We start from the raw sequence: 1,153,433 nt of genomic DNA, 5'->3' as shown, positions 1-1,153,433 counted from the left end.
CACATTACCACACGCTTCGTTTCTTGCATTCCTTCTTGACATATTTTACAGTAAAAATTAATCACATTAGCCCCTAATCTAAGATATTGGATTCTATTTCCATTTTAAGGACTTACTGGGTAGTTGCAAGAAAACATGCAAGAAAAGAGAGAGGGAACAATTGATTTATTGATTAATGATTTGGAGGAACCACCGACTGACCCGGATCGTGTGCGGAGAATATAAATTGCTCTATCTTCCGCTGTTTAGTCACCTCTACGTGGTTTGAGTCGGAGAGGTCCCCGAGTGAGTGTCCAGTGAAACCTGGGTATATGACCGTAATGCACAAGTAGGTAGCTGAGGTCTGCGGGAAGGGTTCAAATTAGGATGATGGGGAGGATGGCTGACGTCAGGTGTGGGCAATCTAGAAAGTTTTCCCTATGGGCTGAAGCACACGGTGCTCAGAAGAAAAGAGAGGGAGAGAGAAAGTGATAAGGATTGCTTGGTGAAGATGATTCTGACAGCCTGTAAAGGGAGCAGGGAGAGGCGAGATTCAAAGTGACGTTAAAAGGAATTGCCTGAGTAAAGTCTTGAAACCAATAAGTAACCATTTGCATGTGACCCGGCAGCCGTGAGAAGTCAGGTGAGGGGCTTGAGAAAGAAAGAAGGGAAACGACAGGTGTAAAAGATTATCTGAGGTGCCAAAGATGGGGCCGTTTGGAGGATGGGAGGCCAAGGACCGAGGAAGGCCGGGGCGGGGACCTTGGCAATTACTGTGAGGAAGCAAAGCCAGGCAGGTTAAGTGACTAGTCCAAGTCCTCTTGCTGGTTTCTTTGCTTGCATATTCATCTTCTGTATATATTTATGTGTAAAATGTCTTACTCTTAACCTAAGATGTAATACAGTTCGTTTGTTATGTCTGTCTATGCCACCAACTTCCAAAAAAAAAAAAAATCTTACCAAATAAGACATAAGCCTAAGTCAATTAAATCAGAGTTTCATGGGGGTGGATCTCAGTATTTAAAAAAAAAAAAAAAAAAAAAAAAGGAAGCTCAGAAAATGCTAATGTGCAGCTAGGGTTGAAAAACACTTTTCCACAGGCAGCTGAGGAAGCAGATACTGTCACGTCTGTAGATGCTCAGCCCCGGTGACAGATTAGAGACAGTTTCCGGGTAGCTGAAGCCAAACAGGACACACATCAGGGAAATGTTTTTCCTTTGCTGCTAACAGAAGGGATAAACGCCAGTTTTCAGTGACAAAACTTCTGGAAACGAAACTCAAGTCAGAAAGTAGTTCATGGGTTTTTTTTTTCATCAGGTTTTTGTGAGGAAAAAAAAAGTTTCTGACGTCAACTACGGTTTTGAAAAATCAGGACACATGCTTTGTCCAAATGTCCCCTGCAGACTGATGAGTGCCTGGTTCACACAGGGAAACTATTTCTTTAGGAAGCCGGAAAAAATGGCCCAGCTCCTTAAAAAAAAATTTAAAAAAAAAATCTAACGCTCTAGATGAATATGAGATGTTTGAACAAACCTCTACCAGATGCTGAATTGCCAACATCTCATGAAATAATTCTCTAACGAGAACCTATAGTGAAGATATTTTATGATCTTATTTAAGCTAAGAACCGTATGCTTTAAACATCAGACATGAAGATGGAAAAGGTTATTAATCCTTTGCTTATGTTTTAAGTGTTTTTTCCCCCCTAAGCTCAGCAGGAAGCTATTCAAACAAAAACCAAAAGCTTTGTCTTCAGGGAGATCTGATATTTTCATCTAAACGTAGGAATAGTTCTTTCTGAGGAGCGGGACCCAAAGTCACGTCTTAGGTTGTAGAAAAACATCTCTTTTGCAATCCGGCCAGAGCTATCAGCAATTTCGTCTCCACGGGCACCTCCCCGCCTTCCACCCCATGTTCTCATATTAGATGTTAGGGTTGGTACAGCAACGTGATGGGCAAGGAGAAAAGAAAGATAAACAGATGACCAAATCTGATAACGGCGTGGAGGGAAAGAGAATGGAGACGAGGCAGCTGGAAATTTGGGTGGATTCGCTTAACGCCAAAACACCCGGGTGAAAAATAATATATATATTTTTTAAGTCGATGATCTGGATGATCTGCCTACGTAATACCGAACATCTGGCCATCTGGGACATCTGGAAGAGTGTCCAGATTCTTCATTTTCCATCACTGGGACCCCACAGAAGTCATTTGGTGGAGGGCGTGGCTGAGGTACCCAGGGAGGGGAGAGGGAAGGGGGTGACTTTGCCAGAATCGGATTCATCTTGTTAATACGGTAGAAAAGTTTAAATCCGAAGAGGGGGGGGGGTCTTGTCTGGTTAACTCTGGATCGATGGGAAATATGCCATGAAAAACCCTAAACAAAGAACAGCAGTAATTACGCCCACATGAAAGAAAAGTGTGAATTAACGCTTCAGGAGGAGACCAGAGAGCTCGCCTTGCAAAATGGCGAGATTGCTGTAGTTGTATTAAGACGTCTTAATTATATGATTGATGTGGGCTTCAAAAGGAAACTCAGAAGCCACAGTGGCTCCAAGGGCATGAGTATTATCAAAAGGATAAAGACGGCATCCAGAAAAAAAAAAAAATCACTCTGAGAGAGAGAGAGAGAGCCTGGGAGGTTTGTATGGCAGAACTAATCGATAATGTCTTAGTTTTATCTGTATTACGTTTAATAAAATTTGATGACATCGGTGATTGAAGATCACACACACAATTATGGCGACATCAAAGGTTTTCGGTGGCATATGATCAGGCTAAGAAATATATAGCAAATCAGAGCCTGGATGTATGTGTCACCCCGTGCCACGGGAAGACACAGACCCTCATAGGGGACAAGGACTTGAGTGCCTTCTCCTGCCATGTTTACGGAAAAGCAGTGTAAGCTTCCTTGCTGCCTTAAAACCAGCCCCCTTTCCTCTCCTTCTCCCAGCTTTCTGCTCTCAGGATTTTAAAAGAATAAGTCAACAGAGCTTGCCATCAAAGGAGATTAATCCTCAAATCTCCCGAATGAACAAAAGTCTACACTGATGGCTTGGCCTTCATCTCCTTCCGTGAAGCCAAGAGGAGGAACCAGAGAGTTTCTAAAAAGACACAGCGAAGAGGTAAGGAGGAAATAGGATGAACTTCCACCTAGTCCCTTGCAACAAAAGAAAAAAAAAAGGCGAGAAGGGGACTTTCTTGTCAAATTTCAAATACGGCCTTGCGGAACAAAAGAAGAAAGTGAGACCTGCAATTACCTCGGCTTTGAGAGCTCAGAGCAAATCGCTTTAATCCCCCAGACGTATACCACTGTCATACTTTCAACAGGTGTACAAACTGTTTGCACTGGAACTAGAGAACCCCATTCAGTCCCCAGGGGCTGAAGGCAAGCGGGTTATTTCATTAGCTTCGCGGTCATCCGGTATGTTCTGCAGACTGACAGCAGAGAATAGGACGCCTTCCCTCAGCAAAGCGATTCAACAGGTGAGCGAGCGATCCCCGAGTTTGTATATCAGACAGGTAACGCGACTCGTTCCTAGCTTTAAATGAACTCTAACCGTTCGGCTGAGGAAAATAACGAATTCGATTACCGCCTTGCTTAGGTCCGTGTTCGATGCCATTTTGTACCTGAGGGTCTCTTACGAGCCGAAGGCCTAAAACTGACATGACTGAATGACACATTGTGGGAGTCGAGTTTTTCTTTTTTAACTTTGCTTTAAAAAAAAAAAGAAAAATGTTGCTGGCCAAAAAAAGAAAGAAAGAAAGAAAGAAAGAAAGAAAGAAAGAAAGAAAGAAAGAAAGAAAGAAAGAAAGAAAGAAAAGCAATAAGGCCATGATAAGTTATTGACAAATTAAAAAGTAACTATTCCTCTGAAAATAATTATTTTCCTAAAATTCTGATTGGGGTCCATTTTCATCTCATAAATTAAAGCAGATGAGAATTTTCGAGACAAAAGCAAAGTGATCTATTTGTGCCAGACACATCCTCCTTTTCTTATCTGAGTGCGTGGACTGTTAAGAACTCTGAAAGTAGAGGCATTTTGACTCAAAAGCCCTGTTGCTTCTGCCCAAACACATAACCTTTAATTAATGAATCAACAGAAGCTCATGTGTGAAATACTTTTGCTAGGTTTAACCCACGGTATTTTCTATAGCTATTTAACAGAAACTTTCTGAGGTCACCAAGGATAAGGGGACATTCTCTCAGGACCACGACCCATGCCTATATTGAGAGCTAATATTCATGGAGATAAAAATAATAATAATAATAATAATAATAAAGCTAAAAGGTACTACATCAGTTCAGGTCCTATGAGGAAAAGAAGCTAAGATAGGATTGGCCATACGAGAGACTAAAAACGCTTAAATGTGTAAAAACAGAGTCCACTTTGACAGAAGCGAGTCAGATCCTGAGAAGATTGACCCCAAGTCGAACACCACTTTCACCAAGAAGATGTCACGGCGCTCTGTCCCCCCAAAAAAACAGGTCACACGTTGCATCTCCTCGCCGTGTGTGCTGGGACTCTATATATTGTGAACTCTCTGGAGCCTCCAACCCACTGCAGATGGATATTATTAGCTGCGATTGACCAGGTCTAACGGTGAGAGAGTGGGAGTAAAAGCTCCATGAATTACACAGCCCACGTGTCGTGATGAAAATCAAAGTAGCTATGTGCAGACAGGAGGGGTGAAGGGGTCCATTGAAAATCAGAGAGATTAGCAACTCATCACATTATTTGTGGGTTATCAGGAGACAGAAGTAATGAAAGTGAGACCTATATCCTTGATCGATAAGAGTTTGACTGCATTTTGAGTTCATTTTCCCCTGCCGAGAGAGAGACAGCAGGCTTACTATTGATCACTGTGTTAATCCATAACCAGACCGGGCCTTAGCCTGGCGGAGAAAGCAGGAAAAATAAGATAATAAGCAGGAACTCTTGATCTTTTATTATGGTGTGCTAGATAAAGCGAATGTGGGGGTTCGAGGTGGCATACTTTACACTTAACCCTTACTTCGCCTCTTAATTTGGAATGTACGAGAAAAAAATGGCATCCCACCTACCTCTGGCTTTCCTGTGACCTTATTTCGCCCGCTTCCGAGCCAAAGTGTACTAAGGACTCTTCTTAAATATCGGAGGCGGGTAGTTTCTGGGCCAAGGGACAGTTGCACCTCCAGATCCCACTCAGGAAAGTCAACAGAGATGCGATGTTAGTTGCATTTGTTTCTAGTGTGTTTCCTATTTTCTGTGTTCGTTGTGATCGTTCAGAGTCCCGAAATCTCAGAATTTTTATCAACACACACTGTCAATGGTTATTTTCCTAATAGATCCGATATCTCAAGAGTGAGCGTCATTTAATGTGTGTTTAAGCAAACAAGGGAAAATGAGATGTTTGCAGTTCTATTACGGCGACTCCACAGTCCCGTACCAAACCGTTGGGTCACTAAAGCTGGCATTATCACTGATCTAGGACGATCTTTGAGAGAGAGAGCAGTTCGTCTTTCCTCTCGAAACATCCAGCAATGCCTTCTCGATCTAGCCTACACCCCTCTATAATTTAGATTATTTCATGGCCTGCCTTAGCTACAAAAAAAAATCAACTCTTGGTCAATGGGTCAATATTTACTACAGTGGTTTTTGCTGAAATTTAGACTAGCTCTGCCACTAATCCATCTGACACCTTAATACCCATTAGAAAAGCATGGTCCCTCTGAGCAAACACAGTAAGTATGTATCGGACCCAGTCTCATCGGTGGACGTTAAATATGCTTCTAATTTTAAACAATGCTGCAATGAAAGTGTGTGTGTGTGTGTGTGCGTGTGCGTGCGCGCTTGTTTGTATATGTGGACCTTTACGTGTCAGTGAATTGGTCACGCCTTTTTTCCTCTCTTTGGAAAATACCCTAGAAATGGAACTGCTGGATTGAAGGGAATTCACTGTTTACGCCTGTTGATTATTCCTCGCGAAACTCTCTCGGGGAAGGCTGTACCAATCTATAATTCCACAGAAGTGTATTGGAGAACCAAGTTCTCCTCGCCCCAAGGATTAAAATGCCTTAAATATTTCATAGGAAATTTCGATTCTGAAATGGTCCACTAGATGATGTTGTTCTCATTATGCATCATGTACATCGAGTGAGGGCCTAAATTGAGAACCTGGTAAGAGAGTGTTAAGCTTAATAAGGAGTAATAATTCATTTCTAATCATTTAATAGGACATTTCGTGACAGGTGCAGTGGAAGGACTACCGAGTCACTCCACTCAACAGCCACTTCTGACAACAGCCAGCTGTGTGACATTAACAAATCACTCAGCCTCTCTGGGCTTCGATTTTTTGTGTTCACGAAATAAGGGACAGAGTTAATATTCTTACTTTCTTGTCTCATAGAATACCAGAGATATTAATAATAATAAATGTTACAATTTGCCTTTGAGTCAAAGACACCAGCCTAAAGCCTGAGCCCTGAATGATCGAAACAGAAAACTCGTAGCGTTTTATTCTGTGCTGTCATCAAAATAATCTCACGAGAATCCCCATTATTAATGACTGCTCTGTGCAAGTTAGCAACTGCTGGCCTAAATTCAGACGGATGGCTGTAGCTAATGTAAAATTTTCAGCATCATTTCACTTAAATTCGAAATTCCAATTCGACCAACATTTCTTGTGCCGGGAGCTATTCCATGTGAAGAATGTAAAAACAGTGACCCTGTCCTAAAGGAGGTGACAATACAGTTAAGTCATTTTCTCACAGTAGGTTTTCAACCTAGAATCCTTTCTGCTTAAATAATAGAAGAGAATACGAAGACCAAGAAATGCTAAATTTAAACTTAAAAATGTCCACTAATCCCAAGATGGAGGCTCAGTTTAGAAGTTCTTTGCAGATTTTTCTTAATACCTAATATATTTTGCACATATTGTAAATAAATGGTTTGAAGAGATTTGAGCTGTGTGTGTGTTGTGTGCATATCCGTATAATCTTACTAATAACCTATACTAATTTTAGCATTAAAATTAACTAATTATACAATTAACAATGCTTGAGTCAAAGTTTCAAAATTAACAGAGAAATATGATTGACATCAGAAGAATAACATGTTATAAAATACAATTACTTAAATTTTAAAATTAACTCCATATAATTAACTAATACGCCAATTAAGCAATATGTAATTAAGTTATAGTTCCTGCCATTTAGTCATTTAATCATAAAAACAAAGTTTATTTTTATAAACAAATGAAATGCATATGAAAATCTATTAGTTAAATGTGTGGTTGGAGCTAAGAATAAACATTAGGAATAAATATTATCTATTTCTATAATCCATGTAATCAGAAAACAGGTCTTATGATCCAATGCATAATTATTGTATTAGCGTAGAGCACTTGTTATTGAACGTGGGTTGGTATCTTAGTTTGCATGCTGGCTCTCATACATACCAGTGACCTTAATAAAATGTGGATAACAATAGTGCCTAATTTATCCTGTTGTTTTCAGCGTTAAATGAGATAATGCAGACACCAGTTCCCATAATGCTTTGTCACCTGGAAAAACTTAGACACGGTTATTATCTTACCATTTGGGGAAATAGCTTCATGCGTCATTCGAAATGAAGTTAGAATTCTGCGATACCCTGTATACATACGACTTAGTTCATCTTTTCGATTAGTAAAGAAACTATTATCATTTTGGGAAAAGTCCTAAAGTTTCCTCTCCTCCAATAAGTTACCGTCTTTCTGTTCAAAGAAATCAGGATATTTTTGTCACTGAAAATTTCTCTCAGGCGCATTTGCAAACTACTCCAGCAAACTAAGTCTGATGACTTAAGTTCCCAAAAGAGATTTACATAAATGGATCTTTTGAGGAGAAACAGTAAAAAAAAAAAAAAAAAAGAAAATGACTCTGGCTAATGTCAGGTGAAGAAAATCTGTTGGAAGGAGATTAGAAATGAAGGCTATTTTCAGGAGGACTGGAGAACCAGTCGGGGACAGGCAGGAACAGGTGGCCGGGGAGGCTGGAAGCAGGCCCACAAGGCCCACCCTCATGCTCACGCAGGAATCACCTGGCCTGAGGCAGCCTCTGGGGACAAAGAAGTCATACCCCTGTGTCCATCTGTATGTGAGGCCTGGGACGCTCGCCCAGGCCTGTCTGCACCGAGAGGGAGGAAAGAAAGATCTGTCCCTTTAGAATTCTCTAGCGTGATAACAGGCTCCAAAAGTGCGTCTGGATGTGGACAACCTCAGGATGCGGGGCGGTCACAGTCAAGTACAAGAAAAGTCCATGGAACTTCAGAAAGCTTCGGTATAATTGCACTCACGTTCCTGGTGGGGACAATCGGTCTCAGTTCTCACTAGGGGAACTTAGCAGTCACGATGCAGTTTTCAGGATTAGGACTAGAAATTTTAGGGTTCTGTGATACCATGTCCACGAAAATCCTTCCGAAAACACAGCCTGCCTCGTGAATGCTCAGTGGTATGTACCTCTCTCAAGAGACAGCCGGATAAAAGTCAAGACTCCATATTTCCTTATTTCCATCCATTTTTTCTCTACCTACCAGCTCTCTTCCCTTTTAACTACATCATGTTTTAAACACAGCACAAGTGGAAGTTTAATAAATTTTAAGATTTTTTTAAAAAGAATTTGAAGAAATTTTATTCAGAAAAATATATATATATCCTCAAGGTATGCTTAATACATAGACACACACAAAAACACAGACACACGCAGGCGCTATTTTACCAAGCTTTTCTTAAATTAGTTCTCTTACAGGTTGAATTGACAATGTGTAGGTATTGCAAAGAGAGAAACTAAGAATGGGAAATGTTTTCCAATGAGACCCGTCTTCTGAGCAGCAATCCAATAGGAATTCAGGAGACGGTCTGATGTTTTACTAGGAGGGCTGGTTGGTTTGCATTCGCGAGATTGACAGTGCTTAACTTTGTAACCTCGAGACCGTCAGGTTTCCTGGAAGCGTTTTATCCTCTCTGTTTCCTTTGCGTGCAGAATGAAGCTATCACTGAGCTATTTCTGAGGAAACCCCAGTGGAGATCTTTATAGACAAAAAAGTAATTGCTTAGATGGGATGAATCGCCTCTAAGTCTTCACGCACGTTGAAAGGCCAATGATATTTTGATGATGTTGGCGTTAGCAAATCTGGGATTTGAGAGGCAAAAGCTACCGAGAATATGCTTAAAAGAGAAGAAAGCAATGAAAATTTTAGGTTGAGAAAGTGAGTTAATCATACCTTTCCTAAGTGATGCTCAAAAAACTATAATTTGGCTAAATATTAGTGTCCGAATTAGACCAAAGTTTTGTAAAATGGAGACAAAAACAAATCCTGGACATTTTCTTAATAATGTCTTTTGATACTAAGACTTATATTTTGATGAATTTATCTTTTTTATATTTCATTTTTATCTTTTTAAAATGCCTTGGTATTCTGAGAAATATTTGCCTACCTCATATCCTTAAAGATAGTCTCTCTTTTTTTTTTTCTGGTACCTTATAATTTTTGCTTTACTTTAGGTCCATGGTCCATCTGGAATTATTGTTTGTATGTGGTGTTACGTAGCTATCATATTTTTCATTTGGCTATCCCATTGTTCCAGAATCATTTCTGAAAAAAAAAAATCTATTTTTCACTAAATCGTTTTGTATCCCCGTTGAAAATTAACTGACTCCAGGTGCATTGGACATTCCTGGACTCTATTTTGTTCCTCGGTCTATTTATTTTACCTCATACCTAAACACTACTTAATTATTGTTATTTTATAGTAAGCCTTGAAATCAAGTCGTATAAGTCCTTCGACTTCATTCTTTTCCTCCAACATATTCTTGGCTAGTCTCGGCTCTTTTGTATGCATTTTCGTATAAACTTTAGTATCACCATATCATTTTTTTTAAACTCTGGAATGGGGCTAGCATATCAGCCCTAAACAGGCTACCTCTGGACTTTCTCATGAAGGAAAAAGAAAATATATCTTTTCTGAGCCACTCTAATTTTGGATGTCTTTCACTGAAAACCAAAATTAATCCAAACTGATACAAGCTTCCTCTGGCTCTGACAGACCACTCGCTAAGCACTGGACCAGTTGCCATAGCCAGAAAGTTTGATGGAGGCAGGCCCACTGGAGCCCCAGGAACTCGTTGTGCAGAAGAGATGGCCCACCAGGAAAATTGGGGTAAAGTCTAGAACTAAAAGAAGCTGTGAGGATGAGGGGTAGATAAGCCAACTATCAAGGTATCCCACCACGAGAGCCCAAACCTGAACAGGCCGGAAGATTCATAGGCCTTGATGCATTTTGTGTTTGATCCTATCTCTTTTTGAAAAAAACAAAAAACAAAAAAACAAAAAAACTGTGCACTTCAGGGAAAACGGTTGGCCAAGGAAGCTGGCAAACCAACTCAGAGAAGCCGGAAGCCAATCTTAAGAAGATGACCCATTACACCTGCCAAATGAGGAAATCGCGAGAACTTTGTTTTGTTTTGTTTTTTCTTTCACTTGATTCACACTAACCAAACGAGAAGTTTAAACAGAACTAGGAAAGGACATATTTTCAGATTGGGAAGTCACTACTAGATACTTAATTTAAAAAGCAGGTGCTGATGGGGTGGCCTCTGCTCAATATTAACTGAAAACCCAGATGAAGTTGGGAAACATGGGTACGGCAGATGTTCAAAGCCCAAAGCAAAACCCCAGCTGGTCTCCCAATTAAGGCCTGACGACTCTGCACAAGCGTCCTAACGGAGATGTGATGTTAAGAGGTGACTCAGGTAATCCATTTGACGGACGATCTAGATGCCTTTGGAAACGCCTTCCAGCCCAGAGAGAACTGCTCCGAGCGAGCTGGCTGATCTTTGAGGCGTACAGCTAAAAGGAGAATGAGAGACATCCCCATCCTGGGAGCGACAGGGACCCTTCGGAAGCTGTGTGGCTGCATCAGGGATGGACACGTGGCTCCAGGGTCCCTCCCCGTGCTCCTCCGCCCGTCTCTGATTCCATTAAATCACAGCCCAGAGTTAGAACTAAGAAAGAAGCTTCTCGATCGGTACAACATCAGCCCTCTCGTTTGCAGATGAGGAGACTCGCAAGTAAGCCCTCTGACAATTGTTTTCAGCTGCGAGATAACCTCCTTGCCTTTGAACAGCAAATCTTGTTCTGTGTTTATCTCGTTTCTTGTTCCTTTCCTCTTTCTGTCTACTCTTCCACTGGGATCACCTACCCTAACGGTCCCCTATCTTTCAACCAACTACATTTACCGAACCTTAAAACAAATGAAATAAAAGACCGAAAAAGGGCTTCCGGTGTCGAAACAGTTGAAGGACACGATCGTACATTTAATTTAAAGCAATTAACCTGAAGCATTATCATCAGCCTGATGGTCCTGTTTGAACTCAAAATGCCATCTGCCCACGGCGCTGTGCAGGGCAGAGTACAAATGGAAAGAAACAGACAAAAGTCCCAGAGTTCAGCGTTCTAATACTGTGCGGTTGCATAGCAACACACGCTCTTCATTAGCGTCACCTGTCATTCCTCCATGGAGCGCAGGTGCGGCTAGACCTGGGAGCATTTCAGTGGTCTTCTCGGGTCGTCGCAAGCCTGAGAGGGTGTCCCGGACTGAGGACGGAGACCAGGTCCGGACCCCATCTGGGAAATGACACAGCTCCATCCACTTCGCTTCCTCCCTGCCCTCCCACGGGCCGCATCTCCCTGGATCCGGGTGCCCTTTCTTTACGAGCTCAGAGTCAAGTTCATGTCTCACTACTAACGGGGGAATAGGACTTGATGGAATGCCACTTTGGACTCCATCTTCCTTTTCTTCTTGTTTTATTTTATTTGTTTCTAGTTTATTTTATTTAGCAATATAATTTGCATTTTCGTTAATCGTTCTGAATTCTTTACGGAGCAATGTATGAATATATTATATTTTTTATTGTATTTTAATCTTACTACACTACATTACATTGCATTTTATGTTCTATATTATATTATTTATTGTATTATACCATACTATACTACATTACATTGTATTATACATTATATTATACTTATTGTATTTTATTATACTATGCTACATTACAGTGCATCATATATTATGTTATTATATTTCACATATTACATTATATCATTTTATGTTATGTTATACTATATTATGTCATATTAATGTGTATGTATATCAATTTGGGAGTATCACAGAAAGAGAATAGGAAACCTAACATCTCACTTTAAATTGCTGTGCCTGTGTGACCCAGGATGAGTTAATCTCTCCAAGACTGAGTTTCTTCGCTTGCGAGTTAAGAATATCTACCCCAGAAAAAGTTATCAGGCCCGAAGGTAGCATAGGTAAAAAACCTTGCACATTTCCTGGCACCAGGTAATAACCCATGTGTTATTAGATATACTTATTTAGGAAGCAAGCTAGCTTCAAAATATTTGGGGATGAGTCTGTCTCCTAAACAGGGTTGAGCATGAGCAAGAACAAGAAAAATCAACAGGTGGAATTTTATCAAACTAAAAGGCTTCTGCAAGGCAAAAGACATAGTCACTAAATAAAAAGACAACCTATAGAATAGCAGGAAATATTTGCAAATCATATTTCTGATAAATTTAAAATATTTTTAAAAATTTATACAACTCAATAACCAAAAAATACCTCCAAATGATTTGCTTTTGAAATGTGCAGAGGAATGGAATAGACTACTTTCCTAAGAAGACATCCAAACAGCCAACAGGTGCATGAAAAGATGCTCAGCATCGCTAATCATTAGGGAAAAACGAATTAAAACCTCTATGAGATAACACCTCACACCTATCAGAATGGTCATCATTAATCAATCAATGAACAACAAGTGTTGGCCAGGATGTGGAGAAAAGGGAATTCTCTTGGAGTCCGTGGGATTGCAAATTGGTGTAGCCACTATGGAAAACAGCATGAAAGTGCCTCAAAAAAAATTTAAAAATAAGGCTGTGATGCGACTCAGTATTTGGATATTTGTCCAAAGAAATCGAATACCCTAATTGAAAAGATATCCACAGCCCCGTGTTAATCACCACGTTAGCGTCATATGCTTGGAGATTCGTGTGTCTTTGTGCAAACAGCGCTGGGTTAATTTCAGAGACCTCACAGATTTTTGCTAGGATTTTATTTTGTGCCGCTGTACCTTTCAGGACAATGACTTTGTTGGAAATTCAAGGTACGACTTTTGGCTATTTGGAGAACTGAGTGGAGTATGTTAAACGTTGACCTTATGTTGTAGATACCGTTTTAAATTCTGTGGATGGCCGTTTCAAAAGAAAATTGAATGTGAACTCCGATTTGTGATTTTATTTTTAACTAGATTACACAAATTGATTCCTTTTTAATTGAAAATTACTCGGTTTGATTATGGAACCTCAATAACAATAAAGTCAGTTCGCGGTTATTTGATTTATTTCCTGTTTTGCCACTCTGCCATTATTAAATTAATTCACCTTCTAATAAAAATAATTCCTAATGTTGAGAAAATACAGATAAGTAGAGAGAACCGTTATTAAGATCATCAGTATTAAAACTAAATCCTTTATTTCTCATTAAAGATACAGTCAATTTAATTAATTCACATTAATCCCTCATTGACATTAAATTTATCTAAAAATCTACACTCGTATAGATTATTAACACTAAGGCACAAAAATATTTTAAATGATTAATATGTAGAAGAACTGCATTTATAGAGATTCAGATGATTATATTTTTAAATGTTCTATAAGTGAACTAATCTTTCGAAGCCATTTCTCCACTTTCTCAAATACTTGATTAAAAAAATAATAAATCAGAAAGTATTTTTTTCTAAAGAGAGAAAAATTAGAAAATCTTACTAAGTAAGATATCTAGAGTTGATATTTCCTGCTAAATGAACTTAAAGTGATCACAGTATTAAAAACCAAGTCCCCAATTCTCTTTACATGCAATTAAATTCTTGAGAGATGGCTCTATTTTGTGCAACTTTCTGATATTTTTTTCCTTTACTTTTTCTAGAAAAGAGAAGTTCTTATAAGACAATCCACGGTTCACCTCCAGCATTTTTTAATCGTTCTAGATTGCAAAGCTATTTTGTTTTAAAACATCTTTATTTAGGTAAGTACTTTAATTGGGCTTTAGAAGTAACCCCTAATTATAAGTAGATGCCAAATGGTATATTTTGATTCTGGCTTTAGGAGTCGGTTTGCAGGCTATAAATTACTTGGCAAAGAATGTCACAGTGTATGATAACCCTAATTTCAAACCGAGTTCTCATCTCTAGTCCATGCCTTATAAAAGTTTAACTTCACAAGCTCCTTTATAACGGGTTAAAAATCTGCCACCAGGACAAGACAAGCCGAACCAAATAACTGTCTTTCAAAAGTACAGAGACTTAAAGAACTTACCTTTTCGTGTCAAATAACAACAAGAAATTGACTTGTGTTTTGTCCAGCTTTTTGGTTTAATGATAAGCCGTAGAGCTAATTAAATTAATAGACTAAAAGATGCCAATTTTCTTTATTTACCTTTTTTGTCTTGATAAACATTAGTGTGCTTGAGTGGACACCTCTATTTTTCTTGGAGTTTTAAAGCTTCCTTTCATGTGGGTGAAAAATGGCTGGATACGTCAGGGTTTATCAAACAGAACCTTGCTTTTTTTTTTTTTTGGCTGGCACTTTTCGCCTTATCTAGCAAACACATTACTCTCTTCATCAAAATTGGGCAGAATAAACACAGCCCGGGCCCACACACAGAACTGGGGCTACCTTTAAACAGACTCTAGACCTTTTTAAAGTCAGCTAGCAAGCTGATTAGGTCCCAGATCTTGGACATTATCTTATTTTTGATAGCCGTGCTATGAAATGGCAATAAAGAAAAAACTGCAGAATAGGACTGCGAGTTAAAGTGTCTGCTTACTTAAAAGCAAAGGAAAAGAAAAGAATTGTGTAAAGCAGTCGGACTATTTACAAATCTCAAAGGGAGTGATGCTATAAAAAGAATTTGTGTGTGAGTTAAAGGCAAGCCGTCATGTCGCCTTCAACCTCGGCATTCATGCAGAGGAAGCCGCAGATCGCGATGGTGTGTACTTTCTTTTTTTAGGGGTATTTTAATATCTTTGTTTAGTACTTTTAGGCAACTTCGAAGCTATTATTGATCCGATCATGAGAAAGGAAAAGGTTCATTCCCGGCCTGGGAGACAATCACGAAAAGATGTATCGGAAGTGATACATATTTCACCGAAGTTCCCTTTCCCTGATGTCAAAAAGCAAATGGATTAAATAAAACGGGACCCACTATCAAACACCGAGGCCGAGTTTAAACATTCGAGATTCCCTTTTCTCACCAAATAGAGCAATGACATGCCATTTAGAAGGAGCTATTTTTAACAGATGAGCAAAATCTTGCCTGTTTGGGGAATCTTAACCTCACGAAAAGTCTAGCTTCTCGGAACCTCACAGATTTCTGGCCATATGTATGGAGTGGAAATGGACGGGGGGAAAAAAATGTAAGGATGTGGAATGCTGATTGAAAGAGATGAAGAATGTAGTGCCAAGTGGCAAGGTCAGAGTTAACACGTGTAAAGGAACACCAGCTCCTGCAGGGGCCTGTTTGCATGTGACATAAACTGAAAAGTATTCATGCCTCGGATAATGTAACGAGTGCAAGTCGTACACTGTACCTGTGTAGGATGAAGGCGGGGGAAGATGTTGTCAGCCACCTTTCAAGTACTCTGGTTTCACTTTATCTCTGATCTCAAGTCGCCATTTGAAGTGGCAATAGAACAGCTCAGAGACAAAGAAGATACTCCGTGGTCGAGAAAATGCTGCCCCTGTTCTCCATTGAAATTGGTTTTGCCTTAATTTCAGAACTCAACATGTGGGACACTTCAACACTCCCCCCCAAACACACACACACACCCCAAATAACTGTTGTTATTTAATCCCATTTATTTTCACGTCGAGATACTCGGATTTAATATGCTGCCATATATCAAGAAACATCTCTCTGTGTTACAAATAAATTTCAACTTGAACAGGCTCATAGGGGGCGATGGCTCATGTGAAAAGCACATCCCAAAACCCAGAAAATGTTAAAATAGGATAGGAAAGTTTAAGTGCATAAGGCAGAATGAGGGAGGGGCATGCCGGCATTCTCTTAAAACGATGGCTGGGGAGCGCGTCCCGTAGCTGTTCTCAAAATCGTTCTCAACAGTAACAGTAATAAGACACTAACGCACACTCTGGGCTCTCACAATAACAGATGCAAATCTCAAAAAAGGCACATGGCAGGTTTCACCTGTGTTAACTCATTTATTCCTGACAGCAGTCCCTGAGGCAGGTGCTATTGTAATCTCACTCTCAGGGAGACTGAGGCACGGGGAAGTGAAGTAACTTGCTCCAGGGCCGCATAGCCATCAAGTGGGCAAACTTCAGAGAAGTTCCTTTGCATACATGTCTGTGCGTGAGTGTTTACTTAACACGGTAAAACGCTCCCTTGCCCAGAAAGTGGACCCCACCCAATTAATTTTTCTCCCCGGAAGTCAACGTGTGAAACTATTTTCTTCATTTTTAGGGCGTCAGGCCCGTTAAAGAAAACCGGCGGTGAATGAATGGCTTTTGAAAGTCTGTTTTCAAGACAAACCGATGTTTGTCTTGAAAACAAATGTTTCTAAAACATTTTAGAAAATGGCTACAAATCAATTCCCACAGTATCTCAAAACTCCTTAGCTCAGTGATTAAAAAGTGTAATTTTGTCCACAAATTGGCCTTTATTTCACCTTGCTGGACATGCCTTAGTCCCTCCTGGCCGCCATTGAGTCAAAGGTAAATATTTCGTCTGTCAGCCTGCCCTGTCTTTCTCTCTGGATCTTGTGTCTTTTGATGATGGCCATTTTCTCAGCAGAAAGACGCATCTCCCGGAGTTTAGCAAATATTTTGGTTTTTGTCATTGAACACCATCTAAGGGTAAATAGCAACATCTAGGGATTTATTTAAAAAGTTGTGAATATGATATTACCAGAGAAGGAGATATACCATCAGAGTCTCCCAAGCTTGCCCCAAATATAAGGGACATTTGATAAAAGGAAATAGTAATGAATGGGAGGTGTGACCACACTTGGCCAGTTTCTTTAGCATCGGTATAAAGAATATATTCAAGATAAAATATGCACTTTTGTGCATAATAGTATTAAAGAATGAGATGAATGAATGAATGAGGAGGAAAGAGTTCATTATAAATGTTTCATTGTTACCATCGCGGGTATATATAGAATTTTTTTCCCCAACGTTAACCTAAGAGCCCAAGAAGGGAAAAACTACTTTAGATGTATTGATTTATTTCGGGGCTAATTATGCACTTAATGGTTTTTTTTTTTTTTTTTGAAATACTGTAAATCCCCATGCTTCAGGGCAGCGTTATGTTCGTATCCAATTAATCACTTTCCATCTGACCCAGGATGATCAAATGAAACCTTGACGGACCAAGAGATACCTAACAATGCCGAGATTGCCTTTCCAGGCTTCGAGAATCACCCCAAGAGTTTCTGAAGGACAAATGTAAAAAAAAAAAAAAAAAAGCAAGTGCGATAAACACATTTTTATTACTGAAAAATAGCACACAGTTTTGAAACTTCCCTTTTACATACACACACAAAACCATTGCTAACCAAAGTAATCATGCTCAAAAAAAAAAAAAGCACGCAAAAAGTCCCATGTTTATATAGGAAAAACATTAATATTTATCAAGCATGCATTAGTACACATACACGTATACTCTGCTGGTGTGGGAAAAAGAAAGTACTATACCAAGGAGAAGGCTCCTTCCTTCTAGAAACTTCTTAGGAAGTAATTACTCATTGGTCCTTCGGCAGGTGATGCTAATTTTAGGTCACACATTTCAGAACCTCTAGGATGTGCCCAGATCATTGGGTTGTTTACTTTAAAAGACACGAATATTATGGATGTTTATGGCCCACACTGGAGAGTTTGTCACTTGTAAAAAAAAAAAAAGAAAGAAATATATATATATATATATATATATATATATATATATATATATATATATATATATTCCCTCGCCCATGGGCATGGAGTTGGGGTTTGAGTGGCAATTATAAAACTTCGGTCTGCTTTCAAAGGCCTTTATGAACTAATTCTCAATGCAGCCTCAGGAGACGGGGGAAAAGAATCATTTTGCCTGTCTTTCTGCAGCTTCTACATCCTATGACCTGTCATCGAAAGAAAGAGAGTGTGGTGACCACAAAAAGCAACATACAGCTGATTTATATACTTGAAACCTATAGAATTTTATTAACGCCACCCCATCCTGGTGCTCCCCCCAACTCCCCTGCCTCAGTTCAGGGACTGTTGGGCCAACCACAAATTAAAATGAATAATCTGATCACACCCAGGGAACGAGGGTAAATAAAGGTTGTGCGCCCTGTAATTACACGAACTGAACCATCTCGGGAGGCGTTTAAAATATTTGGGGGTGGCAGGTAGGAGGTTTCTTGGTGGGCGCCGTTCATTGAAATCTCTTACAGGATTTTTTTCTTCTTCTTCTTCTTCTTCGTCTTGAAACCTAGTCTGTGCTATAAAACCCGCTGTGCTAAATTATGAACCGAAGGCTTTGGGGTGGGAACAATCAATCAAGATACCTGGGGTAGTGTGTAATGTGCCTGCTCTTGTCAGCATGAGCAGGGTCCCCTGAACACAGCTCCCCAGCAGGTTAAATAAATATGATACTATAGACGAACCGACTGGGTCGGCCGGCTGCGGCAGTCAGCTCTTGATAAAATACAATCTTCCTTTAATACACGCTGAGAAAGTTATTTAACGCTTGCAAAACCTATATCCATTTCTCGTCCCCTTTTATTTTGTAAGTCTTCCTCGAGAGGAACTCTTCTTGAGGATAAGAGGAAGATGTTGCATGATTCGGGGGAGTGGGGAGGAAGATTTGACAGCCCCGAAGAAGCGGGGAGGCTCAGGTGTTTGGGGGTGTACAAATGACAGCGGCTGCGGTGGGGGGCTGGGCAGAGAGGCGGCGAGGGCGCAAACCGCACCTGAAGCTTCCAGCGGACCCCAGGTCGGAACTTCCTGCCGCGAACCCCCTGTTGCAAGAAGAAACCCGGGTTATTTCAATTCTGTTCTCATTTCTGCACATTTCGGCCCTGCTGTCGGCGGGCATCTGGACCAGAGGGGGGAATTATTCTGGATTAATTGGGGCGAAGAATAACTGGACAGGAGAATCATTTAAAAGTGGGGGAGGGAGCCCTCAGTGATCTTAAGAGACAAGTGCCCCCGCATTGCTGGCGGCGAAGGGGAGACGAGGCGACCTCCCGCGGGCGGGCGAAGCCTGGGGGTCGGTAATAGGGGTTTGAACAGACGGTCGCCCTGAGTGTCGGCCCAGGGCGTCAGCCTCCGTGTGCGCTGTGGCTTCAAAAACGCCCCTCGCCACCATTTAGTCCCCCACTTGCAAACAGGCAAAAATGACAGGGTTGGTGGCTGGGCTGTCGCTTGAGTCGATTGGACTTTAACCCTCCGCCCGCGCGGGCGGGGTCTCTCCGCACGCTCGCCTTCCCGCGGTTTAACCGCGGTCCCTGTCCTTGTCGCGCGTGGACCCGCGACGCCGCGCGCCTGTGCCGGGGGCCAGCTGGGGAGTGGCCGAGGGCTGGCGACACGTCGTGCGCGCAGAGGCGCCGAGGGTGGGAAAGGCCCACCACTGGCAGGGTATCTCTTACCGAGTGCAGATTAATGTCCCCTCTAACACTAAGCTCTCCTAAGGGCGACGCGAACGCTGGGAGCGAGGGAAGGCGTCGCCTGCCACTCAGAATACCGGGGCCTCCCCGGCCTGTTGCAATAACTCGCGGGGCGGGGCGCGATGCCACCTGGGCGTGGGGGGCCGCGGGCCGCGCTGCTCCTCCCACAGTCCCCGCGCGTCGCGGTGGAGGCCGCGCCGGCCACCCAGGGCCTCGGGGTCCCGGCTGCAAACCGCGGCCCCCGCGCCCGGCGCGCCCCCACCGCGTCGCGCGCTCTCCCGGGTGGCGCGCGTGGGGACCGATCGAGACCCCAGCAGCGCTGGGACGGGCACCGCTCGGCCTGGCCGTCCCGGGCGGCGTCGCCAGCCCCCAGACCCGCTGGCGAGGCGGGCGCTCCGAGCAGCGCGCGCAAACGCATGGAAGTGCAGGTGGGGAGCGGCGATCCCCCGGATGGCCCCTTCGATTCCGGGTCCCCTCGTGCGGTGGCAGCGACCGGGGCTGCGGGGACCCCGGGAGGCGCTGGAATGAATCCTTGCAACCTTATTTTTTTAATTTTATTATTATTATTATTATTTTTTGGAGACTGTGCGCTTTCAAGGGCTCTTTCCCTGAAACTGACACCCGTAAGCACTCTCCAGGGGCCTGTCGCGCAGGTGGAGTGGCAGGGCCAGGCGGGGGCCCGTTGGCGAGACACGGGGACATTTGTCATGGGTGACCCCGCGCCTCGGCTTCTGAGCCCACGCCGGCGCGGGGAGGCCGGCGCTAATGTAATAAAGCGAGATCGACAAGAGGAAAAGGCCCCTCTCGCCCCGGGGCCGCCACATGCTCGCTGGGTTTTACTGTCAGGGCCGGTGGAGGCTGCGGCTTCATTTCATATCCATTAATATTTACAGCAGCTATTGAATTTCCCATTACAAAGTTCAGCATCCACACTGCTAATATGAAATTTTAATAGTGTTGTCCACATCATGAAAAGTCCCACCATTAAGAGGGGAGGCGGGAGAGGGCGCCCTAGAAGTTATTCCCCGCCGCACGCCTGAAGCGCATCGCCACCCCTCACCCCGTAGCCGTTAAACGTTTTCATTTGCAACTATTACCATCAAGAGAGGAGCCGGTGGGCATTTTAGCAAAGCTGAAATCAAACGTGAGGGAGGGAACGGAGCGGGCAGAGGGCCCGCTGGTTAAATCGAGTTTGCAAACTGATGGGTGTTGTGAGGGCCGCGTCCACGCCCACAGGTGTTTCAACTCGTGCACAGCTGAGCATCCTTGGGGGAGAGGGAGTGAGGGACCCGCAGAAGGTTCCAGGTTGTGCTGGGTTCTGGCTGCAGCCAGGTACAGCCTCCGCGGCCTGCATCCCCCTCCCCCGCCATCCGAAGCCCCAGAAGTTCCCAAAGCTGCCGTCCCCGGAGGTGGCCCCAGGAGGACAAACTGCGTCAGGAACTGTGAGAAAAAGTTTCGCGACTTTTCAGGATTGGCCCCCTGAGGTCGGCCTGTTTTCCTGGGAGAAAGGTTGTCCCAGACCTTTCTTGGTGGGGGGGGGGGCGGGGGGAAGGGGTCTCAGGGGTGACAGAGAGAGAGAGAGAGGGAGAGGAGAATTCGGCCTGGACAGTTGGAAGTGCTAGTGCCCCCAGGGACCCTAAAATCACGCCACCGAAAGTGTCCCCTCCCGGAGCGTGGAAGAACCCGGCTCTGAGCCAGGCCCCGCTGAACAGTGGGGTACACGTCCTCTCAAGGACTAGCAGCAGAGAAGTGGGGGCGGGCTTGTGACAGTGCCTCGTGACACAGCGAAGCCACCAGGGACAGTGCCCTCCTCTGTACCCACTCAGTGGGACACCAGCAGGTGTCCAAGACCTGCCCTCCACCCTGCGGCCACAAGTGCCGGGGTGCCCCTCGCTCTCCTCCCGCGGAGGCGCGTCCTGCCCCTCCCCACCTTATACAACCGTAAGGACGGTCAGGGTTCTAGAAGCTCCAGCTCATCCAAGCCTCTCTCATCGTTTGCACTTAACCTCATCCTAGCGTGGACGGTTAAAATGGGGGGGAAGGCACACTTTCTTGTGTTTTGGGGGGCACGGGACGTCATCTCTGCACCAAGCCTTCACAATCTCCCCCTCCACCCAGGCGCCCAACCCCACCCCACGCTTCTGGGCGGGGGGTGTAAATTAATGGCAATGCTTTGAGGACAACCGTGGTGTCTTAATAGACTTCTATTTCTGCCACGAAGAGGCAACTTCTGAATCTATAGGTAACTTTTTAGCTCAAGGAGAATGACAGTAGAATGGGTCACGGTTCCATAGCAAGATCTGCTGTTGACTTTTTTTTTTCCCCCCAGGTTTTCAAAATTGTGACTATTATTACTATTAAACCCTCCCCCCTCCCCGATTTCCGTCTGTTTTTTTTTTTACAGCCCCTAAATGTGTCATGCTTTGTCAGATCCCCTGTGTGTGTTTTTAGAGAACATTTGAATAAAAGGCTCGATGCCAGGTATTGGTGACACAGGGGGTGGAATTTTCAGCCGTTTCACAAAGAGTTGGCCGCCTCTATTTGCATAAGGTCAGAGAAGTGCTTCAGATAGAACTTTCCAGCATCTCTGTCTCTTAGCAACACTCTTGCACTCTTGGTCCCTGCATTAAATTGACTGGTCCCTTCCTTTTCTTCCTTTCATTGGGAGGCTTACAATAAAATGTCACCCTTCCAACCTGTGCCTGTCACCCAGTAGGTCATCTGTATCTCCCCCCTCCCCCTTCCCATCCCCTTCCCTCCCCTCCTCCTCTCCTTCTCCCTCTCCCTCTCTCTCTCCAATTAGACGATGAGATGATTCACTTGGTGGATTCCCCAAACTGTTTCCTTTGATTGTGTTAATTAATATTAATACCATTTCTCTCTTTGTTATTAATAAAAGCCCTCGTAAACAGAAGCGTGATAAGGAGCAAATTGCCAGCACCAGACAATGGGCCTGAAGAGGGGTAATAAGGCAAGTAGAGGGACAGGGAGCAAGGTGTGAGTGGACCTCCCTCCCCACCCATCTAGTTGACGTGGGACCGCGCGCAGCCTGCGAGCCCTCCCGAGTCCTCGGAATATGCCAGGCGGCCCCCTTGGCTCCGGGACGGGGCACAGTGACAGGATCCAGATGCTGATAGGTGGTGTTAATGGAGGGTCACGTTTGGACAATAGTATCCATCACTCGCCTCCTGGGTCTTCTGTCACGTAAAGTCATTTCTGTAAATGCGTCACTCAGATTTGGAAGAGATTCAATTCCTATCTTGTCTCTGGCAAAAGGATATACAAATCTACGCCCAAAGGACGAAATTATAAGAGTTATTATTATTGTTGTTGTTGTTGTTGTTGTTGTAGTTTTGGTGGTGGCGGTGTTGTTACACATCTCTTCTTCATTTTAAAAGAAAAAAAACCCGAGTGTTCAGAAATTCCTTCTCCTTTTAGGCTAATGACAGCTGCTGAGTTACTTAATCCCGCGGGATAATGGCTGCCTAATTAGCACAAAAGAAACTTTTGTCTGAATGCCTGAATGATTATTGCTGATTTTTTCTAATGTAATCAATGGCCCAAATTCAACAGTCTCTGGATGGTTTCTAAAGTTTTGGAACAGTCCGACTTGGAAAGATTCTATGGGTGTCTTTAAAAGTGCCTAGAAAATGTTTCTTCCCTTTTGAAGAGTGTTTGCGACTGAGTTCAAACAGGGAAGGAGGAAGAGGAGACGGAGATGGGGGAAAGTGCCCTTTCTATAATTATTGTTTATAAAGTTAAGAATTGGTTGAAATTGGGTCGAAGGTAAGAATAAAAACCCTCAGCAGTTCTGCCTGAAGAGACACGTCACAGGTAGAAATGAACATCCTTGAAATTCTGTCTCTGCTTTATTGGACTGAGAAATGGTCTGTTCTTAGATGGCTGGTTTGTTTCCGCCAGCATATTACACATCCCTTTGAGTGGCGTAAATAGGAAGGCGAAATATCCTGCTTCTTCGTGCTATTTTCACCAAACTCCAGCTTTGCTTTCTCCTCTCCTTCCTAGCTCGCTCACCCTGTAATTCCTGCAGTTTATTGCTAGATAAATGTGCAGGTAATGGGGTCTGAGAAAAGCAATCAGGGTTAAAAGTCAACTAGCTGTTCTTTAATAATTCACGTGTCATATTTCTTCCACTATGTCAAGTTTGCTAAGGAAGATAGACAGGGGCTGACGGCAGGCCACTTGAGTTTATTATTCCAAGCCTCAGAAGGCTGGGGAGTGGGGGGTGAGTTGGGAAACATAAAACTGTATCTCTTACTTACAAAGAGGCGATAAAGAAGCCCAAACCTTTCCCAGAGTTACGGGTCTCATCCTCCTCGAGTCGCCTTTCAACTCTCCTCTGAGCTGCCTGGAGGATTTGGAAAGATAGAGGTGCAAAAAAATATTCCTGGGGAATATTCCGAACGTGACCCCTTTCCTCCTCGCCGGTATCTTCATTATCATTCATTTCCAAGTGGCGATTCTGTTCATATTTTTGCCACAATACAGGGCAAAAAAACACCTCTTTGCAGATGACGGCCCTTGTTTTAACTTTCTTACAGATGACCTTTCTTATTTTTACAGCTGTGTGTGTGTGTGTGTGTGTGTGTGTGTGTGTGTGTGGCATTGCTGGTGATAGCTTTCTATATCTCAAATCTCTTTTCCACTTTTCTTTCTTTCTTTCTTTCTTTCTTTCTTTCTTTCTTTCTTCTTTCTTCTTTCTTCTTTCTCTCTCTCTCTCTCTCTCTCTCTCTCTCTCTCTCTTTCTCTCTCTCTCTCTCTCTTTCCTTCTTCAAGAGTGTGAGGAACAGTTTGAGATGTTCGATTTTCTTTCCTCTCAACAATTTGCTGTCTCCATTTCATATATAAAGAGACAGAAACATGAAATCAATGACGTTTTAAGCATATTTGAGTTTGATTCTGGAGGATGAATTGCTATATAACAGAGTCTAGAAAGGAAGAGAGAAGAAAAAGAGAAATAAAGATTGAGTCTTATCTGGTAAGACTTCGCCCAAATACAGAAGTGAACATTATGCTCAATATAACCTGAATTTTCCTATTTTCCCCGTTGCCTCGCCAGATTTTTAAGAATTCTAATATCCAAGGACCAAATCAGGGGAGTGATTTCGTTTACAATTTCCCTCTCTCGATCTTTTTCAAAAGCAAAAACATTAGAGGGAGGTTTTTCATCAAGAGGCTAAAACTTTTTAACGTCACTTCTGTAATAAAAATGATCTCGCAAACCTTTCAGCTGGTGAGTAGCCAATGAACAGTCATTGGAATATTTTGCATTTTTTTTTTTAGTTGTGAAGACTTTTAAAACAAAAATAACGCAAATAAATCAATCTTTGAGGAAATCCAGTTTTACCTTCCAGGTAGAATTATCACTAATGGTGCATTATGACCGAAGAATAAATAGCATTTCTCGTTCCATTTATTTTGTGACTGCAATGCCACAGAATTATCTGTTTTTCAGGAGCCTTTTCCGTTCACTTAGGCCCTGGGCTCTTTTACATTTAGCAGCACTCAGTGGACACCCGAGACTTGTTCTGTAGGCTCCGTTGTTTTAATAGGAACCTTCTCGAACTTCTGTTATGAATTCAAGATAAAGGTCGGTTTCTCTGACTGACAGGAGTTGTTGGGGGAGGGGAAGGTTAACTGAGTATTCAGAAAGTGGGTAAATAATTAAGGTTTATCAAAATCAGGCGTTCTCTGACATGAGGAGAATAAATAGTTCTGAAACAAAGCAGAAGTTTGGGTTGAGGAAACAAAGTTGGGGTTTTGATGCTCTGATAGCCAGTGAGGGAAAAGGAGTAAAAAAATGGCCAAAATGGCCACTCCAAGAATCTTTGAAGCCACTTTCTGAAACTTTGGGGGTTGTGACGCTTTATTGAATCCCTGCACCATACAAATTCCTTGTCCCCTCCTCAGACAAAGATAGGCAAGGGATGCTGCTTTTGCATAGATTAAAACAAACAAACAAACAAAAAAAAACAAAAACAAGAGGAGGAAGACTCTGTAGAGTGTGTGTGTGTGTGTGTGTGTGTGTGTGTGTAGCATTTTGCCACATTGTGCTAAACCGTCGCTGGTGAGAAGTTTATAGTCCCTTCAAAGAAACAAACGTGGAGAGGCTTGATTTCGAAACTGCTAACCGCGCCTGCTCTAGATTTGAGCCGTGGGAATGGCATTTGGGCGGACATGGCAGCCTTCTGCCCCCCACTTTCCTCCAGCGAGTCTCGCAGCTGCCCACCCTCAAAGCCATCAGCATTCTCGGCCCAGCCCAAATCTCGCAGGCTCCACTTCGAGTTGGAGGCTTGTCTGGGGTGGGGATAGGGGGTCCCCCACCCCACTCCGAGTTCAGGGAAGGACAAGGCTCTGCAGGTCTGAGCACTCGCGGGGACAAGACTATTTTCCCCTGGGTGTTGGGCGATGAAAAGCATTTGAAAGGCTGCCAGGGGGAAGGAGGACTCGCTCCCCAGAAGGAAACAGGCCGGGGAGGGTGGGACTTGCGACTTCCCGCCTGGAACCTCAGCAGGCGGCGGGCGCAGCGGGGTGGGCGCGAATCCCCGGGGACGGGGACCGTGGGGGTGCGGGTGGGGGGTGCGGCGGCGGCCTGACGCTCCAGGGGTGGCGGCCACCGCGTCCCCCCCACCCCCTCCCGCGACACCATCTCCGGTCCTGCTGAGACCTCTCGTTTGCAGCCACCCTCGCGCCGTCCCCCCAAACGTCTCGGGCATCGGCGAGTCGGCTCGCCGATCCCACTTATTGAGTCCTCCGCGTCGCTCGGCAACTTGTCATAACCTGTAATAAAGTGCCCTCTCCCGCGGGAGGTGGAGCCCGGAGGGCAGAGCTGCTAGCTGCGACTGACAGCTGAGCAGAGGACGCGCGGGCGCGCGGCCTCCCTTTTGTCTGCCTCGGGGTTTAACTCCTGCCGGACCGGCGGGGAGACCCGGCTGCAGGTGCAGGTGTGGGGGGCTCGGGGGACCCGCCACCCCGACAGCCCCGCGGGGACGCTGCCGCCGAGCAAGCTGGGGACCTCAGGGGCCGCGCGCGCACGTGCTGCTGAGCGCCCGTTCTCACCAGCAGAAGGACCTGTTTGCACTTTTTTTTTTTTTTTAATTGGATGGGTGGGAGGAGGCTGTTTGACCCAGAGGGACAGAATGGGATGGGGACAAACGGGAGAATGACACAGAGGCCACATCGGCTGGCATCCCATGCCGGGAGCTTCCCCCCCCCCGCCCCCACCCCTCCTGGCTGGTTATTTAACTGTTTCAAAGCATTTTCTTTAATTTTCAGTCCCGTCCCATAATTGCTTTCCTAAGCCTGGGATTAAAACGGGGTGGTTTATTCGAGGTTTTCTATTGCACGTTGAGTTCCCGCGGACTAAGATTTAATCTCACCAGAGGTAGGGGAGCGAACCGGGGTTCAACATTCTCCCCTCCCAAAGGGCCGGAGTTGGAGTGTCCCTCAGGCCACCACGCCAGGTGCACGCGAGCTCTGGCTTGGCCCCCTCCTGACAGAGGGGTACCACGCCCCTGGTTTTCTGGAACACCCCTCTTCCACCCCCATGACGTACTTAGACCCCACCCCTATCCCCTCTCACCTGAGTACCCTGCTAAGTCACCTTGGAGTACCCTAAGGCTGCCCATGCGAGCCAGGGACTCTCCCAGACCATTTGTATTCTTTTTTGACCTGTTTGTGACAAGGAGAAATCAATGGCTGTGATGACGCCGGATTGAAGAAGGGGGAAGGAAGCCAGGTGAGAGGAGCAGGTCACTGAGGAAGGGGGGCCTTACCCCCCACCCCGCGGCTGCCCGTCTGGAGCCTGATCCTGTCTGTTGCTTTGTTTATTTCGAGACAGAACTAGAAAGGCCCCTGGTGGAGATGGTGTTTGACCCCTGGGGGCCTGGGGGCAAGGGAACAGCTTGTATCCTAAGCTGTGATAAGAGACAGAAAGTAGCAAGATTTGATTTGAGAGAAGATTTTATTTGATATTCCTCCATATAAAAGTCCATTCTGTTCAGTTAAAGGGGAAAAAAAATGCATTTCAGTCTTCTGCAGCAGAACTTTAAAATAGTAGGAAAACTTTAGCAGTGGAGGCTTTTTATCCCCCAAAAGAAAAAAAAAATAGGAAGAATATAGAAAAATGCACTTGCGTTTTGAGTCATCATTGTAGGAACATTTCTATCGCACTGTTTATTGCAGTTCTGTGGGTCTCTGGTGTGGCCCTTGACACCTTAAAGTGCCAGTTGGCCATCAGTTCTGCAGGGGCCTTTATGAAGGTGGTTGTAACTGTCCCTTTTCATCTCTGAACAAAGCCAGAATCCTCCCCCCACCCCCTCCCCGTGTGTCCTCCTCTTGTAGAAGTTATGAGGCCGTAGAGCTAGAAAAATATATATTTTTATTTAAAACACTGCTCAGAAAGGCTCGGGGCGCATTGAGGATCCTGCGCATTCTTCTCCCGTGCTCCCCAGCCGGCTCATGGACTCTCTTCGAAATGAAGCGAGCCGGGGGCACGTTTAAGAGCCAGTGAATTTCCTGATGCACAAAAGCAAATCGTGCTTTCTGCCCACCGCCTATTTCCACTCGAAAGTAAATAATGCCCCAGTTACCACCAGGCCTGAACTCGATTTCTACTGGTTAATAAGATTAACGTGTCAGCCCCTCTCAAGAATTTCCAAATGCAGATCCAAAGTGTCACTGAGCTGCTGGTGTCTTTTTTATTTTTTTTATTTTTTCCCCTCTGATGGCCATAATGATGCATCTACAAGCAGAGGGGGCTTTTGTGTGCTGGGAGCCGGCAGATTATCTGTCTCCGGTGAAAATAAGGCGTGTCACAGCCACCTCTGCCAGGACTCAAAGCCAGAACCCAGTCACTATAAAATAATCGTGTCGCTACCTCACCGGGGCCCTGTTCGTGTTTCATTTATCTTCTGACTGTAATTGAACGGTTGAAAAGCAGAATCGCAGACAAATTCCAGCTGTATTCAGATGTTTCTTCCTCCCCTAACGTGGTCGTCATTAGGTACTTTCCCTGTCTGCGTAGGAGGTCAGAGTGTATAAATATAAATTGCGTTTTGCATTACTTCTAGATGAGTGAAGCTGTCAAAGCAATAATATGAGCTTTCAGTCCCACATTCTACCACTTCTTTCCCATTTTTGGGCAGGAGGTCATGTGCAAATTGAACGTGACAACCCAGAAGACATGTCCAACAGACTTGTATTGTTATACCGCTCGGCTGCCTAGCTCGTAACAAAATTAAACCCACGTTAATCGCCAGCCTCTGCCAGGCATGGGGCCCCTAAACACGGGACAGAGGCGTCCCCAAAAGTCTACTTCCACAGTCACACGTCTTATCTGAAAGTCGCAGGCAGGATAAACCTAAAGAGATTTTTCACTTAAGTTTTTCATGAGGGTGTTATGCTTAGAAAGACCAGGCCAGCGAGAATCACATAAAGAGCTAAATAGCCCTCTGACACACACACACACACACACACACACACACACACTCTTACACTCATACACACACACTCATACACACATGCACACACACAGGAGAATATACTTGCTTCTATTCTAAATTAAGCAAAATTTTCAGAATCCAATAGCAATGGGATTAGAAATCATTGCCGTTATTGTTTGAACAATGAGGATGTCATTCAAGAAGCCAGATGAAAATAAGGAGGGACCCCGGACTCTAATTAGTAAGTTTCTGGTTCACATTGCCTTCGAGACTCCACGGCGTAACAGGAACGAAAGTTTTAGCATGTTATTAGCACCGTCATTAAAAGATGGCCCTCTGGAACTGGATCGCAGCAAAAGAATCAGAAACTTTCATCAATCCGAAGGGAGCTGAGTGGCTGGAAGGATTGGTAATTGGCTATCGATGTGACCCTTTCTGGTCTCGCCCAGATTGCAGTTAACGGAGAGCTGTTGTTTGCTGACAGGGTGTTTGATGGTTCCTAGGAAATGAATGGCCGTTTCCGTTCCCGTTCCAAATGGACAGGTGTCTACATCAGAATTGGCAACCTGGTTGGCACTCGCCGAGAGTGGCTGGAGAGAGAACTGTTTCTGGAGAATCGACTTCCCTCCTCCCTGTGGTGGTCGGGCGCACGTGGCAGCGCCGGCGGTGGGCAGGGGACAGAGGAGGCGATGCCAGAGGTGGGAACCCTGGTAGCGGCCCCTGCGGCCAAGGCAGGCTGAAGCTCTTCGCTTCTGAGGGGTGCCGTAGGCGATCACGTCATCTTGCGCTTGACCGGGTTGTCCTCTAAGTGCGCGAGGAAAAGCCCAGGACAGGCACCTCGTCTTCCTTGGGATGCTCATCTGAGTCTCCACAAATGAAATAAAATAAAGTAAGATATAAAATAATAGAATAGAATAGAATAGAATTAAAAAGTAAAATATAAAATAAAAACCAAGATTTTTTTCCCCATTTTGTTAAATAAGCACTACTTTTATTCATCTTTTTTTTTTTCTTTTTCTCGAAGAAAGCATAGAATCCTTTCCTCTTAGGTGGGATGAGAATGGGGAGCTGGTACCTCTGAGTCAGACCTGGGTCAAGGGAGGGAGCATCTCTCTTGTCCTCAGTGGATGATGTCACCTTTTGTCACATTCAACCGAAGCGGTGACCATCAGATGTAGTACAGTATTTCTCTCTCCTTTCACTTTTACACGTAATCCTTACAATCCCAAGTTCTTATTCATACAAATGGTTTTGATGTTCTGGACTTGATTATAAAGTAATGTATGGGTCATACTTTTAAGGAAAAAAAAGTAATATCCCAGGGTCTGACATCTTTTTATTGTCTATCTTTCAGAAGTATCAAAGTTGTTTTAAGACTTAAAAAAGGTGAAAGAAAGAAAGAAAGAAAGAAAGAGAGAGAGAGAGAGAAAGAAAGAAAGAAAGAAGAAAGAAAGAAAGAAAAAGAAAGAAAGAAAGAAAGAAAGAAAGAAAGAAGGGAGAGGAAGGAAGGAAGGAAGGAAGGAAGGAAGGAAGGAAGGAAGGAAGGAAGGGAGGGAAGGAAGAGAGGGAAGGAGGGTGGGAGGGAAGGAGAAAGGAAGGGAAGGAGAGGAGAGAGAGAGAGAGAAAAGAAAAGGAAAAAAAGAAAAAAATGAACTGCCTTTGACTATGAAGCTGAAGCAGTCACTGTTGACAATAAAGAGATTAGCATTTAATTTGGGGTAACTTTTTCAGGATAGCTGCGGGTCGCGCGAATATTTTAGTGGTTTGAAATGTTAAATTCGAAGCTTCCAAGTAACAAGATATTACAGCTTCTCTCCTTCATGAAGGACTTTGGGGAGGAAATCCAGTCTCCGAGAGTTCCACTTGGAGGTTCTTTAATGTCTGGATCCGGAGGCTCAGGTGACATGGATGACAGATGCCCAGTTGATGTCCTCTGTCCTGTGACAGTAATTCACACCTCCTGTGACTTCCCCTCGCTGGGTAGAGATGAGGATCCCCAGCAAGCGTGGGTGCGGGTGTGTTTCTGGGATCAGAGAGCTGGAATATATTGTCTGCGTCCTGACATTATTCATTCATTTAGAAAAGGGATCACATTTTTCTGGAGTTTGCAATTAAGGATGAACCGCGGTGCCCTTTTAAGATTCATTCTGAACAAAGCAAAGGAACCGTGAAAACAGCAGCCTCTAACGCCTGCGGGAAGAGCCAGACACTTCTTGGAAAACTTAACACTCCCTGAGAAGATGCCATCACTTGGGAACTCTGTATCGAGCCAATACTTAAGTTTTATTGGTGACTCGTGGGAAGGCGAGGGGGGAGGTGGACAGAGCTGTCCATATAGTATGAATAACTTGTCATGTTGAAAATAATATTCTATGCCTTGGAAAATGTCCTTATATATCAGAGTTCAGGGGGTGGAGAAGAACTGAAGGTGTCCAACCGTAAGCCATTTATGTGTCACACGACTAAACAAAACGCTTGTCCTTGAAGGATTAGCTAGCAAATTAGAGTGTTGAGATCGTCTCTATTCCAGACTCGTTGTATCTAATTTGATGCACACGCGAGTGTGGCCACTGATATTTAAAACCTCTGCTGGGTTCGCTTCGGCGAGAAAGCCAAATGGAACCGTGTCCGCCGCCGCCTCTCTAAACATAACTTGCCTCGTTCCGTAAGAGGAAATTGACTATAGTGAAAATTCAAAGGCAGGCGAAGAGAAGTCCCTTCTCCACCCGGGCTTTGCCGAAGACCCGCGCAGCCAAGTAAGTGTTTGTCATTTGCCAGTCATCTGCTTTTCTGACCGTGGGGGGCTGCTCAGATGACAAGGACACAGCCGGACGATTGTATGATTAATGGCGTTTTTACTAGGCCCGGTGGTGAAGATGTGGGAAAAAGCGAGAGACACGAGCTGGCCCCCTTTTTGGCTTAACGCTTCTTCCAAGGTTGGAAGTAGAGACGGATCAGGAAACATTCCAGCCCCATTTTTTTTGGCTAGAAAATCTGAAGGCATCATTTTTCCCCATCTTTAGCATTGCCTGCCAAGACAGGTCCTTTAGCGGGAAGCCTCCTGATTGGTCCTTCCCCTCTCTCTCTCTCTCTCCTTTGTTTTTCCTGGCTTGCTTTTCCTCCTCTTTCTCCCAAGCATTGTCTCTCCTCAGCAAACTCAGAGTACGAGCTGGCCCTCAGGAGAGCTTCTCCTCACAGCGTCTGGGCAGGGGTAAGAGCACACGAACCTGGGAAGTGTCAGAGCGGGCACCAAGATGGCCTTTAGGGAGCCCTGACCTTGGAGTCCACCCCGGCCACTTTCTAACTGAGCCGGTCACTCCTGAGCAGGGCGCTTCCGATGCGTTAAAAATACAGCAGGCCAAGATTCCGCCATGAAAAATGAACCAAAGCCTCAGGATCATACCCAGAGTTGAAGATTCTTTTCTTCAATGGCTTTAAATTTTTTGTTACAGTATTTTCTCTTTTTTAAAAAATTTGTTTTAGTTTCAAGGCTTTTTTTACAGTATTTTTTTAAATTACAGGCTTTAAAATTTCTAATGTGCTCTGATTAGATGGCTGCGATATGCAAAAGGTAAGAAAAGATGGAAAGCATTTCTTCAGTCCTATGTCCGAGCCCCTTTTTTAAATTAATAGACTTCATTGTGTAATTTTAGGTTTATAGAAAAATCGAGTGGAATGTATAGACTCCATATCCTCACGTTAACCCCTATTACTAATACTTTGCTTGAGTGTGGCCCATTTGTTATAACTTAAGAGCCAATATTCACATATCATTTTGAACGAAAGCCCATAGTTTACACTGGGGTTTTTTCCTGTGCGTTGTACCTTCTGCGGGTTCGTCAAATGCATAAGGACACGTACCTACCGTATGGCATCACGTGGAACAATTTCACTGCCCTAAAACTCCCCTGCGTTTGATTTATTCATTTCTCCCTCCCCACAAAACCTCTGGCAACAGCTGATTTTTTTATCGTCTCCATAGTTTTGCCTTTTCCAGAATATCATAGAGTTGAAACTAAACGCTATGTAGCCTTTAAAGACTGGCTTCTTTCACTTAACAATATGCATGCAAGGCGCCTCCGTGTCTGTTTATATCTTGAGAACTCACTTCTTGTTTATTGCTGCGTAATATTCCAGTGTCTGGGCATATCGCCATTGATCTATCTACCCACCGAAGGACACCTTGATCAATTCTATGTTTTGGTAATTATAAATAAAGCTGCCATAAACGCTTGTGCAGGTTTTGGTACAGATATAAATGGTCGACTTGGGTAAATACCAAGGAACATGATTGCTAGATCACAAGAGTGTGCTTAGATCTGTAAGAAACTGTAATACTATCTTCCTAGCCAATGTGTTTTTTGCCGGTGTTAAAGTACATATCAGTTAAGCACAATAGGTACTTGAGAAAGACGGAGGCCCAGGGCCTCCGATGATGGCTCCCGAGGACACCGAGGCTGTCCCATTTGGAGGAAGACCGGACGGCCCCTAAAGCGTGAACTCAGCCAAGCTACGAGAGAGCGCGTCTTTGCTACTTACTTGTTTTGTGACATCAGCGAAGTTACTTGACCTTTCGTGTTTCAGTGTCCTGAACTGAAATTAGGCTTGATAATGGTACCCAGACACTAGGGCTCTGAGAATCACCTGAGGGAGTCTTCCCACCTCTCAGCATACCGCCTGGGACAAGTAGGTGCTCAGCAAAGCGTTAACGGTTTTTATATCTTATTCTAAAACCCAGCATCTTTCCACCTAAAATAGCCAGTCCATCTTTCAGTGATGAATTTCTGTAACAGTCCATTCAGGAGCACCAGTGGCAGAAGAATTGGATACATTATGAAATCTGATGAGAAAAGAAAAAAAAAATGTACAGGAGCTAAAACAGAAGAAAACCCGAGTTAGAAGGGCCCTGTCTTAAAGCTCAGAGGTTTCGGTCCACAGAACAAATTGCCTCTTTCCTCTCTCATACCAGGTCCTGTGAACGACTTGCTAGTTTGAAACCCTCTGGGCTACGTCCTAGGTTGTGAAATGTCCTCTCCCTGGTGGCCTGCCAACGCCTGCTCAGCAGACACCCAAGCTAACCTGGTGCCGATACGGAGACACCCTCTTCCCCCGAGGCCTGACTCACGCTCTAGCCTTTTCTTCCTGAGACATCTCCGCAGGCAGGCAGGGCAAGGCCATTAAGCAAACCTGTCTGCTAATTTTTTCAGATTTCTTCAGGCAATTCTTGTATAATGACATAATGATGTGTGCCAGCAATAAAAACCAAACACGCTGTAGCTGTAGCTCTTTGCGTCGGGTTTATTTTGAAAGTTGGCAAACAAACCAAAGAGAAATTTCTCTCGTGTGCATTCCTCATTAATAATCTAGGAAGCCTCGCGATGCCCACACGCCAGTGGGATCTGTGTGTCCATCAGCTGATTCGCCCTCACCATATCAGGTAACTAGTTTTCCTGTTTAAACTGCACGGGCAGGGTTCTTTGTCATGAGGTCAGAGCGAATGGAATTTTTTTTTTTTTTTAAACTCAGGGTAAACAATGAAACCCAATAACTTCTTCTTCGGGGCTTATGGCTCCAAAGCAGGCCCTCACTCACACGAGTCGTATCTCGTGAATAAAGCGTGACACTCAGAGCAAAATAGTTTTAAAGCACCATAAAGCCGAAACATGAAAGCAGAGCTCGAAATCCTGCATAGGAATTACAGACAAGGCAGCTTTGAGAAGGTGAACTGTAGGACATGTGCCTCTGCCAGTCATCTACAGGGATGGCCACGGCCAGGGGTTAAGACTGCTCAGCCCATCAGTCCTATGGGCAGAACAGAAAGAAGGCGGAAGGTCAGGAGGAGGAGGGTTTTTCCCGTTCACCTCTCCGACTCACGCAACTGCCTCACGGGTCCTGGTGCAGCTTAACAGAGTCATAAGAAAAGGAAACGAGGCCCAAAGGAAAGAAGGAGAGACTCAGTATCAAGGTGACGTTCCCTGCTCTCGATGAATGTGCTTTGCACGCAGGCCCAGGGAAATTTCTCTACTGTTCTAGAACCTTCCGTGCCCTCAAAGTTAGAGCCAGCCCCTCGAAATAAAAGCATGGCCTCTTTGAATCTGAATCAGTGCACACGTTCTCCTGGCCCATAGCCTCCCCAGATACACGTTGTATCGTAATAAAATAATTTTCTTTTTAAATCTTTTAAAAAATATATTATATGAAAATTGCTTTAAACTATGTCTATGCAAAGGAGTTTTGTCCCTTGAGGAAAAACACGGTTTCGAATGTTTAAGTGAAAAATCTGCCTGAAGCATAAAGACACTGGCTACAGGCCATTTGTCCCTTTGCGTCCAAAGCATTTTATCTGCCACCGTGTAGACACGTTTGAGTCATGGCTGTTTAATAATCTGACACGTGACCTCTGCTTTAACTTTAATTTTTCTGGTTATAAAAAGATGTCGAAACCAGACACTGAATGATGGATTAGGACCCTCCCTACGCTGGTTCCCCCAACGAAACTTCAAAATATAACATTACATTTACGAAAGGGAATCTGTCTCTGTATCTCTTCTAAGCACCTGTCTTTGTCAGGCCAGATAGAAATACACACGGGAGGGGCTTACCTATGTTGAAGAATAAGCGGTCTATGAAGCTGACCCTGCAAGAATGATCTGGAAGAGGGCGTGGACCCATGATGCATTCTTGGCATTCGCTAAGCGAGGACAAGGGAGGGCCCCATCAGGCGGAGCTATGCTGGGCCTTTTCCAGAAACTTGTCGTCCTCCGTTGAAAGCGAATGTCGCTTCATCTCTTGGCATGAAGACGCGGGTGGATGAGTGGAGGGAGACGGAGGCTTTTAGCTCCAGATACCGCCAGAACTTTGAAGTAAGAAGATGAACAGAGAACTTTACTTTGACCTTTAATTTCCTGTCCTTGTCAAGAGAGTGGCCCTTGGCCCGGGCAGGAACACTAAAAAGTTGCTTCATTTGTATGATTTTTATGGCTTTGACTGAAAAAAAAAAAAGAAGAAGAAAAATTTGGCAACTAGTATTAAAAGTATGAAGTACCCAAAAGAGTATTTTCTATGGTGTCTCTATATATGCACCTGATACTGATACTCTCAAGAAAAAGAATCTTTCTACACTAATTGAGACTCTTTTCCGGGTTACAGATAGAGTAACCTCCTGGGCTGTGTCCCTTATGCCATATTCTCGTCCCCACATAATGAAGGGGACATGGGGATACGGACGTCTGATACATTCTTGAATTTCTAATGTTCTCGTCTTTGAAGTTATACAGCTACTTCAAAGGACTGTAATGATTCCAACTCTATCTAATCTTTATTAGCTTTAAGGAGGGGGCACCTACTTTTCCCCAAATGGCTTTCCTTAGTTTGCTTTTCAAAGCAGCAGTGGGCACACCAAGCCCTGATGTCCTCACCCATGACTGTGCCCCTAGGACGCTGCCCTCCAGCTTGGCAGACAGACGCCCCTCAGCTCCTTGCCACAAGCTCTGTGTGTTTTGTGGGGGACTTCTTCTTCCCCTAACTCCCTCCTTCCCTGGCCAGCTGCCACCCATCCTCGCGTGACAGTTTGAACATAGCTTCCCCCGGGACAACTTCCTCAACAGCCCCCTGGACGAGGAGGCCAGCTCATGTCCTTGACATGGTTGCTTCTTGATTGTCCAGTGAGTCAGGGATCTCGTTTATGTCTTATCATTAAATCCCGGTACCATATTTACACACATAGGTGCTCAGTAATGTTTGATAAAAGTAAGAGGGAGGGAAGACGGAGCGAGACAGGGAGGAAACGAAGGAAGTGAGGGAAGGCGAAAAGGAAGAAAACGGTGAGAGGAAGCACAAAAAAAAGAGAGGTGACATCGCAGAGGCCGTTCCTACTTTGTCACACCTCTCCCCATGTGGCCTCGCCCTTCCTCTTTTTTCCTCCTCCCTCTATCTTCTCTTCATAGAAACATCGCAATGCAAACAAAATTAAAATCGTCCCTGCCTCAGGGCAGACCGCAATTTTACGTTTGCGTTTGCTTGTTTGTTTGTTTGTTTGTTTGTTCGTTCGTTTTGGTCCTTCTGGGCCCTGTCTCCAGTTCAAGCATATATCCAAGGCAGTTTACTCAACGAGCATGAAGCCCTATGCCACTCCGACACACATCTCCGTAAATAAATGACAAAATACGCTTCGTTAAAATACAATTTTTTTTTTAACTTAAGTTTTGAAAATCTGACAGGAATTTTCTTGTCATCAGATAATTCCGTCTCGATGGCGACATTGCAAAACTAATGAAAGGAAGGCACTAGAAATCACATCCTCGGAGGGTGTGGGTGGGGATGCACATTTGGGCAAAAATCTAGAGAAAAAATAAGAGAGGACGTTGTAGGACATTATGGAGGAGAATAATATCTGTTTCTCTGAAATATTATCTCCGTGTTTTGTTTGTTTCCCTACAGAATGTGGAACCCCAGAGCCAGGAGAGGAATTGCGTGCAGTGTAGAAAATCTTTCTCAGCCAGAGATCTCGAAAGTTAGAATTACGAAGTCTGGGCTGGAGAATAAGAGAGATTTACTTAAGCATTAAAGATACCTACTGGGCAGTAAAACTGATAGATCCTTATTACATTGTCCCATAAGAGACTGGGCCACGTGGAAAAGTTAACACTGAGGAAATTTAAGGAGAGTTATAGGAAATACTTCTTCACCCGGTAGAATTCATTCAATCACTGGGCTGGATTTTTCAAAGGGACGAGATAATGTATGACCCACTCTTCCGGCTAGTTTGGAAGGATTCTAGAAGCAATCAATTTGCCTGCTTCTAGAAGATTATGCTTGATTACAAGTGGGGTCAGCTGAAAGATGTCTCCCACACTTGATCAGGATAATTTAAAAATGTTTACCCATACTCACATATTCTATAAGAAAAGCAGAAATGATATAAAGATCAAATAACCTGATCTAACATGACAAACGTTTTCTGACAGGGACAAAAAATTAAACAATGCAAAAATCAATTCCAGGAACTAATTAAAGATGTCCCTGCAATTTTTATGCACAGAAGCATTATTTTTTTTTCCTGGTAATATAAATACTACACAATGTTTTGGGTTTTTAATCTGATTCTCTGAATGTCAGCAATGACCAATGTGGGGTAGTTTCTTGGACTTTATTTATGCCACTGCAGGTGCATCAGAAGCAATATGGCATCTTTGACATTCTAATTTATGAGCTTCTGAAAGAGACACTTTGTATTTTGTATGGTTGGAGTCCACATTTCTATGTGGGGACCAAAAAAAGTCACATTAAAATTAAAAAAAAAGAAAGAAGTTTTGCTTTAAAAATTACAAAACAAAATAAAATCAGAATTATCACAGTAAAAGGTAGCCTCTGCATTTTAATAAAACGTAGCAGTGCTGAAAACACCTGGTCACCTCCTGGGAACCAGGAACTATTACTCACTTTAACAGATATTGACCTGTCTGCTTTTATAACTCATGTTTAAGAAAAAGCAAAAATAGAGATAATCGTTGTCTGGAAGTTCTTCCGTAGTAAACCACTGTCGCTCACAATAGCAGTGATAATTTGGACCTCAAGAACCTCCTTATTTTCCTAAGCACGTTTTATTACAACATTGTCCTGCCCTCCTTTAAAAAACGACGAGTTAGTGCCACGAGAGTTTTGTATCTTTGCACGGCACTGTGCCACAAGGCACTCCTGAATCCGCTCATGGGACACCCCACTGCTATAAACATTCCCCGTGGAGGGGACAGTCTCGGAAGCCAGACCACCTGGGGTCTGGTCCTGGCTCTGCCTCCCATCAGCTGGGTCACCTTGCCTCAACGTCTCCATCTGCAGAATAGAACAATATTGCCTATATCACAGGATAGTGTTAAGTTTCAATCAATAGAAAGCAAGTTAAACTGTACCTGGCATATAGTAAGTGTTCAGACGTTTTTTTCTTTCATCCTCCAAAAAGTCCGGGTTTTAAGGAAAATCGCCTTTCCCCTGGGAAGAATCAAGCCAGTGGACGTCCTCTGCTTCTTCCTGAGGTTGTGGGGAGTAGCTAGACACGTTTCTATTGTCACCCATTCTGCTCATTCTGGCCCCTACTTTTTTTTCTGCCCCCCTCTCCTGCCAGGCTTCTCCTTAACTTCTGCACTCCACAATCCAGCTAAGGTTATTCGCTCCTCACCATCTTTCCATCCTCCTCTTCTCTCCTCCCTCCAAACCCTGACCTGGTTCGCACACGCTCACCCATCCGCCCTCTGCGTGGATGTCAACGCTTGTAAGAATGCCTGAAATCCGAGGCAGGTGTCCTCCATCCACGCACTCCCAGCCAATCCGAGTCAGCCATTCTCCATCCACGCACTCCCAGCCAATCCGAGGCAGGTGTCCTCCATCCACACAGTCCCAGCCAATCCGAGTCAGGCGTTCTCCATCCACGCACTCCCAGCCAATCCGAGTCAGCCGTTCTCCATCCACGCACTCCCAGCCAATCCGAGTCAGCCGTTCTCCATCCACGCACTCCCAGCCAATCCGAGTCAGGTGTTCTCCATCCACGCACTTCCAGCCAATCCGAGTCAGGTGTTCTCCATCCACGCACTCCCAGCCAATCCGAGTCAGGTGTCCTCCATCCACGCACTCCCAGCCAATCCGAGTCAGGTGTTCTCCATCCACGCACTCCCAGCCAATCCGAGTCAGGTGTTCTCCATCCACGCACTCCCAGCCAATCCGAGTCAGGCGTTCTCCATCCACGCACTCCCAGCCAATCCGAGTCAGGTGTTCTCCATCCACGCACTCCCAGCCCCCTCACGGCCGTAGCCATCATTCGGCATCTCTCACTTTTCTGCTCCCATATTTAGACCTTGATGTTGCTCATTCGGCACTGTTTGCCATCGCTGAGTCCCACTTCTGACACGCTATTAAGTGGTCATGAATGAAGAAAAGAAACGACCAACAGGAAAACCTGCGCGTTCTCAGAATGTGCTTGTTGTTTGCCTTAACTTCACAAAGCCACGTGCCTATAAGGTTCCGCTCAGAGGAAATGATTTTTTTGACCCATATATGTGAAGCCATTGTATATCACAGAAGAACCAGTGCTGGATGAAATAAATGGTTTACCTTTTATAAAACTAATAATGGAAAAATCCATGATGCAGTTTGAATTGGGAAAAGTTGGAAACAAAATGGGAGAAATACTTTCCTTGGGGACTTATTTAGCCTAAGAAGAAAGCCTCGAATGAATGTTTTTACATAAGTCTAAACTTGATTGTTTCATCACATTGCAAAGTTTCACTCACCTTCTAGAATATGTAAACCGGTATTAACCTTTTAATCTTTTGAGTACATTCAGCGTGTACTGGCTTTGTGAGGAGTGATCAAAATGGAAAAACGTCAATAGATCAATTGGAAAGTGAGCAGGGTGAGGTAAAGAACTGGCTAAGGCAATGTGTCCTCCCGCCTCTCCCACACCTGAGAAGGAGGCAGAACCACGAGCGACCCAGCTGAATGATTTTGTTCTTTATTTCCCTTCGTGAATGCTGGTTAAATCTACATTTAACGATATGTGATAATGGCTATGACGATAACACCTTCAAGTAGAGGCTAAATTCAGAACCTCTGCTAAATGCAGTTTATACATTCTTTCATTTAATCATCACAAGAATCCTGTGAGGTACGGCGTGATTATCACAATAAAGATGAATAATGTGAGTCTAAGTCAATAAGAAATTTGCCCAAGTTGCACAACTAACAATCAGTAGAACCAGTCTTCAAATCATTGATCGCTTGATTCCAGAATTTTTCCTTTCAGCTTCTGACCAACACGACTGCCTTCACTCAAATTCAGATAATGAGATAGAGTGAGGAAAACCTAAAATCCAGAAACCAAAGACTCATATTATCACTTCCTCTCTGATATGAGAATGATAATATTGTCGTCTGCCCTACCTGCCTCCCTAAGCTCCTGTGGTGATCGAGTGAGATGTTTCACATGCAAGAACTTAGGAAATAATGTGCTAAATAAATATCAACCGATAAGGTTTATTTACAAGCATAGTCTGTTGATGGATTTAGTTGGTATTTAGGGAGTGTTTTACGTGGGACAGTTGAGAAGGATTAAGTGCAAACGATGGACTTTTTCCCACACAGATAAATGAATGGATGATATTTAAAGAAGAAAGTGGCAGCCCCACTCTAGGAAATGGTAATTGGCACCTACAGACAAGTCAAACATTGAACACCAGGTTCTCCTTCTGAACACAGCTGTGAGAAAGAGAGAGAGATCTTAACTAAAGACTAAGCCAGCAATATCTTCATTGCATCTTCGTATTTACTTATTTGGAGAAGACTGATCACTAACGAGGGTTTAAAAATTTTGTTTTATAGTTTATATATTAGAATAGGGATCTGGAATTTTTCTCTGTCCAGCACTGTTCCTCTTTTATATAATGGCACTGTGATTTTCCTTTAGCTCTGCCCCCAGTTCTACGCTCAGCCCTTAAGAATTCAACGAGCCTGACTCTCCCCATTGTAGCCAGCTGACCCAAGCCTGACCAGTCGAGACAATGGTGATTTTTTTCAAAGCTGGACATGTGACCCAATCGAAACCTCCAGGTCTGTCAGATATAACTATTGACCAAAGTGCTAAACTAGTCAGATATGTTCTTTCAGGCACTAGTAGCCATCTTTGCTTCTCTTGCAAAGAAACTATCTGAGAATGAAGCCAACAGAAAGAAAAGCAGGTCCAAAATAGTCTCTTAGGGGCGCTATTTGCACATTTCACTCTCCCTGTCCTTTTCCATTATGTCCATAACACGCCCTCTTTTGAGTGAGCTGTTTTCTAGGGAGGTTTCATCACTTGTGACTGAAAGCAACCTCGCTAACCCAAGGAGACTCACTAGTTGGGCAAAATCTCTATGAATCACCTATATTGCCTGTTAAGGCTTTGATAGCTGCTCAAGGATAGAAAGTAGAGATACAAAGAAAATGTGTGGAGCTGGATTTTATTTCCTGTTCTTGATTATTCCAAAGGCTCACACGCATTTTATTGACGCACACGTAAGCCCCCAAGGGAGTCGATGAGTTATTTAAGTTATAAAAGGATGAGATTGGACTCTCAACCAGATTATGTGACTCAAAGGCCAGTTCCAACCACATGTCACACCACAGAGGGTGACATGGGTGAGCCACATTGCCTCAAGCTCCTTCCATTAACTGTGGAATGTCTTTGCGTTATTCATATCGTATTATTCAATGGTTGGTCCCATTGTTACGTGTGAAGATCTTGACTTTGTCGGTATAGACATAACTTCTGTCCCTCCACTGATCCTTCGCTTGTCTTTGTCAGTTGTGTCGTCCTAATCCCAAATCTGGGTTTTGACTTCTAGAAGCAGAGACACTGGCAGAGAGAGCTTCAATAAATACCTCTTTATGAAAGCTTGGCAGAAGCTCAGATGAGCTCACAAGTGTTTCACAGTGGAAAAGAGGTTCATTGACAAATAGCAACAGCAATAAATATTTGTTGAATGACTACGCTTTTAATAATTAAAGAGACTGTCTCTCAGAAACACTCGCCCATGAAGCTACTTAAAAAGAAGCTATAAAAACAGGGAAAGATGTGGAAGGTTATAAATTTAACTTTTCATTTACCCAATGTAATGAATTCACTCAACAAATATTTATTAGTTTTCTGGTCGATACCAGACACTGTGCGAGTTACTTCTTAGGGATGTACTAGTAGTTATAGTTGTGTAACAAATTAACCCCAAACTTGGCAAGTTCGAAGGATAAATATTTATGATCTCACAGTTTCTGAGGGTCATGAATCTCAGAACACCTAAGCGGGGTATTTTTGCAGTTTAAGGTCTCTAGTGTCTTTGTGACCAAGCTACGAGCTGGGGTCATCTTTAGGCAGCGGTCCTCAACCTGTTTGGCACCAGGGACCGGCACTTGTATGGCAGTCTCATACCTGATGATCTGAGGCGGAGCTGAGGCGGTGATGCTGGCGCTGGGGAGCGGCTGCAGATACCGATGAAGCTTTGCTGCCTCGTCTCCTGCTGTGAGGCCCAGTTCCTAACTGACCAGGGACCCAGGGGTGTGGGGCCCCCTGCTATAGGGTGAACCTATTCTCATCCTCTCTAAAGAAGATCCAGGAAGTGTCAACTCCTCATCAGGATATCCGGTGTCTTTAGATGAGAGATGCTATTTCCTATTCATGCCAAGGCTATCAAAAAGATCACCAGGGAACCTAGAAACTCCCACGCCAATGTATTTCCCAATGCTTTTCAATGTTCCAATGCATTTAACTTTTAACGGTCTGACTGTATTTTGACCTGTTGAACCGTTTAGCAGATTCAGATGTTCCCCGTCGTCCTTCACGTGAAATAATGAATTCTGGAGCAGGCTTTCCATCTGTCGGTTTAGAGAAGGCGGCATCTCATCTCTGCACTGATACGAAGTTCCCCTCACCTTTCGAAAGCCAAAGCACCACTTCATCGTGGGCAAGGAGGAAAGCCACAAATCAATTAAACTTAGCTTGCATTTCTGAGTTCCCGGAAATTGCACTTACGATGGCTTTACAGAAAAAGATGGTGGCAAAGGGGTTTTTGACAAAGGCACGCCAAGTCAGGTAATGGTACATTTGGGGTCGGTGACACCTTCCTTCTTTGTCCTGTCTGTGACTCAGGTGCAGGTCTTCATCCCCGCCCCCACCCCCTCGGGCCCCATGCCACATACACGTTGCAAAATTTCCTTGTCGCTTTACGTAAATCTGGGAAGAAAGCCACACGCTGGTTTCTGAAGAGCTAAGAAAGCCTCAGGTTGGAATGTGGTCCCCATAATCCACTCACAGATACATTCAGATGACAGCTCCAGAGAGAACTCCAAATATCACCAACGCCCCTTCGAGCTAAATTTCGCATTTCCTTCCTGCCTTAAAATCTCCATTGGCTGCACATCTGAGAAGGCTTAAGAAAATAATTTATTCCATATAGGTTCCCAGTAATTTATGCTCTCTAAATTGGCAACGTAGAAAGCATTTTTTCACTGGCGCCCACGGAAGGTTGTTAAACACAGCACGGGCAGCCATACTTATACAAAAGGAAATGTGCTAGCATCTCGAGTTGTAAATTAAAATTATTTTTCCCCTTTTGAATGTATAAATTTATAATTCCGGGTTTGGGATAATTGCCCCTTCACGCAAAATCTTTTTCTAGATAGTCCGATTACAAGACACACTTTATCTTTTTTCAGTTTATTTTTCCTCTCTCTCAAATCAGGTTAATTCAAGAAAAAAAAATAACCTTATTGCTATATAACTCACTCGACTTCCTTTTTTTTTTTTTTTTTCAGTTTCGGATTTATGCCAAGATAATAGCTCATTTCTCTGAAATACTTGCTTTTTTGACAGGTAAATATTAACTGTTTGTTCTCAGCTTTACCTTTCTCAGCGAGAGACAGAATCTAGTGCCTCTTTATTTGATTTATCCATGGATGGAAAAACAGATTGAATCTATGTGTGCAAAGCAAACTTATGGTTGCAAAGTAAGAAATGTGTTCTATGATTTCTATAAAAATGCCCCAGATAACTAGTGATGTAGTGTCTATCCGGTGATGAACGAATTTTTCATTTTCTTCCCAATATTTTTTATATATAATCATGAGTTGAAGAATGTTATTTGTGATTCTTCCATAATGATGTAATAGAGATTCCTTCTTTATTATTTCTGGGAAATGTTTGCACAGAGAATATTAAATTGATTCACTTGTAATGATTATTTAGATTCCTAAAAAATTAGATAATTAGATTCCTGCATGCGTGAAGGTAATTCTCCAAAATGACAACAAGTATCACATTGGCTTCATATCAGAACCTCGAAAGTGGAGTCGGCACTTTTTAGAGTGTTTCCAGAGTCACCGGAAGGTGGAAGGGTTGGCAATCGACCTAGAAATGAATTGCCTGTCTTTCGCGTGATTGGTGTCATCCAATTTCATATGAATCTCTTGTCACAAGCTCTCTGGAGTCTTATTTTAATACTGCCAGTAAATAAGAGAGTTTGAATTCAGCAATTCCACTTTGGGATGCTTATCTGAAAAAAAAAAAATGAAAACACTAACTGGAAAAGATATATGCGACCCCGTATTCATTACAGGATTATTCACAATTGCCTAGATGTGAAAAAAAAAAGAAAATTATATATCACGGAATATTATTCGGTCACAACAAGAAGGCAATCTGGCCGCTTATGACAACATGGATAAAACTTGAGGACATTATGCTGAGTGAAATACCTTCCGACCTCACCTATATGAAGAATTTTAAAAAACAACGACAATCAGGAAAATGAGTTTATAGATGCAAGGACGCATTGGTGGCCGCCAGTGATGGCATGGTTAGGGAGGCAGGACAAATTCGTGAAGGTGTTTGAAAAGTACAGACTTCAGTTATGAAATAAATAAGTCCTGGGGATGTAATATACAGCATAGTAACTACAGTTAATAATCATATTATGTTGTATATTTAAAAGTTGTTACTAGAACAGGTCTTACAGGTTCTCGTCACAAGAAAATTATTGTAATTACGTACGGTGACAGGTGTTAGGCAAACTTATTGTGGCGATCGTTTTGCAATATGTGGACACATAGAATCATTGTTTTGTATACCTGGAATGAATTTAATGTTATATGTCGATCGTACCTCGATATTAACTTAAAAAAAAATAGAGGTCCACCAGAGGGCCACAGCCTCAAAGGCTTTCTTTTCTCTGAGTCACGAGTCGTGACTGGATGGTATTTGTGCCACACCTCAGCTGTCCCCGTATGGAGACACCTGTATCTCCAAGGTGATTAGGTTAACAGGGCCTCCTCAAAGCAAAAGAAATAAAAGCTACAAACTACTTTACTGAGATTTCCTACTGCTCCCTAGAGCTGCGAATAACAGCAAACAAAGTCCTCCAAAATGTATTCTATTTTACTTGCAGATTCCTTTTCCATTTGAATTCTAAAAAGAGAAGTCACAAGGGAGATGGGGCGGTAAGGAGGGTTGTTTTTTTTTTTTTTTTTTTTTTTAACGGAGACTGTATTTAGCAAAGAAGGAGAGAAGATGTCTTGCCACTAAGCCAGTGGGAATTTGAAATTATTCCAAGCCAAGGAGCCAATAGACCGGCTAAAACATAAGGTAAAATTCAGAGGGAGCTGATCGTGTTTTGATCTCATTTTATGCTTTTCTTCATGCTCGTTTCCAAGATCTAATTGGTGCTTATGTTGGAAAATGTTAGCTCGGAGCAGTGGGGCAAATTAAAACGGCATCGAAACATCTTAGATTAATCCCTCTTCCTACACACGTCTTGCCCTCTCCCCAGGCAAGAAGTTATAAGATACCACCTTTTAGGAAGCCAGAATATTTCCATTCCTTAGGCATCCAAAAGTGACATGAGAGCCATAGGAAGAAAATGCTGTCTCCTTAACCTCACGTCAGTCTGGCTGAGAAAGTTATCTTGACTAACGTTTAGACTTATACATAAAACAACATCGACGAAGAACAGATGCACCAAGGTAGGCTCTGGTCAAATGAGATTTTACTTGTTGTCCATAAATGATGAAAAGACTAGTACAGAAAAGTGTGATCAAGGTTTACTGTCAGGCTAAGAATTGACGAAAGCAACAAATGAGTCAGCTTTGATTCGAATCCCCCAGGACCGCAGTTTTTAAACTTTGGAGTTCTTGAGTTTCTCGGAGGTGACTATTCGACATCGAGGCAGACAGAGGTCACAACTGAACGTCTCTTTCTGGTCCCGCCGTCAGTAAGGACGAGCTGACAGCGACGGTGCTATGTGGTCACGATTAAAAACTCAAAACGGCAAACCCAAAGAGACATGCGGACGCTCCAGACATCGTTAGCACACATCGAAAACCAACGTTTCTTAAACTCGCATGGGTCAATTCGCTCGGAGCGCCCCGAGGGCGCATGATGCGCTTGGCACTGTGCCAGGGGCTGGGGACATGGGTCACTCAGCTGTCCTCCCAGTCTCTGAGGATTTTCCAACCCTAAGGGAGAGAGCAAGGCGTAGAACTACCCAAAACAGCACGTTGCGTCTGTTCTTGATAGAAAGGCAAGCATCGAAGAGAAAGCCGGTGATACCAATACTTTTGGCTTACGTGCAAAATTAGGAAGACATGCTGGCGGGAATTGTTTTTTTTTTTTTGTGGTTTGTTTTTGTTTTTGTTTGTTTTGGGGTTTTTTTGGCCACGATGCTCCTTGTACTTATCTCCTGTGATATTCCTCTAATCTCGTCTACTTGTATGTGTCCTTCTTTCTGTCTTAAATCTTCAGGCAAATGCCCCAGGAGCCAGATCTACTCACACTAAAAGAAAATCTAAACGCGGCTCATCAATTGGACAAACCAAAAGTGGGAAAAAAAAAAGAAAAAAAAAAAACAAGAAACAAAAAAACAAAAAACCTCCATCCTCCTGGAAACAATTTCAAATCTACTCCTCTCGGATGACAAGGACAGGGACTCCAGTGTTCGGAGTGTATTATTTTGTGTTTTCTTGTCTTTCCCCGACAAACTTAAAAACTTCTTGAGGCCGGTGCCTATGACTTTCTTCATCTCTGTGTCCACGAGTGCCTTGTACCTTGCTGGGAGCATCCTACTCACTCGGTAAGTGGATGTTAAATAAATGCATAAATGAGAGCGTTTCCATGGAGAGTAGGAAAATAATCACTCTTCTCCCTTCTATTAGGACCTTCTATTCTCTGCGCTGCACACTCAGATCCAAGGCCTTTGACCACACACACATCCACCTCCCATACCATGACCCACTTCATAAGCCAGGAAGGTCTAAATGCAAAATAGGTCCCAGGGCGTAACCAGGGAGGCACAGCCGGTCCCCTAGGACAAGGTGACCACCTCCTGCCACATAATTAACACACACGGGGTGGCTCCTTCCTATAAGTTGAAGATTTGAATACTCTCTGTCACTCTGTTGTTTAACCTTGAAAGTATTAAATGTTTAGCTTCATGGACCTGTAACTTGACCTTGCACTTGGCCACCAAGCTTGACTCGGAAACACCGGTTCACCTTGCCTTGGATTCTCCCGTCTGTTTTGGGGCTGTCCTACCTCCGTGAACCACGGCTGGTGATTCTGAGTCAGGCACGGAGAGAGCCGGCCTGACCCGGTCTCCCAGGGGACAAGGCCCTGGTTCCTTAGCACCCCAGTGTCTGTGGAGGTCCCATTCACCAAGGCCCCTTTCCTGGCATGATCTGCCTGTTCGATCACACCCTGCCCAGTGGAGAACAAGCAAAGAACCTTGTCTCAGAGGAGAAAATTAGTCCTGGCAGGCAGCGAAAAAGGAAACCATCCGGGACAACTTCTGAATGTTTGTGGTAAAACCTACACCCGTGGGATTGCATTGGGGACAGAGAAAAACAATGGGATCTCATAAGGAAGTGATGATCCTTTTGAAAATGATGACGATATGAAAAATCGAGACAATTAGGGGGGAGGAGGAATTTTTTTGATCTGCCCATCCCCCCCGCCAGAATAAAAACATCCTTAAATTCAGATACTCGTTGCTTATAAGCCAAAATGGAAAATTCCGTGATATTGATTTTATGAGCAAAAAACTCTTGGGTGAAACAACCTTCATTCAGACCTTGCCCCTGTCGCTGACCAATCACGTACCACCTCTCCGTGCCTCAGTCTCCACGTGTATGATATGGGGATAATAAACTAATCGTATCCTATGCTTGTTGCAAGAGTTCATTTAAATGACATAAATAGATGAAGTACCAACGTGCCTGGACCACGCGGCTCAAAGCTCCTTCAGATACAAGTTAACGACCGAGATGCGACAGGTCTTAATAACAGAAGGGACAGGAAACAGATCGAATTGTCCTCATGGTCACTTCCACTTGCTTTGCCCGAGTCTGTGTCTGGGCAGACAAAGATTTGTTTGTGATTGTCTTGCTAGCTGTGAAAAAAGATATTCTATGAACATATACAGTTTCGAAGGAGGGGGTCCTCTTAAATTTGCTGAACGTGACGAGATTAAGAAATCACCTTCCCGAGAAACTTTTTAAAAGCAAAACTAAAAAAAAAGAAAAGAAAAGTGAAGTTAAACACTACCCACACCAATTTAGTGGACTATTTCTAGGTTCTCTGCTGTCACCGCTACGTGTAAGTTATAGTCAAGGCGTCACCTGCTTTTCTAGCTGGAAAAGAAAAATGGGTTCTAAAGTCTTGGCTTCCTGATTAAATTTGTGAAAGGAGAGCTGAAGTGGGAGAAAAGTAACGGTTGGGGAGAGGCCTTCCTTGCTAATTGGCCTCCATTACCACCTGCAGACAGGTACTTCCGGTGACAGCAGGGGACAGCTTTCTGCCCCATCCTGAGAACGTTCTTGGGGCCCGTGAGCGATCTGGACTTGGGAAAGGAAGTTCTTCTGTGGCGTTGATATCAATCTCTCTCTCTGTCTCTCTCTCTGTCTCTCTCTGTCTCTCTGTCTCTGTCTGTCTCTGTCTGTCTCTGTCTCTCTCTCTGTCTCTCTCTCTCTCTCTCTCTCTCTCTCTGTCTCTCTGTCTCTCTGTCTCTCTCCATCAAACAGGGAGCACGTTGGGGAGCATTGGAAATGAAACCGCTCGCTTCGCTGTTGCAACTTGTGCTGTTCCCCGAGGACCACCGACCTGTGTGCATCTCCAGCAGCACAGGTGCCTTTTATTTCTCCGTTTAATTCTTCCCAGCCCCCCTCACGAACGCAAGTGGCGGTTTAATGGGCTCTCAGAAAGGAACAGTTCTCCCTGCTGCGCTGCGTCCGCAGGTATGCGTGACACACACAGCAAACACCTGTGAAGCAGAAAGAGAAGGGGTGCGGTGACTTCCAGCTCTGAGGGCGGCCCGCCGAGCCACCCAGGGACTCGCTGGGCGCTCCGGGCGGCGCCTACGCTCATTTTCCTGGCTGTCTGCGGGCTGGGACAGACTTCCAGGGAAGGTCACCCCTCTGTCCCACGGAGAGGCTCCATGCAGTCCTCCAAGGGAACCGGTGTCCCTTCCAAGTCCCATCTGGGTGGGCCCTAAGCCTCGCCCCATTCAGGCCTTGCCTGCTCCTGGCTGGCAAGGTGGTCTTCCCTGAGCCTCAGTTTACCCAGCCGCAAAAAGGAGATAGTGATAGTATCTCTGTCTGGAGGGGGTTGTGAGACTAGAGAGAAGGCAGGGAAGGGGGGGCTTCTCTGGGTGCAGGATTCGGGGTGCATTTGAGTTCCTCTCTCTTCCTCCTTGTCCTTGCCAAAGGAATCTCTCTGGCTGGTGGCAATCAACGTTGCTGCGCAAAGGTTAAGATCCCGCGGACACAGCTTCTGAGCAAAGTCCAGAGACAGGAAGGTCATAGATACCGGGATGCGGGTTTCGTCAGGTTTGGGGGTGCACGGCGCAAGCAGAGCAGTGGTGTCCGGGCCCTGGGCTCATCACAAGCCCAGCCTTGGCAGCGGTCACGGGCAAAGAGGGTCTCGTGTCAGCCAGACCCACCCAGGCCTTGCTACTGACCCAGGGCCAGCAGACCGAGGCTTTGCCTTCGACTCCTGAAGTGCTTTGAAGCTCCTCCTCCCCTGGGCGCCCCCACGCCCTCACCAAGACGCGGAGTGAAACAGGTGCGGCCCTGTTGCATCTTGGGAAGCTTAGGTGCAAATCAGAGACCCAGGGAGAAACCTGGATCCGGATGAGGGCGGGTGGACCTGCTTTTCCCCTTCCCTCAGCCGGGCCTTAAAGCAACCGACCCCCAAAGGCTTTCCAGCAAAGCGGGAGGCTCGTTTTCCCGCGTTCCTGCAGATGCCACCCTCCACCCCAACCCCGCCCCAACCTGCCCGGCCCCGTGGGAGGCCACAGGAGGACCAGGCGTCCAGGAGTCCCGCCAGCTAGGCGCGCAGGAGAGAGAAGACCTCGATTTGGCAGAGAAGTCGATGTGGGCGCGGGGCTTGGGTGACTGCGCCCCAGCTCTGTGGGCCCCAAAGCACAGGCTGGCTCGGGTGGCTGGATGCCTCCGACAGCAATCAGCTTTTTGGGTCAGAAGACGACCTTCCGTCTAGCAAGCCTGGGAGGACGCTGAAGATCTCCCAGGAAAAGGAAAGATCAGTCGGAGTCACACTGATGCTCAGTGGGTGCGGAGCCCCCATCCTGTGTCTTCCGCTCGCCGCTCCACCTCATACGTGTGCGCGCACACGCTACGTAGGCGAACCCCAAACAAAGAGCGTAAAGTGGGGCCCCAGGCTGGTTCCTCCTGCCTGGGAGGCGTTTGCTCCTTCTGGCCCGTTCTGATCCCCTGATTACAGACAGCCCCACCAACCCCAAGGCGACAGTTCTGTCGAGGCTCTGGGATTTCTGCTCCACACGCTTAGGGCGCAGGGAGGAAGGAGCCTGCGTGGCCGCGGGGAAGTTCTCAGCCTGCTTGGCCGACCTGCATCGCGAGACTGAGGAACCCCAAGTGCGTGGGCATCCTGGGGACCAATGCGGAGGTCTCAGCCACAGTCTGGACACTGTCCTAGGGCCGGGGAAGCACTCGCCAGTCTCCAGGGCTGGCCTTTCCCTTGGGGCCTCTTTAAATGAGCCATGGGGATCTTATTGGGGCGGTGGGGAGAGGGACTGCTTTGCACCCCCCCCCCCAAACACAGGCACGGCTCTCAACCCGCTGCGCTCCTGGCGCGACTCTGCCAAAGGCTGAGCCGAGGGCCGGAGACGCTGGCTGTCCCGGGGCTGATGGGGGCCTATGACTCTAAAGTGTGTTCTGCCGAGAAAGTTGTGTGACGCAGGCGACAGGGGCCGGTGAGAAGTGAAAAGGAGAAAAGTTGGCTTTCGGGTCTCAGCGAGGCCACTGCTGGGGAGTGGGGGACAGGCGACCGAGAGTGAGAGGTGGAAACAAAGTTTCCAGGGGCGCAGGGAGGAGGCCGGAAGCCGTGGCTGGGCGTTCTGATGAAAGATGCTGCGGCGCGCAGGACGAAATCTGAGTCTGGGGTGGTTGGTTAGAGCCTATGAGGGGTTCAGGGGCGCGCACGACGGGGGATTCCCAGCGTGGGCCTCAACTTCTGGCTCCTGGGCACAGCGCAGGAAGCCCTGTGTCCTTGAGGCGAGCAGGGACCCAGCAAGGCCAGGCCAAGGCTGGGGGGGAGGGGGACGGGGAGGGAGAGCAGAGAGGAGGTGGCTCTGCCCAACCACCCCGGGCCTAGGGCGGCGCGGGAAAATGCAATTCCAGTAGCGAAAGAGAGGTCAGAGGGCGCACGCACAGTTTACTCCCGATCGCAAAGAGATTCCCCCAGTTTCTGCAATTCTAGGTCCTGTCCTCATTCCTTTCTCGGTCTCAGCTTCGGTTCCTGCCCACTCGGGTCCCCCGAGGTATCAGGGGCGTCCACTGTCCCGGATGGGTTCTCCAGGGGCCAAGATACTCCAGCTCCGCCCTGGGTGACGGGGTGGAGCCCTGTGTCCCCAACCCCGTTGGGGCAGCTCTTCCTGGCGGGTGGGGGGCCAGAGCAGGCGGAGAAGGACTGGCCGCCTCAGGCCGTGCCGGCCACTTTTCTGAAACGCATTGCTGGCCCCACGAAAGGTGTTAAAATAGCAAATCAGTTACAGTCAATGGCACGCACTGTCCTCGCGGCTGGACCGTGGGGAGCTAAGTGTGACAGACCCGGTGTAAAGGAATGCGACCAAACGCACGTGGCTTTTTTCATTGGCCTCTCTTTCTAATTCCTCCTCTTTCCCATCTTTTCTTCTCCGCTCTGTATTAATCGTAAGTGGACCACAGGTTAATTAACTCCACACATCTTAGCCCGTCTGGACAGACACACACTGAGAAATTGGCAAGAAATCCCAAACACCGGCCGTGGCGTCCAGAGCATCACCCCGAGTTCCTGGCGGTAGCCCTGGCCTCTCAGGCAGAGGGGGCTGGCTGCCAGTCCCAACATCGCCCGGAGTGTGGTCACCCTGGGGTGCGTGGCGCCCAAACACCCATATCTGGGCCTAGATCGTGGAGCCTTAGACCAGGAAATGACACCCACTAAATTTCACATGGCGTGGCCTGCAGGCACCCAAGGAAAGGTCAGGTCCCCCCACGGTGTGAGGCCACTTGCGAGTCCACTCGTGTTTTTGCACGCGCGTTTCAAGCTCAACTTTAACCAGCTGTCCACGAAATTAACAGCAGCGACAAAATCGAGGCAAGGTGCGGAGGGCAGGACCCCTTGCCTTCCAGGGGGCGCTAAATCATTAGTGTACCCCCCAGACTGACATCAAGACGGAGGGCTGGCTGGAGGAGGTGGAGAACCCCTCACGGGTCATTGACATAACGCGCCCCTGTGACGTTAGAGCGTAGATGATTTAACAGAGGGTTGTATCGGGTGAATAAAAGTTTCTAGCTGCACGATCCTTGTAAAATCATCTTTTTAGAAGAGGCCAAGATGGTAACGCGGGGGTCCGTGCGCGTTCTCGCCGCCCCGCGGTGCGGGCCTCGCGCGGCAGCCGCGGGAGGCGTCCCACGCTGCGACGCTCGGTTTTCCGCGCCGGTGGGAACCCTTGCGGTCGCTGGGCTTTTCTCTGCGCTGCGCTCGGCTGGGCCCGGGAGTGTGTCCGTGTTTGAGGACAGGGAGAGGACCGGGGGTGAGGATGGTGGCCCCTTGGGTGGCCGCCCAGCCTCCGGCGCCCCTCAGCTCCCAGCCTGCGCCCCGCACCTCCCCTACCCGGCTTGGCGCACCCCGCAGCCAGCCTGTCCCTAGGGGACCCGCGGAGGGGAAGAGATGGGCCCGCAGGGTCTCGCGACTCGAACGAAGCCAGCCAGCCAGGGGCGCGCGGGCGGCCAGCCCAGGCTTTGGCCTGGGTGTCCCCGCTGCACCGAGGCTTTGAGGTCGTTGTGGGCTTTCTCTGCTTTAAAACCTAGAGGCGCGATGGCTCTCGAGATCCGCGAAGCCTCCGACCTCTAGTTTGCAATTCTCGATGAGTCCTGACTTTTTCTCTTGTCTTTTTATTTTATTATTTTATTCGTAAAGAGATACCGGGGAGGCGGGAGGAAGGGAACTCGCGTGTCCTCAGCTCCCAGGGCTGGCGATGGCAGGAAACGGGGACCCGTTCACAGGATCGGAGGTCACCGGCAGCCTGCGATTTGGCGTCGTCGCCCTCGTCCCGGCCCTGCGGCTTCTGGTTAAGAGGTCGCGGGAGGCGCATTCCGCGCCGTGTCGCTGGCCTGGTCCCCTCCCGGCCCGAGAAGAGCCCTCGGTTTGGGGCAAAGCGGGTGGAACTCAAGATCGCTCGGTTCTGGGCTTTTCACGGAGCCTCGGGCCGGTCTGCAGTCTGCAGGGAGGGTTGCACAAGGCCTCCCACGTTCCGCCCGAGCGGCCTTGGCTCCCTCGCCGGCCTGGCCCAGAGGATGTCCCCCGCTCTCGGTGGCGCGGATCCCAGCCGAGCCCTCCCGGCTGGGGCCCGGGTGCGGCTCGGGCTCCCAGGCGGCGCGGTCCCTATCGGACAAGGGTCCCCTCCTGCCTCTCCCGGCTCCCTTCTGGTAATCCCCCATCCCCGGACCTCCTGCACTCCAAGCGCTTCTCCTGGGGGTCTGCACAGGCCCCAGCGTATTCACGGCGCGAACCCGCCCCCCTACCCCCACCCCCGCTTTGAAAGCCCAGTCGGGGGCCTTGCTTCTTCGTAGGAAAGAGAGAAAGAGCGGGTTTGAGGGCGCTGTGGGTGGCCCTTCTGTAAAGAAAAGCCCCCACCCCCTTCGTTTGCAACTCTGGTCAAGTTTTTTAAAGTTATACTTGGGACCTGCCCTCTGTTCCTTAAGTGGAGATCTGGGGGGAAATAATTATTTGGAGAAGCCAATCTGAGGGTAGGGGCTGCCCCGTGGGCACCGGCAGCTCTCCCCAAAACCTCCAGGACCCACAGGAAATTCTGCAGCCTGAATAGGCCACTTGGGTGTCTTGGAAGATTCTAGATGTGGGAATTGAGGGCTACACATAATTCACTTTACCCCCACCCCTTCCTCGCAGAATCACCAAATCTAGGACCCCAGGAGCCGAGTTCCCCTCCACCTGGGACACCAAAGTTGGGGCAGTTGGGGCCTGTCACACCAGCCTCCTAGTTTGTGGGGTCCTGTCTCGGCACCCCAAGTTTGGAGGGACTGTCCCAACTGGCAGACGCTAGAGTAGTCAAGGATTTGAACTTTGTAAAACCAGTGAGAGCGACTCTTACACTTTCCCATTCTTCACACCTGTTAAAGAACACACAATATTAATGTTTTCAGTTGACAATTCAGGAGACAGGAGACTTTTTTTTTTACGGTTGTTTCATTTGCGGCCTGCCCCTAATCTACGCGCTTTCTCACGCGACTCACTTCTGCTCACCTTGGTCGCAGAGTTCATGAAACTCGACTGTAATTATTGTCCCCCTTCTCCTCAACAAACACCTTGTTGTTTGTTTATCTGAGATAGCCGGGGACAAAATTAAAACTGGCAAAGTGAATGTAAATTTGTCCTTTTCCGGCTCTTCCTAAAGTTTGCCAAATCCATAGAAATTAATTTTAGATGGTTCCATTTTGGGCATGATTGGCATGGCTTCCGGCTGCTCGCATAGTGTTCTCCAGCCCTGGCTGTCTCGAAGCTGTTTTTGTTGTTGTTGTTGTTGTTGTTAGTTAGTTTTATTTTGTTTTGGTTTTTTTTTTTTTTTTTTTTTTTTTTTTTTTTTTTTTGCATCTCCTCAGCCTGGTTCCATTTCAGAGTTCCTTAGGTCGATCTGTTTTCACAGAACACCCCACCCCCCTCCAGCTCCTTTCATTTCTTTTCCCCTGGTGGATCAATCACAGGGACAATTGATTTTTCTGTGTCCTTTTTGAACCAGAATGTGCTGACATCTTGGTGGGGGGTGGATAAAATAAGAGTGAGTATTAACTCCCACGAAATCTGAGGCAGTCCGGCCTCCCAGATTAGTGATTAAAGTCATGCGTGCATACATATGTGTGGAAGTGTACGCTCGTGTTTATACTCCCCGAATTGCACACGATAGACAGTGCTAAGAAATGTCCGTGCAAGTGGTAAGAAGCAGGAACGCTAACTAAATGGAAAATCTTACTAATCTGGATACATGATGAAGAGAAGTAGGCTTGAATGTCGACTTGTCAATTTTGCAATGGGAAACCCTTTGAGCTATGGTCCCACGCTTGCTAGAAACGGATCATTTCCCCTCTTCTACTGGAAATAAGATCCTAAATTCCTTTTGACTGAAAGGAAGTTACGAGACAAGATGCAATTTTCTCTTTCTTTTCTGAGGACTGTGTGATCCGGGGGTGATCACAGCCATGTCAGGCTGTCTGTCTCGGAAAGGGGGTTAGAGGGAGGGGGGTGGAAAGGGAGAGCTCGAGCTAGTGAGAGAAAGTCAGCAGCCCGTGGCCATCCTCGCATCGAAATTTTCCAGAACTCTATTTTTTGATTGTGATCCCACTGATCCGAGTTGGAAATGTGAATGCAGCGAAGCCCCACTAAGCCTTCAATCGTGTGAAATTTTCAAAAGATCTCTAGAAGCAATCTCAGGCTGCCTGACCCCTGACAGGAGCGATCCCTTTATTCCTCTCGCTGCCGGCACTTCATTTGTTGGACTATCTTTCAGATTTGCACCTCCAGATGACAAACCTGAGTGTTTATTATGTGTACATGAATCGGAAATCTCCAAGCCCTCACCAAAAGCACCATCTTAAACATAATATTTAATTTCCCGGCTTAAGTGCCTGCTTCTTTATTTGGTTTTCATTAGCTTAAATATTTTTTTTTTTTTTGGCCAGGTCTCCCCGTGTATCACTTTGATATTTAGATGGTTCTCTCTTTTAATCATCGTTCCTCCCTTGAAGAATTCTGTCGCCTGCAACGTCACTGCAGCTGGCGGCAAGGCCGCAGAGCGGGGGTGCAAGGCGGTTCCACGTGGTGGGGGGGACTAGTCTCCAGTACAGGTGGGGGCCCCGTGGGGTGACAGAGAAAAGGCTTGCTTTGCGCCAGCGGCCAGAGTGCCATCGCATGCCACCTCTCCTCCTGCAGGCCCTTTTATATTTCTTATATGATTATTTTTTAAAACAGAAACAAACCCCCAGGTGGCTTGCCAAGGTGCTGGGGTAGCTTTAACTGCCGAGTCTGGCCGGCTACTGAGGTCTCTGAACTGGGCTCAGATTTTAGACAGCTCACCTAAACCACTCAGGGACTGCTTGCTGCCTGGGCACCTCCTCCCACAGGCCTTTCGGGGATCCCTAAATCCTGGGGCTTGAGGGCACTTCAAGGGAAAGAAAATGGGGGAGGGGCTTTGGAGAGAGGGCTCTTTTGTTAAAATGCCCCCTGCCGAATGGTTTCAGGGACAGGATTTTAGGGGTGGAGAGTAGCCTACGCCTCCCCTCATCTCGGCCTTCGACTGGGGCTTCCGATGCCGGCAGGCACCCAGGTGGGCCGCGTTGAGAGGAGTCGCTCACCATCCCTCGCTGAGTGGGATGTGACTCGCAGCTCTGGAGTACAGTGCCAGGTGGGGAGGTGGGGAGCTGAAGCCTGAAGCCCCCCTCTCCCTCCGTGTCTGGATGGGTCCATGTTGCTATGATTAACTTATTAAACCGCCTCGTAATTATTTTAATTTGACTCCAAAAATACTTTGGGCGGTGTCCCGATGTGTTTGTATTTATCACCCCCTACCCCACCCCGTAAAAACCTGTGTTAAAACAAATGTTACTTTTTCTCTCTTGCACATAGACCCTCCCTTTTTTGCAAAAGGCCGCGAGGACTGCCATTAGATCGAATGGCAAGTCTTTATGGAAAGTGTTTTGCATAATTACATACCAAAGCCAGAACAGTCACCTCCACATTTTATGGGTCACAAACCATCAACAATTGCCACATTATTGTCCACGAAACCTTAGTGCCTTCATTGACGGAGCGGACTCGGCGGCCTAATCTAGAACGGGGGAGGAGGAAAATTTCTCCTAATAAGAACCCGAGAAGATTACGTGCCCGCTGACAACGTGTTTACATATAGTTATAAAGTTCAGAGGGCCGACGGCGAGAGGAGAGGAAATCGCACGAGGCCTGATTAAGTGCGGCGCGTTGGTCTAACGCAGATAGCGCATCAAAAGGAGCGTCGGATGCCTCCCCTTTTCAGAGCCAACTCCCTTCTTACCTTTGTCGTGCAGTAATTAAGATATTCTTATTTAGACAGACAGCCTCTCTGGTAACTGAATAATATTAGCCCCTTTGATGTCAAACTTTTGACAGTTATCACACCAGCACTGGGCAATTTAGCACAAATGCCCTTCTTAAAAAAAAAAAAAAAAAGGAGGAGAAGGGAGAAAACCCCCATCGGCTTTGAAGAAATCTAATAAGTGTGATTCTTATCACCAACTGATCCGAATCGCCGCCGACAGGCCGCCGGGCTATATAAATTGCATTCGGTTATAATTATATAATGAAGCCGAATTTGGGTTAGCGCTCGCTGAGGAAGTGTTGGCGCAACCTGGGACGAGAGATACACCCCCCCCCAATTCCTGCGGCCCCCGCCCCCCATTTCCGACCCCCTCCCCTCCCTCCCCCCAGCGCCACTGCTCAGAGCCGGAGGAAAAACTCTCACAAAGTGTAGGGAGCCAGCGCGGGGATGGGGGACCCGGCCCCGGGGCGGGCCAGGTGCCTGCAAGAGCTCAGCGCCCTGGTGCGGGCTCCGGAGACCCGGGCGAGACCGGCCACCTACGCCCGGGATGACACGTCGCCGTTGCTTTCCGAGCTCGGTCGCCAAATTTGGGATTTGCCAGATGGCAGGATTATGTCGGCGTCTGCTGCACTGTGTGTGTGCGCGCGCGCGCGCGGGGCCGTGCGGAGCGAAGGCGGGAACGCCCCGAGCCCGCACCTTGGAAACACACGCCCGCGGGCCCCGGGCCGCCGCTCGCCGCGACCCCGAGCCGCCCCGCCGCAGGCGGCAGGCGGAGTCCCCGCCGCCCCTGCGCCCCGGCGCGAGGAGCCGGGGAGGGAGCTGAGAACTCAGAGGAGGGGGGAAATTAAAAGGGGGTGTGTGTGTAGGAGAGTACAGGGGGCACAGAGGGCGGGGTCGGAGGGACGAGGCTGTGACGGCGACACCTGGAAGGCATTGTCCTTGCGAGCGACACCTGTCAATCTCCGCCCCGGGGTCCCGGGCCGGGGGCGGGGAGGCCGCGGGTCTCCGCGGTGAGGTCATCGCAGAGTTCCCTCCCGGCGGCGGGCGGGGGGCCGGGGAGCCGGGGAGGGGCGCAGGGCCCCGCGGCCCGCGGAGGGTGGGGGAGGGGGGAGAGCGAACGCGCGGCGGCCGCGCGCGCTCCCGCGCCGCGCGCGCATTTTCACGGCCATCGGCACCCCGGCTGCGGTGTTATTTCTAATCTGGAATGACCCGTCTTGCCTTCTCCCGGCGGTAGGAGGCGGGGGGTGCCGGCCTCGCATCCCACCCAGCCCGCAGGCCTTGGGGTGGGGGGAACCCCGGCATGCCAAAGCCTGGAGGCGGCCGGCCCTCCCCTCCACACCCGGTCCCCCCCTCTTTCCTGGCGGGCGTTCCAGGCTTACGAGAAAACCCCCGGCCATGAGTTTTGAAAATCCTGTGATATCGCGGGGGGCGAGGGAGAGTTAATTAACGCCGGGCCCGCCCCGCCCGGGGGACGGGGGGCCTCGGCGTGGGTGGGCGCGCCGGGTCCAAGGTGGGGGTGCGCGCGATCAGGAGGCCCCAGCTTGGAGGCCGCGGCTGGAGGTGGGGTGCGGGGCGGGGGGAGTGACATCGGTGGCCTCCGCGGGGAGGGGGCGCCGAAGTGACTCCAGGGGCCTCCCGTGGGTCCCGGGGACATTCTCATCTCCCACCTACTGAGCTCCCACCCCCACCCTCCCGCGCACTCCTGGCCTCTCCCTCTCTCCATTCTGCTCGGCCTGAGCTAATTAGCAGCCTGCCAGCCGCCTGATTTATGGAAAGGCTCGCGCGGGCGGAGACGCGCCGGCGGCCCTGCCCCAGCGGCCTCCGGACGGGGGGAGGGAGGGGTCCCCCCCCGGCCCCCTCCGGCGGGTTTCCCTCCGCCCCGCTGGAAAGTTGCCGTCCCCTCTCCCCGCCCTCCACCCAGGCGGGTCCCCCGCGCCCTGGACGCCCCAACCTGGGACGCTGGGAACCCTGGCGCCAGCGGCGCGCCCGGGGGGCTGTGGCCACTCAGGCGACTACGGAGCTGACCCCGAGGGCGATCGGGGCGCGGATAGAGCGGGAGCCTGGTGCGTCCGGGGTGGACGCTCCCCTTCCTACGTCCCGGTCCCCAAAGCAGGGAGGGGCGCGCTGCACGGGGTCAGGACGTGAGGAGGCGTCGCAGGCCAGGGTGGGGTCGAGTGGAGTCAGCAGCTCAGTTGGTCCCCAGGACGCTAGCGAGAGTCCCAGGGGAGGGCGTGGTCCACTTCGCTCTCCCTGTCCCTCATTTTCTCTTGGCTCTCGTCCCCAGAGGGGTCCTCTAAGTCGGAGCCTGCAGCCAAGAGTCTGGAAATTTCCAGCTAAGTCAATTCGGGGCCACGGCCCATCTCTAGGGCCAGGCACGTGGGCTGCTCTGCATGGTCATTTGGGAGAGGGGGAGAGAGATGTATTCCCCTCTTGCCCGTTGACCTCAGAAACGAGGTCGGGAACGCGCCGGGGGAGCAGTCGGGGGAGGACCGGCGGCGGGACCTGTTGCTGGTTCTCCAGCAGCCCTGTGACCCCCAGCACTTAGGATGCTAGAGGTGGAGTCGAAGGCACTGGAGACAGGACGGTCCCCACCCCACGTCTGGCCACGACCTATATCGCTGTCGTGCAGAGCCGAGTTCTCCAGGGAAACGTATGAAGTTTACTTTAAAACACCCCCGTGTCACCTTGGGGCAGGTGCAGAATTAAGACAGTTCTCCTTCATCACAAGACCTCTGGATGCTGCCCCGGGGTCCCTTGTCGTCCCCCAATTTCCCTGGCAGACTAGGGCCATTTGATGTCACTGAGAACCCAACACCCGTCCAGCTGGCTCGTAGGACCCCCCACCCCGGCAAAATTAATTTTCTGCTCATCTTCCTCACCTACCTCCCCTGTTTCTGATGCCAGTGTTTTGAAAAGATCAGTAAGATCGGGGTGTCTGGCGGGCCTTGGCCGTTCCCCACCTGGCTGGAGAAAGAAATTGACGCCCTCAGCAGTGGGGCTGAGCATTCACCTTTCTCGTGGCCTAAGTGTCGGGCTGCTCTGAATTTCTAACTGTGTTGAGGGCTGCGGTCACCTGCCCAGACACGCTGTGGTGGCCCAAATCCTCAGCTGAATTTTAAGTGGAAATGGAGAGTCACCCTCATCAAAATGGCCTGCTGAGTCACCCTAGGGCCACGCTCCCTACCACGCGGGGCCTCCCTGGCCAGGGGCGCTGACAGCTTGCAGGCTGATATTTTAGCACCCACAGCCCGGCCAGCAGATGCTGCCTCATAGGCGCCGAAATAATATTCTTCATGCATCTTTTTCAAAGTTGATTTATAGCAATTGACGGGTTAAAGCCTCATCTGACTTCATTACTTTTAAAAGCTGTCTATTTCACAACTGTCACTTTTCATCACTTAACTCAAATAAATACTCGAAGAAATGAATTGGAAGAGACTTTTAGATCATGTTTATAATTCTTGGTTGCCACGTTAGCATTCCTAAATGACCTGACCCTTGGAGTTTCTGTAGACTTCTAAATTGGGCTGAAAAAAATTCCTGCATTTATACCAGGATACTTCGAGGAAGGTGAGGTGGCCGGAAATGCGGGCTAGAAAAAGTGCAGCAAAGCTTCCCAGCGGAGGTGGGGGCCCAGGAGGTTCAGGCAAGGCTGCCGGGGAGGGGGGTAGCGCACGTTTCTCAGGGCGTTCTGGTGGAATGAACTTTTAAAAGGAGGGCTCAGCCGAAAAGTGCACCGCTGGCCTCGCTCGGGCCCCACGGAGCCAGGCTGCAAAACCCACGAGGAAATCTATGCAAAACCGCAAGGCCGTGTGCTGTTACTGTTGTTATTATTATTATTATTATTTGTATTATTGTTTCAAAAATGATTTCGAAAGGCCCCCCGCGACCGCAGGTTTGCGGGTGGTGGGTGTGAGGCATTTTCTTCCCGTCGCCTAAGACTTAGAGCTTGTGAGATGCCCGAGGAAACGAAATCGCGTGGACGGAAATGCGTTCCGCAATGGAAAATAGTTTCTCCTTCGATTTTGCTGCCATTTGCCCATCGCTGGGTCTTCTAGGGCTGGCGCGTTAATCTCTCTCTTTCTCTCTCCCATCCGCCCATCCACGCAAAACCAGCTCTGGGAAGTAAGACCAAAATTTAAAAAAAAAAAAAAAGGAAATTTAAAAAAGAGAAAGAAAACTAGAAAAAGAGGGAAAAATGGGAAAAGAAAGAACGAGAAGGGAAAGGAAGATTAGAGCAAAGGGAAGGAGAAAGAAAATCCACTCAAAGAGGGAACCGGCCTAGTTTGGGGGACACAGCAATTTCCAGTGCGTACGATTTTCTTTCCTTTATTATTATTTAAAAATAATAATAATAATAATCAGGGAAGAAAGAAAGAAAAAGAAAAAAGACGCGCAGAGTCAGTCCGTAGCCAGGGTGAGGGGGTTGGGCGACTCCCTCCGTGCGTTTGGGCCGGGTCTTCCACGCCCGGGCGGAGGCCGATCCCCGCGTGCGGGTCCCCGAGCCCCTGGGGGTCCTGCGCCCCCGCACTGGGGTCCCACCGCGAACTCTTAACTTCGCAGATCCCCCCGAGAGCCGCCGCGCAGGCGGCGTGCCCCGCCTCGGCCCGGTCGCGCCCCGCGCCGCCGCCATCCTTCCCCGGCCGTAGCCTCGGGGCTTCGCCCGCCCGCCCAGCCGTCAGCTCCGCGGGTCCCAGCGCTCGCGGGTTTGGGGGAGCAGGCTTTGGGGAGCCGGCGTTCACCTCGCTGGGTGGCGGCGGCCTCGCGGCGAGAACTCGGCCGCCAGCCGCGCGCGCTGCCGTGCCCTGGAGCGCCACCTCGCTGCGGAAACTGGCATTACGCGGCCGTGCCTCGCGGCCGCCTGCAGCCTAACTTGACCGTGCGGGCCTTCCCCGCAGACCCCGGGAGCAGCTTAAACGCACAGGCCCGGCTTCCCACCGGCTCAAAGCCATCATCTGTGACCGACAGACATATCTCACAATGCCTGCGCTGGGTTAAAAGGAAAATAACAGGAGGAAGAGAAAATATATATATATATATATATATATATATATATATATATATATAGGCACAAATGCACCAAATCTAAAGAGTGACGCTATTTTGGTAGAAAGGGTAGAATCAATGAGAAGTAGTATCTTCTCTGAGATCGGAGGTTCGGCCATTGTGTTCCGTCCACACAGTTGTGACCAAGGCAAATATCTCCCGCGAGGCGGGTGCCTGTGAAGCCATCCTTCCCAGGTACGATTTCCACCGAAATCCACCCATTCTGCGGAAAATACACCCATTCCGTCAGAAACCGAGGGGCTCTGCCCGGCTGGTGGCCAGCCCATTGGAACCCCGCACTCGCCAGCCTTCTCCTCTGCTGACAAAATAACCACAAAAAGCGGCCCCACGACCTTGGACATCTACTGGCCAGCGAAGTCAACAACGATGACAAGGGTCACAAATCACACCGCATTTCTCTCCAAGGTGCAATTGGGCATTTGTCCCTATTTTAGCCACTTGGTAACTCGAGAGACTCATCTCCTCTTAAATCCTCACGACTGAAAAATATACAGAAAATTTAAAGCACTCGTATGGGGAGTCTTCGCTTCAATTCGTTTCAAAACACACTACCCCGGAGAGAGGTGTTATCAGTAAAAATAAATTAATTAATTAATAAAAATAAAACATAAAACATAACATTCGCAAAACAAGATTTTTTTTTCATGTGAAGATGCTAAACACTGTAAAGCTAGCGTGTGGGTCTTGTGGTCCTGTGAGGATTTGTGTGGCTTCTTTGTTTTATTATTTTTTGGGCGGGGGGGAAGGTGGAGAGGGTGTTACAGGATCTTTTTAAATGTAGTTTTTACTACAAGTGTGCTTTTATTTAAAGGAGCTAGGCGGATCCCACAGATAATGCTGGCTGAGCTGAAACTGGGGGTGGGCCGTGGAGAGCAATGTGATGGGGTTTAAGCCCCCTGCATTCCCCTGCCTGAGCGAACCCAACATAGAGACTCTTTCTTGAAACTTGGTCCTTCCTGAGTTGGCAGGATGAACTCCTAAGGGGCAGGCAGATGATGAAGGAAATGCCTTCTCCCGGGACCAACAGGGCTCGTTGCAGAAGAGAGAGAGTCTTTGCTCAGAAATTACAGGGCTGAACCAAGAAAATAGGCAGGTTGGATCTCTGAGTGGTTTGTCCCTTCTCCTTCGGGCTGGGAAAGATTTCTGAGACTCTCTCCCAATTTCCTAGCAGGAATCGAACGAGGACCCCCTCATCGCAGCAGCCAGCTGAGACTGGGCGGCCCGGCCCCTGGGGGTCCGGGGGCCTTCTCGCCTGCAGAGATGCTACCTTGAGGGAGAAGAGGGATGCTGAGAAATAAGAGGCAATTCCTGATGGGGTCTTGGGGTCCACCCAGGGACAGCAGAGGGAGCAGAGCACAGAAAAACCATATGCTTGAATCTTCACGCGTACAGCTTTGAGAAGTCTCGAAATTGGACAGATTTAGCTTCTCTCTCCTTCTCTTTCTCCCTCCCTCCCTCGCCTCTGTCCTTTCCTTTCTCCGCCCCCTCCTCTTCTCACATTCAGATTTCCTGTGTTTTTTTTTTTTTTTTCCTCCTCCTCCCCACTGAATAATGCCTGGAGATGAAAAATGATTTTTTATTGCTATTACACTTCCTACCACAAGATGCAGTGCAAGGCGGCGGAGTTTGTATTACAACTATGTCGCAATGTTTCATTGATGCAAAACATGTAGCCAGAGGGAGTTGGTAATGACTCCTGGATTAGAGGGAGCTCCAGATTAGAAGGAGTGAGAGAACAAGGGAGACAGAGGGAGGAGAGAGAGGAATTTCATTAGAGAATGGGGGGGGGGGGGGGAGGTTGTCACCATATAATCAGGTCTAATAATCTAATCAGGATATTTTCACATTTCAAGGTTCTTTCCATGCTTGAGAGTGCCAACCAGAGAGAAACCAATATCCTTTTAAACACCACAAATGTTGGTGGTTTTTTTTTTTTTTTTGCATGTTAATAACTATTAATTACGTTTACAGCCAGTTAACCGGAGAAACTGTCCTTTGGAAAGAATCAAAGTTCGGAAAACGCTTCATATCAGATTAAAAGCTTTTCCAGGAGCCCAGGCCGTTTGGAGGGAGGTGGGGACCCAGTAGGCACCCCAGGGTGTGCGGAGCGCGTCGCGGCCTGCAGAGGCTCCGGCCCACCCCCCGCGGGTGGTGGCGGTGCGCACACATGTACACACGCCTGTGACCGCCTGGCGGGGCCCAGGGTGCCAGCCGGGGCGGCCCGGGCCCGGCCTCCTCTCGGTCTGGGCGCAAATGTCCCTGCGGGCTCCGAAGTGCCCCGTGCCCTCCCTCGGGATGAGCCCTCCTTTAGGGGAGAGGGAGGTTTCGCGGTTCCTACCGTGGCCCAGGCGGGTCCCACCGCCCTGCAGTGTGCTTCTGCTCCCGAGGGCACAGCGAGGCGGGCATCCCCTGGGGAGGGGGCTGCGGCCCTTTGAACCCCGGGAGCCCTGGGGCTCCCGCCCGGACGTGCGGAGCTCGCTCGGGGCCCGGCTGCGGAGCGGAGTGCGGGTGGCGGGTGGGGTTGGAGGGGACTGGGGAGGGGCGGGGGGGAGGGGCGGGGGCCGGAGCCCGGCGTTAAGCCTGGAAGCTTGGCTGTTTACCCAAACGATTTTCCTTTCAGGCCCAGACGCCAATGAGACAAGATCAAACTCCCCTCTTCGCTTGTGTGTGTGTGTGTGTGTGTGTGTGTGTGTGTGTGTGTGTGTGTGTGTGTGTCGCCTCCACCGAACGGGGCTTTGAGAATGGGGGCTCCGGGACGCCGGCGGGGAGGGATCAGAGGCCGACCCGGGCGCCAGCGCCTCCTCCCGGGGGCCATAGGAGAAGCCAGGCGCGGCGCGAGGGGGCCGAGCGCAGAGACAGGCGCCCGAGACGCCCAGTGCAGTCAGCGACAGGGCCGCAGGCCGCAGGGAGCTAAGGGCCACGGCCCCAAAGGCCGAGCGGGGAGACGCATCGCCGTGCGCGCCAGGGGGCGGGGGAGGGGCGCGGGAATCATATGAATCGCATCCTTTTTCTAGTCCTTTAATTTTCGACCCCTCCATAGCTCCTTAGGCCACTGATTTCTTCCCGACGCCCTGGCTCGAGACCTATTAGCTGCAAATTAGGCCAAGGTTTTGGCGATTAGGTTACAATGGGGACGGCGTGACACGCGCCGCTGGGCCTGCGCCTGGGTCCCTCCTGGCACCAAAAAATAAATGATGAGAAAGCGAGAGGGGACGGACGGCCTGTACCGACGAGACATTTGTCATTTTTAAAGGGGTTCGCATCCGAGAATCTCCATCAGCCCGGGGAGGGAGGGGACGCGGTTGGGGGGCGAGTGTCAGTCACCACGCAGCAGGTGACGGCCCGTCCTGGGCGTGGCTCCTGCTGCTGCCCCCGGGGGAGGAGGGGCACAGGGACGGGCCGCTGGGACTGAAACGCCGTTTGCAAAATAACGGCAACGACAATATTATTAATACGGTTAACAGTAAGAGGAAGCACGGAGGCAGACTTATTTTTGATCTGAGGTCGTCGGAGAAATCCGGCTACCTGGCGTTTTCTGTGCGTTTAGCCGGCGCTGTCTCCGACAGCTCACTCGCCTCGGTCTAGGACGATTAAAGGCTTACCCAAACAATTGTTTCTAGAAGAAAAAGGTGTCATTCCGAGGCTTCTGACTCAGCCACCCCTGCGCCTCTTGCCTGGGCCTGCCTTGGTCCCCTACCCCCACTCCGACGCACCCGCTTTGTCTCTCTAGGGGTCCCCCTGTCTGATTGTTTTTAAACAACGAACCATTATCCCTTGTCCAGGATCACATTTAACCGAAGTGCCCCATCCCATGTCTCAGACCTGGGCGCATTAGGGACCCTGCTGATGCTTGCTGCAGGCCTCAGTGTCTTCTGCTCGGGGTGGCCCAGGCCTGGACTAACACCAGGAGAAGGGATGGGGGGGGAGACTGGGAGCTAATGGGCACCAGTGGGAGCTTGGGTGGTTGTTCTGGAGAGACTGGGCGCTCAGGGATGGCCTAAAAATAATAGTCTCAAAGCGAGCTGATATTTATTGAGTGCTTACTATGTGCCCATGGACGTGTGCATACCCCTGACAGTCTCCAAACCCGAGGACAAGCCGTCGTGGCCAAGGGTAGGGAGGCCTCGGAGTGGGAGGCCGAGGCGGGGGTCGGGGTGGGGGTTAGGTGCCCGGGTGGGAGGGAGGGCGGGGCTGGGGGAAGGGCTTTCTGCCCCATCACGCGTTCTCCTGGCCGGGGGAGGCAGGGAGCTGCGGGGCCGGCAGGAGCCGGGCCGGGCTGTCCTCCCTCCCCCGCGTGATCGTCCTCCACCGAGCGCCCTGCGCCGCGCTCCACGCTTCGTGCGGGCCCCAGGTGTCTGGCCCGAGGGAGGAAAGGCCAACAGGTTGCAGTGGCGTTCCCGTTTCTTGGCGCTGGAGTTCTGGATGGAGGGCAGCAGATTGGGCCGGGAGGGCCGGCAGGGCCAGGCCCAGCGCGCGGCGGCGACGGGTGCTCCAGGCGGGGCGCGTCTCCCTCGCGGTGCCAGGGGGCGCTTGACCGATCCCGGGGCCTCGGCCGGCCGAGGAGGGAGTCGTGGGCCTTTGCGACCTGGTGCGCAACCCCCTGGCAGGAGCGAGGCTCAGGCCGGGCCGCGCGCCCCACGCCCCACCGCGGCCGGGCTGCTCCGGCCGCCGTCCCAGGCGGGAGCCGGCTCCATTCGCCTCCTGTCCCTCCCATCCCCCTAAAGCTGGAGCTGAGACTCGCCGGTGACCCTGTGCCTTGCCCCGCGAGGGTGGAAAAAGAAAAAAAAAAAAAAAGCAGGCGCTGTCGGCCGCTCTGTCTGGAGACAAAAGGCCTCGGCGCTCGGGCTCCCCCAGGCTTAGCCGCTGTGCGTTCGCACCCGCCTACACCTGAGCAGAGAAGGGGGAGCAGGTGACAGTGTCATTGCGGGGGTGGCTCGGAGTGCAGGGCTTTGATTGATCCCGGAAACTGGACACCTCTGAGTGGAAGGACAGCGTCCCAGCCCGGATCTCTGCTCCGAAAATAACACTCTGCCCCCAGGCCTCTCCAAAGGCCCCCATCCAGCCGCTCTCCTATAAAGGGGTCTCCTGGTTGCTGGCTTTTTTCCTTCTATAATCTCTTTGCAAATCACCTGGCAGCTAGAAAACGTTCGCCCCTGCTGTCAACCTCTTTTCTTAAAAAAAAAAAAAAAAAAAAAAAAAAAAAAAAAAAAAAGATTCTGGTTTTCCTTCTACTAGATCCGAGGGAGAATTCACTGGTTTCAACATTTGAAAAAAAAATCTTTGAACTCTCTCTGGGGGTGAGATGTGGTTGGAAGCCCCCACCCCCAGCCTCCTGCGTCCCCACACAGACCCCCGCTGCACCTAGACAGCCAGTCCCGAGAAGAAGAAATGGTCTTTTCCTGCAGTCTGTCATTTAGGTCTTACAAATAACGACCGTGGAGCGAGAAATACCCCTGGCTTAAGAATATTGATAGATGATAGTAGCGATATTCGGAATCGATCCTTTAATAGGCAGACGTCATAAATCATGTTCAATTCTCCGACAGCACAGTACTTCACTTAATAATATAATTAAGATTAAAACTGGAGAGGCATTGGAGGCAGCGTCAAAAATTGCATCCTGGATGTGGTGGTAAACTATGACCCCCTTCCCACAAGGTGGGGTCTTCCGGGTGCCTCCGTGGAGAGGTACCCCTTTGGGCCCTGAGCCCCTCCCACTCTTACACACCTGCCTCCCCCCACCCCTCGTGATGATCCCCACCTGTCATAGGTGAGCAGAGAGTAAGCCGACTCCTTAGAAAAGGCATCCAGGAGGATGAGGAGAAATAGGGCCGGTGTGGGTGCATTTCCTGGGTTTAGGAATCTTTTAAAAATCCATTCCTTTAGCCTTGAATCTGAAGGGAAATATTGTTCAGGAGACCTAGAAACTGATGTGGTTTGGTTCTTCCAATACAATTAATTTGCTTGGCCATGTTTTCCAGATCACGGGGAAATCAGTGAAGACCTGAAGGTCTGCAAGCTCACTTCTCCCCTGCACTGGGACTGCCCTGTGAACCTTCCCTAGAACTGTTTTCCACGCAGGGGTGACGATCTGCTCTTTGCTTTGTGGGCAGAGCTGATTGTCAGAGTGGCTAAAATGATTTCAAAGAGTGGAATATTCATCGAATCAATCAGAGCTGACACATGAGAAATATTTGGAAGTCAGTGGTAATTTACAACTTTGTTATTAGTTAAGAATCGTCTGCCTTGTAACCGTAATTAATAACACTTAGAGAGGGACCATTTGGAAACGCTCCCCCCTCCACCATTCTTCCCCCCACCACCACCCCACGCCCCTGTGTCTTAAGGAAGGGGAGAGAGAGAGAGAGAGAGAGGAAGCAAGGGAGTGATCAGTAGAAATAGGAAAAACACTGAGTCGTCTGTGGGGAGAACAAAACTGGGAAATAGAAAAGAAAGGAGGGAAAAAAAGATTAGCCTCCTGGGAGGCCATCAGGAAATAAAGAAAATACAGGAGGAGGTATGGTAGTAAATCAGAAAATGAATTCGCTAACCATACCCCACGAGCGGGCTGGCTAAAGGTTGCATTTCAAATGGCCCAGAAACCTCATCCAAATGAACAGTGCCGCTGAACAAATCTCGAAAGTAGCTCAGCTCTGCATCGAGGCAGAGCTCGGGGCATTGTCTGTTTTGTTGCTGTTAACAATGTGTTTCTTTATTGCCCAGGAGCGGACGTGTGCAGTCTGTTTCCCAATTCCCTCCCCAGAGACCCGCCTGGCTTTCATGTGCCAGCCTTAAGTCTCCTCTTGGTCACAGACAATCCCCTCCCCCCCACTCCCCCAAGCCTCGCATTGATTATTAGATGGTCTCGGCCCCACCTAAACAACCCACCAAAATAATGACTTGTTGAAAAACTAGAAATCATTTGGGTGTCTCAGCTCAGAAAACCACTTCAGTCCACAGGCTAGCTGTGAAAAGGTAAAGAAAGCCCAACCTTTTTTTTTTTTTTTTTTTTCCCCCATGGAAGAAACGCTGTCACCTCTCTGAACTTTTATTTGTTGGATGGGGGATTTTTCAGGCTGGCAAAAACAAACAAACGGAAAAAAATAATAACTTTGGCCAACTTTATCTGGTCTTTCTGATAAGCCCCGGTCTTGGCTCGCTGAGCTCAGACTGGGTCTAGGAAAAGTAGCTAGAGACGGGGATTTATCGGTCCCTAAATTACAAGATTCATTTGATAGAAGAGGTTAACTCAAAGTCCCCATGCCGTGACCAGCTTCGCCAAACGCCCGGTGTCCTCAGCACAAAGGCAGTTCAAAGAAATCTTAAAAACACACACACAGATACACAAACACACTCGCCCACTTAAGCCGCAAATGCAATTCTTTTTTTCTTTGTTGTTTCTTCTGTCATTATGAACCTCCAATTTCTTCCTAGGTGCCTGGGATGGTCGGCTCGGCCCATGCTCAGGCAGGAGAACTTTGCCATTTTGCATCTTTGGGTTTTTTTTTTTTTTTTACGAGCAGTGAATGAAAGAATAAGGCGGGGGTGGGAGAAAGTTATAGTAAAAGGGGAGACGTGGACTCATGCGAACACAGCAGAATCCATTTGTAAATGAGGGGCGTGGATGGAGGAGAGAGAGAAGAGGGAGGAGAACAGGGCCTCCGGGGCAGAATCGACAGGACTGGGAACTGGTAAGTTTTCCATGATTATTAGTCTACGGATCCAGCAGGAACCTGGCAGAATGTAAACTTGTTAAGAGGGGACCAGGAGAGGGAGTAGGGCAGGGACAGGACCCGAGCTCCCTTGCAAGGACAGAGCTATGGAGATGCTAATGAGAGAAAATTAACCTTCGGGTTGTGTCTGTGACATGGGCCCTGGGCTGAATGGCTGACCCAGGAGTTGCAAGCGGCAATGAGATAATCGCTCCGAAACCCACCAGCCTTCGAGCCGACAAAGCTCTGAAACACGGTTGCGGGCTGTCAACAGTAAGAGCATCTTCTCTCTCCAAAAATAAAAAAGGAAAAAGAAAAAAAGAAAAAGGGAAAACAAATGAAAAGCAACCGGAACCAAGAGCAGGCACAGGGAGCCAGGCTGTAGACAGATGCTGGGCACCTTTGCTCAAACTCCGGAACCCCTGCAGGCTGGCGCGCTGAAGAAAAGGAGGAGCAGGGCCTGGGAAGTGGGGTGGTGTCTCTTCACATGTGTTGCTCCTGTCTGCCACCAAAGGCCTGGATAACTGGGCCTCCGTGAGGCGAGGTGAGGGATAAATGGATTAGATCTCCAGGAATGTGACCACTGGGCCAGTGGATCATTGCGTAGCCAGAGAAGGTGTATTCGTAAGGAACAGAGAGAAGTCCAAGAGGACATCGAAACGACCGAACTGATAAACAGATTCGAAGGGACATGTTAAAGGTAGAGTGGCTGTGGTTACACGTCACAGAGACCCACACACATACACATAAACAGGGGTTTTATTAAACAAACAGGCCAACAACTAAACACACGTCGAAAACACATTTGCTTCTGCTGGCATAGAGAAAAGGCGTCTGAAATGATTGTGGGGTTCTGGCTGGGACCCTTCTAGCCTTTATGACTGTATTACTCTGGTCTAGTCTCTCTCTCTCTCTCTCTCTCTCTCTCTCTCTCTCTCTCTCTCTCATTTTCACAGAAACTCTGAAGTCGCCAATGGAGAAGGGGCCTCCAGAGCCTGTCCAGGGAGGGCTCCCTGTTGGAGGCAAAAGGATCGAATTTCCAAGTAGAGACATCAACAAACCACAGTCTTAGTGACAGTGACAGCGCACAATTATGTTGAATGTTGCCAAGGGGAAAGGGGAAATATAAAATTAGTACAGAAAAAATGTTTCCCAGATCTTTCTTCAAATTAGGGCAATGGCGGACAGACGGGCAATAGCTCTGGGTGTAAGTTGAGGGGTCAACAGTGGGCAGGCGAAGCCCCCTCCCCGCCCCGGGAGTTCTCATTTCCTAGGACACAAAGGAAGCTTCTGGAGAGAAGTTATGGACACCCCACCCAATCGCTTGGCTTGCTTCAGAGTCTTTTATGGAGACCACAGGATGTTTCAGGCGGCCATCCTGGTAGAGATGACAGTTCACTGGCCTGCTGAGTCCCAAAGCCACAGTGTTTTTAAATTAATGATGAGGCGGTGAAGGGGTGGCTGGGCCTGGGAAGCAGAGAAGGAAATGGGGGGTGGGGGACACACGTGGAGCCCCTGACTTCTCCCGCCAGCCATCCTTTTAGGAATCTGGGGGACTTTAAGAAGATGCCGAGGTAAGTAGGAATTATTGACTACATTAGCAAGTCCATCTTTGGAACTTGCTATATCAGCTGTTGTACATACAGGTGGGCAGGACCCCACAGCATTCTCGGGGAGCCCCCTGTCTCCTCGGCACCCCGACCCCCAGCCCCAGCCAGGGCCAAGGGCAAGACAGGCTTCAGGCAGACTAGGGGATTGGCTCTGAGGCAGGGAGGTGGGGACAGTGGCATTTTCAAGGAGGAAGCAGTTTCTGTTCAGTGCAGGAGATTATTTCCTAAGGTGCTTATTTAAAGAGACAGAGATGAGAGAGAGAGAGAGAGAGAGAGAGAGAGAGAGAGAGAGAGAGAGAGAGAGAGAGAAAATGAGTGAACATATACGCTCTAACCCTGTCTTGTCACGGTTATAAAGAATATAGTTTCGCCTTTGTCTGGAAAACACTATATTGTGGTTTTTAAACAACACAGTTTTCCTTCTTAGTGTCAGGTGGGGGGGGGTGGAAAATTGATTTTCAAATAATACAGATTAAAAATAAATGTATTTTTTCAAACTACATCTGCCCGGGGAGAGGAGAGACGGCAGTGGGAGAGAGAACAGGGGAAAAACGGACAGCAGCTCGATTCTTTAAAGAAGAATCTGTGCAGAATAATCAGGAAAAGAAACGTGGAGGAGGGGGGAGCAATTGCCATTTCCTACGTGGTCTCTCCGTGCCTGTAGGAAAAACGGGGAAGCAGCCATATACATTGGGGCTCCAGATTTACACTTGGATTTTAGCGACAAGTATCAAAACATCTAAACTAATTGATTGTCGAGTTCCTTGGCGCTTCTCCAAAGAGCAATATAGATTTAATTGTATGTTGCTTAAAACTCCATTTCTGGAACAGTGTGAAACATGTAATAAAAGTCATAAACCCTATTGGGGATCCCCACCACCCCTCCAAATGTGAATACCCAGAGGATGCTTGCAAATTTTAGCTAATACTCCTAATGGGTTAAAAAACAAAAAGGCATCTGAGAAGGGTAGCCACATAATAAAATCTAAACTGTTAATCCATTTTAACTCATTCAAAAAGGACCTGCGGTTGTGGGTGGGATGTTTGGCGGGGAGGGGGGGCGGGAGGGAGACCCCACATCAGACGTCGGACTGGTTCAAACGCGGTCCAGCTAAACCACACTCCTTGAAAGGGAAGGACGGTCTGGGCTTCCGAGAGACACCAGAAACGTCTCCCCGGAAACGGTGGCTGTGGCTGGAAGTCGCAGCCGAGCTGCGCGGCCCCGGAGCTCCCCCTCTCTCGGGCCGGCTTCCCCCGGGGGAGAGAGGGGGCTGGCTGGAGGCGGGCAGAGCGCTCCAACTGGGCTCGGCGAAATCCCCCCCTCTGCCCCTCCCGGGCGCCCCCTCCCATTGTCCTCCATTCTCCGGGACCCCCAGTGGCTGCTGGCGTCTGGAACCAGCCCCCCCTGGCTCCCCTCCCCTGGCCTGGGGGCATCTCGGAGACGGGGCGAGCTCCAGCCCCGCCTACGATTGGGTCCCAGATCAGGCGATGCCGCCAAGTTCGCGGCCGTGGCCTGGCGTGGCCACGCGGGCCGGCTGCAGGCAGAGGTCTGTAAAACTCCACGTGAGCCGCCCCCTCCTCCCCCTGACACGGCAGCATTGAAGCCGGGCCCGGAGGTCCCCGAGGTCTCTGAGTGTGACAGTACTCAGCATAGCGGGTAGATGGCACAATTTTCTAACATTTAGAGAGAGGAACCCACGCTGGGAGCAATAAGTCCATTTAAAAGCCCTTTATTTAAAAGGGACAAAGATAAGTGACAGGCTGCGTACAGAGACATCTCAATGAAATTTCCAAAGAAGAAAGAGAAATCAGAGGCCAAAGCAAATGCGAACTGGGCTTGATGGAACAGGCCGGCACTTCTCTCCCCCTCGGAAAGGAAGATAAAAGACAGAAAGAAAGAGGGGTGGCCATTGAGGCCGGGCGCATTAACGATCACGGCCCGCACCGAATTCTACAGATCCGCAGCCACCGGGACTTTCAAAGGGCCGGGTGGGCCCTGCCGGGGCAGGTGGGGGCGACGTCCCAGCCCCGTCCGGGGGAAGAGTCGTGGAAGTTTTGCCTCTGTTTCGGGGTCACACCTTAACCCCGGGTAACAGCCGCCTCTGCCTTAGGTTGGCGGGGTTCGGGGAACCCAAGCGGACAAGGCGCCGGCTCTGGGTCCATCCGGGCCCATCTGAGGGTCTGGGGACCCAAGGCCTGTGTCCTCCGGCCGAGACTCCCCTAGAACCGCACCCAGGACTGGGCTGCAGGCCCAGCGAGGATCCCACGACCTAAGATTCTGTCAACGCCAGGGCACTCGAGAGTCAGCGCGCGGGCTCGGGGACAATTGTTACTCCCTTCGAAACCAAGAGGGGACACAAGGGTGGCCACCGAGGCCTCCCCGTGAAGCCAAGCCAGCCCACACGTCTAGCACGGCCGCCACCCACTCCCCACCTCCAGACCGACCAGGTCCCCCACCCCGCCAAGAGACAAGCCCCGCAGGAGGACAGAAGGGGCAGAAGACGGGGTGAGAGGCCAGGGGAGGGGCGGTGCCCCTGTGGTCCCCCAGCTCGGCGCAGGCCCATCAGGCGGCCGCTGGAAGGACTCAGGCGGCTGGCGCCCGCAGGGGACCAAATGATTGTATTTGGGTGGGTGCTCGGCGACATATTTGCTGAGTAAACCTCCCTTGCTGTGCTGAAGACGAATCCCCGTTGATAAATCCATCATTACCGTTCGGATTCAGGGAGGCAGCCGCGCCACTAAATTCATCTTAGATTTGTAGCGCTTTAATAGACATTTATTAAATGCTTTTAGAGAGAGGCATGGGGCGCGTGATTACATCCTAGTTATAGACAGAACATAAAGACCCACGTTAACACCCATTTGCAGGAAGGAAGGAAGAGGTGGGGAGGGGGCAGCGAGGCAGAGAGATGGAGCGAGGTGAGGCCGGGGGGACACGCGGCGGCGCGCGGGGGCGGGGCGCGGAGCACGGGCGACATTAGCGGGGGGCTGCCTAGCGGGGAGCCGGGGCGAGCGCCGCGGGAAGCCGAGGGCCGCCGAGCGGAGAAGTCCCGCTCTCCTCGCAGGTCCCTGGGCTTCCCCTTCTCCTGCACCCCGCTCCGCGTGGGGGGCCAGGGCACAAGCGACGTTGCGTGCTGCCTCTGGCGACCCTTTCTGCCCCCGCCCCATCTACCCCTGTACTTTACTCCAGGCCTCTCCAACTGCGCCTCCTTGGATCAGCCACGCTGGGAAGAGGGGAGGGAGCCCCCGCGCTTCAAACCCCAAGAGCTCCTTTAAAGCATCCTCTCCGCTCCCACCCACCCCCAAACCAGTTTGCGGGCGAGCTGGGCCAGGCCGCCCTCTGCACAAAGCGAGACAGACGCTGGGCCACCGGGCGGGATGGCCCCATGCGCTCCAAGGGTTCCTTGGCCTGACAGGCTCTGCTTGTGGATTCCTCCTCCTCCGCCCGGCGCCAGGAGCAAGACACGCCACCTTTGCACCTCTGAACGTGTCGTGCCTTGGGGACCTGCTCACGCGCGCCTCCACCTCCGCCTCACGGGGCTGGGCCTGCAGGAAGGTCTGGGCCTCCAAAGGACCTAATGCCTTCCTGATCACTCCCAGGGCCTCGCCTAAAGGCCGGCCCGCGGGCTCCCATCAGTTGTGCGCGTACCCTCGCTCCCGCGGGACGCAGCCACCGACCGCGGCCGGACAGTCGCGGGTCGGGACTCCCGGGCCCTCACTGGCTCGTGGTAAGGAACACTTCCGCTATCTCCAAGTTGCCATAAGAAAATAAATACAAGTGACACTGTGCTTGGCCAAAGCTCATTAGTTCGTTGTCCAGGCCTAATAAAGGAACAGAAGCGCAAATTATAGAGTTCAGCTTCAACACACGCTCTGTCACCCGAGATCAGCGTACCTCGCGCCTGATTCCAATTGCTCCTAACTTCTGCGCAGTTCGCCCCCACCCCCTCCTCGCGAGCAGGAGGTTGGGTGGAAAAATATAGTTCCAAAGGGGGTAATGATCAAGCTTTTCCTCTCGGAAGCCTGCGCCACCTCATTTCCCATTAGTAATCCCAATAAAATTAACGTCGTGGCTGCAATTGAAAAGGGGAGGGCCCGCGACACTCCTGAAATAACACACTCTCTCCCCCAGCAAAAGGTAAAAACCCAAACGGCCCTTTGTTCAGCTAATTAACGAAGGCCCAACTCCGAAAGCAGATGTGTTTGCTTAGCTAATCACAAGCATGTTTCTTTCAAGGAACGTCATTTCAAGGGGGCCCACCCCCCAGGCCCTCTCTGCCCCAGGGGTGTCTCCCCCCAGCCTAAATCCAGAGGCTGAACGCAGGAGGCCCATCGCCTCACACCTCTCTCCCCCTTGGCCCTACCTCAGCCGCCCAATAGGCACCTCGGCACTGGCCCCGGATGCCAGGCCTGAAAGACGCAGGGAAGGAAAAAAAAAATTAAATAAAAGTTTTAATGACACAGATGCCATATTAAATGAGGCAGTTTTACAATTCACTTTGAATAGGACGCTAACTTATTACAAGTGTGTTATCAGGAGGACGATAAGATTTATAACTCCGAGAGTCAGCTTTTCCCCCTTGATGACAATGGATGCAAAGGGGGAGGGAATCTGTTCTCTGTTACGAGAAGCTCTTCCTCGCTGTCCGCGTTTACAGATGCGTCCAGGAGGAGGGCAGATACCCAGCCCCTTTGTGTCTCCTTAGGAGAAACTGTCCCTTTTCCCTTTGGCTATGAAACTGGGTGTCCTTGCAGGGTTAGCAACTCGCTCAGCTTTTGAGAGTGAGTGAGAGAGAGAGAGAGAGAGAGAGAGAGAGAGAGAGAAGGAAAAGGAGATGGAATTAGGGATGGGGATGGAGGTGAGGGGGGCGGGACTGAGTCCTCTGGTTCACGCAGCAAAACTATTTCCCCGTCTTTCTTTGCCATACAAAAGATGGCTTTCCCCTAAACCAACACAGTAAGCAAACTTTAAAAAACTGGGGTCCTATTACAAACCAACGCCCAGCACTAACTGCTTTAAAATTACTGCATAATTAGATTTAGTTGAATTTCACCATTAATTAGGCAGCCGCACTGCAGGGAGCCTTTGAAATCTGAGAAAATGGGAAAAATCATCTGAAGCACGTTTTTTAAACCCAACTTCAATAAATCTTGATGAGGCCCGGAATTCAGAGCGGACCTCGCTCCCCTCCCAGGCGGCTGAGGGTCGGGGCTGGAGCTGAAAGTGGACGCGTGGGGTGTTCGGCCCGGGCCACTCCACTGTCACAGCGGAGGCCCTGGGGAGACCCTCTCTGGGAGGCCAGGTCTGTCCCACGGCCGCCCTCGCCGACTGTGACACCGCTTAGAGAAAGGGGACCCTCCGCAGCGGGCGCTCCCACGCGGGTTCACACATCTCTGGGGCCTGCGACCACCCGCCCGGAACCGGGCCTCGGCCCCCCGCGCGCCCCCAGCCCGCCCTGCGCCCCGAAAGCCACCGTCCCTAGAACTTTGACCTGCGAGCAGCAACTTGTGCCCACGTCCGGCGGGGTCCCCCAGCCCCAGCTGGGCCCGCGCGAAGCCCAGAGCAGCAACCCCTGCGTGACACGAGCGCGGGGACCCACCGAGGTCTGCACGCCCTGGTCACCCCCCGCCCCCCAACGTTCACACACTGAACATCCTTTGAGGGTCCAGACTGTTGCTTCCCCTGATTTGATTCTTGCTGGGGGGAGGGGGACATGAAATGAACTCTCCTGATTATTGGGGTGAGGGGGGTGCGCATGGAGAAGGGGATCCCTGCGTTACCACTGTCTCCCCCACCCATGCTGCTGCCTTAGTGGCAGAATCCTGGAGGACCCCGCTCCCTGGCCAACCGGCGTTTAAACGCGGGTTTTCCGCCTGCAGAAGGAATGGCCTTTGGCCTCCCCACCACCCCCCCCTTTTTTTTTTTTTTTTTTTTTTGCTTTTTTGGGAACCAATGTGTTTCCCATTACCCGGCCCGGCCTCGCCTGGCAGCCGGCGCTCGGCGAGCCATGGGCGACGCCATGTTGGCTCGGCTCGGAGCACCAAGTCAGACGCGAGCGCCGCGGCCGAGCGCCGCGCGCCGCGGCGCCCCCCGCCGGCCCCGGCCCGGCCCGGCCCGGCCCCCGCGCGCCGCCCGGCGCCCCGCGCCCCGGCCCGGCCGGGATCCCGCGGCCGCTGCCCGCGCCGCGCCCCGCGCCCCGCGCCGCGCGGCCGCCGGATGCTCCCGGCGCAGCCGGCCCCGGACGCCGCCGCCCGCGCCGCGCCTCGCAGCCCCGGCCCGCGGAGCCCTCCCGGGGGTGGGGGGGCCAGGGAGGGAGAGAGAGGGAGAGAGAGAGAGAGAGGGAGGCCGAGCGCCCGGGCTGGCATCCCCCCACCCCATCACCCCATCACCCCACCCCCAGACCCCCACCCCCGGCTCGGGCGTCCCCCCAGCTCTGCTAGAAAGTGGCGAGAAGCAGCGATCGCCCCTCTCTCCCTCTCCCTCTCCCGCTCTCCCTCTCTCTCTCTCCTCGGACTATTGTTGCCTTTCGCGTCTAACTGGGTTCTCTCACACCCCCGAGCGCCGAGAGGAGGAGGAGGAGGAGGAGGAGGAGGAGGAGGAGGAGGAGGAGGAGGTGGAGGAGGAGGGGGGGAGAGGGGCTGGGAAAAAGAAATAAAGCGAGCTCAGATCAGATGGGGGAGAGCGAAGAAGGGGGAAAGGGGAAAAAAAAAAAAAAAAAAAACCCAGCAAGGAAAAAGAGACACTTAAAGGGAAAGAGTCGCCATGTTTAGCAGCTTTTTTTTTTTTTTTTTTTAAAGATCTCGTCAATTTCACACAGAACGCACTCGCTGGGTCCCAGCCCTCGTCTTTTGTCCAATTCAGTCGCAGTAAAGATCTTTTGTTCTAACTCAGCGTGAAAAGAAAAACTTTCTTTAAATGCAATAAACTTAAACCAAGCTCAAGACTCTAAACAGATCCTCCTCCAGCCACTCTAAACACATACAAGGGGTTTTGTTTTAACCGTTTGAAAAATTTTGGGTCCTGTTTTCCTCCCTCGCAGACCCCAAGCTGATTGCCGAAACTTAGAGAGTGAGATTCCCAACGTTTACAACACATGCTTAAAGCATAATAAAACAGGGACTGTCTTTTGCTTTGAAAATCATAATTTATAATTTAATGCCAATAATAATTTACAACAAATGGCTGTTTACAATAAACTAACACAAAACAAATAAGGAAAAGGGCCTGTGTTTTACTTATTGGAGAAACTTCACACACTCGCATGGATAGCACTTGCAAAAGGAGAAAATAAAACAACCTACAGAACCTCCATCTAAAGGTCAGCGATATTCGGCCATAAGAACGTGCTTATATTTATGTACGTATGTATCTAGAGAAAGCAGCTGAGAGTCAGATGGAGAACTTTGCTCGAATGCACAAGTCAGAGATTTTTCTGGTCTAAGTGGATGGACCGGAACTCAGTATCAAAGTTTAACACACTTTACGAAATGACCCCTTTTTTTTTTACCTCCCCTACTCCCATCCCCTTCTGCAATTAAATCACAGCATAGTGAAATATGGAGGGGGGGGGTCGCTGAAAAGCCTCAATAAGAACAAAATTGCAAGCTCCCACGAACTGAGCTTTCTCCAAACCAGGAAAAGAGAAAGGGGATTGGGGGGGGGAGGGGGTTGGAGGAGACTCCAAAACAAAATAGTTCCTACTTTCAAATCAGCACACCCTGTCAAGTTTCCTTCCTTCTCTCTTTTCCTCTCCCTTCTTTTTCTTAATTTGGCTTCCGAGGACAAAGGATCTCAGAAGCAGTACAGATTGTATCTACACAATCCGAAATGTCAGAATGTCGATGTGTTTTTCTGTACGTAACGCCAATGGAAAAACTCTCACAGAATGCACAGAAAGGGGGAGGGGACAGGCAGGCCAACTGCGAGTTATCACATAGACGTTAAAAACAGACCCTTCAGCGCTGTGAGCTCTATCACTGAATCTGAGATCCTCTCAACAACCACGCTAGATGAGAAACCACAGAATATTTTTTAAAATCACACCTACTTCAGGAAAAACTCATTGCAAACCGCTGCCCTCTGTTTACAATGCTGTGATCAGCTCGCTTGAACCGTCTTCTGCGTTAACTGTCAGAAATGTACAAAACACTATTTTTTTCTGATCATAAAATAGATACTGATCTCAAGATTGCTAATACTTTTCACAATACCTTCCCTAAGCAGGCACTTAAGTGTGACAAATATAAGGGCCTTTTTTTTTTTCCCCTGGAAAATCCATTTTTAATTAAAAAGAGGATTAGGTGAATGGAGGTGGTTTACTATATCAGTATGGCACTTCCTAAACCATAGATAAACCATTAACTTCAGCTCCCCCCCACACGCACCCAAATTAAGCAGGCAAATACACTAGTCCACCTTTGAACAAACTGACTGAAGATCATAAACAAATGGACCGCCCAGCCCCGCTCTGCGAGAGCTCTGTTGGGGCGGGGGTCTCGCCTCGACAGAAGACATTCAGTGGGGACAGCCAAACAGGTTTCAGATATCAAATAATATTTTAATTTCTGAATACTTTCAATTTTCCTTGGAATATAACACACAAAGACTCGACCAAACAGTTCAGTTATTATAACTTTTACAGTATACAGAAATGTTGCACTTAAAAAAAAAAACCTTCAGTTTTTTTTAAAACACAAACTGTAAACTCTAAGATACTGAATCAATCACATTACCTATAAGTGCCAACAGTGTTATTTTGTCATGCTGATTTCAATGGTATTTTTTTTAAAAAGGGAAAATATCAACAATTATAATACAAAGGGTTTGCAAATATACAAACAGATATAGGATTTTCATAACAATTCAAGAACTAAGCGGGGACCCAATTCAAATTACAAAAGTTCACTTTTTATTCAAAACCTCAGCATGTGTCTTGGACACATTCCTTGGCTGCCAATAAATTCCACAGTTCATTCTCTTTCTTAAAATATTTTTAAAAAGCTAGGTTTGTCATGGTGTCTCTTTTTTTTGGGGGGGGGCAGGTAGGGAGAGTTAAATGTTGTATGTGGTTCCTTCAGCTCTCAAATCAGAGGGCTTGACTTCACCCAAAATTTTTGGTCACCACTTGTAAGTGCGTTTTCATCATCTTTGAGTTGCCTTCTAAAGTTTTATGTCTTCCTATGATATTTTCATGGACTCAAATTTTTTAATTCTTACAGAACATATATTTTTAAGGATATACAGTTTTTTTAAGAAGCCAAGATTATATCAAAACTTATTATAGAACCACAGAATAAACTGGTTTGGAACCAGGAAAGTACAAAAAAAAAGAACAGCGAGAGGTACATAGACACAGGACAATTAATAATTTGGAAAAAAGAAAAGACTCACTTTCTCCATTCTGCTAATTTTCTCCCAATCTCCTTAAATGCACTTTTAGCAATAGTTTTCAAAATTTTACCAAAAAAAAAAAAAAAGAAAAAGACTAATTTCCTTTTTATACAAAAATGATAAGTAGCAAGTTGTTCTGACCGACACAGGAGTTTTTTTTTTTTATGCATTCTGTAAAAGTTCATTTGACAGTCTTTTTATTTTATTTTTTTGAGATTCACAGTCCATTAAATTCTTCCCCTCTCTTCTTTTAGCAAACTTGTAACATCCTTTTATATCCTTTCTTAACAGAAGGAATTTAAGCAAACAAACCAGTCTTTTGCCTTTTTTTTTTTCTTTCTCTCTGTTTCACTCCCCCTTCTTATTTGGATTTATTTATTGGATTGCCATATAAGGCCAGTTAAAACTGCTACCGGACAGTAACATATCCCGGATGAGGGTTTCGATGGGGGTTTTACCTACCAAACGGACGAAAAACAATTGCTCTATCACTGAGGACGATACGGTGCGGAGGGACGGGAGGCGAAGCAAGAGCTTCCCGAATCGCGTTGGCTGGTTTGGGTACTGGCTCCTAACGTATTCTTCCAAAGCACACTGGGACTTTTCCTGCAAGCTTTCCACATGGGCTACATCAGAGAGACCACAGGCATCTGGAAGAAAGTTGGAAAAAAAAAAAAAAAGAGAGAGAGAGAGAGAGAGAAGAATTCAGTCATCAGATTAAGAGGTTTGAAATGGGTCACATGAGGTGTGTGTACAGTGCTCTGTCAAACTGCCCCAACAGGAGTTGGAGCAGATGCCTGGGTCCCGCAAAACGTGGGGGTGGGGGCGGGGGCGGGGAGAGCATGAGCTAGTCCTGGGGTATTTGCTGGAAAATAAAAAAATAAAATAAAATAAAAAAACACAGCTCGGTGCCTGGTGGCTCTTTCTCTGTCCCAGTCCTCAGGCTTGGTCACTGGGAGGCCCAAGCAAAGTGCGTTGGGTGAAATCTGGCTCAAGTCAGTAAACAGAGAGAGAAACAGAGGAAGCCCCAACTGCCAGCGCCCCTGCCCCTCCCCCTCCTCATCTGTAAATAATAGTTAGGCTTATAATTACATAGTGTGTGTGGGGGGGTGCGGGTGGGGGGCGACAACCTGGCCCAGCCCGGAGTAATGGCGCCCACGACCCAGCCTCAGATTCTCCCCAAAGAGGGCCACTCGTTTTTCTCCAGTCTTTGAAACTGATTTAAGTGGCCCTTTAAAGCTGATCTTGTCAGTTTAGCCTATTGAAGGGCAGCCATGCAAACTGTGATCTCTCTGTTCATTTGAGCTGTTTCTTTTCCCCCTTTTCTTCTCTCTCCCTTTTTCTCTTACCCCCCCCCCCCTTATTTTTTTTTTTAAACCCAGGTCCCTTCAAGAAGAACCACCACCCCCCCCCCCTTTCTCCCTGTTATCTTCAGGAAAACACTTTTCTTTTTTCGGATACGTGAAGATACAATACACGCCTTTGAAATGAGAGGCTTCTGTGGGGGGGGGGGTTGGGGGAGGCGGTGCAGGTTGTGACCTGACCTTTCGGGGCTCCCCAGACGAGACTGGGGCCGACGCATGCATAGTGTGAATCTTAAAACAGATCTGCGAAGACAGTAGTCGCAAACGGCCACCCCCAAAACCAGAACACACATGCGATCTTCCCGTGTGTGTCTGTGGGTCTGTGTGTGTCCACAGACTGAAGAGGTGTCTGTGGGCAGGAATGGAAAGATCTGTTTGCAGAGAAGTCCTTCCTTCTGCACTGGCGCTGTGTGTCCCCCACCCCGCCCCTGTGAATCGGATGCCAGAAACCTTTATCTCTTTGTGGGGCGATTTGCATTCCCCACATAGGCCTCTACGTTTTGCAAATAGTAATAAATTAAAGCCTTACGACAGTACTAGGCATTTCTTTCCTTGAAAGACCAAGGGCGAGGCTAAGAGCTAACAATGATATCAAGAAATTAACAGCCACCCCCTTCGTCTGGGAACGCGGGTTGGGCGCGGGGTTGGGGGACAGGGCTGAGGGTGGCCATGGGGCAGGGAAAGAGCCTGCTTGTACATTTGCATCGGGCAAACGTTCCAGTTATGACAGGTCCCCCGAGAAAAATAATCCAGATTTCAAGGCTCCGCACACAGCTCTTCCTGGCCCAGCCACTCTGCCCTCTCATTGATTACCTAAGGACTTTGGAAGGCAGACTTTGGGGTGGCCTGTGGGGGGTTTAGGTAAAAAGCAGCTGTGTAGAAAAGGCAGTGGGGTTAGGGACTCGCAACCCTCAGTAGAGTCAGCTAATGACTTGGGTCCCCAGATTTTTTGCGAACAATAAGGAAGGGACTTATTGTGGGTCTTTTTGTCTGCCACATGGACTGGAAAGCTTTCCTAGCACCCAATTTCCAGTTGGAAAAAAGTGGGGGTGTGGAGACAAACCAGTGGTGATTAGGTTCCCAGCCCTACCAACATCCGAATGGTCCTCAGGCTCAACTGGGAACCCTTTCCCTCCTCAGGCTTGACAAAGGGATCAGCTGACAATTTAGCACAAGAAGGTGGAGGGGGTGATTTCCACCCACCTGGGTTAGGCTCAACCTAGCCCTGAGGCAGCCAAAAGGCTCAGGTGTGGCCCAGAGTGAAAAGCCAGACACCTTCAAAAATCATTTGGCCTCAAGAGTTAATTAATATTAGATCTATTACTCACACAGGTTAAACTACATGCAAACTAATTAGATTTCATAATGCAGTCAATGATGGTTTTATATCTCCGGCAACATTCTCATGCAGCCCAAGCTGGCAGACACTTGGGTTTGTTTGAAAATCGTTTTAAGTGTTTGCCTGGGCATGGAAGCCAGAGGCCAGAGTCTTCAACCCCTCGCTGACATTCTGAGGAGTTCCGATGGCCCTGTCTCCCCCTCGCCCCTTCTGGGGACCCCGCCTCCCCTCTCCTGGCAGTCTGCATCGTTTTAATAAGAATATGACTTTGAAAATTGGCGCCTTCGGGTTGGATGTGCCTGGAGCCCCAGATCCTACTGCCTTAACAGGCAAACTTTTCCCCTGCAGGGGCAAACTTCCCTCTGCGGGATGCCAGCACTGCCCCAGGGCTCAGGGGCATCTCCTAGAGGCTCAGCCAGGGTGACAGAGAGGACCACGGGGGGGGGGGGTGGAGAAGATCCACAGGTTCAGCTGGCCCAGAGGGCCTGGGGCCCAGGGAGGCTGGCTGGAGGGGCAACAGGCCCAAGAGGCTTCCCCTTGGCCTATCTGGAGAGTCAGCGGTTGAAGCATCCTTTGCGGCCCGGATTCCTCTCCTTGCCCCAGAAGGCCTGCTGGGGCCCAGCGCACATTCAAAGTTCTCACTCCAAGTTGCACGCAACAGTTTGGCTTTTCAGTAGGGGGTGGGAGGGCGGGGTGTGGGGGGCTCAGGTTGTCTGGGCCCTAACTCCGGGCTAGGAGCCCCTGGGTGTCAGAAGGCGGGGTTCCTTCCTACCTGAGGTGAACAGGACTATGGCCTTGAGGCAGCTGTACTCGGCGGAGTCAACGTGTAGAGCCTTGAGCTTCTCCACTTGCTCTTGGAAGATCCGTATGTGGTCCATAAAGGCGACCACCCGGTCGGCGGACATGGGCGAGGCGTGTAGGCCGGCGGCGGCCAGGAGCGGGGCGACGTGGAGGGGCATGGAGCATTGCGCCGCGTTCAGCACGAACAGCTCGCTCCAGGTGAGGCGAAGCAGGGCCACCTGGTCGGTGATCTGCAGGTCGGGGAAGAAGGGGATGTTGCGGGCCCACTCGACGGCGCTGAAGAGCATCCGCGCGGCCAGTTCGCAAATGTTCTCGATGCCCATGATGTTGTTGGGCTGCATGCACTGGCTGCCGAAGCGCGACGTGGGGTAGGGCTCGGCGCGCAGCAGCAGAGAAATATATCCCGACAGGTACGAGTGGCAGTTGAGGGGGTCCCCGTTGGTCAGGGCAAACTGCCCGTGGGTCGGCTGGGTGGGCGGCATCCTGCCTCTCTGGACGGCTGTGGGGGAGGAAAGGAGACACTCCGCGGTTAGTGACCGGCCCGGGTCCCCAGCCCGACCCCCACCTGTCCCAGGGCGCGAGAACAGGGCCGCCCGCCCCTCCAGCGAGGCGCCAGGGCCAGCGCCCGGGGAGTCGCCGGGAGCCCGGCAGCTCGGCTCCGCCACCGCCCCCCGGGCCAGCTCTGGCGGCCACAACCGCACACTTGCCTCCGAGGCCCGCTCGGGGCTGGGTCGCCGAGGACCCGGAATTGGCCACTTTGCCTCGGGGTCCCCGGCGCGGTGGGCGGGATGGAGCATTTGGGGGCATCTTTCTTCTTTACTGCTAAACAGCTGATATTATTGATTGGAGGAGAGGGAGCGGGAGGGGCGAGTCTGAGGTTGGGGGGGGGGGGAGGGAGAGACGCTTTTGCAAAAGACACGGGGTTCACCCCCGACCGCCTGTGGCCGCCCCGGAACGACTGTCCCCCCCCCCCTCCCCGAACCTCGCAGCCCCAGCCGCAGCCGCAGCCCCAGCCCGGGCGGAGGACTCCCGGAGGGAGACGAGCAGAGAGAGCCGAGGTCTGGCGGCAGACTCGTCACTGTGATCGCAGACAGGGAGCCAGGGGGAGAGGGCGGAGAGGCAGAGGCCGGCGCCGCGAGAGGAAGCCGGGGAGAGGCGGGCAGCGAGTGGCCGGCGCAGCCCCGCGCAGGGCCCGGGAGGCCCGGGCGCAGCCGGCGAGGCTCGGCCCGGGGCTGTTATCTGACGCCGGACCGGGAGATCGGCTCTCCCAGAAACACAAAGGAAACCCGGGCGACCGCTCTCGCCCCAAGCCGGAGCCCGCGCCCGGCGCGCCATTGGCCGAGTCCGGCTCGCGGCGCTCGGCGAATTTTCTATCACAAAAGACCCAACTCGCGCAGAGCGAAAGCGGCGGCCCAGGGCCCGCGCCCACCCTCTCCCTACGCCCTATCCCGCTCTCCTCCTTTCAAAAGTGAAAGGAAAAAAAAAAAAAAAAAAAAAAAAAGAAAATAGAGGAATTTTTTTTTTTTTTTAGCAGAATGTTAATCCACGGAGGGTCACATGGGCGCTGCCCGGGCGTCAGCGTTAATACGGCGAAGAGCATAAAATTGCCATTTGTAATTTGAACCTCCTGTACAAAAAGTACAATCTCAGGTTGGTTTTTTTTTTTTTTTTTGAGAGGGTGGGGGCTGGGGAGAAGAGGGGTGGGGAGGAGGGCCATATGTTGAACATGCAGAAAAAACCAGGAGAGAGAGAGAGAGAGAGAGAGAGAGAGAGAGAGAGAGAGAGAGAGAGAAACTGAGAGGGAGAAGTAAACCAGGCTTTTACAACAACGGCAGCAGGAACCGCCACCCATCCCCTTGCAGAGAGGCGAAGTCGAATGAACTCGCAGTCCACGCAAAGAACACGAAAACGGCCCAGAGACAGAGAGACAGAGAGACAGAGAGTGGAGGAGAGATCGGTCGGCCGAAGCATGCGGATGGGGGGGGGGAATAGAGGGGGGCCCGGGCTCCAGTGCACGACTTGCCCCTCTGAGCTGCAGTGCAAGAGGAGAGACAGAACTTGGGGACTCCAGCGTCCTTACCCAGAGCAGGCTATAGCCAAACGCACCCAGGGCCCCGGGACCCCAGGCGAGGTGGGGGGGGGGGGTTTGGAGAAATGAGAGGCCGATACCTTCCCGTCTCATGCCCACTTTGAGGCACTTTTTGAGGCGGCAGTACTGGCACTGGTTGCGGTGGTGCTGGTCGATGGGACAGTTCCGGTTGGCGCGGCACGTGTAGCTGAGGTTCCTCCGCACGCTGCGCTTGAAGAAGCTCTTGCAGCCCTCGCACGTGAACTGGCCGTAGTGCTTGCCGCTCGACTTGTCCCCGCACACCACGCACTCGATGTGCTGCTGCTGCTGCTGCTTGTCGCCTCCCGGGCCGCCGGGGCCGCCCTGGCCTCCGGCCGCCGTCTGGGCCGGCGTGCTGGCCGGGCCCCCTTGGCCGGGCGTCTGTGGCGTGTGCGGGGCGCCGGGCGGCGGGCCGGGCACAGGCGGCGCCTGCGAGGCCTGGCTGCCCTGCGAGCCGGGCACCTCGTCCTGGGGGTCGCGCCACGTGCTGACTACCATTGCCATATCTATGGGGGCCGCGTCCGGACTTCCTGCTCCCCTGGCTGCGGGCGGCGGCGGCGGCTCCCGGGTCGCGGGCTCCGGCGCGCCGCCTTTTGTGTGCGCGAGGGTGCGAGAGGGCGCGGGAGGGCGCCCCGGGTGCTCGGAGGGGGGCTGGTGGGTCGAGGTCGGTTAGTTTTTCCTTTTTTGTTTCTGTTTTTGCAAAGTTTTGTCGATGGCTCGTCTGGCCCGGTGTGTTTGTTTTGTTTGTGTCGCTCGGCTCAGCTTTGTTGGTTTTCGGGGGGCTTGCCGCCGGGGAGGGGAGGGGAAGGGGGCCCGGGGAGAGCGAGTGGGAGCAGAACGTGGAGGGAGAGGGAGGGAGGGAGAGCTGCAAGTCGATTGTCTGGCTTCAAGACAGAAGTAGGAGGCAAAAAAAAAAAAGAAAGAAAAAAAGAAAAAAAAAAAAAAAGGAAAATCTCTCCAAAGACCTCGCTCGCTCCCACTCTCTCCCTCCCTCTCCGTTCACGCGCTCGCTCGCTCTCAGGGCTGGTGTGCCGCGGAGTCGCAGGAGGAGGAAGAGGAGGAGGACAGGCGACTGTCCGGGGGCCAAGTCCAGGGCAGCCCACAGTCAGCCATTCAGGAAAGCCATGGAGATCAGGAGGACCGGGAGAGCGGAGGCGCCGGTCGTGGGCGCGCCCAGGGAGCCGCGCAGGCCGGGGCGGAGGCCGGCGGCCCGCGGAGTGGCCGGAGCGCTGCCCGGGTCCGGGGGAATCAGCATGAAAGTGGTCCGCGTCCGGCGCTGCGCGGCGTGGTCCCGGCGCGGGGCCGCCGCCGCCGCCGCCTGCCCCGGGCGCCCGGCGCGCGCCTGGCTCGCTCCGGCCGCCGCCGCCCGCTCGCGCCGGATGGAGGCCGCTCGCCGCTCCCCGCGGGGCCGCCCGGGCCGCCGCCGCCGCCGCCGCCGCCGCCGAAGCCGCCGGGTCGGGCCCGGAGCCGCCGCGTCTAGCGCCGCCGCCGCCGCTGAAGCCGCTGCTGCCGCTGCTGCCGCCGCCGGAGCCGCCGCTGCTGCCGCTGCTGCTGCTGCTGCTGCCGCCGCCGCCTCACACACATAGGGAAAGAGTCAACTCGCCGGCGGCGGGGGAGAAAGGATAAGAGAGAGAGAGGAGCGCAGATCACCACCTAGAAGCACATCCTTCGTGCGCAGCGCGGAGAGGGAAAGACGGAGAGAAAGAATGAAAGAGGGGAAAAAAAAGGCAGCACGGCCCCCGGAGAAAGGAGGCAACTCGGGGAGAGGAGGAGGAGGAGAAGAAAACACACACGCGCGCACGCACACACACACCGCGGAGAGAAAAGAACAGAGAATCAAAGTGATCAAATATGCTAAAAAGGGGGGCGCGGGAGGGAATGCGATTTATAGGCGCCGGGGCTGGCAGAAGTGGCTTCTCCGCGATCAGCTCACTGAGCTCTCTATATAGTGAACTTTGACACGACTGCTGCAACTTAGCGCACGTTGCCATGGCGACGGCGCGCCTTATAAGGCAGCAGCCGGGGTTGGCCTGGCCAGGCGCGCGCGCGCCGCCCCCTCGCCGTCATTGGCCGGAGCGCGGCGGCCCCGCCATGGCGGCCGCGGCGCTCAGCTCGGTCCTAGCGCGAGTGGCGTCGCGGCTGCGGCGCGGGGCGCCCGGGGTGCTCGGGGGTGGGGGTGGGGGGCGGGGAGGGGCGGCCGCCGAGCGCGAGAGGGGGCCCCGGCCGACCCCCGGGCGCGCGGCCCCGGCGCCCTGCGCACCCCGCGCCCGAGGTTTCCGCCCCGGCGCGGAGAGGAGCGCGGCGCGCACACACAACGCCTCTTAAAGGCTCCGCGAGAGGCTTCGGATGCGATCGGGGACTTCGCCTCTCGCAACTTGGCGATGCCACGAAATCCGCCGCTCGCGCACCACCCGGGACTCCCGGCGCATCTTTGTGCCCGCGGTACCAGAGAGAAAAGGAAAAAAGTTCCCCGCTTTCTTTACAGAGGGCTAGTGAGTGGGGGCGGGACGGTGCCCCCGAACCGAGCTCGCAGGCGTGTTTCCAAACGAAAGAGTTGGCCAAATCCGGGTGATGGTGGACCCTTCTCTTAATCGACTCTGATCACATGCTCGGTTTGGTGGCTCGTTTATTTTTCGAAGAGGAAAAGAAAAGAAAAAAAAAAAAGCCGCTCAGAGTCTGTCTTTTTCCTCGTAGGGTTAACATGGCACAGGTATGTGGCCTGACATTTGAATTGCTCAAAGAAAGCATCTCGGATGCTGAGAAGTGGAAGTAGACTTCATCTCATTGGCATGATGCGATTACAATCAATTTTCCTCAACTTTATCCTCTGTCGTTGGTTTTGGCGAACTCGCAAGCCAGCGTCCTGCCACACACTCGGTCGTGGTGAGACGGGAAAAGACCGATCTGTCCACTGATGGACAAGCAGAGGCAGCCTCCCGGCCTCCCCCGTGCATACCCCCTGAACACGCATGTAAACGCACAAGTATCAGATGCATATTTGTCAATGTACACAGACAAAGACTTCAGCGACTGTGCTTCTAGGTCACAGAACAGTTGAGTGCGGACTTCATTGTCCCTCAAGTTTCTTGAAAGTATTCATATAGCCCTTAAAATACAGCCAGAGATTCTGCCCCAAATTGGGAATAATACCGGACAACTCGCAAGAACCACAGAGCAGCCATGTTCTACCTCAAGAAATTCACTGCAATCCGACCAACTTCATAGCCTCTGCCATTCTGCCCAATGCTCCAAAATCTTCCAGACCGTTGTGTCTCTGAATTCCAAAGCACTGGGTTTTAAACATCAAGCATCTAGAATTGCCCCCCACCAAATACACTGTATTCAAATGCAAGAACCTTTCTGTTTGATTAGGACAAGTTAGTGGGTTATGATTATTCCACATACATAGAAGAAAATTGTGACTCCGGCATACACACTTTGCACCAAGGGAAAAAAAAATTGTGAGCTGGTAAGCCAAGCAGGTTTGTGAACAACTAAAATATTTTGTACATAAAACACCCTGAGCTACAGGAAATATGAACACATTTAAACAGTAATTAACGACACAGGAAAGCGTTCTCGATGGTTCAAAAAATGGAGGAGATGAAGGATTTTTTTTTTTAAAAAAAACATAAACCATACGTTGCATTGACATGTGTAGATTGTATTTTGCATTCGGTATCCTTTACAGACACAGGCAGAGTACAAGGTAGGAACTAAGTGGACATGTAGGCAGACGGGGGCTAGTATTTAGGGATGGAGGAATCCTCATTTCTGCTTCATTTCTGAAACCTTAGCTCTCACCCTTTCTCCGCTAAAATCACATACTTCAGGAAAGCTGCAGGTACTGGGATTATTTGAAAGTTGTAAAGAAGAAACGTATAGTGGTCACTGAACTATCATAAACCTAGTGAGTAATGAGATCGCCACAGAGCCAAGCCAGGCTGAGAAATTCAGGTTGATTAGAGACACAATATAACTTTCTCCTAAAGAGAACAAGAAGGATGGAAAAGGAATTATTTCAGGGAGGGTTTTCAGCCTCTGTGATTCGAGAAATTGCCTAGTGCTACAAAAATACCAGTAGATTAGAGGCAAGCTCAGCAGAGATGTTGTGGGCTGGGTTGGAATAGGAAGTCTGATGTCAGTCCCCATCTCAATGGAATAGAAGATAGAATAATTGATTACAGGGAAATGTTGATCTCGCCTCTTGTACAGACACTTCCATGGCAAGATCACCTTTTACAAACATACAGTGGGAAGATTTTCAGGAGGAAGAGGGCTCCCCAGTCCACTTAGAGATATTTGGTATTTGAAGTCTGCTCTGGTGGCCTCAGATTTAAAATGAAGAATTTCCCAGCCACCTTCAGCGGAGAGAGTGGAGCCTGCTGGGCACACGACCACAGAGCTGCCGTGAAGTCAGAAGTGTCTCATTTTGTATGTTAGGGCTCATTCATAGTTTTGCAGATGCCATTAAAAAGTAAGTAAGTAAGTAAATAAATAAATACATAAATAAATAAATGTATCAATCGTGCTTAATTTTACTGTGTAGAAGGAGGCCTGCAGACTGAGAAAAAAAAGGAAAAATACTTTTTAAAGTCTTCTTTAGAGACACTCATTTTCCTTGAATAAAACAGCTCTAAGACGGATAAATATCAATATATTATTACCGGTAAAAAAAATAATAAAACCCCAAAAAACAAAAACAAAAAACAAACCAAAAAAAAAAAAAAAACACCAAACCATCCAACTCAGCCTTTTATTGCAGATGTAAATTTATTTTAATGAGAAGAATGGCAAGCTTTAATTTGGCCCGAGAAAGTTGGAAACATTTGTCTTACTCTGGGAATTAAAAAGAAAAGAAAACCCATGCAGGAATATGCGTTTCTTGCAGAGAGCGGCCTGAAGGTTATCATTCTTCACAGATTAAGCCACCATATGAATACAGAGCCCAGCAAATACCGAGTTTAACTCTGAACTCAGTAGAAACCAGTTCTGTCTCTCAGGAGTCAGTGAATTCCTCCTTTCCCTCGACTAGCCCGTGTGTGTATGTGTGTGTATGTGTGTGTGTGTGTGTGTGTGTGTGTGTGTGTGTGTGTGTGTGTGTGTGTCTTCTCGTGCAGCACACTGGTGTTCTTTCTCTGAATAGGAAAAAGGAGGCTTCTATTGTGCCCCATCGAACTTCCAAGTCAATGCAATTTTTAACCACTGGCTTGTGGTACTTTGAAAATCACCAGGGGCTGTCAGAGTTGGGTCCTCTGAAAAATTTACAGTGCTAAATCAGAGCATATGCTGGGAGGGGAAAAAAATTGCTTAAGATTGGAGCAAGTACAGTATCGGTCTGCCCCCTAGTGTAAGAGTCCTCGCTGCCTAAAATTCAACTTTAAAAGAAAGGAAGCCCTTAAAGGGAAAGGACTTAAGGCTCACGTAGGCATAGGAGAAGGAAACTTCTGTACATTTTAATCTGAATAATGCTCCGGGATTTCAAATTAATTGGCTCTGGCTTGGTTGGACCGGCCCGGATCTCCCCACCTCTTGCATTTCCCAAGTCACGGGCGGAGAGGTGATGCGTCCCCCCCCACCCCCACCCCCCCCTGAACTGGGTTTATGTGCGTCTCCCCTCACCCCCTCCTCTCTTTTTTCTTTCTCTGTCTCTGTCGTCTCTCTCGCTGGCTTTTTTTTTTTTAAATGAGGAACCGTGTTCCTTGAACGTTCTGGACAGAGCCCAGATTGCTTCTTAAGTCAGCCCGCCGCGGTTGCAATAGACAGCAAAAAGGTAAACGTTTGCCTGAAATCCGCGCGCCAGCTCCTCCACCCCGCCCGATGGTGAGTACCCTTCTCGTTGCGATTGTCCTCCTAGCTTAACCGGGCGCTCGGCTCCCGGAGCCGCGGGGCCGAGGGCTCCGGGAGCCGCTGGCGTCCCTTCCCTGGCTAGCTGGCTGGCCGGCTGGCTGGCTGTCAGTTGCACAAGGTTGCAAGACGCAGCTCGGGCGGCGAACCGAACAGTAAATTCTGAGACTTAGCGCGGAGCCTAGCGGCTCCTTTGCTAGGAGATCGAGTCGTCTATTGCTCGGAAAAAAAAAAAAAAAAAAAAAAAGACGCTTAGAGGACTGGTTTGCAGTTTGCTCTATCGGAGGCATGAGTTTGAGCAGACAGGACGATGAGAAGGGAGGCACCGCAGTCTTTATGCTCCAGTTTAATCATATTTTGGCAGCTTTGCGATTGTATTTTCCCCCTCTCCCCCCTCCGCCGCCTCTCCTTCCACACACATGTAATAAAATATGGCAATGCATTGAATTGACTCCCCCCGCCCCACGAACCCCTCAAACCACAGTCCTAGGCATTTCATACACGATAGCAACCCGATTCTTTTTTTTTTTTTTTTAAAAACCCCAAGTCATCCCCAACCCCACACAGCACAAGGAGAAAAGTGAGAAAAGAGAAAGAGAGAGAGAGAGAGAGAGGGAGAGAGAGAGAGAGAGAGGAAAAAATACCCCAAAATACTGTAAGTAAACATACCAAAACCATATTTGCCTTGTTCAAGGTCCCAAATCGCTTGCATCTTCTTCCTACACTGGAATAACTCTCCTTTAGTTTGGCGGGTGAAATAAGCGCTTTGTTGGACCCCGAAAAGATGTGTCTTTGATAATTAAAGAGACTCTCTTCCTCGGTGTTTATCTAAGCGATTGTGCAAACTGATAAAAAGTAGGCACTAGCCTGCAGGCGACAACAGGAAAGGTAAAGGGATAGTTCGTCCACCTCAAGGAAGTACTTCCCCATGAATCAGGAGCTCTCAGCCTAGGAAACCCTGCATACTAACTTTAGAGAGAGGAGGTTGTACATAGCTGCTGAGGAATGCAAGCCTCGCCTTTAAGAAAGAAAAAAAAAAAAAAAAAAAAAAAAGCCCAAACCGTAGGTAGGAGATGTCTGGAGTGATCCTTGTCTCTCATCTCATTCCTTACAAGGAAGAGTGCGTTGTTACACCTTGTTTGGGGCTGGAAAGACGAGACTTTAAAAACACCCGTCCAATGGAGGAAAAAAAAAAAAAAAAAAAAAAAAAAAACCTCCCAACTTAATGAGTTTAGTCGGAGGCTGGAGCAAACGGCTCAGCCTCAGCAGAAAACTGCCAACAACTCTAGGCGATATTGCAAAATAAGACGACCCGAGGCACAGCCAAATTCCACCGTTTGGGGTCGAGAGGGATGGAGGCTAATCCTAAAGCAAGTTGGAAAAAAATTTTAAAAAAAGGCAGAGGTGAGAGAGGAGGAGGGAGAAAGCAGCAGCCAGGCAGGCTGGTGGACAGGCTCCCCTCGCCCTGCATCCGAGACAGAACTAGAAACAGGAGGACGTTTTTCCTAGGAATCCGTTGGAATCCTCATTTTCTACTTTTAACTCAAGTTCCCCCAAGTGATTTTTTTCCCTCTCCCCCTGAAGATTCGTGCCCTCTCCTTTCCCAGTCCCCATTCTAGAACTTTCCTGAAGTGGAAACCTATTTCTTTTTTTTTTTTTGGGGGGGGGATCATTCATGATCATTCAGATCATGAATGCTTGATTTACCCCTCCCTCCCTCCAAACCCCAGGGTGGATAAAGGAAGCAGAAATACAGTAACTAGAGAAAATGAGAATAAAGTATGCAGCTTCTCTCAGTTTAATACAGTTTTAACTAATGGATTTTTTTTTGTTTTGTTTTGTTTTAAGAGAAGAATAATGGGGAAACACGGATCTTTTATTTTAGGAAACTGTTATGGTAAGATGTATGTCAGACTTGACAAATGGAACTAAAGCTCTTCGCTGCTTCTTGTCCTTGTCTTAAACAGGAATTAAGTTAAACACAGTGCTGAATGTTAATTACATGTTTACTGGCTAATGAAAATTACAAATGGTTTTGCCACCTCAAACAATGATGAAAACTCTGAAGACACTGTAATTATATACTTTGAGGGAAATAACTCAGAATATTGATCATAAGAAGTGTAAATCTTTTTTTAACTATTCATTAATACCATAAATATGGGCTCCAGAAGTTTTTCCTTGCGGTTTGTCTCATCGGTTACACGGATGATGGCGAGGCCCCTCCCGCGGGTATAACCAGGGGGCTGCCCCCCTGCCTTGCCACCTCCCCTCACCCCCTTTAACCCCAGCAGAAGGGCGAGGGATAGTTGAACAGGGGGGTTGGGCTCAGGGCAGGTGAAGGTGATCACAGCCCAGACTCTGCCCTCCCCTCCCCTGCCCTCCTGGCCACTCTCCCTCCTCCTCCCCCTTTCCTGCCAGGTCTGATGGATGACCCCTTTCCCTAGCCTGGACGCCTGTGGGATAACCTGGCCTTCGGGCTCCTGATGGAGGACCACTCAGAGCACCCCAGAGACGCGGCCCTGACCACTTCGGTTCCCTCCTTCAGAGGTGGCTAGGGCAGTTCATTGCAAAAGGAAGACAAACAAGTTGAGGGCAGAGGTGGTCACTGGGTAAGGTGGCTCTTGCGACACAGCCAGAGAGGGTTTCCCTGGGTTTGGGCGCAGAGACCTATTTTGGGTGTTGTTTTCTTTTCACTTCGGCCTGAGCGGCACCACTCCGATCCTGGGGGTCAAAGGTGAGGGCTGCCCTAACCCTAAAAGGCCGGTCTGGCCTGGCCCGAAGGAGGCTGGCTCCGTCAGGCGAGCCGCCTGGCATGACCGACCGAGGGCCTGCCTCTGAGCCCGGCTCTGGGGGCCCCGGCGCGGAGAGCGGGTTTTAAGTGAAATATTGAGGATTTTTAAAAAAGTGCCCTGGGCTTGTGGGACCGGAGTCCTCTTTTTCCCTGAGCATTCCCAAGGCGCTGGGCTTTGTCTCGGAAGGAATGGAGTTTCTGAATGGTGTGAAAGGGACAGAGAGGGTCGCTTCAAATCGATTTTACTTGTCCTTTCTGTCTTTTCGGATCAACGACCTTCAATGGCCACAGAGGTCCTCTTTCAACCAAAAACTTGTGCTACATTTTCTGCCTGTATTGGTGCTAAATACAATGAGGACCGGGCACATTTTTTTTTTCTTTGCTCTCCAAAGCAAGAAAGCACCCTAATTAAATTGTTTTATATGGACAGTCAAGGCGGACCAATTAAGTATGCATTAGTATAAAGATATAGTCTGCAGATAAGGCGGTTTAGAAAATCACGTGTAAGACAAAGGAGAGGTCAGTGGGCCCTGCGAGGTCGCTCACCTTCGTCGCTGGGGCCCGGGCGACATGGCGGAGGCCCGGGCCCCAGGTGAGAGGGGAGCAGGCCCGCCAACAGGTGGGCGACAGTGTCGGAGGGAGTTCAGGCCCGTGCCTCGGGTGGGTGGGTGGGGAGCAGTGGAGCCCAGGGGACAGCGTCGCTCATGTCTTCCGACTGGGACAGCGTGGCAGAGCCAGGTGGCCCGTTCTTGGGAGGCGGCCAGTGCCTGCCACCCCTCTGCTCTGGGTCCGGCCCTTCGCTGAGCGTCCAGGTGCGGGGCGAGGCCCTGCTGTGAGGGGAGAGTGTGACGGCCAGGGAAGCACGGACGCGGTCACTGTCGCGGTCACAGCCACCTTGGCGGCAAAGATGAGGGTGGGCGGCCTCCTCCCAACACCGCCCAACCCAGCGCTTTTTCCGCTTCTAAGGAAACGGGAGCTTCTCGGCGAGGGAAGCGAAGTTGTCACCCGACGCCACCCTTGTCGCAAAGGCGTCGAGGCCCAGCCGCACACACGGGGGCCTGATCCGAGGGCCGGGGAACAGGCGGCCAGGAGCGCGGCTCCGGCTTGGGCGAAGGCGGCCGGGGCTTCTCCGCCCCCTCTCCGCGCTCCGAGGTGTGGGCGGGCGGACTGCAGCTGGCCCGAAGGCGGCGACCCCCGGAGCAGGGGCCTGGGCCTCCCCGCGTCGCGGCGCAGGGCTGTGATAGGTGGTCCCCGGGCCTCGGGGGGCGCGAGCGCCGCGCGCGCTGCCGCACCGCACCGAGGGCGCGCGGGGCGCACAGGGCGCCCCGGGTCGGGGGGCTGCGGGGAGGAGGCTGGGGGGAGCAGGGGCGAGACTTAGAGCCCGGAGAGGTGGCCGAATGTCAAAAGTAAAAAGGTCGAAAAGCCAATTTTCCAGGCGCGCCTTCGCCCCCCTTGGCTGGTCGCGGAGGCCGTAAATCGGCGGCCAGCGGCGAGGGCGGGAGGAGCCCCCTCTGCGGGTCCCCCTCGCCCCGCCCGGGCCGTGCGCACCTCCCGGTGGGCCCCGAATCGATCCGAAGCCTAGCCGAGGATGTCACCGCACTAAATATTTACTGATCACACACAAATAGCCAGGGCTCGAACGATTTTCCTCTGTGCGGAGCGCGCGGAGAGAAGAGTAAATCATTTTATTAGTGTGGATAAAGCCCAGCGCGCACTCCGGCCTGGAGTGTTTTAAGATGTGTCTTCAACGGGATGAAAAGAGTTAGGGAAATCGATACCGAGTGATTAGAAGCCCCCGGGGTGAGGGAGGGGGCCGGGGCTTTCAGGGATTTGGCGAGGCCGAGAGCGGGGCGACCCCAGCGCCGCCGCCGGCGCGGCCCGGGGCGCGGGCCTGCGAAGCTCCCCCCTCGACGGGGCGCGGCGAGCGGCCACCACCCGCCGGCTGCGCGGGCCGCGGCGGGGCCGAAGGCTTGGAAGCCACGGGCTGCACTCTGCGAGTGGCAGTGGCCAAGTGGCCACGGGAGTGAGTCGCAGGCCCGGCGCGGGGGCACGGGCAGGTTCCCCCACCGCACGGTCCCTCCAGGCCGCCTCTTGGAGGGGCAGGTGTGGCCCAAACGCGGTGCATTTCTCCCCGGGCCGCGCGGGCCGCAGCATCCTGAACTTTCTCCTTTATACATCTCTGTGTCCTTCCTCCTCGATGTCGCTAAAGAGGATGCAGCGGCCCAGCCTGGGGAGCTGCTTCTGCGTCCCACCCACCCACCCAGGGTCCAGAGCGGCCGCCGGGTGGCGGAACCCGCTGGGGACCGCAGGGCGAGTGGCTTCCAGGGTCGGGGCTCCTGGGCAGGTGGGAGGAAGTCTGAGGCCGAGGAAGAAGGCGAGGGCAGTGTGCCACACACCAGCGAAGCCCCCGGGACGTCTCTGTGCTCTCCAGAAAACCAGCTTTGGGGGTTGGGGGGGGGGGTGGATCAGAGCTATCCCCCAGCGCTGGCCCTCGGCCTGGGGCCCCAAAGCTGGGCGCAGGAGCCCGAAAAGGCGGGTGTGTTGAAGGCTGCAGGGTTTGCCGAAGTTAGCAAGGCTTTGGGGGGAGGTAGCTGAAAGGGAGAGGAACAGCTTCTCCCAAACTCGAGCAGCGAAATCCTGGAGAGAAACCGGCTTAGCATTTCTTTCTGGAAGCTGGAGTATGGCTCGCTACTGTGGACACACCTCGAGGTCCGAGACAGCTGCAAAGAACCAAGAAGGCACTAATTTTGGGGAGGAAAGTGGGGCGCAAGGTGAGGAAAAGGAAGAATCTTTTTCGTTTCTTCTTTCTTTTCCCCGCTCCTGAGTTCTTTTTCTCCACCCCCCCCCCCCCAAATATCTGCTCTTCTTGGAGAAACTGATAGCTTGATCATTTATTTATTTATCTATCCCCTTATTTATGTCCCCACTGCCCCCAGTTGCTCAATTTTCTTGGCAGCTGAAGGAATTCAGTTCAGACTGCTGTGCTTGGCTCCTTGGTGCACCAGGAACTATAAACTGCAGATCCAATTAATCGTTTTCCAGAAGGGAAGATTTTTTTTTCTCCCCCTTTAAATATGAATCCCAATGGATTGGAGCGATATGTTCAGGTGTGAGGCGATTGATGTCTCGGATTCCAGCCTCAGTAATCTTTTAATTCCTGCCATAGAGGCTGGAGCATCCCTGACCTGGTGGCTGTCAGGAGCCGGGTCTCCATTAACCCTTGCTGGTCTTGGCCAGCGAAGGTTAACTACACTAATATACCAAAGGGGCTGTAGCAGGAAAAAAAAAAAGAAAAGAAAAAAAAGGAAGAAGGAAGGGAGGAAGGAAGGAAGAGAGGTTGGGAGGGAAAAAGAGGCACTGTGGTCGCGAGGATTTGAGAGCTCTCTGCCCTCCCCTGGTCCTCTCCCACCCCCTCCATCCCTATGAAAGCAGATTTTCATTCAGAAAGACTGCCTCATCCATCAAGGCGGCTAGCTCACTGCTTGGAGATGGACTTTGGGAAATAAGATAACAGAATGTAGTAAAATTTGCTTCCATTGAACTGACCACCCAGTTCACTTCAACAATATTTCTCACAATAGATTATTACAGGAGGGAGTTCAAACAAACAAACAAACAGACAAACCCAAACCTAATCCACATTTTACCTTCTTCCCTTTAAGCTAATTTAGAATCTCGTCAGTAGCCAAATTATAGCCATAAAATCTGGACGAGGGCAGGAAAAGCTGGTGGCATTTAAGTGGGTGGTTATGTAATGGTTACGCGCACGAGGGTGTGTGATATATCCTTATGGTATTGGAAGTTCCATGATGGATTAAAGGTTCATATACTCAGGCACTGGATAGAAGCTGTCACTCATGTGTGCGTGCCCAGGGGCTGGCAGAAAGCAGTGGTAAAAAAAGAGTTTTGAATGAGCTCCTTGGAATCACCCTTGTTGCAGTACAAGCTGGAGGAATTCAGTAATAGTAAAGATATTGTGCCTTGCAGACACTTCAAAGTAAAACAAAAGACAAAAAAAACAAAACAACCATTTGCAGTTTGGTAGCTCTGGCAGGACATTTCAACAAAAGGTGAGCATCTTTTGCCTAATATATTTACTTCGAAATTCAGCAATATGCTACTCTGTTTACTTCGCTTTCCAGTGAATGAAAGACTATAAAGAGAATGGGCTTTAGCTGAAGATGATACCGTGAGGGGCTTGTTGGCCATTTAACCAAGCCTGATGTGGGCTATCCAGGCTTTTACTATTAAACTGCAAGGCAACTCCCGCTGAGAAAGTTCTAAAGACATCTAGAGCATGTGGACATCAGTTCTTATTTTGAAGTGGACAGAGTGAGAAAAGATTATCTGCTTCTTTCTTTCTTTCTTTTCTTTTTTTTTTTCTCTTTCTCAAGAGCGTGGTAATGAAATCTTTAAAATGACAGTTCATTTCTGGTATGACAGACAAAAAAAAAAGAAAAAAGCATTAATCAAATGCTATCAAGTGCCAGTCATTGAAATGTGAAAGTGTTAGTAAGTCAAATATCCGGATAAATTAATATTGTTAATTAGCTGCATCCACGTCCATTAAAGAAAACAGAAACGGAAAAACAGAGGGGATTTACCTGCTTTAATTTCCTTTAACCACACACTCAAAGTGAATTTCGGAGGGAGAACAGTAATATAATAAGGACTATTGGTGTTGAGAAAGTTAAAAAAACCCAGTTTCAAAACAAAGCATGCGATGAGAGTAGTAAGTTGAGGGACAGAGACAGACACATTGCCTCCATAGAAAAAATTATGTGCGAATTAAGGATATATAACTGAATTCATTTCCAACTGCACTTCTAAAAGGCTCATTTCTTGAAATGTGGAAGGCACACATTAAAAATAAAGGGATTCTGAAAAATGAAGAGGAGGCTGTTGAGCATAATATTCAGCTTCCAGACCAAATGTTACAAAATATAACATTTAAATAAAATGTACATTATTTAAAAAGAATTCGAATACAGGATAGAGCAAGGTACTTTACCTATTTGCCCATCACAATTCATAATAAATCAATCGACCTTATTGAAGAGATTACAATGTGCTCGACTGAGGTAAACAGATTGAAATATCACTTAAGATAGTTTAAAGCAAAAGTAAAAACGTAAGAGGAAGGGAACATTGACCGTGAAAAATGTCACGTTGGGTATTTCTCGACAAGACAAGACCATGTCACCTCACATGTCAAGGAAAACTAGTTGACAAAATTAGGCAGATTATTTCTTTGCAGGATAGATATTAATACCTTATTTATTGATTCCCAAAGTTATGTTGCAAATTTTCATTTTGCATATATTTTTGATGCCATATTCCAAAGACATTTAGAAAGAAGCACTAATATTGTGCAATTTAAACAGAGAGCGGGGTGGAGGGGTGATTTAAAAAGACTTTTTTTTTTTTCCATAGTCTCCTTTGAGTGCTAAGTACTTATACTTATGTACTCATTGATTTTTTTTTAATATATGATTTTGGTTGATTTAATAGCTTTTAAAATGATATGCTATTTCACCGAAGTTGACATTGTTTATAAGTTAAAGACAATTTCAAAGGCATCAGATCTTTTTCAGAAAGTGTAATCGACTGTCCAGTTATTGATGAGCTACTATTTACATTTCCCAGGTTCTATTAAAAACAAACACACTCATAAACATCAAAACCTATTCTTCTTCCCTAACAACTCTTCAAATTGCACCTGGCATGGCCGTGGATGAATATTTTTATAAAAGAGCCTTTAACTCTTCCTATTTGCTCTCGAAATGTCTTTAATTTTATGCTTAGGAACTTTCCAAAGCACTAGCTAGTATGCAAGAATTATTCAGCCTCTTTTAAAAACCTGTGAAGAAAGATTCTGATCACAGAAAAGAGGCGTGACGTTTAAAGTTACAGGAACATATAAAGTTTTCTTAATAAACTAGAAAAAAGTCTCTCTTAGATAAACTTAAGTAAGGCAGCTGTTGGGTATAACTGGCTTCTTTTCCTGTCCCGCGTTCTTGCATTTGGGATTTTGTTAAGAGAGTAGATTTCTGAGATTAAAAATATTTTCAAATTGTCTGGCCTTTATACCTTAATGCATTATGAAATTGAAAAACAATATTCATTTCTGTGTTTGAATTTGTATGTCAGGCAATAATAAAGGTTTTTACCACCCCCTTACACACCCAGAAAAACAAAAACAAAAATAACATTATATATATATATATATATATATATATAAGCTAAAGAGAAAAAAATAAACAACTTAGGATTCAGCGATGCTCTTATAAGGGTTTTTTTGTTTTCGTTTTTGTTTTTGTTTTTTTTTTATCTTAACTATCTACCGTGGCGGAACACTTCGGTTTTATGTATAATCTCTGAATCTTAAGCAAGTTTTAACAACATATCATCACAGCCCATTTAAAGTGAAGGCAGATATGAAAAATAAGCCTCTAAAGACAACGACACAGGAAAGCGGGCATGATGGCATGCCTCTGTTTTTAGGAATGTTCCGAAAGTTTTACTTTAAGAAACTGCAATAACATGCTTTCTCAGGGAGTGCAAAACGAGATGATTAGAGGAGGCAAAAAAAAAAAAAAAAAAAAAAAAAAGAAGAAAAAGATTGCATCCCAACAACGACAAAAGCCAAAGCCAAGCCCCAAGCCTACGCTCCACGGCGGAAGCCCCTTACCACTTTAGAGAGATTCTGTGTAACTACGAGTCCCAGTTGGTCTACTTTTCAAACGCGGCGGGCAGTGGCTAGACTCAAGTCAGCAGCCTCTCTTGAGTCTGACCACAGAAGCCTTGCCACTTAGAGAAAAACTTTGGAAAGCAACTGTTGCAAGTTCACCTCTCTTTTCCAAAGGAGGTTTGCAGAGACAAAACAGTGAGAGCCGATCTAACCAATTTTATTATTTTCTAAGGCATTCCTAACTTTTATGATTACCACCCCCCTTTCCCACCACTACTTCCTTTACTATCTGTCTTTGTGCCTCTAGGGCCAGGGAAAGAGCAGGGTAGATTCTAGATTGCTTTCAGAGTTTGCCTTCTCTGATGATGGATTACCATGTCAATTTAAACGGCATAGGATTAATTTGTTTCAATGATTTCTCTTTAGGCTGAATGCCAGCCGTTTTTCTATCTCTCTCCTTGCTCTTCAGAACAACAACCAAAAAAAAAAAAAAAAAAAAAAAAAAGCCTTCTTTCCACATTTTAAGTTAGGAGACAATAATAGAAATGGACAAGTTAGGTGTAACGTTGCAATCCCGTTATAGGTCTGAGTGTTTTTATCTCTGCCTAAGAGGCTGAAACATACAGTCAGTCACATTAAAATGAAATTGGACTCAACGTTTATTCAATAAATACTTGTCTTGTAGATAATCCAGTGAGGAGTGCTTTTGACACATAAGGACTTAATTTGTCTTGGATAACAAGTTATTAATATGGCACGTTTAAACTTGCCACCGACAATATGGTTATCGAAACCTGTAACAAACTCCAATGATCATTGTGAGAGATCATTTGTATGAGGGAGAGAGACTTTTTTTTTTTTTGAGAGCAGCTACTTTTATCACGTACGTTTAGATACACACACACACATATACGAGTAATGCATATATATGTCAGATCACGCATGGACGAAAAAGTTCAGTGAAGTTAAAAAAAAATTTCCATTCATTAGGCAAACGTATCGAACCGTTATAAAAACAAGAATGCGTCAGAGAGTTTTCTCTTGAGAAAGATTTCTAAAATGCACAGGAAAAGTGCCGTCCAAATCCTATTTCTTTGCAAGACCAACCTCATTACGAGGTTGACAATGGCGTGAGAAAGCACTTAGGTACAATCCACAATCTAACACCCTATTCGTGTCCTTCACCTAGACGAACCTCGCAGCCGGACAGAGCATGCTGCTTGTAGAATAAAGGCGATTCGAGTCAAATAATCCATCCCTAAAATGATCGTCGTATTTCTTTATCTATCGGGAAGTCCCCCAGCCGATGCAAAGTTTCATCCTATGGTCAGAATATGTTGAGTGCGTGTGGATAGTTAAACATGTTTTTTTTTTGTTTGTTTATTTGTTTTGTTTTTTTACCACCTTCTTTTCCTAATCGCCTCTTCTTTTCCCCAGTATTCCCCGCACTGAAATTAAACATCATCGTCGAAGATAAGAAATTGCGTCCTGCGTACGAACGCAAATGGTGTTTATAGCCTCTTCCTTTCAATGCACAGATGGCCTTTCTTTGAGCAAGTTTTACTTTCTAGGGACACACATAATCAGAGGCCAGCGACGACGGTCAGAACGGAAATCTAAACCGTTTTAATTTGTAAAAAAAAGTTGTTGGAGGTTAACCTTGGTGGGGAGATCGCGCGTCTCCGAGAAACCAAATCTTTGAGAGCGCTCCCTTGGAAATGATGCTACGCGTGAGCAGAAAATCCAGGCAAGAAAGGCTAATTGAATAAAGAGAGAATTAGGTTAAAAAAAACTAGAGTACAATCCAGTATCGCGTTTTCACTAGTATAACTTGAAATGAAGGTGTCTTCGAGTCTCTGGTGGTGCCGTAGCGTTTAGATGTTGGCCACAGATGGGAACACCTATTGAAATGTGTCTGAAGAAGATTAATAGGGCTTGTCAGTGTTGAGAAAGCACTCTTTGCTGTAAATTTCTACCAGCACAAGATGAATTACCGATGAATGCTCACTTATCAACCCCATCACTATCGTTCGGCACTAAATCAAATTGAGAAGTTATCTGCGATCAGAAAATTTCTTTTTAAAACAGACATACACACCTTTAGGCCCCGACTCTTTAATAATCCAGCTCTGAAAACAATTCCCCATCCCATGATGTTTTTTTCTTCTTTTTTTTAGCTTAAAATGTTATCTCGATAATGAATATATTTTTAAGTTCGTGCCCAATGGGAAGCTGGACAATAGCAAAGTCTGACAGTATTTCAGCCAGGTATAATGGTTTCTTGGAAGCCACCGTTTAATATTGCGTGAAATGTATTTTCTTTACTTTGAGATATTTCTCTCCTTCCCTTAGAAGGCAAAGAGGAGAGAAGGCGTGGGGTGTCTTGTTCTAAACCCCGGTCTCTGCAACCTAATTGTTATCTCATCCTCTGGTAGGATGAAATTATGAGAGAAACAGCAAGTTTATGTAGAGAACAGGAGAATAGGATTAAACAGATGACAACGGCAACCAAGAAAATGCGTTTACTCTTTTATGATTTAATGGTGTTGCAGATATCTCATTTCTAGGTGATCTGTTTGAGAAACGAAACAGGTGTGTTATCTCTTCCATTATCTGGTAACTGATCACAGAAGCTTTCCAGTGTAGGAAGGACGGTGCTTTTTTTTTTTTTTTTTTTTTTTTTTTAAATAAAAACACTAACCCTTGTAGTTTGATAGGCCCTCACTTGTTTAAAACGTTATGTCCCATGCATGGCTCATTAGATTTTTTACCGAAATCCTGTACAGGCAGGTATTTTGAATTCCCATTTTGCTGGAGAGTAAACTGAGGCTCAGAGGGTTCCCTGAGGCCACGGAGCTGAGAGGAACACTATAAGCTAATAAAGCCAGCAGCCACGACCATTTACTACATCCCAGAAGCGTGGTGAACATTCCGTTCCTTCGGTTTTATTTTCCTTACGTCTGAAATGAAATGGTTGAGTCAGAGGAAACTACGAACATTGCTTTGGGTGCCCTGTCGTGGTGTCTGAGAGGAAAGAAGAGAGAGGAACAGAGAAGCAGTAGCCATCTCTGAGGACGGGAGCGGGGACAAGGGACAGGAGGGACCCGTGGAGAAGGCGTGGCCTCCATCGCTCAGCGACAGGCGTGGGGACTCTGGGCGTCGGACGAGGGCTCTGTTTTCTTTCTCTCTGCCTCCAGAGAGCACCGGATGCTCAACACAGTGACAGTTCTTTAAAAAAAAACAAAACTAGATTTAAAAAACCTACAGATACGTTTCTCTCTCGTATTTCCCAGATAAAAGCGAGAAGGAAACGCTGGTGCCTGGAGAGGTTAGGGGACTCGTGTAACGTCTCCCAGCAGCTTGGTGAGAGAGCTGAACCTAGACCCCTTTTCTCTTGGCCACCAAACTAGGAATCCACCCACACTCCCTCCAAACACCCCGACCTCGCCAATGTGATGCTCCTTATTTAACAAAGAAACATACTTTAGATCATCTGGTCACGTCCATATTATAACTACTTCTCTATTTTATGACATAATAACTTGTGTGGGTTGATTACTGGTTGTAATACGAACACTTCCTCAATCTCCCCCTCGATAATTTTTCGTAAAAGGTATTAAGCTAATTAGCTAAAGGTGCAACGAAGAATCACACACTAATAAGAATATTCCGTAATCTCCACTTGGTCACTCTAATGTTCCAATCCGTCTTTATTCCAACCCTCTTCTGATGCTTCCCTAACCAAAATTGCCAGATTTATATTGTCTAAAGCTTCTCCAATGGGAAAAACCTGTGTTTTTCAACTTCCTTTTCCTCTCTCCAATCGCCCTTCCGCAGACAGTGCCTGCTTTGGGAACCCTGGTCTGGGTTTAATCAGAAGTTGCAAGACAAAATGTCCGTTATTAAGAAATATAAATATTTTCAGAAGCAATCAAAGGGATGAAAGATTGATTTAGCCTGTAGATTGGGACTAATTCGAAGCAGCTTTGTTCTAATGAGGGTTACTGGGGTACAGAGTCAGGAATTGTGGTGGCCGCTGGTGGGAAATTCCGAATCGGGACAATAAAGCCAGGGTTTCTCTTGGTAGGTATGCTGAGATCATTGTTGCGAGGCGTGTTCTTTAGTCTCTGGAATGACCCACCTTTCTGCCACCCTGAGGGACTTGTAGTAGTTATCTTTGAGAAATTACGACTAATTCCTTCTCGAGGGTTTAGATGCGTGAGCATCTCTCCCCTTTGCTCAATTCTGGAAGCTGGCTTCTAGCATAGAGAACATTTCGGCCTGGAGGCATCTGTATTATAATTTCTTTCTTGGCTTAATCAGAGGTATCACATTATGTACCTGGTCAATCTCTATTGGCTTTCAAAATAGAGACATAGAAAAACCTAATAAGCCTCATTAGGATATCTGCTTTAAAAACAACAGGCTGCCTCATTTAGCGTTTCGCTTTGAAATGTCCCAACAGAGCTGGGTGGTCACTGCCTGAATATAGGTATTGCTAATTTGGTATCTTTGTCAGTCTGGTAGCTCAGGGAGGAAAAAAAATGCCTAACGTGTAGGTGGAATTTTAATACACAAGGGATCAAACCCTGATTGTTGTCTTTTGTTTTTTGTTTTTTGTTTTTTTTTTCTTTCTCTCTTTTAATCCCACTTTTTGTCCACAAGGCCGTGCGTGAGAGATGGCTTGATTTTCCTGGTATGGTTCACCCATCCACAGCTGGATTTCCAAAAGGGACTGAAAATGTCTTTTAAAATCAACACAACTCAGGGAGTCTGAGAGAGCAAGTTTTTCTTTGTTGTAGGGTATAGTATTATTTGCTGTAGGTTTTTTTTTTTGATATACATTCTAAATTAGGCCTGCAAAGGCATGCTTCATCTTTAATTCATCACTCTCAGCTGAAAGAGATTAGCAATGTCTAGCACGAACCCCTCGTATGGTGCTGACCTCATCAAGTATGGCCTGAAATTAATTAGCCTCATTCATTCCAAATGGAAAAGGATAATGGAGAAGCATTTTAGAGATGACCATCACAAATTGTATGCAGCATATTTAAAAGGTCCCTATTTTCAAACCATGTAGATTAAAATTCTTTCCAGGGCGTACGATATGCCAGAGTCATCCAGCCCAGCCTGGTCAGGTTTCGTGCGCGTGCGTTTGTGTGCGCGCATGCGCGTGTGAGCGTGCGTGCATGCCGAGTCGTCGCTCGTGGAGTGTCGCAGCCTGTATATGCCCGTATTTAGCTGGTTTGCTACCTAGGGTGACACCTAGAACACTTGATCAACAACGTTTAATACTGTTCCAAACGATCCAGTAAGAGAATACATTAGGCGGACTTTTGTTTTGTCTTGTTGTGTTACCACGAGTTGCACATGCCAGCACAGACTTCCCTATTTTCCAGGAAGATTTTGTTATCATCCTCTAATTTAGAAACAGAAAAAGCCTCCGAAAGCAATGCTCAATTCTTCTATTCTGAGTTATTTTTGAAACTCTCTCTGTTTTTTTTTTTTTTTCCCAGTCCCTACTGTTTGATCATATTTTAAAACATGATCGAGTACTAACTTGGATCACTTAAATTTATCATCTTTCTAAGATTAGCTGATTTTCCCCATCTGGGGATGGATTAGGGGTGGGGTGGGGGGGGGGGAGGGACATTTTTGAATATCAAAACTGCTTTCTTTTCCAGCCAAAAAAAAATCCTGACCAGGGGTCATTTGGCATTCTCAAAGATGTCATAAAGTTTATTTTTATGAGCAGTCATTTGGGGACTACAGATTAGAAGCCTGGACCCCTGACTTTTTGCGTGTGTGTTCTCAGATTTTAATTTTTTAACTAATACAGATTGTGGTCAATTTATGAAGAGCTATCGGAAGCATTTTGGAAGCATTTTATCTAGTCTACATTTCTTGAGAAAAAAAAAATTATCCCAGAATAACTATGTTTCATTAAATTAAAAAGTAGATAATCAAAGTACTATAATTACAAAGATTCTACTTAACCGTCGGAGTGAAAAATGCACTTTTAGGCAGTAATCTTTTTAGAGCTCGTTGATATATTAATCTCCATATGTAAGTTATTTAAGATTATTTTGTCTTATAATAAAACTGGAAGCATTTTGCTCATATCTCTGCAAATATAGGATTTAGAAATTTCTCTACGCTCACTTTTGCCTAATCTTCTCATCCCAGAAGGCCTGCTGATCTAATGGGCATTTATCACTTATATGTATGTATAAGATCATCAATCACAAACTGTGAACCTATCATTTTGGCATAAAAGATCTATCCTTAAATCTTCCCCAACTTCTAGCATATAATTTGAGAAAATTAGCTAGCAGAACGTCTGGGCTTCTGACTTTTGGGGGATGAAATGCAAAAAGGGAGAAAGCTTAAATTATCCAAATTTGATTTTAAAGTCACGGTTTAACTGAGCCAGGGATAAAAGGCGATGCGCTGTGGATCTTTAAATGTTGACAGAAATAAATACTTTTGTTCATTATCATCTGGTCAATTGGGAGTTTCCTGACTAGTAAAGAGGAACTATTTACAAAAATAGCTTGACTCATTAAAACACGTTACCGCGACAATATTGTCCTTATTTATCATCGAGACAAAAATATATACAGTCTATAACACTGGAATTTACTCAAATACTGAACAGCAAGTCTCAATTTTTATTTAATTATTATTATTTTTTTTATCACCTGAGGTGAAATGGCAGAAAAGCCATAAATATGGGGATTAAGGCTGCATGAAATTTAAGTTCATTCGAATGACAAACTCAGGTGAACTTTACCAAATTTCATTTGGTTTCCACCTGAAACTATAAATCCTCTTGTGGCACTTGAGAGTCGAAGCGGGTTCAACCTAAAATTCAAACCAGGTTTTCCCAAACCTGACCTAGTTGTGTTTTGGGTTTGTAATAAAGCTTTCAGCCCACTTTAGCTAATGATGAATAAGATGATGGGTCGGGGGAAGAGAATCTGAAGATGGTTTTTGGAATTGCCGTTTCGTCTTATTTTAGATATTTCTAGGTGTTTCTAGAAATATCTAGGACGTAAAGAAGAACAGTATATGAAACAAATTTCCAGGGGTATATGTGCAAAGGGGACCAAATGAGAAACTGATAGATAGATAGATATGAAGTTTTTTTAAAAAGCAGAACGGGTCCCAGGCAAACAATGTTAGTTCCATATTGCAGTCGAGAAAGACTAGGCCCAGGGAAGTTGCCCAAGGTCACACTGCCCCTAAAAGGGATTTGAACCCCAGGATGTCTCGTTCTGGAATTCTCTGTACTTCAGCCAACACCACAGTGCCTCTGAGGAAAACAAAACAAAACAAAACAAAAACACATACAATTACGGTATGGGAAAAGCAAACTGCTACAGACTACGGATGAGAGAAAGTTCCCCATTTTTTAACTATGAAGAATGGTAGTAAAAATGGAGATGCCAAAGACGAGAAAGCTCATTCTTGTCTAGTTTTCTTATCCCAGGAGCAGGAAGGCAGCTGATGCCCAGATCTCCCATAAGTCTTTGCTGGGCTTCCACTTAGAAAGCTACGTTAGGTAGGATAGAGATAAACCGGGTGCAATTCAAAGGAAAAAAGCAGAAGCATGACAGGATGAGAGACTGACTTGGGAGGGAGGACCAAAAAAAACTAAATATGTAGAACTTAGCAAAGCAATAGTTAATATAGAACCCAGTATCATTCCAGAAATATTTAGAAGAACAACGAAGGCCTAAAAAAATTACTGGGGAGATTGGAAAGAGGTAAAGAGAAAGTCTAAGAGAAAAACAAGCTATGGCAATTCAGATTTTGTCATTGTCTTATGAGACTCATAATTAAAGCTCTATTTTCTTGGAATACTACAGCCCGAGCCAGAGATTTTGCAGAATTTTTTTTTTTTTTTTTTGGTTCTCTGCCTGTGTAGGTTGAAGCAGAAAGATAGGCTTAACAATATGGTTTGAAAAAAGTGCTTTACCTCATCATAATATGTGGACTGTCCTCATCAGCTTTAGATTCATGTTCTCATTTAAGCCTCGTGATGAGTCTGCAAGGGACGTACTACTATCTCTACTTTCCAGATATGGAAACCGAGGAGGCTCGGGCGGTTCCGTTGCCTGCCCAGAGGCACCCAGCCTGCAGTCCCCTGCCTGCCCCGCCGGCCTGGTCTCTCCCAGCCCACCACACTGTGTCCCTCACACGACATCCCACGACTTTGTCCACAAAACAACTGGGCTTAAGCCAGATTCGTGACGGTCGCATTATTCTCAAGGAATGGACAGATAAGAACAGAGTATCCTGGAATGAGACAGGGGCTTCTGCAAGCTGGCTGGGACCCTGCAGGAGCGGGCCAGTCCACTCAGCTCTTACAGAAACGGTGCATGTCAGGTAAACACGTCAACGTTGCCTCAGACCTACGTGCAAACGCTAGATGGATGTGAACGCACAGAACCGAAACGAAACTCTCAGGGTCTCCCGTGCTCACGGGCTCCCAGATGAAATCACCTGGCTGTTTACAGGAGTCTTAGCACTGATGAAGAGACCAAGCTCTGCCCCAAACTTTCCCCTGCCGAAGGAGAGAAGTTCCAGGCCCTGTACAAGTCTGTAAAGCATCCGAGCTGGAAAGTGGCAGCAGAGTTTGGGACCGATCAACCGGGTTAAGAGGCAACAATGTTCTGTTTACACTTTGCAGCCAAAGATTGTTTGGTTTTGGCTCACAAACTAGAGAGATTGTCAATGACAGTAATTTCAGCCTTTACACTGACTTACTTCTCTTCCGACCTGCGTCTGCATGCAGAGAGAAGCGGGTGAAAAAGCCCTGAGGTTACTCGCCCCGAGATGTCAGTGGATAAGGAGCTGAATATGGTCCTCCAGGTGAGTATTTGATGCTTAGATGGCCTACAACGGACGCATGGGTTTCTCGCTCAGGGAAGAGCGTGACCGTGTACGATGCTGTGTCAGGATGTGGTTTTGTAGTCTGCCACTCTTCAGCAATGATTTTTTTTTTTTTTTTTTTTTTTTTGCGAAAGAAGTCAGAAAATGAAGGCTCTCCGACACTTTTTGCTGAGTTATCATAGCCTTTCAGTTTAAGTCCATTTTCTAACCTTCTGTGGATTAATCAGTAACAAGTGGCGGATAGTGAGGTTAGTCCCAGGAGACCACGCTGCTCAGAACGGTTAGACACAGATCGTGGCAAATACAACCCTTGTGGGCAAAAGAGAGACATCGTTTCGCTCAAACCCGGAGGCTGATCAGGGTTTGGAATCATTTAGGGTCTAAGATTTGGGTTCTCCCCTTTACAAAGAAGGACTAGACTCCGCTTTACGCCACCCTGATTGTTCCAGAGGTTCAGGGAACATATTCCTCATTCTTTTAACATAATCCTGACGTGAAGGGCTTGACCTTGCCAGGGGGGAAAAAAAATCCACACTGGTCAGACAGCAAGGGGCAGCTATGAGAGGCGCGTGTGCCGGAAGTCAGGCCTGCCGAATGCAGCCATGCGGGGCAGCCAAGTCCTGATTTCCCCAACGGGCTGATGCCTGTGTGTCCTGAGCTCCATTGTGTTACCCCTGTCAGCACGACACGTGGACCGTCGAATGGGAAATGCCCACAGGTCGGGACCGAGCTCTTCTTTTTAACGTCCTGTGGGCTGGAGAGTCATTTCGAGGAAAACGTGATGGAGTCTGTGATCGTGGCGTACTGCAGGAATCTTAATATTTTCCTCATCTGATAACCCAGTGGCCACTCGATGGCGGGCTGTCCTCCGAGGTGACTCCTATTCGATGGCATTCCAGGCCCTTCGCAGGTCAACATGTTTTTGTTTTTTTTTTTCCTCCCTGATAAAAACCGATCAAAAACCAACCTTATTCAATTTTGAAATTTTCTGACCCTGGTTTATCTCAATAATTGACATTTTCTGCAGTGTCAGAGCTCCCAGACATTTACAATTAACTCCCAAATTAACTTAGAAATGATAGTAAGCTCTCAGCTAAATGATCTAGTGGCCACTGGGGACCAGACCAATTTTCTAGAATAAGGTTAGGGCTAAGTTGCTCTGTAGCAACGCTGAGGTCGAGCGTATAGAAGTGGTTATTCAAGTGTAAGAAGGAATCTAGGTGTGAGAAGGGAGATGTTATCTGCCTCGAATTCTGTTGGTTACTCAGACTTTTGCCATCTCTTCATCTATAAAACAAGGATAACCGGTTTTCAAAATGTATTGGAATTCAAGGCTCCATGATGGAATCAAGAAATCATGGGATCTTCCCTTTGGAGGGAAGCTTAGGGGATGCTGGTCCAAGTTCCCAATGAACCCCGATGTCTGCAGGTGGGCACGGGGTGAGGCAGACAGTGAGTCAGCCGTTTCAGGAGCCGGGACAAGACTCACTCTCCCCAAGGTTACTGCTATTGGGAGCCTTGTTTCTAGAAAGATTTGTTCCTTCTTTGGGAGCCAAAGTCTGTCTCCGAAGCATCTTTCCACTGGCTCGGATTCTGTCCTCAGAAGGAAGACATCTGAACCTCAGTCCTTGACCACGGGACTTGACAGACTTTCAAGCATTTGAAGATAAGTTTTCCCATATGACATGGACACAGAGGTTCTGTTTCCCTGAGTTGGCCTTGGTTTGCCAGATTCTTTCAAAAAGTATCCAGAAACGATGAAATGTTCAGAAGTCCAGATGGGGATAATAATGTAACTCATGAAGACGGTTGTTTTTGATGATTAAATAAAATTATATAGTAAAGCACTTAGACTAGCGACGGGCACCTAGCATGCACTATTTGTTCTACAAAGAAAATAAATCAAGACAAGATTCCTAAAGACAGGGAAAATATCTCATTCATATTTGTATGTGAATGAATGAATTTCCACAGTATTTTAGACACTAAATGTAAAGAGATGATAGAATCGATGTTATAGTTTCTAATGCTAACAAGATTTTCAGTTTTATTATGAAAAAAACTCGACCGTGGAAAGAAGTTGCTGCACAGTCAACCTCAGACCATCCCTGGTGGTCATTTCGCTGCTGAGTTTTCTGTGAACGGTCCTCAGCGTCGCTTGTGCCTTTATTGATGCTAAAATCTACGACATCTCCATTTGGCATGGAAGACCAGGAAAATCACACGCTTACATCCGCTCCCAACTCCGAAAATGAGAAAGGGTCCTGCTTTGCTCACTTGTATCAGTCTGAGAGGGGATACGGTTTTTAGCACAGAAAGAAACTTAACCAAAGAACGCCAGTTTCCTTCATCAGATCTTCCTGTTCTCTAAACGTTTGTAGGTTCCTGGATGGAGGCAGACTCATTCAAAAAGACGAGCTGAAAACAAGAAATGTTTTAGACGTCGTCCACGGTGTGGAAGTCTCTGCATCTCCCTGCCTTCCCATTCACACCCAAAATGAAGTGCCTACTAGGCTAACGCTCCCCTGGGTGCAGCTTCAGTAGGTCGACTCAAGTTCTCATTGGATGGAAAATTCCAGTCTTTCAGAGATATCTTTTACGTGTCATTCCCTTTGAACCTCCGTCCGTGCTAATTTACAGACGCTCGCTGTTTTCCTCTTTCCATATTAATCCAGTCGAGCTCGAAGGAAAAAAAGTCACTGTTTTTGTTTTGTTTTGTTTTGTTTTCCCCTTTGTGTGTGTCCCCACGAAGCCACTGGGCTGTGTGGGCGGAGCCGCTCCGTGAGAGCAGGGGCCACGGGTCGTATGACAGGGGGTGGTGGCGGTTGTGTGTCAAGGGCTCATACTTTTGACAGCAGCCATGCTAAAGGGGAGTAGCCAGTCATTTGAAATTTGTACACAGACCACCCTCTCCATTACACACCGCCCATATCATACCCATAATCTCCCAAGGCTCATATGCTATTACACGCAGCGGGCCGAGGTCTGCGCGAGCTTAGGGACACACGACTCCCACTGTGTGCCACCGAGACGCCTCAATGGGACTTGCCAACGGCATCAATTTAGCCCGGTACAGTCACGGCCACAGCGGGCACAGCTAAACAGAGAGACCTGGCTGTGTGTTAGAAAGACTGAAGAAGAACAAAAAAAAAAAAAAAAAAAAAAAAGGCTGCCCGTTTTCATAAGAAATCTTATCCCTAGAGCATTGAGAACTGTAGCCTGACACTCGCCATGCCGGCCTCATCCTGCAACCCGCTGATCCCAGCCCGAGACTAGGAAAAATCGAGAAGGCATGAAAAGCAATAAGCCTGCTACAGGGCATAAAGCCGTGCCTTGCATCCAACCCTGTTATGTGAGGGAGAAATTCCCCACAGGTGATCCTCGGAATATTTATTTATCAAAACTTAAAGGGATAGCTTGGAACCAATGACCCTCTTTAAATACAGAATATTAAAAAAAAAAAAAAAAACCACACACACACACACACATGAAATAAAGGCACAAAGATGCCTGGCTTTTGAAAGTCCTTAGCCACAGAGCGTCGTGGGTGTTATAATATAGGACATATATATATTGTCATGCTAGTGTGAGAATCGCTGTATTGGTCCTTTTATAATGTTTTCTGTTATTTAATCTGATTCTTTGGGAGGCCTTTTTCGGCCTTTTAAATGTCTCCAAATCATGACTTATAAACGATGGGGTGTCACTGACCCTCGAGCCCAGCCTGCAGTAAACTCCAGGATTTAATCTCATTGCTGAGCCCTCGCCGTGGTCAAAAAAAAAAAAAAAAAAAAAAAAAAAAGAACGAAAAAAAGTCTATTCAGGACCATTGGAAACGCCACACTTGGGTGAACCGAGCCCGGGTTCGAATCCCGACTTCCTGCCACACAGATGGGGTGCCTTGGGCATGTCGCCACCATCGCTAAGCCCTGGGTTTCCCATCCGCATCGTGAGGTTCACCCCGCCTTCTGCACGGGACACCCCGCGGACGCCACTAGGAAGTCGTGCGAAAAGAAATTGAACGGCGTGTGCACAAAATTTGGGGGCATTTGGGGGCACGACACGAGGGCTCTCCCTGGAATACGAGGGCGCACACGTCATCACGGGTGGCCCCCGGCAGGCACGCCATTAAAGTCTGCTTCCCCTTCTGCCTTTCCTCTTCCCCACGGCCACCCGAATAAGCCTTAAAGAAAATAACTTAATTAAATCTTATCCACGCATGACGCACGACCACGCGCTTAAAGGATCGCCTTTAAAAAGTCCGCCGCAATTCTGTAAATGTTATAAAACTGGCGTGTTTCATGATAACGAAGTCAGATATAGAAAACGATTTATTAATTTATTTCTCCTGAATAAATTAAATTCCTCGTCATTTCTTCCCCTCCTTTTTTTCCCTTTTTTTTTTCATTTCTTCAATATGAAGGCTCTAGTTCAGGGTAGAATTAATCCTGCATTACGAAGTGACATCCCTCTAAATGACTTCCACTCATTCTGAAAGAGGTACTCTGGGTCACATTTAAAAAAGTAACGCGTTCTTGAATCAGAAAAAGTGCAATAGGTTAATTTGAAAAGTATGAATAATTCAGCATGGAATCATGCATTGCTTTCTACATAGTTTCCCATATTAAAAAAATGTTGTTTTATCATTGTTAAGTAAATTCCGTTTAACACTTGTAACTCCCCGAGAGAGCTCGGAGAGGAGATGCAATATCGTGTTTATTAAAAGAGGGTAACGACTGGAGTTTAATAAATTTGGAAAAAGCACAAGCAAATTTTATGTGTGTGTCTGTGCAGGAATTGACTCGCTCAGTTCTCCAAGTAATCTCTGCTCCGAAGTTGCAAACGTTGCAAGTGAAAAGAAATTGAACGGCGTGTGCACAAAATTTGGGGGCATTTGCTTAGCGGTGATCACAACGCGGCCACTTTTGTTGGTGTGTTAAAATCGGCAAAAATGAAACAAGATTTACTCTCAGTAGAAGTTGACTCTAAATCAAGCTCCAAACGGGAAGTATCACTGATCCACACACATCCACAGATACATAAGCATCTCTTTAAACTCTTTCCGTCTGAGCAAAGATAATAGAAAAATAATAAAACTTGAAACTAGTCTGCTGCCTTCCAGCCTCGCATCCAAATGTAGGACTAATCACAGTCACCTCTCACGATTTATGCCCTCCACCCCAGTGCGTGTCAGATTTTTGCATCGCATCAGCCTGCATCAAATCGATTTAGGACACGAAGCATAGTCCCCGAATTGAAATCCCCCATGAAAACTTCACAGGACCCATAACAACAGCAGAAGAGCGTGATGGGAGAAGCGCCGGCCGCCCAGTTGAGGCGCAGGCAGGATTTTTCTATCAGGAAGGAGGGGAAAAGGGTCAGACGGAGCGAGAAGCGAAAGGAAAAAAGCAGGACAGGAGGAGAGCCGCGAAGGAGAGAAGGGACCTAAATTAGGACAAGAGGCTATGTTTATTAATACCCTTGCTGACCCACAGGCCCCTGACACAAAATACATTAAGTATTGTTGGGACACTTTGCTCTGTCATTCAAAGGAGGAGTGAATAATAAAACGGTGTTGGGAGCTGCAAACTTGTTGAGAGCTGATTTTCTGGGGGTGTTGGTGGGGGGGAGAACAAAACTAGGCAGAACGAGGGGAAGGCAGAGACTCGCCCGTCTGAGAAGGCCCAGACCGTGAGTGTCCCTTTATTCTCTTGGGCAATCTCTCCCAGCGGCCTCCCTGATGCTTGCTTCCACACTTCCGGCAAACTAGGATTTAAAACACGGCAGAACATGTTTTATTTTTTTCTTGATTGCAAAGGTAATAATAATACATGCCCATGTGGCACATTCGGAAGTTCTAGAAAAGCACGAAGAAGTCGATAAAAATTGCCAGTAGTCCCATCCTGGGGTGTGATCATTGTCGATATTGTGACTTAAAGTTTCTAATATTTTTTTCTCTACTCTTTTACCCGTGTGTGTTTGTGTGTTTAAAAAACACGACGCGGGCCCTGCTGGAATTCACCGTTTTGTAATCTGGGTTTCCCATTTGATAAGTCCTAATAAATATCTTTTCGTGCTGTTAAAATACTGTAAAACATGAGTTTTAGGTCAACATCGTAATTCCTTATTTGCAGATACAGAATTAATTTGACCTCTAGTTAGCTATGTATGTTGTTTGTAACTTTTTTCTTTATAAAATCTTTGTGTGCATCTCTGCAAATTACTGGAAGTGAAATTCCTGGGTCGAAGGCATTTTTTGGGGGGCTACGATTTGCGGAATTGCCCTCCGAGGTACTTAAGGCCTGCAGTGAATGAGAATGCAGAATTCGCAAACTATCATTCCCTCTTTCCAAACCAAGATAAGAAACTTAGAATCCGTTATGATTTATATTTCTTTGCTTGTCTGTGATACTAACTTTCTTCACGGCTTTTGGCTATTTGTCTTCTTTCCTGTATATGTGAGCTACCTCTTATTTTTATTTATTAAAATGATTTTCTATTTATTTGCAAGTTATTTAGATACAAGTTTCAATCACCCTTTCACTATCACGTACTGCAAACATTTATTTTTCATTTTGTCATTTGATTTTTGTTAATAGATTGTTAATGTATATATTTATGAATTTAAGTACGTATACATTTTCTTCTTTCTTCCTCTGCTTTTATGTTTAGAAAGGCCTTGCACACCCAGGGTCAGATAAATATTCACCTTTATTTTCTACTATGGATTTTGTGGTTCTTTTTATTAAAAAAATATATATATATATAAATCTCTCATTTATTTGGAATTTATTTTGGTCCATGTGTTAAGAACTTATTTACTAAAACCTCTTTTCCTTATTGACCTAAATATTGTATGCTTTGGGCCTACTGTTATAAATTTTATATCAATCCCTTTTTTTCTCCATAATTTCTTTTGCCAAAACCCTCTCTTTTTCTTAGAATTTAAGAAGATGCTTTCATATCTAGTAATGCAAGTTCTTCCTCATTACAATTAATTTTCCGGATTATGCTCTCCTATTTATTTCATGGAGATTCATCAAGTTTAAAATGTAAGAGAACACAATTTATACATGTGGGGATTTGAAGTCTTTCAATATTGAGTTTTCTCATGTAAAAATAAAGCATGCCTTTTCATTTATCTTATAAACTTCTGTTAAGTTGTAGTTTCTTCGTGTGGATTCTCAATATCATCTCAAATTTATTCATTGCTATTGTGAATGGAATTTTTCCATTAAAATTTCTAACTATTTGCTGAGGAAAATTATTTACTTATGCATTTTTATTTTGTATCTGCCACTTTACTGGTTTCTTACTCGAATAGTTTGCCAGCTGATTCTTTTGAGCCATCTAGGTAAATATCGTCACGTGCAAATAATGATAATTTTGTCCCAGTCCTCCAAATTATATAATTTCTTCATCCCCCCCCTGCTTTATTGCAAAAGATTAGAGCTTGCAAATTATTTAAAAATATTCTTTATTCAGAATGCTTCCAATATTTCACTCCTAGGTAGCATGGCCTGACTACACTGTATTTCTGAAAAGTTCTGGCTTTCAGAATGTGTTTTGGATTCGAATTAAAATTTCCCTCTCTAAATCTTCTGCTCACCGGTCCCCTGGTGGGTCTCCCAGCCCTTCTGGCCAGTGCTGACATGTCCGACCCTTTTAAGACACGAGAGTGTTTTAGCTCTACACAGACAACCCCATCACGCACCGATTAATGCTTCTGTTTCAGTCAAAATATCGACATTTTACTGTACATGATCTCTCTTCCAATTCTCAGGCCAACATATTACAAATCTGAACCACTATTGTTTTATTTGTACGGCCCATGAACCACCGAGGAGGCCCTCCTCCGCCAACTCAAAACTTAGTGTCTTATGTAACATTTTTTTTTTTCGTATTTGCATTTTAAGAAAATGCTAAACTACTTTCTCGCATAGAAATTATCATTTCATTTGAGCTGGCTGACTTTTTGCCAGGGAAGAGTAAAAATAACCTGGGATTTTGCATACGCTGTGCCGAGAGGATGGGATCCACGGGTTAGACTGGTTACGACAATGTGCGAAAGTAGATTGGGGACAGGGACAGAGGTGACCGTTAGCGCTAGTGCCAGGCGACCTGCGGGCAGGAGGAGAGCGAGCGCCTCTGAGGTGGGCCGGACCCCATCAGGCGGGAACGTGACCGCATCTCTGCGTCGCGCGGAACCTGCGTTTCTTGCTCCCTGCCTAAATTGAGGATGCTCGCCGGCCTTGCGGGCACGATGGAAGAAGGAACGAAAGAGGACAGGTATGAGGCGTTTGGTCGGATGCTCGGCACCCAGCAAGCACTTGCAAAGAGAAATGGCTGGCTACTTCCTGGCTAGGTTTGAAGACAGGAGTGTTGCAGACAAAACCAATGGGAGGAATGAATCTCCATGAATCTCCAACCCCAAACATGCTCAAGGAGTTTAGCGTTTAGCCAAAGGGCAGTGCAGTTCTAAGGGAGCGCCTCCCAGCGCTCGTCCGGCTTGGCCTTGGCCGCGAATGCTGGGGGTCACTGGACTCCTGGCGGGACATGATTTCATCTTCCTCTGAGGGGGACAGGAAAGGCTCCTGATTCTGATAAAATAGTAAATCCATCAATTTGGCCATGTGCCTGGCATTTAAGAACTTCCCTGTCAGCACGCCTGAATTTTTCCAATTTGTTAGCCTGAAAAACACCGGTATGGGTATCAAACTTAGGTCATAACAAGGCGGGATACAAATTTTCTCCTAAAATTCTATCTTTCCCAAAGCAAAGATAGAAATTGAGATTTTTTTTTTTAACTTGGTGGGAGGTTTCTGTATTATTATTGTTTAATGTCAATTATCCCTTACCCCATATTCTTTTTGTGTTGTTTATTTTATCTGCCCTTCTTTCCCAGGGGGGCAGAATTAAGGCCCCCATTTGGGTTTTATTAGCATAATCAGTTAATAGCTGTTCTACAATGCTTTACTTATTGCGTTAATTTTCTGTAGTTATGTCCAGAGGCAGCCTTCCAGAATGCCACATTAAAAAACAAAAAAAATAGAAGACCTAGTCTCTTCTTTAATGGGTCCAGTTATCATTTATAGTTTCAGCTAAGATTGAACAATATTGATTTACAAGGTCATGGAAAATATATCTGAGCCGTGGCTACTATTTTAAATATATCCATGGTTAGCCTAAAAATTCCATTAACAGGAATTAGAAGCATGAAAATTAACCCGAGTGGCTTTGGTGACGTCGGCTTAGCACATCGATTCTTTGGATTTGCCTTGAATATGTCCGAAGCAGGGGGGGTACTGTGCCGGACAGGTGGCTAAAGTCTGGGTCCCGGGGACCACTCCAGTTGCTGTGGAGGATTTCAACGTCCTCATGTTAAAATGGGGTGGGGGGGGGCTGTCAGCTGGTGGTCAAATCTGGAGGCTCCCCATTCATTATCGAGTGTCTGGACATGGGCCTGGCACTCGGCACGGCATGGGAGTCCACCGATGCTTTTAAAATAAGCTAGTTCTTATCGTGAATCGTGAGTAAAGTTCTCTGCTGAGAACCGTCATTCGTACAGGACAGTGGCTCTGAGCGGAAGCAGAGACAGCGCTGGGCCGAAAGGCGCCAAAGGGCCAGCCAGCTGTGTCACCCTGGTCGAGTCACTTCTCCTTCATCGGACCCTTGTCCAATGGGGCTGTAGAAGAACCGCCCAGAGCAGCTTCTAACAGAGAAAGCCGGTGACCTTGGGGGGACTGGCCCGCCGCGTAAAGCGAACGCGAAGGTTCGTTTTTACCGTTCCCCAAAATGTCCCCCAACACCCAGCGGCCGGGGCAGTTAGAGCATGTTCGCCATGATTTAACGGCGGCTGAGGAGAAGAACAGGAGTTTGCTAAGGGGGTAGGGAGGAGAGGATGAAAGAGATCGGTAGTGAGGACGTGGCTTATTCCAAAGCCACTGGACCGGCTGCTCGAGGACGTAAGTGCCACTGTCGAATGAAATGTGTCTGTTCAGGTCTGTCAACCTAACAGTGTGATTGGAGAGCTTCTCACAGGTGACTCTGACTGCTGAGTATTTACATGGACCAGGGTGATAGCCCAAAGAAAAATGCTTTTATACTTATAGATTATTTCATCGAACTCTATAAAATGGGTACCAATAAATGTATTAACCCCCAAAACAAACAAACAAACAAACAAACAAATGGACAGAAGGAAATGGGACTGCCTGTAACGAACTGTCCGTTCGGAGGCACTTTGAAGACATTTCAAGGAGAAGCCTGAGAAATAATTACAACGCTTAAAAAGAAAGAATCTTAACTTCGATTTTTTTTTTTTTTTTTTTTTCCGATAAAGCAATCAGGTTCCTCGTTTTTCAAGCGCTAATCTGAAAATTCTCATGGCTGGACCCGAATGCTTTCCTTCGCGTCTTGGGACTTCCTAAGTTCCCCTCCCTCCCAAAACGTTTCAAAAATTAGCAAGGTGACGTCCCAGAGAGATGAACGCAGAAATCATTTAATGCTCGGCTTTCGTAAAAACCATAGCAGCACAGAATGAAGTCAGGCAAGAATCCAGTTCACTGAAACTGAAGCAAGAAATCTGGAAAGCTGATTTGGTGGGGGAAAAACTGTCGAGGAATTTTCCCTGACAACTGCAGTCGGGGGTTTTAATGGGACTGTGTCCTCTGTGGACTTCGGTATTCATGAGAGTGGCGACGAATTCCAACGGAGTTTCACAATAGAGCAAAGAGACAAACTAATGTATGTGCAGAAAAGCAAAGGAGATTAAAAATCAGTGTGAGGGCCGGAGCTTCAATGTTAGGTTATGTGTCTCCTTAATTTTCAAACCCGAAATCCTTCACAGTTCACATATATAAACGCTAGCTTGTCAGCTCCTTGCTGCCCGATGATGGTTGTCATTCTTTATTTTGTGTTCCCAATGCCTAGCACGTGGTTCTTAGCATACGATAGATTGTCATGAAACGTTTATGGACTGGCCAAATAAATACACGCTGTCCGTTAAAAAAAAAGTAGTGGGATCTAGCTTCCCTCCAATAACTGGATCAACTAGAATGTACGGGTGGCCTACGGGCTGGGTTTGGCCAGCGTTTGTCTAATCTTTAGAAGTCGAGAAACTTCAACTTCACGTAACGATATGGATTTCTGGATTCTTTTGAAAAAATCCGAAGGTGTATGGCCACTGGAGACAGGAGGCTGGGCCCCAAGAATAGCTGCCCACATCCCACGGGGTGCCTTTCCTATTGCCACCATCCCTGGGCATATATATGCCTCTAGGCTGACTTCACTCTCTTGGCCTCATCCGCGGGGCAGGCCCCCAGGTGGGGAGAGAATCTTCGACCTGTGTTTTATCGATGAGTTTGAATGAGTTAAGGCTCTAAGGGTGAGCTTAGCTGTCTTCCTCAGCCCCACAGAAGGGGAGATGCTACGTACAAAACTTGGGGGGGGGGGACATTCCCGCCTGTGTGAGGTGCTCTCGTGGGAACAGGTCACGCCGGGAACTCTAAATACCCTGACGACATGCGGTGGGGGTCAGTGAGGAGTCGTTCGAGTTAGACCGTGTTAAAATACGATAATTTTCGCACCGTCCAGAAAAAGTCCAGCTCCCCATCTGTCGGCACGTTCCTTTCTGATGTTAACTTTGGGGCCTTTTCGAAATGACATCACCTACCCACGCTCCCTTCCTGGGTGACTAAAACTGTGGACGGAATAGAGAACAAATTAGAATAATGCACATTGGTGAAAGCGCTATAATTGAAACCGTTATTGCTTAAGACACCATCATCGCTTTAATCAGTCCGATCATAAATCAACGCTTTTCACGAGCGAGGGTTTAAAATAAAGTGCTGTCAAACAGATCGGGCCTCTTAAAAGCCATGATGCAATCGGGAGGTGCCTGAAAATGGAGAAAAAAGTGGTTTCTGAATGGATATCAGTGGTCCTAGCATTTTATCTTCCACTTAATTAAAAAAAAATATTACCTGGTCCTTTCTTAAAAATGGCATATTGGAGGTCTATAATGGCCAAGCCTTTAACCCATTAAAAAAATTTACTCTCAGGAACAGTTAATATTTGACGTTTAATTGCTTTTTCTTGTTGGAGAGGAAAATACGTTCCTTTCCTTCCTTTCTCCGTGGACTTTTCAAAAATCACCTTGTGAGCTGTAAAGGTGGAGAGGAGTAACCGATTTTCAAAAACTCAGGTGCAAGCACAGGTATTGATGGATGTACACACACGTGCGTGTGTGAAAATAAAAATCTCCCGGGTACCAGGAGCTGGTGCTTTTCCCACAATGACTCTGCAAGGCACCTGTTACTACCTCCATATTAACAGCGGAAGGTGCAGAGGCCCAGGGAGGTTAATTGCTAGCAGAGGGTCGCACAGGTAATAAGGGACAGGAGGCCGAGTGCATTCCATCTTCCCTGTTACCTGCCTGCAGGTGTGCTACGTCCCCAGGTGGGCGGCTATCCATGGAGCCAGGACTAAACACCGTGGCCTACGATGGTCCCTGTCCTTGGAGTGATTCATCCTCTCAGATCTGGGAGTTTAGCATACAATGCCGCGCCATCCGCAGATGCTGAAAGAGCCCAAGCGTGATGTGGCCTGCCGTGTGACTACTCCTTCACGGTAACCGAGCCGGGAGGAGCCGGGGAACTAGCCTCAGAAGCGACAGCCACGCAGAAGAGATTTCCAGGATGAGCAGGGAGGGAGGTCAGACATGGTCTTCGTAAAACGACGCCCGTACAGATTCCAGATACATTTTTGGGGCTCTTCAGAACTTGTTTGAAGAGAAAGAAGACATCAGCGGGATATTGATGTAAAAAGGGTGGGGATAAAGAAAGCCTGTAATTGGTCACCATGTCAACATGGTCGATCCCTCACCTTTCATGTGTGGCGCATTCACGACCTGAGGCCAAGGTGTTCGCTTTCTTTTCTTTTCTTTCTTTCTTTTTTTTTCTTCTTCCCACAAAACCCGGTATTATTTAGGTCTCCTGCCAAGCCGCCCAAGCCAACTGTGATCCCTCGCAGAGATCAGGTGATAGGCCTCCTTGGGTTACACCTGCTGCGTTCTGCAGTCAGACGCGGGCTGTGTTGTCCTACATCACTCCACCTCGCAGGAAAATATTTACGTGCTGGCCTCCCCGGGTCCCGTGTCCTCTGGGAACTGTCCCGTGTGCGCTGTTCTCCGTGCCAGCGGCGGGTCTTCGTGGGGCCACTGGACGCCCGGCGGAAAACCAGGGAACTGCTCCTCGTGCCGCTGGGACTTCACTCCGCCAGGACACGACACAGCGCGGGGCCGTGGGACACGTTTCTGAGGTGCTGAATGCAATATTTTGAGAAAGGGTTTCGGAGAAAACTGGCCGACATTGAGGAAATAGAAATTTGCACCAAAGAATAGATATATATATTTTTCTAGGTCTAGAAACACAAAACATACGTGTACACCGTCTTTTTGTTATTTTTACATTTTTTTTCTTTCTTTTTATTCCTGGTAAATAGGAATTCCCATTGTTCGCCAGGTCACAGTGAATCCGATACCCTTGTCTTGAAGTGACAGGGGATGTTGGCAAAAACCTTTTGAAAACTCATTTGGTAGCGGTGTAGATGGAGAGTCATAACCGCTGGGCTTATATTTTTAACTTGGAATTCCTCATGATCTGTGGTTAATTTTAAGTAAAAACAAACTTCGACCACCCCAAATAATAATAATAATAATAATAATAATAATAATAATAATAATAAAACAAAGCACACCGCCAACCCAAAACAACCCAACACCAACAAATGCAAACCTGACAAGTTCTAGTCGTATGATAATCACATGAAGGAAATAAGAAAACTTAAACCGAGAGAAAATAGCGCACCCCGCCCCAAAAAAGGCCTTATCTTGACTAGATAAAATGACAGGTAGCTATCTGAAGCAACAGGGATGTTTGAATGTCTTTTCTGTGGATGAGAATTTGATACTATATGTACGATTTTATACTAAAAAAATCTAATTACCAATTTAAGGAAGCAAACCTTACGAGGGAAAAATCTTAGATGGAAGGACTTTGTCCAGAGTGACTTGAGAATTTTCTTGTGGACTGTGATCTAGACCAATAGTTTTTAACTTTGTGTGTGTGTGTGTGTGTGTGTGTGTGTGAGAACATATTTGAAATATTAATGGCATTTATGGTCTCTCTTTCTCCAGAAGAAAAAAAAACCATATCTATTAATATCATACGACATTTTTGTGGCATATCTATTTACTTTTATGTGGGGGACCTTGGAAATCTATTAGGTACACTGCCGGCTTGAGGATTTAAATTAAGTTTCCCTTTTCTGTTTTTGCTTGCAAAGAGAAGGTTTGCGAAGTAAGTCAGCATGAGGAATAATTCGGCGTCAGGGTTTTCTTTAATTTGACAACACGTTATTTTGCCTGCCTGTATTCCGATGCCCGGCTAACGAGTGCCTTTTGGGTTTTCCGTTTTAGGATTAAAAAAAACCAAAAAACAAACAAAAAACAACGCACGCCATACGACACCGAGGACCACAGGCTGTGGCTGGCAGCGTGACCGACTCCATGACAAAGGGGACCATCAGCTGTGCTGCTAAGTTTGCGACTAGAACCTCGCTTTCTTCCTGGAAGTGTTTTCATCATCAAGAAGAAGAAAATGACTTGTACTATGTCTGGGTTTTTTTCTTGTTTGTTTTTTTGTTTTTTGTTTTTTTTCTGAAATTGAAAGTATTTTCAGGCACAGATCCCAAAAGACTGGGTGCGTGTTCTCTGTCTCCCACTCCGGATGGTCCCCCAAGACGACGGGAGTGTCACGTGCAGAAGTCGCAGGTCTGTCTCCTGCAGACCTTGCCCCGGGCAGTGGTCTCCCCACACATGACTGCACAGTGACAGCGTGGGCCACCGTGCGTCTGGCCAATCACGCGACGCTCTGCCGTGGGGTGGCGGTGAGTGGGGGTCAGGGGGAGAATTCCTTCCTCGCCCCAGCTGGTGAACAGTTATGCCCCGGAGCCCAAGGCGGACGAGCCGTGTCACTTTTTAACCTAGTTAGAGCTACTGCCAATATTATTCCTATTCATACAAATGTCTAATCCTTTCTCGAATCTCGCTTAGACCGTTTGGCCTCGATAACACCCCGAGGCACTGAATTCCACAGGTAGCTCGCACGCCGTTTGAGAAAGTCCTCCATTCTCTTCATTTTCAATTTGTTACCTTTTAATATCACAAGGCGGCCATTAGTTCTGGCAGGAGGTGGCACGGGCATTTCCAATTGAGCTTTTGATTCTCCTGAATATTTTCTCTGCCATTATTATTATACTCCATCTGTTTCACATGCTTTTCTGTTTTGGCATTTATAACCTCGCCCAGGTGAGACGGTTCATGCAAAACACGGAGAAGGCACTGGAAACAAGGTTCAAGCAAGGGTCCTCGTTCTGTAGGACCTAATTTTCTAGAGCAGAAAGACGAGGAATAGAAGAGTGACTAATGTGGAATGGCATGGTTTCAGGTGGCCTTAAGAAACATAGGGAAATTAGACAAGAGTGGCTGCAAAAAGGTGGCAGAGTTCGGACTGCATGGCCAGGGAGTGGCCCTCCGAAAAGGTGACAGTTGAGATTGGCCATCCAGGGGTCATCTGCACAAAGTCCCCATGAAGGTGGCTCCAGCACTTGTGATAGCCTGCAGCGCTAGTCCAAACGCCATTGTTATTTGCCGAGTGAATGAATGGACCCAGGTTGAGAAGGGAAATCTCAGTCACAGGAATCGTGGAGTCAGTTAGGCAGAGAGCCGGGGCGAACGTTTCTCGAATGCCTAGGTTCTCTCGAACTCTGCCAACTGTCTGGGACTGAGATAAAAAAAAAAAAAACGGGGAATTTAGTCAGTTACACTCAGCTTCAAGACTTGCCTGTGTCCCCAGCTGTAGGACTTTGAGCAAGTCGCCTCATTCCTCGGCCAAACCAAAAGTTCCTTCTTTCATGGGGGCCGGAGGGTTGGAGGTACGGTCATGTAGCTATGTGGCAGTTTTTCCTAAACTGCCGAAAGGTGCAGAAACGTTGGTGAGTTTTGTGGAAATCAGGTCTCAGCGTTCAGCTTCCTCTTTCATACTTTCCCTTCTCCTTCCTGACTTTCTCCATTCCCTACTGCCTCTGTCTCAAGCTCATCACTGGTATCTGTGGTGCTTTCAACCCCTGCGGTGGCTTGAGCAGAGGGATGTGCCTCAATGAAATTTTTGTCTCTCTTTTTTTTTTTTAGGATTTTAACGGTGGGATCCATGGAGCTGTTGCTTGTTGAAATGGCGGGATCCACAAAGGTGAATTTCCAATGTGATCGTTTGCTTTTCTTCTGTTTGCTGCTAACATTATGGGGTCAGGTAAACCAAACTTCTATGTATAAGACAGAGGGACTGCCTGGATTCTGGGGTGACCTTCCCCCCCAGACATGGAGGCTGGTTGGAATGATCTGATCACCTGCCTGGAACTTCCGTGTGTCCCCCGGTGCGATCAGCAGATACCATAATTCCTCTTTTTGTTGTTTTTTTTCTAATTGCCCCTTAATTTACTTTTTTTTTTTTTTTTTCCCCGTGCAGGCAATTTGAAGTAGAAGCATGTGCGGCTCTGCATAATAATGTATTAGAAAGGCATTTCAAGGAATAAATTATTAGAATTGTTTACATGCATGGTTCAAATTTACTGGCAAATGGCTCAGGCCTCGGCTTTACGATGGAGCTGCCAGCCGGGCTCCTTCTGGAGAAAATTGAAACAGGAGAAGTTTCGTTTTCTCATCCCTCCCAGCGCTTCCTTTGTCTCGCTTCTCTCCTTTCGGCACCCCCCTTTCCTTCCCCGCCTCCCCCCCACCCCTTGCACATTCATACGAAGGCATTTCTGGGTCCCCTACCTCCCCAAACTGGCCCCTGATGACAGTGACTTGTGCAAAGAAATAAATCTTCGATGGTATAATTTTAGACCCTGTGGCAACTGGGAAGGAAGCTATTCTGGGCTGTGGGCTTTCTCCTTGACCTGAGATGATACCGCTCGGCCTGGCGCCGGTGCCAGCTGCCCGCGTGGTCCTCACGGCCCCGTGGCTGCCATCCCGGGGCGCCACCCTCCACCGCTCCGCCGAGCAGGCCTGCGCATCTGTGCCCGGCCACGAACCTGTCAGGGTGCGCCCACCTGGGGTGCCACAGGCGGCATTCTGAGGCGGAGGCTCAGGCGACTCCCGAGGGACGGCACAGATGGGGACAGGTTCTGGTCTAGAGTTTGCCTGTCCCTCATCTGCTGCTCGGTGACCGTTCCACACAACACGCCCTCTCTGACCACGGCCAGCCAGGCGGGTCTCCGGGCACCCCTCATCTAAGGCCCCACTGGGGGCTGCAGATCCCCTGGACCACCCTGCTTTCTGCCTGACGCAGCTGCCGCCTGCAGACCCCCTGGACTGTTGGGACTCAGATGGGTGGGACGGCTACGGGATCCGAAGGTGACTGACATAGCGGTACTGTCCAGATGAGAGCGACATTACAGCCAAGGTCGTCACCGGGGAGAGTAGCCCGTTCTTAGTTCTTACAACCTGAAAAGTACACGTGAGACTCAAAGATCATTCAGGAGGGAGGGGCAAAGTCAGTAAAGAACGGGAAAAGGAGAACCATTTAAAAACGATTTGCGTGTCTTATTTTTTAATGCCAAGAAAGGGGAGACTAAGGCCTTTTATAGGGATGCAGAGAGCCCTGGCTACCTGGATGATACGTCTGTCTGTCTGTCTGTCTTCTGCAACCTGTCAGGGCGCTAAAATGAAGGGGGAGAATTCTGCCTGCGCTGGCAGAAATAGAGAGAGAGAGAGAGAGAGAGAGAGAGAGAGAGAGAGAGAGAGAGAGAGAAGACTGGGGAGGAGGTCCCGACCATGGAACAAAAAATAATGGAAGGTAATAAGCAGAGGAAGACAATCAAGACACAAAGTTGCCTTCCTTTATCCCCTGTTGAATTTAAGGCCCCGCCAAGGCACATACTCCAGTCACTAGGTCCGCCGGTCACTAAGGTCAGCTCGGATTCGAGGGGACAGCACGTAGACCCCTCCCTTGGACCCGAGGAGCGTGAAAAGCCTTGCGGACGTGACCGAAAACTGCTACCGTGTGCGATCGTGAGGTCGGCCGCTCCCTGCCCCGCCCGGTCTCCAAGAGCTTCCTGTCTAGTCTGAGCTAGAAGTGAATTAAGTAATCAACGAAAAGCAGCGAAATATCTAGTCTTCAGGAGAGCACGGTGGAGAGGGACACGAGATGAACACGCAGAGGCCACCTGCCATTCGGGGGGACGCTGGAGGCACTCGGGGGTGGCTGTCGTGTTCACGCCCAAATGTTTGCCGTCAGTATCTGATCTTCCTGTTCCCTGTCTCCTCTCTCCCCTGCCCTGCCCTGGTCCTATTGACTGTCTTTTCTCTCAGTTACGTTAGTCTCTGATGCTCCTAAAATTCTCTCCATCTCTGTCTCCGTTGGGGCCGTCGCCTCATCCTTCCTGTGGCCGAAGAAGACTCATCTGCCACTCTCCTCGCTAGCCTCTTTGCCAGTCCGTCGCCATTTTTCGGACCAGTGAATTCTCCCTGCCTTTCCTTGTCCCGATCCTCACCCGACTGCTTGAAATACGTGGTTTCGTTTGCTTTAAAAAAACAATTTTTTTTTTATGCGTCTCTTGACATCTAAAACCGTATCTTCTATTCCGTGTGGCTCCTGGCTTTCTTCTCCGTTCTGACTTGTCTGACCTGCCACTCACCCAGCTCAGTGTCACAGGGCAAAGGGCCCTGGTGCACCCGAGGCCCCAGCATCTCCATGAGATACAGCTCGGACATCCTCCTGGATGCCCAAGGCCTCGCTTGGTGGTGTTCGCTGTTTAGCTGCTAATCTTTTATCTGAGATTTAATCTTTAATCTGAGGTTTTCCTATTTCCCATCAGCACTAAAGACACATTTCCTCTTCCTCGGGACCTTTAAGTCTTCAAATATACCCATTCTAGACATTCATTTTCTTCTTCTTTTTTTTTTAATCCTCAGGTAGGTTGGGCTCCTTCCCTGCCTTAGAATCGGCTGTTGGAGGACGCGAGCCTCTGGCTCCAGCTAACTGGACCACGGGTGGCCGTCACGCGCCAGCTAAGTCACTACCCGCTCTTTCCTTAGGATTCGATCCGATGGGATCGGGACCTGGAGCTACCATATCACGTGTCAGCCTCAGGACTTCAGGTTTTGTCCTGTAAGAACTGGATCTGGTGATTCATCTGAGAACAGCTGGAAGAGCTTCTGCCGACAGGGCCTCGCTTGGCTCAATGGCAGCACCTTGAGAAACATGCTACGGGCAGGATCTCATTAAATCCTCTCACCCGGCCCACGAGACATGCACTTAAAGCATCTTCACTTTACAGACAAGAACATGCAGGTAGGAGGAGGCTTGGGTCAGCGATGTCCTCAAGGCTGCACCCAGTCAACGGCAAAGCGGGAAGACGTCACCAGGCCTTGCAACTTCGTCACTGGGACGCTTCGCTCTCCAGGTGGCCTCGGGGATTCTGACTGAGCCGCCACCTGCAGCAAAGCCAGGGCTGCCCCAGGGTGGCTGTGGGGAGACCACGGAGCAGCCAGGCCAGAGGGCGGACGGCCTTCTCCAGGACAGCGTGGTGCGGTGCAGAGAACGGGATGCATGGGGGACCCCGAGAAGGACCTGCCAGCTGTGGGAATTCCCTCCTTCTCCCGTGAATTCTCAGAGCACTTTGTGCGTCTTTTCCAGGGCTTGCTTTAGCCGTGTCCCCAAACAGCTGCGTACATCTCATCGCATCTCATATATTTTAAGTTTCTAAAGGGCAGGAGGAGGCATGCTGTATTTGCCACACGCATGCACACACACACGCACACGCATGCACACACAAAAATATATTTTGCATCGCTGAGCACGGCGCTTTCGTAAACGAACGAATTCCATGATACCTTTTTCCCCGCTCTCCCTTCTCCCGACGCATGCGTTTGAGAACCTCGTGGCAAGCCACGCGCTTTTGCTTTCAAAACGGGAAAATCGTTTCTTACGCGATCCACTTCAACCGTGTGAAGATATGCGGAAAAGCGAGATGGGGAAGTTGTTTCGTGGGCGGTAAACCCTTCCAGAGTCAATGTCACATTTATTGCTGTGAAATATTTTTCTCTCTCTGTCCGACATCTGGTTCCCATTACGCACAGGGTACTTGACTTTACCAGCCATTTCGCATACCAAGCAGCGAGCTTGCGACACCCTTACCAGCACCCACCATGTGAGTTTGGATCCACGTGGCGGTTACACACGACCCGCCCACCGCCCACCCACCCACTGTCCACGTTACTTGGTCCATCTTTACCTTAATGACCAAATTGCCTGCATGTGACAAAGGAACTTCCAAACAGAGCAGTCTTTGCTTTTTATATATCACTGTCTGGTCCGACTACCTATAATCGGACCGAAGCCAACGAAGCATCTAAATCCGAAGTCTGTCTTTCCCACTAACGTTGGCCCAGAAATGAGAAACACAACGTGGAATGTTTGCTAATGAGTCATGAGTTTCATCATAATTGCTTCCACATTCGGGGGAGCTTCCTTAAACCATCTAATCTTGACGTATCCTACCCAAATCCCATGCGTTGTAAATGATTTTGTTTTATTTCTCAGGTTCCTGTTAAGGGCTTATTTTATGGTTCGTTTCATTTTCTTAAGGAAAACCACACACGTGTGCACACGCACGTGTGTGCACACACGCACACACATCGTCGGGGCCTTGGGCTCCATCTGTGTGTGTGTATGTGTGTGTGAGTGTGTGTGTTTTTAATAAAATAATTAAGAAACCAAAAGGAGCCCTCGTCATTTGGTCTGGAAATAAAAATAAACACCTTTAGGAAGAAAGTTGAACCATGGTGTATTCTAGAGTCCCGATGTACGTCTCTGAGGATAAACGTGGAACGGAGTGGCGAGCAGACATCTGTCCCCATTCCGGACCAAAGACTCTCTCCCTGAATGGATGGACACAGTGGCACTCAGTGCAGTCATAATGGAAAATTAAGGACGACTTTTAAAAACTGCTCACATTTTAAAGCGATCTGTTAGGCATTCCACGACTTCAGCACTTAAAGTGACTGATCCTAATTGTGCGATTTGGCCCACGGCAAGCATTCAACAGCACCAAATCTTGCGAATATTTGATCTCTTTTGGGATATTTTAAAGTGAATTTTCTTTGGAAGAAAGCTTTGTCTACCACACAAAAGGTGGTGTGAAAGAAATCTCTAGGTTCTGATAGAACCGGATGTAATTATAGTTTCTTTTTTTTTTTTGATTCATGAATCGATAAGCTAAATATTGAAAAAAAAAAAACCACCTTGCATATTTCCTCCCTTTCCTTTATTAAGTGAAACTCTGTCTTGATGGCTCGTGGATGTCTTCTTGAAGAAGTATAGATGGATGTCCCCGTCTAATGAGCTTTCCTTCTAATCGGGAGGCATTTTTTTCTTGCATCTGGTTATCATACCGTGTTCTTTGCTATGTTTTCTGGACAAGCCCATGCACTGCGGTGCCGTTCCTTGAGCTAAACTTAATTTAAACAGGTTTAAATTAAAACGAAACTACAGGGACTTCGGAGCAGGTGTGCTTCTTACATGTACCTACTAACGGCTGAGCAGTTTTCAGAAAAAAAGAGGAAGACTGTGGGGAATGTCACGCTTTTTTTTTTTTTTTGGAATTTGACCTTCTGTTTGTAAAATCTGCAGGCTCTTTCATAATTGTCATCATCTGGATTACAGAAAGCTTATTCATGGAGCAGGACTGGAAACGGCAGATTTTTATATTGAGGGAGTTGAACTATTATGTTTAAGCGGTTAAGATAAATTGAGATTTTAGCTAAATCTACACATATATGGATTTCTTGGTGGTGGTTTTCAGATCTCCCAATAGTAAAAAAATTGCCCACTATGCTTCATATTTTTGATGTAATGACCCACATCGTAACCCGTGTAACTGACAGTGGGCTCTCGAACGCGTAACCTAAAATCTCGATTGGATTTCGTTAATCAATGTTACCATAAAAAAACACTTAATTAATAATAATAATAATAAATCTCCAGTAACACTTTTGGAGTGTAAACACCAACCTTATTTATTTAAAACATCTCTTTCTAAAATTGACTTTTTTTTTTTTTAAATTGAAGGACAATGATTAAAGTATTTTTTTTTTTTTTTAAGAGAAGAAATTTAAAGGTGCTCTGGCCTCTTGTGAGCTGTTCACTATCAGTACTCTATAGCTCGTGATTGCTTTCTCTCCTCCAAAACCTGGCATCTGCAGAGGGGAGCAGAGATCTTCTTATCGACCTGAATTAGGACGAACAGGAAAGGGAGGTGAGATTATAGACCTCAGCGCTTTGTTTAAGGGACGATCACGTGGAGGAGATGCTTGAATCAGGCACAAATGATGCATGACCCTCCCCTGCCAGCGTATTTTAGACGCCGGCCTGGTCAGACCAAGAGGGCGTTATCCTTCCTGTCTGCTAGTGTGGTGTGCGATAGCATCGTTTAACCATTACTTGTTTTTCCTTCTAGGGAAATACTGCGAAATATATTCGAAAATAAAAATGGATGAATGTGAAAACGAAAAATTATAGAGATGTATTTAAATAGAAGGACAGAAATAATTTTGTTTTTCAATCAGAATAGTCTATTTCGAAAGAGCTGTAAGACTCATGAGAAGTTGTAAAAATAATTCGGAGAGATTCCTACTCCCTTCACTCGGTTTCCAACCCAAAATGAACATCTCACAGCATGTTGAGAAATAGGTTTAGGACTGTTAACCTGATAGGCTTTATTTGGACTTGAGCCGTTTGTCGTGTAATCTGTTTTCGGGTATTTAGTGATCTGTAGAGATGCACTGGCCATCAGTGTTAAGGGTGGATGTCTCCTCGATGCATGTCGATGGCATGTAAGATTCTCAGATGATCTTATTTTATTCGAGACTGAAGAGGAGGTGGATTGGTCACATTAGTAAAGATCCTTTATGTTAATCGCTTTATCCATACATAAATTAACGAAAATATCAATCGGTCCCATATCAAGTGCCAACCAGAGATCCAAAGATGGCGACATTGACTCTGCTGTCAGGGAAGTCACAGAAGGAGCTAGAAAACTATTGACGATTGCGACAGAGTGTTGTGTGCCGTGCGCACGTGAAACAAACCAACATCTAAGCTCCTGCAAGCGCCAGGCGCTGTACCAGGCATCTGAGGGCTCCTGGGGCTGTGGGGTTCAGAGAGAGTAGGTCCTGTCCAGGTCTGCAGGTGCAGGAGAGTGCTCCCGTTCTGTGGCTACCTCCCCAGTCCAAGCACGTGTTTGTGATCCAACACGGATGTTTATCTTTCAAATTAGGCAGGTAGGTAGGTAACATTGTACTGTGAATTCCATTACTTCCTTTGCAGGATTTTATCAAGGCGTGTGTGTGTGTGTGTGTGTGTGTGTGTGTGTGTGTGTGTGTGTGTGTTTACACTCACATGTCAATCTTGCCCAGGTATAAAGATCACAAGACTTGTTTATGGCAAGAACTGTGACATTCCGAAGAGCTGCTGAGTGTGTAGCTAGTAAAAAGGCAGTGTGGCCGGCCCGCAGGACTTCACCTTTTGGAGCCAAAGGCCCAGGGACAAGGTTCTATCTTGCGTTTACGGGATCGTGACTTTGGGCAAGTCCCTTCACCTCTCAGAACCTCAATCTCGTCCCTCTAACTTTAGGCCGATTATAAAATTATTTGCCTCATTAATCTCACGAACTTATTTATACGATGTGATTCGTATAAAGGAACTTCGAAAATGATGAAGCAGTGTGTAAATATGAGGCATTAATGGTATAGAATAAATGGACTCTTAAAAAAATGTGACAAGGAAGTACTGTAAGTGTGGAGGAGACCTCCCCAGGCTCGATGTCACTTGAAAGTTTACAATAGCGTATTTCAAATATGGCAGCGATGTAAGAGCCAGACATTCAAACATTTCTAAGAGCAATGAAAATTTACATTTATTATGTTGCAGGTTTCTAATTTACACGGTGGTTCAATATTGTAAAAATTAAGGGGGAAGTCGGCCCCCGAATGAAGGCTGCTAAAAACTTCTGATTTTTTAGTAAGAAAGGTATCAAGTGAATTTCCCTGAACTATTTCTGGGTAGCTCATTTTGCATTATTTTTGGAAATAATGTAACGTGAGAATCACTTTCCAGAATATAGTAATAAACTTTCCCTGAGGTTTTATTTAACCAGGAAATGGCTAGAGTAACTGGGAAGAAACACAAACATGTTTTATATGTAACAAAAGACTATCTTACACATTAATTTAAAAATATAACAAATCTAAAAATGTATATCCAATTCGGATTAAAAAGTCAGAGAGATCGTTTTGGTATAAAGGTGACCTTCTAGGAACTCAAATAGGGTTTACATTAAAGAGGGGAGGGATGAATTAATTTAGACACATTTATTTGGTGGGCGGTACGAACTGAGTTATTGATGAATGGAAGGAAATTTAAATATGGAATTGGCGTAATAATTAACATCTCGGGAAGTAGCCCACTGTAAACCATTGTAGACCAAGAAAGATTTTTTTTTCTTTTTCCTTCTTCTCTATTTCTATTTTGCCAGTTGGGACACTTCTCTCCTCTCCACCCTTTTACTCTTAAGACTCTCATAAATAAAACAAATATTAAAATATTGCCTAAGAAGAAAGCCAGTGATTGGGAGATGAGCCAACCTGGCTGGTCCACACCTCTGTCAGCGAGCGTATGGAGGAAGTGAACGAATGTCTCCTGTCGACTTATGAGATCAAAGTTTTGGATCTTGAAAAGATAAGATTTGGGGGGGGGGGGTGGCTGGCGGGCTCTCCGACCCACTTAAAGATGGCTGTGTCATACACTGTGAAGGCTAGCCTCAGCCACCCGAGACTGGAGACTGAATCGGGGTCCCACAACTAATAGGGGTGATGAAGAACGTGTCATGGTCAGCTGGGGTCTTACTGGGCACAGAGTCACCACAGGACTTCACCAATCCTGAGTGCTGCTGCTAGTCAGACTTTGTCACCTCATCCACCCCAGAGCAGCCCAGCAGCTGGATGGCTCTTGAAAGTCACAATCCTGCTCTCTCTGCTTCCCGAGAAATCTGTTGTTATTTATCTATTTTTTTCCTCCTCTGTAGCAGAACCCTTTGCCCGGAAGTTAACCTGCAGCGAGGGGTTGTTCAACTCACGGCTCAGAACAGAACGCACACACTGCATCTTTAAGAAATAGTTTCCTTGTGAATCAGTAAACGTACCAGACAAAGCGGCCATTATTTATGCATTCCTGCAGACCCGGCAAGGTGAAAATAATAGAATAAACATCATATACTTCATTATGATATCGGTTTACACTTCCAGGGTACACAAAAAGATGCCATTTCATCAAGCTAATTGCCTGAAAGTAAAAGAGAGAGAACTTTAGCTATTAGTCTATTATGGGGCTTTTTTCTTAATCACATGGGGGGGGGGTGGGGATGTGTATTCTAATTTACAATTGAACTACGGATCAGAGCAATCAGTCTTGGGTAGCACTTTTACAGTGTAATTGCTGCAACCTAACATAAAAAAAAATGAGGAAGAGGAAGAGGAAGAAGAGGCGGAAGAGGAGGGGGGAGGAGGAGGAGGAGGCCTAAGCCGAGCTTCGAGCTTCTTCTTCGGTGGTTTGAACTGGAGCTATTTCCAGGCCCCAGTTCCGGCCGGGAGAGAGAGAAGAATCCCCGCGCACATGAATATGCAATGAAGGCTCATTAGCGGCCCAGTGTTGCCATGACGAATGGCATTATCCCCGGCCTGGTGCTGCCTAAACATGAATTTTATAACGACCCATTTATCATGACTTGTCATGGGCTTCTGTACCGTACTTTCTTCCAACTCACACACCTTGCCCTGTTACGACGGTAGAAATCTTTCCTTTTATTATTACGGTTTCCTTTTGTATTGATTTCCGGCTCTTCAAAGCAAGCGTTCAAAGACAGCAACATGCTAACGAGCGATGTGTGACTTCGAAAAGTTGAAGAACTAAAACTCGATTATTCATCCCATCTTCTACAGTCATAGAAAAAAGTCAGACTCGACTTTTAAAGAAATTTCTTAATGTGAGTGCTTTTTTACTGTAGCATTCCCACATTGCAGGTTTTTAAAGAAAATTTAATGTTAACTAGGTTGCCTTCCTTTCATTCATTTAATTTCTTTTTACTTTTTTTATACTTCAAGAAACTTCCAATAGCTTAAAAGTAGAACTCACAAGTTTTGAGTTATTTTTCCCCCTGAATCTTGGAGTCATGACAAAAAAGTATAAGATTAAAATGCTTGGAAGATTTTTAGTGTTAGTCTTTTATAAGTACGTGAGTTGATTTCTCCCTAGAAACTCTGTTATATTTTGGAAGGAAGGTTAGCTTGTTTTTTGATGACAACTTCCCAGGATGGACATTTTACTAATAATAGAACAAACAAACAAATAAACAAACAAGAAAGAAATCTCCCTTGATAGAAACCATACGGTCTGTTTGAATATTTAGCAGTTAAAAAATCATTATATGCAAAGGCTTGGGTCTTTGACAGTTGGCCAGGAGAGTGTGTGAGTCCATCCAAGTCAAGTCTACCAGTCGGCCGGGAATACAGGTCTCGATTGGCAGAGGTGCCCAGTGGAATAGAGACCCCCCATCCTTGGGCTCTTTGATTGGTGTATTTTTTTTTTTCCATCACCACTTCAGGTTGTACCTCAGCTTTCTTGCACAGTCTCTGGCATATGTCATGCATCTGGTCCAGCCCATTTATGACCCACACCCTTCAATTCGCAGTTGGACTTAACCAAATGTAGCTGTCAACCATGATGGAATTTGCTTCCACTCCTGGGACTCTTTGTCTGCATTTAAATTAATAATACCCTTAATGATAAGAATATATATATATATAATATACATTATATATATATGTGTTATGTATGTGTGTGTATATATGTATATATGTATATATATACATATATACATATATGTATATATATACATATATATATATGTATAGCTGATGTGTAGCTTTCAAAATTAGTTTCCTTAAGATGATTGGTCTATTTAGTTACCAAGAAAAGAGGATCTCTAAGGTGATCTCTCCAGTCAGGTAGGTTACAAGTAGGAAGGGTAAAGGGGTGAAGGGGGTCGCCCGGTATCATTTTGCACACCCTAGGATGTAGTCAGTCATTCCTGCATGTAATTTGTAAATAGCCAATAGTTGACCAGATCTCTAATGCCCTCCTAGATTCCATATTAATGCTAATGATACTTTTACATAGTAATATTTACATATTAATAATGCTTACAATTATCGATAAAATATTTTCTGTATTAAGGGTGATTTTCTATCTTTGTCATTCCAAAAGTTCTTACCTCAGACTGTCAGGCTAACTAGGGGTACAATTATTACGACAATTTTAAAGAAGAGGAAATCAAGGCTCAGAGCTTAAGTGACTAGGTCAAGGTCACACAGGTAGAAAATGCAAGTGCAGGGCTTCCACATCAAGTCTTTAAATCCTCAGGTCAATGCTTGTATATACACAAGTCACCAGAGGAGAAATTGTCCCTAAAAGGTCAAGTCACCTCTTTTGGGATTTAGTAATAAGTGGTCAAGTTGGGAAAGGGAACCATTCGAAAGATGGCCTCCGTTTATACTCGAGAGCCTGTTATTCTCCTAAACTACTTACTAGAATTGAAATTAGCGCGTGCGGGTCAATTAAAATTAAGTTGCCATTGCAGCCGCTTAAGTTGAATTATTGTTCACGATTTAAAAACGCAGATACGAAGTGTTTTTCGACATCGTGCTGTGGGCACCATTCTGGTTGGTGTTTTCGGGTTATGCATACACTGGGCATTATATTTTTTGTTTCTGCAAAAAAAAAAAATTTTGTGTTTTCTCCGGTGCATGAATTAAACAGGATTTTTCGAGATAATTTGGTGAAGAAGGGATTCAAATATTGGCGAATGATGTTAAAAAACACTGTGATTACGGCAGAACAGATTAAGACTGTATCTATATGACACCAAACATCTGGACGGAAATGGAAGAAATTAGTAGAAATCCTTGATGTTTTGTTTACTTGACACCATACATCTGGATCTTTAAAAACATCTGGGTTTTTGAGCGTTTCTCTTCCAGGTTTTATCTGGGCATTTGGCATCAGGTACAGAAAGGTAGAGGAAAACTTTAATATCATTATCGCTGAATTAGATAAAATTATTGTATTCAGTTAATCTGCAAATATTAACTAATTATTCTATTGAACGTAACATTTAATGAATTAAATTCTCCACCAGGCAAATAAATACGGAAAGAAAGATGTAATTAGGTGATTTCGGAAGAAAACTGGGCTCCAAGCATATTTAAATTTGGTCATAGTTGATTGACAGCCATTTCCTTGGGCAAAAATCTTTTTTAGGTCCTCACACAACAATTTTTCTCTCCCGGGGAGCAGTTTTTCCATGTGTTACAAAGATCCGTTAATTTACAACGTGTTTTGACAATAGTAAAATTTCGTAAACAGTAACATGTGAGATACATCTAATAATAGATTTTTTTTTTTTTTTTGCCAAATGAATTATGCGGCCTGAGAAAGTCAGTAAAAACCCAGTGTCTAAATAGCTTTCTGAGGCGCCTGAGGCTGAACCCCCAAAATGAATCAACCAAAACGAGACTTCAAAGAGGTCACTGCCCCGAAAAGCACCTTATGTGACTGACATTTTTTTGTGATCTCATCTACAAAAAGTTGTCATAATTATTGAACATTTCCTCTGTAGCTTATTCTCAATCCAATCAGTTATAATGAAAATAGCCTGCTTGCTTTTTATATTCTCAAGTTTTCGAAATGATTAGTGCTTCCTTGAGATATCCCATTAATTGGACACACAACCCAGATGAAAAGCCGAAACCCAAGAGTACGTAAAAAACAGAAGGTTGTTGCAATTTAAGTGCCTTCAAAAGATCTAATTTGATTTTTAAAAGCAATTCTGCAGATGTGAAAATTAAAGGCAGGCAGAAACAAGATACGGTTTAATGAATGTGTAGGTTAAGAAACATTTAGAGGTTTCAGTAGCCTTACTCTGATTTTTTTAAAAAAATATTTAGCTCTTAGGTTAGAAAGATTGGGCCCACAACACTATAGGAATTGTCAAATTTTTATGGTTTGCTATTTCCTTATCAAATCACCCCGTTTTTCTTACCCAACATATTTCTGAAGCAACTTGGTATATCTCTCTGCAGGTTTTCAATCCCAGGACCTGTCAATCGGCTTTCTAATAAAAGAGAAGGGTCTCGCTCTTGGTTCGTCTTAGTCGCTTCATCAATGAGCTTAACCCCTCCCATCATGAGAGAATTGTACGTTATTCCCACTTAAGAAAAAAGAAAAAACAAAAAAACTTGTACTAGCTCTAATGACATCTTCAGTCATTAACGAGTTAATAAAAATCTCAAAGTCATCTGGGACTCGATAAAGAGGAAGAAAGAAAAGTATTGTACTGCAATGACAAGCCCCCTCGCTGCCCTCCGAGATGTCATGGGTCAGTCATGTTAAGAATGTGTGCGTCCAATGACCTGCTGATTTTTATCAGCCAGCCCTCCAGCAGAAACTGACAAGGGCCAGTTTGGGAGTCACGATGAATCAACAATGACTTTTTGGATTGTTGGGGGCTGTGCCACAGAGTGAGGGGTTTATATATACTAAAACATGATGACATTAGCAATCAATAGAGCAATTACCGGACAAGTTATTGGACGAGGCCTTCGCCGGGCTTCTGTCTTCTTGCACTTGGAAGGGGCCTCGGGTAGGGAGGCCCCCTAAGCGCAGAGACAGGCGGGGGCGGGGTTCGAGACACAAGGCCCTGATCTGAAAGGCAATCACTGCTTCTCTGGCTGAAGCAGTCCAGGCCTGGATGCTCCCAATCACTTGGGAGAGTTAATTAAAAATACAGATTCCTGAGTCTCTCTGCCAAAGAGTCCATCTCAGGTGTCGGGGGTGAGGCTGTGGCTTGGTGTTTGTACCAAACACTCTGGGTCACTTTGACAGGGTAGGTTTGGGAGCTGTAATTCCCTGAGTACGGTCCCAGAAAAGCGGCGGTCAGCACCACCTGGGAGCTTGTTAGACATGCAAATTCTCAGGTCCCATCCCCAGACCTGCCGAATCTGACACTCTGGGGGGTGTGGCTCGGGATCTGTGTTGTCACAGGGCTTCCAGGTGGTTCCGATGTCCCCGTACATCTGGGGAGCAAGGCTGGAGAGCAAAGATCCTTGCCAAGGGTTTGCAACAGGATGCTATCACCCGTCATCTCGGAACTTTCTGGTGGGTAATTTGCTACTCACACGAGCTGAGGGGCTGAAGTGTGCAAACGATTTACTTAAAAAAAAAAAAATCGAATGAGATGACAATAGTTCCAAACTAATCTTCGTAGTCACGACATTCTCATTCTCTCCCACAGAACTAGGCTTTCCTGAATGATCTCGATGCTTGAGAGACTTGGATTCTAGAAAGAGAAGAATAAGCGTGGCTTTTGTCTATTATTTCAAATAGAAAGGGAAAGTGGATTTGTTAGTGACAGTAAAAGATAAAAAAGAATCTGTAAGAAAAATCGATGTATGGGAAGCATTTATTTAGAACTGTAACTAGTATTCATCAATGCTCATAGGCTCTTGTATTGATTAATGAGATCTACTTAAAAGGAAAAATATAGTCACAGAACATGCAACTGACCCAGTTAGGACTGGCCAGGCCCAAGGAGAAGAATGGCCAAGGCCTTGCAGTGTGGTTAGGAATTTGTCTCATTCTGGTTGCAGGTCTTACTGAAAGGGCAGCTTTCAGTTTTTTTTTTTTGGAAAAAAACCACAACACTTTTTTTGAAGTTTTGCTTCACTTTCCAAAGAGTGGACAAGACTCCCAGACATGGAGTTTGAATCAGCGTTTCCCAGAGTAGGTTTCAAAGAACAATTCTAAGGTTCTAAGTCTTAATAATAACAACAACAAAAAATGTCTCGGGTCAGGTGAGAAACTCTGGGTTAAACCGCATTAAATCGGGTTGCTTGCGGTGGCGGTCACTCACTTGTGACTGACTACACACTGGGATAGTGCTGTTCATTGGATCAACAAAACCCTCTCAGAAAGAGTCATCGTGTAGAATTAGCGTTCCGAACGGTACACTTTCAGAAAGGTGGATTCAAATCTTTCGAGAGGGCGCAAGCCGGGGGGAAGAAGCTGCTTATTTTACATTTTGTATAACAAGGAACCTCTTTCTTTTGTTATAATTTGTAAAAACCTCTGTGTCTGGCGTCAACGTTAATTACGTGGTGGCTCGAAGCCAACGAGAAGGTTCACGTAATACCACCGAAGAGTAAAATAAGTGTCCAGTTGTTGATGGTCTGGTTAAGACATCCATGAATTGTTGGCATGTCTCCCAGAACAGGTACTTATTTAAAAACAAAACAAAACAGAAAAAACTGAATTTTACTAGTGAGGTTACATTGTGTTTTCGCAAGAGACTTCCATCACGACTCCTTGCATGTACCCAGAATGTCATGGAAACTTCACGTAATGATGGGAAACTCTTTCTCTCCCCACTAACAGTGATGCTTGGGTTACATCCACCTCACGGGGTTCCAGATGGCTGTGGCTGTGACAGCCTCTTGGTTCCCACACTGGTTATTCCTAAAGGTGACACGAGGTCGGGGGCATGTCCTAGGAAGGTAGGATCTGAAGGACACCCTTGGTTTTAAAACTTCTCTGGGAGTGTTTGCCAAAGCTGTGTGCTAACGCCAAATGTTAATTCTTGCTGGGGACGTGATGTCTTATAAAAGTTATGAAGGAAAATCATTTTTTTCCTGTCGAAGTAAAGGTATTTTTAAGGCCACATTAAGAAAAGGATTAGTTTCCCCAGTAACATCTGTAGGTCACATGCTTGCCTCTAAATCGCTTCTTTGCTAAAATTCCCCCGATCGTTGCATAAGAGTTGGAAGAAATTCTCACATGAAGAAGAAATAGGACTTAACTGACCTTTGAGAGATGTGTAAAGATTAAAAATAAACAAACAAAGCGACCTAAAAATAAAATAATCCCACCACTCGTGCTAATATTGTCATCTTTTCTGCGTAGTCCTGCAAGTCTACGCAAGCCTCAGCATTTAGTAGGATGCGACTGACTCTGAACTAAAAATAATAGAGCGAGCTCAACTTTGGGAGGTCTGAAAGCCCTTTTTTCCATCTCCTTTGTAAATATGTCCTTGTTGACACCACATGTGCGTCCCAGCTTTGGAGACACAGGCCGTCAGTAGGAGGGGACTCGCTCTGCACCCTACCCTGGCAAAAACCAGCAGAAGTTCTACGGAATAGAGCCTACCCACCACTCGTCTGGTCCGTTATGGAGTTGAATATTTCTCCCTTTTCTATTCCTTGAAATGTTTTGAATTAAAATAGCTTACTCAAGGTCACCGAAGGCATATGGTCCTGCTCAGAACTTTAAACAAAACATTAGTTTTTACAACCTTTTGTAATTTGGTATTGTATACAACATGATTCTATGTAGGGTTTCTGTAATCTTTTCAGTGGGTGACAGAAATATGAGAAGCAAATTTATAAGCCATTTAGTGAAGCATTTAATCAATTTCATGCATAGGAAATAACTCTGATTGCTTTCCTTTATCAATCTTTCTCTCCAGGAAAATTCTAGTCAACACGATCTCCAAATACTGGCTGTGGGGGGGAGGTGGGGGGTAGGGGGGACATGAGCTCAAACCCTTCTGAGCACTTGAAATGTCTGGGACTTCTGAAGTCTGCCTAACGGGGTCACCAGCATCTCTGAGCCTTCTGGACGCCGTTAATGGATTTCAGAGGGAAAGTGTGGGTCTAATGTTTAAAGGAAGTTTGCAAGGCCTTTTACTGCAGAGTTACTCATTAAACACCCTTTTCCCAGAGTCCACAGCCAGGCAGACTGCATTCAACTTCAGGCTCACAAAAATATGTGTATATTTTTCAAAACCCCTTTCGGTGGTTATTACTTGCAAAAACATGAAAAACCAGAACGACTTACATGAAAACTTGCTTTTGAATTAATTAAGGAGGCAAAGATATACGACCCAAATAACTAAAAATCCACCCACGTGGCCTGTTACGAGGAGAGAGATTTGAGCACTTTTTGGAATATTTGAACTGTCTTGCAGGGTTCATGCCCTGATTCTCTTTTGAATTGCTTGAAAGATTAATCCGGCTCTAGGCTACCCAGTGGGTTAATGTTTTTCTTTTCTGTCATGTGCTAGAGTCCGTCTTACAGCACTTTATCCCCCAGACCATCAAGTTCTTGTACGTGGAAGTCCTAAGGGAAAAACAGAAGGCCTTGCGATCATCGTTACCTGCTAAACTATATTAAACTTGTTCTCTCCTGTCCCCTAAAATTGGAGCTGATACGAAGGTGCTGCGGACATAGTTTCCAAGTCAGAAAACAATTCGCTTTCATTTAGTTCTGAGCCTAGAAAAAGATTTCAGTGAATAAATTCCAGGTGAGACGACATCATTCTGATTTTAAATCGTCTCCGTTCAAGGATGTCATCTCGAGGCGGATGTGATGTTTCACGTTTCGCCTTAAATACGACACAGGCAGGGATGTCCTTGCTGGCAGTTCAGTGGCATGCCATTTGATATTTATTTTGACACCTTATTAAGCTGTGAGAAACGCACAGGATTGTCTTGGTAATCTTGTATAAAATCGGTTGCTTTAAAGGCGATTAGCCAATGGGAGGTTTGCTTGTCTATTTATCTGCCTGCCTATCTATTGTCTGTCTGTCTCTCTGTCTACCTACCTACCTATCTACCTATATCTATCTATATCTATCTATCATCTATCATCCATCCATCTATCATCTATCAATCACCTATCTATCATCTATCTATGTATCATCTGTCTATCTACCTATCTGCCATCATCTATGTATCTATGTATCTACATATCTATCTATCTATCTATCTATCATCTCTCTCTCTCTCTTCTACCTATCTATCACTTATCTATCTATCATCTATTTACCTACCTACCTATCATCTAGCTATCTATCTATATCTATCTATCTATCTATCTATCTATCTATCTATCTATCTATCTATCTATCTCTATCAATCATCTATCTATCATCTATCTATATCTATCTATCTATCTATCTATCTATCTATCTATCTATCTATCTTCTACCTATCTATCGATTATCTATCTATCATCTATTTACCTACCTACCTATCATCTCTCTCTCTCTCTCTCTATCATCTATCTATCCATCCATCCATCCATCCATCCATCTATCATCTATCATCTATCTATCTATCTATCTATCTATCATCTATCTATCATCTCTCTCTCTCTCTCTCTCTCTATCATCTATCTACCTACCTATCTATCATCATCATCATCATCATCATCATCATCATCTATCTTTCTAACTATTTATCTATCTGTCTATCACTATTGAGGCATTAACTTCTGGATCAAAACTGTGCCTTACTTCTTTAAAAATGGATCATTTTAGAGGAAAGACATCTTCGATATAAAATCCAATATATCAAAAACGATTTGTTAGAACCAAAAAATTAAAAAAATTCAAAAAATTTCAAAACACTAAACAATGCCCGTACACTTACTCTCCTTAAAATAAATATTAACGTATCAGATGACAGGTCCGAAGCCCTCCTCACTGCGACCGCCAACCTCGGGCGCACTTTCTGCCTTCCTTGCTGTGACCTGTATCAGCAAAGCTGTGCAGCTTCCCGACCCCTTTCCAAACAAACGAACCTCTAAAGCAGGTATCACGTGGGACGGGTCACTGTGGGCTTGATGTTTCGCTCATCGGTGTCTCGGGGGTCTTACTTCTCAGGAGAAACAGATACACATCAGTTTTTCTAAATGCTTCGAGAGTTTCCCACGGTGTGGCTAGCCCAGAACTCACTGAGCCATTCCTGTACAATATGTGCGTAGGTTCCTTCCGGTTTTTTGTCATTATATTATACACAGCACTTCGGTGTATGCCCTGCAATACTCCCTTTACGTACTCGAATATTTCTCATATTCTCATGTGCATAATACTCATAATGCTCCCACGCTATGGATATTTTTTCTACTACGGGTCCATAAAGTGAAATTTCCAAGTGGGCATATTTTATGTTTTAATTGTCGCTGCCAGGTTTTCTAGTGAATTGAATTTTAGATGAAAGTCCTACCCGAATTTTTTCTCGACTCTACTCCAACCTACGAGCCACTTTTACTCTTTCTTAAAAAGTTGGCCCTTTGTTCTCTGAGGGGGTGGACGTCGTCCGAAGCGCCTTTCCCCTTGGAATGTTGAGAAGCGAGGGTGTGCAGTGAGGTGGCCACAAGTCAGGCGCTGGGAAGCATGACATTGAAAAACCAAAGCGATTTCGTCCTTTTGAAGCTGCGTCGATCAAGTCAGTGACGCGTTCGCATTTCGATCAGAACGCTGGCGTCCGAATTCGAACCACCGAGGTCTACAGGTCTCTACTATTTGAGAAAATAGCTTGTGACAAAGTGACGACTGCTTAGGACCGAGGGCCCAGGAAGGAGATTGTCCTGGGGACAAGTTGCCAAGAATGACTCTCCCTGTCCCCTTCACGCGGTGATTTCTGCTTGCTCTGATGATTTCTGTGGCCTCTTACACCCACGTCCTCCTTGTCATTGTGATGCTGTCTCTCTCTCCATCCAGACCGCCCTCTCTGGCTTTTCCCTATTCTGTCTCCTCCATTTTACTCCGCCTCGGCGGCCTCTCTCTCTTCCATCCATTTTCCCCAGCTCAGTATTTATGAAGCACAAATCTGGTTTTGATTTGCTCTTGCTGAAAATAATTCCCTATTATCCAGACGCTCTGTCCTGCCATTCAAAGTCCTCCATGATTTGTTTCCGAATCCTTTAAAACTCTCCTTTCTCTATCTTTTATGTAGCAAAACGAAACAGTTACACTTCCCCAATTGTTTCTTTTCTTTTTTTTTTTTTAAAACGCCTACAGCACCTGGCATTCCTAGATGGTCTCCCATGTCCTGTTTGTAACTCAGAAGACTTACGTGTGATAAAGCCAACTTCATATATCGATAAGATAATTAGTCTATATTTTGTATAGCAATTCATAGATGAAAATCATACTTTTGGGTCTTGAGTAAAACATGTACTTTCGGCTGATTTTTAAGATAAAAAGGAATAAGTTTTTATTGTTTTCTTTATACTTTTCCGCCTGTTTCCCCTTGTGATTAATGGTATACACTTATGATATTAAACTAATGGAAGTTAGCTAAAGAATCCTGGCCGTGGGCCAGCTTTTGATTTTCTTTAAGGATAACTGTCAAACATTGAAAAAGATAAATAAACCCAGGCACATTGAGATTGAATACCGGGATCGAATCTCTAAAATAGCTCAAGTTGGTCTTTTATTTCTGATCATGAAACGTTAGAAGCCAACTATACGTCCAAGAGTCAGATCGATTATATACACCTATCATATCAATATTGCAATATTATGCTGGCATTAAAATGCTAGGAAGTCTACGACAATACTGAAAAGTGTTTATGATGTCCTCTTCAGGAAAGTCAAAAGGCAAACGCATGTGTAAACTTAACGTTATATGTGTGTGGAGCATGAGCTTGTTGGGATGGCAGACTTGCGATCTTTTCTTCAAAGATCTTTAGAAGGTCTTTGCATGTTATAATAAGGGATGGATCTGCCAAGCTGAGCGTTACATCGGTTGTATTGCTTCGAGCTGACAGCTGAGAGTTGGACGCTCTCCTTTTTCCCAGAATGCCGCTGGAGGGGTTCCCCAAACAGAGAAGGGAAAACATTGTGTTTGCCAACAAGGGGGAGTGGTCCTGATCCCCAAGGAAGAAGCTTCCATGCAAAGGCAGAACTTGTTACAGCCTCCTGGCTACTGTGAACACACCCAGCTCTCTCGCTTTGGATGGGCTGAACATCTTATGAACACTCTATATCATGATGACCTATTTTTTTTTTTTTTCCTGGGAAGGTGAACGTGTAGTAGGAGAAGAACGCTGCAGACCAGGGTCCTTCCAATGGAAACGGGGAGAGAGAAATCACCTGGGCTATTCTGATTTGACATGGCCGAGAGTCTGCATTCCCAAGAAGCTCACAGGTGATGTTGCTAGTGCTGGTCCATGGACCGCGCTTGGAGTAGCAAGGTTCTGGCCCGTGAACTCCAAATGTGGCCTGCTCTAAACCAGATTCCTGAGCTCCGTGTCCAAGGTTTCTGATTCAGTCAGCGTAAGATTCTGTATTTTTTGTTTTTCAAGCTCTCCAGGTAATTCTGCTGAGCTGTCGCGCGGGAAACAACAGCCTTAGACACTGGGTAACCAGTCACGACAAGATTGTGGTTTTGATTCATCACGGTTTGGGTGTCCTTGTACCTTTATTCGATCCTAGGTGAAATCGATTACTTGTACCTCTACAATTTCTTCACCTGGTCCACCTTTCCATTCTTGCAGGCCTTAGGTTCTCCTGCCCGCGCCCGCCCTCCCTCTCACCAACATGCCCGTAATGGACTCTGTCCCTCACTCACTTCCTTCTGAGCTCATACAAAGCCTCGAGCTGTCATGCAGACACATGACACATTCTCCATCTATCCAGGGGGCCTGAGGCCAGCGCTCCTAAATGTGCCCGTCCCTGAGGGCTGCCTGGTACACCCCTGCAGAGTGGGGTACAGGGCATCTTCCCAGTCAGCCCAGCTGGCTGGTCACACCTCTCACTGGGTCCAGACCACTCTATCACCTCCATGTGGGCCTTGTCACCAGGGTCTTCCGCTGCTCCTCACGGGGCTTGGCTTCTGGACCTCTTACGTCTAAGCCCTCTAAGCCCTCGTAAGAAGATCCACTTTGGTGAAGACCCAACAAGAAGAAGCCTGAAAGAGTATTCAAAGTCTGATGGAAACCAGTCAACCTAGGCTCTAGGTTGTTCTTTGTCAAATTCGACATGACCTCAGACGGGTCATCTGACCTCTCTCTCTTTCATCGATAGCAAAAAGGTTTTAAAAAATATGACGTGCTAAATAAATCCGGGAGAGTTTTATTATCAGTGGTAGGGAAAGATGTTACTTTTTCATTTGGCGAAATTAACGTCCAAATTAATGGAACAGCGTTTAACTAATACGTCATTAATTTTAACGTGAATTTCCCCCCTTAGCAGTGATTCTGACGGAGGTCTGCCAGAGGGTCCAGTGTCTGAGCCGTGATCACCGGGACGAGTTTCGCCTGACAGATGTGCTAAATGGCTACCCTCGACGTGACTTGAGTTGGGGACCATATTTTTCCAGCCCTCGTCACACGGCGGTTGGTAGGAAGGACTGTGACCACGTGGTGCAAACGCACGGTGACCTCAGTGTGCCAAGAGCACACTATACTTGTCCCTCGCTGGAATTATATTTTCCCGAGATCGACCTGGCCTTGGCCAGAGAAGGAAGCCGATGATGGCCCGCTGACTTTGCCCGAGGCCTTCACGACCATGTTATCCCGCTGGGCTGTGAAACCGGCATTTTTGTGACGCCCGTGTCATTTGTCCAATTCGTTTTGCCTAACTGTCCTTTTTTTCCTCTAGTGAATTTTTGAGGGAAGTGATGTAGACTCTTCTTTTTTTTTTTTAAGGGGGACTCTGACTAACTGAGGACTTCTGCTGAAGAAAGTCCAGACACCACATTTAAGCATTAACTCCTAAAGGACCCATATTTCTAGGCCACCGGGCCAAGAAAAGGTGCGTTGGCCATAAGAGAGGCACGAGAGTGATGGAGAGAATGTGACATCCCACGGCCTGAGCTCCTGGATGCTCCATCTTAGGTGAGTTCTGTCCCCTGTCTGGCTCCAGCTTCTCTCTCTGTGCAAATACGATTAAAGGAGACAATCGATCCTGTTAGAATCCCTACCGGTAGGAGCAAAGGTCTGTTTTGTCGCCCAACGTGCTCCAAATGCCTAGAAAGTTCCCTGCGCACAGTAGGTGCTCAGCTGATATTTGTTAAACGAATATCTTCCTTCCAGAGTGACAGAAAACATGCGTCTTTCTCTAAGTTACCTGAAAGCGTTTATCTGCACTCTCTGGAAGTGTGACTTCGCCGGAAAGTTCTGGTCTGTGGTTGCGTGACAGCTAAGCGGCCCCAGCATTTTGTGTGCCATGCCAGAGGAGAAGTAGTGGCACCGTTAAAAGTCTAAATATTCTGAGCGCTTTCACACCATCTCAAGTGTTTATTGACTTGAACCGAAGTGGATGCAACCAATTGAGGCTTTAACCACGTTTAGTCTTTTGAAGAATTTTTTTACTTTTCACAAAACAAGATATTTTATGGATGTAATTTATACATCGAATAGAAGAGGGCTATTCCCAATATTATCTTTATCATCTAGATATAAATAACAAACAGCTCCAGTAATCAAAATTCACTACAATCATAATAGATTTGGGCAGAGTTTACGTATTATATGCAATGCTAACATAACACTGACTTCCAAAGACAGAGGCCAGGATTTCTAGGTTGGCTTTGTTAAATGGGGAAAAAACCAAAAATCTACTACTGTATTTATACTTTCTTTTACTACATTCAAGTGATTAAGTCTCGTAAATAAAATTGTTTAGACCAGGTTCTAATCAGAAAGTTGAAATTATCTGCGGCAATGTAACCGCTAAAAACTTGTAGACTATGAAAATATTTCAATAATTAATGCCTGCTCCATCTAGAGTAATTGACAGGTCATAAATGTAATGGGCCATCTGTATTTGATTTGTACATGAAAATGCTTAAAGGGCCAGGCAGGTAATTCAAGCTTCGCGGGCAAGAAAGATTTGTTCCAACTTTTCTAAGTAACAGAACCATTGACTAGGGTTTTTATTTTTTCTTAAAGGTTTTCCCCAGATTTCTACTTGAACTATCCCATTTCTCACTGCTCCTCACTCCAACGCAACAGCCCCTTCAGAGTTCCGAACGTGTGTGTGGTCACGGCCATCCTCGACGATCACGCTGGGCTCTCTCATTTCAGGGACAACTTGAAAGCCACGTCCTGATGAAAAGAGATCGGAGGCTCACTCTCGTGCTGCGACTTCATCATCCCTTCTGCTCAACCCGACCACTTCGGTAATTTATTTTGCAATATCTCCTCTTCTGCCAGTTAACAAAAACCTGGCTAATATCAGCTAACGAAGAGTGATGAGACCCTGGGAATCTTGGTAAGTTTTTGTTTTTTTTTTTGCAATTTGTTTCTTTCGGAGTAGACCAGAATCACCCCATTCCTGGAGGTGAAATGGTCTTGATGGACGTCAGAGGAGGTTCTAAGATATTTCTGTGCTAGGAACATCGAACATTGGCCTAGGACACTGTCCTGAGATCCGGTTCCACACGTTTATTTGGGAACATGCTGGACGTCACCGAGCATTCGTAGTCTGCCTGGCCTGGTCCTGAGCGGTAATTATATTCAAAGTCTCATGCTGATGGGTTGGACTAAACCAGCCGGGTCCCGCCTTCGTGGACCTATATCCTGGTAGACACCTCTCCTTCCTTAGATGTCTCATAGGTACCATGAACCCTACGCCTAGGAAACTAAATGGCTCTCTCTCCTGGCCACGCCCCTTCCCCCTTCCCACCATTCTGGATTTTTCCCCTGTGTTTTCTATTTGGGGAAAGTGTACCACCATCTACCCAGTTGCCAAGGAGAAACTCTGGGCTTATTCTACACTCCTCCCTTCCTCTTTTCCCTTCGCCAAAGTATTCACGATCTCGTAAGCACGAACTACGCCTCGCATGGCTGGATTCTCTCTGCACCTACGGTCACACCCCCGATTTAGTTCTTAATAATTATTTTTTGTCTGGAATATTGCAAAACCCTTCGGTAGTAGTTTCTTACCAATCTATTCTTCGTACTGTTGCCAGAATGATATTTTAGACACTAAAACGCTACTATCTTTATGCAATTCCCCAAATCCTTCGAGTAAGAGTTCCATGATCAACACCCAAGCTTCTTAACATGTCAACAGGAAGACTTGTGCTGAGATGGGGTGGGCCTGCTTCTCCAATGCCACCTCCTGACACATATTTTTCTCTCTTGTCACACGGACGTGTATTCTCTGAGCACAGCACGCTACTTTAGTGCCTTTGGACGTGGAGTTCCCTCTCTCTTGAGTCCTTACATTTTTTCTGGTATTCCCTTGGGCAATCTCAGCTCACGCGCCACACTCGACTCAGTCAGATGAGGCCTCTCTTCCCACACAGCTTCTCTCTTCCCTTCCTGGTGGCCTCTTTCTGGAACTTTCTGGGTTTGCCTCTTGGGCAGCATGGCGCAGATCTGTGTACCTGCCTCAGGTGGTCACACCGGGCTTCCATATGGGAGGTGTGTTGACAGATATCCACCAGGGGCCCATACTGAGCTGCGTCTGCTCCAAGACATGTCACGGTTTTAAAGCCAATTCCCATGAGACTTTAAGTGGGGTTGGCGACAAGTCAGTCACTCTCTTCTTCCTCCCGTCTCATTATTTATTTGGAATCAAGTATTAAATCACTCCTATTCTTCTCTTGTCTGGGCTAGTTTCTCTTGTACATTTTTTAGCTTTTAAATACTAATATTCAGATATGTCGGTTCTAACCACTGTTATTTACAAACATATGCCTTTTCATAGCTTTAACCTGTGATTTTCATGTTTTCCCAAAGCCTCTGAGAAAGGTATAAGAAGAAAGGTAAATTGATTTTATCCTAATTTCTGAAGCACAGTTTTTCAGTTCCGCGGTGACATTCCACGGTGACATAATGCCACGTGACTAAATCAAAATAAAAAAATAGAAAACGAGCAAACAAATACAAAAAAGGCCCCAACTCAATTCTTCATATTTTTGACTCTACGAAGATATAGTATTTGGATGTTTAACTAAAATTCTCCTTTTTCAGATATATTTTGATTTTCGAGCAGGCATAACCTCTGTCTTTCTCTCCTGTGAGGTACATGAAATACCAGCTACCCTTCTGATTTTACTTATTTACATATAAATACAAAATGTAAATTCAATTAAAAAAAAAAAAAAGAAATTCAACTCTTTACTATTTCCCGAACATGCGTTCACTATCTTTTAATACATAATGTGTATTTTCAGAGTGATCAGGAAAACGAGAACTTCGGAAATGGTTAAGGAACGTTACCGGTGCGGAGGGTAGTTTAAGAAACTCCTGTTAAACCAAGTAGAAAATGCGAGGCGGCGAAGGAACCGGAACTTAGGCTTGTTTTACACATGACGAGGGGTTGGGGGGGGGTTGGTGTGCCAGTTTCTGGAGGATGTCGCGAAAGGGGGCAGAGGACGGCGACACGGGTCGACCTTTGCTTCTCTCTTCGCGCGCCAAGCTTACGAGGTTGATCTTTGCCTTCGACGCATACGGCTAGTAATTCTTGATCCATCCGATGGTCAGAGGAATTTTCATGTGTCTTTCTGTGTATTCAGACACTAAAAAAGCCAATATCGGACAGCTACGGTCTTCGCCACTCAGATGTTCAGAGTTCAAAGCAAATAACGATATGACAGGCCAGAGGCAACTGAGCCATCTATCAAACAAACACACAGCCTGATGAGACAGCAGATTAAAAGGCTTAACTGGGGACATTTCAGCTGATGGAGATAAGTGCCCGACTGTGTTTTCCTCCAAAATGTACTTTTTTTCTTTTCTTTTCTTTTTTTTCTTTTTTTTCTTTTTTATTTTCTTTCTTTTCTTTTCTTTCCTTTCCTCTTCTTTTTTCTTTTCTCTCTCTGTCTCTCTCTCTGTCTGTCTCTCTCTGTCTCTCTGTCTGTCTCTCTCTCTCTGTCTCTCTCTCTGTCTGTCTCTCTCTGTCTCTGTCTCTCTCTTTCTCTGTCTCTCTGTCTCTCTCTCTATCCCTCCCTCCTTCCCTCTTCCTCTCTCAATATATCAAAGCGATGTCTATGTGTTACGGAGAAAAATTAGAATACACAAAGAACAAAACTAAGCCCACTCTAAAAACGACTTTTCCTTTTCACTACAAATCAGCCACTGCGATCACGCCGATGTGTAGACTTGCGGATACGTAATATTCCGTCCTCTGTGCATACATGTTGTAACCAGCCCTTTAAAAATTGCATATATTGTCGCATATCTCCTGACACTATTTATTTCTGGATTCAAACTATTCCATCGTCTGGATTTACCAATGTGTAGTTCAAAAAAAAATTCACATTTATTAAACGTTCAGATTGTTTCTCACTTTTCTCTATTTCAAAATCTTGCTTTAAAATATGTACAGTGAGACGCCTTGATTGGTGTAATTGTTTCAGAAGGTTTATGTGCTCATATTAGAAGATATTGTTTGTCAAGAAGGGATAGTCCGCGCTACAGATCAGTTCATATACGACGTTTTAAAAAAAATTTTATTTTTATTTTTTAAACATGATTCTTGAATAGTGTGGCGATTGCAGGAGTGAGGTGAGGGAGGAAGGTAGAAATTGAGGGGAAAAAGGGAAGAATCATGTGGCTTTAAGCAAATGCACGACTTGTCTGTGCTTATTTATTTAATTTGCATGATACGTAAGCTAAAGAGAATGAATGGATGTGAAGACTAGCTGTCATCTGAAACCTGCGGCTGGTGCTCTCCACGCCAATGTCATTTACTGGCTAAGTCAGGCCTGGGGTACACTACGGTGTGCACACACGCACACGCTCACGTCAACAGAATATCTGGTAGAAATGCTCATTAACTGAGGAACAAAACCCTACCTATCTTTTTTTTTTTTTAAATGACTTAGGAGAGGGGCTTCCACACTGAATATTGTAATCAAGATTGGCCACACACAGTTCAAACACATCACTGACAGATGTCATTCGCGAGGCAAGAGAGGCCGCAATTTTAACGGAGACGTTTTCATTTAAGCTCATTAGGGTGGTTTTGCCGGCCGTAAGCACAGAGGCACTGATTGCTGGGCTACTGGGACATCTCTGCTCACCCCGATTTCCCCGGGCTGTCTTAACAGAATAGGTGTCTGCTGGCTGTGCGTCTCTGAGTGGAGAATCGTGTCACCTCACAATGCCAGGGCAGACACGTGTCTTTCCATCTCGCACAGCTCAGTCCGGAGCCCCCTGGGATCCCAGGGAGGTGGGTGGGTCCCAGGAGGAGGGAGGAGACCTCTGGGCATATTTTCGTCACAAAGCCATCTCCCAGTACGTTCCTGAAAAGATGTTTTCTGCCTCGTTCGTCCTGACGTGGCCCTCAGAGCTGCTCGCTAGGTTTCCTCCTTCCTTTTGCCTTGAGAAAGGAGACTCTGTGCTACAGCGACCCGCCCTTGAAGACCTGGTGTCTCCTCTGGGAAGGGGAGCACGCTTTGTCACCACGTAGAAGAGCGACCGAGCGCAGCCGTGGCTGAAAGATGCGACTAAACAAATTTAAACAAAGCAAACCATGGACACCTCTGACGTGAGCCTTTGCAATTTAACAACTTGGAGTAAGAACTGTTAGGTCAGTGACTAGAAGTCTATCCTATAAACAAGGATTATAAGATTTAAGCAGGGCTTTGCCTCATGACAATTATGTCAGCGGCCAATGGTGAGCCGGGAGCCACACTGTCTTTCTGCGTCTTCACTTAAAGTGACAGTATCCAGCTTTCTACTCAGCATCTATCATAAAGACACTCTGATTTCCTCTCTGGAGAAACACATATTTCTTTCCCCCTGCTAAAAAGATAAACCTGACAGATTTTAATCAAATGTAGTTGTTCACAGCTACATGAAACGCATTTGACGCCACACAGGAAAACAAAAAATACACCAGCAACTAAGGAAAGGGATTTGTGGCCAAGTGTATGTGTGGAAGACACTTGAATTAATACACATGCACACACACACGCACACACACACATACACACACAAGCTAGTGAGGTCAGTAATTACCAGTGTCCATTAAAATTTCCAGTAAAACTATCCTGTCCAGTTTCTCCGTTTAACCTAAGATGCTGGAATATTGGGCTTTGGCCTTTAAATTAAGTCTTTCCTAAGATGAAACTTGGCTTCCATAGGAAACATCATTTGAGATACGATACAGAAAAAGGACGAATCTTTGTGTTTCTTAGCCAAAAGGCTCTCGTAACTGTATTTCTGTTCAGTATTTGGCTATGGTTTGGCTAAGTGTATGTGGAGCATTTGCATTCTTTCATAAATTTATGCACTGAGTATCCTGTTCTTTTCAATGTGTCTAAGAAAAGCCAAGATGCTTTCCTTAAAAAAAAAATTATATATATATAAATATATGTGTGCGCATGTGTCTTTTCCTCTTGAATTTCGATAGACATTTAAACAGATTTTTTCTTAATTTTTTTGATATAAAAAAGTCTGTGGAAGAGAAACTTAAAATCAACAAGGCTGGATGCTTTTTGCATCTTATTCATTGATTGTTCAGATCCCCTCATTATAAACTGGGCTGATTTTAAATGGTACTTTTCTAAATATTTGAGTCTTTGGCACATTTTGTCTTTTTTTTCCCCTCAGTTTAGATATGACTTATTATATTTTCATTAAAGTGAAGAGATTGGATGTATCTTGTTCACATCTAGTGGCAATTTCCTGCCCAGATATCTTGGCATAATATATCTTATTTCAGTTAATTTTCAGAAGTGAAAAAAAAAATGAAATCGCATCATGAATGGAAGTGTGAAGATATAGTTTTAATTGAGCATCAATCCAATCCTGCCTTAAATGGTCCATCTTTTCAATAAAGGTTTTGCATTCTATCCTCATAATTTTGAATATTATATTAAGATGTCTGATTCAAGAAGGACTGCATTTGGAAAGAAAAGTATTTAAAGAAATTCATTTTAATAACCCTACATAGCGATTCATAGTGTGTGTGTGTGTGTGTGTGTGTGTGTGCACGCGCGCACGCGCGCACTGCGTTTTAACGGGCAAAATCAAACTATTTTTCTTTTAAAATGTGAACTTAAAAATTTCTCCTTTAGTGTGCGTTCACTGTCATTTCTAAGTTTGTAAAAATTACAACGCATTATTATTTATGTGATAATGTGCCCTATAAGTGAATTGCCCTACGGTGCATTGTTGGATTAATTTTGACAACAGCTTTGATTTAAAAATGATCTCCCAACTCTGAACTTTGTCCTTGATGTACCATTAAGATTTTTTTTCCCCCTAAAAACCATAGGGTGATAAAAAAAAAAGAGGGAAGATAAAGAGTAGCCAAATCAGAAATTACCTTGCAAGAATAATATTAGAAAATGTTGGCATTTAAATTGTAAGAGGAATAAATTATCTTCTTAAGGTAAAAAATAAGGAAGCCAGTAAAAGTGGGTGAACTCATTCACTTGAAAATTATGATGTCCTCATTAAGCCTCGGCCAAGTGGTTAAAACTTTGTCCCAATTTCTGTCATTTGAAAGTTTAACCCAAAATGAAAGGCCTTTCTGAGATAGGAAATATATGATTCTTTCCCAAAAGAATATTTGTGATGCCCCAAACTACAGACACTCGAAGATATGGAGGCATGCACACAATGTGTCCGGGGTCACCATTTTTACATGCTGAACAGTCCACTCGTGACCCTCCGTGGGCTGTGGAGTGCGACCAGCTAACTAACATCTCCAGCACAGTACTTCAAAGTAATATTTCCTAAAGTTTTTTTTTTCCTTATTTACAAAAAGAAGCGATTCATTTTGTAAGACATTTCAAACTGGCAAATGGCCAACGACAATTTTGACCAAAGCTGGGTATAAAAGGGATTGCAAACACAAAGCAAAGGAAAATTTAAGAAAGATGGAAACAAAAAGGAACGATTATTCATCCTCCCATGCGGCTTTTTAAAGCCATTTACAATTATGGGCCGTTTTTGGTAGTTTCTATAAATTTTTTTTTTCCATCGAGAAGGCAGGAGACTGAATGAGTTTATGAATGCATCGCCAAAGAAAGAGATTCAGCGTGACAATGGAATTTAGCTGATTGTTTGAGGATCCGTGGCTGATAAAGACACTGTTAGGCAGGAGAATGGAGAGTGTGATCTCATTTGTGTTTCTAGGAAGGGTTTTCAAGGACTTCACCAAAAATTAAAGTCCTAGCAGCCGTGCGAAACGTAGGCGATCATATTCCAGCGTAATGGTGCCTCTGATTGAGAAGGTGGAGTGTGAGAGGCGGCCTTTGCTCACTTACTCCACGTGCATGGAAAAGCATTTCAAGAGCAAGGAGAAAGTCTGGGGCTTTCTCAAGATGTAGTTAGATAACTTGCTACGACGCGCAATTTCATGCAGGTGCCATGCCACCAATTCATGCCCTTGGCCTCTTCCGATCTGACTGTCAGGAAATTTCTAGATATTTGGGTCTAAGGAGCATGCTTGGCAGCTTCATTGTCCATTCCATAGTTGCCAGGCAAAGACTTTCTTAGGAAATTTTAGCTAAGTTACAAGATGTTTTAGTCGTCCAGTTATTCACAGCTCTTCACAAACAGCACCACCACCTGACAAGTCTCAACCTTATGCCTTACGGATGACATTTTCGAAGCCTCTCTACGGGAGCTGGCTTCCCATTTGTTTTGGAAATAATCTTCGGAAGCCACCCCGAATTCTCCGTAGCTCCCTCACACTGGGAAGGCGAACCCCGGCATTTCCTTAAGAGGACACTGACTCCGGACATGCAAAGACCCGTGGTTGGGTCTCGGCTGGTCGCTAACACTTTCAAGCCTTAAGTTTCTCATATGGAAAATCGAGATGACGATGCCTGACTCATAGACATTACATGCACATATGTAGATAGCGTGTTGAAACACAGGCGTAGGAGACTTTACTAGATACTAGTGAGCTGAAGACAGAAATGGAAAGAAAAGGGGAGACGGTGACTTCTGGCTCCGGGACACTCTTCTACATCATCCCCTTTAATTTCTGTGGTTGTCGTCAGTGATGCTATGTCCGTACACAAACGTTTGCCGGATTCTCAGGTCCTTATTTTTTCCCAGCATGCCCCCTCTCGTCTTGTTAACAGACCACTCTAAGTTGGGAGCCTCAGAACTTCGAGAAATGAAATCTTCTCTGTACCAGCATGACTTTTACAGAGGAAGCCGCTCTCGGTGTTCCTCAGCACAGGGTGACTCTGACGGAATAAAGGATGCCCGGAGGCTGCAAGCAGTGACTCCTCTGTCCCATGCTCCCAGGCTTCCCCTGGATTAAGTCACTTGGCTGTCTTGCTACGCAGCTAGTAATTCGGAGATAATCATGTTACCAAGATGCCATTTAATCTGAATTTGGCATATCTCGCGTTTTCCCTAATAGAGCCGTCAGGGTCGCACCGGGCCTGACTGGTGGGGCACACCGGTTTGCCTGGAGGGGCGGGGTGCAGTTTGCCTGGGGAGGCTCTGCTCGCCAGATGGCAGCTGTTAATCAGCCTGCATCGGGGTGCGGGGCGGGGGTTGAGCTCGCCTGGACTCTGGCCAACGGGGCTGTCCCTCACCTCTGCTGACGCATCGCTGCCGACCCCGGGCTAGGGATCCTGAGCTTTGAGGCAGGGGATGGATGCTGGGGGAAGGGAAGGGTTAGGTATTTTGTCCTTACTGCTGCCTGCAGCATAGGCCATGGGATCCAACGATCCCCGTGGCAGGCAGTGTGGCGCAGTGGAAGGCTGCAAACCTGGGGGTCGGAAAACCTGGCGTGGAATCCTGACTCTGCCTCTTAACGCGCTACATCAAATTAAGCATATCGCTTACCCTAGCTGAGACTCAGACTCTCTCACTAACGTGACAGGAATCTCAGAGTGTTGCCATGGTAGGTTTTCCGTAGGTTGTTTAGGATGGGGCCGGGTGGAGGCCACGCCTGGAGTCCCAGGCACTGGCTGCCCCACTCCTGGGGGTAGAGGCTAGAGGAGAGCTCACACAGGTCCCTGAGGGTGTCCCCCACAGTGTTGTTTGTGGCAGTAACCGCAGTGGCGACTAGTTCATCACTGGAGGGACAGGAGTCTTACCACGAGATGCCATGGGGCGCTCAGAAGCAGTGTAGATAAATCTGAAACACTTCGCTAAGTGCAAAAAACAGAAAACAAAAAACAAAATCCGTGGCTATCATGTGGATAAATTAAAGACATCTACATAGAGACCAAGGATGCGCTCTGTGTTTTGTGATGCTATATGCAAATTCTAGGAGATCACCAAACCTAATGGCGCCATTGCTTGGGGGAGGAAAATGGAAGGAAAGGTAATAGACCAGTGAGTGAAGGGCCTGGTACGAGATTCTAATGACGGCATGGTAGAAGGAGGGGGGGGGGATGATTTAATTAATGTTTTGCCCCTGGATCTAAAAAGATCTAAGAGACAAAGAAGAGAGCAAGGAAGAAGTGATGGCCTCGGTTCAAATAAAAGTCACGGCAGAGGCGGCACCTAGCAGGAGTCGGATTCTGTGGGGGACCACGGGTCAGGGCGTGAGGAACGGGTCCCCAGTGGGTACCTGTCTGTCTGCCTGTCTATCTATCTCCCTCTCTCATGGAAAGAAATCGAGAAATCTTAAGGAAAATGTGGGACTGGAACGAAGCAGAGTCACCTGACACTGATTTGGTCTTATCTGAACTCTGTCTCCACGGACCCTAGCTGCCTGAGGTGCTTCTCTTGTATTCCCCAATTTTTTTGTGTGACTTGTTCACTGTAGAACTGCACGACTGTGAGAAGGTGTGGTGCCCACTCTTGTTGAACCAGCTGAGACTTTCCGGGATCCCCAGCCCTTCGGCCCTGCTCGTCAGTGTTCCTGCTCGTCTAAGTCAATGAGCCCTTTGTCTGCAGCGGGTCAGAGGGCTGTCACTGTGTGAGAACGGGCCACGGGAACTTCCCGTGCTCTCTGGAGTCTGAGAGAGGAAAAAAAAAAAACATACATGTGCAATGGGGCTCACTCCGTAGTTTCTTTTTTTTTAGTTTCTGAACTGGAAGATGACTGTGGGTTTCTTAGGATGGCATCCTTCAATGTGTCCATGGTATAGATCATAAAGATCACCAAGGATAATGAAGTGGGGGAGGGAATGAATTTCTCTCCAAAATGGCACCGTCTAGGTAAACTTTGCCTTCTTTAGAGCTCTGTGTCCATTTCCTTCAAATACAACAAATGATCTGAAAAAAGGATAGCATGATCTATCATTCACTTCCTTTCTTGGGACCTAAATGTTTGAGATAATATCGAAGGTAAAGACACAATAGGGCTGAGAGATGCTACTTGTGCGTCACACTCCTATTTATCACCAGCATCTCCTTCTCCTGAGCCTCCTCCTCCTACTTCTCGGCTGGCCAATCGGATGCCTTATCCTGCCAAAGGCAGTGATTAGCTCGAGGATGGGTACAGGATCCGGGCTAAGGAAATTCGAGGCTTCCCTCGGGACTTTGGTTGGTGGTATCAAGAAAGATGTGTTCCCCTTTCTAGAATAGTTATATCTACTCCAACAAGGCTGGTGAAGAGAGCCTGACTGAGAAAGCCAGTGAAGAGATGCGGAGCAGAGCAGGGACGATAGTTAGATGGATGAGATGCTGTTGCCTGAGCATCTGCATTTATCCACGACCGAAGACGGAGCTTTCTGGGCTCTTCCCTTCTGTCGACTGATTGATTCTTCCTGCTTTTAGCTGATTCGACTTGACTTGCTGTCATTCATTTTTAGAAGATGGTTTGAGCATAGTGATGACTGGGTCTCGAAGGGTAAATAGACCCAGAAGTTTTATGAAAAGCGGCTTTGTGATTTTGTCGTTACGACTGTATTGGACTCTTTAAGAAATTTACTCCTGATAGATGATGCTTGTAGGTACAGAGACCATCACAGAAAGTGAATAGAAATGTAAAGAAATGTGTGAGAGTTCAAAACAACTAGCTTGCCATGGTGATTTTTTTGGCGCAGTTCAGATATTATGAGACATGGAGTATTTGGTTGTCAGTGACTTCTGCATGAGATTTGCATAGAGAGAACTTTAAAAAGGTTACATTTCTTTTCTACTTTCATATTTAATTTGTGTTAAGGTTATGGGATCTCGTTGGCAGAGTTGCCGACAGTATTTTTGTAAACTCCAACTCAGCATTCAAATGCAGTAGGATGGAAATTTTAAGCTACAGTGACGAAAAGGTGTAGTATGTCTGAGAGTCAGTGAAGGTTGCTTTTGGCCTTGAACTGTGAAGCAAAAAAAAAAAAAAAACAAAAAAACAAACAAACAAAAACCCTCCAAAAACCTTTTGTTTGTACATTTCAAAGATTTTTTCCTTACCACTAAGTTAAATGGAGATGTCATCTACTTTTAGCACTTTTGGCGGAATATCAAATATGTCTGTTTTTTTGATAAAGGAAAAAAAAAATAACTTTCATCAACATGAGCCCTCTGTGATGCCGTTTATGACTTCTCTCAGTCAAGTCACAATCTGGTGGATTTACTGAGCCATTCAGGAAGTAAGGGACAGAAATGTGATCGGGGACATCTTCCCGGTGCATTTTAGTTCTATCTGATTCCGAATGAATTTATGTAGAATTTCATATAAAAGAACCTATTGCTATAATCTTTACTCCTTTCTGAAAGGGAAAAATTGTACATCCTTATTTGAGTGAAATGGTCCAAGAATATTCAAAATCAAAGATGCTTTATTTTGTGCTTTCCTGTGTTCTGTGTTGGATTGCGTTACAAAGATATTTGCTCTCTGAGCAACTGTGCATGAATGTGTCCTTTTTTTCAACTCATGTGTTCAGACATATATACTGGACTATAGGCACCTTGAAAGGCAGAGAGATACTGTACCATTCATTTTGTTAATCCTTTAATAGCTAGTGGAAGAAGGTTCTTAAGAAACAACACATTGGTTTACGATTGTGTAAACGTTACATTCCTGAGCATGCTTGTCCGTGGTCTCTTCTGGCTCTTGGAACCATCTGGAGAGGTGGACTGGGCAAGGTTTCCGGTCCTCGGGTCACAGATGATGAATCTGAGCCTCGGGGAGTGCGAGAGGCTTGGGATGCCCTCCGTGTCTCTGCTCTGTGTGTTTATATGTCCCACAGCCGGTCACCTCACGTGTGAGCGTGGCGAGAAAATGGCTGATGACGAACGGTGTGTTGGAATCATGTGTCATGTTAGTGACGGTCGATAAACGTTTCCCGACGGCATCATGGGACTTCTCCGTTGCCACTGGCACCCCGTCCCCTGGACTGGAGGGAGTATCGAACTACATTCGCGACAGCCACGAGTGGGCCTCAGTGTAAGGGACAATGAAGTTTCCAGATGGATGGGACAGGACACGTGTCTCTGGCCCGGTCCTGAGGGTGCCTTGCGTGTGTAGTTATTTTCCCCTAAGCTTCGGAATGGGCCCTTGTGTTGGGCCATCTTTACCTAAGTTCTACCTGGTCTCGCTCAGTGTAGACTGAGTTATCACTCAGATAGACAGAAGTCGCATTAAGCCACAGTAAGCCTGACGCACAGAGCACGTGACGCCCTCTATCTTTGGGTTACAAAGGTTTACATAACAAAATGTTCGTAGCTGGTACTCAGTGAGTCTCCAGTGAATAAACGGAAAAAGAATAAATAACTTGATAAATAAAGGATGGGCTTATTTCAAAGATCCCCCATGACGTTTTTATTAAAAGAAGACCATGAGATGTGAGCCACAGAGACTTTGATCAAAGTCACAGGTGTTTTCCCAAACGCGTGTCCTTTTGACCTACGAGGAGAGAGCAAGACTTCCTCGGGGACGATTTGTCACCTGTGGCCCAGCCGCCAGCCCTGTGCACCCGGTGAGCTGCATCCTCTCTGACCGGAGGGATTCACTGGGTGATCAAAAGATGCCACCTCTCTGAAACAGATGCTTCGTTTTATGATGGAAACCGAGAAGCCGAGCCACGCAGGGGTGGGGTGGGCTGTCATGGGCTCTGCAGGGTCGTTACGGCCCCGTTGGAGGTGTGGGTTTCCTGTGTGTTTGATCAGCCACAGGCGGAAGAAAGGGCCTCATTCGAGCTCGGATCACAAAAGAAAGATAGATGGCCAATATGGTTCCAAACACGCTGTCATAATGTGAAGGAACAGTCTGGCGTCCGCGACAATCAGGGCGGAAGGTGACCATGGCTAGCAGGGAGGACCAGCTGAGTTAACTGTCAGCTGGTCCTCCCTGCGTTTGCTTGATTACAATTTTAAGGAAAGCGAGAACCATACGACACATTCCTCAATCACTTAAGATGTTCCTGGCTTGGAATTCAAAGTGCTGAAGGAAGGACTTTGCAAACCTCTCCAAAGGTACCACAGCCAATGAAGGAAACACTTAGGGAGGGGCAGCAATCATGTTGCCAGCCGCTTTTTAGACATGGTCACGTCTGCAGTTCATCTGGGGACAGCCACGCACAGAGACGGGGTCATGTCTTCTTGTGCCATGTGGAGGTCCTGGTTTGCAGCGGCTCCATCCTCTGCCCGCCTTCAGTCCTCCGGAATTCGCCTTGGTGGTGAATGAAAGATGGACGTTTGGGGTGGCCATCCATGGCTTCTCCATCACTTAGAAATGCCAGGTAAGCGATCTGAAACTTGGGTGCGAGGAGCAGCCCGTGCCCAGAGTTGGCGTCCTTGCTGAATCCCTCTCTTTCGAAGGAAAAGCCGATGCTTATAAACGAGCGGATGTCTTAGAATCATCTGGTATGTGTCACAGCCGTGGCTACATCATGTCTCCTGAGTCTTAAACACGGAGAGCTTCGACAGCCCCTCCCGCCCCCAATGATGACATTCCAGATGTTCCCAAACACCATTTCAGCCCCGAGAGGTCACGGAGGTGCACTGATGGAGAGACAGCCCAGGCGAGCCTGAGCTGAACGCTCAGTAGCTTAGTCCCGGATAATCCGCCATGAACCTGATATCGAATCTTCCTTTACCTAGGGCACATTGAGTGCGCGTCTTAGAAAGCGATATGCTCAACACTCCTGAAGTGAAGCAGAAAGTTAAGAAGCTTAACAGTGGACGTCGAAATACTATCATCAGCCATCGGGCTCACAGCAGCCGGGGACTCCCCACCTACAGGCACAGATTTAGGCTTAAGCAGACGACGCAGAGGTGTGTGGCCTCAGAGTGTTTCGGCGTCAGCCAATCAGGGGGAAGGAGTTGGTTAGCGTCAAACCTGAACGTTTTCATTTGCTTTCTGTGCTGAATTTGATTAAAACCAGAGCACAGTTGCAGAGCCCAGGACAAGAGCAGCCCGAGGCACGCTGGACGTGGGTGCAGATCTCTATGGGAGAGCGAGAACAGTGGGAGAAGAGAGGTCAGCGTTTGCGGATAATCGGAACCCAGGCTCTCGGCGTCCGTAGGGGAGGCGGGCCATTTCTCAAGGAGAAACGACATGTTGTCTCATGTTCAGCATGGTGCAAAGAGCCACCGAGTCCTTCCACACGTGGGCATCAGGCAACACGTCAAAATCCGGGATGATTCCTCCACAGCACCTCTGCTATGCGTAGACGCCATCCAAGGGGCATGGGCCGCCCCCCTAACCCCCAAAGTAAGCCACGTGCCAAAGTCTTGATGTGGCAAGTACGAAATGTTCTCCAGTGTGCCCGTCACCCAGCGGCTGCCAGTGCAAACGAACAACCTTCCTGATGTGACTTCCTTCGTCGCTGGCACTGAACTCGCTGCAGCAATCCCGGTAACGTCCTTTACACATGACAAGGACAGTGGGCCCGTGCGAGAGGCCCCCACGCTCTGCAGGCCCCAGAAGGCCTGCTGGTGGCCCGATGTTTAGCAACCCTTTTACAGAGCAGAGTCTGGAGCGGTACAACGCGTCACCAGGGAACGGATGACGGTCCTTTGGCCGAGTTCAGAAATTGGTGCCTCTTCATCGATTGGGAGGCTGGGAAGTCCTGGCCAGCGTTGACACGTCTGTCTAGCTCAGACTCTGAGAAAGAGGGGTCGATCCGACTTTCCTGGTGATGTGGATGCCCGCTGGAGAGCAAAGATGAACGACTCGTTGCTCTGAAAACGCGTGGTCTCGTGCATTTAAAAGCTGTTTTAAGTCAGTTGTCGTGACTGGTGCGTTTTTGATTCCTGCATCGTTAAAAACATGAGGTTCGCAGCCGTTATCTTAACGTGTTGTTCTTGGTCATCGAATTAGCTGCTTCCTCTCATTTCAGATCCACTGACAGTTTGGGGTGGTTTGAGTTGAGTGGGTTAGACAAGGGGAAATGGGCGATTTCCTCTTCTTTTGTAGAGTTAATCTCTCATCCAGATTCTTCTAAACCAACTCTTTCAACAGTAGTCTTTATTCCTGGGCTAGCAGCAGAACGATAAAGAAAAAGTCTCTTCTTTACGATATTCCGACTCAAAGTCCAAATGATAGACCATTTCCTGGTCCCGAAGAAGACACTTATGCACTAATATTTCTTTCAATTATTTCTCCCAGTCTCAGCGAGATGGTCTAGGTCTCATGTAAGCCTGGAGCGAGCAGGGTATGTGTGTGCCAACGAAAATGTCTTTAAGTGTTGGGTGAGAAAGACCTAAGAAAAATGTTACCAGCTGAAAATATTACTTTTTATGAGCACTCTTTGACTTCTGGGGGCTTCTCTTTTGTCTGCGTGAATTTCCTTAGTTCTTAGAAGTCCAGTTTTGGGTCGGCTGAGAGAATAAACTTTTTTCCTGTGGATCTTCAGATATTATCTTAGTCCACCCTGGAAGCCTCCAAAAGGACATTTCTAGTTTTTAATCTTTGTATCCCTCTGCTTGTATCACCCCGTCACCTTCCCTGACACCCTGCCCCATCTGTCCACCGACTGGCTTTGTGGGTGCTCGGGCGGTTGAGCTGGAATCTCGAATGTGCCCACAACTTCATCCATCCCAAGCTCCCCCGTCCTCTGAGTAAAACACCTGTCTCAAGTAACATGTCTCGTTCAGTGTGGTACATCTTAACTGCTAAAACGTCACTTCCGGGGCAATTTTACCACAAGGAAACATTTGCAAACATCTTTAAAACGTTGTCCTCTTTTTTTTTGTTTTTGCTTCTTCAACAAAAATACAGCTAAGTTACACACGTCTTTCTAAAATCCTATTCCTTTCTACAAGCATCCTTTTTCTTCCTTCCTGATCAGCAGGGAGAGGAAGACATGCCTACGTTCCCCACCTCAGGGTGGAGCATTGTATATTTTGTTCTATGACACCTTTAAGCAGAGTTATGATTTTCGTAATCTTGTGACAGGTTTTCCAACTGGCACCGGGCCTCTGGGGAGCTGAGAGCTGCTTCTTTCATGGGTGGGGTGGGGGGTGACTCTCAAGAAAGCAACAAGAATCACAAAAAACTGGCGATTCTCTACCACATTCGTAGTGTGTTGCAAGAGTCTAGGTGTCTGGAATTCTCTCCTATGTCTAATCTCCCTAGGAGGCTGATTCATCCTAAGTCTACAGAGGGATCCCTGCCGCTCAGAAAATGCCTATCCACCTCTTCTCTGTGCTGCATGGACACAAGACTCACCTCTGTAAAGCCTTAGGAGAAAACTCATGCCTCATCATAAGAAACAGCTGTGTACTGCCACAGTTGCTAACTTTTGAAAGATATTTTTTTTAAAAAGGTATTTATTCCATGCCAGTCACTTAATTGACAGATTCCCCTTCAAGTTTGAACATCCGGGTGTCCCCCGCTGGTCACGTGTTACCTCGTTTCTCCAATGTGAGCAGGGAAATGCAGGACCAGTGATTTATGGCTCCTTATGAAGAGGGTTGGCTGGACGTGTGGACGATATGTCGATAATTATTTCTGGTGGGGACCTAACCATAGGAGAAGACCCCCTGTGGAATGGCTTATTTTAACAGAAGACAGGTATGCCTGACCTGGTTTTATGACAGATGTCAAGTACATCGAAGCGTGCAGTGGAGCAGATCGCCTTATTGGCAAAGAAATGAAAGACTTCTGGCAAGATGGATGGGAAGCCATCCTCGAGGGTTTTCCTGTCTCTTTGTGAACTTGAAGAAGGGCCAACGGGCAGGCAAGAGTAGAGACTTGAGTGAGCAGTCTGGACTTCTGCCTATCTGTGAGGCTTGAGAATGAAAGTCCCCAAACCCTGAAGGATTAATTGGAGAGTAAGGGACGAGTTGGGGAGCAGGGTTGGGACTCGGGTGACATGAGCGAGGCCACCTGAGAGCCAGTGTCTCCTTACATGTGACACCCTAGGTGCCTCTCGGACCTGCTCAAAAAAATGTTGGCTCTCTAGACTTCCTTCCTGAGGTCAGTTCAACAAATACTTCTTGAGGGTTTGCCATGTGCCGACCATTTTTTTGGGCAAATGGAAATGGCTACCGACTACCACAGGGTCCTGCTCCAACCCCTCCCCACAGTCGTAGACCTTTCTGCCTTCCTCTGCTTAGTCCCTCTATCCTAGGACGTCATAGGGTCTGAGGGTCATTTACTAGCTGTTGGGTGTCCTGGGCTAAGTCGATTTACTTCTGGTCCATTTCTCTCAGCTAGAAAAAGGGGACTCAGACTTTTGCCTCACGGAGCCGAGAGGAGTGACTATAACAGCATCTTTATGCTTTTTGTCAAAGAGATGAGAATAGAAACCATAAGGAGAGAAGCGACGGCCACCCCACTATTCACCTTTTTGGATCATTTATATCAACCTCTATTATGTCTCCCATGAGGTCACAGCTCTTTGTATTTGCATACTCGGAGCTTCTTTTGTCAAATCTAGTTATCAGGAAACTGTGTCCCTTGGGCCACCCTTCCCGGAGGTGTAGCCAGCACTGGTGTTTGGCTTGGCGGAAGAACGAGCTGCTACTTCCGCTGGGCACTCTTGGGCTGAGCACACTCTACTCTATGGTGGCCTGCGGGCACTTCACACAGGGCTTGGCCCAATGTATATGCTCAGTAAATGTTTTCAAACTCAATTTATTACAGTCACTGTTGTGCCTAGAATGATGGCGTTATATTATCAAAGAGATTTCTTTTGTCGTTGAAAAGACTAAATGGATAAATTATGGATAAAATGTAAAAAGTCACCACGACAATATTCTTTGGTTCCCTTAAAGTGTTTCTTCCTCTGAGTCAACTAGGGAAAAGAAAATAGTATTTCATGCCTTCCGGGTTTGCTGGACATAAACCGTTAGCTTTTTTTTTTGTTTTGTTTTGTTCTTTTTTTGGTGACCACAAGCTATGAGAAATCAACATGGATTAGGAGAAAGGTGTGGAGCAACTGAGGGGACACAAATAATTAGAGAAGAATATGTGTGTCTTTCCACATTTGAAGCTCCCTCAGCTTAAGCTAAAGGGATGAAACAGCTTGAAGGAAAAGTTCGTTGTGACATAGGACAGTCGTTGGTCTAACTATTTTTCGTTTAGCTTCCATAAAGATGGTTCAGATGTTCCGAGTAAAATCCTTACTACACAAAAGGGGTACAGTTGTCAGTTTGGCATTTCTATTTTGTCCCATTTTGTAACAGTATCGCGAAAGAGCAATTTAAAGAATCCAGATCTTGCTTGCTTTCCTTTTTTTTTTTTTTTGACAACTCCCCAGAAATGGGAGAGTCTGCCACAAGGTAACTGAGATGTTAACTGTTCACAGATTCCCACCCCCCAAGCCAGCATTCGAGGTGGCTAAATGCTTTCTCTACAGGGCGGAGAACGCAGGTCTCCATAGTAGGGAAAAAGCAGAATCTAGTTTTATGTAAAAAACACAGGAATGGGGCAAAAATACAACTGAGAAAGGAATTGCTGTGTTTTGGGGAATGTAACTGTCTTTAGTGGGATCCTGAAAAAACAAAGTGAGTCACTTGTAGACGTCTATCTCTTAGGCGGGCTTGAACTATCGAAGGAGAAATGATACTTGGTTTGAATCTAGAAAATATAAATCTGTCACTAGGCCAAAGGAGGAGCAAATGGCTTTGCAACCACAAGAGGATTCCACAGATTCATATCCTTTTTTCTTCCTCATTCAATTTTTTTTTTTTTTTGGTCTCTCTGCTCCTTTCCCTTCGAATGCGTGTTAAATTCGTGACGTGCTCATAAGGGAGAGAGGTTCTCAAGGGTTTAATTGAGGTGTAAGATGCTATGAATAATAAAAAAAAAAAATGGCAGGGAGAGCCAGGAATTTGCCATCACTTCGCTGAACGGAACGGTGGCTCATCTCAACATGCCTGCCTCCTCTGGGAAGCTCCAGGTCTCCGAAGCCTTTATTAACTTGATCTTTGGGAATAGTGTTTTAATTTTTTCCGTAATCATCATGCAAATTGATCATGATATTCTCTGAAAAGGAAAATAAGTGAACTGACGGCCTCATTAACTCCAATGCTAGGGGGACCCATGTTCCTAAGAGCTGGTACCCTTACCCCGTGGTGGCCCGCGCCTCCTTCGTGTGTCACTCGATCCCGACCCCAGTGAGAGCTGTGGCTTGTTCCTTGCTTGGCCTCTCGAAATTGCCTCATGCGTTTTACTCCCTTGCAAAATGATTTGAAAGGTCTCAACCTTGCGAGGGAAACGTTTGTGTCCTGTTAGACCCTAACCGGCTTCCCTAACTCTCCTGGGACAGATACGTACTACTGACCGTGTGCTTTACCCAATCTTATTTTATAGACATTGAGTTCTCAGATTGCTAAACTCTGGACAATAAGTCAAGTCCATCAGGGTCGAAACGAATGGCTCAGATGCGTAATTTTGAATGGCGTTCTGCTGAATTAGAAAGTTCTTTTTTTTAAGAGTGTGTTTTAATTTTAATTTAACATAGAGAATGGCAGGGACAAATAGCTCTGTCCAAAATGTGCTCAGTAACAGACTTCTGAGTTGGTTATTAATTTCAGGTAAGCGGAGCCTCTTTTTATTTTTATAAACTGTAAAATTCAGGAAAAAGCAGAATCACGTGTAACACACCTTCCTTCCAGCTATGCGCCAAGCAAGGTGTTAAATGTTTTCAAACACTGCCCCGTTTGTCCTCATCTGTAAAGAGGTGACAGGGCTCAGCCGGCTGGCGAGTGGCAGAGTCATTTACAGACCTGCCTCATCATTGAAAGAGTTGATACAACTCCTTGATAATTATCTTTTTCGGAGCTACGCAGAGCTAGGGTGTTTCTCAGAGGGCCTCGTCATGTCAGTAAGCAGTGAGGAAGTTCCTGGAGCTCCCAGGGCCACAGAGTACCATACGGCTGTGGGTGAGGACAGTCACTCAGGGGGTGTCCATCGTCTTGCCTTATGCACATTGGTGCATTCTGCTAATTAACTATATCCGGGACTGAAAACTCCTCTTCCTCTTCCGGTTAAGAGTGACGTCTGCTAGAGAGGTACAGCTGCGGGAGGTACCCGAGAAGCTGGGATGGGGAGGGTCACCAACCTGTAGATGGACAAGGTGACCGAATCGTGCCTCTTAAAATAGAGCAGGGCCACACATAAGTTTTTCTCTGTGAAACATCTTTATCTCAACTGCAGTGAGAGTGGGTTCCATATTCTTTAAAGTCATTTTGACTTCTCTAGAGAAATTTTATAATAAATACGCACTGATGCCTACTGACTGTAAGGTATTGAATTCAAATACAATGAGATATACCTTTGATCAACAGTCGTTGAGTGTCAGCTACGTGCTGGGGATTGGACTAGGTGCTCCAGATCCTTCTACAAAGATGATCTTGTAGAGAAGATGGCCTTGTGCACAGATGTGGGCAGTCCTAGAAAGAGTCTTTAGGAAGTGAAAGGTTTTTATTTCAGAAAGGAACTTTGGACACCTGGGAAGGAGAATGCCAAGGGTAAGCGACTAACAAAAGGCGACCAGGTGGTTAAATTCTGGGCAGAAGAGAAGAAGGATCAAGATGAAGGGAGTGAACGTATAAAAAAAGAGATAGGATGGAAAGATATAGTTCGCAGGTGGGATGGATACTCCATGACCTTAGGGGGGATGAATGAGAAACAAGATTTGAGAATGAGTTCCTCATTTCTAGTTGGAAAACTTCACAACGAAGAGAAATCCTGGCTAGAAGATGAGAAAATTAATTTAATTTGGGATGTGACCTAATTGAGATATCTATAAGACCTATTATAGATGGAGCTGGTCAACTCAGCCAGCACTTAAAGATACATTGTCTCTTAGTCTTTTTTTTCCCTAGAAGTGTCTCAAAGGGTCATTGTCATTATCATTAAGAGTTGGCTTGACAAAACTGTAAAGCAATGCAGGTTATAGAGAGCTGTGTTAATAGAAAGTGGAATATTAATTATTCGTTACCTAGATTTGTTGAGATGCTAACATATACCTAGCATAGCAATAACACACGAGGAAAAAGCAAGCAAACACAAATACAAACAAACAAACAAACAAGTAAGAGAAGAGAGAACCCTTGCTCAGGGAGCTTATTATCTTAAGCCCGCAGCAGATACTATAAGTGGTTATATTACCTGTGGCCCTTCCACTTACTCGATGACCTTGGGCGAGCTATATAACTTTTGAAAGCTTGGGTTTTCTGGTTTGTCAAATGTTATTGGTAGAATAACTCCTCATTAAGGAATTGTGGGGATTAGCTAGGGTTAAACGAAAATGTATTTACTGTATTTTAAATATAAAATAAATTTCTTTAGGAAATAATGTATGCATTGTAAGCTACTTAATAAATTTTACCATTACTTTATTTGATTTCCCGTTAATACGAAATAATAACCTGTCTATTTGAATTGCAAAAATCAAGCTGGTTTGAATTAAAGAAGTGTGAAAAATATTTTTGGTTGGCAAAGTACATAACACTTTCATCAATTAAAAATAGGTAAAATGTGTTAAAAATAATGAAAAGTTCAGGCTTTAATTGAACTGGCTTTTTCATGAGCCTATATTTTTATGAAGCTTAATGAAAGAAAAACTGAAATAGCACCCATTATGAAATCTGTGTTAATTGTTATTATTCCCATAAAGTTCACATGATTACAGAAAGTTTGGCAATTATGCCAACTAGAAATGTACAGTACCTGCCTTTCATTTTCCCTGGATTTATTTTTAGTAATAAAGACCAATATTCACCTTGGCAAACAGAGCACTGGCTAAATTGAAAACTTCCTTCAAACACACCAGAAACGGTGACATTGGATCGCCAGAATGGTATTTTTGTCGATCTGACAAAACTTCCTTTGTTCCTTCTGGCTTCATCGAGGGCAGGACTGTTTCTCCACTGTTATTCCAACACTGTCATAATCTTAACTATCGTTGTGCTAGAAGGCATTGCAATATTAATTAAAAATATAGTCTAATTATTTACCCTAGTTGGTTCATACAAACCTCTACAGTATAATCAGTGGACCCCCTGAGGGGTTTCGCAGTATTTTGGAGTGAAATAGGAGAGTTTGTTACTGACGAGCTCGTGGCTCACAAGCGTATGAGGACTAACCTACGAGTCGCCTCTAGGTCACTAGATTAAATATAACTGATTTGGACAATGTCCAAAGGTATGTGTTGGAGTCACGCGGCTACTCTCAGACAGCATATACAGATGAGTCGACCTTTCAACTTCCCTCTGGGCATCGCGGAGAATATTCTGGGCGTTTCTGGAGACAGAGGGAAAGCAGAGGATGGCCAGATTGGTCATTCGGTGTAGACAGACCTCAAGATAAAGCACTGTAAACCAGACTTGAGAACAGCTCAGCTGGCCGAAGGTGTCTGCGGGATCTCTGTTCCACTTCTGGCCTTAGGCTAGCCCGGAGCTGCAGAGAAATATGTTCTAGACGTTGGAAGTGTGTCTGGGGCCAAATCAGTGCGGCCGATCGGCCTTTGGAAGTACAGCAGAGAAATGTCCCTAGGCCCTGCCTGTGGTCAGACCTGTCTTTAAATCCTTAAACCTTTGGGCTTATCTGGCATTTGCTAATAAGGAAGAAATTTCTTCCAGAAGGAGCCTCAAAGGGTCCATTGGTTTCCTCCACAGAGAGAGTGACGGTGACAAACCCGACTTAATGGCATGAAGTGAAGACGTCATCTCATCAACACCCTTAAGACCCAAATCAGTGTCTAAGAGCCCTACTCAGTTTGAAACATCAAATCGGCCGGCCTGAGAAAGAACCCTACATCAGAAGCACCCACATAAAGTGGGGAAAGAGTTTGGGCGACAGGGAACGGTAGTGAAAATAACGTACTATTTGATTCTAGATATTGAAGCTCGTTAGAACTCGGAGTGGCTTAACTATACACTCATTGACAGATATCGTGGAAGATGAGAAGAAAAAGGTAGTCCGGGCTACATATGGAAGGCTTTGAGTTTCTCGAATGCTCTTTTGACGCAGAGAAACGAATGGTGTAGTTTAAGCTACAGAAACAATCAGGAGGAAGATCTGAACTCCTCCGAAGTGGGCGCAGGCATTTGCAATGACTTTTCGGATTCAGTTCAACCTGAAATTTTGGCTGAGGAGCGTTAGGAATGCAGGGGAGAAATAGGCCAACTGTGTTTCATAATTCAATAGGTGTTGGCAGTCGGGAAGGTAAATCAAGATGCCGAAGGTGTACAAAGATAGAAGACAAAGATAGAAGATTTACCCCTCAGGGGTGATCTGTGACTAGGAAAAAGGATGAAGCAACCAGCGTTTGTGGTGTTTGGGTTTCTGCCTGCCGAGAAGTGACAAATAGGACCCTTGCCAGCTGGAGGCTCTGACTCACAGAAGCACGAGAGGTCATGTGAGGTATAAAGTCAAACAGGAAGAGTTATGTACGCACTCAGAAGGTTATATTTTATAAGGCGTTAATCTCGATACCAGGGGAGTGGTCTGGAAGTTGGTAGAATCCACTAGAAAGCATTCTCAAATGCAGCACGTCTGTTCAAGTGATCAGCTGTCCACAGTCCTGTTTGCTCGCCAAAATGGAATGGTGGTCCTACTATGTGCTGGTCTCGGGGGTTGGCCAGCGCAGACATGTCCCTGACTTCATGCACCTTACGGGCCAGGGAGGGTCAGGGAGGGGAGCCGCTTGCTGTCCCATTGGGAACATGAACAGTATGAGGCGGGCAGGAGAGGTGGGCAGGACCAGGTCACACAGTCTCGTGTGGGGCAAGGCATTGCTTAATTTTTAATATTAAGCAAGATGAAGAGCCATCGCAGGTTTTTATAAGTAGGGAAATGATATGGGCAGATGGGCTTCTGGGGGTTCCCTTTCAGCATCCTCCCTACGGCCCATGGCCATGAAGTTTTCTAACAACCTAGGAAAATTAGTGAGGGCGCAAGACCTGCTGTGGTGAGCAGCAAAAACAGATGAAGACACTCATTTTTCGGCCTGAGTTTTGGACCCTCATGACCTTACAGCCGGACCACATTGGCTGTCCTGGGTCTGACGCTTTCCTCCTCAGCTGGTCACATCCTGGCCTTGTCTAGACACCCTTCCCGGTTCTCTAGAGAGATCCTTAACAGAGCGAGATGGCCCCACCCGGCGCGGTCCCTGTCACCTTCCCTGAGCTCCTACCCATGGTTTTTACACAGCAGCACTTCCCAAACTGGTTTCACAGAATGCCAGTTTCAAGAGATGCTATCGCGTCCTCTGTAAAAAACTGAACAAACAAAAAAAATTCCAAATGGGGTGGGGGGTGGGCCACTAGTCAAACAAATTGGTGAAGCAAGCCGAGCCTACAATAACGTTTGCTGTTATTCTTATTATTATCACCGTCATCATCATCATCACCATCATCACCATCATCACCATTATATTACTTCTATTATTACTACTATGAAAAGCCTTCTATAAAAAACCTTCCTTTTATTGTTATGATGTCTGTATATATGTCCAAAATTCCAGGACATCAACATTGTGGAATATTCCGATATTTCGGCACCTGGAAAGGCTGCCTTGACCTTGCAAGGTGAAGAGCTGTACGTCAGCCACGCCCGCAGGCAGGGACGGTCTGTCCCCGTCTGTCCCCGGAGATGAAGGGCCTCCGGCAATTGTTGTGCTTTCTGAATTTTATGGTCCACTCAGATTTTCGTAGTGAATTCCATCAGCATACAAGGAATTACTCTAATGCATCCGGTTTCTGGTTCAATGTGGATGCTGTGAGTTACGCGAAAAGGTGCTTGGCCCCTGCTTGTGGCCCAGACGTCAGGGGACATGCAGCTGAGAGTCACTGGCTGGGCAGAATCAGCATGTTTTTCTTGTCCTCGGTTAGGTGTCACTTGAATCTTGACATGTGATCTATCATATGATCATTTAGCAAAATAAAATGCCAAGGGTCCTTTTATATTTTAAATAATAACTATGTGTGAATTAAGAAAAAGGAGCAATATATATGCTTATATATTTTTTCCTGTTACTATTCAGTCATCAAATGCGTACCGAGTACCTACTATGTGCTGAGCACAGTTAACACGTAGTTGTGATACAAGAGTAAACAAAAGACAGACTTCTCGATTGTCATGGAGCTTAATCTTGGCTGGAGAAGACAGAAAACAAATAAGTAAACAGATGACTGACTATATAATCCCCTGAGCGGTGGCAAGTGCCAGATGACGCTAGACTGACCAGGCTTCCTCTGCCTCAGCACTGGTGACATTTTGGACTGTGTCACCTTGGTCGTTGGGGGCTGTCCTGGGCACTGCAGGATGTTTAGCCGTGACCCTGGTCTGTATCGGCTGGGTGCCAGGACCTCCTCCCCGCATTGTGACGGCAGAAAGACATGTCCCGAGAGGTAACACTGCCCTGGTTAAGCATGATGTGGCTGTGCGGTCAGCATGCGTGGCCGCGAAGGGACCGATCTTAGGAGGCAGAGTCGGCGAGAGGTGGTATGATTGGGCTGACGATGAACAGAAGACGTAGAAAGCGGAGAGGCAGGAGGCTGGCCTGGGTGGGGGTTATGGGTGCTGGGCTAGGCAGTGTGCTACGGGAGAAGCAGGCTTTTTCCCGAAGATGCTCACTCGGGCCAGCTCCGAAGGGCAGTGCTGGGGGGCCTGGGAGCACCCCGCCTCCCCAAGTGGAGATGGGAAAAGCAAGTCAAATTTCCAGGCCTGGAGTTGCAGGAGAGAGATTGAGATTTTTAAGTGGGTAGCTGGTGGCTGGTACTTGGGGCCATCATAGGAAGGGAGGGGAATAATCAGAGAGGTACTTAGAGGGAGGAAGGAACGAAAAGGGCCAAGGATAGAGCTGCGAGAGACCCGAACAACTAAGGAAGAAGGAGAGGCCGGCGAGGAGGCTGGAGACGGCCTGGAGCCCGTGTTCAGCCGGCCGCCGCACGGAACACGGCGCGGAGGTCAAGGCCAGGGCTCTGGACTCCAACCGGCCGACCTGGCTTTGAATCCCGATTCCTCCTCTTCCACTGCCGTGACCTCACGTACGCTCCTTAGCCTCTCTACGCCTCACGGTACTGTCGGGAGGAACGGCATGCGATGCCGTATTTAAAATCTTCCACACAGCGCCTGGCTTGTCGTAGATGCTCTGGAAGTGGTAAATGTAAGGAAGAGGTATGGAGAAGCGCAGAGCTGTGGAAGGCAGATAAATCGAGACGGGGATAGAGATGGGGATGTTCTCTAAAGATGCTCCACTGGAATCCTTGGCAGCCTCACCAGGAGGAGCAGCAGCGACTCGGCCAGAGGCCAGCGGCCAGTGGCCATGAGCTGAATAGAATCCGCTGTAACCCTACACAGCCCGAAGCCGCCATGCCCGCAGGTAAGGTAATGAAAGGTGTTTTTCTTCCTTCTGGGCTGGTGTTCAACTGATACAATTCAGAGGCTCAAATTCCAGAGCGTAATTGTTTGTTCTATATACAAGTTAGCCCGGTTCAGAACACCTGTGGACTAAGTTCTTTTGATGCACTGAAAACCTGTCTTTTATTAAGCTCTTTGCAAGCCGTCAGAATAAGACCAACCGCCCATGTGCGGCAGGATATGCATGTGGCCGTGACATGAGCCAGCAGAGGACTGAACAGTAAGCACCCAAAACAGCAAATAGATGCTGGAGCTCTGAGGAATTACGTGCTTAACGCAACCAGAGCTGGATACAAAATAAAATTCAATGCTTTATATATATATAGAAACTCGCCTACACACGCATAAAATTCCCTATTAGTTGTACGTGAGGCTGAGCTGTGTTGAATCGATAAAAAATGATTTAGAACGGATGGTTTTCGGCAGCTGGTTACGCTTTCAGTCTTCCATAAAGAAGTTAAAATTAATTTTAATATGTTGATGGTGCTTATTGATGATAATATTCATAATAAATATCCATTGGAAAAACGCTCTGGCACATCGATGCGACAGAGAGGTCGCGAATGTTAATGACAATCAGAACTACAAAACGCAATTCAGTCAATTACTTTAATTAAATCTAAAACTATGTTATGTCTTCTCATTTATATAGTAAACCGATAGTGGGAAAAAGGGTTATCATCTTTATCTGGTGCATTTTAGAGTCCGCAGATACGGTCTTAAATTGTGCTTTAACATCTGTAGCTTTTAGACTTTGTGGGATATTTAAGGTAATTATGGGTCTCACAAGGAATGCTGCTGCCTCTTATAAGGGGGGAAAAAGAGATTTCCTTCTGAATGCAGTTTTATGGAGGAGCGTTTTTCCTTTACAGACGCTAATCTTGTATTTACAGACTGGGTTATATCGGATAGAGCCAACATTCCAGGGTAAATGGTAGAAATGTCTACATTTCAGTGAATCCTTTTTAATATTGTTTGGGATCAGGAGAGAAGGAACGCAGCTGTCTGAGCTTCTCACTGCCGCGCAAGTTCAAGTGCTTACAACTCAGTCACGAAATCGGCACAAAATGCTTTTGAAAATGAACTGTGGGAGTCGAAAATTTAAAATTACAACGAATAAATAAATTAATTAATTGCGGCGTCATACAGAAGTGTGCTCCTTATGCATTTACGGGTGTTGAACTAGGAGAATAGAGGTATTTTAAACGATGAGTATTTTAAACGATGAGCCAATCGATTAATTAACGGTTCATTCAGTCTTTCAATAAATAGCTGTTTAGTGCCTACTGTGTGCTAAGCAGTGTCATAGGCATCTGGACAGCGCTGTGAACCGCCTCGAGGGGATGATATTTTAGTTCAAAGGAAGCGAGAAAATAAACAACTGAATTATATGAGGCGGTGAGCGATAAAGCACTGTTCTGATTTTGGCACAGAAAGGCCCGTATCCCCCCAAAGCCCACAGTTCTAGGCCACCTGGGATGACTGGCCACTCTGCTGATGGTAAAGAGAGTGAGTGACTAGGAGGGGGTTTCTTTAGGCTGGGTGGTCGGGGAAGTCCTCCCCGAGGAGGTGACATTTGAGTTGAGACAAGAATGATACCAAAGAGATGTCTTCACAAATCTGTAGAACCTTTGGGAGGAGAGTCATTCCCTCCTGGATATGTTCCAAGATGAGATTTGTGCTTTGAGAACATGAATAAACATTTATAGAGTGTTTTCCATGGGCCAGACAATGCAAATATTTTATCGTATTGAATACTTATGACCCGTGTGATAGGCATTATTATTCCCATTTTGCAAGTCAGACATAAAGTGATGGATGTTGTCTGAAGTCTCGATGCTGATAAGAAGAGAGTAGGGATGAAACCTCGCTCTGCCCGAGTTCAAAGCCCGCACTGAGTAAGATGAGAGCGAGTCTGAACTATGTTTGGGAGGAAGAGGAGCTACAAACTGATCTTTCATTTCACGGAGCCCAGGCTCTGCCCATTGAACCTCCCCCAAGCAGGATCGGCCTGGGTTTTATTCTTAATCTACTCTAGAACTGACAGCTTTTTTGGTTAAGTGGATCTTAAAGGCTGGGATACCTCCTAGAGAACTGAGGATTTCTTGGGGGAATATGAAAATGTACAAAGGTGAGAAGCGGAGTTTAAATATATATAAATATTTCAATGAATTTGTAATCTTATTTTTTTTCTGGGTTAGTGTTGCCTATGGACAAATAGGAGACATAAATCTTTATCTATCTTGTTATGTAGCTTCTGACATGTCTCATCTCTGAAGTCTGTTTAAAGCAGACTTGTTTGGATCATGTCTTTTGAATTTCTACTGCAGTTAACATATAGGTCCTTGCATGCAGTATAAAATCCATTAATGTTTGCCGAAATTCAAATATTTAGAGGATAAGCATTGGCATCCTAATAAAGTTGAGATTATAGCTCTAAGTGATTTTTTACAAAAGCATTTCTGGGCTGACTCACTTCTGGGTTTGGCTAACAACTATTTTGGATCTCGAAAGGAACGATATCCTTCACTATAGTTATATTTTAACCCAGTTCAGGTCATGATAACAAACTTTAAAGATATAAGTTTATTTAGATTAAAATATAAACAGTTCTGAATTCTGAAACGGTAGAGCGAGGGAGTCAGAAAATGCACTCCTCCATAAAAGCGATGGGAAGAGTGGCAAAAAATGATCAATAGCGACTTTTTCAGAACTCTGGGAATTAGCCAGAGTCTTGCAATAACCTGAAGGGCGTGTTTATTCGAGAATGGTGAGGACCGTAGCATTTTAAGCTGCCTTAGTCCACTTCTGTAGTGGCTTGGCAAACCAGCGGCATGGTACTTGTAAACAGAGGCACACCAGCAGCCACCTAAGGGAGAAGCTTGGGTGTGACGGTGCCCAAAAGCTCCACCCCCAGAAAAATGTCACTGTTTGACCTGTCTTCGCAGATCGTCTTCATTTGCCTTGACCCAGAGCCCACTCTGTACGGATAGCCTGTTCACTAGGGTATTTGGTAAAAATACTTAGTGGCAATCGCTTAATGTGGCAGCTGTTTGAGGTGGTGGTAATAGCTGGAGACTGGTAATGCCAAGAGACTGAGCAAAACAGGAAAAAGGAAAAGCCAGGCAACAAAATATCTACAGAGGGCTGTGAAACGTTCCATCATGTTCCTGGGAGTCTGGAAACCCATGTGCAAGTGTGGGGTCATGCGTATGCCCGAAAGAGACCCGAGAAGGCTCTAATCTCTCACCTCTGGCTGACCTTGAGGCTCTGTGTAATCAGGAAGTACTCCCTGCCCTCCCTTTTTAGGGCTCCTTGGCAAAGGCAGGGAGATTTATTGATCAAACCATTTAAGAAAATCTCTTGTCTAATTATTAGTTGACGACTAAGTATTGGCAGTGGCTGCATATGACAGACTACAGACTTTGCAAAATTAGTTTACGAAAGTCACTAAACAAACGAGAGCAACGACAATAAAAAGTTTAACAACAAAACCTCAGGAGGAGGGGGAGTGTCTTATTTTATAGTAACCACATTAGCCACATTATATATATTTTCAATATCAAGTTGTCAAACAAAACAAAACAAAACAAAACAAAAAACAGGAATGTGTGGCCCATATCCAAAAAAAAAAAAAAGCAGTGAACAGAAACTGTCCCTTTAGACTTACTAGACAGAGACTTTACATCAACTACTATAACTAAGTTCAAAGAACTACAGGGAAGTATAGCTAAAGAATTAAAGGGACGTATGAGAATGATGCCTCACCAAATGGAGACTAGCAATACAGAGATATAAATTATAGAAAGAAACTAAATAGGAATTTTGGAGTTGAAAAGTACAAAAATTTAAATACAAATTTTGCTAGAAGTGTTCAATAGCAGATTTGAAATGACAGAGGAAGGAACCAGTGAATCACTGAAGAGTTAAATTGAGATTATCCAGTCTGAGGAAGGGCAAGAAAAAGAAGAAAAATGAGCGGAGCCTCAGAGACCTGTGAGACACCACTCACTGTACCAAAATAGTCATCCTGGAAGTCACAGAAGAAGAGAGAAAGAAAGCGGCTGAAAGAATATTGAAGAAATATTGGCCAAGTCTTCTCAAGTCTGATGAAAAACATTACTCTGCACATTCCGGAGTCTCAAGAAAATTCAAGTAGGAGAAACTTAAAGAGATCCACACCTAGATACGTCCCAAAGTTATTCCCAGCAACACCTGGGAGGCTGTCATTAGCTGATCTGCTATAATAAAATAATTAAGGGAGTTCTTCAGGCTGAAATGAAGTAATATTAGACAGTCACTGATAAATGTAACCACATACGTACATATAAAAGACAGTATAGTATAAATGTATTTTTACTTGTAAATATTCCCTTCTTTTATTTAAAAGTCCACTGCATATAGCAAGAATTATAAAAGTATGTTGATGGGTTCATAACGTGTAAAGATATAAATTATATGACAATAACTGCACAGTGAGGGGAGGAAATGGAGCTATATTGGAGCAAAATTTTTTATATACTATTGAAGTTAAATTGGCATTAATATGAACTAGATTATTGTAAGTTAGGATGCTGATTATAATACTCAAGACAACTATGAAAATGGAAAAAAAAAGTAAAATAAACGGCAAGGACATTAAAATACTGTACTACAAACTAGCTAATTAACACAAAAGAAGGCAATCATGGATGAATAATGGAACCAAAAAAAGACGTAATCTATATAGAGAACAAATAGGAAAATGGCGATGTTTTATTGAATTGGTAATTGCCTACTGTAAATGGATTAACCACTTCGATCAAAGGCGGAGATTGGCAAAATGACTAAAACATGATCCAACTATATGCCGTCAATAAGAGACACACTTTAGATCAAAGACACACATGAGTTAAGAGTAAAAAGAGACGAAAACATATACCAGGCAAACAGTAATCAAAAAACAGCTGGAATGGTTATGCTAATTCAGATGAAACAGGCTTTAAAAATTGTTACCAGACGCAAAGAAAAACACTTTATAATACAAAAGGTCAATCCATTAGGAAGATTTCAAAGTTATAAACATATACACACTCAAAAACAATGTCCCAAAATATATTGAACAAAAATGGACAGAATTGAGGGGAGAAATAGAGAATTTAATAATGACAACCAAAGACTCCACTTTCAAAAACAGAACAAGATAGAAGATCAATAAGGAAACAGAACACTTCAACTGCAGTATAAACCAAAGAGATCTATCTAAAAGACCTAAGAGAACCCGACAAGTGCAGAAGACAGATACTTCTCAAGTGCACATGGAAGCATCTCCAGGAAAGATCGTAACAAGTTATAAAAAAAAGTCCGGTAACTTTCAAAGGATTGCAATAACGCAGAATGTATAAGGAGATTTGGAGGAGTGGGTGGGCACTAGTTAGAAAAACCTTCTGAAAGCGGATGAAGGTAATATGATTTTTCATTCCATTTTATATGCCCTCACGTTCTATAACGTTAAGTATGATACTCATGGCTGAACTCTAGACTTTAACAGATTTCACATTTTTCATCTATTTTTTTTTTCGTTCCTATCCAGTTTCCCAAATTACATTTGGTCTTCAATGGTTGAAGTCCTCCTTAGCCAGATTTTTGATAACAGAGCATTCAGAGCATCTTCATGGTCTGGAATGGGACCTACAGAGCATCTGTCTGGGCCCTGGTTCTGTCCTTAATGAAACCCTGGGCCTGTCAAGTAGGGCACCAAATGGGAGAGCACTCTGAAAATGATAGAGAGCTCCCCCGCAGCCAGATCATTCATTCATTCATTCATTCATTCATTCATTCATTCATTCATCAATCATTCAGAAAAGATTTCCCGAGGGCCAGCCACATCTTAGATACCGGGATATGGACAAGCCACACAACAGGTGATTCTACTCATCGCTCGTTGGCATTTCCGGTCTCTTAAGTCCGATCGTCAGATATTTATTGGATGCCCACCAGGGTCTTTCCCTTTGCATTAGAGCCTACCTTGTGAAATCCCCATCGCAGGCATGAAAGAGTTAACGTACTGCCGACTGACCCCGCTTGCGCCCGGGGTGTCCTGCTCCCCGCCCTGGGTGAAGGCTGTGGATGCATTAGGCTCCAGGGATGTATTTTCTTTTCCCCTCTGTTTATGTCTCTGTTTTCTGTAAAATCTCCTAAATCGAAGCGGTGTCTCCCCGGCTCTCCGACAACGCTATAAATTTCATTACGAAGATGAAGCCTTATGGGGCAATTAACTCCCAAAGTGGTACAGACCAATAGCAAGGAGAGACCGGCCTGCAGTACTTAGCACTTAGCTCTGAAATTCAGATAAGCGCTATCAAGCCGGGGTTGTGTTTAATGTTCACTGCTGCTTCCACGCCATAGCTACAACCTCGCGGTCATCGTGTTAACACTCCCCAATATCTATTACAATTAGTTTTTGATTAAGAGGGCTAACATGGCTTTTGAAGCCTTTTATGTTGTGTCAAATGGCTCGTGATGGAGTAAGATGCATAGACACCTCCCGGTAACAAAGCATCTTGTAAAAGGTTTCAAGTGAACTATTTTATCATCCTAATGGAAACCAGATGACTCTAACTCCCCCCTTAATTTCGACTATTTACTGAAGAGTCCTTGTTTTGAATTACTTAAAGATTTATTCTTAAATGACTACCTCATGCATTAAGAATCGTTAATAACGGGGCCGTTTGGAATTTGGTAAAGCTTTTAAAGATGACTGAGGTGGTTTTCACAGAGGGCTGGTTTTATTTTATTATTATTTTTTCTTTCCATTTTGAAAAGAGCCAGTGCCTTTGCCCTTTCTTTGTACTTAATTATTATTTTAATTACAGTTTAGGAGGCCTTTCTCTGCTGGGGTTTAGTCAATAGTCTGGGCTTACTGCCTAAGAGAGAGGTCACTGGTGTTCTGTGAGGAAAAACAACTGTTTACTTATGTGAGATTTAATTTTGCGCAAATGGAAAATCTAGGTTATTTTTATAAAGGTACATTACACCGAGTGAAGTAGAATGATTTAAAAACTTTTATGAACTATAAAATATACCTGTAAATTTAATGAAAAGGGTATATAAATAAGACATAAGTCGTGGATGGGAACGTACTGCCTTTTTCCAGTTTCTGTCTTTCTCACTATCTTTGTTCGTGTCTCTGTGGTCGTGGTCACACACTTCCCTTTGAATTCCATTTCTGTCATCTACGACCTGGGGGTTGGACCAGAGGTGGCCTGGTTTCTGTTCACCTCTGGAAGCCGTCAGTTTTGTGACAACAGAATTGTGGGAGACTCCCAGCTCCTGACACAGAAGGGCCTCGTCCCGGGGGGGGGGGGGTGGCGCGGGGTACTGGGTCCACGCCCCGCGGGGGGTTGTGTCTTCTTCAGTGTGATGCCTGACTCTTTGGGACCGAGATTCCTTGCATGTAAAATAAGGACAGTGTTATCTGCTTTGCAAAGCGACGATTAACGGATAAAGTCAGGTAGACAGAGTTTGCGGTCAATAGTAATTTCTCAGTAATTTCTATTTCCCTTTTTCCTTTCACAGATTATCCCGTTTAACGTTGTCTAGTATGATTTGAATGAATGAAGTTACTACGACGTTTATCATGCACATTGTTCGATCCAGAGAATTTTAACAGCATCAGACAGAGTTGAGTGGAGGAGGGTCGAGTCCAACGCAGGCGGCAGCTGGGGCATTTGTAGGGTGACTCTGTGCGTATATGGTCACATACATCACTTTAGGTCATCTTCTCAGCCACCTCCTGTACCCAGCAGGGCAGGTGTTATCATCTCTACTTTACAGGTAAGGAAGGTGAAGAACTGAATTGTTGGACTGTAATCATTCTGATTCATAAGGTTCATAAGGTCCTTCCAAATCAACCTCGCTATCACAAATGTCATTGCAGCCAACACGTGCCAAGGTTTGGATCAAGACAAAATGCTCTAACAGATTCATTCATTAATATTTTACTCATCGGAGTCTCTTTTTCTAAGCATCGTTGCTCCGAGGTCCATTCATTAGTACGTTTGTTCGACACTAACGTGCTGATTTCCAAGTGTAGAGCTAGGTGGCGGAGGTTCGAAGGTGGGTGACAGTAGCCCTGGCCTTCAACAAAGAGAGAGTCACCTGTGCCCACGGCACCCACAACCGCAGTGCAGGGTGGCTGCCAGGTCGGGGGTTGGCAGATGTGTTCAGGAGCGGGGGCGAGGCCCTCTGGTCCCCTGGAGGGGGCTTACGTGAGGCTTTCGGGGAGGGGAGACTCTTGAACTTGGCTGGATTCTATGGGACGAATAAGGAATTCGCTTGCGTCAAAAGCGAGAGCGATGCGGAGACATGTTCGGAGGCTGGAAGGGGCGAGAAAGCACGGCTCACTGGGCCGGCTGTCGACGGTGACAAGAAACCACCGCACAGGGGGGACCAGACTCTGAGGCCATCAGCCTGACACCCATCCTTCCGTAATGCGCGTTCAGAAGCGGGTTCCCACACACCCGCTGCAGGTTACGGATGGAAACTCAATCCCACCTTTACCTCATAAACAAACCCTGTGCTGTATTTTCTACTTTTTCTCAAACCCACCCCGTTGGCTGCCTTTGGCTAGTCTGGCTTTACAGCCCACCTTAGCAGTTGGTTACAGACTGTTATTAGTATAACCAACCTTAAATAATTTGATTTTCAGGTTGGGTACGTCACAATGTCTCCTGTGGGCTTGAGAGTCAAACTCCACATTTATTTAAAAATTGGTTTCTTCACATTATATTTGAAAGCAGTGAGACCCACTCATCTGTAAACTATTAGGATATATATACATATATGTATATATGTGTATATATGTGTATGTGTGTGTGTGTGTGTGTGTGTATAAAAAAACCAGTATCTCGTCTGACTTTTAGTCATATAGTTCTGAGAATAAGGTTGAGATTCTTACAGATATTCCGGTTCTTTATTAAGTCTATTGTCTTATTTTATTAGTTTTCTTTTTTTAATATTTCTATAGGGAACTATGTATTTAGAGGAGAAGAGAAGAGAGTGTATAATCGATTTTAAAGATACACTCAGACTCTCTTCCTCCTCGGTATATTTGCAGGGTTTTTGTTTGTTTGTGTGCTTTTAATTCAGACAAGGGATTTAAACTGGGCTGATGTGGCTGGCAGTAAGTACGTATTATTTGGCCCAAGCATCGATAAGTTGTCAGTATTTAAAAGTCCAGAAATGCAGTTTTTGCATAAAATCTGGCTCCTTTAAAAAAAAAAATTAAAAGATGTCATCATATCGGTGGGTTCATAGGATGTCAATCTGTGGGGCTCAGGTACCTTCAAGTCTCTGTTCTCCGAGGTCCTGGGGGGCATCTCACTCACCAAAGTTCCCTTCGCCGCCCCCCCCCTCAGACCCCCCCCATCCAAAAGTTTGGCTTTGACTTTTCCCAATAAAATGCAGGAATGAAACTTACATCCACACAGAATCCATGTGCACATGGATGTTCACAGCAACTTAATCAGAACTGCGCAAACTTCCAAGCAACCGAGATGTCCTCCGGCAGGATAAAGAAATTGAGATGCATTTATTATTTTATCATATTATTCAGCACTCAAAAAGTAATGGGTCGTCAAGCCATGAGAAGACACGGAGGAGAAAACTCAAAGGTATATGATGAAGTGAAAGAAGCCACTCTGTAAAAGCTACACGCTGTACTATTCCGACTCTGTGACATGCTGGCAAAGGCAGATCTACGGAGACAGTGGAAAGGTCAGAGGTCGCCGCGGGCCGGGGGAGGGAGGGACGAGCCGGCGGAGCACAGAGGGTTTTCAGGGCAGAAAACATTCTGTGTGACTCAGTAACGGTGGACACATGTCACTATGCTGCAATCCAAACCCCGGAATACGCGACGCCCAGACTGAACGAGTGACAAGTGTAGACTCGCGGTGATCACGATGTATCGTCAGTGCCTGTTTATCAATTGTAATGAATGTACCACTCTGGGGCGGGGGTGGGGGGGGCCGCCGATGATGAGCGAGCCCGTGTGTGGGGACAGAAACTAAAACTGCTCAAAAAAGAAAAAGAAAAAAAAGGAAAGAAAAAGTCTCTCAACAACAACAACAACAACAAAAGCAAGGGTGACTGCCACCCGAAACACGCGAAATGTACCCGTCACCTCAGAAGTTTTCATATGGCTCATGGGCATGATACCGGAACGAGGGAGCTCATACTTTCAGAGAGACCTTGCGGGTCAGCGGTCAAACACATCTCTTGATGACTTTACACACATCGAAAACAAGAAACCAGTCAGTGTCAGGCTAAGATAACTCGTCAAATCGACGGTCCCACTTCGCGTGACCATCTCCACCCTTTTGTTTTTTGGTGAGAACATGAGAAACGCAACAATGGACCAGCAAACGTTTTTCACTCGTCCTGTCGAGGATGGGATGGGGCTCGCTCGGCACCTCTGTTCCTCAGCCTGGTTTTCCCGGGTGTTAATTATTAATGCGACCTGTTAGTGGACCAGTTATCCGGCTAACCATTAATATCTGTTTACTCATTGGTGACCTTTGCAATTCTGTACCTGTCTCCTGGCTGTAAACGGCCACCTTTCTCTCTCTCTCTCTCTCTCTCTCTCTCTTTTCTTTCCACAGGCACAGTATTTTCTTCGTATCTACGGGCTACCTGAAGCAACTCCTTCACAAAGTACAATAATAGCGGGCAACGTGAGTGTAATCTTTATGAATGTGAAAGAAGAGATTGATTAAAGGGAAGGAAGTCACAGAACTTTCTGTGTTGAAATGACCTAGACCTGGACACAAATGGAAAATGCGAGGATTTTGCATGAGGTGAATGGACGACAGTTGACCAAAAAAGCCTTTTTTTTTTTTTTTCCTGGAAGTGGACAGAAAGCCAAAGAGGGAACTCCGAACCAGTCGCGAGGAATGAAACTCCTTTCTCGTTTCAGCATTTGCACATTCGAGAAAGGCTGCAGGATTTATTTCCAGTTCCTCAGTTAGCCTACATTAACGCCAGCACTAGTAAGATATCACCATTCTGCTTCCTCGTAATGGCTAACGCTGAGATTAAGCAATGTAGCTGGATTAGGGCTACAACTGGTGACCTTAATTTTACCCATCATTGGAGCCTGTGTGTATTTGACTCGTCTTAATTGCATTTACTTAATTTAAACAGACAATGGCGGCCCAAGACGGTTTTTCACCCCCAAATAATAAGAAGAGGAAGCCGAGCTATTTCTTAGAAATTAAGAACAGAACAGTCTTGCTATGTTGGCTGCTCGTTTTTTTTTTTTTTTTTTTTCCTTGTCCCATTAACATACAGCACAGGGAAGGACCCATTGAAATATTATCTCTGCCTAACAATACGATTTTAACGTTTCAGGGCACTCCTTTAATGAAATGTTTTAAAATATTCATATCATCCCAGCCATAAATAACCATTATGGTGTTCATAGAGATGCAAGTTTTGAATTACGCCTCAGGTCTACATCCACGTTTTCTCGTTCGCTGAGTTCTAACTTCGGTGAAATTAGGTTGTGTTTTTTTTTTTTGTTTTGTTTTTTTTAGATAAGGCCCCTGAACACTTGCTGTGACTGTCACTTCGTGTTCAATTTATCATATAGCGTTTAAGGCGGAAGACCAGGGAGTGATCTGTCACAATCGATTGTATTTGTAATCTTTGAGGGTTGGGGTGAGGGGCTGGGGAGGAGAAGAGAATTCTAGAGCCCTGCTCTCATGCGGCTCCGGTCACCACGGTGGTGACGGGGTCTGCGTGGACGGTTTAACGCCTTTTCTTCAAGCCCGCCTCTGCGTCGGTGACTTCGCTATACTCTGTGCCCAGAGATGCCTCTCGGGTTTTCTCAGCGGAATGATAACTCAGCTTGTCTTTCCCAGAGAGTTCAGTAATAAACAGATATACGGGCAGACGTGGGGCATTCTGACTTCGATTCTCTGGCGTCCCAGAACAGACGAGTGGACTCTGGCATTGTGCCAGCAACAAAGGAGACTTCCCCAAGGAGACACGGGGGGCTGGGCTTTGGAGCCAAGTTCACGATGACACAAGCTGACAAGTAATGCAAAGTCGAGCTTAGGACTGCAGCTTCATGTCAGTCCAGAGCCTCTAGAAAAAGAATGGTCAAAAAGCACATCATTTTTTTTTTTCTTTTTTGAAAACGGAACGTTCATTAGGGACGTACACAGCTGCAGGTGAGCAGAACACAGTTCTAGATCTCACTGACGGTGCACGCTTTACTCTGGGAACTAGGGAGAGGATTTTCCCAAGCCTGCTATTCGTGCCATATATATATATTTTTTCCTCCCTCCAATGTGCCAAAAGCAGGCATTTCTTCACAACCTTGGCGTCTGGAGGCCGAGTGCTCCTAAGAGCTTGCAGATCTCTATCTGGGTATCGGAATCAGAGGCTTCGAACTTTGCCAATCAGAATCCCACGCCGACATTTCCTCTTTATGTCACGTGGTCAGAGAGTTTAATTGACACATGGGAAATTTCCTTTCCACCTCTTATTCCACGCAGTACTGGAGATTTGGGTTTCTGGAATGTGCCAGCAGCTCTGAGCTGTCTTGGCTTCTCCGTCGCTGGCTTGGTCTGTGGCCCAGTATGAGACAAGCCGTGTGTTGCTCAAAACTCTCAAATTAACTGCTGGAGTTGTATCAGAACTGTGCTCGGGTCCAGGAGGGGCGGGAAGGGAGTAGGGGGGCTCCCAGCTCCGTTCCCACTGGGAGGCAGAGGTCACTGTTGTTTGTCAAGACTCGGGGCATTAAATCCTCCCCTCCCCCCTTGCCCTGGGCCCCCAGTGGGTACTGGGGCGATCATTTTTTAGCATTTACCACATTACATTGAAAGGTCCCTCCCTCACGTCTTTTTTTCCATCTATATCATGATGCCTTCTTGGTAGGGACCCCTCAGCATCCAGCACAGTGTCTGACATGCAGAGATACTCAGTGAGGTCAGCCTGGGGTGCTGGGGAGCTGTAGGACTGAGTAGGACTGGCCGCTGGGATGATGAAGATGAAGATGAAGATGATGATGTTGATAATGATGAATATGATGATGATGTTGATGAAGATGATGATGATGAAGATGATGAAGACGAAGATGATGATGTTGATAATGATTAAGATGATGATGATGATGAAGATAAGATGAGGATGAAGATGATGAAGATGGTGATGTTGATGAAGATGATGATGATGAAGATGATGATGAAGATGAAGATGATGATGTTGATAATGATTAAGATGATGATGATGATGAAGATAAGAGGATGAAGATGATGAAGATGGTGATGTTGAAGAAGAAGATGATGATGATACTGATGAAGACGAAGATGATGAAGATGATGAAGATGAAGATGATGATGTTGATATGATAATGAAGATGAAGATGGTGATGTTGATGAAGATGATGATGTTGATGAAGATGGTGATGATGAAGATGATGTTGACGATGTAGATGATGTTGGTAATGATTAAGATGATGATGATGATGAAGATAAGATGAGGATGATGAAGATGATGAAGATGAAGATGATGACAAAGATGTTGATATGATATAGATGATGAAGATGATGATGAAGATGAAGATGACGATGTTGAAGATGATGATGATGTTGATGAAGACGACGATGATGATGATTACAATAATTCCTAACTACTGCATAGTCACTTGATGACGCTAACAGCTGAGCGAGGTGAGTTCTTAGTTCTGATTTGACAGATGAGAGAGCGGACTCGCACGTTGTGATGTGCATGGAGGAAGTCAGGGCGCGGGGACGATGAAAGGGAGGGGAGGGCGCTCCGAGCGGCCTCTGTGGACCCTTTAGAGTCTAATCATAGGCACCTCCGCTTCATCCGAATAAAGACAACATTTCCATCATCAAAGCACAGTTCGGCAGGGGAGGCAGAGCTGGTGGTGTCTGGGATGAAAAAGAAGCATGGCTGCCGTCCCGGGCCTTGCCGCGTCCCCTTCCGGTGGCACTCGGAGTGCCTTGTATTTTCGGTTTCGGTGTTGTTATTTTTTGGACTACGCAGCATTTACTTTCCAACAAATTGGTGGCCTCTTCTAATGTTTCTGCCTGCGGAGTCCGGGCTCCGCTGTGCCCTGGCTGTGTGGCCTGGGGCGGCTGCTCGGCCTCTCCGGGTGTGGCTCCCTCGCCTGCGGATGTGGGGACATGGGGTGGCCTTGGGGAGCAGCTGCGGTGATATTTGTAAAGATCCTAGAACCGTGCTTGGCACACTCTCGGCGGGTAGCAGATGCTGGATGCTATGGCTGATCGTGCTACTCTGTCCCGTTTCCCTTGGTTGCCACTGTCCCAGGATGCAGAAATGCCACGTCTGTGGCTCTGTCACCCATGGGCACATTGGGTACAGGGAACAGTGGTGAAACGTTCACCGAGCCTGGGGCCAGGGTCTAGTCATCCCGACGTGCCTTAAAGCCCACCTGCTCGTGGCCCTGCCCCTTCCCCAGGGGAGGCCCAGGGCCTTGCCAGGAGGCTGGCCCTCTGGCCTTCACCCCATCTCATCTGCGAGGCTGTCTCTCCTCTGCCTCCCTCCCCCTCGCTCTGCTCTCAAAGGCGCCCCCCACCCCTCACGCCCTCAGCTTGCCCTTCCTCCTCCAGGCAGGCATTATCTCCTCCCAGGGCTAGCCCTGTGGGGGGAAAAAAAGCCAGGTGTCTGTGCTTTGGCCCCTTGACACAAACCTCCCTTGGGGCGGGGACACAGAGGCCTGGCCTTTTTCGCAGGGCGGAGTGCGGCAAACGCTGCGATCTGAATGGAAAAGGCTGTATCAGTGAATTACTCTGCCATGCTGAGGTTCTCTCTAGTCGGGAGGGAGGGGAAGCATGGAGGGGGGGTGGGGAGGCATCAGAAAGGAATGCAGGGGAGGGGGGAGGAGCCCCGAGGATAAACCCTGGGAAGGAGCAGGGCCGCCCGAGGCGTCCAAGTCAGAACGGTCCCCCCAAGATTTCCCTGGGTGCGCGGGCAGCACCCGCTGTCGCGGAACGTGGGTGACAGGAGGAGAAGAATGACTCAGAGTGGACGGACCTACGGGGGAAAATGAGCGGGTGGCAACGGGTCACGAGGGACGCGCGCTCTCGAGAGCTTCCGCTGGCCAGGCACTGCTTGTGCCAAGACTGGACGGCCTGCGGCTGCTCCGAACCGTCACAACCACCTCTGCAGCGGCCATGCTGGCTAGAATCCCCGCGTTAGAGATGAGCGAACTGAGGAAATAAGGCCGGGTAAACGATTCCAATTTCCTACCCCTAGTAAGTGATGGAGCCAGGTTGTCGGCTGTAGGATTCGGGGTGCACTTTGCTCTCAGGCTACCCCCCTGACAACAAGTCCGTGCCCCGATCCGACAATGGTGCAGGAAATTGATTTATCCTCAGCTGGGGGGTGATAGGCGGAGAATCGGCAAAGACCTGTCAGAGTGAGAAGAAATTAAGAATATAAAAGAGAACGAAGTGTATTTATTCTAAGGATGTTGATTTGGATGAAGCTTTCAAAGCGAAGGAATAAGGCAGGGACATCTGGGGAACAGCTCGCATGAACATGGCCTTGCTGGCTTCACCGACCCTGTGAGATAGAACGGGCTCAGAGCATCGTCTCCATTTTATGGATGCAGAAGCTGAGGCTCAAGTGCATAAGAGGCCGAGTTCAAGACTGAACGCAGGCCTACTAGCTCGAAATCCGATGCTGATGGGATGGTGGCCATGACTGGGCAAGGTGGCTCCAGCCCCACACTCAGGAGAGCAAAGCAAAGCAATATCCTTTGGCCCTCCACGGGCTGGAGGGCTGACTCAGGAAAAAAAATGCACGTCGAAGGTCAGGTGCGGGGCTGTGCCGATGCGGAGGGCATGGGCATTTTCAGGTGGGTCTCGGCTCGAGTTTTCAAGTTGGCAGAAGAGGAGAGAGAGCTGGGATTCGAGATACAAATCCCAGGAGGGAGCGAGGGCGGAAAAACAGAGAACAAAAGTCTGAGATGGAGGGAAACGCGGAAGGGACTTAAAAGTGATGTCTGAGCACAGAATGCCTGGCATGGGATCTGGGGAGGAAAAAGATGTGGAAAGAATGTCGGAAATGTAAAAGGAGGGAAGTGGAGAAGAGAGTGAGCACGTGGACGAGTCGGAAGTTGTCCTCAGAAACTGGAAAGGTTGCCTAGAATCTGGGAAAAAACAGATCGCTGTGTAAAGGGGACGTAAAATTGAGGAGGGACAGAGAGGAAACACCTGTGGGAAGAAGGGTGTGGGAGAAGTCAGAGCCGCACCTCGACCAGGAGATGCGGGCAGATTGATGGCCAATATCACGATGAGAAAAGAAAATAACATCGATAAGTTTCAGCCAAAAAAAAAAAAAAAAAAAAAAAAAGAAGGAACGGGAAAAGGAAAGACAGAACACAACCCAAAAAACAACCAAAAAAAAAAAAATCCCACCCAATGTTCCTTTCAGAAGTTGCTAGAATCAGAAAAAAAAAAAAATGCTGAAGCATCAACTATCAGACGGATCCATCCTGAACATGTCTAATTCCAGCCACGCCTCTGTTTATTTTTAAGGACCATCTTTACTATTCTGCGGAACTATTTTGGCCCCTAAATTCTATCCTCCCAAATGAGAACGGGTTTTGAGTTTTGAATGGTGGGCGCTAATTCTTGCTGCTTGCACGCGCCTGCCCATGTGCGACCTCTTGTGAGGTCTGAGCTGGAATTCCAGGCTTTCTAGAATCTCCCCTAGGTGAGTATCACAGGATTTTGAATGTTGGCTTCAGAGATTCCTCCAGGAGTGAATACAGGAGCTCGGTGCACCTTGATGCTCTCACAGTTATTTTGACTGCCCGGGAGATTTTTTCTTGCTTACTTCCTTGGTTCTTAGCTTCCATTCAGAAAGCAGAATTTTCCAGCTAATCGACCTCCGAATAGTTGAAGCATGATTGTGTTATTGCTACTAATATTGGCATTGGATAAAAGCGACAGAATCGGCCTGTGGATTGCACGCCGCAGAGGTCCTTTAAAGAAACAGTTAATCCAGAGATTAGGCTGCATATTTTGAGGGCTGTTTTCAAATCTGTGTTGTGCGCACATGCTCATTTCATGTCGGTAACAGTAGCAAGCATATTGTCTGTCAAATGACAGTGAGCCATAGTATGAGAAGTACATGACAACCTACTGTTGAGGTCGAAAAGGCCAGGAATTCAGCCAGGATCAAACACACTCTTCTTTTCTTTCTACAACTCCGCGAGGCAAGAGTATAAACTCAGGGCGGAGTTTACACCGTTTTCCGCAAGTGAATTTGGTGGAGGCATCTCAATGGGGATGTTTTTGTGGCTTTCTCTTTATGCATCTTTTTATAATAAACCACAGACCCAGAATTTAAACAGCGCAGAAATTAAAGATGGCCTCTTGCTGTGAAGTTAGTGTCTATCATCAAATACATTCTTATCTGTAGTCTCAGTGGTTATACCTGAGCTGTCTCTTTGGGCGAGTCTAAGACAAGGGCCCCTTAGGGTCCAAATAGTTGCATCAAGGAAAATAAAAGTTAACACAAAAATGATTTCCAGGTGAAGGCAAATAATAGAGCCACTTCGTACTGCATTTAAGGTGGTTTGTCTCATACTGGGACATACTCTCCCATTTTATTATGGAAATTCTTATTTCGAAAAGTAAAAGTCACTATGAAGAATTTTAAATGCAAAAGTTGAAAGAATCAGGCAGTGAACATCCATACACTCACCATCTAGACTTCACAGCGAACACGGTACAATTTTTGCTCGATCCCGTATCTGTCTGTCCCTCTATCCGATCATCCAATCAGATTGCCTTTTCTGTTGTATTCCAAAATAACTTGCGGATATTCACCCCTAAATATTTGAGGCAGCTACAGTGTCCCGTGCAAATTGTAAGTGTGCTTTCTGATTTATTTTGGTAAATACATACAATTACGTAAGCCAAACAACTGCCAAAATCTGGACTATTTCCTCGCATCCATTTTAGCTAATCCCTGCCTCCTTCCCCCATAGACAATACCAATGCTGTTTTCTTTTCTTTTCTCTTTCTTTTCTTTCTCTTTTTCTTTCTTTCTTTCTGGGGGGGGAGGGGAGGGGCAGGGGAGGGGGGCGGGCGGGGGTCGGGAGGGAGGATGGGCGGGCGGCTGAGGGCGGGAGCGAGAGAGAAGGAAGGAGGACGGCAGGAGCGAAGGCGAGCCGGAGACGGAGGCAGGAGGAAACGGAAACGGAAGAAGGGAGCGAGGAGAAGGAAGGGAAGGAGGGGAAGGAGAAGGAGGCAGGAAGGAAGGAAGGATAGGCAAAGAGGACGAGAGTCGTTTTTCCTTCCTTTTCCTCCTCCTTCCTCTCCCTCTCTCCTTCCTTCCTTCCTTCCTCTCTCCTTCCTTCCTTCCTTCCTTCCTTCCTTCCTTCCTTCCTTCCTTCCTTCCTTCCTTTTTTAACTATAGATTAGTTTGCCTGTTCTAGAATTTCACCAATATACAATTATACTATAAAAAGTGCTTTGGGCAAGGCTTTTTCATTCAGCGTAATGGTTTGTAGAGTCGTCGTGTTGTGTGTCTGGGTAGTTTCTTACTGTTCATTGCTCAGTAGTATTCCAGCACACGAATATACCCCTGGGCACTATTTTAAGAGGCAAAGAGAAGAATTTCTAGGATGATGAGAGGTTGGTGGAGGGAGGGGACTTGAGATAGTCACCATAAGAGAAGCACATTTGGGGAAGGACATGAGAACTCCCTTCGAATATTTGCAGTAGGGGTAAATGAACTTTTTAGTCATGGGCCGGACAATAAATATTTTAGGCTTTGCTGGGCCTTACGGTCTTTGTCGCAAGTAAATTCTGACCCTGCAGTAGCGTGAAAGCTATAGTCTATAGAGCTAGTTTCTCCAGCTCCACTCTCCACCTCTCCTCTGTCTAGACTTCCTGCAACCTATTTAACCCTTTCCCATTTCTACTGACTCATGAATACAATTAGAGGCATTCTAAGGATTCAATAAGTTAGCGTATAAAAAAATCCCCCCGAAAATGTTTACGATCACTACTTGATCCACTTGGCACAGCGTCGGGCACATGGTAGGTTTGAAATAAGCATTTCTCATTCTCATTATAGTTATCATCGTTATTATTATCACTTAGAGGCTGGGCAGGCACGTGCGAGATTTTGCTGAAGGAATTTCTACTTTTCACGGTAGGCTGAACTCATAGATGCTTAGATGCTTTCTTGTTCTGAACTAACGATCAGTGTTTTCTTCAGTTTAGTGCCTGAGGCCTCGACCCTGAGACTCGACTGTTGTTGAAAGTTGAGATGAAATAGCAGAATATTTTAGAAACTGATGTTAGCTAGCCTACGCGACAAGGCAAAGCCGGTTCTCTCTCTCTCTCTCTTTCTCTCTCTCTCTCTCTCTCTCTCTCTCTCCCTCTCTCTCTCCCTCTCTCCAATGTAAGGCCTGGTGTAGGTGCCCAGTGGTAGGCGATGCTTTAAGTTTTTCTCCCTATGAGAACAGGGGAGGAGGGAGGATCTTCGCTTTACAATGGGACATGATTTTTCCTGTGAGTTCTGTTCACCTACGGGGCAACGCTGAGGAGCTGGAGAGCGGCACGGTCGGGTCTGAGTGCCACGTGACTGCACCCCACACCTGTCGTGATTGCTGCTGCCTGTGGGGAGGAGGGGAATGGACGCGGGGTGACCCCTCGGGTCTCTGTGTGCACCTCCTCATTCCCTAGTTATAACTGCTGTCCCGCACTGTCGCCACCGTTGGCTTGGTCTCTGACATTGGAGCTTGCGAGTCCATTTATCTTTATTGGGACCTGGTTACTTCACCTCGTTTTCCTTTGCTAGACGGCTGGAACAATGGCCCCTGTGTCTCGGAGTGGTCAGTACGATACGGCCTCACAAAAGAGCCCTGGAAGACGCCATGGGACCATTAATGGCAACTTCTTCCTACTCCAGATGAGGAAACCAAGACTCAGATCAGACAGAGTCTCGGGAATGCTCCTGGCTTTTAGTCTGGTGCTCTTTTCATGATCTTGCATTAATCTTTACCTCTAAGCAAGATCTGATATTGGGGTACATGGCTGGGGGTATATGGACTTGAGCCCCACATTCATCCCTGAAATGTAGAATGTTGCCATTATTTCCACAAAAAGCGAAGCCATGACTAGAAAAATATTCTCTATTATACTGAACGTTCTCAAGTGACATTAGCGAATATTAAATATTAAAACCTAATCCATTTTTTAAGCACTGTTTGGGGATGCCTTTGTTATTTCATGTCCTGGAATCTCAAACGGCGGCATTGGCCACAGTCTTTCGGTAACTCTGATAAGCCTTGCTGAAGAGAAAGTGAAGCCACAGCATTTCGATGGATGTGGACACGTGACCAGCACATCACAGGGCGCAGAGCTGGGAGAGGCGCAGAGTGATGTCGAGAGGCCTTGACCGACACGGGATGGTCGGCTGAAAAAGGAAGTCAACGTCGAAGAGGAGGAGGAATAATGGAAAGGAAGAAATGGCGAGTAGTGGGGAAAAGGGAGGGGATGGGCCCCAGCAAACCCCCCAAGAAATTGGGAGGGAGGGGCGAGTGTGGACCCGTGGGGGGCGGGGCTCCTACCTTGGACAACAACAGGAAGAGGGGGTTCTCCCTACGGCCTCCCCTACTCACGCATCACTTCACAAAAACTTGCCAGCCATCTCACGCATTGTTCAAAGCACGAAAGGATTCGCCTTGACCGCAAGGTGGTTTACAGCACAGGAAGTCCCCAGATTGCACGTACACAATGTCGTGACAGTTGTTAATTTTAGGGGTAAGGATTCTGGCCTTCTGGAAGACTTTCTGGACTGCGGGGATTTAGCAGCTATCGCTTTGAATGCGGGCACATTCTGCTTTTCACGGCATCGTGTGAAATGACACATTCACGTGAACCGAATGGGTGATTGACCCAAATTGCTTTTTAAAAAATACTGTATCTATAAAGTTGGAAAACCAAATCTTATTCCCTTGGATAAGATACCTAGCTAATGACGGATTCATTTTTTTTTTTTTAATCTTTTGAGGAGAATAAAGAATCCTGCTTTAAAAACGAGTTGAAGGTCTAAAATTTGTTTATCACGTAGAGACTCCAAGGTCACTCATGTCTGTTAGAGGTATTCAGTGCAGGGTCTCTGACGGGTCTGCAAGAGACAGCCAATTAGATGTCTGTTTTTCCTTTCAAAGTCCCGCCTGTTTCCTTCGCCCTCTTCGAAACACCCTAAGCAGACATATATATCAGCAGGTCAAAGTCAAACAAAAACTAAAACCAAAAAAAAAAATAAAAAAAGTAAGGAAAAGAAAAACTTAGAACAGTGAGAGTTTTCTTTCATTATCCAAGAGTCGTGTGCATTTTAAATACTCGTCATTATCAAGGAGGAAAGTAAAGCCAGGGGTCTGATGAGAGGAGCTACAGGGTAGAATAATAGTCCATCTTGCACTTAGGCGGCAAAAGTGACCGAATGGAATAATTGATTGCCCACTGTGGAAGAAAGATGGCTTCGAAGCTGCAGAAGAAGTATTTGTTTAGAGAGGGGAGGATCAAGACGTTCTGGTATTTACTGTGGAAAAGGCAACAGCATAGGGCCTAGCTTTGAGAGGAGGAATGCATGGTTAAATTGGCTCAGCTTGTCCTTAGCAACCTGAACTCAGAGGCCACATTTTTTCCTCTCTAAGAAGCAAGTGGGAACTTGAAAAGTATGTAGCATGCCTTGTAAAGGGAGCAGTGAACTTTGCCCACGTCTGCAGCCAGTGCTGAAATCTGAACCCGTCAGAAGCTTCAGGACTGGTGGAATTTTTTTCCCCCTCCTTCCTTTTAAATCTCTGTCCGTCCAGCGTCTTTACAAAGTACCTTGGTCTGGAAAGCGGGATCCTCCTAAGAGAATCCATTCTCTAAGTAGGTCTGACGCCTTAAAGAAGGAAGTTGTAAAAACACAAATAAAACGTTACCTCCAACTGTATGATTATGATATTTAACCTCGTTTTATGTATCTGGAAGACCCACTAGAAAGATTTTTTTTTTTGGGGGGGAGGGGAGCACTCGTCTTTAAAGCTCACTTTCAACATTTCTGAGATGATCACTGGTTGGGAACACTTTTCCCTTATATCATTAGGGAGAGAGAGAGAAAAAAAAAATCGCAAAATGTTCAGGCTGCTGGCAGTACGAGTCTTTTTACAACAGCAAGTTACTTGGTAACTTGAGCTGTGTTCGTTCCTGAAATTCTTTCACATAATTGAAGATTAATTTGATTCCCTAGATTGTTGAGGGTTGTTGACAGTGGGGACCCGGGTGGGTGGAAATAGATTATTCAAATCACAAAGAAGTAGGTGTGCCCTAAGTGACTGCTCCATTACTGCTCAGAAGTGTTTGCCATCACTACCAGAAGCGAGGTGAAGGTTCAGGGAGCAGGTGAACCTCAGAGAGAGCGAAATATTTTGTCAAGAGAGTTCTATGTATTAATGGCGCCTCTAGAATCCATTAACACCAAAACGAGCCACCTCACGGGCTCTGGCTTTCTCAAGTGTCTAATGTAAACAATACGAAAGTCAATAGTGGGGGACATTCCAAGACAGTATTAACACGATTGATTTATTGATGGTTGCACAACGGGAGGTTATCTTTTGTTAATTGACTCAGTAAATACGCTCACAGGCGGCAGGGGACGGGAGAAAGTAGCAGCTAGAGGGACAGGAGAGGCACCTGGATTGTAATTTTTTTCAACGCCCTGCCCCGTCTTGGTGAATTTCAAACACCACTTCCTCTGCCAAGCTCAAACACAGGTCAGCAAGGGATTCCGTCCCAGGACTTGGCATCTGTCCCCCGCGAGGGGAAGACTCGTAGGTCGCGTGGTCTTCTGAAACACTAAGTATTTTACCAAACTTCAGCTTCGGGAAGATTGAAAGCCTAGTGCAGGAGGTTGGGAGAAGAGAGAGACAGAGACGGAAGGAGAGAAAGAGAAGGTCTATCGGGCTTCTTTACAAATCTAGGCGCCGTGGGCAAGACGCATGTGCAGCGTGTGTGATACTTATAACTTCCGAGCAGTGAATGGATGGGTGACGGGAAGATACACCGTTTGCTGTTGTCAGTCATTTATGTCGCTAGCGCCTCTTCAGAAAGGCGACCATAATTTGGTAGCTCCTCCTGGGAGGGAAGGAGGAGGAAAAAAAAAAAAAAAAACTCACAACAAACAACCACTTTACAAATCCTGGGCTATTCCCAGGATCATATCGACGGGAGTGGGATCCCCCCGGACTATGGATAAGAACCATCTTGAACTTGTCTAGATGGAGTCATTGCTGGACTTTCAAATTTTCATTGGTTTAAAAATGTAACATTCAGTCTTCTGGAGCATTTAAAACACATCGAATTCTCACTGGCTTTCCCTGTTTCTTCTTAAGAATATATTTTTTGGTCTTTCTCTTCCCTCTGCCAGCTTCCTCCCATCTCGTCCAGATACTGGTTCGTACCTCCCTCCAGGGGAGTCCAGCGTAAATCAAGTATGTGGTAACACCTGTGCCAACGGGGCTTCCCTCTCGTCCCCTGAACCCGCCCCGGTCACCCTTTCGACCACCCGCCTTCCAGGCTTCTCTGTTTCTATACATAAACCCACCCCGGTCTCGCATTATCTTTGGCTCCAAAATATGGAGTCCACCATGTCTTGATCTCTACTTCCATCCTGTAAGTTTTCAAGTCTTAACAGATCTTGCTTCCTTTCTTTCTTCATCTGCTTCTTTTATTTACAGTTCATATACAACGGGCTTTGCCTCTCAACTATAAAAACTGGCCCGGGGGTTGGTGCATCTGCTCAGTTAGTGTCTGTTGAATGAACAATATCTTTGCCTACGACTGTATTTTTCTTCATTAGAATCATCTCTGATCGTATTATTTCCAGGTTCAGAAACTATCGGTAAGTAATGATCTCCTGAATTAAGTGTCAGCTATTTTTTTTTTTCGAAACACCCACAATTATTTTTTTGTTTGTTTCCTCTTCTACCAAACTCGGAAACATTCTATACTTATTCTACGATATTGCATAGTTTCCTGTAAATTCTTCATTTTTCCTTACCTCCATATCTTAGCTCATCCTTTCTTCAGCCAGAATGTTCAACCCTGGTTTCAAGTTCAATTTTTTTCCCCGTTCTTAAGGCTTGACTCGAGTGCCACCCCCTCCTCCAAGTAGCTATTTTTAGTTGTATCTGCCTATATTTCTTCACTTGACGTTTGGGAGACAGTGGCTAAATCTTACTTCTTTTTCTGTGCCTAGATTCTCGATGCCTCAAAAAACAGTAAGTGCATAGAATAGTATCATTGAAATGATACTGATTTTTATTTCTTTCTGAGTATTGCACAAGTTTTTTCTTTCGCTTTTGATTGCATGTTGCCGTTCAGCATCGTGTGTATGAGTGTGTGTGTGGTCTCACCGTTCGCAAACCCAATTAGCTACCTTAGTCTTGAAACGCGTATTTGCTAACCATTATTTTACAGCTATCTACCAGGTATGGGAGAAAAGCTCCTTCGGTGAGGACCCAGGCAGCCTGCTTTCCCTGCCCCTTTCAGTGCCTGAGAATTAGTTACACTTAAGTTCCACTGAGCCCAGAGTTAGCTGCCTGCAATTTGAGATGCAAACTCCAACACTGGGGGCCACGTTTTAGAAGCCCGTGGTCATCTGGGAGACAAAGGCACTCCTGTTTCCTTTTCTCGGTGGCAATTAAGACATCGGATTAATAGCATCTTTAAATTCTTGAACGATGCTTGCGTGGCTTGCGTTTGCGTTAACACAGAGAAAGACTCTCTGAGCCGTGAAGATCGCCCGAGAAATGAGAGAGACAGGCAGTGTGCGAATGGAGACCACTGGTGGGTTTTTCGGAGGGTGGCACGTGTCCTCTGCGGTGTGTTCTGGCTTTGGAGCTACTTAGCATGGAGCCTCGTGTGCTTTGCTGCAGAGAGGCCTCTGCTGGGTGAGGCGTCTCGTGTGTCGCAGGGCCTGGCAGTGTGGGAGGAGGGGCGACAGGGTGGGGGAGAGGGAGGTGTCTCGGTTCACGTGCTAGGTTCGCTTAATGAATGTCATGTTGTTGCTAATGGGTTTATCCACAATACCTATCCCTAACCTGGTCACCAAAATGGCATCCGTCCTACATGCCTCCTCCCGAATTCAATACCGTCTGCCTGGGATCCCGAGCAGAGGTCTGCTCTCCCAATTTTCTAAGTGGTAATCCTAGAATTATGTTGGCTCAGAAATAAATGAAGGCTTCGTGTACGGGACTCGAATTCCCCTACGAGGGTTGTAACTGAAACAAGGATTAAGTGCCGGGGCACAAAACCTCTCGAGCAACGGACGTGTCAATGGCTGAACGTTCTGTCACAGAAGGCCCTCGGTCTCTCTCTTTTCTAAAGCTCGAGATCAAGTCTGGGGAGGGAGTCAAAAGCGAGGCAATTTAGCTCCTTTAAAGGCTCGCGAGTTGGGAAGGATGAAGCTATATTTAGCTCTGTGACAGTCTCTCCAGGAAGCTGAAACAACCAGGCAATTAAATGGTAAATGGTGTGTGTGTGTGTGTGTGTGTGTGTGTGTGCGTGCGCGCTTGTGGGAGGCAGGCAAACTTGGGGAAATGATAATACAGGCCTTAAGAAAGAGTCTGTTCAGGAAAAAGTGACTAAACAGTTGCATAGTATCATGCGGATAAAACAGCCTACCTGTTACGCATTGCCAAGGTCTATTCTGAGTCGGTCTAGACAGGGCCTAAATTAGCGACTCACTTATGCCCCAGCCCTGCATGCCCCGCCCCCCATATAGTGCCAATAACATGAACCAATCTGTAACAGTATTACTACACGACCTGCCATTTATTGATCAACTACCATATACCAACACAATGCTTCCCTTCCGTTCCGTCATTTTGTCTTGACAACTGTGCTCTGAGAAGCAGGTGAGGGCAGGGTTTGACCCCCAGATCACACAGCCGCTGAGTGGTTAAGACAGATGTGAATCTCTTTCTCATTCCGATTCTATAGCCTGTACTGTTCCCTGCTGCCCTGCCACGTCACGGTTTTAAACTCACGTGTGAGAGCACTCTGACCTCCTTGGAGGAAGGCACGAAATACACACGTACGTACGCTATACAAATATATATATATAATTTACATCTACATCTACATTTTAAGTGGAGCGGTATCCTTAAAAAAGGAATAATGAGGGACTCTCATTTGCATTTTAATTTACATTCGGATCTCCTGGCACTGTTACTTGTACTCATTTTTTTAAAAAAATATCAGCTTCCTTTCTCTTATTCATGGCGCTCCCAGGACATTGTGCTATGGGCACAGGACTGCAGGGGTGGGACAGAGATTAGCGAGATGGAAACAAACCGGGAAAGCAAAGCTCTGGGGAGAACCGAGTGGCACCTAACTAGCTCTTGGTGGCCGTTTCTTCCCTTTCGTAGGGCAGACCCAAGGCCTGTTGAAGTTTCCATCTTTGAATCGAAACCCTGGGTTTATCAGGTAGAAGACGGTCAATAAGTCTAGGAGTAAATCATGGATGGACAGGGAAGTAAATAACAGGACTCAGTCTAAGCCAAGAGCTCTTCTAAGAGTCAAGTTTAAAATCCCAGGGCGTTTTAACCCAAGGCAATTTTCCTTTTTCACATCTGTCTTCTCATTGACATCGGATTGTATTCTGGAAGTTGGTCTGTAACTTTGGAAGATAAGTTCCTGTTCTTTCATAAACAAGCAGCCTACGAGTAAGAAGTCTATTTCCTTGAATGATATAGTTGTTAGTTCAACGCCATATATGAAGACGGAAGTCAATAATTGTTTGGAAAGTCAAAGTTAGAAATCAACATTTAGCTATGGAGGGCCTATCAAGGTTTTTCTCAAAGCGGACAGAGGAATGCTTTCAATCTTTGCGAACTTTTTTTTTTTTTTTTTTTTTTTGCCTACGTGGACAAGGTGACCTCTCTCTCAGGCCCTGTCGAGTTCTAAACATTTATGAATCTATAATTGCCAAACTTTCTTTCAGTTCTGGGCTGCTTCCTTGAGGGATGAAGATGGTCAAGGAAGCCGAAATCAGCAGTTGAGCCCAGATATTGTTGCAGATACCCCCAAAAGTGCCTTCTTCTTCCCGAATCAAAGACAAACGCCCTCGGATCTCCTTAAGTTTGAAGCGGATGAAGAAGGAAAAGATTATGAGCATCAAAAACGATGGTGGATGTAAAATCTAGGCTCAGGGGGATGGCCCTGCTGCCGCTCACCTGAAATTATTTAATTACCGGCAATTTCATGATTATCTGTGAAGGGGAGAGATGGAGAGGCAAACTCAGAGAGTAGAAGGGGAAAAATTGCATCGATTGGCCTGGGAATATTCCATATGATTCTCTCCCTGGAAATCTGCCTTCCTAATTATGTTTTGCTAAGCCCAATATTAAAAATGAGTTGTTTTCCCCAGAGGAACTCTGAAGTTCAACTACGGAGGGAGTTGGTTGAGAATCATGTCTATTGGAACATGGAAGATGAAACATCTTCTGGCATTAAGGTAGCAAAAAAAAAAAGGCCCCAAATTATTTTAATCTTAAAAAATAGCATAATTTTGAGCACCTTTCTAGCCTTCGCATATTGTCTGAAATGCCATAAACGTTGATAACAATTACGTACATTATTTTTACTTTGGTTTATGTGTTTTCACTGTGAGAATGTTACGTCTCTACTCCCAGCCCTTTTGGAAGCTAATATAGCAAATGGTGAACCAAATCTCTCAGACTCAAGCACATAATATGATCAGAAATATTTGTCGAATAAATAAATGTCCCTGCGTAAGAAGGCTCATGTGCTGTATCACTGAAGGAATAGGTTAGGCTAGATTTGAAATATTAGAATTAGGGGTGGCTTGGGAATCTATGGGACATTCATAGCGATTCTTAGGCTACATAGTTATTTGTCACAGGGGTTCCTTGACTTAGCTCCCTCCCTCCCTGCTCTAAATTTAAATTACTTCACATTCTGATGTTACTCGGGCATAGGCACACTCGAAAGTAGGCACAGTCCTCAAGTTGACAGCTCTGAAGCGACGCAAACCAAAAAGAAGTTCACCGATCGAGTTCGAATGAAATGACAAACACAACATTCAAATTAACGACATCGATTTTAACGTGATGGATGACGGTTTTGCTCATGGTAAGTTGTCACTTGTGGTATGCTGAAGATGGTCTGATCTTAGAATGCCTATGTTTCCATGGGACATTCATAGCGATTCTTCGAGTACTTTCCTCTACTTAAGCAACAGCAAAGCTTTAGTTCACACAACATACTGGGACATCCTTTGACCTTTGCTTGGCATAAATCCATAGTTTACTTACTGGGGCGTATCCAGGTTTCGTGGGGCCTGAATAGCATATGATTTTCAGGGACTTTTCTTTAAGGAAAACATAGTGAAAACAAATGCCTCTAGAGCTCCCCACCCCACCCCAAGGGCCTTGGAAGGGCCCCACAAACAAGAGACATCTTGAAGCTCAAGTTCAACTGCCATTATGTGAAACCCATTGCGTTCACAAATCGAGTCTTTCTCAATTGTTTCTTTTTTTCCCTTGTTGCCAGTAAAACTACACAACTGGGCAACAGTCAGAATCAGGAGTGACATTTTTTTTTTTTTTTAATTTTAAGGAGATCAACTTTAAATGAGACATTCGTGCTTTTAAGATTATTCTCAAAATAAAAACGGAATTACACAATTCTATTGATAACCCAGAGGCGGTTGAGAAATATATTTCTATTGACTCCTTTTCCCCTGATAAGTTCCTTGGAGGAGGGTTATGGGGAGAGAGTTTTAAGAGCCTTGCTGTACTTTTGCTGTGTTGGACTTAACAGTGGTTAACATTTGGGATGGAAATAGAGAGGCTAGCAGTCTCCCGGAATAACTTTTTCCGACCTGCTTGGCTTCTCAGAGCATGAGCTGTGAATACCACACCTGTGGGTTTATAGTCCCTGGGCTCCTTGTTTTGTCCAGCTTCTGGCCTGATGGCGAGGTTGGCTGCACCAGTGAACAGGCAGGGGCAAAGTGAACCTCAGGCCAGTATATGTCTGGGAGTCCGAGCGACAGAAACCAGACGTCAGGATCTGTCTCAGGGACAAGGGCTGTGACCAGGTTTGTTGTGAGTCGGAGCCTGGGAGCCATCAGACTGTAAACACAGGGGCTAAGGAGAGGCCACGCAAGAAATCGGGGTCAGGAAGAACCCAAGGCCAAGCCTTCGTCCAGCACGGAGGGCCGGGTATTAATATCATGACCAAGCAAGTCTCACGCTTTGCCCTGGAGCTCTTCCTGCCTCCCTTACCTGGCAGCACTCATGCCTACAGACTGTTCGAGGCTCACAGATGTTGGGTCTGAAACCCCCGGACGAGGAGAGGAAATGGGTGTGGCCCTTTCTGATTCGAGGGGATTCTGAAATTATTTTTACGAGGGCCGACAGGAGAATAAAATATAGCAGCCAAGAACATCTCCTGCCCCAAGGTCTCTTCTATTACCAGAGAATCTTCTGAGAAATCCTTACAGAAGAGAGGCGACAGGGTGTCGGTACCCAGAACACACATTCTGAAAGAGCCTAGTTCCAGTTGTCTTAGAAAATTTGGGGACTCGTCATAAATACCCCTAACTTTCTATCTCTTTACCCTATGTGCTTACTGTAGAGTTCGAGCGAAATTACACATGTCTATGAAGGTGTTTTGTGACTGTACCAGGCATTATAATCTCATTTCTTTCCAATGGAGATGCTGGTTTTTCTCACCTGATAATTGTTCTCAGGTGAGATTATCTCATGTGAGAAACACTTTCTGTTTGGTTTCATTTCTCTTTTGTTCCCTTTACGTTTTCGTTTCTCTTTCTGGTGAGGAAAAAAAAAAAAAAACGATTCCACTGGAAATTTCATGTTAGAAAAAAAATACTTTTGGAGAAAGGGTTCTCAGATTTAAAAGAGAGCTTTTCTATTTTTAATACTCAGAGCTGTTTGAACTATTAAATAAACCACTTTATCTAATCAATTAGGCCTTTCATACAATACGTTCAGCTGGTGCCTGGGTAGAGCACACACCACCAGTTGGGTCTTATCAGTTATGACACAGGGAACGAATTAGCCACCTTTTCATTGCAAGAGTAGAGCTGTGGGCTCTTTCCTTTTTTCTGGACTATTTGGGGATTCTGAAAGTGTATGAAGTGCCCAGATTGTTCTGTTCAGGGAAACTTCTCTGAAATAGTTAGCAGGGTTCATCTGATGACATGAGCCCCCGCCAGTAATTTCCATGATGTCAAGGGCACGTCTGAGATTGAGCGGGGATTAAAGCCTACTGGCAGGGTCGACGCATTACAGTAAATGGACTCGACTTGGCAGGGTGCTCCTTGAGTTGGCACCTTTTCGCCAGCTAGCCATATACAATCCAGGGTTGTGCTTAGTTCTGCTGCTTTCACAGGGGCCTGAAGATCAGAAAGAAACGAGGTGGGAGGTTTAAGATGCTGGGAGGCGTGGGCAGACCTCTGAGAGAATAAACTCAAGACCAGCTTGCCGTTAGGAGTCACCAGGAGTCACCGAAAGATTACAACAGTAAGGACAAAGTTTTTTTGTTCTGTGTTTTTTCTTTTCCTCCAGAATGTTTCAAAAACGAACTTAGTTTCTGTTTACCTTCCTTCTGTTCACTCCCAAGCTTTCCAGATACGCCTATCTTTTAAACCCGTTTTAATCCCTCATCTGATTATCCACTCTTCTGTGAAAGGAGTCAGGTTTGCCCAGGAAAGTCACCGAATAAAGATGAGTTTATATTTTTAAAAAGGAAACAGCTGGATGGCAAAAGCCAGGGAGAGAGGCGGCTCTGGTTTCATTAGCGAAGGGAAGTTCGAGGGCCCAGGGAGAACTGGGCCGGCAGCCACGGCGGGGAGAAGAAAAGGAAACACACGATCATAAAGAACTAATCATGAAAAATGGAAAGTGAAGACGGGCCAAGAACAACAAGCAATAAATAGATTTGGAAAGGAGAAAGCGACGAGGAATGCAAAGCCTTGCTCAGGAAAGGGGCGGCGGGAGCATGTGGTTTCATGCGAAAAAAAAAAAATTAATAATTCTGAAAATCATTAAAAAGTCCTATGGAAAAATGTTTTAAGATGACTTTTCAGACTCTGGTTTTATTTCTTTTGTGTCATTTCCTAGCCCGTTTCAGTACATGGGGAAAAACATAAAATTAGAGAAAGAAACTTAATGTATCATGTGCCAGAGTGGTTGGTTTCTTTCCTTCCTATCACCTATCTATCATCTGTCTGTCTGTCTGTCTGTCTGTCTGTCTGTCTATCTATCTATCTATCTATCTATCTATCTATCATCTATCTAGCAATCTAGCTATCTATCATCTATCTATCTATCTATCTATCTATCTATCTATCTATCATCTATCTAGCAATCTAGCTATCTATCATCTATCTATCTATCGATCTATCATCTAATTATATATCTATCATCTATTATCTATTTAGCTATCATCTATTATCTATCATACCTATCTTTCTATTATCTATCATCTATCCATCTATTTATCTATCATCATCCTCATCCTCATTCTATCTATTTATCTATCAATCATCTATCCTTATTTAAAATTTAATTTCATCCTCATGGTAGAAAGGGAAGCGATTAGTTTGCAGATATGAGGTCAAAGACTATGTCGAAACCGGTAAATGTGTGGTTTCTAAGAGTAAGTCATAAACATTTTAGCCTAAATTAGAAATATATATTGTTACCTGTGTGGCGATCACCTACGTCTGTGTAATGAGGGAGTGAAGGCGTAGGACTCACAGGTGCATCACTAAATATTTTCAGATGAAATCAGCATGGATTTAAGAAGGGCCTAAGAGGAAAACCAGATCCTAGTCTGTCTTTCATCTTGAAAACTGTTCGACACGCTAAAATATACAAACATGGCCAGCAGTCCTGACAATCTTGGAGAGAAAGCATTTAAAAAGAAAATCTGAAGTTTTTACATCAGCTCCAGACTACACCTTTCCAAGGAAATGGTGCTGGTCTTTCATTTGGGGGATGCTTATTAGCTTTTTTTTCTTTTTAATTTAATTTTTAATAGCAGCATTTGTTTTAGGAGCGAGTGTGCTCGGCAGTGAGTTCTGCAATTAATCTCGGTAATGACACCACAGTTCACGGCTGGCAAAACAGGAGACTTTTGAAGAAACCTTTTTTTTTTTTTTTGGTGGTAGCTCTACTTGAGAAATAAGGCCAGGAAACTGGAAATACATGAAAAGTGCATGAAGACAGGATACAGGATTTCCTATGATTTTATGTTGCTCTTAATTAGGAAGCATGTTGGCAACAAATGCTAACATGTGTTGGGATGTTTAGTTGTAGCCAAATAAATGTTTTCTATTACAGCTCTGAACTCCATGCCTCGTCGGGACCCATGCTGTTCTGCTCATGGCTTACAACATCCCTTTGCAAGTCACCGCCAAGGGCCGATTTTCTGTTGTTGGCTCGCAGGGCGAAACTACTCTCTACCACATGTTATCCTGAAGGGCCCATCTTCGACTCAGAGTGGAAGTCAGAGGTGACAGAGCGGTGGCCTCTGATCTTGGAATCGCTTTGCTAGATGGTGACCAGTGAGTAGTCCTTAGGAAGCATGCCTAGCGTGACCCCAGAGTGGGAACTGGGCGTCGTCAAGGACCCCAAGCAGAATCCTTTGCAGGAATGTTTGTTTTTGCTTCGGTGGAGGAGTAGGGGTAGGAAGAAGATGGTAAGGGTTAAGGTGACCCAGGTAAGGCGGCTCCATTAGAGAAACATTTGCTCGTGTATGCGAGGAAGCAGGAACGAGTACGTTCAGTAAAAGCGTTGTTTGCAGCAGTTGAAACTTAGAAACGATCTACCTGTCCGTCTGGAAGGAACGGATAAATGCATGGTGGGGTAGAACACTCGAGAGCGGTTAAAAGGAATGAGTTAAGACTATTTGCAGCCACCGGGCTAGCTCTCAACAAATGTTAAAGAGAAAACGATCAAGTTTCAGAATACGCCCTACATCATGGCATTTACGTACAACAACAACAACAATGTTTTTGTTGATTTCCATGGGTTCATTTAAATGCGTGTAAGACTGTCCCAGAAATTCTGCACGGAGGAGCATCCGCCGTGGTTCTACCTCAGAGAAGTAAGGGAAGGAGACACGAATGATAACAATAGTATAAGATTTTTTAAGGGAAAGTACTCATGTCCTCCTTCTAAAGTTGAAAAGTAATCAAAAAAGGACAAAAGTGAATGATTATGAAGCTGGTTCCTGCAATTCAATATTGAAGCATGTTCTCTACACTCAGATCTTAGGCTGCGATCCGTCATGTATTTGGAAGTGACTGATAGATACACAGATTAATCTACCTGAAGCCTAGAAATTAAAAAAATTTTTTTTTTTTTTAAATTCTAGTTTTCACTGCTGGGCCTGAGAATTTTCCACACACTTCTGTCCATAGCTAAAATGACATGGGAATTCTGTGACACTTGCTTAGAAACCAACCTCATTTTTAATGTCAACGAATGGATGAAGTCCGGGTTCCAAGGCGACCCTGAGGTAATTCACTCACGACGCTGCGAACACAAGGCCCGGGACTCGCCAGCTCTGTCTCAGATTAGTGTCTTTACCCATGCTAGTCCCTCTTTCTGGAACATTCTACCTCCCAAGTTTTGCATGATCTCTTATGTGTCCCCTCTCCCGAGGCTCTCTCTGACCTCTACGTCATTCTTCCTCCTCTCTCTGTAAGTACTTACTTCTCTTTGTTCATCCATTTATTTTCTCTTTCCTCCTCTAGAATGTACATTTTAAGACAGAAGGGACTTTATTTTGTCTTCTCGGGTATGCCGCAGTGCCTAGGGACATAGAAGGTGCTCAATACATATCTGTTCACTGAACTAACAGGCCCATGTGTGTATATGTGTATGTGTGTGTGTGTGTGTGTCGAGGGGAGGGTTGTTAACTTGTTACACACCCAGGCGTAACATTTTCAAAACCTTGGCGATTAGTAAATCATTTTTCTGCATTTTATATTTAAAATTCCTGTTATTCTTAAAAAGAGTTAGCCATATGTCTAAATTGCCTTTTCCTTTTTCTCATAAACAATCCCATACAGGATATGTTAAAAAAAAATTAACGAGAAAGTGAGAATGTACAAAACGGCATTCATTTGGTGAAAGAGAATTTTTTTCTATATTCTTAGATGAAGATCTTTTACCCAATATACCAGATCTTTCATAAACCATGAAATGAAATGACTGACCATCAGAACTAATTTTGAGGAAAAATACTGTCATCTCCAAAGCAGTAAAATTCTCCATAAAACTGTATAAACTAATTACTGGGTTAAGTAAAATCACTGGACTATATCAGGACCTTCACATGTCTCCAGGGCAGACATAATACCATAATTCTCGAATGGTCTCTCTGGGAAGATACCGTCATGGGCAGGATGAAATCGGTGTAATAGTATCACTTAGTTTTGGTCCTGAGACTTGTAAAGAGGCCATTGGTGGCAGATCACACGTACAGGAGAGATGCCTGTTAATGTACTATGACATGAGGTGGCCCTTTGAGGTCTGTGGGTCGGAAGCTCAGTGGAACTTAAAATGGAGATGACATGCACATTTATTCCGCTCTGCCTTTAAATCTGCTCTAATGTTTCTTTCCACCCTCTTCGTCAAAGGAAGTAGAAAATATTTTTTGTATAGAGTGCTTTCTTTATTTTAGCTTATTAGATTCTGTCTCTGCATGTGGCTAACAAGACAATTGGAAAACCCACCGGAAGATGTGGAAGACTTCCTGTCCCTTTGAATAGTAAAACGCTGAAGATTTTGGGAAGGTGTGTTGATAATCAAGGGTAAATTATGGGGAGTGGATAAACTCATTGGACTCTTGAATGATTATTAGATAATTTTTTATACATTGGTACTTATAAATATGTTATATATGCTGTTATGTATTTTATATAAATTGATGATGTCACTTAGTCAAACCCCAATTTTATACTCAACATGGCGGACCATCATTCTGGATTATTATCAACGGCTTCCAAATATGTCTTTCTCATACTTTCTGAAGATAAAGACTTGCACCTTATCTGCTTTATTCCCCTGTGTCCAGTTTGTGGAATGAATAACCCTATCTGTAATCCTTTCACGAAATCTTTTCCTGGATGTATGCATCCAGAAAAATATCGTTCAGAAATATCGTTTCATTAGACATAAAAGTTGACTTCCTCACACTCTGCCCTAGTGATTTCTACCCTGGCTCAAGGCAAAGGGCGATGGGAACCAGATCTCTTAAGAGTGATGAGCTTCAGATCACAAGCGCAGAGCATGGCAAACAGGAGTGAGATTGGGAAGACGCGTTAACATGCACCCAAATAGCTTCGTGTCAGAAAAGGCACAATCTCCCCCTGCTCCAATTAAATTGGAAGGTAGTCTTTGTGCTGACCCAGTTCTTTCCTGTGTCTGGACCTGCCATTGGCTGGCTGGTCTCGTGTCCTGTTGGAATTGATAATGAGGTTCAAGAGAGAGGTATAGCCCTCACTACGCATGTCACCTCTATTTAGCACCTTTTCCAGGATGGCAGCCACTATTGTTTTATTACGTCCCCGATCAGCTGTCACTATTCATAAAGTAATCACTGCTGTTAACACGTCACGCCTCGAGCCATCTGCCACTTCACGGCACACGCTGAGCTGTTGGTTGCAAGCTAAGCAGGTGTTGCATACGGTAAAGGTGGGAGGTCATAACAGTGAAAGGGCACACGCCATGTCAAACGATGCTGTTTTTCGACATTTGATAGTGCAATGGGCAATGAATGAATGGTCTTTCTTCCTCAACTTGCATGATGATAAAAAAATATCACTTGAGATACTTAACTTTCGATATTGGTAGCATGTAGATTGTGAAAGCACCATTGCATGAAATTTGCAGTCAAGTCTAAAACCTTCTTGAACAAACTTTCTAGTTCATTATTTTCATCTGACGAGCATTTGTTGAGCACTTACTATGTGACATTGACCTATGGCTGGCCCAGTCAAAGCGTAAATCTGTGACTACTGGTTACATAATTATTTGCCAGGGGCAGGGATCCCGATAGGGTTTTCTAATGACTTAATAATTCAACAGTTAAAAAATTAATTGTTTGATATTTAGTTTGCATCAAAATGTTGTGGCTCAAATCGTTTAGGAGACTGGCTCCTCCAAGAGTCACATGTCTCTGTCCTGGGCTCAGAAGGAAAACAAAGATGATCATTCTCAGGTCTTCCCTTCGAGGCATTTATTCTCCACTGACGGTTTTAGAATTTCAACATAGAAAATGGCTAATGGCTGGTAGACATTGTGCTGAATATTTTTCCACGCCTGTTAAAATAATATTTTGGTAAGGCATTGTAGACTCGAAATCAAATCAAAGACTACGTCATCATGCCCTCTTGCCAATGGGAAGGGGAGCCCTCAGGTTTCAAGGCGGCCAACAAGCTGAGTCGCGCCAGCCACAGGTTGGGAAGTTACAGAAACTGCAGGGGACACCTGGGGAAATGTCATCTAGAGGCTCGTGTCTATGCTCATGTTTTCGGCATCATGGTTGTGCTGTGCTGTGTGAGTCACTCGCGGGCAAGGGGGAGGCTGACCGGGTCAAGGCAGTTCAGTAGGTTATGGGCAACTGTGGTTGAAAACCCATTTTGATAAATAAGTAAACAAACAAACACATGCTTTTGAAAAGGAGGTATATATGCATATATAATATACACATATATATTTCCAAGAAGAAGATATATAATATACACATACATATGAACACATACACGTGTATGAATATATGCACATATACATATGTATAGGTGTCTGTTTTGAAGTCTTCAGGAGGAAAACCGGAAAATTCCTGGTCATTTTGCCATTTGACAACCGTCGGGACGAGTCACTGTTCTGTAGTACAAAAACCCTAAGCTTTCCTGTCACAATCCTTGGTTCCCCCCTGGGTCTCCCCCTGCCCCGACCCTTAAGCAAAGTCTTTTTTTCTCCACTCTTGGAGCCTCTGCTGACTCCTTGAAGCCTCAGGCAATGCAGCCAAGACTTAGTTGAACACTGAGGCCCCAATGTCTAATTTATCAAATGGAGGCAACCAGAAGACCTACCCCAAAGGGTTTGGGGGTGATCAGATAGCAGAGGACTTCCAATATTATAAAATAATGTAATTCTTATAATTATGTACAAATATAATATAGCAAAATCTAATATTTATACTTATTATAACATAATATTTTTAAGTATTGTAAAATAAATGATTACTTCCTGTTACCGAATGTCCAGTGGTAATATGGTTCCCATTTCCTGTCCTTTAACATCCTAAGTGTCCAACTTTTGGATTCTATGAGCGCTCTATGTTCTTCTAATAATTTTCCTCTTTTCGTTTGCTTCACTTAGTTAATCTAAGTTATAATAGTTAAGTTAGTTAGTCTAAGTGATAATAGCATAAAGATGCAAACTCAGGTGACTCATCCATAGATGACTGAGCTCAGCGTCCCAGGAGACATTTATTTGCTCATCAGGCACATATTTTTAAGGCACATACCAGGTGTCAGACACTGTTCTAGGCATGAGATTTGGTGACGAGCAAAAGTAAATACTGAGAAAAACAGATGTTCTAACGGTGGTTGTTGGACTCTCAGTAACTAACAGACTAAGGACATACGTTCGGCCTTTAAGATAATTTTATATATACGTGATCCTCTGTGACAGCTTTTAATAGATTTTTAAGATAAAAAGTGTAAGAGTATTAACAACAATCCAGGTATATCTTTTAGAAAAAAGATATTTTTCTGTAGAAAAACAAGTAGCGTGTTGATGTAAATTTCTCAACGATCCGAGTGCTAAAGGAATTTGTTTTGAATAGAGCCATCTATAAAACATATCCATGTCAACAACAAAACCTGTAAACATGTAACGGACGAAAAACAATAAAACTATTGAAATAATGCATTTTCTTTATACCAACTCTATCCATTAATTTTTTAGTTTTTTTTTTTTTTTTTACCATGTAACATTACCCTTCATAGAAAATGATATTTTAAAATGAGATGGGGTTGGCGAAAGAAATTACAGGTGGTTAATGGAGGACGATTGCAAAGCACGGGGCGAAGGGAAGAAACACCCCCATATAGGACTTTCTCTGTGCCAGAGGCCATGGTCCATAGCTTGTAAAAGGGTGAGTGAGGGATGCTCAGAGCTAGGGATTTTTATGTCTGTATTTTGATTATTTGTTTATTTTCTCTCAAAAACAAATCGAGCACAAGCGATTTGAAATGAGGCAGCTCGCTTTGATATAATACTTTAAAAGCAGAATCTCACGCACACGTTAAAAAAGTTCGCCATGGATTCTTGGAGGGCTGTGTAACCTTGACATTTGGTGTGATGATGCTCTTGTTTGTGGCAGCCTGCAGCAGAGGGGAGGGCGTGGTTTTTCGTTTGGAGGGACCTGAGTTCTAATCCTGACTCTGCTACACACTTGCAGCAGTGGGACCTTCAGCAAGTTATGTGACCTCCACGTGACTCGATTTCCTCACCTGCGAGGCTGAGACTGTACCCAGGGTATGACAATTTCCCTCTATCACCTCCATCCTCGATTTTGATAATCCTTCCAGTTAGGACAACTTACTGTAACTAGAGGTCATAACAATATTAAGAGTCCCGCTTAAAATACCATTTGATAATATGTGCCAATTAAGTAAAACAACAACACAACAACAATAACAACGAAAAAAATGCTTCAACTTTCCTCCATAAAGCTTCGCCTTCTCTTAACAAACTGCCCAGTCCAAACAGTGGGCCACTTCTGGAGTGGTGGCCTATAACCTGAAAAGGTGTATTATAAATAAAATGGTGTGGTTTTCAAATGAATACACATACCAAAAAATGTATTTACTTAGCACCTACTTAGTACTTAGTACTAAGAGCCACCAGGTTCAACTGGGTGAATATTTATGCATTACCAAAATATGCACAATGTACCCTAAAATAGGCGTTTGACTTGTAAATACACTAGCACGAGTCGATTACTCTTTGGGTTGTCCTTCACTCTTTTTTGCTAAGTAATTTTTTTTAGCTCATTTTAGAGCAAAGGGATGCATATTCCCAAGGTTTACCTGTTTGTGTGTTCTGTTCCAAAGCTCTAGGAGTACCTGAGAAAGGCATTGCTCTGTTGAGCGGCCTAAGTGAGGGGCTTTCTACCTGGTCAAGGCCTGGGAGACTCTCCTTCCTGACAGAGGCACCAGCAAAGCCTTCGAGGTCTTAGATGAACGGAAAATGGAAATGTCTACAGCACGGAACTGCTTTAGGAAAAACAATATAAACACCCCTCCGATCAATTCGAGTTCGAGGCACTACAATTTGACAAAGTCGGCATTTAAATCAGGAATCTGCCCAATTGCTATCTGTCAGCAGAGGAGGTTAATAATTGGTGACAACTTTTTAAAAATGAACAGTTTTATTGCAGAAACGGGAGCTGAACCGGAACAGTCACGAACAGAATGAAAAGGCAGGCACGCAGGTCCGGAAAAGTCACTTTTGTACGTGAAAAGGGAAAGTTTTCAAGGATTTTTAGACAGGCCAAAGAAAAGGGCTTATTTTATATTTGAGAACATAGTTTAATTTAGATTTTTAAGGACAAGTCACCCAACATTCAAAATGCCTGTATAGCCCTTGGGAGAAATGGAACAATACCTCCATTCGATAATGGAAGGAAAGCATTCATATCTAACAATACCTTCTACAGTGTTTATGAGATATATCTCCAGGTGGTCTCACGAGAAGCCGATGTGTAATTTAATGTATTTCTAAAGAATCATGTTGTTTACCGGGCTGTCTTAGAGGTCACCATTCCACCTTGAACCGTGACGGGGAAAGGGCACCGACGAGCTAGTGAGTCAGTCCCGCCTGACAATTTCCAGATTTTTACCTGGAGACAACCGGGAGCCGAGAATCACTCATGGGTGATGTTAGAGCAGAAGGAACACTGGACTTGGGAGTCAGAATGCAGAATTCAAAGTCTCAGCTCTTTCACTTAAAAATGGGCGATCGTGGCGAGAAAGCATCTTCCAGTGATTCTCAACTATTTCTGCATGATTAAACCATTCGCTGAAGTTTAAACACACACACACACACACACACACACACACACACACACACACACACATACACGGGGCCGTGAGGCTGAGATTCGGGCTCATCAGGTCATGGACTGGTCCACGCATTGTTTGGGAGCAGCTGGTGACCACTGATAGACCCGTCTAACTTAGTGTCCTCCTCTGTGACAGAGGAATACATTCTCTACCTGCGGAACAGGGCTGTTGTGAAAAATATACATGGTGATCTTTTAAAGACACCAGCTCTGTGCTCGGGTCTTTACCAGAAGCAAAACAACGGGGTAAGTCTGCTGAACACAGTGTTTCCAAAGTTGTTTAGCCACCTGATTCCTTTCTGAGTGGCGATTATTAATTGATCTTCAACAGAACGTGCTTCGGGGGCTCATTCCCCTCTGTGATCTCTAACTCACACTCTCCAGAAATTCACTGTGTGTTTTGGTCTAAGACCCAGACTTTCTGATCACCCTGCAGGTCGCCTGCTTTTTTCCCCCCTAACTACTGGTTTACATGGACTCTCTTATTAGAAACGGTTCTATTTGACTCTACTAGTTTCTCCTTGCACTGCCTGAGTTTATGAAGGTAGAGCACAAATACTCTAGAAAGGAATGAAACCATCAATTTAGAAATAAAATGAATAGCTAAACAGTAGAAGTTCACCAGCCGACAGTTGTTAAGGAAAGACAGTTACGTTTTGTAAGATCAGACCTTACCCTTAATACCAGTGGGATGGGATAAAATGAGAACAGTCGTTATGATTAGAGCTAAATTAATCCCACAGTCACAACTGAACGTGGTAGAAATTCATATAGGTGCACTAAGAAATAAATAAAATGGGTGTCGGAAGATAGCACTGTTTTCCTTTAGCCGACAATTTAAGAAGTTTTGGGGAAATGATAGAATAACCTAGGTTTTGGGGCAACATTATCTGGCTGGTCTATACTCTTAGCCTGCATGGAATCTTTGAATTCTAATATGTCCTCCCGAGAATGAAATGTGAAAGGTGGCAAAATGTATCTCTCTGGCTGAAGCGGATTTATAAAAGGGTCACCTCCTCATTCAGGCCTGAGGAGAGAGGACACACATACATGGACACGTGATCTTGGGATGCCTGGGTGTGTAAATGTCACTCGGGCTGAGAAGAGTTCACGGTAAGAATTTGCTTTAGATAACTACTTAAATTTCTTTTTTTTTTCTTTTCCTTTTCTTTTCTTTTTTTTTTTTTAGCAAGCATTTTGCTCTCGCAGGGTTGGTATGAAAATCTCAGAAGGCCAGCTTTGCTTGTGAGCCTTCCGATATTTCCACGCTGGTCCTAGCCAGCAACGCTGTGAGAACACCCTTTCATTGGTATTTGAGCCTTTATGCCTCTGTTTCTGGCTGCAGACCAAACGGAGAGAACACGACTGAACATTTCAGAACCTCAAAATAGTCAACTAGAAATGGTTTGCTCTGCTTTTGGTTCTAAAAATGATCGACCCCAGAGCCTTGTCTCAAACGGTCAGGTTGACCTATCATCGCTAATGTGGATTACTGGATTTTAGAAACCATTGGAGATTTTTTTTTTTTTTGATCGATAACTAAAAGCAAAACAAAAGCCACTCAAGCAAAATGGTTGTAATACAGGTATCTGGTCGCTCTAGCGGAGGCTGAATTTTATGAACATGCTTTACGTTCCTCTGTAAAGCAATGTGAAGAACCAGAAGATTGGCATTTTGAGCAGGACATCTGGGCTTGAATGCTAATGATCTATTACTAGCTGAGTGACGAGAGCACGTTTCTGAGGCTGCTTCCTGTGGGTAAGACAGATACGAATAGTGAAATTAACGACACCCATTTTACAAAGGTCATCATGAGGAGCCAAGTATTTAAAAAATACTTAAAAAATTGTAGTGTCCGTGATATTATCAAAGTCAGTGATTCAGTTAGTGGAAGTTTGAACTTCATGAGCAAATACAGTCTGGGTTCGAAACCCTATTCCTCTGCTCTCTAGGTCTGTGATCTGTGCGAGACAACCAGAAATCTTCGACCGTTGATTTTAGGATTATGAAATGGGGACAGTGTTGTTGGGAGAAGTAAATGAAATAATGTACATAAAATATTTGGCACATAGTTAATGCTAGAAAAATTAGTGGCCGTTAATAACTGTAATGATGAAGGTGATTTTATGTGGTCTTGATTCTAGGAGCCAGCCCAAATACAGACAGGAGAAAAGCTGGAGAGACTCTTGAGGACTCTCTGAACTCCTCTCCTATGAAGGCACATACTCTGCAGAATTTTACTGGGTGAGTAGTGGGTGCTAGTTTGAGTCGGGTTAGCAGTGTTTACATAATTGACTTGGTCAGACCCAACTCCGGGTTGGGCTGAGAGTAAGCATCTCAGGCAGGAAGGGAAAAACTCTACGGCCAAGTATGAAGCGATGCTGATCTCGGCAAGTTTAGCATCCAATTTTTATCAGTAAAGAGAGGAAGGAGAAAAAGTGTAATTATATGCAAAGGCCACAATAAAATCGTTGAGGAGTTAAAACATTTGTCCCGTGGTTTCTTAATTACAAAATGGCAGCATGCTGTTTTTAAAAGTTAATTTTCTGTTAAGACTTTCCGTAGGATGCCTGTGGCCTCAAAAATAAATTTAGGCAAAGGCCATAAACAGGACTGGTAGTTATTTACTTGGTATTTGTTATACACATTAAATGTAGGAACTTAGAAAATATTAGATTTGATTGAATATGATAAGGTTATATTCTTTAGCCAACGAAAATACTGCCTTTTTTTAATCCACTCTTGGGGAACAGCAAAACTGCTATTCCTTTCAGGTGTTGATCTCTTTCTTCCTTTGTAGTCGGAATTTTTGAAGGAATGCCCTCATGGACAATGCTTCCCTCTCGATCCCCAGTTCTCTTAAACCCCAAGTACTGAAACTGCGTTCTTCACAGACATGCTGACTTTCCAAGCGCCATATGCAACGACGGTTTGTGAATGACCCTTCTCTTTGGCCATTTCGGAAATACCCCTCACTTGCCTTCTGTCGCACACTTATTGTTCCCTTTGCAAATCTGATGACTCCTTTTCTGTGACTTTCAAGTGTGTCCTTTATTATCTGCCCTGTGCCCAAAACTCTACCTTAAGGTAACTCCCTCCATTCTTGCTACCCCAGTTATCTCTACCACCCCAGCGGCTGGACCACCATCATTTTGCCCTGAGGTTGTTATCTTTGTCTGGATTTCCTCAAACTCAGTATATAAAAGTCAAAACTCATCAATTTTCTCTGTGAATCACCTCTCCCATCCCTTACCTTTCGGTTTTGGCAATTTTCTTCGTACATAGAAAATAAACTTCTCCTGGTGTTAAAACCTCAAAGCTTCAGCATTATCTTTGTCTCTGCACTCTTGTTTGACCCCTAGACCCTAGGAAATTCTCGACTTTATTTGTAAGCTGTCAATTTTATCTCACGATGTCTGTTCACGCTTATAAGATAGAGAGCTGCAGGGTCTGTGGGATGCCCTGTGAAGGTTGTTCTTACGTTCTCAATGTAGGTGCTAGGACTTCAGCCATGACTTCTGCAAGCTAGGACGACCCAGAGGGAAAGGTCACTAGCATCGCACCTGTTCATCGACTCATTTGTTCCACATGTAGGCGTTGATGACAGGTATAGTGTTGCGTGCTAGGGATGAATAAAACTATGGTCTTTGGCTTTGGGGGCTCACAGTTCAGTTGGGGTGACTGACATGGTACCAGATAATTCTACTGCGACACTACAAAGAACTGTAGAAGCAGAGAGAAAAAACCATGACTAATTCAGTCTGGGAGTGGCTGAGAAGACGTCACAAACGGAGGTGCCGTCGTGAGCTGAGGTGTGTATTATAAGGAGTTTCTTGGAACAACGCAGAGAGAAATAATAATAAATGTTCTGTTTTTTTTTTTTTTTTGGAAACTAGTTTCCAGTGAAAAACAAAGCAGTTATAGACTTGACCTCACTCTGAATTTATTTTTTTTTTAAAAGTCATCATATGCAAAAGCAATTTTTAAATATAGCATTATAGGGCACAGTACTGATAAATGAGAGAAAAAGCAGCTCTTAAAGGTCCCTCTTACCATGCCCTGAAATTAACTGAGAACTCATTTGTCAAGAGTGCACCTACCCTACAGAGAATTCTTCCAATTAACATCAAAAGGGATCATTCTTAACCTCTCATGTATTAAGACAACCTTGTCTGTACCCAATGTTCTGTTCATAATCAATGGAGCCCTTTATGTATGTTATTTCAAATTTATCACACTGCATATTACTAAAACGAATGAATTAATAAATGAATTGGCTGGAGGTGCAGAAGCCAGATTTATTTGTTGTCTCCTGGTTCTCGTGGGATTTTCTTTGGTCTCTGAGACATTTCACTCTGCAGTTTCTCATAGTTTGGGATATTTATTGATAGCTACTGACAGCATGTGTTGGTATTTGGACTGACAGTGGCTGTATCAGAAAAGTGGTCTTTTGGGGGATTAGTTATGCTGAAAATGTCAGGCGAGTCACTGTCGGGCTCTGTTAAAAGGCAATGCAAGTGTTATCTCAGTCCTAACAGTATTATATTGTTATAAAAAGCCTAGATCAAGATACATTAAATGATAATACTCAGTGCAGGTGAGGCTATGGTACGATTAATACATTCCCAAACTTTGCAGAGTCAAACAGGGCAACATTCCCAGAGGCCAAGCTCATGATTTGTAATCCGATCCCTAAAATATCTATATTTTTTGGTTTTTAATTCTACTTGCAAGAATGCACCTATGGAGATGATTAGAAATTTAGATTTGGAAAAGCCTTGGTGTAGACGGATGGCTGTCAGAGCATTCAGTAAACCTCAGACAATCCATGAGCTAGCACACGATGTGGTCATCAAGGTCTGTGTCTTCGAGTTATTTCTGATCACCTGGAAAAGTGTCTACTATGTTCTATGAAGTGGAAAAGAAGAAAGACAGTAGAATTATGGTTTAAGCTATCATCTATCTATCTATCTATCATCTACACCTACCTACCTACCTACCTATCATTATCTATCTATCTATCTGTCTGTCTGTCTGTCTGTCTATCTTTCATCTATATTTATCTATTCATTCCTCCATCCATCCATCCATCCATCCATCCATCCATCCATCTCATCAAGTTAAGAGCACAGGGTTTAGAATCAGAGCTTTGGATCTGAATTCTAATTTGGCTCGAACAAGTTCTTAACCCCTCTGTATCTTCACTTTCTTGCCAGAAAAATGGAGGTATTATTACCTCTTACAAAGGGTTGATCTGAGACTTACACGAGATCACGAGTGGTCAATAAATGGTGGTTACTGTTACAATTAACCCATTTTTTTTCTATGCAATAACATTATGAAGCAGATTTTGCCCCCATTATACAGATGAAAACACTGAGGCACAAAGTCATCTACTTCAGGTAAAGAATTAAAAGGCAAGAGTGAGATGCTAACTTGAGTCATTTTGACACATTCTACTCCACCCCAACATGCATGCTACGTGTAATGCACACTCAAAACATTTGCTAAAATTCAATTTCCATATTCTTTGTGTGGAATTCTCTACTGGTATGACTCATCTTAAAACATCTTCCTAGACTTTTAGCTGAAGGATGTTTTCATTGTGATGGGCATACATGTAATTTCCATTTCATTTTGAGAGGCCGTGAGAAATAACAAATCGGGTAGGTAAAAGTCATCATTAAAAAAGAAACTAGCATTAAAAAAATTAAAACCAAGTTGACTAAGTAAAATGTTTTCTTACAACGCTTTGTTACGTCACAGCATCAATTGTTTTAGGAACATTTAAAACTATAGTTGAGTTTTTCTTTATTGTTGTTTTTCTTGGGGGAGTGGAGGTATTTTTTATTATAGATTTTATGATGAATAACTTGATTTCAACAGTGCTTTTGAATTTGCTAGACATTAAAACAATAGAGAAAGACCATTTTATAAATTGAAAATTCACATGTGTGAACACTAAATGCTAGGATTTGATTTCGTTGTTTCTATAGAAACAAAAGAAAATTGCGATTCAAATAAGCTAAAATGGAATCAAGTTTTATGAAACAGATAAAGGAGCCTATTTTACTTGTTCCTAGTGTAATGTAGTAAAATAAAATTCTTATTTAAAACCCAGGCTGTCTGTGGACGTTTCTGCATTCTGAAGAAAGGTTCGGTTGAGATGGGAGGAGGGGGAACTTCCTGAAAATATGAGGAAAGGTGAAATATGGGGTGGTCAGGAAGGAAAGGGGTCGCCCAGCCTGGTGAGAGAAAAGTTCTAGCCTGGGGAGATTGGGGGTGGGGAGGTCCCGGAGCTTCTCCACATTGTTATAAGGATGAGTGCCAGCGATGGGGTAGAATAACATCTCTCAACCTCCAGTCAAAAGACTTGGGTTGGAACGGACAGATCTGTAGAATATGGGTTGAGACCTGTCTCTCTGAACACGGATTCTCATACTGAAAATGAGACACTTCTACCCCAGCGGCACAGGCGAGGCGAGCACATGGTAGGTTCTTGGTAAATGTGAGTCGTTGATTGACACGCAAGCTACCTTGATAAACTTTATCGCTGAATGAATAAATAACCTGGTAAATGTTAATTATTTTTATTATCACAATATCTGGGTATTGTGGTGCATTCAATGCCATGTATTCTGAATACAGTTCGGGCTTCACCCTATAATGTCTGGGTTTTTTTTTCTGGAAAGTTTTTTAAAAGGAACCTCAATGTGGGGCATGTCATGATTATAAGGAAGTCCTCTTGAAGGTGCGTTTGCAGCGTTATCTACATTCCTGTGTCCAAGAAGTGCAAATCGGTACATCCAAAGTTGCGTTCTTGCCCATTTGGTTGGACTTATATTGAATGTCAGCAAGAAATTCAAGTTCTACTGTTTTACATAAAAAAATAAACCCTCAAACAAGCCTTCAATGGAAAGAAGCCACTTTCTAGTATGTCAATTGAAGGACCAAAGGCCTCACCTGACTTTTTGATCATTTCACTATTCCTTGGCGCCTTCATTGTGACTCAGTCAGACCCGAGGGCCAGCCAGAAATTCTGTTCTTTTTTTTGACAACGATTCTGGCAAAACTCCTTGTCCATTAAGATGTCGGTGTCTGGCAAGATGATGAAAAAGAGGCTTGAGGAAACCATCTCCTCCAGGGTCAGACAAGGATGGATGTATCTCGGGCGCTGGTTCCCAGGGGTCAGTGTATAACCGAGACACCGAGGACCATATTCGGTCTGCATTCCTAACGAGTGCAATGCACCGCCGATGGGGGTGGCCCCTGGAGCCCACAGAAACACTGGTGGCCTTGGTTCAAGGAGATGATTAAGCAAATAAGGCACGATTGTCTGGCTGAGCTGCAGGTGGGTAGTTCTATGGTATAAGATTGAGAGCCAGGGTGCTGGGTTTGAATCCCAGCTCTATTACTTAACCTGCATGACCTCCCCAGAAGGTTACCTCACCTCTCTCTGCCTCGGATTTTTCAACTGTTAAATAGGGCTGATAACCACCCCTACTTCTCAGGGTCTTGGGAGGATTAAATGTGTTAGTACATAGAAAGTGTGCGGAGCGATGTCTGTTATCCCATAAAGATTATGTCAGTGTGAGCTCTAATTCCACTGGGTTTGGATTTTCATAGTCAACGTCCTTTGGCTCTCTCCTGAGGTCACACTGCGTTTGGTCTGTTTCTTAGACAACGAAATGCTCATATATGTCCAGGAGTGTGGGTATGAGTGTTTAAAGACATTCATGGCTTTTGCTTTCTTACGAAAAGACTCTCCATTAAGAGAGATGGAAGGCTGCATTATGAATTTATACATTCATGTAACGACAGAGAAGGAGGCCACCCCAAAGGACAGATTATCAGAACTGGGCTCCAGATGGAGAATTTCTCCAATTTGGTCTAAGTTTAAATTTAGACTTGTTTTAGTGCGAAGCTTAAGAGAAAGGAAATTTGGGGGCTTGGCTAGTTAATTAAATGTAAAACGTCTTCCTTATTCTCAAAACTTAAATGCAGGTAACCGTTGGATTATTGACAGACCTGTCATTTATCCCAACCAGGTAAGGACTTCTCCACTTAACGTCTCTCTTTTAATATTTATTTTAAGAGTATTAAGGGATCCCTCTCTCTCTCTCTCTCTCTCTCTCTCTCTCTCTCTCTCTCTCTCTTTTTCAATATAGTATAAAAAAAAAAAAGAATTGGAGTTGGGGGGAGATCTGAACCCACAGAATGCCAGGTGTCCTGTGGATCTTGGTGACATGCCCTCCCCCTTAAACCAAACAAGAAAGAGATGCATCGAATTTCCATGATCGCCGTCAATGAGGCCGGAGCAGATGAGCAACTATAAATGTAATGAGAAACTTCTCCATCGGAGGCTCTATTTAATCTTATTTTGTTATTTCATCTTGCTGTGGCTTAAGAGTTTCATCCAAGAAACACATGCAAGGTTTAAAAATAACATGCTAAATCAAGAGCTATATATGATCTCGTCAGGGGTATAGAGGAAGGAGGATCAGGGCCGGGTGGCCTTAAATTCGCTTATTTAAACAGAAGATTCTTCATTTGGTTAGGAGCTTTCTAACTTCCGTGGCGTGCTGGAAATCATTTACGGCCAGCTCTTTGGGACACAGAGCCCTCACGGGTGGTAGTGGCTGCTTTTCACAGTATTCCCACCATAGCCAATGTTGAGCCACCGCTGTGAGGCCACGAAAAGGCCCCGTTGGTGCTGGAGCCACGTGGCGGCATCTGGGTTTGACAGATGTCCCGAGACATACTACTTCCTCGCACAGCGTGAGGCCTGCCCGACCTAGAAGTTCCCACAATCCTCCGTGGGGAGATGGGGTGTGTAGGGCTGGGCTGTGAGCTAGGAAAGGTCTAGGATTAGACTACAGATGCAGTAGGTGCAGAGGGACATCCTGCCTGTCCAGGCATGGGGCCAGACCTGCCAGTCCTCACGGGACTCCAGAGCGGCTCTGTGTCACGATGCGAACCTGGTCCCCTGCCTTTCCGTCGCCCGGCAGGAGACAGAGCCTAAAGCAGAAAGGACGGGAGACACCCAGAAGACTGAGCCTAGTCCCCAGAAAGCTACGACTTCAGCTTCAACTGTGAAACTTACTTAATGCGGTCACTTTTTTCCCCTTCTGTGACTCAGTTGGCTGGGTGTGTGTATGGGGTGGGGGTGGGCACGCGTGAGAAAAGGAAAGTTCTCGCGAAGGTTTGCATGAATTATGGCAGACAAAGAAGCCAATTTTTCATTGATCATCTGAGTTTACTGAGTGAATTTACATAATATTCTTGGGTATATACAGAACCCCGAACTTACTATGACAAATCACTTTCTTTTGAGTTTGTTTCCTAAGAGTGCAAAATGAATGAAAATGTAAATTTAAGTTATTTTGGATATTAGGTTTAGCACAGAAGTGTGGAATTTAGTGGCATATCAGTTGGCCTGAAGTCTTGACCTTAGATATATACCATTCATACAAAAGATCTTGTTCACAAGGGATAACCCTTAAAATTAAAACCAAGGAAGAGCGAGCATCTGCCGCGCACAAATCAGGTGCGTTCAGTTATTCAGGCATACGTCACTCAAGCGGATACCTCAGAACGGCCCATGAAGCTCTGGATGAGCATTCAACATGGGACATTAGATCTTTCAGCTACGCAAATGCCCCTGCCCTCAACCAGAGTGCTCACATGCGCTTCAGACACGGTGATGTCTGCAGGGACCGAAAAAATCTTGTTTTCTCCTCTCGGCGTTAAATCCAGACTCACCGACTCCAGACAGAGAGCAATTATCTGGGGGATGTTTTGTCACTATTGCCTGTCATTTAGATAAAGCTAGGTGCATATGCTGTGCGCACACACTCAGAGACACACAACTTGCGAAGCGCGCACACACACACACACACACACACACACACACACCGTGAAAACCTCTCTAAATCACGCGTGCCCCACGCAACCGGTCCAGCAACTTGCTTCCGTTTTCCGTAGGAATAAGGTCTATAAGAATAAGTCTCCTCTACAGAGCACTATGGCTAAAATAAATAGTCTGCTGATTGGGCAGAAAGTGGGGAATGCTTCCTCCAGGCACTCGTGGGGTTCAGGGTGACTACAGCTGACATCTCTGTGGTACTTAAATATTTGAAGCAATTGCTGCCACATTGTTGATTAACAGGTAGAGAAATGTATAAGGGAAGACGGCTTTCTTCTGCTTTGTGTGTTTTCTTGGAGTAAAAAAAAAAAAACAACCTGTAAAATGAATGAATGAATGAAGAAAAGGTGTGATCTTTAATTAGATAAGGATTTGTAGTCACCGCTCTTCATCTGGCCCTTGGCCTACTCGCCAGACCGGTTGTTCTGCACGGTGTTGACACAGGTTTGGCAGCGTGAACCTTCACCTGTGGTAAACACCTATAAACTGTGGCCTTCCTCACATGGTCAGCGATGAGGCCTAGACAGGGTGACACCTGTCATCTGATAAGCTAGGGTCAGGAGGCCCTCGATTGCTTTTTCTGTGGACGCCAAAGAGCCAAAAGCTTTCAATGTTTTTAATAAGTAAGTTACCCCAACATGCTCCGCCCTGTGGCACGTATTAACTCATCAGAGTCCTGGGCGGGCCCCCCCAAAAGGTCAGGGGGCGTGCACCTGGTGTGTTGTAACCACAAGGCCAAGATCTGGTGACAATCACCTCCATGTCTCAGACTGATTTTGGAGAGCTGGCACCGCGTGGGGGGCAAAGGATCACGGAGCATGATTTCAGGTGAGCGGCTGCTCATTTTCCCCATACTGACAATATCTATATTCCAAGGGAGAGAGTTATCAGTAGGATGTTGATTAAGGAAGAACATTTTCCTTTCAGCAAAATACATTTTAGTTTTAGAGGGCATTTTGGCTCAGCCTCTCGTGCGTGTGTGTGTGTGTGTGTGTGTGTGTGTGTGTGTGTGTGTGTGTGTGTGTGATGCCTGTTTTGTAATGTCCTGCAGATTGAAGTGACCACGTATTCTTTGTGCCACTGTTTGGACTTCAACGAATGTGAGACCGGGTGGCTAGGCTAAAGGGCAATCGGTTCTCACGAGAGTCCCCCGACAGTCACCATGTGGAACGTGGCTTATTCGATGAGTCATAACTCATGAACAGAAATGCCTGAGCAATGGAAAATTTTAATTGATAAATTAATTGTGAAATCTCTACTCTCTTCCAGGTCTTTTTGACGTAACTGAGGATGGGATGGGGGAAGGCTTGTGAAACAAATATTTCAATGCTTTGAATGAAGACCCGTGGGTAAGGAAAGGGATATAAGATACAGGAGATTTTTCTTTGGGTTCCTTTTCCAGTTTCTCCTTGTGTTTTAATCAGTGCTGAGAGGAGGTGAGAGAGCATCGACAAGGGCATTTTTTAGGGTTTTGGGGAATAGCTGTCTATTTACAGCCTTAAATTTCTACACTTCTATAGGCCACTTAAAGTATCGAACGCTACGAGCTTTCAGAAGGAATCACTGTACTTTCCATAGTGTTTCTGTCATTGACCTAATCATCCTCTTGATTCCAAATCTGGTGTTGCAGGAAGTCATGATGGCAGAAAACACTCAGACCGTGCAACTCGAAAGCCAGGATTTTCTTCCCATCCGCAGATCCAAATCCAACCATTTGTAATCCACGGCTACTTCTAGCTTGAGCCTGGCATAGAGTTCTCCAAAAAAAAAAAAAAAAAAAAAAAAAAATAGTGGCGAGACTAAAGGAAATGTGGAAATGTTAAGCTACGCACTAAGCAGTCCAAGCAAGCCCGGGCTCTCTCTACAGAAGAGAAATGAGTAGTTGCAAGTGAATTGAATATTAGGCAACTTTTTTTTTTTTCATCTACACTGTTTGATTCCATTCTGGGCCCCAAACAATTTATAACTAAGAACAGGCAAAAACAAAGCTGATTTCTAATCTACCCAGCACTGAGGGCTGTCACATTACCCAGAGGAGATATGAGTTTCTATCCTTTATTTAACCCTGAACTTCTGTTTTAACACCGGAGAGTGGCTATGGCTCTATTTCTATCACTGATTTCCTTTTGAAACCGTAGTTTCCTTCATTATTTACAAAATACTTTTCTCCCCTGGCCCCAATTCCGATCAATCCAGAGTTTTTCTGCTGTCAAAGCCACTCTCCACCTGACATACACATGAGTGTGACAATAAAATCCACCAGATAGACATTGTCAAAAAGATGGGTACAGTTTCCATACAGTTTCCACATGTACGTCCTATTCTTTCTGTCACAGAGTTAAGATTTTACACAATTCAGACATTCTTCTTCTTTTTTTGCTTACTTTTTTTAACATGCTGGATGTTAGCTGGCCAGAACGTATTCATATTATAGTTGAAAGCTTGAATCCTTAAACAACCTATCTTATTTTCCCTGCTCCCAGCCTCTAGCCATCACCATTCTACAAAGATTCATTTCTACAAATAATTTAGCTAACCAAAGGCCGAGATTCATGGAAATTGGGTATTATTACGAGGTGGAGCTACACATCTCATGTTTAACCTGGAGTTTCCTATCTCATGTGACTTTCCGAAATTGGCCTCACATAAATCCTCCTGAAAATATTTGTTTTTGAACTTTCTCCTCCCCCTAGACTTCTTCATCAAATATATTTTCCCCATAGGACTATCCAGTATCATTTAAGTGGAAAATGAACATTTGAGGTACTAAGAACACGTCCGCATGATGAAAAGTGTTTTGGAAAAGAATAAGTGAATGATTGACTAATGAAAGATTTTTTTCCTTAAAAAAAAAAAGTCGCTGAATTACGCCGCGCAGACAGCCCACTGTTCGATAAGGCGTTGATAGATGGAGGAATAGAAAATCATACGAAGAACATCAGGACGTCGTTTGCAATTCTCAAAGTCAGTCTTCAGAAGCAACAAACTATGAGCTTTCTCTCAAGTTTAAAGGTAATAACCCAGCAATAGCAGCAGCAGTTTGCTCAGTCGGAGACAGAAAAATGAAAGACACGCTCTGCCCTTAGTCCCAGCGAGGATTTTGCAAACTGGGTCAGCTGAGTCCCACCGTAATCCAGATGTTCCACACTGCCACACAGATGTGGACATGTACGACGAAAACCAGAGTTCCCAGTATAACGTTTACTTCCTGCAGTGCACACTGGTAGTTTCCGTTGAAACGCCAATGCTGGTTGCAAACCACAAAATTGATATCCATAACAGGAAGCTGTGACCCCCAGTTTGCAAATGAGTGATTTAATAGTTAATCTACATTTTTGATGAATGTAGCGGATGAATTAAGAAACTTTTGCAAAAATTTGCGTTCATAACCTACAAATACTACCCTAAGGATACAGTATGTGTGGCATATGATAGGGGCTCAATAAAAATTTGATGAAATAATTAATAGAACATAGTGGGGAAAAAAAAGATACAATGGATAAGCCATAGCAGAATAGCTAATTAGTCCTCCATTTCGGCACTGAGGTTATTGGTAAATTTTCATGGCTTTATATTCTCACAATGTGAAATTATTGTACTAAGACATATTTATTTCTTTGGGGGGAGAAATGTATCAGAATTTTAAGTTGTTTTGAATAGGATACTGAAGAGTAATCTGCACTCCTAGGTTTCCTGCAGTATTATTCACCAGAACCAGGACATGGGGACAACTCAAATGCTCTTTGATGAATGAAGATGTGATGAATGAAGATGTGGAATATTATACAGCCATGAGAAAGAAGGACAGTTTTATATAGACCCATCTGATTAGATGTCAGTGTATACATAGCACATATCTGTTCAGAGTGGCATCAAGGACCAAAAAAAGCAGGTTGAGCACCAGCTGTTTACTTTGTGGTAATCACTATTTTCACATTGACACCTGCTGAATGCAAGGTATGAACACAAGTTGATTTTGCTTGTGCGTCTACTTAGTAAAGAGTTCTTGAATGTGAACACAATAAGGTAAAGAGGCATACTAATGGATCTTGACACACACACACACACACACACACACATATAAATATAATAATGAAAAGTCGTCCTCACTACGATTTCAAATAAATAACTGAAACTAACTTGGGGGGGGGTGCCTCAAAGGACTTCGCAACAGCTTTAGGATGAATGCTTTGAGAAGTCATAATGAATTAAATTAACGGTCTGACTTCTGTAGCCAGAATTAGTCCTGGGTGCGATTTCAAGGTCAAGTAGGTGAACATAAAGAGAAAGCATTTCACTTGAAAAGCCTTTGTCATCTTCTTGCATTTAAAGCACAAAAACTCCAGAGAACTTAGCTCGCTTTTATTGGCTTAGATTGGAGTTTGTGGGGGTTTCTTAGTTATTGAAATTTGTACTTAAGAAGTTTAGAAAAGTTCTGATTATCACTTAGGTTCCCACAGCCAACACATTTATTGAGATGGTTATTTATAGATCAATAAAAATTAGAATATCATAAGATATAGGTAAGTATTGAATAAAGAGCTTAGAAATAATAAAGCTTATATTTTTTCTAAGCTATTTCCCTTAATTTCTGTTTCTTTATTAATAACATTAACACAACACTTTAGATCGAAATGCTTTTGGCTATCACTGACTTTGGTAGTCAGGAGAGCTGCAAAAAGCCAAACCAAACAGAAGAAGAACAACAACAAAACGAAACCATAAAACAAACAAAAAAATTTCCTTCTCAGATGGTTATTTTCCCTGTCCCTAATTAGACACTGTCTGAGGTTTTGGTAACATATGAATTTTAAAGTCATAAAATATAACGGCCACGATAGTCTTTGAAAGTCAAAACGATTTTGTTTAAGGTGGTATGTAAAATACTTCCAGGTAATGAAAATGTTCCTTGTTACAGGATGAGGAATTCAACCCCCTTTGTCACCCGTCTGTGGGGACGCGGCCTCACACTCGGTTTGAGTTTTCCACCCTGCTTCGGCTTCTTCGTTTAGAGCATCTTAGAAGCATCAGGAGGCATCACAACATGGTTCATCACACCCAGCTGGAGGGCTCGTTGGAGCACAGGTCACTGAGCACCCCCACGCTGCCCCCGCCCCAAGTTTCAGATTCAGTAGGTTTGGGCCGAGAAGCTGCATTTCTGATCAGATCTCGGGTGATGCTGAAACTGTCAGTCCTGGGACCACGGCTTTCGAAAGACTCAGCTTGGTTTCCTCTTCCACGCGTCACTTCATTCAAGATCACGCGTGGCAGACTTACGGGCTGAGCTGATGCAGCAGAGAGAGGAAATGACAGGCGGTCACGAGGGTCCCCCTTTTCTAAGTGAAGTTACAAGTTCCTAATCTGTATCACTCCTTATGCAGGGTTTGATTGATAACCATCATTCCCTTTGAAGCCTCAGAGAAAACACGAAACAGCAGAGGGAGATGGGTTTATTAAAAAATTAAAAATTATGTGTTTAAGATATTATGGAACAGGTACCTAACACGCACTTAATATAATGTGCTGAATAAATGCGCGAATAAAACAAGGATACCCCTTCGAATCGGTAAATGAATCATTTATCACCTCTCTTATCATCTGCATTTTGAGACGAAAATAAGGAGGGAAAACATTTCCTTGACGTGATCTTCTCCCCTGGCCATCCTGTGACATTTCCCTTTCTTAGATCTCAATGGGTCCTCGCAGCCTCAGAACGATTATGACGCACAGAAGAGAAGAAAGAAATCATTCTCGCTGCTGCTGCGCGGATGAAGCAGTGAGGCCCGGAGGAGGGGTTGTCCCAAGGCCACAGGACTGACACTGGGGGCTCCACAGAAGGGCGCCTTCGCCCCCGGGGCCAAGGCGAACAAAGGGTTACAAGCCGGGAGGAGCTGTCTGCTCGCCACTGACCCCGTGGGTAATGAGGCAGGCTCGGCTGTTAGGGCTGTGAGGCCTCCCCAAGGGGCCGGCTCTCGCTTGTGGCTGCAAACGAGAACTTTGAACATCTGTGGGCCTCGCCTCGCCCGGGGGCCGGCGCACCTGTTGGCAACTGTCTTCCCACACTCAGATCTGGCCAGAAAACCAGAGCAGAGAAGAGGCGGAGGTGGTCCGAGGGCCACCTGGGTGCCTGTCCCTGGGTTTCTGCTTTGTCACCTGGTCAGTACTCCTCTTTCTTAGCGGCTAACGGTCGCCATGTCTGCCTCTCCGCCTCCCAAAGCCGAGGCCACTACCTGACAGCCTGGACCTCCTGCTCCGCCACGATATCCTGGAACCAGTCTAGCCCACCTCATGGGGACTCACGGGCCATTTAGGCTACGCCCTGTCCCCCCCCCCCCCCCATCCCCAATGCTGGGCCTGGCGCACAGAGGGCAACTTAGCACACATTTGTGGAATGAATGGATACTCTCCAGAAGACAAAACCAGATCGCCGGTTGATGTATGCGATGCAAAACAATATTTCCTGTGCCTACGATACTGGGGATGTGTTGGTAAAGGGAGCCGTCCATTCTCTGGCCTTGGAAAAGTTTAGTAGGAAATACAGATGATCAAACGAGGGATTCTATGAGACGATACGAGAGCCAACAGATGGAAAACTCTTACGACCTCTACGCTCTGTTGTACACAGGACACCCCGGGGCCCTTGCGTCCAGCTGATATGACAATCTGGATTGTCGCCTCAAGCCCCAGTGCTCGATAAGAATTCACTGCGTCTCCTTGTTCCGAATGTACTTCGTTCCCTCCCTGGCCTCCTTTGGCCCTGAGTGTGGGGTTTACATGCCTCCAGGCATAATTTTGATCCTACGTGGTGACACCGGTCTCTCTGTGTAGCGACAGAAGCTGTCTAGACATGTCTACAAACCACGAGGCTAACCCTACGCTCGAAAAGACAAAAAAGAGGCCGTGGGCCATCCTTCCCTTCCCGACCCCTGCCGTCAAGGCATCCTGCCGAAGAAACTCAGATGTGTAGCCTCCCTTCACGCTTCTAGAACAGGAGGTGTGAGAGAGACAGAGTGGTCTAGGGTCCAGTTAAAACGGTCTCTAAGTGGAGGTGAGAATTTCAAAGGCCAATAAAAGCTGCTGCGTGCAGAAGCACGTTCAGGTCTGGATGGTCAGGCGATTATTCGTTTTATCAGTTAGGGAAGGAAAGCTGTCAGTCTCAAAAGCGCGGCGTTGAAGAGCATGCTAATGAACATGACTGTGTCTGGCAAACGGGGCAACATTACAGAGGGGCGTGTGTGTGTGTGTGTGTGTGTGTGTGTGTCTGTCCTAAGTAAAACCTCACTCTTTGGAGATGACTCAATCGTAGGAACATCTGGGGGGCGCTTTTTGGCATTAATACGAATTTTGGCGCTTGATGCCAGCTTCATTTTTTGGGGGATGAAGCCATAACTATCGACTTCCTATCACTCTCTAGAAAACCTGGGGTTCTCCAGGCTGAGGTCATTTATATCTTTATCTCTCTGCAGTCAGTTCCGAAATTCCAGTGGTCATGTTCAGACGTAACTTACCGGAAGTTATTTCATTCAAAAACATCTTAATTTTCAATGACATTTTTGAGTCTCCCGATCTGTGCTGCGGAGACGTCTCTATTTTAACGTGTTCATTCTGGCTGGGTAAACTTCATGTCTAAGAAACCAATTTGAAAGTTAAAAAACTTACGCATTTTTTCCCCCTTTTGCCTCCACTGGGTCTTCCTACTTTCTTCCCTCTGTCTGGTACACGGTTTTAATTTCTATTTTTAGAGTTTGTGAACTGCGATGGAAAATAGGTCTTCTGCTGAGCCTTGGTTGGAAAAGCTGAGATTTTTTGCAAGGTTTTAGGAACACCGGCCAGGACCCCACCGAGATGCACACTGAAGAGGGGGCCTGAGACAACGGCAAATATTTCCCTTGGGGGGGGGTTAGACGTGTGGGGGAAAAGCCCCACTTGTGGAGAAGATGCCCAGCTTGGCCACCGAGCCATTGCGTGATGTACCCTCCCCACGGAGCAGGGGGGCGTGGTTTGGTCTTCCTGCTCTGTAACTGAACTCAACTTAGGAGCCCCTACTTTTTCTCAGTAGCAAGAAGATGGGTTGGGATAGTTAGATGTTGAGAGAAAAGTCACAGGTATGAAGTAAGTTGAGGGATATTCCGTTCGAAGCCTCAGAGGGAGCAACAGCGCGAAACTTATCCTCATGAACTAACTAGCCGCGCTCTTCTGAATTTCAGAGCAAGACGAAACACAGTGCTTCCCCTCGGAAAGGATGCTATGGGCAAAGCATCATGGGACCACGATCGTGGACTTCCCCTGGCCCGCACCCCCAAGCCTTTCTTTCCGGGATGGTGACACGCACGTGCTGTGAGTGTTTGCACCCAGTCTGCCCACGTCACCGGGCCAGGAATCTCTCCCGCCGCCTCCGGGAAGTATGAATTTAACATTTGTGGGAAAAGCGCAAATGTTGCCTCTCCCTGGCTCGCTATGAATAGAAATGTCTCCGCTTGGGTAGCCGTTCCTGATGTAACAGCATCTTTATCCAAACTACGCTCCCCCTGCTCCCCGCCCCGTAGATGCAGAATGGCTAACATTCTTCCTTTTCCCTTTCAGAAGAAGGATTAGCAACACCTGTCTCAGCTAACATTCGTGGGATTCGGCAGGAAAAACAGTATTAGGAGGAAAAAGCTCCTTTGAATGTCGTACTGGGGATTATTTCTTTGGTTGCTAAACTGCTACCTTTGTATTCAAAGGTGATGAGACATTTTCTGGCTGAGAGACAGACGTCTCAGAAAGGTGTCAAGTTAAAAGAGGGCTCCTGGAAAGATCTGAGGCACAGGCTATGCAGGAGGGTGAGCTGTGTGGACTGCAGGGCGTGGCTCGCATTTTCTTCCCTCTGTTACAGTTGAGGGAGGGATTGTGGTCATCACCTTGGCGGCCCCCTCCCGCCCCTTCTTCTGTGGAAGGCATTAACCTGACCCCTTATTCCAGCTGGCTCCCTGCCATGGAGTCCCAGCTGCTCAGTGGTTTTCTGTGTGCAGCGACAAGGGTGGGAAGTTCCTGAGGCCGCAGGTTGGAAGGGCTGTGTCTCAGCTAGGCCCGAAACCTGCTCTCGAAACTGGCTTGCAGCAGGCTGGGCGTTTAACCTCTCGCTGTCTGCATGGAATTCCCTCTCAGGAGCACGGGGGAGATTAATGAGTTAATGTTTTGTGGCGTGCTTCGAGATTCTCGGATGAAAGGTGCTACATAATAATTATAATAACACTTTGTTCTTACATAGTGCCTTTCTTCCAGGGAGCTCGAACTGCTTTACAAAAGTTATTTCATTCATCCTCACGGCAACCCTCTATGGCAGGTACCAATTATTAGCCCCCTTTCTCACATGCGGATTTGGGCACAGAGAGGGTAAACGACCCGGCCAAGGTCACACAGCAGGTTATCGGTAAAACCCTCAGTTGAATTCAGGTCTCATTCACTCATTCATTTATTCACTCATTCAACAAATATTTCTCCACAATTATATGCCGGACATCTGAGCTATTCGACAAGGGAGGATATGATATCAAGTTAATAAAAATATATTCTTTGCCATTGAAAAGGTCAGGTTGGTCCACTCAGACAAGTAATTAAAAAAATTCTAACGAAATACAGCGAACGTATCGTATGATGTAGTCAGATAAACAAACATGCATTCAGAGCGTGTGTCGCAGAAGAAACAAGGGACATTGTCTTTACCAAAGAGATGTCATCTGAGCAAGCTTTGAGTGACGAGTTCACCCGTGAAGAGAGAGAAAACTGGAAGAAACATGTCTCAGATAAGAGAATGAAAGAGCCTGATAAATCTGGGGAGTGAGACTCACTTGACATGATCGGAGCAGAGCATATTTTGGACAGAGGAGTGGGCTAATAAATTTGAACTTCATATGCCAGGCAGTTGAGAAGCGTTGGCGGTCATCGAGTGGAAGAAATGAGTCGGCTTTACATCGAGAAGACGGGCTCAGTGTGCCCGAGTGGTAGGAGCTTTGGATGCAAAGAGAGACCCGAGTCCAGAGACTAAGCGAAAGCGTTCCCTGACTCCAAGTTCAAGGTCATTCTCAACAGTTTCAGGAGCTAGAGCTCCAGCGTTGTTTTTGAGATTCTGCACAAAGTACTTCAAGAAAACAGTCGTGACAATTCTCTTCCACGTCTAGCGTGTTTTCTCATGGAAAGCAGCACACGAATGTCTTTGAAGGAAATCAAATCATCTAGACTGTAGCTTTTCAACGGCGGTGCAGTGAGTGACTGTCACTCTTCGGCTCTGAAACCCGTCAGGCAAAATGGTGAAGTCTACATCAATTACTTACTATAATAGAAAGGAAGCCTTTGTTATGCTATTTGTTAAGTATCTCTCCAAATTAGACACAAGAGAATGATCTTCAAAGCAAAAGACCGTTCGTTTTTATTTCCCGTGATAAACTCTTCTGTGATTAGACATATTTATTTGTATTTTACCCATCATTATAACTATATCGTCAATTTTAACAACAGTTTCCTGATCACTTGTGTTTTTTTTTTTCCCTTGTCAAAATTTCTTTTGAAGTGTCTGACAGTGAAAACAGTAAAACTGATTTGCCTTCATAAGAGCATCTTAAAATGTGTTTTTCAGGTATGTCCGAATGCAGAGCTCCGGGCTCCCGTAGAGGGGGAAGGGGACGGTCCACTCAAAACCCAGCTACTCTACGGAGATCACTTTATTGCCACCAGTCATGAACAGTCGTGAGCTGGGAAAAGTCATAAATTCAAAATATTCTACAAAATGAAGACCCTGACACATGGCCGGTTAAACTATTCAGCACCTGTGGCCTTGCGATAACCATTGCTGGACTGGCCAACAATTAGCTCGTTTAGAATTAATGTATCCTTTTTGAGCAATGCTTGCTTTATAATGAAGACATCTTATCTGTCCTTCAGTTTAACGAGTACATCAGTTACGACAGGCAAAGTTAGGCTGCGGTCATCGACATCTCTAAGTATCAGTGACTTTCACACGAAGGTTTAATTCTGACTCCCGCAACGTTTACTGCAGATCTGAGTGACCTTGCAGAGTGCTCTCCTCCAGGTGACAGCTCTGAATTGCATCTTCTGCTCAACATGGACTTTGGTGACTGCCAGACCAGGGCAAGAGAGAATTCAGACGCTGGCAATTAGGAGCTGCCACTGGGTAGTTCCATTTGTCACTCACATTTCATTGGCCAAGTCATATGGCCACACCCGAGTTGACAAGGAACTACAATCCTTCCATGTGCCCAGAAGAAGGGAACTAAATATCGGTGAATAAAATTACATCTGACATAGGCTTTTCTGATAAGCTTTGAAAGTTAATATTTTGTTCTTTGGGAGAAAAAAATCACATAGTTCCACTTAATAAACCTATAACTTAATATTTGAACACCAAGTACTGTATTATTTGTGGCATTCCTGGGAGACCGACTGATGTTATTGCTTACATACAGCCTACAATATAAAACTCTTCATCGGTTAAGGTCTCTCATCTGAAGGCGAAATTTTTAAGAGCAGGGAGTAAGTCAGATTCTTTTTCTGCATTTCCGCCACCCAGAAGATGGGCAGGCACTAAACATCTTCCCATATGTCGTGACATGAACAATTTGTATTTGATATACGTGTGGAAGAAGGCGCAGACAGATAAGCCGAATTTATTTTTCTCCAAGGAGAAAAAAATGTCCTATGTTATCAAAATAGAAAGTATTCCAAAAATGTCTATAGTCAAACTTCTGATGTGTATTCTAATTATGCATTAAGTAAAGCTAAAAGATCTAAGAAAACTAAATGACTTTTTCAAAACATTTTTCTAACCAGTTGGGGTGGGGTGGAGGTCATCTGTGCTTTAACATAGTGGGGAGGTTACATGGAAATCTTCCTTTGTAAATGAACTTAGGTAAAGAACTAAAAGAAATCTTACTTTCACGTAGAGGACCTTTTTCTAATTCATTGTAATTGAGGAATCATTAATGAAACTTCCAGTAAGTAAGTATCTTTCATCTTCGTTAAATTCACCTTTAGGCACCTCGAGTCCACGAAAAGACTAAATTCTAATACAATTTTAAGATTTAGCCCGCTTGTTTTCACCTCAAATTTTGTTCCCATCAGGATATCCTGGGAAGGTTTTCGGCACCTCTGCCCCTATTAGCTGCAATCCTTCTTTGGTATTTATAATCTTCCCTCGGGGGCCACTACATCGTTCCTGTGACTGTCTGGACACCCGCTAACCCGCCTGGGTCATTCTGATACGGAGGCAGTGAACCCCACGGTTGTGCGGTGTGGGTTAGGTTCTCCGTGCGAGTCACGAATAGAACTATTTTTCCTACTGCGTTAGAGCCTCGGCATCGTCGATTCTTGGGATGCGCTCAGATCTGCATTTTGATGGTTTGCTACTAACGTCTTGCTGTTTAGAAGGAGCCAGTGCTCTGAGCTCCTAGCTAGGTCGGTGGTTTTCATTTTGGTGTGTCTGGGGCCACCAGCGAGTTTTCCTTCTCTGCGTCCCCTCCTGGTCCTCGAGGCAGGTAAAGACTCGTGGGAAGAATTAGAAGACAGGTGGAAACGACCTTTCATCGCGCGGGCACCAAAGGTAGAGAAGTCAAATATGGTTACGTAAGGGGCCCCTTTCCAGCTCCATGCTGTGCGCATGCAAACCCTTTGGGTACCTCAGCTAGGTCTGGTCCCCTAAGGAATTCTAAGGGATGAGGCAAAGGGCAGATGCTCTAAAATGCACACCATCCTTTCAGGGTCTTTTGTGTGTTGAAAATTTTTTCGTCACAATGACTAGGTGGCTAAGATGGCTGTATGGTTGTAGAAGATGAAAAAGACAAAGAGCTGTGATGAGAAGTCACAGGCAGTCAGGGGATATCTATCTACCTGAAGATGAAGAGGCCGTCGAATGCTGTCTCGAGGACATCTCATCCTAGTGACGGCTTTGGCGATGCTGTTTTCAGAGCTGCGGCAACTGTGGTTTAGGTGCGGAATGAGGATGGGGAAATAAATACACGCTAAAAGGTCGAGGCTTCTGAATTGTTGCGCTGTGGTTTTTTTTTTTTTTTTTTTAAAGACGTGTTGATTTGTTTTTCCAAATTAGCGTATACTTGCAAAGTGGTTCCTGGGCGGAGACCCCCGGAGATCGTTTCATGAGCACACGCCTGTTCTACGTCGGCTTGTGTCATATTTCATTCTCGTGTACATGCTTCGCGTTCTGCCTTTTTTCACGTCACGCTATTTCATGCATTCTGCACATTGTCCGCGCACTAGTCATTTTTAATAGCCGTGCGTGTCGTATTTAGCTAAGCTACCGCATTTGAGTTGGCTCGTATCTAAATTTTAGAGTTGGTGATCTTTCAGATTTTAAAGACTGTATAAATTTACATAATGTAATGCGAAGTGTTTACAGCGGTGTCGAAATTAGATCCTGGCGAAAGGCTGCCCTCTTTTCCTTCCTCTTAGATCCCTGTTGGATGCGGCCCCCAAACTTTGAGATTTCTGACTCCCAGTGCTCATCTCTAAAGCTATCAATCCCAGGAAGGTGATTTTCCTGTAATAATTTTCTGCTCGTAGTTTTAACCTCTTTTGGTGCATTTCTATTATTTCTTTGTCCTTACTGGTGGTTACACCAGCTCCCAGTTTAATATCATTTGCACATTTCATTAATATGTGCCTTACTCCCTCTTCGAGATCCTTAATAAAGATGTTAAATTAGATTGTATCTGACATTGACCCCTGGGGCACTGCCATGCTTTCACGATATTTCGTTTTCCTGTCTGCAGTCTACAGGATTCTTGCAGAATGCACGAGGCACAGTTTCAACCTGGGATAAATCTTCAATTTTAATTCTAAAGCAGAAGTCAAGTCATGTGGTTTGGGATAACTTGACATTGCCAGAACATACTTGTAGTTGCTAGGAAGTCATATTTTAGCAATTAAGGACAGGTTTGCCAGAATTATATGTCAGATTGCCAGTCTGCTGACAATTACAAGAGATGGTCTCTCTATCCTGTTTAATGTGTTTCAGTCAAACCGAGGAGGGTCTTGTTTTTTCAAATGAAACTCGGCTTTTTTATTTCAAAGCTAGCAATCACCTTTCACCAGCTTTTAAACAGCATGCCTCCTCTGTGTTTCAAAGCAGATTTATTCAAGAAGTGGTTATACCGATACGCCAATGCAGACAGGCTTCGGGGATATGTACCAGGTGCCCCGCTGAGCACCCGGAAGTTAAATGGGCTTTCAAATTTCAAAAATTTACCACGAGTGCTTCCAATTTGGAAACGTTTATTTTCTTAACGGAGAAGGTATAATACCTTGTGATGTCCTTGGCACAAAATGGAATTCTCTCTCATCGTATTTGGTTTAATGGGAGAAATCTATCTATTTATATCAGATGCAAAATTTCCTCAAATAAGATGTAGAATAATATCTTAAAAATTAGATTGCATTTACCAAGTAAGCCAAAATTCCTACACAAGGAAATTGAAAGTGGTTACATGAAATGTCGTCTTTATACATATCACCCTGAAGCTTTCTAAGTCACTCTGAATGACTAAATATTGTAAAAGTTTCGTTCTTTCAGACATTCGATTCGACTTCTCTAGTTATACCTTAATGGAGATTTTCTGAGCTTTGCAGAAATTCTGGTCTCACCCGGGGCGTGCATATTTCATTAGTCTCATGGGCTGTTGTGACAAAATGTCATAGACTGGGGGCTTCACCCACAGAGACTCATCTCTCATGGTCCCAGAGGCTGGGAATCTGAGATGAAGGTGCCAATCTGGTTTCTCAGCTCTTCCTGGCTTGGATACTGCTGCCTTCTCATTGTGTCTTTACATGGATGAGAGAGAGAGAGAGAGAGAGGGAGACAGAGAGAGAGAAAGAGAGACAGAGACAGAGAGACAGAGAGAGACAGAGAGAGAGACACAGAGAGAGACACAGAGAGAGAGATAGAGACAGAGAGACAGAGAGAGAGACACAGAGAGACAGAGACAGAGAGACAGAGACAGAGAGACAGAGAGACACAGAGAGAGAGAGAAATAGAGAGAGAGAAAGAGAGAGACAGAGAGAGAGACACAGAGAGAGACACACAGAGAGAGATAGAGACAGAGAGACAGAGAGAGAGACACAGAGAGACAGAGACAGAGAGACAGAGACAGAGAGACAGAGAGACACAGAGAGAGAGAGAAATAGAGAGAGAGAAAGAGAGAGACAGAGAGAGAAAAACAGAAACAGACAGAGAGAGAGAGAGAGAGAGAGAGAGAGAGAGAGAGAATGCCCTCCATGGTGTCTCTCCTTATAAGGGCACCAATCCCATGATGAGCACCCACCCGCATGACCTCATCTAAACCTAATTATCTCTCAAAGGCCTTATCTCCAAACACCATCGCATGGGGGAGAGGGCGGGTAAGATTTCAACATATAAATTTGGGTGGGGGAGACACTTCCGGTCTATAGCACATGTTAAGGTACTTCTTTAGATTCCAATAGAAAGAGGATGACTGAAAAAAAAAACCCAGACATAACCAGGACTTGAAACTGGCCTTATAAATACAATTTTTTTTTTTGTATTCATGAGCACAAATAAACGTTCATGTCAGCATTGATCCCGGAAGGCTGCATCCCCGTAGGAGGTGATGACAAGGAGAGGCTCTATTCTCGTGAGAGTTTGCCCTTCCAAAGGGAATTTCCAACACGTGGTGATCGCATCACGTCTTGGAAGGACAGTTTGGGAACCTGGATTCCAGATCACCCAAGAGAAGTTCTCACGTCACCTGTGGCCCCCTTGTCCTCCGTGAACCCCACGAGGAATCACTGACCTCTCCGATTTTAAGGAGTGACCAATAATTCACGCATTTCATCCAACAGAATGACACAAGTGGCAGACTTATTTAAGGGAAGACTTAAATCGATGCCGTGTGGCTTCTTGGGTTTTGGTGCTGGGTTTTAGGCAGTTCCCCCCATTCGTGGCTTCTATTTTGGGTAAAGGATGGGAGAGAAGAGCATCACGTTATACTCTCCTGACCTCGAGGATCTAACAGTTCAGCTGGCAAGGTAAGCGCTGTCTGGAAGAGGAGTTAGAATCATCCGAGATGATGTACCAGCGGATGCTAAATTATGGAGAACAAAATGGGGCCTTGCCTTTGGCCCTTGGCTTCTCTTACATACTCATTGCTGCATTCTCAACTTGTATATTTGTCTAGAGTTCTTTCCCTTGACCGCCATATTCTTTTATCCCGCTGCGTACCAAACAATGGCGCCTGACAACTCAGGATGCCAAGAGGACTTGAAGCTGGTGGAAGGTCTTTCCCTTTTACTCTGTGCTGTGAGACAGGACTTAGCGCACTCTTAGGGGCAACTTGGCCTTGGTGTAAGCAAATCGGTCTGTTACGAGCCAAATATGTCCCCCTTCCTATTCATACATTGAAAATCTCATCTCCTCTGTGATGGTGCTTGGAGGTGGGGCCTCATTATATCTTAACATTCCCTTCTAAGGAAGGGCCCCTGACATCCTGTGCTAAGTCAGGGGCCCCTGACATGTGCATTCAGAGACCCCTGCATCTTCCTTCACATGACTCACCTCTGTTGTAAATACCTCGATCCTTTAACTGATTAAATGGTAATCGGATTAAGATTGATCTTTCCTCCATTACTTTCATCTCCATCAGGCCATGGTACAAAAGTATGGATATTCTTTATAAAGACATCCTCGCAAGTCAAGACTAACGCACGGGCCACCTAGAAGACTCCCCCAAGCACTATGTAAAGGGACAACAGGGTGGTTTTCCACAATTTGGGAAACTGCTATCATTTTTAATCTAAGTGTTCTTTCTATTACCTAGGAAACTCATTGATCACAAGGGCCCGAAATGAAAATATATTAACGAAAATTAAATGCAAATAATATGTATATTTGCTTTCCAAGTAGTCACCTTTCTGATTTTGATTCTGACTTTGTATTTAACATTTAAAAATAATATTCATTTGTATTTTACATCTCAATAGCAGTTAACATCTAAAGGATTAGAGAGGAATTGTTCTGGCTGATAAGTATTGAATTCGACTTAGAGAAACATTTTTCTACTCGAGGACTTTCATCACGATGAATCTGGCTAGGTTTTAGCACAAATCTAATTTTCAAAGTACTGTAGAGAGAGGTAAGAAGATGGGGCTTTTTATCTCTGTAATAATTTTTTTTTTGCACTTATTTAAAACTTATTTGGCATAAATCAGTTTAAAACTCAGTCTTAAATTTTTCTTTAAAAATGAATATTCGGCAAACTATGATTCTAAAAGAGAATAAGATTTGTTTAAATTTATGGATGAAACTACTACTTTTATTAAACTGAAGCTTTTTCTTTGAAGGCTTTTATTATAAAGCTCTATCATTGGGAAATTGAGTTAAAAAATACCCCTTTTCCATCAAATCTACATACTTGCAAGACATCGTTTGCACAGCAGGACAATGGAAAGAGGAAGAATTCTGAGCTAGAAGTTTGGAAATATCACTCCGAGAGTTCACAGCTCACGTTTAGAGCTATTCTGAAGGGGAAAACTGAGTTTTACTGAAATGACTTCTTTCTTCTTAATAGGTGGTCAGTTCGTGCAACAAGTAAAACAGCCCAATTTCAGAAGTAAACAGAGAAGGATAGAAAGAGGGGGTGGCCATGTATTTTTTTTTTCTTTCTGTAAAGTTCAAATCATGCATCATCTCTAATGAGCTTGATAAAGCATAGCAAAGCAAATGTGCCATAATTCATCATGTTTCCCATTTCAAAAGTGACAGGCAACCTAAGGGGAGAAAAAAGTCTTTATTTTGTAACAATCCAAAAGAGGAGGCGAGATAATCACATTTAAAATAATATCTGCAGAGGAACCTTTATAATCCACGTCAGATATAGAAAATTGTCTTGTTCTTTTGGGAATTCATTCGGTTGAGGATGTACCACAACTCCCAGTTAGCGCCTGTAAGCAAAACACTCGATTTTTTTTATATTTAACGCAAATGTGGGAGGAAAAAAAATTTCTTTAGAAATCGTTTTAAATTTTGAAGAATAATGTGCTCTCATGGTGAGAAATAGAAGCAGTTTTGCAGTTGTTAGTGAGGCGCCGTTAGGTTTGATGCTACCATGAAACAGCGAAAGGTCTTAATGGAATCCATTCCGTCAAAAACCAGTATGCACTTCTTTTCATTTCCTGGGAACGTTTGCGTTTCTAGAAACGGTTCAACAAAATGCCATCTCCAAAAACGTGTCTCCTTTTGTTTCCACTAGTCCTTTTGGAAATTTTTGTCTTTTCTTATAGTATGGAACTGACTGAGCATTTTAGATCTCACCCAGAGAGGAGAAAATTTGGTAAGCCACTGAATACATTAGAAACAAGTACATCTTTAATGCCCAAAGTCATCTTGCCTTATCTGCAGGTAAGTAAGGGAGAAAGAAAAGCTACCGCTGAAAAGAAACTCTACGTGGTATGATCTTGTATTTATTTTTTAAACTAAATTTATTGGGGCGACATCGGTTAATAAGATTATATGTTTCCAGCGTACGTACAATATTATAATACATCATCTGTATATTGCATCGTGTGCCCGTCACCCCAAGTTTAGCCTCCTCCTGCCACTATGTATCTGACCCCCTTTCTCCTCCTCGGCCCCTCACCCCTTCCCTCCAGTGACCGCCATACTGTTTGTGTCCATGAGTTTTTTGTTTCTTTGAAGAAATGCTGTTTTATAGTTTTTCGAAACTACAAACCCACATCTGATGACAAAATTTGCCACTTTTTAAAATAGCCGAAGAAGGCAATTTGTCTTTATTAAGGCGTTTTAGGATCATGTTCATTTAAAGTTATTATCTGCACGGTAACGAATAAATAACAAGAATGCTATGCAGGGATAGTAACTATTTTTGCTTAGGACGTAGGAAATATATTCACACCGAGATTTAAAATATAGAAACACATTTCATTCTAATGAATTATAATTAATGAAGACCTGGACCCTTCACTCTGAGATGTTGAGAGTCAAGGGTTCCGGGATTAAGATGAAGATTGTTCTCTATTGCTTTCTTCGCACGTTAGGACATATTATATTTGGTAGATTTAGGGGAGACAAAGTCCTATGGGAATTATAGCAATTGATTTTATATGGTATGAATAGTTATAGACTCGCAGAGAAAATTTTGTCATCGTCATGTCCTTATCATTGGCCTTTTGCTTAAGAGCGTTTTAATAGTAAATAACCCAATCCAGTTGCTGCCGAATAATTAATATGTCAAAATATATCTTAAGCAAACTCTGCTTCTTTTCGTACTCAAGAAGAGCTTAACTTCTCTTTCCTGCCTTTGAGATTGTTAACAGGAGAGACAATGGTATGTACAATTATTTAAATATTTGGTCAACTCGAGTCTATTCTATATAATAAAATGAGTTGAGTTTTCCTGTCACGGGTTCATTCATCTATGTTATTGCTCCAAGTAGCATGTTTTAAAGACGACGACGTTTATTTTCCCGCTGTCCTCTCACGGAGAAGTTGAAACCAGCCCCCTCACCTGCCCTTCCTGACACCGGGGGTCAGTGCGGTGGATAAAGATGGGCACACTTCCTCAAAGCATGGACTCCTTGTTGAGGGTGACAATTTTTATCTGAAGGGACCGATCGGTAACACGCCACCCTTATATACAGACTGGGGACATTTTCCATTATTGCAAAACTGATGCCCGACAAGTTTTTCTGTACTCTACTAAAAAAAAAAAAAAAAAAGGCTTTTGGGTGACTGTAGCGTGTACGCGTGAATGTGCTATATTCCTGGGCATTTTTTCTTTTTCTTCTAACCCCCCTTCCTGCTTAGAGACGATTATGTTCTTTCTTTCAGGAAACGTCAATTCTAACCCATAGTTCATACTTGGATTATTAAATATTTCTTCTAATGTCCTAAACAATTACTTATATTTATTGATATTCCTATCCTTTCACAAATACTTATCTGGTTACCCTTCCTATTTATTCTTCAGTGATCAAAGACTAAATGGACTTATCTTTTACCATTTTTAAAGAATCGGTGATTTTCGCCATTACTTTCTATTTTCTCTCGAAGCTTTCTAAATTACGTGAAACTACAAAATGGTTTTTGATGCACAAATAACACTTCTAGGTCTTCACGGCAGTTTAGTTGACAATCCAGGGTTTCAACGAGAATGGCGGAAATAGTCTTTTCCCCCTCCATTAAATAATATTAAGATTAGAACTAATTTTAAGCGTGGAGAGTTTAACATTCAGTTGGGGTACATATTGTAAGTTCTCCTGGACATCGTCAGCTGTAGGGGTTAGTGCTTTATATATGTCTGTTATTGGGGCTAAATTGACAAAGCTGACAGGTTCTCCACAATTTCAGTAAAGACAAATTGGTACTTTTGGGGGGGGGGGGTTGTTGGAGAAGCAGACTTAACAATGGTGCATTCTACCAGTTAAAGATGTTATTATCTGTTTTTTTGTTTTGTTTTGTTTTGTTTTTTCCTCTTTAATCACAGGTGCTGGGCGTTTCTTCAGTGTTTCTGTCTTTTGTTTTTGGTTCATGTTTTCCCAGCCAGATCTGCCACAGGGTGATTGTGAAAAAGCAAAAGCCTATGCCCCATTAAGGGTGTCATCACTGATGAGGGCTTGGCCACGAGCACCTTGTGGACTTTGTCCCTGTCCAAGGGGCGGTGAGTGGAGAACACAGGGCCCTGTCGTTGGGCATGTTTCTTAAGCTGAGAATCAGGGGCCTTCGGGCGGAGACTGGGAGGTTTGGGGCATCGATTGGGGTTTCGCTGGAAATGAATCCACACAGTCTGCACGGTTAGTGCTCACTAATCTCGGGAGTGTTTTCTGAGTGAAACCTCCACGTGTCCCGTGCTTTGCTACGACCGTGGAAAGTGGAGAGCAAAGCATTGTGGTTTCGTCCATAATGTCACATCTAAGAAGAAGAGAAAAATACAACCAGCCTCCGCTTCTGGCTTTAGGATTGGGGAATTACCACATATTTGACCTTCGAGTAATTCAGACGCCGAGACTAAGAATCTAGCGACGTCCATCTCTGTTGTTTATCAGAAGACAAATGATCAAGGCTGTGACATCCTGTCAAGAATGTCCCGTTTACAGGCCAGGGAAGAGACGTCTTTTAAATGATCTTGGGAGGGAATGGAGGCTAGCCAAGGTGTTGTCAAATAAAAATTATTTTAAAGCTTCTTTTTGTATTAAAAAGTTAGGTTAAAATTCTTTAGCGTTTCTGGATGAAGCATGGGACGATCAAATGGCCTGGCCTTCCTGGGTGGGAATGTGAGCGCGATGGTCAAGTAACTGTTTAAAGATGCTCAGGGAGGTGTTTGTCTGTCAGGACAGAAGTTTCTGAGGAAGCCTTTTTCTTCCTCACTCGCTTTTGCTGCATGGTTGGGTATCACAAAGTGGGGTTTGGGTCTGGGCCCGCTGAGCAAGGGGAGTACTTGATCTCCCCATTTAAAAACGACTGGATTTTTGCTATTCCAATGTAGGAAACCTAATTATAGCCTGGTGAATTCTCTGCAGTCTACCAAACAGAGAAAAAAACAGTGACAGAATCTGAAAGGCCAGGAGACAGAAAAGAGTCTCTGAGACCTAATGAATCCAAACTAAACACCTCTCCACAGAAATGTCAAACATTTCTCTTAGCACAAAACAAGGCTTAAAGAATTCCCTGCTTTTGTCTCTGGCCTAATTCCTTGAGCAGAGAGGGGGATTTTCCTCTGGGAGTGTTATTTCACAAAGAACGAAACAGCAAATAAACAAAAGACTCTCAAAGACAGAGAGAGTATAAATAAAATTCATGACTCTTTAAAGAGTTTACATTGAAAGAATGTGGAGGATTATTTACAATTAAAGCGTAGCCTCTAGAATACAGTTATTATATATATTAAACAAAGAATAAGAGTTCATTTCATTTTGTTCACAAGAAAGTGCACCTGGATTCTCTGAGTTTCAAAAAAAGATGATGAAACTTCATTTTCTCAAGATCCTTTTGTTGTTTTTTGTTGTTGTTGTGTAGGTGTTTAAAGTTTTTGCACATTTAATAGGACATTGAACAATTTACTTACATGGTTTTTTTTTTTTTTTAAGCTGCCAGTAAGTGGTCTTGATATTTGATTTAAAAAAAAATAAAATAAATCTGCCTGAAAGACAAAGTCTCAAGAAAAAAAAGAAAATTACTCTCTATGTGTTTAAAAGGAATTTTCTACATTTAACGGACACCTTTAAAATGAGTGTCTTCAGTGTTGAAAATATTCTTTGTGTTGAACAAAGGAAAAGTGTAAGTTATTAAAGAAAAAAGTTTAAATGAACAGAAAAGTAGAAGAACAAATTTAGAACTATCTACTTTCCTAGTGAGTCGTACGATCATACAATGGGGTAGTTAATAACAGAAACGAGGTTAGGGAAAGGGTGAGACGAATATAAGAAAAAAAATGTTACAACTTCAGTGTTAATGTAATTGGCAGAAAGAAATAAATGGTTATTAAGATAGAGAAGCAAAGGCTAAAGAAACCACTTGATTATAAATTATAGAGCAATTAGCCCTCTTTTCAAGGTGTTTGTGTGTTTACTAGGCGTTTGAATTCTGCTTTGAGTATGACTTTAAAAAATGTGGATAATAATGTGAAAAGCCACAGAGCCACGGTCATATAGACAAACGGAGTTTACAGGTAGAGTCTTGGTAAAAAAAATATATATATATGGCTCTCTCGAAGGCTGAAGTCTTGGGCCTGAGAGATGGGCAAGGATTGGAGCGTTTGCAGCGTTTACAGCAAAGTTGAGATTGAGTCTTATCCTGACGTGCCTGTCACAGTAAAATTTCTGAAACATTTGGCCCCACAAGATTAAAAGAACAGCGTTTATATTTAAGCATCTGCTGCCCCCAACCCCAACTTTGCTACTAATAAAATTCAGCTCTATGGAAAAGAATTTGAATTCCAGCTGGGCAGTTTTCAAAATAAGATGAAAAGTTAAGCAGGCAATTGGTGTGTATTTAGGGCTCAAAACACCTTGCCCCCTAGAAGACTTGAAGGAGTTAATCCCTTCTCAAGATAATCCACTAAAAAGCATCCTTCATTATGATGTTAAAAGCGAGGATCAGTGCCGGGGAGTCTAACAATAGGACTGGGGGGGCTTTTCAGTCCCCACCACATTCTTCCCAGGTTAGAGACAGAATTGCTGTGAGTCCAGCTGAAAACTAGATCAGGACTCTCCTCCTCTGTGAAGTATTTAGATGGAAGGAAGGCGGGGTGGGGGGTGGGATGGGGGGGGTAGGGAGAAGCTACCACATTAACTATATCCCTCACTGGATAGGTTTGCCTGGTGAATAATCTTTCTGATTAAAAAAAAAAAAGTTTGTACTGTCTTGAGAGGTAAAGCTCTAGAAAGAAGTCAACGGTGACAGAGTTTGGAAACACTTTCGATTTTCTTCGAGATGTGAATTTTTGATTAAATGGTACTCAATTACCAACCCCCTTGATCCCTACCATAATACACTTCACGGACACAAAACTCGCCATAAACTTTTGCCAAAGCTGCATGCTAAAGTTGTTATTTGGTCAAAATTTGATCCTGTAAGGGAATATTTTTTAAATTGATGGTTACTTTTTTTTTTTCCCTTAAAGAATCTTAATCATTTTCCATAAGTAACGAGAAAAGTATTTAATGTTAATAAGTAAATGAATCTGAAATAGCTGATTTAAAATCTTGTTTTCTCCATTTTAGAGCATTTGGTAGTACTGGTGATTCAATTTACTGCCTGTTATTGCTTTCAATATATTGTATAAGAAGGTAGTTTAGAAAAAAGATTCCTATAAAAATCTTTAATGGAAGCCCATATCTTAGGTCTATCAGAGTGACAGAACCAGCCATCCTAGGCTATAGAAAATGCTTCCTTTTCCTTTTTACCCCTTTTTATTAAGCGTAAATCCATTTTTGAAAGAAAGATTTGTTTTTGAGGGACTTCATTTTAACCAAAATTGAAACAAGGCAGGGAAAACGTTTTTTAAAGGTGTGTGTCAAGTGGACTGTGACTCATGAAGATGTGTCAGTGTGAAGGGGAGAAAGAATATAATATATACATAGAAGCCCTCAAAACATGGTCAAAGACTTAATAATACTATATGGAGAAATGTTAGAAGCTGGTACTTTAAACGGAATTTTCTTAATATTTTATTTCCATGAGAAACACCATGGAAAGGAAAGAACTTTTGAGATCTGAATTTCAGCTCTTGTCAGTGATATGACTTGATTCTGTTTCTTATTTATGTCATGGGAGAGTAACGATACCTGAACTATATAGGTCAGTACGAAATTTCTCAGAGAAATTCCTATAAAAGCCTTTAATGTAAGCCCGTATCTTAGGCCTATCAGGATGACACAAGTGGCCACCCCGGGCTATAGGAAATGTTTTCTTTCCCTTTTTTCCCCCTTTTATTAAGTGTAAATACATTTTTAATACTGATGGTAATGAATGAGAACTGAGTTTAGCAGACCCATTACGTACTCACTCTGTGACTTTGGGTAAGGTCCCTTGTCTTTCTAAAACAGACTTTGTTCATCTGTGAAGTAACAATGAAGAGTTGCTTGAAAGATAAAGTAATACGGTCCACAAATGACTCAGTGCCTGGCTCACAATTATGTTGAGCCAAAATGTCAGACATATAGAAAATGCACAAGAGAAATCAGACTCTCTTTCTTGTTATGCTTCCTTATTTTAAAGGAAAGTAACGTGTATAAAGTTAATTCAGGGAATAAAATTACTAAATATTTTGATCATAGAGCCAAAATATTTTTCCCAGCTCATATCCCTGCAGCTGAATTTTATTTAGAAAATTCAAGAAATAATTATTGTGAACTCTTGATATGCTTATTGAGCTGCCAGGACTTTATCATGAATATGAAGCAGGATTTATATCTGATTTGCTTTTTTATCTATTGTTACCTCATTTAATCTTCTCGACATTCATGTAAAATATGAGTCCCAGCTTTTATTTTAAGAGATGAAGAAACAGATTAGAAACATGTTCAAGGGCACAGAGCTGGAGAATCAGTGACAAGGCCAGAATTTAAGTTCCAGACCCTGCTCTGGATGTGTTGGCCACAAGATGCTGAGGTGGCACTGGGGTGAGTCTTCACCTGGTACCTGACACCAGACGTACTAGGAGATGCTTGTGGACTTGGACCTCTTTATACGTGGAGAGGCCACCACTGTCCTATTTGACTTATTCTACACACGCTCTTTAGCCGGAAATAATACCTACTCCTTCACCTTCTGGAGGAAGATTGTTCTCCAGGTGGAGACTGGCCAAGCCATTCTGCTAAGAGCCTACACGTACCGCAGGTGCGTACGCCACGGGATGGGATGTTCTATCAGTGAATGACCTTGACCTCTGCCTCGAGGAGGAAGTGTGTGTGTTGGTTGGCAGAGTGCCTCGATGTTGCTTAGGAAACTCTGTTCTCTGGCACGCAGGCTAAAGATGGAATCTGAGTATTTTTCACCTTCATCGAGGACCGTGCGTCAGAGAAGTGTTCAAGGACTACTAATTGAATTCCTTTGACAAAATAAAAGGAAAAAAAAATATGGGTCAAAGAATCTGAGGTGAAGAAATGATCTTGAATTCACAGCTTAATCAATAATGATTTGTAGATTCCTTACTGCCACCCCCCCCCCCCAACTTTAAGTCGGTGCTGCTTGCTGGCTGCTAAGTTATTTTTAAACTTTACTAGGTACATAAATAGTTTCTTCTTTAATGAAAGAGAAGCTGGGTAGTCTGTGCTTTACCATTAAATTTCATTTTATTCAGAAGCGTTTTGGTTTCTGGTTAGCTCTTTTAAAAATTCATTTGTTTATTGCCCCCTTTTCTTATCTTCTAAAAGGAAGGAAAATTCAATGAGAAGAACTGAACTGGCCAGAAAAGAGAGGCCGTTTCTGTCAGTTGAACCGATACTTCGAGCTGCCGATTATGGCAGTTACAGGCCAGTTCTGGGAAGGTGGACAGTCCTGGGTGTCATGTGCCATCGAACCACAGATTACGGCCTCGCGTGGATGGACTTTCACTGCGGGAACCCGAAATCATTGGTGAAATGGGGTAAATATGGTAGATATTAGTAAAACGGGACATTGATAGTCATCGAAAAGCTTGTCACCTAATTTGTCTCGTCATCGGCTCCTCTTCCTTGTGATTCCGCATTTATTACATACATGCCTGGCAAATGTGTTCTTAAAAAAGGTGAACGGAGATATTTTTCGAGTCACTGCCATTTAGTACCGATGATAGAACATTTATATCCCATAATTACTATTGCTCACATCTATATCATGAGGCAAAAGTCGAAATGCAGTGAAAGCCATGTTTTCATAGATCACGTTTATATTAAAAAAAAATAAATAATGTGGTTAGTCAAAGTATATACACATCGGCTGCTACCTGTTAAGATATTTTTAATTCAATTAAATATTAAATTAAAAAAGCCACAAGGGGCAGTGTGAGGATTCTTTTCAACATCTAACCAATTTAAATGTGTTTTTTTTTGGATAATTACGGGAATAACCAGATCAGATCAATTTTTGTAACTAAAGAAATTAAATGATTTAAAACTGAGGGATGTTAAAATACAAATTATTTCCCCCCCCACGACTTTTCCAGCATAACTCAGATTATCTGAACACTTGCAAGCACAGACTCACGGTGGCAGGCAGACTCCATACAGTGACCCCCGTTAATGATCCACTTTTGGGTAGACCTTTGCCCTTGACTGTGGGCCTGGGACTCGCTTTTTAACCAATTAGGATGCAGCAAAAATGACAGGGCACCACTTCTGTGATCAGATCGCCTAAGATTATAGATTGCGTCTTACAAGCTGACTCACTTCCTTGCTGGCTTTCATAAAGCACGGCGCCTTATGAGACTCACATGGCAAAGAACCTTTGGCCAACAGCCAGGTAAGAACAAAGTCTTTCAGTGCAAAAACCTACAAGGAACTGAATGATGACAGCTAACAACCACGTGAGAAAGCCTGGAGGTAACTCCTTCCCCAGCTGAACCGTTAGATGAGATCTCAACCCAAGCCAGCAACTCGACTGCAGCTCGTAAGAGATTCTGGTACAGAGGACTCAGCTCAGTTGTGTCCTGATTCTCTATCCAAAGGCTGTGAGATTATGAAATGTGTTTTTAAGCTACTAAGTTTTGGGGAATTTGTTATGTAGCAACAGAAATACAGGTGTGTGTGCGCGCGCACACACACACACGCGCGCTCTTTAAAAAACTTCATGGTTTTTTTAACTTTATTTTTTACTTAGTTTTCTTGAAGAGTCACATGTGATCTGTGCCAAACCAAGTTTTATCCAGAACCCTTGGTTTTCTGCTCGGCAGAAACAAACGCCCACATCGCCAACACATGCATGTTCACTCCTTTATGAAACTGAAAGACTCACATGAAACAGACATGATTATGAATTTCCTCATAAAGTGTCTACCAAAACAAAGTCCACCTTTGCGAGCCTCACATTTTTCTACAAAGAAGAGCGTTGCATTGATCTCGTGGTCTAGCTGAGGTGGCCCGTGTTTCTCTAGCTGAGCATGCCATCCCCTCGCCCCCTGGATGGACCACACTTGTCCCCAGCCTCTTGTGTTCATTCCTTAGCATCATGGAGGCTTTCACACACATGGCCTCAAACACCATATCGGGCCACCAGGCTCCCCAGGGGGTTGTCATTCCCACAGCTTCCATTACGCACTCCTGGCCATGCACTGAACGTTTTGCCAAGGACAAGCACCTGGAACACTACGTCTGCACAAAGAAGGACTTCGCCAGTTCAGAAACGAGTCACAAGAACTTCATGAGTCAAGGAGATGCCTACCAAAGCAACGCAACAGCGATTTCATTGCCGCAAGGTGGGAAGCTTTATCCCGAAGGCACTTGTTTGCTTTAATCATCCTGTGGCGCTCGGATGGGTGGTATAGAAATGCAAAGATAAGTTTTCTTTTTGAAAAGTTCAAGTGAACACTTAGAAACATCAAGGAATAACACTTAATGAACGAAAATAAGTTTTACTTGTTATAGAGCCTATCTCGAAGAGCTTGGGCGCAATACGAGAACTTTTCTTATTAATTACTAATACCAATCATTGCTTATTGTACCCCTTAATCTGTGAGGGAAGACGAGGAACCTGACATACGGTGTGACCATTGCTTTCATTCATCTCAGTTTTCATAGACAAGGGGCATCGTGGATCTGGAAAGTTGTCTTATCTCACACGAATGTGTCATATTACTACATTTTTGGACACCAAGGAAGGTCATGGTACCTTCTTGCCTTCAGATTGTCACGGCGCGGTCCAGCGAGCCTTTTCCTTTCAAGCACTGTCCGAAATGACCAATTTCTTCCCCTTCCCCAAATCCGCAATACTTGTTAATCAACAACTTTTGAGGCATCTCATTTTACATCAATTATCTCTCGGTCTTAGCAGTGTCTCTTTGGTACCCAGCATAAAGGTGTCATTTCAAGTTTCAGTTCTCAAGTCTGATAAAACTAATAAACTCATACTGCCAGAGGTGGCACATTAAGCCGCTAAAATGGTTTTCATCTTAATTGGATATGAGCACTGTTATCACTAATAACCCCAGGATACTTCTAATTGGACTCTCTCTCTCTCTCTTTATTTTTGAAACACTAATCTCATTGACCAACCTTAATTTCTCCATTCCCCATTCCATGAACCCAAATCTAGAAATATTCCCATTTCACGAGGTTATTTCAGTATTATTTCTTTGTATTAAGTCAAAAAAGGGTAAATGGTTTTGTAAAAATAAATGCTCCCTTTTTAAATTTTCAGGAAAAAAAAAAAGAAATAGTAAGCTACGGTATTGACGTTGCAATTATGTCTTGAATGCAGTTTAGTGAGCTGCCAGCTTCACCTGAGGACACTAAATTCTTAATTTTCGGTCATTTTTTTTTTTTTGTGAAACAATGGTCTCCTCTATTGAATTATTTATTGTGATTTTAGTGCAAGTCATGTAGCAGAAGGAAATGCTATTTTAAAAGCTATCGCGTGCAACAGTACTAGATTTCTGTTTCATCTCGATTTTACAAATATTGGTGAATACACCTGAAAGCGACATGGTTGTCAACATAATTAAGACGTGAACCGACGCGACGAGACTCCTTCGACAGAACGATGCAGTTTGCTTTCTGGTAAACACACGCCGACAAACACACAGGGCTGTTAAGGATGTTGGTTCCACTGTCCTATGACACCAATTTTTAAGCTCGCTTTCATCATATGCAAAATCACCTCCAAGTTTTCTTTTTACTAGCCTTTTCGGATTCAATAGGCACAGATTTGGTGCCGAAAGAATAAGGAAATAAATAAAAGTTCCAGTGGGGATTAATCAAAAAAGAGGAAAAAAAATCTTTACGAGTCCACAAATCAGGAGTTTCCCAACCTCCCTCCCCCTGATAAGTGTAAAAACCGAAGGCTGCAAATGTTTTAATTGTTGAAAAAAGTCATGTGAGCCATTCGCTGGCAGAAATGATTCATTTTTAATAGACATCATAATTTTTTTCTGGAGCAATATATATTTTATCAACTAAATATAGGCCTCTGTAATTATTATCTCTATTCCCATATAATTAAAAGCCTCTATGTAGATATCATTAAATAATTACAGATGTGCAAAAGAAATGCTTATTGTGTCTCTAATTCATAAAGGGACAATTGGAAAACTATTCATTAATTTGTATTTACATTTGTGGCAATTAAATTAGCACTACCTGGAGCACAGAGGAGGGCAGGTCGGAGGGCTTCCATCGAAAGTCTGAGAGCAGAGCTACACTAAGACCACGTATGCCTTTCACGTTGACTTAGAAAATTATGTATTATCGTGACTCTAAAAAATAGCCAAACTGTCGATCTTGTGTGTGTTTATAATATATGCATATATCCTAAATTACATGTAAGAGATGTGTATGTTATATACACATATATGCATGTGTGCATATATATGATATATATGTATATACAGCAAAAAGGACATAATATAGTATAAAATGTACATTATATGTATCTATATACATGCACACACGTATCTCTACATAGGATGGTGATGCTGATGCTGATGCTGATTTTATAGCTTGCAAATGTTTTAGTTCCTTTGGGACCGACTCGTTCTTGGCTCTATTCAGTTCGAAAGACCAAAATTACACGATTTTTGAAGCAGTGGGGTATATTCAAGTCCCAGTTTAAGAAAGGGCATTCTTTTACCCTTTATAAATGCGCAGTTTTATATGTATATATCGCTTTGTATGTGTGCTTTATTTAGACATCACATCGTTCCATACGTCATTTGGGACGTGTGTTTTATTTACATATCATAGCATAGCACATCACCTGTCTTACACTGTGAGAGCCGAGCACAAGGCCCATTTGTGGGCTGCTGGCAATCCCTGGGCTCAGCGGGCAACCTTTGGGGCGTATGGTCTACAGACTGTTCCAGGGAGATCAGAACAGCCCAGAGCTGGGGGACATGGCATGTGACCGGGCATCTGGTTGTTCAGGTCCCTGTCCCTTGAGGTCCTGTGTTATCCCTCCTCTGGGCTCCATTGTGCATCCTTAGGGTTCACAGCAACATCGAGGTCTCATTAAAACAGAACGATAAGCTGGGCCTGCTGATGGGGGACGGACCACACACGGGGACACCTGACTCGGCGCAAGAACAAACTTTTTATGTCATATCCACAGGTTTGCCTATCTATGCCTTTATTCACGCCAGGAATAAATGCTTGGTTAGAATACAAATAGATGTCCTCGAGGGGACATCCTCTTAAAAAGGAGTCCTCCCGAGCCTGTTAGAGGGATGGGGAGGAGGCATCCTGTTCCTTCCACCAATCACCCCTCCATCAGCCTCCCAGACCGTCAATTTTCGCTATATATTGGGGCGATGCATAATATTTCCTTTGAAAAAGGATTTCTTTGGCACTGAGAAAAGTGATCTGAAAAAACTAAATTCCAACACTCAAGTTCTAAGCATCGATTATTTTTGGTCTTGATTTTCTGCATAAGTTGTGCTTTTTTTTTTTTTCCTGCTCATGAATAAATCCTAAAAAAGAAAAAAAAAAGAGGCAGAGTTGGCGTAGTCCTCCTTTTTCTTTGTTTTCCAGCATAGGGCTAGAGGATCCACAATTCTCAGCTGGAATTCTGGAACAGGAAGCACCGCGCCCCGCCCCCCCGCCCCGCATCCCTGACACGATGCGCATCCTGTTTCCTAGTGGGACAGTTTGTGCCCATCTGGTAGGGGAAGTGCCACACCCACCGATGTAGTCTTCACGGGACAGCCGGTGGCCCTGGGGGCGAGGCCCCGGTTCACGCTAAGTCCCTGACTCAGAGCACATGCTGATGACAAGGGACCACATTTGTTGATACCGTGGATGAAGAACCATGAGCAAGATGGCCCATTTCCCAATTCGTCTCTCCGCTGGGAATCAACACACTGAAATATACAGGTCCTGAGACATCCTCTCTACATCCAGCCCTCTTGAAAAAAAGAACCACTTGTTTCTTCTTCCTGCCCCTTTTGCCAGGTAGGGAAACCCCTTTCCCCAGCCCCATGCAAATCTCCTCACTTTACAACTGAACCTCGGCGCATTCTCAGGCTAGGTGAGCTGTCCTAAAGTTTCGAGAAGCAAGTGGGTGTCCGAATGATTCTTAGACCCTCCGCTCTTTCTCCCTTTGACTCTCCTTTGACCACTCCTCCCTTTCTTTTTAGCTTTGTCGAGGTCAGTTACGGAGACCTGAGCGCCCTTGGCTCAGCCGCGCGCATCCTTCTTCTGGAAGGGGGCTCCCGAGACGCTGGCGCACATGCGTGAGGACACGAATGACGACGGGCCCGCGGGCCTGTGCTCCCCACAGCTCGCCAGAGCACGCCACGTGCTCCGGGGAGGGGGGTCCCCAACTTTTATTTTTTTTTAAATCGAGGACCCCTTTCACCATCTGCTTCTGACTCCCCATGAATCTCATGAACCGAAAAACACCCCACTGCATTCATTAAGTACACCGTGTGGCTTAGTCGATGACAGATGTGAGGTTTCTTAGGCTTTTCAAAATGTAGGAAATGGTTATAGGGCTTCCATTTCTCCCTCTGGGAATTCTTGTGTTTTTTTTTTTTTTTAAATTTTTTTATTATTATTTATGCCTACAGCACCTGGGCTTCCTAGGTGGTCTCCCATCCAAGTACTAACCAGGCCTGACCCTGCTTAGCTCCCGAGACCAGACATCGGGCTTGTTCAGGATGGCATGGGCACAGACCACGGACCGTGGCTCCACTGGGGCGTGGACCCAGGGCCTTCTGCGTGTAAAGCAGACGTGCTGACCGCTACACTATGGAACCACATCCTAGGAACTCTTAAGAGCTAAGAGGACCCCAATGTGGGGGTCACTGTAATAAATGACGGCACACTGAATGAGAAGCCCAGAGATAGATATGGACTCTGTCCCCAGAGCCCCTGTTCCTTCATCCATAAGTCCAGGGGCATTTGCAGCCCATGGCTTCTCTTAGGCCCGCGCTTTCGCCTCTCCTGGATCTAAGCCCTCAGGGACAAGTGGGCAGACACCTCTCTGTCAGGTGGCCTTCGGTTCCCCAGCCTCCCAGAGCATCCTCGGATGTGGAAGCGCATAGTGCCTCCTTGTCCTCTGGGGGCGGGCAGGAGGGCCCTGGGAAGCCCTGGAGGAACTCCCAGGTGTGCGGCGGGCCCGGGGCCAGAAATTAGATCTGCCCGGGAAGTGTCGGTGACCAGCGACGCACACTTCTGAGCCCTCGGTGATTAAATGGCTTTAAAAATGGCGACATCAAAGACGAACAAATCAGAGCGTGGCTGTGCCGTGGGTCTGTGATACCTGTTATCGCGGCTTAAGTATTTCTTCAAACATGATGTCGAGTCCAAGAGTCTACTTAATTATTATTAGACTCAAACCGGGTTACATTCCGAAGCTATTTTGGAAACAGGAGATTCTAATATTTACTGGTGGCTTCCACCATTTCAACAAACGTGTATTTAGGGAGCAGCTGGTGTCTGCGAGCCTGAACCGTAAAGCTGGTGTTTAGAGATGGAACCGATAATTCTCCCACTCGTTTACAAGATCGCACTTAGGAAAGAGCTCACCTGAGCTTGCCTCATGCCAGAAGCCATGGAAACGCACAACTTGGAGGACCTCGTGATATACACACACCCTGGACCTAATGGATGGTATCATTTTTCTCCGGGGTAGAAATAGACAGACGTTGAGTGGATATGCACATGGAGAGAATCTGATTGCACATGGTAAGTTTGTGTGGATTTGAAGAATAATATCAATTATATAGATCATGATAAAAATCACCCCATTTAAATCTAGTGGGTAAAGAGAATAGTAAATTCTTAACCAGTTGGATCAATTCTACTGGAATTAACAGAGTGAATTCACTAGCTTTTTTTTTTTAACTCCAAATTCTGTGATTCTATGTAGACCAAATTAAAAAAAAAATGATAAATTGGATGTGGATGAGTGGTGTAATCCTTGTTGTGAATGAATCAGTTTTGGCCTTACAATATGATGTTTCATTGCAATTCATGTCTCAAAAAAGAAATTCTAATTCTAACCACCCAGCATGAAATGAATACGATTTTATCACCCGTGTATCTAATATTCCAAGAAAGATTTACTCGAATAGCAACACATTTCTAATTCTATCTCTGATGGACATGAACCAGACAAGCGGCAGTCCAGTGACCTGACCTCGTGATGGTGTGGGGTTAAGAGGGAAACTGAGGCTTTGCTCCAGGCTGCACCTGCCCCCCCCCCCCCACAGCAGCCCCGACGATAAGACCACAGCTCAGCACTTAAGGTTCAAGACATACGACCCGGATTCGAATCCTGACCATCTCTGTGTAATGTGATCTCATTACTGCAGCTCTCAAAATCTCAGCTCCTTCATCTGTAAGTAGATGATTAAAATTGCCTTTTTGAGGTGATTAAGTGAGATGGTGTACGTCAAGTGTCTGAGCATCGGGAATGCTTGAGAAACATGCTGATATTGTTATCATCTATTTATTTTACTTACTTATTTTGGGACTCAATGAAAAGTTATTTGAGCACTTTATGAAAAAAATGTCCCCGATGAACTTAAAATATCAGGGCTGATAAAGTTATTTTTCTTTCTCAAATTAAAACTTTTTCAAAATATCAACAAGCAGAGAAACAATCTGTAAAGGCTTGAAATCTTCAGTTTTTATTTTTGGCATGTCTTTGACATGCCTATTTTTTTTTTTTTTTGTATGCTATGACCAACGGGGAATTGGAGAAAAGATTAGAAACCCTAAATATAATGTAGGCTCTATAAATCCACTTAGCTTGAGAATGACTTTCTGGGGCAACTGCCCTTTCCAAAATAAATTTGCAAATAGCATCCTTATAAAAAATTAGGATTTGGCGAGGCAAAAGAATTTGGGCCATATCAGCTTGTCATTCAAAACCTTAAAATATTTTGTCTTGCTTCAAGATAAATGGCAACAAGTGAACTTAAGCAACTAAGAAAAAATAAATATACAACTTCTTGAGAGTACACAAATAACAAGACGTTACCAGAAATGTTTTTACTACTAGCGCGGTCTAATGATCGACGGCTATGGATGATGTCTGTGTTATGGCCACCTACGGCAAAGCCCGGGACCCTAGAGGAGCAGAGAGGACGAGGGGCGAGAGGGCCCCCCATGAAACCTGTCCACCTCCTGTCCCCTCCCTGCTCGCCCTCCTGCGTCCTTCCTGCAGTGCATGTGACAAGTGACCCGCCCAGGAATGGGACCGTGTCCAGTCGGGAGAGCTGAACGTCTCCTTCTCTGAGGCAGATGGTACACTCGGGAGCATAAGCAAAAGGGAAAAGGCTGTGGTCACAGCCCCGTGAGCGCGTCTGCAATACCATCTATGCTGGAAGTGATCGTCAAAAGGCACAGTCTGGCATCGTGCTTACATCCTGAGGGATGAAAATGGAGGGTCATTAAGCCTTTCGGGCAACAAGGTCATGTTCAAGTCCTGCTCTTCTGGGAGCGGGTGTCATTTAGGACCCGGCAGGGAGCTGATGCCGGCCACATCCTGGGAGCCTGAAAGCCTTGGTTCGCCTGTCATCTCTGGGGTGGGCTGGAAATGTGGGCTCCTCATTGTCCTAAGTTAAACAGCTAAGTTTCCTTGAGTCATTTGTGTTAGTGAGAAGCACATGGGCTCTGGGACCAGGTAGACTTGGTTTCAACATTCCTTCCTGGCCACGTGATCTCAGGTGAGTTGTTCAATGTCTCGTGATTTTCCCTTTCTTCACCTAAGTGATGGGGTTAGAAAACACCTCCTCCCTTCGGGTTTTGGGGGTTGATACAATGAAATAGCATATGGAAGACAACACGCAGGTCCAACGTGGATGGGCAAAAAGCATATATCCTGCCTCTCTCCAGCACAGTCTTAATTCTCCCCTGTACAAATCGCATGTGACTAAATTTACACGAGAGTTCTTTTCCACGAGCCTAGAGCTATGAGGCTTTGCTTTGCCCCGACTGGCCGAGGGAGGGAGAAAGCCAAGAAAAGCCAGCAATGGCGATAACCGATACCGCTCATACCTCCATGAGTCTCTCCTCATAACCAGGGAATTCCCTTCCCGCCTCACCTGTGAGCTGAAGGTACTGACTCGATGAGGAGCGCAGAAGGAAGTCTGACGGGAAGAAGGCCTGCCTCTGGGTATGGCAGCTCCCCATCCCCACCTGAGACAGTCTTAAAAGTTCAGAGCCAAAGTCTTCATTTGGAGGGATTCCGCCACAGTGTTAACGCTTCTATCAGTCACACGTCAAACAGTCTAGAAACTCTTAATCCGAAACGATTGCCCAACAACTCAATGAAAGAAACCACACGACGACCCCCTCCTTTTGATACGTGAGCGGCCCCACGACGATGAAAGGTTGATTCGAAGTAAAGAAGAGCAAGCCTTACCTGCCCCCTCCATTTCGTCGGTGTCCTGGTGTGAAGAACGATCATCTTTTGCCTACACTCGTAGGTTGGCTGTGTTCTCAGTTCACGGGGACGTCCCTCTGAGTGCTGCCTCGCCACCCGGGGCTGTGGGGGAAGAAGAACAGACGGGGGTTCGTTGTAGCTAAATCTGGATTCGAGTCATGGCCTTGACACTGAACAGGTGTGAGACACCGCCCACCTTCACTCCAGGTGTTCGGGAAACTGGGCCCCAAGCAAATTAACCCCATCCTTGCTAAAGGTCTGGAGGGGGTGAAAACCGACCATGTCTGCCGAAGGTCTGGGGTGTAGGAGGCACTGAATAAAGAGTGACTCCTATTGTCATTGTCATCATCATGTTCTCAAGCTTTCTACTCTCAGGAAAAGACTGGGGGGCGGGGGTGGGGGGCGGTCACCCTCTGCCTCTCCATTTATACTAAAGAAGCTAAACTGTGTGACCAGCCTCATTCTGGTGCGCTAGGTCAGGGGCTGAGGGTCCCATGAATGAAGACATTTTTCGTAACTTATTATTGTGTAAACATCATTGAGGGTGCGTCGATATATAGCGGCAGCTTGGTGAACAGGCTGGTGAACTCGTGTGATGCCCAGGTATTTATTTCTGGTTACCGCCTTCTCTTCTACCTCTGACTTTCAACTTGCCCTTGGCCACCCTCATCCTTTTATAGGTAGAATGTCTCCCTTCTCGGCAACCAATTCAGGTTCCTGATCTGCAGATGCTGACAGCTAACCTTCTCAAGACACCTGGCCATGGTTTGGTCATGGCTCCTGTACATACTCCTAAATTTTATGTAAATTTGAGCTAGAACAGCAGTTCTCAACTGGGGAGAAAGTGTCTGGAGAGACCTTTTGGGTCGTCAGGACTGGATGAAGGCGTTGCCAATGGCATCTGGTGAGTAGAGGCCCGGGATATGGCCAGACATCCTGTGATGCACAAGACAGCTCCCGGGCTAAAATGCTCACAGCGCTGAGGCTGAGAATCTCGGAGGCAGAGTGACTACAGACTTTTTCAATTAAATCAGGACATTCGGGGAGTGAAAGCACTCTTAACAATTAAGCCGAGGCGGCAAGTATACTGGGACCGGTACCGCAGCCAAAAGGGATCACGGTCTCTTATCTCGAGTTCGTTTTCTCTTGGACCGATGAGCTGTTGTTCGTAAGCATAATTTTAGTTGGCTTTCCTGACTCACTTACGGCCTTTTTCGCCAGTTAAACTCTTTTTCCCCTCGCCTTCTAGAACCTATATGAAGAGCCTACGTGATAAACCTTCTCTGCTTATTTATAATCTGTTCATAATCTTTGTCCTTGACAAAAGCTACTACGAACCTATCATGGAGACAAATTCACCAAGTATCACAGCTCACAGCGCAGAGAAGAGTCTATCTCCCGCTATGCGTAATTTAATGAAATATGCAAAGCAAGGCGCAGTTCCCTTGAGGGGCACTCCTTTAAGTTACTCGGGTTTACCGTAAATGTTCTTATGGCACAAAATGCATTTCTGTTGAGTTAGATAAAATTGTATAACTTAAGGTATGGTTGATACCTGTAAAAAATAGGTAAAAAATATGCAAGTTCCCTTGCCCAGGACATAGTAGCTGTTTAATAAGTATTAGTTCCCTTTGTCCTCAGATTCCATATAACACTTTGAGAATAATTTTAAGCCACTTAAGTTGATTCTATAAGTTTCTGAAGGACCGACTCTAGGGAATACTTAAAGTTTGTGTACTACGTTTCTAGGCCTTTGTAACACAGCGCCATGGAATGGGTGGCCCAGACCACAGAAATGTATTATCTCACAGCTCTGGAGGTGAGAAGTTCAAAATCGAGGCGTTGGCCACTCTGGTGCCTTCGGAGAGAAGGATCTGTTCGAGGCCTTTCTTCTTGGCCATTGGGAGAGAGCCCTCCCTACGTCTCTTCACATTTCTTTCCTCTCTCTGTGTCTGAATTTTCTCTTTGCGTAAGGACACCGGTCATGGTGGATTAGGGCCCACCCCAGGGAACTCGTTTCACCCCGATCATCTCCGTGAACACCCATTCTTCAAATAAGGTCCCCCTTCTGAGGTGCTGGCCGTTAGGACTTCAACACATGCATTTGGGGGAAGACAATTCAACCCGTTAACGCGATGCCATGGAGAGATTATAAGCTAGATTTAAATTTTGTAGAAAGAATATTTTCGTAATACCTTGCTATAGAGAGAAAATTCCGGAGCCTCTACAATTTGGAAATATGAGGGAAGGAGCCTTGGGTTATTGTAGGCCACTAGGAAATGCTTCATAGAACTTTATCGTACTTTCCTGAGGAAAGCCCGTGGGTCAAATGTTGCCCTCTGTCTTCTGAGCATCTTACGCTATTGCCATTCATTTATTTGTCTATCCTCTCCGAAATCTCTCGAGTCAGCTGTGAGACATCCTATAGGGGACAGTGCGAACGAACGAACGTGAGGTCATTTGTTTCACACCATCTGCTCTTTCTAAAAGCAGAAATAAATTTATTGTCTGCCTTCCCTTTATCGGATGCCTGACTGTTTGACTGTTTAGAGCATGACAAGGATTCTGGGATTCCAGGTGTGTTGATGTTTCGGTGGGTCCTGTTCATGAACTAATCAGGGCGGAGGTGGGCCTCAGGGAAGCCCAGGGACCTACCTGCCTGGGACCTGAGCCAGGGAAGGCTTTGCCTTCCTCTCAGCTTGGAACACGCTAGAAGGTTGCTGTCTGACAACGAGACCAGGCAAGGAAGAGGAAATTTAAAGATACATATCTTTAAATACACCCAAAGGGATATGCCACAGTGCATATCTGTAAATTTCCTCTTCCCATCCTGATGTGTGTATACATTAGACAGGTATATTGTAAAATATGTATAATATATATATTGTTTTCTCTCTCTCTCTGTTTGAAAAGAACTGTGGACAGGGAGCTGGTTCCGGCCCCCACCTGCCAGGGAACTTGCTGAGCGACTTGAGGTGACACCCTTAACCTCCTAGGCATCGACCTGCCTTCTCGGCTGCAAGGTCAGAATATTAGCCACACAAGGTCCCCTGCAACGTTACCATCTTATGACGGAGACTGCCCCAAGCATTAAAAGTGACCGTCACGTGGTGAACCCGAACGCTGACTCGGCCCCTCAGTAATTCTGCAACTGCGTTCCTGTCATTACTTACTGAGGCTCGTCAGGTGCAGGGAAGTGTCAGTGGGCGTTCAAACAAAAGGGAGAATTCTTCGAGTCACCTAGCGCTGACCTTCTCACCTGGTCAGTCCCCCAGCTGCCAGCCTTTCCCTGTCCCCGTCCCCACTCCTGGAGGGCTCGGTGAGCTGGCAGAGAGGGCTGGCTGGCATGTGCGCCGTCTGTATGCTGTGAACGCGAAAGGTGCCGAGTAAAAAAAACTTCTGCAGCCCAGGTTTGCCTCTTCTGATCAGTACCCCGCCCCCCGGTTACGAAAAGTGGGGAGTTCCCAGGACCCCGGTCCAGGCCTGGATTCTGTACACAGAGGCTCCTTTATCTGCTTCACGCGCCACAGCAGGGCAGCCTCCAGCTTATCAGAGTGTCGTTAACGGGGGCAGCTGCTGGTAAACAAGGAGGCTGTCCACACCAGGGCCTCCGTCAACAGGAATTTAACTTTAATCTGTCCCTTGCTTAAAGAAACACCAGTCTCTCTCTCTCTCTCTCTCTCTTTCTCTGCCGCGGATCATTTATTTATCTCCATCAGCGTTCAGATAGGCTGGCTTTGACTCAGGAAAGCCCGCTGGGATAGAAAATTAATAAGGTGCTGGGGACATTCACCGAGGGGACCTGCCTGCAGTCAGGCGGGGGCCGCTTAGCTGGGGAGCCACCGGACATATTTATAAAGGCGGCCGCCGCCCGAGCGCCTGCGTTTAAGCGATTAACAAATGTTTCCCTTTAAGTGGACACCTCTTGTTCTAAATATATTTGACAAGAATGCGTAGAGTCACGCGGAGGGCGCAGAGGGCAGGGCTCGGGGCCTCCCCTGCAGGCCTGGCCGGCCAGCTCCCTGTGCCAGGCGTGTTGTCCTCCTGCCGGTGGGCAGGCTGCCAGCCCCGGCGGCCACCCGCTGTTTAACGACAATGGATTTACTGCGTCTCTGCATATTGGCGTTATTTTGTATAAACAAGGTTAACACTCCTTTTAAATTAAATGCGCCACCTGTGCCCGGATGGGTGACCTTGCCGGCTTTCTTCGCCTGGCCCTGGGAAGCCCAGGCTCTCTCCCTCTCATTCCAACCTGTAGCTCTGGCTGGAAATCTCCTTTTTTTCTTTTCCTTTAAATAAGGCTCTTGGAGGGAGTGGCTGATCCCTCAGGCTGTGACCCCCGGACTGGGTGACTGAACCCAACCGACAGAGGTTCCGGGTCCGCCCCGCAGGTGAGACCGACCCACGACCTTGCTCCCTGCGCGGCACACAGCGGATCAAGGTCACGCCCAGGGCCTGCGTGGCCACCGCCAACACCGGAGCTCCGGGACCTCCCCGGTTGGGCGGTCACAGTCACAGCAAAGTGATAGCCTGCCTTGTGGGCCCTGCCAAGGCTGCCTCCAAAACAGCGATCTCCAGAGGGGTCCAACACCGTGAAAAAGGTTCTTTGTGTGTCTCTCTGGTGTGGCATTGATCTCCTACAAGCCTCCACACTCCCCCCGCCCTGCAGGAATGTGAACACCTGGAGGAATTCTCCTGGCTTTGCGTTTGAGGAAATTTAATGGTGTAAAGAGACTCAGCGGGGAGCCCCGTTTGATATGAGAAGCCAGCGATCTGCGAGGCTGAGCCGAACAGGGGCTGGAAACCACTTTGCCTGGGAAAAGTCTGCCCCGCAGACACTTTAAGTGTGGCTCGGAGTCGTTCAGGAAAATTCAGATCGATGGCACCGTTTTGGAAGCATCTAGAAGTTTCACTGAGAAGCTTCAAGCCAAACGAACCTCAGTCGACTCATTGAATTCAGAGTGTCACCTCACACCCTTTCCATCTGCCACCTCCTGAATGGGGCAGGACTATATTCAGGAGTCTGGCTCGAATTCTAGACCTTTGTCTATTCCATCGCTTTGTTAAAAAGGTCATCGGACCCGGAGAGGTGCAGCAACTTCCTCAGTATCACCTGGAGGTCCAATGTTGTCACCCAAAAAGTATCAGGGAGTTTAAATTGCTGGAAGTCTGTGTTTATTAGCACATCGAAGGAACTGATTAAATACCTTCTCCTTAAGGAGCTCAGACGAAAATGTCTCTATAAAAAGGCAAAGTAAAAATTCCAGTAAGTGATGCAATTTTAATTGCTAGATCCCAACGATTTTATGTATTTTTTTTATTATTAAAAAAAAGTCCGAACACAGATTTATGAATACCTTTCAATGCATGGGGTAACACGTATCCTTGCTTCTAAAATTTCCTTAAAGGTTATATTTTGTGTGGGTGACCTGGGGGGCCGGGCGGAATTAAAAAACCTAACATTAATAAAGTCCATCATTTACACTAAGTGTCGAAGCCTGTTTTTAATCATGTGAAACGGTGTGGACATACACTAGGTTTTGGGGACATCGTGATGGATACGGCGCAATCAGACACTTGGTTAGTTAAGGATCAAGAAAATGAGTAAGTACGTAGGACATCACTGGGTGACTAGAGCAGAGGTTGGGGCCACACAACTCTGGACGGCCAAGTGAACTTGACGTTGCCACGCCCTAGGCGATTTCATTTGTCTTACTGCGAAACAAGTCAGAACAGGGAGGCGTTGACCTTAGCTCCTAACGGTGAGCACCGTTTGCCAGGCGTGACGCTGGCCTCGTCGGGGTCCGGGGGCTTCGTGCTCACTTTGCCCTATGTGATCTTCTTCCTTTCCAATGCTGTGATTTATGTACTAGCCATCCTGCAGAACCCATGTGTTTAAAAATTACTCATTGCCAGACATCGTTATGGACTTTCTATGTACAATCATCTCACTGTCTTCTCTCTCCAAACCACGAGAGAGGAATGTTATTTCCTCATTTTACAGATAACGAAACTGGACCGTTTGTCATCACCATCGACATCATCGACTGCATCTTCGTCATATTAAATAAACTTATGGAAACTGAATCTGGAGACTACTTCGGGGTATCAGATTTTCTAGGATGGTAAAAACTCAAATATCCTTTGCACCGTAAGACCGAATTCCCAGACGAAATGTAAGGCTGTCATGAGGTGACACACGGCAAACAACTCAGGCCCAGAAAAAAAAAAAAGGACATCTTTACAGAACGAGGGGCTTTTGCACAGAGATTGGAGTAGAAATTGCTGGAAGGAAGAATGGCTGAGGACTACGGCTGTCGGGAATACAAGAGGTAATTTCTGGCTGATCCTAAAATAGCCCTTCCTTAGGACAGAGAGAAATCTGGTACCTTCTGGAAGCTTCTCTCAGACTATGAAGCAAATTCCTTCACAATAATTTTTTTTTTCTTAGACTACTCTCCACCGTGCCCCGCGGCTCCCCGTTTTGTCCCACTGCTGTAAGCGTGGTCCTCTTCCCTGTCCCTCAGTGAATGTACCTTGGGTCATAAGCTCAAACTATTCTTTTGGACCTCGAAGCAGGTTAAGAAAGAAGAGGTGTTGCCTGGACAGTGTTTAGTTTTGTCTTAGTGCCTATAAGTCACATCTATGGATTTTCCGATTCTCTCTCTCTCTCTCTCTCCATATATACATATATAATATTATATAATAATAAAGAAAATTGGGAAAACTAGGAAGGAAAAAAAGTCACCGAAAATTCTACTACTGCAAATATTTTGACATTGTTTTTTTCCAGTCTTTTTAACTAACATATATGAATTTTGTCATGAAAAAGCACACAATTCGGATCCCTGTCATGCTGTTTTGAATGCTGCTTTTTCACTTCATAAACGTTTCCTACTATCAAATGTACTTTCGGGTTTTCGTTTCAATAATTATATAATAGTCATTCTGATTATTTCTTATAGTTTTACATAATGCAGATTAATAATTCCCCTATTCCCGGACACGTAGGTTATTTCTAACTGTTGCTGTTATAAATAACCGTGCACATATATTTTGGCTGCCTGTCTAACGTATCCTCCCTTAGATATATTCCTTAGAAATGAAGTAACTGGACCGAAAAGAAAGTGTTTTTCCTGTTATATCAGAAATATGAACGCGAATAACATGAGTGAGTTTGAGTGGGATAGGAAAAGATCGAAAGGTTGAGGCATTTGCAAATTTTCTTGCTATGCTTACTAATTTCGGTAAAAAAAAATATATATATATTATATATATAATATATATAATATATATAAATATATAAATATAATATATTTATATAATATAATATAAATATATAATATATATAATATAATATATATATAATATATAATAGATAAAAGATAATATATTTATATATATTAATATATATTATATAATATATATAAACATATCATTCTATTATATATATTATATAATATTATAAAATATACTTATTTATTTATACTATAATATTAGATAAATTATATAATATATAATATATTATATATTATATATATAATATATAAATATAATATATATATTATATATATAATATATAATATATTATATTTATATATATTTATATATATTATATATTATATATTTTCTGCTGCCTCTGCTGCTAGCTGTGCTGGGAACACAATGTGGCCATCCGAAGCCAGAGGCTCACGTCACCACCCGCACCAACAAAACGGAAGCCCGGCGGGCGTCTGAACCGAATTCTCAGGCGGCTGTGCCTCGGGCGGGCGGTACCGTGGGAAATGCGAAGGAAGCTGGGAATTTGAGTCCTGATTTCTGCATTGGGGTTGGAGGGGGGGCGGGTCACAGCGCAGAGCCCCCCAGCTCTGCCTTCTAACGTAAGCATTTATTCAGCAGGAAGAGGTCTTCCCAATTCTAGACGTGAACTTGGGGCCTAGCAAAGTGGCTGAGAGCCTGGCCTTCGGAATGGGTCAGATGTGGGTTTGTACGCTGGGCTGCCTCTTACTCTCTGAGTGACTGTAGGCTGGTCATTTTCCCTCCCTCTCTTTCCCTCTGTGCTTTCTTTGTAAAACACACGTCATACCGCGTTCCTCAGAGGTCTGTGACAAGAATTTTGCCAACCACGTATGTAAAACCCTCAGTGAGCATTCAGTATATGGTGATTCTCAATCTCCTAATCGGTAATAAGGCCGAAAAGATATGGTGTGAAAAAGAAAAAAACAAAACTTATTACCCAAAGTCCTATGTTAACGACAACAAAAATCATAAGAATCCCACTAATCCCAATTCAAGATATTTTAGTTCATACAAAGAATGATACAGCGGTCGCTGAATAAGTTAGAACGTTAGAATCTTCCTCAACTGTTTCTATAATAAACAGTTCCAGGAACTCGCCCCCCAATGCATTTGAGCTGGGGCTGAGGAGAGGGGTGAAGGCTGTCGCTAAGTTCTCTACGGGGGACGCGGGGGCAGACCGATCCGCAGAGGAGTGTTCCGGCGGACTCTTATTACGCGGGGCAGCGGCGGCAATGCAGTGTGCGCTGGGGAGAATGACTAATGCCCACGCTCATCCGTCTCGCACACAGTGCTCCCGTGGTCCTCCCCAGCCTCCCGAGTGGAAGCCGGTCGCACCAAAAGCGTGCAGAGCGGGGGTTTGGCCCGGCGGGGGCCGACGGCATCCGTGGACTGCACATTTCCAGAATCAGAGTGGGGACTGTCACCACCCCACGTGGAAGGAACCAAAAAAAAATAAAATAAATAAAAAAGGCTGCAGCCGGTTCATCAGTGAATCGTCGATCCGCTGGGAAAGGCGTGGCCGGGTCGGGGACGTAGCCACGGCCTCTTGCCGCCAAACTTGTCTTTCCCCCATGTCGCCGGCAACGCTCACGGATGAAGGAGTCACAAAAAATAAACGAGCACATCCAGCGTCGACCGTAGGCGTACGTACATCAACGCCGGGCGGAACGTGTCTGGAAAACGCTCTCGCTCGAGCAACGTTTCATAAATCACGCGTAGATGCCACCCGGCTCTGCCTCGGCCACCGCGTCCCAGATGTTTCCACTCGGATCTGAGGCCCGGCAGGCCGCGGCCAGATGTTCCAGGGGGAGGGCAGAGGAAGTTCTTTCATTTGTGGCGAATTCGAGAAGTGAAGATTCATTGACTCATGTAATATTAATCCTCCTACACAAGGAATGCGGAGCCAGGCTGGTCGCCCGCTTTTCTCAGTCATGTGTGAGGTCACCGCACCGGGCGGGGTGGCGGGGGACCCGTTTGGCTGTGATTCCGTCCAGATGGCCCCGAATTCCAAAATACCCGCCACGGTTTCTGATGAGCCCCATGCGGCTCTTTCCGTTCTCCGAAGGACCGCTGAGCGGAGGGGGAGGGAGCTTCGGGGTTTTCTGGAAGTGCTGGGACCCTGGCCCATGTCACCGCTGCTGCCATCGCTCGCTCCGTCTCCTGCAACCTGCACCTAGGACCACGATGCGGCTCCACCGGAAACCCTCCGCTGGCTTCTCGTCTCGCCACCACCACGAATCTTCAGAAAACAGATCTTTTCAGGAACTTCGTCGTCTTCCGCCTGCTTGTCCCTTCCTTTGCCCCCTCCCTGGCCCTCCCACCTCGCTCGCTCAGCTCCGGTCCCTGCCCTCCTGGGACCCGAGCACGCTGTGCTCACTCCTGCCTGGGTGAGTGGGTGCATGGGTGGCGGAGGCTTTGCCTCTCTGTTTCCCTTTATTCTCAGATGTTTCCACGGTCCTGACATGTTTCATTCATTCAGGTCTCCGCCCAAGGGTTAACTTTCTGGCAAAGCCTTCCATCTCCACTCCGGCGACACACCCGCATCCCACGCCAGTTTCTGATTTACTTGTCCCCTACTCACCGTTTTGTATCACTGCCTGACATAAACGATGGTTTGCTCGCTTGATCCCGTCTGCCTTTCCTTCCAGGGATCCAAACCCTGCCAGGGCGAGATTTGTACCTGTTTTGCTTCCTGCTGGATGTCTGGGGTCTGGAGCTGGTACCTTGCCCTGCTGAGCACTCGCCCGATAAACGCTTGTTGGGTGAGTGAGCGCAATGATCATTATGCTCGTGTTTTTAAGTGGGTTAAGATCTGCTCACACTCTTAGGACCCTCTCTGTACTCTTCCACTCACGGTGCCTATTTTCCTGAAGAATTAGGTGAGAAGTGGCGTGAATTAGCTATTTCCCGAGGTCTGGGGAGCAAACAGTCAATGATCAGAATGGGATCAAGAATTTTGCTTTTTTTGATGCTTGCTTAGTAGGTCCTCAGGTAGCTGTCTCATTTAAAAAAAAAAAAAAGAATAAGTCCTGGGGATGTAATATACAGTATAGTGACTACAGTTAGTCATGAATACAGTACTGAGTATTTGAAGGCGGCTAAGAAAGTAGATCTTAAAAGTTCTCATCGCAAGAAAAAAAAATTGTAACTATGTGTGGTTAGCTTATTGTGGCGATCAGTTCCCCCCAAAAACACAAATATTGAATTATAAATTATGGGATTGTAGAGACGCTGGATCTCTGTTGCTTGAAGTGATTCTTTAACATACTTTGTTCAAGAGCCGAGTTTACGAGGAAGTATGAGGGCTTTTCTGTCTCTGCCCAACCACATTTATTTGTGTTTCTGGACCCAGATGACATCAGACGTATGGTCTCTACCTTGGAAATTTCTCATGAAAGTGTCATTTTTTTTTTAATCTGTAAGTATAATCTGATCTTTTTTGGATGTTTAATTTAAAAATATGTGACGAACGGGAATCTCTTTACTCTGTGGCCTCTCCTCTTCTGGGCCCTGCCCTGTTGGAGTCCCCTGAATTTCGTTTTTCGGAGTTGCTCCCTGAGGTCCTTCTCAGCTGACTTTGCCATGAGGCCACCACAACCTCAAAGGAAGTTCTCGGTCAAGACGCGTAAGCCAAGGAAATAATTATTTGGGCCCCGATTTTACAACACTGTACTAGAAACCCACTCAATTCCAGGCTTCAATCTGGAGGCTGGTATTATACTACTTTCTTGTACTCAGAATTTCCTAAATTTGCTATGCGATGTTTTTGAAGAGTGCGATCATTTTCATGTCTGACAAGATAACAAAGATGATCGGGTGTACGTACGTCCTAAAATGAACCATTTATTTTCAATGTTGAAATCTTCTTTGCCAAAACGGTTTCCCACCAAACGAGATGTATTTTTCAATGTAGGAAAAGGAGCAGGGATCTGTCAAAAACTACACACGGCGCCCTACAGAAACTCGGGGAAAATGAGTATTAGCTATGGATGAGCTTACTTGTCACGATGCAGGTGTCGAACTTAAACTCCCTATGATTATATTAAGGCCGACGAGGGCATTTTAGATCTGCAGTAGGTTCTTCAGTCTTTGACACAGAAACACACCAACTCGACGACACCTTCTCAAAGCTAGAGTTTCACATTTGACAATCGCCCTTCAAGAAAGAGGAAAATCTTGGCAGGTCACTGTCCTCGGTTGAATGGTGCCCAGAGAAAAGGAAGATAAATCCAATCTCCTTCTCATTTAAGCAGCTTTAATTCTCCAAGTTAAACAGAGAAAACGGAGACACGTAATTAGGAGTCCAAGGCCATCCGTGAGTTTTTCGGCTGAGTGTTGTCTCTATAAGCAACTGCTCAGATTCTGTGAGTTCTAGCATTTCAATAGTACAGTGTTGACCTCTTTTTCTAGTTGGACCTTGATAAAATTAATGGAGGTGTTATGTGGTCTATTAAAACAGGACAGATAGCGCACAGGTCATTTACGGTTTTTTAAATCTGTATATTTTTTTTGCTGTTAATAATTATTCTGGATCATAACATAGCTACTTCTTCCACCGAATGGTCTTCAGTGATGCTTCCGTTTGCTTAATTGTGCTTTTTGTAAATCGGTTGCAAAAAAAAAAAAATCTTTTGGTGGAATTTCAAAGATCTCTTTTGTCGAAACGCCGGGGTCTTGTAATTGGTTGAGTAGAACTATCCGGTCTGAGAGGATGACCTTTTGCCCTCTCCCCCAAAAAAGAGCACTCTGCAGAGAGAGGCGGCGTAATCTGGGTTTGAGTCTTCTCACCGAAATGTCGAGAGCCCTGTTCCCTGTGTCACACGCAAACGGTGGCTCTGGGGCCCGGCTGCGACATGCCACAGCCCTCCCTGAGTCGTTGAGAAAATCTACTCCGCAGAATGGAGAAAGGACCTCATCCCAGGCCCCCTGCGAGCACGTGGACCCTCATAGCAGCTGTGGGCGACTGTCACCACGAAGACAGGGAAGGAGAGGCTGGGACTGGCAGCCCAGCAGGTCAAGGCCAGGCTGGGGGCTGGTTTGCCACCGTTAAGTCGTTTGCAGTGCTGGGGTGGAGGCTGGATTCTAACTAAGGACGCCGAGAGGGCTCCTTTACGAACAGGTCGACAGAATTAAGAGCTTCTACCTGACTGAGTATAACTTGGAGAATTATGATTTGATGCCCATTTATATCTGGTTCCTTTTGAAAAAAAAATCTAGAATGTAAAGCAAAGGTTCGAAAAATTTCTTAATGTAAAGATGAATGGATAAAAATCCCCATTTGCAATGTTTAATGTAAACCCAGTCCTCATGCGAACCTCAAATAAATCCAGCTTTAACTCACCCACAGAATTAGATAAATATAATTTATATTTAGTCAGATCCAATCAGCATGTTTTTATCTAACGGTTTCTAAAGAGGAAAGAACCGTATTGCCCACTTTCTTTCCATATGGGCTAAGGTAGCAAAATAAAATTTCCGCTCAGGTGTCTGCTCCGACTCCCCAAACAATGATTTCTTTATTCTTGTTTGAAAGTGCAGACGATGTCCCCCTCCGGCCTTTGTGGGTGGAAACTGAGACCGTTCTACAGTCACTTGGGCCTGAATGCCCAGCCTAAGCCTCCGATTACAGATATATGTTCCTAACTTCCATCTTGACTTCACTAACCCTTTTGCCTATTTACTCTAATTGTCGTGTTATTTTGATGTTTTGTCACTGTACTTCACGTTAACTCCTTCTGAGACCAGAATAGAGTAAAACGAACCCATATCGTGATAGACACTCTGATAGGTGTCCGTCCGCCAGGGAGGGTCCTTGAGCCCTGATGCCGCTGTGTGTCACGTTTCCTGTGGTAGTTAAAAAGCCGGACGTGATTTTCATCTCACGAGAAAGGATGAGTGAGTCAAACTGCCTCATTGCTTGAACTTCTTATGCAATGATAGAGTTAAGAAAACTGCTCGAGCACGGATTGGGTTTTAAAAAAAGTCCCTCATTCGATCATCTGGCGAGTCCTCGTCATGCTCATTTCAAGCCACGTCAGAAATCGAGCTGATAGCAACACGGTTATAACTTTTCTTTCCGAGCGGACGGGAGTTTATTCGATCTTACAGGGCCCATCTGGATGTGCACAAGAGAGGTTTGCCTATCTGCAAACGAGCGTGCTGCTGTGTGTGGGCTGCTCCGGGAAGGGCCACCACGAGCACATGCAGCGACTGCAGCCACCTTCGGCTAAAGGTGCACAAGGAGCAGGTGCCGGGCAGCTGGGAGGCTCGGCGAAGTCCAATCGTTCATGCTGTGACTTCAGAGGATTCTACCCTGTGAGAGTCGACGAAAGGCCTCTGCTAGGAGATGTCAGAAACAGCCGTTCGCACATACTCGTGAAATCAAACCAATTTATACTCGGGCAGAGCGGCAGTGACTACAAAGGCCTAAGCAGACGGGGATTCGCACAGATACACACTTTGACAACGTTCAGCGGAATGTTCAGACAAATGATGAAGTTCAAACACAGCTCCTTATTTCTTGCGAACATGGCTTTCGGCTCTAAAGTCTCTGCGGGTTTTTGTCTACATAATGTCTACACCGCTTGTCCCCTTCGGAACCAGAGCGACGTGGGTGGCCCTGGGAACCGGCAGGGAAAATTCTCAGAGAAGGCATCAACGAAACAACAGATCACCCTGTGTATATCTCTCTGATTTTTTTTTTTTAAATGGCACAAGTTTTAAGTTCTTACTGGTGGCAGCTCCTGAATTCATTTGCTAAAGGCAGCCGTGAGATTGGAGGAAAAAAAAAAAAAAGCAGCTACTAACAGCCGTCAAACGCTTGCAAGAGAAACGAAGCCCAGTTCCCCAGCGTTTGCCATTTTTTCTTCCAGCGCGAATCTGTTTGGTTTTCTGTCGACTAACCTTTTTCTGACGTCATGGGCAATGTGAGGATGTATGGCTTGTGGAGAAGAAGGGGTGGGGGGCGGGATATGTTTTTGAAAAATGCAATGCAAAGAGTAGTTTTCGGCGGAGCTGTCATGTGTACTACCGACTCAGAATGGGTTTCTGATCCCAAACTATACAAGACCTGGCGTGTTGAGGAATTCGGGACGTTGCAGTCTAGAGGTGAGGTGTTTGATGTCTCCGACCATCCCTGTCACCTCCCAGTGCCAGCTGTAGTGACAAAGATGCTGTCACTGGGCAGTGAATGTCCACGGAAGGGGACACACACGTCTTCAAACACCAGTGAGAAGCAAACGTCTCTGTGACATCTGTCCAGCAACCGTCCACATAGGACGGCAGGAAGACAACAGCCAAGCGACGTAAAATGGAACAAACATCCATCATACGCTCGAGGGAAACAGACTCGGGGTGCCCCATACATCGTCTACTCAGAAACGGACGTATTTTTTTTTTTCCCCCTCAGATCAAATTAAGTTAAACTTAATTTCACCCTGCAGGGTTTTCCTTGCGTGCGTCTTTTTCAAAAGAGGAATATTTTCCCTGCCAACCTTTGCGTTCAAACGGGTGTTGTCGTGGCTTTGCGGCTTTTGTTTGCATCATTAGTCAGCAAATCCCTTTTAAAACGGATGAATTAATTTGGTGGAATTAGGTTAACAAGTCATATGTGAAGTGTACTGGTTTACGTTGTGGTTTGTGGCGAGTTTATTGAGGTTTGGAGGGAAAAATGCTCAGCGCTTGAAAGCAAACTCTCCTCAGGCCGTGGTGCCTTTATGTACTAAGCACCGAGTTTCCTTCTGTGGTCTGGGGTGACGTGGCTTTGGGTAATAAATATCTGTAAAAAGATTTCCCGAAGTGGCTAGAAGTCGTCATTGACACTTGAAGGGGGTGATTTCACAGCTTTCCACAGAAATATTAAAGTCCCATCACTTTGTAATCATCTAATAGACAATAATTATCTAATCCCCTGTTCGCTGTAAAGCTCATACTCCTTTTTGGTGTGTGGGCCAAGAAGCTATGTCTCATCCTTTGGTATTTCTGCCTTTACCCTTTCATGACTTTCTGCTTCCAGCTTTTGGACAAAGAAACTACAAACTCAGGACTCCCCAGTTGTCAAGGGCATTTGAGAAAAGACACACTACACACACACACACACACACACACACACACACACACACACACACGGAAGCCCGCAGTGCGCTCACATTAGCCATCGAAACTGTTTCCTACCGATGGGTGATCAAGAAGCAGGTAGAACATTTACTTTGAAAAATAAAATGAGAAACCCATCTCCCTCCCCCTCAGCCCTTCCTGAGGACTCCCCACGCTAACCTGTTTGTCAAACTTGGCTTTCTCAAAACAAAACAAAACAAAACAAAACAAAACAAAACAACAAAACATTCTCTCTGGTCACAGAACCAGGAACAAATCGGGAGAGGTGGGTTTTGGGTGACGAGTTCCAAGATTCCACAAGCCTAAGGCTTCGTTGCAGCTGACCTTTAAGGCATGTGGTCCCCTGAAAGTTAATTCACTTCACATATGATTCGGGGCCACAGGTGGCGGCCAACCACGGGGCTGCCTGCATTCTTCCCCTCCCAGCTCCTGGCCCCCACCCCCCCACCCCCGCCCCCCTGGTACTGGGGGATTTACACCCCCTCCCCCGGGCCCTGACTGACAAGCTAATCGGTGTGCTGGGAAGCGCCGAGCTATTGATTCCACTGTAACAGAACACCACCCCGTCAATGAAACTGCAATGAAATGCTTCAGCAGCGAAGAAAGGGAGCCATCGGGCTGTTGAGCAACTGGAAGAAATTTGCTTGTAGGTAGCGCGGCAGAAATGAAAAGGCTCTCAGGGGCAGGGCCTTGAAAAGCCAGGTTATTAAAAAAGCCACAAAGCTGGCGTCTGGCTGAGTGGAGAAAAATAGTTATGGCTCAGTTAGGCGGATCTAAAAGGAGATGCTAAGAGGGGGTGCAGCTTTCAAAATTGCCTTAATCCCCCGAGTACTTAATTTCTTTTCTTTTATGGCGGCTTGTAGGTTAGCAACAAGTATTCGAGCAGTTAATAATTTTAAACAGTTTAGCTTTCCTTAGGCGATATATCTTGAGCCTTAATTAAAATTTGATTTTAGTTGGAAAAATATTAAAATGACGTTAAGAGCCATTCTCTATGATGGGAAATATATGAGATGAATATTTTATTATGCAAACTAATATTGAACGGCTGCTGACGTGGTCTTGAGCTTCACTTCGGTTGCTTGAAACGAAGTCACTGTCTCTTAGTAATGTTCTGGTAGCTTCCTTCTGAGATCCGTGGAAGTTCCGTGTTCATTAGAAACAGGGGTCAAATGCTCGTAATCTTTTTTTTTTTTTTTTTTATACATTAAAAGGTGACCCATGAGGCAGATAGATCTAGGTGTTGGGGCACTGGATAATTTATTGACAGGGTTAGCCTTTTGACAGAACTGGTATGCATGTAATCCCAAGCATTCATCGCAAACTACCATGCAAATTGGTCTTGGTTATTCTGGTTAAATATTTTACATTGAAAAAAACAAAACAAAACAAAACAAAACAAAACAACCACACCCTGAGCAGCCACCAAGGCCAAAGAAGAAACACAGAAGCTAAAACTGACTTGTTCGCGACCTTTTATCTACCTGTCATGAAGTTGCGTGTGTGTGCTCATAAGGGTTTAACAAGTTAAGCAGTTGGGTCTCATCGGTGCATGAAATTCTAACGAGAAAACGAAACTCTAAAAATGATTTCCAACCTAAACCTAGACAGAAAATAACCCTCGATTTTCATTTGTGTTTCCAGTTTTCGTCTGCGCGTCTGGTGCTGATCGCTACGACAGTGAAGAGACCCTTCAAGTGAACTAGATTACCTGCGATTGCCACGAGCATCCGAAGGATATACATGTCATCATCTGCCGCCCTGCCGAAGCCAATACCCCACGGGAGAGTGACAGGTTGGTAGAATCCTCCTCGGGCTGAGGAGAGGGAAAACCTGAATCGAGAGGGTCGCGGACGGTTCGTTTCTGAAGCCGGAGTTGTTTGCTGTACTTGTGACTTTGAGTGCAGAGTCCTTTAGGCTTTGCCATCTTTGCTCTGTGAAGAATTGGCTGCACGGTGCCTTCTAAATATATCTGGCGTATGCCTGCGTCAGCAGGACACGGGGAGAGGGAGGGCAGGGCAGGGCAGGGCAGAGCAGAAGTGAGTGTGCCGGCCGGGGGCGGCTGGGCACCAACGGGAAGGCCCACTGACCTCGGAGAAGGAGATCCGGGCGGCGTCGGCCTAAGGAGGCCACTCGCCAGCCACGCACCTTGAGAGATTCGCCTGCCCTCCAAGGAACCCGCTTTTATGACCCATAAAATGGAGAGGGAAGATTTATCCGATTAGTATTTTATTGAACGTTTCCCCTACAGCGTGGCCCCTGGTAGGTTCTGAGGATTCGAAGGTGAGCAAATGGCGTTGGCATCTGCCCTTCGCCGGGCTCCGAGTCAACGGGGGCAAAGGACGACATTGATTCGAGAATGACGCTGACGCGGCCAGGTCGCAACAGCTGGAAACTAACGGCCATCGGAGTGCACGTGTGTGACTCACATTGTCCCCGCGTGTTCTTAGAAAGACAGTGTCCAGCAGCTAACGGTGGAGCCACACACACAAATCCCCCGTGCAAGAGCACGTGGCCCCGTGCAAATGGGAGGGAATTTGCTTCTGTTTGTGTGAGTGCATGCACACGTGTGTGTGTGTGTGTGTGTGCACGCGCGACCGCTCGAAGCCTTGGCACCTTTATGATTAGTTAAACATAACCTGGATCCCCTTCACGACAGACCAAAATCCACTGTGTCACTTTTTTAGTTAAGGTCATGCGGGCCACGTCTGTCCTGGCCCAGAGGCCGAGAACGAAGCTGCCGCAGAAGAGCAACGAGGCGAAGACCGAGATCTCATTTTTAAACTGCTTCGCGAAAAACAAAAACGAAAACAAAACAAACAAAAAACCAAAAAACCAAAAAACAAAAAACAAAACCAAAAAATCAAAAAAAAGCAAGAGAATTTCAAAAGGTTTTAAGACTCTTGGAAACTAATTTCCTCACCACTACACAAAGCTAGGACGTTTATTTCAGCACTTTGAAAGGCTTTTCGATTTTTTTAGTGTTTAATATAGAAAGGGGCCATGTACTCTGTAAACTCACTTATTTCCTCAAACATTCTAAACTACCTGCATTTCAATTCTAATTTCTTATTACATCTAAATGCCATACGTGCTTTGTTCATTTAAAAAGAAACTCTATTTTCTTTCAGGCACTTAAAAACTTATTACTTCTCTCCCCCCTTCCCTCTCCCTAAGTTTACTTACTTGTTAGCAAATTGAATTACTTTTCACCAATTAAAAGAGTTTTGGTCATGGGCTCAAACTGTTGTTATAAATACTCGCTGAACACTGCAAAACTAGCAAGGCTTCCTGCAAAAGTCGTTGTTGTTGTTGTTGTTGTTGTTAATTTAAATAGAAAGGAATTCATTTTTAGGGAGAATACATTTTTACATTTGCTTACAGGGCATGAACTCTGACCTGGAGTCATCCGTCCTTGGAAATGTTAGCAATGTAAAATATTTGAAAATTTGTGGGAAGATATAAACGGTGGCAGTTGGGGAAAGTGAGGAATGTTAGTTATTTCCCTGTCAGTTTAGCAACTAATTATTGAGCGCTTAAACGATCGATATACTGGATCTCTTAAGGTGACCCAATTCTGCCTTTAGGGAGCTTTGCGGGTTTTTTCCCCTGCTTTTCTGGTGAGGTCAGAATTTGCTTACAGAAAATAACAGGCAGCTGAAAGTATGCCAACTTCATTCAATGAGGAAAAATTAGATTTGGCATTGAATCGCAGTTATTGAATACATACAAATATGTTTTTTTAAAATATCTTTTAAATGATGTTGTCATGTCTATTACAGCCAATTCATGATTTTCTCTATTACTGGAAAACAGGGAGAGAGTGAATAAATAGCTTTGTTAGGCAAACATACTTTCCTGCCAAAAGTTTGGAAAGATCTGGCTGATGAGGTCTGATTTCTGCTTTTATCTGCCTGAAGAGTCGCTTATAAAGTGGTGACCATGACCAGCAATGCGGAAGGCAGTGGGGGACCATTGGAAATAAGGATGTCCCGGAAATTATTCCCCGAGTAATAACAGGACGTGCAGACACTGGCTGAGAGAGACGAAATCTAGCAACCAAGTCACGAAGCGTGTGAGCGTTCCTCTGTGATGGAGAAGCGAGGGCTCCTGTCACCACGTGGAAGTCTGCGCTACTTGTGGGGACAAATCCGCCCTTTGAGTCCTATTTGTGTACCAGAAAGCAAACGGGAATAGCCGAGAACATTCGTGTTTGCTACGTCCACAGACTTTCCTGCTGGAACCCTCTCTGGCCTCCTCTTGGCTAGGCTTGCCACTTTCTCGGTTTCTTAAACCGGGTCCCTGGCTTCTGGCTTCTGGGATGATTTCATCTCATCTACAGCTTTCGCTAACGTTGAACATGTGTTTGTTCTTGAGCGTGCCTCTCTGCTCTCTTCCTGTCCTAACTCGCCCCCTCGCCTACTCCGCCTAAGCTGGTGACCTCTCTGATCGTGCCTCAGCTACAGCCTTGTCTCAGGCAAGAATCTCTCTATGATGAGGGCAAAAACGAAAGGAAGGGTTTTCAACCAAAAGGGAGAAGATGGAGAAAGAGGACGGGAAAATAAATGGTGGAGAGGGATGGTAGATCTTGGGGAAAAGGTACTGACCCGGGAGCCGGGAAGGAGGGCAGGACCCAGGCAGCCTCTTTGCCCCCTTCTCTCTCACACAGGCTCATGTAATTGCTCGCTGCTAAGGACTACATCTGGGGATCCACCCGATTTTCAAATCTCTGGGAATCCTCCTCTCTGGGAACAAGATTTCTCTGTCTGTGTCTTTGAAAACATTTGAGTTTACCCCTCCTCACTTTGGATTTGTTGGATCCCAAATGTGAACCTTTCGATGGCTCCACCTGCCGTGGCCAGTGGAATGGTAATGACTGTGTCCCACGCACACCTGTTGGGGACAGCTTCCTTGTAGCAGAGGCGGGTCCTGACTGACCACGCATCCTAACACGCGTGTGACGAAGCTGGCCCTTTTACAAAGCAACGTTCTTGGCTTAAAATAGCATATCTGCCAAGGGTGATGTGTACCATCCAAGTACCTTCAACTGAGCGATCCTGTCTACCCTTCCCGTTTATACAAGAAGAAAAACAAAACCGGCAAGAAAACATTACGATCACCTTAGCTCTCAGGTTCAACATCTCAGTCAATTGTAACCCATATTGATCCATAATTCCTTATTGTGAATCACTACATCCCACAGTTCTTTTTAAAATGTCATAGAGATTTATCTCCCTCCCACCAATTTCCACACCTATATCCCAGCTACTTCGACCTGTCTCCATTTCTCCTCCAGGTAAGTCATTTGTTATGGACTGCATGGTTGCATCCTCCCAAAAATCATATGTGGGAGCCTGAACGTCCAATGTGGTGGTATTAGGACGGAAAGTCTGGGGGCGGTTCAGGCGAGGTCATGGGAGAAGAGCCCCCATGATGGGCTTGGGGCTCTAACAAGGTGAGGACGAGACACCAGAGAGCATTCTCTCTCTCTCTCCCTCTCTCTCTCTCTGTCTCTCTGTCTGTCTCTGTCTGTCTCTGTCTCTCTCTGTCTCTCTCTCTCCCTCCCTCCCTCCCCCTCCCTCCTTCCCTCTTTCTTTCTCTCTCTCTCTCTCTCTCTCTCTCTCTCCGCCATGAGAGGATACAGTGAGAAGGCTGCCTCTGCAAGCCAGAAAAAGAGACCTTGCCAGGGCCCTACTGGGCTAGCACCTTGACCTTGGACTTCCCAGCTTCCAGAACCATGATAAATAAATGTCAGTGGATTCAGCCACCCGATCCATTATACTCTGTTCTAATCACCTGAGCCGACCAAGAAGAATCAGCTGAAAATTCCGTGGCCACAATGGTAGGGAGCGTTTGGGAAAGTCCCTTTGGGGTACGCTGCATTAAATTCTCCTTCCCTACTCTGAAGTCCAAGAGAGTTCTCTGTCCACTGTCTGGTCTTCTGATCTTATCCCTACGAACAGGCCCGGCCCCTCCAAGCCCATCACCCTCACGGGTGTCGAGGTTTCATTAGGTCAAATCCTTTGCCTGGAACGATTTTCCCTAATGAAAATGTTTCCAATAATTTTGGTATTAATAAAAAAAAAAAATGCTTTCGTTTTTAGTAAACTAGTATCTTGGTCTCTATTTTACTGTGATTTCCCTTAAAAGGAACGTCGTTGGCTAAGCTCACTTTTTGTCTGACTGAAACCTTGTCTGACAATGGTCGTCTTCTGGCTCATCTTTCTAGAAGCCACCGGAAGTGACATCACCGTCCTTCCTTTGCAGGCGACAAGTCTTTCAGCATTATGCGTGAGAAGCTACAGGAGGGTAGAACTTAAATGGACCAGAACCTTTCGACTATCCCAGAGCGAGGGCAGAGACACCCTGCACTAAATCAAGCCGCCCGCGAACAACGGAGAAAAGCGACGACATTCATTTTAGGATGAAAATCCATTCCATTATTCGCTATTAATGGTGAAACGCGAACTCGACCGTTTCTTCTTTATTACAAACCACTTGAGGTTTCATTCGAACGGAGCCTACGGGCCCGTGGCTTACTGTAAGCTTTAGATTAGCCGTAATGTCGGAGCTGGTCCGGCGGATGGCAGCCGCTAATGCAACACATGCCTGTCATTTGCTGTTGACAGGCATTAATAAAAACCTAATTTGAGGAAATTATGAAAAACCTACTCATTATGCAATCTGGTTTATGTTTTGGCATGTGGCAATCATTGGCTCGATGGCCGAGAAACCTTCATTTCCAGGACTTTACGGCCTACATTTCAACTGCAGACGCGGCCCGGGGCTCCTCGCCTCTGCTGTGTGTTTGATCTTCTAATTGCCTCAAGACATACCCACAGGTTTGCTTTGTGCTGCTGGAGGCCTCAGGCCCGAGCTGAGGTGTGATGGGTACAGGAATCGAGCGTTGCTGTTAGAAACGGGTACTTGGCTATTACAAGAAACTTAATTCTGACCTGTCTATCAAGAACACGCACCCCACCCCCCTCCTCAACCCCCCACTTTAACTTGTTCCTTATGGCCTCTTTGGACTTTGTAGTCAGGTTAGGAGAACAGTTCCCAAGTGGAGGAGACCAAGTCCCCTAAGTCTCTAGTCTGCATAAAAACCGAGTGCTGAGTGCATGACCTGCAGGTACCGTTGGCCCTGACTGTTGCCGATGAATAATATGTAAAACGTGATTTTTTTTTTTTTTAATGAAAATAGACTTGCCTACCAAATTTTGAGAAGATATAAAAATGCGAGTCAGAAAGGCTTCAAGAAACCTCAAAATAATCTGACTTCAGATTCTGGGTTTCTAGTGTCTCTTAAATATTAAACTTTAAAGAAAATACTTGGTACTTTTGCATCTCCGAAGAGGAATTTGTTTTTCTCTCTGGCCTCTGACTGATGTCATCATAAAAGTTCCCAGATAAACGATGATAGCTAAGTGTAGCCTTAAGCTAGTCACACAGAACCGTCCTGGACAAAGCCTCTCCTCCTTTATCTGCTGTATCTCTTTCTGACTTATCGAATGATGTTTGCTCCTCCCCTCCTTCCCTCCTTCATTCCTACCCCCCCATTCTCCTTTCTTTCTCTTAGTATCTGATTCTACTCATTCTTTCTCTGTCATATATATTGGCTTTAATTTCAATCGGAAGTTTTTAAGTACCCATTTCAGTTGAAAGCAGCTAAGCTAGACGCAGAAAGTGGAAGGTGTTTCTCCGCTAACGCCACTAGGCGAGTGTGACTTGCTTGCGCTTTACCGTGACAGTAGAAGCCCCTCATTGGCAGTCTCTCAAGGAGAGGACAGGCTTGCGCCCCGTGCGACACCACAAGGCATTTCAGAGACAGGTGACATTTTTAACAACTTATTTTATCATAAATTATTGAACATATACCATAGAATGTTAGGGTCGAGCGAGCTGAGACCGTCTCAGTTGATCGTTTCGTTTTTTTTTTTTAAGTCCACTTTTTATAGGCCTAAACAACACATAGAAATGCGTTCGTTTTAAGCGTCAAGTTTGATGTGCTGTGAGCGATGCAAACGATCGGGATACATCCATCACACTTCGATTATCCCCTCCATTTCTCTCGCGAACCCCCCCAGAAGTGTCTGCCGGTCGTATCGTCTGGTATGTGTTCTTTGGCATCTGGCACCTCCGAGTTGGCACAGTGGTCCTGAGACTCATCCGTATTGCCGTACTTGTCAGTGGCTCATTCCTTCTGATTGCTGAGAATTTGCCGTGTGGTCAGGGAAACAAGCTATTTCTTTACGCCCCTTCTGCCGGACACTGGGCTGTTCTGCGTTATCATGAACAGAGCTGCCATGGACATTCCTATACGGGTCTGGCTGTGCCATAAGTTTTCATCCTCTTGGGTGAATATCTTGGAGTGGAACTTGGGGTCACATGGTGAACACATGTTTAACTTTACAAGAACCTGCCATTTCTTCTCCAAATTGCTTTTACCAGCCAGAAGGAGCTGAAGACATGTTTCTCTAACCTCCGATATCTTCCTGCCGACCAAGAAGATAGAATGAGCGTGTAGGAAGCAATCAGAGAACTTTTAAATACTAAGTACTCAATTACCGCTATAATTTTCAATGGTCATATTGAGAAGAAGTTCACATGGGTCGAAAGGTCCCAAGGAAACTTCGCAGAAGAAGCAGGTCTTGAGACACTTGAGCAATGTCGAAAGCACCTGTTTTACCCCAAACTGGACTTAAAACTGGGTCGACTTGTGGATGCATAAGCTGGACCGTGTTTCTGTCTCAAAATGAGACTGGCCATCCCCAAAGCATACGAACGTTATTTGTGTGCGATAGCCTCTCAAGTCTATATCCCTGTTCAATGCCATATCACTAAATGTACAAGAGAAAACGTGTAATTATGGTCTGTCACAAAGACGTTAATGAGTTAATAAAAAAAAATCTACAAATTCCTTGATGGGGGACGGTCAGCCTTTGCCACGGAGAGAGGTTGGGGGAGCGGACTTCAATAGCCCATTCAGCGCCAAGACGTGAACACTAGGGCCACTCTTTGGATAAATTCAAGCCAGATTTGGCCTGCAGCTCTCGCCGGACAGTTCCCGGATGAGAACAGACCCTTCAGCCTGTGGTGAGGAAGCGTAGAATAATGCCTCTTTGAATTACTTTCAAAATAGTACTGCAATGCGGACTGACAACTTCTGATGCCAAATTGCAAGTAGTACACATAACGGCAGCCTGTTTAAAAACCCATGGTAGCGCTAAGAGTTATGGTTATTAACATAAATGAAAAACCAAAAAAAAAAAAAGTAATAAGAAACCAAAATAAAGTGGCATCGGATGATTAGCCTAGCGGTGAGATATTTTATCGAGTTTCATCAGAGGTTTTATCAAGTCAAAGACATATAAAATTAAAAATGATAAAATTAAGTCAGTGGTTGCTTTGTAACTTGCAATTACATTTGTTTTCCTATGCAGAATTTAAGTAAATATAACATGTTTGCCATCAAATAAAAGAGATTTCTAACATGTACCCACTCTACTGTGTGTATAAAAGTAAATCTTGGCACAGTTGGACATAGCTTTTAAGATTACAATTAGTTCTGAGCAAATCAGAAGGATTTCTGTGGCACACAGAAATTGGAATTTTTACCGAGGCAAAAAATTTTGATCCAATACTACTCTGAATATGTATGGGAACCAGTTGTTTATGTAAGTTCGTCGTCTAATTGATGCACTGACATCTACCTCTCAACTTGGCTGCTCCGTGAAAACATGGCTACCAAAGGACAAAGAAATGGTATGTTGGAGGATGCGTACATAAGAAGTGTTTGCTAGTCCTCTGAGCAGCAGTGTCTGACCCAAGTCTACGCATGGTTCGCTCCTGCGTGGACTTCAAGTGACTACAAAAACGCCCCAAGAGAGACTGTCTCTGATGACCATCTTTAAGACTCTTTGTTTTAGCTTGCTAGGCCTGCCATAACCTAGTCCCATAGACTGGGTCCTTTAAGCAACAGAAATGTATGGTCTCCTAGTTCTGGAAGCTAGAAGTCCAAGTTCAAGGAGTTTGCAAGACTGGGTGAGGTCTCTCACCTTGGCTTGAGGCAGCTGCCTTTCTTCGTGAGCTTTCACATGGTCTTTTTTTCTGTGTGTCTGCATCCTGACCTCCTCTTCAAAAGTTTAAGCCTTAACTGGTCACTTCCCTTTGCATTTTAAAGGCTGCTTAATCATTTGAAGGTAGTTATGTTACTGCTATTAATATAAATTTCATGCTTTTCTCTTTGGTTTCTGTTCCAATGCACAAGATATCCCCTGTTTGCTCTCGGTCTGCCTGGCCTTGTGATCCAGTGATACTGGTTTTGACAGGAACTAGTATATTTTAACTATGCTGAACCCCAGAGTCTCATCTGTGAATATGGAGGTGGAGAATCATATCTTGCTCCCACTACTTACCCCCTGAGATTTCACGAAACAAGTACCTTAAGCCTCATGACTGACAAATGTGTGGGTCTTCAAAACACGAGTCGACATTGCATAAAGGAGTAGAAGACTGGAAAAGTTTCGATCCAATACCACTGTGAATATATATGCGAACTACTCAGACAATTTTGATTTTGAAGTACCCAGCCATATAAATATGCTCTTCCCCCCAAATTATTTGCTGAATCGGAAAAAATACATGCCTGTTGTTTCGCTTTGACAATCTGAGCGACTGCACCCAGATATAAACTACTAAGTAGCTAATGATGCAGATCTTGAAATCATGTCTATACCTACCAAATTAAAAAAAAAAAATCAGACTGAAAATCATGTTACTAAAAACTAAAATATGGGTGTCATTAATAGAGGGAAATCTATACAGCTGATGATCTGATCATTACATAGCTAATTGCTCCTTCTGGTCATCTTATCAATAGACACAGAATATCATCCAACTCTTTTGAGGGTAAAGATCAGTTTCGATCAATATATGGGTAAAAAATCATCTCGTCGACCCTGGTACATACTGCTGTTATGTACTATACATCCTCGATATTCATCCTCCACTTTCTACTTTAGCACAGAATCCCAAAATTTTCACTTAATTTTTTCCATCGGGAAAAATAAGAGTCCATTTTCAGTCTCCCGTGAAGCTGCGTGTGGCCATGTGACAAAGTTCTGGCCACCGAGATGAAAGCAGAAACGATACATGCAAGTCTTGAGCTGTGATTTTAAAGCAGAGACATTTCTCGTCCCTCTTCCCACGCTTCCGGTTAAAATGAAGACATCATCACTGTCATCTTGGACAGTGAAAATCATGTGTGAAAAAGCAGAAAGAAAGAAAGAATGTGAGTCCCCTGAGCTTTGCGGAAGAAGGCTGCCACAGATGCCTTGATCAGAGATCAACTTCTTGTTTTCACAACTGTTATTTGGAATTCCGCCTTGTGCACGGCGAAACCCCACCTTAGCATGTCAGTCTTACTGCAGAAGGATTTGGAGGTCAAGTACAGACATGGCCCTGTAGGACTTGTCACTGTTAGGAAAGTATGAATTTCTTAAAGAAGGGATATTTCTTTCTAACTTTAGGTGCTTATTATTTTGAATACAGACAAATAGTTACAGAGGTAGGAACAATCTACAAGTCATGTGTGCCTTAGTATTTCTACGGAAGGTGGTTTATCTGAAGACGACAACATTTATGAGCAATGTATATAAAAATCAGGGGCTTATGAAATCAGGTTATAAAGTTAAAAAAATAGAGCGTAATCCCCAAATTATTGTATTGACAAGCAGATGCATCTTGGCAAGGCGCCCCTGAGACCTTCGTGAAAGAGGCAGAGAGAAAAGCACACATCGACAGAAGAAAGATCTTTCTGGAAAGCAGTATTGATGCAGATTCTAACCGGTGCTGGCCAGATCACCGTGGAAATGTTCTTCATTAACTGATTGGGCTTTTGCGCGTGTGACGTTGGAGTTTCTGCAGCCACAAGAACGATGAGAACGAGTGAGCAAAACCTCCTCTCCTGCCTGTTCAGACCTTGTCTTTCCCTTGATCAGTGGTACCGGTTTAAATGTCAGCTTTGTGCAGGGGGCACCGGGCACCGGGCAGAGTACACTCTGAGACCACCGGGTCATCTCACGCAGACATCACGTGACCACTTTGGGCAACCTCAGGAAAACGTCTGTGTTCAAATGTTCAGAGTCAAGGAACCATTTATCTCTTGGCATGTATGTTTTAGGAAAATGAGCACATGAGAACTGATCTATTCTAAAACTTTAAATCCTTGATTAAAGGCATTTACATATTAGTATACAAAGCACTCATTTTATGGCGTAGGCTAAAAATGCACGTGTAACCATGATATAATTATATGAATATACATCCTGTTATTTGGCTAGGCCTGTAAAAAAAAAATTAATACTGAACAAAATGAAGAGAAATCTTACTTCTAATCAGTTTGTGATCCTGGGGAATTTTCAGCCAAACTTATTCTAAGAGTAATGCATGCAGAAAGATGGGGAGAAAAAAAAAAAGAAAGAAAGAAAAAAGGAAGAAAGGAAAATAAAAAAGAAAGTTGCTTAGATGGAATTTAAGTTGTCAGGCTACAGTGTAGAACTCCATTACCATATCTTTCTTTCTTTTTTTTTTTTTTTTAATAGTATTCTCTGAAAGGCACTAGATGTAATAAAGTCAATTTAAAATTTGTTCTACCAATCTTTTGCATCTGTAATTTTCCCATTAAACGTAAATGCCCATGAGGCAAGCTATTTGCATTACATTGCATTTGCAGTCTTTAAAACAAACTATAAATCCCCTCCTTGTTTCGTGTGATTGATGCTGTGTGTATAAATACCACCATAAACCTCAAAGGGGGCTAACGGTGACAGTAAATTAAAGTTTTCAAGTCTGGCAGCATCTCAGCACTCCAGCCCTTGATCTTAAGCAGCGTTGTTAACCCCCGTCTCATTGCCCTCCTGAACTCACCTTTTTTTCCCCCTTCTTTCCCGCTCTGCTCCCTATTCTGATTTCCTTGGGAAACACCTTCCTGGCCATGCGAGTCGCACCAGGGCAGGGAGAGGCAGTTAATTAAATCGAGGCTGTGGGGCTTGCTGGACAGCTGACGGCCCTGTCTGCAGCCCTCCGATGTCAGATCTAGAATCCTGGGGCCCCTTCTCTCTGCAAACGATGGCCGGCCACAGAGACACTGTTTAACTGGCAAACACCTCACGATTAGCCGCCTTTGTGGGTGACTGTCTTCTGCACGGTGGCCTTCAGATCGGCAGGACAAGGAGATGTCAGGAGTTCAGGTGGGGAAATGGGAGGAAAGAAAGGTTTCTAGCCATATTTTTCGGTTTCAACTAATCAAATTCCCTCTGCCCTCATTATTTTACTCTGTGTTGCAACCCTACATAACTGATAAAATTATTTCTTATGAGAACCTAGAGCGTCACAAAGAGCATCTTTACCTACACAGGAAGGCTTACTCGAAGTGTAAACAAAGCAAATCCCTCTCTGAAACTTCAGAGGACCTTTAGTCTCTGTAATTAATTGGTGGGTACAGCTAGTAAATTCTTGTCTCTCTCCTGTCGAAGTAAGGTTGGATTTGGGGAAGACTCAAAATGGTGATCTTGGAGAAACCATCAATACTGATTTCGCCGGCCCTAACTGCCCTCTGTCTCAGTGCGTGGTGAGTCTTCTCCCAACTTGACACAGTAAATTCCTTGACCGACCTCATGTGATCATTCCCCCAAATTGCACCAAGGCTAATTGATTTAGGGTGCATTGGGGTTTCTCACTGTTATCCCAAATGTTCCTCGTCATTTTTTTTCTTTTTGCATTTTCCCCCAGAATAAAAAGAACGTAATTGTAAAATCCCTCATCAATTTTTTTTTTCTAGCTGTATGTTTCATATATGACTTCAAAATAGAAATGTAAATTAGCAGAACCTCACAGCTCATATATGCAAAATTCTTGGGGGAAATGGCAAATCTTCAAGGATGAGTAAATTATTCCCCCAGAAGGGAAAGGAGAGACGCAGAGGAAAAGCAATCGGGAGGGGTTGGGGGGGGGGGGCGGAAGACGGACGAAGAAAAGCGAAGGCAATGAGAAAATAAAGCTAATTAATTAATTCAGGCTATTAATCTAGACCGAATGTCCTTTGACAATCTCAGAATCAGTGGAGTGTCCCAAGTGGATGTTGACAGGGATGTTGGAATACATTTGGAAAAGAATACCTATATGCTTTTTCCTTTCTTCTATGATCTTATAATCTGGGAAGAATCCAAGAAATATCAATGCTCTGAAGAAAATCTGCCCAAGGTAGATTTCTAGAGGCTTCTTTTGTCCTTTTTCTTCTGAATGACGTAGCTTCCTAACCACGGAACCTACTTATTCTATTGTCCAGATACCCTCTAAAAGAAAGTGGCTTGTGGCGATCCACGCATTCTCCTCGCTGAGCTTCTACTTTTACGAGTCTTTCATATGCCAGTTGTAACAAAAGTGAAAACTCATGTTGACTTAGTTAAAGATACGAATTTTATTAACACGTCTGCAAAGGACCCTTTGAACACATTTATAGCCAAGTAAAGGAATGCTGGGGAATTGGGAGGGAACAGCCATTGATCGAGACTCCAGTATGAGCCCATCGCCCTGTTTGCTGACTTCACATTTGCTCAGCAAAGAAAAATGTTCTTTGTCCATAAAATGGGAAAAACAATGTCTAAGAAACTTGTTCACGGTCCGCAAAATGATAGATGGGAGTGTTTTCTGGGATTGTCTGTCTTTATTTTTCTTTCCAAATTTTTAATGAAGTGTGTGTGGAAACACGAAATGTGACATCCTTAAGACTAACCCTAAGGACACAGATATAAAAGCAGTTATCTTTGAACACACAACTAGGTCTCCCCCGAATTTGGCATATATGAACTCTGAGGTTATTTTAATTTACATTCTTATTCTGAAGTCATACATGAAACATATAACTAGAAAAAAGTTGACAAAGGATTTTATCGTTTTCCTTTTATTCTAAGAAAGTACAAAAAAAGATTATGAAGTATGTCTGAGGTACCCCAATAAACCCTGAATCAATTCTCCTTGGCACGATTTTGGGAAGCCTTCAGGTTGGTTACTTTTAAGATCACATGACATCCCCTTACGAAAATAGACATCACCTCTCTGCACCTGTCTTGCCCTAATGTAAAGGTCCCCAACACAGCTACCCCACTGAGATTTGCCACTTCAGAACTCTTCTTCTCTTGTTCTCATTCCCAACTCAGAAATCGAAACTAACTGATCATGTGTCCCCTTTCCTTGAAAGACTATCCTAGGCTAGATACAGTGACATGCTGATTCCTACTCCAGTTCTATAAAGAAATAACCCTTGCAGATGTGTGTTTATTTCTACATTTAACTGTCTTCCTGTTAGAATTTAACATTTCCAGCAACGAAGGGATGAGGTGATGGGGGGGGGGGCGGATGATCTTAAAGGACACAGGGGCATTGTCCTGTGAATAAGTGGCTTGCATATTCGCTCCCTGCCCCCCAGGGCTCATCCTTTTGCTAAGTCTTTGTCCTGGAGAGCCTGCGGACTGCTCGAGCTGCGAGTGTGATTCTTGGATGGGATCCGAGATTGGTGACTTTACATGTTAATCTCAGGCCCTAGGAACTTAGGTTCTCGTGTCTATGGAATCTGTCGATATCCTTTGATGGGCGCTTACGTTTCATTCACTGAAACACACAGAAGGATGACGACCTTTAAGGAGAATAGAAAGTTGACCAAGGTGCATTGCCTGCCCTTCAAAGGAGTATAGTCTATTACTACTTAATATAAGGTAAAATGTGATAGGTGCATTACAAAACGTGATGTAAATTATGAGGCGAAAGCCATGGGTCCTCGAGCAGATGAGTTCCAGGATTTGAGTCTTTGTATCATGTCCTTTGGACTTAAAGGACACCAAGAACTGGAAGATTCTAGCCTTTACGGGACTCTCTATCTTATTTAGGGAGACTGGATACAGAGATAAGACTGAAATGTCAAACACTTCGAGGGGAACATAACCAACTATTATAAATATCGGACAGCAGGGGTCAAATTCTAGCTCAACACGGGGTTACGAGTGCTTGTTACATGCTTCCTAGAGTGTCGTTGTAGGAACCGATGAGAACTATGTCTTTGAAGATACATTTATTTGAGCCGCTATCATTTTTTCTTGGATACCGCAAGCTTTGGTTGAGTGGATCGTGTATCAAACTGCGGAGGGGATACGGAAGAGAATGGGGCCCGGGTAGAGCTGAGGGTGACTGAAAACCTTGCATGGAAGGGGGTTTTCGCTGCGTGGATTGGAGCAAGGTTCCTCCTGACCTGGGCAAATGATAAGGGCAGAACCCAGCCAGTGAAGGGTGGAGGATTGACGTAGTTTCTGAGAAAGAACAGAGAAGTGAGAGGACTTTGAGAGTGTGACTGTTCCCATCTTAAGCCTCAGATGGGCCGCCAACCAGAAGGCCACAGTGATCACTCTGAAAACTGTGAGTTGGGCGTGCCAGGTTGGGGATTTTGCAAACAATGGGACGAGAGTGTGCCTGGTCTGACTGGGTAGTCGCTTGAGACACAGCTTTTGCTTAGAGGTGGAAAGAAAAGTCTAGAGTTGCCAGATCTGCATTTTTAAGGAAAACTTTTTATTTTTATTCAAACCGTCTAAAATTTTAAATGTTGTCCACTACTAAAATGTAGAATCTTTCCTACAGATGCGTTAAAAAAAAGAAGATGCCCCCATCCTCTTCGGTGACATAGAGAGCTCTGAGTGGATTAATTTGCCTTATCTATTTTTTTTTTTTTCTGGCAGTATCAAGCGATTGAGAAAAATCTCTGTAGCTATTGTGGAAAACATGAACAAAAATCCCCAGTTTTCCACTTTGAAATATTTGCCAAGTTATCTGATCTGTTTCATCACCAATTTCCTATGGGAGGAAGATGTATGACATATTGGAAATATAAACTGCTAAACGGTGTACACGAAATAAATGTGCAGTTTTCGTTCTACCGTGATTCTGAATTTCTTGTTTTTTTTTTCTTTCTTTTTTTTTCAGTCCTGAATATATGTATCCCTGATGCTCACTTATTTACATATATTTGTATTATGCCTGTTATATCATCTATGGTAAAACAACTCTCTCTGTTTCCTTTTTTTACTTTTATGGAAAACCAGAAAAAAAATTGGTAACAGAATGACGAGCCCAGGATCTTTCTCACGAGTCCCATAATCTAACCTTGCTATTGACACAGACTTTGTAGAGAAAATAAACTCACACCGAAACAAAAACAAAACCAAAAGCAAAAACAAAAACAAAAGCAAAAACAGAGCATCGCAACAGATTCTCCCGGGTAGCAAGATGTCACACGATGGGACCCGGCTTCGTTTCGGCTGAGTCCCACCCTCTTCAGCCTGAGACTCTGCAAAAGTGCAGCCTTCCCACTGCCCAGTGTCAAATGCATCCTCCTATGATACTGTAAAGGCTCACGCCTTGGTCTGGTCATTACTGTTTTCCTAGAATCGATTGATCGTTAGGGATTAACCGGAGAAGGCAGAGAAGGAGCAGGTGCTCCAACCTGGCTATCACCGAGGCAGTAATCATCATAGTGATGGCTCGTGCTGCATTAAGAAATGTGGCACCAAGTACCCATTTCAGCCTGAACAGGTCGTAAATATATCCCTTCTCTTCAATGGCCCTATTAATTTGCAAGTGCTTAGATGTGAAATCCAGCATCGGAGTCTACGTACCCTACCAATTAGAAGAAGCCACCTTGTCCTCCTCAGACTCTCACGGTGCTGTTTGGTTGAACAGATAATGATAATTTAACTTCGGAAAACCTTGTCATTGTAAAAAGAATTAAAATGATAACTCTTCCACGATCTTGGTGTGCAGCTTTCTATAGACTCTGGTGTCCCGAATCTCAAGTAATATTCCTCTGTCGCCCCATATCCCCAGGTCCTGGATAAAAATGAAATGTGCATTTCATAAGGAGATCCCACTGGGCGGTAATAAGAAAAAGCATTCACTCATAGTCAATCGGTGAAAGCTTTGGGGATGGGCTGAAGTCACCATCTTCTTCTTCTTTTTATAAGGACATGGATAAAAAAAAAAATTAAAAATGAAAATATATCTCAACCTCCCACCAGATCCAGCTGGCTAGGGAAATAGATGGAGCTACATCCTTAATAATATGAAGATAATTTCCAATGGATTATTTTAGAATTAGTAGAAGCGTCATCAATCACCTCAGCTATAATAACTGAAAATTATAGTCAATGTAATATGAGTTCTTTTAAGCATAACCTGAGGTCGTAGGAAAACATAAACTTGATGCCATTATTTGTCTCTCTCAACCAATAAAAAAAGGAGTAAATATATATATTTTTTCTATTAAATTTATTAAATATCTGGCAACACTAGGCCTTTGAAGGATCAGGATTTCTGTTTTCAGAGTTGTCAATAATATTGAAAACAGAAATTGCCCAAAGGCTATTTTAAGTATTTTAAAAATGGAAAGAAATACTTAATTGCATATTTCTAATTTTTTAGATAGGCCTTTGAATTAGCTTTTTTTTTAAAAAGCATCTTGTTATAGGGAACTGACCTAGCAGTAGGTGTAAATAAATCAGTTTTCAAAATCGACAAATCGTCCCCAGAGTGGTCAAACATATTTCACACGGGCATACTTCTGTCTGCATAAAAGTGAACAGAACCGTCTCCCCAAAATTTGAAATCTAGGAAACACGATTCAGGTGCGTTTTTGTAAATATCTAGTACAAAGCTTTCTTTTCATTTTGCCCACCAGGAAACCAATTCTAGAGCCAATATTATAGCATATCTTATGCCACTCCAAAACATTTGGGGACTTTCATTCATTCCGATTCACTGCAAAAAGAATTTCATCCTGTCTCAGCTTATTATAAGCAGATGCCACTAAATATATTGGGGAAAAAAAAATTTCAATGGTCCCAGAAAAGTCCAACATCAAAAAATATCTACGCTTAAAACAATAGTTGTTTCTAGAGACCTTGGTGGATCCCAGTGCTCTGGAACCTTCTCCTGGGCTGTGAACAATTGAAGATTTATTCGAGCTCTCTGCACACTGGGAAATGAAGACCCAGAAGCTCATTATCATGTCTATTAAAAAGCAGAAACTGGGGTACATCTAAGAAAAGATGTATTACTTTTTAAACCTCACTGCAAACCGCAGTCCAATAGGGACTTGAACTATATAAAAATACTCTCAGTAGTAGGGGGTGGGAGGGGGGTGGGGTGGAGAGTCACTCTCCCAAACAGCGAGAAAATAGAAGCCACTGAGTTCCATTGTTGTCATGGCTTTGGAATGGTGGCTTTCTCTGAGTTTCTCGAAAAAGGCTTTTTGAAGCCAGACTTTTGGTTTGATCAGGGGACTGGATGCGACCTACTCTAATAACTTAGGGGACCACGCTCTCGGGGGGGGGGGGGGGTGAGGCAGGGTTTGATTGGCAATGACCAGTTAAATTCTAGTTAACCCCAATTATAAACCCTCACCTTTGCTAATTGGATTAATTTGTCAGCAGGCAATACACTCACCAAGTGTAGTGGAGCCAACTTTGTGCCACTTTATTATGAGATAAAAATCATTATTGTGGCATGGCTGATTTCTTAGGAGTGGATCTATAATCCATTCCTGCAAAGGTGGAACGAAGTTGAATTTCACTATAAAATTGGAAAAGCCATTCATTATAGCCGTCCTCTTCATAGCCCGAAACAGAAAAAAAAAAAAAAAAAATGCCCAGTAAGCAAATTCTCTCTCAATTAGAAGCTTTCCAAACTCGAGGTTTAATGAAACCTTAATTACAGTCAATGGAAACTCATGTTCAGAAAAAAAATTTAAAGGTGCTCAGACGTGTCCTTTTATTTCCCTCTTGACTGATCCAAGTGGATCGACGATTTCCAACTCTTCCAATTTTTTTTTTTTTTACTGCGTTTTGTGTACAGAAGAGACACAAAGCAGAAAAACCTGTCGCATGCACACGGCCATCTCGCCACCCCCGAAGGCGAGCAGTGGTGACTTTCTCGTTAAAATGGTAAACGTATCGCTACGCTGCTTCCAACGGTTCGTAAGGACTGAGCGAAATCCGCAGGCACAGTTTGTCAGACTCAGCATTAATATTAAAAATGTGATTTTATGTTTCTAACTCCGTTAGGGGACTTGTGAATGGGCGTAGTCTGAGCGAAACGGAAGAAAGAGGTCTATCGTGTGGTGGAAACAAGATTTTGCAAAAGAAATGCAAGGCGGGGTGAACAGAGAATCCGCTCGACTTGAGAATATGTTACGAAGGCCACAGGATAGAGTGTTCTAGAACTGACCAAAGAGCCAAGGGCTGTCGCCAGCGCTGTCTGCCAACGGAGTGAACCGGCGCCCCGTAAGCCTGGGTGGGTTCATGGTGCTGTGTGCATTATTGGAAGGACAGAAGAAATAATGTGGACTTTTCTGCTTTTATCTACTCCGCAAAAGGGGGCGTGGGAAATTAGCCATTCCATAGATATTCATGGAGACTACGGATTGTATTTAGGTAGTTCACCTTTTTTCTCCTCTTTTTTTTTTTTTCTTTTGTAAGAGGAATGCAAAGAACAGTGCATTATTTAGATTCTTTGCCTTTGCAAACAAAGCAATTCGGAGGCAGGAGATGGTAAAAAATGATCAGATTGTGGAAATTAATGACGAGATCCTATGCTTCGTGTGTGTGTGTGTGTGTGTGTGTGTGTGTGTGTGTGTGTGTGATCTACCTAGGACCAGGGCCTTGACTGTTCCTTCTCTATAACCCCAGCCAGACCTTGTCATCACCTGTTGACGATAGAGAAGCAAGGAAGCCAAGTGTCGGGATCAGGGTACAATAATGCCTGTTGACAATAAATTATCAAAACAATAATCATGTTTAGCCAATCCCTTTGTGTAAAACTGTTATTATGATTCCAGTGCCAGCTGTCTGAAACTTTAATTTAAGTGCTTGCTGGAGGCGAGACATTTGGAATGCTAGTTTAGAATGTTTTATAGCTCAAGCAATATGTTTTACCAACCTCAAATACTGTGATGATGGTTTCAATGGTGACTATAATTTGTACGTGGGGGGCTCCAGGGTGAGTCTTGCTTTCCCAGGAGAGCGTCTGCTGCATCAAAATTCAGACATTTCTGGGCTATCTGGAGCAGCCTCGCTTAAGGGGAGTCTTGGAGCTAAGTCTACCTGCCCACAGGTAAGCCCCGCAGGTGGGACATCACTTCAAGTTGCTGCCAATGAGAAGCTCCCTCAGAAACAGAAATGTCCCGTGGAAAGCATGGCGCCGGAGAGGTTGCGGTCTAGTGTTAGGCAGAGAAGGCGGAACTAGATCCTGACAGGTTGTTATCAGCACATATTTAGGTCACCCTAATAATGGGTGAGCGCCGTGGGGGCATACGAAGAACAAAGACACGACTCTACTTTCAAGATGTACCTATAGGAATGTTTGCAAGAGTCCTAGTCATATATAAATGACGCGCACTCTGAATTCGGAAATGATTATGGCAATTTCAGGTTAGGTATAACTTATCATTTGATATTGGACTATTAGCAAGGTAGTAGAATTGTGGAGCCATCTATAAAATAATATCAATAACATTATTCGTGTCATTTTAGAATTTACGAAGCATCTCCTATCATCTTATTATTATAACGGCATGTTCGTCATGATAAAACCTCAATTAATAGTAAAAAAAAAAGTCAGAGCTTTCGAGAGGTGAGATGACCGGCTAGGTCACATATTGCCAGCAGACCGAGGTCTGAAGCCGGGTGTCTTGAGTCTACCAGTCACACGTGCAAATTGCAGCTTTTGCAATTCCGTTTCTAGTCACTGAATCATCAAAAATATTTTCGAGTGATCCTTGGTAGACTTTGCCTTTCATTTACAGACACTAAGGCAAACAGTGAATATATATATATATTCAAAATTCAATCTCTACATTTCCAGGAAAAAGTACTTTTTAACTAGACACCTCTAATTTCTAATAACTATTTTGTGCATAGCATAGGTACTCGATGAATCTTGGGAATAGCTTGACACCTAAACTACAAACCCTGTTGGATCTCCCCTCCCCCCCATGGAAACAGTCTAATTTAAGTTCTAGAACTGTCTCCTGAAATTCTACAAGCTAAAACCTGCCGGTAGAAACAGGTAAGAGAGCATGCCAAAGCTACGACAATAAACGTTGTTCCGACGACAGTCATTGTCAAGTCGAATGACTCAGACAAAAGCAATTGTCTCATGAATTCTCCTAATATAAGGCCTTCACATATGCATTGGTCATATGTATGACAGACAAATTGCTGGGAAAAATTTATGTGTCCGTCACCCCAGTGTGGGGCACCGAGGAGAGGTTTAATAAATATTAGATTCACAAATCAATATCAACATGTTTTATTTTATTGGCACTGGGGAGGCTTGCGTCTTGAAGGAATTCCAGAGGAGATGTTATATAAAGCAATGACTCCTGCTCTCTCCTCTCAGTGTTGGTTTATGATTCTGGCTGCTTACGGTAGACCCCGTGACCAAGGTGCTCTTGGAGCTGTGGCTGGAAGGCTGATCAGAATCTGACTGACAGGTGAAGAGGGAGGGGGTGTGAGGCCTAGACTGGGACATACTCATCAGCCATGTCACGCCTGCGTGGCTGTCCTCATACTGCTCTTAGCCTGGAAGCCCATGGTGTCTCCCCACGTGGCCCCCTGCCGACCTTCCTAAGGGTACAGCTCCTGCTCGCAGAGAGCACTCAGGCCTTGTCAGGAGGCTTCCATCCTACCTGCTCCTCCTTTACTGACCTCTTTATATTATCACATCGCACTGAGAGGATACACCTGTGCATTGCCCCCTAGACTATTTGACCTGAGGTCAAGTTCTCTGTCTTTGCAGATCCAGCACCCAGTGCGTGGCCTGCCACAAAGCATACGCTCATGAAGTGCGTACAGATCTGAAGACCCCACAAGTCATCTGTCTGGTATCGCGGGGGAACGGTGGGCTATCGAGTCCATAACCAACAGCTCTGCGCCTTCCCCGGGCAAAGTCCGTTCACCAGGAGTGATAGGTGCTCTCTGTCCTAATCCCACTCTCAACTCGTTTGGCATTTTGAAAGAAAACTACCTTTCACCAGTGGATGGGGTTTCCTCTCTTTGAGGCGTTGTCAAATTTTAGCATCCTGAAATTTCTTCTACTGCCAAGGAAGGAACAGTCCAAGTTTTACCAAACTGAATTGGTCTCGAAAAGGACTCAGAAGCTCTAGGCAGGGGGGGGTGGAGGGCAGTTTTGTGAGAACTTTCTTCTCCAGGCAAGGGAAATGATGAAAGACATAATGCAAATGGATGCCCAGGTCACCATATGCCTCTCTGCCTGTATTAGTATACTGGTGAAACAAAGTAACTATTTTTAAAAACAATTTTTACTCAGAAACACACGCGCGCGCGCGCACACACACACACACACAGATACACACACCTCAAAAGGATAAAAGATTATTTTGAAATAAGAAATATTTCTGTCTCCATTGTGTTTTAGAACCAAATGGACTTCAAGTACATTTTTCATAGTTCCCTTACTTTCATATAATGCATTAAATAAGTACGCGACGCCTCTCAGACAGAGCCAGAAATTTCGCTCCTGTGACTGGGGTCAAAATCTCACTAAAGAGTTGTGATTCTTGGATTGATTTGTATCATTTCTTTATTCACTCCTTTTTTCAATTATTTCTTTTCTTCCTTGACCTAGAGAGGAGGCCACCGACTAACAAAAGCTCTGGTGCCATTGAAACTCTGGACGGATAATTCTGCCCCACACTGCCAAGTTGAGAACCTTATCTCTTTCTCCACTGTCGAGTAAAAACTTATAGGAAAAAAAGAGAGGTTATCAGTTCTACGCTTCATTGTCTCTTGTGATGCAGATTAAATGGTTATAACTTCACTGGACGCCAATCTACTTGACATCTGTCAAAAGGCTGGGGTCACCTTCTTCCATTAGCCGGGGTCTCCATTTCAACGGTCCCCTCCATGCCCATATTCATGTCAGATATAATTGTCTACTTCTTGTCAATCTTCCCGTTAATGGGAAATCAACAAGTGCTGAGAGGAAGCATCTTTCTCTTCTGTGTGTTGCAAAGATCGAATGCTGCCTCTTTTCGGGGACATAAAGAGCAAAGAGTGAAAAGGAAAGATAGAGCCTGGACTCCTTGTCATCTAACGACCCTTTCATTCAGTTTCCAACTCAGAGGCTTGCTATCGGGCTCACCTCTAAGACACGGAATAGCTTTGCAACGACAATGCGGCGAACGATCCGACTTCATTTCGGGGTGTGATCTATCTCGCCCCAAATCGCTATGGCGTTAGACAATACATAGAAATTCTGAATGGGCAAAACGAGGTTGGGCACCGCATAGACACGGTCTGTCTTTGGAAACCAGGTCTGGCATTTGGTTTCGGTGCGAAGAAGTGTCCGGTTATGACGTGCTGGACCTGGCACCCCAGCCTCAGATCCACGAAGATGCACGCGGATCTGGCGGCTTAAAACCTGTTTGTGACATATCCACAAATTATGCATCTCTTGTAGACTTTAGAATCTTGTGGAGAAGGGATGGAAATGCGAGTTCTTAACCCTACTTTCGACTCCTTGAAATTCTTGGGGATGCGTGGCTGATCCTGGGTCCCGTCAGAGGAGAGTGAGTGTCCTGTCCTTTGCTATGTGCGATCAAGCTCGTGAGTTTCTTCCAGATCACCACCCCCCCTTCCCCAAATGCGTTTTTGAATCTGAGAATCTCATTGGTTAGTTACAAAATCAAGAGGAGTTGATAAAGGGTGTGGTTCAAATAGGAACACCGCATGTCGAAGATGTATTCTGAGACAAAAACACCAATTTTAACAACTAAAGACCCTGGATACTCCTGATCCCGAAAAATCTCTCACTAAGTTCCGGTCACACTTTTGCTGAATGCTCTCTGTGGTCATCTTCTTCTAAACATAAAAACAACGTTCCTCATCTAAGCAGTTTTAGTACCTGTATAATTCAGGCATTGCAGATGATTTTATTCGTTTGATTTCTAGGTTCATTCCAACACGCTGACAATTGCATTTATATCTTCAATTCATAAAATCGGTAGTAAGAAAAGTATAGAATAGCTTGCTGGAAGCGAACTGCATGGCTAACCAGTGTGACAGCTTTTCCCGTTGGCTTAGAGGAAGTGACCTTGATGTGGACATGCTGTCTATCATTATTATATTTATTATTATGTAGTATTAAATAGTATGTATTTATTATGTATGCATATTATATGAGATACATATTACATGATATATACATATTACATGATATGTACATATTATATGATATATAAATATATGATATATAGATATTATATGATATATAGATATTATATGATATATACTATACTACGTGTACATAGTTATATGCATATGGATGCTATACACTAGTCTATTCAATGTGTCATATAATATATGTAAAGTTAATATGTTTATAAAATATAAATAAATATAAAATTTATATAAAATATAAATAAATATATGTTATGTATATATAAATATATAAATATATATTATAATGTATATGTATAATGTATAATTCATAAAATGGTGCATGGTATATATATATATCTAACGAACGAGATACCCCGAGTTAAACACGCTGATGCCAGGTCACGCTGTCTGACACGGGGCTGGTGTTTATGTAAGGGATGCACCACATGGTGCTACAAATGCCACATTTCCACAAGGCGGGGTCGCCTCGCCGCCACCTCCCTCTGTCCAGTCACACACGCCCTATTTTACGATCGTTCTGCCACTTGTGTGTGATCGAATCTGTTAACGGCCACAGCGTGGCCCCTCGTCCCTGCCCCGGAGTCGTGCCAGGTTCCATCGTGGAGGCTGAGCAGAAATAAACGCCGGCCACCGGCACGTCACTCCGGAGGTAAAAGGCGAGGGCACATCCTCTCTCACCGTTCGCAGAGCAGGCTCTGCAAACGCCCCTCTCCGGAGTTTCTGCTTTTCTCATTCTATTTCCTCCCAGAATCTGTTTGCAAAACATTTTATGGAATTGGCAAGTTATCTGCGCTGCTTTCGCAATGCAGTCTCCCTAATTCAATTGCAATTATTTGTAAACTGCCGCCATAACTCTTCCTTGGCTAATGTCTGCAAACTGTTTACTAAACAATAAACTTAATCATGCATTCATCGTGGCAAACGTCTCCAAATGGCTGCGGAGTCGAGCTGACTTGGCGTTTTCGCCTATTTGCAAATCCACGAAGGATGTTTTCTGAATAGACACCAAGTCCTATAACACTTAGTCATTCGATTTGCCGCACCTCTGCTGATCTGTCGCAAGCTGGGGCGGCCTCTTTCACGGGTCAGCCAATGTGTGGTGTCGGTACTGGGAGATTTAGAGCAAACTGGGCTGGCATGAAGCATCGGAAGTGGTGAATGAAGTCTGCCAGCACGGCTCACGCGGTAGTCAGGTCACATAACAACACATGCACATTCGCTTAGCACACCAAGCAAGCGCCTGCTATCCTTAAGACCCTGTGCGACACTCATTGAGAGGCACGGGCCGTGAAGACAATCAGTGATCGGATTGGATGCGAGAAAGAAGTAAGATCACAACAGCTTGGCATCGACAAACCTAGAGATTTGAAGAACTCGTAGAGATTTGAAGGACTCTTGGAGAGAGGGTACTTTTAGTGGAGAGTAGGATACGACAACTTAACGGAGGATATAGAAAAAATGGTGGAAAGAGGTCCCAGTTGTTACGAGCTCATGGAAATGAGGGGCAGCCTTTTAAGAAGCCTCAGGTGGTCCCTGGATGAAACGCCAGAAGGTCCGACTCCCCCAACACAATCCCGATTCAGATCATTTCGCCTTAAACATTAACACCTCTCCGCCATCCTCATTCTCTGCTCACGAACTTGATGGATAAATTAATGGGAAAGGAAACAAATAATCAGAGAACTTCCCCATATTTGGCCCCATGTCTGTACCCATATGGTCAGCCTGGTTTTCCTCCTGTGACTACGAATAATTGCTACGCTCCTAAGTCAAGCCGGCCTCTCGTGTGCTACATCTCACGCCTTCCTGTCTGCTCAAGGACACGGGTCCAGTGACTCCTTCCTCTCTCCTGCACGTCCAGTAGGCGGATACTTCACTTCCTCACGTCTTAAAAAACGTTCTCTCCTGACTCCGCATCTTTCGCAGGTCCTTTTCTTTGTCTGTTCCTGCTGCTTCCAACACCTTTCCTCCTGATCTTTCTTTTCCTCAACAATCAAATTATTATTTTCTTTTAATTGGGGTATGTTACGCTATTAACGTTTCGAACAAGCGTTTCTTTTAGAAGTCTGACATATTTTTGTTCATCTTGCTTTTTAAAAGTTTCTGGACAAAATTCATCAGAACTTTTGTTTAACTTTTTTAATCGAGATAAAATTGTCTCAATTCTCATTACATTCGTGTAAGATGTACGACATAATGATTCGATATTTGTATATATTACAAAATGATGATCAAAGTAAGTCTAGTTGACACCTGTCACCATACTTTGTTATGTATTTTATTTTTCTATGATGAAAACTTTTGACGACTACTCTTTTAGCAAATTTTGAATATATAATACAGTATTATTAACCACAGTCACCATGCTTGCCCGCCTCCAGCCTCTGCCTTTGGCAATCTGTACTCTATGTCTGTGAATTAGAGTTTTATTTCTTTTGTTTCTTTTCTTTTTTCTTTTTATTTAAGATTCTATATTCTCCCACTTTTTCTTGAATTCGGTCAAATCAGTCTCTCGCACATCACCTCTTTACTGAACTAGCTCTTATCAAGGTCGACGGTGACTTCCACAGGGCGAGATCCATGAGTCAGCTCATGGTTCTCTTACTACACACCTGATCGCTGCCTCGTCCCAAAACTCTTGCCACTTTTGGCGTTCAGAACACCACTTTCTCTGGGTTTTCCTCCCACGTCACCGAACTCCACTTCCGTTTTGTGGCTGGTACCTCCTCATCCTCCTGACTTCGAAAAGTTAGCACACCCCAGGAACTGGTGTTTAGACCTCTCCTCATCTCTACCCACAGGGACTTCCGGTGGAACCCCTTCCTGCTTTTGGCTTTAAAGATCGTCTAAAAGCCGATGACTCCAAAATCGTATCTCCAGCCTCGACTTTAACTCCAGGTATTATGTATTTACTTGTCACATCCACCTCAGCATCCGAAAGGTATCTCAACTTCACCATTCCTAGAAGCAAACTTATGACTCCTCCCTAAACAGCTCTCTCTCTCAAACCTCCCTGCTCCTCCTCCAGTCTCGTCTTAGTCAATGGCAGCTTCACCCAGTTTCCCAAGCAAAAACGGGGCAGATATTCTTGTCTGTTTTCTCTCTCTCACGCCTCTGAGGCAATCCACCAGAAAATGCTGCCAAGCCTCCATTCGAAATACATCTAGCAGCTCACAACCTCTCGCTACCATCGTGGTCCAGACAGTGATCATTTCCTGCCTACGCTATTACTGTAGCCTCCTACCAGGTCTCTCTGCCTCCAAGCCTGCCTCTCCCGAGTCTCTTCTCAACCCAGCAGCCAGGGTGACTCTTTGAAAATACAGTTTATGCCAGTCTTCTGCTCAGAGGCCTCTGATGGTTTTCTAGTCTTCGCCAAGAGTAAAAGCCAAAGTCCTCTCCATGGCGTAAAGGTCCTGCGTGATCTGGACCCTAGTAATGCTTCAATTTCTGCTTCTCGTTACTGACACAGGCCTTCTTCTAAATCTGTATGACTTGCTCCTTCAGTACTTTTAAGTTTCTGCTCAAATGTCACCTTTTTATGAGAAATGATATATAATATATAAAATAATAGCCCCTAACGTCAGCACTCTGTATCCTTACTCTGCTTTATTGCCTCCCGTATCATCATCTGATGATATTTACTTATTTATGCATTTATTGCATCCGCCTAATCAAGTGCTTAGGATCTGAGACTATTTTTGTCTCCGCTCTACATTCTAATGCCACCACTTCGAAAAGCCCCCGTCATGTGGTTCATGTTTAATAAATATTTAAATGAGTAAAACTCGACTGAATAAAAGTTAAATGGTGCCTAGCACACTACTGAGAATATCACGTTTGTTTAACAAACATTTGTTGAAAGAACGAATGAATAAATGAGTGAATGAATGAATGAATGAGCTTTGAGGACCAGGGAGACTAATCCCCACTGGTGGGCAGAAGACAAGAGCCAGTAGGGGAAAGACAGAAACAGGAAGTAGTTGGTGGGACACGTGTAAACACATGATCACAAGGAAGCCCTGGACGGCAGGACCTCAGGGTCTCACAGCATCAGCGACTCGCTGGGATGCTGATCACGTGATTCACCCGAGTGGGACAGGGCAGAGGAACTGGGCTCCTCAGGACCAGCTAATGAGAGGGGCTCTCAGGTCAGGGGTTATCAAGAAGCTGAATCCAGGAAATCAACCAGAGTTAGAAAATGGGTCACCAGAACCAAAGGTCCACAGTCGGATCGAGGAAGAACCGTGGCTGGCTCCGGACTCCTGAGAAGGCAGCTTGGAGCAGACAGAGCGACAGGTTCCGGGCGAGGAAGCCAGTCATGCACACGTGGAGATTTCCGATGGAATGGGGCGTGTATTCTAGGCCTAACACCCCAGCTCCACTCGAGAGAAACACAGAGCATGACCATGTCGTGTGTCCTGGCTCGAAATCCTATTCATTCAGCCCCAGACATAAACCTCTACGTGGTGTAACCAGCTCCCCCCCGGCGCGGGTGTCTGCCTGCAGGAGATGTGCTTACGTCAGGCCAGACTCGGCAAAGCTGGAGCCCCGATTGGCCAGCTCTGTGAGGGCCTCACCTGGGAACCCCACTGCATTCCGCTGGAATCAGACAGTTCCCCCTTGGAAAACCGGCCACAAAGTACAACTTGTAAAGCACCCCGAACCGCACCAGCAAACCAGCCAGGAAGCACAGCTCCCCCCGGCTTTCCAAAGTGAGGAACACAGAGCTCAGCATCCGCATGCGAGGTGCCCCTGGCCGGGCGCCGTCCTCCCCCTCGTCAGAGTCCCTGTCCCCCTGCCACTGTGCCCAGCGCCTCCTCACAGCCACACGACCACAGCTACAAACACCCTTCGGCTTCCCCAACCCAGAGTTCTGCTCTAAGGACAGCTCAAGTGACTCATCAAAGGTCATGGACGAATGTGACACTTACTTGAATCAACGCCTTCCCGAGGCTTCTGCAAGGTGCAGCAGGCATAAGATGTAATATTGACTGTCGGGGCACCTTCTGTCCCTCCTCCTTGCAGAGTCATTTCAGAACGACCCATAACGTGTCCTGATCCGCGGGGCCCGTCTGCCGGACGCTCACGCGTCCCGGCCCTCCGCGAAGCCGGGGCTTCTTTGCCGTGTCCACTCCTGATGGCCGTGCGTCCCCTCCTTCAATTTCCGAGTTCCTGCCGGCCCCTTCTGCTCGCTCCTCTTAGCTCCTGCTCTAATTTCAACTGTCATTTTCCCCCGCTCTCCCGAGTGCTCCGAGCGCCTGCTCTAATTTTGTGTGCCTTCTCCCAGAGCTGCCGTCCTGTCTCTGTGACCCCGTCCGGCTCGCCTTCCCTTTCTCTCTGACTCTGGCTCTCCTGTGGTCCCATAGGGGGGCTTTGCCTCGGCGTTCACTTCGGCTGTCCGTCCGCTGCACAATGTTCAGTGTGGCTCATGACAGGGTGTCCGATCTGCTAAAGGCAAAGCCCAGGCTCACAAAAATAAAACCGGGTTTTCTCTCACGTTTTTCTAAAGGTGAATTCGACTCTCACCTCCCCCAAGTCCCCCTCGCCCCCTTTGCAGTTGAAATAATCTAAGAAAACCTCTTTTTCTATTCCTTGATTGATAAGAGTGGGATAGAGAGAGCTGGACTGAGAACTCTCATTCTAATACGACTCGGGTCCAATTTCGCTTTCTAACAAACTTTAGATGGATTTCCAACAAGTACCCAGGAAAATATAAACACAGACCTGCCGGGAGGCAATTATTTGTCCCAACAGCACTTCGATGAATCACCGAGTTAAGGTCATGTTTTGTAAGTGACAGTTTTCCGGGGGTCTTTCTCCCTTCTCAGCTGCATACAGAAACCATCGCGTTCTCATTAATTACATGTGGGGTGATTTGCATTACTCTCAAACTGCTTTACCAAGTGTGCATATGGGCAGAGGGTCTTGGTGGAATTTTGAACACACTGGCCTGGCCTGGAATGAAAGAGATTCTCCAGAAATATGGCATTGGGATGTGGACAAGTATTCAGTTGCCTTGGATGTTCGAATTTCTTAAGACATTCATGGCGGGGTGTTCTTGTCCCCAAAGACAAGAAGGCTCCTCATATAAAGTTCTCCCAGCATTAGGGGTCTGTCTAGTCCACATTAAAGAACGCCTTCATGCCCATATTAAAGATGGCAGAGACCACTAGGTTACTGTCAAGGGCAAGGGCATCTTCCAGACCTATACAGAATTTTCCCATCCCTGCTTGGCAAATTCAAATAATGTCGTCAAACGCCTGACTGTTTGACTACTGTTTCTGTCCTCTGTAATTGGCTGGGTTTTTTTTTTGCATGATGCCGTCTCATCAAAAACATAGTGTTTCACATTTGCTGGGAATCTCTACATCTGTAAAGGAGGAGAAAGTCTGTACGAAAAGGTCAGAGTGGAAAACTGTATCTATTGCATCTTATTCTTTCAAGGAGTCACTGACAATCTTTCTGGAACTAATTTCGAAGGGCTTTAAGAAATTACAAGCGACATGATTTTCTTGGCTTTAGGTTCTCGTTATTATCTTTTCAGACGGCAAAGGAAAGTTTGGGGTTGCGACATTCCACCCCCATTGACTCGGTAAACTTTCTGAGCGTCCACTTTGTATCCAGCGCTATGAGGACGGGTGCAGGGGTCATAAAGATGAATGAGGCCATGTTCCTTCTCTGGAGCTGCTTCCAGCTAAAGGTCACGTCAGGGGTCAACCAAAAGGCCTGAGCCTCATCTGAAAATCTTAATCCCACATAGCCCTCTCCACACAAAAACCCCTAAAGCTAAACCTCTCCAGGGTATCTGCCGTCTAAAAAATGAGCAAAGAAACACACGAATAAAAGGCTAAACATATGTTACCTTTCTCACTCACTCCTTACAAAACGCACAGAATAGATACAAACTTCTCAAATCCATGCCAAGGAAAAAAAGAGGAAATGCGCATTCGGCCCCACGGACGTTTCTGATCATCCCCTGCTTCTAATTAAGTTATTTTCTTTTTCTTACGATCTCCAGGATTTTTTTTTTTTTGTACCATGAGAATGAGCAGAAAAACAACAACAACAAAAAAAAACAAAAAATACAGGGGTGGGGGGGAGAGGCAAGACCCACGGCTCGGCTGAGAAACAGGAAGTTATGCGAAACCTCACTTGCCCTTTCTTCTGTGACAAAGTTTGCCAAAGAGATGTAACCCTGCACTCTACTATGTAAACCACTTCTAGAAAAGGCAGAGGTCAGCGTGGGAAAAGAGGGGACGCCTTGGGCCCGGGGTGACAACAAAAGTCAGTGCTCGCAGGCATCTCGAGATGAAAAGTGAAACCACCGAGCGAGTTCGGAGTCGCTCGCTTTCTTCTTACTCTTTGCTTTTTTAACTTTCTTTCCTTTCTTTCCTTGTCTCGCTCTCTCTCTCTTTTTTTGTTTAACTCCAGATCACTTTGAACCTCCTTTTAAATGTGGATTTTTTTTTTTCAAACGTAGTTTAGTGACCTCGACGGAGTCAAAACTAAAACCAGCTTCTGTTTTGCTGCTATTAATGCTTCGGCTCTGGCTTTCTCTCTTCAGTTGTCTGTGCCTATGAGAGATCGGAAGGAATTCTCTAGAATGAGGAGTGTCCATGCCGCCTTTAACCATAACTGGGGGTAGAGTGGGGTTTGTAGAGATGCCATCGGGGACTCCGGACCCCCCGATGAAGGCTGTTGGGCTGGACTCTAGCAGTCTTTTTTCTGTTATATAAATTGGGGTTAAACTTCCCATACAATTGAAGAAAGGGCTCGAGATAAAAACAAATTTTGTTTTTCTACAATGACTAATACTGTGATCACTACACGGTGGCAGATGGCTACGGATTTCGTGTAGTGGTCACATCGTGTGATATACACATGTTGATTTGTTGTGTTTACACCGGAAACTGATATAATATTGCATATCGACTCTACTTAAAACATTTTTTTTGGAAACGATCGATCTAGGAAATTTTTGCTGCTGTTCCCTGAAATATCCAGATCTTTGAAAGTTTTGCTGTTGTTTTTGCCCTTCCCTAAGATTCTTGGATCTCGTTGCCCTTTTTAACTCATGGTGTATGTTGGGTCACAGGATGGGAATGTCTTTCTAGCTTCAGCGGTTCCAGATGCGATGTGACAGAAAGTTCTGGTCTGACGCCCAAGTGGCCTTCCTGAAATCTGTTTCTGTTGATCGGTTTAGCATTAGACACTCTATGGCAAAAAAAAAAAAAAAGGATGTCCTGATGGGGATGAGTTTATGCTTCCAGACGACCAAGGTGTCACTAAATTTATCAGGCCAACTATGAATTTTCACTCCTAGGGACTGAGCTGGAGCAGTGGGCGTCACACCTGAGCCAGCGAAGCTTCACCTGTATTCGCAGCTGCTCCCCAGCGCCAGCATCACCGCCTCAGCTCCGCCTCGGATCGTCAGGTATCAGATTCTTATGGGAGCACCGGTCCCTGGTGCCAAAAGATTGGAGACCACTGTTCCAGAGACAGAAATCTTGTCCACTGCAGTTCTGGAGGTCGAAGGCCGAGATCAGGATGCCACCTGGTCAGGTTCCGGCGAGAGCCCTGTTCCTGGTATGCAGGTGGCCATCGTCTCGATCTGTCCTCATGTGGCATTTGTTGAGAGTGCCGTGTGTTTCTGGCACCGTGAGGGGCACTTTACATGTGCCATCTCATGGACGTACCAGAAGCGTAGCAGGTTGACGTCAGTATGTCTGTCTTACCCGCGGCGATGCAGTGCTAACTTCTGTGAGTCGAGTAGCCCCGCAATACTCTCTGCACAGTGCCTTCCAAGGGGACTTTAACCTAGAGGAGTTGTTTTCCATGTGCGGTCCCCGGTCAGGCAGCATCATCATCAGCGGGGTCATCGTCAGGAGGTCCGGGAGCCTGGCTTTGAGACTCATCCACTCAGAATAACGTTTCTTAAAGCTCCCTGGAGTACTCGTTAACTAGATCAGTTGTCAGTAGCTTTCTCCAGGAAATTTTGATTTAGTCGGTCTGGGAATCGGTATTTTTGTTTTCTTTTGAAATGAACGCTCTAGATGAAACTTCGTTTCTGGGAAATTTATTTGGTCTGCAATATCAATTTGATGCATATTTGCAGGTTACTCGCCAAGTCAGGCAACTGGTGGTCGATCTTCTCCAGATGCCTAAATATCTGATGGAAGGCCAAGAAAGAAGGCTCTTGATGCTCTGTCTTCACTCTTACTATGCAGGACCATGATTATGTTTGCTCAACGCGTTCTCTCCAAGACTTTGGACTTCTTTCAAGGGCAGGGATTGAGTCTTAGCTCCCCGACTCAGAACGTGGTACTCTCTTATATAGGCTCGTAAATGAATAAGCAGAGGGCTTTCTCAACTTCTACTCCAACTTTCCTAAGATTCATTTTCCACACGAAAGCTGGAGGGAGAGGGATTCTTCCAAAAGTGGGTCATGTTAACAGTGACGCTGAAATCCTTTCAATGGCTTCCCACTGTCCTTGGAATAAAATCTCATCTCTTTAGCGTCACCTCTAAAGTCCCTCTGCTCTAGCCCTGGCCCGCAAGCCAGCGTCCACTCCTGCTTCTTTGCCCACGTCCCCTGCCCTGAGCACAGTCCTTGCTCAGTTCCTCACAGCTCACAGATCCATCTCTCCTCTCACGATCAAAATCACGACTACGGAGCGAGCGTCACTGGGAGCCACCTGAAGCCTAGCTGAACGTTAAGCCGAATAATGGGGGACACACAGGGGAAGCCACCCAGAGACTGAATATTGGGTGTCAACTCTAAATGAAAAATAAAAAAATTATCATTAAAAAAACGTTCTAGTGCCCACCTTGGGGGCTTTTCATGGGTGATTTCCTCTTTTGGTGCGTTTCCTTCAGAGGACTCTTATTCATGCCTCTCATCCTCTTTTCTGCAAGACCTTCTGTGACCCCCACGCCCAAAGCTGATCCTCTGATAATAGTCTCCTTACGACTCTAACGGTAAATAGGTTCACGGCGTCTCTAGTCATAGATGTGTTTCCATGGCTACCTATCTAATCCTTGCCTTTCATGAGACTGTATGTTACACAAGAATGAGACCATACGGTAATGAAGACGAGACCACGTGCTACGTGAAGACAGAGAGCAGGTAGCCTAAGTCTCTCGAATTTCCAGGGCTATAAGGTAATACCTGGAGTTCAGCTACGGCATCAGGAAGTTGAACCAGAGGATGAGCCATGCCACCTAGACCAAGGAAAAGCCAGGTGAGCTGGAATCCAAGAATCGTGGCCATAAAGCACCTGGAACTTTCAGATAAAAATGCTGGGTGAATACTTTCTTCTATTTCTCCCTCTAACTGCAGGCTTGTCCTAGGCAGGCGATACAAACAGATAGAAATGCACCAAGGTCAATGAAAGCACTATCCCATTCAGAGGGGATATTTTCCATTCGTTTTAAAATGAAAGTCTCATGCAAGTAGCAGAAAAATACAGCACAATTCTTTAGCGCGATTGTTTCAACTTTTAATAGTAAAGTCAGTATGCGCCTCCGACGAACGGCTGGGGATTGTTCTGTGATCGTCAGGTTGTTTTATGTACTCGAAGCAACAAAAACAATATAGGGTGACAAACAAAAGATGGAAAAATATATAAAAGGGGGGAAAAAAAGTTGGCTGTGTGCTACCTCGGGCTTTAAAACTCTTCTTATACACTTCACCGCGAAGTCTATTAAAGCAAAATATAGTGGAAATACAATATAGTGCAATGAATGTCTTCAAACCAGCAATTTAGCTCAAAAGCTGAGGGCAGTTCTTATGCACCGACTTTTAATACCAAGACGATTTGTGGTCTCACAAAGTCCCTGCCTTAGGCAAAAGTTGTGCTGAGTTCTAATAGGTCTGGTTTGTTGGCTGTCAGAATAATGGAGAAGTTGGGAGCGGAGGGGCTGGATGCTATAAACGGGGAGATAATTAGAAGGTCTGCCGGGAAGAGAGGAGGCCGGTTTATATGCGGTCGCAGGGGAAAGTGTTTTTCAGGAACCTCCTGGTTGACACGGCATCGTCTGGGGCCCAGAATGTTTGCTTGGGCAAATTGTGTGAGTCACCGGACAGGCTAGGTTTCTTTTTGAATTATAATGCTATGGCCGTCGTTAGCGATAGTATGTCAGCGTTTTCTGAACAACTGCTATGTGCTTGGTTGGCCCTGCTTGCCCAGTCTCCTGTATCCCCATTGTACGGAGATGGAAATTGGGGATCAAAAGGGTAAAAGCCTTATTCGGGGTCAGGCACCTGCCATCGGGAGAGTTTACAATCGCTTAGCAACCGCCGCATCTCGCCGTCTCCCTGTGGGGCAGGGTCGGTGTTGCCCATCGGTGTTTTACCTGACGACCTCTGCATCGATGACCCACCTAAACCTGCTGTAACCGTATAGGCAGTTGACATCACGGACAGGGGCTGGGATCGAGCGAGATCTCTCCTGATTATCAATGACAGTTCGAGGGATGGACTGTTTCTAGCGATCTACTTTTATTTTTTGGACATTAGTATGGACTCTGGACTGACGTTTAGAATACGGCTATTTTTACTCCTTGGGATAAAATCTGTCTTCCTGCCTGGGATGACCAGGAGGCCACATCACTACAGCCTTCGGGCATGGCCACCACCCCCTTCCCCCGCCTCCATGTGACACCTTGCCAGGTGACTCACAGCCAAGGAAGGTAAGAACCTGAAGGTGCTTTCCCCGGGAAGTGTGATTACGATTACCCTGCGGTCACTGCAGCTTGACTCCACTCACAGATTCAAGCTCAGAGGACCAGTCACCGCCCACCAGGGGACAGGGGCCAGAACGGGTGGGAACTTCTGCATTGGGGAGCTCAGTTACACATTTATACCGATCCTATTTTTTCTTAAATAATAGATAGCGATTAGCATGTTTAGCACATTGTGGGACATCCGCATTCTTGCTCAAGAAAAGTATATAAAAAAACAAACAAACAAACAAACCCCAAGGAACTGACATGGAACGAGAAACTGATGCTTCCATACGCACAGAGACCTAAGAGCCTGGGATTACTCAGGTTGGAAAAGCAGAAGTTGAGAGACGGCATTATTCTAAGTGTGTAAGATACTGAAGTGTGCGATTAAGGATTTGTTTACCAAACACTGGATCATTCCAACAAGATGGCTTCATCAAGAGGCCTTCCTGCATTGTTCCCTTCCGGGCAAAATCAGCTTTCTTCCCACTTACTTAGCCTTCGTGGCCGGGCGAATTTAGTTCTCTGTCTCAGCGGCCTTTTCTTCAGTGATTTGGGAAAAGCAGCAGGGTCAGTGTGAAGAGCGCTCGCTGAGAGGTAAGAAGCTAGAGTTCCGGTCCCGGCTCTGCCCTTTTCCCCACTGGACCTGAGGCTCGGTTTTCTCATCCACCTCAGAGGTCTTTATGAAGGTCAGACGGGAGCGTGTGTATCCGAGTGTTTCACAGCTCGTCAAGGCTTTTGATTGGACACCTTTGGGCCTGTCATTGAATGACTCAGACTCACTTTTGGGGCTGTGGTGGAGCACACAGCTCGATTAACTCTTTGCTGTAGCTCGACAGCCCTCACCTTAATGGCTCTCCCACGTAATTCAAGGTCCCTGGGCCAAAGCCTCTCTACGGCCTGGCTAGGGCTGTGTGTGCATGACTCAGAATGACCCACGGAGAAAGCCTTGAGCAGCCGGGCACAGGAGCCGGAAAAAGTCCAAGACGCATTGTAAATGCTCCCCAGAAGGTCCTAGACAGATCGAGCCCTGATGCCCCCAGCAGGGACCGCCCCAGGCATATTCCCTCGTATGGCCTTCTCGGCCAGTTCTGTCTGTGGAGCCCGTCAGCCCTGGCTCAGACTCTGGCTTCTGGGGCACCCCGAGGTCACACAGGACTGTATGACAGTGTGCAGCCACGCCTTTCCAGCTCTCTGTCTTTTAGGCTCTGTGCTAATCATGGTGATATCATCCGGACCAAGACTAACTAGCAAAGTATCCAGCTCATCTGTGGACAATAAAGTGAGACTCAGGATCTGACTGGCCGCAGAGATCCGGGGCTATGGGTATTTCTCTCGAGCCGCAAGGAAAATAACGAGCCGAGTATTCTTACCAGTCTTAGACCCACGTGCCTGCTGATGGAGAAACTGCCCGTGTGGAAGCCCACTGTGCGCCACGTGACCTGATTTTCCAATCCCAGTGCCACTGCACTGGCCAGGCCCTCACCTCATCAGCCCTCACCTGCAACGGGCCCGCCTCCCTAACACGTCCCCAGCATTTAGCTCCCACCTGTCCCGCTGTGACTGCTGACCAGAGGCCGGAGCAACCCTTTCCAGTGCCAAACAGATCGCCTCACTTGCTTACGTCATACCCTCCTGAGCTCTCCACTGCTTTCGAAACGCGACCGATCTGCTCCTCCCAAACAAAAGCGCTTCTTGAACCTGGCACCTGTCCACCTCCTCGACCCGGCCCTTCTACGATCCCGTCTCTGCTGAGTCACCCAGGTCTCCCTGGAGCAACGTGACCTCCTGGCTGTTTCTGGCCTTTCGCTCCTACAATGCCCTGACAGGAGGCGCTTCGTCGGTTGACTCCTGTGACTAATTCCTTCTCTTTCTGGCCTCTGGCTGAACGTCCTTTCTGCAAAGAGACGCTCCCTGACACTTCTGTTTATGGGGGATTTCTCCCAATTCCCATGTGACACCAGCTATTATTCTCCACCCCAGGGGTCAGCAAACCTTTTTCACCAGAGGGCCAGGGAGCGAGCATTTCCAGTTTTGCAGGCTGCAGTTCCCTGCTGTAACTCTGCCGTTTTATGGTTAAAGCGGCTGTAGACAACACATAAATGATTAGGTAGTGGTAGTGTTCCAATAAAACTTTATTTACAAACACAGGCAGCGAGTGGGCTGCATTGAGCCCATGGGCCATAGTTCGCTGACCCCCGCTCTATCACTCAAGCCCTTCAGAGTCCCCTCGGTGGCATTTATCGCCATTTAAAAATAGCTCAGCACTCACTTATTTTGTTAACTGTATATCCCAGGAGGCAGAAGCCATGTCCCTGGCACACAGTAGACAATACATACTTGGAGAACAAACAAATAAAAAAAATACGACTTTCCTGTTATTTCTCAACTCGGCACCTTCTACATTCATAATTTGCTTTACAGCACGGATCTCAATTTTCGATTCCTTAATTACGTTTTTTTTGCAAGTTCTGTAAGCATAGAAAGTATGCCTGCCTTGTTTAACTGATACATCCCTCAGCATGTAGCATAGTGCTCGGCACATAGACGTTCGAACACTGGAATGCATAAATAAATGAATTAATTTAGATTATTTCCACGAATAAAAGGCAGCGCTGACCTCAAATTTCGAGAAATATTTGTTTAAAAAATATATGAGAATGTGAGAATGTGAATGAATGAAATATGCCTGTTCGTTCTATATGGCCACGATCGAAAATTTCTAAAAAATCCTCCAAATTGATGAATCTGGTGAATCGTATGGGAAAATAAGATAGTGATTTGCCACTGTCTAGTTAAGTATCCTTTACCACTAATGGATTTATTTGGTAAACGGACAAATTCGCAGGCTTTTCCCAGGTAGCCTCTCAAAAAATGCAAATTCTCCGGGAGAGATTTACCCAGAGGCCTTGCGATGCTATCTCCACCCGAAGGCTCAGTGTGACCTGTGAGGATACTTCCTCTTTGCCTTGGGGCCCTGTCGTTATCTGCCACCGAGAAATGATTTTGTTGACTCGTGGCCATAACCATGTCTCCGTCTCCACGGCAAAACTCGAAGCCGAATGTGAGGCGGGCCGACGGGGAGAAAGACACAATGAATGCATCATCGCACAGGTCTGGAAAACAAACCGTGAACGGAGCGGTGACAACATGTCCCGCTCTGCACGGGACATTATTAATAGAGTCCCTTTCCCTTCTCAGAAGTGCCTGGTTCGGACAATAAATTATCTTGTCACTGGAAACATAAGAAATAAGTCACCTTTTCTTTCCCAAGGACAAGCTGAACGCACTCCGGGTGTGGAGCGAGTCACCGCACAGTGGAGCGGGCGGCCTCGCTGGGCCACGTGTGGGTACCATTCCCGTTCACGGCCGTCCGTGCAAGCAACTCCAGCAAAGCAAACTTAAATATCTGACTTATCCTAAAGCAAACGCTCTGCGCCTCGCGTAAAGGGTGGAAGCCCAGCGTCCTCCGCGGGTCTGAAAAGCCTGACTCAAATTTCTGGGGGTTGTGGATGCCACCACCTGGCCCATGTCCTCACAGAGGTGCCCAAGGCACTTCAGAGGAAGGTGTTCTCCTTCTCTCCCAGTGGTCTTCTCCAAGCCCTGATTTTCCAGCGGCCATTAGGACGGTCCGGCGTGAATTCCCTACTGACCGGTGAGTTTGGAATTTTCCAGACTGATGCCACGGGTGGTGGCTAGAACAATGACCCTGGAAGCTTCGACTCCTGGCTCAGACATTTATTGCCTAGACTGTCCTTTGCCTCCTTGCACCTCAGTCTCCCTACCTGCAAAATGGGGTGCTTATGGTCCCCATGATTTAATGAATTAATCCCTGGGCCAGACACACACAGTGCTTGGTAACTGTAAGTGATTTTACTATCTGTTTATACTTAACACTCTCTAGGGAGAAATTTCGATCTTTAGGTAAAAACTGTTATTAGAAAATTTGAGAAAATGCTCACCATTGTGTGGCATTTTGTGTACGGCTATATCATAAATCTCCCTATTGGCATGATCGCTTTGAAGTTTGTAAAAGGGTCCCAGTTTGCCTAACGTCTGCCTCATTGTATAACGTCCCCAAATATTTTGCAATTTATGTACCTCTCTGAACCCAGGGCACAATAAAATAAATTAAATTAATTAGAGCAGATAATTATTCTAGCTAACCATCGTCTTGAATAATGCATCAATTCAACACTGCTGCTTTGTTCCAAAAAATCCAGTTTGACTGACACATTGGAGTAAAGTAATATCAGTCTTGATTCTATTTAATAGTATCTGATTGTAAGTCAGATAATTAAGTAATTTCTCTGTAATTATTAGTATTAATTTTATATATCCATTTTGGTTACCGGAATTATTATTCCTTCTTTAAGAATGGCAGTTATTGTTAATTTAATTCCATATTCTACACTGACTCCCGGTAAATGATTCTGAATCTTGAAACTAGTGTGTTTGTTTAGGCCCTCGAAACATGCGCTCGTATGACTTCTCCATTTCTAAGCTCATTTAATTTGTGGTTTAGTTAGGCAGTTTACAAAGTTAATTCAGTCATATCCGAACTCTAGTCATTGTTGTTATTTGCTCTGCAGTACACGATTCGTTTTTTTTCATTGTTCTAGAATAACCTGTTGGTTAGTTTTGTGAGGGTTATCGGGCTTGTTAGAGGAGGTCTCGTATGATCCTTTTATTTTACAAACACGAGGCCAGGCCGGAAAAGGTTCTGCGAAGAGCCCAAGTTCACACCCGGCTCCGGCTAACATCTGCCTTCTTCTGTCTTCTAGAACTTTTTCGTCATCTTTACCCTGCACTGAAAAACGCCTCCCCGTTTTTTCAACTCTTGTCACCTCGAGCCTTATCATCCTTCATCATGGAGTCAAACGCGGTCGGTCGTCAGGTACAGGAGGGTGAGGGGCAGGTTCCAGAAGGTAGGGAGTGACATGCTCGTGGTAGTAAGGAAAGGGATTTGAACCTGGCCCGCTCCTGAGGATTCCGGGGTGGGCGAGCGGTGGAGAAGTATGAGAGAGAACAGCCTGGAAGTGGCACGAGGACCTTTTCAGGAAGGACTGCTGTCCACTCCAGAGAGACGGAGAGGGAAGGCGAAATAATTTTTGCAGAAGGGACCTGAGAGCAGGAGCACAGAACTCGAGGCGAGAGCCGTGAGCGAGCAGGTGACTCGGCCGTCGTCCTGACCGGCCCTGCTCGGCCTCTGCCATGTCCCGCCTGCTCGGAGCTGCCCCCGCCTCTCCAGTCTCGCTGTCACAGCTCCACTCAGGCCCCCACGATGGCTCTCGAGGCTAACGTGGCATGTCCTCAGCAGGTGCCCTGGCCCGGCCCCTCCCGACTCGGGTCCGGCCCGGGCACCGACTCCAGCGGGCCTTTAAGTCTCCGCAGACTCCTTATTGTCTGGCGAGGTGAAGTCTACACTGGATGCTCATATTCTGCTTCTCGTACATCTGTCTGTCCAGCTCGACCTCTGGTTCCCCTGGCCACGTGCCCTGTGACCGGCCAGGCCACCCCTCCAGGGCTCGGCGTGGAAGGTCCTCTTCCTCCTCGCCTTCCCCATGCCCCGCCCGGGGGATGCCTGGGCCCGGGCTCAGCCAGACGCCATGGCCACGGTGACGCCTCCGTCTCTCCCAAGCAGGATGACATGTCCTCTTTGGCGTCCCCATCTCGCCGTGTGCATGGCTTCAGGACAAGGTGACCTTGGAGTGAGTCACGTACGTACGTACCTCACTGAGCATGGAGCGTTCAGGGCCTGAAACCCGCCTGAGAACTTAGTCACGTCCCAATAAGTGGTTTTGGATGTTGCTGTTCATGGGCAAATGGTTCGGGGAGAGACAAAGGTACAGAAACAAAAAGACAGTGGCTTAAAAGACCGCAGAAGCCGGAAACGAGGGGTCCAGGCTGGCGGAGGAGCCGCTCTCCCAGAGTCACGCAGGGACTCAGCTCCCCTCCCGGGGCACTGTCAGGTTGAGACTTGGGCCACAACCCCTACTGCGTCCCGCGGGGGAGGCAATGACAGGAAGTGGCGTGCATCACTTCTCACATTCCTTCGGCCACGGGCCAGTCATGTGACCGCGTCGGAATGCGAAGACGACGAGGACACGTACTTCGTTCAGATGCCCAGCGGCAGAAGGGGACGGATGTTGGGGCGGGGGGACCCAGCATTCTCCACACGCTCGACCTCTCGACTTTCTCCGGAGCCACGTCGCTGACCTCTCCCGCCGGGCGCCCTCGGGGGTCCTGGCCGTAGATTCCGCGCTCTGCGCTGAGAACCATCAGTCCCTATGCGAATGGAGCGACCGTCTGATATATCAACCAAGCCTCCGCCGTGACTTTTTCTTTTGTTCTTTAAAAAATTACCATAAACTTTCCTCCTTAAATTGTCAGGCTTTATCTTCCGTCTGTATGAGGAAAAGTTCCTGTACGTTAATTTCGTCTTATTTCTTTGTTTAATTAGACAATCTCTATTTGGCATAACCCGGGCCTGATGTAAATTTCTTCCCCCCCTCCCCCGCCACCCCGCAATCTATTGTCTCTCTCATGGCATTTTCCAGGAACTGTACTAATTTAGTGGATCTTTTATTTCGATCAGCCTCATCAAGCAAAGAAGGTAATTTTTTTTTTTTTCTCTCTTTCTGGCAGTGTTTGTGAAAATCCTTTTGTATAGTTTGCTTCTTATGAGTTGTTCTTTTGTACTTCTTACTTAATGCCGTAGTGCTACGACCCAGTGCTGGTTGAAGAAACTGAAGCTCTGCTCCTTTGAGACAACTGAATGATCAAGGTCCCCGCGGGACGCCTGAGGCATCTTTGTGCCCCTTGTCACACTCGTAGGGAAGAAGTCGCTTTTATAGTTACGCGGATATGTCTTTCGACGGCCTCAGAGTTGGAGGAGGGCGGAGTCTGGGTTGTAAGCGAATTCGTGATGCGCGCTTTATCTTGCGGGCTTTTCCTTCACCTTATGTCTGGATTTCCGACATTAAAGGTGGTTCCGAGTGCCCCTTCGGCAGAGAGCAGCCTCAGCATGCCGTCCTCAGCATCATGCGTGGAAGGAAGAGGTCCTCTCCAATCGCCCGGCCTCAGGCAGGCGGTTTTCAGCACCTGAGTGGCCCTGGCTGTCATGAGTCAATTGTCATCTGGGCGGCACTGGAGGATTTTTGAAAACGCTCTCAGGACTCGGGAGCGGCGGCCAGCAGACAGTGCGTGATTGTGTTGGGACGTGAGAGCCACACTCAAGCTCCCCGGCCGTGGCCGTGAGCCAGGCCTCGGCGCTCGTGGAGACAGAGCAGCCTTTTGAAGGGCTGCGGATGTAAAAAGGAATCAGGGAACATCTCCCTGAGCAGCCGGCGGTGGGAACGAGGGGCGTGTTTGATAATGGAGAGGGATGCTGGGAGAATGGCCGGGCCCGTGCCTCCCTTGCGATAAAGCTTGCCGCGGAGCAGAAATTAGAAAGAGGGGACCGGGGAGCGGCGAAGCGTCTCCCATTAGCCGAGCAGCAGGACCAGGCGTTGTACATCAGCAGCTCAGGCGTGAGGCTGGAGGGCCCTGCCGGGCATTTCCTGGTGGGTGCTGGGGATGGCATCTGATTGCTCTCAGAGTCCTGATACCAAGCGCCTGTCCCCAGTCACCCCGAGCTGCACCCGCCGGTCCTGAGGGACGAGTGTCTCTCTGTCTGTGCACGCCGCATCTTCTCATGACTTCTGTTCATGGTCCCTGTATTATATATACATCTTTGTGGCCCCGCGTAGGTCGCAGCAGTGGAGACTTCGAGTTCGAATTCAAATCTGAGTTGAAATCCAATTCCTTCTCTTACACGTGACAATACACAAATCATTTCATTGATTGCTTTGAGCCTCGGTGTCCTAATATGTTAACTGGGGTTAAAAAATAATACCGAATTCACAGATTCAAAACGAGGATGAAGAAATAGACTTATGAACACAGCCGACTGCTTGTCAAGTTTGTCAGGTGTGAGTCATATGACATCCGTGTTCAGAGTGCTTGGAGATCCTTGAGCATCTTTTCGGCCCTCCATCTGAGACGCGGACACGTTTAAAAAGTGCTGTCGGATGCCCGCCATTCGCGGCCGTAAACATCACTATCGAGCTTTGCCGTATCAGCCCAAGGAAATCAAATGTAATGTTGTCATAGCGAAATAAATGTATAAACTTGCAGTGTAGCCCAGTAAGCTGTTAGAGAACGTTCCATGGATCTATTGGTTGCTTACTTCTAGAATTATTAATGAGCCGAAGAACGCACTGGTGTATAATTAGAAACTATTTTCCTCATTTTGGAGGGAGGATGTCACAAATAATCCTGCAGGGAGGTGGTCTATTGCTCTTCTGTCTTGGCCTAACTGACATGCCTCCTAAAAATGTAGCAATTTTCCCCAAGAATCCAGGTGTCGCTGCCTACACCGAAATTAATGATCGAGTGACAAATTGCAGCGGGTCCTGGTGGGCTAGGACCAAAGCCTAGAAATGTCAGGCTGCCATGAGTCACAGGGCCTTAAGGGGAAGACCCAAGACTGCCACCGAGAAGACACAGTGTGCTCCTGCAGACGACCGGAAACAGTGCATTCTAGACTGGTTAATTCCTCATTTCCATCACACAGTTGTGGTTGGTGTTCTGTGGGCTCTTGGTAATCTAATTTCACTCGAATTACTTTTTACAATCTGCTCGAAATGTGTTTACGACAGAGAATCATTACCGGAATAATTTCTTTTCCTCTGTCTCTTGCTTTCCCCGTCCCCTCCCCCCTTCCTTTTTGTCTCTACTTTGAAATGTGCTTTTTTTTTTTTCCCTCCGTTAAATAGATCGAATGAGCCAAACGGTCCAAATCTCTTCCTTGTTCATTTTATTATCTCCTAAATGCCTTTCCTTCGCCCATCCCTTCATCAAGAAAAGTAACTTCTTCGTTTTTGAGAGTTTTCCAAGTGGTCTAGAATCATGAGTTAGAGTCCTGCAGACTTGCTCTTAAATTACCTAGCCCGTGAATATCTCCTCAAGATTTTCCACACCAGACACCTTCCTAGGCACCTAGGATAGGGTAATATAACCCGTGAGGGTCACTACTCACGAGGAAATCAAATACACATTGCTAAAATTCGAAAAGAGGTCCGCCTTTCACTATAAATTCACGTACTCAATACTTGCTCCATGACTTCTTTCATTTTTAATAGCTTTAAAAAAAATGCTTAAAGACACATAAGAAACTGCCAAAATGTACCAACTTTCCCCAATAAAACATAATGCATATTTATATCACGTTTTCAAAATCAGAAAAATTCACGTCGTTACAATACTATTTACTCAAATATAGATCCTAGTTCCTTGACTATTTTGGAGTGTTGTGAGCCTCAAAAAGAGTATGTTTCAAGGTTCTCAACTGGGGATGATTTTTTTTTTTTTTTTTTTTTTTTTTTTTGCCCAGGGGCTCTCTCGCAAGGTCTGGAGAGATTTTTGTCACGACTGAGATTTCCACGTAGCGCTACTGGTATCTAGAAAGCAGAGGCCAAAGATGCTTCTTAACCTCCTACAGTACATGGCACAGCCCCACAACAAAGAGTCAACTAGCGCATAGTGAACCCTAGTTTAGAGGCATGTAGGCTCACGGTAAATCACATCTCACTTTATCATGTCGGTACCTTTTAAACCAGGGGCGTCAAACTCAAATGTCTAAGGTAGCCAGCCAGGTAATGACCAAGAGGGTAGCAGAGCAGGTGGTACTTCCCCAGGAGAACCGGGGAGCATGCGCCCTATCCAAAGGGAGTAGCTTCTATCAGCTCAAGGGGGAGGCTGCCACGCGGAAGCAAAGGCCAATGTCGCTCGCTCACTAGATCTTTCTTTAGAAGCCAAACACTTGGATTTCGAAACGGGGGCTCTCGATTTGAACTTTCAAAAGGTAACATCAGAGAGCCACCATGTTTGTGAGGAGGCTGGGGACAATCATTATCTTCAGGGCACACACTTGGGTCCCCTGGTAAAGGATCATCACGGGTGGGCAAGTAGCCAGGCTCTCAGCCTCAGTGTCGCCGAGAGTAAAATGGAAAGAGTATGTATGTCTTAGGATTGTTTTGAGAATTACATAGAATTGTGTGGAAAGAGCTCAGTCTTCTGCTTTGGGCAAGACGGCTATTAAACAGCTATGCCACAGTAGAAATAATTCTAGTCTGTAAAGATGTTGAGTTTCCCCCAGCATCTTCTTTCTTGCTTGTTGCTGAGGAATCTCCACCAACTTGCAATAGGCTGAGCCCTTCTCAGAGAAGGGACCCTCATAGCTTCTAATTTCAGCAAAAACTACCATTTTTGTAGCAGTTTTATTATTATTATTATTATTTGCTGTACCATGCAAGAGTCTCTTTTCTTTAGAATAGACTCTCCTGATGGTCATTTAGACAAACATCCCGTACTTCTTAGAGTTTGTCGAAAGGTGCATTCGGCTCGGTGCAAACATCACTAACCTGACCATTTTCGTTGAATTGGACAGCCGCGCAAGTGACTAGACTCTGTCAAAACTCTGCTGCGTTCATAGGTGTATTCGCTCAGAATGGATGTGCAGGCCTATTTCACTAGTGGGTCCCCTGGGTCACTTGTCACATCTGTAAGTATTGAATCTATTCTTGCTTTACTCTGGAGGTGAGCTGCCGGTGCTCTCTTGGGTATTGCGAGTTAACTCAATATTCCCTGGGCTTATATTTTGTTGACTCAAGTGTGGCATAGCGCCTGTCATTAGCCACATCCACTCTGCTCTATTTTCCACGAGTAAGACTTAGAAGCATAAGATTATTGCTTATCGCTCAGACCCGGAGGGACGCTCTGACCCACATTGTCTTGGAATAACCGGGCTCTGGGAATCGGGCAATTTTAGATCCAAAGTTATACCCTGTGCCCAATGCTGCCAGTGAGCTTGGGTAATTGAGGTATATTTCGTGTGCTTTAAATCGATTCAGAATTATTGAGATTTGTTTTATGCCTGAGCACGTGGTCTTTCGTGGTGAGTAATCCGAGGTGGAATTTTAAAAAGAGTGTGTATTCTGTTCTAATCAGATGTAGTTTTCCACGGATGTCAGTTCGGTCAAGTTAGCTGACTGCGTTGTTCGGGTCTTGTGTATCCTTAATGATTTGGGGTCTAGTTGGTCCATTGATTACTGTGAGTGTAGCGATGAAGTCTCTGTTATTGTTGAAATTGTCTATTTCATCCAGTTCTATCACTTATTTTTTAGGAAGAGGTTTTGGACTTCTCACACTGTCATTTTGAACTCCTGTCTCTGTATTGCTATTGTAAACGACATTTTGAAGACTTACAGAATAGTAGAAATTGTTTTTTTAAACAATAGCTGTTAACAGTTGGGGTAAGCAGGACTTCTTGAAGACACTTTGGAACACTGAGGTGGATGTAATGGGCAGAGGTTATTTCAGCCTAAATTGCCTGACGTATAGTCCACCGATCAAACCTCAACTCGTGCTGGTCGAGGCTGAGAGATGTGGGGAACAGAGAGTAAACACCCCGCATCAGACCGTCAACTGTAGACTAGAGCCACCCTGCAGGTGTGGGCTGCTTAAACCATACCGACCCCCAAAATTTTAGTAGGGAGATTACACATAGAAATCCATATTCGGGTTTTTCTTTACATAAAATCTCACACTACTATACCATTCTTACACGGCAAAAATAAGTTACTACTCGATTTTAAAAACCACACAATCGCTCACTGACTTGGCACGCTGCATTTGTTAACTGTGTAGACCCAGAAGTCACTTGAGACTATAGCATCGGCTCTCAGTGAAGCCGATTCAGATTAATGAAGGTTGTTTCCTCAGATTCTGATGTCTCTGATCATGCACAAGAATCGCCAGTGTCAGGATATTATTAGCTCATGGCTTTTTGTTCAAAACCAGGACTAGAGCGGTCACTTGCTCAAGCTTGATATTCATCAAGACCCCGGGCATGGATGTGCAAGGTGACTGGCCCCTGCTAACGGCACAGTCAGTGAAGCAACGTAGAGCCTCTGGCTCCCTCCCTGACAAACTGCCTCACCTCTTCAGCTCTGGGCTCTGAATCCATGGATACGCACGCACACTTCGTAGGTGAATTTAATGCAGGCAAACACATTTATAAATGAACGCAATGGGCTGGAAAAGGAGCCATGAGTCTCTGGAGGAAGCGGAACTTTGGGCAAGCACGCTAGTGGTCAGGGAGAGGTGACATTTCAGGAGTAGTGTTTAGACTTAGGAGAAAAAACTTGGAGGTATAAAGTGGGCAGAGGGCACGAGGCAGGTGGTACAAGTTTAGAGAAGGCCGAAGATGCCAAAGAAGTGAGAAGCAGAAAGTTACTGAGAAAATAGTGATGATAAAAATGAAGAGAATGAGCAGCAAGGAAAAAAAAAATTATTGAGTATTCCTTTCTTAATATTTTTGATTTGATTTTTTTTTTTTTTTTTGCGATAATGAATGCTTGCAGCCTACTAATCTTCATGCGGCGTTACAAAAACTCCTTCCCAATCCCCATCCCCACCTTTCTCCACCCTGGGGTCCCACACGGAGCCCCCACCCCTATTCCTGCCTTTAAGAGTCAAGAAATCCAAAGCTTTGGAACCGTCGGCAAAGATGGCTGGTTTTCATTGGGTCTATTAATTTCTTTTTTCCCCGTGAATCCCAAATTCACCTGCCTTTTAGTAATGTAGCAGAAACGAATTCATTTTTTTTTCCCCCAGGTTCACTGTGGAGTTGACTGCGAGACGCTCTCGCCTTGCGAAGTCACCGTTAAAGCGCCGAGATCAATATTAATCATATACAGCTTGATACTGTAATTGAATAGTTTTTACACAGATGATATTAACTGATAAAATATGGCATCCTCATGAAAAAACATTACCTTGAAATATTAGCGTTATGATATGTTAATTTCTTTGGAGGATATGACTGCAGATATATGAGCAGAGGTAAATTTTCCGGCACTTCGCCTGACAAATTCTGTGTCAACATAACTCTCAAGAATTTGTATTACTACTTGGAGATGACTTATATGATGATGTATAACAACTTAAGGGGTTTTAAAATGCAGTATTTTGACTAATGTGGTTTGGTAAATAGCATTTGTGATTAGTCCCTTTTCCTTCTCTCCCCCCAATTTCTGTAATACTGACAAAAGCCTGTAACAATAATAAAAATCACCTCTCCGCGTGGGAAATGCCCACTCCATCACCAACGACGCCTTGAGAACGCTCCGAGCGCTGTGCAGAACGGGTCTCGGGGCGCCGCGCCGCCAGACACAGGCTGTAGGAATCGCTACGTCAGCACCTCTCATTTCCACCAGGCCGCTCGACCTCAAGTGCCGGTTTCTAAGAACTGAGAACTCTTGCCGTGGTGACTCATGCGACAAGGGCCGTATGACTCTAAAGAGGCTCTCGGCTCTCTGTGCTGTCGCCGCGGATAGACTCAGGGGCACGGTTGTCATTCCGATGCCCTCAGCCCCAGGAACCGCGTGACCCTATCCCTTGAAAGCCTATATCCCTTAGCATTCCGCGTGGCTTCATAGACGGAGCTACATCCGTCACTTTGGGAAGACAGCTGTAAGCCAAGATGGTGGGCATTTATTGCCATTTTATATGATGTCCCAGCGACAAAAAGCCCCAGAATCCCTTTGTCCTGGTAACTGGGAACAGGAATGGCCTCTTGGGGTTTTTCTGGGTACCCGCCACCTGTTCTCAAGCCAGGCCGGCGTCCGTTTCCTCCTCACCTGCTGCCTGTATCATTCGGAAGCCATTAACTCCCCACTGAGAACTCTCCCGCGGGAACACCTCACCTTCCTCCCTCACGTCCGCCTCGGGAAAGCGGGGTCCTCCCGCACAGCACAGCCCTCGTAGGCCGGGCCGCCTTTCGTGGTTGGTCCAAGGCCGTCTCGACACGATCAACCCGGGCTCGCTGCCTGGAGGAGGAGGCGGCGGCGTCTCCCGGCCTCTCCCGTATGACCTGGCATGTTAACGGCGAGGGACACAGAGCGCGCGACAGGGCTCACTCGTGTCATCTGCGGAGGAGATTCCCGACCGGGGCCCCCGAACACCGCGCACGTGTTCGGCTCGAGCATCGCCATGTCCGCTTCTCGGTGTCAAGCGGGAGCGACAAGCTTGGGACAAGTCTGTCTTTAAAAGCAGCATCTGGAGGCTGACGCAGAAAACGCCGCCTGGATGGAGGAAAACGCTCTCGGGCAATGCCCGCCTACACGGGGCCTCCGGAACTCCTTCCCGCTGCCTGTCTTTGTCCCAGGGTCCCCAGACCTCTGTCCCTTTATGAAGGGAGTGAGCAGGCCTGCTTGCTGAGTGCTGAAAATTAGCACACACTCCTGATGACGGCCGGTGCTGCGTAAAATCCTGGATTTCGGCAAAATCTTGTCCTCTCCTCCCCATCTTCCCCATCCGCGTGGACCCTTCCCCATTCCCCCTTCCTCACGCTCACTTTACGCTTCCCATTCTCCGTCGGGCACTGGCCAGATGTTCGGCCCATCGCTGTGACATGAGACAGCCAACGCCCTTGATCTGGGCAGCTGGACGCTCCAGGGGCAGTTTCTAGAAAGCCTCTGACGTGGCCGGCTGAAGAGGCGTGGCAGCGTACATGCTAACTTGGGGGGCTCTGTTTAGGGGCTTACACGCCATTCCACGTCAAGGAACGAGGCCAGAAAGCAGAGGGGGTCTTAGGCGGCGGAAGGTTTTCCGTTCACCAAAGGTGGCTGGCTCTTTGCTTGTAGATTTAAAAAAAACCCAAAACAATAAAGCAAGCCTGCAATAGCATAGCCCAGGTGTGGACTTCATACCGTCCTTTCTTTTCTGTGGTGTAAAACTCTGTCTTCCCAAAGTAAAACTAATGTAATAAATAAATGATCGGGAAAATAGGACTGCCACCCATATCCAAACAGACAGAGTCTCGCCCTCCCCACCCCCGCCTCATCCTAAATACGTCGAGTAAAAGAAGAGATGAAGGAGGTAAAATTTGTGCAGTTGTGAGCACTGTGAAACTTTAGGGCATCCCTGGACCTAGATTAATTTAAAACACATGAACCTAAATATATGAATAAAAGTAACTACACACACACACACACGCAAGAGAATGGCCACTTCGAGATTTATACTATCTATCTAAAATTTTCTGTGCCGCACAGAAAACTAAGTATGGGAACCTAAACTATTTTATTTTTAGCACAAATGCTCCAAGCGGTACCAGTGTCCCAAGCCATCGCCCCTTCCCAGACTAATGCATGCAGAAGCGATTTCCTGTTTTATTTCTCTAAATCTATTAGCGTCAGTATGAAAGTCATAACTCTAAATGGAGCCTCAAAAATCAGCGCGGCCGGGCTGAAGGAAAGTTTTGCTTTCGGAAGCAAGGCAAGCCGGGTCCGTGTGTGTCTGTTCGTCCTGAGGAAGCTTGATGATCGCCGGGCAGCTCGGATGTTGCTGAGAAGTTGCTAAGTCTGAAAAAGCCCAGGACCACGCACACGTGGGCACGCGAGTGTGGTCAGAGTCAGAGTCGGCTTCACAACGATGCTCGTTACGAAATGCTACCCACTTTTTCCTAAGCTCTGTATTTCACAGCCCATTGTTTTCATATCTTTATATCTCTGAAAACGATGCATCTTACCGAGAGTGCATCAGAATTTAGTTGGTAGCATTTAGTTTTTCTTTTCAGTATAGAAATAACGGTGCATCTTAGAATCGAAATTCTGTTAGGCTCATTAAATATGTTTTTCATTCAGGTATTGGTAATATAGATATTAGGGAAAATAATCCCATTTTGGGTTTTCCCCCTCAAGATCCAGTTGTACTTTTCTCTACCTGAGACCAAGGACTTGAACGTTGACCATTGCAGTTGGTGTTTTCGGAGAAGATGACGATTTTACAAGCAAGATAAAAAGATTCACGACTTCACATTGAGCCATCGATCAAAGACGTTGGCCTCAGGAGCCCATCCTCGATTGTCCTCTGTGACTGCAGAGGGCGCTCTGTCTGGTTTGGCTACGCAGGTTTCTATAACCACATCCTACCTGCGTTTGTGAATCACCTGCCTTTCCCTTAACGGGCGGCTTGCCATTCAAGCCCTCTTTTCTGTCAAGTTCACTGCCTGCCTCATTGCGAACACAGCTCACCACGACCAGCTTAGAGATTTACAAAGCCCGACGGTGGGAGAGGTTAAGCACGTGGTCACGTGTGATGTATCCACTGACGGAGCTGTGTTTGAATCACATCCGCCTGCACCCGAAAACCCAGACCTGCCTTCGCTTTGCCGGTCTGTGTTTTGCCCCCTGATTTACTTGTCGGGTCGGCATCTTTGGGCCCTGGTTGCCCATTGCCTTTCCTCAAACCGACCCGCCTGTGATGGGCTCACCGGAGACTGTGCTGATCATGACCCCGCCATTCTGTCCCAGGTGTCCCCTGCTTTACGGGGACGCTGTACATTTCGTCTCGCTTGCTCGTTTATTTACTTATTTTTATTACAACAGCCTAATTGGACATCTATCGATCTCCTCTGTTGTGATCTATATACTGCGCTAGGAACACAGACAAAACATTCCGAGTTCTGAGCTGAGATTCCAAGAAATGAGAAATGAACAGACTTTCTGTTGTCTTTCTTAGCGCTGAGTTTTCAGAAACATTCATTCACTTAGAAAACAAAACAAAACAAACTTATGCAACATTTACTGGAGGCCGGGTTGTTTCAGACCCTGAGGGCGGGGGGCAGTAACAAATCAGCCATGGCCTCGGGTCTTCCAGAGCCAGTCTGGTGTGGACAATAAGTAGACAGACCCAGACGTGACGATCTTCAACCCCACGGCTGCCGGAGTTAGGAGAGACCAACCAGTGCATGGACTCTGATCGAGAAAGTTCTCCCCTCGGGAAAGCGTCTACGATCGTTCTGATCTAAGGGGGAAGAAAGTGGGTCTGGTGAATCTTCTCGAGCTACTTGCATCGTTTGTGGAGGGCCCAAATCTGAAACCCTGAGTAGGACTGACGCGGCCACCTTAACTGATTTGTGGCTTGATTTAGATTATGTGACCGTTCTGACGTCACACTGAACCATTCAGTCCCTTAAAGGAAGTGAATTGGGATCTAAGCGATCTGTGGACAAGGATAGAGTTAAGGCCCAGAAGGACCTGTGCTTTCCCAGACTCCCTGCCGGGATCAATCGACACAACGCACATTTATCTCTATCCACGAAGGAGGCGTCATCGTTCCTAGGCTGGAAAACTGGTCAGATTATGCTTCGAGTTTTGGACAAAACGTTTGGTTCCTTATTTCTAAACTCTATGCTTGACTTGGGAGAAACTGGGCTCATCTGTTATAGATTCTTCTCACTTTATTAAAAGCTCATCTAAAAAAAAAATCCTATTTTACGTACAAAAGAAATTTGGAGGCTAGACAAAGCCTTTTCAAACCAACAAAGAAATGTGCCGGAATAATATGCCAGAATAAGACACGTGCCAGATTCGTACTCTTAACCGCAAGAGTATAACTGGTTCAAGTTCAGAAATAGAAGGGCTTGTGCTTAAAATCGTGTAATATGGACGGTGCACAGTCACCTCTGGCCACGCCAGGCCATGACCGAGGTGGGAAGGGGACGGGGACATTATAGTGACTGTCCTTTTGACCGCCCTAAGTTCCAGACTGGCCATACTCTTCCTGGCTGCAGTAAGATGCCAGACGTGGCTATGTTTCAGGCTGAATCCATGTGAGGTTTCCAACTAAATCTCCCCTTTCTCCATGTAGTTAACTCACAGCTGAACTATTGTATCTATACCCTTGAGAAGGATATTAGAAGACTGGAAAATGTCCAGAGGAGACCTGCAGGAGGCAGGGACTACAAGATCCAGTCGAAGCAACTGGGGGGTGTTTAACCTGGCTAAACAGCCCACACCTGCCAATCCTGGATGTCACATGGAAAAGAGCCTCGTGCCAAAGATAAGGGTAGGACACACATTAGCATCGCGCGCATGTGTGCGTGTGTGTGTGTGTGTATTGGCTACTGTATATCCATTGCACATGCCGACCACACATAACTTATGTTCTCTCTCTTAATCCTTGTAACAACCTTGCAAAGCCTGTTTTACTGTCCACATTTTGCAGACGAAGAAACGGACAATCCAAGAGTTTAAGTCGGTCTGTTCAGGGTTGCTCGGGTGGATTTTGGACCCAGAGATATTTTCATTGAAACGTCATGCTCTTTTCATGATACCACACAGCTGGCCTTGAAGCCCTACAGAGACGTGTTTAGACAGTAAAATGAAGACTTTTTCTTTTCTTTTTTTTTTAAAATGAGCTGTTAAAACCAGGAAATAAGAAAGTAAGAATTATATTGGAAAGGGTAAGAAAAACACATGAAACGAGTTTGGTGGCTGCCCAGAAAGAAACTTGTGAGTCCCTTTCCGATGGAATCTTCTGGGCTGAGCCTGAACGAAGACGGCCCGGGTGACGCCGAAGGGCCTCGGGGTTCTGGAATGTCGCCCCGTCGTGGGCGACCTCCCCGGGAGACAGCAACACACACAGGAGGCGGGTGTTGATCCATCGGTTCACCCTGTCACACCTGGTCCTTCGGTTTCGTTGTTCCTTTCGAAGATGCTCTTCGTGAATAATTTCAGGGCCGATTTCCATAAGGCTACGCCTTTTAACCAATTTTTATTATTATTATTATTATTATTATTATTATTATTATTATTATTATTTCTAACAAATTGCTGCGAAAACCTCTTTTCCAGCATTCGCGCTTTCTACCTCTCACTCCGTCCATCTGGGCCGTTCCAGAGGTCCCATTTAGACGACGTAGATGATGTCGACTTTGGGTCCTTTCCTAACGCGCCCCTCGGCCGTCGTAACGGTGAGAGCATCACCTTCGAGCGCACTGCCCCGGGCTGGGGTTCCGGCAGCCCCAGGTTCGTCGCAGGAGGAGTGCGAAGTGTCGGAGCGCGATGACTCGGGGTCGGCACGGTGACGGAGGGGCGAGCCAACAGACAAGCTGGCAGCTCCATCTAGAAAGTGTGTAACGCCGTGCCGGGTGAGGGCGAAGGCTGAGTGCACAGCCGCTGTGGTCACCCGGTCCTTCCGCTATTTGACGGCTCTGAACACCGCGTCCCCGCCTCGGGACCTCGGTTTTCTTTGTTCTGTCACACGGAGGCCGTCCAGACCAGACAAACCCCAGGGCTGCTGCCTGCCAGGCCATTTCATGGGTTTACGGAACGCGCTCGACTTGTCAGGTCGGTATATTTTCAGATCGAGCCCTGAGGTTCCCTTTCTTTTTAAATTCATTGTATTTTCAGGTGCCACGATGCCGAACAGGCACGTAGAAGGGGAATAAAATTTCGGAAGTAGGGAAGAAAAGGGGCGGAAAAGCAACAAATGGAAGGGGAAAGTGTCCCGTGTGATGGGACCGGGGGACTCGGAAACTTGATGGGAAGAAAGGACTTGGAAGTTCTCATTCAAAGCCTCCCCGCCTCCCCCGTTCTGATACTTTTCCAAATCGGTCACGTTTCCTTTGGAGCCAAAGTCCGTGACAGTCACCTTTCCTAGAAGACCATGAAGACGTGGAGAATTGTGATGACGTCTTATTCGCGCCAGAGTCCCTCCCGTAGCCAGCACAAAGGAACGCCACGGAAAACAAATGTACGGCATCGAACGGGACTTCTCTGAGAATAAATGTGCCTCCTCTTGCTTCGCTCCGGGCGCCGCGTGGGGACCAGCAAAGGTGGTGGCAGGAAGAAGCCACAGTGCGCGGCATCTTCCTCCCCCATCCTATCCTGTTTGTCACACAGGTCATCTGCGACCCGCTCTGTCTTCCGAACTCACTCCCTCAGTCTTCTGCGGCCCTCAGAAGACAAGTGCATCAGACGCAGCGTTTTCCACGTCTGAGCTTCTCGACGCCACACGGACAATCCTGCAGGGAGAATTCTGACGCCACGGACGAGCGTCCTGGTCTCCAGAGTTCAAGTTGGGGCTGTTCTCAGGGGGACTCGGCAATCATTTTTCCACTCTGAATGGACATACAGCAGGTAGGGGTGAGGCCGCGGAGTCAAACCCAGGCCCGGCTCCACCGTTTGGAAAGAGGACGTGTTTGCTGCTCTTCCAGACGCCCTGGGGCTTGAAATCACCCTCTGTCTTTGGCGATCCGGAGTTGAATGGGATTGATACCTGTCGTATTGCTCTAGAGCATTCTGTCACTCGGCTGGTTAAAAAGGTGGGAGCGAAGGGTGCTGGGAGGGAGGTAGCTGCGCTTGATCCTTGTAGAAGCCAGTTAAAATTAATTGGAAAAAGCTTTTAAAGACCCAAGATGCCGACCAAATGTATCTCCAACCCGTGGCCTCTTCCCGTACAGAACACGGAGGTCACCGCGAAGCTGCAGATTTATGCGGCCGGCCCGGGTGATGGAAAATGAGACAAAAGCATTTGGATTTTATTATTCCATTTACTCTGACCCTGGGCCATAAAGGGTTTGGAGAGCCTGTTTTATGTATTCAGCTGGTTGCCACACTGACAGGCATTTGGAGTCACTTAAATAACCCTCGCTGGCCCCTGCAGCTGCAACAATACCACATCAAATGCCTGTGGCGGGCGGGGCGGGACCGGCGGCCCGGCATCTCCAGCAGGTGCACGGGAAGATGCTGTGTTTGTCCGGGCTGCGCGGAGCCCCCTCGCTTTCGGAGCAGCTTCCAGATCCGCCGACCGACGCCGATTTCCAGCGGACTCGACACGGAAACAGAACCGGGCTTTGCAGAGAGGGTGTGCGTGCCCGGGGGCGACCCCCTGCTTTCCCGGGGGGTGCTCTGTTTCCTCACGGAGTTTGAGCAGGGATGCGGGGAGGTTGTCTAGGGTAGTGGCAGAAAGCTGGTGAGTTTTCTTTTCTTTTCTTTTCTTTTTCTTTTCTTTTTTTTTTTTTTTTTAGATCTGTGCTAATCTATCTCTCTTTTTAGTTTTTTAAAGAAGTTGTTTTTCTGTAGTTTCCTGGGCTCTTTGAAACTGGTTTGTTTTGAAAGGTCCTGGTACTACTGAGAAAAAAAAAAAAAACAGAGGAGGGGGAGAATTCAACATGGAAGACAGTGAAATTGAATCTGCAAGTGCCTCCGTGATAGGCAAAACACCTGTCCTGGGTTTTCTGCTTAGGTGTGGCACGCGGGAACCCCACAGCATGGGGAGATTCTGGAAACCGGGCCAGATAGTTCCATCGCGCGGATAACGCCGCACAGGCTTCGACGCGTTTCGCATGGGGACCTCGTCCCGGACAAGATGCTTCCATCTTACAGATGTGAGAACTGAGGCCGGGGAGGTTAAAGGTCACATCCGAGAGTCACGTGACTAGAAAGGGTGTTCCTCCAGCTAAGTGGCATGGTCCACATACACCCTTCTTTATACCACAGGGAGAGGGACAGGTGTGATGGCCGAACAGGATCCAGGGGCTCTACTGCTGGAAACCAGAGACCCCCAAATTGTGGGGTGCGCTGGGCGCTTGGGGCTTGAAGTGCCCGTTCACGCTAAGGGCGTACGCCTTCAGAGCCCCAAAGAGAGTGTGGACAAGCTAATTGAGGATATCTGTTTTATTTCACACCGTTCCTCCGGGGTCTGTTCTTCATAGAAAAGCCATCAGGACTTTGAACTATTAATCACTTGTCACGAAGACTGAATTTGCCTCTCTTCCTCCCCTACTCCAACCCCAGACATTCACCCAAAACACACCCTGAGAGTTCCACAACTGTATTTTCATTCTTTGATGTTTCTTCCTATGTCAGAAAGTCGGGGAAATTGCCAACAGAAACCTCACAATTGTTCAAATTACATTTTTTTTTCAAATTTCAGATTTGTGAACGAGTGTTAAAACATAAATAGATCTCAGTTGGGTTTCCAAACACGGCTTTCTATAAAAAGATGCAAATATCTGGAGAAAAATAAGGAAGTCGCCTACTGAATTTCTTTTTCGAAATCATTTAAAAAACTTTGGTGCAAAAGATATATCCTCACGTTTATTTTCTGCTTAATTGGAAAATGTACACCTGAGTAAAATATAAATAATATTGTACTTTTTAGGGTATGATATTAAACCAAGAAAATTTCCTACTGTATTATTTCATTGTATTTTTTGTTGTTCATTGTATTAAAGGTGAGCATGAGATTCATCTTATCTTTGCAGATGAAAATGATAGAGTTGGGAACTTTGCTTCTTTAGAGTTTCCTCGAAACTCAACATAAATGGCACATGGCCTGATTTTCAGAAAAAAATTTTTGAGACACACCTACCCTTTCATCTTTTCCAGAATCAGCTCCAGTCTGAATTACGTGCAACCTACCCCATCCCCAATGCTGAGAGAATCAGAAATTAACGTCCTCGCATACTGGGGCGGGGGCGGGAGGATCTGTCAAGCTCTGACATGTCTGTAGTCCAGTGCTGAACTGAAACCATGACTATCTGTGCTAAATTCCGTGTGCACAGTTGAAAATCAAAATGTTAATACGTTGATCGGGTCTTTCATTTTCGTTTCAAATGAAGCAATGGGAAGAACGTACGGCTTAATCAACAAAATACCAGATAATTCTTGGTGCCGCCAAATCTTGAGCAAAATTACAGTCCAGAGGGAGGTGATCCTGGGCGTTTCCCTGCCCCTCGGCCATTTGAGTCATGCGAAGCCACCACTGTTACACCTCACCCAAGCGTCCTTTCTCCTGAAGCAGTCTTGCCCCCAAATTGACCCCTAACCATAACTCTCTTTTCTCCAGGGGGGCTAATCCCACTGGCTCTTCTGCAGCAAACTGTGTGCTAATGGTGTGAGTGTTGCTCATGCCAAAATGTGGACAAATGATGAGCTAGACTTAGGGCCAAAAGGAAGCCTTATCGATCAGGACAGGAACCGGCAACCACGTTTACTGCACGGCCCACTAACTGGTGGAGTATGTAAAGTGACATTTTCGACAGGGGAAGATGTCTAAAGGCCCCTGCTGGGGACCAGCACGTCCTCTCTTATCTCTCCCCAGAACCCAAGCTTTAGTGACCATGGCACAGACACCTGGCTTCCTCTCTGACTCTGGCTGTAACTCAGACCAGAAAAGGTCTGACAGAAGAGTTTTTGCTGGGGTGACCAGGTATCTTGTTATTATTGGCTGGTCACTTGGGTATTTTATGGTGATGTCCTATAACCTAGTTCAGAGCATTTATGATGACGCTGTATTGTTTTTCTTTATTTGAGGGAGATGGGGGTGGGTGCAAACTGACTCAGAAGAGAGTTCCAGAGTACTTGTGTGCACGAGTCTCTAAAATCAGGACGGAAACGTCAGCTCTTAGTCTGATTTTCGAAAATTCCGGGACTCTTCTCCTACACGGTTGGTTGTGCTCAGGGGCTGACTGCAAAGCCGTGTGAACCTGTGTGTGTGTGTGTGTGTGTGTGTGTGTGTGTGTGTGTGTTTAAATGCACGGATAGTATAATGAAAGCTAATGGTGACCTTTGAGGACTTTCGTGGAAATTGAGGCACCTGCATTTTAATGGACATTTCCCTCCCCGAAGCAGCATTTGAGAACGTCTCTGTAGCCCATTCATAGCAGGGTGGAAAATTGCTGGATTTGTGTTTAACTTCTCCAGCCTTCAGATGGTACTCGTTTGTGGTGGTAAGGAGGTGACTTAACTTCAGCATGGATTCTGAAATTCGGCTGAACTTCCATTCTGAAGGTGGAGATGTTAGACTGTGTAAAGTTGAAAACACTCTGAACTCGAGACATGGGCTTCTTTCGCCCCGTATTTTGGCATTCCTCGGAAATGCTACATAAAGAGAAACCAAAAACATAAAATTTGACTCGCTTATTACAACTCTGGCGAATATACCTGTCATTGTGGTGAAACTACATGGAAACTGTGAGCGGCACAAATTGCTACCATGTGAACGGAATTCTGATTGGCTCAGTACCTTCCCTGCGGACAAAGAGAGCCCCCAAAATGATGCGAATTTTAAGCAAAAACAACTTCACTCTTCTTAAAGCAGAAAAGCCTTCGTACGACTTGGAACAAGCGGCCTGCTTAAGTCGCGTTCTTATATGTAAGTGGAAATCCTTTTTGATATTTACATTACTGATTTCTTTAATCTCCACTTTGGAATTAAGAGACAATAACATTGAGTTGCTTCCTCGGCTGTCCTAGCTTGTGCATATTTACCCAAGTGTCTAGAGTAGGGATTGTACACATATCTCTAATCCACCTGCCTGTGTTAGTTAAAAGCGCAGATAAAATCAGCAGCCCTTAGATCTTAACCTTTTAAGTCTGAAATGTTTTTAGAGTCTGGCCATGGCAACAGAAGCAGGGTGTGCTCGGGAGGGGGGAGAGGCCAGGGAAGGGGAACAGTAGGGGAATTGTGTATAAATGTTTCTCAGCTTGAGCCACCGTTGCATTCGAATAAAGCAAATATGTTGTAATTATAGTGACAATACCCCTCCCCTCCGCCGACCCCGACCCCCAAAATTGGGAGGTTGAGCTTCAGTGGGTAGAAATAATCTACTTTATGATGCAATGATGTGGGGCAGAGCCTGGATACCGAACGACTTGAACTCGCTTTCAACTTTCTCTGCAGGTGTATGTCAGAGACAAGGTGGTGGGGACAGGCAGACAAAGTATATTCTAGATTCAGATATCTTAATGACAAACGCACCGACAGCAGTAAGAATACGGCACCCCTGTTTAAGCGTATGTATCTCTAGAGCAATCGCCGACCATGAATTTATATGCTGTGTGTTCCCAAATTTCACCTGTAGATCTAAAAGAAGAGACTGACATCAAACAAGAGCTAGTCGACAATTTCATTGATCTTAACTCACGTGCCAGCAAATGCTCTTTCTAACTCAGCAACTCTTAGGCTCAGACCCACCTAGCCCTCTAACTTAAAGAAATGGTGGTTGATGATGTTTCTAAACTGAGAAGTTGTATTTTTTTCTTTACCATTTACTTTCTATTTCTTAACTAAAGAAAACAGAAGCAATCAAACAGAAAAGCAATTATAGCGTCTCGATTCTTCTCTCATGATACGTCGAGTCAAAATACCATATGCTTTCTTAGCCACGGATCCAAAGCGAAACTGGCAATTTTTCATTAAGAAAATGATCAAAAAAATTGTTTTCTGCAACTGTTTGTTTAAACATATTGAGTTAAACAGGTTGTTCTGTTGCAGCGTTTCTGTGCTCAGAGAGTTGTTAATGGCCATTTAGACTCGGCCTGTCACCGGGCCTCTGCCTGCGGGGGCAGCCGGATGAGTGAGAGCTCCTCTCCCCACTGATCAGCTCATCTCCACTCCTCCCTGAGGGCGGGCACTAGTCCTCTTTATCTCTGTGCCTCTGGCATAGAATGATGCTCAGTGCATGTTTATCAGCTGACTGCTTGCATTTCTAAAGAGCGCCTGTAAACGGCTGTTTAAATGCTCCCCCCAAAATTCCACTTGTTCTTGTTGGGCATTTTATTTACTTTGTTTATGTCCTTCTGTCTTCCTTCCCTCCTTCCCTCCTTCCCTCCTTCTCTCCTCCCTCCTCCCTCCTCCCTCCCTCCCTCCCTTCCTTCCTTCCTTCCTTCCTTCCCTCCCTCCTTCCTCCTTCCTTCCTTCTCTCCTTCCTTCCTTCATCCCTCCCTCCTTCCTTCCTCCCTCCCTCCTCCCTCCCTCCATCTCTTCCTCCTTCCTTCCTCCATCTCTTCTTCCTTCCTTCCTTCCTTCCTTCCTTCCTTCCTTCCTTCCTTCCTTTCCTTCCTCCCTCCCTCCATCTCTTCCTCCTTCCTTCCTTCCATCTTTTCCTTTGAGCCAGCTCTTCCTGATGCTCCCTGGTCACATGGGGGTGGCAGAATTGTGTCTCCAGGTTCCTCTCCTGGGAAGGGGTCCAGAAAGTCATCGTATCTAGAATATTCTGGCCCTGCGAGTGCTGCACCCTTAGCATCAAATCCTAGGTTACTTCTCTTTCCCCTGCCAGCCATCATGGAGGGTTGACTGTCCAAGCCACATGTGTACTTGCATTTAAATTCTCTGTGCCAGGCATTGGACCAGTCGCTTTACGTACATTTTCTCATTTAATCTGCATATTGCCCTGGAAGAGCAGTCATATTACTGTCATTCTGCAGACGATGGCATGAAGACTTGGTGCTGCTGAGTGTGCCTAAACTCATACAGCCCCTGAATGACAGAGCGAGGGACCAGTCTAAGCTCGTGTGCCATGGCGGTTCACAATGAAAATGGTCTCATTTCGACTCCTTGCTACTTCTGTCCCGTAGCCTTGGTCTTCGGAAGTGTTTATCACCATTCTGTCAAAATGCATTAGCTGGACAACCGGACAAGAGGCAACGAGACCTAAAAAATGAGCAATGAATGTGAACGGATACGTCTACCGGAAAAAAACGCCAACGAATGGCCAACAAGCGCATGAAAAGATGCTCAGCATTACTGGCCACGAGGGAAACGCAAATCATGACCGCAAGGAGGGGCCCTTTTGCACCCACTAGGACGGCCATCGAAAATGTTAAGTGACAGGTCGGGGTGAGAACGTGGAGGGACAGGAACATGGACTGGCACAGCCACCGTGGAAAGCCGGTCGGTGGCTCCTCAAAGAAGTCAGACACAGAATCGCCGCACGCCCCAGCAATTCCTCTCCTCGTCGCGCACGCCTCCAAAAGGAAAACTTATGTTTCACCAAAAACTGGTACACGAATCCTCACGGCAGCCTTATTTATGATGGTTAACAAGGAAGCAACCCACGAGCCCGTCGGCGGATGGATGGATAAACCGTTCTGGTCTACCTGTACTATGGGATGGTAGTCAGCCAGCCATACAAAGAAACGGATCACTGTCTCTGGCCCAGGTACCAGTGGGCAGCTCTGCTGATTTAGTGAACTGAGCTAAGGTGGTTACTCTGAGAAACTGTTAGCAGCGGGATTCACGACCAAGGGCCCAGTTATTTCTCTCTGGTCTGAATCCCATGAGGCCCAGACACCTGTGTCTACGGGACTAGGCACCTGGGGTTGGCGGTGACCCACGTGAGCAGCTCTGCTTAGGGTCCTAGGATAAGCCATAAAGTGGAGAGAGAGTGCTGGGAGAACGGGGTTCACGGCACATCTAGAAAAACAAGGGCCCTAGGTGCTGATACAGATTTTTCTTTTCAACCAGAATCCTTGGCAAATTCCTTAGAAATCGTACGAGAAAGGGCGGGGTTTTGCATCTTATGGGTTTACTGACTTACTGCTAACAGAAGTTGTGAGACACAAAGCGCGTCCTACGTTTGTAAATATGTGCTTAGTCCCATTTGCCACGTCCCCAGATACGTCTCATCGTTGCCATTTGGTTGAGGGGAGTCGAGTCCGATAAACGTGGAAAAAAAAAAAATATCCTTTTGACCGTGCGTGAGCGCATCTTTCTTACCCTCTTCTTCTGACTTTCTCTCTCAATCTCGGCCCAACAAGGGTCCCCATAGACACAGAATAAAGCTGTATTGTTCGGCGGGGGATTTAATTTCACTTCATCACAAGTGACCATCGCGGCCCTGTCATTGCGATTTGTCACACTTTTTTTGTGTGCTCTATCTTTCTGAAGTCCCATCTCCTCCGCAGCCCGCTGCACAATCTCCTTCTCGGGGACAAAGCTCCCCCGCATAATGAAAGCCCTCGAAGTGGGGACGGAAAGTCAATGGACACAGGGCGGGCCCCACACCCCCCGACTCCTGGGGCTCTGCCCCGGCACCCCAGGCGCTAGCAGGGCCTGCTGTGTGGGAAGAAAAGGCACCACCGCCCCGTTTGCCGAGGCCAAAGGAAGAGCTGGTGGCCGCGGCGCGATGTAATCCAACGCCCTCCCGAAGAGACCCCCACACAGAGGAAGGCTGGCCGCCCCCCGCCCCCAGCCCTCTGGGGCCCGCAGTCCAGTTCGTTGGGACGAGGAGGATTCCACGGAGAGCCGCCTCTAAATTCATCCTGAATCGTCCAGCGAGCAGTGAACGGTGTCCCAACCCTTGGCTTGGGTTACCATACGGATCTAACGGCTGCTAACACAAACCGAAAGATTATTTGGAGGTGGTTTCTGGAGTAAGACCATATCTGAGCCAAACCACACCGGCTCTCGCTCGTGGAAGCTCCAGCTCCCATCTCGACTGTTCTGAACAGAATCTCCTGAGCAGTCGGTCGCTCCTTAGCCACGTAACAGGAGTTATTTCAAGCGTTTACAGGACGCCCACGTGACTTCTTCCTCTTCATTTCTTACCACCTTATCAGGGTGGGGGTTTCCTTTTGCTATTATTGTTTTTATTGCTGTTCTGGACATTTCTAAAAGGTCGCTGCTAAAGGTGTTAGACCCTAATTTTTAAAATGAAATGCCCCGCATTCCAAGGCGTTTGTTTCAAGGGGCCTGTTTTTCGTGACGTGGCGGGGAAAAAAAGTTGATATTTCAGGTAATAACACACATATAACATTTGTGACCAGAAATGTAACTGGGGTCGCTGTGAATACACTAACCCTCGATTCACCTGTGAACCTACTTGGTGATTCATAGTCAGTTGTGCTACTTTATTTTTTGGTGTAACCATTGGCTCTACTTAGACAATAAGAAAACTGCTATGTCCTGAAAAGAAAAAAAAAAGCTTCGCCCCCCCGCCCCCCTCTCTGATAATTTTAACAGACGTACGGGGTGGAAACAGATGTAGATTTGACACTTGTCTCTCATTAATTGTATGATCTTGGGGAAATTGCTTAATTTTTATGTTCAGGTAGTTTCCTTATTGGAAAAAAAAATGGTAATCCTCATCATTTAGGGGTATCTTGGGATTCAATGAGGTAAACCGAAAAGCCAGAACACTACAACTTATAATGCTATTATTTCCATAGGCATAAGATTATGATAATGATAATATATATAAGAAATACATATTGTGTGTGTGTGTGTGTGTGTGTGTGTGTGTAGCCTGGAGTCCTCGCTAGTTTCCTTTATACTACTATTTTAAGTTATTTATATCTAATACTTCCCTGGAGTGTTAGCCCAGATCTTAACATGGCTGAATCCTTCTTATGTATTAGGACCCAACTCAAAAGTCACCTCCATAAAGAGGCTTCCCTGGACCACCACGGCTAACCACTCTTCATCACCTTACCGTGATTTCCTCGTCATTATCGTCCTTACTGTGACCTGCAAATTATATTAAACATGCTTACTACCTGCCCCTTCCCCACTGAGACTAAGCATTAGCATGGCAGCGATCAATTTCTTAAAACATCGTCCTAGTCACAGCAGCTAGCTTAATGCCATGATATAATAGATGTTCAATAAATGTTTGTCGAATGAGTGAAAATTTTTTTCTTCTTTGCTTACGTAGACGGTTGCTTTCTTTTGAACCAGAGTTACCTCTGCTTCTCTTTCTTGTAAAGAACGCTCAGATCGAGCTTATTATTTGCAGGACAGGATGCCATTTCCCTGGGTCCCACAGTTCCTGCTCTCAGAGAAGGAGCTCATTTAGGGAAGACAGGTGGATTACAAGGACCAATCCAACAAGGGCTGGAGAAAACGAAGCTTTGGACACCGTGCAGGGAAAGCCTCGTTAGGCACAGCTCTCGAGCTCAGCCTCGGCGCCAGGGGCGACGGACCCCTTCGCAGCAGCCGAAGGGGGAGGGGAATCTTCCGCCTGGAGATGCCGTGTAGGTGACGAGTCGTCACATGGCTGCATGGAAAAGGAGGGTGAATTGTGGCGGTGGCGAGTTGGCAGGTGCGGCTGGACGCTGAGCTGTGGCGAGGGGTGACAATGAAAGATGAGTCGGACAGGTAGTTCGGGGCGAATCCCAGAACAGCCCGAAAGCCGGCCCGATGAGCTCCTGCCCTTTTGCCCTCTGCCACAGACCGCATGCTCTCTCTCACTGCGAATCCTCAGTCCTATTGATCACAACCGGAAGGGATCTTGCCTGTCGGGGGACACGAAGTAATGTCAAGAGACACTGGCATGTATCCTAGCCAGAGGGGTGGACCGGCATCTCGGGGAAGGCAGCAAACGGCTCAAGACGCGTAGCACGGTCCTCGCCACGGAACGGCGATCGGTTCACCGTGGCGACAGCGTTGCCGCTGAGAAACCCGGATCCGTGGGGACCACGCTCTTAATTCCGTCTGGACCGCTCCACTCGGCCTCGCCGGGTGTGACTGCTGAGGAGGGGACCCTTTGAGTCGTGGGTTTGGAAGAGCCGTCCCGACACCTGGGCCTGGATCAGCACTGACGGACCAGGCGGGCCCGGTGCGGCTTCTCTCTCAGTGGTGGCCTCCGCGGGTGCGACACCGTCCCCCATGGGTCTCATCACTGGCCCCCAGGAAGCTCTAGGGGAGCAGTGTGTGTATCTTAATGTTCTGTTAGAGACCCAGCCCCGGCGCCGGGCGCGGGGACCCTGTGAGCCTGGAGCAGCATTTTTTTTTAAATAATTAGGGAGCCGGCTCTCCCCATTGATGCTCATTTCACTCACCGTGATCGCCACGGATGAGGCACAGACCCCTGGTGGACTCCATGTCGCATTCGGTCTGGTTTGAACACGGAGTCGTGCAGTGGTGCTTGGCGGGTAGGTAGGCTGGCAGCTAAAGACAGCCGAGAAGGGACACTAGAAGTCGCCTACGGGGCCTCAGCGGGGGCTCACGCCCCCGAAGACGGCTGTGGAGGCAGCGAGCTCCCCACTGGGCCGGTTATGACAGCCTCATGGGACAGGGCTTAGGGAGGCAGTGACATGTCCTCCCATAACCACGGAAACCCACCCGAACAGCACCAAGATGAGACTGAGCTCTTTCCTTCCCGTGGAACACGCCCCGGGGGGTACAGGCACATGTCACCGGCAAAGGAAGCCGCAGACGCCATCCTGCTTACCGAGGAGGCGCCTGGACCACTGGTTAGGTTAGAGCTCTCGCACCTGGTCAGGTAAAGAGTTAGGCGGCGGAGCAGAGAAAGCCCATGGACGCCGTGGCTCACGGTGACAGGGGATGGGGACCAACGTGGAAAGCTCGGGGGGGGGGGGGACCGCTTCCCGCCCGAGGGGAGCTCTCCGCAAGTGTCTGTGCACAGACGTGAGCGCCGGCTGCCCTCGCGGAATCTCCTTCGGGGCCACAGAGGCGACGGTGTCCGCCGCTCAGTGAAAGGCTCACGAGGACGTACGCTGCACGCGGCATCCGAATGTCCGTGATGAGGGGAGACGGGCAAGGGCAACGGCTTGTTGACTCGACTCGGTAAAACTCGGCCTCGTCGTGGAGCGGGAGGGAGGTGGGTCCGGAGGGGGGTGGCGTTCCGCAGAAGGCGGGGGGCTGCGTCTCCGCCAGTCGCCTGTCCCCGGGCCTGTGGTCAGCTTCGCCGCGACGCCCAGGCTAGCGTCCGAAATGCAGGCCCGGGAGCTGGAGTGCTTTTTCTCCAGGTGACCCGCTGGGTGGTCTCGTCGTGTGCAGAGCAAAAAGCAGATAGCGGGAGGTTTTCCAGATTCCTCTTCCGAGCACCAGTCTTCAAAGGAAAACGACCCACCGGGGAGGACCAGACCTTTGCAAGAGGCAGAGGAGGAAGAAGCCCGAGGTCGGACGAGCCCAGAACGAGGCCTCGCCCTGGGACAGCTGCGCTTCCACTTTTGGCTGAAAAAAGTACTTCTTTTTGTATGATAATTCTTTTGCACTTTTTTTTAAACATGAAATATATCAATATAGCATGAGAAAAAATTATTGCGTCTAAGAGTCAAGCTACTTGGAGTTTGGAAGCCCTGAACCACATGAGGTTTCGTTTTTAAATAATTTTTTTTTTTTCCAAAAGTATTATGGGGTTGATGTCAGCTGAGAAGTGCTAATTTTGTGAGCTGTTTCGTCCAGAAAGAGATTTCAAAGTCTCTTTGGACGTTTGGAAGAGGGAGCCCCACACTGCTCATAATAAAACAATTACGATCACCTTCAAACTGAATAAATGATCGGTCCCTCTGCTTTGATAAATTCCTACGCTCACGTTTGAAATGTATAAAGTATTAACAGCGTTTTCCTCGGGTTCTGAGTCGGGCACGTGGGGAGAGTCAAATTTCTCCGCGCCTGTGTAGACAGACTCACAGTCCCGCGCTGTGGCTTTATCCGATCGGTCGCTGAGGACAGGCGGAGCACTGCTCACGCCAGGCGCGGTGGCACACGGGTTGTACCCGGAGTGGACGGACCTTGCACGGCTTGTCACGTAAAGACACACGAGGACAGACAGAGCGGGCGACAATGGCTCTGACGACAGAGCACGGCTGTCTGGTAACTTTGGTGCTCTTTTATAGATAATTCCCAAAATACAAGTCGACCTAAAAATCTTTTTGTTTAAAAGCGATCCGGAGGAGAGAGGCTCAGCGGCTTGCGCGAGGGCCTGTCCTCGGCGGAGAGAAGATGCGAATTCCTGACGCTGAGTCCCGAGTTCCACGCCCTGTCTCCAATGCTTTTTGAACCCAAGAGCAGGCTTTACCTGACTTTGACAAAAGGGAGGAAATGGCCCTGAATTTTTCCTGGCCGTTGGCCTCTGATGCCGACCATCGCCTGTACCCCGAGATTTCTACACCCACACAATCCCGCTTATGGTCGTGGGTGGTGATACTCATGCTGGAGGCAACGTGAGGAGTGAATTAAAAAAAAAATATATATATATATATGCTCCACCATCTTTTCTTATTATTTATTAACGCGGAGCAAAAGCTTTAGGTGCTTAAAAATCACTGTTTTCTAATCGCAGTGTGAGTCTAATCGCCTTGGGTGACTTGGGGACAGGTTTCTTGGAACAAACTGTGAACGGCGGTGATACCGGCTTGGGGCGGCCACTGGTAGAGAAAAAATGTAAGTGGACGGAGACCTTCTTGGGGCTCGAGATAATAATCGTGTTTCACCCCAGGAGGATCGTTTCCTTGGCTATAAATTGATGTTCAGTCCACGAGTCTCTCGCAATATCATTTAGCTCTTCAGAGGGATTTTATTCTTCAAGGAGAATGAGGGTGACGAACAGAGGCAGCTGGTCTGGGGGCGGGGGGTCCCCAGTTCATGAGAGGCGTCAAAGCGACCGTGTGAGTGTGTCCAGCTCTCTGTCCCTTGTCCAGGTGATTTGTGGGATGATGCCATCAGGCAGGTTGGAGGGAGGGGCCGGGGGAGACACGGCCCTTCTCTGGAAGAGGCGGAAGTAGTCGCCGCCGAAGGCTCGCGGTGAGGACCAGCGGGCGCCACACCCTTCCGCAGCGCTGTCCTTTGCTGGAGACGCGTTACATTCTAAAATCACATTTCGGCTTTTACTTGGGGAATGGGCGGCTGCACCGACGTACGCTTTGAAGAGCCTTTTGCCTTAATGTTAGCGAAAGATGCTAACTCGGGGTTCTAATCAAGACCGCCAGTGAATTAGAAAACACGCCTCATCTGTAATCATTCGGATATCATCTCCCTCGATCGAACTGAATCGCCCAGGATGATATATGTTATTTACTGAAGTTCATGCGGTTTTCTGATGGGCAGTGATCACGCACACTGAGTACTGCGGCTTCATTCTTAGGTTCTCAATTCCTCTCCCTGTCTCCTACCTGTCTGCCGTTTGCAAGGCCGGGTGGCCGTGTGGACGATCCTAGGGCACTATCCGTATTCTGAGAATTCTCAGTCTAGGGGGAAAAGGGTAAAACGTCATCACGATGCTCTGCAGAGCGGGCCAAGCAGGTCGAGGTGGGTTCAGAGGAAAGGACAGAAATTGTTGAAAAAAAGGGCAAGTCCCAGAACGGGCTTCCTCGACGTGGTCCGTTACAATGAACGGGCCTGATGCTCGGATCTCCGAGCGCCGTGGCCCGGGGGTCAGGACGTGACGTGCTGAGCACAGCTGTAAGCGTTTGGAAAGGTGTCGCGAAGGAAAACAGACAGGGACCGCTGGCCTCCCGGCTCCTGAGTGCCCGTGGGGGGTGGACGGTGAGGATGGGGAAGCGACCAGCTGACACCCATAACAAATTATTCCTGAGCTTGGTGAGTCCTCTGGGGGGAAAAACGATGAAAAGCATCATCCGAAAGCTACTCCATGTGGCCTGGGATCACACGCCCTGGGATCACGTGCCCTGGGATCACGTGCCCAGCCCGCCGAGCTATCCATGTCCTGTCCTCGTCACTCTCTCTGTGAATTTGGGGCTGGAAATGAAGAGTGTTGGTGGAATGAATCGATAGGTGATTATTCCCTTGGGAACTCTCGCTCCACGCTACGCTATGCCACTTGTGAATTGCGGACGCACGAACTGTTAATTGGCGGAGGTGCTCACGCATCTATGCATCTGTGAACACGTGTGTAGTCGTGGGGCTTCCGCCTCCGGTTTTACAAAAAAAAAAAAAAAAAATGAGAAAATGAGTGTGTACTTTGTAAGCGCGTGGAGGAGTTACTAACGAGGGTGTAAATTTTGGCTTTGTCCTAAAACGCTGGTTTGACGATGTCTGATGGTCTCGACCAGTGGGGTCTCAGTCAAACACCTGGTCAATTCCGTCAAAAATGTCAAAAATTCTTTGACTGAATTGACAGGTGCTAGACTGACCGACTGGTCGATTCTGTCAAAGCGATAGAACCATTTGTGCCTGTAGATGCATTTCAGACCCGATATAGAAAAAGAGAATTTGGGGAATTAGCCCGGAGTAATCTCCTTGAGGCCCGTTTCGACTCGGAGAATGGGTTGTACGTCCACACTCTGTAATGTCATTCCGTGTATCGGTGGTAAATTTAAGTCACGGCGCGCCCCGGAAAACAGCCCGTTAACCGTTACTATTTATTACTTGAAATAAACCAATGCCATTGATCGTGCCTGTCCTGATCGCCTGGCATGGTCGACGGCTGTGACTTAGCCTTCACTTTCCACTGAAATCCTCACAATGTGGGGGGCAGGTTCCAAGGTCTCTGCTTACCCGAGAATCCCTGTGAAGGCGCCATTGAGGAATATGGGGGGAGTGAATCTGTATATTTTTATCATCGTGACATAGCCATCTCACGGATTAAGTAGAAAACGTTCACTGTCGCTATTGTCAACTCGGCATTTTCTGTCCTCGCAGTGGTGATTTCTTAACGAGAGAAAGACGGCTCTCAGAATAAAAGCTGGAGACTGAGAGGGAGCTAGATGTGCTCAGGTCTGCTCTTTATTACACATTTACTATGAAGGCAGACAGATAGATGTAAAGGAACTTCCTCCCAATTTCGGGTCGATTACCCCAGTGCTTGGGATTTGGACTACGGGGACGAGTGTGAATTTTGAGAAAGCGCATCGCGATGATGCCCCGGAGAATCCTCCTGGGACCCCGTGTCCAGGAGGCCTGTGTGTCTGCATAAAGGCCACTACATTAGAGACCAAAGGACCGGCCGGCCTCTCCCACGGTCTTAAGTTAACACTTGTCTTTGTGTGGCCCACTCTTTGCTGGACTTGGAAATCCAATTGGCCAACAATTAAAGCCAATTAGCACATGAGGAAAATAAACCAGAGACTGTCCCCCTTGCGTTTTGCATGGCCGAGAGAAAGCTAGTTAGCTCAAGGCATTAGCATAGCTGTGGATCGGGCTGGTCCTATAACGGAGACTAGTTGGCTTAAAGTATTAGAAGCCTGGGGCAGCGGCTGGCGTAGCTGGACCTTGTTATTCTGAGCTAACAGCTGCTAAACATTCTTGACGGTAGATGAGGCAGATGTCCAAGGACAATCAAAGAGAGAAGAAAGTTTAAGCCAACGTTTGCCTATCTCATATTCTCCGCTTGATCCTCAGCCTCAAAGACAATGCACAGCTGCCGCACTTCAAGACCCGGAGGGCCGCCCCCCACCCGGCCCACCCCCACACCCCTGAGAGCTGGGCTCAGCTTTCTTGCCAAGTGCCCCTTGCGGGCCATCTCACTGGGAAAAAAAAAAAAAAAAAAAAGGGTCTTCTTGGTGACTCTTTGATTTCCTGAACACTCAAAAGGTTCAGGGTCAAAATTTCATAGCGTGTGATAATCATAGGATTTAGGACTAAAAGATTTCTCCAGGTCAACCCGCAACGGGCCAGCTTATCAGGAGACGGGATACGTTGGGGCCAGAGCGGTTATGTTTTTAGACGTAAGAAATCATTAGTTCAAATACAAAGTGAAGAAAAGACGAGCGATCCGTGTGAAATCTAGATGTCGAGGATTTATTCTGAGCTCTAGATGTTTTCGTCGTTCAGACAGCACAAGGAATGCGGGGGCGAGAACTGGGGTACGCAGACCCATTACGGATTAAGAGACGTAACGTGCACCTGGACCGAAGCGCTCCCTGAAACGCTGGCCTGTCGTCTCCCTCGGGGGGATGAGGAGTAGGGGGGGGGGGGCTTCAGTTTTCATCTCTGCTGAGAGGCGTTTCATGCTCTGCAGTATGGCCATAAGTTTATGTGCCGAAATCCGTCATCGCTCGCGTTTACGCGGCACGTCAAAAATAGATGCCTTCCTTGTCGTTAAGCTACAGCTGAGGGCGATTGAACAGTAGGATCTTTGCAAATGGGGAACCTGTGTCATGGTCACAATCGTGACGTGTACCACCCTTCCACCTGTTCCGCAGGTGAGGAAGAGCTCAAAGTGGTGTTGTTGTTGTTTTTTTGTCTTTGTTTTTAAATGTAAGGACCTCCCTTGGTACGTCTCTTTGGGGAGACTGAGTCTCGTGTGGTATCTCGTGTGATGCCACCACCTCTGGTAAGTGACATGCACTTGCCGTATTGAATTAAAAGGATTTCATAGAAACGCCGACCCCCCCCCCCCAGATCCACCCCGTGAGCACGCGCCCTGAGGAAGGTGTGCCCTCTGACACACGTCACTATCCCCAGGCGCGCTTCTGGGACGAACGAATGAAATGGAAAGAAATAAACGAAAGAGTGAATGAAAACAAAGTGAGCCGACTTGATCCCCTGCCAAACCCATCGAAACGCACGGAAATCGCACGGCCGCAGCGAAGTTACATGTAGAACCAGCAGAAAGCTCTATTTTCAGCGGGCTACCTGAAGAGAACGCAATACGTAAGAGTTTCTTGCAAAAGCACTAATTAGTTCGAAGTTCTTAACTATTGGAATTAGAGAGGGTTTTAAAAAGTACATCCATTTCTACCCGACAACTAATTACAGGGATAACGTTCACACATACTACCACTGCAGGTGCAAATATTTAATTGTGTGTGCAAGCCAGGTGGTCAGGTGGCTCCTTAACTATGTGTTCAATTGTGTCTGCTCTAGTCACCCCTTCAATTAGCTGTGGGCGCAAAAAACAGAGACTGAGCTGAGGCCCCATTAAAACGAGGCCTATATATTCCACGGCCTTTTATCTGTGAGGCGGGAGGGCTTGCGCGTTGTGTGTTTTATTTTCGTTGGTCCTAGCTGGGGCCCGGGGGAGTCACTTCGGTGAGCTAGTTAGCAGGCAACAGCTGGATTTTGCCTGATAAGAGCGGCTCGGAGTTGCACACAAAACGGTCACCTCCCCTCCACAAGTTTGGGCGTTAAAAGCAGGATGTCTACTAAAAGCGGCAGGCCTTGCTTATTCGGAAGGTACTTGAAACTCCCGTGGAGTCTTTTCCTGGGAGATCAGAAGAGAAATGTTGGATCAAAACGTTTGTAACAGGCATTGCTGATTGAATAGGCGGCTGAATGAGGGAAGAAGAACAATTTTTGAGCTCTTGATCCTTTTTTTTTTTTTTTTAACAGAAAGAATTCAAAAGCCTATCTTGGACAATAAAACAATTGTACATGATATTGTCTGAGAATCTCTGGGGTTAAATCTTGACCAAGGCTGAGATTATGAAAGGATCGGCTTGGTGTTGAGTCCTATACATTTGAGAAGGGATCAGAGTGGTAAAAACGGCAGAAATTTGGGGCCAAAGACTGACTCTGAGTTCTAGTTTTCCTCCTTAGCTGTGTGACTTCTGACATGTTGCTTAACTTCTCTGATTCTCAGTTTTCTCTACAGAACATGGGGCGCCAGAGTCTACCCCGTAGGGCTGTCTAGGGCTGAAGGTTTAAAGTGCCCTGTATAGTTCTGCAGGATGGTGATGAGTGATCCACAGACAACTCCCTCCCCTCTCTCCAGACCAAAAGAAGGATGAGAAGATTTCTATTCCACTGCAGCTCAGGCGGGGAAAGCTACTAGACATCTTGGACATAAATCCAATTTTATCCTTCGAGAGCTGATGACCATGTTCACATCTTCGGCAATGTATTATTGGATTTTTAGCTAGAGCAATAAATCACAGCTCTCTGAATCTTCATGTTCACATTTTTGGGGGAACTTAAATATGTTTCAACAATCCGCGTCATTCTACTTAAATTTTTTTTTTTTCCTCTAACACCTCTGGCTGCTCATTCTAGAAATACGGACTTCAGATTTTCGTTACCCATTCTTCTATTTCTGCCTAGTTTTGAATCTGATCATTTATTTACGGTTGTTGATTTTTTTACGGTGCTTATTGGGGGCCGTGCATCAAAGGCGATTTGAAGGGGTGTCTTCGAGTCCCGGGTCCCGAGGCATTTTATTACACACTTGCGCGCACACACGCTCCCGTGCACACACCGAGGTTTTCCCGGGCTTTTTAATAATCCGTCGTGATATCTTGCATGCGCGAACGTGGAGCCTGTTGGAGGTAGCGCGCTTGGTCTGGGCGCAGAGATCGTGGGATGCTCACGTGAGGTTACGCAAAGAACGCCGCGTCATTAACAGTGACACACGCCCTGTGATGTGTCGGGACACCCCCGGAAGCCAGCCTGCACCTGGGAAATGAGCAGCGGCTCCTCCGCGAGAGATCTGGGTGGTTGTTTCTGCTGCGTGGCTGGAGAAGGCTTCTGGATCTTCGCTTTTTCTCTGGATAGAGATGATCTCCATGAGGCTTTCAGATTCAGGTGGGGAAAAAAAAAAGTTTGCTTACATGATGCTTTTGAATTTGTGATAAGACTTGGAGCTGAAGTCATTTGAATGAACTTCGAAGTCTCTTAATCTCTCTGTCTTCTCTCTGGGGTTGGGGCCTGGGGTGGAGGGTGCGGATTCTCTGCTCTGACGAAGACGCAGACACACGGGCCTGGAGCAAGGCACCACCGAGAACCTTCCGCTCACTGGGAAGCATGAGAAGCAAGTGCTCCTCGCTGACACCTGGCCTTCGCCAGCGGCTCCCAGCCCACATCCCAACTGCCATCCTTCGGAGTTTGAGAACACGTTCTTCTGGGTTCTCAGAGGTGGCATGTGTCAGGTTCATTTAGAAAGCCTCTGAGATCTTGTGATGATGCTTACAGGTATAAAAAAAAAAAAAATGCCGTTGACGTCCGACAGTGCCATTTTGCTGTGATAATCCTGGGCAATGGCCAGAATTTCTTGATGACAAAGACGGAAAATAGAAAATTCGTCGTCATTTCAACTTGGCTCTAACTCTGGTAAGTCTGATCACCACCAGACATCGAGAGGGGCTGAGGAAGTTCGAGATGCTGCCTGGTGACGACATCGTTCCTTCTCCGTTCCCTGAGGGCCGGGCTCAGAATCAAGCGATGCCTGGGGGGCGGGCACCCCACCTGTCACAGCACTGCTGTTTGCTGCCGGCTTGGAGCAGCGGGAGTTTTCGGGAACTCTCGCGCTGCAAGGATGTTGCGGGACTTCAGACTTCATTCATCATGAGCCTAAGGGGCTCTTTCAAGCCCCGGGCTTGTCTAACACGTGAATTGCCAAAAATAAGGCCAGGGAGAAGTCTGGGCTGGGAGGGATGGTGACTTCTGCGCTCTAGTATTTCCTGAATGTCAGCAGAGGGTGGTGGAGAGAGACCATTTTATCTGCCTGTGTGTTTACACGTGTGTGTTATAGAATTTAAATGCAAGGGCTAATCAGGTCCCGAGTCATCTACCCTGGTTCTCAGAGCTACTGAGCATCCATCCCCTGCCTGGATCGCGAGGACTGTCCCAAGTCATTCGTTATTGATCAAAAAAGTGCTATGGTCTGTGGATGACTTCCTGATTGTAGAAATTAGATCACCTTTCCCTGCAACGACAACATTCACACCTGTTTGCTTTCTGATTTGCTTTGCAAAAAGTGCCTTCGCTCACACCAGTAAGTGTATCATGCATGAAGTTCATGTGCCACACATAAAAATTGGTTTGATAAAATTAACTTTGATAATTATACATGAATACTTATAAGTTATTAGACGTTTCCTAAAATTTGTAAATCACTGAGACTCTCCTTATTGTAAAAATCTGCATCCTAAGATGTCTTATGCAATGGTAATTTTTGTACATGGCTATAAATGTACCAAATGTATTTTGTGCATGTAACAGAGACTAGACAAATGGATTTTGAAGACTTTGTAGGTTAGGACTGCTCATTTTCTCGGGATTCAGAGCATCCAACACTGCATCAATCACGTAATGGGTACTCAATATATGTTTAGAAAAATAACTTTTTATTTCTACAAGTCCCAGTAGATCTTTTCACTTAGTATAACAGATATGCTCATAAGATAGGAGTAAACTAAGATTTTTTTTTTTTTTTAATCCCCTGAAGAAAGGTGACTGTTTAGAAAAACGTGGTTGTGGTCTGGAGCTGAGTTTCTTTTGCCGTCTAGTACATCTGCTCTCAAATTTATCTGCTTTGGGAACCCACACCCTTCTATCAAATATAATCCTCTATGCTGTTTGCCTTTCTAGAAAGCACTTTCTGGAATAATAACAGCGGGAATCGGCGAGAGGCAACTTTGGCTCCTTCCATTTTTCTAGAACTCACATTATTTAAATTGTTCGCCCAAGTTCTTGGGCAGAAGGCCAGAGTTGAGAAGCATAGTTCCCACTCCAGATGTCCAAGGCCGAGCCTCGGTTTCCCCAGTGGTCAAAGCTGTATTCATCACAGTCATGCAAGCGTTCGCTAAACCTCAAAGCTCTGCCAAGTGCCAGCGACGGCCCATATTGTGAGTGAGGTTTGCAGGTGGAACCCAAGCCACACACACATGTAGACAACACGTGTGCCCAGGCTGCAGGAAGGACCCAGGGATGGAATGTCACCTCGCTGGAGCCTGGAGTGACAGGCTATCAAGTTCGGGGCACACCCAAGTGAAGGCCATGCCTCTCTGTATAGGACTCAGCTGACTGGGGCATTTCTGCCCTGTGTATGTGGCCTTAACAGGCTGCCGATGTGATCGGTCGCATCTGGAAATTTGAGCTTTATTTCGGATGCAAGCTGAAATGCTGACCCAGCAGGGGTCCCCTGCCCTGAGGGCCCCCAGGGGACGTCCCCCACTGTGCCCTAGTTCTTGTTCTACTTGCACAGAGAGAGTTCTGGCTGGAAGCCAACGCCCCGGGTGTGAGTTCCGATCTTATCATCCCCGCCCCCCAACTCGACTTTGCTTCTCCATCTGCAAGATGACGGGTTGAGATGAGATGAATTCTAGGGGTTCGATGATACGTTAACATGACCCCAAATAAAACACAGCAGAAGACACATTGACGATACATAGGAAGGTCACGTTTATCCCAAAGTTAAATTAAAAAAAAATTTCTATTTGGAATTATGCACATCTTCATTTTCTTCTTGTAACTGCACAAATCCACAGTACATGGCCGACACGTAGAAAGACCTTACTTTTCTCTCTCTCCCACTTTAAGTCCCCTTTATCCTAATTTCCCTTCTCTACACTTTGTACCTTCAACTGTAAAATCACTTCTGCTTGAATTTAAAGGAAGATGGTGTCTTCTAAACAGATTTACAGAGTAAAACCAAAGACCAACATGAAACATTTAAATGAACAATCGCCACCGTTTCATTGCCTGGGCGGAGACTGGGTTAGCAGAGTTTGCTATTTCGACACTAGGCAGGCAACTCTATTCAAATTCAAGCTTATGGTCTGCAGAAAGCAGAATTACACAAAGAGAAGGTGAACGACTACAAAGAGAAAAAGTGAATGACTGCTTTCTGTAGCAGTGTGTTCTAACCCCAGTGAGGCTGGGCTTTCACGCTCTCCTTATCCAGAACGTCCTGGGGAGGAGGAAAGCAGGCAGATGTTGGCCTCCACGGCATGGCCTTATCTTGGAGAAGGAGGGTGTATGTTGGAGAGGAAGGTAGACCCTAAAAAGCTACAAATGGAGAGGGAGGGAGGAAGGAAGGGAGAGAGAGGAAGAGAGAGAGAGAGACAGAGACAGAGACAGAGAAACACACTGAAACCTGTTTTAAACGTGTAACAGGCCAGGAAGAAATAGTCCACTCACTTCATTATCCAGAATATGGACTGGAAACGTGGTTTGGAAAACCAAGATCATGGAGGATGGAAACACCCACCCCAACGAGATGCTGGCAGCCTTAACCCTGGTATTTATTGCACGTTTTAACTACAGCGCCTCGCAAGGACTTTCTCAGCCCACATCGCAAAAAAAATGTAATTCATATGCCTAATATGTTGCCCCAGCTCTCCTTGCATACTTTACAGTGTTTGAGACTGTTTGTGTGTTTGCTATATATCAGTTGACACCTCTGTAAAATCTTTATATCGAATGCCTTTGGCAACTATGTGCCAAGTAATAGCATTACCATTTGTAATTTCTGTAGATCTGGTTTTCCTGCGAGCTTTGCTCTGCGCATGACTAAGAGGGAGGCTTTCAAAAGCCTTATTGATACCTCCTCCGAAATGACCTTCCTCAGTGGTATGAGTCGCAATCACTACTCCACTCTAACTTTCCTGTTCTTCCCTTCCATTAGTCAAGTCAAGAAATGGCTTATTATTATTATCATTATTATTATTATTACTACTATTATTATTATTTTGGAAGATGCCATTGCCAACCACATAGTTCTTCTCCGGAATTCTCTTGGTAACTTACACTTAGTTCGAGGTCTCTTAGATACGTGTATTGCTCTCCCTCATGTCCAAAGTCATTATTTATTTTTATTTAAGATCCTCCCTAAAAAGGTCCTGAAAAGAATTTGAGGTTGTTTACAATGAAGATATTACATGATGAAATAGATAAAAATTACACAGAAAAAGGGATCCAAAGCCACATGGGAGATGAACACTAACTCGATCTCTCATATATATATAGAGAGAGATGTATTTCTCTGAATCATCTAGAACATAGGTCAATGAGAGCAGGAACTTTGGCCACTGTCAAATCCACAGCGCGGAGTTCAGTGCCTACACAGGTATCAGTATGTGCTAATGTATCATTGCTGTTTGTTGACTCAGCGTGAAATTCAGTTTGATTTTTTTCCCAGAAGCTAACACACGAAGAGAAATATGACGGGATATGCAAATCATTGCAGGGAACTGTACAAGTAAAGGGACTCAGAGTGTCGCCGGAAGTTGAAGACCTCATTTTACAGATGGGACAGCAGGCAGAGGGGAGAAAGGACTTTGCAAAGGTAGGTTCTATAGCTCATGCCTCCGGCCTCCCAGGCCAGGCGGCTTCCCGCCTCATACCTGACCAAGCACCTGGGCACGCCCACGCCGCACACAAGCATATTCGCGGGAGGAAACCCTTTGTTCCGACCACCTTCTTCCTAGTCCCTTTAGATGTGACTTCATTGCAGGGCTGTAATGGGGTACGGGACATCTCGCACATCTCACCTTTATCTACGCCCAGACACAAAGAAGTGGCTGGGCAGAGGCAGGCTGTGGCTTACGGTTAATAACCGATACCTGTTCTCCCTGAGGTATCGAGTTTGGAAAGATTCGAATTCCGCTACTTGGAAATACCAGTAACCGATTTATAAACAGAATTCCACCCCTTTCTTTTTTTGAAAAAAAAGTAATATGATTTGTGTAGCGGCATATCAAATTCCGAATCTAAATTTTATAGAAAAATATAAATAGATAATAAAATTCAATATTAGTTATTATATTAACGTGCTCTGTGTGCTCACATGTGCGTGCACATGCGTGCAGGTGCAAAATATGTCTTATCGTCTTCTTTGGAGGACGCTCTCTTTTACTTTTCAAAATTGACATTTCTCCACCCCCATGCCACATGGCGGTGGAAGGACAGCCCCCGCCCCCACCTCACTCAATACACACACACCGCAGCTGTGGGCTTGCGACCCGAGTCAGACCAAGACCGGTTCAATTCCGTCTCCTCCCTGTTGAGAGTCTAGCACTATGATCTTTAAATTTTGAGAATGATGATCTTTAGAACGATCATCAGGGGCATCATGAAAATTTTAAACGAGGGAAGAAAACTCAATCATGATCAGGAATGATCCATGATAAAATGCAGAACCATGCCCATACATTTAAGTAAAGCTTTCAATAATAAGTGAAACCAAAAAGGCATTTCTGTTTAACTAAAGTTTTTAATTAAGAGGAATTTCCAATTCCCTGAGGGTAGTAATTCATTTAGGTTTGACTGCAGAAATTTCTCAAGGATTATACCGTTTGGAGTCAAAATTAATAAAATTTACTTTGTAAAATTTTTTCCAATGAAAGAAGCTGCAAAATATTACTTTAAAAAGTGACATATAAATTAGGATGGTAGGTTCTTTGTAGCTTTAAAATTCCATAATGCTAATTAACTAATTAATTAAACAAAATAATTAAACATTTTTTTCCTCAACAGTTGTTCTAATAGTATACGTAGGCTACACTTTTATCTGTATAGTATTTTCCACTGTGTTATGCAAAAAATTAAAATTAAAAAAAAAAAACTAAGGCAGACTGCATGATCAGATAATTAAAAAAAAAACTCTGTTAATGCATTCAGTTTTAGCTTTAGAACTTCTCAATGTGAATGTACGTAGCAAATTTTCAACAATTACTACTATGTGCAAAGTTTTCTTTGATATGTATTTTTCTGAAGCACATCTTTCTAGGCTGCTATTGTAAGATATACATGTTAGAAAATTATTGTATGTTTATCTTAGTCTAAAAGTTAAAGAAGTTTTAACTCTTCCCACCATCTTATTACACATAAGCCTTGTATGTCGTATGCGATAAAACAACTCTTTGCATTAAAGGTCCTCTCCCCGCAAAAAGGTCTCGTAAATTAATGATGCAGTTTTGAGTAACGCACGCTACTCTGCAAAAAAAAGGAGTTTTATAAACCTCGGTCTCAGTGCAAAGCTTAGAAAGACACGGCCCCTCTTTTCATCCAGAGCCTCGTCATGTGCCTTCTGGAAGGCGTGAATTATCTTCTGCTTCTGAGGTCTTAAAATAGTGATGAGCCAAAGGGGAAAAGCGGCCAAACAATAGGAGAAGACAAATAACTAAGCATGTACTGTATTTGATCAAGAGGACCCAGGAAATCATGGAGTTAATGGAGTTACATGCAGTTATTGCTATTATTTTAGAAAATGTCCAATGGCCCCTGAGAAAAATTTCACAGTCTGGCCAACAGCATCATATTAAGTGACTAAACACCTATTCGGACCTCTGCTTTCAGATGGCAATTGTATGTTCCCGCACACGAGTGAGGCCTGGGGTGGGGGGGGGTGCTGGATGCAATATTATTATGCATCCAAATATAATCATTTCACCATTCGAACTCCAGATTAGGAATTTGACATTTTAAAAATTCCACTGAAATTGGACTACAAAATATAATAGGTTTAGGCACCTGCTCTAATAAGATTGCATAAAAATATCCCAACAGTCTTACCATAAACGTATTTTACAATATCAGAGTCAAATTTTATTACATCATTATGAGACTGCTCCACCGGGCTGCGTGATTGGCTGTTGAGAGAGCCGGATGCTGGTATCGTAGCTCGAACATGCCATCGCACTTCCCTAATAAAAGTTTTATCGTATCCCCACGCACGCTAAAAACAACACTAACTGCATTAATACATTGTAATTTACTTTTTTGTTATAGTACAAATAACAAACCTAATGAGATCATATTTTCCATCGTCCTAAAGCAACCTGTTAGTATATCCAGCCCTCTGAGATTTGGGCTAGAAAAAAAATGAAACTCTCTCTTGTTGTACGACGGTGCACACTGGCCTAGAATGTTTTTATTCCTACCCTACTCACAGACATCACATCATGTTCTAAACATCTGTGTGTGTTCGAATGACACGGTTATGAAATACATTATTTGATTTTCATGGTATTAAACTTTTCTTCAAAAGGGAATACACAAGATGCTTTTATTAAAATTGTCTTTTACTGTGATGGCTTTTTCATGTTCCAATAAACATAGGTGTGTGTGCAGCTAAAATACAGATTGGACCAGTCATTGCGATCACTTTTCCCCTTGGCTGTCATCTGAGCGGTTGCGAGTTTTTTAGTGCGGTTTCTATTTGGCGTTGTACGAAGTACCAGCGAGAAATCGATTTCTTATAAGACACGGATGATTGTTTTTGCAGCGTCTTCCGGTGTTGTTGCAATGGAGCTGTTAAATGATTAAGCTTTTTGCTTTCAGAAATTAAATCACTAACAAGAGACACGTGACTCTTCGTTTTGTTCGGCGTAGGGTGGGGTGACGTCGCCCACCTCTCGCCAGCACCATCGTTCTCCTGGGGGTTGGTCGGGGGTAGTGGTCATGGGGAGGTGGGCGGAAGGAGCCAAATGGAAATTATTCTTGAAGGGAGAGATTTCAGAAATCAGAGAAGAAAAACAGCAGTTCCCCGGGATAGGACGCCGCTCTGCTGTGGACCCCCACCGCGGTTATCTCGGGGTGCTGTTTGTGTGGGTGCCTCCTGCGCTTGCTGGCCGTGTGGGCTGCACCCCGAGCTGGTACGGGATGGGGGAGGGCGCTTCGGGCGCGCGATCACACACGTGCTCTCTGTGAAGTCTCCTGGCGCTTAGACACGGGGTGTTACACGCCTCTGCCGTAACACCTGCTTTTCCATTAGGCAGTTTAAGATTGTCTCTCTCTCTCTCTCTCTCTCTCTCTCTCTCATTCTCTCTCTCTCTCTCTCTCTCTCTCTCTCTCACACACACACACACACACACACACACACGCTCGCATACGTGACCTGTCAAACACTAAGGTTCAGAGGCTCATAAGATGTAGATACTGCCTAAGCCTATCGGACATATTCGTTATGAAATTGTTCCAGGTTCGAAATGAGATCATCCTTAAGACGAAATCTTAATATGTGACTTTTATACGCAAAGTATGCCAAGGCTAGTGAATTTAAGAAATTTAAGTGTAACGTCCATAACCTCAGAACAATCACGTGTCCCCCAAAAGACCGAATTCTGAAGGGTAATTACATGATTTACCCCACGTTCTTACATTTTTTTTTTCTAGGAGTACCTAGGGCAGCTACTGAACTAGGAAATCTCTGTGCAATTTTCCTACTGTATATGAAACAGTTACCCTTATAAATCACATACAATGTTACTAAGGGCAAAAATATTAATCATTAGTACTGACAATTTTTGAGTGTCAGTACGGTTTAGAGGAATTCATTAATTCATTGATCTGGGGGGTGGGGAACAGCCCTCTGGAACAGCAACTATTATCCCTGTGTTACAAATAGTGAAACTGAGGCACAGAGAGATGAAATAACTTACTTGCCTGATGTCACAGAGCCAAGAAGCTGAGATTAAACTCAGACAATCAGCCTTATGAGGCCTTCCTTGCCCTTAACCTCTACGAAGCAACCAACTGAAATGCACACACGGGGACCGGCTTTGGCACGAAAGGATGAACGGCTGGTCTCAGGAAGCATGAACTCACCCATCCACGCCGATTAATCTGGCCCGTGACTCTCTCAAGTCTCCCCATAATGAAATAACCTCAAGTGAAGACTGAGGGATTATGAAACAACTCTAGGCGAAACCAAACTAATGGTCTACCAAGCAGAGAAGGACATTTCGTGAGGCTGATAAATTGCCTTTTTAGACTATTAATTTGTCCGTCCATCCATCCGTCCGTCCATCCACCCACACTGCCAGACTTTCTTGAGCCACATACATCCTCCTATTTCTACCTAAGTCAAGACAGTAGACAATTTTGTGGTTTCAAGCCCTCAACTCAGCCAATTGATAATTCTTAGGCTCACAGGAAGTCTGTCATTTCACCTGGATATATACATACAGTTACTTTATTATTGCCTTTTGAGAATTAAATGAGATAATATATATATATGCTGCACCCCCAAGAAGAGAGTATTAGGTGACAGATAAACTCAAGTATCAGCAACCATTAATATAAAATCATAAAATGATTAGGAGAATATATAGATGAATATATTCTGTCTCTTTCTACATATAAATGCAAAGGAAGAAAGTATAAAAATAGACATACTTAGCTACATTAATATTAAAATTTGTGTATGATATACATATAATTAAAAGGCAATTAGATTGCAAAATTATAATTTATAATGAGTTCTTAAAACTCAAGTAGCTAAAGGAATAAAAGAAGAAAAAGACATATATTGATAATTTAGAAAATTTATGCAATTAGCCAGTGAAAATATGAAAAATTTTCACTGACACTGGCAATCAAAGAACTAAATATTATTTTCACTTGGAACAGGAAATTAAAGTATCAGAGACTTTTTTAACACATTAAATTGGCCATTTTTTATTGGCCAAAGCAAAATAAATTACTTTTCATGTTCTTTTTAGGGTATAAACGAGCATTTTTTTAGAAGAGCATTTAGCTGTGTTTACAGAAAACCTAGAAAATGTGCATACATTTCTACTCAATGATTTTGAGGGCAATTCTAAGAAAAAAATATAGATGATGCTCAATGATTCATGTGTGAGGGTTACCGTAAAGCATTATTGAAAACAGCAAAAACTTTGAAATGAACTGAATGCCTAACAATAAGAGAATCATTAAATTAAATTAATCGTGATGAAACTGCAAGGAAAAAAATTTGCTATTAAAGACTATTAGCTTAAATGGAAACTATTGAGAATTATTATGTTAAATTTTAAAATTTAACATAAAGAGTGAATGCTATTTAGAGTGTCATTCTACTTCTGCAATGTATGAATTTAGATAGTATATGTACCTGTGTCTGTGTGTAGCGAGTTCTCACACGCATTAGTTACTATGTTATTGTGCTGAGTAGTTTCTGGACATTGTTTAAAGTGAATCCTCACAAGCAGTGTGAGTTGAATGCTTTATCCTGCAGGAAGAAAGAGTAGACAAGGAGGGTACCTTACTCAGTGCTGTGGTCTGAATGTTTTTGCGCCCTCGAAATTCGCCCCGGAGGTGAGGCGTGAGGAGGTGGGCCCTTCGGGAGGTGACCGGGTCACCAGGGTGGTGCCTTCGTGAATGGGTGTTGGGTTCTTATGAAGAAGACTACAAGGCTCCCAGCCCCTTCCACCATATGGGGACACAAGGAGAAGCCGCCCACTAAGAAGAGAGTCTGTCTATCTGGCCACAGCGACACCTGATCATGGACGTCCAGGCCCCAGAGCGGTGAGCGAGAATCGTCTGCAACTTACAGGCACTGGTCTGTGGTCTTTGGTCACTGCGGCCTGAATGGACTAAGATACCAGTCCTGTCACTCATGCTGCCACCCAGCACGACTCGAAGACACACTTCGATAAACCGCACTTTAGAAAAAACGATCGCGATGAATTGAAGACGATGAATATTTGGTTTTCATTTTCCTTGTTGCTTAACTGCAGGCTTCTTGCTTCTCTCCCTAACCATCACAGATACTATCACAGCTGGAGATGAAGAGAATAAAACACATCCCCTTCAGAGAAAGCTTCACATTCACGTCTTGACTCTTTGACCTTATAGTTCTGTGGTCTTGGGTAAATTACTCATTTCACAAAGTTGCTGTAAAGATTAAGTGGAGTATGCCTACAAGGCACTAGGCTTTATAAGGGTCTTGCAAATAATAAGTGTTCGATAAATGGTAGGATATGTATGATGTTGTTCGGCCGAACTTTCTTTAACGAACATGCTGTTCTTATACTCCGAAAAAGTGCAATAAATATTATGGTCAAAAATGAAGTAAACCAATGACCTGATGTGAGCCTCCAAAGTTAAAAAAAAGGAAAAAAAAAAAAAAAGTAAAAAGAGGCAAAGCCACCGTTGTTTGGATGCTATATGCCAATTGTGGCTGCTAACCACAGGTGGGTATGAAAGCCCAGAGGGAAACCAATTACGTGCAAATCCTTTGACTTAATGAAAAATAAAATTAAGCAGACTAATACCCAGCAGGTACTTAAACATCACCTAGTATTATAAAAGCCAGCGTTTCTTAAAGAGGAAAAAAAAAGGTCTTTGGAGAAACTAGAGAAAGCAGCAGCCCCTGACCCAGGAAGAAAATGTCCTGTGTGCAGAACTATTTTTCACAGTCTGCCTGAAAATCACCAAGCAGGGCCCCCCATAAACTACTCCTCTGTGGTCGCTCAGACCTGAGAGCAAACGCTTTTATTCCGTGATGGAAAGTACTTCACTTCAGGTTCCGATGGGCTTTGAGGAAGGAGGTGGGCGTGAAAATAAACACTTATTGAAATAGCTTTATTTAATTTATTTTGAATGTGTAAAAATAAATAAAATAATTCAGCTTATTTTTGCAAAAGCTCAGGGGTTAGTATTTTCCCCATTTTGCAGATCCTCCGAGGTTATACAATTGAACCGGAATCCAAGACTTTTCTCCCTTAGGGAAAAAAAAAAAATGCTGGGACAAGGAAATTCACGTAAGTTTCCAAAAAAATGTCTTCAGAGGCCAAGCAAACGCAGGGCTTATCCGTCCTGCACCGAATCACCCCTTCGGTGATCAAAGTCCTCTGCTAATTGAAGAGAGAGAAAAAAAAAATCACCCTTTCAAATCGCATGGTCCTGTTTTTGTGACCAAATGAGCCAAGAAAGGGGTGGGAGTCACGGGACAGGAGAAGTCACAGAAGAAAGACCTGAAGGAGGAAGGGAGCATTTGAAAATGTCTGCTGGGTGGGCTGTGCTGGAGTCTGGGGGGTGGGGAGGTGTGGGGGCGTGGGGGGGGGCAAGGCCAGGGAGGAGAATCTTCACCCTCCTTCCCAAATGCCATCTCTAGCTGTCCATTCTCTTAGAATCTGTCCTGGGGGTCTGGGACACTCTCGGCTTGTCTCTTAACTGACTTCAAAACAAACAAGTCACAGCATTCATCTGGGGGCCCCTGAGCTGCGGGTCACTAGGTTTCTCATTAGTTATTGCTTCTTGCTCGTCGGTGTCTGGTGACGCCGACGACGTTTACAGAATGTCCCTTTCAGGGCCTGCAGGAACCTTCTCACACAGAAATCACACACTGATTATTTTTGAACCGGCCCGGGAGGTAATCTGATCCCTGCTCTTCCTGGAATGTTTTCACACATAAGCAAAGGGGAAGGAGAGCGAAGTGGCTTGTCACGTCTCTGGGGCGAATATTTCTCCAGCTGCCTCTACTGTGTCTCTTTCTCTCTCTTTTCTCTCTTCCGCCCCCTTTTTTTTTTCCCTTTTCCGGGGCTGCGCCTCGCTGTCTCTCCTTGAGTCCCTCTGTCTCTGAGTGTCTCTGCTCAGCTGTCCTTCTCCCAAACAGCCCCTCCCGCTCTGTGCCAAGGGGCAATCTGGTGGGGGCGGGGGTCAGTAGGGACAGAAGCATTTGTCACCCAGGCTGCTGGAACTCCACCTAGACAACACACACCGCTTTCAAAGGTTTCTGTGGAGCTTTTCATGTAAGATGTAGTTATTAACTCTCCTTCGGTGTTTAAAGACCCGGCCGGCAGGGCTGCCACGCGGCCTAAAACAGGCGGACTGAAGAGCTGATGAAATCTCGGCCTGATCTGTTATCTCCCCGAAGCTTTAAAGGTCTTCCACGGGGGAGATTAGAACAAGGTTACAGTGACAATTTGTTTACAGGCAGGGAGAGATTAAGATCTCGTTGAAAAGGAATAAAAATAACATCGTCGTGAGCTGTCACAGCGTGAGCCCCATTGTAATCAACACTGGTCTGATTTCAGGGATAATTTAAGACCAATTTATTATCTTAATTAAAAAAAAAAAAAGAAGGAGGGAGAATTCAATGCTTCCGATGCCAGTTAGACTGTGGGATGAGGATGCCTCTTCCGCAGGGAGCCTCCACGCACAAAATAGGACACTCACAAAATTCCAGGCTGGGATCTCCCCCGGTGGACAAAAATCACAAATTTTTCCTTCTATTTTTTTCCATTTTGTATTTTTTCAGTTCAAACATCAATGACAGATTAAAAGGCAAAACAATAACTTGTTTCTACTGAAACTTTGTAAAGAAAAATAGATGAAAGGATTAAAAAAAAAAAAAAAGTCATTCCAGGCCACCCTTTTGTATATAAAGTCTTTGGTATTTAAGGCAAAAGTCCTCTAACATCTTTTTTTTCTTTCTTAATGGAACCTGCTAAAAATCTTTACTTTTGGCAAGCCTCATTTTCCAGCTCCGCTTATAACTATTTTTTCCACTTCTGAAGGCAGAGAAACTAGGATCAACACAGCCCCCCCCCCCACCACCCCCAAACGAAGTCAGGGGAGAAACCCAGAGCAGCGTGGTCTGCGACCACACCCCCCCCCCCCACTGGCCTGCCCCTTTCAAAGTTCTCAGGAAAAGTGTAAACCTCGCCTCTGGCTTTCTCTACGAAAGGGACCAGATGAGAGACCCCCACACAAGGGCCACAAAGGACGCTTTGAGAGCGAGGAAGGAAATGCCCCACTGTGAAGCCAGGTGGACAGCAAAGTTCCCTACAAACGAGTCCGGGGGACCGAGGGGGAGCCCCGGGGACGCCCCGCTCCACCAAAGCCAAACCCAACCAGCCCGAATGTGTGTCCTACATACGGCCTTTCCTCCCTTCGGCCTCCCTCGCTGCCTGTTTACAAACACGTTCACAAGTGCTTGATAGGTGACCTTATTTACGTAGTAACCTGTGGATTCATTTATCTTGAAATTAGTAGGTAATGAAGTGGAAAACCTCAACAGCCCTCCCACTAATTAACATGATAATAAGATTGTTTTTGCTGCAGAGGTACAATTAGCATGTATGAGAGGAAGAGGGGGAAAGATGGATCACACGTCTGAAGGGGGACCACTCCCAGGTCTCCCCGAAAGAACAAAGAAAGACAGGCAGGTTTCGAAGATCTACCCCTCTCTCCGCATCGCCCGCTCCTCCAAGACCTGAGAGCCTCCTGGAGAAAGGGGTATGACGAGGACTGAAAGGGAACCGTGACACAGCACACAGTGTTGGGTGCTTGGAACTGTTCTGCAAAGGAAAGGAGGGAATTGTGGGAAGTCTCAAATGCTGCTCTTAGATATACAATGATGGGAGAGGGTGGGAGGCGCGGGGGGGGGGCAGGGGCAGGTGTAAGGAATGCGGGCAGGTAATCACACCCATAAAAATGGTTCCATTCCCTTTTTTTTTTTCTTCGACCCCCAAAGTCGAACGGCTTAGATATACAACTTCGGAGAGAGTCTTCTTGCCCATCTAGTATCCACATCCATTTTCATGAGGTGCTTTAACGCACGGAGCGCACAGCTCAAATATTTATTTATTCCACAGACAGAGGTGTGTCGAGAAAATAAATATGACTTTAAAAATTGCCTCAATATGTATTTACCCAGTAGACTCATTTCTTGGGTAAATTACATGGATTGGGTAACCTTCCGTGACATCGTTCCTTGATTTTAAACATACACAAACAAAGAATTTAAATGTCCGAAGTGTCTAAATAACCTGATTGGAGTCGTGACAGGAACCAGGAAGGGCCCGGAGACTGGACTGGGGGGGGGGGGGGAGGGGACACCCCGCGGGTGTCTGATGGATAAAATGGGAATGCGTAGAGAAGACCAGCAGCCACCCCCACAGGGCCGAGCATCTCCGGTACTTGGGAGAACATCCCTTCTACCTTGTGCGGTGCTGTTTGGAAACACGAAAGTGTTTTCTTTCTTTCTTTTCGCCGCGGACAGCATCTCGTCTTCTCCCAGCGATGGATTTTTCCTATGGAATTCCGCAGTCTACGGCCCGCCGGTCCCTTCCCTGGTGCTAGCCATGTGGTCTCGCGCTCGCTCTTGACAACGGTCTTTCTAAGACGCCTCGGGTGCCCAGGCCCGTTAAACACGGAGGGTCTGAACGCATCGGAAAGAAGTCCACCACCCACGAGGACACCGCGTTTTCAGTTGGGAAATCGCTCAGCTCTTGCCAGTCAGAAAAAGGATGATCCTTGGTAGGTATTTTTATTTTTTTTAAAAACCTAATCAAGTTAGTAATGTTTTCACTTTGGAAATCATTTAAAATGATGGAAGTCATTTTGCTTATGGCCTTAATGCAGACCTTTGGAGCAAAGTCGTTCTGTTTCTCGGTTTTTTCTTTTCTCTCCTGCCTTCTTTCCTCTCCCTCTCCCTTTCCTTCCCTCCCTCCTTCCCTCCTCTCCTCTCCTTTCCTTTTTCCTTCCTTCCTTCCTTCCTTCCTTCCTTCCTTCCTCTTCCTTCCTCCCTCCCTCCCTCCTTCCCCAGCATCTACGAGCTCTGAAAAAAACTTGCCAATACCTCTGTGCTGCACACTGATTTTAATTCGGGGTAGGTGATCATTGCCTTAAGTTCGCTTCTCTAGTGTAACGGGGGAGAATCCGCCCTCGCGTCCCTCGTACTTGGGGCGGTGAGAGTCGGGGGGCTGGGCAGGGGCTCAGCGGAGCTTGACGGAAGCTCCACGTCGCCGCCTCAGCAGCACCGGCCCGTGAGGACTCTGTGTTCGTAGGTTCCCGAGGAGAGAGTCGGACAAAGGACCCCAGGGAGGAGGACGGGGAACCAAGCTGTGCACACTGACCTCCTTGCTTCCCCCTCTGAACGTCTACATTTGGCGGAACCAATGTAGGAATCACCCTAAAGATTATCCACGAGGTGAGTGAGGAAAATCAACGTTTCCAGCTTTTAAATATGCGCACCGACAGCGGCACGGCACCTGGCTTTTTCTGATGTTTCTGTCCCATTGTGCATCCTAGTTTTGATGGCCCAGGTTGAAGAATATGGGAATCCTTACAGCGAGAATAAAAAAGCCATTAAGAGACATATACTAAGAGGATTCCCAATCTTTTGGGGCTTCGACACTCATTGTTTTCCCTACATTTCATAGCATTATCACCCGACTAAATAGTCAGGTCCATATAAGGCATATACTAATTCAAAAACCCAAGTAAATTTTTTTTTTTTTAATTTTTATTTGAGAGTAATCTGAGAATTTCTCAGTATCTCTGGAGATCCTCTGAGACACCCTGGGGTGTCAGGGAATACCACTTGGGTATAGCTGTTCAAGGAAAAAAAAAAAAAGAAGTATTTTTAATAACCACAGTCTATTCCTCCCAGGAAGAATTCCCTTTGGGTTCTGCAGCTTCGAACCCAGATTCCTCATCTGTGAACAGTAAAAACGATACGGCATAGTCCCAGAGAGTCAGAACTTGCATTCAGTTCAGATGAAAACTGACCTTCATTTGTACTGAGAAAATCTTCAGAGGGTAAAGTAGCCTCCACTGGTTAGGTGGCTCACAAACTCGCTCACTTTCATAGTCCTCGTTTTATAGATGGCAAAATTAAGGCTTAGAAAGCCATGTCACCATCTTACGGTCCAGGAGCTAGTAGGAGGAAGGCTGAGATTTAAACCTAAATTCTTTTGATTCTGGCAAATCTCTTACGAACATATCTCATCTTCTTTCCAGGGAAGAGACCCTGTCTTACTGGAGGCCCCCCCAAAACCAGGGTTAGAATCCGTCTGGAGGCCCTCTGATCTCTGCCTCCAGGAAGCATTTATTCTCTGGAGTACAAACCACCCGGGCAAATGTTTGTTAATAGTGTTTAAAACCACGATCTATTTGGGAGAGCTGAACATTCCTTCTTCCGGCTAAGACGTCTACAGTAAAAGTTCTCACAATTTAACAGCAAGGCTCCTTCGCCTGGTTTTAACGACTTTGTAAAATAAATACCTAAGATTGTTCCTAAAAAAAAATAATAAATTGTTTCAGTGGGAGAAAGTGGAAGATATAAATTTAACTGACTATAATTCCCTCATTCCTTGTTAAGGGCGAGCACGTGACTAGAGATTTTTAGGGCTCCGATGAGCTGGTTGTAATGAGTAGCCTTTTCTGGCCTAGATTTGTACCTTCCTTGAGAATAGTGGTAATTTTAGAGTTTCTTTCCAGACCTTTTTTCCTTCCTTCCATATCCACCGTACGACTGGGATCTCGTCTCAAGGTGCGAAGAAGCCCGTGCGAGTGTGTAAAGTCACGTCCTCTGCCTCATGTCGTTCCCTTGGAAAGTCCCGCACATGAACCAGAGTGACGTGCGGACAGCTCGCAGGGTCACGGCCGCGTCTCCCGTCCCTCGGCGGCGAGCGCTCGGGCTGCGCGGGCATCGCCCCGTTGGAACGCAGGCCGCTGGGCGTCGAACGTTGTCCACAGAGTTTCCCCGGATGCTGGGCGGGGTGGCCCTGGTCTCGCACTCCCCCAGCCGGGCTCCACCTCTCCCAGAGTGACCGGCCTGCTGCGCCTGTGTGGGGAGCAGCAGCAGACCTGGGGCTGGTGCGGCGGGGACCTGGCGCCGGCCACGACCTGGCCCCTGCCGCAGCCGGCCGGGACGGAGCGGACGCGGGGTGGGAGCAGCCAGCCCGTGCGTCGCCTTCCAGGCTCCACGCGATGCAGCTGCCTCGTCCTGGAGTTCAGAAGGCGCCCACGCGCACGCGGTCCTCACCCCGGCCGGTGGCTACGGTCACTCCGCCGGTATTCCCGGGTCGCTCGATCCCGGAGAGGAAGCGAAGGGGTCCACGAACCCACAGCATCCTGAGACTGGCCGCCTCGGGACGAAAGTGTCACGATTCCGGCCCACGGGGAGCCTCCGGCGAGACTTGGCTTGTGTTATTTTTTTTTTCTTTGCCGTCGGCGGAGTGAAGGGGAAGGACGTGTAAGAACAGACGTGCACGTCGTCACAGCTCTCCTGGGAGCGGGGGGAAGAGTCTCCGTCCACACCCATGCCCGCAGGACGCCCTGCGGGCGAGGCTCCTGAGGCCTCCTGCCACGGTCACCACGCCACGGGGTCCGCTGCAGCCGGAGCCGCCCCATCCTCGATACCCCCGCGAGCAAGGGAATGAAGGACTAGCCTCCGAAAATCCTATTTCGGGGCACGCGTTTCCCCGAAACCCCATCATTTGTTCACTCGTTCATTCTGTGCCAGACGCCGGGAGTGAGATAGTCCGCAAGCCGGAGGAGATGCGGCCCTCTGTGCAGGGCGCGGGATGGGCGAGGTGTTACACGGTGCCGCAGACCATTGTCTTTGGACTGCGTCGTGAACGAAACCTAACTCGGGGGCTGGATGGCTTCGCCGGGGAGGCCACGGGAGGCGTCTCTGAGGACAGGACACTCAGGTTGAAGCCTGAAGAACGCAAAGGTCCCAGCAGAGCTGCGCGAGAGGAAAGAACATTCCAGAGAGCAAGGGATAAGACCCCAAGGAGGAGACAAGCTTGCCCCTTCTTCGGGACAGGAAAAGGACCAGCAGGGTCACAGGAAAACGTTTCTAAGCGTGGTAACGATGCCACAATTCCGACTGAAGAAGGCCTTGTCGAGGCTTCTGGAAATGCGATCAGTCTTCGGAGACGTAAGAAATAGTGTGAGGACTATAATTAAAAGGATCATGCCTACCTGCTTTCCGCAGATGGACACCTGTGCAAACCCCACAAAGGTGCGCGCACTATGAGACAGGGCAAACTCTCCCTGCAGACAACCATAAAACTGCAAAAAATATTTAAAAATTAAAAAAAAAAAAGGCCTCTCTGGACTACAGCTAAAGCGTTCTCATGTCCGGGGGTCGCTTTTCCTACTCTCCGACTGCACGCGGAAGGATGGCTCGCAAACACCTGGCGGGCTGCAGGGCCTGAGAACGGGGTATTTAGAAGAAAGGTAAGTGGAAGCATACACCAGGAACATCTAATTGACCGCGCTTCCTGTGAGGGGCAGACGAGTTCCCCCACAAATCTTCCTTCTTCCTGTTCAATTTGATAAACCTCGGTTCTTTTGTCAGGTCAGACCCGAGTCTGGCCGACTTGCGACGGAAAAAAAAAAAAAAAGCCTTCCAAGTGGATTTTCAGTCACCACTCAGCGAAGCCGGGTTGACAGAGCCTCACGAAATCCTTCTGGAGGGAGGCAGGCTTTTAACTTGATTGATGAAATTATATCTAAATCTAGTAGATTTGGGACTTCAAAGGCATTTTTCCCTACTTAGGGCATCCCGGATGAAGGGCGTTTGCTATTTGTACCAAACTCCCAGGCTCAAGTGGTTCGCAAATTGACCCCTTTGTAATAGGTTAAAGGTTGCTTGCTAGATAAGGGTGGTTCATTTTGATTAATTGTGTCAGGGAATTAATGTATGATTACTAACTCTTAGCAGACCCTGCTCCTTCTGACCCCGAGCTGCTTGTTTGTGTGGCTGGTTGTAATTTTCGACCGATGGGTTAGGAGGGGTCACTGTGTGGTCAGCATATTTTAAACAAAAGTAGAAAAGGAGCAGCAGAGGCTTCCAACTGGAGTGGACATTGGGCTCTTTTCAGAGGAGATGTGTTTAGTGTTTTAACGCCGGGCTTTGGAGCGTTTACTCTTGCTGGCCGGAGATGGTCCACCGGAGGGGAGCGTGAGCTGGGAAGACGTGGGGAACCGTTTCACAGTGAAATGTTAGCCTGTAAATTTTACTTCGCACCTGGTTTCCGTGGCCCGAGGACCTTATTAAAGATTAAATGGCGGAGTGTCGAGTTTTGGCTTGAGCGTCGGGATGAAGGGGCCTGGTTAAAAAGGAGGTTTTCTAGGGGACAGCGTGCAGTGTGGACGGTTTCTCCTCAGATTAACCGCTCGCTAGAAGAACGGTGGCAGGGGGCAGGCTGACGACTTCACATCATCTGTTCATGTCGTTACGGGACGGGGCTCCTCCCACCCGGAAGGACCCCCGTTCTTTGGTGCGAACTGGGAATTGGGGCTCATGAATGCACCAGTCCAAGTGATCATTTCAAAGTGGCCTGTGACCGCCAACGTCTAGTTTCCGTGGCCTATTTGGCTCCCCGAAGCTGTGCGTGTTGATCACCGGAATTAGGTGCCTCGGATTTTGAAAAAGACGCTAAGGATTTTATTCTAAAAGGGAGGACTCTCTTTTTCCTCTCTCTGGCCATGACCCTTTGAGGGTTTCTGGCTACGAAATGCTGTAGATGTTACAACGTCAATGGTTTTTCAACTGGGATCTTGTTGGAACTCATTTATTATTGGGCTCAGAGGGAGAAAGGCAGGCCGAGGAGAAAAAGGAGAACATTAAAAAAAAAAAAAAAGCAGGAAAAAAAAGCAGAGAGAAACGACTGAGGAGACGTGGGGAAGGATAATGACAAAAAGGGAAGGAAATGGCGTTGGCATGAAGAAAGAGGACCAGTCCGGTTGGTTTGGGAGCAAATGCTACATATTGAAGACCGTGAGAGCAGAGATTGAAAAACAAAATCAACAAAAGAAAGAGAAATTGTTACAGGCGGAAGGTGTTCCTTAGATACTGTATCAAACTTTTAAACATTATAAAACTCTCTTTCTCTAAGGTCATTCCGAAATAGATTGCGCTTTAGCGTTCAGATTTAGTTAGCTCTGTGCAGAAGGATATCGGCGAGGCCCTGGAAATGCCTACAATTGCTCATCACCCGTAGCCTCTACGGACGACATCATCACAATTACTGTATTTCAAACAAGCCCCTTTCAAAAATTAGAGGTGTTGATGACTTTAATGGGGACATAGACCATTTGTCTGTTCCATTATTGCAATTACTGTCTGGCTTGGTATCTTCTCCTTGACAGTGGCTAATGCTGGATGCTTCAAAGGAAGATATAAACCCCCAATAATGCACTTATGGTCCAATTCACATCTAGCTCTTCATCTCTGCACGCCTTTGCCTCGCCATCCTGACGCATGCAAATGCTCGCCGCTCCGAGTGTGGGGTTGTAGCGAGGGACTAAGCCCGTGCACGAGCATCCCAGCTTAGAGGTATGGACCACGGCAGATGGGAAGGGGCCCGGGAGCAGAGCTGTGGGGCTGGGGATGTACCTCACTCATCCAGCTCCCCTGCTGAGGCAGGGTCGCCCCATATTATACAGAGATCACAGAAAAAAAAAAAAAAAAACATTCCTCGGGTGTAAACCTTGTGTTATTCATTTAGGAGTTCTGAAACTAGTTCAATAATTATCTCCTCTCAGCTCGACGTCTCACTTTCCAATTGTCACCGTTGCAAATGGATATGAAAATATTTATCACATATATTATGACATATCTATATCTCTAAATATCTCCAAATTTATATATATAAATTTTATAGACAGACGTATAGATATATATCTCCTAAAAGATATATATGTGTGTGTGTATATATATCCTGAATGTCCTAAAATTGCCAAATGATTTTCTTCCTGAGTCACAGGGCACCTGCCTTGAAACTAATTTGACTTTCATTGTACTGTGGAAGTGATAATTGTATGAGTCATATATTAATTTTTAAATAACAAGACATACGTGGAACCATTTAGCCATATGTGACTGAAAAGATAGCGTTATCCAAGGTCGGGACTCTATGGAAGGAGCGGTCGTGGAGCTGGGAACCGGCCTTCTTTCTTTCACGTTTTCTGGAGGACGTAAAGGATTTGGCCAACACCCTGACCTTCCCGGCTTCTGCCCACCCCGCAGGCTGCTCCCAGCAGCCTAGATTTTAATCGGATAAAACAAAGTGACGCTTCTGCCATGTTTTGAGGGTCCCGCAAAGCAGCCAGGGTTTCAAAACCAAACTCAAAAGGAAGACAGGACAAAAATTAAAAAAGAAAGAAAATGAACGATCGTAAACTGTTTAAGAGCCTATTTTTTTTTTTTTTTTTTTTTACCCACGGTAATCGATTTCATGATTTTGAAGTGGGTGTTTCCGCGATATGGGGTTTTCTATTTAAAAAACTGATCCTGGGCCAACCAGATCAAATCAAGTCACTGTAGATATGGGAGATACTCTCTAGCGGCCAGCTTCTAATGCTGTGAAATCTGGGTTCTCACCCCGGGAGGCCTGAGATGACTAGATGTACTCTATCTTCACAGGAGCTCCCCCAAATTAATGATGATGTGGAATGAGGCCCCCTAAGGACGATGTTCACTCGCTCTGCTGTCTTATAGCTTATTGTTTGGCAAACAAAAATTACACTTGCACACTAACCGAATTCTTGTCCAAGTCTCATTATAAACCGAAGATCGCCAAACGAATTTTAACAATCCTCACGACCGAAATCAAACTATCAAATGCCATCAACTATGTGCGAACCTATCATTTAACTTGGTTTTATAAGATTGTATTCATCTTTTAGGACAATCAGAAATAAGGCATCGGTCTCAAAAATAAAGCATAATAAAGGTCTACAATAACATTTAAAAGAGAATATGTTAAATATCCAATAGTTAAATTTTTTTTTTTTTTTAAGTCCAGAGGCGACTTTCAACAGAACTTCAAAACCAAATTGGGGAACAATGAGCATAGAACTGTTCCTTTTAATCACGAGCAAAATCTATCACACATGTTCTTTCAAGTAAGGTTTATTAGAAAGAATCTGCTACTACAGAACCACATGTTAACTCTGACTTGACAAGGTCAGGCCAGGGCAATAAACCCTTGAACCTGACAAATATGCAAAGCTGACATAAATAACAAATTAAAGCCAGCCAGGTAACACTTGGGCCAGTGGGATGCGAGGCGGACTCCGAGCCCGGGGAACAAGAGCCTGTTGATTTGTAAGGAAAACTGGTCTTACCCTCTTTGTTCGCTGCCCATTAGTCTTGCATTTGGGGGTCACCCTGTTCCTTCCTGCCGAGGCGAAGCCTAATAAAAATGATTCTGCTGCGATCTCTGCCAGCTGAAACCCCACGTTATGGCGCACGGGTTGTGGGTGCGGTACGTTGGGTTAATAACGCAGCACACGCTTTCACGACGGAACGGAGGGTCCTCGCGCGGGACCACCATAAGGCGCTTTGGGATTTTTAAAGCCGTTTCTAAATGACGGAGGCCGCGATGATCTCCGGGAAGGAGCAAGCTCTGGGGGCAGCGGCTGAATCGGCGCCATGGGAGAGCGGGGTGACATGTGACTGGACCCAGCAGAGGGAAGGGGCTTAGCAGCTGCGGAGCAGGAAGCAAGCGAAGGGAAGATATATAGCGTTTCAAAACAGGACATACTTATTTATTTTCTAATATGAGGGTTATCGAGAGAATTCAGAAGTTAGGGATCTAGAAGAGGTGCAGTGAAAATAGAATTGAATACTGTCCGTAATTCCCACTAGGAAGTATCAATGGTCCGACGATCGTTGGTGTGAGAGACACACGATTTTGTTTGTCGCGCATATGCTTTTGCTTAATAAGTAACGTAGGCGTTTTCAGGATCGCTATGAAGCATTGACCCTGCCACGGTGCTTAGGAAACACACGTTTCGACAGATCTAATCTGCAATGTATTTAATGAAGCAAACGCAGCCTGTCGAGCTCAACGAGTTGGATTCGAGGCTTTTAAATTTTCTTCGAGCCTTTTGTTGTAGGGTGTGACTGACTCTGTGTTCTCCACGGCCCTGGTTGGAGAGATGGCAAAGCCTGTTAGTCTAAAACAATCCTTTTGACTGTGATTCTTGTTGAAAGATAAAAATGTCCTCTGGCTGCCATGCTAGAAGTGGCCCATAACAGTGACTCTCTCCTGAGGCCAACTTAGTCTTTGTTGGCAGAGAAAAGTATAGAGTGACCCGGGACTTCCTCCTGGGGAAAAAATGTTTGACCACGTGGTAGAGAAGGAAGAACCGGATCAGTTTACGTGTCAATATCATATCGAATTTTTTAATTTCGAATTTTGAGAATTACCTATGGAATAGGAAATGGATTTTTAGGTTAGTGGCGGAAATTCTCGAAGTTCGATTATTTCTATTTATATATTTACAACTCAGATTTGGTACATTTTATCTAACTTACAGTTCGTTGCATTTGGATAATAATCTCTTTACTGTTTTGGATACGCGTATACTTAACATCACGGCTACCAGAATGAAATCATCTCCAACATTTGAGATCAATTCTAAAAAAGTGTTTTTCCCCAAGCAGCACAGAGGACTGCAAGGATTGTTGCGGAAACTCAGGAGAGGGACAGACCGAGTCCTTTCTCTGTGGTGCGAGCTTGGTCGTGAGGATGTGGGTACAGTCATTCTTTTAACTTTGAGAGAAGAAAAGGGTGTTTTGTTGTTGTTGTTTGTTTTTTGTTTTTGTTTTTTTGTTTTTGTAATACTATAACATTGAAATACCAATAACAAGAAAACAGTATGGAATAAAACCTACAGTGATTTTCAGAAGAGTGGATAACAACAAACAATATTGTGTTGCCATTTTCCTTTTATTTTTTTAAAAGTGTTGTGTCCCTCTTTGATGTCAGTGACATATGCGTGTGTGTGTGTGTGTGTGTGTGTGTACATAAACGTATTTCTATATATTTATAAATATATTTTTTTCATTGCAAAAGCAACTGTTACGTAGCTCAACTTTTGAACTGGACAGATATCTAAATTTGGCCTCTGCTCCATTTTTTGAATTCTGCATGAGTGTCTCCTTGAGAACACAGAAAAACAATGAGTCAACTGTCTGAACTTACGGCCCTTCCCGTTCTCCGAACGGCTCATTTTTTAACAGCGAGCGTGTTTCTCGGTGGGGCCGATGGATCTGCGTTTCGTAATCACCGGTCTGGTTCCTGTTCGTTGCGAATACCCGGGCCTCAGCCCGGCAGACCCGATTCTGTCATTCTCTTCTCTCTGACTGGTCACCACGGTTATTTTCAAATTGGACGCTGAACGCATTCAGAGGGTGGGAGTCCGGGCAGTCCGATTTGCCGTTAGCTTTTTCCCTTCCCTACCATCTCGCTCCGGGCCCAGCTCGCACGTGCCTGCGACCGCGCCAGCCTCAGTCATTTGAGATTTGACGACTTGACGTAAGCTGTCGAGGTGGCCTTCCGTCCCCAGGTCTGGTGCGGGCTAATTAGTTGATCCACCCCTCCAACCTTGACCCAGGTGGGATGCTGGCTTCCGGGGAAAAGCAGATAACCGACAGGTTTTTCATTTTCAATGTCAAGTTAATCTCCAGTTATTTTGGCAAAGGCCGAATAACCTTGCTCCTCGCATCTCTGTGGATTCTGTGTGTGGGAGCTGACTACAGAGAGCGGAGAGAGGCAGTTAAGGGGCTCTTGTACAGGAAGTTGAATCATAGCGTATATTACTACCTTATTTATTTTTGGATTCTTGTGGATCCAAGGCTGTTGCCTCTAAATCTCAAGGACTAAAGGATTAAGATGTGTAGAAATATATCATATATATGTTACTAAAGAGGCAGGCTTGTTACTCTTGTCTATTCATCTTTGGCCTCAGGGCATGTACCCTGGAATTGTATTAAATATTATACGAAAACGTTTATTTAAAGTCCTTTCAACTGACAGCTTATTAAATGCTAGATCAAATGACAAGAAAGTTCAACATCAAACTTGTTAGTGTGTCGAGTAAGGGTGGTATACGTTGATTCCTGTATAAACAAACAGACATGGAAATATCCTCAACTTCGTGTAACCTGTAGAACATGGGTTCCAAAGAGGAAAAAAATGAGGGAAGAGTTTTTTTTTTTTTTTAAGTCATCCAAGGGCAATTAGAGTTGGCAGACATTCACGTACTTGTGAACATACTGAGAAAGCGAAAATAAACTTAATTTTTACAACAGATGTTCGGCAACTAATTAGGAGTAGATGCTTTAGTACGTAATCCAAGTTAATCACCTCGGACCTCAGAACAGTTTGAGTATTAGCCTGGACATTTAAAACAAAATGGGAAGAAAAATGTAAATAGCAAGTAAGGAATAGAGAGCGATCCTTTCATTTGCTTTCCCTTACGGCACAGCTGGTAGACTGTTGACATTTGGGTTTCCAGCCTTACTTTTTGTGTAAGTAAAATAATTTGAGTTTTTGAAAAAGTCTGCCTTTAGTTCAATAATCGGTCAGCGGAAGGGTTATCCGTGCCACAAGGCAGTATCTCAGCAGAAGGTCGGTAGAGACATGTAGTCAGTTTAGAATTTGATGCTGTAAGTTACTTGAAAGACTTTTCTTAAAGTGACACTAAGATGAAATATTTAAGATAAACTGGAAGATTTGACTGGAAATGCACGATGGCTCTCTGAAATAGTCTGCCCTGATTTACAGATCCTCAATTTTCAATTTATGAGCTAAGACCAGAGTATACCACCAGAGGATGGGAATAGAGTAGTCATATTAGAGACAGCTCATATATCGTAAAGACAGACTTTGGAAGAATTAGAAAGTATAATAAAGTGCCTGTCCCTTTAAGACAGGACTTGGCTCGCCGCCCATTTCCAACCTAAAGCATTAGATATTTTTAAAGCCCTTAAAACTGTCGCTTTTCCCCCAGACTTTTTGTCATCTCCAAATGAAAAAACAGTGCCGGGGAGATTTGCCCATTTTGTTTCAAGCCTCCTCAGGATATTTTTTGAGAAGTAAATATTTATTGCTAACAATAATTTTTTTTTTTTGGTTCAGGTTAACTAGCCCTCCGAGGAAGAGTAGGATATCTGAAAGGCAGAGAAACTGCTCGGCCACTCTCCACTCAGGCATCCTCACAGCAGACTTGCAAGTAAGACTACGCGGCATGCGAATTATTAAAATTCGTTCATCTTTTCCCAAACGAGCCTAGAATTTATTTCATGGAGAGATCGGCTGGAATATGTCTGGGGCTCGAAAGAGGTAATACTGAGGCCGGAGGCCCAGAGGCATTACGCAGAAGGCCTGCTCTCAGCCTGGTCCTGGAGGTGGATTTTGACACCACGATCATCACCTTGAGGACCTTCTCTCCCTCCCTCCTTTGGCTTCTGTAGGGAAACTTCCAGAACACAACTGTTTGGGGACCACTCATGTGCTTTCCCCCCGAAACATTCAAAGAGGCCTAGTACTTCCTCTAGTTTGTGGCCAACTTACCCTAAGGAATGTTTGGGATTTCATGTGGGTGGGGGACAGGGCGGGAGGGGGAATGTGTTTTATCAGATAAGTCACAACAGGGCAAAGTTAAACAAGTTTGTCTAGTGCAGATTTTCTCAGAGATTTTAACAGATTCTGTGAGTCTCAGATCCTGGGGTCCTGTTTAGGTTCTGATGAACTTTCAGTAAGACTAGTAGTAATTGATGGATCATATTTTGTTATATGTTGGCTAAAGATATTAATAAAATAAAACCGCTAAGGCCCTTTTAGGTTACGGTGTTTCTATTAAGTGATTAAATTACTAGATAAGCATTGAATGATACTATACCATCCAATGGTGTCTACATTTTTTTTTTATAAATATAAAAGACAGTAAGAGACAGAATAGACTTTGAATACTATGACTCTATCTATGTATCTACCTGTCATCTAACTATGTATCTATTTATAAATATGTGCTATAGATATAAATTTACATGCGATGTCATACACGCGTATGAGGATTTCTACTTGGCTTCAAGTAACGGAGGCCTCGAAAACTCAGTTTTTTAAACAGTTTGAGTTTTCCCCCCTTACATCATGGTGCTTCCGTAAAGTTAGAAGGGGCTGGACTCTGTCTTTCTATTCCAGATCTTTTAGCACAGGATTGTCTCATGGTTGCGGAATGACTCACTTCAGCTACGGCCATCAGATCTGCGTTACGGGCTGAAAGAGTGGAAAGGAAGAAACAGAAAAAGGTACATATGCCCCTTGAGTTAGACCCCATCACCAAGCCCTACTGAACAATTCATGTTTACATTTTATTGGCAAGAACACGGGCCCCCTGGCTATCTGTTTGTAAGGAAGGCTGAGAAATGTAGTGTCTTTACCTGGGAACCCACCAGACACAGATTTAGGATTCTGCTAGTAAGGAACAATAGGAGAATGAATATAAGGTAGACAACTACGGCTGCCACTATATTTAGTTCTTTAGTTTGCCACAGGGCCTGCAGAAGTCTGTCTTGCATAAAGGTATTTAGATGAGCATCCAATTAACTACTTAGTGTCTGGAAGAAGCGGCTGAGGCCCCCGAGGTTTAGTAGGGATTGTCAAGGATCACAGAAGCATATTGCCAAATTCCAAATCCCCCCTACCCTGCGTTCTCCCCCGTAACCCCCCTTCCAAAAAAAAAAATTTAGGCTCAATTGTTGGGAAAGCTATATTAGGGGCGGGACAACAGTGTGTAGATCCCCAGATGCTTTTGATTCAGGGGAAGGAAGACAATAATCTGCCATGGCTGAAAGTATGATAGAGTTTCTTAGAAGGTATTAAATACTAGAAGAGGCACAAAATGGTTCAGTTTGGAATATGTTTCCATTTTATCGATTCCTACGTTACATTAGTTCTCTAAAATCCTTAGTATCTTTATAGTCGACAAAGCTCACCCGTACATAGGCTAATATTTTATTACATTAATTTTATTTACGAAAGCACTCTTGGCTTTTAAAAGATTTCCTCAGGAATCCCCATTAAATGAGTGCCAAAAGATACCTTTTACATACAGGAGGCCTCTGAAAACTGTCGTCCCATCTAGTGGTGGTTATCTTGACCTGTAGACACAAGATCCTTGGGATCTGGAAATAAGGTCAGGTGATCGAACCCATATTCCCATCAGCCAATGTCACCGTGGCGGTGATCACAGGCCATTCTGGTTTCTATTTCTTTTTCTCTCTCACTGGTCCCTTTTCTTCCTTGCGCTCCCGAATTATGAATTTTCTTAAGATCTATAGTCCTTTACTCTTCATTTGTTTTTGGCGACTGTATCTTTCCCTTATATTTGGTCCCTATAGAGATATATCATTTAGGAAATAAAGGAGTTGGGTGGGTACTTTCTTGGACCACTTTTGAAATTAAAGTCCCATAATTATTATTATTAGGACTCAAATCTACATATCTGGGCCTGTTATCATTAGTGAACTCTGACTGCAAGCTTCCAAATTCTCAGTAGCTACATCTGCTTTGGGGTTCTTTTGTTATACTCATCAGTTCTAAGAACTGCTAGACCCAAAGACTAATACAATTTATTCTCGATCTCTGTTAATAGTGTTCATTTCTCTCTGTATACCCATTTAAAATTAGTCTTCCAATTCTGATGATTCTTCTTTCATACTTCCTCTCAGTGATAACTGGGAAAAGCATGGGCTTTGCAGCCGGCTCGATGCATAGCATCTGAACACTGGCTTTGCCAACTACTGGATTGATGATCCTGGAGAAGGTACACTCTTGCTCGGAATAAGAAAACATATAAAAAGACAAAGATACAAGGAAGGGCATGATTCAATGTCTCATGAATAAAGCGAAGAATTCCTTGAGGATACAAAGGACAAGTTGCTCACTCGTAGACTTAGGTCATTGGCCTCACTGTTTTAGTTTAGAAGTCTGACAGGTTTAAAAGATGGGTACAGAACAGGAAGGTGGTCTACGGGGACGGGGGGCTCTCGTGTGTGAGGTTACGGAGGTGGGGCGCTTGCACGGCGCATTCAGGAGGTGACAAGGAGCCTTGCACGGCTCAGCTGGAAAACACGATTTTGAAATATGGTTGGCGACTCGAGTTGTCTTAGATTAAGAAGAGTCTCAAACCCCAGGTCCAGATATTTGAGTCTTGAGTTAAAGCAATTTGAGGATTCTGAGTAACAGAATAATACGATAAATGCTCTGCATTATTATACATACGTTGTAGCTAGGTAAAAAAAACAAAAACGACTTTGCGATGAACAAATTTAAAAAGAGAAATGAAAAGCAAATACGAGAGAGAGAATGAATGCAAAAAGAAGCAGAGAGTAAGAGAGCGGTGGGAAGTCAATAAAAAGCAGAAATAGGACAAGGAGTTGGAAAGAACTCTGAGAACGTGATGAAAGACTGAAATTGGGTCAAATCAGGTTAGTTTAGACTGGGAGTCACTAGCTTAACTAACATGCATCTATTTTATGCCCCGAGAAGTGTAATAACTCTAATTGGCTGTCTGACGTGTGAGCCGTGGTGACATTATGGTAAGAGTTCAATAAACCCTCGTTGAATAAATGAACGGGCCACTGAGACCACGATCAAATTCAATCAATCTGAACTCAGCAACGTGCTGAATGCACGTCCTCGGGCGTCGAAAAGGTAGTTAACGTGACACCTGAATAACAAAGAATTGGAGAGCGGGTTATCAGCAAAAGAAAGCGATCGCACCCACTGAGAAACGGTCTGCGAGTGGAAAATAAATGATGACAGAAAGATCTGTTTTATCAGGTTATGCGAATCATCGAAATCGGGACAGTTCGGAGGAATGCAACTTGCTTCTTCTTTGAGTTTTGGGAGTCTTAACTGTTTAAAGAAATACGAGGGGACCACCCATTTGGGAAATCCTTTAAACATTGCTATGGGACATCTGGAACTTCCTGGTCCTCCCCACTTTGTTCTTAAAATCAGGAGGGAATTGAACTAGACCCAGGATAGAACCTCGCACAATGTAGTTGCTCAGTAAATACTTAAAAGCACGTTTTCATGATACCCGGAAGGGAACTTGGAGATCAGCTTGTCCCACCTTTGGCCTTCCCAGTTTGACTGATGAGCTTGGGAGGCTCAGTGGCAGACTGGTAAAAGGACCTGTCCGCTAAGTGATGTTCTCTCTCTCGGACCTGCTGACCATTCGTCACAGAGCTGCACAGCCCAGAACAGTTATTGGCAGGTCATTATTTTCCCTACGACGCCTTCGATAAAGTTACAGCCCACATGGATATAAGGACCTTGCGTGTGGAAACCATGATTAGGAAACGCCAGTTTTCAATAAATTCCTGTTGAATGAACAGACATTGTTTTTTTTTTCTTTATAGATAAAAAGACGAAAGCGAAGCAAATGTAAGAATTAGGAGACCATTGAATCTTTGCTTTATGAAAACTATTCACACATGTAGTACATCCTCTTCTAAATGGCAAATCGCTTTTGCAATTGATTATTTAGTTTATTTTCTTAAATACCCGATTACTCAGATGATTAAACTAATTAGATTTAATTATTACAAGTACATTCCCCAAGCTCGTATCGGAAGCCATGTTCCTTCTTCATTGTTATTAAACCAAAAACATTCCCTTGCCTCTGGGATTCAAAATCCTCGATCGTTTTCCTTCTGGTAAAATGAATTCCATTTTTAATAACTCGAGGGTGAGTCATATTTAGGGTTACTATCAGTCTTTCCTTTGCAGGGTTTTAAGAATTTGAGAGGAATTCTGATTCCTGCCCTGACATGGGAGCTAGGTGAGCCTTTTCCTTCCCAGGCAGAGCAGGGATTAGACACGGCTGTTACTGATCTCGCGGGGAGGATCCTTCCACGCTCCTTCCCACCAGAAGAGACAGTTCCTGAAGATTAGGAGATAATACATCTGGAATAACATGAGCTCATCCAGGTTTGTGGTCTATCTGAAAATCAAACCCCAATAATCTCATGATCCGTCTGGCTGCCCATCCATTTGGGTAAACTTTAACTATCAGCCTCCACACAGGGCTAATAACTTTTAAAACAGGAGAGGAAGGGAGAGTTCCATTTTTTTCAGTGCAGACTAAACATTCCTTTGCCTTCGGGGGTGTGTTTTTCTTTCAGCAGCCCGGAGAGTGTTGTTGGCAGAACCCTCTTCAGCATGTTTGTTTCTTCTACGGTCATATGTACTCAGTGGGCCCTGGTAAGCGTGAACAGAACCCAGAGGTAGCCGTGCCTCGGCTGAGGCCAAAATTTAAAAGGTGTGAAAACACGAACCTAGAGATTGAGAAGATTAGCTTTTCGACATTCCTTTCAGGAAAAAGCGTCTTTATCCCGAGTTATGAGCCCGTCGGTCGAGAAGCCGAAGAGCGCGGCCGAGCAGAATGCTTCGTGCTTGGTCAATCGGCGGCTCTTCCAAGACAGAAGCAGGCAGTTGAGTACTAGTTAAGGGCCCGGAGTTTGAAATAAAACGGATCATGGCTCAAGGCCAGGCTTTGATACGTGATAGACGTGTTGTTTGCCCTCTCACATCGGAGGGCGCGGGGATGAGGAAAGCGTGTGTGTCACCGGATTCTGGTCAGCATCCCGCTGGACGATGTCAGTAAACGGTCCGCGTAAGTTTGCCGCAGAGTGGGCACACTATAAATACGAATCTCACAAAACTGACAGCCTGTCTCGTTGAGCAGATAGTTCTGAAACTTTTATAGGGTTCTTACCGAATATACAAAGTAAGGAAAAGAAAAGCCCCGTTGCGGGTCCAAATGCTCTTCTAGACATTGTCGATGAGCCTGAAGATTGGTGTGATATTTCTGGAGGGCAGTTTGTCAAAATGAATGAAAAGCCTTTTAAGCAAGCTTACACATATGCTTTACCTAAGAATTTAAATTTTGGTTCCCTGATGAATAATCGGAAGTATAAAGATTAAATGTAAAATATCCATTACAATGCATTTCCCCATTTTTTTTTGTATTATTTAAAATAGTGGAGGGAAAATAACAAAGTCCAACACAGTGTGATAGAATTTATAAATATACTGGAATAGCTTTATAGCTATTAGAAATCTTGCTTCAGAAAGTCTTTCGTGATAAGGGAAAATACTTTTAATGTACTGTTAAAAGAAGCAAACATTCTTATGTAGCAGCGTTTATACTCCATGAAAGCAATAGTTTTAAAATCTAGAAAAATATATATCGAAACGGCAGTCCTCTGGGTGGTGGGATTGCAAGTTATTTTTTATTTTCTTCTTAGAATTTGTCTTTTTAAAAAGTTAACAAATTCTATGTAGCGGCGCTTTAAAATGTAACAAAAAATATTATTATTATTTTTCAACTTTCCTTCTTCCTACTCCCCCACACTTTCCTGTGCCCAGAAACTTAAGTTACAGCCTGGACAGCTTCTGATACAACTAGTTAAAATGTAAAAATACGGAATTCCTAACAGCTGTTTACCTAATGCTAAGTACAACTGTTGAAATGACAAAGAAAATAATAATAATTACAATAAAGCTTTTGATTTTTTTGTAATAAACAGCTGATTTATAGTTAAGCTAAATGAAATATCATAAAGAGGCATCATGTTCAACATGGATAAAGTCTTGAGAAGTATTTTAAAGATGTTTCCAGAAATATGAATAATCAAAAAACTATTCTGCAGGATGTTCTAGGACTTTTCTTGGTGTCTAAAAGGAACTTTGGTGGCCTGATCATTCAATTAATATTAAGTGAAGTGGACATCTCATTCTTTTCTCAAGTTAATGGTATTCTTTGTGTCATTTATGGCAAGCAATAACCCCAAAATTCACTTTCTAGAATTTTTTTTTCAGGAAAAACCACAAACAATTTTATAGGCAAATATGAAAACCACAATGGTCTGATTCTTCCACCACGAGGTAGAAGTCGGATTTTCGTGAATTTATGAAAGGTTTCTTACTTTTATGTGATCAGAAATTATTTGTTTTTAGTATAGAAATGGAGAAACTAAAAAATGAATAAGTTAAAACCTTCTCTCTCACCCCAATATGACATAAAACAGCCGAACTGTAGAAAGTTATTCTGCACCTTCAATGACCTATCTAGACATGTGCTCACTATTGAGCCTGGGCTGTCTAGAGACAGGTGTCACCTTAGAAACAACTCAAACTGGACCCATCCGGTTTCTAACAAGACCTGGAGCCGCAGCCGAAACTGTGGATGTAGCACTTACAAGTGACGCTCGGGAGCCAGGACCCGCGCCCCGCATGGAACCGAAGGACCGAGCGGGGCGTGACCTGCGTGAGCTGGGCGTGGAAACCCTTCGGCGCGGAGTCCGCTGTCCAGAGGGTCCAGTGCTGAAACGGCGGAGGCCACGCGCCCACCCCTGGACCTGGGACGCAGGCCGGAGCTCTGCCTGCCCGTCTCTTTGCCAGTTGATGTCGCAACCGAAGCGTTTCTTGTTTTTGTTTTTGTTTTTGTTTTTTCTTTTTTTTCCCCCCCTCAAAAGCCGGAGCCATACTTTGGGCTTCTACACGCCTCGGGCAGGCAAACCCTTGCTCGGTAACACGGGGGGGTTAAAAATGGAGGTTCTGAGGTTTTGTCGCCCGGTAGAGGCTCTTGATTCGTTGTTTATGGTGGCTTTTGGCCAAGTACCAAGTAAATGAGTGCTGGATGGGTGTGAAGAGCAACCTATAATTAAGTTTCAACCACGGGATGGAATCCCAGGCAGCTAAAATATGAACAAACACAAGGGCTAAGAGTCTCCAGACACAGTCTTTGGCATCCTCCCCCGGGCACGGCAGAAAGATCAAAGAGAAGAGTAACGCCCACACGGCCAGGGCACACTTAGACGTCTGCAGGGCCCCGAAGGGCTGCCTTTCAGATACGACACGGACTATACGACTTGGTAAAAGGACGCTGCCAACTTTTCCCAAGGCTACGGCTAAGCCTAACCAGCGCTCTCAGCCAGGGGAGATGACAGCCCTGCGAACGTCAAGCCGCTTTCTACAGGGGTAGACGTTCTGTGACTCCAGAAGGATCCAGGTGTCCGATCTCGGCCAACTCTTTCCACTTAGCGTTCGAGAGACTTCGTGCAGGTCTCGCTTCTAACGCGTTAAAAACGCCGGGCTTTCATCCCAGAGTATACGCGGTCTAAACCGCTCTGGGCCTGTGTGGTCTGCTTTGCGGGGTACGTCATAATAATTCTGCCGCTCCCCTGGGACACGTGGCTGCCTCATCTGGAGGAGATGAGTGTGATGGGGGATGATTTCATTTAATTTCTCCCCTTGCTGACCTCGCTGAGGGACTCTGAGAAGAACGTGACCTCCTTGAACTCGCCACATTGCTTTCTCACCGCGTGTGCCAACATGTCACAGTAAAAACGTGTCCACTGTCTAGGTGCCACACATGAGGTGTGGAACACGGAAGTCGTAATCCCAAACCGGACCACGGACGCGGTGGAACTTCACGAAATCATTGATCGCACGTGCGTGAGTGACCTGCAAGCCTCGGTCTCGAAGAAAATTAGGTTAGACACCTTTATATAGGCGTGGATTGGAAAAGAACCCATCGCTGGACTGTGCAAAACGAATGACCCTCCCCGAGCGTCACACAGACATCTCCGGGCGCCCGGTTCCTGCTCGCACGACGCCCGGGCACCATGCGTCGTGACCGCGGGGGACGCGCATGCCCGGAGTCGGTTTCCCTGGGCGCATCTCCTGCCCAGAGACGATGTGATCGTCCCCAGTGTGCAGGGCTTACGTCCCACTTTGAATTGTGATAGCCCTTAAGAGCGGCGCGGCTCGGCATCTCCGCCATAAAGTGGGGGAGCTGGCATTCTTTAGGACCTGGGGGAGTTGTTGAGTTCCACTGGAATGTGTTGAATGGCTTGTAAATTAGAGTCCCTAATGAAAACTCGCTGGTGTCCAACTGCAACAATCATCTGGTTAAAATCAGGCAGTAATTCCACTAATTTTACTGCCCTTCTCCCAGCCCTCAACGCCTCATTTAGGAAAAAATGTTTATGTTCCCCTCAAAACACCTGCATTTTAACTTCGGTCCCCAAAGCAATTATAGTACTTTATTTTTAAATTTTATTTCATTTTATTTCGTTTCTTATTCTCTTTCTTTCTTTCTTTCTTTCTTTCTTTCTTTCTTTCTTTTTTTTTTTGGTCTCTCTGTTCTGAATGAAGCATTCCTTCCTTTTGTAAAATCTAAGTAAATAATAATAATAATAAAACCCTGAAATCTTTTACTGTGGGCTTTCTAAATAGTCATTTGTGTGTGTGTGTGTGTGTGTGTGTGTGTGTGTGTGTGTGTGTACAGGGAGCCTAGTTTTGCAGCTGTTGCCCAGAATCCTTTAGACATTTTTCAGAACACAATAGAGAAGTTTACATTGTGACTAAATGAGTTCAGGTTTTAAGACGACAATGGTGTGACTGCCACTTATCCAATTAGAAACCTTCCAAACAGACTGGCTTTCATCAAAATTTAGTCCTACCGAGACCCTCCACATTTTTATCAACTTAACATCACTTTTCAAAAAAAAAAAAAATAGTGTTTTCATCCCCAAGGAAAAGAAAGTTCTATGGCAAATGTTGAAAATAGAGTATGGGAGTCTGTTACTCTGTTTTATCTGCATACATTTGTTTAAATTTCCTGACGATAAGGTGATAATTTTCTCTCAAAACTAGGTAAAAATTCATAACTTTGTATTACATTTTGCTTCTTGATACAAAACAGAGGGAAGAGAACTTCGAGTCACATATACACGAATCTCTCTGTTTGTTTCCAAAGCATCACCTCCCCCCCCCCCCGCACCCCGCACCCCGCACCCCAAGTCTGGGAAACATCTGTGAGCCGCGGAGGCGTCCTGGGGAATGACATGCAAATGAGCCCACCGGTTAACAGAATTTCCTTGTCCCACAATGGAATTGGACCAACATGTAGGTTTTCAAATTGGAGCCAGGCTCGCCCAGGCCAGATGTGCAAGCGAGAGCACGTGCTCCTGGTTGTAGGGACCAGAGCGGCCATGGCCCGTGGGGAAGGGAGGAAGGAAGAGAAGACCATGTGATGGTCTGTCGAACGAAGAACAAAAAAGACATGGCTAGAAAGGCTCTGTCGGATTGCCGGCCTCTGGGTCATGCTCAGTTAACTGTAACCATCTGCTAACTGCGGAGAGTCACCGTGATGTCCCCCCGAGCCTGTCAGCTTGGCCGGCGGACGGTGGCTGCCCTGCTCCGGCTACGAGAGGGCTCACCCCAACCTCACGCTGTCCACGTCTGACCGATGCGCTCACTTTCAGACGCCACGTGAGGCACTCGGGACGTCGGGCAGCTGGCTAGGCTCCCCTTTTCCCTCATTTACCCCAAATCTTAGTCCTACCAAAATGCAGAGTGAGGAATGAAAGCCGGCGCCCTGAGCCCTGTGCTATCTGTCGGGCAGGGAGAGCTGGATGTGACAGGTGCGGTCCCTGCCACCTGAGCCAGTACCTGGCGATTCCCCCGGGGAAAACGGAATGGACGCCATTATCTCTGCAACAGGAAAAGGGAAACAAGGTGGCCGTGGACGCACCTGACAGATCTGAACGAGAGAAGTCAAACAAACTCAAACGAAAATGTAAAAAAAGAGCTTAAAGGAGCATTTCAAAGCTTTCCCTTTTAAAGCGAAAAAAAAAAAAAATTCCTTACCATTCTTTAAAAAAGTGAAAGCCAAGAAGTATTATATGATAGATGTCACAGTTAATGAGCATCATGTGACCAGGCTCATTGAGGATCAAAAAATGAGTGAACATTTGGATATACTCTTCAAGGATGATGGCTCTATTTAACTGATGGCTATTGAATTTATCAGGGTCAGTTAGCATAATGAAAACATATTTTATTAGGCTGTTAAAGGGATAAATTGTTTTCATATTTATTCGTCTGTTCCCAAGGTTAATTTTTTTTTTAAAAAAAACATGCTTTTCATGTTTCTAAAATGAACAGCTAAATAAATAAAGCATTAGTTTGAGAACAGTAGTAACCCTACAGATATAACATAGTGCTTCTCAGTAGAGGCCTCAGGAATAATTTCCTGAGTTAATGTTCATCAGTCAAAGAGTCACCAGAATTCCCCAGTTAATAACAAATAAATAAAAGCAGAAATACACATAAGCAAGAAAAACAAAAGTCAGGTCGGGTCGATGTTTGCTAAAGGAAACGCAACGTCACATACATTTGCTTCAATCCACTGCCGAGTGCATTCTCAAGGGCTGAATAACACGAATAATCTGGAAAATCCCCATTTTACTGTGCTCATTAAGGAGACGACAAGATTTCCAGTTGAAATGGGAACTTTTAGAGACTGCTTCCCAAAGAATGTTCTGGGTTGTAGTAGCTTTCAGACAGAAAAAAAAAAAAAAAAAAAAACTGTCAGAAGAGACAGGGCCCGTTTGCCACGTCCCGGGGGAATCTATACCCATTTGTCGCTTGTGTTTGGTGCCCCGGCTGCCAAGGTCGCTCTTTGGATGTTACAGAAAGAATCTTGCCCTGATTTTCTCTTCAACTAGTTTCTCCTCAGATCCAATCTTTGACTTTCCCCCGGTGCCTGTTCCTTACATGCTGGCACTTTGAATGGCTCCGTTCCCCGTTCCACCAGCCTTTGACTCCCGGGGCTCCATTTCCTGTCTTTCTCCTGCCCGGGCTCCGAGGTGCAGAACCTGTGCTCCCCACTATCCACAGGCGTCTGGTCTTGGAGGGTCCTTAAGTATCTCCGATTTGTCGCCACTACGATAAAAGGTAGATACTGTCTGGCGACATCTGCTCTTCCTGTCTACTTCCGGTGAACGGAGTCATTACGTGTCCACTGTCAACTTAATAGAACAGCAAGTACCATCTAGAAGTACTATCCACAGCTTTGCCTCAGAAACCTTACCCGAATCAGACCCCTCCCCTCCATCACACCCTCCCACTGCCTTAATCTAGGTCATAGCATCTCTTGGTTCTGATGGATGCAACAGCTTTTCTCGCTACCCCAGTTAATTCTCTGTTTTATTATCACCAGAACGTTTTTTTTTTTCTTTTAAAAAGTGAAGTGGGCACTGTCACTGGATATAAACGTCCATCCATTTCTGCTGCTTATGGGAAGAATCCAAATTCTCAGAGCTCAAGAGCCGCCATAATTGGGGCATAACCTTTCTCTTCAGCCCACCTCCCGCCCCTCCTTATCCGGCGTCGTCATGGCCCACGGGGACCTCCAGGCACACCCGTGTCCTGGCACGTGCTCCTCTCTCTCTCTTGACTCGACAGTGGCCTTCGAGCTCAGAATAACAAAACCACTTTTCTTCGATGACGAGCTCTTAGGGGGCAGGGATGGAAGTTAGCTCGGCATGTTACCGTGGTCGGTCGCACCTTAAGAATTTGGGGATGTCACGGTCAGAACAGATGATTACTGCTAAAGGGAAGTGTTGCCTAAATTATCCTTCAGGTTTTTATTGGGGGGGGCGGGGGAAGGGGGAAAAAAATCAATGCTAAGTCAGTGGGCGTGGAGGTCTCGAGTGTCGGGGTATTATTTTCTTCCATGCCATCAAAAACGCACGTAAATTAGCACGGGGCCAGATGGGGTAGGAAACCACAGAGGGGAATGCCGGATAAGAGCAGAGCCTGTCCACAGGCGGGGACGCAGAAGGCGCCCCACGACACACCTGGGCCGTCGCCGATCCCAGCAGCGGCAGCAGCAGCAGCAATCTAGGCCACGATTTACATTTTACATTTGCGTCCGCGCTCAGAAGCAGGTAGGGGAAGCGTTCGGGGCGGCAGACGAGAGAGAAACAGACCGAGCAGCAGTAGAGAAACAGGCAGGCATGCCAAATGTGCGGCAAAGGGCAGGCAGAAGTGGTTGCTTCGGCTTGAAACCAACGTGTGTGTAATTAACAGCTCCCATTCATGATTGAATTTCCCCCAACATCTTCCTCTTTATTGCAAACCCTTCATGGAACATTGTGAGTTGGCTGCGGAGCTTCGAGATGGGCCTGACATAGTTTCCTCAGGTTTCTGGGGACTAAGTTTGGTGCCGGTGACAGGTAGCAGCGCAGCAGGCAAGCTCACATCCCACTCTACCCCAGCGGCAGGTGGAGGAAGGCGGCCGAACAACGCAGCTCATCCCCGTGTCTGGGACAGTATTCAGGGGCCAGGCAGGTCTGCCTGGGCATCGCGACTTCTTGCCCGTTCAATCATTAGTCTCTCTACCAAGACCACCTACGAGTGCCGATTAGCACGAGTTACAGAGGGATTAATAAATGCTACAAGGATCTCTATTTGACTTCGCTTTCCCATGCCTAGTTCAAACTTTCCGATGGTAACAGCTTCCGGTCCCTAAGGAAACTGAAAGGTACAATGGAAATGGAAACTAAGTTCTCTGCTTTTCAAAGGGAAACCAAGAAACACACACACACACACACACACACACACACACACACACACACCCCCAGAGCAACCCGCCCCGAAACCTGAATTTCTTTAAATGTTGTCGCTTTGGGGGCCCTGACTGTGGTACGGGCTGAGGCAGAACAAACCTTGCTGAGGGATGGAAGAACAGAGATGTCGGGACATTATGAAACTCACTAACTGGTCCAATACTTTCATGAGAACGTGCTACGTCTCTAAAGTACACATGCGCACAGGAAGGCAATTCGGTCTTAAAGAAACATGAATTATTGAAAAGGTGACTTGACCCACACAAAAATGAAATTAACAGCACGCACGATTCTCTTAATAACTCAAACAGAACGCTCTACTTCCCCTTAAGCAATTATATGTTTTACATAAAGTAGTTTTTTTTTTTTTTTTTTTTGCCTGGAATATTCAAGCGATTTCTCCCGATGTCCATTTTGTGTACACACAGGGAGAGTGTACACATTTGAGTATGTTCCATAATTAATTTTGAAGTGAAAAAAAATAGAATATGCTGACAAGCAAAGTAGTGAGCCCATTATCGGAACAATGAGGACCTCGCTTACAGATGTGAGCAAACTCTTTTTTCCTCTTTTCAAACACACATATATTGTGTAAACAGAAAAAGATATTTCCATTTAGAAAAGGGCGCTTTCATTTGATACATCCGCAGACACAAAGGAAGCCACACTCAACCACAAATTAGATCAGGGAGCTGAAATGTGCACAGATTATAACAGGCCACGGGGCCGTGAAAAATATACTGTCGTTTGGGGTTCATTTTTTTTTTTTTTACAGTAAAGCAAAGGAAAAGTCATTTTATGATAAAATATCATACCATCTGTTCTTGTATGTAAGAAAATTTGGCTGAACTGATCCAATTTACAACAAGTTAAATCGAGTAGGACTGGAATCTCTGCGCCCTCGGCCTTTGCGGTGCAGTTGTGTATGAGAGAAAAACAGCCCCGGGAAGAGGAGGAAATGTACAATGCTCTTTGAAATTCCTGGTCCAACTCCTACCACTCTGTGGCGAGCACCTGGTATGTTTTTGGAGAACCTCCTATGTTTGCTTCCAAGAAGGCTCACCTTCCATCTCAAGACAAGATGCTCAGGCCTGGTTTTTATATAGATACCTTAAGTTTCATCTAGAAAGCAGAGCGAAAACTAGAAATCCTCAAAACCACGATTTTGAAATGGCAAATGTTGCTCGAAGTCCTAAGTTTCTGTGATTCTAAAATTTCCTAATGCTTTTAAGATTGTATGAGATCCCATTTTTATTTGGCGCAAGACATATGTTTACTGTTGTTTTCTCAGTTTTGATTATAGCCCTTCCTTCTATAATCAAAATTCTTGAAGGAGACCACATACATGAAGTCCCCATTGTATTTATCAATGTATTTTGATTCTTTGCCAATTGTCTTCAGAGTTTTAGGAAGCATTAATATTCATGCACATATTATTTTATATTGAATCCAGTATATATCAAGCAAGGATGGGTATCTAAACAGATAATTACAAGATTTGGTGGAGGAGAATAAAATAATGATCATGAGTCTATAGGGAATTCTTTCTATTTTTATAACTTTAATTCTACCTTTTTTTTTCTATCCTAGAATTGTATTTTGATATTTAGTTTTGCAAGATATTTCAACTTCACATAGTCAACTAAAACAGACAATTCCACTTATGTTTTCCTTTATCCTTAAGTTTTCAATTTTTTAGGACCCTGGAATAATCCTGTACTTAAACCTCCCCAGAGACCTTTGGCTCAAAGCCCTAAAATATTTGATATTGCCTATTATTCTCACAAGGCCACTGATCTAGTTTTTAAAATTAGAAACTCCGTTTTACCTCTTTCCAACCCCAAGATGGGACAAGGCGGGCAAGGCGGATGCTCACGGTTTTATGGCAGGTAGATTGTCCTGCTACAGAGGAAACGTCGCGCAAAAAAAGCAGAGAGAAGTGGGCATATTCTGTTAATGCTGAGATCATTTCAACGACAATGCAAATACTTTAGATCTGAATTATTGGTTGGGCCTTGGTGCTGACTAAGTTAACCAAGTAAATTATCCCAGGGCTGATAACTTACGGTGAACAAAGAAAAGCAGAGAGTTAAGATAAATACCTGAAGGATTCATTTAGCAACTTAGTTAATAATGTTTTCAGTCCTAATTGCTGAGTTTGGCTATACACAGAGTTGATCTATTTGCCGTATAATTATGTAATTGCTTAATGCTCCACTCCGGGTTGTTGAGTGTATGTATTTAAGGAACTCGGGAGTACTTATTCCCCGTAGTGACTCCCCACCCTGCTCTGGACCCTACCACAGCTCGCCAGTGGGTGGGCAGGGCTCTTCCAGGCAAAAACCACATCACAGCATGATCCAACTGCCTGCCATTATATTCCACGCAAATCACACCATGATTCATTTGGCCGAAGGACAGTTACACATGTCCAGCTACAGGCCAGGACTACATCTGCAGACCCAAAGCTTGTTTGAGCTCCCGAAGCATCAATGAGCTCAAATATTTGGAACAGAATTCAACAAAGGGGCTAACATTTCATGGATGCATTATACGTATGGCCTAATTTTACCCTCGCGAGAATCCTCTAAGGTTAAATGAACAGTTTTCTAGAAGACACCAGGTTTCAGTGAGGCGAAATAACGTGCCCAGAGTCACATAATTGTTAAATGGCAGAAATAAAATATTAACCCAGATTTTTCTTGTCCCAAAGCCGCTATTCTTTCTAGTGTAGTACACGGAACTTCCTTCAGACGCATTGCCATTTACCCGATAGGCACAGCATACATTTCAACAATACATAACGTTCAACTGATAAAATATATATCACGGAGGAAGATATACACTTGGCTGAATTTTCTAGATTGGCTAACTTGAGGAGTTCAACGATAGCAGCAAGTTTCCATCAGAATTTTTCACACTGATCTTTAAATGAGATGCTTTGCTTTTCTGTCTTAAGACAAATATTGATCAGCGAATTGAGAACTGCAGTTTCTATAAAACAGCGGGTCTAACCTGGTTTGCTGCAGCACGTCCAGCGAGGACCCTCGTCCTTCCAGCAGCATTCTTGGGGTGACGCACAGAATCCTGACGTGAGGTGGAGTAGCGAGGGGGGCCCTACAGAGAAGAGGGGAAAGAGAATGAGAAAGAGGATTGAGTATAGTGAGTTAGCTCCGCATCTGAATCTTGATGGAAAAGTCTTTGGTCTCAGGATCGGGAAAAGTGGTGTGTATATCGACGGTCATCTTTATTAACCCCGTGCCCTTGATCGAGTCCCCCCAGCTCCCTTCGCGGTCATTTCGTCGTCAGGAAAACGGAAGCAGCTTGGTCTGCCAGGCTTGCGAGGAGAAGCGAACGCAGGGACAGATAGGAAAGTTCCCTGAAACATAAAATAAGCAAGCACTGTACACACTTGAGGATTATTAGCAGGCTGTCTGTTCCACGGCTGTTGCCAGGCAAAAAAAAATCTTTGGCCACTTGCCCTGACCACAACATCCTCAAGGCAGGCATGGTGCATGGCAGAGACCGGAAACAGGCCACTTTCACATTATTTAAAAATTTGTTCTGAAATTTTGCCCAAACTTTATAAATACCAGCGAGGGCAACGGGGTGTTGTACCACATTCTTTCCACCTCATGAACCATTGTTTTTTGTTCTGAGCTCACCAGTGAAAATGCACCGAGCTGCAGATGCTCAGTTGGGTCAGCCTGCGAAATGCCTGCTATGTGATGCTTGATCCTGGCCAATTATCTTTAGTTCCTCTCTTTTATTAGTGTTAAATTTGAATTACAAGGGGAAGGGTGGGAGTGGAGTGTGGACTATGTTCTAAATCTTTAAGAGAGCGAATTCATTCGTATTATTTTATTGTCTCTCTTTAGAACTTTCATTGGTTTTAGACCACTGTTGACACTTTTGGCTTCCTCCAAACCCATCTTTCTCTTTCTTTTCTTTTTCTTTTTCTTTTTTCTTTAGATCTGTTGCCTAAAAGCAGCAGATGAACTTTGCCGTTGCAAAGTTTGAAAGAAAAGAAAAAAGAGAGAGAGAGAGAGAGAGAGAGAGAGAGAGAGAGAGAGAGAGAAACCTCACAACCATCTTAAACTTGTAGTTAACAAAATAAACTACAGATAAAGCCCCTGAAGGTCTTGGCTACAAATGTTTCCCACTAAAATGGAACTCTGCTCATAGTCTGAAACAAATTAGGAGGGAGGGGGAAAAAAAATCAACAGCTCTGGGGTGAAACTGGGGTTGGTGCTGCTTCATCATTTTTTAACCAAAAATAAAACAAGCAAATTTTGTTTAACTGCAGGTCAAATAAAAAAAAAAATTAAAAATCCCTCATCTGTTCAGTGTAATTACTAACAGACAGCAGTCTTACCAGCTGCAAGGTTCATGGATAAATGGAGAAAACCATAATTTTCTCTCCCTGGGGTTAAACCTCTAAACTCTGAGTCTGTGACTCTATGGTGTGCTTTTAATATACCATGAGAAGCCGAGTCAGAACGTTTTCAGAGTATGTCTCTATTTTTTTTTTTTTTAAGAGAATGAAATAATTGTATGGACATATAAGAGTTCAAGTTCTGAAAAGGAAAAAAAAAACAAAAGTATTTATTTCTCCAAGGTTCTCCATCACGACACTCTACCCTTTCCTTAATGACGACAGAATGTCCCAAAGATGGGTGAAACTGACTCTACTTTAGATTTGTCAAATGTCGCCAATCGCTTTCCAAATGTTCTTATTTCCGCGTAATCACAGAAAATTTTTTTCCCCTAGTACTTTGCCTTTAATTTTTAAGCCCAAGGGTATATTAAGGAAGATTTGACTCTCTGGTTTTGATTCTCATTTAAACTGAATTCATTGAACTTTTTTCTTTTTAATAAAACATTTTTGGTGTCCAAAACCTCCAACGAACATATTTAAAGTCATCTTAAAGCCCTTATTTTTTTTTTGCATAAAGATGTCAGGTTTGTGCCGAAAAGAACGTGAGCTTAATAGTCTAAATTTTGGTTCAAGATTGAACTCATCAGGTTCATAGAGGGTCTAAGATAGAAGTAGAAAAACTATACTTTTTTCACCTTTAGCTACGCTCTTCTTAGTGGGTAATTTCGCCTTGTCATCAGGATCTAATCAGAGGAATACAGATTAATTGAGGTGTAAGTATTCATTTCACCTCAATGAATGGTAGGCTAGGCTGAGACTGTGAAGTAACAGAAACTGTCAGAAACTCTTACGAGTGAGTATATTCTAGATCTGCTTAACCTCCTCATTATCTTTATCTTTGACCCAGACAGAAGGAATTTATGTTTAGGAAGAAAATGGCTTGCCAGAATTTGGGACAGAGGTGAATTAAACAATGGTGACTCTGAGGGCCTTCGGAGAACCCGACAGAAGAGCCACTACGTTCGTCCTTTCTGAAGATGGAGAACTACCGGGGACCGTGCTCCTGGAGTTTAGACCAAGGTCATCTTCTCAACGGCCACCAACAAGGTATTTCTAGTTCTCCAGTTTTGACATCATTCTTGCAATCTGTCACCCTGAGAAAAATCGACCACATTTCGCCTTGTCCATCTCTCCATTGGGGAAATGTTTAAAATCCATACCTGAGATGTAGGTGGAAATCACAAAGAAACACAGACCTGGGGCGCGTCTGCATTGACCAAGTGAAAAAATATTGAATAATTTTCCCAGTTTTGCCAATTAGAATAAGCAAAATCGCTCAATAGCTTTGGCTTTCGCCTTATCACCTATAAATAGCTTGTAATAATCTCTCCCCTCAGCTGTGTATTGTAATGCTTGAAGGCTAGACATATCAAGGTTCAGATCATAGTTTTGCACTGAGATCTATAATTTGGACGAAGTGTTAAATCATTTTTCCTCTTCCGTGAAGGCAAGATAGAAATAACACCTACCTGGGCATGTCACAGAGATCCCATGAATTAATAGATAGTGCTTACGTCAATACTATCAGGTACAAGTAAGGACTCAATGAACATTACTACCGTATTTATTTGATTTCAAGATTTTCCCATATTTTAACCTTCTTGAAATCAGACATGTCTCAACAACAGACAGTATCATATAATTGCTGTTGTCCAGGTGGCATTTGTGATGTGATTGCCACTATCTGCATATCTGTAAATATCAAAAAAAAAAAAAAAAACACGCCAGCATCAAAACTGGAAGAATGGTTATTAGTGCCTTGGAAAAAAAATTCCAGAAACTATAGTGAGTACTTCTTTAATCATTAGGAACCAAATAGGTACGGGGAGGGGCCTGGGGAGGTGACAAATCAGCCACGTTTAGTGACTTTCCTGGGTATCGAGAGCAGGATAACTCTTTGCGATGGCAGAGTTGATCTAGAGGTCCAGTTTTCAGTTATTCTCTTAAAGAGATTATTTTGCCACCTGTCTTGATGGCACAGAGGAAAACGCTAGAAATGAAAACGGAGACGTTGATATCAAGGGTTTGGAGTGAAACAGTGATTCTGCAGAGCCATGCCGGAATGTAAGGAAGCACTCGGCACTCCTCAACTCGGTTACTTGGCACATAGAAATGAACACAAGAACGGGGGACGGTAAGAGCTGGTATATGTCGGTCTAAAAACACCCGGTCGATAAGCATAAAACACTCTAAGCGACAAGAGAGCGTCGGGCCGGAGTTTCGTCGGTGGTGGTCTTTCCGTTTTTCTTTTGTGATGAGACACAAACTAAAGGTTTGGCTTCCACTGGAGGGTGTCTCAGATTTAATAAAATGTGGAATTCAGTTGTCAGGGGGTCGAGCGCTCTATGGGATGAAGTGACCATACTGGGACTTGGCACTCTCTGGATACTTACAGCTCAGGGACACTGCGTTTGGCTCCAGACCACCGCCACAAAGCAAATGGCGCGATAGAGCAACTTAAACGTTTTTGTTTTTTTGTTTTTTTGTTTCCCAGTGCATATAAAAGTTGTGTTTACGCTACCTTGTAGACTATTAAGTGTGCAACAGCGCTATGTTGAAATAATCTATGGACCTTAATTAAAAAATATGTTATTGCTAAAAAATGCTAACCATCATCCGAGACTTCATAATCTTTTTGCTGGTCTTGCCTCCACGCCGATGGCTGCTGAAGGCTGGGGTGGCTGTGGTGACTTCTTAAAATAAGACGGCGATGACGTTTCCCGCATCAATTGACCCTTCCTTTCACGAACGCTTTCTCTGCAGCGTGCGATGCTGGTCGACAGCACTCCACCCACGGGACTTCTTTCGCAGTTGAAGTCGTACCTCTCCAACCCTGCTGCTGCCGTATCAACTACACTCATGTCACTTTCCAAATCCTTCACTGTCATTTCGACGATCTTCACGGCCTCTTCGCCAGGCTTAGCTCTCAAGAGAGCACTTTCTCTGCTCACCCACAAGAAGCGACTCCTCATCTGTTAAAAGTCGTATCATGAGATCGCAAGCGCCAGGTTGGAAGAGGGATTTCTGAGAGAGATGGCAGATCTTGGAATGCCAAGCCACCAGGTGAGGGACAAGCCGTGCTAGCAAAGGGTCTGGACCTGCCAGCAATCCTTCCGGTGCAAAGCGCACAATGGTACTTGGGGGCTGCTCAGAAGCATAGCATAACCCTGCCTATCTGGGCTCAGTCCACTCAAAGCTCAGCCCTCAACCTGAGAGTGTGTTTTGGCTTCCCCATCTCTACAGCGGGAAGAATAATAGTATCCGTCTCAAATGTCTGAAGAAATAAAATATATATATATATACACACACACACATACATATATATATGTATGTATAAATATATATATGTATGTATGTATAAATATATATGTATGTATAAATATATATATTTTTTACATATATATACATATATATGTATGTATAAATATATATATGTATGTATATATATATATTTAAGTGCTTTGAACAATAGTTTATAGTGAGTCTGCAGTAAATTCTAGCTTTTACTATTTTTCAAGGACAAAGGTTTGAATTCCACAAAAACAGGCACCATATTCACTTTCACTCACGATTTTACTCCCAGGAGCACGTCCCGTGCCCACAGGTAGAAGCTGCTCAGGAAGTATTTATGGAGGAGGCGATATTGAAGAGCCAAACAGACCTTTCGATGGATTACTAGAGGGTTTTGAATCAGAATCAGCAGAAAATGGATCTGGGCTTGTCACAGAGATATTTGGGCAGATGTGGTAAAGGCGGCGTCTCTAATCACCAAAACGGCCCTTTCCACGGACTGAGGCGAAGTCAGAAAGAATTAAGGATCAGAACTGGGAATAAGAATTTTCTGCCGGTTAATAAATTCCTCTTGTTCTCTTTGATCGTTCTGAGGATAATGTATGCTGTTATGCCTTTTAGTTCAAATGACAACCTCTCTGGAACAACAACAACAACAAAAGCCGATGTGAAAGTCCCTATTTGTCACACCTCAAATACTTATATCCTATAAAACTGCTGACAGAAAGACGCGAAGATGCAAATCAAAACACCACCGCAAACAAGGACGAAAAACCCTCCCGGATTCTCCTCCCTCCTCCCCTCCAGCTCGTCCTTCTGCACGGAGCCGAGCTCTGCTGTGAACAGCCTTGCTGCGTCCTTTTAACAGTGATCTTAAACTTTTATGGTGCCTTATAGCTAAGCATCTCCAGACAGTTTGCAATAGCATTAAAATGAAAGTCTCGGTTCTCTCAGAATGGCCACAGGGCCCACGCTAAAAGCCAGCAGTTTGTGACTGTCTCCTGAAAACCGAAGACGATCCTTTTCTCTCTGGCACCCCAGGCTCCAAGGCACCCCTCACCTCCTGAGGGTGAAGACGGGAGGAGGAATGAGCAGTTTCCAGCCACGGAAGACCTGTGACCCCTGGGTAAGTGAGGGACATGGCAAGGGAATGACATCAGGGCTGTGGCTTCTCAGGGTTCACTGTCCTCGGCCTTGGTTTTTAATTGTTTTTATTTTTCGGAAAAAAAAAAAAAAAAACACCAAAACACACATACACACACTTTCATGGTGGAATGCCGGATTATCTATAAGCGTAATCGAATATGTACATGACAGAAAATTAAGTTCCTTATTTAAGTGATCTCGAAATCTGTGCTTGGAAATGTGAGAATACCTCTCCTTTGGAAATCGTTTCGCCGCATGCAATGACGGTACATATACGTAGTATATAATATATAATATTACATAAATTCTGCAGAACTATGTTTTATCGGTATTCATGATATATAGTCACACTATATATAGTCATACTCTATATGTGTATATATCTTCCCACTCTTCACAAATTGTTAAAAAGAAAAAAAAAAAAGCTGGTCTAGGATTCATCGAGTCATAACCCAGTTTTTTTCCCCCAATTACAATGATCTAATGGATGAACACAAGATTCAAAGCCGCGGTAGCATTAGCAAAGCGAAGAGAGAATTAAGGCAATTATCTAGGTAATTAAGGGGACCGGCCAAACCTTTTTTGGCCGAGATTTCTAAATAAGTTGAGGACAATGTGGGCCGGGGGAGGCGGGGACACTTACATTTTCTGAATAAAAGCCTCATTCCGCCAATTCGCTTTGGTTACCAGAGTCACAGATTTTGACTTTTTCCTCTTAGCCGCCTTGAGGTGGAGGCTTTTGGTCATTCATATTTGATTCTTTAGGCAAATCTCTCTCTTCGCAGCTGTAGGAGAGGGCAGGGGACAAAGCTGTCTCAAGACTGTTGGTTTTCTGGAACACTCCAGCACATCCCAGAAGGTCCGCCATCTGGAATAATGAAGTTTACCTTTCTGGGAGGCTGCAGCCAAGGCCAGGGCAGGGGGTTTTAGCAGCACTGCCTGTGTAAGGGGAGCCCTAGGGAATTATCCAGCGGGGTTTCTTAAATCCCTTTGATGACGCCTCTTTCCCCGAGGCCCCTCTGCAGGGACCCAGACTCTGCGGGCAATGCCACCAAGGACACCCAGAGAGCGGCCGGGCCCCGGGCATAAGTATCTCTTTGCCTCCCCTTTTTGCTACTGAGTTCTAGTTGTAGCCGCCTTTAAAAACAACAAATGTGTTCTAATTTTAGAGCATCATGGCAATAATTGTTTTTATTTCGGTGGTGAGGAGAAGTGAAGGAAAAACAGCTTGGGACTTAATAACCACCTTAGCCTGCAGCCTTCAACTTTATTCATGAGATTTTTTATCTTCCCTCTCTCTCTCTCTGCACGCCCTTAGCATCTTCTTTAAGGCACAGCCTTAAATTACCTTTGCAAAGGTTATATGTTTATTTACAAAGAGCTGGCTCTGAATGGGCCTCAAACGGCAGAAGGGTGGCTTCTGGCTATAAACATCTTCCGCTCTCTTAAGCGCTGAGGCCAACTGAATCCGTGATGTTTAGTGCTTCAGACATAGTATAGTTTATGGCTTCATTAACCGCCTGACCTGCATTGTGTGCAAATTTCATGAAAGTACTATGTGCATTTATCCCCTGAGGTACGCTGCTTGGTGGCGTTTTAGTCTCACAGGGAAACTGTAATAATTATCCTTCAAGGTAAGAGTTTCCATTTTCATACAAAGGATGGGGAATTCAGGCCAGTGTACGGGAAGGGTGTAAGTAGCATGCGTCTAATTATATATGTGAGAAGGTCAGGAATGGAACCCCACCCCAGCGCGCAGAGAGGTTTAAGTGAATTTACAACAGAACAACAAAAAACAAACAAACAATCTGAGGTTACGAGCTGGCTCACAAGACAGATTCCTACTGGGCCCTCAAATATCCATTTCGAAAAAACTTCACATATATTTTTAAATCCGAGATTTAAAATACTTGAGTTTATTTAGCTAAAAGAAGGGAGGCAATCAAGAAGGATCTGATTAGTTTTCTCATTAGAAATAGCCATCTGTGGAAAATGAAAAAGTCTTTTTTTTTTGTCAGAATTAATCAATAGGTCACTGAAAAAGAGTTTTATAGGGTTACTTTGTTGTGTGTCTGTGGAAAAATGGGAAAATGGGAAAAGTCGAAAGTTCCAGTCCGGGTTTTGGTTACGTAAATGAACATCACGTGGAACGTGGTATCGTACAGACGGATCCTCTCCCCTCCGCTCTGACTGCTCATGGCTGTCTGGGCGCTCTGAGAAGGCTCGCTTTCCCACTGGGCAGGCGACCTGTATCTCTTCCCATGTTCAGATGTGGAAGGCCCTCAAGGACTGGTCACCCCATCCTTCCAGATCGAAACAAATAAATAAATAAGACCCCCTCTGTCTCCTGTCAATCATTGTCACCTGATGACATATTAATTTGTATTTTTTTTTTTTTGATGTGTATGCTTGCACATCATTTCCTCGATTTTGCCGAAAAAGGATCTTCATCTCCTCCGAGCATTTCCTTTTCTCTGCCTCCCCTGTAGTAGATTCTCAATAACATTGTTCAACCGACTGCTATTAAATCAAATAACGACCATCGAGTGCTCGGCGCAGTGTCTGGCGCTTAGAAAGTGTTTAATAAAAGTAAGCAGCTTCGTCAGGTAGATATTAAAGCAGATGCTAAAACAAATACTCCGGTATCTTGCTTAAAACACATGTAAATGAGTTCGATGTAAAGCCGTGTTTGTCCTCTTCAGATAAAGTGATCACTCAATCCTCTCCCCGCTCACCTTTCCCTTGACGTTGAAACACCGAGGACCTCTCTACCTGGCATCCATCCTGTTCTCTCTAGTGCCCCACAAGGACAGACCACATGTTTTCCAGGTTGCTGGCGAGAGATCGGTCACTTTTGCGGTCCCCCGGGGGCCGAGCGTGGTGCCACTGAGCCCTGAAGCGCTTCTCGGCTGCAGGAGGCCCCTCCCTGTCTGACGATTCTTTCTGAGACGTAACGTGGTTCGTCCTCTCATTTAGTGGGGTTCTGTTTTAGGACACCTTCCCCATCACTTCCAAAAAAAAAAAAATCATTAGAATCTTTCCACTTTGTGTTGGAATGTGTAAAATGCTGGTTGGTGCAATGCCTAAAACAAAAAGCTACGCCGAGAGGTCTGATTTATTTGTTTCGAGGTAGGTGGATTTTTGCCTCCCCAACTCCCTTGATTATCAGTTCATGGCAGAGAAGTTTGCAATGGGGCGCAGCCACAGTGCCCTGAGGGTGATTACCACCGCTGGGCACATTTCCAGGAAGCCGTAATGGGCCGGGGCCTCCGGGGACATCCAGAAAGTCAGCTGTCCCAGCCCTGGAGGTGACGAAACAGGTAAATCATGTGACCCTCGGCTGGTTTATTTCCTTTTTTTTTTTTTTTTTAGAATAATTCAATGGAGACAAGTTTGCTTTGAAAAATTGCACTATGCTTTCTTCCTGCTTGCTCTGTAGTCTTTACCTGCGAGATAACAGATCATTATTAGATTCTATCCGAGGTATTAATAGACCCAGTCGTAAAATCTTTGCTTTAGAGAAACTGGAAATGATCTTTATGGTTGGGAAGACGGAAAACGCCACTTCCCAGGGAACCAACCACACGCAGAGCTGATCTGGCCACTGGGTGGTGAAGGTCCCTCTGCTCGGTGGGAAGGGGACAGTGTCTCCAAGCTGGATAAAGGACCGAAAACTTCCCAAGGAGTGAGCGATTGCAGGAAGGGGAAAAGGCAGCGAAGACTGACTTCCAGGGAGCCAAGGCTGAAAAGGCGTCTCGAGGGCAAAACCGACGTGTCCTTGATCCCTGTCCACGTTCGCTCGGGGTGCGCAGGGTGTGCGCTGAGCATGGCCCGGGGCGCCCCTGGCTGGGGGTCTGCGTAGCTCCCAGGGCGGGAAGCTGCAGCACACGGCCCCATTTCGCTGACCTTAAACGGAAAGTCACCAGGCTGCTGGGGGGACAGGCAAGTGCCTGGACCGGAGCAGGCGCTTGGGGACGGTTTTTCTCCGGGTGCGCCTGCTAAGTGGCCGGGGCGGAGCGTGCTCCAGGCGGGGCGCACGGTGCTGGGGGCCTTGCAGCGTCCGGCTCTTGGGCCCCAGACGCCCTGGGATTCGAGGCCTCTGGCAGTGTGGGGACAGACAGGGAGGGCTGGTGGCTGCTGTAAACATCCTCCCGCGGGTAACTCGTTTCCCGATCGCGTAGGGTCCAAGTGGGCATCTCCCCAAGGCGGCGGCCTCCGAGAAGGGACCCTGGGGCCTGGGCCCTGCCCATCTTCCAGACGTGGCTTGGTCCCAGGGGCCGCTGTGGCCAGGCCTGGCGGCGGCTCACACTGCCACACCGATGTCCCTTCACTGTCATCGCGTCGTCGTCCACGCCAAGGGCAGGGGCGGGAGAGGCATGTGGAGCAGCTCTGCGCCCAGGAGGAGGAAGATGCCATGTCCGCCAGGGTTGTATCCGAGGCCCCTGCAGGTCAGCTGTTCACACTGGCGGAAGACGACGCGGGCTTCACCCTGCGCTGGGTTTTCTGGATTCAGAAACCGAACTGCGTCCACGCAGGAGTGTCTGCTGCTTCTCCCACGACTGGAAGAATAGCTGTGAGAGGGGATCTCTCCCTCCTTCCTTCCTTCCTTCCCTTCTTCCTTCCTTCCTTCCTTCCTTCCTTCCTTCCTTCCCTTTTTCTTTCCTTCCTTCCTTCCCTTTTTCTTTCCTTCCTTCCCTTTTTCTTTCCTTCCTTCCTTCCCTTCTTCCTTCCTTCCTTCCTTCCTCCCTCCCTCCCTCTCTCCCTCCCTCCCCCCCCACTGGGCCGCCCGTGGTGCCTGCTTTCCTCCCCGGCCACCCGCTTTCCTCTCGGCTTGTCTTGCGCTCTGTCTCTCCCACTGTCAGTGTGGAATATTTTATTTAAATCCGACCTTTCCCCCTCACCCTCTTCGGGAACTACATTTGATCAAAGTTACAGAACTTCCCATAAGGGCCCCAGTTTCAATCCTTCCCACACCCCTTGGAAAGCCTCGCACCTTCCTAGCACTCAGATCTGTTACCCGCTCAATTCCACGTGGTGTCTGCTGTCATTTCTGTAAGTCACCGAGCGACAGGTCTTTGGACGGACACAGCGCCCCCTGTGACGACGCTGCCTCGATGGGAAAGTCAGACTCCCCTGCATCCGTTTGAATGACAAGGCCTTTTCCGGGGACGTAACTCATGGCGACTCGCAGGGCTGCTTGCAAACTCACAGGGCTGTTCCTTTGTTTTTCAGAACGGAGGTGAAAGCGCCGGGCAAGGCTCGGGGTGGGGGTGGGGGTGACTACTGAAGCCGCCCGCCCGCCGTCCCTCTCTCAGGCGGGTCCCGGGCCACCCCGAAGCGCTGTTGCCGGGCAGGCTGCGTTCTTCCTCGCCCTGTCCCTTTGTGGTCTGGTCCTGGGGTGGCTCACGTGCAAAGCTCTTCACCGATGCCACGTAGACGTGCTCTGGCTGCAGTGACAGCCCGCGAGGGTCAGCCAAGCACAAGCTGGGGACCGACGGGATCAGAATAACTGCGAATACAGACCCCCAAACCCGGGCTGTGCTCTGCGCCTGTTCCGTAAATATCCACGTGACCAGCTCCAGTCCGGAGTCATCCCAGATGGCCGAGCCGGTCATGAAGTCGTGGACTACTTCTTCTGGGCCATAGTTGATTAAAAACATGTGACTCGTCTCGCTAACACAGGCTAACATCCAAGGATCTAAAAACCGATACGACGGTTTCGGCTCCAAACCAGCTCATATCATCTAAACGGGACTTATTAGAGAGGAGAAAGACATAAACGAGAATGAAAATTATTTCATAAAATGAGAGAACAGAAGAGGAAACGATATGCAGAGTTTAACTCAGAAAGTTCCCTCGAAACCTGGACGCACTGGAGATGTCTCCCGGGTGAACAAGACAGACCCCGCCCTCATTGTCCTGTATCTCTAGGCCTCTAGGGTGGAGAGTAGGTGTCCTGCTATTACGGTGGATTTTGAAAATGCATCTAGTGGGTGGAAATGAACTCTCGGGAGGCGGGGGAGCCGCCACGGGCTGCCCTCGCTGTCAGCACAAGTAGTTAGAACCACTGATGAACTCATGATGTTCAAACCCGTGTGCGTACCAGCGAGGCCACGGCCGAACCTGGACGACCCCTCCCTACGCCCTTTTTTAACCCGGAGAGTGTTTGCTTAATTCTTCTTTACAGCCCGGTTTTATATAACTTAAGAAAGTAAAACTTTCTCTACACTCTAGGGTTCATTTCCATTCGACCACCTGAAATAAAACTGCTCTTTGCACACCTTCGCTCTCCAAGGGCTCTTTCATCAGCGGGTGTCACATTTTGTATCTGGCACACTGTGTCCTACACATTTGTGGGGTTCGCTCCGCAGCTGCGGGATGCAGGGGGAGGGGAATGGACTGGCCGAATGAATTCATCGGCCCCGAATCCCCACATTCTCATCTCTGCCAGAACCTATCAGCTCCCCGTTTCTCTGTTTAGTTTGTGGCTCCCTCATAATTTACTAGCTAGTTATTTTTTACTCAAAGTCATGGGCAGGCCGTCTAGTCACAGGAAACAGATCTGGCAGAGTTTTTTCTCCTTTGCGCCAAAATCTCGAGGAGGAAAAATAAAGGGAAAAGAAGAACTTAAATATGATGATAAAACTCTGCGTGTGTATCCCCGTGGTCGGCCTGGTTGATTTCCTTCTCCTTCTGAGTGGATATAGACACGTAAAGAATCACATTGGAAGGTTTTATGTGGATAAGTAACATCTGTTTTAACCTGAATGGTTCAATGTGTTTCTTAAGAATTATGTTTACAGAATTAATTTGGTTATAAATACGAGAACAAATTTACGGTACAAATCTAACTCTGTTTTTCCCTGAGGCAAGCTAATTCATAAAATCTGAAATATTGTTTTGGCCGCGAAGTAGTTTCCTCTCATTTACTAAGTAAATGGAAGGAGAAAACGTAATAAAGCTCAAAGCCCCGCTACAAAGTGTTAACACCTTAGTTAGCGGCGAAGAGAGAGAAGAGAGACGAAGGAGGAAAGACTTGGCTGTAGCCGGCAGGCTAAAGGTCTCAAACCTGTTAAACCTCTTTCTTGAGGCTGCGACACTTTCCTTTCAAGTGATTCAACCTTTCACCCAACAGGTCCCTTTCTCTGACCCTTCGCCTAGGGTTATTTGTTTAGCATTGTGGTAACAGAGTTTGGGGATCTGAAAAACATTAAGTTAAATGCTAGGGTGCTGAGAAGGTGAAATTCTTTATGTGAGCTGAAGAAATTCTATCTGGAAGATTTAAACTTTTTTTTTTTCCTTTTTCCCCTCTCCTAGGAGTAAGGGATAAGAAAAATGTGGCGAGTGTTCGAAAACACTCTCCAAGTCTCCTTTTAAGTAAAGGAAAAGAATGTTATCGATGACACGTACGTCTGAAGAGTGGAGATCAGGAATGGGTGTCGCGTTTCTAAACGTCAGAGAATTATTTTTTTAAGTTTTACGATCTAAATGTTACAAAAGTGAAATTTTCATTGGTCAGTCGAAAGTTTTTAATTGAAGCTAGATATATTGCCAGTGACGCCAAATCTGAAAACTGTGATTTGTTGATTCGTGTGATTATGATAATTTCTAATCTGGAAGATGCTATATGAGGAGGGCACAAGAGTCCTACAAAAACTTTTCTTTTTCTTTGCCGTGCTTAGTTTGATGAATTTGTTCTGATGTTCCTTCAGATGGAGTAAGTAGAAGAAAATGTGGACCTGATATTGTAACTCCTTTGAGACAACGTTAGAAGTATGTGAAACCTGTTCACATTTTTAATTTAATAATATTTAGAGCATGTGTCGACGACCGCAAAATATGATTAAACAGTGCAAAATGAGCCTTTTTACAAAATCTAGCAACTTTTTCTTTGTAATAATTATAATCATGCAAAATACGGCCCTTTCATTTACATTTTTAGCTTTATGTATCTCTGGCCAATAGGTTCTTCTGCCAAAAGATCCTGGTGTTTAAACTTTTTAGGATTATTCTTGATAACCTGGAAATTAATATCTAGATGAAAAGAGAGGAGCTCCTAAATTTTCAGTTGGGCAGTGGAGACTGGCAACAAGGGTCCAGCTTGACTAGAATATTATGATCTCGAGTGAAATAGAGGGAAATATCCCAATACCTTAGTAATATCAGCTTCAGAACTGGTTTTCTGGAATAGTTTGAGAAATATCAAAAAGCATTTCTGATATCTGTCTATCTATGCATCCATCCATCCATCATCCATCCATCCATCCATCATCCATCATCCATCCATCCATCCATCCATCATCCATCCATCCATCCATCATCCATCCGTTATTATTATTATTATTATTATCTATCTATCTAATCTCATCTATGTACCTACCTACCTACCTACCTAACTTCTCACAGCTTTGCTTTGTGCCTGCATTATGCGGTCCATTTGTTTATTTATTCATTTAATAAAAATGTATCGAGTGCATATTTTACGACGTGTACTATGCAAATCACTAGGGATAAAGATAAAAGGAAGCATCTCAAAGGATTTCGGATTAAGGCACCGCATACCTTGGTTAAATGCAGAAGCAGGCAGTTGAAACATTGAGCACTGGGCGTCATTGTGGACCTCTGTGGTTTAGTGGCCATCGCGCTGGACCTGAAGTCGGGGTATCTTGGTTTCAGGCCTCTGTTCTAGTCCATGTCTTGTCACTAAATATTTTGTGGAATACCTAGAAAGAGTCACTTCACGTCCCTGCCTCCCGCCCTCCGCCCCAGTCATTAAGCCTGTGTCCATAAAGTCTTAGCTGTAAAAGGACCCCTGGGAGCCTGAAGCGACCCTGCATTCTCAGAATGTCGGCTGTGAGCCTCCGACAGAGTGCATAGCATATTGCGTAGGCGTTTGTTTAGGTAACGTTTCCCCCCAGGTTCTTCTTGTCCCCACATCCCCAGCTCCCAATATAATGCCTGGAAGCTAATATGTACTAACCTATGCTTGAATAAATAAATGAAAATAATAATGATACTAGGAAGGACGTGCAGAAACAAACGATACGAATCGGGCGGCCATTACAACCTCAATTGAAGACGTGCATTTTCTATTTTGGCTATTTTAGTACATGACAGAAATAGTCTGTGTTGGTGGCATCTAGTACGGAAGGCAGCTTTCACCTGTCACGTGCGTGTGAGCCTGTTAGAGTATGTCGGACGAATGGCTGGAGAACACATCAAAACGGAAGAACTGATGAATGCCCGCCCAGCCGCCCACAGAACATTCAAGAGCAAACGCCTCCCGTCCAGGTCCCCACTCTCCCCTTGATTTAGTGACACATTCAGGACAACAAATAATCTGAACCTCGTTTGATCATCTGAATAAAACGTCCGGATTGTTTGTCCACTGACGGTAAACATCTGGGTCTTTTCAGGTATTGATCCCATTGGTGTCTCTACACACACAATTAGTTTAACCGTTTTGACAAATCCCTCCAGTGAGTTTGGTCAAACAACCAGGTAAGTCATCTAAGAGATTAATTTGTCTGATGTGCTTCATATAACGTGTGACCGATAAATATTTGGTGAGTTAGTATTTTTACTGAGCCAATGAATTTGAATAAACAAGTGAGTCTCTGAATATTAAAAATTTTATGAGAAGTGACTGGCTATAGAAGATACTCCTTAAAGAACAAGATCCATGCATAAGCATGAGACGTATGGTCATAAGCTGAATAAAAGCACATGTCAATTTAGTAATGTATTATTACAGACATTAACGAAAAATAAAGCAATGGAATCTACCTACATTTTTGAGGTATACGCATTAATTACGCAGATCTTTGTCTATTCTAGGAAGATATGGTTCTTGTTTTCAATTCTTTTATGAGCTTCTTTTTGAGGTGGATTCTGTAGGCTTGACAGAGTAGAGAAAGATATTTTTTTTTTCGAGCTTTCCACTACCTTCAGGAGTTCATGTTTTTGAAAGAAAGGCAATGCTATAAATTCTAATGCTGTCAGTCACCACAATCTGTACAAGGAAGCTTCTCAATTTATCATTTTGACTGACTGCAAAGTTTTTATGTATTTCTGTATATCTGCTTAAAAATATATATATATATCCCCAGACACAGAGAGTTATTGAGTAAACACTCTTTGTTATTATCGGGGAAAAAACTTCACTAACCAAGTTAATTTCTCATACTTTTTTTGTCCAAATCAATTAAAAAACAGCATCAGAAAGATTGATGTGTTTGTTGTATTAGGACGATAGTCAAGAAATGAAACTTTCAACATTGCCATGCTCCTTTAGCAAAGGCATGCATGATTCTATTTAAAGATTTATTGAGGGTAAATTAAGGGCAAGTGTAGTTTTTCTTAGATGAAAAAAAAAAATTCATCTTATGCTTTAAAGAACCATCTGTCTATCTCCCCCACCCCTTTCCTCCTGGGGTTTTAAAAATGTCGTACCAAGGAATTTCATTGATCCCATTCTGCATCCCCAAGGATTTACTTCTCGATGTCCTTTCTCAAGTATCTGCCATTTCCCATGAAGCTATATCCAACTCTTAAATACATAGTGTCTCTTTCTTGCCTAATCCCACCATAAACCCAGAACTATTCTTAGCCCCAGTTAGGTTTTCTGCTAATGACTGATGCTATATTTTCTCCCGTAAATCATCATTATAGAACATGGCCAAGACTATGGCAACAGGTTTGACAGCTCGCGGGTCCTTAGAAAGTTCTCGGTTATAATTTTGTAAAGTGCTCGATTCTAGCGCAAACGCTCTGCTGACTCCTCCCCGTTTCCTTCTCTCATAACATTTTCACCCACACGGCTGCTTCCCAGCTATGCGGCCTCACAGATGCCCTTTGTTCCCTGCTTATTCCTCTTACGACAACATTTGCTTTATCATTGATTCCTATCAATAACACACCTTGGTAACTTGTTTTCATTTGTCATATGCTTGGCTCGGGTTCAGATCTGCATGATTGCTCTACTATTCAGACTAATCTCTTAATTGAATTCTCAAATCTCCCTTTGCTTTAGGCAGTTCTCCGCACGGCTACCTAAAACGGGGCTCAGAAGTGCTTTTTTTTCTCCCAGGCACAATTCGAGGGGCCTTTCGGACCCGCGACGTGCACACTAAAAGCCACATTCTTAACTCTTAGCGCGGTTAGATCCACCTGCCTTCCTCCCGCTGTACACACCCCTCCCCTGGCCCCTCGCCCAGTGTCCAGCTCCCATTTGGACCCTAAAGTGACAATCTAACCATCTGTGCTCCATGTGCCGGGTCCTGTAGCCGTCGAGGCCAGGATAGCATTTTCCCCTCCCCGTTAGCAAAAGTCTTTTGCTTCTGGGTGTGAGGTTTCCATGCTCTGGAAATGCTTGCCACCGGCCAGTATTTTCTCATTAATTTCGACTTCTAAATAACATCTCGCTTCAGATTTGCTCAAAAGAGAGGATCAAAGAACGCATGTGAGCTTCGGTCAGGGTATGAGGCCAAAGGAGGAAAGACACTAACATTGAGAAACTCGGTTTTCCAAAGTGACTCTGTCAGGGCTGAAGACTTTTGCGAAAAGAGCTTGTGCATCCTTTGATTTCCCTCGAAATCAGTCTGCTGCGAGCTGAGAAGAAACTAATCAAAAACTGGGACAGGATAACGTTTTCTTTGAATGCTTCCTGTGAGTATAGAGACATCTCCTGGGATGAAGCGAAGTGAGGTGGGTAAGTGAATCAGAACACAACAGAACCTGTAAGTCCGACCGGTTAAGGACGCATGGGGAAGCATGTCCTTAGCCTCTCTGCCCCCAAAGAGTGTGTGTAACAATGATACCAGCATTTTTAAAACGATGGTATTTTCCCCGACAATCAGTCTCTCCATCGTGGATTGGCAAGTGATTTTTGATAATAGCAACTACATAGGAGAGTCCTAATTGGAAATAGTTACTTCCTTTTGAGCAAATGTGATTTTTAAAAGCCTAACGAATGGGATTTTTGGCCCTAGGCTTGTGAAAGATATTGGTCTGTAGTTTTTCTATGTTCGAATGTTTTTATCTGGTTTTGATAATAGGGTAATTCAGACATTCAGGTATGAAGCAATCCCTCTGCTTCTATTTTCTGCAAATATTTAAAAACATTTGCCAGAACTCACTAGTAAAACTATCTGGGTCCAGTGCCTTTTTCTAAGAGGGTTATTAATTTTTGATTCAATTTTTAAAGTAGATATAGGGAATATTCAGGTTATTTCTATTTATTTTTTCTTAAGAGTTTTAATATTTTGATTTGTGTCTCTTGATGAATCAGTATGTTTCATCTAGGTTGTAAAATTTATAGAAATAAGATTTCTCATCATTTTCCTTTCTTGTTCTTTTAATGCCCATAAATTAGTATTGATGACCTGTCTTTCCTTTCTGATATTGGTCATCTGTGTTATTTCCTCTTTTTATTCTTGGGTAGCCTGGCTAGATGTTTTTTGTTTTTTATTGAGCTTTTTCAAAGAAATATTTTTTTCCTCTATTGTTTTCCTGTTTTTGACTTCACCGATTTGTGTTCTAATTTCTTATTCCTTTTCTACTATCTGCTTAAATTGCTCTTCTTTCTCTAGGTTTCTAAAATAGAGGCTTAGGTTATTGATTGTAGATATTTCTCCTTTTTAAATATATACATTTAATACTCTAAATCTCCCTCTGTTCTTGCTTTGCTTTCACTATGTTCTACAAATTTTGACATTAAAAAAAAAAGTAAATGAGGAAGCAAGAGTATTTATGCACATTAACATCTTTCTAAGCTAAAATAGAAATGTAATTCCTATTTTTTATTTTGCATCTTAATGAAAACGATTTAGTGTGAGACATTTGAAGCTAGCATAGGCTAATATGAGGACTTTTTTTTTCAAAGCTTTGATAAAGACAAATCAAATCGAATTTTTTCCTAAACTCACATTATGTCGGTGGCATGGCTTCTTCCATAGGTGCTCTGAATTTATCGAAATGGTCAAAAAGAATCACAGGCGTTGATTCTTTGAAGACCTGTAAGTTGGTGGCCACCAAACTGAAAAGCCGGGTTCTAGTCCAAGTCGCGCTGTTTCCATAAAGCACCTTTGGGATGTCAAGGCTCATCTTGGGGTCCCTTCCATTCATGGGGCCTACGCAGTCGACTAGGCCAGCCCTATACCCCGCGTATTCTGGGGTTCTCGGTGACAGTTCTGAGCCCTCCTGGGAGGCTACTGAAGCCTTTCTGAATGGGCTCAGATAGAGTATAGTCATCCCTCAGTATCCACGGGGGACTGATTCCCGGAACTGTCCCCACACCAGAATGTCCCTTCTATAAAATGGCACAGTATTTGCATAGAACCAGTATCTGCACATAAGCTACGGCAAGTGCACGTACACCTCCCTTCATTAGTGTGGACTCGGCTCAGTGCTCAGTGCGCGGCAAACTCAAGCTTTGCTTTTTGGAATTTTCTGGCATTCTTTTTTTTTTTTTTTGATCCACATTTTGTTGAACCCATGGATGCAAAACCCTTGGAAACGGAGGCCCAACTCTATATACTGCTTACCAATTAAAGATGCCAACTGGAACTTTATAGGAAGAATACGGCAGTGAAAAACGAAATGCATTTTGGATATTTTAGCCACTTATCCATCCCTTCCCCTGAGTCTACTAATAGACGGTCGTCTCAAAGGACACATTATCTACAGCCTGTTTTTAAAAGGTAGGTCATTCGTATCTTTCTAAATGATCAACGGGAGAATTCTGAGTCATTCAACAAAAGTCCTCTTGCTCAAGATCTCATCGCGGTAGGGACAAGTACACACACATTCTCTTCTTTTTTCTACTGCGATAAAGTGGCATCTGGGTGAGGATTGGGTGTGCGTCGAATAGTGTCCACATTCTCTTGCTCTCGGTCTCTCTCTGTCTAACAGCCTCTCACTGCGCGATCCTGAAGACTGATCAGATTCTTGTCGTTTCCTTATTTCTTCTACCCCGGTCAGCGAGATCTTTCTGTCTCTCCTCCCGTCCCTTCTCTCTGTGGTTCCCAGAGAGGAACGTGAGTGTCGAAAGTGTCAGAACAGTGTAAATGCTGATGTATAGGCCACAGTTGTCCCTCTCAAAAAGCCTTCAGAGCCCCTGCCTGCTCTGTCCCCTTCAAGTTGGGAGTGATTCATCAGCTGGCCTTTAGCAAGAAAAGAGGCCGGCCCGAGGTCTCGGGCCTTTGACCTCGGTGAAGAGAAAGGTCACAGAGAGCCCAGCTCTGCAGGCCCGAGTTGGAGTCACAGACACAGCCTCCGGAGGACGGGCGCCTGGCGGAGCGGAGGGGGATGGTGGGAAAGAGTGGGAATTTAGAAAAGTTAAGAGTATATTTCTAAGGGACTCAGTGGATCAGCTGACAGCTGGGGCCAGGGGTCATGTTTATGCTCGATTCCCTGAGCGTGTTACAGTAACATCTGCTTGTTAGGAGTCTTTAGGGAGCAGGCGTGGGGACCAAACGCTCCTGACCTTCCACAAAAGGGGACAGGCTAAGAGATAAGGGGTTCCTATTAATGTTTGTGTTAGGCTTAACGGCCACCCCCCTCTTCTGGGCAGGATTGGTCAGCTTTACCCCATTCCTTTTCATCGTCTTGCTAAATATTTAAATGAGGCCCATGGTTGTCAGTGGCATAGCGTTTGAAATTGCAGAAAAGAAGGTTAGAAGTCGAGAGGGGAAATTTTTTGGTGGCGATAAAGAATGAGAAAGATTGAGAGAAACAAACAACATCTCAGGAAATTCTTCGCATGCTAGAATTGAATCGTTTCACAGAAACGTCTCCACTTTTGACATCATAAATAGAATAAAAAACCAGATGTAATTGTACTCTGTCACATTCTGCAATAAACTGATTTGGTCATTCGGTTACCAAGAAATTATAACTTCACATGGTGACTGCCTCAGAAATGTGTTTGCTAGACTCAGAATGAGGACAGAACTCACGATTGAGGGAAGGTTGGGGACCGAACACCGATTTCCCTTTTTTTTGTTAACCTTTTAGGTTTTGAGTCACTTTTATGCCTTTTCCACCAATTTTCCTTTAAATAATTCTAGTCTTTTTTACCCCCACTGTTACCAAAGGATTCGAGCTTTTATATGGTTATATTCCCCACCTCCGATTCCTCTGGGCGAATAAAGAAATCAACGGCAGCATAAAACAATTTCTGGAAAATGAGTCGAAGGAAGAAGAAAATGCACTAAACTCCTAATTCATTTTCTTAAAAAAACAAAACAAAACAAACAAAGCAAAAAACAAAAACAACTTGCTGAGTGTCTGCTGACTTCCAAAGTATACATTTTGCATTGCTTACAATTATCCAGACTTTTGTGTTGCCATTTCCCTTGATTTTTGCTTAGAAGTTTCTGGAAGGACTCATCTGCGTTTTGCAAAAGTCCTTCGGTACCACTGCAGGTACAAGCATGCGCAGTTGATAGATGTAAGAGTGTACACGCTGGATGTGTAGCTGATGCCTTAGCTACTTATGTGACACTTTGTTTTAGGCTAGAGCCGGTGGAAGAATAAAATTCGGGAGTAGAGCGGCGGAAGTTGGAGATAGAGATTCTTATTTTTAGCCAGAGAGAAAGCTAACAGAAGCGAGTGTGTGGTAACATGAAGGCAGCCTCCTTTGGGGTCCACGTCCCCAGCAAAGTTCACAGTCCGACCTTCCCAGAAAACTGTATGAAAACGACAAGTTTGCTATTTATAGGACTCGCCCTGGAGAAACCGCTCCAAGGAGGAGAGGAGATTGTTCCAAGGCAAACTGGACGAGAGAGGATGGGGCCTCTTTAAAGGTAAGGGCGTGCGTGTGTGTGTGTGTGTGTGTGTGTGTGTGTGACATTGGAGGTGGGATGGGTGATGGGAGCTGTTCAAAACCACTTTGCGATTATAAATAATAAAAAAATTCAATCGGAAGTGCGTTCTGCCAGACTGGACAATAAACCTCCTAGAAGGGCATTCAGATTTTCTTAATCAGGGTCAGACCCACAAGCATAAGGCCAATGAGTTCAGTGGGAAAAACGACTCTTCTTCCCGGTTTCTTTTTCCCCCCTTCCTTTTTCCTTTCATTTGGAAGGGACCCCCTCATAAACATGCAGAGCAATTTTCCAGTACATTAACCCAGGAGGGATCCTCTCTCGGTCGGCCCGAGACACAGAAAAGTTGAGAAACAGGGCCAAAGGAAGATGGATGGGCCTGAGATATAAGAGAAGGCCGTTTTTCCACTGCCCTGCCCTGTACACCTAGGACAAAGGCTTCATTGACTGCAATGCTTGACATCAGCCTCATAAACTAGTAGTCAGGCACAAAGGGTGTGACACTTGAAAGTGCCAGTCCCTGCCTTCTTTCTATTACAGCTGTGCAGGGGGGTGGGCCTGACGGTGGTGTCCCTTTGTCAGCCCAAGGGACAAGAGGTGAAGATAAATAGTGTTGACTTTAATGCAGTCGCCCGATTTGGCTGTTTCCCGAAAGACAACATTTTCTTCCAGGTGTCGTCTCATCGTGGCCTCGGGAGATGTAACGACGGGCCCTTCTGGCCCGGGAGGAAGGGGAGAGAGGTGGGCTGAGGACCGCCGTGAGGGTGCGGCGTGGACGTGTGCTGGGGGTGGTGCGGGGAGGCCGTGACGGGCGAGTGCGAGCTGTGGGTTCTGTACCTTGTCCTCGGCGAAGGCGCGGCGTGCTCGTCGGGCACCCCAGCTCGGTCGCGAGGATTTTCTTCCGTTTTCTCGAGCGCCTTGAACGTGGTCCTGGCAGGGAAAAACGAACGTGGTGAGCAAAACCGAAAACCACGTACGATGGTATGACGTAAAAGATTTCTTAAATAAATCGCCTTGCTATCTTTCTGGTCATTACAAGGCCAGACGTTAAAATATGTTCCTGGGGACGTACGACTTTCAAAGAAGCACTTAGGTCGAACGCGAGAATGAAGAATTCTACGTGTTGAAGGCAGGAACCCATCGGCTGTGTGTGTTGTATTTGGTGGTGGTTTTCATCAGTTTTTATTTGGCTGGGCATCGGCTTAGGGATGCCTTTATTATGATTATTTAACGTCTGTGTGAGGGGAGGATGAATGCGAAATACAGATCACGAAACCCATTTGGGCTTGATGGCAGAAGGCCAAGTTCAATTGGCCGGAGTGGATCTCCTTGCTTAATGTCATCTTAAACCTGTGTGGCGCAATTTTGGATGTCTCTCCACCCTGCAAAGCGGTTCATTGGAAGATGATGTCTGAGCCATCGCTAGTTATAAGTCAGAACTGTTGTCGGAGTGGATTCGAAGAGCCTTAGCACCTTCGAGCCCATAAGAGCTGCACCTTATGTGCAGAGAGAGAAATGTGTGGTAGCTCAGACACCCACAGGTGTCTGGTGCCCAAGCTGAAGAAAAGTTAACATCAGATGAGCCACGAGGAGTTTTACTTAAACACCGACAGCGGACCTCAGATCCGTCACACGTTAGCTGGTCTGCAACATTCAGCTGAGTTTCCCTCCCCATTCTCCCATCGACTTTCTGAGTTTAGAGCCTCCTTCTACTTATGACACCTCTTGGCCTCATTCGAGCATATATTTTAGAAATTACTCATCCAAGTTATTTCAAAAATTCTATTCTATTCAATTCCGCTGCAATCTCGTTTTGGAGAGCATTGCTTGAGGCTACGGTTTAGAGACATCTCCATTGATGGGAACATATTTGAATGCTATTTTTTCTTCCTCTCTTGCTCCTTAAGCTCTCGCAGTGAGCTGCATGATAAGTACTCATGGGGGAAAATAAGACAACATGTAAGAAAACAATTGAACATTGAAGGATTTAATCTTGGTTTGAGGTACTGTTGGTATCATATCTAGAAAGGTCAGTGAACTCGACGTGTGTACCGGACCCAGCCTACCTCGACTCTGTATCTAGGCCTGTGTCTCGGAATTGGAATCGATACGTCTTCGCATTTTTCTTGGTTCTACTTGAGGACACAGAGTTTTGTAAACACACCGTTAGAAGCCGACTTCCCAGACAGAGACATCTGCGTACGGATGCCCTCGTGGGAGTCAGGGACTGGCCTCGTTTTCCTAGTCTGAATCAGAGTTTAAAAATTCTTTTAAATAAACATTTGTGTTCTGGCTTATCGAAGGTCTTACTCGGTGACAAAACTCTCTTTTTATTTGCATGCTATAAAACCTTTCCTTTGGGTGAAACGAATATTTCAATCCATTTGTATTTATGCCAATACAGGCCACGGGCCACACTGCGTGCGACTCGTGTGTGTATTGGGAGCTAGACTGAGCCGGCAAGGTCTTCCTTTGTTCCTCACTCACTTTGTCGTGAGAGCCAGACTATTGCTGCAGATAAAAAGAAAATATTTTGTTTTTTGACCCAGAGACTGAAGAATTCTCTCTGTGCAAGCCACAGCAGGCGCGTCTGTGCCCTGGGTCCGCAGGGAACCAAGGCCACAAGACATTGATCGCGAAAAGAATAGATGTGTTGGCTTTGTCCCTCTTATTGATGTTGGGCACCAAGAAACTTCTGCTGAGGGCCTGAGCTCACTCATGCGCCTTGATGCCAAGTTTACAAGGATACAGATCAGTGGAATCAAGGAGTTAACTGTTGTTTCCAGTTCTCTAGCTTTGTTTCCCCCTCCGTGATTTAACCTCACATAATAATAACGTAGTGAACGTGTCCGATTTGGTAACCTGTGAACCTCGAACTTGACGTATCTCAAACTCGATTCCTGTTTCTCTTTAGCAAAAGGGCTCTGCCTTCCCTTTTGTTTTTCCATTTGCATTATCATCGTGTTCGGGGTCCAAACACACAAAATTCAGCCACATCTCAGCATTTTTTCCCCTCGTTTCTCCCCTGCTCTCTGTGCCAACAGTGACCGAGTCCTGCGGAATCTTTCTCGCTTCTGTTTCTGATTCTGCCCCCTCCGTTTCCGTTGGCCCATGTAGCCGAGGCACTCTGACCTTCGTGCCTGAACTAGTGAACCGTTCCCATGAGTCCCCTTTCTCATCACTTGCCTGATATAACTCTCTGCCCCAGGCCCCTCTCTTCTGCTTATGCGCCCATGACTTGTGCCTCAACGTCGTTCTCCCTTCCAGAGCGAGATACCTTTCACTCCCTCACACATTTGAACTCACGTCCTTCAGCAAGCCTGCCTTGACCCTTCTAGAACAGCCAGCGAATACTTTCCCTCTGGACACTGATTGCACCATGAGCATTGACCATACACTTCGTTATTCTCGTCTGGGAGAACACGAAAGGCGCTCGGTGCGGCGTTCCAGACACTGTGAGAATTAAGGAACGCGGTTGCGTCAAGTTTATAAATCTAGCCAGGAACTTGGCTATAAAGAGAGGCCGTGACAATGCTAATATGGAAACTAGTTACTACTGATCGAGTGCCTCTTTTGCGCCAGGCAGCGTTCTGAGCGTTTTACTGTCATCGACTCGTTTAACGCTGACGGTGACCCTATGAGACGGTTGGCATCCCATCTCGCAGATGTGGAGATGGAGCCGCAGACATGCTCAGTCCGGTCCAGCTCCAGTCTGAACAGGGGGCCGAAGGGTGGTGAAAAAGCTTTCAAAGGAAAGGGGAAAGTGACTTGGTGTTTCTCATTGAATTAATTAGAAATGCCGTGGGAGTCACTGAGGATGTTCACAGCACCAGTGCTGGTCCTTGGAGTGCCTTATCCTGGTCATGTGTCCTTGCTAAAGTCAGTGACTTCCTCACAGGGCTGTTGAGAGGATCGGACAGAATGGAAAAAGCGAAGCGACTAGAACAGAGCCTGGCACCTGGTAGTTTTATATGCGTCAAAAATATCACTATTGTCGTCATCATCATCATCATCCTCACCATCATCATCATCTTCACCATCATCATTGCCATCACCATCATCTTCACCATCATCATCATCTTTACCATCATCATTGCCATCACCATCATCTTCACCATCATCACCACCATCATCATCATCCTCACCATCATCATCATCTTTACCATCATCATTGCCATCACCATCATCTTCACCATCATCACCACCATCATCATCATCCTCACCATCATCCTCACCATCACCATCACCATCATCACCACCATCATCATCATCTTCACCATCACTGTCATCATCTCTAAATATCACTGGATACCAGTGACCAAAACGATGACCACAGTTCCAGTACTAATATCAATAATACCACATCCGGTTGTACAGTTTGGTAGATGATTGATAATACTAGGCTAGTTAATCGTCCCAGAGCAAAGACTCTGTTGTGTTTTATTAATAGGCGGCCAGAAATCATTACTTCCCGTGTATCATCCGTGAAACTCCTCTGGGGTTTGGGGGTGGCAGCGTCCTCTGCTTAGGGAAAGTCGCTGTGACTCCCCTCGCATACCCTCCTTCACCTTGCCCTTTAACTACTCGGCATCCTTAATCCAGAGTGGATTCCATCTGCATGCCATTCGATAAATCTATTTATTGTTAAGTTCCTTTGAAAGTTTACCAGCAACTAATAGCTCTGAAATGTCTGAACTAAAACTAAATTTATGGTTGACCAGTATCTTTTCTCACAATTATCTGTCCTTTAAATTAAATGCAATTAAAAACTTTAAAAAATATGAGTTATTTGTGATTTAACTCAAAAATAAGGTTAAGGTAAAACATTTTGCCTGTAATTCATTTCTTGTTTCCAAGGGCAAATGACACATATTTAAATAAAGAGAACTGATTATTTGAACAACAACTATTAAGACATCCTTGTCCAGAAAACTGTACATTTAGAAATATTAATTTGACTTAAAAAAACAGTATTCTGAAGTAAAAATAATGTAAAGAATTTTGAGTGTAGATTCTATTATCAAGGACATGATTGCTTTCAGTCTGACTTTCCTGAAACTCAATTCTTTTTTGTAAAATGTATTACTTCTCATAAAAATAAAATAATTTTCTAAAAAAATATGAGCAAACATTGGATTTTTTCATTTTTATATTTGATCAGTCTTAATGTTCTATTGTACAGATTTATCCAATGTATAATGTGCATTTAAAAGGTATGTCCACATGGCTAAATGAGAAAAAAAGGCAAAAAGAGATGATGTTTAACGAATTTTCTTTTTTACTTTCCAGAGATCCCCAACTTCTACTTCGAGCTAGTTTAAAAATTCCTAAGCACATTGTGAAGAGAAATAAAATTAAAATCAGTGTGAGAGGCAACATGACTTTTCCTAGTCTATCATTTATTATACATTTCTAATTAAAAATCGGAAAAAGGGAGAAAAAATGTAATCTCAGAATAAAGCTTAAAATATTAAATATACTTATTAAATATATTTTGCATTTTAATTCATTATCCTTCCGTTTCTCCTATTGCCACTAACTGATGGCTGGAAACTCCTGGAGTAAGGACACGTTCCTTTAGTACTGCTTTGGACAGAGGTGTCATTGATTGAAACACGACAAAATATTTAGGTGACTTGGAGGGGAATAGTAATTTTTTTTCTTTTTTTATAAATAAAGTCATTTATAAAATAATAATTTTTTTCTTTTTTTATAAATAAAGTCAATTTTAATCATGTAAGATCAAGGCTTAGTATGACAACACAAGGAAGTCATAAACAAGATTTCCACAAACTAACGTGGTCTCGTCAAAACATGAGTTCGACAGCAGGTCTGAAAATAGATTAGAATACCTCACCGCTCAAATGTGCTTCTGTTGGAGTTTGAAACTGTATGTTTTTCTGATTATTTAAAAAATGATAAGCAGTCACTACAGAAATTTTAGCATTCGGAAAACCATCCAAGAGGATTACTTTCTAATGATGTAACCACTCAAGGGTAACTTGGTTAGCATTACACTTGAATTCCTCGTAGATAGGACGAAGATATGACATGAAATATATTTAACGATCAGTTCTGCACGAGCATTGACCGATGGGAATGATTGCCACATGTAAAATCTGGATGAATCATATGTTTTGCTGAATCTTCTCTCTGTTGTGTGTATACAAATGTATGTCCATAAACAATATATTAGTTAAAACGCTTACAGATACAACATACGGTTTTATATATTCATACGTTTTGAATATAATCATTGTAATGCTGAGGTTTGGACTAGTCTAACTATTATTTATCTTTGATTAATCTGTGGAAAAATAGGAGAGTTGCTAGGCAAATTAGAAATGTAAATTTGATTGCTGGGGGGATGGGTTTTGAAACTACGTCACAGCCATCTTTAGCAATGACTTGGCGAGGTATAAGTGGTCCTTAGCAAGACCACAGAGAAGCTGAAGGAAGAACTTCAGTAGAGTGATATTTTCTTATCACTGACAGGGGTAAAGAATGACATTTTAAATAATCTGCGTGGCTTTTTAAGCTATTTTTTTTGGCACTCTTTATCAGTTAATTCGTTTTTTAGTACTATCCCCCAGCAGTTAACGCTATTAAAATTTCATTTACTATCCAACTCTATTGTTTGAAAACAAATTGTACGTACCTAAGACGAATTTTGTAAACTTTGTCTTTAAGAAGCAAGATCGTGTTCTGGGTACACTGTGACTGCGTCGGCCCTAGTAACCGGGGAGGTTTTACGGATTCTCAGTGAGACATTATGTTCACCTTGAAGCTCACCATTAAGACATCCTCCCCCAAATGAGTGATCATTAACTTGTAAATCCACAAGGGAGCCTTGAAGTATTTTTGAGACATTAGGGAAGGACAGCAAAGCGTTAGTCTTGGAAAAGGAGAAGGGATTCATACACGATTTACGTGGGTTGAGGCCAAGAAGTGCCTCTCTGATATGGGGCCAACCATGGTGCTCGCCTCCTTCTGAACAATTTCTTTGTCATCACACAGCTACCTACACTGTTTGGTTATTACCAAAGTACACTAACCCGAACAGGCATTGCGAGGCGAAAGCCTAATAAAGAGCCCACTGAAAATTCGATTTTAAACACAGACGTGCAGTCCACATCACAGAGTGTGCATTACGGAACGGCCCGGCCTCTCATGGGGCGTGAAGGTGCTGGGAGATCACCCGCTCTTAGCTTTATTCACACCCCAAAACGTCCTGCACCGGGGAGCTCACTCCACCAGAGAAGAGCCATTTCTACCCTCATTTGTGTTTGAAACATGAAAACCACGTAACAGCTGCATGCTGCATTGAATAAGGAAGATACACATGCATTTAAATCACTTATATCTTACTTTTTTATGATGCAATTGTGAATTATGTTCTTTTTGCATCTGTAATTAGAGGGCAGAACAGATGGTGAAGGCTTCGTTTAAAGTGATGTGTCCATTAAAATAACCTAGGCTGCCAAACGATTGTTCACTCCGGCGGGGCATTCATCCACTGTGGCAGGCACTTTGCGGTACTGAAATATGCTACAAAGGCCCCTGGACTACACATGACGCTTATTATTTTTAAGGGCTTTCCAATAAAAGGGTTCACTGTAGCACAGCTAGCTTTGTACCTCATTTATCTTCCGAGCATATGTTTTACTATATTGTTCTAATTAAAAAGTGACCTTGTATATAATGATCAGAACTCGGTGCTGAAAATGATTCATGGAAGAGCTGGGGATATGAGAAGATATTCCAAGCCATATTACCCTGGGCAGTGAGGCGGGGGTGGGCGCGGTGGCTTTGGGGGAGAAAGTCTTCTTCCAAGATCACAGTGTGAGGAGTTTAGAAGATTCCATTCATCTCTGGGATGCATTAGCCTCTGCCTGCACATTATTTGGAGGAGGTTTTCGAGGAGGAAAACAAAAACAATAAAAGGGTAAAATTCATAAAATTTGGTTTGAAGATGCTTGTATAAAATTTAGTTATCTTACCTATGGCCAAAGCATATTGACTCCTGCGTTTGTTTAAAGATGTTAGAGATACATCTCGGAATGTTTTGGCATATTAGACTGTCGGCTAAAACAATGTCATCAAATTTTTCCTTTTATCAACTTCTGAGGACAGAGGTCTTTCAAATATCTCACAGAATGCCTAGAACTCTGTACAATAGTTATAATTTTCACAGTATGAAGAAGAAAATACCTTTAGAAAGATTAGGAGGGTGGCCCTACTTATTCAGGTGCTAAAGGCATTAAAATAAACATGCAATCGAAGAAAACATAAATGACTTTTTGTGTAATTTCTGGAGAAAGGATTTTCGAAGTCGAAATGGAGGAACAAAAATTCAGAAGCACATGTTAAAAATTCCACAAATAAAATTAAAGTTCAAACACCTCACTAGAAAAAATAAACGTTTATAACTGATGTGAAAGGGAAAGTAAGATCCTTAATATGCAAAGAACACATACAAATCAATAAGTACTGAGATTCTCAATAGGAAAATGCTCCCATGACAGAAGCGGTTAGTTTATAGAGGGAAATAGGAGTCACTAATTAAAATAGAAAATGCGTTAAACTTTATTCACAATCAAGCTATTTTAAGGTATAACAAAAAATACTAATTTCAACTAAAAATTCAATAACTATTTTCACAATGTTCATATCCACTTCTGGCAAAGATTCAGTAAGAAAGCCATTGTGGTAAAAGAAAGTCATGTTAGAATTATCTTTCTAAACAGGATTGGAACAACTTATAATGGGAACATTAAAAAAAGTGTGTTTTTTTTCATTAATTCTACTTTTACAAGACAGTACTAAGGAATCAAGCAGAAATGTGAACAAAACTTTGTGCATTTAGGTAATAATAATAATTATTTATTGAATTAAAAAAAAAACACCTCAAAAATCGCCTAGATGCCAAATCTGGCTAATAGTTTGGCAAATCTTAAAATTTTCACATAATGTGAACATACTTCAGCATTAAAGATAATATTCTTAAAATTCAGGTTCTGTTTGCATTGAAGGAAGAAATCTTGCATGCACTGACATATTCCAAAATTCAGTATGAAAATCCATTTCTGGAAAATCGAATTCTACCTCTCAGGCATCCTTCTCTTAAATTTTGCCCGATCGATAGGAGATTCTCACACTTTGGCAATTTTTCTGCACCAGGCTTTTGGTGAGTAGTTAATGATCTGTAAACACTGTTTAGATGCAGCGGGGGGCTTAGACATTTAGAAGAATTCTGTAGGGAGCCCTTTCATGGGAGGAAAAGTCTAAGAATAATTCAAATATTCACCTTTAAACATTTTTTATTGCCTTTCAATTTTATTTTAAATCTTTTCAGTGGGGCTTCTAGTCATCGTAAGAGTTATTTTGTTTCTGAAAAAAAAATTGCTTTCATTTTACCAGAGTAAACGTTTCCCCACCTTTTTGAGTAAACTTTTCATTCCTCATTGTAACGAGAGAGCGTGCTGCAGATGCGGGCACATTCTGGATGGATGCCGGTGACTTGGTCTTCAGAGTCTCTGAATTGGTCCTTCTGGAATTCCATTCGCATTCTCTCAACCTTTCGACGGCCATGGCACAGGGCTCAAGGGAGAAGGAGCCACACGTGTTACATGAATCAGCTCTGTTTGGAATCTGCAGTGTCTCTGGAAAAACTTAGAAATATCCGTGGGCTCTAAACTCCAGTGGAGAAGCACTCCTCCCCGATGCCAGCAGGGCGACTGAGGTTCCATGCCTAGACAATCTCTCTATGTCTCCAAACGTCCCAGTGGGAACTAAGGTTATAATGTACAGCAGGTTCGTGGGAAAATCATGGCGATTAAGTAGATGGAGATACTGAAGTTTATTTCCAGCCTTACACAGGGAGATCAAGCACTTATCACATTATCTGTGTGTTGTGACTGCTTTCTTGTCCCATTCCATTCTGGATGGGAAAATTCTACAGAACAGGTACGAGGCCTCATTCACCTTTTCCTCCCCAGGGCTTAGTCCATACACTGGCAAAGAGTCCACACTTCTCTGTTCCATAAATACGCGTTTTCTTCCCTTTCACCGGACTACTCATCACGTTGCAGCTCCTGAGTGGAGCGTTATTGTATTTTAAACCCTTTGCAAGATGCCCGTGTGCTCCGAGGATCAATAGTTCTGCCCCTGGTTCTGTTAGGTTTATTTATCAGCATCTCCTCCATCATCATTAACTACTTCACACGAGGACCTGAAGAAATTTAAAGATATTTTACCTGTCCATAAACATCTTCAAATCTAGTTTCTTCACGGCACGACGTGATTAATCGGCAAAGAACAGATGAAGCGCTTGGCATTCAAGATTCGGACTTTTTGCAGGTGTGAAAATATTCCAGACATACTCTTCATCGATTTAAAATGGAATCAGGACAAACAAGGAGCGCAGGACTAATGCAGAATAAAGAATAGCTGAATATACAATAAAATACGGTTGCCAAACATACCGGGAGAAAATGGTTCTTTTGAGTGTGTTTTTTTTTTTTTTTTTTTTGTATTATGAAAACTCAATTTTAAAATATCAATATTTGATGCTCTAATTTTTGATCTCTGACCAAGCTATTTGTCATCGTTGGAATGGCGTTCTGCATTCCCTACTTGCATGCTTTTTCGTTGTGAAATGGGTCTTTGGTGATCATTCTTTTTCACCGTGTATATCTATCTTTCCAGGTTAAGACTTTGGGGTTTTTACTTCCCCAAAGGTTACATCTATAATAATCGTGTTAGCCTACCTGCCAGCGGCCATTTCTCAATTACTCTCACGCAAGTATTCGTGATTTCCAGAATGAGCGTGCTTCCCATTTCTGGCCGTCCACAGATGCTCGCTTCATGAATGCCCGAGGTTTATGTCCTCTGCCCCCAGAAAATGGAGAGGCCAGAGATCAGAGGAGAAAATGCTAACTCAAAGGCCAGGCATGATCTGGTTTGAAGCTTCTGTCAACCTGGGGACATGGTTTAGAATTCTCTGATTTGTTCGAGGAACTTTTTGAACCTATACAGGTTGCAATCTATTAAGGCCATTCAGGAGGCTTGGCAGCTTTACCCACCTGCTTGCCCAGGTTAGCTGTGTGTGTGTAGTGTGTGTGTGTGTGTGTGTGTGTGTGTGTGTATGCACACACACACACTCACTGAGACCCCGAGCGTTGTTCACTCTGATTGTGAGCGGAGGTGACGACTGACATGTTCTCACAGAGGACAGTTTGCAGGTCCCAAAGAGACCTGTTGGGATGAACGCAGTCGAGATAATAGCGTCGGAGCAGGACAAAAGCGACGTCACCGCGAAAATGCCTTCAACCTGAACCACGCCGACGGAACCACGCACGGACAATGCGCGCGAACTGCCTAATGCAGTATGGAAAGACGGCAATAACCCTTAATGGCAACTCCGGAATGAAGCATTATGTGAGCCGGCAGAAAGGGAAAATGCAGATTGGTTCTCTTTTTGTTTAGCTGTAAGTGCTTATCAAGGTTAGCAGGTATTCAAGGTCCGTGACACCAGGATAATTTGTTTTATTATAACACATGGGAAGAGGAGAGTGCTCGGGGCTTTCTGAGTGACTCAGGCGGCCGGATAAAATTCTACCATCTGAGCTCTTAACGATCTCATCTCGACACACCTCCGACACTATCTGATGGGGAGAGAGCAGGTTCGGAACCGGAATCTTTGCAAAAATGAGATGATAGGATTAATAGTTATAATGGATGAGAGCTGGTGATATTTTGTTTTCTTGGTGAGATTGTGGGATTGAAACTTGCATTTGCACTTGAACTGCTTTCCAGCTGTCCATTAGGCAAAGGCTTTCTAAGGTCTCCAGCTCGGGCTTCTGGACATACGAGCAAGATGTCCACTCGTTGACTCTTCTCCATCACAGAGGCTCATTGGGCAGCAGAGGTCAAGATATATGTGTATCGGTTCGGCTGGAATAAAGAACCACCTGCAGCCCAAATGCCTGGTCTCTGCCTACACTAAACCTAAAGTCCACGGGACCCTTTCATTCTGATGCTGACACCACCCTGAGGGAACGGCTTAATCTTTGGACGCTGTCACATAGTGACACCTATTGTTCAATAAAGCAATTTTTGGCAATGCCTTAATGCGTCTCTACCCAGATGGTGGCTCAGGACGAGGGAAGGTAGGAGGGCAGGAAAAAAAAATCGCACTGATGGGCAAACCTTTTCATTTGAAATACTGAGTCACAGTGTGAGCTACTGGAATGTCTCTCCCGAGTACAAGTTATCGCCAAGGACAAGGCCGATTTATGGAGAGCTTGGCGATGGTAAATATGGCTGCTCGCAATTTCTTTAAAGCCACGAAGTAGATGCAAGATGCAAGCGGTCATTCTAACACGCATTAACGAAACAAAGAAAGCAGTTCCTTGTAAGTGACCTTAAAAATACATATCTCTAATTTTTAAGCGGGATTTTGGAATTTGTATCTTTCTATAGGTTACTGGGTGATATACTCTTAATGTAAAAATTGAGCCTTTTATTCTGTGGGTTGTCGAATGATGGGAATAACTAGTTAGTTACTGCTAACTGGTAATTGTGTGAGTGCAATACCTAAACTATGCAGTACACACTCACTTTCCCAGCAAACTTACAACCGAATTTTCAACTGCATGTTGGCTGGCCTCCCATGCTATTTCTCTGAAAACAAATAGAGCATTTTTTATTGGTGATGGATCATTCTCTGTCAAGGGAAAACCATCAAGACAGTTTTTAGTAATTAAGAATGATAAAATATTAAAAACAAAATAAACCACATTAGTGGTTTCTTTGGTTTGCTGTCGGCGGAAAATAATTTGACCTCGTTTATTCAGAAAAGGCTCTTCACTGCAAGGTTGCTGATGTGGCCGTAAAAGGACCGAATCCAGTGGCCTCGGGAAGCATGAGAAAGCATCAGTGATGAGGTCCTGGGATCCTGAGACCTGTCATTAGTGAACTCAGCCTCTAGTCAGTAGTCTCCGTTCAAGTGAAGGAACTCATGTGAGGAAAAAAGCCAACTGGCCCAACATGGGCCAGGGGTCTGGAAGGTCACGAATGGTGGTCGCAGGGGGTCAAGGTTCTAGAACACACACACGGCCACTGAGGGGCCTTCTGCGCAGCGGGGGGAAGTTCGGCAGGAAGGAAAAAGTGTGAGCTGGATGAACACCCCACAATATGTCAATGGCGACGATAAGATAGAAAAGGTTCTTGTTTTCTGGAAATGCCCGGTCCCACTTAAGAGACTCTCACGCTGGTAGAGTGCAAGTTTCAGACTGGTGCAGGGTTTACCTTTGCAGAAATTAATGATTTGGAGCCGTGACGCAGAGTTTGGACGGTCATGGCATGGCTTTCTTTTCATTACGGTTTCCTCTCTCGGTCTGTTGTTCCTCCTTTGGCTGGTCAGGCTACCGATGCCTGTCTATGTGGCCGCACGGATCGGCAATGTTCTCGTGACTGAGGGATGCTGTGGGCCTCGCTCCCAACCCCATAGACAAAGATAAACTCTGAATCCCATAGCATCGTCGCTGAGCCTTTTATGGGCTGACTTTCTTCTGGATTTTTAGCCCCACCTCAGGCCACGCCATTCCTTTGATGTGTAGCACAGGTAAATTTCCAGTCACATATAGAACTGCTTGTAGCTCCATTATTCTTTACGCTACTGCTGCTTTGCTTATTGTGCTTTCGCGGGCCTGAAATGCGACCCTTCCCCTCTTCCTGGATCTTGGCCCTTGAGAGCAGCGAGTGGGGATCACATATCACCTCCTCCAGGAAGGCCGCTTTGTCCCCTGCGTGGATCAAGTGCTTAGCTCACAGTGGTCTCTCTCCAGTTCCAAGGGCGCAGGGTCCCAACGATGAGGAGTATATCTCTTTTCTACTATTGCATCCTGCACCGCATCTAGACCCAAGGTTGGCACAAGAAACGCTCCTCGAAAGGGCGAAGGAGGAGAGTCGCCGTGAACACGAACTTGACCTCCACACCGCCCCCTTTCTGCTGCTTCCCAGAGCGCTGTGGCTGTCACCTGGACCTTCGCCTCGCAGCCTATAGGTGGCAACGAGAGGTTTCTGTAGCTTTTCTTTCCTTCGGGTCTGATAGGAGTGACAGATCACTCTGCGGCACGCTGTGTTTGGAATGAGACCAGCACGGCGACAGTGTTAGGTACACTTCAGTCCCTATGCATCTCGACAGGGTTTTTAGATGGGGATTTTTATGACGAAAGGCTTCCTATCCCATCCCACCTTCCGTGAGCCATCCGCTCCCAGGGGAAGACTTGTCTCCAACTGCAGTGGGGGGAAAAAAAAGCCCAAAACCCTACAATGCATCATTGTTTTCCAATGTAGGCAGCCTCCGTTGTTCGTGTTACTGGGTACAGACCCGCGCGCTACTTGGGTGCATTAAGGAGACATAACATAAACGTTCTGTACAGCTACGTATTTACCGACGCAACTTATGCACGCATATGCGTGTATACAGCAACCTTTCCTGGCCATAGAGTGGTGAGTCACTCACACACACGCACACGAGAGGAAAGCAAAGAATATTACTGTTTCTCACTACTTTATAAATTAGCATCTTTGGTATGTTAGAAGTGGGGGGGGGGAGGGTGGGACAGAATTTTAAATATGGGTCTTTCTAAATTTTTTCATATCTTTCATCTTTTTCACTCTGTCTCTTTTGCTAAATCTGCTCAGAAACCATCAAGTCCAGTGTGCTAATTTGCCTAATTTGGAGCTGGGAGGGAATGTGGATTGATTTTCAACTTCTCTCAGAATCCAGGGGAAGGGCCATCTGTCAGGATTAACTGGGTGTGTAATCCCTTTTGACTCATCTTCCCTGACAACGGGGTGGAAGAGTAACTGGTCGACCACAGCGTTCTCGCGATGCACAGTAAGAAATATACTCTCCCTCTGAGAAGTCCATCAGTTAATATTAACAAGGAGAAAGAGAAGGCATAACTTGGCAGGAAGCTCTGAATGGCCCCCAGACTCGAGTCAAGAGATCACCGGGGAGGGGGGTCCAGCTTGTAACGTATCCCTCTCTTCCTCTGAGTGACGGCAATCAGAGGGTGGCCTGCTCTCCTCTGGCAAACAGACACCCACGCTGGCGAGTGCCTTTTAATGTGCATCAGGTCCACGTCTGGGGAAAGGATGCCCAGTCGGCAGGTACGGAGCCGTAAGGGGATAACTCAGACACGCTGATAAAGCCGCTCGGTTTACGTGGGACGCGACTTCGGCATCTACCGATGGTATTGTTAGTGCGGGGTGATACCTGTGCCCCGCCTGCCCAAACGAAAGCCGGTGAAATGTATACGCGCCCAAGGTCTGTCACGGAGACTCCTGCCTTGTTTGTTCGGTGACTTTGGGATCCTAATCGCGCAGCCTAACAGAGATAAGGCCTGAAGCAGAGAGAAAGAGCCCACCCAGGTCGGGGCCCCCAGGAAGATGAAGGAAAAGCCAGTGTGTTAAAAAAGGAAGCTCGTCCAACTCCGAGCGGTGTGTGAGGTTTTCCCGTCTTGCACGTTTGGTATCATAAAAATAGATTTGCTCTTTGAAGCCAGATGGCACGCGATACTTCTGAAGTTAAATCTGGCCTTACGACAGTGCCCATGGCCGGTGAGAAACCGCTTGGGCTGTGACGGCAAACTATTCAGGCCTCTGCGAGTCCTTTTCTGAACCTGAGTGTGAAGACGCGTTCGTGGCCCTTGACGATGATGTGACTACTGTTTAGCCAGGAACCTTTTCTTTTTTTTTTTTTTCTTTTCTTTCTTTTTTCTTTTTTTTGTCCTCCGCCTCATTCTTGTTTCAAAAAACTGGTAATTAAGAACACATAAATGACAGCCTTGGTACTGATCATCAATTAGCTGGTCGCTTTACAACAGGCTTTTGCTGCTCCTCATTTTCCGATAGTTTCATTGATCGATTGATTGCTGTGTCTATTCATTCAGAAGTCTACAGGTTCATAGAAGCAAGATCAGAGGATGTGCAGTCAAAAGACCCATGTCGGGCTCGTTGAGACAAGATTTTTAAAAGCCATGTCACCTTGGGAAACTCGGCCCTAGCTTCTACACCTTCTATGAGAGAGAATCGTAGTCACCGAACCTAAAATACCATTTGTAAAAGTGATGTATAAACAGTAAAACGGTAAATACATTTCATTTTCAGAAGCTAGAACTATCCCCGGAATATTGTATAAGCTACGTAAAGAAGTATGCTGTGAATATGTAGTCTATGCTCAGAAATGTATGAGAAATTTTATAGATAAAAAGACTAATCGGACAGAAATACTGTACTCGAGAACATTACAGTCTTTGAAAATAAAATAATTTAGCCGTGGAGAAGACACAAATTTAGTCATAGTGTTTCCTTAAAATTTTCTATAAAGTAACTTATTTACCAGACGAGGCCATCAACATTATTATGCCCTGTAATCCTCAGCCTGATTTTGCAATAACCCACATTTAAAGGTAATACCAGTTATTTTAAGGTATGCCCCTGGTAAACATAACACATTATTCAATTATATTTAACAAGCAGCACATACTCCTTATTAAATAATTTCCTAACTTATTATTAAATTATGAAATAATTTCCTAATTTATTATTATTATTATTATTAAATTATGAAATAATTTCCTAATTTAAGTTTGCCAACTTAACAGTGGACACTGAACCCAGGCTACTTCTGCATTTTTTAGAAACCAAATGATTTCCAATAGTAATTGGGAATATTTTTCAAATTAAGAACACATATTCAATTCTTGAAGCAAAATTTCCAAATGTAGACGTGTCGAAAAAGGGGTACTTCAACGTCGGCTGTTCTACTTAATAGGAATGTGATTTAAGAAAGTGATGTAACCTTATAAAATTCAGTTTTCTGATATGTAAATGAGATAATAATGTCCCATTTAAAGATGAAATATAGAATACGTACAGAACACCTGTTTTAAGTAGCTGCGGGTTAGGGTTTGGTCACAGAGACCGTGAAAGACAAGACCCTGAACAGACAGACATTTCCTCCTTCCTCACGGAGACACCTGAGTCATGGTCCACGGCTACTCAGACATGGAAGGGCCCAGCAAGTCTCATCGTGGGTTGTAATAAGTCCACTTCTGCCATGGATACCGGCAGGACAGGTATACCAGACAAAAGACGCTGCTTTCGTGACTGGAGGGGCTGGTTGAGGGCATCAGGGCGCCCAGGGGAGCCTGTCTGCCACAGAGAGCCCCGGAGGAATGACCACCTGCATCCCGGGTGCCGATGCACGGCCTCGTGGGGCTCCTCGCATCACGCCACTCGGGGGACCTAAAGCATTTTCCTATACGCCAATCATAATTTGGACGATTGTTATTTTCTTTCCATGAAGGCATACTCTATGTCAAAGGGGGCCTTATAATATCGTGGTGTTCAGAATTACAGATGTGGAAACATTGCACGTGGGTGTGTGTGTGTGTGTGTGTGTGTGTGTGTGTATGCCTGTGTTAGTGCTGATGTGGGTATGTGACTGAAGTAATTCGCTCAACCATGCAGAAGGGGGCAGCTATATAGGGACCTATTACAGTGGCATCGGGGTCACAGCCTGCTGGAGACGCCAAAGGGCATCTCTAGCCCGGTGGGATTTTATGAACCAGAAATCGCCACTGCCCTTCAGAGCCGGCATCCATCACCCCAGGGTCTGAGGGGCTGCAGCCGAGGGCTCTCATTTTCTCCGGAGGCCATGGGACTTCCTGGTTCCGAGGAGGTGTTACAGATGGTGCCGTAGGTAAGCGTCAGATGGGGAACCAGCATGTGTCCTTGTCACCTCCACTTCCCCAGAAGCTGCTTCCCCCCTGTCTCTCCATGCTGCCAATGGAGGCTCAGGTGCCTGGCTCTCTGCCCTGCTCCTGGAGCTCCCTTTGACTTTGCAGCTTGTGCACCCTGCCCCTTGGACAGTGAGAAATCACAGGCGACAGAGGCCTTTGAAAGCACCACCAAACAGGGACTCTGGCCCTGACTCTCATTTACATCTCTTCTCTCTTCTGCTTCTTTTGTAGCTCAGGAGCTGCAAAGTGTCACACTGGGATATCTTAGGCAGGTGCTGGACACAAAAGCAGTCACCTATCGTCCCTAGACATTCACGAGAGATGCACCTGTCTTAGGGGAGTTTGGTCTTCCTATATTAAAGTAGAGGAGACAGTGAACTGAGAATGCCTAGGTAGTTTAAACTGTACAGACAGAACCAGGGGCGAGGTCAAGGCTAGGGCCATAGACAGAGTCTCTCTGAGGCTCAAAGAGTTCTGCGGAACCTCCATGTTTTTGAGGTAATTGGTATAGTAAAAAAAATAAAGAAAGAAAGAAAACAGGCTTAGAAACTTTGTGGCATATTTAACATCTTTACACTTATCAAAATAACACTTTTGGTACCTGCAAACTATCCAACTGTATCTTTTTTCTTTTTCTTAAATCAGGATAGAGTTCTTAAAATACATTTATTTATGCATGGAGGATTAAACGGCATGGTTTTATAATGGGGTATATGGAAGGTGATCATTCCCTTCACTCTGCCTGGGGCAGTCTGTTCCACACCTACTGTTCTAGAATAATTATTAATAGCACCCAAAGACTGTCCTAGTTTGGATGATAAATTGTTTGGTCAACTTAGGAATATATTTAAACCTGTATACTAAATGCCTTCTCTCCATGTGACTCGGTAACTCTATGAAAAACCTATTTATAGAAATATCAAAAGTCTCGGTTGGAGGCATGTTGGGAATGGGCTTTGGGAATGACTCTGGGGGTCCCCTCCATGGAGGTGACCCTGGGAGTTGAGCTGGTGAATGGATGTCCCCAGGGATGGGTGATGAGACCCTCACGAGCCCTGTTCTGAACTTGGTTATTTTCCACACTGTGGCCCGATTTATTATCTCGGCCAACCCTTTGACACTACTATGAGGTAGGAAGTACTTGGGATGTTCCTGTTTTACCCTTGATGGAAAAAAAAAAAAAAAAGAAAGACAAATTAGAGGACCGTGAACTATGCAAGTATACCTCGACAGTCAGGGGCAGGCCCTGAACCCTCAAATTGGAATGCAGAGCATTTCCCCACTGCACTGCCTGACGGGAAACTTACCCAAAGGTGCGTTTGTCCAAGCCAGTAATGCGTCGAGACCCCGTGGCCTGTAGTGCCCTGTGCGACACCTGATATTACCAGAGACACGCTCGCACCGTGGGGCCCGATCGACCCGGGTTTCTGTCCCAACGGTCGCGTGCGACTCACGCGGTCTCTCTGCGTCTTTGTCACTCGCAGCGTGTGGAAGGATAAGATGGCCCGCTTCAGAGGTCTGGCTGTATTAAGTGAGATTTGGGTAACGTGCCTCAGGTGTCATACTCAGGAGGCCCCAAACAATCCCTGTCTTTTCATAAAGTATGTGTTAAATACTTAGGTTTTCAGTACGTCTTTAAGTTCCAGCTGAGACTTCTAGAACAGAGAGAAGACACTTGGGGCTATTTCATATTTTTGTGAGTTAAGTCCCTTCGAACCTTACGGACCCACTTAAACCAGCAGCTGAATTTGCCGGCAGATAATAAATGCGTGGGCTCCATCCTGGCTCCTTATAAACACTGAATACATCTGAAATTCCCCATCGCTGGGAAGAAATTTAATATTTAAAGGTAATTTGACCTGTACATGTGTGTACCATGAATATTTAATAAAACCTATAGCAAATGTATTTATATAGCATTAATCTGCGGATATTTATTTCCTATTCATTTTCTAGGATATTATTTCCTCAGCACATGTGAAGTTGACCTCTGTAAAAACGCTCAGTTCTAAAGGTGAGCTTAAAAATTGTGGAGGGGAGCTGTTTCTTCTCCTGCCGAAATGGCCGCGTCTCCCCCTGCACCCTTAAAAAGAAAAGCGATTCTAAGAGGACATTCTAAGCTGTGTCCTTGGTGACCCCACAGTACCCCTCTGTTGACTCTTTATTCTACTGTATGTAATGTTTACAAATAAAGAAAGCAAAATCTCACTTTTTCACTTTCTTTTGATATAAATAATTTCACTTCTTTATAATATTTTAACTTGTGAATCCTTTAAATGAAAAGGGTAGGCATGATCCAATTTAGTTGGTAGTTTATATAATAGCTAATTCAGATTTATATATATATAACATATATAACATACATATATTATATATATATTTTTTATATATATATATATATATATATACTTTTTTTTTCATTTATTTTTTGGATAGGTTAGGAGACCCACGTGGAATGAAGATCTTTTTCTCTAATGTAGCTTTAACTTTGGGATTAAGAGAAATCAAAACCGACCAACCAGATAACGTCGACCTGATGAGTAACTGTAAAAGTCAGAAAAAGCAGCCCAGCCCATTGGCCAAAGGTACTGTTCAGTCACGGTTCTGAGCAAGGTCGTGGCTGGCTCGCTAAGTCACAACTGGAAACCTCCCACGTTCTGAGTTGTTTTTACTTCCCAATCGTGTTCCTCTTTAAAACGCTACTCCAGCAGGGAAAACAAAACCCATATTTATAATCGGAATACTCTCTTAACATGTCAGGAGCCAGGTGTCATGTTTCGCAATGTAATGGAAAGAAAATAAAATCTGAGACGGAAACTTAAGCTACTGTAACTATTTAAAAGCGCAGAATGCCAGAGGAATTTTTTTTTCAGACTGCGCGTTGGGGCCAGGAGGAACTGGTAACGTGTTCACGCTGGAAGGGATGCTTGCAGTGAACGCGGACGCTCGGTCCGCATGTCGCCGGACTGTCATAGTCGCCGAGTGCCACCCTGACTTTCCTGAACTCCGCAGCCCGGTGGCGCTGAGCTGTTCAGCTCGGGGACGCAGCGCCTGCTGTGTAAGAATGTTCGAGACGTCATGTGCTCGCTTACTTGTTATAAAACTTTTTGTTCCCTTAACTAGAGCCCCCTGTTTCTTTTCCCATGGGATGGTCAGTGTTATGTATCAGTGGCTGTATGATCCTTGGCTTTGAGACCCTGTGGAAATGGATTTGTAAGAGAAGACTAACTCTTCGTTCTCTAAAATCTGGTGGCTGATTTTAGATTAATTTTCTGTTGTCAGCACTCAATGGGCCTAGCAAAATGCGATGCAGTAAATACACACACAAATATATAACGGAAACCAAATTTTCAGGAAGTATTTACCCTTACCGAATGTGAACATGTGATGATATTTTCTGTTGCAGTTTATCCTATTTCATTAAAAAAAAAAAATGCTAGTCACAATCCACTAAACTAATTTCACAGCCCACTGATGGATTATGACCCGCTCGTGAAAAACACTGGCTTAGCACCCAATAAGGCACCTTGAAACAGTATTTGATCAACGTATTTTTTGAATAATAGTTTTTGAAATGTATTTTTTATTTTAACAAAGACCATGCATAGCCTTTCTCTCCTGTAGCTTCTTTAGTGATTTCTCCGCTGTCGTCCAACACGAAAGCATCTTTTACTGTTAGTGCCCAACAGAAATTTATGATGCCCTCTGAGAATTTTGGAGCGGAAGCTTTAAATGTGAGGTGGCATTTGGGGTGGCCAGACAACAAGGACATGCAGTTAAATTGGAATTTCAGATAAATAATGAGTAATTTTGAAATATACGAGTTTGTTCCAAATATTGCATGGATATGCTTATACTGCAGAAATGATTTGTTACTAATCTGGAATGAAAATTTAACTGGGTGTTCTGTATTTTTTTTCTTTTAATATTTGCTAAATACAGAAACCTTCAATCCCGAGAACTGTCTTTTCCACTTCCAGTCAGCTAATTGAGCTGAATTTCATTTCTCTCATTTACGAAATGTGAAGGTTGACTTGACGAGCATGAAGGTCCCATCTAGGTGTGATTTTCTGTGATTTAAGACACAGAGATTTGGAATATATAGTAGCAAAGAACCCTAGGTGGTGATAATTTCAGGTTTTCTATTTATGCTGCAGTTGAATCAGGTAAGCATATGTTTAACTCTTGGGAAATTAAATGATGTATTCCTAGGAAAAGAGAGAGAGAGGGGGATGCATGATTCTGGCTATTTTGTTCACGTACTCTCCACGAGCATTCGCCCTGGCGTAGACAGTAGACGCTGCCCGTGAACTTGATTTTCCTAAGTTCTCATGGTGGGAGTATCTCACTGGTTCTAGCACCCACAGGCTGTGCCTCTGAGATCCTTCAGCAAAGACCTTTCCATTCAGAGGCAAGAACAGCAGTCACAGCCTACAGCTAGAGCGCCTCCAGGATCCACGCGGGGTTCCAGCTAGACCAGGCTCCCCCAAGAACCCCAGTCAATGCCTGCGTGTGCGGAAGGTACCAGAGCCCACGTTTCCTGCCCGATGCTGAGCAATCTTTGCACAGGAGCTGCTTGTTAGGTTAGCTTTGCTTCGTCAGTCTGCATGGCCGTGAGAGGCTCTCCTGCCAATCTCTGCCTTTCCTCCCCTTTACCTTTTCCTCTTTCTCCCCAAACCGTCAGAGCCTGAAGAGGTGGCCTGCTTCTTCCTATTAAAGAGCCTGCATTCCTCCCTGGGTGGAAGACTACTGAATTCTGACCCCTGCTAAGTCACAGGGCCCATCGCCATTTCTACTGGCTACCACGCGGAAAACTGATGGCAAGTCAGAGCGCACTCAGGACGGGCCGGGCTGATCATGACTTAACGCCCGAGGAGCTGCAGGATAACTAACATAAACAGGCAGATGCCACAGGAGTACCTATGGACTGGATTTTGAGGGCGCCTCACCAAGGTGGCAGAACACAGGACGGGGGAAGAAAAGGGGGGTAACTCTGTCAGAATATGAGATTTAACGCCATTCCAACATGGGACATTAATAGATGTTCTCAGACCCACAGGGTGTCAGAAAATAGACCACTCTGAAACTTTTATGCAAAAAAAAAAAAAAAAAAAAAAAAAAAAGGACATATTCCAAACCAAATGAACAATGAAGCAAATGGCAGAAACAAGTACTGAGAGAATACGACATAAAAGTAGAGAGTGGTAAGAAAATCAATGAGCCTTAGTTGTTTTTTAATAGTCATCGCAAAACATACTTAAGGAATATAATGAACATGTTGAAATTTTACTCTTGAAAGGGAAGATTAGTAAAATAAAGTTATCGATAATAATCTAGATGTCAAATCTGAAATTAGTGGGAGTACAAAAAAAGAGATAGTCGAGTCAACGTATTTTGGGTTTTAAATAAATCTTGTTCCATGTTAGATATTAATCAAGGAATAGCAGAGAATATATGTGACTTTCTAATCACTAAAGAGCAAAAAGAAAGACCAAAATATGTAAAATACTGACTTTTTAGACAACTTCGTTTCTATTAATGAATTATAATGATTTTTCTGTGTGTATAAATACTCTTTTTGATACCACAAAACATTCTACTGACTACCCCCACAGTATTTTAACCAACGTCCTGTATTTAATATGTTAAATGTGTTGCCAAATTATATTCCAATGAGTTTCTATCATTTTATAGCTACACGGGCATTGAATGAAAGTGCCTGTTACTACACACACTGGCCAACATGTTGTTAAAACAAAATACATCAGTACCGTCTCATTTTAGCTCAGCTCCTAAATATTTCATTCATGTAGATTCTTCCTGCCCTGAAATAAAATGATTAATTTTGCTTAAAATGGGTTAGTGATATATTTATATGCCAAGTGTATTTTTTTCCCCCACAAATAAATTAAAATCTGTCCTTAGAATAGGACCAACTGCTAAATGTTTTCTGGTTTTAACAAATATTTTGTTTTAGACCAGAAATTACAGTCAAGTACCTTCAAATTATTCGGTAAGAGTTATCATCATTCTATTCGATGTGACAAGAGTCCACTGGCGAAAATATCTACAAAAATTAATGGTGATTATGGTTAGGTTTGGATAACCCCTTTGCAAGCGATATTTCTGATTTTAACATGTAGTGGTCGGATGTCCATGTTTATTTGCATTCTTCCCATAGGGAGGAATATAATCATGATTTACTATGTTTTTAAGAGTTTTTTTTTCTTTTAACATGTTTGCTCCCATTCAACTACCATCTTCTATTTTTTTAACGAAAAGTGACATTAAATGAAATATGACACACCAAAGAATGTCAAGACAAATTTAAGAGTCTCACTTAGAAATGGATTTAACCTGTAGCATGCATGGGTGGTGAAATAAAATTTTAATTTTAAAGTCTTTAATATCACAATAGAATGACAAGTTGTAGATAACTTTTGACTGCCTGTAAGTTAACGCTCATGAACTGTAAAGTATACTTTTATTAGACATCAAAGATGGAGGAGTACTCTGGTGGGCAGTTTGACACTATCCACACAAACGAACAAACAAAAATATGTACCCATGACCTAGCAGCTCCACAAAGATCATTCCTTACATTACCACGCATAATAACAAACTCTAAAAAAAATCATCTCGGCAGTCATTAATTGCATACTGGTTAAATAAATTAAAGTGTATCTATACAATATGAATTATTTAATGAATTATTTAACCATTAAGGAGAATAAGGGATAATCGACTGAAAAGTATTATTACATTTTTATGGCGCACAGACTCAGTTAAGGTCAATGTTAAAAGGTAAAAACATGGAAAATGTGTACGGTAAAACTAAAATTAATAAAAGAAAATATGAGACGAACTTTCTGACTCAGGGCTATGGAATAATTTTAAAAAGTCCTATGACAAATCCACAAGAAAAAGAAGTGGATTTGATTCCAATCAAAAATAAGAATTTGATATTAATAATAAAAAAAAATAGCACGCCTAACATTAAGGGGTAGATAACAGCATGAGAGAACATATTTGCAGTATGGAAAACTGTCAAGAAACTAGGAGCTTGAATACACGAGGAGCTCCTGCAGATCAGCAAGGAAATGCTTCCACACCGAGAGGAAAACGAACACGTGGATAGTTAATGTACTTTAAGAGGAAATCCAAAAATTCACGAGTTAAAGAAACCCAAATTAAAACAGCAATTAAATATCCCTGTTACATCGCCTAAGTGTAGAAAGATGGGTGACATCAAGCATGACAAGCTCGGTAGGGACGCGGGAGCGGAGATTGGGGTGGCCATTCCCACGGGGGACGCGACCGGGCGGTTTGTAGATAAATTAAATATACGCCTGCCTGGTAAACCAGGTGTTGTGGTTTGAGGCATATGCGCTGAAAAACAATTCTCACTCAGGTCTCCATGCGGACATATGTGAACACGTTGTGGTTGTGGTTGTGGTGGTGGTTGATTCTTCCCAGCCTTAGCTGGGGTGTGGGAAGTCGATGGCCGTGCCCGGACGCCTGTCGCCGAGCGTTCTGCTCAAGCGTGGGGCTGTGCACCGCGTGGCAGAGAGGCGGAACCGAGGAGGTGACATGAAGAAACGCGGGTGCACAAGCGTTGAGGGGGGGCCGCCCGCGGAGGGGCAGCGCGGGTCAGAAAGGCCACCGCACGCACGGGCGGCTGTCACACAGTGCCGCGCCGCTGTATTTCGTCCATAATCGCGGTGTGCCAGGCACTGAGAAGGAGGTGTGGAGTCCCGCCACCACGGATAAATAAACAAACCAGGAGAAGTGGAAATCGAGAGGCTCTCGGGAAAGAATTTTATGCATAAGTGGAAAACTACAAGTTGCAGAAGAAAATAAGGCATGCTTTTGCACCATATGTATATCCATTTGTATTATGTGTCTATATGTACATACATATACTTCTACATATGTGTGTCTGTCCACACATACATATGCATGCATGTACACACCCATCACATGTATGTGGATACATATGCACATATACGAATACACAAACATATAATGTGTGTGCATATATACACATCCATGTTCTGCATACATACGAAATGTTGGATAACGTACATTATTTGCCATGATTATGTGTTGCATTTATTTAAAATGATAAAATGCAAATGTGGGAGTTTTTCCATATTTTGAAAGTACTGTTTTCTACAATTGTTATCGTAATGATTCTTTAGTTGGCATTAAGATCATACTTATAATGTTTAAAAATATTTGGAATGATGGTTTAGGGTGTGAATCAAAAGTAGAATTTTGCCAGATAGGTTTTGTATACTTTTTCTTATTTGTTACATCTTAAGTTGTCATTTTGCACTGTTAAAAGAGGGACAATAAGTAATTTGGACCTTTTCTCTTATTTAAATTGTTTTTTTGTTTGTTTGTTTAAGTATAGCATTCAGAAAAGTTCTCAAATCACAAGTGATCACATTGATAAATTTTCACGAAATACATTCTATTCTCTATATCTGTATCTATGATTTTCCAGAATTTTGGGTTCTTCTCATCAAGAGGGTTAGCCTGCTATAAACTATTTCCTTATATGCAAGAAGCATACTCTGGATCTTTTTAATGAGCATCACTTGGACACAGATTTTCACTGATAATTTCAAAAATTTTTTTATTTTTATCTATAATTAAAATTCCCTTTAACTTTGGAATTTTGAATATATGGGATTTGATAACTCGTATAGAGTACTCAGGCACTCTATTGCGTGGTTTGTTGTCTCTAGAAATATTTAGAGTCAATTTTTACTTTAAATTTCTAAATCATGACCCTGATGCCATATTCCTTTCTATAGGATACTACTAGCGAAATGCTGAGGAGTTCTACCTGTGGCAATAATATTGACAGGCAATAATTGTTGGTATTAAATATATATCAATAATTTTCAAAGGGTTTTACACATTTAATTCAACTATACTTCATTAAAACTCTAAGAGATATTTATTCAATGAATTTTACAGAGAAGGATACTAAAGTCCAGATAGGTATGGTGACTTTCTCAGTGTTATTCGCCTAAGTTAGGAATTCTAATTCACAATCAAGCAGTTTGGTTTTGACACACAAGCTCTTCACCCTTATATGGATCAAAGAAATCTTGGACTAGGTATATAGGCATTTTTTTGGTCTATTTTTCAATTGGCTCCATTTAAAAATCTAAATTTGAATTTTATGTCATGGACAGCTAAGTTGAAATATGGCTATTTCAATTTTTGAGGGCTACCTATAGTTTCAATTTTGCTCCACGAGAACATTCAAAATTATTTCTTTCAAAAATCTAATTGCCAAATTGAGAACTATTATTGAGAACTCAAAAAGATTTGAAAAAATTAATTTATATAAATATCTATACTGTAATGAATAATTAACTAAATAGCCTATTAAGCTGGAAATTAAGTAGCTGTTATTTATGTAATATTATAGTATGTCTATAAGATTATCAGTTGCAATTATTTTAAAACAGTATTTTCACTTAACTATTAACTTTTTTTTCAAATTTTAGAGAGATTTCCCCAATTCTGAGAACATTTTTGGTACACAGGTTTCCTAAATAAAAGATTGCTAAACCAAGCTGAGTTCTTAAAATGTCTATGCAGTCCAACTCTAAATTTATTATCACTCTTTTTGACTATAAAATTTTTAATCTTTGGGAGTTCATAAGAAAACAGCTTTACATCTGAACTTAACTGATTAAGTCTCAGGTTTGTTTATTTATTTATTTTTTTGAAAAGGTAATTTAAAAACAAATAGAAAGTAATCAGGCTTTCTAAAAATGCATTTTCTTTTTCTTACGATGTAGTTTTCTTGTTGGTAACGGTGGTATTTTCTTTGGCTGTGTTACAAAACTTAAATAGCAAGGAAAGTGAGCAGATAATTCAGACTTAAAAATAAAGTGTTTTAGCTATTGGCAGATGTCAAGACAACTTGAGACTTAATGATTACTGAGCTGCATACCTGCCATCCTTATCTGTCTCTAGCAAAGTTGACAAAACAAGGTAGTCTCATGTCAAAACAGATTGGGAAGGAAGGAAGGAAGACAGAAACTTGGGCAGAGTTAAGAAGAAGTCTTGCGTTTTCATTTCAAGTTTCTTCTTTATTCCAAATGATCTCCTAAACAGAGTCTTATGTGCACCCCCAAATAAAGCAATTTACTAAACCACAGAATATTAATCGGAAAGCGTTCTGCACCATTAAATTCAACAATCTGGAGGGTAAAATCTCCCTGACCCTCTCCCCACACCCTCAGTTAAAAGCATGGATCTCCACAGTCCTTATCTAAGAGACAAATGTTTGTGCATGGCTCTTTTCCTCTCCTTTCTAAAACTCGCTTGCACCGACTCGTGGCATGCCACTATTTTCTGGGGGAACACCACCATTCAGTCCATAACACTAGCGCGTTCCTGGCCATCCTTCAAGACTGCAACTGACTGTAATTTCCCTTTTGAAACCTCCCCTGAACCGCCTTCCCTCTCTTGTGCCCCTACAGTACTGCCTGCGTATTTCTATTCTACCATTTTACTGTACACCTCTGATTTGCACGTCTGTTCTTCCCGCTGGATCACTGTTGCCGAGTATCTGATACTTGAGTCTTCATTTCCATTAGAGCATCTCTGCCCGACAAGACTAATTGATCATGGTACTTTCTCCTGCTGAGTTAGGATTCTCCTGAAAACTGCCACAGCCTCTTCTAACCAGCTGGCACTGATACCTTTAAAAAATCTATTTGCCATATCTGCTCCGAACTGTGCTGTCCTTGGCATATCTTATTTGTCTGTATCAGGGACACAGAATGGATGTCATACATGCATCAAAACCTTTTCAGGATGATGCTTCCAGATGTATCTATACTTGATAAGCAAAGCGATGTATTCCTACCTATCATACTGTAGGCGATGGCTTCTAATTTTTACCTTCAGGAAACAAAAACTATGGCTGAATGTCATAATAATTTTCCATTTTTTTTTCTTCTAAATCCTGTATTTTGTTAAGTGTAGGCGTGGCCCACAGTTTTCCACCATAAACTCCCAACCTGCAGTCCAAAATGGGGCCTTCCACAATGGTCTTTATATTGTAGACATCATGCCTTTGAGAGCTAAAGCTTTGTAAGTCAGGCGTTAAGCTAATGATTTAGTTATTTATTCCTTTGAACCAGCTACTTTGGTGACTCATTTTTCTCCCTAACCCATGCTATTATACACTAATCCATACATTACTTCCCCTCAATACAGATGACACAGACTGTTTACTCAGGATGATTTTGCAATATGCCCATTAACAAAGACTTTGTGGGCAGGAAGAATACCGGTTATTCAACCAAGTTTAGGAACACAGCTGAGTGGTAGACCAGATTAGTAGGGTGTTAAGCATCCATTAATAATGGCAGGGTGACAAACTTGAAGGTTTTGATTTTAGTTCAGATAAGCCCTCTAAATTCAGGACTTGGCTAACCGTACTTGTAGATTTCTCTTACAGAAAACCTGGTCCGTCTCGGCAGGGGACTGGCTGCACGAATGTTAGTCAGAAGGCAAACAGAGTTTGTGATAATTATTATGATATGATACATTTAAAAATTATTATGTATGCTGGACTTCAGGATAGTCCGGATTTCAAATTTTGACACTATTTTTTCCCCATGTCAACGTTCCTCAGATTACGGGTATTGATTTGGGGTTCAGAAAATATCGTCCCTCTAGTAAAAAAGTGTTTATTCCTATTTAGAAACTTTAGCCCAACTAATTCCATTCTCAATTTTTAAAAAATCGCTTTTTCCCTTCAGTTTACTTTGATTTTCACAATTTACTGTGCACACATCTGCTTCCTCCACCAATCTGTAAGTTCTTTGAAACGGGGGGCCATGCTGTTTATTTTGATATTCTATTAACACGTCTACATTTTAGGTGCTCAACTAGTAACTAGTGTTACTAAGAATATTTTTTGCCATATATGTGTGTGTGTGTGTGTGTATACTCAAAGAGATTTTATATATATATATGGAAATATATATATATATGGAAATATATATATATATGGAAAATATATATATATATGGAAATATATATATATATACACACACACATATAATCTCTTCATGGTTTGTGGGAAATCTGATGACCATTGAAATGGCTGGTTATCTCTAATGTCACAAAAAATCAATGTGCTTTTCCAGTTCGTGTTGAGCGATGACTCTGAGTCACTAACGGATTTTCTCGATTAGTGCCCCAAACCCCTCTGTGAAGTGCGATTATTACAGCCTCTGTCTAGATGAGAACATGGAACGCAGTCGACTAACTCCTCCATGAGAGGGCAGTCCCCGTGGAGCGGCGAAGTCCAGAATCGGAACCAGACCCCAGGTCCCGAAGCTCAGCATCTCCATCTCACTGCACTGCGTGAAGAAGCCTCTTTTTGCCCTTACTCTCCAAGAAGAAAAAACAAAAAGTTTTCTTTTGTCTTGATTTGATTTGGATTCTAGGCCTCATTTTTTTTTTTTTTCTCAAGAAAAATGAAGTCTTTTGACCGGTTGCTGAGATAAAAAAAATCCCAGCGTTGTCTGTGTGTGTTTTGCTGACGTTCAGGATTCTAGTCCCTCAGCGAACCTTGTCGTGTGCACTTTCACAGTCTATCCAGAATCTTGCCACCTCTTACCATTCCCACTGCTACCGCCCTGACCCAGCCACCGGCCGCCGTCGCTGGGGCGTTGGGACACAGCTCCCCCTGACCATGACCTCCGCCACTGTTGCCCCTCCACAGATAACTGTCATAACAGCAGTCTGAGGGTTCTTTCAAAAACACAGGTCAGATTACATCACTCCCTGCCCCAATTCCAGTGACCTGCCAGCTCACTCAAGTAAGACCCCGAGCCTTTCCAACAGCTCCACGCGGTTTGCCAGACCCGTCTGCGCTCACTTCTCAGACTAACGTCACACCCTGCTCCTCCGCCCTGCGCTGACTCTGCCTCGGTCATGCCGGCTCCTCGCTGCCCCTCACCCCCGACTCACGATGCAAAGGCCCCTTGCCATCGCTTCTAACCGGAATATTCTTCCCCAGAAGAGCAGCATGGCTTTCCTGCTCGCTTTCTTCAGGTCTTTGGTTAAATCTCCCCTTTTCGGTGAGGGCTCCTCTGAATATGACATTTAAAATTATTATACATTTATTTCTTCTTCTCCATAGCATTTGCCGCCACCTAATGTGTTATAGATTTTGATTATTTACCTGTTAGACATCTGTTTCTAACCAGTAGAATATGAGTTGCCTGCCCAGGGAAGTGATTCAGGTCTCTTTCATTCACAGCAATGTCTCTAGGACTTATATCATTGCTTTGCACGTAGTAAGCATTTGATTTATATTTGTGGAATCTGAAAATCTTATATATCTTCACATTTAATAGCTTTCTACCTATGTCCTTGAAGTGAGAAGAAAAAGAAATTTTAGAGTATTTGGGGATTGTTAATTATAGTTTTAAGTAATCAAAATAGGGTAATTTTCTATGGCTGACTGGTGTTGGGTAACGTAAATTTTTATGTAATCCATGCCTAAGTCATTTTACAAGGATTTATGAAGTTTCCCCGTCCACCAATTGCTTCCAACCTTCCAAGCTACCAATCAGAGCTGACGCGAACTCTAGTCTAGCCTTAGACTCTAATTGTCTTTTTCAGAGACATTCACACTTGGTGTTAGGCAAGCTCAGTTTTACTTTTGCAAATAGAAACTGCACAGTAAGAAGAAGATCAACTTCAGTTTTTCATTAATTTCTACCAATGGCAGGATGCAAATATTTTTAAAAGAAGGTAAAAAAATTTGCATCTTTACAGTGTATTGCATTGTTATAACTGAGATGCTAAGTTATGTCCCTGTGAATTTCATATAGAATTTTTTAAACTTTCTATTAGATTTCAAAGTATGCATTTTAAAAGAATAAAATGGAAGATAACTTAGAATAATGTATTAAAATTATTAACAAAATACTTAATCCATATACTAAAGAAAACCATAAAAATTCCACCAAAAAAAAAAAAACTCTTAGAAAAAATAAACAAGTTGCAGGATACAAAATCAATGTACAAAAACCCATTGCATTACTATACAATAAAAATAAAATTTTATTAATTATTAAAAAAACTTGATTCCTTTTTCAATTGCAACAAAAAGAACAAAATACTTAGGAATAAACTTAACAAATCATGTAAAGGACCTATACACTGAAAATTATAAGACATTATTAAAATAAATTAAAGAAACACAAAGAAATGGAAAGATATTCTGTGTTCATGGGTTGGAAGAATCAACATAGTTAAAATGGCCATGCTACTGAAAGGAATATTCACATTTAATGCAATTTCCATTAAAATTTCAACAGTATTTTTTGAAGAAATAGAAAAAAAATCATCAGATTTGTATGAAATTACTAAAGATCTTGAAGAACCAAAACCAGCTTGAGAAAAAAGAATAAAGCCTGACTTCAAATAATGCTACAAAGCAACAATGATCAAAAAAGCGTGGTAATGGCAGAAAAAAGGACACATAAACCAATGGGAAAGATTTGAGAGCCCAGAAATAAACCTACATACATATGGCAAATAATTTTTGACAAAGGAGCCAAAAGTATATAATAGAGAAAAGAAAGCCTTTTCAATAAATGATGCTGGGAACATTGGAAAGCCACATGCAAAAGAATAAAACTAGACTGCTATCTGCCATCATTCAGCAAAAGCAACTTGAAATGGATCGAAGACCAAAATGTAAGACCTGAAACAATAAACTGCATAGAAGAAAACATAGAAACTAAACTCATGGATCTCAGATATAAAGAGAATTTTATGAATTTGACTTCAAGGCCAGGGACGTAAAAGCAAAAATAGATGAATGGGACTATATGAAACTAAAAACCTTCTGCACAGCAAAAGAAACCATCAACAAGACAAATTAACTGAAGGTATTTGCAAATAATGCCTCCAATAGCTGGTTAATATCTAAAACATATAAAGAACGCATACAACTCAACAAGAACAGCAACAACAAAAAACCCAAAAAATCTAATTAAGAAATGCGCAGAGGACCTGAGCAGATGTATAAAAAATGCTCAACTTTACTAGGGATTAGGGAAATGAAACTTAAAACCACAATGAGATACCGCCTCATACCCGTTACAATGTCTGTCATCAACAAAATAAGTAATTACGACTGTTGGAGAGGTTTTGGGGAATAAGGAACCCTCATATACTGCTGGTGGGAATGTAAATTGGTACAGCCACTATGGAAACGGTATGGCGGTTCTTCAAAAAATAAAGAATGGAATTACCACATAACTCAGCCATCCTTCTTCTGGGCATCTACTCTCAAAATTTGAAAACATTTATCTGTAAAGATATGTGCACCCTGATGTTCACTGCAGCATTATTTATGGTGGCCAAGACATATAACCAACCAAAGTGCCCTTCGATAGATGATTGGCTAAAGAAGATATGGTACATATATACAATGGAATATTACTCAGCCGTAAAAAAGATGAAATACTGCCACTTGTGACAACATCGATGGATCTTGAAATTTCCATGCTAAGCGAAATAAGGCAGACAGAAAAAGCCGAGAACCATATAATGTCCCTGATATGTGGGATACAAAACTGAAAACAACAAATGAGCAAGATAAACAAACAAAAACACATAGACACTGACAATAATTTCATGGTTACCTGGGAGAAAGGGGTCAAATGAATGTCGATGAAAGAAAATTTGACTTTGGGTGGTGAACACACAATGCGATATACAAATGATGTATTACTGAACTGCACACCTAAAAATGACATAATTTTATTAACCAATGTCACTCCAATAAATAAAAAAAAATAAAAGAGTAAAATGGGAGAGAACTTACAATAATCCACTAAAATGATTAATTAAACAGTTGAGCCAAATACTAAAGAAAGGCAAAAGATAAATCTGATATTCATGTTTCTCTAAGTTAAGCTGTAGTCTGGTTTTGTCTTTTTCTTACATTTTTGTTATTTTTAAATTCGTGTATTTATTTGTACATTTATTCGAGCCTCATAAATTTCCCAAATATGAATTCGGCACGTAACACGAACTAAGAGTAAACAAAGCATCGAAAGTGAGATGCAGAAATTCAAAGACCTTATTAGACACTAGATGGGAAGATAAACCACTTTCATAATTTTTTTCTCATTTCTTTCACTAGACATCAGGTACAGAAAAATTACTGGGGCGTACTATTTGGGAAGGCCAGGAACGAAGTGATGCCCTTAAGATAGAGGTCTCCCTGACTGAAACAAAAATCGAGTTTGGACACTTTAATGGGGTAAGCTTCATGCTCCCAGAAGACTGGCATTTTTCAGCAGCCTGTGCAGGTAGACAGCAACCCTTTCTCTGTCTTTCTTTCTCAAATATCTTTCGAAGTTCTCCAGGCCTCTCTCCATTAAGCACAGATGACCACACTGCAGGAGAGCGGTCTGCCCTTCCCCTATAACACACCGTAAGTCTTTTGCTTGCATTCGGGCATCATTTCCTGCAGGCTGGCTTCTGCTTCTCCGTGAACTGTCTAAGAGCTCAATCTCTGCACGGGACCCTGAGACGTCCCTTCCTCAGCCTCTTCCCTTCTCTTATTATGGGACGTTATCTTACAATATGAAAATTATGTGCTTATTTGTCCAATTTCCCCACTAAGATGGTAAACTCGGAGGAGGCAGGTGCTCTGGGCATGTCTTCTCCTCTGAGCCAACATGCTCAGCACAGTACCGGTATTTAAGTAGCTGTTTCATAAATATTAACTGAATAAATAAGCTGCTTTATACCAAATTGTACCTTAAATATTTGATCTAGAGTGTTCGTCTGCAATGATTAAGTAGTTAAAGAAGTTATTAATTTTTAATAACTCATCGATGCTTAGGTGAATAGGTTTAGACAGTTTCAAAGGATCTTGGTGGAGTGTAGGGGTAATGGGCAGGTTAAGGGCTGCCCAAGACGTGCAGGATTTCCAACGGACTTTGCATAAATAAGTAATTTTTTAAAATAATAATCGCTTGCGTTGTTGCATTCCGAATCTCCAACGAGGTGGGCCCAAAGACCTTAAAGAGAGTTCAGATTCAGAAGAATTAAAAGTACGATTCCTAAAAGACAGAATCAGGGAAGTACGTAAAAAATATACTTGTTCAGCCTCGCTACTATTTCTTGGAGTCAATCTTGGTTTAAAACATAATAAGCAGAGGCCGGCTTGTCATACCTACTTTCTCCCAGGGGTCTGAAACTGTAATAAAAGCATTTTAACTCAGTGGTAACTGGATTAGAGTAATGCAAGAACCTGCCACCCTGGGACCTCCTGCTTGAGTCTCGGCCTGAATAAATGTGCATGGAAATTGTTTGAAACTGATGGCTGCGCAAGATCACAAGTTATAGTAATGTTGACAGTCTCAGCTTGGAACCTGGCGGAAAAGCAGAAAAACGTGGAGCCGGGACTGAAAACAGCTCATTTGCAGCCGTGAAAGCGGCACTCGGGAGGTTTAGATGTACAACCTCTGCGGGTCAATGGTGACGGTATTTGCAAAGCGCCCCGACATCCCTCCTGCAGACGGAAGCGACTTAATAGGAATCCTTGCCGCAAATCTAAAGCAACTCGATTTTATCCCCAGCCTCCAGGACTCATAAGAAGCCAAAAGGAGGAGTTTCTCAGACTTACAGTGGGCGAAAGGATACTAAAGCTTCCATCTCCTGGAGGCCAGATGGGAAGTGAGAAGGTATAGTTGTCACATTCTGTCACAGCAGAATAGCGTGGAAATAATCCAATCAAGTGGTTCCCTTTGCAGTGGCATTTCGGGGTGAGTTCAGCCTTCACCGTGGCATGGGTTTATTGTGCCATGTCGCAGAGACAAACGTCTGTTGGCGGAGGCAAGTGGGGAGCAGGAGACTTGCCAGCGTCCTCACAGACATTCACGGGGAAGTTCTGGTGAATTCTAGCCAATGAAAAGTGGTGGCTTGTCAGCTTCCGAGGGCCCCGATTTGGGGAGGGGCACCAAGTGGCTCCTGACTTGGAGCGAACAAAGTCCTGATTTTCTGCAGTTGTGTAATTGCACCTTAGTGTCAAATTTGGCAAAGTGGAAACAGAAAGAATGCTTCAGAGGGGGCCTAAAAGGAGAGTATTTTATCCCCCATAATTCAGCACGGTCAGAGAATCCAACTTTGCTTCCTAGAAAGCTGAGTTTGCTTCCTTGAGGAGATTCGATCGGAGTCCACTTTACATAGAACATCATTTCGGTCCACGGAACAATTTCCTTACTTTATTATAATTATTTATTATAATTTACTATAATTATTTATTATAATTATAATTATAATAATTATTAGTAGTAGTATTTTTCATTTAAAGTATACAGTACCTTGGTTAGACATCTATATAGTTCATAAAGCTATTGCCCCAACTGTGCCCTTCCTCCCTGGCCCTCCACGTAGCCACCGTATTAAGCTGATCACATTCCCTATGGCGTGCTCCCCATGCCCGTGACCATCCATCAGCTACTAATTTGTATTTCTTTAGCCCTTCACCCCCATTCTCCCAGCCTCCCAACCCCCTCCCCTCTGTCGGACACCAAATTGCCCAGCATAGTTGTGAGTCTGCTTTCGATTAGCTTGTTCTTTTTATTCCTTAGATTCCGCGTTTAAGTGAAATCATACAGCGTTTACCTTTCCTTACTTTTTGAATTGGGATCAGAGTAAGTAGAGTGCTTACTATCGTATAAAGAAAGCCTGCCAAGCACTGTCCAGGTTTTTCTTCCGTTTTAAAAGAGTGAGAATGGCTCGGTTTGGACTGAAATAAAAGAACGAGAAGGAAACCCTCAGAGTATATGACTTCTATCTTCTTTTCATTGCTCTTTTGACATTTGGTTTTATGTCTTCCCTGTTTTGTACGCCTTGCACGCCACGCCCATCTTCTATTCTACAAAGAAGAGGCTGTGACTCTAGGCACCTCTAAATTGGATGCACGGAGTCCACTCTCCCGACTTCCCAAATATGCCGGGAAAAGGGACGGCTCCCTTTCAAAAAGTCACGTACTGGACACAGGCGACTGGTATATTTAGTATCTAAGAAATAGCTTTTCCTTTTTCTTTCTTCTTTTTTTTTCTCTGTTCCCTCAGAAGAAGGCAAAATTTTATTATAAAACCACAGATAAGTACATCAACGGCTAGGAGTCTGGCACGGCAGAACACAAAGAAATAAGAGATAAGGGAATTTGGTCAAATACAAAAAGTACTGTGGAATTTAAACCAAATGACAGCAGATAAGGCTTTTCCTGAGTTTCTATTAAAAATGTAATAAATAAGAAATCCAAAAATATATTTTTTTTCCGTTCCCAGTACTTCCGTTAGTGCATTACTCATCAGAAATGTAGAGAATCTTCATCAGCGCTAGGATTCTGTTCACAGCTACAAAAATACACTTGGCCGGAGTCGTGTTAAAGATATGACAGCCTCAGATTGATGCCTGTGAAACTTCCAGGCGAGTTTGTCATGTGAGTAAACAGACCTCATTTACATGCTGGAAAAAGCAACCCCATAAACCTGCGTGGATGCCTACTTGTGAGGGCAGGATCGACTCGGCAGAAATCACCAAGAATGAAACGCATTAAAAAACAGTGGTGGAAACTCGGCTGATGACGTTGTTAGGGAAAATTTATAGTGCTTTTTTTTGAAAATCATTTAATTTTATTATTATTATTTTAATTGTATGTAATTCTCCAAGGATCTCAAGGTTCTGTGAGTAACAGATATTTGCTGATATCTTACATTCTACTGTGGACCTTAAACTGATGAAAGCAGACAGGTTTTAATAAAGCTGATCCCCCTAAAAGTGAATTTGCATACATCCATGTACACCCTCTCAGTGCCTTTGGCCCTGTTGACCTCAGGGAAGGGAAGAAGATCAAAATCTGTACAAAGAGGGACTCTCATGGTTCCCCGGATGACAACGCCTCTGGGACCTGCAACTTGAGTGCGACCTGCGCTCTCAGGTGAAGTGGTCCATGGTGCCTGTTCCCTCTCTAGAGGACAATAGCCTTAAGTCATAAAATATCTCCTCGTGTAGTGTGGCACATCTGTCAGCCTTAGCATCCCACACGTTCTGTTTATATCTGTCCTGGGATGGTCCACGGGAGGAAACGATCACCCTATTTGAAAGCTATTTTATTTGATTCTATATTTCGTTCCTTTGTGATATGCATATATATGCAAATATATTCAACCAGGTAAGATACACACACACACACACACACACACTCGTGTGTGTGTGTGTGTGTGTGTGTGTGTGTGTGTGTGTGTTTTAAAGCATTTATTTACAGAAAATTTCAGAACATAATATCTGTGTGTCTCAACAGATTGAAAAACGATCGACCTCACTGATTTTCTTTACTGGGGTTCCTGTCACCTCAGAGGGGAGAAAACAGTATTCTCAACTTTCAGGAATAATTTCCCTTGAAGGTGGCAGCCGTCCTTCCTAGACACAGTCAGATCAGAGCCGTAAGTAGGTCACATTTTACTAATAGCTTTGGGGATTGAATCGCGAGTGAGTATAACTGTCAACAAACAATATCAGCATCCATCTGCGATCGGTCGTGTGGACAATCGTGACATTTACGGCTTCATAATCCTATACCTGTTTGTTAAATCATTCAAATTTTAAATCTCCAGCTATTTTAGATTTTCAAGCCCTAGGCTTTCTGGGCCACGGATGTGGTTGGTATCCAGAAGGCACTGAGGAGTCCAGACTTTGTGGAATGTGGATGGTGAAGATCATCCTCCCAAGTTCATTATTAAGATGTTTACAGAATCATCACAGCTACAAAATCTAACTCTGGCCACTTATTATTATTTTCTTTGCCACATTTTAAGCTATCCAGTTCCATTACTGAAAACAATTTAAGATTTTGTATCAAAAGAACATTTCCATTCACTTTTAAACAGAATTCTCATAAATCTTTGTGGCTTCTGTGCTATGACCCAGAATAAGAAATTAATGTGAGGTTGCATAAAGGTTGACACCTTGTTCTCCATGTTTCCTACTATTTATGTGAAAAATCTGCTTTAACATTACTTCTGAATAGTTGAATAGTCCTTCCTAACACGTGCAAAAATATTTGATTAATGAGCGACTAAAATTAAATGAATCGCTATGTGTAAGCCATTTGGAACAGTGTCTGGCACATAGTGTTATGTACGTGCTGATAATCACACTTATTATTACCTTTGTCAATGCAGATTTTTAGATTAGAACATGATTATTAGGGCAATCTAATTGGTCCGGGCCTTCTAGCAAAACAAAATGTATAAAACCTAGGACTCATGGCAGAATATGAACTAAGCGTGCATTCATTTCTTATTTTTCTGACCATGGATTTCAAATTTAAATTATTAACATGTTTTATGTGTTCATTGCTTTATATTAAATGAGAAATAATTTAAAAAATTCTTTAACTCTGAGGATTAATTTTAAAATAATTTCATTGAGTGTTTTGATGAATGAAGCTGTATACTATGACTTGGTGACATCTTGAGTTTCACTTTTGGCTATAAACCTCATTTGTGAGTGAGTTTATACGGGTGCATATGGGTGTAATTATCTGTCCGGCTTCTACGTGTGTGAATCTAGAATGCCCTGTGGGCAAGCTTGAGTTCCTCCTTTGTGCTTCATAAATTCTGAGCACTGCTCACATCTATGAGATGATCTGTGCCAAAAAAAACAAACAAGAGAGAGAGAATATTTTTCCCATAGATTTTTAGATTTTAAAAGGCATGTTTTCTAGAGGCCTTTCATATATATATGCGTGCATATATATATATGTATATATATACATATATATATATATATATGAATGTACTGACCCATTTAATCTTATTCTGTGGTTTCTTAAAGAGAATTTTTGACCTAGTTTTATTTGTGTTGGGTGAAACAAAAAAAATAAATTTTGTAATTCTTCAAAATGGAAATATGTTTTGAAATAATTTTGGGCTTTAGCATGCTCTTAACTAGCTACTCAGAATATGCAGTGATACCTCTGAAAATAATGGTGTGATTATTCATTTAATTATATAAAAGTACATTGAATGAACATTGCCTGTTCTAATTTTCAGATTTACCTACAATGACATCTGTACTAAAACAGTTAGAAATCTATTATGCAGTAAAATGATAATTGGGAAATGTATGGTCATGAGTACAATTGATTTTAAATCTAGGTAATTAACAAACAAAAATTAACTTAAAAAAATTTTTCTCAGTAGCAATGTCTTTGGTTTAATGTATAAACCGTAAACAAACTCTTGGTCATAATCTTATTAAATATAATAGACCACAGTTTTTTTGTATTAACCATTTAAGAGGCTTTAAAAAATTAAATGTTTATCTAAAACAAATCCATTTGCAAATTTTTGTTTGCTTTTATGCTATTAAATTATCTTAATTACATAGTGGAAAGGTCAGCATTTATCAAGCACTTGATCTACTATAAAATATTTAAAAAATATTTCTCAGAGGAGTTATGCCTTTAATTAGTTATAACTGATTATTGTTTCTTTTACCTTAATAGGTGCCATATTTATGAATTCTGCATTAATTTAATGAATAAACTCTATGTTTTAATTACACAGGAATACAGGTATATTTCTGGTTTCATAAGAATTCTTCCCAGTAAAAATTACAATAGCCTGTTTTACTGCTGTCATTTCATTAGAGCTAAAGACACACACACACACACACACACACACACACACACTCAGTTCATCAGGCTGTTACACTATCACTGTGCGTGTGTATATTTGTGTGTCTTTGCGTACGTCACACCCTTTAAATTCAGGTGGTCTCAAGCTGTGCCATATAATTCCGGCCTCAATTAAACTTTCCAAGGTCAGCAGCACTGTACCAGGTCAGACATAAATAAGGCATGGGACAGTCCTGGCGTACAGAAAAGCGTATTCATTCTTGTCCCACAGTTCACGGCTATCAAATGACGCCTAGCAGAGAGGAACGACAGAGGAAGAAAGGAGAACTCTCAAAAATGTACTTTACATCTAACTGTAACCTTTGTTGAAAAAAAAAAGTTATATGAATAATTCAAGGCATAATGAATTAGCAGTGTGTGTGTGTGTGTGTGTATTTTTTTCCTCTAGGAATATAACTTGAACCAGAACCCAATAGAAAATATATTGGTATGATTCCAAATCGCCCAGAAATAGACACCCAATTTCTAAATGTCTTAGTACCCCTAACCAGTAGGGCATCTTAGATATATATTTTATCACCCTCATTCCCTCTTCCATAAAATGAGAAGTTTAAAGCAGATAAATTTTCGAGCTCTAAATTCTACTTTAGTCTAAATTCTACTTTAGTCTAATTTCTACTTCAATAGTATTAGTCAATAAAGTCCAAAGTTAAAGATGAGAACTTGACCGAGAGAATATATTTGTTCATATATAATGTACCAGGACTAATCTTTAGAATATATAAAGAATTTCTATAACAAAAAAAAAAAAAAGCCAGACAAACTTCCAAAAAACGTACAAATAAAACTGAAAGGTAATTCACTAAGAAGGAAATCAGGTTGGCCAATAAACACTTGAAGGGATGTCTAGTCTCCTTACTAGGTTGGGAAATGTGAATGAAATGATGTCATACCATTTAACACCCACCGGATGGGCAAAATTAATAAACCTGACCATGTCGAGTTAAAGGTGAAATTCCCAAATCGCGCACAAGTTGTACCACACGGCATTAGAGCAAAATCACTAACGCCCTACGGGATATTTAAACGTTTGGAAGAAAATACAGGCACATCTGTGCCCTCTTACCTTGCAGGGGGCGACAGCTTCAACTCTGGAGAGTGGAAGTTCTTCAGGGATGTCAGAGCCGTTCAGAGCTACGTTTTCAGAGTTTGCTGGAATGAAAAGAAAAAAGAGCTGTGTAACTTGCGCTGTTGATTCTTCACCTGTGAGTGCGTTTCTATTTTTTTTCTTTTCTCCATCATAGTCAAATGGAGCTTATGTCAAAGAAATGTACGTCAAGAATGATTTTTTTCCCTCGTTTTTCAAAAAAAGTTCATGCAACTTGCTTCCCAGTGACTGTTTCTAAGTAAAATCACTTTGAAGATTTGCAATTATCCCACAGACAGTAAAGACACTGGTTAAGGGGTAGACACCCAATCTTTTGGCAAGTCCAAGTCACACCTTTATTGAGTTATTAATTCACTTAAAGATAAGTCGACGGCCTGTGCCTTGCCCCTCGCTTTGTGAGGTGTTTCCAGTTTGTGTGCATTTTCTGGCTCATCATTTTTATCCAGAATTTTGATTATATCTGGGAGAGAACTCAACAGCTGGTATGTCAAGGTTTCTTTTCCAAGGGCTGACCAGGAACTCCGCAGAACAAAAAGGTCGCAAAGTCTCCTCGGCAAGTACACTTGGAGGATGAAGACTGACATGAGGTTCGTGAGAGTCCTGGCATTCAGGGTACAGAAGCACAGAGACGCAAGGAAGGAAAAGGGGTAAATCCCCAATAATGGTCGCGTTATCATCAGTAATAGTCGGGACTTTGCCGTTACGTCAATTTGATTTTTATTACCACTCTGTGAATCCTGGGATAGGATGCCTAAAATTTCTTATGGATGTACCATCACCAGAAACCCTGACAAGCACTTTTTATGGCTTAACTCATCGCGAACTTTGTGCATTATCATTCTCACTTTCCAGGTCAAGGGACTGATCTCTGGAGATGGGAGCCGATCCGACCAAAGCCACAGAGTGACTACATCAGATCTCAAACCTGGAGCAAGGAGGCAGGGACAGTTTCACCATGCTAAAATCTGGCATGGGAATCATCAAAGGGAGAGAATTGTTAGGAAGATAATGTTTGGCTAAATGCTTGATGAACTAGGCTTGGGTCACATTAGAGGAGAATTTGGACGTTCTGGTGTCATGAAGTAGATGAGGTGATTGACAGTGAGGCAGAAGAGAGAATAAATGAGAAAGCCTGAAAAAACTATTCAATTTGTGATGGGCACCCTGACCCTAAATCGCTATAGCCTGTTAAACTGTTGAGTGTGGTTCCATGTTTGCTTTTTGGAGCAGACTCTAAAGGGCAAGTTATACGTCACAGTAAAAGTGCTATGGATAGAGGACAGCACTTAGAAAAGGCGCAGAGACTTAGGGTGGGGGATTATCATCCTGAAGCCAAGACGATGTGGAATGAGTTCTGCTATGAATCTGATTTGACAACAAAAGAAACTGAGTCACAGAAAGAATTTTTCCCGGGCCACTGAACCACTCAGTGTCCCAGTTGGGGTTTGAACCCGTGGATTCAGAGTTCGGAGCCCGTAAGGTAAATGGTTAGGAAATAGAGCCTCTCCAAAATACTGGGATTCTTTTGCTTTTAAGAATTTAAAGAATTAAAGTGTATAATAAAACAATCTTTGACCCAGTAATGAGAAGTCAGAGCTATGTCAAAAAGACTGTTTTCCTTGTGGCAACTGTTAATAACAGGAGGGACTTCAGAGAATTGGAATTAAAAATAAGGCAAGCAAAAAGTGATTCCAAGAGAGTCATTTTTATAAAAAAAAATTGTACCATATGGGAAAATTACCTAGTTGACATATTTTTTCCTATCATAGGAATTTCCAAAAAAATTTCATTAGTGAAGCCTACATCTGAGCAGCTGCTGCGTATGCTGATTATACTGGATAAAGCAGGAGAGAGATGGAGGGAAGTAGAATAATATTAGGCAGAATTCTTTGCATCTTGGATCTTGGCATTCAAAGGCACCCAGCCATCCAGGGAGATGGAATAAGGACTGGAGACTAAATCTGTTCTGGACCACGAGCTCAGCATCCCCTGGGAGAAGACCGTATCGCAACAACATCGCATGACTGTGACATTGATACGTTAATCAGAGACATTAGACACGTTGGGAAATTAACAGTGCCCTGAAGAAAGGCAGAAAGGAATTACTTCTAATCAACAGGTGGCGAAGCACATCTCGCTTTAGCAACGTGGGCAGCATCTGGGGATTTTCTGTCCTGCCCACGTGGCCCGGATGGATGCTTCCTGGGGCTCCGACCCCGAGGCGTGCCATCGCAGGGTGTCTGCGCCCGCCCTAGTCACAATTTAAACCCATTTATCCATGTTCAATAACAAGACAGAAGGAACAACTAGAAATGTTCATTCTTATGATAATTCTGCACATTCTTTGAGAACATTGTAAAACTACCCTTCGGTTTTTGGTTTTCTTTTCTGAAGAACAAATAATCTCGTCTCCTTTTATCTTTCCTCAGAGGTCCTATTTTCTCATCCTTTAATCATTTTTATTGTTTCCATATGTATCTACTTTAGTGTTTCTTATTCCTTTTAAAATGTATATCTGCAAATTAGATACAGTACTACCGAAATCAGATAGGTCTAAAATACCTACCGATCTATTATTGGAATAACCGTCTCTATTCGGATAAGGCAATATATAGAAAATGATAGTAAGGGGGAGGGAAGAAAACGGGAAAATTTAACTGCTACCACATAAGGATATTTTCAGATCCAGAAAGTAATTCTAAGTAGCGGGACTTGCCCTGAAGAGAAATGAGAACATGGAGAACAATATGAGAAAATGGCTATTATGGAAGCTAAATAAAAAATGAAGAACATGAAAATGATATCCATAAAGTGATCACAACTGCAAATGTATGCCTGCAAATAAACAGACAAACACGGGCGAGAATGTATACAGGGGAACACTTTTTCTGTTTGAGAAGCAGAACTTTCTGCATTTTTTTTTCAATTTTAAGTTTCCTGATTTTAGCAGTGCCGCTTGTACAATAAATAGAACAATTTTAGAGAAACTATCTGGAGAATATGAAAGAGAAGCCTAGGATACCTAATAATGCAGTAATACTTAGAAATAGTAAAAACAAAAACAAAAAAATGAACGAAAACCTACAGAACTCAAAGTGCTTACGGATATAGATCTGCACTTTTTAAATGCATTTAGTAAATCCTGCAGAGATTGTCTACTTTTGCTGTTCATGTTTATAACGGATAGAGAGGAAGAATAATGATAGAATCTGTAATCTGAAATTCTATGCCCTCAAATTAGAGCAACAAACAAAAAAATCAAAAGGACAAATTAAAAAGCAGATAAAGAACAGGCAGGCTCAGAATTTTAGGTCTAGAAGGTCCAGAGATTAGGACTGGATTTCTGGGAGTCACAAAGCCACAGGTACACAGACTATAGATATGTTCTGTTCCAAGGCACCTCCAGAGATATGCAAATCATATGCTATTAATTACTGCACATGATCCGAAAGTAATAGAATCCCATTAAATCGGAGTCAGGATTTTGTGATTTCTCTGTTGGTAGAGGCCATTTTCCTATCATTTGATGTCCTTCTACAAGTGTGGTCAATGCAGGGAATTAAAAGTGTTTGATCTTGCCTTGGCTCACAGAAAAAAAAGAGAATATTGAAAGTCATAATTTAAAGAAATTCCATAGGATTTTAGGCCGAAGACAAAATTGTGTTGTAGTTGATTGTTTGTTTCCTTTATGCTCCTATTAACATTTATATGATATATAAGATAATATAATATTAAATTAATATAGCTTCACTCGCTTAATTTTAATCATCTATGTTTTCATTTAATATTTAGTTCATAGCTCAAAATTCTGCTCGAAACTTTTCTGAAACATTACTGTCAAGTTTCTCATCTTCATCTTGATCTGTAGAATAATTTTTCACCTTAACTTTTGATATCTAACTTAAACTCAAGTATCATTTTTCTGATCTTATCTAAATTAATAATACCAGCCCATTGTTTCTGTCAACAAAGTAACTGTTCTGTGGAAGAGAAGAAAATTGTCCGAAGTCTTGAACATGGCAAAATAATTTTCCATACTTCTTATATCCAATGATGTGGAATTTCAAAAAGAGGCTACGCAAGTAAGAGTTTAAAATCTCCTCCTTCTTTCTACCTTATTCCAGGAGAGAGAGGGAGAGAGACAGAGAGACACAGAGAGAGAGAGACAGAGAGAGACAGAGACAGAGAGACAGAGACAGAGAGAGAGACAGAGAAAGAGAGACAGAGAGAGAGAGAAACAGAGAGGGAGGGAGCCAGTGTGTGTGTGTGTGAGTGTGTGTGTGTGTGTGTGTGTGTGAGTGTGTGTGTGTGTGTGTGTTAGAGAGAGAAAGAGAGAGAGAGAGAGAGAGAGAGAGAGAGAGAGAGAGAGAGAGAGAGAGAGATCAGAAGTATATTCTCAAGGATCTTTGGGTTAGAAAGGCAAGTTGACAAATCAGAACTTGGGATGATGTTGCCATGTAGCTTCCGGTTTAGTAACTATAACGACCTTGGAAGGGCTGGGTTAACACATACCAAGATACAAGATCATCAATCAGTTACCTAAAGAAAGTTTCGGGGCTTGCTGGAATTCAGGGAAATGAGGAAGATCAAGCAGTTGTGGACAATATATCTATTCTCTGATTTGAGAAAATCAGATTAAATGTTGGTGACATTCTCTAGTCAACATAGGATTTTTAGTTAGGGTTGGTTTTTAATCCTACTCGAGTGAATTTCCTAGTTTTGTTATTAAGGAAATTTTGGAAAGAAGTTTTTCAGTCCAAAGGTTTACATTTTTTTTTTTTTAATACAAAGTGTCCTTGTTCTGGACTATCAGCGTCTCATAGCCACGCTAACCGTGGTGACATGAGTGCTTCGGGAGAATGGTCTGGAAATAATGGGAAGGATTTTGCTCTTTTATGTGTGATGACTGACATTTTTATTGTAGTCTCTCAGTAATAGATTGCCCTTTATAAATGCTGAGTTTTAGTTTGAATGGACCTTTCCGATAGTGTTTTTAAAAATCCATCTTTTTAAAATGAGAAAAACATGCATTTTGGAGCAAAGGAGAGCATATGCTTTGGTATCTCTTCTTCTCTCAGGTATGATCGTTTACAGTGACACAATACGAAAATGAGTTTATTAAGTTTACTCAGAAATGATTCAAAGATATCTGTGTGAGTTCTACGAGCTATGTCAACCTTTTCTTGAAAGATACCTGCGATCATTTGATGTTTACTTTTTTAAGGATAGTATTTGTAAGTTAAAGTACACAGGAACATTTTATTACATTTTAAATGTAATTCCTGATCCCCAGATGCTGTCCATATAAATCTGAAGAAACCCAAGACATCTCTATCTATATTAGATCAACAAATCCTCTCGCTCCCTGGGCTGGTGTTAAGAATGAGCAGCAAAAGTGAAATTCCTTGGTAATAAAACTTCTGTTTTTTGACAAGTATGATGTAAGGACATTTTTTTTTTTTTTTTGCGACGCCGTCTATACCTTTCAAAGTAGGTTACACCACACGGAACGATTATGTCTTCCTATAACCTCTATTTCAAAAGTGTGTGGCGTATAAATAATACATTTTTCTAACAGCTGTTTTAACGGTCAGTGTTTTTAAGGTCATTGTCATGTGAAATTCAAAACTGTAAAATGCTGAAATCCAATTTTGATTCAAAGGAAGAGATGTTTTCGTTCACCTTTTTTTTTCTTTTAGGTTTTTATTCCCATTTCTTAAAATGGCAATCTCAATGAGAATTGGCATACTCATACATCAAACTTCATTTGTGCCAACATCAAGTTAAATAATTTTTCTAAACTTTAAAAAAGCACCATGAAATTGGGCATACACATGTGGGTGATTGCTATTGACTTCTTAAATTATTACATTACACTTTTCTTCTTGAAACCAGACAAATATGATCTTTTCAGGGCAAAAAGACACAAATTTATCTCTTCCTATTGTCCCCAAATGACATAAGATGCCCTGTCTCCTGGCTTCTGCAGACAAAAAATGCCACCCAATTACTGCCAGATAGAGCACCCCCAAAATGCTTTCTAGACCTAGCTCCTCTAAAAAATACAGGTCTGTGTAAGTGTTCTTATGTAACACTCATTAATTTTTTATTATGATAGGTTATTACAGACATTTGGAAAATTACATAAAATTACAGTGAGGAAAAATCATTTATAATTCTGCCCAGACAATCATGATTTGTATTTCGAGATGTCATATTCCTTTGGCGACCCCAGCTTTGCCAATTGAAGTTTTGAGATGACACTATTTTGGATCATTTTGCCAACATTTAAAATCCACAACCTATTTATGTATACTGGATTCAATTCAGGCTTCTTCAATAGAATGCCGAGATGTGTTTCAACTCCAACGCTTTAATATAAAACTAAAGGAAGAGACATGAAAAAATGTGACTTTTGTACAAAGATCAGGGGGATATTTCAACTGCTGATACCTTTTAAAAGAAATCGGAAGGGAATCAGAGTCAACAATGACACACTAAGAGAGGTTAACAATTTTGCAGAATAGCACGCACATAACGCGATTTGCGGAGCACAGTGCCTTTAGCAGATAAAGGGCACTAAAAAGAATATTTCACTGCGAGACTGAAGAAGGTAAATCAGTAGCATAATTACTAAAGCGGATATTTTAATGCCACAGATCACTTTTATTTTGTAGTAGATTACTTTCCACGCTTTAAATATAAGGCGTTTTATTGTTTTCCAGTAAAAAGCTTATTTGCCATTAACTCTTCATGTAATTGGGTTTTGTCTTTCATTAGTGGCCCAGAGATTTAACTTCCATATTGATAAGAACTCCCTAAATATATCCTTAGAGTCTTTTAAATTTACATATTTATACTTTTTTTTTTACGAAAATGAAATAATTGTATTTTGTGACTTGTTTTTTCTTTAACATCACAATATAACTTTCTCTTCCACGATGCTCTATTTTCTTCTAAATAATTTTGAATGGCTACATAGATTCCCATAAATGAATGAAACATAACTTCTTAGAGTTTCTATGAATGAACTTTTATAATACTGGATATTATCGTTAAAACATTTTGCCATTACTATAAATGAAATAGTAAGTACATCTTATTACTATATTATTTGCATTTTTGACTACTAGGCACTTTTCGACATTCTTTATGTACTTATTTTATATGTGCTTTTCTTCTGTGAAATGCCTTTTTTTTATATTTTCACATATTTTTTAATAGATGTATTATTTTCAAAGAACTTTCTATAGTTAATGGTTATTAACTTTTTCTTTTGCTTTTTCTTGAATTGATCACTGCCTTTAAGTTAATTTCAAAGTTTTAATTAAAACATATAAGTTTACATTTGCATTCAGTTAAATCCAATAACCCCTTCTTCAGTTTTTGTCATTATCACTATATAATTTAAAAAGGTCTAGTCTTATGAGTATACAAATACAAATATCACGTTCACAGTAATATTTTTATCAGCACTCATATTTAAATTTCTTAGAAACTTCCTTAGAGATTTTTCTTTTGTGAATTCATGAAAAAAACAAATCTATGACTTATGGTAATTATCTTTCCTTCTGGAAAGATTGAGGGAACAAGCTCCCTTATTGGCTAATGATTTTTGTACCTAGTTTTTATTTCTTCCAGGTGTATCATTCCTCAGGAAGCCTCCCATATCCTATGAAATATGTCTCTGTTGGGCACAGACCAACAGTCTTCCAGATATACTCTGCCACATTGGACATCTGTTCTATCCAGCTGACACCTCGGGGACACTTAGGTATTTGCCACCCGTCTTCCAAATGCCAGAAGGATTCCTACCTGCCTCGAAGGTGGGCATTTATCTTGGTGTCTGAAATATCACTAATATTCATTGTTTTGAGCTACGGTGAATTGGAGGATTTCTTTTGAGTTTTCATACGGAATGGACATGGAAAAATAGCCCACGTCATCTTTTTGTATTCCAAATTCAGAAGGTTTTCCCCGAAGAAATCTTAATATTTTTTAACTGAAATTAAGTCTCAAGCAATTGAAACATACAATATTAAGTTCTATAATGTTTGCTAAAATACATTATTTTAGTCAAAAGAAAAACATAGCAGCAAATGGAACTCAAGATCTTCTTCAAGAAAGACTGAATAATGCCAGAAGGGTAAGTATCTTGGTAAACATAAAAGACCTGCTTCTATAGAACATTCGTTTTCGATATACATATAGCTTTAAAAGACTAATGTCTGTTTAAAGCAGCAACAATAATAATAATATATCGTGAGATCTGTGACATATATAACAATAAAATAAAATAAAACAAGAGAATAAAGCTAACCAATGTAAGCTAACCGATGCTTAGTGAATACTATATCTAACGAATACACATAAAACATTTATTAAGTAGACTATAGACTAGGTTCTAAAACATGTCTTAATAAATATGGAAAGCTTGAAATCATTCAGTTTATATCATTTCACCACAATGGTATTTAATTAGAAATTAACAGTAATGATATATCTGAAAAAAATCTCTAAGCCTTCAGAAATTTATCAAGATACCTTTACATGAACCATGGATCCAAAAATAAACCACGAGTAAGAAGTAGAAAATATTTTGAATTGAATGGTAATAAAACCACAAAATTTGCTGAATAGAGCAAAAGCAGCATGTAGAAGAGAATTATAACTTTAAATGCTTATATTACAAATCGAAGAAGATGTGAAATCAATTATTTAGGCTTCCTTATTAAGAAACTTAAAAAATAAAAGCAAATTAAAGTAAGTGAAAAAGAAATAATCAAAATAAGAGCAGAAATCAATGATATGAAAAACAAATAATATAAAAAGTTAACAGCCAAACACTAGTTTTTTTGGAAAACATCAATAATATTGACATCAACTTTCCACAAACTGATTTATAGATTCAATATGATCCCAATCAAAGTTCCAGAAAATTGATGTGTAGAAACTGACAAGCTTATTCAAAACCGTATATGTTCTTTCGAAGGACACTAGGTAGCCAAAACATTTTTGTAAAAGAAGATCAAGCTAGAGAACTTCTACTACCTCGTTTGAACCTACAATAATCAAGCTATTATGATTCTGTCTTCGGGATGGACATGTAGATTATGGAAATGGAATGAGACACCCATCACTAGATTTAGACAGATAGATACAACTGATGCTTGACCCATATTAAAGAGGGAAGGGAAAATTTATGGCTAGCGAATGATGGATGTGGGGTTTTCATTCAGGTCTAACTCTAAAGTATGTTATCTTGACCACTATACTTTCCTGTCTCTTGTTAGATGGTTTAAAATTGAATCACACAGCCAGGCCCGAAGCCCTGTTGGGAGTTGGTCTCAGGACCCACACTGGGACCATCAAGTTAAGAGCCAATAAATCCGAGTCATAAAGTGACGAAGGCATTGAGCATAAATGCAATGTTTGAGTTGTTTTTGTTTTTAAGTACATTTTGGTGCACTTTTTTTTAATCTCCAAGAATCCCAGTGAAAGGAGAGCCAGGGGAAGATATCGAAAATTTATAGCAAGTAAGGGATGGCGAATGGAAGTTAAAATATACAGCGCTCATTATGAGTAATTTAAAATGTATAAAATGTCATTGATATTTTCTTTATTTCATGGGCTGCTTTTATGATTCTCTTTTATAGGACATAAAAATATTTTAAAGGCTTTCGGTTACAGGTTCATTTGCAACCTCTGTCCCTTAAACCTATGTTTTCCTGTGAGTCGGTAATTTCTCAGACAGAAGGGACCACCCCACAGTCACGAGGACTGGGTGTGTGGTGGCCATCTGGAGTAGTCGTGCTGACCCATGTCCCGAGGGACCCCCTGCTGCAGGGATTGCCGACCACACCACTACCCTGCTGCAATGTCACGCCATAGACCTCCTTGGCCTTGGCACTCATGATCACCCAGGATTGAAAAGAGGAGAGAAGGCAGACTTCTGGAAGGCAAGGCCAGCCGCCCACGGAGAACCACAGAACCAAAATATCCCAGAGTGCTTTGGGAAGGTTGGCATGGAAGAGACTTTACAAGACATTTTTAGTGTGTCTTTTCCTCCTACAACTTGAAACCAGATTTGTCTTCTCCCATTAGGAAAGCTACTGATTGTGAGATCTAAATTTGGGTGTGGCGCGCAGGCAACCAGAAAAGCCCTTAGCAGTGGTAGGCGAGTCTCTCTACTGAGAAGGCGGGGCCCAAAGAAATGGAGTTCCACCGACTCACAGTCAAGTGTGTGAAGGTTAGAAAACATCATAATGCATGTGATATATATAATTCTCAAGGCCCAAGATGTTACACCCTTGAAATGGTCCATTATCTCGCTGGCCACCATTGCTATGATTATATGTCTGTAGCTTGCGATTTGGGCTTGAGTCAACATTATTAATAAATATAGATGATTCAAAGACACTGTATTTTAAGTCTATTTACATCAGAAAGGTGAGAATATCACTCCTAGAAAGCCAGTGCTAAGAAGGTCCCCAGTGAAAATTCTTTTGCAACGTGAGATGTGGGTGTGGCTCAGGTCTGGAGGAGCAGCTGAGGAAAACGTTTCTGTCCTGGCCAGCGGATACTGAGAGATTTGTCTGCAGCTCTGTCGCACTTGGTAAAAGCAAATTTGCAAAAAATCTCACCTGAGGAGAGGCCCTTGTGGATGGTTTATGATCAGTTAATAATTATTCTTATTTTTAATAACATTTCCAAATAAGCCTGGAGCTTGGGACTGGCGCCAAAAGTAAAGAGGTGACTCTTCCGTAAGCCACACGTGATACTTGCTGTGTGCACTGGGTGGGGGGGGGGGTCTATACCCCAGCAGGAGACATCAGGGGGCGTCCAAGCTACGCAGAGGTGGGGGTGACTGGAGAATCGCCGAGTTTGTAACTCTGTCGTACCTGTAGATCTGTCTGAGCTGGAAAAGCACCTGTTACATAATCATATGGATTGGAATTTTGCTTTACCAGAGTTAAAGACTAAAATAGTCACATGGGAACTCTCCATTTTCTTATTTAGGAAAAGGGGGTGTGTGTGTGTGTGTGTGTGTGTGTGTGTATTTTTAATAGATGGGGTGTGGAGAAGGGGTTTGGATTTGGGGTGATGTAGCAGTCAAAGATCTTTATATAACGTATTCAGCAGGATATATGTCCTGTACCTACAAACTGGCAGGAATATTTTTTAGCTGCTTCCAACCAGTTAGTCCTGATTCGTTGGTGATATAAAATTTAAAAATAGCCTTATTGTTTAAAAATCTATAAAAAGGAAGGATCATTCACTGTAAAGATGAGAGACAGAGAAAAAATAACTCATCTGTAGTACAGATTTATTAATAGTCATTCACTGATTTTCAGTGGAACACTCTTTATGTGACCTTGACTTTATGAAGGAGTCCTTAAGGTGCATTTGGAAGACAGATAATGAGATCGGGGAATAGCCTTACTTACATCAAGCTAATCTTTAACAGCGTGGAAAAGGAACTGGCGTAAAGTTTTCCAATTTGAGTGACAGAGGCACGCTAAGATGAAACCATTTAAAAAGTCCTTTTAATATGAAGACTTTACGGTACGTGACAATGTTTTTACAAGCATGCTTCATGGAGCAGCGGAACATAAAATAAATACGAAATATAGGAAACTATAGAGCTTTAATACCATTCTTGAGGGTCAAATGCATTGCTAGTTAAGAGAAGAAAGAATTCTACTGTCTCGGCCTCTGAGTGGCACTTTGTATCTGGGTTAATAAAAGCAAGTCAGATGTCCCCAGGGGGATAAAAGTATTTCATTCACGTTGGCTGTCTCCTTTAAAGGGAGGGACAATCTGAAGGGAGGGATTTTGAGTGGCATGCCATTGTCCCGGCTGCACATGCCACATTGTCAGGACTTCTATGGAGAGAAATCGGCAGGAACCTTCTGACCCTTCGTGAGCGCAGCACTCCGTGTCTGTGTGGTGTGGCCGCAGAAACAGGAATGCAAAGAAAACCAATTGAGAAGTATCTTTCTAATGAGACAGCCCATATTTACCCATGTGCAGATTCCCAAGCTCGGATTTTTCCCCTTCGGTGAAAATGTGGGTTTCCTTCTTTTAGCATGAGAGTGGCCACGACATTCGTGTCCCCCTCGGCCTCCCTGCAAGAGATGTGACACACTCCAGGCTGACACAGGCTGCGGTTTTCAGAGCTCTGACTGTGTTCATTAGCCAAGCGCTCTGTTCGCGCTGTTCCTCAGAACTTTAAGGATTTTAGTGTGTTCGTCGATTGGTTTTGTATTTCTTTTCTCCCTGCTTTCCTCCACGTTCTCGGATTATTTCCCTCTTCTGCCTTTGGTCCTTAGAAATTGAGGATTTCATCAAAAATATCTCAGGCTCAAAGGTCATGACACAGGTTCGAACCGGGACATTTCGGCGCTTTCTGAGAATTCATTGTTCGCAGCAATAAGGCATATCCAAAACTCGCCCAAGAGATTTAAATACTTTCTGGCTATTTCAGCATTTAGCCGACATTTTTTTTTTTTTTTTCTGGCATAAAATCAGTTCTTTACCTTGATAAGACCCAAATGGATATTTGTGGACATTACTGAATCTAAAAAGTCCCATTACTGATTTATGTGCAGTTGGTAAGATGTGACTGTCGTGAGGAGAGCGAGAGGCAGCTCCCCCCACTCTCCTCAGGAAATTCAGTCTCGGGAGAAGAAGGCCGGGACTTAGTGATGGGACTGAGCTTCTTTCCCCCTTTGAGAAGCAAGTGATAATTCATCTGCAAACACACCTTTCTTTGCTCTGCTGTCAATAGAAAAGTTGTTTTGCTAATGGTGATTTGTCTATAAGTCCTTGACCTGCTTGTAAACGCATTTCGGCAGGAAAACCCTGGGCCGCGGCCTCGGGACTTTGCGTCAACAACAAGAGATAAAGTGACCACAACTTAACCTGATGTGGCCTGGAGTGCCCTCTGCTGCCCCATCGCCAAGAGCTCCCCTAATCTCTCTGCTGAGGGGACAGACTGTTTGTAGGGCCAGCCATTTCTGCGGCTTGACCTGCACTGCTACGTGGTTCCTGCCCTCACTCTGTTTGCCATGATTTTTCTACATCCCTGCTGGGGAGCCATTTTAAACCATCTTTCCATGAACGTGCACTGGGGCAGGTCTCCTGGCTGAGAAAAGTTGGTCAGTTTTATGATTCTAAAAGACCTGGTACGAGAGCGAGAAACAGAGGGTCAAGTTGACTTATTAGTGTCACATACGGGCCATACTTGCCCCCACTCTCGCCAAGGCATTTTGACTGACGAGAAGACAAACTTTAAAAAAACACCAAACATTAAAATCATTGTGTGTGTGTATGTGTGTAATGAGTTATGTTTAGCCCCAGGCGAAATAATTTTCTCTCTCAATTTCTATTCCTCTGTGTATCTGCCCCCTGCAGTGAAACTCACAAAAATAGTGTCCTTTCCTGGATTTCTCTCCATTTTCTTTTTTCATGCTCTTTTCCTGTCCGTTTTACTTTCTTTTCTTCTTTCGAACCACTCTATACTATTTTTTGTTGTTGTTGTTGTTGTTGTTGACTCCACACAGTGCGGAACGGCTTAAACATTCCTGAAAAGTTGTTTCTAGTTGTGCTCTATGCCAGTCCTCTTGCAGGTGAGTGTCTCGGGTTAGAGTTGCTCCAGGTCCCTTGAGGTTTCTCTCCTCTCTTCGCATTTTCCCAGAATGGATCCATCCTTCCTCCATGCCATCTTTTCCAACTGTGACTCTCCTAATATCTCTCGTCATTGCTGAAGTAGTCTTTCTTACCTGAGTCTTGCCTCAGATTTGGTCTGTTCGACACTAAGCGTACACCAAGTTAACAAGTATTTTTGATGGGTGCTTGGTAGCGATAAAAAAGAAAAATAACACCCAAGTTCTGTCTTTGAGAGACGTTTCAGTTTTGATAGATCTAAAGGGACATGCTCATTCATGAATGGAGTGCTTGGTAAAGTATTTGTACCTCGAAAGAGATTAAAAAGATGCATTCTGTGTGATTTTTTTTTTAATTAAATTGATAAACTCGTCCGTTCATTATAGTAATTTAACTGGAGATTCTCTGTTGTGGTTTTATGTTTATGCTTCACGTTTCAAGCACAATTCTTAGAGTTATAGCATGAGTCAAATCCTTTGGTATAATTTCAGTGGCTAAGGTCATTGTTTTTTAAATGTGAATGCTCAGAATTTCAACGTGATCTTAAATAAGAATTTTGCTTCATATGGGGCGCATGTTTTACTTTTTATATTTCCCTAAGGTGATTTAGTCCTTGATTGAGGCATAAATAAATCAAGATGGAAGGCCAAAAAGTGCTCTTTTGAATTTGTTAACATGAGTAACTGGAACGCTGATTCTTTAAATACGAGTTTTTCATATTTGTGATGTAGACCTTTGATACCATAATTGACATCTCTCCTTTGGGAGGGGAATATAATTGGTAAAGACTTTTTATAAAATATAGCCAAAATTATGCAGGAAAAATGAGCTAAAAACAAAGAGATATGCAGTTCAATGATTTATCACAAAATGAACAGCCATATAATCCTCAGCCATGTCAAGAAGCAGAAGATGATCAGCACCCCCAAAGCTGCCCCCTCTCAATTCCTACTTCCTATAGCTCTTTTCCTAAGTAATCGTTATCTATATCATCACCTCCTCGTTCCCTTATACCACCTAAGCGTGCATCCTAAACACTATGCTTCGATGTATTTCTTCACATTATATAAATGGAATCAAACAGGATCTGTTCTTTTGTGTCAGATTTCTTTTATCAACATTATCTTGGTGTGACTTATTCCTGTGTGTACGTAGCTACGGCTTCTTCATTGTAATTACTGAACAGTATTCTATTGTATTAACGTATCACAATGGACTCGCCATTGATACATATTTAAGTGGTTTCAAGATGCTTTGCATGCCTCTGTTGAGATGTTCATACAATTTTTCTCTTTCATTTCATTAACGTGGTGAATACAATGATTACTTTAAATATTAAGCCTACCTTGAATACCTGAATTAACCCAAATTAGTTGTCATGGATAATCATGCTTACATTTTGCTGCATTCTGTTTTCTATCATTTTTAGCATTTATGTACTGTAATCTTACTTTCTTGCAGTCAGATTTTGGGAATGAGGTTATAGTGTCTTCGAAAAAAGAGTTGGAGTCTATGGCCATGCTACCCTGAAGAAGCCTGATCTTGTCTGGCCATGCTACCCTGAACAAGCCTGATCTTGTCTGATCTCAGAAGCTAAGCAGGCTTGGGCCTTGTTAGTTCTTGGATGGGAGACCATGTAGGAAGACCAGGTGCTGTGTAGGCATAAAAAATAAAAAAATAATAAAAAAATAAGAGATTGTAAACTGACAAGGTCTTTGCAATCTGTGAGGTCAACCAAACGTTACCTCACTTAAAAAAAAAAAAAGAAAAAGAGTTGGAGAATAAGTTTTTCTTTTACTTCTCTGAAAAGAGTGAAGAAGAACTAGAAAAAAAAACGTTCCTAAAAGTTTGATGGAATTCAACAGTGAAGCCATTTGGACCTTGGCCCGTATTTCTTTCTTAATTTCTCCCCTTCGACCTGCCCCCAGGCTAATACAGCTGAAAAAAGCCATTTTGGACAATTGATCTACATAACTGGTACATCTGGATACCTTTTGGTATCCAAATCTAGCTCTTTATATACACACAGGTGACTGATGCTTGCAAGGAAAAAAGCTATTTCTACACATGGAATTAGACATAAATAGATAATTTTCAGATGAAGAAGCATGGTCTTATTTAATATGTCTACACGTACGTGTATTTACACACATTCATGTTGAAGTTACAGGTAACGTGCAGGCCTTTAAGTGCGGCTGTGTTTGTACTTGAACTGAGAAGAGCAAACATGCCGTTAGCTGTTCCGCTGTGTGACGACATGGTCTTAGCATGACTCATGGTGAAATACGACAGCTTGTACGAACGCTAGATAGTCACAGAAAGCAATACGTAAAAGACACTTTTCTGTAATTGGTCCCGGGGCAAAGGGCTGATTGCTTATATAAAAGCCTCCAGATATGCATTTGGTCTGACTTCTAATTAGTGAAGCAAAAAAGAGCTGAACTTTGGAAATTGTGATGAGTCCATGATCGTTTTTCCTTTAAGGAAATAATCACTTTGCCCTTGAACTCCAAAAGGCCCTGAAATCAACCGATTCTCCTCTTAAACTCCTTAATAAGCATGGGGATTAAAGGCAAGCAGTGCAGAATGGTTCATATTAGATAAAAATGATAATGGACAACAGAAATTCACCTATGAATAAGCAAATTCCTCTCACTGAGGTTCTTTTTGTTTTTTGTTTTTGTTTTTTACAAGATATCGTGATTCTCCTGTTGCAAAACCACGCACAATGCAGTTCAATGATAAGACCACTAGAGAGAGAGAGAGAAGCGGAATGCAGAGTTCTACCCTAAGAGCAGTTCTTTCTAAAACATTTTAAGTGGGACGAGTTCCAGTCAAGATGGCGGAGCAGGTAAATGCTGTGCTCGCCTCCTCCCAAGACCACATTGAAATCGCAATGAAATTACAGAACAGAGAGCCCAGAAATAAGCCGACACCTATACAGTCGATTAGTCTATGACATGGGAGACGAGAATATACCACAGGGTAAAAAGTCTACTCAATATGTGATGTTGAAAAAAACAGATACATGGAAGAAGAAGAAGAAGAAGAAGAAAAGGAAGAAGAAGAAGAAGAAGGAGGAGGAGGAGGAGGAGGAGGAGGAGAAGAAGAAGAAGAAGAAGAAGAAGAAGAAGAAGAAGAAGAAGAAGAAGAAGAAGAAGAAGAAAGTACCTTCTTATACCATATACAAGAATAAACTCAAAAAAGACTTAAACCATAAAATTCCTAGAAGAAAACATAGGCAGTAAACTCTCTGACATTGCTCTTAGTAATATATATATTTTTTCTGACATAGCTCCTCAGGCAAGGGAAACGAAAGAAAAAAAATAAATAGGACTACGTCAGACTAAAGGTTTTTTTTGCACAGCAAAGGAATCATCAACAAAATGGAAAGACAACCCACTAAATGGGAGAAGATATTCATCAATGATACATCCAATAACAGGTTCATATCCAAAATTTATAAAGCGCTCCTACGACTTAACCCCCCAAAACAAAAATCCAATTAAAAAATGTGGATCTGAATACACATTTCTCCAAAGAGGACATAGAGATGGCCAATAGACATAGGAAATGTCACTAACCATCAGAGAAATGCAAACTAAAACCACAATGAGGTATGGCCTCGCACCTGTCAGAATGGCCGTCATAGATGAATCAAAAAACAAGTGCTGAGAGGATGTGGAGAAGGGGGACCCCTCATGCATGGTTGTGAGGACTGCAAATTGGTGCAGCCACTACGGAAAACAGACCTACCTTATGGCCCGGCAATTCTACTTCTGAGTATTTATCCAAAGAACTCCGAAAACACCAATTCGAAAAGATACATGTTCATCACAGTGTTACTTACAATAGCCAAGGTGTGGATGTTCATCACAGTGTTATTTACAATAGCCAAAGTATGGATGCCCATCAACGGATGACTGAATAAAGAAGAGGTGGTACATACATACAATGGAATATTACTCGGCCGTCATAAAGATGTCTTATCATGTGCGAAAACACGATGGACCTAGAGGGTATTCTGCCAAGGGAAATAAGTCAGACAGAGAAAGACAAATATCATGTGCTCTCACTTACATGTGGCATCTCTAGAACAAACAAAACAGAAACAGATTCAAAGATACGGAGATGAAGCTGATGGTTGCCAGGTGACGGGGCTGGAGTCTGGGTGGAAAAGGTGAGGGGATGGAGAAGTACGAATTGGTAGCTACGAAACAGGCACAAGGTCGTAAGGTACGGCACAGGGCTATAGTCAATAATATTGTAATAACTACGCATAGTGCCAGGTGGGTACTAGACTAATTGGGGGGATCGCTTCGTAAATTACATAAATGTCTAACCACTATACTGTACAGCTGAAACTAATATAAAATAATATTAAATGTCAACTGTAATTGAAAAAAAAATAAATGCTTTAAGTGGCAATACTGTTAAATTAATTAAATCGAGTATATCGTAAAAGTAAAATATAATTAAAATTCCTTATATATTAATTTCTCTCTTATTAAAGGAAATCAGTGCAACTCTATCGCTTCTTTATTTTTGTAAAGAAATAAAATTGTGAATGAAAAATCGTCACCCACAGACTTCCCATTTCAAGTCCAGAATCTTGTATGTTTAAAACCTGTTCTCAACTATATGGGGAAGTAAACAAATGCTCCACCTAAATGATCTCTTCATACTTTACCCGTTTTGATCAAGATTCTGTTGATCTCTGTGTACAATTCTTTTGCTGACTGTTGATTCTACCCTCATCCCTTAAACAAAGAATGTGACTTACTGTCGCTCACCTTGAGGGGAGACGTTCTGCACACAGTCTGGAGATGTGGCATGAATTACCTCTCCCTCGGCCACCCACCCCCAAGAAGAGAATAAAATGTAACGGAGCAAGGAAGAGGGTCGGGGAGAAGGAAGGATGGGCAGAAGGAATACGGCAGCTTTGAGAAAACGGTACAGCCTTTGCGATTAACATCAAAGTTCTGAGCTCACACACATCCAATTTTATTCTCTCTTCCTGAGGTTTGGATGGACCTTAGCATTCTTGGCTTGGAGGCAAGAGTCTCACGTTAGGTGATACTAAACATCAGGGATAAAAAAACGTCCTTAAATGTTTTGCCTTTTGCAAAACCTTGGAAGCGCAACTTGGTACAGGAAAACACTCTGTAGGCTTCAGGACTTGTAACGCCGTGTGCCCCTTTGACTTGCCCAGCCTCTCTGTGCGTTTTCTCCCGCCTTGCCTACGTACTCTCTTTAACGTTTGTTTGGATTTCATTACTATTTAGACGGATTGATATTCTCATCACTTCAGAGTGAATCTGAAGCCTAGTTGGTTACGTTTTTAACTCTGCGGAAGCTTCTAGTACAGAAGTCCAATTGCTGTCATGTACTCAGCAATACGTGTTGAGCACATACTATATTCCGAGCGCTGTGCTCAAGGCCGAGGATGCAAAGACAAGTGAGGTACAGTCTTGGCCCCGAGATTCACTGACTGAGGGTCTAGACAGGGGTGTCAGGCAGGCACGAAGTCTGACACGGCGGATGGGAAGGGCAGGCTCAGGGAATTTGGTGAAGGGCAACCATATTTATTACAAGGCTGTGGGAAAGTGGAGAGTTAGAGCCATGTTTAAAGGGGGCGGTTGAAAATCAACTTCAGTCAATCACTGCCATGTAGGATTACCAGATGTGAGATTTTACAAGAAGTTGCAAAATAATTTCAGGTTGCTTTGATTTTCTTTTTAAACATATTTTCACAAACCATGTTGTAGAGCTTGTCTATCAATGCCATTTAACTTTACCGTGCTGCTGCTGACTATAATTAGGAACCTTCTCACATTAATGTAGCACATAGTTAATCCTCATCAACAGTGGCTTTTCCAACAATAATGGCTTATATCTGAATAGGGAGGTTTATAGGTTATTAGTCAGGGTAGGCTGGGATACAACGCAATAACAACTGACCCTGTAATTTGAATGGCTCGCACCAAAAAAACAGTGCCTCTCACTATTTATTATATAGCCTACAACTCTGCTCCAGATTGTCTTCTCTTTGGGAAGAGGAGCACAACCTGGTTTTTAGAATTTCTGCCAGAAATGGACATTCAATACTTCGAAACACATTGCATTGGCCACTTCGAGTGATTTGGCCATGGGTTGGGGAAGCATATTCCTCACCTACTGAGATGAGAAGTGAGAATCCATGAACAGGAACATTACTGAAAAAGTGTTTTCAATCAGTTTAGTATAATTGCGGAGCTGTCATTTCTGGGGGGTTGCTGCTAGTTTAGATTTTTGGAAGTAAAGACCTCTGTGCCCTCAATGCTGACTTCCTTTGTTTTAGGAAGCCACCAAGTATGGTCCTTAGTGAAGAGAGCTAAAGCAGACATGTAACTCTTGTTCTAGGGGAAAACTGTGAGATCATCTCAAATTAAACAAAAACAACTATTAGATAAATGGACATATTAAATATATACCATTTAGTAATGTGAACTGGAGAAATCTTTAACCCTTGTCAATGGCTGAAAATAAACGAAAAGAAGGAGGTAAATTCCCTTCACGTGGAGTTATTTAAAACTCAGTACCTCAGATCTCGGGTCAGCCAAAAGAGCCCTGAGTCAAATGAGCAGCCAGTCTCTTTAGAGAGAGGGATGCTGTCTCCCAGAAAGGTATGATTTTGAAAGAAATGTCAGCCAAGAAAAGATTTTTAAAAATTTTAAATCATAAAAGGCAAATGTCTACACAAGCAGTGTCTTTTTTTACGTAGGCTGAGGAAGGTAGAAATCGGTTTCAGTGTTTCTGCTGTAAAACAAAACTCGTTTGATTTGAATTCTTGTTCCGTGACTTTGACAACTTATTTAACCTTCATATCCAGGGAAGGAGCTGGATATTCTCAAGGAATATAATATTATCGTACTAGGTATAAGACATCATGTCCATTCCCTGTGTCAGAATCGGCATCGAGCAGGAATATCTCATGCTTTCGGAGAGTCAGTTTTTCTTGGAGAAAGGGATCGTGCTTCTCCTATCAAGTTGGGCTCATAGGGATTGGCGTGTTTTTAGCATATGCAACTGAGCCCCTAGTATGTTCGGTTCTACTTGGATTTTTCTGTCAGCAGCACATAAAAGACATCTATCGAATTGCCCGATCAATGTAAGTTTATTATTGCTTACCCGAGTGTTTAATAAACCCATCCCTGTCCTGGGTACGGCTTTAAATGCTTCATTGATTGTAACAAAGCTGTTCTTTTTTTTTTTTCTTGGGCAACGTGGCCATAGAAACTATAATTAAGCACTAATTATGGGTTCTACTGGTCAGATAGGAGAAAGCACTGTCCATTATGCAAACCCCAGAAACAACCCTTTGAAGGAAGTATTCGTTGTTGGAAAATATTATAAAATAAAATGAAACATGGGAATTAAAAAAAAGTGGAAGGTGAGTGTCTTTTTTCTCCACTTCTCCCCGCTAATTTCTACGATGTGGCCATCGACCTCATATATCACTTTTTTGTTTGATGAAAAGTGGCGATAACAGGAAAATAATTTCTGAAGCGAATGACTCAATTTTTCACAGTCAGTAAAATTATGATACCTTACGGATAGTGATATACCGTATGGATAATGATAGAATAGAATGATTTTTAAAGTACTTGTTACTTGAGAAAACTCCACGTTAAGAGAGTCCTGTGCGTGAAAATTTAGCCTGAAAATCACTTTGGTTTGAAGACAACCTTGAGACATACAATGTGCCCTTCTGTGAGATGCTTTCATGGCAGGGAACTATATGATTTGAGAAGCAGAGGAGCGTGGCTGATTTTGCACGTGCACACACATGCATGCACATGCACACACACACACGCACACGCACACACGCACACGGATGCGTGGGTGAATGCACCCTCAGCGGGGCCACCTGCACAGCCTTGCAGGCAGCTCGCAAACATCTCTGTGATCTCATCCTGCTACTTGTCAGGAAGGGTGTCCTGGCCATGTGCATACTTTACAGGAGCTTAGCTTAGAAAGGACATATTTAACACTTTATAACTGTCTCGGTGACAGCAAGTTCTAATTTAAAACTCCTGTGTAATACTTGTTAGGAAGTTTTAATATCAAAAGGCCAGCCAAGGTCTTCCATGAAAAATTTCTAGACAGTGAAAGAAACTAATCCTTTTTAGTGATGTTTGGCTTCCCTCGGCAGTAGGCGATCTTGATTTCATATTTTATATCTACGGTTTGTTAATGAAGTTTTCTCCTTTAAAGAACAACCGGAAAAAAGCAAAACGTAGCAATAGTCTACAAAAAATATTTGAAGTGAAATGTGCATAGAATGCCGAAACTACCAACTAAAATTTGAGAGCGTTTTAAAAAAACCGCTCTTTTGTAAGATGATGGGATGTCCGGTTGGCATAGGGACACTTTGTGACTTCGCATTCTTTGTTAAAGGATTAGCATGGTCCCATGCGCCCAGCTCCTCTCCCCGTAGCTGACAAGGGTAACCTTACCTTCATACCTTTTTCTGCAAGGAATCTCAGTGCTTGTTGTAATAACCTTGGGGGTAGAGTCACAGGTGGGGACAAGTAGCTGCCTCCCAGTGATCAAATCCTGCTTGGCAAAAGGCCATCCATCTAGTTGTCTGGGGGCAGTACTGGCTTGCACATCACAAGAACTATGAAATGTCATAGCCTCCTTCCACAGTTGCCTTCTGGGAATATCTTTGTCTCTCTACGCATAACAAGTGTTCATATATCTACACACACTAAAACCGAAGCATATGTATATGTGTGAATAAATTGTGAATATGTGTGAATAAAACTGGGTTGGCATGCACAGGCAATATTCCAGTGAGATTTTTCTTAGGAATTATTATTATGATTCTTACATGAACTTGTGAAAATGGCCTTAAAGATAGGAAACTATTTTCCTGAATATTTATTGTTTCTACAAAATCTCAAATTATGTGAAATGTTGTTGAATATGAATCTTCTCTAAAATAAATTACCTGGGCAAACATAACAGGACTATTAATAGGTTGATATCTATAGAGTACTTTTAGATTATAAGATGAAAAGTAACTGCTATTAAAGAATATAATATATTAATTGTTCCTTTTATCATTTATATGACACGCTATTTTTAATGTAATATCTGCCTCTCTGATTTCTATTGTGAATTGTATGCATTTTTAAATAAGTTATCTTAGATAATCTTTGGAAAGAATTGTGTGTGGGGGTGAAAAGCTTGCTGGGAAAGAAAGAGGAGTAGTAAATAAATAAATAATATCTAATTTGTATGGGACATTTTAACTTTTTAGACAATGTATTTGACATTACGTTAGTTCAATGGATGACATCCATTGATATGATTATCATTTTCTTTCTTTCTCAATATAATGAAAAATGGGAATAATTTTTAATACTAATGAGTTTGTGTTTAAAAGTATTATTGATTTCTTTTAGCTAAGACATTGCGTTTCTTTATAATTCATGCTTTACTAAGATTTATTAACAAATATAGTAGAAAATGGATTTTCCAGACACCTATTAGTACGTGGATGTCAGCCCAGGAGCATGCAGCCCCTTGAAATTTGTGTTAAGGGAAATGTTGATGATGTTTTTGATCTAGCGATGGGTAGGGTGCGTCTGAGAAATTAAACAAAAGCCTTTTGGCTAGTCTCTCACCATCGGCCAGTCATGAACATCAGCCATTTCTTTTATTGAAATCCACCGTACCGTCCTCACGGCTGAGCCCCCTCCATTGTGGGGGACCGAGCCTGAACTCTGGGGGTGGCGGCACCTTCTCCATCACAGACACGCTTTCTGCCTTTTCCCTCCCTAGCTGGCCCTGGCCACACAGCGCCCTGTATGTGACTCTATCGCGTGTACCTAGAAGACTTCAGAGACATGCGTGTTCAAGGACAGTTGTCACTAGTGATAGAATCCCCTCCCATACTGGCACCTGAGGGCACTCTGCACCTTCTCCTTATCTGGGCAAAATGCAGATCAGTTCCTGACTCGAGGTGTTGTTGTCCGTGGCTGGGAATTCTAGGCCACAGAGCGCAAAGACAGACCCCTGTCACCGGATCCCAGAGCCTCCACAGCCTGGACCCGCCGTGTTTTCCAACGCTATCTTCCTCCATTCCTCAGCTAGTACTGCCTTCCCCATAAATATCCTCCCGCCCCCCAGCCAGTAAGGGTCTTTATTTCTCCCCACGTGGGCTAAAGGCCACCCTCAGCAACCCCTTCCTCGCTTTCCGTTCTGGGGTCTCTGAAGCCGTTCCTGGGGACTCCAGCACGGTCACTCTGCAGAGCTCACTTTCGGCAGCCAGCAAGGACCGTGGTTCTGCCCTGCGGCCTTCTCATCCTACCCACCCCTGCTCTCCGCCTGCGGGGCTGCGACACCACGCACTGGGGGTGACCGAATCACCTAGCTGGTGGCGAAGGCCAACGAGGCTCAAGTAAAGAATGATGATTAAGCAAGAAGGAATGAACGTTTTGAACACTTATTCTTTTCCAGCTATACTGTTAACTATTTCACATATGCCCTTTATTACATTCCCAGAGAAGCCCCGTGGGTGAGTGGCCTTCCTCCCAATTAATGGATGAGAGCGTTGAGATTGAATGTTTGGTACGCTGACTAGTCAGCCTGCCAGTAAGGAGTGGCCGCACACGCAAATCTGTGTCCTTGTCAAGCTCTCCACGGAATCACCCTGCATGGATTACGTAACGCCTAAAACAGTCGTTTGTCCGCCACTGTTCAACTCATGGTCAACTCTATATGGAGCAGCCTGAATGACTTTGGGAAAATATAAGATAGATGACAGCATTCTCAAGGTCAACACCCATCGATGGCTTCATGTCGCACGCAGAATGAAATCCAAACTCCTTCACGCAGCCTGTAAGGATCGGCATCCCTGGCTCCTGATGCACGCGCTGCCTGGGTCACTCCCTCCTCCTGAACGCGCTCTCCCTGGCCCCAGCCACGGTGGGCTTTGCATTGTTCTAACGTGCTAGGTTGGCTCCTTCCGTCCTGAAATAGTCTTCTCTAAATCATTGCCTGGATTTCTCCTGCACTTCATTAAGATGCAGTACCTCTTCAAAGGAGACTTCGCTGGTCCTTCTTGTCTATAAACAGATGCTTCCTTCTTTACACCTCTACCCCATTACCCTGCCTTGATTTTCTCCTGGACAGTTCATTACTACCAGACACCACTTTCTGTATGTCTTTAATAGTTTGTTTGTCTCTATCACTGGCACATGAGCTCTGAAGTTCAGAGACTCTGTATATCTTGTTCTCGTCAAGAACAAAGCCTCTAGAACACTGTCTGGCCTGTACCAGGTTCTCGACAAGTCATTAAATTAGTATTCAGTAAGCTTCTGTCTCATTAGGGCCATGTGGCCAGTTGAGGGCTAACTTTGGCCTTGGTGCTGAATAGGATTGCTCATTGTCATATAGCTGAGGAAGAGAGTCAGGTAAGGTTCACACAGCCATATGGTTTGGACAATCAGTCAGAACATACGGTCTGTGGAAGTGAAGTTCTGCTTAATGGGAGACAAGTTCTGAAATGGATCCTCTATGGGAAACCCTAAGGTCTAACTAAGGTGGCTTTTATTGCGCGACCCTTTTCCATGGGAAATAGATGTCACGTCGTGATTTACCCCCGGGGTACTTGTCTCGGCATATAAGGTAAAAAGCCACATTATAAAAGGAAACTAGCATGTGCTGAGTGATGAACAGACGTTGCTCTATATACTTTAAGTACATTTCCTATTTGGCTACTTGGAGATATAAGTTCTCCTCCTTTTCTACAGATAATCCAAGTGCCTCAGGGCAGAAGAACTTATCTGAAGCTGGTAGAACTGCTGAGATGTTTGTGCTCAAGACTGTCAGGCCCAGCACAACGTTCAAGATCGGATCCAAACCCACACATCTCTATGTTGGATGTCCCTGCTCCACTAATTGTCCCTAAAGTTACACCCCCTTCCCAGGTCTTCTCTTCCGACCCCTAACACCAGCACACATAGGTACACACGCGACAAAGCAAACCTCAGAACTGTGGAGGACAGCCAAGGATTTGGGGCTGAGGTTTCCTGTGCCAAATGCTCCCCCGCTAAGCTGGGAATATAACACCTTCTTCTGGTTTCCGTAAAGCTTCGAGACAAATCTTAAACCAGATACACTCCTTTTAATCCTATTGTTACCGTCTCGTGTGCTGCCAAAGTAAAGAAAGGACGTGCTTTTAAAATGAGGACTCTAAGAAGATATAAGTCGGATACACAAAACACACACTTAGAGCGATTCCCAGCGGGGTTAATGCATGATCTTTGCTAACCACACTTCCTCCTCGCAGTTTCCCCTTCCTGTGCAGTAATAAGTAAATAAATGAACCAACAAGCAACATTCCACTCTGTTTTTGAGAGGATAATATAACCCAAAAATTTAGTTGTTTTTTCCTTTCTTTTCCTTCCCTTTCCCTTTCTCCTTCCTTCCTTCCTTCCTTCCTTCCTTCCTTCCTTCCTTCCTTCCTTCCTTCCTTCCTTCCCTCTTTCCTTTCTTTCTTTATCTTGAGAGGAGCAAGTGCATCTCCTGTAAGTCAGAACCAGGAGACAGTGCCCCTTTTAGTATATAATTTTATTTATCTTCCTCATAGCCCGTTCAAGGCTGACATTAATGGCAAAGGGACTGCAGTTAGAAGAGATGAGCTTATTTAAAATCAGACAGCTAGGAGGTAGCTCGCCTGGCACTTGGATTCGAGTTGGATGACTCCAATACCCTCCCTTTTTACTTCCTTCTCGTACACACTGGAGAAGTAAAGATGTGTACGTGCCCTGGGTGAAGAAAGTTTACTGCAATTGATGATTACTGTACTGAGAGCACAGACGAGGGTTAATAAAGATGGCTGCACTGGGCACACACGGTATTAACGTGACACGTGTTGAGGTGACATGCGCTTGTTGGAAGGTGGATATCATGCAGGTCAGCAACAGTTGACACAATCAAGCAATAAACTGCGTGACAGGAAGTGGCTTGTGTGCAGAGCTATGCTCTCTGGCTGGAAGAGGGGACTTCCTGGTGAGCAAAGCTCACGGCGGATGAGTTAGTGCTTTTTACCAGCGGGAGTTCTAGACCCCTTCTTTTCTGAGGTGACATCACCAGATTCCAGCTCAATCATGTCAGTGCTGTGACAACCCTTTGTCTACGCGCTGACATAAGGTTTCTAGGGAGAAAGCTGGAAAGAAGCGAATATGAAATAAACGTTTAGCAAAGCACATATGAGAATAAAAGAGTTGATTATTATTATTATTATTTTTTTTTTTTTTGCAAAACTCTCTGAGGTAAGTGCCAGGGACCTAAACCGTGACGAGAGTTGAGAACTTGGTTGACATTATTGCATGACTGCTAAAACCTACCACCTCCTTCCTCAGGACCAAGCGGCCATCCGCGACGCAATTTCTCTTCCTCATGACCATCGTGGACCATCACGCACATCGAAGACATGGAAAACCAGAGCCACAACGTCCAACCCCGAACGCACCCAGACTCAGACAGACGACTTGAGGATACAATCTTCAGATTCACTTCTATGAGGGCGATTGGAGGCATTTAACAAAAAACACCCATTTTCTGTTCCCATCTCTCTTATGAGATGAATAAGCTCATGCGTGAGCTTGATTCTCACCTCTGGGATAGAGAGCCCACGGCAAAGGTCCCATGGGGGTAAACTTTAGTCTTTTCCTCCCTCGTTTTCTTTCAATATGCTTTACTAGGCTAGAACTTCAGGCTGTGATCTGACACCATCATTTGCAGTGACTACCGAACCTGAGCGGTTTTTTGAAGTCTCACCCTTCCTAATGCCAAACGTAGAGATGCTAAACTGACAACCCTCAGGTCAGATATTAAAATGTACGACCTCTCCTACTCTTGTAATGCTTGGCTGATAAGCAGTTATTGTCCCGAAAGCCAGTCATTGGAGTTGAAAGATAAATATTATTCCATATCTTATTGAATAAAATATATTATATCACAGGTGATGGAGACAGATTGACTCAATAAATTCTAATAGTGTATGCTGAGAAATAGTGGCAATAAAAATGCTGATGACTTGACATGGGGAGAATATTGAATGTCATTAACATGCTATTTCTTCTGTACTGATTTTTCAGTCACGTTCTTCACGCTGTTATCATCTCTATCTGTGGATTTTTCTTTGCTTTACAGGAGTGAGAAAACGTGGCATTTTTTTTTAGAGATTTAAATTACCCACTACTCTACTGGTTGCGGATATGATGCAGGAGATTAATAGAAGATTTTATACTGAGCAGCATCCGGGGCCTGAATTTGAGTGCACGGCAAACACGTGAGATGCTGGTGTTTGACCCTACCGCCAAGTTGTGTCCAAACTCTCATGTTTTGGCGATCTCTACTGACTGAAGTGGTTTGGAATCATGAATTGGAATTTTACTATCTACTGTTTTATTTTAAAAGGGGTTGGGTACGTGGATCCTATTTCATGAGATGCAGGAAAGTGTAACTAATGGAAATGTTAGAGTGTGTTTTAATCCCAACCGTTTTTGTGATTGTTTGGAATGGAGACTGAACAAACACATAGTTTACGGAACACACGCTGATGGAATTTAGCTTTTGAGTCGCAAGCCCCAAATTGGCATAAAAGATGAGTATGATGTTAGCGAGGTGGGAACTAGCTGTTGACGAGCGAGTTCCCTGCATGATGACATTCGGCCGGTTCCACCCCAAGTCCCCTGACCCGATCACTTCCCGTGTTCTCTCCAGAGTTTCGGATGAAGCATCTGTAGGTGACGTAGCTCCCGGAGTTGTGTACAGATTCTCCAAACGGAAATGTCTTAAACTGAACTCATCTCTCTCCGCAAAAACCCATCCCTCGCCCTGTCTTCTTTATTGCGGTGAGTGACGCCGCTCCCGAACCCGTGCCCCAAATCAGACTCTCACATCGTCCTTGTCCTCTTCTCTACCATACCCTCCATACGCAAACAATTACTAAAGATTTAGATTTTCCTTCCTTACCATGTTTAGAATTTATCCAGTTCTCCAGATCTCACCTGCTCCTGTCCTACCTAGTTCAGGTCATTATCATCTTGTCCTCAGATTGTCACAATATTCTCTCAATATTCTGCTTCCCAATATTCTGCTTCTTCTGACTTCCAGTAGGTGCCCCTGGCACCCACCCAATCTCTCATTCGTTCTCCGTATTGTGGCAAATCTGATGATGTTCTATGTCAAAGGAAACACCTGTAACGGTCCCCCTCCGCTTTAGGCTGTACGAGGTCTATTTTAAATTCTATCTTAAATTGATAACTACACTATTGAAATATTTCAGAATTGGAATGCTTTATGGGCCTCCAAAAGTGACTTGAAAAGTCAAGTACATTCGGTATTGGGTCTCAGAGAGCCCAACCTGTGAGCTGTCACTTGGGTCCCCAACACTTGGACCCCCTGAGATGGTTCAGTCATCACTGTGGGAAGTTAATTAATTTTTATCCTTCGACTTACTCACTTAGCTTCTAAACTGATTTACCAGGGTGGACTATTGGTTAAAAACAGGAAGCCTAGAACACGGATATTAGAACAAAAGTTAGTAAGCAGTGTGAAAATCGTGCAATGGGCTTCACGGGTTCTGGGAAGTTTCATTCACCCAAATATAGTATGTATAAACTATAGCAAGATGCCTCCAGTCATCAAGTAATGTCTCTAGTAATCTAGTAATGAAGACGGAAAGTTAGAAAAGGGAAGTGTAGTAAAAAATATTCTATGTGTATTTTTAAATTTGTCTTTTAACTTATTGGTAATAAGTATCATATGTGTATTTTTAAATTTGTCTTTTAACTTATTGGCAATAAGTATTCTATGCATATTTTTAAATTTATCTTTTAACTTATTGGTAATAAAATAGTCTATCTGCACTCATGATCTTTTATTCCTGAAATGGCGGCTGCCGGTAGCACCCTGAAGTTCATAGCTTGCAAGCTAATTATAACATTTATAAAATAAATTAACCAGTCGTGTGCTTATCTGTATGTGAGTAAGTGTGTAACAGAGAAACAGAGATTTTGAAACCCTAAAATGCCAATCAGTCCATGAAATCAGTTTTTATATACTATTTATGTTGTAAGAAGTCAGTCAGGCCTATATTTTATTATACATTTAGTACAAAAACTGCATGCAGTATACACTGTCTTGGAAATAGTTGGTTAACAAATTTTTCCATAATTAATTTTCAGGTAAATAATAAGAGTGGCATTTATTCTGAGAGAATATCTGCCTTTATATATAATTACGGTTAATAATAATTATGACCCGCTCTGCCAGAATGACTGATAACCCGCCTCCAGGCCATAAGAGTAGAGGCTGACTAGACCAAAAATGACAGGAACGCGACTGAGTGAGTGGCCCGCTTCTTAGAATCCGATGGTGTCTTACCCTAACCTGGAGAAGGGCTAAGTGAGGGATTTGGAACTTCTGCAGACTTCTAAGAAGGCACGTGTTTCTCAAGCACCAAGTATGGGCCCTCAGGGAGGACATTTGCTGGAGCCCTCGTACAGAGAGACCCCTTGGGAAGGCCACTGGCGAGGTGAAGAGACCCGGAGAAGGTTGGCCATTTTACTTCCTGAACTAGGACTGCTCATATGACTAAAGACGACTGAAAAACCCTGAGACTGGCCTGACATGTCACCCAAGAATGGGACTTCCAGAGGGACTGTGACGCAGGCAACGGCTTCTTCTCCTGTCTGTGCTGCAGAATTGAGATCGCAAACGCTTTCTTGGCAATTCTCGTACGGGGCCTGAAAGGGTATTTGATCCTGGTCCTCGTCACCAGATAAGATTGATCTCTCTTATAATTTTACATTGTTTAATTCATAACTAATTATAATTCATCTTTTATTGGGAGACTAGTCCTTGTTTTAACGGCCATGATGAATTTTTTTATGTTCATCGATTTCTTTTTTCTTTCTTCTTTTTTTTTTTGTCTCGACACATATACTTCTTTTGCAAAGGATGTCCCTCTGCGTACTTGTGTCAGGAGACCTTCTAGGTAGGTGACTGTAGGTGTGAAGACCTACATGGGAATCGAGTTACCGAATCTGGCCAGAGCGTCCAAGGCTTGTTTTGTTGTTTTGTTGTTGTTGATGTTTCTTCAAATTCTAGCCTCTTTCTTTTCATAATAAAGGACACAGTCACTTAAACTTTTCCAGCCAGAGTCCCCATCTCCACAATGACATTCTTCATGCCTGGCGTGGGGGGCACGGAACCCTTTAGTTTCTCTCCCCACAGCGCATGGTCCCAGCTGTGTGGCTCCCTTCATGAATATGCATGAAATCAGATATGACATTGCCCTGCTCCCATTAATAATCTTGTCATCTGACTTGTGCTCCAGAAAGCGCCCGTCCATGGCTTCTGAGAGCAAATGTAGCCTGAAGACAAACAAGACCACGCAAAACAAAAAGACCACATCTTTTCATTTATCTTTTTTTTTTTTTTTTTTTGATTTGACTGGGATTAAGGATTCCAACGTTTGGGCGAGGGCCCGAGAAGGAGCCGAGGAGGGACGGAAGGGCTTGAGCGTGAGCTCGGCTGAGAACAGAATCAGCCGCTCTGTGAATGGCCTGGCTTGTTGGGAGCTGAAAGTGGTGGGTGTAACGGTACGCAAGTGACCTTGAATGTAGCGCCGTGGGTAGCCCCAGCTTTTTTTGTAAAAGCAGCATTTGCAGTGGAGGTTCGAGTTTCAGGCCTCCCAGTCATCAATCATCTCAGCCCATTCTTCTCTTTGACAGCTCAGTACAAGGCCTGACATTTGACACCCAGGACCCCAGGACTCACGCACAGACACAAGCTGAGGCCCTCGGGGATGGAGGAGGGGAAGAGGTGGAAAAAAAAGGCAGTAATTTTTTTTTTTTTTTTAAGCAGCAAACTGAGGAATATACCAAACAGATTCTGTCCCAGGCACTGATTCTGCAGAGAGCATCACACTGAGTTTTGATGCTGCTTTGTGATGTATCGGGCGTTCTGGTGGCTTATAATAGCCCTTTGAGGACACTTTCAGGCACATGTCTGAGCCTGGCTGGTCATTTTCCATTTGGCCAGATTGAATCCAACCTCCACATTCAAGGATGGAGTGGTGGACAAGAGGGTTATCGCTTTCTGGACAATGGCTCATGACACTGTGACCTGAGTGCCATTACATCATATTGTCACCTCAAAAGCAGGCCACTCTCGGGGTACTATACCTTTGGAAATTGAAAAAAAAAAAAAAGAAAAAAAAGAAGAGAAGGATCATAACTCAGGTTCAGATATGAGCTCACTGAAGTTCGAGGTCAACTAATGCAAACGTCTCAGGGATCAAATCATGGTAATTGGTGTTAAGAAGAATTAGGTAATTTATGGTCCTAACACTGAAAGAGTCTAAAAGGTTTACAGCACGAGAGTCGCAGGGTTTCAGAGGCGAAGGTCCAGGGGGCTCTGCCGCAAATCCCTATTCATCTACGGCCAGTTAAGCTGAGCGCCGAGCCCTGAGCATGTGAGGCCAAGGGTGTGTGATTAAATTCTTACCCAAGTCTGAGACGTGACAGACCAATCTATCAAGTCTTTTGTTTTTGACACTGACTCTATGCCCGGCGCCGTACTAATGCCACAGAAAATACCAATACTCTAAGAGATGACGCCGGCCCACACGGAGACTCCTGCCTGCGTGGGGAGATGAAGCATCTCGACAAGATGGTGCAGGATGTGAGGAACAAATGCATTGCGATGTTTCGGCGAGGTCGTCTCCACGATTGCTCAGCGCATCTCTCGCTCCGGAAGCATCCGCATCCCACGCGCGGACTTGAAAAACCATGTGGTTCTTCCCAGTGGAAATACGGACAATATTTGGGGCAGAGGGTGCTTAGGAAATAGAAAAGCTTTCTAAGAATATGTAATAGGTCAGGCTTAGAAATGCAGAGTTCGACATTAGATATGGTTCGGGCAAAGTGACCGGAGAAAATATACAATATCAGCAGTGGATAGGTGGGTGCCGAATTAGAATTGAGTTTTATTTTTATTTTTAATGCATTTCCCAACAATCTATAATGAGCATATGTAACTTTTTTATGAATGAATTAATTTTACAAATGTGAAATACTAGCGCTCTTCGGTGGCTACCTAGAATCACACACCACTTCCGTTTCATTCTGTAGTTTTTCTCTCGGTGTGGAAAGTCCATAAGGTATTCTCGCTACCCCCTATATTATAGTTCATAATATTCAAGCTTCTACAAGAGCGAAGGCGGATCAGGCTCTGACCTTGACAGTAGGTCAGACCTCCTTGTGTTCTCACAATGCCCTGTGCTCTAGCCTTCAGGGCCAAGCTGTACTAAACATGGGAGTAATTTCTCAATCTCACTCGCTAGACTGTGAGCCCCTTGAGGGCCAGGCCCTGTTTTCACCTCAGAGCATCCTATGCATTTTTACATCTTCTGGGGGTAAGCCCTGGCCTTGCCAAAGGAGGTGGGCCCTCGATAGCCTATTGAAGGGTCCATAAATAAGTGAATAAATACCTGCTTCACTGTCTCCTTAGACAAGCTTCATCATCACATTGAGGCACTGATTTATTCACCTTTAGGCAGGTGCGCATTTATCAGTCATTGAGGCTTGTTTTGTTATTAACTCCTGGCAGTAAACAGACTAATTTCTCTGAGCTGTCATAAAATTCTTGTCAGAAAAGGCCTGATAAAAGCTTGCCAGACTCATCTTCTTCCATTGCCTGTTTTGGTTTTGTTGTTTGTTATTGTTGATCCATAGAATTTGCTCTCCTTTTACCATTTTCTCTTTGTTCTCTATTTTTTTTTTTTTAATTTGCCTATTTTGTCTTCTTAGACTTTCAACTCTCTGAGAAAAGAGATTGCGTTTTTTGTTTTTTTTTTTTACTTTTAATTCTTCAAACCAAAGTGCCATTTATAATAATGTCCACACTTAAGCTTCATCTAGTTCATTCCTGTCCAAAGTGGTTTGTTTTCAAGTTATCTTCTTTACTTTTTGTAGTATTTTGGTATGACATTAGGGTACTCATTTATGTTGGGTGAAATCTGTAGTCCGTTTACCTGGCATGTTTCTTTTTCCCCTGGAAAACTCCACCCACCACTGTCAAGAATTCTATGTCTAATCAATGATGGCTTTTCATGCCCATTTTGGTCGAGAAGCCCAGAATCTGAAAGATTGTGAAATGAAATGTCTTCATCTTGAGGGAAACCCTTTGATCCATAAAATAAGCATTATCTTTAGCCACGAGCTTTTAAAGCAGACTATTCTTTGTTTCGAGTAGAAGATCACAGTTGGAAGTTTGGAAATCGGAAAGATGATTATTTTTAACATAAGTAGAACTGGGCCATTGAAGGCAAATCCAAGACGAGTGCTTGGTTTTGTTTTAAAACTGAGATATTTCCTACTACTGGCAAAAAAGAAAATGGAATTAAACAATTTGTAGTTAACAATGCTGAAAGTCATAATTTGGACACTTTCAAACTAGAGTATCAGCCGCCTTGGTGTACGTAGGGTGAAGAATGTGTCATTGAACAGAGAATCTCTGTGGCTAATTTCCCCCTCCACATTTACCGTGTGTCACCACAGAATTAAAATTCAAGAAATGAGCCTTATTTCTAATCATGTTGATATTTCCCATGTAGCTTCTTAGTCAGCTCCTTGGATCCTTCACACAAAACTACAAAAGGTCATCAATTATAGGGACCTTATGTAAATACTGGGCTGTTTTGTGATTCTATTCTGAGCAACGTTTATATACATCTGCTCAAATAAATTAATTTTCTTGTCCCAAATGACTCATTTGGTGGAACTAGAAGTTCTCATGCCAGTGCAAATAGACAAGGGGAAAGATGGCCCGGGGAAATGGGGAGGATGGGAATTTATTTTATAATCTACCAATTTGTGAGTGCTGGCACATCGTTTCCAAGCGGAAAAACACTAAACAAATATTAAACAGAGAAGGGAAAGAGAGAGCATTATGAACCTCGTCTTCCCAGGTGGAGTACAACCATCTTGAGGGTGTGAGCGTGGATTCACGCACGGCTGCTTTCGAGTCTCATTGGTACGATTTTCTGGCTTGATGATCCGATTCGCCTTACTTCCTCAGAGCCTGTTTTTCTACATATACAAAATTGTAATATGGTTTTTCCAACTGATAACTGGCAGCCAAACTATGTGGTGTTTTTGCCCTCTCTAAGTACTAGCACCATCATCACGCATATGAGGCATTCCATTGTGGATAACAGAAGATGTGCAGACTTTGCCCAGTCATGTTACAGGCTAAGGGGAGTCTGACAAATCCTTGAAAATCTGAGGCCCAGAGTCACGACCATGTGGGTTTTAATGGAAGGCCCTTTCCTTCCAAGAAAGGAGATTTCTTCACAATGCTTCCACCACGTTTCTACCAACTCATTGCGATGTGTCACGTAGATTGCTCTAGAATCTATATCGGCTCCCTGTCACTGGTTTAATACCAATGCACTTTGTCCCTTAGCATTTGCACCCTCTAGCCTTCATCGGGCATCATTTATCCTATTTTTGTGACCTTCGCCGGTATCGTAATTTCATGTATTTTCCTTACTAAACTGTATCGCCAGCTCTTGATACTCTGGTTTGATTGGGACTTTTATACCTTTGCACATGACCTTTCTATGATGCTGGAATTCTTATCTCTACAGCCTGTGCCCATCATTTTCTTGAAAATTCGGTTTATCTTTCTTCATCCCAGAATTCTCCCCGGACTAAATCGCGTCCTTTGAATTGCTGCCTCATTTCGTGTTCCTTAACTTTTATGCAGAATGAATGCATTCGCGTTTTTGACACTTCTTTTCTCTAGACATTCTTTATAGCTTTTCTCTCTTTACTACGTAGAGTAAAAACTCTTTAAGAGATGGCATCTAAAAAATTTTAATTTGTATTAATTATATTGCCTAGCAGAATTTCTTATATAAGATGAAAGTTTTAATAATTGCTTCTTGAATAACATTATGATTAATTAAATGCCACTACAGACTCCCTATTAGCTATTGCTACTCTTTTTGTAGAAATTCCTCCTAATCCATCTCCCTTCTCTAGATAGATGAATTTGCTGATTTGGATATAAGTATTGATAGCCATCGATACATACCATGACACACACACACACACACACACGCACACAGTAACATAGTAACATCACGGACATTAGTTTGAGCAATTTCCTGGTACCAGGACATCAAGTTTCAGACCTTTGTCAATTTCAAATTCCAGTGCTATAAACTTCGCTGTCTCATGTGCTTCTCCGAACTTGTCCAAAAAGATTTCAATCCGAGTTCGACAAATGAAATGAAGACACATCATTCCACTTGTATTCCTAACATTCTTTTACAAAACCATATTGTTATTATATAGATTCATCGGCGACTTGATTTCTGCCCTCCTAAGTGAAATGGGCTATTGGCTAACTTATCCAGGACCATCGGGGCTTTGGGGTCTGCCACATAGTTGTACAGTCAAGCACGGGGATCACGAAATCTCCCTTACCAGGGCATGGTGGGGAAAGACCACATTGTTTGGCTTAGAAAGGGGCAGGGGCGGCGGAGGGAAGTCATGGGGCAGAGGACTAGGGTGTGGGCTGTGAAGCCACGACATTTTCTTCGGATACCAACCCACCACTCCCGACTTGTGTAGGCTCTCTGTGCCTCAGTTTCCTCCTATGTAGAATGAAAATACAATGCAGCTTCCCATGGTTTTGGGAGGCACCGATAGCATAAGGGTGCGACATGTTTACATAGCATCTGCCAGAACGCGGCTTTAATCCAACGATGCTATTACTTTTTACGACTGTTTTTATGAATTGATCAGGCGGACGGTCTGAAGGCTTTCGCTGTGCGTTAGTCCGCGCTGGTCAGGTCACAGTTGAGGGTGGGCTCATTTGGCTGGCACAAATGCCCGGCTTCCGCCCGCGTGTTTTTGGGTTACTTCTGTGTGTGTCTGGGTGTGAAAGAGCATAGCGAAGTTGAAGGGGAAAAAAAACCAAGGCCCCTGAGCATTAAGCGGAGTCTATTCCCCGCGCCTCCTCCGTGAGATTAAAGAGATGTGTTCTCAAGCTGTTCTTCAGGCTAATTTATATGTATATTGAGGATTCGGCTGGAGGAATTTTTTAAAAGGAGCTGGGGGAAAATATGACGCTCGCATAGTCCCAGTGGTATTGCCACATTCATTTGACGAGCGCGTTCATCCTTTAGTACTTTCATGGACTGACATGAGGGAGGAATTCGCATGTCACGCAAGATAACATCTCACTGTTGCCAAAGGAGTCTATTCAGACATGCATGTTAGTGGGTTGATAACTTATTCGGGATTGCAGTGGACTCAAAGATAGACATTTCGCCTTTTATCTCCACCTCTCTGCTCCCTGCATACTAAAGATAGTGCAAAAACAGTCAGATACATCTTAACTAACCCACGCAGAAAAGAGGGACTTTTGCTAGCCTACTGCAAGGACTGCGAAGTTAAAGGAACAAGATGTCACGCGGCCTGGCGACAAATGAATTAAACATGTTTATGCGCCCAACTTGAGCTGCCTGGGAATGCATTTAAAAGCTCAAACCTAGTAATACTTTAGCAAAATGCAATATAGACTGTTTTTTGTTTGTTTGTTTGTTTGTTTGTTTTTTTGCCGCAGTTTGGGGTGTGATGGGGTAACAGAAAAGCAAATAGTGAGATTGCAATGAAAAACCAAGTAGGTTAACTCAGAGGAATATCGTTATATTCGCTGACATGTATTTTGAAGCAAAGAAGAAAAAATGAGAAGGGACTTAAACAATGGTTTGGATGTGCATTAAAACAGAGGACATTCTAATTGCCAGTGTCCTCGCAGACAGCTGAGGATGCCCGGCTCTGTCTGACGCTGCACAAAGGCAATCTCCATCTTTCGTGTGACCCTAATCACTGAGTGTCTCTCTTTTATTCAAAGAGCCTCTTTCCTCTCGCAGTTACCTGTGGGCGGTGGTGAAGTGGGACCATTGAAGATTCTGTTCCAAATAGATTTCAAATATGCAAGGTGAAGTTGACCAGGAACGTAGGAATCTAATTATTTTAAAAGGTCAGAAAAAATCACAGTGGCTCTGATGAGATCAGAAAACCAAGGCCCCCAATGAAAATTTGGGTCAAAATTTTCTATTCGCTTTTTACCTAGAGTCTGTTATGTGAAGAACATAAAAATGTTATTATAGAAATCAAAATTTCATATTTTGGAAGAAAAGCGAAACTCTTCGCAGCCACCGTTGTTTTGTTTAAAGTGTTTGAGGAGACTGGGAGATTATAAACCAAGATGGTAAAAAAGTAGTTCATTGGATTGGAAGATTTCAACTCATTTTTATTTTGTGCTTTCTAGTTTTTCCTTAGGTTTTCTAAATGTTCTAAAGTTAGCATGTATTTTTAAAACGAAGAGAAAATAAAGCATAAGTACATTTAAAAATATATTTATTTACTATATTAAAACCAATTATTTATGTGACCCATATTACTCCCAATGATATTTTAAGCCAATATTCTATTTAACTTCCTTGCATGCTCCTTTTAAGCTGTCTGAAACAAAGAAACACTATATTTGAAAAAGTCTGCCAAATAGACACCACATTGAGGAAAATATATATAATGTTTTTATGGCCAAGTGCATCAAACAGACTATTTATTTTGAGACTTTACCAGGTCCTCAATACAGTAAACTGAACAGAAACGCACTTATCACTCAGAAGTGGGTTCACATTTTTTTTTAAAAAATAAAACTTATAATTCAGTAGCTCCGAATGCTACACATCACTAATACATGTAACTTAAAATATTCCACATCGTACAGTGTGCGGTTCACACTCATTAAAGGGTTGGCGCTGATGTTAAGAAATATGTGAGCCTTGCTTCCCCTGCCTGACGCCATCTCCTGATTCCGGCTGACTTTTACAATATACTTCTATCTTGTCTACAAAATACGAAGCAGAAAACAAGTGTTCCATCTACTGATCAATACGGAGAACTAATCTGGAAAATTCAGGTGCCATGGAAAACCATGTAATCTCGTTCAGCCACCCGAGGTAAAGTTTACTCTTCACCTCTATACCATAGAGAACCAGAGGTCCCTCGATAGAACGTTCCTCAGTCTCAACTGCGGTGCCGCCTGTCATTTTGCAGATGGGCACAAGTTGCCCTTCCTGCATTTTCCAGTTCAAACAGGAATGAGTTCTGATTGGTCTGGAGCGTCACTGGAATCCTTGAATGCACAGGGCGCCTCGCTCCCTCAAGAACTGTTTAAAAATAAATTATAACTGCAAATGCGTTTTTTTATAGTAAGGCCATATGCTTTGGAAATATAAATCTCTAATATTTATATATGGGCTGCCATCACACAGAAGTCATAACCTTCTGTGAGGAAATCTGAAGTGCTATGACTTTGCATCCCACCTCAGACGATTTTAACGTTCAGCCGTTCTTCAAGAGCACCCGGGTTAGAGCCTGGGACTTACGGCTGCATTGGTTTGTACAGAAACGCGCTGTACCATCCAAGTTCATCTACTACGTGACGCACGTCTCCAAAGCCTGAGAGAACGCTGGGCGTGCAAAGTCGAAATGGCTTTAGCAAGAATCCAGGGTCTAATTATAACCCTGATTAGCAAGAACTTGCAGAAAGACACAGAGTCGTGCTAGGTGATATGTCTTTGGTGATTTGCCTATTTATAGATTGGCATTGGGCTAAAATCCTGGGTCATTTGACCCACTCAAATATATGCGGAGACAGTGTTATTCATTCAGAAGTCAATTGATTTGAAAAGAGTTAGTTAATAATCATTGATCCACCAAATTTTTTCTTTGATTTTTCAAATTAATGTGTGAGCTACAACGAAGCATCGATGTGCTCCATGTTTTAGTTTCTTCTTTAAAATTAATGTTGAAGTTTCTAAATATATAATTGTGGTATTAGAAATTGTTCCCCTATACACTCATTCCTATTTTCTTATCACTATTATTAAGTGTCTGTTTATGTTTGTAAATACACAGAGTTTGAATGTATCAAAATCTACTGAATCTAAAAGAACTTTCCTTTCCTGGATAAAATATTTATAAATATCAATTAAATGGGAATTTCTTTCACGTATCCAGTAAGATCCAACTGGTTTTCAGTTCTATTGTTAGTGATGTCAGGATAAAAATAGCCAAGTGTTATGGTCAACTTCACGTCCAGCGAATTGTGGCCATAAATTTACACTTCCCTCATACCTCTGGCTATAGATTTGAGCCTGACAAATGTGACACCGCTGGATGGCCATTAAAAATGTGGCCCATATTAAATGCCTCTGTTAGATAGTACTTGATTAATTGACGGCTAATTAGACCTTGTTTTAAATCTTTTTTGCTTATGATTGCACGAGAAAGAGACCAAACGACATTTGCATAAACTCTAATTTTCGGCAGGTGATTAATAAATATCGTTCAATAAAATATTTTAACATGTCATTATCTACTAAGGCGATCAGGCGCATGACTTCAGCTAGAGTCTCCATGTGGCTGACTCCCAGATAGAAGCCCCTAGCGGCCACATTCTTAGTGAGCTGTTGGAAGTTAACTGCGTGATCGTCTTGTCTAAGCCTGGCAATATCAGCACGTCTCTTTCAAGCTTCGGCCTCCTCTTCTGCGCCTTCTATCTGTAAAAGTCACCACTGTTTTCACGACTTCCATCATCCCTGGTTACTCTCTCTCTTCTTTTCCCCCACTGGCCATGAGTTGCAAACAGAGCCTGTCACGTCTTTGCGGTACTTCTTAGACGCGTTTTTTTTTTTTTTTTTCTCTACTCCCACATAAGATGTCGGGGTTTACTGTAGAGACATCAACAACCCTCCGGTTGCTATGCCGTCCCACTGTCTCCTCCGACCTTAGCCCACTTTTATCACGACTACAAATTAGTAATTCCTTTTGCATATACTTGGGATGCAAGGACTCTGTTTTGAACCTCTGTGGTTTTCAAACTTAAACTTCTAGAATAGGCTCTCCCATATTTCATCCCTAAACTTCTTTTCTGAGGACTTCTACTTTAGCTCCGATATGTAAAGAGCTTGGGAAAAGCTAGACAGGCTAAAAAATCAACAACTTTTCTTAGCCCCATCAGAGAGCCGATGTGGCAAGACAAGATGCCCCTCCGCAATCCGAAGATGTAGAGACATGTAAAGAGATGCAGCAATGGAGATTTATGGACCAGGAGCAGAGCCCTGTGGTCCGTAAATGGGTAGAAACACTAAACTGGTCATGCTGATGAATCGCTCGAGCCGGAGTGTGAGTGAGGGGGAGATGGAAAAGCTCTTGGGGGCCACCAGCTTCGGGGACAGCCACACTCTAGGGGAGGCTTGCTTTCCAGGGATCCTGTGAGGATCCCAGAAAGAGCCATCAGCGGCTGCAGCAGAGGGAAGAGGAAACAGGAACAGACACACCCAGAGCCTTTTGGGTGACACTTTCCCTCTCTAGGACATCCTTGCAAAACGCGACGTGTAAATCACGGCATTCGCAAGGCATTGTTTACATTTGCGACTCCCCAAGCTTTTCTTACCTTGAGCCATACCTCACTCCCATTTTGTAAACAAGTCGCTAAGTCCCAGGAATCATCACAACCACGCCAGCACTGTGAGTCCGAACTAACGAAGACTTCGTGGACTAAAATCTGGGGAGAATCTTCACATTTTGTGTATAGCCCAAAAGAATGTATCCTGACTTTCATCTTTTGGACTTATTCTACTCCTATTTTAAAGATAGCCTATTATGATGTTAAAAACAACAACAACCGGAAATGGCAGTCTCCCTAAACTCAAGTGAAACATGTGGATTTAACCAAATTGGTTTAAATGAGTCGATATATCCTATTTGCAAGCATTTAGGAGTAGTGATTTCTTTTTAAGGTTAAAAAGCAGGTCAGTGGGAAAATTTAAAATCTAGTCTATTGCATTTTGCTCATTAAAGATTTTAAGGCTTAATAAAAGTGTCCTGGCTGAAATGTGTTTACTATTATGATGATGAAATATCATCTTCATGCGAAATTTTCACTTTTTCACTGATATGAACAATGGCTTCTTATTGCACCTAAGTAGATCATAGGTATAATTATTTTGCCATTTGTCGTTTCTTCAGGAAACGTGACAAGTGAACTGTGAGCATCCTTCCAGACAGAGCTCACAGAGCCTCAGACGCAGAGCCCTCAAAAGACAGATTTGATGATGCATTTTTAGACTAACTCAGAAGGACTTTAGGAAGGCAAAAATGGAGGATAAAGAACCCTATTGATGTGTTTCTGCTATAGGTTTTGTCTCTTAACCTGTGGGAGAATTTATCTATCTACAGCTAAATGACCAAAATCCTTCCTGGCTAAAGTGCCATTTGTTTTAAAAGCTAAACTGAAAGTATCAAGTCATAGTTTTTCAAACGCCAAAAAAGTACTGTTTATGTAACTCCATTCAATACACTTTCTTTCCCTCCTTCGAAACAGGTCATTACATCTCAAGAATTTCTTTTAGCAAAAATGCTTTATTCTTCTTTTTTGAAATCCCAGGATAATCGGTAGGAATTTAAATAACTTTATTATTTGCATTTCAAATTATAGCTGAACAGAGAAACTGAAATCAGTTTCAGAAAACACAGCTACAAAACCGGAATTCATAAGGAAAGCCGTTTTACCTGATCCATTTCTTTACTATTAATTTTTAAACCTCTTAAACTCAATGTAGTCCATAAAAAACGTACGTTTCTGTTCTTTTAAAAAGAGAATGAGTAAAGTCTGAAATCAAAGTGGAGTGGTGTGGACTCATGCACGTTCTTCTACAAACAGAAAATAAACACTAGGTGATTACTTGAGGGCAAACAGATTGATATAGCTACTCATTTCAAAAACGCTAACTTTATCTGTGAACGGCAGATGCAGACAAGTGTGGGCGCCTGATAACATGGATACCAGGTGGGCACAAATGCTATCAGCAACCTCCCCGATCAGGGATGTGTGTCGCCGCAGCGGAGTTGACACTACCAGGGTAAATAGCACATTTTTATCTCTCAGAGAGGTTTTTAGTCAAACTCTGGTATTCTTAGCCTTGATTTCTATGAGGGCGGTGTTTTTCAAATTTTAATGTGTATACGATCACCCGGTGATCTTGTTCGATGATTGCTCTGTATCGGTAGGTCTGGGGGGGGAGCCCAAGAATCTGCATTTCTCACAAGCTCCCGGGTGATGCTGAGACTGCACTTCTTGGGATTAAATATAAATTGCAGGGTTTTAGGAGACTACTCTGCATTTAAGGAGAGATTAGACACAAATATGTCACTATAAACTGCTGCTTTATATTAAATAGCATTGTTTGTCTATCTAAATACGTAATAAAGTTCACAACGACATCCTCACTTTTACTTTGGTAGCTTTTGATTCTATGCAGATAAAAAAATGGCTTTGTTTTCTTTGGTTTCTCAGGAGATTTCGTTTTTATTTTTGCAATGAATTCGATTGAGTCTCTTTGTAGTGAATTTGGAGTGAGATTTGTAGTGAGATTTGGAGTCCTAAAAGCTAAGTGCTCTATTTTTTTTCTACAGAATGGTAATTGTTATCCACAGAGGCAAAGAATCACTTTGGGCTTTGTTTCTTTGCATTGCCTTAGCTCACATGTCATCATTTGCCATTATACGTGGAGAACACAAGGTTCTTAACAAATAGTCACATGTTGATTTCAGAGTCAACACCTTACTATATTAGATATTAATGATACCAGAACAAATAAGGCATCATCCCTGAACTGGAAACGGAAAATGTATCCAAACAATTCCAATGCGGTTACTGACGTGTTGAGAGAAATATGTAGACTATTCTGTGGGAGAGTCTTGGAAGGTTTATGGAAGACCCGACTGTGACTAAGCACAGCTTAGAGAGCCAAGAAGGACTTGGCCATCTAAACAGGGTTGTCAGTGACATTGAAAGCCATGCGGTATTCTAGCAATTATCAAAGTCTGGCTCGTTTGAGGTAGTGCAAGTCATTTGGTACTGATGGGAGAAACAGTAGGAAAGAAGGTGAAAGGTAGAAAAAGAACAGGCGATGGGAATTGTGAAGAAGACTCAGGAATGTGTATTTTATTGTGGCAATACAGAATCACTGGTTTTAAGTAGGGTAATGAGGTGACAATATTATTTTCCCCATGGGTCCTTTATCTGCCTCCACTTAAAGGTCGCATAGCTCTCTTCCACAAAATGTAAGTTACTACGATAGCTCTTTTGTCTAGCGTTTGTTAGACTCATACGTACACACACACACACACACATATGTCTATATATAGATATAGATAGATAGATATAGATATATCTATGACCATGACTCTATGGCACGCAAAATTTTAGTTTTTGGCTCGGTTGTGATAAATCTCAAAAAAAAAAAAAAAATGAACAGCAACTAATAATTCTACTACCTACTAACTTTCTTTTCCTGACTTTTACTTATGGATTTGCAGCGGGGGAAAAAAATCTATGCACTGGCTCATGGAAGTTTCTGAAATCCTGTCCTAAACCCTGCACTTCTGCCCACGATCTCTTTAAACTGTGTTTCTCTCAAGTTATACTTCCGAGCTTCTGATATGTCTCCTTTAAACACATAGTCTTTCATTCCACATAGGTGAATATGTAGTAGTGAGATACAGTAAACTATGTTTACAAGAAATAGCTAAACCTGTTCCGAAATCTATTTCCTCTGAGATTAATGTATCCACTTGAGCTTTCTTTAGATTGGTGTTTGCATTTTATACCTTTTCATCTGTTTATTCTTTCCCCAGCTCCACTGTTATATTTAAAGTGAGTTTCTTTTAAACAATATAGTTTTTTGTTTGTTTGTTTGTTTTTGCTTTTTAACCCGATATGAAAATCTCTGTCTTTTAACTAGGTTTTAGCTTGCTTCCATGTAATGTAATCGGTGGGCTGGTTGGAGTTACATCCACCATCTTATTATTTTATTGTTTTCTCCCTCTGGCTTTTGGCCCTCTGTTTCCCATTTCCTACCATATTTTGGACAGTTTTTTTTTTCCCACGTAACATGGACCCCTTTTCCTGTTTCCTATTAGTTTTTCCTCAGTGTTTTAGTTTTCCTGTCAGTCAGCTATTTCATCTAAAGGAGCGTGAAGTGATGAGAGTAATTCATATAAATATTTATTCTCTTTGTAGAAGGAAATGCAAACATAAAAGTCACGTTGTTTACCTGTCTTAAAAGAAGTTGACTTCAAAGCCACTTATAGGAATATAATCTCTAATTCTGGAATTCTGTCTAGGCATACCCACTAGTTTCCTACCCAAGCTTAAGGATTTGCCTTAATGTGTGCTCAGTTTTTCCTACTTAAGTTGTCCAAAAAAAGTGAAAAATTCAGGGCTTTTGCTAGAGAAATATTAAGATTTGCTTAAGATATTTTAGTTTAGGTGGCTTAACGATCAATATACCATTTTGAATTAATTTTCATATAGTGCTAAAGATTTTCCATCATATATTTCTTGTGTTAATATTTATTTTTGCTAATGTGGTCCAAAGGTTGTGCTAAAAGTGTAATTTGGATGCTCTTACCCATCGTGTGAAGAGTGAAGCAAGAGCACACATTTTTGCTCCTGAAATTAAAACGTCTTGTTCCAGGGTATTTATGCTACGAAATGTTCTTAGTAAAGTGGAATTTTTATATTATGTCATTAAAATGAATATTAAAATGGTATGATGGCAAAATATAGATTTTCGTATTTCTTTGGCCTAGAAAATTCTAATGCAGAGTAGAAATGGATACAGTAGAAAGATCTAATTGAAGCTTTTGATTTAAAACGAGGGCTGTGCAATTTCAAAAAGATTTATTTTCAATTTCCTTAACTATGTCATTCATTAAAGTGATTAAAGAAATAGAACTTCTGCATACTGTTACCGGTTTATTTTTTTTCTCCCCAGGTATTGTTCCGTAAATAAATTTGAACAGCTGACTGCTGAACTTGGACACAAGAGAGTACCAGTCTAGATATGACACCTTACTTTCTGGCTTAGATATTTTTGACATATCTCCTTGGCTGGCCATTATCTATTCCTCATCCTTTCTGGTAGGAATGTTCCAGATTACTTTTAGGAAACCAACGCTCACTGGTATGGTGTGATCCGGTTCCTAACTAGGGAAGTTGTTCTCAAACTTTAAGTATACCAGAATGCCTGATTGGTAGATTCTACCTCCGGAGTTTCGGATTCAGTAGGGCCTTGAGAATTTGCGTTTCTAATGAGTGCTCAGGTTTTAATCATGCTGCAAACACAGTTCAACACTTGAGGAAGCACTAATCTAGGGTAAATCACTTCATTTTCTCGGCCTTGGACAATGGATTTCTCTGAACCATCTGCGAACCATCACAGCCTAGGTCACTGTAATACCCTGCATGCTGAATCTGTAAATTTAAACTGTAAACTTAGGGTGGTTTGGCACTGCAGTATTGAAGTGTGGATAGGCCGTTGGTTAGAAGCCAAAACTTAGTTGCACGTTACAGTCGGAATCACAATGAGAGCAAATGACACATGAGAGCAAATTCATACTTACATGAATTGCTCTCATAACTTCATGCTCCTTTACATGACATAAGCCGATGCGCAACGGGGTAAGCGATGTATTGCCATTTAGTCAAGAAGGGACATCAGAAGGCCTTCCGGCTAACATCACTTCCCTGAAGTCTTCTCCGTTTATCCCTTCGCTAAGGCTAGGTGATAGATCCCTGCTTATTGTTCTCCAAAAATTCCGTGGACATATCTATCATTGAACTTTGCCCATTTTTAAAAATTATCCCGTTGTCTTCATTAGATATTGTCCTTGAGGGGCAAGGGTCATTTCCTATTTATCTTATTCATCTTTTAACCTCAATGTTTTGGGCTTGAAGACATTATATTAGCACACATTCTTTTTCTTTTAAATGTGACTTTGCATTAAACGCAGAACGCATTCGCCCTCTACTTACAGTTTTGTTCTATTCAAACATTTTCCCCTTTTAAATTCTAAGACACCGTCCAAGTCCTAATGGTAGACCAGTTACCTAACATCACCCTAAGCCCTGTTCCCACTTGTGGTGAATTCTCCCCCCACTGAGCCCACACAGCTCGTGTTTGTTTTACTAATCAAGATACGACCTTAAAACGCATCATGTATGGACTACGTACTATCTCCAACTAGACTGTGAGTTCTTTGTTGTCAGGGATGGCCAACCGGACGCATCTTGTATGCTACTGCTTGCCAAACGGCAGGGGCTGCGTGAAGTCCTCGCACTCAGGAACGTTCATATTGTTTGCTACGAAGCTCCACTGCACCTTGGAAATATACGCCTTTAATACGATGGGTTTTCATTTCCATTTTGAAATTCTAGGGCGACTGCTCAAGAAAATACGGGACAGGTGTAATGGATGTGATTCTTTTCTCACTAGTCCTCTCAGACTTTCTTCATTTCTTTTCCTCGTGTTTCTTGTGTGTGTTTCCTCCTTCATTTTCCCCATAATTAACCAATTTGGGATAGAAATTCACCCTTCTTTCATACATTTATTCAACAACTGAAGAAAAATGAGTCGGTTATACAATAGTCTATGCCAATGTTCTAGTTAATTAGAATGCGAAGATTAATAAGATGTAATATCTTGCCTCAAGATATTTTACATCGAATGGTGGTAAACATTCATTCATTCGTGTATTTATTCAACATTGTTTATTTGCTGAGGCTATATGGTTGACTCATAAATGATCTATGTTAGTAACAAATCCTGAGTTTGATGTAAGAATATTTAAAATATTTTTAGTGTTTATTACGATAAGATATGGAAGGATACATTCAACGCTTTTGCACTGGTTACCAAAGGGATTGAGTTAGAGGTGAGGAGGGAAATAATACTATTTTTTCTCCTGAATACAACTTTCATTTCAAAGAGAAGGTACTATTTTATAATTTAACAAATTTGATGAAAAAGTATCAAACTATTACATTTCTGGATAAGTTAAAATTATCATCATGAATTTTATTTCTATGTATTTTAGTTTACTCTTTCATGCTGTTTAAAGAAGAAAGTGTTCTTAGACAATTTTAGTGTTATCATATTATTACGCTCATTCAAAAAATGTGTTATTTATATAAAATTCTCCTACATCTATTACTTACTTAAGCCTTAAAATTTCCTGCAAAAAATATTGTTTCAGTGGTAAAATTAACGTTATTTTTTACATTTTAAAAATTCTCTGAATACAATGTCCTCTTTCACAAACACTTTAGTCAACAGTTGTTTTGTTGTTTTTTGTTTGTTTGTTTATTTTACATTATTCTCTAGACTCTAAGCAGCCAGAAATAATAATTATAAGCTTCATTCTGGAATTCACCACACCCTCCCAATTACTTTCCATCTTTAAATCGGACAGAGTGTATCTGGACATAGTTAAACTCTTGACAAGAACCCGTCTGGGCTGAACGTGCAGTCACGTGCATCACATCTTTCTTTTATTTTCTCGAGCAGTTGTCCTAGAATTTCAAAATGGAAGTGAAAAAAGCATCCTAATCAAGGCATACATTTCCAGGTTTCAGTGGAGCTTCGTGGCAAACAATATGTCCCCATAAACGTACCTGTGCGAGAGGAAGGATTGAGCCCCGATTGACAAATCCTTGTCAGGATGGTAAGATTCTCTGGCTCAGATTCTCAGTGATGGATGCTGAGTCAAGCATATGGTGTTTTTTCTGCTCTAAGCGACACTGCGCTGGCTTCCTTTGCTCCACGGGAGGGTCTTCCCATGCCACGTCAATTTGCAGTGGCTTGAATCTTTCAACAGTCCTTCGGTCCGACTCCAGAGTCCTTCTCAAATATCAGGTGACGGTGACCTCCCTGTGTAAACTTCAATATCTCAGAAACCCAAACTAAAATCCGAGAAGGTTTTCAGTTTTTTTTTTTTTGAACTTTAATCTTGGGGCTCCACATACCGTATTGTGAACCCATGGAGGGATTACTGGGTCACTTGCTAATATGCCATCCGATTTGTCTAGAAGCTTTGGCTTATAGCCTCGTTGAAGTTCGGACACAAAGACTTGGAAGATGGGAGGCGGAGGAGGGCTGGCGATGTTATGACACCCAGTTAAGATGAGTGAGTGAGGAGGCAGGAAAGAGATGACATGGCATGACACCAAGAATAAAAACCAACAAACAAGGGACGAAATAACAATACAACACTATCTGTTGTATTAGAGAGTCTCAAAGGTTACGTGGGTGGCCGAGAGTTTTGTACAAATGTGAGGGCAGGGAGGCGAAATGTGGAGGTCATGATAACGAAGTGGCTCTAGAAACGTAGAAAATATACATTGACTGTAGAAAATTCATAGGTTCTTAAAGACCCCTTTCAAAAATCGTTCTTCTGTTTTTTGTTTGTTTGTTTGTTTTTACATTTAGAAGATCTTAATGTTAATATGACCTGCTGTTTTTTTTCTGGCGCGCTTTTGGTGTCTACTATAAATGCGAAAACAGAATTGCTTGGCGAGCAGATGTAACAGTCATTCAGATAATGATTTAACATTTAATAATTTCTCATACAGAGTGATCGAAAAGGAAAGCCTTTAATTTCTCAAGTAGCTTACTCTTTAAATGGAGAAGAGCCACTGCTACATCGAAAAGAAACCATGAAAAAGGCAAAGAAGACGACATATTCACTACTGTCATAGTTTGTAGGTCTAACCCGTACCCCTGAGTGCGCACACACGTGCATGCGCACACACATACACACACATGCGCACGCACATGCCCCTCTCCTTTCTAGGTCATCCTTATTGTCAGCATCGTCACTACTAACACCGCCACGTCTGACATAACATTAAAGGTTCCCCATTCTCTTCTTTTGCTAATGAAACTATTTTTTTAGGTTTACAGAAAAACCGAGCAAGAAGTACACACCGTTCCCACAGACTCTCCCCTATTGCTTACACCTTGCATTGGTGTGGTGCATTCATCGTCATTGACGAACCAATATTGATAGACCGTTAACTAAACAGAGTGCATAGTTTACATTCGGGTTCACTCCCTTGCGTAGTAGAGTTCTACGGGCTTTAACTAATGTGTAACACCATGTACACACCATCGCAACGTTACACGAAAGAGCCTCGTGGCCCTAAATATCTTTTTAAAAGCTCGTTAAGTACATCTCCTGGGTGTGGTGTATTTCCTGGGTGGTCGGTGAGAAGTGGCTGGGACACTGGATACGTACTTCCAGAAACAACTGTAATTAAAACTGCCAGTTTTCTCCAAAATGGCCACACCCGTACACACGCGAAGCCTGCTGCCTTGGAGTTTTTATTCCCCCGTACTGTTTCCAATATATTACCAATTTTTTTACATTTTTGCCACAGGAGTATCTTATTTCAATTGGCATTTCCCCCAGTGACTGGTAATGCTAAGCATCTTTTCATATGTGTAATCAATCATTTATGTTTCTTTTTATGGTAACTGCATTTCCATATAATTTGTCTATGAATTGGGGCTGAGCAGGTTGTAATTTTCTTATTGACCTTCGGGGTCTTTACGTCCTCCAGATGTTCATCCCTGATTGCCAGGAACATTGAAATATTGCCTTTCGGTACGTTTCTTGTCTCTTAACTTTCCTTATGATGTCTTTCACCGTATATAAATTTAAGTAAAAAAAAAAAAGGTAAAAACAAAGTAGAGAACATGACTTACAGTAAAATTACATAGTAGTGTCTGGAGTGGAGAATGGAAGCTAGAAAGATAAAAACCTTTGCCGTGGTCCCAGTTTTGCGTGGGGTCCGTCCTTGTCCTGGTGGCTAGTTTTCACTTGCTTTCCTGAACGGAATAACTTTCAACCTTCCCTTTTCGTCTTTAAATATCTGCAAATATTTTTTTTTGCCTGCCATCCAATTATGTCATTCCATGAGAAGGCCCCGCTAATCAGATTTCGCAACCCTTGTCTCCCATGTCTGACGTTCTGAAAAGAACTGTGTACACTCATAGCTTTCTATAAATAATTGAAAGAGTAATAATTTGCATATACAGTGGCCTGTAATGGGTTGTGCCGTACTCACTAGTCATTTCGCATGAGGGGTGCTCCGGGAAAGTAAATTGTGCTGGTCTGTGTTTACTTTGGACAGGTAAAGTACTGTATGGCATGTAGAGCTTTTATAGCAAGTTTTAATTATGTCATCCTGTTCGAGTTACCAAAATAACCCACTCTCCCCAATAATGAGAATGGGATTTATTTAGAAATGAATATCATATCTTTCATATTTCAGAATATGGAAGAATTCCTGTCTGCCATGTGCGCAGGTTGAACGTTTTGCATCCTAACCGAGTCAGGCTTCCTGACCAGTCCGCTGCCAGCCGAGAGAAGGGAGGTACGGAGGCCAGGGCCCAGGAGCACGGCAGGCCAGGCCGCTGGGGAGAGAGGGAGAGTCCATGTCCTCCCTGGCCAACCTCCCTCAGCCAGCAGCGGGTCAGACTGGAGGGAGCATGCCCCTAATGCCATCCGTTTCCAGCGGTGTGCACTTGTGCTGGAACGGCCTTCTGTGTCTAAATGAGAGGCTGGGGAATTGTGTTGTGTTTTCATGGACTAGGCCTTTACAGAGCAGAAGGGATTCCTCGAAGCTTGGTTTTTTTCAGTCTGATGAAAGTCAAGGCAAGGAGGCTGACAGGAAGGAGTGGTTACAAGTTATCCTAACATTTTGTTATTATTACTATTATTTGTTATGTTTATGGTTTTAAGCTCATGAGGAAGTTTATCTTGGTTGGTTGGGATAAGAATTTGAAAAAAAAGTTCTCCATGAGCTGAAAACCAAGTGCTCTCTTGGGTGTGTGCTGGAGCCCAGACTTTAAAATACTAGCACCCCAATAAAAATGAGACGACTGACGGATAAAGCGTAAAGGAAAAATGAAAATAAACACATGAAATTATTCTACTCATTAAAAAAAGCACAAATTATACTACTACTATGAAAGGCTATTTTGCCCATTTAATTAAAAAGTTTTTAGAGCTAATATTCAATACTAGCGAGGACTCATTAAGATGATTCTCATTAAGATGTTCACATCATTGAACTCAGAAATTAGGCAAGGAATCTCCAAAGTGAAAGAATCAGAGAGGAGGTAGAAAGTTGATGCATAAAAATATGTGACCCGGCCAAACATGACACATAACTTTGAATGCTGAGGTCACTTTAGATTAAACAAACAAACGAACAAAAGTAGACCCCACCTTGACTGGTTTACGCAAAAAAGGAGTTCATTACAAGTGGCACCCAGTCAAAGAATAACAGATATCCTCCACAAACCTAAATCTCCCCTAATAGAATAGTTTAATTTTATATATGTATATCTACTATATATGTAGATATTCTTTTATATATATACACACATAAATATATATATGCACATAAATATATATATATATCCATAGGATGGCTTAATATAGGGCCAACAAAGTCATATTTAAGAACATTTAATAGCATAGTGAAGAAAAAAATATATGTAACGATATATAGATATAAAACTATAAACACAGAATAGCTTCCTTTTTAAATACATGGAGAGAAAAAAAATTCGAAGTTACTACAACAAAATGGTAAATATGGATAAAAAGATGTGATCTTGATTTTCTTAACAATTTTTGTGCTTTGTATAATCCCACGTTATTTTATAGTGAAATCCTAGTTTCTTAGATGCTTGACTATGGATACGAGGAAGTTATCAGCACACATACGTGAGCAGTCAGATCACAAGGAGAGCCTGCCCTAGGGGCCCAGCTCCGTCCACCGGCCGTGAAAACTCGCAAAGGGCGGGAAGCATCTAGTGCAAGTCTCCCCGCGTGCCGGGCTGCCGAGCCCTTTTTCAGCCAAAGATGTCCTGAAAATAAGTTTTACACTCAGCAGCCTACACGTTCTCGCTTTCTTTCATTTTTCGCCTTTCAACAATCCAGAGTCTGCTCTTACGGCTCAACCCCAACCAATCGCCGACGCCCTCCTCAAGGGCACACCCCACGCCTGGGTTTCTGGTCCTTGAACTCCACAGTCTCTCAGTGGTGCATTTTTATATCCTTTGATCGGCTCTGCTTCTACATTCCCATGATCCATACCCTGCAGGTTTTCGTTTTCCCCATGCTTCATTTTTATTTGTAAACGAATGTTTACTGGGTGTTCTATGTTAGTCCAGATAGATCTGTGAGCAAGTCTTTGCCCTAAAGGAATTCATGTGTTGGCGAAGGCGGGGAGGAACATTACACAAGTATGCAAACATATAAACACGGCGATTTCATCGTATGCTTCTTCGCTTTTCTCTGCCTCATCCTTGGGCTTCTCTTCATTCTGGCAACCCTTCAGTCTCGGTATTTTTAATGTCTCTTCTTCATTCCTCACATTTTTCTGTCTGTTCTCATGCTTTTGACTGCTCTACTTAGTCTTGGTCTCACCACAGTCCTCACAGATACAACTGTCTATCCACAGATATTTCCACCTAGATGTCTGGCGAGCACCAAACTCAAGAAATATCAAGACAAATTCCTCATCTTTCCCTTTAAACTTGTTTCTTCAGCTGAGGGTCTCCCCTGGCCCAAGGACTACATATCATCATGGGAAGCAGGGGGAGGTGGTTGGGGTAGGGGGATGGGTGTCCATTCCTGGGGTCTCCAACCTCCCAGTGTGCAAATTACAGGTCTCCTGGTAGAGGGGATTTTTGTTTTCATCTCTGGTCTTCCTGAACCATCTATAGCATAATTATAGTGACTTCCTTATTCTAAAAGCAATCTAAGCATCTGCAACAAGAGTAACACACACGTACACTAAATTCCTGGAGGTCAAGTCAAAGTCAAGTGTTTCAATCTCAGTGTATTTATTGCGGACACAGGTGTTCAAAAGAGGATGTTCACACCAACGCCTTGGTTTCAGTCTCCCTACGCGTCTGGAACACGCATTTCCTGCTGATACCAGGTGCCGAGCATCGTGGCATCTCGCTCAAGACCAGGTATGTGCCAGGTCTTAACAAACGCGTGTTCATTAACTCTTGAGTTTCCTGAGGCACCCATGATCTTGAAGCTGCCGCTCACTCACTCAAGAAAGAAAAAACAAAACTGGGTAATTTGTCTTCTGCTTTGATACAGGGCTTTGGATTTTTCACTGGGAAGTCGAGGCTAGACACATACCTTTGATTAAACATCATGTGATGTATTCTCTGCATTTACCTCTTGGCTCTGTTATTGTCAAAGATGATTTAAGATCTCTTCCTTTTCTTTCTCTTTTAATGGCTATTTGACAATAAATAAATCTATTGTAGTTTCTACCCGTGTAGTCTCTTCTTTTCTCTTTCTTAAAAACATTCTAATTCAGCGCAGCAACCTGATGTGAGCTGGGCTGATCTTAACACTGCAGTCCAGCTGCAGGCACAGACTCCCATCCTGCTCACCCGGCAGCCCAGGAGGCAGGTCGACGAGCTGGCTGTGTTGACGATAGTCCCTCGTCCAGCTGAGCTACCAGCCTATAGGGGACATGCTTTCCCTTTCAGAGAGCAAAGGCAGCTGCCACAGGCCGCGATCTCATGCCAGCAGAAGGCTCACGGGACCACTGGGGAGACCTGACCACTCCTGTCCTCCAAAAACCACGGCTTTATTGGCTGAAAAACGCTCACGAGGTGAAGGGTGAAGTCCATGCATATTTTATAGAACGGGTTTATTACAGCTATTAGAATCTGATTCCAATCTATAGCGCCTTCCGAAAGCACTTACGCTCCCCCTTCCAAACTTCTGCAGGCCGTTTTTATTTCGATCAAGGTGAAATAAATGCCTGACGACCCTCGCAAACCCGTCATCCTTCCCTTTTCCCTGTCTGTATGTTTTTATCCGTCTCTGTATGTTTTTATCTCGCCCTTTCTCTCTGCCTCCTCTCGGAGGAAAGAGGGTTAGGAAGGAAGGTGTAAAATAGGTTTCATCTCCTTTTACTACTTCTAGAACAATAAAAACTCTAATAACGACAATACCCACAATAACGAAGAAAGCGGGCCAGAAATCCCGAAAACCTCCAGCTTACGTTCCGGGTGTTTTAAACCCCGGCACTTATCGGAGCTCATTAAGAGAGATGGTGCATGACAGTTGATACACACACAAGTAAAGGAGAAGAACTTTTGGAAGCATTTCTTTGGAAAAAAGAAAAAAAATAAAGGTCCAACAACAAGAAAGAAAGGAAAAGAAATTCACGGTGTTCAGACACAGATGCTCACGACGGGAAGGGGGTGGGCGTTCGCTGAAGGTGTATCTTCTCCATCACAACCCCCCACAACCACCACCACCGCCACCGCCACCCCTTTTGGGGGTCTTTGTATGCACATTCCAGCCCCAGACAAAAGGAACAGGGCAGCTTTAGAGCCTCCAGAGCTGGCTGGGGGCTGAGGAGGCGCGGGGAGAGAGGCACATGATTGATGGAGTTCTGGTTGGCTTATAAAGGGCAGCGGCGAGAGCAGCGAAATAATCAGAGAAAAGGGCGGCCCGGGCTGGCTTTCTCAGAGGGGCGAAATGAATCCTGGTCCTCTGCATTATTAAGTTGTCAGGCGGGCTGATGATGAAAATCTGAAGGTCAGGCATAACAAGAGGCACCTTATGGGGGGGTCGCGACCTTTCTGGAAGTGCTACACTCATGTTTATCTGCACCTAACCCTTATCCACAATTCTTCATTCGATAAGAACGTCGGGCCGGGCGAGGGGGGCGGCCGGGAGGGGTGTCTCCTCATATGTATAAGCAGTGAGTGAAATTAGGCTTCCCATGAAACTGATTGGGGAGGCTCGATGCGCGGTGGAAGATAATAAACCGAAGGACACACGAGGGATGCAGGCTGAAATTGTTCGCTACGGTGGAAGTCAATAAAGGGAACGCGAGCTTCCCTAAATGACAAATTTGGTACAGTGGTGCTAAAATCAGAATTCTCCCCAGAATCGCCGCAGCAATTCGCTCTCGGCTGTACCACTTTTTATTTACTTTGAAGATCCTAATGGCACAGGGAGGGGGGGGGTGTGCTTTTTTGGGGCTGTTTGTGTCTTTTATCGGCCTGTTTTAAACCGAAGCGTCGCGGGGAAGGACGATCGGGCAGAGATGTTCAATCCGGTTTGTGTTTCTGTTTGTTTCTCGCGTTGGAAACGGAGCGGCCGGTATGCGTCTCCTCACACGCGTTTGGGGGTGAGCGTCTGTATTTTTGTATTTTTCAGTTAGAGTCCTTTCCCAGGTGTTCCCCGGTTCTTGGGAACGGAGGAAGTGCTTGGATTCTCCGCAGGGACCCAGAGACCAAGCCTCTAACTGATCGCAGCAATAAACATATCACTGTAAAAATAACACTGGACGAATTCACAACCGACGATGAAGGCTTCTAGTGACACTTCCAAATCCACTTGTTTATCCGTGTCTGTAAAAAGGACATTCCTCAGATTTTCATTCTTTGGCATCTGCAAAATTATTTACTTCTAAAGGTGGAGATATGTCTGAAATTGTATAAAAGGGAGGAAATTTGACCAGATGAGGACGGTTTACCCATAAAAAAAAAAAAAAAAGTGAATTGCTCTCAAAGTCAGTTAAAGATTTTCATCTTCCTGAAGAGGAATTCTCCAAAATCTGGAAAGAAGGAACATTTTATCTAATGCCCTTTATATTTCTTCTGCTTATATTTCTGGTAAGGGGTAAAACCCAATTTTCAACACCGTACTTTGAGATAACTTCTTTGCCGAAACAAGACTGACACTTGAGCGGATGATATTTAATTTGGATTTATATTCTTTTATTCGAAAGGACTTTTTAAAATATTTTCATCGGGTTCCTAAAGTTATCTCCAGAAGCTACTTGCCATCCCTTTCTCCAACTCATATGTACAGAAACCTTATCTCGAGAGATGAGCCACACATAAATTAAGAAAAAGGTCCGTTTTCATTTCTCGGTTCTGCGTGGGAACAAAAATGTGTGCTCTATATGTGAAACTTGACCTAGCGATCTCTCATGCCCTCTACATTTAAAGATCACGTCTCTGTTTCTGCCTCAGAAGACTCTCCCCTGTGTGTCTGAGATGAAATCACTACCTTCCTGGAGTGTCCATATTGACGACGTTTGTTTAAAAACTGGATGCTCGCTATAAAAATCGCATTGCAACGTCAAGGGAAATAAGAATATTCCGCAGCACTGTTACGCTCCAATGTGTCGTTTTCTTTTCTTTTTTATCGCCAGAAGACAAGATAGGTTTATAAGTGACGACGCTCTCTGACTTAGGCTACGCTGACCCAGAGTCAAGACGAGAAAGGGGCAGCCCGTCATGGCTAGAGTAGCACCACGTCCAGTTACACCACGGGCGACTTTGCATGCAGAATGGGACAGGCGCCGAGCGACGAACCCACAGCACTAGTAACTGCACAACTGTTTTTGAGATTTTTAAATGAAAAATAATCCTCTTTGTTCTTATGTAGGCTAAAATGGGATGTATTTTAGGTAATATTGATTGGAAAATATTAATTGCTTTGTTTCTTATTTTAAAAATTACAATTCAGCTTCCCCTTAGCTCTATCAGAATGCACTCATATAATTGATTGATCGAGATGTCTTTAGGACTCGGCGGATCTTCCAACGACATTGAAAAGTATCAACTACCCAGCCACGTCTTAACCTTATAGACTATCCCACATAACCACCACCGTTTTGTTATAAAGTAAAAACAAAATTTTATTTGGTATTTATTTAAAATCTATGGATTTCTTTAAAGAGTGGATTTGATTTGGCTCCCAACAGAAGATAGTTATAGGTTAAACGGGATCAGATCAGAACACCTACAAATGGAATCAAAGAAACCACCTGGCATCTGAGAGCAAGAGGACAGTCTCTGGTCCCCTACCTTGCCGCCAACTGACGTATATTATGTGTCTCAGCTCTTCTCTTCCTTGCTTTCTCTGCCTCGTTCGGGAGGATGTTGTCCGACCTTAGAAATTCCTTTGATAAGACTGTATTTGTGGCTCTGAGGCCATGACTGTCAATTGTCCTAGGCTGGGGCCTCGTTTTCTACGACCTTCAGAAGTGGGTTTTGAAACAAAGATGACGTGAGCGGAAGGCAAGGGCTTTATGTACTCAAACCTTGGTACTCAGGGTCCATGGACAAGCAGCATCCACCCCTTGGCTCCTAAAACTTGTTAGAAATGGGGACTGTCAGACCCGCTTGCTCAAAGTCCGTGTTTTAACAAGACCTGAAGTGATTTGGAGCATATTCCAGTTTGGCTGAACCAGGGGCCACTTGGCGTTTTGGGGGCATCGTTTGGCCCAGTGAAGGGCCAGTGTGCTCTTGGTTACATGACAATTTCAGATGCCTGATGCCTCCACGGTACCGTTTTCACTAATGACTACGACCGACAGATGCATAGCCTTTCTCTGCTTATCTTCCTCCTGGCTGAGAAGGCATCAGAGGTGTTGAGCCCACACTGGGGATAGTTCTTGGGGAAGCAGAGAAAAGGAAAGCCCCATCTCTCACTACCACGATTCCCGAAAAGGTAACTAATACCACGTTGTCCAACAGCAAATACCTGCACGGGTCAATTTTAAGTCGTAATAACAACAGTGAAAACGCAAACCCTCTTTTCGTAGCAGCTCTGCCAAAAGGAAAAAGCATGCTGCCTCGCGATGCATTTTATTAGCTGCTTTCCTTCTCCTCATCTTTGCAAAGGGCAAAAAACACTGCCCGTGTTTTGAAAGATGCCGGGAAGCGCGTGCTACCTACCACGATACCCTTTGTTTTATTTTCAACTCTACAAGAAAGCTCTACTGTGACTTTTCACCGCCGCCTTTGTTTTTTTTTTTTATACATTCTAACTTTCATAGGGCAATCGATTCAAATGCATTTTAAATCTCAATGGGATGGAGCTTGGCACGCGAGTTGGTTGGCCAGGTGCAAGTCGCTCTTCGAAATATGAGAAAAGTCATGGCTGAAATATAGAGCGGCAAAAATGCTGGAGAGTTTTGCCAAGCTGCGGCCAGACGAGGCCGACTGTTATTAGCAAGGGGCAGAGGGGCAAAGTGGGGGGAATGAGGAAGCGGGCAGCGTGCCATCTGCATAACGATCAACCTAGCTCTTAAAAACAAACAACCAAACAAAAAAAAACAGTTGGCTTCCGTTCATTCTTGTTTGAGCTTTTTTTCATAAATAAATAAATAAAATAAAGGTGATTCAGAGACTTAACAGTGGAGGAAAAAAAAAATGAAATAGGAGAGATGAAAAAGGAAAAAGAAATTAATTAATCCCCTCCCCCAGAACTCCTACCCCAACGACACCCCAAAATTCATAGTTTCTGACTGCCTCGCTGTGGCACCGAGCAGATGCTGCGAAGTAAGGATGAACAGTTGCTGGTTCGTCTTAGATAATCACAGCCGATTACGCAGTGGCTTCATTACTGTGTTTTTACGATGCATTATTTTTACTATGCCGCGTCCTTTGAAATAATGGGAATTGATTTCGCAGATCTTTTGCATATTACTGATCCTCCGTAATGTTGCCGAGTAAAACCTTTTTCCATCCTGCCACTGTGAAAAGGCACTAATTGGGGGAGAAGAAGGGTCCCCCCTGCGAGGCTCTCTTCCGCAGATTTGGGGCTGGGAAGGCAAACCGTACGTGGGCCATTGTGGTTTAGCAGCTGTAGCTTTGCGTCCTGATTGAGCTGACCTACAATCCATGCGCTCCCACGTCACTGAGCGGCGGCGGCTCTGCCCTTGGTGTCCCCTTCCTGGCCCTGCACTCCCCGCCCCCTGTCCCCGCCGCCCTCCTCCTGTCCTCCTGCTGCACGGAGGAGGAATGACTGGAAACGCTCTGCTGATGGAGGCGGAGCCCAGAGGAGGCGAGCAGGGGCAGGGCTGGCTGCTCGGTGTCTTCCCAAGTCAGACGCAGACCTTAAAAATGCATTGAATTTTTTTACCTTGACTTTGGGTCGCTTGGTGCATAGGTCATGGCTACCTGGCCGACCGGCTCATTCCCCTGCCCGATGTGTCTGCAGGCACATTCCCTGACAGACCTGCTGAGAGTGCTGATCAACTCGGCAATGACCTCTTTGCTCCTCCTAGAAATAATTTTTACAGGAAACATCTATGTTCCCCCCACCCCAAGCCTTCATCTCTAAGTCAGTGGAAATTTCCTCCTGTTGGGAGAGAGAAATCTTGAGTGTTGGGGAAATCACGAACGGCGAGAGGAAACAGGCAACCTGGGACCTAGTGCAGTGTCTTGTCATGAATTAGCTACAGGACGCGGGCGAGACCTTGACCTTCGCTAGTACCTCGCTTCCTTCCTACGCAATATTTTCTTCTGAGTGAATGAGGCAGGCTTCGCCTTCAGCGCTCTTACCTTTGGGGAGTTCTGCTATTAAACTTAAGCTCCCGAATAATAATTCATTTGCATCGCATTACCAACACAGCAAGCAGGCCAGGCGGTACTGAGCGGAAGACGTTAGAAAGAGGGTAGAAGATTGAGTAATTTTATCTGCCAGACTCTGAGAACGGGACCTGGGAAGGGTTTTTTTTTTTTTTCCTTCTTCCATTTAGTATGTGGAAAGTCTATATGACTCACTAAAACATTTTAGATGATGAGGTTGGACGGAATCAGTGGTAATATTGTGGAATGATTTTAAATATAATCTGGGCGGGAGCAATCTGTTTGGGTACACTTTAAGGATAACGTGATCAGCAAAGACCCAGAAGTCTCTATTGTTGCATAAGGCTTTGCACAGAGTTCCAAGTCGATTGGTTCCACCCGGAGCTGCCATTGCAACAGCTCAGGAAATGCTCTGAAAATGTCCCTAAATATGTTCCCTGAAATATTAAGTCATGAGAAGCGAATGGTTATTCTAGACACACACATACACACACGCAGTGGAAGTTTTCATGGTGCAAAACAGTTTGTGAGGTTTGGGATGAAGTACATTTAAACTGATTTTTTTTTTTGATTGCAGGATTTTCAGAGCCTTTTATCTGCGAACGTGCATCACGAATCTCCCAGAGATCGATGGTCTCACAGCATCTTTACAAACCACGTGACCACGGGCCTCTCGGCGGGGAACCCCCAGTTCCTCCTCGCTGAAACAGTGCACCGTGGAGCACAGCTTGCTAAACATGGATATAAATAAAATCAATCCGTTGGAAGCAAATAAAAATCCAAGGGTGGCTCCTAGACATTGCTTTAAATCGGCGACATTCGAACACATTGGACAATGACTTTTTAGGAGAGCTCTTAGTTACCAGTTTATGTCCCTGTCTCTCTTGGTCGGGAAGATCGTCCACAGATAAAGGCTCTAGAATGGGTTGTCTTAGGAGCAGAGCGAAGACGGTGCAAGAACTAACGTTTTGGCTCAATTCCTCACAAATTATCGCATTTATAGCCTGCCACGAAGAAACCCCGACCCACCATTTATCCTTGACCACCGTCACACGTGGACCAACCTAAATTTTAGCAGCATCAAAACAGTCTCCAGGCTCCAGACCCACCAAGTACTTCCCTGTCTCCCCGTCTCGGCTCACAAAATGCTTTCTCCTACAAATCCCTTCATCTTTATGGTTACTTTTAAAATTCTATCCATCCTTGAAAGGACCGTATCAGGAGCTACACCACTTCCCGTGATCTTGTAACTAATCTTTTCCTCTCGTTCTTACCCAGCAATTTATCCTGATCCTGGTACTGGGAACACGTATCCTCATCTTATACTGCTGCTGTTATTTTAACTCCTGTTCCTTAAGCACTTATTCGTAAAAGCCAGACACAGAGCTAAATTTGCATACGTGACCTCGTTAACGTATAATCTGTGCAACGATGAGTATTTACCTGCCTTCCCGCGCCACGCCTGACCCTTACTCCATGACATCATTCTCTTTCACCACGAAGGGGGCTTAGTAAAGTGTAATGAAATCAACAGATTATACTAAAATTACATTGAAATCAAGACTAAATGTCTGAGATGAAAGTATGCCACCTTCCAAGTTTATTTTGCTGTGGTCGATACTGTGAAGACGTCCTATGTTTTTAATGTCTTGCTACGGGCATTGGTTTCGTTGTCATGGACATTGTTTTAGGCCTTAGAAACCATGAGATTTTGACGGAGACTATTTCGCACTCCAGCATGGAACATTTCTTTGGAGGACCAAAGGTTAATCCTAGGATTGCAGAAAACTTTTTAAGACAAGTGGTATTCTTTGTTTTATTCCTGAGTCACAGAGATGCCATCACTGGGCTTATACCACCTGAGTTAAAATTGCCACTTTTGGTTGCACACATTTTCTTGGGCACCTACTATGTGCAAAAATCATGGCTACAAAGTTAACTAAGACACCCCAGTGTACTCTAATGATGAAGACGTACAGATAGAGACATCATTTCAACAAAATGTAGTAAGCTCTAAGGCTGATGTGTGCACTGGGCACTAGAAAAATTGTAAAAGACCCGTTTGCCCTGACATAAAGGTTTGAAAGCTCAAAGCAATCCTGATTTCTAAATTTTACTCATGTTTATACTTAAAGTTAGGGGAATTAATCTTTCGGCTTTCCGCATCTCTTGCTGGAAAACTCCACGGCGAAAGCTGGGTATTTCTTTGGTCCCACACGTCTCGCCGAAGCAGTTTCTGTGTCTCGTGCCCAGGCGCCAACGGAGGGGACAGCGATCTCGCTTTGCTTCAGCTGGAAACAATTTTTCCTACCCAAGTCCGTTCACTAGAATTAATCATTTAGGACGCAGCTCAATTTTGCTGGAAAATTCAGAAAATATTTTAGTTGCAGCCCCACATAATAAAGTAATTGTGTAATTAGTAATACATTTGTCACTCCTTTACTAAGTGGGGGGGGGGGCGGGGAGTAACGTGTATTGCTTTAGCGTAAATCCTGACGGCGGAGACTTTTTCCAGGGAATTATACCATTATATCATAAAAACGTCAAGGCACAAGTTTACTGTTCCTACTAATATTCTAAAATACGCTCTTGGGCTGACATCTCTGTCAATTAAAATTAAACAAAATTGCATTCTGCCGCGTTCACTTCGAGGAGGAAGCTTTTGAGTTTATGACGGCTCTTCGAATTGATTTTTAAGATGGCATCTGTAAAACTTGGCTCGAACAAAAATGAGGTGGGATGCAGTTAGGGACCAGTCAATTTAAAAAAAGAAAAAATGTTTTTAAAGATCTTCAATCGACAGGCGGAATAGACCGCACGCTTCCAGGTTTCTCAGCTATTAAAAGAAACCCGGCTCTTCTTTTGACTTGAATGTTTGTCCTGACATAACTCGGCGCCAACACGCTTCTGACTCGTTGTGGGTTTGCAGTATTTTTGCAGAGCAGAACGTAAACAAGAGAGCTTTGCGAGCCGTTGCTTCCAGTCGCTCCATGCGTGCAGATTTGGGAAAAAGTCCTTCTTCTGGTGTTTCCCACAGCAGGGCCCTGCGAACGTGCTTTCTCACGGGACCGTCGCTCTCAGGGAGCAGAGGAGAAGGCAGGGTGGACAGTGAGCGCTTCTGGCCGGAGCACTCTGCCAATAAACTCTTCGGGGAGATGGCCCTGTGTGATAGGGAGACGAGCGAAGTAAGCCTCTGTTCCAATTCCTCTGAAAGGAATTGCAGAAGCCGGCTTTGGGCCCATCTCTCTGGTTGCCAAACCTTAATGCGCACTGTTTTATTGGTGCATTATTTAATGGTCCTGAGTTTCTTGGGGCCAAAGTACCTCCCTCATTCTTTGTTAAGCACCTTTTGGAAGCTCGATGCGCCTTTTCGGGTCACCTGGTTACCACTTAAGGGAGAGAGATAATATCCTAAGCAGCTTAAAAGGGTTTGTGCCCTTTCAAGCAAGTTCGAAATGGTGTCTGGCTTGGCTGCTGTCTTGAATAATTGGCGGGAGGGGCCGAAGGGGTTTGCAACATTGCTGTTCTTGATGGGCAGATGCTTTGTCTAGATACAGAGGAAGTGGCATCCCCCCAAAAGCAGCAAGGATTGGTGGAAACTTTCTTCTTTGCTTTAAACTGAGCAGTTTGGAAACTATCATATATGGAGCATCCGGGTCTCGTTCAAAAGGATGGCACCTTTCTCAGTGGTTATATATAAACTTCCATGAATTCTAAGGGCATCACGTCCAGCCTTTTAACTACTGAATCCCCCTTTTCCAACATATAGCTAGCGCATAGGAAGAGTGCCATAAATATGTTTGAAATTGTAAGTAAATTAATAAATGAATAAGAAGCAGATCCAATTTTGGAACATCCACCTTCTCATCTCTTCTGAAACGCAGTTTTATCTAGGTCCAGTACTTTATTAGTTACCATCTTTACATGGATAATTCTTCTATTAAATCTATAAACCACATATTTTCTCTGAGGTAAAATCTGTATATTTTATTGAGATTCGGTGATAATTTTATGTGTCCGCTTGACTGGGACGTGGGTGCCCAGATATTTTGGCAACCATTACTCTGAGTATTTCTGCGAGGATGTCTTTGGATGAGATTAACGATTTAACATTTAGCAGTAGACTGAGCAAGGCAGAGTGCCCTCCCTAATGTGGGTGGGCCTCCTCTAATCAGTTGAAGGCGTGAACAGAACACGTCGGCTCAGTGAAAGGGAATTCCTACATAGTCTCTACCCACCTACCTACCTACCTACCTACCTTCTACTTCTCTAGAGAATCCTGACTGATACAGATGTCATCCTGACTGTCTCCAAGCTTTTAAGATACATACTGAACTCATGACCACCTGAGCCCTCGGCCAGTTCCTAATAAATGGCATCGCCGTCCAATCCGGTTAGGTAAATCGTGAGGGAGTCACCCTTGTCTTGCCTCTCTCCCTCATCTGCTGATGGTTTGTCCCCCATCCAAATTACCTGCATAGGCAGTTGGGTCTTTACCTCAATGGACCTCTGTCTGAGATCTGAATACTTCTCTCCATTTCCATTGTCCCACCGTAATCTTGGAGACCACGATATTTCTTGGCTCTTGCTTTGTTTGTTACCTACAGTCGCTCTGGGCCTCTCTGTACTGTGTGATCAGTATTATCTGTGTGACCCACTTTTTCAAAGCACACGGTTGATTATTCCACTTTACTTAAAGCTTTCATATGTTTCTTATCTTCCCATTGCTCTGAAGATAAGAAAAATAATCCCTAACTTGACCCACAAGACTCATAGTTCCCCCTTGCCCGCGACCAGTACATGTTAGTCATTCCAATTATAATCTTCATTAGCGACTCTTTCCCTCTCAAATGTACCTAGGTTTGGACAACAAATTAGACGGTTGCCTTTCTCCAACCGAGGTTAAAGTGGGCCAGTTTATGTTCTCAACTGGTGAGCGCCAAGATCGTTCTCGACTTCTTAAAGAAATATTTTTTGAACAAGCAGACCTGTCTTGATTGAGACAAAATACAGGTGCTCCTAGCTCAGGAGCCACGTTTTTTAAAAGTATTTTCCAAAGTTCCCAAGAGAGGAAGGGAGAGGCCATGGGGCCCTTGACCCAATGAGTAGGGCGAAAAAGAGGTTGGTGACAGAAAGACATTAATTCATATGCTGTGAGTTTGAATGATGTGTTTTCTTTACACCTTCAAATTAAGATCAACTGGAAGACTAAACCCCAGTTCAACCTTCCTGCAACAGTTATAAACCATAGAAGTTAGTCCAAATCTCTGGATAGCACTTAGAAATTCCATGTCTTATACTACAGGAAACCAAAATATATTGTCTTTTTATGACAAATTTAAAAAGCTGGCATGAGCCTCTATTTTCAGATGCAAAAATAGCAAAATTTTCTAAATAAATGGACATAATGTTACATGAATGTTGGCCTTTTCACGAATTTGAATTATTTCTTCATCGTTTATGTTTGAAGATTGCTAAAGTTTCAGAAGACTTGGCAAAACCATCCAGGGAGCCCGTGCTGTATAGAGGTTTCCTTGTCTGTCACAGTATAGCTTTTATCTCCTGACAATGTGGGGACTCAAAGAGTTATCTTGTGAAAAACATGTAAAGTTTTCTGAGGCAGACCACAGATCCACTATATTCCAAGGCTGTAGGTTATCTTTATTACTATTTATGGAGTCTCTAATATGGAATGAACGAATATATACACTTACTCTGTTCTTCGCCTTTATGGTTTTCATATTTTATGGAAAACCTATCCACCTAATTATCAAAACACGTCTCGGTTGGTAAATATTTAAGAAACAGTGAGCACAGATAACAACGTATTTCAAAGTCGGAAGTGGCGAACCTTCTATTATTTGACTATAAACTGAGAAAATCATAAAAGAGATGCCCCTGGGTCTCTCATGATTGACCCCCAACCCCAGTACAATCCTCGGTCACATCCTCCTCACTGATGAGATGTCACTTGACTTCCTGGCGGGTCACGAACTACAGAGGAAGCGTAAGTTTCCAAAGAGCTTGCAAGACAGTTACATAGAGAAAACATATTCATAAAGCCGTAAGTACACATATAAGATAAATGGATATAACGTTGTTTTCTACATGAAAAAATGATCATTTATGTACATTCCCTAATTTGCCTCTTATATAAACATTTTGATTGACGTTTTTATCTTTCCAAGTTCCTTAACTAATTGACTTTTATTTGCCTAACGCTCAGATAATTTAATGGCTTTGCATATTCTGGAATTTCTTCCCTGACTTTCGGTTCATAAATTTGAATTATGCATTTGGTGAACATCTAATTCTTGATATTCTGCATATCCTAGGTTGAGAACACAAATATCAGTATGTTTATATTAACTAAAGATCCCTAAAAACTTGACTTGGACCATCGTGGAATTCCGAACTGCGTTTTGAGACTAAAGTATGTCTGTCTAGTTTGTTATTGCGAGACAGCTCCCCAGAGGAGGCTGGCCTGACCCCAGAATGTTTTCCTTCATTCCTGGAAGGGAATGAGAGTGTTTGGGCCACTCTAGGGCCTGTCTCACTGCTCACTGTGTAACTGTTTGTTATGAGTCCTAAGCAGAGCTCTATGATAAATAATGAAGACTTTCTTTACATGTAGATATTTATGTTTTACAAACGTAGTCCAGGTTTCTCGGCCGCCCCCATCCTGGAGGGGATATAATCAAATGGGTGAGGATAATGACATAAACAGCCACGAAAGCCTCCCACAAGCAAAATGGCTGGACTTCTCTTTCCTAACTCCCGATTCTGGCACAGGCCCAGGCAAATTTAGCATCTTTATCCACGATGAGTGAACTCCTTCCATTACAGGCTAGATCTGCACTGCTTTTTGTCATTTCAGGGGCCACATTTGTCCTTAAGAGTTTTTATTTTATTCTCCCACTTTCTGTCCTATTAGCTCCTCCCGGTCTCTCCCGATGACAGTATTGTCACAGTCTGATGGTATCGTCCCCCCTTCATTTCTCTCGTCTGCATGTACCAGGTCACCCATTGAGCCACCATCATCGTAGTAGCGAAGAATTCGAACCAAAAAAATGACCATTACTATGAGGCGGAAAATTAGAGACTTTGTCTCTCGGTTTCTTTACAGTGAATTTGTTTAACTATCTCTTCAGTTCATACTGCAGCCCTACCCCGCGGAACTTACCAGAATCGGTTAGGAAGACAGGACAGAAGACAATATGAGCATCAGTGCAAAACAGACAGACAGATTCGCCCATTCTCGTGAACATTTCAACGCCCCCGTGCCGGATGGGATGCCTCAACTCTCTTTGCTCCAGGGTGCTGCCTCCCCACCCGGCCTCCTGGGAATGTAAAGGGTGGCGCATTATGGGATGGCTATGTTTCTCTGGGACGGCTGATCACATCAGTGTGTCCAGTCGTTTGAGGTAACGTAGAACATTAGTCCTAGATCCATGGGGACACATAGCGCACCGATATTCCATAAACTCTCCGGAAGTTCCGCCAAATTTCTATTGATTCGTAAAGTTTCTTTTTGTCATAACTACATGCGCTTATCTGCATGATTTGGTATGCAGGCTAAACCTTGATAATAAAGAGAAGCAAAGCCACAATGGCTCAACAAGATAAAAACTAGCATCTCTCACAGAGCGGTCCAGAGAGAGGCAGGCGGCCTGGGTGCTGGTTGATTCTGCTGCAAGAGTGAGTTGAATCCTGGCCTCCCCGTGCCGGTGTCTTGCTGCCCAGCAGTTCCTTGATGCGGAGCCCTTCACTATGAGGTCACACAGGGTGACACGCCCGTGACCTTGCTACAGCCCTCAGGAGGGAGGGAAGGGAAGACGTGGAGGGCAAGAAACGGTACACATTGTATTCTGCTTACATGCCATTGCGAGGACATGGACAAGAGCCATAACGAGGTGCGAGAAAGTCTGAGAAACACAGCTCTTAGTTGGGTGGCCACCTGCCGCCTAAAACTCAGGAGTAGGGATTCTATTACTAACGAGAAGGACAGAGGAATGACGTCAGCAGCCTGCGTCACAATACTGTACCGAGACACGCGCTGGGTGGACCACAGAGAGAACCGGCTCATGTGCTGTGGGCAACAGTTGCTTCAGGTGAGGAGTAGTGTCTCAGACGATGTGAGAACTTGGCTTTGGAATCCTTAGGTGGGGCCATGGTGGCCTCCTGGACCAGCCGGAGACGTGTGTGGGGGATAAACAAGTAGCCGGCGGGAACAGTGGTGGTGCTTTGTGCACGTGATCAGACGCCGTCACGGTTGTCCGCGTCTTCTGATTTCCTTTCCACGTGCTGCGAGAAGTTCTAGAATTCCAAACAGCGCCGAGGACGCGAAAGCATCGTGAACGACAGGTGTCAATGGCGAGGCAGAGGGCCAAGCCCTGTGGCCGCCATGACAAGCGGGATAGAAGCGGTGACTCCTCCCACGAAACATCAGAGGGAAACAGAAAATGACAAGCATCGAAATGATTGCGAATGTGTGAAAGGCTGGGAGGGGGGCGCGAGGCGTCCACCTGAGTCGGCGTCACGTAGGGAAGTGACGCTTTCTTAGGAAGTGATGCTTCGTTCGCACCTGCAGGACAGGCAAGGGTTTGGGGCCAACCTGAAAAAGGCCCAGGGGTGAAACATCGTTTGTGAACTCAGAAGGGAAGTTGGGAAGCGGGTTATTTAAAGAGCAGGTTTCTCACCTATAATGGGGATAAAAACACCTCCGTCTGAAGATTGTGAGAATTCAGTGAAACGATGCAGGTAAAGGCTTAGTAATAAGCCTGGTGAGAGAGAAAGCATAATAACTATGGCTATATTTACATTAACGTTCTTTCTACTCACCTAGGAAGCTCAAGGTGTATTTATGCAAAGGAAGCCGTTCGTCTGATTTAGAAACGACCTGCCGTGTATTCATTCTTTTCGACTTTATGTGTCTGCAAACATCTAAAATACCGTGAAACATCACTTAGCCAGCAGAAACAAGAACTCAACAAACAGGAGTCTGAGAGCTATAGCGTTGCATCAAACTGAAAGCAATAGCGGATCCGTTTAATAGTGGCTAAAGCAAACAAGGCATTTAGAGATCTCTCCATCCAGAAAGATCAGAGATAGGCACGTCAACGGTCAGTGTGGCGGCTCCGTGACAACATTAAGGGCTGTCCAACACTAGGGCGCCTTCCTCAGGACTGCCTCTCGTTTACAATATGGCTGCCACGGATCCAGGCAGCGCCTCCACCTCCCCTCGGTGCATTCAAGACAGAAAGTGAAGGCCACATAGGAAAGGAGCCTTTTCTTTCCTCAGCGAGCAGAGTCGTTCCCTGGAGCCCTCTAACACACTTTTCCCGTGTTCAAACGCCTCCCTCTAGCTGCAAGGGACACTAGAGAATTCACCAAGATCATGGTGGTGGAGTGAGGCTATTACCAGTGGCCTAGGGTTTCTTATATTATCTCATTTAGTTCTCACAAAATCCTAGAGAAAGATGCATTATGCTTTGCCATGGATAAGAAAACCTTAGCTCTAAGAGCAGAGTTCCTGGGTTCAAGGTCACACGTTTCGTAAAGAGCAAAACTGAGATCTCAATTCAAACAGGACTGACAATAATTCCTGGTTAGTTTTATCTAAAAGAGATTATTTCTCCAAATGATGGAAGACCCTAAGTAAAAAAAAGGAAAAAAAAAAAAGTGCAAATGTAGCTCAAAGAGAATTAAGCTAGTATGAGCTTGAGGTGCAATTACTAAGATGAGCTAGAACTTTTTGAGTACCAACCTATGGGTTGGGCACAACTCTAAATTCTTTAAGTATAAATAAATACCTTAATAACATATACTACTCTCTATTATTCCCATTTCATAGACCAAGGTCCAGACAGTTAACTTATGCGTCTGAGCTCATATAACTGGTACCCTGAGTGCCAAAGATTTACGCTGAGGCTCTCTGACCCCACAGGGCCACCTCTAAAGAGGTTCCAGTCACAACTGTGAGCTCTGAGATGTTTCCTTCAAAAGTCGATGCTCCTAAGACCCCCTTTTAGAGTGTACCCCAGTCAAGTGTAAGGTGGCCCCACAGTGCCTGCTTGGGGGCAGGACTTCTTCCCTCCGCAGGACAGAACTCATCCTAGGGAATGAGAACCCATATAAGGATGAGTGAAACCTTACTAATTTAATGGTCTATTGCAACAAACGAACGAGCAAGCAGAATTTTCCACTTCGATCATTACATGTAATGGGAAACAGAAACACTTATTTTTTTTAAAAAAAATTTCATCATAGATGACAACTGTTTTTGGAGAAGAGAATGACAAATCCTTTTAGTTCTGAGATACTGAGGACTCCCACTTGAGTTCTGTCTCAAGAGCTTCTGAAACCCATCTCCTCAGATTACTGTTTGGGTGTCCGTGTTCAGCCTGTGTACATCCTAATGTATTAGGATAAAGTTAAGTTGTGCAAACAGGGAACACAGAATAATTCAGAAACTTAAGAAACAGGGTTTAGCCAAGTTTGTGGGAAGAAGGGGCAAACGCTTTTTGTTTTTTTTCCTGCATCGTTAGCGAAAGTCATTTCCATGGACACAACCCTTGACTGTAGCAGAAGACAACCCGCCCATCAGTGAGAGTTTAACTTTGCAGTTCCTAAAGTTCCCAAAGAGCCAGATCGAGGTTCAGATGGTGATCAGAGTTAGTAGATCTGTTCAAATCCAGTTTTTCCTACTTAATACTAATCCAAACTTTCTATTTAATTGTCTTAAAAGGCAACAGTCAACGGTGAGTAATCACCGCTATCAAAGGAAATGAAATAGCAAAAGCAAAGATAAACAATAAAAATAAATACACAAATAAACAAGAATAAAATAAAGTAAATTTTTCCTGAAAAGTGAGTCTACGTTTTTATGGGATAAGAAAAAGTGAAACGAGTCAGAGGGCTTTTGGAATTGATTTTGGCAGTCACGTAGTAAGATAAATAACAGAATATGCCGTGTTGGGGGAGGATTGGCAAATTTTCTCACATGTTTAAGTATGGATTTCAGAATATAAAGGAGCAAAGAGATAGCAAATTATTTATTAAAGTCCAAATTAAGAGCTTTTGGTCTGAGAGTATTAACATTATATTTGCATTATATTTTCTTTGTGGACAATGTGGGCCTTGATCTTTCTCCTGCTAGAACAGCAATTCACAACTGAACCATTCGAAAGAGGCCACACTGTAATAAGACACAGGGTGTCAGTCCCCAGGTCACTAAGAACCAGTGCTCAGCGGAGCTGGACAGGGGAGTCCAGCCTTTGCCGTCAGTTCTCGGCTGATTAAACTCGTTCAGGACTGGGCTGCCGAACAAAAATAGAAACAACCTCCCATCTTCTGCTCCATTTTCTTCTTTTTTGAGCAAGCAGATGGATATAGAGTAGAAAAATTTCTACTCTTATAGTAAAGAAAGGAAGTAAGAAGAAAAGAAATTATGCATACATACTTTAGTATGTAGTAGTATATAAGCATGTATGTGTGTGCGCAAAAGATTACATTTCTCAGTTTACCTAGGAAAACAAGAAAATGGCTGAATATTTTGCAACTTGAAGTTAATAACATGTGAATATAAATAATATTTAGTTTTAATAAAGACGGCTTTGTTTCTCTTTCCTAAACTAAATTGCAGCACTAAAACGATAACTATGATAATTCCACTAAAATATTGTGTGCAATATGTATCAGGATAGGTAAAAATACTACCTTGAAGGGAAATAGTTGGGGAATAGATGGAAAAATTACCATAATTCTCATTTCTACCTGGCGTGGCAGGAGTTTTCATTGGACTCATTCGTTTTTCCAGTTTAAAATGAAGGTGGAATTAATTTGGAGCTAATTTGAAAAACTTCCCATTTTGAAGAAAATACTCCAAGAAATTAACTGCCATTTCTAGAATTGGAGATCATGTGTGAATCGTGTTGTCTTCTTGCTATTCTTCTATATTTCCCACATTTTGTATAATATGTTTATGTTAAATAATCAAGTAATTAAGAAAAGTTATTTTAAAACAATAAACTGCATAACATCACCTTTTCTTTGCATTGAGAAAAAGATCTTTGTATTCAAACAAATGAAAGATTAAAGACAAAAGTTTTTTTCATTCAGTAAACTACCTAAATTCAGAAAACAGACGACTAAATCAGGTAATAACGCATCGCAACTGAGGTTGTTTAAATAGCAGTTTTTGGTAGGGGAGAATACATAACATATAATTCTTGATGAATTGTTCGACTATTCAAATGTTTTCTATCTTTACCAGCAAATTCAAGAACATTATATATTTTTATTACTTTCTGAGGAAAATCCATTTCATTTGTGTAAAAATATTTTTCCATTACTGAATTTCATAAAAAAAAAGCTTGCATTGTGTGTGTGCGTGTGCGCGTGTGTGTGCGTGCATGCGTGTGTGTGTGTGTACAAAATTTCTGCTTCCACTCCGTGGGCATTTAACACATTTAGATCTGAACGTACATCCTCCTGGTTTACTACTTACGGGGACTTTGGAGGATTCTCACATTCCGACTTCTTATAAATCGTACAAACTAGTTCTGTCCTAGATCTGCGGTTCAACCCCCACTCACCAATCTGTTTTATTACTGTACCATCATTTAAAATCTCCTTATCTTGTAAGCACTTGCAGAGACTCTCCCTAACTATAACTTCAGGAACAGATTGTTGGTTTTTCAAAGCCATTCATCATCAGAGATATGTTTTTGTTAGTGTTTTCTTTTGTAAATCATTTTATTATTGTGAGGTGCCTCTGGATGCTGGCATGATAATAGGCTATATAAATGATTTTGTCCTATATTTGTGCTGTGTATACTTTATTGTAATAGCACTCTCGGGTCAAAAGCAGCCAATATTATTCCGATTAATTCCTGTCTAGACACTCATAAATTGTCCTTTAATTTGCAGAGAGAAGACGAAGCCATATGAAGCATAACCTTTCGCGGCTGCGGAGACTGCACCTGCCCCTCGCCGCTCCTAGGCGGAGTGCTACTCCCTTCCCTCGGCTCAGCCCAGGTAAGCCGGCCAGGCCTGCCAGTTGGCGTGCGGCTCCTCCAAAGACACACTCACACACACACACAACCTAATCCCCCAGCACAGTTGCAGACAAACACTCATTTTATTTACTCATATTCATCTGCTTGGAAGAAAAAAAAAGAAAAAAAGAAAAGGAAGAGAAAATAGCTTGCTTAATCCCAATACTAACACCATATTGATTCACATTCATGTTCTGTATTTATCAACGTGCGCGGCATACAATGGAGACTATCATTTAGCCCGCTGCGTCCCGAAGAAGGCAGTCACATTAGAGAAAGAGATGAAGCACACAGTTTATACAGCCCTAATTTTATGTAATGTAAACCTTTCAAACACTGCGCATGGGAGTGAAAATGCATGTCCCGATGAAAAACCGAATGCATACCAAATGGATTTATCTTAAATCTAATTATGGCTGCAGAGTGTCTGTCCTCAAAAGTCCACCGTTATTTCCTAAACTTGTATAATGAAATTAACTTCTTTGGCTTCGCGGCAGCTTTCTGTGTATCTCATTAACCGATCGTAAGTGCATTTGTGCTTGAGAGCACAGCACCGGGTTGTGCTTTGTGACATCTAGTGTTCGGTGTTTTGAAATTATGCAGGTGCCGTGTAATGCTCTAGGCTAACCATATACAGAGCTGGAGTATATATTGAACACCAGACAGTATATACGTATTACTAGCATATGGCCCCCGCAAGAAGCAGATAGGAAAAAAACCGCGCGCTCTCTCTCTCTCTTTTTTTATTTTTGGCCCCTTAGAGATCCTTATTGCCTAGTGGCAGCTGTATTTAATAAAATATTAGTAGCCACTTGAGGTTTAGAGGTGTAACACAATTCCATTTCAATATAACAATTCCATAAATTCAAATAAGAAAACTTCATAGAAGAATGATATGGCTATAATTAAAAAAAAAAAAAGAAAAAGAAAAAGAAAAGAAACCTTGGTATGTGCTTTCAAAAAACAAATTTAGGGTACTTTATGCCTGGAGTCAACCTATACAGGGGATTTTGGGCGATCATTCACAGGTTTGAAAGTTGGAAGTGATTCTGGAGACCTCTAAAACAGAGACGGATGGTTTGATTTTTTCAAATTGTTATGCCAACAACATAGTCATCTGCCCACTGCCTACAAGTAAGATGTCTCCTCTCCCTGTGGCTTTCTTCATGCCTCTCAAAGCCCGTCTTTCCAGACGTATCAGATCTATGAGAGTGCGTAGGAAGCTGTCAAGCACCAAACAAATGTTAAATGTTGCTGCCGTTACTTGTAAGTTCATAAAGAAACAACGCAAACACTTTAACAACCTTGTTCAAGGTATTCATTCCTACACATTCAAGGCCCCAGGCAGGCAGGGCCACAGATAGACTTAGAAGCTTTAGGTAGGAACGAGTATGGGGAACTCCCTTTGTTGATGAAATTATCTAAAGGAAATGGAGAGAAAAAGAAATAACCCATGTCAGGAGAGTATAGAGAGCTAGCAAATAATCTAGAGGAGTCAGTGCATGAAAAGGCTCAGAGTTTCCAGAATACCTAGTTTATTCACAGAATGTAAGTCTCCAGTGGCCACAGCATAGCAGAGATTGCAACAGCCTCCCGAAGGTGGCGTCTGGCCCACAGGGAAGTTCTGATCACCTAGCACAGTGCTTTTGAAATGATACTTAATTGCTTCAGAATGCACACACTCTGTCGCAGTCCCCATGCCTCCCTGTCAGCTTACACGTGCTCAAGCACCTAGAAGACCTTCTAGGTCAAGACTTCTGATCTAAGACGCAGACAAAGGAGGGACAGGGGTGGGGCATGTGTCCAAGAGCAGAGGAGAGCTAAGAGTAAGGGCAAAATGTCAGACTGAGGCAATAGCCCTCGTGGTGCGTGCAGGGGGAGGGTCGTGGAAGAAATCGAGCATGATACAACTTCCATTCTACAGATAATTTGGGGGCAGCCTAGAGAATGGTATGCAAAAAAGGTTCCCGGACCCAACTCCAATGTGTGCGTGGAAGTGAGGCTTCAGCACATCGACAAGCAATTCTCAGACATCAGTGGGGTGTCTGGGAACTTGACGCAATTCTGACACGATCGACTCAAGGATGGAATCTGATACCACAGGTGAAGGGCTCAGTCATGCAATATCACCCTCCACTTTGGACGGCAGCTGCAAGCCCAGGTTGTTATCTGCGCTTCTGACAGGTTGGCTATAAGTCAGAGGACCCCATGGCTCCTCCTCTGGTTGGGCAATTTGCTAGAATGGCTCACCAGACTCAAGAAAACCCACTTACTCACTGGATTATCAGTTTATTACAAAGGTTATTAAAGGACACAAATCAACAGCCAGATGGAGAACTATATAAGGTGAGGTCCCAAACGAGGATCTTTTGTCCTCATGGAACTTGGGGCCCAGCAGCATGTGGAAAGAAGAATTCTGGATCCCCAACATGGAAACTCTCCAAAAATTCAAAAAAAAAAAAAAAAAAAAAGACCAATGAGCTGTCCTTCCGTGTTTTCATGGAGGCTTCATTACATAGTCATGACTAAGTCATTGGCCAGCGGCACCTGAACTCGGCCTCCAACCTCTTTTCCCTCCCTGGTGAATGGGTGGGTGGGTATGGGGGGCTCCAAACCTCTAATCTCATGATTGGGTCTCCTGGCAACCGGTCCCCATGCTTGGGTGGGTTCTAAAAGTCACCTCCCTAACATTACAAAGGACACCTTTATCTCTCCTTCCACACTTAGGAAATTCCAAGAGTTTTGGAAGCCATGAGCCAAGAACTGTGGGTGGAGACTAAATATCTTATAATTCATAATATTGCAGGATAGAAGAGGGATCGGGGAATCCAGCTCAGAAATCATTTGAAACAGCCCCAAAGAGAGTGATGAGGGACAAACAGAAGACAGTATCGGGGGACATGGAGAGGGTCAAATTTCTAGATGTTTCAGTGAAGTAGAACAAGTAAAAATTGGTAGGGCACTTAAAGGAAAACCTGGAGGTTACAGAAAACTTTCCCAAAACTTCAAATATTCAAGCCTACATACAAAAATGAAGAAGGAGCAACTAACAGAGAAGACGAAGCCAATGAATTTGAGTTTTTGGTATTGGAAAGTAGTCGTGTGAACACAATCGGCTCAGAAACAGGTTAGAGTTTTGCAGAGCTGTTAGGCGGGTGGTACCAAATGTTAGACCTTTCAATGACCAACCTCTAAGGAGAAAAGAAGATTTGAGGAGGAGAGAAAAGGGCCAAGATGGCACCCCTGAGAACTCCCAAATTCAAATGCTGAACTTAACAAGGAAGACAGAAGCAGGGACTGAGAAGAAATAACCACAAGGAAGATGAAGAATCAAGAGAGAGGATCTCAGTGATGCCAAAATATAGGCTTTACACGACCTTCTTTTAAGACACCGGGGAGGTGTATTGCTAGAAGAAAGGGGACTCTAATCCACTCTTTCTTTTCTTTCCATAAAATGTTTTTGTCTGTAAATTAACTCAATGTTTAGTAACATGAAAGGAGCCTGTTTGGAATATATTGAGTTCTTTCTCAACAAGCTACCCACAAACGCCCCTCAACTGGAACAGCCTCTTTGTTTTGAGATATATTTCATTCCCGTCGTGTGTTGACTTGACTACAATGTTCTAAGTGACTTCGTAGCTGATTTATTTTCCCATAAATGCTATGATAAGGCTGGAGCTCAGGAAACAGAATTTGAAAAGTTCAGAATTTAAATCAAGATGAACTTTAAAATGTATAATTTGAACCAAATTCGACTCTCTAATCCCAGGAAAGAAGAATCACATGGCCCAATCGGGATGGACTGCGTTTGCAGCAAACTTGTCCAAACGTGGGTCAGGAGCCGTTATTACTGTTGCTATGGTAACTTCTGAGCTTTCAGAGTGTGTGTGTGTGTGTGTGTGTGTGTGTGTGTGTTTCTATCTTGCTTCTGCAGTTCTGAAGTAAGATAAAGGTTGCTGAAAATTCAGTGTTTTCTTCTAGCAGCTAGAAGGAGAATGCATATCGAATCTTACGTTGAGGTCAGAGTTTTTTTTTTCTCACAGTATTAAGACATGATGGAATTATTTAATTACCTTTGCTAGCGAGTTTACGGACAAGGATCCCCCTATCATATCCCATATCCACAAACAGGATTATTTACATCCAATCTGAGGAGTGCTGACTGGTGTCATGGGAAGCAGAAGCTGTATCAGCATTTAAATTCCCACTTTTCTGGGCAAAAACCCAACCGAATGATTCAATTAAACTCTTTATGTTATATATTATCCGCGAGTTCGCAATCTAAAGTGATTCTCCCGGCCCGAACTCCGTGCCTTTATGATTGCAATTTGGTAGCAAGACCATTTCCAAGGACGATTTTACTTGAACTGCAATGAAAACGTCAGGCCGTAGCACACTTTCTGATGCGGGTTTTATGAACGGCACTCCAAAATCAACCATTATTTCAAGCACATGCAATAAATAACCTTCATTATTCATCGGAGTGTAAACATGCATTTGTTTTTGCAAATATGGTGGTTTCCTGAGCAAAGCAGCCGGCAATCAACGGCCTCTTCAGCCATTTAAGGCCGTAACGAATGGACGTCAGCCTCTTTAATTGGTGAAGACCAGCTCCTGAGTTGCCAAGAAATAAACAGCTTATTCTTCGGCATATATTTTGCTTCTTGCCCTTTGCTTAGGACCTAGGAGCACGTGCCGTACTGTAGACACTCAACTAACATGGATTGAATGAAAAAAGATTTAACACTCAATGCCCAGGAACCTATTTTTTTCCCAATAACTTTGGAAACATTGGAGTTGTGATTTTGCCAACAATTTGAAAGGCATTTATTTTTTGTTCCTGGAACGGGAACTTATCAAGCTCAATGCACTCTTTTAATAGAATTAACCAGTTAGGTAGACTCAGTATATTATAGTCCTAAGACTGGAATGCTAGAGAATTTCTTTCTTTGAAGACGCTGTTGCTAGCTGCCTAAATCTTTTTTTTTTTTAAACAGGGAAAGCCAAATATGTGTCTATTGAGATTCCAGAAATATATAAAGCAACAATAATATATATACCACACTTCCTGGGCGTCGTATCATACGTTGACACATCTTGCTCTTTTTCAAAATGTTAGCCCCCGGATCCTTTCCAGAAAGGCTTTGGTTAAGCCGCGGGCTTCTCATCCAATCGTTTCCGGCCTTTTGCTTTGATGGATGACGGTACAGAACCTTAGGTTCGTTCCACTTCTGTAACTATATGTTTTGGTCCATTGTTCTTTCATTTGTTTTGTTAAATACTTTGTCTGGGTTAATGTAAGAAGATTTGATGAAGATGCCTGCTATATTATCCTTTTGGTTTTGGATAAAAATGTGGAGCGCCATGAGGCTGAGCACAGGGTGGCCAAGACACGCCTCCAGAAACATCTCCCCTCAATGACGTCGATTCACTAATCCCTCCCGGGAACAGAGGTCCAGCTAAGTCCCGGACCCTCCCGTGATCCCAGATTTTACCTTTTAATCACTGGTAAAGCAGGAAAGACTTCGTATACTTGAAGGGGCTCTATGGAAGGGTTCTGATTTGTGTGTGTGTGTGTGTGTGTGTGTGTGTGTGTGTGTTTCTGTAGAGGTGTGCATACGTATGTGTAAACCTGTGTTTGTGTTTGTGTGTGTGTGTGTGTGTGTACATAAAAGACTTAGGAGCGTCAAAACATCAGAAGAAAGTGTACTCTTCTCTTACGAGGAGCTTTATAGACTAGTTCACATGATGGGGCGAAGTCCCAAGACGTCTTCTTTGTGATCGGTGTCTGCGCTGTCTCTGGGATGTGTCACGAACTGATTCGACTTGAAAGTTATCGGCAAAAATTAAGCTCTCAAAGAAATCTTGGCAGTCCTCTACCTTTTCCTGGATTTCAGGGGGCGATTTTGATTTGTGATCTCTTAAGTCCGTAACAATTTGCTATTTCTAATTTATTGCTTCATTTGTGACTGCTGCTACGGCAAGGTAAATTTATTCTGATTTGCACAACCTAAGTCCTTGCTCTGACAGTGACTAATTATTACCTGAGTTAAAATAATGAAAGTGTCGGAAAGTGTCCGAATGCAATTTGTTAGGAAAACATGTGGCATGCTGTGTTACCCCCGTCCAGAAAAGCCGAAGTGATCAGAAACCATGGAGAATTAAGAAACGTTTTTTTCTCCCCCCTCAGAGGTTATAAATCAATGTAGAACATTTTAAGAACTTCTATTGCAAAGAACCGAATTTGGTGACGCGAAGGGTGCTTACGGGTTCTTAACTATCTTATATTTTAATACAAGTAACTCTTTAAGGGGACTCATCATAAAATCACATGAAAACAACATCAAAGGAGTAAAGAGAACCAACATTGGGTGGACGTCTACCGTGTTCTTGAATTCTCTGCGTCAGGCACATCTCATGCTTCATCTCGTTTAATTTTCGTAACAATTATTTATGGCCTCATTGGAGTTTGTCTTATTTTATTCTCCAGCATAAAGAGACTCGGAGTTTATGTAATTTTCCCAAGGACACAGCTAATAAGTATTAGAGCTGTATTTCAAACTCCAATTTCTCTAATTCAAGAGCTCTTTCCTCCTACCACGATTCCATTTAGTGTTGATTTCATTTAGCGCATGCAGCAATTTAAAACATAAAGTGACCCAATGGAGCGCCTAGTCGAGAAGCCATCTGTATGGCACCACGCGTATATATATGCAATAGAGCTAATTATTAAAACAAGGAGTGATGAATGCAGACCCGAAATAAGTAATGGAATGTGGTGGAGAACCAAGAAAGCCGAAAAATTTCTCCGTTGTATCACGTCCTACAGTGACAGCTGGCTCAAGCCTGGATCCTTGCTGCGGCCCAACTCCACCTGCTCTGCAATTTACTCAGCCTCCAAATGTTTTTCTTAATTTCAAGACTCTCTTTAAATATTGATGACCCAAATATGTTAGGCACGTCAAGATTACTCCAGGTAAAATATGTCTAATCATAATGATAATTCTGATAATAAAGAAAAAGGGGCTTCATTCAAATTAGTGGTATAATTTTTTATGTGCACAGTACATTTATAAAATAGCAGTAACTAAATTTTGGCCATTTAAACTACTATATTATTAATAAAGATGTTTATGTTTACTATATTATTATGTATTATTAATAAAGATGTGTTTATGTGGGAAGCTCCTTTTTCATGTTTAAAAACTTGTTATCAAGCAGAGTACTTATATATTTCGCAAGTTAAGATGCTTCTGCTTACAAGGCCCATGAAGATACCCGTGTTGGTAATTTAAGATGCAAACCAATGTAGGTAAAGGTCATATGGAGAAAAGAATTCTTAGTTTGATCATGTTAAGTGCAAATAATTTAAAAAATTGCTTCGGAGTGTTCACCCAGATGGGATTAGCAGAGGTTCCAGACGTGGTTGACCGAGAATCTCACCAGTACCAAACTCTGAAGACATCTGAATAGCGCCACTTTCAAATTTCTTAAAGGGGGGTCCCCTAGAAACATGGTTAATCACAAGTATTCTCTATGAAAAAAAAACTGATTTTTCAACCCAAATATTCATCCATACAGAATAGTCAACAAAACGTAGTCTGTACATACAGTAGAATGTTATTCAGCCCTACAAAGGAACGAAATTCTGACACATGCCACAACACGGATGGATGAACTTTGGTGACATTATGCTAAGTGAAATAAGCCAGACACAAAAAAGACAAACATTATATGAATCCACTCAGAGTGGGTCACATTCAGAGACAGAGAGCAGAATGGTGGTGGCCTGGGGTTGGAAGACGAGGGATGGGAAGTTATTATTTAATGGGTAGAGTTTCAGTTTGAAAAGATGAAACGTTTCTGCAGGTGGATGTGGTAATGGTCGCCCAACGTGTACGTACTTAATGCCACTGAACTGCACATCCGAAAAGGGTTAAAATGGTAAGTTTTATGTTATGTTTTACCACAGTAAAAAAAAATATATATATAATTGATTTTCAGTTTAAGAAATGTATGGTCTTGTGATTCCTAAAATGTATTTTCTGGTAGGAACAAATTAGGATAGGGGCAAAGAAAGGAAACTTTTCAAAGGTTAGTCCAAGTATTTTTTTAAGCACTATATTTTGAAGAGTAACACAGGAATATGATGACAAATGCAAATTTTGCAGCAAGGATTATGGTAAAACTTAAGTTTCTCTCTCTTCCTAGTTCTCATCACTGGAGGCAGCCATTATTATCAGTTTTGATATAATCTTCCGAAATATTCTTATATAAATATATAAGTATTTACACAAGTAAAAATGTTTTTCTTAACTCAAATTGCAATGCTCTTTGCTTTCTTCACATGAGAAATTTTTTTCAATTCTCCATTTATAATGCTGCCTCATTCTCTTAAATTACTGTGGTGGAATTTCATTGTATGAATGTACCATAATTGGTCTAACAGTCTCCTCTGGATGAATATTAAGTTTTGCTTCCAATATTTTAGAATCATAAGTAATTCTTCTGTGAATACCAGTGTATGAATATCATTTGTCAGTGTGGAAAAATAAAGATATTTGAACAGGTTTGACAATGGGGAACTACATTTTCTTGGATAAGATATCAAAAGCTGCAGCTAGGTCCTTCTAGAAGGATAGGGGAGGGGTGCCTCCTTAATTGGAGGATGAGAGAGAAAGGTGGAGAGCTAACAAAGCTATGACAGGGATTGGGCGATGGTATGAGAAAAGGGGTGAGTGGCTTTACTCAAACTTTCAAGAAGGAGAACATTCTAGAACGTGACAGAAGCATGGGTCAGGGCAGTTAGAACTTCAGACTCAGCCTGCGAGGCCATCCCACTCCACGTATCAGCGGCCGACTGGTTACCCTGTTCCTGGCACCGCGCGCCGCATGGGCGTGGGGATGGGGATCCCGCAGGCCCCCTGACGCGAGCAGGTGCGCGGGGTCAAGAAACTGGTCGGATTCGGAGAGAAGCACCTCCTCGTACATCTAATGTAAGGTCTGCGGCCAGCATCGCTCGCGCAGGGGCTCCCGACACTCGCTTCTGACCTTCGGTAGGCGAGCGTGATGGATGCAGAGCCGTCTCCTCTCCATGACAACAGAGTGCTTTTCCTTGCATTTCTGAAAAGTGGCCACCATCCCTGTTTTGGCAAATGCATGTTGATTGGTTCACGGTACGGGGATCCCCCAAAAGGCATGGTGAAGAAATGAAAGAGGGGATGAAACAGAGAGAGAGCGGATCGAGAATACTGGGTCCACGATTGGGAAAATGCCAGACTGAAGATGATACGTCCAACGACGAGAAGGATTGATTTCATGAAATGAAACTGGCGCGGATGTTTCCGGTAAAGAAAGAGAGTGAGCTTTAGAGACAAACACTCCGAGGTTTAAACCCCGCGCTGAAGAAATCACGGTGTGCGATTTGGAGAAAGCTCTTTCGCATTTTAAGCGTCCATCCCCTTGCTTGTGAAATACCTATAATAAAACATTTCGCGTACGAACCGAACAAGACAACGCATAAAGCTGCGAGCGCAGGGTCGGGCAGACTGCGCGTACTCGGTAAATGCAACTTCTTGTCATCGTCCTCTCTTGTGGTGCCAAATACGATTTCCAGGATAAAAGAATCGCATTTGGAAAGTAATGGATGACCGAAGCTCTGAGATTCGGGGCAGGACAGTGAGGTCGAGGGCATGTCCTAATGGACCTCGACTACGTGGGTCCTGTACGAGCCTTGCTGCTTACCAGCCACGTAACCGCTGTAACCATACGCTTTCTTTTCCTTTCCCCCAGGACCATGGAAACCACCAAGGAACCAGTTCACACAGTCGCGTGGCTGGAGGAAACCGTGCAAGGGCGGCACTTTTCACGAAGCGCTCAGAAAATGGTAATTGCTGCAAGAATTTACTGGCATGGGAAGGGAGCTGCTCTTATCCATTCGCTGCAAGGAAACTGGGTTATTATTTCGCATTTAACTCCCTGAAAAACTGCGAAGAGCTCTCTAAATGAGTGGCCACTGAATTATCGTCTAAAGGATGCGAATCACAGATTCGCAGGCTTCCGAAATGTTGGCATGAGGACGGAACACTTCCGGTGCTGAGAAAAATATGATCACGTCCTTCCTTCTTGAGTGGCGTGGTAAATGCAAACTAACTGGACAGTTGTGTTGTATTTAATGTGTCTGAGCACGCTGTGTAAGATCTGCTTTAGCACTATAATATCTATTGAATATTTCCTCCGAGAGCAGGTCTTATTATTAGATTATATTATACAAGATGAGACCAGTCAATAAGTGATTTTTTTTCAACCCACCTTGCCAATGAAAATACCTGCCTTTAAATTACTTCAAGACCTTCTTCGTAGGAGGCTACGAAAAATATGTCCATGAATCATAAAACTGACAAGCCCTGGGGCTGAGTGGGCCTGGTATAAGAGATGCAAAGAAAAAGATAAAGGTGCAGGACAGGTATGCGGAAGGAGAGAATTCAAGGTAAACAAAAGAAGCAGCTATTGGATGACAAGGGAGGAAGAATGCGAAGACAAAACAAAAACAAAAACAACAAAACAAAACAAAACAAAAGTACTCTGCTGGAGAGAATAAGAAGAGAGCCTTTAACATAAATGTTAGAAAGAAAAAAATGAAGAGATGATTTTATTGCATAATTGAGATCTAATTAGGCCAAAGAAGAATGCTATATTTTCACTCGTACTACTCTTGCTTTTATTTTTTTCGGTTTAATCCATTTTTAGTTCGCAAAGGTTTTCTTCTTTTTTCTTAATCTCCTATCATCACCAGTAACAGCTCACCTGTTTTAAAAATATCTTGACCCGAATAAGAAAAAGCCCCTTTTGAATTAATTACTCCTCTCGGGGAAAGTGAAGGTACTTCCCTTAATTCAAAGTTAAACTTGCAGAATAAAAGGGAAAAAAAAAAAAAAGGAAAAAGAAAAAGCTTAGAAACTCACAGCTCTCCCTTGCTGGTCAAACACTCTAACAGGAGAGGGAAAAGGCATTGCATTTAAATACCCATTTTGCCTATAAAGATTTTCTCATATCTCACAAAACGAAATTCTCCTGTAAGATTGACATTTCAGAAGAGGAGAGAAAGTAGACAGGTGAACTCAGATCAAAATGGATTTTGCCAACCTTCCATTTTAAATAAAGGTCAAGGTTGCTGCAGACTCGTGTTGTGTTTTTGGTCGAAAGCCCCGACTCCATTTCCAGCATTCAGGAAATGCCCATGAACAAAAGGAAGAGAATTCTTCCCTTACTCTCTCTGGGACTTCAAATGCCTGCAGACAGACACCCGCATTACGACAGCAAAATGACTTCCTGTCATGTGTGCTATTCTTCTAGACCTGGAGGAAGGATGTTTAATGCATTAATTTATGAATCTGGGACAATTCTGGAAAAAAAAAATCGCACGTGAGATCACCTTCCCTTCTAGCCCACACTGCTGGAGACTGCTGTGGTCAGGAGTGTTCAGTGTTTTTGGACTCGCTTTCTGGAATGACTGGGCTTCCTCTTTCCTGTTCTCACCTATGGGAACGTTAGTCACTCAGGAGCGTGCTCTTGGAGAGCTTTCAAGGTCAGTCCAAGAGCACACGTGCTCTCTTGTGAACCCAGAAAGGCCTTGGCCACCTGAATCTCCCGTGCATGTATCTGCCTTGCTTTTTGTTCACACGGAACCCTGGCTACATAATGAGAAGCCCACTCAGCCCTCACCTTTGCAAAGCCCATGGTCAATGAGTAAACATCTGTAACAAGAGGAAGTTAGGTCTCCTGGTTTTGGGGGAGATGAAGTGTTTGTGTAAAAAGTTCCTAAAAATACCGCTTTCATATGAACAGAGAGCCTAAGCACATTCATTTGAGGGGCGTTTTCAATTTTGGCCTAATTGTCCTATAGATGCTTTCTCTAAATTGTCATTTAATGTGAGTTTAATTCTTATGATGCTTTAAATATTAATGGAAAATATCACATATTGTCGTGATCCGTTGTGTGGTATTCTGTGATATGTTAAAATTATTTGTAATGTAGGAGCAGGAGTTTTTTCCAGCTCCCTTAGAGTCCTGGTGAGGTCTGAAAATTAAACTGACAAAGACCGACGAACAGAAGGGCATCTAGGTTCATTTACCATGTTTCGTGTGACGTGGGAGCCTTCATTAGGAAATGAAGACTCGAAGAAATGGTTCAACTTGAATTGTTTTAAAAATGCCTATAGCATCTGGACTTCCTAGGTGGTCTCCCATCCAGCACTAACTGCTCAGTTTCCGAGATCGCATGGGATCGGGCTTGCTCAGGGTGGCGTGGCCGTAGACAACTCGAATATTTTCGTGCTGGGTTTAATGAAGACTGGACAGCCCTGGAAGCACATGATAGGTTAGAGTGTAAAGTGAGTGGATGTTAACTGGGGGAGACAGCGGGGCCTGTCTGCTCTGACTCTTCTCAGCATCCCTCTCCATCCGTGTAAGGATGGGGCGCCTCTCATTAGACTCACTTGAGGGTTTTATGACCTGTTTTGGGGAACAGCAGTGAGCAGAAGGTCAGAGTGACCCTCTACTTCTCTTGTTCTCTCAAACTCCTTCGGCTTAAAATATTCAATTTGCTAAGGTGCTATATATATATGGGGGTAGCATGCCCCGAACCTCATCGTTCATATTTTAAAATATTACACGATTGCAGTATGCAAGATTCTGCGCCGTAGTACAAATACACAGTATACCATATTCCACACTGTGCATGCTACCACACACACACACACACACACACACACAGAGAGAGAGAGAGAGAGAGAGAGAGAAACAGATTCTGTGTTTCTTGAACTCCAGTAAGATGGAAGCTAATGGAATGTTAATGCTCAGAGGGTCCTCAGAAATGATCAATAATAACCCCCTATTTTTCGAATGACTTAACGGAGACCTAGCGGACTCAGAAGGGTGGTCCAGTGCCAGACAGCTGGTTAATGGCAGAGCCACTGCAGGGAACGCGGCCGGGTCCTCCTGGGTCCTGGCCCGGCCAGCTCTCAGCCTCTGCTTTTCAGCAGTCGGTCTTACTCTCTGCGGAATTGAGATGCTGGGGAAACGCCTTCGACGCCATCAGATTGCACGAAATAAGCACGTGCAACCGAACCACTTAGGTTCCTAATATTTGACATTTTACACCCCATACTGAGGGGTATCTTTGACCCATCGGCGCTACATGTGAACCTGAAAGAAAAATGTTTACGTTTGTTATTAGACATATATGCGCCTGTCTCCCTTCCCTGCCCTTGGAGACACTCGCCTCCATTGTCAGCTTCGTTTCCTGCGTTTAACCCATGCTCTGTCTCCTCTGATTGCCCCTGATGGAGCCTGACAGTTGGAGAGTTAATCTAAGCTCTGGTCTCCAGGTTTCACCTCAGGAAACAATCGGTCCCCAGAGTGTTTGGACTTCTTGCAAGGCTATATTCCCCCTGGGGCCCTTCCGGGCCCAGCTGGGGAGCCTTTGCATTGTCTGCCAAATGGACACCAATTAAGTCAACTGTTCCCCAATTAGAATTTTGCAGGATTCCTCTTGTTCTCTTGTACCACTGCCTGAGAAGAGAGCCCGGGTCTGTTTTAGGAATTAGTTACCCCACGGAGGAAAATAAATAAATAAATGGCGGCCCTTTCCTGTAACCCGATCGCCCTGGGTTTTTCCTGTCAGCCATTCACACAGCATGATCGGGGCTGTGTGGCAACTGCCTGGTGGCTCTGAGGTTTATCATCTGCATAATCCTTCCACCGGGCTGTTCTCAGGGCAAGGCCCAAAGCTAAGGGCCCCTGTTTGCCCCGAGGGGCACTCAAGTAGCTGGGAAGAGGCGGAAAACGCCTCTTTGTAAAAAAAAAAAAAAAAAAAACGAAAACAAAACAAAACAACAAAAAAAAACGTAGGTTCGCTTTGAAGAGTTGAAAGCCTGGTGTTTGCTTTCTGGAGGAAATGCCCCTCCATTTGGACAGCGGACTTGAAGGCAGATGTGTTCTTGCGATGAAGGATTTTGCAGAGCGCGGCATTTCCAGGCGGCGTTTAAGATGTCAATCAGCGGCGTTTGAAATCACTCCGGCTGTCACAGCTGGGTGACACCGCGGCTGAGTCGGGGAGTCTTTAGAGAACGGGGACGCTGTTGACATCGGAGTGCGCTTGTTTGTGGAACACAGTCAATCACAAATAATATCTTCTTCAAAGCATCCTCCTTATTGTCATACTTTTAAGCATCTATTCGGCGTGTTTATTTGGTACGCGCACAAAGAACAAAGAGAGGCATGTGGCTCAGAGCCGCGCTTTTCAGACTATACGGTGCGCGTGCGCGCGCACACACGGGGCCACCTGGGATCGAATTAAAATGCAGATTCTGATACAGGAGACGTGGGCCCCAGGGCCTAAGATGCTGTATGTCGCTTAAGCTCCCAGGTGAGGCTGAGGCTCGTATCCCTTTCCCACAGTCTGAGTAACAAGAGCTTAGATTGATAGGTACGTTGATAGGCGATACATTGATAGGTAATTAAGTCGATAGGCAGAAGATGCATCATTCTTATTGGATTGGGTCCACACGGACAAAATAAAGATGTGAATGATGTGTTCAGCTATTTTCTGATAAAACACCTTGTCAATCTGCGGGTGATTTTTCTTTCTAGCAGTACGAAATCATCTATATCTGCTCATTCATTCATTCATTCATTCAACACTATTTACAAAGTGTCGTGTGTGTAGCATTCCGCTACTTGGTAAGATACAAAAGAAACAGACTGGAAAGGTCTCTGACCTCCAGACAAAACGTAAGGAAACGGGAGGTTCGGTATCTACAGATGTATCAGTTGCCACATGAGCCACGATCCTTAAATGGTAGTGGTGAGAAACAGCACCAGGGGAGCGGAGTTTAGTAGATGGTGGCTCACGTCTCCCCAGAGTGCAAAGGCCGACTCTGCCTGGCCTTGGCCCCTTCACACTCAGAATGGGCAGCACCAGCATTCACTAGCCAACACCGGCCACAGGCCAGACTCCAATCTGGTGATGGAGGAGACCACTCAAGACCAGGGAGGCCGGAAGCAGCCATCGCTGGGGCATCATTCGAGACTGGTAGCCACAATATAAAATGGCCAAAATGAAGAAAACAAAATAAAAGACTGTAGCGATTCAGAGAAGAAGCCGCACGAGCTATATTTTTAGGGAGCAGCCTTCAGCTACGAGATAGGGCGAAGGAGTCATTTATGGCAGTTATATACTTATTTCTTTCATTATTAAAGTTAAGTAAATGTTTATTAAAATAAATTAGAAAATAATGAAACGTACAAAATGTCATGCATAAAAAATTAATAAACGGATCGCCATTTTAAATGGCTCTTTATCTTGATAAAAGCCACGTAACATCAAAGAGTAAGATCTGAAACAAAAAAGCTAAAGGCCATACAGAAAATTATATGTTATGGGGAAAAGGGCCCTCTTAAAAGCATAAGATGACAATATATCAATGATCTAGGTAGGTTTTAAATAATGTGCTTCGCGCTTACAGCAGGCTGAGAAAGGAATTCCTCAGCTTGTCACAAATCACCCACAATCCCACCAGGCTTCACTCAACAGTCAGATGCAATAATGTGAAAATTCATACCTCGGCGTACTTCTCAACCGTATGCCACGGCTCAGAAGAAAATACCGACTATTAGCAGAAAGAGGCTGACTCAATTTTCTGGGAGTTACGTTTGTTTGGAAAGTGATCAATAAACCTTGTAGAAAAGGAAAATTGACATCTACATTTTAAAAAGAGAATGACTGCCTGAGAAGCCCTTTCTGTCTCTCTGTGTTTAAACCCAACGAAGAAGAAGAAAAAAATACAGGAGAACGTCTGCTAGGCCTGCGTCTCTAACAGTCAAGCACCCACCGATTACTCGATCAACCGTCAAGCCTCCGATGCTGAGAAACAATGACTTCACACTGGGAGATGCCCATAGCTGTTCGTTAATTTTCTCCTTTATGTTATGTTCAGAGCATTTCTTTGCTTTCTCTTTCCTTCTTTGGCCCTTCTGTCGCTAGCCACCGAAATGCTATATTCTGGGCAGTTTTCCAGGCCTGAGGTCCCTTGCTATTCTTTACTCTGGTTGTTGTCCTAAGAAAGTAATAGTGTAGCATTATTAAAATATCATTATCTTCTATGGGGAAAAGTCATAAGATGCCTTTATTTAATTATCCTCTAATGAGGCCACCTGGAAAGGTGCCCGCAGGACCTGTTTCAGATGATGGGAAAACATCCAAATCTTGGTAAGACCCAGCCTCACACTTTCGGGGTGTGTTGAGACTATCCTGTCATTTTTCACCGGGGACTCCTGCTGTCCTAACTGACATCATCAGCAGAAATCAGCCAGAAGGATACAAAAGGGACATTTCTCTCTTGTTCCAAAGCAGACCAGCCTGAAACATTTACAAGAAAGTTTGTTTTTAGGAAATTTCCAGTCCAATTATGCTCTCCCCAGAGACGTGAATACTTCAGATAGCATCCAGATAAGCATCCGCGATTTTGGGAACTTCATTAAAAAAAAAAAACAAAACTAGCAACTTTTTGAGGCTTGGCCCTCCCCGGCTAAAATAGTTCTTTCGGGAGAGGCAGCCTCGTCTGGTGGTCTCAGGACAGGGGTTCCAGCAGGGAGGGTCTGGGTGTTTTGATTCCAGCTTCCTTTCTCACTTGATGGGTGGCCTGAGGGATAAAATAAAAGGCAACCTCTGGATCTGAGACAAAGGGACGGGGAACCATCGAGCCCACGTTTTTTTTTTGTCCTGATTAATCTGTCTGATGGATGCGGCTAAAAGGGTCATTCCATTCCAGCCTGAAGCGTCCACCTGGGATTCAAGGGCCAGCGTGCTCACACCCTCCCGCACGCATTCCTGCTGGCCTCGTCCGCCTGCACGGTCGCCTCAGGTTCTGAGAACGGTGGAGGCCCTTTGTGGCCTCTGCTCCGTGGCACTTTTACTTTGGGAGGGCTGATGTAATTCGCCGATCTACATCAGTTTTAGAGAGCATTATACCGAAGCCACGGCACGTGTATCAGGAGGCTTATGACAAGGTAGAGGATGGTACTTTGGATTGGAGTCAAAAAAAAAAAAACAACAACAAACTACAAGAAAGATCTACTTCAGAGAGATACTATGGTGATGTAATACAATCTAAGGGCCAAACAGGTACTGAGTTCTCCAGTGCCTCGCTCATTCTATGGGTAAGCATACAACTTTTGATAATTGAGGCTGCGCGTAATCAAAATCCAAATCTAGTTGGTTTAAACAGTAAGTGGCATTTATTGCCTGGTGCCACTGGAAAATCCCTGGTACGAGGACGGGAGGTCTGATCACAGGCTCACCTCCATTTTGAGGTGACTCTCTGCACCCTGCCTCCTCTGCCTGATGGCTGGGCCCATAAACCCCTGGCTTGGCTAGCGGTGAATGCAATGGCTGCAGAATATATATCCAAGCGCGGCACTATGCAGAAAAAGAGATGAATCCTTGCCTAGTCTCATGCAATGTCATAGGCTTCACTGTGACTGGATCAATATTCCATCCCTGAATCCATCATGGCAGCATGATGGTCAAGATTAGGCTGATTGTCTTGGGCTAATTAAGACTTAAACGGGGTTGAACTTTGAGTCAATTTTACCCACCTGACAGCTCCTACCAAGTAGGGGAAAAGTGCCGTGGAGGCTGGGGAACCAACTTTGTCCTTTACGACAGGGACGATGGTCCCCTCCTAAATGTTCATAATAACTTTGTGTGCGTGGTTAAATGATTGATCCAAAACCACAGGGCTAGTCTGTGCAAAAGCCAAGAGCTCTCGCCCAGTAGCCGATTGCCAATGTTACTTCTGGCATTAGAGCGTTTTGTCATATCACAGCAGATTCTCCACATCATTAGATTTCAACTGTGCTATTAAGACTTCCCAATGATGAGCTATAGGCAGGGTTATTTAAAAAAAAAATCACTAAAAACAGAAAGAAGTAGTTTGAAGAAAAGAAAAGGGCTTTGAATTTAGATAGACATAGGATTCACGTTCAAGGTCTGTCACTGGCTGGCTATGAGCCTCATTTCGATCACCTGTAAATTTAATGTTCTCCCCACTGAGGACATCTGCGCAGGCGCCTCGCTCAGGGTAGCACACGGCGAGGGCTCAGCAGGCGTCTGTTCCCCACCCCATTCTTTAATGATAGGTGATGCGTGTGGAGATGTTCAATTCTTCGCGTGAGTCAGTATCTCCGGAGAAACCCCAGTTCCGGTGTTTCCGATGGCAAGGCTCTCACACCGACAACCAGCAGCTGGAAAGCTGTCTCGGGAATTCTACACTGGGCAGAAACTTCAACGGTGGGAGGAACTGAGAGCAGTTCCCGGAGCAGGCTCACCTCTCAGTGGTGTGAGCTATGGGAATTCTTTCATGCAGTGGAGAAACCGGGGGAGCTGGAGGATGAACCTTCTATCCACGTGTCTGAAGAAGGACACGTAGGAAAAATAAAACCTGAAGCCTTGTCCCAAGAAAATGCCCAAACTCAGGCTACACCCTTATGAGGTCTGAAAAATGGAGGTGCCAAGTCCCGGCTAAATCGGCTACTCCGATGGCCCGGGATTCCCCCCTTTATGAGTTATTTACGGAATTCATTGCCACACCAATCAAAGGGTGGTTTGGTGGTGAAGTTTCCATGGAAACGGCATATAATCCTAGCCGCCCTCCAACAAAACCCTCTGATGGAGCCACTGTTGGTAGGGCAGCCAAACTGCGCCAGCAGGAAGAAAGTGAGCCCGGGTTAAGCTCGAGCCTGTTTGCAGAGAGCCAGTCTGCACCCAGCGGCACCTTGGTGGACCCACCGTCACCCTCCGGGACCGGGAGCCCCGCCGCGCATGCGCACACCACGGCTCGTGTCCTCCCCTCAGAAATGAATCTGAACTTCAAGTTTAACGCCCCCCTGCGACAGGTTCAAAGGCTAAATTCCATTTCTGTACCTTCGCCAGGCTTTGCAGCATCTCCGACATAATATGAACTTTGCTTGGAAAGTAAAGACAAACACGGGCTTGACAGAAATGGCATAAATAATCAATCCTTCGTATATTTATATAGACGCCAGGTGCAGTTCGCGGATGATAGCTTCGTACTTTCTTGCTTTGCTTTTCCCAGAAATTCTGATAGATACAGTGGGGCAGTTTGACACCATCTGGCAATGTCCCTCAAATATATCTTGAAAAATAATCAACCCGATTGAGGTCTGCTTAATGTGAAGGGGAAGTGGAATGGAAATCTAAGGAGAAACTTCGGAGGACCTAACAATTGTCATTTTGTAATTTACATTTTGATCAGTTTCCCAAATGTCACAACACGTGTGTATCACATTACGGCTTCGTGACAGAGAGCCTTGCACCAGGAACTGGACGCATTTTATGGGACGAAGCTCTCGGTGAGGTTTCCAGGCTCAGCGCGCAGTCCCCAGACACCAAACTTCCCTGGGACTCATTCAAAACCTCTCAGCAACGCGTGAGAACTAGCAAGTCCCACAGAGAACGGTGGACGTGCCGTGCCTGTAGAACGTACATTTTCACAGCAATATGCTATTCCACTTATTAATTCTGCCTTCCACAGGTGGCTTCATTATGTGTATTTACCTGTAGTGCTTAAGTTAACACACACGAACGGTGTGTAAGACATACTCAAGACTCCTTAAGCAAAACGCAGAGACTGTGTAATGGTGTTGGAGAGCCTGCTGGGAGCAAATCTATTCGAAACGGTGGAGGGAAGGAAAAAAAAAATCCCTTCAAAGGCCCTGAGTGTGTGTGTCTCCCTATTTGTGAGGAGGTGGAGAGTTTGTGGGGGGATGAGGATACTGATCAATGAGGCTGTAATTTACAACAGCAGCTCTAGTGATCCTATTTTTCCCACAATAATTGCCACATGTTGACTGTGCAGATGTCCAAACACATGGGAACACTTCTCTCTCCGTAAGACAAATGAAGATTTTCACTTTGTTTGGTAAACGTGTCAAGACTTATCACTTAGTCATGTGCCAGATATTAGGGTGTTTATCGAATTTGCCTTTCTGCTCTCTGGTTATGTAGTTCGATGATTTCAACAACATGGCAGTGATGAAACCAATGTTTCCCGCATTCGAACTGTGGGCAGCACATTGATGGTAAAACAAAACAAAACAAAAAAAAAAAAGAAACAAAAAAAAAAAAACAAAAAAAAAAACTCCAAAAAACAAAAAAAAACTCCAAAAAACAAACAAAAAAAACAAGAGAATTAGAAATTCTGTCAATGTACCTGCCAACCAAATGACATTCCCGTACTCCTGTCCTTGTGTCCCGTGACAGTAACCAGGTAGCATAACCCTGTCCAATAATCTTTGACTGAAAGAGGCCCTGGCCTTTGGATCTCCCAGCTTTTCATTATAGATCAAGCCACAATGCAACTTCCAAACGCGACAGAACCGAACAGAATATTAAACCTCCTCTTGTGATCTACACAGATGAGAGTAAGAGATACATTCCGATGACACAGTGAAAACAAGTCAAGAACAAGCTCAGAAACAGTATACCTGTTAAATCTAAGGACAAAAACAAAACACAAAACACAAACGAACAAAAAAACCTTTCAGAAAGACGCAGATCTTGCCTCTCTGCTTCGGTGGCAAGCCAACACTCATCCGGCAGACCAGGACTCAGACTGTTTGGGACGCCCTCTTCCTGGGCCAGAAACTAAGCTAATCTGAGTGTCAGTGACTTCTCCAAAACACGATCAATCCACAGAAACTATGCTTCCTACAAGAACATTAAAACGCAATCAGTGGTTATGGATTGTTGACTTCTTAGTACAGTTTAGGCTTCACATTTAGGAAGAGTCAAGTTAGAGCAAGAGCAGGCTTTCTGCTCTCTCAGCTGTACAAGGAAACGTTGGAGTCATAAAAAAGAGAATATTCTGAAAATCTCACTGGATCTAGGATACTTTCACTCTATGCATCATCCTAGCAATGTTTAATTTTGTAGAAATCAAATAGAATTTTTTTTTTTTAACTTATGGAAAGGGGAGAAGTTTTGTAGGATGGGGAAAATAATACTGCCGCATACTGTTCCATAATAATTTTCGACATGGACAAATTTTTTCCCAACCAGACTAAAATCTACAAAGGCAGAGGAATCCTTTTGGATTTCTTATGTCTCCTTATAGTCGTACGAGGCATATAGTTGATACTCTTTACTCATCAATTGCTGGAATAATTACACCATTGTGTTAAGCTCAGTAGGCCCATTATTTAACACAGCACCTCAAAAGCTAAACATACAAATACTCAACGGACGGGCAAGGCTGCCTTGAGGAGGGGTGAACACCTGCCCTGGATACCCCAGATGAGAATGGGACGTTCTTGCTGGGAGATGTAAATTCTCTGATTCTAAAGCAGATGCAGGTGATTTTTGCAGATTTGTACCACCACCAAAGGCCGCTAGGGAGTATGGTGACACCCTTTGTTATTGGGTGGGGCTAGGGGAGGACAATGATTCATTTTGTTGGATTTCCTGTCATCAGATGTGTTCTTGGCCAAAGTTTTGAGGAAGGATGGGGTGAGGGAGACAAAGAATTCAAACGCTCCTTTGAATGCATGTAAGAATAATACATATGTCTTTCTCCTTCTTAACTGAACAGACACTGTAAACAAATGAACGCTTCAGCTGTTGAACGACAACATCACAACTGCCATCTTAACAAACTGCCACCCAAACATTGACCTTCTAGATACTAAGAGGCTGTTTATTGTGATTTTCCTAATACTATCTACACCAATTCAAGAGGTTTATGTAGCTCTTATTACATAAAAGCTTCATAAGCTGTTCTACATAGGAGTTTCACCAACCACGAGGTTCTATTTTTATACTTCGATATATGTATTTTTCTCACATTGGGACTTTATGGCAAAAAAATTAAAACCCTCGCATTGCATTTGTTGAAAGATTTGCCTTTTTATTTTTCTTCGATTCAAAATAGCCATATAAAATCTCCATGGAAACCATAAAGATGTCCCTCTTTGGTTTATCCACATTTGGAGGATGCCCCTTTGTGCACACAGTTTGGGGTGGAGTATGAACGGTGTTAAGAGCCGTCGCTCTCTTTTATCTGACAAAGAATGTAAAGAAGTCCAGGCAACAGCCCAGCACGAGAGCCTGCTCTTGCTGGACTCTGGGGCCTGAGGCCTAGACAGTCACCTGGGCCTGGATCTTTCCTGAGCACTGCTGCAGAGAAGACCTGAACCATAGCAAATATTGGGTCTTATGGACGCAAAGTCCGAGGACTGAGGATCTTACAGGGCCTAGCCGTACGAAGGAGGCTCAGAGCTCATTCTCAAGGTAACTGAAGAAAGGAATAAAGTCAGCAGTACGGATCTTAATTCTTTAAAATTTAAAAGCTAATTTTGTGTCTTTTAGTCAATTTCCTGCACAGGAAGGGAAATTTATTAACTGCCTTCTGGTATTAAATGGAGTGATAATGGGTAAGTACAACAACCCAACAGGTGCCAAGGAGATATATAGAGGCATTATGTCAACTTTAATCATAATGTCTTGCAAATGCATTTGTACAGTGATAGCGTCTTCACCTTTGAATTTATTTTGGGAACCTATTTCACTCAAAATAATAAGATGGCTCTTACGTCCTCTCCTAAAAAACACAATGATCTTATTTATGAATTCTCTTCTGGCGACGTTATTGCACAGTTCTAAGCAACTGAGAGATTATTCAGCTTTTTTTTTTTTTTTAAAAAAAAAGACCAATGCAGGTAAGGGTCTGAAAAAGGCTTAGGCAGAAATTTTCTGATTCAGAGTCCGAGATGACAGCTCAAAACCATGAGCATTTATATAAAAGAAGTTCTTCTACAAGAACTTAGAAGACATAGCTTCTTTTCAGCAAAAAGATGAATGTTCACCATTTTCCAGACTACATTCTATTTTTGGCCCTTGTCGTTTCTGTAGAAATTTTGCCTGATTCAATTGTCAATAGGAACAAAATGCATGAAGCCACAAGTTTTATATAACCTCATAAAAAAAAAAAACAAAGGCTGATAATTAATGCCACTCGCAATAAACTTGTTTAAATTAAGGCGTTCCCTTGCCCTGGATCAGATGACACATAGAGGAAGAAGAGATTTATTTTAGAAGGAATTTTGTTTAAACCCACACAGCAGAGCCATTTACCGTCTGCAGAAGAAGATGTCTCACTGCTACCCACACCCTGGACCCTACTCTTGGTCATTTTTTTCTATACAGGTCACTGAACCTCATCTTCTCCTTCCCAATGGAAAGAAAGATGACCTCAGGTGGGAACCACCAGACATTTGAGTAATCCTGTTTTCTTAGAGATTTAAGATGGGAGAAAGAGGATAAGCCTTTTATTCTTTTTGGTTGTTCTCTCAAGATTTCTTTGAGTAGTAGGATTTACCTCCATTTCCCTACTGAACAGTTAACTCTTATCCTTTGTTTATTTTAATGAACGAGAAAAGACAGAGAGACCTCGCAATGAGAAGAACTTCATGACTGGGTACACTTGGAATTTTAGTCCTGAGCAGAGAAGAACATGAAGGATGTCATCAAATTTTAAAATCATGGAAAGATTAGGAATGTAGACATTTAAGGAATAAAGACCTACCTTGATCAATGTCCACACCTCCTCTATCCAGGCCACCATGCAGAGACATGGAGAGGACAAATGGTGGGAGAGTTTTTAGCTCATGCTGTACACCCCTAAAGACCTAAAGGCTCATCTAAAATTCTTCCTCCGACAAGCACATTGTATAATCGCCGACACTGACAATGTAAAACATCTTAAAACATCTTTCACGGCCACACATGCCAGCTCACAGGAGATGACACAGCTGTGGAGACGCATTCAGACTGAACACAGTGACCACAGTGGACATGCTGTCACGGACATCTCTTTTCTCAAATACAGTTTCGGGGAATTTTTAATCGTCTCAAGTTCGGAAATATACTCTATTTCAGTATGAAATTTTAACTCTTGTAGGCAAATTTCCCCCCCCGATATAGAATATGATCAGCTAGAATTCTGGAACTCAAGATTCTGAAATTTCAATTATTATGAAGGACTTCTAGTTTGCATGAAAGAGATGAGTCTTTAATCCGCATCTGAATTATAAATATTCTGCTGCCTTATCCATAATATTTTTGGTGTAATTTTCTAAACTTTACCTAACTTCATCATTCTCACTGTGGAGTTGTGCATTTCCCACCTAAGAAAAGCTAAGTTTCAAATACTAAAATACTAAAGAAAACACATACACATACACATACACACAAGCACAAAGAATGGTTGTTAATCTTTAGCTAGAAAACTTAAACATTCTAATTTCTAACTAAACTAAGTATAAAATAGCAAGCTTACGGTGGAAATAAATTTACTCAAGTAGGAGGAATTTGAGAAGTAATAACCATGTAGTATGAATTTCATACACACACGTAGACATTGCCACACGGATCTAAATAATCTGGCTTCAAATGGACCATAAACTTTAAATTACTTTCTACACTAACAATATAAGGCCAGGAAACAAAAGAAAAGAAAACAAAACAAAACAGCTAACCTTGGTTAAAATAATACTGTTACCGTCTAAAGAAAAACACGAAAGTAGTAGTACTTGTTAATTTAATAGCTGCCCTGGGTTTTCATAAATATATCACTTCCACCATTAAGAATCTCATTAGCTTCTAATTTCCCAGAACTCAGAAACGGAAGAAATAGGAGTGGCTTCTTGGCCATTTACCTACATGCGTCTCAAACTGTTACTCATGTGATGTAAAATTGGTGTAAGACTTTGATTCATGCAGACACAAAAGCATGAGTAGGTAGGACCCAATGAAAGCTCCACTATGCTTTTGAATATTGATCGAAAGATGTGATCAAACTTTTCACACCTGTCGACCTTTCACTGTATTTGGGTACTCATGTATATAAAACAGCAAACAATTCCATTATGATCACTTTATAAAATTACGAAGGCAATATGTAATCATATGAGGAGAAATAGAAAATACCCAAAAAAGTGAAAGACAGAAAGAAAAGGAAGGGGAAAAGACAAAGGAGAGGAAAAAAATCATTCAACTTCTTTCCTCATAAAAATTTGTATGTGTGCAGAATTATATCCTCACACACGCAAATGCGAAGCCAGGTTATGCATATTGTCTTAAAACTAAATCTTGCATGTGCTATTATAACATGAATAACTTTTCATGACCTTTAATATACTTTTAGATAGCATTTTTTTATATTTGGAAATATTTCACTATGTAAGACTGTATTTTCTTCAACTAGTCTAATATTTCTACAAATCTAAGTTGATTTCCAACTATTGCTATTATAAATACTATTGCAATTGTTGTCCTTGAACTTATGTCTTAGTGATTATCCCTTTTACCCCTCATAGGATAAATTTCCAAAACTGAAATATCTAAGGACAAGAATATTGTCCTTCTGAGGGCTCGTATCACTGTACCATCACACAAAAGGTACCACTTACTGTACTGATCGATGCCAATCTCAAAAAGTGAAAATTCACACTTTTTAACCTGCAAAATTACATCTATACTCATACATGTGCTAATTTTCTATCAAGGTGCTAGCCGTTTTCATACTAAATTTTAAGATCATTTCATTTATAAAGGATATTATCTTTTGACTAGTCAAAAAAAAAAAGATGTTTTTCTTTGCCTTGTGCTTGCTGGTAGTGATCTTTTAACGCCAAACTTATTTTTTTTTTCTAATGTAATTCCATCAATCACTGCTACTTTGCTGTTCTGCTTAGGAAGCACTTCCTTTTGTAATAAATGTAAACATTTATTGAAGGCTGACACGTTAATCGAATTAAACTAATTATTCATTTATGTGTTCTATGGTTTTTCTTCTCTTGATTTAAATTTAATATGTCTGGAATTTATTTTAGTAAATGATGTAAGGGAGGAGTCTAACTTTTATTTTTGACCAATGATCTAGTCATTAAGTCCAACAGGATTTAGTGAAGAATTCAATCCTTCTCATTTGATTTAAAATGTCACCTTTATAATGTGTGTTTTTTAACAACAATATGCAAAGCAATCAATTCATACATGAAATTCTGTGACTATAGAAGATATTGCTGATGCTACATTAAAAAAATATACGTTTATACTTGTTTCTTTCATGAATTATAGTCTTAGGGAAATCCTTTTACATCAATTAGAAAGTTAAACTTTCTTTTGTAACTTAAAGTTGTATCCCCAACTCTAATATAAATAATGCTGAATAGCATTTTTATTATTAAAATTATAACTATAATCGGTGACATAAACTATGTCCTACTCATTCCAATGGGACTCAAATCAGTGAAAATATTGTACATTTATGCTGCATATCAAGGCATTAAAAAAAAGCCACAGTATGAATACTATCAGCTTGAATGCAATTTATAAACCTTATTTTATGTGTGTGAAAATACGAAAATACTTTATCTCAGATGAAGAATTAGCGTTCCCGTCAGGAAAAATTTAAATTAAGACTTCTCGGTTTACAACTTGGCAAAATCGCCTCTGAAATCCTTTTTTTTTTTTTTTTTTTTTTTTGAAGCTCTGTAAATCAACAGAGCTTCGCAGAACACGATTTGGTTGTTGTCATTGTATGTGAAAATATTTAGATCTGGCCCGGCAGTGGTTTCCAGTTGTGCCGAGAAAAAACAATTGCCTAGATTTTAAGTTCTGGGGGGCGGGGGGGGATGAACTATGATTTTTCCATGGGAGTGTGAATGCTGAAATTAATGATGGGCAGACTCTGTAGAACGTGCTCGACTACTCCATTTTAAAAATGTAAATATTAAGACAGTGAAAACCTTTTGAATAAAATGTGTACGTAAGAGAACCGGCTTTCTTAATAATGATTTGGTTGACGTAGAATATATGTAGGATTTTCCTTTGACCACCTAACTTTTCTAGATAGTAAACTACATTTATTTTGGGCAAGAGGAGGGGTGTGCTTGTTGGCTCGTTTACTTAGATAAGAACTGCCTCCAGATATAAACCTGCTTACATTGATGCTTCTGACCGAGTCTCCTTTAGAGGAAAAAATAAGAAAAGGCGTACGTTTGAGGTAGATGACTACACTTTTCCCATCTGTTTAATCGCGAATAGAAAAGCAAAGCTTTCACTTTGCCGTTCCCTATTGTGTGAAAGGTCAAGTCTGCGCTCTCAAATTAGAACCACATTAATTTGTGATATATCCTAATCAAGTCCCTTGGTAAAAGAGCCCATGCAACGGACCTGCTCAGAAGCAGCACAGTTGTAGAGGTAAAAAGCAAGAATTCGAGCCCTTCCTTCCTACTGTGTCCCTGGGAATGGGAGGTACAGGGAGATGATTTAATCTCCCTAGGCCTCAGTTTCTCTATCTGTACAAGGAGAATTTAAGAAAAGGTGCCTATTTGATAAGGTTGTTGTGAGACATTAAAGGAGTGAATATATAAAAGCATTTGAAACAGTATCTCGTACCCCATACTACTAGAACAGGTAAATTGTTACTATTTTTACACTGTACATCTCAAGGCTTTGAATGCTGATTTTTTTTTTTTTTTAAAGTCCTTTGAGGATTTGAAAAGGACAGTGACAATGTAACCAGACTTTGCTGTTTGATTGGGACAGAAAATAAAAGAGCTTTAGGAAAATGACAGAAGATAAATAAGGAGCCAAGTAAGTCTGATTTAAAGGCAGGGACGGAGAGCCCTCATGCTCCCCTGATGCAGTTTGAGGCTAACCAAAGCCAGAAAGTCATCGTGCCCTTGAATAACTGAAATAAAGTCCTAAATGTGACTTTAGGGGTAACATAAAAATGGAAAATTTTCATGTTTTTTTTTTTTTCCTTTTCTTAAAATAATCCTAAAGAAAAATAAAGCACCCGGGCAATACTTTATTCTTATTTAACCCAAAGATTAGCACGGTGGGTTACTGGTTTTCTTCCACTTTTTTTTTTCTTTTTTTAATTTTCCATTAAGCAAGTTCTTTTAAAACAAGTTTGAACTTTTCCCATCCCAGTGATTCCCACGGACACTTGGCAAAGGATCTTGGATAACTTGCAAATCTGGGATTTTTTCCAGGCATGAGTAACTTGTTAAAAAGCCACTATTTCCTTAATACTAACAGTAAATAGAGTTCACATCCACATAAATCCTCGGTGGCCCACTGGGGAAAGTTTTTATGTGTGTGTGTGTGTGTGTGTGTGTGTGTCTGTATGAATTTTTTTTATTCATAAAACACTTGGCTCTCAGCATGTCTGTTTATACTCCACTTCTTAAAAATAAATACACACGTTTATGCCAGTTGAGGTTAAAAGTTATCCTTTTTCCATTCCCTGCTGTGTGCCAATGATTTCATGATGGATGGATTCAGAATACCTAGCTAGGATTCTTAAAGAGTGTTTCTCATCTATTTATTCTTTTTTTTTAAAAAAAATATATTTAAAGAGGATAAAACTTAATTACCATGTAATTAAAATACATGTTTTCATGAAATTTAATTTTATTGAGAAAGCTCAAATAAATATTTTCAAGACTTATAGGGAAAGCTAAATGTTTCATTTTAAATTCAAATAGCAGTCAGTTGTGAGAGAGTGAGTGTGAGTGTGTGTGTGTGTGAGTGCTCATGTGCACGCACAGGGATGGGGTAGGTTACTATGGTCATCTTTGGTTGTTACTACTCTTGAGTATAAATTATCTCCTGTTTATTATGTGGCAGTAATTAGAGGACTTCTTCCAAATACAAGGATTTTTGAAGGATATGTACTTTAAAGTTATCATTATTGGGATTTGTTTTGTGATGTGTTTCATGAGGCTAGAAGAGGTTTCGTGAGACTTTCCAAATTCACACAGCGACCCAATAGTGGGAAAGCCGTGAGGGCCATTTCTGCTGGCCGTTATTTCACAGGGATGTGTGTCTATACCAGAACTCTCCATGATTCTCTTTATCTGGGTGACAAACAAATTCCTCTTGCCTTTGCAGTGCTGTGCAAGGTATATTTTGATAATAAGCGGTCCCATGAGATAACTTGCATTTCCTGCTTCTGGTCAGATGTTCGGTAAGAATAACTTCTCTACATATGTTTTTACATTTTTGAGCACAATCCCAGCTGGAATCAGGAAGTTTGGAGGCAGCATGGAAATGGAAAATAATTGAAAGTCACAGCAGCACTTTTTTTGACTTTCAAAAATATTTAATTTTCTGGGAGTCCTGAAAGTGGCAGGGGCAGGGGAGGAATCCTACACTGTTATCTACTTAAAAGTATGCTACCACTCTAGTTCCTTATTCAAGATACATTTCTAAGGATAAAAAGATACAGTTATATGGGAATAGGAGAATTTCCAAGGTCAGATGATCAGTCACAGGGAGCTGTGAGAGTGGGACTTTTAAAGTTCTTAATTGAGGGCTTCCTAGAAGCAATATTAGGCATTATCACTAGCCTCGGTCACTTCTAAGCCAATAAAAAAACATACCCTAACTTCTTCAATAAATGCACTTAAACAAAACAGAAATAAGTAACTCAGTCTCCTCGAAAGGCTTAAGATGAGTTTTAAACACTGTTTTGTTAAGCCATTCTAAAAAACAAAAACAAAACACACACACACAAAACAACTCAGTTTTCTGAGCTTCATTTTGCTTAATTGCCAAATGGGATCGTAACTCTGAACATGGGAGGTCTACTAGGAGTAATTTCAGACACGGATGAAGGGCTTACGTGGTGCCTGGCCCCTAAAATGTGCTAAAAAATGTGTACCCGTTTGCTGATTCTTTTCCCTTTTTTCCTCCCTTCTCCCCAACATGTTGACCGGACACTTCTTAACCGGCTGGATTTTCAGAGACATAACTGCGTCCATCAGTCACACCAGCACCTAAGTTGGATTGGATTCCGTAGCACCGTAAGATCCAGACGAAACAGGGATGGCCCAAGTCCAGGCTGCCTGATCATTCGTGCATCACCAGGATTTACGTGGATGTGAACTCCATCACGCTTTCCATTATGAATGTTTTATTGCATTTAGACAAACTGCTTAAGCACGTTATGTTTGTTTTGTTCTTTTTTTTTTTCTTCTTTTTTTTTAGAGATACCTATTTCTATGAAAATTCCTGGGTGGTTTTTTTTTTTTTTTTTTTTTTTTGCTGTATGAATCACACAGAAGGAAAACCAATATTTACTGATGATCAATTATGGTTCTCATTTAGGGATTTCTAATACCCCTTTCCCAGGCTGAGGTTTGGCATTTCAGCGAAGACTAGAAGGCGGTGGATGGAAACCCAAGTCACTGAGGTTGTGCCCACGTGTCGAGCGCCTGCTGTGTGCCGGCTGCCTCATTCTTGCCGAGAGGGAGCCTGTTTCGTTCGTGACAGAGACTTTAGCTTCAGAACCCATGTTTTAGGAAGGAGCAGGGAAGAGAGATGAGAGGCAAATACTTATTCGGCACCGACCACGTGCAAAGCATTAGATGAGCATTTGTTTTTTCATTACGTTGAGGTCAAGCTCATCAGGATATGACAACAGAAGCAAAAGACGTGGTCACAGGAAGTTCATCGCCTGGCTGGGGAAAGACGCCTCCCATTATTAAGGGTACGGGGATTGAGAGCAGTGGCACTGGGCTGGGAGGCTGCAATGCCCTAAACCTAGAGCGTCGCACTGATCCACGACAGCACACCTCTACGCCTACGGCCGCCCTCACCGGGTTCCATGGCAATCGGACGGTTACCGACGGAGCATGCCTGCTTCCGCCGCCTGAAGAACACACTCTGGAGCAGGCCCGATGCGCGCTGCGGCCACCATGCAGGTTAGAGAGTTCTTACCCCGAACACGGGGGCAGTGAAGGGTGGACGCCAAGGCGAGACGAGGGAGGGAGCGGCAGACGATCCGACACACCTCGTGTGTCTCCGGATCAGGCGGACGGAAACGGCCACAAGCCAAGTGGGAGAGTTCGGAAATCATGGCCACTGTCTCGGAAACTCTACTCGGCCCGGAGGTATCATCCTCACTTATGCCGAAACCCGAGTGAATGTTGACTACTGTCAGGTGGTAGCGAAATGTCCCCAGGGCCTGGAGGGACTGACTCCCGCAGTGGGACCATCCGGCGGGCTGGCCCAGCTCGCCCTAGGGACCTCACCGTAACACAGCCCTGTACTTTACATTCTCAAATTTCTTGGTTCCCACTTATCATAGTAGGGCAGGGCTTCGCCTTCATTCTCATAAGAGTATGGAGTTGAGGTTCATCATTTTTTTTTTTTTTTTAGTAAAGGACATTAGAACGTTTTTAACAACCATCTTGCATATACTTTCTCCCTTATATCATTAAGGATTGATAAAACACTGTATAGAATATTACATGGCTAAATAAAAGGAAAAGGAAACTATTACTGATGTAAAGTTACTGGAAATACATATCGCTGAAAGTAAAACAAAAAAAAAGTGTGTATGGTATGTTTGCATCTATGCAAATTACACCCGCACGCACAATTTATTTTATCTGAATAAAACATCGCTAGAAAGACACACGGGAAATTTACAGGATGAGAAATAAATGACTGGAACACAGGGGCGAAAGGAGATTTTTCGCGACGTAAACTTCGTAATTCTGAATCAGATGAATGTGATACTTTTTCAAATAGATAAAATGTAATTTATTGAGGTAAAATAATAATAATAATAAAAAAGGGAATGACTTGAAAACTACGTTCGTTCTTTGTGCCACTCAAAATTATCTTATGCTGCACTTTGGAAAGCACTTGAACTTTCAAGACTTTCATAAATAAATGGTATCTGGTAATAGATATAGGTCTTCTTCTTTCTAACATATCTGTCTTCTGTGATACTATTTCCCACACACTCACAACACCCATTAGAGTAACGTATATATTTTCCCAAATAGTGGGGAGAGGCTGGAAAAAGGGGGAGACTGAATATAAACGTCAAAGACGACTTCGGCGAAACAGAGGTTCATCTACCAGGTTTCGAGAACTGGAGCACAACTGTAATTAATTAAAAACTATTTTTGTCAAATCATTGCAGCCGCTGTGCATTTTTAGCCTCTTGTGCTATCTTGATACCCTGTATGTCATCTCAAAACTATTTTAAAAACTATCTATTATTATGAGAGAGAGAGAGAGAGAGAGAGAGAGAGAGAGAGAGAGAGAGAGAGAGAGATCCAGCTCAGGCACTCATTAGGTTAGCGCGGGTGAGAATAAAGCTTTATTCTCAGCAGATGCCCGCATGAGCACAATTTAATTCTGTTTAATGTTGTCCTTGGCATCCTCGCCTTCTCCTGTCACAGCGAATCAACCTGAGTGCTAATTTTTGAAGCAAAACCTCTGTGATCATTTCCCTCATGATTTAATCCAGATCTAACCTCAGGCCTTTGGAGGTTCAAGGTCAATGACCCAATTTATTCTGCCATCAGCCTCCATATCGGTGACCATTGTTATTCCTTACGACCTACATTATTCCCCGGGTGTGCGGTCCCACCAGATTTTGTGGGCAGCTGAAGGGGATTTCGGATCGCAACTTGGAGCGACTTGGCAAGAGGTTTTGGAGGCTCCGGCCTTCGGTAAACAGAGGTGAGAGTGTTTTAAGTATAGCCTTTGTCTCTATGAGCAGAAGCCGACAACCAAGAAATTATTTGCCTTTCCCCAATGAGAAGCAGCTTGGTCATTGGCATCCTCGCCAATCGTAAGAGAGTTTTACAAAGAAATCCTGGAATTTAGGTACCCCGAGAAAGCCTATAAAGAAAATAAAGATTTGGGTGTACAGTCGGTGTTCTTAGAGATGAATAAACAGACCTGACCTCAAATCTGGGGGCCTTATTCCACTTTTTTTTTTTTTTTTTGACAACTAATGTCTTTTAGCCTCCTTCGTGAATCGCAGTTAATACATTTTGTGAATTTGCCTTTATGTTTTAAATAATTTTCCCTCCCCGGTGTCCTGCCAGCCCGTCCGCAGGGAGCAGTGTGCATGCCGAAGCAGCTGTCCTTAACTAAAGGACGGATCCCAGGGACAGGGGGCCCCCACGCAGGGAGCTGCTGCTCAAGGGGCTCTCCCGTCCCAGGAGGCATGAAACTGGGTTTCTGTGTCAAAGATGCTGAATGAAATCGGGGGTGGAACTGTTAAAATTGGAAATGACCTATTTAACTAAATGCGCATTCCCGCGATCGGTATAAATACATCCAACTTTCTAATTTTCTCATCAGAATGAACTTATCGTACACTTTGATGCCGAGGTTCTTTTTCGCAGTGCGATAAAGGAAGGCAGAATCTGGACGGCTGGTCTTCAGAGTTCTTTATAAGCTTTATGATTTCTCGCTCTCACTCTCAATAATAACAATACGAAGATGGCTTAAGCTTAGGGGAGAAAAAGTAATGGGATAAGGGTTGATAAAAGGAATAAAGGTAAAGATTTAGTACACTGAGACAATTTATTCTGGCTCCATGGCAGATTAGAAACAGAATGCATAGTTATCTGACCATTACAATACAATCTGGGAACGTACTTTTCCCAAATTTCATTGCTGTGGGTACACACTTTGATTGTTCATAAAATTACCTACTTAGAAAATTACCTTATAATTTCTATTTTGCCCTTCCTAAATCATTCAGTTATCAGCCACAAATCTAGAGCAAATCCTAGAAGTTATGGCCAAGGAAGGTTAACCAGTATTCCCCACACATAATGATTATACACTTATTAATGGGACATTTATTTGTTGCTGTAAGGAGCGTATTTTCCAATGCCCTGAAAACAGAAATCTACAAATCAGGCAGTTGCACTGAGCAAAATCAGCCTGGAAGCCACCGTAACATAACCTAATCAGAGACTTGTTACCTCTAGATGCAGATATGTCAGAGGCCCCTAAAATCGATTCAAAGGGATTCTGCATTTAGAACATAAATTCCGTAGCTTCGATTTTTTATTTGACTGTGAATGAATAAACGTTTCAGCTAAAATTCCATCAGACTTGGCATGACTATCACATAGGTTTTGTTTTTGTTTTTTAAGAATATTTTGTTGGTAGAAAATTGCATGACTTCCCTCTTTTTGGATATGCGACATTTAAGAAAAGGTTGTTTTGTATATTCCGGCCATCGAGCATTGAGAAAATTGCATTAACAGTGAAATGGTATTCTTACTGCCAAATGCACGAATATTCCCTCACACCAATCTCAGCCTCCAAGGCCCGGAGCGGAGCTTCGCCACGCTAGCATGGCCTCTGGAGACAGAAACCTTCTCCGGAGGCCGCCCGCCTCTCGGTCCCTCACAGCTTTCTGATTCCAACCAGTTTGGCGCCCACACTGGCTGGCTGACCCGTTGCCCCAAACCCTGCTGTCCTCAGTTGGCAAGAGGTTTCTCGGGGACCTTCTGTCTTGAGCTGACTGGCGGCTCTGACTCACTGGGGCTGTTCTACATGATAGTTTTGGACAAAGGCGGGGCTCGCAAAAAAGTGGCACCGTGTGCTAGTGTATAACTAACACTAACAGACACACAGACACATATCCATGTATAATTACCTTGTTTTCCAGAGAGTTTACAGCTTATCGATGCAATAAGAAATTAATTTTTTAAAAAGGTGCACTATTTGGGAAACATTATGTTATCTTTTGTGGATTTTTTTAGTAAGTTGCGGAGGAATTTGCGTAAACATTGATGACTGCCGTATGCCTACAATTCTACTTGTTTCACAGGACTCCTGCTCAGTGGGCTTAAATGAGGATGCGAATAAACAGATTATTTCTGAGTCTTATCTGAAATTATTCCAACTGAATCAATGAAGAGGAGAGTGATGAACAATGATGCTATTTTGTATGATTTTCATCGGTAACCGATGAAGTCAAGTAAAACACTTTACAGTGGCAACTTTGATCTTTTTTTTTTTTTCCCACAAAATCAGACAGCTGTAATTCTCTGGTGTGTGTGTGTGTGTGTGTGTGTGTGTGTACGCATGTGCACGCCTGTTCTTGCTTCCACTCCCTGTGCTGCCCTGTGACTGGGTGGGTCAAATCCGTGGCAAGTTCATTTCTGGGCCAACTCTGCCACATTATATGATGTGAATTGATGTCCACTCGGGCTTGGAACAGCAGACCCTGATTTAGGTTCTGAGACTGAACTTGTGTACAATTGTCGGGGTGCAAGGTCAGTTCATACCCATTAATTAGTCTAATACATCTCGATCTACTTCATTGTACCCCTTTCAGGGAATATAGCTATGTGAGGTATATTTGGATAAAGTAATGCTGTGAAAATCCAAAATACAACCATTCCATGGAAAACAGTTACTACCTAAGTTCTGATTTTAGACAGTTCTGTATCTGAATTCTTGGTGACAATAGAGTAACTTTATAGAAAATGGCAGAGGGCAGATCATTCTACGGGTGCTGAACCAAAATATCAAAATCAGAAGAGTCACGGGATTTCGTTAAAGTTTATGGCAGGCTGAGATTCTAGAAAATAATTCGTCTTGTACAAAGACTTTCTTCCTGGTGTGGAAATTTTGTGCAAGTATTAAATCTCAAAACACCTTAATTCACGCCTATCGTTGGAAATTTTTACAATTTAGCCACTTAAATATCGGAGTCCCATGTAACGGCACGAACAGGTTGTAGAGATTTGTTAATTTGAAATTCCATTTTGTAACAGATGCAATAACTTGTCTGGCATTAAAACTGAGTTTAAGGTAATCACTGCACTTGCTCTTTTGTTCTAAGTGCTTTACAATCCTTAATTCACATAAAACATCTGTGAAATTTAGTCAGGAGTGTGGTGAGTAAAATCTAATCCCTGTTTTTACACCAGCATGTTCTGAAACATGCTCACGTGTGTTTCAATCTTCCCTGTGTGAAAAAGCCACGTGGGAATCAACGGGAAATCGTTTTAGGGATATTCTAAACCCTTTGAGCAAGAGCAGAATTAAATAGCAGAATTAAAACTAAAGACTATTTCCTCCATTGATTTAGACACCAGTTGGAGGAATCATTATAGATAGAAACGAATGATGATTCGGAGATCATTCTGTTGGCCAAATATGTCTCTGTTAAGGTGAAAGCAATTGATTTCTTTTTTGTGTCAGTGATGAAATACAGGCAAAGTAGAGTAAATTATTTCACTGAGGATATCACTGTGACGTAGGAACAAGGGGCGTGTGGGGCACAGCGGTCACCATCCAGCGCTCCGAGACCCGCCGCAGACAGCGCTAACCAAGCCGGCTCCAACCTGGGAGCCTGGATCAGCCTCAGGCCCCGCCCTCTCAGGGCCAGGCTCCTAACAGCTGTGGCAAGAGGAACACAGGTCCGCGGCAGAGGGGACCTCTCTGAAGCTCCTTTGGTAAGTGATAACAAAGTCTATGCCTTGGAAGTGGTTGCCAGTGTGGACGTAATAGAAAACACACCGCCAATAAAGCTACCAGAGAATGTAACATGAAAGACATTTCAGGTAAATCTCCACGGCCCAGTTACTGATCTGGAAATCTTTATCTAGCGCCTTCTATTTGAAAGGCATTGTGCTCGATAGATGCTGAGACAGTGCACGTGCACACACATGCACACACACGTGTGCTCACACACACACACACTATATACCTTTGCTTATTTATACCTCACTCCATTCTCCAAAAGACTTGTGATTTGATTATTCACAAGTATTTACACATAGATATATGTTTATGTGTGTGTCTATACACACACACACACATATAATAAAAACAATGCAAGGACTCCTGTTAAAGAAAAATGTGGACAGGGAAAAAGTTAGGGTAGGATAAGATTAACAAACAAGGCATATCTTCCACGAGGTATTGTAAAGTTGCTGGAAATAAATCAGACTTTTGGCTTCAAGTTTACTTCCCAGTGATCAAAGCAAAGAAAAATACGTGATCAGTTATAAAGACTTACTAGGTAATAGACCATATGTTAAAATCCAACAGGAGAGATTTTCCAGATACTGAGATGAGAGGGAAGAGTTTGTCATGGATTCTCATTTAGAGAACATCGTCCTGTCTGATGAATGGGAAGCTTGCCAATATCCATACGATAATTAAAATACTGAGTTGGCTGTGACTGACAATTCTTCTCATAGCCCTTGAAGTAGACCAGTGACCTCTCATCTATGCAAAACACAGTAAAAGCCAGTCTATAAAGAGGTAAAACATTGCAGGAAAATACCTAGCTCTCTTATGATCTTGCATTTCCCCAGAGCAGAATTTAGAAAAACAGCATTCCAACCAGACTGCTCAGAGGTGGTCATTCGGGTGGGCGGGGGAGGGGGTGGCTCGTGAAATCAGGAGGGGGTGCAAACGTGCCCCCACTCCTGACATGGAGAGCCACTGTCTTTCATCAATGTTACCCATGAGACTCCCAAGGACTGGATTTCTCATTTACTATATGGTACCAATAGAAGAGGAGAGAGTTTAAGCTAGTTATCTTTGGAAAGAATTTGGGGTGCAGGGGCTATGCAGGGCCAATTAAAGGAGCATTCTAGTGCTTCCGGGCCACTGCATGTGACAGTCCTCTTGTCACGTGGTAAATGTTTCTCCCCCTCAACCCGGAGGAACGAGATTCTTCCTCAGGAGCTGGTCCTCGCTTATTCCATAGGAGACATGGGTGTGCAATGCCTCCAGGGTCCACCGTGCAGAACCGTGTTCCCAGGAAGCGTGACTTCTAAAGGATGCTATGCAAACCCCACAATTAAAGAAGTTTGAGGGCCAATGGGAAAAATGAGGTTCACGAGTCCTCTTCTCACAGGATGTCTGACTTTAACCAGGCTCACGTGAGCTGTGCATCTCCAAGAGCAGTAAAGCTTTCTGATGCTGGTCCCATGACGGTCTCCTCCTTTCCACAAAATGTCTCATCAAATCCACTTTCTACAGCCGTCATAGCACAAGTCGGTAAGTTTCAGAACATTTTTCCGGCAGGCACTGACAAGTTTAGCATCGCGTTTTTGAGGTTCGTCCACGTTTTACCACATTTCAGCGCTTTCTTCTTATTTATGGCCATATAATATTTCATTGTTTAAATATACCACATTTATTTATCCAATAAATAAATGTGATATATCTAAATTGATGGGCTTCTGCATCGTTTCTACCTTTTGCCTATTATGTGTAATTCTGCTATAAACATTCATGTGGAGTGTTCATGTGGACACGTTTTCATTTTTCTTGGGCATATATGTAGTTGGGGATTATCAAATCAAGGATAACTCATGTTTTAACCTTTTGAGAAACTGCCGGATTATTTTTCAAACTTATTCCCAGAAAAAGCGTGTGTATGTTCTAATTTCTCCATCTCCTTAACGACACTTGCCACTTTCTGATTTCCTGATCATATCCATCCTAGTGGGTGCAATAGTACCTCATTGTGGTTTTTATTTGCCTTTACTTAATGACCAATGATGTTCAGAATCTTTTCACGTGTTTGTTGGCGATTCAGATAAACAACTGAGGTATAAAGTCAAGAGTTTGACTGCTGACATTTCTGACAGTATCAATTTATATGTTCCTTCAAATTAAAATTTAGCTCTATCTTAAAAGTGAGAATCAGACTTACTGTTTCTAAATCAGAACATTTACTTTTTATTTGAAAGAGGGAAAAACATACTCTGAAATAATCTAATAATAACTGATTCCATAATAGGGTTTAAACTTGTGGATAATAATGAGAAAAAAAAAAAAAAACTAGCAAGCTTTTCAGCAAAGCCCTGCCCAATATTTTGGCTCTAAGCAAAACTTGACACCAAGTAAAGATTCACATAGTGTTTGATTAGCTTTTCTTTTCCTTCTCACGCCAACATAATTAGTTTTAGAGGAAGAAAACAATATAATAAAGGCAAGTACTGTCTGATCAGTATTTCCATTTCATATTTCTCTGCTTCTCATCTCCTGCCAACCCCAGGAATAGGGGTTGATTTTTGGAATCTTGAGCAGGAAGAGACTAGAGAGAGGGTAAGAAGATAAAAGAGTATTAAACTCAGTGCTTCGTGCCTCAAAAATGTCTTTTATTTACACTTGGTAGGAAGAAGTGAAAAGACTTCAGGTGGCTATGTGAGTCTCTGGAAAACTTTCCAATTCCCAGATCACATGTTTGATCTTGGATCATAAAACAGCACAGGCTAGAATAATAAACAAGAGCAATAGGAAACTTTCATTTGAAAAACGGCTTTGCCAGCCCATTTTACCTGGTAAGTGTTTCCTTATATTTCAGCCTGTTCACAATACTAAATTTGGCTTATTGCTCTAGAGGTCAGAACTGCTCATTAGAAGAAGACGATCACATACGAAAAGATAGGGGAAGAGAAAGGTAGGATTTGGAAATTCAGACAGTGATCAAGGGAGCTGCGAAGCTGAGTTTCCAAGGTCATGGGAAGGAATCCTGGGGACGTAACAGAGCCATTACCTAACCAAGTGCCCAGGCGGGTGATCTAGATTTCGTCCTCTGTTTCCTCATCTTTAAAAAGGGACAAAAGTCCCCACTTTCTATCTCCATTCCAGAGAGTTTATGAAAACCGAATGAGATGATGAATGTGAAGACACTTCGAAAGCCCTGAAGTCTCATTATTAATATTAATACTGTTATTACTCTTATTAATATTAATGCTGTTATTACTCAGTTTAGTCACTTTTCAGATCTTCTAGCTGCTCGCTGAAGTTCTGAAGAAGAGAAGGCTAAAGCCACCGCCAAACTGAGATTCGGGATTAATCTGAATTTTCCTCTTCGACTGGAAATCCCTGGTAATTGAAAGTTGATGTATGATTCATTTGTAAACGTGGGACGAGAAGCTGTGATACTGACTTACTGAATTTTTGGTAAAATAAATGTATCTTGGACAGGTTTAAGGCAACAAGACCCGGGAAGTCTGCTCTTTCCAAGTCAGGGGGCTGAGGTCCATCGACAGGCAAAGTGACGATGCTGTAGTGACAGACAGACAGACAGTAAAATAATTCCTAACCACGCTGCTCTCGATTTTTGTCTCCTCTGTCCCTTCGTCGTGACCCACATACTGCCAAGCCAAAACGGCCACTGTGACGAGAAAGACGACTGTTTCCTCCCAGTTTCGAGGGCTCAACTAAAAAGCAAAGTAGAAACTCTAAGAGAAGCCAAAGAAATGTCGCTGCAGGTAAATGGTCCTAACGAATGCATGGATTTAAAACCTTACTTACGCTGAGATTTATGTAGTGAGTGAGCTTGGGATCTAAACACGGGCACCAACATTTCTTCGCTGGTGTAATAATGCCGAGGACCTTGCCAATTGTAAAAGCCAGAGTCGCCTCACTCACAGTTTCTCAGGCTCAAATCAAGTGGTAATAACAAAAGACAAACCCAGGAAAATCATTGAGTAAGTGGCTTTTAGTTTTGCCTTCGGCCAAGTGAGGTTGAGAAATTGTCCCCAGTGAAGCCTGGCCAAAACAGAATACCTCTCCCAGTGGCCCATTAGTTGCTTTCTTTCTTAAAATAACATGCCCTTCGGGTATATATGCCTCAGGGAATTCACACACCTGGCCAACCGTATTAAGGTGTTTTACGCTGGCATCGTATCTGTCAACAGACATTATTTCTTTTCCTGGGATGCTCTCAGATGGACTGTTTTACTAAATGCGGGCATGAGAATTTTCTACATAGCAAGTCGCTGAACAGCCAAATGAACTCCTTATAGTGCCAGACGGGGAGAAAAATGAAAAAATAAAAAATCCTTTCTTTGGGTGGCATTTATGCTGAAGTAAACTATGTTGACCTTTCGCAGAGAAAGCGGCAAAAGAGGCCCAAACACTGAGAACGTGACTCCTGCCCAGTCTTTCCAGGATCTTCTCTTCTTAACACTCAAGATGGTGGGTTAAAGCCGGGGTTTTTATGCCGTGTTGGGCAGAGTCCCAGATATTCTTTTAGGTCACTCAAGACAATCTTCATTGAGGAACAGTCACAGCAGTTCTGTCCTTATAGACGGTCTATGTGAAATCTCTACTTAAGCTTTTGTTGAGAAAAACAAATGACCCTTTTGGAAAATAGGGAAGTTTGAAAATCGGCTTTAAAGGACGGATGTATTAACACGTTAACTCTCTCCTGGTATGTTTGTCTTTTTAAGTTGGAGCTTGAACTGATGAAGGCAAGAATCCTGGACACAGTCATTTGAGTATTTGTGCGCTGGAGACCTTCTTTCTAATCTGAGTCTATACAGGAAGAGTCTTTTATACACAAAAGTATATTTAAAAAAACATACAAAAGCAGCTTAAGAGGACCTGTTTGCCACAGAATCAAATGGTCAGGTAAAAATTGGTCCTTTTGCTGTTATCTACATGGAGCCAGAGCTGAGAAAACATGAGCAATTTGGTGGTGGACGCTAGTGTCAAATTTGAAAATAGTTGATTTGACAGCTCTGTCTCATTAACATGGGAAAGGGAGAATCAGGAGACTGCTTAAGCTTCGGTTTAAGTGTTTGGGGCTGTGTTTTCTGCTTCTAAGAGGAAAAAAAAAAACTGAAATGAGGTCAAATTGAATATTTGAGCATCAAGCATCAAACCGCTGATCTTATTCTTCTTTGCACGCACAGACACACATCGGGTGTGTATCACACACACACGTAAGCTGTTTAATCCACCTGGTGCATGTTACGATTGCATCTCCTGCGTGAAGCCTCCGGGTAGACGTATACTCAAATCATTCGTTACCATATATTCTTAAAATATGACAGCAGCAATGTAAGCAAGTGAAACCTAACTCCTACACCACTGATTTGATATTATTACTTCATCCGGCAGGCTTTGCCTTGTCTCTCCTCACGACCTGTGACAGGACAGTTGGGGGGTCTTTCTGAACCTAGGAGAGAAGTGAATGGGTGGCCGGCGTGGAAAGGGTCATTCTTAAGAGAATGCCTCTGGTTTTGTAAAATACAAATCGGAAAAATGTTTGACTTTGATGAAAAAAAAAAATGGAAATATACGTAAATTTTAAAAAATTACCAAAACTCTTTGGCTTGGTTTTGAGCCACTAAAAGGGAAAACACAAGGACTTTTCAACCTTTAGAGTTTTTACTGATATCTCCGAAACCTTGACACAGCCTCGACTTCATTGTTTAGCACTCCCGATATTGGCAGATTTTAAGGATTCCTTTTTTCATCGTTGACTTAGTCTATGTCCCTATTTTACCGTAAACTGTGTTTTTCAGCATCCATGCCGACTCCTGTTGGTTCAAATTTCTTAATGAGTGCTCTTTGCTAACGGGGAGACTTGCCTGGGTCGACTTGCCCAGAGAGCCCTCCAGCCGTCATTTCTGGGTGTGCCTATCGGGGTGCTTTTCCGGGTTAGCTTTGAACCCACAGACTAAGTGATGATCACTCTCACCAGTGTGTGCGGTGGGGTTATCGTCCGGTTCATGAATAGAACAAAAAGATGGCGCTAAGGCAAACGTGCTCTTTGCTGAGCTGGAAAAACCATCTACAGTCCCCCCTCCCCCCGCCCCGGGGCAGGGGTGGTCCCGGTGCTCGGCCTTGGGTCTCAGACCGGCGTTCACACTATAGGACTTGGACTTGATCGCACCACCCGCTTCCCTACATACGTGTATATGTATTTATCATAGCCTATCGGTTCCGTGTCTCTGGAGAATGCCGACTAATCCACACGACAACCTCAACATGTTAGTGACTCTACAACACATGTTCGCTTCTTAGCCATCTAATCTCACACCGATCGAATCTGCAATTGGGCAAATCTTTGGGGCGACGGTTCTTCAAGCAGCCACTTAGTGATCCAGGCACCGATCTGTGCAATTCAGACGCTGTCCTTCCCACCAGCCAGGATAGAGACAGAGGAAGCCGTTTTTCAAACCGTGTCAATTAAATCCTGCGGGTCACAAGTGACACACATTCTACTCACATTTCATTGGACAGAATCAGCCACTTGGCTACTTAACTTCAAGGGGACTAGGAAAAATTTGCCTTCATGTACCTGATCTTAGGGGAAAACTGAATAGTTTTGCACAGAACACACAGGCTTCCATGCTTACCTGATACTTAAAATGTAGTATACATCTTTTCTCCTGTGTCGGAAAGTTTTTCTGGTTTCTAAATGAAGTTTTACACATATCTCTGAAACAACAATTCCCTGCCCTGGCCCCCAAATCTCACCCTCTCCTCATCCGATCCATTAGAACGTATCTTAGAAAGCGAAGCCTCCGTCAGAATATGGTATTACATGACATGGTGACCTTTCTCCCCTCCAGAAAACCACCCTTTATGAATAAAACATGGATGACCTTTAAAAACTTAGCAGTTGTACTAGGTGATTGCATATTAACAAGCCTTTTGAAGAAATGGGACAGGCACTGTATGTTTCAGTTAAGGACAGATAATAGAACTATTCAAATAATTTATTATTTTATTCAGGAGGAAATGCGACAACTATTTGACAAAGTCTGCTTACACTCCCCTGAGTGTAATTGTATGTGACTACCCGCTTATCTTAATGGTGCTTTTACTAGGAAATTGAAGATTCCCATGGCAATAAGAATTCTTCTTATCTACTTGAATTTTCCATTTTTGGTTAAAGATCTGAAAATTCTGAGGTTTCTTACGCAGGAAGCAACGTAAGGCAGAGTTATGTACAATGAAATGGAATCTCCTGACTTCCAAACACGAACCCTCGGGTTTCACAGTACCTGGCGTAGGGAAGATGCTCGATTTATAGTTATTAAACAATAAGGCTATTCCTGAATGAACGCTGAACTAAGATGACGGTAAAAGGAGCCTTGCTAGAGAATTCTATCAACGTTATTGGACACTATTTAACCAAGTCACAGAAACAGAGTTCTGGTTGGGGCTCAAGAGGGGGAATTGTCAGGAGGGGAGTGGACAAGGCAAGGCAGACCGAACAGACTCACGGGAAACATACAGTTAGGACGAGGCCTCTGTGCCGGGCACTGTGCGTCTAATCCAGTTCCTCAGGAGAATTATTTTCCAAGGGGCATCCGGAGCTAGGGTTCTGAGGAGGGGTATCTTAAGAGGCGCTAAAACGAAGCAAGGAGGGGGTCTTCTTGCACGTGCCTGAGAGGGGCAGAAGGGCCTTTGTACTCATCTGGGTAGTCCGCTGTACTTTTTATCTGTATAATCTGCATGAAAATGAGCTTGCACCATTGCCTGAGTCTATTAGCCAGATAGAGTCCCATATTGACCACAGTCCGCCAAATCAGCACGACTCCTGGGACAACTGGTCTATGTTTAAGAACTCCAGGTGGAGACTCAAAGTGTATGCGGTTTGATTCTAGAGCACACTAAAAATAGCGGATACAGTCTCAGAACGACTAAGCGTACAGATTTGTATAGTAATCGAAAAGTTAATTTTTATCGAAAAATCTAAAATTTATATTTTTGTCTGAGGTTTCTTTTTTTTTTCTTTTCTTTTTTTTTTTTTTTTTGACATTTCTTAGCTCATCACTTTTTCTGACAATCACAATGCGATGGAATTGATTGCATCTCACCAGTCATCAATACGCCTCGCTTGGTATGATACCGTAAGGAGAACTTTTAAATTTTCAGACCTGAGGGCTTGATCGGAATGCCTCCATTTCGTGTACAACTCCTCGAATTCACGTGTGTGGGTAACCTGTTCCTTTTAATCTCTGCGCGCCAACCAGGCAGCTTCTTTTAATCTACAATTACGGCGGCAAAACATCCTTTCGCTCTGCCTTGCTGGGCAGGCGTGGGTGAGATTGCCTCTAGGTGGCTCAATGTGGCTTCATCATTTTGCTCTATGTGTGGCCTCTCCAGAGAGAGCCCGCAAGAGATACATCCGAGCACCGAGAAGACAAAATCACTTACATTTGTCATTTCAGCATTGAGGTGCCCAGGATGGTCTAAAGGGTTCCTGACAGGAAATGAAGACATCCCCCTGCAAGAGGGAGTTGAGGGTTGTTTGCACGGAGCTTTTCCCCAACGCACGCAGCAAACATGACAGTCGGCTCTTGGAGCCGAGGCGCGGAGGAAAGGAAAAGAAACTGCGCCAGGCCCGCCTGAGAAGTTTTCTCCAATGTGCCATTAAGGTGTTTCAGAGCATCTGTGTGGCTGCCAGATGAACTGGATGGGAACACAAAGTAATCAATTTCAGTCGAGAGCACTAATTCATCACCTTGCCATCTTTTATTGCAAGGGAGAGCATCTCAGTCTTCTCCTGTACGGGTCTCGGTCTCGGGGTCTCTCTCACTCTCACATGCGCGCGCGCGCACACACACACACACACATACACACACCTACCTCCTGCACACACTCACAACCTCTTACACTGAGCCCATCCTTTTTAAAGATATCAAACTGCCACATCGGAAGTTTACAGCCCTCTTGGCCTTTAGTTAGTTTGGATCTGGGGTTCTGAAGATAGTTTATTAATCGACATTTTCCCTTCGTGTGTTGGAAGTTTTATGCATTCTCTTCCTTGACTCTGAAAGCGAGTTTGAGGATGGTTCCAATATTAATGCGAGGCTGCCCCCCAAATTTCCGTCAGTGAGCAGAATACCCTTAGAGCTGGAGATCTCAGTCAGAGGGAACAATTTTAATAAAGTGGCTTGAATCTTCATGCCTCGAGTCGATATGGCTACAAGAGCCGAACTTCACGTCGGGAACTCTACCCCTCCGAGGGCTCAGAGGAGGCGTAGGTGTCCAGCCCCGCTGCCCTCACCTGCGTGGCCAGGGGCCTCGCCGCGACCTACCCCTGCCAGCAACGCAGGACGTGCGGCGTGGCCGGGCCGAGCCTGGGCTCCCTATCGGCCACAGAGCAAGGAAAGCACGACACAGCACAGGGGTTGGGGAGTGGGGGGAACGACATGGCAGTCATCCTCCAAAAATAAATGTTGCACGTCTTAAAAGTCCCCAGGGCTCTGAGCTAAGGTCGAAGGATTTTGCTCAGCACTGGAAGTTCAGATTTCTAAGGAGACTAGAAAAGCACGTAGGATATCGTATGGGGCCCCTACTTTGAGTCTGTGTTCAGCCAGATCTAGATTCGGCTTTGCCATTGTGGCCACCTAATTTTTTTTTCACTAAACCGTAACGTCGGAGCTCTCCTTGCGTGCGATAAGCATCTTCCGCGTGTGCTTTTTCTGGAAGTCTGGCATTTGTGTATGTTATTTATATTATGATATGCGTCACCTTCCCCCACTAAAGATGAATAAATGGATAAATAAATCTCTCCTGGCCACCGAGGCCAAAGTTCATCCGTCCACCACAGATGTGTTTTCCTTCAGAATCCCTACAAGATCTCAGCGTTTCTTCTTTCTTCATAAAATCTAAAAATCCCACCACAAACCTTTTTTTTTTTTTTGCCTTTTAACTCTTAATATATTTTTTCTTCGAGCCCTGATGTTCTCTCTGTTACTCCCAATATTTCTCCCTAGACCCCAATTTCCTAAGCAAAGCACATTACTGATCTGATGCTTTCAACAGCCTGGTAGCACATCAATAAACTAAAGATTATTGTGCTTTGTCAGGTTTTATTTTGTGGCATTATGGGAAATTCTCTGCTGTCTTGGATGAGTGCGTAAACTCTGATTGCTTGCCAATTAACAGAGCTAGTAATAGAAAAAGGCGATGTAATTTACCTTCGTACAAGAGATCTCAGTTAACAAAAATTAAACTATTGAACTCTCCTCTCTGAGGAAAGGGATGTTGCCTCATTATATTAAAAAGAAAAACAGATTCCGGTGGCAAGTGGGCCTTCGGTCTGGCTGTGTGAATTTATGGTTCAGATTATGTGTTTTTCTGACATGCATACAAAATTATGGCTTTTCAACTGGACCGAACTCTCTCTTCATTAAATGAGTATTTCCCCCCTTTGGTACAATAACTCAAAGAGAACATTCTAGATAAATAATGTCAAGGGGGAGTAGCTAAGCGCACTTCGTGGTTTGTATATTGAGCATGTCCCTTATCTACAGGGCTCAAGGGCGGCTCTTGCTCACTGTCTCCTCCGCTCTCTGTGTTTCTGTATCACAGCACTAAGGAAGAAAATATACAGTGTAATTAAACACAGAGCCATCACGCTAAAAGCGAAGAACTCCCACAGAGCAGAGCGCTGGGTTTTACAGACTCCCACGGAGACCATATGAAGCTTGCATTCAAAATGGCATCTGTAGCTTTGCGCCTGCCTTCTGCCCTTTCCGAGTTTCTGCTTAGTTCAAAGAAATACTGTGTCTGAACACAGACATCCAGATAACTTGGCGGAGTTGCGAGGGGAGTCGGGCTTCGCTTCTCGGGGGTTTCAACCTTTACAATCTCCTCTTGTTTGTTTGCTTGGTTTTGTTTTGCGGAGTTCCTACGTGCCCTCCTAACTTTCTCGAGTTGGACAGCTTAAAATGTGTGGTCCCTCGCCTTGAGCGATAAACGACATTTGGACTTTTGAAGACACAACTCTGGATTCCGTGGGAGACACAGTATTTTGAGACCCGTTTCTGCCATCAAGAAGGTTACAATCCTGGGGCCAGCAAACTGAGGTCCATGGGCCGCATCCGGCCCGCCCCCTGTTTCCGCACTGTCTGTGAGATAAAAATGCTATTTATACTTGTAAGGGGTCGAAAAAATTATAAAGGAAGACTCATTTTTGGTGTCAAATGAAAATTATATACACCTCAAATTTTGTTACCAATTGATAAAGTTTTATTGGAACACACCCATTGCCATTCACTTATATGGGGTCTATGTCTTCTCTCGCCCTACTATGACAGGTTCAGTAGTCGTGACAGAGCCTGAATTGCCTGCAGCATCTAAAATATTGCCTCTGGAGAAAGGGTTTGCAGCCTCTGTTACGGGCTCACTGGAGAGCCGCTTCTAATAACCATGAACTAATGAGTAAGCAGAGAAACGCAGTGGAAAGTTGCCACGTTAACCCAGGAAGATGTATGTCACTGCGGATTGTTTTGTCCTAAGAAACTTTGATGAAGTACAGAAGAACAGGAGTGGAGGTTAGAAGACTGAGTTTGAAGGGACACGGAGTAGTGGGAAGGATGTTTCAGGCTAGGAGCAAAGAGGGGGTCCGAAACGGTAAGAGGAAGGCTCGAAGAAGGGATGTTTGTGATCTACACCAAGAGTGGAAGGTCTAGGTTACTTAAAATATCAAGGCTAAATGAATTGTCTCCTATTCTGATTTTGATATTTGGGAATAAGAGAAGAATCACTGAGATGAGAAAATGTGAAATTTAAAAGTAAAATCAAGATCCAGGTAAGAGAGGCTGGGGAAGGAAGGGTTTGTGCTCTGTATCATTGAAACAGTTAATCTGCTTCAAAAGATGGGAAATGACTGACCAAAAAAAAAAAAAAAGTATTATGCGCAACGAGGATTTTATTTACTGACAATATAAAATGATAGTATCCTAAAGAAGAGACCATGGGAGCGTATCAATCATGTTCCGTGTAGCATTTGGGCCATTTTTCTGCAATTCTTCTTTAAAAAGATGAGATGACTGCTACAATATCAATTACATAGTTAATTCCAAATAATCATCTCATAAAAATCACAGCGTATGAGAAAAATGCAACGTGCACTTTTAGACACGGTTATTTCGACTTTAAAATAAGACCCGAGATGCAGTGCGGCTAGGAACACCATGAGCTGTGGCTAGTGGAGGCTTCCGGGCTGCAGTCCAGGGGTGGGAGGGCATTTAAAATGTAATAGGCCTTGGGATTTAATCAGAACGTGAGGTAAGAGCAATGTCGAATTGTGAAATTATGATGCAGTTGCCTTCGCTGTGACTCGTCAGGTCTCATGTGTCTTCCTTTCCTTCCATATTGGGGCTTGGACAACCTCAGCGGCTACCTGGCCATTTCTTGACCGTTTTGCCCGCAGGATGCTATTTGCCCTTATTTATATTATCGCATTATTTTAAAACAGTTTCCTCTTTCGTTTACGGCCCCAGTATGAGGAGTGCAAAAATGCACATAAAGGTTTTATGGTCAGGTGTTTCGGATGCCTTGCATAATTCAGGAGAAGCGACAGGGAAGTTATTCAAGCAGGACTCGGCCAGGACGCAGCTGAGGGATGGAAGGGCCGTGTCTGAAACGCAACGCAGCTAGTTAAGCACGTGGAATTCAGCTGCGTGGACGCCGAATAGCGTATCTCTGTGCGTGCGTGTGGGGCGCTGGAGGGCGCATCTTTTTACGTGAAGCCAGGGATTCACCTGCTAAGCATTTACTGGGCACGTCCTCTGTTCTGGAAACTGTGTCAAGCTCCAGGGACACAGAGGTGAATGAGATGGAAGGTAATTTTTTGGTCTAGCAAGGAAGACAGGCAAAAAAAAAAAAAAAAAACCAACTCTGGGTGATTAAATATAAAGAGATAGGATACTTTAGAAATACGCATCGGACTTTCAGAAAAAAGCCTCCTAACTGAGACCTAGAGGCAGGGGTAGAAGTCAATGCAATGGCTTGGGAAGGGGGTCGAGGGAATGCCTCCCACCCCATTTCCATGCCCCTGGGGCACAGCAAGTAGTTTCGTGTGGCTTCGCCTCACAGTCAGAACTTAGAGGGTATGAGGCAGGGGTCAGCTACCCACCCTCTGTCTTTACAGTTCCTCTTGTTCATTTCTCTCTCTGTCTCTGTCTCTCTGTCTCTCTGCTAAAATACTGTTGTGAAAACAGTGATGTCATTGAGGTAGGTGAAACTTTTAGCGTCATTCCTGGAGATTCATAAAAGTACTTGAAACTGGAATCTACTCCCATAAACAATAATATTTTAAAGAATGAACAGTCATCTGTGAAAAAAATATTTTAGATCATTATGCTTTAAAAAAAAAGAGCAGAGAGTCAATATAGCATTTAGATATCTAAGAATACTTTTTTTATTTTGCTTTCGCAAATATTTAGCTGTGATAGGTAATTCTTGTTGAAAAACAGTCTTCATTTGGTCCCTAATCCACTAATGCGATCCAGTGCGCTTTGGTCAAGGCTAACGCAAGGTCGTATGTGAACAGTGAGCCTCGAGGCTGTGTAACAGGTTCCCAAAGACAGATAATGATGAACGTTATGGGTCTGCGCATTGGGGTTTAAAATTGCCCTGTGCTGCCCTGAACCTCCTTCCACATACAAAAAGTGCGAAGAGTTTAAGACGGGGAGCGTTAAGGCCCGACTGCTGAAAAGCTTCCCTCTTCTCATGAAGAACAAACCTCCATCAGATGTGTTGAAATCTCCTCCTTGACCCCTGTCTGACCTTCAGCCCAAAACGCATGAAGTAAGATAGAGCTAATCCCCGAAAGCAGGTTTAAACAAACAAGCCAAGAGTCGACCGCGTCTTTGAGAAGTCTGACGTTCCTCCTTGCCTCACACACGGCTGTTTGGGAATTGAGAAGCCCGTGACTCCGAGGTAGGTGACAAAGCCCTTGGTGGGCGACAGGAAGGCTCGCAGTGGCTTTTTGAACACTGGTGGGCGACACATCTGGTTTCCTGCTGCCTGACTTTCCCAGAATAACTCGGGTTATTTGTCTCCCGGCCCCTTCTCTTGCCAATAAACGGCTCTCTCTGTCCTATAAGTGACATCTGAGTATTATGCGAAATAGAACGTCAAGCCTTTTGGGAAAATATTTGAAGTTCGAAGTTTATGACTATTTTTCCTTCGTAAATTACCAATGAGTAAGACACCCCATGCAGTTATCTCATACTCTTGGATGAGATTCAGTCTAACGATTATAGATTTTGTTAGCTAACTCTAAGACTCAATTGTTTTCTCCCTGTATATGTAAGATTCTGAACTGAAAATCTCTAAGAAGGTATGTCTTTAACATTATGATTCTAAAAAGTTCTTATTAACTGCTATCTGTTTGTTACTGTCTATCTTAGGCTGGGTTCCCCAAGGATGGAGAGCCTTAGTTAATGGCATAAGTGCCCCCTCTTTTTTAGCTAGTATAATCTCAGAAACGCAAGAGGGAAAAGGAGAGTAAGGGATGGAGAAGCAGGGAACCCATACGAAGATGCCTTTCTGGGCCAGCTCCCACAGTATGACAGATCTTGCATATCTGCTTTCGAGATCATGTAAATGGCTGAGCCTCGGCAGAATCCATTCCGAAGGAGGAAGGAAGGAGACCTTCTCCATTGGTTCTGGTCCCCTCTTGATCAAAGGTTTGCCACACAGATTGCTAAGTCCCCTGCATTTCTGGGTTCAGTAGAGAAGCCTGGGGGCAGGATGGTAAGAAGGGAGGAGCAGGCAGGCCTTGCTTCTGGGATGCTGGGGACAGTCCTCACAGAGCTAGTCTTTCCAAAGGCCCTGGACTCGGGCGAGGCTGCAGGGATCCCACACACACGGGGGGAAAACCAGGATCAGGGTTTTCTTCTTCTATGGGAGGGTACAATTCAACATGGGGACCAACAATGACAACCACAAAACAAACAAACAAACAAAAAACGATGGCTATGTGAGTTCCACAACAGTGATGCTATGAAGCTAAGTATGAGAGCAAATTAAAGGAGTCTGTTCAACGGAGAGAAAGTGATATCCAAGCTAACACCTGGAGGAAAGGTAGGAGTTATGTATTCAAGGAGATTAGAGGATAGAAGCAAGCAAGCGTGATCTAGGGTGAGGGTACAGAACGCACAAAATTACAGGGAAAAGTGGCCATAATGTTGGGAAAATGTGGAGTACGACAGCTCCATCCAAAACGTGTGGACTGCATATGAAGTAACGGGAAATTTTCTAGTTGTCAGAAAATTTGTTTATTGCAGAAGAGGTATACCAAAACCATTCTGCAGAGACAACGTCTGTGTGTGTTAGCTATGGGAGGGAGAGAGCAGCTGTATTTGAATGACAGAGAGAGTACAGCTCACTCGCTAACCGCCATCCAGTTCCCATCAAATATTCTTATCATCATAATAATTAATAAGTATGATCGACAACCGTTTGTATTTGCAATATAAGAGTAATTGCTCGTCTTCTTTTGGTACACCACACTGAATTAATCATACCCCGATGAAGTACTGAAACACAGAGCTATGCTATTGTAGATGTCCCTGTCTTTTGCAATGACTTGTTTTTACACGAAGAGTTATAGCCTAATCATGGCAAAATTAAAGAATTGATAGCGTATGGGGAAAAAGTGAACTCTTCTGGCTCTTTCTTTGAAAATGAGTCTTTTCTTGTGCAGGTATGTGTTTAAAGTATGTATACATGTGTTACCGTTATTCTTGATAGAGGACCAGTTGGATTTTTAAGAGATTCCTAAGCAAGACAGGCAGGAAAAAAAAAAAAAAAAAAAGAATAGCATTTCTTCTCCTCAGTTTTGGTGGATTGAAACCAGGAACATAATGACATTTAATGTACTTCATCACATCATGTAGAAATACTCATTAATGTGACAAGAAAAGGCATCATCCCTGCACAGTTCGAGGATTAGAAAGTGTGTTTTCCTTAGACATTAAAATCTTACTGGTTGGTTTGGTTGTTTGCTGTTTAGCATAGAAATTCAACGTGACAACTTCAAACAGTTTCGAAATTTGGTGTAAGTATCCTGTTCTAGAAGTAATTTGTTCAGTCCATTTGTTCTTACAATGCCGCTAAACAAATCCTACGGAACAAACTCCCTCTGGTGATTTCCAATTCTCTAAATGACCCCCAATTCTTATTATGATGATTGCAACATAACTTTGCAAAATGGACGTTGCCTTTCTACACGGGTAAAATGCCATGCGGCTGAAACAAATATTGAGAACTAACGCCAGGCTGAGCTGATCAACTTTAGCGACGGTCTCAAAACAGTGGTAACTTTTTCATTGCGGATTATGAATTTGGCAAAGTAACTTGATCTTTTGTTCATCCGCTGGGTATTAATTCGGAACGAGCAGCCTAATGGCATGAGTGAAAATTCCATAAACCGCAGCCAGCACACTGTGGCCATTATGGCTAAAACTGCGAGATGCCGCGGCTGACGCTAACGTCTGCTCTGGTGACATCAGGGGCGTTTTGCAACCCTGTCGTTACAAGCGGACGGCATTTTAATGGCATGTACAAACAAGACAGCTCTGTCCGAGGGTATTTCCCTATATTTAGAAGAACCGTATGCTAGCCCCGCTCATCATTACATGGGTTTAGGCGGAAAATGAATCCTGCCCTGTCCCTTGAAATACAATTACGTGACCATGCTGTAACACGTCTTGCACATAAGGCAGCTGCTAGGGTCTCCCTAATCGCTATTATAAAGCTATGCTGCTCTACGAGCTGAACATACTCATTCCGCGCTGAGTACCTTAAACACTGAAGCTGCTCATACGGAGTTTGCTCCCGAAAGTTTTGTTGGAGCTTGTGGGGGGCCTGATTCTGAGCTAGCTGAGAAAGGTAAGAATCATGTACCTGGAGATTAAAATATAGTGTTTATTCAGGTTGGGCTTCAGGTCTGGCAGCCAAGCGTTTTTTTCGTTTTGTTTTGTTTTCCCATAGTGCACTCTTGAATGCAACTCACCACCCTGTGACAGATGGCCCTGGAGACCTAGGAAGTCCCTGCTCAGGGGCAACGTCTCCTCTGCTAAGCCAGGTGTGATGCTGAGGGAGACTACATCCTCTGTGGGAAAGCGAGAAAGTAGCTGAGCCAGATGTGCTCGGCTTCTCTGTCCCAACTCATCCATCAGGTAAGTCCCCTTCGCCTCTGGGGAGGAAGGATCAAAGGAGAGAACCGAACGGTTCTGTCACAGGAAAATCACAAGCCAGGGACAAGACATTTCTCTCTCCTGCCAACATCCAGGAGGTCAAAGAAGGCCGCCTTAGAGACTTCCTGTACCTTTTCTACGGCGCACCATTTTAGACTAACATGACCAAGAGCGAGATGCATAAGGTATTGGCCATCGGGGTGGGGAAGGTTTGAATATCCTGTCCCCGTAATTCCAGAAATGCTTCCGAAGTGTAGCCCTTTTCACTCCAGTGGCTCCCTGGTGCCCTCAGGATCACGTCAAAGCCTGAGGCAGTAAATCTAGCGCACTCTGGGATTGTGCCCACTTAGGCCCGTCTACCTGTCTCTTATTCTCACCTGTTCCCTAACGTCTCACTGGATGACTCCCAGGTCCAGGAATGGGCCATGCTGTATTTGGAGGGAAGCTGCGCTAAGGTAATCCCTGCTGTCACTATGGCCTATTTGTAGGTAAAGAATCTGATGTTTGGTTACCTCAATCGTCCAAGGTCACACAGTCCTTTCTGGAGCTGAGAATGAAACCCGCTTGTATCACAGGGACTAAGCTCTTTATCTCTGGGCTCCAGCCTCTGACTTTAAAGGAGCTCCAACACGTTCTAGAATAACAGGCCTTCAAAAAATACTTGTCTCCCCATCACTACAATATACATTTCTGTTCGTTTTAGTGATTTGTAAAGAGGTGATTAAGCCATTCCCATTGTCCGTATTGCGAATGTGATATAAAAATTTGATATATATTGAATAATAAAAAACTCTAACCAGTATTGGAATTTTGGTAACTTCAGTAATATTCCAGATTGTCTGAAATTTGTAAACAATAATAATAGAAACATCCCACATATTTAAGGTTGAATATTCACAACATTCATAATACTTAAATAATACTCGATCTTTCTCCTAACATCTGGCTATTTTAGAAAATAGCTTTTGACTGTATTAAGAGCACCTACATTATCTCTTAGAATTCCACTCCAAATGTAATATAATTTAAATAATAAAACCACTAGGAGAATGGAAATTGATAAAGCTAAATAGAGCTAATCGATACTACTGTTTTTTTTTAAATAAAGCCTATCTAATTTATTCTATTATAAAATCACATTTTTATTATGGAAAAGTTGGAAAAATTCTTAAAATTATCAAAAAAAATTATCCACAATTATATTACCTATAGATGACTTCTACTAGTATTTTGGTGACAATTTTTAAATGTATTTATTCATTTACCCTTTGTTTCGTCAATGATGTTATTCTGTATATGAAATTTTGAATTCTGCTTTATCTCTAAACAATTTATCATGTATATTTTCCTCGATACCACGAACAATTCGTAAACAGAAATTTCATTTATCATACCACTATACGGACGTTTCATAATTTACTAACCATTTCCCTGTTAGACATTTTCTTATATGCAAGTTTTTGCCACTATAAATAATATGAAATTGATCGCTATGGGGACATTAGACTTAAAACTGTATTTTTTGTTTGTTTGTTTCAGACAATTTCTTTGGTATGTTTTCTAAAAACCTGAATCATTGGGCCAATGGCCATTACATTTTAAGGGCGTCTGATGCAGATTGTCAATTTGCTTCGTAAAAACGGCGTGTGTTAGTTGACTCTCGCACTAGTTATCGGTCTCCTTTAGTCTCTAAGTTATGTTTTCAATGTTTAAAATTAAACAACAACGACAACAACAAAATCACTTATTAGGGAAGTTCCAACAGACCATCTTCTACAGAAGTAGCAATTAAGTCAATGCCCACACGTGGTCCTCACTCCACGCACTGTTTCGCCATCATGTTGCCTTTGCTGAGGTTTTAAGGCCGGGGTACGAGAGCCCTTAGCATGGCTCTCTATGGCTGTCCTAAGTGACACTGACCTTTGCTGGGCTGCGTGAAATCTTTAAGCATGGAAGAAAGAAATGCGAGAGGGGCAAGTAGCGTTCATAATTTTACACTTCGACTTGTCTCTTTTCCTCGTGATTTCCTGCTCCGCACGCCTCCAACTACAAACACGAGTGATGCTGAAGAAGTAAGAAAAAACCCCAAATAGCTGAAAAGCTCAAATCTCAGACACTCTTGCAAATGAAGTCTGAGTGCGTGGATGAGTCAAGAGACGGAGCTTCTCAAATTTGTGTCGGAGAGAGAAGAGGATTGTGGGGGAACCCTAATTAAGTAGAAACTCAGCTGAAAAATGAACATAAGTCTTTATGATAAACGTTCGAACATTGCATCGCTATTCATTTTTATCTTAAAAAACATGTTGGTGGTACTGAGTCCCAGATCTCCAAACCTTGTGCCCCTCCTTCGCTGCGATGTTATCAGCTAGAAGGAGAGCTGGCCCCGAAACTGTTATGTTAAGCACTTTTCCACAGGAACTTATTGCTTTAATAAGTTGGGAACAGGCTCTTAAGGAAAAAACTGGTCATTTAAGATTCATTAGGGGAAAAAACAAAAATCTACTGATTCTCCACAGAATTGACGCTTCCCTTACCGAGGCAGGCGGCACATGCCCTGAGGCCTGAGCAGAGGGGTGGGAGGAGGATTTCACATGCCCAGGCACCGTGCAGTAAGGCGAGAGTGAGTGTGCGCACCCACACGGTGCACGCCCGACAGTGATTCCCAGGTCCCGGCGGACCGTGATTCCAAGATAAACAATGCCGCACGCAGGTAAGCACTCCACAAGTATGTTTTGAAAGGGTGGATGAATGTTAGAAAACTCATTAACGCTCTTTGATGACTGCATTCCCCCTCCCCACCCCAGGGTAGATCGACTTCTCACCTTACACGAGCGTATGGGACATAAATAAAATGCTGATTTGCCTATCAGTGTAATCTGCTGCCTTAGAAGCTCTTTAGAAATTACCGTTTTATTCTAAAAGCAAGCCGCAACGATACAGTGAACGCGCTTGACCGTCTCAATGGAAAGACATGGATCTTTCCTTCTCGGACGAGATGGTATTTCAAGTTAGCCTCTCTGGGTTGAAATGTATATTAAAACAAAGAAACAAATACATGCGACTTAGATCAGTTTATGGTTTAAAAAAAATAAAAAATAAAAAAAAAACGCGCTACGAGTATGAGTCATGCGGGCGGCCAGTGAGAGGGAAAACAGATGATTCATTTCCCAGCACTGAGCCACCTCTGTCCTTCCTGCTTTCCCGCCACCCCCCTCCACCGTCCCTCAGCGCCCCGCCCTCGGCAAAACCCGGGCTGCGGAGTCTGGGTGCTTTCGCATGAGGCTGTTTGAAAGTTTCGGGCCGGCGGGGTCAGAAAAGGGCAGGAACGGGAGAAGAAGGGATGGACTCGAACCCGGGGACACTCTGCGGTTCAAAGCAATCACCTGCTCCCCTGACGTGGCCCTCCGGGTGATTGAAAATGGCTCACGCAAGTGCAGGTGGGCCTGAAGAGCCACTCAAAATGACTAAGAAGCAGGCCGTCCACAGAGAAGCCATGTCACTCCATTGACAAATAAGCATGGGCAGAGCGGGCAATGGGCTTCCTGGGGGCGCGCGGGCAGGGAGGGAGGAAGCACCAGGGATGTGGGTCTAATCAGAGCACGCGGCATCCTCCCCACCCCGACTATTACATAAATGTGATATTTGTTAGGCTAGCTCCCTCCCTGACCACCCCCCAAGCTGTTCATAGACAATAAAACACCAGGAATCCCTGAAGAGTGGTAAAATGCTGACATGATTTAAGAAGGAAGACTCTGATAAGAAGATAAAAATCTAATAAACAGAGTCTAGAGAACCTTGGTGCGTCCCAGGCGCTTGCCAGTGTAAGCAAAACCCTCCCAAGGAAAACAAAAGGAGCCTTAATCGTAAGGACATTCCGCTCACAGACCATCTGAAGGAGAAAGTTAAGGCCGTGACCTCTGCAGGCTGCAGTTATGAGCGCTCTGACAAGAAAATATTTGATTTGGTTCAAGAAGCAAAATCAGTCACTGGATTTTTTAATATCTTTTTTCCTCAATAAAAAATAAAATAAAATAAAATAAAATAATGTGTTTTGTATGTGCTGGGGAGAGAGTTGTGTACACCCGGTAAATATTTCTCCCACCTTATGTAGGTTTTCTGTTTAACTTGGTCTTAATTTCTTCTTGAAGTTTAATCAACCCCAGGAAAAGCTGGATTCACAGGCCCATTGATTTCCCTTTTTTAATTAACATGAGCTCCCGAAGGCTAATCTCGAGTTTCACATATGAATCTGCAAATATGTGAAGACGTAACGTTCTCTACAGAAACCAGAATGAGAGAATACGAAGTCGTGCGTTTATCGCCGACGCTGGAGGAAGTACTCCGTTTATTCATATCTTTTGAAATCTAGAACAGAATTTCACAGAAGATTGCTTGAACGCTGCCTAAGCTCTCAGGCTAACTCGAAATGAAACCCATAAAATGGCTGGAATTCTGAGCGATGTGCTTGGAACATGTATAATAAGAAATACTTAGGTAGTTATGCATGCATTTGGCATTTTTTTTTTTTTTTTTTTTTTAAATAAGTAGAGTGAGGAGGAGGAGAAACATTTTGTGGAGATTTTGAAGGGTGTGTTAGCGCGTTTACAGGAGCTGTGGTGCTGGCCGACACTGGCTTTCATGATGACTTAGCTTCATTTTAAGATTCACTGATACAGAGGAGAACTGCATTTATTTATTTAGTATTAACTTTTTTTTTTTCTCCCCAAGAGGAAGGAAAATGAGACAAAGGTATAAATGGGTGTGATCTGAAAGAAAATAGAAGTGAGACTCGGAGGGCGGAAGTGAGAACAAAATTACTCGAGGTAGAAGGAACTGCCCCTACCGTGAGGGAGGGACAGAAGAACAGGCCCTGTCTCCTCCCTAAGGGTGGGAGGCCTGAGGAGAAGCCCGGAGAAGGATTCTAAGCACCTGGGGCTCAGACGCTCTTCGAGGCCACTGGATGATCAAAGGTCCACAAAGAGGCGGGTGAGAGGAGGAAGTGTGTGCTCCCCATGCTTAGAACCCCAGAAAGTGGAGTAGATTTCCTTGTGAGTATATTTCAAGTTATAATTTTAGATCTCTATGAGATTCTGCCCAGAGAAAACTGGAGACCGGGAAGATCACAGAGTTCCTTCCCTGTGTGGCTAGAACTCTGTTCTTTGAACGAAGCCCTGTTCATAAGAACAAACATCTTTAAAGCAAGTAATTTTTTCCCCCCCACGACCATATACGTTACAAACTGAAGTGCAGATTCGACAACTGTGTCATGAATTGGCACACATTAGCTAAGAAATTGTCTCCTTTGGGCTCTTGGGATATTTTTTCTATCCACATTGATCTATGAACCAGAAGAGTGTATCTGGTAATGTACAGACATAACTGTGACAGGTCAGGCTTCAGTGGCATTGCCCTCTGAGCGTGAAAACCGAAGGTCACAGTTGCCCATGATAAACGTGTTAGCAAAGTCTACAATTAGAATAGAGAAAATTAAATTAAATTAAATGAAACAGCTCTGAATGTTGACATCAGAAATATGTTATCATGCTTGTTTTTATTCAGATTTAGATATTGTATACTTGGGTTTGCCTGAGCTAATGTTATCCTCCTGGGTAATGATATTCAGTTTAAAGAATTAAGTAATCACAAATGCGCTTTTGGACAATCCATTGTATTTTGAAAGTGTACTTAGAGCAGAGACCTTGGAGTCAGGCAACCAGGGTTCAAATCTTAACACCGTCATGTACCAGCCGTATAACCTTAAGCAAACTACTTAACCTCTAGGAGAATCAATTCCTTCATTCATAAAATGGGGAAAAAAAATAATATTTATCTCGAAGTATGGTCATGAGGATTAAATAAGTTCATTTATGAAAAGTATTTAAAACAGTGTCTGGCACATTCTAACAATGAGCAATATTTTTAAATTATAAAATAAGTAGATGTAATATAAAATAAATAAATTTAATATAATTTTAATTATAAAATAATTAAATGTAATATGTGCATCTCGCAATTTTGTAGGATACAGAAATTTATTTTTTTAATTATATCTTAATCCTAACAGCTGAGGGTGATCACTGCTTTCCCTGGTTCTCTCTGTGTGTTTATTTTTTACAAAATTAGAATTACAGTGTATGTATTATTTCTTTTATCCTTTCTCATTAAATATTATAGATACGTAGAGAGGTATAGGTAGATAGGTGATAGACAATATTCTCTCATATGAATGTAACAAAGTTTAGCTAATCAAACCCTCTGGATATTTGCATGGTTTGCTAAAATATGTCATGATAAATAATGCTGAACTGAACATCTTCCATATAATCTCATTTCTGGTTTTCCTACATACTTTGGGTGATTGAAAATAAATATTGTACTACTACGTGGAGAATGCCAAAATATAAGAAAATGGTCATTAACTAGTTTCAAATTGAAGAGCAGGGACATAGCAGAAGTTAAACCTCTTGAGGTCTCCATTCAAATTCAGAAAGACCAAGATATCTATCTTTTCCTCTTCCTAACTCCCTCAAAAACCAATCCTCCGGATTTATTTCAATAAATACTGAAAATCTAGGTTAGAAAGATTTGTACCCATTAACATATATAAGCTTAATTAAAAACTAATATGAACAGTTCGATTCGACAAGAAAAATATAAAGAAAGTTGACATCGATTGAATAAGCAATATTTAGTTTCACTTACAAGCTCTACAAATATCACCTAAAAGCATAGTGAACTGAAACGTATAGTCTGCCTCTCAAACAACCTACTTAGACATAATAACGTTTTCTACTGCAATGTATACAGTTTCTGGTCTGAGATGGGTTCCATGCTGTTCAATGTCACGAAACATTGTGGATCATAAAAAATTTTACGATCTCTACTTAAGATTAGGAATATTTAGAATATTCAATCTCAGTTGGAATATTTCGAATCATTTAAGACTTTTTCTTAAGTCCCAGGAAGAAACTTGATTTCTCAAGTGGGGTAGCTCTCATCATAATTTTAAGGAAGCTGAACACTGAGCATTTCACACCAATATGAGTGAGTTCTAGTTTCCAAAAATCTATAAAGTATTCATGTACGCGTCCTTAGCAGTCATGTTACGTACAAGAGTCACTTCCAGTTAAGTGTATTTAGTATTCTAAATGCGATTCTGTTTTTTGAAAATGCAGGTAGTATGGATTTTGTCTACACAATAACAAAACTGAAAAAAATTTTCTGTAAAGAGATAGGTTAAGAATAAAAATCTCAAATATATTTATAGAGACAAAGTAAGAAAAAATGCAAAACAGCACTATAGGGTGTTTGATGGATTATCTCATTTCTTAAGTTTAGAATAAATATGTTTTATAACCAGAATGTGCTCTTATTGTCATTTTAAAGAAACACTCATGATTATTTGACAGTCTTTGAATATCAAAAAATGCCCTGGAAAGGAAAATTTACCAAATAGGCATAAAAAAAATGAGCACTCTTCCAACATTATTTAAAGGGTTCTTTTTTACTAATTGTTCACTCTTCTGGAGTAATGGGAGACAAGATATAGATATTTTTTTATCTTATTTCGAAAATAATGGTTACCTATTGTGATATGTCAAAAATTACGCCCTCCCCCCCCAAAAAAAAAATCCTAAAATTATTCCCTTATTTCAACTATTATTTCATCTGTTTGAAGGTAAGAAAAGTTAGATATGTGGTCATTCACTTTTTTATAGTGTGACAAATATAAGCACATGTATGTAAAATTTATATGAGATTATACGTATATAATCGTATATAAATTTATATATTTTATGTGTAATTATATATTAATTTGTAAACTTAAAATAGAATCATGTCATGTATTACTTTGTAATTTGTTTTGAAAAATTATCCCTTAAAAAAACATCGTTTCCTTTTCTACAGTTACCTACGGTAATTTTCTATCGGTAGTTTTATTTACAAATTAACAAGACTTTGTTTTTAGATCTTTTATGATAACTATTGAAAAGTAGAAATTTTAATGAAATAATCTGCAGGGTTCTTCGGAGGCAGTTTGATTTCAAAAGGACTCTAAATTGTCCACGCTGGATTAATGATATTTTTGTAACTGTGTTTTACAGAGGTAAATAAAAGTTGCTGTACCATTTTCAATGTGTTAGTGCTGCCTGACTCCACAATTGTCTATTTTGCTTTGGCAAAAACCAGACAGAGAAGATCGTATAACCGTGAAGAATGCCTAGGAGTCTGGGGAAACCAGTGTGTACAGAATTTGATCGGAATCGGAAGAAAGCGCGACGGGTCGCCTGGGTTATGTACGTCACTTCCACCCTGGGCGGCCTGAACGCGTTTCTCAGGGTGCCGGCTTTGTGGCCCGCACGTGTGGCAGAAATGACTCGACAGTAACGGTCCTTATTCAAGTGACGGCTGAAGCTTCCGTTTTTCCTTCAAAAGTGGTCATGCCTTTGTGTATGTTGACAAACAAAACCCTCCTCCCTTCCCCATTCTCCCAAAGAGTTTCGAAGTATTACGCTGTGGGAGATCGAGACATGCATTTGCTTTTTTTTTTTTTTTTTTTTTTCCCCTCATAACTAGTGAGAAGAAGACAAGCCTCTCATGCAGAGATGTGGTAGAAAATGAAACTCCTTGGCCCAAGGACAAAATGGAAGGGGAGAGAAGGAAATGACGTGATCTAAAACTGAACCTAAAGACAGAATCTACTTGAATTCAGGTAAATAATCAGATTGACCTATTACACATCGGATGCGGAAAACGTTTGCCCAAATTTTCCTGCTCCGTGTGAGGTCTGTACGTAGCGCCTTGCGGTAAAGAAACCTTCATCGATGCCTGTCTCTCTCTCCACGTGGCATGCTTAGAATTCTAGAAACCAATTTGTTCCTTTGCCTCCTTCTCTTCCCCGTTCCTACATGACTATTCTTAGCCCAGGAAGAAGTCCGAGCCAGTTACTGTGCACAAATCATCTCCTGGCTGAAGTTTTTGGTGGCAGCCAAGAGAGGAGAAGGGGAGGAAAAAAAAAAATTAGAAAAATTTCAATTTCTGGACCATTATTATTTTCATTAATCATAAGAGGCGCTGTCACCCCGTCTTTACTCTTTCGAAGGAGATCTATTATACGGTCCATTTAGTCCGAGCCATATTACCTCATATGTTTTCCTGGCTGACCAAATAAGACTTAAGAGATAAAACAATTTACTGTTCATTATGATCCGTGTCACTGGAATCAATCTATTAACCTACATTAACTGGATATGTGACGATATCTCACAGACCGGCTCTCTCGGTTTAAAGGAAAGGCAGGAAGACGGGGAGGGGGCGGAGAGAGGAAGGGACAGGAGGAGGAAGGAAACCAGGGCCCGTAAAGTGCAGCAGACGGATAATTTGCCCGGCGAACACGACTTCATTTTCCAGCGCCCACCGCCGCGCCCTCCGCATCTTCGCGCAGCCCCTGACCTGTAAAGAAGTCTAACAAATTGGCTTCTATCGTGGAGCCAAAAGGTGCCATCAAAGACGAGACGGTTCGCTGGTCCTAAAGTATGATGGGAAATCTCGGGCTGGAAGAAGGGGCTGGCGCTTTATGAAGTTAACCCATTAAAGGTAAGAGCGAGCGGGGAAGCCGCGGCCCACGGGAGAGCATCCCTCGGCCTTCTTGGTCAAAGGCAGAGAAGGCGGCGCCAGGGGAAGCCGGAGATGCTCGAAGTTAAACTAGAAACCGGCTTCTTCCTATTTTGAAGCTATAACCATTCCCCTTGCTGGGTCTCTGGACAGCACCTCTGTTTCGTTCTCTCTTTCCAGAGGTGAAGGATCAGAACCGGCTTGGGAGAAGGAAAGGAATCTGTGGCTGGTCTTGGCGCTCCTCTGCACCAAAGAGTGACCGAGGGATGGATGGTAGAGGAATCGAGGTGGTGAGTCGCTGGGGTGTGGCTCCGGAGTCCCATTCAACCTCCGCTTGCAACTGCTCGTTAAGAGCTCATCCGCGCGCTGGTTTGCATGGTACAAATTTCCTTCCGAAAGTCCAGAGCTCAGTCTATGGGAACCCAGCCCACAGTCGGACCTAGACTTCAAAGTCATGTGGCGCCACTTCTCCCGTATTCTAGCGGTCAAAAGCAAGGCCCAGGGCCCCTTGGATAAAAAAGGGAGAGGAAAACTCCAGGCGTGAATAACAGAGGGTGTGGTTCACAGTGGGGGGCATCTCTGGGGACGGCCCCTCTGGTCAAGCAGCTGTCGAGCGGAGCTCTGAGGGGCGAGAAGAAGCAAGCAAGCCGCGTGGCCAGCGGGGTGAACGGCAAGTACCGTCCTGAGGCAGGGCTATCCCCGCCACGTTGAGAAAAACAGGGGGCCGGTGTGGCTGGAGTAAAGTAACATCAGCGGAGAGGATTGGGAATGAAGTCGGAGAGAGAGAGGGAGTGAGGGGACATGTAACGGATAAGCTCGAAGGTCATTGCAAGGACGCCGGATTTCAGTTCGAGCTGTACAAGCAGCCAAGCGATGACTTTAAGCAGAAGAATGATGTGATCAGTGTGTGCGCTCCTGTTTACTTCTCATTGTGAAAGGGGAAAAAAATAAAATAAAAAAACGGAGGGGGAAATGTTGGCGAGTGAACGAGGAAAGAGAAAACACCAGGCTCGCCAAGACCAAACCTTAGTTTCTGGAAGCTGGGAAAGCTACGCCCTGGGGTCCTTTGAGCAGTTTCTGTCTTCTGGGTGGAGGCTGGGATGTGCCTTCCAGACAGACCCTCTGTTTACAATGGGAGGGTCCGCTTTGCTGAGACCTCTCGACTGACCTTTTCGCTCCCCAGGGGCACGTCAGCACTTCAAAGCTGGGGAGCAGTGGAAACCCAAGGGTTCGGGTAAAGCCGTGTCCCGGAAGAAACCCAAGCAGACTGCCACTTCTAGGGTTTGCTGCTTCCCAGACCCTCTGGGTTTTCGTAAAGTGCTCAGGAGAGTCTGATCCAGTCTCGAAAGATGATGTGGGAAATTAGGAAAAGCAGTGAGCTTGCCTTCTGGGAGCTCGGGGAGGAGGCCAGGTGTGCCCAAGGGACTCTGGTCTCAAAAGGGCCGTCCGCAGAGGGCACGCTCCAGGAGAGAAAGGGTCGCCACAGTCACTGTGTGCCTCCTTGGTCCTAGCAGGTCTCAGGGAGCACTGTCCACATACAGAAGCTGGGAGAGTGGTGGCCAGAGGAGGAGCACAGGATGGCCTTGTCACAGGGCGTGGTGAGGCCATCCGTCGTACGGGAGCCAACAGAAGGATCCAGGGGCAAGAGGAGGAGACTTAACGTCCAAAGGTTATGCAGACGGGCTCATGCGGTTACATGTCAGGCCCTGAAGGGAGGATGCTCGTGCGTTGTAGTCATTGGCTGCTGATTCAAGAAAGGTTCGGTCTTGCGTGCGGAGCTGTGAAAACACCCGGCCCACGGAACCCCTGGCGGGCGATCCCACTGCTTTAGACGCCGGCATCACGTAGCATGTTCTCGCCCCGGAGCGGGGCGGCGTGCGCTGGAGGAGGCAAGCTCACCGGCCTCGCTCCGCTGGGTGCTGACGTGTGCTTCGCGGCCCGTCGAGGCGAGCCTGGCACTGAAGTCAACCCGGCTTCTCAAATAAAGGCTTGTACTGAAGGAGAAGACAACCTTCCTCTCGCCCCTCTCCTCTGCTCATAACCGTCCTTGCCTTCCCACCTCCCCGAAATCTTTCACAGACTCAGGCACGACGGTTAAGTGATACCGTGACAATCGTTAAGGAGAAACGGGGAGACCGCTTGAGGTCTCAGCTGAATAGCAAACAATAACTTATTATACGCGAATTGGTATTCGTGCCATTATTACAGTTGCTGTTGTTGTTAGTAATACTAATATGTTTTCTTCTAGTCGAAGTCTAGGTCAGTACCACCCGTCCATGGCGAAAATGTTCTCTATGTATGGCGTCCTTCATGTGGCCACCAGCTGCCTGTGGCGATCAAGTACTTAAACGGTGGCTAGTTCAAATGAGGAACGCGATTTTTTAATTTTATTTAACTTAAATGAACTTACATTAGAAAAACCATACCCTAGTCCAAGTCTAGACCCTTTTTTTTCCCTGGGATGAGAGTTGGAACATGTAGGATAGAACCTGCATCAGAACGATGTGGATGCCCTGTGAGGCCCCGATTCGAGAGTTTCTGGTTTAGTCTGACCAGGGCATGGCCCGAGGATGTGCATTTTAACAAGTCGGGCTGATGTTGCCGGTCCGGGGACCAGAGGCTGAGTAGTGAGGGCTCAGATGATCCCTGCCACCCATCCTGGATTCTGATCTGTGAATCCCGTGGCTGAGGCACGAGGCAGGGGAGCTGGATCCCGCCTGGCCCGCCAGAGTCCGGCATTGCTGGAGGAGGAGTGAGGATGCGGCCCAGAGAGTGAGGACAAGACCGGCAAATCCTGGGAAACGCACACAAAAGGGGACTCCTCAAGGCAGCTCGTCCTTGCTGTGAGACCGCCCACCATGAATCATGCAGGTGAGCGCCTTCCTCAGGGCAGGAGGCGAGCAGGTGGAATCGGACAGGCTCTATTCCTATAAGGCCCCGTGCAGAGCTCAAAGTCGATTAAACAGCCCTACTGGCTCCCAGCCGTGGGCGAAGGACGCCAGAGACCCCAACACCCTGCGGGTGAACAGGGCGGTTCCGAGCTCCCAACTGTCAACTTGTCCAGTGTTAGATCCTTTACATCAAGGAAGAAGACCAAACGTCCGAGGCGCGATTACATGATCGGATAATAACCGAGGGGCAGTGCGGCACTTACAATGTCAAATAACAAGAACATTTAATGTTCCCTTTTCTCATTGCGGGTCGAAAGTGAGTTACGATGGAGGCTTCAGAGTTAAGCAGTTAGATAACGATGTAAAAAAAAAAAAGAAAGAAAGAAAGAAAAGAAAATGAAAAGAAAAACAAACGTGCCAATCGACCACGGAGGGTCCCCAGAAAGATGTGGTAGTGTGAAAAGCCTCCTCATCAGCTCTGGCGTTGTCCTCAGGGGAGGGGATGGGCATAAGACTAACTGGGAGTTAAGAAGTCTATCAAAACGGCTCCTTCCCAAAGCTGTATCTTCCTTCCTAAGTGCCCTACAACCGTTTCACCAAACGGAGAGAAAAATCTTTATTTCCATCCGACTGCAGTCTCTTACTCTGAACGTAAATATATTTCATAATGATGGTTGCTTGGTGGTCCACGCACCATTTCTTCCTTCTACCAAAGGAAGAAGGAAGAAAAGTAAAACCATCCAAAGCACCTCTTTTTGAATTTCAGGTAGGCAACCAAGTGCGATGTGCAGGAGCTGTTAGAAATGGGAACGCAACAGTGATTCAGATAAACCAAGATGAATTTCTCCAAATGTGTTCACTATAAAAATGTGTTCACTTTTAATTCTCTCTGTCTCTCTCTATCTTTGTGTGTGTGTCTCTCTCTCTCTCTCTCTCTCTCTCACACACACACACACACACACACACACCTGACCTTGTAATAATCCGGGATTATTAGAGGGCGGGTGGGGATGTAGTGCAGGAATGCACAGTTTTAAAGATAGACCTGGACTAGGGTTTCCAGCAACCTTGTTTTCGGCTAAATTTGGAATTTCAGATGAGACGATCTCTCTCTCATCTGCCGTGAAAATGACTCTATTTGTTCTCTTTCAGGACCTCCCCAAGGGTCCTGTCCCAGAACGAAATGAATAACGATGCTTGATGTTGCCTCGTACCCTGTCCCAAGAACTTCGCGATGCGTTAGAAAAGTGATCTCGTAAATCTTTCCTTAGAAAGCCAGTCTCGCCCCTATTCTGCAGGTTAGGAGACTGAGGTACACTGAGCGAGCTTTCAATGACAGGGCTTGATAAAAGCTGATTTTACCTTTCCTAATTCAGTCCCCCGGGTGCGTGCATCTCTTCCTTATTAATGCGTCATACGTGCTAATTATCTACAGGCACAAAATACTCATTTGGAGAGTTTGAAAAAAATGCCTCCAATTTTTTTTTTTTAACGCCTTATACTAACTACAACTGCATTATCTAAACAGCAGGCCAATCATTCAGACCGCACGGAACAAACACAGATAAATGTACGAAGGCACAATGAGTGTTGCTCTGAGCTGTGGAATTTACTGGAACACAGTTTTGCCATGCATGGTTTGAAAGGCAAGAAGAACCCATTCAAGTCTGTTGGCCTCAAGATGGAGCTGAATTTCTTCCTCGCCAAGGCCCCTTCCATACTTCGATAAAACAAGTCACAGACGTGAATGTACTCACAGCCACGTAGTGACGACTGAGACCCGAGTGACTCACCAGTGGCTCTCCACACCTGCCTTTATCATCCTTTCTTCCATGTGCCCTCTGGAAGGAGGGACAAGGCTCCCCGGGAAGCCTGCACTCCTAGCAGGAACATCACGCATTTCCTGACATTAGTGCGCACCCTCCTTTGGTGCCAGACTTTTAAAAAGTAGAGAACGTAACACTTGTGGACGTCTCATGGTTAGGCTTAAAGCACGGGGACTGTCTTGAACATTAAAATAAGTGATTGACTTTTGACAGTTCATGAGTCGACCTGTTCGGGATCTAAAAGCAATGTAGTTAATGACACCCTTCATATTTCAAGGGGGTTTGTGGCGGGGGGGGGGGGCGGAGGGAGTAGATCGGAGCTTCTGGTGACTTACCTGTCTGAAGACAGGTAGCCTAGGATGCCTTAGATTGGTGACACTAACCGGGAAGAATTTGAAGGACGTTAGGAAGGATTTGAAGGATACTGGATAAATAAAGGGGAATTCAACTGGTACAGCTTTCTCAGATGAGTGAATATTTGAAGATTCATCTTATCTCCCGTATCCAATACTAAGACAGTGAGACGATCGCCTCCCAATCAGCCGATAAAATATTAGTTCTCCTTTCAAGCATCTTTTTTTTCATCTTTTGGCCAGCTGGATACTATTTAATCAATACCAACCTTACATTTATGCAGTTTGTTAGGGGTAAAAGTCTCTGTCCTGCACAAAGACAGAAGCTTGCCTGTCCCCTTCTCCCTGAGTTAGGGGGTCCCCAAACTCAAGACGAACACTTCTGGCTCAGGCGCTCACAGCTTCATAAGGAAACCCGGTCCACTTCAACCGCTGGGAAATTCTTTCTTATTCGGAGCTCAAATCTCCTTCCCTATGGTTTCTATTCATTTATCTATTTAGTCTTCTAGATCAATATAAGCTTCTTCTCTCTTTCAAGTATTTAAAAGCAGCAATGATGCCCCCCCCGCCCCCCCAATCTCTTTTCAAATGTTTCCACTGTCATCCTTTTATTACCTTTTCTTGAGTCAATTCTATGGTATGTTAAGCATTAATATAAGGAAAAAATAAAGGGCAGCCCTTTTTAATTAAATATAGAGTTAACTCATGAACGTAGGCTCACACCCTATTCCTCAGAAAGATCACAGAGGAATAGCATGGCGATTGGAGAGGACATCTAAGCTCTATAGCTTAGATGAAAGGAATGTTTCCAGCAGGGCGGGAGGTAGATAGGGCACAGGGTTAAAAGGACATGGGGCAACTGAGACTGAATTTAAACAAAACTGGAGAATGAAACAATTGGGGGGGGAGAGATAATTATGTCTTACAACAATCACCCTGGCTATGAAGCAAAATTCGCATAGTGCTTTCTAATTTAAAAGTGTTGAAAGTGGCTGAGCATGACAGCAGAAAATTACAAGGTTTACAGCACAGGCTTTGGCTAAAGTGACGGCAATCGAGTTATGGCAGTTTTTTTTTTTCTGCTTATAGCAATAATTATAAAGTTACCTATAAATATGCACTGTTTAATGCTAGGTGAGGGTTTACTTTGCTGGCAAGCACATTTCAGATGGGTTTTGTGTATTTTATTTTTACTGGTTTTAATTTTGGTGCGTTGTAACCCAACGCTCATAGGTTCAATCACTTTTTAGTGCCGTATAATGGTTTCTCTCCTCCTTCTTCCCCTCCTTGCTCCCTCCTTCCCTTCCTTCCTTTCTTCCTTTGTTTCCTCCTTTCCATCTTTGAATCCAAGAGGAACATGAGGAAGACTTAGAGATGGAGTTTCTTAGAAGAATTTTTTTTTTCCAGTTTTACCTACTTTGTTATAGGGATTTTATTTCAAAGTCTCAAGTTTCCAGTTCAACTATTGCTTCATTTCCAATCAAAAGCTTACTGAGCTGCATAACCATCTTTATAGTTCACCCCGTAGCATAGTTTTCTTAACTGTTGTCTGTAACATTGACCCGTTTAATTACTGGGTACCTCTCATGTCTCTTCGTGTTATTCTGCTTTTCTGTAAGAGAATTCATCACCAATATTTTGGTGATTCATTAATCGCCACTTCCCTCATCTCACTGCAAAAGTAAAACATACCTTTATCTAACCAGCTTTAGGATTTGGGGACCAATGACCATTTTCTGTGTAGGCACAGTCAACACATTGGCTCATCATACAAAACAAACATTAACCAACAGTTCCTGGGTAGGTGGGCTACGTAGGCAACTTAATTAATATAAAGATTTAACCCAGCGTTTCTTAACCTCAGCACTCTTAACATTTCGATCCAGATGATTTTTTTGTCGGGCGCTGTCCTACTCACTGTAAGCTAATAGTAGCAAGCCTGGTCTCTGCCCCCTAGAGCCCAGCACAAACTTCCCTCAGTCATGACACCCAAACGTGTCCAGACACTGTTGGCTATCCTGGGGGCAGGGGGGCCAAAAATCGCCCTCAGTAAAGAACCGCTGATTTAACCCAATCAATAAAGGTCTTCAACTGTAGGGAAAAGAAATAACACACTCGTCTTAATAGGATTAGCTTGTCTGCTACATATGTGCATTTATTGGCAATAGGAATTTATAACCGTCTGAATCAATTAGAAACGTTGTGCTCAGCTGCTAGCAACGGAGACAGGAAATAGCACGAGTTAAAATAAGGTATAAGTTTATTTATTTTTTTAAATTAGGCTAAAGAAGCCCAGAAGAAGGCCCTTCACTGCTGGTCAGGGGCTTCTGTGAGACTCTCAGTTTCTGGGCTCCATGTCTGTCTTTTGGCTTTATTATCCCTAAAACTTGCATTTCATAATACAACTCTCAGATACTGGAAGCTGGAAGAAAAGCCAGAATGTGTATTTTTCAGCTGACCTATTGTCTAGTATTTAGATAGTGAGAACAAAAACAAAAACAAAAACAAAAAAAGGAGAATGTATATTGTGTTTGCAACTCCTGTAATCTCTTATTCATTTATACTTCTTTACAGTTAGGTAAATACATCTTAGATATTTACTGTGTTAGACACTGCTAGGCACCAGAGAGAACTTTGCTATCTGGGAGCATATAATCTCCAGGGATAGGAAGATATTAAGTAATTAATCAATAAATTACAACATAAATGCTACAAAAACATGAAGGATGCTCTGAGTGAGTCTTTTAGAGGCAAATGAGTTTTCTGTTTCTTTAGTACCTGTTTGTGGTTTGGCATATAGCATGTGCTCAATAAATCACGGGGACATAGGTACCATGTGATCTGAGACTCTGTAGACTAATAGCAAACATCAATGTAAATTGTCCTCATGAATTTCTAAAATTAAAATAATAGCATAGCTATACCAAAGTCAGTCCATTTCTATTATATTGTAGTTTCATTGATTGGTACTCAAAGCTCAATTTGCAAAACGTACTATCTCAAGTAAAGTCCTGTGGAGAGTCCATCCCCATATTAAGTGAATTCACCTCCATCGATGTTTGTACTAGAGAGGTCAACTGCTCAAATATTTTATTTATTAAATTATTTCTACAGTAAATTATGTGAGTTTTGCTCAACAACTTTGCAACTTGGGTGGCTCAAAAAACAAAACTGAACTCGATTGTCCCTCCGGAATATTATTTTTATATAATCTTTCTTTTTTTTTTTTTTTTTTTTTTTTTTGCATTTTTACCCTGCTTCCTATGTAAATAAGCTCTCTGTGGTGGGTGTATAATTTATAGTTGTTTTAGAGAAATCTAGAAATCAATGCAGTTTGTGGGATAAATAAATTCATTTCGACCATATTAACCTTCAGTATTACTCTCATTTGTGCATCGCTGAAGCTTCCCACACGCGTGCACGAACTCGTCCAGAGACACGTAAACAAGAGACTGTCAAAAATCTCCCCGTTACCATTCAGCTCCAGCCAGCCAGTTCAGAAAACAATAACAAATGAAATATGTCTGTCCTAGAAGACACCTTCTTTTTATTGCCTTAAAGATATTTCTCTGTGGCTTTATTTTGCTACAGGAGAGCAATGGGCAAACTCAGAAATTTTCTATTTCTTTTGGGAACCTATAGGAACCAGCTCTCTTATAGAATTATGTACGGACATCCTGACTCTGTGACGATGTTTTTCTACACTACTCAAAAGTCATCGTAAAAAAAGTCTCAAAGACTGTAAGTTTCCTAACATCACATGCTTGAATCTCTAGATGTTAAATTGGCAACAAAACTCATCTTCCCCGCCCCCCCCAAAAAAGTCAATCTTACATTGTATATACACAATGTAAATTAAAGAACCAAAATATCTGCTACTGCTTAGAGTTAGAAATTAATTTGCCTTATGGACATTATAATTTACTCACATTTGACCATTCCTGAGAATCGACAACCAGAAAATACTTAGAAAATTCTATGCGCAGTGCATCAGAAATGCACACTTTAGTACTTAAGCAAATGTTCGACTGGAAGCAGTTATTATTAATGAAAAGAGAAATGATTGGGTAAGGTTTGGTAGGAAAGTTATGTGTACCCCTGAAAGGATTAAGCATCGGTATAAATACTCACACTTCCTGAATCTAATTCATTTCCGCCTGCACTAAGATGGAGGGAAAACTTGCCGGCATGTTTCATCGGCATGTTATGTGCATCGTCTGAATGGTCTCCTGGGATTACTGTCGTCTGTACTATTCGTGCCAAGCGGGGAAAGGGCAATCGGCCAGCACCAAGCAGGCCGTGGCTGTCCTTATAGTAACTCTCTCTGCATTTCTCGGGGCTCGCCTTTTAGGATGGAGACCCATGGGGGTCAAACTTGAGGTCCGGGGTGGAGGTGAGGAGAGAAGGTCGATGAAGGGGAGCAGGATAAGAGTGGATCGTGTTAGCTGGAACGATCAATTTCGAAGGAACACGTGACTGGGAGTTTGAGCGAATTTGCCTAGGAAGAGAGTCAAGATTTATGAGCTGATTTTCAAACAGCATTGTCCTTCAGGACACCCCTCGGGACACCACAGTACATGTAGTTGTCATGTCTCCATAGGCTCTTTTGGGTCGTGACGGCGTCTCAGACTTTCCTTGCTTTCCATGACTTTGAAAGTTCTGGGGAGTACTGTACTAGTCGAGCATTTCGCAGAACTTTCCTCAGCTGGGATTTGTCTGCTGATTTTTTTCTCATGATAAGACTGAGCTACGTATTTTGGGGAGGAAAGACACAGGTAAAGGGCCATTCTCGTTGCATCACCTCAAGGGTGCATACTACCAGTGTGCCTCATCCCTGTCAACCTTCATCAGCGGCCGAGGGTGGACCAGTCTCCTCCACTGTAAAGGTACTCACGCCCCGCCCTCTCCGTTTGTGCCTATGGGACGAGGACACTATGTATGGCCCACGTTTAGAATTAGGAGTTATTCTCTCCCTCTCGAGGGCAAAGTATCTAGATAAATGATTTGAATTCTTTTGCATGGGAGCCTTTATCCGCCCCTCACCCCCCGCATTTATTTATTTATTCCATAATTTATTTGTATCAGTATGGGCTCACAGATATTCATTTAGACTTTGAGTTACAGTCCGATGTTACTATTTCTAATTTCTTGGTCACGTTGTTCCAGCTTTGGCTACTGGGTGTTCTTTCAACTGATCCTTGTGTCCCTCTGACGTATGGGGTTGCTTTTTGCACGCTTTCTTTCTCGCTATGCAGGTTCATCTTATATCTGTCCTAGTCTTCGAATCAGCCATTTCTCCAAGGAATCTGGTTCCTCTTATCGGAGAATGGTATTAAACACCAAGGTCTGAGTGCTAGCTTTTATAGTTTTTGAAATATTGTCTTGTATATTACTACAGAATAAATGCTTGATGTAGTTTACCGCAGAGATTCTTAAAAGAAGTTAATCATTATTAATGCCGTTTGCATCGTATCCTCACGTTTGTATCAAGTGACTTATATTACGTAAAACTGTAATGAATGTTCCAGAGAAGAGATTCTATTTTACCTATTGCTTCTGTCTTATTGCTAAAAACATATTTACTTTCATAGAAATGATGAGGGGAGTTAGGTCAGGGAGTGAAGAAAACTCTATGCTATGAAAGTAGCATAATGAAAACAGGCTCGGGGTTTAGCAGCTCTTCGGAAGACGAGTGTTCCAGCGTGTCCCACTGATTGCTTCTGAAATGGGAAAATAACTGCGTTTTGAGAGGCACACACAAGTGGCACTATGTATTTCGCTGAAGAATATACACATATTCATACATGCATATATTAAATAATATATTCAGCAAATACTGATGCGCCTCCTGTAGATAATTCTCAGATGGTGTATGTGCTTGCGCGCACACACACACGCACACACACAGCTTGAAGAAGCAACCAGTCCATGATCTTTTTCTTACTGTTCGTTTTGTCGCGATTTTTATGCATGTTCCTCATTTACGTTGCTTAGGGGCGGGGGAAGCTGTACATAAAAACAGATTATCTTTTAGAGCACTCCAGGGTTAGCTTCATTTTCTCCTCTTCTTTTTATGAAGAAAATGATAGGAAACATAAACTGGAGCCCTTCGAGAAGAAAATGCATGAAACGGAACAAGTCGGCTTTCAAAAAAAATACTCAAGACACTACAGGCAGACCTCCAGCTTAGCAGGAGGGCTGCGGCTAAAATATGCACTGCGTACACGGGCCCGGTATATCTTCGGCACTTAAAGAAAGATAAAAGTGGTCTCGAAAGTGAATGAAGTTGACTCTCAAAAAGTGGGTTTTAGATGTTGAATATTTAATTCGCTGATAAAAGGGACCGATTTCCTGCACGCGGCTGCCATAAATAAAAAAAAGCACATCTTAAAAGAGAAGCAATGAGCAGAAACTGACCTTTCTGTGAGCAAGCAGATGAGAGAAGGTATTTGGCTAATCCCAGCTGTCTCTGATTGGCCAGACAGCACCGTGTTGAAAATGTCTCCATCTGGGCTAATCTGCTCTCAGTTGGATGAGCTAAGGCCTTCAGAGTTAACCTGACATTTAACAATAATTACCCTTTCGAATGACCCCGGCCCAATTGCCTGCTCTCTCAGAAATCTCTTTTTTTGTGCGTGCTCCCAAACCCCTTGACTTTTGTGTTAGAGATAGGGGAAAAAAAAAAAAAAAAAAGATGAGACGATATCGCCTGTGTGTGTAAACACTCGAAAGTGTATGGTTGTGTGTTTTTATATGTCTATACATTATATATATATATATATATATATATATATATATATATATATATATATATAGTACTTATATAATACCACGCGTGATACCTGGGGATCCCCACCTGGTAATAGCAGCTGAGTTAGTTAATGGTTCCATTTCACTGGCCTGGAGTGTGCGGTTTATCAATGCCTCGTAGGACGAAAAGGAAAAAACGCCGAGGAATGACATCCCCGACAAAGTGGAACAGAGTTTGTTCACCGGCTCTTTTACGGAAGTCAAAGTTGCGGTGTGGCCTCGCTTGAGCACTTGAACGTTGCTTATCAGGCACCAGGAGAAATGGTGCGTGGCAAGAGGTTCAGATAAAAAAAAAAACAAGGTCGGAGGTCACGGAGGCTAACTGTAAACGAAATGTGGCCCTTTTTTTTTTTTTTTTTTACCTGAGGCTGGCTTCATCTTTTTCTTAGAAAGGTCATCGCAATAAAACAAAAACACATTCTTGGAAAGAAAATTCCTCCTGAGGTTTTATTTGCTTAAAAAAAAACCAAATAAATAAAATAAAATGAAAAGCCTTTCCCAGTTTGGATCTGCGTTTTCCCAGAGCTCCTCCACAGAGCCTATGGTAAGACGAGGCAGTTTCTAACACTAATATTTAGTAAGGAGTTTCCTTCCATAAGCTGATGGTTTTAATCAGATAGCCACCCAGAAGTTCAAGTACTTGTCCTAACTTTGTCCAAACTCTCTGGCCTTGGTTAGCTTGACAAAAATGATCTGGAACTCCCCCCCAACACGATTTCTTTTAAAATTTGTGGTATTTGCTCTTTTGGGTCCACTTTAAGTACCAAGAAAATATATATATATATATATATATATATATATATATGTATTTTTTCCCCAAGCATTTCTCCTTATCTTCTCTAGAATGAACACAGAAAAAGGAAATATGGACAGACGCAGGCATAAGACGCCTAAGGCACTGCTACCCTGGGGTTTCCAGTTCTGAGCTGACCCTTCAGGCCCGAGCGAGGAGGTCGGGGACAGCAGACATGGCCCAGTCGCGTGCACGCCGCTGGGATCCACAGAGCCACCCTCTCGCGTCATAGGGCCTCGTTTAACGGTTCCATTTTACCGTCCAAGCTCGCCTGTTTATTATTTGGGGAATTCTTTCCCTGAAATAATCCTCAGACACTTCTCACGCTTTGCCAACCTACTTTCCAGAGTTTGCATTGACTTGCTGGATTTTTCCATTCACAGCCCAAATCCTGCTTGTGGTCCTTACCAGCCAACCTCATGGGGCTGTTATTATGGCTTAAGCGTCATTAAAAGCAACACAAACTGGACCAACAGAGGATTCTGACGTGCAGCAGAATATGCCGCCCCCAAATACGCAGCTTTGGCATTTATTATTATCGGGCACTTGAAAAACAGCAAATTCAGAGAGGCCTTCTCTGAACTCCCCTTCTCTGCCCGAAGATAAATCTTCCAAAAGGAACTTAATTGTCACAAATCCCCTCCCTGCAGGTTTCATTCATTAGGGAGAACTGACTATAATCACAGGAGAGACCCAAAGTCCACACCACAACCAAACTTTGTCACCAATTATTATACCTCCCATCGATTAGAATATTCTAAGGACCCATTCATCTTCAGAAGAATTCTTCACTCTTCCCTAACAGGCCCATATCCTGCTCTCCTTTCCCTACAAGATGGGATTTAATCCCAAAGCCACTTCTTTGATTTTCTCATTTTTCCTGGGGATCGCTCACGTATCCAAGTATTATTACAGGGTTCTCAGCTAAGGGTAGAGGGAAGATTATCACAGCCCTGCATCTCACAATAATAACAATAATTAATAATAGTTAATAATTAACAATAATTAGGCTCTGGAGCATTAGAGTCAGGAAGATTGACAGACTCTCCTCCTACCTCTCTCCCCTTGTCTCTCTTCACTAATAATAATAATAATGATAGTAATAATAATAATAATAAGCAGCACTACTTTACTTCTGTTCCAGGGTTGGCCTTCCAAAAACATTGCAAGCCCTCAGTATGGTGGATATTATCTTTTTGGAACTATTAACCAATCACCATTCTTGTGACAAGAACGTTTTCTCATAAAGTGGTGCCTAAAATTGCCTCTTTGGCATGCTCAGAACCTTCATTATTTCAAAATCTAACTTGAAAATAAATCGTTTTAGTTGAGTATGAGATGTTGGCAGACTTCACTTGCTGTAGTCTAACAGTGGAATGATTTCTAAAATGAAAAAGGTATTTGTTACGTTTGCCTTGCCGTACAAGCCCTCCAATTCCCCACTTTCTTAATAACAAAAATGTACATAGGGTTATTATATGTACAAAGTCTTTTTTCATTTGACGAACATTTAAAATATTTTGTTTCTTATAAAATTAATATGCCCACTGGAGAAAGTTTAGAAAAAACTGAAAAGTAGAAGGAAGGGTACAAGTTATTTAGCCGTTACCATTCCTTCTCCTAGTCCTAAACTTGGTAAGGAGTAACAATGGGTAAATCATATTAACCTTCACTGGGAATTAACTAAAAGCCAGACCAGGTTTTCTATATAGATCATTTCATTTAATTCCTCAAACAATCCTAGTTAGTAGGCTGCTGCTTCTTTTTTTTTTTTTTAATAAACAACAGAAACTTATTCATATTTTCCATTTTTAAACTTAACGAGAAAAAGACACATCGAGAGAAGTTACGGGATTTGAGGCCGTTTCTCCACCTCAGCACCATGGACATTCTACGGCACATGATTCTTCGCTGTGGGCGATGCCCTGTGCACTGCGTCTAGCAGCCTGTTGAGCTCACGAGACGCCGGCAGCACTTCCTCCCCAGCTGTGACAATCGACGATATCGTTAGGCCTTGCCCAATGCCCCGAGTCGCAAAATCATCGCCAGCCGAGAACCACGAATTCAAGATCGTACTCCCCGTCAGTGACGTGGGCAGGAGTGACAGCCAGTTTCTCTCTTTTCATTCATAGTTGTGACCTTATCCCAAATAAGCGGTACTTTGATTTGTCTCCTCTAATAGGTGTAGTAAATGGCTTAACCATTTCTTTTTTATTCGGGATTCCTCCCCCCCCTTTTTTTTTTTTGGATAATATAAATGGTGCCTTCATGGTTATGTTTTCTTCCATATTTATGATTTTCCTTATGCCACGTTTCCCAAGCTGAAATTTCCGAGTCGTAACGTGTGTATTTTATGAGACCTCTGATATACATTGCCATATTCGCTGAGCCAACTTATACTCCAAACAGCCCTGTGTGAGAGCGCCTTCTCTCTGCCCCTGCCCTACTATGCACAGTTGAGAGTTGGAACTGGTGATCTTTAAATTGCGTGGCCCTTAAACATCCAAGATGGGTTAAAATCCCCCCTCAGAAATAAAAGCACATGCGTCCCCTTTGATGCCAACAATAATAAGTTTCAAGTAGAACATACAATTAATACAAATTGTATTTTACCTACTAATACTTATGGGAGTTTCTCACCTTTTCTGAATCCCGCTGGACACCCACAATTTCCCAGGGGAACCCCTCGCCAATGGGACAATTTTTATTAACACTTCTGAAATGAGCCATCGTTTTCTGTATTGTGATGGAATCCACTAACATCGATTCTTTCAAACAGACTCTAGTTCCTCCCCAAGAGCAAGACACTCGCAGTTCAACCAAAGACAGGAAAGTAAAGGAACTTTATCTTATTATGGTTTGTTAGATTCATGGTATACTGCTATACACAAGTTATCTCATTTAATGTGCATGGGAAATATTATCACTGGCAATTTTTGTAGACGAGGACACTGAAATTTAGTAAGTATTAGCTATTAACCCAAGTTTACCAGGTAAAAAAGCAATAACACTGATATTTTAAACCAAATCTCTACTTTGTAGACTTCCCCCAGATCAACAGACCTCAGACATTTCCCTGGACAAAGGCCTTAGAGCTTCGAAATACACGCAAAGACACTTCTACAGCCAGCTCCACTGGTCCCACGCCAGAATGCGTCAGAAATGCAAATGTGAGTCTCAGAGGGCGGGGGCCAGAAACCCCTTTAACCAGCGCTCCCACTCAATGGGACGTTGCCGAGGCTGTAGGACCACTGGGTTCCCACGCGACACCCCCACCCAGCCAGACATGTTCCGAGTCGGGGTGTGTTCTCTTTGTCGTTTTTTGTGTCACACGAAAAGTATCCGTTTAAGAAAGGGTTTCTTCTACTTGTACTCTGAATTTACATAATATCTATATTTTCACTTCTTTAAGTTTTCCTCTCTGCTCCCGTCCACCCTATTTTGAGTTTATCCTCTGACCCGTCACACCTCTTTCTGTAATTTCCCCTGAGGCTCAGCCTGATTTCCACAAGGCCCCTGCCTGGCAGAGGCCGCAGAGAATGACATGCAAGAGCCAACAATGCTAAGACTACTATTTATTTTATGGACACCTGCCATCCTTGCCCTGAAGTTACAGTCGCCAATTGTGGCGACCACTGGCTTCTTTTGGGAGTGTTTCTATGTCACTTTAGAACCACCGCGTGGCCTGATAGTAAATGATTGAACTTGTTTCCCATCAGGTGACCACCAAACTGCCCAGGGGTTTCCAAAAAGATCTCTTCACACCGCTGTACTTCCCACTGCCACGGTCCGCTGGCAGTGGCCGCCACGGCTGGGCAGGGCAGGAGAGCTGCCCTCAAGAAAACGCCACGACAAGATATCGCCACAGAAGTCCACGTCATCAGAGGTCATGAAGCAATGGAGGCCAAAGCGCATGCTCAAAGGCATGGACCTGCTTAGACATACAGAGCGGTGCCAGGGACTTTAGCAATGGGGTGAATAGAAAAGAAATGAACATTAAAGCCGGAACCACCTGAGGCTGGAAAATTCGTTCAGCACGGGCCACACGAAGCCAGCATTCACAACCCAGCACCACCCTTGGCTTCCTTTCGCACAAGGTTTCTAACGCACTTGGCACAAACCACCTATGAGGTTCACGGACAGGTAGGTCAGAAGTGTGGCCTTCCTTTCGGCGCATTTCAGGGTCTTGCCTCGCTCTTGGGGGGCCTACTTGGAGAACCCTACTAGGCCAATAAGCAATTATTTCTGCACAATACGCAGCCACAATCTCTACAGCAAGAACACGGGCGTTAGCGGCTCATTGCTGCCATGTTCTTTTCTCTGTAGCATAATAAAGATCATTCATTAGATCACCCCAGAAGGCCAATCGGTAAGCTGTGGAGGTAGAAAAGGCCCCTTTTAAAGCTACGGAGCAGAGAAAAAAGCTCCTGGCGAAACTCTTCTGAAATGCACACGTTTCTACTCAGGAAAAAAAACTTACCTGCATTCGTTCCTTTTACCCGCACCCCCTCTCCCTTTTTTTTTTTTTTTTTTTAAGTCACCCAGACCTTGTCGGTCCTGTAATGTCATAATCAGCAGGCTGAAGGCAAGGTTGCTGATAATTGTTCTTTATGTTACTCTCTGTTTAGTATCTGATTCAATACATCTACGCGGACACCATTTCATCACCTTCTTCGTAGCAGAGGTGAAAAAAATCAATGGCAATCAGATTACCTTGTTAACAGAGAGGCTGAGGGGCCGGGGTGTTAAGTTCACAGGGCGTCACCTTTCATTTAAAACATTTCGCGCTTTTTTTTTTTTATTATTATTTATCTTTATTATTATTTATAGCACCGAGCCCGGAGCGTTTCCGAACACGGAGTGTGGCCTTGCGTTTGTCTTCTGCAGAGCCAGGCGTTTCTTCCCCCTCACAGACGAGGTCGGGGACCCCTGGGGTGCGGGCCCGATGAACAGCGTGCAGAGAGGCCCCCTGCTGCCATTGCTCACGGAGTGCACTGGACCAGTCCCGAAGGATGCTGGTCGCTGGCCGCGAGGCTGACTTGGTGATTTGGGGTGTTTTATGATACTGTAAATATTGTCGTGTTTGTTGTTTACCCGTCATGGAGATCACTGCTATCATCCAAGGCAGCAATGTGCCCTGAGCTGGGGAAAAGGGTATGATAATGTGCACGGGAACAAAAGCTCTCCCTGGGGGACTTCTAGATGAAAGCCATAATATGGGACGGCTGGGGAGAAGACAATAGGGGTGGATACGTGACAGCCCTCCGAGAGGGGTAGGTGATCTCTGCAGGAGGAAGTGCTTTGAAGAACAGGTGGGGATGGAGGAGGTTTTTTTGAAAGGGGAGAAGAATGTTATGTTATTGAAAACATGGTATTGTTCGAGCTTAATGGATAATTCAACAACATTCTTTAAAATAACAAAGGCACTGCTCTACCTAAAACTCCAAGATGAGCTGCAAGACATAAAAGGCCTGTAGCTGAGTGGGCAGCGTCATTCCAGTTGGTTTAAAGACCAAACGTTATGGGGAGTGACCTCTCTCTGCTCAGCTTTTGTTATAGTTTCGTTATAATGCAACTGGCCAAATGTCAGCTGCCCCGGGTCAATGAGGAGACTCTAAGTGTTTCCATGGGTTCCTTGAGTTGTGCCTCTCCCTCCTTGGGGTAATTGGGCGGGGGGGGGGGGGGCTCTCAGAAACCCGTGGGAACATGAACTTGGTCTCAGTTTTAGCAGCGGAAGCCAGGAGTAAGCTCAGGTGAGGTGGCCCTGGAGAACCTGACTCTGCTTCTGGAAACCCAACTCACACTTTGATTGCAGCCCGAGGTCATGGTACATGTTCAGGTTTCGCTCTAAATCAACAACTTTTTGGGGGGTACCATTTTAGCAACATATATTAAAAACGTGACTCCTTTTATAAAATATTCAGACCCTTTGGCAGAGAACGTAGACTTCTGAAAGTGCGTCCTAAGAAATACCCATGAATTTGCAGAAAATCTGTGTGTACGACGCAACAGTATTATACCCGTCTCAAAAGCAACAAAAAGAAAAAAAACGATAAAAACAAAACCTGAAGCATGCAACCTTAAACCAACAAAATGAGATGAACAAAGTAAACATGAAACAACATTTAAATATGTAATCAGGAAGCGATTCCCCATTCTGAAAAAGCGCTTATCCTATAACTAAAGGTGAAAAAGCACACCACAATGTCGCATATACATTACGAGCACAATTATGAAATACACGTGCCGCGATAAAATATTTCAGATAATAAACAGAAATGAATAATAATTGTGTTGGTGGGTTTATAGTCCAATAGAACATTTTGTTGTTGTTTCTCAGAGTTTCTGTGATGCTGTCATATTACTTGTATGATTTTAAGAAATCACTCGAGCCATTCAGAATGACCCAAGTGTCAGACCGGCTAAAATATACGGATCATCTCTTCATTGTGTGTGTTCATCACTTCATTGCGTATCATCTGTGACTATTCTGAGTGCTTCGCTGCTTTGTGCTTTTTCTTTACACTGTTCCTTCCCTTCTTTCCTCTGAGCGGCTCGTCCACAGCACGGCACTGCCCTGCAATGTGGCCCTCTGACTGCCCAGCACCCCTGTTACAGAAAACCAAGTGCTGCTATTGGCCTCGGATAGATTTAAGACCCATGAAGACGATCATATTCATACCATCTTTCTGGGCAACTGAATCTATATGTCTCAAAGGCAACATCATGCTAATTATAGAAATTCAGTTAGTGGTTATGTATATTTTGATAGTAAGTCTCACGTACCTTTTCTTCTTCCATCTTGATTATGGGCTGTCAATGGGAGGATGGCCACCTGAATCTTGTCACTCCGCAGCTGACAGCGTAGAGTCAAATCTCTCCAATCATACCTGTGGATATAACAGAAAAATACTATTTGTGGTAGGAAGAAATGAATTGGAAACTTGTTGGATACTCATGTATAAAGCTGGGTGGCCTTGACCATGTCCCAAGTTCTCTATTTCTTTATGTAAAAAAAAAAAAAAAAAAGAGGTTATAAAGCGTTGCCCATTTTGTGTAGTCCTTGGAGATCGTAGTGGGAAAATCAACCACAAAAGTATGACAGACAGAGGTAAGAAGTCACTTTTTTAAATTAAATTTAAGATGATGTAATTTTAACTTTTTTCACTGTTTTTTTTCCCCATTGCTTTTTCTCCATTTTGTTGTTGTTGTTGTTGTGAATTTTAGAACTATGTCACTCTTTTAGGGGTTCTGAGATTGGAGAAAGGGACCCACAGGAATTTTATGCCCCTAACGTATCCTTTAAAGTTACCAAAATATTAACAATGAGAAGAGAACACAAAGCTGTGTTTCATGGTTATGAGTTTCCAGACACATGGACAGACATTTCCTACATGTCTGAAGAGTCATATGTGCCTTCATAGCTAACATATGACACCCACCTTTATGTACTTTCTATGATTGTTTTCATCAATCAAGCCAAATGACAAAATCGGAGATTTTATTTGTGCTGCCACTGCCAAAATCTTACTTATTTGTCCCTTTTCTGCATTATGACAGCAGGCTGCATATATACCTCGCCCATAGAATTTACCGCCCTGTACCGAAACAATCCACTGTTTTACTGTCCTGTCTTTTTACTTTAAGTTCCTTGAAGGCAGAGATCTCACCCTGCCTCTCTCTCCTCTCTCTCTGTCTCTCCTCCCGTCCCCAATGCTCTCTCTCTTTCTCCCTCTTTTCCCCCAAAGCATACAATTCTAGTACTCAGCACGGTTTTCAGCTAATTTTAATCACTTGAGATACACGTGTGCGAAGCCTTTTGGGAAAACAGTTGACCTAATTGATTGGAATGAGAAGTGTCAGATACAAATTAAAGACCGGAGGAGATGAGAGGAGACCATAAATAGATGAATTCGTCAGACTTTATCCTAGAGTAATACATACTTATTGAGGGTGGTGTGGGGAGGGACTTGGGAAGACTAGATGGACTAAGACGACGGGCAGGAAGGCGGGAGACGCCGCGCGAGCTGAGAGGGGCCTCGACGCAATCGCGAAGGTGGGAATGAAAATTCAGGAAGAGAGAGAAAAGGAACGTCACAAAGGAAATGTCAAAATACCACTGCGGTTCCGACAAGTCCGTCACCTTTTTTCAGGTGTTATGGCAAGACTTAAAGGCTATTTTGGAAACTTTTGTTGCTCTGGACCTGGTCTAAGTTCTAGGGTCTTGAGGAACCGGCGCTAAACGTGTGGTAAATGGGTTTATTCTTTATTAAATGGAATATTTCATATAAGAATTTCATTATAGGTAATATATGGGCGCCCCTCTCAATGGTCATATTTATCAGACGACTTTGGTATTGATTTGAATGATATCATTTTGGTGAAATGAACTGGATTTGCGCTTTTTAGATTTTTTAACTGATAGTACCTTATAACAGAAATTCATCAAAATTTGGTCCTTTTAAAAATGCCTTCTAACCAAATGTATTTTGAATGTTAACAATCAATCAAACGATCAATCAATCAATTTGTTCAATTGCTAAGGGAAAACAAGATACAGGAGAGAAAGAAAGAAGAGGCAAATGATTGATTAAATTCAACAGAGTCTTCATTTTTCACTCATTGCTGTGTTTAAGTTTAAGTATCCTTCAGCTTTAACTGAATTTCAGGTTGAATCACATGTAACCACTAGGAACCTCTTTACCACAGAATCCCCCGGCTGGAGTCATTTCAATTAATTAAGCGTTGCAGAGGTTAGTGACGATTTTAGGCTGCGGAACGAAATTATTTCACAAAGTGGCAAGTTCCTCATGTGTTTCTCTTTTGTCCTCTGGATTATGGCAGGCAGAAATTGGATTTTGTCAATAGATTACAAAAAAAAAAAAAGCCTTATCCCCAGAATGACTTCAAACTCAAATCCGATGACTTGTGTTAAAAAAAAAAAAAAAAAAAAATGGAAAAAAAAAAAAAAAGTAACCAAAAGGAATTCGCTACCAATTGAGAGGTTCTTGCAACTTTCTGAAATGTGGTGACATTCAAAAAGAGGTATTATAAATTTTCCCGTCTTTCTAAAGTTTATAAAATATTGGAGAATGTCAGTTAAAATGAGAAGAACTGCCTGTGAACGTGGAATTGTGGAAAGAAGTTTCGGTGTACCCATGAAATGGATCCGTTCTCAGCAACAAAAAGGAGTAAACGGTCGATGTATGCAACGGCATGGACAGACCTCAGATTAACTGTGTAGACTGAAATAGCCCGGAGAAAGAGGGAACCCGTCGTGAATGATTTCATTTATATAAATCCCTGGAAAAGGTAAATTAACCCATAGTGACGGAAAGCAAATCAGGGGTTGTTTGACGATGGGAGAGAGGCAGGAAGGGACGGATGGAAGAAGTTCAGAGGGGTACAAGTAAATCTCTAGGGGCGATGGATGGATTTACTACCTTGACTGTGGCCGCTGCAGAAAAATCAGACAGGCGGGAAACTAAGTGCCACTTGGAGCTGGAGAACTCAGGTTTATCACATCGGCGTCCCCAGAGGAGCTAGTGCGCTGAAGATCTGGATGCAGCGGAAGCCTTTGCTTTTATAGGGCTCATCCAAGCAGTTACACTTGGCATGAGCTGATTGGCTCATGTGTCCTCACGCGATTATAGCGTGAGGGAGTTGCTATGGGCAACGGGCAATTACAGAGCATGAGATTCAATACACCTGTTAGTTAACCAGACAGAACAAGCAAAGGGGAGGGGTGAGTTTTCGGTTGATCTCGAGGTCACCTTGCCCTTGGGCCTATGCGGCAAGCATGTCTACAGAGGCAGAATAAAGAGCTGACGACAAGGGTAGCCATTGGAGTGGAAAATTCCTCTTCATGGCGATAGTTTCACAGGAGTATACGCATGTCAAAATGCGCCAAAATGTGCACTTTAATTACGGGCATTTTATATCTCCATGAAGTGGTTTTAAAAATGACAATTTTAGAGGTATGCACTGAGCAATAATTGTATTGATGATGGGATAAATCTAAAGGCTGATAATCCCCAAAACCGAAAAAAAAAAGAAAAAAAAGAAAAAGAAAAAGTGGGAGGCTATCGATTAAATATTTTAAAAGTCAGAAATACGTTGCTTTAAAAAAAAAAATAAATGGATGGATGGATGGATGGGTGGGTAGATATAGACAGACAGACAGACAGACAGACCGACAGGCGGACAGACAAGAGACCATGTAGGTAAATGAGCTGCCTTCCTCTTCAGCTATCGAGCTACCACAGTAAACTCCGTAATACAGAAGGGCTCTCATTTCACAGGGGCGGCACCAAGGAGGAGAGGGCTCGTGGTCCTGCCCGAGGCTGCGGGGCTAGAGAGGTCAGTATCTGAGGCCCTGCGTATCACTCCTTCTGTCTGTGATAAAATTGGAAAGGGCTGGAAAGAGCTGAGAGGGAATCCCTTTCCTCCCATCCCCTCATGCCCAGAGCTTTGTCACTCTCAAAAGACACTTAACGGCAGACCCATATTTCTCATTTAACCCCTGTCCAGGCTCGAGCATGGCTATCCAGGATCGTAACGTGAATGTGTTGAAAGTTCAGAATGTTCTCAGCATATGATGCCCAGACTCTGCAGGGAGATTTTAGTTCATTTTGTGGCACTTCGGCTGCTCTAACAAGATATACAATAGCACTGAACTACTCATCAGACGATTTCCAGGAACAAAGCACTTTGCGGATCTATTAGGAAGCCACGAGGTCAATGGCTAATGCTTCTGGACGCCAGGGTGTGGGCCTTGTACTTGCCCGTTCTGCCCAGGCTCTGAGGGAAAGAATAAGGCTTTTAGTTTGGAAAAGAAGTAGAAAGAAGCAGTTATAAAATTTTATAATGGGAAATAGTTGTCCTCTTATCTTATTAAACTCCCCAAACTTTTATCACTGAACATCACTCACGACTTTGAAAAGCAAGACTAAAATTATCTGGTGCTCCTTTTTTAAAAAAAAAAAAAGTCAAAGGCTAAATTAAAAAAATAGTATAGCAGAGAGAAAGCCTCTGAAACTGTAAACTGTCCAATACTAGAGTCTCCCTAGCTAAAGAAAGGAGCAAAATTATGAGTTAACTGTTTGGTGTGTCTGAAAGACCACCTGGAAGCTCAAGAAATATTTTTGTTGACTCCACCTGTCTTTCTGTCTTTCTGTCTCTCTCCCCCTCTCCCCTATTCCTTCCCTCCTCTACCTTGGTATAAGCGGAAGAGCGACTCTTAGAGGTAATCTCAGAGGAAGTGGTAACCTCATACAAGATTCTAGATGAGTCAGATGAACAACAATAAAGAATTTAGATTATATTTGATTTTTAACAAGTAGGATGTCACATTAGCAAGATATTTTACCCAGACCCTCTTATTATCGTTATATTGTCAAGTTAAAAGTTAGACAGAGAAAAGTAAGTATTTTTGTCCATTTAAAATAAGAAGAGAGTTTCAGAGACACCTAACATTCTGAATACAGAGGGGGTAGAGGTGAAGAAGGTATTTTTCACATATAAACAAATTACAACATACTCAACCAATTCCAATTTTGATGAACAAATATTTCTATGAGTATCTAACACAGGTCCTTCTGGATAACATCGGTGGGCCTTGAAACGCATTGTTCATCTTGGGATGAGGTGTTTTTCTCAGGGATTCTAGTAACCTCCATGATTATATCATTAAAATCTAGAAACAGATTCCATATATCTTTGACTCTATTCTAGTAGAACAATGAGGAGCCACCATTATCTATGATTTTATCTCAATCCCCTTGGATATTTATATATTCACTATCTTAGACCATTCATACAGTCTCTAGGGTTCAAAAATGTACTTGCTTATAAATGATTAAACTAACATAAGCTCTTTAATTTAGAATCTCATTTAATTTTCACAAAACCTCTGTGTGGTAAGTACTCTTACTGTTCTCTTTTACAGATAAATCTGAGGCATGGACAGGATAAGTAAATTTCCCAGGGTTCCAAAGCTAGTCGATTCTAGAATTATGTCATGAATTCAGATATGATCTTAATAGTCTGCATGATTATTTACTACTCTGTGTTTCAGAGATAATCTCAGTAGTGGTTTTCTGAAATTTGAAGAAAACTTATATAGTAATCTTATATGTCATCATGATTTTATGGAAAGAAAGACCCTCAGTGTAAATAATAAAAAATACTTTGTGAATTGGTTCTACTACTAACTATATTAATTTTCAGACATGAATCTACTGGATTTTGAAAAAATCAGTTTTTTTTTTCTATTTTCACCTCCATATAGATCTAAATCATCGTTATCATCATCATCATTTTGATTTTTTTTTAAACTTTTAAATTTATTTATGATGAACACTGTAGAGGGAACTTTAGCTGTGTTCCTCTGTCCCGTGTTGGGCTTCAAATTTAAATAGAACATTGAATGGAACAGATTTAAATATAACACTGCTGATGAAATTAGCAGGATGAGTACAAAGAAATAGCTGGAAGTTGCCATTGGATAGAGTAAATTTCAACAAAGGTGATGCTATCATATGGTAAGGATGATGCTATTATGTCAATGAAAAGTCCTCTTTGTCTCCAGGTCTTACCTTTTACTTGTTACACAATGATATCTTATCACCGGTGGAATGCTGAAACTCAGCAATGTTGCGCGTGTGGTTTAACAGCTCCTAAAACCATTTACGTCAAGTAACAATATTTTCCACTGTGCATTGGAAATGAAGAATGGAAATGAATGTAGTACCATTGCATTTAATTGGAAGATTTAGTTAGGCAGGCAGCAAAATCCCCTCGCCAGAAATAGCGACATGCGGGCTAGCGTTCTAGCCACTAGTAATTGCTTAATGGTACTGAGAATCCCGGTGAAAAGCCCACGAGATAGTCTTACTATTAGTGTAAACCAAATTCAAAGCTTTGGTTTGCTTGCTTGGGTATTATGTGCACTTATGAGATTAGATTAATAATAGCCCAAAAGGGTTCTGTTATGGCAAGCACAATCTTAACGTTTCATGGCTTTAACCATATTATTATTTCAGCAAGTCTCAGGTCTTAAGCGAACCTCATTATTACAATCTAAGTGACTTTGAATGAATTCAATCCCTTCACAAAAAAACGTCTGAGTCTCTCCTTCCATTGCCCGCATTCTGTCTACAGTCCTGTGATCACACGCCCATCTTCAGGACTTGGAGTTATCCTGCATTCCACGCTTCCGGTAAAGACCCAGGCTGGTCCCGTCACCAGAGTTCCCAGAGCTCTTTTCCGTCCTCTCCACCGCTGGGACCTGCTTTAGACCTCATCGTTTTACTTCCCACGGAGGCTGGAAGCCTACTGCTTGGCGCCTAAGTTAGCAGACCCTGTGCCCTTCGGATGTTTCAGCCGCGATGATCACATTTCCCTTCAAGGCTTACAAATCTTGGAGACTCGACTGCCTCTTAGGACACACGGTGACTCCGCGACTTCTCTGCATAAGCAGATAACTTTGTGCTTGGCATGACGTGCTTTGTTAACACCTCTCCCCTTTCCCATTGATCCATATCTGTCAAGACCACGTTCTGTAGCTACCCAGGCCTGAAATCCAAGGGCCCCCCCTTGAACTTGTCCTTCATGACCCATCCGGGCTGCTGTCCCTTTACATCTATCTCTGCCTTTTCCTGCGTTCGCACTGCTTCGAGCCTGCACCGCTGTATGGACACGGTCATTTCTGAAATGGCCTTTCAGACCATTTCGTTGTACACTGTTGCCGTCCAAACTTCTTCGAAAGCAAAGCAAAACGATAAACGAAGGTGCCGAAGCGTTCGGGCTGCATGGCGCTGTGTGTGACATTGTTTTTACAGGGCGGGTTTTCCCACCTGCAGTACACACTGCCCGAGAGACTCTGAGCACTGCGAGTGGAGGACGTTTGCCAAGGCGGAGTATGTGGAGCACGGCGCGGGGCCCGCCAGGGCAGACTCTTCTGAGTCTACCATACGGTCCCCTCCGTCCCTTTCTGTCCCTTCTCAGAGGTCATACGGCCCCATTAGGGAGGCACTCTGTGACTAAGGTATCTATAGAGTATAGATCGTACACCATAGCTAAGAGAGTTTTTTCACGTGTAAGAAAAAACGAAGTCCAAAATGACAGCGACCATGAGCTATTCGAATAAGTTATACATCACTGACTCATGTGTATTATGTTTTCAAAGATGATTTGCTGCTATAAGGAAATGTTCATGATAAAATGTTTCAAAAGTATTCATTGTAATGTTAGCACTGAGCCTTCACTGAATGCTTGGCCCTTTCCCTACATTCTCTGTTTAAATGTTCACTGGAAAGCAAGAAATAAAACTGTTTAAAACCGGACATTGTTTGACTCGTGTGCATTTTTCTAAATGTTGTGAATGAGCACTCCGTTCGTTTATTAATCAAAAACTATGATTTCAAAAAGCTAAATATTAATTCAGTTCGATCATGACTAGGTATCTCGTTCATACTTTGTCATAACCATCTTCCAAGTGCCCTTAGAGGGTTGGTAATCACGCACTGTTATTATTTGTGCAATTTTCTAGAATGCATATCTATTACTAAAATGGAAGTTTCTTGAGGGAAGAGCCACATTTGTGTTTTAATGCAGCGCTGGGCACAAAAGACCTTCCAGGAATATCCACAGGGATGAATAATCTTGGGCTGTGATGGTAGGAGAGGCTGTGTTTTCTAAATTTTCTAAAATGAATGTATACTCACATTGGTAGCAAGAAAAACAGCTATTACTTTAAAAAATCAAGTTTGATCATTTCTATCAAGAAATATAAAAAAGAAAACAACCAAATGTCCCCTTAGCTTATTGCTCCCATTAATAATGTTGATATTAATTTATAATATAATACATATGTATAATTAAGTAACTTAAAATGACCAAAGGAAAAAGTGAATTCTCTCTCATGAAAACCCCACCAAACCCTAAAACCAACTAGTGTGCATCATTTTTAATTTCTTTTAGATGTTAACATTGATGGATGTATTAGTTTACGTAATATATACATATACATACATGTTTATATGTAGACATGATAGTAGAAATAAAATATATATAAATGCATGTACACATAAGAAATCATACTACATATGTTGTCATGGTGCCTTTGATATTTTATTATATCTAGGGATCTTTCTATTCAATGGAGTTTATCACAATTTAACAATTTATGGACAGTTAATGCTGACTGTCAAAATTATTTTTAAGAACACTTTTGCAAAAAGAATTATGGAGATTATATATGAAAAACACATACGTATATGTAAATGTGTGTGGCCTGCATAGCTCCTAGCAGAGTATTTATTTCAAATTTGGAAATGGATCGGAAAATTGCTCGTCAGTGGGGAGTGGAGGTGTCTGCCTCTGCCCTCTCTAGCTCTGGGGAGAAATCGATCTTTGCATTGGATTCATCAGAGAGATGAAAATGGTAACCTACTGTTACTTTGATTTGCAATTTTTAAAATTATAAGCAAAACTGAGGGACTAAGTATACTTATTGGCCATTTTTATTATTTCTGTTTTTTGGTATGTTCTTTAATGGAATTATTAATTGAAAAAAATACCTTTGTCAAATGATAAACACATTGTTTTTCCTAGGTTGGCTTTATCTTTAAACTTGTAAAAATTGGGCTAATTGTTTTTGTTGTTATCTAGACTATTTTGGTGAAATAAATCTACCATTTTATTATAATATCTGAATTTGGTGTTTATTAGGAAGACCTACTGAGTCCAAAATGATAAAACAAATTTACCTATGCTTTCTTCTAAATGGCTTGTGTGTGGGTTGATACATCTGGATTTTTTTAAATTAAAAAATTTCATTTTAAATGTTTATATTTTGGTACATGGAAGGTGAGGTCAGGGACCTTGGTTTTGTTTTCGTTTCTGATTTTTATATCATCAGGCAATCTTCCTCCTCCCTACTTCTTTCTAACTCTTCCTCTTCCCCCCCAAAACCTGTACCCCCTTACCCTCAACATTCATGCGTCTTTTCCTAAGAGTTCCCTTTTTGAGGGCTGGGTTTTCTGAAGCCTGAGGACTCGGGACAGGATCTCTACGTAACCTTGGTTGCTAGACCGGGTATCTGCCCTCTCTGCTTTCTTGTTGGACTTTCAAGATCGAGGGAAGTACCTTGCCCTAGTGGAAGACACACAGTGTGGGCCCTGAAGACTTATCTGCATCGGACATGGCACAGATCGCCTGCTTTCTCTTCATTGTTCACAACGCATAAACCCGAGTGGCAAAGGACTTTGGCTTCTCCCTCAATAGCGGACTGGGCTGGGACGAAGAGCACCTGGGTCTCCCCAGATGGCTCTGTGCGTACAGCTCCGCACAGCCTCCTGGCCCTCGGGACGCAAAGCAGCTTGGGAAACTTTGGAGCTTCCTACAGTGTGTCCTGCTACCTTTCCCGAGTGATGTTTATTATTGGAAGCTTCTGGCCACCGGCCCCTTCCACAGTGTGAGTGCTGCAGGCTTAATTTTGTCATTGCTTGTTTGTTTTCATTATTCTCAAACAGCGATGTTAGAGGGTGGGAGTGGGAAGCTTTTGAGATCTGGTTTTACTCCTCTATCTTAAATAACAGGAAGTTCAAACTATTGTAATCATTTTTAAATCATCCACAGCCATGGGAAAATGGCTAAAATAAATAGCCCACAGCAATTGCTTTTTGTAAAGAAAATTGTGTCTCTTGAGAAGAGATACTAAAATCCTAGGAAAAGTTCAAAAGGAAATTTTGATCAATGTGATTAACTGATTCATGCTAATACTGGAGGACCATTTCTTATTCAAACCTTTGGAAGTAAAAATTCTTATCAAATTCTTCTAAAGACATTTAAACTTGAAAGGCTAGAACATTAATTCTTTTTGCTTCTGCTTCCTATCACCATACAATCTGGCAGCAATAACCAAAAAATAAAAATAAAAAAAAAATTACGAACCTGCAATAGTAATATAACAATGGAATTTATGTATCTTTTTTTCCTATGGCAATTCAAACACCTTTACTACTGAAACGGCATGGGAAATTATGAATTTTGAGCCCAATTCGGGTCACTGCTTTATGTAGGAGTTTTCGGGTTCAAATCAGATTTTAAGTGTACGTGAACAGGCTTTTAAGGAATTTTTATAACACAGTCAGGTTCAAATAATCATCATTGGTATTCTATTTGTTCACCACTTTTCAAAATCCTTAATTTTCCTGCACATTTAGAACAGTTGCATTTTCACAAAGCTGATGTGATCTGGTTCTTTAAAAAAAAAACAAAAACAAAAACAAAACCAGAAATATGAATCTGAGTCCTATCTTTGGGCTGTCTTTGGACTCTTCTATAAGCTTCTAATTTTTCAGTCATACAGGGCCTCTGTAAGATGCCCTCCGGGATAAATTTTCTGCTGTACCTCCAGAGATGAACGACTTTTACTAAAGGGGTAAAAATGTGCTTCCAGCTTTTAAAACATGATCTCCAAATTCATTACTTGCGCGCCATTCCCGTCCACAGGAGTCAAATCCACCAAGCAGAATCATCCCCGGTGACCTAGTCTGCCATTCAGAAAACGACTTCCCAACCACAGAGGGTTAATTTGGAGCACACCTCCCCAAATGAGGGTTTGTTTTTTATCTCCGAAGAGTCCAAACCAGTGATAAGCAAGGCAATATCTTATCTGCCGCTGATATTTCTGCTGTCAAAAAAAAGCTTTTTTTTTTTTTCCCTAAACCTCCCATATAAGGTCCCAAACTACAGCCCTGGGCCTGTGGGTTCCTCAGAAGCTACCAGATTGTGCTACTATCACAGAATGTCATATTAGAGCCCGTCCACAAGTCGCATCCAATAAGTAACCTGTCATGAAGGAAAGTTAACTGAATTAGTGGCCGATTGGGACACTTGGTGACCTACTCTTTAGGAACTAAGTCCTCTGAACTTTTCCATTCCGCTTTGCCTTCATACTTTAATAGGGACTGAGTCCCCATTAACAATTGAGCGGCGGCCATAAGTGCCATCAGGAAAAGGAAATTCAATTTTCGTGGGGGATGACAGCCTTACCTTTTCGCGCTTAATTGGCCGTATTGTCTCCAAAAGTTAATTGGTTACTTAGTCCAGGTAGTTAGTAAAATGTTTAGCTGCGTCAAAAAGCTCAGGCTCCCACTGTTAATGGGGCATGAAATGGAATGTTTGATACTGCAAATAAAATCAGTGATATTCAAGGATGTTATGGTAGGTAATGCGTTGAAACTGCCATTTAATGGGTCCTGGAAGATTAGGGTAGTGTCAGCCGGAACCGCCCGGTCTCTTTTCTGACATTGTTAGTTGCCTCTTCATTTACTTAACGGCTGTCTGCACTGATTACATAGGCATAAAACTCCCTACAAAAAAACAACAGAGACACGCTCTATTAGCAGTCCAATTAGAACTATTTGCATATTACAGTTCATTTCTGCTTAAGTGAATCCCTAATACAACTTTAGGAAAAAAAAAAATTCTATTGTGTCATTTGAAAGAAAGAGAAAAGAAAAGACTTAAAGGTGATCTCTCTCTCTCCCTTTCTTTTTCTCACTTTATCGTCGACCTCCTCTCTGTCTCTGTTTCTGCCTCTCTGTTTCTCTGTCTCTCCTCCACCTCAACGAAGATCAACCCGCTTGGACTGGAAAAGGAGAAAATAGAACTTTGGGCTTGCGACGACGTCGTGGGCATTCGTGAGGACAGGGGCATCCCTGCGATAACTCGGTCCCGTGAAAACTCCGCGGGACGTCGCGTCGCCGTTAAGCTTCACCCGCGGAAGGAGCCTGTGTTTGAGAGATGCTTCCAGTGTGTTTTTAGATCAGCTGTTGCTCTGAATTTTCGAGCAGAGCCGTTAGCATCTCTCACCACCTCCCCGGTGAGTCGGAGCCCTTTAGGTGATGTCGGGGTCACTTTACGTCCCCGTCGGGGTCACGGTCACGGAGAGCAGACAGAGGTTCTAGTTTGGCCTCTGTGTCTCTGAAGACTCAGGCCATAGACAGCCAGCTGGTGGATGCTCAGCTGCACCGATATGAACACACGTGGCATTAACTCCCTTTCGCACACTCAAGGATAGTGAGCGATGCGTCTGCTTACAGGGAGACTAGAGACCTTACTTCGTCAGACGTGGCTCTGATTTTCTAAAACTTAGTCCTAGAAACGTCTTGATGTCTGTCTATAAGGTCATTGGAAGTATGTTATTTATATTATTGAAAATATTAATGATGATGATGATGTGGACATCAGAAGGCCTTTTATTGAAGTTGGAAGGGGTCCTTCGCTAGCACAGGCCATGATAAATAAATACCGATGAGTTCAAAGCAGCATGATGAGTTCTTGAGAATGTAGGGAGAGTGTTGAGGTGGCACGTGCCGTTGGCAATGCGTGTTTCTGACACGCGCCACGGATGTGACCTCATTCCCACATCTCCTTGGGTCCCGCGCATTAATGGGCGATCAGGAGAGCGCAGAGCGAATTCTCAGGTGGCCAAGATACCCCTGTCTGCTGGAGAGGGGACACGGGTCTCTGAGCAGAGGAGGACGACAGTGGCCGGGGAGTGGGTGTGATGGAGAGGTCAGTGCTGGGGTGGGAACGTCGCCTGGACGGCAGAGAATGGAGACGCTGTGGCAGGCACTGAGGACCCTCTGTCAGTCTCGACCGCGGATTCCCACCACGGCCTTCCAATTTAATGCTGAACGTTTTATTTGGGATAAATAAATAGTTCCTTTAAGTAAATAAAGGCAGGGAGCACAGGATTGCAAAGCTCCCCCCAAAACATCTGGACTGGACAGCAGGGGAACGAGGTGCCTGAGAGGAGGGGACATTTTTATTTTGGGGGGTGGGGGTGGGTTTGCTGTGACAGCGAACCTCACAGGGCTGGCGTGATGCCTTGCAGACAAAACCCTGGGTCCCAGCCCGGCCTGAAATGCATATGCTTGAGTTTTCCCAGGCCCGGGACCAATGGAAGCCCCCACAGCGGACCGCCGATGGGTCTTCTCACGCGGGACAGACTCCTGGGTGACGTGTGGATGGCAGAACCGCAGCCACTTGTTCGGGACGGAGCAAATGCCTAGAAAAATTCAGGGACCCCTTTCACGTCCACGCGCCGACGCGAACACCGTCAGCGCCTTCTCACCTGCGGCCCTAATTTCACAGGTGGCCCACCCGCCTCCACAGCTACCTGCATTTCCCAGCAGACGAAGGAAGGAGCTGACCACAACCAGCAGGGGCACGGGGAAGAGAAATAATGGGGATGGCCAAACACTATTCGCAGAACACCAGCGATTCCTAACTGGCCGGCCTTCCTTCCTTCCTTCCTTCCTTCCTTCCTTCCTTCCTTCCTTCCTTCCTTCCTTCCTTCCTTGTCTAATCTGTTATTTCGATGGTAACAAGAAAACACGGAGAGAAGACGCCAGCCACCACAACAGTCACGCAGCCCCAGAGCAGTGGAACCAAACCCGACAACGACGACGACAACAAAAGCCCGTCACAGGGGAAGGGCACATCCTCGATCGGTCCCGTTCCGTTCTGTCCGCCCCCCGAGCGGACGCGCGGTGTGAAGCCGTATCGTTTCGGTGCCCGTCGGGTCCTTCGTGCGCCCCGTCCCGCGCTGGCCGACGTCCCGGTGCCCGCGGGGGTGGCGCGCTCGGCCCCAGCCGGCGTTTGCACCCCGCCAGGAAAACGGCTCCCCGGCAGAGCACCGCCTGCCTGCTCGTAAAGCGGACTGAATCAGTGAACAGTGATTAAGGCTCCGGCTCCGCTGCTGTCGCCACCTCCTCGCTGCACACACACACACTTACACACACACATGCACACACGCGTGTGCCGCACACACGCGCGAAGCCACCAGAGTGGGGCAGATCAGTGCAGCCCACGCTGAGATCCAGAGGGCGCGGGTGGGTGGTGAGTTACGGGGCCATGCCCTGTTTTTTTGAAAAAATAAAATGACTCTTGCAGGATATTCATTTCCCTTCTTTTTTTTTTTTTTTTTTTGGTGGAGGGCGGGGGGTGGGGGGGGGTGCTGCCTCCCTAAATAAAACATCAGGCAATGAATGTAAGCAGTAGTTTGTTGGAATGAACATCCACTTTTTACCTGTCTGGTTTAGCGCTATGAATAATATAATCTCAATCTCTCAAATAGGTGGGATAAATCCGACTCAGCGTAGCAAAGTTTAAAGTGTACTGTTTAGTAAAACATGTCGTTTCACGGAATTACTCTCTTAACTCAGAAGAATAAATTCCACGTGGACAAGCATCCATTAATATCAATCCATCTATATATTTACAGATTATATGTACATACACACATATGTATATACGTGTATAAAAAAATCTATATCCTGCTTTATAATCTTTTTTATAACATTATAAACTAAATAATTAAAATTATGTTTGGTTTTCACCAAATAAAACGTGTCTACCTAAAGCATACCCCTTGTGCTTGTGCTTTGAACCAAGCAGAAGGCTGAGCAGAACTCTGGAACACAGGAGTATAATTCAAAAAGACTCTGACACCCTGGAGAAATGGTCAGAAGCAAGCAGAAGGCGGTCTTTTGAGTGCAGGGTCACACGTCAGAGAAGAAAAAGGATCATAATGAGCTCCACAGACACGGCATCCAGGGCGCAGAGCTGCTGACAAGCTGACCGTGGCTCGGAAGTGGGAACCCGTGTAGCTAGCGGACGCGAGAGAAATGACCGTGCCCGTGAGCCCTTGGCAGGGACCGTCCAGCTGGGGGTGGGACCCTCACCCTGGATCAGAGTGGGATGGTCCGAGAGTCAAGGAAGCAGGACTTCCAACCAAAAGAATAAAAACCCCTGAACGATTTAATGTCTTCGCATACGTTCATGATCATCCTCAAAAAAAAAAATTACAGAATGTTTTCATAGCTTCTTTCCCGAATATCCCTAAAAACAGCAGTTTACGGACAGCGTCTCAAGGGCACGGCACCTTCGTTTCGGGTCCCTGGGCAGTGCTGACACCGTTCGCCGGGGGCACTGAGCGCGGGAAGCCAGACGTGGTGGCGGAAGAGGGGACATGCAGGTGGGAGACACAGAGACAAGGACGCTGAGGTGCGCGTACGGCGCGCGCACCACACTCGGGAGACGGCGTGGGCCCGGGTGCTGTGAACGCCGCCGGACCGCGACACAGCCACGGTCATCACCACGGTAACAGACACTAGTCACAAAAAACGTTTACAAGTGTGCCGGTCGCGAGCGATCCTTGCCAGCTCCGCTTTGCTCGCGAGGAACCCAGCCCCCGAAACGTGTTCGCGCACCCGCGCGCTCTGGAAATTTTTGACGCGCGTTCGCAATCACTTCCCTGCCAAACGACGAAAACGTGAAGGCAATTCTGTAAGTGCAGGAGAATCGCTAAGCTATTACGCGGTTTGTTATTTCCCGGTCTAAAGCATGTCCACTTTGTGCGCAGTGGTTGGAGCACCGACCGTCACCGAAGCCCTTTCAGGCCATGAGGCCAGCCGACGCTTGAGGACGGCCATTGCTTTGTGTGGAACTGGCCACTTCACTTGCTGGGCCCAGTGAAAAATGAAGGTGACCCTCAATCTCCTACACAAAGGCGTGGCCACCGGACACATGAAAGACACTCACCCGCGCCCCCTCCAATGGATTTCGACCCCAGTGCTGGGACAGACTGGGTGTCTGGAGTGTCCCTTGCTGATTCGTCAGCTGAGCGAATGCCCTTCCCGCCAGAACAAGACCCCAAAACAACACGGGGCACCCACCTATCCGCACTCCCCATAAACCTGCACCCTGGCTCCGTGGGAGACAGAGCATTATGGGGGGAACAGGGAACTACTCCTATCCTGGCCCATGAAGCCAGGTGTGTGTGTGTGTGTGTGTGTGTGTGTGTGTGTGTGAGAGAGAGAGAGAGAGAGAGAGAGAGAGAGAGAGAGAGAGAGAGAGAGAGAGAAAGAGAGAGAGAGAAGAGGAATGAGAGGGAGAGAATGAGAGGGATGGTACAATAACTTGGTAGAGAATTTAAAAAGTATTTTACATTTACATAAAGTAAACATTATGAAATTGCCCCAAGTAAATACTACCCTGAAAAGCAGCCCCCTTATGAGGCCACGAGCTACTGCTTCCAACAATACTCAGAATAGTTCAAAGCTGCCTCTTGTTTGTTTACAGTTTACAGTCTTGTTACTAGAAGTCATTGCTTCCCGTTATTTACAGCAATACAATTATATATAGTATATCTATATTATATATAGTATATAGTATATATAGTATATGTTGCATATATTTCTAAACAGACACACGCATATTTTTTTTAAGAAAATGAAGTAGATTATATCAATTCTGAATTCAAATTCCCAAAAAAACTGCCTAAGAAGTGGCATCTTCATTAGTCTCGACATTAGTAGACAAACCCAGTACACAGCCATTATTAGAGAGAACGTGTCTCATTAAGTTTGCATTTTTGAGAAATCGATAAATGAGGTTGAAATTATCTTAAGGCAACAACAGGATGGAAGAAAATTGCCTCGACCAACTCTTTAGTCCCACTGGATTTCACCTGTATTCTTGGACAATCGCTGATGTAACTCATCGTTCATAAACTTTTTAAACAATTCGGGGATCGTTTCCTTTCTGAGACGTTCACGTAGAGATGGAGAACGGCATTGCGACTCTAGTGCGGAGCTATTTTGCAACTACGTTTACAATGACGCTGCTTATAACCAGGCAGGAGAGTGGCGGTCCTACAAGTGGCCTATGGAAGGGAAATGAAGCAACTCTTTTTATCGGCCAAACTTCCTCCTCTCTCAGGGTGTAGGAGGGGTGGCGGGTAGTCTTTCAACTGCGCCACACAGTCTGCAGAAGTCCCCTATGTAAGTAAAAACAGGGTGTTTGCTCTGCGAACACAGCTTCAAACAAGTCACCTTCTCATGATTTCCACTCTAATTTCTTCCCATGTAGACATCTGGAGTTGTGTAGACGACATTTGGAGTTGCGTAGACATTTGGAGTTGCTACCATTCTTCAACCTCAACAACAATTTCTGGTGTTAAGAGTGTCGATGTCGCTAATACAGAATTGAAAGGACACGGGGCCACTTACTACACCTTCTGAACACCCCACCACCGCCACGCCCAAGTCGCCGCCATTAACCAAAAGAACCAGCTGTGACAATCCCTTCTCTAAACTCCCATTTATTGAAAAGTCAGTCTTAAAATCCAGCCAAGGGGATGGCCGTCTGTTTGATATCAGCCTATCTTTTAACTTGATCTGAGACCCGCCTTTGCATCCAGAAGCCATCTAAAAGAAATGCCTGATGCCTGTGACGTCATTAAGGAGACACTGGAGTGGGAAGGCTTGGGGACGGGGGTGATTCAAACGCCGATGACTCTGCTGTGAGCTGAGGGCACGTAGAGAGGCAGCCTGACCACCTCGGATCCTTTAACCGAATCTAGAAACGACAGCAAAAAGTGAGATGACCTATGTGTCCATGCCTTGCAAATTACGGAGTCGCACGCATGTTCGATGATTACTTATTAGTGCACGTGACATAAAATGGAATAATGTTATATATATTATCTGTGATTTAAAAAAAAACACTAAGGAAATGGAGAAGAAGGCCAGGATATTTTTATAAATTTAAGATGTGGTTTAGATAAATAGGAAGGCAGAGAAACGTAGCGCGTCCTCGTTTAAATTGCGGACAATTAAGATGTAATCCAAGTGTGCTTTAAACTGAAGAAGAGAGAAATGGAAATGTGAAAAAAAAATTGGCTTTCTTTCCAACCTGTCCAGCACCAACTTCATCCAACACTCCTAAATGATCCCACTGTTCAGATTATCATACAGAGCTCGTCAACTCTTGATGGGCGAAGTTAGAGATGTCTGGACACAGAACGAATCAGCTCCATTAGGGAAAAGTGACCGGAAATTAGTTTACTTCCTGTATGCACCTCCGTCAGAAAGAAGATATAATTCCTCAGCGAAAGCACTGGTGAAAGAAAATTCCAGCGGTGTGATCGTGGCCCTTAATCAGAATAGCAGTTTGAAACCGAAGCAGATACTCTTAGAGTGAAATGTGGATCAAACAGATGAACATACCTACAGATAGTCACATATCATTTCCATCATTGATTAACCAGCCACACGACCTTTTCAGTAAGAGAAGTAATTGGCACTTTCAAACAAACCAAAAATTGATCCCATTATTCAGGATAGCATTTTCTACCTTTTTTCAAAAGAGATGCTTATTAAAGGAATCAGTTCCTCTCTCTCTTTTTTTTTTTTTTCTTTTAGGGTCATGCATATATAAGTAAGCATGGCTATTATGTGCCATCTCTGAGAATGGACGGGCGAGCCATACACGCCGACATTCAGACGCAGCCGGGTCTCCAGCGTTCCTGTTCGCCAATTACAGTAATGCTGATGACATATCTAGTTTAATGCACATGGCATTAAAGTAGTCCCCCCTTTTCTAGGAAAATCTAATTACACCGAACCCAAGCACTCAATCAAACCTGTTATTCTGTGGCTAAACAGCCTGGCGTTAATGCAATTTGAGGAGATCCAGGCCGTGACTAGAAACGTCATGTATTAACAATATCTAATGGGGGCTCCCGTAGGTAAATGAATATGCTAACAAGCAAGATCACTGCTAAATCTAATATCTTTAAGCTGTTTAATTCCAAACAGTCCCTTAATAAATCAATTGACCGGGAGAGCTGATGCCCCTATCAATTATTCAAGAGGGCAAATAAATATTTCAGATGATTTGATAGGAAGGCTAGTGCTGGTCTTATAGAAAGCTTTGCATTTCATTAGCCTCTTGCTAAAAGTTTTATAATGAGCGGAACACAGGTGGCCTCCCCACCACAGACAGGGGAACGGGAGAAATAAGAGATTGCAGATCAAGACTCCCTTCATCTCCCCCTTATTCCATTTTCCGTACTTTTCGGAATGTGAAAATTGGAGTCAAGTCCCCCAAAGAATTATCATTCTTTGCAATCACGAAGGAAATTAAAATGATCAAAAGTATGTCATATTGCAAGGGTCTTAATTGTAATTCCTATTGGAAATGCAATTATCAGATACTGATATCACAGAGGTAATTTATGCAGTTCCACATCCGAATAGGCCTTCGCCAAATATTTAATATTATCCATGCCATTTTCCAGAAGAAAAAACTGAGTTTTGCAAGTCATTTATAAGTGCTGACTAGGTCACCTGTGTTTGCGAGCAGGTGCTTTTTTTTTTTTTTTTCAGCTTTAGAGACAATTATTCCTACTGAAAACATACATTCCTGTCTAACATGATATCTGTCTTATGAATAATCTCCATGCAGGCTTCTGATCCTTTGTACCAGGAGAAAGAAAAAAAAAAAAGAAAGAAAGAAAGAAAAGAAAAAGGCTTTAAAGTGATTGACATCATTTTCCTTGGTGTGTGCTTAAAATGAACTTAGTAGAGAAAGATTTGAATAGAAAAAAAAAATAATGAAACCAAATTACCTTCTCCTGAGTCAGTGGGCAGGCAGAGTCAGCCCGTTGCTTCCTATTTTGTTCTGTGGGGGTGGTGACTCGGATGCTGTTGGAAAGGCTCGAAAACTGCTATCTCAAATATTTCGATATTATCTGTGAAATTAAAGAATTTGTCTACCTTTTCTCAAGCTTTGGAACTGCTCGAATGAACACTTTATCGTATTTGGCAATTTCAGGCCCTGAAGCTAAAGCAACATGTCACCTCTCAACAGCATATTACAGTTTACGAAATGTAAAATCTCCATCAAATTACTGTAAGCATTACTGGTATGCAAAATACTGTAAAAGAGAAAAAAAATTAGAAGATCTGAAAAAAATCAAACAACTGTCAGAAGGTTTGAATATAAACACGGTTGAGGACGATTTTTCTAAATGGAAGATCCATATGAAAATCACTGAATGAGAATTTCCTGTGCAGGCAGTTAGACTCTACAAAACACTCAATGAGCTATGAAAGAGACATCTCAGCTACAGGAAATCATAATTTAAATGTGAGGTTTGTTCATTTTCAGCTTCATGAATCAATAGAGTAAATCCATTATATTATACTGTAAGTAAAATCTGGTCATGTTTTGCATCAGGTTTGGGTAGTCGTACTCATAAAAAATATCTTTTCAGGGAGCCATTTAATTAAATATTTATTCGAATAATATTCTAAACCCTACAGAATGATGAAAAATTTGAACGAGATGGCAGACTTAACATGTAGGCCTATATCCCCATCCTCCCTTTCCCCAAATAACTAGTAATCACGGAAAATAAATATTGTTTTCGATCACCTCTGCTTGAGAAAAGAAGGGGAACTCATAATGCATCAAAAATTAAGAACAAATCTCAAGACGAGAGGCATGTGAAATTAGACCGAAGGAGACGAGAACCAGATGTCAATCGGAAAAGAGAGAACGAAGCAGAATGATCTCCAAAGACAGGTGGCCGAAGGGGCACGTCATGGCGCGACACTTTGGTGACCATGTCCTGGGGATTCGGGGAACCAAGCTCACTCCAACTCTCCCCCTTTCTGATGGCCTCGAGAGGCAGAATGTGGTGTCATGAGAGGCTGGATCGTGTTCCCCCATCAGCGGGCAACTCATGCTGTGTGTTGACACCGTCGCCGGGGTAAAGCATCTACACCCGGATAAACACACTTGTGCACATATCCCAAAACCACGCACCGCTGAGCTAAGACAAAAGCGACACCTCCCTCCACGAAGTGCGCTCCGCGAAACAAGGAGAGTTAGCAGGACGAACAGATCGATACATTAAAATGAGCACAGTTAAAATCCCGAAAGAGATGTGGGAAGCTATGCGATCCAATAAAAATCAAGTGAAGATGTTGACAATGAAAATTCCAATAATAAAAGTGTGATTTTTCTTAATACTGCTAATAACGGTAATATAGTTTTGATCCAATGAGCAAATAAATAGCAGACTAAGCACAACCGAAGAACTCATTTAGTGATCTAGAAGGCTGTCTAGTATTTATATAGACCCCTGTCAGATAGATTGAACTAGAAATGTGTCTTACACTAACTCTTGCTAAAGACTAGCTGTTGATACGCGATATTTCAGTGCCATGGTTGAAGGCACAAATAAGCCAACCGACTCTCCTCTTCTAGAATCCCCAAGTTTTATTCTCAGATGACATCATCGGACCACAATTACCAGGGCAAAAGCATCTTAACTTGCCAGAGGACACTTCCTGTAATATCCTATTCCGTTCACCCCTCTTATCGGTGCGCTGTGGATGATATCATTTTATCCTCAGGTTTGGATATGTAAATAATATTCTCAGAGCCACATTCTACCACTGATATTTGAAAAGAAACAGGTAAAACTTCGCTTACTAGAAATACAAACGTGGAGTTGGACATTAAAGAACTTGAGAAGTCCAAAGATCTTTCTACCTTCAAACCCTCCAAGGAGAAAAACCATAAGAATCCCAGCTGACCTTTCACAAAGGAGAGGAATAAACACGTTCCTTACAGAACATCTTATTTTTCAATGCACTTTGAACTGAAGTACACGCAAAAACATACATTCATACATCATGGCAGAGCAACGGAAGCTACATTTTTTAGAGCTTACTCTTTTTGTGGCATTGTGTAAATTGGTTTATAGCAATTAACTCTTTCGAGCATTACGAAGAGCTCGAAAATTAAGTGTTAATGTCCGCATATTGCTAACAAAGAAACTGAGTCAGAGAGAGAGAGAGAGAGAGAGAGAGAGAGAGAGAGAGAGAGAGAGAGAGAGAGAGAGAGAGAGAGAGAGAGAGTTACAAATTTTCCTGAGGTCGCTCAGAGATCTCTCTCTCCTTCCACTCAACAGGATTCCTTGCGAGTAGCAATTCCTCACGAATCAGTGGGAAGGCTGCCTCCGATGAGAACTTATGAAACAAGCAAATGAAGCTGTGAATCCTTCAGGGATCAACCGCTTTCCCTACATTCTGCGCTTTTGGTCTGTCATCATATTTTGGAAGTTAAAAAAACAAAAATCACAGCAGTTTGATATAACGGTCTAAAATCAAAGTATAGGGAATATCCTCACCTAATTAAAAGTACCTCTTGCCATGAGTTCAGTTTTCCATTTACCAGGATGACCTTGTGACTTTGCTGATTTGTGCTGCAGATTCTATAAACTCGGCACAAAACTGTTAGGTCCCCGCGCTGATATCTTATTGTGAACACATGACAGACTCACTACGCCCCACTGAATTTAAAACCTAATGATAACTTTCCTTGTTGTAGTGGCATAGGATTCAAATAGATATTATTTTTATTCATATTTAGTATTTTAGAGATAACTTCCAAATGACATCTGAAGGATCATGGGAAGGAGAAGTGTGAAAGTTAATATATTTTAACCGGTGTCTCGTTCCAAACACTGACTGAGCCTGATCGGGGATGAGTTAGTTTCTTCTCTTTTCATTAATTTAATTTAATTCCATTTATACGTAACCTGAGAGTAGCATTCCCCTGCAGTGTGCCCACTCCATTTGTAAACTGAATTGAAGTCATCATCCCTGTTTTAATGGCTGTGAAGGACTGGGAAATTAATAGCTCTCTCTTGAATTAGTAAATTATATTTTTCCAAAGAGAGAAAAGTAGCTCATAAAAATAAGTGACTACAGTCACTTTATTTTATTTTTATAACAAGTCTTTTTATGCTACAGAGTTAAACCCCCTTTTACAGGAACATCTTCCATTTATACGGGCTCTACGCCACGGGAAGTACTAGCGTGTACATTACCCTATTTGATCTTCAAAACACCCCTAAGCATCTCAGTGGAGAGGTGCGAGGCGAGACCCAGGCGGCTAGCTGGGACGACTTCCCACAAAGGGAGCTGGCGGGCCAGGCCGGGGTCTCCTGGCCGCTGGTCTGGCCCGTCAGGGATGGCCCCGCTCGCCAGGAATGGGCAGATAGAGAAAGCAGCAACCACGACAGTCTCTTACTAGGATGCGCGTCCAAACAGGAAAAAAAAAAGAACATCTTGCCTGATTTAGTGTGTTCGTAGTAAGAAAATAAGCCTTTAAGAACATTTTTTGCCTGAACTGAGAAAAATAATGTATACTTCGTATTTTAAAACCTTAATACACACGTGCACACACAAATATGCATGTTTCTTACTAGTATGAATAATAAATCTTCTGATTGGAATAAGTCGAGTTCGAAAAGTTACCTTTTAAGCTGTGCATTTTTATCAATATTTTAGCTTTATAAGGAAAAAAATGAAAGTATTGTCTGCCTTTCGGGTTCTAAAAAAACTTCGTTTTAATATTTTCCTCCATTTTCATTAACTAGTATCTTTCCCGAATATCCTAGGTACCATGAACTGTATAGAGTTCTCATAAAGCGTTTTTATTCTGCGTTAGGATGACATACTTCGTTCCCAGAGTTCGCAAAACCCCACACATCCACATTTAAACTTCCAGTGGCGTGTGCCAAGTTCGGGCACGCCGAAACGGATTTGGATTTTTCTGAGCACCCATGATGTCCGGTCACCATGCTGAGCGAGGGATTTGAAGGGACAAGTACGATCAGACCGCCCAGTCTCTGCCCTTGGGAGGGAAACACTTTAACCACCAGATATATAATATCGCATATTAAACGGCAAATATAAACTACTGTGTGACTGTCAACAAGAAAATTATTAATCCTTCCCGAATTATTCAGCGCGACACGGCCGAGGAGGAAACATTTTGCCAGGCGTTGAAGAGCCGAATGGGAGATTGATTCCCTGGACAATCTGGGAGCAAGAAAACCAGGCGAAGAAAGGGCTGAGCAAAGGGGGAGCTGCTGGAGCCCTAAAAAAGGGGGGAGGGGGAGGAACTGGGGGCACAGTGACCATGACCCTGGAAGGAGAGGCTCGAAAATGTGATGTTTATGCCATGTGCACTGGGAAAGCACAGGGAAAAAAATGAGGAAATACTGAAGTTTAATTAAAAGAGCAGTGTTACCAATACGTTTTAAGATGTTTTGTTTTTATAAAGAACAGAAACTCTCTCAACTGGCTTAAATCTCGTGACCTTCCCCAACGCGCGCGCGCACGCGCGCACATACACACACACACACACACACACAGAGTCAGTGTTTCCTAGTGACCAAGGGCATGATGCACAGTCGGGAAAACTTAGAAACATCGAGAAAGAAAGCCTGGGATGCCCTCAGGAGCCCAGGAGACTCTTCTATTCTCTTAGGTGCCCTGCGGTCTCGACAGACATCTCCCTCTGCTTTTTCCTCCTTCTCCATGGAGTGTGTCCTTGACCATGGCAGATGCTAGGTGGGCCACATGCCTGAGTTTGCACAACTTCTTCATTCGAGTTCTGCGCAACGCAATTTGCGATGAGGCACTCTGAGCTAGGTTGGCCCGGCTGAATGAAACGGTATCAGGTTGGCAGAGGTTGCTTGGTACAAGGTTGTCTCCCTATCGGCAGGGGTTGCTTGGTACAAGGTTGTCTCCCTATCGTGGACGGGCAAGGGGCACGCTAGGTCTCAGTGAAGAGCCCAGCTGCTGAATCTACATCAACTGTGTTCCGATCCACGCTTCGACTTGTTCGTTACATGACCTTGGGCAATTTACTTAATGCCAGATATTATTTAACATGTTGCCACCGTTTTGTTTGGATAGGATCACTGAGGCACAGAGAAACCGAATGCCAGTTGGGCGCACGCATGGAGCAGAGTATGGATTTGTGGCCTGGCCCTTGACCGCGGACTCTTCACCACTACATTATCCTAATGGTAAGGAAACCGACTTAAATACTTTATTTTCTTTGTTACGACATTGTACAAAATTGCTTCGCTATCTAACGAGGACTTTAATCAGGCTAGTAACTATTAATGATAAAGAAGTCAAGGCAAAAAAAAAAAGAGTTGGAAAAAACATAGTGTTTACCTATAAAAATAAAATCTCTTTTGATACTATAATGAAAAGTTTTTGCATAACTTTCTATTTAAAAGCGTTCCTTCCCCAATACATATATTTGTGGTACCAGATGTATCTCTCTGAAAAAACAGCCTTTAATATATTTCCAGTAAATGACTTGGCTAGCAAATTCTTCCTAATTTCTTCACTCTCATCAACTCCAGACAATAAGTTCACTGTCAAATTCCGGGTAATTGTGAAAATATCTAGGCTAGCTTTATAATATTATTTGTCTTTATTGCTGAAAACCCAGCCGGTGAAGAAAAATGAAGACAATTTGGTAAATAATGGACGCAGAGATGACTTATTGTTTTTCTGCAATGAGAAATAAGCACAGTTTATTATGTGACCTTTCTTCAAGGGCCTGTCAAGAACTCAGAAGTAATAAAGCTTTACTTGCAAAGAATGACGGATTAAAAAAATATATACACTTAAAATGTTGTATCTCTTTATTAAAAGCTAATCTTTTATTGCGTGTCTACAAATATAATGATATAATTTCTCCCCCAAAAAACTTATGGCTGTCCCCTACCTAATTCACATCGACTAGTCTAAAATTTCCAATTTTGTTTACATATATACTTCAGTTAACATGTATTAAGAAATAAGATGTTCTGTAACATAACGTGTTTTTTTCTTCCTTTTTGAAAGGTCATCTTGGATTCTGATGATTTTTCTCCTTGGGGGATTTAAAGGCAGAAAGTCTTTCGACTTCTGGATTCTTTAAAAATTAAAAAAAAAAAAAAGCTCCAAGATTTTATTTCTAGTAATAGGCAATAGTTTTAATACTTTCTTTTCAAAGATCAATTCTAGGATTTCACCTAATTAGAACACTTTGGAGCTACATGTATATAACAGAACACCTTAGAATGACCATGCATATCATAAAATATTGTTATAGTAAAGCTTCAGTAATTCTGCATTAAACAATTTGGCGTATTGGAAAGTTTTTGCTTCCTTTAACCCTCTTGGCATTCTAAATTTTTAAGATTACTCACAAACGAGACAAGATGATATTTTTTTCTTTAAGGCTAAACATTTAACACATGTTCTCTTTGTCAGGCCAAGTTTTTATTAAGCTCTTAAATAAAAGCTCTTTTTACATGCAAAGCTCTTATTAAATATAAAAGCAAAAATGCTCTCTGAAATAAATACAAAATTAACAAAATTAATAAACACTAAAATTGTAACTCAGGTCACAACAGCAGCATTTACTTATGCATGTGAAAGTAAACTATTTTCAATATTTTATTTTCTATAAAGAAAATAAGAACCTATTTCTTAGAATATGCTACTTAAACTGTCTTTTCTGGTCTAGGCTCTGTAATTAGCAGGATGTTGAATTATCTTCCTACACAAGAAAGAATGTACTTGGGTTCCACGGATCAAAATGATTATTTGACCACACACACAATCTCTCTCTCTCACACACACACAGAGATACAAAATGAACATATACAAATAAAATGAACACGCACAAATAATAGTAAAATATTTCCGTTTCTAAAAATGTCAGGAAGGAGAGAAAGGATTGTTTTGAATTTCACAAATAACCTCAGAAGCTTGTAAGTTTACCTATAAAGCTCATAATCTAAAAGAGAGGGAAAATTAAGAAAATATAAGTAACTCTTTAATAAAACATATTCTATGCCAGGTGCAGTTCTGCGTTGTTTTCATATTTTGATGCAACTGTTTGGCTTTGGGTTTTGAAAGGTTTTCTTAGAAACTGCATTTTCCTTCCATTTGCTTATTAACAAGGCTGTAGCGCTGAGTGAACCAGAGAAGAAAAAAAGGATAAAGAAAGAAAAAGGAAAACAATTCCACATAATGAAAACTTCCAGGAAGAAGTTACTGAGCTTTAAGACATCTTTTAAAAGAATATGTTCCATCGCTCTTTTGTATTTTTTTAAAATAATCAAGGTTTGAAAACCCTACTCGGTTTTTTAAGTAAGAGATAAATTGCCTTATTTTCACTCAGAAGAAAGCTTACCTTGCACTTTATTCGTAAACTGACTTGAATCATCTGAGATAAATAATTATACCAGGGCAGCTTATCAGGAACTAAAACACAAAATAAAAAATTTTTGCTGTGTGCTCATTTGTATTACCAATTGTAAGTACAGTGTTCGGGTATTTTTTTTATTGCTTCTGGAAGAAAGAATCAAAATGTGTGTGTGTGTGTGTGTGTGTGTGTGTGTGTGTGTGTGTGTGAGAGAGAGAGAGAGAGAGAGAGAGAGAAAGGGCAGGAAATGTACGTGTGTACATCTTGTGTTCACTTTGCATACTGGTTACTCACTCGGTTAGCTGGACGACTGAAAAAGTCATATCAAACGTAACTGTCAAACAAAGGAAATTACCAAAGTGAGCCGTGAATTAGGAACAAGAGCCTTATCCATTCTGTAGCCATCTAATCAAAGAACAGATAGCCTTGTGTCCATATATTTTAAGATATTAGAGATTCAAAGATTAATAAAAATTATAAATTTGTTGTTGCATGTCTCCTAAAGTATATCCATCAGTAAGTCTACTACATTTTTTTTTTTTTTTGAGTAACTTCCCCAGTACTGGTATAGTGAGATAAAATCAGAATTACATGAAAATTTAAAATTGATTGTGAGTTCATACTGTACCTCTCTGTTTTCTTCTTTAGCCTGTTTTCTACACCCACCTTCTTAAAACACACACACACACACACACACACACGCACGCACATTCTGACACCATATAAACCCTGGGCACTCAGAGCCACACACATCATCCCTCAATCTGTGTTTTATTTTATTCTTTCAAACTAAATTGCAGTGAACGAGACAAATGTATAATTGTATTTGTGTCATTACTCGCTTGCGCATGCAGCCTACAATAAGAACTGATTTTTCACATACGAAACATAGAATTTAGAAACTTTTCTGTTTGATCTGATGGCATATGAAATGTGCCCTGTACCTTTAATATGTAAATGCACTGCACCCCAGCCCTCGCATCGTGTGAGGCTCCCCACTTATTACTTTATGGTCTTTCCAGACAGAAAGTTCAGGCGGGGCTCACATTAATTTGCTCTGTGTTTGACTCGAGGGGCTTCCCATAACTCTCAGAGCCCAGTCTGGGCCCACTTCATTTTAGAGTTGTTGTCACTCATTTGAGAGTGATATGGCCTGCAGCTTGGGAAGAATAAATATGTCATATATTAGGGAAAGCTTTGATGCACGGGGGTTGCCGAATGCCAACACCTCTTTCTGAGGATGGGGGAGAGCAGAAGGTGGGAATGAGATTAGTTAGGGTTGGAAGGAGCATTACAGACAGGGGTCCGGCTCGTTTTCCTTGAAGACCACAGGTCAGAACACACGATCTTATTTTTTCCCCATCCTTCTAGAATGTTTCATGTTTCGTGGTGGTGGCTCTGGAAAGAGGAATGGGATGGGGAGCTATCCGTTTCTCTTATCAATTATTAGACACCGAAACTAAATAAAAACGTTTAAGAACTGATTCCACAAGTTAATCCGGGACATTTCAATCTTAACCAACCACTTTTAATGAATTAGTCAGGAAGTAACCGATTTCTGAGTCAGCATTGGAATCTACACGTTTTGCCTTTTTATACTTTCAAATGCTCCATCTTACATACTTTTGAAAGTAGAGTTTTTTTTAAAAAAAATTAAATTTGGTTTTGGAGAATGGGAAAATATATATTTTTTTGTTCCAGAAATTACAAATACCTTTTTCTCCCCCAAGCTACAGAAGGAATTAGATGACTACTATATTTTTCACTTGGGAAGTCAATGAACTGCACAGCATTATTTAGCTAGAAGTTTCAAAACTTCAGATAAAGGAAGTTTCACTCAGAGGGATGCGTTTCCTTTTTCCATATGTTCGACATCAATTTGTTCTAGCTTCTCTGTGCTTCGTCTTAGAGCGATCGTCTGTGAGTCTGATTTGAACACAGCTATTTTCCTTCCTGCTGCAGCTGGTTCTCACGCCAGGCTACGTGATTTGTACTGAGGACTAATGATTTCATACAGCTTTAATACTGTTCAGAGTCCCAGCGAATGATGATGGGCACATATCATTAGCCATATCTCTTATTCTAATTACATTGCCGCCCACCATGCATTCTGCATAAGGGGTCCCCTATGTCCAAGAACAGTCTCCTATCCTAGTCTGTCTGTTGTCTTGGTTAAGGAAACACCACGTTGTCTGCTTTTTTCCCCCCTTGTGAATGAACCAAAGGAGCTCCATTTGTTAAAAGGAAGAAACTATTTATGAAATTACAAATTACAATCTCATATTACTCTCCCTAAGGTGACAAGTTTGAGCTTTGGGAGTGAGCCACACTGGAGGGTTATTCCTCTCCTCTGTTGCTTGCCTTAAACAATCCAATAGGATGCTTTTATTTAGTCAAAAGATGTGAGGAAAGCAGAGTAAATTGAATTTAATAAAAATAGTTTTATGATAAATATGTGTATATCAAAATTTTTACGTGTGTATATCAAGACAATTTTACCTGTGTGTGTGTGTGTGTGTGTGTGTGTCTAAAACAAGGGGATATAAAACGTTTCTATACATTGTAAATAACCCCAAAATAACAGTGAGCCACAATGATGAAAACTACTTAGCAATTGCAATAAATAAAGAGTAAATCAAAACAGTTTCTATTCTAGAAGGATGGGGAAAAAAATAAGATCGTAGAGACCCACATTCAAGTTCCAGTTTTCTTGCAGATGGACCGGGACTAATGGTTTACTAGAAACCTAGAATCTTGATTTGTCATGATTAATAAATATCGTTCTTAATTTCTTTCTATGGACCCCTCTCCATGTTGGGTGGTTAGGGTTATCTTGAAATATCTGAAAGGGAGAGGATTAAACTGCTTACCGTAAAATACATACATAACATGTCCCTGTGTGTCTATAGAATTGACAACAATGGTTTCAACATTTACCTATTGTTTAGATTATCCCATACCATGGTCCCACCAACCTAGATGGTGTTACTTTTAGCAACACCCACTGAGTTATTTTTGTTTTGGAAAATTACGAGAATGAAAGCAAATGAAGACGTCCATGAATGGCTCCTCATACTGACCCGGCCTTATCAACATCGCCAATAAGGTTTTATCAGCTTCAGGCAAGAGGCAAATCTATCTTATTAGTGCGAAAACTAATGAAAGATCAGCCTGACAATGATAATTAATTGCAGTTGTTGACAAGGACTCGGTTCCTTTCCACTCCCTTTTCTGTCGTTCTTTCCCAGTCTTTCAGCTCTCCTCTCAATTAGACGTATGAAAAGTGTGCCCTCCCCTTTGAAAAAGAAGCTTTTAGATTAATCATATTATCTTAAGGTTCCAAATCTCCATGCCTGCGTGACCTTTCTTCCCTTAGAATCCATTATCTTAAACTATCACAATAATCCTGGCTTTAGGGAGGGAGAGAGGGAAGAGGAATCAAACCTAATAGATGGCAAATAAGATTAATCTATGATCTAAGTGCCGATTACACTTGGCCCTGCCCTTGAACACCCAGGTGTAACCTTGAAATTCACATCTGCTAAGACATGGCAATTGGATTGAGTGTCCCTGAAGGCCTTCGGGGCAGCTGGCCAAACTTTGCCCATGATTCCCCGGCGAGATCCTGAGCTGTCTCACCCTCCCAACTCATTTTACTTGTGGAATTTGGCAGCTGTGTCTTTTCTTGTTTGTTTTGGGATAGTTCACATATTTTAGATAAAATACTGATTTTGGGGCCTTGGTTTTTGTTTGTCAGAAGCACCCGGCCATGGAGGGAATGAACTTTTACCTGGACCTCACAAGAGGAAAACAAATGATCCAGCTCCTCAAAATCTGATCGCTGCACCAAAATAAATTTAAGTCTTTGCTGCTTTCAAAAACAGTGACATACTGATCCCTGAAACTACACATGTTTAAGAACCAAGAGGAGGAAAAAAACCCCTCCTTGCAACATTTGTCTTCTGAACTTTGAGCTGATTATTTGTCTTCCACATGGCCTGAGGTCTTAGAAAGGACACCCTTTCGGTAAGATGGACTATGACATTGGGAAGTTCAAGCTACTGGTGACATGAACAGGAAAAGGATTGTACTTAGAGAAAACAGTTTCGGCCGAAGAGAAATATCACCGGGTCGAACCGAGAGAAGGGAATCAAAACTCCAATGCGTTCTCATTCTAAGTTGACCCCATCTCTTAACATTCGAAATCGACTAGATAGAATGTTCCCTCGTCACGACGTACGGTCCAGACCTGAGGACATAGTGCCACTATAGAAAATGGTTACAAGTAAATCTAAAATAAGAGAAGAAAAGTTATGTGTAAACCAGGAAACATAAATAGTCCTTAAAAAGATTAGAGGTAAAATTCTTTGGGGGGATGGCCGTAGAAAATATGACCATTTCTTCTGGGGTACTGGTAAGCAAGCCCATCCCTAAGCTGTTCTCGGCAGTTTAAGCTTGTCCCAGAATTCTCTCACTGGCATAGTCTCAACCACGAGTTCTTACTCAAAACAGAACTTGGGCAAGGTTTGTTTTTCTAAAGGCCTTTCTTGACTGTTTTAACAAAAATGAATGCACATTGACTCGGTTCATATTGAGACTTGTAGGGCAAGGACCTCGGCTCCATGATTCCTGTGTAGTCATTCATTTGGTTTTTCTCTTTCAAAATTAAGTTCCTAGATTCCTTTTCCCTTAATAGGTTTAATAGGGCAGGTCTAGAAAAAAAACTGTTCAGGGATCACCTTATGGAAATGCCATTTTGAAGCTCAGTGATTTCAAATGTATGGCAGAGAACCGAGGCTGGATATGGACGAGTTGCACGTTCTTGGGCTTGCTGGGTAAGATCTCTGCATCTCTGTGGACGCACATGCGAACCAGGGCCATGGAAATGATCCTGTCTCTCCAGGGCTGAGGACGCCGTGACGGCGTGGGTGAAGGTGGGCGACAATGGCCCTCGGTAAACTGCTTCCCCACTCTGTGCCTTCGTATCCTCCCCCTTAGAGCGGGAATCTTACCAGTATCCGCCTTATAGCATCTTTGTGAGGAATGAAGTTAAAAGAGGTAAGTTGTTGGGAAGTTATTTAGTCAGTACTGTGTGACTGTTTGCTGTTGTTATTCTTGATGGAGCCGTTATCGGGGTCTCAGTTGGTAATACATATGTGTACATAGTATGTATATATATATTATATATACATTGTATATTAACTTGAACTTGAGAACAATGAACAGCAACAATACTACTGGTTTCTTTGATTTTTTGTAAGGACCACAGCTAAAAAAAAAAAAGATCAGAGAAATGAGGGCTGCCGGGCACTCTGGGAGAAACACAAAGGACCCTTCCAGCGTCCTCTCCCTTGCGTCAGGACAGTGGCTTCTGAGTGACTGGAGAAGCCCCTGTCAGCTGTCCGGGGAGGGTGAACTCACACCTCGGTGGGAGTCTCATGCCATTAAGTCAGGGAGAGTAATGAAATTTCATTTAATTTGTCAGGAAGAAAGTGCTAATGTTAAAAGGCATTTAATAAAAAAGGGAGAGATTCTTTGAAAGGGAGTCCTTAAGTAATTACTTCGAGTGTCTTAGCCCCGCTCACCAGAATATTTACATTAGTGGCTTACGGAGCCGGTGTGTAATTAAATTAGTGCAGCGTCTACAGGCCCTGCCTGTCTTTTGCTTTTTTTAAGGAGGTATGATTTTATTAATAATCCTCCTATGAAAAGAGAGAAAACGACTCGATCGAATGGAGTTCGAGGTTTTTTGCGGCGTGCAAGGCGCGTGTGCATGTGTGAGTGTGAGGCGGGTGTGTGTGCGTGTGTGTGTGTGTGTGTATGATAAGAAGGGCGGGTCCGGCGTGCGGCAGCCGGGCTCCAGCCCTGTTTCCTCTCGGAGGGATGCCATCGTTCATCTTCTCAGGCCTGACGGGAGAGGCAGGTCAGCAGCCACCGGCTGTCAGCAGATTGCGCTGCGCGCGGCCTTGTCTGGCCCTGTTCTCCCGTCAGCCCAGCCGGGAGGGAGCGGAGGGTGGCTCCGGACGTGTGAGTGAAAGGAAGCCCTTTGCGAAGCAGGGAGTGCCGGGCGCATCCCTCATCACTCCTCTCCCGAGCAGGGGAAGCTCGCCGCTTTCACCGCCGATGACAAGAGGGGATAACTAATGCGCCAGGAGCAGCGGGCGGCCCAGGGGACCACGACCGCATGGATGTGGACCTCGGAAGGCGGGTCGCATTTAGGCAAAGATTCTCAAACGTTGCTTTGGCAGGAACCTGCTGCCGTATTCTCAACTGATGTATGAAACGTTCTCCTTCGTGGATGTGCGCACGCATGTTGCACTTTGACCAGGTTTGTCTCCTGTGAGGGTGTGGCGGTATGAACGGAGGTTGTTGAGTTGACAACAAAGAAGAGATATTTAAAAGGAAATGTAGAAATGTAGATGTATCTTATACAGTTCATTAGAAGACTGAGGTCATGTAATCAGAAATATTGGTAAATACTAAAGTGCCGATAATTCTAGCTATAATTATAACTACGGCTGAAGTAATTTCACTGAAACGCAAATCTGATCAGGGCATTCTCCTTCTTCCTGTCATTCAGCGGCCTTCCGTGGCCCTCAGTGAAAGCCTGAACTTTTCAGCAAGCCATGCAGTGCCTCTGCTAATTCCTCGAAGTCTCATCCTCCAGAATCTGCTCTTTGAAAAAATCAGATGATGACTATGTAAGAACTCCCTGCTCGATGGACCTTCACATGTTTTTCTCTCTGTCCAGAGCTGGGCTGTCTAATACATACATGTGGCTGTTTAAATGAAAAAAATAAATAAATTAAATAATACTAAAGATTTAGTTCCTGGTGTTATCTTGGCCACATTTCAAGCACCCGATTGTATAAGGCCCCTGGCCACCATCCTGGACAGTGTGGCTACAGACAATCCCATCACTGTGGAGAGCACTCTTGGACACTGTAGGTCTATGATGATCAGAGATCACTACAGACCTCTACCCCATGCCTTAAAGAAGAAAGAGCTAGATTGTCCCCTTCGATAGCCCACCATATGGAGGGTGCCGATGGGCTCACCTGAATTTCCTGATCAACCATGAGTTCCGTGGGGTTAGAAACTCACGTTCAGGACTCATCAGCACTACACTATGCCTATACAGAGCAAAGAGTAGCAAAAGTCTTCACTGAGCATTTACTGGGTACCATTCTATGCACTTTTAACAGATGAGTGAGCACTACTCATCTCGCTTAGTACCTGAGTGGGCACTATTTGTTATCTCAGTCCTGCAAAGGAAGAGCCTGAGGCAGAGGGAGGTAAAGCACTCCTCAGGTCTTGGGGGCATAAAAGGAAGGTGGGTGCGAGGCGGGGCAGCCTGTCCCCGGTGCTCACGCCCTGAGCCTCCCTGTCATTAGCACTCGCAATTTTTTGAAAGACTGTGGAGTAACAGGCATCAGGCAGGAGCTATGTCATAACATCACGGTTTTAAAATTGGGCCGCTTTCCCCACCAGCCCGACTCTATCCATTGTCACGTCCTTTTCATTAGTGCTTCGCAGTTTCTCCCTTTAGCTGTGAATAGAGAACAGTATCTACCTGCTCTGCAATTAAGTAACCTAAAGTTCAGAGAGAAGACGGCAAGATGAAAGGCTCGTGGGCTCCCACTGTAAAGTCAGAGGAAGGCAGTCTTGGCAAATATTCAAGTGACATGAGACGTCCAGGCAAGGAATCTAAGTCATCGATATTTATTCGCCTTGACTTTAATAGTTTAGTTTTCTGACTGCCCACGTCATATTAGTTAGCAGTATTGGTTCTTTCTCATAGATGCATATGTTATGGATGTTAATTGTTAAGTAATGGAATAACTAGACACTGTTTTCAACAAATTAAGATGCCGTCTATAAACAGGTCCGTGCTCGGACATTAAGCTTCATGACTACTGTATCACTACAACTATTAATAAACAATAATGTGGTGATCCTCATAGACTATTATTGTTGTTGTTGTTGTCCTTATTGCAGACTGAATGCCAATACTTTGACAAAAGAGATTTATTTAATACGAAAGTTGTTAAATACAAAATTTCTATTAAGTGAGATTTCCATTGTGATTGAAACTTAAGACGACGTCTTTCTGCAATGTCCAAATACATAAGTAAATATAAAAATGAAGGATCAATTAAATCCCTAATGAGACTACGTTTCCTTTTGTTAAAAAAAAGACACATAAAATATAAAAATGGGAAACTTCGTGTTCTGGATCTTGCATACTCAAAGGTAACAGCGAACTAACACTTTGATATTTTCGTATCGGGCAAGCAATATTCTATGAGCTTCACATATATTGACCCATTTATTCTTGGTCAGAAATCAGTAAGATTATTATGCTCATTATATGGAAAATTGAGGCACAGGACTACAATACCTTGCCCACATTATCCAGCCAGTGAATGACAGAATTGGGATTTGAAAATTTGCAGGGTAGCTTTAGAGCCTGTTTCTCCACCCCTGCCCTTATGGCCTCTCCATCAACAAAGGTCCAGGCACACACACACATAAATGCATACGTCAGTTCACACGTACAGGAGGAGCAGTGGACATGACTTTTCTCAAGAAACAGGGAGTGCGGAAAGATCCTCCCACGTTTTTATTTGAGGATAGCATCTACGTGGCAAACGCGATTTGGATTATCGACACATTTAAGAAAATACGAGAAGAGATTGCTAGAAAACCTGAGCTTTCCGATTTGACCAATTTACTTGGTTCGATGAAGTATCAGGGAACAAATGTTTCATAATCCATTTTATGCTCCTATTTTCTTGCTATGCCATTATACATCGCTTTTGTTCAATGGGAGCATCAGGCATCCGTTGGTGTTCAGAGAATTTTTCTGAGTTAGTGTCACTTAGTAGATTCTGAACTTTAAATAACTGTGTCTCTGGCTACTGTCTAATATTGGTCCACATAAAACTAAATTTAGTTCCTTTTCCCAAACATAAAGAAAAAAAACAAGTAAAAATAAGGCAGCTTAAAAATATGTTCACAATTTTCTATTAGCAGCATCTTCAATCAAAAACCTAGATATAATTTGTCCTCCCAATTATAAAGTGTCACTAATGATATTTTACCGCTATATGAACTGCATTCTTTCTTAAGAGTTATTTATGAAGAGTGCACAATGGTTCACTCTGGCGTCTGGCCATCTTAGTTACTTAGGATCGACTGAGACTCGATCTGATCGGGTCTGCTGTAATCTGTCCTTTAGATGAGAGGAAATAAATAATAATAATAATAATAATAATAATAATAATAATAATAATAAAACGAGAGCTATAGAGAAATGTCAATTTAAGTGAATGGGGAAGAAAAAAAAAAGTCCCTGCTTCGAATGCCCTGAAGTAGTATTTAAAAAAACATAAAAAATGGGGATCGGTGATTTTGACCCTAAAACTCCTTCCAAGGCAGAGAATGGAAAGAACAACAAGCAGGCCACTTCGCTTTTCGAAAGAGTGCTTTTGGGAAAAAAAAGTAGCATTCCAAGGAAGGACATAAAAGAGCTAAACCTTTCAAATGCAATTAAAACAATTGCTCACATTATTCAGGATTAAACTACTGGCAAAGAAAACATCAAAAGGCCAAAAATCATGTTTATGGCATTAAAAAAAAAAAACCCAACCTATTGAAATGGGGGAAACAGATTCAGAAGAAATGACTTGTAAGGATGTGGTTAAAACTATTTATATATCGGGTTCTATTTGTTTTACAGCTCGTGGTGCACGGACAGCCTGAAAGGTTATCTTTGACAAGGTTTTAGCTATTATTTTCTTCCAGTGAAATGGTATTTCTTGAGGAAAAAAAGGTCTTTGGAACAAAATAACAATAAATCCTGATTTAGATACATAAACCTGCCATTGATATCACATAATATCAGTGTTCTTTCTCACTCGATACAGGCGTTTTAAAGATAAATGGTAAAACTGAACTGGAAATCCATCTGGCCAGCTGCCTGCTCTAATGAATAACCCCACTTTGGCTCATGCAATGTAAGCAGAAAGTTCTCTCCCGGCCTCTTTCGTCTGTCATGAATCTACGAGACAGCCGACATAATATCTGGGCGACAACGGTGCGCTAACAGTGCAGTGACTTCCATTTTCTTTGCTTTCTATTGATTTTCACTTAATAACTGGCGAAATACTAAACGTCCGCCCTGAGTACCTAATAAATCCTGCCTGAGCTTTTTATTGAGGAGAATTTAATAAAAACAACCATTGCGGCTGAGGGATTTTTCTTCTGGACAGAACACAGGGGTAGGGGACAGTGGGGTTGGGGCAAGAGGAAGCCATCTGATTTTTTTTTTTTTTAACGGGACTTTCACCCCTTTGGAAAAGCGGTACCAATGCTAAGGATGCCTGTGTGTTTGAACCGGGTTCCTTCGGGAAGTCACTGTAAGTTCTACATGCAGGCTCTGTGGCCAACATGCCCAAAGAAGGATTCAAAGACTTGGCAGAAACCAGCTTTCTGGCCCTCTGGTGTCTCTGATACCTGATGTCAAGCTCTGGCCAAAGATTTCCTCCTTGTCGCCAACGGCTGCCAAAACTCTACGAGAATATGCGTTTTATTGTACTGTTTAACCTTTACTTTGGATCTGATACTAGAAATGCAATCATGAGCTCTGTTTAGAGTCCTCACATCCCTTTAACCGAATTCTAGATATTAAAAGAAGTAATAAATATCTGAGGGGCACATACAATTATTCCATTTAATGCTAATTTGAGACTCATGAATTCACTTTTTGGACAAAGATCTCTTTTTGTGGCTTTTGAAAACCCAAAGAAAATTGGAAAGCATGAGCTTCGTACCCCTCATCATTTTCCTCTGCATAAATATCTAGAACAGTTTCCACTGTTGACGTTAAGAAAACTTCTTTACCCTGATAGTGGTCTTTCAGAAAATTTTACAGCTCGAGGCTCCTCCCACTTTCTAATCGTAGTTGATCTTGAGACTATTTTCAAATTGCTGGGCTTACTGAATAAATATTTTAGAATTTCTTCCTGTATACATACGCTTTCTATTCCCTTCTCAAAAAAAAAAAAATTTCTAACCAAGAATCCTTAAAGTGAAATTTTTCAAAACAAAATCCATGGATCTCAATTTGGATATTAATAAGACCACAATCACTCAAAGAAAGCTACACGTGACTCAATTTCTCATCACTGCAGCTCTTCCTACAGAATATGGGGGCAGAGGCCGTATGACATAGTGCGGGCTTCATGTCAAAGGACCTTTATTGAAATCTCGGCTTTCTCTCCTCTGAGGTTTGGTTACTTTACCCACAAAACGAGGATACTGTTGCTGAACAAGCATGGCTGATACCACCGTGGTAAAAGTCAATAACCATACATGTGCTCAACAAGTGATGTCAATTCATGACACTGAGGTGCCTCAATAATGAGTGGTGGTTAGTCACCCGGATAGGGTTTCAAATTGGTCAAATCCCAGAAACCGCCGTTTTTTCCTCCACTTTTTACACCTGTCTGAGTGAACGCTTCGGTGCCTCAGTTTCCTCATTTCGAAAATGGAGCTAACATCGAAGTTTTTCAAGCTGTGAAAGGAACTGACGTATATTAAATGCTTAAAAACTATGCACTTTGGGTGACGACGAGATGCCAGTGTAGGTTCATCGACTGTAATATAGGTACCACTGCGGGATATGTTGTGAATGGGGGCGCTGTACCTGAGTCGGGCAGCAGGTGTATGCAAACGCTTTGTACTTTCCTTTCAATTTTTCTGTAAACCTAAAACTGCTCTAAAACACAAACTCTATTTAAAAAAAACAACAAGAGTTCCTACATGTAGAAAGACTCAATAATGTTCACTCGTATTATTTACAAATATTGTTCAAGAATAACTGAAATAAGTTGTTAATCTTTACAAAGGAGAGTCTGATCCTTATGATGATTATGAGACTTTCGCTTAATTTAGAAATTGGTGCCTTTTTGTTAATTCCAATTTTTTTCTTTTGGGTACTGCGCCCTTTCTTTGTCTAGTTCTTATTAAAAATAAAGAGAATTCAATGACACCTTGACATTTTCCTTTTTTTGATCCTTTTGTGTGTTTTTATTTTTGTTTTTTAAGTTCTTGTGGAACCTTGTCTATTCTCTCCTAAGAAGAATGTTTTGATTCCGTCTAATAAGATAGGCTGACACTACAGAAAATTCAGCAGGGCCCAGCACACATTCCTGAATTAAGATTTTGGGGATTTGAAACTCTCAAGTTTTTGTGGGGCCGCTGGGTGGAAGCACCCTTTAATCGGTTCGCATAAAGGTGTATTGCTATTCAGATAATGTCTTCCACTGCTCAACAAAAGGTTGTTGTACTGAGCTATGATTGTGACAAATGATTTACTATTAGGAACATTCTGTAATTATTGTTCGGTGGGACTGCAGACCGATACATCATTAACATGATAGACGGCCTTTTATATCAGCAAAAATAACTAAATTAATAAAAATGGCTTCATTCCAAACCCTGTCAGAAAGCCAATACTCAGAACAATCAAGAAGTACTGATACCTGAGAAAGCCATAGTTTATACCTTCCAACAAATCATGTTCTATGAATAAGTAATAAAATATCTGTATATATAATCTCTATAATATGGATCCGTGTAACATAATAGATTTTTTTTATAAAGAGCAGCTCTAAACAACAACAACAAAAAAGGATATTTAAATATTTTCTCCCAAATGATGTAGATTTAAATTTGTTCATATGCAATTGGATTGCAGTTTTGGAATACTAGAATCTGCCTATGACCTCTTTCCTTTCAATTCGCAAGCACTGGGAAACATTTTAATGAGAATCCTGCAGACGAGAACATCTTTCCTTGGTCTTTTTTCCTTCCCATCTTTCTTTCGTCATCTTTCTATCAACAGACTCCTAATGTATGTTTTTAGTCCTTAGCCTAACATTTCTTACTTTATTTCACAAAGAAGTAAACTTTTTTTTTTTTTTTATGATGAAAGCAGGTTACTTACAGCAAAACACCTCAAAGCCTCCAAGAATTCTTTACTCAAAACCAAGTAACTCGCCCTTGACCAGGCCCACTGAAAGCATCATCCCACGGGAAATAACATATGCAAAGGAGGCGAAGGGGCGGGGCAATTAGGACCATTGAGTTCTGTGGTACACAAGGAGCGCTTCTTGCGGAGTTCTCGCGATGATGTAAGTGAGCTAACTCCTCCCATAAGTTCTAGCTCCGCCCACAAACGTTCTTCACAATCTTCATTAATATTGAAAACCATGATAGGCAGAAGTTATCCATGAAGAACAGGGCTACTCTCAGTTTTTCTATCTCAAGCCAATGTGATTTCAATAGCTTTATTCCTTATTGCTGTGATTCTCGCATTCAAAGAAGAAATTGATAACCATGACATTCAGTAAAATGAAGTAAATAAAACTTTGAAATTCTTTAAAAATCTAGATTACCTGGTAGGAAGATAATCTAATATTTTTTTTTAAATTTTATATACTTTTCCCGCTTGTTTTTAAATGCAAAATGCCCTTCATCTTGCATTGGATACGCATTGGATAATTAAGACAGCTGCCTCATTCTCGAGCATTTCTTCAATGTGTATGAAGTGTATGCAAATTATATAGAAGAATCCAATGGTTTGGCAAATAGAGTACAGGAGATATTTAAATTGAAGATTGGGACTAGGAAACCAAAAGGAGAGAAAAGAAAATATTTCTAAAAATTAAATGAATGTAAAATAAAAATCAAATGACTATATATCTAGGACATTCTTTCAGAGTTAAAGGTGTAATTAAGTCAGCTGGACCTCCATCTGTTGGCTGGCCGTATTGTTTAGAAACCTTCAACAGATACAATTAAGTATCTTCTTTCTTTATTTTGATGAGATCTTAGCATGTTGAGGCAAATACAAAGGATCATAAGTGTAATGATTAAAATTTAAACCCAGAAGATATGATTAGTAAAATTATGTTTTTGGGCTGAAGTTCGCTTAAACTTTCATGTACATTTGACTTTCAAATATATTTGTTGTCCTATTATTTTAAAGCAATGAATTAATTATACGATCATAATAATCAGTGGTTTAGAGAAATGGGAAAAATAATGTTTCTGGGTAAGCTCTTATATTAGAAAAAATTACAGAACTAAAATGTGAGTTATAGGAATCCATATAAAAAACTTTAAGATATATCTGAATAGAAATCACAATTATGTTACCAGGTCTTTGCACTTTACTGCTGATAGTAACTTTCAATAAGAAGTGGCCGTTATAATAATGGGGATCTGTGTGGCCATCCAGGGCTAGGCTCTCTCAAGAAATCAGGGAAGAAATAAACTAGAACTCAGTTGTTTCCTTTTCTGTCTTTTTTTCCTCACCTGCTTTCTGTCTTTCAATTGTGTTGGATCCACAATCCTTTGCCCAAAACAGTTGGGGTAAGATGTATTTTATAACTCATAACTGTCAGGATTTTGGAAGGTGACTTTGCACACATATCCATATGTTAGCCACCGTCACCAGCGGGGTCTGGGGTGGCATATGTCTACAACAACAAATATGACATAGAACGCAAGAATACCATTTAACATACGACACTGAGTGGGAGAAATAAAGACTACACATCCTCTACATCAGTTTTGGTGCCATTTTGCTACATAGGAGTTCAAGTCCGTTCAGGTTGTCTGTTGCAGATTCCTTCCACCCATTTCTTCCTCCCAAAATGTTGATTTTCTGGAGACTCTTAGATTAAGAAACCTCAACCAATGTCTTGTGGATCTATACGAATTGACTCAACATTCTGTTAATTTAACTATAATCTAAGTTCCCTTTTGCACCTTTTAAGATTCTAGTTTTTTAAGAGCAGTTTTAGGTTCACAGCAAAATTGAGTGGAAGGCACAAAGGTTTTCCATCTGTTCCCTAGATCCCCACCAGAGGGGTACATTTGTCACAATGGATGGACCTATTTTAACACATCATTATCCCGAAAATCTATGAGGATTCACATGGGTAGTTCCTGTTATTATACATTTACCCTTTTGCACATTTTTACAGAACTTTTGCACTCTTAGTAGTAGCTTGGGGATGGGGGGGGGAACAGAAGTTTTCATTTAGTAGATGCTCAATAAAATATACTTCATTCGTTGAGTAATCGATATCACAATATGATAAACCTGAATTGTCAGTTAAATTCCACCCACTCCCAAAACTATTTCCAAAAGCATTCATGCCTTTTTGGAAAATAAGCAAGTATAGTCTGCAATCGCCTACATATAAGATATTTTATTAATGACATGGTTTCAAATGCCTTTTTTTTTTTTTATCTAAAAGATTTGGAAAAAATCTTATTGTGGTAGCGAAATCCTTCAAATTCTCAGAGGTTGCTTGTCCTGGGAAATGTGATTAAGAATTGTAGTTCAAAGATACTTGGCTGATATTAGAAATCACCTTAATTTTGAAAGCAAAAAACAAAGCAATTTGGTCAAGAATTGTGCAAGGTGAGGCATGCAGGTAAAGGACCCAGAGAGATCTTCTCTGGGTAGACAGAGAGAGAATCACACAATTGTTTTTATGGCTAAAGCTCGATTGAGACCTATTTTAAACCTAGTCTTTTCTGCTTTGGCCTTCTCTTAAAGGAAGACAAATGCCCTTGAAAAGGAACCTTAAAAGTATGATTCACGGACTGGGGAAGAATTACAGGATGCAGACCGGCCTAGAGTGGTGCCTCCCTGGAGGAGTTCACGTTTCCTTCCTCTTAATCTGAGCGAACCATTAAAAAGTTAGTCAGATCCCTGGAGGCCCTTCCCAAGGAATCTCCAAAAAGGAAATACCCTGCACTGGAAAGGTAATTTACCTAGACAGGATTTAAAAAGCCAGGTTCTCATTCGGAGACAACCAATGACTTCTTATGGGGTGGAACATTGTGCCTTTTAAAGATTGTCCCTGAAATTGGTTAACAAATAGAGGTAGAAGAAAACGAAACAAAACAAAACAAAACAAAACAAAAAAGAGCAACTGCTCTTGTACACCTTATTTGTTGGTATAAGCAATTAAATTCCAAATATGATAGTTTCACATCTGCTGGAATATCAAACTATACATATGCAATCAATTGATTATTCCTGAAAATAGGCTCATGTTCAAGCCATCAACTTTTTGTTTTCCATTCTGGGAATGTTTTTAATTATGTTATCTAGTGGGAAAACTCTCTTAGGGGCGAGGAGGTGGGAGGGTCACAAGAGTCTCCCCTGGGCCTTGGGGGGTGCTGTGGTAACTCAGGGTCCAAGGTCTTTGGGAAGCTGACTTAAGAGTTGATTCCCTTTTATGGCAAAATAACTTACGAATTTGCCTTTTTAGAGTCTACTGGAATATGGAACACGGCTACAGAAAGCTACAGCTGTGAATATTTGTAAAGCAGCTTGGTTTTCTATCTCTGGCAATTCCCCCCCCCCGCCCCGCCCCCCCCCCGCCCCCCTCGAGTCTTACTCGGTTTTAGAGTAAATGCTAAAACAGGAAAGAATTAATGAGGGCTTTGGATCATATCAATTCTTAGCAGCAAATGAATTTCAAATGCTTTTTAGGCAACAGATAAGAAGTTGACCACTGTATGACATTTATTAAGAATTTTCACATCAGGAAAAAAATTTTTCCTGATGGCCCTGAGAACTCGGCCACAATCCTGTTGCTCAAATAGTATCACGACATGATTTCAACATTTACACAGTCTTTCAGCTGATTACTTGAAAGTTCTCTCAGCGGAAAATGGAGAGGAACTATAAACAGAGAACTGTGGAGAAATTAAATGCTGCAGCTGGCCCATGGAAGGAAAATTCTACATCCCGAAACACACACAAATCAAGGGGACCGGGCTGGGCAAAACTATCCCCATTTGAGAAGCAATTTCTCCCATTAGTTCTTGTCCTACGGACTATAAAAAAAAAGCACTCAGAAAAATTCCCCTTTTCTTTTTCTTTTAATAAAACTCAATCCACGGGCCTGCATATTAGATTCGCATTTTTCTTGTGTGCTTCCTTCTGTATTTTTTGGCTGCGCTGGTGGAATTTTCTATGATAAGAGGACCACCAGTCCAGTGTGCATGGTGTGGGCTTGGCCCAGTGGAGCGAACCCCACTGGGCCTCTGAGGAAGAGGGCCAGGAATTCACAGGGCTTGATTACTGCCAGGGCTTTTTCTGCTTTTAACTATGCTTTTCCTGGTAAATCCACGTCTGGACATTGGAGGTTTAACAACTCAGTGACTGAGCAGAAACTCTGCGAAGGAGGCCCAGCAATGCCCACGTGACGTTTTTCCAGGTGCGCAGAGCAGTGAGAAGAGGAGTCTAGGGGAACGGGGTGGGCGATGTGTGAGCAAAGAAATGATAGTGAAAGACGTAAACATAAGCAAGCGTCATTACAAAGAACAAGCATTTTGTGTGTCGAGCTTTTCATCTTGTGTTCTCGGTATATTTGCCTGCCATGCGTAGATTTTTTGCAGCATTAAAAATGAAGATATCTGGATTCCTCCAATTCTGATTCCTCTGGTTACTGTCTATGAGCCAGTCTAATTTGGTAAATATTTCTGGATCGCAAAGGCGACAAAGTTGCTGGTGATATGAGGATAAAGATGATTTTGGTGATTGGTCAAGTGGTTCTACTGATTAGTAACCAATCTTCTACTTTTATCTTATAATGGTTATCAGTGTTTCCTTCTTGGAAGAAGATTTGGTTTCATTACTGTGACTTATTTTTCATGTCTCCTTTTATCCATACCCTTTGATTTCTGAATTTGTCATGTGACAATAGGGAAAATGTGTATTTATTCATCTTTTGACCTAGGGTCACCCACATGGTTTGCCGTGGCCCATAGAACAAGGTGGAGAATAAGCGTATGTCTTCAGAGGCCTTGCAAGTTTCTGCCTTCCTTCTTGTGCTTCTGCTGTGGCCTGGAGTAGCATATGCCTGGGCAGCATGGCTGGTCCCAAGAGGGACGAGAAGAAGAAGAAGGAGAACAGAGTCACCCTAGCTGAGCCATCCCAGCCACGCTCAGCTTTGATCAACCAAAACCCGGCTGATTTACAGATGCAGAAGCGACACTTAACCACGGCTATCTACAGCCACCGCATTTTAGAGGGTTTGGTGTGTGGCACTAGTTAACTGATTTAACCCACTTCATTTGTTTTTTCATTTGTCCATTCATCCCCAAACATCCGTTACACGGAATAAGCCCCGAGTTCTGCGGCAACTGTCTGAGATACAAAGAGCTGACTTCCAAGGGAAAGAGAGAAGTTGAGCAGTAAATGAAATCGGCGTGCAGAGTGCTAGAATAAAAGTAGGTGCTACCGCGAATCCTTAAGAGGATGTGACAAAAGGCCTTCTGGAAAAGGAGGGAGAACGCCGAAAGAATTTAAAGAGTACGTAGGGATTAGGAAGGCACTAAGTTTGGATTTTAAAGGGGAGATGTATGGACAGGCCTTCCAGGCAGAGAAAGCGCGTAACATTTGCTTTCCCTATAGGTATCCTATTGCTAAGAAAAACCCCAATGCTTCGACGGCACAGCAAGGAATCTGACACAGGTAGGAACCAAGCCTAGCTTTTTATGAAATGCCGCACAATTCTTAATATGACAAAGTCAGGTATGGTTCACGGATGGCTTGGCCATATTTTTGGTCACTGTGTTTGGAGTAGAACCTAGAGATAATGTTTAAGGAAAGCTGCCTTAAAATTGCCTGGCTCTCTATCTAAATTCAGACCTCACTTCTTGAGAATGTCAGAGTAAGGCAGGAAGCCTTTTGATTATTCGTGGTGTTTTTCTCTTTACTTCCTGCTTTAATCTTATAGCACAGGGACCAACCGATTCGAGAGGAACTGCTTCCTTGGTATTTTTGGCATGTCTCTTACCAGGAAACTGGAGGATGTGTCAGGGGCACCCTTTTCAAGAGATTTCCACTTAAACCAAGGGGGGTTGAGTCCACTTCCTAACCATTCAAGGTTTCAGCCATTTGTGGTTCACCATGGTGCAGCCTCCTTGAGGAAAAGTCAGGAAGTTCATAAAGGTCCCACGACCATGCCTTCTGCGCTGTCAAGTTACAACTCTGCCTTTATATGAAATAGTCATTGAAGTAGAAAGATCTGGCAAATTAGCATGTCCCAAATAGAAAGATGCTTTGCGGTCATTGGCACCCAGGCTTCCCTGTCTACCAAGTTTGAAGAAACTGCTTCAGAGACCAAAAAAATAAAAAAAGGAAGAAAGGAAGAAAGAAAGAAAGAAAGAAAGAAAGAAAGAAAGAAAGAAAGAAAAAAAGAAAGAAAGATTGGTTCAAGATCTCATTAATTAAGGACAGAAAATAGACTGGCTCTCCTGGTCCATCCAGTTCCCCTTTATTTCTTAACAATCCATAGTGCTGATATTATCTAGAACACTACACCAGAACTATGGACAAAACACATAAAGAGAGGGAAGCAAAATGTTTCTAGCGTCTTAAGAAGGAACAAACCGAAAAGAGAAAACGGGATGTAGAATTTTAAATGGAAGGGAAGGAACGTGTGCTCACGGGTACGGTGACTCTTTTACAATGGAAAAACTCCCAGGGAACTTGGGACAGAGGTATACGAAGCGAACGAGGAAGGAAGAAAAGAAGACACTACGTCTTTAAATTGAATTGAATGTTCTGTGACTTTAAATGAAAGCTCTTGTGTTGTTGGGCAAATAAATTTAAACCACTTAACATGGCAGAGAAGGTCAGGCGAGCTTATTATAGTGATCATAGCGTTACAGCCATTGCGATTGACCGCTGCTCTCCAGAATCACCAATAATCAGAGACCGCAAGCTGTGTTTGCAGAGAAAGGTCATCATTCATTTTTTTCAAAGCATTAATATCTTTTGTTTGTTTGGCTCAACATGAAACAGGAATCGATAGAGGTAATTCACAGAGCAATTAGCCCCTCATCTGTCAAACGGCATCTGGGTGTGTTTAACAAAAAGACCTTTGGAAAGGTTTAAAAAGAAAGAGAGTGCCTGTACGATCAACAATTTATATTTTCTACATGACATGTTGTGTATGTATCTGTGAAAAGGGGGGCCTTGGGACTAAGAAAATATACATAAAGCCTGCCATAAATCTACACTTCAATGTTACGACGTCGCAGTGTAGAGATAGACCAAAAAAAAAAGCTCAGATTACATTTTCGCCTGGTTCCCATGAAGATAGCAAGGGGCGTTTGGGATCTTTGCATCATGAATGAACACAACCACAGTACCTAGACTCTCCGAAAAGAAGACCTCAGGACAACTTGTGGGCAGTGTGACAAATTGGAGAGGGTCCAACGTTAGGAACAAATGTTCCCTACGGGCATCGGAGCCCATGGCATTTGTACTGGGCTAAACTGTTCTGAAACCGGCCACTGTCAGTCACGTTGGGGGACCCATCACAGGGAGGTGGTTCCCTCACAGCCCAGCACCCGTCACACCATTTTTGCACGTCTAGTCTGCCTATGTTAAAGTAAAAAAAAAAAAAAAAAAAAAAAAAAAGGAGAAATGAAAAATTAAGATAAAAGGCTTTAATATTAAAAAAAAAAATGAATTCTGTTCCGGGTCTATTTTTCCTTACTGAATTTCAAAAGTGTGAACTATGGGACTAAGGCAGCGGGCATCAAAAGGTGCGTTACTTTAAAAAGTCAGCCTGCGAATTTGCCCACAAATGCTATCACTCACAGCAGGGCCAGATGTATTTTGGGAATGTGGTATTTTCTTTTCAATCCTCAGGTTCTTCTTTCTCATTATTTTCTTGACCTTTTTTTTTCCCCTCCCCCATTTCCTCCCCTTTTTATTATTTTACTGTATTCATTCATTCATTCATTCACTCGTTCGCATTCACTTTATTCTGGTCTTCACCAGACCATAAGATCATGGCCAAAAAAGAAGTCACGAGGTAAAAAAAAAAGAAAGTTACAAAAGTTTTGCTCATTCTGTGACTTGGAAAAATGTGTTTTGGTTTTGAATTTAGTTTTATTCTTAACATCCAAACATTCTAAGAGGTGGCCTATTCTTCTCTAAGTCTTTTTCAAGATACTCGTGAATGTCTTATCTAGATATGACATACAGCTAAGTGAAAAAGCAAGGGACACCGAACTCAGAGTATATTATAATTTTCACAACTGCGAAAAAAAATACTACAGCAAAAGACTAAAAGGACACAATTCTTAAATAATGTCTCTGAGTGGAGGAATTATTGTCATTCTGTTTGTTTCATATAAAATTCCTGAACTTTCAAAATTCTCTTACATCTTAGTTTTTAATTGGAAAAGCTAATATTTAAATTTAATATAGTAACACAAAGCAACCATGTCCCTGTAAAATCATTATATTTCAGATTGACCTCAGAGAGCCAGAATTTTACTTGTAAGCACTGTCCAACACTCTTAAATAATTTGTAATTTTTCTTGGAACCTCATGAGATTACGCGATGCACGTAAAATTCTGAGGTGATTGCAAGATTGAAGTTGAGAGCAGTGGAGTACCAGGGAGTAGCTCACGGACATCTAGACTTCTGAAATAATAAAATCTTGTTATAAGAGAATTTTACTATTAAATATTTGGGTTTATATTATTTAGGAATGTGGAACTTAATCCCGGAGGCATTTTGACACAATGAGTCCCTCCTCCTAACTTCTCAATTAAAAAAAAAAATTTTTTTCTGTTTATGTGAACTGTGTTAGAAGTTTTCATATATTCAATACAACACTTCCTTCAACTACAAGTTTTCTCTGTAACTCACAGACACTGGCTAATAATTATTTTCCAAACTTTCAGCTACCAAAGCAAACATCCCAGCCAGTAGTTGCCTGGGATCTATTTTTCCTTCATGAAAATACTACAGTTTACTTCGACAATAATCTAAATCATCCCACTTTCCAAATGGTTATTCACAAGGAGGGCCCATCATTTCCTTGTTAGCCTATCTTAAGGGTGGGTCTGGCTTCCATAGGCTTTGCACATTCTTCTGATTTGTAAATCAAACCTGAGTTAGAAGGATGGACTGCCACCTCCTCTGGGCTCTGCTTAGTGTCACAGGGGTACAGTTCATCAGACAAACACCTCGTAAGCATCAGTTCTGGCCGCTTTCCAGGGAAAACCATGTCATGCCATTGAATAACACTTAGGACCCAATCTTTCATCCTCCTCCTGCATAACTAAATAAATTGGGTAAAGGTCTTGCCCTGTCTCAAGATAACAAGAAGTTTAAAGAACTTACCAGTGTTTCATGTTGCAGACACTAAGCTTTAGAGAAATGAACAAAAACAAGATGGCGGCTTTCCTGAAGTTCAAAGGCAGTTCTGATAGCAAATGAATACAGCTACAAATAATACAGCTAAAAAATAGGAAGGGGATTCGGACGGAGGGCTGGAAGAAAATGAACACAGAAATTTTTCTTCTAATGCTATCCTACTCAAAACCTAATGACTTAAAACAGGAGGCAGCAAACTTCATGAAAGATTAGAGGAGAAATGGCTCATACTTCATGGGAAGCATCATCTCTTTAGCAGCTCTTCGACCACACTGTTGTAGTGTGAGACAGCCTCGAAACGCGTAAACGAGCGGATGCTTCCCATGTTCTAATAAAACTTTAATGTGAACACCGAAATCACACGATTTTCACGTGTCCCCAAATATCACTCTCCTTTACTTCTTTTTCGACTGTTTATAAATGTGAATGGCCTGCCTGCCTCTGCACCAGAGTTTGGAAGTCCTGACCTGAGTTTGTGTATCGGATATTAGAGAATGAGCTTTCTTGGCTTCCTCTCGGTTTAGTGATAGCTGTTTGTTTACCATTTAACTGTTATGTGAATAAAGATGTTTTTCTTTAACTTCAATATTTTGTTATTTCAGAAAAAGCTCACTGAACTTTTTAAGCTCATCGAATTCCGAAGAGAATCTTGATTATGCGTGACTCAGGCATGGGAGGAAAGAGAATACGGGTGAGCAGACCAGATTCGACTACATAAAATCATGTGTTTTTTTTTTTTTTCAGAGAAAGACTTAAAATAGACTAAAATCTGATATCAGTTTAAATTATAGTTTATTCAGGTAATAACTATATAAATAATTATTCAATAATTTTGAAAACTCTTTGGTGAAAAAAGACAACAGAAATGGGAATAAATCAGAGTGAAAAACTCTACACGTGTGCGTATATGTATATGCATTCTATATAGCAAAAGGTATAAAGCAAAATGTCAACAATATTTATGGGGAAGATGGGGTTAATTATCTCTGTGCTTTTTTTCTACGTTCCAAATATTTTGCAATGTGTGTGCTTTTATAATTAGGAAAAGATAACCAATGTTATAAGAATACCCTTTGCTTCCAACTTTTGAAAGTATTTCTGTGGACAGATCTATGCCTCTGTGGCAATCCTGGGTGAGGGATCATGAAATATTCTGCATGATTTACTGACCACTGGAAAGATTTGTGATAGCGTTGCAGATAACCTCCAGGGAGCTCATAAAAATAATTACCTGAAAGTTGTACAAATTCAGCATTTTATGACATGCAAATAAAGAAAAGGAAGGAAGAAACATGAGATAACACAAATAAGACCTCGTAAAAGGGACGGCGATAAGTTTGAAAAAAGAAATAATGGATGTTACTAAGTTCTGTAAAATTTTGGCAGGTAGATAGACTTGAATGAGAGAGAGCCAACAAACCGCCCTCTTGCTATTCAAAAGAGGAACAAAACATCAATCAATCTCTGGCATCAAAATCGTATTTGTATTTGTGACCAACGTTTTCTTAAAGGCTCGCCTTCATCTTCATTTGCAAGTTTTCTGAAAAAAACTTGGCTGAGTCCAAATAACTGGACTTTCATTCGTGGGGAAAATATAATAAAAAGGGGATTCGTCCACGCATTGTTTAGTGCGTTTTTATTTCAACATTTGAAGGAAGGACAGCACATGAGTTCTACCTATATATTTATTCCTATTACATTTCGATACCATGAGGAAAAGGTAAATGTAGTTTATTTTCTCAATCAAAAAGATCTTGAAAGGATGTCTGAAAAAAAATGTTATATTAAAGATATATTAGTAAGTGACTGCTTTTAAGTTATTAGGTATCAAAATAGCCTTATTTAGGTTGTTCACTGCTTGGAAGACCAGCAAGTACATGAGAATAAAGGAACCACTGGATTCTCAGAAGTAAAATAAAAGTATTTCAGGCATCTGATAATACTTGGGGCTTAATCATTAGATATGGTGTGTCAAAAATGTTAGACTGATAATACTAATAGAAATATATTTGAAAGAGATATTTTTTGAGTGTCTCTTTCTTTTCTCTCTCTCTTTTTTTTATTTCTTCCATCCCATAGAAGCGCAGTTCCCAAGAAATCTACTTGACTGATGGACTTGTAAGGGAGAAGAAATTACAGCTGTGGGTCTCAGGCACTCTACTTCACCTTATCAAATGCACTCACCAATTTATGTTCTCAGTACTTTTCCACAGTCTGACAAAAATCAGGACTATTCTGGGGCTTCGTGAGCCCTCCTGTCTCTAGAGATGGTGACATTCCATCTCGACAGCTCAGATCAAGCCACCGGGTACCACCCACATGCCGCTGATGGATTGTCAATGTGTTCTAAGGGAACCGAGAGGGAAAGCTCCACTTTTGACTACTATATATCATGACTCGTAGTTTACTTGAACATTCAAGACTCATCTGAAAAGATCCCGCTCTCCATCAAACACTTCTGATAGAAAGCTCATGATGAATGACAGTCACGGGTGCCATGGGTGGGGGTGGCTGCTCTTGTTTCAGTTGGAGTCCGACCCTGCACGCACTACACGCATGAAGCCGCATGTAAGAGCTAACTGAATTGTGCAGAAAACACACTTAAGAGATGGCGTCGTGGCTTCCCAGAGTCGTGGAAAGACTCTGCAGAGGAGCTAGCGCACGGGTTGGACCTTGGAGGATCAGGAAGTTTGGATGGGTGCAGGAGAAGGACAGACAACAGAAAGTAATCGCCTGTGTTGACGACCAGCGCATTGTGTCCCCAAGCCTGTATCGCTTCCTCCAAACGTGACCCCACGCAATTCTCATCAGATTAGGAAGCCGAAGTGCAGAGAAGGCAGAGTTCTCAAAAGACTGCACAGCTAAGAAATACGGGAAAACAGATTTGAGCTCAGACCTGCCTTATTCTAACATTTATATTCTTTTTAATGCACTGATCTGTATTCAGGATGTGTTTTTTTTTTTTTTTTTGAAAGGCAGACTGATGGGAGTAAGAATGAAGACATGCAAATAAGCGAGCTTGAGGATGAAGGGCTTCCTTCCTGCGGACGGTGGTTGGAATCAAGCAACGAAGGGAAGGAAAAAAATAGTGTTTCTAGGAAGAGTTCCAAGATGAGATTTTTACCTGCTTGACGAGCATTTGTTAAACCTGAATTTATTTATTTTCTAATTGCAAAAGTATTCCACGTGAACAGTAAAATATTAGGAGACTGTGCAAAGAACCACCAGCTACAGAATCAACCAGAGCTAGCTAGTCTTCCTGTTCCAGTATACCGTTTCTCAATCTTTGGAGCATTTTTCTTCAAATACATTCATATATAGATTTTATGAAATTCGAATTTGGTTTTCACATTTTTATAATCCGACGTCTAAATTAACGACATATCGCCATCTAGTTCATCTCAGATACTCTCTGAACACATATTTTAATGAGTGTAGGATATTTCATAAGTATAGGCTGCCATCATTTATTAAACTTCCATCATTGAGCATTGAAGTAATTTCTAGTTTTTCTAATAGAGAAATGATAAATGATGTCCAATTTCCTGTGGAAATCATTTTGTTTACTTCTGATTTTTCCTTAAAAACGATTTTTAAAAAAAAAATTTAGATTTCAGAAAACTAAAATCTAAATTTCAATCTCGCACCATCCCAGAAATTGAAGCCCAGGGCCGAACTTTGAGGGAACAAACCAACATCCTAGCAGAAGCCTGACCTAATCATCATCAGCATCATCATCACTTCAGGAAGTTAACCATCAGGGAGAGAGGCGGAGAGATTGAAGACGAGATTAAGGGCACAGGGAGTAAGAAAAAGAACACAGTTTCCTTTCCTCAGGGGACAGATGCATGCTCTCCAGGTAGCAAACTTCTTTTAAACATCAAACTCCCTTGTGGTCTTGGGAGTTGTGAGAAGCACTTATTTTAGATTTTGTCTAAATCTTAAGTGACGATGGGCTTTTTTAACTTCCAGTAACACTGAAAACTGGTGCATTCACATCACGCTGCCGATACATTTTCTCGTTAGAGAAAGTCACGCAGTAAAGGCCACCTCCTGGCTTTGCATCCCAGCTACTCAGTTTAACAGCTCTGTGACGTTGGACAAGTCCTTTAATTTCTCTGAACCTCAACGTCCACAGCAGAAAATGGAGATAATAATGTCACCTGGCAAAGTTTGGATCGTGACAATTAAATAGGATAATGTACCAGCAGACAATCACAATCACGGAAGGGGGCTTCTTCATTTTAAAAAGTAGGGTTCATTCGTTCCACAAAGTTTTTATTCCTGGGGCACTGAAAATTCAAAGGCATTATCCAATCTCTTATTGAGGATCACAGCCCCATGAAAAAGACAGGGAGGGTAGCATCATAACATAGCGATGAGCTAACACGTCGAAGGGACAGAAGTTGGTACAAAGTGGTGTGTATTCCCAAACGAGGGACAGCCGGATCTATTTGGAGAGAGGGCAGAGAAGGTGTAACCCTCGCGGTGAGTCTTACAAGATGAGGACTTGGTCACCAGGCAGGGGAAGCAAAGGGGATGTCGCCGGCATGGGCTATCTATCGCTTGGTCCTGTGGTGGCGGGGAGAGGCTCAGTGGTTGGCACGAATCCTTAACAGAAGCTAAAAGATATTCAAATGCCACTTCCTCCGCCTGGTCCCTTCTCCAGGAAACCCTCTTCGCATCCTTTCCACTTTAATTGCGCCTCATCTGTGGATTTCTTTGACATTTACTACTTCCTGCTTTGCGTTAATTTGTGTACTTAGTTTACTTTTATTATGCACTAGAGAACCACAGACTGTTTTTTCCTGGTGTTCTCCACAGCGCCTTCGACGTAACATTATGCCTATTTATATACGTAAACACACACGTATGCATTTTTTTAGAATGAAAACCGATGCATCCCACATTCATCCTCTTCATCGTGGTGGGTGTCGCGGTCCGTTTATTCATATATTGGTGAAAGGAGAAAAGTCTTTTCGTTGTACAGCTTGTCGCACATTAAGCCATTGACAGACACGCAATACCTTTCCCTTCACTCCTGAAAACCAGCTGAGAAGTTTTTCTCCTGCTATCAAAGAAACAGATTTCTTCTAATGCCATCGATTCTTCTAGAATAGACACATAGAGCTATGTCTTCTCTCTCATCCACTCAACTTAGAGCCAGCTTCTTGGGCAAAGGCAGGGGCCTGATAAAGAACCCTCAGAATATAGTGATTTTCTGAGTTCCCAGCAGAGATGAATACTGGCTGGGATCCTGGGTGGTTGTATGGCTGATTCAGGAACACTCTGTCCCTCAAAATTTGGGGTTTAGACTCCCTTCAATCATCTAATGAGCGATGCCCAGCTCCAAGTCAAATCTGCCAAGAAGACTGTGAATATTCTCATTATCTTGATTATTACGGGTAGCCATAGAATCACACAATATCATAATAATATCATTTGTACATTTATTGAGTATTAACCATGGCCAGGCACTTTCTAAATACTTCGTCCATATTAACTAAACTCACTCACAAGGGACTTGGCAACTTAGTTACTCTCAGCGTGTTTTGTTTAACTGATGATGAGGCTGTGGCACAGTGGGCTATTCCTGGTGAGTGGTGACCCCGGGTTGGGATCAAGAGTGACCTGTTATGGAGCCTGGGCTTTCTTGCCTTTCGTTAATGTACCCGACCAAGGACATAACACCATCCTCTTTTTATAACTTAGCTGCAGAGACTCTCAGAAACTCGCCTAAGTCCACACACTGGATAATAGTAGAGCCAGGATTTGGAGCCCAGTCCATGGAGCTCTGAAGTCTGAGTCTGGGACTCGAGGCTTCCCGCTCCCAGGCAAGATTTATAATGCTTCCGGTTATCACTATGGACTATCTTATCCTCAGCCGTGGGCTCTATCGGGGGATGGTTTCCTAGGACAAGAGAGAAGTAAATAAAGTGTCCTCCTGATACTGCTACAGGAGTCATTGAGGACAACTGAAGTAGGGTTTGATGACTCTATGAGTGAATTACCCTTGGGATATTTCAAATATTAGAAATGTTTCCTGTAGACCCTGTCGAGGATGACTGACCCAGTTACATTCTGCCGCGAAAACCGTAGTCATTTTATTACGCTTTGTTAAGGTCCAGTGTTGACGCCATGGTTTCGGACAAAAAGGGTCAAGAATCCAGGCCAAAGACAGAAAGGGCAATGTCCCACAGGGGTAAAGAGCCAGAGCTCAGCACATCAAGATGACGGCTGTCTTTGAAAATACTGAATTGATACAAGCCAAAGAGTAGGAAAGCCAGACACGCCTTTATGTGCAGAATCGAGGCCGGCCTCGTGCCAAGCTCAGTAGACAGCTCATGTCAATTTGGCAGAGAAGTGAAGATGAAGGTCGCTCCCGGCTGCAAGGGTTCGGTACAGTAGGAAATTTATGATAAGTCAAAATAGTTGACCCACTGAGACCCGTGTAACTTACTGTTTATGGAATCTCAAGTGGACAGCCTCCTTTTCCCTGTCATGGTGGTCATGTTTACACTCCATCAGATCTGCGGAGTCTCGAAAATGGACTAATGAATTTGATCACCACAGCCCACTCTGCTCATTAACCTGAAGTATCTGTCAGATGGCTCCGTTTCCTCCAATCAAAGATGTAACACCATGACCAAGGTGTCGTTTCATTCCATGAGGTACCGAAAGAGGTCGCGGAGAATGCGCAGCGCGAGGTATGATTTCTCATCTGTTTTGAGGGTGAAGTCAGTGATGTGTGTTTATTCATAGTGGTGCCTGCTACTGTCCCCTTCCAATGAAACCTGACAATTAGAAGTGGCTGCAGGAAATGGCTGTGAGCGCTCCTAAATAAATAAGGCTGTGTGAAAGCAAGGGACTTTCTTCCTACTCGAGTAACGAAATTTGACAAAGCAGTCACGGTTTGCTTTGTGACCATCGACGACTAGTTACACGGCAAACAATCCCTTAGCAATCTCTTTAGATCTTTCTGCGTTTTCATGAAATTATTAAACGAGTAGGAAGGCGAGTTTTGGGGGCGGATCGGCAGATAGCATAATTCATGTCTTAGCAGTATAACTGGTTTGTTACGAAACCTTAACAAACTGGGTGAGAAACAAAACAGGTTCTTTTTTGTTGTTGTTTTGCTTCGTTTTCCGATTCTGATCCTGGCATGTCAAAATCCCCCTTTCCCACTCGTTAAAAATAACTTGGCAGGGTCCTGTGACTTTTCAGTTTTTCTCAGGTTTTAAAACTCGGTTTAGGCTATTTTAAAACTGGAATCTCGTACTGGATTCGTATTTATTTTCCTCATTTCCTCCAACTGCCCCTGGAACAGACTTGGTCCCATCAGCTTGGGATCACTGTCCCTCATCTGAGCCATGCTCTTCTGGCCTTTCTGGTCTGACTCTGACCAGGAAGAATGGAAGGCACAGATGGCTTCCCCTGACCTTGACTGACCTTCTGGTGTTGGAAGGAGGATGCTGGGGGTGGAAATGTAGTAAAAGATTTATCTAAACTGCTAGAAAAAAATCAGGTTGGGGCAAGGTCCTTGGCTTCCCTGATTCTCACAGCAACTGGTACCCACCGTACATCATATAGTTTTTCTCCCTAAGGGGGTATAGCTCACACCCAGGACATCTTTATGAAGATCCTGCCCGTTCCTTTGCTGTCTCCCAACATTCCTGTCCCCCTCCCCACTGGCCCAGCAGCCTCTGCGGCAGCCCTAATCTCCTGACCCCTTTTTAATCTCGATGCTTCCTCGCTTGGAGAAGGAACCGCTGAGTCCGCTTTGCACACTGCGAGGGTTCGAGGGAGCACTGAGAGTGGGGGCGGGGACTCCGTCTCCCTCCCGGGCAAAATAACCCTAGTGGCAGCAGGTCCCATTCTCATAGGTTACTGCCCTCTCCTTCCTAGTAGGCTTCTTAACCTCGAAGGACCGCCTGACTGACTCTGGGCCCAATTTTTTATGAGTATTTTGTTCCAAGATACAACTAGACTCTTGTCGAAGTCACAGAAAATTGCCCTCCACATGTTCCTTTTCTCTTTCACGGCAGTGCTAGGGTATGTTAGTACGCCTTCCCAGGTTCAGCCCACACCGAGCTGGAGAGTAAGAAGTCATCGTTTTCTCAAAGGAAAAAAAAATGTATATATATACACATACATGGGTACCATGCTACTTCCTCTCCTCTCGTTTACTACAGCCTCTTCCACCTGAAAAGCCCATGCGCGTAGCGACACCCAAGTCAGAACGGCGGGAGTCCCCAAGCGCCCTCCACCCATTCGCGGCGACTGTGGCACGCCTCGCCTCTTTCCCTTCGTCTGGGTTCCCTCCAGAAGCCGTCATACGTTTGACCACCAAATCCACCTGCGTCCACCTTTGGGGAGCAAAGGCTTGGAAACGGGCGCACGTGGTAACCGGAGTGGATTTTGTTTGCGAGACTCCAACGGGCACCCTGTCTCTGTTCTTTCTTCCATCCGCCGCACCCTCTGCTTCCCAAAGAGCCAGCCGATCTCCTCTCCCTTCCCCGCAAATGTCCTAAAGAGCCGTCCACACCGCTTCCTAACGAGCGCAGCCTTGCGCCTTGCGCCTTCCTGGAAACAGGCTCCGTGCTGCTGGGATCTGACTTCTCGGTGGGTGGACAGGACCGGGGGGTCAGAGCTGCACTTGACCCTTTGTTCCACAGACTTACTTCGCAGCTGAGCAGTCAAATTTTGATTTAGACTCTTTTTTTTCTCCCCCTAGGCCCTAGACCAGTTCCTTACCTTGGAGCATGTCCCCTTTGCTGATCTCATACATTTTTATTTTATTTGATAACTTGATATTATGCTCGGATTACAGAACTTCCATTCGGTAAAGATTCTGTAACAAATTGTTCTTTTGTACGATTGCCAAATATCTCAGACTAAAAACATACTGGGGGGGAAAAAGCCAGATAAAAAATTAAATGGAGTCAAAAATTAGGGGCTGGCTAATAAAATCAGATTTTTCTCGACACTTTCAGTCAATGCAAAAATAATCGTGGGAATATAAAAGGTTTTTTATGGTCAATTATTCCTGTCTTAGTAAGTACCTATAATCACAGCCCCTTCAGAATAGGTAATAATCTTCCACAGAGAAAAGTGAGACTTCCCTACAGATCCATAAGAAAGGTAAAATGTTATCACATGCATGCATAAAATATATTAATATTGAAATGTGCTAGCTTTAAGGTCAGGTCGGTAGACATCTTTTTTTTTCTACCCTGAAAAAAATATATACTATCTGACTTTATTGGGCGGCTGACATCCAATTGATCTGCATTATTCTTCGCTAGCGAGAGCCTATATACCTAAATGCCTCAGATAATAGGTATTACGGTATTAGGTAAAAAGCCTCCATGCAGTCTACAGCAATATCAAAAAGGTAGAAAGTGTAAAATAAGGGAGATTAAGATGACACCAGAAAGCTTTGAATGAGGTGTCATTTTGCATTTAGAGAGACAACCAGCAAAGTTAAGACAGAAGGGGGAAAAAAATGCCCCTTTCTCGCCAGCTGCCCTTAAAGATTTACAAATGATCTGTTAACAGAAATGAGTTTCTCTTGGGCTTCAGAAACCATTTATTACTCCGGGAGAGAGACAAAAAAAAAAAAAAAGGAGATGGAAAAGACTGGCAAATTATGCTTATTTGAAGGCAAAACGCATCCCATCAGCAGCATGATGAAAATGTACCAAAGGTGGCAGCCAGATGTTGGCATGTTAATATTTTTTTCGCGAGCTCTTTCGCCGGAGAACGAGGACAAAGAACTTTTGGGGGCCGTTCTTGAGAATCTGAATTGCGGCGCATTGTCAGGCTGCAAGCCGTGCCGGGGAAATCATGATCGCATTTGATGATGAAGAGGAAGAGGAAGTGTGTCCTAAATAGGGGGCTTGAACTTCGAGTCCCTGGCTGCCTCCCAGATGTCTTGCGCTACGAATGGGCTCATCTGATCTCTCCTAGTCAATTTCATCCTGGAAAGTAGCCAGTGGGCCTAGTTCACGACCCAGTGATGTCATTATAATTCATTCTCCTCCACCACAAAGACTTCGGAACTTTCCAATTTACAATGGGTCTTTTTAATAAAGAAGAGTGTCACGCATGGAATTTTTAAGTGTTTCTAATGATTTATCTTTCTTTTTCCTTTTTTCCCCCTCTTTTAGGCTCAGAATGGCCTGTCTTATTCTTGGGAAGACTGGACTATCAAAATCATTCGAAGAATTCTTGTTATATCTTTGTTCAAGTTTTTTATAGGCCGACTATGGGCTACCTCGTCTAAACAACAATTAAAACGCTAAACTTTAAGTCTTACGAATAAATCACAGTAGGGAGCCGGAAAATGTAATAACGACTTCACTGATGCTCCCTCTTGAATACGCACAGAGTATCTCTAAACAGGACAGATGCCGTCTTTAGCCGCGGTCTCTGTGTTTCGAGCCTAACTCTGCAGGCTGAGAGAGACACGTGTAAGTCACTTAGAAGCAGGGACTGTGGCATCATTTTGTGTCCACCACTCCCCAGCACTTCTGGGCTCCAAGGAAACAGCCACTGAGGAAGATCACGTGGCGACCGAGCTCGGCGCTGGGGAGTGAGGACCCTCTCCCGGGACCTCGCCTCTTTGATCCTGGGGAGCCCTCCTTGCCAGAGTGGACTTCTACTCTCTTTATCCTGGAGTGTTTGCGAAGACGGGGCCTTCCCTGGACTCATTCCCAATGGAGGGTCAATGCTAAGAGGGAGAAATTGCCCTTCTGTGGATCCAACCAAACGACCTGATAGAGCCTTCTCTGGACACCTCGGGGGCCCTCGCCTCTCCTGGCCAAACGGAGACTGGTCCAGCTGGACTAAGATTGCTCGTCTCTCTCTCCTGTGTTTGATACATATATTCTTCTAGAGTCTGCAGAAACACCTTGCTGTAATTATGATATGCTAGAGGGGGGAAAAATCCAGACTTGTTTTGTTTTGTTTTGTTTTTCACTCCTTTTCTAGAGTAGGTGTTCTAAACCAAATCTGCATGGCTGGACCATTATCGGCAATAGATTTAAATGAGAAGAGGATGGTGGCCAGAACACTTAGGCTAGTTGGAGAGGACATTGGGACTGTCTGCGTGCTGAAGCGATTGCATAGAAAAGGTTAAGATTGACAGGACTGAGATGGGGGAGGTGTGTAGGAAGAAAAGAGAGAGAGAGATGAGAAAGAAAGAGAGACACACACACGCAGAGAGGCAGGGGCAGGGAGAGAGGTTTGTAATGAGGAATGAAGATGACTTGGAGGAGCTCAGGGGAAAGGCAGCTCGGGATGGGGTGAAATTAAGGAGGGCTGCATGCAGGAGGAGGGCTGCGTAGAGAGAGGGCACCTGGCCTTTTCAGAAGATGGTTTTCCTGTTTTTACAGAAAGCGGAGCCACAGCAGAGAGCCTGGGAGTCTCGGGTTGCCAGTGTCAGGTGGTTCACACTCTTCCCCATGACTTGGGGATATAAAAGTCTTTGAAGCGAGCCCTTGCTGAATCTGATCAAAGGAATCGTCTCTTTCCAGGGAGTAGACCGTGCACTGTGTTAGTGGGACTGCTCGTTACCCAAGCTGGCGATCACCACCAAAGGGAGAAAGGGTTATCTTAGCCATAGCTACGACGCGCTGCGGGGAACCCAGAGAGTCTGGAGAAGGGGACACAGGACAAGCTGCACAGAGGAGACATAATAATGATGATAGTAATAATGAGAAGAAAAGCAACCATTTTAATGCCAAAAATTAGGAGCAGCAGCTGCTGTATTTTTAAAGCCCCTGTTATGGACATATGCCGTCTCCAAACATGTCTAGAAATGTATGGATCTATACATATGTATGCATGTCGATATGTATAATCTGTAAACACTCACAGAACCCCTCGACGTAAGCATTATTAGTCCGATTTTGTAATTGAGGATATTAAGTCTTAACGAGCTCATAAAACTTATTCGAGGAAACGCACCCACATAAAGTTTGATCGTGGCCGATTGGATAAAAAGACGCAACCATAGCTGTGTGGTCCGTAAAACACATGGCGGGGTTGAGAAGGAAGGAAAGAGAAAGCGTTATGTGAAGAAAGGTACAGTGGAAAACAGCTCGGGGAATGGTTTATACGCTGCTCGTAGGAAACTATCACACGGGTAAGAAAAACGAAGCCCAGAAAATTGCTAGCAAATGGTACAGCCAGGATTCGGCTCCACACCGAACAATCACCCCATGTTGTTGCTTAAAGGAGTTGTGATAAGACACCTCGAAGGCCAGTTTAAATTCTAACGATTATTGATTTCGGAAGTTATACATCAGGGGTTGACAATCGTGGTTCTGAGTCAGGCTCAAGTTCAAATCTCAAGTCTTTCTTGTTACTAATGTGTAACCCTGGGTGATGTACTTAAAAAATCTTGAAAGCTCATTTTCTTCATCTGCGAAATTGAGATCTAATATATAACTAATAAAATCGTGAGGATATAATAAGAGAACGTATGCAGCTTTTAAATCGGTGCCGCACTACCTGCACCTTTAGCAAACTGTAGCTGTTATTTCAGTGTTCTGAGATATAAATATTATTAAAATAATATTCTGTATTACATGTTGCATCCCTAAGTTTCAGTATCAATATTGTAGGAAAAAGATTATTGATTCTAGACTAGGTTTGAATTTTCCCTGAGAATAACCATTTAATTTCATCCTTCAAAAATTTTCTGCAGTAAAATGCCAATTTAAAAATAAGTGGCAGTTTGAGGAAAATATTTGTAATATGTACAGAAAAAAAGACTTAGCATCAAGAAAATATAAAGATAAATAACCCAATAAGACAGGTAAAATGAGGTAGTTCACAGAAAAAGATATACATGGTGAATAAACATAGGAAAATGTGCTCACACAAGTTATTTTTAGCCCAACTCTCTGGAAAAATCATCATCATCATCATAATTACAACATCCAACTCATTTTCTTATTTCCCCTTGAGTTTACATCTCCCTCCAATTATCACTCCTTATCTCCACTTCTGTTACAGCCACGAAAAAGAAAAAAAATGTAAAAGATTTGTTCATACTCACTGTTTCCACCTCATAAGTTCTCTCTTGCTTTCGAGTCGACTCAACTCCAGATTTCTGTCTCTCTTTCTCATTGTACAAGAGGAAGTACGTTTACCCTCGAATTGTTGGCTGCCATCTTGAAATCATGGATGAACTGCGTTCTGTAGAAATCAGGACAGAGAAACCAGTCCTTAGTGACATCAGAGAGAATTCTAATTAAAGCCTACTCTATTTTTGGATGTTTCTGTCCAAGTCTAGATGGGGTTTCTGTTTCCTACAACCACTGCTCTGGGAGGGTCTAGAGTGAGGATGGATACCCTATGAGGAGGGGAAAGGTAGGGGAAGCAATGGCTGACAGCTTTTAAGGAGAAAATTTCTAGAGACGATGACATACAAAAATGATAGTCAGTATTCAATCTATACGATACCCACAGATTTGTACCTAAGAGCACAGAATAAATCACATATAAGCCAAGTCAAATGAGTGAGAGACTCAACCATGATCTGAAAGGGTTTGTGACAGGATCAGTGATGAGCTCTACAAAAAAATATATAAAACACTTGGAATTAAAATATATGATTTTTGCTCTATGATTTAGAGTAAAGCAAATTTCAAGTCCAAGTTGTTTAATTTGTCATTGAATTAAAGAATTCTTGCCTCCCCCCCCCCCACTCTTCTCAGTTATCGGAGCCAGCATTTAACCATGACCTTGGTGATGTGCCGGAGACACATTTATGAGCAAAATATTCTTCAGGTCTTTATGTAATATTGCACAACAGAGTGGGGGAGATAAACATTAAAAATACCCATTTTATTTATTTTCAGTTCAATAAGGGACTTTCTTGGGTTTAATTTTCAAAACTCTAATTAAAGTTCTTCAACTTTTGTTTTAGAAGCAGACTCTTTAAATCCAAGATTCAACCAACAAAAAATTGGCTTTTTATCAGTCTCATTTCTTTCCATTCTTTTTGACCTGAGAGAACCAGAGAGAGGGATGGGAGAGGAAAAATGGTGAATTAACACAACATCACAGGAACGAAGATAGACCGAGGAAAACTCTAAAGTCTTGGGAAAATGAGCAGAAAGTACAGCTGGGGAATCCTCAAAGTAAATGTGAGCTATGCAGACATTCACGTTTAAGATGGTTCTATTCAAAGTTTTGTTCATGGCATAAAAATTGCTTGCCAGAAGCCTAGATTACAAACCCTGACTGTTGAGACCTTTGCCAGGGGGCAAATCCTAGACCATGACCTTTGCCCATGAGTCCACTGCAGCCATTTTCTCTATATTCGGTTGTGCTAATTTTTATGTAGCATTTGTAGATAAACTTTTTTCTAGACAATACAATCTCTCTACCCAAATTATACTTTACATCTCTCGATTAATTTCTATACTGTTATATATGTTAGAAATGTAAAGTACGTTCTAGTTTATGGCCATTGTTCATGAACACCCCTTCTCAAAACATTTTTATAGTACTTCTGAACTGGACGAATGATCAATACAAGTATAATGGATACTAAAAGAAGGCATCTGAAAAGTAGAGATTTTCTTTCAGAAAAAGACGTTGATTTGAGTTTCGTGCTATTAAAAAGAAGTTCCCATCCCTGAAAATGTCCTTTGTGTGTCTTGTAGTGATGATTAAGTCTCCTGAATAGAATTCAGTTCTTTCACTGTAGTTGTCTGTTTTCAGATATCGTAATTTATAAATTCTTAAAGCTTACATTAAACACTTGTACCCAACACGGAATAAAATAAATGGTCCTAGCACATAAGGTTATCAATACGTTTGAGTATATTTACATTTGGCAGAGTCAGACATCCTGACTTTATGTTTATAGATACTCATGTTTATGTTATAATAATGTATACACAGTAAGTATATGTGTATTTGAAGAGTGCTTCATTAAATTTTTTATTGGACCAAAGAAGATTTATTATATGGAAGAGACAACCTCATATCTCTTATTTCCTACCATTTCAAACAAGAGAATTGTTGTCATCATTATGTTCACTGATACCTTTAAACAAGCTTAATCATGGTCACTCTGCTGGCTCTTGAGCTGCCACGAATTAGAAGAATAAAACAACAATAACTAACAAACAAACAAAAATCCTAGTCCCTACCTTCGGGGAAGCAGACCTCTTTTTGGGCAGAGACCCTTAATGGATGCACACTATGTACGTTAAAGAAAAATGTAACCGCACAAAGTAATCTAAGTCAAAATTAGTGAATTACTAGAGCTGGTGAGCAAGGCTCTACTGGAAGGGGAAAGAAGGCCGCTCAAGGTGGGCACGTGGGTATACCCTTGGGGAAGAGTTTTACGGAGGGAGAATCGTAATGAGTGATAGATGACTGGTAGACCTTGGACTGTGGAAAGATGGAGCGGAGGAGAAATCTATTGCATATGGAAAAAAAAACAAGTAGGAAGGAAGGAAGGAAGGAAGGAAGGAAGGAAGGAAGGAAGGAAGGAAGGAAGGAAAATTCTAGAGGCTTCCACTTTTGCTTAGGATATATAGAAAGAAATGACGAACTTTAGCTCCCAAGCAAATAATAAGAAATCACCAACTGAATGACAATAAAAAAAAAGAAACCCACGTACTTTCAAAATATATATGTATATACCACCAAAGAGCTGTGGACACAAAGAAATCAGAAAGAACTAAACTGGAAAGACAAGACTTTTCCAAGCACATGGAAAATATAGGCTACCTCAAACCTGGGGTCAGTTGCTGCAGTTGGGGGCAGGGTGGTTGAAGGGCACATCTATCAGAAAGGACAGTTTTTGCTGAGACAAGAAGAAACAAAGCAGACTTTCTGATGAATTGGGGCGCTGCCGTGGCAGACTGAATCTGGAGGAGCCCCAAACGCAGAGATAATCTTCTTGGCCGAGTCGCTTACAGGGGAATTTCGCTGTTCGAGCCGAGGCTGGGAGTGGAGGCGGAAAGATTTCACAGCCTCACAGTGTCAGGAGCTCGGTTTCCTGCCATCTCACTGGGGTCCCTCGTCATCTGTGGTCTCACAGTCTTTGGGGCCTTGGGGAAATGGTAAATATAGAGACTATTTTCTTCATTTCCTTAAATTTTTCAAAAATCAAACATTCTTTAAAAGATTACTTAAAGAAATAATCAGAGCCATGTATCTGTGTAAAAGTAAGGAGTATGATAAAAATAGCATGAAAAGTAGGAGAAAGTGCAAATGAAATGATACTTTCGGGATATTTCATTACACACAGAATTACACAAGCGAATTCAAGATAGATTGTGATAAATTAAGAATGCATAGTGTGATGTCTAGTTCAGTCGCTAAAAGATTAATACAAGGAGGCATGGTTAAAAAGCAATAGAAGATATAGAATAGAATACTGTAAATTTTTAAATTAACCAAAAAAGAAGATAAGAAAAGAGAAACAACAGCAAAAAGAGGAAACAAACAGGAAACCAGGAGAAAATGTTAGACTTAAACTCAAACATTTAGATAAGTATGTTAAATGCAAATCGTGAAACACATTGCATGTAAAAAAATAGAATTTTTAGAATAGGTAAAAAATAAAACCCAATATGCTCTTTATAAGAGATATAAGAGATGCACTTTAAATATAAAATCACTGATAGACTGAAAGTAAAAGAATGGGAAAAATATTACATGAGAACAGTTAAGTATGAGAAAGCTTTCGTAGTAATATTAACACCAAACATAATAGACTTGAAAACGAAGAATATTATTACCAGAAATAAATTTGGTCACTTCAAAATGGGAAAAAATCAATTCACTCCAAAGACAAAACAATCCGAAATGTACACTCATCTAATCACAGTTTCAAAATAAATGAAGCAAAAATTGGAAGACTTAAAGGGAAAGTAGATTAATACAGTTACGGTTGGAGATTTTGACACCTCTCTATCAGTAACTGACAGAACAAGAAATAGTTACAAATATAGAGGACGTGAACAATATCATCAAAACGTGACCTAATTGACACACCAACACTGTGATACATATTCCTTTCAATTATACAGAGACTATTTAAAAAAATATGCCACAACCCTGAGCTATAAAATAAATTTCAATAAATTTGAAAACTTTAAATTTTATAAACTATTTTCTCTGAAATCAGTAAAATTACATTAGAAATCATAAACAATAAAATGGATAGGAAAGCCTAAAATATATGGAAGTTAAACAACAAACTCGTGTATGTAACTCAGAGATCAAAAAAAAAAAATCAAAATGGAAATTAGAAATTATTCTAACTAAATGACAATGAAAAGGTAATATCAAAATTTGCAGGATGTAGCTAAAACAGGTTTAGAGGAAATTTAAATCTTTACATGATTAAAAGAGAAAGTAGTAAAAATTTTAAAAATCTATAATCTAAATTTTTATTCCAAACCCACAAATCCTCATCCTACTATGTAGCCATTGAAGACCCTGAGAGCCACATTCTGACTTGTAGTTAATGTTAATCATGAGAGACTACTTTTATTGACCTTGAATCACAGACAATTTAAGAAAAAAATTCAGAAAGTTATGTGGAAAAAAAAATCATACAGCATCATATTTTTTCCTTTTAACATAGTTGGCTAACATTAGTGTTTTTATATTATTGAATGTTTGGAAAAACATTTTTAAACTTCGCGACTCTCATCATTGGTAATTTCATGTTAAAAAAATTAATGTCAGACGTGGGAAAACCTCTCAAGTATTTTCACATCTGAGCTGTAAGATTTCAGAGCGTTTCAGTGTTTGTTGAAGAGTAAAACACTCTAAAATCACTCATCAACCAGTTTGCCTTCTAGTGAACTGTCATGTTAAGCTTTTCAGTGTGAATATTTTATGTCAAATCATTTAATATTGTTTTCCCAATGTATTGATGAGTTTCACTACTGAAATGATTCTCTTTTGAAGCCATTCTTACACCAGGATTGCCGGCAAATTAACTATGTGTGGAAGGCACAGTAAACCAGATAAGCACCCTTGTAAACTCAGGCTAAATAGTTGGCCACCTTCTCTCCTAAGATAAGTCACCAAAAGACTAAGGCCACACCCAACTTAAGGAAATAGGTGAAAAAGGCAGAGTCAAAGAGGAAAGAGACAGAAATCTTAACCCACTACGTTTAAAATATCTTTTGCAAATTTTACAGACTCAGATGCAACACAATAATCACCCCCTCTACCTCTGGACGGTCTTCGAAGTCCAGAGGAAGTGAGAGGTCCTGAGGTTTAAGTTTCCTTAGTCTCCCCATGAATCGGCCTCTGATTTTGCCTATATCTATGTTTTCATCAAAACTGTCATCTAGAGACACACTAAAATGATATAACGCAGCTACATTTTCATCCATATTTATGTTCCATAAATCCTCTCATAACCAGCACAGGGCCCTATGCCTAAAATAGGTTTTTATCATTTTTTTTTTTTTTTTACTTAGGTATACACCAGATATTAGCTTTTAGGATCAGTTGGATTGGACTGAATTTAACTGACTGTAAAAAAATGTAATTCTGTTGGTTCTTATCCTTTTTATGCCTTATAACAACATGAGAAGAATGAAGGCTTTGCAATTCCTTACTAACTTTTTAAATTTATTTTGTTTAACTTAGGGAAAATTATTTTACCTTTCTTAGACTCTGTTTTTTAACCTGCAAAATGGGAGAAATAATATTATGCCAGGAATGGCCAAGATGCATTCTTAGCTTCTTCTGTAGTAAGATGAGCCTTAATTTTAACTGGGCACATAGCTACTCAGAATAAAAGCTGTAATTCCCAGACTCGATTGCAGTCACCTTCAGATGAATGAGATGTAAATGTCACAGTACTCCTTCCCAGAATCTTTCTGAAAGGAGAGCTTACACACATCCTTGCCTTCCTTCTTCATCTCCTCCTCATCTTGAGGTGCAGAAGATGCTAGAGGTCTCGGACCACGAGAGAGGAGGACCGCACCCTCAGGGAGTAGAGTGAGTCCCACCTGGTGGGACTTTGAGGGGCAGAGTCACGGTGTCACTTCTGAGCTCCTCCCCTCCACGCATTTCTGTTTCAAAGAAATACCATCCTGTTTTATTTTAATCGCGATTATTTTGAGTTTCTGTTGCTTGCACTGAATTTAATACAAGCCGTTGCCTTGTAGGGTTTGTGAAGGTTAAATTTGCAAGGTGCCCAGAACAGTGCTTGGTGGAGAATCGATGTCTAGTGTTAGGAGCAACTCAGCATTTTCTTATCCGGATATTTTTTGCTTGCCCCATGAGGTGGCCCTCAAAAGTATTATTTATATTCCTGACGCTAGCTGGTATATATCTTCATTCTTTAATTACATCTAAAAATAAGCCATCTTAATGACATCTACATATTAATGTCTCAAGCCTGATCTCTTTCATGAACTGTGAAACTTTCCAGGATGAGATTGATATTTTGCTACTACGTAGACTTTTCAGAATGTACTGATGTATAATTTTCCCCAGTATATAATTTTCAACCTATTTTCTATTTTCCCATCTTGCTGCTGTCAGCTATAACTTAGAAAACATCTTTAAATAGATATCTGGAGGGAAAAAAAAAAAGCATTGCACTTTTTTTTTTTTAATTCATAGCACAAGCATCTATGTATATAGTTTATAAAGTGACCACATTTTATCCTTTTAATTGAGGATCTATGAAGCAGTGTTGGAGAGGGCTTATGCCCGGATCTCCATGAAAATAGAAGGGAAAAACATGGCATTATTCTTTCCTTCGCGATGTGAGTTTAACTCACGTCATTACGACTTTGATGGAGATTACACGCATGTTCGGTCCTTCCTTCTCAGACTCCTGTTTTTCATGAGAGCTTCCTTTGGCTACCACGCGGTGGATTCTTTCTTTCCTTTTGGGCCCCTTGTTTGGCTTTGCCATCATGCCTAGTTCTTTGGATCATGACTTGCAGCTCTGTTCCACGAAAGATACAAAACGCGAATCGTGTCTCGGGCAGAAGAGTGAGTTTCAGGAGCCTGGGAATGTCACAGACATAGCACCTGCCCTTCTGGAGTTAGCGCCGTCTTCGGTGACAGCCACACCATGCCCCTCTGATGCCCTGTGAGGCACACTTATTAGAGAACATACAACGTAACACTGGCTCAGGAAGGACCCCCCCGAATTAATCTTGCCTGGTACATCAGGAAATACTTCGCTGACATTTGCTGTCCCTGTCAGCCCTAATAAAAAGATTTTTACCTGTATTTGCCTATTCAACACTTCAGCCCCTCGGCCAGTTTTGGAAATTATTTCTGATTTATGGCTTTCTCTCAAGCAGGTGTCGCCCTGCCTGTCAATTACGCCTCAAAGCAAATGCTAAGTGAATGCTGGCTGGTAAAATTAATAAGGGAAACCTTTACTCAAAAACCTAGAGAAAGGCTTGTAAAGGGGATCATTCAACCGGGCAGTACCTCGGTGGCTGCCTGTGATATTTCTAAGCAAGGCAGAAGTACAAGGAGAATTCGGTCGCACACAGAAGGGGGAGCGTGTTTCTGCTCTCAGTGTTCGAAGCTCGGCCACTCTGAAGGACAACGACAAAAATCATCGTGATGGCAGTTCGCCGGGTCTAGTCCGCTCAGATGGGGATCCGGGTCAAACCCACGCTTCGCGAAAGAAAACCAGTTCTTCTTCGGTTCGTAAATATTCACTACTCAATTTCAGTACGCGCCTAAGAAATGGAAAGGCGCCACATTGTCCTGGTCTTTCTTTTTTTGAGATGACTGACATGAATAATATACCCATGGCTTATCATTTTCTTAGATATTTGAGAGTAGAAAAATGACTGCGATTAAGTATACGGCGGTACCCCGGATGAAGCGAGAGCAGGCAAGCGCTGAGGTCCGCGGGTCGTATTTATAGGAACTGGACCACGTCCTCATCAGCCACCTCTCGGCCTCACGTTTCCTTAGCTCTTTGTCACCCAAGGCCTTCGCACGTGCTGGGGCTTCGAGCGGGCATGTTCCTCTCTCTCTCTGCGTTTCCTCCCCTGGAGAGGCGCGAACTCATCATCCTCAGGTCTTAGCTCTGACACTATTTCCCCCAGAGACACTTCCTCCCAACCTATACGAGTTTTCGTCTTTTCTCTCCCATTCCATCCTCCCCTTTTGCTTTACGGCACTTAGGACAGTCAATACTTGCTGTCCTAACGAACTTTAAGCGAGAAAACGGCAGGCCCTGTGGCTCTGGTTCAGTTCTGTTCGAACCCCCAGAATATCGCACAGTTCTGGGTCATTATAGACTCATAGACTCTCAACAGATACAGATGGATGCATGCCTGATAGGTAAGGAGTGATGTTTTAAACAGTAGGCTATACCTTTATGATGCTTAGTCTCTTGGAATCTGAACATACACATGCTATAGTCTTGTGTTGCTTTTCTACGTGTATAATATATTCATTAAATGCATTCTAATATTACTGCCTAAAATAATCCTTGCCATCTAACGATGCTACTGGCAGTGGACTGATTATGAGCATTTTTTTTTCTGAGCTTCACAGTACGGTTAGTCGTTAAATGTCTCACCTCTCAGGGAAAGCATGCTGTCCTCATGACAATGACATCGGCCTCATGCATGATTCTTCCCCGACTGTGTCCCTACAGAAGTGCTCAATATTTCCTAAAGCCCAGCACCATTTCCCAAAAGAGCTGAGTGGCAATCTTCCTAGTCATTCATCTGACAAACACCCATTAAGCACATACTAGATTCTAAGTATTTAGCAGGACCGCGGGCTCCCAGAGGTAAAAGGTATTCTATATGCCTTTGAGGGGCTCACAGTGAATATGATCACCATTCCAATACAGTCCAGTAATTCACTGATTGCACTCATTTTTATGTCTAAGGTATAAAAATGAAGAGATCCCACTGTATCATCGGAATCTAGAATAAGCACAGAGCATTCATCCAATATGAACAGATACAATAATACCATTATCTTGCTGACCTTCCATCTAGTCCAAAACTTCGCTGCTTCCTAAACTTGGACTTGACCTTGTAGCAACATACTTCCATGGCCAGGAATGCTTATCATCTAGTAAGATTGAATAAATACTATCGCATGATTGAGTGAGTAGTTAGAATATGTCGCTGCATTACCAAAGTTATCCTCCAGGATGAACCAATAGAATTGTAGCAGACACATCACAGGTCATGCATGGTTTTAGTACTTCTTGAGGAGACAGAAACTTCAGGCTAGTGTTTCTCAGAATCTTACTTAATGTCCTTTGGTTGACTCTTACAGAATACTTTTCAACACTGAATAGTTTGTAGTGTCAGCATTAGAACACGGATTTTTCGTATTTTAATGGGAAGGCTCTGTTAACTTTTCTCACTTTGGAGAGGCAGAAAGATGCTTGGAAAAGGGTACCAAACTTGAAGCCATGACACCCACGACTTCTGAACTAATTAAGGTACTTCGCCAGCTCCGTCTTAATTTGTTTGTCTTTAAAATCATGTCCGGTTGCAGCCTATCAGCTTCATTGTTAGTTAGTCGTGGCAACTGGTTGGTATTTCTGTTTTTTCCTCCAAAACAAATATCTGCGGGCTTTCCAATCTATCATTCCAGTTCAGAAATGTGTCGTTTTTCTCCGTGACCAAAATGCCTCCCAGTCGTCCACTCCTGTCTGAACCCAAACAAATCTCAAATTGTTTAGTTCAGTGATAGCAAGACTAACATCCTGGTAGTTGTGTTGGACTAAATGCTCAGGATGGCATGGGATAGCCAGTGAGAAATGAAAATGCCCCCATGACAACACAAGGTACCAACTGCAAAGGAACGAAAAACTAGACCCACGGAATGTCTTTTCAATTGGCCTCTATGGTACCAGCACAAAGGCAGGATTTCATTTCCCCCTAAATACTCTGCATATAATAAGGGCTTTCAAAATTTCACAGCTTGAGCCTGTGATGTTCAAAGACCAGTAAGTTACTCTTGATAATTCAGGAGAGCTGGAGTTTAAGAAGAGTGACTTTAAAGGGTTTTGACTTTGAAGATGGCTCGGATGAGGTCATGAGTTTGACCGTGGCCTTCCTTTTAAATCTACCACACCACCACTGTCTCACAAGGCTGCAAAATTAGACCAGTAATATTTATGGACATAGGTAAATTATAGCATTTTTGCCCTTCCAACTACCTTGGGACAAGTTTAAGTAAATGGGTTTTTTTTCCCCCTCTTCAAAGAAATACACTTAAAATTGTGTATAATATTTGAAGTCTACATAAGTAAAATAAGCAGTGCGGAAATTTATTTTGCCTATGAAACAAAAAAAGAGGAAAGGAGTCGGGGACAGAGAGAGAGAGAGAGAGAGAGAGAGAGAGAGAGAGAGAGAGATAGAGAGAGAGAGAGAGAGAGAGAGAGAGAGAGAGAGAGAGAGAGAGAGAGAATAGTATCATCAAGGAAGCTTAGAACTTAGCCAGGATGACCAATTATAAATTTACTTGAAAATGCATCCTTCATTTTAAAATCACTTAAACAGACAGAAACACTGAAGTTCAGAGTTACTAAAATAAATATTTTTACCTATGCAGTTCTGTATTTATGTACAGATTGACATAATGTGCATAATATTACATTATCATTGTAGAACTGTGATCAATTAGCATTGTAAAGGTGCAAGAAAAATCTTATAAATGTATTTATAGTGATATATTATCATTGTAAAAAAAAGAAAATTATAAGAGAGATAATAAATTATCCTTCATTCCAGTATATTGATGAGAACCACTAATATTAGCTTTTCTTGGACAGGGTATAAAATGATGTTTCCTAATTTTTTCACTCTCACAATACAAGCCCTTAAATGTGTTTCATTTTAATTGCTGCATGATATGGCATTATATGAATATATCATAATTTATTTCATTAATACCTTATAGTTTGATATGTTGTTATTCAATTTCAAAAGTTATTTTACAGGAAAAACTATTTAACATTTCTTCTATTTTTATTTTAGATTTTTGCTCAGGATAGACTCCTAGGAATATAATCACTTGGCCGAAGAGTATGGAGATTTTTAAGGCTGTTGATTAGTCAATGCTAATTTCTTTCAACAACAACAAAGCAGTTTCAGGAGCAAGAATAATTATTTCAGGGGGAGAGAGCGTATAAAACATATTCAAAATATTTGAATTAAAGACTTTGACTTAAAGCTTTGACTCCTGAAGAAAGGGAAAGTGGGAGTATTGAAAAGAAAGAAGGAAATGACATATTTCAATTTCATAAGCATCCAAACTAGTCAACTTACTTTATAATGAGTTCTGAGATAAAGAATATCTGCCTGCCATTTACAATAGCCAAACAAAACAGCAGAGTCAGGATGATTTGTCTTAATGTTACTTGATTTTTAGTGAAATATCTTGGGCAAATTCCAATCATGAAACCAGTGATTCTTGACCTTTTAATGATTGAGAATTTGAAAATGAAATAAAAGCTATTGGTTCTCCTGGAAAATACACATATACAGATCCCCAAGATAGTCTTTACATAGTTCCTTTAGGTATGTATGACTTTTGATTAAGAAATGCAAAAAAAAAAAAAAAATCACCAGTTCATCTTCAAAATGGGAAAGGAATGGTGGAAACCTTTAAATGCCATATCTGAATATCTTACTACTTTGTATTCAAATGCTATTACTGGAAAAAAAAAGTTGTAGAGACATTCAGTTAAGGGAGTCTATGCATTTTGAGCTACACTGATTCCTCTGAGAATTTGATAAAAGCAGTAGACTTTTGTTCCCCAGGGAAAAATACAGACACAGTCAGGCACAACCTTGACAGAGAACTGCCGGATTCAAGTGATGGGTTGAAGGACCTTCTGAATCCTCCCCTCAGAGCCTAAAGTGTGTACGCTGAGTCCCTGAGTCCCAACCCCACCACCACCTCAATTGTACAGATGAGGAGAGTAAAGTATTAGAATCATTAAAAGATTCATCCCTACTCATGAAAGGAGTCACTAGCAATGTTGGAACTATAATCTAAATTATATAACTTCTTATTGGTATCATTTTAGACCCATTTTACAGATCAAAAAAATCAATTCAAAGAGGGAAAAGTTACTTGCCAAAATCATGCGATCATTATAGGATAAACAGAGAACAAAAAATGTGACTACATTTCTAGACACTTGAGCTTATAGATGGCTCCCTTCTCTTCACCAAGAAGATACTAAATTTGTATTTGGGACTGTAAATTTGGGGACTAGATCAGTTAACTGTAGGTGGTCAAGTTATTTAACTTGATCAAATCATACATTTTTTTACTGAAATACTTGATGGTTAAGTATAGGAGCTAAGAGCTAAACAGGTATATTTGCATACCTGGTTATTCACAGTGCAGACGTTAGCCTCTCAGAATGCTTGTCCAATTTGCATTGGCAAATATGAGCACAGTTCTCACGGAGAGTTTTCCCTTCTGCACTAAAAAATTTGACCCTTCCAGTTCTGAAGTTGACAGTCATCATCTGGTTTAATTTTTAAGTGTGCAATGTCTACAACTGGCGAAGTTCTTTAAATAAATCGAGCGCTTCTTTGCGTGATGCCCTCAGGCCCACTAATTTGAAAAAGATGAACGGGAGATATAAAAATGCCCTGGCTTTGATGGGGTCTTTACACCTCCTAGGTTCCAATTTGGTTACACGGCCGTGAGATGCCACAAGTCATCAGGAAGTCAACCTCCTTGGAAGCCAATCTATCTAGAAACGTGTGGACACACAGACAGGTCCACACACCATTCCCCGCCAGCTGCTCTTAAAATCATCAGATGGGAGTTGGCCACTGTGCGCTGATTCAGTAAGGATAAATTACAACTCAAAACTACGTCAGGGGCCTCAAGAGGTAAGACTTCGGAAGAGTCGAGGCATGGAGCAGACAGGTCATCCACACCTAAGACTGAGTTCCTTTCTCTTTTCTGTTAGACATATTTAAGGGGCCTGTTTTCTTAAATGGTCCCTTCCTGTCGCTCGTGCTATAAAACTGGGACAGTCCATTGAAGATGACTTTAGTGTCCATTTGAGAACTAACTTAAAATAGAGTGAAGAAGTAAGTCTCGGGACCGTATCAACAGTCAGCGGAAGAAAAGGTTTAAGAAATAAGAAATCTCTCTTTAGTGCAGTTTAAAGTCAGCTCATCTTGCTGTGGGTTAACTGAACTCGCCACTAATACTCTTCGGAAACTCTATGCTTCTTTCCACGGAGATCAGCGGCACACACCATGCAACCTGGCCTTAAATTAACCCTAACTGATGGACAGATCATCAGAACATCAAGAGGAACACCATTTTAGTTATTTCTTGCTTGGCCGGATTGTGTGATTTTTGGTGAAACTTTTCTTGTCTGTGACACTTGCCAGAGTAGTTCAGACAGCTAGTTTGCCGGGTTCGGACAGACAATGGGACACACAAAATTAGGCGGTCCGATCGATTCTCTAAGGTTTGAGTCTCAGCAAAACGATGATCCTGAATGAACTGTTTTCATGATTGAGCTTAAGTTAACTCATCTGTAAAGTGGAGACAGTGAGCATTCCCCTTGAACTTTATCGTGACACTTCGGTGAAGAAACACAGAAACCCTTAGTTTGGGGCACAGCACATAGTAGATACTCAATAAATGATGGCTACTCCCAGTAATAGAATCTGAATAAAATTATAACTTTTTATTTTTCCATTTTGCATGAACTTCTATTAGAGCCTGAAACCTGGCATCCTTGAGATAATAGACTTAAGTTCCAGGTGAAAGACAGAATGGAAATTCTTCCAAAAAACTGAGTGTTGCCGTCATTATGTATACCGATATCGTTTAGTTATAACTTGCAGTTGATTTATGACTTGCAAGTGGGCAGATCAATGTGGAACTCTGAAATTCTATTTCAAGTAAGTTTTGACATGGGCACAAAAGTCGTCTTTGGTGTGAGGACGACCACAGCTTTCATAGCACGAGTGACAAAATTAGTTTGGAGTAATGAGAAAAAGATGTCATCTAATTTCACTGTGACCAAAAATAAAATAAAATAAAATATTTCATTTATTTGATTTCTGAGGGAGAAATCACTCATCTCTTTTTTTAACTACAAAAGCCTAAAATGTAAGTTTGAGAGAGGCTACTTTCTACCAGGTAGCAGAATAACAGCCTAGGGTAGTTCAAGCCAGTGTGGGAGCATAATGATTCATTTGAGTTGAGTAACTTTCCATATAATCGTGCTTAATATACATTTTTTAGTTGTTGAGATACAATTGTATGACCATGTGCATATTTCCAAGTTCAAATAAAATAACTATAAAATATGATTCAAGCCATCTGCTTTCTCTCTTTTCTTAAAAAAAAAAAATATATATATATACATACGTAAAATAAATTGGGGCATGGATTTGTAGAGGCCTGTACACATTTTATTCAAAGAAAATTTTTAAATAGCCAGGTGACACCTGAAACGAGAGCTTCGTAAAACCCGTAAGAGATCCAGGTTACCTTAGCATCCAGCCTCGCCAGCCCCGAGGCGGGAAACCTTGCACAGTCCAGCTGGTTCCAGTACGATTTTAGAGGCGGCGGACCCACTCGGCTGAATTTCTCCATCTGCTGGTGAGGTTGCTCGCTGGTCTAGGCGTCACAGGCCACAATGCACAGGGAGCACGTTAAGTGGAGATGGAAACAATGATCCGGGTAATTCGACCAGAAAAAAAGAAGCTAATGGAAACCTTGCTTGCCACTACATAGTCTCAATGTGTCTACTCATCGTAGAAAAGCCCGTCCAAAAGTTGAGTCTTCTCCCCATTCGAAATTATGGAAGCCACTCCTTCCTGTGCCAACGAGGATTCGTGCCATGATCGTCGTCACCGGCATCCCTGTCCCCAACGTCAGCATCGTTCTTGTTACCTGTCTACTGCATGCCGCGACCCGCGCGAAGTCTTTTTCACACATGACACCGATCGGGGCTCCGAGCCGAGTGGCACAGTAAGTATCCCCTATGACAAGGAAGGAGAAAGGGGCGTTCGGAAAGAGCCTCCGTATCTGACAGTCTGGAATAAGGGAGAGATACTGTCGTTCTTTTCCTGCGAATTCGTCTCGTTTCATTTCGCTACTTGTGTCACGAGCATGGGTGGAGTGCCGTTCACAACACCGGTCACGGCCGAGCAAGGAGGGGAAAAGCCCTCACTCGACCCGGGTCTAAGTCCCGGGAGTTAGTTAGACCCACCCAGTGATTGAGCTCAGGCACGTACCAGCTTAACCTCTCCAAATTTCACATTCCCCACTTAAAGATAGGGAAGCGAATGCCTGCTTTATAATAAACAGATAGAGGCTAAAATGGAGCAGGTATGCAGTAAAATAGTTTTGTTCTGATTTGACTTTTTTTTTTAATTCTTTTATAAACATCCAGTTATTGCTAAAAAAGGAGAACTGGTTATTGGCTCTCTTCAGAACTTTTACAAAATACCAATAATTTTTATTCACTTACTTCGACACAAAAGACAGGACCCCTGTGGTAACTTTAAGGCATCTTGTCAAAAAGTCAATGAACCCAGGGCCATTAGGATGCCCCAGTTCAAAGGAGGTCATACGTCACTGCTTTAACTTGTCCTCTGAGTGAGAGAGGCAATTCTGCCTCTCAGCGACCACTCATTCCCCAGAGGCCTGCCCATGCCGCTTCCCTAGGAATCTATTCATTTCTGACAAATGGGGACGGATACCATCAAATTCATCTCCCCAGAGGGAAGAAGTCCAGTTATGGGTCTTTTGCCTTTCAAAGTGCAAAAAAAAAAAGCATTTTTCTTTTTTTTTATGTTTTGAGAATATGTTTTTGCCAATTTGCACTTGGAAAGGCATAAATATATAAAAAGGGAATTTCCTTTTCTCTGAATAATTAGGAGAGAAGAATGTAGCTTTCGGTCAGGGCACATCTGCTTCAGTTTTTCCGTTGTGGATTTAAAGGGGAAGGCTGTCAAAAGGAACTAGTGTTTTTTTTGTGCAGCCGCTGTCGGCAGGAGGCCTTACTCGCCATGATATATACATATATATATGTATGTGTGTGTATATATATATATGTGTATATATATAGTGTCCATGTGATAACAACAAATGTTTTTATTTGTATTGCACTTATAATCCTTTTTTTTTTTTTGTAAATACATGTATTTGTATTCATTCGGAATTTAGGTCAGCTAAATAATAATGCTTTGCGATTTATTTGTATTAAAGAAAGGTTTGATATGGCTCGTGATTTTAAAGACCAGAAGACCCGAGAGGGCTAAATGCCTTGACTTCTCGGCTGGGAAAGGCCCGGGCTCACGCAGCGGGAAATGCTGCAGCCTGCACTGTTTGGGGCCGTGGCCCGACTTCCTTCCCACCGTGTAATTCCTCCTTATCGGTGAGCGTCTAGCTTGTTCAAATTGCCGTCTGTCTCCTTAGTTCAGAAAGCCCGTTTGGCTCTAAAGAAAGTTGGTGGATTTACTATCTACGTTACTCATACAGTGACTGTATGTTACCAGCAGGGTTGGTATCGATCACGGGACTCGCTCGGGCTTTTGAGCAATGGGATGCTGAGTCCGGGGCAGGTTAAACCAACATCAGATGTGGCTTCGAGGACAGAAAGGCCCAATTCATTCCACCTTACGTGATTTCTGACTTCAAAGTTCTTTATGACTTTAAATATCCTCAAATGCATTGACTTATTGTTTTGTGTCGGAGCAAATGTTATCGAATATTTCTCGGCTGATCTAGCCTTGAATAGTCAGCCACCCAGGGCCAGTTCCTTGGGACGGATTGACATATGAGGCCCAATTCTCCTTCCCTCCCTCGGTCCACACCCTTTCCTAAGTAAGTCCACAGTCCGGCTCACAGGAGTACACTGGGCTGTACTGGGCTTCCCCACTCCTTGACCTTGGACTCGGCCACGTGCCTTCCTTGCAAGCTGGCCCATTCCACACAAGCGGGGGGCCGAAGTGGGATTCCGCCATCGGTTTGCAGCTTGCATTTCCACCGTGCACCGTAAGAACGCTTCCTCCATGTCATTTCTGCCCCTTCCGTCTGGGCCCCAGAAAGATTCCACATGGAGCAGACCAGACAGAGGCCAAGCTACACGGAGGCGGAAGGAAGCCCAGCCCCTGGCCAACCATCAGCATTACCGCAGACGCCAGGGAAACAGACCCTTGTCGTGGTCCCCATGATTTTGTGGCGGTGGCTCCACAGTGGCATGAGATTGATACGGTCTCTGAATACGGTTTTTTGATAGTAAAGAAGTACAGCGATAAATGTAGAGCCATCGCTGAGTCTCATGTTTATCAATCTAGGGATTTTAAATAATGAGCGATTTCCGGGGAATCTGTCACTGTCCTCCTGCAGAAATTAAACCCCTTTTAAATAAGGCTTGGGAAAAGTGACTCCTGGTGGAAGAGGTGGACAGAAATAGATGAGTCACTTGTGTCTTTCATCCACGGACTGAATAAGTCTCTCAGAGGTTCATTAATTTATTCAGCGAGCTGCTTCTGAGCACCACTATGCAGTAGGTAGTGGGTTTTTTAGGTGCCCAAGTGAGCTCACAGCTCAAAAGAGAGACAGAGATTCAAACAGACGATCACTGTACAAGCTGATAAGAGGCTCGGATGGATGCGTGAGTGGCATTTAAAGAAGGCTTTTGAATAACAATAGCCGAAATGGATTGTGTACTTATTGCAAACCCAAAGGTGGTCTGCCTGCCTCATGTGAATTGTCTCACTGCGTCTCCAAAGCCCTCCGAAATGAAATATAAATTCTTAATACTATTCCCATTGTACAGACAAGAAAATAGAGGTCTATGGAGGTTAAACGACTTGTTCTGGGTCAGGGAATGAGAGTGGCTGTGTTTGAACTTGTACTGTCTGAGTCCGGAGGCTAAGCATCTCACCCTGAATTGCGTCCCTTCAACATTTATAGACTGACATCCTACCCTCCTATAGCTCGGAAGGCAACTGTATTTTAAGATAGGGCCTTTGAAGAGTTAAAATAGGATCATGAGGGTGGGCCGCAATCAAATATGGCCCGGTCCTTCTAAAGAAAGGAAATCTAGGCACAGACCAAGGGAAGGTCATGGGCATATACACAGGGAGAACATGCCCCCCGACAAACCGAGGACAGAGGCCTCGGAAGGAGCCAGCCCCGCCGACACGCTGATGTCGGACCTCTGGCCCCCAGAACTCTGAGAAAATAAGTTCCTGTCGCTTCGGCCACCCAGGCCATGGTACTTTGCTAGGGCAGGTCGAGAAAATTCACATGCACACAGTCAGGCCTTTCAAGTCCCCCCGGCCCTCTTGCATCTCTTGGAGCGAGTATCCTCACCTCCCGTTTCGGAGGGGAAGCAGGTTTCAGGCATGAGCTCTTCAACTGCCTGCCGTCATCCCGACAGAGCCCGTCTCTCTTCACTTTCGGTCCCAAAGAAAGAGGAACGTCTGCCCCTGTCCGCACGAAGCTCGCCTTCCGTTCTCCCTTCGGAGCCGCGCCGTCCGGTCTTCGCGAACACGCGTTTCGAAAGCGACCTTTTCCCTAAACAGTCTCCTCTTGGCTGAGTCTTTTCTTTCAACCTAGATGTGTGACACCAGCTTTCTGCTGTTTCTTCGCCTCGGATTCCTCATCTTTCGTCTCTGTTTTAAAAAATCCGTTCGTGTTCCTTTGGGCTCTTTCTTCTTCCTTTCCTTTTTCCTGTACCCATGTCTCTTTTCCTGTCTACGCAGGCTACCGTGGTGAAAAGCCACTTAGCCGCTCTACTTGATTTTTTAATCATCTTAAAATAAGTTTAATTTGGTTGTTGTGAGGATTAAATGAATTGACATATGTAAGCACTTTGGAATTTCTGGAACATAATTAACATCGAGTAAGTTTGAGCTATTATTCCATAACTGTCCAGAAATTCAATTCTAAATTTAAAACCACTTACTGTCCCCAGATGTCCCATGGGTACCTCAAAATCTCATCCAAGGCTGAATTCAAATATCTTCTTACCACGAAATCTTTCCTCCCCGGCTACTTTCTCTGAAAGATTTATCGGAAAGGGCTATGTTTGAGGCTATGAAGCCAGAGCCGGGCCATTGCCTGAGGTCCTGGGCCCCAACGCTGTCCTCTCTACCTTCCAACACTTACCAAGTCTTACTTCCACACCATTGCATTTCCCTTCCAACTGGCCTCCTGCTGTGCGCCCCACCACGGCTGTAAATGCCGGTCTGCGTCCTCGATGCGTGCTGTGCATGGTGGAGGAAGGGGGTTCTGCACTATTACAACTTATCTCTCTGAACTAGGTCCATCATTCTAGCGCAGGATTCACTTGGCACTCAAGGTGTGCTTCTGAAAACGCAAAGGCATTCGTGCCCCTCCTCTGCTTGAATCCCTCCTACAACTCTCCGTCACCATCAATGTCATGCTCCTAGCTGTCAGCATGGTACATGAGGCCCCCTTGATGCAAACACTGCCTCCACCTCTCCCACTCCAGCTCATACCAATTAACACAATGCGCCCCACGACGCAGTCAAATTCGGTTACTCGCGTTTGATCATTTATGTTATCTTTCAAATGCATTTTTTTCCACATACAGTGTAGGCTTTAATTGAAGGCTTTCAAGTGTCGAGTTCAAACAACACGCTCTCAATATGTACACCTGAAACTAATATAATCTTGTATGTCAACTGTAATTGAAAAGTTGAAAGATAAAAATAAAAAATAAAAGTGGGGTGAAAACTGGCTGAATAAAGTAAAAAAAGTTCGAAATATGTAAGATACAAATAAATTCAGATAAAAGGAAATGCTAGATTTATTAAAACTCTCATGAGGAGTTAAATAATATAATTATATACAACTCAAAGTCTTTCTGGCTCGTTGTAATCTTTCTACTATCTTTCTTCCATTTAACAGATAATTTCTTTTGAAGATACATCCTTCTTTCTCCCTCTTTTTAGAGCTTGATTCACATTTATTACTTCATTTGGCTACCCTCCTCCTCAAAGTATTTTAAAATAATTTGAGTTTGGATATTGCAATAATGCATCCGATTCTATTCTTAAAAACCACAAATCGATTGGCTTAACAGAAATGAATCATACCATTGGGGTAACCCTCGTATTTTATTGTGAGTGTGTGCATGCGTGCGTGTGTGTGTGTGTGCATTTGCATTTTCTAAATTTTCAAATCTATACTTTCATCACATTTGTAATAAGAAAAACATGTCTAAAAATGAAACAATTACCAAGCAGTCAACAACGTATAATATATAATGGAATCTACATGCATGTTCTCTGAGCATAAAACACTTAGAGTTAAGCGTTACTGAATGCGAATGTGGAGACACCTGCTAGTTAAATGGATACCTTTATACAGACCTCCCGGGGATTTGCTATATTCTTGCCAGATGTAACTTTTAGATTTTCCCTCCAGCCTAGATAGCGTAACCATTGACGAAACACATAGTACAATCAGCCTCGCGACGTTGGAACTCTCTCAGCATCAGTGTTGATAGAATTATGTCTGAACTTAACTCACTTTAACAAGATTTGAGGCATCTTCCCACATCTCTGTGTGCATGATCGTAAGGTTTCATTCTTGGCTTCAGGCGCACAGGCTTTCTCTGTCGTTTCTTTTCCCAACCGGTCTGCTGACTTTGGCCCCGCACATCTCTCTGTTTATCTCTACGAATGCTGCTGCTGTGTTTACCGTGGAGGTGACGAGACACAAACCAGGATTTGGAAAGAGTGAGTGGGATGGGGCCGACTTTAAGTCGTCTTTTAGGAAATGTGTTATAACTGCAGCATTTGCATCTGGCATTTTGTGGCCTGTAGCTCCCTCATCGTATGTTATGTGTGAATTCCTGTTGGATGATTCATCTTGACGTGGGACTTCTCCGCAAACATGTGAGAGGACGGAGGGAGAAAGTGTCTCATTCCTTCTGATTTTTCTAAGCGATCTTTATTTTTTTTCCCATAGCCGGGAAAGAAATTTTCCGATGAGAAATGTTCCAGTTATGACTTAACAATTACATGTTTCACAACCCGACTTGCTCTTCTCGTTGCTTTTTGCCCTCTATTTCTCACAATTCAAAGTAAATTGTGAGATTACTAGTACAATTAAGGCTCTGGAAAGAGGAAAACGGCATATTATGGCCTTGATAACCCTTCCAGGAGAAAAAGTCCCAAGTCTGCCACAAATTCCAATTTTAGAGTTGGATTCAACAATAAGGGCGAATAGAAGAAACACAGGAAAGCAGATATGTGTTTTAAAATCATCCACGACCAGAAATGTTTATCTAGAAACATTAGACTCCAGCAAGATGTCCGTCGTCTCCTCCTAGCATTCATTCCAAGTCGGACAGAACAGCCCTTATCTATTATCTAAAGCACTTTTACGACCTTACTTTGGAAAGGTCTCCCTGGTCACACGTACCGTAAACTGGAGAGGAAGGCGACTGATTGCATTTTTGAAAACTGAAATAGTTTGTGTGAAACAATGCAAATTATATTTATACCATCGCTTACAGAGACGAAGATAAATGGAATTGCCGTATCCAATGGGAACCGAATCGAAAGTGTCTTTGTTTTGTGGGCGACACACATATTTCATCACACAGATAGAGTGATGTGAAGAGGTACAACTAAAATGACTAAAATAAGTAATCTGTCCAGAGGCGAAATCTTTTGAGTTCAGATACTAGCATTTGTACACAGTTGGATTTTAAGTAAGTACATGAAAGTCACAAGAATTGGCTTTCTTTAACTTCTGGAGATGCCATAATGGATAAAGTATCACTAGAAAGTTTTCGTGTCTAACATATCAACTCTTTATTCTTAATAGTAATATATCTATATATCTGTATACCTGTATATTATCTATCTATCTATCTATCTATCTATCTATCTATCTATCTATCTACATCCAATTCATAGGTCATTTCTTCCTCCTTTCCATTGCCATTGGCTCAGAATTTTACCATTTTTTATTTTCATATTAATAGCCTTCTGTCTTCCTGCTTTACGTCAAACTTCTTTGGCTCTTTTTACAACCAACCAAACCTCCTCCTGTGCCTGAATTAACTCAACAAATTAGCGAAAAAAATTTTTCAATTAAAAGTTACAAAAACTCAATTTAAAAGTATCTAAACCAATAAAGGGGATTTATTGAGCCATGCAAATGGGGGACGGGAATGGTTGATACAGATATGGCTCTCGAGCTCTCATTTAACAGGATAAAATCAAGACTGTATTTCTCTCTTATTTCTTGACCTTGATTAATTATTCTTGCCTGATTTCTCAGATAGGATCTCTGGCTGTGGTGACAAGACAGCTTTAAGAACACTGGCACAAAATTCCACAGTAATAAACCTACACTGTTAGGAAAACAAGAGGTCTTCCTTAATAATACTTAGGAGGAAAAAAACACTTTGGAAAGATTGTGGTTAGGTCTGCTTGGGTTATGGTCCATCCTGGAATAATTAGGGGCAGGAGACTCTTTCAACTGCAAAATTTAAGTTGAGAGCCCAGGACACTATTAAATATCTGGTATGCAATGAAAATTGAACGGGTACAGGACAGAATGATGCCGTATGAGGAAAACAACAGCGAAAACAAGAGACAATAAAAAAAAGTTCCCTGTGTTCCAGGTACTGACATTATGTTGTATAAGTTTCAAAATAATTATATGCACTATGTTTAAGGAGGAAATAAAAACATACTGGAAAATATAGGCAAAGAGCTAAAAATTATAAACAGAACAAAATGAAAATTGTGAGTTAGATTAATAACATAATTTATCAGTTTAACAGATGATTGGAAACAGCTAAAAAAAAACTTGTAGACTGGATGTTAGTTTAGAACACATGTAGCATTAAGAACAAAGAAATAAAAAGGTGAAAAATAAGTGAGAGTAAAATGTTAGAAGATATATTAAAAATAGTTTAAAAATACGTGAGTTAAAAATCCCAGAAAAAAAAGAAGAGAAAATGAGTCAGGAAAAAAATAAATAACTGAAGAAATAATAGATGAGAATTTTCAATACTCAGGAGAGATAATATAGTCTAAGATACTAGTACAATATTTACTATAATAGTAGTATAATAGGATAATATGTATAAAATAAAAAACATAGGATATGCTTCATGCAGGAAAAAGACTACAGATGAAACTTCAGAGGTGTAGAAAGAAACAAAAAGCAACAGCAAAATGGTAAGTATGTAAGCAAATATAAATGATTATAGGATATTAAATAATAAAAATAATATCTCGGGTTTTGTAATAGTAATTATTAAAATACACAAAAGGAGTATTCTAAAAATTTGGAGAAAGGAAAGATAAAGATAAAATATTCAAAATTCCTTGCATTTCTCCATAAGGGGTAACAGAAATAATATTTTATTCATAAAAGTCAAGCAACCACAGTGTGATATCCATGGCATCTGTTAATAAAATGGTAAAAGATATAATTTCCAAGCTAACAGAGAGACTTGAATTAATAAAAAGCAATCAAAATAAAGACAGAGGAGTAGAGAAAAAGGAACATGGAATTAGTGAGTAGCAGAAATTATATTAAATGTAAATTGACTAAATTTTTCAATTAAAATACAAAGATTCTTGAACCACCCGAAAAACTCAAAAGCAAATTCTGTGTTGTACACAGGACACATCTAAAGAACAAAGATACTGAAATATTTGAAGTAAAAGGGTGACAAAAAAGTTGCACCATGCAAGCACTAAAAAAATTATAATGTTATATTATTAAACCCAGACAAAATAGAGTCACAGGAAAGTATAAATGAGGTAATAAAAGTATCAGTGAATTAAATTGGGATGACATAGCAATCTAAAACAAGGCTATCAGTACAACAATGAAAAATCCAAAAATCCAGAATTATAGTAACTAAATTTAATACATTTTTCTTAGTAATTGACAACAGAAGCAAGCGGCAACAAAAAAATCAGTAAAAATATAGTTTAAATTACATTACTGAAGATTTTGTCAAAATTCTGACAAAATTTGTTTATTCAGTATATCATAAAGCAAGCCTCAAAAAAATTTTTTAATTGAAATTATGTAATATAAACTCTGAACACAATGATACTAAGCAAGGAGTCAGTAGCAAAAAAAAAAAAAAAAAAGATAATTTTTTTTTTCCTGAGGCTTTATTTTGAGCCCGAACATCAATTACTCTTGCTCATTCTCTCACTGACTGAATTTCCTTTCATTTAAGAGAAACTTCCTCAACGATAAAGTAAGAGTTTTTAGGGATTTGATTAAGGCTCTAAGATTTCATTTTATTTTTTCCATTTGCTTGTTTTAAAGTGAAAGTGTGACTGGTCTAATTCTGTACCAAATCTCCTCTGTCATTTCTGATCACATTAGTGTGTTGAATATCTAATATGTACGTAGAATTATGCTAAGAACTTGGAGATGCAAAGACGAATAAAATAATTTTCCTGCCCTCAGAGAGTTCATAAGCGTGAGAGACATTCAAGTACAAATACCAAGATCATCAATACAAATCTTCCCTTTTCACACTCACTGATTTAATTCCAGGAACAGTTAGACATACAAAAGGCTCCAAAGTTCTGTGCAAATATTCACTTATAAGGCAATTAAAATAATGAAGTATACTTTTTTTTGCTGTTATCAGTATACATTCAACTCAAGATAAAAATGAAATTCATTAATTGAAAAATTGACAATTGTAAAAATAATCTATTATTAAAGATTATGTATTTTCTGTTAGATTTGTCTTAAAATTTATTGAATTTAAACTGAAAATTTTTTGTACTTATTATTTGTAGGTTGCCAATAAGATAATTTTCGTCATATGACTATTTTTTTTTAACTGAGCAAGCACTGTAAATTCCATTTCATTAATTTATGAACAGAATTTAATTTTTACATATAGGTGTTCTTCGATCGGCAACAAAACAAATGAAACCAGTCAGATATGCTTATGACCTGATCCTTGACAGAATTATACACCTTTTTTATGAACTAAATACATTCACAACACAGGCTGAAATGGGCCTCTCTATGACTCTCCGCTTTGCTTCATACCGATTTAACTGGACCCAAAGCTTAACCCAAGTACCTTGCGCCTTATTCAGCTGAAGGCAAACCTCTATAGCGCTAATTCAATCAAATATCCATACCCCAACTACTCAGCCATACTTGGGTTTGGACCTTTGGATGTGTTTGCGAGAAACCCATTGTTAAAACAAGGAAGAGAGATCTCACCCTCTGATGCAAAATGTTCTCATGTAATTAGTAACGGCATCCACTTCCACTCTCGGAGACAACGTACCGGGTAGGACAAAGGTTTATTTAATACGTTTAGACTTTCACTCTATGGTGCAAATTAACTTTTTGATGTTAAATTCATTATTTATTTTGGCTATGATTGCCACTTGTGGACCATAAAATAAGATTGTTTCTAGGAGTTTAGTTTATCAAGTGTGTAAGGAATGCCTAGAAGTATGAGTTGGCAGGTTAAGATTCAAATGATCAGTAAATAAATTTACACATATATGTGTCTGTCTGTCTGTCTGTCTGTCTGTATGTATATATACTCACATCCTCTCCAAACATCTACATGAAAATTGAGATAAGATATAATTTATCCAGTTCTTCCAAACTTTCAGAACTCACAATCAGTAAGATAAAACACTGGAATTCTATATAGTATTTATCGCTGATTTTCTAGATTTCAGGGGACCATGCTGACTTTCTAAGATGTACATTCAAGGTTCTTTGTCATAGGTGTCCCTAATCTTAAAGCAACTCTCATCTGAATACAGAGAACAGCCATGCTATCCAGAGAAACCGGGTCTGGAAGTGAAGCTTTCCAGGAAAGAACGTACCAGTTTTAGGAATAAACAGAATCATAGCCTGTTTGTTACTATTTTTTTAAGTCCAGCATAGCCTAATATAACAAGAGAAGGTTTAGTATTAACTAGTCATATGAAATAATCAATTCTGGCACAGGCTAAGCACCGGGAGAAGGACAGAAGGATCTAGATAGGATGCCTTCTAAGAAGGCATTGCTTGGAAAATTGTTTTGCAGACCTTGAAAGAAGGCGTTGGCAGCTTTCTAATGGGTGCTAAAGACCGCAGTCTCAGAGGATGCATCTCCTGGGCTCTGAGCGTCACTAGCTGCAAAGACCCGAGTTAAGATGGTTCTGAAATAGAACAGTGAAAAATGTGTCCTTCTGATGGCAGGACCGTATACGTTCCACTCTGCCTTCTTTTCCTTACTGAAATGCAAAGAGGAGTGAAGAGAACCAAACATGCAAATTGGAACAGAAACGTAAACGAGGAGGATGCCATCCCCTGGTACCACCCTCAGAGGCACGGAAGCATTAGGAAGGAAAGAGGTCTAAGGACTCCCCGTTCGGCGGAAGCAGGCTACAAAAGAGTTTAGCTGTCCTTCTAGAAAACAAAAATTAATTTGCTTTGGCCAAATTAAAATTAATTAAAATTATGCAATGTTGCCCTTGTGTTAATTTTAACGGTGAGGTTGTTGTGATTTAAGGCTACAATTAGTTCTAGTGTGTGAAAGAGAAGCTCTGTAATCGAGACAGGACATTTTAATAATCCTGGTTATAAACATTTAATACATCATCTTTAGGGACTCACAAACACATTGTAATTAACTTTTACAACTGAAATAAATCAGATTGCATTAGCATATTGCAAAGGAAAAAATCATTTGCATGATTGAAAACAGCTTCAGAAAATTATGTATAACAGGCCTCGTGCAAACGCCAGCATAACTTTTACCAGGTTTCTCGTATGGGGATTATTTTTAACGACTACGGTTTCTTCGGCTAATTATACGTTTTACCATAAAAGGAAATATCCTGGTTCCGAGGAAGCAGCGAAAGTCATTCTGTGGTCAGTAGGACTACGTCCCACTACGGGGATCTAATCGGGGGATATTCGAACGAAGGCATGATGTGTATTTGCTCTGCAGCTGCTTCTTTGCTGTGAGCAAGTCACTCGGTCAGGAGAAAAAGAACTTCTCTTTTATCCGTTGCTCATGTCTAGCTCTAGCATCGTCAGCAGGAAGAGGGAGGCTGACGGGCAACACACGAGTGTTGCGTTCAGCACCTTCTCTGCTTCCCAGGATGCTGAGCCCTTCTCGAGCGATAAAAATGGCAGGCTGCACGCTCGCTGCGGAACTGAGTAGATCAAATACGTTCTTATTAAATATTAACCGTTTATTTTTACCAAAGATATTTCAGGTCAGCTGAACCAGTCGGACACACTATTGATCCTTGGGCTCTGTTTACTTTGTCTACTGAGTGACCGTTGGTTCCTGGATGGTTTAAAGTACAGATTCTGCAGGCATATTCCCTGGGTTTGAATCCTAGTTTCACTGCTTAGTTACTATGTGACATTGGATTCTATGCCTCAGTTTCTCCACCTAGAAAATAAGGTTAATAAAATATGTGTTGAAAAGTGTTCCTGTGAGTGCTATTGTTAAATAAGATAATGCATGTCATTGATCTTAGAACAATGTCTGGAACGTAGTAAGCACTCAATAAATATAATAATGATCACTGTAATTATTATTTCTGTGGGCTACCCTTAGGTCAATGCCTAAGAGTATAAAAGAATCAGTTCATGATTGCCTAAGAGATAATGACTTTCCGGCATAGAATTTACCCAGAGCTTTTCCCAAATAAGTTATATGGCGCCCACCTTTCCATTCACTCGTTTGACTAATATTGTGCCTCTACTATGTGCAAACCATAATCAGATTTGCCAGAGAAGATGTGTGTGAGACTTTGACATGAAAGCCAGAGTAGACAAAGCGAAATTTGGTATCAATCCATAAGTTAGAAGCCTCACTGAGTTATGAAATTAGAGTAAATGGCAGAGTCAAGTTCAGATTCCAGGTATCCAGGCAAAGCAACCCATCCCACACACATCGAATAAAAAAGAAACTATTCCCAATTACAGTAGGACAAAAGTCAGCATTCACGTATTAGTCTTTGCTCAAAACTAAAGAAGCATGGGGAGGCACACGGGTGAGAATACCGTGAGTTGTACTGAGGCTCTGTTCCCAGGGCCATTCTTTCTCCCTGTACATCAGGCTAATAGGTAACACCTACATGACATGCCGCCATTTTGGGAGGAGCTGGATCTTAGGTAGAGATCGTTGAATTTTTCTTTTTAGGTAGAATTTTACAAAAAAGAGGGAGGTGGTTTCCCTTCAAGTAATAGCTCTATCGAGATTTCCATTTGATCTGGATTCCAGAAATGGATGATGAATGAACTGTAAATACGATGCACTCAAAAGTTCCTCCTCATTGGACTCTTTATTTTGAAGGAAGAAAGGTCCCCGTATTCTGCCCCATGTGAGAGGAAGTCGTTGGACCTTTCTAATGGGAAACTTCTCATTTCTCCTGAGGCTATAGTTTATTGATTTAAAAGAGCAGTAGCTTAATTAACGGAAGAAATGAAGCCTATTGCATAATTAACTAGACATTTACCTAAAATCAATAATCTAATTGCCACACCTACATAGGGGGATAATGTTCATCTTATTGAAAACAATTAATTTATATCTACATGTTAACAAGGTGATTGGTGGTTTGTTTAAGAGACTAACCTGATCTGTAAAGTGATAATTTATTGAACAATCAATTAATCTTTTAGAGCTGCAAATATAAACAACCAATGAAGAGCCACACTATGTCTGTCTGTTTATAAAAGGTCACATATAGTGGACTCCCATCCTGAGTTCTTTCTCAGCCGGCACTAAGATATGTAGGGAATGAAGAAGATTTTATTTTAACACTATTCTTCTGGACAAGTTACTCTCATGGGGCATCAATAACATGCAAAACATTTGTAAATACCGAAAAGCATTGAGTTAGACCTGCATCCTGTCTTTACAATGGCTTCCTAATCCAATTGTGTTTTCTTTTACAGATACGCAACAGTCTGTATCAAATGGTTTTGAAATATCCACACACACACACACACACACACACACACACACAAACACTCTCTCTCTCTCTCTCTCTCTCACACACACACACACACACACTGAATTTTTAATCTAACAGTGTAAAGAATTGTTTCATATCAAGGAGAATGAATTATTACATTTATCTAAGAATATAGGTCAATGTCAAAAAGCTTTAAGGTTTAGGGAGATTTAAGTATCCTACAGTCTACATGCCTGTCTGAAGTTTATTTTAATCTTTAATCACATTGGATAGATGTTTCCCAAGGCTTAAGACATTTCCTATTTTATGACTGTTCTTAAAGTATTTCATCTATTAAAATAATATGATAATTTAGTGTAAATTCTCTTGCATCTAACTTCGAACTTTACTATCATTAAATTCTGACATTTACACCAAAATATTCCAATCCACTAGAAACAGAAACACCATAATGATTATGGTATCAGTCTGTGTCTAGGTAGGAGAAACGATTTAAGTATCCGTGAAAATTTCGAAGTCTTGGACTGTAAAGCTCTTTAGAAACCATAAAAGACAGGAGGGTATGTACTGAAGGGCAAATGGGGGGCATGATTACGGAAACACACAGTGTACTAAGCTGATGATAGGAAAAGAAGTTTCTAGGTTTTAGAATAGGGGCTCTTAACTTGGATTCTAGCCCCATTCTTCTTCATATGGGGTTCGAGAGCAACCGGTCCATGAAACTGGATGAATAAAAACTGCATCTTAATTTTCACCAGTTTGTAGCTGAAATGTAGCTTTCCCTTTCATTACAGATGTGGGTAACACCACTTGCGGTTTATCGGGGAGCGATATCACGGGTCTGTTCACACCACATTCCGCATGTCACAGATATCTCAAAATACCAGGTACGCCCCACTCGCCTTCGGCGTAATGGGTCTGCCAAAGATCTTCTTATTTCCTTAAAAAAGGAAACGCATATATCATGGTATCATGAGTCTGTCTTTCTAACATTTTAATGCTTGCATTTTAACATGTGTTGTATATTACTCGTTCAGAATTATTTCTTCTGAGACGGGTTCATAGGTTTCAGCAGACTCCCGAAGGAGTCCGCGGGCAGATGTATTGGGAAAGACCCCTGCCTTAGACACCGCGTGGTGGGGGGGGGGGCACGGTGCCACTCCTCACGTGCGATGCACGAGGCCAGCTTGCTCGCGGCTTACGGACCTGTTCCCGAGTGTGTGCTAGGACTGAGATCCTTCTGCTGATCAGCACGATGTTACCACCTGTTCAGCCAAGTCTCACCCATAGCGGCTCTATGTCTTTCGTGCTTATGGGAATCATCTGTCCGTCCCGCCCCACACACACATCCCTCGTGTTAAATTCTCTGCGAATAATGATTATAACAATAACTCTTGTTTATTGAGTACCAGATACTTCACATGTGTTATATCATCAGGATTCACCACAATCCCATGAGGTGAGTGTTATCATTTAATAGATGCAAAAAGTAGCTCAGAGGGTGGAGACCCAGTTTCGCAAAATCTCTGCTTCTTCCCTTAACACTAACACCAACAACTGCGATGTTTTTTGTTTTGTTTTGTTTTGTTTTTTTTTCAGAGAAGTATCAAGGTCACATATATTTATGGACCCCTGAGGTAGTCAAAAAATACTGATACCCACAAAAGATTTTATCATTATCGTAACACGCGGTACTTAACATTCAAGCCTCCGTGTGGCTTTGGGTGGTAATTATCTGGTGCTTTATTGTCGCTGTTAGAAACAAAACCAGAAGGTTAAAAGGGAAAGCCATGGCCCTATGTTGAGAGTGAAAGGAATGTTCTAGACAGGGCCATTTCACTCACTGCTACCCCACCTGGTGTAGAGAATGCCGTATCTCATGAGCCTCTCTTTTTAGGTAGAGCTTTCATGCTAGGTATTGAGGTGTCAGAGAGGTAAATAAGGCTATTCCTGCCTTCGGGGGCTCACAGTTGAGTGTGGTGGAGAAACTTCCAGAAAAACTGCTCCCTAAGAATTAAAGGCAAAACGGCCAGAGGCTGACCTCTGAGTGTCGCTCTATGCCCCTTTCCTAAGTGAGTCACGTGTATGGCATCATTTAATTCCTCGAATAACCCCAAGAGATAAGCACGGCCATCATCTTCCCTTTGGCACCGATGAGGAAACAAAGGCAGAGAGAGGCCACGTCAGCTGCCCAAGGACAAACGGCACGTAGTGGCAGAGCTCAGACGTTGACGAGAGGGCATGCTCTAACCCCCTGTCACTCATGACAAGCCCGATGTCCCCGAGGCTGTGGCGCTGATGGAAACGAGACAGAAGATGCTGATCGAAAACTACAGGGCGCCTTGCCGAGCTGTGCGTGATGCGCGTTTGAACACCTGTTCGACCCGCTGGCCTCAGAGGATAACCCCCGAGTCTCTAATAGCGTCAGTGGCTTCTGCGTGGTCCGTCACCTCTGCCGCTACACAGATTTTCAACTTTTATTCATCTGACCTGTCGAGTACAGTTGTTCATCGGGAAGACCAAAGGGCCGTTTAAGTATTATGTCCATATTAAAATGTCTACGATCATTTTCCATGAAAAAAAGTGACTGAAGTAATTTTAAATAAGGAGAGCATCACCCAGGAGGAAAAAACACAATGAGTTTGGAAGGAATTTACATGTGTTCATCATGGGGTCCCCTCTCATATGCATGTAAATTAATTTATATATATATTTTTTAATTAGAGATACATTTGGAGTAAGGAGAGAGCATTGTATGACTTATTTTTTTTCACCTTTTCAAGATTCCTATATTGTGTTGTACTTGGATCTGAGAGAATCCAAGCTCAAAATAAAGCTGCTGTATTGATTTCCAATAAGAGATGATTTTTCTTGAGAAATCATTTCCCTACTGAACCGGGGTTTATTTTTTGTCATTATTTTGTTTACATATTTTATGTTCATTCCAATATAATTTAAAACACTTAAATGTTTTTGGTCATTGGAGCCCCTGTTTAAGATGAATAGCCATCCTTTCTCCATTGGGTTTCTGAAGCCTTCTGTTTTGACCGTATTGTGCTATTATTATGCCTTTCATGGTTTTCCTTATTATATATATATAAAAAAATTATAAAAATACGCTCGTTGGAAGGCCCTATTAATGGTGAAAGACTCATGTTCTAGCTTGGAGTTGGTTAACAGCCCTTGAGGACTCAACTTTCAGGATCTATATCGGACTAAGAACAATCACAACATAGGTCAAGTATCGAAACATACTAAGCAGACATGTAGTTCTAGACCAGCGTGGAATGAATGGGCTACTCTCCAAGTTCATAGTGGAGAAACCAGGCGCAAGCCAGGTAAGGGTCGGACCGTCGGCAGAAGATGCCGAGTCGAGCCGGAACAGACATCAGGTTACAGCAAATGTGACATTGGAGTGTAAGAAAATTGATGAGGTGAAGCAAGACAAGGGAAACTGTCGCCTGTACAGTGGGGGCCCAAACTAATTCGTCGAAAAAGAATTTTGGAGTAACGAAGGGCTTTTCAAAATCTGCAGACTAGCCCAGCGGCAAGGGCCCCCTCGATGGACATGGAAATATTTCTGTTACAAACTGCTCACCACGCCTATGTTCTTTTACTTCGAATTGTCCTCGACTTGTCAGGGCTCATCACGTCTGTGCCAGCAATAAACCTACTACTGTATCCTTTGCCTCCACGAAAATGGGCCGAAGGTGGGCCCTGCTGTCGGGGCTGGAGTGGGAAGGCTCAAGGTGAGGGCAAGTCCACACAGGTAGACCTTGCTGCTTTTTATCATTGCAAAGGGACTAGTTACCACCGACACTTCTAAAACAGGATCTTCACTTCGCTCCTCCAACTTGCCTCTGATAGTTTGTTTCTAATAGTTTTCCCATTATCAATTTTTTTTTTTTCCCCTGGCTTTCCCTTTTCCTGAAGACTGCTGTCTTTCCGTCTTTAACCCTTTCGGGATTTTGCTTCCTCTTGCCTGTGCCTCCCTTTTATTTCCCTGGACTTTAACCAGCCATACATATATACACACATCCCGGCTAATCTTTCCAAATTAGCACAGCCTCGGCTCCGGAGGCTCTCATTAGATGTGCAGCTGAGATTTATCAGATCTCATTTGCCTAATATGGAGCCTAACTTTGGGCACCTGGCCCTTGCGGTAGGGGGTAAGGGAGAACAGGAATGGGTCTTTTGTCACTGCTATGCGGACTCACTAATTTGCTCCGCCTAATAAAATTACAAATGAATACAGCTTTCTTCGCATTGCCTTTATAGGTTATAATAACCTTGGTACCCCGTAACCTCCTGCTAGCTGAATTAATCAGATCATATTAATATTTCTTCTTACTTTCTTTTAACTGGTTCTTCTCTTAATTAAAGGGGCCAAAGACGTAAACAGGGCAGGTGACTAGAAACATGGCATCAGGTTATAAACAAGGCTCATTAAAAAGATGGATGTGCAGGCAGACTGCAAAAATTGCTTACTTCGCAAGTGTACATTCTGTAATTTCCTGACGACTAAAAGAACTAATGCCAGATCCCTTTTCCACATGTATAAAAGATGATAATTTTTGAATGCTGGGGTGGGAATGGCAAAACCGAGGAAACTATTTATCAACTAGCATAAGATCTTTCACATTATAAGACTCTGCTCTTCTTTCCCACAAGCCTCTAAATGTGAACTATATTCAACAGTGAGTAAAGAAAGAAATAAAAGCAAAAACAAAACAGAAGATGAGTTTTTTGAAAAAAAGGAGAAATTTTAAGAGAGAACATCAAACATTAAACCACAGTTAAAATTGAAAGGAAAATGCGCGGTTTCTTATGAGACTAGTAAATCTTCCGAACTTACATGTATTTAAGGAAATGCACACGCGTTTGCTTACACACTGGGGGGCAATGGGGGGCTCAGCCTTCATGCACGAGGACAGTAATTGTTAAAGTGGACAGTCCACAGGATCAAGCTCACACGAAGGTGTAACTACAACCTCATGGCAGAGCTGGAAATAGTATGATTTAGGGGACTCAATGCAGGTATATTTTTCATTGTTGTAAATACTTTGCACCCACACTTGTACCCTGACGTGACCGCGCAGCCATAAAACGATGAGGAATAAATGGTCGAGACAGACAGAATAGATATCTGTATTACACACATATCATATAAAATATATATGTTTTAGATACTATGCAATTATACATATATTTATATATGTATATTTACATATTTATACTTCTATATTTACATATCTATTTATATTTACAATGCCTATGTTAATTCATACACTCACAGACGTAGAGGTGCTAATTCGGGTCTGGTCCCCGTTTTCTGAAACTTCTGCTCACATTGACTTAACTGAGCCAGGAGACGCCTACGTTTTTATTCTCATGGCAATAACCAACAAAGCCCGAGCCCCTGGTTTACGATCCTCCCATCTCCCCTCTCAACTGAGAGAGAAAGTCATTCTGACAGGATGATGCACAGCGCGACCAGCCAAGACCTCGCTCCTTCATGAATAAATTAGAAATGAAAGTTTAACGGATCCCCTTGCATTTTCATGGAGGGACCTCATCCTCATTTACCTAAATGCTTTGAGTAGAAGGAAAGAAAATGTAAGAGGCTAAGGTGGAAAGGTTAAAAACTGAGTTTAAATGGAGGGTGTTTTTTTGTTTGTTTGTATGTTTGTTTTTTAACACACCGCGACACATGGATGCCTGCCACTGTACTGATGACTTTTTCTCCTCAAACATCTGAGGGAAAAACCAAAGACAGGAAGAGTTTTTCTCCCGGCCACTGTTGCTTTTTCTATGAACTGCTGTAGGTGCGACCAATAATTCTTTAAACAATTCCACACAGATAGGAGATTTCATATACATATATATTTAAATCCAAGAGTGAAGATTGCACAGTCTGTATTTAAGACATTATTTTTCTCCACGGAGCTCAGATTCTGTGGAAATGACATTTTTTTTTTTTGTAAAACACTAGGATATGCTTCAGTGAGTTGACCGTTTTCTGTATGTTCTCCACCAATGCATTTATAGTACCAGGCGGGCATGCCCGAGGTGGGCGTGTGGTCCAGATATTACATCTTTCCATGTAGGATCAGACTGATCGGCTAATGGTTTTGGAATCCTGCCTCTGGCCGTGGTCATTACCTGGTGTCTCAAGGCCAGGAATATATTTGCCGGACGCCAGCCCTTAAGACGGTCCTTGTGGAAAACCAGAAAATTGCCAGGTGGCATCAGTTCACGGACATGCCGAAGCTGTCATTCCTGGAAGCCTCTGGCTTCAGCTCTGTGCCTGGGAAGTCTACCTGCGGACCGCGGTACGAAATATTCCCATTTACAAATTGCTCGTTTTTTATAGGGAGGAGACAAGAGCCCTGCGTTCGTTCTTAGGTACCTAGTCTGCATCATCTTTGGCCCTTGAGAAGGCTGATGAATACCCCATCCGAATAACCTTGGGGTCGAACGCGCAAACTCGTCGGGCACGATGGCTTCAAACTTCAGCAAAACGTTCCTGAGGTTGCAAGTGTGCGCTTTATGTTTTAAGTTAGCTTTTCCTGGTATCGAATCATTTCGACATCTCAGTGCACTTTGTCCTCAGAAGGAAACTCTCGAATCCAGCGCGTGGTCCACCACATGACTGTTTGTACGTGAAGCCTTTTCATTGCATTTAAGTTTTTCATGCCTGTCATACCTGATTCAAAAATAATCGAAACTCACGGAGAGTTTCGCATATTTTTTTAAATGTTACAACTTTTTTTTTTTTTCCTCCTCGTTCGATCCTTTCCCTGAAATGGACTGTCTCTCTCCCCCCTCACCGTTTGTCATTAGAGGAGTATAATTTCATGACCCTTTCCTTCTATTTGCAACTTCCTCTAAGCAAAAGGACACAGTAAATAAACACAGGAGATAAGAGGGTTTCTCCGTCCCCCACCCCGCCGCCCCCCCAAGCCCACTCCCTCCCCTGGAATCTCTGCCGCAGCCAAGTCCACCCTGGCCCTCCACGCACCGTCCTCAATTAGCAGCCGCGCTGATGCAAGATGCTAATAAACAAGTGGGGCCTCCGCCGTAACGCGTGTGTCGATATATATTTTTTCTAGGACTTCTGGCAAACCTATCTTGCTGACTATACTGATGAAGGTTGCAAGTAATTGTGGATGCGTTTCTGTGAAAGATAAATGACCTTCCTTTCCAAGGACGCTTGGCCAGGCCTTATTCCTGAGTGTGTGTGTGTGTGCGTGTGTGTGTTGGAAGGCCTGACAAGGCATCTTGATCATTTCCTCATTTTGAGGCCTGCCCGCAGCCTTGCGCACGGCCCCCCTGTCTGAAACGTTATTATTCTGTCGTGAGGCCTTCTTCGGCCAGGATGTTACTTCATTTCCACCTTTTGTCTCGGCCTGAATGTGAATGATGCTCTTTCAGCAATATACAGCCGCTTAAACTCCCTGCCGCTGCCTTACATAAATATACAACACCCGTCTCGCCCTATAACTCACTTTAGGCCTGGAAAAATAGTGACTTCCTTTATTGGTCAGATTCTCTCGCAATTCCCAACAGCTGTATGTTCTCACCTCTGAGGATCCTTATCTTCAAGTTTCCATTTGTCTCAGCACTATTCCAGTGGATTGCCAATAAAAATGATTCCCATTTTTATAACCTCTGAGAACACAGGAGCCGGCCTTCCAGAGAAACCGATTTCCACCCCACAAATAAACAAACAAAACCGCCCTTCGACTTACCAAAAAGGAGTAGTTTGTCTTTAGGAGAGATGGCCTTAAAACTGAACACATCAGGGGACTCAGGAAAACTTGACGTGTGGTCTCTAAACCCATTAATTACATTCAAGAAAATCTGCGTTTATTTTCTTCCCCGGCAGAACAAATTGGGAGATAGGGCATGTAATCATTAAAATAACACATGTTCAGAGGTACATTGACTATCCGAATACGTAAGAGACTGTGTCTTACGTATACCTCCTTCACATTTCATTAGTTACTTTATCTTCCTTAATAAATGTAATTATTCCCTGTGCCTCTCCATGGAGAGGTATTTTTAAGTGGGTGGGTGCTATGGAATTTATTTATTAGAGGAGATGATGTAGGAAAGAAAGAAAAGTGCTTTTGAAATCAAAGGTGCTGTGCGATTAAAAGGTGGTTTAATGGGGAAAGGCTCGCTGGTTAGTTACACGTGCCAGCGAGCTGTGGCCTTGAGCGTGGTCCGGCTGCGGACTTTGGGGATTTAGGATTCGCTGCCTGTTTCTGAGCCTCAGTTGCCACATCTGTCAAGTGGGGCACTTGACACCCCTCTCGTTATGTTTTGAAGACCGGAAAAGAAGATGTGCGTTCATGAGTCAAGTTGAAAGTGCTTTACAGATGGGAGATCTCATGTTATTCATTTATCTATTCATTTTCCCCTCTGTAAGGAAGCTGTGGCTACCAATGGCCGTTTCTTTTTTAAGTAAAAATGCCCTGAAAAGAGTAGGGGCTTGAGAAGAAGGAAATGAGCGCGGTGCGCCTGTCCATTTGTCCCACAAAATCACATGCCGGATGGAAGGGCAAGACTACACTTAAAACAAACAAACGAACAAACAAACAAAAACAACGAAAAAGAGAGATGGAAACTTAGACCACAGGGAAATGTGCCAGGTTAACGTCAGTGACCCCCGTCTGTTACGTGACGTCACCATTCCGCATGGACGTGTGGATGGCGGCTGGCGTAGGGCGTGTGTGAGCAGAGGGAGCTCTCGGCAGAGAGGAAGCTGACAATTGTGGCTGTGTTATGCAGAACGCTGGCTTTGCGATTTGCTTTCCTCTTCTGTTTCCTCTGTTTGATAGTACCCCAAAGTGTGACTGGTTGCTTTGGAAAGCCACCTAGCTGCGTTCGACACATTCGACCTGCCCCAAAAGACACCTCCCAAATGAACTCAAATGATCGTTGTTAGTACTTACGCTGAATATGTCCTAAAACACGCAGCCTCTTCATTCCGAATCCCTCCCCTTGGGTGTGTGCACAGAAGCAGCTTTTGTAAATTCTCATCTCTACTCTCAGATCGAACCCAAATTGCCTAAACTGTCCCTCCAAATGGGAGGTGACTGCGATCTTAGTGTCACATCGTTAAAGGCAGCCCAGTGCTCTATCACCTGTCACTCAAACAGCGGTGGGCGGGACCAAACGTTTTCTTAGAGTCAATGTTCCCTCCTCAGTGGGGACATTTTTCTGCTCTAAATGAAATGTTATAAAATACATTTCCCCCTCACCAAGCTCTGGACTCGGAGCTGTTTTATTTATCTGACTGTAAAACATGCCATAAGCTCCTTTTTAAAGGGCGCCCTGAGTATTTGCAATTGTTATCGGGCCCAGACGTATCCCAATGTCAGCGTGAGGCTCTGGGAGTTGGCTCGGATGTACAGAATGTAATGAGCTCAGTGGCCTTTGGGCTAAGTTTGTCGTGGAGGCATCCCGGTGAATGACCGTTTGATCCTCTACCCAAACCCCCAGACCCCATCAAAAAAAAAAAAAAAATTGGTGATGAAGTTTAAAAACTATTCTCTGTGCTGTTGGAGCAATTCTGGGAAGAGCGAATGCATGTTTCGATTGAGATTATTGCACGAGAGAGAGAGTGGGTGGCGAGTTAGCTGGGGCAAAGAGGCAAGATGAATAAAACCTCGGGCTGGACGTCAGTGGGTGGAAAGGGCCTCCAAATGGGAATCTCAGTGAGTTTTAAGGCTGCAGCGCCTGAAATCCACGATCGGATTATTCTGCATTCGACTCTCACCCGTCTAGACTGTCAGCGTTTGGAAATGGATCCAAGAAGGGACGTTTACATTTGTGAGGTGACACTTCCCTGCCCTTCCCCCTTTCCCCCTCCTCCCACCCCTGTTTCCCCCTGTGGCTTGTCCCCAAGAAAGATTCTCGAATATCGGGAGGAAAGCAAACATGGTAGGACATAACCAAGCCAAGGTGTGGGCCAACCCGATCTGTGGCCTTAAGAAAACCGATCAGTATATTCGTCTCAGGAAAAAGGGCAAAAACAAACAAAAAAAGGTGGGTCATTTACCCGATGCGGCACGCGACAGGGAAGGCAGCATGCTTCCTTCCTGACCCTTGCAGGAAATCAGTTTATGCCCTGAAGCATGAAATTTGATTGTAATTATTTTAGCTTGCTCGGCTACATATGCTATTGATGATCTTTCCTGCGAGTCACCAGCCTTTTAGAAACCCGGCCACAGTACTTGACTCAATGACCTGTAAGGTATACATAATAGAAAATAAACCATGCAGGGTTTCTCGATTGATTACTCTGCAGAAACTCACTCTTCCCAAACAGCAAAATGCCAGCGTCATGCAATGGCGGTGTATAAAACACGATGATATTTACAAATGTCTAAATAGTTATGAAAGGCACGAAGTCCACATGAGTTGACTGCCCAGGAATCTGATGTATCTTAGAAAACCTGTAGTCCAAGTAGTTTATAAATTCAAAGTTTTTTTTTTTTAACTATAGCGAAGTGACAAATTGAGATAATAATCCAGAAGATAAAGGTTTCCGAGTGTATTGTTAAGAATACACATTGAAATGACGACCCCCCCCCAACTAGTCATATGCATTTATCAAAGTTTTAGAATAACTTTCCAATTCCCCACTTTGCCTTCCTGCTAAACAAATGACTAAAAAGACTAGGTATGTAAATAAATAGGACATCAGTCAGAGAAGCAAGGAAGTACAAGGTTATAACCTTCTGAGTCCTAGAGTGGAGACTTCTGGTATTTATGGGTTTAGTTGTAAATTAGTCACCTCCCCTCCAGCGTCTTAAGAAAATCAAAGACATTTCCTGGTGGGCAGGGAAAGTTCTTTTTCCTAACAGAGGAAAGATATGGCGGCATGAATCTGTCTGATGTCACTTTGCTCTTCGGAGAGTGGTGTCTTGCATTCTGAGCAAGAAAATGTAATCAAAACAGCATTAAATCTTGACTAGAACTTAATCTCCACCCGAACGCCCCCCTGGAAACAGGTCTAACTCAGAATTTGGAATGGCTTCGGGTACCTACGTCTCTTCCTCTGGACGCCCTGCCTCCAAATACTTCACGCGAACCTACTGCGTGGTGTGCGCCTGACTGTAGTGGTGTGTGCACAGGCACGCACATCTAGCTCCATGGAGCTTCCATCTATCAGGCGAGAGCAATATTTAAAAAAAAATGAATAATGCAATTAATTCTTGATTATCCAAGCCCTGAGCATGAAGAGGGAGCAGTGAAAGGTGTACTCGGAGGGACTGAGGGACTGTCTGGGGAAGCATGGCCCCAATGGTGGCCGGGATGGGGCAGGTGCCCCTGACACGAGACTCGCAGCTCCAGCAGGGACTAAGCAGCCAGGTGGAAGGCAAAACATAGTTCACACAGAAGCAGCATTTTTTTTCTAGGAGGCTGGAACTCTTTATTCAAAGGAAAAGTCAGCCTCGGGGCATTCAGGTCAAAGGATGGACAAGAAACTGGTACCCGAGCGACCACGGGGATACTGCTCATCTCAGGGCGTCCCCACGAGGCTTATTGACTTCACTCTGATTTCTCTCCAGATTTCACGTCCATGGCCCCTCAGTTTTTCTGAGGAGGCATGAAAAAGCCCCCTGTGCAAGAGGAAAAGTATCCCGATGGCACTATGCAAACCAGGCTAATCACAGAGTGAAGAGGTTAGGATGTAAAGAGGTAGAAGAATGATCTCGCAAGGTATCACAATCTTCGGAAAGGATGGAAGAGAAGTGTCGGATAATAGACGGAAGAGGGAATTGCTTCTAAAGACCTTCCCTAGATCGTTAATAAAAGAAAGAGGCGCACACATGCTTAGGGGAAAGGCAGCAGGTAAATGATGGAGTGTGGGGATGGGAGAGCATGCACATTTTCCGTGAGACGATGCTCCCTGCCTTCCCTCCCCAGGGTTCCCACCTGGTTAGACTTTGCAAGCTCTCACACCTCCTCTTAGCAGGTCACTTTCTCCTGCGGCCTTCGTTCTGCCAAGTCGACATGCCTTATGAAAATCAAGCTGTGTTCTGTATATTTAATACATCATCTCTAAGGATAATCATCCTGGAATCTGAACTTGTTTCTCTTATCGGGCACCGCTTGACAATGATTTATGAACCAGAAAACAAGACGGCTTCATTTTCATAAAGCAAACGGAACCTCCTGGACCAGGAAACTTGTTTTGACTAGCACACCGAGGCAAACATGACATGGAAGTCAATACGACGACACCGCCGGGCTCTCATCTTACGGAGTAACTTCCCCACCCCCCATCCAGCAGGATGACGGTTAAAATGGTGCATTATCAAATGGCCGTTTTTCTCTTTACTAATTACCAGCCTTGTGTCATCATGACGGATGCCGAAAACTGTAAATAAGCACATGCCAGTCAGCTCCTAGAAATGCCAGTCTCACTTGGAGAGTGGGAGCTGGAAAAAAAAATGTTTTAAAGAAAATAATTTATAGTTTCTGTGGAAAAAAAAAAAAAAAACCTTGGATGTCCTCAACTTAAAGGGAGGGCGATGCTGTTTGCCCTGTGCAGACATAATTTACCTACAGTAGACGTCACGATGAGAATTCGCCAAATAATTTAGCCATGTACGTGAACTTTGCTAACCGTTGTGAAGACGGTGTGTTCTCTGCGTACATACAAGACATGTGCATAATTAGAGTGATAGACTCTTTGCCCATTTATACACGAGGGAAGGCAATTTATCAGCGCGGGAGAGAGGACAAACCACCACGGTTCATACTTGAGCATGGCCACTTCTTTTGGGCATTCTCTGTATATCGGTCTTCTCCTTGGTAAAAAGGGCAAAATTAATAGTCTGAACCTTATAGGGTTGAGAGGAGAGAGGGTAAAATGAGATATTAATGCTCCGCGCGTCTCCCATTGTTATTGTTGAGTTGTCTCACAAACGTTATTGTCTGCCGCCTTCTTTTATTTACTATTGGAAAATAAGACTACTCCAACAGCAGCCACTATTTCGAAACGCAGGAATGTGACTTACCTAAATCTCCTGAAATTATACAATGGGGGTGACTTTAAAGTTACTTCATGGACACATTTGGGGGAAACGGGATGATAGTGCCTCACGTGGCTGATTTAGTCTTTGAAAATGGTTTTCAAAGGAGGCAGGAACATAAAACAATGGGCGTTTTAATGGACTGCATTTGGCTAACTTCGATGTCTGAATAATTGATTTACGATCACAATCTTCATACGTCCTGTTAACTCTTAGGCATTTAAAAAAAATATTACATAGACCACGAAAGCGCGTATAAGTCTCACGCCTATCGGATAATCTCTAGCTCTGATTTCAATCTGGTGTCTACAGAAAGACATTTCTATCTGGGAAATTAAATGCACAATTTAGAGGGGTGTTCGTTTTTGCCTACACCAAAGACTATTTCTGTCAGAGGTGTTTTGTTTTTTTTTTTCAAGTGAAAAACAAGAGAAAGAAATGGAGTTGCACGTTTCAGTCATCTTCACTGCTTCTCTCCTTTTATTTATCTGCTGTTATTTCTTTTGAGCTTTGAAGTTCATATTCGAAAGATGCACACATTCTACACATGCATTTTAAATAACTGGTGTTTTTAAAACACCCTGAGACCTGTTACGTTACGTCGGGAAATGCCCCGTGCATTAGGGACGCTCTTCGCCCGTTTCCTTCGTGAGCTCGTTTCTTGGCCCACCCACTCATCGCACCACTATCCTGATTTTGTGTTAATATTTCTACTTTTTTTTTCTTTAAAGTTTTTTTTTTTTTTGCCTTCACGTGGATCTCTAATCAGTATGAGATTTAGATCTGCTTTTTAAAACTTTTATGTAAATGGAATCATATGTGTATCTTCCTCTGACTTCCTGCTTTTGCTCAACTTTAAGATTTTGTGAGTTACCGATGATCATACACAGAGATATTCATTCTTTTTTCCCAGTATATAGCTTCCATTGTATGCATGTGCTACAATTTACTTTTTTATTGTGCACTGATCCACATTTGTTTCTTTTTTTTTAGGTGATTTTGAATACTGTTGTCCACATTTATCAGACTTCCTGCAAGTGTACATCTAGAAGCCAAGTGACTGAGTCGGAAGGTATACACTTTTCCAAAGTAGCTGATGTCAACCCGCCGTCCAAGATGGCTGCCTCAATTTATTCTCTCTTTGGCAGTGGATGGAAGTCATTGTCCTATATCTTCACCAAGCAAAATAATGAGCATTTCATTGAAAAAAAAAATTTAATCTAGGGACAATAAATCATCATGGTGACTTTTTGATTTCACCATCAGTGGTCTCAGAGGCTTATAAATGTAGTAACAGTTGACTCCATTGTTCTTAGCTAATTAACTTGACATTGGTGTTTTCCGTGGAGCATTAAAAGCAGAGTCAAGATGCTTGTCTAGAACTTTCCCCAGAACCACCTGGTCAATTAAAATGTCATACAGACTCTAGAAACTTGAAGTTGGAGGCGAGGAGATAAACTATACCAGTCCTCCAAATTATACGGGGGACTGATAAAGAGCCCACCTTTTCTCCCCGGATGCCTGATTCGGGCGTGGGAAAGAAGGAATGTGAGAACTCTTGCCCAGGGGGTATGTCAAGGGAGGGATTGCTGAAACTGGTTAAATTTTGACTTGTTCTTGTTTTCATGCTTAAGGAAGACCATCCAGGTGGTGCTGAAATTCCCTTTTAGCTCCCGGTATGATAATAGTGTCTTTGAATGTCAATGCAAAGTGTAGAGAAAATACAGAGCTGTTCAGACACATGACTGACTGTCCGTAAATCCTCCGTCAACGATTTTGACTAATTACTCTGGTGTTTTACATGTAGAGACTTAATCGGAAGATATTTTCTCAGATAGGAATCAAATGTTGTAAGCTTGGCAAATTCACAGACTTAAGGCTAATTCTTAACGATTTCTAGCAATAAATAGACTAAATGATTTTATGACCAGACATGTGACCGATAGGAAAAGTCACGTTATCGACAGATACTAAAAACACATTCATGTTAGCTAGGCTGTGTGAACGTTAGTATTTTTACAGGAAAATTTCTCAGCACATCAAATTAATGGTTTTCCTTTCAGTTGAAGAGGCATAAAATACTTGTAAAAGGTTAGGCTAGGTCCTCATGTGGTGACCAGACCCAGTGAAAAATACACGATTTAATCATTTCCTCTGTAAGAAAAATCAGCCTTAGTTACTATATAATTAATCCGGCAGCAGCAATTATTGTATTGACTATAAAAATAGACAAAATATGGATTTGACCCTATACCCTGTCTTCTTGTTCAGGTAGGTAGAGAGATGCTCAAAAGTATAAACCGTCTTCTCACTAAAACGAGGCATCTGCAATGGGAATATAGAATTTAGGAAGGAATTTCTAAACAAACTGGAATGAAACAAATGGACAAAATTTAACCTGACAGCTCCACTTTGCGAAATATATCTTGGAAAAATTGTGCAAACAAGAAACATAAAGACCATATGTGGTGATAGGGATAAAGGTTTTACTTTTTCCTGGGTTGTTTATTCTCAAAATAATATTTTTTGAATGGTTAATTAAATATTTCAGTGCATTTAAACAATTTGTTAACAGTTTGGACTGCCTGGTTGGTGTCTCCTGGCCGATACACAGTGCTAGGGCCTTAAGAGCATCGCCTGCATACGCTCTTGTAAATGCGCAAGCGTTTATGTAAGCTAATGCCCACAAGCATGGACCAAATTAATGTCACATCGAGATGTCATAGCTCCTGTTGTGTGGTGCCTGTTTGTTTCTTATGACAGCCTCGGGCAGATAGGAACAGAAATCTCAAGGTCAGATGGAGGGGTTTATAGATTCATTGACTTACTCTTCTAACTGATATTTATCGATTACCTCTGTGCCAGGCTTTGATCTAGGTGCAATGGTTTTAACAGAAAGGAAGGAATCCTGCGGACCCCCCGAGATCGGGCTGGTTAGGGGATATGTCCAGTAACTAGTGAAGTACCTCTGTGGGGCGGTGTGTAGTAAATAACATGGCAGGGCTGCTCCCTGCATGAGGCTGATGTCCTGTTCTGAGATCCGGTACAGAGCTGAACTATGGGTTGGATTGTAACCTTTTATGTAAGCCACAGGACAATTCGATTGAGATTTTACAGATGATAATAAAGTTCTTTTCAAGGTGCGTGCGTGCGTGTGCGCGCTCATCTTTATTTCTGGTATAGATTTCATGCTATTGTAGGTAATAATTAAAATTTTATGATCGAGGTGATATAGGAGGGTATTTACAATGTTAAGAACAAACACGACCCCTATTAAGATGGATGTCCCGATGGAACATGAGATCTAAGCTAAGTTTATAATTTTATTACATTCGCAAAGCGACGCAGGTTTATTTTTGAAATTTAAAGCACTTACAAAACTCTGGCGCTGCTGGGTCTCTGGGTTTCTGTCAGCGCTGTAGGATGGCAGACATGAGTCATGACACTTGTCACCGAACAGGGGGGAAAAAAACCCTTACGGGATTTCTCTATTTCCGATTAAACATGGGTGCTTCTGAAAGGCACCAGAAACTACAGAATGTGTTGTAATTCGTGTTCATTTACACAAAGGGAGGGACGTACATGCAGAAATTTCAAAGACACGGGATCCAGGTCTCGCCTACCCGGAATGTTCTTCGAGTGTTAGTTCTGGCCCATGTCCCCCTTTCCTGCACGCGGACCCTACAGATCTTTGGGTGAGGAGCACAGAATGGAAAACCTCTTGGCACATAACAAAACCGAAGCGAGTGGCCAGATTACCCCAGAAAGCCATTCATTACACGTTTTCAATATCCTCTAAAAGGGTTGCCTACCCCTAACTACATATTTATACATATTTACTTGATAATCAATAAAGGAAAATGGCTGCATTATTTTGATTAAAATATCAACTCTACGTGTAACTATAAAATCACATTTACGAAGCCGGAAAAGGGGAGAGAGAGCAGTTCACGCTCCCCTCCAGCCTGTGATATATGATATTTTCAGGCTGCGGGGAGAGCAGACACATTAAGAAAATAGTGCTAATGATATTAAAGTACTTTACAAGGCTTGTTACTAAGAGCTGACAAACCTGTCAAGTTCATAATGGAGGAGGCTATCGTAACGCTCTCAGAAAACCATACCTCTACCCCATTTTGCTGCGATGTCCTAATAATGGAGCCGCTATAAATTCTAGCCAGCAATGGGACAGTGCCGTGGCTTCTCACCCCAATGTGAGGACATGATAAATATAAAAGAAAATGGCTGTCAGTTTTGGCGCCCGGACCTTATTACAAAGTCTTAATCTTACTGGCCTCAGCACCTTTTATCACCGCCTTGTTATGAGCTGATGGCTTTTTTATTTGCTGGGAGATGGAGGATGTATCATTTGATGTCCTTTTATGTAGCCACTGCTCTGTCCTCTCACGGGGAAAAAAAAAAAAAGAAAGAAAAAAAACATTTTATATGTTTATTACAGTAACCGATTAAATGCAAGACTCGAGCTGTTGGCGTAGGTACTGGGCACTCAGGGTGTACCAGAGTCTGAATTAAACACCTCATCACGAGTATTTATGTGAATGGGACGCAAATAGGGAATTAATTTTTCTCAGCGTTGGAGGGAGAGCCTTTGCAATATTCGCGACTGTTTATTCTCGCTATTATGGTTATTGGGATGGGTCACTCTCAGTTCCAAGGTCAGCCGGAAATCGCAGCTCTCACTTTCCTTTCTTTTTCTTTCTTTTTTTTTTTTTCTTTAACATCCAGCTTGAGGAAGGAGGGCTTGTAAACACAGGCGAGCCCCTCCAACTCGGCCCGGGCTCAATCGGCTTGATCCTTAAGATGAGATACATTGCGACTCTCTAAATATTAGCCTAAAAACATCTCACGGCTCGCTTCCCATCTTCTTCGCTGATGGCACGTAGGAGTCTCGGCTTCACTTGCAACGCTGACCCTGCCGAAACCTTCGCCCACCGGAACCGGCGCTTCACGGAGCCTGACGTGGAGGCGCTGGCTTCCAGCCGTGGCCAGAGACGCCATCACGCGATCTCATCTTCAATGTGTGTCCTTAAACGCGGCGGCTCTGGCTGTCTCGGCGCGGGGACCTTCATCCTGCATGCTGTGACTGCTGGCTGAGAATCCGGCTCCCGAGAGGGGAGGACGGCCGATTTCATTCAGGGGTGGGCATGAGTGGTGTCTGTCTGGGCTGTCGCCGGTGCTCGGCCTACGTTTCCCTTCGCCCAAGGCGTCTGCATGCCAAGTCCAAGGCCCAGGGTCCCCTGAGATTTATTTTTCTGTATCCAGTAGGAAATTGCGAAGTCTCCTGCTTCTCTTACTCAGGACACAGACCTCCCGTCCCTGAGGCAAGACTGGTTTAAAATAAAAGCCCAGCCCTACGACTGAGACTCCCCTGAACTGCATCCTACCAAATACCTGCTCTCGGTATTTACCATAATAAAGCATTGATTTTACCAAAGGGACAGAATTAGCCAGTAAATTGGGCATGGCAGAGACAGCAGTCATAGCCTCTTCTTATTTATCATCTCACGAGAAATTGGCTGAGTTACGCAGGAACCCATTGTGTCCTGGGATTAAGCTCTAGGCCATGAGAAGGGATAGAAAATGTTCTTTTCTTTGGAAACAGAAGCATTTGAGGGCTTTCGCTTCCTGAACGCGCCGGGCGCGTGAGAGTTAAAATCTCCTGGAGCCCTTTAGCACCGTGACTTTCCACTGGTGATTCTCCGTCGAAGGAGTATTTATGCATGAAACGCAGCTTTGGCCCGAGCAGGCCCCGAAACGGCCCCTCCTTCGGTTGATCCTGAAATAAGCCTTTTGTGATTTGCCGCCATATGAGAAAAACCTGATGAAAAACCTAATACATCGGAAAAGGCAAATTGCATGTCTAGAAATTTAATTAAAAAGGAAATAACCCTCCCCGCGTGAAGGTTGGAAGTCCCCTTCGCAATACTCCTTACGCGCCTCCTCTTCCCGCCTTTCTCCAAGTGCAGAAAGGACTTACCCGTGAAGCCCACGCGTGCACATTAAGGAGACAGGACAGGGTGTTGTGGGTGACCCGATGGTTCTCGGCCTCTCAGAAGAGGGGACTGGTGAACTGGTCTATAGCTCACAGCATCTCCTCTCACTGACTTTGACGCTACGGCCCTCAGCGGTGATGACTACAATACTCACGGCAATAATGAGAGTGTTCCCTTGTATCCGAATCACACATTACAGTTTACACAACTTCTGCACAGTTTTTTTTTTTTTTTTCATGCGATCCTCACAAGCACTCCCCGATATAAGGCAAACATGAACATACCCATTTGTCAGATGAGGGGGTGGATGCCAGGGTCGCCAGATGCAACTCGGGGTGCCCAGTTAAATTTCAAGTTCGAATAGACGATGAATATTTTGTGAGTAGAGCTCTACCCCTGCCGTGGGGGGCGCGGTTCCCCTGACTGGCAGCACCTTCTGGAACCACATGGGGGGACAGTGGCTCTACAGACAACTGTCCTGCCTTTGCTGAAGCCTCCGACTTAGCACAGGTGCCAGCCACATCAGGGAACCGACGTCTGCAAAAAGAGTAAACGCGCAAAGCAAGATCGCGGGAAGTAAGAGGAGATTAAAAGGAAGTATCCGTGTTAACGCCTCGGAGATCTCAATTGGTAAGTTCCCTGAATGTCGTATCTAATGTCCATACCATAACACCTCTTTACATCTGTGTCCCCAACATCGCAACCGCCAAACGATGTCTTAACGCGGGGGAGGGACGTGCGAAGGCAGCAGAGAGTGGTGGACTCAGGGGGACAAAAAGAAGAATGGTCGGGGGCGTAAGCAAACCACACATCCCCGAGTTTCTGAAAGCGCCCCCCATGGATGGAGATTCCGTGTCCTCGTGTGGGGCTTAGGGCCACGTTGGCCAGTGCCGTAGATGTGACCATATCCCTTAGTGGTACCGTCAAGCAAAGATGACTGAGCACGATCTGGCTGGGAGAGTAATTCTTAGGCGAGAATTACTTGGGGAAATGGATCATGAAGCAATGGTGCTACACATCGAAGGTCTTTACTCTTTTAGAGCAGAGACAACTATTCCGGAGCGTGGCATTCGACAGAGGAAGAGCGGCGCTGGCGAGGTGCGAGGCGCAGATTCGGCACGAAGTTCCTGGGTGACATTTCGGAAAGCGCGTCACACGCCCGGGGAAGGAGCCGACGCTGCGGCCTTGATTGCTCCGGAAGTCGAGGGTTTATCCCACCCGCCTGGCCTTCCGAACTGAAGCTTTTACTGCAGGGTTCCCAAATGCTTTCTCATGCGTGAACTCATTTGTTTCCTATAGCAATGCTCTGAGGTAAGCAGAACAATTATCACTATCCCTCAGTTACAGATTTGTCATTTTATTGTACCTTGTGCATATTGTTAACAAGTTTTCTATATTGCACACTAATTATAATTCTCCTTTTTCTTTTCTTCCCCTTCCTTCCTTCCTTCCTTCCTTCCTTCCTTCCTTCCTTCCTTCCTTCCTTCCTTCCCTCCTTCCTTCCTTCCCTCCTTCCTTCCTTCTCTCCTTCCTGCTAGCTTTCTTGATTGCTTTCTTGCATTCTTCCTTTCTAAGCTCTATTGCTTACCAAACTGTGAGTAACTAAGAGGCATCAGCAGTGCCTCCCATATTTCTTAGAAAACAATCTTAATTCACCTTTAGTGGGAACTAAATTTATTTTCATTGCATGAAAGTTTAACAATCACTCGAGTGACTGCAGAAATGATGAAACATGGGACAGAAATTTAAACATATGATCTAAGCATGCTATGCAATGACCACAAACAACAGCCTTAAACTAAATCCAAAGAAAATATAAAAAAATGAATTAATAATGATAAAAGCACAAATTCAATTAAATTAAGAAATAAAATAGATACATCTAAACATTAGCCTCAGCAAGAAAACAGATATCTTCCAGCTCCAACCAAGAATAAAAATAAATAAAATAGCAAACAAGTATTAAAAATAAAAAAATAAAAGATTTTATAGCTTTAAAGATGGAGGAAATTTTTAAATAGTTATACGAGAATACAGTTCGCTCCTTCATGCAAAAAATAGAAATCATAGAGAAAAATAGTTTTCTAGGAAAGTATAGAATATCAAGGTTCTAGTGAGATAAGAAAGACCGATCATCTTTGAAAAAAATGAAACTTTTATCAGAGCTCTGTCTCTAAAAGTGACTCCAGGCTTTTAATGATTAATCTTATAGAAACTTTATAAATGGGTCTATTTTACAGAAAGTGTCCCAATGTACAAAAAAAAGACATGGATATATTTCTAGCTCATGTAATGATGCTAGTATAATCTTGACAACAAAATTGGATAAAGATCTCACACATCCACACACACTCACTCAGTCAGAAAGAAAACTGCAGCCCAAAATATCTGTCATAAACAGATGCAAATATTAGTGAATACAATCCAGCAGAGGGTTAAATGAATCATGAGCAAACGGGGTACATTTCAGAAATGCAAAGATGATGCACTATCAAGAAATGTATTAACAGAAGTTACTATGTCAAATGAGCATCTCTATAGCAGTAATGATTAATAATGCTCATTGTTATTATTAATAGTAACAACAGCAACTCATTGTGTACTGTGAACCAAGTGCAATGTTAAGCTCTTTAACATTTGTGAGCTCACTTGGCCTTTAAAATAACCTAGTGGAGGCAATCCTACTATATTTCCCTCTTTCCAGTTGAAAAGCAAAGCACAGGAAAGATAAGCAGTAGAGTGATTCAGGGTAGACAGAATTCTGACTCTGCAACTTGCTCTCCAAAGCAACGCATTATGATGCTTCTGTTCACAGGACATTCAGGATGTAAATCATAAAAGTAAATGAGGCAACAACAACATTACGTAAACTGAAATAATAATAATAAAAAAAAATGCTTCGAATGAAATAATGGCATCCACCAGAAGTGCAGAGTCTGTGTTACACTGAATACTAGAATATTAGAATCATTCCCACCAAAACTCACAAAAAATGACTGTTATTTCTGCTATTTAGAACTGCAGTAGAAACTCTGGTTAATGTAATAGAATGAAAAGAAAAAAGAAATAAATATGAAAATGGAAAAGACAGAAATGTCATGATTTAGAGACACTATAATTACTTATATATGTTTCAAGAAAATAATAGAAAAAACTAGTAGTGGGAATAATACAATTCATAAGATAATGATCAGACATAAGATCAATACTGTAAAAGCAACCTGCTTTCTTAAGACAAGAATAATCAATTAGAAAATATAATAAAATAAAACAGGTCAGTTGTAACAGTAGTAAAAAATATAAAATATCTACGATAACATTAATTAGAAATAAGACATACCTATATGAACAAAACAAGATGAAACTTTCCCAGACAACATAAAAGAATAGCTAATTAAATGGAGAGTGGAAATGTATGTCAGATAGAGAAATTTGATATTATAAAGGCATATAATTTCCTATTCCTAAATCCACCTATGAGTTAAATATAATCCAAACCAAAATTGCAGGAAAATATTTAATAGCACTTGACAAGTCAACTCTAAGAAAACATATACACAGACAGTCAAGAAAGTTTAGAGAACAAGAACATTACTGTGACCTTCATCAATCAAGTGTAAGAAATACTGCAAACTTATAATAATTGCAACTCCTTGATCCAATAAATGTGTGTCACTTCAGGATCTTCATCTCGAATAGTATTAATACTATTCGAGTATTAATACTATTTGAGATTAGTATAGTATCCAAAACCAAGAGTACTAAAATTATAATGTCAGTTGGAAGAAAAGTTAATAATTAAAAATATGATAAAAAATAATACTACAGACGTGGGCCCAATGATGAAATCACCAGCAGTAGCAATGACTCCTGGATTAAGTGTGTCCTCCCTGTGGGCCAGGCACTGTGCTTCACGCGTTGTTGATTTCTGACAAACACTCATTATCTCTACTTCACACGTGAGGTACCGGTTACCCCAGGTAGATTGAGTAGCTTACTAAAAAGTGGCACACGCGGGATTTGAACCGTACTGTGTCTGGCTCAAATCTCGTGTCCATAAACACTAGGACATCCTCCCTCTATCAATTACAACCCCTGGAAGAAGTTGCAAATTATGAGAAGAACCCTTGGCATTTCGTTTCCGACGATCAAAAAGAAAATCATTTCTTCGAGGAGCGGGGCCAGCACTTAATCAGCGTTTGCCACATGCCATCAAGCTCATTTTCACAAGGGTTGTATCTCTTTGACAACTGGGGATAAAAGTTATAATCTTTGAAAACGAGGCCACAATCCAGTTAAAATAAAAATGTCTGATGCAAGGTACACTTTAATTTAGGTCTTGGAAAACAGCTTGCCCAAGAATGACTTTTGCAAGTCACGTACGGTATTTCAATCTGTCATTTTGTATTGACCTTCACAGGCCTGAAATATATTGTGTTGGACTTGCGAAGCTTATGAGAATGATATTAAAGTTGGTCGTATTTTTAAAATCTTATTTTATATCCACTCTGATTTTTACCTCACTGTGTACAATTCTTGGAAGCGATGATATTATGGAGCATTCTTAGATATCTACCAGTTTTCTTGTTAATTAGAATGTGTCGAGGTTAATTCAATAAATCACTGGAAAGGTAGAATGTTTATTCAAATACAATGCAGACAATAACATATTCGGAAGAAGAATTCCCTTGATATTTTGATACTGAGTAGTAGATTTTATTTTAAGGTTTTTGAAAGTGTGTTTAAGGCTTAGCACTCAGTTTATTACAATTTGCATATGCAAGTAGAATTTGGAATAATTTACTTTAATTAAATCTGACATCGTTGACTATAACTTCTATAATCTATTTCTCCTATTTTAATTTTCATCCTTCAATAATCTCATAATAGAAATTAATCTCCTTTAATGAGAGGTGCTGTTTGCTTTGTTGGCCAATGCAGAACTCACTGCGCCCTACACCCTTCCCATTTCCCTTTATAGTCAGCCGTTCCCCACTAATTTTGGAAATAATCAATTGGCAAAATAATTTTTAATATCTTTAAAAATAGCATTTAAACAATATAAATATTAAAGTAATCTTAAGAAAACATGAGGAGAAGGGGCATGCATAATTAGCTTCTTCTAGAAAGGTGGAAAATCATAAATTATAGCACTTTGGTATTTCTAACCAAGAATTTTTTAAAACTGCAAAGTGCTCTATAGTCACAAATGATCGAACTCTTCTTTTGAAAGAGATGTCTTTCCATGTTAGTAAATTATCCTAATGACATTATCACCTATTTTTATTAGAAAATGAAACAAAATGAAAAACTAGCTTCTGGACAAAGATAACTATAAAACTCAAAACAAAACAAAACAAAAAAACGAAAACAAAAACAAAAAAGTTTTCTACCCTAGTGTTCTAGTCCAAGCCAACTACCAGTAAACTATGTATATAAAACGAGAAACTTTGTAGACAGTGAGGTCTCCCCCATCTCTTTATAGCCAGCCATGGGAGGATGACCTTCACATTTCTGAAAGAATAAACCAAAAAAGAGAAAGAAAAGAGATACAGACAATAGGAGAACCAACTCAGGAGACAGCTGACATGTCTCACAAGGGGACAGTAGTGAAGAGAGGACCCAGAATGACAAGCTGTGCCCAGATAACCAGCGTGGCTAATCTAGAGGGAGGTAGACCAGAAGGTTCTGGAAAGACTTCTCAAAGAAAGCCTTAACGGAATAACTGAAGTACCTGAATGTCTTGAGAGGAGATTTGGAGATTGGCAGAGAGTTTAACGATGACTTAGTGGCAACTACTTAAAAACTAAGTAAAAAGGGGAAAGAAGCAATTATTAAAACCAGGGGAAACAGAAATTATGGAAAAAAAAAATTTGCTCCCTAGAATAGCCCTCAGTAGAATTTATTAGTCATAATACACACTGAATATTAACTTTTGAAAAATTATAATATAACTGTATTAAGAAAATAAGGACATGGATATGGTTGAGTACAGGGAGAGTAAAGAGAGACAAATATTCCTTCTCTTTAGTGGAAAGTCAACAGATAATTTCCAAAACTAAGATAATACCAACCCTAAGAGGAAGACGGGGGAGAAGCTGCTTAGAAGCAGCGATACTTACAGACACTAAAATGGATTCTGAAAGAACACAGTCAGAGTGTTAGAAGTCACAGCTGTCCTTAGGGAAAGGGGGCCGTGATGAAATCAGGGATGGACACTCTTAGCATTTTGGAATTAAACGTTTAAAACTATGATCGTTAGAACTATACTTCCTATGTTCTGCCTTGTGTACAAACCTATTTTATTTAGGAGAGCAAGTAGAAAATCCGAAATTTAGTCTGTGGAGAAACACCAAGGTGCAAGCTATTCGGAATTTTTAATAAGCTACGTTCTCATTCTATCAAGAACGAAACACATGCTTGTCTCTAAATAATATGATGTCTCTCAGCAATTGTATAAAATATGCGTTTAACACTGTACACGGTCTTGTCTCCTGCATTTCAAGCCACGACAAAGGAACAGAGCAAAGGAGCCAAATTCTTCAAACCTAGTTTTCCTAACACGACGGAATTATAATCTTCTGAATGAAATATAGATTTTTTTTTAAAAGAAAACATTTTGAGGTTTAGGAGTACGAAACCATAACACAAGATGGATTACGATTAAAATCAGTGTTATAAAGCCCATTACATTTTAACCAAATCATGCGTAATGATAAACATTTGGCTGCACTTATTTATATATTCGATTCGATAACTAGGCTGGGTGCTCATGTAGGCGCTCACCACGTGAGGATTCAGAGATGGAGGGTGTGGCCAAGGTGTCTGCTTCATGAGTCTGTTTATCCAGTAAACATGAGATTCTAAATTCCCGGGACATTTAAAAAAAAATTCATTTATCTATATTCTATTCTTCCTACGGCAAACCATGTCCTCAAATTAAGATCGCTGGATTGCTCTCTTCAAATAAAGTTGAAAAACCTCCTTTAATTTAGGTCCAGTTGATTAGAGAAAAGGTGGAAAGAAAATGGACAGCTCCATAGTTTGTTTACCAAAGTATTATTAACACATCTTAATCCGAAGCTAGAATTCATTTTCCTCTAGAATAATAACAAAATGAGGACAGCTAACCTTTTAAGAGCGTGTTTGGTGTTCTTAGGGACCTACGGCTTATTCATTTTCTATTGACCATATTCACATGTGTGTGTTTGCACATGCAAATGCACTCAAATCATGTTTTGTGTAATACAAAAAAAAAATAATAATGTAGTCAGTCGGAGCGGTTAGAAGCATTTTTTTTTCCCCTCTACTTCTTTCTAAGGGCACACGGTGCGTGCCCAGAATACAGACGTGTGCCCAGAGGTTCCACGGCAGCTTGTAAGTCAGCATAAAATTCGATATTTGATGGCATATTATTTCCTTATTCCCGTCAACAATTTTTTTTTTTTTTTTTGCATGAACTGCATTATGCATAGCCTAGGATTCGGGGGAGGTGGTGTACAAATTAAATCTCATTGCTGTGAACAATTTGCTTCAAGGTAAAATGCCAATAAATAAATAAATAAATAAATAAATAAATAAATAAATAAATACATAGGACTTTTGCAGTAAAGTCATTGTAATGTGAATCTATTAAAATCTATCCGAATGAAGAGCTTTGAAAAACATAAACATTTTGAAAACATTATTTTGAAACAAAGTCGACATTTTAAAGTAGACTAAATGGACAAAGCTCCTTCATGGACATATCGGTCCATATGTATGACTGTCTCATTTCAAAAGGAGAGGCTTTTTTTGTAAATGCCCTTCCTGAAAATGTGGGAGGAATAATTTTCGTTCTGAAGTAGGTTTCACACAGACTCTGTGACCACGCCTCAATTATAAATTTGGTTCATCAGCACATTGCCTTCAGTGATATTGTAGGGCGTGACTGAGCCTGACTCTCATAAAATAATAATTAGTAAATTTTTATTTTTTTAAATAAAAACAGTATTAAGCACAGCCAATGCTCAATCGTCTTACGTAAGATAAATGATGTAAACTACTTATAAACCCAAATTGGTATATTTCGTGACAGTTGGCACAAAAGAATTCGGTCTATGGTTCCACTACATATATTTTATGTTTCATAACTAAACAAGAATCTGCTCCCCCCCCCAAAAAAAAAACCACTAAAAATAATTGTTTAAAATGTATAATCAGGACATTTGTGCTTCAAATCCTTTGATGGGTTTTAGTTCATTTCTTGGGAGAGGTGTTCTGGCCATTTCTTTTTTAATCAAAGCTACTCTGCTAAATTGCCTTCCAACCAGACTTCAGAATATTAACAAAGTCTGGCTCTGGCCTTATCGCAGTTTGCATATTAACCGCCATAGCTACACAGTCCTTCCATTTCGAGTAATGCATTGCAACTGGCCCCATTCGGCCGTCATTTCTCCCCATCCTCAGCTGGTCCTGGCCCTTGGAATGTTTTCACGGTGTCACGGTGAATGTGCTCCGAGCAGAGTTATACGGCATCATTTGGAGAAACATTGCGTTAATAACCAGAGTTCAAGGGCAAAGGATATAAACGGAGCAAATTACAAGTCTGAACAGATATATAGCTTTTGCTAAAAGGGACACGGCTGCTACTTTATTTACTGGGCACTGGAGCCCTTTGCAGGAGGTGCTGAAATGCACCGATGCGTTTTTAAACGACCACATCACAGCTTAAGCAAACAACACAAATTTTCAGACTAGAGAGAAAGCTAGCGCGAGAACCAAGGATTCTGAGCTTCCTGACGGGAGGTACGATTTGCTAGAAAGTATCTTACGCTTCCCAGGTAATTTAATAGATGACAATGTCATTTTCTGGGCCGCAATGGAGGGAAGGCAAAAGCTTGCTGAACACCTAAAGTCAACAGATCATGTCAAACTGCAACTCAGCCCAGTTTTGTCAGAAGTTTCCTGCTATGATTATCATCACCCTCGTGCAAAATTAACACCATGTAGGAACGACTTGTAAAAAAAAGCCATGTTCTATTTTTATATGTTGACTTCAGAGCTACCTCAATGACGAGTAAAGGGAGAACAAGAATTCAAAGGAGAAAGAAAACTAATTTTCCAACAAGGAACGAAAAGACAACTTCCTTAATAACCAACAGAAATGAAAATCAAAGAAATAATTTCCACCTGCTACATTACCAAATAGTTTTTTTGTTGTTGTTAATATTCCCCAAAACACTGAGTGTACTATACAATATGAGATGTGATATTTTCTTATTGGTAGGATGGGATGTTACCAACTAATTTTTTTTTTTTTTTTTGTAAAGCAGCTTGGAAACTATTTTAAAAACTATTGAATGTTCATGAAGTGTGGCTCTTTATTCTATTAAAAATTCATTTGCAATCAACAATTTAAACACATGGAAATTTTGCCTTAAGATGTTCCTTACTGTATCATTTACGTCACTAAAATCTAAATATCCAATGAGAAAATGGTTAAACGAATTACATATACACTCAACGATATGTTATAGTTTCTAAACTTGATTAACATGGCTATTATCTACTGATATTTTAAAAAGTTCTTTTGATATCTAATGTGCAAAACCCATAGGAGTCAAATGTACTCTTTTATAAGTAGTTAAGCATACGTAAAAGCAATCCTAGAAAGAAACATGCATGAATTTAATTTGTGCATGTGTGTGTGTGGGCGATTATATGGTATCAGTGTTAGCCTGGTGGAATTATTGAGTTTAAGAATTTCTTTTTTGTAAACTTACTGTTACCTTATTACACTCTAGTAAGAGAGTCACACGTGCAGCTGAGTTCTTCTTCCTCCTCCCACCCGCTTACTTTTCACCCACGGTAGAACGACATACACCTTGGTGACTGATTCGGTCTCACCTATCGCTATGGTAACTGTGGCTTTCACGTTCTTAGTGATGGCGCAGTGGCCAGGGAGGAAAGGGGTAGTGGGTATTCTAAAGCACAGTAAGGGAGAGTAAGGTTTTTCTTATAGGAACAGAAAGCCCCACTATTTTCTCTAAACGATTTCGCTCTCAGAGACAAACGAATCAGCGTCCAGGCAGGGCTGACTTGCGCCTCGCCGTGAGATGTGTTACCTTCAGCGCTGGGGCCGGTGCGCGAGGCAAGGCTCGCAGGGGCTGCACCTGTCCTTTGGCGGCAGAGAAGCGCCCGCATGGCACGCTAGGTCCCCACCCGGCCCCACTGCGCCGCGGGCGGCATCATTTTTCCCGTTATCTCTCTGGCTGCTTCAATCGCTACTCCCAACCGAATGAGTTTTAAAAAGGACGCTTCTTAAATCGAATTGCCTAAAACCACGCGCCGTCATCTTTCCTCAAGAATAAGTAAAACATATTCAAATTGCTCATGACTCTTAAACACATAAAAGCTGGATGATGAAAATTTTACACAGTCACATGTGGAAAACATATATCTAGAACACAGCTTTCTATTTTATTCTTTTTAAAAAGTTTTTTTTTCTTTTTTTTAGCATTGAACATCGATTGTCTTGTACTTTTATTCTGCATAGACCTTCTTGGGTGTATTGTGTCCCTGTCTCCTACCCTCATTTTTAAAAACCTATTTTCGATGATTTTAATATTGCCTGAGATAAGAATGTAACTGTTCAGGGCCCTCAGGTCTGATTTCTTATTGTTTCTCAGGTGCTATAAGGCACCCTCGCGTAAACAACGAATGGGAGTTATGAACTGTTTGCAATTTGGGAAGGGGTGGGGGGCGCGGGTCGGAGATGCTCCTGGTGGGGAAAGGATTTGTCAGACAGCAGCCCTAAATTATGCGGGTTCTTCCCCGGGCGCGTTTTCCTTTCTCCCACCGAGATCTCAAAGAAGGGAATCGTCACAATCCAAACATGCCCAGCCGGTCCTTTTGTGCCGGCATCTCGCCCTGCTGGGCGCACGGTGCTGCGGGCAGGCGCGCCCGTGTTTACATTCGCGGGGTGCCCCGCTGCTCAGACCCGGACCCGGGGCGGCAGACAGGCCATCCATCATCCGCCCTGCTCCCCGCTCCCGCCGAGCGCCCCGCGCCGCCGCCAATCCGGCGGCAGGTGGGGCCGCACCTGCGGGATGGCCCGCCGCATCCCTCCGCGCTCCGCGCGGCGCCCCAGCGTTCTCCAAGGCCAGCAGCGGACAGGTACGCGGGGGTGACAGCGCCAGTGCCTGCGCTGAGCCCGCCGCTGGCGGCCGGGGTGGGGGGGGGCGGGGGGATGGGGGGCAGGAACGTGAGAAGAGGGGGGATGTGGTCTCCCTTATTGCACACGACACGCCGCCTTGGATTGGTCTGCTGCCCTCGTGCACGCGCGCGCGTGTGCGCGTGCATGTGTGTGCGCGTGCATGTGTGTGTGTGTGTGTGTGTGTGTGTGGCCACACGGGCCCTCACCGGGTCTCCTCTCTAGAAAGTGGGAGTATTATGACGCTTACCTCGGAAGGGAGGAGGGCGTGAGCCCACGTTGCGGTGGTGGGGTGCGTGGCCTCCGGCCTGTTCCTCTGTCTGACCCTGGGCACGGGTCATGGAGTCTGCGAGCCAAGTCTGACCTAGGCCCCGCCTGTCACAGGTTTCAGCCGGTCACCCTTCCACACCTAAGGGAACAATGTGACGGCAACGCGAATTAGTAGTCTCCGTAGGATGCGAACACTACCCCACAGGAAACCTCACCTAGATATCTAGGGCCATAAAAACAGACGGGAATGATTCCAAAAAGAGGGAAACTCAAAACACCAGGAAAGGAGGCTCCCAGCCTCCAAACAGGCCCACAGGACTGAGAGGCATCCACCTGGCCTTTAAGGGCGGAGCCGAGCGCCTCGGCTGCTCTGTGCAGACAGCTCTGGTTAGTCCTGTGAGCATGTATGGATGTGATACCTGGACTCCATAACTCCCTCTGGTTCAGAGGATCCCAAAACATCAACTTTATCGTGTCATTTGAGAGCAGCTGCGGACACAGCCAGAACCCCATTCCTCCCGCTCGTATGTCCCGGGAGTGTGCCCGGGCGCATGTCAGCTCTGTCCGGGCACGGCCTCGGAAACAGAGAGCCCTGCTCACGGCATCGGGCCTTCAAGGTTTCTCAGAAAAGCCTATTTCTCCCAGATAGATAGATAGATGATGGATAGATAGATAGATATATGATAGATAGATGGATGATAGATAGATATATGATAGATGGATGATAGATAGATGATAGATAGATAGATAGATAGACAGACAGACAGACAGACAGACAGACGGACGGACGGACAATAACAGCAGCAGCCACAGCAGCCAACATCACGCCCCAACCCTCCGCCCCTGTCTTGCTTCCTTCCGAATCATAAATCATGAAAAAGACAGAGAGCGGTGACTCCGGTTTTCCTCCCTTGAACGACTGAGACTGATCAGGCCAACCAGGGAGGGGACAGAGACGTGAGCCATGTGGCCGCAGGAGGAGGGTGGCCCTGGGGACACGCCAGGCTCCTCCTTGGTCAGGGCCTGCCATGACTAAGGCGCTCTCCTCCACGGTCATGGTTCTCAAGCCCGGCTTCCCAGGAGGTTCGTCGGGTTTTGTTTTCGCAAAGTACTGACACCGAGGTTTGGGTTCTATCGGTCTGGGGTGTGGTCTGGACTCAGTGCTTTTCCCAGGAGCATGGGTGCGCCCCCAGACACACTTCCAATTCTGTTCTGTTTCATGGGAGACACTCTTTACCAGCTTCCCCTGCCCCCCAACACACACACACACACACTCACAGGGCCCATGTTGGGTAGACAGAACCTGTCTGTCTCTTTTTCTGTATTCCTCACTTGATCCCGTTAGCGTTCTGGCCTGTGTATTCTAGGTGCTAAAAATGTATCGCTCCTCATTCTAGTACCTTGAGAGCAGTTTTTGGTGTTTGCTATTGTTGCATTTGTGTTTAAAGTACTGGCTTTGGGGGGGGGCATGGGATGGAGGGCAAGGGGTAGGCTTGCTGAGGGGTTTTGAAGTCTAAGACATTGTGTCAGCACTTAGAGAAGTCCGTCCTTCGGCTGTGACTTCGGCCTGCCTGAGCCCGGGGACTGCCACCCCCCACCCCCGCCCCCAAAGTCCAGCTGCACGCTTCCTATGAGCGAAGGATTCTTCCTGTTCCCCAAAGTGGAACTGGACTTTCTCTTCCCCTGGGTTTCTCTTTGCTGCATTTCTGGATTATGTCGCACGCCTCTCCTTGTGAGACAGATGATCTGTTCTTTGATTAGACACCCTGACCTTTCGTGGGTGTTGACCATTGATCTCGATCTGGGCTGGATAGAAAACTCCCGACTCTGAAAAGTTACTCTGCGGCCAACGCCACGGGGAAATTCGATTTTGGTGGCCACGCAGATGAGGCCACAGGACTCCTCCTCCATTAGGCTTTCTCTCGTTATTATCATTTTACTTTTATTAAGCAAGTGGCAGCCTCTGCTTCCCAGCTCTAGCTTTTAGTTACAGTAATCAATTTCTCAGTGTAACTGGCTGTAATTGTTGGCTTGGATATTGAGCTTTCATGGTCTCAGACATAGTGTGTTCCGCGAAGGGTCTTCTCCATACCTCGCAGACAGATGGGTAATAATACTGTACATTAATACCTCCACATTGGTTTATGTGTGTTTGACCACAGTGCAAGCATAATTATTTTTGCCCAGTAAAAGCTATTAGAGATCTATTTGGTAGGTTTTACGATCAATAGCTCCTGTGATATTTGTGTAGCAGCCACAGAATAATCAATTGAAGGTCATATAAAGTAAATTACCATCCTCCTGTAATGATTCTTTTTTCTAGATGAGAACTGGGTTTTATTATTTCATCGGGAGCCTCTCACGACGCATGCTCTGACTGTCTGAGAAAGAGAGAGATAAAAGTTGTGAGCGTGTTCCGAACATAGTATTAATATCCATTACCTGAATTTATGTTATTGGGTTATTGAATTAGTGGATTCACACTGGAATTCCTTCAAAACCTTCTCTTATGGACTCAGTGACACAGTTAATAACGGTCGAGAGCAAATGGATGTCTTTTGCTGCATGGCGGAGTGAGTCACTTTGCAAAAGTCAATCTTTGTAGCTGTCTCTTGAAAGCAAATTTAGAGTTGGTTAAATGTGTTATATTGACAGCGTGACTGAGCTTCTCTCTCGAAACCTTTCTGGAGAGTGACTGGCGAGCTCGGCAGGAGACGGAGCCGGGAACGCTGAACGCTAACGTGCTGTCCACTGGGAGCTCAAGGTGAACGCAGGGGCGGGGTTCTGCACCTGCTTTCCGGGGGGGCCTCTCTCCGTCACCCGAGATGCCTAACCTGGATTTCAGACTAGCATTGCAAGCCCCAGCGACGGCTGTGCCTCTGTGAAAGATTGCAATTTGCCGACCGGAGGCATGCAATCCCCCCAACTGTCTTAAAGGGACCCATTTTCCGAGTGTAGCCTTTCCTTTTTGTGGGTGCAATCAGTTGTGCACTGAAAAACTGCATCACACTTGGATAACTGCAGGCCCAACGGGCCACGAGAGGCCTCTTTGCTCCAAATTTTGTACCCGAGACGAATGGCGCTTACAGCAAATGGGAGCGTGGTAGGAGCTTTTTTAAAAATTTGGGCCAGTATATTCTCCACGGAGGGAAGAGGCCAGGAGAGAGACAATTACTCACTTTCTTAAAGACAAAGGCAAATACAGACATCCTCTGCTTCCCGTTCTCCGTCCCAGTCTGCAGAGCATGGTCTGGGAGCCAAACGCCAGGTGCCACCAGCGCCCTGATCGTTTGGGACATCACGTCTCGTGAAATAATCTGTTGGAAAGACAGTAGAAAAAAATGTTGGTGAGTTTGTGACTACAACTCTAGTGATCAATTAATGGGGCGTTTTAGGACGAATGGCAAAAGGCTTTTTTATTTTCTGCAAAGAAATGGTTATTATGCTGCTACTTCTCCTTGGCTTTGGGGACAATAAATGCAGACGTTAAGATGGTAGTGTCTTAAGATTTTAATCCAATGGTAAATCGGGAGCATTATAGTTTTCTGTACAAGATAAATTTATGTATTTAACATATAAAAATATATTTATGCAAATTACATGTGTTTGTACATACACAGAAATACATGTGCACACACACTTACAGACACATATACACACACATACATATTTTATGGGCCCAAGGAAAGGACAGTTTGTGGCCTGGGTTACTCCCGAGTTCCGGTGACCTAAGCTGTGTCTGGAGGGGCGATATATCACGGGGACCTTGTTCTACCGTCTGTTCTGTGCAGTGTGGTTGACAAGCAAGCAGAACTAGACACCAAAGGCTCATTTTCTCACCTTTTGCAGGTGACCACAAATTAAGCATGTACTCTGGAAATCAGAAACCGAATACGAAATAACACCGGAAATTTGAGATACCGTTCTTACAGAAATATTTGGAAACGTAAGCATCTTCTCATCGTCAAATTTCATCACCAGCAAAACAAGGGTAGGGCTTGGTATTCTTTACGGTTCCTAGGAAATTAATGAAGAATAGCACAGAAAGAGCGAAAAAGGACAGAAGTCCAAGATGTCATGGCAGACCACTGTGGAACGACATAATAAAGGGCTAGAAATCAGAAAATGAAGGGCCAGGAATTGTCCCTTGTCACAAGATAGGTGTAAATTCCTTCTACAGTTTGGGTCGCCTTTCCCACAGAAGAATGCTAAAAGGAATTGCCAGGGTCGCTCTCCCGCAGCTTACTTTGCAAGTTGACTTTTCATGTTCATATAAAAATTCAACAAGACAGCACTGAACATAGTTTGGTACCAGTAATGGCATTTGTTTCCACCCAGGTACTTGGGCCTAGGAATGTAGCCTCCTGAGAAAATGCCTTCAAGAGAAGAAGAGCCACTGGAAATACAAATTGACCCCCAAGCAGCTCGCTGAGGGCCGCTGACTCTATACCAGGACTAGAACATTCGAGGTGAGATGTTCCCGTTTCCCCATCTTTCTTTCCATGACGCCTCATAAAATGAAGTTCTCTTCCCGAGAGTTCAGGGAAGAGGAATCCAAGGGATATAAGTAATAAAATGGTTGAGTCGTATTTAGAGAATCGTTCTTTCTATGACATGAGTAGGAAAATATCTATGAGGAAATGGTAGGACTATTTTTCTTCAGAGGTAGAAGTCGTAGCAATCTGGCAAATGGGCTTAAATTTGGAACAATTTCGTATGTACAGAAACACATCCTACGGATGTTAAAAAAGATTTTTACGAAAACGAAGAGAAGCTATAAAATATCGATTCTGATAAGTAAAAAGAGCCCCGTGCAAATGAGGCATCAGTGCGCTGCTGTGATTGGGACAGGGATTGATGATAACAGTGGTGGTCGTTAGAACTATTTCTGTGACAACCTCTCACTCTCTGGCCTCTCTTAGTACCTGCCCGGCAAACCCCAGCCTTGGACCGACTCGACCATCTGCCTTCCCCAAACCTGTGCCGGCGGCTGCACTTGGCTACTGTGGTCTGACCCTGGCTGACCTTGGTTTTGCTTTACGAATCAAATCCCTGTGCCTTAAATAGGTTCTTATCACTGCCCCAAAAGCTCTACTGAGTTTCCTACGAAGGTGGATCTCCAAGACAAGAAAAAAGTGCACGCCTTCTCTCTTCTGAAACCCGAGTGTACTCCGAGTTGACGTTGCTCTAAACATCACCTAAAAAATAGATGCCTTCAATGGGAATCCTTCGTCTTTGACGTAGTTTTAAACATTCAAACTCAGCGACATCGGCACGGTCTCATCTTTGTCCTTCCAAATTGCAAGTGAGGGGAGGTGTGTTTTGCTCGGGTTCTGATTCTGAGCCCCTCATCCGTCTCAGGATGTCAGAGACTTCGGACTATTGCATCCGACATGCCTTCCTTACCGAATCGGCTTACAAACTCAGCAGGAGAAACACCTAAGCCAAAAAGCGAACTAACTAACAGAAACCAAACTCTGCTTTGGGCAAAGAGCGGTCATTGATCTCTGATAGTCCTTGCCCCCTTCTCCCCTGATTAAAGAATCAGTGCTTTTAGCTGAGCCCATAGAAGCCTGGGACAGACAGCATTCCCAGTGGCCCTTGCACCCAGGTGTGGCCAGGGGAATGCGTAAGCCGACGCAATCTTTCAGCCTCTTGGGAGGAGTTTTTCATCACTTCCTTCCATGCTGATGTTGATATAGCTGCAGTTTAGAAGGGTCCGGGCCCTGCTGCTGGAGGAGCCACCACAGCGGCCTAGAGCGCCTGACTGCCTCGCATAATGTGTGAGGAAAAATAGACTTCTATTGAGTTCAAGTTGTCTGTCATTGGTGTTTTTCTGTTTTTTGTTTTGTTTTGTTTTCTGAAAGTCTCTCTTTTATAAGATGCTGTGACAGGACACTCTCCTGAGTCATCTTTGGCCTTTCCGGTCCCTACTCCTTGGTCTCCTCGGTGAACCTCCATTTCGGTTTTCTCCTCCATCCCTGTTTTTGGGTGTGCCTGAAACGGAACCCCTCTAACAGTCCTGTCTCCCAAACTCATTCCCGCCCCAGACCTTTCTCATCTCAGTAAAATGCGGGAGTCATCTTTGCTGACTCTGGCTACTTCCTCCTTCTTGAAAACCCAAACCCCGGAGCCACTGTGCCTAGGTCCGTCTCAAGCGCAGACTCAACGTGCATCTAGCTCTGCTTATCTTCCCTTCTGCTGCCCTCATCCGAGACCTCAGCCTCTCCCTCCTGGGACGTGGAACAACATCTGATCTGATTTTCACACTTTTGCTCTTGCCCCGTTTAATCTCAGACTAATCTGAAAAACAGAACAAAGAACGAACAAACAAAAACTAGAAAGTGTCACATGGCCGTATACTCCACGGCTCCCTCTCACGTGGGCTTTTTCTCGGTGCCTCTGATCGGCCAACCAAGGTTTTTCGCGTCCCAGGACCTCTGTGCGCGCTAGTCATTCTCACTAGCCGTCTGTTCCATTAGTGGTTCTTGTGGTTGGTCCCTTCTCACCTTCCCGACTTCCCGTTAAACGGCGCTGCCTCAGCAAACGCTTCCCTGGCCACCGCGTGTGAGGTCGAGGTCGCCCATCATGTGCACGCTAATCCTTTCCCTCTGTTTAATTCCTTTAGAGCAATAATAATAATCATCATCAGTATCCAAGTAATCACGGTGAGCAAACAGTGCTATTGAAATTCCATCGTCTTAAGCATACCTTCGATGTCTTCTATGTTAAGTACGCTTAGAGAGTGCTGCGACCATTGTCGCGATTCGGTTTCGGAACTCTTCCCTTGTGCTCATTCGGAGCCGCTTCTTCTTTCCCCTCAAGTCCAAAGAACCACTCGTATGCCTCCTACTTCTACAGACGTGCCGTTTGCGAATGAACGTCTCCGGTGAGCTGCTTCGTATGCCGTGTGGTCTTTGGAGTCTATAGCATAATGTCTTCGAGGTCCGTCCACATGTGTTCTATCGTATACCAGGACTTCATTCCTCTTTAGTGTTGAATAATATTTTGCTACGTGGATATATCACAGTGTGTTTATTCGATTCGGCAGCTGATAGTCATTTATATCATTTCCCATTTGGGGGTATTATGTGTAATGCTGAAGAGTATTTATTATTGATAAGGAAACATTTAAAACTTTGCGAACTGTGTGCCTCCTTTTTGAGGCTGTAAGCCTGGGAGTGGGCACTCTGCCTGTTTGTTACCAGGGTGTGCCTCTCATCTGACTAATGCCTGCTACACAGTCGGGGCCCAGGACGTGTTTGTTAAATGAATGAATGATCATTAACTTCTTGTCAATTTCCAAAAAAAAAAAAAAAAAAAATCTCTTCCTAAAGATGAGAGGCTCATTCAGATGGTTGTAGACAATGGAAGAAAGGTGAGTTTCTAATTTTTGGAGAACGCCAGCTCTGGGTAGCATAATCTTTCAAATCTGCCTCCAGTCCTCCTCATCGTACTACTGAGGAGATAGGAAGGGTGCAAGGAGCCCACAGTCCCTGAGGGTAGTCTGCAGGGTGCCCACTTCTGGTCGGGAGCTCAGGAAGAGAACCTTTGAAGGCTACAGGGAAGTGCCTTCCACATGGTGAACCCAGAGTGCATGACTTGGAAACCACCTCCTGAGTGGGAAATTAGGAAACAGTTTCTAGACAGAAGGATGCATGAATCTTTCTAAGACTTAGGATCCTGTTTTAGGCTTGGGTCCCAGCAGTTTAATTCGGCACCTAGCACCCAAGTTTCCTCAGACTCTATTCTCTGGGCCAGAACTGAGGAGACTTGAGCCCCAGAAATAGACCACATGTGCGAAAGGGCTCTATCCCAACTCCCAAAGAGGTGAGCTATTATGAAGATTCTATGTATCCATTTCATTGAAATAAGAATGTCACAAATATATTGCAAACACGTTCTGGGTGGTCAGCTTTTACAAAGGACTGCAATCTCCATTGTTTCTTTATGAAACCATTAGCCTTAGAGAGTCTGTGAACTTAACTATTGGAAGCTACAAGTCCACTGAGGCTGCTGCTGATTGTATCCTGCCCCTTGGGGAAGAAAAGGTCTGAGAAAAAAGAGAAGCTGAGACAGGCAGGCTGCCACCTTGGGCCTGTGAGGAGCATCTAGCCTGGCTGTAAACGACCCAGGCTCTCCCCAGCAGACAGGCTTTGCTGGGAGAGAGAGGGTTGAGCAATCTTCTTCCCCTGAGGACAGAAGTGACTCAGTTTCACTCAACAGCTTATGCAAAACTCTAAGAAGAATGTGACAACTACCTAAATACTCCTTCTCCAAACATTTTATACACACACACACACACACACACACACACATACATACACACACAGATGACAAAAATAAAACAAAGCAACCTCAAACAATGTAAATGAACTGGTTTCCAAAATAGTAATTGGAAGAGTTTTTGACACATGGATCCTGTAATGAGGTGTTGGCTGGGGACCCGCCTGAACAGGGTAGGAACAAGAAAGAAAAGCAAAAAAAATAAGAAAAAAAGAAAAAAAAGGAAGAAAAGTAAAGAAGCTTTTACTGGAAGTAAAGGTGACAGCCAGGATGATTTCCTGTGGGCCACAGTCTTTCGGCGTCAACTCAGAGGACAGTAAGCGTCCCCGGATGAGACAGCTAGGAAAGACCTGGAAATGGGGAGCGGAATTTAGAATTTGCTATGGCAGGAAAAAAAAGAAATGGTCTTGATAAAGAGGTCGAGGGAAGAATCCGCTCAGAGGAGAGGATGGAATTACCGGGCAGGTGAGTTTGTCCTGGATGGGAAGCCGGGCTGGTGGCCGGAACGGACTAAGCAAACTCACGAAGCCGGTAACTGGAAGAATGAAGTTCCCAGACGCCCCCCGCCATCAATGTGGGGTTTTGCAGGTGCGAAGCAGGCTGTCCTGTGGGTGACGAGCACTGTGCCCGTTTACATGGTGAGACTGAGCCCCTGCGAGCCACGCTTGCTGCCTGCTGGCTCCCCACTGCTTAGCGGCGCCTCCAAACCTCCCGCCTCCCTTTCCCCTCATGCCTTTTCTTACAGGAGAAAGAAAGTGCAAAAACTGTGCTCTGCAGTGGCCCCTGAATGGGAGTCTCCACTCCTGTGAAGCCATGGGAAACGAGAACAATCGGCAGCCTCGTTGACAGACAACCTTTAGCAACAGTGAGGACAACTTCCACGAACTGGAAGACTGGCCCAAAACACTGGCCCACTCTGGCGCCGGAATGTCAGCTGGGAGTTTCTTTCTTTGCACTTTGCTTCCTCCCCCCAAGTCCCCACGCCCGCCGCCTGCCCCGAGAATCCCCCGCACAGGCTCTTCAGCCACATGATTTGGGGCTTCGGATGTTTTTTTGAGGCTCTCAGCATTCCGTTTGCCCCGTCCACGACCAGCAGATTGACAGCTGACTTTTCAGCAGCGATAGGAACTCTCCATCTCTCAGCAGGAGAGAAGGAGGCGCCAGTGTCGAGGCCCCGGGCGTGGAGAGGGGCTCGGGTCGGTGCTGTGTGGCAGGGGTGGCTCCCACGGGAACAGTGCCTCAGAGGGCTGGCTGCTCGGTTCTGCCGGCTGCGGTCTTCGTCTGTACTGGCTGCATCATGTTCCGGGCAGTGGGCTTAGGGCTAGGAGCCCATTTTTGCCAGGCGGCGTCCCTGGCGGGACGTGCTGGGAGTCGGAGCGGAGCCGTGGGCATGGATCTGACGCCGGCCACAGTTCTTGAGAGAGATTCTCAGCGCCCAGGTGGACACCGCGTGCTGTTCGAAGCGCCCCAGGTCACACCAGTTCTGGCTGGAGGCAGCTTCGGCTCAGCACAAGTAAAAGGCGGGGTGACGGCCACAAGGACTGGGAGGGCCACGGAAACCCCGCCACCGGAGCGACGGACGGCGTGTGGTCTTAGCTCCAGAACCAGAAAAAGAAGAAAAAATCTGAGTTCAACGCGACCAATAAGACACAAGAGGACGCGGTGCAGGAAAAACTCAGTCTTCTCCTCTCGTGGGTTTTTCTCCTGGACTCTCACATTGGGGGCCGGGGTGGCGAAAGCACATTTTACTTTCAGTGCCATTTTTTTTTTCTTTTTCTTTTCAGCTTGTCGATTCACCCCTCCCTCTTGTCTCTGCTCTCGTCGGGCTGTTCCCCCGCAGGGAAATAACAAGAATCACCCAGTAATGATCATTCCGCATGTCTTCAGGTGCATACGTGCGTACGCGGACAGGACCCTGTGATCTCTACGCGTACGTGCAGAGGGGGTGTGCGTGTGGCGTATACTTATTATTCTTCCAAAATGGGCTCTCCTTTCTACATGAGAGTTTTCCTATTCGACGATGCGTCTTGGGATTTCATCCGAGTTATCTGAAACGGCTCTCATTTTTTTTTTCTTTTTATGGGTTGTATCATCATCCATGGCATGAACGGACTGGGCATGAATCTTTCCCCCCCACCCCCCACTGTGACTAGTACGACACCAAACATCCTCATATACCACGTCTCACGTGTTACCCAGGGCTTTTATTTCTTGGGGTGGCTTCCTAAGGATGGGACTTCCGCATGGAAGGATACATTTCACTTTAAATATGCTACAGATAGCTTTTTCCGAAAATGCAAAAAGCCTTCACGTTTTTATGAACCGCGTATAAATGCATGTACCCTTTCTGCACATTCCTGCCATCGATAGGGGATAAGCCTCTTTTTTTTTTTTTTTTTTTTGAATTTTGCCAGATTGATGAATATAAAGCGATGCTTTACACTTTCACCGTTTTCACTTTGCCGCCGCCATGTGACTTTGGCCATCGTTTGTTTGGGGGGCGCCTGGGCTGGCTGTCTTCTCGCAGTCATGCTCGCTCCTGACTTGACCATCCTGACATTTTTGTAAGAGCTTTTGGTATGTATTAGCCACTAACCCGTTTCCTCTGCTACCTTTATAATAATAATAATAATAAAAAATAAGCTTTGTTTTAGAAAAAGAGGCAGGAGATAAAAGGACCTGAAATTCATTCGGAAATGAAAATGCTCCAAACATTCTCTCTTGGACAGATTTGCATTTTAATTGGTACGGAGCCTGAAAAGAATGAAGGTCTTAGAGAGACTTCTAATCATCAAGGGAAGGGGATAAAGCAAACCTCCCCGATGGGTCGCTTTGCACGTCTCTCGCGGATATGTAATCTGCACGCGCTGTATGTATATAGTACCCGGATGCACAACAAGGCTGAAAGGCTGGCTGTCTTACGTTCACACTTCCCGTGGGGAAGGGTAAGGGTGAAATGCCCAGGGGGGTGAGTGGTTTGTGAGGGCGACCGTAGGGGACCTCGGGTTTCGTTCTGTTCCGATTTTTTTAAACTGTGGTTATGGTTAAATACATAAAACATAAAAATGTTAAGTGTATGGTTTAGGTCAATGGTCTTAAGTACATTCATATTGTTGCGTGACCATTATCTGCCTCTGACTTATCATTCCATACTTAAACTCTGCACCCACAAACAGCAGCTCCCCATTTTCTTTTCCCGGCCCCCTGCGGCCGCCGTTCTACCTTCTGTCTCTATCAATTCGACTACTCTAAAGACTTCGTGTAAGTGGAATCGTCTAGCATTTGTCTCCTTGCGACGGGTTTATTTCACTCGGCATCATGTCCCAAAGTTGACCTATGTCAGAACATGTGTCAGGATTTCCTTCCTTTTTAAGGCTGAATAATATTTCCTCATATGTGTACAGAACATTTTGTTTACTCATGCGCTCATCGGCGGACACTTGGGTTGCGTCCACGTCTCAGCTATTGTGGATAATGCTGCCACGAACACGGGTGAACAAGTCTCTCCTCGAAACCCCTCGTTAAATTCGTTTGAGTTGTGGAATTGCTGGATCATCCGATTATTCTACTTTTAAGTTTTCGAGGAACTTCCATGTTTTTCACAGTGGCTGCACCATTTTATATCCTTACCGAGAGTGCACAAGGATCTCAATCTCTTAACATGCACACCTACAATTGTTATTTACTGGCAGGTTTATTTTTTTTTGAGGGTGGGGAGTTAGCCATTCTAATAAGTGTGAAGTAGAATCCTATTGTAGTTTCGATGTGCATTTCCCTAATGACTAGGGATGCTGGGCATCTTTTCATGGACTTATTGGCAATTGGTACATCTTCTTTGGGTGGGTCTTTTATTTTGAGGTTGCTGGAGGCTGGATGGCCCAAAGGGAGCTGATGTTCAGTCCTTCTAGACTCATGGGGAAAAAAAATCATTATATTTCTAGAAGACCCAGACTGTCTGGCGGAAGAGTACTCATCATTGCCCGCACGATTTAGAGACACTAGAGGCAGCCTGACGTAGGGCATTATCTTCCCCCTACCCACCCCAAGAAAAGGACAGTACCAATGACAAGAGAGGCTGCTGGGTAATTTCCATGTGACATGGCCCCGGGCACCCGGTGTGAGTTCCAATGTGAACACCACCACTTACTGCTCGCGCAAGCTTGAGCAACTTAGATGTGGTACTTGCCCTACGGGACGGACCTTGGCTGGCTTTTCTGCAAGATTAGGGACATGTCTCCAGGACTTCGCTTTGCAGAGAATCACATGTCGACGGCACGTGAAGTTGCTTATACACGTATTTAAAACATGGTAGAGATGTTCTTGCTTTGGCGACTGGTCAGAGAGGGCCTAATTTCGTTCTGTGAGTTGGCGAACCCCAAAAAACACAGTTGGCACTCTGTGTTCATGGGTGTCACATCCGAGGATTCAACCAACCATGGATCGAAAAAAAAATTGGGAAGAAAAACTTATGCTGTTGCTGGCACGTACGAGGCAGTTAGGCCTAGGATGGGTGAGTCTGCTCTGACCACGTACAGACTTTTCTCGTTATTTTTACAGAAGGATATGTAAGAATAGAGTAACAACTGTTCTCATAGCATTTACATTGTACTAGGTATTATAAGTAATCCAGAGGTGATTTAAAGTATACAGGAGGGTATGCAGAGGTTGCATGCAAATACCGTGCCACTTTATAGAAGGGGTTTGAGCATCCTCGGATTTGAGTCCTGGAACCAACCCTTGTGGATACTGAGGGACAACCGTGATCATCAGATCCCTTTACTGAGTGAGAATTAGATGGCGATTTAAGCTCCGTTCCATAAACACGTTTCTGTATCATGAAAACCTCCTCTTCAAGAAAGATGCCGGGAGGGAGAGACGCAGCCACGGGAAGACGTCCGACTCAGAAGAAGAATGATTCGCGAGGCAAGGGGATGAGCAGGGGCCGCCAGTCCCTCCTGCCCCTTCTGAAATCTCAGAAAGTGCAGACGAGCTGCTGGCCAGGGAATCCCAGCCGAAGTCCCGGGGGAGGTGGACGGACGAGCAGGACCCACCCCAACGTGCTGTCTGCCACCCACCGCCCTCTCTCACCTCCTCCTCATGGCAGCTGGGTGCTTTTTGGATCCAGAAATGCCATTGTTGCCATTTACACCATATATATATATATATGATGTATATATATATGTGTGTGTGTGTGTGTGTGTGTGTATGTACACAGACACACACATATATACGCACACACACACATACACACACACATATACATATATATACACGTGTATATATATGTGTGTGTGTGTATATATATATATATTTTAATTTTGGAAACTATAAGTCACAGAAATCAAATCCGTTGGTAGGCAAGTGGGTTATGAGTCATGGCAGCTCTGAGCCAGGAGGTTATTTTCGTTTTGAAGAAGTAATCCAATTCGGGCCAAAATGGCTTCCAGACCTGAGCTTCCAAAAAATAGTGTCAGTTCACCAATGTCACTTGGCTGACATAGATCGGGCGGTCCTCACGCCCAGGATGAAGAAATTTCTAGGGAAAATTGAAATCAGCGAGTACGTTTTTACCCCTGGATAGCACGGGAGAAAATTTCAAAAAAAAAAAAAATAGACAAAATGGGGATGATTACAGCGTTGTAATCTGTTAGTCATCCAAAAAACCTTTCCCTCCATTCTCTAAATTCTTTTCCAGCTGCATAAACTACACTAGAGGTGAGGACGGCCTCCACGAGAAAAGAAAAGAAAAGAAAAGAAAAGAAAAGAAAAGAAAAGAAAAGAAAAGAGAAAAGAAAAAAGAAAAGAAACCGACTGAAACCAGCGAGCACTGTGACTGCGAAGTGGCCATAAAGCACCGCGCTGGCATCTCATCGCTATGACATCATTCCCAGTTCGCGCGGGAGACCCCGCCCCCCGTTTCCCCGCCACCTCTCCCTCGTTCTCGCCCCCTTTCCTCTTAAAGACGTGATGGAGCAGCCCGGGCAGCACAGAAGGGTCATAAAAACCTGCATCCCTTAAGCTGAATCCAGCCCATTGAACTGCACAAACAGCAATAACGAAAACAAAGCTAGCAGGAAACGCTTGCGCACAGCATCTGTTATGATCGCATAACCACGAGACAGCTGTTTAATCCCAACTGTTACCATAAGATCATGCGCGTGTTTGAAGAGCATTCCCATTTGGATCCCCCCCCCTTTATTTATTTATTTTCTAGCTGTTTCCAAGAGGGAGGCTTTCTCGGCTGTAGGATGCAATCAGGGTTTCTGGCTTTCCCCGCTTTCGCTGGCTTCCGACGGGAGAGGTGGTGTGGTTTTTCTAACTATAAATACTCGGAGGGGAGGGAGAGCAGCTGTGTGGTCTCCTAGCGGAGCAGGGCACGGCCGGCCCTCCCTCAGCCTCAGAGACCTGCTTTTTTGCTCCCCAGAAGGTTCATAAGCCGTTCTGGTCAGATGATGGGAAGAGGCCCTCACATGCAACGCATCTGGTGGTCCCAGACAGCTTCTGGTGAGACTGAGTGTTCTCAGCACCACCCAGAATTGGAACCGAGCCCTGACAAGTTCAGTTCCAAAAACCCAAAAAACAAAGTCATCAGGCTCGCAAATTGCTCGCAAGGGTCAAGGAAGAATGTCAGCGGTTTGGGTGGCCTGTTCGAGTGCCTCCTTTGAGAGCCTGAGCAGGACACCTAGATGCCTTATGATGGTGAGTGTTCAGGTCCTACTTTTTTTCTTCTTCTTCTTCTGTTTACATCAGACCTCACTGCCTGCAGGCTCCTCGATGCTCAGCAGAGAACATGCATGCCTCACTGCTGAACTGTGACCAGGGTGTTGCAGAAGTGGTGGGTGCTGGTGGCCAGCCCTGCAGAGCGGACCACGTGGTTCTGGTGTGAGTGGAGGTGGCCACATGAATTCAGACACCCATGGACCTTGGAAACTTCCTGAAATCAGCCTCGCGCCAATCTCTCTTCACGTCCTTCTTTAAATATTTCATCCCAGACATTCCTCCATCTTGACCCCAGCATGATAATTACAGATATAAAGCTAAGTTTATTTTCGGGGAAAGTAGAAAGCCAAAATCCCTCGAAAACTCTGCATAATTGTCTTAAATCTGATTCTTTGGACAAGTTTGTTTCTGGGTTCTAAGAACCTAGGAACTTTTTACTCCTCTCTCATCTTTTTTTAATGCTAGACATTTAAATCAATTTTTTAGATTTTTTGAATCATAATTGATAAATAAAAATTGTATATATTTAAGGTATACATTTTGATGTTTTGGTATTTGGATACATTTTGATGTGATCACCACAATGGAACTAAAGAATAACTTTGGTTTTAACATTTGAAAAATATAGCTGTTTAAGAGTAACTTACATCTCTTTGAAATGAAAAATATCTCAATAATTTTTGAATAGCCTGTAAATTTCTCCTGAATAAAATAGCCTTCCTTATTCTCTCTTGTGACTCCACATCCTCACAACTATTGCTTTATTCTCTAGTCCTGTCCCTCAAAGAAAAGTTATGAGACTTCCATTGACATCGCTTTTCTGAGATTTAGTAAGAAAAATGAAAATAGTTATGTTAACAGTCAAAAGGTATTGACTATCAATGTTGGGAAAAATTAAATGCTTAGGTCAGTCTATGGTGTGATTTATTATCACACTCAGACGAAATGCTTTTACCTTTAGCTTGACATTCTTTATCACACACAGAAAGGTTTGCATCCCACTGCGGTGGGTGGAGGAAGCCACTGTGGTCTCTACAGATTATGAACATCCATCTTAATGTTCAACTTCCTCTACATGAGACAAAATCGCCAACATCTTAATGGGAGAAAACCCTTTATCGACTGATTCATTTCCATGCTTTGTTTCTGCAGCTAGCCAGGATATCCTGTAAGGTGGTGAAAACGGAGGGAAATTTAGTACTATCCGTTTTGGATTTGCCATTATTATTATTCTTGTGAGTTCTATTCTCGAGGTAACATTCGATTTATCTCCTGATTTTCATATATGACACCTATTTTTGGTGATTGTTCTTTCTCCTCTCCCTTCCCATTTTACCCTAGTTAAAAAAAAATTCCTCTTTGTAAGGATGTGGAAGAGGGAGGTCCTGCCATTTCATATCTGCTGTTTTTTTTTTTTTTTCCCCCTAAGGCTATATAATGAAATTGTTCTTACATACCCTGAGTTACCGACTACAATCCCAGGCTTATTTTATTTCTTTTATTTCCGTTTGGGAATATTTGGAGAAAGAGTTTGATTTTAGAGGAGGAGCTACCCAAGAGAAGTCAGAAACTCTGCTGTCTGAGCAGGCAGGTAAACATGATAAGAACCTCTTAGGAGGTGATTTTTAGCTGAAACCAGGAAATCGATGCCCTACGTTTCTGTGATCGCCTCCAGTGACTGGTGCCACAGGAAATGGACATGAGAGGGAGATGACCTGAGGACAACTGGATTAGTGGGTCCCTGACTAGTTCACGAACCACACTCACCTCGCCCGGACACATGCAGCTGGTGGAAAGGCCCAGACAGGTCTGCCTGCCGTGGCCCAGGTGCGTTCGAAACAAACAAGCCACTCTTATTTCTGAAACTTCAGTCGACCGCTCAAAGTTTTAGAAAAGTATTTGTCTGGTTTATCAGGTTTTGTGGCACGTTAGTCAGCTACACAAGGCTGCATTTCAAGGCGGTGTGTGTCTCTGAAACAAAGCTTGAGGGTTTTCCCGTTCAAGACACTTTTGTGTTCTACCAAACATAAGACAGATCTTGGCAAAACAACTAGTCATTAGGAAATCATGATTTTAACAAACAAGCACTTTTGAAAAGCGGACAGAGAATAAATAGCTTGACATCGGGGTGGGGGTGGGGAGGACAACCCTGAGAAATTAACCAGTTCTAGGGCAACCAAAGACTTCCTTCTGCAAGGCGAATTCTCCCCATGCTTCCGTCTTCCCTGTGCTTTTTGTATAATAACGACTCGCAGACCGGCAACCCGTTCTCCAGCCGATCCTCTCGAATATAAGAAACCCAAGAAAAGTGTGAGTAAACGCACAACGCAAGTGCGGTTTTGAAATGTGGACGGTGCGCCGTTAACTAGCAAGCTATAAACTTATGGCTCTTGGTCCCCGTTCCAACCTGTTCTTTCCCGGATGGGACAGCCCTCATCTGCCTCCCTCACAAGTACACGGCTTCTGGATCCACGTCACCCTCCTCCTGCCCGTCCACATGCCTCCGGGTTTTTCTGTGGGATGTGCGCCATTCTGGGTTCCAGCTTCGCTTTTTCTAACCTGCATCTCCCTTTGAGATTAAAGCAGAAGCCAAAAGAAGGTTTTGCTTATCCATCATCTACTCCTCTGATGATCTCATCCACATTCAGCATTCCTCTTAATAATGAGCTCTACCTGCAAACTTATTCAACATCCTTTAATGTAAGACACGGAGGATAAAATTAGAAGCACTCCCAAAATTTACCTTCTATACACCCTTTGGGGGGCTTGCATCTCAGTTGAGTGTTGGAAAAAGAAAAACGTTGGTGATCTCTTCTAAGTAGTTGGACGGTAGCCCCTGTTTATTCATTGGTCAGACCACCTCCATGCCCAATATGCATATATAATGGAGGCGAATGGAAAGTCTGTCCCAGGCTGGCTCATTCCCATTGTCCCTGTCAACCGGATCGAGCATAACTCATCACAACACGAAGGGCAGACTTCCTTCTACTTGTTAGAAATAGTCTAGGGATGTTTTAGACCTTGAAATATGTGTTCTGAATTTGTTATCTTGTATGGTTGCTTTTCGGTTTTCTTTTCAAAACTAAATTGATAAAACTGATTGGTAATTTAAGGATTGGCAAATAGAAAGGGAATTTTGACAATTGAGTCCAAGGAAAGAAAGTATTTTCGTACAGGAAAAAAAAAGACTTTAAGAAAAATAGCCTGATTAAGCATTTTATAGAATCAGAAAAGCAAACTCACGCCACCCGATTTCTGCGACCTCATTCCCTCAAACAACTGAATTGGTAAATTGAGGCAATTATCCCAAACACTTTTAGAGGGATTGTCTAGGTAAGCAGGATCTGGGCCTAAATTTTTGCAACAATTTTCTTAATCTGCACTTTGTTTTGGAGGTGAAGCTGCAGCCTTAGTATTGTGGTCACTTATAATTCTGGATCCAACTTCCATAGCTAAACACATTCAAAAATAGAAATTCATCCAAAAGACATGTAATCACTGCTAACTTGATTTTTTTTTTTTTATCTTACATTCTTTTAAAAAATTTTTTTTCCAAATTTCCTATGGGCATGCATCGCATTTATAATTTGAAACAAATGAGCATATCAACAAGTATATTCAAATAAAATACCTTGAATTAATTTACAGAGTTCCTCAACGTGTGGTCTGGGGTAGGCGATGGTTACAGTCTCCTTTGGAAAATAAAATTTGTCACAGAGACCTTCTGGTAATATGTGGTACCTGACCACTTCCTCTCCTTAGAAACCACACTCTGAGTATTAGGAGACTTTCCTAGTTTGGCACGCTCAAAAGTCTTATTCAAACGTGGAAGATTGATTTCTATGAACAGGACGCTCACGTAAAGTGAGTTCTCATTCCTGGATTGTCCCACGGGACGTATTCTCCCCACCTATGAGGGCACCTCCTTCTCTTCACTTTGGCTTACCTCGCATCTCTTTAATGAAGCAAGAACGACAAAAACAAGAAGAATAGTTACTTCGAATGATGTAACGAAGGCAGGTCCTCAGCACTATCTACTCTGTTTTAGGCACTGCCTTATTTTTATTGTTTATGGTCCCAAAACATATCTGAAAGATAGAAATCATGATCCCCATTTTGCCAGTGAGTAAAACTGAGACCCAAACAGGGTAACTAGTGTCCAAATTTACATCGGCAAGAAAGGCAGACGTGAAATTTGAATCGACGTCTGTCTGATTTTCAAACCCCCATTTCCTGCTCACATCACACAGAATCTGCAATGGGCGTTGGAAGCAATCAGGAAGATCCTCACGGGAGCTAAGAACTTGTTTACAACCTCTCAAACCAGTAAGAATCCCTCTGTTTAATTCAATAAACTCTCCGCCACTTATTATTTAAAAACAAACACCAAAACCTTGACCGGGACAGCGAAAAATAAAACCTTCTCCCAAGATAATGTACCTCGAAAATCATTATCCCCCAGAACTCGCGTTGAGGGGAAGCCTTGTGACAAGGGAAAAGAAACTTAATTATTGAACTTATTTTTGGCCAGATATTATACGTACACGCTTTCACATACTTCTCCCACTGAACCGGTGAGGTCAGTTTGTACTTGAGATAAGGATTAGACAGGTTTCACCACTTACCGAAGGTCACACACTAAGAAGCCAAAGATGGGTTCCAACCCATGTCTTTCTGACCCCGTAATTCTTGACTTCACTCTCTTAAGCACAGAGGTTCTCACCTTGTCACTAGTGTTATTTGGGGTCACTAATTCTTTGTTGCCTGGGAATGTGGGGATGGGGGTGGGGGAAGGGTATCTGCACATTGAAGGGTATTTAATAACACCCCTGGCTTCTACCCACGAGGTGCTATTAGCACCGTCTCACAAAATTATGACGATAACAACAACGACAACAAGGAAAAATGACTCCAGACCCTGGCAAATGTCTTTTTTTTTTTTTTTGGAGGGGGGTGGGGGAGGAGGCAAAATTCACCCCTAGCTGAGAACTGCCACTCTAGTATTGGCATACACCTAAATAGGTCCACGAAGAGAAAAATAGTTATGTGGATCAGTCTTTAAAATAAATTACAGGTCAGGGCAATTTTTGTTGTTGTTGTTGTTGTTGTTACTTTGCTTGGAGTGAGTTATAGATTCTGAACAGTACGAACCTGAATTTTAAGAGAGCACAATAGTCTCCTCGGTTAACAGTTTTACCTGCATATCTTCTAGAAAGAGGGAGAAAAAGTAGGAGCTAGGTCCAATCAGATAGAATTTTCTGAAAATTCAGAATTTTTTTTTCGCGTTATCTATGCAACCACGATGAGGGAGAAGTTATTCATATTTGTCCAATCGGATCTAAAACACTGAGTCAAGTCAGTCTTTGAAGAGATTTTGAAACACATTTTCCCACTTCAGAGTTGAGAAGCCACCTGCAGAATGAACCCACGCTTATTTGTAAAAGCCTCGACGACGGAGCCTACAAAAATATCATAGCTGCTCAGCCAATGTTCAAGGAGACTCGGGTCACGCAACGCGGTCAGTGGCTGTTTCTGACTATGAATGAAATGAACGTTTCCAAACGAAGAAGAATGACAGCTCAAAGCCCAGGTACAAGAAAAGAGGAGTAAATAAAGCGTGGCCTTGAGAACCTGGCGAAAGGCATTTGTCCTGCCCAGGTTGTACCCAGTTGTGCCCCGGTACCTGCCCCCTGCTCTGCCCACCCTAGGCGGCCGGAACAGTCGCCTTTATCTGGGCAAACACTTGGAGAGCCTGCTCCGCCCGGGTGGCCTCTAAGCATTTCATATCTCTTTGTGGCTGGACACGTCCCTATCAGGCGGGGCTCTGACAATAAAGAACCATTCACGTTTCCCCCTGTGACCTGATCCCATCAACACTCTGGTACTGGAAAGATGCCATAAATACTGTTCGCTCATTTTGTAGCATGGAATAAAAGGTCTTTACAGGAAGTTATTATCGATGGTCTGTAAAGAAAGGGGTCACGGCTTTGCTTCCTCCCCCAGCCGTGGGAATCGCCCCAGCCAGGATGGGACAGGTGAAGGGGCTGTGTGAGGAGGAAGCCCTACCCAGCCTGGGGGACCCCTGGGGATTTCCCTCACCGTTACTTGGCCAATGTGTCTCCATCATCCCTGGGTACCTGCAGGAAACCCAAGGAAGGGGACAGAGCAGAGAGGAAAATGGGAAAATGTTCAAGTGCAGAGAAATGCCATATAGGGCCCTTCACACCTGGAACTAAAATACCTCAACCCACGGTTCCCCCAAAAGAGACCACTTTCCCTCCCCCCTCCCCCCCAAATGTCCAGCCCTGTCCCCTACCCTTCACCCCTACCCTGTGCACCAAGACTCTCCTTCTGGAAACTTGCTTGCTGAAGAAAAGTTAACTTGGCACTCATCTTAAGTATTGACTATCTGTCTTAAGGGTGAGGGCTGTAAATTCTCTCTCCTAAGATCCAAGTCGATTTGTTATCAAATCAGGCATTGAGAAGCTGATTCATTGCTATTCAGCGCTATGCTGATTTATATGCAGAATGTAAAACAGATGCCTTATGTGATACATATTTATGGTGAGTGCTGTTCTAGGAAGATTTATTATGGATTCCTTTGTCGGGGTTTGCATGAGCAGAGCCATGATGACTTGTATTTCCTCTCAGCTGCCAATGCCAAACTCATTAAAAAGAGGTGTGACTATTAATATACATTGTAATACTGACAGGCTCTAATTTATAACACCCTGGCTGGTTGGAGCATTCTCCTGCCTTGGGAGGTGGTTCCTGCATTTTCTCCTCTGTAGCTAAATGGTACAAATAGAGACGTATATTCTCTCAGGCTACCTTGCTCGCCCTACTCTCTCTGTCTCTCGTATGTCTCTTTGTCTTTTCCAGTCATCTGAGTCAAGTCACAATCTGCTGGGGGGAAAGGAAAAAAAAAAATCTATGGTGATCTTTTATTTCTTTTCTTCCAGGTCAAGGAGGCCACGGGTTTGGCCGCGGGGTAGAGCCACAGTCTAAAGCCGCGAGACGCACGGTGTTCTCCGCGCTGGGCACGCTGTCTCCGTAGGGAGGACTTCGGAGCAGGCCACAGCGAGCACATCCTTGGGGTGGCCAAGTCTCTGCCATGAGGCTCTCTGGAGTCGAAAAACGTTATGTCGCCACGTGCTTGGGAGTCAGACGTCCATTCCCAAAGGGCCTCTCAGCGGATGGCCGCAGGTGGCCACGTGGGGGATACAGGTGAACACGGTACCACCGGGAAGAGCTGGACGGGGAGCCCTGCTCTGAGGAGAAGCTGCATCCGGGAAGCGACAGGACCGGTGGCCTCGGATGGCATTAGAGTAATGACATGAGACAGACAATGTCTGGGAAAATAGCTTTTCCTCCATCCTAATTTTGAGATAAACTAGTTCCTCGAGAGAGAAAACGGTGTGCGTAGCAACAGTTCTGGTTTGACGGTCAGGAGCCCCCGAAAAACACCTCTGAGAGATGATGCGGCAAGTCGCCGCACATAAATGTGTTTTCAAAGGATTCCATGGCAGGACGTTCGGGCTAAAACCGATTTCTCTTGAATCTTAAAAAGCTAAACGGACAGAAGCAAGACAAGTAGGCTGACATGTCCGCTGTTGTGTTAAGAAGAGCTGGGAACAGGATGAGGTGAGTGAGGCCTCCAAGAACTCAGTGATTGAGATAAATAAAATTTGAATGCGGTATACCACAAATAAAAATCCATGTCCCAAATCCATGATGGAAAATAGCATCAAGATTTAAAATAAAGACCAGGTTGTTATGACTGCATTTCCCTTTGCCCGTGGCTCCCAGGTGGCTGGGGAGAATCAAGGTTGACTTTTCCTGTACTGATTTAAAACATCGACGGGCCTCCCTTACCTCCCCCGAATCCCGGTCAAGGTCTGAGTTGCGGGAAGTGTCATTTACTTGGTAGGAAACCATTTGATAGTGAATGATGATGATGGCGATGGTGAAGAGAACCTTTTAAGTTTTTAGAAATCAGTACAGCGCCATGTTGCCCAAGCCTTTCTAAGTCATAGTTGGTTTTCTTTGAGACAAAATGAATGGAGGTCCAAAGGGATTATGATTGCTTTAGTTTCCGATACTGTGTCTAGCCACCAGAAATCTCTCCATTCCATGTCTGTTCGACATCTGTTGAATAACTGAATGAAATGCATATATAATCTGTACATTTTAGTCTGTATTTTAAAAAAGCAGTTATCAAAATCCTGTTTGCCGCCCTATATACAATTCGGCCAGGGTTATGGGGACTACCATGTCATTGATACCAGGGAAAAAAAATTGGGGGTTGTTTTCAAAGATGAAATTTTGCAAGGATAAAAAAAGAAAAGCCTCAGCCTTGCAGGACACTGCCCGATGTTCTAGGTTTTCTATCATTAAAAAAAAAAAAAAAATGGCATCTCAGATCCCTTCGATGTGAATGATTTTTGCCCGCGTGAACGGGGGTGAAATTTTCTTTCTCTAATTTAATTCCCAGGAGACTCGAGCTGCCGTGGAGTTGGCTTCACTCAGAGAATGCCTTCCTCTTCTCCTTCTCCTCCCCTTCCGGCGGGCCAAGAGCTTCCCAGAACCTCCCTGAAAATCTGAGCCATGTCCGCAGCCTCTTGCAAACCACATGGAGAGAGGGTGGGGAGCTAGATAGGGAGGCAGCTCGATAAGAAGTGAGTGTTTCCCTGGCCCCGTTGAGTCGCGCGGTTTCCCTAGGGCAGTTTGAAAAGAAAGGAATTAAGTCGATACGGTTACACCTCGGCTGACATGCTTCGCAACAAGAAAAGCCATCTAGCATACTACTCTTTTTTGGAAACTGTTTCTCCGTTATGGAGAGGTAAACGAAGCCATAGCAAGCATTCTCCTTCACAAGTACGATTGGTCATTTGACGTCACCATGCCCTAGCGTTCTCCTTTAGTAAGTCCTGACTTCTGGTCCTTTGAATTCTAGTCCCTACACCTCCACGAGCCAGGTACTAGACCTGCAGAACCAGTCTACAAGGAAAAAGACGGGTTTCCGAAGGCTCCCCAGATACAGCCTGGTGGCAACGGGGCTCCCGAAAATGTGGGGCTGGGACTAGAAACCAAACGCGGGGGAGGAGGAAACCTTTCTCCTGGTCCGAGGGAGTGATCGCATGTTGACAGCTGGAATTGACGTGGCTCCTCACGCGACAAACAAACGAGCGCCTTCCCCGCATCCCGACATCGGCACCACGACGGTGGCTCGGTCGCAAAGTGACGCGCCACACACGGTCCAGCTGTCTCGGCGGCCACTCTGCGCAGACCCCTCCCTCCTCCTCCTCTGCGGGCCTCTCCGTCGGCCTCCACGCGACCTTCCGCTCGTGCAAGACCTCGGCGCACACCGCTAGGATGGCACTGTGTCACCGGCCCTGGGTTCCACCTGCCTTCGTACGCTCGCCTGTGCACCGGCTCTGAGCGCTACCCTCGCGACGCGAAACAAACCAAACGCCTCCTGGACAGGATCACAACCCAAACGCACCCCGTCTGCTTTGATAGCAGCTCGGAGAAGCCTGTACGTGATCGAGGCTTCCCACGGCAAAAATCCCGCCAACATCACAAACCCTCGGGTGTGCGTGGCTTTCTTCATGAACTTGAGCACAAAGGAAACGTGACTTGTGGAGTAACCAGGGCTATAATTAGTGGGCATTGTTTTTTTTTTTTATTATTATTGCCTCTTGAAGAAAAATAGCCATTTGAGGAGAAAGGCAAAGTGTCACAATATCTGACAATATGCGACGCTTTCTTTGAATATCTCTGACTATGAATCTATATTTCTATATTGCATACGACTACTTACGCGTGCATGATTTTGGCAACCTCTACCCTCCTGGGTTACGAGCTTCCACTAAGAAGTCCCAGAATTTTTCCAGGAGGGATGCTGTGTGGGGAACGGTGTTTATGGCGGCAATGCGTATCGTTTAGTACGACCCAGCAAAGTGCGTAATACATATACAAAGTGATCCTCTGGCTCACGTGACAGTCCATTCAGGATAGAAGCTTTCCTGTTTACAATATACGTTTTGCTGATTATGAGGAAATGGATGAATACTTCCCACGCTACTATGGCCTTAAATATGGGAAAGGGTCGGGGGCGGGGGGTGCGGCTTTATGCATCATGAAGCAGTCGTTAAACTTTAATCCCTACCACTAGGGGGCAGAACGAAGTTCTTTGCTAAAACTGACTGCTAGGCAATCAACCATCACATCACCGGCACACTGAAGCCACTTCAAAAAGACTCAGATGTTTAACTATTGTGCTAGTGATCATACATTCCTATTGGGCTGCAGGCCAAAGGAGGGAAGAAGAAGAAGAAGAAGGAAAAAAAAAAAGCCAGAGATTTGCAGCTGAAAAGCTATAAAGCGGTGAATTTTACCTCAGAGCAAAACCATCTTCAGGGACAAATTTCAAAGGCCATATGTATGAGATGTTCACGAAAAGCAGACGCCCCTAAGTTTCTTTGTTGAGCTGGGAGCGGTCTTCCTGACAGAACGGGCGGGTTCTGCTGTGCCCGATTTCACTTCGCTTTGCAGAACCAGGATTGGGGTTCTGGAAATGGCTGGTTCACGCCGGCGGGCATTTCATTAACGCTGCCACCTCCGGCATCTTCGAGGATATCGGCCCGGGCGTGACATTACTGATGGAGAACACCAAGGGCATTCTGATAAAATAGGGCGGTGTTTTTTGTTTGTTTTGTTTTTGTTTTTGCTTTTCCTTTTAAATTAAAGCCTCCAACCCAACCTTTGTTCTATGGTAGCAGCTCAATGTTCCCAATCAAATGTTGCCAACACAGGACATCATGATTCCTACCACCCCCATGGGGTTAAGAGTGATGAGTCAGTAAGATCATGGAGATTATTTCTCACAAAAATAGAGCTTTCGATTCATAGGATCTGTTTGGAGTCTTTGCTGTTTAGACTTGATTGCCAGATAGTTCTGAGATCCTTAACAGTATCAACACACCGAAACATAACCCGTGACGCGTTTTCTAAGTTAATAAACTGAAGAAATTACATTCGGGTTGACGGGCAAGGTCCACCTGTCAGCTAGACATTCAAAGAGTTTGGGAATTCAACATCCGGTACGTTTTGTTGTTTGAAAAAGGGCTACTATGTAGACGAATTCCTATTTTCGCCAAATTCAGGAAAGCCGGAAAAGTGCCACGTGAAGTGCTGGCTTCGGCATCTCCCCTGCCCCCACCCCCACCTCGCCTTCAAAGCACAGGACAGTTTTGTAAATAGAGAGAATGCGGAAAGCGGCCATGCCTTCCTTTTCCCATTAGGCGTGTTATTTGATACGTATCAGTTCTTCCTGTCCGCCCCCACAAAGCAAAACCTTGGGCCTCATGGTCGCCTTAGGTGGCTACATGCCGTTTGCTTCGGTCAGCATGTTTCAGACCTTTGATGAGGCCTGACAGGTGACCAGCGGAAGGCCCACCAACTTTTGTAAAGTGTGCAGTCATCCATTTGACGGCCGGCCCTGGGGGTTCCTCGTGAAACCCTCTTTAGTTAAATTCATACTTGCTCGGGGTGATTAGCCTTACAGCTCGGACGGCTCCCTTGTCTTGAAAAAGCAGGACATTCGTGATCAATGGGGGTCTGAAGTTGTCTTCTTTTAACTACCTGTCCTGCAGTCTCCGGGGCCGGTGAAGAAACGGGCAACCCCAACTAATGAATGAATAAATATATAAGAAAGAAAAGACAAGGAACTTATTTTCCTTCCCTGCAAAGATGACAGGCTGAAGTTGACAACCTAATCCTTCGGGCTTGTCTAACTCGCTGAAAGGCTCAAGTAATGTCAAAGAAACCATCCGAAAACAGTCTCCATGCCAAACCTAACAGCTTTATTGCAATGAGAAACTTTCACATTAAATTTCCATGTGTTTTCTCTCCACACTGCTTCCCTTTACTGCCCGCACCCCCCCCACCCCCACCCGCGCCCCCCAAAGAAAGGTAAGTCTTCCCTGCTTCCAAAACCACATAGAAACTGCTACAGAGGGCCAGCTGGAATATAGTCAAATTAGTGGATTATTATTACCTTGGGGACACTGGAAATCGAGTTTGTTATTGGCAGTTCCTGTTTCTGTAAGAGTTGTTAATAGCTAAAATTTAAAGGGTGTTGGTCAATCAACAGAATGTTATTTTCTTAAGTAGGCAACTGCTATTTGTCTTTTTTTTCTTTTTTTTTTTACTTTGCTGCTGCTGCTGCTGCTACCTGCCACCAAGTTCACCCCTAAATCTAAACTCCCTTATAATTAGAAATAAAGCCGGTTTTCACAGAAATAGGAAACACATTTTTCTTTGAATTTAAACTCTGATCTGAGAGAGCAGGGGGATGGGTTAAGAGTCTCAGGCTAAGAAATACTTTAGAAAATAATATCAAATCGTTAAGCGTATTTGAAAACATAACGAATGCAAACATCGTAATATAAATCAGGGCAGCTCATTCTTCGTGTATTTTTTGGACGTTATGGAGAGAATGTTTTCAGTTAAATACAGATTCTTCTGTGCCTTACACTTTGTGACATTCTTGCTGGGACAGTTTCACATTTTGAAGCTAAAAAAGTCATTTAAGAATTTTAAAGTCTGTGTGTTTTTTTGTTGTTTTTATTTCAGTTGAGGATGGTCTTACTTTCTTAATGTTCTGAAACCAGTTTAAACAAAAACAAAAACAGACAACAACCTTGCAAGGAATTCGTAGTAAATAAACAAGTCTTTTTCTCTTAAGTAAAATATTTCCCTAAGGTAAGTTACTTTTCCAAGGGAATTACAGTATATCTCAATGTTGACTAGCAGACGGTTTTTCTACCAGTTTGATTAATGTTTAGGAAAAAACAGATTCTTGGAAAATTTGCTTCTTGTGTATTTATGGGTCCGATTGGAACAGGGAAGTGTCGTACTTAACAATCCTTTTAAGAAAAGATTTTACCATTTCCTTCCAAACATTTGCTAATTTAATGGTGTTGACTCTCGGATCTGCATTATTGCTTAGGTGGCTGGACTGATTAAGGACAGACAAGGATGTAGATTTCCTCCTAAAAAAACTTACCAAGGGCTTAGTCAGCTGGTACTGAGTTCCAAAAATATGAGCAAAAAAGGGGTACTTTTCAGTGAGATTGCTCACAGTGTATGTATGTGTGTGTGTGTGTGTGTGTGTGTGTGTGTGTGTTTATATTTATAGGCTATTTTTGAAAACTACATCTCAAAAGTTACATCTCGTCTCTAATAAACTGTGCACTGTGAGCTGGACAGCCTTCCAAGATATTCGGCTGAGTTTGTTGTATTTTCCACATTTCTATATTTGAAACAAATCCTCCACCTACCCAACCCGCTCGTTGAATTCGGGGAGACACAAATAACTCACACGCTTTGCGCTCAAATGAGTCCGTTTTGCTCCCGTGCCTCACACATTTTGTCTTCCTTTTCCTTCTGGGTTCTACTTCACTCCAAATCAAGGTGCTCTATATTTATCTACAAAGGGTTTCGTGATGGGTTTATTTCATATAGGATATTTTGCATATCATATATAAAGTGAACTCACATATATAAAATGAACTCACACACACATATATATATAATATAAACTCAGATAATGACGTAAAGCCACCTATATATGTGTGTGTGTGGCTACAGACATATAATATACGGTGCATGAAATAAACCCATTAGAAATAACTCAATGTGAAAACTGAAGACTCTGACTTGGGTTATGCCACGTCCATTTTGCAGATGGGGAAGTTGAGATGGCAGCTTGTCCAGATGACCCATCAATCAGGATTCATTAGCAGCAAGATCGGCTAGAGGACTAGGAGCTTTTGACCTCAGGAAATTTCCATAAACACCCTAATTCCCAGAAAACGTAGGCAAGCTGCTTTGTCAGAGGTATGCGTGGGAGGTAGGGGCTTCTATAGAGAAAAGAGGGGCGTCTCCTCTGGAGAAGCCAGCGAAATCAGCCAGGCTCAGGTAGGTCCCTATTTTACCAGAGCCTTTCCGAAGCACAGAACTTGCACGTTCCGCTCTGAAGAAACAAGGGTCATTTCAGCCCTCTCGTCTTGGAAAGTGTGTTTGCAAGGGCACCCTCCTAGCTGCAATAATAAACATCTCCAGCTGCAAGACCTCTGCGGAACAAGCCTGGGCAAAACAGTCCGAATTCCTTTCCTTTGACCATCTTAGATTTCCCTTGGACCAGGCGGGTCGGGGAGCCAGCGAGCCAGCCCTGCAAATGTCCCCGGGGCCGCTCAGCTCCGCGCGCCCCCCCCCCAGCACCCGCCCTCCCCCACGCCTCCTCTCCACTTTTGTTTTATTTACGAATATGTTGCCAGAATTCCAATGAGTTATCTATTCTGTGGCCCCGTCATTTTCCCACCGAGGCCTTGTCGCCGGCTGACTCAGGGTCCAGTCGCAACAGTGAGAAGAAAAGAGCAGAGCGAAAGAATTCTTTTCAACTTTTTTTTTTTTATGTTTCACTCATTTCTCTCTGTGTCTCCCCCAGGCCGCCTCTCTCCTCCGCTCCTCCCGCCCGCCTCCCCCCACAGCCTCCTCGGTCCCCTTCGCCCCTTTATGTTACACGATCGCTCAAATTGAAGATCAGGAGGGTCCTATAGGGAATGCATAGGGTCCCTGGGAGAAAAAAGCCCCCAACAAGCTATACACCAGATGTATAACGTTATATGGTCAAACTGGCAAACACAAAAGCCGAAAAACAAAAGGCGTGAATTAGGGAGAACCATTCAAAGGCGTGTTTTCAAAACAGCCCGGCCAAGAGCCTGGATCCCCCTCCTGAGACTAAATGCTTGAAAGAAAAGGTGCTAAAGAAAGAAAGGAAAAGAAAAAAAAAAAAAAAAGCCCATTTTTTCTAATTAGCTGAGGCCTAACAGGCACTGAATTTCGCAACTAGTTTTCATCAAGGGGGTTGTGGCTTGTGAAACTGAAAAATATGCTTTTGAAACCTGTGATGTAGGCCCTCTTCCACCCGAGCGAGGTGCAGACTTGGGGTGTCTTTTCTCTCCCTGGCTTTTTGGGGCCTGCCCGGCTTCCTATGTCTCTCTCACATCCTTCCTCCAAACTACAAATATTATTTAGGTTTAAAAAGGGAGCAGGAGAAAGACAAGGGTCCCCCCCTTCTCCTCCCTGTCTCCTTGGCAGGGGGCTGGCTCACCGTGCCAGCAACAGCCCCAAGTCACCAGGAATCTCATTCTGAAGCATCACCACCACTGGAGGGGAGAAAAGGTATCCCTGCAGACTTGAGTGTGTAGGTTTTTTGTAAACTCCGGGATTAAGATGAAAAACTCTCCACCACTGTGAATTTAGATATTTGGGGGAAGATCTCTCGCTGTGAGTTTTTTGTTTTTGTTTTTGTTTTTGTTTTTGTTTTCCCCCAAACGCAACAAGGCAATGTTTTCAAGGCGGCAAGGTGTATCCCGAAGCAAACAGCTTTGTGAAAGGATACACGCGATTTGCATTCTTATTTACAAGTGAACAAAATCGTGTCCTGGCCAGAGACTTATTGCTCCTCCTGCAGCCTGACAAATTATAAACTTGCATTCGTCAACGCCATTTCTAACAAGATAACAAAACAGAGCCCGTGGGTGAGGGTTGGTGGGCAGCCCGCGTTTTGAAGAGAGGTAACTTTAATTGCCGTACTGTCTGGCTGAGATGCCTGTGGTCCTGCGTGGTGTGTTTTAGTAACAAACGCCTGTTCTAATGAACTAGCCTGATTAGGGCCTCCTCACATTCTTTCAAAAAGAGCAGAGCTATTCTGGACTTCTGAAGGCAACAGTCTCTTGATAGTCTCACGTGGAAGGCTGTAGTGTGGCATTGCGTTTCCTCCTCTGTATTTTCATAAGGCTCATATATATATATATATATTTTTTTTTCCTGGCAGAAGTGTGAGCTGCAGAAAGATAAGAAAACTACTGAGCTTGCAGGTAAGGGCCATCCGTGAACTCAGGGCCATCGAAAGACACTTGCAAAATTATTATGCTGAAAGTGTATTTGCATCCGCAGCTGAGAGATTGGATTTTAGTTCATCACCTCCTGGCACATTTTTTTGATAAAGTCGGTGGCATCGGATAAAACAGATTCATTAGCTTTGATTAACCTTCTTTAACTAGAGTTAAAAACCTGCTGTAGGCAGCTCAGCCACCAGCGAGGCTTTAAGATACTTCATCATGTTTAAGACCCAATTACTGTTGCACTGAAGAAGAATAAAACATCACAATAAAATGTGGAACAAACAGGCGTTCTACCGTGCATGGCAAATAGCCATTAATTTATAACAGCAACTTTCCCATTTCTGTGGTTTTTCTGATGGCTGCACTTAATTCAAGTTGAATATTCCGGAATCAGAGGCTGATAGGAGAAACCCTGGCTTCATTGCCTGTTGACTTTTTTTTTTAACCCCCGTCTGATAGCTTTAGTTTGGAGTCTCCGAAGGCTCCTTGAAAAAGCTCAAAATAAAAATAGATGGAAAAGGGAAACTAAAGTCTAAACAGGTTCTATAAAACTAAGTCTATATGAGGGAGAGGGGGAAGGGAGGGCTGGAAATGTTATGGAACTTGAGGATTTGAGAACAATTTGTCAAGTATGTGGAAACACTTCTAGTTAGAAAATTTAAATCTTAAAAGAAACACAGCAGCAAAATGAGCATTGAATTAATTCAAAGAGTGATTCGTGTATGTATATACACGATCTGCAAGCTTCTTAAAAGAGCTACGGTGAGGTCCATTTTGTGCGTCTCCTGTGCCCCTCACGCAGAAACACAGCTAGAGGATGTCTCCAGCACACAGTGAGTTAATTTTTGGACAGGATTTGACTGAACCGGGAATAATGAACAGGGAGATACTGCAGCTTTCAGGCAAAACAGAGTAACAACAATTAAAAAAGAGAGAGAGGGGAATAAAGGGAGAAAACAATCTCTAGTCGTTTAACTAACAAGAGCAAGTCCAGTGTTTGAAACAGATAAGACGGGGGGCCACCAGAAACGCTCGCTTTGCGCCTGGGTGTAGAAAGTATTACGTTCGCGAGCCAACTGTTTGTGGGTTTCTTCTCATCTGCTTTAAAATATTTGGTCTTGCCGTCTTTCCGTAATAACCACAACCGCACTCTCCCTCCCGAAAACCCCCCGCAACAGATGTGTGTTCTCAGAGGAAATAGAGACACTGATATAATCAGACGCTACTTAGAGTGCTTTCATACGAAATTCTCCAGCAAATTCACAACAACCAAAAAAAAAAAAAAAAAAAAAAAACCCTCTCAACCACTGATGGAATTAATCTAACATCCTTGATTATCTGAAGTTCTAAAAGTTTTCATTTTGCATTTTGTTTTTTGAATGTATAGTGCTTTATTTATCAAACTGCAGCGCAATTTTCCCTTCAGTTGGAGGCTGTGATTGTGAAACAAATAAATTGAAACTTAAGGGCCTGTTCTCTCCAAATTTAGTTCCATTATCACTTTAAGAATGCAAGGCGCTTGATGATACAAAAGGGGTGTATGTAGCTGGTTATTTAGTTGCTAACTCAGCAATATGTCGGTTAAGGCGACACTTCCCAAACTTTTTTTTCAGGTTGTTTTATTGGTGTGTGTGTGTTTATCGGGGTGTGTGTGAGAGAGAGAGAGAGACAGAGACAGAGAGACAGAGAGAGAGAGAGACAGACTGATTATATGGCGGCACTATATTTTTCAAATATTGATTTTCTATGTTAAAGAAAAGAAGAATAAAGGTTTGCAAAGATTTAAGTAAAAGGAAAATGCTTTAAATGTGTATACACTTAAATCCAGAGTAGAGAAGTAGTGATTTTTAAAATTTCTTATTTTATCAAAAATGCACCTCTATCATAGCTATAGCTTTCTAGCACTTAAAATATATCATGTGCCCCACGTAATATCAGATATTCTCGAGCATTAAAGAAGATAAAATACATCTTTTTTCAGCAGTCAATAATTTTGGGCTCTATACAGTCTTTTGGCCATAGTGCTATAGCCCTAACTATGTTTTAGTTGGAATAATTTATTTCATCTTCTTCTGACCAAGCCCTTAGAATAGTTCATGTGACAAAAGTGTGGTTGGAAGAGGAAAGCAGAACTGAGTAGTTTTGTTTTGGGTTCTGTTTTGTTTTGTTTTGTTTTAGGCTTATGGTGAGGACCTCTCTATCTTTCTAACCTGAGAAGCTAGAACCACTTAACCCCAACCTACAGGTCCAGCCTTGAAATGACTCTGGAAATCTTCCTGACCCTGGCCAGAGGAAATTCAGAGAGCTGGAGACCCGAAGTTGGTGAGCCAAGCATGAAGTCCCCTTGGCTTCTGGACAAAACTCGTGGTCCATCTCTACAGGCCAGCCTCCAGGCTTATTGCACAGGGCAAGCCTCCAACTCTCAGCCTAGTTTAATACACTCTTCCCTCCCAGTGAGCCCAAATACGACTCGCTGCCTTGCTTTCCTATCTGGTAGCCCAGGTCTGAGCTCCCAGAAGAAGTTCCTCTAGGTCTAGCCGGCTTCCCCATACTTCTAGCACTGGAGACGAGAGCCCCGAGGGCTCTGCTGTGCTCGGGGGCTCCTGCTTTCAGATACCCCTCAAGCTCTGCTTTGTCTGCCTGCTTGGACTGATGGCCACCAGTCACTCTAATCCTGGACTTTGCTAGAGGTCTGAACTTTTTCAAGGTCAGGCCCCTCCATGATCAGCTTCTGGTACTCTGTCAGAACCCAGATTCTGGGCAGTCTCCTCCGGATGGTCTCTTTCATTAACGTTTGGAACCGGGGAGAGGTCCTAGCACAGAACATCAAAAGAAAGATGAAAAGACGGTAGCAGAAAGCTTCGACGGGCTTCCTTACACCTGCGCCTTGTCCTCATCACGTTCTAACAGCTCCTGATCCCTTTGTAACTCTCGTCTCCAAGAACTATGTCTACGCAAAGCAAGGACGGGTTTGATCCCAGTGTGATCCCAATGCCGAACCCGCAGGAAATTTTTATAGCCCGTGGACCCAACAAGGAGCATCCACGAACTCGATGCGAATTCCGTCGCCATCTGCAGCAGTCCGTCACAGAGGCTGGCAAACCGGCTAATTTCAAAAGGAGGCAGACAGCCGAGCCTGGGCGGTGACAGTCACCGGGGATGCGGGGCGAGGAGCCTTTGTATAATCAAAGAGATGACACTTGAGTCATGTTACGGACCCACGAAACAGACTGTCCTGGGTTCCTCGCCTGCTCCCTCCTCATCCCGAATGAGGAACACAGCACAAGATTTACCCAAGAAGACCGGCCAAGGTGGTGGCCCTTCCCACCTGCCAGGATAATTGCCTCCTAATAACTGCCCTTTGCCACATAGCCAGGTGTCATCTGGGAGAGTGACAGCTTGTGGCAATGGGAGTAGTGATTTGAATAGCAGCTCCTTGCAAATCTTCTCTTAGAACTTTCAAGTCAATGGTTCTCGAATATTTAAGAAGCTTAGGGGGGGAAAAATAGGCAACTAAGTTCCATTCTCTGAAGGGTGTGGGTCAGTTGGTCTGGGGTGGGCGTGGGCATGGAAATTTGATTTGGAGAAGTTCTAGGATCATTTATATTCCAACAAAGTTAGAACATAACTTTACAGCCATTGCTCTGCTGAGCAAAGTGAAACCCACTAGGATGATCTAGTTCATCACCGCCCAAACTCAGCTTCCCATGCTCCAAAGACCAGCGTTTTCTTCTCTTGTCAGCTGACAGATAATATCATAGTCTCGCCGACCTATACACGCCTTTCTCTAAGGACCTACACTGTGTAGTCACCCATAAGTACAACTTCGAGGCAAAGGACCCCTTTTTTAAGTCCCTACACGCCTTTGCCTGGCCACTTCCCTGATCTGTCCACACCTGGTTGTCTTCCCTGAGCACCGGAGCCTGCCTGGTTCAGGAAGGAGCCCCGTGGCCCTTCCCGCCCCTCTCCTGCTGACGCTTGGTCAGCCTCTGCTTCTAAAAGGCTGCTGGATCGTCCTGCTGGTGATAACGCTCATTAACAGTCCCAGCTAGAGTTCAGAAAAAAGCCGCAGTTAGCTTCAAGCTCCAGAAAGCTCTTCCTGTGCCAGGATCTTCATATTTTCATATTTTCTTTCTCAGTTACGACACCCGCTAGGGGAGAGACCAGCTCTTCCCCCTTCCCTGCCTCCAGGTTTAGCCCCAGTCTGTTGGGACCTTGACTTCTCCAACCCGAGAAGCCAGGAAGCCTGTCAAAGGCTTATCATTCTTCAGTAACTCAGAGAGATGGGAGTGGAGACCTCCACCAACCCACCAAAGAACGAAAACATCCTTTACTTATTAGCTCTTCTTTACTACCTGCCACCCCAACACCCCTACCCCACACCCTTCTCCATTGGTGACCTTGCTGTGTGCTACACGGCAACACAGACAGCCTTCTGCCACCAGCTCACTGAGTCTGTCAACCTGGACGCACCAGACAGTTCTTAGAGATTCATGGGCTCCGACAATCCCTAATACCGGCACGGCACATGGCGATTTAGATAACACTTTTACAGGCTTTCTCCCATTTCGTCTTCATGGGAAAGTGGCTGACTCATGTATATAAACAGAGAGAGGGTTGGGAGAGACGGCACTAAATACACAGCATTGTCGAGAGAGTGAAACGGGGCGACACTCAGCGAGGGCCCCACGGATGGTCTGGGGAGGTCTCTCCATCCCTCTCCAGAACACGGCCACCGGCAGCATAGCGCTAAGCCACACGAGGCGCCACGTGACTTCGTTTTCCGTCTCTTGGGACACAGAGTAGACAAAGGAGGAAGCCTGGCCAGGTGACCCTTAAGGTCTCTCCTAGGCCTTTGGTGGGCCTCTTTATCAACTACCTAAGTACGCATTTAGAAGTTTCTAAGTTATTATTATTATTATTTTTTTACCCTGGGAGACTGCATGTTTTTAAGTACATCACTGGTTGCAAAACAAACAAATGACAACAATGTCATTCGATGTTAGAACTCAGCACAGTGTGGCATGAAAGGCGCCCGCCCCTCTGTCTCCAGGTAAGGGTGTAACTGGTGTACCTCTCAGGTCCCCTACGGCCTGTTGCTATTTTGTTGTTGTTTTTTTTTTTTTTTGCCAGTGCATATGAGAAGACACATACCCCAGGCTCTTTCTGGGTCCCATAAGCTCTTCCATTCGATGACTCTTTCACAAAAATGAGGGACACGACTTAGGACGCTTTAACCCGCATTATGAAATTCATAAATGCCAATGATATTTGGAAAAGCACTCATGGTAAACATATGAACGAATTCCTATATAGAGGATGGTGAACCCCAAACCATAGGGTCGCCCCAGGAGTCACATCAGAGAGAGATGCGTCCCATCTCCTTCGAGTTTAAAGCAAGGGCCTTCTCCTTGTGATCGAACCGTCTCCGTGATGATTCCCTCGACGTTGTGGCGAAGCCCACCTTTCATCTCAACAAACGAACGAAGAAAAACAGCAGCACTTTCTGTGAGTAGGATGATGTGTGGATCTGATTCTTATGCTCGACGTGGAGGCGATTAGTAATATTGGCCTAGACAGCGTTTTCATTCATGTCATAAACACGGAAAAGGAGCAACGGCCACGTGTCTGTTTTCCTAGGCACCGTGGGCACGACAGGGAACAAAGGAGTCAACGACGCCTCCTTTGAAAGGGTATATACACTTCTGAAGTGAATCATTAGGTCCTCCTACTCGTGACCAAGAGCTGGTCAGATTTTTCAAGAACCAGGGCAGGCGAACGAGCTGGTTCGTGACTCCTGATGGAATCCCAAACCTCAGTGACAATGACATCTTAGCTACATGACAGCCCAAGTGAATAGATGTATGTGCACCTCGAGAGCCCCAAGGCCATCGCTGACGGCCCTCACCGGAATCTGCAGACGGTGGGCACGGAGCTAGCACGCGATACATTCAAGCACGCGGCGGAGAAAGGCCACGAAGACCTTGCCTGGCTTCCCTTGGGTCCTTGTGGAGAAACACCAAGGTTACAAAAAGTCAGCCTCCAGCAGTCCCCCAGTCCTCCGGCCCGTTCCCCGGTTTTTATGCAACGGCATTGAACATTTGGATTTCGCTGAGAATAAAGGGTTTGGTTTATACGGTTGTTTTTCTTTATTTTCAAAATAGATTTGGCCTTGATGCAGTCAGTAAAAGTCCACCACTGAGCAGAGAAAGAAATGTCTGAAGGTGCGGCATGTTTCTCACACTGAAAGGGGTCTGAATCGGATTCAAGAAGGCAACATACTCCTTCTTGTCCTGCTTTCAACCAACAAATAAACAATCTCTAAAAGCCCAGTTCTGCCGACAAGAGACATCTGGATACTTTAAAAAGGAATCTACATTCTTGGCAGTGCGTCTGCACTTGGGATCCAAATCTTCCGAGGTTCACACATCACCATTGTGACAAAATGCTATTCTGTCATGATGTGTCTCCATAAAAACCACGTCGGCCTTGTCTGTCCTGCACAACATCTCCTCAAAAAGTTGACAGGCGGAGGGGAAATGTAGTTTTATCTCACAAGGCCTTGGAATGTGATCCTGTTTGTTCGTTATGCACAGAAGGTACTCCGTGTAATGTGCAGCTCATGATGAGAACGCTCCCAAAGGTCACCGGCTCAGTTCGCGTAAACAAAACACATTCTCTATAACATTCTGGCGTGAGAGTCGGAGATTCAGGGCAGCGAGGACACCGAGGCGTATGAAGAAAAAAAAAATCAGAGGCCAATTCAGCGAGGTCGAGGGTGGAACTATTTTTAGCGTACTGAAAGACTGCTGGAAAGAAGAAAAGTAAGTGGTGGGTAAAATAAAAATCAACATTTTGTCCAGGTTTTCAAAGAGGGAGTGACTATTTTGAATTGGGAGTCTCCTTTAAGTCAATCATATCTTCGTCAGGTCTAACTGGTAGCAACCATTGTCATCCTGGGGACTTGGCCCTACTTTCTCAATGCAAAGCTTTGTATCGCTTCGGACTCTATAGAAACAGGAAGGAGAGAAGAGGTTCACTTTAGAGAATTTTTCGAAATGCCGAGAAAACAAAAACAATTAAAATGATATTTAGGAAGTTTTCTTATTTAAAAAAGACAAGTCCTTAAAAACTATACTCAGTAGATATGTCTTATATATATTTTGTTAATGAAGGACCTACTATGAGCTGGGCCCTTTACGTATACTTTTTATTCAGTCATCACAATAATTCTAAGTCTCTATTAAATATATTATACAACATAGTATTTATGAGAAAAACTAGGTTGCAGGGGTTAAATAACTCCCTCAAAAATCGCACCCCAAAACAGCCTTTTCCTCAAAGCTCAGTCTTTCCACGACCATAATGGTTCTTAATAATGATAAGAGTATGGCACCTTAAGATGCCCCCGTAAGAATTTCAGGCCTTGCAACTGACGACCAGCTGAATGATGACTTTAAATTATTCTTCAAGTACGACTTCATCAGGTGCCGAGTTCACGGACTCGGACAAGAAACCAGGTGTGGAAGGAAATACCGGCACGTTTGCAGCGGGCTTTAGCTAAAGAGCACCTGGAGAAGCCAAGAGTCTTGGAGGCCGACTGCCAGATCGATGGGGAAGGTCTTGCCTGACGAACTTGGCGGAAGGCCCTGCAGATAGGCCCTGCACAGTACGCTTGGCCAGCAAACGCAGCGCATTCGCACCCTGTCAAAGAAGAGCATTGACCGAGACTTCGGACCCGATTGTGTGCTGCTTGCAACAAGAAGTCAGGCTGTGATGAGCCTTGGCGACCGTAGGAGTGAGATACCTTCTTCGGCCAAGAGACTCTTCCGGAAGGGCGGCTCAGGAGACCGCTTTCGGGAGCTCTCATGTTGACGTCAGCCATCGGCGACTCGAGGAACAAAAATGCCAAAAATGAAGCTCCAAGGGCAAGGACAACACTGAGAAGGGACGTTCAAAGGCCAGACCCCCCTGCTTCTGGGGTCTCCGTACTGCCAATGCGTTCAGAGTGGGTCACGAAGCCCATTGGGGGCGCACAAAAGGCTACTCGAATGTCTACAGGCGTTTACTGGGGGGAAACCAAACAAACCTCTCCACAATCTTACCGATTACAGGCTGGACAAAAAAGAAATCAAGTGAAATGCTAACTTGGTAGTTTAAAACGAATGGTGGTGCTTTTCTAATATCTGTCAATGAGACACGAAAGAAAAATAGTTTTATAAATAATACGTGTTGATCTACGTTGTATGAACTGTTCTGAGCCAAAGATCTTGCTGACCTAATATGCTGGAGAAAACAAATAAACAAGCAACAGGAATGAGGATTTTAAGAAAAGGAAGTCAGAAACACACACACACACACCCCAATGTTATCTTTAAAATTAAAAGTTTAGGGAAAAAGTAAGTATACTTATCAAAAAAGAATTAATGCAGTGGCCTATTAGTGTCCGAATATAAAGTTGATCTCATGTGTCGAACAACTTTGAGCTCTTTTTTCTTTTTTATACAAGGGCAACTTGAAATATGCTCGGCTGTGTATAAGGTACGCACGACTTCAATATGCTCTAATATACGTGTGGTGTACACACTCTACATGTGCATGTATAGTCATACGCAAACATATCTTAACATGTTTATATAGGTGATGCAACTTATCAAATGTTATACTTTTATCACACCTCCTGTCCTTTCATAAAACACTTAAGCGCTTATTCTCCAACTTCTGTAGGCAGATTTCAAAAAATATCCTATCTCTGGAACACTCAGTTGATACCTCTACTAAAAATCGTAGCAGATTTCCAAAAGGAATCACATGCATGTGACTCTCCCACTTGGGGAATGCCTAGAGAAGGGAGACTGTTTCTCGCCATATCTGTGTCTTTGGTTCAAGCTTGCCACACACAGACTCCTGGGTTCTACCAGAGAGATCCCAAGGTAGTGAGTTTACAGTAAGAGAACGTGGGGATCCGCAGGCATCTTGGCAATACTGATGCACCCAACGCCTGGCCCGGCACCTGGGCAGGTGGTCTGTCCCGTCTCTGCTGCTTTGAACACTACGAGTGTCATTGGAAGCTCTGTAAGCTGTGTTGAAGGGCTGCATACACAAGGCACTCTGTAACACGGCAGCTGGGAAGTGGCGGGCTCAGGATTCGAACTCAGATCCTGTACTCAGGACCTGAACCTGGGTATATGTTGTGTTCTCAATGTTGGGAGGATCAATCCTTCCCTTTAATCGGGGAGGATTTCCAATCTGCCCTTGATTCCTGGGGTGGGTTGGAGGGACACAAAAAGGATTAAACTATGTGACTTTGCCTTGGTATTTTCATTCCTCTTCTGCTTTTTGAGCCTGAATTACGTTGACCGAAAGATATGCATTACATTCGATCACTACTTACTACTATGCACCCACTATGCGCAAGAAACAGCTATACTTAGTAGGATAAAAAAAAAAAACAAAAACAAAAAAGAGTAGCTATCACAACTCTACCTCCCTTTTTATTGGCTGCAGGCATGGGTTATGTCATACTTCCTCCCTGAACTTCTTTTGCTTCAAGTAAAACCCACAATTTCGTGGAAAGAGTAATGAACTCCAGGGGTTTGACAGGTGGGAGCCCAGACGAGAACATCTTAACAGACCTTTGGAACCGATTAGCCCTTCTGTCCGTGAGAACCAATTACATTTTCTTTCTGTGATTCACGTGATGGAAGTGTTATTGCGCGCATTTTAACAACGTCAGCTCATTCACATCCAACCGAAGGACGGCAGGTGGTTTGACTTGCCACAGTTCATCTGCACCACCAAGACAAACAGCCTGGACCTGGGGGTGCCCTCCCCGACCCGGCCCTCATGACATGGCATCCACATTTCCCAGAAAATCAGGCGAACTATATTTTTCAGTCTTGCTCCGTTTTACCTCAAGTTGTGTAGACCCAATGTTAATGTACCTAAACCAAATGAGGTGTGATTTTTTTTTCTTCCAATGGACTCAGTGTGTTTTTTGTTTCTAAATTCAGTAAAGGTGTGTTTGAAACCACTTCTAAAACTGGGGATCAGACGAACAAGTCTAGGCAGAGAGGACTCGGTCAACTGTGTAATTTCTCTTATTACTGTTGACTATCCAAAAATGTGGATCAATTAAAAATTAATACAAGTTATGAAGACTGTTTTCTAAAATGATGTGAAATTTGGAATGCTTGATGAGAATTTGTACTCTGAAGTCCATGTTTGGACACCCGATAGTTTATTTTTTAGCAATCTAAAAATTTTAACTGAAACTTCATTTTTCATCTCTGCCCAAACCAGAAGAATCAAAAATACCACGAAGGCACATGAGATTTCCAGCTCACATTTCCAACCTCCAGAGGTTTGAAAAAACTCATCTATCTATTTTAATGCCTTGATCATGATCCAAACTGAATTTGAACTTTACATGTTTGAGAGTGACCTACCACTGTTTTACGTCCAAATTGGCCTCAGAGAACCCTATGGACCATTACCTCATTGTTTATTCTTGTAAATTATAAATTTTTAAAATTCCCACTTATGAAGTTAGAAAGGACGTTTTATAGCTCTCAGCCACCGTAATTTTATTCCCTCCTGCTTCGGGTGTTGGCCACGTACATAAGAGTCAGGGAAACAATAGGTATTATTGACAGGATGATATACTTTTGTCTTAAGCCACATTTCTCAGCTCTTTCAGTTCTCAGGAGATGGTGAGAAATGTATTTAGCCAAACTCTATTCTAAAGATCGCCATTGTTCCAAATATTTATAGTTAAAGTCAAATCGTGACTCCACGTGCCCAGTGAAATAAAGCATAACTTTTTCATTGATTGAAAGATTTCATATCATGCGTACACACACACACATGTCTTCTTCTTAGAATATTATTACTACAGTATAACAATGTAGTCGTGCCGTTACATTATATATATTACATATATGTAGTTTTATATGCGTGTATTACATACATATGTGTGGTGACATTGCATATATTACATATAATACCTGTGGTACTGCATAGTTAATACAGTGTGAGGAGAGATACTGAAGTCCTAAACACAAATATAGGGTTGTTATCAGAGTCTTAACTATAGGAGTAGAAGAGGAATCGGAGGAAGAAATGGAGCTACGAGATATTTAAAGAGAAAAGACACTGTATTCATGAGGCACTCGCGAAGGTCAGGACTCTGTAGGTAAATGCTCTTCTTGCCATTATTTTACAGATGAGGATCTGCGGGATCACATAATTAGTAAATAAAATAGCCAGAATGAAATGCCAGGTATATCTAACTTGAAAGAAAATGCTTATTTCTATTTCTGCTTTCCCATATTCAGTTCAAATGATTGATGCAGGGAGAAAACAGATTATGACAAGCGGGAGCCTGGATGAGACCATCTTAATACACCTGTGGGAACTGACTGGCCCTTCCATCCTTGCTCCTCACATTTCCTCAGCAACCCACGTCATTTGACTTTCCCATGTGCTGGTGTTAAGCGGGGAGTGAGTTTCTCTTTACCCCCAAGGGAGCGAGGAGAAGAGCCATGGGGAGCAGAACCGTCTTCAGGATAGTCAAGCTTGGGTGTGGGAAGAGGCACCTGGGCTTAGGGAACAGGAAGTGGGCAAAGGAAGTTCTACTTCACCTGTATTGCAGGTGGGCAGAGCCCACGACCTAGAAGGGGGCTGGATGTCTCCTTTGCTTCCTTCTCTCAAGGAGAGCTTGCTGCTGCCCAGGTTTAGAAAACATACCACCTGCACTATTTTTTTTTTCGGGGTGAAATATACTAAACACAATGTGACTGATCGTAAGACTCTAAGAAACAAAAAAGAAGAAAATCTAAGCCATTTCCAGGCTGCCTCTTGACGGCTATTTACCAGGGAAAGAAGAGGGAAGTTCCCCCCTTCTGAGCCCGTTGGTGGAAAATCACAAAGTCTACCCAGAAACTTTAAATCCGAGCAGGCCGCGTTCCAGCAGGAACCAATCTTTGCGATGTCATGGTTGCCACGGGATGTCTTTGTTTTGGTTTTTAATCCAACACTGACAGCCAGAGCAGCTCTATCCACCTCCGCCTGCTCTTTCAGACCCTCTAACCCTGCCTCTAAAGGGTCTTCCCGGCCCGGACCAGGTCTGTGGAGATTCAGCTGAAAATCACAAGCAGACGGTAAAGTCCAATTATCTCTTTGCTGCCTGTTAGAAAGTGTATAAAATTTAAATTTATTCAATCGCTAACACTTATGCCTCAGAGCCTTTAAAAGAATCAAATGACAAGAGTTCTGATCTTTGGTGTGTGGGGGCGGGGGAGGGGGGAAGCTCAAGGAGACCACATGACCCACACACTGGTGGTGAAATGTCCACGGCCAGGTAAAAGAAAGGCGACCGATGTCGGATCTTATCTTTGGGAACTTATATGTATTTATGAGTGTTTATTTCATCGAGGCTTTACTAGGGACAGGAAAAGGGCACTTTTTATGCATCGAAAAATTCCCACAAGAGTCACAAACTCGGAAATGAGAGATGGAAAGACACGTTGTGTTATGCAGGGCCCAGCCGCTCGGGCTGGGTCTCCCTGATCCCCTCCCTGCCTGAGGTTGATCCAAACCAGTTTGACTGAAGCAGTGGATTTCTCCATCGTCCCTCGAGGTGTGATTTCCCAGCTCAAATAGTTTTCTCATCTGCAATCTGAATTGTTGTCTCACGAATTCATCATAAAAATCATGAGATCTAAAACGCCTTAAACGGTGCTCTTTTTTTTTTTCTTTAAATGAGAGAATTCAAAGACTCTGTCAAAAGCCTAAACTCCCAGAGAGAAAAATGCCCATAACACATAACCATGAACGAATAAGTAGATTCAGCACGTGGTGCCCTTTCCTGAAGCCCACCGCGATGGGAGACTGTACGGATCCTGTCTGGAAGGTGTTACGAGAAGAAAATTTCAGCGTCTAAGAGGGGGATAGATAGGTAGCGTCGTAATGAGCACTAAAAACCCCAGAGGAGGTCCACTCTTTAAACTTCCATGATTGGACCATCTGGTGTTCTCGAGAGCGTCTTAGTTCTGTTAAGCGTCCACATCTGGATCCGAGGAACAGGCAGATTTTTCACGCAGGCCACACACGCAGCGAAGCCGTGTGTCTGACGGGCGTGGAGCCCTTCCTGGGCTCGACGCAAGAAATCTTGCTAAATCAAAATAGACTTTCTATAGTACTCTACACCCCTGTCAGGTATGACCTTAAAATAACACTGATGCTTATTCGTAAGTTTAATAATAATGGTTCACTGTGGGATGAAATTAAAGATAAAACCAGTTGGAAAAGTTTTGAACAGGGACTCTTGCTTCAGCTGGTCTAATTATGGAATTTCGAGTATCGCGATCTCCACGAAGGTTTTCAGTGCCCAATAGAAGCTTAACTTTCCTCCTTTTTTTTAATTCTGATTTTTTTTTTTAAATCATTTAACACTTCACTGATGGGGTCCGCATCGTTTCTCCTTGGTGGACTGCAAAAGAGTGAAACGGACCGGTTTCGATTTTCCATATTAATTACATGTTGTTTTATGGGCCATATTTACTCTTTAGGGCCTGGGCTTTTGACAGGCTCTTTGGATGTTCTAATTTTATGAAAGAATGCGCGTTGAAGGCTTCACACGTTATCGGTGCACTAGCTCTCCTGCCGCAACATGTGTGAGTCCCGCGAGTAAGTATGTCTCTTAGCAGCTGTTCTTCATCAGGAGAGAAAGAGAGACATGCAGGAAAACCACCCCCAAGTCCACTTGTCGCGTGAGGGTCGTGAGGTCGCATTTGGAGCAGAGTGCTCAGGAGTCGCAGGGGAAGCCAGGCGCCGAGGGCCCAGCGATGAATGAGACCGCAAGGGCCTGTGGAACACACCTGCTAACGAGAGAGACAGGTGATGTCTAAGGAGAAAAATGCACAAAAGAATCCAAATGGTGATATGCAAGGATGTCAACGACGGGGCCACCTTGGAGGATTCCCAAGGAGAAAGAGAAGGGGCGAAGGGAAGTCAGGAAAAGGTCTCCGCAAAGGCGCGTGGAAACTGAAGTCCAGCAGATGGGAAGGATCCAGCCGGAGCGGGCATGCGGACGAACACTGCGATGACCATGCGCGAGCAAGGTCGGGGGCAGGAAGGTCCTCGTGGTCGTGGCCCAGGAGCCGGGGGTGGGGAATGAGACAGTGGCCGGCACTGGCTGGGCCTGGAGGTCGGATCAGACAAGGCCTGGCCATGGAAGGAGAGAGGGAGGCCCAAGGGAAACCTTCGGGCTTAAGGTTCGAACGGACGGTGTGTGAAACGAAGCAGGCAGGGGAGGTCCCAGAATGCGGGGTGCGGCTCTTGGGGATGGGAAGAATCGAGAGGTCCTGCTTGGGCCCGTTAGGTCAAAGCCCAAGGCCCTCCTCCTTCTCTCCCTCTCTCTTTCTTTCTCCCTCCCACATTTGTCGAGCAATGCGGAATGCGGGTCGAAGATTCATGGGATCCAGATTCCCACTGATGATCACAATCTCTAGGAGGTGGGTGTGAAAACCTAGACAAGTAAATTAATAAGCACAGGGGGTCAAAAGCTAGGTCAAAGGGACCCAGTGACCAAGGAGGAGACAGCCGCTTTCTCTGTCCCAAGGACCGAAGGCGTTCACCGAAGTTAGAAGCTATAACCCTATAGATTTTCAAGGCTAGGGATCGTGGTCTCGGGGGATTGAGAAACAGGGAAGAGTGTCTACAGCAGCCGGGAGTGTATGTGAAAAGACTTGAAGGTGTGGGAGAAAAGATCAAAATCAGGGCGCGTTAAGAAGGCCCTTCGATCTCGAGATGCCAGTGTCCGAACTGCGAGGATGATTCCGGAAGCCGTGATAGGAACTCCCAGGGCCTGGGGGCTGTGGTTTCATGCTCCCCGCTACCCGCTAAAGCCCAGTGTCAGCTACATAGTGGAGAGATGCATGAAGAGAGAGCCAGACGGCTATTTTATGAATCGACAGAAACTCTGAGATTAGAGTGCAGACTCCTGGCTCCTGTTTTTACCTATCACGTCACAAACCCACTTTCGGCACTTTGGATTCTCCTGAATAAGCAGACAAAACACTCTCTGAACCTTAATCTCCAGACTAGACCTGCTAACAGAGTCCTAGATTCGAGAGGACGAGGGATGTGCATTTTTCTCGCAGTCACGCTGGCATCCCGTGACGCTAAAATCCCGTGGCTGCTATGAGCTCAAAGGAGCACGTACGGCTTCCCGAAGGTTTTTTGAAAGCGCATCAGCAATTATGTCTGAATTATAAAGTCGGCCAAAAATGTGGGGCCAGACTGAATTCCAGGCCCAAGACATGGTAGCACTTTAAAGGGAAGCGGCCGCAGCTGGCCGCGCTTGGAAGGAACGGTTCCCTGAAAGGACACATTGAGCAAGCTGTTGACAATGACCTTACGCTGGAGTATTGTTCTGAGATTAGTCTGAAGAGAGAAAGGAGAGATTCCACAACTCTCCTAAATCATGTCTTAGCTTAGCATATGACAGATACAGTTCCCAGCCCAGAAACAGAAGTTCAAATTCGGGCGCCCTGGGGACGTCCGCTTTCACGCAGAGTTCAATTCGAAGGCCAGGGGATCCAAGGAAGGAATAAGATGAATTCCATCTTTACTACACATTTCAAGGGGGATTGCCTCAAAAAGGAAAGAAGGAGCATGCTGAGGCGGGGAGGCTGGAATCAATACCCCCAGGTTGACGGATTCAATTGGAATAAGAAGAGAGTTTGTTGGTGTATCAACAACAAACTCAACGGCTTTTAGATGGTATTGAGGGAGTGTAAATCTTATGGACTACTTCCTCCTACGGCCACGGAAGAGCACTCCGGTTGCTTTATTCGGGAGAAATGATATATTTGTCTCCCTGTGAGTTCTCACCTGGCTTCGTCTTTTGATCTACAACAAGCGCAGGAAAGAGAGCGGCCACCGGGAGGATTGTGAGCTCCTTAGACCATCCCCATCCTACAGCGAGGCAGAGAATCATCGCACTGTGATGGAGACAGATTCGATGCCTGCGCCTCTCTCAGATAAACAGACTCGAGGTCTTCTTGCTAACTATTATCTTTTCATTATTATTCCCCCAGTCAACAGCAGAGTCTGTGGTACTTTGGCTCTGAACACTGAGTTGACATCTAAGCAATTCTAATGATGACCCAGCAGAACAAATACTGTTTTGACCAAGAGATGCGCCTCAGACACTAGGCTGGCTTGTTTTAACAGGTAAAAATGGTCAGAATTGGTGAAGAAATGACAAGCCGTACGTAGATGACACTGTCCTTCGCAAAAAGCCCCTGGACACAGCATGTCTGATCCTCGTACGGATAGGAAGTCAGAACGAAGTTTCACAGCCTTTTTTTTTTGGCTCTGACGTCACTAGGATCCGGACTAGCGGCTCTGCAGATCAAGGCTTGCAGGCTGAGACGGTTTCATTCTCTTTTCACATTCTTTTTTTAATGAAAGGGTTTAACCACGGGTTCCATTTAGAGGAGAGAAGACGGTGTGATTACCAGCCTTCCGTCAGTGAGCACACCCCGGCGCAAAGCTGTCCCCACTGTGGGGTGTGAGCACTTCGAGTCCCCGAGGCTGGCCTCGCTCTCGTTAGATCTAACTCGGGAGGTAACTGGGGCGACGTTTGGTGAAAGTCCTGTAAAATAGGTCACCTACCGCCGGTGAAAGGAGAGACGTTACTCAGAGGGTAGCTGGGAGGGAGGACGTATCACAATTCCGAGGGAACAGGCTTTAGTGACAGGTACGCAGGGAAGCCGTGTCCAGAGAGCCTTTCAAAAGGCTTAAGAAAGAAGCCTTTGTCGGCGGGAGTGATAGCATCTGCCTCCGTCCCCTCCTTTTACACATCGGGAATCCCGTGACACACCGCGCACGCCGCTTAGGGGGGTGAGCGCCGTGTGATACAGCTTAATGCACACGAAGCTGCAAGGCCGGTGGTCCCTTCCCAGCTCCCACCCTACCCGGCTGCTGTAGCGCTTAGTAAACATCGCCGCGCGCGCGCCTTGTCCTGGGCCCCGCCAAACGACTCCCAGGCACGGCGGAATGAATTAGGAGGCAGGCGCACGGCTCCGGCCAGCTCCACGTCGGCTTCTGTCGTGTGGGCTAAGCCAACCTCTGGGCTACCGCATCCTCACTGTTACTACATGACCTCGCCATGTCTCAGAAGACACGTGAGCCCAGGAAAACAGAGCCCCCCGACACGCACTTGGAGCCCGTGTCCTGCCTTTGAGTGAGAAATCGTTTCCCAAACACCCTTCCTGTTAGATTGAATAAACATCTGTGTACCAAGGTTATTTTAAAAAAATAGAAAGATGTTCTCTTTGAAACTGAGTTCAAAAATATGTATACACTGAACACAAGGTATTTCTTGAGATGGGCTTTATATCATTATGTTCCCAGTTTTCAAGTTTTTTCATGCTTTAACTTACACCAGTATTGATGAATAGTTTATATATATTATTTATATGAAATATATGAATAATATATATAACATATATATAATATATGTGTAACCTCTTATATACTTGTTAAATTATTGTTCTGTATAATTCTGTTTCTAGCCTCTTCACATAGTCATAACATTTAGCCTATTATTTTGATGAACTGTTTGTACTTTGTAAGAAAATCTAGTATAGTAATAGTTTTACAAATGAGATAACTCAGAGTGACATTCTGTGTAACCTATCTGAAATCAGGCAGCGAATTACATCAGAAGTATTTGGGATATGTTTTGAAGAAGCTGACGGACCCCAGATGAAAATATCATACTCTTTTCTAAGATAGATCACAAACTTAGTCTCGATAATGCCAGAAAGCAAAATCACTCAATTAAAACGTAAGAGTTGTGATACACGTTTCCCCAGAAAGACATTTGGCCACGGAATGTGTTGGCGTCGATTAAACGTGGTGGTTCCCAACCTGGGGTGGATGTTGGCCCCTGGGGACTTTTGGCAACATCTGCAGATAGTTTCCATTGTCACAACTGGAGAGGCAGGATGCTCCCAGCAGGCGTCTGGTGGGCGGTTAGGGACGCTGCTCAGCATCTTACCATGTGCGGGACAGAACCCACAACAAAGATCAACGATCTGGCCCCAAATGCCGATCACGCCAAGGGTGACAATGGTATTTTTGCATTAAATTTTTTTTTTAAACCCAAAACTGAAAAGCGAGAAAAGACAATTGCTCCTTTAAAGTATTTACTAAAAAAATGACAGTTATCTAACTTGTATCCAGGTACCTCGTTTTAAGATTATTTTAGAAGCTGTTGATTGTTTAAAATAATTCATCACGGGACACCTCCCGTGGGTCTATTATTATGTGAAGATTTCAGAGTGAGATTGACATAGGAAATATTTATCCCACATCAGAAAATTCTACTCCGATAAGAAACTTCCTAAGAATGCAAAGTTTTGTTTCTTCCTGAGGATCCTTCATGTTTCCAAACTCTTTCTCTGGCCTTTGTGTGGCAGATGTTTGGTAAATAGGTCTGAGATAAAATGCAACAGAATTGAGTGACAGAAAGCCACTTCCTTACTTTGAGGTTGGCCAACACAAACATTCCTTCTCCTGATTCATCCCTTTCCTTTGTGGATTAGAAGCAATCGGAGGGTTAACAGAACAGCTTAGTCTTAAAGCCCTCCCAATGTTTGGATTCATTTTTTTCCCCCAGAAGGTCAAAAAGAACACCAATTAAAGGCATTTACAATCTTTATTCAGAGTTTCCATATTTCTTCACCATTCCAGTGCGAGTTCCTCTCCAAAGAAATTTGGTCCAGAGATGGAATGGAAGAATGAAAGACATTTCATTTTCTCTCCTAGATGTTGGCAGTACTTCACTCCTACATGTCTGAGGTTGTTTTCATCTTGCAGAGTACTTTGATATTTGTGAATGTGGCTACATGGCTTAAAACGAGAGCAGTGATAACTCATACTAATTATTCGGCTTGTGTGTTAATGCTTGACAAGAGAGAAAAGAACTTTTCCTTCCTTGATGATGGTTGTAAACATTAAGAAACCCGGGAGGAACCGAAAGATCTGTGCTCTTGAGAGCAGAAACGCTTCCATCTCGCAGAGTTCTCACGTCTAAATCATCAGGAACGTCCTGCGACAAGAGTTGTTCATTCTTTCAGACTTCCAGGCCGTGCCGTTCAGGCCAGACTCAGCCTGCTGTATCCTGTCCTCCTCTCCGGTCTGGGGTGGGGCTCAGCCTTTTTAGTGCTGCTCGCAAGTCTGAAATAGGATGACCACCATCTCCCTCTCTCTGCCCAAGATCAAGATAACATTCGATGACGTCCAACGTTCCTATGATAACTCAGCATTCCCACTGCGAGGTCTCGCAGGAGCTCGCAGTCGAAGTTGGGATGGGGGCGGCATCACATTTAATCTGTTTGAGCTCCCGCTGGGTGTCTGGGAGTCCAACTAGACGAAACGTGGACTATAAACAGAACATTAATGGAACGATCTGGCCCGCGGAATGAAACAATGAGCTTGGTTTGGGGGTAGGGAGGAAGCAACCAAGTTGTTTATATTTCATTCAATCTAGGGGCCACGTTGAAGTGGGGCTGGAATCCCAAGTATATCCTTCTCTTCGGTTCAGTCCTTGGGAGGAATATTTTCTTAACTGAATGGGAGACCCTAGAGGGAGAATAATGGGGGTGGGGGAAGGCCATCTGCAAGGGCAGGAAGAAGATCTTGGGGGAGGCTGAGAAAAACTCTCCGGAGAGGAACGGCCTGGTTCCAGTCGCCCTTCTCCCTCCCCACGGAAGGGTTTGCATCCCACAGTGAGGTGTCCCTCCACCTGTGCCCCACCCCCACCCTGGGACCTTACTAAGGGGTAGGAGGAGGTCTTCCTTGTGGGAAGGAGCTGGATGCCTCGGTTAGGCCTGAGCAAACCAGGGACCTCAGACTCAGAGCAGCCTTCCCTCCCATCTGCCATGTAAACCTGCTACTCTGCTGGAAAATAAACCCCGTACTGCAGTTCCTCCATAACCGATGGTCTTCAGAAGAGATTACATCCGGTTCGGTGACTGAGCGCTTGATGTCCAGGTAAGTTTCGTCTTCTGAGGGATTTGTGCCACACGTCAGAACATTGCAATACAGCTTTTGCCAAAGAATAATATAAAGGGGCCAGAAAGAAAAGGAGCGATATAGAATGGGGTTCCCAAAGGGGTCTTGCTCTTCAGAGAAATCCACACAATGTCATAAGGCCGCAGCACGAACACCTGTCACTAACTCCATCCCGCGGTGACAGTGTTCCCAGGATGGTAGCGAGAAAGATGTGTTTGTGGGAATTTAGCTTTTTCCTCTCTCATTTTTAGGTATTTTTTAATGGGTATTTTCTATTTCCTTCTCTGGAGTGAACCTCACCACCTCCACCTTGATTAGGTTTAGGATGGGTCTTGGAATTTCATCGAAAATGATTATTTTGGCTCTTTCAACTTTCTCCTCTTCGAAAGTCATTCAACGAAGCAACTAATGAGTAAAGGTATAGGCTGGCTTAAGAGTCGCTATTCCTTTCCCTGTGTTGTATTTGGGGATAATAAAATTTAAAAATGAAGAAATAATAATAATCAAGTTGAAAGGGGAAAAAAATGTGAAGAGCCAAATCACTGGATGATATTCATAGATTGGAAACTCGATTCTCAAGGGAAAGAAAAATGTCAGCTGACTCTTCCAACTGTCGGGTGTCCATTTCATCGTCGCCACAGGGAAAATACAGAAGAGGAAAGCCGCGCTGGTCAGAGCCGGAGCTGAGATGGACAGCTAAGTTAGTTTCCTTTTTACTTGAAAGGCTGTTGCTTCAGGAGCTGGTCGCGCACCCCCTAGGCCACGTGATCGTTGGCCGGCGTGCATCCTGTTTAGAAAGACACATCTACGCATCTCATCTGTGTCCTGACAGACGCAAACCCGTCCAGGGACAAGGGTCTCTGTGAACAGAGCTGCAACTGTCAACATGCACCGCAGTCATCCGGGGGTTTTGCTAAAAGCCCGGTTCTGAGTGGGGAGCTCTGGGGTGGAGCTCGGGGTTCTGTGTTTCTAACAAGTTCCCAGGTGATGTCCCAGCTGTGGACCCAGAGTCTACGCCTTCAGGAGCAAAGCGGAGCAAGGAACCGAGGTGCCTGGGAGGAGGTTTAGACGCAGACCATTATTAAAAGCAAAATTCAGCTTTCCTCGGGCCATTCTGCCTGGGAATTTTGAGGCCATTTGCAAACTCTCTTAGGGGCCAGAATATGCTTCTGGTTGTCTTTCAACAGGCTTGGCGTTCTCGACCTACACGCAGGTCCACGGACGTCCCCGGCTGTTCTGCTGGGACAGGCTGATGGCGAAGCCTGAGCTCGCACGCAGAGCGCTTACCACTGGGGCATCGGCAAACCGTGGTGGATGCCCGGCTTCAAGGCCCGCGAGAGCCTCACAGCACCCCCAGATTCAAGATCGGATTCCTAGCTGTCCGACACGTATAAAATACATAGTTTGACAAATCTGTTGGTTCTGTTCCCAAAAAAGGTAATGTAGAAGCAAGGACTATATTGCATGCTATACTAAATCCAGGAATTTCCATCCATGACAATGACCGGTTTTGAAGACCAATGGCAAAATCTGCCGGGGTGTGCGTGTGTGCCCGCGGCTGAACAACACGCGCCCCGCCCGCACGAGGGGAGACGTGCGAAGCCCACACCCGGTGGGAACCCACAGGCAGGAGCGGGGAGGAAGGGGCGCGCTCCGCGGCTTGCTGGGGAAGGCTGGCCTTGCGCTGGTGAGCTGCGCCCCCTGGTGGCCCGGGGGCGGCTGTGTCGCGCTTGCGTTCCGCAGGCCGCGCGGAGGTCTCGGGGGTGCCGCGCTGCAGGTATGCAGGCTTAGTTTGCGGGGAAAAGCAGACTTTCAGGGCACCCCCTGGGGATAACTCGAGGCCCCCGCTCGGCCCCTGCGCGATTTGGGGCACAGCCCTCCTGCAAAGGACAACCTCGGGCTCGTCACACGGGCTCTCCTTACGACTGTTTTGGAGTTGTTGTCTCTGCATTGATTTGAGGCACGTGAAAAAAACTCTCGAGGTCTATATTTTATTTTATTTACCCTTAAAAACAATTCTGGACATTCGCCGGGGGCAGGTGGCCCACAGGGCGGAGAACGTTATGCTGGGAACCCGAGTTCCCTTTGCTTCCTGTCCTGGGCGCTTGCGGTCCCATCCGGTCGCCTAGGTCTGTCCCTCCACATACCTGCCTGCTCTCAAGGTGAAGGTGAGTTTTGTGATTTTCCGAGAACCACCTTTCCACTGACCTTATATATTTCTGTGTCGATACAGAGACGTTGTTTTCCTCAAGGGGACCTTGCCGAAAGAATATTCTTTCCTCGGGAGAGAGAATGTTCCGCGGGTCGGGTGGAGACGAGACCCTGCGGGCCCCGCTCCCTCTCTGGAACATTCTGCAACGAGTCACAGTTCTGCCTCAGCCCAAAGGGTGTCTAGGCTGAATAAGGAGGTGTTTTAAATATTTATTTAACAAGACATATTTTAAATAACCTACATATGTAAATAGAGCGTTCCTAGCCTGTATATTATTGCCAGGTCGATTCTCGTGTTCTGATATATAATTAATTACCAGTTTATTCCTCTGTAAACCGAAGCAGGAAATAAATCAGTGATAGCAGGTCACCGATGTCAGCAACAACTGTAATACCCTCTTGTCAGTGGGCCTGTGAGAGGGGACTCGAGACAGTATATGTAACCTGCGGCGGTGGTTTCCAGACGGTGCCCAAAAGGCAAGTTTCTGTCCCAATTTTAGTTGCTTTCTTTTGATGTCTAGACTTTTTCTCTGTGTTGAATAGGTGGGCACGGAACGCACATTTTCTCGTTTGAAACAAACCCGGAAAACACATACAGCGTTTTCGATGCATTTTGTAAGGTGGAGTCACCTGAAGTAAAAGCATCGTGAACACTTTAAGCAGCGTTATTGTATTTAGAAACAAGGACGACACCTGTTCCGATCATTTGGGTAATTTCTTGGGAGTTGAAATATGAACATTTTTAATGCTTCAGCAAAATCCATGCATCTATTTTTAAATTTTTGAGAAAAAAATATATGCATATGTATTTGTCTTTTCTACTCAAAATGAGCATCTGTCTTTTCAATTTTTTCACTGAAAACGTCTAAAGGATGAAAGTGTTGAACTTCACATTTGTCATGAGTATAGACAGATCTCTCTATGGAAGAAAAATTAAACAAAAACCAATTTTTTAAAAAATTTTCACTTTCTGATGATACAAAATGAATAATCATCTCAAGCGCCTCAACAAATTTTTGGTCTGGGTGAGCAATGAGACCCGTGTGTTTCATTTAAACATAATACACGTGGAACTCAACACTGAGTTCCAATTCTCCGTTCTGTGAATTAGTTTTCCAACCCTATGCCGGGCAGTGGATTAGCCATATTAATTATCCTGGCCCATGGCCAAAACATCTGGAAAGTTTAGTGTGGAAAATCATTTAAAATAATTCGTTCATGCCATCATGACGAACCCACCCACTGGCTAAATGACCTTTTCGCTATCACCCAGCTGTATAACCACACTTTAAAACATCCCGTATGAAATCTGCATTGGATCGTTTTGGCATTCGGCATTGGGAAGAAACATTCAATCTTCGGGAAAATAAACACCAGCGACGACAAAATAGATGGAATTGTTTGAGGCTCTCCGGAGGATTATGGTGAGTGACAAAAGTCGATTTTGAAATGTTACATACTGTTAAGACTTCATTTGTGTGACATTATTGAAATGACAAAATTACAGAAATGGGGACAGAGCGAGGGTCAAGGAGGATGTAAGGGGGCGAGAGGGAGCGGGCATGGCTATAATGAGGTAAATATGAAGGACTTTGGTGATGATAGAAATGTCCTGTGTCTTGACTGTATCTATATCAATATCTTGTCTGTTGTACCAGTGTTTTGTAAGATGCTGGTATTGAGGAAAACAGGATAAAGTATCCTTCTATATTATTTCTTACGACTGTGCGTAAATCTGAAATTGTCTCAAAATAAAATTCGAATTAAAAAAAAAAGAGAGAGAGAGTCCTGCAAAATTTACACTCTAACAGCTCCATTACTCCGGACTTAAAGTTTAAGAACTATATATTGACTATGATGCTTGACTCTTACGTAACCTTGGGCAAACGTATTCAGCCACTCCGAACCCGCTTCTCTGTGAATGAACGGGCATCATGATACCTGCCTATGGATTTCACTAGTCGTAGTCAGGAATGACACGAAGATGGAATCGTGATTGTGAAAATGTTTCCTAACTCTTCAAGTACTAACAATGACAACGGCAAAAACGACGTTCGCTGGATGCCGTGTGCCCATTGCACGCAGAGTTAAACGTGTTTCTGACATCTATTCGGTACTGTTTTACGTGATACGTGGCTCCTGCATCTTAACGGCAGAACGTGCAACATTCAAAGAAACACTGCTAAAGAGAATTCTCATGGCTCATCGTATCCTTCTCAGGCATCCAAGACTTTCCACGTCCAGGGTAACTACCATCTCCGACTTCTGCAACACTCTGAAATTCTAGGGACTCTCTCACGCTCCCTTCAACACGCCAAACCAAAACCCTCCATCTCGGCCCCTCATACTCCCGTCCCTTGCTTTTTGCACACGGCGCAGAAGGATGAGTTCCCACCAACACGCGGCCTCTCTGTGGTGCACCTGTTCCTTAGGCTGCCTCCTGCCAGTGGGAGACCTAGGCCAAGGGGCTTAGTCCTTTTCCCTCCTTCCAGCAGCCCCGCCCCCCCCACCATCGTGCCTGTGGACTGGAGACAGACAGACAGACGTGTCTGTAGCTAACGCGTTGATGGTTTTTATTACGTTTCACTTATTGTCACCATTTTCCAATTGAGGAAATGTTAGTAACCTACTGACAATGCACAGCCATGCTAATTTAGGATACTTAGGAAATACTTAATTAACAAAGGGATGAATGCTCCACATGTTGCATAGAATTTTTCTGTGTTCTGATTTCTGCCATATGACTACCATTCATTTGTTTATTTGCTCGTTTGCTTATTCATTCATTAATCCGTTTCATCACTCACTCAGCAATGGCCCAACACCCACTAATTGCAAGGCTCCGTGCTAAACCCCTGGGATATGAAGATACTGAGTCAAATAGAATCTGGAGAGAAACACACAGAAACGATAATAACGGGAAGATGGTTCACAACACAATAGTCATGAAAGTACCATGGCACATAAAGGAAGACGGCTCCACTTCAAGGAGGAGACTTGGGGGCACCAAGCGAGGGTGGCAAACCCAAGCGCCCACAGGGGCCAGGCCTGCAGCAACCTCCCATGGTGAGGGGCATCAGGACCTATTGGGACCGAATTTGATTTAGGAATGGATAGAAGCGGACCTAGCATCCCCAAGACTAGGACCGTCCATCATGCATTACGATGGTGATATCCAGTGGGCTCCGCCTTCGACACACAGCTCACGCCTGACCACGTGGTTTCTTATCATTCCCAATAGAGCCTCCCCCCCCAGTCCAGACCCCCCCGTTTCTCCTCAAGTCAGGCACAGTAACGTCTTCTTTCATCTCCACGTTTTCCCTCTTGCCCCCCACAATCCTTTTACCAGGCAAAAATCAGAGGCAGACTGAATGTGGAAGCGCGTTCATGCCACTTCTGTATTCAGTGACTTCCCATGTCACTGAAAGTTCCAGAAAAAGACCTACCACGGTTCGAAACACACATTTCTTAGAAGGCCCTAGAGAGTTTTTAAAAAGTGTCGTCGGCTGGCCGGGAGCCCCGCAAGTTCTGGACGGATCGAAGGTAGTGAGTGAGCGCCCCGGTTGCTCCGTGCCCCACGGTAGAGAGATGGTCACTGACAACCCTACCTAAGCGTCTCTCTTCACCTTACTCACATCTTCCTTACTTTCCATCGTAGTGTTCTTCCTGATCACGTGTGTGCCTGCCGGCGTGTGTGTTTACAGTCCTTCATCCCCTGCTGGGGACACCTCTGGGGCCAGAGCATCGACCCCTTCCGTTCCTTTATTGCTCTATCCCCAGGGCCTGTACAAGTGTCTGGCGGGCACATCGGAGACAGTAAAGAAATAAATTTTAACATAGACTGAACCCGCAGTGGCACGTGGAGGAAGGGCTTAACACATTCAAGGGAAGAGCGTGGAGAGCGGCAAGCAGGCAACGGGAAACCGGACAGGAAGCCGGAGGAAGCCTCGTGGAAAAGACAGAGGCGGGGCGTTTCTCCTTCACGGATGGGGGACCACGACCGTTTTTAACGAGAGGCTTTCGCAACCAGATTTGTATTTTAGAACACTCACTTCCTGCAATTTAGAGAACGGAGTAGTCCCAAACAGGGTTAGGAAGAGTAGAAAAACCTGTCGGGAGACTCTTGCGTTCATCGTGAGAAAAATCTGGACTAAGAGATGACACATTTGAACACCGCAGTGTGAAACTGAGGCACAGGTGGGTTTGTTTTGTTTAATCTAGTGACAAACATAACTATAAAAGAGAGCTCGCTCGTATTTTAGCCTTTATAATCCACGGCTTCTCTCTTGCAAAAGCTTACCTTTCTCTGTCTCTCTGTCTGTCTGTCTCTCTGTCTCTCTCTTTTGGTTAAACAAATACGAATTAAGGCAGGCCCCCAAAAATACAAGTTCAAGACATCTCCAGAAACCAGTCAGTCGTCTCACCCATTCTGGACCCTCTGGTGCTAGGATGCTGTTTCCCACGTGTGGCCTGAGGGATCCTGGTATCTCTTTACCACCTTGCCTCATGGGCCATTTCACACTTTAATTATCCTCTTGGGGGGGGGGAGCTCCATAATTTCTGTTCTGTTCTAAATCTCTTCTGTTTTCCATTTGTGCTCTCCCGTCCTATACTCTGTTCGAAGCTGAAAATAGAGCTAAGGTATGATCTTACAACAACCTCTAGTGATTAATTCTATTACTATTTTTTTTCCCAGCGGAATCCACTCATCATAAATAAGAAAAGCTTCATCTGTAAAAGAACTCCCCGACGGACCTCGACCCTTACCCTTCATCCCCCTTCATACTTGCTAACCCAGTATTAAGTAGGGTCCCCCTCCCCTCCTCCTCCCCATTCTTTCAAACCAATATTACTTTGGTTAAAGAAGTAAATCTAATTAAAGGAGCATGGGAAATGGAAGCCGTTTAGTGAGTTAGGGAAGCTGGCTCTGTGTAACTTTCACCAGTGATTGGGCTTACAAGATGGAAAATTCCTTAGACCGCTAGGCAAAGCACTCTCAATGTTGTCGAAACATCTGGTTTTCTTTGTGTAAAATCTTTTCCACGAGGTTGGCGAAGATTTTTATTCTAATTGAATTTGTAGTTAATTCCAGATAAAGATGACTTTCTTTTTTGCTGATGCTACTCAAATCAGGGGGTCCCAGCTCCACTACTTGAAGATGACTTTCCACAAAATTAATCAAAAGAAGGGATAAGTAGTTTGACTCAAGTGAGCCTCCACTGGTTTATGTTTTTAAGGCAGGACAATTTTTGATATATCCCATTCCTGACTTGGACTTTTGAATCTTGCATGATAGAGACTGAAAGGCAGACTCTTATGTCTTAAACACAATATTCCTAACCAATTAAACAAGGGTATCCATGGGCTGTAATTTGAAAATGGCTTATCATCTTCCCCATCAATTTTTATCAATTTTGTTTATGATTCTCAACTATTTCAAGGAAACTAAGGAGTCAAGCTTTCTTATATTTGTTGTAATGTTTGTTAAATAATGGAAAGAAGAAAGGAAGAAAGGAAGGAAGGAAGGAAGGAAGGAAGGAAGGAAGGAAGGAGGGAGGGAGGGAAGGAGAGGGAAAGAGAGAGAGAGAGAGAGAGCGATAGATATCGCTCTCTTCTCTCTCGCATAGAGACGATAAGATCCCTCCGCACCCCACCCAGCTCCAGCTAATACCGAACCTACCCTCCATCCCTAGAAAGAAGAAAGAAAAGACAAGCAGACGATACTCATACTAGTCTCCCAGTGGCTTTGCCAGGGCACCTACTTCTTAGTCTTCTGCCTGTAACTGCGACCTTTTGGAATCAATGTTTTCCGCGAGTTTATATTTTGGATATTATTAAATAAAGGAAGACTATTAAATTATAATTAGTTTTTTTTCTCAACCAACCCTGATAAGTGAATCCACCCCTTTGCTCTCTCCCTCCTGCAGAATATAAATAAATAAATAAATAAATAAATAAATAAATAAATAAATAAATACAAATAAAAAAATATATATATATATATATAGACACACTACGGAAATGAAAACCAACACCCAGAACCCAAAGTCATAATAAGAAGTGAGTTTAGGTACCCTGCAGCTTATCGGGCAGCCCAGAATTTATCCCTGTCCCATTTCAGGGTCACTTAACAAAGCCAACTTCCTATTTTTTTTTTTTTTTTGTTCCAGAGGCTTTGGACCCAGAAGGGCACTCCCTTTTCCTCTAGAATTGGGGTGGAGATGTCAAGCAGAAGCCATGGACACAGACCTTAAATTCATCTTGGCTCTCCTTGTACTTATGCCCAAAGCCAAAATTTGAAAGGACTCTTCCCCCCTTTAAAGGGCTGCACTGGTTCTTTCAGCGGAGTTAGTTGTTTTTTTTTTTTATCTGGACCTCTTAGTATCTGGAATGTGTATTTATCTGTCATCGTACTTTTTCATCTGCTTCTGATTTTTATACACAGACTCTCTCCAAAGGCTTCTGCTGTTTATCTGAGCAATTCAAGGCCAGAGGAATATGACTAATTTATTCCTAAAATTCAGTAGGTACTCAATAAATAATTCTTTTCATTAATGAACTCAAATAGTCACAGAAAATTTAATGGGGAAAAATGCTAGTCGTGAGGAGCTTTCTGCTGCGGTCTCATGGAAGGTCAATACCAGTTGGACTCCATTCAGTGCTGTGGTTGGTTAATTCTTTAAATTATCAAGATGGGGCATGGAGTGGGCTAGCAACTCGGGCTCGCTCTCGAGAGGAGGCCCAAGCCTGAGAAAGGATTCTGTCTACAAAGTGGCTGAGGCACACCTGGCCCCTTGGCTGCTCCGTCCCACGGACACATGGTAACACATCCGAGGTTACGAGGCAATAAGAACTGGAATTGACCACGGCCTCTTCCGCCACCTGTCAAAGTTAATTCTACTTTAGACGAGCGTGAATCACGCTGGTGATGTTTAGAGTTTAAAAGGAAGGACTCGTTCACTGACACTGTGACCTTTATTGTAGGGACCAAGAAAGCTCTAAAGTCAAGTTCACTTTCAATGCAGAGAGCTTAATTGGAAGCTGCAGTATTAATTTTTGCAACAACACACCCCGCATCTCTCTCATATAGACTGCTTGGGTCATTGTCCCTGTCTGTCTGTGAAATGACTCATCCTAGAGAAAATTCTCATCTTCTAGAAAAATATTTAGCCTCTGATTGTTGGAACTTGGTTGATTCAATTGTCAATACTAGTTGGACTCCATTCAGTGCTGTGGTTGGTTAATTCTTTAACCAATTTTTTAATTTAAATGTATTCTTCTTGTGGAGAATACAAGACCTGGCAAGTTTGGTTGTTTTTTCTGTAAATAGAAGCCACCCATTTTTTTGGAAGCCTACTGTGTGCCAGGGGATGATGAACTATGGGTTTTATAGATATTATTTTTATTGAGATATAATTGACAGATAACATTATATGAGTTTTGGGTGCGCAACATGATTCCGTATATCTGTATCAAGTGAGGTGATCACCACAATATGCCTTGTTAACATCCATCACCACACATAGTTGAATTTTTAAAAAATACTTATAGCATCACTGTATAGGAGAAATAGTCCTTTTTTTTTTTTTTTTTAGATGAAGAAGTTGAGATAAAAGATGTGAACCACACACCCAAGGTCATATCACTTATCAATGACTGAAATGGGACTTAAAACCCATGTCCTCCTGATACTGACAATAAGAACAAATTAATTCTAAGTAAGAAAGCATCAAATAAGAAACTCTACACATTTTCTTGATGCGACCAGATGCTGACTGATCACTGATATTTTCTAAATGAGGCATCGGCAGGGGCAATTGAGTAGAAATAGATCATCTAGATAGAGCTGCCTAAAGTCAACTTCCCATCAAATTTAGCCGTAAATACAGGGCAGTTAAAATTTGATCTTTGCAGATATCTATCTATTCCTTTAAGGGGCTTAGCTTTTGTTATTTTTGACTTTTTTTTTTTTTTAACAGTTAGTGTTGTTCTTTCGAAATAATTAAAAGGAAAGGAACTCTGAAGAGAGACCGAGGGACATCCAATATTCCCTAATCCTCTCTGTTGCTCTAGGTGATGGGTACACTTAATTAGGGAGGGTCCTGGGTCTGCCGGGGACCAGGGCCTGACCCGGGGGCGGGAAGGAGCGCGCTGTAACCTGACCGGGTGCAGGTGTGTGCCTGCAGGTCACACGCTGGGAAAACATGTGGCCCCGGCAAGCTTTCCCGAGTCTGGCCATGCGTTTAACTATTTCAGGTCTTTCTCGCACGTCCAGGTCCTCTCATGCATGCTGTTGGCAGGCTTTCCTCTAGATGAGTAAGATTTTCAAGACGGAAAAGGAAGTGCACAAGGTTAGGGACCCATCTCAGGCTTTTGGTCTATGGCTAAAAGCAGAACTCGTCTTGACTGCCATTCTCCCTGCAGACCCTCTCACTAATCCACGAATACGGGGTACTTAAAAGAAACATTTTCTTCTACGCCACAGCATGATTTTTTAATTCCTTCCTCCCTCTTTTCCTCTCTCTCTCCTCCATCCTTCCTTCCTTTCTTTCTTTTTTTCCTTTGATTTCTTTTTGTCCACCTGTTTATCCATCCATGTGCCTGCCTCTCAAAGATAATGCAGTCTTTGATTTTACCGTGTTCCAGAGAACGTGGTCCCTAGGTATCCCGCATGTGGTGTTAAGGAAAACACAATGGCAGATGAACTTTGATCATCTCCTACCCTACAAGAGGTATTTATTGATAGAAAGACTGTGGGTGGATGAAGGAGGGTACAAAACCCTATAAATGCACAGCATTAGCGGGAAAATAAATTCAAATGTCTTCCCTATGGACAATCTTACTGTAAGTTGCCCATGAGCCATGAGATGTAACATTTACAGGCAAATATATATATAAAAATGATCAGACTTGACATCAACAGAGATTGTGCCATTTTTGAATAAAGAAGTACCTGCATCTGATTATATAAGCGGTTTGCATTTCAATTATTATTATTGGTAATTCTCTTTATGAAAAGTGTTCTAAAACTGATAACACATTTGCCTGAGATCTTATTTTGAAGACCGTCTTCATTACGAGGATTAGCAGCCTAACGCTCCCGCACTCTGCACCTTACACCCATGGCCTGCACTGACTGACCTCCTTCCAGAATGTCATGTGATGCCTTGAGGAGCCACTGGGGTACTAATACCCATTTGGGCAAAGCCCACCTGAAGTCTCGGGGCCAGCCTTATGCAGGTGCATCCAGGCAAAGCTATTTCCTGTCGTGGCCAGGTGTTCTTGCTCCCCTCTGCTGAAAGGTAAGGGGTGCAGTAGAGCGGATGGGGGCTACTGAGTCACAAGGTCTGAACTACAAATTCCCTCACTACGTGTAAAATTCAGGTGTGTTCGTTAACTCTTAAGAGCCTCAATTCACATGTGAAGTAGGAATTAAGCAAACGCTCACCAAAGCTGCTGACAATAGGTAAATGCAGCGGCGAAGCAATTTATCACCTCGGATCAGTGGATGATCAACAAACGGATTCGGTGCCCTTCACTTTCCCCAGTTTCAGGAGAGTTTTCAATCCCGTCATCCCTTCCGGTATAACTCCACTGTCCCCTTGTTCCCCCTTTTCTACTTTTCCTATCGATTCTTGCTTCCCTTTGCCCCCGAAGAACCTCTTCTACAGAAAGTGGCGGTCAGACTATTTTGCTCCTTCCGGTTAGTGAACTGACCCTTTGCCACTCTGGGCTCTGTCGGTTCTTTTCACGGTCCTGTCCTCACCGACCTTGCAGAGGGTCTATTCTGACCACGCTTTTGCTGGATCCTCATTCAAAACCCCCGCTGCTCCCAAACACGTATGTGTGCTCTGCTGTTTCAAGGCCGGGAATCTTTCCATTTACTTGTGAGTACCCGGACAACTGAGTTCTGTCTGGAGTTGGGTGATCTGAATGTGGGCTTCTGAGCCTGTGATGAGGACTCTGTGAAGCAGAGATAGTAGACAAGATGACTGTTTCTTTCGTTTCTTCTCTATTTCTTCTAACTTTCTAAACCCAAACTGGAAGGCTAAAATTAGAACTCCAAAAATTCCAAAATCTTGCTCAAGATTACACGTAACATTGAACAACATTTTTCTTAGCACTAAATTATTCTCTTTCAAATTGGAAGATGTTTCATTAACAATCATTTCATGATTTGCTTCAGACTTTTATTTTGTCAATGTATTTTTTTTTTGCCTTATAAACCAAGAGGCTAAGATTTTATTTATACATTTCCAAGCCTTTCAGTAAATAAAACAAAAAAATGTGTTCAATTTTTAAGGTTACTCATGTACATATTGCCAAACGTTTGAGGTATTTAAATTTTTCGTTTCTGAGAATACTGGTGTATATTAGCGCGAGTTACTCGGAAAGAAACACGTCATGATAAATAAGTCTGTGAATTGATGGGATTAATAAAGTTAGACAGATTTTGGGAAAAAAAATGCTTTTTTCAAATTACTGGTACACACAACTTTTTTTGGTGGAGTATCTTGTGGGGCTGGCACTCTAAAGAAAACGCTTGGGGAAATACTGCATGTACCTAAGGAGACAGACAGACTATTGAAACGAACCCTCCCGAAACTTTGATAACGAGTATCCTAAACTGTAGTAGACATCATTTGTTTTTGCCTGTGTACCATCTACCTCCTGTTTGTCTGGTAGGAGCACCTTGATTTTCCCTTGAAGAAAATGCGAGAGTAGCAAATAATCAGTCTGTTTTTCCTTTGGCCCAAGGATTGGGTTTTGGCTGCACTAATAGGATTCTCAGTCCCGGGAATGTGAATCTTAGCTCAGAGACCTTGTACGGAAAAGCAAAGCCGCTTCTTCTGTGGGATGTACCCTAAAGCAACTGTTTTTCAGTCCTTCGGTCATTGATTGACATCTCATAGATGTCCTTTTCTGCTCTGCTTTGATGATTCCAAGTAACTAGTTTTAGAATCCATTGGGTTTTTCAGATGTCCCAATTCTGTCCTCTCAGATAAATCTCGGCCGCATTAACCAATCAAATGAACTGGTCCTTCCTGTCTCTATTTTGGTCTGTGCCCACTTATGTCCTATAAATACAACTTGGACAGCACTACATGATATTCACTAAATAGCTCAGTGAGTCCCTAGGCTGGCGAAATTTTGCCAGTTCCGTTTTACTCAATGTTGAGCCCCGAACACAGTGATTTAGTCTTCTTACTGAGATTTTGTCTTACGAAATAAGTAATATGTCGATAGAACTCCTCCGCCCCAATGAAAGGTCTTACATAATTGTCAGAGTTTATAGGGTGCAGGGCCAAGCTCTGGAGAAGAAAGTCAACCATGAGTGGCAAGGGTACCTGCATTATTATGTGCATGTAATGATGGCCGGGGTCAGAGGAAGACTGTGGATTAGGCTCAGTAAAAACATATTCCTACCCTTAACTCCAGAAGTAAAACTAAAAATGAAAATTAAAAGAGGGAGAGCATTAATGTATTGACCCAAAGGCAGGCAAACGGCAGCCCGCAGGTCAAATATGACCACGCCCATCCATTTACAAATGTGGCAACATTTGTACTACAAAAGCAGGGCCCAGTGACTGTGACAGAGACCACAGGGCTCACAAAGTCATATTATTTATTATCTGGGCTCCTTACACTAAAAGGTTTGCCAACGCCTAGATTAAACGACATTCTATACGTTGATGAGAGGAGACCTGAAAAATCTTGGAATAATACTGTTTGGTATCCACTCCTATTTTGAGATTTCCAAGGAAAATGGCATTTGGAAAATCTGGTTATCAAAACCTCATTTCTGCTACTCATAAGGCTGTCATACGTAGGCAGCCATCTGACTTCTCCGAGTCTGACACAAATAGCACCTAATCCTCAGTCCTACATTAAGGGCTATAAGAATGCTTTGGTACAATTGAGGATAATATATGAAGTTTAAACTGCCTTAATTTTAATGAAGAACACTCAAGACTAATCTCACAGTTTCCCAAATATATTCTCCCCTCTTAGAGGCAATCATTTCTACTCATTTTTGTTAAAATTCAAGAGTCAACTTAAAATTTATCTATCATATCTCCATTGTAATAGGTGAAGATTTTATGTGTCCTACTTTCTGTTTATCTTTCTGTAAATCTACTTAACGTAATTAAACTTTTACACCTGTTCTATCTACTTCTGCCTTTTTACCTTTCAACTTCTGAGAGAACTACCGTTAAAAACAATATTAATAACAGAACTCCATTATGTCCTATCATCACAGAGTCTGTATTTTTCCAAATGAAAAGCTTTTTCATTGGGCATAGGTTACCTTGAATATATACAGTTCAATGTCATAAAAAAGAGTCGACCAGCTACCTATTATATTTGATTTAGTAACTTAGTAATAGAAGAATATATGGAAAGTATTACATATTCATACTATTAATTTAGAAATATTTTTCTGCTTCTCTGTTTCTACGGAGCAATTCTTTTCAGAGATTTTACATACATCACTGTCTTCTCTAGAGCCATCTGCGAAGTCATTAACGGCTGTTTCACAATCATCCTTGCTTCCATCGTAATTGTTTCAGATATAGATTTTTTTTTTTGAATCCAGACAGTGCTGTCGCTGTAATTTTATCCCAAACTGCAAGCTACCAAGTGCATCTTTTTTATTTAATCTGGAAGAGAAAATTCATGTTCTCCATAATGTAACCACGCACTTGATTGCTTTTTCAAGTGATCCTTAGGAGGTATGTTTGCAGCCACTTTCATCACTTGCAAGTGTGAGGTCTAGAAATGATGACCAAATCTGTGTGTAAGTTCTTTGTCTCTATTGTTGTTAACATGACATTTTTTTCCAGAGGAGGAGGAGGAGGAGGAGGAAGAGAAGGAGGAGGAGTAATAATAATAATAATGATGATGATGACGATGATATTGATTGTTTCCTTCCCCCTCATTTGCTCTGTTCTCTCCTTCTGAGAGTATTATCAATTAGACATCAAACGTCGGGAGTTAACTCTCCTGTTTCTTATATCTTCTCTCATTTTTTCTCTCTTTTTCTTGAGCTCCACATTCTGAGAGATGTACTTATTTCTCAACCCTTCTTCCTCTTTTCTTCCCCTCTGCAATCATATCTTAAATATCTAGAAACTCTTCTGCTTCATCAATGGTTCATTTTTCATAGACGCCTGTTCTTGTTTGATGAATACAACTTTTCTGAGGATCATTACTGGAGATTTTCTATTGTATCCCCTGCCCAAGTCCCTGTTAGAGTTCATTTTTAATTCTATTTGTTTCTTCCTTTTAAAAAAACTCTTTTTTTTTGTTGTTCATGCTGAAATATCCCTCAGATTTCTAGAGACACCTCATCCCTGTTTAAAAATGAAGAAAGAATATGGTTGATTTGAATCTCCGAGCATTCAGGGGAGGCTTGCCGATTGATGGACTTTGATTTAGGGTCATAGGCAAGGACCCATAGAGGCGTTCTGCTGTCCTAAACCATCGCCAGCTCCCAAGTTCAATTCCTTTACAGAGTGACTGTGTAACACTTTCGCCTTGAGTTGACATTGGATTGCCAAGACTTATGCCTGCTGGGGTGGAAGGGGGAAGCTGACTCCTTCTTATCACCTAGGCCCTCTCCTCCAGGCTCACTTGTTCCTCCCACCTAATGCCAGGACCTCTCTAGATCCTGCCGGAACAGTCCTTTCCACACTCATTCTGGGCTATGTCTTCTCCACTGACTTCATGATACAGCATCTCCCATGTACCTTCCACTTGCAGAAATGTGGCAACATTTTCTGGTTCTCTGCTGGCCCAGGGTTTCTTAGATTTATATCAATTTTTATTTCTTATTACCTTTTCCCGTCACTTATTTGGTGTTTGGAAGATAAAGGAGGAAAATTCAAATGGTGGGTAACCTATCCTGAACTAGAATTCAACTTCCATCTTATAAAACTTCACGTATTGCTTTATTTCCCAGTTATTTCCTTTCCATAAATAATACGTTATAAAGTTATCATACTGGAAATAAAAGAAATAGTTTCCAGATTCCACCTCCTGTAAAAGTTTAGCTATATTAGTCTTGACCCACTCAGTGCTCCTCTCTCCTTTTTGGCAAAGATGTTTTTGCCAGGGTCTTTTCTAGAAATTGTTATCGAGAGGAGCAATTTTCATTTTGCACTTCTTTAGCACTGCGTACTTAACCCTCCCCCTCATCTTCTCCGAAAGGTGATTGAGCTGTCATCTTTAGGAGTCTACCTAATTTAGAGCGATTCCGCAATATGTTTGGAAGACCTTGACCTCGCAATTAAGCAATGAGTGTGGCATATGTCTGCATTTGTTGTGTGTTGATGGAGAGTGTTCTCTGGTCAGTAAAGCATCAACAGAACTTGGTGCCAGAGTTACAGACAGTTGCCCAGGTAACGTCCTCTGAACTAATTTTTCACGCCAGCTGTGGCATATTGCTCTGAGCTGCGTTTTTGTCTAATCCCTCTGCATCTGGCTGGCCCATACCGGCATTCTCTGATATTCAAAGGGCTTCCTTTTTCCTTTTCTTCTTTCTTTTCTTTTCCTCCTCCCTCCCATCCAACACCGTGCTTTGTGAGTACCAAAATAAGGTTTCCACATTGAGAAGCCGCAGACGTCTTCCCAAATTCAAAAAATAAAAACAATAAAAAGCAAAAAGCAAGCCCAGGCTTAAGGAATAGGGTGGTCTACCATAAAGTCAGACTTGACTGTTTCTCTCTTCTTTCCTTCCTCTTTCTCCTCTTATCTTTTCCTACGCCTTCCCCTCTCTCTTTCCTCTCCCTCTCCTCATCCTTTTTCTCTTCCCTTCTTTTTTTCCTTCTGCTACTCCTCCTCTGCTTCCTCCTTTGCAATAAACTTGTTCCTCTGCCAAGGCCTCACAAAGCTGCCCAGCTTTCTCATGAGCATCTTCCATTCTCAACTCGGCGAATCTGTAACCTGATGTCGCCAGGACTGGCAAGGGTGATGGCAAGGAGCCAAAGATTTGCTGAACAAAGAGGTGCTGAAAACATCCACCTCGGCAGGATAAACAAGTCAAGGGGGTCTGAAACTGACACTGGACAGCTACACAGAGAAAAGTGACAGGGGAGATACTGGGAGGTCTCCGTGGTTCTCCAAAGGGACACCACCTTCTCTGAGGGATGCTAGCTGCGGACTGAAAATCTCTGGAAACGTTTAGGGATTCTTCCTCCTCATGTGGGCACTTTCATTCCAGGATATGGATTCAAGAGATGTGGTCAGTAACTCAAAAGCCAAACGTGGCTTAGATGATGCCAGTCCAAAAGGCTGTTGGCCGAGACATCTCTTCTGCGACTAGTTCCGCCGACTGGGTACCACGTGCCCTTTGACCTTTTAGTAGACATTATCGAAAATAAATAAACTAAGCCAGACACTAGTCTAAGTGGTAAGGACAAATTTAAAACAGTCATATACCCTTGCGATATGAAAAGAGTCCAGTGTGAATTGAATTCGGCTTAATTTGTATGGGGAGATGAGGTGTTTTAAAGGGAGAATGACGGAGGAGGAAGGGGGTGAGCAGGGGCTCAGTAGAGGCAGGCCAGTGAAAAATTACAAAAAGTGGGAAGTGGAGTGGGTCCAGGGTTTGCCAGCTGAAGTGAGGCTCCTGCCCATCTATGGGGTTTGGGGAGCAAGGCCTTGCCCTCGAGTGCTGGTTAGAACAGGTACATTCTACTGGCAGCTTTGAGTTTTCTCAGGCAGATGCTTTAAGTTAGGCTGGGGTCACCCTAGAGGTATGGCCTTGAGTTAGAAGCTATGTTAGTGTTTGCTCAGCTCTTTATAGGTCAAGACTGGGGCCTGGAGGAGGAAAGACTCAGAGGAGCCTGGCTAGAGTTTAGTGAAGGAGAGACTTGTTTTCAGGATCTCAAGGGCCTGGTCTGCTTTGCTTTGTCTAGAGAATTCTGGCTCCAAATTTTAGACCACGGATTAAAGTTAGAAACCAAACAAAAGTGTGTTTAGCGTTCTCGGTGTAGGTGTAGCTAATGTAGAGTTGGTCATTAAGGAGAACTTTGGAGAAAGTGAAGAATTCAGTTCAAACCATGACAAAAACGGGGAAACTCCACTCAAAGGAATATGCTTTGCTGACTGATACGCAGCCTGCTTCTCACGCACGGGCCTTACACGGGAGAGGGGTTCCTGTTTGTGGGAACACTAACAAGGAAATACACACCCATACCTTAAGGTGTAAGAGGCCTGTCTGGAGAACCCCCGGAGCCAAATAGGTTTGGACAGAAAATAGAGGCGAAGTCTGGGTGTTTCTCCAGGCTGCTGGTATTCATTATTCTTCCCACAAAGAGTTTGCAGCCCACAGATTAACATTTCATATTCCATATGCTTGAACATTTTCGAGTGCTATTAAGAATGCCCATAGAAAATGTGGGTCACACTCACGACTGAGCCTACACTTGCCAGGCCAAAATTTCGAAACCTCGGTTCTATTTTTGTGAGCTAAACTTTTGCAGGTGGTAAGGTGGGAGATGCAAATATCACAATGTGAATATGAGCCAATTAACCGACAACCACATTTTATGAGGTTGCAACTACCTAATTGTTTTGTGTCTGCAGCTAATTATTTCTGGGAGATGTTTCTGCATATAGAAAAGGAGTCCGCTATTAGAAATGAGTGTACAGCAAAACAAAAGTTCTCCTCTAAGCACATCAAGGGCAGGGATCACATCTTCTGTATGCTTTCCAAACTTCCGCAAATCGCTTTGGGCCCATGGATTCTAAACGGATATGAATATGCTAATGGCGGCACGATTCTCAAGTTCGACGAACAAATCGAGTTGCTGGCTGCAGTGAATAACAGCCAAGGTAGAAAATATCAACGAAATTCTAATCGGCTGGCATTTCTTTTAACTCATTGACTCCTATTGTCTCAGACGCGAAGAACTTTTGGGCGGAAAAGGAACATGGAGGTCATCTATTCCAAGAACGTTATCTTTACATTTGGAACTTATGGCCCCAGTACATTACGCGACCTTCTCAAAGACTCGTGATGCTGTCAGGCCTAGCTTCCGAATTTCACAATCCCTAATGCTGTGCTCCTCCCAACAGACCCGACACTTCCTAGTCCTTCTTTAAGGTATCAGAGGTCACACATGTCAAGGGAAAAACGTGTCTCTTAAACCCACGCATGCCAGGCCTAAGGGAATGCCAACAAATTAATTTTATTCCAGGCGGCTGAACTAGTTCTTATAAATTGGTCTGTCCAGACGAAGCAGTGGGCAAAGCATGCGGTTTTATGCAGATAGATTTTATTTTTGTTATTATTGCAGCTGCTCATTGATATTTTAATGCAAGTTTTTATTGAGCTATGCCCCGAGGCTTTTTAAATTGAGGGTTCAATTATTTCTAAAATCTAATAATTAAGTAAATTAATGAGCCTAGTCAGAAATCTGGCAACCTGACTATGAGGATTAGACACGACAAATATTAGAAGGAGGGGAGCTTTTTTGCTCTTTACAGGAAGATCTTTTAAAATCGTTGAGACTGTGTGTTTATAGACATGAATGAATCCTGACACCGAGGTCCACGAAGAAGCCAGGACACAAATTTGGGTTAGAAACAGAGCTTTACAGCAGATGGGAGCAAGCAGGGCAGACCTTGTCATCTAAATCGTCCCTGCCCCCCTTGCCAAAGCCCTTCCGAGTTTCAGGAAGTGTAGCCTCCAGAAATACGGAAGAGCATTACTGTGTTCACGTCCCTTCATTTTAAAGCGAACGAATTGATAAATCATGATGAGTTCGGAAGTCAGTGACCATCATGGCCACTTGAAAGCCATCAGATGAAGGCCAAGTTAAGAAAACCAGGAATGCTGACTTGGGGAAGGCTGCTTACAAGAGCCCACGATGGATTTCCTGAAATACTTTAAGCGAGAACCGTACTAACACTGAGTGACCCTGGACAACACACCTAGGAGACTCAGCTTTTGGTCCCAGACACTCGTCCTTGTCACTGTTTTGTCCTTGAGGTAGAGACCCCGTCCTCACCCCCAGGCTGTCCTTTGGAGAGAGGCTACTTCTCTCTGACCATCCAACCCCCAGAGTTTCCACTTAAATGTCTCTATAAATGAGGATTTTTGCTTAGACCCCAGATCCTGTGCAGGGGGTTTTGTAACTGGCATAGTCTTCCATTCTGTCACAGGACTGGCTTGGCTTTGTGTCCTCACGGTCGCCTCCTAAATACCACCCATCCCAGGGTCCCCCAAGCTACTTCTCACCGACTACTGGATTCTCTGGGCTGCCTATTTTGTCTGATTCATACTTGGAGATGGCCAGGCTCCTGGACAGGGTGTGACATACTTGTATATAGTGTCTTAACGCTACGGCTGCCTATCTGCAGGGATTTTGGTTTTAAGACGAGAACTCCAGCATGGTATTTTTATATCCTTCTCCGCTCTGTGGCCCACCCCACGATCGTACAGTATCTTCGCACAGTAGAGAGGTGCAGAAACGGATTCGAAAGCCTTGGGTGACTTGCCTGAGACCCCACGGCGAGTCAAGGCCGCGCCCGGAGCGCCCAGGGCGATCTGACGGCCAAGCCCAGGCTATTCTCAGCGTCATGCCCGCCTCTCGCTGCTCCGCACTCCAGGTTACGGTTCATTTTCACACAAAGACAGCGAAAACTACAATCGGACTCTTTATGAAGTATGGTCTGGTGTAGTCCAGGTGTGTTCACTATTCACACAGGACATAATTATAAAAACCAGTGTTCCAGGACCTTCTGAAGTTTAAAGGCTCTTACAGCCTTTACTTAATTCATTACAGAACAAAGGATGTTTTGTCCTAGAGATTCCAGTTGAATAAAGCTAACGAAATGAATTTTTTTTTTTTTTTTCCATAAGCAAACCCCATGATGAAACATGGAGAGAAGGCAAGGCCTTGAAGACGGAGTGAGAAAAACTAAGAAGTACGTTCGGACACACAATAGACTGCGGGCGGGACTGGCCTCTGGCTTTCTCTGCAGCTCTCCGGCCAGTCACGCTGGACCCCGCTCTGAATTCTGCAGACCCCGTTGCCCTCTGGGCTCCTTCGATAGCTGTGATGGGTGAGCTACCGTGAACGTTATGCGGGACAAGGGAGGGCGGACGACAACAGACGTGGAGTGTCACGCAGCTGAAGGAGAGGGTTTCGGTGTAGTTGAGGAAAGAGCCAGACTGGAAGAGAGAGTGAGATGAACTGAGAAGGCTGTGACCTTCAAGTCGGGTGACTCTCGATCAGCTGCATGAGGGGGGCCGCGCTGCTTGTTGAACTTGCTGTGAGCCCCAGCTGCTTCTCTCGTGAAATGGGAATAATTATCTCATCGGGTTTGATATCAGCTTAAATAAAATAACATTACATAAAGTGTCTTGCATAAAAAGGCGTTCAATCGAGAGGTCCTATTTTCTATGCTGCTGGCCACAATAAAATATGTCTTTTTCAAATCAATAGGCGCTAGAGGAAAGAAACCATGCCATCCAAATTTTTCTCCTTGCAGGATAGGAGGATGACCTGGCTGCATTTTTAGGTTTCAGTATTGCCTCTGCTCTTAGTAGGAGAAGTGATGTTCCTTCCTGTCATCCACATCATACATGCCCTTCCTGCTGTCATATGATCTACTGCACAGTCCCCAACCTCTTCGGCACCAGGGACCAGTGCTCCTCTGAGACGCTAATGCCTGATGATCTGAGGTGGAGCTGAGGCGGTGATGCTGGTGCTGGGGAGCACCTGCAGATATAGGTGAAGTTTGCTCACTCGCCCGCCACTCACCTCCTGCTGTGCGGCCCAGTTCCTAACAGGCCACGGACTGGTACCAGCCCACAGCCTGAGGGTTGGGAACCTCTGGTCTATAGGGAATAATTACCACCCTCGTGGCTTTTTTCATATTTGATATGCTGAGGGTACATAATAAAGATTTGACAAAGGAGTCGGTATCTAAGAAATTGACAAAATTATGTGTTTGCTAGGGTTACCTAGGTAAATGTATCAGTGTACATTTGACAGGTAAAACTGGCCATTGACTATTTTGTATCAGCCATTGCTTAATTTTATTGTCAAAGTATAATGCGAGTGGAGGAAAGTTCTGAGTAAAAATGTCAGTGTTTGATGAGGACAACTAATAGATAGTAGGTGTCATACTCTGATGGTAAACTGAGATGACCACTTTGGGAAACTTTTCATCAGTATCTACGATGACTGAAAATACACATCCTTCGTGAACTCACAACCCTAATCCTGACATTTCTCCCAACGGAAATACATAAATATGTTTCCCTAAGAGCCATGTTCATGCTAGCACTGTATATAATTAGACCCAAATGTAAATAACCCCAAGATTAGCAACAACGGAATGATTACCCAGCAATTAAAAAATAATACTGAGAACATACTGCTGAGTGCAGGAGCATCAGAGTGTCTCCAAACATAACCCTGAGCAAAAGGAGCCAGACCCCCAAAATTACATACCATGAGTCAGTTTAGAGAAAGTTCAAGAACAGACAAAACTAATCTAGGGTTAGTCAGGGAAGCAGCAGCTTTCAAGGGCTTAATGACTGATCGATTAACAAAGATTTCTAGAGAGCTAGTCATGTTCTGGACCAATGTCATACTTCGGTATGCATGTGGACCTCCTTGGTGGTCTTGCTGAAATGCAGATTTAGATTCACTGGGTCTGGGTTTGACCGAAGAGTCTTTATTTCCAAGAAGCTCCTGGATAATGCCAGCAAGGCTGCGAGCACGTGGCTCACACTCTGAGTAGCGAAGTTTGACATCTTCTTCCAAATGGTGGCTACGCAGGTTTATTTGTAAAATTCCATCACACTCTGTTTATGATCCATGCACTTTCCATATATGTTATATTTCAATGAAAAGGTCTACTTAAAACAAATGCCTCTTGGAATGGGAGCCTGAAGTAAAATTTTTAGCTGCAGTTTGTTCAATGACAGAGATAGAACTCACGAGAGTTCTATTCAGAGCTAGAAAAAATGACCTTGGACACTTTCGACCTTTCTGCCCCTCTATTCTCAGCTTAGATTCTAAGAAGAGAGTATCCAGTTGGCCCGACTTAGAGGTTCTGCCCATTCGCTAAGGGAGGGCAGGGTGCCCGGTTAACATAGTCTCATCAGACTTCATCTCAAGTGGGTGAACTATTTTCCAGAAGGTAGCTAGGAGATGCTTTCAAAAAGATGGTCAGATAGATGCTGACTAAGCCAAATCATTTGAGTGGAGGAGTTGATCAGAAGAAAGATTCGTGGAGGCGGCCTTCTAACTTCATAGGCAGCCCTATTTCTCCTCTCTGTCATTACTCCAGTAACTTTTCCAAGCTCGCTCCCCTCTCTGAGCTCAAGTCTGTGATAAAGTTGTATGTGTGTGTGTGCGCATGTGTGCGTGCGTGCGTGTGTGTGTGTGTGTGTAATGGCAAGGGAGGAGGAGGTCACCTCATAGGCCAGCATTTATACAGAATAGTGAAACACACAGAATTGCTACCGCTTAACTGATTTACTATAGTGTTTTAATACTTTTGAGTGCAATTCTGGAGAGAGCTTAGGGGGTAAAAACAATAAATAAACTATCCTACTAGCGGTAAGAGAAAGGCTTCATTATCACTATGATTGGTTCTAAAGGCAAGAGTTAGGTCTTGTGTCAACTCAAATTGCTAGTAGGGCTTTTTCTTTATTTAGCCCCTCTAGCAGAAGTCAGTTGCAGCTAGAGTCATGTTGCGTTTCTTAAAACTCCTGGGTAATAACAGAATCTAGTTGTTAACCTGCACTGTTAGTTATCCCAGAAGTTATTAATTTGTAGTAATGGTCAACTGCCCATTTCCCACCCCTTAGGAAACTCAGGGAAGTGTTTTGGACCCATCTGGGTAGAAAGCACAGCATCGGCATAAGATCATTATCATCCGTGACACATTCAGGTCATGTTTCTTCCACATTTTGTTAGTTTCAATGAACCAGGGACTGCTAATGAATGATTTCCATTGGATAATTTTGTTTTTTCTGTTTCGAGTTTCAAGTTGCCTGTCTGGGTTTCATTAGCATTGCAGTGATTTACCCAAGAGGGCTTTGTTTCTTAACTTGATTGGGAAAGGGACATTGGGAGGGTGGATGCTTTTGCCGGAAAGGCGATTTTTTTTTTTTTAACCCCATGGTGATTATATATGCGTGTGGAAGAAGTCTGAGGAGTACAGTTTTCATTTGCAGTTGACTTTATCTTCTTCAAATTGTGGTGTGTTTAAGTTTCTGCAAACACATTTTCCAGTTGGACCCTGACATCATCAGAATTTTATTACTCAGAGAAAATGACTGCCATGAAGGGAAGGCAGAAGTATTTAAGTGACATATTGGAAAAGTGTCTAAAGTCTCAAGGGCAGAGAGGAAACACCAATTTTCAAAATTAAGTTCTTTTAGTTTGTTTCTGTATTCTTCTTTAGTTTGTTTTTGTTTTTTTTTTTTTAGAACTCTACTACTTAGCTCATTTTGGCATGTTCTATTTCTTCTTTGTTTTATGGCAATAATTTCACAGGTGTAAATAGTTCAAAACAGGAACAAGGTATTTCATCAAGTTTGCAGAATACAACGTATAGTATCAGATGTTCTTCTCTCTGGATTAATTTGTACTTTTCGCTGCCCAATGTCACAACTTCTTTCTTAAGAGAACTATTTGACGGGATGTGGAGATGCATCTTCAGGTGAACTAGCCCTTCGCGTCCCTCCTGCTTCTCGGATCATGGATTCATCACCTCCTCGGAAGACCAAAGCCTGGCTCAGTGTCAGCACTGCCAGACTCGGGGACTCGGATTCTACGTCTTGGTGGAGCACAAGTTCGTGGGATGGGATGCTGTGACGTCAGTTGTCTTATAAAAGCCTGGCGTGTTCCCAGGTGAGGAATCACGGCTCTTCTGTCAACAGACTATTCGCATCTTTTGCCCACTTGTTAAATTAGGTGAATCTGTCTTTTGTTGATCGGAAGGATATCAAATGGCAAATAACATATGAAAAGGGATTCGATGGCTCCAGTTAATACCCCAGAGGAGTGAGCGGTGTTGGGGGAGTCACGCGGTGGTCACCTTAACTTACTTATTGGTTACGTGAAGCTTCTCAGGGTGAGGTTCTAAGGTTTTCTGGTTTGGCACAGTCAGCGGTGACATGTGGGGACACCGGACTACCTCCCCAAACACATGTAAATCAAGAAAGTATAAAAAAATGCAATTAAGTAAAATTATTTTTCACATATATTTTGAAAAAGCTATTTTTCAAAATATTTAAAAGATCTCTAAGATTAATAGATAAGATACAAATGAAAATAAGATGTCAACAAATAAAACATTTTAAATAAAACTGGACATGTTTAGTTTGTTTTTGGAAAACTTGATTGCATCCTATTAAATATTTTTAAAGCTAAAACTATTTGCCACTCTCCCAGGCACTGCCTACATTGTTGTCATTGGAAAAAAAAAAAGGGTAATGCCCTTGGAGTTTCTAGAAGTCTATGATGGTCCTAAGAGGTCACCCCCCACCCAGTGAACGTGCTCTTTATAATCTCCTTCCACTGAATTGTGTGCAGAAACAGTGACTATGATGGGTGTCCCATTATAAAGTAAAAGCAATTTTGCTGACATAATTAAGGTCCCTAATCAGCTGACTTTGAGTCCCTTCCAATGGGAGTTTAATGAGCCCTCAAGGAAACAAGGAGCCACGGCAGATTCTCTTTCATCGGCCTTAAAGAAATAAGTCACCATGAGTCCTACAGCCACAATGAACTGAATTCTGTCAACATGTCAAAGAAGCTCAGAAGAAGACCTGGAGCTCCAGGTGGGAACCCAGCTTTGGCTGACACCTTGCTTTCAGCCCAGTGACTCTGAGTAGAGAGCCTGGGTGAATCCTGGCCAGATCGCTAATCTACAGATTGAGGTCATAAATGGGGGTTGTTTTTTGGCAACTAACTTTGTGGTGGTCCATGCTACAGCAGCATTAGAAAAGTAACGCAATCTTTATGCATATTCAAATGTACTGTAATCAAAGAGTCCCTAGGTAATCTTTTCAATAACATACAAAGCAGGGTGGTCATCCGCATTTATCTGTGGTTTCTCACCTACAGAGAGTAATCGCCATTTTTTCCCTATGACTATGACACGTCATTGAAAAGATCACACAGAAAATGCAGGCGAGCTCTGAGTCCCCTGCCGGGCACAGGGGGAATGGTCGAAAACGGGGTGCTGTCACTGCCGAGCCAAGGCCTGGTTAATGGCCACAGACAAAGCATCTCAGAACTGCTAGAGACCGTGGCCGTCAGTGACCTCTCAGCTCCCACTGGTCAGAGGAAGAGCCAGCCACCTGTTTGGGTGGCGACCGCTGAAACCTGCGGCCGGCGCATGGTGGACGCACGTCCATCACCACCCTGGACTTCTCCCCACTGAGAAGGTGGCGGAACGAAAAGGAAAGATGGCTGTGCTCAGAGTCCTTTGCTCGGATAGTCTCCTGCGACCTAACGGTGCTGCGGGGGAAAGTTCGAAAGGGCCGTACATGTCATATCTCACCATCACATATGACCTTCATTTAATCATCTGTAATGTCCCTGTGGCTAACTGGGGGGAGGAACAAGGTGCTTTTTTTTTTTTTTTTTGGGCGGGGGGGGGGGGAGACATTCCCAGAAAGATTTAAGCTTTAGGCTTTTCAAGTGAGGAATGGGGAAGCATTGCAATGACAGAAAAACTGCATTTATGGCATTGTCGCAAGTTGCTAAAAAAATATCTCCTTATGGGCGGAGAAGATAATTTCCACCTAGGGCAAATTAAGACAGTAAAACTGCATTATTATTATATTATCATTATTATTATTAAGAGCTGATTTTTCCCATAGATGTGAAAACTAAAACACACACACACATCCACGTCCGGCTTATTCTTTTGTGAGAAGTGTCGGTTTCTGAAAATGCTGGTCCCCCCCACCCCCCACCCCCCACCCCCACTGAATGAGGATGAGATGGGTTTGAGCTGCGTTTGGCACGTAGATCCCACTCTGATGCTGCCAGGGACCACGCTCAGGGAAATGAGAGGAACAGAATATACGCTTTATCTAAATTCTCTGAGAGCGTCTTAGCTTCTAGAATTCCAAATATTAGAGATGACTTTGAACTACTTTGGTTTTTTTTTTCCCCCTATTTGGGCATATATGGAAAGAAATGGGGGTAAAGAGATGTTATTTCAAGTTTTAAAATGTAACAATTTTAGAAATCTTCCTAAGTGAACAAACCTCTCCAGAATTCTCCCACCGCTGGCAATTTTGCTAATTATATAACTTAGGAAAGGGGCACCAGGCCCCTCGCCTACACGCACTGGGAAGAGAGAGAAATAAATGCCATCTTACAATAAATAGTGTCATATTTTTTTTTAAAAATCTGCATCTTATTACCTTGATCTATACAGAAAGAAAGCATTTCCCATTGAAGTGGCCAATCCGTGAACTTCGACATTCTTTTTTTTAATAACTTAAGTGTATGACACCTCGAGTCAATATCCCTCTATACACGTGAGCACGGACATTATGTTTTTTCTGTGTTTTCTGTGAGTGCGTGGTATATGTAAAAAGCATAGCAGGAGCTTTCTGGAAACACACGAGAAGGGTTAACTTCTACACTCTGCTTTGTTCAGCGCTCTAAGCTTTAAGACAAATATCTCTTTGTTTTTCTTCTTTAATATCCAATTCCAAGCTCGCTAGGGACAGAGGTTAGGACTCCACAAAACTCACTTTGTCTCGGCTAGAGCCACAACACAAGTAAGACATACAACAAACTTTTCATGCTTAATTTTTGTCTTCATACTTCAGAAGACACCTGCCCGGGGGCCTTGGGACTAATGGGCTACAGAAGGCCCGGGTCATCGTTCAGGCTCAGCCGCCCCCATGTGATGTCCACTGGAAGGTCGGTGCCTCCGGAATCGCTCACTTGTCTGAGCCTGCCTGCCACGCAGCTTTCTTTTGCCGACTTGAAAGTCTCCTTGCCACCCCCTCCCTGCCTCCTGCCTCCAACGCCTCTTAAGAGAGAAAGAAGGAATGACCTTTGTGGGTTAGACGACCCTACATCAAGGTGAATTCTTGATAACCAGCTCTGTGCCCCCTTATACCTTGTAAACATGCTAATTAAAAGGAAAGGGGCTTTGAAGATCAAGGAGGAAAAAAATTCTGAGAACAGGGCCAGCGGTGTCGGCCACATCTCTTCCCGGTTACTTCTCAAACGGTTTTGCGAGCTTGCTTCCGAGAGGCCCTCTGACATGATAGTGTGATGACATGCACCCTCTCGGCATCTAGACTTTTGAAACTGGCCGCGATAACAAAAGCAGACAACACGGACACTCTCGATGTCAAAGAAAAGGCCAAAGTGCGACTTTTCCTCAGCACCGCCTGTCACACCGTATAACCCAGAGTGCTGTTTCTCACTTACCCACAGTGGGATTCTCGCCGAGCATCTCTTGAACTTTGCCTCTTCATGTGATTGAAAATTCTGTTCTTTGCAAGGTGTATGCAAGGTAAATACATATTGCTTGGTTGGCAAGGTCATGCTCACATGCTGCGTATAACCGTGGTCCTCCTTGACGGCCCCGGCAAAACCTGTAAAATGGGTTTACACGGGCTAAATCCCCACTTCCCAGGCAGCTACCAGCTTTAGCAGAGCAAATTTTCTTGGATCACACAAGTAGCCTGAAAACAAATTCCACCTAAACCACTTGTTTGGAAAGTCTATGAATTTTATGCATTTATTTCTGTATTCATTTTTTTAAAAAAATCAGGACCAGGACATTATCCAAGTGAAATTGAAAGACCAAGTTCAAGGGGGAAAGATATGGAGGTTGTGGAATCTCACATGTCTATTAAAGAGTTAATTTGGCCATGAGCTTGCCGGGGAAAAAGGAGATAAGAGCAGGGCAGTCAGGGGGTTCCCACATGCCTGTGCCTCAGAATCCTATGGAACTGTTCAAAAATGAGATTCTTGGACTGCTCCCCAGATTTGCTCAGCCAACATCTCCAGAACGGAACCTGACACGTCTGTACTTTTCCTAAGCTCCCCAAGTGAACCTGATACCCAGCCCGTTCTGGAAATCACTGGGACAAATGATTTTTTCTTTGTAAATAAGGAATATGATACCAGTTCCTCAAGAGAAGTGGAATATTCCAGAACTTTTATGATGACTCACCTGACTCATTTCACACAGCACAAAATGATATGGGCCAAGGTACAGTCAATAAGTTCACTATAAGTTTACTAAATGTGTTTTCAGATCCTTTGAATAAAATTGAGCTCATTAAGCCAAAATACAAATGAGAAAAATAATTTTACAGGGGTAACACCAATAGGACTTAGAAGCCTGGGTGATAGATTGCAGATTTTTAAAACGAAGATTGTCTTTAGGATAATCTGAACATTTTTCAGGTTCCAAAGAACTGTCCCCATTAATATAATTGTTCTTGAGGAAACAGTTCTAAAAGTTCAGTTATCTATAGATGAATTTCACTTATCATCATAATTATACACACTATTACAACAGCAGAACATGGACCTGGTAGGGGAAAAAAAAAATCCACTAAACCGGAAGGGGTCCTACTTTCTTCCGAAGTAATTTCTCCCACTGAATCCAGTCCTTTCCAAAGGCAACCGTATTATTAATCCTTATCTATTCTTAGCTCTTCCAGTGCCCTCTAGCCCCAGCTCTGATGGATGGTCATAGAAATATGTGGCTCACCAATCTTAGACATTAATGGTTGACTCTCACAAGGAAAGGAAAGGAAAGGAAAGGAAAGGAAAGGAAAGGAAAGGAAAGGAAAGGAAAGGAAAGGAAAGGAAAGGAAAGGAAAGGAAAGGAAAGGAAAGGAAACTTGCTTAAAATATCTCCCTTCCATACCCCATCAACATTTGACAGGTAGATCAAAATGCCGTTTTTAGTCCCTTTGTTGGTTATTTTATCATTTTAAGTGGTGTTCCTGAACAGTCTCGTTCATGTTCTGTTATTCGTTAAGGCATCTCTTTGCTTCTCTCCATGTAAGAGGGATTCTGCTGCTCCAATCTTTCCTTCCTGCATTCTTCCCCAACGTCCTCCCTGCTCTCCACACCTTTCGAGTGTTGTCTATAGGCTGATTCTAACATTTGAAAACCTAACACATTACAATATAGAAATGTCGTCCACTGCAGAACCAACAGGATGCTACCGTTACATTTTCTTTCCTACGGGCTCATTTTCACGATGCCCACACAAGCGCATGATGCCCCCCATTTCGAGGCTGATAGTATTCTCTCTGCTTAAACTCCTGCTATGCAAAATCCTCATAATCGTGCCATTTTATGGTTTGCTTCGCAATCGTCCCAAGATATTCTTTGTACGACCTTGTTACTTTTAAGTCTCTGACTGTCCTTTTGTTTTATTTTTGGGAAGGGTGCCTCTTTAACTTCCATTTTTGTATCCTTTCTACCTATTACCTAGATTTCATTCTTTTCTTTATCTAGGGACCCACTAATTTCATATTTTATTTTTTAGTCAGTCGCTTTTTTAGGCAGCTATGATTCAGGAAATTATGTCCAGAAACTTCTCCTGAGATGCTGCTACTACTTCTTTTATCACACGCTCTCCTCATTCATTAATATTCACTCTTATTTTCCTGAAGTATGTCAAGTAACATTGTCGAGGATACATAAAAAGTAAATTTTGTAAATCCTTAAAGATCTGAAAAAAATCTGTGTTTTGCAAATCTTCTACACATAAAATTGAGTTTCTAAATGAAATGGATAGTGAAAAAATGTTATTTTTAATAAAAATATGATCCCACATTTCTCTCTAAAAATTCAGAGCATTTCGTCTATTAGTGATGAAGAAAATTGATAGATATTTTAAAGTAATATTGCCCATTAAATCCCCATGACCAAATGAAATCATAGAACATTCTTTAACCATTCAAGGAAAAAACAGTTCTGATGCTCTTAACTGACCAAAGGCGTGGGAAAAAAGGAAAATATCCAAATTATTTTTATAGACCTAGGATAACACCCTAAGCTTATACAGCACTAGAGAAATTGAAATACATTTTACTTTTGAGTACTGATGTAAAACTTTAATAAATAACTAGCAAATAAAATTCAGCTGGGTATTAAAGAATTAAATATTCTAACCAAGTGAGGTTCATCCCTATGAATTCAAAATATAAAATGCGACATCTCCAAAGGTCAAAGGAGAGCATTATTTATGAATATCGCAGTGGATGTGGGAAAACATTTGACTACATTAAACATCCATTTTTGATTAAAATTTATTTTAATTAAATAGAACCAAATTATGTAGTATTATATCTAAAGAAATTAATATGTAAATTTATATACATAAAGAAAATACATAAATATTATATATTCATATGTCAGTAGAACTGGACAAATGAAAGAAATAGCAGATACATATAATGGGAATATGAATATAAAAGTATCATGATTTTATATGATATTGTAAACATCTAAAAATTTCAGGAGAATCATCAGAAATTACTATAAATAATTCAGAATTTAGTAATGAGGTCAGTTGCAAAATTAAGAATAAAAATGATTTTTTTTAATGTAGAAGTAACTATTAAAAATATAGTGGAAGGAAACAAATGATATAAAGCAGAAGTCAGCAAACTTTTTCAATAAAGGACCAGATGGCAAATATTTTAAGCCTCGCAGATTATATGGTATCTACTACAACTACTTAACCTAAGCAGCCATAGATGATATGTAACCAAACGAGTGTGGCTATTAAGAACTGTTTCATTTTTAAACTCATCTTTCTATTTTTAAAGTTTTAATAAATGTTTTGTTCTTCTTCTAATATCCAGGAGAACAAGAGCATACTTTGGAAATAGTTTGAAACAACTTTTGGCTTTCTCTAAATTGTCAAATACGTGGACTTCCTTTGCCACGAATGCAAGTAGTGCACTAAATAAAACCTAGAATTAACATGTTCACAAAAGTGAAATCCTAAACTGGCTACTAGAACTAAGTACTGTTGGCCCTGGGTCACTACACCCCCTTCCATATTAATATATGTTCTGATGGGGAAAAAAAGGGCTCTGTTTTAGATTAAATTTGAGAATGTGTATTACCCAAACTTACTTAATAATATTTTTCTCCTTTATTAACAATTTGGGAATTATAGTCTTAGAGAAATTAAATAAATTTTACCAGGCATTCCTTGGGCCATTGGTTCTGAACTATATATAATATAGTTTTTGTTATTATTGTTATTCTTATTGTTGTTATTTAAGTGCTACTGTGGGTAAAAATTGAATAGATGCCCATGATAGCCTTCATTTTTTCTCCTTTGTTTACAAAAGCTAGCCGGTGGTGAAAAAGTTACTTCCTTCATTAACACTTCTTAAACGCCACTCTACATTTCTTCCATGAATTAAAAAGAACAATACTACAGCTTCTAGTTCTAAAGGGCAGAGAAGTATCAGGGTGACCAGAATCAGGGGTAATGTCACCGGACAAGCCATAGCTCGTTTGTGCAGACACTTTCTTTTGCAGTTTGTCAGGAAAAAAAAAAAAAATCATACTGCAAACAAATGAAAACGCTTGCCTTCTTCCTGCCTTGCGTGATGATGAAATGAGGAGACCTCAGCGTCTGCGCCTGGATTTTTGTGGGGGTGGGAGTTGTGGGGGGGAGGGTTAGGGGCAGCCTAGAATCCCCTGCAGGGTGAGCACCAGCTGCGGGAGAGACGGCTGACTTCCAGAGCCGCCCCTGCACGCTGCGTGGCCTTTGACACCATCACCTCTCTTCCTGGTACTTGCTCAGCCCCCCCCCCCCCACCATCCACCCACCCCCCACTTTTATTTCTTCACGGCCTCTGAAAATGCAACGGAGAATAGAAATGTGGCGAGACCTGCCTCCAGCACCTATGCCCTCCAGTTCTAAGCTGACAAAAATGTCAAGAAACTGACAGTAAAATATGCGAAACGAAAACCCCGCACACAGGAGCCGGCCCCCAGACTGTTTGGCGCTTTTGCCACACTGGGTCACGGCGTTCGAACAGAAATAACAGTGGTGGGTTTCATTATCTCTAGCATCACTTGTTAAATTTTACACTATGTGAGTGATATATCAAGGATATCAAAGGGGAAGCTGGAGACGGGGCAGATGAGCCCATGGACAGATGGACTCCACATTGCACTGATGGAAGGATCTGTGCCACTCTTGGTGGAAAGACTGTGTGCTCTACCTTTGTGGCTTTATGTCGGGCGACGGGGCTGGGGAATAGGGCAAGAGCATGGCGACCACCTTATCTGCCCGCACGAGTCCCGCAATATCGTCGAGAAGTTGAAATACATACGTTTATGTTATCGGCCCACCTGGCATCGGCTGGCCCAGTTAATTTCCCCGAACGCTTTCAGGATTTGTTCAATAGGATTCTAAATGGTCCGAAGCACATGGTCTTCCCGAAATGAAAGAGAACCTTTGAGAAGTCGTGAATAATGACCGTCACTGTCTTCTGGGCTCCTAATGGTATTGTAGAATTTCATCTGTACAACTGTCTTACGAGTCTTACAAAATGAGTTGTTGCTGCTGTTTTGTTATGTTTTGTTTTTCCTTTTCTCCTTTTTTTTTTTTTTTTTCTTTTTCACCTTCCCATCATTGATGGAAGAGGAACCTAAGGCTCAGGGGAGAGTGGCTTTCTCAAAATCAGAGTTGTTGACAAAACTAGAATTTAAATCTGCAATCGTCTCATCCCAGACGGACCTCTTGAGCCAAACTGCCCTCATTGAAAGAAATGAGTATATTCAACTTCTTTAATAAACACACTTAACAGCTGCCATTTTTAACGGTGAGTGCAATGTGGGGCACTTTGTATGTAAGAGCCGTAGATAGTCTCTATAAATTTAAAATTGCATTAAGCCTTGTCCTTCTTTACAAATTGAGACATGCCATAAATGTGCTATATTTCTTTATCTTTAATAGACTGAGAAACCAAGGCACATGAGAATGAAATGTCCTGCTTGGTTTAAACTAATAACCACAGCACTCTTGCAAAAATAGGAAGCAGCATCCATAGAAAATGACTCCTTAGAAGAATTGGGTTTATCCCCGAAGACATCGGGCATCATGGATGTGTGTATAATTGATGGTTTTAAAGTGCGGTTGAGGTACCCCACTTATCTTGGGGTACACACAACTTACGTGCACGTTAAGTTAGGAACTCATGTTGTGAGAGAGAGAGAGAGAGAGAGAGAGAGAGAGAGAGAGAGAGAGAGAGAGAGAGAGAAGATTCAAAATAAGAGGAGGGAGTAGAAAGCACACAGGACTCAATTGCCCTTGAAATTTGCATGCAGCATTTGCCACAGGCAATTAATCTGCATGCAGAAGAAAGAGAGACCCCTGTACTCTTAGGTGACTCACTCCAGGCATCCGGCACGTCACCGGCAAAGCCAGGAGAAGAACCAGGGTGTGTGGCTCCCTGTCCTCTGCTCTGCCCAACAACCTTCCTCGTCCTGGCAGGCAATGGGGCCATCTGCACACCTCCAGTGCGATCACAGCTATAAAGAGAGTCATAAAACTGCCATTGGAACCCAAATGTCATATCAGTGGAAATGTCTAAAGCCTATAAGAGGTCCAGTGATAACCCCTTAATGTTTAAATAGGCCCCTGGGGGGAGAGAGAGAGACATGGCTTCTCCTGAAAGTTGGCCACCATGGGCTTGAGAAAAAGCCAGAACCCCCCAGGGTCCAGCAACCCCCCACGGCTCATGGCGCTCTCTCGCAAATTTTATTATTACTTTAAAAGCGGATTGTGGGCAAGAAAGAATAACAGCTTTAATTCAATTTGCATATGAATAGAAGGATGTGTGCAGGTATTGGAAACACGCTTCTCATTAAAATAAGAGACGCAGAACAAAGAGCGCCTGATTGGGAGTCTGTGTGAGGTGAGGATGCTCTCGTGGATTCGAGCTCTGGTTCAAAGTGTCCCCAAGAGGCTGTGACCACTTCCCTGAAAACTTTTCAAAACATTATTTTTAACAGTTCTACTTCTTCCCTCATTTAAATGATTCCGCTTTGCATTTTATGTAAATAGAAGGTATGTATTAATTGTGAGAGAGGGGAGTGTAAATAACTTTTATTTTGGAGTTGAGCCTCTGCTGTCTTGATTTGGGGCTGTCAGTGATGAATAGAAACAATATTTAAAATCCAATATGATGAATATATTTGCTTATATGCTTCTTATGGGTCACATCTTATTCCACTGACTGGTCTATAAGGAAAACAAAAAGACAAAAACAAACACACAGAAAGGTTTTCTATATATCGTCCCTTAGAGGAAGTCACTATATTAATACTTCTGCCTATCCAGAAATCTGAACCCCCAGGTTTTCTGCTAGAAATAGAAGAATGATTTACAGTGAGAAACATTTTATGCCTTCACTTTCTATCTGTATCAGAAGCTAAATATAAATAATAGAAGATTGATTTGTAATTAGTCCAGGGAAGAAGTCCTGTTGCTTCCAATAACTTTCAACACCATTTACTAATCTCAGCATTCTTTCAGCCGAAGTCTTGTGCACCTGATTTTGGTCAGGAGTCTGACAGCAGGTTCACCACTGTCAATTTCTCTCTCTTCACTATTTTTTCTTTCCAAAATTTGCAGTTATTACAGAATCTGTGTTTCCCATTTCAACAGCTGGATGCGTTTCAGAGGTCTTTCACTTCTAAAACTGTGTTTACAATTTTCATACAGCCTTCTGTTTCTTTCAACATGCAACTAGTATATTACATAGCCTTAGCTGAGTTTCACTAATCCTTTGAAAAAATGTCTTAGACTAATTCTCCTCTTTTCCTTATCATCAATTCCTTGTTTTCCTTGGTAGCCTGTGTGTGGCATCATTTATGTGGATATTGAAAACCATGTATATTAGGTGTTTAATAAGTGTATATTCACATAGGCTTATAGGAGGCCTCAAGAAAAAGTGAAATGGTAAGGAGGAAAACAAAAATTTAAATCTATTTCTCCTACTAACTACATTTTCTTAAATGATACTAACCAAGCAGAGACACCATTATTTTAAGTTGACTTGATGAGTTACTTAGGTTAGAAGTTAAGAATATAGCTTTGACTTTCTATAGATGTTGTTTCTGATTCTGCCACCTGCCAACCATGGGATTTTATGGAAGATCAATCTCTCCACGCCACAGTGTCCTCCCATATTAAATAGAGACATGCCTAGTACTCATTCCTATGCTAGTATGAGCACATAGAATGCTTACTACAATACAGTAGGATCTCGTTATGTGTTATACACCAATATTGTTATTATTATTTGTTGTAGTAGTAGTAGCAGTACTAATAGAGATGCTCAGCCTTAAACACACATACTCAGAAACTGAAAACAAATTCTAAGAAACTAGCCCAGCCCAATCTAGTACCAATAACCCAGGGTACAGTACTCATTAGGTCGGAGGCACCCTGTGTTTTTTGTCTCTTGTTCAATTCTCATATTATCCCAAACGTGACCTTTCATGAACTTCTCTTCCGCTTAATTTAATCAGGGTCGCTTTCTGCCGTTTGAACTGAAGAGGCCTTACTGATGCAGATGAGAGAACCCAGATAGTACCTTTATCTCTCTGAAATCACTACATTCTTCGTATAAAGTTGATCGAAAAATCTATCGTCACTTCGGTGGCAGAATACTATTTGGGCGATCTGAAACGGTATAGCTTTCAATGCACAGTTTGCATCCTCTAAAAAATTATAACTCACTGTGTCCCTATGATAATAATGCCTCCTGGCCAATGCCATCCAATGACCAACCCAGTTGGTGGAACAGAATCAAGTGAATCGGTCACTCAGCTGCCTCGGCCATTTCTATCAATCTAGAAGTGTCATTCAATGTACCTCTGTGGTCACAGCTGTGAAGAGCCACGTTCTGGGCCTACATGTGGATGGGCTGCATTTTGAAACGATGGAGTTGATATATAAAATCTCGCGTTCCAACCATTGTAACCACAGGTGGTGATAAGACCTTCTATGGAAGATAAGGTTTCGCATCTGTATCAGAGGTGTTTTTCTGCATACGTGTCATTCAGGAGCGCTGACATAGCCGCATAGGATCACCTTTTAATGCCCTGGATTGTGTAAAAAAAGGGGAAGTGGACTCTTTGAAGAAAACGAATCTTCCAGGCTCATCAGACTCTTCATCTCATCAACAGACAGAATTGTCCATGTCAGAAATTTGAAATGTGCAAATCTTCTGATGCTCTTTCATCTTTTGAGCCTGCTTCCTAATTTGTCACCTCGGGAATGGCCGTCCTAACTCTACTGATGAAAGGGAACTTGCACAGCCTGTAAACTCAATGAGCCATTAAATAGGTGACAATAATCTTGATAGAAGTTTGGAATATTTAATTAGTGCAAAAAATACTCTTTGCCGGCACGCTCAATTACTTTCATGGATACTCCCCAAAATATCGACCAACTATTCTGCATGCCTATGAAACGCTTTGGAAGACACTTAAGACTGAAAAAAGAGAGACTATTTCATCTATTAATTGAGGACTTGACATGCTCATGCATGTCCTGTAATAAAGTTTCAAAGTGAATTTAGTTTAGATCCTTGAGATATTTTTAAAGGTGACATTTCTATCCTTAAGGCATTATCTGTTGTGGTTATTTGTTCTTGTGTTTTTAAATTCAATCTTCCTTTGAAATTGGTTTTTCTTCCTTTTCTTTTAAATTTAGTTCTAATGGTGATCTGTCCCCACATATTTTTAACAGACACATATCATTCTAAGGGATAAATTATCACAATTTAATTAACCACTTTCATATTTTTTGGATAATTATGTTGCATCTAATTCTTCTCTCTTAAATAGGAAATATGTGTTGAAAATAGTTTTTAGTGTGGGTTTTTGAGTAAAGTTTTGGAAGTATAATTATTAGATTAATAAATATGAAGATCTTTTAAAAAGAGGCTTAAAACATGCTACTGGATATGTAGTAACCCCAAAACACAATAATTTTGCACATACCAATGGGATATCACTTAAGGACAAAAACTGCATGAAAATTACATTTAAAAAGTTTGACTTTGCTACTAATCATTTTTCGGTGCTCACGTTGACATTGGTGTTCTGAGACAGGTCTAGTAGTAATGGGGTATAAAGTAAATAAGTAAGTGATATCTTAGTCCTATCGTCCTAAGTGATCTTGAAAATCAGAATTCTCAATATGCGGAAAGAAAATACAAGAGGTTAACTAAAAACGATATTGTCTGAATTTGAATAGGCAATATTAGTATAAACTCATGTGCGTTTTAATCTTAAAAAACACACTTTGTCACTGAAAAGGCATAGAAACATTCATCGATCCAGGAGCAATGAGCACTCCTAGCCCCCAAATTATCTTTTTTAACTGTAGTTATTTACTCAGAGGAACCAGTTCTCCTTGAAGGAATGACTGATTCCACAACAGTGACAGGCAATACACAAGACCATCCTAGGACATCTCGACACTCTAGAGGACAAAGAAACTATTGAAGACAACCAGAGTTATGTCCAAGTAACTCAGGAGCCAATGCGCAAAGATTCCTTTTGCAAAAGACGAAGAGATGTGACTCATTAAGAATAACTACAATAAATGTAAACACATGAAATATGTTGGAATTTTTGACTTCATAATGATGCTACATGAAGTTATCATTGCAATATACTGGACAGCCATCTCATTTTTTGAAGACTGGTTAGTGACAGGAATGAATTAAGCGTTTATATAGCCTCTCCTATAAAATCTATAGCACCAAGATAACCCGATATGAGATAAGGAGAAATAATTATTTGTGGAGGCATTCCAACTAATAAGTGAAGAAGAAAATGGCAGAATATTTCCACTGATGAACCTACGAGACTATGTATTAAGCATCTTTGGCTGTTAACACTACAAGATGATAGATAATTGGATTGTATGTGGTTTCTGATGGCACAATGAAAAATCTATTATGAAAGTGTTGACAGAGAGAGAGGGAGGGAAGGGAAGGGAAGGGAAGGGATGGGAAGAGGAGAAGTAAGAAAAAAAGGAAGGAAGGAAGGAAGGAAGGAAGGAAGGAAGGAAGGAAGGAAGGAAGGAAGGAACTTGAACTTGGCCAATACTCCAAATCTAACCAATTTACAGGATATACACAGAACAAAGTAATATGCTAAACTCTATGACAAGTATTTAATCAGAAAAATATAGTAGTGATGCCTTCCTCAAATTTCATGGGTGAAAAAAAGGCAAAGAGAGAGGGACAGGCAGTGACTATTTTCAATGCATTACATTATTGGGATTTTCATTTTTTAAAAAATAGCTAAACATTTTTGACATGATTTTCATAAAATAATTATAAATTTGAACGCTGCCTGTATATTTGAGAATAGTAAGGTATTGTGTTTAAAATTACTTTAGCCACGATAACTGTGTAACGGTTATGTTAAAACCACCCTTATCTGTTAAATATACTTATTGAAATACTTATGGTTGAAATAACACAATGTCTAGGATTTGTTTCGAAATAGTCTGAGAGGTGTCAATTAGGGGGGAGTGAGGATGTAGGTCACTGGCTGGTGATTTGTAAAACTGACTGATGGGAACCAGCGGTCTATGATGCAATTTCATCTATTTTTGGTGTTTGGAAAAAAATAGCAGTATAAGCCTAACATTTAGTAACGTGTAGGTAAATCTAGAGGAAAGAGAAAAATGTGAGGGCGGCTGCTTCTGGGAAGAGGGGCGGAGGTAATGAGAAGTGAATCAAGAAACTACTATTTTTTTACTTTTTGCCATTCAGTGTTTTTTGATTTATAAAAGCATGTGCACATATCGCTTTGTCAAAAATGTAAATAAATATGATAAAATGGTTTTTGACTTACCAGTTCTAAAAATTTATCCTGCAGATCTTACATAAGTAATAAAATTTTTAAAAAATATCCAAAATATATAAAGAAGTTCACTAAAGTGTAGTTTTAAGAATACATAATTGGAATGGCCATGACTAGGGGATTCAGCTAATGTGGTTAAAAATAAGGATGTTCCACAACATACACTGATCTAGGAAGAGCTCGGTATACACTGTGAAGTGAAAAACGAAGTTATTAAGCAATATAAAGCAATATGCAATAGCATATTTTATTTTTGATTCTAATAGTGGTAATATTCTACAATAAATCTATTTACTTTCAAGATACTGCAAATGCTATTTGCTAGTATATTTACTCTTAATTTGAGGCATCGTCATAGTAACTATTCTTATCAGTGGTTTTAGCACTAGATTTTGAGTTCTCAATGGGCAGGGATTATGCACACCTGATGTGCTATTTGGCACTTTCTGAGGATTTTGTGCAAAGAAATATATAAATAATTTTAGCACATGCATTGAAAGGATAGAGAAATGTCTTAACAATTGTTATTAAGAGAGAATATTAAAACTTGTTACTTTATGCACATCTTTTCTTCTTTTTTTATATAAGGATCACATATTTCTTGTATAATCAGAGAAATAAAGCAAGGTAAAGAAGAAACAGAGATGGAAAACTACCAGCGAAATCCTAAAAATATGCATAGCTTTCAGCACCATCTGGAACCAAAATATTTTTACCAATGTTCATTGAACCGATAATTCTTTCTTGACCAAAATGTGAATAAAATGTGTAACTTCCTATAAAGTTACTTTGAGATCACTGCCAAATAGCAGCCTATTGCACAATTGAGTGTTTGTTTATTTTCTTCCCATAGTATTATTTGCAGAGCGAGTAGAAAGGAGTTCAGTGCTGAGTGGAAAGGAAATTCCAGCCAGTAGTTTCTCAGAATGACTTTTATTCTGATGGATATTTTTTAATGAACCTGATTTATGTGAAGGTTGTGCTGTTAGAAGAAAAGTTCACAAAAATACCACGCATGATTGATCTCGAGACTGCGCCCCCATCCAAACACAACACGCAACAGCCGTCAAATACACGTTTTATGGGCTTTTGTCTGTTTTGCAATAACACCGGAAAACATTCTTTAATTAAAATTTAAAACCGTAACTGATTAATTTTCTGTGTAAACAATCCGTGTAAACATGGAATGTCAGCATTTTAAGGCTGCGCGAGGATAAATTTTGCTTTCCTAGAATAGGGATTCTGGGAAGGACTTTGGCACAAGCTAAAGGGGAGAAGGGTCTGGAGCCCTAGCATGTTCTGTAACCATGCCCCCCCCCCCCCCCACACACTCCTGTCCTCTTAGCTGAGGCCAGTCAGGGCTCAGGAAAATGTCCCATGCTGTGTGACAGTGTTGGCAAGGGCCTGTTGCCACCACTCCATATCTCTTGATTCACTAGCTGCAAATGGCTAAAGGGCTTCAAAAAACCTGTTCTGTAGCTGGACCTGCTGCTGCCTTATGGGTGCGGCAAAGGAGCCACTCCTCGAATGTGGCCACCGGCGCGGCTGCACCCAGTTTAGACCGAACCCTCCCTTTTGCATTTTGCAGTTAAACATAATCTCCAGTTTTGACCAGAGCCACAAAGCAACCTCTCTCCTCCTCAGCAACGAAGTTTTACAATTTACTTATTTAAATTGGCTTCGAGTATACAGTACATTGGTTAGACATCTATATAATTCATAAAATGATCTCCCCAATTGCTCCCTCCCTCCCTCCCCTGGCCCTCCACCTAGCCATCGTGTTAATGCTGATTGCATTCACTCTGCCTGTTCTTTCTTAGAAATGGAGGGGAGGCTTTAAAATGTTACTTAAAGTACTCTTAAATGACTTTTCAAGGAAACACGGAAAAATGTTGCTAAGAAAATGGGAGAGTGCGTTCAAAGTAAAAATCTAAAAATCTCTGCTTAGATATTCATTTAAGAGATGAAATAAAAATGCCCGTAATCAAGTTATTAGACATTTATAGTCTCACCCATACTAAATTACATTTACCTTTGTTTTTCTAGAGTCTAGAAAAAGATCCAGAATTAAAGTTCTCTAAGCTCGTCCGGGTGGCAAACTTGAGTTTCCATCTCGAATACGGTTCTGCTGCTTTGACTTCCCTTTAAACCCTTCGCTAACTGATTCAAATCAATTCTCCACGACAAATATCCACCATGAGGTGAGGTGGGGTTTAAACCATTCAAAAAATACTTTCACACGTCTGGACCCTGCTTCATTCCCACTGAACTTATCTCACTTTTATTGTGCACTGAAACTTTTTTTTTAAATTCCACGCTAATTAATCATATTATTGTTACGACAGAAAAAAGAAGAAATGTGAAGAAACGTTCCTAAAAAAAAAAAAAAATTTTCAGCCTTTTAGCCTGTCCCCCGTAGAGGTTACATACTGGTACACCATTTAAAACTATGTGTGTATTTGTGAAGGGATTTATTAGTTAATTCTTCTATGTCATTCATTAATAAAGTATGAAATGCCTAATTTAATAATTTATGCTCTTAATAGTATAGAAGATAAAAAAAAATTGTATCTATTTTAGAAAGGCTATAGAGACCGAACGTGCATTGGTAAGCTCTGTGTACAAAGAGAAAGGAAGCCATATTTATAGAACACCTACTGGAAGATTTGTATGTGTCATCTCATGTAAGTTTAACATGGCTGTGCCATTGTGAGGTGGCGGAATTGAAATTTTATGATGTTAGAGAATTTGGCATGGGACCCAAACACAAGATGAGATTTGAGTATTTAAACCCAAGTGTGGTTGCCTTTAAGCCCAAGTGCTTTCTGCTTTGTGGATGCTGCAGTCACTCGAGCAAAGGGATGACATGTGTCTTGACCCAAATCTAGAGGAAGATCAGACATGGACCTTCGGGTAAGAGAAAAGAGCAGCGACCTAGGAAGTTAGAACGGGGGCCACGATTAGGGGTCACAGAGTTGAGTTCGAACGAGGGTAGGTGAAAAGCCGATCGGGGCCACACAGGGCTAGACCTTCTCACCAGGCAAGGAAGTACCCACATGACCGAACTTTCTTGGTCATGTAGCACGGCCACCACCACAGGGCTACACGAAATCCCACCCTCTGCCTTGTTCCTACCTAGAACAGCAACAGGTTCCTAACTAGAGCTTCTCTAAAACTCAGCGCGTTGCCGACAACATTGACAGTACTGCTCTGACAATGAGCTTGAGCATCTTGCTGGAAGGCATGGTACCCTCGGATGACCCTCATTCATTCGGCAAACCATTTCAAAAACCACCTCTACCAAAGGACATCGGAGATCATTATGATTATGTTCCTCTTTCGGATGAGGAAATGAACTACATGGAGCTTAATCTCAAAGAGTCGGGCCAACTGTCCTCACAAACACATCTGGAGTTGGCCAGAGTTCACGTACGGAGTTTGGCCCGGGGAGTGTGTGGTCCTGCATTGGAGCAGTAGGCTGTATGTGCCGAGCTGTCTTTCAAAGAGGCGAGATAACGTTTAAGGTTGGACAGATCAAGCTCTTCATCTTGGCTGCACCATTTTCCAGGCACGTGACCTTAGATAAAGCCGGAAAGCGTGATAGTACCTGCCCCATGGAGTAATTGTGCAGATTAAGGGAAATAATGCGTGTGAAGTGTTTTAACACCGCGATGGGCATATTTACGACTTAATAAATATTGGGCATGGCTAGTGTCGGCATGAAGGTTATCCGTTCCCAAATTCCTGGAACAGTTTGTCCTTCTGAACTTGTGTCCTCGGCAGTGTGCAAACACAACTGACAGCCCCGCCCCAGCCCCCGACCACAAAGGCTGGGGGAATGAATTAATATGTTCTCTATGAAATTTTCGAGCCATGGGCGAGACGTTGAGAAAAAAAAAAATAGCTGGTATTTTGTTCTTTTTCTCACTTTGTTCCTACGAAGCCCTCCCCACCCCCGCCCTGGCCCCCTGAGTCACAGGCGCGCACACGGCATCATATTTCTTTATGTTGAGCTGGAAGGGGTGTTCGTGTCGATAAGAAGCCTTCCTCCCACCCCACTTTGTCTGCCCTGCACTTAGGAACCAAGGTTGAGTTCAAACAGGGGTCAGAGAGATAAAAGCCCGAGGCTTAACCGCCGATTCACTAGACTGGTGCCTAAAACTTCCGTCATTTATTTATTGCCATTAGCGAGGATCAGCTGCGTCGCGAAGGCTGTGGGCAGAGGCTTCTGCCATTTATTGTCTCCCCTTTGGCTGGGAGGCAGATGCTATTTTCCTGGGACATATGCCTGGCCCCGCACTCAGGTCTGAATGGGAGGATAGAGAAGTTTCCTTACACTTTATGGGATGGGTTTGTTTGTTTGTTTGTTTGTTTTGTGTTGTTTTTTGTTTTTGTTTGTTTGTTTTTCCCCCATCATGAGGCTCAGTACAGACATTTTGAAATCATTGTCAAACAACAGAGCACCTGCTGGCCAAGGCGGGAGAAGCCAGTTAGACCTGGGAGATGAGGATGAACTCCCGCGGCTGAGGCTTCCCGGACAGAAAGAGATGGACTGCAGCCACGACGGAGACCATTTGTCGTGGAGGAGAAGACAGACAGGAGGCCCCGTTAGAGCCAGTGATCATGTGGAAGGTGCTAGAAGCATTCCCGGGCAAGGCGAAAGCAGGGCCCAGCCGCAGCACCAGCCAGGGCAGAAATGCTCTTGAAACCCCTGCCTTGGGTGCCGAGCTCCCAGGAGTCTAAACGGGGCCACCCCCTCCTGCTATAGCCACCCCCCACCGCCCACCAAGCTGTCCCCTCTGCTCCAGCAAAGCGAGCAAGATCCAGATGTGCTGATCCCGTGCCTGTGCACGAAAGCGGCCCGGGAACAGATCTGCGACACGCATCGCCGTTCCGCGTGGACCAGGGCCGCCTGCCAGGTGCGCGCGTGAGCTCTGCCCGTGTGACATTCCCAGCCGTCGAGAGCCCACAGGGTTAAGCCTGGAGGCCACGGTGGCATTTCCGCCGCCGATGATACGCGCAGAGGACGTCCCGTTTCGGAGCCGAACATTGCGTCTGCGGAGCCAGCGTGCGTGTGGTTACTATTTGCAGGATTTGGCATTTTCTATGAAGAGTGTAAAACAGGCATTGGATCTGCTGTCATGTTTTGACAGGGTTGTCCTTTTTTTCAGAATGCCACGCTTCCTACCCTCTACCCCCTTATATTTGAGCAGCAACCCTACCATTTTATATTTTTTTACACGGACTAGGAAAATTGGTGAATAATGAATTCAAAGCTGGAACGGGTCGGAGGTTTAAGGCACAAGGAAGCAGTACCCTTGAAGAGAGCGGGCCCCGAAGGGGAGCCGAGTCCCTGTCACTGCCGACGGTCCCCCCACCGGAGTGGGATCGAGGTCAGGGACCAGGATAGTTAACAGCGGGAGGTGGGGCTTTAAAGCTGTTTTGCTCACAGCGAGCCGTCAGGCTGCCAGCAAAGGGCCCCAGCGCTTCCCTCCGCCCAGCACCCCGATTCCTTCCCGGCTCTGGGGGCCTCTGTTCTCAGACGCGCTCAGTTCTGCACTTCCACGTGTCCCCACACTTGACAGGAGTGGAGCTGACAATGAGAAACAATTTTAGCTCTTCGCTGTGACACACATCCATCAGTGCCAGCCGCGGGGAGGAGACCTGAGTGTGAGGTTTCGACTTAGCGAGAGATGGAGTTTGCTGTGTTCAACCTGAGAGCCACTATTACACACGCACACGCACACGCACACGCACACACACTCTCTCTCTCTCTCCTCTCTCTCTCTCACACACACACACACACACATACACTCAATCTCTCTCTCTCTCTCTCTCTCTCTCTCTCTCTCTCTCTCTCTCTCTCTCTCAGAAGCCCTCTTTTTAACCTCTGGAGAATTTGGGGCGTCGGGTTTTCTCTTCAGTCCTGCATGTGTTAATTAAACTTCTATTTCAAAATCGGGATTTGACTCTCTCTCTCATGACCTCTTCTCTCTCTCTTTTGTTCATCATGTGCCTCTTTTTCCTTCATTCTTCAAGGACCGAAAGCCGGAATGGCCCCCTGTTGAACACCTCTCCTAATAAATCCTTCAGTTTTACATCAGGATGGTCTCACTGAGTACACCTTTTTATTTTTTCCCCCATTTTAAGAGAAGCAACTGATCTTGCATTGGAAAAAAAAATAGCTCTTACATGTATTTTGAACATGCAGTGGGTTTCTGATTAAACAGCTTCATCTTCCATGTTTAAAGGAACGATATAATTACCGGATTTCAAAACTGGAACTAATTGTGAAGAAGTCTACGTTTGGCTGGGAATCAGTGCCCTGTAAATCCAGCCATGGGCTCTCCGGAGCCGTAATAAGAACAGGACACAGGTCATGCACTGTATTATCATTTCACTGTTATTTATGTTGTCTGGACTCAATTCAGGGTCTCAGAAACCTCTTACTCTCTCATGACGTTTTTACCCATTAAATCATCTTCTTCTACCAGGAACCTGTAGTTGAGCTTTTTTTCTTAAAGAAAATGAGGTTCTAGAATTCAATTCTCGTCACTATTTCTTCACCATCCAGTGTTATAATTATTATTAATCAGGCGAAAATTAATGCATTTAGTCCTTTGTTTATTTTTCATTAAACATATTGAGCATCTATTTGTGATGAACAGTATGCTGGACATTTCCAAGGTTATGAAGAAAATAAAAAAAAATTTGACTTCAAATTGTTCATGATATGAAAGATAAAATAATGACTATGTAATCAACAGTAAAATATATTTGTATTTAAGAATAATTTACATATTACATAAGTATGTACTATATATGTGTATATTTGCCTTTCTATTTTCAGGGAAAACTCTATAGGATTAAGCTATTTTTATCATCCATTCACCTACTGACAGAACACTACTAGGCATGTCTTCAGGACTGTAGAGTCTAATTATTATAATAATTAGTGAGGACAATTTTAAGATGCCAAGGAAAGTTTTAGGAGACTCTACTAACTAATTCGAATGACTATCATCATGCTTTTCACATTTCACAAAAGAATGCATACCAAAAGTTTCATCTAGGGCATAACACATGCAAGATTTCAACATGAGCAGTTCATTCATTCAACAACGAGTAAACATTAATTGATAAATGCATGTGCTGAATTTCTATCTTGCGTCGTGTAACTAGTAACGAACGAAATAGCTCCTCTCTTTGCACATACAGAGAGTGTGCGAAGGAAGGTGCTGTACAAATAAACCTACAATTAAATACCGAACGAGATGCCATTAAGGAAATGAATAGAGTTCTACGAGAGAAAATCAATAAAAACATATGGTTCGGAACGGAGAACAAGGGACGAGCTCCCTTAGCAATCAGTGTGTATGATCTGAGACCTGGAGACGGAGGCAGGAAAGAGTACAAGGAAGAGTGGCCTCGACGGAGGCCCGACATCCGCAAAAGTCCCAAATAGAAAAAAGTGCTGTGTTTGAGAAGCTGAACAACGCGTGTGTGCCGGAGATAGAAGAAACAAGACGAGAACGGCACCGAAGGAGCCTGGAGAAGCAGGCAAGACGCTTGCTGCGGAGGGTCAAGTGCGTTAGTCAGGACTGGCTCAGCTATGCTGCGATAACAAATAGACCCCGAATCTCATGGTTCCGTGTGGTGGCGGAAGAGGAGGAGGATGGAGACCTGCTCTGCACAGGCCAAAACTGTACCCAAGATGGCACCATATCAACAGCCCATCCCACCAACCTTGCTGACCTCCCAAGTTCCCACCATCTTTTTCTCCTTTTCTTCAGCAAGAAGCCTTTCGAAAAATGACCAGTCATCCATCAAGAGCCCTCCTTTAAGTGGACCCTTTCTCTAAATCTCTACCAAACACGACATGCTCATTTTCAAACGTAATTAGTCTCCTCATACCACCTGACCTAGATGTGGGAGCGGTCAGCATGGTGGAGTCCTCCATTCCGGTTCCTGGCCCGGGCTTGGAGCCATCGCACTGCCCTGACTTCTTCTCAGCCCCACTGACCAGTCATTCCTTCTCAGTCATTGCTGCCACCTCCTCTTCCTCGAGTCCCCACCTTATCCTGTGTTACATGATGGACCCATCTTCCGGATGGCTCGTATTCTCTAGCACACGTTCATCAAAATCTGGGATCAATTAGCCAGTTAGATGGCTGGGAAGGTTACAGCCTAATACCTTATAAACATCTTCACTGTCTCTGCAGGATCTGAGAACAGCAAGTCCCTTGCAACACCCCATAGTCCAGAAGGGATTTGGAGGGAGGAGGATGAGGTCAAAGGGGGCTAGAGATACGTTATAAAGCTTTTCCATTATAAATCTCTTCTCCGAGGCTGAGATTGTGAGTCAGAAGGCATTTACTTTCTGCGGCCAAGAGGGAGGGCGGGCAGTGTGAATCAGCAGTTCCAATGAGTTACACTCAAGAGAAACAAATACCCACAGCGATAGGTCATCTTCCAACTGTAAAAACATTTCTTGATTGGTTTAAGTATTAGATGTCCTGTAATATTGTCTGTTTCAGTTGCCTTTTTTCATTACTTAAAAATAATTAAATTATGTATTCTTAACTTTTTCCCTCTTACTCCCCTGGAAAATATTTTTGGTAACTTTACCCAGTGAGAACCTATATAAACTAGAGGGACATGAACACTTTAGAGCAGGTACACCTTGAATTTAAGCCTCCATCTGGTGCGATCTTAATATAGATAGATGCTATAATATAGGTGAAGAGTCAGCAAAAGCGACTATCAGTCAACATGTAGAAGCTCTCCATTGATAAACATATGATAGAGAACAGGAGTATGCCATTGGGACAAAAATGCCCCAAAGGAAAGATCTGATTAACGTTGAAGTGGAGACACAGATGTCTTAGGGGGTCAGGTACCGCTGGATGCTTATACAAAGTCCATTCCCCCTTCCTCCTGACTGACAGCCTCTCTGTTATGTTGAGAGGACGGTCATGTAATCAGATAAACATTACATTTCTAGGGATGCTAGACCACTAGTGGTGATCACACGAAACACATTGCTGGTCATTTCTGGAGAAGTTTTGTTTTCCTAATATACGTTCCACTCTTCCTCTTGTTTCCAACTCTTCTCTGCTCCTGGGTTGCAGCCATGATGGCTGGAAAGACAGCTGCCTTCATGTGCCTGATCACAGTGAAAAACCCAACTGCACTTACCTCCACCAACTCTAGACCAGTTAGCTCTAAATGTATTATCATGTGAGAAGAACATCTATCTCTATCTTGTCTGACCTCTTGATTATCTGGATTATCTATTGGATGCAGCTGAACCCAAATCCTGACTGATATAGTTTCAGATAAAATGAGGTCAGAGCAGCAGCGCAAGAGAAACAAAAACTCGAGGTTTCCACACTCGTGGCGCGTGTCCCAACTTTGCCAGTCACTAGCTCGAGACCTGGGGCAAAGCTTTCAAGCTTCTGAACCTGTTTCCTCATCAGTTCGTTGGGGCTTACGATACAGAACTCACTCATGAGGCCGTTCTGAGGAGGAACGAAGTTAATGAATAGCTTCTGTCGATGGAAATGAAAATTCCAATCAAATCTCAATCGAAGAAAATTTTGGAACGTGCTCTCCCAAGCCACTTCTGTTCAGAATATCCCATTTAAAGGCGGAGTCAGGCTGTTTCTGACCCAGTCCATTTGTTTTCTGCACCGCCAGCAATATCATTGTAGCGGAAAGCATATTTCATGGTGTGCTGGGTGGTGGAAGTAGCACTTAGATACACCTGCGCCGACTCCAGATCAGCAAGAAAGAGCCGACCTACCCTGACAGGACCCAAACTGACCCCTTTTAACTCTCAAGTGAAATGTTATTTTACTCACCCAAGAAATCACTGAAAATGAAATCAATCTCAAAGAGGGATACAAATGTCAGGAAAGGGAAAACGTTCTTTTGGGGGCAGTGTGCTGAGCGTGTCGATTTTTGTTATTGCTGTTTTAATAAGAACGCAGAGTGTAGGGTGTGCTTTCCATTTTCCTAAAAGCTCGAGGTGCCTACGTAGTCCAACACACACCCGAGTTTGTCTCTCGCTGCTACGTTCCTCCCTCTTTGAGGACTGTGAAAACACCGATAGGAAATTTCCAAGATGTCAAGTGTGTCTTTGACCTAAGGGAAGCGTAGTGGGCCGTGTGCTGGGACAGAAGTAGTGAGGGTGGGGGGGCATCTATTTGCTCCAAGGGACAGAGGTCACCTGAGTGACTTTGGGAGATGGGGGAAGAGAGAGGTGACCCCTGCATGATGGCCAGAAACTGACCAGGGAAAGCAGGCTTAAACTGACATGCCGTAGGAATCCTGGGTCCGCACTCTCTTTCTTGCCTCTCTTCTAGTAAAGGATTTCATTCATTCATTCATTCATTCATTCATTTATTTAAATAAGTTCCTTTGCGACAGTATAAAAATACATCAAACTCGGAGTCTGGCGACCCCAACTTGGAACTTTCCAGTGGAATAGTTACCATTATTGTCTAGATCATGATGTAAAGTTTACTCGATGTTTTTATAACCATTTTTTCATTCCTCCAAGTACCACTTCTCTAGCTCTTAATTGGAGTTGGTCTAGCTTCCACTTTAAAGCACAGGACCTGTGAAGATTCAGAATCCTCATGGAAATTAATCGCTTAAAAAACCCATCCCTTTTCAGGCCATCTATCTTCTTATCTATGACCCTCAACTAAAATCAAAGCCAGATTAACAATTCGTATTCATTCAACAGTGAACTCTCCTTCCTTCTGTGACTCTCTTTCATTCACCGACATCACCATCAACCATTGCTTTTGATTTCACTTAAGTTATGGTCAAAGTACCACCCTGCTTAAGGATTGTAGACTCTGTGACTCGAACAATTGAACAGGGACACGACGGTCCCCTTTGATTCAGTTGCCATATGTCAGGGCTTCCTGTCTGTCCCGGAACACTGCACCTTTCTCTGAATCGCCCACGTCCTGCCTTTCTTTTCCTGACTTGGGAAGTATGACTTCCGTTCGGTCTCTCTGGGGAGCTCACTGCCATTCTCTCGTTGATGTCTGTTTGCTTATCAACCTCTCAGGGAGGCTTCTGTTACGCAGTCGAGAGGAAATGCTGATCTACACAGCACATGTATCCATTCTTTGGTGGCAGTGGTCAGAGGAGCATCAAAAGATGCTTAAAATGTTAGTGGTGGTCAGGTTGTTTAAGGTTGCCGAAGAATGGAAATGGCAGGAATGAACCACTGCGTGCAGTAATAGCAAAAAATAAATAAATAAATAAATAAATAAATAAATAAATAAATAAATAAATAAATAAATAAAAGATAAATCGCTTTAACCAAGTAGAGGACTGTTAAGGAACAAGACCACACTTTCTCAGACAGAAGTCCATCCAGCTAAGTCCATCCATACACACACATTTAAGGGAATTTGCATTTTGGTTGCAAAGCGATAAAAGTATTTTATGGGTCCTACACCACCTTCCTCTGGAGGAAGTCACCTGGACTGAGTGGAAGGGACCACTACATATTCCCACTGTCCAAAGCGAATGGGACGGTCAGTACGGATGGCCATCTCTACCGAGTCTCAGGATTCCACCGTAACACTTCCAAATATTTTAAAATAAGAGGCATGAATTCCCTGCTGGGGATCAGGATCACTTGGCACTACCTGCCACATAGCAGTCGGACGTGTTCGGGGGAACAGCTAGGATTAACACATCGATTATGATTTTTTTTCTTAGATAATATTTGCAATGTTGTCTGAAAGATAGTATGGCAGAATGCGTACTATCTAAATATTTCTAAATTAATTTTTCTTTGCTTAGAGAACATGGCCACTTGCTTTTTTTTGGTCATCAGTCTCCTCAGACAAATTAGGAAAAATAAAGGTTGTCCTTCTTCATTCTGAATAAGGCAAAACGATATATGCGTATTGATTTTTTCCCCTTATGTAACCTCCAATAGCACCTTGGATAAATACTAAAGAGAATCAGACGAGCTTCTGTCTGGGTTAGAACTGGCACCTGGCTAACTCCAGAGGAGCTTGACTCATCACCTTCCTGACGCCTGACCACCAATGAGCAATGCCAAGCCTGGCTCCTGGGGTCATTTGGAAGCTGGGAAAGTCAGAGCCTTGGGTTGTGCGAGCTGCGTTTTCCTCAGTATTGCTTTTGATGGGGGTGGAGGCAGAGTACAAGATTCATTGGTTTTGTCTCTTTAAGGGATACATCTCATGGAAATAAAAATATCAACACACACACACACACACACACACACACACACACACACACACACCTGGTTAGATTGGTTAGATAAAGGGGATGTCCCAAAACAGGTAGTCTACACACATTCTCGAAGATCTTCTTTGCTTTCAAATATTACCTTATTCAAACAACTTCCTAAACCCTCTTTTCTAGAAAGGTGAGAGGTCTCACAAGACACAGTCCCTTGTCTAAAATAATGACCTGGCATATGTTTCTCCTTAAATTTTTTATTGTCTTTACTGACCCGGCACCTCGCTCTCTTCCCCGGCTCCAGGTGAACCAACTCTAGGAAGAACACAGAGAGCTGTTCAGTCCTCCGGGCTGGAAACCTCACAGGCACCACCAGCAACTCATTTTCCTCTTTCTAAAGCCCAAACAAACCCTACCAGTTGCCAAGGCCTTTTCATTTTATCATTGATGTTTTCTCACATACCCACAGTTTCTTTTGCCTTTGACTTAACTCAGATCTTATGACATTATGCCTGGAGTATAATGAAAGCTTCTTAACTCTCTTCCCTTTCCAATCCATCCTGTAGGAGTAATGATTTGTGAGATTGCTTTCCATCATCCTTACACCAGATTGACATTGAGAATCTTTGACCAGCGGTCCCAGACTATTGCGAACCCATACCTCCCACGACTCTGATGCATAAATTCTGTTTTCTACTGCAACTCCACTTAAACCTGCTTTATGGCTTGGCATGCTCTTTATAAAATACACTAAAAATGCCAGTCACTTTTCTCTTCGCATGGTAATGACTACTCTTTCTTCAAAACTGAATTCAAATTTTACTTTTGCATGAATCTTCTTTAATCATTTAGCCATATTTTCTTCTTGCTATTTTTTTAAACATTTACGCTCCATACTGTTAGTGGATAATTCAAGTTTGTCAGTCTCATTTCTCTACGTAAATTTTAACTACCGTGAGAATAAGACCTACCTCTTATGCCTTTTGGAACTCTCTGAAGATCTAGCAAAGGTCTTGTGTGTGACATTAGAGGTATTGCAATTGTTCATAGATTGCAGTAAAGTCAATATCTAGACTCCAAAGGATGACTGAGAACATGAGAATAGATAGGTAACTCCACAACAGGAAGGGCCAAATTTGGAGTCTAAAGAATCAACGATTACTTAATCAGGGTAGTTGCATATAGAAGTCTAGGCTGTCCACAATCTGAACAACTGTGCATGAGAAATGAAAGCATTGATATGAACTTGTGATGGTCCATGAATTAAACACACCCTGGGAAAACTCGTCACAGACATCTCATGTGCCAGAGCTCCACTTACGTACACGAGCTCCATTTACGTACATATAAATGGCACACTGCACAGCAGTTCTTACCGAATCGTCAGGTAGTAATGTCTACACACTAAAGTCACACCATGTCTTATAATTTTCTATTCTAAAACTGCATTCCTTGTGTAAAATGGTTTGGCTATTATGGAAAAGAGTTGAGTGGTTCCTTAAAAAAGTTGAACATAGAATTACCACGTGACCCAGCAATTCCGCTCCTAGCTGTACGGTCAAAACAACTGAAAGCAGGTTTTCAGATTCCTGTGCACACCGGTTCGTGACAGCACTCTTCACAAAAGCGGAAAGGTGGAACTAACTTAAATGCCAGTCAATGGATGAATGCACGAACCAATTGTAATATATACACACAATGGAATATTATTTCGCTCTAAAAATAAGTTACGCGTTGATACAAGCTACAATGCGGATGAAACCCCAATCAGGCTAAGCGAAAGAAGCCAGGTGCATAATATAATGTCATTTATATAAAACGCCCCGAGTAGGTAAATCCATAGAGACGAAAGGCAGATTGGTAGTTGCCAAGGCCTGGATGGGGGAGGATGAAGAATCACTGCTTAGTGAACACTGGGTAAAAACATTTTGGACCTGAATAGGGACGATGCGGGAACACCACTGTGAATGTACCACATGCCACTGACTCGTTACCTTTAAAAAGATGAATTTCGCGTTATGTGCATTTCACCGCAGTTAAAACGCTGTATCCCCCATACCACCATCCAGCACATTCAATACAGTCGTTGCTTTCCCAGTGTGTTTCCGGTACTATGCTGTGGGAGAAAAGTTTCCCTGCCACCAAAGGTTTTAATAAACCGTTTGGGAACTAAGTCAAAACCAAAGGAACTGAACGATGATACAAATCCGACGATAATAAGGCGGTACCGTTGTCGCCCGAGAAGTATATGCTGACTTTGCTTCCTGTTTCGGTTTTGTAAATACCCTGGGCAAGAGAAGACCGAATAAAATGTTATTCTCTGATTCCCTCTAGTCTACAAAAGACTGGGAGATTTTAAAGACGATATCATTTGGCAGAGACAACACAAGTCGTGGAAAGCAAACACCTGAGGATATACAAGTATGGATGTCAGTGAGGGCAGCAGTTCCTGAGAAGTGCTTCGAGGAAGGGCTGATGGGCTGGGGATTGCCCGGGGCTCAGGAGGCTGGGTTGGGAGATTTGCTATTGTCAAGCGATACGTGAACAGAGAACTTCAAACTGTCTTCGCTATTATACTAATATAATGAGAAAGTACATTTTCTATAAAAAATAAAATATGTCCTTAAGTTACACCTAAGGCATTCAAAAATTATGTTCTATTCAATTCATCTAAAAGCACATTCTTCTTAAAAACTGAGACCCAGACGTATAAAAATTCTAGGCAACTGTAATAAAATCATTAGCGACCCAACAATACACATTGAATTTTATCATTATGACAGTTACATTCTTCTGCATTTAAATTGTTCTGTTTTATATATACTAGCCATTTTGACGGCACAAACGGAAGTTGGGATGAGGAAGATTTAGGTGTGAAAGCATGGACAGGATTAATCTTTTATACTAATTGTATATAACCAACCTCAAATCCATCCATTATTTAGTTCTCAATATAAATCACACAAAACAAACTGTCCCCTAAACAATAATTACACTAATGCCTTAAACAGACATATTCTCAACCTCCCTAGAGTAGATGCATTATTTCTAAGGAGAGTGAAAATGTCTGATGAAATGTGATGGCTTTGGTGGCCCGTGGTGGCCGCAAAACCTTCCATTCTCCATCACCCTGGTACAAAGCAGAGGGTCTAGGCTTTCTTCCCCCTCAAACACTCTTTGAAAGGTGCTCTCATTCTTGCATTTCATCTGGTATGCAAATCACCCAACTGCAAAGCTGCTTGTCTGAGAGGGTTTATAATCCTCCATTGTTCATACGTGTCACTGATGAGTTTCTCCTTCGTTGCATTATTTATTTGGGAAAAAAAAAAAATGTCTCCACCTCCAGTCCAAACACCCCTGTCTTCTTCTTTCTCCAAATGTGGGGAAGGGAGGGAGTATCAGGGTAGGAAGTAGACTGAGCAATTCTCTCCCCTAGGGAGCCACTTCCTGTCAGAAGGACATCAATGACTGTCATTTGAATGATTAAAAAGGGAGAACTAGCAGCTGGGAGTTTGGAAAGACTAAGCTTCCACAGCTCCAGGCTCAGAAAGCCTGTGATTACCTGTGGCCATGTTCACAGCAAGCCTTCCCCTGGCCCTGTGCAGACCCCGCCAGACACGCGCTCACATGCGACACAGATCGGCTGAGAGGAGCTAGCTGCCCCAGCCATGTATGTTAACGCCTTGGGTACCGTGGCTGCAGAGACACCTTCCGGAAAAGCAAGCAAAGATTTCTGTCCCTTTTCACACCTTCTTCAGCAAATTTCTGTGGCAGAATATTTGGGAATGGGAACAAGTACAAATGTAAAAAAAAAAAAAAAAAAGTGTTTATGAATAATGGAACATTTCAAACCCATCTGGTTTCTGAGACATTTTTTAGTTTCTCACTACAGCCAATTATATAGCATGCTTGAGTGAGAACTGGTTCTATCCTGAGGCTCATTCTGCTCTCAAATTTCTACACTGATAGTTGCTACCAACCTCTGAGGTTAGTAGCCATATGGTAGCCCAATATGGTACTTCATACTCTACTCGTTATACAGTAGGCGATTTTCTGGTGAACATAAATCCACATTGTAGGAGGCACCAAGTAAGGGGGACCCAGAGTGGGGAAGCTACAGGGCCTTCCCCAATTTTGGCATCGTACAATGGTTTCCCTTTTTAGTTTAAGGATGCTGGGGAATTATTTCCATATTTTTTCCCCCTTTTGTTGCCTATGTATAACCAGCAGTGGATCCCTGAAGAAATGGTAAAAGCCATAAAAAAAATTTTAAAAAAAGAAAACAATGTTTTGGTTTTGGGAAAAGTCATTCCTTTCATGCCATTCTCTAAATAACTTACATTTTTTAAACTTTTTATTATAGGATATTTCAATTTGTAAACATATATTTTTCAATTTATATATCCCAGTATACAAAAGGAGAGATAAAATGATATTGAACCTCTCTCTCTATATATGTCAGCATGCATCTCTGAAAATAAGACCTCTTTAAAAAATAACCTTAATATCATTACTGTGAAATTTAATATCAGTTATGATTGCCATTAAATATCCACTCAGTTACAGAGTAATGAGGACTTTATATTTATTTACCTATGAAAAAAAAGCAGTTTTCCTATTATCAAAAGCCCTTCCCGGATGGTTCACTAGACACCGCCCACTTTCCCAGATGAGAAAACGAGGCTCTGAACGTATCGACGTGCTGCCCTACGTTGCCGGGCATCCCAAGGGCAGACAGGAGCTCAGCCCCGAACTGCGGCGGCCCACGCTGGCGGCACCAAACGCTCCGCTTCACTCCGTAATTTCTGAGCTCTCAGGATGCGGCCTTAAACCTATAAAAAACGGCTAGTGTGGGTGGAGCCAAAGCCGGCTCCGGAGTTTAAAGGCTATTCACCTGGCTCATGCGTGCAGAGCCGGAGCCTGGGGAGGGTCGGGAACGTGCTCTTAGGAGGTATGTGGCATGCAGACTCGAGGCATTGTGGGCGGAGCTTCGCCTCTCTGAAGGAGGAAAGTCTAGCGGCCACGGTCCTTCTTCAGTGACTAGGGTCTTTTCTGACTTTCTCCCTCCTTGCTGTCACTAAAGTATAAAGGCCATATTTTGAATGTTATTGTACCTTTCCCCAGGGGCCAACGCTATACCTTATGTGTGGAAGGACTGGATACATCCTCACTAAATGAATGAATGTAGAGAAAGTTACTTATTCGTATTTTAAACTCCACCTCTGTTAACATTTTCGTTAGCATGTATCTAAAATTTCATTCCAAACTGCCTATAATGGGTTATATAATACTTAGGATAACTCTTCAAGCTAAAATGAACAGGTAGTTTAAAAATGTTGTATAATGTCTCACAGGAGCGCCCCAATGTCAGCTGGCTTATCTGTGTATTTTGGATTTTCTACATGCCTGCACTCTCTGGCCTTGGTGCAGATCTCCTTGATTTTCTTTACTTAATTATATGGTTTACCGTGTCAGGTTCAACAGGACCTGCGTGGTTTTAAACGTCTGCAAGCTTTCGTTTTGTAGTTGGTTACTAAATTTTAACCGGCATGAGATAATTTACCGGCAGCTTTATGCATTGTCGAACAGCCTTCTCATTCAAACGGATGAAACATTTATATTCTCTAATTTTGAAGTTAATAGGAGGCTTGATTTCATTTATATTGGTGGAGGACCAGATATTCTACATGTGTAGTGGAGATTTTTCCTTTTCATTTAAAAAAAAAAATTACTGTTTTCCTGATTTCAAAACCAAGATGTATGGAGCTTGACTGGGTCTAAGTGGCCTCCGCGAGTAAGTGTGGAACCGGACCTCACGCTGGGTCCTCCGGCTTCTTCGCTCAGTTATTCCTCTTGTCGGTAGCGTCCACACTTGCCTGACCCAGAGTCAGGAGGTGCTCATCAAACAGGCAGATCCCCTCGGCTCTCCTCCGCAGTAAATTCATCAGCAGGGGCTGAGGGCAACTATGTTTTCTTATTTTTAAGGGTGAGTCTGATCTTTAAAAGAATGATTCATCTGAACCAACTGTGATTTTACGTGAAAAACACTCGTAGAGGGGCCACACCTGATAGCCCTCAGTTACGGCCAGTAACGACAGTGCCGTATAAACGCGGATGTCTCTCTTTTTCTCAGCTTTAATGGCCAGCAACAGGAGGGACGCAGGAAAGAGAGCCTGGCTTCTTACCTCCTTCCAACCTTTTAAAACAAGTCTGTTCAGGGACCGCAAAGAAAACTCATCTATCTGCTTGCAGGGCAATTGCTATTTCTTTATAGGCATGAAGTTCAACACCATCCCTCAAATAGAGGTGGCCTCCCCAGGTTCAATTCATCTAACACTCAGTCGCTCCAATATGAGCAAAATTCGTGAAGATTTTCCTGCTTGGTAGATGTGAAAATTGGTGGGGGCTGGGGGAGGGGGGTGGATGAGAAGAAGAAGAACAAATAGCTCTGGGCGAAACCAGGCATCTGAGAACAGATGGCGTGTGAGCCTCTACCACCGAGCATGGTTGACAAACTGGAGCCGTGACCTGTTCCCGCACGTAACTACCGAGAGCTCCGTGAGTGAGAATCCCCAGCAAAGCCAAAAACTTCCCCAGGGACTTTGAATTCACTTCGTATTCATGGCACCAAACACATCATTACTGGTAGGATAATAGAATAACGACGATAAAAAAAAGTGCTTTGTTTTTTTCTAAATAAAAGTTTGCAGGAAACATGTGATTCTGTCATTCCATGGAGAGAAACAGTACATACGATACTGCCCAAACAGACTGGAGTCACCCGGAAAGCGTGCGAGTATTTGCCTGATCTGCACAAGAATTTGTATTACTTTGGAAAACTGGGACGTCTCTAGTGACTACGAATTCAGCCTTCAACTTTTGTCTACTCTCTCTCTCTCCTTCCCTAAAATATATCAAAAACAACATCAAAAACTATGTCGAAAACAACAACAAAACATTTTAACTTGACCAACCCGCGCTTTTAAACCATGGGCACAATTATTTTTCCATCGTCCTCATTGGCATACCTCAAGGTCACCGATTACCCATAACGTCCGTGCTCTGTCCACATTCCCCTTTAATCCTATGCGCTTTTCCTTACTCGTCTCTCAGACGTGTGCCTGTCCTCCTCGTTGACAGTCACGTTCCTAATTCGTACCCACATCTTTTCAAACCTGGATACTGTGACAGCCGCCCATCTGGTCCTTTGGTCTTGTGTCTAGTGATCACACCCTACAACTGTAAGAAACTTTAAGAACCCTCCTTTTCCTTACCCTGTAAAGGCCGTGGAGGACTCTGTCACCACCACTAGGCCCTCAGATAATTATTCTCTTAGTTTCTCCAATATGTAATATACACTCGCTATTTCTGCCACGTTAATTCCCATATATTTTCATTTTGCCAAGAAACTTAGTGGCTCACGGTCCCTACACTTCACTTCCTGGTTTCAAAACCTGCCCTAGACCTGACCAGTATGGTTACAGTCACTTATTCATTCAATGATTATTTATTCAATCGGCCATGTGAAAGGCACTGTTCTCAGTGCTGGGAATCCACCAGTGGGCAAAAAAATGTCCCTCCCACCAATGGAGCTTACGCCCTAGTGAACAGAGTCAGACAATAAATGAGTAAGTAAAGTAAATATAGTCTATCAGATTACAGTAAATATGGTAGAGGCATATATAGTCTATCGGATTACAGTAAATACGGTAGAGGCATATAGAGCAGGGGAAGCAAATAGAGAAGGCCAGGCATTGGTATAGAATTGAAATTTTTTTAAAGGAGAGTAAAAGAGTTGAAAGAAGGGAAAGAGCATGACAATTGGGGAGCGGAAATATCTATGCAGAGAAAATGTCCATGCACAGCCTTGATGGAGGGCAGGCCACATGTTTTTGACACAGAGAATGAAGGCAAGGGTAGCTAGAGGACAGGGAAAGAAAGGGATAAGAGTAGGAAATGTCACAGAGGTAGCAGAAGGCCAGATCCTGGAGAGCCTGGCAGTCCGCTGTAAGGACTTGCACCTGTCGAACAGGGAAGAGTGACTGCCATTGGCAGAGAGATGATGTGGGTCGCTCAGGTGCTCTGTAGATAGCAGACTGAAGATGAGCGAGGCTAGAAGGTGCTTCAGGTAGGAGACAATGGCAATCGTCTAGGTGATGATGCCTCATCCAAGAGGGTATTAGTAGCTAGTGAACAGCAATTTAAATTGTAGGTATATTTTAAATATTGCACCAAAAGGAATTTTCGATGGATTGGATGTGGAGTTTGAGAAAGAGAGGAGTTGAGGAGAATGGACTTATCATGGGGAATGATGGCATTACCACTTGCTAAGGGCGGGTACGGCGGAAGGAGATCAGCAATTCGGCTTTGGCTATAGGACATCTGGAGAACTTTTTGACTGTCCAAATAAACATGATGGGAAGGCAGCTGGATATGGAGTTGAGACCATAACCTAGAGATTTACATCTAGAAGTCATCACCAAATTCTTTTCTAGTGGTTACTGTTTTCCCGATGAACCAGAAATAAAGGTTATTGCCTAAGAGTATAAGGACGGGTGAGTTGGACGTTTGAAAAAGAAGAAAAAAGTCATAAAATGGTTGTTCGGCACAGTGGTCAAATCATTGAACCAGTGGGACGTGTTAATAATTTTCTCGCAGTGTCTTAGGTTGATGGCTATATTTTTCCTCTTTCACCCGTGGGCATGCACGAAGAGAGTTCAATTGAATACCTCTCCTAGATGTCTATCCCAGAAAGACTGCTCCTCGCAAAGTCTTCTTATGAATGAATGCACCCCCACGTCTTCTGAAATCCTTTCAGATCCTCTTTCCTACCTTCCTTTTATCTCTTCTGCGTGCTTCTGTTGAAAGGACCTCCGTTCTCGAAGCCCTTCTCACGTCCTACCTCCCTCATCGAGTCTTCTACCGACCCTGATAGTCCCTTGCTTCACCTTTGACCTCCGCTCCATGCCGTGTATTTGAAAGTTTGACTTAATCATCGACGGCAGAGTCATGGAACAGAAATGGGAAACTCCAGAGGAAAACCGTGGAGCAAAAATAACTGGGTTGGAAATTTGGCCTCAATGCTACATGTTTTCTGGGAGGTCTAGACAATTCAGTTAATGTCTTTGAGTTTCAGTTTATTCTTTGAAAATGGGAACAAATGTAATGATTCTATTTTACAAACCTGTAAGAATTCAGTGAGAATAGTTTATACATTGGAGTGCTAAATAAATGGGAGATTGCATTCTACTGTTACGTTTTCCACAAATTTAGCTTTTCTCTCGTAGATTTTAAAGTCCTGAGAAGCAATAATCACACACCTATTTTTACTCCTTACTGCAAACTGCACAGTGTCTGACAGGCAGTAGAAATTTATTCAAATTAACATTGTTAAATTAAGTTTAAGTAAAAATAAATTAGTCATTATAAAAATAAATTAGTTAATAAAATGAGCACTTTTTATTTAGTTTTCGAACACACTTCTAATGAAATAATTTAATCCATGAAGTTTTAAACTGTAACAATTAGAATACAGCCTACATATGAGGTCAAGATTCTTTTAACTCAAGGTTGTCAGTTTTAGCAAATAAAAATAGTAGATGTCAAGTTAAATTTGAATTTGAAGTAAGCAGGAAAATAACTTTTAGTATGAGGAAGGCTCATGCAATATTTGGGTCATGCTTATCTGATTTGTTTATATAAATTCATATTTAATTGGACATTAATTCAAATCCAAATATTACACAGGAACAAAATCAAACATTATTAGTTGCTTATCTAAAATTAAAATATTGCTGGAAATCCTTTATCTGGAAACCTTATAAATTCACTCACAAATTAAAGGAATCCAACTCAAAGTAGCTTAGACCAATAAGGAGGCATTTCATGGACCATTTCTCCCACTGTTAGGAGGGCGAAGAGTATCACCTGGTCCACGGGGCATGATGCTCTAGCGGCATCCGAAGTTTCACTTTTATTCATCTTTGCTGTTCCCTGTGTGAGCCTCATTACCTCTGATGGTCTCGTTCTGCCAGATACTTGGGGCTCACATCTCTCTAGACCTGCCATCCCAAAGGGGAAAAAGCCCTTTTTAATTAGTTTAAATCACATAATCCGAGACAAGGTCTGGGTTCATTGCCCAGTTCCAGGTCATCTACTCACTTAAAGCCACGGCTATGGAGAGGTAAATGCAGTATCAGGTTATAAAGTGTTTCCATACTTAGACCAAATATTCTGACTATGGAATATTTTGACTAACTGTGGCACAGTTTCAGATCACATATTTAAAAAGGAAAGGAGAAGCCATTTCTCCAAAGCAGAGAGGAGGAGATTCCCAAGACAGCAGAGATTCAGAACAAATGAAATAATGAATATTCACTATCACTAGAAACCTAAACAAAAAAGATTTTTACTTCGGCATTCTGAAGCTGACTTCTTCTCCCTCATTTTGACTGACAGCTTCATGGAAGTCTGAGTAATCCATTCCTCTGTGACAAGTAAGCAGGTGCATGTGCCATTCCTTGCAAGTCTTCATTGAAAAACCTGAATTAATTCTGGAATGGTTTCATGCAACTTTTGGGTCAAACCATCTCTCAAGTGAGGGCTTCCATGCTTTTGGTTTGATAGAGAATTCCATACGAAAGGTGGGGGGACATGCTTTCTAGTCTAGTGAAGTCTGTGTGTAGCATCTTTCTCAAAGCGTGCATAGGTGGTACTTGACAATTCTGCAAATAAGTTCTAGAGAATACATGCAAATCTAAGTGACCAGTTCATAATTTCCTCTTCTGAGGAAGCTAGCCAGGCATTTTAGAATGTAATGCATGCATAACCCAGGATCTAAATTGAAAATGAGCATGTTTTAAACAAGTCCAGTGGAAAGGAATTAACAGCAGAACTAAAAACACCATATGCTTATAACAGGAAAAGTCGCTCAGAGCAATATGCTATAACGATATAATTGAGTAAAGATCCAATTGCATCAGGACAAAAGCTAAGGCAGAGAGTAAGTTAAGCCTGGTAACTTATGTTGCCTAGTTAAATTGTTATTTCAAAAGCAAGCATCCTCTTGTCTTTTGTTTATATTAGGGACGAAAAATATCTCTGGCTGGACTTCTACTTCTAGTAATGATGAACCAGACAATTTGGACTGGTGAGGATAATCAAGAAAGCTGGTCATATACCCTCTTTGAAGGTATATAAGATTACTAATAGGACTCTGAAAAAATGACTAGGCCAGGATACAGAACAGGACAGAGATCCAAGAAGAATGAGCCTAAAATTCGGGGTCACTTTTACCCTGGAGAAAGTTACTATTTAGTTGAGAGCATGAGGGATCATCAGTGATTCTGACCATCCTAGGAAACTAGAGAATCAGCGATTAGGGTCTAGAGCTCAGTAAAGCGGCCCTAGTTTTCATCATGAGATGAAAACTCTCATTTAAATTGAGCCAGCTTAGGAAGAAGAGTGAGGTGGAAGTGGACAGGGCCTCGCACAGTTTGCAGCTCAGCTATGAATTGTCTCAATCAGCAAATTGGATGAAGAGAATTCCAGATTGCTAATGCTTCCAGTACCTGGCAGAAACAACTGTAAATCATATCTGGAAGAAGATAAATCACCCTAGGCCCTGTGTTATTTCTAAAAACAGTTTTGAAAGTATAATTTATAGCACACAATAAAATATCACCAGCTTATAAAACAATAAAGAAAAACTAGTAGAAACTTCAGACATTACACAAAGCCTCTTAAGGGCTCAAGATATTGAAGCTATCAAAAATAGAATTTGAAATAAATGTGTTTACTTCAGGAGATAGAAGGAACAGCTCAGAGGTCAAGGAGGAAATCAAAAAGAGAATTTCAAAAGTATCTGGAACTGAGTTATAATAAAAGTCTGATATCTCAAAACTTTTGGAACACAGCTAAAGCCATGCTTAAAGGGAAATTTATAGCTTTAACTGTGCATCTTAGTAAATAAGAACGGCTGAAAAGTAATCATCTTAAAATCTATTTTAGGTTAGAAAGAGAGCAGCAAACTAAACTCGAAGAAGTATAAAAAAATGAAATAATAAACATAAAGCAAAATTAATGAAATAGAAAATAAATACATAATAGAGAGAATCAACAAAGCGAAAGTTGTTTATTGGAAAAAATAAAATTGCTGCAGTTGTGGTGATTTTGATAAAGAAATATATGAGAAGGAAAAAATAACTTATGTCAGGGCCATCATTACTGAGCCTATGACATTCAAAGATAAAAGAATGTTTTGAGGAAATGTTTGGCAATAAATTTAAAAATTTAGATGACCTAGGCAAATTCCTAGAAAAAATACTATTTAGCAAAAGGAATACACAAATAAATAGAAATGCTGAATGCCATTCTTTTTTGAAACAAATTAAATAAATTATTTAAAATTCTTGCCTCAAGAAAAACTCCAGGGAATTTTGCCAGTAAATTCCACAAAGCATTACGAAAAGTTGCAAATCTCACACAACATATTCCAGAGGATAAATAGAGAATAATATTTAATTTATTTTCTGTGGCCAGCATAACCTTGATACCCAAATTTGAAACATTGGGAGAATAGAAAATTATAGTCAAATGTCACTCATTAATAGACTTAAAAATCATTAAATAAAAATTAGCAAATCCAAATGACCCACTTAGAGTTATTGCAAGAATGCAAGGTTATTTTAGCATTTGAAATATAAAATTATTATTTACTGCACTAGCAGAATAAATTTTAAAAATGATAGGAGTATTCTGATAAACAGAAACAATGAATTTGTTAAAGATCAACATATTTCATATATTTTTAAAAACATGAGCATGATATAAATAGAAGAAATGTTTTTACTCTGATAGAGAATATTTGTCAGAACTTATATCTAAAATCATGTTTAATAGTGAAAAATACCAAGTTATTCTTTTGAGCTTGAGAATGGCAACAGCTATAAAAATATGTTTCCTATGTGTACTAGTCAATGAAATAAACAAAAAAATTAAATCAAATGCCTAAGGATTGAATAAGAGTAAATAAAGCTGTCATTACAGATGACAATATTTTTATGTGCAAAATTCAGAATAATCAGCAAATACATTTTTAGAATCAATAGCGAGTTTGGTGAGATATTTAACACAAATCAATCAATAAAATGATTTTCATTGCTATCTGCAACCAAAAGTAATAAAATTATCTAATATCCTGGGCCTATCATATATAAAGAACTTCTATAAATCAATAAGAAAAAAAATCAAATAGAAAAATGGACATGAGACTTGGGAGGGCACTTTATACAAGACTGTATCCAAATGACTAACAAATATATAAAAGAATGCTCAAGATTACTGTTACTTACAACAGATACAAAATAAAATATAAGGTGATATCACTAAAGAGCCACCAGAAAGCCTAAAAAAAAAAAAAAAACCCTGCTATGTGAAGCAATACAGGTACTTATTCACTACTTCCAGGAGCATAAATTGGTCACAACCATTTTTGAAGAACTGGTTAGCATTTTTGTCTAACACTGAAGATATGCATATTCAAACATGCACCGAGATAGATATAGGAAAGTTCATAAACACATCATTTTTAGTAGATCTAAACCAAATGTAATGCAAATGACAGAATGGAAAATAGTTTACGATCATGTAATAGGAAATATTCAAGAAGATTAATGAACTCCAGTTACCTACAAAAACTTGATCAATCTCCCAAGCATAATGTAGATAAATGAAGCCAGACACAAAAGAACTTAAAGTTTATATAAAGTTCAAAAACAGGCAACATTCAATTATCATGTTTAGGGTTGCATATGTAGGTGATTAATGTAAGGTGGACAAAGAAATAATTCCTTTAAAAGTCAGGAGAGGAGTGGCCTTTGGAGGAAGGGAGCGGGGAGTCGGGAGAGGAGTTTGCTGGGGGTGGGGTTTTGGGGAGCCTTCTAAGTTTTGATATGGGTGCTAATTACACATGCGTCTGTTCATAATAACTCATTGAGCTCTTTTGTATGTGCCTCTGATAACTTTCTGTATATGTGTTTTATATCCACAGTAATTAAAGCTTTAAAATAAGGATAAGTAGCTGAGACTCTCAAACCACTTGAAGCTTTTAAACTCTACATCAGGTTGTCTAAGCTCACAGAGCAGATGCAGATACCTGCCACCTTCTCGTCCACCCACATTGTGTGTGTGTGTGTGTGTGTGTGTGTGTGTGTGTGTGTATGTTTGAGAAAAAGGAGGGTTCCTCCTCTTTGATCTCTCAGAGAGCTGATAGCATCTCGTCTCTTTATCTCTTTTCATACTGAAATTTGACTTATTATCTAAGGTTCTGTGAACATAGGGTGCCACTTAAAAATTCCCTTTTTCTTGTAGACGTCAAAATGCGGGGATAGTGTGTTACACTGTTTAAGCTGCATACGCTTCTTCTGCAATTTTAATCTACAGGACGAAAACTGACTTGAACTCCCAATTGTCAGAGATTCTCCCTCAGGGCAAAACGATACCCAATACACTTTCTAAAACACAGAGAACCCTGTGTTTGACCTTAGGTCAGTTTAACATACACGTTTTCTCATGTATTTCTACATGCTGGAATTTGGAGAAAGCCAAGTTCAGAGGATAATCACCCAACACTATACCTCTGGTCCATCGTCATTCAGACTCTGCATAAGCAACAGAGGCATCTGTAGGAAGGGTTATGTATCTCATGCCTTTTAGCAATGTCGGTGCACAATGACGTGACTGGTTCTACAGGACTTTGAATCTTAAGATTTTGAGAAAGATATGAGAACACATATTCTATGCATCAAATAGCCATATCGACCATCATGAAAAAAAAACAAAAAATTCAGAAAATGTGAGTTCAAATTCTTGCCTTGCCTCCCACCAGTATATGACTCAGGACCATTTTCTCTGTGGGCCTTACTCCACCTCGCTACATGGAGGTGGGCATTGCCTAGACTAATGCAAGCTTAAACATCCGGCTGCTGCTTAGGAGGTGGGTTGTATAATAAGTAGGTGATCGAGAAATTCTGGCTGAGCATTCGCCACAAAGTCCAAAAACGATACGCTGGGGAAGATTTGAAAGGAAAGACGCGGTATTTGAAAACATATCTTCAGGGATGACGGATGCCCACTCTGATGGGTTTTATTTTCCTTTCCCAAAGTGCAAAGGGGGGAATTGAGCAGTGGAAGGAAGGCACGCTGCGGTAGCGTGGAAACCCTGCTTCTCCAGCCCGTTGGACTTTTTTATTTTCCCTGCCCGGTGATCAGCGCCACTGTTCCGCAGGGTTCAGGAGACAGCCCTCTCCTCTTCCGATGGTATAATTGCTCTCGGATCACTGTCCCCGACCCCCCCTGCACGAGTCACCATCTCTACTCTGCTCCCATCCACATCTCCAGCACCACTGCCCCGCCTGAACTCCAGATCCCCAAAGTCACCAAACAGATGCTTCCTGCATTCGGCCTGCAGTTCTTTCTCTTGGAGAGAAAGATTTTAATAGAGTTGAGAATACTTAAGTGCTGAGTCTGACAGCACACTTCAGCCAGTGCTATATATATCCCAGAAGCCAGTCAAGCAGGGGTCACCTGGAAGGCTCCTCCGGCTCCCTCTGCTGCACTGAGGAATTGAGTTCACCTGCAGTTATGATTGGGTCTGAGCCTCGGGCAGTAAATGTGTAACTGTCTGCATAGACATCTATTTTAGTTCTACAGTTATTGCCATGACAGACTCGTGCGCTTGCAGTGGGACTGTTACTGGTGTAATAACCCTGTCATACACGAGTTTTAATTCACTTAATTGTTTAGAAAGTTCGCTTTCCATCAGAGGGAAGGATATCACTGACTTTCATTGAAAGCATAATTAAATACATGTTATCCTGGCCTTGTGAAGACTTAATTCGCTTTGCATAGATGCGTAGTACAGTCTCTCAAAATAATTTCCGTCCAAATAATTGGTGTCTCTCTGGGAAATAGTGACGGAAAATATGTTCAGTCACTCACTCATTTAACAACATTTATGAAGCTTCGGGCGCTAGGCTAGTCGCCGAGACATTCAAAACAAGTAAGGAAAAACTCAACTGACATGATCTGTAATAAAGTTATTTATCCCCCTCGCCCCGGTCTTTTGAAAAACTATTCTACATGTTTCCATTTTCCTCACCACTCTTCCCACCTCTACAATTCTTGCCCTGAGTAGCATCGAGCTCCCAAATACCCGTCTTCCGTCTGGATGTGTTTCTGAAGGTGAACCCACCACGGAAATATCCGGCCCTTAGTCACCTCGAATGAATGTTTCGCAGGCAACTTAAACTCAACACCAACGCCAAACTCAGTAGTTTCTCCCCTCCGAGTGGTTCTGTCTATGAGTTCACTCTCTCAACCGGTTTCTCAGAACAGAAATATACGTCATCTTTTCTGTTTACCTCTTTCCTGTCCCAAATGATCAACAGTCTCTATTGATTTATCTTCTAATAATTTCTGACGCTCTACTTTTCTCAAAACCGTTTGCTGCATTCAGATCTCCACTTATCATTATGTATACATCCTAGCTTCCGCTGCCCTTATGACGTAAAACGTAAATCTTTAACTGAATCCTTTATGAACCGACCTCTGCTTAATTAGCAAGTCTATTTTTAATCGATCCTTGATTTTGATTTCTACTCATAAACCAGTTGGTTCTGTTTGAAGTTCTTCCCCCATTTACGCCCTTTCACTTCTGAAAAGGGAAAACATTGCGTGTCCTGTTCCTCATGCTCTGAAGCCTTTTCCCACCTCTCTGGGACTGGACTGTCTTTGTGAATCCTGGAGGGTCAAGTCCTTGACCCAACTAGGAAGGTGCCCTTCTCATATGCCCCTATCCTATCTTGAACTTACCAACATGGATAGTTTATTGTAACTGCTCATTACTTTTCTCTCTGGAGTGCATAGACTTTATATTGGTCCTGATTACATTTCAAGCTCTAACATGTACCTAGAACTTCGAAAAATTGTGTTAAATATTGAATGAATCAGAGTGTGTTCCAAAAATTGCTTGGAGCACCGAGAATGGAGTGGTTCATTCAGCCTTGGAACTGGCTTAAGGTTTTGTAATGGAAATGACGTCGGGACTGTACCTCGAGAGAGTGCAAAGAACGATACAGAATTATGCGTCACAGTACAGATACCCTGGTTATATTCATCCTCATAATGTACGGAGGTAAATGCAGCTGAGCTGATCATTCTGGCCATCCTTCTGACTCAAACGATCCTCCTTCCTGGTATGATATTCAAATGAGATGCTAGTGAGCATTAGCCACCCATAAAACGCATTGATGCTCACTGTGGGAGAAGGTGACCTAATCATAAAGGATGTGCGCTCTCCGGACCAATACTTTGTGAGTCGACAAACTCAGATGCAGATCAGAGATTAAATTAGTATTATTTCATCTTATGCATTTAATCAGCAGAGGTCAGAGAACAAAGGCGGGCCGGGGAGACCGGGGGCGCCCAGGACTGAGGATTACCGTGCCATCTCTCCGTCTCGGCTCCATCACGTGGACGTCTGTCCCCCGGTTCTCGTGTGAGAAAGCGGGTGGGCCTGGGGCTGCCTTTGGATTACAGCCCCTTGAAGTGAAAAACATGCTGTTTCCCTGAGATTTGCCCCAGGAGATAAACATTTCCGATGGGCTTTTCTGACAAAGCCAAGAAAGCTAATAATTGCCATGTCAGGCAAAGGGGGAAAAAAGTGAAAACTAATTCAGTGTGATCCCCTCATGAAAGAGGGAAAAAGAGCAAAGATGATTCACCACTGGAAGCATGAGTTGACGGGCCCTTTGAGGATCTTTTGAATGAGCACATCCGCCAGGTTATAAATAATGACAACAGACAGTAATTTGCATGGATTAGGGTTGTTAACATTTATCAATTTCTGCATTGGAAAATACTCCCAAATTCTTGATTGCGAGTGTCTCTTTGTAGTGAAGGATTGATGGCGGGAGTCAAAGAATCCGATGAGTTGAAAACGCAGATGAGAGAAAGCAAAGCCGTCCAGATCTAAACTGAGATACCATTAGTAGTTCCCATAAATCACATCGTGTTTATAGGAAGGATACAGTTGAATTACCATCTGGACTTTTTAACCTTGACATTTATTTCCGAATCATTCCCTAATATTGAAAGTAAACTTAACCCTTCCTTTCATCTCCAGAGTTTGCCTTGATGCCAGTCCGGAGAGAAATGATCTGATTTTTGATGGGGACAGAATGTCACGTGTGGCATGAGGCTGGAAGAACCAGAGAAATTCTTGCATAACATTAAGCTATGAAAGAAAGAAAACATGCTTAGCTTTCAACCCACATCAGCTGAGAAGACTTTAAAGTGAAATCAGTGAGTGGGGAGCAATGAGAATCTGTATTCCAACCGCTTAAGTCTGGGGCACAGAGATGAGACTCAAGTATATAATTAAAATGATTTCCAAAGGAAAAAAAATATATATATGTGTGCAGCTATCGACAGGCTCGACTCCAAAGATAGAGAAATGCACATGGATTTCCTAGACCTCTAAGTAAATGGCTAAATAAGTTTAATCAAGTCACGTCTAGAATTTTTTGGGGGGCTCTTATTTTTCTTTTTAGTTTTCTATTGACAGTGTTTATAGTGACAGAAAGAAAAGAAGCCGAAATTCGCACACGGAGTCCCCTTTTCTTTTTAATTTCTGGATTTTAAACCTCGGCAAGGCACGACTCTCATCATGTGCTTTAGTCGTCAGCAGCGCGTTGAGCATGGATCGGGTGGCTCAGCTAGGGAAAGAAGGGACTTGGGGTGGGTCCCGGGGTGTCAACAGTGGGAAGCTGGGGGCCGAACAGGGAACAGGATGGAGAGACACAATTCTGTCAGAAATCAATCAGGAACTGAATTATGGAAAAGCCTCTCTGATTACCGAGATACTCATTACTGAATGTGATAGTGAGTCGTGGATGTTTTAAGGGAAGCGAGTTTTATGCGTATTTGCTGTAAAACACCAGGCGACAGAATATCAAGGCAGAAGAATAGAGCCTTCGGCAACAGAAGAACCTAAGTTCAGATTTCAGCTGTGGCTGGTAGAAAGAAGTTGGACGAGTTTCTTCAACTCCTCGAGTCAAAATTATTCTCACCCATGAAGATACGGCCTGACAGCTGTCACGTAAAGCCTAGTTAGAGAATTGCTTACGACATGGTACGCGATAGCTATCGTTGCCCATACAAATGAAATACTTTAAAAAATGTGTCCTTCAGTGCATTATGGGAAGATGGCCGGGTGGGTTTTCACCAAACTGGAAAGGGGTATGTCTTAACACAGAGCCCAGGCAGCATGTGCCACACTCACACGTGAAGGGCTTAAACAAGCCCCCCCAAAATAAAGAAATGACAGACCAGGCAACTGGTGGTTTCAGACGCGAGCTGTGGTCCAAACGGAAGGTTCCAACATGCATTTGAATGACTTTCCCCTCGGCGTGGGCTGTGTTCCGGGGCAGTTAGCTATCCCATTGGTGGTTAATAATTCTCCTTATCAACCCCAGGGGTGGGAGGAGGTGGGCAGTGGCTTCACACAAACAAGTGCAGAACTTTTCCATTTACTTTACCATATGACTGGGAAGATTAGTAAGAAGAAAAAGGATTATTTTTCTTCTTCTCTCTTCTAGGACGGTAACCCCAGAATTTTCCTGTGGTGGATTTATAACACACTTACTTTCTGATCCTTCCACAAAAAGGATTTGAGTTACTTAAGGTGCTAAAGTGGAAACAAATACATTATTTCTGCCAAGAGGGAGTTTGCTCTAAGGCGTTTAGGTCTGGATGACATTTGTGCAGGATGCTGGTCCATTTGTAAATGATTGCAATCTGAAATTAATATAGAGTAATGAATGAGTCTAATTTACATCTGATTGGAGTTAGATTTTAAGAGCAAGGAAAGACAGTCATTTCAGACCTAGGATCTTTGAAATTAGCCTGTCCTCTTCGGATCTGAGACTGTACTGATTTCATGATTTACATGTTTCTCAGAAGTTCTAGTGCCAAGAGAACCAAAATTTATACTTCTCAGAAAAATACATTACTCTCTCTGGAGTCTCTCTTGAGTCAGTCTCTCTCTCTCTCTCTCTCTCTCTCTCTCTCTCTCTCTCTCTCTCACACACACACACACACACACACCCCTTCAAAATTTAAAATGAGAATAATTTATGGGATAGGACACATCACTTCTGATTTCATGTGTAAACTGGCTGACTTGCCACTTCCAACGGGATTCAGTCAGTGCCATTTATAACCATTGTGAAAATGTAAATGACAAGACATGTGGTCCGAAGGAGAAACTACCTATTAGAGATGTTCGATTGAGGAAGGGTGAGTTTATTCCACCCCATTTTGTTTTCGAGTTTCTGTTTCCTTTCCTTTTCCTCATAAGTAAGAAAAAATTTGGCTCAGACACTTGGCTCGTGAGATTGTAAAGAGAGCTTCTGCTGCATGGAACTCAACCCAGGCTGACGAGGGACTCTTTTTTTGTCTGCGGACTTTCTTTAGAAAAGAAGAATCGGTGTCCTGCTTTCAAAGGTGGCCTCGATAAGTTTCTTTATGTCATTTGTCTCTTCCGTTGGGAGGTGAAGGCTTTCACCCAGCCCTTATTATAAACGACCTGGCATTTTGGCCCGGAAGCTGATGCCAGAATCCTTTTCCTTTGGTTCCTGGCAAAGCTCCTGCCATTTCCTCTCTCCCTCCTTCCTGAATTTACCCAAACCGAAGTCCCAGGCTTTTGTTGAAATGCTTTTCTCCCTTCCGCCCTTGTGCGCCCTGTGTCACATTATCTGCAAAAAGGTTGCAGCCAGCTTCCCTGCGCTGTGGACACAGGAAAAGGAAAGGAAGAGAAGTTACTGATCTAATGCTTGAGGTCAAGGGTGTGGGGAGGGTAAATGGACCTTTCTCAATAGCTTTCGCTGTAGTGTGCGCTTCCCTTTGTGGGCCGGCCCTCGCCATTGTGTTGGGAAGGCTTTTCATGACGGCGGGCCCGGCAGAATCGACTAAATGGCAACACCGAGAGACGAGAGGAGGACTTGGTAGGAGATGCTATGTGCACGGAGCCATGCGTAGCAGATGCCCGGCTGTTTCTAGAGGGCGTGACGTGCCTGCGACGTCTCCCACCCAGCGCGCACGGCATCCGTTTTATTATATCTAATCCTCACGGGATCTCCTTAAAACGGCTATTATTTGTGCCACTTTCATAAGCGAAAAAACTGAACACAGACTTGTGCGTTGGGAGGCGGGTGGCGGGAGGAGAGGGTGTTGCCTCAGATCACACGGTCGGCGGCAGAGACGCCGTTCAAAAGGGGGTGTCTGAGCCTTGGCTGTTGCAGTGAACATAAGGGTGGCGACTCTGCTCAGGGGTGCGCGGTGATCGCGACGTGAGGTCTAGGAGTGCGGAATCGCCGCATTCTACACCGGAAACGGACCTAGGGCGGCACACCGACTACCCTTAAATTGAAGATGAAAGTGTACGTCCACCTGTCTCTGCTCTCTCTTACCCCTGCCGCTGCCGTAATGTACAAGCGCACACACGCTGCCGACTAGGAAATCAAACCCTCAGTCTAGGACAACTTCTCCCCTGTCCAAAGGGCAGCGAGATTATCTTTTGCATTTAAATTGTTCTCTCCTGTGCAGCAGGCTAATTAAGGGCGGTGTGTTTCCGTTCTTCCGCCCCAGACAGACTCGCACGAGGGCTCTCAAGGTGCTCTCAGACCTTTCGCGGGCCGCCCCTGTCTCTTCCAGACCGTAATTCCCGTAATTAGGCTCCTGCGCTGCGCCATCTCTGCAGGGCTGATGGTAGCCCTGTGACTCTTCCTTCTGGTTTATGGTGATTACAGATGGGGCCTCAGAGTCACATAGCAGCCAGGAAGCCCCGCTCGGAGCCGTGCTCAGGATCCGGGAGGGCGGCGCCCACCCCGGAGCGGTGCAGGGACCAGGCACGCTTCCCACGGCAGCTGAGCCAGGAGCCTGACCGCACCCAGACAACCGAGAGAGAGGGTGATTTGGAAAGTGCGGGACCGATCACTGAAGACGCAAGTGTCTCTGATTCATCATCATTTCTCCTGAAGCGTCAGAACGCATGGAGTTAACACCTGGAAGACGGCGCTCGCCTTCCGCGGGGAGGGCCTGTGAACGCGAGGCGTGGAGGGAGAGAAGTCACGACCCGCCGCAGCGTCTCCCAGCGTGGCCGAGGCCGAACACTGAAGTCAGAGCTAAAGAAAAGATAAAAATAAAAATAAAAATGAAGCAAAAGAAAGAGCAGAAAGGACATGGAGCGTGCGGGAACCAGCTAGCTGGAGGCCTCGGGGAGGACACAAAGTCATCTTGAGCATCTACATTAAACGCAGGCAGTTGTCTGCCCTGCCACCTGGTTCAAGGGCACACGGTGAAAGCGTTTCAGAGACGAAAAAACTGAGGCAGCTGGAGGTGAAGAGGGCAGCCGCGGGGAGCGTCCCGGCCCATGCAGCAGGTCCTCCTACTCCTTGGCCACGGCCACGCCCGAGATGGCAGAAGGCCCGCCGGCTGTCCACACACCACGACACCGCACACAGCTCACAAGCCTCTTTGCAGCCTGCGTCGAAGCAACTAACGGGGGCGTTTCAGAGACGTTAACCAGATCGTTGCCTAGCACGGCCGGTATTTTCAAGTCAAAGGACATCACGAAACACATACTGCCTGATCTGATTTGGGCGTTCCCAAAATGTTTCAAGCGTGGCTAGGACCACACCAGCGAGGACCACTCTCCTTTCCGCGTGCCCCCAGAGGACCAGTTCTAAGCAGCGACTGTAAAACACAATATCTCCTCTCGAGATGAACCTTTCGTAGGTCCTTCTTCTCGTCCTTCCCTGCGGGAGGCAAGAACCTGAATGGCCACATCTTTCAAAATATTTTGCCTAGACCTGCCTATTAGGGCTTAAGATCAGGATGAGACAAGATCAAGAAAGATTCGAATATACTGGACTAGACCATATGTATCAAAAGCAGATCATCTCAAAACTTTACAGGGAAGAAGGTACGGCCTCTCTTTGTCTCTTAAACCGTTTCAGTAGCTCAGCACCCTCCCACCCCCCATGGGTGCTCTTGGGATTCTATGGAACTGTCTCTGGGACCCTCTGATTTCTTGTTTTCCTCCTAGAATCTATCGAGCATCTGTGAGCTAGAAATCAAAACTTAAAATTTTAAAAAAATACGTAGGCTTCTTTTACACCTGCATCTTGACCGAGTTCTCTAAAGTACTGGAGTGTCGTTCAGGTCCATGTGTTGAGGCATCGGTGGCAAGGTCGGTTGTTGGTGTCGCTGGTCATAATCAAACGCACCTCCAACTACTCTACCCATGCACCTGTCTGACAGAGCTGCGATTTTAGACAGGGGTCCCTGATGGTTCTTTCACAGTGCTAATTTCACATACACACACACACCAAAAAAAAAATAAAATTATTAGGAAAATATAGTGGCCAAAGTGTCCCTAAAAGAGTGACAGATTTTGAAGGATGGACAGGACATCAGAGACTGCCCGGTGCCATACCCTCGTTTTTCCGATGGCGAAGGTGGCTCAGGAGAGTGAAGTAACGAGCTGATTAGCAGCATTGCCGGCAGGGGACCACGCTGCCCTCGTCCCAGCCCGGGCCTCTGCCCGTTAGATCAGTGACCCCCAGCCCGACACTCGGGCTCTATGAAAAATGAAAACAGTGTGGGAACTGAGGCAAATCAGTTGTTTTCTTTGTGATAGGCAGAAGCGAACGGCCTCGATTTTGCTTCCACTCTCTGGCAACTTAGGACCAGTAATATCTGCACGTCAACGATGCAGAGATTTGCCTCGGGCCTCTTCCCTTTGTCTGCGTGAGGAGGCCGCACGCCAGATTTGGGGGGTCAAGCAATGCGTAGCATTTGCATGGCGATGCACTGGCTCGCATTTTCTCTGGGATCCTGCCTTCTGTTCCTGCCATATTTCTTTTGTGTACAGAATCGTAGAGCGACACTATACTGCTCACAGTTAAGCTGGCTGACAGAACAGAAATTGAATCAATCCCTGGGAGCAATAGATTCAACCCTGGGAACCTCCAGCACGTTCTGGCAGCTGCTAGCAAGCCTTGTGCTGTACTTGCCTCCCAGGGATTTCCCCAGGATGTTGCTTTTTTAAGAGAAACATTTATAAAAACTACCCACTGTGCAAATCTAACATCGCCGAGTGGTTTCCATACAACTCGTAGGAGCGTTTCACAATTCGATGGAGAGAAAGCAGAGACGAGGCTGTAGAGAGACCCACCGAGGGAAACGGGGCCGTGAGCAATCGGGGAGAGAACCCAAGTCTGCTGGAAACGGGGCACCAGGGTTCTGATTCTTTTTTTTTTTCCTCCTTGCTCTGCTAGAGAGAAAACTGATACAAGATTCTAAGTATCCACGGAATCGTATTTTTCATGAGTGCAAGACGCAAACAAAACACAAAAACGTAGGCACGGAAAAAGCAAGGAAGACAATTGTGAAGTCATTCAAAGGAGAAGGAAAACGGAGAACGATACGCAATATCCTCAGATATATGCAAAGCAGCGGTAACACTGGAGCACTTTACACATATTCAATGAAAATAAGTAACTAAAAAGCTAAAGATGATTTCCATTCTAGTGAGACTACAGTCAAATCAGAGACTACATTCACTGGTGTTAATTGGGATACGTTTGTATCAATACTTTGGAAAGTGAGCTATCAATAGACTGGGAAAAACTTAGAAGTATTTATACTATTTGATCCAGAAATATGCCAGCATATTTTTATGGCCAACAAAAAAAAAAAAAAAGAAAGAAAGAAAAGAAAAAAAGAAAAGCTAAGCACAAATACACTTTCTTTTATTTATTGACAATGTACTATTATTTATATAGACTATTTTATAATTGGGAAATTTAAAGTCTACCTAACACACAGAAAAAAAGTAAAACAAATAATTATTTTATCTGATACGGTGTCATAATTTCGACCAACATCATAACAGTGTGTTTGTTGTGTGTCAGGAGTTGCCAAATACTTTCTTCTCATCACAAATTCTCCACATAAGAGATAACTGAGAAAGGGAGAGTAAATCTTATTATTGCAATTTTATAGATGCAGAAAATTCAGCTCCAAAAATTAAGTAACTTGGCCAACATCACCAAAAGTTAGAGATGGAATTGGCAGACTCCAGGCCTGGTTATTCCCAGGGATGTGAAAATGATCTTGAAGAGCATTTACAGGAACCAGAAAAATTGTCAGTGAAAAGTGGGGGGGGGGGGTACAGAAGGTGGATCGGCAAATCTCTAAAGTGGGTTCTCCACCTGGATTGGGGTAAAAGGAACATTTCCAAGGGGATGCTAGATTCCTACCCCAAACAGGCAGACTCGGATACCAGCAGAGGAGGGAGCTGAGCTGACTGGGAAGAGAAACAGTCAAGGGAAGGATCAGAGGATGTGGAAGAGAAGCTGACTTGTTGGTGATTTAAATTGTGGTTCTATTTGAGTCCATTTGGGCTGCCATACTAAGCTACCATGGACTGGGTGGGTTAAACAATAAACATGTATGTCTCACAGTTCTAGAAGCCAAAAATCTAAGATCAAGGTGCTGGCAGATCTCAGGACTGGTGAAGGCTCACTTTCAGGTTTGTTCTATGGGTTTATTCTACTTAAAATGCGTCGAGATACTGGGATTGCAGAATGTGTGTGTGTGTGTGTGTGTGTGTGTGTGTGTGTGTGTGTGTGTAAAGTGTTTTGGACATTCTATCTTCAAATATCCTTTCTACCCTTTCTCTCTCTCTCTCCCTCTCCTTCTGAGGACCCCATTATCCATACGTTGGAATGTTCGATGGTGCCCCCATGTGTCCGAGGCTCTGTTATTTTCCTTTATTCTGTTTTCGTTTTCTTCCTGACGCTGGATCATCTCAGTTGCCCTGGCTTCCTGTTTGCGGATTCTTCCTTCTGTCAGTCTAATCCAAGCCTCTCTAGCGAATGTTTTATAAGAGTTGTTGTACTTCTAGCTGTAGAATTTCTACTTGATTTTCTGGTATACTTCCTATGCCTTTATGAACGTACTTTATTTGGTGACACATTCTCATTCTTTCCCTGAATTCTTTACCCATGTTTTCCTTTCGTTCTTTGCACATATTTACGATAGTCGATTTAAATTCTACTAAGTTCAACAGCTGAGTTTCCTCAGATTCTTTTGATTTCCCCCTTTTTTCCCCCATTCCCTGTGTAAGAGTTATACTTTCCTGTTTCTTTTGGGTGTCTTGTAATTTTTTATAAACTAATAATTCTCCTAATCTTTGGTGAGAAGCTCTGTTAGGCATGACTTCGATTCTCTGACAGGCGGGCTACCTCCCTGCCTTAGCCTTCACGGTTGTGCCTGAGAAGGTCTTAAGCTTTTACCTCTGACTGAGATCACTGCCTCAGGCAACTGTGATGTTAAACAATTGCTACTAATTCTTCTCTGCAAATATTCTGTAGGTTAGGGCTGTAAAAATTTCCATTTCTAGAGCAAGCTGCTTTTACATAGAACCTTCACGTATTATTCGATTTTAAGTTTTCATTAGTGAAATATTTTAAACATAAAAGTAGAGAAAACAACGGATCAGATATCCTTGTACTCACTACTTAGATTTAACAGATATAATATTTTACCATATTCGCTTCGGATTTCTCTTCTTATTTTTAAGGAAAGAAATATATTTATTGTCTTTCCTCCCTTCCCTCTAAAGAAGTTACCCCTCTTTTGAGGTTGACATGTGTTAATGTAACCGTATTTGCACATTTTTGCATAGAAGTGCATAAAAATATATGTATATATATTTATCTAACATTGTTTTGTGTGTTCTTTAAATGATACCTTGTTTTTATACATTTCCCTTTGAAACTAGCTTTCCTTCACTTGGCATTATCATTTTGACATTTATCTATGTTGATGCATATAAATCTACAGTTTAACAGAATGATATTTCACTGAATAATAAACCGCCATCTCTTCGGTCCTAGACTGATGCCAGTCAGCATAGCGATTATCAACATGAGCTCCGCAGACAGAAGTCCTGGGCTCTCATCCCTCTTGGGTTACTCCTGTTCACTCTGCGATTTGGGGAAAACTGTTTAACTCTGCCTTGGTTTATCCATAGGAGTTCTATGCCACAGTGAGTCATTTTGAGGATTAAAATAAAAAGCTTAAAAGGGTTCTTGGAAAACAGTAAGGCCTTGACAAGAATTAGCCCTTATGACAAACAGAGCCGTAGGGAGCACCTGTGTACATATCTCATGCATTTCAGGATTACACCAGGTGCAACGCCCAGCTCCAATGGGTGTCCCAAGGTGCACGTCCTCCAGCATTGCCCACCTTCTAATCGTACACTGCTGTGTCCAGCCAGCCCTCCTGGGAAAGGTGTTTCCCATGCATATATGAAAAAAAAATAATAAAATAAAATAAAATAAGTGCCCAGAATATAAATTCAGTAAAACCTCCTGAAAGTAAATAATAATAATAATAATAATAATAATAATAATTCTCATTAGAAAAGGGGAAAATAAATGGGAACAGAAAACTCGCTAAAAAAATAAACTTTGTGACCAAGAGTCAGAGAGGCGAATTGACCGCTTTCAGTGAGAAAGCATGTAAGCAAGTGACCCGTGCGGCTTTAACGCACGTTCCCCCCAAAACGCAACCAGCTCTTCTCCACCACTCCACTTTTTTCCTTCCAATTAATCCCACGGTTATTGAATCTTTTCTCGCCTCGGTGATGGGCAACAGCGGCGTCTTCCCTCTGCGTTCGAAGTCTTCTTCTATTTAAACAAAACATTTTACTTGTCGAGGAAGATTTTCTCTGAGCTTAAATTAGCTAGAGCAACTTGCAACACATGGTGCGTTATCCGTGCTCGTGTGCCCGCGTTTAAAAAAAAAAAAAAGAAAAAAATCTGTGTCGTTGTTTCTACAAATGTATGAATGTAACAGGTGTCCGGGAACACATGTGTTTCTCAGAGCTGCTGCTGGAAAAGGCGCCGATGTGAGTGATCCCCTTTGAGAATGGCAGCAGGGCTCACACGGCTCCTCATTCCGATTTGCATTTCCTGAAATCGAACAGGAATTTGGCAACTTGGCTTGGAGGAGCCGCACAGGTTGGTAAGCGCGTGGACTTCTGAAACAGATGAGGGGGAAAAAAACGTTTCCTCCCCAGGCTCTGACACTCTCCGTTCCAAAAGATTTTTATTTTAACCCGAGTCTTAATTGCCCTTCAGTATCAAAATTAATTGTGTTTTCCACTCAAAAGGCCAGCACCGCGTAAGGTTGCTCCAGGTCTCGGCAGCCCATGCATCTTCTGTAAATGGCCTGATTGCCGTCTGCAGAGAGGAGTGCTGGGAAGGATGTACTTGACCGAGGCTATACATTACAGTCCAATTAGTGTGGAGATCACTACACGAGTCTTTAACTTTATCTAGTCACTGTCGGCATCTCTAATGGAGACCGCGGAGAGGAATTTAGAATTCACTCTCTTCGCCAGGCAGAAGGGAGAATGGCCTTGGCTGTATCCCAAGGGACTGCCAGGGCTACTTTTCTCCATTTTTCTGTCTCCTAAATGCCCCTGTGACCCCTGCCATCTAAATTAAGAGTTTAAAACAAAAGCCGGACTCTTCAAAGTGCAGGTTAACATGGGCAGTACCCAGTACAGCTCAGGAGTCAGGGAGCGTGGTCAGAATTTCAGGCTCTGAGTGGAGTTACTAAAACCCTCTAAGCCTCAGAGCCATCAATTAATTACAAGAATGGTAACTGCATTGCCTTCATGGAATTATTAGAATTATTAAATATCATCTTGATTTAAAGAATCCTAACTGGATAAGCGATTCGTACATGTTTGCTTTTGTTACACCGTTATTGTATATTAAGGGATAACGGGTCTAAATGGGTTCCAGAGTCAGGGCGTTTACATCAAACTCGTCACAACTGTTCATCACGTGGTATTATTATAAAGTCAGGTTCCCCGTCATTCACTTCACTGTCCTTGTTCGTCTCTGGTCACTGAGCATTTTCGAGGCCCACCTGAGTTCAACTCTCACTTTGTGATGAAGGTGTCGTCATAGGAATAATCTCCCTTCCATCACGAAAGGACTGGCTCCGTCCGGCCCGTTTCTTGTGCGTGCTGCGTGTCAATACTGCCTTCCAGCAAAGACTCCTCCCGTCTCCCTCGCCTAAAGGTTCACCTTCCACCCGACCAGGAGTTAGAGGGCGAAGGCTCCACTTTCATCCCTGGTCTCTCCATGGCCCTGTCTCTTAGAACCTCTCTAGGCCTTTTTTCCTCTTCCCTTGGATACATAACTGGTTCAGCTGGGAAGAGGGGAAGAGTATAAGCTACGTCCAACCAAAGGACCTTGTCATTTCCTTTCTTGATCTTTCCTCCTGTGAGAATGGAGCCTTCTCTGATGCCTCGATAAGCAGTAGATGTGTTAATTGTGTCAATCGAGGGAGGGAAATAAGTTTCATAAACTGTGAAAGAAACCTTGGTCTCAGCTCTCTGTAAAGCCCTTGAAAGTAGTTCACAGGGTCTCTTCAGAATCTTCCCAAACTCATCTTCTATCATGGACACTAACTCCATGGTAGACAAAGGCTATTTCCCCTGTAACTTTTTTTTTTTTTTTGCCTTTTACTTTTAATTCTTTAGAAGTATAACAAAATGGAGGATGATGACATAGCAAATTTACTTTTTAATATTTCTAATACATCAAGAAATTGATAAACTAAATGTACTTAGAACGTTAAAATAAAAGGCATAACTTCATCATGCTGGCTACAGTAAAAAAAAAAAAAAACCAATCCAAATATAAATAATTTAGGGTCCATTTGGATTAGAGGGGATGTATATCAATTGCTTGGCATATAGAAGGTCTCGGTAATGTTAAATATCATTATTGCAAGGGTTCTGCAAGGTTTGTTTTACTCTCCTGGGAGACTTATACATATTTTTTAATATTATTTCTATGTAAAAACACCTTTTCAGTTCCAAATGCCCAATTTACAAATGAGTTTCTGGGATAACACATTTGGACATTGTACATTATCTGCACTAATAGATTGAGAAGCTCAATCTGCAAATGGCAGGCGAAAAGCAATGCCAGCCTCGCACCATTTACATTATCCCTTTGTTTCTGCCCGTTGCCAAGGTGGCCTAACTTTAATCGTTGATAGAAATGTCGCCAAGTTTAAGTTGACCGAAAGAGACAAGTTCTTCCGAATCACTTTATCTCAAAAGTGCCTGGAGGTTATTAGGGCAATCGAAAAAGCTCAATAGAAAATAACAGAGTAAAAAAAAAAAAATTATCGAAACAATTCTGTACATAGAAATAGAAATGCTTAGCCAGAGAAATGCCTAAGAAAGAACGATAATGTTTACTGCAGTTTTTAAGAATCGTGAAATGAAAGTAAGTGCACAGCTCTGGGCACTAGTCAGGCTGGGGCACGAGGCAAGCCTTGGCTGCATAATTTGCACTCCGAGGCCCTGACCGAAGGAAGAGTCTGCTCCTCCCATGTCACTGTCAGCAAATCAAACTCTCCACAGATGGTAATGAGTTTAATAAAAGCATTTTTTTTCCTCCCCCAGTTGCAATGACTACCGTCTAAAGAAAAAGATGGGTTTCAGATGGAATTTTTATTTTTTCCAGAGCAGTTCCAGACTTCCCAGCGTATTTCTCGCACCTAACGCCTGGCCCCGTTTCAAGTTCCTCCACTGCCTGGAGGCTCACACACGTAGATCTCAGCGTGTCCGGGGCCGGCTTCCCAGGGTACTCTCTGGTCCTTGCCCGAAGACCACCTGCCACCACCGTGAGCTGCCCAGAACCGCCGGGAATGCAAGTGCGAGTCTGCCCCGGACAGGTGCTTGCCTCTCAGGGTGCTGCGGCTTCTCGCTAGCCTCCAGAATAGTCTGTGGAAAGCCCCCTTGCCCTCTGCCCCAGCTCGGGCATGCCATCTGCCCTCAGCCCAGACTTGGTGGCCCCAACTAAATTTAGATGCATTAATACCACGTGCTGTTAATGGATGGTGCAAAAGGGCACAGGCGCATCCCTCCCCCGGCCCTGTTGTTACCTCTGACAACCAACCCCTCCAGGCTGGAAGGAGACCTGTGTCGCCTCCACTCAGCTCCAGCCCAGCAACTAAGTACATTCTTACAGGGGACATCAATCTTGGATGCCAAAGTCTGGCGATTTGCATTGCAAATAGCCGACCGTGGTGACATTTTACCACCGGGAGCAGAACCTGAGACATCCTCCTTGGTTAGAGCTAGAGGGGAGGGGGGAATCTACTTGGTAGTCAAATCGAGTGCAGAAGAAAGGCAAGAAAGGGGTGGGCAGAAATTGCACCGCTTGCCTTTTGAATGACACAAAGAATATTGATTTTTCAAATATTGGGGGGCGCATTCTTTTCAGACCGTGAGCTCACCGTTTCTTCCAGTACCGGAATGAGCCCTATCCATCCCTGCTTCCACCCCATATGTGAGCCCTGGCCTATGTGTGATCTTTTTCTGACCCATTTCTTTTACAAGTCTTTTTTTTTTTTTTTTTCCCCTCTCTCCCGGTTCGTATGTGCCATTGAGACCTCTTACTACTTTGTTTCTCTGGCATTTTAAATCTTCCACAAGGACTCGTCTACAAAGGTTATATGAAAGCCAATCAAGGGCTATGGAACATTTCCAAAAGGAAAAGGAGTGGGGGGCGTTTTTATCCACGGCGCCTGCGTAGGGGCCGGCGCTATTGCCTATGGTAGCTTGGAAGTTCAGCCGGCGAATAAACCTGCATTGATACCTGCCCAGGGCAAAGTCTGTGCTAGATGCAGGGGGTTACGAAGCTCTAGACTCTATCCGCGTACCCAGAGGGCACGGTTCCCTTAGAGCACGGAAGTAAAGTACGGAGTCAGATGACTGGCTGATGAGAAGAATGTTGCAAAAGGGGAGAGGAGGTTGCTAAGTCAACGTCAGATCGCAGAGGCTCTACACACCGTGCGAACGAGTTTGACTTTTTCTTGATGCAAAACTCTATAATGTGATGGGACGTAGTGGAGAGCTCGTGACTCACGAGGGAATGAAATGCAGCCTCACAAACCAGGGGTCACCAATACTTCCCCCAAACTACAGAGCTGATCTGAAGACATTTAGCCTGACAATGACGTCCTAGTTCGCCAGTTCAAGCCTACGCGGGCAAACTGCGATTGAGTTTATCATCCCCACCTCTGAACTCTTTTCGAATTAATAGCACGATTTAACATTGATGGTTTTCTGGAGCGTCTCATGACCCCTCGGGACGGCAAAGTTAGGCAGGAAATCCCCCGCAGGCAGGCCCCGTTTGGCACGGTTTCCAGACTTTGCAAGAGAACCTCAAACGCTTTTATTTCTCAGGGAAATACAGTATTTCTCCCGCAGCTCGAAGTTCGTTCTTTATCTTCAAGGAACTATAAACAAATACAGTTTTGGCAATCACCACTGGGAAAGATGATGCTGATGTAGTTATCAAAAATTCCACTTTTACTCAGCCTCTTTCTCTTTCCTCCAGGATTTCACAGCTGTTTCATGTTGCCTTGCATTCTTCGGCCGCACTGCATTTTGTTCAGCTTTAAATGGGCGAACCAGGGAGCGTGCTTTCCTTGGAACATAACTTTCTTTCTCTGAACTAGCAGCTCTGTTTTCGGCATTAAAACTCTTGGTCCCGGATTTACCAGTTTCTCTACATTTAAAGCAGCGACAATATCCCCAGGGCAGTCGAGTAAATGAGGTTACACTTTCTACAATTAATGAAACACATTAATATCATTACGCTTTTCTCCATTTCTTTTCCAAAAATTTTAAATAAGGTTTCCAGGCATCTCGGCTTTATGCTGCAGAGCCAGAGGAATGATATTAAATAAAAAGGAACATAAATGAGCAATATTTTATACTAAGGGGGAAAAGCCACTTAATAGCATTTTTTAGTCCCGTATGCCCTTTCTTGATGAATTGTGTTGACCCAAGACTAAATTGGCTTAGTACACTTTTCTTAAAGACATAACATGCTAATTTGCTTTTATATTAAACATTTAATTTAATTTAATATATTTGCTTGATGCTATCTGGACTTATTCTGGAAAATATTTTCCTTACTTCTCAGTGAGAGTAGACTCCAATTTTTGGTAGTATCAGGAAGCGACAAAAAAGACAAGTGCAGTCAATGACGGGGAAAATACATTCAAACGTTAACCCTATGGTGCCACCAATGAATAAACAGATTAGTGGTCACTGTTATTCCAGTTATGACATTTTTATATGTTTAAATTTTTCTACTGGAAGTGTATCTTACTTTTAAAGTCAGAAAAAAAAGATACATACTGATGTGAATTTTTAAACAGAGAAAAGTCAAAGTTATTTAGTTATTTACGTTTACATTGTCTTGACCCACCGACTGAATTCGGACACTTTTAAACATAGGTGAACTTAAAATTTATCTTTCGATTCTTTCGAATATTGGAAGACAGTTATTTCACACATTCATGAAATATTTATTATGAATTTACTGTGTGTTAAGGACCGCACTAGGAGAATGGATGTAAAGTGAAATATTTGGTCAGAGCGCACGCGCGCGCGCGCACACACACACACACACACACACATGTGCGCGCGCACACACACAAGACATAATTTGATTGTCCCCTCAGCAGATTTACCTTTCTAATTATGCTCTCCTTAAGCCAGTATTGAAATTAGTTAGCACTCCCTAAGCACAAACCCACTGATGGTGGGCAAAGTGGTTTTGGAGAAAAAGCAAGCTCCAGGCATTAGCGATGCTGAGTTCCTCGGACTCTTTTCAACTTTTCAACATCAAAAGGACGCAGGAAGCAAGGCTTCTCTTGCAGAACGCGTCGCAATGATTCACTACCCCGCTAAGTCCTCACGTCTCGCGCTGTAAGCGTCAGACGCTTGGCTGTGAGAAGCCATGTCCTTCAGGTGGGAAGGCCAGATGGTCGCTGAAGCCCCCACACTAGGTCCCACCAGTGCAGGCCGCTTGGTCATTCAAGTGCTCCTGGAGGCATTCCAAGCTGGGAAGCCAAGTGTCCCCTCTCTTGAACACTGCCCTAAACTTTTGGCTGAAAAAGCTGCTTTTGTGTGTGTGTGTGTGTGTGTGTGTGTGTGTGTGTGTGACCATCTATTTGTAGTACATCAGACAGGGGCGAAGTCATACTACAGACACGAATGATTTCAATAATGGGCATAATCATGTCATCGGCACCATGACTTCGAATTTAGATTTCATTATTTGGATTTAGAGTTCAGACGGGCTAGTTTCAACGGGGATTAGCACTATAAAATTATTAATGCTGCTGACTGTAATCGTTGTACTACGGTGGAAATTGAACTAATTTGAAAATGGCTTTATCAGTCGTTATCATGATTTGATTTAATTCGGCGTAAGTGGGACTAACATTTTTCCTTTTGTCCGGTGCTTTAAAGTTCGTAGGGCTGATCATCTGATGGTGGGAGTGTGTTCTGCCCTTGTGGTAGAGCTGAGCGAGTTGAGGCAAAGAGAGTCCCAGGCCGCACGGGGAGAGAGAGAGTCTAATTTCTTCCCTGTTACATTAATTCCCATTAAACTGTGAGTAAACAAGTCTGTCCCACTCACTCAGCACCTAGCACCCCCTTGGGACATAAGAGGCATTCGGCAAGTATTTTGAATTAATGAGTACAAAGGAGCTGAGTTTTCAACTCATGTCTTCCACTGAACCAAGATTTCTGAACCTGAGGCATATTCTAGAAGCCCATTTTCTGGCATCTCCAATCCTCTACAATAATTTCCTAATTTTCAAATGATTCTGTAAACAACATGAGCATTTTCTGTATTGTCTAGAAATTATATTCTGCCACTCAATTTCAGTGCTGTAATTTGAGTTTTTTGTTGTTGTTGTTTTGGATGTATTAAACCAAAACGAAGACCAAATTACATCTGAGTTTATTATTTAAACAAAAGTGTCTCAAGGATAAATGCCATATTCACCTTGGAGACAGATATATTGAATGGATCATGTTTTTATGTATAATAGCATTCACCATTTTATTAACAGTAGGTGTAATGCTAAAAAGACAATGAAGAATTCTTTTTTATTTCCACTTTCAGCAACAATTGAATTAGATAGATGCCCATTTAACACAGTTATCAATAATGCAGTAATACCAACATTATATTCAAATGAACAATAAATCCTCCCAGATATATCAAATGAGTCATTAAAATTGGTGTTTGGAGACTGCTTACATGCAGAGTTTGGATAAAGTCTGAGTCTCACTAACCCCAGAATAGCACACAGTCTTAAAGCATGTATCCTACACATTACATATGTTGTTATATGACATACAAAATTGATGATGATAATATTGAAGTTAAAACACAGAGATAGATTTAATGCAGAACTATATCTGAGGGTCTGTGTTTCGAACGGGAACCTCAACCTTTTAGTTTTAGCAAAATGAAATCATCCACCATATTAAAAATAATGATTTATTACATGTATTTAATTTATAAATTTGCTGAGAAGTTTTAATCATAGAGGAATTATGATCATGAAGATTTTGGACTAAGTTTTATATTTATATGTATTTAAGTAACATACAAAAATGATGACTTAAGTCAATGCCATGACCTCTGAGGATTCCTTTCCTTAATGAATCCTAGTGTACGTGTGTGTTTGTACATGTGTTATGTATATTTACATTTATTTATAGAGATAATTAAAGAAATTTGCGCTATCTATGTTATCTATATTTTTATATATTGTATATTTTATTTATATAATACACTTTATATTTAATATATAATGCTCGTTTCTTTAATAAATTATATCTATATAATTGCAAAATTTCCTGAAAGAATTTATCACATCATTATTGTTTTTCACAAAGTACAAGTGCACTTGCATATGTACATGTAGCATATCAATTTCAGTGCAAAGAAATAACACTTGCAAAATCATAAAAAATTAAAATGAGAATGTCAAATTAAAATGTTAAAAAACAGCATCGTTACATTTTTAAGTTCTAATTTTTTATCCAATTAGCAATGCTTCAAGTTTAAATAAAGCATGAAAGAGATTACTTTAATATTGTATTATTATATTTATGAATAGTATTTATACATATAGGACATCATATTTCACCTCTGAAGGGATTTATTGGCATATAATTGCCATACAATATCCTATTAGTTTCGGGTGTTCCTCATAGTGACTCGATATTTATATACATTACAAAACGATCCCCACAATAAGTCTTCTTACCATCTGTTACGATGCAAAGTTACTACAGTGTTATTGACTGCATTTTCTACGCTCTGTGTTATATCTCAATGACTTATTTACTTTATAACCGGAAACTGGTGAGAGGATATTTTGAGAAATTAAATGTACATTAAAATTAATAGCATTTTGAAACATTATTCTCTTAAAATGTTTCAATAAGTATAAAACAATGTTTTAAAGAACACTTTAAAATTTTGGTGGAAAATAGTAGATAAGTATTGTAAATAACTGGAACAAAAAAGTATAAAGAAAAAGTTCCTTAAAAAGTTTTGAATCCTCCCGCTCAGAGAGGGACATATTATACATTTACAATGTATACCTTTATCTGGAAGCTCCTTTTTAACTAGGGACCATGTACATGCACAGAATGACCCAAGAAAATGAATTGATTTAATAAAGCCGATAACATCAGTTTGACTATTGAAAAAAAAACTAGGTAGAACACATAGATTATGCAATTGATTAGGGTAATTAAATTTAACAGTAAAGAAATTATTATTATAAGATAAAAAAAATTAGCACTATATTTAAACAAAGGATCTGTAACATGAGTTTTTCCCACTGGATTCAACATATATTGAGCAATTATCATGTTCTACTTTTAAAAAACATGCATTTATAATAAAGTAAGTAAAAGGCAGAAAGGTATTTCATGTTATCATTTTGAAGCTGCAGTGAACTACATCATCTGATGGTATCTCCAAATTAATTAAGTGTGTTAGGTGTATTCCTAATAAAGCTGGCCGATTTTTAATTCAGGTTGACATCACTGAAGATACAAGCATAATTGCTATAGGTTCAGAATCTTGAGATAATCTGATATCAGTATTCGGCATCGGTTTAAGCATAGTAAAACCTCATTAATTGAGAAAGCTTCATTTGAATTTCTTGATGATTTGAAAAAGGTACACTGTTCTTCATTATCTAGAGAAAAAAGGTTGCCAATAGGGGGGAAAAAAACAACCCCAATAAGATCTCGGGGCTACAATACACAGTGCTGAATAGAGCAATTAATTTTTAAAGGTATTCTTTTTCTTTATACTTTTCTGTTTGAATTATTTACAATAACTATCTACTATTTTTCATCAAACTTTTAAAATGATCTTCAAAACATTGCTTTCTGCTTATTGAAACATTTTAGGTGAATAATGTTTCAAAAATGCTATTAATTTTCAATATAAGTCCAATTTCTCAAAATATCTTTTCATTAAATTCCAGTTATAAAGTAAGTAAGGCATTCATACATACATAAATATAGTGACTATGCAATGAAGATATATTATCTTCTTTTAAAGTATATTCAGTACATCATCTATTTAGAAATAGTCTTGCTATATTATGATTTTCTATTACCTATCTATCTATCTAATCAAACTACCTACCTGTTTACTATCTTTCTACATCTATATAACTCTTAGAGGTCACATTTTTTTTCATGTTTTTATATTAATGGTATTTAATTTGTAGGAAGAAAATATATTATAGAAGTCGTTAGGCAATCCACATTTACATAAATAGTACCTCATATTACCTGTAACAATATGGAAGATCAAATTCAATACCTTTAAATTATGGCTTAAAAAGCAATAACCTTGGAAAGTTTAAACTACCAAAATGTTTAGTGGTTCTCAACCGGGACTGATTTCGTCCATTGGGAAATGTTCGACAAGGTCTAGAGACATTTTTGGTTGTCGCCACTGGAGGTGCTACTGGCATCTAGTGGGTAGAAGTGGGAGATGCTGCCAAAACATCCTCCGAGGCAGAGGATGGACACCCATAACGAAGAATGATTCGTTCCCCCCCCCTCAAATGGCACTATTGCCCCCAAGACGGTAAAAGTGCCAAAGTAATATTTTGGTTTTGATAATGACTAAATCAGCTGTTGATATAACTGAAGCATCTCCTACCAAGCTGTCTGTCAAACAGGAAAATGACCAAAAATGTTAGTCTGGCGACACCGAGGCCCATTGGAGGCCTCCCGCCAAAGAAACATGGCTGGTCTGGTTCCACGTTGAACCAGATATGTTAAGTTTGGTTAGACTTCTATTATGATACCGTGCGCAAGCAGAACTCGAAGCAGTGTTATTAGGTGGGGAAAAAAACTAAGTTATCGAGGAAACAGAGCAAGGATTTAAGTATCAGAACTTTATCTGGGAGGTACGAGCCCCAGTTGATGAAGATGAGAAGAAGGAAACTTGAGGCAAGAGAAAATGCGGCGGAAATTCAGAGTGCTGAGTTATGACGCGGGCCGCTGCTCGATGAAGAGCCCTGGGGAGATACAGCGGTTTCAGTGTATTCAGCAGGCCCGGCTACCGAGCCATTCGGAGCTTCCCTGACAGGCTGCAAGGTAGACTCTCAGCAGAGCTCTTGGAAGATAAAAAGAGAACAATGTTCTCTTTGTCACTGGTCAAGGTTGACTCCACCGTGTGGGCACAGGGGGGTGGGATTGGGGGGTAGCACCACCTCTTCCCTCTGCAGCTCTTAGAGGTGCCAGACTCCCGGCCCTGCATTCGAAGTCCGAACATGGCGGGAGGGCCCATGTACTCCAGTGTGTGGCCGTGTGGATGAGTGAGTAGTTAGCCCCAGGGTGGAGACAGCCCATGGGCAGCCTAAAGATGTGTGTCTGATGGCATCAGTACGGTGGCCACTCGAGCTGCTTGCCCACTATTTCTAGTTACTTCCCTCCCAGGAGTCCGGCGGACTCTATCGGCCTTGCCCATTGTGTTGCTTGCGTGGGACCATGCGGTTAGCTCGGACCGATGAGTTGGCAGAGGAAATGGCATGTGCTGTTGCATCTAATGATCAGGGCGACTCCCTCCGGATTGCTGCCTTTCACTTTGAACTGGCAACCAGAAAGGTCAAGACGGTGGCTGCTCCAACAGCCAATCTCCCCACATGACATCGACACACACAGTCCCTTCACCCCATCATCTTGACCTAAAATGCGCACGCACCATAAAAGCAAGAAACAAAACCTTGTTATTCTCTAAGCCGTGGCTATTTCAGAGTTACTGTTACCGCAGCATTAGCTGGCCTCTTCTGAGTGGTTATGCTTCATGTGTACCTCTCGAAGAGTCAAACGACGGATAAATTACGCTACGTGAACATCATCCAGGCACAAAGAACGGAGTCTTAAGACCTCACAAATGCCTTTGCTTTTATTTAAGCAGAGCCATTTCCCAGTCGCACAACAGAATGCAAGAGAAAATGCAACGGAACCACCTATTCCTTACTGATGGCTGTGAGTATCAGCCTTCGAACGCACATTTATGAGACACTTCCTGGGAGCAGACTCAGCTAGGCACTGGGGATACAAAGCCGATCAGGACACAGGCTCTGTTGTCAGGAAGTTCACAATCATCCTAACGATATCGTTTGATATAAATGAGTAAGTAGGCTGATTGTGGCCTTGAACACGCAAAAGAGAAGGGTCATGAGCAATGCACACGCCAATGATAAGGTCATGCTTAGCAAGAATGGCCGTGATAATTATCATCCGATGTGCATCGTATGCAGATGAATTATTAAGATTTATATATTATTAATATTTATAAATCTTAATAAAATTAAGATTTAGCATGCATATCCTATTACGGCATGTGTAAGTACAAAAAAAAATGTACTGTGATATCTTGGGGAAATGGATATTATTGTGTACCTAAATATTCCAGTTTCTCTGGATAAATGAGATTAAACAATCTAAGATTCTATTGTTTCTGACACTGGTATCTCCTCCAGGCGAAGCTGCTATGAATCTGTTGCTTGAGTCAAGGAAATCCTGGGACTATCTAAACATTTTACAAAGTCTATTTAAACACTGAAACTCCTGTAAGAAAGGGATATGTTGAAAGGGATAGAAAACAAATAAACGCAAGCATCGTAAAAATGGTAATGATTGTATTTTCGTTCTCTACCCTAAAGAAATCTTTAAATACCATTTCTGGAAAACAACTTGAGTCTTTCAGAGTATGGCATGAGCTGACAAAATTCTCATTTAGAGGGATAAACAATTCCAAAACAGACCCTTCCTATAAAACCAAATACTTAAAAAGCTTCGAAAATGGTCCTTTTGCCTCCTTTAACTTCTAACATCAGCTTTAGGGTTAGAAAGGAATAGGTTATTTGGCAGAAATCCAACAGTTAAAATACTTTCAGCTGACTTCACTTTTATTTTGGCTCAAAGTTTGACCATGTTTTCTTACAACTACACTGACCTTTGTGGGAAAGCCAGCAGTTGAGGGGGGGGCGGGGAAAACAACTTGAAAATAAAGGTTAATTCCAAAATTATCTCTAGAATATATGATGTGATCTGCTGAATCACATATGCAAACAAAATGTTCTTAATGGCATTTTAGTGCCGTGGTCATATAAAAGTTATGACAGTAGAAGACAAGAAAAGATGCTCTAAGACAAGTGTATCCGAGAAGAATATGTATCTGCCATTTCCCAGAGCACCTCACGTGGAAGCATCTGGTCTTGAGACTGTTTCCTGTCCTGCTAACCGTCTCTGAAGTAGTGAGGTCGGTTAAATAGCCAAAAGCCAAGAGCTCCTATCGGCTGAACAGAACACTAACAAGCCCATTTGGTGTGAGGGCCACGCGAGGATTCATTAATTAGCGTGTGCAAAGTACACCAAAGGATGAAAAGCTCTAAGCATTCACGATGACCAGTGCCACGGTCTCCAGCAATGCCTGGCGTGATTTCTGCGTGTAGACAAGTGGCGGGAATCAGCTTCCATACTGCACCAACGCATCACTTAAAAGGCGACTCTTCAGTGGATTAAACAGAATTCACGGGACGTTTGAATGACTGACAGATGAAAGGGAGAAGCACGTGGTTTGCATCCCGTTTCCGGGCAAGTGGAGTTTGTTTGCTCAAATTAAGTTAAGACGCAAGATTTTTGTGCCATTTGACCCTAACGGCGTTGGACAATCGCAGCCTGGTTCACCACATTAGAGCATCAATATCGACATAATTTTTTCAAAGTTGTCCGAAGAGGCAATATTGGCACCACCTCGCTGTTAAAGGACTACCTTTTCCTTTGCAAAATAACTAGTGCTGGGTTTATTCTGTCTGACTTAATAAATGTTCAGTTCAAGGGCCACAATCACAGACATGGGGTTCTCTCGCTTTTTTTTTTTTTCATTTAAATGAGTTTTTAGTTTTAAAAAAGTGGCTTCACCTCTCAGGATGCCAAGCATGAAGATATACCTGACTAAACCCTGAAAGTCTTTCAGAATTTTTTTCAGAACAAAACTGTATATTCCAACCCAGGAGATCCACAGAAAGGGCCATAATATCGACCGCCACATTCCATTGCTCAACTAGCTTTATTCATTTCGTAACTCAAAGAGGAAGTTTTTCTTTTTCTTTTCTTTTTTTTTAAACTAAACAAAGGAGTCTTAAACTATAATAGGTTTAATGAAAAGAGCTACCCTGCTTTGCTGGAACATTTTTTTTCAATGACACGAAAAATTATACATTTGCAATTGTACACACATATCTGGACAGGATCTGGAGAAAGGGGTAAGGAAGGTAGACGTATTCAAATCAACACTCATCCCTTTGAGCACCAATCTCGTTAGAACCCTCCTGGAGAAGGATGGAGTTCAGGAGGGCCAGAGCTATCCCTGGGATATCCCTTAGCATTCCACAGAGAAAATAAAGGTGACAAACAGCCTTTAAAAACTACCAGAGAACTGAAAGAAAAGGACCCAATTTCTAAAGAAAACAGTGCTGGGGTTCGGACCAGACATCAGCATGTACGACTCGCCTGGAATATGTCCTAAGCTTCACCAGATTCGTGACTTTTTTTTTGTTTTTGTTTTTTTTTTAACTTTGGATCATTACCCATTTTGATAGGTATTTAAAACAAATAAGTAAACCTATTAATGTGATAGAGCTTCATCGAACTCACCTGCTTGCTACAGAAAAAAAAAAAAGAAAGAAATTGTAGCAAAAGAAGTTTACGGCTGATATTCATTTACCAGTTTACAGCTTAGAAAATGCCAAAGTAAAATTCATAACTATATCTATATCTATGTCTATATCTTCGCATTGAGTGACAGAATGGTAGCTGTCATAATGTGCCAGTTAACATGTCCAATACGAGCTGATCGTTGCGTGTCCCCCAGGAAAAGAAGACAGAAACATGACAAAGAACAAAGAACTTGGATCAATAATGCTTGGGGAAATAAGACAGAGAAGGTTATTTACTTGCATTGATCCGCTGCTGCAGTCACGTAAACTTGGCCTGTTTTTCTTTTGTTAACCTTTAAGCCTGAGTCTACTCAGAGGCGACCAGGGAGCCAACTAACAGGTGTAGATTAAGAATCGAAGGAGGTCACCGTACCTCTGTCACCACCAGGCACCCATGTAACAACATCCCTGAAGAAATTTAAACATCAATAGCCATAATAAGGGCAAATTTATCAAGCCCAGCCAGCGCTAGCTGGGAGCCCGCCTGCGTCCAGCCGGTTTGCCCTTGCGAAAGCTCAATTGATTTGGACATTCTTTTACTGGAGTTGATTATCAATTGTGACATCGCAAATTTGTTACCTCCCAAGTGCTGCGCGAATGGTGGCTACTGGCCTCTCCGAAGTGAAAACACCTGGACTGAACTCGCCCTCGCGAGGGAAAAGAAGCAGGGGAGGGGGACCATCTTGCTCGGAGGGACGCAGGCCGGGCTGCTCCTGGAGAAGACTGAGAAAGCGGCAGGAAGGCAGAGCTGAAAAGGCTCGCCGAGCAGAGAGGGGTAAACGTCTAACTGAAAGTCCTATGTGGAAGTCAGGTCACTAAGGTCTGACTCGCGCCGTTCCCTCCACGTGGAAAACCCGGGCCCGGCGGTCCCTGCTCACCTAAACCAGACCCTCCTCATGGTCCACTGTGGAACTACGTCCTCCACAATCCACGACATACATGTTGTTCCTACCTCACTCCCCTGGAGTACACTTATTCTTCTAATTTATCTTCTCTTCCCCTATGAGATAACAGACTCCTGGGAATCAGAGGGTTGGTTTATATATTTCTAGATCTCCGAGATCGCCTAACACAATAGGCAAAGAGAAAACATATTTAATGAAACTCGCAGGTGAATGAGTGAATAAAGGAATGAAGAATGCTCTAATTCAAATGTAAGCAATTCCAGATTGAGTGATTAAATAATTAACACCAGGTCCTTTCAGAGACAAAACTGTCCATGAGCCAGCCAGTCCATGGTCTGTTGTTAGATTTTCTCTTGGGAGCTATTTTCCCAAATTCCTCATACCTCTATCTCTTCCTTTCCTCAGCCGCACCTCTGGGACTCTCTTCTGGGCTCATGGGGTGCCTTTGACTGCCACTCATAGTCATAACTAGCCATCAGTCATTTACACATTAGTATAACTCAGCAGTATGTCTTTCAAGGGTTCGTATATTTGTTAACATCTTGTAAAGAATTTTTTTTCATTTCATTTTTGAAGGACATGAATTTGAATTTTTCTTTTCTTGGTACTGTTTCGGCTTTGTTATCAGGGTCATGCTGCCTTCGTTCACTGCTTGTTTTTGTAAATAAAGCCTTCGGCAGTAATGGAGCTAACCATCCTTGTATGAAACCTTATATCCATAGTTTGTTTGGATATCGATAGTCTGTTTGGGCTGCTACAATAAAAATACCATAGTCTGGGGGCTTTATAAACACCAGAAATTTATTTTTCACAGTTCTGGAGTCTGGAAGTCCAAGATCAAGGCGCCAACAGCCCAGGTATTGGGCAAGAGCTTCCTGGCTCAGTGACAGTGGCCTTCCAGGGTGTTATCATGGGGCGAAAGGCTCTGGAAGCTCTGTAGTCTCTTTTATAACAGCACTAATCTTTATGAGGGTTCTGCTCTCAAGACCTAGTCCCCTCCCAAAGGTTCTACTTCTAAAGATCATCGCATTGGGGGTTAGGACTTCGACATACAAATTTGAGGTAAGAGATATAAACATTAAGCCTATGGAGCACCCCGGTAGTATGAATGCACAGCAGCCACGTGGTATAAGTGGAGTGGATATTATTACCTCTGCTCCACTGTTAGGGAAGCCAAGGCTCACAGTAGGTCATGAGTAGCCCAAGGTCACCACGCTAGGAACTAAATAGCTGGGACTGAACCCACTTCCTCTGACTCTGGACCCTGTACGCTTGGATATCCTCAGTTTTTAATCTATATCCTCTTTGTGCCATTTCAGGCAAAGCAGAAATTATACAAGAAAAGGTAGGACGTATCCTGCAAAAGCCTGTCGGCGGAGGAGGCAGGGTCGCGGATGTGCATGAAGGAAACGCCACTGCGCATTGTTCCAGAAGCGTATTTCTCACCTGCTTTCTCACCAGACCCCTAAGGCAGACGGAATCTCGTTCAGGGAACTCGCTCAGACCACCCTGCCCCACCGTGTCCAAAAAGGACAAGCAGTTTGACCCTGTGCAACCATCCCAGCTTTACGACGTAGCATCGGTTGTGCCTTAACACGGGCCGTGATGGGACTCGTGCCCCTGCGAGGTGCCGATAACCCGTGGCGGGGTGAGCCGTGGAGCTGAGTGGCCAGGTGCGAAGGCGGCTTGCGGCCCCGCCCACTCGCAGCCGTCTTTGGGGAGAGGGTCTGCTCGGTACAGGGCTGTCATTAAAGCCCCCTGCCGCGGCCTCGCTCTGTGGCGTCTGGAAAACAGCTGTCTCCTCGGCAACGTGTCCCTTCCTGAGCATGCTGTTTTTCTAAGGCCACCCTTTCCAGGCCTGGTATCCACATCAGGGAAACAAAATAAATTAAAAAGCCCCAACACCTTTCTAATGAGCACTAATTGGTGCCTCTGCTGATGAGATCTGCAGAAAGGCCAAGCTGGCCAGGGGCCCTGGAGAACAGACCCCTTTTTCCCACGAACTGCAGTTCCCAAGGCGGCAGTAAGTGCCGGTACCTGGGGACGGCCTGTGTCCCAGCTCCCCAGCATGCTGCCCCCTGCAGACAAAAGCCGCAGTGTCCTGCGCTGCCGTCAGGGGGTTTCCTAAAACGACCCCTCACCTAAGGAGCGGGCAGTAAACTCTTCCTTGTTAATGCGGTTACACAATGCAAGCAGACACACGCTACACGGTATAAGTACGCCGTTCTGCAAAATCCAGAGAGAAAAGGAACCAGGAATGCGTTTCCGGGGAGGCTGAACGAGCCCCACAAACTCAGTCTGGGGTAGGACTGTCAACGTGACCATTTGCATATTCAAACATTTGTCACAAACTTCCTCCTAGCATTCGAGAGGCCAGGCCTGAGCTATGTTCTCAGTAAAAAGTGGTTCCGCTGGATGGCGTGGGCCCACCCTGATGGAGCCACCTCCAAGGACAAGAGAGACACGGAGCGTGACCACTCTCTACGTACAACTCTGTCCGTTTACTGTGAGACATACGCAGGAGAAGCAGGGTCTCATTCCTCCAACCACGAGAGAATGATTTAAGGTGAAGCTTCAAGGACGTCTCCTCAGAGGAAGAAGCGACAGTTAAATCTCAGACGTGAAGAGGAAACAGAGGAGGCCGCGGTGAGAACGAGGGAGGAAGCAAAGGGGCGATTTGAAGGCCTCGAAGTGGAAGAGAGCTCCGTGGAGCTGAAAAGCTGAGGAGAAGTCACTGTGGAGCGAAGTAAGTTGATCTTCGTCAAAGGGCAAGGGTTTCGGCCCACCAGGCACCAAGAATCCACTGACATATTGGAAGGAGTTCGATGACCTGACGTGATTTACACTTTAAAAAATCGCCCTGGCCACTCTTTGGAGATGGAAGGTTGACAAAAGACAGTAAGGGATCAGCATGGGAAGCTATTGAAACCTTCGAAGAAGAGCACGGTTAGAGTTAACAGCGCTGTGTGTTACGTAGCATCGCAGGTGATAGACTGACTACATATTGTATGTGTATATGTCGTATTACATACAGGCATGCATAATTAAAGATCTTAAAAAGGAACGCTAGGACGATTCGGATCAAGAAATTAAGCCCCATCGGTGAGAGGTCTACTAGGCGAGATAAACACACTGGGCCCAGCCGGAGAGCAAATTCCGGTGGGCGGAGCGCCAGAGGAACTCTTCCAGGACGCAGCAGAAGGGGCGTGAGGACAAGGATCAGGAGGAAGGAAGCAGTACAGAGGAGGAGCCGATGGCGCCCTGGGGGTCGGTCCAACCCCGCGGGGCCATGCCGAGGGGAGGGAGCTGCTCTCACTCCTGCAGCTGCACTCGGCCAGCGAGGAGAGCAGTCTCCTATGCTGTCAGGTCAGAGCTGCCCGGCAGAGGTGCTAGCCGGCGGGAGCGTGACCACAGGGGCGTGGGACCCCAGGATCACCCCTGTCCCTCAGCTTCGACTGCAGCCACGGGGAGAAACCGGTCCCGGGTGTGCGCGCCTGGGGGCGCGCCAAGCGCGTTCGGTTGGACCGTTTCACGCCCGACTCGGATTCTCCCCTCACGACTTGATGTCTTTGCCGGCGGAGCAGACCCGTCTCAAGCTCCCTCCGCAAGTGTTTCCAAGGAGCGGCAAGGCAGACCGCCCCCGGCGGCCCCTTCGCTGGGGCTCGTGGTGCCTGCGCTCCTTTCTAACGGGGCCGCCGTTAGCAGGCGGCGGCGGCTGCATAAGCGATGGCGGGTCATGCGCAGGACGCGAAGCAGGCTTCGCCGAAACCTGACTGACCCTCGCTGGGCCAGGCCCCATCGTTTGCAAGCGCGAGGGAGGGCCGGGAGTCGAACCCAGGCGGCGTCTCCCTCGTCCGTTCCCCTGAAGACGTGGCTGTATTATGCGCGAAGGCAGGTTCGTCAGCCTCGGCACCGTTGACACTTTGGGCCAGATCGTTGTCGCAAGGGGCCTACGCTGTACATCAAGGGACACGTAGCTGCATTCCTGCTCTCTGCCTACTGGTTTTTGGTGGCAGCCTTCCCAGACCTTTTTGCCAATGTCTCCAGGGTCGGGGGTGGCAACCTTGCCCGTGGTGAGAACTACTGGGCTCGAGTACCCACCAGACAGCTAAAGCCAGCATTCTACTTAGGTGAAATATTAAAACCACCTTATTAAAACCGCTTCTGTGCCTTCTGACTTATGTGATTCACCATCACTGTACATGTCCTAGTCAGTGCAACTAAAAAAATACACACACACACACACACACACTATTCATATTTGTAAATTTGGAGACTCTCAGCAGAGACTTCTGCCAGCTTCTCATCCCTGGCCCCAATTTCCCCAAATCCGCCTCCTTAGCGTGCACTTTAAGTCCAGTTGCCTGCACACCACCCGCCGCTGCCTTTCCCCAGATCACAAACAAAACTTCGTTCATAAATATTAAGACGTCCGTTATTTTAGAAACGTTAGCAACATATACCAAAGGGCGAAAGGTTCCTACCGTTGACGCGACGATCCAGTTTCGAGGAGTTTGTCTTAAATAATTGCATGAGCACAAAAGACATTCCCAGCAGCACCGCCTCCGTACTAGAAAATCGGACGCAACCCAAACGTCCTCTCTCGAGGACGGCTTAAGTAAATATTTGTGCACATATGCAATGGTTTCTGGTGTCAGCTTTAAAAAAATAATATTCATGATGTAGTATCGAATGAAAACTGCGGGTTACGAGTGAGCATGTGCCGTGCGAGTTCCTTCATAAAGCACTGTGAATGTGGATAGAGAGATTTCTGTAAGGTTATTTGTCAAAGCATTACCTACAATCATCTCTAGGTAGTGGTATTTGAATAATCTTCAGGGTTCTTCATGCTTTTGCATCATTTCGTGTTTCTACCTTGAGCACACCTATGTATTTTTGATGAAACAACAAAGCAGTTCCCAGAAGAATCAAAACAACCGCCTGACTGACACCGGCGGTCAGTGCCAAAAGGAAAACGTTTTGATAAAGTGGGCGGCGGAAACTTTGCTCGTTAGGTCCGACTACTCTGACATGGCCGAGCCCGTTTCCTGCGTGAGAGGGCCGACTCCTAGGGTTCTCGGCTAAAAGCTGAAGCAGCGTTCTCCGCGTGAGTATTTACCCCGAAACACGACCATTCTCACTGAACGCTCTGCGAGTACTTCAGCAAAACAAATAATGATATTCGGCGCCGTAGCCAAACTCAGGACTAGTCTGAGCACGCTCCTGTGGCGTGTGGCCTCCGTGTGGCTGGGGACAAGCAGGCCTCCTCGCCCACGGGCCTGGTGCATTGCGACCTGCCCAGTAGGACTGGCCAGTTGGCTGCTTGGCACCTACCCAAGCGTGACATCTATCGATGCTCTAGTCAGAAAAATGGCACTTACCTGATGGGTGGGCAGAAGCGTCTTCTTTTACCATATGCTGGAAATTGTCAGGGGCTGTTCACGCCAAGACTGGTTACTGTTAGTGCCAGGAAACAGGCCTCTCCCACAGCCTGCCAAAAAAAATACAAATAAAAATTTTAAAAGAACCAATTTTCGCATATCTGATTCCTTGTTGAGGAGTTGTGTAACAAGCTACGCGGAGCGGAGAATTATGGACATTTTTCTGGCATAGACATGCTAAACACAAAAAGAAGAGCAGTTCTCGTTTGTGAAATGAGAGAGAAATTAAAAAAAAAAGAAAAGAAAAGAAACAACTCTGCCCTACCTGACTGTTCTGTTTAGCCCTAGCCCTATGCAGATTTGAAGGGGGAGGCTCACCTCTGCTGTGTAACTTAATGAGTGTGGAAAGGCCTGCCTGAGGTGAAAGCTTTGGTTCTCATCGTTTTGGAGGTTAAGGTATTATCTGATGAAGGATCCTGCTGAATCTTTATCCTTTGGAGGACTGAACAGCATTAAGCCATTGTCTGCAATTATCATACTTGGGCAGATAAGCTGATTAGGTACAGCAGCTAAGTATGTTTTAACGAAATCACATAGAATCTGGAATTATTGGGGGGGGTCGTCACTGGAGAAAGAAAGTCGCTGTTGGCTTCCGTGCAATTAAGGGGCAAGACAGGCCCACAGGCCCTGGGATTCTGAGGATGGATCTCCAAAGGGGGACTCAGAAGGAGAGAAGGAGTCGGAGCCCTGTGAAAAATGAGTTGAAATGCCACCCCGGGCAGTGTGGGGGCTCAGGCCGGCGGGACCACCTGAGCTACCCTTGGGAATATTGTCAAAACAGAGAAGAATAACCCAGCTGGGAGGTACTAGGAGAGTGACTGGAAGAAAGAGAACAGACCTTGAATTCAAGGGGCAAAGATGGGCGGATGCAAAAGGCTGCTGCCTCAGCAGAAAGTGCATGGGCCCTCAGAGCTCAGAGGGTGACGTCAAGAGTGGATGAGGTCAGGAGGCTCAAGGACCAAGCAGGCAAGAGCTCCCGGGGCAGGCAAAGCGGCCTAAACACGCCCCGATGTCAAGCCTGCACGCTGCAGTACGACAGCCAAATCCATCTCAGCTCGGAGCAGCCTCACCCCACCTTCTCCGGTGGCCCGAGGTCTCTCTCTGCTCTGGAGTTTTCTGTTTGCTTCATTTCAACCTGGCCGTGTTCACGTTCACCACCTTTGTACAAGAGAGTGTGCGACCGTGGACGGACATGTCTGGGTATGTGCCCTTCTAAGTATACTGCTACCTGCGAGTTGTGTTCTCGAGGCAAACTTGGGCTCCCTCGTCCACGCCCGCTTTGCTGGCTTTGTCACTGACGTACGAAGGCCAAACCGGAGCTATTGTCAAAGGCAACACGTTCTACCACGGGTAGCCCCAAAGTTTTGGGGGAGATGAGAAGTGTTTCAAAGTCTTCTCTCTTATTCTGAGAAGCTTAGGATTTAATAATTCTGCTACCCCGTCTTTGAAATACGTCTTCAACTAGAAGTCATCAAGGAAGAAGAAATCAAGGGAAAAGGGCCAGATGCACCAGGAGCCCTGGACTCAGATGCCTTGAGTTCCTATCCTGGCAGCTTGCTGACTGGGTATCTGTGTTTCCAGCTTTATTTCTCATTCCACATGACTTAAGAAATAAGGGAAAACACCTCAAGAGCTTAGAAGAGCATTACCTATAATTTGACACATTTTTTTTTTTTGGTCTAATGATGTAGCAGTAGGCATTTAAAGTCTAAAGACAAAAAAAGGCATTAATGAAGCTCTAGTATCCATATCACATCATCGGTTCCTACTAATCAATAAGAAAGTGAATGAGTAAAGACTATAAACAGACAATCCTCAAAAAATGTATGTCGTCAAAAAAATCCATGAAACGGCATGGCACACGTTTTAAAAAAAATCGGAAATGCAATGAAAACATAATCATAAATTTTCTCTGAGACATTGGTCAAAAGGGTGATTGATAATTTCAAGGTTGGCCAGTAGACCAGGAAACAGGCTGTTTTCAATAGGGTCGGTGGGAATAGAAATCCCTGTGACTTTTGGAAGGGCCATCTAGCAATGTATTTCAAATTTTTAGCTATGCAGATTCATGTGCCTAGAATCCTGAATGTTAGGGATCAGAAATATCTGTGCAAATCCATTAAAGGTAAATGTTTAGATTTATGGCAGGATTGTTGATGATTGCAAAAGAAAAGGAGAATTTTTGGAATATGTATCAATAGAGAGATATTTAATAAATTATGGTACAGTATCATAATAATCAGCCTTTAAAAAGGTTAACCTATATGTATTAACAGAAAATGCAAGTTGCAAAGTGACTTTACCAAAATTGTATTTTTGAACATTGCATGTTTATTGGTGTTTACAACAAATAGTAATGAAAAATATCTACACATGCTTTCGACAGATTTCAGAAGGGTCAGGGAGGGTCAGAGAAGAAGATGTGTCCAAGCTGAAGTCCCCAGAAACTCTGTGGTCCACAAATTATGGCGACTAAGCTATTTGTCAAAAAGGCATCCTGGATCGGGGAAAAAACATGGGTTTTAGCATCCTACAGGTCAGCGCTCAAAATTTGTTTTTGCATCTGCCTCACTGCGAAAGGTTTAGACAACCTTACAGACCTCGATCTTCTCTAATTCCTCTAATTCCTTGCAGATTTGTCGTAAGAATTATATAAAATGTTTACAAATCATCTGTTGTACCATTTGTGCTCAATAAATGCCATTGTCATTTTTCATGTCTCAAGATATACATTTACCCTAAAAAAATTTCAGAGAGCAAAAAGATGATTTTTTTTTTTTTTTTTGCATTTGGTGGAAATAACAATCCATTGTAGGTAATGTCAGCATGTAATATGCTAATGAGAAGCTTTAAGTGCCAATTCCCTTGATTGGGAATTGGAGAAAAGGAGTGAATTATTATTACTTAATAGCAATGGCTGACAGAACAAACTTTCTAAAAGTTAGAATTTTGGGGGGAAAGAATTATCTCCGTGGTGACAGTCACCAAAAGCTTCACTCAACAGGCTGCATTATGGGCCTCCTCCGGACGACTCCTTTAGCGATTTGCACAGAAAGGGAAAAAAAACACTTCCTAACTCAAGAGCAAACTCATCTTTTTAGTTTTGATCTGCAAACACACCAATAAGTGTCTTTTTTTTCCTCTTGGGGAAGGTAGTGTTAAAATGTTAGACATTCGGGCTGAAGGATCACTTAGTTATTCTCTTGAGGCTGAAACTTTAATAACGAGAAAAATCTATTTTGTATCCTTCAGCAAGTTTTTTTTTTTTCCCACATAGAAAATGCTTCCCATTTACCCCATCGTCCTCCTCCACCCAACCTAATGTTCATTCTTTACATTATTATTTACTCATACACGCGTACCACAAAATGTTCTTTGATTTGTAAATAAATGGACAGTTCTGTAAAAATGCAGAGAATTCCTTTTGGTAAAATGAGTTTGAGGTCACTTTTCGGGGTCCTTGGGTTTTTATATGCAATCTAGCTGCATTTCCTCTCTCTGCTTTGCTTGTTTAACTTACTAGAAACTTGGGCACAATTTTGCTGGCGTTGGCAGTTTTAAGGTATGGATTCGTGTAGGCTATTTACAAGATGCCAAGGGATGTCAAATCTGGAACATGTGATTTTTATCCCGCGATCCTTCTTTGACAGCAGAAAGACTCTGCAGATTATCAGATCCATTTGCTGATATTCAACATCTTCTTCTTTTTTTTTTTTTTTTTATCCACCATGGGTTTTGGTTGTGATGAATTTTAATGTTTCTTCATGTTAAAACTGACAAAAAATTCTTTAAACATCTAAAGAGAGGGAATAGGAGCTTTACATTTCAATATAAAGAGAGCTCTTTTCATTTACTTAAAAACTTCGCGATTACTTTCCTGCCAAAGAAATTTAGCCTTTTAATTTTTTTTTTTTTTTTTTTGGAAAAAAAGAGCACTTTATAGACATGCTAAACAGTAAGCAGAGCTACCGAAGTTAGGGTTACGGCAATTCTAAATTTGTTAGTATTTGCTTTGCTCAAATTATCATGATGATGCTATGGACTGGTTCGGGATTCTCTTGTCCTATAAAATGTTAATATTTTTTTCTAGCCGAAACAGTTATTAAACTAGCTATCGTTTTTAGTGAACACTCAGAGTCATGAAATATAATGAGTGAAGATTAAAAGAAAAGGGGTCTGTCTTTTTCAGGGCTGTTTTCACGCTGCTCAGTTTTTTGGGTTTTTTTGTTGTTGTTTTTCTCTTGATTTGGACTATTTTCTGAGAGGCACGACATTCATGCTCTCCCTATCCATTCTGATTTCTCCTACTGGGGAGAAAGCATTTTCCTCTACCCTTCTACATTCATTTGGCTCGTCTAATAATTACATCAACGGGACAGATCAACAAGAGAAAATCACCACATGGCATACAAAAATTCAGAGACCCCACAGGCACGAGAGAGTCAGAGGTAGTACATACATGAGGGGTCCTGAGACGGAGGGGTAACAAGAGGTGTGCCCGACACCCTGAGCTAAGATGAGGTGACGGGCCCGAAGCTTCCAAGGGGAGGAGGGTCTTCCCAGGCCAATAAGAAGAGCAGGTGTTCAGTAATTAGATGTGTACTCTGCCACATACATAAAAAGTTATTTCTGATTGTAACTCTTACTACGAGCGAGGCCCCCAATTTAAACGATTTAGGGAGAAATAAAAGTTTCCCTTGAGCCCACAGGGTCTCAATTACCTGCAGCTCAAAATAATCCACATACCACAGAGGCACATGTTGGGGAGGTCTGTTAGGAACCCCTTTGCGACAAAGCTGTCTGAATCTACCACTCAACCAGGTGGGAAGAGAGTCAACATGATAAGACCGCACTGGACACGCTAGAGTCCGACACAGTTCAAGGCACAGTTTCGGGGTGGCTGACGCATTTTTCTGTTTGCCCTTATACCTCATCGCCAGTCTCTGACTTCGCTTTCTCAGTCTGCAGCCGCTGCCCTTGTTTGTCATTACCTCCGGGGACGATGGTCGTGGCATCGCAAATGCCACCTGGCAGGCTGGCGATAAACATTTGAATGAGCGAATGAGGTACGGCCAATGCTACTGTTACTTGTATCTCCACCGGAGTAAATGAGGGCAGGCCCCCCGCTTCTGCGCTCCCAAACACAAGGCTGAATGTCTCGAATGTGACAATGCTTCGAGGCTTAGTCCCTCTCTCCCTGCGTTGCTAACTGAGCCTCTGTGGCAGTTAGCTGTTGACAACGACCAGCTAGATGGGTGTACTCCGGTGGACACAGACAGTCTCACAGAATAGTAGCAATCAGGTATGTCCACTTCTTGGTCATGATCAAGTAAGACAAACATAAGACCACTCTGTCATAGACATGAAAAGGCCACTGTGCCACCACAAAAATGACCATCTCTCTCTCTACTGCTTCTTTAGCAATAATGCCTCGCTTTACTTTTCCTATATAAAAATCAGTTCAGTATGTCCAGTGGCTAAATTGCCTCCATTTGCTGACGACCAATGCCCCATCCAAAACAGATCCCCGCTTCCTAAAATCTTCCTCAAATCTCCCAAAGCAAGCCTAAATTCTCATGAGTCTTTCCCTCCAAAGGCTATGAGGCAGCTTATACTAAAACATATATTCGATAAAATAATATAAATAAAATGAGAAAAAAAATAGAAAGAAATGTCTCCACCCTATAGATTAATATTTTTGTCATAAATAAATATCAAATAAGAGTTTGATTTTCTCAGGAGTGAGGGAAAAATAGTGTGGCACAGAAATTTGCATAGCTCTCACCATCAGAATGAAAAAAAGCACACTAGAATCCTTGGGGAACAAAAAAAAATTTCCTGGCAAGAAATTCTTAAAGAAATTTCTCACTTCAGACCTGCTATAAATAAAGAGGAGCATTTTTGTTCCTCAACTGGAAATCATCCCATCACAAAATCTGGGCCTTTTAATCAAATGTTATACTCTCAGTGGAGAAAAAAAAAAAAAAACCCTAAAGAAGGATTATGAATTTGAATACAGAGATTTTTTTATGTATATAAAAATAATAATCATACATTACAAATTTAATGATTATTATGATGGCTATACAATTTAATGCCACTTTGAAATCCCAGCAGAAACGGTAGGGCCAAGAAAATAGAGCTTCGTAAGTCATTTAATCAAAAAGCAACACAGAGCTAGCATTTAGTTCGCGGGGTCCCACAAAGTCCGTGCTGAATAATCAAGCCAACTGAACTAAACAAGCTCAAGGAAGAACATGGCATTGAAATTATCATTTTACATTGAAATTATCTAGGATACGTCCTTCTAAAACAACATCTTTCCGCGAAACAGCAGCTAGGAGGGGTCAAGTTTTATACCAGAGAGTTTGGGGCAAATGACTACTATGGGAATTCTTTCGGTGTCTGCTGGGCATTTTTAGTCTCTACGTCGGATTCTCAAGTCCGCATACACAATGCGAAACTCTCTCATTAACCGATCATTTCAGAATGCTCAAGGGTTTGCTGTTTTGCAGGGCAAACCATTCCAAATGCAATTTGGAATTTTATTTTCATTTTTATTGTGAGAGTGAAATATCAAGTTGAGTCCACTTCAGCCTGGCTCGCACTCGAAGTGCTCTGCACACCCTAATTTTTCCTGTGAGGGCCAATAAATCCATGTGATCATCCACAGGGACTCGTGATTAAAAACCATAAGTAAGCAAGTGTGAGGTGGGAGGCAGAGCCCAGCCAGGAGGAGGGTGGAGATCGTCGGCGGGGAGAATAAATCTCAGTTGGTCACGGTATGTTATTTCTCTTACTACAGTACCGTATTCTGTGTGCCAGTATTTTACTTAATATTATTTGCTTTGATAGACACAGGGGATATTGAATTTATTATTTTTTGTCCTGCCCTATGAGATTTAGAAATGAGTGCTGTGCTTGCTTCATACTAGAAATGAGGAAGTTTTTCTTTCTTTTTGATGCTCTGAAGTAATTTCGTAGGACGACTCTCTGGTCTTTAGAGACAGGCAGAAGTTCCCGTGAAGCTACGTGGGCCGAGTGCTTTTGGTGGCATATTTTCTCCATGGCGTTTTCTGCTCCTTCAATGGAAATCAGTCTTTTTAAGTTTTCTATTTGCAATGGGGGACAATGTCAGTCAAATGTGTCTCCTTAGGAAATTATTTTTTTTTTAATTTAGGTTTTCATATTTATTTGCATAAAAGTCCGCGAGGTAATCACTTATGATTTTAAAAATTTTATTCTGTTCTAGTGGTTATTTCCCCCTTGTTATTTCTTATGTTGTATTTCCCTTTTGTCATGATAAATTTAGTTAGCAGTTTGTCTATTTTGTTAATTTCTCTAAAAACTAGAATTTAGATTCATTTACTATACTGTTTTTCCATTTTTTATCTCATCCATTTCTGCTTTACTTTTATGATTTCCTTTCTTCTGTATTTTAAAATTTATTTTGTTCTATTTTTTGAGCTGAGAACTTATTTATTTTTATTCTCTTTTTTTTTTAATGAAGATGTTTAGTATTGTGAAATTACTTTTACTCATCACTTTAAATATGCTCCATAGATTCTGCTATGCAGTGTATTTGTTATTTTTAAAAAATGTCATTTTAAAATGTGTAATTTCAGTTAATATCTATCATACAAAAATAAGGAGATTATCAAATCCCGAAATAATCAATTATAAGAATATTCCCATAAAACTATTAAATTTCTAACATAAATATAAAAATCTTCAAAAATTCCAGGCAAAAAGATCAAATATCTAATTGAAAGGCATAAGATTTGTCTAAACCAACACATAAAGACAATAATGAAGTAAAATTAAAAACAAAACAAAACAAAACCACCTTCGTTAAAAAAAAATCAGCAAAGTAAAGATTTTATGTACAGTAAATCGGTCCATCAAATATCAAGACTGTAAAAATAATTTTTTCTTGAATTAACTTGGAAAATCTGGAATAAATTTTCCATATAGTAATAGAATCCTTCTAGTAATTTTCAAGTCTTTTTCTATTTCTGGAAAATTTTCTTGGATTATAGTTTTAAATATTAGTTTTGTCCCATTTTTTTTTTCTTCAGGGACTGTAATTTAATAAATATTATTCCTTCCTTGCTTCTCTTCCATTTCCACTATTTTCTCTCTGACCCTTTAATTTTATGTTCTTAGTCGTTTACCTGTCTTTCTTCAATGACTTTTATCATGCTATCATTTGAATCTATTCCTCCTTGCAATGTATTATTCACTTGGAAAGAAATTTTATCTTTTTCTTCTATTTCTTTCTAAATTAAAGCAACTCTCTTTTCATTTTTTCTAGTTGTTATGTCCACTTTTGTTTTTACTTTTAAAATTTCTAGCTCATGTTGGCTTTCCATGCATTTATTGCTATTTGAGTATATCTAATTTTGTTTGAAATATTAACTTGTAGGTGTCTTCTGTTTCATCGTTTTTTCTTTTCCCCCCAGAGGGAATGTTCCTTGTTAAATATGTATGAGATTTTGTTTCCTGATCTTCTGTAATACCTTTGTATAAATTTGACTTTCCATTTAATTTTATGGTATTGAGGTATTTTACATGATATCTAGTTTAGTAGAATCCTCACCTATCAACATAGTAGACTAGGTATTTTGGCCAGTTTTTAAATTTGTTGGCTTGCTAATTTGTTTTAGAGGAATCGGGGGCGGAGATTGTAAATTTTTCCATTAAATTTCTCTTGAGACTTCCAGGACTCTAAATTTCTCCTCTTTTCTACTTTTATTCTTCACATCCATTGACAAATAATGATTTTATCTCTTTCATTCTTTTGTTGTCTTTTTTTCTCATACCTGTCCCTTTAAATTATGCCTGCCCTATTAAATTCTACCTGTCACTTTGATTCACACACACATTGAAAACACTTCTCTATACTCCAATACTCTGATCCATCTGAGTATTTTTTAGACTTGGGAGTGGACCTGCTTTTTCTGGGGTAGTATAAGAACAAACTCAGTCCTTCCTCATCACTAGCTTCTGAATTCCTTCTGTATTTCACCACAGATTTTTCTTGGCTACATTAAAAAACTGTGGGGCATTCCATTGGGGCCTTATATTTGGGGTGAGGTTGTCATGGGAGCAGGACAGATCTGAAGCTTGGATTTGTTGATTTTTCCTTTTTTTAGTCACTTTGATTTAGAAAGTCAGGCATTGTCTTTCATCAAGTCATGCTGAGCATGTAATTTCCAGGTAGATCCTATTTTCTTTCTGTTGTTTTGTGTTGTTTCGTACCGTAATGAGGAGTCATTAAGCTGGGCTGTGAACACTGTCCTCAGCTACCCATGGCTCTGACTTTCTCTGATTTAAGTTAAATTTTCATCATTTTGCCACTTGGCTCCTATCCTTATATCATGGTTCTAATGATATTTTTGTCGTAGTTATGCCTTTCGTGACCTTTTGGACGGTAGAAATTAATAATTAAATAGAAAGAAGACTGGCTGGAGAAATAAAAATTTGCCCTCAGTCTATTTCCTTCTTAGTGTGATCATTTTCTTTCATGCCATAAACAGATTCTTCTAAGACATTTTACCGAAATGTTTTTTAAAAGAATAAATGAATTTTAGCTCTCTTGATTGTCACATAACTATGTGAAGTGTTTACTATCTTCACTCTACAGATTTAAAAATCTGATACCTAGAAAGGCTAAGTGTTTTGCACAAGGTCACACAGTTAGTGTCAAAGCCAGGAATTCAATGTCACTTCTGTGGCAAGTTATGAGAAAAATGCAAGAAACATAAAAATAAACATGTCACATGTGTGGAAACATTTCTAAGGCATCAGGGTCTCTCAGCAACTTTACAGGATTTAGTTAATTAGTAAATAAGTATTATTAAGCCTTGACTTAACAGCATTTTTGGCTGAAGACTCTATCTCTACTCCATTATAATTCAGGCAATTCTTTTTGATAAAAATGGGACAATTCAGCTTGAGATTAATTTTTTTAGAGTAGATAATATGAAATAAAATGCTTAATCCAACACACATAATCCAAGGTCAACAACTACTTTAGTGTCTGATATAACTAAACTACCCTGAGATAATCAGTTTCATTTGTAGAAATGAGATTGGGTGCACCTGTTTACTTAACATTAGCTCTGAACACCATTAGGGCTAATAGAGTAGTTTAGATAAATATCCGTACACAATGACTTGATTAAAAGTGTTTTGTCAACTCGAAGCAGTTGATTTTTGGAGACGAAGAAAAATTAGCAAATCCTTTCTCACTTGCTAAGTTCTAGAGTCACCCCTTTCTTGCTTTACATGTAATTGCTTAAGAAAACTCTTCGGGAAATAATTCACTGATCATTTCCCCTCTCCATCTACGTATTCCCCATCCTTTACATGCTTCCACGCATTACGGCATCATCATCTTAAATAACACTTAAATAACTCTTCTCTTTAGAAAATGGCCAATCGGTTTACATTGGAGGTGAAAAAACCATGCAACACGATTCAGACAATCCCACCATCAGTGTTCAAGGAATAGTACAGCGTACCGTCTCAGCAAGATAATGCCAAATTTTTCATGGGCTGCATCTGAAGACTGACCTATGGTAGGAAACTAATGTTAGTGGCTCTTATTTAAACATCTTTCTTGTTTTTTTTTTTTTTTTAAGTGTCCCAAAGAAAGAGTGAGAGGTAATAAATAAGATAGATTGTTAAGAACATAAATGCTAGCCAACAGCTCAAGGTAATACATATCTATTGGCTTCTTGTAGCAATTCTAATTTTCCTCCTTCGGAGTCAAATGTCAGCTTAAGATCTATTAGGGAGAAAACTGAAAAAGGATCACGGTTTCAGGGTTCGCCTTCCCCTTCCATTTCCAAACATGATTTCAACGGACTCAAAATAAGATGCTGATACAATATGGGCATCCGCATAAAACACATGCTTAGGCATTCCCACTGAGGCACACTGTCTTCGTGTTTCCGAAACATAATTGTAGCAGCAGAAAATATTCTGTAATGGAAAAATCCTGTTATGCGTCATTAAATAATAATAATTTAAAAATTCCAGGAAGCAACACTGCATGCATGTGAACTGGGTGTGAACACACAGGTACATGTGTGTGTACCGGAGCCTACAAACAGCATTTGGTACATCCTCCCTCAGGCGAAGCAAGGACCTGTAAGTAGTACTCTTTTCCCCATCAGCCCTGGAAAGTACAGAGGCGGCCCTGTGTGTTATTAATGGATAAAATCTGAACAGCGGCCAACCCCAAGGTGAACCCTATGCATTTAAAACATTTCATCAGACAGCTAAGTTTTTTTTTTTTTTTTTTTAAGCCGCAGATATCACTCCAGTCGCCACTCAATAGATCCAGATAGAAGGGAGCAATAGCTTGCCTCACTAATGTGCAAATTGATAGTATGAGCTCTCCACCAAAACATAAACAGCCCTGTGTTTCTTAAGTGTCAATATCACAGGCCGGGGTTGGTGTGAGGGAGGGTGACAGATGAGGCTCAGAATTATTCAGCAAAGGGAAGTGGTAGATGTAAAATCTTTGCCCAATCAGGGAGCAGGCAGGGCGAATTTCTAGGGTGTTGGGATGCTCCGCCGAATCCTGAGCCTCTATAGTTATGGACAGTTTATGACTTTGGTAGTTTGTAAGGGTCAAGGAGGAAGTGAGGGGTTTGTGAAGGCAGGAAGAGAATTTTTAAAAATTACTGTTTACTTTATTATTTTGCTATTTATTCTCTGCTTAAATCCCAAAATGGCATGAAGTATGTGCTGGTTATGATTTATGATTCCAGATGCGTTTTCTGCCCAGTTGTGTGTCCAGGGATGCTGATGTATGTCTACAGGCGGCATAACCCTGGCTACGTGGCCAACCGGCTTACAGTTGGGCTTGGCCAATGGGAGGCCAGAGGAGACACAGACTCTCATATTTGTTTCTTGCTTCCTTTCTGCTGTGGGCCACACCCCTGGCTTTGGCTGCATTTCTCCAGGGACGCAGTGCCCAGAGAAAGTCCTGGGCCTTACCGCACTCTGCTAACACTATTGCGTTTCATCCCCTCTGGGCTTTCGACGTTTGCTGGTTTCTGGTACCTACATCCTTGGTTTGTCCTTTCTGCCCTGCCCACAACTCAGCATGTAGCCCCTTTATCAGAGTCTCCGTTAGGGTCTGGGTAGGATCTCACTTTCTCCTCTTTTTAATATTAAATTAGCTAATACTTGTAAAATGCTTACAATGGGTCCTGACACATGATAAGTGCTCTTCATGTTTGCCAAATCAATAAAAAAACGACCACACAGAAACATGATTTAGGTTCCTCATTCCTAGTTGCTACCCTGATAGCAAGTAGATGACAAGAAAACGTCCCCCCAATTTTATACCTTAAGTTTTCTTTAAAAGAAAGAAAGAAAAAAAAGTAACAACAGTCACTTTTGCTAAGCCATGCCACCAAACCAAAAGTTAATCACAAATTTAATTGAAGTTTCAGCCTCTCCCGGGGTGAAATTTTAAACCAATCAGTCTGGAATTTTTTGATCAGCACTAGTGAGATGATCTGCCTAATTAGACACCTTGCCTCCTCCTAAGAAAGGGTGTCCCGGCCTGAAATAACCTACTCTTTTAACCTCTTAGTCCCACTCTCTTTCTGCTCATAAAATCCTTTTTGTTTTATGCAACTTGTCCAATCTGTCCAAATGCTCTTCTAGTTGCTATGTGGGATGCTGCCCGATTCACGAATGACTTAACAAAGCCAGTTAGATCTTCAAAAAACGAGATAAAATAAACCGCATATAATCATGATACTACATTCAGAGAAAGAGGGCACTATGATTGTCCGAGCTGGGCCATGAGCCCACCCCAGTATAACAGCGTATGTGGAGTCAGGTGGTGACCGGGGGGCAGGTATCCACCCTTTCCGAACACTGCTATCTGGGCCTCAAGGGTGCTTCCTTTCAGTAATGATGCATCCGATTTTATAGCGGTTAAAATTAGTTTCCTTGTTGCAAAGGTAAAACTGAGAGCAGCATTAACCCTTTCCTAATTATAGATAAGAGTAAAACAAAACGAACAAGCTTTCATGAGAAATCTGAGCTTCCTTTAGACACAGTAGGGAGGAAAAGGAGGACAGGTTCCAAGATTTGAAGAATAAGGCGTTCCGATTCTCACCACTGCAGCCAGGCTGCGTGGCCCACGGATGGTGGAGGCCATGGAAGAGGGCCTGTCCAGTCAGTCTGTACTTCCCCCCAAGGAGCTGGGTCAGCCTTACTTGATGGCAGGAATGGAGAGTAGTGATTCAGCAGGTAACATAGCCAAAGCCCAGCAGAGAACACACGCCCTGTCACCCCAGACCACCATGACACGCTTCTTTTAACTGGATACAGTATGTTTCTTCTTGAACTTGGCCAAGCTGTCAAAGGCTGGTCTGCCCTCACACAAGAAAACCATCCAAACTCAAGTGATGTTGCTGGAAGCCAAACGCTTCTTACATTTCCAACATGAACTGTACACCTAAGTTCAAGCTGTACACTGACATCGAGTTGTCACAAATGCGTCCCTAAGCAGGCGGTCCCGGGAATTTCTATCAGGGGTTCTGCAATGTAAACCTTCGGCTTCCGTGAAACCCATCCAGGGGGAGCTCTCCTCACCCCGTGATCTGTTACCATTTTCCTCACCTGCACCTCTGCCCAAGGCTAGGTTTCTTAGTCTAGATTCTAGAGCACTGCCTTGGAGGCAGCAGCGGCCAGACTGATTAGATCTCAGAGGCATGGGGAAGAGTTAAGGGTGCTCGGGAATTTAGGTCCTGCAGATGAGACAGAGTGGGCCATCTATATCTTGTCCTCTCTGAAGTGTTCTCTCTCAGGTCGGTGGTAGACGTATTTCTTTAATGGTTTGATCTCTAGTTGGTAACGGCTGGCTTCTACGGATGCATGGAAGCGTGTGTGTGTGTCACACAAACACACACACACATGCACACGCACACACACGCCAATCCTATACATGTTATGTAGCTGCCAAGGCAAATGATACTTCCACTAAAAACTCATAAGGAAAAAAAAAAAGAAATATTTCCCTAAGCACAAGGAAGATAATCATTTGTAAGGCAGCCTCTTACAAATAAAGTTGAGCTCCTTCTGGGCCCAAATGAAATAAGAATAAGACGCACTACTAAGATGGACACCACTTCTGTTGAGTGAGGGAGGGGCATTTTAATGAGTTGTTTTAAAATCCTGAGATAAGATGTGCTCGTGATTTTAAATATAAAGCAACAGGATCAATAATGACCAGTAACAATAACCCAAGACCACCCTAGTCCCATTCTCCTACTCCGTAGTTACAATCACTAATGACAACGTATTTTTGCTTTTTTTTTTTTAAGGCTATATAAAACTGTTTTTTTTTTTTTAATTTGTGATAACCATACAGTTGAATCGACTGTTTATTTTCTTTCTTTCGATGTATAGTTTTGTGGTGTTTTTATTTTTCTTTATTTAGTGTGATAAAATATATGTAACATAAAATTAACCATATTGACCGTACTTAAGTGTGAGGTTCTGGGAAATTAAGTACATACACAATTTTGGACAGCCGTCACCACCATCCATCTCTAGAACGTTTTTCATCTTGCAAGACTGAGACTCCCTGTCTATCTGGCAGTAGCTCCCTATTTCCTCGTTCACCTGGCCCCTCGTAACCACCCTTCTACTTTCTGCCTCTGTAAATTTCACTATTCTATATACTTTATATATGTTAAATCGTTCACTATGTATACTTTTATGACTGGTTTATGTCACTCAGCACAATGTCTTTGAGATTTCTCTGTGTTGAAGCATATATTGAAATTTGCTTACTATTTAAAGCAAGAAAATATTTCGTTGTATGTACATATCATAAGCTGTTTATTCATTCATCTGTTGCTCCTAACGTTTTAATGGAAGTAGTTTTCCATCATCATTTGTTTAGCTGGCTTCGTACCATGTACAAAATGATGTTTACTAGATTTTTCAAATAGTAATAAAATCAATATATTTTTATATAACTCATTCAATACTCGAGTTGATATATCTGCAGGATAATTGAAATTTCTGTGTTAAAGGGCATGTAGATTTGTAACTCTGATATTTACAAGTTATTGTTCAAATTGTACCCCTATAAAAGTAAAGCGATTTTCTCTCCATAGTCTATTCACAGTAAGTATAACAAATACTTTTAAAACAAAGACAATCTTATGGGAGGAAAATGCTATATAATTTTGTTTTATTTTGCATTTGTTCAAAATGAATAAGGTTGGCACTTTCGTCTTTGTTTAGCCATTTGTTTTTATTCTTGAGGATTACCTCCTTGATTCTTTTGCTCAATTTTACATTTGATTTTTTGCCTTCTAGCAGCTCTTTGTAAATTGATGAAATTAGTCTTCCATCTGTCATAACTTTTTCAGTTTGCTATTTGTATTTTTACCTTATTTGTGGTATTTTGCCATCAAAAATTTCTAAATTTTAATGTGCTTAGATTTATTTATCTTTTTCTTTTTGGCTCATGTGCCATGCTGTGGAAAGGACTTGATTTGCAGGATAAATACACTTCCTCCCACTAATTTGAAGTAGTAGTTTTACAAACTACTAAATTCCCATATACGATTAAATCCATTTCTCAACTCTCTATTCTATTCTTTTGATCTGTATATTTTTTAGCCCCACTACCAAATTGCTTTAATTATTTTACCTGCATAATTATATTGTACCTGTATACATGTATCGTACCAGTATAATAACAGTACCTGTGTTAAATGTTTTATTATATGCTTAGGTTAGTCAAGTCTCATACTATTCTATTTAGAAATATCTCAATAATTCTCAGATGTGTTTTTTATAATCTTTACAAAAATAATCTGACAGAAAATATAATGGAAGAAGTAAAAAAAAATAACAACAATTAAAATAATCTAATTGGAAATATATTTAAAAGAGCTTTACACCTCTTTTAAGGAGCAAAAAAGAAGATACAAATAAATGAGAAGAAATAGTTTGTCCTCAGCTGGGAAGACAACATTGCGAACTTGTCAAATCTCCCTATGCTATTAAATCATTGCAATTTAATCCCAATCAAAATACCAACAGGAGTTTTCTTTTCAATTTAACTAAATGCCACTAAAATTCATTTTTAAAAACGGCATGCCTCTTATTAATCGTTCTATTAGCAACAGAAATAACTGACTGAAGCTTTTGAAGTAAGGGCCTAATTAACTTCTTAAATAAGGTCCTTTTTGTGTCCTAGTTTGAGTGTTTTCTTTTTTTTTCCTTCCAGTTATGTAGCAACATAGAGTTGATATCTTTATCTGCAATGTAAATATATCTAAGAAAACAGAATCTTCTCCTTTTTCCTAATACATAGATGCATACATATATATACATACACACATACATATATACACACACACACACATATATATGTATGTGTGTATATATTTTATATATATATATATATATTTATATTTATTTATTTCTGATTTAGTGCCCCAGGATATTTCCTTTAAAAAAGTCAAATTTTCATATATCACCACACATCGAAATACACCTTTATCCTTTTTTATTTAAAGTGTAAGCTTCTAAAGAGCAGAGCCTTAGATTTTATTCTAAATCACATTTCCATTCAAAGACGCTCAAGAAACATTTAGATAGTGATCTGAGTCCAAAGCTTGCATGTGTTCCTGATAAATACTCTTTCTTGCTTGCTCTCTTTTCTTCTTTTTCTACTTCTTCATCTGATTTATGTTTCATTTTTGTTTTACATCAGAGAAGTATGACTATAAGTCTAATATGTGTCTTTCACAAAGGAACGAATATGGGAAAAGGTTAAGATTTCACTGAATCAGGGAAATTATGCGTGATACCATGTGTTGATAACTGGCTTTGGTAGAGGCCACTTAGTAAGATGTTCTCTGCTGTGAACATGTCTATTTGAAAACTGGGGCTGCCTAGCTAAAATCCAGATTGCCTTCTTGTTTACTGAGATTTCTGTCTGCTTGCTAGGCTTAGGGACCCTTGTGACTAAGTCGGGGGAATCCAAATATCCCATTTTAAATCCTCTAGATGTCAAATGGTGTTTTTAATCTACAGACACTGTGGCATAGTGGGAGCTCATGCCTAAATTGAGAGTTCTTCACTCCTATGAGGCTGATAAAACATCCTGCAAGCGAATCTCAGAGGATTCAAGAAGAGACAGTCATGCTACCTTGGAGAAATTATTTAAAGTAAAACAGGGAAAGGAGGAGTTGTATATACCACATTCGAATGTGCTATTTTCCTCACGAATTTTTTTTCTAGAGATTACATAGATTCTGGTCAACAAATAAGAGATATAAATACCTATACACAGCTTTTTATGGCTAACTCGAAGCTGAGATTCATTCTCATATTCATATTCTCTCTCACACGCGCGCACGCACACACACACACACACAGATATACATACCCATGATCTCACTAAGTTAATTATTTTTACTAAAATTCCTTCTAGTTTCCAAAGTCTAAGGCTTAAACTATCGAAAAAAATTTTTAAAAGAGTTCACATTTTTAACTGTTTTAATTAGCTTATAATCATCATTTCCCTTCGGTTGGACAAATCTGGTTAAAGTTGACCCTGATCACAAAGTTGTACATAATTATCATTTCCCTCAAAATATCAGGATATGAAAAAAAAAAAAACAGTTGTTTCAGCAAACATTTGTTGGAGATTCACTACATGCAAACAAGAAACACCTACCAGTAACATGAGCTAATTAGGGAAGGGTCAACAGTGGCCAGGCCATAGCCAAGAAATGACTTGCCAAGCTGTAATGTGGATATCAGTACTCTAATGACTTAGAACTTTAGTGAAATACTTAATACCTATTTAAAAACCAACTTAAAAAAAAATGTCTTAAACAAAAATAAATGGGTAAATTTGTCCACATTAAAATTCAGAACTTTCATTCTCCAGGCCAAAGATGCTAACTAAAAACATTTAACTACACTTCGAAACTAACTAGCTTAATATATGGTCAAAACTAAGGCAAGGAAATGGAAGAAAAAAAACAACACTAAAATTTTAAATCATCCTTTTATTATTATTATTATTATTATTATTATTAATGTGGGTAAATTTTAAAATTATAAAATAATTCTTTTTTCGCTTATGCTGTTTCTTCCTTCTCTAGTACAGTGTTTGAAACCAATATGCCACCAAATAGATAATTGGGGTTGGGGGAAAGATAAAGAGGGAAAAAAATGCTATTTTCCAATGCTCGTTATTAAATACACACATACACACACACACACACACACACACACACACACACACACACGCACGCACTAAATTTTTCCATGGAAGGGCTATGTGCTGTGTTGAGTTCATCTTTTTCTTCCTGTGAGTCAGTCAAAATGCAAACACCAGTTATTTAATGGACATGTATCTATGTTGCTCTATGAAATAAAAATTCTCAGTGTTCTACATGGACACGTCACATCCTAATCAAAGTGCTTTCTTATTTTTTATGCAGTTGGCTTCTTTCAAAAGCAGATTTTATTTCTGAACGCTTCTTAATTTGGAGTCACCAGAGATTGTTGGGCATATATGTTTATGCTGAAGAAATTCCCACCAAAGATGGGTGCCCATCACACTAAATGCCAAATGATGTTTTTATTCTACACACTTCTGAAGACTGTCGCTCTCATGAACATGTTTTTAATGTCATGTGACTTTGCTGCCCTCCTGTGGCAGCTTCTTGGGGTGCCTAGATCTTGTTTATGCCTACAGGTTCTGGTGACCTTTGAATTAGGTCACCCCCATATGTCTACTTGTTGCCTTGGCCTCACGTGCATGTACTAACCCCCATCTCAAACCAATCAGTGGACTCCGCGAGTCAGAGTTCTACCGTGGAGTTCTGAACGTTTCTCCTATTTCACCCAAGAAACCCCCCCCCCCAAAATGGGGCAAGAGTACATCTGTTTTCCAAATAAGCAATACCTTTTTTCTCTCTGATTTTCCTGTCTTCGACCATGTTCAGAGGAAGAACTTTCTGATATTCTATTTCAAGAATCTGCAAACTCTTCGATAAAGGGCCCGATTGTAAAGACTTTAGGTTTGGGGACCATACAGTCTCTGATGAGACTACTCGACTTTGCCATTGTAGCATGAAAGCAACCAGAAACAATGTGAATGAGCTTAGCTGTGTTCCAATAAAACTTTATTTAATAAACTTTATTTACAAAAAGAGCGGGGGGAAAGGTGAGCACTGGATATGACTGCTGTTTACCAGTTCCTATTCTACATTTATTTCCTGTGATTTCAATGCTGAATTAATTTCTGGATAAAGACATTCGAATAAATTAATGTGGCCCTTCGGATTCACATATAGTATTTCTAAATATTCCATCCACAATTGAATCTATACAAATATTGACACTAGCTAGCCCCAATTTCATACTCCATGATTATACAGGGTTTTTTTTAGTTGCTGTGTGACTTTGTTGGGTAACTTTTTCAAATAGAGAGCAAGCAATCCATGACAACTGATCTGTGTACATCGATGTTTAGAATAAACTTCCTCACAGAGAAGAGTATCTTTACTTACTAAGGCGTGCCATGCAAATCATTTTTTCCTTAAACCTTGCTAATGCCCCTCATTCGATTTGCTGCTCGATCCTCCTGATGTGTTTTCTAAATATTTTTTCCAATCTGTCACTATCTGGAATTCAATCTTCTAGGCAAGTGTCACAGTGTGGAAAATATCTTCTGGTGTATTTTTCTTTTCTGCCTCTAGTCTTTTATTTCTACGCCATCATGTAAACCATTGCCACAGTGACCTTTCCATAATACACCTGTGACTTCATCCCTCCCCTGGTCCAGCGGTTTCTTAATAATCAAGTCTAAGCTCCTTCGCACAGCACAGAAGGCCCTTCACGCACAGTTTCCTTTTCCTCTTTCAAGCGTCATTCACTTCCTGGTGCCACGTGAGCCTCTTCCCATGATATACTTCTCTGAACCACGTCGAGCGTCCCACGGTTTCCAATCACTACGCCCTTTTATTCAGTCTGTTCTTCACCACTCCACTTTCCAATCAGCTCACTTTTTCCCTTCATTCACTCACTCGTTCATCCGTCCATCCTTTTATCAATATTTACGCAACGAATATTTAGCGAGCACATTCCTAGGACGATGGACACACAATCTCTCCTGGCTCCCTTCCCTCCACCCCAGTCATGCTCAAGCTTGTCCCGTGTCCCCAAGGCACTCTGTACACACCTGTACCTACCACGCTCTATGGTAATTGTTTTTTTCTGCTTCTGTGTTGTATCCATTAGACTATAAACTCCCGAAAGGGAGAAGCAGAGCCTCAGTCATTTTATACTCCCAGCCCCTTGCATTTTCACGGGGGAAGGCAATCAATAAGGAATGAATGAATAAATGAGCAAATGAGTGAGGGAGTGAATAGACTAATGATTCTTCCATACTGACTGATGAACAGAATGAGTCATACTCCATTGATCGTTACCCAAATAAGTTATTTTGTTCCCAGTAGCTGAACATCAGAAAAGAGCTAAAAAAACGTGTTGTTCTTCAAACCCTACTTCCCTGAACTGACTTGCACAGAGCTATATTCTCAGCGAGTGAAGTTGTTTTTTAAAAATTTGATAGATCCGATACTTTCAGATTTCAATTAAGTAACAGCTCCCCCTACCGATAGTGGGATAAGCAGGGACCTCGAGATCAGCCATGAGGCTGCATCTCTGTGAGCCAACTTGGCAAGTCTACAAGCAAGGTGATCCAAGATCAGGCAGCCTGCTAGACTGAACATGCCCGAGTGAAGAGGTCAGGGGCAGGGCGCTGGCTGTAGTAACAAAGCGGCCCCGTCTTCACCCAAGGACAAAGGCAGCTGTAATTTCACAGCAAAGAAGCATTTGCCGCTACCCTTCCAACAAGTCTTTAAAAGTGCTGATCTGAAAGACTGAAGCAACCCACTGGAGACTCGTTTTCAGCATGGCAAAAGTTCTGAAACCCAGACTGCGAAATCTCAGGAAGCAGCTGGGTTCCTAATTAAAACAAATCGTTAATAGATTTAGCAGTCCAAATTTATGCTTTTCAATTAAAAACGCTATTGCAGTTGGTGTATCTGTGTGTAAGAGTATATGTGTGACTGTGTGTATGTGTGTGCGTGTGTGAATGTGTGAGTGTGTATGTGTGTGTACAAACAAACACGCCTACGTTCCGGGCTTGGGGTATTCCGCAGTTTAAGAGGCAGTTCTAAAGGCTGGGTCAAAACCGAAATACAGAGGTTAATTGCATCAATTCTTAATTGTTTTGGTAACTTCCTCGAGTCTCTATACGTTTCAAAAATAGTTATATATGGACAAAATGGACTTCCCCATCACAATCCTTTTAGGAGACAATTTTTAGAGCTATTTTGTCAATGTTAGCTATCTTTCGAGAAGACACATTTTCACTTTAAATGAAAAAGACATTTCGAGGTACACAGTGTTTCCCCAAGTCCATTCAGCAAGTCCGTAGAAAGCACCCTAAACCCAACGCCCATTTATGTATGTATATCAGCAGGATGCCATCTTTCTGGGTGAAAAAAAGCCAAATTTTGTCAAAGAGATGGATATCCTTTTCTTCGACACAGGTTATCGAAAAATGCACTAAACATTAATGAATGGTGCCCACGAGCTGAGCGATTAAGTCCTTCCTCACCTGGAGTATGGGTCACTTTGTCTTTACCTTATTCAGCAATTGATCCACTAACGTTACATTACCTGGGTGCTCTCGGGGCACCAACCATTCAAGACAGGAGACAAGTCCTGGGACCCAGCTTAGGAGAAAACACAGCGCCCAGTCCTGCTTAAGGAGAAACCGCCTCGCCACTTGCACCACACCAAAGGTACTCTGAATTATATTTGCATCATTGTAGTCTATCTGTTCTGAACTCCAGTAAGTGTTTTTAGGCAACAAGATAATAGAAAATGTATCAGGTCATTTGAAGTATCGGAAAGACTGACAGTTTGGAATCAGAAAGAGGGCAACATGAATTCTGGATCTGCAAATGTGCCTATAATTATAGGCGGGTTCATTCAGCTATCTGGAAATCAGTTTGTTCAACTTTTAAATTCCAGCAAAATCTCCTGGGTCGTCAGGAGATTTCAAGATAACTTCATAACGGCTCTTTTGTACACCTTCTATTGTATATATTTGGGGAGAGACAAATACTCCAATGCATAATGTGTTTTTGCCCATTTCTCAATAAAATGAAAGGGAGCATGATCTAGTGAAACTACGCTCCAGAGTTAGGCCTGGGTTCAAGTTCAAGATCAATTATTTAAGAGCTGTGTGACCTCGGGCAATCTACAGAACATCTTTGAACACTGATTTCTTCAGCAGTACAACGAAGATCTGAAAAGATATCTCTACCTTGGCCGGCTTGTTCTGTGGATTCGAGATAATAAATGTGAAGTGTCTGGTACTTCACAATTTGTGTGCTCAACAAATAGAGTTCCCTCAGCCTTATTCACAGCTCAAATTACGCTGGAGCCGTCCCTGACCTGTTCCTGCAGAGCCAGGAGGCAGTAAGGCCTATGATCACCTGCTTGAAATAAACAAACTCAATTGTTCTGTGATATAGTGGTCTGGGGCCATTCACTGACTTCCCAGAGGTGTGTGTGACAGACCTCTAAGAGCACTTTACATATTTAGGGGAACTGTTTGGGTGAGAGAGAAAGAATGCATGACAAATTCCACAAGTCTCCACCTATCCATTCTGAGAACTCCAGTCACAGAATAAACCAGAAAACTGGCCTGCAAGCCAGGCTAGGGGTGAGGAGGGAGAGCCGTGAGATTCTACTGCTGACTACAGAGGTCACATGGCCCTGACACATAACTTTTACCGAGTTGACTATATCTCACTTCCTGTAAGTGCCTGTCCCTCACGCTCACTTTCAAGGACTTAGCCAATCTCCTTTTATAAATAGAACAATGCTTTATATTTCTCTATTACTCTGCAGTGACTATATCAATAATGCAGGAAACGCATCTGTCCAGCACAATGAGATTATTTTTCTGATTTCGGTTGACAGTTATGGTAATAGTTTGGCAAACAATCTACTCCACCATCAACGACCGCAGATTACAGCTGTTTTTAAAAATCTCGGCCACTTCTGGAAACTGGGAAGATGGATTACAGAACGGGAGAGAGACGGAAAGACATGCCATGAGCCTTAATGGTAGAAAAATCCTTAACTCTTTCTGCACATCGATAGCTAAGGAAATTTTAAGGTCATCACGACGTGTTACCTATGGATGCTCTATAACGAGAACACGATGAGGAGACAGCGTTAGGAGGGTCCAACACTGCTCGAGGGACTGCAAGGCAGGGAGAGAGCCCGAACTATTTCAGAGCACTGCTTTTCACACTGATAAATTTCCCAAGTCGCCCAGGAGTTATTGCAAATATTTACACGGGAGAAAATTGAGAGAGAATAGTATCATCTCCTCCATATTGGCCTTGATGAATAGAGCCACCAGCCAGTCAAAAATAATGACCCACACCTAGGATTTTTCATGTTTGTTTAAAAAACAAAAACAAATTGGTTTAATTCTACTTCTGCAAAGGTGATGAACAGAAGTTAACTTACCCCCCCCCCCCTTGGAACTTCTTAAGTCTTGACAGAACATGTGCTTTTTCCTAAAAATTCATAACAGCTCTGAAATAGGCTTTATTTTTGATATGAATTTTTCCCCTTTGGTGTATTTTTCCCTCACTTCCGTTTCAAAAGAAGTAGAATGCTGATCTTGCTAGCAGCCGGTGACCCTGGCATTTGGCCAGCCATTGTTACCCAGGGGCCCGGAGACAGAAGGCCGGCTGTGCAAATCTCCCAAGGTGTGAGATTCTTCCCCTCAGGGCTCCAAGGTGAAGGCATTCAGACGTGAAGTTGCAAAGGGGAAGCCACTGGACTGTGCCTAGTCCTCATAGCCAGGTGAGTTCATTTTTCTTGTGAACTTTTCACCTAGGCCCCAATTAGTACCCTATTAACCTCCTTAAATATGGAATTGCTAAGATCTTAGAATACTCCAAAATGGACTATTAGCCAGCCCATTTCCTGGCTCCATCAGATGAAAATGCCAGCGTAGGTCATACAACAGAATTACCTTGATTAATTTCATCTCTCTCCTACAGGGCATGATGTCATGCAAGTTAAAGGGGATTCAGATGCGATGCACCCTTTCGACGATGGATTAAATGTGGGATTCTTTAAAAAGCACATACAACTCCAGGTTTATAAAGATTTTCCTTCTTAACATGACAAACATGTCGAATGTGCTAAACTGATCAATTATCCGAATGGGGACGTCCCTTGAATGTACTTTATCAGGTGCACATTCTCCGAGGCCTAAAATGGAAAAAGGTTTATTTTACCCAGTAACTTCGATGTTAGGTCAGAAACTCTCCGCATTAAGCCCCATTCATATCCGTAGATGTAGGCTGGTTTTTAAACACACCACGAAGATGCTATTTCCACTCCAGAGGCCACTCAGAATGGCATTTGCAAATATAAATGGCTTTGCTAAGGCTAAAAAAAGCAACAAATTTCGCATCCTTTCCAATATATTCCTAAAGGCCTGCCTTAAGAAAGTACTTAAAAAAGAAACACCGCATGTTTTTAATATCACATATATTGGTGTGATTTATTTGCAATCGGTAGATTTAATTTGTTTTCACGTATAAAACAGCTTGAGAGACTCATTAGCAACTGCAAATATCGCAACACAGCACGTCGGACAAATCTAAATTACGTTATCACAGGCGGACTGACTTAGGTGAGGTTATTTGGTTCTTCAAATGCACACGAGAGCTAGTTCTTTAAAAGGCTACTTGTTTCTGTTGAATTATCTTACACAAAAACAACAGCAGCTTCGGCTGTAGCAGTTAGTTATGCTATTCTATCCACGGTGTATCTCTTTTGTGTTTACAAGTAACGTGGGCACATCCTGCTTCTACAAACACCGGCCCCAGCTCAATGGCTCAATACTCTCTAGCCTTTATTAGACAAAAATGCTTAATTTTCTCATTTCGACTATTAAACTTTTCAATTATATCACATTTACATTAAGTCACATTTCCATGTTCAGGCATTCCGTCCCATACTGTGATATGTATTCTTGGGTTTTTTTTCTTTTTTCTTTTTCTTTTTTTTACTTTCTCTAGCAAGCACTAGCGCATCCAACTGCTCTATGAAGCATCTCTAAAATTCAAAAGGTCCACTTTTCGGACTCAAAGCTTCACAGGGGCCCACTTAGCACAGGCTGGGCTGTGACACTGGCTATAGCAATACTTTCGGGGGGCAGAGGGGCCCCTTGCTTTCTCTTCTGATCAGTCCACTCATCACTAAGAAAGCAGTGGTCATGCACTTCCTTTTAGACACCATGGCAGTCAATAAACCACTTGCCACCTTCAAAGAGACTGAAAGCTGCACGAGGAGGTGTATGTTATTAAGTCACGCGTAGTGTTTGTACGTTACTAAATCACGCCCAATGTTTGTAAGGCTAATGGAGCTTCGGAGGTCCACTTCCATACTCTCTGAGACGCAGCTTCTGAGGTTTGCAGCTAAAGTGTCCAGAATTCTAGGCGCTGGGTATCAAGGTGGCCCTGTCTGTCACCGGAGAAATTCTACCCTTGTATTCTGACATCAGATTCCCCCCAATCCTGGCTCCATTTACTGACCTAGTTAGTAAATTAGGTCGATGTCCAGGACAGGATGTTGTGATATTAAAAAAAAAAAAAAAAATTGTGGCTTCATAATAGTAGTTAGGGAAGTATCATACTTCAGGACTTTTGTTTTTTTTTTTTTTTTCTTTTTCTTTCTTCATAGGGGTATTTTTATAAGCCCCCCCCCCCAACTCATTTATATGTATTCTCGACACCTTAATCTAGGTCACCAAGGAAGGTGACCTATGTTTTAGGTGAGTAAAAAGAAAGGAATTTGAACTCAGAGATTTAAAAATCACACCGGGTGTCTCTGACCTGCCCCCTTACTTTTTATTGTGATTGTTTATAAGTTCAAAAGAAATACACGGTGGTCTTTGAACTAACGAAAAGTCCATAAAATAAAAGGTCCAGCTCCTCAGCTGTGTCTGCAACATTTTAAGCGCTCGTCATTGTGGACGGTTCTTTTATTAAATACGCTGGTTTATAGTGAAAATGCCGTTTTAACCCCCAGCACACAAAGCCCCAAACTCACCTCAGTTGAAAGCACCAGTTAAGGTTTAGTATAAACGCTTTAGATGTTCTCTTACGCGTATCCCCAAATACCTTATTTTATACATTCTGATCAGTAGCGCGCCCTTTTCTCTGAAGAATAGACCCTCGGACATCTTTCCATTCTGGGTCCCATAGATTAATGACATTCTTTAAATACCTGCCTGGAGTTTCGCAGCGCAGAGATGTCGTGCTTTATGGAACCCCTCCTCTCGGGCGGAATATCCGGCTGGCTTTCGGGCTTTCACGATCTCATCGACGACGAAATGGGCATCCTTTACTCAGGTATCTATGGACATGCGTGTACCTTTTCTGTGGATACGCTTCCTACCAGCTGGGCTCTTTTGAACCCCCGAAGTGGCCCTGTCCTGTCTGCCTGGTGCGCGTTATCTTGGGTGTACTGACGATAGGAGCAAGGCCTTACAGCATTTACCACCCTTCCTGGGGTTAGTGCCGCTAGCGACTTTTTTGACTTTCAGCGGGAACTGAACATGCGTCCATGTGACAGAGTCACAGCTCCCGCTTGCCATGGCCCCGTAGAACCGAGCCGTGTTTGGTAGCCGGGCCCTCCGCGGAGGCTGTTGGGCACCAGCACAGCTTGTGGGCTCAGCCTCGTCCCTCCGTTCCCATCCGGTCCAGGACGAAAGACTCTCGTGTGCTCACGACCCCTCACGCCGTGAGCACAAGCCCTGCTTTCACGCCGGTCCTTCGTGAGGTCTCTCCCGGGTCACCACAACACCCAACTAAGTGGTACCCCCATCTCCCAAGGCGCTCCCCTTCCCACGTGCCACCAGGGAGGTGAGCAGGAACGTGCCTGAGGTATCCTCTGCCCATCCTAGCAAGGTCTGAACTCCTGAGCATGGCTCACAGCGTCCTTCATGAGCGTCAGCATCAGCTCCCACCACCGACACCCACCTCCATGCCAGCCCAGATCCCTGTGGACTCCAGATGGCACCCCGACTTCTCTGCCTGCTCTCTCTGTGGATGCCGATCCTTCAGAACTCCTCTTAGACGTCACGCCTTCACAGAAAGAGCTTACCTGATGCCTCTCCCTACCCGAGGAGGTTATGCGTCTCCCCCTCCTCAGCCCCTTACGCTGTACCAACTCTGACAGGACACTACACACAATTACGATGTGGGGGCATAAGCTTGACTTTCCTTTGCTGCTCGTCAATGAACCCAAGCTCGGCATGCACGATGCCTTTCTTGATTCATCGCAGTGACTGCGACAGGGTGGATGTGAAATGAACGGCTGCCGAATCCAACAGTTCTGTGTAAGGACCTCCCATGCACACACTCCCTGCTGACCAGACCGCGAGGCAGGCGGGTATGGATGTCCACATCCTCCCTCCCGCACGCTGTGAACGAACCCTCTCTCTCTCACCATCACGGCTTCTTCCTGGTGTTCGGTGAACATGACACATACGAGAAAAAAAAAAAAAGAAAAAAATCTGACTCTTCTGGGCCTGGTGGGAAACTTTAAATGGTTTTACTCGGTCGCTTTGCCAAGCTTGTTCTCGCATCCTTCCCAGGGCTCTGCTAAACCCCTCCCTTGCCGAGGATCGGAACTCACTTCTCATAGGGTAGGGCCACCTCCCCTACTGTAACGACAGTAAGAGAGATGAATTTTCCAAAACGAGGCTAGCCAGTGAACTGTGGTGCCAGGGTAGGTCCCATTACTCTCAAGGTGTCGAGTCTGTTATACTCACTCGAGTGTAGCAGCGCTGTAGTTTTAAAGGGAAAGGAGATAGTAGTCTCTGGTAAGAGGTGTTTGTTTGGTCGTTTGTTGTTGTTGTTGTTGTTTTGTTTTTTTAAGACAAGTCTTCCAAGTTTGGAAACCCTGTGTATCAACAGAGGCAATGCCTTCAGGGAGTGCATTAAGATCATGAAAACAATCCCACAAAGTGTGTATTCAAATGGGACAAAGAAGCTGATATCAGTGAGGTCCAGGGGCCTTCTGCCTGAGAGAAAATTAAAAGAAACATGGGCTTCTGTTTCTAGGCAAAGGAATGCCCCAGTATTGATCATGTCTGCATTGGCTCCGATCCGGTGATGTTTGTTTGTTTGTTTATTTATTTATTTATTTATTTATTTATTTATTTATTTATTCTTTAGAGTGGGATTCATGAGAAAGAGTAAAAGAAAATCAGCAAAAGTGTGGAAGGAGAATCCACTGAAAGAACCTCTCTGAAAAGAGGAGTGAGAACCCTTAAATGATAGCTCCGCATCATTAAAATCCTTGTCACTCTATATTTTACTATTTAAAAAAGCTGATCTTAGGTGTGGATTAAATCGATGTGTAGACTAAGACATATTGAGCAGCAATGTTTGAGTTCTAGGGAAGTATTTCTCCTAGTAAAGTCTTCAGTCCAGTCGTGGACCACAAAGGTTTTCTGAGGGGTCCTAGAACTTACCTCCCCCCCAAATTAAAATTTGTTCTATGCTGGCTATGTGCAAATGACATCAAGTTCCACTGGATGTTGGTGGCCATTAGATGAGTTATGGAAAAGTACTACCGGATGATATTGATGAACTAAAATTAGCAGGCTAAGGGAGTTTACTCTGGACCTTAATCTAGTATGGTGCCAGGAAGTCTGGCTGCTCCAGAAAGCTTGGCGATGGTATGACGTTCCTCCTGTTTAGGGCTGTGAGCAGATGACTGGAACTCCCAGTCTCCAGGAAGTGAGTTTTGTTATCAGTGCATCGTTAGCATCTTATTGAGTTGTCCTTGGTTTTTAATTGCTACTGAGTCTGTATTAATATTTTACTTGGGTTGATTGTTAGGTTCTTATACTTGATCTTTTTCTCTGTAGCCTCTTTTAAATCAGAACTTTATTCTACTTTTTTTTTTAATGGTATTGACTTTTTAAAACTCTAGGCCAGTTGATTATAGATTATGCTTCATTTTAGATGTGTCTTTTACTGTATTGTCAAGGTGTGATTTATCTTTTCCTCCTATCCTCTGTATTTCTTTAAACTAGAAATTATTTATAGAGGATAGATTAGATTTAGGTTAAACTTTTTCTGGCAAGGTTACCCCCTCAGGTGATACAAAGCTCATTATGCATCACATCAAGAACCGTAATAAGCCAAGTGGTTCTATGAATGGCAAGGCTGCTGTTTGATTTGTTAATTTTTTAAGGTGATAACTACTGGATACCTCTACTGTAAAAGTGCATATTGTCTTTTATAATTAATAAGTACTCTCTAGGGTTACTATATCTGTTTTCATTGGTGGCTGTAACAAACGATGATACAGACATTGTATCATAAACCAACCAATACAAAACACTGTCTAAAGTTCTATAGGTTAGGAGTCCAATCTAAGTGGACTCCATAGGCTACAATTAGTGAGCTGCTAGGAATTCCTTTCTCGTAGTTCGAGGAAAGAATCTGTTTCACTGAATTTTCCAGCCTCTGGAGGCCACATCCACCCCTTGGCCCTTTCTTTCCATCTTCATAGCCAGCGATCGCTGGCGAAGTCCTTCTCAAATCACACCTCTCTGACTTTCTCTCTGCTTCCCAGTTAGACCTTTAAGCACCCCTGTGTTAAATTGGGCCTATTAAGATAATCCAGAATAATCCCCATATTTTAAGGTCAGATGATTAGCAACTTTAATTCTACCTGCGACCTTTACTGCCTTTTGCCATATAACGTAATATATTCTCAGGTTCCAGAAAATAGGACATGATATCTGTGGGAGGCCATTACTCAGGCTTCCAGTGATACTTTGTCACTGTCCAAATAACCTGTTCCCTAACAGCCTTCTACTTCAAAATTTAATCCCCTAAAATAATCCTCAGTTATATCAGTAGCTAGAGAATGAAAACACTGAGAAATACAAATTGGTGATCTAATTATATTATTCCTTTTACAGGTTTAGCTAGCATTATTCTCTAAAAAAGAGCTGTACGTTTTATCTCCTTTATATATTTTTTATTCTTTTTAATATCACTGTGCTTTTAGTGTATCATAATAAATTATTATTTTTCTTTTTGATGTACCAAATTTGGCTGGTGCGGGTCTGTTACATCCGGATCCTATGACCTTTTGACATACCCTTATTACCTGTTCCAACTACATGCCAGAGGCTCACCTTATACTTTCTCTGAATGAAATCTGATATCATCTATTTCTCTGAGAAGATTCTTCCTTACCTCTTTATTCAAAGACAGCAGTGATACTTAGAAACCAAAATCTGACTGTTAGCTATGCTTACTGCTGCTGGAGTGTCACTGTCTCTAGGTTAAGGATGGATGGATGGACGGATGGATGAATAGGTAGATAAAAAACATAATCAAATATAAACTGAGTTCAGATCAATATTTCCAATATAAATTTAATATAACCAAATTTAAATTAATTTAAAAAAATATTCAACGATTTCCCTACAATGAAATCCTTGGGTCCTAATTCTGCAATGCAGAAAAAGAGGAAACTCATTATCACAGTAAGTATTACTACCAACGATAATCCTTCTGTGCAATTTAACATTTACTTGCCATTCTTTCTGTTCTCAGAATGCATTCCACCAAAAGTGTTTGAAATTGTGTCCAAAAGTTACTTGCTACCATGAGTTTCTGTATGTAATCATTGATTTCATAAAAAGTTACATTTATTTCTTCCTCTCTCATTTCATTTCGTGGGGGGTTGACTCAATGTTATTCTTTAAAATGCAAAATATTTACATCATGTAGATGTCAAACCCACAGAAACCATGTTGTCAGTTAAGTTTCTTTCTCATTTCTAAGGTCGCTGCCCACCCTCTATTGAGAACCTTTATAATTTGTCTGATTAACCTTTAGATGTTTCTCTTTGGGAAAATAAGTGCATAATATATCTGTTGTCATTTTCTAATTAAAAATTTACTATGTTTGTTTGTTTTTTTGTTTGTTTTCACCTAAAAATATTTTCTGAAATCATAGAGTGGATTCTCGGTTCCTGATCAGACACAGATGGTGTCATTCACGGGAGGTAATTAATTGCTAGTACTATCAGCATTTTGTAGATAAGGAAACTGAGGCATATGAGAAAATGAACAACTGATGAAAATCACTCAGTTTATGTAGGCAGCCGAGGGAGGATGTGGACCTAAGCACACGCACAATCCTTTTATCCTCCCCGGAAGCAAAGCCAGCGATGCTGCCAAAGGTTATATTTCTTTTGTTCTTTTGTTTTATTTCTTTCCTTTTCTTCCCTCTTTTTTTAAATTTTCTTTCTTCCTTCTTTTCCTTCCTTCCCTTCTTCCTTCCCTCTATCTTTTTCCCCCCTCTTGAATGGAATTTTAAGAAGAATTGCGTCTATCATACCTAATTATAATTAGAAGTTCATGAATGTAGTTCAATTATTTTATTTTATTAGCACGTGCATTAAAGTGATAATCACTGATTGTCAGAGTTAGAAGGAAACTTTGAAATGATTGATCCCGACACTTCTATCTCTCGGGTTAAGACTGGCGAACATGCTGGCGGAAAAGACTGACCTGATATCAAATAGTTTAGTGGCAGAGTGAAATCTCAAATTCTGGCCTCCTAAGTACTCGTTTAAAGCTATTGTTCACTCTAATACACATTCTGATCTGGCAAGCACGGACAGCTAACATCCGCAAGAACAGAGAGCTCAAGAAAAATAGGCACTATCGCTTTTTGTTTAAAGCCTTATGTAACGAATCCCATAACCCAAAATGTTGTCACAAGCTTCCTCCCATTCTTACTTCAACAGTCAGTCAGCATTTGACAGCTTTCTACAGAGTGCCACGAAATCTCCCGATGGACTAGCTACTCATCACATGTGAAGAACTTAAGTACATCGAGTCGTTAGAAGGCACAGCTCCAACCCGAAGGAAGGCTTAGCAGCTACATTTCAAAAACAGAGTCAAGCGAGGAGAGCGGTCCCAAGAGCAAGCCCGTGAAGTGCTAGCCGGCAACGATTTGGAAAGGAACACATTTCTGCACTACCGTGGAACGTGTACAGTATTTGCCTGTAGGTGCATTAGTAGGCCTCTACCTAAGCACCTGAGGGGACGTCTCCGACCACTCAGCCTCGCTCACCAGTGTCCCCAGGGCCAGTGTTAACAGCGCAGTCACAGCGTGTGGCTCGCTGATACGATGTCTTCCAGCTCCAGACCAGTACCCAGGCTGTGAGTGGGAGAAGAATCAGGATGTCGACAGCTATTGTGAGATTGCACTTCACTCTTACCGCCGTGAGTTGAAAATGAGGATCGGGTCAAGCGTTACTGTGAGGTGAAAAACCACTGACTCGGTTCTGGATCATTCTACCCAGCAGGTGATTCTCCTCTCGGAAGGCTTTCGCATCCTGGAGGAAAGCCTGGGTTCTGATGGGGCTTTCTTTGTGTTTTTCCTATAACCAATTATCTGCCTTTCCCCTCAATTTTTCATCTTAAAACCAACCAACAAACAAAATAACAACAACAACAACAACAATGATGTGGGCAGGTTCACAGTGGTTTCTGTTTAGATGTGCTGTCGGTTTATTTGTATGGTAGTATCCATTGATGCACTTCGTTAAGTGTTTAAAATTGCATGACCAGGTCCCAGGTGTAGGACCACATGTTAAAAAGGTCTTGGATTGAGAAGATATTCTAATGAGGTGCAGAATGATCCTGAAAGTTATAATACTGAGTGTGCTCTCTGCCTCTGCTCCTCCTTTCCCTTGCTCCTGGCCCTTCCCCTGACTTTTAACAACCCAGGTGGGTCCCCAGGGCCTGGTGGTCTAATCAGAGTCCTCCACGGTTCTACTGGGCTCTTTCTCGATATCCTTGCAGATATAAGTCTTAGGTACTGTTGTCAGAGTATGACTAGGATAAGCGAGCCTGTGTAGCAGTTCTTTACATCCGTGGTGAGATTTTCTAAGATACAGGAGCCAAGGAATAATGAGACTAGTGTTGCTTCATTGATCAATTGATTTTTTTTTTTCTGATAAAGAATAAGATAAAAATTTCCCATGTCATGTTGGGTTTGGAAAACTCCACTAGCCTAAGTTCCGAAGAAGCTAAGACTCAGAAGGGAGATGAATCTCATCCATGCTAACTGAACAGGACTCATAATCAATCACTTCATAGATTATAATACCAGCTGCACCACAGAGAGGGAGGTCATCACCGCAGACCTTTAGAATTCTGAGAGGCCCAGAGAGCTGCGAAGGCGAATTAGCTAAGTTCAGAGAAGTGATACGACATTCTTAGGGCTCTAAAGAGAATTTTGGAACTCCTTACCAAGTTTAAAACATTGAAATATTTATATCTGGATAAAAGCAAACTTAGTTCAATTATAGTTTAGATTTATGACTCGAAATTAATGCATTGGGTAGCTGCTAATTATACATATATATGTATATATACACATATATATATGTAGTTTTGTAAGAAGGAAAACAACATATATAATAATACTATTCTCCTACTTTATTTATTAATATATTATCTGTTTAACAAATATTCATATAGCTTTTACCTTGTGAGAAGCAATGTCCTAAGAGTTTTACAAAAATGGACTCACATAATCCTCACAACCACTTGATGAGTTAGAAACTATTGCTATCCCTATTTAGACATAAGAAAGGCTGATTCTCAGGGAGGTTGTACAACCTGCCCAAATTCACAGAGCTTGTAATAATTCCCCCCATCCCCGCCCCATAAAGAGTATTGTCAGAATTTGATAGAAGAAAATTCCTCATTTCCTTCTCTTCACCCTAATCATATCTATCAACATAATTTTTTCTATTAACTCCCCATTCCAGGCCTGCGGAAGAAAGCAGGATTTCCTTCAGCTACCATCATCCCACCAGAGAAATGTTTTCTAAATGCTTATGCCAAACATGGAGCTGTAATTCCTCACTGTAAATATTCTCATGAGTTTTTCAGGTTTTCTAATAAGCAGACAAGATGGGAGACTCTGAGTTACAGAATATCTAAAAATTCTTGGTTGCAGTACAAAGAGGAAAGTAAAACAGAGGAGTTAATTGTAACCAATGATCTCGGGGAGTCCAAGTTTAAAGGATGGCTCAGTCCTTTCTTTTTCTGACTCATAAGTTTTATAGAATCACTGGGTCCAATAACCCATCGGGTTTTTTTCTGGAGACCTCAACCCTCTATCATCAAGTCAACCAAAACACGAAGAGGCTAAACTCTGGTCTCACATGGGGTACACGCACACTCACACACCCACATGCCATTACACACAGCGTTACGTCAATTTGGTTCTTTGTCCACACAAAAACATTCCAGGCCATTCGGAATGGAAGAGTTTCTGAAGAGCCAGAGTTTTTATTCCATAATAATGACAGTGACCACGATGGCAATAAAATGGCCAATTTACCGGCTGCTGACTATGTTCCAGGCACCGTGCTTTGCAGTTATAAAAATCACTTCATTTATTCACCACCACAATTGTGTATCAAGTATAAAGATCACATTTAACTAACAAGAAAATCGAAGCCCAAAGATTTAAATGAACTTTCCCAGGTCACACGACTAACAAGCTGGGTTCCATTCTCTTAGTCACCAGGCTTTTATGTGCTATGTCAAGGTCGTCAGACATTAGTTAAGCTTGATACACTGTGTGTCTTAAAGGGAGTATAAGCGTGTTATCTGAGGACTTCACTTTAAGAGTCACTGGATCATCTGCTGGATTTTCTCTGATTCTTACCTTCATATCTACAAACTATTACTAGAATCTACAAATCTGCAGAGAAAAGATACTACATTCCTGAGCCCAATTTCAGCCTGATTCAGTGCGTATAGTTGGCTCCTTCTAGTCAGGATCTAGATTGTAAAGGCTGTGGTCAAACTAGTTGAATTTCGAGTTAGGAATGACTTTTCTCTCCGGAATATGCTGGGCTTCTACCCTCGCTTGCCCGTCACTTATTGTTGTGAACCACTCATAAAAGAATACAAAAAAAGTGTGTACTTATTATAAAATGACTACTCCCCTGGTGATTAGAGATACTTGGTGATTTGCTGCTCCTTCTACCCCCTTAGGGGGACGACCGTACGTCTCTGATGGTGTCGGAAACATACTAAGAGAAACTCGCACATCCCCTTCCAAACTGACACCATGTGCTGAGGGAGGAGGTCCATTTATGGGACTTTCTAGCTGATCGCCCTGGCACCTGCCTGTTTGCACGGCGCCCAGCATTTTCGCTGGAACAGGTGAAGCTGTGAAAACGCCCCAGTTCCCTCAGCGACGGGAAGGTCTGCAAAGCACAGGCTACGCGGTACTTCCATCGAGAGCTCTTAGAACAAAATGTGTCCTTTGTTTTATTCACTTGGAGCTGGTTTCAAGAGGGAACAGGAAAACAGCGCGGAATGCTATCCAGTATACTTGGCACGGGTTGCTGCCAATGGAAACTAATAAAACACTCTGATATCCTGTTATTCACACCAACACCGGCATCGGTAACATTTACCAAGCACGCGTTGTACCTGGCACTTGGGTGGTGTTACCACATAAAAATGAGCCCCGGCTAGTTATGCTTTTAGACTGAACCATTCTTTTCCCCCTTCCCTAAATCACTAAGGAAATTCTGCCTCTGGAGCCACGACGCTTTATAAAGTTAGGCATTAGCCATCATGCCCTTCTGGGAGGACATCCTTTCCTGATGCGCTGCCCACCTGCCCTGAGCTTAAGTAGAAACGAGTGGGGACCTAGACTGATGGAGCTGAAATGAATGAATCTGGGCCTTGGTCATTCAATCCAGCTCGGACTTAGAAAGATGCCGCCTTGCTACTTACTTGGGCACAGTTCTCCCATCAGGTTACAGGCCCTGTCACTGATGTTTACAATCCACATAGAGAAACGGAATGTCAGTACCTTCCCCCAACACAATATCCAAATAAAGATGACTTTCGCTTGGGGCTGAACCCTAAGACTATCCAGAACTACTCAGAGCCATTGCTAATTGTTCCTATTTTTCATCTGGAGAGCTTGGCAAGTCCCTGACATTACAGCAAAAGTCTTCCTACTAGGACCTTGCCAACTTCAGCTTTAATTCCATCAGTAAACAACTTTGACTGCGTTGGGAGAATTCCATTAATCATTCATGTTCTGGGAAGAAGGATACACAAAGGAGCTGTCAGCACGAGGCAGCAACTTTCCACTTGTTTGGTAACTAAGAACTCCAGGCCGCCTAATGGTGCCGAGATGCACATTCATTGCCCGGCTGGAGCCACCGGAAGGAACTGAGAAGAATTCACTTGCTTGCACTTGAACCCCGAACATCAACGATTTGATGGATCTTTCCCACTCCTGTTAGGCGAACAGCAGGCATGTTGCTTCAGGCGGGAATGACACTGTGAAAAGCTGGTGTTTCCTTTGGGCATATAGCAACACTCCGGGACGCATCTTCAAGCCTGTTTCTGCTCCATGTTTTGATCACATAAATACACAACTACACGTTTTCCCTCAATCAAACTTTTGCATCACCCAACATGGTGAGTTGCACTTTGATTTAAATGCCGAGTGAGATTTCGTTTTCCTCTGCGGGAACCGTATCATTCAGCAGAACGGAGGTGCAGAAAACTAACGTTAGACTCTTCCATGCGACAGGTTCTCTTTCTCTGTTTTTTAATGAGCTGTGCATTAGTATGTCTATTCTGAAGTACCAGGGACAATCTGATGCTTAAAATTTACTAGGAATTCATCCCGGGAATCAGGAGAAGCTGTCAAACTGATCCTTTGGTGAACCAGAGATCCCTAATGGGTCCTAACCAGTTTCTTACATCATCAGAAAAGTATAACCACAACATCACACTTAGGAATCCAGGTGGTGTTCAAATGGCCCTGGGGACCTATCATCTTTGCTACTCTCCTCTTTCTTTTTTCTTTCTTTCTTTCTTTTTTTTTTAATCATCGAAACGTCCACTTGAAATATCTAACTGTGTGTCTCAGGATAGGTGAGTCCAGTCAGGTGGAACTCACATATTGATGGCAACAAAAAAAGACGTTCTCACTGACCTTTTCTGGGCATGTCTCGAGGGGTTACTTGGTCTTCGAATGGGAAACGCTTAACTTACTGCTACCCCCTGAGAAAAAAAGTGCTGCCGCAGAATCCCCGGACTTCTTTTGAATAGATTTGTTTCAACGTTAGGCTTCCGTACATTCGAATTTCAAGTGAGGCTTCTGGCCTCTTTAAGTAAAATGTGTTTGTCTGCAAGGGAAGATGCACTATAAAACGTCAACTCCGAGGCTTGATGGTGGGTACTGTTTATAAAACTGTAAAAGGATAAGGAAATGAGAGTTCCTCAATAGTCATTTTTTTACAACTATGTAGCAGTCTGCCTTGTTTTTAATACTCTTCCTCCGATACGTTTTCTCAGCATTTCGTCAATTTTATGAGCCTTAGCAATAAGAAAACATCCTGAAAGAATCATTAGAAAGAACTTTTTTTCCCCCTCGGTGGCTTCTTCTTCTGTTGAAGACATTTGTTATATGTGATATTAATCAATTATGCCTAAAACAAATTTCGTACAAAGCATAACAGAAGAAGATAATATTGCCCTATGCGCTCATCTCTTTACACACAAAAGGTGTTTATATGAATGTATGCTATTCTGTTATACAGTGAAATATTTCAAAGTACTTGTCAGTTTTCTTAAAAACGCAGGTTACATTGACTATGCATGTTTAAATTTCCATTTTGCCTTTAGAGAGACAAAAAAAAAGGTCACTCAAATAACAAATTATTGCATTTATGTGTCTCCAATATCACATCTGTGATTTCTTTTTAGAATCAAATAAACCAGTCGCATGATACTTTTGCTCCAGGGGAAATTTTCACCTGTTCAACTCACACAAATCGATGATTTGTGCATGTGCGTTTTCAGAGCTATACGAGATCGTTAGAGCAGTAATGCTATTAAGTTAACATGTTGTGACTCAGTTTTTCCCCTGGCTTCCTACAGAGATCGAGGTAAGTGAGGGAAGGATGGAGACCGGAGGAGAGCAAGGAAGGGATGAAAATGACCAGACCCCATTAATGCCCATTACTACTCATGAATTCTGCCACAAACGGAATTCATTGCTTGTTTACTCCCATTCGGTCTCCTGGACCGTGGCCGGTAAAGTGTCAGGCTCTCACCTTTCCATCTCAGATCTCGACTTCCTGTCCTTCCTACTCTTTCTCACTCCGTACTTCCTTCTCCGCCTGTTTCTCATCTTCACCCCGACTCCTAGTGCCCGATTTCTTTACTTCTTCCATCAGAACCTTCCTCACGTCTCTTCCTTCTGCACTTCACCTAGAACCCTCTGGAAAATGTTCCCCAAACATCATCGAACTACCATTATCTCCACCTCGTGCGGCAGCTGGAACTGGCTTCCTGGGAATGGATTAGAAAGTGGCTACTGACTTGGAGTTTGTTGTTCTCCAGTCAACATCTTGGAATTATTGGTAATTCTACCTTCGCATTTGTGTTCGCCAGATGAAGTCTGAATTGACAGGAAAGAACATGTCAGGCACTTGGAGCCTCTGCTCCTGCGTGGACCACCTGCTGACACATTCTCGCCTCCCTGGGATAGCCCCCTACCTGCCTATTTCTCAGTCCCTGCCCAACGACCACTGTCACCTTTCACCCCTGGTGGGTCCTGGATGAGGGATGGTAAAGGTCATTGTTGGGCACATGCTACGTGCATCCTGAGTATAGAGTGGGGCTCTGGAGGCCTGTGAGGGTCTAAGCTCACCCCATAGTCATCCTGGAGGCAGAAGGAACACCATGACATCAAATATCCAATAATAAAAAAAAAATACTCTAACAGGTCAAAAGAAAGACTGAAAAGAAATGAAAAGGACTTCTTCCTGCATTTTGAACAAGGGGCTTCATATTTTCATGTTGTATTAGGTCTTGCCAGCCCTGGCCTCAGCCTTCCAGCAGAAGGCCTATGTTTGGTTTAACCTTATGGTCTCTGCGCGGAGCCTTCCCAGCTTCTGGGGGCTGCAGAAAATGCATCACGCGCTGCAGCCTCCGACCTCGGCCTCGGCCTCGGCATCATGCGTTAGTTCTCTTTCGTGTTGCCCTGAGCAGGTATTGAAAAAGTGACGCCACCATTTTGAAGAGCCCAATTCATTGCCAGTGGTCTCTTTGTCAGCCTCAAATCTTAATCCTAATTCCTGAAGAATGTTGGGGCCGCGAACAGTGAGTTATTGTAATTCCCAGACGTTCCCCAAGGTGTAGTCATTTCTATACCCATTTTTTTCTGCTTCTCTTTTATCTAAAAATTGCCGACGCCCCCCTTTGTCCTACACGTGGATTCCTCTGGGTGTCCCCCCTCACTCTCCTTCCTTCCCATGCCTGTATTTCTGCACTGCCCATCCCCCCACCAGCCACTACAACCTGGTTTCTGGTCCCATTCTTCAGGCCGAGGTCCCCCCTGAGTTCCCCTGATAAAACAGAAAGTCACTTTCCATTTTTATCTATCCTACACTCTCGATTCCTTTTCACCACTGTTATCGTCATTGGCTGAATTGTGTCCACCTCGAAAGTAAGTTAAAGTTACCCCAGAATTGATGAATGTGACTTTATTTAGAAATAGGGTCAAGTCGAGATGAGGTCATCCTAGAGTAGGGTGGGCCCTGACCCAGTGACGGATGTCCTAATTAGAAGAGAGAAACTTGGACACAGACACACAGTGAGGAAGACCATACGAAGACAGGGGCAGAGAATGGAGGCATGCACCCACAAGCCAAGGAAGGCCGAGGCCGGCAGGCAACTAACAAAAGCTAAGAAGGGACAAGGAACGATTTTTCCCCTGGAATCTCCAGAAGGAGCATGACCACGCCAACATGGCTCTTCATGTCAGGAATTAGGTTTTTTTTAATTTTTTTTTTATATTGTCATTTTTGTATCCTGGTTTCCTTCACAATTCACAATACCTAATAAGTGTTAAATGCTTCCTTGTTTGTCCAGCCTTTACTCATTAATGTATCCAAGGACGGTAACACTGATTTATCATTTTGAAACGCCATTGCGAATAGCGGTGTTATTTTTATATTGTTCTTATACCATTTACCTGGAAAGCCTCGAGGGAAGCGTTCTTCTCTTCCTGTTCTGTCACACCTCACTCTCTAAACCCACCCCTGCACGCGGACAAGCTTTCTCCTCCACATTCCCCTACACCTTCTGGGATGAAACTTATGTTCTCTTATCAGAAAAAAAAAAAAAAAAAAAAAAAACTGGCTGTGGCTTCCAGAAGCTAACATCTCAGGAAATTGTTATTCACAAAGTGCTTTGAAATCTTCGGCACAACAGGATACAAAGAATAAAGTGTCTGCTGACGCACACGTATTGAAAACATATGGCTGCGATACAAACGTACGTATCTCAGACCCACAAATAATGCACGAGGCAGCATTTAATTTCCTGGTGGAAAGGCTTTCCATTATTTTCTTCCTCAAACTCCCGGTTCCGTCAAAGTAAAGAATAAACACAATTTTCTTAGACAAGCGAAATAATGAGAGCCAAAGCCATTATTCTAGACCGTTTAGAGTTTCGATGTAGATAAACGTATAAACTTATAGGACCTTTGGAATAATGGTTGACAGTGGTTAACAATTGATGTTTCTGACTGTTAGAAAAGCACTCTGTGAAAGACCAAGCTCAGGGAAGATTCCGGCAGTAATTCTGATCAAAAAAAATTTTTTAAGATTTTTTAAAATGTTGGTAAAATACACATAACATAAAATCTCCATGTTAACCACTTTTTAGTCTATAGTTCAATAGTGTTAAGTATGATTCTATTGCTGTACAATCGATCTCAAGAACAGTTTCGACCTGCAAAACTGATACTCTGCATGAGTTAACCAACCGCCCCATTTCACCCTCCTCCCAGGCCCTGGCAGCCACCATCCTTTCTGTGTCTAGGAACGTGACTCTTTCGGGTACCTCATACAAGCATTTGTCTTCTTGTGACCAGCTTCTTTCACTTAGCACCGTGCCCTAAGTATGTTGCAAATGTCTGGGAGCACATGTCAGATCATTCAAAAACTGCGACAGGAAGTGGCTGCCCTGGATCTTAACCCTCAGTCGCACTCAGCTCTGGAAAATATGTCTTCACATGTGGTGCGAAACTTGAAACTATTTTTTTAATATCCCTGATAATATGTCTTCAGTTAATTTTGCTCAAATGCGAAGACTATAAAGTTCCCTTAAGGAATTCTAATATTTCATTCTTAGTTTGATAGTGAAAAATTACGATATTAGCACCCTAAAATTAGATTCGGGCTCTTCCAGATAATGAGTCACTAAGAAGTATCGCTTAAATATATCACTTAAAATCATTTAAAGTGTTTTTGTTGGTGGTGTTGTTGCTGTTCCTGGCTTTATCAGTGCAATAAAAAAAAAAAAAAAGTATTTTTTTTACAAAACTTTTCAATTAATCAAACCAAGTCGAAATTTTCAATTTGCAAAAACAGAATATTTTTTCCTTTGGGAAATCAAACTGTTAGCCTTACTGAAAATTTCTTCCTTCGGGATGCTGAAGAGGCCTTCAGCCTCTACATTTTCACAGTAACCATTTTCTGTAGCACCTTTAACACTGAATCCAGATTGGGGTAAGACCGGGGTAAAATCGTTGGACAATTGTCCCCTGTTGTTCTCATACGACCTACTCCATTCTCACAGCGAGGACTTTTACTGCCCTTCTCTGAGAGGGTGATCTGTTGTCCCGGCTCCAATGTGACTTTTCTAATCTTACTTCGCTTCTTACAAAATGATCAATAGTTAATTAAATACTCGCATCTTCTGGAGCATAGGTTTCCAATGATAAACACAATTTTATCAAACGCTCCTCCTTCATACGGGTACTACAGATAACAGGGTATTAAAATGGGTTTCTTTTTGTCTCCGTTTCTATCCCATCCCTCTCCCCAACCACAACGGCATCCACGGAATCTACATTTATATATATATATGACTACCTTTTCAAGATTTGCAAAGGATGTATATAAAAACAGGTTTTGTCACCTTCACCCATTACCCACCTCCAGATTATAAAACCCAAGTGTAGGAAAGTTTCTAAAGGGGTTGGAAACTGGAGAATATTTTTGAAGAAATTCTTAAAACTCTATAGCCTTTTTTTTTCTCACCCCGTCTCCCAAAGGGCAGTAGGATTGAGTGTGCTTCTCCCTTCCCTAGCCCTGGTGAGACAGTCTTCGAAGAGATCACCTGGAAGCTGTGATATGTGATTCTCAGCGTTTTGGAGAAGGTCTAGGGCACAGTGGACTAGATCTAAAAATATGAGGCTGTGTAGAGTATTAATCAAGTAGAATATCTAAAGAGAAAAGTCTGCGATTGCTGGCAACAGGTGGAAAAGGGAGAATAGTTCATGACTTAAATTCATGAAAGGGCAAGGGTGAGTGAAGGCTTCTCATAGACTATCTAGGGGCCAGGTGGGAGACAGAGCTGGCCTGGAGGCATTTGCATTCTTTCCCGAACTGCTGGGAGGAAGTAGTGCTGGGGCGATCAGCATGCAGAGGCAAACGGCGAAGTGGTGTAGTAAAAATCATCTACGACAAAAATCTACAGTTAATATTCTACTCAGCTGTGAAAGACCGAATGAATGCTTTTCCCCAAGAGCAGGAACAGGCAAGCATGCCCCCCACTTCATCACACCTACACACCGTCCCAGAAGCTAAAGCTTGTTCTGTAAAGCAGCAAAAGGATATAAAAGACATACAGGTTGTAAAGGAAATACAAAACTATCCTTGTTTCAGATGGCATGATTGTATGTGTAGACAATCCTAAGGAATCTACCAAAAATATAAAAACTATCCTGTGGCAATTGTTTGTTCAGCAGGGTTCCAGGACACACGATAAACGTAGGAAAACCCCGTTATATTCGTACATACTAGCAATGGACGTGTAGACACGCAAAATTAAAAGTACAACATCTTTTACAACATATCAAAAATGAAATATGTACAAAATTAACAAAATATAAACAGGACTTCTATGCTGAACACTGCCAATGCTGATGAAAGAAATTCATGAAAATCTAAACAAATGGAGAGGCGTATCGTGTTTATGAATTAGAAAATTCGACATGGTAAAAATTCCAACCCGCCCCTCCAAACTGATACACAGGCTTAACGCAATTCAAATCAAAATCGCAGCAAGATTTTTTTTTATATATAGTCCAGGACAAGTTTATTCTAAAATTTATATAAAAATCAAGAGAACCATAATGGCAGAAACAATCTCAGAAAAGAAAAAAGTGGGAGGACTCAGTCCGCCCAATTTCAAGATATCTTATACAGCTATAGAAACTGGCGGAGGGAAAGACTTATATAGATCAATGGCAAAGAAGCTGGATCAATTAGCGCACAGCGGCTACAACGCTGGATGTCTGCTGGTCTGATGATAATTTGGGAGAAAGCTGAGACTTTATTTAAGAACGTAAAGATTAGCATACTGCAAGTTTTACAAGTTCAAAGCTCTTTTAAGTGCGAAAGCGCTTTGATAAAAGCACCAGCTGGGGAAGTTGTAGCTCTCAAAGCACTCCCGAGAACGTTTGTGGCCGTCGCACAAGGAGACGGATGCATGCTTCGATTTGTTTCCAGTGTTTATGAAATTGGTCTGTTTTGTAAGCCGTAGGCTCATAGAAATGTATCAGCAGAACAGCATGTCCAGTGAGTCAGTCAGAGTTCTGTCAGAGACGGAAAGTACCCTAGGTGTTCCAGAAGGAAGGGATTAAATGGAAGGAAGGACGTTACTTGCGAAACCGTTAGGAGGTCTGAGGAAACAAATCGCAGGGGAAAGCTCTGCTGCATTCTGGGGCTCACAGGTAGTGGGAAAGACAGGAGACAGTCACCAATAATTCCAGCACCCTGCTGCGTGAAAGTCGGAGACTAGTAGAAAATCCCTGTGAGTCACCAGCAACGCCTAACATTCGCAGCTTCTTTCCAACTGATATTGAAGCGCTCCATAGATTTTTGCCTCACTTCCTTCTTCATGATCTTTGAGGGTTTATTTACTTACATAGTTACTTACTCACTTATTTATTTCTTTAGACAGAATAAAAACCAGATTTGCTCTCACAGATTCTCAGAAATACGGTTCTTATGTTTTCAGCCCCAGTAATGCAAGGGAGACCACAGAAAACAGAGAATGGTGTAAACGTGCCAATAGTTGATCTGGCCCAGCTGGTTTCAAAGCAATGGACTTATTAATTGCCAGATGAAAATGATAGGAAATTTTGTTTTATCACATTAAATATTTATAGAGATTTTGTTTACGGGAAATTATTATTCTCGTTTGATAGATTAAACGAGGACTAATAAAGTTTAAACAACTAGCCCAAGGTTACCAGAAAGAGGTATTAGAACTTAGAATTTGAGGTGGAATTCAATTGTCCTGTTAGCTGTCAATTTTCACTTTTCTTTTTAAAAATTTTGAGGAATAAAGTAATAAACCTAAGTTTATAGCTCGATGCATTCAGGTATAATTAACAAGTATGTTACAATCACAAATCTACAAAGTATAACAGGAATGTGATGTGTGTGTGGAAACTAAGAACGACAGACTGAGAAGGCAGATGAAAATATATAGAAAAAGAGAAAAGGGTATATATTAAGCATATGTAAATAGTTAAGGTATGCTGGTGACCATCAATATTTAAGATGAGAGAAAAAGAGAATTCAGTGCAAATGCTTGGGTAGTGAATGGCTGAAGAAAAAAACTTGGAGAGACAATGCCCCCAAATTCTAAGAATAAAGGGAATTTAACTTCTTTTCATAGTCTTTGAATTCTCCAAATTCCTTCATAAAAACAGAGTGACTAGACAGCAAAAGCAAAACTTATGAAGAACCTTAACCTGAACATTTTTGAGCAACTGTCAGTTTTCCATAGCAGATGCACCATGTTGCATCCCTACCTGCAATGTATGGTGGCTCCGACTTCTCCTCATCCTTAATTGTCATTTATTATTATTATTACTTTCATAGTGAGTGCTAAACGGTATCTCATTGTAGTTTTGATTTGCATTTTCCTCATGCCTAATGATGTTGAACACCTTTTCATGTGTTTGTTGGCCATTTATATATCTTCTTTGGGGAAATGCCTCGATTCCTTTGCCCATTTTTTAATTGGCATTTAGTTTTTGTTTGTTATTGTTGAGTTGTAAGGGTTCTTTATATATTTTGGATAATAGGCTCTTAACAGATTTATGTTTCCGTGACTCATTCTGAATGTTTGGGAAAACAAACTCACATATATTCGAGTAACACGAAAGTAGCTAGTTCAAATACCATGCAAAATTATAAAGAAAAAATTAACAAGAAACAGAATAACATTCCTATAGACAGTGAAAGCATACCAAAATTACGTGCTCACAAAAGAGATTCATTTACAAGTAACTATTTCAAAAAAAGACAAAACATTTCTATGCTATTAGATATATAAGAAAAACAAAAATCAGTTTTAAAAATGTATTGAAAAATTCCAATGACAGAATAAAATCAAGTATGTAAAAAAAAAAAATCATTTTAGATCTAAAGACTAAATTAGAACAAACAATAATAGTATCTTCATAAGAATGTTATATGAATCAGAAATATGTTTTTAAAAAGAGAATGGAAAGAAATTAAAAGGATCCAAGAGGAAGTAACAGGTGATGAACATGAGCGAAATAAATAAATGAATAAAGTATAAGGGCAAAGGAGTCTCTGAAAACGAGAGCAGAAGCAATAGAACCAAACAAATACTATAACTTATATTTCAAGCAAAAAGTCCCTGGAATATAAGAAAAAATATGTGAAACTATACAGTACAAGTGTATTTTATATAGTTGAGGGTATTTATCTGGAATTACCAAGATACATTGTGATAAAATTACCAGACTTAACGATCATAACCGAAAGAATTAAAAATATTGGAGCATCTAGATAGAAATGCAAGTCTTAGATGGGAAGTAAAATTAGATTACTATCAGTTTTATCCATAGTGAGGCTTATTCCAGAAGAAAAAGTCATAAAATATTGAGGGCGTGGGAAGAAAAAATGAGCCGCATAATTTTACATCCAGCAAAATCGACTTACACGTCTCGAATGTGGACCAACTGTTAACATGTAAGGACTTAAAAAAACTGTTCCCACGAGACTTTCCTGATGACTGTACTAGAAAATGAGTTTAAAACATCCCAAATGTCTAGAGAGACACTGATATAGGACTGGTGGTGAGGACTGAATATACAGTTATTTGTCAACCAAGACTGAATGAGAGTCAAAAGGCAGAAAGTGTAGTACTTAATGACCACATGCTCTAGCATTAGAGTCTTAGTGCTACTATTAAACTAAACACTGGCGGAAAATGGGGAGAGCAGACGCAATGATATTAACTGCTTTCGGTAGCCATACGAATGCTGGTAATAGTTGTATTATTCTGAGAGAACTATGTCCATAATGTGGACTAAAACAAATGAGAAAGTATGGGAAATTTCAATTCCATCATCCCCTGTGCCCTTGAGAGCCAGAATTATTGGTGTAGAAGAAAGATGACACAGATATGAGAGAGAAGGCTGGTTATGCAAAAACAAAACAAAGCAAAGCAAAAACCCACCTACGGTCCTGAATTTTAAGTGAAATTTTCAAAATAAATTTTCAATAAATGAAATGTTTTCTTTCTATAGATCCATCCATCCATGCATCCTTTCTTCCTTCCTTCCTTCCTTCCTTCCTTCCTTCCTTCTTTCCTTCCTTCCAACCATCCATCCTTCCTTCTTTCCTTCATTCCTTCCATCCATCTAATTATCCTGCTTAGTTCTGTCCACTAAAAAGGCCTAGAAGCAGTCACCATCTCAGCTTCAATAATCATGTATTGAAATACTTTTCCACACTGTATTAGTTTGCCAGGCCTGAAATTAAATAAATATGCTACAGACAACAGAATTTTACTATCTCACAGTTAAAGAGTCTAGAAATACGAGATCAATGTGCCAACAGATGCGGTTTCTGGTGACACCTCTCTTCTTGGCTTGCCGATGACCACTTTCTAGCCATGTCCTCATGTGGACTTTCCTCTGTGCACCTGGGGAAAAGGGATGATCCTGCTGTTTCTTCCTCTTAGGATAAGGAATCTAGTCCTATCAGATGAAATCCTTAATCTTATGCCCTAGTTTTACTTAATTACTTTCATAAAGGCCCTATCTCAAAATATAGATACCCTGCGGGGTTAGGGCTTCCATACATGAATTTTAAAGAGATACAGTTCAGCCTATACCATGTACTAAAGGAGAGATGGTTGATTCCAAATTCGGGGCAGGAAATAGAGAAGATGAGCCTTAAACATTTTGCTATATTAAATAGCGAGGAAGCCATCAAAGATTCCTAAATATCACTAGGGCTGTGTCAAAGAGACTCAGTAGCCACTGTCAAAGATATAACAGTTTGAGCACCAGTAAGGAAAATAATCGTAAAGCATTGAAACTCAACAAATATTTTTAAATTAGTTCATATTGATATTAAAAACGAGACAATTGGTCGCCTCCAGAGAACATGAGGAGCATATTCATTATCATAAAAACTGTTAAATTAAAGAGAAGTAAGCATTTATCTTGCCTTTCTCGGTAAACGGTTCCATTACATGACCAGAACGGAAAAGCGCCTCTTTCTAAAAGTATTTCAGACAATACACTAAAAAAATGAAAGAACGAGAGTAGCTCCCATATTGTACTCCCCCAGTGAATCAACGGACTTAGACACTGAGCATTGACGATGGGTAACTTCACAAAAAGCCAAGCAGACGCTACACGCCTTTGTCAAAAGAACGGAGTTATGCTTTTATTCTTGTCAAAGGGATCGGACCTGAATCTCATCGAGACTCTACATCCGCTGCCAATTTTAAGGAAATACAGAGGACATAGGAGCATGAAAAACTGCACTCGGTATGCAACAGGCAGAATCCAGACGGTAGGGAAATCTATCAGCCTTCAATAGTTATACTGCCAGACGAGGAAAGGGGCAGAGAGAGAACCTACAGACTGAAAAAAAAAAAATTCAAGAGACATCGAATTCACAAAGGATTGAACTATAGTATCTAGGGATGATAAAAGTACAGGAACACAAGAAAATGATGATTATCGGTTAGAAGGAATGGTGTTAGGGCACGTGGAAGGACAGCTGTGACTGGAAACGGCTCACGGAATGCGATGTCTTAACCCGGGTGTTGAGTACAAGGTTGTTTGTGGATCTCCTAATAGTTCATTAAGCTGTAAGCTCGTTTTTGTGGCTCTCTCTCTGCTGTGTTTTTGTGTTATTGTTGTTATAAAATAAAGAAGAACATCATAATCCTAGAGGTTATACGGCAGAGCGGAACTCTTCAAGTGTGCGTGCATGTGATCACATGGGCACGGCTGTAACCCAGGCTGTTTGGGATCTTGGGCGTGTCATTTAATTCCTCTAAACCCTCGATTTCCTCATCTACACAGTGAAGATAACTTGCAGGGCTGCGATGATGATTAAATGAGATAAATGAGGTCACTGGAGTAGTTGTTGAACAGTAACTATTTTGTTGATTCAATGGTGCAAAACTCAAGGGCAAGGGAGAGGCTCTGGATTCAAAAGGAAGCAAATGACAAGAAAGAAAAAGAGAATAAAGGGACACAGAAAAAAAGTGAGCAAGAGAGTGAAGGATCAATGATAAAAATAAACAGGAAATAAATCCTAGGAGCGGAATGAGGGGGAGGGCGCGGACGTCCATAATGCTGCATTATAGGATTTTCTTTAGCGTACTCATGGGAGTGTCACAAAAGGCTGGATCTTGAATGTGCCCAAGAGGCTTCGTCTACATAACCATGTCACTTGCAGCTGACCCTCGTTCATATTCCTCCAGCCTCCAAGGCTGCACAGGTGGCAGTGACGGGGAAGAAAAAAAAAATGCCATGAGATCTGATATTTTCCAAGTGAAGAGATGTCGCATGCCATGAGCACTTGGCCAAATTAATCTCTGCCCCTGCCGAGGCAGGCGCAGAGGCTCTTGTCAGTGCTATTATTTTTCTGTTTGGGATGACTACCCGTCAATTAGCTGAATTAATTATGCACTTAAGTACGAAAAGCATGCATTTCAAGGAAGGTGGACATATTCTCCACCCCCTTCACTCTTGTAAATATTAGTCATCTTATCATAAACTAACAATCCTTTAATCTGGAGCATTTCCAGTCCTATTCTGGAAAACTGAGGATTAATAATTTTTGTGATTATCAGAGCATCAGATAGGCGTGAACAGTTCCTGGAAGTAAAAACTAGGTAAAGTTTACTCTTTTTTAAAAACCCTTTTTAGCCTGCGTTTTCCTCTAGAAAGAACATTGAATTGCGTGCTTCGAATACCCTCTCTCAGAAGCACCGCGCTCAAGGTCAGACAAGCCATTTGCTCTAGTTTAACATGGGTGACTGTGGAGATGAACAGATTTGACATATTTAAATAAAACATTCTAATAGCGTGTTCTGGTCTTGGAGGCCTCGGGCAGCATACGTTGTATTTGTTAGACCCCATGGCTTAATTACTCTCATAAATGAATTATACCAATTTCAATTTAAAACCATAAGTGTTACAGTTGAACTAGGGTCAAATTAAACTTTCTGTCAATTATGCAGATTACCTAAGCAATTATGTAAATTGTTAATAAATTCTTAAGTGATGTGGAATTTTTCTTGAAAAAATATCTGTTTTATGCTATTGAGTTCAAATACTTAGAGAATGTAGGGACTCAGGAATAATGGAAACTTACCTCTAAATATCTGTCTTAAGAATTCTCCTCTGTGCCCATTCCTCATTATGGCAAAATTAGGCCTTCTGACCACTTGAGACTGAAGAGTAGACATTTTTCTACTCGAGAATTTCTTAGTTTAATATTGCAAAGACCCACAGTCTTAGGAATACACGCTAACACTAGAGTTCTAAGGGTTGCTGCCTTAAACCAGCTACTCACCAAACAGACGAAGTGATTTTGTTTTTTACTGAAGGAAAACTAATAAGTAAACAAACGAACAAAAAACTTAGATAGAAAAGCCAACTCTGTCACTTTTTGCTTTCCAGTGTATAAAGGTAAATAACCGATCTGCAGCCTTTGGTAAGCGTATATTCACTCTTCTCTTTAGAATGCTTTAAAGGCAAGCTCTTGACTATTTTTATTATTATTATTTTTTTTTTGAGTTGCTTCTTATGTAAAGTTTATACATACTCGATGGCAAGACGAGGCCTCTTTTTTTAAATGTGATTGCACGCTATTGTGTTGGGCTGTCTCAGGCCACAGAGAGACTAGAGCTCAGGGCTCCAGGTGATGGGGCTTAGGGATGGGGAAAGAGTCACGTGAAAAGCGTGGGCTCAGGGATGTAGTTACAGCAAACGCCAGGCTCAGCAGCGGTCGGGGGCTCAGGTCTCGGCGGGTCCTGACCAGGCTCTGATGCTACAGCTTTTCTGCTGTGCGGCAGTGACCTCGGCATCTCCGTCCGCCCTGCGATTCCATGCCCTGACGTCTTACGTCCTGCACGGCTTCTTTTCACTGCTGGTTCTTTCTCTATGTTTTTCATTCAAACTCCTTCAAGAGTATAGACTTGACTGAGGGGTTCCGAGGCTCTACACACTGGGGAACATTCTTAGGGCAAAACATTCCCTGGGCTCTTGGTTAGCTGAGGCCAGGGTGGACTAATGACGTGGTAGAAAGTATAGTGACCAGTCCACAGAGAACGGACTATGGTCCACGCTCCTCATGGGAGGACGAGGAAGCTAGCCTGATGTGTCCGACAGCTTCCAGAGGTAAAGGGTGAGGCATGCCAACTAGTGCTCCATGGGGGCGGGCGGGGGGGAGGACTCCGTTCTCCCCCTCCCTCTCCAAAGCCATCTCTGAGTCTGACATTTGCTGTAACTGAGCACTGAGCTCACAGCTTTTCCCATAATTTCTCCCGCATGCCAGGCATGTCAATAGAGGAGATTTATGAGTTCCAGAAAAAAAAAAAAAAGACAAAGGATACCGAGGTTTGGACGGGGACATGCCACTGCTGTATCACGACAAAGCCAGTGTTTGAATCCAGGTGAGAGTCTCTAAAGTTCACCTGCGACTAATTGAAGCCCTAATAAAAGCAAAGAGTCTGACCTTGAGACTCTCTGAGTCTCTTACCTGGTGTAAATTAACATGTGAGCACAAGTTATATAGTATGCGACATATCGAAAAAGAAAGCGTCTGATTCTATGAAATGTTCGTATTGAGGGGAGGCGAGAGAACTCACTGAGTGCTAAATTAGGGGTGCAGAGAGGGCAGCCTTTGTTAGCACCCACACGTCACGACCTGCGAACTCCAGAGGGTTCGGCAGAAAGCACAGGGGCCAGTGGACCTGGCACGCCTTCTTTTTAATAATAATAATAAAAAAAACTCTTTATGTTACAGAGGCCAAAGGCCTATAACGTGTGACTTTCTGGCTCTTCTGCATACTTAAAAGTCATCACCGCCCTGAGCGCACCGCGGACACAGAGCCACCGGACCTGCATTCGGAAAGGTCTTACTGTCATCACCGCAAGCATTTCTGCGAAGGCAGGCAAAGCCAAACAAAGCCTCCCCCCAATCTTTTTTTCCCTAATCCACCCGAGAACAAAGCTTCGCGAGCACCCTCCACGGCCCCGGCTCAAGGACTACAGACGACTGTCGACAGAAAGCTATTTCGAGCACTGAAAATAGCCGTATTACTCTGCCATTTTTGCACAGGTTTCCCCTCCCCACCTCCTTTCCCCGTGACATTAGAGAGTCCGAAGTGACATACATTTTTTATAGCTTCATAAAGTCGTCTCCTGACCGGGTCACCCTTCTCATAACTAGGGAGCAGAACGCTTGAAAAAACCCATTCATCAACGTGAAAGGAGCCTCTGTCTGCAGCTTCCAATATGCACAGCCTGGCGAGATGCAGCGCCGTGCAAATGCTAACTTCCCCCTCTGCCGATGCCGAATGGCCCACTCCCTTCTGTCACACGGCCGGGAGGACGAGGAGGACACGGTGGCTGTCCACGGCTGCGGCGGGGCTTCTCGAGGCGGAGCCCGGGGCCAGCCCTTCCTGCTCCATGCACTGACCGACCGCCTTCAAAAATCAGATTTCTATTTATGCTAATTAAATATGCAATTAAACAAAGATAAAATGATGGGGGAGAAATTCGTTCTTGCCTAATGGACTGTGTGGCCCGCTTATTACTTCTTTTCACAGATATGCATTAAAATTCCACGGAAAAGTGCAGGATTTGGTTACCCTCATTTTTATTTCTTCCAAGATTCCTCCTGTGTGTTTTGTTTAGGCTTAGAGCGCTCTCGCCTGGGATTATGGGTAGGTGAGAGAAGGTAGAGAAGGTGGGAGACAAGGAGAAAATTACTATCCCTTAAACCTCTGGTGACAGGCAGAAATTTCCTCCGGAAAGCGGATGTCCGAGGGGATCTTTTCTATGGAATCCCATGGTGTGATTTAGGGACATGCAGGCTTTGGGATTTGAAAGCTACATGCTTGTGATGGATTTCAGCTCCATTAAAATCGAGGTCTCTGACAGGTGCAGACCACTGCAGGTCAACGACGAGAACACCGCATGCACCCCTCATATCTGCCCTGCACAGGAAAGGAACACTGAGTTCCTGTCCTGAGCCTTTCAGCTTTAGAAGCCTGGGTTTGAATTCGAATTAACATCACACATGAATAAAAAGTGACCCATCACACTCCAGGACTGTGTTTTTATTGAGGATTCTTGCTCTCATGGTATTGAATAGATTATATCTATGCATGATTGTATGTATATGTACAGGCATAATACAAATATATATGTTTTTTTAAGCCACAAAAATATTTAGAAGCACACGTGCATGTACAATTTGATATGCACCTCAGAAATGATTGGAATACTATTCAAAGGACAATAGAATAATTGCTATGAAATTATCTGCTGTATGTTAAAGAAAACCGCACCGAGGCTGAACACATGTGTGTGTCATCTCATGGTTTAGCAAGATGTCAAACCGGCAGATGTGAAAAAGGAGACCGTATGAATTTTACTAGACAAACCACCAGGCGTACACTGCATCTCTGATGTGAGACTCTCACCCCAACACCCTGCCAGATCTAACACCTCGAGGGTCACCCCTTGGAACAAAACGGTCACCCTGCCAGGCCAGGCGCAACTGTGGAAGACCGTAGTCCTTCCTCCTTCTAAAATCGAAAGCCAAGTGGTCACCGCAATGGGAGCATCGAGGGCATGAGAAGAGCACTAGGAAATAAATCACGTCTTCTCGTTTACTCTGAGCAGTGAAGACAAGGCTGTGGGGAAGGGTTCCACCCACATTCCTAACTTTTAACTCTATTAAAGGGGAAAATCATCTGAAAATGCGGCAGAAACAGCTTCTGAACGCTACGAGAGTTCGTCTTTCTAAAGTGACCACTGATAACACCCAAGCGTGACCTCTCAGTTTTGAAACAACAGATGGCGAGGCAATGACAACTCATTTGATATTAAGACCCAATTATAAATTCAGGTGTAACATAGAATGTTGGGATTAACAAAGCTCACATCTGCAAGCTTCCTGGACACCTTCCACGGCAAATATAAACTATGCAGCCCCTGAGGCCCAACCCCTCTCCCTGTCCTCGTCCCAGACTGATTATTTGTATACTATCACTTACTCATCCAGAAAATTCTACTGCACCAATCCAGTTGCCTAATGCTTACTGTTAACAAGTCTAAACATTCAAATTTATTTTCAAGGAAGTATTGTATCTTTCTTTATTTCTCTGTGTCTCTCTGTGTCTCTCTCTCTCTCTCTCTCTCTCTCTCTCTCTCTCTCTCTCTCTCTCTCTCTCTCATTCTCTCTCTCAATCATACAAAGAGAATGAAGGATGGGGTAAGCCTTAGGGGGAAAATTAAGCCTTATAATCACTCTAATCCAGCCAAATACAATGAAATGCAGGCCCATAAGACCTCGATCATATAAAATACTTTTCGATAACTCAAAAATAGCACTTCATCATCTCTATTTTCAGGAGCCATGGTGTATTTGACATGAAAAATTAGGTAAAGAAAAAAAAATCTTTTAGAACGCACTTGACTACAACCATGTTCAGAAGAGTAAGTAAAGGACAGACAGAATAAATTTGCTTTTGACATTTTATTTAATATTTAGTAGACTTCAGGATTTCCCCCAAACATCTGGAATAGCTTATCGGTTTTGTATTAAAGTCTCACTCTTTCTCTTAGTAAACTCTTTATTTAATGTCTCCTTATAAAACGAAAGCTCTCAGAAATTCTATACCTAGAAATATCGTACCACTTTGTGTTCTCTTGACTTAATTTCTAATCTTATAAGGCCCATTTTTTATTTTGTCTGTTATTCAAAGCACTTTAACAAAGTCATGTCACGGCACTGAATTAATGCCTTAAATTAACATTCTCTGCTAAATCTTATGCCAAATACAATTTGAGACTATATTTGATTTCTCTAAAATTTCCCTGAAGTTTTTGAGACCAATGGTACATGTAGTTTTTCTTCCCCTTCCTACTGATCATTCAGCTATGCCAAAATGAACCTCACGTTGGACTCTTCAGGCAGGACCGTAAATTTCATGGAGGCTGAGAAACAGGGCCATGTAACTCTCAGCATCATTTACATCTTCAGCCTCAACAAGTGTGTTGGCACTATTAGGCGCTCAAAAATTCTTTGTTGAATAAATGCATTAATAAGACTGCACAAGGAGATGCGAGCTCTACTGCTAGATTAGCTTAACAAAACAATGGAGGAATTAAACAGTGCTAGCTGTGAAATTCCTAAAAAATGTTTTTGAATGAATTAGGCATAGGACCTGTTCCTCCTGCAACATGGTCAAGTGGGCATGATCATTAGTCCTCCACCCTGCAGAGCACCAAGATGGTAAACGAGTTTTACTAAGTATAATTTTAAATACATTTCTGAATTGACAAGAGAAGTTGAAGAACTAAAGAACAAGCTGAAAACACAGACGTCAGCAAATGTAACACACAAAAAAAGATGATATTCTATTGAAAGAGCAATACCCGGAAAACAAAGTTTTCTATTTATTGGCTCCTCAAAAACTAAAATACTATGTCTTGGGCCCGCATGAACTGAAGTATTTGAATCATAGATTTATGCATAAAGAATACTTAATAGGGTTAAACCATATGGAAAAAGTAAGGCAGAGGAAAATTTTGCCTGTGATATTGCTTCAGACAGCAAAATTGTCTCTTCTGAGAATGTATAACCACAAGCCTGATTTTACAAGCCTGAAAAATATAATTGTTAAGTTTTACTATTACTAAACTTCAGAAAACCTCAAGTCGAGAAATTAAGGTACTTCCTGTTTAATATCAACATCACACTAACAGAGAAAAAAAATGCCAATTATCTAGAGAGAAAAGATAAAAGCATCTCTAAGCTGCTCCCCTGAAAATATCCAGTAAAATATGAGAAAATAATAAAAATAATAAAATTGTCAAATACACAGGAAACATACCGCTGTCTCTGACAACTAGCCAACTGTTTTTTTTTTTAATTATGGGTTTAGAAAAGCAACAGATTTAAGTTATCAAATACATATTTCTAAAATGTGTAAAAGAATTTTAAAATAACAGAATTTTTGTTTAAAAAGTGAATAAACACCTTTAAAATTATCAACAAAATCAGAAAGAATTGAATACAAGCCAGAGAGAACTTCTGAAAATAAAATAGATAATGCTCAAAATAAAAAATACAGATGAAATAAACAGAAATTTAGTACAAACGAAGAAAAAACTATTGAATTAGAAGATAGAGATTAAAAAAAATAAACTCAAAATATAGCGAAGAAAATAGAAGTACAGAAAATGCGAAAGGTAGGTTAAATAAAGCATGAAGAATAGAAAGAGAACATATTTCATGTTTAATTGCAATTTCTAAAGCTAAGGACTGGGGAGAGAAAATTTGGAGGATATAATGGCTAAGAAATTCTAAAATGTAGAACAATAACATGAAAACAAACTAAAAAAATGCGGGGTGATGAACAAGTCACAAAGTAAGAGACAATATTTGCAGTATATAGAAATGACATAAGCTTAGTACCCAAAAGTATATAAAATAGCATAAAATTCAAGAGAAGGAGGAGGAAGAAGAGGAAAAGGACAACCTACATTTTTGTTGGAAAATGAAAACAAATAATATATGAGAGTTGGAAATTGGAAGTAATTTTTAACAGATGCTAACTAGAGCTCAATAGAGTAAAATCTTTACCGAAAGAAAAAATTCTGTCAACTCGGAGTTCTATACTCAGTGGTATCTCTTAATGTGAAGGTGAAATATTTCTCTTTCAGGACAAATAAAAGCTTTAAGAATTTATTGTCAATTTGTTACCCTCAAGAAATGTTAAAAGGAGTTCCTAAAGCAGAAAGGATAAGATATTAGAGAAAAGTTTGGATTTACATAAAGAAATAAAGAGCTCTGGAAAGGTAGTAAGAAAGGTAAAAGACTTTTCATATTTTAAATCACTCAAAAAATAATTCCCTACTTAAGGCAAAAATAGTAACAGTTCATTGTTTAGTGTATTGGAAACCACAGGGCAACCACTAAAAAAATAATTATTGAGTGGGTACAATTAATAGGACAATAGCAGAGACAAAAGAAAATAATTTTAAAAACCATTAACATGACAGGCTGAGAAAAGATTTAGTCTGACATAATCTAAGTTCTTAATTAAGTTTAATGTGATTAAGAATCATAAATATTCCTTAAATTGTAGTTGATACACTGAATCGTACATGTCTGGATTCACATAGATTGTACATATTTGAATATAACGGTAGTATTTTTCTCTCTCTCTGAATCAGAAGATACAGAAAATTGTACAAAATTCTCCGTACCAGATCCCTAATTGAAGCAGTTCAGATAAAAATGTGAACTTGGGAGAGATTATCAAAAGCAAATCTGTGAACTATTGAGGTTCCCCTGTTAGTATACTATTTCTATTTCTTACTATTCCTAAGATTTTTTTCTTTGTCAATTTCATTTACCCAACCATCGCTGACTCAGGTCTATACTTTCTACCCAGAAAATTATGTTAGATGCTTATGTATTTTGATATTTAATCAATGAATGCATCTAATTCAGTACACTTTCTCTCGCTCCAAGAATTCTGATGAGATCCTATATAGCCATAGCCAATCGGCTCGGCAAAATTTCCATGTCACAGAATATACGATTCCTCACAAGCTAAAGGTTGGTTCTACTTATTCCAGCTTTTTCTGGAAGTTTTATCTTGAAGGATCTTGAAGGTGAAGAGTCAGGTATCCTAAAATTGGAAGGAAAAAATAATCTGCCACACCTAATAAGAAGAACGACCCTCCTAGAGAAGAAATTTAACTTGTCCTATATCCACCTGAGATACTCGTCTGGAAAATACTGTTCTGCAATTTCTTTTAGTTCCTGGAAGAAGATGGAAAATAAGGACACCACACTGAATTCTCGCCCGATTTGATTCATTGACACACATCCCTCTGCCCTCAACGCTCCATTCTCAATAAAAATAATAATAACGATAAAACTATTATGGTCAAAGTTTTTCCTTTATATCTTCATGTGTTAATTGAAATGAATAACTCGTGGACACTGCTGTTACAGGCCATCTATTTGGCACTGGTGATCTTGTATATTACAAGGAAAGGGTATCGGAGAATTCACTTCGTCTGTTCAGGGAGGCGGTGGGTTGGTTCCAATCAGTTACAGTATTTTAATATGGCTACCAAGTTCAGAGTCTAATTATCAGCTTTCCAGTCATGACAATTCAATGTTCTTAGTATGTTCAGGGGTGACTGGACTTCAGGGTATTAATTATGGTAAACAAATGCATAAAAAAAAATTGACGAATAAAACCAGAAAGCCAATTTGTTAACTCCCAGAAAGACTCATAACTATCAAATAGAATTAGAATATTCTCTCTCGGTGGACAGATTTATGCAGGGAACTTTAATCAGAGGGTTATTGCATGGCGGTCATGGGATTAGAACAAGAGACGTTAGCTATTTGATCATAATGGCAGCTGTCACGCAATGTGATATTCTGGTGCCGATGTACTGACACTTATTTTCAAGAGCCTGGGTACCCTCTCTTCTGGACTGCCTAGAAAATACAGCGAAAAATTGCTTCTCTAACTTGCTTTTTCCCTTGTCTTTCAGAGCCACCAACCCCCTCGATGGCAGATTTTCTTTAGATATGCTCATGACAACAGTCAGGTTCCCTTTAAGTCTTGACCTGGGGAATATTCTGACACTTTAAGAAGGAATTAGAGGTCCAAGTCCCCAGTAACGATTCTTACGGGGCACCTCATTCAATGAGTCCTCAAGGATTTTCACCAGCTGACTAATGAGATAGCATTTAGTATTTTATATGTTTTACGAGTGGATACCAGAAGGCTCTAGAAAATTCATATCCACGGCTTCAATTCTTTCTTCGATTCTCTTCCATTTTGAGTTTAACCAGAAAAATGAAAATGCTCTCTTGTAGCCATATAGGAAAAAATAGCTAGATGGATTACCATGAAATTCAAGTAAATATTTTAAAATCTTCATGCCTTCTGATCATTAAGATGTTAAGTTAGTGATAAATTTACTTAATAAGTGCCAACTGGTTCTCTACATGTAACAAATCCTCCTTATGGGCCAGTGACCAGTCAGAATTATTGAACAGTGGATATGAGAGGTCATTTTACAGGAAGTTCCACTAAGTACTCTCAGCCACATATGATAAAACAAAAAGTAGAAACCTTCCTGAGCTTTGACAATGCAATGTTTGAATATGGAGGGTGTTCAATAAGTACTCATTGGAATAATTTCTAATTAGCGCAACTATTTGTCCACATATAATGACATAAAGTTTGTGCTTCTTTAAAAATAATAGGTAAGGAGGCAGCTTTATGTTAAAGCCATATTTTAAAGTAACAAGTGTGTGGATTCTGTACCACGATAATATTCTTAGGACTTCTCAAAGATTCTTAAAAACCATATCCTATTTGGTAAATTACTTTGAACTGATGTTTTTAAAGAGTTGTCTCAAAAGGAGGTGAAAAGAGACTGTAGCCCGGCTATTTGTATGCTTTAGTTGCCTGAGCAATTATCTCAAAGATAAAGTCCTCTTATCTAAAAACACAGGGAGAGGTGCATATCGGCAGATCTATTTTCCCTGTCTTAGGTTCATAACCTCTCCAGCGATGTGCCTTCTCAAGCATCTTAACCATCACGCTGGTGAACCCTTCTGCTTTCCCATGGTGCATCTGAAGTCACAGTGAAAGTACCAGTTACACCTGGAGATTTCCCCCAGAAACCATCTCCTGAAAGGCATTGCAGAGGGGGTTACAAATATTTAGTAGAGGTCTTTATTTGGAATTTTAAATAGAACTTTCCCGAAATGCTGAGTTTCATGTATGGCGTTTTGTCTTCAAATATTAAGAAACGAACTCTGAAAACAGTTAATATTTATTAAGTGCTTACTGTGTATCTACTACTGTGCTAAGCACTTTATATCTATCTCATTGAATTCTCACAACAAAGCAACGCAGCGCATGTTATTACTACTGTTTTGCGGTTGGTGAGACTTAGAGATTGGCCAGCTGACGACTCAGTGTCTCACCGTTAAAAACAGATGAGCTGGGAAATAAACCCAGACCATCTGAGGCTAGAGATCACACTCATAACCATGAAAAGACATCATCTTTTGGTGTAAAACACACACACACACACACACACACACACACACACACACACACACACACACACACACACACACACTGTTAAAGCCATGATTTCCAACAGGACCAGAAAACCAACTCAAGATTCCAGCCTTGGGGGTGGGAGGCGCGGACGGGCGATAGTTGTGATTCTAGACACTTAAGATTATGCTGTTTCACCAATGCTCAGGAGAAATTTGATTCCCAAAGGCAGTTACTCTGCTATTTCACACAACAGGTTCAATAAAGTAATTTATTTGTCTTATGGGTTACACGGACCGTACTGAAGGTGTCACGCTGAGTTAATAGAAGACCAGGTGTCGGTTGGCACAAATCCTGCCAGCCAGCAGGAGAAATGAGGAAATTACAGGTTCGATAGAAACATTAGCCCAAAGATAAGAGAATAAAATCCCTTCCACTTGGGGAAACCTCTGTCATAAATGAAGTTTAGGGAAACCCATGTTTCTCCGTTTCTGGGAAATAGCCAATATCTCAGAATTCAAATATATATAAATAAAGAAAAATATATATTGTTTAACACAGTGTTCATTAAGAAAATATTGCTAATTAAACTGACTGTTTCTCCCAATAAATTATTGCTAATTAAACTTTCTGATCTCATAAGGCCAGTCACATCTTACTAAATGCCATTTGTGTAGAAGAGTCCGGAAAATATAATTTCGATTTCCCTCCGCCACAGCTCTATGAATATCAAAATTCCCTAAAACTCGGAAAACAACAAAACCGCTTGGATAAAACCATCACGGGAAATCATAGTGCCTTCTCCTAAACTCTGAGCTTGTCCGCATCCCCACTGAATGCACACTACTCCCAACACCGCGCTCCGGTATTCAAGTTCGGAGTACGTTTTATGGGGGCCCTTTGAGCCCTCGAAGGGGACGACTCAGGAGCCTTCCCCTCTCATCTGGCCATGCAGCTGGACGGGGCCTTGGTGAAAGGGAGCGACTGCGGGCAAAGGCGAAGGTGCTCGCCGCGCAACCGCGGCCTGGATTTCCAGCTGCGCCGCCTCGTTTTCCTCCTAGTGCTCTTCCTGCCGCCTCTCAGGACCGCTGAACTTTAAGGGGCCCGGGAGAAAGGAGAAATAAGGCTTTAAATAATTTATTGGGAGAAACAGTCAGTGAAGAGGAACAAATCGTGTTTCGCTAAAAGAACCCAGACCTTTGACACCCCCTTTTTTCGCTCCGGTACCTGGAGCTCTAGCCGGATTGCATTAGCGAAATTTTCATTTGATGGCATTTTAATATTCTGCCTTGATGACTTTTTAGCAACATTTACTTTCAGAGGTCTCGAGTGTTCCCTCGGAGGAAATGAAACATGTCAGAGCCCATTACAAAAATCAAAATTTAAATACCTCGACCACGTTAGGGCTTCCACACAATCCCATCAGCGCTTAAGCTGAAACTCAGAACTATTCATTCTCTTGCTCAATCGGTAATGAGTACATTTGATGAAGCATTCCAGGGTCAGGGAACACACGACAGTGATCTGACTTAACCCATTGATTTCCTAGCCACAGAGGACCAGGGCAGGACTTGATTAAATAGTAGCATGCAAATGCTCTCCAACAGCACCACGGGAAACGGCAGGGGTTGTCTGTTTGTTTGAGTCACCGTTCCTGTAAGTAGTGGAAAGGGATGGCAATGAGACAGTTCTAGATTAGGGTCAGTATTCTTTGGGACTTGCTTTATGTTCACATGGCCTATCGAACGACCTGTTTCATTCTCATTCAACTATGGCCACAGTGACTCTGTTATTAAGAGCTGTGTGGTATTCTATAATTGGAGGGTCACCGGATGCATTATTTTTGTTTGAGCAACACCATACCCCTGACCTCCTCAAGAACTTCAACAGATTACTGGCAAAGAGGCACCCCCAGGTTGTGATTTGGCTGTCTAGAGCATATTGTATGCTACTTGGCAACATGAGGCTGACCCCAGAGTTTCTTGGATGTTGACCTGGTAGTCAAAAGCAACAGAAGTCACATATATTGCTGTCTGACATCACAGTAAACGCCTCGAAAATTTAATTCAGTCCACAGATGATTGCTATTTTTGAATGAAAAATGAAAAGCAAACATCTACAAAATGGAAATCCCTAGAAATAAACCAGAATGTCTTATTTGGAGTTTTCGATTGAAACCGAGAGAGAGAATTTATTTGCTCGTTTTAGCTGAAAGACAGAGCCCTGGAAGATTTTTTTTTTCCTCTAAATACTAAGTGTTTGAATAAATTTGCTTATTCGAATGTAATTTTTAGGGCACGAGGTATCGTGAAAAAAGGAAAGAATGTTGACATATACCTATCTCTAGAATTATTGACGTCTACAGATTTTACCCCAAATGTTAGTTAGCTAAATTATCTACTTGCTTGTCTATAAAAGCTGTTCAACGGCAGCATAATGTTTGTGACCAGTAAGGCAAGCTAGTTCTGGTTAAGAAAGGTGGATATTTCTCACGCCGAGATTCTCCCCTGCTACACTCGACATGTCTGTGTAATAAAGCCCAGCAATAACACCGTTCGAAAATAATGTGGCTATAATTTGCCGTGGTTTTATAAACCTGATTCGGGACCTGTATATGGATTCTCTGACCCATTTCCTTCCCTATCGATCTCCATCCTGTCCTTGCATACCTTAAGAATCCACCAAGTAACATGCCGGGCTGCTCTTCTGTAACGTGAATTTATGCTAATGGCTGTCGGCATATGCTTATATCACATATCTATATTAAGCTTAATAGTCTGTTACATTGCTTCTTAACCCTGTGTCCACACATGATTAACTTCCCTGATTTCTTTCAAAACCGTTATTAACACAGTGTAGCATTTCACTCGACATGTCACCAAGTTTCTCTGTCTAGTGCTAGAGTTGGGGTGATTATAAAACTCGTCTTTGGCAAGTAAAAAGGCATATAAAGAATTAAAGGCACGTGAAGATAGGCTTCTTTTTTTGGATGTTTGTGCAACTTGAAGTTGGCCAGAGCTTAAATTCTAAGCTCTTTAGGCAGCTCTTTGACCGGTTTTAAGCAGTCTTCAGTAACTTTCAGTCTGGCTTGTGGTTCTCCATTCATCAGATTAAAAGATAGGACATCTAACTTTGATGGACATGCATGTGCATGTAACTTAGATACACACTTTCACACGTGGATACATGTACAAGCATTCTTTCAACACATGTTGAAACAAACACATATACCAAAATGAAGCCTATAACGATTGATATCTGAATTACTGTTTACTACTTGGTTTGAGCTGACTGGTAAGATGACCAATAATTAGTGTTAAAATATACTAATTTCTCTCATTCTGAATCTGACCTAAAAATAAGTAAAAACACAATACTGATTAATGTGTCCCCTATACTTGATGTATACTGTTAAAATGGTAAACGTAAGGTATGTCAAATTTATTGCAACCCAAAGATAAATGGACCTCTTTTACTATTCAAACAATGGTTGAACAATCGGGAAAAACTTTCATTGCTCAGACAGAACCCGTAAGTGCATCAACGGGATTAACTCTTACACTGGTCATTCTCTGGGATAAAAACATTGGTGATGAAACCAGATAAGAACTAAGAGAGTCAAATACAGTGGAATGTTAGACCATTATGGGGATTGAGTGAATTGCACAGAGGAATAAAAAATGGAAAAGGAAATTAGACTTTTCACTAGTGGAAAAAAATGACTAGGCAACTCCGGGATGTGTTACAACAAGCTCCTGAATAAAATAAATAGGAAGCATTTTTCAGACTGTGGGGATTGAATGAATACAATCAATCTTCCTTGTGTAGGAACTGCATGGCTCCTACCCACAAGCTCCCTCTACTGAATTAAAATCTCACAGCAACTCGACCGATAAACAGGCTTGAGCAATGGCCACGTAACTAGGGCAAAAATATTTTGCACCTGACTGGTCAGTCCCACGGTCACACTGTATTCTGTTATGAGCTTCTACGGCAAGCCGTTTTACATCCATGTGTTCTATCTCTCTTGTATCAATCGCAGTAGACACACATATGCATAATTGCCCTAACTTTGACAATAAGAGCGTTGCGTTATTTTCAAGGTAAAAAAAAAAACAACAACAAAAACAAAAAAAAACTCACCTCATTTGTGTTTGGTTGGGAAACTGGCCTCAGCTAAGTATGGTATGAATATGGTATGAATATTACGAAGTTTATTTAGTAGTCCCAACAGAGGTGGCTGGCTTTTGGGACACTTCTGCATCTTATCCACTCAGGAAATATATATTAAGCATATAGTACATTAAAGGTAGTTCACGAGACCACAAAGATGAGATATTAATTGCATTGGCTGCCGATATATTAGCAATCCTGTCATGAAGGAGTCATATACATCATTACAATAAAAGGCAGAATGTGTAAGAAAATCATAGGCAAAAATGTATTTCTGGAAACGAAACAAGCGTTTATAATAACCCAACGTCCTGCTATTGAAATGGAAGACTCATGTCTGAACCAATGGGCTATTGGCTTGGGCTGGCCGGTACAATGGAAATATGTGCTCAACTAGAGAAAATCGGGGAGGTCAAGTTATGGAATGAGAAAAATAGGAAGGAGAGAAAGATGATAGGTGGAAAAATAGGGAAGCAGAGGGAAGGCTGGTTACTTGAGAGGGACAGGGAGTGAGAGGGCATGAAAAAGGATGAAGAAAGATAAAAAGTAGGAAAGTGAGAATGATTTGGCCATTTGGCATAAGATAAGGGATTGGAAAAAACATCTAAAAAGGATCTTAAAGATGTTTTGCTGTGAGATTGCACTATAAACTCCATCCGTATCCCTAATAAACATTCCCTAAACATCTACGTTACTCTTTAATAGAGCTGTTGGATGTTTTAGCATCATTTTATATGTATTTATTATGCCATACATAATAGGTACTCAATAACCATTCATTGAATTGTATCCTCTTTGTACTCCATTCCATGGAGAATAGTTCAATTTTAAGTCTCTTGGGCTTAGCCTAGGAACAATGATGGGAGAATGTAATGCGTGGCATCCTTTGCTCAGTGGAGGCACTTTGTGGGTTTTTAATCTCGATGAGAGGAGCAGTTCACCTGGTAGATGGGAAAACTTGAATACTTTCAGATGGCAACTAGCTAGCAGCTTCGTTCAGGTTCACAGAGCTACTCACAGTATGTGACATTGCCTCAAGGCTTTGGCAGAGGACAACTTTGCAAGGATTTCTAGAATGTTTGCCATATCAGCAATAAACAACTAGTTTTTTACCCCTAGAATTTCAGGTGTCTTCCTGGTGGCCCTGTCCCAAGTATGGTACACTTTAAACAGCGGTGCACTAGTAAGCCAGCTCTCTGGGGAAAAAAAACTGAAAATAATAACAGATAAATGTCCTGGTTTATAGCATGTGCCAATTTCTGTGTTGCGAATATCCTACCCTGGCTGATTTCAAGCTACCACAGGTTTCACAACCAGCTCAGAGTCACACACTAGCTTCAGCCCACTTACAAAGATAAGCCCTTATGCTGTGACACTGGGCGTTGGGGACAGGGGCCCCAGTTGTTTACGATCGGAGCTCGTGTCAGACCTGGGGCCCAGATCTGGGGACAGGAGGACACCCTTTGCCTCCTCTTCATCGTGGTCCTTCATCTTCTGTGACCCGGCTCCCTCCTGGAACAGGGGGCTGTGGCTGTCGTGACATCGGTGTGGGCGAACACCTTACCATGGCCAAGACAGAGACGGAGGTAAAGCACTAAGCCGAAGGGAAAAACATGTGTGGTCTGTTTACCACTGTTTTTAGATACTTCATAAATTTTTTTTTTAACTTTTCTAGATGCAACGTCACCATCTAAAAAAAAAAACCCAAATAACGCTATGTGGAAATGATGAGGAGGGCGCATGAGCTAGACTTTTAAAAATAGCATCTTGAATCACAAGATGTATTATGGCCTGAGATCTGTAAAAACCAAGCCGTGAATTAGTCAGAAAGCCTCAAACAGGGGAATAGGATAGACATTTGCACCGTCTTATCAAGAGACAATGAAAGGAGCTGAGGGACAGAGAAATGGCCGAGGTGGCCGAGGGTGGAAGGAGGCCTGGAGGGAGGGCTGGCAGGTTCGCGAACAGATTGTGCAGCTCAAGTGAGCAACGTGATCGGGGACCTCAATGGCCGCGATCAGACGTTTCCGTGGCAAGATGCCTTCACGGGCCCCATCTCATCTTCTTCCCTTTTCAGCTGTGAATAGTGAGAAAACGACAGAAGACAATGTGCTAGTTTACGGCATTTACACTGAGGCTCTTTCTTCTTTGCCTTTGACTTGTGAATGACTGAGAATTGTTTTATTGTTTAAAAAAAAAAAAAAAAAAGAGTGTCTCAGAGAATAGGACTTTCATTTTACCTAATAAAGCCGGAATGGGCAGCGGCAAACAGTCAGCGCCTTGTCTCCAGCTGCCACGGGGACCCCGGGATTGTTCCTGGGGTTCCTGGGTGGCTCTGTTTCTGCAGCTTGCCTGCCACCGGCTGCACAGAGAGAGGCAGAGACACTTCGCAGATAAGCCACCCGCTTCTCTGTAATTCCACCTGTAATTTGTCAGGTGAACTATCAGGGGCTTTTAGCATCAAAATGAGAACCTCTTCTGGACTTCTAATTCTCAGCGAGGTTAGAGCAGGGAGGAAAAGGAAAAGGACCTCAATTTGTCCCCTTCCATAAGGACGCGCTGAGACAGGAAAAAGAGGAAGCATGGAGAGCCGGCAGGAGTGCGTCATATTAAAAAAGGAGACGCCGAAACTCATTGGCACAAAAGTTTTCGCTGCAGATTCAGACTCGAGAGCTAAATGTCAGCCACTGATAGCTTCATCAGGCCTCCTTACCCCTTCCCTGCCGAAATGGGCATCAGGATGAGAGTTTGCTTTATAGAAGGAAATCTAGACTTAGTAAGAGGGGTAGCCCTCTCAGAAAATCTCAATTAATGCTCTTAAAAGAGGAGATGATATAAAAATATTATGTCAAACATTTGATGTCTTCGGCAACCAAACAAAGATTTTCCCTTTATCCTCAAGGCTCTTCTAGCTTGGTCAGCTATGAAGAACCTCCTTTAGGTTCATTTTCATGGAATTCACTTTCTTAAAAAAAAAAAATAGGAAGTGTTGATTTTATTTGCTTATTTTAAGTGAGTGGTGTTTCTTAATGGACCCATGTACAAAATATGCATAGGTTCAAGAAATACAATTTATAAAAATATAAAAAGATAAGACTTCTAGAATTCCATTTGAATGTTACATTGACAAGTAAAAATAAAAATTAAAAACAGAAAAATAAAAATAGATATCAAAAATAATATTAAACAGTAGTGGTTTAATTTAAAAGTTGAATTAGATAAACTTTTTTTGTTATTTATTGTGTGTGTGTATGTGTGACAGAGAAGAAATTACATGAGAAGTTAGAAAAGATTTAGAATGACTATATACTGTATCAAAACTCAGGGAGCTATTAAGCAGTACTTAGGGAAATTTCATAGCTTTAAATGTTTATTTTAGAAAGGAAGATCTAAATCCAGTCATCTGAGTTTCCATCTTAAGAAATCAGTAAAACAAGAACAAATAAAACCCCCAAAATGTAAAGTTATAAAAGCATAAATCAATGAAATAGAAAGCGAGGAAATAACAGAAAATTCATGAAACTAAAACCTAGTTTTTTGAAGATTTATAAAATATATTTTTAAAAAAAGATCTAAGAAGGTTAAATAGAAATAGAAATTATCAAAATTAGGAATCAAATAAGGCACATCACTACAGATCACATAGATATGTTAGAAGGATGAGGAAATACTGTGAATGTTATGTCAATAAAGAAGACAATCTAGAGGAAATGAATAATGAATTCCTTTAAAAACACAGACTACCATCTAAGCCAGAAAGAAGTATAAATCTTGACTAGCTCTTATAATTAAAAAAAAAAAAAAATTAAGTTCTAAAGGAAGACCTTTTCTCACTGGAAAGTTTAAGGAGGGGCTCCCAAGATCAGCCTCACTCTGAAACCAACTGTAAATCTGAGTGTCCTCAATCTCACCCTTACGTCCGATAGTTTGTTAGAAGGACTCACAGAACTCACTGAAGATGTTATATTTAAAGTTATTGTTTATCGCAGTAAAATGATACAGATTAAAACTCAGCCCAAGGGAGAGACTCAAGGTGCAGAGTACAGAAAATTTCCTAAAGCAAAAATTCAAATTGTCTCCTACCAGTAGAGTCATGGACAACACTAAGTTTTCCCAGCAAAAAAATGTATATTGATATACATGGAGCACTACCAATCAGGTATGCTCACCTGAGCCTTATTAATCCAATTTTGCCAAGCACAGTCACTCACGTAGGTATAGTTGACCACACAAGTGGTCCAGTGCCTGACCTCTAGCACTTATGGAGATGGAGACTTACAATGTGGACCAAAGTGCCACCATCTAGCACATTGTTAGACTATTTGGTGTGTGGCCCAAGGCTCCCAGGTAAACAATAGAACTCCTATTAAGCAGGACATTCCAAGGTTTAGAGATCACTTCCCAGGAGCTGAGATCAAAAGCCAGACCTTTAGATAAGGCAAATTTTTGATTACACACCCATGAAGAAAACTCCAGACCCAGACAGCTTCCTTAGTAAATTCTATCAAACACTTAAGGAAGAAATAACATTGATGCTACAAAAACTCTTTCAGAAAATAGTAGAGCTGTGACATTAAAATGAGACAAAGTCAGTTGTGAATACAGACACAAAAGTTCTAAATAAAATATTACTAAATGAGTTCCATCAAAATATAAAAAGAATAATACATCATAACTAAATGAAGTTGATCCTAGAAATACAATATTGTTTCGACGTTTGAAAAACCAATCAGTGTAACTACTCGAATGAATAGAATAAAGGAGAAAGCCATGTGATTATTGAAATAGATAGAGAAAAGTCATTTGACATAATTTACCACCCATTTATGGAATAAAAACTCAACAAACTAAAAACAGAGAGAACCAGTTTTTAGCAAACTAAAAAGAGAAAGAAACTTCCTCTGAGTACAAAGTTATATGAGAACCTATAGCTTAATCGTCCTCAGTGAATGGATCCATGCTTTCTATTAGAAGCAAGAGAAGGCAAGGAAGTTTATTCTCATTACTTATTTTCAGCACTGTCCAGCAGTCTTAGCTAAAGCAATAAGGTAAGGGAAAAAAAGGCATACAGTTTGGGAGAGAAGAAATAAAACTGTCTTTATTTGCGGATGCTATAATAGCTTGTAGGAAAACCCTAAAGAATCTAGAAAAAAAACTTCTAGGAATAAAAGTAAACTTAGTTGATTTGAAGTATGCAAGGTTTATATAAAACATTTTTAAAAATAAATTGTATGTTTGTATACTACCCAGGAAAAAATAGAAAATAAAATTTTAAAAATATCTCTACCTACAATGACATTAAGAAATACTTAGAAATAACTCAACCAAAGATATGTACTGAAAACTGCATAACAGTATAAAAGAGAATTTAAGAAGACCTTAAAATGTGAAAATATAAAAGATTCATGGATTGTAAGTCTTAAATTGGAATAATTGATTTTGACAAAGATAACAAGGAAATTCAATGGGGGAAAAGTCCTTTCAAGAAATGGTGCTGAAATAAATTAATATCTGCATGGAAAAAAAAATCAGTTTCAACTCTTTTCATCACATCATAAACAAAAGAGTTTATTCATGGTAAAGCTATTAAATATATGGTACAAAATATAAGGGAAAAAATTCACAATATTAGGCTAGGGCCATATTTCTTAAATAGGGCACAAAAAGCACAACCTAAACAAGTGAAAAAAATAATAATGATAATAATGACTTTTGAAAAATACTGTTTAGAAAACAAAAAAGGAACCCACAGATAGGATAAATTATTTGCAAAATGTATATCTGCCAAAGGGCTTATGATATCAAGAATTTATTTTAAAAAGTCTTAAAATTGAATAGTAGAACCCAATTAAAAAGTGGGCAAATGATTTAAAGAAATAGTTACCAATAGAAGATATCTGAGTGATAATAAACATAAAAAGATGCTCAACACTACTAGCCATCAGGATGATACACACACACACACACACACACACACACACAAACACACGCACGCGCGCACGCATGCATAGTGGAATATTATTCAACCACAAGAAAAAAAATGAGGAAATTCTTTCCTTTGTGACAACATGAATGGGACTTAAAGACCTTATGCGAAGTAAATAAGTCAAAGACAAATAGTATGTGATGTCACTTATGTGTGGAATCTAAAACGAAACAAACAACACAGACATGTAGAAAAAGAGATGAAATCCGTGGTTAGCAGCAGAAGGAGGAATGTGACAGAGGGGGCCAAAAAGTACAGACGTTCAGTGATAAGATCAATAAGCACGGGGGACGTGGTGCGCATCATGACTGCGGCTAGCCCTACTGTGTGACGTACGTGAAAGCTATTCAGAGAGTAGACCCTAAGAGTTATCATCATAGGAATCTTTTTTGCTTTTTCTTCTTATTGTATGTATGTGAAATGATGAATGCTAACTGAACTTGTTGCTGTAATCATTTCACAATTTAATGTAAGTCAAACCGTTATGTTGTATGCCTAAAACTTGTACAAAGATGTGTGTCAATTACATCTCAATGAAACGGAAAAGAAAAAGTAAAACCACAAAGAAACACCATTACACACGCCCACTAGAACGACTAAAGTTCGAAGCTTTCAACATAGAGAAATTAGAATTCTCATATGTCACCAGCGGGATTGCAAAATGATATAGCCACTTCGGAAAACAATATTGAAATCTCTTATAAAGTAAAACTTACATTTATCATATGACCTAGCAATCTGACTCCCAAGTATTTGCCCAAAGGAAATGATAGCATAACTTCACAGAACGACTTTATGTGTGTGATCAAATCAAAATTACACATGGATGCATCTCAAAAGTTTTATGCTAAGTCAAAGGAATCAAACTGAAATGACAAACCATTGTATGATTCTATCATTCGAAATTCTAGGAAAGGAGGAACTGTGATGGCAGGAAGTAGGTCAGTGGTTGCCTTATGCCTATCAGTCAAGGGAGGCCATTGACTGCAAAGGGCACGAGGGAGCTCTGGGGTCACGGAAACGCTCTGTATTTTGACCATGATGGTGGTCACACGATAGCAGACAATTACGAAAATTAGTTAAATGTACACTTAAAGACTGCAAATCTCATTGTATTCGATTTGTACCTTAATAATGATAAAAGTGGTAAATTCTGGCGATTTCTAAAGGATTATTATAGCCCTTTGGGTCTGGCAGAGTGTCCCTGCTGTCTTATCTCTGGTGTGAAAGTTTCTGGAGTTGAGACCCTGGCCATGAGACGTCACTCTGGCAGGAAGAAGAGAGGGACATTCTTTCTGAAGCACAGCCACGGGTCCCTGGGGCGCTGAACCTTTATTCTCCTAATTTGTGTCTAAAAGTGACTTCCTTCTCTGAAGGACAAAGACGGGGCTAATAAAGGTGACCATCTCTTTCAGGTAAATGTAATTCCACAAACACAGTTCGTTCCGCCTGCTTTTTTATCTGGAGGTTCCCCCTCCAGCCTTCGCAGAGAGGGCTCTTAGTTAAAACTACTGCCGAAACTAGAATCTCAAAAGCAATTCTGACTGAAAGAGCAACATTTCAATTAAATGAATAATCAAATTCCAAATGTTATTTGAATAATTCGAGTTCTTAAGTTAAGCACGCAGATTTTTTTTTTTGCAAGTAAGCTATAAATTACATTTTCCGCTACATTGACAGTAAACGGGTAATTAATATTTCAACTTTTCCTTCTCAATGTTGATTTAGAAAATAAAATTAAATAAGCACAGAACATAAATCAGCAGCGCTACCCCAGATTAGATGTGACTGCCCATCTCCTGTTTATCCTACTTTCCGTTTTGGAGTGCTGCCTGAACTAAAGGGAGCATGTCACACACACAGGGAAAGTTCACTCATTGTGTAGGTGGTAAGTGAAACTTTAGCAAGACAATGAAGCCTATTAAATAATTAGTCGATTTTTTTACTCCAAGTGCATGAATAATTTTCATATAAATATGGCACCTTATGTTTAATATATGATTTCCATGGTCGCTTTTAACCGTTGGAAGAAGGCAATTTACTAAGGAGCTAAAAGTTTACTCTTTCGGTTATACCTTCTAAACGTTCCATTATTCTGGTGTACAGGAGTGCTATTTAAAATAACCTGAAGAGAATTTTATGGGTGCCAGGCAGTGCTGCAAAGGCTTTCGACATACCAATTCATTTGAATTTCACGATGACCCTAGAAGGACGTTACTTCTTCTACTATTACAATTTAATAGATGCTGAAAGTGTGAAAAGCGAGCCAGCCAGCCATCCACACTGAGAAGTGGCGTGGCTGGCCTGGAGCGTGCGTGGCCTCTCTCTAGAGCCTCAGACCTTCGCCGCCATGCTGGGCTGCCTCCCACGGTGCACGCTCACTGATACAGCTATACATCAGAGCACGTGTTTACTTCTTGGTGTAATATCATTGCGACGCTACTGACAGTCAAGTCAAATTTCACAGGTTAAGAACGTGGCTCTCCATAGGACTTCCCTTACTTTAGACACCAGCTACAAACGCAAGGGTTTCCAGGTCGCCTTTACTTTGGACCAACTGGTTAAGAATTTTTTTTTTTTTGGGGGGGGGTCTTTCGCTACTCTCTTGGGTTTATGAAGTTCCTAGGATGATGCACAGAGCTCAGGAAAGCAGTGCAATATGATTAGAGTCTTATTAGAATGGATAAAATTAGGACCAGCTGATGTAAAGATGCAGAGTGTGAGGTCTGGAGGTTTCCAGATGCTAAGTGTCCATGTCCTCAAGACACGTCACCATCCCAGCACACCCATGGGTGATAATCGGCCAGGAAAGTGCACCTAAGCACTGATATCCAGAGTCTTTATTGGGGGTTCATTACATAGACATAACTGATTAAAGCACTGGCTACATAACTGACCTCAATCTCCACACCCTTCCTCTCTCTGGATTTTAGGAGGGCAGGTCAATATCATGTGGTTCCACGCCCCAACCCTCTAATCATATGATTGGTCTTTCTGGCATGATTAGCCCCCATCCTGAAATATCTGGAGGCCCATCATGTTTTCAACCTATTAGCACAAACTCAGGTATGATCTAAGGGGCCTGCCACGAACACCAAAGACACTCCTATCACTTGGGAAATTCCAAAGTCTTAGAGTCTCACTCCCAGGAACCAGGAACAAAGACCACAGAAATTCTGTATTACACGGCATGGACCAATCCAACAAGCATCGGTCTCCGTTTGCAATACTGTCTCTCTCCAGCACTCCTCGAAAGGCCACACTAGAAAACTGTCCAAAGGACTCTTGTTTCCTGCCAAATCAGTAGCATCTGTCAAACCTAGGAGGTGGCTTTCAAACAGTAATGGGTAAAGTCGGCCACCCTTAGTGGGACCCAAATCAAGAGGCGAGAATCAAAATTAACCACTTCTCTGTCTTTTTCGCCTCTCTGTCTCCAAGTTTTCGTAATCCTTTCAGATCTTTTAACTCTTTTCTGCCCTCCTTGGTGTCAATATCCCCAAATATATGAGGAAATCTGATAAAATCACAAGTATCATTATTCATAACTTAAGAATAAACATCGACAAGCTACTAATCAGGCTTTAGATACTGGAGGGAATTGTTTGACTACTGAACTGCGAGTCAGGAAATGTGATTCCAGTGGCAACTTTGCTAGCTCCTAGTGTGACCTTGAAAAAGCCACAATTTCAGACGATTTCTGAGGTTGCTTTCAGAGGTGGCCACGGTTTAATGACTTGCTGATTTGTAGGTTCACACTGATGCCATCTTCCCTCAGAAGAAAATACGAGGCTCCTTATTCCATATTCTGATCTATTAGGTTATCATATTTAGCCTTCTGTTCCACACTTACTGTTTTAATCATTAAACAAATGGCCAAAAATGGGATGGGGGAGGAGATGGAGAGACAGAGAGACAGAGAGAGAGAAGGAAGGAAGGAGGGAAAAAGAAAATGAAGAACACATCCATTTGCTTTAGAGTTTAATATTCACGTTATAAAGAAATATTCATTCACATCTTCTCTTCCTTATCATTGCAGCGAGCATCCTTATTTATACCTTTTGGCTCCTTGAGGGGAAAAGAGATGTTTGTAAATGTGTCAATTTCCCAAAGACGAAGACGTTATTCATTTAAAGGTTGAAACAGTGCAACGTTTTTGAGATGGATATTTCCAGATTGTCTCATGAATTCAAATATTCTTCCTGGAGTATGTGGGTGGAAATAATTACATCCATTTTACAGAAAGGAAAAACAGTGTCGACAGTGAGGTGCCTCCTGGAGTTAAAGCTGAGGAAGTTCTCAGACCCCCTAAGAACTGATGCTGCTTCTTTTCCTCCACACGAAATGCTCTGAACCGTATTCTGTTGCATATTTGACATTTTAGACAGCACGGTTTGCCAGTTCAGACGAAATGAAACCAAATTCCCAAAATCGATTCTCAATATCTGAGAGTATTCCTGGATCTGTGTCATTTGTAATCAACAGTTCTATTCCCTGACTTACAGTTAATTAGAGTGATCTGTGTACTAAGCTCATTAACCTACGTACATGGAAGATTTTTGTTAATGAACAAAGGAAAAGTCGATGTCTCCTGACTTATGAATGGTGAATCCTGGTATCGATGCTGCTTCCACAAAAAGAGGCTGTAATTACTTTTGAAACGTAGCTATAAATTTGAATAAACAATTATCAAACACTTGAATCTATCGATTATTAAGTAGAATAAAAAAAAAAATCCATACCGTAAAGGCCCCCTAATCACCATAGTAAAGTAATATGGTTAAAACTGATACTACACAAGAGAATATGATATCCTTCTTTGAAATAAATGCACATCTGTTGTCAGCTTCTTCAAAGTAAAAATAAAAACACGGGCTTTTAGTCTACATACCAGAATGTGAAGTGAGTGGGCACGACTGACTTAATTTGACACACTTCTATATCGGTGTGTTTTGATTTGGGGGGGGGGGGGACGGACAGCATATGCCGCCCTACAGAGGTGAGAATTTATAAGACGCGCCCATCCCACCTGAAGAGATGCTGATATTCCTAGCCTTCCCCAAGGATGGAATATCTTTGAGAAACATAGCTACAATATACCCATGAAAATGTGTTGCCTCCTTTGGGGAAATAAAAATTTAGGGGGATAGAAAAGAGAGAGAGAGAGTGATGACCGTTTGGTATACAAATCAAGAGTGCAAACTTTAATTTCTACCATGGTCAGCAGGGTAATACAAAAGTGTGACTCTTCCAGGAGAAGTATAATACCAAGCGGCAGGCAGAAACTATGGAAATCTGTAAAATACATACCCTATCCAATAGCATTCCTTTTTTTTTTTTTTAATATTGAGCTAACCAAATAAAACACACATGAATGTTGCTGAGTTTTGATCTCTAGCTAAAGAACAAAGCGGAGGGTGAGGCGGGATGGGGGAGGAATTGCCTGATAACACTGATAAAAGTAACTGAAAATATTTTGAGGGTCTGTAGGAGGGTTTCTCAGCCTCGGCATGGTTGACATTTTGGGTTGGCTAATTCTCTGCTGTTGGGACCAGCTATGTGCCCTGTGGACTGTTCAGCCACATTCCTAGACTCTAGCAACTAGATGCCAATAGGAAGTACCCATTCCCCTCCGCCATGAGTCAGAATGTTTCAAAACATCTTCAGACATTGCTAAATGTCCCTTGGGGGGTGAAATCGCCACCCCCCCGCCCCCGTTGAGAACCACTGTTTTACATACAGTTTAAAGTTTGTAAATGTTTATGAAGATATTCTCCTTACTGACAAGGGAGACTAACAATAAAATATTTATTTTAAGGTAAATACATTAGAAAAATAACATCAAAACAAGCCTAAGATAAAAAAGAAAAAATAATAAAGAAATGGGGATAACTAATTGATTATAAAAGTAGAGCAAAAAAAAATCTATAGCTGATTCTTTGAGGGGAAAAAATACTAATTGACAAATATGACTTCAAAAAAGAGCTAAAAGCCCAATAAATGCATAAAGAATATGATATTGAAAAAGTATCAAAAGTAGATGAAAATATTTATGAATTTATATCAAAACACTTAAAATCATCAGTGAACAAGATTGTTTACTAAGAAAATAGAAGGCAAAGTTGATTAAAAGGAAGCTAAATATGAAAGATTTTTTTTTAATTTACTAAAAAGTAACTTCAGAACAAAAGGTGCCAGGTTACAAAGTATGTGAACTTTCAAAAAGAAAAGTGAAATTATAGACAGCAGCTGTGGGTCTATTGTCATCTATAATGGTATCTCCATTTTCTAGAATTAATTTTGTTTATGTTTCTGGTCCTCTGATGGTTTTTAAACAAACTCTGATTTTGAAGCTTATCCAGCTTGCTTTGCTTGTTGGAATGAGAGCAATAATCTCTTTCAACTTTCTACATCCTTAGCTTAGACAGAATAACCATTTAAAGGGAGAATACATTTAAGGCAATCAACTCTTGTCAAATGTGTCCTTACCATTCTTCTAAGTTTATCATTCGTCTTTTAATTTTTTTCAGAATGTATTGACTTATCAATAGATACATCTTGAGAATCATTCCTTATAGTTTTTGTATTATGCTTAGAAAGACCTTCCTTAGCTTTGGATTACTTATAAAAACATCTCATGTTTTCTAATGGTACTTTAATGCATTTATTTTTAGCATAAAATCTTTGGTCCATCTGGAGTTTATTTTGGTGTTGGAAATAAAAAGGATTACAATTTTTTCCCCAGATGGCTACTAAGTTGTCCTAACTCCATTTATGGACAAAGGATATCAACAAGAGTTTCTACATATAAGTAATTTTTAAACATATGAAAAGATGTAAACTACAGTCATATTATTTTTTAAATTGCAAGTGATAACTATAGTTAAATATTACTTGGAACTGTTTACCTAAATTAGGTTGGATCAAATCCTTTGATCCAACAATATTATTCCTAGGAGATTAGCCTATAGGTGTTCTTATATATATGAATTAATAAACATGTACATGGATACATATTGCTACCTAATAAGTAAATAGGAAAAAAAATAAAACCAAGTAAATGCCCTTTAAAATAAACTGTCTTTAAAAAATCAACAATAAGGGGCTATAAAGCGTTTGGGGGAAAATGCAGTATACATTTCTTTTAGGATATGGTATCTAAGACATATTGAGTTTAAAAAGCAAAGTGTTTTATGTACGTACCATATACTACCACTTTACTAAAAAGAAAAATACACACACATTCATACACACACAAACACAGGTATGCACATAAATATATATGCGCAGACAACTCTGAGAGCTACCCAAGCAGCTGGTAGCAGTAGTAGCTTTTATGAATGGAACTTGGCAACAGAGTGACTGTGATAGGGGGAAGAATTCACCCCTAGTGATTCTAAACTAGTTAGTATGTTTCCAAATGTGATTTTAAGATGACGAGTCCACCTTGTGAATAAAACGGCCTATATACAGATCCCTACGACAATCACAAGTCCTGTCGGTTACTTTGTAAGCAAAGGGCAAACAGGGAATAATAGTACGTGAAGCTTCAAGTTTAACCAGCTGCTGAAATGTACTGTTTGGTTAAGAAAAGTTTGCATAATGCAAAAAAAAAAAAGAAAGTGTTTTCTTAGCCAGTGCTTTTTCATCTGGGTCTGGTGGAAGTGTAGGCTTTCTACATAGAGGGTTCAGACGCTGCCTCAGAGGTAGGTGACAAGAAAAGCCAAGGGAACATCCTCCTCCCTTCCTCTGCTGCACCAGCATGAGGCCATCGCTGTCTTATCTTACAGATGGGATTAGGGAGGATTCTGGATATTGTTTCTTTTTAAGAAATAAATCTTCGGCCAATTAAAACAGACATCAAACCCTATTCTTCTCTGCTTTGCCATTTCAATCGACATGATACAATGAACAATAAAACAGCCTCGGTCACCTTATACAAACCTGGAAGTTTAGGACTGAAAAAGACCCTAGAGATAATATGGTCCCGGCCCTCTTATCTGACACAATAGAAGGACAGTGATGTCACAGAGATGAAGGGGCATGTCCGAGGTCACAGTTGGCACACCGGTGGCAGATCCAGGATTAAGGAGCCAGCCTCCAACCTCCCAGGACTTTCCTCTGTGTTCCTCATTCACAAATGATTATCCGGCCTCTCAACACTGACATTTAACAAAGGATCTGGATCGACCTTATAAGTTACTCATGTGACTCAACTCCCAACTTCTCTCTTTGGTGAATATTTGCTGTACAGTTCAATTCTGTGAAAATGTCCACCACCAATCCAATTCTGCCTAAGGAAGGCAACGGCTCCCACTGGTTGTCACCTTTGACAGCTTTGCAAACCCAAACCCAACCAAAGGCAAAGCGATGCATCCAAAAGGGGAAATGCCTCTTTAGGATAGGTCCGAAGGTAAAAGCCTTGTGATCAGTATATCTATCTATGCATGTGCATTATCATTTCATAAGGCAAAACAGAAGGTGGCAAAAGCCTACTGCCATCCCTTAGTTTTTGATGGAACATATTCATCAAAAAAGCATCCAGTCCCCTGAGCTTGCAGCCATATGCTACAGGAAAATGTCACCAGTTAAAGATGTATTCATTTGCTGTTTTGAAAACTCTGTTTGATATTCATGCATTCCAAGTGTTTTGACCTAGATTTCTGTAGAGGCATTAGATCTAGTCTTGTGCAGGCAGCTAGACAGCTGTTGCTTATGTAGTCAAAGGAAGAATCTAAAGTTAAAAAAAAAAAAAGAGAGAACATGAAAAAATGAAAACATTTATTAATGGATGCCAACATTTTGCACAGCCAATATGTTTAATACTAGATTAACTAATATAAGCATATGGGAATGCATTTGTTGCAAAGCTTTAAAGAAAAGAACAAAGAAAAAAGTTGGAAATAGCTAAAGTTCAAGGGGAATGGAATTTGAACTTTCTCCTGTAAATGAAAGCTTGGTGAAATGGCAACATACTTTAATTATAAGCGAGTGGCTAATGTCATAGCATTTAAGATATTTTCAGAGGAGATATATGATGTTCCACACTCTGCACACATCTTAGATAAACCTAAAGTCTGTATGTGACAGCAGATCCTTGAAATCTTTTTGGATATCAATCTTGTTCTTAGCCAGAGTTGTCTATTTCTGATGTTTATGATGTCTCGTTAATTCAGCTATAAATGAATATCAAATAGTTTGACAATGATGAAAGTAATAAATGTGAATACTAATTTTTCTCCCAGCGAGGAGAACAAAGAAGCTATGTGACCCATGCAAACTATTACCATGTCACATGTCATCATCAGAGTATACCGATCTATTCAGCAGCAGCTCCTCATCTCAGTAAGATGATGGCAGTCAGTTGAGTTATAACTGCTGAATGGCTTAGCTACACCCTACCAGACTCTCTCCCTCTACCTCTTGGGCCAGAGCATTGGCAAATATGTATTGATATAGCAGCTAGGAGCATGAACCCAATCATCTGCCCAACCGCAAAATGATTATTAAGCACCCACTAAGAGTAGGCGCTGTGTTAGAGACTGGGACTAGAGAGATGAAAGGCAAAGTCTTTATTTTCTAGGAGGCTCCAGAATAATAGATGATTACTCCTCAGAGACACAAAATGAGAGAAAGAGATTATTTGAACTTCCCATTCTAAATATCTTTATTTCCACTTCACCAATATATGCAGTCAAGCATATAGGTAAGATAGGCCACCTTCAAAAGTGGGTCTATCCTTCTGTCCTCTGGATTTTTGAATAAATGGAAAACCACAGAACCCCTATTGTGAAGCAATCAGTGTTATTTTTTTAAAGAGAACGAATCAGTAAATACATTTCCATTGAACGAGCCAATTAGTGCACTTGAGGTGCACAATATCATGATGAAGAAGGCTGATTCTGCATTGGTCAGCATCATGTTACCTGACTCGGGCAGCAGGCACTGCCTCTGATGGGACCAGGAAGGACTCCAGCCACACCAGGTCCCATGATGATTCATCAGAAGGAGTTCTCAGCAAATGATCTCTTGCCCAACACTAGGTGCTGATAGAAAATGGGTGTAGCGCTTCCTATGAATCTGAACAAGAGATGCGGGGGGCCTGTTTCTCCTTCGTTCTAACTTAGAGCTCAGCCGTAAGACAAAATGGAAACAGAGACCCAGATCAGGTTGGTTACCAAAGGACATATGCAGATGGACCCCGAGACCAGTGATTATTGCAAAGTTTATCAGGAGCCACTAGTAAATGAGAAGCTATAATAAACAAAGTTCAAAGTTTTTAAAATTGGCATATGTTGATTCGACTGCCAATAGTATTAAAAGCCATCAAATAACCATGGCAAACAATCAACTCCCTTTAGTTGGTAGGAGGGGGATAATTTAACACAAAAGTATGTACATGTGTAATAAAGGTAAGGCTAAAAATTACGTGAATGCATTAAAATCATACATAAGACTTCGAACAAATGTTGCTGTTGTGGTAAGCCACAGTGCATGCCCACACCCTCCTTGCCTTCTGACCTCCAGGAGAATAAGCTAAAATTCCTCTGATGTTACAAAAATTTTAGTAGGAAAGATTGAGAAGGGCTCGTGGAAAACCTTTGCTTTCTGCAAGGATTGAGTATGACGACTGAGGGAGAAGCTAGGGGACAAGATGGCAGACACAATGAGATAGGGGCCGAGCTCTCTCTCTGGTCGTAAATACAGAGTTGGAGAGCTTTTTAGTGCTTTAGCATGCTATAAAGGAGACCTATTAACTTCATTACTGTCAATAAAGACTCGGCTTTGGGTTAGAAAATGAAAGGACCCTACTCAAAATCCCAGTCCTTCTGCAAGAAATGTAAAAAATTTTACTTACTTCCAATATTCTGGGTTGGAGAGGTTTTCTACCCCCAGTAAAAGTTACCACATCAATTTTAGTAAAATCCCTCCACTAATTACACATGAGAAAGTCGTTCTTACAGTAGGTCAGTTACCTGTGGTATTACCTGCAGTTCAATGAGCATTAACTGACGACTTGCCATCTGTCCCCGTCAATTTAACAACGGTACCCTGCGCTATGTGTATGTGCACACAGAGATGTGTGCACATACACATATGTGTTCACACACATATGCGTATACACACATACGAACACCATACACATTTTTCAAAATGAGAATACAAGTCCATACTCCACTGGCACTTATAACTGTTAATAGGAACACTTCTTGGTTGTATTTCTCTCTCACACAAAGTTATTAGAGTTCTGTGATGCAGCCTACATAGTGGGGTCCTTCTTGTTGTGTTTCACAGTCTCAGTGAATGTGGCCTCGAAGCAGCAATGTTCAACTGGATTCACGTCACCACGTTTCACATAACACTTTAATGCCACAGGTTCATGTCCATCTCTGTACCCAGTAGGAATAGTCTCGGAAGAGACTAGCTTCCACTCCGATAACCACTCCTTAGACACCCTTATGTAGCCTACCGAAGAGTCGCAGACATAAAAACCCCCACACACAATAAGGGTGTTTAGAACCGTAGGACAGAGAAGATGAGTTGTCAACGCACATCCACTCCTGACGGTTACATGTGTACACACGGGAGGCAACTTAGAGTAATTAGGACTGCAGATCTGACAGTTTCCCTATGAGCTGCCACATTAGGTTAAGAACCGAGGATTATAGAAGACCAAATGTTTCTGTTTCAGCTCTAGAGGATTAATTTATTTTTTCCTCCTTTTTAAACTTGGCAAAGGAAGACATCTAAATGTGAAAACAGAGAGAAACTAAAGAATTGTAACCAATGTATCTTAGTCATCATAGAGGTACCAGCCTATATACATATAGACCCTATTTGAGGATTTTGAAAAATGAACGTCGTTGGGTGTTGTTTGCTTTCTAACCTGGAGTTTGTTGTCTCAAGGATCCTTTAGACTGTGACTCTTCCAGGAGCCCAGCTTACCGTATCAAAGGGGCTATGGGAAACTGTGAATATATTTTTTCATTAGTACCAGCCCTATTTCTAGCCATAAAGCTGCATGTCCTAATGTGTACCAATTTAAAACTACATGCAGCTAGTGTATTACAGCCAGTTTGAACAGATGGATTTATGAGAATCAGAATCAAATATATTTCTTCTTAGAATTTGGCTGCTTAAGTCACTCGTGTTACCGTTACAGAGAGAGCTGAATTACTGAAGCTGTCAGATGTTTACTCTTGCAAAGCTCTCTAGTAGGGTTCTCTTACTCCACTTGTAAATAGAATTAATGAAAAGATGAGCCCACCAAGAAAATGAAAACATTCTCTAGGATTTTTTTTCCCCCTCAAGTGTTTGGTATAGGGGTGAATGTATGCATAGGCCAGGCAGAAGGTTGGCGTGACCTCAGAGACACCCCAAGAGACTTAATAGGATCAGTGGGGAAGCGAGTGACAGAAATATGCCAAGTCCCAGAAAGTTTGATAGTTGATGGAATTAAGGTCAGCTGGGCAGGAGCATTGGCATGCCTGGGCAATAACTAGACAGAGGCAAGGCTCTGAGAAACTATGATGGTTGTTAAGGAATTAGCCACAGGGAAAAAAGAAGGGGAAGTCTTTACTAGAATTGGGAAGAAAGTCTAGACAAGATTGAAGAATGAGTTAATAATATCGGAAATAGTCAACTTGAGCAAATGCGAAGTCAAGTGGGTCTGACCTCAAGGAGGACTGATGCTCACTGAAGCCTGTGCCATGAGGCTCCTTGAAACATGCTAAATACCGATCCACATGGCATTAGCGCTAGTCTACTTGGAATTATTTGCTGTATTTATTTGAATGTAATGTTGCATCTTAGAAGAAGAGCGTTAAGTCCCGGACTATGCATAGAGCGTGAAGACCGTCTATTACAAAAACTATACTGACAGTCTACCATAGAGCCATGTACAATAGAGGAATTTCCATGCACGTTAAGCTTTAGATTACTGGCTGGACTATAAAAAGAGATAAAAGTAAATAATGACAGAGATTAAGATGTTCAAATCATTGTCCTTACAAAATAACTAGAAGATCTCCTCTTAACAATTAGCCAAAGGCAATACAGGAAGTTTTCATGTGGTCTGGCCTGCCTGCGAGGTTATGTTATTCATATTTTATTATGAAACTTTTGTGTGATTCGAACACATGTAAACAGATTTGTGCTCTGTTGTAAAAGTTAAATAAAATAATAAAGTTTCATCTTATAAGGAATCAAGAGCCAAAAGACTACAAGAAACCTAAGTACTAGGTTATAGTTCCAATATGATGTTATATAAATTCTATCAGCTTCTTTCATTCATCTTAAAAATAATAAAGTACAAACTAGCCTAGTAACCTTGGGATAGATATATTATGTATAGTAGTTAATTTAATCCTACCCATAACCCTGAAAGTTAGACATTTTTATGCCTGTTTTACAGATGAGAAAGATAAAACTCAGAGATTTTGAGTGACTTCCAAGTCCATATACATGATACTTAATGAATCCATGAATTTTAGAAAATCTTATCTTCCTTTATAAATTCATTTCACTTACAGTTATAATTCAATGTTAATAAGTTCTATTTTTAGAAGACCTGCCATAATGACCTCAAAGAAGTTCCTAAAAAATTCTTCTCTGCAGTTTACACAAGATAGGTCAAGTTGGCTAAGGACCAACCATATTTCTCCTTGGAATTTTTTCCCAAATTTCTGGACTCAAGTCAGTAGTGAAGTCAAGAATTTCTTGGGACCTAAGAGAAGAACTAAACATCAATCTGTCTCTCTCAATAATAATAATAATTTAAAAACTAAATGAGGCAAGATTATTTTTCAGGGACTTGATTTACAAACCCTCCTAATTTTGTTCAGCTAATTGATGGGAGAAGGAACTAAACTCCCCATTTTTAACTGCTAGCTTTGTACCATCTCCCACTATGCCAAATTGTTTCCAGACAAAATCCAGATGAAAATCAAATTTAATGACAAAAAAAAGTCAATAAGGGGTAGGTATGATTCTTTCCTTCTTTGTAAAAAGTAAAGGGGGGTGGAGTCAGGAAATATTTAGTGATATGATCTAATATTGGTTGATAAGATTCAACTTTATGACTTCTATTGAGTTAACTATATGTGTTGGTTTGCTTGTTTGTTAGGTTTTTGGGGGGTCTACTTTATTCCTGAACCCTGGACAAATGGAGAACTCTCTTACTTTCAAAAATAGGTCTGTCCACATTAAGCCTATTGTCCTCTGATTTCATAAATCCAGCAAAGTAGAGGACTAACCTACCAGGTTCTAGAGTCCTGGCGCGCTATTTCGTTAGCTTTGCCAAGATAAAGGGACATTTATGAATTCAGTCTCCATTACAGAGCCAACACTTCCCAGGCACTGGAGCACCAGGCACTGTGCTTTGCGTGGGGCGCTCAGGGAATGTCTCTGAGGAGGTCCGGGAGCAGGCAGCCGAAGGAAAAGCTGTGCTGAAGTCATTTCACACATGTCACGGATGAGCAGGCTGCGGTCCAGAGAGATCGAGCCACTTGCTCAAGAGCTCAGAGCTATGGAGTGAAAGAGGTGAAATTCAAATCCAAGGCTATTGGGCGCCCAAGCCAATAACGCTGTCACCACGTTAAAAAGGTGAGTGTGAAATGATTCCTAGAGAAAGACATGTCGGAAAGATGCTCACACAAGAGGGACTATTCAGAGAGATCAAAGTCATCAACAGCCAAAAGGAAGCTGGAAAACTTGCTCTTCTCCAGCAAATTGGCTCTGGCTCTTCTAATATACATGAAAACAGAATGATAAAAAAGGAAGGATTTAGACAAATATTTATACATATGGTGGGCGAGGACACCTGGCAGAGCAGGTGAATCAGCTACGGAACGATATGCTGCTCACAGATTCAACTATGGGGAAAAGTGACACATTTCACAGTTAAATTTAATGCAAACCTGTTCTCTCCATGATCATCCAAACTCAGTAGAAACGAGGGATTCCTTTGGGGTTTGTTTTTTTTTTTTTTTTTTTTTACATGCACAAGAAGATTTTAAAATCAGGTGTTCGTAGAGGTTGAACTTCCGTTTGGCAAACTAATAATGTTTGAAGACAATTTAAAATGTGTGTATCTTACCTAGACTTCGGATAGCACCTATAGCACCCCAGAATAAAATCTAGACTTTGCCAGTACAGTTTTTTACCATTAGGGTAACGCAGAAATGTGGGCAACTGTAATGATTATTTAATTGAATATAGATGTTTGTTGAATACCAGTACAAAACACCATGCATTTTAAATCAAGCATGATCCATATTAATTCAGCCCTCATAATAGGCTATTTCTTATAACAAACGTAAAAGAACAGAATCTCAGCCTCGTGGGAGCTTATAACCTACGTAAACACACGTTCTATGTTTAAACCTTTCATATTTCATTGCAAGATAAGGGCAGAATTTGACAAAAGTTTTAATTTTGTATCAATGAGTAATTTATTTTTGCATAATGAGTGTAATGTTTCTGTGAAAGTAATTTAATGGTCTGCAATACAATTATTTGTACTAATGGCCATTTTCGCACAAATCTTTATCGAGACACCTACTATGTACCAAGCACCATTATAGGTGCTGGATGAAGAGCAGTAAACACACACACACACACACACACACACACACACGCATGCACAAAGGTCTTGACCTCAAAAGCATATGTTCTAGAGGAGAAAGCCACACATTGAGAAAATAAATAAATGAATATAACACATTGCAGAAAATGACCAGTACTATGACAAGACAAACAATAAAATAGGATGAAAGACACAGGAAGTAGTAGTAGGGTTGGGCGAGCTATTTTATAAAAGGTGTTCGGAGAAAATTTTGTTACGGTACCCAGTGAGAGTTGACTTGGAGGAATTCTGGAACTAGTTATGCAGATGTTTACAGGTAGAGCATTCCATAAAGAAAAGAATACAAAGAATGGACTGGGGTGAACGTGTGTGCTGGAGGAAGAGTACCAGGGACAGTGTAACCATGGCAGAATAAGCTGGGGACAGTGGTAGAGAGGAGGAGAAGGAAGGGGTGTCAACCAAATTATGGGAGGCTTCCGTGGCCACAGGTATCACTGTGGATTCCCCTCTAAATGAGATGGAACACCCTTTGAAAATTCTGAGCAGATGATGATGATGGTTTCACATGAATACAGAATGGAATTCCTAGAATGCAATTATTCTTCAGAACTTTCAGAATCTCGGGGTAAAAGAGGTCTGGGTTAAAGAGCCTTGGGGAGTCTCTTTTCCTCACCCTTATACCTTCAAATTCGTAGGATAGGTGGACTACAATCTAGGTAGTTTCAACTGCTGGGAAGGGGCTGAGAGTAAGCCTTTACTTGATTTGTTTAGTGGGATGGGGAGTGATTAACCACAGTTTTCTGTACAGAGAACTCTCTACACTAGCGTTTATCTCCTCCAGTACCTCTCTCCTAAACCCAGTAGGGCTGACACGGATAGTATCTAATATCTCAAGTGTATTGGAGCTGAGTCGATCAAATAAGAAGATACAGGAAAATTAAAAAAGGGAAAACAATCAACTGCATTAGATACTGCAAAGTTATTAAAATAACATCATAGGGATTAAAACAAAATGAATAAAATATATAACAATAACAAAAAAGAAAAGGTCAAGGGAAATAGAAGTATACTGCTTAAGTAACATATTATCTATGAAATGATATGATATTATTTGAAGATAAACTTTGATAAGTTAAAGATGCATATTGTTAAGTGTAGAAAAACAGCAAAAAATTATAAGAAGTTATAGCCGGAAGATAATACAAGAAGGTATTAGTAGAGATGAACTAGGGTATAAAGGAATCAAAAGCAGGGAACAGAATGTTGGGGGAACAAAGAACAGATGAGAAAATTAGAAAATAAATAACAAAATAGTAGATGTAAAGCCATTTGTATCAAAGACATTTAATGTAAATGTTCTAAGCACTCCAATTAAAACAGAGAAATTTGAGTATTAGTCAGACTGAATAAAAAAGAGCCAATTATATTCCAGTTACAATAAATATAGTTAAAACATACAACACATTAGTTACATGAAGCATAAGAAATCTGACTATCAGACCAAAAAAAAGTAATGTTATCAGGGATTGATAGCAATGAAAGGTCAATTAATCAAAAGGTCATATCAATCCTAAATGTGTACCAAATAAGAGAACTTCATAATGTATGAAGCAAAAAATAACATAACTAAAGGATAAATAAAAAAGTCTTATAGTTGGAACTTTTCACTTTCCTCTCTTAGTAATTGATAAACAAACAGAAAGAAAATTAATAAAACTATAGAAAAGTTCAATACTATTATAAACAAACTGGGCCTATTCAACTTTTTTAGAATATGTCATGCAAAAAAAGGTAAAATAGGCAGTTGTGAATTCTATCCAATATTTAAGGAAGAAACGATCCCAATTCTACAAAAAAAATTTTTTCAGAAAACCGAGCTTATTTTTTGAGGCAACTATAAGCTTGATACACTAAAAGCAGAGAAAAAGTATAAAAACCATGAAATAATAATTAATATATACCCAACATTGACTAGCTAAATTTTAGTAAATAAAATCCATGAATTTTATATAAAAAGAATTATACATTATGACCAAGTGATGGTTATCCTAAAGATGCAAGATTAGTTTAACATTAAAAAATCAGTCAACGGGAAGACTTCCAGTTTCAGCTTTGACTTATAAAGACCTTGGAAGCTAAGACTCCTGTCCTTACAACAAGTAAAAGCTGACGGCGTGGGGGAATGCAGACTCTGAAACCATTGCCTTTTCTTAGCTCCATCATTGACCTGAAATCGTAGGAAAAACCACCGCCACGACATCCAGAGTGCCAGGCACATTCAGAGAGGTACAGGACCCAAGGTCTGCTTACCTGGAACAGAACATCTAAATGGTGCTACTGATGGATTGCCAGAGCACCCGCAATGGTGAGGGAGAAGCTCCCCCTGGGGGCCACAGTTCACCCTGCGCTGCTCTACCTGATACGCTCTTGACATCTCTAAGGCTGACTCCAAACTCAACAAGCCTAAAACTAACTCATAACCACCCGCCACCCCCTGACCTCAAACCTGACTCTTCTCCATATTTCCCGCTCTCAGGAACAGCCCCCTCCTTCCACCTACTTGCATAAACCAGAAATTTAAGGTCCTCTGTCACATTGCTTTCCCTCCCCTCCCTCATCACGTTCTGTCCTCTTAACCTCCAAATGACGACTCTCCAACCTGTCCTTTCCTTCCTTGATGGCCTGCATCAAACTAATCGAATCAGCGATCATCTCCGACCTAAACGAGGAGAGCAGCTTCTTAATGATAGGATGCCTCTCAAATAAATATATACACATATCTAATTTTTCGTCTCAACGTTTACATGGCATTCATGCTCCATGAGATAAAAATCTAAATGTCTACCACGGCCAACAGTGTGTGCACAGCGTCACTCTGACCCCTCGTTGGCCTCGGGTCCCGCCACTCACGCCCCCTCACTCCAGGAGCTGCAGCCACACGGCCTCCTTGCATGCTCCCTTCAGACACACCATGTCCCTACTGCCACAGCAGGAAACTCCACACAGGTCCTTTCCCTGCCGAGAAAGCTCTCCTTTCTCATACTTGTCTGCCCCGATGAGTTCAAGTCCTATGTTATATCTTAAAACATCATGCATCTCCCTTAGCAGATAAGCCAGTCATTAGAATATCTATGGATGCATGAAACTATTTAACTCGCTGCTATCTCCCTTGGTGAGATGACAAATTCCGTGAAATTAGGATCTATAGGTGTTTTCACACAGCACCTGCTGCAATGATGAGCTTCAATAAATAGCTGTTGATTTTTTTTGTTTGTTTTAGGTTGTTCGTAGAAGAGAAAAGTGTTCTGAAGCATTTGAACGTCTCTCTAACCTTCTGACCCCGAGGTGGAAGTATTGCTCTCTCATCTGTAATCTTTTCCCGTATTATTTAGCACTTATCACATCAAATTTTAGTTATTGGTTATTATCTCTCCTGGCCAGCCGGTGAGTTATTGCGTTAGCTATGAAGAGTGTCTTATTCATTGATGAATCCTCTGTCCCCAAAGAGCATTTGGACCTTAGTGAGAACTCGGCACAAGTTAATTGGGGTGGCGGCGACTGTTAGGGAAGCGTGCCTGAACAATGCAGAAGATGGGGGTTGATATTTCTCTATAACACCACGCAGGGTCCAGATTTATAGGAAACATTCTCACTCACTCATTGATGGGGAATTTAGACCATATCCACCCAACTCGGATAACTCAGAACACTGAAACTCTGCACTAATTATCCAAATTGATTAATTGGTTTCAAGTCTGTTGGCGCTCATTTTGCTCTGTTTTCCACTTGAACACTTACCACACAAATGACAACCTGCACTTCTCATAGAAAGAACAAATTCCACTTTAATTCGACGACCCTTCTTCAAAAACCCAGAGAGCGCCTAAGTCATCAAAAGTGTGGAAAGCCATGAAGAAAAGAAACAGATATATGCTCAGTGAAGTTCCTTGGTTCTCTGATGTCTGGGAATTTTCCTTTGCTACAAGATTTCCTTGAAAACCACTCTGGCAAGAGCAGAGGATGGAGAAACGTCCTTTATTTCAGTGATCGAAACGAAATTAAAATCAAAACCATGGCAACAAAGAGATGGAAAAATAAGTGTGAAGACATCATTCCGGAAACTAAAAGTATGGATTCTTAAGAGTACAGAACTAGCAGACTCGGGTGCCTCCTGACGCCCCGTCTACCACCTCCGTGCCCTCTGTGTCTCTTTCCTCATCCAAAAAAATGAAAATAAAATTCGAAAGCACAGGGCTGTTTGGGAGAAGAATTAAGATACAGGAAGAGCTTCGAGTAGTGCCCGGCACATTGTGAGACTAGGTGAATATTAGTATTAATACCTAAATCATCATCATCATCATCGTGTTAACTTTGTGATCTTCAGATTTTTGTCCCTTAAGAATTCTAAAGACACTCGCCCTCCCCCTCCCCCCCTACCACCCCCACTGCCCCCGAAATGAAAATAGGAACACATTTCTGAAACGCTCAGTCCCAGTAGCGTGAGAATCACAAATGATATCCAGGGCGGCGTCGGCACAAAGAGAAGCACTCCTCGGATGGGCCCCAGACAGAACCCGGCCTGGTCACCCCATTAAAAGGCCTCCCCCTGCCAACGCGCCCCGCCTTCCGCTGTCGAGGGGTTGATGACCGGCGGCAGGATGTGTTAATTTCTTGTGCAGCGCGTGTGGCTGTGCGCTCGGCGAACAATGGGCTCCGAGAAGGAGCCCTGCGCCCGGCCCGGCCCCCACCGGCGCCCCGTTTCCGGACTTTGGGCCGCACACATCCCCCCTTTGTTTTCCCGGGCCCGGCCGCGCGTGTCGCTGCCGTGGCCACCCCACCAAGCTTTTCCGCCGGCCGCGCCTCGCCCGGAGGCCGGGGGGTCGCGGGGAGGAAGTGGGGGGCGGGGGTGCGGGCGCCGGGCGGGGGCCCCCGGGGCCGGAGCAGCTCGGGGAAGGCCTGCGCGCCGAGATAAGCGCCTCTGCGCGCCCATTGTCCGCGCCCTGGCCTCCCAGTGAAAGTTCCCCAGGCCACAGGATGCGCGGCCCCGCCCACACCTGAAAGCCTGGCCCTCTGCGGGGTTCGGGGATGCTGGCCATTGTGACGACCTCCCCCACCCTCAGCCCGGGGCGTCCGGCCTTCCCACCCCGAAGGGCACAGGCCCAGGCTTTCCGATGGACTTTGAAAGGAGCTTTTGTCAAACAGATCGCATCTGCATCTCCAGACCTGTCCCGGTAGAAAAAGCCCTTGGCCTGGGGTCCGGGTCGGACTTGTCAATTCCCAGTTCTGGAAGAGTGAAGGCCACTTGCCTTGTTGAGCCTTCTGGTTACTAACTAACTAACATAAGAAATAAAGAGTGGAAGAAAGACAAAGAAAGGGGGGTGGGGGGAGAGAGACTGAGAGAGAGAGAGAGAGAGAGAGAAAGACGGACAGACGGAGGGAGGGAGGGAGGGAGGGAGGGAGGGAGGGAGGGAGGGAGGGAGGGAGGGAAAGAGAGCAAGCGGGCGCAGTGCTGAAAGAAAACGTCATGTTCTACAAACGAACACGTTTAATCTATACATGCACAAGCGGCGCCCACCAATATCATGTTGCTATTTACAAGATAATTACAAGATTCAAAAAAATATCAATTTTTTTTTTTATTTTCAATTCTAAGCAATTGTGATTGGAAATGATAAACAAGTTGGAAGTCGCATGAGATTTTTCTTTCTCAGACCCGCTCGGTGTAACACCTGTGACTGTTCGACCTCATGTAGTGACCAGGGGAATGTAAAAAGGGCAAATCGGAGACTCTTTAGGAGGACAGGCCAGGGCCAAGGGGCTTCTCACCCGCCTACTTTAAATCTCCGCCCCAGGCCAGAAGCAAGACACAGGAACTAAGGGCATCTCAGAGAGCCTGGCTGCGGTACCCTCGGTACCCTCGCCTTCTCTAGAGGTTCCATCCCGTTTTCTTCTGCTTGGGTAGGTTTCCCTGTGTTTGTTTGCCTTCTACCAAACCTACAGGGATGTTGATTACGAAGACCACCAGCCAGAATCCTTGAGGGAAGTAGCACGGAAAAAAAAAAACCCGTTTCATTCATAAATCTATTATATTATATGTGGGACTATTATGTTTATCAATAAACATAAACAGGGACGGCCTGTTTATCTTTGACTACATGCAATGAGCTCCTCGAGACCAGCTCAGGAGCCCGGTTGGGAAGAAAACAATATTCAGCGAAAAAATACGCGTCAACAGAGCCCGCCCTTCCTGGCTGCCCAATTCTAGCCTTATTCATGGTCTTTGAACTATTCGGCAACTCCACAAATTGCAGGTAAGTGACAGTGCTGTAAATTCTGGCCTTGCTCGTGAAGATTTCCTCGAATGCCACTGCCACTCCGTCCTTGTGGAAAAACCAGTTTTGTCTCCATTTATAATCCATCTCGGCGTTGCTTTAGACGTCTGTATATATTCCACATACATTTGTGCTCTTACGGCTTTTTTTTTTTTTTTTTTTTTGCTTTGAACTGGTTCTAAAATCTGCCCGGTTCTTTCATATCGTAGGAGAAAAAAATAAGTTCTTTAATATGTCTTTGGATTTCTATCTGGATGAGAATCATGATTTTTTTTTTTCCTGACACTTTTAAACTTTTTTGTTTTTCTTCTGAAAACTATCTTTTATCAAGCCTCCCAATTAAAAGTAACACAAATCAAAAGGAAAGCATGGAAGAAAAGCAGAAAAAAAAAATTAGCGACAGCTTTGGTTCAGCATTAGATGCAGGAGATAATTTCATTAATTTGTTCATTAGATATATGAAGCACTAACTGAGAGCTTATTACAGTGTGAAGCTAATGTGAGGCAATTATTGTCTCTCTGAATTATTTGTATCAACTAGTGAAAAGTCAAAGAGAGGCAGAAAGAATCCCAAAATAAGCACCAGAATTCTATATTCAAGTCCTGGATATTGCCACTTACTTGAAGATTTCGGCCAAAGCAAGTCATTCAATCCTCTGGACCTCTGTTTTCATATCTATGAAATGGGGCTAATTCTCTTTACCTCCCAGGGTTGTAAATAAATGAGACTATCCTCGTAACCATGTTTCTGGGGACCTGCTGTTCAGGAAATGGTGGTTGACATATAGTACCCTTTTGCATTCTGTTAGCTATTTTGCGTAAAGCTAGTACAAGGAAATAGCAAAATAATACCAGATATTCAGATTGAGGAGCTATAAACATAAAATAGAAACAGGATTTAAAGGCAGAACTAAATTTAACATCCAGGTCCTGTGCTGAGTGGTGGGGCCTTCAGCACGTAAAACAATCTCTGGGATCCAGTACCTCTTCCTCTGAATAAAGAGATGAAAATACCTCCCTGGGAAAGTCGAGGGGACCGAATCAATGACTGTAAAATCTGGCTTGGGTCGGTGCCCCGCCTGGATCCCGGAATCGTCACGGGGGGATAGCGCACCGACCTGGATTCCTGCATGGGACTGCTTCTTGAGCGAGTAGCAAACTTCCATTGTGTTAAGTCACCTTAACTTACAGAAACATAGGAAAAGCATAGAACAAACACAAGAAGAGTAGTGGAGAAACTGTGTGAATGTGACCAAGGTCAAAAGAAAGGACAAGCCAATTATAGACTTATCTGCGCCCATGAGCTCTAATCCACGATAACCCTAAAACACACCTCTACTTATTGAGGAGATTTGAGACAATCATCTCTGACACCTGATACAATAGATGATAGACAGACAGACAAACATAGATACAAATCCATATACACACAGATACAGATATATGCTTAGAAGAGACTTACATTTTTTTTATTTTTATAGATATTTCAAATTTTCTAACACGCTTTCTTTAAAATAAATATGTGTGCACACACATACATACCAACACAAATAACCACTATATATTCGGTGTGGCAATTATTTTCCTATTCATTTAGGCCTAAAATTCCTGAAAAATAACAATGCGATATCTTGATCTTTCTTGATAAAAGTAATTGCTAGATGTGAAGTGGGGCAAATAAGGTATAAAAGATTGAACTATCTGAAACAAAATATTTTTCTATAGAACGAATACCTAAGATTAGAGTTCTTATCCTCCCCATAGGCAATCTGATCAATGGTAGCCTTGGAAGCTTCACATTGTTATTACCATTAAACATGACTGGAAATGAGTCTTTTCTTGAGCTATCATTATTCCTTAATAATTTGGATGGCTCACTTTTATACCAAAATTTTCCTAGAATAAACCCGGGTTAAGAAATTTTTTAAAAGAGCATTTGTTAAGGAAATGAAAAAGGAAAAAGAAAACATTCTCTCTCCAAGTTACTTACGGGTTTCCAGGAACTAAGTTTGTGTCAAGAGGTATTTGGGCTCTCTCTTGTGGCTCGAAAATATGTCAAAACCCTTTAAAAAGGTGGTGGGGGGAGGAAAGAGAAAGAAAAGAGAAATCAAAGGAGCAGAAATACAGAGCAATATTTTCCCTTGACATCCAAGGCCATGGTATACAGAAAGAAGGGACAAGTGAGTCTCATGGATATAAGATATAATAGCAGTGTGACAGCCCTAACACAAATAAATGACCATCACGGCCAACTTTGAGCATCCTTTGAAAGTTAGTGGGAAAATGTAGCCTTATGTGTTTTTCGTATGTGGAAAAAAGCAATAGGCAACATATATTTAAACAAACATATTTGTGGGAGGCTCTCTATATTCTAAGTAGTCTTTCGAACTTCTGGCACAAAAGAACGACACCTACGAATTGTAGAATCTCTACCCATTATTCTGTTTTTATTTTTTGCCTGTGAAATGTGAACTGAAGGCCTATCAGAACTAACGATCTCAATCCTAATCACATACCGCTCCTGCGAGAGCCTGCGCCTATGATCTGTTCTGCGGTATTGAATCATCTCTTTTGTAATAAGATGTTTCTGGAACTCTTTGAGACTTCCCAAGTGTGGGCTGGAAAGAAGCTTATCTGTGTGGCGTAGAAAGCATAAAGTGTTTAATTTTAATGGGAAAAAAAATTTTTATTCGACGCAGGCAGACCCTGCTGTGTTTGACAGATATGTTCTAGAAGGAAGCTCAATCTAGATGTTATGTGTAACTTCATCTTATTCCCCTTTGAGCACTACTGTCCTTACAAAATGATCTCTCCACTGCCCAAAGTCATTACACTCTTTCCTTTTCACGTTGTCCCTCTGTAAATGTCAGGCATAACTACATTTTTATTTGCAGAGATACCACCGCTATGAATGAGTAAAAAATTTCCTGCTCCCCCGCCTCTCTCTCTTTACCCTCTGCGCATTCTACTAATATGATTTGTTGAACAAATTGTTCCATTAATCTGGGGCTGGTTGACAGAGTGAGAAAATAAGTGCCAAAGTGAGAAGATTCACAAGAATCGGAAATCTCAGTGCCTCTTTCTCAAGGTAAATAGTTATTATATCAGGGTGTCAGACTGGCGAAATGGATGTGCTTTCATTCTCAGTTTGTAAATGTCACTTTTCCTCAGCCCATCAGGGTGACAAATGAGGTGTGGGTTACAGTAAGAGTTCATTCTTTGACAAAGTTCTTAACAGTCTATTTCAACAGAAAGCAGCCAGCCTGCCTCACTTATATAATCTAAACCCTGCCAGAAACTTCTCAGTTCTACTCTTACTGCTTTATCGCAGTCCTCAAAGAGAAACATCTCTGCAACGAAATTTGAAGTGTCAAATAAATGTAGAAGTGGATAGAGTAGGAAGGAGTTTATAAACCCTAACACTGACTTTCCAGAGAAATTCCATTCACTGTTTCTCAAGATTTTATGATCCAGGAGAAATTTATTATATTAAGGTCTTTGTTTAAATTTTCTTTCACTTTTTCTCTCTCTATATTTAATCTTGAAAGAGATTTTTTTTACAGATTTTTATTATGAATTAATAGGTATATCATATGTGAATAATCCAAGTAAACAAGTTGCTAGAAGAGTAAATGAGTAAGTGGCTGAATGAAAGATAATTCTGCATCTGACTAAAATCCTTCCCCACAAAATATGCCTCAGTGATTAACCTGAGAATGCAGTATTTCAACAGGAATGAGATAGGTTGGTTTTATAACTAAAAGAAAGTTAAGATAATATGTGCAGTTATACAGAAAATAATGTCACTGCGACCAGAGATAATAGGATTAAAAGATCAATGCTAAAATATGATATGTAGGTTGATACTGTAGGCTCAGGAATCACACTCATTTAATTGAGTGAGTCCAATTAAAACTATTTTGTTGGTAGGGTCCTCATCACTGCAAAGTCTTTAATCAGCAGATTTGCTCCATCAGCACTTTTGTCATTAGCGAGGAAATCTCAAGATTCGGCCATCGATTCCTTTGGTCTACCTAGTTCCATCCCATTTGCCACATCAGTCTTTTGTCGCTGAAACTCCCTGAGCTTTGAGTCTATCTATAAAATAGACATAATACAGATGTTTAACAAGACAGTTATGAGGCAATGAAAGCACACCCTGTGAAATATTTTCAAAAATAGCATTTATTTACACAGATGTATTTTTTTTTTAGGGAAGAGAATCTGTAGATTTCCAAAGAAGCTCAGAAATCCTCAAGAGGTAAAGAACTACTGGTTTAAAAATCATCAGATAAAGAGGAAGGGGGAAAAAATGAACTAATAGGAGAGAGGAGACAAAACAGGCAAACTCGAAGCCAAGAAAGAGGAAAGATGTATTATTGATTGACAACGTCAACCTCAGAGAGAGAAACAGGTCCACGGGATTGCAAAACTAGGATGTAAGAAAAGCAAGAAGATGAGAGCTATTAGTCTCAGGTCTTCAAGTGAAGATCTTTCAGGTGTGATGTGAAGATTAGTGTGTGATGAGCAGACTGCTGTGAGAAATCTTTAAGAGGGAAAGATAAACAGGGAAAGGCAAAGCCCTTATAATTGCAAAAATTACAACCTCTGATAAGGTGAGAATCCACGACACTTCAGAGCAGCTTATGTAAGACCAGAGAAGATGCCAGATAAATATTTTCTGTTATACAAATTTTTTAAAAAGCACCTCGTAATGCTAATATGTAGGATGAAGATGTGCTACATACCCAGTGAGGCTGACATAAGGCCCAGTCTTGTTATGATATTTAGACTGTGGAACGATGCTCAATATTAGCATGTATTGGCTTCTCCTATCTATGGGATCATGTCTGCATGTGGCATCCTGCTTTTTTTTTCCCCTCTGTGCTAAAAGCCTGTCGCCCGAAGAGGATGGCCAAATCAGTGAACAAAAGGAGGAAATCAAGAACAAAATCTGTTATGAAGAACACCCTTTTATTTGTAAACACCATACTCTACATACTCATCATTATCGGTGATTTGTGTGCTCACCAAGCATATAGCTTTATTACTGTAATGTGAGCAAATTGCCTATAATTTGTGGTCCTGGAAAAACATATCTATAATTTGGGTCAAAATATGTCTGATCATTCTAATTTACAATAAGCCCTTAATGTAGTTCCAGTCACAGTGGAAATTTCTGAGTTTTCATCTTCCTGCTTCCCCTAGAACTATAAAAAGGGAAAATGTCTGGAGAAGAGTTCTCAGCTTTGAGTGACGCTGTCACTACCAGAAGTTAGGAGCCTGTGGGACATAAAAGTTGTTGGTACATAGTAGGTTATTACTCAAGGACACAAGGACCTGGAATGATTTAGTAACAGCCACATCACCCTCCTCCGAATCTGACTAATTCAGGCTTTGGGAGAAACCACCCTGAGCATTTTTATTTCCTCTTTAATTTTTGGACACTTAACCCTCAGTACGTCTAGACTCCGTGCAGGGGGTCTAGCAGTGAGTGGTACTGCCTGAATGCAGTTGCATTAATTAGGCCAGCAGGCATTCACCCTATTAAACCATATATTTTTTGTATTATAATGTATTGGTGGAGCATCAGTTTTTTTAAACTAAAAGTTAATTTAATGTACATGTATAATGTAAGTAACTATGATAAAAGTCTAATTTGGACTTAGGAACATACAAATTGTTTTGAAGTTTTTAGCTTTCAGTGAGGGGTCCCTGAACTATTTGGGTTACTTATCTGGATGAGATAAATACTGAAATTAAGAGGGGAAAAAAAAATATTATTTTTATAATTTAGATATGGGAAAGACTTGTTAAAGCATGAAAGATAAGAAACAATAAAAGAAAAAAAAATGGATAGATTTGGCCATATATATGAGGTTTAATTTTTCTTTTTCATTAAACTTCCTTCTTTTGCCATTCAATATCATTTTGAAGTTTTTAAACAATGCAATGAATAAGAAAGAAAGGAGGTAAATGTTACACAGGAAATAACAAAATGATTACTTGTTAAAAAATTACATTCACATACCTAAAATTTCCAAGAGGATTAATTGAAAAATTATTAAAACAATACTACCAAGAGTATTGTAATGTAGTCAGATTAATATGTTAGCTTTCCTTTTTGAAATTAAAGGCCAGTAATAAGATGTAATTTTAAAAGTTTATATTTAGCATAGCAACCAAAGTTATGAAATCCCTAGAAATAACTAAATAAGGAATAAGTAGGGCTCATGAAAAATAAAATGTTCCCGAAGGGCATAAAATAGGACCTGAATTGCTGACAAGATACTGCCTTCCTGGGTGGGATAACTGAAGATTGTAAAGATGTCAATTCCTCCCAAATCATCTTGTAAACACAGTGCCACTCACATCAAAATCCTAATGTATTTTTTTTTTAAACCTTGACAACTTGATAATAACTTTTAACTGGGAGAATAAATACATGAAGATGAGCAAGACAATTGTGAATAAGAATAATGAGAGAAGACTTGTTCTGCCAGATATCAAAATTTACTGTAAAGTGATAGTAATTAAGTAGCACGGTACAGATATGAGAATCAACAGATAGATCATTAGAAAATAATGGAAATTACTGAGATCCATCCCTGTTTGTATGGATTGTGTATTTTGTAACAGTTGTGTTTCCTTTCAGAGAGGGAAAGACGGATTATTCAACAATTGGTTTGGCATTTGGAAATAAAATGAAGAATCACCCGTAACCTCTTAAGTAACATCAGACACAAAATCACACCTAATAGATTACGAGTTTAAATGAGAAGTGCAAACTAACGACAAAACTCTTGCACACTATTTTTATAATTTAGATGTAGGGAAGACTTGTTATTGCCCGATAGGAAAATAAGAAACGATAAAAGAAAAAAAAATGGAGAGATGTGGTCAAATAAAAATGTTTAACTTTTTTTTAAAAAAAAAAACTAGGAAAACATTTGCAAAATATATTGCAGAAAAGAAGTTCATTTGCGTTATACATAAAGAGTTCCTACCAATCAATTTGTAGAGATCTATCCTTAAACAAAAATAAATAAATAAAAGTAGCAAAGAACATGAATCAGCACTCCACAGAGAAATGTAGGTCATTACACACAAAATAGCCTCTTGTTAGCAAAGAAGTGTGAATTTTTGAAAAATTCTATACGAATTGTTAGCATATTAGCAGTTTTTTAAAATGTGAGTTTATAAGTCTGTAAAAAATACACATCACTTGATCTGTATATTTATCATTGTGCAGTCTTTCTTTGCTATGATTACTCAACAGTTTCTTGCTTTTGTAATACCACCCACTCAAAAAAAAAATTAGTCAATTTAATGCACATGTGTAACATAAGTAACCTAGATAAAAGTCTAATTTGGACTTAGAAACATACAAATTGTTTTGAAGTTTTTAGCTTTCAGTGAGGGGTCCCTGAACTGTTTGGGCTGTTCGTCTGCAATGAGATAAATACTGAAATCAGGAGAAAACATTCAGAAATATTTACAGCAATTTGGCAGAGTAATTTTATATCTATTGCACCTAGGAATCAAAAATTGAGGCTGTTTTTTTTTTATTTCATTTCTTTTTTAGTCATTCATTTATACGATTATATGATATTTTACAAATATGTCCATCTCCATTTCTCTCTACTTTCTTTTCCTATTTTTCTTTGCCTTTAAATCTTCCCTTCGCAGCTTCTCTTCCCCGACCTTCCAATCTCTTCCTTTCACTTCCCTTTTCTTTCCCGAGTGCATGGTATTTACCAACGTGGCAGGCAAATAAATACCTTGAAGACAAGTTTCACGTGGTCAGAGGAGATATTTACAATTGTGGGAAAGGGGGACGGCTAGGAAGAATTGTGTCATGCTGAATTGAAATTGGAGGTGTCAGTATGAACCTTTCTTTGTCTTTTCTTGAATATGATATTCAAGCTGGAGTTCTAAGCTACCTCTGAGAGTTACAACTTTTTCCTTGGTATACATGTTAATCAACTGAGACTTGATTTTCTTGCAAAGGTCTCAAGCCAGGAAGGGTAAAGGAATAATTGTTTTTCCTTCCCTGCACTAACATAGTAGATGTCTACATATGTTATATTAGGAAAAAGCATGTTATGTTAGAAAAAAACATTTGCAAATTTTCTGTTCACTAGAAGTTTTAGAACTTACGTTTCAGCAAAAAGGAAGTATGCCATAAATTGTGATTTGCTAAATTTCTGGATGAGGCTTCAAGTCACACAAAATATGACTCCCTACAATATCCTATTGTGACATAGGTGGCCAGACACACTTTTTGTTTGATAGAGTGATAGAATCCCTTTTTATACAGTTTATTTTTCTTTGTAAGTTTGAAATGATCCAGTCTACACATTAAATCTAGCTTCCAGTTTCAGCATATAGATTCGAGGTGCGAGTGCAAGACAGGTGTGTAGGAATCCTTGCCGTTTATCTAGCAGGTGCATACACAATGGTAGCTAAGTGCCAGTCTTTTTCTAAATGCTTTATAAACACAAACTCAGTAGATCCTCATCACAAGCCCATGAGGTGGGTGCTATTATTATCTCTATTTGAAGTTTTGCAATGTTTGACCTGATCTGATTTTTTAAATTTCTGCCTTAAAAGCCTATTTAAAATTTAATGAGTAAAGGCGATGGAGAGGGTCATAAGAGAAACACGGTCCTTTAATAATATGTTTTTCTTCAAACTACGGATAGAAGCTTAGCCTGATAAATTAACTGTTCTACATTTTTGACCACTAAAGACTTCTATAATTTCTTTCCATCATATCATTTTTTTTAAGACCCACAACAGATTTGCCAGTCTTTTGAATTCAAGCATTCTGACTACTGTCTTCTGAATAAATTATCAATTTAAACCCCAAAGATACAAATTGTGGAGGAAAATGTCCATTTGGAATCATCACGGAAAAATCAGTTCTCCCATGAGATAAGTTCTCGTGTTTGAAACATGTCGATGTGCACTGTAGACGATGTCACCCTCGCCCATAATCCTTTCAAACAGCCTGAGAGGAAGAGAATGTAGCAGGAACTATCTATGCGCAACAGCTTGGTAGCTAATTTCATCATTTTTGTGCAGAGAGAGTGGAAGGAAACAGAAACATTCACTCACTGTAGAATAGCCCTGGAAATCTTGACAGGTGGTTGATGAGGAAAAGTTCCTTATTTATAATTACACGGGAGCACAGAGATTATGGGGAGATTTTTTTAAAAAACAACATAAAAACAGGCTCTCGAAGATGAACAAAACCAACAAATGGCATTGGAAATTTTCCTAAAGTAATACGAATAATCTGAAATTAGTAGGTGAGTGTCCTTGGTATGTTCAAGGATTCATAAGACAATGTCATCCTCTGATGTAGAAGAGATCTCCCTATTATGTTATCTGAATAATACAGAGCAGATAGCAAGTATCCATAGTTTTGTAGTTTTCAATAAAACTGGTAAGCTGGAGGTTTGTGAAATAGTAGTTTCTGGTGAATCTTACTTAAGAGACAAAGAGCTGACAATAAGAAATGGAAGACAAAATAGTAGGGTTGCCTAACTTTATCAAATCAGTCACATTTAATGGCTCCTTTATTGAATTCATTCATTCAAACAATAAAGATTTTTTAAGATTTGCTATGTGCAGGTTGTTGTTTATTTAATAGACTCACACTATAGAATAATAGAATATAGGATGAAAATTACTGAATAGAACAGCACACAAGTTTCTTAATTATACATCGGGCCTCCGCAAAGTGAAAGAAAATATGTTGGATTTAATCGTTTTCAGTAATGCCACTTAATGAGAATAAATTTTCTATTATTTACCCTCTTGGGGGGAGAAAAAAAATCCTTTTTACTAAACAAATCATCCTGTTCATTGAAGCAATCCTTTAATAGAAAATATTGCTTTTTTGGAAAAGTATTTTCTTTAAAAAAAATAGGTTTTATTCAACACTTCTATTTTAATAAACACTACAGGTCACTGCCAGAGCAACAGGTAACAACAGTGCCTTGTTTATCATCAAATAAATGTTAAATTTGGCCCATTTTATTTACTAGAGTGTGGACAGACATACCTAGATGAATGGATACATACATACATAAATACATACATACATAGATGATAGATGGTAGATAGATAGATAGATAGATAGATAAATAGACAGACAGACAGATATTAAACAAAAATATAGGTATATAATCAGAAGCAATCCGTTCCAGAACTGGCTCTGCCTAACTTGTTCAGTGAACATGACCTTTCACAAACCACTTAATTTCTCCTGGGCTTATCATCTTTTACCCTAAAGTAACCATGTACACACACGAATAAATCTGTATTTAGAGACTTCTACTCTAAATGTGGAAAAGGAAGCAATACTCGTGGATTACTTAAAAACCTATCTTTACCTGAACTACCCACGGAATATAAAACTTGCCTTCTGAGATGGGTACCCCCAAAATTCACATGCAGAAACCCTACCTCTCAATGAGGTGTCATTAGGAGGCGGGGCCTTTGGGAGGTTGTGAGTAGGTCATGAAGGTGGAGCCCTGATACACGGGATTAGTGCCCTCAAAAGAGGCCACAGAGAGCTCATGACGAGAAGGAAGCCTACGAACCAGGAAGCAGCCCTCGCCAGACATCAAATATGCCAGAGCCTTGATCTTGCTTCCCAGGCTTCAGAACTGTGAGAAATAAATGTTCGTCATTTAGGCCATTCAGTCTATGGCAGTTTGTTGAAAGAGCCCAATGGACTGAGACACCCTCTAAATCCACTCGTGGCTTTGAATTTCTTCTTTACAGATTTATTTCACATTAGCAAGCCTTTATCACATCTTGGTCTGCTCACTTTTTAATTTAATTGCTTTATTTTGAGGTTTGGGGACCTCACATACACACTCCAGGGATGACTAATTTGGAAGTAAACCAAAAAAAAGAAGCTCACTTCTTTCCATTCTAGAAATAAAAGGGGCCTGGGCTCAGAAAGTGTTTTCAGGATTCTCCGGCAGAAAAATAAAAGAGGGAGCCAACACCAAAAACGGAACCCCACAGATCATTGTGGTCGTTTTAGACAAATCCTACACTGGAAATGTCACCTGCTCTCATCGATCCAGGAGATGTTTTGTGCCTCACGAAGGAGAGAGAAAATATGCCCTAAATGGGGGCTCTTGCCTTCAGCATCTTGAAATTCCTTCGCCCTTTGATGCATTAAAATATTTAATCAAAATCAAATGCTGTTGCCCCTATTTATACAAGTGCTTTATTATCCTGTACATTACACTGCAACCTGCCTAGTTCTTAATGTGACCTAAAGAGCTAGTCGGCATTTATTACAAATGTGAGGCAGTAAGCTTCCGGCTGGGCAATTAATCACTGACACCAAGGAATTTCTTCTCTTCAGGTGGGGAACCCATCCAAAAACTAAGAAAAATAATCGGGCTAATTAATTCTTATCTGCAAAGAGCAATTAGATGAACGACCTCGAAAGACTTGTCACCCCTAGTGAGACGCTCACTTTCTAAATAGGATGTGTCGGAGCCTCTTTCCACTGGGCAAGCGACGCCGCAAAATGGAGATGACAGAAATGAAGGGGAGGGAAGTGATAAGGGAGCAGATTCATGAGAATGGAGGCTGATGAGAGAGACCGAGGGAGAAGTGGGAAGACAGAGAGAGAGCCTGAAAGATCCAGTGTCATCCTGTCTGCCTGCTCGTCTCCCTCTTTCACACAGGTAGGTAGCGAAACAGAGGACATTTTTGCACTCTCGAACACGGCGAAGCTTAACCAGGCCAGAACGCGATCCGATTCGTCCCCTGCGACGCCTCGCTTTCTATCAGCGAGCCGTGTTTCCTCTGCTCGGCTCTCCACGGCACGCGACTGCTCACGGAAGGCACAAAATGCCGTCAGAACCAGACGGGTCGATCTTTCGTTTCCTCCTTCGCAAGCGCCTTCGTAATTTTGGTTCTGCACTTATATCAGTGCCTGACACCGGGACCAGAGCATGGAACCGTTCAGTCTTAAAAACCAGCTCAGCGAACGTTTTAAATGTCCAAAATGCAACGTCATAAGGTCATTTTGTTTTGTTTTGTTTGTTTGTTTGTTTTATAAATACAGCTTTGGCTGTTTTGTTCGTCCTTTATTTTTTTTCTCTTCAAGAAAAATAGAAACATATGTCTCTAAATAGTGAGTTGATTTCTTCCTTTTCTGTCTCTTCCTCCCCTCTTTCTTTTTCTTCAGGCAAATGAGTGTAAAGCACAAGAAACCTTTGGAGGGGGATTCTTATGCAATCATTGCCTGCTGCTGGTGATCTGAGAATGTGAGCCCAGTGAGGGTCTCAAGCCTTGTGGGGGCTAGCCGACCTTAAGAGGCCAGCTAATGTAGAGAGGTTAGCTCTGATTGAAGCCAGTCTCACCACGAATACATCCCAAGTGATCAGCTTATCTATGTCTTGGTTCTACTGTTTTGAATGTATAGACATCAACCCTTTGCCTTTAAGAAACTCTCTCTGTATCACTGTACTTTTGTATTTTTCCTTACTGTGAAGACAGTTGTCAAAATCTTCTGTTACAGAAAGGAAGTGGGCGTAAAATCCAGGTTAATCTAAGGCTGGGTAGGGCGCCATTTATATTATGGGTTAGGACAGTGTCTCAGATTTCCCTGTTTTTGATGACCTAGACAACTTGGAAGATGACGGGTCATCTGTTTTGCAGCATCCCCCTCCACTGGGATTTGTCTGATGGGTTTCTCATGATTAGACTAGGGATATGGGTTTAGGGGAGGAAGAGTAGAGAGGCAAAGCGCCATTCTCATCGCATCATGTCAAGGGCGCAAACTTTCTACGTGGCTCTTCACCGTTGATGTTGACCTTGATCACTGGGCTGAGGTCGTGCGTGTCAGGTCTGTCCACTGTGAAGTTGCTTGCTCCCATTCCCCACATTTCCATACCGTGCTCTTCGGGAAGAACTGTACGGCAGAATGTGCGGTCCAGACTTAAGAAGTGAGGAGTTAGTTATAGTCCATCGCCTTGAGGGTGGAGCGCCTGCATAAATCATTTAGGATTCTTCTGCATGGATGAGTAGTCTCTTCTCTCCCATTTATTTACTTAATCAATTATTGACTTATATCCATATGGACTCATGGATATTCACTTTATCCTTTGGTTTATAATCCAACGAGGCTCTTTATTTTGTTGCTCAAATTGTTTCAGCTTTGGTCACTAGGAACTCATTCTGTAGGCTCCTGTAGTGTTAGGAACGTTCTTTTTTTTTTTAGAGAGAGAACTTTTTTAGTTTCTGGCACTGTGAGTTGCTCCAGGCTCCAAGAACAACTTTTCATTCCACAAGTTAAAGCTAAAAGTTAATTTGACATAGAGGTAACATGAATACTAAGTCCAGACCAAAGAGAGACAGTAGAAAAGGGGAGAAAGAGAAGAAAAACACTGGAGACCAGTGGAGAATTTAGAGGAGAGCTCAAAAAAAAAAAAAAAAAAAAAAGCAGAAGGCATAGGAGGAAGGCTTGGCCTGAATTTCAGGTTTGCTCAAAGGTATTTCAAGATGCTGCTCTAAATTCAACTTCCCTATATAATCCACAGGTAATTTGTCTCCATTTTTATTCCTAAAACTGTTTTATGTCCTTAGCAAACTGTTGTAGCATGGCCGTGAGGGAAAGATAATAGGCTGCATGTAGAAAGAATGTCTCTTTAGAGTATAAAAAAAGTTGAAATTCCTAGTTCTTCTGATCACTGGCTGTGTGATCTATGGTAAAGGTTCAACCTCTCTGAGGATCAGCACTCAAAATGGGTATAAATTCATATAGATAGATGGATGAGTGGGTGGGTGGATGGGTAGGTGGATGGGTGGATGGGTGGGTGGATGGATGGATGGATGGATGGATGGATGGATGGATGGATGGGAAGCAGAGAGTGAGGTATCTATGACCATCAATTAAGTTAATACATTAAGTGTCTGACATAACAAAAAAGGACATTGGCTATAGGTAATCAGTCAATGTCAGCTTGCTCTGCAAATCTAGTTGCCTGGTTACTCGCCTGTAGATACAAGCATCTGCTTCACCAATTTTGGGGGATACTAACATCAAAGCATTATCTGTGCATGTAAGTTACACTGAAAGCAAATGAGGGCTTTGAAATACCGGGCTATATGCAAATCTCTTGCGTTTCCTACAATTCTTTGAGTGTTTTGCCCCCATAAAGCTTACAAGGGAGTAAGCAACACATATACAAAAATGAATGGCACTTGAAAACTTCTAAAATTCACTGCTTTCAAAGCACACTTTCTTTAGCAATAATTCCAATAGTAAATGACCAACACATCACCTCCATAAAACGGATGCCTTTTCCAATCCAGCTCTTCAACTGACCATGACATCTTGATATTGGAAATATGTAATAAATTATTGGAAATAAAGAATGAGATCAGAACATTGTTACAAAAGCCTGAGTATACTTATAAGGAACAAATGTACTTTGTAAATAGGGGATGATTTACAGTCAGCATATTTGATGAATCTCACGCATAAGGTAAAATAAGAAAAGATGGAAATTTCTCCACATACAATAGTCATTGATGTACATGGCTTAATTTTAAGCAATCAAAATAACAAGTTGAGGTGACCACAAAATGATAATTCTTAGTATCAACAACTTAATAACTGATAGAATTTCAAAAGTTGAGTCATTCCCTAATAATTAAAAATCTTTTAAATCTGCTAAATTATTGCCAAAGACTTCAGTTGGCTTTTTTTGCAGCAATTTTGATTCCAGCCAAGGTAAACATTGAGTAGAAACTAATTTCTCTCGGTATAAATATTTCAGATTTTATAATCCCTGTGAGATGTGGAAGAGAGGGAAAAAAAGATGAAAAGGATTGAGATATACTTTAAAATTTCTTTCGAGGTTTATTTCAGGTCAAAGACAAACTAAAAGGTTAACTTCGAGGTTACTTCAAACACTATCCCAATATGTATGTATTAGAAAAAGAAGTAAAGCCTCAAAATGGTGTGATTTATACATCAATTCAAAGAACTAAATAAGCTTCTTCGAGTGGTAGAAATAAGTTTCTTATCTAGCTTGCATTAACACCGTGATGTATAGTAAGAGGGTTGCAATGGATGTAACTCATTTCCATTAAGATGCGTTAACAGAAGACTGACTATATCTCCACAAGATTTCGATCAGACTATTAGGAAGCGAAGGCTGCCATTCAGTGGGTGGGAAGTGTACCTCTTATTATAACAAGAGCCTCTTATTAAACGAATTCTACTCCACGAAACTCCACTGAAGGACAGTGTATGTTAACAGCAAAACATAGGGCATAGTTAGTGGTAACCCAAGGCCCCTCATTCCCATGAAAGACAGCTTTTCTCAGGAGGCTTGCTGCCAATGTGCGATGTGCACTCTCTTATTTAGCAAAAAAATAAAAATAAATTTTGTCTCTATGAATGCCTCTCACATGCATATTGTATACTGAAACTTCCATATGCGGAAAATTTATTTCTTGAACTCATAAAACAAGCTGAATCAGCCAGACAGAAGGCAATGAAATGTAAATGGTGACGATGAAGGTGACGGCCATCATGTCCTGTTTTGTCAGGCCCTGTACTAGGGCACTACAAATATTAGCTTATCTAGGTATTCTAGGCTCTAATAGTTTTTAACCATTATTCATATTACCTGGCTTTAATGAGAGCTGCACAGAATTGTCTTTTCAATTTTAGAAAGCAGAAGCTTATCGAGAATTGAAATAAAACTGATAAAATCTCTTGGAGACAGATTTTTGGCAATATTGCAGAAAACTAAAATTACTGGATTTTAAAATTATACGTGATATTTTAATATTATATTATGTGACGTATACAGTTTTGTTATAAAATGTGATATATAAAACATTACATGAAATATTGCACATAGAGAAATGCATACTCATTTATTTCTTTTAACTGAGTTTATGGATTGAAAAAAAAAAAGACTGTTCAGGAGCTAAAATATAACTAAAGTCCAAAGAAGTGAAGTTTGGTATGGTCTAAAACTTTAGAGTATGTGCAAAATTGGGTAAATTTGAGTTCGAGATTATAGAAACTCATTAAGTCTAAGGAACAAGAGACAAATCCTACAGGCCAACTAAGAAGGAAAGTCTAATAAGATACCCACATGTAAAAATGGGACTCCAATATCCTACATTTCACTGCTAGAGTGACTTAAGAAAATTGTACATAAAAACCCCTCGCTCAACAATTAGTAAGGAAAATTGCTTGTCGAGTCTTCACACTGAAATAGAAAGAGAACCTCACCATAGATTTATAGCTATAAGCTGAATTTGAAGCCTGAATTTGTGATACCCAAATACTCTGAAAAACATCAATTCATTTCAATGTATCCTGGCTCTGTAATGCCTTTGGGCACCTAACACAAATAAAGCCAAACCAAACCAAACCAAACCAAACCAAACCAAACCAATAAATAAATAAAATAAAAACTCTCCCTAAAAGATCTCAATGCCAAATCAGGACTCAAAGAATTCCCACTGATAAGGTTCTAAGTATATGATAAAGCCGTCAGAAAACACAAAGAGCACAAAGAAACAAAGTCGCCATGAGTAGAATTAGATCACAAATGTCTTTCGATTTTGGAATTATCAGCCATAAATTCAAAAATAAATTTGTATAACATGTGTAAAGAAATAAAAAGTTGAAAACATGAAAAAAGAAGGATAATAAAGAAACATGAATACTTAAAGAATACCCAAATATAATTATAGAAAGAAGGAATATAAATAAGTGAAATAAAAATTCAGTGGACCAGCTTAACATCAGATAAGACAGAGCTAGAGAGAGAATCACTAAAAAGAAAAGAAGAGAAAGCTAAAGAAAGCATCCGGAAGGCAGTATAGAGAAGCAAAGAGGAAGATATATGGAAAAGAGATTTAAAAACATGGAAGAAAGTGTAAGAGGGTCTAACAAATATATAATATGACTGTTAGAAGGCAAGAAGGGAAATAATAATGGACAGGCAACGTCTGAGAAACAAGTCTGATAATTTTTTAGAACTGGTGAAAAAATAACAATTCATGGATTTCAGGAAACCTAAAGTAAGATAAGCAAAAAGTAAAATCAAAGTTTAGACACATCATGGTAAAACTGCCAAACATCAAATACAAAAATCAAAATCTTAAATGCATCCACAAAGAAAAGAGAGATTACTTTTATGAGGGTGTCAATGAGGCTGGCATCTAATTTCTTAAGAGCCAAAATGAAAGTCAGAAGTCCAAGAGAATATGCCAAAGTATGACTTTTTTTCAGGTTAAAAAAATGTCAGAAGGTAATTTTGAAATAAAAAAAAGAATGAAGAACTTGTAAAATGTTTATAATATGCATATTATCTTATAATCTAAATAAATATTAGATGTATAAAACAAAAATAATGATATATAAATTGTGAAGTTAAAAGACAAGATTGAAAAAAACATTACTGGACCAAAAAAAAGAGCTTGAGTTAAGGGGAACGTGATCTGATTTCAACATTTTAAGGACTTTTGAATTGTTTTTTTTAAAAATGGTTAAATATATCGATGAATTTACACTTTGATAAGTTAAGTGTGGACAGTAAAACTTCTAAAATCACCAATAACAACTAGACGTTGTGTGTATAACTTCTTATCTGATAGAGAGACTGAGAAAAAATACCAAATAAATATAAAAAGAGGACAATAAATGAGGGAAAAGATAAAAGGGCAAGCTAAGAATCAAACTATGAAAGTAGAAATTAACTCAAATATATTAGCAATTGGAATAATTGCAAATGGAGTCAATGTTTGGTTAAAATACAAAAACTATTTTTAAAATCCAAACTTTATGCTGTCAATAAAAGAAACACTTAAACAGAATATAAAAAGGACAAAAATAAAGAGAATAAAAAGAATCCTGGTATAGCTCTATTAATATCAGGAAATAAAACACAGAATATCTGTCAAAAAGCCTTATAGTAATTAAAGGATTTTACAGTTTACATATTGATAAATTTGGGCATTGCACCAAAGAAATGATTTTATAATCTATGCTCTATATACCTAAGATGAAGAGAACCACAGAAAATAAGGCACGTTAAATTTTTATTGGGAGATTTGTTGTCAGACAGACAAAAAAAAAAATGCTAATTATAAAAATGATTTGAACAACACGATTAGGAATCTTTATCTATACTATATCCAATAACTGTAGAATAAGCTATCTTTTCACGGGCACACCAAAATTTATGGAAATTGAGTACTCATTGACCCATAAAGCAAGTCTCAATGATTTGGAAAGGATTGCTATCACAAAGGTCACATACTTTTTGTTATAGGTATTTAAGCATAGAAAATTATTATGAACAAGGTCATGCTGATAAATTTGAGAATATATCTTTAATGGCTTTCCTAGGGACATATCCCAGACAATCTAATATCTGTGCAACAGGCTAAAAATAACACAAAAGTGTATCAAAAAAAGGAATAGATAGTTTGTTATAGTCATATAATGGAATACTATACGACAGTGAAAATAAGAGACTTACAAATATGTATGCATCTGGAACAATATGGAATAATCTAGGATTATACTCTTGAGTAAAAATCCCCAATAACAACAAATTACAAATATGATTCCATTGGTATGATATTCAAAAACACCAAAAAATGGACAATATGTTATTTCAGTCACAAATATATGTATCTTTTATATGTGTGTGTGTGTGTGCGCGCATGTGCACATGTGTGCATGCTAAATGGCAAAAAAAAATACCAAAACTGAAAATTCGTGGAAGCATTTACTTCTAAAGGAAGTGAGAAAGGGCACAATTGAGTAGAGACATGGGGTTCCCCAGGTAATGACAGTGTTCTAGTATGTTCTATTCCTTGCATATTATTCCTTCAATCATACACCTATTTTTTTAAAAAAAAAATATTTTCAATATTTAATAAAAATGAATTGTCCCAATTCTTAGCATCAAAGTCTGGGCCCACAGACTAGCTAGATTAAATCAAAATGTTTTTTGTATAATTAACTCATGATGTAACTGTTGCCATATCACATGATGAATTACCTTGCATAATTCAGAAATAATGGAAGTTTTTCCCCTAGACTTATTTTAGAAAATGTTAAAAAGAGAAAACTTGAAAGAATAATACAGTGAACGTGGTCAAGTGCCACATAAAAAACTTTTGTTGATTTTCTCTCTCTCGTATCACCTTGGATTTTCCCTATAAGATATTAAGTTTAATATGTTATGATCAATTATAGTCTCAAATTTGGCCGGTGGCAGCCCGTCCAAGCTGGCTCTTGTGTTCTTTTGGCCTGATCTCATGAGAAAGACTTCCTTGTTTTCCGATGTAGCTTGATGTCGTAGGCTTACTGTGATTTCTCTGTCTAGTGGAATAAATTTTGACTCTATTATAAACTTTTCATTGAAAGCAAGCACATACCTCTGATGCTGTTACCAGTGCTGGTGAACTTAGTGTTATTTTTTGAAATTGTCTTCCGATTTGTTGGATACCAATCCAATCCAGCCTCAAAGTATAGATCACAAATGGCCTTTCCTAGAAAAATTTGTTTGCAAAAGAAAATCTATGTGGGTTTCTTTTAATAAATTTGAATTCCGAATTGATCTTTTAAGCTTCTTGGGTAAGATGTCTTTCTCTCTTCTTCCTCCTACTGAGCCTGGCAAATGTAGATGTTCAATTAATATTTGTCAAATGGCATTAAATACCAGGCAGCTGTGCGTGCATGTATGTGTGTGTGTGTGTGTGTGCACGCGCGTGTGTGTGTACATAAATTGAACCAAAATAAGCAGGAAGGAGGGTAGGCAGCAGTCTGTAGTTAACAGAAACCACATTTCATTTTTATCTGTCCATTTAAAACCTGATTGGTCTCTGTTTTTCAAGGTTATCACCTGTCTGAGAAGTGCAGAGGCTTGAAATGCTTCTCGCCAATGCCGGCGTTGACTTTCAAGCAAGAATCTCCCCTCGGTATCCCACTCCTGCTACCCAGCCCTCCAGGAGCTGGCGGGTTTCTGAGTGACTTAGACACCAGCGGCTGACATGATCGGAGCTGACTGGACCACTCCAGGCAAACCTCAGAGCCGCAAAATCAGCCTGACTTAGGTAAACATTGTCCTGACGACAGCATTCTTCTACGCCATCTGCGGCTGCAAGGGAATCCATTATTTTTGCCATCCCTGGGGGGAAGGCAAAGGTCCTGGGCATCATCACCTCTAGGCGACTGTAACCGACTCTACCGCACACCCCAATTTGCTCGCCATAATTATAGGTCGCTCGCCCGCTTTGTTATTTCCAACCCCCCTTCCCTTTCTTTTTTTTTTTTGTTCTTATCAATAATAAATGGAGCCCGTGAATCACGCTGCTGTGCTGTTTGGGTATTATGAAAATGCTAACAATAATAAGGTAGCGTCCACAACACCCTGTTTTTATCAGCCGCTCTGATGCTCTATTAGGCAGCCAGTGAGGAGTTCGAGCAAATTGGTTATGTTAATGTCCTGTAGTACTTGAGAAAGATGAGGAGTTGGCAATTAATTTTTTCCAGGCTGTAGGCCGACAAGCAGATTTATATTCCTTCCTCTCTCTGGGATCGGGCTGAGAGAAGGTGAGGCAGAGAAGTGAGCTTCCAGTGGCTTTCCAGGACCTAGCTGAACGGTGCTAAATAAAGCCCGGGAAGGAGAAGGAAGAGGGGAGAAGTGCACCCAACAGTGGGTGAGCGTCTCTCTGCTCCATTCATTCCGCTGACAGGGCTTCTGCAACTTAAACCTGTTTTATTAATTATGTTTGACATTTCCTTAATTAGTTTCATTTACATCCCATCAGCCCCTACCAGACGATTGCTCCATACATCATTTTACCAGGAGCGTGATGCCTACAGAATTATAACAACAACAGACGATTTTGTGTGACTTCCAGGAAATTAGTGGACAGTCCCTGCCATTTTAAATGGTTTTATAGAAATGGAGGGGGGGGGGGCAGAATTCACCCCCGAGGTTTTATTTTTCCTTCCTAATTTCTAAGATATCAAAAATATTTATAAAGTGATATTTTGATATACTCAGGTTTATTGTCTAGCTGTAGGATTCACCAAATCTTAAGAAAATTGCTCTTAAATAATAATAATAAAAAATATGATCCTGAATAAAGGAGGTGAAGTTAAAAACATATCAGAGATGGCCCATGGAAAAAATCCATTAAAAAAAAATCAAGGGCTGACTCTACACAGGAAGCAGCGCTTATGGATTCAGCAAAAGGAAGGTAACATTTTGTTTCTTCAAGAGTTTGAATCAGAAGAAGCACATAGGTAAACATGGATGTTAGCATGTGGAGAGCAGAGAAGCGCTTCAAGGAACTTAAGTTTTTCCTAAGCCAGCCAGGCTTGCAACGGCCCAATCCCTGAACTAAGGTTGGTCTTGTTCTCCAACTCGCCCACTCACTAGTCTTGCTGCGTTTGCCTTGATCACCTTTCCAGCTACTCTCTTATCTAATAAATTCCTAATTGCCGGTTATTCTTCTTTAAGATGGCTTTCAGGTTCCCTCCTCAGGTTCCCTCTGTCTAGCGATTTTATTTTCCGACAACTAAAAAGACACCATAAATGCCTCCTGAATTCCAGTGGCTCCTGCTCCAGTGTCCTGTGAAGGTCAGACTCATCTCTGCAGAGCCTGGCTTAGTCCGTGTCACGGTTTGCAAAATCTTGAAGGATTTCGCCTTCTAGCTGAGATTCACGGCCCTTCCCAACTCATCACCGTCCCAGCCGTTTATTCTAACTCACGCCACCCGCTGCTCCGGAACCACCTGTGGATTTTCTCAGCTCGCGCTTTGGCTGACGCCATCCTCTCCATCCGTGATGTTCTCCCCACAAGCTGGACCCCCCTTCCGGGCCCCGTGCCTAAAGCTCAGCCCAGCATCCTCCGCATACGCTCTTGCCAGCTCGCTCAAGGGAACGCTCCTCCCTCTTCCCACTTTTACTCCTGCTCTCGCCTTGACCTTAAACAATTCTTGTGCTGCGTTTTTTGTTTCTTTGTGTTTTGGTTTTTCGAGCTAATTTTTTTTTTTGACTCACTTATGATTCAACTTGTTAGCTGTTTATGCCTTATTTCTCCAGTAAGATTGTTAGCCCTTATGTTTCCATATATTTATTTTCCTCATGGTACATACATGGTGCTCATTAAATACTAATGAAGGCAGAACAGCATGTTATGTTTTATTTGTGCCAATACAAATTAACTGAAGTACCAGCACACACTGATGCTCAGGATATACATGATGAGTGAGAATTAACACCTTCAGGAAAAAGAAATAATAGACTCTATGATAAGATCTATACTGTCATGAAGAATCAAGACACAATTATTTTCAAGTGTGAATTATTTACTTCATTTTGCTTAACTAGACACTTAAAATAGAAGCATAATTCTATTCATGTAATAACCGTTTGGAGAATAATAACTAACATCTATACCATGCTTTTCTGGGTACCAAACATCATACTAGGTACTATGCATGCATTATTTCAAATATAAAGAGCATGGAGTGAGCATTGTTATCTACCTTTTATAGACAGAGAAAATTGAGACATAGAGAGAAGACAAAAACTTATACAAGTTCACAAAGCTACATTAACTACTTGAGCCGAGATGTGAATTTGCATCGGCTTGGCTGTAAAATGGCACTTCTCGTATGCTGTGGGTTAGTGATTATATCAGAAATCCGCGGCAATCCTATTAACCTTGCAATTGCTCAGGGCGGTGTGGATAGAGAATAAGATCAAGTACTGGGTATGGTTTTCACCAAACAAGTATAATAACAGCTAATATTTATTGAATATGTACTACATGTATACTCTGTCCTAGAAGCTTCACTTGTAATCACATTGAATGCTCGAATCATGTCTAATTCATGAAGTCAGCACTATGGTTCTTGCTTCGTAAAATAAGAAATCCACGCACAGAGAATGTTGGTGACCGCCCAAAGTCCTACAAGCAAGAAGTCACAGAACTGTAATCTACCTCCTTCGGGATGACTCCAAGCCTTTTCAACAACAGTTCTGACTCCTGACGCTCCTAAGTGGTAAGAAGCATTTCGTATTAAATCAACCCTTGTATCATTTCCTTCACAAGGCTGACACTACCTTCCTTGTATCATGGCAGCGAGCGTGGACACAGAGAAAGAAAACTCACCCCGCCCCCATCCCTGAAACGGTAGCTCCTGAACTGGCCCTGTCCCTCACGCCCCAAAGCTCTGCGACATGCACACGTTTGCTGATGGCATCTCCTCTGGCCGGGTGCTGGGTGTGCGCCAAATACCAGACCCTCCAGGCCGTTGTCTGTTCTGATGCTTCTGTTTCGGTACGTCTGTTTCGCATGTGCATGGAGCTTTAAAGAGAGTGTTTTTGAAAAAAAAGCTTCTTGCAGCAGGGGAAGTAGGACGAAGGCCAATGAGGAGACTACATGGGATGTTCAAAGTACCACTGAAGTCACCACGCGCAGCCGTCAGGGCCTTTTCGTAGGGGTCACTGGCAATAGATTCGAGTAGTCTGTTTCTAAACTAAGAAATTACATTCTGCCTCTTTACATTTCTCCCAAACGCTCGGTGATGTAAATTCATCACACAAAGTCCGAAGTTACCACTTATTGTCTCTTTTATAGTTGAAAGTGGCTTTATTTCTGTATGTGAATAGAGTGAGGTCTGATATCAGTCTTCTGATGCTTCTGAAATCTGGCTTAGTGGAAATACCACTAAGTATGAATTCGGCAACAACCTACATGGTTAGGTCCACCTTAAAACTGCCGGTAAAACTGTGTCCCTAAAACCCGCAGCTGTAACTGGTGATCATTTTAGTCTGGGTCAATACGAACTGCATCTCCCCTTTGGTCTCACTACGTTAAACAATAAATCCTTGGGCCGTTAGTTGGTGATGAATCTTTCAGTGTTAAGTCCAATCAACAGGAGCTACTGAACACTTCCTATGTGTAGACAGTGTTCAAGATGCTGCCGATGTAGGAATGAAGAAGACAGGTAAGGTCCTTGGTGCCAAGAGGTTTACGTCCTACTGGGGAGAACAGGTCACGCAAGGAAGAAGAGCACCGGAAAGTGAAATGGTACAAGGAGAATGTCTTCTCCTGGGGACAGGTAAGGAGCATCAGTCATTGTGACCAGGGAGGGCAGAATGATGCAAAGAGGCCGTGCTCCGTCAAGACCAGGGAGGGAGGGGACATTCAGGAAGGACAAGAGCAGAGCCCTTAAGCAGAGACGCGCTGGGTGTGTTGGAGGCAAACAAGCCAGCGTAGCTCGGTCAGAGTTAACAAGAAGGCAAGCACAGGAAGACAATCAAGGAGGACCTCTGAATGCCACTCTAAGTTCAGTGGGAAACCACTCGGGGTACGGCCTGCCGTTTTATTCCAGAACGATTAAAGGTATCAACATCAAAAGGGTATGAATTTAAATTACAAAATAATTTCCATGATAATGAAAGTTTCATGCAATTTTAATTCTATTTTGCTTAGGTTTCAAATCTTGTAAATAACTGATGGGAAAAGGCTTGGTGGAAGTGTTTAGGGTGTTTATGGGTGAGCTTGTTAAAAATGGGTTTCCAGGGGATTTTTCTCATTTTCCCCCTCCCAAACCATGGCTAGTTATATCCCCCAAGAGTTTATAAAGAGATTGGAATAAGAAGAATTTTAAAATGTGTTTTAAGTAAAAGATGGATAAGTTGCACCATATTTTTTTTCCCCTACCTAAAAAGTCACTTCTAAAATTGCTGGGAAGGAGCTCAGAAAGATGAAAAAAAAAAAAAAGATGTCCACATTTCCTTGGACCCTCTGACCACTCTGGGTGCTGGGCTGTGAGTTTATACTTATTTTTTTTTTTTTCCTTTTTTAAGCAAAGTCCTTGGGGTCATATGCTCCACATGGCTTGCTACTCTCAAAATGTGAGATGCGTTCGCTAACTTAGAATTCAGCTGAAATCCAAGAGAAACTGCAAGCACCCAAGACAATTAACCGCCTGTATCATTTTCCAGAAAACACTGTGCTAGTTTACAAGGGCTGCAAGATATCTGAAATATCATCAAGTGGTGGAAAAATCAAAATATTTTGCTGTCATATGCTGTCACATACTGTCAGAAAGCCTCGTGCTATGGCCACAGTCGAGTTGAATCTGATTAAAAGATCAGCAAACAAGGCAGGTTTAGGGGTATTTGACCCCATCAGGGCTGCGCCTGCAAGCACCTGTCAGAGTTTCGGTTGTCCTATGCTGTGACACTGCTGCTTATGCAGCTTTGCCAGTGGATACGCCTGATGACATCTTGGAGAGGCAGCAACAGATTCGTATGTTTAGTTTTCTATTTTCGAATACTGTTCGGTGCAGCTAAGATGGAGCTTAAATTATATTCCAATTACCAGTTCCGTAAACAATGAATTATTCAAGATAAACTGCCCAGTTTTACTAACGCGTGCGTGTAATATGCATACGTTTGCTTCTCTCTTACACATATGTGGATGGAGAAACTAAATGAGCTTCTCCTAAGTTTACAAGAATTCCATAACGCTATGTGTTTCAAAGAAGCTGATCAATATTTACTGAGTTTGGGTTGCATAACTCATGAAAACTTCACAGTTCCACATGTACACATGCACGCGTGCAAAAAGTTAAAAATTATACATATAATCGCATAAGAATACATGATTTTTTATCTTATAAGGAAAAGACTCCATGTAAGGTGTGTGTGTGTGTGTGTGTGTTTTCAGGAAGGGGATGGTGTAAATAGAATGACAGAGACGAGTATTTTTTTTCTTTATGCCAGTCTGGTATTTGCAATGCAACGAATCGTTGGGGTGACGTCACGGTGTTGTTGTGCCATAAAGTTGGTAAACTTAAAACTTTAGCCAGCTTTGCAAAGAAACAAAGCTCCCCTTTTCATTGTGATTCATATGGTGAAAATAGACACTTCGTTTTCAGTGATTCTGCTCCAAGAATTTTCGTACATTTGCCTTAGGCAAAACTGATTTTTTTTTTTTTTTTTTGGTCCTTGCTTAAAATGTTCACATTTCACAGAGAAAGAAAAAAATCTTGCATAGCGAGAGCATGACAGTTTCCCCATCTGTGAGAATTCGCTCCGAAAACATGGATGTAAATCTAAAAAAAAAATATTTTCAGTTTTAAAGGCCTTGATTTTTAAAGTAATCTTTTTTTTAATATGGAATTATAAAAATATAGAAAGTGCACAGATGATTGGTATAAAGTTGGGTAAAGCTTCGCAGCCAACACACCTGTAGAACTGCCACACTGATGAAGAAGATTGCCAGCATCAGAGGGACTCTCGTGCCTTTCTCCGACCGTATCGTCACATCTATGGCTACGTCGGGCAGCGTTGCCGGCTTTGACCTGTGTGTGTTTGGAGTTCGACGGCCTCTCTTCTTCTGTGTCCGGTTTCTTTCACTCAGCATTAGGTTTGTGAAATGCATCTGCACTGCTGTGTTTAGCTGCGGTCCATTATCATTGCTGTATAGTACTCCATTGATCAGTTAGAGCACAATGTATTTATGCGAACTACAGTTGATGGACTTTTTAAAAAAAAAAATTTTTATCACAAACAGTTCGTTATCATCATGCCTGCACATGTTTCTCAGTGTATATCTGTGAGGAATATACCTTTTAGGAACACAGCTAGAGTGGAATTACAGTGAGGGAATATGTTCAACTTCAACGCATTGTGTTATTTACTCTGTTAAAATTGCGTCACACATTTACACTCCTGGGTCATAAGAGTTTCAATTGTTCTGCATTTTTGCCAACTTTGCCGCAGTTAATCTTGTTAATTCGGCCATGTTGGTGGATGTACACTGGCATCTCAATATGCTTTTGATATGCTTACCATGAGATCGATGTATCATGACTCTTTTCTAAGGTTTATTGACTATTTGGATATTTTGAGAGGCGTCTGTTCAAATCTTTTTCCATTTTCCTACTCCATTATTTGTTGCACACCAGTTTTTCAATATTGCTCCTTTTGCTTCTTGCATTTTATATCCCATTTAATAAATTGCTGCCTACTCTAAGGTGATGATAGTCTAGCATGTTATCTTCTAGAAACCTTATTATTTTAGTTTTCACTTTTAGATCTTCAATTCATCGGGAATTGGTGTGAGATAGGTATTGGATCCATTTTTCCTCTAAGAAATCCATTGGCTCCTACACCATTTGTTGAAAAGGTTGTCTTTGCTTCTACCTGGCTTCAGCACCAGCTTTGTCCTAAGTCAAGTCACCATATATACATTAGTCTGTTTCAGGCTCTTTATTTTGTCCAATTGGTTTAACTGTCTATCCTTGTGAAAACACAGTGTTGTCTGAATTACTCAAATTTTATAATGATATGACATATAAAAGTGCTGTTCTTCCAGCTATAGATATAGTTTTATTTTTCTAGTGAGGACCTATTCCGTTTTCTGGCAGGTGACTACTGGAAGAACAGGTCATCTTATTCCAAGAAACTGTTTTAAGTCAAGTTTTAAGACTTTTAAAAAAACTTGGTATACTTCCGGTTCACCCCTATTTTATAGGCATAGCCCTTAGGTGATGTGGTTAACAGTCCCAAGTTATTTTTCAGGGCCTTTACTCCTTGGTGGGGTCTGGACTCAAGTTTTCTCCTCTGTGCTGTGAAAGTTCTATTTAGATTTTTAGCCACTTTTCACTTGGCTTCTTGGCATTTTGGCCTTGGGCAACTTTAGAATTTGCAAATTTTTTGCGGGGACAGCTGACACTAAATATTAAACTCACTTCGATGTATCTCACTTTCTTCTGGCCTCATAGGCTTTTAAGTCCTGGCAGACTTGACAAGCCCAAACTTGACTTTTTGTCTTCGGCCCCATGAGATTCCTTCTAACACAATATTTTTGGTAGTTTATATAGATGTACTAGTTGTTCATAGTGTAGATGATGGTCTGCATCAAGCTATAGCAACAGAACTGGAGGTAGAAACTGTCAAAGCTTTCACTTTTAAATTATGGAATATTTCATTTTTATTTTTCATCAACTTTTCCCCAACCAATAAAACTTATGTACTATGGTGCCTTTGTTTCTTAAGTTATGCAAAGAAAAACATCTGATATAGAACCAATAACATATCGGTGAGAAGAAAAAGGTCAAAAGTAGGAATAGAATTTTGCACATTTTACAAAATCTAAAAAATGTCTTAGGCAAATACATGCCCGTATTTTGAGTTCTGAGTTGACCACTTTTCCACAGATGTAATAAAATTGTACACATTTCACAGTAGTACCATGATGATTCAGGAACAAAAAGTAAAGTCATAAAAAACGAGTGGATGTTCCCTTTGGGTTTTAGGAGACCTCTCATTATATATAATGTCATGACATACTAACCAGCAGAAGATCCAATGGATTGTCATTTATGACAGAATGGCTTCAATTAAGTTGATAAGAAGATGGCATGTTCTGCAGTGAGCATCCTACTGAGTCTTGTGATTTTTTTTCTCATAGTAACGCTGCCTTGAAAGGGCCACATTCTTGGTTAATCAGTGAGATTTATTTTCTTTTATTTATTTTCAGAGTCGAAACAAATGTTCATCAGAAACATTTCCAAATGTGAGCTTGGGAAACCATTTTTTCAAAAGGATTTTTTTGCAACCTGGACCCCATGAGCACCATATTATTTGCCGAACAGCTTCCATCTTTCCCATTGTGTGTGTGTGTGTGTGTGTGTGTGTGTGTCTGTCTGTCACACACACACACAGAGACGTGTGCTTCTCCATCTTCTCTCCCATTCTCTACTTCTTGCTTTCTCTTTCTCTTTCCCAAATGGTAAATGCAGGTGAAAAAAAAAATGACCCAATATCTCTTAAAAAATTACACGTGAATACTGTTTGGTGGCATTCGAAATCCTTCCTATTTCTAATCATAAAACTGATCCCTGACGAAGCCCACCCTACGCTGCCAGTTTTCTTAGCTTGAATTTCATCATCACCTTCTTGAATTCTTGTTTGGCTCTGTATCGCATATGCAAATGGTGCCCTTGGCACCCTTCTCTCTCCTGCGATTTGTTTTCCCCACGTGAGTTATCTTAGGTCAGGTTCCTTAGACATAGAACCTGAGGTAGGGTTTAGATGCACGTGAATGACTGAGGGAGTGCTCTTTTGACAAAAGAAGAAAGAAATCGCCACCGTGGAGAATGAAGCAGGATGGGGAAAGTCAAAGAACCAAAAAATAACATGGTCTCAAATAAGATCTTGCATCGGTTGAATCCTCTGGGTTCTCTGGAGCATCTTTTTAAAAATATAAATTAGACTGTGCTACTCCTCTGTTTTCTTACTTAGAATAAAACAGACACTTCTCACAACGATTCCAACTCGTAATGCCCTAGGTGACCTGGTTCCCATTTTCCTCCCCAACCCCATCTTGTTACCACTCTTCCCTGCATTTATTCTACTGGGAACCAATCTTCATTGAAGATGTGCTATGTGGCATGTACTTTCATGGGCATCGAGAAGATGGCTGTGAAAAAAAAAAGCCAAACCCTATTGTCAGAGAACTTTTTCTCTAGTCTTGTTGGTCACCTTATTCAAACTATACACGCCTCCCTTCTTTCCTCAGAAAACATGAGGCATTAGAAATTAACTGTCCCTGGCAGGGTGTCGTGATAGGCATTGCCATTCTCATCCCAGATGTCACCTCCTCAGAGAAGACTTTCCTTCTGACTCTATCTAAGCCGGCAACCCCGCCTGTCTTAGCCAATTCAGGCTATAACAAAATGCCATGTACGCTGGGTGCCTTAAACAACAGGCATGCATTTCTCACAGTTCTGGAGGCTGAGAAGTCCAAGATCAAGGCTCGGACTGTCAAATTCAGTTCTTGGTGAGAGCTCCTTTCGTGGCTTGTTCTCCACACATGCTCACATGGCCTTTCTTCTCCCTTCCTCTTCTTCATCTTCTAAGGACACCAATCTCACCATGAGGGTCCCACTCTCGGGACCTAATCTAAACCAAGGGTTCTACCTCCAAATATCATCACATTGCCAGGAAGGGCTTCAATATATGAATTTGGCGAGGGTGATAAACATCCAATTCATAACATCGCCATTTTTTACCCCAAAATTTCTTATTATTTGATTTTAACCGCTCCGGTCTCGATATACAATTTTTACTTAATTTTCAGTTTTAATTACTGAAACTGTCTGTATGTTTGTTGTATGTTAGCTCTGTGAGAACATACACTTCAACTTTCTCTTTCACGGGATGATCTCCAGTTACCGAGAAATTCCTGGATGCTTAGAAAGTGATTACAGAATGTTTGAAAGTTAGTAACTAAGTGGAAGTACGTAGTTGATGTGTAGCGTGGATTTTAAAACGATTTCTGATTAGCTTAAATCCTGGTACAACTATCGATCTTAAAGGCACAGCCTATGTGTCTCTATCTCCGTCAAAGCATTTCACACACGACTAACAATAATAAGTACTAATTTTGATGAACTGAATTCACCTTCCGCAGTTGGGTCTTCCACAGTGCAGTTACCAGTGACAAAAGTCTGGAAGTATTTTGGATGCACTGTGATGTACATCCCAAGTAGGGGAAGGGAGCCACAAGAAACCCTTAGTTCCTAGAGTTGCTGTCTGTCAAAATTGAAAATGAGACATTGCCTAGCCCGGGTGTGAGATAGGTCACAAAAGAGACCTGGAATAACTTCCCAATCCTACCCTCTAGGGTAGGAAGTTATTCCAATTATTGATGGCTGAGGGCCCTTTATTCCCATTTGTAAAGAAGTGTGGCCATTATGGTGAGCTGGGGGCAGGATGGGCCGCTGACATGTTAAAGGCTCACATGTCAGGTACTGGGACATCGGATGCACAGGCTGAGGAGGAAGAAGGCTCATACGGCAGGTAGGAATGGGGAAATGAGGCATGGTTTCGCCATCCCATGTTTGAATGGCTCCCTCCACCTCAAAGCGGCTTCTTTTGAAAGGGAGCCACTTCCCCGAGATATGTGTGAACATACGTTTGAGGATGAAATGTTACCGAGGAGGCAGCCTATGCTCGATGTCCTGGGGGCTTCTCGAAGAAGGAAGCTGGGAGAGGGGGAAATCAAGGGAAGAGAGAAGGGAGAAAACCCTGCTGAGTTTCATCTGAGCAGTGTATCCATCATCCAAAATGATACAAATCAGCCATTACTGGATCATGCAAAAGCAACTCTCCTACCTGCGATCCCTTCTTTGCTTTCGAAACCTCTTTTCAGCTCAGCCTAATGAATTGTCAGAACTGTCAGACAGCTCTAAGGAATGACAAATGTCTATGCTTTGCTGCTGCTGCTGCTGCTGCTGCTGCTGCTGCTTTGCTAGAAACACCTGATGTATGTAGTCTTGCATTCTTCAGTTTCGAATTAGAGACTTGGAAAACAAAATCAACCTTGATAAATATAGCAATTTTTCCCCTGTTCTGTAAGCTGAACTGAGATATTTTTAAAGATAAAGAACTCTCTTTTGTTCTTATAATATGCACGTGGCACAAGGTAAATCTCAAACAAAGAGCTAATACCCCAGTGATGGGGGTGGGGGGGGGTGCGGTAATCACCAATTCATGAATTAGAGTTCTGTTTACATTACTATTGTCAAGATTAATCATCTGTTCCTTTTAAGTAAGTTGTGCTGCCTTGATTAATGCTATTAGAGACCACAAGGAGTTGAAAACCTTGGATTTCAATAGCAGGCATCGGGGGAGACCACTTCATAGGATCACTGGTGATATTTACTTGTAGTTAAAGAGATAGGATCAATTTTCAAAGGTTACTTGATGCCTTGAGAAATGAAATAGTATCTTTCCTAATGAATAAGTTCCTATAATGACATGAAAATAATTCTAGACACTGCATTTTAGACTTGTTTAACACAGTTATAATAGCTGAGGCTTTAAGGAGGGTAATATATATATATTTTTTTAATTGGAAATTTGGTGCAAATTTGAATTTTTGTTACAATTTTAATTGTGTACGGTCTTCTCTTGACTTCTATTACATTTTTATGCATTTGTACATATTCTAATTATGCAGTTTTTCAAAAAACTGAAAATTTTAAATAGCTTTCTCCATCCTAGTAGTAGCTCCACACTTCTTTTTCCATACAATGATTTCACATTAACTATAATGGGTAGAAAGATTCACTATCTTTTATATCACAATACCCCTATATATCTCTTTTGTCTTATCAGTCACACTAGAGCTCTCGAGACAAACTTACTCGATTATAAACTGCTATGATTTTACTTCATAAAATCATTTCTATTCTTTCCTGCAACTATCGTAAGGAGAGCTATGTCAATGCCTCGGTTACAAGCTTCCAGCCAGAGTCCCCTCTTTTTGGTCATCTTCTAAAAGAAGTTTCACGGCGCCAACATTTACCGATGTTGAGAAGGCACAGATGTCATGCTTTGAAAAGTTATAAGAATATTTACTTCAATGCTATGTGTCCTCATACAATGGATGGCTATCTGAGTAGGAACCCAACAAGTCAATAAGGTGACAAATGCCCTCACCGAACGAAACAGAAGCTCAACCACTATGTGGATAAATTGGGCCATGATGGTCTGTCTATGTTACTCAATAGTGAGTGAATAATGGAAAGGCGATATGCCTTAGCATGCACAGCTTGTGGATTCAGAAAATTGGGGTGCTCTTCCATTTGTAGAACTTTGGGCAGCTCCCTTATCTATGAGATGGAGATAGAGTCTTCAGTGTTATTGCTAAGAATAAAAAGAACATATATTGCACCTAGCATATAACAGGTCCTCGGCAAACAGTAGGCAAGGGAGAGCAAATATTTATACCACAGCCTTATATGCCAGTAACAACTGACTCTTCTTGTCAGATGTTACTTCCTAAGAAGATTATTTTTGGGTCTTTTAAAAATCTAACTTCTCACTTCAAAATCCTTTTTCTTTAGAAGGCATTCAGATTCACACATTGGTGCCAATTCTCTAGTTGAAAACTTTTGCACTTGAATTGACAAGTAATCTGTCTAAGAGCTTTTCCTCTCCTGAAGACTCTCTCAGCCCCTTAGTCTTGAGAAAAGAAAAAAAAAAAAAAAGGAATTCTATTTCTCTACATAATAATGTGAAAGGAGAAAGTGGAAAAGGAAGAAAAGATAAATGCTCAGATAAATAGAAAGGCCATAATGACAATACTTGATAACTGTACAAAATTTTATGCTTTCGAGAATTACTTAGACTGTATAAAGCATTTCATATTTGCAAAATGCTTTATAATGGCTAACCAGACGGTTTTTCCCAATAACCCTGTGAAATATGCTAGCCCTGTGACCTCCGTCTCACAGGAGAGGATGCTGTGGTGCAAGGAGATTAAATGATCTATTCGGGGAAAAACGCTTTTGAGCTTCCACAGAGGAAGAGTGAGCTTGCTTCTTCTCCTCGGAGCCCTGTTTCCTTCCCCATGGTAAGTTCAGTACTGGACTGGGGAGTAGGAGGTGGTGGTGGTGGATTAAACTCTTTGAGTGAACAGCAGGGCTTTTTAGAGCTGAATGACTAAGCCAAGTGTATGATGCTTCACCTCTTTTCCCCAAGGGAGTTCTGGGCTGGGGTCTGTCGGTTAATTGGAGAGGACCCAAGAGGTCAAGTGGTTACAGATGCTTTCTTATCTCAACTACATACACATCAGCCCTTGTCCTCATCCACGAAGGTAAGCGGGGCCCCTGTACACACCTTTACCACTATGACTGAAAAAGTACGTCCGATAAATGCATTTTGTTGCATTGTTTCCATAGATAAAGCGAAGCCTGATTCCTGTATGTTAAGTCTCATTTTCAGGCAAATTACAGTGTCCCTTTATTTTCTATAACATTTTCAACTATTCATTCAAGATATGAAAAACCCTAGGGAAATTACCTTTTATTTCATGCCCATTTGTCCTCTAACCTCACAAGCAACTCCCTTCACCTTCATAGGCGGATGATTAAAATAACGGGTGACAGACGTGAAAAGAGGAGAAAAGTGTCCATGGGATTAAAAAAAAAAATTCAGTTTTAAAAAATTTTGCTGCAGAGAGAATGAAATAACAAAGTTCAGAATTGGGGCAGTGGATTTAGAAGTCCCGAACCAGAACCAAACGGAGGTGTAATTCCTGGGGACAGGAGACGCGATGAGGGGTATTTTCCACGCCAGGCTGGGCCCCGGCCACGGCATCGCACGACGGCGTCGGAGAGGCAAGAGGAAGATGGAGCTGAACACGGACACAGAGATCGAGGGACTCGGGGAGCTGAGGTTCTCACGCGGGACGAGCAAAGACAGAGAGCAGAACAAGAACCGAACTGAGCTTCCACTTAAGCCACAGCGAAATCAAACGCTGGTAGGAAGGAAACGAAAATTCGAATGTTGTGTCGTTTCTTTTCTTACTATGTGACGTATCGTTCTGACCCGCCCCCTCCCCGCCCCCCCCAGACATCTAGAAGACCCCGGCAATATCAGAGGATGAACAAAGGACTATTTCCAGACTAGAAACAATGCGAAAGCCCAGTACTGCTGGAAATATCACCGAAGTCCTGATACATAGGCGGATGTGATATAGATATAGACACTTGAATGTGGAATAAAGGGATAGAAAGATTATCGATAGGACTATAGCTATATTCATGGGAATTTCAGCATCCGAGAGGTTAAATACACTGAACTACACCCATGACTAGACTCCCAACTCCTAGCCTTCTGGGTTTCAATCATCTCTGCACACGAACTTGGACAGATAAAACACTCCAGTGCTTCCTCTCCTATCCATGGGGCCAGAGCCCCTGGTTTATGAGACCATCCAAAAGCAATCTGTGTCGGATGGCTTGGGCGCCGCTCCTGACCTCTACGGCCGCTGACTATCCCAGGCAATACACGTGGCCGACGAAGGACGTTCCCCTCCTTTGTCACAGAGTGGCACTGCCCTGTGGGTGTGTGTGGAGGGAGGGGGTGGTGATCAAACACTGACAGTTCTGAAGTGACGGCCTCCGGCCGGGCGGTTCCTCTAGGACACACCGCGAAACCTCTCAGGCCCCGATTTCCTCTCTGTGACCAGCAGCACGAGACCAGCCGGGGCGAGTTACGCAGCACCGTAAGGGGACACTCACCAAGCACCGTCCCTCACAGGAGCCCAAGGAAACGCTGTCACCGATGCGTTCAGACGCCCAGTTCCGAGGAGCCCGGCAGATAGAACCTATTCGCTGTGGCTGCCCCTTGGCTCGCCTCGGAATTAAAACTGGAAGTTTGAGATGAAATGAAAAGGAAGGTTCGAGGGACATTAATTACCTTGGTCTCTTCTCTCTTCAGTTCTACATAGGAAAATAACACTAAAATAATAATAACAACAGGTACCACTGTGCGTGCGAAGGACTTTACATATGGTCTCTTCGTAAGAACCGTCTAGAGATGAGGAAACTGATGTCAGAGAAAAGAGTTCCTTGGTCCCTTTATTAACCACCTGGGCAGGGATAGCTGGGGAACAACACATTTAAGGACATGTTACCGCTCCCCAGACCTTTACGAGACAGCACTGCTCAATGATGGGAAAGGAAGGGCTATCAGTAGCTTTGTACCATTACTGCTAAAATTAGTAAATAGCACGATGTTGATGGTGAGCCCACAGTCTGGAATTTAAATTCAAGTAGCCCTATGATTAGGGAATGTCACGGGTTTTGAAAAGATGCTTTCGAATAGTGCTGTCTGTTTTAAAATCAGCACGAGGAGTTGTAATCTTCTACTCCATGCTTCTTTTATTTGGTCATCATTATAATCATTCAAGCAATGATCCTCTTTTTTTTTTTTTTTTTTTTTTTTTTTTTTGCACTAGGGACTCCCACAGATGAACTGGTAGAGGGTATGGAATTGCCCACCACCTGGATGCATCGGCCCATAATCACCTGGCACACCTGGGTTTGGTTCATGTCGATTTGCAATGAGGAAAAAAAAAAAAAAAAAGCATACACTGTATTCTTGTCGTATTAACAGAGCAAGTGAGTGACTATAAGCAATATGGAAATTTCAAGCATTTTATCCAAATTGCCAAATGAGGCTCAGGATAAGGGGGTATGCTGACTTGAGAATCAACTGTATTTCTGAAAGCATACTCTTTATCATTGCGACATCATTAGTGATACTATTTTATATTCAATTTATTTGTTAGGCTCATTCACCAAACGTTTTGTTAAGGGTAAAATCCACGTCTCCCCTCCACCAAATTCATAGATCGAAGCACTAAACCCCAAGACCTCAGAAAGGATCTTATATGGAGACTGGGTCTCTCTTTCCAAATGTAATCAGGTTACGATGAGGTTGCGTCCTAATCCAAAGTGACCGGTGTCCTTGTAAAAAAAGAATTTGGATACAGAGATGCACCTGAATGGGTGATGTGAAGAGACTCAGGGGGAGGGCAGCCATCGACCTGCCTCAGAGAAAGGCCAAGGACGGAGCTTCCTCTCCTAGTCCTCAGGAGGAACCAACCCTACAGGCACCTCTGTGTGGGACTTCCAGCCCCCAGACCTGGGAGGCAATACATTTCTGTCATTCAAATCACCTAGTTTGCGGTACATTTATTACAGTAGCCCCAACAAACCAATACGCACTTTTTCATAGTGTCTATTATATACCAGGTGCCTTAAATTAAGTGATATTTAATCTCCCCAGCAACTCAGTAAGCTCTTTATTCTACGCATGAGGAAACTGAGAGTTACCAGCCAAATAGCTTGTTCGAATTACTATCTCATGAGCACCCTGGCCAGGGTGCACTGGACTGTCTGACTTCGTTGTTTTCATGGAGATACAGGAGACTGGGAGGCAGTGTTTTGTAACATACATTAATATTCTTAGAGTTTGCGTTACGTCCATAAGTTTATATGCACGTACGTGTGTGTGTGTGTGTGTGTGTGAGAGAGAGAGAGAGAGAGAGAGAGAGAGAGAGAGAGAGAGGGGAAGAGAGAGACAGAGAGAGCAAGTGAGCACAAGTAGGCACAGAAGCAATTTTGCCAGGTGTCTTTCTAAACCCTTTGGGGTTACAGTTCATAAATGACGGAAATTCATAGACCCGTTGTACCTACAAAAGTGAAGACAATGTTGGTAGAACCGGTCAGCAAACACGAAGAAAGAAGGGTGATTGTCATCTGGTGGGATCCACCTCTCCGAAGGCCACTTGTAAAGCCCTAGACCGTACCCCTCGGGGACCAGGGTGGCTCCGCCGTCATCACCGACTTAACGTTACTACATTGGCAGGGAGATAATAGGCAAGTCTTCCAGGATTTGGCCACAAGAAAGCCCCTGAAGAGCCCCGAACCTCGCACTCGATCATCACGCGCTCTTGTCACAGAAATAATCATGCAGATTCGGCAGTGGAGGACGGTCCCTGGTAGAACAGAGTTCATGCGTGACATATGATGTATCTGCTCGAAGGGACAGATACATCTTTCTTACTGCCAGCGCACAGCAGCTCTCGTCCACGGACCCTCCCGTCCCAATCACCTCAAATAAATGTGAGGACGGCGGTGCTCACAGTAATTCCTTCATTTTTAAACACAAAATGGAAATGTATAACTAGTTCTCATAAAAATTTATATCTCAATCCGTCCCTTTAATTTATAACAGGCCCTCTAGGCGGTTATTATTCAAACATTAATAAAATGCCTATGGATCACCAAAAGCGAGCGTCTCCAAGTTCACTTCTCTCCATATTTGTACATATATAAAACTAGATTAGCGTTAATGCCACTTCTCCTTCTAACGACAATTATGCCTTTAATAAGAGAGGGCCGCGTGATGTATTATCTTAATCATGGTAGGAATCTGGGTTCCTATCATGAAACCGAAGTTGAATTTTTCATGCCCTTTGCAACAATTGTTACTCTTAATGTCCTATATGTTTGGATTCTGCAGTTTATGCAAATGCTCCCTTTCTATAAATTTTAGATTTATCTCCATTTGTCACTGTACACATTCTAATATAAGGTGATTGTTTTTTTTCCTCCCCCCTAAAATATGATTAAAATCCAATTCAATTATTTATACTGGGCAAGGGAATAAAATAAAAGGAGATAGGGTTTTCCCCTACTGCAGGGTTAATTATATGACTTTTAAAATGTTAATAAATTGAACGCACGTCCAAACTGATCCTGATATTTTTTAAATAGCTGTCTTAAAAAAAAAAAAAGACTTTGCCACACTAAGCAAAGGAAAATAAGAAGCCCGTAGCTCTTACTTTCGCCATGCGGCTGAAATGTGCTCCCCAGAATGCTCAGTAGAAAAGCATTTTTCTCCCCTCGCGTGATCCTGCAATTCAGTTCTTGTTCGTATGTTTTCCCAGAAGCCTGACAACCGTGTAGCGTGTGTTTCTCTGAATTAAAGAATAAATAAATAAATAGCCGACCTGTTTTTCTCCTCCAGACTCGAGCGCTACAGTTCAAACTCTGCCCGGCGCTTTCCGGCGGCGTGGCTTGTACAAGGCACAGGGGTCTGGGGTTGCAACCACAGGACCCGGTGATAACATGGCCACAGAATCGAGTCTTGTTCTAACATCTTATCTTTATAGCTGATGTTTTCTGATATTGGCAGAGAGATAACTTTTCATACTTTGGGGAAATCCAAGGCTTCCGTGTGGTATGTGTTGATAAAAGTTCATTCCCTAATCAGTGACAACTCTTTCCATGCCTCTCTCTCTGCCCCCAGCTGTTTAAAAGTACCGGGGGGAAAAGAGAGGCTTTTACTGGACCAAGAAAAATCCTTAATAAGGGCCTCGACTTCACTACATTAACCTATTTCCCACCGATTTTGTCATGACTACCGACGTTTCTCTCACCTCCGCGATCCCCTTTCTCTAAATGTACAGCAACAAAGCTAAAATCACAGGTTGATTCTGGTCAAATGTGAGTCGTTATTGCTAATGAGATCCTGTACCTTTAAAAAGCTAACTCGGCTTCGGTCCCTTTCTACCCTGCACCTCTAATGGTCTTTCCACTAATTGGTTCTGTGTAAATGAAACAAGCTGAAAAACACTGTGGCACCAATAAATATTAATAAGTTATTGTTTGTTTTCTTTACCTTGCTTATGAATTCATACAAAGACAGTGCTAAGACATTAACTCGTCTATTAATTGCCACCTGATAATTGCCACCTGATACTTTTCTCCTGGATAATTAGGTACCCATTAGTTCTAATCAAGTAGTTACTTAATTATTGCAGTAATTAGTCTAATGGACTAGCAAATTGAAGCTTTATCACTTTTGGATACTTAATGTTCCTGACAGCACTTCACAAGTGTCAGGGTTCCGGATGCGGCAACCTGTCAGCTCAGAACCCCTTCCGCCCCATCCTCACGGGGACATCATTACATCCGCTCTCCCCGACATTGTTGTGGGGCTTTCCAACAGGCAACCCAAACCCAAATGCCTCCTGCTGGGGCCACCCCAGAGACGCTCTAGATGCTGTATCTTCCTGTGGGCAACTGCATATTGAAGAGTCCAATTCCCAATTTGAAAAACCAGCCAGGGCACAGAGACCATTCGAAGAAAATGCAGAGAGACCGCAAAGCGCGTAGACAAAGGGAAGGGCTGGTTTAGGAACGCTAGGGATCTAAGTAGCAATCCTCCTCTACATCTTCCTCACTAACAAAACGATGCATGGCAACCAGAACGACGTAAACTACTACCACTTATTTATACAGGAGCCGAAAGAAGCCACAAGTCCAAATGAAACTCGCGCGACCCACTGAGAGAGGCCCTGAGAAGTGATAGACCTGTATGGACAATTCAGGGTACGGCCCCCTCTGCTATGGAACTTCCGCGAACGTTGAAGTTATCGGTTACTTTCTTCTAGGTAAAGTGCACTCCATGTGGCCCAGACAGTCTAGAAATTTCCTTCGCCGAGTCTGTGTCTTCATTTCCAAAGCTGATCATCGCTTACCTTCTCCAGCCTTCTCTCCTGGAAAGTCACGTGGCACCTCTATGTGGGGTCCCCTCTTCCTTCACTGGACAATATTTCCCATTATTATTATTGTTACAATTCTTTTGCTCCTTTTCCTTCTCCGCTTCCTCCTCCCCTTCTTCTCCTCCTCCTCCTCCTCCCTTTTATTTTATTTTTTTTGTGTATGTGTGTATCACTTCCTCTAGAAATCTCTATTGGACCCCTAGGGTGGCAATTTTTAAAAAGTGTCATCTTTTTTAAAATGACAAGGGCTGCATCCTTGTTTTGTTTGTTTATTTGTTTGTTTGTTAGTGAAGTAGATAGGTAGCTAGGTAGCAAATTGTTTCTTTAAGCCCAAGTCCTCATGTGAGGTGATCACTTCTCTGTCAACCGCCTACAAACCAGATTCTTTTTCCTGGTTTAATTTTTTCCGACGTTTTCCTCATGCTCGGGGTGGACGATGGGTTGCAGATCCGTTAGCCCCTGCCTGATTTGGACCCTGCTTCGCCTGTGAGTCTCTGCGTGCTGCATTCTTTCTCCCCTGGGTCCTGCCAGCGACTTGGGCTTTTCTGGTCTTTGGTCACGCGCAGAGTGTTTCTGTCTCGGGGACTTTTCACTTCCCATTTCCTCTTGTTGGAAAGTTCTCCCCAGCTCTTCTCGGGTCTTCTTATTTCTTGTTTTGGTCTCAAGTCAGGTGTCACCCCAAAGAAGCCTTCTCTGAATATCATTTCTAAAAACATCTCCCCGAATAATTCTGTTTCATAAACGATTACTTCCTTTATAGCACTTACCGCCACTGAAATTAAACTACATGAAAACAGAGACCTTGTGTGTTTCATTTACCACTATGACCCCCAGAGACCTGAGCCAATGCAGCACAGAAAAGAAGGCACCAAACACGTATTTTTTTTTATCCATTGCTAAATGAATAAACAAAAGGAGGAAGTTATTCTTCAATTCTAAGACAGATGGATCAAAGATAGTTCCTGAGAAATTCTTCCTACTGAGAGGGACCTCATGATCTTGTTAGATTTGGTGACAGATGACACTTTTTTAAAAAATTACATTTATTTCTGCCCGATCCAATCCTCTGAGTCCTACTGTGTAAAGTACTATGGAGTGTGTAGGGGTGGATACAAAAATTGAGTGCCGTGATTAGAGACGTGGGGCCAGACGCTCTGGCTTTCATGTCCCAGCCTTCCTGGTCATGTCACCTTCCTTCATCTTTAAAATAGAAATAAAAGCAACAGGTACAGGAGAGAGCCTGTAGGAGCATTCTCTGCGACCGTGACCATGAAATCGCGTCGAGTGCGTGACACCAAGTAAATACTTCCCAAAGATAATCGCCATCGCTTTGAAAATATGGCTCCTGCGTTCCGGATTTCACACCGCTTTATCAAACTCCTCTTCCGTGACTTGACATGTCACGTGCGGTGGCCACCCCAGTGATGGGGAGCTCCCCAGAACGGCTTCTCCACATCTGCATCTGGACCCACTTTGCTTGTAGATGTGCCGGAGATTTGCTTCTGTAGGTTACTCATTGCTTGGTCTCCACCGGTATCCAATATCCTTTTGTGTAAAAAATTGCACCATAGGGCAAAAGTTTCAGAAATTTAAAGGAGGTAAACGCATTGGCTCTTTTCTTACCTGTTTTTTTTTTTTTTTCCTCCCTGCCCTGCTGCCTAACGGGAAGCCTAATAAACACAGAGTTAGAAGAAAAAAGTGATCCAACCACTGACCTTCTGAGAAACGACAAGGCCTAGGGGTGTCCCTCTCGGGGATGGGGAGGGGGGGTCCTGAAGCATTGTCCCATACAGGATGCTCCTAGCATGTCAACACACAACACCCGGACTTTATCTCAGACATCGATTTGATTCCAATTCTTTCAGTCCTCAAGTCAGATTTGTATTTGAATTGGTCACTGAGCCTTTGACAAGTGTCATCTGCCACATGCATTGCAATTCACGGCATTTAAGGGCCTGTTGACCTAGAAATGCTGCTCCCATGTGGGAAATAAAATACCGGCTTAATTTTTAAATGTGGTGCAATCGACAAAGGCTCATATTAACTCAAAAACATAAGAGGAAGCAAGAGATTAAGTAATTTGAAATCCTACTAATGATGCTATCTGCATATTTAGTTTTACCATATCTTTGTTTTTTACTGAAGAAGAATATATTTATTTAATACCAAATGCATTATTATTTTTTTTTCTACTGTGGAAATGTTTCAATTTAGAAATCATAAGGATTTTAGAAGGAATTACTGGATGTATCAGATTCTTTTGCGAAAAAAGGCAGTTAGGTCAATGTGTAATACATTATGCAATTATTTTAATGAAAAATATATTTCTAATACTAATATATTTGTCAAAGCATAGTAAGTATTGTATAAAGTAATGAATGCTAAAAATAATATGTAGACCTACTTTTCTGGAGGAAATATGAAAAGATAATCATGAAACATAAATGCTGTCACAGAATCAACCTCAAGACATAGCGGTTAAATACAAACTTTGCCTAATCTCAGTTCTATTATTTGTGAAATAAGAAAATTAATACCTATCTGCCTTGCCAACTTTACGAAGATGTTATGAGGGTCAAGTTGCCTAAGATTATTCATAGAAGATTATTTGAAAAAATTAAAAATCTCCTTCACAGAAATTGTAAAGAATATACATACACTATTATTCGAACGAGGAATTATTGAATTTCATCCCTCTTTAATTCAAAGCAACTTAACATACTGTATCTTTCCTATAGATTTTTCAACATGCAAAATTAGAGCGGCTGAGGTTCTGCTAACCCAACTCTCAGGACGTGGCACCCTGACCGACCCAGGCAGGAGGACGCCGGGACTGCAGATCTAGTCAAAACAAAAGCGTGAACCTTCCGCAAGAGACGTCCCAGGGCCAACAGACGTCCGCGGTTCCAATGTGATGATGTTTCATTACTGTTCCCGCCACTGCCAACATCCCTTGCATGAAAACGATATCAAGACGATTCCTACTATCGATTAAATGGCTGCTATGGAGATACACATTGAGCACCTTTAAAGCTGGCTCATCCGGTTCAGGAGGCTCCGTCTGCACCTCTCCCCTGCTTTCACCGAGGTCATCGTGGTCACGGAAATGGGCTGTCTTCGGAGGAGCTACACACAACAATCGTCAAGTGCAACAGATCCCAGCTTGCACCCCTTCCTCCAAGAGCCTGTTGATGAACACTTACCAGCACACTTCCTAACCTCTAACCTCTAACGCCTCCCGCCTCCCACCTCATGAGAAGCTACAGATTTCAAGGATGTTGGACCTGAGGGACAGAGATCTTGTTGGTGTTGAGTTTTTGTTCACTGCCTAGCACAGAGCCTGACACATACTAAGGGTTCAATTAAAACAAACAAACGAACAAAAACAAGTGAATCGCTTTAAGGATGCAGTGGAAATACAGTCCAGAATGTGGATATGGACTCCGCGCACAAAAACGCTGACTCACTCTATCAGCCCCTCTGAGTTTAGGCTTCTCCCTCTGTAGAATGAGTAAGTCAGCATGTACTTCGCATAGGACCGATGTGAAGATAGTTAAGGTCACATAAGCGGTACACGTTGGGCAGTTAACACAGGTTGGATGCCTTCCTATCCGTCCTGCCTAACGGTAATTCTCGTTCTCCTCCTATTCATCCTCCTGCTTGACTACTCCCCGCCACCTCCCACTGTGTTTATATACATATTTATGTTTACACACAAACACATATGCTTAACAACTAGCTGCGAAACTATCATTTCACACCAGGACGCCAAGCTCAGCCAACACATTCAGATGCTAACACCTGTGAAGGAGGCAGAAAGAATGACTTCCATAAACCAAGGCTTAATTTTTGAAATTGGAGTGGGTAATGCAGAAGGGTAATTCATGAATTTCCTAATCGTCGTTTCTTTTCAAGCTCCAAGCTGCTAGGGACAGTGTATTTATGATGTCTACCTGTTAGCGTGGCTGTAAGTTTGGAGGGACATGATGTATGTTAAACACTCTCTGCACGTAATTATTGCTGCCATTAAAACAGAAAATAACATCAATGAATCCTAGAACCTTGGAGCTGGCAGGGAGCTGAGATTATCACTTAGTCCAGCCCTGTTCATTTATAGATGAGCAATTTTAGGCATAAATAAAGTGACTTTTCATAGGTCACTCAGTTTAGTCCATGTCAAAAAAAAATAATAATAATAATCCAGAGTCTACAGACTCCAAGCCCAGCACTCTTGTTCGTGTAAGTGTACACCCAGATCTTCAATTTGACGATGATTAAAACAGCAACTGCTGTGAGGAAAGTGGGGTCTGAACCACATGCGTGATGATTTAAGGAGTAAGAGGAGGATGCCAACACATTTCCAGAAAGTACGCGTCCATCCTAAGTCAAAATAGCTCATTTCCGTTGGATCATTTTAAAAGCATTATTTTTTTTTTTTATCACCATGAAAATACAATTACAACTAGTTAATGTCAAGGAAAACAAATGCCTGTTAGAAGAGTTTTGTAAAATGTCCCTCCCCCCCCGCCCCCAAATTGTTTTAATGGGAGCGGGGGGAGGGGCGTTTTACAAAAGGGGAAAAAAAGGAGCCTATATTACCTGGGATGCAAGGAAAGAGACTGCAGCAAAAACAACAAAGCAGGAATCACGACACCCGACCCCACACGTACCGAACGCAAAGGCGTCTAGCTATGTTCGCGCGCCACATTCTCTCCTTCTGAGATTTTCAAGCTCGGATGTGATCAAGTCGAGCCCGTTATGATCCAGCAGCTTAAGTCCCCCATAACAGTTTAGCCCACTGCTGTTCAATTGCCTGTACCTTCTGGAGAGGAAGACATCCTCGTAAGGTGCATGATGAGGAAGCGGTGGGTGGCAACAGGCTCCAGGGTAGACGGGGAAGAGGGGGGAGAAGCGATCAGGCCCCGTCTGTGCTCCAGGTCCAGGTGATTTCATTAGTGTCTACTCAGGGTTGACACTGGAAGTATTTAACTACTGGTAGGGCACAGGCACGACTGATCTGAACTGATGCTGGCCCCTGTGCTGGAGCGGGGTTCTGGAGGCCCCTGCTGTGCTGGATGTTAACTGGCCTCCATGGGTGCAGCCAAAGCTGCCGCCATGGGCGGAGGCTGGCAGGGATGCCCACAGCTCAGAGCAGCAACTATTCGCCACTTTTTACGGCAAAACGGAGCGATAAGGTGCCCCCTCCCCCCCCACACACACACATTTCTCCTTCTTCCTCAGCCCCACCCTTCCAAACCTCTCCGTGTGAGTGAGGGCTGCTATCAGTGGCATAGCTCGGAGCTCCAGGTGAACGGTCCTCAGAGAGCAGGGTGGCCGAGGCCATGCACACAGTCAAACCCTGTCTGAAGCTGATGGGCCCACTCCCACAGGAGCCTGTCCAGAGATGAGGCAGGTCAGAGCAGGGTCCACCCAGAACCACCAGCTCCAGTCTCACAGACACGCAGGTCCAGCGTTGCCCGACCTAGTTACTGAAAAGAAGCCAGACACTCAGCGTTTCTAGCCTGTAACACTGTGCATGCTCGTGCCGGAGGGGCGAGCATGCGACTTCACGCTTAGCCAAAAGTGGCAGAGGAGCATGAAAGCGGATGTCCTCCAAGGAGCAGCAGAGGTGGTTGTTTTGTTTTTTTTTTTGTTTTGTTTTTGTCCAGGCAGGTTGTTCTTCCTCTTGATCGAGGGACCAGTGACCCATGTGTCCTGTGAAGCTGATGGGTAATTCCCCCTCCCTGGGGTCACCACTCTGCCCGCAGCAGGAAAGGCTAGCTCACAGCCCTTGGCCGCAGGAGCTGAGTTTGGCTCTGCCCTGATCGCCCCTTCATTCCGCATTCGAAGAAACAGCTGCCTCTGAGAAGGGCCCCTGGTCCATTCTTCAGTGCTTTCTGCGGCAAGAGGCTCCTCAGCTGCCTGCTCGGCCAGGCCCGACGTAGCTAACCCCTTCCAGAAATAAAACGGAAACTGGGCTTGGCCTTGGGACAACGGCAGCTGTTCCGCGCCATCAGAAAACAAAATCCTTGCACTTCAAAACCAGAGTTAGCAGTTTCAGAGAGCAGCTAAGTCAAAAGGAGATGGAGCCGAGAGTAGGGTCTGACCCGGACATCGCTCCCACCGAACCCTCGAACTCACGTAAAAACAACTTTAACACATTAAATGGCTAAAAAAAAAAAAAAAAAAAAAAATTTTTTTTTTCTTGAAAGGATGAACTTCCAGGCTCTTTATGGCTGCTTGAACAGAATGCATGGATTCATCTCATTACCCCTTTTCATCAACCAGTTTTAAGGAGGCATTATGTCAAAACTTCTATGGCTTCAATTACAAGGACGATGCGCGACTGTGTTGACCCGTCTCCACGAAGGCGGCCGGGGCGCCCCCTCTTTTGGCAATTGCTCCGAACTGCGCTTCGTCCACAATGAAGCGGATGAGACGAGACGTTCAGTTTGGTCGCTAGTAAAGATATCAAGCTCGCACCTGATATAGCTCTGTAGTTATTAGTATATTTTAACGTCGTTTTTCCCTTTTGAGCCTGCGCTTGGTAATCTCGAAAAATCTATTGAAAAAACGACTGGTACTAAAACTATTACTCCATTGGCCAAATTGTTTCCTCCCTGAGCCAACAGAAGCCTTTCCGTGACTCGTTTTTGTTTGTTTGTTCGTTCATTTGTTTTGCTTCATTTTAGATCGAAGATACACCTTGAAGGTAAATTTGTAAAGAATACCAAAATAATTGCAATTTTTATAGGATTATCTGTCTCCCAGCCATGTTTGCTGGAAAAAAATGTTGATGAATAAATTACAAAATTTTAAAAGACTTTTTTCCTCTCTCCATGTCAAATGAATATACATTTGCTGGCTTTTTGCATCTTCTATTGCGAAAGTATTTTTTTGTTTGTTTATTTGTTTTTTTTACTTCACTCTTGGGCTTTTTTTTTTTTTTCCCTGAACTAGGTTATGAACCTCCCTGTGAAAATCACCTGGTTTTTAATCTAAGACATTTTATCAGAGGATCATGTCATATAATAACCACGTAGTTAAGGTGAGCGCCAGGATTACTTGTCAATTTTTATTCTGGTTAATTAAAAGTCAATGTACTGAGATTTAAACACACACACACACACACACACACACACACACACACACACCCCTAGAAATGCCGGAGAACAGGGAAAGGGGTATTGAAAGAAGAGCATGTTGAAACTGTGTTTAGGAGTCCTTGGAATGAGAAGATCTGAGGAGGACATTTGGGGAACATGCTAAGCACGCTGCCATGCTCGAAGATGTGTTTTCAAGGAACTAGCGAGAAGTGACTGAGTGAAGGAAGTAAGAAAGGATCCTCTCATCGTGGGATGCTTCTATTAAGAAAGGAGAGATCAGATGTGAGCCTTAGACCTTGGGAACAAAGTCGGAAGGTCCAGAGCTTGACCCCCGTGAGGTCTACGGCTCGAGTCGGGCCTGGGATCCAGGGGTTTGGGGAGGGCTCTCCACAAGAGGGACCCCAGATGTCCTCTCAAAGGCATTTGGACAAGCCTCTCAGCTGAGGAGGTCAGGGCCTGCCTCGACCCACACCAGCGGGTGGGCAGTCAATCATCCCGTCCAATATCAAGCCTCATTTTCTTTAAAAGAACGTTTGTGTACTTTGTTCCAGGCAAGAAACTCAAGTGACCCCAGATTAACTGCAAGCTGTCCCCTGACCCAAATCAAAGGAGCACTCCAGCCCCTGCCATTCATCAGGTTTCTTTCAGCAAAGTCATCATGAAAGAGAAATAAGTTCACTCCCTTTTAAAAGGTAGTTCTTTGGGGAAGCAGATGTTGAACGGCAGCCTGGCAACCTGGTATGGCTGTTTAGGACAGGAAGTAGAGGTGGAAAAAAAAAAAAAATAGATTCCACAGAAACCGCAGAGGGAATGGAAAGAGGCAGAGCGTAATTACCTGCGTTGGAAGAGAGCCGGGTCCCAGCGCTAACCTCATTACTCTTACATTAAGAAGAAGAAGATTTTTCTCTAAAAACAGTCAGAGTGTTGCCCTGAGGTACCCACCCTTGTATAGCCGGCAGAGGAGGAGGAGAGACTGTTAAGAAGGGGAGAAGGGAGAAAGAGGAAATCAGACAGATAGACATAGAGCACCTTCTTTTTCTTTTTCTTTTTTTTTTTTAATACTCTTGGGCTTGCTGGCTGCTTTTCCAATCCACTTACCTTTTGGCAGACACCGAATCACATTAAAAATTCATCCTGTGATTCTCATACATTATCTCTGCGTCTGCATCAGATGGTGGGGGGGTGGGGGTGAGGCACACAGCCCCTGAAAAGATGGGGCCTATGCGTTTCTCAGAGTGGCCGTAACTTTTCCGTTTCCTATGTGATTGGGACAACATTTCGGCTCATACGGTATTAACAATTACTTCTTACTGGGGGAGAGAAGTATTGGGTTATGATTGTGGGCGGGGCCAGCATCTGGGTGCATAGTCTTATTTTTCCAGTTGCTGACTAGGTGATATTGGGTGAGTTACTTAAGCACTCTTTTTATTTATCTGTAAAATGGGCGACTGATAGAACTTGTGTGTGCGTGTGTGTGTTGAGTGATATAACACTTCCAAAGCGGCACGGGGTACTTGTTAGCTGGAATTGTTATTATTAATTACACTGCAAAATAAAAATCAAGATCAATTGAAACTATAAAGCCTGTTTCAGCTTCCAAAAGTCCCCTACAGGCAACAGGCCTTGGACGAGGGCTCTCTACAGCCACCTGCCGAATGAGACCATCATGCATTTTCCCAAACCAAGACCAGTTACGGTATCCCTATCGACTGACGGCTGGCTCCATTTTTCTTTTCTTTTTAGACTTGCTATGTCATGCATACAGGACTGGTTAAAAGTCTGTTGAAGCAAGACCCAATTTAAAAAAACAAAAATAAAAACAAAAAAAAAAACATGGAGGAGAAACGGACAGAGGAGGAAAGAAAATCTCACAGGGATGTGACAGAATTCAGGACCTGGGCATGCACTGTCTTTACAAGCTGAGTGGTCGATAGGGCTGCCTAAGACCACCCCCCAACACGGCCCCAGGAGAATTAGTAAAGAACCTGGCAGTGAGGGGGCGTGAGAGGAAAGCATTGGGCTGAAAGAGTGACCGATCTTGCTACAGAGCAGATGGATGGCTCTGCACGACCCAAACAGACATTCCCAGAGCCCTGGGCCACAGCATTGAGAGTCCAGACGCCACTCCTCCTTCCGAAGCAGTCATTAGTGACTGAAGTCACGGCTGACAATGGTGACGTTGGTTTCAAGCAACGGCTTCACAGCATCGACTGGAGGAAAGGTTACATCTCGGTGTGCCTGGTGGGCTGCTGGCACGTAGAGGAAATAATTGGTAGATTCGCAGCCGAGAGGGAAGCCAGTGGCTAGAACGGAAGGGCAGAGCTTCACACTTAGGGGAGAACGTCAGGGCGACTCTGTGAAACGGAACCAGGCATCCTTGCCGGGCTGCGGCCCTGAGACACCCCTGCACACACAACTGCACACACCTCACACGCGGGCACACAAACACCACCCACCACCTCCAACCCGGCCTTCTTTATAATCCGGCCTTTCTGTGTAGACAGGTCTTTTGTGTTTCCTTCTGTCCTCTACGGCGCCACAAGAATTTTCTCGCGTGCCGGCTGGAACGCATCGCAACTCTAGAAATGCCACGACGGATGACGAAAGAAGTGTGAGTGCCCAGCACCCGCGGGACGTGAGAGGCCTGAGACCCGGGCGAGTTGAGCTTCCCGTTCTGCCGGCTGCCCTGCAGCTCCACATAAACCACTGGTGAGACGCACGTCTGTCGCGTTTCAGTCAGCAGGATTTGGCTTTCGGGGAGGTGCCAAAGGGCCACATTGGTAGAAAGGGTACCGGAGACGGGCCGTGGGCGAGGCGGGGACCGTCTCTGAGTGTGCACGGGCATGTGTTCGTCCCCGTACGTCATTAATTCGTCGTAATGCCCCGTGCAGGGCTACCTCTGCCTTCAGAAAAAGAGCACACCTTAAGTAATCAGCTCGTTGCCACACTTAACTCAGATTTTGGGACCAAGCGCCTTCATATTTAACCACGTTAGCACAGGAGAGGCTTTATGCTGGAGACATCATTTCTAATATTTGGACTGAGGGCTGACAACTCAAGTGATTTTTTTTTTTTTTTTTTAGCCTTTGCAAGCCTCAGAGACTACGCCGCTGCAATTTGCATAGCGTAGGAGTTGTGCTATTCTGACTTCCTGCCTTTCTTCCGTCCCGCCTTCTTTCCTTTTTTCTCCTTTTCCTTTGAATTGTTATTTCCTGTGCTTATCGAGCTCCCGTACGTGTCCACAGAATAATAACGCACATTTAAATGACACCATTCATGACTCGGGATCATAAAGCACATTAATAGGTTGACCCGACCATCGCGAAAGGCCCGCAGAATTGCCCTAACTTCCCACGAAACGGATCGACCTTTCGGTGTGGATGAGAGCCGCTGCGTCGGAAATAAAAGCAATATGGCAGGTTCAGAAGATATTCTCCTAAATCACTTGGCGCTGCCGTTGATTGAAAATATTTAGATGGGGGTCTGACGAGCCAAGTTAAGCGCATGCCCTGAGTCCTGTGAGGAGTGCCTGGGAAATCATCGTGATTCACTCCTGAGATGGGCTCGGGCACTTGTTTTCTCTGGGAAACCAGCGAGATAAGGTTAAAGGCATAAAATAAACAGAAAAGAAGAAGAAGAAGAAAAAGAAAGAAGGAAACAAATGACAAATGAATAGAAATGTCAGCCAAAGGCTGGCGGGCCTGCCCTCCGATCTGACTGCTCTTCACCGAATGATAACCCATGGCCGACAAGGGCATCCCCCGGGCCCCGGTTGGTTTAATCAGGTGACCCTCCCAGGCCATCATCATGTAGAGCAGGCTCCAGCTGTCCTGAGCCAACAGAACAGCCTCCTCACTCTGATGGCAGAGTGCTCACCTGGGAGGTGTTAAATCTTCATTCCGTTCCCAGAGGGACCTCGTGTTCCCTGTAATTAACTCCTCACTGGATGTCTATATAACGGCCTCACTCCAGTGGTCATTAAGAATTGGTGCGATGGCTCCTGGAGACAGCTCCAGGGGCTTGTGGCTTGGTCGTTGTGGGGGCCCAGGGAGACGGGCTCGTCGGGGCCCGAGGGAGAGGGTTGGCGTGAGTTCCGCCGGCACAGGTGCGTGCACGCGCAGGGAAGTCACTCAGGGGAACTGCTGAGATTGCTCTTATTGTGGCATAGGAAACGCTTGTCAGACACGTCCTCTGATAGCATCAGCATCCAGGGCTGGAGGGAGGATAATGAAGAACCTCATCGCCGCGAACTCAGGTTTCATGGGCGGAAGAGGCTTAGTCTGACATGACCTAACTGTTCGGATTGGATGAAGAGAAACACTCGTTCAGGTGTGCCCAGCCATCCCATAAAGTGCACGCCGTTCCCAGGTCTGTAGAGGTAAAAGATCCTGAGAAATGTAGCCTTTTCTGACCAGCTCTTCCCCTGGAGTGCAGAAACCCCCGGATAGTCAAGTGCATTGTTTTCTATAAAATCTCTAAATAGGGAAGGAAATTATCCATGCTTGGAAGACGTGGAGAAGCACTCCAACACAGGCAGTATCCTTGAACTTCAGGGGACCAGAGCAGCATGTTGGGGGGCTGGTTTAAAATATAGATTCCTCAGCTTACACCCCATATAAACAAAGTCGTTTGGCCTGAAATAAGGCCTGAGAATCTGCACACCTGACATGCAGTCTCTCACTACGTTACAGCTATGATTATGGATATTAATAGGGTGTTACAGACATTAAGATTTGTGTTGTTATTTTACCTTAAAAAAAAATCTCTTTTTACTTTATTATTTAAAAATGTCATCAGGTTTTAATTATGTGTATATATGTATTTTACACACACACACACACAAACACACACACAAACATTTATACATACTACTCATTTCCTGTTATTACCAGATGGTGAACTGGTACCGACTCAGGCTATGATACATTCCAGCTATTTAGAAAAGACTAAACTGGACCCAGCATGTGTCAAGTCACTTTTCAGTTAATTCACAGACCTGAGAATTTTCACCAGAAATTTGAACATCCCCATGTTGTAAAAAGGCTCAGGAAATGAGTCATAAAAGCCAGGTTAGGGCAAAGCTTCGATTAGAACTTTGATCTTCTGGCTGTCGTTGGTGATGAGGAGTTTCAGGCTAATGAAACAGTCATTCTACTCATGATAATCACAGATCTTTAAGGAGGATTAGCTAACATACTCCTCATGCTCAGACTATGAAGCAGTTAGTATGTTTTTTTTTTTTTATTAAAAATCATTTTGTCAGCAAAGAATGTGAAGTTTAGGGTCGTCTTCCTAGCAAGTAGGGGAACAGGTTTCCAACTCAGGTTCTGAAACTCTAGGACTCACATTCTTATTCATATGACATATTGATCTAGCCATTCATTTCCCAAAGGGTGATGGGGGCACAGTGATGTTCATGACACAGTCCCTGCCTCTGGAGCTTAGAGACTGGTAGGATAAAAAGGCTCCCACCCTGGGCAATAGAACGTCATATAGCTAGAGCCACGGTGGAGGAAGAACAGACATGCTTCTTGCGGTGCAGTTAGGGAAGGCTTCCAGGCGAAGGGAACTTGGACGGAGGTGTGACAAGGACCTGGAGAGAGGAAAGGGAGCCGAGCGCTGAGAACGGCACGTGCCGAGGCCCGGACTGAGAGCGCATGCGGAAAAGTGGCCTGGCGAACACGCTGCGAGGCTGCGCCCTTACGTGTGCCACCGCCCAGCCAACGAAGCTGAACTCTGCAACTCGGTCCATGAGGGCTGCCAACCCACGCAGTCCTCACCGGCTCAGTAACATGGGCCTGGAGGATCTGCTCGGCTTCATGACGCCGTGAGGGCGACAGTGTCTCAGGAGGTTGTGAGACGTGGCAGGAAGAGGTCGGCTTTCGGGGCACGGAGATCTGTATTCAGCCCTCCCCTGCCCTCACTCACTAGCTGCCTTTTTCCCAACCACACTCAAGAACGATGAAGCCTTCCTTGCAGGGTTGTTGAGACGTCCTGGCCGTGTATTTAAATATCTAACACACAACACGTACGGCAAAGGCGAAGCCAAATTACACACCGGGGAGGAGTGTTTGATACACGTTTGGCAAAGCAATAATGTCCTTAATATAGAAAATCTTCCTATAAATCAATATAGAAAATCTTCCAAAGAGCACAAGGCCGCAGGAGAATGGATAAAGGCTATAATCAGGGTTCACAGAAAAGGAAATGCAAGAGGGTCTTAAATACGTAATATTTAAAAAGAAAACATGCTTGCTCTCACTCATATAAAATGAGTAAACATTAAAACCAGGATGAGATTTTTTTTTTTTTTCCCATCTTTCAGATAATCAACGTCACAAAAAGTTTGCCATCCCTTCGCGCTGGGCAAGAGGGACCGTTTTCTCAATACCTAGTGAAAACGTAGACAGGCAGGCTCCGCGACTCGGTGCCTGCCCTTTAGGAAGTGCGTCACGCCGAGGTACTGAGGCGCAGGTGCGAAGAGGTGTGCGTGAGAATGCTCACGGCGGCACACCGTCGCCTGCCACGGTATTCGAAACAACTCGGATGCCTGTCGACAGGGATCTAGTTCAACAAATCGTGGCAGACGGAAACAGGGCGATACGCAGCAGCGGCTGGAATGGGTGAGGCAGCTCGTTCACGAGGCGCTGCGGAGAGATCCCCGAGGCGGCGGCCACCCATTCCCTCCCGTGTGCCTGCACGTGCCCGGAGTGTCTCCGGAATCGTGCACCGTGACCCGACGACACTGGTTCCCTCCGGACGGCGGAACCGAATGGCTCGAGGACCGGAAAGGCGGGAGAGTCTTCGCAGTTTTGGATTTTCTATCTATTAATCACATAGAGATACTTTTAAAGCAGGAAAAAAACAACAACAACAACTGTACCGATAACCAGGGATCTAGAAAGACCGAATGCGTGGCGGTCCCCGATACGTACAGCTTAATCTCGAGCGTGTTATTCGGAAGGGATGAGTGAACTGGAACATCCGTACTCTCACCTGTGTCTTTTGTGACAAATGTCCCTTTTCACACGTTGGAGCAGCCTATCACTGATAAAGAAGCGCCGTAAGTAATACCGGAACGGAGCAAAACGGGCGGGCTGGTCCATCACCCGCGCCGTTGGCCTGCACTCAGAGCTTTGCTCGTCGGCGCCCTGTGGCAGCGAAGCAGAACGAAAGGGAAGGGTTTCGTTCTAGCTGCAACTTCCAGCTCCATCCACCGTCTTACCAGCTGTGTGACCTTCGGCAACTTACTGAACCTCTCTGAGACTTATCGCAGTCATAGGTTAAAGGAAGATATTTATTTTACTGGCGATGAGAGTATTAAATGAGAAAATTAAGGTACAGAACAACATGGACATACAATTGCTGTTGAATTTTGCTGCCGCTCCCAAAAAGAAAGTGTTTGTTTGTTTTTTAACTATTTGCTTTTCGTTTGCCTTCTACTTGCAGAAGTTCATGTTCCGATATTGCCGAGCTGCTTTTAGATTATTATTTTTCAAAAGTCCTAATAAAAGCATAGATCTTTTTTTTTTTTTTTTTTTTTTTGAGCTCTAGGCTCAGACTCAGAAACTAACTTTCAACATGATCTTGGAAAAGTCACTCATTCTTCCTGCCTGATATATCTATATCTATATCTATTTTTTTGATTTGCCAAATGATAATGATTATAATTGCATCATTTCATGGAGTTGTAAATCTCAGAGTATGTAAAAATATATTCGCGCATAGCAATTTAAAGTCAAAGACTTTTTAACAAATAAGCCAAAGTAACTGATTTACATTATGTACAATGCCCATTCCGGGATGAGTAACAGGCCGGGGGCATCGTGCAGAGGAAGCAAACTATAAACCCTCCCTCACCCCAACACTCCAATAAGCCCTCGTGCAGTAAGCAAGTCAATCTTGCAAAGCCTTCTTTAGACACTGGTACAAGTTCATATTTTAATGGCTAACTGGCTAGTAATTATGAAAGAGACTGTCTTGTGGAAATATAAACAATGGTTCAGAAAGGTAATGAGTGGTTCCAAAGCTTATCAGGAGCAGTGAAAAGAGAGAAAAAAGAAGAAAATCATGAGCATTGTTGTGTAGGACGGACAGCCCGGGCATCACGGAGAACACTGGGGGTCCAGAGCCCTGCCTCAAAGTCGTCAGGCCACTTTAGGGGAACTTGAACGAGACTGACAGTCCAACGGGGTGAAAAAGGCCCACACTCTTGACAGCCACGCAGAGGACCCCGAAGGCGAGAGTCTGGTTGGTCTCAGATGACTGAGCAGAGAGCATTATAGGACTAAGGAAAATGCTATGTTCGATTTAATTTCTCAGCTGACCAAACTGGACCCTGGACTTAGTCTATAGGCATAAAACTTTTCTGCCTAATACAATTAATCACCTGCGAAAGCCCCACATGCAGGTGCTCTGCACTCACAACAGGGAGCTGACGCTGAGCTGGATGTTTTCTTAGTAACATTTTGCTACTAAGAGTAACTATTTCGCATGGATTTTTGAAAGAATAATCCTAAATTCAAAGACGTTACTATTTTGTCCTCGTGAACCATCAAGATAACTTGGCAATTCCCATACTTGTGTAAATAATCTCTCCAGAAGGCAATAATTAAAAAAGATATATACCCATACCCTATGTAGATTTATATATCTTATGTATGTATGTGTACATAAAATGAAAGATTCTCATAAGAGAATTAATGTTTGAAACATATTTTGTTACTCAAACGACCACCAACACTTGAATTTGAGCTTCAAGAGTCAGTGAACATTTCAGTGTCCTGTGGTTTTTCACCTTGGAGTGGAATTATTTGGATAATATGCCAATATGGAAACTCACATGATTAGGGCTACAAGGCTGAGCCAGTTGAATACAATATAAAAGTAAAGTTTTTGCAGTTACTTCAGTAAACAGTCATTACGCCTGCCAATCAAAATCATTTAAAGTGTTCCAGTCCATTTAATTATTACTCTTTAGTTTAACGTCAAAATCAGTATAAGAAGCAGAGGGGAAAAAAAAAAAAAAACATGCTATCATAGGAATACTCTTCTGGAAAATTATACATTAGAAAAAGAAAGTACTCATGTACCTATATTCTTAGTTTTGAAAATAGTATTCTCCAGACTTCAGCTTGAATGAAAGTGCCCCAAGTTTTAAGTTACGGCAGCAGAGGTGGCAGCCAGAGCCGCAGGCTGAGGATGTCGACGTGGCCTGGAAGGTCTGAGAAGCCCAGGCTAAGCAGCGAGCCCTTTCGGATGACAGCTCAACGTGAAACGAGAGAAGCCGGCCTCGATCCGGCCTCCACCGCATGGGTGTCAACGTCAGAAAACGCTCCATCACACAGCCGGGGCGAGCGCAGGCTGACGGACACGGAGTCTGACCTCGCTTCCCCGGGGGACTATCCCTCCAGGTCATGGGTGAGGGGTACTGGCAAGGGTCACTGAGGGGGGGCGCGGAAGTACAGCTGCTTGCTCGAAACCCATCCCCTAATCAACAGGACTCGGCCTCGAGGGGTTGTCAGGCCGGCCCCTCCACCAGCGCTCACTCGCCGAACGAACGGGCAGAAAGCAAAGCCCAGGAACACTCTCTTTTTTTTTTTTTTTTTTTTTAAAGATCCAAAGCTGTATTGAAATAAAAGCATAAAGAAAAAAAATTAAAGCACGGGCCCAGCTCAGATGGGTGGGCTAAACTACCTGGTTGTTTTGGGCCACATCTGAGCCCTTTATTGCACAGACTAAAAAGAGCTCTGCTGAAGCAGATATGAGGAAAGGGAAAGATGGAAAGATAGATAGATAGATAGATAGATAGATAGATAGATAGATAGATGATGGATGGGAGGGAGAGAGGGAAGGAGGTAGAAAGGGAGGGTAGAAGGAATGAAGGCAGGAAGCATGGATGCATGAACAGGTGAATAGACGGACAGACAGAAGATAAATAATACATTTAGTTCTGCAGTTATGCCTTTATATCTGTAAATATATTAGTTACAGCGTCCTCTCATCTTACACATGTAGCCATGGTCGAGGCACACCAAGTCAGGCGGCGCACACACAGACCTCACTTTTATGTAATAAGAGATGTTTAACTTCCCATTGATGACTTCAGAATGAACTTCTGCCCTGTGGCCCTCAGTGACAGGCAGAAGCCTGCAGAGCCCTGAAGACAGACATCAGACTCCCTGGTTTATTGGGTACCTGGAAGCGATTTAGATTCAGGGCCAGGGGAGTGACATGTGCCGCCTTTGAAAACAGCATCCTCGGCCGCACTGCACTGTGCCTGTAGCGGGTACTTCAATGTCAAAGGTATTAAGGATCATCTTTTTCTTCCCTCAGCCCTATCTGTATCTCTGGACCCCACCTCTCCCTCTCATTAGGTTTAATGTCAGTGACTACTAGCTGGCCTGGAAGTAGAGATGTCAAGCTGAGCCTGCCAAGCTAGCAAGTAGTTTATGAGCCCTTCCAGCTGGAAAGAAGTAGGACCTGGTGGAGGTCCTTCCATGTGGAAAAAAGAGATATATTTCTCATACGTTTGTCCGAACCAATTACACACGCGTAGATAAATTATTTCTGACGCCTACTACATTTGTCCTATTTGTAGCCATCATAGAAAAAAAAAAAAGGGAAAAAAAGGAAAGCAAAAATTAATAGGGCATAGTCACATGATAGTCTACACGCTCACAAAGGATCCAAAATTAGAGGTTGAATTAATGAATTTATTTACTGGGCCAAATCACACTTAGGTTAGAGCAAAAAAAAAAAAAAGTCATATTTGTACATCTGTGTTCTAACATAATAGTGACTGCACAAATGTGTCAATGCTCTAGGACAGCGGTCCCCAACCTTTTCGGTGCCAAGGACCGGTGCTCCTATGAGAACCTAATGCCTGGTGATCTGAGGCAGAGCTGAGGCGGTGATGCTGGTGCTGGGGAGCGGCTGCAGATGAAGCTTGAGTCACACCGCTCACCTCCTGCTGTGCAGCCCGGGTCCTAACAGGCCACTGACCAGTACCGGTCCACAGCCAGGGGGGTTGGGGACCCCTGCATTAGGGGGGGGGGCCACCTATATATTTCTACAGGCTTGTGTTTCACAAACTTCGAGTAGAAAAATTAGGTAGAGGAACCTTATCAGTCAAAGTGTTAGCTAATACTGTTGAGTCCTTAAGTGTCCCTGACAGCTTTACGTGGATTATTCTTAAACCTTACAAGCACCTTATGAGGTAAGAATGGTGACTACAACCTCATTTTATAGAAAAGGAAACTGGGGCACAGAGAGGTTAATGGCATGTACACAATCTTGTGGGGACCCAGCAATCCAATTCTAAAGTCCGATCCACTTAAATCCCACACTATAGTGTGTCTCATCATTTTTTTGGTAATAGAGCTGGGTAAAACACTAATCTGAAGCCCCTGGTGCTTTTGCAGACTATGATACGATAGCACACGCTTTTTTCATTTACTTTCAATTTTATTTATTATTTATTTATTTATTTATTTTTTTACACCTACAGCACACCTGGTCTTCCTAGGTGGTCTCCCATCCAAGCACTAACCAGACCTGACCCTGCTTAGCTTCCGAGATCAGACGGGATCGGGCTCGCTCGGGGTGGTGTGGCCGTAGATGTCCATTTATTTTCATTTCATCCATGTGGTAGCTAAGAGGCTTTAGTCCCATTTTACGAACGATAAAACTGCAGCGAGAAGCCAGGGAAAGTAAGTCTATTTCGCAATTGAGACGGGGCATTGGGGGTTAGGGTCTTAGAACGAAGAGCTCTAATTTCACAGAAAGGGATTAATGCCATCTTCACGCACTGAAACGGGAAAGAAGAAAAAGGCCAGCTCCTTGTTCTCAAAGCAATAATTAAGTAGGAGGAGAATCAAAATGGAAGACTGACTGGGGCATCACGCAACGCGGAGTGGCTACGCTCTAAACGACAGACTCTCTGCAAACTGCATTCCCCTGGGCTCCTAAATTTGGAAACGGACTTAAGAAAGAATGTTGGTGTGAAAACTTTAATGAGTAAAAAGCCCCTTTGATTTTATAAAATCAAAAGGATCTATCACATTCCAACCAAGTCTCCATCATCGGACCATAAAGACTAGGCTGGGTACACATGTGGACAGGAAACAGAGATACTCCAGAATTACTCTAGGTAGATCAATACATCTGCTTTGACTCTGAGGCTGGATTCTCTTTCTGGGTTAACAAGGTTCTTCTGGGAAAACCGAATGCAAATTTTCCAGAATCGACATTCTATAGATGACAAGCTGCTCAGGAAAGGGGGGTTTTAGAGGAGAGTTAAAAAAAAAAAAATCAAGGTTGACCAGTGTTCTCGAATGGGGAGCCTTTCGCTTTCACTGTTAAAAGGGAAAGAGCAGGAGAAAATGAATAATTATCTCCACGAGAAGGGGTCAGGGGTGGTCTGCTTGCCGAGAGCAGCGCCAAGGTCAATGGCTGCTGTCCGTTGGCACCATTAACCGCAGCTCTTGTTGACGCAGTTTGCGTTCTGACTGCTGAGGAGCTTTAAGCTCTTCAACGACTGTCCTCTGCCACGTTCGTTTTCAAAAGGATATAATTTCCTATCTAAACCGTAACACACCAACTTTCAAAGGAAGCCGCCATGGGTAGGTGGTGATGGCACCGTGTTTCCTAACTGGTGATTAGCAAATTTATTGCATGATAAACCATTTTCAGTGCAGTTCTGAAAAATAAAAACATGCCTCTTCCTGAGTAATTAGTTGCTCTTTACCGCCAACAAACTGTAATTTTTATTCCTTTTACACAAGCCCATTTATTAGGAGAGAGAGCTAGCAAGCATTTATGCTTTTGTGTTGATACTGCAAAGAAGACATGGCATCGAAAACCCGCTATGAGAGTTCTGAATGCCGTTATATTTTAACATCCACATTAATTATAGATCCGCTTATTCTTAGAAAAGACAGGAATTGCAGCAAGATGGTGGGGAGCGGGGAGGGATTCGGGTATAAATTGCCTCCCAAGGACCCCACTGAAATTTCCATAACATTCACCACATGACACTGATGTGTGAAAATTGACGTGAGGATTTGAAAATTGGGACCGAGGGAGCCCAAGCATAAAATAACTTCAATTTTGCCTCTCTCTGTCTCTCAGAGGAATAACGCGTAGGACTGACCAACACAACACAAACAGGCGAAGAGGGAAAAAAAAAAAAATCCAGGGAGAAGGATAGGAGTTATTAAGGAGAAAACACACTTCTCACTCACAGAGAGAAAGGATGATCAATGGATTTAGTCACAGAGAAATTCAAGCAGAAAATTGCTGCTGTTTTTTATCTGAACGGCGGAAAGTTTAACCAAACCAGAATTCTCCAGTCTGAGGAAAGGCAGCTGCAACTACCTGTGGACGAAGGAGATGGCCATTGGGTCTCTGAACCGGAAGAAAATGATCCAGCCCTCTCTTACTCTTTGATTATATAATGAGTAGATTTTTATGTATTTATTTATTTAGCATCTGAAATGCCCTAGGTCAAGGCTCACATTCATTAAAGCCCCATATAGTTTCAAAGTCTATGAAATAAATAATCTACTGGGTTCCAATGCCTGCCCTTGGATGAAAATAATACCCTAAATAGTATCCAAAATGAATGTGATAATGGTCCTCATTCCACGGATAGTCTACCCGCTAAGAATGACAGAAGGGAAATCATTCCTGACAAAGGAGAATGGAGCAGCCATTCCTCGCCTGGTTAAAAATATCTAAAGACCAGCTCAGATTACACTGTTTTGACGAATGCACCTTTAAAGTCTGAGGGAAACGGAAGGATTAAAACAACAAAAACAACAAACCTTCATTTACTCAAGCCTTAGGCTGACCTGGGTTACTCCGAATGTAAGAAAATGGAGAACTCGATTACTTGGACTACATACTTTTGGGTGAGAAACAGTTAGCCACACGTGGAGAGCGACTTCAAAGAGTGTCACTTCCAGCATCAGGATTTTTAGACCTCCTGGAATGAAGAGAGTATTTCATGTGCATACCTATCTGCTATTCCTCTGAGATAGAAGAAGTAAACAATTTGACGTTCCTCTAAAATAGGTTTAAACTGTTTGAATACTATTATAGAGTATAAAACAGGTCTGAAGCAAACAAACAAACAAAAACAGAACTTTGATTAAAGCCTCAGCCCTTGGCACTTATATGATTTGGGGCAAGTGACTTAATTTCTTGAAAGCTCGTTTTCTTCCCTGACATACCTAAAAAAGAAGAAAAGAAAAGAAAAGAAAAGAAAAGAAAAGAAAAGAAAAGAAAAGAAAAGAAAAGAAAAGAAAAGAAAAGAAAAGAAAAGAAAAAGGAAAAAGAAAAGATTTATTTAAGGTAGCTGGAAGACATAAATTAAATAAGCTATGGGAGGTTGGCATCCTTCAGTGAGTGTTGAATGAATATTAGCCAATAATGTTTTATTTTAATATAAGTTTAGTCGTTTTGCTTCATGCAACCTAACCAATAGAAACCTTTAAATCTGAACATTAGAGTTCGCACAATGTTTTCCCACCCACCCCCACCCCACCCCAACCCACCCCCAACTTGACTCTTGTATTAATTCGGGTGAACCTGACTTCGGTCACCAACAAATCTTGAAACGTCAGTGACTTAACGTAGAAAACAACCTTTATTTTCACTCTCAGACGAGTCCAGCACAGACTCGGCTGGTTGGGGCACAGCCTTCGTCATGGTGACTTGGCGTCCCAGACGCCTGATGTGGGATCCTGCCATTTTCTGTGTGTGTTCAGCTGGCAGTAGGGAAGCCAGTGTGGAGGGTTGCTCAGGGGAGGCTTTTGTCAGACACAGCCTTCCACGTGAATTCCAGTGACCGCGAGTCACGTGACCCCATCGAACCCAAAGGAAGATCGGGAGCAGTTACCGGGAGATCTGGGCTCTGGAGTCTCAAAATTGTTTCTGCCCAAATGCCCCCTGACAAGCCCAAGGCTACAGAGTGATTGTGCTTCCCCTTTTTATATATGAGTAGAACCGAGAACAGTAAGATGACTTCTGCGAAATCATAAAAGTCTCGAGCTCGTTAATGCTTCTTCCATACCCCTCGGTGTCCCAGGAAGCGTAAAGATGGCTTGAGAGAGAAATGGAGACCTGGGGAAGGTCATCGGGGCTCTCGTGTGTGCTTTGCTTTCGCTCTTCTTGTCCAGCTTCGAGGGGTTTTGGGTCACTTTGGCCAGGGGGAGAAAAGGACGAGACAGACCCTTTCACGGTAGCATTTTTAAGGACCTAAAGTCTTCCCCTACCCCTCTAGCAATGATGATTACGAAAAAAGGAGAGAAAGCCACACCATCAGGAGAGGACAGTGTTCAAGGCGTGGAGAAGAACTGAGAACCAGCTCGCACACTGGCTGGGTCGTGGGGCCTCCTGGGCTCGCATGTCTAGTCCAGGAGAGTAGCTGCTTTTCATTTCCTGCTCATCGGAATCCACGAAGGGCTGATACGGAGGTGTTAAGACCCAGCTTGCTCTGCAACCTTTTCTTCCAGAACTGTCCCCTTTTCTTCCAGAACTGTCCCCGTAAGAGGGACAGAGCTTCTTGAGTTACCTAGGGGCTCAGAGATCCACCAGGTGTCATTTTAAAATGTGCTAGGAAATTGCAAGCCTGTGGCCGGAAAGGTCTCATTTATCATCTTAGATGCTTTTAGGGCTAGAAATAAAAAGAGAGAGAGCAAAAAAAAAAAAAAAAAAAAAAAAAATCTCACAAGATTGTGCATGAGAGCCATTCCCTTTTCTCACCTGGAATAGATACGAATAAATATTCAGATGGTGTCAGATAAAAGGCAACTGAAGTTTACTGCTAAAGAGTCTAAATTCTTTTTGCCCAGAAGACAGTAATTTTCTTTCACCTCAAACAACTCCAGGATATTGCCCCGGGGCGCTGGGAGTATTCTGTTATTTTTGGTGTGAAACATTATATTCCCTGGTGGACGCACGGGAGATTGTATTCCTGTCCATGGATTCCCTGAGTTGACACAGCAAGCCAAGCCGGTGACCCCAACATTCGGAGCTGCATCCCAATGTGAGGCTTTTCTGCTGAAGATTCAAGGGAAATCCCAGAGACTGGAAGAGGCCACCAGGAGTCAAAGCACGGAGCCTCGGCGAGCTCTGTGATGGTCTGTGAGCTCTGCTGAGCTGCTTGGCGCAGGGAGTTGACAAAAACCCCCGTAATTCATGCCACTTGCCGGGGATTGAATCAGGTGACATGTGACTTAGCCTCAACTGAGTTTTCCTCTAGTCTTACATATAAGTAAATCTCTTTCTGCTGGGGAAAATAAGCTGGCATGAAAACACAGAAAGATGCGTTTTCTCTCTCTCTCTTTTTTTTCTTTGAACACTTTATTTTTTCCCTACCATGGTGAGAGCCCTGATCCATCTCAGAGGCACACAAACTTCTAGGGAGGGCCCAGGCTCTGAGAAGAGCGGTACAGGATTAATTTTCACCCAAACGTCTCTCCTCTGGGTTCATTTGGTTTTCACGTTGCGCGGTGTTAGGTCTGTGATTTTTTCCCGAAGATGATGATCTCCCAGACTGGCTGCTTGCACGCTCTGGATCTCATTCATTAGGAAGTGAAGTACGTAATGGTGAAAAATAGCCCAACGGGTTTCCTCTTTCTCTGAGCCGTCTCGGCTGCAGCACGGCTCACTGCACACACACGGCACAAACCACAAACGGGGCCGGGGGGTGCTCGGCGTGGAGAGCCTCCTCCGCACCTGCTGGAGGTCGCAGACGGCCCGGCCCCTCCCGTCTGCGCAGGCGTCGGGCCGGCGGAGGGTCTGCGGGTCGCTAGGATGGCGTCTGCAGGGACATGTGTGAGCCCCACGCCCAGTCATTTATTTTCCTGAAGGAGTGTGTGTGTGCGTGTGCATGTGCGTGTGTGTGTGTGTGTGTGTAGTCAACACTCAAAGGCTGACGGGGCAGAGCGAGCTTCTCCGCCTCCCAGTCTGGGGGACTTTCTCAAGTCACCTTGAGGACTCACCAGCAATGAGCGGAAAATCCCTTAAGTGCAGAAAAAGATTTCAAAGACAGTGGGAAGAAGAGACTCGGAGTTCCATTTTTTTTTTTTTAATCTTTATAAAGTACATAAATAACTTACACGTGTGCATTTCTAGCTACGTAAGAAGCACCCTTCTCCTTTGACACTCCTCCTCAAAACTCTCGTTACCCCTATGATCACACTGATATCCCGGGATGCTGGGATACGTAAATGACTCCTCAGAGTCTTGGCAATAGGTCCAGAGCACAACTCCTACACAAGTCTGTTTAGGTCCTGTTTTCCACAAGGCAGAAACCTTGGCTTTGCTGGCTCTATCATTGCTATTGATCCATATTAATGTACTTGCCCTGTGTGTTCAGCTTTTTCTTAAGCATCAGGAAAGAAACACTTTCCAGGAAAGATGAAAGGGGTAATGAGAGAGATGGCTAGCATGCTATGATGCAGTTCGGTGTGCTTGAAACACACACACACACACAGAGAAACACAGATTTCAAGAGCAGGAGTGATATAGTGCCTGAGACTCATCTGCCCATCACTGGGTGAGACTCTGTGTAACCCGACTCACTCGGCTTCGCAGATGCTGTGGGATGTTAGGAAGCCCACATCACCAGAGAGGAAACAGAGAAGGTCAGAGGAATTAACTAGTTTGCTGAAAGCCCCACAGCCCATCAACAAGAGAACCATCGTTTCCACCCGAGCTGAGAGGTCGCGACACCCAGCAGAGTCACAGTGGAGCCCACGCGAGGCGCAGACCAGGAGACTGACTTGAGGATCGAAGCGCTGATGATTTCTCCAAAAACAATTACTCAGCTATCTTCCTCTGCAAGGAGCCTGCACTGCCTGCAGATGCTTGCCTGCTCTGGATTTTTAAAATCCAGTGGAAGCCCACTCAACCCCCTTATGTGGATGGAAGAGAAGAGCAAGTGAGTGAAGTGACTTTTGCAGGGCGGTGTAGATAGTGAAGAAGTTGAGACTGGTGTCTGGGTGGTCCAGAGGCCTTGCTGCTCTTGGCCACGAGCAGAGCGAGGGATTCTGCTATTCCCTTGGTTGGCAGGATCGACTCCACTGTTCTAGAAGCACAGGCATGACCAGCCCCCTGTCTTACCACCCACGCAAGGCCACCGGCGGGGCTCACAGAAGGAGACGCACTGGTGAGTCACGAACATGCTACGCAGAAAGAGACCCTCCGGAAGTCGGAGACTTTTACTGGGCGCGCTGGTTACGCTGCCCATCTGAGCTGAACGCGCTTCTGTTCTCGGTTAACTGATTAGGTATCACTTCCTGGGTGACTTCAGTCACAGAACATGCCTGCCATCAAGTTGTTGCACGGGTTCATTTAATAGGGGTTGGATATCACAGAGTTTCAATTTTAAGAGTCTCTTTTCAAGTTTGTCTAATACAGTTCCATCTTAGCACTGACAGGTCCCTTCTAGCTTTATGGATCATCTCCACAATATTAATATTTTCCACCCTAAATTACGTATACTTCCGTGAATGCTAGTATAAATAGCTTATCTACTTTTAAGATAAATGTAAGGTTTTTATGCAATCATTGTCTATATGCTTCAATATAGCTTGATTTCAGGAAAAGAAGGGAAAAGAAAGAAGGAAGGAAAAGAAAGGAGGGAGGGAGGGAGGGAGAGAGAGAGAGAGAGAAAGAGAGAGAAAGAGAGAAAGAGAAGAAAGAAAGAAAGAAAGAGAGAGAGAGAGAGAGAGAGAGAGAGAGAGAGAGAAAGAAAGAAAGAAAGAAAGAAAGAAAGAAAGAGAAAAGAAAGAAAGAAAAGAAAGAAAGAAAGAAGAAAGAAAGAAAGAAAGAAAAGGAAAGAAGAAAGAGAAAAAGGGAGAGAGGAGAGAGAGGAGAGGGAGAGAGGGAGGGAGGGAGGGAGGAAGGAAGGAAGGAAGGAAAGAGAGAGAAGGAAAGGAGAGGGGAAGGAAAGAGACAAAAGAAAAAGAAAGTCAAAGATGTTAACTGTGAAGGCCTCCAACAGTACACTCAGAGAGGTGAAAAATGAAAAGTTGAAAATAAGGGAGCAAATTCTGAAACTTATTTATGGCGACAGTAAATATCTTAAAATTTAATTTTAACTTCAGAGAAGTTACAGAAAAAAAATAAATAAATAACTCTTAAGTTTGCAATCCAACCCAGTGATCATACCTCAAATGCACGGATCTTGGCAACTGAAAACAAAATTACAGGGTAGGAACAACCACACAAAGTAACCCTTCTTTGTAATTGCTGTAAGTGCGGGACAAAGAGAAAGCATCCATGCCAGCATTCGAAGAACCTCTCGGCCAAGAACACCTGGGGCTAAATTGTGGGCACTTTGCGGCGCGGAAGAGGAGGAAAGCCGCCTCGGGACACATGCTGAACGCAGCGGCACATCCGCCCCGTGAAAACATGTCCCTCCGGCCCCAGCTCTGCTCCGAAGCAGCCTCCACGTTTTACGACAGGCGAGGTGGTGATGGGAAGGCATGAGGACTTCGCCACCAATAGAGCCGACTCTAACGCTGGCCCCTACCAGTTCTGTGACCTTGAGAACGTCCCCTAACCACGCCCAGCTGCGTCGAAAGAGACATCGCCTCTCTTACGACCTCTTTGGAAGGTGAAACACGTCAAATTATTTTACTCTTCTCCCTTGAGAGAGGGTGCAGGTGGATATCATTACTTCTGGAAGTTTTAAGTTCCAAAGTAAGTGAGTGGGCCATTTTGAATTTGGAAGTTGAACGGGAAAGCGTTCCAAAGGCTAAACTAACACTCCTAACCTGGCAACGTTGCCTCGGGAGAACGGTATCTAAAATAAACACCAAGGTGCCCACAACCTGTTCTCCCTGCTCCTTTCCAGAACATGCAGGAAGCAGAGGCGCAGGACTTAGGTGAGGCACTTTGCTTTGGCACTAGGATAAGAAAGGGATTTAATATTTCCTCCCGAATACCAACTTGTGCCAAATGCTCCTTGGGGTGTACCAAACACGACTTTTGTTTAATTCTCTCCAACAGCCCTGGGAAGTGGATATGATATCTGCATTGGTGCAGATAAGAAAAAGTGAGGCTCTGCTGAATAAAGAAACTTGCCCAAATTCACATACCTGGTACAGCAGTTTCTTGAATGACGTCGTTTTGTTCAATGCTGCTCTGCTGTGACATTGATGAGATGCCACAGGGACTTAGTTCTTGTTTGTGCCAATGCTCGCATTGGTGCAGATAAGAACATTGAGCCTCTAACAAACAAAGTAACTCGCCAAAATTCACGTACCTTGTACAGCAGGTTCTTGAATGATATTTTGTCCAACGCTGTCTTTTCTTTGTAACGTTGATGAGAGGCCATAGGAACTTAGCTGTTGTTTCTCTCAATTTACCTATGGGAAAGATGGTTTCGTTAATACGTTTCGCTTATGGTTGCAGAAACCGTCAATGACACGAAGTGAGAACTTCCCGCAATTGCAAGAACCAGGTTTTCTACCTGAATCTTTTCCAGGCTAACTCTGAAATTCACGGCGGCATCTTAAAGATTTCTATAGAAGTCAGGCTCCCCAACTTCTCCCATGTTGTAGCAGCTGGCCCAGCTGCCGTAACAAAATACTACAGACTGAGAAGCTTAAATAACAGAAATTCATTTGTTCGTGATTCTGGAGCACGAAAAGTTTAATATCCGGGTACTGGTCAATTCTGTTTCTATTGAGAGCACTCCTCCTAGCTTACAGATGGCCACCTTCTCACTGTGTGTGAGTGAGTGTGTGTGTGTGTTAGAGAAAGAGAGAGAGAGAGAGAGAGAGAGAGAGAGAGAGAAAGAAACATACAAAGCTCTAAATCTCTCTGGTTCTCTGGTATATCTTTTCATAAGAACACCAATCCCAGTGTATCAAGGCCACACCCAATGACCTCATTTAACCTTAATTACCTCCTACTAGGTTCTCTCTCCAAATACAGTTACACTGGGGCTTAGCACTTTCACATATGAGTTAGTTTAGAGGGGACATGACTGGTCCACAGCAAGCATCCTGCGTAAATTTCTATGGGAAACATTTGTTCTGAGACTATTCTCTACTCGAGCTCAGCTATCCTCCCTTCCTCATTTAAATTCAGTGAGTTTCTAAACCCCAAACATAATCTCTTCATATCATTTCCCAGGGTATTATATCTCCTTAGATCAGGCCTGCATCGACTCTCTCTCTCTCTCTCTCTCTCTCTCTCCTTCTCTCTCTCTCTCTCTCTCTGAGTATTGGAAAACACTCTAAAGGATTCCCGGTGTCCAGAATTTATCTTCTCAAATGCATCCATGTGGTTCTGCAGATGCCCACAGCAGACAGCTCGCTTCACACTCTCTCGGTCCACATCTTAAAACCGTTCATCTGCTTAACGAATAAAACCGAAACCCATCTGACTAGCATTCACCGTCATTTCTCAGGCTGCCTCTCCAACTTTATCTCCTCCTTCTAAAAGCCCTTTTGTTTTTTATTAATATAACTTGCACCAGACGACTCGCTAATCATTTGTTTGTTTATTTGCTTATTCTTTTATTGAATAAGCATTTATTAAGGGTCATTAATGTACGAGTGTCCTAGGCTCTGAATACCCAGCAATGAATCATACAGACACCATTTCCGCCTATGTGTGGGTGACCAAGGAGACAGGCATTAAGTGAGCTCTCGGGAACTGCATTCTTTTTTTTTTTTTCTTTGCTTTTTCTTTAGGTGAGGTAATATTTAAAGATATAATAGCTGGGGATTTTCCAGAGCTTTTGAGAAAAGTTTCATACACAGATTCAGAAATCACAGCAAATTAAAGGCGACTATAATGACACACTTCATACTGAAAAAGCACATGTATCAACTCTTAGTCCAAGCTCAAGTCATACTTCCATCAGAGCTGCCCCATAGGAAGATATTTGGAAAACATATGTCTGCTAAAAAAGGTCATGCACGCAGAATACATAAAACTAAACCGTAAGGAAACAGATAACTCGATTTATTAAAAATGAGGAAAAGTTCTGAACAGACACTTTGCCAAGGAAAACAGAGGTGGCAAGGGAGCCCAGGAGAAGCCCGACATCGTTTATATGGAATCTGGACAGTGAAAACGCAGTACGATGTCGTCGTACATGCAACGAAACGGCCAAAGGAAAAGAGTGACAGTGTGAAATGCTGCCAAGATGCAGAAATGTAGGAAAAACAGAAAACCCGAGGTTGCGTGTGCACACCCCTATTCGCTGAGATTTGATGACTTTGACCTTTTTCTGCTTTTTTTTTTTCCCCCACTGATATCGGTTCATCGACTTGCGTGATTTTTGGTGGGGTGCATGAGACAGAGATGGCAAAGGCAGAAAAACATGGCAAGAAGGCATAAGATGGAGGAGGAGGAGGAGGAGGAGGAGGCGGCGCAATATTTAGTTTGATGAGAAGAAAGCCATTCACTTTTTTAAAACTCAAAACGCACTCTGTACGTCTATTGGATGTTGGCGCTAGAATTACATCCACTTTCTTCTCTTCAACATCTTCTCGAATGGGCTAAAAATTATGCTAATACTAACTTTGCTAGCTAATACTTACCGAGCACTTATCACGAGTGCATTTCTGTACCAAGGATCCAGTCTTTACAACAACCCTTCAACGTAGAGTTCACTTGGCTGTTCTTTCTTTCCCTACTTTCTTTTCCCAAAATAACCAGATGTTCTCTATGAATGGAATCAAAACAGCGATTTGTCTCCAAGGCAGAGGCCATATTAAAAATTCAAACAACTTTCAATTCTAGGCAAAGTATCCAGATCCGTATTACCTTTGTCACGTCAAATCCCTTAATTACATCTACAACCATAGGCTCATTTTCAATGCTCTCTGCTGGTTCAATGCATGCCTATCATTTTCTGTGCTCTTAATCGGAATGAATGGTGGCTTGGCATGATGCACGGCTCCAGGGGGCGCCATTTAGATCCTGATTTATGAGGCTGGTGCAGCCTGAGCTTATATGATGTTCAGTCTGGGCAGCATTCAACATGGTGGTCCTGGGTAATAGATTGAATTCTCAAAGGTGTCTTGTTTGTAAATCTATATGAATTTGTTGCTCTAGATCCTCATCTGGTAACATCATAACCATGATACATAAACTTTAATGAGTGAACAGACTACACCAGGTATTTGACTTACATTGTTTCACTGAATGCTTATAACAACCCTGGATGTAAACATAGTTTTAGTGCTGATTTTGCAGTTGAGGTGGCCAATACATTTGGCAAGTAAGTAGCCAGCTAGGTAGAGCATGCACAGGCTGGAGTAGACCTCAAACATTTGGAATCCAAGCCCCAGTTTGCTGACTTCAAGTAATCAGGCATGAAAGTTAATATGCTTCCTATAATTCTGGCTCCTCACATCCATTTTTCTTTATGAATGTTCTTGGATTGTTGAGTTGTTCCCTCAGGCTGTATTGGAGGAGTTACTGGGATCGGCCTCTTTTCTTTGTGCTTCACTCTGGGAAGAAAAAAAAAAAAAATCTCATCCTAAAGTGAGTGATGATGATGAGTCTTTCAAGACGTTTGAGGCTGTTGTGCTAGAGGAGGTCGTCGGGAGCCAAAACCCATAAAACGCAAGGAGGAAGTTTGGAATCTGTGAACCAAGCCCTCGGCAATGATGCGAAATCATCAGGTCAAGCAAGGACTTTGCTCAGCTGAGAAGGATTCACCTCCAGACACCTGGAGAAGTTTCTCTAGCGGACTTTTCCTCGACAGGACTCGAGTCTTTGCCATGCCCTCCCTCCCTGGTTTACTCTGCACCTATTACAACTCAGGTTATGAATGTGACTAAGAAAAATCTTCTTTCTCTTCTCTCTTAGGCGTTTGTCTGAAGTCAAATGTTCTTTTGCCCTCTCCGTGCTAAATTTAGTTTGTTAGTCAATTCATGTTACATGTGTATGGAGTGGAACCACAGCTTCTAGGGTATTTTTTTTTTCCTTTTGTTCCTCTGCAACTCTAAAGTTCAAGGCTATGGACATTGTCAAAATACTTGACCTAGAAAAACAGTCAAGGCCATGCACGATCCTGCTGGTTGGACTGGGGTGATAAATTGCATGAAACGTTTTTGTTTTGCTTCTAGGACTTGGTGTCTCAAGTAGAAACTGGCTTCCTTCCCTTGCTGCTGGCATTTGAAATTAAAAAGAGGATGATGCAGCTCAAGGCATATTAGTACTTCTTAAATGTATCTTCTAAACTACTTTATAGAATCAAAGGCATGGAAGTGTTTTTCTATGCCAAACAAATTAAAGTTAAGCACAGACATACAATAACTGGAATTACAACTTGGAAATGCAGCAAAACGACTTGGAAATTTTGTGTTACCCAACCATGCGCTGGGTATGAACTTTTAAAAAATGTATCCAGAGTTTTTTCTCAAATGCTCCATCTAATTTGAGAACGATGCCTGAGTCCATAGACCACCATTCTAAGTGGTCACGCTTGGTTAATCGCTTCTACTATGGGATTAGGATATCCAATTAGCTACCCAAGGGCCAAGTCCTACCCTCTCTGGTCAAACCCAGCCCACAAGCATATTATGATTTGCCCACACAGCATTTTTTATTTTTATGGACTAACCTATAAATCTAGAAATTTCATATAGATTTGGGATATCTAGGTTTTAAATTCTTGAAAAATGAAAAACCTTGCTCTACTTGGAGAACATCTTTGCATTTTGCATTTATTTATTCAACAACTATTTCTTGAGCACAGCCGTTTTTCAGGTACTCAGGTAGAGGCAACAATTGCAAGCAAGAAGTCCCTGTCCTTGGGAATCCTCTGTTCTGGTGGGCAGTTATCTACCGGAGTCACTTGGCTGTCATTTGGCTGAAGAGTAGCAGTTATGACTGGTAGAGAAAGTCGGTGATGAATTTAAAAGCCCAGTCAGCCGAGAATCGTAAAAAAAAGAAACGCCGCATATTAAACTTTTTAACCGAAAAGATGTAAGAACGTATCTTTGATTTGTGCACCTTTGGACAGAGGGCCGAGGCCGTCTCTCTGCACACGGGCCTGGTGATCAGAGTTCTGCATCTTCGCTTTGCCCAAATCACACTCTTCAGGCAGCATCTCTGATTGTTCCGTTCCCGCAAAGTGGAGCAAGGATTTAAAGACTTGCAATCTCACAAGAGAATCCATGTAGATTTTAATGATCTCTCCCAATCTTATCCGTTTGTCCCACTCACACCTAATTTAACGGCAATTACTTCTCGGCGCATCGCCTTCATCAACTCTTTCCAAAGCGTGCGACTCCTTTTCCGTAGACACAACATCTTGCCTTCTTCTCACACTAAGATTTCACCAGTTTACATAACGTTTAATGAGACCAGGCAATTACAGGAACAGATGTGACTGGCTTAGATAGAAACGAGGACGAATCCACCTGATTCCTAGAAAGCATCCAGCCCGATGGGAAGAAGCGGAAGTCCATGGGTTTCCTAGTGAGCGGCATCGCCTCTGGTGGGGACAGCTCTGCCCACCATGGAAATCAGAGGTAATGGACCGTGAGGGTCCATACGGGGAGTCGTAGATGTAGACACTGGTCGCCAGAGGCAGGTGCCTCTGAGACGGCTTATCTCTTTCTGTCCTAGAATCTGAAAAATATCAGATGTGGTCAGAAGTCTTCCAGCGGCTTACGTAATTCAGATCTTCTTAGCAAAGTTCATGCAAGTTCTTCTTCCACCACTTCAAGTTTACTCTCAGAGATGGGTGCTCATACGCCAGCAGACAGACCCCTCCAAAGTGGGACAGGCGTAGCAATTAAAAGAATCTCTCCAGTAGTGAGTCAAGATTCTCCCTCTTTGTCATGCTTCCAAATTTGACCTCCGCGTTTTCATCAAGTGCTCCCCGCATGGAGAAGTTGCCGGACCCCTCCCTCCTCCTCCTGCCCTCTCTAGTCCAGACACACTCCAGTTTGGGGTTATGAATTTCCCCATTCAAAGGATCTTGCTCAGGAATGAGACTGCTCGGCTCAGGACTGATCGACAAGAGCAGAAGGTGGAAGACTCTAAGGACACTCTGATGATGTCCATGCAGTTTCTTACCGTATTCGCTTACTTTTAGAAAACTAATTGCATCAGACTCTCATACTGAGCTTATGGCCAGCTCAAACTTCCAGATCTTCTTTATCTGAATTGTGGCTGAATCAATTATGTTTTTTTTTTTCCTTCCCTGCTTTCCTTTTTTTTTTTTTCTTTTTTGCCACCAATTTTTCGTCAAGTTTGCATTCATGTCAACTCATCTATGGCTTATTAGTTGAATATACATTGTGACTATGATGGTAATAACAGCTGATAATTATTACATGGTTGCTAGGCCCCAGGAACAGTTCTAAGCACTGTCCGAATGTCTTTTAAGCTTCATAATAATTTTGTGGAGGTAAGCACTCTTTGACATACCCATTTCTCAGCTGAGAAAACAGAGCAAAGAGTATTTAAGTCAATTCCTCAGGGCCACCCATACATATAGCAACTGGGAGACTTGGGATACGAACCCGGGCAACATGGTTGCAAGGACAGGACTCCTAGCCTCTACTCTACATCATCTCTTGATCCATGCTGGCTTCATCTCGCCTCTTAGACAGGGCTCTGCAGCTTATGGAAACAGCTATATGGCTTTTTCTGGGGGAAGGTAATCTATGTGGCCTCCATTGTAAAGCACTGCGTGTTGAACTGGGTGCTCGGTGTGAGAGGTCTTGGCGGAGTACAAAGGCAAGGCACTTTGCCGTCGGAAGACCAGGGGTCCCGGTCCTGCCCCTAGCTTTACAAGCTTGACTCCTTACTTGGCTGACCTCAGCCCCTTTTATGTGTAGAAGAATTATAGCCCGTTGGGCCATCACACTGGGCAAACGCTCAGCTGGGAGCAGGCGCTCTAGCTAAGGTTCATGCCTTTCCCTGTCTCCTTCCTCACAGCCGAAGGAAAGCCCAGGAGGAACACGCTCTCACAAAGGCCTGAGGAGTAGAGAAGAATGCAGGGTGTTCTCTTGAAGAAAGAGGGTGTGTGCCATGACAAGGTGACGCCTCGGGAAGGCCTCACATGACCTGGCGGTCGCTCTGCGGGGTACAGTGAGGCCGTGGCCCTGGCGGTGCCTGGGCAGCTGGACCCACCAGCGTGGGCCAGCTCCCCTTCTGAAGTCAGCCCAGCGGGGAGGAGGAGAGACAGGAACACTTGTGTACGGCTCAGAGGGATAATTAATCATCTTGGCAATTACTCTGGTCTGAAATCGGCTTCCAGCTGAGCTCCGTGACACCGCCCCTCCGTTTCCTGGGACCAGCGGCTCCTCTTCCCCTCTTCAGGAAGCAAATTAAGGGGCTCTTCCCATATAGCCCATGTGAGCAGATTTTATTCATAGAAAATGACATTATTAATAGGGAACCGATTTTTCACTAATGACAAACGACTCCCACCAAGAACCTGGTGTGTGTCCAGCAATGTCATCGGGTGTTTTGTTTGCTTTGTTTTGTTTTGTCGAGATGAGGATTTTTCTCCTCGAGATCCCAGGGGTGGATTTCTGTCCTTTGACCCTTCGTATGGCAAGCGGTTGCAAGCATGAAAAGGAACGAACGTCTTCCGTTCTCATAGGGACTTCCTGTAAGCACGAAGGAAGAGTCCTGAAGGCTATGAGTTTCTGAGCACTGAGCAAAGCAAGCGCTGGGAATTTGCAGACCACCTGCCTGAGGAATGGTGAATCCCGCCGTCTCTCCCCAGGCCACACTCTCTCGTGCAGGAGGAGGGAGTGGGGGGTCACGTGGAGGGGACGACCCTCCCGCCGTCCTTACTTCAGTTTGCATGTGGCACCTGTGAGCCCGCCATCCCCCTCCCTTGGGGGTGAGGACAGGGTGGAGCTTGTTTAGTTTAGACTCACAGCCTCACTTCCCTGACCTGGTCAGTCCTTCCATTTTAACTCCTTCTGAACCTTCTAGACGACTCAACACCAGTCTCTATCATCTAATCTTGGTTTCATCCCGCGGCCTCCTTGGAGCACCTACTGCCAGGGGCTGCCCACCATTATTTGTTGTGCCTTTCTTTGTTTTTGCAAATTCATTCGAAAGATTGCTGCTGTTCGCCTTAGACTGACTAACAGGTACACGGTACGAGAGATTCTTCATCAGCCGGTGCTTTTCTGTGGAGTTTGCTCTCGCTCTGGTGGTATCTTTCCTTTCATCTGTATTATAGCAGTAGGAAGGAAAAGTGATCAGTCCTTAGGTTAGTCACAGTAAACTTCACCCCTCAGTGTTGCCTGAGGGCCAATAAAGGAGTTTCTGAAATTGTATTTTAGAAATATTCTGGCAGGATCCACACACAAAAAAAAATCGTTAGCAGTTTACTCTTTGCTGAAGTTCTCAGCACAGGTTTGAGTCAGGTGGCATCCTGGATAGTCTTGCTGGCGGTGTTCACATCTGAGGTATGGGTGCGTACGTAGATAGCATTCGACCTTTTTCAAAGCACCTTCACAACTGTCATAGGGTCTTATTTTTCTGCCCAAAGTCAATATAGGTCTCAAGAAGGAGAAACTTATGTGACAGATGTGATAGAAAAGAATAACGGACCTACAACCAGAAACCCAGAGTTCAAACTGTGGTTGTGTAACAATGGATGAGAAACTTGACCTATCTACGCTTTGGTTTCCTGTATAAGATAAGTGAGCTCACGTTCTCACAAGGCGCATCCAATGCTAACACTCTACTTTTGTTTGCGGTCACATGACTGAGGATCGACAGAGTTCCCCTCAGGATTTTGGGGTCCTCACTCCTCGTATCAACCGTTGCTACTCCAGACCACACTACTGAAATCAAGGTGGATCCTCTCGGCGTCACATGAGGTGGCACCGAAGGTGTGTGAGGATTAAAGGCGGCGGAGAAGTCAGAAAGCACAAGGGTGAGCGAAGGGGAGGGAGGGCAGGACGTGGGTCGTGGACGAGAGCCCGCGAGACGAGGCGGTAAGCGCTACACGCGGTTTGTGGAGACAGGGAGAAGGGAAAAGCGATTCTGCCTGGGAATGCAGAAAGGAGGGGAGCAGGATCGAGCCCCTGGACAAGAGTGAACTGAGAAGCCGAAGCGGAATCACGAGATGGTTAATGCGGGCATAATCGATGGTCACGGGTGACCCTTTCCCTCTGATTCTTGGGTTCGCAGTAATGAGAAAAGTCACTTCTGATGAGAGAGAACAAAAATACTATAGACTTGTGCTCATAGGAAAAAATCAGAAAAATCCCTTCTGTTTCTAATCTTCTTACACAGTCTATGTTTACAGTAATAACTACCAATAATTCATAAAACGGAGCCTGGGGAACGGTAATAATCTAAGTCTTCAAATAAAGAATGAGGCATGTTCGGTTTACTATGATTTTCGAGGCAGGGAAATGGATTTATCCATTAAAAAAAAAAAACAATTTTGATGATAATGTCAATGGAAATAAAAGGTTTGCGTTTTTCTTGATCATCAATTAACGAAGAAAAATTCCAACTTATCTCGAGAAACCCATTTCCTAAACATTATGGTTAATTGACATTTTCCACTGTGCGTGCATGTGCGTGCGTGCGTGCGTGTGTGTGTGTGTGTGTCTGTGCACGTGCCAAATGATTTCTAGTCAGGAAATGCAGGAATCTCCAACATTACATCCATCCACTTGGTCACATGTGAATTTTAGGAGGTCTATTTCACTACCGTGTTCTATCTCGGTGTAAAACAAAACAAAACAACAAAAACTCTCTTGTTCTAAATGATCCAATAGAAGAAAGTCCTTGTGGCTACAGTGACATGCCATTCAATGAAAAAAAAAAAACCATAAAATGAAGGTTTTGTGGTCACTTAGGCTGGAGTTTTGGCCAGGCCACTGGGTTCAGGTCTGAAGGGCTAAAACCAGAGAAGGAGACAGATGATATTGGGGCTGGGGGACGAGGGCAATAGCTGAGCCCATAGGAAGACAGAGGATAAGGACCGAGTGAGTGCACGGCTCGATCCCTGAGTCCAACTGTGATGACGAGGAAAGAAACGGAACCAGGAGCGACCATGAGAGAGCATTCCAGCCCTGACCCTGGACAGCCTGCGCTCAAACCGCAGGTCAGCTCATACTTGTGCAGACCTCTCGGTGTTTATAGAGCTCAGTTTCCTCACCTGTAACATGGGGGAAATAGTAGTGCATACCTCATGAGCTTTAGGGGGGAGATTAAATGAGATGATGCGTATAAATATTTAGCAGAGTGTCCGGCGCACAGTAAGCGCGTGATTAATGTAAACGGTTACCATTTGTAAATGGGACAAGAAGTCAAGGATTTAAAGCCAGACTTGAGCTAGCAAGGAATGAAGAGAATGAGAGTAACAGAAGAAGGAAAGGTAAGCAAATGAATACACAGGATGGAAATGTACACAGCGGCCTAATTTATCTGACTTGCCATGTAACAACGATAACAACAATGGCTAACATTTTGTAGCCTTCTCTCCGTGCCAACCACTGTTCTTAGTACTTGATACATATGACTCCATTTAATCCTCACAACCACTCTTGTGGGTAGGAAGGAATGCCATTCATTAAAGTCCAATTAAAGTCCAGTCACACAGGAAGAAGGCTTCCATGAGGATATTCTACTTCAACTAACATCTTCACTTAAACGTGTATCATGAAACCAGTACCACGAAGGAAATCATCACGCCGGGATAGAGGACGAAGGGATCCACACGAAGTTCACACAAACCTCTGGATCACGAAGAAAAGGTTAGAAACACTTCCACGAGCAAACCTCGCCTCAATTCATGCCCTCAGACAGAGAGGCGGGGAGGCTTCTGCCAGGAGCTGAACTGGGCAAAAAAAATAGGACCACAGCCGACTCTGGAGTGCAGATGAGAGCAAGCTCTGGGCCTCGGACCCTGTCATGCCTGCCAGGCTGGGCGTTTTATTTCATCTGCTTTCGCTGCCAGGGCTGCCCAGGATGCGATGCCAAGGCAAAGAGAAAGCTTTTAAAAGAGATTTGTTGGAGTTCTGTCACAAGGTCCTATAAACAATTCTCGTCTCCTTCCTGTATCCTGTTATAAATTGCAATCTATATTTTACCTACTGTACAAATATCATTATTCTTTTGTACAACATTCTCGATATCGTCACTTGATTGCTTTCGAATGCCTTTCAGCTTATTATTGTGTCTTATCTATTTTTTTTTGTTTTGTTTTGTTTTGTTTTACTTGTTTGGCTTGGTGGCACCTCCCCCTTTCTGCAATCAGATGACCCCGTTGGCCTCTGAGTCACCTCCCTCTTATTACGCAGCAGCTCAGATCTCAACAAGGATCGGGTTTTTTTTTTTTTTTTTTTTTAATAAAAGAAGAATGTGAATAGATTATACGTTGCTTTTCGGGGTTTTAATGAAAATTTTTTAAAAATTAAATTTAGGAAAGTGCCTACTCGACAATGGTGACTTTCGACTAAATGAGTGTGTGGTCTCTTATCGGTTTCTAAAATGATCCTGTCATGTGAGAATGTAAATCATAATTGGGTGACGTTATACTCTTTCGGGATATTAAGAATAATAATTATACTTTGCAGAGATGAAGAGAGCTAAAAAAAAAAAAAAAAGGCAGAGGAAAAGGCGATTCGGTTGTTTTTTTGCATCCTGAGTCCTTTGGATTTTATCCTTTAACCTCTCTCCCAAGTGCTGCCAACACACTACTTTAGAAGAGTCCTCCTTATGCTAACGTGTCGGCCTTATAGTAAATGACAATTAGGATGTACCTTTCAGGATGTGAAGATGCAGATGAAAAGTGAGTCGCCCCGATATACCGTCGAAGCCGTGCCAGCCACGGAAGTGGCTGGAAACAGCCCTGCTGTCTGGTGACATAGAAACGACGCAGCAGGCTGCCATGCCGTCCCGAGGACCCTCCGGCAGTCACCTCTGCTTTTCGTGGGCCTCGAGCTGTGGCTGCGGTGGTCAACTCTTTCTTTAGGTCTTTCTGAGGAAGTGTGCACAGCCGGAATTCTCTTTAAGTGAGTAAGAGCAAACTTCAGAAGTCCAGCAGCCACAGACCTTTTGAGATACACTCAAGAATGTGCCTATTGCTGAGATAATGTAAAGCTCACTAGGCATTGGCTCTATTTCTCAATATTTCTCATTATTTCTCATTCTCTTCTCTCTCGCCCTCCCTCTTCCCTTCCCCCCACCCCTTTCTCTCTCCTAGATGCACACATACGCATACTCTGAAATCATCACATCTGGTTTCTACCTAACCTTTAGAAGCGGTCATTATCGGTTTTAGGATTTATAAGCCCATCGTGGTGAAGATGTCTTAGAGAATTCTGAGGTAAATACCAGGTGAGACCACCTGCCATCATGCGGTGGATGAGCCCGGTGCACTTAATGGTTATGCCCTGAATAACCGTAAAGCAGATCGAATGGTCAGTTGAGTCTTGCAGATGCCAGTTGAAGTGGGGGGGAAAAACAGTTCCTCTACTCCCGCCCTCCGGGTCTTCATGTGGCCCTTTGCGGCTAGTGCTCCACTTCCTCTCTGAAGACTCAGCCTTCGGGTTTCTGTGAGAGCCCCTCAGCGTCCGTACTGTGTCTGTGGACAGCCTCTGCTTGTCCACCTCTCCCTGGTCATACCCCTGTGTTGCCTGAAGTTTCCTATTGCTCCTCCTGGACCGTGAGTTCTTTGTGGCCAAGGGGGTGTGTCTTGCCATCTTTGCAGTCCCCGAAATGAGCCCGACATGCGATGGGCATTGTCTCCGTAAGCATGACCCAACCGAATGCTTTCCTTTCCCCAAGCTGACATACGTGCTTCATGGGTAAAGTTCAGCAGCCCATGGCAAACGGTATGTGTGTTTCTGTACATTATACGAACTCCAGCAAGGCATCTGTACATTCTGGCCCAGTCCCGAGTTCCACAAGTACAGTCTTACCTCTAAGAGGTAAGAGTTCGCCGAAAACAGCGGATGAGTACGGAGAAAGAAAGCAGCCATCAGCTCCACAGCTGCCGAACGTACCTGGAGAAAGCCTCCAGGGACAAAAGACCTAGGAATCCTTTCCAGCATCCCCAAGGACGCGTTCTAATGATGTGTTTTATTCACTCGGCGCGACAAATGATTCAAGGGCCTACAGTGGGCCCGAGACAACAATGATGAGCAAAACAGAAAAGAGGATTACTGTCTTGGGAAGCGATACGTAATAAATCGCAAAAATAGATGCTGCGAAACCCCTGTGGTGAGCACCGTGGAGAAAAGGTAACGGCGCGAGGTGAAGGGTGAGGGGACCAGATTCGAGCCGCTGGGAGGAAGTGATGTTGCAGGGGAGGACTCCGGACGGGAAGTTCGCTGGGGGAAAAGAGTGGCCGTGCGGTCTTGTCACAGGGAGAAAGGGAGTGAAGCTAGTAGAGGCCAAATCTTTGGAGGGAGAAGGAGAACGTGCGAGAAATCTACTTGTAGCATCGCGATTGCAACCCTGAGCCTCTAGTCTTCAGCAGAGGGGAACATAGAGTCAGGGAGGCTGGTTTTAAAACACCTTAGGACAAAACTGGCCACCTGGGAAACCTCCAGTAAGCATCGATTATCATGAGCCTATTCTTAAAACTTTTCCCAACGGTGGTTTCAGCTCTAGTTTCCATTAAAGACTGGAGACAAGTCGGGCTTTTTGGGGAGGCCCTTCCAGGCTTTATGCTGGTAACTTACATCCCTTAACTTTAACGTCAATACTTTGATTGCAAAAAAAAAAAAAAAAAAAGGAACTTTCAGGCTTAAGTTCAAATCCTGCTGTCTTAGAAGGTAGCACGGCACAAGAATCATACTACAAAAGAGCATGCCCTGCAAACAGGACATGGGACGGCTCCGGCCAGTGTGGCTGGGGTCCAGTTAGAGTCCAAATGTCCCCATCCTGCTCGGAAATAAAGCCAGGTCGGTCCTGACTCTAATGGCCTTTTCCGTTTCTCTCTCTCTCTCGACAAAGATTAAAGTTTATAGCGGTGCATTCCGATCTTATTAAACAGCGGGCGGCCCCCATCAGAAATTTCAGGAAATGGGGGAATGTAGACTCCAACACAATACAAATTCTTTTTGTGTTTCTTCTTCCGTGAAGGGGTGACTTAGGCCTTCTGAAAGGGGATGAGGCAGCTTTAATAATAAGAAGAAAAAAAAAAATGAAAGGAGAAGGGAAGAAAGGTGCCTCAGTTGTCTCGGCAGCTGATCAACAAAGGAGCAATCGTGAGCTGTAACCTCCTGGAGCCGCAGTCTGGAACATGACACATGTCAGCCTATGATAAATGGTGCAGAGTGTGTGCAATTTCAAGCGCAATGCCCTTGAGATGCGCAGGACCCCGATCGCAAATGTTATTGTTAAATTAAACCTTAAAGGAAGGATTGGAGAGAGGGGTGGGGGCGGGTGGGGCACACCACACACACACACACACACACACACACACACACACACACGAAATGCACAAACAGAGGAGAGGAGGACATAATGGAGAAGGTGAAGAAATAAAACTTTCTCTTTTCACCTAATGGAATAAACAAACAAACAAACAAAAAGCCTACTCTGAAAACTGTCCAAGATACGAGACTTCCGTTTGATTTCCCCTCATTCAGTATCGCGAATTACTTTGATGGGCGTAGCTCACTTATGCCTTCTGGTCTGACCTCTGGCCCTGTTTTTTTCTCATCCGTGGCCATTCTGACAGCCCCGACTCCCCATTCTGTTTTGCCGTTCTGTCTGTTTATGTCCACACGGTATGTACAAGTGCACGCGGGTGTAAGTGTACGTTTATCTGGCGCTACAGGCTGGGACCCTCTCTGCCGCCCGTCCCTTGCTGACACACCTCCAACTCCTCATTCGTTTAGTGCGGGAAACACTGAACGGATTGTAAGGCAGAGGAGGAGAGGAGAAGGAGGAAGGGGGCATGAGTCTGAAACCCGTAGGAAGATGGCAGCGGAAAATCCACAGACGCAAACCAGTTGAGAGAGCAAGACGCCGCGCTGGTTCGCGTGGAACAGAGTATAAAAAGGAAGTAGGATATCTACCGAGCATCTTTATCATGTGACCCCCAACCACCAATCACAATCCGGAATTCTCTTCACGGACTGAAGTGTCCTCATTGGTCTAGCAGTGATTGAAGCAAAGGGATTGGCCAGTGAAGAGACGCACTAAATTGTGTCCTGGATGGAGACCGCGCTGAAAGAATGTATTTACTCTTCCTCTCCCTGCAACACGTTTAGATGAAAGAATGTTTAATAGCAGGGGGGTGGGGGAGGACTCTAGATTACAAAAAAATAAAGGGTACCCAAGACTTGTTTTGTGCATTTTGGCCACGGTTGCCTAGCATCTTGGAAAACTAGAATTCTTTTTTTGGTCTTTCGGAAAAGTTCACCCAGGTTCCTTGTTATTAAAGAAAATAAACATCAGACAAAACAGGACTTTATCAAAACTATAAATAATTCAATGCAGATAGATTTAAAAAGCAAGCAGATTTGCGGAGTGTGGATCACGGCAGGGTTGGGGCGAAAACAGGGAGGGAGTACAAACGGATTGTTGAAAAAAATAAATAGGCCCATAAAACTAATCAGAAAGGAAATAAAGAGGGAGGACTCCGAACACAAGGCGGGCGTCCCGAGTTCTCCACAGCGGCATTCTGCCCGTAGCCATCGACTAAAGGTGCTCCACTTGAAAGCTGCCGTTGAAGGCTACCTGCCTTCCATCAGAGCACAAAGGGACAGGGCCCTCATCGGATGTAGCTGACGATGAAGTCCAGCGAGGCCGTCTCCAGCTCAAGCGTGTGTCTACACTGTGGTTAGAACGCAATGGTCTGGGGTCTCGGTCAGGGTTTTCCTACCGCGTGATAGATACCACAAGTGCTGTAGGCCTCTGCGTAGCACCTCAACTAAACCTAAAACCCAGCTCGCCCTGGACCCAGTCGCGACTCCTAAAGCAACGAAACAGCTTCGATTGTGTAACTCCTTTGCTTCCCCCAAAACCGCACTACGGGAAATGATAGAAGTCAAAGGAGCCTGAGTCGTGCATGTCATCAATATCTCTGAAAAGCTTCAAAGCCCGGAAGTCTCGTGATCTTGGAAAATATTAGAACTCTTTGAGTTGGAAGGAAAGTTTGCACTCCCTGAATCATGCAGGAAAAAAAAAAATATGCTTAAGTGGCCACAAGTTTGGGGGTCCGCTCTATTACACCACCTCCCTTCTGCTCTGCAGGTGGAAGCCAGTCAGACAGTCAAGGAAGGAAGCCTGTCTGCCGGGGCTGCCCCAGGTGAGGCAGGAGTCAGCCTTCAATTGCTGCCACCTTGGTTGATGCCTCAAACTTATTTCACTGGTGGGCTCTTCCTCACCTTCCTTGCACTAGCCCTTGAAGAAATATAAAGCTTACTGACGGTTCTTTATTGATTTATTAAAGGTGGATTCCTCAGGTATCACTTTGAGTTATGTGTGCCACATAACGGCAGTGGAGAATTTGGTTTTTTTGTTTGTTTGTTTGTTTGTCTATCTGTTTCTGGGCAATGTTAGTAAGACTTCAGGGAAAGTCTTGAAGTGGATGCAAACGAGCTTGCAAGGTATGTAGAGCCAGTTTCTAATGGGTCAGCAAACACGTGCCCCACAGTGACTGCAGGAGATGGGAAATAAAAAATCCACTGCGAGTGGGTCTTGGACCACAGAGCTGTGACCAGTCGTTACGTGCCATGCACACGACTGTGAGGTCACCCCCCTGTTTATCATGATTGTTTTTTTTTTAAAAAAAAGGAGTGATGGCTTTGAGTTGGCAACACGGTCAAGAGGTGTCCACTGCCACGAACTAACGTGGAATGGTCTTCCCTCCCTCGGAAAGCCACGGGCTCAAACATTTCTTGTAAAGACTGTGAGACGTCGTGAACTTCACCTGAGCGTTGCTTTTGCATCTTTGGGAAGTAAAATAAACCTTTCTTCCATCAGGTTAATTATGCCCTTATAACTATTCCCCATCCACAAGATTATTTTCCCAGGATCATAAGGGTGAACCATCTACATAGCGTTGATACAAAACTAGAAGGATCCACACCATCATTCCTACTCGTATGACATGTGCCTCATGCCTTCCATGGGAGCAACTCAGCATCCTACTTCTGGAATCTCAGACCCAGCCTTTCGATAAAAGCAAGTGCCCGGGGAGGACATCTTTTCTTTAGTAAACGACTAGGGTAATTGCCACTAGAGTGTTTTCAAATGGCATATTTGCAATCAGACCTCGATTTCAAATTACCCCAACCAGCAGCCCTACCTTATGACAATTTAGAAAGCTTGATACTAGTGACATGTGTACGCATTGTTTGAAAGAGGAGGGGGGTCAGGGGATCTCACCAAGAGCAACTCTGACATGGTCATGACCTAAATATCATTCACTCTGAATAAAGAGCATCTGTTTTTAAAATAAGTTATTTTTGTCCATTTTTTTAAAAAAAAAAAAAATCTATTTCTTAGCCCCGGTCCTACCTTGTGTATCATCAACTTTGCTACCTAACTCAAAGGCCAGTCCACATTCTACCCACTTAAATCTTGTGCCCCATTAAATTCTCTGCCCTTAGTTTAATGGAAACTTAGCTCCGCAAGTGAAAGAATCGCCTTTGGTGAGAAAGCTGCTCAGGACGGCCTTTTCGCCAGTATCCGGGCTTCGCGCTTAACCCCTGACTATTATTCTTATTCCCTCTAAGTTAATATCCTGCATCTTTAGCATCGCTCATAAGAACCTTCGCCCTCCAGTTTTTACCATTTTACCACGGATTAGACTCCACTGCCAACTCTCTCCCCTGGCGACGGGGAACTTCTCACGTTACCTTCGCTGCGAGCTGTCTAGTTCCTATTTCTCAGCACAGGTGGTTCTTACTGAAATGACCCTCCCCTTCTCCTCACAGACCAGGAGAATCTCAAGTCATCGATAAGAACGTTCAAGACGCCGTGACCTTCTTGAGTTACGACTGCCTGCCTCGTGTCCTCATTACTTCTCTCCCGCCGCATTTATTGAGCATTTGCTACGAGCCAGGAAGAGTCCTGGGTTCTGGCTATAGTGATGAGCAGAAAGACATAAACTCGATTTACAAGCAGACCGTAGTCATCTTTGCCTCCCTCTTCCTTCCGAACTGCCATTGTATTTGGATCGCAAAACATCCAATTAAAGGGACTCATGCCCATGTCGACGTTCATAGGAAAAGAGTGTGCCCTGCATGGCCCAAATCTTGCTTGATTCAACACCATAGCTTCGGTTCCGGGCACAATACTTATTAAAGCTTTATTGAATTACATTTTTTAATCTATCATGTCAAGATAGAGGAGAGAAGCCTCATCCTGAATTAATGATAAGGAAGGTAATTCATGAGCAAGATGATAAACAATAAGATTGAAAGGATTGGCTAGGACCCTGATTATTCCAGACTCTCTTCCCAGGGTCCAGATGGGTCTCCGATTGTGAGGACAGGTCCCGCATGCAGAGAAGGCTTCGCCAGGCTTTGGCTCAGCTTTATGAACTCCACTTACCCCTATCCCTCTGCCGATGTCCTTATAGTATTAGTGTTGACTTTCAATTAGTGTCGGTTTTCCAAAAATAATATTTTCAGGAAGCGTCTATTCGGATTCCAAACTGACTTGCCACTGAGATGAAAATGTCCAGAGAGACTCCAGCCACCCTCAAAGGAAACGCTTTGATGAAAATAAACATGCAAACAATATACATCTTTCCCTCTTGGTATTAAAAAAGAAAATTAATTGTAGGGTTTTTTCCTCTTTCTTATTAGACATGTAAAGCTGATGTTGGTCTGTGTTTGATTCTACATGCTGATTTCATAAAGTCTGGATATGACAGTGCAAAATGATAGTCCCAGTTAGTCAAAAGAAATTCCATCTAAATCGGAACAACAAAGAACCATAAGCTTATTCTGATTAAAGAAACGACTGAGAATTTTTTTTTTTCTATTACAGTGTATGATCGCTGTTAAAAATTCGAGAGAAATTCAAGTGAGGATTCATGTGGTAGATAAGGAGAGAAGAAAAAGTGTGTGTGTGTGTGTGCTTACTATATACATAAATGCATGTACACATGAACACGGCCATAGACACACATATTGACACTCATTTATACTAATTAATATGTTATCGCCAAGCCACAATCAAATACGGACACCGTTGTCGAACTGCATTTTAAGACTTTTAAGAGGATACAGAAAATTTAAACCTTCTGATAAGTTATGCCATAACTTATTCCATTTTTCTAAAACTGCGGTTTTATCCATTTCACCATACGAGCGGTTTTAGGGTCACAACGAAATGGAGAGGAAGAGACTTCCCCAGCCCACACACACACACACACACACCCTTCCCATTATCAATGTCCCCAGCAGACTGGTGCCTTTGTTACCATAGATGAACCTGCACCGACACATCACAGTCACTCGATGACATTTTTAAAGATCTCCTGAGAACTCCACAGAGACAGAGGGAAAAAAAAAAAGCTGATGTGGTCTAGGGCGTGAACGTACGCAGTTGGTTCTTGATCAATATCTGCTGCAAAAAAAAATGAATGACTGCTCTGGAAATCCAGGGTTGTCCTCTCGTCTTCCATTTCTCTGGCCCAGCACCATCTGCTCACAGCACCTTCTGCTACACCACTGTCCCCTACTGGGCCCCCTCCCCATCCCTATTTTATCTTCTGTGCGTAGACGGAGATTAGAGAGTGAGTGACATGGACTCTGTCTACTTCCTTCTAGGGACTGTTATTAATAGACTATTAAGAAAGCGTTTTCGAAATCACCTTTCTCAGGGGGAAGATACTTATCTAACGGTAGAAAAAGTGAGCATCAGAAGGCGGGAGCTGGGTGGGTGGTCTCAGCCTATCGAATGAGTCTGTGTGATAACTCATTCCTTGAGTCACAGCTCTACGTTAAGCCCAAGCAACTATCATTGGGGGGAGAAAAAAAATTAGAACCAAGAAGCAGAATTTCTACCCTTTCATTCGCGGCATAGAGGAAATGGGAGGAAGCATGTAATTCCATAGAATCGTTGCTTAAAGAAAATCTCTATTTACAGAGTACAGTATCAGGATTGCCTGTGTTTTCACACAGGGGAAAAAAAAAAAGTTCACTCCAGGCTTAGGGTTTATTTAAATTTCCTAGAAACTTTTTATGATTTGGAAAAGGCATTTTCAGATTTTTAGGATTTGGTGTAAAGACACAACGTACTCAGAGGAGGGCGGTCTCGGAAGGGGGACACTTGCGTGTCTTCCAGAAGGAAGGGATTTCACTCTGCTGAGTCTCACTGTTGTCAGCTGCTGTTCAGTGGATCAAAAGGAAAAACACCTCCAAGAACATCCGTCACAGGTTTACTTCACCACCCTCCCCTTGGGAAGAAAGGAATCACTTAGATAAAAGTGTTTTTGAATGATTTAGATGAAGAGGGTGACAGAGGTGATCCTTTTAACAAAGATTAAGTAGGAGCAGAATTAGAGAACCAGATAGAAATTTAGAGATTATCAAGTCCAGGGGTTTTCAAGAAAACAGTTTTTTTTTTTTAATTTAGTATTAAATCTTGTACATAAAATCACATCGAATTTAACGAATGAGGTGGAGCTGCTGTGATGGAAACCCCCCTCTGGGCTTCTCCGTGTGACGCTCAGCTCATCCATTAGGCACGGAGAACCACTGTGTGTCTTTGACTCGTGTGATAGGATCCTCTGTCTCCCCCACCCACCAATAAATTTTGAGACTAGATGAATAGTTCAAGCAAACTTAAACGATTCGCCCAGGGCAGCAGAAGAGAAAATAAGCTCAGTTTTTCTGACAGTTGGGCACTCCTTCAATCATGCGATCCTGTATCAGTCAGGGTAGGAACGTTTTTCTCAGATATGTTTAAATCCACGATTTATGTCTCAATCATACGACATGTCCATCTGTAGATTAGGGAGGGGCTCGTCTCTCTACAAAATCCTGACTCAGAGACTCAGACTGATGGAGGAGGTTCCAACTCAGAGAATCTCCCATTATTATAGTAAGAGGAAGGAACTGGGCAGTTAAGCACTAGCAGTTAGATGCTTTTCTACAAAGAAGACACACATCTCCCCCAAGCCCCATGCCATTGGTCAAAGCAAGTCCACAGATGCATCTAAATACAAACGGAGAAGTAACAATCCTGGAAGGAGAAGAAAAACTGAACGGTAGACACTTCTGCCTCGGTCGCTGATTATTTGTCTTTTAGTTTTATATTCTAAAACTGGCTTAGAATCAATTCCATTAAAGCTTCATATTACAGTATGAGAATATTAAAAAAAAAATTTAAGCAAAGCTGTATGATGACAAGTATGGAGTTACATCCACATCTTATAAAAATAGCCACATCTGATGTCCGAATCAACTGGAAAGTCTCTGGTGACCTCAACCTATCGGGTCCCAGAGGAACAGTATACTTCGGATGCTCGAGATGAGAAAAACATAAGGGTACCTTTCTTTTTTTTTCTTTCTTTCTTTTTTTTTAATGTATTTACTATCGTGCAGTGTTTTCCGGAAGGTTGCTTTAGTTGCAAGGCAAATAAGCCGATTCTAAGCGAAGAGGAGGAAGTTTATTGAAAAGTGATCAGAGTTAGAGAGGCAAGGCGATCACCTCGGATGTTACTGCTGCTGTAAGGTGGGGACCTCAGCGTGACACACGGCAACCTCAGTGGCCGGGAAGCAGGACGTACAGCCGGTTCTGAAGTTCCAACAGGATGGTCATGATGCAATGAGCCTAAACTAGTTTCTCTCTCTTTATTCCTCTACTCGAGACCTACAATCTAGGTAGGATGAGAGCTTCTAGTTCTTCTACTTATGCCTCTTGGCTAAGAGAAGAAGATGTCCATAAAAAAAAAATTAAATTAAGAGGAAATAAAGGCGTTCTTAAGAAGGGGCAAAGAATACTGAGAAGCCCTCGAAACAATAAATGCGCACCACGCGTAGCTAGGAAAAACGCAGCCGCTCCGTATCCTGGGCACCTTCTCGCCTTCCTTAGAACTGGGCTTCGCGGATGGTCTGGCTTGGCCCATGGGGACTGCGCCACGCCCTGGCCTCTGGCTCCACACCTGCGATTTCATGCCAAAGCAGCTACTCGAGCTTCACCCTCTGGTTTTCCTCTCCTTCCTATTGCAAACCTTCCAGGTCCTGTTTTCAGACTTTGAGTCATGTGACCCTGGAATCTAGAAAAGGGGGGAAATGCGGACTCAAAGGCCTTTTGAAGGATTAATCTGAACCGTGATTTGTTAGGAGAGGAGATTTTGCCCATTATCGTTTCTATTTTTTATTCCAGCAGCCGAAACTCCGCCACACAGATGTTTCTCTAAAGCAGAACGTATCGTGAAATTGAAAGGAAAAAAAAAAATCTTTGATTACAGAGCATTTCTCTCTCCTTCAGGTTTCTTCTCATTACCTCGGAGCAGAGGAGTCTTGGCCACGTTGGACCTTGGCCTATGAGTCTGTCAAACCACTTATGCTGATTTTAAGTTCCATTATAATGTGCATGCTTGTCGAAACAAAAATTTGCTTGAGTACAAAATTTTCCCCTAGAAGTTTCCCATAAGATGCCTCAGTTCTTAACTGTAGGGTAAAAAATCTTTCATGTTTTTAAGATGGTCTCTTTCATGACTGAAGCCCAATACTGAGTAAAAGTTTTTTTTTTTTTAAGACATTATTTTATAATGAAAAAAAATATATCAAAAATAGAAGCAGTGAGAGAGACTCTCATGCAAACACCTATTTTTAAATTTAGAGCTGATTTCCTAGGGTCAAATTCCTCCCTTAAATCTCAATCCACAGCACACGTGACCTAATTATTTGAAGCGCTGCCAAATAATTAAATAAAAGAAAATGCACCGTGGGGGTCAATACCCGAGATTATCTGGGATCGTCTTTAAAAAAATAAGGTTAGGTATTTATGGAAACCAATTAGATTAAAAGTGAAAGCAAATAAAATTTCATCTATCCCTCGTCCGTCTCTCTACGGTGTGCGTGTGTGTGATTTTCTTCGCTTTTCGCCAACAGTGACCACTTGAGCCGTCCTCAATACGGTTCCGAGAAAAACTTCTTGCTGCCGACATTTTCTTCTCAGTCAGAGAGCCTCCATTGTCTCTCCTCCGGTAATAAATGATAACGATTAAAGGCGAATCCACAATAATTAGTCACACTAGGTTTATCCATCTGGTGCACCTGTGTCCCCTTACCGTGTCTTTGAGACAGTTGACAAGCGCCATATTGTCCCACATCCTGCTAATGGGTCTAAGTGGAAAATGGAGAGGTAAAGAGGTCACTGGATAAAAGGTCGGCAGCAAAGAACAAGAGCATTATACTTCAAAAAAAAAAAAAAAAAAAAGTGCGCCGGGACCACTTTAGGTATGTATCCTCCGAAACCATATGGCCTTTCGCTCAGTAGCAGTGAACTGCAGAAGTTTACCAGGCCTGGAAATGCCTGCGGCTCCTACCAATAACGCTATTGTTGGGGAAATCACGGTCACCATAAACATTGTCATAACGACTATTTATTGCTGGCTATACGAGATACTGTGTTCCATTTTAAAAAATATTTTTTCTCTCCTTCTGGAAATCTTGCAAGGTAGAGATATTAAAACCCTCCCCACTTTACAGTGGAGAAATTGAGTTAAGGAGAGATTAAGGAACTTCTCCAAGACTACCTTATTTATCAGTACTGAACCAAAGTTTAAAAAAAAAAAAAAAAGATAAGACATTTTTGACATTTAACAAAGTATATTGGAGCTGCTTGTCAATTATCTTAGCTGAAGGTTGACTTTAAAATAGCTTAAAATACGTGTAGACAACTTTTTAACCACAACAGAGAGACTTTCAGAGCTTAAGATGACCATCAAGCACTTCTAAAGGATACAATGCCAAAATATAAACACATAAACTAAGTTTATGTAAGAAAGGCACATTTTAGCTAATACTATTAGTGTGCATTACAAACGAATCCTTTTTTCCTATGGTCATTCCTGGGGGCTATTTCGTCTCCCATGGATTCTTCAAGGAAGAGTAACAGTGTTACCCAGTTCGGTGGCTGTCCCCATTAATTGAGGAAGACCTGCATCTCTTTAACCCACGGAGCAGATTCTGTACTCGGTTCCCATAACTTCGATCTCTATTCATGTTTTTAAGGCTTGACACGCCCTTGACACACACGCACATTCACATGGATGAGCTGGGCTGTCCTTTCTCACTCCTTCTGCTCCCAATCTCTGAATTGCTCACGAATGTCTCGCAAAAAAAAAAAAAAAAAAGGAGATTTCTAACAGCTTTTTTTTTTTTCCAAAGGAGAAATTAGGCACTTCCAGATTATTGCAGATGGACATCTCATGTTGCTGGCCCATGAGGTGGGAAGAAACTACGAAGTTGTGGCAGGGGAGATAGAACTTTTGGAGCAAGGAAAAAAAAAAAAAATCTGAGTGCATGTTGGAAAGAGGTGGAGCGAGGAGCGGTACCTCCACCGGCTCAGTCTACGAGGGAAATGAGAGGAAACCAAGACCACGTTTTCGCAATCAGTGTAGATTGTTATTCGCCAAACATTTCGAAGCCTCGGCTTGTCTTCCGAAGCGCAGGAGCCCACACACACGGCGGCACCTGTTGCTGACTGTGCAGCCACGGGCCCCGCCGAGCAATCAAGTCACTCCCATCTGCGGCGAAATTTCCCCGCTTTTCTAGTAAAGAGCAGGCTCCTCGTGCCTAATGAGCGAGCGGGAGGCAGGGAATGCTGCGCTCGACGTGATGGCTGCGGCGTCAGATAGGGGAGATGGAAAATTACAATCAACCGAGGTTTTCCCCGACACCCGAGGCTGATGCCCCTCCCCTTTCCGAATCCCCTACTCTGCACGGATTCTCAAGATTTTATTCAAATCAGGACATCTGGCATCTTAGCTTGATTACGTTTCTTTCTTACGTCCATCTAGTCATTGGACAGACGAAGCCAACCCTGATCAAATACTGGAACGCTACCCTGGTCTCTTTTCTTCCTCTTAACTCTGCATCCAATTTGATGGCCAAGAACTGCGAATTCTGTGGCTTTAATGAAGATTAAATCTCTTTTCTCCTCGTCCGTTTCATTCCACCAGTGTCTTAGGATAGGGACTTGTTATCGCTCACGGATTGTTTTTTTTTTTTTTTCCATCAGCCTCTACTAGTTGTTCCTTGTTCCCCAGATTAAGACGTCCCTCCCTCCATGAAGCCTGCTGCAGCTCCCCCAGAAGGGTTCCTCAATTCACTTCTATGTGTCCCCGCAGCATCTTGAAATTCTCTTTTCACGCCATGTACAGTCACTGTAATCAGTTCCTTATGTATATTCGACTGTGAACTTCTCCGGGGCATACATATGATAATGGACACTAAGTATTTGTTCAGGGGATGGCTGGCTGCTTGTTCTTCTCCGACCCCACTTTAATGTGGTTCTAGAGAAGGTCTGACAAACTGCCGCAGCCCACCCGCCTCCAGGTCAGACCCAGCTGGCCACCTGTTAGTGTAAAGCTTCCTTGGAATGGACACGTGCCCAATCATCAATTTACTATCTACGCCTACTTTGATGCTACAACAGCAAACGGAGTTGAGTGGTCATGGCGGAGACCCTGCAGCCTGAAAGACCTAAAATATTCACTACCTGGCTACTTAACAGAAAAGCCTTCCGACCCCAGTTCCAGAGCTTAAACATAAAAGCCGAGACCCCACATGGTTAGTACATACAATGTTTGTGTTACACCGTCTAGGGAACTTCTCCATCATGGACTATAAAGTGTCCAGCCCAAGTGACAGATCCCCAAGGTCAAAGCCACTTCCTGAATTTCATCAGGTCACACAGATTCATAAATGATTTTCTTTTTCACTTTTGGAAATCTTGCCAGAAGAATGCTTCACTGATCCTGGAAATAACTCTGATCATTAGCATGGTATTTTATGGCTCTCATGAAAATGTTCTGGGTTCTTTGGCTGTGTACGGCATTGATCTTTGAAATTATTCCAGCCCTTTGCCTTGTGTTCATTTATTAATATAATTAAGCTTAATGAAGAGCAGGAACTGTTTCTCTAATAATTGTGTCCTTTGTTCTCTTTCTATCCCTACGAGTTTCATCTCCTGACACAGTTCAGCTTTCAGCCCGAGTGAGATAACTCTTCCCTATCCGTTCCGTGGTAGTTTGTTCCTACAACTTCGCTTCTGTGGTCATCTGTGGCCTAATCCTGGCCCCTTCCATGAACTACTGGCTGTTATCCTTGGGAAGATCATGTAGCTTCCTACTCCTCAGTCTCCTCCTCTGTGAAAAAGGAGACGGCACCAGGAACGATCTCTGCAGATGGCGGTGCAAAACCAGGACAATTTTTCACGAAAAGCACCTGGTGGAGTTGTCACAAGCCTGCCATTCGCGTTTTGTCTGTCCGTTTGGCTTGTGGCATTCACTTCAGGTCATCTTGCCAGCTCCTCATGAGGAGCTGGGTCTTTCGGTGTAAACATATCCAACTCCAGGCATCAAGATCATACGTATGACCCGTTTGACTTCTGGTGTCAGGAAACCAGGGTTTACAGTAGCCCGAGGGGCCAGATGGCTCTGATCTGCATCCGGGTGGCCCTGGAATGGTTTTGACGAGACAGACCCAGCCTCAAAGTGGCACACACCTTGAACAGTAAAACATTTCTCAAGACGGCTGAAGAGCCAAGTCTCTGAAATTACTTCTAGATCTTAGAGTGGAAGAAAATGACTCCCTCTTTGTAACAGCCAAGGGGGTCCCAGCTATAAGCCATGGGGCCAGTCTAGTCTGATGATATGCATGGCTTTTGCCATAACCCCAGCCCACCAGGAGCCAAGGCAGCTGTGTAATTTTGCTCTAAGAGTTTTTCGTTCTAAGTTGATTGGCCTGGAGTCAGAAGGAAAAAAAAAAAAAAAGGCAGAAGAAAAGAACAGATGTATTTCTTTTTCCCCCTTGGGCATCATTTTTCTGAATCTATCCTGGAAACCCAAGAAAAACATGTTTTGATTATATTTACAAGTTTATCTAATCATCCTGGAATGTTGGGCTACATTTTCTCTTTGGAAAAGGGACATCAATAATGTGCCTCCGGGCGCGGAGCTAGCTGGCCCTCAGGGACTGTCTCTGTGGGGCACCAGGCACAAAGATGTCTCACTTCTGCCTAGCACGTGGCACCTCAACACGCCGGCCCATCCCCGAGGGCCCTCGGGGACACGGCGGGGTCTTCTGATCTGTGTCTCTTTAACAACAAACATTTATTGGAAGACCGGACAGTTGCGACCACCTTTGAACCGCTGTCACGACGTTGAGTTTCTCTCCCCTCATTCCATCCATCTTACTCTGCTACCAGAGCCATCCATCTAAAACACAAATCTGATCATGTCACTTCCCGTCTTGAAAACCATCCGTGCTTCCCCACTGCTCAAAGGATAATGTCTTCAGCCCTTCAGGAAGACTCGCTACCATTCGCCATCTGGCCCACCAGGTCTCCCTGGCAAACCCATTCTTTAAAAAAAAAAAAAAAAACTCAATCTCAAGTACCTGCCCTCACTCTGTCTTTGGTATTACATCTCGATGAGTGCGTATGTTTGGCACTGAAATATGTTAAATAGTATAAAATAATGGCGGACATAACTGCTACTCTGTTTACACATGGTCAAGGCAGGAGACTAGGCCAAACCTCTTGTGTCACAGCCACTTGACACCATGATGGGCAAAATTTAGGGTCTACAGAAACGTTGAATGAATGACGAGAAAACGCAACGCTCCCACAGACTCCTCACTGCAGTCCACTCCCGGAACCTTCACGTTGCATTTTGACGACCAATCTGTGCTCACAGACTTTACGGTCTTCGAGGGCAGGGATGCTGTGTCTTCTTTATCTTCCCCTGTCTTAAAGCGTCTATATTTTTCTGACATGTGGGGAAAGCTCAGTACTGATTTGATGATTAAAAAAAAAAAAAAAAGATTAAGTTTTGGAGAAAAGAAAGAGATTACGTTTGGTTGCAAGGAGGTATTTTTCCAGCAAATATGTATTGAGCGCCTAGTGTCTACGTAGAAGAGGAAGAGGAATGAGCTTTCTTCCGGGATGTCAGAGGCACAGGGCTCAGACAGCCCAGGGGTACAGAGGCGGCACCACACACTTATGGGAGCAGAGGCCCAGCACCCTCATCTCCTGGCAGCTGGAAGAAGGGAGCAGGGTGCCAAGCACTGGACTTGCAGAGATGAGCTTGTGATGGAACTATGCCGTGCAAGGTCAGCCAGCTCCTGGGCACCGCACGGAAACTAGTGTGTGTGTGTGGGGGGGGGGGCAGGTGGGGGTGTCAAGTGGGGCAGGTGACTAGCGTGGGGGTTCGCTCCTTCACCAGCCTCGATAAGAAATTCTGAGGTATTTCTCTCGCTGTTGCCTTCCAGCCCCAAGGCAGCCACCCAATCCACGGACACTGAGGGCTCTGAGCAAGAACCAGAAAGGCCAAACTCTGAAGAGGTGACCGGCCCCAAACCAATGTCCCCAAAGTGCCCCCTGCGCAGACACACAGCGAGGGTCAGATCCAACTAAAATCTCCTGAAGAGCCGCTTGGAGTCTGGAACTAGCAATTGGGGCTCAGTGGAGAGATCAGGTAGCATCTTCCCCTTTGAATGGCGTTTCCCTGACTGCTGCTCTTTGCTCGAAAGAGGTGATAGGTCCATAGATGAGATATGTTTTTCTAATTTCTGAGGAATTTAATCTTAAATTACATAGAAACTTAGGAAATCCTCAAACTCCTTCTTCGAAATGCTCTATTTCAACTAGAGCAACTTATTTCCACGCAACTCGTACAGACCTGTGCAAAGAGTAGGCTCCCTGACAACTGTTTTTAAAAATGTGTTCAATCGAGTGCTTTTAAATTTAGCTCCCATTGTGTGTGTGGTGCTGTAAGTCTAGAAAAAAAAAATGAGTCAGATTGGCTATCTCTCTTCAAAGAACCAAAAATCTAGTGGGAAGAAAGCTTGGAAGAAGGTAAAATGGGAACATAGCAAACAAAGCCTCAAATCAATTGCTATGGAATTCAAAAATAAGGGGAAAAATACATTTTTAGGGCAATTGGGAAGAGCTTAAAAGAGAAGGCAGCATTTGAAGATCGTTGGTTTTCCTGACCTAGAGATAGGGTTAAACATTTCTTACTCATCAGCTTACAAAATGCTTTATGGAGGCGTAAGAATTAGTACTATTTCACAACACTTATTCCACAATTTAAATTGGAAATTAAAATAAGAAAGAATAGAAACGAAGATGAGAAGAAGGAAAGAAGAGAGACGACTTATCAGTAGATTTATTCTTTGACAGCCCACCATTCTCTGTCACCCTAAGAGAGATTCCTAATAATAGCTATTGTTGTCTGAAGCTCTGACCACATGACACATTTATAGCGTGTCTTTAATAGGGTTTATGAAACCCTTTACTACAACCTGTTTCATTCGATGCTCCTAATAACACTCTACAGGATAGATAACCTGGAGAGCAGGAGCCCCAAGCTTATTTCGCACATGCCGAAGCACAGCAAAACTCATCTTCCAAGATCCTTCGACAAGCAGAAGACGAAAAACAGGTTTCTGACTGCGATCTTCCAACTCCTTCAACTGCTCTGCTGGTTCCCATAGAGTTTTGGAAAGTTCTTCAGCTGGATTTACTTTAATACAAATAATTGTGAAAGCTTCCGTGAAATCAGATTCTATTTTTACTTAGCCAAAATTAACCTCCCTTGCCATCTCTCTAGGTCATTTGCAGAGCACTGTTCTTTACAGTTTTTTTTTTTCTATTTCCATCTGGAAAACAAGAGTTTTGTGTAAGAAACTCATCTAAGTCCCTGAGAAGAGAGAGGATGGAACAAGATATATTAGCTCCCGAAGGAAATAGGAAAGGCAAGAGAATTTTAACAGTGTGACTCCATCATCTATGATGGAACAAGACCCAGGCTCGTGGACGAGAACAGAGATTCTCCAACTTCAGTGACGATGGATAAGCTCCATCTTATAGGTCTATTAATAATGGCTGCCTACGGCAACAGTGGGGCTGCTGGACTCAGCATTAAGGCTCTATATCAGGTCATGATGGCTACAAGCAGCATGAGGGCATGTGGTTCCATCTCAGGAGATCCTGATTCTGTCTTACTGAAGACTTGACTATCAGGTGGTGTGTTTTATAGGTGATGCTGAGAATGAAGAACATACCCTACAGTTAGCCTCTGGTGTCCTGTCCTCTAGAGCAGAATGCTGACTTCACACCTGCAACTTCAGTATCTTTCAGAATGTTTCTCTATGTGGCTCATTCATTACACACTTTGATATCTTTACTCGGTCTCTATTTTTTTTTTTTTTTACCTTTTTGGTTTATTTTTCTATAAATTTCCTAGTAAAGGGAACTGATCTAAAGTCAAAATAATCAAATAAAAGAATAAGGATGATAAATTATCTTCTGTGATAACTTATATATATTTTTTTGCTCATTAAAGTAATACTGCTTAACCTTAAAAACTGAGATACAGAAAGTATAATGAAGACCGTATTTACTAGCATTTACTATATTCCTGACCCACCAAATTAAGCATTATCAATATTATCTAGTAATGTCTCCATTCTTTTATACATATACACATATATATGTGTATATATGTGTGTGTATTGTATACACACACATATACATAACTGTAAATATATATATACACACAGTTATCGAAGGAATACTTTATATATAATTTTGTTTTCTACATTTTTACATCTGATGAGAACAGGACTATGTTCGATGTGTTAAATCATGAAGTCTTTGTACATATACTTTTGACTGGCTGGACTTAACGTAGTCGTACAGAAATCTCAAGTCTTGCACTGATTCCCCCAACCTCATACACCAGTACCACGACCCACTCGGCGAGGCTTGCTCCCCACGGAGGCATCATCCGCAATTCTCTTCTCCCCTTCCGTTTCGCGTGGCGAGCGGGTCCTCTGGCCTCCAGCCGTAATAACCCACATGTCCCCATCATCTCTGCTTCGGACCTCGGCTCGCCTCCCTCCTTCACCTTTCGTCTCGACCCCCTCTGAAGTCCATTTGCCACAGAGCGAGCCGTAAGATTTTTAACACATACGTTGCATCGGGTCCATCCTCTCTGATCAAGCCGCCTCACCACGTCCCTTGGCATTGAAAAGAAAATCCACGTTCCCGGGAGCCGCTCCTCTCTCTGCACCTGACGCACTCTGCCGCATCCCCTACAACTCTCCCTCACTCGTTACTGAAGTGATCACACTGTTTGTCGATGTGTTGCTGCCCATTTGCTGATTTGTGTGCGTATTCCCCGTTCTCCCCACCAGATTAGAAGCTCTGTCTCATGCCTGTGTCTGTCTGCCCATGACATATGGCTGGCACGGAACCAGCCGCGTTTGTCGAAGGAATAATATTCCGTGACGAATCGTTTTCGCTATCCTTCAGTTTCAAAACGTTTATCTACTCGATACATCCCTCTGGCTTCGGAAACGTTGACACATCTTACAAAGTTATTCCTCTGGTCCCCGTGTGCGTCTACCTAATCTCTGCAGCAGCATCACACAAGGCACTTCGGGGTCCGAGCCCACGGCGCCTTCCCTGGTCATAGCCAGGAGCCTCCTTCCTGTCACCTTCCCCTGCCAGGCAGACACACCCCTCACTCTTCTCCCTCCTGGGGATTTCCACTGGCTGCTCCCTTTGCTCTAGGCCCAGGCTTCCCTCTCTTCCTGGGAGAATCTTGCACTGACATTATGACATGCAAGACAGAAAGAGTGCCTGCCCTCTGGGAGCTTACATCCCAGTGAGATGCACAGACAGCAACTAAGGGAAACATAGTATCACCATGTGATACAGGAACGGAAAGCCAAGGTACAGTGAAAGACCAAAGGAGGCTAGGTTGAAAAGGTGACTATGAAGCCGAAATCAGAAAGCTGGCCATCACTGCGCTTAAGTTTTACTTTTCCTGTGCTGTGTGCCACAGCTCTTATCGTATTTAGGTTTCGGTTTTATCTTTCCTCTTAGTTTTTCAGTTGCCAAAGGGCTGATTTTCTGTCTAACGTACAACACTTATGCATAGCGTACATCTCCATATATGAGGAAGGGGAGGTAGAGAGACGGGGGTGTGGGTCTGGGTGGGTAGAAAGAGGACAGGGGAAGGAGAGGAGTAGGAGGAATGAAGGAAGGAAGGAAGGAGAGAAGAGAGAGACTCAGGTTAGGGGCTTGTGACTGGGAATTTGACTCTGCACATTCTAACACAAAGGTGACCGGTCCACTCTGAAACTCAACAAGAGTTTTACTGCCAGTGCAGCGCAGTATTTGCTTGATATCAGTTGCCCTTTGCGGAGCCTTAGCATTGGCTCAGGCTGATGGGTTTTCACTCTCTTCGGCTTCCGGAACTTGCTTGCACTGTATCAGAGTGAAAGCATCGCCTAGCCAGCCATGCCGACTTTGCTTTTGGAAAATGGAGCCGTTGCCATTTAGCCGGTCCAATGTGTCAAAGTCCTTCGGAGCTGCTCTGTGATCCTTCTCCAATCCTTGGGGCGCGGCGAGGGGGTGGGTGGGCGGGGGAGGGGGCATTAACAAGGCCACCCAGACTGCCTGGAAGGTAGATGTCACTTAGAAAGAAGCAAAGTTGCCCTCAGAGCAGGGAGGCCGACAGCCTGACCCGCAGGCGCCGCGGAGAACCCCGTGAAAGCGGCGGGGTGGAGGACAAGGAGGGTGAGGAGCACGAAAGATCGTCCAGTCGCATGAACCTGGCCCCCCTCTTAGGAAGCTGACCAAGTCCTCTCTGCTCCCCACAGCCCTTGAGATAAATATCGACATCCTCTCTTCTCAGACGAGAACGCTGAAGCCCAAGCCCACTGGCAGGTAGTCACTCCATGGAATCTAAGTGAATAAACTGAGGCAAAGCATAAACCCCTGTCTTTGCATCTGGATGATGTCAATGCATGGAGAGAGAGAGAGAGAGAGAGTGAGTCTGCTTGGGGCACGGACCAGAGCCTGCCTCAGACTCTGTAACTTGGGGCGCATCCCTTAACCCCCTCTGAGCTTTATTGTCTTCGTCTGTAAAACAAAGATGCTACGATGCCCTCAGAAGATTGCTGCGAGGATCGCAGGCGACAAGAAAATACAGCACGTACCCAGTGCCTGGCACCCATGGGCCCTCCAGGAATATTTACTAGCTCCCACACTTGCTGCGGAGCACACGAAGTAAAGAGCCGGGGGGAGAAATGTGTCAGGTATGTGAGTCCGTTCGCGTCAAGGTCATGGGAACGCCTTCCTGCCCGGCCCGAGCTCCCCCCGCAGGGTGTAATACGGCCTTTCTAGCACGTTTGTCATGTTGATTCTCGTCTCCTCTTTCCTTCTCACCGTCCCTGAACTGGAATGGGATCGGGAAGGTCTTTGCAGACAGACTCCAGGAAGGCGTCGGGTGTTGAGATTCGGGGCCCCCGATGCTAGATTTGGACGTCGGGGCCAGGTTCTCTCTTCATTAAGGCTCCAGGCTGTGACGCCGCGGCGGGTGGCTTCTTCCTAGGTCGAAGGACAGTCTGCCCCAGCGCAGGGCCCACGTGACCTTGGCTGGTGTAACCGAGGACGCGGATGGGGGTTGTGAGGATGGTCACAGGCACAAACAAACCCAAACCCGCCCTGATTCTGCACAAGGCTGGGGCTTCCGGGCCGGACGATTTAGCAGCGACGTTTCAGAACTTAAAAAAGACAGAATTATTTTCACCCACCTCGACACATCCCCGAACGGGAGAGAAAAATGCCAAGTAAGCGCGAGCACCTCGCCTGCGTTATCACCTCCCTGCTCTGTGTCGGGCCCCGCGGTGCGGGTTGCCATGGCGACGACGCCTGGCTGGCTGACCTCTCGCTCCTTCCCTCTTCCAGTAGCTAAAAAGGTAAAAACACGAGCCATTTGGTCTCAAATGAAAAGCAACCTCCCTCAGTTAAGGGATGTTCAACGGCTTTCTCTTCGTCGAACCTAATGTTCCGTGGCCGAGTTTAAAAAAAAAAAAAATAAAACAAGGAAAAGAAAAAAAAATGGAGAAGAAGAAGAAGAAGAAGTCGTAAGAGAGGGTTGGAGAAAAGGGAAGCAAGCAAGAGGTCTCGGAAGCGGACGCAGAGGCGCAGGGCTGGCCAGGCCACGTCCTCCCGGCCCCTGGCCGGCGGCTGCTGCCTTTGGCCGGCTTCGCTCCGCCCGGCCCCGGCATCCGGGCTCCAGCTCCTTCTCCCTGCCGGCCTCCTCTGCTCGCTGTGCTCTGCCGTGCAACCTGGGGTGGCTGGTCTGGCGGCTTTTATTTTTTATGCAGAGGGAAGCGAGGTCAGGAAATCAAAATGTTGGCCGAACCCTCGAGCCACCAGCCGCAAGCCCAGCTACGGCGACGGGCCCCACGCCCGCGTCGGCAGCGGTTACGAGGCCGAGGTACCTTCCTTCGGCACCCCGCGCTGCCCGGCCACGGGCCTTCAGTAGGACCCCTCGGCGCCCTGAGAGCAAGAGCATCCAGGCCAGCACGGCCTCCTGTCTGTTTACAAAGCACAGGTGAGACAGGTGGGCGAGGCGAGCCGCGAGGCTCCAGGCAGGGCGCCCAAACATGCGTCCTTCCTCCTCCGGCCTCTCCCTCTGCGTCCGTGGAGGAGCCGGCTGCCGTCTGTCCGCCCAGACAGCGCGTGCACCGAGGCCGGGCTCTGCACGCGGGCTCCCGGCGATTCGCTGGTCTCGTTTTGATGCGCTGTTTCTAAGCGTGTGGGCTGGAGCTGTCACACATTCCTCTACATGAGAATTACCCTTAATTATAAGCTAGGCAAGATCCACCGATTTATCGCTGCCAGGCATGTTTTTAATCCTTTAACTTCTTGAAGGTGGTAATATCAGGAAAGAAAAAAAAAAATGGAAAGAGTAAGGATGGATGCCGGGAATAGGGGGAATTCTTTCTTATTAGAAAGGTTTCCTTACGATATCCTGGAGCGAAACGTTAGGTGTTTCAAGGAGTACGTTAGAAACTTCAGGGGTCAAACGTACAGGCAAAGTTAATTAGCGATCCATTTTCAGTAAGTCCGGCATCAGAATAAACAAAACCCAGTCATGAAATGATAATCTGGAGGGGGAGAAAATGGTGCCCAGATTCATTCACTCGTTCCTTTCTTCCTTCCCTCATTCATTCATTCAAAGGCTGTCGTCCTTCGGTCGTATTTCTCCAAACACTGATAGCATTTGGCAAAGACCTACCAGTTTAATCACCCTAGACTTTATATCATCAGCTTCCCGCAGCAATAAAACTTGCAGAAAGAGCCTTTCTCTGCTGGATTCACAACATGTTTTGGACCCTACCTGAATCATGCTGCCTCTGAAATGTAGGAAGAAAGCCTCTTTCATGTTACACGCACACGCACATACATGGTCCATATTTCTAATGAGGTCTCAGTGGTCACCTTACCCTCAGGGGGCCATTGCTAAACCCAGGCAGGCCCCGAAGACAGCTCCCTTGCTCCAAACTCTTTAATTGGCTGGTATTTTAAAAGTTTCGAGGGTTAATGCTCGTAAAGGAAGGAAAAAACCAGGCCACCGCGCGTGCGTTTTGATCTGAGGTTCACGACGTCCGTGCAGATGAAAATGGCCAGCCTCTCCGCTACACACAGTCCCCTTCTCTGCCTCCCCCCTGGCCTTCGTCCCTCGCCCCCTGTCCACAATCTCACAGATCTCAGTGTGATTAGAGAGCGGCTGATAAGTGACTGGTCAATGGCAATCTGTGGTTTCAGTGTAGTCTGAAGATTAAATCCCTATGAAAATAATATATCTCTTCTCGACTCCCCGCTCCCCACTAGAAGCCGCTGCTTTTCACATTTAAATGTAGCAGGGGTAACAAGAGCCTCTTTTATCAGCTACTCCTACTCACAAGGCATTAAAATACATGCCTTTTCTTAATCCCTAGTGCAGCTCCGAGGGGCTTCCGCTTTGTGCGGAAACGGTATGTATCTTTCTAAAAGTGGCTGATGGAAATCATCTTCTAAACCGAATCGGTCCCTTAAAAGCGGCTTTCCCCAAGGGTTGCACAGAACATAAATGGAGTCCCTGACACACTGTGCATCCAGCCTCCCCCCCCCAGCTCCCCCCCCCCACCAGAAAGTGCTTGAGAAACAACGACGAAGTTTGTTTATAAGTAGCCCAGCGACTTGGCAAGCTTGTATCCCTCCTCCCGTTCCTCCTGCCCACCCCCAATCCCATCTCTGCAGCCACACGGCTTGGCTTGGCACAGAACAGCCCCTCTTCTGGGAAAGGCATTGCGACACCAGCCAATCGGCATGTGCTGAGCAAGGTCACTTTCCAAAGGCAGCCTCTCCAGGAAAGGTGGGAGAGGGCTCCAGGGCATGGATCAGGTGGAAAATCACCTGGATTCCCAGTTAATCCGAAGGCAGCGAGTGGGGGGGTTGGGGTGGGCAGCCCTGGTGGATTCCACAGCCACTGAGAAAGCCATGTGGGGGGGCAGGTAGCTGACAGACACTAACAGCAGATCAGCACATTTGTATAATATATTTGTATAATGCGCACACACATGCACATTTGTCTGCATCAGATAATAGCGCTGGTTCCGTGTACAATCATCTAAAAATAGCATGAGAAGCACTGTCGGAACAAAGGGAACATGTTTAAAAATAGGCAAAAATAAATACCGAGGCGTAGAATGAACTCTTGGTAAATTTCTCTTGGAACTAGCTCCCTAAAATCAACTGTTTCTTATATGTTGAAAACAAGGCTGGCCCTTAAAAAAATAAATAATATATACACGTATATATGTGAGCTTCCTTCACAAATATATCTGGTTCTCTATCTTCAGTAAAGTTAGTGGCTTCTCCAGTCTCTAGAGTCTTTAATGAAGAAGAGAAAAGGGTGGCAGAAATATTTGTGAGATTTCGTGTTCGTCTCTATGCTTATTTTCACTTAAAGCTTATAGAAAATACTTCAGGGGGAAAAGCGTGACATTATTCAAACATTTTACTAGACAGTCCAGTTTAAAAATTACACACACACACACACACACACATACACACATACATATACACACACACATATATATACACATTTTTTTTCCCCCTGAAAGCAAGTAAGTGTTGCTGGAAGTGTTTTGGATACTAAGTTTCTCTGGCAAATCTCTGTGTTTCAATTGCTGCGAATTTTCTTTTTTTTCTCTGTCTTTTCTTGATTGGATGCTGAAGTGTTGTTGATGAGCGTTCTTTGCCTTACACAATGTATCTCTTCTTACTTATAAAATGTCACAAAGTCATGAAGTCGGAGGGCTGTCTGCAGGATAAGAGCCGCCCCCTCCCCTAAGTACTAGCCAAATGTTGGAGAGGACGGATAGGAAGGGAAAGTGCATGCATGAGCGAAATGTACAAATAAACATTTACCGTCATTTCATCCCTTTGTGAAAAGCACCCATCTCGCAAAGGTTGTACATTTTTTTTTTAATAAAAGTAGAAAAATCTTCAGGTAATTCTAAATGCCCTTTAATACCACTAAAAAAAAAAAATTTAATTCCAACCACTGAAATTTATTGAAAATCTTGTTTTCCTGGGCTAATGGTGCTTGCTTCTGAATCATGTAACCAGACTGCCCTCTTCTGGTTGTAAGGAGAAATAGCAACAGCCTGAAAGAGTTGAGAGACCTATGTAAGTCTTTGACTATTCTGTCACTGGTTGTATAGCTTTACAGCTAGGAAACCTGCAATGGTAAAGAGATTTTCACTTTCATATTAGAAACTGGGTGTGATTGTAATTACAAATAAAATGCTCTGACTTCCCCATAATCCAGAATGAAATTCTTCCTGATTTTTTTTTTTTTGACAGTGCTTCTGACTTCGAGAGCCTCACGTCAAACCTAGGTGTCCACATAGAGCCGAAGTGGGGAATAAGAATTACTTTGATATTTCTACAACTTATGAAAAATTGATAAATTAAGCCAAACATTCATAAACCTTGCCTTCAATTTAAAGGAGGGACTCACATTTACTGAAACTGCTCAGAGTAGCTTGTCAATAATTAACAAGCATTTTAGAAATTTAAAAAAAGGGGAATCGAATTTTTCTCAAATAAAAACATGAGAAAATAACTATATTGTAATGCCATAATTAAGCGGGACTTTGCTTGGTATCTGGCAGGAGAATTATCAGTTGGATAATCAAAATCTAACCGTTTCTTCTCTGTATCTGTATTAGGTGATATAATCTTATATATCAGTGTTATAATTAAAAGGCATTGGGTTTTGTTCTTTTTTTTTTTTTTGGCTGTTTTAGTTCTGAAAAATGATAGCACAAATTTAGGATGATTGATAATTCTAGATAGAGAGTCATTAAATGCCAACGGAAAGAAATTCACCCTCAATTATGATTGTGATACTACGTCAAACAGATAGAGGAAACCCTAATTCTGAGCTCTATTAAAATGTACTTATTTCAATTTCCAGTTGCTATGTATGTCCTATTAGGCGCCTGACATTTTGAGTAGTACACTAATTCATATGAATTGGGTTTTAAATGAAAGCTTTCAAGTCAACCTTTATGGAACGCTGAATGTGCGATAAGCCCAGAATTAGCAAGAGAATGAGGCGATACTTTTTCATCCAGCGTGCTTCTTATATGAAGAGCAAAACCCGAACACTCCAAATTATAAAATGCTTTCATTTCAAGGACCTCACCCATAAGGAAAGCACATGCTGATTTCATCAAATTCTTCTCTAGGGACCTATTAAGGAGTTAGGAGCAGATATAATTCTAGTCTGCAGTTAGAAAATTAAAGGTCAGAGGTGAAGTGTGCATCTTGCTAGGTAGGTCTCCACTGGATCTCCACCTGTCAGGCACCAGAGTTGGGGACAAATTCAAAAGCGTCACACGAAGCAGGCTAAGGGGACACATAAATGGGCCAAGATTACGTAGGCCAAGGGTAAGCAGGGGAGGAGGAAGACGGGTCCCCTGATTGTCTGATTATCTTCTAGAAAGGCTGCCGGGCACAGCGGGGTTGTGTGTTAGCGCAGAGAGACCCTTCCCTCTTGTGGGTCTCTTTTAATAGGGCAGGGTAAGAGTGACGTAGGGAGGGTGGGGTGGGCCGCTTGTCCCCAGGCAGCCTGGCTTTAAAGCGCCCAAACCTGGCGGTCACCAAGGAATGCTGCTGTGTGCACACGCAGAAGTTAGCCAGAGGATATCATTGCAGTCCCTCTGCAGGGGGGTGGGGGGGTGAAGGAAGAGGAGCCCCATCTAGCTAAGAGAATATGACCCCCTGCTATTGGCTAGCTTGTTGTCCAGGCAACCCAGAACGGGTCCCAAGGTCCTATTTGGCCCATTCTGCTCGGAGCCCTCATTGCCTTCACGGAAGAGCCCTGGACTAGAAATCAACTTCCCCCCAAGCTCTGCCACCTTGTAACGACCGTGTCCACCAGGGACCCGCTTCCTCTCTACCTCAGCTTACTCGCCTGTGACATGAAGGACCTGGAGCCAATGCTTCTTAAGGCACTTTCCCAGTTTTAAATTCGGATGTCCTTACTAAGTCGCTTGTCAGTTCCATTAAACTACATCACTAAATCGAGTGCCCAACTAGCTCCATGAGCGAAGGACGCTAATTAATTGGGTGACAAAAATCTAGAGTTAACGAAAATTTTTATATCGGTTTTTCCCCGCTGGAGAGTAGACTGCAAACTGTTCCGACTTTATGGCTTGCTCACTTATGTAATAAATCTGACATGACCTAAAACTATCTCTCTCTTTTTTTTCCCCTCCAGTTAATAAGGTCATTGGTTTCTATTCCTACAGAAAACCTCTTCTGTCAAGAACCAGGAGAAAAGTCTAGTCACTGTGGTCCAGGGCTTCAGGGGAGAAACTGAGAGACCCAACAGCGAGTTTCGATGCGATGTTAATGATGCAGCAGGAGCATCGTTGGTCCTCTGGTCTGGGGAGGATGGCTAGGGCGGAATTGATGCTGAGTCTTTTGGAAGGACTCCTGTCAGGTACGGTTTCCTCCTGTTGTGCGGGTCGAAGCATTGTGACAATGGAGGCCGCAGGCTCAGCTGTTCGCTGTCTTGTGCCAGTGAAAACTCCCCGAGCAAATGACAGCCGCGGGAAAGCAGAGAAAGTGGGGAATCAACACAGCCCCGACTCTCAAGCAATGCGCGCATCGCCGTTTACGATGCCCGCCCTGACCCACCCGCGCGCGGCGTGACTTCCTCGATGCAGCGTCAGGAAAACGTGCTGGGGTCCCTTGGAATGTAAGATCTCTGAGGGCAGATGCTTTTAGTCCGCCTAGTTCACGGCTATAACCGCAGCGGCTACGATGGCTGGGGTGCGGGAGGTGATCTATGGTGAGGGCGGAGGTGGTGGTGGCGAGGTCGGTGACATTGGCAGTGTCGTCAGGGCTTCGTGAAGCGGACGCGGTGGTCTCAGGAGCAGAGGGGCCAGAGGACGTGCCGCAGCATCGGAGAGAGTAGGGCGGGATCCCAGGAGGCAGCTTCGGTCCCTGCTTCTACTTGAGTTTGCAGAAAGCGGACTCCTTCCGCTGTGAAACTACACGAGGCGACGCATCCCCACGGCCCGTCTGAGGCAAGTTCGAGTTCTTGGAAGAGCCCTTCCTGCTCCTGAAACCTCAGGCCCCTCCTCCCCCGAAGCCTGCGAAGCCGGCTCTGGCCCTGCGTGATCTCCGCCATCGGCCACGCCGCGCGCCCTGCCTGTGTGTCCTCCAGGTCCTTCATGTCACAGGCGAGGCTGCCACCATCCTCCGGGAGCTGTGTCGGAGAGGTCTAATCAATCCGGATCCCTCAAAACCTCCCGCCGGCTGCCCAGCGGCAACGGGCTGAAACCCTGTGCGAGCCGCCGCTACGCTGCGCCTTCTCTTCTCTCTCTTCTCCTCAGAGCCCGCTGCGCCCAGACTATCTCCTGTGTGCACTTCCACACGTCTGCTCCACCATTCTGCATTTTCCGGTCTCCCTTCTCTTTGTCTCTTCTTCCCCGCTCTTCCCGGGAATCTCTGTGCCGTCTTTGAAATCCCTTCGAAGCCATCCTTGGAAATCTCGTTGTCCCCTCTCTCCTTTCGAAGACTCCCACCCTGGAACCCGACCTGTCCTTCCCTCCTCCGGGCGGAGTCCCCCTTCCTGGCGCCCCCTTGGCCTCTGCGCCGGTCCCTGCCCCAGAAGCCGTGGCTCTGTGGACTCGTGAGCACATGCCTGCCCTCCCCTCGCTGCCTGTGCCTACTCTGAGATGTCTCCTTAGCACGAAGCTGCCACGGCTCCGAGGACGACTCTTTCTTCTCCATCCGACAGCTCGTACGAGATGGCTTAGCTCTAGCGACGCCAAGACATTATCTGCGATGATGGGAACTTATGAGAAACACAAGTAAATATTGAAAGACAAATGAGAAGTTTCTCTGAACACAGAATACAGTAGTATGTACTGGAAGGAAGCAAATCCAATTAGTGCTTAAGGGCCAAAAGCAACCTATTGAGACATCAGAATTTTGACACCGGGCAGGGGCGGGCAGTTTGCTCCTATAACCTGACGGCTGGGTTTCGAGGTAGGTTGGGATCTGAGAGGAGACATGTTGAAAGTTTCATTGGCTCAGCCAGGATACTCTCATTTGGAAGGTGTTCTAGGGGTGTGCCTGGGGGTAGCAGTGGGGAAGGGTTTTGCCGCCCGCCTAAAGCTACATTCTTCAATGCCACCTACAGACAAACCACAGAAATGAGCAGAGAGGCACCAAGCACACGTCTTGGTAAGAAGCAGGCATTTACCAGAGAAGAGGCTCTGACTTAAAATCGTCTAGGGACGTGGGTTGCACCTCTATCTGGAAAGAGAGGGCAGCCTCGAAAATGAGAGACGATGGCTCCTTCCTCGCCTCCGTCCCCAAAACTATCAACTCTGAACTCAAGGGTCACCAAGAAAGGGTACCTTGGAGAGGCAAGAACCATCACTAAGGCATTCGAGGGCACCCAGGAAGCCCTCTGCTGTCGGCGGCAATGGACACGATAACGGAGCTCTGAGTTTTAAAACGTCGAGAGAAAACAGTGGCCCTAAACGTCTCTAAGGGACCAGATAATACGGGGCAGGAACTAAGTGTCGCGTGTCCAGTCATGCCACGCGGCAGGGACAGAGACCCTTCGCACGATGACAAGCTGCTTGTCTCCTCCCCCAAAGACTCGCGACCGACAGGGCGGTGCACATTGAGGGGACGAGGACAGGAACTGGGATCGTAAAGGCCTCGGTCACGGCGACTGTGACGGAGATTGGGCTGGAGAGAGAGAGAGAGGATGGGTCTCCAGGCGAACGGACGTGCGGCGGGGTGAGCACTTCCCTGCCCTTTTACCTTTTTGCCCTCTGTATTTTCTTTGTTGGGATGCTCGGCTCCGTGGTGCGGTCATCGGTCCGTAAATATCGTCTCTTGTTATCATCACTGATAGTATCGTTGCTGTTGTTATTGTCGTTGTTATTATTATTATTAAGAAAATGGAATGAGTAATAAAGTTGAGCCTCTAAAATTCCCGGAGGGCAACTGTCTTTACATCGCGGTGAAGTAACGAGGACGGAGAACAACGGAGAGAAGGAATGAAGAGGAATGAGAAGGACCCTGCAGCGTGGAGTCCAAGCGCTGACCTACGGGGGCAGATTTTTACAGCGAGGGGAGCGTTGCCCGTGGCTGACACCCTGGAAATGCGTTCATCTTTCCACGTTGCTGCAGGAGCTCGGAAAAATGAGCACCGGCGACAGCGAACTGTCGGAAAAAGTGCATACGAAACCTTTACTGTGGGAGATTAGAGTTATCAGGGGCTCGTGGGATTCACAGAGAGAGAGGAGCCAGAGAAACTTCACTAAGGAGAAAAAATTATGCTTGCTTACGTTATTCCTTTACGGCGCCATTCGGACACTTTTAATGTAATGTGAAATTTCAGAAGAAGAATGGTTCTGTTGGTTGACTAGGAAGGGAGCGGATGTAAGAGAGCGAGCGTTGTGCTAACTGACAGCATTTTTCCCAAGCCAGAGCCCGAGGAACTAGAAACTGCTCACGAAAGCTTCGCATAAAAGTCCTGTGAAAGCAGCAGTGTGTGGACCACACCTCCCTGCTCCTTCGTCTTCCATCGAATAGTTACTGAGCCCTACTCTGTGCCAGGCCCCATAACTGGTCCCAAGAAGGGAGTGTTACCCACATGTCCCTCCTGCTGGCCTGGAGTCTCCAGAAGGAAAAGCATTCGTTTCTCAACGAGAGAGCTCTGACTGTTTGAAAATGATCATGACTTATCGGCTGCAGTCGGGCTCTTGGCTCGTGTCCTCCCAACGGCCCATGAAAGGTCAGCTGAGCTAACCTGTCCTTCAGAGTCCCCTCTCATGGACGCGGGGTCTGGACCCTGCCACATGCCACCTCCTGGTTTCCGCGGAAAACGCCGCGCACCGGAGCCGCGAGCCAGCGTCTCTTTGTGTCCAGACGCTGTCCTGGGGGCGCGCTCATCACAACATGTTATGCGACCCATCTCAACATCACGTCCCATTTGGTCAAAAGACATTTCCGACCCAGTGCTCCCCAACCCCTTCCGGGGGAAGTATTATTACATGCAAGTTAACAGCGCCGCGCCCTGACAGATCAAATGAGGAGCCCCAGCCGGAGAGCACTGAAAGCTCCTGACAAACCAGGTCACTTCCTATTATATTTACATTTCCGTAATAGGGTCTTTTACGGGCTCCTCTTAAAGGTGGCTTACAATGTCCCGGGTTGGCTTGTCTCTTGAATCCCACTCCGCTCATGGAAGGGTTATTGCGCGCACGGTGAAGTGGACCGTGCTCGGTTATAACAGGATGGCAGGTGGGGGCGGGGGAGACCGAGGGGCACAGGGCTGGAGCCGGTCAGGAAGACGGGGGGTGCAGAAATGTGGTCTCCCACCTTGGAGGTCAGCAGAGCGATGGGTGGGAATGCAGAGTGGGGCTTAGACAAGCAGGTAGATGAGACTGGGCCTCTGTCGGTGGAGGAGCAGGCCCTCGACCGGGGAGCCCGGGTTCAGGACCCAGTTCCTAGAATTGGCAGCACTAGAAGCAGGAGACTCACAATGGGAAAGAGCGAGGGAGGACCACGTGGGCCCAGGAACCCACAAAATCAATCAATCAATCAATCAATCAATCAATAAGTAAGTAAGTAAGTAAGTCCATTGCCTATGAACACTGGGAGATAAAAAGTAAGTCCCTGGGACAAAAAGGGAGCCAGTGGCCAGGACAGAGCACTGTGAGGGCAGAACCGTGTGACCGCCCAGGAGGTGAGGTCCAGTCCTCAGGAAACACACGGCACACAGTGCCATGAGCCTGCGTGTGTGCATGGCCGCGACGGAGGGGGTGTGGCAGTACAGTCGTTCAAACATTCACTGCCACGGAGGAGAATTCTCCTCAGAGTTGGGCTGAGGCTGAGCTAGCAGCCGGCAAGGTCACGGCCACGCGGAGCCATGAACAGAGTTGGAGGGATCCGGCTGACTTGACCTTCTTTAAGTGGAGCCCAGACTCCGGACCAGTTACCACTAAAGCCCTCTACCAACGACCAAGTCGTCTTTCTTCTTCCTTTTTTTTTTTTTTTTTTTAGATTTTAGACAAATTTTAATTTACTTTTCAATTACAGCCGACATGCACTATGATGTTAATTTCGGGCACACAACACGGTGACTAAACATTTGCATATGTTACAAAGTGATCACCCTGATAAGTCTAGTAACCGGCTGACACCTCCCGTGGTTATTTATTATGATCTGATTGACCACGTTCCCTGTGCTGTACGTTTTATCCCATAAGTCAGCTCTCTCCTTCCATAGTCAGAATCCTCTCTAGCTCCTGACTCACTCGCTGTCGAATAGTTAACATCCTTCACTATTAAGGGTTCATAAAAGATATCCACTACTGTCGACCTATCGTTTATAACTCCTGAGCACATGCTCGACTCGCTTACAGGTTGTTCCCAGTTTTCTCTGGCTTTTGGTCAAGCTCAGTCCATTCGTGCAGGAAGTACAGTTTGAATCCTGTTACGTGCCATACACTGATGAACAAGGCATATCCCCCGACCTTACGGAGTTTTCAGGTTAGAAGACGAGGCAAAAAAAAAATTAAAAAAAAAAAATTAACAGGTGGTTTCAGTTCACCGTGATGGTATGTGGGAGAACCCCCTGTTGAGTCTTAGGAAGAGACCTCTCCAGGGAGAGCTTTCCAGAAGGATTATAGACACACCGTGAGCTCCGTACCTGCCTACGCGCCTCGTCGTGAAAGGGCCCGGCGCTTCTGTGGAACTGCGTGCTATTTAAAAAAAAAAAAAAATGGATTTTCTATTCTCTTAATGGGATAACACTTAATAGGAAACTCTCGTAGGCATAATATGATGTACAAGGCTCGTGCTACCTGATCTATGTAAAATGGAAATATGATTAATGCTCCGACTCGCGCAAGCCCTACGAACACCGCTCTCGGAAGGTGCGTCAGAAAGAGTCTGCGATTACTCAGGCTGTCGAAGGAGGTAACCCCGAGGAGCCTCAGTGAGACATGAAGTTTTACTGTATTCATAAAACCTGTGTCGGACTCAATGCCATGTGGCGGCGAGCAAACTGGGCCGAACGTCGGGATTCTCAGTTTGCCTTTGCCGGGGGTGTCCCCAAATGTCCCTGCACCATCGGCAAATCGGGTCTGTGGCCTCCACGTCCTCATGTCCAAAACGAAAGGCGTGAAGTAGGTTTCCTACCAGTCATAAAGGACGGTGATCCTGCCCTAAAATTGACCTAAGGATGGTGCTATAATTATTTACGATGAACTATGAAAAAAAAAAGAAATTACTCAGACCGTGATGTTCTTTTTGAAAAAACCGACTTCAAGACAATGGAGAGGACGTAATAAATTATCCGCCTTGGCTTAAAAATAACACTCTCGTCAAATGCATGTGCTTAATACCGGGGTAAAAGGGCTTAAAACTATTTGTCTCTTTTTGCTAAATAGATAATGACCAGGCGCACACAACCAGGCACATTAAAATTATATGCTGCTTAGTCCACCTGTGACTTCACGTGGGAAACCAGACCCGTTTGTTAATAGGTAACTCTGGAGACTGCTCTGAGGAACAGAAATCAGATGTTGGTCAGGTCCAAAAAATAAAAAATTAAAAAAATCTTTTCCACTGTCACATAATAGCCCCTGAAATTCCAACCATGCTCTCTCAGGGATTGAAGATAAATCCTAAACTCTATCGTTCTTCACGCTCTGAGCCTCACAGGACCACGGGGATTAACTAAGGTAATTTATGGAAATGCGACTGGCATGTAATAGTCAATCAATAGACACTAGTCCAGCCTTCGCATTCAGCTCCCTCCACAGCCAGGCCATGTTTCTGGCTCTCTCTCTCTCTCTCCACTGAGCCAGGGAGATGTGCTACTTAGAAGCCCTGGGCGATGCTGCCTCCTCTACGCGGAATGTTCCTCTCCCTTCTCTCTGTTCATCCCAGTCCAGCTGTGTCAATCCAGGTTCTCAGCTGCAAGCAACGACAGTCTCCTCTGGCTCTCTCGAACGGAAAGGGAAACATTACCAGGGGCTTTCGTCATGATGAGGGGCTGGGGCGCGGGGCCTGGACAAGGAGATGGAGCTCAAGGGGGCCCAGGCCACACGGTAAGAACCACGTGGGCCACATGCCACCCTCACCACAGGGACATCCTGACTGCTTTGGGCTTAAACTCCACAGCCACAGCCCACAGACCACACAGCTATTCGCTGAGGCTTACGTCATGGGCCGGCCCCTGCCTGCCACAGTCAAGCTGAGGTAACAGAAGAGCTCTTGGCCTCAGCTTCACTGCTCTGAGCTCCTTCCGAGATCACCTTTGCCACACATTTTAGGAAAAGTATTCACCACCCTGCGCATATCGTGTGACCCTTCGACGTCTCCTCGAAGAGCTCCTAACTGTGGCGACTGACTCGGCCGGTGTGTCTTCCTTGCGCGGGATACAAGAGGCTCGTGTTCCATGAGGGAAAGAGCAGACTCAGGATAAACCCTAAAGTGACCGAGAAAAACAGCGCTGCCCAGAGTCCACCCCTGCCCAGGGGCGTAGGCTGTGGTGGGACACCACCGTGAGCCTTTGGGAGCCACGTGGTACCATGAGGCTGTAAACTCCTCGAGTAGAACCATATTGCGCGTGTGTTTTTCTGTCCGAGGGTCTATACACAGCTTCGACAGAAGGCCTGGCCCTGACTGTCTGGGAGCTCTGTGAGAACTCCAGCAATCAAAACCCAGGGAACCCCACACAGAAGGAGCCAAAGCCATGCAACTGTGTCAGGAGGAAGCACCTATATGGAAAAAAAGACAGCACCCTCGATGAATAAAATTCCTTAATATAACTCAGAGAAGAAAGTATTCTCTGGCAAAACGAAAAGTCAAAACCCAAACCTCCACGAAGTTTTAAATCAGACCAAAGATTCCTGCTGACTCCAGTATTAGCCGGCATTAGCTCTGCAGCATTACATGATGCTGTAAGAAAATATTTTAATCTATTTTTAGATGATATGATTGTATATTTACAAAGCTAAAATGATGATCGGCTCTAAAGAATCATAAATGTCTACCTCCTACGTTTCAAAATAATTAATTCTTAAAAATAAATCTGTATGAAAGTTAAATAATAGATTCACATGTTCTAAAGATTGTCAAATTCCAAGAGAGCTTACAATTTAAAGAAATAATTTAAGTTAAGCTAAATTACATAAAGGAATATATAGCTATGGATATTCTAGAATGTATCCATTATTGCTTTAAATTCTAAAACAGTACGACATTTATTCAGTTTGACATAAATCTAACACAGTTTGAAATTTTCAAAAGTAATTTTACCCCAAATTATAAGTTTGCTCATGTATTTGAAGTAATGTTTAGAATTTGAAGGGACTGATCTTATTGTTGAAAAATTTGTCTGTTCTTTTAAATATATTTTTCCCATTATTTTAATTGGGTGTTACTGGCATTCGGGCATTCTTCAAATTTTGTGCATGCATCTTTCTAAAAATATGCTCTTTCATGCATAAATCATTGGCACTCTAAGCCACATTTGCTATGTCTATTTAGACTTTTAGATATAACCTCATAAACATGCATTTCTACTTGCCCAACCAACACTTTAATCTCAGCAATACTGCCCTCGGTATAGGCGGGGTGGTGTTTGTACAATTAATTGAAAACGTTATTGCATTTTCGCATACCATTTTGTAAAAGTAAAGCAGAATTCGGAAGGGGGAAAAAAAGTAAACATTAACGCCCATGGTAATACCAATCAATGAATTTAACATCAAAAGTAAGAATAACAAGAGAATCTCTGATCGACCCATATAATGGAATACTATTCAGGCATTAAAACCACAATATCTAAGAATATCTACTCACATTTGGAAATACTCATGCCACATTTCTAAGAGGAGAATGCCAGAAATAAACCGTGCACACATATGGCCTTCGTTTTGAATACCAGCCTTCGCTTCTCTTAAAGGTATATTTCCTACCATCCTCTCAGCTGCAGAAGCAGTGTGGCCACTGAAAGTGGTCTCAGCAGGGAACCCAAGAGTTGCCCTTCTAAATAGGAATAATACTAATTAATAATAATGAGGAGGAGGAGGAGGAGTGTAGTAATAATAATAGAAGCAGTATTAGTAGTCAGAACGGGAAGAGATAATGCAGGTACAATGGGTTACTTTTCACAAGGACCCATGTTTGGACACAGAGGCATTCTTTGACCTCGAAATCAAGTCAGGAGAAGGATGGCTTGAGGGCACTAACCAAAAAAACATTTAGGCGGGTCCCAGGGGTGGCGGTGACGTCAGGTCCGTGAGCCGTTCAGACCAGGAGGAAGAGGACTCAGGTCACTCAGAGTCCCAAAGACCTGAACCTTTCCTCTCAAATGTCATCGCTTCTAGTCACGCGTGATTTTTACGGGCAAATTAGACACTGGTTTCTCAGTGCCCGCTCGATGCAGGAGGTCTTCCTACAGCACGTGATTTCGTGTAAACAGGCTCAGTGACATCTTTGCCTTTCTTTCGACTTCCCAGCGGAGTTCTTCAGCCTGTTCCCTTCACTTTAAATTTCCTTTTAAAACCCGGGTTTACTGAGGAGAGCTCACGTCCACGAAGCACGCTGCTGGGTTCCTCGCACGCCTTACCCCGCACAATCCTACTGTTGGCGTTACTGTTATTATCATCCCCGAGGCAGCGCTTCTCGTGGGCTCTGGGAGCGTCCGGAGGGGCGACCTGTCAGCTGCCCTCACAACCCTGATCCTGCTAACGGTGCCACCAAGAGCAGCCAGCCCCGCGTTTATGCTGAGAGGGAGAGATACTCGGGCAGCCGACATATTTCTCGAAGTGGCAGCCCCAGGTCGAGTTTGGGCCCGGCGTTAAGGACGACGGGCCTTCTTATCAACCCCGTGCCATGTTTCGTTATGGGGGACTGAAGTAGTTCCTCTAGAATCCAGTCTTTAAGTGTCACTCGGGAAACCAGCTGCCGGCTTCCCTACCCTTAGACCGAAGGGTCCCCAGTGCTGTGAAGAAGCCAGCGGAAGACAATGCCTGCCCCACCCGTCTGCCCTCCCCAGGCCTCTCCAGAAGCAGCTGCTCGGCCTCTGGGTGACCCTGGCTCCTCTGCAGAAACTCTTCCCTTTTCTAGTTTTTTTTCTTTTTTTTAAAGCAAGCCGTGTGAGCCATGTGTTCATCTCAGGAAAGGAATTGAGCTTTGTGTTTATGTAACGAAATAGCTCCGATAGGTCATTTAGGTGGCTTTTATAGGACAGAAGTCTCCTCGAAGGCAAACTCTAGAATCCAAGTCTAAAGAAACAGAAGTCGCTCACTGCTTCTGAGTGGCAGTTATGCCCATGGAGGGGGGGGTCCTAGGGGGTGACTGCTGGTTTTGTCTTCTTCATCTTTTTGCCCACCAAGTCTTTGAATCCCAACGTGCTGAGAGTCCTCCTCCATCCAGGGCTGCGTGGAGAGCCAGCATCAGTACGCATCTCTCTGAGTGGCCTCACCAGCTCCCTGCACCCCGGCGGGCTCCTCTAGAGATCCCGGTCCTCACCACGAAAGGCGGCCTTTCTGTTCCTCATCCATTCTCGGATGTCTCCGGCATGACCTCTGAAGCAGCTGGCCCTCTCCCTGTCCCCCAGACTAGCTGCCAGGGAACATCCCACCTCCTTAAATCCACCTTCACGAAGATGGAGACTTCGGCTTCCTTGATCGTGGCCCAGCGGATGACAAGCTCCACCCTCTGCCGCGGCCCACATCCCGCTTTCTAAGGACTGCAGTTCAGGGCAGAGCTCTGAGGATTCAATGACTTGGGAGGGGAGTCTGGGTTTTATGAAGTACAGGCATCTGTAACTATGGTCCCTACACATGCCAGTCAGTTGATGTCTGTTTCCCAGTGACAAGATGAGCCAGACTCGGGACCAGGCAATGAAATACCATAGAGGGAGACAGGCTGAGAGACATAGGAGTGGCTATTACCGGACATGCACACGCCCTGTGGACGGTATGTCAAGAACATCACTCTAGTTGGTGGACGGGAGCCTGCGCCCATTCACTCGGCCCATGAGCATCTCTGCTGTAGCTAATAGCAGCTTTCGAACTAATGCAATGGAATGGATATAACTCAGGAATGGCTCCCATCCTCAAGGCACTGAGCGCTAGATAGAAGACAACCCCAGCTCCCAAGAGAGCTTCACTACTTGCATCAAAAAGCGACTGTCTGATCTGCGTAAATACTAACACTTTTAATTAACATTTGAAATCTCCAGGTATGTGACATGCCGCACAGGAAAAAAAAAAAAAAAGCGAAGTCCCTAAGGTGACGCTTTTATGACTGAAACCCAGTGGGACTATTTAAAACAAGTTTTGGTCTTTACTTTGTGGCCAGATTTCCAAAACGAAGACATCATGAACTGGGAACTTAGAGGATACCCGCCAGATAGCGTGCCGTGCATTGCTTACCTTATCAAAGTTAAATTTGCTTTCATTGAGAATAATTCCCATTTAAATGGATGACCTAGACAAACTAGTTTTAAGCCGCTACAAATGAAAATGCAAATAAAACATCTGCTTCTAACTGATTTTCACTCGTTATTTTAACTTCAGAAGAGGAAAGGTTAGAAAGTTCTCAGAATCATTTGAATGCCAATTGCTTTGATCCTGCAAGCTGTTAGATTCCCAAGAGCCGACGGGACGGAGCTTTTCAGAGGTGAAATCTCTCAGAACTTCGAGACAAGTGGAATACCAACAAGACGACAAGCCAAAGAGACTGGACACTCCACGAAGAAATGTCTCGAGAACAGATGAGAATTTGGGGAGATATAATATACGGCAGCAGAGGGAGGAATGAATGTGAGACATAACTCAATGTGCGAGACAGACCTGAGGAGGGAAAAAACCTCATTCGCGTCGAATCTATCTTCTTTAGAGACTCAGCGGTCGTGTTGAAATAAGCGAGTCAATGTAAGAAAGCCCCGCTGATTTGGAGAATGCTTGACAGGCACGAGAAGCCAAGAAAATATGGAAAGATAGTGTGACCTAATGGTAAGTGCACAGAGAAAGCTCAGTTACTTCTCGGTCCTCTCGGTCCAGATTTCCAAATTCTCCAAGTGACATTTGAAAGGCTGGGACTGATTTATGCTGGTAGTTTCTGGAACTGGCCGCTGTTCTGTCCAGCGTACTCATCTCTCCAATATAACAGGGGATGGAGCAGAAGGATCTTATGACATATGTGAGCTCCAAGCCCAGGTCTGCCACTTGCTGGCACAGGACCTTGGGCAACTTACTCCAAGGCTCTGAACCATATTTGTCTCATTCCTTTAAAAGCGGCAGGTGTCTGTTGTATATAATGTGCATAAAGCAAAGTAGCTGATCATTAAATGTAGCTACTGTCATTATCGTTATTAATTATTTTACAACAGGTTTGAGATTTTTCAGAGAAGGACCCAAGGTACTGCCTAGTGGGTATAGATCACCTGTTAAGATGCATTTCTGTCTGAAATTTCTCCTGGGAAACCTAGAATCCTCTTTCTTCGAGAAAGACTGAGATTTAGCCTCTAACACATAACTTTACTCTCTTAATATTCTGTTCTCCTACTCGGCACAGATTTTCTTTTTTGAATAGTGATCCACTATTCTCATTCGTTTTACTTATTATTTTTATTTTATTTTTTGCAGTGCAGTTGTAGAGATTCCACAGGAAATGAGGAGGGAATGCTGATGCGATCATCCTTAAATCCATCTGGAATCGACATCACTTTGGAATCTGATAAAAGCTGTGATCCCAACACCCCTACCCCCACCGAAAATTACGTTGCACATGCAAACATGATTATATGGGTTAACAGATATCCCCGGAGCTCTGGGAAAACATGTTAAGTTAAAGGCTATTTGTCTGGGACATAAACAGAAATTTCCAGAATTGTCTCCTAGCCACTAAACTAGTAAAGAAAGAGCTACCCAGAATCAGTTCTTTGTCTCCAAGAAGAATCATTTGTTTGGAGTTTGGTTTGAAGCCACATTGCCTGGATACTCACAGGAAACATAAATGATTTACGAGGGGGTATATAATTATGGATAGATTCAAGGAAATCAATTTCTAGATATTCATCTTCCATGTAGCCTCCTTTAGAAAACTAATTTGCCTGAAAACCCACTTGAGTGTCTGTTAGCTTTTCTAGTCTATGAAAGGCATTTACCCAATTCATCCCAAACTTAGTATGGACCAGGGTCCTGGGGAATGAAACTCTCGTGTCAAGCAAAGGGACGTCTCCGGCAACGATTATGACCAAGCTACCACAATTCCATCAACCTACTGCAAGGATCTGGATTCTTCCATTCCTTGGCAATGTAGCATAAGGGAATAAGGAAAGTCAGTAGGAAAAGTGGAATGCTAAAAAATTACTTTTTTATTTTTCACAGATTTACACGTAAGCGATCCCCTTCAGCTTGATACTTCTATTTGGGGCAAGTTAAGAGGTGGAAAGAAAACTTTCAAAATGGCAGAAGCAGAGCTGGCAGGTGATTGAAACTTTTAGCTAGAACTGGACTATTTTATGGGAGCCCCAACTTTTTCAAGAGACACTGGATAAAACTGCAGATAAAAATTTTATGCGATATATTTAATATTCTCTATGTTAGTCAAGGAGTTATTAAAAACTAATTTTTAACAATTATCATTAAATATTTATATGAATTGCAGTCAGTTGCCATTTTATTTCATCATGAAAAAAAAGGCTTAATAATTTCTACTTTGTATTTAAAAAAAATAATATGCTGGCCCCCAGACAGACTAATTCTTGCCAGTATACCTGTTTCTCTTTCATTAATGCACAGAAAAATCTGGGCATGATTTATCTTACCCAAAAAAGCAATTACAAAAAATTTAATTTTTTCTTTAATAACTGTCAGAATTCATAATATATTTATACTGTTTATAGAACAATTGGGTACTAACAATAACGTAATTTATGTTCATAGGTAACATATTAAAATGTTTTTATATGTATGTACATACCACATGTGCATATGGTCATAGGTATTACGATAGGGCGATTAATAAAGGATTTTCAAATACATAATTATATTACCTTAGGAGAACACTGTGGAGAACACAGGAGTTCGAGACATTAAAAAAAAAGCCATAAAATGATTCAATGTTTCTTTAAAACCCTATTTGCATATTTTTTAATGTATTAATATATTTCAGTAAGGGTTTTACATTTAAAAAATGTAGCTCATTTTTTTTGTGGTTCCGTTTGGCTATGTTTTTCAAGCTGCACGTTGCAACCCATTAATGGGTTGCGAGATGAATTTCGTGGAGTACAGCAGGCATTTAAAGCAGAAATGAAATCAAACAGAACAGACTAGAATAGTCAGTTATTAGTACGAACCACACAAAGTAGAGGTTATGATTGTCTTGTGAAACTCTTATTTCTGATGCGTGTTTGGAGGTGATGTGATAAACAATAGAATTCTGAGCAAAAAGCTTTCAAAAAATCTCTGAGATAAACACAACCCTAATAAAAAATTTTCTGCTTGGAGTAATTAAGTGAATGGTGCTGCATTAACCAAATTGAAGAAAACATGAGGAGAGAATATTTGGGGAGAAATTTGTTTAATAAGGGAAGTTTGTGAAATGTCGCCTTCCTGACTCTAGATGGACATTTCAAGAAACCTGATGCCCCTCAGGAGAGAGATTTCTACCTGGAGACATAAATTTAGACGATATGAACAAAAGAAATAAGACAACAGTTGAAGCTATATCTTCACCGAAGACTACCCAATATTCTTCCCGAATGGTTAAGAAAGTTGAAGAAAATGAGACTCGTTACCCTGAGAAGATATGAGCGAATGAAAAATGTCACTTCGGTCAGTTCCTCTGAGTGATTGCACTCGAGGACCCATAAAGGGAATCACAAAGGTGCCTCCGGAGGTTTTCACGGCTTTAGATCCAGGTGGACTCGCGCGGCCTGCGGGCTAGGCCAGAGAGAGAAATATTTCCCTTGCATTTCGCAGCCTCTCGCTTCCTTTGAGGTTTTTAATCGCTGAGTATATCGAACAGGCGAGCGCCGAGTGAAGTGGCCGGGTTCTGCCAAGCGCAGGGCTTTTAAAATGTCATTGTCACAGAACGCTCTTGCCCCCTTAGAAGCTAAAAGGACCTGGCAATGCTACCTGAGGACAGCTCTCCCCACGTGAGCAGGAGACAAGCTGCACTGGTATCCTCTAGCATCTAGCGATGTCTTAACAGGAAATGAGCACCAACACAAATTCATTCCCACTGCCTTCTGCTCGCGGGCAGTCGCACTGGCCGGGTGCTGAGGAAGGGGCGCGCCCACGAACCTAAGACGGGAAAGCGAGCAGGCGGGGAAGTCGAGGCCCTGGACTCCGGCCTGTATCGCTAATAACAAATCCCTCGGTCTTTCGAAGGCTTCTGTCTACACGTCCCTTCCTCCCCCCGAGGTTTAAAGGACCACTGCGAGGTAACTTCAAAAACTGGTTTGAGGTTGAGGTCCCGAGTAGCCCCTTTGTATAAGATATTTAGCAAAAAAATATATATATATATATTATTTTTGATAGATTGTGTTGCAAACAAGCTCGGACGCTAGGATATGGCACGGATTTGAGATACGTATTTTTTTGTTACTTTGTATTTTTTATCCCTGCATTTTGTCTCTCGTTTTGGTTTGTTCGAGCAGGCCACGGGCTCTGGCTTTGCTGCTTGTCTCGAGCAAAGTGTGAGAGAGGACAGAGAGCATTCCTGCATTTTCTTTGCCAAGAAGCCTGCAACCACAAAGCACATTCTATTAAGTATCTGAGACAGAGAGGGGTGGGTGGGGGACATAGCCCCAGGCAAAGAGAGAGAGCGATTTTAATTACTGAAAACGGTTTCCCAAAGACTTGGGGGGAGTGAAGAGAGGTCTGTAGGTTCCAGAGGACGGAAATCTGAGCCCGGCTTTGGGGTACAGCTTGGGGGGGGGGGCAAGGCCAGTTTCTTTCCTCCCCTCTCCAAGGAACCCCAAGCCACACGGGAGAGCACCAGGCAGCCAGCAGACCTGAGAGGCTCCTAGCAACAAAAGAGGGCTTTCAGGCCCATCGCCGGCGCATGAGCATCCTTGACAATGCGATGTCCCGGAAGGTTCTGGAAACGTGGTTCTAGTGCAGTACGATGATGAGCAGCACCTCTAAGAATGGCGGAGGTGACGCCTCCTACAGCCCAGGGTCATGGGAGCTTCAGGTTGGAAATAAGTTGATTTACACAAAATAATTAGATCTATTATTATAGGTTTAATTCTGGTTCTTGATTCTGTACCATTGATCTGTCTGTTTTTATGCCTGTATCTTATTGTTTTGATTACTATAATTTTATAGTATAATTTAAAATCAGAGAGCATAATAAGTATAGCTTTGTTCTTCTTTCTCAAGACTGCTTGGGCTATTCAAGATGTTTTGCGTCTCCATAAAAATTTTTACATGATTTCCTCTAGTTCTGTGAAAAATGCTATTAAAAGTTTGCTAGCAATCACATCAAATCTGTAGATTTCTTTGAGCGATCATCTATTTTGTAAGGCTGTGCATGGGAGTCTTAATTTTCTTCATCTCCTGCATAGTTATAATTGTGTTCCTCTTAAAATTCTAATATCGTACATTACAGTTTATATTCTAGATTAAATGTGGCAGAATTGTGTCCCTCATTGTGTGTCTAGAATCAGCTCTGGAATTTATCAATTATATCGCTTAAACGTTTTCTTTCTTGTTTCTTTTCTAATTATCACTGCTTTTAGCTCAGTTCTCAAATTTTACGATGACCTTTTTACTTTCGAAAATTCCACAAAACCCATTTGACTACCGTGGTGATGCTTTTAGTGTTGGCTGAAACGGTAAACAATAATCGGTAACATTTATTCTTCACTTACTACACACCAGGAGCTCTTCTACATAGATCATGTGTATTACCTATATAATTCTCATGGTCATCGGTACGTACAAACTTATTATTGTCATTTTATGCATGAAGACATTGAGGCTCAGAAAAGTCAACCTGCCCTAAGTTACATAGATAACACCTGGGATAAGTGGATTTCGAATTCTCCGGTTCGACCATTTTAACCAGCCTGTTATGGATTTAGTCTTCTCGCTAAGTGCTCTTCTTGCTTTTCCTTCACTCTTGCTTAGTTTAGAATTTTTTTCTGGCACAAACGCGCATCAAGATCCCACGGACTCTGCAAGCATTCCCGTACCTTCATTCGATTTCACGATTCACAAACGTGATGAACAGCATGCTGACATTTCACCGTACCGGCGAAGAAAGCCGAAAAGGGAACGTCTACTCCACGCAGGGCTGCAAGAAGGGAAGTGGGCTTTGCAAGCCCTCTTCAGGCTCCACAGAGTTTGCGACTTGTGGTGAACCTCAAAGATCAACGCCGTGCTCACGAGAGGCCAGGCGCTCTCAGATCACTGGGATGCGTGTGAATGGAGAGTACTGTTCACGTGAATAGATTATAGGGAAGTTGTTCAATTGAATTACAGCTATAATACATGTCCCCTTGCTTTGAAAAATGTTCATTGTACATGCGGTCATATTTCTCTACCGCTGTGAAGCAGGGATCTGATAGAGCTAATGGTTTGGATTCGAATTAATGAAGCATGCGTGATGTGACTAGGATTTTATATACGTGGTTCTTGGAATATTTGTCAATATTTGCTTGAGGCCTTTGCACACACTGCAGCAGCCCTGGGGCCATTGGTGGGTGCCTGGAGACATTTAGCAGAGTTAGAATGAAGAGAGGGGTTTAATTCATTTGGGATTTTTAACAAATAAACGGCATTCCAATTTGTTGTTGCTGGCCTTAAAATAGCAACAGTTTTAGAGATGACGTGAATGTCTCTATTCACCCAGCACAGGCTGAACAGAGGGAAGAGAACGTTGGGTATTTATGAAAGGCTGTTTTTTAACACATGTTACGATACGATTCACAGTAGGCATGATTACAAACGTGAACTAACGGGATACCTTTGGCTGGTGGAACACGATCCTGCAGAAAGTTCTGTGGATGCAGGCAGGAGGAGAGACATAGATGAAGCCGCCATTGTGCAAACAGAAAGACACATTTGGGGTATTTAGGAATTCTCAGACGTTCACCAGGACTTTCCCCGCACCCCGGAAAGCGTGGGTTTCCTGGTTTCGATGCCCGTCTGCTTCCCGTAACTTGATCCTATTTTTCCATTATCGTTAGAGGGAACCCTGGATTATAGGCTGTAGAGCTACGATTGTTGAGACTGTTCTACATCGATCCCTCCCGTTCGAATGAAGAAACCGAAGCCCAGAGTAGGGAAGGGGCTAGCCCGAAGTCGCACAGCAAATTTCTGGCCGCTCCACACCAGCCACGGTCAAAGATTATCTCTAGTAAGAATGTGTCAGGAGAAATACTTTTGAGAGTCTACGAAGGGGTAACAATTAAGAGAAGCCCCCTTTCTCCCCTCTCACTCCTTCCGGTAGCTGTACGTGGAAAGGTTTTGCCAGTCTGGATCGATGTTCTAGCTACAAGGAAAGAAGACTATAGCTATGAAAAGCTGTTAAGAAGAAAAAGAACATGATTTACTCACAGTGGGAAAGAAACGCTTTAGATCACTATCAATTTTTCTTTCAAGTGGAATGTCTCCTATTCCTGTCACTATTTCTATTAACTCTGGAAATATTCAACATGGCGGGTTCCATCCGGTCTTAAGAATGGTTCATTTCAGGACAATTTTAGAATTGGGTTTGAATTACTTAACATATTCTACTTGATTTGGCCCTAGGAGGAAATAAATTAAAAGCGTTTTTTTTTTTTCTTCCCTAGGATACATGACTTTAAAGGGAAAAATTTAATTTCATTTTCAAAATAGAATATCACAAATTGCCGGTTTGAGGGTGTGTGTGTGTCTTAAATTAACGTGACAGGGGGACTGTCCGAAATCTGAAGCTCGTTTGAATACTTTCAGTCACTATTTACTTTGTGGAATGTTTTAAGAACAAAATGCTTGCTAGGCTATGATGAAAAACAACCTTGCAATACCTGGACACATTTGTGCAACAGTTTAACAAAATTTCATTAGTCGCCAACGTGGAAAAAGGAGGGCGTTTCACTTGAAGATCCAGCTGTCGGGTTTCTTGGGAGGAAACCTCCGTGCCTCCTAGGAGGCGGTGCAATCTCTTTCCATCACTCTCCCGGCTCCAGCACCCACGATGGTGATGACCCCTTAGCCTATTCCTCCTCCTGCCAGGGGCTTCAAGTTCATCTTCTCCCTCTTCCTCAGCCCCCAGGGCTAGTGAGTGACACGTGAGGGTGGGTAAGGGACAAGGGAGCGAAGGATATTTACAGAATCCCTTTCTCTCCTCTAACCAAACCTCAAGTGCCACGCCTTCCCCCACCCTACACATCGGACATGTTTCATTTCACTGAAGATGATGATAATCCAGATGAGCAGAACGGGTATCAAGAATCACAGTCACCTCGCCATCTGTAGAGGACAAATTTTTTTTTTTTTTTATCACATAGCAAAGGTAACACAAATTAAACCAAAACAACGCCGTATCGCAAGACTTTTCAAGCACTGAGATGAAGCCCTTTGCTCAACACCTAGAAAACTGAAACCAGAGGCTTGGAGTGCTTGCAGAGGTGACTGAGCTGGCCACGCCCAGGGCGCTGGTCCCCGACCCTGCACCCAGGGGCAGCTTCCTAACTGTAAGGCCAAAGACGATTGTCTCCCATGTTTGTCCTCCTTGCGTCCTGGAGACTCGATAACGTTGCCATGCCCATTTCTTCCTTCTCGTTGCTACTTCTTTGTCCACCGATGTGTGCAGGCGGGGATGTCTACATGCACTGAGCGTATGGGTTTCCTGTGCGTTTATCTTCTAGGAAGTCTCCATTTTGCAAGGGCGACGTATTTGTTGAAGTTAGGGTCCCGCGAAGCTTCGCCATGTCTACTGGCACTTCTCACGCGCCTGATCGTATCGCGGCGGCAGATCCTCAAGGTGATGCTAGCGGTTAATTATAAGGAGTCGACTTATTAGGAATGAGCTACTTTTTAATTTTGTGTGGTCACTACGTGCTCCTACCATAACTATTCCTAGAGCATGGGAAGATTTTTCTCTCGTCTAGACAGATACATGAGGTTCTAAAACACATCTAGGACTAGTTATCTAATGAAACCTAGGCTGTGAACCCTCCCATCAGATTCCCGGTGTTTAGCAGAAAAGTTATCACCTAGCAATGGTCACCAATAAACGACAGGTAAAGCAAGAGAGACTGTGCTGCCGATGCTCCACCGAGTCAAAACTGGCAGCAAGTTGTATCTGCCCTCTTTTATGCACGTGGAAAAATCTAGCGTTTACAGGCAAAAGGTATACGCTGTACATCTGAGGACCCCTTGACCCTGGGTGAAAATATTTAAGAGAATGAGCTGGAAGACAAGGACACCGATGCCTGCTGCCCAAATGCTACAAACCAAATGGTCCAGGGCAGTCGGCCGGTATCATGGCTCCTGGGAAATGCCACCTTTGGGTTTTGCGTGTCGGCTTTCTGGGTGTTAGAGGTCCAGATGCCCGGTTTTCCCACAAAATAAATCTTGCAGGGGCCCTACCCTCACAGACTGGAGGCACTGGGACCCTCTGGGCATCATAGGCAGCTGGAAACTTGTCAATTCCCTGTTGATCATCACACCAGAGTCACAGGTGAGCAGAGGGGGCAATCCTTGTCTCAATTATAGGGAGGTTTTTCCAGGGCTGGGCTGAGGGTAGGGGGCCGCTTGTACCACAGGCGGTTCGTAAAATTAACTTGCCATGTGTCCACTGAACAATGTTTTTATGGAAACGTAGGGAGAGGAATTCGAAAGCGCTCTTTTTGATGATAGCCTTACTAAGGCAATTTCTACCACTTTGGAAGAAAAATATCTAGAATTGAATATTAAAATATAGATATAATTTTTCTAATGGGTCTAGCATGTTTATTGAGAAGAAATATGGCTGTCATTCTGAATGAAAAGAAGAGAATAAATAAATGTTACACATCCAATGTACCTCTTTAGTGGAGAAAGAGAAATTCTAAATACAGATTGTTCGAAGGTACGAAATGCTGTTGTTAAAAGACTAATTGTACCAGCGAAACTGCTTTTATATTTTGATGACAGTCAATAAATATATGTAGCAATGGCTGTTCAAAAGCCTCACTCCATGGAAAGGGTACTCTTTTGTGACATTACTTCTGATAAAATATGATTCTTTCCTTTCTTGAAAGAAAACATAAGACTTTCAGATAGAAGATGGACCGTTTCTGGTAAGAAACGATGGCCTATATATTGAATGCTGTTCTCCAAAATACCTTCATCAAACAAAAGAGTTTAAATAGATGTGTATATATTTTGGTGTGCAAGCATCTCGACTTTTGTTTTTCGGTGTGGTGAATGCCTACACGCAGATATAGACACTTACATCCACATTGGCTCCTCCTTACGCTTTGGAGAGAGGTCTTTTCTTTTTTAATTTTCGAGTCAAAAGGTTAATCTGATGTTCTTAAAATGATGGCATTCTAACCTTCAGAAGCATGTGTTTATCATGAGTTTCCGCCACCCCAAATAGTTTTGACCTAAGGTTATTTATGGTGTAGGCTCTCAGACTATTTCGAAAGGGGGATAAAAACAGATGATAAGCAAAGGCTTCATTCTGGAGCCTCAGTCTGTGTAGGATTCCTCAAATCCACGAGAAGATTTTTCAGCATATCTGGGAATGGCGGAAGCATTCATCGAAGAAGCCAGAGGGCACAGTCAGAGTCCGACTGTCACAAAACAAAGAGCCCGGCCCGAGGCCTCTTTCCTCATCAGTCTGCAGCCACCTTGGCTGACTGGGGTCATTAGCATACTCTGGATTTCTCTCAGGGAGATGATGCATCATCAAAAGTAAGATTTTAAGTCTTAATTGAAAACACTAGCCTTTGACAAAAGTCCACGCCCTTCCCATCCTTGATGCCGCAGAAGAGGGAGGAAAGGGTGAGGGGGTAAGACCACATTCTTAGAATGTGGAAGAAACCACTGCACCTCCACCTCCGAGCAAAGTTGCGTTTACTAGATGCATGGAGACTGTGGTTCCAGAGAGACTTCCTGTCACCTCTGCAGCTCCCACACAGGTAAACCGAGGACAGCGGTGAGCAACGAGAAGGCTGCCCATTGGAGGAGGGTGGCTCGCTGCCAGTCCACGCGCACCGCGCCACTGTGGCCGGTCTTCACGGAGGCCACATTAAACTGAAGGGAGGGCTCAGCCGCTGTCAGGACTGACTAAATGAGGGTCATTCATCATGCACACCCATTTGCACAGCACACGCAAACTGTTTTCCATGCCCTTCAACTTTTCCTTCTCCTCAAGGCCAGCTCCCTGCCCCATTAAATTTTTAACCCTTGGATCACTGGCATCTTCCGGATTGACAACCGAGCGAACACATACGGTTATCTGCCTCCTGGCTCCCCGCACCCACTCCTCCAGTCTCCCCTCACCCCCGCCACCCTCCAGGAGATCCACAGAGAAAACTAATTATGTTTTCCTAAGTAGGTAGAGTACTTCTATTTAGTAGAAGCTGGGACCCTACGTTGACCTAACACTGAGCATTTCAAGTGAACTGCCAGAGCCCCATCAAATTGCTGAGAGTAATTTGGAGTATGAAACGTGTTAAATTATTCAAAGGGCTGAATAAGCATAAACAGGCAGTACCACGGGAGAGCTCCGCACACCCAGCAACGCCGGTCTGACATTTCATACATCACATTAGCACTCCTGTTAGTGCAAACCGCCCACCCCAGAGCTCGCTGCGAGGCTCGCTCACTCACTCGCGGATGCGAACGGAGCGCCGTTCCCCCATCCAAATGTCTGCGAACTATTTCCATTTCCGATAATTTGCCGCCACCTCCACAGCTGCCTTCTGTTCTGGAGCATGCTCTGTTTTATAATTCTCCCGCAGATACGTCCAGAAACGTTAACGGTTAAATAAGAAAGCATTAGGTTTTCTTCTTTCCTTTCAAAGCCGGTACTTTGTCTAGCACTAACATCAAAGGAGACGTGTTCAAAGAAGAAGAAAAAAAAAGAGAGACGAAAACGTCTGTACTTGAAATCCTAAGAAAGTACAAACTTCAGGGTCCCAAATTTTGTATGTCCCAAACTGAGTGACGTCTTAAACAAATGAATTCCGAAAAGGTTCCCGTGGAAAAGATATCGGTGGTCCAGGTCAAAAAAAATAAATAAATAAAATACAATCTAGGCGCGTTGTTTCTAACGATTCAAAACCGAGGCGAACAATTCATTACTTCACGTATGCACTCAACGAGCTTCACGTTCAGCCGCCTGCTCGCCGTGCACGCGGTCTACGATACAACGCGGCCAAAGGGAAACTCCTCCTGTCCCCACAAAATCCGTCCCCCGTCTTTCTCACTTCAGGTGTTTCTGCCACCTACGCCAAGGTGGGCGAGGCAGACACCTTGGGCATCGCCCTAGATGACGTCCTCGTACACACTCGCCCAGGTCCCCGCGGGGCGACCTAGTGCGTTAGGAAATCGTGTCCCTTCTGCTCACGACCCGTGCCCTTCCTGTCTTCCTCTCCGGCATGCCAGTACCAGCTCCCGAAGCTCCCTGACTGGACTACGGCGATGGCCTTCTGAGTGATTACTCATGCGCTCTTCCACGGCAGACAGAATGCTCTACTTTCAGAAGATTACGTCCCCAGCACCATTCGACCCACGCTTACCATTGCGCTCGAAACCAAATTCAAACTCCTTCTGTCGACCTAGGTACCAGCATCGGGCCCACTCTACCTCTCTGTGCTGACGCGCATACCTCTCTGTCCTAGGGCCTCTTCTAGCCCCTCGTTCGGGCCGAGTTCTTTCCAGTTCAGAAAGACAGAGTGCCCTGTTTCCTCTTCCCTGGGTCTTCGCTGCCTGAACCCTTTTCTCTCTTCACTCAGTCTTCGTGAGGCACCTCCTCGCCCCCCAGCATAACACAGGCCCGCCTGTTAGGCTCCAAGTCAGCCTCCTGTTTATTCCCTTCATGGCCCCTCGTAAGTTGTAATTCCTTGTTTACTGCTTCCTTTCTTAGAGATTTATTTTTCTCCTTCCCTCTTGTAAAAAAAAAAAAAAAAACACCCCGAAATAAAGGGGAATTGGGTGGTTTCTCTCAAAACTTCACGCTCATCTCCTTGTCTCTCTCCTGCGTATCGTACACGTGGACATGGTCTTGGATCTCTGTTTGATTAGCCGCAGCTCTTACACCAATGTTTAGCCACCGAAGACCTAACAGACGCCCAACCTGCACTCACGTAACTATTGAGCTAGTTGACACCAGCATGAAGTGTGAAGTGGAGCCTCTGATCACGCCAGAAGTTTTTGTTGTTTCTAATCTCTTCAATAAATTATTTTTCTTTTTTTTTTTTTTTTGGTCCTTAAAAATAATTCTCATCACCAAATAATTCATCCTAAGTGCATTGTAGTCATGTTTTTTCAACATTTTCAATTTCTTCCATCCTCCCCGCTAATTATACCTTTCCTGTTTTCATTTACACTGGTTCTGATCAGATTTGATTGAGATAATATGTTTCTAAAGCATCTCAAACTTTTGACAGGTATAACAAATATGCTGTTAATGGCTCAGACTCAAACGAGCGCGAATTATTTCTAGAATCTGATTGTGGGTAGAACTGATTTATTTTTGCTCGGGAACAGAGCTTTGCTTGCGCCTATGAAAATGTACACGGCAAAAGCCAGCAAGCGGATTCTGGGTTCAAGTTCACTTAGCTGTCTATAAACGGATTGTTTTCTGGTTGATTACATACCATTCGCAAGGTCCGAAAGAAAGAGTGAATAGTCACAAAGGTCCAGCTCAGACTCAATGGGGAGCTGATCTTCCTGCAAGTTAAAGTTGGTGATTCTCTTTTCCTGATTTCCCTCCCTCTGTCTTATCTACGCAGTTGCTTTTCTTCCCTCCCAAGCCGTTCTCGTTCCCATTTTTATTGTAGGGGCTGCACACTCACCTCCACCCCTTATTTGTCCCTTCGTCCTCTGCCTGGTCCCCCTCTCTGATCTTCCACGGTTTTACTGTGCCCCCTGCATTCAATACTGTTTCTAGCCTGCGTGTTCTATGTGGTTAACCTGCCTATCCCTGATGTTAGCTCATTATTACAATGCTTGGTTGCTCGAAAATTTCATTATCACGCGTCTCTGTTGAAATAATGTCCCGTGCGTTAGAGTGTAATCTTCTACAAAATTCGACGCTGTGATAGTTTACAAAATATTTTCTAATATGCGTCCACATCAGCTAGCTCTGTGGCATGCCAAGACCATAGAACTTCAATACATCGACCCAATCCACTAGATTTTTTTTTGGCATTAAAATGAAGTTTAAATAATTATAATAGTATAGAGAGCAAAAAAAAAAACCAATATAGTAAGATTATAATTACATTAAATTATGTAGTTTAGTGAAATTATGTGAAACTATAACCTCAGAGAACTAAATATTTTTGCTTTTTCATATATATATATTTTTTCATGTTAAGGGTTAGCCAAGCACTGTGTCATGACTTGTTTTCCTCGAATCTACATCCTAAGAATGATGTGGTATTATACAAATACAAGTTTATTCCTTTCTCTCTTTTACGATGGAAGCCCTGAATGACAGGATAGTCTTATGTCCCTTTCATAACCACCATATATGGTGATATTATCTTTTAAAAAAAAAAAAGGGCCTTCTAGTGTCTCGTTCGCAGAAAACGCCAATCAATCACGTCGGGCGGGAACGGTGGCGGCGGGCGGGGCAGGGGAAGGGGCAGGATGCGGAAGGCACCCAAGGGCGCCTCGCAGGTGGAGGAGGGCGACCGGCCTGCTCCTGCAGGTCTCTGCGTGGCGGACCTGGCTCTGGAGTCCTGGGTGGCAGGCGCCCGATTCCGGAGGGCAGTGGATGTCGGCTGCAGCCAGGAAGTGGCCCGCGAGGAGGGTCTGCGCTTGAGAAGGAAGAGCTTTGGCAGCAGCACGGACCATTGGAAGCTGCAGAGCCCGATGACGGGGATTTTATCTGAGGCAGAGGCCAAGGGGGTGGAATCGGGGGTCAGAACTGAAAGCCAGGTGGACCGAATATATCGAAGTCTATTGATTTCGATAAACCGCATTTCCTGCCTTTCGGTTAGAAAAATACTCCGTGACGCTCGGTCTTTGGGAAGAAAAGATGCTCGGGTTACGCGATGTTTTCAGACGCTGGTGGGAATGTAGGTCGGAGACGCACGAAACTGTGGCTGGGCTGGGATCTGCGACTCCCCCACCCTCATCCCCCCTTCCCCCGCCGCCCTTCTCAGTGGGAAATTTTTCTCATTTTGGAACCGTTGTAGCTTCTACTGGGTCCGGACCGGCAGGCAATTCTCTGTTGCTCGGCTGATCAATTAAAATAACAACCTCCACAATCTATACGCTGAGTTCATAACACAGAAATTTGGGGGAAAAAAAAAAAGTCTCAAGAGGAATAGTAGAAACTCCTCTTACTGGGCTTATTAAAAAGAGAACCAGACGAATCCTGGGCCGCATCCTGCGGGGACGAGGGGCTTCCTGACATGGAGCGAAAGCGGCCGGAGCGGTGCGTGGAGACATCACGCTTCCGAGGGATGCTCACTGTGACCACGCTGGCGTCCATCCGCCCGGACGTTGCTGCCATCTCTAAAACGCACACGCGGCCTGAGGGGCGGAAGCCTGACCAGCTCGAATCCACGCATCTGCAGGGCCGGGTCCCTGTCCCTACACTCTGGCCCACACGTCCCAACACACAGGCACACATTTGGGGTGGGGGGCGCAGGGCGAGCCCCTCTGGTGTCGGGGTGGGCAGGATGGACGTTCCACTCATGTCTCTGGCATGGTCCACGCTGCGATGTGCTCAGCTGCTGTCGCCCAAGTAAGAACCTCCGCTTCACGTCCTGTGCTTGCCGTCCTCGGGGACGCCCTCTCTGGCGACCCCCCTGTTCCCAAACAGCACCATGACTGGGGTGTCCGTGTGACCTAGTGAGGGCGAGGGCACGAAGCGGAGGGGCTTCAGCACGGATCACAACAGGAGCCGACGTGGATGCGGATACTCGGTCTCGCGGAGCTGCCGGCCTCGGGAAGCTTCTCTCCCGCTACGATTTCTCTTGGGGTGACTTGCTGTTTTGTTGGAGGGCTTTATTCTCCTACTGCATTCTTTCCCTTTGTCTTTCCTCTTATTTCTCTTCGGTCCTTCTCAAAACTAAATCACATTGCCCAGGGACAAATTTCATATTGGTATAATTTGATTAAACAGAAAAATTCAATCGCCTTTTTTTTTTTAGAAGCCTCTCCTTCAACCCCCTGGCAGGAGACAGAGAAGTGAGAGGAAGCTGGCTAGAGTTCCACTGGCTGGTTTTCCTAAAAGAGTCGACTCGCCAAGTACCAGGGTGGAATGCTACTTCTGCCCTAGAGTGCCCCCGACATTTCCTTCCCCCTTAAAAAAATTCTCAATTCTTGATTTTAATTCTCCATTATTAATTCTCCCATACTGGTCCTATGTGGTCAACAGAAAACAGGCCGATTATCCCTGCTCATCGCAGCTGGAAGGGTAGTCTTCCTTTTGGCTCATGACCCTTGGCTAAAACTCCCCGTCTCCAGGTCCTGTGACTTCTCTACCGTGAGTTTGGGCTTGTTGTTCTTCATAAGTCAAGACATTACTCATTCAAGATTTTGGTCACCCATCAAATTCTTGCTGGGACAAGCTGTGATCACTCCCTCGGTTGCCAAGAGCTCTTCTCACTTCCTCTTGGAAGGGTACGTTTGCTCCCTTGAGGGCGGACTGTGGGCCCTTTTCCTCGGACATGTCTTCCCCAACACCTGCTGGGACTTCTCATAAACACTAATTCACTACAGGGCTGAACCTTCCAATGTCTGCGTCGAAATGTATTAAAATAAGGCGAAAGGGCTTTGGATCTCCAAAACTTAGATGCACAAATTACTAAGGCAAAATGTTTGTTTGAGGAGTTAGTTCCTCAAAGGCCGCATTTCAGCACAAGACACACTGTGCTTTGAACAGAGAAACGGACCATTTAATTATTCCCATATCGTAAATTGGGCATCTGTGACCTATGTTTTTTATGACGTGAAGAAAACTAGCATGAAACCAAGTTGAAGCTTAGTGTCTGGGAGAATCTGAGTCGTTATGAATTAGAGAAAGCAGGCATGTATCGCTGGTTACAATTCTACCAGGTTACAACAATTTGTCTGTTGATTCAATGTGGTGTCAAACTTACACGGCAGTTGCTTTTAAGTGTCTCTTTAATTTTAACAGTAAAAGAAATCGGCGTTTTGATCCGCTATTTCGAGATTTAAAAAGCACAATGTTTTCAGAAGTCATTTGATCATGTATTTTGTAGTGCATTTTTTTGGGGGGGGGTGGGGGAGGGATTCTCTTTGATGTCTCAGGTTGATTCTTCAAACGGAAATGTAAATCGAATTTAAATGAGACGATCTGATTTCCCAGACCTGGGAGAGTAGTCACGAATATGAAAGAGACCCCAGTTGTTCAGCTTGGAAGGGTGTTAGGGGAGGAGGAATCGGCCACAGTTGGCAGAAGACTGAGCCTGAACTGCTGAGGGCAAAGCCCCACGGTCTGTGCGCTCAACGAAGGTACCCTCGCCACACATGTTTACCACTTCCTGCCATTCTACAGCCTGCGACAATCTTTCAGGCTTCAAAAAAAAAAAAAAAAAAGTCAACTCGTTTACGTGACTCTTAAAAAATATCAAGACTTGCTGCTTGGACCAACATGAAGAAAATACAAAGAAAAGTCTATGTTCCGGGCGTGGCCCGTTGGTTTCCTAGCCATGTTTTCTTAAGCCATCATTTCGTAGTAGATTAAACATGGCTGCAAACTTTTGGCTGTCACTCCGGATGAGATGCGGAGGTTCGTTACCCACCCTTTACATCTGGATTGGCCTCAGTGAGCTGCGGCAGAAATTTGACTTCCCAGGCTAGTTGTAAGGAGCTTTCTGCCTTGGTCTCAGGGAACACTCTGGAAGAAGCCAGCCATCGTTGGAAGGAATCCGACTCCCAAAGACTGCCATGCTGTGGGGGAAGCCCCAAACTAGCCATGTGAAAAAGTCCCAGGGAGAAACGCAGAGGCCACCCCAGTTAAGGCGCCAGGCGGGAGAGTGAGTAAGCCGTTACATAATGTACGACTTAGAAAAGTGAGGACTCTAACGTCAGCCACAAGACCTCAGACATCAGGTCCTAATCGGGTTATCCCAGCCCCCAGCTGCTCTCGACGAGACCACAGTCAGTGTGGCGCAGCCAGGAGCCACGTCCCTCTCGGTCTTCCTCCCGCATCCTTAATGATGCCCATCCTATGACAATGGACTTCAGCCTTTCCCCAACTATCTCGTCTTCTGCAACCCTGTGGGTGATGTTTGGAAAGGCCACCTGGGGCACGGCTGGAGGAGCAGCCGACACTGATTTTCCAGCCTGAGCTCGGCACTGTGGGGGCTCTGCCCTTGCCCACCCGAGAGAGTGGGGTGGGTTCAACCCTCTACCATTAGAGCTACACCTGAAAGGCGGAAGGAAGAAAGGAAGGGGCCGTCCATCACTTCGGAGGGGATAATTAGGCAGGGGGTGGCTCATCCACAGGTACTACCCTGGGTAGAAGAGGACAGCGTCCTTGATCTGTGGTGGTGACAGAGCCCATGGCAGGTGTCAATCAGCCCAGAGAAAACAATGTCCCCGGAGGGGACCCTCGTCCGCTTCCGTTGAGAGGGCTCTCAGGCCACCGCAGGGACTGCTGGGTGGCAGGGAGCGTCTCAGCAGCTAAGTGAACTTGAAATGTTTCTCCACTTCCTCCTCTCTTTGCCTTTCTTACTGTCACCGCCTCGGAGCGGATTCGCCGTTCTTTTCCGGACTCTCGCACACTTGGGGACCGTTTGTCTGTCCCTCCAGCCTTCTGGTCTTCTCTGCCCATTGCGTTCGTGGCAAGCTTTCCAAAACACAGATCCAAGCAGGAAGCTCTTCTGCTGAAAACGCGCCCCGGCTCCACGTGAATGCCAGCCTGGCGCTCGGCATCCATTCTCCCTGCTTTTCTGTCACTCAGATCTGCTCCCACGTCCCTGACAGTGGGTGCGTCTTGTAACATCTCCTCTTTCTACGAGAATCTTTGCTGATCCTCTGGCATATTTCTACTCATCTCTTGTCTCACTGGGAACAAATGCCATCTCTTCTACAAAGGCTTCTTGATTTCTCCCGGCTGGGTTTCTGCCCCCCCCTTCTTCCCTCCACCTGTGGGTCCATCGGTGAGCGCGTGACCCTTCGCAGGGGTTGTGTAGCTTCATCCGGGCCCTTTGCTTCCCCTCCAGTCTTACAGACTGTGTGCGCTGGATCTTGCAGAGTGAAGTAAAACCCCTTTCGGTGATCTCGAAGGCTTCCCAAGACCTGGACGCCATTCTGTCTGCTCTCTAACCACTCACCCTAAATCATTCCTCTCTGGCTGTGCTAGGCTTCTTGCGAACCTTACACGCACCTGTCATGCCCTCACCTGCAAGAATTTGCACTCGGTGTTCCCTTTCAGTGGGAAGCTCTTCCTCCGGGGTCTTTGACCAAATATCATATTCTCAGCGAGACCTTCCCCGACCGCATAATTTAAATCGAGCCCCTCTGGCTCAGGCTCCTTTCCTGCTTTTGTTTTTTCTATTAAATATATCGCCATGAAACATTTTGTATAGTTCATCTTTTATTTTTATCTATGTCCCCCACTAAAAGAAAAGCCTCATGAGGGTGGATATTATTCTGTTTACCCACCTCTATACCAGTAGGAGGAGATGCTCGATAAATGTTTCTTGGATGGATAGATGGATGAATGGAAAGGTTGGATGGATGGTTGGTTGGATGGATGGATGGTTGGTTGGATGGATGGTTGGTTGGATGGATGGATGGATGGATGGATGGTTGGATGGTTGGATGGTTGGATGGATGGATGGATGGATGGATGGATGGATGGATGGATGGATGGATGGATGAATATATCTGTCTACTCCTACCTCAGCTTACATTTAACAAAGTAGCACAGAACATCTGAAAGTTGTCCAGAATTGTCACTGTCATAGCCTCAGATGTCCTTTGGCCCTGAATTTGTCCAGAGTTTCTTCTTGTGCCTTTTCGTCTAGTTCCCTGCTCACCCCCTTTGCCAGGACCTCTGGAGCTTCTCTGCTGATGGACACTCTCCAAACAGCAAGACCGCAGCATGTGCATTTGAGTTAAACACACACTCTCTATGAAACCACACCAGGGACTCAACACTCAACACTAACCACTGACAACCCCTCAAAGAGCGTGTCCTTCTCAAAAAGAATATTATGACCATTGGCGGTCATCTGGAGGATAGATTACGGACAGGGCTGTGCAGTTTAAGAGACTGAAAATAAGGTTGCCTTCCAAGGGTTAAACTAATTAAATCCGTACATAATCGGAGGTGACAGAAATGACTCTGAGGCTCAGGGGAAAGCCACTTCTCCACGGCCTGCTTAGCAATATTAACACATCTAAAAGGAAGAATGTGTCGGCAGGAGGGGGTACGAACAGAAAACGGGGTGTAGGGGTGAGAACGTGCGCCCGCTTCTCCCATAGTGTCCAGCAGCCACTGCGATCGGTTGTTTTAGGCTCGATCGATGCCACCTCTGATGTTTATATTGATTGAGCACAGTGGCCCTCAGACTGAGCAGGCATCGGGAGCCCTGGGAGGGTTTGCTGAAGCACAAAACGCTGTGGCCAGAGCTTCCCACGCAGCAGGTTGGGAGGGGGGAGGGGACGAGAGCTCTGCCTTTCCGGAAGGCTCCCAGTGGGTGCTGCTGCTGCTGGTCCAGGGTGCCACTTTGAGAACCTCTGGCCTAAGAGGACGTCCCACCAGCGCTTCGGCAAAGCCCAGAGAAGCAGACCCCCTCTACAGGTGGCTTTCAGAGAGTTTGAATGAAACCTCGTTCCCAATGACAATGGATGTCGTAAGTACAGGAACCCATGGAAATCGAACGCAGAAATAGTTCCAGGCCCTATACAATGCGACGTGCGTACAGGCTTAGCCTTTCAATTCCAACTTCTGTAAGGCTAATTACTTCGCCCCGAGCACTGAGCCTATCACCGTGACTGCTGTCACCGGGCACGTAGTACACTCTAGGTATAGGCAGACGAATTACGTTTAGAGTATTGCCCAGTATAAACAGCTGAGAGAGTACTCTAAAATGTCACAAATTAGTTATTATTTTATCACACAAGAAAATCTACCTGTGATATTTCTATTTTTACAATTTGTTTAGTAATTATTCGCTGTTTTTATAATTTAGTTCTTATTATTTTAATTTACATGGTATTCATTTATTGCTATTATTTACTATTATCTTATTATTTATATAGCCAAAGGATTATTGTTAATAACACTACCTGACACCCACGTGTCAGGGACGGTTCAAAGATGTTTGTAAGCACCGATTTACTCAGGCCCCTCCACTCCCCTTTCTTCGTTTTGCCCGTAAAGAAAGTTAAGCTCAGAGAGGTTAAGCGACTTGCCCAAGGCCTCACAGCTCCTCAGGGCCAGAGCTGGGTTCCAGCACAGGCAGCCCGGCTCGATGGTCCGTGTCTTGAATGACCATGCTCTACGGTCATACGGTAATTCCATAAGCTACAGTAGAAGCATGTAAGCCTCCATTACTTACTAGTTACTCATTTTTTGTTTAATAATTGTGGAGCAAATTCACACTTGGGGAGACTTAGGTTATTGAATAAGAGACAAAGTTTCTCTTGATCACATTAAGCAGGTGCCTATCATCGACGACCACTGATAACACGTCGATGGCTCTATCTACAGGCCCAGCTGGGTTCCTTCACATTCCTTCAGCGGACATATTGACTGTTGTTACGTCGGTCTCCTCTCCACTTAAATCTATCCTGCTCTTGAATAATAATTTATATTATTACATACAACAAACACTGGTGAAATTGCACAACGATTAGTGAATCATCGCCAGAGCCCAAGGGGTAAGATGCAATTTATTTCCCGTTTATGATACTGGAGATGCGAGGCTTTGAGAGTTTCGAGTGACTTGCCTAGGCTCACGTGCCTAATAAGCGAAGAGCTAAGGTCCGAACCCCTCCCCTCTTCAGCGGTGCGAGCCTCCCCTCACTGTGCCACGTGAGAATCGCCCTCACAGACGTCAGAGGGGCGAAGCCAGAGGTAGACTTGGTGTCGACGGAAGAGACCGAGGGCAGGAGGTCTGGAGCAAGGAGCGCCCTTCCCTAGAATTCACTGTGCCCTGTGGTCAATGAGCCTGTCTGAGTTCTAAGGTCCACCTGCAGTCTAAAAGCGCGCCTCCCCTGCCGGGCTTGTATGGAAGCCGTCCTCCACTCCATGACCTCCTCCTCGACTCACCCCAACGCAACACCCCCACCCACAGGCAGCCTTCCCAACACACAGGGCTCGTCGGGTCCTTTCTTATCCTGCATGTCCCCAGCACGTCAAGGCATATGAGAAAGGCACCAGTAGTTGGCAGTGATGCAAATACGTCTTTGCATTTTTCTCGACTTCTTTTCATCTATATGTCTCCCAAACGTATTAGTAAATTCTTCCATGAGTGGGACTAGCCTTTTCCTCATTTTTTATCCCAAAGGTCTCAATGAAGGTAGCAATCAATAAAACTAATTTCTTAAGGAAGGGCTACCACTTATATTCATTTCTTCTCCTACCTCAGGTCAAGTTACACCCCAGTTCCCACCAAAGAGTAGCTAAACCACAAATATCTGTTGAAATGTACTGCTTTCCAAAACCAGGCCAGGAAAGGGATCCTGACCATCCATTTCTCTCTCACAAAGAGAAATGCTCCCAAACTAGATATTGGAGCCTCTAAATGTTTTCAGAAATTTGCTTTGCCATTTGGAATGTCTGAATCTGAAATATTTCTGTCCCTTTTTTCCTTAACTGCTCTCTCTATGAAGACCCGAGTGAATGCAGGCCTGGGGGTCAGAGAGTTAGGGGGAGGAGGATGGGGGGGAGGAAAGGACATTTCATGTCAACATTCAGATTTGATGGACACTATGTGCAGCATGATCCGGGAGGCTGAGACTCAGCCAGCGGAGGGGGTTGCGATTCCAGAGGAAACAGCTGTTTTGAGATTATAGGAACAAAGGAAGTTTCAGGCCGGAAGGGAGCTGCTTCACTTCCTCCTTCCTTCGAGTATCTGTTCGAACTGTTCCTCCTTGTACCAGACCTGTGAGCTCTTTACGTGATGTTCCCTGAGACGAATTCATGTGGGGAAATAAAATCAAATAACAAAACACATTTTTATTGCGTTTGTCCTTTGGCTGGGTTTAAACTAGTAGTTCCTGCTTTGCAAGCTCGGCTCATGGCCCTGCCGCCTCGTGGAACTGTACCCCTACCCCGCTAGCAGGCCATGAACCCTTTTCAGTACAGCTCCCGACCGTGGGGATGACATTTCTGTTCATTAGAGACACTGCGTTGTGGACTCTCTGCCTCCCACATACAGCCTTGGACCTCTCGCACACAACCGTCTCTCCCTGCCTTCTGCCTCCCTTCTCTCTCTCTCTCTCGATATAATAAAGAATTCTTTTAACATGTCAAATAATTAAAGCTCTTCGTGGGTGAACTCAACCATTGAGAGGAATCCTCTAGTATATGAAAAGGTGGCTCCGTCAAACAGTTTAAAAAACAAAACAAAACAACATAGTTTTCTGATTCTTGGCAGTAAGAGAACTAATTTTGTTCCAACACAATATGTATGCACTTTTTTTTTTTCTTAGTAGCTTTATATGTCCATGCTACATTTGGGGGGAGAAATTCCCATTGACCAGAACAAGTCAGAGAGAAATTAAATACCTACCCACATTAAAAAAAAAAAAAAAATTTTTTTTTGTCTTCTATTGTGATCTGTATTTTTCAATCGACAGAGAAACCAGGACCAGGGAAGGTGAGAAAAGAAATAACGATGAGAAACAAATGGAATTGCCTTTTTTTTTTTTTTTTTAATCGCCTCCCTGATACGCGGAGAGAGAAACAAATTCCAGACAACACACGCGAGTCCACGTCTGCTAATCGGGCTGCGATGCGTTTGGCTTTAACGCGTGCGACCGGCCCTCCCTCTCTTGCCTTGTGCAAATGCCACGTCCCTTTAACATCGGCATCCACTGGCCTCATTCTCATCCTCTGAACCCCGCTCCCCGCTCCCGAGGAGAATCTCGTAACCAGCCGGGACAGGGAAGCCATCCCAAACTCAACGCAGAAAAGCAAAAAAAAAAAAAAAAAGTGCGCTTGTGTCAAAACACTGAGGCAATTTTACTCGCGACGAGGCGCGTCCGTTTTCCTGGATTTGGGCTCGCGGGGACAGCGGGGCGGCATGTCAGAAGTGACCGTGGAGAAGAGCAACCGCACACCTCCGCGTCAGGAGCGAGCTCCCGGGAGAGAGCGTGCACGGTGTGCAATTTCCTTTCCCTGGCAAAGAAAGGAGTGGGGGGCGGGGGAGAAGGGCAATTCTTTCGTCATCCTTGCTGCAGAGGGGCCCAGGCAGACATTCAAGCCAATCCCCCGATGACAGTCATGCGGGCGATCCACACTGGAGGCTCCATTTGGAGCTGCTCGTGAGAGAGCCCAGAACGGACGTCCACAGCGACATCCAGGGAATGATCGGCACTCAGGAACGCACACAGTGAGAACGTCCTCTCCCTCCTCGCGGGTGAGTTTGCCTGTGGCCCCTTCTCTGACGACTCCCCTCCTTCGATTAAGGGTCTTTTTTGTTTTTTTAAAGGCAAGACAAACCATAGTTAGCCAGTTATTGATAACTCTGAAGTTGCCTCAAGGTTGTAGATTTTTCAAAAAAGTAGAGCCATAACCCCTAGAGCCCTAAGGGACTTTGGGTGCCACCTGGTCCTGCAGCATCATCTTACAGAGGAAGAAATGAAGCCAGGGAAGACTGAACACCAGGTCAAGGTCCCAGGCCCGGATGGCAGGGCCGGGCAGGACCCACGTGACCCATATGATCACAGCACGAGGTGCCTTTCTCAGTTGGTTTTGTCCAACAATTATATCCACCGTACACCCATAAATATTAAGACTAACCCTCTCTTTGAAGAGACCAAAGTCTAAAACTATGGCACAAAGGGACAGACGAAAAGGGGCAGGAGAGGCCAGAGGTCAAAGGGAAGAGAGACAAGAGAGATGCCGAGAGGCGTGTGGAGAGGAATCGGAGCAGGAGGCCAAGTGTTCAAATTTCCATCTCCGCTCTCTCTTTTTCCCATTATTTTATAATTCCTCATGATGGCAAGAACTGGTTAAACTACGTGTTGAGGGTTTTTTTTTTTTTTTCTTTTTTTCTTGGATAGCAATTAGTTGTCTCACGACGACTAGTCAGATGACAATATGATTTCAAGGAGAAAAAGTTGAGGAATAAACTATAATTATTTGGACCATCTTCTGATCAGGTTTTCTTTTCCTTGTCTAATTTTAAATAATTTATCGAGTTACATGCAGGTGTCTGCTGAAGGGTTCCTTAACGTATTTGAAAGCTTCCTTTTCTTCTTCTTCTTTTTCATTTCAAGTCCATAACAGTTTGTGGATTTTTTTTTTCCTTTTTATGTTCATTTTGGTTTGGATAGCATCGCAGGCCAGTTAGGGTGATTTAAACGCCAATGTCACTTGCTCCTGATGATAGCCATTTTAAAAAGCAGTTTTCGTGATCCAGCTCTACTGCACCTAGTAATGCATTTCCTAAGTAAGTTCCTTTGAGAGTTAGACCAGTACAGACGGTCTCAGAAAAAGAGATTCGAGGTTTAAAAAATAAAAATACAGAGAAAAAGCATTTAAGTATATCCTCCACTAAGAACTCGTAATGTTGCTTTGCATATTAAAGACTCTGGAAGTTCCACACTAAATTCAACTCTTTGACTATAGTCAATTTAGCATTTCTCAAATTTATTTTCCCTGGGGTCCCTTTATTTGCCTAAAATTTACTCACATTCTTTGGGATCTGTGTTCCACCAACAACTCTTTGGGATGATGATTTAACTGATACGCATACACATTCAGTTATATGACTACGATCCAGTGTCTTCTTCCAAATGACAAATAATAACGTGAAAAATCAATGCATTAAAGGAGAATGCTCTCAACATCAGAATACCTTGTCAACCATGGAGGGAAATCACAGCCTTAAAGCAAGATTGTGAGAAAATGTTGCCTTGAAAGTATTTTACAGAGGAGTGAATTTGGCATAGTTTAATGGCGATTCTCAACGGCCATCACACAGACCTCTGCAGCCCCGGTCCTGCATTACAGTCCTGGATCCAAACAAGTTCTGCTACAGCAAGATTTTAAGGAGCAGCTGGAAGAGTCATTTATAATCACTCTACCTGAAGTTCAGTACATGGCATGCATGTACTGCTTAGAAAGGTCACGTTGCAAGGTTGTGTCTGTGAGCAAGGCACAGGAAGGTCTTTGAATGGCAGGGAAATCGTTTCCCTTTTATCTTTTATTAAAGGGGATCAGGTGTTTGCCCATAAGAATTACACTCCAAGCAACACGCAGTTCTATTCTGGAATATGCCCATAAACTAGGGATGTGTCTGTTTAAATAAACATAAAATCATGACTATCCTACAGCCAAAGGAGACAGTGGCATTTAGGAATCAAGGCAGACAAAATCCACTTGCTGTTTTTCTCTTCCCGAACGAGCGACTCAACTTTAAAAACACCCAGCTTTTCCAAGAACAAAGAACAAATCATCCCTTTAATTGCCGACGTTTATTCACGCTCCTCGGGACAGTTTCTGATTTACGTGCGGCTACGTGGCACATGAAGGAAGGGGTTTATCTATATATTTTTAGCCAAAACGCACTCAGTATTGTCCCTGAAACGATGCAAAATGCATTAAAGAATCCTTGCTCGTGATGGTCTGTATCTTCTGCTTTTTTCACCATTCCCGTCGCGGCCTCACATTCTTCGAGGAGAACTGGAGGGGAATGACTCGTCTCACTGGCCTGGGTGTTCATACTTATTTTGAAACCTTTCATTTGTGGCGACAGCTGCAAGGTGTCCCTTCAAGGATTTTGCTTTTTTTTTTTTTTTTTTTTGATTTATACTTTTATACACTCAAATCTCAATTGAGATATCCTAGCTTCATTCCATTTTCTGACCTTACGCTATCAAGCCGCGGTGACCCCCAATCTCTTAGGACTACTCTGCATTCCAAGCCAGGTTACAGGAGGACAAGGGCAGAGAATCAAAGCCACACATCACCCCGGCCCCAAGGAGACACTTCGGGTGAAGCCTGGAGGAGGCCAGCCAATCCGTGGTCCTCATTTATTTGCCCACGAGAGAATTCTCGACTCTCCACCCTTTGAACTTTTGACATTATTTTTGAGTGTGTGTGTGTCTGTGTGTGTGTGAGTCCTGTTGATACCGAACACAAAAGCCAGACAGATGCTCAGTTTGGCATGGAAACGGCTTCATGGAAATAAATGTTCTTTCTTTTCCCGTTTCTCTTTTTTTGGGGGGGGCGGGGGCGGGGGCGGGGGGGGAGTTGTTGTTCTGGTGAGGATGCACACCGCGGACTCGCATCGGGGTTGCTGACATGTTAGTGAACAGTCCGTGCATCTGTTTCTGGCTATTGTTCTCCTCATGACACACCTGTCATCGTGGCCATGCAATGAGGCATTTCAGATCATAAAAACCCCTCCGAGTCTGGTCAAATGGAAGTGGCAGTCAATAAGGCCGTGTGCTAATGTATCTGGAAATCAACTGAGCATGAGCGCCGAGCACTTTCGTGCTCTCCCAAACCCCCATTTCAGGAGGATGGTTTTCACTTAGAAAGATGCTCTCTTGGACGGATTGGCAAACAGACTGCATCTGCTTCCTAACAGGAATCTTTTCAAAGTCCTCGTCTTCACAGAATCCCCCCATCTGATTTTCAGGGGAAAACAAGTATTAACCTGCTTAAAGAAAGATTCTAAAATATCGCTCGCGCTGGTGCCAGAATGTCACTCCTGACCATTTGAAACCTATCTTGGTTCGGTACAGAGTGTGAAAACAGAGCACTCTGCCTGGACAAGATAAGCATCCGAAACACTGAGTCACTCATCTCGCCGTCATCACAGCGAACCTAGCAGCAGCTCCCAGTGAAACAAACATTTTTATATCCATGGTTCACAGACTCGTGGGGACCAAGTGGCCTGCCTTGCCCACCTGACCCTTCCGACACATGGGAGCACCTGCCCCCTCCCCCGCACCGATGAGAAGTGACAATGGCGTCATGGTTACGGGCGGCCAGGGTGGGCACGGATCTTTACAGTGTAAACCACATTCACGGTAGGTTTACGGCAGGCTAATACACCACGGAACGCGCCTTCACGGTTGTTTGAATAACAACTCGGGTTTTGGCACGGGCTACTTCTAAACCCCGATTTATGTCCTGTTGAGCTACCTTCCTCGGTGATCGAGGCCAAGACAGAGAACAAAGGAAACCAGCACCCTTTCTCTTCTCAACAGTGCCCTGTAAATGCTGTAAGGCCAGCGGGATTGCTCCATTTACAAGGCCTTTGTTTTTCCTTACTGTAAATTCTTAACGGACGCTCCGTTGCCTGGTGCGATTCAATAGGACCAGAGCTCAGAGGGGTCTTGATCTCTCCGCACGGGGCACCACGGCAATGATTTATGAACCGCAATCCCACGGCGTCCCAGGACCCAGAGTGAATTGAGGCTTCCACGTGAACGCAAGTGCTACGCACTCCAACGCGAGACCAGCCCCAGAAAACGTCCCTAAACTCATTTCCTGCAAGAGAGAATTAGGATGTGGTTGGAGGGGCTGAAGGGGGATGGCAAACCCCATAAGGAATGAGGTTAGTACCCAATTAGCTTCTCTTCCTATTATGGGTTTGGGGAGGCCAAGGAATCCCAAGGTGGCTCCTGTCATGTTCACATCGGCAAAGAAGAACAAGATCTCTTTTTAATAGTGTGAGGTCAAAAGTGAAAAGGGCAGAGGGAGGAAAGGAGAGAGGAGGCCTAAGGAGGGTGGTGAGTACGTATAATTCCCTGGGCATGAACATTCCTGCAACCAACAACAACAACAACAAAAAAAAAAAATGGAAGAAGAACAGAGATTAAAAAATTAATAACTTCAATGTGTGATCAATAAAAATAATTATCATCGTGCAGTCCACGTTTCAGAAAGCACTCGGCGGCCTGAAAGTAATTTCTGACGTGTAGAGAGAGAGGCGCAAAGCACTTGAAATGCACAATTACCCAAAACTCCTTCTTTTAAGAGAGACTTTCCTGTTCAAATCGCGACGTGTTTTTTTTTTTTTTTTTCTTCCTTCCTGTCTTCTACACTCAGCCATTTGGTCTAAAGACAGTCAGGGAGCTAAATATATATTAATTAGAACTCTTGGGGCTGGCATCAGTGAGATGCAATTATACCAAGCGGATGCCACTCCGGGCTCTGATAGCTTCATTTAAATTCCTGAATAAAACATGAAATATCTTTAATGAGAAATGGATAGAGTTGTCAGGAGGGAGCAGTCCTGATACGGCTACTGGCAGAGATACGGAAGATGGAGACGTAACGCGAATGCCTCCCGTTTTCTATAAAAACGGTGGCGGCGGGAAAGAGGCAGACGTCTCTTTCGAGACGTCACATGCACGACGAAACCCAAACACTCACAGAGCCCGAGAGCGCCGTCTCCTCCCGCAGGAGCGCGGCGACCGCGGCTTCTGTGAGATTCGCAGCCACGGATCCTGGGAGGACGCGTCGCCTCAGGAAGCTTTGGGGGGCGTGAACACGGGCCTCTCCGCGGAGGCCCGGCACGATTTCATAGCCGTAAACACGTTTTGTTGAGAGCGAAAGAGACCCGAAGACGTGTGAGCTGATCTCCAGGCCCCCCCGTCCCGCCCGACGCAGCTGCGGCTCGGCGCAGAGGGAAATGGGTGTTTGAGGTCGTGGCATCAGGGAGGCGAGGCCCGCGCGGCTGGCTCCTCGCGCGCTGGGGCCTCCGCTTAGACCACAGGCCCCTGGGAAGCTGCGGCCGAAGCCCCAGGCTCTGGTAAAAGCCACTTCGAAGGTAAAAGCCTCTCTTCTTTCCAGGAGCTTCCCTTTACTCGTCGTGTCTTCCGTAATTAAAATAGCAGCACGCTCCACCTGACATTCGGGCCGCACCTGTCTTATTCCCAGGTGACCTTCGAGCACTTTAGAAATGTCACCGACCACCACCAGCACTCGCGACACCTGCCATTGAAATGGGAGGACGCGCCAGCGCCTGGTCCGGGACGACCGACCGTGAGGAGGATCTCTCTTACTTCGCCTCTCCCACCGCAGTATTGTGAGCTCTTTTACAAGGTAAACAAAATACACCACTCGGTTCTCTTTCGTTCCGACTACGAGAGAAGGTCTGACTCTGTCTTTAAAAAGTGGATCAAGGGGCGGAGCGACCTACGTCGGCCAGGTGGTCCAGGTCATGTGGTCGTGTGGCTTCGTATGGCGGCCTCTGGACGTACACGTGGGTGCCGGGCGCTGAAGTGGGCTGGGCCCCGCCTCCGAAGAGCTCGCGGCAGCCGTGTGCAAACGATGCTCTTGCGTGTGAGGGCCCTTCCAGGTCTGCCTCCCCGGCTCTGCACCCACGTCACCCACCTACATGGAGGCTGCATTTCCAGTCAAGGGTCCAGGGGGCGCTGGCGTTGCTGCTCTGAACTGTCCTTTGAGCAGCAAAGGCCTAGGCAGCTGAGCTCTCCGGAAGCTTCCACGCCTGCATGTCTGTCTTCAGCTGCCAGGACCCCCCTCTGTGTGCCAGGACGTTCCCACGTTCTGTGAAGCTCCTTCGGAACATTCTCCCTCCCTGCTGGGGCCCCAAGACTTCTAAGGGCCTCTTTCTCCCTAAGTAGATATCAACTTTTTTTTTTGTACTTATTGACTCATCCATTTCTGCTTCATCTACTAGATTAAAAGCCACTTGTTGAAAGAAACTGTACTTCTGACATGTCTAACCTAGTACCTGATGCACAGTGAGCTCAAACAAATATTTGTTGACAAAATGGATGAACAGATAAATAATGAAAATAGGTTATATAACCTTTGAGCTTTTCTAGGATTATGCTTTACTATGTAAAATAAATCTAAAGGTTTGTTTTACCCATGCTTGTAGGAAGCCAAGAAATCTGGAAATGTATGAAAAATGCATTAAGTTTTGTGGGTTTTTTTGTTTTGTTTTTCTCCTTCCACGAGACCCAATAACAATTCGGCTAATATACTTTTACTTTTCACTAGTGACTTTTATTTTCCAAAACTGATTGAACCAACTATTGGTTTTCACGTTATCTTTTTGTTTTTAAGACTAGCCTACAATTATCTTTTCATTCAGCGATGGGTCGATGATAGAAGTCACAGTCAAAGCTAACTTTCACCGAGTCGCGCAGGACCCGTTAGGAATCACGTGTTAATGCAAGTCATCCCTACGTGTTAATGCAAGTCATACCCACCCCCCACGCTGATAAGGAAGGGAACGAAGGGACCCGGAGGTTCGTATTCTTGCCCCAAGTCCACCCATCACCGTGTGCGGATAAATGGCCTCTTCTTTCTCTCTGCAGAGATCAAAGCTAGAACGTGAACGACAAAGCTGCATTAACAAGAAACTGAGCAGAGACGCGTCCCCTTTTCCTGATGCACGGAGCAGGGTGCCCAAATAGACGAGCCTCTGCTTAACATAATTCAATATCAAATAGCAAAAAAAAAAAGAAAAGAAAAGAAAATCTTCGCTAATGACTCACGCCCGGTCGGAAAATCGGAAAGTTTACATTGCGTCCTAACTCCCGACTCCCTGTCCGCGCCTCTCTTGTGTCCACGGGTTGGACATTCACTCTAAGTGAGTCGTTCTGGTGACAAGCGTCTGGTTCACTGCTGACCCTTGGTCTCGACCTTGGTGCCTCCGGCTCCGCCTGCTGCAGCTACCTGCTTCCTCCCTCAAGGCTCCTTCCCATAGTTGCCCCCTTCTTTATGCGGATACAGCTGAGGGGTCCCTGAGCACTCGGGGAGCCCCATGCATCACAGCCGCCCCCAACACACGCACACTGCTCGTCATGTTCAAGCTCACGCGGTGGCCAGACCCCTGCCCGTTTCTCTATTACCCGCTTAGCCACCAGGATCAAAGCCCTGTCTGCTTGGCTCAGGGTAGTTAGGTCTTGCTAACGCTATTCTTCAGTGGGGTGGGGGTGGGGGGGTGCAGGAGGGGTATGGAAGACAGCGTAAGATAAAAAGAAATACAGTTCGCTACAGCCTTATCAGAAACGATACCTCTCCTAGATACAATGTCACATCTCATACTGTGAAAATGATACACACACACACACACACACACACACCCTAGATACAAGGGAAGAAATAAAAAGTGAAACACCAATCCGTCTTCTCGGATCATGTGGGGGGAATTTCTCTCAGCCGGATGTATAGATTTTTCTCTTAGAACTAACTTCTACCCATTAACTTCCTCTCTCGTCGCCTTCGGCAGAACTGTTGCTGGTTCGTGTCTGATCTACTACACGCGCCGAGCCTTCCGACCACTCCTTCTGTGTGTACATCGCTTCCCCTCTTCTGAGCCGCTGCACACCTCTGCCGAAGAAACCTTCCTAAGATACAGGTTTAGCCTGCGCCTTCTCTCCACCACCATCGATGGCTCCCTAGTGCCTACTGAATACATTTCAAACGTCCAGGTATGTTTCCCTTCTGCAACTCCATTTCGGGTCTCCTACATATGAAATGCCTCTCTCTGAGCCAAATTCATTGTGATCCAGAACAGCCATACTCCACACATCATAGATAACCAATAAAATGTGAGAAAGAGGGCCGTAAGTGGTCGTACCACTCAAAGATTAGCGAGGCGGGTGGTGCTTGCTGTGTAAAGGGCATGAGACCGAGGCCCGTGAGCACATCCCGGTTATATTTCAGTTCAATTGCCTCCTTGTGGGTCCACTGTCCTAAATCGTTATGAATTTTTTAAGGAGAAAAATCGGTGCCCTGTTATCAACACAAGCATCGTGCCTGGCCCCCAGCACACGTTCGCAAAGCGGATTAACAAACCTGACGTAAAGTGTAACAGAGATCAGTTGTGTTTAAAAGGCTGACAAATAATAAACTGGTATTAAAATGTAAGAACTGCAAAGAGATCCATCCATTGATGGCCTCGAGATAATCATGCTCAGAGAAATAAGCCAGACAGAAGAAGTTGAAAATCACGTGATACCACTTATATGTGGGATATAAACCTAAAAGCAACAAACGAACAGGACAAACAAACGGAGACTCATGGACATGGACAATGAACAATGGACTAGTGGTTACCGGAGGGGAGGGGATGGGGGAGGTGGGGGGAGGTAGACAAGGTAAACGGGGTCAAATATGTGGTGACAGAAAGAAATCTAGCTATGGGAGGGGATCACACAATGCAATATTTATATGCCTCGCTGTTAAATTGTACACCTGAAACTCACTGGATTCCATTAACCAATGTCACACACATACACACACAAAAATAATAAATTTAAAATAACTGCAAAGAAATGAAATAGAGTGTGCATGTGCGTGCGTGCGTGCGTGCGTGTGTGTGTGTGTGTGTGTGTTGATCGGGATAGGCTATGTTGGCATCTCAAAGACTGAATGGAACAAAGGGCCCATTCTCGGTCCCACAACGTCCGGCGGGAATGCTCCTGGTTGGCGGCTTCCTAGGAGTTGCTCTCTAAAATGGTCACTTAGGACCAGGTTCCCCCAATCGGCTCACTGTCCTTTAAGTCTTCCTTAAAATCTCTGCGGGGTCTTCTTCACCCAAGCAGCTAACAAGTGAAGAGTAAGGGTGTGAAGGGATCTCCTAAAACGGGGTGATTTAGGACCAGGCTGCGTACCTCTGGCCAGGTGCTCATCCCTTTTAGCAAGCCCATCCTCTATCTGCAATCAAGGTGGGCCAGGAAATTTGGCTTACGGTGTACACGGGAAAGGGAGGAAAACTAGATTTGAAGAACATGTGTAATCTCCCCTCCACTAGAATTTTCTGTGTAGTTTTAGAGGAAGCACCAAACCCCTCCATCGATCCTACATGCTGGACCTTGACAACCGCATGGAAGAGAAGTGATCTCAGGTACCCATTACCGCATATCGAATTACCCTAAAATGCAGTGCCTTCATACAACGTCTATTATCCCGCAGTGTCTGTGGGTCGGGTCCAAGTGTGACTTAAACGGGCCTGGTGTCACCCAGGCTGTAATCAAAATGTCAGCCAGGGCAGAATCATCTCTGCACTCGGGAGAGGGGTGGGTCCATGTTCAAGCTCACTCGGTGGCCATTGAAAGGATTCGGTTCCTCGTGAGTTCTTACGCTGAGAGCCTCAGTTCCTTAGCGGAGGCTCCGCCGAGCCCCTTGCCACGTGGGTCTTGCCATCGGGCAGCCGGTGACTTGGCGGCTCAGCTCATCGGAGTTAGCCACCCAAGAAAAGCCTGGCCTAAGTCCCCGTCGTTGATAACCTGATCGCGCAGGAACATCCCATAACAGTGGCCATCATCTGTCCATGGAAAAGCCAGTCCCTAGGTGCAGCCCAGCTCAAGGGGATGGGGGACACAAAGGTTTGCTGTCCACAGGTGAGGATGACAGAGAGCTGTTTAGAAACCGCCCACCACAGAGACCATGGAGGAAGAAAACTCTAAATGCCCAGACGATGGGAGCTGAGTAATGGAACAGGGCACTTAACAAATGGCGTAGTCAAGGAAATTTGGCGGTGGAAGCGTAGAATGACAGAGGGGATTTGGGGAAAGAGAGAAGTTAAGTCGATAAAAGTTTGTTTGGCACGCGGCGTCCATGGGGTTAAAGGGAAACTTTCCTGTGCACAAGGAAATTGCTCCTGAGCTACAGGAAAATTGCCAAACTGAAGAAGAAAATACCATGAAAAGGAAAAGACTGATTTTAGGGGAAAAAGAGAGTACAAACTATATCTCACTCCAAGAACTCAGCAGGTCTCGGTGGGTGCTGGGAGTCATTTAACAAGCTCTCGGGGGGCTCACACTCACACCCGGTCTGAGGACCACACTCCGGGTAGGACCCAGCAGAGTGCCTGGCCCATGAAGAAGACTCGATGGGAAGGGTTTCTTTAACGCAGTGGTCCCCACGCGTGAGCGGGCAGGACGGTGACCTGTGTGCGGGCTGTCACAATACAGTTTGCTCGACCCCTCGGCACTGAGTTCCGAAGTCGCCAGTCCTGGGCCCGGGCCTGGGCACTCTCAGGAGAGTCAGTGAGTAAGACAGGCCATCATCCCATCCACAAGCCCTTACAATTCATAACTGGTAAATGAAGGTTTACTTCCTCCTCTTGAGGAAAAGTTGTTTATAAACCCAGCTACCTCGGGTGCAGGACACCTTGGAGCTATTAAAACACAGAAACAAATGCCTTAATTAGGGCAGAAACAGGGAGTGTTATAAATCTCTCCTGGTCCCTCTGAAACGGCTCCCTGCCCTGACGCAACAGAGGTTCGTATGTACTTTATAAACATTCCTGGAACAACAAAATTAAAGTCTTCCAAAAATGAGATTATAAACATTAAATGCTATTTATGGCTCTCATGGTAGAAGCTACAGTAGAACTCATTTTAGCACTGCCATTTAATAAACGTACTGCAGGATCTTCCCTCCTCTAAATTATTTCAAAGGTATTCAAAATACTAGCTCAGAAACAAAGTGAACTCTAGTTCTCCTCCCCAAAGAGGAAACTTCCTTCTGTCGGACTAGAAGATGGATAAGGTTTTTCCCAAGGGAGCTAATGGCGGCTTGGAGGGTTACCTGAGGAATGAGAAAGCATCTCTCCAGGGCTGAAGGACAGACAAGGCGAGTGGTCCAGGCAGAGACTCCCGGCACTAGCTGCCACCCGTGATAACCCAGCACCCTCGTTGGTTAAAGTACGTGTTCTCTCCCTGCCCTCAGGACATTTGGGCCATTTTTCTCCGACATCTTCACTGTTCCCGCCTCCACAGCTGCCACGAGGCGCCGCACGGGGTGGATGCTCCGTGCGCTGGCACCGAACGAGGGACCGGAGGGACCAGGACGATGGAGAGGGGGTGGGCGGCGAGAAGCCGCCGTTGGGTCTCCCTCCCCGAGGACATCCCTTCCTCTCGTGGCATACTAAGTCCACCCGGATTGAGGGCACGCACGAGCCGCCCTGCACGAGGCAATTTCCCGGGGGCGCTGAGGGGGAGGAGTCCACCACAGGTCTCTCCCGGTGGGCGGCCGTCAGTGGTGGTGGTGATGGTGGTGGTGGCGGGGGGCACGTTCGCTTTGTCTCCGGGCCAGGTACACATCTATGCGACAGCCTCCGACCGTAACAGCGACCTCAGCGAGCAGACAGGAGGCATTAAAAATTAAACAGCAGAACAGTCGACCGGCTCCCAATCTCGGGCTCAGAGAAAGGGTGGCTGCTGAAGGACAGGTGGTCCCCGTAACAGAGGTGGCCTCTGAGAGACATTGCTCTCGACTTTATTTTTTCATTAACTTTTATTTTCCGTATTTTGTCCCCCTTTTCCGCCCCTGCTGGAACGATATGTAAATGAGAAGAGGCTCACCCCTGTTCCCTCAAGCAGCCGGGGCCTCCTCAGCACCCCCGAACTCCACCTCCCCTCCCCACCTCAAGGGGAGGGGATCTTTAAAGACGACTCTGTCTCAGAATTGTAACGTCGCCAAGCCGCACGCACGGATTCGCGTAATGACACGGCCCCCGACTGCCGATCTTAGAGCCAAAGAGTGCGGCTCTTCACCGCTCCGTCCTGACAGGCTCCTAATGACCCATCCCGAGCCCTGTGAACCAGCATTTCTCCTAGTTGAGGATCCCTCCCATCCGCTGCAAGACACACCGGCGAGTTCGGTGTATTTTATTCAGCGTCCGTCGACTGTGCATGAAGAGTAAAGTGGGCACAGTCCGCGTCTTACTATGCGGCATTAAGACAGATGCATTCTGATTGGGATAGGGGCATGATTAATTATATAGAATACGTGCACACGTACACTGATCTAATAATACAGGCATCGACAGCAGCAAGCAGGTCGTGTCTTTCTTTGCTCTGCGTGCTGCCCTCTCTGATTCTCACGAGCGCCCTGGGAGACGCCTGTCTCATTCTGCTCATTGTATGGAAGTCCGAGACATGGCTCAGAGAGGCTGAGTAACTTGCCCAAGGTCACACAGCTAGCCAGTGCCACGGCTGAGCGTGGAACCCAGAGATGGTGTTCTGAACTCCCTCACGAGAGCGAGGCGTGTGCGTGTGTCTTTGGGAATGAGATGGGGGAAGAAATAAAAAACGATAATAATAATTTGGGACATGTAGCGAGAACTAGATGGTGCGGGATCTAAAATGCCACGAGAAATCATTTGGACTTTATTCTACGATAAGGAAATGCTAGCTTGCGAATGGGAGGTCTTGGAATAAACGGAGCGATGGGAGTTTGCCTCGCTACTTTGTTTCTATCAAAAGTTACAACATATCTGTATCCAGCTATTCATCATATATATGTGTGTACACACACACACACACACACACACACACACACACGCTTGCTTATTCCTTGGATATTGTGCCTTTTCCTTTGCTAGCATTACTGTCACACAAACAGGTTTTAGTTCTCCGCCACATCCTGAATGCCTATGACAATGTCTCGCACGTATAAGGCACTTCGTAGACTGGGTGGATGAACCAAGGAAACCGGGGGTCAAGCTCCGAAGCCACCACGAGCTCGGATCTCCTTGAGCCGGACACACTGCAGGCTCCCCACACAATCCTCCCACGGTGACCCTGATCAGGGCGGCTCTGACCCCTGCCTGCACCCAGCCCTGCCCGCCCCCGCCTCCCCAGACTTGGACAATGCACAGGCCTGCCTCAGGTGTCCTGTCAGAGGAGGTTATACCTGTGCGTCTGCTGCACGAACTCCCTGTACCATTAATGGTTGTATCACACAGCTTCCTTTCAACCACAGCAAAACACAAGACAGACACACGAAAACCCCTCGTTTGAACTCAGCCCTCTCTGTACAGAGCCCTTAACCTTCCAGGGGACGTTTTTCACTTTGGGTGGGCCCTGACACCCCCCATGGAGGGGCTTTCCCACCCTCCCCACTTCCCAAAGGCAAAAACACACAAATGTGGATGAGCGTGAAGGTCTTTTCAAGGTAAATGCACGTTGGAAAGTCGGGCGGGCGGGAACAAGGGCCTCCGCTGAGGACACCGCCCTCGAACTCGGAACACACCTGCGCCGGACCCAGGCCGGAGAGAGCATTGCCTTCCTACCAGAGCAGACCAAGACCAAGGGCGGGTTAGCTGTCACGTGGACACACCCCCGGGGGGCGGGTGCCTCCCCTTCCCAGCACTTACCACACTCGACTACTTGTTTCAACTCTGGCTTTCAAGGATACTGTGACGGTTATTTATCCCTATGTAACTTGGCTGCTTACAACCGAAAACAGCCATTTGTTGTGCAGGGGAATGTGAAGTTTGGGTTGAAGGCTGAGCAGCCACCAGGTGTGTCTGCCTCACCTGCAGGGGGCTGTGTTTGTCCCTCTGGTGGGTCCAGACGGCTCCCTCACTGCTGACAAGTCGGCACTGACGGGCCAAGTCGGGGCTGCTGGTGAGGGGACCTCCGTTCCCCTCTAGAGGGGCCTCTCCACACAGCCATTGGGCTTCCTCATGACATGGCAGCTGGTGGCGACTTCCCAAGAGACAGAAGGTAGCAGCTGTCGCTCTGCTAAGACCTGGCCTCAGACACGGTGCTGAGTTGAACTGGGTCCCATGAAAAGCAATGAATGCACAGAACGTAACCTTATCTGGGAAAAGGCTCTTTTCAAATATCGTCAAGCTAAGCTGAGGCCATTGGGCTGGGCTCTGATCCAATACGACTGATGTCTTTCTAAAACAGTGACACACAGAGAGACGGTGACAAGGAGACACACAGAGATGGTGTCCTGTGAAGATAAAGGCAGAGATTGGAGTGACGCCCAGCCACACGCCCAAGATCGCCCGCAACACCTAGACGCTGGGGGAGAGATGCAGAAGAGATTCTCCCCCGGAGTCGTCAGAAGGAGCCGACCCAGCCGACACCTCACCTTGGCCTTCTAACCACTAGAAGGGAGAGGGCGTAAATCTTTGTTGTTTAAGCTGACCAGCCTGTGGTACTTGTTACAGAGGCTGCAGGGAACAAATATACACGGACACCACGTCCCTAGGAGCCAAAGCAGTCACGGAAAACCAGCCCTGATTCAAGAAGAATCTCAGGAGCCGCGTCAAAAAATCCTTGGCCGCCACGAAGCCGCCACAGATATTGAAACAGGGCTGTTCCTCTGAAAAGTCTCCCATGGGCACCTGCTTAGTAGCTGCGGTCTCCTGGGGGAATCATGCGGACTGTATCGGTTTCTACGGTTTCTATTTAAGACTGACAAAGGGGGGACGAGAAAGGCGGGGGGCACTGTCATGGCGGGAGCCGGCGGCCTTTTCCTGGCCCGCATTTCTTTCCACAATAGTTCAGGTCCGAGAAACGTCATTCCCTCTGCTCCCTTTCACCTTCTTGGCGCGAACCCACTGAAGGCCTCACAGTCTGGAGGAAGGAGGAAGGGGAGAGGGAGGGATGCGAGCCAGGAGGGCATCACTGATAAGAACAAAGCCCCGGCAAACTCCGGAAGCCCGTGCAGCAGGCCGCCAAGGGGAGCCGGCTGCCAGCAACATGAAAAAAGGCAGTTGGGGGCGGAGGGGGAGGGTTTCCAGGAACTTCCTCTCCTTGTGGTGTGGCCGGGTCATCGTGGGGCTGTGGTTACGCAGCAGAGGCTCATTAAAACAATAAACAAACCACAATCGCCTATAACTAGGAGTTCTCTCTTCCGGCATGCTTTGCTGAGAGACAGGGAGCCTGGTCCCTATCTCCTGCCAATCACGGGCGGTTCCGCAGTATGGCGAGATTAATTTAGAGCAGCAAGGGAGAGCAGAAATCTCCTCTACTCTGACTATGGCGTACTGGGGGAGCGAGGAGAGAGAGGGGCAGGTGTTCGAGCGTTCGAGGAAAAAGCACTGTCGTTGGATCCTTCTGGATAATAACGAGGTCTCCGTTGAGAGTTAAATTCCACGTTCAGAGCACAATCTTCTTAGAAAAAGGTCCAGGCCCGCACTATCACAGAAGAATGCCTGACTGCATTCTCAAAAGGCTTCCCGAGGTGGCACATGCATTTGAATTAATGGAAAGGGGTAGAAATGAAAAGCCGAGGCAGGTAATTCGACACGACCAATTGGCGCTTGAACATTCTTCGCTGTTCTAGCACCTTCTTTTTAAAAAACTCATCTGAAATTTCAAACGGCCTCTTCTAAAATAGACACAAATAACACTATCATTTCGCTAATACAAGATTCTAGGAGGACGCAGTCCCAAATTGTTCACATCTAAAATACACGTCTCACTACACTATCGGTCATTCGAGCTCTCTCTCTGTCATCATATAAATGTAGGTGCAAATACACCTGTTATTCCAGGTCCCCAAATCGTTCTCCCGACAGTCCCCACCGATAGCCAGATTTCTTCCCCTGCCCCTAAAGACCCTGCAAGTTCAAGTTCTGGCCCATCCCAGCTCTCACGTTTTTTCTCCTACACTTTCGTACAGGTAGGTCACATGAGCTAATGTGGATTTCTCATGATGCAACAAAGAGCCCGAGGGCGTCTGCCTTGGCTGGAGCCATGTCTCCAGCCCATGGTGCTACCCAGGGGTTAAAACCACGATTTTTAAAAAAAAAATTAGTTTCAAGTATAGAGTACAATGGAATATTACTCGGCCACTAAAACCATGAACTTTGAGATCAGGAAGACATAGCACCAAAACTCCACCCCACCACTTATCGGCAGAGAGCATTGACTCAACGCACCTACCTGCCTTGTAGGATTCTCACCCGGATGAAATGAGAGGATGCATACAAAGGACTTAGCAGGGCGCTTGGCATGAAGTCAAGACTAAATCAAGCAAGGTTATCATTGTTGCAAGCATTGTTACCTGTTGTCAGAGCCTTCCGTCCTGTGCAGATGCAACTCAAATATCACCTCCAAGATTCCTCCAATCGGAAACGGCCTCTCTCCCCTAAGAAATCCTGAGCGGCTTCAATTGTATCACTAGAGATTTCCTGACAGGCAACTAACTAACTGTTACTATAACCTTTGTATATTAATAAAACTAGCTGGCGCTTATACGTGCTAATAATCACTACTCCGTGCGCTCCGTACGAGGCATCTCATTAGCTCCCCGCCTTACAGCCCTGCACTATCACCAAGCCCATGCGCCGCATGCGTGAACGGAGATACGGTGAGATCGAGGCATTTGTCTAAGGCTACACAGCTACGTACAGGTGACTCTGGGATTCAGAGCCAGCAAGGCAGGGCGCACTGTCTCTGCTCGTAATTGATATGAGCTGCCTAATCTCCGCCTGCATCTTATCAGGGTGACGGCAAATACGGGGTGTCGGGCATCTATCTCGCTTGTATCAGGCTGGTCCTGGCCCCGTAATCGTATAGCTACGGAGAGGAAATGGACTTTAAGGTCATACACATGGCCTCAAACTCCCTTTAGCTCTGCAACCTTGGGCAAGTCATTTCATACACCAAAATTTCCATTTGCCCAGCTGGAAAGCGAAGAACTCTTAAAAGATTAGGAATAATATATATCGAACCCTCAGTATCCAACATACAGTAGGTACTCAACTAACATATTTTATCAATGCTAGGCTGAAGGCTTCAGGAAGCAAGAATCGTATTTTATACATTTTTTTTTTGTTCCTCTTAGAACTTCAGAAAGAATCCCACATAATTCTCCTGCACCGAAGAGCGACTCGATATATATTTATGGCCTGAATACATGAATGCATAAACAAATTCCTGTGTGCTATAAGTAAATAGTTCTAGCGAGTGTGGCAAATGGTCATGTTGGGCTGAGTTTGTACAAAAAAAAAAAAAAACCTTGTTAATAAAACAGGAAACGTTCTTCTATGTTGCGGTGACACGTAGTGTTTTCCTTTATATAACAAGTGATCTCTCGGACCCTGAGGCTGCTCTAGTTCAAGGCCAGGGTCCTGCCTGAGGCTGACTGGAAGGCAAACAGCACCACCTACTGAACTGTGATTGTCCGCTTTCCAGAAGGAGGCCACACCCCGGCACTGGACTCCAAGTCGAAAATTGACAGCTACGACACTGGTTGAGAAGACACTGGCTCCAGGAAATGGAGCGTTGTTTTGCTTACCTTGCGTTCCAGCCGCCGAACGGTCGACGACCATCAGCCCTGGTGAGAGGATGTTGGTGGCTCTGAGAGGCTGGCAGTTAGTCCGGTGGCTCCGACCTCAGCTGTCACCGAGGGCCCCCGCTGGTGCTCCCCGGGGCTCACGGTCTGCGTGATTCGATTCGGCTGCACTTCGGCAAGACGTGTTAACTCTCGTGCAAACGCGGGGGGCAGGTCGCAGAGTCTTTCCTGAGGCGTGTGGGCTTGTGAGAAAATCTGTCGACCGCTGGAGGACCTTGGATAAAAGGACAAGCTCGTCAGAGCTCGGACCCCCTCTCCTCAGCAAAAAAGTGCAATCAAACCGCATGTTATTTTGGACTCGGAGCCTGCTCATTGCTTCGTAACCCGCACATCATTAGTTCAGGGAAACAGGGGACGAATCCAAACTCTAATTTCCACTCACAGTGGACTTGCTCACCTCGGATCGCCCGCAGCAGCATCTGACCCGGGTCCTGGGGTACAGTAGATGCTTGGTACATGAGTGCAGGGCGCACACTGGCCACCCGGCCCGGAGGTGGGAGGCGGGTCTCTGCCCTGACTGATGCCCCGCACTGCAGACCCCAGATTCTCCCGGGGGATCACCCCGGTCTCCTTCTTCCAAGACACTGGTCTCTGACATCACGTGCCTGCCCCTACATACGGTCTACGAAACGTGATCCTGGTGACCACCATGCGTAACGCCTGAGGCCCCAGACTGCGAAATCCTTACGAGAGGTTCAGGCCGGCCCCGGCTACGTCGATCTCACTAATTTGCGCCCAGCGTCTAAAGAAAGTCTTAGAACATGGCAGGTTCTCAATAAATAGTCGTAGAATGAATGAGTCAATGAATGAATGAGTGAATGAAATGTCAGTAATGACAGCCTTCTCGGAAGGAAGGACAAGGCTGAGAAAGAAGCAGAGAGAAGGAGGGAGGGAAATGGACAGCAAAGGGCGGGCCTGGAGGAAGCGTCTGGAAGGGCTGATGGAGAGAGGCCCGCACGCGCCCTCAGCTTAACCAGGAGGAGTTCTCCTCTCTGCCCCCTGTGCCCCGCATGCCCCAGCCACCAGTCCTGCGCGGAATCTCCTGCCATAGGGAACGCCCCAGCGGAGCGAGGCCCCCGATGCTCTCCCTTGTCCCCGGGCGCCCTGTGGCCAAGACCCTGAGTTCCCGCCATCTCATAGCCCAAAAAGTCTTGCCCAGGACAAGCTCTGCAGCCTCCGACGGTCTGTCTGGCCGTCTGTCTCTTGCTCTTCCTCTGCTTCTCTATTTCTCTGCCTCCCTCCCTCCCTGTCTCTGTGTCTCTTACCTTCTGCATGAGTCGGAGTCTCTTTCAATCTCAGTCTCTCTCCCTCTTTCTCTCCTCGACCCCTCTCTCTGCCCCCCTGTCTGTGCGTCTGTCTCTACCTTCCCTCTGTCCCCGTCTTTCTTTTGTTCTTTGTGTGTGTCTGTCTCTCTCTCTCTCTCTCGTTTATCTTCGTGGTGTGCATGTCTCCTCGTCTGTCTCTCTCCGTCAATCTCTGCGACTCTCTGCCAAATGGCTTTCCCTTTTATGTACAGCCTCGTAGTGCCGGACACAAGAAAACTACTGTGATTCCTTCCTACCCCTCTTCTGGTCACTGAGATTCCTGGTGAAGGTGCTTCATGCCACTCATTTCAATCACGGGACTGCGGAGCTCTCCGCGGTGACGGCAGCACTTTGGGGACACGCACCACGACGCCCCCCGCTCGGCTTAGGTACGCACACGGAGGCCTGAGGCGCGATGCTCGGTGAACACGGGAGCTCACTGACTGTCCCTGGAATGCCCGGGGTGACTGGGGGAGTCCCTCAACTGCGTACGGCGGCGTGGCGGCCTCGGAGCTGCGGCAGAGGGGGGCCGGGGAGAGGTCGCAAGGGGAGCTCATCTTCCTTTCTCCCCGTGATGCATTCCAGGCCCTGGCGACTGACAGATACTGGCAGCTCCCGCTCCCTGGAACTCGGCTTCCAGACGGCAGTTTAACCCGAGGGTCAGAGGGCAGCCAGGCATTGTCTACCTCCGCCTGGCTGGGTTCCGCCTTCCAGTACAGACTGACAGGAGGGGCCGAGCCTCGGGGGTCCCTGCCAGGATTTACAGATGCAAAGAGCCATTTCACCCCCTCACCAAACCGCCCCCCCCCGCCTCCGTTTTTTAAGTGAATGGAACTCAACACAGGTTTCTTCTTAATAACATCTACCGGAGGGTACGTCCCGAGACCCAGAGGAGAATGACGGCACATCAGTGTGGGGTGTGCGACACACGCATGCACGCGTGTGCGCACACACACGCACACACACACGCACACGCACACACACGCACACTCCGGCGCTTATCGAAGCCACCTCGCGAATATTCGGTTGGTTAAAGACGAGGACTGAAACACACCTTAATAACCAGAAAACGACTTCCAATCTAACACCTCGATCATGCGAGACTGCAAAGGGCAGCAAGGTGTACTGAAGTGCACATGACTCACCCCCAGGGGGGTTAACAGGTTTGCGAAAGTTGCGCTCGAGAACAGGACGCGAGGCTGCGACACGGCGCAAAGTCCCGCTCAGGTCTACGAATGCTACAATTCAGACTCTTGGCGCATAACCCTTTTCCCCCTCCTATTAATTTTGGGGTTACTGGAAAGGCACATTGCGAAATGTTTTCTTTCTCATAGGTGCGTTGGAAGCAAAAAATCGCACGCCGTGATAGAAACGTCACTCCCATGAGCCTCTTCTTGAGCGAGGACCCATCCCATCCCGGCTTTAGGTCTGAGATGTGAACTATGACAAAAAGCAGAGTGAATTTTTAAAACAAGGGCCTCGCATGATAAAAACTGCATCAGAACTTAATAAAAAGAGGAGGAAGAAGGGGTGTGAACTTGAGCGGCAAGAGTTCAGCAGTGTGACTGGTTTTATCGAACGTACGCTTAAGTCAGGCACATAGAAATCAACATATTAACCCATGTATCGTGACTGGGCTTGATATTTGGGTCCAAGGACGTGTGAGGTAAGTAAGGGATCCAGAGAGAGGGAGGAGGAAGTAAAAATAGGAAAGGAGAGAAAGACTTGTTACTTAAATTGCCTAGCAGAGGTTAAAATCGTACACTTAAAACAATCTCAATGGTCGCTGCATTGGAAATGCCACTCTTCCTGCTAATTGGAGCACTGTGGATTGAAGTCGGCAGATTTGGGTTCAAGTCTTGTTTTTAATCACTTTCTAGCTGTGAACTATTAAGCAAGGAGCCGTGCCTCTCTGAGCCTTTTAAACAGTCTCTGTGCAATCGTAGTGATTCTAATGCCAGCGTATCAGAATTATTTAAATGATTTATTGAGAAGGTCTGTGTATATCTTAGTGCTTTGTGAAATAAAGTCATACCAATATAACGTGCTATTAATATATATCTTTATTGGCATAATTCTGGCACGTTTACTTTTTTCTATAAAAAAGTCAGTATGATATCTTCTTTTTCTGCCTCATGCCTACTTACGCCTTCCTTCCCATTTGCTCGACAGGCTGGTTCGGCCTGAGAGTTCAGGCAACGAACTATTTATCGGAACACCGAAAAAATCACTGGGACCCCAAGGAACGTGCCCGTGCTTCGGAGTCATATAAGCCTCAGCTCCGATTTCAGCTCAGCCACTTAGAAGCCACAGGACCACGGGTATTTTTACTTAAACTTTCCGTGCGTCCGTTATCGCGAAGGAAAGGGAGAGAGAATGGTTCTCACCGCTTTAGTCAGGGGATCGCGTATGAGGCGAGGGTAAAGTGGAACAGAGAGATGTTTGGTCTCGGTCAAGAGCCATACAGACTGTAGCGTCGGAAACCCCAGTTCAAGCTGGTTCAAAGGCATCCACCGCCTCGCGTAACTTGGACGTGCGAGTTTGAACGCGGCTCCCTCCCGCGATCTCGAGCTATGTGATCGGGGCTCCTTCACACCTCTTGGCTCCGATTCTCATCTCGCTCTGCCCCTGTTCTCTCCGGCCACAGGTGACTTCTTACGACCTGAGGCGGACCGCGCGGGGAAGGGCCCGCTCCGCACGCACACTTAGTCGCGGGCTCGGCGGAAGGAGAGCATTGTTTTCCACATACGGCAGGTCCTTGAATAAGGTTTCGTTGTAACGTAACATGGAGGTATGTGTGTATCTAAACTTGTATGGGACTGGCGGTCCGCTTGGTGGTGGTGGTTGTCATTTTGTTTACGCGAGCATCGCCACTAACACATGAGCAATGTGCTGTGCTATAAAGTGATGACGTCTATGTCACTGTGTGACAGGAATTTCTCAGCGCCTTTGTGATCTTACGGGACGACCATCGTGCACGCTGTCCATTCTTGACTGAAACGTGGTTGTGCAGTGCATGAGTGTGTGTGTGTGTGTGTGTGCGCGTGTGTGTGTGTGTGTGTGTGTGTGTGTAGGGGTGGGGATAGGGGTGGGAGCAAGAGAGAGAGAACAAGAACCCTTCGGCCAGTCTGACTTTATCTCTTTTTCAGGGATTAGTTTTACCTGGATTTCCAAAGGATATTTGTTTCTCTAAGTGAAATAACTTTATGAAGATATGTCTTGTTGGGTTGCGCTATGTTAATTCTTTTTGTTTCCCCCTGGGCACTGGATACTTCTTAAATCTGTAGATTCAATGCTCTTTTACTTATGGAATTTATAAAGTGTATGTCTTTCAACGATTTGTATTTGTTTCATTAATTCCATTTTCCTTCCTGGAAACATCATTGATACGTGGGCTGGATCTTCCATGCTTCGTTTATCCTTGTGTTCTCTCTAGTCCTTTTAGCTCTTTGCTCATCTATGTTGCTTGGTCATTTTAATCTGTCCCTCCCATCATGTATTTCCAACAAGGCCTCTTTTCCGTCCTGCTCTTCTCAGTGCAGCTCTCATTTTTGTGACGATCTTCTCGTCTTCAGGCCACCCCCCCGGGTTGGCTGGCTTAGTGTCTTACCTATCCCCTTATGTGTCTTCCCTAAACACCTGTATCTCTTCTGCATGTGCTTTCTTTAAAAAAAAAAAAAATTAAAGACCACAACTTAAAGTTTATTATTACTATTATTGTTGTTCTTATTCCATAGTAATCTATTTTGTCAAAATTTTAATTGGCTTTGCAGGAACATTCTTCTTGTGAGCATCCCACAGGTGCCATTTGCATTTCTTTATCATATATTTATCCCTTCATTCATTCATTCATTCATTCAACAAATACTTACTGACTATGCTATATATTAAGCATCATGCTAGGTTTTATGGATATAAAAACAAAGACAGATAAAGCTCCTGATTGTATAAGATCCTATGTTCTGCCTTACATTGTTTATCAATAATCTATATGAAAACCAAAATTAGTCACTTGGTAAATATGAGATTGTATTTAAAATTTATAATAATCTCGTCCCTGCCCTTCCTAGTCTCTCTGTTTTCAACAAGCAATTTATATAATCTCAGGAATATATATTGATCACTTAGCAATCACAGAACAATTGTAGACAAGAACATGAAAACAACTTTATAAGTTCTGGTCTTTCAGATCAAGTAAGAGAGTAACACCCAGGATAAGATCCTGTTTCAGGCAGAAATGACTGTGCTTCCTTACCAACAATATGTTCAAATTCGACACCAAGGATTATCCTTTGCATCGTAATATAAAGTGAATCATCCAGAAAAATAAAAAAGTAATCCCCACCATGTTCTGCCCTATTAACTATAAGCTGTGCTGTAAAATTCATACTATTCTTGTGACTATCTCCTAAGAGAACCTCGATTTTCTTCAAGATTTATCTTTAGACTTTTGATAACAAAGGCAATGCCTTTGCCTGCCTAATAGCATATAAACTATGGTACCATTACCGCCAAGTATGGAGGCAGACTTTTAAAAGAACAGACTCTTCCTATTAAAAGTATGCAATTGGCTGGACATACTGGTCATTTATCGCAAAAATTAATAGGCCCTCTTTGTGACATTAAATAGCCTTTTAACAACAGTGCACTTACATCCCACACCAACTTATACAAAATAAATAGCACTGAATTGCCTAACAATCAAGTGAGGATTTGTCTTTCATTTCAATTTAAATTACTCTGAAAGATAAGCAAACCTAAAAAGCTAATGGAGAAATAAATCCCTATCTAGTATGTCCTTATTTGACACATAGGTAACCCCAGTTGTCTTTGGGAAAATAAAGTCACATTATTTATTTGTACTTTCCATATACCAGTCATTAGGGCATTCTCAGTAAAGCGTGTTAAATGGAATGCGATGTTATATGCTGTCGCAAGGGAGCACAAAAGGAGAAGGATCGGGTGTTTCCGGAGAGAGAGAAACACTTCTGGTGCCATGAAGGATGAAGGGGAATGAGACGGGTGGTATTTGGAGGTACAGACCCACGATGGGACTCGAGTCACGGGGCGTGGCGCAGCTTCACGTGGCCACAGCTTACCCACCCAAATGAAGGCACAGTGGGAGAGAGAGACACACACAGAGAGAGAGGAGGGCGGAGGTTATCTTAGGACGCTCGGAAGGCAGGTGGCAGCACCGAGAACCCCCTGGAGTGAGAGCCACACGGTGGACCCCGCCAACCGTTCTGTTCATTCATCCGTGCGCGACAATACCACTCGGTAAGTAAACAAATAAATAAACATCGCGGAACGAGCGCCCACCCGTACGATGGACGTGGAAGACGGCCGCGGGGCTGGGAATTAGCAGACGGCGGTGCTGCGTGGGGCGCCTCGCCGTGAGGGTCCAGAAGTCGCAGAGGTGGGTGAGACCGAGACTCGTGATGAAATAAGAACTCAGGGACGAGTCGGGGGATGCGAATGGTGGTGGCAGATTTCGGGACCGCCCCCCACGTTTGCACCCCCTCCTTCCCTGTAAGAAAATCGTGCATTCTTTCCTGTTACTACGTAAATGGCAGGGTACGACCGGTCCCCGCCCTTGAGAGGGGAACCGTCACCTTCCAGCGATGTTGGACCTGACCATGAATGTGACTTCGTTGGGCCAACCTGGAGTCCACGGACTTGCCCTAAGATAAATCCCAATGGGAGACATGAGCCTTTGCTCGGCGGGTGCTTGCATTTTTGCATTTTTCCCTCTGCCAGCAGAATGGCATTTCCCAGCGTGTCGTCCAGAGAGGGGAAGCCTGGCCGTCTGGACCTTGGAATGAAACGGGAAACAGGGCCACGGCGACCCGGAGCCAACATAAAAATGAAAACCGTCCCCCGCCCCTTCCCTTATGATTGGGTACGAGGACGGGGAGCGCGCCTATGCCTTTGACGAGAGCAGCTCTGATGCAGCCGCAGGAGAAGCAGACAGACGTCCACAGAGTACGGACGGCTGGGAGGTGTCGGTGCGGAGGGGGCACGTCCACGAATCTCCTGAGAAACGTGGCCGTGCCCGTGAGTCCGTGAGTGAAATGGCCTGGTGCTGGCTGGGGCGATGTGAGGTCCGAAGAAAGGTCCTAGTGTCTGTGCCGGTTTATGTCAGTCGAAGACGAGAGCGCGTCGAGCTAGCCTGTGGGCTGACGGAAGGTGCCGAAGTGGGGGCGATCGTTAGGATATTGGGTAGAGAGGGAGTCATGCTATGAGGTGGTGCTGCCATTGCCGGGAGCCAGCGCTCCGGCAGATGGATCTTCCTTTGAGAGGACGGTGAGGTAGGCGCCGACGAGAGAAATGGAGTGTTTGCTAGACTTTAATGAGAGCCCCGCTGAGGCAGGTGATTAAAAGATTATGAATTCATAATGATTCTAATCTGCCTAATGATGTGGGTTCCCCCCCCCCCAAGTCAGGCTTCATTTTTAGGATAGATGTGAAATGGAGAATGTAAGGGGCTGGGGTCTCCTCGGAAGGGCTCTCTGCTCGTGCTGGATGGAGCGAGAGGCAAGGAGGGACATGTATATGGACCAAAGAATGCCGGCCTCTGTGGAGGGGGTGCTCTAAGCTGGGCGTGTACAGACGGAAGAAAAAGGAGACTAAGTGGTGGGGAGCATGGGGCGGGATCAAGGTTTGATAAAATATCGCCGTAGAAGTAAGTACTTGAGCGGAGATGCGCGGAGACCAAAGGGTTACTTTGGAAGAATCAGCTGTTTTGATTGGTACGGTCTGCGCTCATGAGGCTCTGGGTGTGCAGAATTGGATGGCTGAGGCGAGGAAGAGCATCAGGGGACTAGATAAGGCCAATGATGAGACGCCCGAATTTTTGCTGGTGGATGGGAAGGATGTGAGACGAAGAGGGGCGTGAGAACCCAGCCGTCAAGGTATTCAGTGATCGAGGAGGAGAGTCAAAGAGGACAGTATATGTGTGAAATGGGGAGAAAGGGGGGGAGTTTAGACCAGCAGATGGAGCCTCAAAGGATCAGAAGTTCCGCGGGAAAGGAAGGAGGATCAATTGCGTAGACGCGGCAGTGGGGAGCAAGACTTTCCCCCCTATACCTCAGACCCTGACGTCTGTGCGACGTAATTTTTTGACCATTATTTTCCTCCGCCCTCTCCTCCACTCCCAGGAAAATGTGAGGCAGACTCCTCGCTCACTATCCTTTCCTGAGGCAAATGGGGCCGACGGCTTTGCTTCCTGTTCACTCTATTGAAGAGTTCGCTCCAATAGTGTCCTCTATTTAGGGGACAATGATTGGGGGGGGCGATGGCACTCTTGTTTCTAGGTCGCAGACTCAGCACCTGAACGTGAGGTCGCTTGAGCCTGGGGGAGGCTCTCAGCCTTCAGTGTGCTTCAGCATCAACCCCATTGCTGATTACAGTGGAGATGGCCAGGCTCCAACTCCACAGACCGAGATTCAGAAGAAATGAGTATTTACGGGGATCGGCGCTTTTCTCCGGTACTTTCGGCAATTCTGAACAGGGGT

At 43.5% G+C, this 1,153,433-nt stretch overlaps 2 protein-coding genes, 6 long non-coding RNA genes and 1 pseudogene across 21 annotated transcripts; 6 read left to right on the top strand and 3 right to left on the bottom strand.

Annotated features, from left to right (window-relative positions):
- Window positions 1-81,293: 81,293 nt before the first annotated feature.
- Window positions 81,294-94,784, bottom strand: NR2F2 (nuclear receptor subfamily 2 group F member 2). 3 transcript variants are annotated; one of them, XM_016141835.2, is made up of 3 exons: window positions 94,275-94,784; window positions 85,623-86,150; window positions 81,294-82,797 (listed from the first exon to the last, which is right to left on the bottom strand). In XM_016141835.2, exons 1-3 carry the CDS (start codon window positions 94,315-94,317, stop codon window positions 82,523-82,525), a joined length of 846 nt encoding a protein of 281 aa, XP_015997321.1. In that variant the 5' UTR covers window positions 94,318-94,784; the 3' UTR covers window positions 81,294-82,522. The 3 variants fall into 3 exon arrangements, with proteins under 3 accessions (XP_015997321.1, XP_015997319.1, XP_015997320.1); XM_016141833.2 differs by lacking the exon at window positions 94,275-94,784 and adding an exon at window positions 87,821-89,112; XM_016141834.2 differs by lacking the exon at window positions 94,275-94,784 and adding an exon at window positions 86,359-87,101.
- On the top strand, window positions 93,351-134,186 carry LOC107509364. Of its 8 annotated transcripts, XR_004954351.1 has the most exons (5): window positions 93,351-93,581; window positions 124,431-125,308; window positions 126,468-126,937; window positions 128,241-128,298; window positions 131,022-134,186. It is a non-coding gene; the product is annotated as an uncharacterized LOC107509364 (long non-coding RNA). The 8 variants fall into 8 exon arrangements; XR_004954352.1 differs by lacking the exon at window positions 124,431-125,308 and having other exon boundaries at window positions 131,022-134,184; XR_004954353.1 differs by lacking the exons at window positions 93,351-93,581; window positions 124,431-125,308 and adding an exon at window positions 108,765-111,967 and having other exon boundaries at window positions 131,022-134,185.
- A 59,651-nt stretch (window positions 134,187-193,837) lies between these two features.
- Window positions 193,838-1,145,020, bottom strand: LOC107509365. Of its 5 annotated transcripts, XM_036232014.1 has the most exons (14): window positions 1,144,559-1,145,020; window positions 1,051,953-1,052,055; window positions 892,459-892,568; window positions 820,149-820,315; window positions 743,599-743,736; window positions 742,714-742,800; window positions 740,400-740,558; window positions 680,990-681,129; window positions 618,479-618,582; window positions 462,523-462,608; window positions 421,677-421,769; window positions 399,153-399,254; window positions 264,867-264,989; window positions 193,838-194,094 (listed from the first exon to the last, which is right to left on the bottom strand). In XM_036232014.1, the coding sequence occupies exons 8-14, from the start codon at window positions 681,058-681,060 to the stop codon at window positions 193,996-193,998; spliced, it is 678 nt and encodes a 225-aa protein (XP_036087907.1). In that variant the 5' UTR covers window positions 681,061-681,129; window positions 740,400-740,558; window positions 742,714-742,800; window positions 743,599-743,736; window positions 820,149-820,315; window positions 892,459-892,568; window positions 1,051,953-1,052,055; window positions 1,144,559-1,145,020; the 3' UTR covers window positions 193,838-193,995. The 5 variants fall into 5 exon arrangements, 4 of the variants coding, with proteins under 4 accessions (XP_036087907.1, XP_036087903.1, XP_036087906.1 ...); XR_004954347.1 differs by lacking the exons at window positions 193,838-194,094; window positions 820,149-820,315 and having other exon boundaries at window positions 263,178-264,989; XM_036232010.1 differs by lacking the exons at window positions 193,838-194,094; window positions 892,459-892,568; window positions 1,051,953-1,052,055; window positions 1,144,559-1,145,020 and having other exon boundaries at window positions 263,178-264,989; window positions 820,149-820,322.
- LOC107509366 lies at window positions 208,842-213,816 on the top strand. The gene is made up of 3 exons (XR_001596524.2): window positions 208,842-209,273; window positions 211,098-211,321; window positions 212,134-213,816. It is a non-coding gene; the product is annotated as an uncharacterized LOC107509366 (long non-coding RNA).
- On the top strand, window positions 281,622-292,854 carry LOC118611406. The gene is made up of 3 exons (XR_004954349.1): window positions 281,622-281,827; window positions 281,946-282,096; window positions 292,040-292,854. It is a non-coding gene; the product is annotated as an uncharacterized LOC118611406 (long non-coding RNA).
- LOC107509368 lies at window positions 382,050-385,770 on the top strand. Its single transcript, XR_001596527.2, has 4 exons — window positions 382,050-382,169; window positions 382,780-382,873; window positions 383,845-383,951; window positions 385,374-385,770. It is a non-coding gene; the product is annotated as an uncharacterized LOC107509368 (long non-coding RNA).
- On the top strand, window positions 597,257-604,015 carry LOC107509369. The gene is made up of 6 exons (XR_004954348.1): window positions 597,257-597,855; window positions 597,982-598,117; window positions 598,816-599,001; window positions 599,200-599,309; window positions 600,534-601,890; window positions 603,439-604,015. It is a non-coding gene; the product is annotated as an uncharacterized LOC107509369 (long non-coding RNA).
- Window positions 898,989-918,409, top strand: LOC107509367. The gene is made up of 4 exons (XR_001596526.2): window positions 898,989-899,300; window positions 903,565-903,675; window positions 915,604-916,503; window positions 916,704-918,409. It is a non-coding gene; the product is annotated as an uncharacterized LOC107509367 (long non-coding RNA).
- On the bottom strand, window positions 1,043,172-1,043,292 carry LOC118611687 (annotated as a pseudogene).
- Window positions 1,145,021-1,153,433: the final 8,413 nt, after the last annotated feature.

This window comes from Rousettus aegyptiacus, unplaced genomic scaffold (assembly GCF_014176215.1).
Source record: "Rousettus aegyptiacus isolate mRouAeg1 unplaced genomic scaffold, mRouAeg1.p scaffold_m13_p_14, whole genome shotgun sequence".
NCBI lineage: Eukaryota > Metazoa > Chordata > Mammalia > Chiroptera > Pteropodidae > Rousettus > Rousettus aegyptiacus.
This window is presented reverse-complemented; position numbering and strand designations above follow the sequence as displayed.

Coding starts and splice junctions, on each gene's coding strand:
- NR2F2 (XM_016141833.2), bottom strand. CDS start 88,262: ATGGCAATGGTAGTCAGCACGTGGCGCGACCCCCAGGACGAGGTGCCC. Junction 86,151..87,820: donor AGTGGGCATGAGACGGGAAG/GTATCGGCCTCT, acceptor CCTCCCCCACAG/CCGTCCAGAGAGGCAGGATG. Junction 82,798..85,622: donor CATAGTCCTGTTCACCTCAG/GTAGGAAGGAAC, acceptor ACTTTCTTCCAG/ATGCCTGTGGTCTCTCTGAT.
- LOC107509365 (XM_036232010.1), bottom strand. CDS start 681,060: ATGAGAAAGAGAGACAGAAATCTGGAGTTGAGTCGACTCGAAAGCAAG. Junction 618,583..680,989: donor GAACTTATGAGGTGGAAACA/GTGAGTATGAAC, acceptor TTATATCCACAG/GTATGATTGGAGAGATTTGA. Junction 264,990..399,152: donor GACGTGCTGCAGCAAACCAG/GTTAGACCCGCT, acceptor CTTCCCCCACAG/CCCCGGGTGGCGAGGCAGCA.